General features: G+C 38.8%; 6 protein-coding genes and 2 long non-coding RNA genes across 23 annotated transcripts; 2 read left to right on the top strand and 6 right to left on the bottom strand.

Annotated features, from left to right (window-relative positions):
- Positions 1-37,540: 37,540 nt before the first annotated feature.
- SGK1 (serum/glucocorticoid regulated kinase 1) lies at positions 37,541-44,401 on the bottom strand. 2 transcript variants are annotated; one of them, XM_082634256.1, is made up of 12 exons: positions 44,236-44,401; positions 43,098-43,173; positions 42,299-42,374; positions 41,779-41,883; positions 41,593-41,676; positions 41,361-41,492; positions 40,978-41,090; positions 40,499-40,622; positions 39,964-40,059; positions 39,331-39,486; positions 39,137-39,226; positions 37,541-38,751 (listed from the first exon to the last, which is right to left on the bottom strand). In XM_082634256.1, the coding sequence occupies exons 1-12, from the start codon at positions 44,351-44,353 to the stop codon at positions 38,584-38,586; spliced, it is 1,338 nt and encodes a 445-aa protein (XP_082490382.1). In that variant the 5' UTR covers positions 44,354-44,401; the 3' UTR covers positions 37,541-38,583. The 2 variants fall into 2 exon arrangements, with proteins under 2 accessions (XP_082490382.1, XP_082490383.1); XM_082634257.1 differs by lacking the exon at positions 44,236-44,401 and adding an exon at positions 43,303-43,434.
- Positions 44,402-194,020: 149,619 nt separating this feature from the next.
- On the bottom strand, positions 194,021-653,235 carry ALDH8A1 (aldehyde dehydrogenase 8 family member A1). Of its 9 annotated transcripts, none has more exons than XR_014295175.1 (9): positions 652,405-653,235; positions 649,101-649,248; positions 646,740-646,895; positions 644,715-644,864; positions 640,031-640,287; positions 638,021-638,182; positions 619,857-632,189; positions 619,722-619,757; positions 614,172-614,924 (listed from the first exon to the last, which is right to left on the bottom strand). XR_014295175.1 is itself a non-coding variant. In XM_082634221.1 (7 exons), the coding sequence occupies exons 1-7, from the start codon at positions 652,552-652,554 to the stop codon at positions 631,737-631,739; spliced, it is 1,476 nt and encodes a 491-aa protein (XP_082490347.1). In that variant the 5' UTR covers positions 652,555-653,235; the 3' UTR covers positions 614,172-631,736. The 9 variants fall into 9 exon arrangements, 1 of the variants encoding a protein (XP_082490347.1); XR_014295179.1 differs by having other exon boundaries at positions 614,172-619,757; positions 621,927-621,992; positions 622,711-632,189; XR_014295173.1 differs by lacking the exons at positions 614,172-614,924; positions 619,722-619,757 and adding an exon at positions 194,021-194,030 and having other exon boundaries at positions 625,346-632,189.
- On the bottom strand, positions 296,674-327,777 carry LOC309811323. The gene is made up of 3 exons (XR_014295132.1): positions 327,397-327,777; positions 305,104-305,144; positions 296,674-296,825 (listed from the first exon to the last, which is right to left on the bottom strand). It is a non-coding gene; the product is annotated as an uncharacterized lncRNA (long non-coding RNA).
- On the bottom strand, positions 517,791-542,760 carry LOC309811235. The gene is made up of 4 exons (XR_014295121.1): positions 542,618-542,760; positions 539,897-540,037; positions 534,067-534,172; positions 517,791-518,159 (listed from the first exon to the last, which is right to left on the bottom strand). It is a non-coding gene; the product is annotated as an uncharacterized lncRNA (long non-coding RNA).
- On the top strand, positions 593,645-594,559 carry LOC309811275 (spindlin-1-like; the record flags this gene model as incomplete). The annotated part of the gene is made up of 1 exon (XM_082633886.1): positions 593,645-594,559. Exon 1 carries the CDS (start codon positions 593,771-593,773, stop codon positions 594,557-594,559), a length of 789 nt encoding a protein of 262 aa, XP_082490012.1. The 5' UTR covers positions 593,645-593,770.
- A 6,069-nt stretch (positions 653,236-659,304) lies between the features above and the next one.
- Positions 659,305-742,755, bottom strand: HBS1L (HBS1 like translational GTPase). 5 transcript variants are annotated; one of them, XM_082634217.1, is made up of 18 exons: positions 742,564-742,739; positions 739,670-739,735; positions 731,508-731,636; positions 728,187-728,381; positions 691,072-691,168; positions 686,423-686,685; positions 685,789-685,954; positions 682,969-683,086; positions 678,801-678,947; positions 677,027-677,101; positions 676,181-676,298; positions 675,707-675,775; positions 672,857-672,961; positions 669,685-669,775; positions 669,151-669,259; positions 664,764-664,864; positions 661,810-661,954; positions 659,305-659,832 (listed from the first exon to the last, which is right to left on the bottom strand). In XM_082634217.1, exons 1-18 carry the CDS (start codon positions 742,604-742,606, stop codon positions 659,821-659,823), a joined length of 2,049 nt encoding a protein of 682 aa, XP_082490343.1. In that variant the 5' UTR covers positions 742,607-742,739; the 3' UTR covers positions 659,305-659,820. The 5 variants fall into 5 exon arrangements, with proteins under 5 accessions (XP_082490343.1, XP_082490342.1, XP_082490346.1 ...); XM_082634216.1 differs by having other exon boundaries at positions 691,072-691,180; positions 742,564-742,738; XM_082634220.1 differs by lacking the exons at positions 728,187-728,381; positions 731,508-731,636; positions 739,670-739,735; positions 742,564-742,739 and adding an exon at positions 726,982-727,005 and having other exon boundaries at positions 691,072-691,180.
- Positions 742,756-851,693: 108,938 nt separating this feature from the next.
- MYB (MYB proto-oncogene, transcription factor) lies at positions 851,694-886,043 on the top strand. Of its 3 annotated transcripts, XM_082634084.1 has the most exons (15): positions 851,694-851,849; positions 856,287-856,404; positions 858,216-858,287; positions 859,801-859,893; positions 860,140-860,360; positions 862,069-862,303; positions 863,646-863,726; positions 864,167-864,271; positions 865,563-865,817; positions 868,593-868,735; positions 869,720-869,834; positions 869,927-870,052; positions 871,163-871,273; positions 873,694-873,801; positions 884,810-886,043. In XM_082634084.1, the coding sequence occupies exons 1-15, from the start codon at positions 851,827-851,829 to the stop codon at positions 884,924-884,926; spliced, it is 1,923 nt and encodes a 640-aa protein (XP_082490210.1). In that variant the 5' UTR covers positions 851,694-851,826; the 3' UTR covers positions 884,927-886,043. The 3 variants fall into 3 exon arrangements, with proteins under 3 accessions (XP_082490210.1, XP_082490209.1, XP_082490211.1); XM_082634083.1 differs by lacking the exon at positions 884,810-886,043 and having other exon boundaries at positions 873,694-873,954; XM_082634085.1 differs by lacking the exons at positions 851,694-851,849; positions 884,810-886,043 and adding an exon at positions 852,730-852,985 and having other exon boundaries at positions 873,694-873,954.
- A 64,504-nt stretch (positions 886,044-950,547) lies between these two features.
- Positions 950,548-1,153,233, bottom strand: AHI1 (Abelson helper integration site 1). Its single transcript, XM_082634082.1, has 28 exons — positions 1,153,077-1,153,233; positions 1,152,634-1,152,696; positions 1,147,900-1,147,971; positions 1,146,134-1,146,258; positions 1,133,686-1,134,257; positions 1,130,698-1,130,879; positions 1,123,392-1,123,605; positions 1,122,002-1,122,194; positions 1,118,625-1,118,720; positions 1,114,300-1,114,485; positions 1,112,980-1,113,132; positions 1,109,321-1,109,453; positions 1,106,211-1,106,334; positions 1,102,026-1,102,255; positions 1,100,328-1,100,434; positions 1,097,657-1,097,775; positions 1,095,173-1,095,303; positions 1,093,276-1,093,416; positions 1,081,663-1,081,859; positions 1,077,667-1,077,693; positions 1,063,424-1,063,541; positions 1,050,145-1,050,201; positions 1,038,507-1,038,562; positions 1,005,892-1,006,054; positions 1,002,405-1,002,505; positions 975,003-975,052; positions 966,162-966,263; positions 950,548-951,923 (listed from the first exon to the last, which is right to left on the bottom strand). The coding sequence occupies exons 3-27, from the start codon at positions 1,147,907-1,147,909 to the stop codon at positions 966,164-966,166; spliced, it is 3,585 nt and encodes a 1,194-aa protein (XP_082490208.1). The 5' UTR covers positions 1,147,910-1,147,971; positions 1,152,634-1,152,696; positions 1,153,077-1,153,233; the 3' UTR covers positions 950,548-951,923; positions 966,162-966,163.
- Positions 1,153,234-1,153,433: the final 200 nt, after the last annotated feature.

Genomic DNA, 1,153,433 nt, shown 5'->3' with positions numbered 1-1,153,433 from the left:
ATTTTTTTTTTGCTTTGTTGCAAGACTTAAAATAGATTTTAGGGAAAAAAGTATACATGGCTGCCCATCAATAGCACCTTCCTTGGTATGATCAGTATTCCATTTAAACTGGAAGTCTTTACATAGATAGAGTAGTACTGCAAATTACTTTGGTCATTGGACATCAATAAACTCATGACATTCTTTTGATTCAGTGACCATTTCTTTGAAAAATAGTGCTGTTATATTCAATATAGGAAAAGAATTGATTTTGAAATTTAGTTTTGGCTCATAGATGGGATGGACCTTGTGAGTTACAGTTGACATAAATCTTAGTATTTCTATTGTTTTCTATGTGAAGTTGGCATTAATATCAACGCACTATGTCATTTATTTAGTATCATTCATTTTTCATAAACACAATTTATTTATTTTTCTTCAAAGACTTTCTTAGTGCCTTTGATGATTTCAAAGTCTTTATTACACTGAACTTTCTTTCCTGCCTTCTTTTACTTGTAACACGAATTTCACTTAAAACATCATGTAAAATTAAAACAGATAAAATAAATTCAATAACATTTTTTCAAATGTTATTCTTGCTTGCATTCTAGAATCTATTAATGCATCAGTAATTTCTAAAAGATCATTGCATAGTGCCACTATTTGAGTTTTGGTGTTGATTTTCCAATTGTGTTTTACATAAAGTTTTCAAATGTATGTCTGTTAAGTGTTTTTACATACAGGCCATCATTTCATTTTAGCCTAAAATTAATAATTTTAAAGAGATCTTATACTGAAATTTGTTTGTTTTTCAAATTTACCCTTCCAGCCATATATATATATATATATATATATATATATATATCTACATATGAGAAACAAGTTAACACAGATCTGGTTGCTTACTCTTTGCGTGCCTCCAAGGGAACCTGGAACCATGATTGACCCTTGGCCAACCCCTTGGAATGCGGCCCTCGGGATGTGGGATGTTCTTTATGTTAGTGATTGATGCTTTTGTTGTTTTCATCTGGAGTAATGGATCATCCTGTACCAGCTTGCCAGGTTGCCTTGAACAAACATCAAGGTTGATAAGGTGTGCCTGTTTTCACTGTTGGGGTCCTGAGTTTCAGTTTCCATGGCTGGTTGAGTAGCAGGATGTGCCTATGTGATCAGCACCCCATGAAAGCCTCAGACCCTGAGACTTGAGCAGTCTTTCCTGGGCATAGACTCTGCACTGGTGTCACTACAGTTCTCTGCCAGAGAGAAAGCACACCCTGTGTGGTCTTAGATGAGGAAAGACTCAGAAGTCCCTCCTTGCTTAATTGTGTTCCACCAATGCAGCATTTTTTTTTTTCCTGCCGTTTTGGCTCTGTATTCATTGCTGTAATAAACCTTATCCATGAGTATGACCTGCTGTTGAGTCTGACAAGTCTTTCTAGTGCATCACTGAACTTGAAGCAATAAAGGGAATACCAAAACATCATATTATTAATTCTATTATCTACTGGACAAAATTCTCCAAATGTTCAAATATATAAATTTTTACACTTTGGTAATTCACAAATCCAAACATACTCATCTGGATTATAAGACTTCCTTACCTCAGGAATTGTTTATCTAAAACAATTAAACAATATTTAGCATGTACATATTACCGTATTCAAAGTATTTTTACATCAATCTACTATAACTTTAATCATCTGTTTTTGTATTTCAACCCCTAAGTGATATATACTAATACGTGGTATTAATGTTTCTTTTCTATGTAAATGTTCTGTTGTAATGTTAGTGCATTTTGGTTTGGTTTCTGCCAAAGGAGTAAAATTCACAATATCACGCTCAAAAAGGTTCTTGGATGATCATCTTGTGCCAAACATTGTTTTGCCAAAATCTGAGCTATATGTACATACATTCATCAACAGCCAATATTGTTCTTCACAGTCTGTACAGTATTCATATTTTTTTCAAGTCAGATTTCAATTCAAACACATACCACTATGATTGAGGTCTTATGAGTAGGCTTGCTAGATTATTACAGTTCTCTTGGTCCATCATCTATATGCAGTTGGAGGAACCCAGGTAACTTACCACCTAGCTTACAGCTTACTGGGAAATAGGGTTCCATCTCTTAAGCACCACTGGAGCAGGAACCTCATAGATCTTGTTCAATACTGTATTCTCAGGACCTAGAACAGTGTTTGCTTCATATTAGATCTTCAAAAATTATTTGATGAATAAGGAAACGAATTTTTCCAGTTAGTAATATAATCCTATATTATAACCTTTCCTCTTAATTAATCATAAAAGAAGCCACCCATTTTTCAAACACCAAATGGAGATGATCAACCCAGAGTTACCATAGATTTTCTTACTGTCTCATGGTGTACCTCTTAAGCACCAATCCTGCATAGATCCCAGGACCTTTATTCCCTGATGCAGTGGTACACACTGATTCTAGATCTGTCTCTCACAGATCACAGAGGTGCCCCAACTTTGGCTTCTGTATTAGTTTCTTGGGGCTGCCATAAAACTGGGTGGCTTAGAAGTACATTTGCTTCAGAGTTATGAAGGTCAGAAGTCTGGAAACAAGGGGTTGGCAGAGCCGTGCTCCCTCTGAAGGCTCTAAGGAGAAGTCAATTCCAGGCCTGGTAGTTCTCTGGTTTGTGACTGCATAACTCCAGTCTTCACATGTATAAAGTCTCTCTATGTGTGTATCCATTTCTAAATTTCTTCTTTTTATAAGGACGCCACTCATATTGAATTAGGGGCTACCCTACTCTAGTATGACCTCATCTTAACAGAAATGACCTTATTGTCTAATAAGGTCACATTCTGAAGTACTGGGTATTAGAACTTTACAGAATTTGATGGAAGACACAATGCAATCCACTGCAGGTTCTAAGGTACAGCTATTAGTTCATACCCACTGGCTCAGCCATTGTCTCCAAATCATCCTGAAGTTCAGAGGACCTTCTAAAGCTTAGCCACCAACTTCCACGTCCTACTGTTGAGTCCAGGTCAACCTTTCCTCCCAAGATTTTTTCCCTGCTGGGTTCCATGGTGACTTTTCTATAGAAAAGCCATGTGCTTGCCCTGAGAGATAACCTTCAAAGGGATTTTCAGTTAAGTTTATCTCTCAGGGTGACCTCATGGCCTTTGTATATTTTGCATATTGCTCCCCTGTTAAATATAATGCAAACCAAGAAGAGAGGCAAAGAGAAGTGCCAGCTTAAGCCCATCAAAATATACCAACCCTCTGGCTGCATCAATTTGCTCATTGATACACAAGTGATACAGACCAGTCAGAACCAGACTTTTGTTTGCATTTGGGGCGAGAAAAGTTCTCTCCTTTCTCCGAACCTGGAGCTCAGAGCATTTAACCCTGAACCTCCAACACACACGGAGATGCTTTGCTTAGAATAAATCCGCCACAGCCAGAAGCGGTGCCCAGAGTTAGACAGATTGGGTCTTAAGACATTCTTTAAGCTTCTGGTTCAAGCCCTATCTGATGACCTTTTTTTTTTTTTAGTTACATGAAATTCTCTTTTTTGTTCTTTTTTTTCCCCTAATGAAGCCTGTTTGAGTTAGGTTTCTAAAGATGTTTAAAAGAATAATAACCAGTGAATACCTGTCAGGTGGGGAGCCTACTTCTCACCTTAAACCTTCCCCATCTCCTACCTTAGCATCTCCTAAAGGGATGATAAAATGTAGTGTTAGGATGATCTTTCTGTGGTAAAACTAGCCTCCTCTTATTACTTCTCAACTAGGCCTGGTAACATTGCAATCACAAGCAAAACGACCAAGACTGGAAAAATATCCAGAAGTTACAAAGGTTCTTGCAGATACTAAGAGCAGTGAGTTTAGAGCTGGAGGTGGTTGTGTACATGCCACCAGCAGGATTCAAACAGAACTTTTCCTGGAAGCATTCCCTCAGTTGTCCTATTGGGTTAAAAGGAAGTAAGTTAAAGATTGAGGTAGAGGAGGAGATAAAATAGATAATGAATATTTTTGCACTAAAACTTAACTTGAGAAATAAGAGTGAAACACCAAGAACATATATATTAACTATTATTCAACTGAGTCAAGATCTCAGGAACTTTTTCTATATAATTATAGCACTGCAGATATTCTGATACAATAATACAATAAAAATCTCAGAAGAAATTAGAGAAAAAGGAAAGATAAATAAAAGAGGTTAGACATAAATCACAGCAATATCTTTTTCTATCCATCTCTCAGAGTACTGGAAATAAAAACAAACATAAACAAATGGGACCTAATAAAACTCAAAAACTTTTGCACAGCAAAGGAAACCACAAACAAAATGAAAAGACAACCCACAGAATGGGAGAAAATATTCGCAAATGATGGGACCGACAGGGGCTTAGTCTCCAAAATTTACAAACAGCTTTTGCAGCTCAATATCCAAAAAACAAACAAGCTGATCAAAAAATGGGCAGAAGACCTAAATAGACATTTCTGCAAAGAAGACATACAGATGGCCAAGAGGCACATGAAAAGATGCTCAACATCACTAATTATTAAAGAAATGCAAATCAGAACTACGATGAGGGCTTCCCTGGTGGCGCAGTGGTTGAGAGTCTGCCTGCCATTGCAGGGGACACGGGTTCATGCCCCGGTCCGGGAGGATCTCGCATGCCACGGAGCGTCTGGGCCCGTGAGCCATGGCTGCTGGGCCTGTGCGTCCAGAGCCTGTGCTCCGCAACGGGAGAGGCCACAACAGTGAGAGGCCCGCGTACTGCAAACAAAAACAAAAACAAAAACAAAAACAAACAAACAAAAAAACCTACAATGAGATATCTTCTTACACCATTTAGAATGGTCATCATCAAAAAATCTACAAACAGTAAATGCTGGAGAGGGTGTGGAGAGAAGGGAACCCTTCTACACTGTTGGTGGGAATGTAAAATGGTACAACCACTATGGAGAACAGTATGGAGGTTCCTTAAAAAACTAAAAATAGAGCTACCATATGATCCAACAATCCCACTCCTGGACATATATCTGGAGAAAAGCATTGTTTGAAAGGATACGTGCAACCCAATGTTCATTACAGCACTATTTACAATAGCCAAGATATGGAAACCACCTAAATGTCCATTGACAGATGAATGGATAAAGAATATGTGGTACATACACACAGTAGAATATTACCCATTAAAAAGAATGAAATAATGCCATTTGCAGAGAAACATGGATGAACCTGGAGATTATCATACGAAGTGAAGTAAGTCAGACAGAGAAAGACAAGTATCATAGGATATCACTTATATTCAGAATCTAAAAAAATAGATACAAATGAAATTATTTACAAAACAGAAACAGACTCACAGACTTAGAGAATGAATTTATGGTTACCAGCGGACAAAGCTTGGGGGGAGGGATAGACTGGGAGTTTGGGACTGACATGTACACACTGCTATATTTAAAATAGATAACCAACAAGGACGTACTACAAAAAATACAAAATAATGTAAAAAGAAGAGGCTGGAATAAGAAACTTGAAAGTCATCATGAGTAAAGAAGAAATTGCATGAGCTTTGGAATCAGAGCTGAGTTGAAATCTTAGTTCTATGACTGTAAACAAGTTATTTAATCTCTTTAAGACTTTCTTCATCTGCACAATGAGGTTAATCATACCTACCTTGTATTGAGGCTGTGACAATTAAATGAGAGCAAAATGTATGTAAAATGTGTGCTAGAGGAGGAGCTCAATTGTAATTATCATTGTTCTGTTTTATAAAAAAGAGTGTTCATATTCAGAGATGATACATTTGACCATTTTAGGTGTTATGAGTTCTGTGGCAAGTATGAAATTGTTAAGACCTAAATCCATGAAAGCCTTACATGTGTAGAATAAATGAGATAAAGCAATTTAACTAGAGTCTTAAAGGAAAAAAGAATTAATGCAACATGAAACGTTTTTAGTTCCACCAAACAGGACCACCCTAGGGCAAAGAGCTGAAGATTTTTTAACACACCAATTATTGGCTTTGTAGGATCCCTACACTAGGAATCAGTACCTGGCATGAAGCAGCTATCTATTATCTAGCCCATCATCTCTAAAAAGGTTGACACCAGAGCTCTGCCCAGGCAGGATGATTCTACAATAGATGGTGACAGCCTCAGCCAATCAGAGCCCATCCTTTAAGGTGCCTGAATGGGAGACATTCAGAAACAGATACAGTAAGTGACACAGAAGAGAGGCACACAAAGAATAGCTGTTAAGCAGAAGCCAAGAGGGGTAGAAATCACAAATAAACAGGCATCAGTCATTAACCGTAGGAGCAGGAGAAGTGCCCAGAGGCGGAACTGCTGAAGCAAAATGCTGGGGCAGGAAGCAACTGGCACCTGCTTCTGAAGGGACATGGCTGGGAGTTGCCCTGGGCTCCAGGGAGTCAGGCAGAGCCCAGGACCTCTGTCGTGGGCTTGGCGAGGGGGTCCTTCCCGAGGAGACCTGGCTGTGCTGCTGCTCTCAGGGCTTCCTGTCCCTTTCACTTCTCAACGCATCCTCACAACAAGCCGCCTGAGAACTGAGATACCCCAAATGTGCCTCTGTCTCTCGGGAACTGAGGAGTATAATTGACACCCTCTCCTAATTGCATCACCAGGAACTTTGGCTTGAGTGATGCTGGGAAGCTCTCCTGTCACCTGAGAGACTGGTGAACCTGCCTCACCTGAACAGCAGATCAGGAAAACAATGCCTGCTCCGACGGAGTCCTGTTTTCTCGATTTTCCCTTAGCAATGGCTCTATCTGTGTAACACTGTATAGTTTCCACACATTATCACACCTGTTGTCGTGTTTGATTCTCATATTTTTTTTTGAGGCAACAGAGCAATGAATGGGCTGCCCTTCTACTGATGAGGTAGATTTGGAGACGTGCATAAGGTCAATGGCTAGTTCGAGATTTCCCAAGACCAGGAAGCTGTTTATTACAGCAAACGTTGGATGACAGTGGAAAGCAGTAAGAACATTGGGCCAAACTGAATCGAAGGAGATACAAACCAAGGCAGGGTGGGATGCATATACGGCACTTGAGGGTGGATGTAATCAGAGGTGCCCCAGGCCAATTCCACTCACTACCATGACCAGCGTACATCCCAATTATCCACAGGTCTGAGGACTCCCGCAGTCCAACCTGTCTAGCATTTGTCCCATCTCCTCTTGCTCTCAAAATTATCCCAATTTGAATGGTAAATTATATAGTCCACTCATTATGAACCTGAAGTATTGTGAGTTTATAAATAGAGGAATATAAAAATGTACTGTTTCTAAATAAGTAGGATAGAAAAGCATATTTAGAAAAAATATATATTTTGGAAAATTGTCGATGTAAGTTTCAAAATCAAAGGATTTGGGGTTTTCTAGTGAACTTATTTATTTTATTTATTTTTATTTTTGGCTGCATTATGTCTTTGTTGCTGTGCACTAGCTTTCTCTAGTTGTGGCGAGCGGGGGCTACTCTTGGGTGCGGTGCGTGGGCTTCTCATTGCAGTGGCTTCTCTTACTGCAGAACACAGGCTCTAGGTGCGCAGGCTTCAGTAGTTGTGGCACGCGGGCTCAGTAGTTGTAGCTCGCGGGCTCTAGAGCGCAGGCTCAGTAGTTGTGGCACACGGGCTTAGTTGCTCTGTGTCATGTGGGATCTTCCCAGACCAGGGCTTGAACCCGTGTCCCCTGCATTGGCAGGCAGATTCTTAACCACTGCGCCACCAAGGAAGCCCAAGATATAGCTCTTTTTTAAGTAGACTAGTGAATCAGTCAGAGCAACGACTTGAATATTTCAGTTCATGTTTCTGCAGACTGTGTCCACTGCATTTGTGGGATGGGGGTCAAAATTCTGGTCTGATTGGTCATCGTATGAGATCGGAACTATACACATCTGCTTCTTGTTATTTGTAAAATATTTAATTGCAATGTCTCGAACTCATTCTATATTCAGAGGGACAATTTTTCGGTAGGTTGAGATAAAAGTACTTAAAAGTATGATTTCATAACAGCTTGAGTTATACTTAAAGGAGTGACTAAGATTGCCTGATTGTAGGAGCAGATGTCGGTTATGGGCACCCATATTCACTTGTCCATTTTTACGGAAATACATATTTTCTTCGTGTGTATGTCTCAGAATCTAAGTCTGAGATAATCAATCACTTTGCCAAGGTGACTTGATTCTCCTACTTTGCAATCAAGTCAGTCCACATTTTTATCATCCTCCCTGTTAATATTTACAGCATCCCAATCATTCTTTCTGCTTCAATACAACCCTGAAGCCAATCCATTTTATACAACGCCGGAAGGTTAATTTTCCTAGAATACTAGTTTTATTATCACTTCTCTGCTCAAAAATATTCAGAGCTCCCCCGCCCTCTGTCATTAAAAGAAATTCCAGACTCACCCCTTTGAATGACTTTCTAAGTGTTCCATTAGTAGATCTCATCCTCTCTCTCCCAACACTCCTGCGGCTCTACTATTGAGAGTTTTTGGTTTTGAATTTGATCATACACCAGCCTTATATTACCATTCAATTTTTTTTTTTTTTTTTTTTTGGTGCTAGATCTCATTTTCTGAACAGAATTGAGAGGTCTGTGGTGACAACATCCTGGTTTTTTTCCTTCTCAGGCACAGGCAGTTTACAACTGATCTGCTAGACTCTTAAGCTTCTTGAGCACGGGAATTAATCACCTTGTCCACAGAATCTAGCGAAACATTTGAGGCCAATTTATGTTCAGTAAATTACTGAATTGAACGCGTTGGGGTAGGTACTTAGTACACAAACTGAACAATTCACCTTTTGGCCAGCAGATGCCGCTACACTTAAGGTGTTTAAGCCTTAGTTTAGCTATTAAACAGCTTAAACTATTTTCACACAGTAAAGGCCTACCTTATATTATTATAAATTTCTAGAATTTCTTTTTCATTGCTTTTAGACGTAGTTCTTTGACCAGTCCCAAATTGTGCATTTCCTTCTGATCTTTTTCCATGCATAGTTTTTTTTTGCTGGGCTCACAGACCATGATAATGGTCGTAATGTAACAATGCCTGAAATTTATAGAGTGCTTACTATGTGTCAGGTGCAGGACTGAGCACTTCACATGTATTACCTCACTAAAGACTCATGACATGTCTATGAAGTAGGAACTCTTATTACTCTCATTTTACTAAAGAGGAAACTGCAGGAGATTAAGCAATTTAGTAAAAAGTCTCATAGCTGCAAATTGACAGAACCAGAATTCAAACCCAGGCATTTAGACAATTTAAGCTTTTGTTCTGTCATTGTATAGTTTTTGTAAACATAATTTTACTAACTTTTTAACCTGAGTGCCTATATGTTTGTTTACCACAAATAATATATTTTAAAGCAGGGCGGGCTCATGCCCTTCAAGATTCTGATAAGCATCTCTTATGCTTATTAGATTGCTACATTTTTTAAATAATATGTATAATTCCTGTGTACAAGGGAGATATCCAGGAAAACTGACTAACTCTGCTACATTTTTTAACTAGAAAAAAAGGATGATTTCACTTTAAGGCTTTAAAACCCAAGCTTCTCTCTCAGCTCCAAACTGTACTAGAAGTCTCTGGTGATAAACACCATTATAATTAGCTTTGGTGAATTGAATGGGAGGAGCTCAGGGAGGCTTCAGGGGCACTGAAAACTTTGTATATCTTGCTCTTGGTTATGGTTTTGTGTGTGTGTGTGTGTGCATTCACTAATCTGTACACCTATGAATTGTGCAATTCACTACATGTAAGGACTATGGGAAATTCCCAACTAACATCTGGCCTTAAGGGGTCTGGCCTTAAAGAGTAAATTGTGATGGTCTATTTCCCAAATAGGTGGCAAAGGAAACTGAATCACAGACACACATAACACCCCGGGACCTTTCAAACTATTTGGAGAGGTAAACCCTAAGAAAAAGATAGTTTTCTAACTAATTAAGCAGATGAGGGCTTAGAGTATCAAGATTTGCTCTAAATGTTAATGTAAAGTGATCTCATTTGTAACAACTGGCTAAACAGAATCTCTCTGAGTCAGCTAAAATTAGAACCCAATTTGACCATAACTAGCTCAGCTATAAATCTAGCTCAGCACATTTCTGATTTTTAAAAAAGCATTTCTAAAATGATTCATCAGCCAAATGCTTTCACAAGAATGAACAACCGATTAAGAGAAATAGCTTGGTTGGTTTGTGTTTCTTCAATTGACAGGTTTCTAAAAATTGCCCTTTCTGTCAAATACCTCATTTCTCTCCTTGACTTTTCTCTTTCATAGGTACTTCATGTTACTGTGTGTCTGACAGTTTATTAAAGATCAAATTTAAAGCCAAGGAGCCAGTCAATAAGATACTACAAAGGCCTAGATGGCTAATCTCTGATATAAGGCTTCTGCATCTTCCAATAACTTACATTTGTGTTTAGAGCTGCCAGGGATTTTTTTTTTTTTTTTTTAATGTGTAGAGAGACAGAGCAACTGGTCGACCCCAAGTCCCTCAGTGTAGCCATCCAAATAGTAATAATGATGATAATAATAGTAACAGCAGCAGAAGCAGCAGCGTTAGCAGCAAATTCTGTAATAGTGACCATTTGAGGGGGAAAGAGTTGCTTTGGCATACAGTTGCCCCTCTGTATCAGTGGGTTCTGCATCTGTGCATCTGAAGTATTTTTTTAAAATCCCAGAAAGTTCCCAAAAGCAAAATTTGAGTTTGCCACATGCTGGCAACTATTGACATAGCATTTGTATTGTATTAGGTATCTATAAGTAATCTGGAGATGATTTAAAGTATATGGTAGGATGCACATAGGTTATATGCAAATACTATGTCATTTTATAAAAGGGACTTGAGCATCCATGGATTTTAGTATTCGGATGTCGGGGGTGATCCTGGAACCAATCCCTCACAGCTACTAAGGGGTGATGGTACCTTGTTTCTGTTTGGGAGGACAATTTCTCAACCTAAATATTTCTGAGCTCCCATCGTGGATCAGCTATGCACTTATTAGTTATATGCCCTTGGGCAAGTTATTTAATTTCCCTGACCCTAAATTCTTTTTTTCATCTAAAACATGGAGAAAACAATGTCTGTCAAAGTTTTTGTGAATTGGAAATGTCTTACCACTGTAGGTGTGTCTAATATGTAGAAGGCAACACACAGCTATGTTTTCTTTCCCTTGTTCCAGGGGAGGACGGTCCTGACACCTCTTTCTATAAAGGCAACATTCTACTCTGCCCAGCCTTCACATGGTGGTGCTGCTTGCAGACCCCTGTACACTCAGCTGAGAAACAAACAGGTTTAACTCTGCATGAGGTCCCTGACTGCAAGCCAGTAGGTCAGTTTGGTCTCCTTGTAACATGTATGTGCAGCAGGGTGGATACATTTCTAAAATATTTTATTGTGCCAGACCTTATTATTTTACAAATTAATTGGAAAGTGAAAATATGAAAGTTGAGAGATCCTTTTATAAACAAAGAAGGGTAGGTCGTATAAACAATATATTTGGAACAAAGATATAAATCCTTAGTCATGCCAAAAGCTGTGCATCTCTAATTTTGATGAGATATTCATTGACCTATTGTAATTCATTTATAAATGAAAAGCAAATTAAACGACATTTATGTGCTGAAGCTGCATCATTGTGTCTAAAGGCAAGGTATGAGTAAGATTTCTGTAAACTGTTTAGGTTTTGGGGGAACAGCCTTGTATGAAATTAAAAGACTGGTTATAATGATTTCACTCACCATATATTTAATTACGGAGTCAAGGGTTCTTCAATTTCACCTTAGGTCCATTTTAAAGATAGAATCCCTCAATAAATAAATTAAAAACCTCTACTGAGAATTAAATATGTATAAAGTACCCAGCAATATTTCACAAAAGGAGGCCAACACCATTTTAGGAGCCATCTTGGTAGCAGAATATTCAACTTCGGTCTCTTTTTTTTTTTGCGGTACGTGGGCCTCTCACTGTTGCGTCCTCTCCTGTTGCGGAGCACAGGCTCCGGACGCGCAGGCTCAGTGGCCACGGCTCACGGGCCCAGCCGCTCCACGGCATGTGGGATCTTCCTGGACCGGGGCACGAACCTGTCTTCTCTGCATTGGCAGGCGGACTCTCAACCACTGCGCCACCAGGGAAGCCCTGGACCAACTTCGGTCTCTTGTTGCTCCTCTCCTGCAGACAGAGGCTGTATCCTTTCCTGGCTGGTAGAACAGCAGTAATGTCCTAAAAGGGAAACCTAAGACGATTTACACGAATTATGTGGACTCCTCAAAATACAAGCAGCTAAAGCCCCTTAACACAGTTAACACGTCATGGGAAATTTGCTTCCTACTTTGTTACTGTAGTAACACCGAAAACTTGTCCAAAGAAAACGAAGAAAAGCTCTCAGAAGCAGCAAGTAGAGGGAGGATGGTGCAAACCCCACTGGTCTGTTATAGAAGGCAGCTCTGGAAATGTTAAATTGTCTCTTGAGGAGTCCCATAAGGAACAGGTACTCAGGAAGCACTGGAAGAATTGAATTTAATTGCACTCCCTCTGAGGTGAAGAGGCCAATTTAAATTAAGAGTAGTGGGATGTCCCTGGTGGTGCAGTGGTTAAGAATCTGCCTGCCAATGCAGGGGTCACAGGTTCGATTCCTGGTCCGGGAAGATCCCACATGCCGTGGAGCAACTAAGCCCGTGCGCCACAACTACTGAAGCCTGCAAACCTAGATCCTGTGCTCAGCAACAAGAGAAGCCACTGCAATGACAGGCGTTTCCACTGCAACGAAGAGTAGCCCCTGCTCTCTGCAACTAGAGAAAGCCTGTGTGCAGCAACGAAGACCCAATGAGGCCAATAACTAAATAAATAAAATAAAGTAAGAGTGGTAATTTTAGCTCAAAGTCCTTGCAACTGTTCTCACATGGTGGCACAATATTACCTTCAGCACCCCCTGAGAGCCAGGCATATTTCCCACCCCATGGAGCCATTTCCTTTATCCTGCCTTGGCCCCATTAGATCTTTCTTCTCTCCATTCTTCCTTCTTTCCTGCTCTAAACACAGAAATAGAGACCCTTTCCATTCCCTCACAGAAAAAGTGGCTTCTGATCAAAATAAATGTTTCCAAGGTATCTTCTATGAAAGGTCTTCTCCCCCAAAGTGCTGTTCATTTTTCCCAAATGACCCAGCACTCCCAGTTACCCTCCTCAGACGTATATCCTTGCCTCCTGGAGCAAATTTATGAAAGAACCGCACACCTTCACCACATTCAGATCCAATAAGTTCACAGCCTTTGCATGTTCCAGTTATTTTCATTCAAATCCTTCTCCCTCCAAGCATTTAAAAAAACATATCAGCAAGTTGTTTAAAAATATTTGTGATTCTGTCCCATTTAGAGTTCCCCTGAAAAGAAAAGGATCTCCATTATGGAAGAGAAAAACATTCATTCTACTTTTGCATCAGAAACCGGCCAGCAGAGTTATCAACCCAAAAGCTAACAATTGATCATTGGCAAAACTCAAATTCATGCCAAATCCTTCCAAATGGAACATTCAGTTACTGGAGACTGGTGGTGAAGTTTCCATTCTAATTTCTTTTCATACTTATGGCATAGACTCAAATCATTTCATATTCTTGATTGGATTTTTTTTTTTTTTTTTTTTTTTTTTTTGCCATTGAAGACTATGAGGACATTATGTTGGGGGTGGAGAGCTGCCAGGCCACAGCTGTCCTCTGAGATGCATGCACCACACCGGAGAAGCCAGATGTCCTAGCACCAGGGGAGCTTGAGCATATCCCGGTTGGCCATAAAATGGCCTCTCTGAGGAAAAGGGCAACCAAAATGTAACAAGCTGTCTGTCTCTCTTATAAGCAGTGAGTTACTGACCTTCTCCAGTGAATCAGGGAAACAATGTCTTACATTTCTCAGACACTCCATAAACCATCGCCACTGTGCTTTCTGTAATAGGTGGCTCCACAAGAACATTTTTGTAGTGGGACACAAAAGCCGAATTCTGGAAAACAGGCTAGGGATGGTACTTAGAAATGCTTGGACAGGAATGGAGCTTGAGAAATGCTGGGAACAGAGCAGAGTGGAAGGAGATAAAGTTACCTCCATGGGAAAACAAAAATATTTATGATAAAGACATCAGGAAGCAAATTCTGAAAAACCCACAGACATACAAATAGAATGAACTCTGGATTGCCTGGACCACCTGGGGATATTCTTATTGCTATTTTAGAAGTTCCATGTGTCCAAAAAAGTGCAAGAATTAATTAATATAATTAAGGTAATTCAAAATGCCAGAGATCATTTGGAGCTGTAATTAAACTTAAATGCAGCTTTTCTCACACAACCAAAAATGAATATGTACATACATAAATAAGTAAACCAAAATTAAAATAGGCAAACCCACAATGGCACACAACTCTTATTCTTCCTTTTCTCTATTTGAGCAATTTGGTCCAAATCCATCAGATGAGGTTGAGCAAGGCAAGTGTCCACACAGGTTAGGATGACCATGTGTGAAGCGTGTCCACGTGAAGAAGTAGCATCTCAGTGCAAGTGCTGGAGCCAGTGTAGAGCCAGTTGGAACCAGGGTAGACAGGTGTCACTGTAGGAGGGTAGCCCAGCTCAGGGTGTCAGAGCTTGAGAAAGGTGAGTAGGGCATCCATGCAGGGGAGGGGGCAGCAGGAGCAGCAGGACGTAGGTTACATACAGGGGAATTGATCACATGAATAAGTACTTTAAGGATTAAAGAGAGCAGGTTTCTCATTATTAGAGCAAGGAGTTATAATCATGATAGGGAGAAAACCAGAATGAATTGAATTGGAATTAGAAATATTGATGTAAATGTATTCTTTAATCTAGACAGATAAGAGAGATACAGAGCTAGAGACAGAGACAAAGAGGGAGACAGGGAGAGAGACAAGCAGAGAGTAGGGGCAAAGAGAGAGAGAGAGAGAGAGAGAGAGAGAGAGGGCATCTGGCTCTGTCCACTGAGAGGTCCTGGGAGCAGTGATACCCCAGGACCAAGCAAAACAATGAGCACATTTAGCACCCAAGATTGGTCTCTAAATACCATTTTCCACTAAAAGGAGCCAGAGCTTTTTTGGATAAATGGCTGATTTCAGGGCTAGATTCACATCCCTTTTGCCAAAAAGTAAAGAAATGTTCAAATAATATGGGGACATGACTAAAGTACCTTGAAACCAAGTCAGAGAGGACCCCACATACCAAATTTGGGACAATTTGAGCACCAGAATAAATAATAATAACCTTAGAACCTATTAAATAAAATAAGAAATGAATGTATACTGAACTAAATGAAGGAATGAATCAATTGAAAGTATGATGAAGAATGGTTTATTTATACTGTCTCAACTCCCTCCTGCCATACGCAGACACTCATACCAAATACTTATCAAGTATAGGGAATAAAGAGTAATTTTATAGTGGAGAAGTCTATCACACCCATCTTAGCAAGTAGTCAAAGTAATATTATGAGGACTAGTACAATTTGAAATTGTGTGTCATCTAATAGAATGCAATGAGAGCCCATCATTTTTGTGATATTCCTGCCAGAGATACGTAGTTTGAATGAGATCATTAGGAAACATCAACAAACTGACATTGAGGGTCATTCTACTAAACAACTGGGCTGAAATCTAACATGTCAAGGTCATGAAAATCGAGGAAAAGATGAGGAACTGCTCCAGATTGAAGGATACTAAAGACATGTGACAACTAAATGCAAGACATGATTCTGAACCGGATTCTTTTGCTAGAAAGGACACCGGGCAAATGGCAAAACTTAACTGATGTCCAAGGATACATTAGATGACAGTAATGTATCAATATTAACTTCCTGATTTTGATGGTTGATTGTGATTATGTAAGAGAATAGCTTTGTTTGTAGGAAACAGATACTAAAATATTTGGGGATTATGGGGCAACAATTAGTTACTTACTCTGAAGTAATTCAGGAAAAAAAAATTTGTATTGAAATTTCTCTAAATTTGAGATTCTTTCAAAAATGTTAAGTAAAATAATGTAGAATGATGCACACAAAAGCAAATACAAAGGGCATTCTCCCATCTTATAGTTTTTTAAGGACTGCCCAGAGGATAAGCAGGAAAGCTTGGTTGAAATGGATTTGAGCAGATCTCACAGATCATCTACCTGGTTTTAAAGACTGGGGGTCAGGCTCTCCAGTGAAGACTGATTTGCTCATGATCTTACTTGCCTTGGGTTCCCTTCTCTGCAAAGTTTAGAACCTGACATATTTTCACCTCCTTACTTCATTCTATATCTCACAGGTGACAATGGAACAGTTTCTCTTTCTTAGATTTTGCCAAGTTATGAGACCTGCTTTGCCAAGGCTAGACTGTGATCAACCATTACTGTGGAGATAACTTTCCAATCTGAAAAAAGTCTCCACACACATTTTAAGATCCGTTATCCCCCAAGTAAGTAGATTTCCACCTTTAAATAGCAAATGGAAACGAGTTAGAAAAGAATAAAAATCAGGCTGTAATTAATAGAGTGTCTTGGATAAGAAAGAGTCCAGAGTGTAGAGGAAGACCCCTAGAGACCAAATCCTAGCTCTGTCACTCCCTAGTTATGTGACCTGGGGCCACTTACTCATTCTTGCCATTTCTTAGTACTCTCATCTGCAAAAAGGTTTAAGATGAATACTCTCCTAGTAAATTTATAAAGGTAAAGCACTTTAAAAAGTAACTGGTAGATAGTAATTCCTCAATAAGTATTAACTTTTATTAGTATTATCTATTAAAATTTAAAATATTTATGCCTTATCATTTGGCACAATGGCACAATATTTGTGCCATTTCTCTTCAGAGAAATAAAGCAATACCCCTACACAAGGATGTCCACTACAGCAATGTTTGTGACAGAGAAAATGAAACTGCTTAAATATCCATAAATCAAAGGTTAGCTAAAACTTCATGACATATTCTACCATAATTTTTTTTTTTTTTTTTTTTTTTTTTTTTTTGCGGTACGCGGGCCTCTCACTGTTGTGGCCTCTCCCGTTGTGGAGCACAGCCTCCGGATGCGTAGGCTCAGCGGCCATGGCTCATGGGCCCAGCCGCTCCGCGGCATGCGGGATCCTCCTGGACCAGGGCACGAACCTGTGTCCCCTGCATCGGCAGGCGGACTCTCAACCACTGCGCCACCAGGGAAGCCCCTACCATAATTTTTTATACTAGAATTTTAAAGAGTAATGTCTTCATGTCATATTGTGGAGTGAAAAACCAAGTTGGTAACACAATATGATATTTAGGTGGAATATACACTAAATAATGCTATATATTTTTGTGGGTCTATATAAATATATATAAAGCTTAAAAAAATTATGTGGATGCACAAGAAATTGTTAACCATTTGTTACCTTTAGAGGAAAGGAGCTAGATTAAAACTATGATCAAAGACAATTTAGCTTTACCTGTAGTCTTAATTTTCTACAAGGAGAATACGTTTGTACATTATCTACATAATTAAAGGTTGGTAGTAAAAATCATGTTACAGTATTTTTGTGTTATAGACCTAAGTCTTTTAAGCACATGATCAGTTTTTGATTAGTGTCATAAAAGGAAGGGAACAAAATACTTGGATCTAAAATACAGAGTTGGAGAGGAAATTCAACATGTTTTCCTCTGGGAAGGTGATGCATGTTATTTGTTTGTTGGCTTTGTCTGTGGTCAATTTCCAGCTCTGTGTTTTAGAGACTAAGAAGAAAAGTTGTCTTCACTTCCTAGATCTCTAGTCTGGCTGGGAAGGGACACTAGTCCCGGGGTAGGGGTGGGTCAGTGGGGAGGTGGGTTGGGCGTGTAAAATGTGCTGTGGAACCCCTGTAGGCTTTAGCTGAAAGGTGACAATTTCTTTCTTTGCTCTTTTTGGTTGTTGCTTCTGTTACAACCTGGAGAGCTGGACTAGTTAAGGTTTTATTCCCCCCGGGGGTGGCTTTGTTGAATGACCTTTGGAAGTGACCAGGTTTGGATTTCTCAGAGAGACTTTTCCACCTCTGTTCACTTTGTCTCTGTGAGTACTACCTATTTTAGGATGGGGCGCAAACGTGTGGCAGTGAAGGATTAAAGCTCAGATCTAGTCATGTTTATAAGGAGCTCCCACCAGTTGCCCTTCTGCGGGCTCTGTACCAGCAACAGAAGTTCATTTGTAGCAAGGAAGAGGGGGTAACCTTGCCGGTAAAATGGAGATGGGGAGTCAGCAGCAATGGCCTCAGATCCGGGCTGGAGAGCTTCTTTGTGCTTTAGCTGTAGAATATTTAACCTCTCACCTTTCCCACTTGTAAAATATGAATGATAATAGCACCAACGCATGTAACCCAATGCCTGGTTTACGAAGCACTTCTAACTTTTGGATAAAAAAAAAAAAAAAAACACTTAGAAAATGCCTCTGCATTACTCACTGGGATAATGGACCAGGAATATGCTTCCTTTGAAAAGTTAAACTAATTAACATTTTTACTGGTTATTTGATCTCAATATTTGTGCCAAATGCAATGGATGTAATACAATCTCTTACGTTGCTTACGTTTTTTTTTTTACTGAGCCACGGGAAGTTCAAAATCAAACCACTGCTATTTTTGGAGATGGAGAAAAGAACATAAAGCAAATGATCCTATATCCATGATAAAACTAAAAGCTTTGACTTCAAAGAAAATACAATGCTTATATCCATTTAGTCAAATGCCTTAACATAAGATTGATTTAAAGAGCATGAAAAATAAAAATAAAAACAAAAAAACAGGGCTTCTCTGGTGGTGCAGTGGTTGAGAGTCCGCCTGCCGATGCAGGGGACACGGGTTCGTGCCCCGGTCCGGGAAGATTCCACATGCCACGGAGCGGCTGGGCCCGTGAGCCATGGCCGCTGAGCCTGCGTGTCCGGAGCCTGTGCTCCGCAATGGGAGAGGCCACAGCAGTGAGAGGCCCACGTACCGCAAGAAAATGAATAAATAAATAAAATAAAATAAAAATAAAGGGCATGAAGTTCAGGAGTTGGCAAAAATTGGAGACAACAAGGATGCCAGATTTTTCTAATGGGCTTCAAGGAGAAACTGGGATGGAAGAAGCCAAAAGCCAAAGGCTTCCGTGTGAAACAGACATAATCCATCCACAGTAGGGCTCAGAAAAGCCGAGCTTGAGGGACAATAGCCAGCCTCTTCAGTGGGTCTGCTAGCTCTGCCCCTCCCTGACCCTAAGGAATGATGCTAAATTCCTGGGAGTTTCTTCCTGGAAAATTAGCTCCAGGTTTGGATCTGGAAGTTGGTTCTCATCAGCTGAGGGTTATTCACAATTCATTTTAATTTTTCTATCTAGAATTTGGATGCAATTCAATGAAATTGGTCTGTAATTTTAGGCAAGCACAAGGGCTGGCATGAACCACCTCCAGAAAGAATGTTAGGAAGTCGCCACGTACTCACATGCTGGTAAAGGGGGTGGACTTGATCTCCATCTGAGTCTAGTAACTGCGCTGCATCCGCATCAGCACAGATTTGCATCTGGAATGACTTATTTTCTCCTAACTGGGTGATCCTTGGCTTGGGTAACTTTCACCCTAGCAACCCTGGTGTAGGTGCTAGTAGTAGGTGGGTTCTGGGGTATCTGGATGGCACAGAAGTGATTTTACCCTCAATGGCTGCTTTAAATTTCCCGTGACAAGTGAGGATCTAATTTATTTATTGAATATTTTAACTATGACTTCTAAGGAAGGATCTTGTGTTCAGCCGTCCCCCACACTAACCCACAACCCACACTGCTGGGGAGATCTGTGTGATGAGACACGTGCCCTCTCGTGTGAGTTTGGGTGGGGTGGGGAAAGGAGTGAGGAAGGCTGGGGGAATGTCTATTTCCAGGCTGTGTCCCAGGCTGATCTGGCAGTTGCTGTGATACTGGTTTAAAATAAATGTTATGAGGCTTTTCCCAGAGAATTCCTGAACTCTAATTTCCCTGAGGATTCTTTTGTGAAACATCAGTGGCTGAAATGAACATAACTCTTGTCAAGCCTCTAAGAGAATGGGATTTGGTCTCCTTGTTCTGGCAGGAAGTAGCCTCTCTAAGCAAGTAAACTATAGACGTGGCATCTCTAGATCACTATTACTTAAAATAGTCAACTGAATGGCTTTTTCATTTTCTTGTTATAATCTGATTCTAGGACTCTTTCTTAGTTATTTCAAAGAACTGCAAGAAAACTTGTGTTTAAGTAATAAAGTTTAGGCAGAGATTTTTAATGGAAGATAAAATAATAGGTTATGTCTGTGGAGCACTCTGATACACTTCCAAATGGTTTTATTTTACTCTCAACATTCCTGAGAGGCTCTCTGAAGTGTGAAGTATTTAGAAATAGAAGGAAATGTGGGAGTTACCTGTCCAAGTCTCCACCTAATGAAAGAATTTCCAGTACAGCTTGCCCACTGCCCCCTCCCCCAAATAGTTACAGCATTTGATGGTTAATTTCATGTGTCAGCTTGTCTGGATTCAAGGATGCCCAGATAGCTGGCAAAACATGATTTCTGAAGGTGTTTTTGGAAGAGATCAGCATTTGAATTGGTAGACTGGATAAAGAAGATTGTCTTCACCATTGTGAGTGGGCATCATCCAATCTGTTGAGGGCCTGAAGAGAACAAAAAGAAGGAGGAAGAGTGAATGTGCTCTATTTGCTTAAGCTGGGACATCCATCTTCTGCCTTCTGACTTTGGTGCTCCTGGACTTTGGACTCGGACTGAATTATGTCAACTGTTTTCCTGGTTGTCCAGATTGCAAATGGCAGGCGGTGGGACGTCTCAGCCTCCATAATCACGTGAACCAATTCCCACAATAAATCTACTCTTATGTATGTGTGTGTGTGTGTGTATATATACATCAATAAGATATATATCTATATATATACCTATTGATTCTGTTTCTCTGGGGAACCCTAATACATGGAGCCATTCCATAGTCAGCATCAGAATCTCACTGCCTCCTCAGATTGTGTCAAAGTCAGCCTCCCTTTGATTTCCACCCAGTTCTAGTTCTGTACTGCCACACAGCACAGCAAGATAAGGCTAATTCCCCCTCTGCACAAAATATTTGTGGATAGCTATCATGCTGGACATCTGCATACCTCTTCACTCCTCTCTCAAGGCAAATACTGCCCCAAACCCCTCCTTTCCCAGCTAGACAGTCGTTGTATTTGCTTCTGGAATCTGGTTTCGGTACTTCTTCCACCGTGATCATTTCCATCTGAATGGTTTTTTTTGAAATATCTTGCCACAAAACAAAACTTTCTCCTCCTGGTATTGTTTTATTTGTAAAAACAAATGAACTGTTTTTCTTTTGGATACAATATTTCTGTTAATCAGCGTAAGAGCACATTTGATTTTTGGAAGCTTCATTTGCAAGTAACATATCGAGAATGCAGTCAATTAAATAGTCAAATACTCACATGTACTGTTAAGTCCAACTTTTTGACTTTATAGCTGTGAAGTTGATTCTTTGGACTTTTATCTGAGACTTTATATGTATTTTTTATCATCTTTCATCTTGTGTGATTCTTTTTTTTTTTTTTTAAGAAGATGTTGGGGGTAGGAGTTTATTTATTTATTTATTTATTTATTTTTGCTGTGTTGGGTCTTTGTTTCTGTGCGAGGGCTTTCTCCAGTTGCGGCAAGCGGGGGCCACTCTTCATCTCAGTACGCGGACCTTTCACTGCTGTGGCCTCTCCCGTCGCGGGGCACAGGCTCCGGACGCACAGGCTCAGCGGCCATGGCTCACAGGCCCAGCCGCTCTGCGGCATGTGGGATCTTCCCGGACCGGGGCACGAACCCGTGTCCCCTGCATCGGCAGGCGGACCCCCAACCACTGCGCCACCAGGGAAGCCCCTTGTGTGATTCTTTCAATAATCTTTTTGAATTCTAACTCTGTCATGTATAATGTTATAACTCCTTTTTCTAGTCTCAAGTTTGAATTTCAGGGTAGTGACCTTTTTTGTTCATTCGTTTGTTTTTTTATTTGTTTGTTTTGACAAATTGACCAGTTGGCATTGATTCAAGTATTATCATCCTTGCTTTTCTAACACAGAGATGTTTTTTAAATGTCTGGAAAGTATTACACAAGTGAATGACTCATTCACTCATTCAACAAACATTTACTGAGCACTTACTATGTGCCAGGCATGATGTTAGGGATTTAATAGAGATCCGATGGATAAAGTCTCTGCCCTCGGGAGCTTGCATTCTACAAAGAGACATAAATACATAATTGCATAGCATGGTATGATTTGCACACCTTGGGTTTTTTTTTTTTGGCCACACTGTGCGGCATGTGAGATCTCAGTTCCCTGACCAGGGATCAAACCCACGCCCCCAAAATTGGAAGACAGAATCTTAACCACTGGACTGTCGCGGTAGTCCCAGAGTGTGATATGATAAAGGAAGTAAACTTGATAGGGAGACAGGATAATTTCTAGGCAAGCTGCTTTATACAGAATAGAGGGAACGCATCTTCACTGAAACGTAGAGCAGGTGAGGCAGCCTTTCAGGAAAAGGGAAGCGCAAGTGGAAAGTCCTGAGACAGGTAAAACCCTGACCAGTATGTCCAGGGGTGAGATGCATGATCTGTTTTGTCTCCGTCTATCTGGTTCTGACTCTGACCTTCATCCCCAGCACAGGACTTGGTGGGTTTTCTCGTGGCTTTACATATCAGAGCACAGGGAGAAGTTGTTTCCCTAGAGCACAGCACTGAGTGGAGAACCCCAGCTGCTCAGAAACCCTCACCTGGAAAATGTGGGATGCCTCTCTAATGGACCATTTCACAGGACATTTTCATTTGAAAGAGCACATGGAATCTGAAGTCACAGGCTGAGCAGGCACAGAAACAATGCAAAGGTGTCCCTTTTGGAAAGTCTCAGGGGCTGTTGGAGCTCAGTGTGCATGTGACTGTCAGTGCCAACGCTTGTGCACTGCTCCGACTGTACGGGATGCGTGGGACCTAGCAGGCATAGCCCTTCCACTAAACTTCTTACCTGCTTTCAATCTTCTAATGTCACAGAGTTAAGCCAACTCAGCTGCAAAGTCATCTGGAAAATTAATATCACGGTCTCGTGACACCAGGCTCTTGCCCAGATTAGCTTTGGCCTCCAATTTTCCTTCTTCCCGTATCATATTCAATGATGAGAACATCAGCCAAGGAAGAACCACCCTGTGGGCCCTTCTCAAAAGTCCATGATGCAGAGGAAAAAATTGCAAAAATGTGGTCAGAGCTTCAGAAAAAAGAAATATTAATAAAAGCTCAGTAAACATGGGTTTTTTCCAAGCAGACAGTAGAAAGTAATATGCACTTATTTTAACGGCACTATTTTGATTCTACTAATGTTCTGAGAAGGATCTTAACCTCCCTAACCTCCCTTAACCATTTTCCTCTGTAAAAATGAAGAGACTGACATGAGCAGCTTTCAATTTCCAGATGCCACATAAAGGTCCATGATGGCTGGTTGACTGGAGAAAATATATTGAGGTCAGAGTGAAGCACGTTCTGTTTCCATCGGTCACTCTTCTGACTGGGGAGCGACGGAAATATCAGACCCTCTGGGGTCAGCAAGACCTGACTTGAATCCTGTCTTTGCTGTTCTCTAGCTCTATGGAAACATTATTTGTCCTTGCTAGCCCTAGGTCCCTTCCATAACTCAGGGATAAGTGCTTACCTGATGAAATAAGATAATGTATCTACAGTGCTTAATATATAGGTAGGTTTCAACAGATGCTTAATCTTTCCCTCCCTTCAGAGGTACTTTGAGTTGTGTCCAGGAATGTGCACGCACTCAATAGGACAGAAAACTCTCTTCTAACTGGAACAACATTTGATACATTTCCTCTGCTCAATTGTAAGACAGGCGAAGGACCTGAAAACCTGTCTGCAAGGCAAGGCTTCCAACAATGGTGAGAAGACTTTTCTGTTCATATTGTTTAGATATCCAGAAGTCCTTTTTTTTTTATGGTGTGTAAAGAGACACAACCCAGAGAATTAAGAGTCATGGGTTCTAGTTCCATTTCTCCTTTTAACTAGTTATGAGACCTAAGCTAACCAATTAAGTTTTGCTTCCTCCTTCATTTGACCAACTGAATTTGAACATCTGTCTTAGCCCAACTCTTCGGGCTATTAAATAAGAATTTTGAGATAGTCACTAGATGTCTTTGAATTGTGAGTAGCTTGTATCTTCATTCAAAGATAACAATGTTATATACTGTGTTCTTTAAACTACTAATTTCTGCCTGTTTTTGAGCCACATTTACTCTTTTTCTTATTGTTTTAAACTTTATGTACTGGTTTTGGGGCCAGTGAAATATGAGTGATGCATTAAAAATGTGTGGCCTTTAATTACATGGTACTTTAGGCAAAGTATTAATCACCTATTATGTACCATGTACTGTAGTAGTCATGGTTTTCCCCTGTCAAGGTAGGTATTATTACTATTTTTATTTTACAGAAAAGAAAAAGGGAATAATCATTTGCTGAAGGTCAAAAGAATAGTAAGAGACCCCAAGACTTATTTGGTGTTTCTGACACCAAATTTCACTGTTTCACATTATAATCCTATAACACAGAGGACACACTTCATCCTGCTGATTGTCAGGGTTAATTTAAACAAAAGAGCTTCAAGGTCTTCCACTATAAACCCAACACCCCCCAAACACCCAGATATACATGAGGACAAGTTAGATTCTTGATGTTTAATAAAAAAAATTAAAAACCACAATGAAATGAATATTCTCATTCCCTGAGCTAAGTAAGGCAATAACATTTGTATTGTGAATGGAAAATGTTGCCTTCCATATCAGTAAACAAAGGATGTTGCAGTCATTAAGCCACTACAGCCGTCCCTCCACCCCTGTCTTCATCCCCCCTTCTGCGGTGAGCCCTGGGGGAACTCAGGATGGAGACAAACTGGAAACAAATGGGCTGCCCACTGCCAAGCTCTCAGCCACTGCAGTCACCCCCAAAGGTGCACCCTCAGGGGACTCAGAATGGGAAAGAATAGGATACTGGCCCTAGGTAGCTAAGGTTCGTATCAGAGGAGTAATTTAAATGAGCCTGGACACTTGCATTTTCCCAAACATAGAAACGTGCTAAATTCATTAACTTGAGGTATTTGGTTTTCTTTAATTAACAGTAATCATTGGAAGTTCTGACTACCTGGTCTTTGTTGTAAAAACTCCTATATATCCTGGCTTCTCCCTGACCTCTTCGGAGCAGTTCCTCAGAGCTATCTGAGAGGCTGCGTACCGGGCTTAAGTCCTCAGTTTTGTCCACCAAAGAAAACATAATTTTCAACTTTTAGGTTGTGGGTTTTTTTTCAGTTGATAGTGTGGGTACTTAATTATTGTTTAGCTCTCTGACTAGACTGCAAACTCCCCGAAGGCAGGGACTGCATTCCTTTTTGTTTGTCATTGTATCCATAGCACTAAGCACAGTGCCTAACATTGAAAAGAACTCAAGAGATTATTTTTTTATTAAAGCAATGCTATGTGTATAAATGAGCAAACTACTGACAAGAAAAGTTTCAGGTGTGAACTCAGCAATCTTAAGTACAACTTATGTGCAAATCAAGCAGGGAACAGATGGCTCCAATACCCCCAACTTGTCCTCCTGTGTTAAAACCCAGACTGTTGGGCTTCCCTGGTGGTGCAGTGGTTGAGAGTCCGCCTGCCGATGCAGGGGACACGGGTTCGTGCCCCGGTCCGGGAAGATCCCACATGCCGCGGAGCGGCTGGGCCCGTGAGCCATGGCCACTGAGCCTGCGCGTCTGGAGCGTGTGCTCCGCAACGGGAGAGGCCACAACAGTGAGAGGCCCGCGTACCGCAAACAAACAAACAAACAAAAAACAGACTGTTTATCAGACAAACACTTGGGCTGCAATTCTGGGGAGGACAGCTATACAGGGCAAAGCATTCTGAGTAAAATGAGTTTATGACCTGAAATTTGGCTTTTTAAAAATATTGAGTTATCAAAATAAAATTCACTGGCAAAATATCATGTAAACAATTTTTATAAATAAAAAATCTGAGAGGAACATACTGTGAGCAAAATGCCTCAGTAATAGACATGTAATAAAGGTAATATTTACCCCCTTAAACAGGGAAGACACGTGAAAATATCAAGCAAAGCATTACTGTGTCCACTGGGTGGCGATGCAGACCGGTGTTGATGTTATTTCACACATTGTTAAAGGGTGTCAGGAAACTTTTTTAAAAGTTGGGACAGTAATTCCTCATATGTAAAAGCTCCTTCTTTCTTTTGATTCTCACAGCAGCTCTATGAGGAATGTAGCATATGTATTACTATCCCTTAAACACAGACTTTAGACATAATTCAACATAAGAAACCGCCTTTCAGGAGATTTGTAGCACATTTTAATGGAGATTTTCCCTTTAAAATGGCCCATTCACCTTTGAGCTGCATATTCCAAAGTTATTTATTGGTGACCTTTGGTTCCTTTCTCCAGTTTCAAGTGTTCATCTCATAAAAAGACAGTCTCTACAGAAGGAAGACTGAAATAGCTGGGCTATACATTCCTGGGGGTGAGAGTTCGGCTCACCGCTCAGTAGAGATACCAGGATGCTCACAATACACCCTGAAGTCTCTTGTGTCAGAGCCGTGGGTGCCTATTCATTTAAACTTTTCAGAGTCTCAACTTTAACATTTGTAAGAAGAGAATAGAAATATTTTACCATTTACCTTATTAGTGTAATAAGGTAAATGAGTTAATACATGATAGTGGGAAGAGTTCTGTAAATGTAAGTTACCATTACTTTCTCTGGAAGCTTACTCCACATTCACTAAACTTCTTCCCATCCTTTAATCCTGCTCAAACCATGATTCTCATACAGAAGGCTCTCTTAGCCTCTTGAACCAGAAGATGACAATTTGATGTGCCTGATCATTAATTAGCTCATCAATGACTTGCTATATTTTTTTATATTTTCTTCTATTACTTTTACAGTTTTATCTTTCATATTTAGGTCTTTTTCAATCCATTTGATGTTTATTTTTAAATGTCATGTGAAGTAGAGATCCAACTTATTTTTCTTCAAATAATGAGCTAAATTTCCTAACATCATTTGGTAAATATTCTGGTTTCTCCATTGATTTGTGGTGTCACTAATCTCATATTCTATATACCATTTCTCTGTCCCATTTGTCCTTTTGTCTGTCCATATGCCAATAGCATGTTGTTTTAATACTGTTTCAGGTCTTTGTAAAATGTTTTAAGATCTGGTAGATCTGGTTTTCCATCTCTGCTCACCATTTGCTATTATAGTGGATCAAATATTTCGTGTAAATTTTATATGAAATATTAGTGAATTATACTCTTTCATATACATTTCACAATTAATTTTTCAATTCAGCCCAAAAAATCCTTTTAGATTTGCATTGGAAATTTACTGAAACCTATAGATAAATTTTGGGAGAATCAATATCTTTGCAAAATTATGACATCCAGTCCACTAACATAGCACACCTTAATTGAGCTAATTTTTTTCTCTACAAAATCTTGTGCATTCTGTGTTAGGTTCATTAATTCCTAGGTACTTTATAAATTTTGCTGTATCTGTAAACAAAATCTTTTTTTTTTTTTTTCTGTTCTGTTGTCTAACTTTTTTTGCTGGGTAGTAGATACTGGATGAGGCCATCTTGATGAACTCCCAATTAGGTTTTATAGTTTATTTATCTCTTTGGTATTTCTGTGTATATAATTATAGCATCTGCATCAATGACAATTTTGTCTTTTCATTTTTGATACTTACATTTCTTATTTCTTTTTCTATTTTTGTTTTTGTTTGTTTGTTTGTTTTGCATGGCTGGGACCACTAAAGCTATGTGGAATATGTTGAATAGTGACAAGGACTCATGTTATCAGAATCTCTCTTTCCCTCTCTCACCTCTTTCCTTCTCCCTCTATTTCTCTATCATCTCTATCTCTATCTCTAACTCTATCTCTATCTCTATCTTTCTATCTCTCTCTCCATTGTGTGATTTTCATTTAAACAAAGCTTAAAGAATACTGAAGTAAAGATTTGCATATATTTTATTTAGTAATATCTTTTATACCTTATACTTTAGATTGCTTGTTCACGTATATGATGTCATCATGTTAAGGATTAGCAAGATGGAGAACAATTCTTACTCTCTGCATTTGGGGATTTAATTCCTGCAAAAAGCTTCCTGCTTTTAAATGGGAAGAATTTTCAAAGGCAATGAAATAAACATGTGCATTGCCATGTGTTAAAAAACTGACTTCTACTAGGTAGCAGTATTCTCAGTAGGATAATCTGTTAGAAAAATCTTGACAGACTCCTAGAGGCCTCAGGTCTTAACATTAACGACTGTGTAAATTGGTATAGTTCAAAGCATCATGTTTTCTAAGAAGCATCAGACACTAGTTTATCATTTCCTGGTCAGCAAAGCCTATTCTTCTACATTGTCTCTCTTGTTGGAACTTTGCATTGGTCTGTGAGGAAAGCAGAACAGTTACCAGTATCCCTGTTTTATGGAAAAGGAGACTTACCAACATGGCAGAGGTTGAGTCTGAACCCAAATCTTCTGGTTTATATCCAGATACACTCCCAACAACCCTAGGTATCTTCCATGGATTTGACTGTACTGTTATTAGCAATGATGAAAAAATAAAGAACAAAACTTTTGTGTCACTCACCCTTTCTCTCTTTAAAGAAAAGGTTGACATGGGGTGATGTCAGGCTATTGCAGCCCTGGTGGCTATTGCCACTCTGGTTTCATTAGTGAGTAATGTAGTATAATTCTCCCTTATTTTATGGTGCATGTGTATTAAAGAAGCCTAAAAAATTTTAATTTGAAGAGTTTAATAATCCTTTGGGATAATTAGAAACACCTTAAACTCCATGAAACCAGAATGTGGGAACATTTATTCAGCCTACTCTTCACAATTTGCCTGCCGCTGGAAGGGTGGGTGTACCTGCGAATCTGAGGGCACGTAACTATTCTCCACGCTTCCAAAGATGCACAGCAGGAGGAACCGATGGGAAGCTATGTTTTAAGTTTTGAAGCTTATGGACAGAAGGTCTGCATGGTCCTAGCTCCCCAGGCAAATACCAACAGCACCATTATTTACTGTCTTGTTAAATTAAAATACATTTTTGCTTCATCCTGACACATTACCTCAGATCTTCTACAGTACAAAAGAGTGCTTTTAGTCCCAATTTGGGAAAAAAAAAGAAACCAAGGCTCAGAAAGACCGGGTTTCAAGAATCAGAGGTTTTTGGGACTTCCCTGGTGGCACAGTGGTTAAGAATCTGCCTGCCAATGCAGGGACACAGGTTCGAGCCCTGGTCCGGGAAGATCCCACATGCCACAGAGCAACTAAGCCCGTGCGCCACAACTACTGAGCCTGTACTCTAGACCCCGCGAGCCACAACTGCTGAGCCCGCGTGCCTACAGCCCATGCTCCACAACAAGAGAAACCACCACAATGAGAAGCCTGCGCACTGCGACAAAGGGTAACCCCCACTTGCCGCAACTAGAGAAAGCCCACTCACAGCAACAAAGACCCGATGAAGCCAAAAATAAATTTAAAAAAAAATGACACATACACACACAAAAAATGACACACACACACAAAAGAATCAGAGGTTTTCCTAATTTATTAGGCTGCCTTCCTTAACATATCTTTTTTTGGCTGCATGTTCTTTGGAACTCTGGACGGCTTGGCCAAGCTTTTTCCTTGTTCTTTTATGGAAGACAGAAAATTCTTCAGATTATTATAAACAATGCGTGAGCAAATGAGAGGTCTGCTCCATTGTTCCTGGATGATACACCAGGGAGTCTGCCCACTTCCTTTCCAAAACTGGTGATGGATTTCTGATGGACATTGGGGCCACCAGGTGTGTGCATATGATTAGAAGCTGGAAACAGTCTCTGATGGATTTTGTGTCATTTAATGCCAAACCAGTGTCCCTGTAAGCCCATTCCTTCCTCACTGTTGTAGAGTTGGGAGAAGCAGAGCTTTCAATCCCCAGTGTCTGGCATTTTGTTTTTTGTTGTGTTGCACCTAGATAATGAATGGACAAGAATGCAAAAGAGAGGGCAAACCATTGAATTTTACATAATTGCATATGAGATTAGACTACAACACTTGAAGATGTTTCTGACCATAGACTCATTTCACTTGGCCAACACAGTGGTTTCTGATTTTTATTTTAATTTCAATGCTTTTAAGAGAAAACGCATGGTCCATGCCTCCTATTGTCTTCATCTAATATGATTTACAGCCTTGGCTCCCAAAGGCACTGAGTTTATGACCCCTGGAGCTAGTAGTGATTCCTCCCGCCCCTGACATTTTTACAATTTTACGATACTGGAAAGGACAGGATAGTTGATAGGCAGAATGACTTAAAGGAACATAGGGATGGTTGGAAGGGATAGTATTATCCCCTAATCAGGTCACTTTTGTGAGAATATTCAGGTATGCCCTGGGCATGAAACAGCTGTTTAGTGACTGGAAAATCAAGGTGGTTCCTAGCTGTGTTAGAAAGAGTGCAGCCAGAATGAAGTTGCTGAGCTGTTAGGTTCTAAAGCCTGTGGACAAGGCAAAAATCATACATAGTTGCAAAGGGCAACCTTGAAAGTCAAGTCTCCTGTCTCTGTGAGCCTACAGCTTTGTTTGTTCTGCAACATGAAACCAGATTAGTTTGTCTTCATTTCCCAGATGAAAAAGTTGGCATGCAGTATAAGGGTTGTGTTACACCAAAAATTTTTAAGCACTAGACTCACACAAATGAGATTTTGAACATTTAAAAAATATAAACAATTAAGACAACTTAAAAAAAATCAACCAGCGATCAAGACACCTCCTCCGCTCCCTCCTTTAAAATTCTAATTCTGTGTTATTAGAAACCTTTATGCTTGTATGTGCCTATCAAATTTCTAAAAGGATACACCGAAAAAGCTTATTATTGGTTACCTCCTGCAAGGGAAAATTGGGATGGGAATAACTGAGCAGCGAGACAATCGTGAAATTATTACTCATTTTGACCCACCATGTTTTTATTTATTTATTTAACCAAGAGCGTGTAATCCATTTATAAATAAAAGAAAAATCTAAGGAAGCACACACATTCTTTCCTCCTCCCTGATTATTTATTCTTTTATTTGCTATAATTTTAAGAGTTGTCACATATGTTTGAAAAATTATATGTTCTCTAAACTTATCTCAAATTGTCCATTATTATTAGGTAGCATATAATTTAATTCAAGCATCAGATCATTCTGTATGTCTCTTTTTCATGATCTTTCAGAGGAAAATATAATCATTGTTTGCAATTCGGACCCCAAATTGTTTCCAGCTTAACCCTAAATAATCTAATTAAATGAACTTTAATTAATTATTGCCAAAACAAATAGGTCTGTGCTGACCTTTGCTAGCAACACTGCAACACACTTGGAATCAAATGGTTTAGGTCTGGCTAGGGAAGGTGATGACTTTGGCCTCTGGAATACTAGGTCTGGAGTCTATGACTAAGCCAAAGAGGCAGTAAAATAAGGTTGAGCAGAACTGTGTTAAAATCATCCAGATGTCATGAACAAGTCGGCAGCCACTCATCTGTTTTCTATATGTGTCTGTAAAGTGACACTATGTCTTTATGCTTATGATGCTTGTTCTGCTGTTGACCAGAGTGATTATGCGTATATATTTTCTTTTGAACAGTCTGTACCTTCTATACTGTTGTTACAGCATCGTCATCATGCCTGCTGTGGTACAGTAAGTGGAGAACAGAACAGACCACACAGAAAAGAGGAAACTAAGAACCCTGCCAATCAGAGTCCATGGTTTCCAAGCTATCCAAATACATAAACATATCTGTCTGAACATAATGTTATAGGTAAACACTAAATAAACCTCCAGGATTGCTCTGAATCTTGCTGCTAAAGTCCTTCATAGAAGAGGTGTGGAAAGCAGAGAAAACATATATATATATTAAACACGTTCTTATAGAGCAAGTATGCAGTGGCCAAAGCAGACTAGGAAAGACCACACTAAGCCACAAGTGAAGTCTAAGCAATAATAATTTGTTAGTTTTTGTGACTGGCTAACAATTTTCATGCAATGTGAAAAAGCATTTAACCAATTTCTCAAACTGAGCTTAATCAATTTGGATGAGTGTGTTTTTCTTAATAGACATGTTGTTATGATTCACAACAGGTTAAGTTTAACATCATTTATGTTCCTAATACAAGGCTTGAGGCATATGGAGTAGGATTTGGGGAGCATTTTGATGGATGAGGTGAGAAATGTCTTAACAGGATGCGGTAGAGATTACGTACAATGTGTAACATCTCGCCTTGCCAAGTACACTGGTTACCTATCAACGGATTCGTTGTTATGCCTTGGGGGATATTGAAGAAACTGGTGGGTGGTTTTTGTCCTAAATGCTATTGTTGCAGCTGTGACAAGCACTTCAGTGGGCGGAGTCAACTACATTAAAGAAATAAACTACACTGATTCATCCTTCTTCTTTCTCCATTCCCAGCAACTCATGAAGCTCCACTGATTCACGAAGCTCCATCTCTCTCTATCCTTTTATCGCCACCACCAATGGGATGATTGTCAGACGTCACCTAAGTGGCTTCCTTATTACTGTTATTTTTTTAATTCCAAAGCTCTTCCCACACTCATAACTCTTGCTAAGAGTCACCAGAACATGCCTTTTTTTTTTTTTTTTTTTTTTTGGCGGTATGCGGGCCTCTCACTGTTGTGGCCTCTCCCGCTGCGGAACACAGGCTCTGGACGTGCAGGCTCAGCGGCCATGGCTCACGGGCCCAGCCGCTCCGTGGCATGTGGGATCCTCCCGGACCGGGGCACGAACGTGTGTCCCCTGCATCAGCAGGCGGACTCTCAACCACTGCGCCACCAGGGAAGCCCGAACATGCCTTTTGATTACGCTTTTTCCTCATGGAAAACCTCCAGATGCTTCATTTTACTACCTAATGAAATCTAAACATCTCCACGAAACTTCCAAGAACAGCAATCACAAGGTCCATCTCCTTATTCAAAATTTCTCACTGCTCTTTTTTTTTTTTTAGATATTTATTTATTTTTGGCTGCATCGGGTATTAATTGTGGCATGTGAGGTCTTTCGTTGTGACACGCAGGTTTCTCTCTAGTTGTGGCACACGGGCTCCAGAGCGCATGGGCTCTGTTGAGGCGAGCGGGCTTAGTTGCTCCGCGGCACATGGGATCTTAGTTCCCTGACCAGGGACTGAACCCGCTTCCCCTGCATTGGAGGGTGGATTCCTAACCACTGGACCACCAGGGAAGTCCCTCACTGCTCTTTGATATCTTTTTTTCCCCCTATAATCTGCTAAAGAGAAGGGGAAATGAGAAAGGTAAGAAAGGTAATGAGTGGGGAAAGAAGAAATTAATTAGCATTTTTAAATTCCAGTTCCTTCTGACCTTGTCTCACATATAACTGAGAAAAAGTAGGCAGTGGATGCATTTCCCCCCTTAAAGAAACTGAAGGAGAGGTTTGCCCAAGTTACTGCTTGCCCAATGCTAGAAAGCAGATGGGTGGAGCTGGGATTCTGACCTAGGTCTGCCTGAGACCCTCCCTTTTCCCAATACCCCATTCATCGTGCTTAGGCAGGCTGCCCCCTCTCTCCCCAGCTCAACCAGCCAGACCTGGAAGGCCCTACTTTCTGCCTCACTTTCATGATCCAGTTCCCAAGACAATCTACCTGAGCCCTTCAGACCTCCCTAAGCCTCTCTGTCCTAAACTCCCCGAAAACTTAGCCCCTTTCCCTGACCCCCAAGTTGGATAAGAAGTCTCTCCTCTGTGTTCCCATAACGTCCTGTTTCTGTCATGCCATGTATTTTTAAGTAAACGTTTTTATTGATACATAACAAACATATAGAAAATTCACGTATCATAAGTATTTAGCTTGATGAAATATCAAAAAGCAAAATCACGCCTGAAACCACCAAGATCAAGAAATTACCAGCACCCAGAAGACCACCCCCCTCACTTGCCCTCTTGATCATTATCTCCATCCTCCCCTCCCCAAAGACAATCAGATCCTGACTTTTAAATGGCTTTGTTTTGTTGGCCTGCTTTCAAATTTTATATAAATCAAATCATACAGTGTGGTTTCTATGTTTGTGAGATTTATTCCCTGTTGTTGTATATAGTATATAGCATTTTCATTATAGTATGATATTCCATTATATTTACTCATTTATTAATTATATTTATGCATTTTGCTGTTGGTGGACATTTTGAATTGTTCCCATTTGGGGCTAATATAAATAGTCCTACTGTGAATATTACTGCAAAATTTTTATTGAATATATTTGCACTCTTTGGGGTGCATATACCATCGAGTGAAACTACTGGGTCATAAGTTAGAAATATGTCCATCTTTATTTAGTAGAAAATGCCAAACAGTTTTTCAAAATGGTTGTACTGATTTACACTCCCACTGCAATGTGCATTTCCAGCTGCATCTCATCTTCAACAACTGACAATGTCTACATTATAGTTGCAAATTCTTTCTCCCTCCCCACCCCCCTTTCTCTTTCTCTCTCTTTGCCAAGCACAACACCTAGAAGGTATCTTCGTAAAGGTCTGGAGAAATAATAAGTGAATGACTAACAAGCACACAATTGTTTGCTTCTATATTCTTGTTGTCACCTTTTAGGTGACAACATTTTGCAGAGTATGTATTGGTTACAAACATAGGCTTTGTGGCCAGACTGTCACGATTTGACTTCTAACCTAACCATGTCCCAGTAAATTACCTTTTTGTGCTAGTTTCTTCATTTTTGACATCACAGGGTTATTCTGAAGATTAAATAAATTTTGTATAAAGTACTTAGAAGAACGTCTGGCATACAGTTCGAGCTCTATAGTATAAACTATTATTACTGTTATCTAATCCTGAGGGCCTGCATCCCATTAGACTCCCTAGAAATGAATTGGTTGGTGAGAATCTTTGTCATCCCCTCTGTGAAGCCTGCTCTAGGTAGCCAACCCCACAGAGAGCTTCTGGACTTCTGAGGTTCCCTTTACCCTTCATTCATCAACTGCCTTATACCATGGGTAGGTACCATGTCTCCCCAAGTATATGGCAAATTCCCTAAGCATGGTACTTGACTTATATTCATGGTAGCAGTGGCTTCAAAGTCCCATTTTAATTTGTGGGAGTCTTAGCCGAACGTTCCCCCAAACCCATATTTGACCAGCTCCACCACTGAAAAACTATGAAGAAGTGAATTGTCCCTTTTACCAACCATAGTGCTCAAATGTAGTATCAAATGCTGACAGGGATGTGTCCCACAGCCCTAGATAAAAGATACCTCTGCACATATGCTATTTGACATCATAGTGTTTAGTAAATATTTGCCTTTTTTTTTTTAGTTGATCCATTTTTCTTTCTGGACTTCCCTGTTCTTGCCCTGTTCCCTTCCCACCCACTTGTGTTTGATTTAATCTCCTCCTGTTTATGTGACACTTGGGACTTCTCTGGCTCTTATCAACTCTCCAGCAATGCAAATCAGATCTTACATAGTGACTGACTGAAGCCATAAACCAAATTTCTACCCTCAAAAAATTAAAAAGCTTTGTAATCCATGATTAACCCCTCTGAGTTATCTATAATTAGATGGGAGAGTCGCGGCTGCAAGACTTATGTTCAGATAAAAAAAGTGATTTAAGTACTTATTGTTCAAAGAGGAACTCTTAACTCTTATTGATCATGAGAATGAGGGGGAGAGATGCAGAAAGCCTTTTCGTCAGGGCTAGCATCAGTCATTACTAGGACTTTAGATTTTCTTTGTCACCATTGTCGATTTTGGCACTTGGGTTTGGTAAGAGGTTTAATATGCAGCTAATGTCTGTAGGGCAGAGCCATAACTCAAATGCAGAGCTTGATCTGCGGTTCCCCTTCAGCAAGAAGTCATTGACTCAAGAGAGACAGTAGGGCTTCCCTGGTGGCGCAGTGGTTGAGAATCTGCCTGTCAATGCGGGGGACACGGGTTCGAGCCCTGGTCTGGGAAGATCCCACATGCCACGGAGCAACTAGCCCCGTGAGCCACAATTACCGAGCCTGCGCGTCCGGAGCCCGCAACAAGAGAGGCTGCGATAGTGAGAGGCCCGCGCACCATGATGAGGAGTGGCCCCCACTTGCTGCAACTAGAGAAGGCCCTCGCACAGAAACAAAGAGCCAACACAGCCATAAATTAAAAAAAAAAAAAAAAAAAAAGGCAAAATTCCTTTAAAAAAAAAAGAGAGAGAGACAGACTAAGTGATCTCCAACACCTGTTCAACCCTTCTGGGAGAGGTGAGACATAAGAGCCATGATGAAAGGGATCACTACTTTCCCTGGGGAAATCCCTGTGCAAACTAAGAGGTCGAGGTAGAGGGTGTGCAGTAGGCTTAGAGCAGCAGCAAGGCCAACTATTGGAGAATCCCGTGTATGCTAGGAAATTTGTGGAAGACCTAGAAAAGTGAAAAAGTCCAAACAACTTGGACGCAAGATGATTATATCTCCTAATATCAAGCCCCTTTCCTTTCTCCCACAGGAAATATTCCAATGGGATGAGCTCTAGGAAAGGCCTCTGAACATCAGTCCGGTGGGCCCATGCAGTGCTGGGTGCACACCAGCTTCAGTGGCTTCTGGTCCAAACCAGGGATGTGCCCCTGCAGGGTCCTTCCCTGAGCTGACACTGGACTCGTTTTGGCTCTGGTTACTCTCACGAACCAGGAGTCCTGCCGGCTCAGCATTTTGGAAACATAGTCATTTATGACAAACATCCTCACCCTCTTTAGTGGCATTCTCATATACTTACAGACTGTTATCTCAATTTCCATTTCGACAAACTGCTTTATTGAAAGTCTGTCTTTCCCACCAGGATGTGTAAGGGCAGAGATTTGTCAGCTTTGCTCATTGCTTTATCCTCAGCACTCAGAATAGAGCCTGACACAGGGAAGGCACCAAGTATTTGTCGAAAGAATTACCTGTTACTTCAGACAAGCCAAATGTCAGACAAACAGCCAACTTCAGAGGGCAGGCAATAAATATAGGGAACATTACTTCATGGCTGTCCTTGAGAGAGTTAAATTGACAAGGATTTGTTTGGATGGATTTATGGATAATGACTGACATCATAAAATGCTGCTGAGAAGCCCAAAAATAGAAATTGGCTTTAGAGAATCCCCTGGCAGTCCAGTGGTTAGGACTCTGTGTGCTTCCACTGCAGGGGACATGGGTTCTCCCTGGTCTGGGAACTAAGATCCTGCAAGTCATGCAATGCAGCCTCCCACCAAGGAAAAAAAAAATAATTGGCTTTAAGACCACCCTATTCTCTCCTAGAGTCAGAAGCTGATGCTGTTGGAGGAATCAAGCCACTGAGCTGTGAATTACAGCAGCATTTCCCTGGTTTTACATTTTCAACAGATCTACTATCGCCCCCTTAACTGAAATTTACAAAATAACACACGTGGACACAACTTCTGCAAATATTTTTCAAGGTTTTATTGCAAACCAAAGTTGGTTTATCACACACAAAAAAAGGTGTGCGGTAGGGAGGGGGGAAAGAATTGTACATTATTATAACCATGTTAATTACAGTACATTAAAATGGTGGTTTACATTACAAATAAGCCTGTAAGTTTAAATACACTAGTGTTATAACCCAATGTACAGACTTTCTTTATACAATACACATAATTATCAGGAATGCCAAAAAGAAACAAAAAAACCCCAAAACATAAATAATGCCCATTTTACAGGTGATATTTTAAACAATGAAAACACCAGGCTCTGACTGACAACCGGGGCATTGGTCCATAAAAACCTTTTCTAAAAATAGAAATATCTGTAGCAGCAATGCTTCTTTAAGCATCTGGATACAAGTCATTGCAAGACCATTTTCGATAAATTTTAGTTATTAACTATATCTTACACACAAGAAAACAGCCTACACATAAATTTATCTTCCAAATATGGAAGAGACAAACAATGTCCCACGTTGTAGTGTCCTGCAAGTGTCACATTGATGCTTATAACTGAGTCCTTCTGTGAGCAAGCATACCACACTCATATGGCTGATCACACAGGAAGTCCACAAGGAAAAACAGAACGGAAACACTGGGCGACAGCAAGAACTTTGGAGCTAACACGATCTCATCAGAAAAGGCACGTTTCATAAGATTCGTTTATCACGGCCCGGACAGACCTTCAGAAAGCTCCTTCTCAGGACAGCGTCCTCCTTCGAATGAGACCGCTGCACCTGCCTGGGGCGGCCCTCTACTGCTCATTTCAGAGATAGCACCACATTGGAAGGAAGAATAAGGAAAAACCTCACGAGCTCACTGAGGAGGATGTGCTCTTCGAAAAGCTTCCAGCAAACAGTGTGCAATAAGATTGCCAAGATGTGCAAGCTTCCAGGGATGTGCAAATTCTCTTTTAAGATGTCCTGTCAGCTGGCAGCTCTGCCAAAAGGCTAACTAAAACATTTCAAAAACGCCCGTAAAATCCTTCACAACCAACCCTAAGACCGTTCAGAGGAAAGAGTCCATGGGAGGTGCGTAGGAAAAGCCCAGGAAGGCCTCGGCCGCTTCCTTGACGCTGGCCGTGAGGAGGATACTCTCGGGAGACCGACCGATGGAGTTGGGGACTGGCTCTTCGGTAAACTCGGGATCAAAGTGCCGCAGGTCACTGGGTCCACTCTGATGCAGGAAGGGAAGAAAACGTACTCCATGTCAAGAATTCACAATGGAGACAAGAAAGGGAAATTCTCACGCAGGCACCATATGGTGACTTCCACCATCAGCAACCATTTCAAGCACAAAACCCAAAGGCCACACAAAGTTTAAACTATGAGGACCATGTTGTTTACTTTCTGTCTTTTGCTACTGTAATTTATAAAAGGTGTGGAGAAATAATGTGAGCTTTGTTGGGACAAAAGTTCTACTTTTTTCTGTGGGTAAAATAATGGCTTTCGAATGCCAGTGTATTCCTTGAGGGCCCTTCCCCTTCCACCACTACCAACAGCAACTCTGACTTAAAGAAATGCCCTTTGGGCCTGTGCACACTCACGAGAGAGATACTCACCACATTTGGGTTAAAAGGGGGAGTAATCTTCTTATTAATGAGATCATCCCAGTTAATTAGGGAGAAGAAGACGTGATTCTTAATCTCCATCTGTTGAGAAAGAAGCACAAATTTAGAAGAGTGAAACTCAAGAAGGGCGGTGAGGTCTAATGCTCTACCCATACAGCCCAGGAGGAGAGGAAAAAATGACTCACAAAGTCATCCTTGGCACCAAGCCTCTTTGTCCTGTCCTTTTGCAGGAGGCCCTCCAGGACATGTCTTGCAGAATTTGTAATATTTGGCTTCAACTGGAGGGGTTTGTTCAGAATGTTGTCGTACATCTCAGCTGTGTTTCGGCTATAAAATGGAGGCTGAAAGAAGCAGGAAGATTACTTACTACTTAATTGGAAGCTTTGGAGAGCATCCATTACCAGGGAAGACTTAAACATAATATATGAAGCTGGTTTTGACAAAGTCTATCACTTGATAGGTTTTCTTTACCCTGGATTTTTAAGTGTCTATATTTTGCCACCCTTATCAGGGGGTAGATGTTAATAAGCCATGTTTCTCACTCTCACATAGGTTTTAGTGAGGTCACACCTAGTAAAATGTGAACTTACAAAAGAAAAAAATCCACTAGGTAACGGTTTACCCTAAAATACCTATCGCTTAACCAATATGCCTCTCTCATCAGCATTTGATAAGCTTACTGATACAGGGCAAGACGTGATGATCAGGTCTGCAATGGGGCTTGTGTGCCCAGATAAGTCTGGATTTTTAAGACTACATTCTAGGGAGAAATGTATCAACCCAGGGCAATATTCCACGATTTTCAATGGGCTACTCACCAGGCCATACAGCATCTCATATAAGACGGCCCCCAGACACCACCAGTCCACGGTCCTATCATAAGGCTGCTTATGAAGCACTTCAGGTGCAAGATACTGAAAGACAGACCAGAAAAAGAGAGTTTAGAGCCCCTGAAACTAGGCACTCCCAAGACCAGGCATGCACTTTGAAAGGGCTGAGAGACCCAGGGTCCACTTGGAGGATATATTTCTTTAAACTACTTCCTGATAAAACTGCTGGCTTTGAGGCTGACTGACCACTTACATGTCCTGATATTTTGAAAGCTATTGGGCCCTCCTCAGATATCTTATTTAGGGGTTTAGAAACCTTTTATAGTGTGGAGCTTACAAACAGCCCACTTTAATTAAAGCAACATGAGGCCTTGGAATTTCTCATGCCTCCAACAGCCAGTGTATTTTACTTGCACTGAACTGGACTAAAACATCTCCGAAAACAGCTTACTCTTCCAGTAGTTCCAAGTGTCACTGCAGTGATCCCTTCCTGGAGGAAGGGGTGGACCAGGAGTTCGCCTACCTCGGGCGTGCCGCAGAAGGTGGACGTCGTGCCATTGTGTTCAATGTTCTCCTTGCAGAGTCCAAAGTCAGTAAGGACAATGTGTCCCTGTGAATCCAGCAAAATATTCTCTGGCTTTAAGTCTCTGTAAAAAAAAAAAAAGAAAATGAATAGGAAAGTAGTTGTAGAAGTTAATTTCACCGCATTAGTAATCCTCCGTAAAGATCGCCACTAGAGCTACTGGAAGCACTTTACATTCACTGTAGTTGTGTTAGTGAATCTAAAAGGGAGTCCTTGTTCTGTTCATCTATTCTGGATGAGGCACAATCCTCATTGGCTAGTTCCCTCGTGGCAGGGAGTCAAAAGATGGGTCACATGCTGGGGACCTGGTTTTAGGTGACCAAGTTGTGCCTAAACACAGATTATTTTAAGGCCCTGTCAAAGGCCGGGCTATGTCTCCTTTACACAAGGAAGGGAGCCTTCAGAGCTCTTCAGCTCACCTATAAACGATGTTCAGAGAGTGCAGGTAACCCAAGGCACTGGCTATTTCAGCAGCATAGAATCGAGCCCGCGGTTCCAGGAAGCATCGCTCCCTCTGGAGATGGTAGAACAACTGTAGGAGATAGAACAGAGTTAGCCTGGGTTGCCAGAAACCCCGGACAATGCATTGGACCTGTCTTGACATATATAGCTAAAGAGGACAATTGCAGGAAGTGGCCCTAAATAGTTTATAAACCATCTGAAAGCTGGCAGGTTAAAGGAAATACTAAATCTGGTAACTCTTCCCCCCACTAATTATCTTTTAAAAACTTTCCTCTCAAATTAAAACAAAGCAGGCTATGCACGGGACAGCCAGGGGTCGGCTCCCATCCTCTCTGCTCACCTCTCCACCATTGATGTAGTCTAGGACAAAGTACAGTTTGTCAGCCGTCTGGAAAGAGAAGTGAAGGCCCACCAGGAAAGGGTGTTTCACGTTCTTCAGGAGAACATTCCGCTCGGACATAATATGCTTTTCCTAGAGAAAGGACAATGAAGATTTAGTGGCAAATTTCAACGTGGCGCCAAGATGGCAAGGTAATGTCTACGGAATGTCTATCTCCGAGCCCATCTCATACCTCCTTCTTTTTCAGGATCGCCTTCTTTTGCAGAACTTTGACTGCATAGAATGCTTCTTCGGCTTTGTGTCTTGCCAGGAGAACCTGAAATTGAAATTAAAAGTCATTTTCCTGTTCACATCCAGGGAGATGTAAAATGAGCATGTGAAAGACTATAAATAATGAGAGCTTCAGAGGTGCAATTACCTTTCCAAAACTGCCCTTCCCGATCACCTTCAAGAAGTGAAAGTCAGATGGTTTAGCATGAGGGTTGGAGGATGGGCCCAGGTTAATTTGCTGAGAAGGACTTGGCTGGAAAATAAAAGGTTTTCTTCTAATATCCTTGCTTCAGAGGAAGATAGTGATTAATAAAGTATAGGCAATGCAAAAGGTGGTACATCTGCAAATGACAGGGGCAGGTCCCCAGACATCTAGAAACACATTCCAAACTCCTTTTCATCCATACATGCGAATATTTCAAATGAGAGTATGGAAACTGTATATAATCGTGTTGTTCTTAAGCAGACAACTTTTATGAAATATGTCTTTTAAAATACTCCACTGACTCATACTTAAGTGCTTACGTCACTTGTTTGCCATGAACCAATGAGGCATTCCCGCCTTGATACTAATCAAAATGCTATTTTATAATTCATCAACACAGGCAAACTAACTGACTCATTTATAAGATTCCTCCACTGATGCATCACGAATAGAGAACACTTACTGGAGGAGAAGGGTTGGCATTCATGAGCTCAGGCTCCTGAGGTTGGGAGATTTTCAAAATGGACTGGACTTCAGGGCTGCAGAGAAGAAAGGAGCAACGTTGAACATCCTAACTCGCCACGTGAGGGCAGACCAACACCAATAGTGAATTTCTGGCTCAACCTTTCCGGGGGATTCAGTGTTTAAAAACACCCAAATCAATTACTCCGTGAGAGAAAATAACAGCCAAAATGATAAACCCAGTTAAACACAGAGGGTTGTTCTTCAAGAAGAGAGGGGGTGAATTAGGCAAACATGAAAATTTTATCGGGACTTCCCTGGTGGCGCGGTGGTTAAGAATCTCTCTGCTAACTTAGGGGACACGGGTTCGAGCCCTGGTCCGGAAAGATCCCACATACCGCGAAGCCCATGCGCCACAACTACTGAAGCCAGCGCGCCTAGAGCCTGTGCTCCGCAACAAGAGAAGCCGCCGCAATGAGAAGCCCACGCACCGCAACAAAGAGTAGCCCCCGCGCACCACAACTAGGCTGGCCACAGCAACGAAGAGCCAACGCAGCCAAAAATAAATAAATTTATGAAAAAGAAAATTTTACCTTGCATTTCCAGAACAAGCCAAATCAGCAAATTAATTTTAATGCTTTAAATGTTTGAAATAATTAGAACTTAAAGAGAAAAGGGATCCCCACCCTCGGTAAGTCGTCGGCTTCCTGATCAATATATTGATGAGGGTGTCTTTACCGCTGGTAAATGGAAACTTCCCTACTTAATTTTATTTCCCCACGTCGCCCCACCAAACTTACTGTTTGCATGCATAGGAGTTATTGGCAATCTTCTGAATAAAGTCGTTCAGGCCCATCCTTCTCTGTTTCATGAAAGCTGCGAATTAGAGGAGAAACGTTTAGACGTCTTTGTAACATCCGACGCCACACACACCAGTCTGATCCGCGACCTTCAAAACTTTCCATTTGGCGTAACCTGGAAGTCCAGTCGTATTCCTACACTCACCGATGAGAATTGCTACCATGCCCCTCATCCTGGAGTAAGTGAGGGTGTCCCTAGCAGCCTCGGTTTTCACCGTCATCACCACAGAGAGAGAGCACACGAGGAGTCGTCAGATCCGGGAGACCGGCTCAGCCAACACTGCGCTCCGGCTGCGCCGCCGGCTTTATATGCCTTGTGCAGCCGCGAGGGCGGGACCCACAAGACACGGAGGAGGCGGCGCTGCCCGGCCCCGTCGCGACCCCGCCCCCGGCTGCCGCGCGACTTGCCCAGCGGCAAAGCGGCCGGCGGCGGGCGGTTCCGCCCCCGGCGAGAGGGGCCAGCCCGGAGCGGGGGCGGGGGGCGCGGGGACCGCCCCGGCAGGGCCCGGCGCAGGCCAGTTGTCGGCCTCGCTCGGCTCCCGGGCCGGAGAGGGGGAAACCGCCGGAGGAGGGGGTGGGGAGGGAGGGAGCGGCCGGGGTAATTTTCCACCTTTCTCATTTATTCCGCCCTGCGAGGAAATCAGAGTCGCGGCACATCAGGAAATCAGAGCGCTTTCTGCCCGGTGCGAGGCGATCGGGGTGGCTCTGTGCCCGGTCTGGCTTCTCAGACTCTCCGCTCGCATTCACTGCCGGCCCCGGCGCCGACCCTGACCCTCTCCCCTCATCCGCAAGGCAGCCTCCGCAGCCCTCGCCGGCCGGCCGCGCACCGCCAGCTGAGGTTATCTGTCGGGTGCAGGGCGGCAGCGCCGGGGGAGGGCGGCCCCGCACGCCCTTATCTCCGGCCGCAGCGTGGGGCCAGAGCGCCTGGCGCGTCCCCGGGTTCCCGCCGCCCTCCTCCCCCTTCCCCATCTCTCCATCCTTGGTACTACCCCAAATACCCAGCCCCTCTCGCCCAATCCGAGCAACTAGTGGAGGAGTTGGTGAGACAAGCCCCCCGCGTGCCGGCAGCGGCGCTTACCCAGTCCGGTCAGCAAGAAGGACTCGCTCCGTTTCTGCGCCTCGGCCCTCTTTTTGTGCCGGGGCCGGAGCAGGGACTCGAGCCGGGCCCTGGCCAGCGCACCCTGCATCTCCCCCATGGGCAGCGGCGGCCGGGCGCGCAGCGGGCGAGGGCGACCAGAGAACACTGACGTTTCCTTGAAGGAGCCGCCGTGACTCAGGCCGGGCAAGATTTCCTGCCCCGAGTCCCAAAACAAACAAATGGCCCTTGTGCACGGCCGAGCCGCTTCCGAAAACGCCTTTTTTGTGCTTTTGGCCCAAGCCAGGCAAGGCTGAAAAATCCCAGAACTTGGAAGAGGAAGAAGGAAGGAAAGAAAGAGGGAAGGGGGAGGGAGAGAGGTCAGGAATGTGGAGGGGAGGGGGCGGAAATAAAATTCGTCTCTGCACTAAAGAAAAAAAAAAGTGCATTTCACTTTTTTTTTTTTCCTTAAACTAATCTTTGGGAACATTCTGTCCTTTCCGCATGTAAATTTTCCCTTTGCCTTTTGAATCTCCGCCATGCCAAAAACACGTGAGGAGGTGGCAAGTTAGGGGACAGACCTGGCGTGACCCTGGCGCGGTGCGGAGTCGGCATCCCAGGCATCGTCGACTCCCGAGGTTCCCTCTCCCGCTCCCCGACCTGAACACTCTGCAAGGTCGCATCCCATTGTCTTCAAATCTCTTAGTTTGTGCTCGTCTTCCCTACCCCTCCTCCGGTTTAATTCAGGACTGACCCCGCAGTCTTCGTACAGGTTTACCACCTCGCGCATTCCCTCAAGTCCCAGATAACTTGTGACTCGTTAACTCCTGAAAGATTAGCCGGGAGCCTCCTCCGCTCCAGAAAGTAAGGGAGGGAGGGAGGCAAGCTCTGCAGAGCAGCGGTGCGGTGCCTTCCAGTAACCCCGCCGCTGGGAGATGCCTGGGAGCTGCAGTCTGACCACCGGTGGGAGGACTCGCGCCAGCGCCGGCGGGGAAGCCACGAGCACAACGACTGGGCCAGGAGCGGGGAGAGGGCTGCAAGTTACTAAGTTTGCAGGTCCGGGTACCTGGCGCTTGTCAGGGATGTCTGCGGTGCCTGCCCTGCCATGACCCCTTGCTGCCAACGGCCCTGCCACTTAAGGTTGCCTACTGGATCTGACACACTCCGAACTACTAACTGTCAAACCAAGAATACATGTGAAGCGGTTTTTCTTTGGTGCTGGGCAGGAATTTGTTTTGCAAACCAACCACCTTGTTTGTCTTAACGTGATCTGTGGCCTCAACTGCTTTACAGCAGCCTCAAACTGGCAGAGGAGAACACACATCCTCTCTGCTGGAGATTGGCTGGGAAATTTTGCTCAGCACCCACTCTTTAAAAAAGCACTTACTATTCCCTGAAACTGACACTCCAACCCAAAGCAAGGTTTAGGAAACTCCAAATCACAGTAACTGGCCCATTTCTGCTTCCTCTTTCATGGATTCTTCATATAACATGACTCTGTTATTGCAAGTACCCCCATATCCCACGCTCCACTTCAACTAGCCTAGGCCAGCCCTGCTCCCACCCGGTTCCTTCCCCTTCTGAGAAAGCAAAATTTTTGAAGAATGACCAGAAACACCAAACTGCACCAAGATTTCTGCCTGTTTGTTTTTTAAACATTAGCTTAAGAAACCTCCAGCGACTCGCCTCCTGTGCCCTCCCCATGCCAAGTAACTGCAAATCCTCTGAAGCATCTTTGTTTTACCCATTTCATCCAAATTATCTTAATAAAAGCAGACAAACCTTTCAAAGGGGATTTTATAGCCTCCTCTTTCATTCTTCAGGTTGCCTAGGATATGCAGGTTGGGGATTCCTTTCTGGAGGCTGGAGGTAGAGCTTAGTTATGGCTGGAGTAGCCTCCCTGCTATGTGCCTGATAAGACTGGAAGCTGAGATGACAAGGGAGCACGAGTCAGAGGCGGCTGTCCCAGCTCTGTTATGAACCCCACTTTATATAAAGGCAATTTACATACAGGAAGGGAGCAAGTTGCAAAGTTCAACACTGGGCCATTTATTCCCTTCGTTGCAACATCATCCAGAAAATTACAGTCATCAGTGCCCTGGGTTTATTACACCCCCAGCAAGACACACAAGAAATGTAACTTGACTGATTATCATCACAAATCAGTCCAGAAAAAATTCAAAACACATGCACAGAGTTCATTTTCTCAAAGAGGCTCTGCTTGCGTTCCAGGAGGAACGTGGAATTTAAGTTAGAGGGCTCTAAGTGGAACAGAGAAGAGGCACAACCATATGATTTGTGGTTGGAACAGAAAAGTATCATCTGCTATGCTCCCTCCTCCCCCTACACTAATGTGCAGCCGTTGGAGACGGATGGTCTGCTAAACTTATCATTTAACGGAGAGAATCAAGTTGTTGAGACTGGCTTTTCTTCCAACCGGATACCTGATGGGTGGAGCAGGGGCCCCCTGTTCTGTCCCAGCAACCTACTAAGACTTCCGAACAGGAAGGTGACACACGGCGGCGGGTGTATCGGGTTGGGGGAGGTACGCGGGGGAACTGTGTGTGACGCGCGCCTAACTCTTCACAGGCTTTAGGTTGTCCTGTGGCTGCTATTCAAACGCTTGATCTGTTCTTCCTTCCTGTCGCCAGCCTCTTTCTTTGGTTCAGAGAGTGCTCCTACCGGGAGAAATCCGGCCCCTTCCCTCCTACACCCTGGTGGCGAAGTGGCCCGAGTTACGTCACCAGTATCTGCTTGTAAATACGAGCTAGAGGGCGCTCGCGTTCTCCGGGAGAACTACTCCCGAATGTATGATTTTCCCCATTTCTCTCCTGGGGTTTAATCAGTTCCAGATAATGCCTCTACAGTACCTTGTGCGGTCAAAGAAAATAGATAGACGGCTTGATATGAGATACGCTAATTAGTTCCCCACTCCCCCAAGCCAGTCGTCTCATTTCTTCCTCATCCTGGGAAAACGCAATCAAACTCTCAAATGGGAATTATTCACCAAGATGTAATGCTGCACTGAAACAAAACAGTTTCCAATGTGTGTGTATTTTAATACGAAAATTATTTTAGCTTTTCTACTTAGTGATGAAGTAAAATTTTTCCTTAATGATGAACTACAAATACTACAACCTGAAAGCTTTACTAAGGTATGATTCTTTCCGTTTAATTTAAAGGCGCAGAAAAAAATTCCTGGTACTTCTCAACATATTAGAGGAAATATTTTGAAAAATACAAGGACTTAACTTTTTTTTTACTGTTAAAATGTTTTCATGTCAATATAAAATGAGATCAGGGTTTAACAAGCAAGTTTCAGAATATGAACATCGATTTCTAAAATGATTTATCTTTTCAGAAGCCTAAATATGAACACATATAAATCTTAGGGATTTAAAAAATATATCATGGTATTTTTTCCCCATTTTAATACATCTGCAATTGACAAACATGCAAAATAATTAAGTTCCCCTCTTGGGCTACGTCTATAATGTGTCAGCTGTGTTAGTCTTCATTCCTTAGATAAAATGTCTTCCACTGATAACAGGGCAATACGATTATTCTGTATTGCTCAAACTGTCATAAATTCTATAACAATCCTGTGCTGCACCATTTAGGTTGCCATACTTATTGTTTTATTGGTTAATGCATAGGAAATCTTTTCCCTGGAGCATCTCCAAAGAAAGTACATAGAAATGCCAGAAAACATAATTATTACTCCAGAGAGCAACAAAATGGATCAGTTTTTGTTGAAGGTTGTCACCAAGTGCATGTTTTTTTTTTTTACAGTATTCATCAAATAGAAAATGATGATGATGTGAGCTAATTCAGGATAACTGTTATAGATCAGTAACTAGCAATGGTGGTTAAATGTCTATTTATAGAACACAGGTTCTGTAGTGACTATTACCTTCCCTACTCATAATTGTCAAAATTGACATGCATAAAGGAGTTAGGAATGTGATACAGCAGATTCTAAGAGAACACATTATCTAGAATAATAGTGTTGAGTTATTAAAACCCACAAAACTACATGCTTTATTTACACAGGGCTTATTTTTTTCCCAAGGCAGTGATGTTGAATAAGCAAGACTATACACTATAAGAATCTTGGAATAGTGTTTTGTTAAATAATCTACATGTAGCTGTCTACTCGGCAGACTTTAAGTTGTTTTCTCTAACAGCATTTTTTCATTATTAAGGATTAAGCAATTATTGTTCTTTTTGTTCTGAGTTGGACAGATGATAAGCAAAATTGTGAGGTAACCAAACTTACTTTTAGGACCGGATTTATCTCCTTCAAGTAACATTTCTTTGTCACTGAAGTTGACTCCTATGCCTCTCCCACTTCCCACCCAAGGCAGTGGCATACTCTCTGGTCCCCCAAACTCTGAAGTATTGCCTCCCATCCTCCTTCCCACTAACGCTAACTGCCTCAAAGCCCTGCTGTCCGCTAATCATCACAGGAGATGTTGAACGGATACATCCTTCATCCTTCCCTCCTTCCCTCCTGCCCCACTCCCTCCCTTCCATTTATTCATTCGTGCAAGTATTTAACAAGCAGTTATCAAGTAAGTACAAATATTAAGATCAAAGGACACAACTATGAGTAATCTGGTTATCCGACTTCACAGAAGCACTCATTCTAAGTAGGGACACACACACATAAATTATGATACAACATGATGAGTATTAAAGGTCTGAGCAATCTGTCATAGAACAACAGAGAGGGGAACTTTTTACTGGGGAGAGGCAGCAGACTTGGAATTTTTTTTTTAAATATTTATTTTTTATTTGGTTGCCCTGGGTCTTAGTTGCGACCAGCGGGCTCCTTAGCTGTGGCATGCATGTGGGATCTGGTTCCATGACCAGGGATCGAACCTGAGCCCCCTGCATTGGGAGCATGGAGTCTTATCCACTGCGCCACCAGGGAAGTCCCCAGACTTGGAATCATTGGGGAAAGTCTCCACAAACAAAAGATATTTGGCCTGATCCTGGAAAGGCCAGCTAGGTACAAAAGAGGGAAAGTCATTCTAGGCAGAGGGAATAGTATGAGCACCAAATTTTTAGGTGCTATGTAGTATCTCTGGAATAATTTGGAAATATGGTCCTTACTCAGACCTTACACACAAGCAAATGTACATGGCTCTCTTGCTGCTACTGCTGAAGTGGATAACAGCACTTTCAAATGAAATAAAAAAGATCTTAGGGACGTCCCTGGTGGTCTAGTGGCTAAGACTCTGTGCTCCCAATGCAGGGGGCCTGGGTTTGATCCCTGGTCAGGGAACTAGATCCCACATGCCTCAACTAAGAAGTTAGCATGCTGCAACTAAAGATCCCTCATGCCACAACTAAGACCCGACACAGACACATAAATAAATAAATAAATGTTAAAAAAAAAATCTTAGCTGACACAGATCTGCCTCTCCTCTCTTCCTCTCACTGCCCCCCCAATAAATATGGAATTAATAATGTCTTAGAAAACATACCCGTTTGAAGGACTGCTGATTATTAGCCTGCATAGGCACCTCTGTGTCTGATACAGCTCTAGACATGGTGGAACTCATTCATTCATTCATCCACAGATTCTTCTAGAACTATGCATCAGACATTGTGCTACATGCAGGAGATACCGTGGTAAACATGATCTCATGGTGAGAGGCAGGTGGGAAATTACCTACAAAGATAGACTGAGCCCTATTGTGAAGAGATCTAAAAACCACCAAGGAAAATCCCTTTTAAGAAGGAAAACATTCCAATGTGTTTTGAAAAGTTAATTCAAACCAAATGTGATTGATCACTCAGCTATCATTCCTTCAAAGGATATTTGCATTTTTTTTACACTACCTCTACCTCATTGAAAATGAACAAATTTACACACACAAACACATAAGGAAATGTTGGAAGTTGGAATGGGGAAATTTATGTAGTTAGAAGATGGATAAAAGTTTAGACAAGCATAGTTATAATCCAGCATAGGGATTAGCAATCTGTCAGAGGTGATAACACCATGTTCTATGCCCATCCCTTCTGGAAAGTCAGGCCACAGGGAAGTTGGTGGTAGGATGTGGACATGGTTTTGTAGTAAATGTTTAATTTTAATCAGGGAATAAATTAAAGAAGGGAGGCCAGTGGCAGCTCTTGACGTGGGAGGAATAGGAATCTAGAACAGACCAACAGGTCTATGTTGGGTTGAAAACTCACCTTATCCCCATCTTTATAACACTGTCAATGTCTGATGTAGCATAATCCAATGAACAAGAAATAAAAATAAAAAATGACTGTCAATTAGAATACAGTATGAAGGGTAAGGAATAGCACATATTTGACAGCTTTATATCTGGCTCTCAGGATTGACCTGGAAAATCACATCCAAGGTATTTTCTGTATGATTATGAAAAATAATTCAGGAATAAATTGGACAATTTTTGAAATCAAAATTCAGTATTATCTGTGACTTTCTAAGTTCAAGAGGACTATGGCTTTACTGAAAGCTTTATATTTTATTATTATTATTACTTTGGATTTTTTTTTTTTTGAGCAGAGAAAGGTTTATTGCAAGGTCATGCAAGGAGACGAGGTGGTTCATGCCCTGAAAAGCCTCGAACTCCTCGAAGGGTTTCAGCAAAGCATTTTTAAAAGCCAAGTCGGGGGCGTGTGTCGTAGGGGTTAACTTTATCAGTCCTTACTGAAAGCCTTATATATTACTGACATAGCTTTGTTATTGGGCATTTATTGCTAGGCATTTGCACTTTAAAAGGCCTTGGTTGATTAAAAAAATGAATTTGTAATGATAAAATGTCAGGTGTTGTCGCAAGGATCAGGTCAGAGGGCTTTGGGCTTTACTCCCTTTTCTCTGCCCAGGATGAACCCTAATACACACCTACTTTCCCTATGTGCCTCGCAGCCCAGCTCAGAGTTCAGGCAGCACAGGGCTTGGAATTTCTTTGCAGGCCGAGTTCTTCTTGGGACACACATATTAAAGTTGTAACAGACATGAAAACAATATAAAGGTCTCTCTTTCACCCCAACTTTATTTACAAAGTGCCGGTAGTAAATAAGGAGCCTGGATTTCCAGCGGACATCTTTTGCCAAACTAAAGTGAAACCCGAAAGCTTTCATTTACTCAGGGTAAATAAATCTCTCTCCAGTCGACTCCATTTCTAACCCTATAATTAATTTAGCAAGAAGCAACAGAAGCTCAGGCCACCCTTATGGACTGTTTCCTGTAAAGTCTGCCTACAAATTGCAGCAACGAAATAAGATAAATGTCGTAGTAACTAGTAGTGGGAAAACCAGGAGGGACGGGTGGCTGGCAAAAGGTTGAATGGCATCATTTTTATGTAAAGCAACTTTTTAAAAAAATTTTATGTCACCTCCCACAGCAAGCTCAGCAGTGACAGTAATGTGCTGAGGATAGAGATCTTTGCAGTACACTTAAGTCAGCTACAACTGAGGCTCATTACCTGTGAGAACTTAGACAATGTATTCTCTAAATCTTTATCTCTTAATCCGTATAATGGGGATACTAATACTTAATGTAAATTGCGAAAAGTAATTGAAATTAAGAATTTAAAGTGCCGACTCAAGTTGGAATCTCACATAGAAAATATGACATATCTTTAAAAAAAAAAAGAAAAAGAAAGAAAATATAATGTGTCTATGTTCCTTACCCCACTCCACACATATCACAGCCATAAACAGAACACCTCATGTAATGCAAAGGGCTCCAACAAATCAAAATAATAACGGTTATGTGCTGTGTTTAAAGAGCAGAAACAGTGTGGGCCACTTAATCTGCTGGGTCAAGGTCAGACTAGTTGGATGGGAATTCCTTTAAAGGCCTGAAAAGGTGATCCTCTTCCTTTTTCAAACTCCCCCCTCCTCTCTTGGTCCCCACACAGACAATGTTCCAGAACAGGCAGTGAAGAACTAAATGCCATGATAACAGAATAAGTGCTTGTTAACCAAGTGTTTGAAGTAAAAGTTAAATTTAAGGTGAAAAAGCAGAAAATAAGCCAAAAGCTAAACCAGAGGAGTTTTTAATTGCTCAAGGTGATGGGAAATAATAGAATGTAAATATGGGCCGGTTGAGAGGGTATAATCATTGAAAGCAGGTCAGAGAAAGCCAGCAGCACAGAAGATGCTTGTTCTAGGTCGTTTAGCTTATCCTTCAGTTACAGAAACAGGTACAAGCACCAACTGATGGTGGCCTATTATTTTTAATCCTTCAGGCCTCCACAGAGCACCTTTTTTGTGCCAGACACCGTGCTAAGTCCTGGGTCTAACAAGGATGCCCAAGATGGACAGCGTTGCTAAACTCAGGGCGGGCAAAGTCTGAATTTATTTTGTTAAATTGAACAGCGCTTTCCCAAAAGCAAAGGGAAGCTTACAGATATTTCTACTTTTCCTAAGGCACTGCTATGCCTTAATGCCATTAAAATACAGACTTGGGCATGTTGAACCCTTTAGATTATTCATTTCTCAAGTGACTGTACTGGAAGTTCTCTTGCAGCTCTAATATTGATTGTACAGTTCTGTGATATCTGGGAAAAGATAAATCTAAAAAGGAACTTCTGAAGGCCCAGAAGCCCCTCATGTCACTTCTTATAATAATACTCCAGGGCTTCCCTGGTGGCGCAGTGGTTGAGAGTCCGCCTGCCAATGCAGGGGACACGGGTTCGTGCCCTGGTCCGGGAGGATCCCACATGCCGCGGAGCGGCTGGGCCCATGAGCCATGGCCACTGGGCCTGCGTGTCCGGAGCCTGTGCTCCACAACGGGAGAGGCCACAGCAGTGAGAGGCCCGTGTACCGAAAAAAAATAAAAAATAAAAAAAAAAGAAAATAATTCTCCACATTCAGCTAATCCTTTGCATGCCTCACCCCTCCCTCCATTGTCAGGGATTTTGTGCTACTATTTTAAATCTCAGGTGACTCCCTGGACCTTGAGTTCCCTGAAGACCAGATAACACAAACAATTCAGGTTTCTCTCCTGCTTAACAGTCTCCAATCAAACATCACTTACACAGTGTCACTTATTCTGTTTCCGTTATTTGCATATTAGTTTTATTAGCTGACTTTTTTTTTTTTTTTTTTTTTTTTTGGTACGCGGGCCTCTCACTGCCGTGGCCTCTCCCATTGCGGAGCACAGGCTCCAGACGCGCAGGCTCAGCGGCCATGGCTCACGGGCCCAGCCGCTCTGCAGCATGTAGGATCCTCCCGGACTGGGGCACGAACCCGTGTCCCCTGCATCGGCAGGCGGACTCTCAACCACTGTGCCACCGGGAAGCCCTTAGCTGACTTTTTGAGTGCTTGTTCTTTGTCTCCCCCAACTAATAAGTAGTCTCTGTGAGCCAGGGATAGTACCTATCTTATTCTCCAGAGTGTCCCTGGTGCCCCAAAGAGTACCTGATCCATAGAAAATGCTTAATAAATGAAATGGTTTAATAATATGCCCCTTATATATTGTTGGGCATAAGATTTGTTCTCAATCAAATTTAGTTTTTTTTCCCTTTACCAAATAATCAAGTGTATATATTTCCCTAGCAGTCACTTGACACCTCACTGTAAAATGCAAGACAAAATCAAACCAAACAACCCCCCACTCAGGCTGAACTATTATATTACATATTATATTATGCTACTCAGTTGCTTCAGAAAATTGAGGGACTAGATTTTATACATGAGGTACACGAAGATTTTGAAATCAAGGCTTTGGGTCCAATGGGATCATTAAACAAGCATATCGAATAACCATTTTTCAAGAGAACTCAAGTAGATGCCCTTTTCTACAGACAACATTCAATGGATAGTTTGTCAGTCCAGAGAATCAAACCATCTGGAGGGTAGCCATCTAGGTTTTCATCTGCCCAGGCTGGGAAAATGTCAATTTAGCCTCTTGTTCCAAGGACCACAGATGAATCTTCCGACGAGTCAGAAAAATGTATCCTCCTTTTACTTTCCTTATATTGCCCCTCAAATTCTCCTGTGCCCCAAAATTCTTTGCTGTCTAAAAGATAGAATTTACAAATGAGAGTCCCATTAGGTTTCATGATACTTTACTTCTGTTTTCATCTAAAAGCCTTCTGATCTGTTCCTGTTATGAACCTCCCCAGTATTTTTAGGGGCTGTATTGATCATATTCATGAGCCTTGGCAGCTGACTAAGAACTGTTCTTTAAAGAAAGAGATAACAAGCATAGGCCAGTCAGAGAGGCAGCCTGGTGCTCTCAGGGTCTCTTCCTGGCCTTCTATGATTGCCCTGAATAATCTCTAAAAGTAGAGGTACAGGGGCTTCCCTGGTGGTGCAGTGGTTGAGAGTCCGCCTGCCGATGCAGGGGACGCAGGTTCGTGCCCTGGTCCGGGAAGATCCCACATGCCGTGGAGCAGCTGGGCCCGTGAGCCATGGCCGCTGGGCCTGAGCGTCCGGAGCCTGTGCTCCGCAACGGGAGAGGCCACAACAGTGGGAGGCCCACGTACCACAAAAATAAATAAAATAAATAAAAAGGAAAAAAATAAAAGTAGAGGTACCCTTGGTAGATGATGATAGCAAAATGTCACACTGTCTCTGCAGATATGTAGGAATAAAGGGAGGGAAAACCCTCTTCATTAATGATACCGCATGAATTTGGTGTATAGAAAAGAACGCCGTCATAACCTGTTTGACTTTTGTCATTCAATCAACTTTCTCCAACAGATCCAGAACCTCACTTCCAGCCTGAGATCATGGAGGATAACATGGCCACCTCACAGAATCCTTTCTTTCTATCTTGTAATCATATATATAAAGTTTTTCCATAACTTTCATATTGCCAGAAAACCTGAATGAACGTTTAGTCCAAAACCCTTCTACACTATATCTTTTCAAAATATCCTTCTCTACACAATGATAAGGTCTTGATAAAAGGGCCCCTAGTGTGCAGTGCCACCCTGGACAAAGGAGTTTTAAAGCCATAGCAGAATGGCCACTAGGTTGTCAGAAGTGTCAAGAGCCGGGCTTCCCTGGTGGCGCAGTGGTTGAGAGTCCGCCTGCTGATGCAGGGGACATGGGTTCGTGCCCTGGTCTGGGAAGATCCCACATGCCGCGGAGCGGCTGGACCCGTGAGCCATGGCTACTGAGCCTGCGCGTCCGGAGCCTGTGCTCCGCAACGGGAGAGGCCACAACAGTAAGAGGACTGCATACCGCAAAAAAAAAAAAAAAAAAAAAAAAGAAGTGTCAAGAGCCATTTGCCACGCGCAGTGGTGCAAATGCTTAGCACCAAGTCGGTGGGTAAATTGCATTGTCATACCACTGTGATTATATGCAAGTACACATGTATTAGTTCTCCAGAGAAAGAGAACCAATAGTATATGGGCAGAGAGAGAGAGAGAGAGAGGGAGAGAGAGAGACTGATTTTCAGTAATTGGCTCACAAATTATGGAGGCTGTCAAATGCAAAATCTGCAGATCTGCAGGGTGGGTCAGCAGGCTGAAGACTCAGGGAATAACAGTTGCTGTAGTTCAAGCCCGAAGGATCTCTGCTGGCTGCAGAATTCCTTCTTGCTCGGGGTGGTGGTGGGGGTCAGTTTTTATTTTATTAAGGCTTTCAGCTGATTGGATGAGACCCACCAGCATTCTGGATGATAATCTGATTTACTCAAAGCCCGCTGACTTAAATGTTAATCTCACACAAGAAATACTCTCACAGAAACATCTAGAATTATTTGACCACATATCTGGAAACTATGGCCCAGTCAAATTGATACATAAAATTAACTATCACAAGACCAGCCCATGCCAATTTGGACCCATATGCATCTCCTTAAATCTCACTTAATCTCCATAAAAGGACAACGACAAGGTCATACGTCCACCTAAAGTGATACAACTATCCTGCTTACAACGAAAAACCTACTAATCCTTTCCCTAGAAGAGGGTGCAAAGTCCTTGCAGGATGCCTACTGTTCTTCTTGCCCATGAATTATTATTATATATATTTATTTTATTTTATTTTATATATTATTATATAAATAAATTATAAATAAATAATAAATATTATTTTAATTATATATATTAATTTTTATTATTGTATATATTATATATATTATTATTATTATTATAATCTCATGCCTCCTTCCAAGCAAAATGAGCAACCTGGTGCACTGCTTTTAAGTTCGGCACACAGAGAGGATTTTCCTTCACTACTGGCCTCCAGCTATGTCCCAGAAAGGGGGTATCATATTGCAGCTGTCCACTTCTGTGATCATATCAGAGAACTCAGTGATTATATCAGTAACTCTGTGGTGTCATCCATCACATGAGAGTATGACACACAGCTTCATCTCACACAGAGATATGAAAATGCAAGAACCCACAGACTTGATACTAAGCACTTGCATTTTTATTTCCTGAGGATTCTACATCTTCATTTGCTTTTTTCTTAGTGCTTGGTAGATTTGGGTATGTTTCATTATTTTTAGGACATTCCTGGCTGGCTTTAATATTTGGGTTCTGTCATTTTCTAGTCCTCCCACTCTCTTTTTAGCTAATAATTTATAACCTATTCTTAGTAACCCAATGAAAGTTAGGCACTGCCATCAGTTTACCAAGCAAAACTTCAAAGAAAGATTACTGTGAAGCGCTAACTACACTATCTGATATCCACTTAATATATTTGAAAATATTGTGTAAAAGTACGGAAGGCATTGTCTTGACACTAGACAATTTTTGTGTGAAATTCAGAGGGTCACCTAAAGCACATTTCATATTTCACACAGTGGCACCACAACTTGGCAACAATAGGAAGTAGCCAAATACCCCAGATATCAGGATATGACACCTTAGGAATTCTGATGCCTAAAAAAGCCCTGACTTCTTAATATGCTACTTTGGGAGGTGTCCATTATGCCTCTGTAATTGGCTATTCTTAGAATTGCAGGAGCTATGGCAGCAATCCCATTTCCCCACAGCTTTTCTTGAAGTTTTAAAGCTCATTCCCAACAGTGAAGACCACCAATACCTCACTGGTCTCGTCACCTCTAGCAGCAACACCTTCAGCTGAGCAGGGATTTTAGGAATCTATGCACATGTTTATGTTTTTCTAGTAACTTGAGACATTGAAGAGCAGGATTATTTTGTGCAATTGTCTTTCCTCACTTCCTAACATATGCCTTGCTCTAATCGATGTTCCATAAATACTGGGTGTATTCGATGAATAAATCTCTTTGCTGGGCCCACTGTAATTTCTCCTACTTTTTTGTTTGTTTGTTTGTTTTTTGCGGTATGCGGGCCTCTCACTGTTGTGGCCTCTCCCGTTGCGGAGCACAGGATCCGGACACGCAGGCTCAGCGGCCATGGCTTACGGGTCCAGCCGCTCCGCAGCATGTGGGATCTTCCCGGACCGGGGTACGAACCCGTGTCCCCTGCATCAGCAGGCGGACTCTCAACCACTGCGCCACCAGGGAAGCCCTCTCCCACATATTTTTATTTCTCAGCTTAAAACCCTAAGATGAACATTAAAAGCTTTGATCTTTTGCTCAGATGACACATTTCAGTGGGAGATGTTTATTCTAGACTAGTTAATAGGAGTAAATTTATTTTTGTTTTTATTATTATTTCCTTGATCAGAACTTCTATGATTAGTCATTAGAGACTAATTTTCTAAAAGCATATAGTCATCCCATCAGTCATTTTTGATAGTACTATTTGTTTCTGAGTTGGGATTATAGAATCCTTTTAACGAGATTAGTTGTCACACACACACACACAAAAACTGATGGTTTGGTCAGAAGTTTCAGATATATTAACTACTTCTGTTATTTATTTTTTTATTTTGTTTCATAATCACCATTTCACAAAAAATATAAATGACAGCTAAAAGAATAAAAATAAGCTTTTTTTAAGACCACAAGAAAATTACAGAGAAGAAATTAAACAGATGTGAGCAAAAGATAGGAATCATGAATAATACCTCCCTTTCTACACTAAATAAATATGGTCACTTAGAGAAGTTACTATAATGTTATTTGTTTATAAAACTCTATGTTTAAAATTGCCTTGTATCCTATCCTCATTTAGAGCAAATCAATATTCCAAAGAAATAAGACTATTACTATTGTTAGTATCTACAATGATTCTATTTCACAATTCATAAACTATTGCTTAAAAATCTAAAGCCTTAGAATACAAACATAGATCATCATGAGAGACCTATCTGAAATTCATTCTTCAAATCATGTTGTTTATACATCTTTTAATGTACCAACATAAATCCAGTTTGGCAAGTTCTATTTAACAAGTCTTGAGTTTACCTTTTAAAAGCAAAAGCATTTTCTTTTTTCTCTTTACCACCTTGTAAATACTGTACTTTTACATCTACAACCTGCTTTCGTAAGCATCACTGATAGCCCATTGTCTTCTGACTTTTCCTTTTATAATAGGAACAAATAACCAAAAAGCAGAAAGGAGCCCAATGTACATAGTTTCTGTCTAAGCCCCACTTGCCACTCTTCTCTGCATCCTTCTTTCTGTCTCTTTCCACTTTGCATATTCTTTTCTTAGATTGTCATTATTTAAGATCATCAGTTTCTATAAGGTTGACAGGGACTTTGTAAGATTCCCCCAAGACAAGACTGCTATTCCTTTTCCATCTCTTTTCTTAAAACAGTATAGAGGGTTAGACGTAATATTACACACATTGTGTATATATATACATTATGTATAATACACAGTATATACCACATTAATATTATTAAAATATTAAAATTTAATATTTGAAAAATACTAGAAAGTACATTTACATAAAGATGTCAGAGAGGAACAAATACACCAGCCATAGCTAAAGTACTTCCAGGAATAATAGTAAAAATTTCTAACACAAGTAGTCTTGTCAGAACATGGTGCTGCTGGATCTAACATTGTCTTTCCTATAAGAGCCAATTATTTTTCCTCACAGAGCAATTCTTTCTGATTTTCACAGCCTGCTTTCTGATCATTTATCTCACAACCAGACTGGGTGAGGGCATGTGTTTGGACCATTGTAGACCCATTGCCATTTCCAAAAATAATCCAACCACTACTCACTTTAGTTCTACTGTATTTTTGTGTCATGTGTGTGAAGGACAGGAGAGTTCACAGCCAGCACACTAAAAGCTCCTTTTCTCTTTGTTTTAAAGTTTGAAACTATTGTATATATATGAAAGTTGGAGTTTTTATTTGAACAGCACTGACAGCCTCATTTCATGCTGTTCATATTATTGTGAACAGATTCTATTGATGTTCAAAGGATCTTAGGGACTGTGAACATCCCTACAGTATTCCTGATAAACATTTATTGAGCTTTCACTTTAATTGTTCACTGGACTCACCTCTACTTCCAGGACTATCTCTACCATTGTCAACCAGCATCAATCAGTAAAGTTCTTTCTTAGACTGTGTTCAAATATCCTCATGAACGTTTTATAAGGAATGGCTCTCCTGCATGTTCTAAAGCCAGGCACTTCAGTGATGCTGAGGACATACTGATAAGCAGAAAGGAACATGCTCCTTTTTGTAACTTCCACAGTTTAGGGCATCTATTATAATAGCCAACACTGAATGATTATACTAAGTGGCAGACACTATGTTTTAGTGCTTTTTATGCAATTTCTCAATTAATCCTCATAATGACTATGAAAAACTGTTACAATACCCTTATACATTCTTAAGATCTGAGGCTTAAAGAGATAAACATTGGTTGTGTGATGCCACATAGCTAGTAATGCCAAAAACAGAATGCACAAGGACCTACTGTATAGCAGAAGGAAATATACTCAAAATTATGTAATAATCTATAAGGGAAAAGAATCTGAAAAAGAATGTATATATATAAAACTGAATTGCTATGCTATATACCTGAAACTTACATATTGTAAGTTACATATTATAAATCAACTATACTTCAATAAAAAAAAAATTTAAAACCCAACAGAATGCAAGTGTAGGTTTTTCTGATACCAAAAGCTTTGCTTTTAACCATTAAAATAATCTGCCTCTCTATTTGTTTTTTTTTTTAATTAATTAATTTATTTATTTATTTTTGGCTGGGTTGGGTCTTCCCCTCCATGTGAGGGCTTTCTCTAGTTGTGGCAAGCAGGGGCCACTCTTCATCGTGGTGTGCGGGCCTCTCACCATCGCGGCCTCTCCCATTGAGGAGCACAGGCTCCAGACACGCAGGCTCGGTAGTTGTGGCTCATGGGCTTAATTGCTCCGCGGCATATGGGATCTTCCCAGACCAGGGCTCAAACCCGTGTCCCCTTTATTAGCAGGCAGATTCTCAACCACTGAGCCACCAGGGAAGCCCTCTCTGTCTGTTTTAAAAACCAATCCTTCACATATCTGCAGGCAGAGATCATGATTTTAACTTGTATTTACACTACTTTATTCAAAGTTCACTTGTGTCTGTCCAGTTTGTCTACCTAAGCTTTCCAGGGAGAAAACTGTTGCTTCCTTGTCCATAGAACCTAGCAGAGTGCAGGGCAGAGAGAGATACACTGTATCTAATTTCTGTAAAACAAACCTTGTATCTACCTTAATTTCCTCCTCTTCCCAACTGCCTCACCCAGTGGCAAGATCACAAGTCAGCTGGAATCTCCTCCTTCACTTACTGCTATTTCCCCAAACACTTGTGTCCACATTCAAGCTATTTTCATTACAAAGCTCCCCTCTCACCTTTTTGAAGCTGTATTAAGAGAACCAGAAGAGTTTCCAGGAGATTTGACTTTTCAGCTCTGTGTTTTAGAATTTATGACTAAATATTTAGCTCTGGGCAAAGCACTTAACTTCCTTTAAGTGTCCTCAGGGTTAACACCCATTTAGTTAATCCCTCAGGGCTTGATTGGAAAGATCAGATGGGATTAGGTATGGGTGAACAATTTGAAAACTCAAGTGTGTTATGTAATTTAATACCTATAAGAACAGTGCAGCTGAACTATTAATGTAAAATTTTCCTCTAAGTGCCAAAATTTTAACCAGTGGAAAGAGCTGATTGCCACGTGCTTCTGAGGAAAAAAGGTCAGAGTTCTCCGAGATACACTGTTCATTGAAGTCTATTCCAAAGGCCCCAGCCCACCCTAAACCACTTTTTTTTCTAAATCCTTTTGTGTTTTCTCTTTGTTATCAATTTACACCTTCATAGAATAAAGGAGTTTCAGAGTAAGAAAGAATCTTAGAATCAATTGACTTCAATCAACTCTCACTTTACCAATGAGTTTGCTTGGGGCTCCCTGCCCTAAATTTTTTTTTTTTTTTAATCTTAAAAAGTATTTATTGAGATCTCTCTGTAAGTGAATCAAGTGGGTGTAAAGTGGCATAAACACAGCATTGAAAATCAGCTAAACCCCATTATAAAAATAAATTACAAAAAAACAAGGACAGTGAAAGAGAGAGAAATTCTAACAAAATTCGTTCAGGGGCTGTGATGCAACCTGGATTGACCACATCTAAACCCACAGCTGGATGAGACATAAGGCTGGACACTCTTGGGACTGAGAGGATTGGTGAGGTTGGGTGAGGAAATGCAGACTTTAAAGTAATACTGCGTGGTAGCCATTCCATGGGTCCCAAATCTCCAAGTTCAGGGGAATCTTCCTAGAGCTAAAACATGCATGGGAAACCCAGAGGATGGTACACCGTGTGATTGGGAAAGGTTTCTAAAACGCACCTCATCTATTCATCTCCTGGTGATTCACTGCTGCCTAAATTTTAATTCTATTCTCTATTCTGGGCATCCTGGATTCACACAAACCTCCCTCTCACTAGGCTCCAACTCATCCGTCCCACCCCTCCCTTCCTAATCCGTCAGTCTCTATCCTGCACCCACCCCTCTCTGTGGGCCATTTCATCCCAGGGAAAGCCTGTTTTCATGTCATTGGCCCATTCTCCTTATTACATACAATTTTAAAGTTGTAAATAATTTTTCTTCAAATTTTGTAAACTACGTTTATATTTGACCAGATAAAATATTTCTGATATTAAGGCAACGATCTAAAATCCTTTTTTCAAATGATACAGATGAGCTTCTAGAAATAGACCCACAGACATAAAAAACAAACTTATGGGGCTTCCCTGGTGGTGCAGTGGTTAAGAATTCGCCTGCCAATGCAGGGGACACGGGTTCGAGCCCTGGTCAGGGAAATAAGATCCCGAATGCCAATCAGCGAGGCCAAAAAAAAAAAAAAAAAAAAAAGAATGCTGGGGAATCAGAAAAATAAAATTGTGAAAAAACTGCTAGTTTAGCTTTGAGTCAAACAGCACAAATAACGAGTAATTTTGGTCATAATCAAGAGGAAGAGAAAGTTGTGAGTTTAACAAAGGGAGAAACAGACTGCTCCAACTGTAAAACTTAACTGACACAATGCGAGGGAGAGGGAGGGGGCTTCTCTGTGCTGAGCTGGATGAGTCTCTAGTCACACGTTTACACATTCACACACTAGGCAGCAGGACCATCATGAGGATCGGATTTGATGTTTTGCTATCAAACTTAAATGCTAGATGCGCGTGACTCTAAGTAACTTTAAACAGAAAAGTTTTGAGATGACATTTCGCTACTCGCTGGAATAAACAACCTGTCCTTGACCTCGGAACCCTCTAAACCATTGTCAATGGTTAAAGTCATGCAAAACTAAGTGCATTTCTGCTTTATGGACCATTGCTTAAGAATGCAATATTTTATCTAAATGAATAGGCGATGTCTAAGGTTCTTTCCAGTTTGAGGGTTTTATGGTCTGGCATATGTTTATTTTCAGGAAGCTTATCAGTGCTGTGTATGGGGACCCAGATAACAGAAGACAGTGAATGATGAGCTTCTTGGTTCAGAGAGAAGAAAAAAACAAAACGAAGCAAAAAAACAAGTTATGGGTTCAGAAAAGTATGAAATAGTAAGAGTAATGACAAAATAAAATGTATTCTTCTTTCAACCTATAGATTGTAGACCTTATATATGGCAGGGGGATGAGTGTTCAGGTTTGTATAAATGACATAATTCTTTCTCCAAGTAAAAAAATGAGCTGTCATAAATTGACCACTAACTATATGCTAGACAGACTTCTAAGTACCTTTACCTGAATTATCTCCTTTAGCCCTCACAAAACTATGATCTATTATAATATTCCATTTTTGCACATGAAAGAAATGGAAGCACAGAAAGGTGAAATCATTCCTGCAAAGTCACACAGGTAATAAGCACTGAACTTGGTGGCAAACTCAGGCAGCCTTACTCAAGAGCTCACAGCACTAGTCACAGCAGAAAGTAAAGTGTTGAGCAGTTTCCTGCTGCTCCATGCGTGGCTCACTGGGAAGCATGGCCAGATGGTCTGCTGGTCAGCACTGATGTGAGTCCAGTTGGCTGAAAGAGATGCGGTTCAGAAAACTGACAATGATTTTGGCTTCCTGATCTAAGATGGAGGGAAGAAATACCAAGTTTGATTCTGAAAGCTTTGAGCGGCAGAAGTAGGGGAAGTCAGAAGCAGCCAGAAGCGTGTCCCTGTTCTTTCCAAAGCCTACCTCCATCTCTGCTCCCATGGGTGGCATTATGTGATATTTGGAATTTCTCACTGTGGGTAAGGTGGCTTTCATTACTGAGATAGCTACCTTTTTTAGTTAAGACCTGAGTAATGAGGTCAGTCTATTTAAGAGAGCTTCTTGTATCCACAGATTTTTACCAAATGGTTTATCTCTAATAGCAAGAGGCAAAGTCTACACTGGCCAACAAGTATCAGATGGAAAGTTTCTGTGTAAGCAGATTGTGTTGAACTTTTCTCACATTTTTTTTTTTTTTTTGGCAGGGTGAGGGGGTTAGATAATTCCATATCTTGAGGAATGAAGCAACAGTTTTCTGGATATTAAATATGAGAGTTTTGCTTTTTAAGAAAAAAAATCTAGAAGTTATATTTTCTCCACTTTGAAAGATCTATGGAATGAAGTCCTCCCTCTCCTTATATTAACGCAATGATCTAACTTTATGTATTCTCTGAAACACTGAAATATTTCTGTAGTCCCTATGTTTTCAAACTATGTATCTTTTCATTTCTACATTTGGTACAAAAATTACTGCTCCCATATAAATATGAATATACCTCTTGATATTGATTTCTACATCCCCAGAAATTTGGGCTGAATTTTAAAATGTGATGAATCATTTAAAAAATATAAAGAAATAATGATAATCCTGAAAATATAAGGGAAAATTTAGTTTTCCTTCTGGAAAAAATTTGCACAATAATGAATCTTCCTCTTTAATTTTTGCTTGAAAGAAATCTAGACATTTTGAACATCCCAAGGGTAGGATTGCATTTTGTTAAAAGGTGACTTCAAGTAAGAGCCCAGGGAGAACATCAGGGAGCTACATTTTCCTACCTGGCAAAACAGGTGCCCAGTTAAAATCATGGCCCTTGCAAAACAAACCTTATTGCTTAACTGCTTCATTATCTGACTTCCTCTAAGTAAAGCCCATTATCTGTGTTGCCAATAATAGTACCTAGAAAAACACACATTCTGAAAGTGTGAGGAAACTCATCCTACCTTGAAATTCTCATTTAAGAGGATGTTACAGGCTGCTGAAGGACCAGCAATTGAAAAACAAAGGTGTGCCAAAACAAAAAAATCAGGTTTGAAGGCCTAAAAACAAAGATAATAGGAAAGAGCCTAAACTTGTGCAGCCTGTTTGCTTTTGTCAGAACAAATGCTGGGAATGCACAAGAGAGTCAAGTCCAATGAAAAAAAGTGTGGGTGGGAGGATTATGGGTGGTTAATTTTCCATTTCTTTCCTATGATGAACATATGCTACTTTCATATTATGCTTTTTAAAAAAGCTTTTAAAAAATTACTTTTGTTTCTCCAACTACCATATCTGCATATGGCAACTGAGCACGCCAGCCCCATCCTCTGGTAGTCACGCAAAAAGATAATGGGTATGAAAATCTAGGCAATCTCACCAGATTTCAGGGTGAGCTAACCCTCAGTAATTCCCTACTTCAAAACAAAAGATTTTTTAATTTAACTTCTATTTCTATCAAGCAATCTTGACTAGTTACCTCCAATATTGAACTCTACTTAAACTGCGTATTGAGACTATACATTAGATTAAATAAGTAAAATACTCTCGGATGATGGCTGGCTTTGAATGGAAATAATCCATTCACTGAAATATATTTGCTGGAGGAAATGATGGAACCATTTTATCACAATTATTTCAGGAACTTGGAAAAGTTACCCTAATAAAATTCATACTATGACTAGAATATTGTCTTCGTAAACAATCCATTTGCAGGCTTATAAATTTGCATGTTGCAGAAGGCTGTGGAGTGGCTTTAGCTTGTGTTTACACCTAACAGAATTGAAGGCATCTAGGAGAAGTTTTAGTTGGGGTGCTGATGTCCTGATGAAGAAAGGGCATGCTGCAGTGTAGAAACTACAGCAGAAACAATTGCATCACTCAGATTCAAATTCTAAGAAAACTACTAATAGACTAGAAGAGTGTTTAACTTCAGAGTTCTACATCTTAAAGAACATTGATTCTATTCTAGACACATCATAGTCAAACTGATAAAAACCAAAGATTAAAAAAAAATTAAAGCAGCCAATGAAAGACAACATATTACATTCAGGGTAACAATAATTTAAATCATCACTGACTTCTCATCAGAAACTATAGAGAGAAGAAGACCATGGACCAGCATCTTTAAAGCGATAAAAGAAAAAAAAAGTCATCAACTTAGAATTTTATATCTAGAAAAAAAATCCTTCAAGAATTAAACAAAAATATTTTCATGTATAAAGCCATATCATAAAGATAAAAGAAAACTGAGAGATGTCATTGCCAGAGAATCACTGCATTATAAGAAACACTAAAAGAAGTTTTTCCAGGCTAAAAGGAAGTGATTTCTGAGGAAAATTGGATCTTCAAGAAGAAATGAAGAGCATCAGAAATAGTAAACCTCTCAGAAAATAAAAAGGATGGTTTTCCTTTAAATACATTATACCATTGGTTTAATTTCATATGTAGAAGTGATATATATTACAATCATAATGTAAAGCATGGGAAGAGTAGTGGGATAAATAGACCTATGCTGTTTGAAGTTTTCTATAATGGTCTGTGAAAACTTAGTTATTAATTGTAATCCTTAGAGCCACCACTAAGCCAATAGATAAATTAATATTGAATTCTAAAACATACTCACATAATTCTAGAGAAGTCATAAAAGGAAGAACAGCAAACGAAGAGAAGGGTCATGAGGAAAACAAATACCAAGATGGTATAGTTATATCTAACAATTACATTAAGTGTAATTTGTCTAGACATTCCAAGCAAAAGCAGAGATTGTCAGATAGTCTTTAAAAGGAAAACCTAACTATATGAGGTCTATATGACAAGCACTTTAACTATAAGACACAGTAGGTTGAAAGTAAATGGATAGAAAAAATATATCACATGAAGAGTAGGTGTCAGAAGGCTGGCTAGGTTATATAAATATCAGAAAAAAAAAAAGACTTCAAATGAAGACTTTTACCAGAGATAAAGAGGAACACAATTCATCAAGAACTTACAACAATTATAAGAGTGTATGTACTTAACATCAGAGCTTCAAAATATATAAAGTAAAAATTGATTGAATTTTAGAAAGCAAAAGATAATTCTACCACCATAGGTGGAGATTTTAATACCCATGTCTCAGTCATTGACTGAACAACTACCTCTCCCCACCAAAGCACTAAACATAGACCTTAGTCTAAGAATTAATTATTGGAGAGGATCTTTATTAAGGGAGCTGCTACTACAGAAGTGATACTATCTTTGTAACCCCATTGAAGATACAATAAAAATTGTTTTAAAGTTTTTAAGATGAGTAGATCCAGAGCATTCCTATTACTATTTCTGTACACATTCTGCAGTAGTTTTTCTTGTAACATAATTTCTCCAGCTCCAAAAAGTATCTAAGCAGAATTTTCTGGATCTGACCTGTACAGATTCCCTTCTAATTCCATTCTCTTTGCATAACTTTAAGAATCATTTATTTATTTTTAAACATCTTTATTGGAGTATAATTGCTTTACAATGGTGTGTTAGTTTCTGCTGTATAACAAAGTGAATTAGCTATACATATACATATATCCCCATATCTCCTCCCTCTTGCGTCTCCCTAGAAATACAAATCAAAGCTACATTGAGATATCACCTCACATCAGTCAGAATGGCCATCAACAAAAAATTTACAAGCAATAAATGCTGGAGAAGATATGGAGAAAAGGGAACTCTCTTGCACTGTTGGTGGGAATGTAAATTGATACAGCCACTATGGAGAACAGTATGGAAGTTCCTTAAAAAACTAAAAAAAAAAATCATTTTTTAATTGTTATGTTTTGTTCTACATGGCTCCTTCACAGCATATGTGCTGTAGATCTTAATAGTAGTATTAGCCGGTGGACAGCTTGTTTATTTTGTGGCTGTACTACTAATGGACCACAATGATGGCATAAATAGGCCAGTTCACTTTCATGTTTCTTCATCTTTCTTCAAAGGACATAAAACAAGACAGGACAATTTTTTTGACAGATGAAATTGATAATAAGTTTACTGTAAGCCTGGTCTTTGAAAAAAAGACAGCAGAGTGTTTTTCCCTCTCCAACCCCTCCTGCTTCTGCTAATAGGCAGAGTCTCTGACTCTCTTTTATAAAGAAAAGATTAAAGCACCAATTTAGCTCATGCTGCTTCTCAGAGGAGAGCTGCTTCTTCCTAGGAAGAGTGATACAGAACTGAGCACGCAGGTTCTCCACCCCCCTCCCAGTCCTGATGTTCTCTGCTCATGAGCTTTGGATGTCAGCTACCCTCTTTCAGCATCTGATCTCATCTCTCACGTGTGCCCCTCTATTTCATAGGGTTGGCCCAAACACTAAATTAGGTTTTTGTGAACACACTGAGATCTATACAAATATACAAACTGTGAGACCTAATACAAATATTAGGTATCACCACAATTCTCCACTTAATTAGACCCTATTTAATTAGAGAAGGTGAAAGCTCTAGAATCACCCTCTTAATTATTTTGTTTCTTTTACTGAACCTTCTCTTCTCGGTTCTAGTGTCTTTACTTGGTGTCATTAGGCCTCATGGTTCAATGTGTTTGTGGAAAAGGATGAAAAGATGTTATGTCTTCAGTTTCCTATAAAAACATACCTACCCTTGGTCCGAGTGTAATTTTTTTTTTTAATTTTTTTTTTAATTTTTTTTTTTTAAACCCACATTTGTTTATTTATTTATTTTTGGCTATGTTGGTTCTTCACTTCTGTGTGAGGGCTTTCTCTAGTTGTGGCAAGCGGGGGGTCACTCTTCATCGCGGTGCGCGGGCCTCTCACTATCGAGGCCTCTTTTGTTGCTGGAGCACAGGCTCCAGACGCGCAGGCTCAGTAGCTGTGGCTCACGGGTCCAGCTGTTCCGCGGCATGTGGGATCTTCCCAGACCAGGGCTCGAACCCGTGTCCCCTGCATTAGCAGGCAGACTCTCAACCACTGCGCCACCAGGGAAGCCCCCGAGTGTAATTTTTAATTACACACCTGAAGCATATTCTCCGATCTCAGAAAGTAGCATTCCTCTGATTCTGATTAGATTTATACTTCGGGATTGATAGTGCAAGTCATACCTGCCCTCCACTGAGTATTTGGAATATGAATCACCTTAGGGTTTTTAATCCCTTCCTTCCCTTGGAAGAGACTCTTGGATCAGTATATTTGCCCATCTTGTCTTATTTCTCTGTCCTCCACTCCAGGAAATAGACTCATAGGTTTGTTCCCCCAACACTTGAATGTATTTCACAATTCATCAAGCTGTACTTAATGGTATACATGCTTTAGAAATTGAAAAAGAAGATAAAATAAAGGGACTTATAAAAAAGTAGTTGTGAAGTACATTCAAGTGTTGGACTATGTATAAAGAAACAAACATGCAGAACCAAAAATGTCCCCTAAACCTTGCCTTTGTGTGGGGCTTTACCGCCACATGCTTTCTATATATCACAAGACCAAAATGTATTTTTCCAATAATACCTGAGTCATCATTAGTCCACAAGGTTCTTGGGTCAGTCTTGGACAGGATGTTGGCATGATTACATGGCTCTTTCACCTTGGAAACAAAAGGAGAAAAGAAATGATGTGAAAAAATGTCTTCATTGTTTCAGTTGTTTCAGGCCTACAGTTCTACAGAAAAGATTCCAAGGCTGAAACTAGAACATAAAGTGCATCTGTGACCTGATTAGGGTGATCAACCATGCCTGCTTTGTCCAGGACCATGCTGGTTGTGTAACTGAAAGCCCCATATCCTGGGAAACCCTTCAGTCCTGGGCAAACTGGGATGGATGGTGACCCTACGCCTGATATGGTTTCACTGCCAGGGCTCATGGGGACTGGAGTTCAGCCTCCTACTTTGCTCCCTCGTTCTGTGCATTTTACATAACACAAACTGCACAGCTGGATGCAGAGGCCCTGCATGATTAGCAAGCATTTTCATGTAAGAATATCCATCACATAAAAAGCATTTTGGGGAACTCCCTGGTGGTTCAGTGGTTAGGAATCCACACTTCCACTGCAGGGGGCACGGGTTCCATCTCTGGTCAGGGAACTAAGTCAGGGAACTAAGATCCCACATGCTGTGTGGCGTGGGCAAAAAAATAAAAATAATAAAATAAAAAGCACTTTGGACTTCTACGTAGCCGAGATGGTACTTTTAGTATATATGCTTGGGAAAGCACATAATAAGAAAGAGCTACTTTTAATTCAGTTGCACTTTAAGATGAATTCTTCTTTTATAATTATAACAGAATCTTTCTTTTTAAATAGTAGCACATGCATATATGCAATATGTATTACTTAGTCAACCTAAAGACTCTGCCTGGTGCACATCACATCCAACTAATAGAATCCTTCAATAAATACCAGGGAATGGTAATGATCCTTTTTTTGTTGTTGTTGCAATTTTCTATAATTGTGATGTGTGACTTTCAAACATATATTCAATTGGGGAAATATAAATCTTAGTGTTCAAATGGATGTTCCATTTATATATATTTTGTAGTGTGATAATTTGATTACTGTGAAAATTCTCTAGTATTTTACTATTTAATGGGTAAATTCCTTCCATTGCAGCCATAGTCAAAGTACTCAAAATACTCAAAGAATTCCTTCCATTGCAGCAAGAATGTCACTAAGTACATTGTTTAGTTCTGTTGACATTTTCTTTCCATAGCAAATCTCTACTGAGGAAGGAAGCAGTGTGTCCACTTACAATCTGGCACAAGCTCTTTCTCTTGTCCTGAACTAATACCAAGGAACGTGTAGAAATCAAGATCTCAAAGGGTTCTTTGCACCCCTATGTTCATTGCAGTATGATTCACAATAGCCAAGAGGTAGAAACAACCTAAATGCTTATGGACAGATGAATGGATAAAGAAAATGTAGTATACACATACAATGAAATATTATTCTGACTTAGAAGGAAATCCTGTCATATGCAACCACATGAATGAAGCTTGAAGACATTATGCTAAGTAAAATAAGCCAGACACAGAAGAACAAATACTGCATGATACTACTTATAAGAGGCATCTAAATTAGTGAAACATGTAAAAGCAGAAAGTAGAGTGTTGGTTGGCAGGAGCTGGGGGAAGGGGAAATGGGGAGTTGCCATACATTGAGTATAAAGTTGCAGTTATGTAAGAAGATTAAGTTCCAGAGATCTGCCTAGCAACATGTGCCTATAGTTAACATTACTGTATTGCACACAAACATTTGTTAAGAGGGTAGATTTCATATTGTGTTCTTACCTCCCCTCCCCCAACAAGAACATCTAGGAATAGATCATCATCCTATGTTTGTTAGTACATCAGATACACACATAAAATATTTCATACATAAATATGTAAGTGGTCTACATTTTATTAATGGATTTCCTGGTAATGTAGTTTGTTTTAATTGATAGGACCCATCATTTTAGGAGTCAAATTGTGATTAAAAAATCATTAAAATATAAATCTCCAGGAGAAAAAAAAAAAAAAAGGTGTAGACCAGCCCCATTCTGTGGATACCATTTTTTTTTTTTACATCTTTATTGGAGTATAATTGCTTTACAATAGTGTGTTAGTTTCTGCTTTATAACAAAGTGAATCAGTTATACATATACATATGTTCCCGTATCTCTTCCCTCTTGGGTCTCCCTCCCTCCCACCCTCCCTATCCCTCTAGGTGGTCACAGACCACCTAGGTGATCCCCCTGTGCTATGTGGCTACTTCCCACTAGCTATCTATTTTACGTTTCGTAGTGTATATTTGTCCATGCCACTCTCTCACTTTGTCACAGCTTACACTTCTCCCTCCCCATATCCTCAAGTCCATGCTCTAGTAGGTCTGCGTGTTTATTCCCATCTTACCTGTGGATACCATTTTGAGTGGCAAAGCAAAAACATCCCTCAAATTTCACTAAGCAGTGCCAGTCTAAATTCCTTCAAAGCAATTACCTCTTCCACCAAGTATTACTCCCTTTGTTAGAAAATTCTTTGCAAATTGAACAGAAGTTTGGATCCTTGAAACTTTCCTCACTGGTTCTAGCTCACTCCTGAGTTACATAGAAGAGATCTACTTTCTCTTTGATAAAATAATACCTAGAATATTAGAAAGTAGCTGTTATGTCTCACCTCAGTCTTCCATTCCCAGGTTAGCTGGCCCTCTTTCCTTCCACTGTTCCTCATGAAATGGTTTTAAGTCTCTTTATTGAGATCACTGTACCCCAGAAGACATCCTCTCTGGCCTGTGAGCTAATCACCTAGGAGCTTCCAGGTCAGGGCCAGATAATAGCCCCTGAAATAAGGAATCGGTTTTGAGGAACAACTCGGGAAGGACTACAAACATTATTTCCAGATGTGAGTAATTGAAATGTTTCTAAGAACCTATAAATCTAACAGAGTGAAAGTAAAAAAATTCATTGCTATTTATCCACACTTTTTTATTTGGAAAGTCCTAGTTGATTTTATAACTATGGACTCATTTGGGAAATTTGCCATGTATGAGCATCCTTCCTGCATTCAGCTCTAATAATCTTGTGTTTCTGTGATGTTTGTGTCAAATAAACATCATTCCTCCAAATCTCATTTACTTATGAATAATTCTTTTTCACTATTTGTTGGAAAAATCTTCTACATTGTTGAAGTTGTTCCTGTTAAATCAGAGTCATCAAGAATGACTTCTTGGGGTTTCCCTGGTGGCGCAGTGGTTGAGAGTCTGCCTGACGATGTAGGGGACACAGGTTCGTGCCCTGGTCCGGGAGGATCCCACATGCCATAGAGCAGCTGGGCCCGTGAGCCATGGCCGCTGGCCCTGCGCATCCGGAGCCTGTGCTCCGCAACGGGAGAGGCCACAACAGTGAGAGGCCCATGTACCGCAAAAAAAAAAAAAAAAAAAAAGACTTCTTGCTTATTGTGTTATTATCATGGAAGTATTATTATCATGCTGTTTTTTTCATGATTCCCAAGCACCAAAATACCCACGGCAAGTTATCTATAGAGCTCATGGCGTATATTTTTAGCACAAGTTTATGCAAATTCATTCATAATTATATATATTGCAACTGTTTGTAAGCAATGCGCTAAAACTCAATCCCATAGTTTTAGGTACTTCACGGAAGTAAGAAAAGTCTATATCAGGTGTCAGTCCTGCGGAATCATCACAAGACCCTTCACAAGTGGCTTCACAAGACCCTTCACGAAAGCCACAGTGGGATCTTTGGTTTTTTCCTTCTTTCCCATCTCAGGTTCCATGATGTTCAGAAGTAAGCAAGAACACTCTAGAGAAATGAAATTTTGCTTCTCAAATTGCTCTAGTAAGACTTTAGAAATGTCCTTTGGACACTATCACAGGATGTAAAGCCGTCCTGCAAACATTAATTTTGAATTCAGTTCTGTGTATCTGGGAGGAAGAAAAGCCTTCCTTGATTTTTTCTCTTGGATGGGTTTATTACATCCAAAATGTATTTATTAAGCATTTGTTTAAGATGCTACCCTGGTTTTTATAAGGACACAAAGGAAACTTGATCACTTGGACTTTATATTCTTATTTGGGAACAGCACATAGACATCCACAAAGCCATAATGCAGCCTGATACGAAATACCTCCCAGGACTTCCCTGGTGGCGCAGTGGTTAAGAGTCCACCTGCCAATGCAGGGGACATAGGTTCGAGCCCTGGTCTGGGAAGATCCCACGTGCTGTGGAGCAACTAAGCCCGTGTGCCACAACTATTGAGCCTGTGTGCCACAATTACTGAAGCCTGCATGCCTAGAGCCCATGCTCCACAATAAGAGAAGCCACTGCAATGAGAAGTGCACCACAAAAAAGAGTAACCCCTGCTCGCTGCAACTAGAGAAAGCCCGCACACAGCAACAAAGACCCAAAGAATAAATAAATTAATTAATTAAAATAAATTAAAAAAAAAAGTACCTCCAAACCCAATACGAAAAAAGTGGTATGGTTATTAATTTTGGTCAGGGTTTAAAGGAAGAAGCAATAGTGTAGGTAAAGCTGTTAAGCAAGACTTCACGGAAGAGGGAGGATTTGACAGGTTTTCAAAATACTGGCAGGACTTCCCTGGTGGTCCAGTAGTTAAGACTCTGTGCTTCCACTGCAACGGGCATGATTTCCATCCCTGGTCAGGGAACTAAGGTCCCTTATGCTGCGTGGTGCACGGCTAAAGAAAAAAAATACTGGCAACAGTTGGATTGGTGAGCAGCCAGTAGAAAAGTATCCAAAGTGGGCACAACAATACAAATAAAGGTGTGGGAGCAAAACCTAACAAGGTGTATTTAAGCAACTGTTGGTTGAACAATTTCGTGGGAGTAGAAGGCTCCTGGGAGAAATGATTGGAAGCTAGGTGGAAGCCAGATAGTAGATGGCTTTGAAAGCCAATGAGTGCTTCACTCTGAGGAAATTCAAGAGCCCTGGCAGTTTGTGTGAGAGGCCAGAGTCAGAAAAGACCCAAAGTGAGGAGGTTAGGAGGCTGCTGTACCATCAGAAGGTAGTGGATGAGAGCAGGATGAGCATGGGGACTGTGAATATGGGCAGGAAGGGATGGAAGTGAGGGCAGCTGGAATGATTTGGGAAGACTTGGTAAATGGCTGAACATGAGGGAAGATGGAGGAGTCCAACATATTTCAGAACTTTGGAACTTGGTGTGTGGTCCCAGCAATCCACAGTCGCTGACAGCTAAAGGGACGATTCTGTATTGTGTTTAAGCTAGCATGGCGGGCTTTCCAAGCACATGTGGTCCCCTGTTCATGTGCTAGGTCTTCAGTCCTCCTAGGAGCACTTGCTCATCTCTAACCTGCTCAGACCAGATCCCCTTTGGGTGCCTAGTGGTGAGGTTTCACTTATATAGGCATGTGCAGGTAGGTTTCTCTGGCCTCCACCTTCGGGCTATAATCTTCCACCGCACACAGGGCAGGATGAGAATCCACCCACACTATTTCACTAGAGCAAACATCCCACAGTCTGCGGATCTAGTATCACTAACCTCCACCCTCATGAAGATGACAGTTTGGACAAGGACAGCAGAAGTCTGATCAACAGCTTAGTCGAGGAATCCCATCAGAGATCACAAGTCTTATCATGCAGGTCTCCACAAGCTAGTGACTCATCCTCATTCAGTTGCTTAAGGATAATGACATCCATATAACATGGAGCATAGGGGCTATTCTTTGCCCCTGAAGATACTGTGATGCTAAGCGACTAGATAACTGTTCTTCCTTTTGTGGCTTTAATTCACTTGTGTCCTTACTGGGATTTTATATTTTTCAGTTTAGCCCTTGTGACTGTGAATTGCTAAAGGCAATTTACCACCCCACCCATTTTGCTTATTTATGTCTCCTGCCTGGCCCAGCAAGTGTTTCAGTTTCATAAAGTCAAGATATCCAGGTTAAACCTCTGTTAAATTAGATGTTTTCTATATTCTACACCAGTGGTAAAGTTCAGAGGATCAGCGATGTGGGGGCTGGAAGACACTGTTTCTCTCCTTGCTGCTTACTTTATGGACAAGGAAACTGAGGACTAGAGAGTAATGTAGCTTAAGTTAGTGATTATAGAGTCCAAGTCTCCACTGTTACATTTCAGGATGTCAGTTGAGAGCTGATATTGGTTTCTTAAAACTTGGGGGGCTTCCCTGGTGGCGCAGTGGTTGAGAATCCACCTGCCGATGCAGGGGACACGGGTTCGTGCCCCGGTCCGGGAAGATCCCACATGCCACGGAGCGGCTAGGCCCGTGAGCCATGGCCGCTGAGCCTGTGCGTCCGGAGCCTGTGCTCTGTAATGGGAGAGGCCACAACAGTGAGAGGCCCACGTACCGCAAAAAATAAAAAATAAAAAAAATAAAAATGGGGTTTATCCTCAATTTTGAAAGTAATTTAATTATACATTTCATTTAGTAAATATTAGTGGATAACCTATGGTATAGTAGGTACAGTACTAGGAGCCACATGCTTAGATGGGAAGCAGATGGATGTGTCCCTGACCTCATGGATCTTATTTTCTAACGCTGGTGATTGAGATGAGCATGATGGAGGCAACAAATAGGGTGACATGAGTAGGGAGTGGGGCAGTATATGGTCCTTTTAGATGCTTTAAAGTAGTCCACCTTCTTACAGATTTTAATAATATTGCCAAAATCAACAATACACATCTGCATTTGTAAGTTAAAACACAAAGCAAAGCAAGCACATGGAGCTGGTTTGACTGGAATCCAGGTCAAACCTTTATAAATTCTATACCAAAGCATATAATTAAATTCTTAAGTAAAAATTATTTGGGGTCATGGAGTTTGTAGATTGTGCCTGGCTCAGAAAAGGCAATCAATGCATGTTTACTGACTATGTCATTGATTTGGTAGGACTCAAAATATGTTAAAGTGACCAAAGTGAATATATCATAGAATCATAGTATTTTGTGGCTAGAACAGATTTAAAAAATGACTTAGTTCAGCTCCTTATTTAATGGATGGGAAAATGGATTCTGAAGGAGGAGGTAAAGTGACCTACAGAAGGAGATACAAAAGTTATTTATATTGTTTATAATACATCCACCATGGTTAAGAGAAACTTCCTTGCATTTTTTGTTTATTTTAGATAAAAGTTGATAGAAATAATAAGATATAGGTGTTTAGAGCATGGGCTTTGGAGTCAGACAGACCTGGAATAAAATATGGCAGCCCCACACTTGACTTGCATGTGACCCTGGGCAAGTTACATAATCTCTCTTAGGCTCAGTTTCCTTACTGGAAAAATTGGCAAACTTACAGTTAGATTTAAGGTTAGATTGAGCTTCTTCTAGGGTTCAGTCATTGGTAGGAGTTATTATTATCCATGATTATATAGTCAAACATGTTAACAGGAGTATCATGACTTAGAATGGAGGCTGGAAGAGAGAATCTTTTAGTAGGAAAAGTTTACTGTGTTAACTGAATTATCTATGTGCAAACAATATCGGCAAAAGTAAAAAGACTTCTTCCTAGGCATTGTGCTTGCTGAGCACTCAGACTGGAACTTTCTTTGCTTGGACATCTGCATAACTTTCATCTCCTTCAGATATCTATCTGCTCACACGTCAGCTCCTCAGGGAAGCCTTTCCCAACACCCTGTTTAAAATGGAAACTTCTTTCCCCTTCCTGCTTTATATTTCTCTACGGCACTTAACACCATCTCGTATATAATTTTGTTCTTCATTTTTTTAATGGTCTCTTGTAAATTTCATGAGTCCTAAAGGGGTGCTTGGCACATAGTAGGCATTCAACAAACACTTGCTGGATGATTGAATTATTAATCTCTAAAAAATTAAAAATGAAGACTATAAATCCCACTCAACTTAAGCTATTTGAGTGAAAAGGATAGTCATTATGGCAAAATGCAGTGGCTTAAAACATGTGTCTTTATTTCCTCTAGTGTTTTAACCCTTCTAAGTTCCTGGTGTTGGGGGCCTGAAGTGATTTAGAGTGGGGTCAGCTCAGAGTAGCTGATGCTCCTGTAAATAATTTGGAGTGAAAGAAACTTCTCCCCAGCCCAGCAGTAAGGCTGGGACCTGACCTGATATTTAGCTCCTGACATTATCATTCAAACCATTTTTTTTCTTTGCATAAAGATGTAGAAAATTGTTTCAGCTATACTCTGCTACTAAGTATATTTATTGGAAAAATTATTAATGATTGGCTTTTCATTTATCAGGTTATTTTCTGACTAACACACCATGTAGCTGGGAAAAGATAATCTTCAAAACTCTTTGCATAGATTCAGACTTCATTCAATAAATCATTTGGATTTGTCCATGACTGATCCATGTCTAGTCCATGATTAGATTTTTCTTTCCTCCATCTAAGACACATTGCTTTCCAGTGGTTTTCAATCATGACTACACACTACAATGAGGAACTTAAAAAATACATACCAGTGTCAGGGCCCAACGTAAGAAGAGAAGAGACTAGGGAGTCAGTATATTTTTAAGCTCCCCAGGAATCTCTAACATACTTAAACCAACTTCTGCCACACAGAAGTAACAGGGATTAAGTGGTATTTATTTACCACGTACAGGGAAGAGACTAAACATGGCTATTTCAGGGTCACTGTACCATCTAAAGGTAATATAAAGAATGATTCCCAGGCCTGAGTTAAATGATGAACAAACATCCACTCCTAGGCTTTCTGGGCAAAAGAGAAATGTTTTGAATCTCTCATTGCAAATGACAGTATATTTCTTAGTATTTTTCTGCCTGAGCTTACCTCCAAAAAGGTATTTGACAGGAGGAGAAAAAAAAGTAGAAATCTGGATCTAGATTTTGTGTGAGGTTCTAGGAGAAATATTTCCACTGCTTACCTATACAGAAGCTATGTCAGATTCAAGGCCAATACGATTATAATTTGCTCTGTGCTATAATTCTTAATGCTTAATTTTATTTTAATAAAAAAGGCTGATATTCAATTTTCCAGTAACACTTTAACCATAGAGTCTAAATTGTCCAATGCCATTGCCAACAAATGCATGGTTTATTTTTCCCTTTGTGAATGGAACTAGACATCTCCATTTAAGTACCTACTGTTTTTCTCATGCAGTAAGCTAACTGTACAGTATTTAATGGTCTACAGGTCTAAAAATATTTCTTATATGCCTTGGCTTGCACAGAGTGCTTCTGCAAAAACAGTTAATAATCTGCCCATCCCAAGAGTCCAGAATGTTGAGTTAATTTTTTACAGAGGTTCCCAGATGTGCTGGAAGACTCACTCATAGCAAATCCGGCCAACAGTTTTTTAGCTCTCATTTGACCTTTCTTGTATCTGATATGAAACATATGTTAAAAACAATACATGACAATTATGAAATGCATTTTTTACAAAACCACCATGCATACATCTTTTGTAAAGTTTTGAATGGCAGAGATTAAGGTTTTCATTGCGAAACTGTTTTAGCATTTAGCCAAGTTAATCATACATCTTGACAGTGATTCTTTATCCAACATCTTTTTGGTATTCAGTGGGTAGGTCATTAGGCCCATGGAGAAATAAGTGGGAGAATGTCCAGGGAATGAAAAACATCTATATAACTTGTGGAGAAGTGGATAGTTTTACTAAGTACTAAATTTCAACTGTAAGGGGTGCAGGTTCTGATCACAGCCAGATCACTTGAGCTCTTAACTTCTGGGAAGTAAGCAGAATAACAGTGTGAGTCTGTGCGTGTTCCAAGAAGATCCTGCATGAGCTGTTTCCCTTTGCAGGTATTTTCCATATGCAGCTTTACTTTAGCCTTTTCTTTCTTTTTATTTTATTTTTTGGCCGCGCCGTATGGCACGTGGGATCTTAATTCCCTGACCGGGGATCAAACCCGCACCCCCCCTGCTTTGGAAGCGTGGAGTCTTAACCACTGGACCACCAGGGAAGCCCCTTGACTTTTCTTTCTGTATATATTTTCTTTCCTATTTATTTTTCAGTGAGTTCTAGGAAATCCTTACATGAATTTTGTATTTTATCATTGCTTATAGAGATCCTGTAATATATATGAAATACAATTGTGGATCCAGAGTTTGGCCAAGGATCAAATAGACATCCCAGATAGTTAAAGGCAAGAGACTACTATTGAGGAAGAAATGGTGCTACCCTTAGCTGTCTTAAAAAGCAAGTAAAGGTCACTGCAATCTGGTATTGAAGTTTTCCTAGACTTAGAATATCATGCATTTCAAGTCACACTATATTTTAGCATAATAATTACTAAAAATTTTTAATGGATGTTACAATGGTCCAGGCACATTAATTATCTCATTACTCAGTTTATCCTCAGAATAGCCTCTGGGTTGTCTCCTTTTGGGGGAAAAAGGAAGTATGGACAAGTTAACCTTTAAAATCTTATCCAGGGAGGTGACATCAGCCAAATGACAGAGTATGCCCCTCCAAGCTCCTGTAACCTGACAGAAACATCAAAAAGCAAGGAAAAATTGTCAACTAAATTTGTTAAAACTCTGGAAAACAGTCAAAGGTTTACAGTAACCAAGTGAAGGCAGAATAAAAGAGGGGAAGGGGAAATCTAAAAATTGTAGGAAAGCTTTGCAAAGTTCTTAGTTATCTGTACCCCACTCCCTCCCCCCTCCCCAGCTTAGTGACAATCTTGAAGAGCCAGCCCTCTGCCCATCCCCCCAACCTGCATTCTTAGTTCCTGGTCCCAGAGGGTGTGTCCCTGAGTGTATGTCCCTTTGAGCCTATCTGTGAGCTACCTAAGGACTGAAGCAAGGAGATCATCTCTCACCCAGGCCAGAAAAGCAGCGGGCACTGCTGGAAAACCTTGTAAGGAGATAACCTGCAGCCTTCTAGGACAAAAGACTACAATTAAACCCAAAGAGGAAACACATTATGTTCTATGTGCTTCACATTAACTAACTCACTTTATGCTCATAGAGTCCCTATGAGAAAGGTACTATGATCATTATCCCCATTTTACAGATGAGGAAACTGAGGTACCTTGGCAAAAGTAAATGCAGATAGCAAGCCCAGGCTTTTTTTTTTTTTTTTTTTTTTTTTTTTTGCGGTACACAGGCTTCTTACTGCTGTGGCCTCTCCCGTTGTGGAGCACAGGCTCCGGATGCGCAGGCTCAGTGGCCATGGCTCACGGGCCCAGCCGCTCCACGGCATGTGGGATCTTCCCGGACCGGGGCATGAACCCGTGTGCCCTGCATCGGCAGGCGGACTCTCAACCACTGCGCCACCAGGGAAGCCCCAAACCCAGACTTTTAATCTCTATACCATACTGCCTCCAAATACATACATACTTGAAGTCAAATGACTTAGATTATAACTATTGTACATGAGTATATTAATAAAATCTTATTTGAAAAATTTATTTGAAATTTATTCTTTTGAATGTTAGGGCATATATCTGCCTTTTAAACCTGTTTGAAAGAGAAGAATAAATGGAATTTATTCTCAGTAACATCAGTGTTCACTTTCTTCAAAGATGGTGTAAAATATATTACTATTTAAACTATTAGTTTGTTGTGGGGAAATAAAAATGATTAAATAGGATACCTTTTCACAAAGTAATGCCAAAAAATTAATTAAGGACAATTCTCCATTTCCAGGAAATAGAAGTTCAAAAAAGGAAAAGAGAGGAAGCAAAATAAAATAAAATAAAATAAAGGCACAAAAAGTATACTTCCTGAATAAAACAAAGTTTTTCTACTGCTTATAACTTATAATTTAGATCTTCCTAGACTAGAAACTCTGTAGAAAAAGGACTCTGTTCTGAATTATTCACCAGTCAATTTCCAGTGCCTTAGCATAGTAGCATACTAGCTAGCATCAACCTCAGTAATCAATCAATAGATACTTGGTATATAAATGAAAGGTAAACCATAGTTTTACTTTTATACATATCTTACTACTCAATTCTGCTCAAAACAGAAGTGTGTTCTAGGCAAACAGATATAGATGATTGCTTTTGTTACTTTGTTTTCTATGTATCCCAAGGTCTCCCATGGGGAGTTCCAAATACTCTTTACAAAGAGAATGAAAATTCAGGTCCTGTACTTGCTGTGGTTGGTTGCTACAAATCACTGGGGTCACACAAGAGAGATACTGGGGGGTAGATTTATGGCAAGGCTTTGTCTCACGTATACTGTGCTTGTTAGTTACTTCAACTTGGTCCCCAAACCTCCCTTACTCTTTCCATTGAGTATTTTAACCCAAGAAGAGTAAACCTGTAGCATTCAAGCGCATAAAGGAAAATGAATCTGAACAGTCTATTACATCAGCATCTGCTAACGTCACTCTATCCTGTTACATTTGCTCTATAACCACAAAAATACCAATTCCATTTATACTGGTCAAATATGCTTAGTTTTTTAAAGGAGATAGAAGAATATCTTTTCTGAGCATTCATGGAAGTAACCCATTTCTTCACTAAATTTATTATTAAGTGGAAAGGTTATTCCTGATTATCTGTCCCCAATAGCACACCCCAGTAATCACCACCAATAGTTTCTCATGGGTCTTCCAGAAAAGGCCCATGCACATAGACACATATATATATATGCAGTGATTTCCTCTGTGTGTGTGTGTGCATGTGTGTGTGTACGTGCATGCTTACACACATACATCTTGAACTTTGCTCTCTGTAGAGAAGAGAAAGAATGGGCCTTAGGGTCAGAAATGGGTAAATCAGGTAAAAAGAAAAGGAAAAGTCTTGATTAGAGTCTTTGTAATTTATTTCCTGAACTCAACACTTCTTTTACCAATACCTTGTTCCCCAATTTAAGCCACTAAAACGTCTGTATGCAAAAAGGTATTTAGTTCAGGGCATAAGAGTTTGATGTGATAATTAGCAGGATCTGAGCTGCTGCATAAGGCTGGAGGAAAGCAGTTCAGAACACAACAGTTTATGTAACTCTCCTCGAGATGGGTTATACTTTAGCCTTCGATGTTATGGAGAATCTGCCTCAAGGATTTTACTTAGGTAGGTTATAACTGAAGACCATGCATTGGTTTACACTCCTCAAATAATTCAAGCTACTCATTGGAAACCTTAGTGGAAAATGCCTGCTTATACATTTTCAATAATATGTATTTGACTGTTCCCCATATAAAAAGACAAGGTTAGCAATGATGGTATTTGGTTAGAATATTCATGTTTGAAAAGAAAATTATATTCATAATAATATACAGAACTAATTTATTTGGTAATATTCAATGCTGACAAGGGTTTAGGAAACCTGGTATTCTCATAGGTTGTTCATTGTATTTTAATTTTCAAAATATTTCTGAAAGCTACTGTAATGTATTTTAAGACCTTAAAGATTCTCAATACTTTTAGGGCTTGCCTGGTGGTGCAGTGGTTAAGAATACGCCTGCCAGTGTGGGGGACACGGTTTCCAGCCCTAGTCCGGGAAGATCCCACAGGCTGCAGGACAACTAACCCCATGCACCACAACTACTGAAGCCCTCGCACCTAGAGCCCGCGTTCCGCAACAAGAGAAGCCACCGCAGTGAGAAGCTCGCACACTGCAACGAAGACCCAACACAGCCAAAAATAACACTGGAAGCAACCTAACATTTAATGGGGAAATGATTGAGTAAAGAAAGATAGCCACTGTTCACATGGTGCCTCTGAAATGTTTTTGTTGGTATAGAGAAATGTTACCCATATTATGTTAAATAAAAGAAATCACAACATAAAATTGTATTTCAATTGTGTACAGAAGGACAAACAAGTCAATGCATGAAACAATGTTTGTTATTTTACTGTAGTGGGATTATGGATGCTTTTTTTTTGTTTCTTATTTATTTGCTTTTTAGTAATATTTTATATTATCTTCATAATTTAAAAATTATGTAACATCTCTGTCTATAATTCTATTTATCTATCTATCTGTCTATCTATCATCTGTCTATCTATCTTAATGCAAACAGAACTGCTTTGTCCATGTCTAGGAAATGGAGTATAGGAATGAATGTCCTAATGATTGGAGAAAGCCCTGATATAAAGTGTTACTATAAAAACAACAAACGAAATTATATTCATTTTGAGCTATAATCTCATGCTTCCTTCAGCACAGAATTATTGATGAACGTGAATGCATTTGTACCCTACCTCCAATCTTCTCTTATAGTTTGGTGTTCTCGAGTTTCTTCTGGACTTATGCAAAGATAAGGCCCTCTAGCACCAATCCATGACAGGTTCATTTTGTGTCATCGGGAAAAGGAAGACGGAGTATCAAAGTTCCCCTGTGAAGATTTTCCTTTAAGTTCTAGGGCCTCAATCATTATTTCCAATGCCTACTTTCCCCATGGACCTGGTTCTCACCCAAGGTGAATGAAAATCCACATGCCAGGTCAGCACTTTATTGAACTTCCCAAAGAACCATACTGAATATGCCAGTGCCAGTCAAGGTTACCATTTCTGAAGGTCTGAAACTTCAGAGGGATTAATGAAATTAATGAACTACAATCTGCACACTTGCATCTACTGTAATCATTTTCAGCTTGATTTCCAAAAAAGGAAAACAATAAACCTGATATTTAAATAAAATTCATGCAGAAATAGCTCAAAACATTCTTAAAGGCTCTAAATTTGTTCATAATCACACTGACGCCAAACTAAATTGGCCTAGTACTAGTATTATGCAGCTAGTTTCTGATTTTTTGGGGGGGAGGCAGAAACTTGCTGGAAAAACATAGAACTGGAAAATTCATCCAAGATAAAATAGAGGAAAAAATATTAGAAATAAAAATTAAATAGAGAAACTGTAAAGCTATTTTAACTGTAGTTATAATTTCTATGGATGCTTCTTGGAGAAACTTTATGTATGTTATCAGTGTTGCATTGAAACACCTACTCTATATAGACACACTTATTTAAACCAATCAGTTGCATTAAAAAAAATCTAAATCTAGATTCAAAAAAATTGTTTTTATAATAAAACATTTTAAAAGACCAATATAAAAATAAATATATGTAGAATGAGAGTATGATGTGAAAGAGGTGTTAGATGATCTCAACTTATTATTGCTCTGAAAGGTGAATTCCTGGAATCCATATATGGAGTCTTGATTGGAGAATTTGGAAATTGTTTAAAAAATAACCAGGAAAATGACAAAATGATTCAAGTGTTGGAAAATAAGACCAGGAAGAAGAGTAAACAGGACAGTTGTTCATTTTCTTGAAAAGAAGTCCAGATGACAATTGAATACATTCTTTGAGTGTATGAAGAGCATTTTATAAAGAGGTGGTGGGCTATCTGCATTATGTATAAAACAAAAGAAAACAGGCTGGGGTTGAAGTATAAAAGCTTTGTTTAAGCAGAATAAGAGTATTTCTATGTCAAAATGAGATGCAGGTTGAGGTTGTGCAATCTTCTCTAGAGCCATAAAAAATAATTATTGTATGGTATCTTCTTTGGGTGGCTCTTCCTGAAGGGGAAGGATGTGCTCATGTCCCTTCTAGGCCTAAGATTCAGTTCACTGAAGAGAATCTTCTTAAAGCCAGGGAGTTAATATATACGCTGAAAACAAATTAGCTGAACATGGTAAACAAAAGGGGAGAAAGCAACTAAGATGAAGATGAAAATGTAGCTTTCTTTTAGAAAAAAGAAAAGGGATTACTTAAAAATAATGAAATTTATTATTAAAAGTTTCAGAGAGGTTTTGACAGGATGGAAGTAGGAAAAAATAACTATTTTAAATAAGAACAAGATCAAGTGTTTCACCTAAATTATAAACTTAGTATTTCTAATCAACTCATTTTTCCGAACACAGCATCAGGAAACATAACTTCAAAACACTGAGAGTTTAGGTCAGCCTTGACTTGGAGGCCAGTGCTGAGTGTTAACATAGGGCTACAGGTATGAAAGGCTCTTTAGTCAGTCTTATTTGATCGTTCCATTAGTCTCTGACTTTTCTGTATGGATTGTAATATGCACTGAAAGGGTTGTAGTACTGACAGGTTTGTCCCAAAATAGATTGTGAGTCAGTTATGAAGGAGGGATTCCAGGAACTAGAATTTAAGAATGAAGAAGTTAAAAAAGAAAATTTACCTATGACTCAGTTCCAACATATTTTACATACTATTGGGTACTTTCTCCTCCTATATTAACTTCTATGCTTCATCCCCAGAGTTTGTTGTTTCTATCAATAGCCCTAGATAAGTGATTTTTTAAAAATCATTAAGAAATGACTATTTTGGGGTAGCTTGCCAGCAACTCAAATATCTGAAATAGCCATTTTCTAAGTATTAAATGTTGAAGTTTTTTTTTTTTCTTCACGGGCTCTAGGCACACGGGCCTCAGTAGTTGTGGCACACAGGCTCAGTAGTTGTGGTGCACGGGCTTAGTTGCTCCGCGGCATGTGGGATCTTCCCGGACCAGGGCTTGAACCTGTGTCCCCTGCATTGGCAGGCGATTCCTAACCACTGTGCCACCAGGGAAGTCCCACGAATATTAAAGTTTTTTGAGATAATTATAATAATTGCAGAATGGAATGGTTTGCTACCTTTTGAGTTCCAATTCACTCCTCAAAAATCAGGATATTAACTCCCAAATGCTAATGGGATTCAGGTAGATGCCATTACTGCTATTTTGTTTCCCTAACCCTCCCACAGCATTAGTGTTGGACAGAAAAGCACCCACAGCAAGCATCTCCAATGCTGCTGTATTATTTATAAATAAAATCATTGTTGAGTGAATGCATTCCACTTGTGGGATTCACTTTCACTGACCTTATTTTTTGTAAAATAAACTCAATTCCAGTTATATATACAATTACTTTTTAGGAAGGTTCTTTTTTTTTTTATATCCGATTGCATGGTCTAAATCTACAGAAATTGTTTGCCCCCAAAATATTCTCTTTTCTCAAGCAAAGGTATACTGAAAGAGTAAATAAGTTACATGTTTGCAATACCAGAGCATCTAAAATAGAATAAACTTGCCATTGAGAGTAGTATACTGTAGATAATTCACACAACTCACAAAATTTTGTACCTGTAAATGTGTGAATAGAAATCTTACTCCCCAATATAAAGGTTCCCTCACTTTATGTGACTTAATAATTATTTAGAGTATAATTGTTCTGGAATCTAAAAATATTTTAAAGGGATTATATGTATCTCTGGGAAAGGATTGCCTTCCAGCTGGACAGATAATCTTTCTTCCATTCTCCCAACTTTTGCATAGAAAAGTAAATAACCGACCTCCTGCCTAAGCACACCTGGATTATTTCTCATGAGAGGAACAAACGGGTTGATTTAAGAATTAGGAAAACGACCCTAAGGTCTAAGAGAATCATTGACTTTAAATGTAAGAAGGATCTTGGGAATCTGGTTTAAATGCTTCATAAATGATAAGAATTAGGCATGAAAACTGCTTTGGAGAAGACTATTAGCTTCAAGAGTGAGGTAAGTTCCCTTTCAGCATTAATGACACTAGCTGCTATATAAAGGAAGAGGATTCTGGCAACTACTTCCCACATGGCAGAAATCCAGAATAGACCTGAAACCAAAGAAGTAAGAATGAAAGTCAAATGTACTGACGTAAAAACATTTTTTTTAATTGGGACTAAAGTATATCAATTCTCTCATATGATTCCGAAAATCAGTCAGTATTTTTTTTATTAATTCCCTCAAAAGTTTCATGCATCAAAAGATGGTCCTGAGATACTAACATGGAAATAATTAGTACTTTTAATTAGTACTACTGGGAAATAAGGCAGACCAGCCTTAATAAAGGTCTTCAATCTGGAGCACGCTAAAATAAAAACTTTTTCTAATATCAGAGTACATCCTACTGATGAACATACAAAATGAGTTATTTTTCAAATTGGAAAGAGCATAATTGAATTCAGAACATCAATGTATTAAGAACGGAGACAACTTGGAACTCTGGGACCTGGGAATTAGATTGTCTCAGATGTTCACTAATACATTTCTAGAACACACGATTCATACAGCAGGGTTTTTTTTAACTGCTTAAACTCTAAGTATCTTTAAACAGTGAATAATGCCTATTTTGAGGATCAAAATGGAAAATGAAAATTATCACATAGATTAGGAGCATGCCAAACAACTTATCTGAATACAGTCTAACAGCTGAATACATACTTGGCAAGAAGAGAGCTGGGGTCACATTACCGCAGATCAACGGTAACAAGCACATCTGGAATCCTAATGATCCCAGGAGCTCTGGGGCCTTTGGGGGACAGCCATCTGGTGCAGAGGAAATCTGGACCAAGTGTCCCACCCAACAGAAAGAGCCTCATTGTGCTGCTGTGAAAAGCAGTGGGTCCTCCTTCCCTCTGATAACACACGAGCTTCTCAACCAGCGAGTGAGTAAGAGAAATATTTATGAACAGGGGGTTCACTAAGAGGCTTAGATCTAAAACTATGACAGCATGGAAGATAAGAGGTAGTCAGGGATATATTGGTGAAATAAATCTCTTTTTGAAAGGACATCAGCAGATTCTGTTACCTTTATCTAATCTTTCAGCCATTTCTTTTGATAATGTCTGTTTATGGGCTTCTTCAGGCCTCCGTTCTTTATCTGTAAAATGAAGGTGTTGCGCTATATGAACTTTATGGCCCCTGCTAATCTCAACATCCCATCAGTTTGTGATTTCACAGAATATACTCCGGGCACAGAGAGAAAGGACTATGGAGGAATAAGGAATGACTGCAAACATGTGAAGGTCGCTCTGGGAGACCATAGCTCCTGATCGCACCAGATCATTGGGGAAGAAGGCGATACTCATAGATGATCTCCCAAATGATGATAGATGTGTTTGGTTTTTGTTTTTTAACTTTTTAAAAAATAAATTTATTTATTTTATTTATTTATTTTTTGGCTGCGTTGGGTCTTCATTACTGCATGCAGGATTTCTCTAGTTGCGGTGACCGGGGGTGACTCTTTGTTGCGGTGAGCGGTCTTCTCATTGTGGCGGCTTCTCTTGTTGTGGAGCATGGGCTCTAGGTGCGTGGGCTTCAGTAGTTGTGGCACACAGGCTCAGTAGTTACAGCTCACGGGCTCTAGAGCACAGGCTCCATAGATGTGGCGCACGGGCTTAGTTGCTCTGTGGCATGTGGAATCTTCCCGGACCAAGGCTTGAACCTGTGTCCCCTGCATTGGCAGGCGGATTCTTAACCACTGTGCCACCAGGGAAGTCCCAATAGATGTGTTTTATAATCCTGTCAGTGTCGTCTCTTTGCTCTAAACCGCTTACAAACTATGCCCAGCTTGTTGGGTTGTCCCCACATTTAACACACTGTAGGAATCTCTGGTAGACGGAGAGAGGACTTGCCACTTCAGCAGATAAAGATGAGGTCTCCGTGATGAAGAGCAGGGGTACAAGGGAAATGAATGGAGGGCATGGAGGAGAAGGGCAAGCAGTGAAAGTGAGGGAGGAGATGGGGGGCAGAAAGCCTTAGTCAAGAGGGAACCGCAGAGTATAAAAACTTGGAGAAGGAACAGCTTAGGGTAATCATAAGATCCAACAAATGTCCATGCCTGTAGGATGACGTGGAATGGGGGTACAGAGGTCTGAGGAAAGAGTTTGAATAGCTATAAAGCGGGAAACTAGACTGACAACAGTCCCATATGGTAGATCAGCTAAATATGGCTCTGAATCCTGGTTCTGACACTTAATGTTCTGTGTAAACTTGGACTTGTTAAATAATGTCATGGGGGCTTCCCTGGTGGCTCAGTGGTTGAGAGTCCACCTGCCGATGCAGGGGACGCAGGTTCGTGCCTCAGTCCGGGAAGATCCCACATGCCATGGAGTGGCTGGGCCCGTGAGCCATGGCCGCTGGGCCTGCGCGTCCAGAGCCTATGCTCCACAACGGGAGAGGCCACAACAGTGAGAGGCCCGCGTACTGCAAAAAAAAAAAAAAAAAAAAGTCATGATCCTCATCAGTGAATTGAAAGTAATGATATCTCTTACTTATAGTGCTTGTGGACATTAAATGAGATAATACATGTCAAGTGTTAAAGATACCTATTGGCGCAGAGTAGACATTCAAAAATAATCTATTACTTGTCATTATTACTAATACTCTTGTTATTATTAGCTGAATCGTGAGTGTGAATATTGGATTTGCCCAGAATGACTGCTTGTGAAAGAGTAGAGAAAATTATGACATCAACCACTAAAGTGATTAAAGAATAGGAAGAAGTGTCTTGGAGGTTAGTAGAAGATGCCAGTAAAGACTGTGGTTGAGCAAAGGTAGTGAAATTCTCAGAGGCTATGTTAGAGCCAAGCTCTTAACCTCCAGGTAAAGGAGGCTGGAAAAGAGGCCGTTTCTACTCGAGGGTGCAGGAGAAGCAGTCATCTTCCATAGAATGTCAAGTCTCAACTAAGGCAGTGGTCTCCTAAAGATGTTTCTTTATAGGAAATTTTTGGGTCCAATGCATCTGGGTAATGCTCAGGCTCTTCCCTCTTAGAGATTCACAGGGCACATTACTCTAACGGAGGCACTAAGACATCTAACCTGGCTTTTTCAAAACAAACCCTGTTTTGTTGACAGGGTTGGTGACAAATCCTGTTTAATGTATGGCCCATATTGCCATCTTGCATAACAAGGTGAGAGGGCAGAGGGAGGGTTTTGAGGAAAAGTTGAATGATTTAATGGCGTTTACTGACAACAGTCCCAGAGGATGCTGTAGAAAGGGAAAGTGAGGGGGTTAATGGTGTTGTTGAGTAAGAAAAACAGCAGACCAGAGATGAGTGGGATGAAAACTGTGATGGGGATTGAATGTGCTATGGTGCTTGCTGTGATTCTGGGACTCAGGCATCACTGAGTTGAAGGAGGAGAGCAGTTAGAGGACAGTGGTCGCAGGAGGATGGATTGCTGATCCAGATGTCTCTCCGACTCAGTGTTGAAATGGAACTTTGAAATAAGGGATAAGGGTGAAGGAGATAGGTGGTCTGGGCCAGTGGTGGAGCTATTTTGAACATGTGAAATCTACCCAGTGTTGCTTTATAATCCTTCCAACCTTTAGAATGTTTTTTCTCTTCGAAACAGTAATCTGTCCTTGAGTATGAACTAGATTATACAGTGACAGGCTGAATAGGTATTTCAACTAGTGATAAAAAATCCTTAAAAAGATTCTCAAATCTTCCAAATAAAAAAATACTTAAAAGCATTGTTATCAATATATTTCCCTACTTAGCTTTTGCCTTCTGTTATAGGAAATGTAGACTCAATAAGAATGGATGAATATGATAATAATAAAGAATATATGCCATCTTTAATATACTAATGATTAAATTTTAGTTCTAAATTGCCTGAATGGAGGCAAATTAAAAGTAAATTACAAAAGTATAATTGGGGCAATTCATTATATACCAAGTTATAGCCTTGTTATTTTCATTCTAATTTATAATTTTAAAGTGCCATCAATGATGGAACTAAATTGCTAGTAGTTTTCTAATCTGTATTATTCATTAACCTTGCACAAAGGAATTCTGCTGTCTGGCTTGTTCTCAGAAAGCTTAAGATGCTGCTCATTAATTTATAGATAATTATTATTTATGTTTTAAAAATTTGATTGCATTTTTTCCTTTATAGGTGAAGAAAAATTGTCTTGATGAGATTAAAATTGAGAAAACTCTAAACAACAATAAAAAAAACTCTAGGAGTTCTGGTTTTATTTATGTTTTAGGCCGTAATAGTTTAATCTTCCAGGCAGCAATTATTTCCTAGAATTAAAGGTAAAGACACACCTGCTTGGGATGATCTTGAGATTATATAGAGAATCTGACTTTCCAGAAGGAGCTGCAGTTCAATGGGAAAAAAATGTCCGTGGAATGATTTTTCTGTGAGAATATTTCAGGTCTCAGTGTGGGTTGAGCAAACAATCTGTGTGGTTTTGTCCATAATAGGTATTCAGGGGAGAGCTACCCTTCAGAACTGGGGGTAGGAATACTAAACATTTTGCCCTAGAGAAAAGCAAACTCGAATATTTTTCCTCCAGTTTTCCCACTAGTTTCATTCAAGAGATTTGGAAATGAGACTAGAAATAAGTTGACAGAATACCTTGACTGGTCAAAAGCTCACTTGTTTTAAAAAAGCGACACTGACACAAGCTTGTTTAATAATGTACTTGTTTTGCAACTTTCACTTCCTATTTTAATTCCCTTTTTGCTGAACGAAAAGACATGGGACACAAGCTTGTGATTAAGAAGTGTAGTATCCTATGGACACAAATGACAAAGTAAATAGAAGTAGTACATTGGGCTCGTGACACATAGTTCAGAATCACCATATGACTCTCACTGTTAGATCTGTTTGACTTCTTTTAGGCTTGGAGAGCTAGGAAGAGGTTTGAGGGAAGATGGAAGCAGAGAGAAATGTAGTCAATGTCTGTACATTTTCTCGTTGAAACCGTACGGCAACCCTGTTTAGTTTGTATTATTATCCATTTTGTAGGTGGGGAAATTCAAGGATACAGCTGGTAAAGTGTCAGTTCTGGGCTTTGAATTGAAATCTGACACCAAAACCACGCTTGATAAATACATGGGTCCGAGATAATTATTATTATTTTTTTTATTATTGGTCACTATCAGTAGCATGCCCATAGACGTGGTGGGCTGACCAGAGTGCTCAGGGCGTCTTGTTCTTACTGCCTCTTCTACACCCTGGCCCTCGAATACCCACCCCTCATTCCCTACCCCTACCCCCTTACAGTCCCCCCTGTACAGTCATTCATGACAGGGAAAATCATTAACTGTTTTGAGAGTATTTTTGTACTGTAGAACTGAAGAAGGGGAAGGAAGTAACGTGTTCCAGAGCAGAGGGGAAAATCCCTCTTTCGATGAGACATCCTGTGTGACAACTGCAAAGCTTGGATTTCCCCAAAGTGAGGTTAGGGTGGCATGCTGCTGCTTGTCACATGGCCTCAGCTCAAAGTAACATCTGCTGTGGCCTTTTGTAAAATTTACCTATATATGGCCCATACAAAGCCACAAACATGAAACCCAAAATGGCATTCACCCCTGAGAAGCTCCACAGAAAGAAATAGCAGGTTTTTTATGAATTAAGTGTATGGTGTATGCCACCAGGAGGAAGTGAACCCTCTGAGCTTAAACTTGCACTTCCTCTCAACACTGAAATGTTAATTTTCGTGGCTGAGGTTAATAAGACTACGGTTACTTGTGTTTGGATATGAATGTAACTTGACTGATTGGGAAAGCAGGTGCTGGGTTGATGCACCATCCCCGAGACCCATGAGTCATGTCACTGATTTACAAGCTGTCCTTACCATGAAAATGAAAGCCAGAGCCAACTTTATGTCATACAATTTATGACAGTCACTGAAATTATAGATAATTTCAACCTATGCATTTGTGAAACAGTCTATGCTTTAAACATCTTTTGTACTTCGTATTTCTGACTTGTCAAAATAAATATTATCATCCATAATAACCATTACCAATCCATTATGAGACTTCATGAAAGTACATACAGCTTTTAGACTTAATCCATGAAATAAAGCCTCATGACTCCTCCTTGTATCTTTGATAAACAGCCGAGTGCTCACAGCTGTTATGATTTCAGTTATGAAGAAAATTGGAACTTTCGCATTCTTCAGTGGCTAAAATTCACTAAAAACCTCCCCACTTCTTCAAATGCTGTTATTTTCTTCTCCTTGTGTGTATTGCAAACCATGGATCTGATTAGAGTAGCTGATTAGAGCATTGTGCTAGAAGACCAAGGCCCCTTGTTTAAGCCCAGGGAAGGTCAGTCAGATTAACCCTCCAAGTCTACTGAAAATTTGTTCTATTAGTCTTCTGGGAGATTAGGCAAGAGAGTATGAGCAGATCAGTACAAATCCAGTTTTTAATGCTAGGAACCACACTCAACGTTGATACAAGGTCAGTGGTATCATCTTTCCATACAAAGACAGATGACACTGGTGCAGACGCATTTTACAAACATCCACTCTCCTTGGACTTTTACAGCTTTTTGCTTACTCATGTACAATCAGCCCCAACAGAGAGAACTCCTTGACTCTGATCTGCGTAGGCTCTGCCTCTGCAAGACACAGTTGGATTCCTCAAGTCAAACCCAAAATGGCGTAGAGCACGTGATCACACGTATCCTCTCTTTCTGTCTCCTTCTCCCTCTAACTACAATCCTCTTTGAAACTTTTCATTTCTCCCACATCTTAATTTTACCTTTTTTTTTCAGTCACTAAATAACAACAAAGTCGGCAAATGACAAAGTTTGTTCATGGTTTCAGACTCTCATCCTCCCTCCCAACCCCCCATTTTAATAATGAGGGACTTTTTGGTAATTTGGTTAATGTTACCCTTTTCCAAATCTGGAATCTTTGTTTTTCTTTGCGAAACGAGAGTCAAGCTTATTGTATTAAATCTCAAGCATATTTATCCTCAGCAGGGTCAGAGCCATAAACCTTAATCCAAAGCCATAAATCTCCAGTGGAAGAATTTCTGGAATTTGACTCTCTCCTATCCATTCTTTATGCCTAATGATAACACTGTTGTGATGGAAACATTTCAATGGATCTTTGTTTCCTGAGGATAGTTATAAATTATTTAAAATGCCTTGTGAAAAGCCTTAATGATCTAACCTCTTTGTGTCCCAGTTCAGCTTCATTTCCCTTGCTCCAAATTTACTCTCTAATTTGAGTTCTCCAGGCTTTTGGTTATTTGTCCCATCTGCCTGGGTTTCTCCTTCCTCACCTTTCCTTACCTCACTAATTTATGCATCCTTCACTTTTTTTTTTAATTGAAGTGTAGATGATTTACAATGTTGTGTTAGTTTCAGGTGTACTGCAAAGTGATTCAGTTATATATATATATATATATACACAACACACATATATATACACATATGTTTGTATGTATGTATGTATATATATATATATACATTCTTTTTCAGATTCTTTTCTATTATAGATTATTACAAGATATTGAATATAGTTCCCTGTGCTATATAGTAGGTCTTTTTAAATCTCTTTTATATATAGTAGTGTGGTATCTGTTAATCCCAAATTCCTAATTTGTTCTCCTCCACCTTTCCCCTTTGATAACCGTAAGTTTGTTTTCTATGTCTGTGAGTCTATTTCTGTTTTGTAAATAAGTTTATGTGCATTATTTTTTTAGATTCCACATATAAGTGATATCATATGATATTTGTCTTTCTCTGTCTGACTTACTTCACTTAGTATGATAATCTCTGGGTCCATCCATGTTGCTGCAGATGGCACTATTTCATTCTTTTTTATGGCTGAGTAATATATATGACTGGTATATATGTGTGTGTGTGTGTGTGTGTGTGTATGATGTGTGTGTGTGTTTGTATATATGTGTATATATATGTGTGTGTGTGTGATGTGTGTGTGCGTATATATGTGTGTGTGTGTGTGTGTGTATATATATATATATATATATATATATATATATATATACAGGTATACCACATCTTTATCCATTCCTCTGTCAATGGACGTTTAGGTTACTTCCATGTGTTGGCTATTGTAAATAATGCTGCTATGAACACTGGGGTACATCATCCTTCACTATTTAGTTTAGATTTCTATTCTGCTGAAGCCTTCATCGACCCTCAGTAGTGGGCTATGGGACTCTCTTAAGTACTTTCCCTTTTGGTAGCCTGTATCACTGTATTATAACTGCCTGGCTAATTATCAGTATTTTCTCTTCTCCTGGAAGCACTGCATGAGATACTTCTTAATGCTTGGCCTGTAATAGAAATTCTCAATAAATACTAGTTGAGAGAACAAACCGATAGTGGCTTGGAGGGCATTCCACATTCTGATGTCCCTCTTAGCATTTTGCATATGTGGTCACTACAGGAAAGGTCTGCCTTCATGCTAATATCAGATTACTTGTTTTAAAAATAAGCCAGTGCTGCTGATTCTGCAATGCTAAGCCAAGAAGAGAATTGTAATGGTCATTTCTAAACGCTAAATGCATTTAGCATTTTCTAATCTACAAAGATCTATAACCCCTGCTCCCTGTGTTACTTAACTAGGGAGCCACCTGTCTGCTACTTATCTAACCCAGCCAGAGGTGCTGAATTCTCGAATTTTTCCCTCAAGTAGAAATCTAGATGAATCTCTTGAAAGCCCATTTTAAAATCAACTCAAAAGGAAAACCACCTATCAGCACAAGAGAGAAAAGCGAATTGAGGATAGAATTGTGTATTTATAGTTATCAAGGCTGATTGACATTGGAAAAGTACACTAAAATTATAGACAGCAAGCTGTAAAGTTTGGCTTGATTTCAAAGGGATTTTTAATATGTGCTTATGCCAATGTCTGCTATTCAAGGTCGATAAGAAAAGTTTAATCTTCTTATGGAACACAGCTGAGTCACATAATATCAGTGTACTTCTACTGGTTGTGATGATTCTCTAAAGAGAAGATGTCACCAAATTGAGCTTTGCTAGAATCTTGCCTAGAAATAGATTGATTTATTTATGGGCTCACAAAGACAAGTGAAAATAGAATGGCTTATTTACCATGAACACCACGGACAAATGTGTGTCTTGGCACATTTAGGTGTTTATCCAAGTCTCTCTGTGTAAGCAGAATGAACCAGAAGCAATTTACTTTGTGTGAATAGGAAATATCAAGGTGATATTAATCATTTTTATTTCCTTTGTCTTTAGAATGTTTATAAGAAGAGTCTTTTCAAGTCCCCAAAAGTTAAGTTTAGAGTTAAGTTATACCGTTTTAAGAAATTATCATTGTCTTTCTCAAAATTCTTCACATTTTTGTTTAACGTGTTCTTTATAATTTACACTATAGGGATGCTTCTTGATAGATTAAATTCTATTATTTCAAAAAACAATCCAAGAAAAAATATAATTGTAAACTTTGAGGAAAAAAAAGAGAAATAATGACCAAAAATTTCAAATGGCATACAACTAAACTTGCTTTATCACTTAAATTCAGTTCTTGCTTGTAGATTTTTAGTAGTTTGTAAAAAGCCTTCTTATAAAATTTTTAAAGTCTCAAAACTACTAAGAAGGGGTATTATTATAGTGGAAAATAGTCATATGGTTTCTGGGAAGGACTATGCTAAAAGGAATAAGTTTAATTAGAAGCAGGATAGATTTGGTTACACACAACAAGAGCCAACGAAATATGCTCCAACCCAAGGGTAAGTGTAACCACTAGCTAGAGATTTCTAGAGAGGACTGGGAGTAACTTTCCTGGAATATTTTATGTCCTAAATAGCCTGGATGGATTCCCTTATCCCTTTCCAGACTTATCTCCTGGGAAGGAGGCATACTGGTGGGATGGACCTCATAGGAGAGCTTAGGTAATCCAAATGAAGTGAGCTCTGGATGCAAGCAGAAACTTGTTTTATTCCAAAGCCTGACTCTCACATGTAAGTCCTGTGACTTAAATCATGTCTTTAAATACAGGAGAAGTGTGTGCCAGGCTGTGGAGCAAGCAAGCCTTTGGTCAGCGCCTGGTGGTGAGGGGCTGAGCGGGACACTGTGCTACCTCCTCCTGTGCCCTGACCCTGGCAGAATGCCCCTCCAGATTCCTGGCCCTCATCTCTGGAAGAGAAGGGCGGCACCAAGTGGATGGAGATGGCTTCCTGGCTCTAAGAGCCCTGGAAACATGGACTGGAAACGCAGATGTACTCCTGGAAGAGGAGGAACCGACGTCCTGGGTATCAAGCTGTCTGGCCAGACACAAAATGTGCATGTGGCACAGACAGAAAGCCATAATCACCCAGGACCTAGCATTCTTTCACGTGCAACCTTTCTGTTGACACCAGGGCTTTGCTCTGTACCTTTTTGGATGGAGGAGTGTGTGCTTATTTAGCTTTAAATGTAGATATCCTCTCTCTAGTAGTACAGAAAGCAGACCTGCTTCATTTCTGTGGCTATAATAACCAAGACTAGAGTGGGAAAAAAATCTGCCACAGACAGACTTGAAAGAAGTTGAAGGAGAATGTCAACTACATAGAAATAATTCATTTAAATTGACAAAAATAAATGCAAAATTCTGACAAATAAAGAGGCAAGGATAGAACAAAACAATTCTCATGAAGACTTACAAGTAATGACTTAGAAAATAGAGAAATTTCTTAAATTTTCTGGTAATCAAAGAAATGCATATCACATCACTGAAGTGTCATTTCATTAAATGAACAAAAATTAAAACATACTACTACCTTCAAGGGATAAAGGGCTAGTGGAGTAGGTTTATTCACATAGTGCTGGTACCATTTTTATTTATTTGATTCTTTCTAAATTGGTCTAGAAAGTATTTTGACAAGAACCATAATTATTTTTAAACTCTACTCCATTACTGGGGGTTCATACTAAGGTTCAATTTATTCTAAGGTTATTCAAATTGAGAGGGAAAAAATCATTTGCAGCCTTATGAAAAAGAGAAAAAAATTAAGAAAATGAAAGGGCTAACGGTAGGTCTATGGTTACATTAAACGACATCAATTTGATGCAATGTTAACTATAATAAATATGAAACTTATGTTACAACATATGAATGTTTCCAATAAATGTTAAGTGGAAAAAAGGCAGCTTCACTATCATATATACACTATGAAAACAATCATGGACAAACTAGGTACACAGGGGGAAACTGAGAGAGAACACAAAAAAATAAAAACAGTTGGCATATAAAGAAAATAGAATTATTTTTAAACATCTCAATAATGCTGTTATGATAATTCTTACATAATTTTTGAAAATCATGAGGAAAAGTCAGAAAGGAAATAGATTTATAGTAAAAGACATATGAAATCTAAAAATGGAAATTTCAGCTAACTGGTAGCTCTTAGCAAGAGCTACAGGATAACAAGGTAATCTTTCCTCTGGTTCTTAGCCAAAGAGAAATGCTTGAGTTGTAAGTCACTTAGGACACTTCAAATTATTGTAGAACAAAGGAAAAAACATTGAAAACCTCCAAGAGGAACCAATAGAGTTTCTTCTATTTTCTTACCCCTGCCTTTTTTTTTTTTTTTTTTTTTTTTTTATGCTGCCTTTCTAGGAAAAAATATTCCAAGTTTTTTGGGGAAAGAAACTATTTTTTTTTTCCAATTCTGCCTCAGTCTTAGAATAATAATATTCAGATAAATATTGGCAATAGTGAGTATCGGCGTTTTCATTCTCCTAAGAGGGCAACTAACTCATTTTTTAAAATTTTATTTATTTTTGGCTGCGTTTTGGGTCCTTCTTGCTGTGTGCGGGCTTTCTCTAGTTGTGGCGAGGCGGGGCTACTCTTCCTTTTGGTGTACGGGCTTCTCACTGCAGTGGCTTCTCTTGATGCAGAGCACGGGCTCTAGGCACGTGGGCTTCAGTAGTTGTGGTGCACGGGCTTAGTTGCTCTGAGGCATGTGGGATCTTCCCGGGAACCCGTGTCCCCTGCATTGGCAGGCGGATTCTTACCCACTGCACCACCAGGGAAGTCCCCAACTAAGTCGTTTTTAATGTTTCCCAAGACATATTACTTTCCAGGTAGTATTCTTTATTGTTGCTGTTATTATTAGGAAAGTTTGGAAATGTGATGAATGTTTTGCTTAAGACTGATTTACTTGCTTTAAAGTCTTTTCAGCTTTTATTACCCTTACGTGTATTTGCCAACTAATAATATTTCAAGTGCTGTTTATGGGTTTTTTTCTTTAGGAGTTTCCACACGTGCTCTGTCATTCGATCCCCATTGTCTCATCAGCTGCGTACGGTAGGTAGCACTGTTTTATTCTTCATGGTTTGTAGATCAGCCTCTGGAGATCACGTAGCATGTGGATGTTCACATGACCCACCAGTGGTAGAGCTGGACTTCGAACCCAGGTTTTCTGGTTCTGGGCAGAATTTCATCCACTCTGTCACATCCGAAGTATAGGGTATTTTCTTCTCCCTGCCTTAGTGGTCTAATTTTTAGTTTCATGTGATAAATGCCTTCTCAAAGATGAAATAGCTTAAAATTTGGTGCAGAACAAGGACTATTGTGGATGATAAGCTTAGAAATCACCCGACATCCCCCAGAGACCATGATACGTCATACTAAGAGCAGAAAACTGGGGAAGAAGGCAATTGGAAAGACTATTATTTTATTCCCTATAAGCCTTCATAAAAATCCATTTTTACTATGTAAATTGAAAGAAACCAGAAGTCTATAAAGCCATCTGGTTGATTTAAGTCTTTTATAGCCTTTTCTTAAGAAAGATCAGAAAAACTCAAGATGATATGAAGGTAAATCAGGATGGAAACTGTCCCTCAGCTCACCATTTTACTACCAAGCTTCCTGGGCTTCAAAGGAACAGCGCAACAGATTTGAGAAGAAATATAAAGGTAACGGTGCACCTCCTTGAGCCATGATAGCCTAACAGATAGAGGGACGGCATCCCAGACACTGAACAAGCCACATGGGGCAGATGTTCTCCCAGAACTGTGTCAAGTAAGCTTAATTAAAAGTGCCTTCTATTATTGTCTGTGGTGATTTGCTGAGGAAGAAGAAGAGGCAGTGACCTTATATTTAATCATGTCAAAGGCTCAACAGTAATTCTTGGGTTAGTAATGTGGTTAATAATTTCTTCAAGCTGGCAGCTCTTTCCAGGGGACTGACTTCACCAGGCCTTAAAATCCACGTGCAGTGCCCTGGCTTCATTTGTTGGCCGCTGACTACGCACCTTTTGAGCTGTCTTCAATTGAAACACAGACAGAGGAGTCTGAGGAAATCCTCACTCAGCCAAATCTAACCCGTATGAGAGGGCAAAGTTAATGAGAATCAGTCATGAGCCTTCGGCACGCAGTGCCTCTGAAATGTGATTTATAACCAGCATGGGCTGCAGAGTTTTCTTAGTCTCTCCTTTTCATGTTAAAAAAAAAAAATTGCATCAACAAAATTTCCATTTCTGCTAATAAAGGCAAGGAGAAAAGCAAAGAGCACATTAATTTTTAACATGTAGGCAAGGCCCAGGGAGGATATAGGAAAATGAACATGTTAGATTTAAAAACTGGGGGGAACTGAGAGAATGAATGGATATGCATACCAACAAACACCACACAGGGCAGGGTAAAATGATTGACAGACAGAAGGATTATTAGCAAGGCACTTTGGGAGCACAAACATTGTGCGTTTTCATTTTCCTCCAGGTGCCTTTCTTTGTAGTGTAGTGATGGGATAGTCTCATGGTGTGAAACCATCTTTGTGATGGTGCCTGACTTTTAACCAATGAGATTGAGTTATAACTTCCTTTCTACAAGTGAGTTTCCTGGTGGGCATAATATTTTCCCCAAACTCACGGGTAATATATTAATATGGTCTTGAGAGGTTCAACCAATATAGACAAAGCTAAAGTCCTTCTTGATTACTCTCCCACATCTCATCATCTCTCCATTTGAATCACACGAAAGTTGTAATCACTATTTCAGTTTGATGTATGTACTTCCAGATCTTTTTGTTTGCATTTACACAGACACACACATATACTCATAGATACAGACACACATACACATACACAGACATGAAAAGAGAAATACCGAATTTAAAAAAAAGTAAATGTGATGATGCTATATATATACTCATCTTCGATTGGCTTTTCTAACTGAATATCACTGTACCTGTCCCCATTGTCAGCATAAGCAAGTACATATCTAAAGTAGAGGTAGAGACATAGATTTGCTAAGTTAAAGGGCATGAGTTTTAAAAATTTTTAATAAAGGAACATTGCCCAAAAAATCTTTCCAGTAGTGTTTTGGCCTATACTTTTACCATGACATTATCAATCTTTTCAACCATTGACAATCTGATGGATTAAAAACAAATGGATTTCATTGTTTCAGTTTGCATTTCCCTGGTGGGGCAGTAGACACTTAAAATAGTATTTATTTTTCTTTTTTTATTTCCTCTGTAAGCTCAGACTTATAGGAAGAATGTATGTGAATTCCAGGTGGATGGATTGGCTGAGGAGGGCAGTTGGGTCTCATATTGTTTTCAGTTTCTAATTTTATCAAATTGTAATTAGCTAGTATGGCCTGTGTGATTCGTGTTTTTTGGAATTTGATGAGATATGCTTCATGATCTAATTCTTGGTCAGTTTTTGTAACTGTTCCATGTGTGCTTAAAATAAAGTATATTCTTTATTATATATAAATCTCAGCATAAATCAGATTTGGTTAATTGTTTTATTAAAATCCTCTAATGGGACTGCCCTGGTGGTGCAGTGGTTTAAGAATCTGCCTGCCAATGCAAGGGACACAGGTTTGAGCCCTGGTCCGGGAAGATCCCACATAACAAGGAGCAACTAAGCCCGTGTAGTACAACTACTGAGCCTGAGCTCTAGAGCCCACAAGCCACAACTACTGAGCCCATGCGCCACAACTACTGAAGCCTGTACACCTAGAGCCTGTGCTCCACCACAAGAGAAGCCATGACAATGAGAGGCCTGTGCACCACAACGAAGAGTAGAGCCCACTCACCACAACTAGAGAAAGCCAGCACACAGCAACAAAGAACAAACACAGCCAAAAATAAATTAATTAATAAATAAATTGATTGATTGATTAATTTTTTTTTTTTTTTTTTTTTTTTTGCTGTACGCGGGCCTCTCACTGCTGTGGCCTCTCCCGTTGCGGAGCACAGGCTCCGGACACACAGGCTCCGCGGCCATGGCTCGCGGGCCCAGCCGCTCCGCGGCATGTGGGATCTTCCGGGATCGGGGCACGAACCCGTGTCCCCTGCATCGGCAGGCGGACTCTCAACCACTGCGCCACCAGGGAAGCCCTGATTGATTAATTTTTTAAAAAAATAAAATAAAATCCTCTATCCTCACACATTGTCAGTCTTCTTGAGCTGGCAATTCCTGGGAGAAGTATGACAAAAATGTTCTGTGACATGAATTTTCAATTTTTCTTTGTATTTCTATTATTTGTTGCTTTAACTATTTCCATGTTATGTTGCTAAGCTCATAAAGGTTGGTGAGTGTTTTATCTTCTTAGCAGCTATCTTTCATCAATGTGAAATATTCCTCTCTGTTCCTTTCAAATTTTTTGTCTTACATTGTATTTTTCCTGACATTTATATTCTTAACACTGCTTTCCTTTTATTAAGCCTTGCCTGGAACATCTTTATTTTCCAAATTACTGGATTCTTTTGAATAGATAAGCTTGCAGTGTCCCCATCTGTTAGATATGTCTTTGATGTGGTCATTTTGGACTGTAGTTTTCTCACCAACTTCATAATCCTACCTGCCTTCTGTTTTTCAGAGAGTCTTAATTATTCCTTATCCATACAATGACATACCTTGTTTTCTAGCACTACTATAAATTTAAATGTGTGTGTGTTTTCTATTATTTAAGGCAAGAAGAAGAGATGATGTTAAATGTTCAGGCTGCCATCTTGATCCGATCCTATGCTTTCCCTCACACCAGATTTCCTTCCCCACTGCCACTCCAAAACATTCCTTTCCTGTCCTTCCAGCTAGGTCTATCTGGATATTGGAGGTGCTATGAGAGATATGCTGCAGAACAGAGTTTGAATATGTTTAATCAACATGCACCCATCGAAAAACTAATACGGTTTTCCATCTCTTTAGGAACTAAAAGTTGACTTCAACTTGAGTTCCACTGGCATGCATTATTCAGTAACAGCTTACACAGCTCTATGTTATCCTCTTCCCATCTCATTCCCAGAAAGTTCTGTTTAATAAACAGTCCATTTTTATTTTTATTTTATTATTATTATTATTTTTTTGTGGTATGTGGGTCTCTCACTGTTGTGGCCTCTCCCGTTGTGGAGCACAGGCTCCGGACACGCAGGCTCAACAGCCATGGCTCACGGGCCCAGCCGATCCGCAGCATGTGGGATCTTCCTGGACCGGGGCACGAACCCGTGTACCCTGCATTGGCAAGTGGACTCGCAACAACTGTGCCACCAGGGAAGCCCTAAGCAGTCCATTTTTAGACAGTACTACTAATAACATCACAATATTGCTATTCTTCTAGATGATTTATTAGCAATACGTATATCCCAGTTTCTTCCATAGGAGAAACATGTTTAAAAGCTACTAACTAGACAATTGGCAAGGCATGGCACAAACTAACTGCACTATAACTCTTAGCAAATTTTTGGCCATTAAGAGAAGCATTTAGGGCTTCCCTGGTGGCACAACAGTTGAGAGTCCGCCTGCTGATGCAGGGGACGTGGGTTCGTGCCCCGATCCAGGAGGATCCCACATGCCGCGGAGCGGCTGGGCCTGTGAGCTGTGACCACTGAGCCTGCGCATCTGGAGCCTGTGCTCCTTAATGGGAGAGGCCACAGCAGTGAGAGGTCCACGTACCACAAAAAAAAAAAAAAAAAAAAAAAAGTAGCATTTAGACTGTACTATTTTTAAAGTCAGGAAAAAAAACCTCACAATTATTCATAAAGGACTTGTGCTTTTTTGCTTTCTTATTTTATTTGAAACATTCTCACCTCATTTTCTATGCTTTATCTTTATACATCAAATAGAGAGTTTTTTCTCATTTATAGGTCATCAAATTCCAACCACAGGATTTCAGACTAAAAAGGGCTTTAGAGTTAATTAGGTTAGGCCCATCACATGATGTTGAAGAGCTTTTGTGACATGCTCAAGTTCATATATTGACCTTGGGACAGAGCTGGCACCAGAATGTAGGTTGCCTAACTCCAGAACACTACACATAAATTTACATTTACAAAAGATTTTTTAAATCCCATCTCATCTGCAAAGTACCAAAAAACTCCTAGGAAGAAATTCGATGGCATGAATAATCTCAGTTTTCATAGGCGGGAACACTGAGCAGGAAGGATGAATTAATGACTTGCTTAAAATAATCCACATCAGGAGTTGTCAGGGGGACAATTTAAGGTCTTCGCCACGAGGCCTGGTCTGCATCTAACAGCCTCTCCATCTACTTAGCACACAACTCCACTTCCTAAAAGGACAGAGGTGTCATCTCAAGGGACTATTTCATGGTTTAATCCCTAAAGGATACAAAGTATAAATTCATTTTTTATTTTTCATTTTATATTTTGCCACCCAGCATGCGGGATCTTACTTCCCCAACCAGGGATTGAAGCCGTGCTCCCTGCAGTGGAAGCGTGGAGTCTTAACTACTAGACCACCAGGGAAGTTTCTAGATTCATTTTTAAATTGTTAAAATATAAGTGTCTTTTTCCTTTGTGGTGACCTTAAAAAAACCCAGCTAAATCAGAACCAGGTAATCCATTGTAAATTGGAGACTGATTCACCTATAATCCTGGAAAAAGTAAAAGGATGAATCACAATGTTGCTTTAAATTCCTTCCAGCTCTTTGTTTATTGTTTCCTCTTGAGTGGAATTCCATTTATTCATTAATCTAGCTCTGTTCCCAACAGCTTGGCATATAGTAGGCCCTCCAGTAAATATTTAGGACTAGGCATTTGTGCTCTGTATAGGATTTGCAAAGCCCTCCCTCTGCTTCTGAGTCTTGAATAGTTCTTTAGACTCTAAGGAGTTGGCAAATTCTTTTAGACTCTTAAGAGTCCAAGAGTCTGCAAACTATGGCTGGTGGACCAGCCACGTGTTTTTATAAATATAAGTTTTATTCAAACACAGTCAGGCCCATTCATTTGTATGTTATCTGTGGCTGCTTTCCCTACAAGGGCAGAGCTAAATCGAAGTGACAGAGACTGTATGGCCTGCAAAGCCTAAAATATTTGCTATTTGGCCTTTTACAGAAAAAGTTTTCCAATCCTTGCAGTTAAAATCTATTTATTACCTTTTATGACTAACGTGGGGTTGAGCCAGTGTCTAGCTAAACAATAAATGCCCTATGACAAATGTTCATAGATCAGCAAACTGCTAACCTAGTCATGGAAGTCTAGTTCAGTTACAGGCTTAGCTAATAAGTACATCAGCAAACATAAGTAATGATGATTTATATTTGCATGGCACTTTATAGATTATGAAATATTTCATGTATATCTCACTTGATATTTCCAATAACTCTAGAAAGTAGGCAGCAGGTATTACTTTTTCATGAGGTAACAGTTTCTGAGACATTGCATATATCAGGGTTAAAAGGAATTCAGATTCAAGTGTTTTTATCTTTTAACAGTTAAAATGATTCCTTTATCTCTGGAAAATGCTGACTTAAAAAAAAAGGAGAAGTTATTAGCATTTATCATCTTATGATGCACTGATTTGAAATAATATATTGGAAGACCACTTGCAATTAATTGTACTTTGTAATAACATGTCCTGTCTTCTTACTGTTGCATTTTTATGTCAATAAATTGGTAATAAAAATAATATAAACATGTCATCTGATGGTTTAAAAAGTCAAACTAAATAAGCCTAATTGAGTTATAAGTTAAAAATACAACCTTAAATTTTTGAAATGTTAGAACCTACAAGGTAAGTCAGTTATCTAGCTTTCTTGAATTAGCAAAATTAAAAAACACAAATCCCCAAAGCTCTTGGAGTAACAGAGAAAAATGTCAGGAAAAATATAAGTATATATGAAAAATATGAGTATATATGGGAAAATAGTGAAAGATTGACATAGTTCTCTGTTATGGGTCAAATCAAGCTGAGATAAATATTTCAGTGGTGTTTACAAACTTTAGATAACTGTTATGATATCTTTCTTACATCATACAAGAATTGATTTCTGTGTGATCAAACAACTTAGGAGAAATTTCTAGTTGACCAAAACATTGCTGTCTTGGAACAGCATAAAAAATTAGAACAATAGAGTGTATGATTCTAACTGCATGGCATCTGGAAAAGGCAAAACTATGGAGACAGTAAAATATCTGTGGTTGCCAGGGGTTAGGGGAAGAGAGGGATGAATAGGTGAAACACCGAGGGTTTTTAGGAGAGTGAAACTATTCTGTATGATATTATAAAGATGGATACATGTCATCATAAATTTGTGCAAACCCATAGAATATACAACACCAAGAGGGAACCCTTATGTAAACTATGAACTTTGGGTGCTGATGTGTCAATGTAGGTTCATCAATTGTAAGGAATGTTCCACTCTGGTGGGGACGTTGATAGTGGGAGAGACTATGCATATCTAGGGGTAGGGAATGTATAGGAATTTCTATATTTCCTTCTCAATTTTGCTGTGATCTGAAAATTACTCTGAAAAGTAAAGTCTATTTTAAAAATAATGAGTACAATGGACTAACAAAGGCCACAATTCTGTCCTCCTCAGAAGCTTTATAAATGTGCATTAAAAAATAAATTTTGGGGGTGTACCATGACATGGATACAAGAAAAACAAAGGCCTAGAATCCTTTCAGAAGAATGGATCCAGAGCAAATTTACCTCGCACCCGGATTGAGTTTCCCATGAGCTTGACTCCTTCTCCTGAGGGAGAACCCCTCTTTGGAAAGCTTGGTCTCCCAGGCACGTCTGACACAACGAAGCCTCGAAGTCTGGCTCCCCTGGTGGCATGTACACCACTGAGGGGCCCGTGTACTTCAGGCTGGGACTCTGATGCTTATCCACACTGACCACTGGACTCTTGATCCATCTTCGTACCTACAGTGTGCAAAAGAAAAGAAAAAATGTGTTTTACCTCCTTTGATGTCTAATGAGGCCTTGATGGGAAAGTTGGTGGGATGGACACTCATGAAAGGAGTCACACAACTTCTCTACCTATCAAATCTTAACATAACCTGATTTGGTCAGTGCTGGCCACTCATTTTCCAGCAGCTTGTGTTTTTTGGTTGGTCATTTCATTTCGCTGAGTCTGTCTCCCCATCTGTAAGACTGGGGTAGTAATATTTCTGCCCAGGTTGTTATGCAGATTTTAAAGTATTTTAAAAAGTCCAAGTGTTTTGCCTGGCACATAATATTGAGTAGATGGTGCTTATTCTACTTCTCTCTTATCTTTGTTGCTGCATGCAAGCTTTCTCTAGTTGCGGCGAGTGGTGGCTACTCTTCCTTGCGGTGTGAGGGCTTCTCGCTGCAGTGGCTTCTCTTGTTGTGGAGCACGGGCTCTAGGCGTGCGGGCTTCAGTAGTTGTGGCGCATGGGCTTAGTTGCTCCGCGACATGTGGGATCTTCCCGGACCAGGGCTCGAACCTGTGTCCCCTGCATCGGCAGGTGGATTCTTACCCACTGCGCCGCCAGGGAAGCCCTCATTTATAGACCCTAACACACTTGGCTGTCATCCTCTATCAGATAATAAATATGTTCTGCATAACGATTTCTTTCACATAGCAATAGCTCCTCAGAGCAGACACCCTGAGAAGACAGAGTGGCTTTTGGAATTCCCCATCCTTTCATGCCACTGAGTGGTGCTTATTTTACTTTACTCTTACTATTATGATTATGCTGACAGAAAGATAGTTCACAAATGTCTAAGGTGAATTGTAACCGATTCACCTTAGAAAAAGAAGTAAAAGAAGCTGTTCCTGGCTAAGAAATTATCTCACTTTGTTTTGTTTCTTTTCCTTAAAGTTTTAAAACTCACCACTTGTCTTGCTTGCATGTAGAATTCTTGTAAGGTAGAGAAAAAATGTAAAGGTATTCTAACATTAAAAGGATAACATTTATATAGCACTTTCAATATGAAAGGCACTGTTCTAAGTGTTTAACATGCAACGTTTTTTTTTTTGTTTAATTCTCGGAACAGTCTTACATGATAGGCACTATTATTAATCCCACTTTGCAGATGAGAAGACTGAGGCACAGAGAAATGAAGCAAATTTCCCCAAGGCACAGTACTGGTGTCAAGCAAAGGCAGGATGCAGGCACTCTGAATCCACTGTCTACTCCTATACAAGCATGCAGTTTTAGCAAGTGTTGGAGTGATTTATGACTTGTCATCAAATGCTTGAAATTCATCCTGATTTAATATGTCTTTTCCATGCTCTTTGAAACTCCTGAGGATTCTTTTTATAGTTAACCAATTGGTGAAATTAGTGTATATTGAAAGGATGAAAAAATAAAATCACAGTACTGAATTTTAGTTAGTAATGCTGACAATTAGATTTTTAAAAAATATACTGAGAATAAACTAAAATTGCAATAGCATAAGAATGTTTAAGCAATTTGATGGAATATTATGCCATCACTAAAAATAAATATTGTGAAGACTCTGTGGCAACATGGAGAATGTTTAGAATGTAATTATACGAAAAAAAGCCAAATACAGAATTGCTCAATCACTATAATTGCAAATGTAAAAATATATGTACTATCTATAGACAAAGCAAGAAAGTAACAGGCAAAATAGAAACTTGCATTTCTTGTTAGGATCATGGATGTCTTAGTTCTCCCTCTTTTTACAGTGTCCTGTGCTTTAATTTTTTTAAAGAATAATTTCTTTTAAAGTTTATAAGAATCTTAAGCAATTAAAATCATCATATTTCTTTCTTTGGTTACATACGTGTCTTTTACTTGCTTTGTGTATAGGTACTCTTTTCAATGTCATTTAAAATAATCTTTCTACGTTTACTATTCTAATGTTAACATTTGGGAGGGTTCCATCAGTATTTCTTGTATGCTGGGGCCCCATAAGCATGTTAGTAGCTGCATTCAAAGTGTTTGGAGCTTCCCTGGTGGCGCAGTGGTTGAGAATCCGCCTGCCAATGCAGGGGACACGGGTTCGAGCCATGGTCCGGGAGGATCCCTCATCCCACATGCCGCGGAGCAACTAAGCCCGTGCGCCACAACTACTGAGCCTGTGTCCTAGAGCCCGCCAGTCACAACTGCTGAGCCTGCGCGCCACGACTACTGAAGCCCATGTGCCTGGAGCCGGCAGCAAGAGAAGCCCGCAGCAAGAGAAGCCCACGCACAGCAATGAAGAGAAGCACTTGCTCCACTCCCCACAGCTAGAGAAAGCCCACACACAGCAACAAAGACCCAACTGAACCAAAAATAAATAAATTTAAAAAAAGAATCACATAAGGAATTGTCATTTTATCTGATATCAGCTAAGAATTCCCAAAATAGTTCAGATGACTTTGACCATAGGCTGTCAAACAATGCATAGATGCTTTTACAGAACTTGAGAGTTGAAAGAGACCCAGAGATGTTAGTAACTTGCCCAAAGTCACAATGTAAATTATTATGTGGGAAAAACTACACCTCTTAGTTTAAGCAAATCAGTCAACTAGTTTCTACTAGGGTATAAGCTGGCAAACTCAGTGTCTTCAGAGGCTGGCAAGAACAGGAAATGTGTAAAGCCCTATGACCAGGGTATAAAAATAGGGAGTGGTAGAGATTGTGGCAAACTAGGAGTGCATGCTTGCCAAGAGTTTTTAAATTTAAATGAAAAAATGAACAAACAAACACATAAAACCCCCAAGCAAACAATGCTGGCCAAATAAAACCCTAATCAAACATACCCTACACCTTCAAGAGTCACTGCTTGATCCTTGAAGTTATTCTAGCGAGTAGAATAAGTATGAAGTAGAATTCTATGAAGTAGCAATAAAATGATTTGCTATCTTCTAACTTAAAAAAATCCAATGCTTTCAACATCTTAACTTTCATTCATGCATTCATCACTTATTATCGAAGACAAGCTACATGCCAGGCATAATCTAGGCACTGAGAATTCAGTTTACAAGTCAGGTCCCCCAAAACCTGCCCTCGTGGAGCTTGACTTATGACTAAGGGAATAAATTATTTATTTATTTAAATAAATAATAAAGGGGGAAATAAAGCAGAGATGAGTGATCAGTCTCAGTGGAGGGTTCAATTTTAATTTTATGAGATTTCGGGAGAAAGATTCAAGCTGCAAATATGAGTTGAAGACTTGAAACAAATAGCCATGTTCTACTGAAGTCTTCCAGGGAAAAAAATCCAGTGACTTGCCAAGATCTACTTGTGAAGTATGTGTCATATTTCTGGGGATTTGGTTATTAGAATCTATTATGCTTCACCTAAACTTACTGAATACCATGACTTACTCAAGTCTTCTAAGAGTGAGTGTTTTGTGTTTTGTGCCTTCACACCTCCCACTGGGGGCAGGGAGTGGGTGGCGTGACATTTCATTAGAAAGATCCCTGATTCCAAATAACCTTCAACGAATTAACCCATCCTGATCCTTACAGACATGGGACTAGGACCCCCCCTCTCTTTCCACAGAAAAAGTCGTGAGGGAAATTTAGAAATATTCCATTTCTCCAGAAGCATCAGGGAGAAAGGTGTTATAAAAATAGATATAGTGGGCTTCCCTGGTGGCGCAGTGGTTGAGAGTCCTCCTGCTGATGCAGGGGACACGGGTTCGTGCCCCGGTCTGGGAAGATCCCACATGCCACAGAGCGGCTGGGCCCGTGAGCCATGGCCGCTGAGCCTGCGCGTCCGGAGCCTGTGCTCCGCAACTATGGGAGAGGCCACAACAGTGAGAGGCCCGCGTACCGCAAAAATAGATAAATAAATAAATAAAATAAGTATAGTAATACATTTTGTGAAAGGACTGTGGCTGGTATTCATCGCCTGCTTTGTCTTGAACTGCTGTAGCTCCTCTGGCTAAGTCCTCTTACTGGCTCCAGTCTGTCCCTTACCCCCTACTGCTTTGCACATTTCACAGCTTTGGAGCCTTCCAAGTGGTTTTTATTGGCCTGATTCATGACAGGGTTGACGACGTGTACTTGATCTTGAGAGAATGGCTGGACAGGGAGTGAGTACAAGGGCTCTCTCCCTCTGGCCTTGGACTCCGGCAAGGTGCCCTCCAAAACTGCTGAGCGCAGGACCACTCCCTTGGCCCTGAGGGAATTCAAGCTACAACCGGCCTATTGTGGGAGTTGCTGACAGCGAGTGGCTTTGGGAGCCCCTCAGAGACCCGTCACAATGGCTCTCGGAAAACCGTAGCAGCTGCATGTGTGAGAAAAATGAATGCCCGGATACAGGCTGCTACCCTGGCTCCTGGGCCACCTGGGCCTGGTTTTATTCAGAGCCACACACCCCTTTGTGGAGAGCATTGTAAACAAACACGGACTGCGGTGAGACATCCTCCTCACCCCGAATAAATCAAAAACTCCCTCACTTGGGCTTTCTAGAAGCCTGTTCTCCAAACTGCACCAGACTTTTACAGAAGGAATTCCCTCTCCAGCCACAGGTCAAAGAGTAAAGCCTTTCTTTGAACCTCACAGCTACTGTTACTGAACAGTGTGTATGCAAAATATTAAGCTAATCTCTTTGCTAAATCAGTCTGCCCTGGTTTTATTAATTTCTCTGTTTGAATAGATTTGAAAAAAATCTCCAAATGCAATAATCCCGCAGACTAGAAAATCACCAGATGTGATTAAAAAGATTGGCCAGCTTCGAGGGATTTTCCACTAGTGGTTTTCTTTTCCTATATATATTACTCCTAATTTAATATGTTTAAGCTGATAATGATGTCCACTGATACAGAAAAATTATAGAGGGTTCAGGTACTTGTCTGTGAATTCACAAGGCAGCACCTGCTGGTCTCATCACTCCTTTTGTTTTCTGGGAATGAAGAGCTGTCTTTTCCTTAAAATCCAAGCGAACTTGATGTTGGACACACTTTGGCAATTTCCAGAGAGGCGTTTTTTATTATACAAAACTGACTTTGTTTATATGATGTCACCATAACTTTCAATTCAGATATAGTCAAGCAAGTTTTCTAGTAAAATGATCTGAATAATTCAATTGATCATAAAGAGAGACCTCCACACCTATTCCTTTTTCCAGAGGGGTGCCTGCCAGCAGGCTGGTTATGACATTAACGTAATTCAGGAGAAGGCTCCTGGAAGCAAGTTCCTCTTAACTTGGTGCCCGGGGCTGCTTCATAGCACAGTTCCAAAAATATAACAGTGCTATGATACAAGGTCAGTGATATTAATCTGATTTCTTCACTTTAGCTATTCGTGGTCATCATCTAACTTTCTTTTCTCTGAACATCTGCAGTGTGTATTGCTTATATAAAACCGTGGGACTTTGATGCTCACTGGCTGTTATGCTATGTCATCTCTCTAACTGGAACATAAGGGTGAGGACAGCATCTTAGGCTTTTTAAAAAAATTCTCCAGAGGCTAGCATTAGGCCTTACAAATAGTAGGCAATAAAAATAGGAATTGCTTGATTATTTTTGACAATAACTATATTTATTCATTTATAGACCCTTTTTTTTTTTGGCTGTGTTGGGTCTTTGTTGCTGCATGCAAGCTTTGTCTAGTTGCGGCGAGCGGGGGTTACTCTTCCTTGCGGTGTGAGGGTTTCTCACTGCAGTGGCTTCTCTTGTTGTGGAGCACGGGCTCTAGGCGTGCGGGCTTCAGTATTTGTGGCACACCGGCTCAGAAGTTGTGGTGCACGGGCTTAGTTGCTCCTCGGCATGTGGGATCTTCCCGGACCAGGGCTCTAACCCGTGTCCCCTGCATTGGCAGGCGGATTCTTACCCACTGCGCCACCAGGGAAGCCCTCATTTATAGATCTTAACACACTTGGCTGTCGTCCTCTATCAGGGTAATAAATATGTTCTGCATAACGATTTCTTTCACATAGCAATAGCTCCTCAGAGCAGACACCCTGAGAAGACAGAATGGCTTTTGGAATTCCCCATGCTTTCATGCCACTGCCCTTGGGATTTCCCAGTCCTTTCTTCTCAGCATTGGCCAAGGTGATTGCATCCTGTTCGAGATTCTCAGGGTCTAACCCTGTGTTTCCCCAGGCCTCGTCTGGGGGGTGGGGTGGTGAGGAGGGCTGGGGGAAGGGGCAGGAATGAGAGGGTCCACGTCTCTTCATCCTTTTCCACGCTGCTACCTGCACCCTCAGCTGCAGCCCCTGTTACAGCTGCCAGCCTTCCCTGTTCTACCAGCATGAGGCGGTGAGGATTCAACACCAGACCCGGCTCTTGTACTTCAGTCCTGTAAATCCCCTTCTTCTTCCTCCTCGTTTAGGTGCTCACGTCATCCCATCTCCCCCCACAAAGCTTTAAACAGAAAAAGCTCAGAAGTCACTGACGTAAGTCTTTCTTTGGAAATGGAAGTAGAGTTTTTCTCAGTCCTTTAAGTTCTGGGACTGAGGCTTTTAGCTTGAATGTATCTTTCCTGGAACTAGAAAACTAAAAAAAAAAAAAAGAAAAAAGAAAAAGAAAAAGAGGAACAGCCCTTGGCAGGATGGGAACGGTGAGGACAACAGAAAAAGTTATGCTTAAAACCAAACATGTTCGATTTAATGGATTGTCTGGCATGCTGGAATCATGTACCTTTGGCTTTTTTAGTGTTTAAATGGCCCTTTAAAAAAAAATGAAAGGCTTCTTTTGTGCTGGGCACAAAGTAGGTATCAGTAAATATTTGTTGAGTGAATGGATGAATAAAATAATGGTGGCAGTAAAAAAAAAAAAAAAGGAAAAAAGAGGAAGTAAGAGAGAATTCTTTCAGGTAATATCTCTTAGGGGGCAGTATGTACTATTTGCTTTTGGAATTGAAAAATAAGGCTCAGGGAAAATGGCAAGGCTGGGCTGATCCTCGGGAAAGAGCCTGGCTGGCCCGTCCACAGCTAATCCACCCACACACGCTTTGGAAGCTTCCTCTTCTGGCTCCTCCAATAATCCCCTGTTCCAGGAGCTTTAACTTCTTCTCTCTTGGCTACTGTCCCCTGGCATATTCAACACATTGAAATATTTGAAATACCTCTAAAAAGCCAGCAAACTAACTGAACACATAACACCCCCTTTTCACCCACAAATTTCCTGGTTCCAGAAACCTTCTTTCACCACCACCCCAGTCCTTTTCCTTCTTAGCTAAGCTTCATGAAAACATGATCTCCATTTCTTCACCTCACATTTACTCCTCAGCCCATTGCAATTATCCATTAAACAAATATGGATCACCTAATATTTTCTAGGACTAACAGGAAGAACACGACAAAAAGAGTCTCACTCCATTGAAACAAGTTTTTACTGAGATGTCAATAAACCTCATTTCCAAATCCAATGGACCCTTCTCAGTACTTAACCTGGCTTGCATACTCTGCAGCATTTAAAGGTTTCAACAAAAGTTCAAAAAGCCTCTGCCTGGCATTATGCTGGGTGGTGAAGACACAAATAAATAAAATTGCTTGAGTGACCTTTGACTGAGGTTGCTTGCATTTCAGAGGAGACTGCCCCAGGAGCCTGTGGGTTATCACATCACAGTAAGTGTTAATGTAGCAAATAGCTAAAAGCATAAGCTCTAGAACCACACTGCTTGGCTGCAAAACCTAGCATCACTGCTTAAGCAACTGACTGAGCCTTCCCAAATCTCAGTTTCTACACTTGTAAAATAGAGATAATGATAATACCAACCTCATCAGGGTTTTATGAGGCCTAAATGAGACAATGCAAGTAAACTCAGCACTTGGCACTGGGTGAACACTTGGTTAATATTTGCTATTATAGATATGGTTCCAAGCATGAGAGAGTTTTATACAAAGTGCCATGGCAGAAAAAGTGGGAGGTATTTGGCCCCATAGGGAGAAATCAGGGAAGGCTTCCTGGAGGAAGTGATGGTTAAACTGAGGCTTAAAGGTTGAGTTAAAGGAAGCCAGGTAACTTGAAATGGGAAAGACACTTCCAGCAGAGAGGATGACAGGAACCAAATTACAGAGGCAAAAATCTGCATGTGATGTATAGAAAATAAGCCCATAGAGGAGAGACAAGAACTGAAGCTGGATAGAAAAGTTGGGTTGTAGGGTGATGAATGGTCACTGAAGTGTTTAAAGCAGGAGAGTGGGATGGTCAGATGTGTCTTTCAATGCAGTATGATGGATGGATTTAAGCTGATCAAGAACACAAGTAGCGGGCTTCCCTGGTGGCGCAGTGGTTGAGAGTCTGCCTGCTGATGCAGGAGACACGGGTTCGTGCCCCCGTCCGGGAAGAGCACACATGCCGCGGAGCGGCTGGGCCCGTAAGCCATGGCCGCCGAGCCTGCGCGTCCGGAGCCTGGCCACAACAGAGAGGCCCGCGTATCGCAAAAAAAAAAAACAAAAAACAGAACACAAGTAGCTAGATGAGTCAGGAGTCTTTGATTATAAAAGAAATGATAAGGGCCAAAAAAGAATAGCAGCAGTGGAGGTGGAAAGGAGGGATGAATCAGCAAATCTATCTATCCTGCAGCTCTCAAGTCTATATTCATTCGAGAATCACTGTTTTATTGTCTTTTACCTGGATTCTTAAAGCCAAGCCCTAAATGGCCTTGACCCGTTAATCCATTCTCACTGAAACCACAGCATCTTTCCAAATGGAAAAGCTGATCTTGTCCCAGCTTTAAACTCTTCAGTGGTTTCCCATCAATGGCAGCAGTGTCTTTCAAATCTGTTTGGTAAGGATGGATGTGCTGTAAGAAAGTCCCGTGCAGGGAGTTCCCTGGTGGCCTAGTGGTTAGGATTCCAGTGGTCAGGGTTCATGGCCATGGTCAGGGTTCAATCCCTGGCTGGGGAACTGAGGTCCTGCAAGCCACACGGTGTGGCCAGGAAAAAAAAATGTCCTGCACGTATACACATTTATGCACATTTGTAATAATACAGAGAGAGATAACAGGAAAAATTGTCTACCTCCAACTTTATTCTTTTTTCATGAAATGCACTGATGTTTTCTATTCTAATCTATTCCTTTAAAATGCTTATTACAACCCACTAATTTGATTTCATGACCCACTAATAGCTGACACACAAATTGAAGGACACTCATCTAAATGGTAAAGTCTAGGGGAATTCCCTGGAGGTCCAGTGGTTAGGACTCTGTGCTTTCACTTCATGGGGCCTGGGTTTGATCCCTGGTCAGGGAACTAAGATCCCGCATGCTCCGTGGCATGACCAAAAAAAAACAAAAAACAAAAAAAAGGTAAAATGGTAAAGTCTAAACTCCTTGGTCTGGGATACCAATTCCCCCAGGATCTGCATTCTCCTTTCCCATTGTGTCCCCAGTGCATCCAGAGCCTCCACCATATCATTCAATTTTCAGTTGTCTTAAAGACTGGTCTCCTAAGTCTTTGATTGTATACAAACTCTTCCCTCTGACCCACCTGTCCATCTGGGAACTCTTGCTAAGTGTCACACACTAGGGACAGTCTACTGTTGTCTGCTCACTACTCCTTGACCCATTAAGGTATTTATTTGTTCAAATGGGAACTCACATTCACTCTGATTTCCTTGTCTATTTTCCCTATGAGAATTTGAGTTTCACAAGGAGGCAGACATTATTTTCTCTCATTTATTCCTTAAAGGGACATTTACAAAGTTTCTTTTGTGTGTTCCCTCTTCCTAGCCCATCCTCTCCCCATTTCCTGTCTGCCCTGACTTTGAGCTGAAGCTCCCAAGGAAAGAGCCTCACTCTTATACCTCCTGAGCGCAGCTCCCAGCATATAGTAAGCGATAAAGAAATATTTGTTGGGCTTGCCTGGTGGCGCAGTGGTTGAGAGACCGCCTGCTGATGCAGGGGACACGGGTTCTTGCCCCGGTCCGGGAGGATCCCACATGCCGCAGAGCGGCTGGGCCCGTGAGCCATGGCCGCTGGGCCTGCGCGTCCGGAGCCTGTGCTCTGCAATGGGAGAAGCCACAAAAGTGAGAGGCCTGCATACGGCAAAAAAAAAAAAAAAAAAGAAAAGAAATATTTGTTGATTGGCTTAAAGCCAGATACTATTCAAGGCACAGGGAATAAAAAATAAGAGGCAACTGTCCTTAAGAATCAACAAGGAAATCAACAGTTGTAAAACAGTGTTAAAGCTAGTTTGAGTTCATCTTTGGGAACAACTAGGACAGGGCCGTGATGGGGGTGGGTTTTGGATAGAGAGGATGGGCTTGGCTGGAGCTGCCCTTGGGGGTGAGCATGTATAGGGCAAGACAGAAAGCCAAAGAGGAAAGGGTGTCAGCTATCAAAGGGACTTGACGGCCTGAATGGTGGAATGTTATCCTTCACTCCTGGGGAGGGAAGGCTTAAGGGTTTTAAACTTTCCAGTGATTAGACTTGTACTCTGGATGAATTAGAACACGTCCAGGGGAAAGGCAGCCTAGACTAGAGAAACAAGCAATGGGTAGAGAGGGGGGTCTCAAGAAAGCACTTTTTTTTTTAAATTTACTTATTTTTGGCTGCATTGGGTCTTTCTTGCTGCACAAGGGCTTTCTCTAGCTGCCGTGAGCGGGGCTTACTCTTCGCTGCTTCTCATTGCGGTGGCTTCTCTTGTTGTGGAGCACCGGCTCTAGGTGCGCAGGCTCAGTAGTTGTGGCTCACGGGCTTAGTTGCTCCGTGGCATGTGGGATCTTCCCAGACCAGGGCTCGAACCCATGTCCGCTGCGTTGGCAGGAGGATTCTCTACCACTGCACCACCAGGGAAACCCAAGAAAGCGCATCTCCTACATGCGTTTCTAAACCTTGGGGAGCTTTTTAAAAAATGAGGGTAAACGAGATTCTTTAAAAATTTTTTAAATTTTCCTTTCAAGCTCCGTGTGACTGGATGAAGGTCAGGGAAGACTGAATGAAGCATGAAAAGAGTGGGGCCTTGGAGGTTAGGAGGTCAGGTAGGATGGGCAGACCCAGGAGCGGGCACTGGGCGGGGTCACCCCTGAGTATAATGCAAGTGGAAGCCTAAGCGCCATTCTGCAGCCCCTGGTGGAGTGCTGCCTTATCATCCTTCGAAGACCATCTCCTTCCCTTCTCCCTCCCCCCCCCCACCCCGCACCGAATCTAATATAGTGTCAGAGGTCTATTATTTCATACAACTGCTAAATTCCTTAATAATCAAGGTATATTATAAATTTGATAGATTCTTATGGTTAAGGGTAGGGTCAGGTGTGACACATGAAAAGTTACTAAACAGCAAGTATAATATTGCTTTTATGTTATTCTGGGGTGAAACAGTCAGTTTACAAGTGATTTGGGTTTTCTCACAATTTAAAAAACATGTAAAATGTAAAAATGATTTTCTACAGAAATGAATGAACTGGCTTATGAGAACTGGATTCTTGTTCCAGCTGTGCAACCGCCTTGAGCAAGTCACTTAACCTGTTTGAACTTCACTGCCCTTTTCTGTGGGATGAAGGGCTCGGTGCTGGTAAACCCCACAGTCCCCTGCAGCCACGCCACAGATTCAAGGCTATTTCTTCACTGGGTTCTACTAAGATAATTTGGAACCCCTCCTTCTACGGTGTGCTGTGCTCAGTACAGTTCTGCTGAATGAACAAATGATCAAATAACATTTGCTTTACCCACTACATTTTCTCCTTGCTTGCCAAGCCAGTTACATTCTTCCATAACTATGTATTACCTCCATTAGATAAACGGAAAAAAACCCACAAGACTGTTAAAATAATCTTATGGTATTAAGGGCAGTTGTTAGAAAATCCATTTAAATTGCAATGATGCAGACTGATGAAAGTCTCATTATTTGAACAGTGTACATTCCTTAATTAAATTGCAAGTGCTAAATGAAAGGGAAGTTGATTTACATCCAAACTGGGGGCTTATTACTACTCCCTGATGTTTTTGGTTTTGTTTTTGTTTTTGTTTTTCGGTATGCGGGCCTCTCACTGTGTGGCCTCTCCTGTTGCGGAGCACAGGCTCTGGATGCGCAGGCTCAGCGGCCATGGCTCACGAGCCCAGCTGCTCTGCGGCGTGTGGGATCTTCCTGGACTGGGGCACGAACCCGTGTCCCCTGCATCGGCAGGCGGACTTTCAACCACTGCGCCACCAGGGAAGCCCCTCCCTGATGTTTTTGCTCTTTCCTCGAGTCTTCTTATAACAGAAGCTGCACAGCACAGTCAGTTTCAATTTTATGCAAAAACAGTTTTCCTCCAGATGATGCTTGTGCTGTATTGGTAATGGTTTCTATTTCAGTATTCTATTCTTTTTCCCCTCACTTCATGTTTTATAAAGAAAATGGTAAGATTTTATTGTTCCCTGAAAACAAGAAGGAAGTCAAAGCTAATAAATAGATATTTATTAAGTCTCTACTATGTCCAAGAATTTTGAGGTACTAAAAATGTGGGAGATGGCAGAAGGAATTCAGAATGAATTGCAGATGTTTGAAAATCCTATGGAAACTGCTGAAATTGGAAAACTCACTGTGACCTCAGAACAATTGAGCCAGAGGAAAATTACCATTACTATGAATCTGTGTAAGTGGAGAAGGAGAAAAAGATATTTTTCAGGACAGATGCACTTTGGGGATGTGAAAAAAAAACCTAATAATAATATTAAAACTAAAGAATTAGAATCAGAGAAAGAGCTTAGCAAGCAACATTGTCCCTGGTGATCTTACACCCTCCGGAAATCGTGCAATCTGCCAATGGATAGCAACACTGAGCAGCATGAGCTGACTCATTAAAGGAAAAATGAGTAAATGAAAATGGAGTATATAATCCAGAAATACATATTTAATGCAATACATTAATATGGTCCTCATTAAACCCCCAAAGGAAATAGCAAACCTTTCAGCTTTATGGGGAGGGTCTCATACATAACATTCAGGCTAAGGCAATTGTAAGACCTTATGTCTCTGGCCATGGTGATCGGTCCAAGAGTTGGCCTGCGACCCAAATCAGAACTAATCAGAATCCTTCTCTGTAATCTTTTCATACTGAAGCTGGGAGGTAGAGTTTTCTTCTTTCTGGATTGCAGACTCTAGGGATGTGTCCTGAGGAAATACCAGCAGCCTCTCTCTTGTCATGTGGAAAAGGCTGAGATAATAATCTACCTAGTGAGAGGCAGAACTGAAAAGCAGAGGCACATCATACCCAGATTCCAGAAAAAGTAAGCATTTTTTTTTTTTTTTTTTTTTTTGTGGTACGTGGTCCTCTCAATGTTGTGACCTCTCCCGCTGTGGAGCATAGGCTCCGGACGCGCAGGCTTAGCAGTCATGGCTCACGGGCCCAGCTGCTCCGTGGCTTGTGGGATCTTCCCGGACCGGGGCACGAACCCGTGTCCCCTGCATCGGCAGGTGGACTCTCAACCACTGTGCCACCAGGGAAGCCCGGTAAGCATTTTTTTGATGTGGACCATATTGGTGTAATTAGATGCAAGGAATACAATTCTCCAGGAAAAGAAAGTTGCTTTTAGGTAGACATAATTCAAAATATTTCACCCGTTGAACAGCAGGGGCACAGAGCACAGATATTGCCTGTAAGACCCAGGCAGGATCACTTAGGGTTCCTACTCTCCCAATTTCATGCCTCTGTTTATTAGATTGTGGAGAGTTTTTGAAGAATCTTTTGGGACAGGCAGGAACAGCTAGGTTGGTTGGAGGAAGGGGACACTCAGACAGTTCTGCACAGTGGCTATTTACTAACCCTTATAGAAATATTTCAACATTTCAAAATCAGTATGGCTTACCATGCATGTCAACTGAACATCAACCCTTGTTTGGGAAAAGAGGAAATGGAATTGTGGTTATTCTCTGTGGAAATGACAGAGTAGACTGTGTGATGAAGGTTGTACGTAGCATAAAAACTGTCCAATTGCTTGAACTCAAATTGTTCTTATAGTTTGGGTTTTATGGTCTTCTTTTATATCCTCAGTTGATAATGACCAAAATTTCATTTCTTTCCACAATTCAGCTGTCCCTGAGCCCTCCACCAAGTGCCAGAAGATAATAAAAAGCATTAAAAATGTCTTTTGTCCATGTCCAAGGTTAAATAAGATGAGCACTTACATTTCATAAAGAAATATAGGGCAAATATTCTGAGCATAAGGGAAACTAATCCTAACTAATCAAAAAAATAGGAAAGAATTTCCCCAAAACATGAAATAAAATGTAAAAAAATGGATTCTGGTGGGTACTTTGGCTAATAAATCAAACAAAACAAAAATTTAGAGTATATGAAAACAGGGCATTTGAATTCCAGGCCTGTCTCTAGTGAACTGAGTATTAAGGAAACACTATTGATTGCAATAAGAATTGTGGTCAGCAGACAAGGAACTCAACAGTACCTTTTCTTTCCTCAGTCCCATAGAGAATGTTCTTTAGGAACCTAAGAGTCACAGGTTAAGTGATTAAACACCATCACAGCAGCCTACTCATTTCCCTTTCTCCTTTGCTCCCTTCCAATCCACCCTGCACTTCCCTACTAGAACCATCTTCCCAAAACATAGTTTTGATTATATTATTTCCTTGCTTAGTACCTTCAATGACTTTTTATTTTCTGCTGAACAAGGGCCAAGCCACTTTGTTTAGCATTTACCTGGAATCTCTCCATGCTCTGGCCCTGACACTATTTACCATCCAATTCCCCATGATTCACCTGCTTTTGTGCCATACATCAGCCAAAACAGATTATTTGTTCTTTTCCTAACAAATCCTTCATTTTTTGATCATTGAGTTTCTGGATTCTTATGTGTTCTTGTCAATAGGAGTGACTTTTATTCTTCATCTCATCTCAGTTTTGCTGGGTCAAATCTTAGCCAAACTTGAAAACCTGGCTCTAAAAGCATCTTCATGAAGGCTTATTACAACTTCATGAAGTATCTTCCTCCTTGAACCCCCCATTTTTACTTCAAACTTCTCATGTGAATCCATCATATTGTATAGCACCGTGATTCATGCACTCTTTAAAGATTCCAGCTAGTATTTATTTTCATGGATAATTACCGTGAAGTATATTCCCCTCCTGGGATTACGAGAAATATAGAAGATTTTTTTTTGCCATAATGTCATGCTAGAAGGGTTAGGAGAAAATAACTCATCATGTGTATATGAAATTGGAGGACTTCATTTATACTCTGAGAGTTCCCCTGAGGGTTCAGTCTGTAATACTAATTTCTTTGCCAATACTGTTGCTATTCCTTTTCCTAAGGGGCTGTATGAGACCTTGAGGGCTGCTATAAAATTTCTAACATGTCCTTAGACCAATGATTTCCACTGATTTTGACATTTATTTGACTTGGATAGTGGTCAATGATTTACTTAAAATTTCATCACCAAGTGCTTTTCACCTTTCTATGCATGGGTATTAATTTTGCTTCTCTGCTTCTATCAAGCTTTATATTTTTACTTATCACTTTCTTGAAAAATCACTGGTCTCATTATAGCCATTCTCCACCTAGTCATTTTCCCTTGGAAACAAACAAGGGACAACATATGAAGGTTTGGGGTAGGAGTGCTTGACTCATTTTACAAGGAATCCTCAACTTTGTTCTTCATCATTTTCCTCTCCTGGATGAAGAATTTCTCCCAGTCTCATTTGATCTTCCAGTGGCCTTTCTCTGTAGAAGGGTACCTCTACCCTGTAGAGGATACTTCTTCTTATTATTATTATTATTATTTTTTTTTTGCGGTACACGGGCCTCTCACTGTTGTGGCCTCTCCCGTTGCGGAGAACAGGCCCTGGACGCGCAGGCTCAGCGGCCATGGCTCACGGGCCCAGCCGCTCCGCGGCATGTGGGATCTTCCCGGACCGGGGCATGAACCCGTGTCCCCTGCATCGGCAGGCGGACTCTCAACCACTGCGCCACCAGGGAAGCCCCCTATTATCATTTTATTACTTATATCTTGTTCATGACTGTCTTGAGGGCACACAGAAATTTCTAAGTATTTGTAGATGAACAGATGGGTAAAGGAATAAATAGATGCCTTATAGTGGCAATTTAACTTCTTAATTTGTGTCCTTACTAAAGAAAACTTTAAGGATAAAGTTTTCACCTTAGACATCTTTGTGTCACTTGTCACCCCAGGCAGTGTCTTGCATGGATCAAGTTCAGCAAATATTTGCTTTATTAGTTGCTAAGTAACTACCTGTCACCCCATGGGGTCTGAATAGAGTAGCAGACCCAATCTTTGGAAATTTCACGGTCTTATTCTCTGTTCCAGTTTCCTTGAATCTAGACCATAACCATAATTTTAAGGTCCTGATCCAACTTTTTCATCCACCTACCCATTCATAGTTTTAGCTTTTGTCTGTTTTGATGTTTATCTCACTATCTTAGCATTGTTAGAAGGTCTGATATCAAGTGCTGTTTCTTGAACTTATTAGAGGTGTGATTTTGAGCAACTAAAACCCTGAGTATTTTCTCATCCATTAAGAGGTAATGATTATACATATCTAAAAAGTGGTGTGAATTAGAAGACAAGCAGATGGTAGTAGCAGGAAGGCATCTGAGCCCTCTGTGAGTATGTTAAATGAATATACATGTATAAGGATAATTAATTTTGTAATTATTCACAGTTAGCTTTCCAAAGATGAAACTAGCTCTCAGAAAAGACAGGAAGTCACTAGATTTACTTCAGAGAAAGTTGCAGGCACTTGGCAAGTAGGGGCAAAGGGAAGTCAAAATTTAACTATGTACTTGAGCTTTCTTACACTTGAGCTATGACAGGTAAATTCACTATTTTCCTTCTAATTGTGGAATCAGAGAGACTGGCTTAAAAGCAGTTCAAGTAGAAAAAGTCCTAGGGATTTTAGTTCACACTAAACCTTATAAGAATCACCAAATCCATCTTCTGGACTATTGGAATGAAGCTATATCAGTAGAAACATTGAGATTAGAACAAGGGAGGTGATACACTGACCTCTATCCTTCTAAGTCAAATCAGGAGTACTGGTTCTCGACTTGGTTTTCTGATTTTAATAGGGGTATTGACAAACTAGGGAACACCCAAATAAGAACAGGTAAAATGGGGAAGGAGATTGTGATGGTTAGTTATATGTATCAACCTGGCTAGGCTATACTACCTGGTTATTAAATTAAACACTAATCTATGGTTTGCTGTAAAGGGATTTTGTGGATGTTATCAATATGTACAATCAATTGACTTTAACTAAAAGAGTTTATGTTTGATAATCTGGGTGGGCCTCATCCAATGAGCTGAAAGGCCTTAAGAGCAAAACAGATTTCCCTCAGAAAGAAGAAATTCTGCCTCAAGATTGCATCAACCTTCCAGCCTGCACTATGCATTTCAAATATGCTATTTCCACAGTCGCATGAACCAATTCATTGAAATAACTTTCTTCATCTATATCTCCTAATGGTCTGTTTCACTGGAGAGCCCTGATTCAGAGACCAAATAAGAAAGATGGAGATGAAAAACTTAGGAAGGCCATGACTACAGTTTCCCAGTATTTGAATAGCTATTGTGTGAAAGATGAACCAGTGGATGGAGGTAACAGCAAGGCATATGTGGGCTTTCCATATAACAGAAGTTAAATGGGGCTTTCTCTTAAAGAAGGCAGCTGCCCGTCAGAGGGCACATTGAAGAAGAAATCTGACCAATCTTTTATTCTGTGAAATGAAGTGCCCAAATAATGCTTTTTTTTTGGTTCTAAGCATTAAATGAGTCCCTTTCTTACAGCTCTTTTATTACTCTTTGAAATTTTATTTGCTCTTATAACTATTCTTCCTGGACAGACTTTTCTGTGGTTCATTAAACAACATTTCTAATTTGTGGACCATTGTATTAAGCTCAAAGCTCCTAGCTGCATATTCATCCACTAAGGAACGCTTCTCACATGGTTCTAATTTTGCAGAATATAAAACTGATGCTTTTCTAAAGTTGTCCAACCATTCTATAACAGATCAGGACTTGGAGAAGTTTAGCAAGCTTATAAAATTAACAGCAGGGTTTTTCTTACCAAACTAGGTGGCATCTCTCAGCCAAATGGCTTTAGCAATGTACAATTTCCACAAATTTTTCTGTGAGACTGTAGCCAGCAAAACAAATTCTATGCGAGATAAGAATAGAATCAAGAACTGAATTTTTTATAAAGGCTATTTTTGAGATGCACAAATGACATTATAATGCTCTAACGCTTAGAACAAGGTCAAAGCTAGGAGATGACTTAGAAATCGGCCAACACTGCCTGCAAAATACATATTTAAAGTGTGCCCTGTGCACCCAGCCCTGCTGCCGTCATGCAAGCCATGCTCATGGAGGACTTTTCCCTTGAGCTTTACATTCCCTGAGGTACACTTCATAGAACTGCTTGCTGTAATTATTTTTTCTACTTTTCAGCAACTTTAGCTGAAATATGGAGCCAATATAAAATATAATTGCAATATAATAATCATCCCTTACCACTGGAGATGAATACAATGGATTTCCTCATTTAAAATGAGACACCTTTTAACTCTAATCATTAGTTCTTGGACGGAAATTATGCCTGTTTTAAGTCTCTGTGTCCAGTTATCTTGAAGGATATTGTATGTGTTCTGGTAGTGGTTAGCATAATCTTGTTTCTGTTCTCTTTTATTTCATTAAATTATATACAATTATATTAATTCAATAGAATGTAGACTTGGAAATATTTTTAAAATGAATTTCTAAAAAGGGAAAGGTGTTATTTTATATTGATCTGAAGAGAAATAATAAATCTTAGAATTGAATATATTTTTCACTACTATTTTTCAGTTCCTAAAATCTCCATGGTGCTCTTAATTATTTGCTCTCTCTCATTTTCCTGGAAATGAAGACATTTTTAACAGACATATTTAAAATTTTCCAGATCTGACAGATGATGAAAAAAATATTTTTATATTTTGACTTTATATTTGACCTTGACTAGAAGAAAAGTTCATTCATTTGGAGTTTGAAGTTATTCTAAAATTCATGTTCAATTGATATTAATTTTCTAGTTAACCTAGGTGTTCAGACCTTATTTCAGAATTCTACATATAGTAGTAGCCTGGTAAAGAAAGCATCATCTCAGAATAGTGATTAAATGACTAAATTAGGTTACCGCATATAAATAAGCAAGCAGAAAAATAATAACTGTTCCTTTCTTCTTCCCTCCCTCCCTCCCTTCCTCTCTCTCTCTCTCTCTCTCTCTTTCTTTCTTTCCCTCCCTCTCTCTCTCTCTTTCTTTCTTTCTTTTGGTTAAGTCACGTGGCTTGCGGGATCTTAGTTCCCCGACCAGGGATGGAACCTGTGCCCCCTGCAATGGAAGCACGGTGCCCTAACCACTGGACTGCCAGGGGAAAAAGTTGGACTGCCAGCTTTTTTCTAAAGTACATCAGAGTTAATTTTTAGAGTTTCTTGTTTTCCTCTTAGAGACTAGATTTCTGAGAGAAAAAGAATTGTTGGTCTTATTTCTTCTCCTCAGGTCAGTAGTTTGAACTGGGGTCACTTAGGTCGCCCCTAGATAAAACGGTGAACAGGTGACTGTTCTAGGCACTCAGGTAGATGTTGATGACAGGGCCTTGGACTGCCCGAGGCTCCAGCCAAGCCATCTGACTCCACCCCACTGCCCGGAGCTCAAGCTTCACCCCCAACCCTGCCCCCCTTCCCCTATACAGCGCATGCATGTGGTGCCCCTTAGGAGAGCGGGTACTGAAAGAGGGCTTGTGGCCTTTTGTAAAGGAAGCCCCAGGTGGGTTCTGGGAAGTGGCCTAGAGGGGTGTGGCTTACCTGGGGCAGTGCTCTGGGGGTGTGGGACTGGACTCCATACACTTTGTTGGGGGGTGGGAGGAAGGGCAATGACACAAGGCCAGTGGCAGAGGCATTAGGTAAATGGGACCCACCTAGGGGCAGGGCAGATGCCAGGGCTTCCTCTCACCTCATAGGCTACGCCCCAGTTTTCTCAACTTCCACAAGGCCAGAGGTTCTCAAATTTAAGCCTGCATCAGAATCACATGGAGGGCTAATTAAAACACAGTTCTCTGGACCCCATCTCCAGAGTTTCTGATTCAGTAGATTGAGGATGAGGACCAGGATTTGCATTTCTGTCAAGTTTCCAGGAGAAGCTGATGCTACTGTTCCGGGGACCCCACTTTGAAAACCACAGCTCCAGGATTTCCAAGGTCCCTGTTTTTGCCCTCCTCCTTCAAATCAAGAAGGAGTTTTTGCAGCCCAGGTATCCTTTCTTTCCTCACCATGAAAATACATCTTATCACTTTGCCACAAGGCCAAGTTGTCAGTATTTTCTAAATGTTTACTAATCTGATTAGCTCATTTGAATGTGTCCTAGCCCTCAGGAGCCTTTAGGTGCAAATGAGGTCAGTTTAAAGGTAATGGCCAAATTACGTGTCTTAGTCTCCCCTCAGAGTGTCCTCAGAAGTAAATCCAGGTGTGTGTGTGGTTTTTTATTTATTTATTTATTATTTTTTTTGTGGTACGCGGGCCTCTCACTGTTGTGGCCTCTCCTGCTGCGGAGCACAGGCTCTGGACGCGCAGGCTCAGCGGCCATGGCTCACGGGCCCAGCCGCTCCACGGCATGTGGGATTTTCCCAGACCGGGGCACAAACCCGTGTCCCCTGCATCGGCAGGCGGACTCTCAACCACTGCGCCACCAGAGAAACCCTGGAAGTCCTACTATTTTTCTTATACCAGAAGTACTTGGTATCTTAATATTTTGTCTTTCTGTTATGTTTTCTATGCTCTTAATAATTTTCCTTGGTCTATTTCTCATCATTAAAGAAGACCAAGTCAACCTTAGAAAATCATAGGCAGGAAACCACATTTTATTCCATCACTCCTAAACCATCATTCACAACACTCAGTGTCAGTATAGCTATAGCAACAGATGTTAAAATACGCATAGTAACTACAAAGTCTCTTTTAATGTCAGTTTAATTTAAAACTTAACCGCAGGTTTTTTCCACAGATACAGTGAGAAACCACAAGGATCCTCTTGTCTTAATGCTCCTTCCACACACTGCAATAAAATTTCTTGTTTTGGAAACAGAGAAACCTTCTGAATCAGCTGTCATGGCCCACTGTGTTTGCCATGGTCACACCACATGTGTTCTGTACATTAATCTTCTCAGGGCCGAGGGGCAAACCTGTCCCCTTCCCCACCCATTATTCTCACTGTGGAGTTGTGGCTACACATCTCAAATGGAAAGTAGGTAGTGTACTAAAATTGCAAAGTACTTTTAAAAAATACCTTAGAGAATGGCAATGAATTTAAAACAATATTTACTATGGACAAGCTAGTGTGTTGCTTAGTTAGGGAGATAAACAGATGCATAATTGAATAAACACTCACGATTCAGGAAATCTATAGTCCGAAAGAGTGTTGCTCACTAGAAATATAATGTAAACCACAAAAGTAATTTAAAATGTTCCAGGGACTTCCCTGGTGGCGCAGTGGTTAAGAATCCGCCTGCCAATGCAGTGGACATGGGTTCGATCCCTGGTCCAGCAAGATCGCACATGCCGCAGAGCAACTAAGCCCGTATGCCACAACTACTGAGTCCGCACGCCGCAACTACTGAAGCCCGCGCGCCTAGAGCCCGTGCTCTGCAACAAGAGAAGCCACCACAATGAGAAGCCCGTGCACCACAACAGAGTAGCTCTCGCTCACTGCAACTAGAGAAAGCCTGCGCGCAGCAATGAAGACCCAAGGCAGCCAAAAAAACAAACAAACAAACATACAAACAAACATGTTCCGGGACTTCCCTGGTGGTCCAGTGGTTGAGAATCCTTCTTCTAATGCAGGGGACACAGGTTCGATCCGTGGTCAGGGAACTAAGATCCCACATGCTACAGGGCAACTAAGCCCGCATGCTGTAGCTACTGAGCCCACATGCCACAACTAGAGGCCCCTTGTGCTGCAACTACTGAGCCCATGTGCTCTGGAGCCTGCATGCCACAACTAGAGAGAAGCCCGTGTGCCGCAAGAAAAGATCCCGTGTGCCACAATTAAGACCAGATGCAGCCAAATAAATTAATTAATTAAAAAAATAAAAATTAAAAATTAAAATGTTCCTCTAACTACATTAAATAAAGCAAAAAGAAAGAGGAAATTCATTTTAATCATATAATTATTTAGCCCAATATATCCAAATATTATCATTTCAAAATGTAGTCAACATGAAACTATCAATGAGTTTATATAGTTATAAACTATCAATGTATATATATATATATATATATATATTTTTTTTTTTTTTTTTTTTTTTCTTAAAAGCCTTTAACCTCTGGTACGTAGGTTAACTTACAACACAGCTCAATTCAGACTAGGCACATTTCAGGTGTTCGATAACCGCATGAAGCTGGCAGCTACCATATCAGACCTTATAGGTCTAGTACTTGGGAGAGATAAGGACATAAATGACTACAATACAAGCTCGTTTGTTTTAGGGAGAGGAGGACCTTTTCCATGGAGGAGACGGCTTTTGAAATTGGTGTTCTAGATAATGCTTGTGAGTTGGAGAGATGAAGAGTGTAGTTCACACTTTAGAAATTGTAGAAGCACCCACTTGGGGGAGGAAAATTGCAGGGAATTACAGCTCAGTTCAATCAATGGAGTTTCTCCTTGTGCTCAGAATAATGACACAACTCCTTACGGAGGTCTATGAGGTTCTACTGAGTTTTTTTACTTTACACTCCGAACGTATCCCCTACTTTCAGGCTCTCTGCTCCAGCTGCACAGGCTATATGCCTCTTCTCATAAATTCCCGACTTCTTCCCACCTAGGTCTTTACATAAGCAGTGCCCTGCCTGGAACTTATCTGGCTCATCATTGCTTCTAGCACCTAGCAGAGTGCTCAGATGGTCAGTCCTCAGTAAAGACATTTAAATGAACAAATGAACAAATGAACAATTGCAGGGAACATGAAGGAGGAGAAGAAGAGGAAGAAGAAGAAGAAGGGGAAGAAAAGGGGAGGGGGAGGAGGAAGAGAAAGAGGCAGCGGAAGAAGGAGAAGAAAAAGAAGAAGGGGGAGGAGGGAAAGAGGGAAAGGGGGGAGAGGCAGGAGGGGGAGGGGAGGAGGATGAGAAGAAGGGAAAGTGGGAAAGGTCTGATGGTGACATGTTGCCGGGACCTTGAGCTTAAGGGTTTGTAATGAATTCTAGAGAAGCCAGGTCCACACCTGTCCCTTGCATGTTAAATATTTATCTGCAGCTTAGCCAGGTACGGGACAGTTTGGGATGAGGAGAGCTAGGCAATGGAGAGCCCTGTTAGGAGCCTTTGGAAGGAGTCCAGATGAGAATTCATCGGGTCCTATGCTGTAGGAGAGCGGTGTGTGTGTGTATTAGTTACAAATTACACCAAGAGAGCAAATCATTTCTCACAAATCGTATTTTTAGAGGTGAAAAGAGCTTCTGCCATTTTACAGATGAGGAAAGCAAGACTCAGATAAGTTAAGTTACTTTCCTTTAATGAAATCTTGGAGTTCATTACTCTGCACGAATGAATTTCATTCTGAAGATAAAGTCCAGGAATAGATTACCTGTTATAGGAGAAGGGATCATTTTACAAATATTAAATTAAACAGATTATAGATAGAGGAGAAAAGCGTGAAAAGGATTCAAAATGCATCTGAATTATGAAAGAAATTATTTTTTAAAGTTTTGAAAAGAAAAAAGTTTTGAACACCAGGGACTTCCCTGGTGGCACAGTGGTTAAGAATCCGCCTGCCAACGCAGAGGACACGGGTTGGAGCCCTAGTCTGGGAAGATCCCACATGCCACAGAGCAACTGAGCCCATGTGCCATGACTACTGGGTCTGCGCTCTAGAGCCTGTGAGCCACAACTACTGAGCCCACATGCCACAACTATCGAAGGCTGCGCACCTAGAGCCCGTGCTCTGCAACAACAGAAGCCACCACAATAAGGAGTCTGTGCAGCACAACGAAGAGTAGCCCCCGCTCGCTGCAGCTAGAGAGAGCTCGCACGCAGCAACAAAAACCCAATGCAGCCAAAAATAAATAAATACATAAATAAATTTATTTTTTAAAAGTACTAAAAAAAAAACGTTTGGACACTAGAGATTACTGACCTTAAAACCCTCAAGCTGATAACATATTCAGTCAAGGGCTCTGATTTAGCAATTACTTAAATATTTCCATTTTCTAAGGATGTTAGAAGTGCTACTAATACATCTTCATAATGATCAAAATGTCAAAGGGTTTCCATTTGAAAGAATTAAAAAAGACCTAAAGAGGGAAATTAATGGCAGCACCATGGTCATGGAAGCTTGTTCTCTAAGTCACATGTCATCTCATAATTAGATAACTTGCTTGTTTCTAGGCCGTGTTCTCAGCTAAACTCCATGTTTTTTTTGTCTGAGTGTCTCAGAAGACAGTGAAAAGAGGGAAAGGGTACTTTTAATATTTAACGAAATAAGCTTTGACAATCTATACTTTAGGATCTAGACAATATAAGATGACTCAAAATTTGCTGGTTTCCAATAAGCTGTAAAGTCTCACTATTTCATTGAGAAAGATTCATAAATTTAAAAAATCTTAAACAGTTACAACTAACTAAGAAAATATTACAAAGGAGTAATAGTCTGAATATTTCATAAGGCTTTGCTGGTCGAGGTGTCCCTAAATGGCAGAACCTTTAGGTTAAAGGCAAGCAAGAGTATTAGAAGGGGCTTCCCTGGTGGTGCAGTGGTTGAGAGTCCACCTGCCGATGCAGGGGACATGGGTTCGGGTCCGGGAAGATCCCACATGCCGCGGAGCAGCTGGGCCCGTGAGCCATGGCCACTGAGCCTGCGCGTCTGGAGCCTGTGCTCCACAACAGGAGAGACCACAACAGTGAGGGGCCCACGTACAGAAAAAAAAAAAAAAAAGAGTATTAGAAGGTCTGTGTTTATTTATTTGTCAAACTACCTTAAAAAAAAAAATCAGCTAGGCTGTATGATTGATATTGCAAAGCCCAAAGAGTCTTGATTAGATAGAAGTTTCACTTTATAACTAGTTGTTTTGATATCTTGTAAATCAGACTTTAATATCAAACCTTTAAACCTCAAAGTTTGATAGTATTTACTTAAATAAAAGCCTGTATTTTAGTAAAAAAAGAACAGAAGTCAGACCACGTACAGAAAGATTACAATTAGACTTGGACTCCCCATTGATTATCTTTGTGAGTAAGAAAAGTAAATAATATAAAACCAAACTCACAGAAACATGGATATTAAGGTGATTTATGAGGACATGAGAGACGTAAATCAGATATAATATCTGCTTTTCAAAAACGAATCATATTCACCTCCTCAAATGGTCTCATAGTTTTTTGATGACGCACAGCAGAGAAGTGCTTATGTCAAACTGAAAAGTGGAGGGGGAAAGATAAATGGTAGGTCCAAATAACAATTTGAGATGCCAATATTCTTCCTGAAGATTTCACTCACTGACTGTGTGCTTTTCCCAGAAGGTGCTAGGGGAATGAAAGGCATCCAGTTCTTGGGAATTAAGCAACACATATTACAAAAGCTCTGCTTTTATACCCACTGTTGATCATATGGAAGATTTAGGTCTTTCTGAATCTTCTTCCAAACAGGTGGTTTTTGTGCCTGTAACTCAGGTCTTGAGCAAAACAAGCAAGAAATCCTGTGGCCATGAGGCCTATCCCAGCTTCTTACCTCTCAGCCCTTCCTATTCCCCTCTTCCCATCTTTACTTTTCTCCAGCACATTTCCCATCTAGTATAGTGTTTTACTTTTGAAAAATTGTGATGAAATATACATAACATAAAATTTACCATTTTAACCATTTCTAAGTGTGCAGCTCAGTTCATTCACATTGTTGTGGTATCAGCACCATCCATCTCCAGACCAGTCTTCCTAAACTGAAATGCTGTACCTGTTAAGTAGTAACTCTTCATCCCCCTCTGCCCCTGGCAACCACCATTCTACTCTCTGTCTCTATGAATTTGACTACTCTAGGTACCTTACACCAGAGGAATCACACAGTATTGTTCTTTTGTGACTGGAGTGTTTTACTTCCTAAATTTTGCTTATTGACTAGCTCACTTCATGAGCATGCAAGCATCTAGTTCAGGAATTTCTTTCTGTATTATTCTCTGCTTCATTTCCAGTGCCTAGAAAGTCCCTGGGACCTAGGAGATTCAGAATAAATGTTTGTATGGATGAATGGCTCAGGATGGCATGCCGCTAAAATGGGGCAAGAATCAGTTGAACAGAGGACCACTGAGCACTTCTACGTTTTGGGCATGGTGGATATAACAGGGATAAAGCCACTGGTCTGGCCTCAAAGAGTTCGCGTGTGTGTTAGAGTCAATTGGTTGAAAGATAATCGTACCATAGTGAAATCAGCCCATAACTGAGCAAAGTTCACTGCTAACGAAGCAGACAGGAAGTTCTCCCAATCTTGGAGCATCAGGGAAAGGACTTTCAAGGGCTACCTTTAAATCCCGCCCTCAGGAAAGAGTGAGTGTTGGCCAGGTCAAGAGTGTGGAGTTCAAGGTCAAAAGAACATTCTAAGGAAGGGGAATGATGACAACAGGGGATCTTGCCTTTTTTGAGGCTGTCACCCTTCTGACAGTCTGGTGAGACCTAGAGGTCCCTTCCTAGGATAAGTTTGTTTGTTTGTTTTATAAATTTACTTATTATATTTATTTATTTTTGGCTGTGTTGGGTCTTCGTTGCTGTGCGGGCTTTATTTAGTTGCCGTGAGAGGGGGCCACTCTTCGTTGCAGTGTGCGGGCTTCTTACTGCAGTGGCTTCTCTTGTTGCAGAGCATGGGCTCTAGGCACATGGGCTTCAGTAGTTGCAGCATGCGGGCTCAGTAGTTGTGGCGCACAGGCTTAGTTGCTCTGCGGCATGTGGGATCTTCCCAGACCAGGGCTCGAACCCTTGTCCCCTGCATTGGCAGGCGGATTCTTAACCCTGCGCCACCAGGGAAGACCCTAGAATAAGGTTTTAATGAATAAAATAAAATACATAGGATTACAAAGGCAATCAATTGTATGAAACTATAGTTAGCAAAATTTTAATAAATATTTCAGTACTATATACTCAGTGCTATATGTGATTCTTGATGTATTAAGTAACAAGGTTTAGATGAGAACTGATAACTACTGTAAACTTCTCAGTAATGATAATCATACATGATATATTTAGTATCTTCAAAAATTGTCATGTGATATGAAAATATCTGTGATTTCTACTAGTGATAAAATTACAGATCCTGGTAATAATACTGTCATTTGTTGGTTTCATTCATAACTGGAGGAAATACTAAAGTTCAGTTAGAATTTGGTGAAAATAAACTTGTAAGTCTTTCCATCCAAGTTTCTGGACTCCATCCATAGACATCTCTCTCCCTGCAAGGGGTCTGTAAACCCCAGCTGACGAGCCCCGGGATTGATGGCAGGATGGTGTAGATGGAAAAAATTAAGTTACTCAACTTGCTTGGAGACCGGAATTCAGTGGATAAAGAAGGGGAAGGAGAAAGGGAAAGACATTAGAGGTGAGAGAATTAAGCAAGGGACCCATTTAGTAGGTTTTATATGCAACAAAAAGGATTTAGGAATTTATTTTGAGAGCTATGATGAACCATTGAAATGTTTTAAGCACAGGTATATCAAGCTCTAACTTGTGTTCTAGAAAATTCTTCTAGACTGAAGTTTGGAGGGTTCCGTGGGGCAAGACTGACAGCAGGAGGCCACTTTGGCAGTGGTGGCAGTTCTCCAGGGAAGGGTGGAGGTGGCCTGAGCTAGGGAAACGGCAGTGCAGACTCTCAGTAAGTAAGGGAAATGGGAGCAGAAAGCTATTTAAAAGATAGTATTGACAAAAGTGGATTCCCTCCTACTCCTAGACCAAAGAATCTCACAATGCTAGCATGAAAATAAAGAACTCTATTTCCATTTTCTGAAGTTCCTGCAGTAATATATGATGGGTTTAAGAGGCCCAGTGAAATACCACAACAGTTGCTAGAGAAGTGATGTGATGTAATGGAAAGAGACTCAAATGTCACCAACTGATGTGGGCCTTCTTATCTGTGTGACCATGGGGAAGTTACATAACCTCTCTGATGCCCAGTATCCTCGCTCATAAAAAAAGGCTAAGGACTCCTGCATTCCTGAGTTGTGAGACACAGGGAGAAAGAAATCATTGAACATCTTCTAAATTAAGTGCTATGAAAATGCTACTTGTGTTCGTATATTATAATCAATCAGAAAAGGGTAAGTATTATAAGTCAGTGTTTACTAAGAGATGAAGAGGCATTTGAAGAAAGCAACCCATACAATTCCTAGCAGCTGGTTAAGTGTCATGGATCAAATGGAACTACAGCTGTCTCTGGAAAACATGTGAAGAATTTAGCAAAGAGTAGGATAAGGGTGAGGGGAGGGCAAAAGAAGGACTTTTCAGGTGGAAGAAGGGTAAGAATGACAAGATGGAGGCCCAGTTCCTGAGATAATAAAGGTGAAGAGTTATGCCAGGGAGTGTAGAGTATAAGGTAAAAAGGATGCTGAATGTGTCCAGAATGTGGAGGACTTTGAAAACTATCCAAAGCGGTCAGTTGACACTACAGTAAAACTCATAAAAAATATGGTCCCTAACATTATTTTACGCTTCTGTTTCATAAACCACTTAACAAAGATTTCCAATATGGAAAAAAGATTTCCAATTTGGAAATACTCAGTGTTTGGATACGTCTGTTTATTCTAGTTTCAGAGGAAGATTCAGGCCAGTTCCTTCCGACAGGGTTTTGGAGCCTCTGGTAGCTTTTCTAATCCCTATGACTTTCTTTTGCCCTGAGGTAGGTGGGGATGAATAACGTAATTTAAGCTAAAGCAGATCAGCATCCGTTATTCTCAAGAGGGTCCAAATACCTCAGTTCTTCACAAAATAAAATGCTTCTTTAATTCAAAAAACTAAAGTAAATCAAGAAAAGGAGAAAACTAAACCACAACAGGAGATATCTGAGAGGGTAAAAGAGTTTATTGTCACAAAGGAACCCAGCTTTTAATGTCAAGTTTGCTTCTTCTCTGTAAGACTCTGGGGAAGTTCTGTTCTCTTTCACTGCCTTTTTTCCTCAAGAAAACCTCACTACTATAATCTGACTAAAGTGCTCTAATGAATTAGTCGGTGGCAATTTCAGTTCCTGAGCTGGGGAAAATTGGGGAAGGAGTAAAATTAGATAGGAAGGAAAATCAAGAGTTTAATTTTTCGACATGATTAATTCATGGTGTCTGTGAGACATTTGAATGGGAATATTATTAATTCATGGTGTCTGTGAGGCATTTGAATGGGAATATTAAGTAGGCAAGTGGGAATAGGAATCGGACATTTAGAGAACTGATAATATTTTTTTAAATTAATTAATTTATTTTTGGCTGTATTGGGTCTTCGTTGCTGCATGTGAGCTTTCTCTAGTTGTGGCGAGCGGGGGCTACTCTTTTGTGGTGCATGGGCTTCTCATTGCGGTGGCTTCTCTTGTTGCAGAGCACGGGCTCTAGGCACGCGGGCTTCAGTAGTTGTGGCGTACAGGCTTAGTTGCTCCACGGCATGTGGGACCTTCACGGACCAGGGCTTGAACCCATGTCCCCTGCATTGGCAGGCTGATTTCTTAACCACTGTGCCACCAGGGAAGTCCCGAGAACTGATAAATTTAAGAAAGACATATGGATTGTATTTAAAGCACAGGAATGAATACATTTGTGTGCTTCAAGAGGAGGAAGGGGAGAGGAGGGAGGGTGCATGGGAAAGTGAGAAAGATAGAGAACCAGAGGGAGAGAGAAAAGAGAAAGAGACAGTGAGACAGGGAGACAGGCGAGTTAGCCAACCACTCAGTCTGAGCCTCTCTCATACACCCCTAGGATGGTGAGGAGGAGCCTGAAAGGAGACTAAGAAATAGCCCAGAGGTAGGAGAAGAGCCTGGCCAGTGCTGTGCCACAGGGCTTTTCATGGGAGAGTGGTCCACCTGGAGGCATGCCAAGAAAGGGAAAGTTGAGATGATGCATAAGTGTCCACACGACAAGAGAAATACCAAAAAGCTTGATCTTAGAGTTCAAACAGAGGGATGAAAATCCATTGCAATATAAGCTTTTGAGCCTTTAACAAGAAATATCTTCATGAAAGGGGGCCCAAAAAGAATTTTAAAGTCATCTGAGTGTTCATGAGTTACAAGGCGTTCTGATTTAGAATTTCAAGCTCATATCAAGTCTTGGTTGGCAATGCAAGACAGATTAGAAAGGAAAACCTGACATTAAATTCAGATCGAATGTCATTAATAACTGATTGCACATTGGACCTACGGGTTTGGGTATCTGTTCTTTCCTCAGTGCTTTGTGCACATATAGCTAAGGAAGCAGAGTAATTTGGTGTCATTTGATTTAATGAGATCTTGGGTATATGAAACATCATTTTGGTAATGAAGCTGGACCTCTGCAGTTGCTCTAGGGAGAAGTATCTATAGAAGATAAATTAATTATGTTCACTAATTCCTAAGCCTCTGGAAGCATCTAAATAACTCAATAAAAGTGTGAGTTTACTGACCATGCAGATGTCTTTTGAGAAATGACCTTTAAGCAATAAAATCCAAAAGCAAAGAGGTTTGAGAGCAGCATGTCTACAAGTAGACCCATGAGTAAAATCACAACTTACACCATAACAAAAAATGTAGAAAAGTTGGGGCTTCCCTGGTGGTGCAGTGGTTGAGAGTCCGCCTGCCGATGCAGGGGACACAGGTTCGTGACCCGGTCCGGGAAGATCCCACATGCCGCGGAGCGGCTGGGCCCGTGAGCCATGGCTGCTGAGCCTGCGCATCCGGAGCCTGTGCTCCGCAACGGGAGAGGCCACAACAGTAAGAGGCCCGTGTACCGCAAAAAAAAAAAAAAAAAAAAATGTAGAAAAGTAGGATAGAAATGTGGGTCATAATTTTAAGGTCTGTCTTGAGAATATCTAACATGCTTTGAGCTCTAAGTATGTACTAGCTACTGGGGCTAAATGCTTTACACACGTTATGTCTTTTAATCCTCCCAACAGTTCTAAGAGCTAAGTGTTGTCATTAAACCCATTTTACGGATAAGTCAGTAGGCTTAGAAATTTCCATAGCTTGTCCAATGTTACAAAGCTAGTAAGAATGCAGGTAAGAATCCTACTGGCTTTGTCTGATCCTTATTAGGAGTCCTTAATAGCTTTCTCCTATAAGGGTTTGGGTGTTTCTTCTACTTTTCAGTGTAACTGAAAATGTTCTGATTTTAAAAGTTTAGAGATAAAATCAGTAAAATTGGACACAATTTGGAAAATTATGCCATGTCACAGTGGCACAAATAGGAACATTCAGAGGTTAGTAAAAGTAAGTTGTCACTCTTCCCATTGAGAGGTGGAGTTTGTCTCTACCTCTCCAATCTGAGCTGGCCCAGTGACTTTTTTAATGAATCAAATGCAGTGGAAATGACATTGTAGGACTTCCAAGGCTGAGCCTTACGAGACTTGGCAGATTCCACTTCTCTCCTGGAGCCCATCCTCTTAGAAACCAGCGGACCTCTAAGAAGTCTGACTGTCTTAAGCCCCTGATGCTGTGAGGAAGGCTAAGTTACGTGGAGAGAGAAAGAGGCCAACAGAGGAACAATGAGGCACTAGACACAAGAGCGAAGCTTTCTTGGGCTTTCCGGCCCAACCTAGCCACCAGCTGAACGCAGCCAAGGAATGACCCAGACAGCATCGTGGAGCAGAGCCATCCTTAATAAGTCAACGTGAATTCCTAATCATAGAATCATAAGCAAAAAAAAAAAAAAAGGAGGGGGTTGTTTTGATCACTAATTTTGGGGTACAATTTTGGGGGTATTTTGTTACGCAACAATAAACAACATAAATTTAGTACGGTTTGATATGATTTGGAAAAATATACTCTATTTTGGTGGGACAGAGAGTAAACATTCCTATAGTTTTACTTTGAGTCCCAGTGGCTTACATAGGATAGCCGAGCTAATAAACCTACAGTTTAAATGTTAGCTCTGCTGTCCAGTGGTTAATTTCAGTAGGTCTGAGGCAAGCAGCATTTTCAAGAAGAAAAGCTAGCAGAGAAGTACTTCATAGTTTAGAAATACATTTCTTCTGTACGTGCTGTGTATCACCATAGTGATGCATTTGTGTAATCTTTAGCCACTTTTAATATTTGGAACTTGTCCCTGATAAGTCCTTTCTGCTTTTTTATTTATGTTATATATCATCTATCTTACTTTTAAGACCATCTGAGGCAGATTACAATGAGATACATATAACAAGAGAGTTAAAATACAAACACAAACTCAAAACCAAATTCAGCAACTGAGAAGTCATTTCTAAAGATTTGTCTAATTTGTTCAACTGAAATTTACCTTTAAATTTAGCTTTGAGTTTCCTGGCAACTGAGGCAAACCTGTGGGATTATATCATGTTAAGTGTGATTTCTTTCAGAGAAGAAAAATCTTTAGCCTACTGCTAAATTATAAGGACAATTTATTATGTGGATCTCTTCACGGGGAACAGTAAATGATAGAAAAGAAAACAGCTTCCAAAGAGATGTCATTTAGAATACAAATGTGTCTCAGGCATGGAGTCTTCACATATGCCTCCATTTAATACAAAGCAGAATAAAATGTAAGGGACTTTTCATTTCAATGTGGGTTTTAAGATTAACTCCTCTCTCCTCTCCCCCATAGTCAGAATTTCATAATATCCTATCTTTTTATTTGTTTCAATAGGATGTATTGATAACCCTCCAGGTGCCAAGCCATGAGGGTATAACTGGAAGTAAAAGAGAGAGAAGGTCCCTGCCCTCATAGAGGTCATAGTCCAGGAGGATATTAATTAATGTAAAGGACATTAATTTAATAGCTACACCAATATGTGATTACAGATTTACAGGTGTCATGAAAAACAGTACAAGGTGCTATAATGAGTATATATATAACAGGGAGATGTGATCCAAGTTCTTGGGGATGGGGTAAGTAAGATGGGGAGACTAAAGGAAAATATAATTTCTTTTTTCTTTTTTTTTAATTGAAGTATAGTTGGTTTACAATGTTGTGTTAGCTTTAGATGTACAGCAAAGTGATTTAGTTTATATATATATATATATATATATATATATATATATATACACACACACACACATTATTTTTCAGATTCTTTTTCCTTATAGATTATTATAAGATATTGAGTATTGTTCCCTGTGCTATATAGTAGGTCCTTGTTAAAGGAAAATATAATTTCTTATATCTGCATTCCTACCATAATGCCTAACAGATATAGGTGCTCAATTCATGTTGGCTGTTGATGATACTATAAAAAAAAAAAAAAGGAGGCTTTTCAACACATTCTGAACCTATTGTTTGAAAGATAATGACTTTAGGAAGAAAGGCATTGTTAGAAATTTTCTGATTTTTGGAAAAGAATAAAATACATAATACAAGAGATAACTGTCAAGATACAAGATAAAAAAATTCCATCTAACTGAGATTAGGTCTGAAGGGTTACTCTCAAATGCCTGATTTAATGTGTTCATTTTGGCCTGGAAGACTAATTATTAGCAATGGCCTCACCCTCTTATTAGGCAAGGTGAGAAGGTGTGGGACCTTTTACGTAGAAGCTGACTAATAGACAAATAAATTAGATATGACTGCTTTGCCAAAGCTGATAAGCAAGGCCCTGTATACAGTAAGTGCCAGGTTCGGGTTCTTACTATGTAACATTTAATCTTTGAGGTTAAGTGGTTGGAAGAGAAAGCAATTATGTTGATGTTCTTTGGAGAAATTCATTTACAGAGCTTTTGTTTTTTTAGTTGTAAGCTTTTTTTTTTTTTTGCCTTTTAAATTTTTTAATGAATTTCATTTTTTAGAATAGTTTTAGATTTACAGAAAAACGGAGGCGATGTTATGGAGAGTTCCCATATACCTATAACCAATTTCCCCTATTATTAACATCTTACATTAGTATAGTACATTCGTTACAATTAATGAACCGGTATTGATACATCATCAGTTGTAAGTTGTTTTTTTTTTTGTTTTTTTTGTTTTTTTTGTTTTTTTTTTGCGGTACGCGGGCCTCTCACTGTTGTGGCCTCTCCCTCTGCGGAGAACAGGCTCCGGACACACAGGCCCAGCGGCCATGGCTCACGGACCCAGCCGCTCCACGGCATGTGGTATCCTCCCAGACCGGGGCACAAACCCGTATCCCCTGCATCGGCAGGCAGACTCTCAACCACTGCGCCACCAGGGAAGCCCACTTGTAAGTTTTTGATGTTGTATTAGACATCTTATCAGCCATATAGCTCCTCAAGCTTTATTAACATTTAGCAGCACTTTTTTCCCAGTTGCTATTCCCACTTCTAACACATCACCACCGTTTTTTTTTTTTTTGGTTGCATTGGGTCTTTGCGGTGTGCAGGCTTCTCATTGCAGTGGCTTCTCTTGCTGCAGAGCACAGGCTCTAGGTGCACGGGCTTCAGTAGTTGCAGCACGTGGGCTCAGTAGTTGTGGCACATAGGCTTAGTTGCTCCGTGACATGTGGGATCTTCTTGGACCAGGGATCGAACCCATGTCCCCTGCATTGGCAAGCGGATTCTTAACCACTGCACCACCAGGGAAGTCCTCACCATCTTTTTAAAAACATATTCTTGTGTGCCAAACCTCTCTGTCTCACCTGATACTCTCCAGTGTTATAGATTTTCTGCAATATTTTGCTTCCTAGAATTTACAAATAATTTTAACAAAGTAAAAAGTTATACCTTAGAGCCCGTCCTATTGGGATGTTCCTCCATTTCAGATATAGCTGAAGTTTCAATGATAAGGAAAAACTTCTGTTATGGGTTGAACTGTGTCCCCCCAAAATTATTATATTGAAGTCCTAACCATAGAGCCTCAGAATGTGAACTTATTTGGAGATAAAGTCTTAACAGAAGTAACCAAGTTAAAATAAGGTGGTCCCTAGTTCAACTTACTAGTGTCCTTATAAGAAAGGAAAATTTGGACAGATACATGTAGAGGGAAGACATATAGAGAAGATGGCCATCCACAAGCCCAGAAGAGAGGCCTGGATCAGAGCCCTCAGGGGGAACCAACTCTGCTGACCCCTTCTTCTGAAGCTTCAAGCTTCCAGAACTGTGAGGCAATACATTTCTACTGTTTAAGCTACTCAGTACATGGAACTTTGTTACGGCCGCCTTAAGAAACTAATGCAAACTCTATTTCTCCATGAAAATCAAAGATAGTTTCTGGAAGCTTTTTTTACTTCTCACCAAGAGATGAATTAGAAATTTTATAATCTACCTCCATGAATTAAGTGCCGTAGATGTCTTTGATATCTCTTAACTCCTTAAGCTTTATAATCCCATTAAACATATTCTTCAGTAAGCTACTAATATATTCATTCAGCTTTTCTGGTTAATCACAGTAAAATTGATGTACAAGATATGGGTATTCATATATCAAGCCCTCCAACTTGTTACAAGGATATTAAAAAAATTATTTACATCTAGCATCATAAAAATGCCAAACTAGTCATCAAAATAGAACACAGTTTAGAGTTCAGTGCTCAAATCTAGTTTCTACCAAGCCTGACCAAACAAAAACAGCATTTCACCACCTGCGTTAAAGTATTTTAATTCATTAAGGCCTTGGGTTCTATTTCTTCACTTTTATGTGTTGCTATGCCATACGGCACTATTGAAAGCAGTGGAAAACACACCAAGATTTTCTTAAATTCTTAATCTCTCTTTATCAATACCCTCTCTGTTTAACTGAGTTTTGTTATTACAATTACACCTTCTCCCCAGCCCTTTTAATTGTTTTTATTGATCCATTAAACATATATTATTGATATATGTTATATATACATAACATATATTGTTGATATATGTTATATATATAACTTTTTTATTGTTATATATATTTTATTGTTATATATTGTTCATTTTTAATATCTTTACTTTTACGCTACCTCTCCACTGTTTTGCTGCTTAGCTTCCCTTGAATCTTTTTAACTATGCTAGAAGCTATATACTCACAGTTTTCTTTCTTACACTTTTTTTTCTACAATATAACCCAAATTATCACAGATCTAGAAAGATTCAGGGTTCAAAGGAAATTCAGTCAATTTTCAGAAAGAGCATTCTATAGAAAAGATGATGTTTGTGACTAAAAACATTGAAAATATGTATTTTTTTTTTTTTTTTTTTCCTTTTTGCGGTATGCGGGCCTCTCACTGCTGTGGCCTCTCCCGCTGCGGAGCACAGGCTCCGGACGCGCAGGCCCAGTGGCCATGGCTCACGGGCCCAGCCGCTCCGCGGCATATGGGATCCCCCCAGACCGGGGCACGAACCCGTATCCCCTGCATCGGCAGGCGGACTCTCAACCACTGCGCCACCAGGGAGGCCCGAAAATATGTATTTTTACTTATCAATTAACTTTGATTTTTTTTTCCTTCTTGGTATATTTTAATGTTGATCCTACAAAGATTTGAGTCTTAAAGTGTTTTAACTATCTTGGGGCCCTTTTCACCTTGCTATTTTTAGAAACAAAAATCTTGGAGCTGTCAGGATATTCCATACTGGCCAATTTCACTCTAACAGTCTCAGAGATGACAAGATATTCCTGAAGGCATTGGGTTAGAAGAACACGGGTTCTCTGTTCTCCGTGGAAGATGAATCTAGGGGCATTTCATGTCAGGTTTTTCTCTCTTTGGCCTTGATGTGCGCTTATCCTCCAGAGACAGGAGAGAAAGAGAGGGAGAGGGGTGGAGGGAGAAAAAAAAGAGAAAAGAAGAAGAAAAAGAAAAAGAGGAAGAAGAGGAAGAGAGAAGAGTAAAAGAAAAGAAACTTAGGACCAATCATTCCCCAAACAAATGGCATTTTGGGTGAATGCCCTGACCTAGGAGGAAAAAAGAGACCAAGGTGACCCCAATGCTATAAAAATAGCTCAGCGGACTCTTCCTAGAAAAATGTCACAGCAGGCTCTGGAAGGCAATTAGAGTAATATTTTGGCATCTTGAACCACCAAGGGGAAGAGTCTCCTACCGTCCTAGTTACAGCCCTGATTTTCATTTCCCTTTGTTGTAAATACTTATGAAATCATTTTAGAATGCTGCGAAGAAATAGGTGTGAGAGAAAACAAACTCTAATAGTAATCCTTTCTGCAAACGCCAGAGCCGCTGCAGAAGGAAGCTGAGGCAGCACCCAGCTCACTTGGCTGTCTGCTCTCCCCACTGTCCTCCTCCTGCCTCCTTCTCCTCTTCCTCCCACACAGAAGCTTTTAAAATTTGCCAGCTCATTGTGCAGGCTGCCAGAGGAACCTGGCCAGTTGCTGGGTCTGCCTGCCCTCAGACCAAGGACCTGGGGGGGTGGTTGCAACTGCCTTTCTTTCTTTTCTATAAAAAATAATTAATTTATTTACTTATTTATTTTATTTTTAGTTGCATTGGGTCTTCATTGCTGCATGCAGGCTTTCTCTAGTTGCGGTGAGCGGGGTCTAGTTTTCGTTGTGATGTGCAAGCTTCAGTAGTTGTGGCTCGCGGGCTCAGTAGTTGTGGCTCACGGGCTCAGTAGTTGTGGCTCATGGGCTTAGTTGCTCCGCAGCAAGTGGGACCTTCCCAGACCAGGGCTTGAACCTGTGTCCCCTGCATTGGCAGGCGGGTTCTTAACCACTGCGCCACCAGGGAAGTCCTTCATGGGCTTTCTTGAGAGCTGCTGGGGTGACAAATACCTGATACTCCTTACTTGTGTCCTATGGTACTGAAGAGTAATCCGCCAGCACAGCCTAAACCTAGCCAGTCCCTGCTCCAGTCCAAACCCTCTAAGACTCACTGGTCAAAGCAGAAAAGCCCTCTTGAGTTCAAACTTTTCTTCACACTCAGTAACTCCTAAGATCACATTGAAAAATGAGGAAAAACAATAACTGGGAAAATATTTTAAGGATTCTAGGTGGGAGAATACATAATGCATAATGTATAGTGTTGAAGTCAGTGATTTATATTAATATAAAATCAAAAGAGATTAGTGGATCATGACTACATCTGTCTTGTTTGTCCTGACAGGAAAAGCATTACAGAAAAGAAGTTATGGTGTGGTCATTGTTCATTAAATTATCTGGGTTCAAGTTTCCCTGCCAGTTGCTAAGGGTAGTGACAACATGTCTTTGAATCAGATTTAAGTTATTTTTCAAAGTCTTCATTTATATATAATTCATATTCAAACATAGAGAGAACTAAAATACATCAGATCCCTAAGCCGCTCGACTATCTCAAGACAGAAGAAAGTGGAGGAGGACAAGGCAACGAATTAGGGACCAGTTAATATAAGGATTCATTTATTCATTTTATTCATACATTCATTTAACAAATATGGTTTGACTGGTAGGGGATATAGTGAACAAAGTAATGGGTTCTCTGTCCTTAAGGACCTTTCTGCCCTGTGGGAGATCCAGGTGGGACCTAAGATTACAGTGCACTGTGACTGGGGCTGTGTGTTGTGCTGTCGAGTGCACACAGGAGGGACTGAAGTCTCAGATTTTAGCTACTTCTGAAGACAGCACAGTAGAAGCCATTGGAATCTCCACCATGGTTCCAGGAAGTATGATCAAATATATCTTGGAGAAATCTGACGCAGACTTCTGATTCCTACGGCCCTGAGGAGCCGTGTGGGAAATGTAATTCTCCACAGCTATGACCACCGCCCCCCCACCCCCCCGCAAAGTAATCCTCTCTGGATCATCTTCACAGACATCCAGTAGGAAGAGCTAACCCTGAAGCCGTGTTAGCCTCATAGCCATTCACTCCAGTGGGGCAAATGGAAATACTGGTGGTGCTAAAGCTGACTGCCTGAGTTTGGATTCTGGCTACACCTTTTCCTAGCACCATGACCTTGGACCAGTTACTTAACTTCTCTGACTCAGTTTCCTTGGCTGTGAAATGGACATAATGGAGTGACTGTGCCGATTACATGAGTAAAGTGCTGCACTAGTAAGGTCTGACCCTTAGTAAACACTCAGTAAACTCTAGCCTCCTGAGAAGACGTAAAGGGCTTCACATAAGAAAAGCGTCTTTGTTATCATTCCAATTCAGTTGCTTTAAGCAGACATAATAAAACAGTAAAGGGAAATAAGATGTAAAGGGATGCAGTGTATGGAACAGTGGTGGAGAATAACCACTTCAGGGATGTTAATTTCATCTCTCAGCTCTGCTAGAGGAAACATCATAACCAGGCTGAAATCCTTTGCTTTGTTCCCCATCATTTTTAGAGAAAGGAGGAAGCTAGGGCCATCAGACGTCTTTGTGTCTCTTCTGACCACGCTGGGTTGTTTGACGTCACAGACAGGATGTACAGCAGTGAAGAATACAGACTCTGCAGCCAGATGCTTTGACCCAAACACTAACTCTGCCATGAACTACCTGTATGATGTAAGACTACTTCCTCCTCCTCGGCCCACCTCACCTTCTTCATCTGTGATATTGGGATAACAATAATATCTCCCTTAGACTGTTCCTGTTTGAGAAATTAAATATGTAGTATACGAAAGCCTCTTAGAACAGCGGTCAGTGATATTAGTGCTGTATAAGTGATAGTTATTATAAAATGTGTCATTAGTAAAGAACAATGCAACGGATTGCTCAAAAGCATAAAAGTATCACTTACTGAGTCAAGACAAGTTTGACAAGAATTGTGTCCTGTCAAAGTTGGTGGTCATGAGGCAGTTAGCTCTAGGAAGACAAGACAATAGCAAATACTCTATTTGCTAAAAAAAAAAAAAAATATGAATGAGTAAGGCATAAAGCACTGAACTACCTTGAGCGCATAATAAAGAGGAAAGCACACTTGATTTGGAAGTGAAAAAACTACCTGTGAGGGGTGGTTAGCCTCATTTTAATTTGAGTAAGTGATTCACCTGCCAAGCACTCAGTTTCTACATCTTTAAAATAGGGAGGTCAGTGAAAGAATTTCTAAGGTGCATTCCAAATCCAAAATTCCATCCGGGTTAGTTATCCTTTGAAATGTTACAAAAGATGTATAGAAGTCTTTTTACATACCTAGCATATTTCCAAAATGGATTATCAAGTTGAAGATAACGTCATTTGTTGGTGTTTTCTGAGTCACAGTGCAAGAATCTGAACCATGAACAAATCTTTAAATCCATGAAAATGGATTATCTTTAGCATACATGTTAACTTTTAAAGCTCTTGGATTATAACAATAAAGCTGATAAGGACATTTTTGCATTCATCTTAAACAAATTTTTCAGAGATTCTAAGAATAAAACATAATCCATTGGCATCTAATGTTAACTTATCATGAACACGTGGAGAATGAAAGCAGAACTCTTACTGAGGTTAGCTTAGCAATTCTCAACTAAAACTGATTTAGTTGAGCTTTTAGGACATGAGCGTGGAAAGCATCAATCCAAAGGATTCGGGGAAACTAGCACCGGGAATGTCTTTCTTCAGATTGTGTTCCTTGAAGCTGGGTTCCCCAGAGCTGCCTCAGTCATGACTGAGGGTTGGAAAGGAGCTTCGAGAGACATCAACTGAGGATTGGCTGCCTTCATAGGTTTTATAAATTGGGTAATGGCATAAAGACTTCATTTGGGGAAAGAAAAGATTCTGTTATGAAAAAAAAAGAGGTGGGAGCATAATTTTGTTTGTTTGTTTTTAAATATTTATTTATTTATTTTGGCTGTGCCATGTCTTATTTGTGGCATGAGGGATCTTCATTGCCACCTGCGAGATCTTTGTTGAGGCATGTGGGATCTTTTTTTTTTTTTTTTAGTTGCAGCATGTGGGATCTAGTTCCCTGACCAGGGATTGAACTCAGGGGGCCGCCTACAATGGGAGGGCAGAGTCTTAACCACTGGACCACCAGGGAGGGAAGTCCCTAAGAGCATGATTTGAATTAGAAAGTCTGGATTAAGAATATGGGCTTTGGGTCAAAGAAAGTTTGAATTTTGGCTCTGCTACTTTTTAGTGAAGTGATCTTGGGCTGGTTGTTTAATCTCTTTTAAGCCATCCTTTGCACATTTAATAAGCTTTCTTACTTCATAGGGTGGCTATGAGGATTTAAAGAGCTAACACATATAAAGCACTTGACCCATAACTTCGAGAACACAGTAAGCACTCAATAAATGGTGCTACACTTACTATCCTAAATGAATGATAGGGTGGATCATTCTGCCTTTCCTTTTTGCGACCTCCTTACGCTCCTTTTGAAATGTCTCAGAGGCATAGAAAACACTATTTAAGCTTTCTGCCATCAAAATTTGGGTCCGAACCTCCATGTTTTTAGTAAGCCCTAAAAAATCTATGGCTTTTTTTCCAAGATCTATTTATGGTTTAACGTGGGCACAAAGGTTCACTTTGTAAGACTGTCTAAGTAGGGTAAAAATAAAATGTGCAGAAATGTGTGGAACTTCAACAATAAAATGTAAGAAAAATGGATTGTTCTTAGCTGAGAACAAAGGCATGCTAGTCTATAAATGTATATGCAGATGCATAGAAAAGATCTGGAAAGGATAGACACCAACACAGTAACAACAGTTACCTCTGGAGAAGGGGGGAGGAAGGATTTACCTGGATATGATCTTAGTGTTTTACACATTTATTTTACATATTAGCTGTGTAAATAAAGATCCCAAACAAACAAACAAACAAATGAAAAGCAAAACCTAAAGCAAAGTCATGGTACAAACTGAAAAGAACTTTCAGAAAAGAGAACGTATGGACAAGAATCAAGGACTTTATTCTTAGGGCCATCCATGACTTGACACAAAGTCATAATCTGCTTAGTTCCATCCTTGAAGAGTACGGACAGCAGGAGGGGCAGTTTCTGATCCTATCTCCAGCAAGTGATAGACCCAGGTTCAAAGGCAGATGAAGCTGCCAGCGGGATATCTTGGTGTAAAGTTCTTTCTCTCTGCAAGTACTCAGATTAGACATCAGTACCCTGGTTAGTTCTTTGTCAAATCCAAGGTCGACAGAGGCACCAACCGAAGGCTATTGTTAAATCATGCTCTTAAGCAAAAAAGAAACTCGACAGTAAATTAATATTGTTATTCCTACATTTCGATAGCAAAGAAAATAAGAGAAAACCTAAAAAAATCAACTTGAGTCTCCTCTAGTGGGAGACCTTGCCTGCTGCTGGGGCTCCAAGAGCAGCGGCCAGGGCAGCGTGGGTTTTGCTTTGGTTTTAATGCATATGTTTTGGTCCGTGGACTTTAGGGAAGATTTTGCTTTACTGATGAGAATTCAGTCACAGGCGTGTGGGAACCTGCGTTAGCCCTCTGGCCTGGCCTGACACGCTGTTCCCAGCCCTGCCTTCCCAGCTTGCCCACTTGGTGTAGGAGGTAGTCCAGCCCAGTGTATAATTCACTGTGTGCTGCTGCTGGTTTAAGTGAAGGGCTAATGTTTCAGGAGCAGCACAGAAAAGACCTGAATGAAGGAACAGAAGAATGAATGAAGAGAGCCATTTTGATGGAATTGCCCCAGGGTATTAAATAAGCTGGGCAGCTGGGGACTGGAGGAAGCTTCTGTTGCTAAAGAAACTCTCCATAAGCGTGTTGGTCATCAGTTGTTAACAATCATTCATTTCTTACCTCCCACTTGTGTATAAATTTGCAGATTTACGCAGACCACCAGTGGGACCATTACAATGAACTGAGTTTATTGTGAAACACACAAAAAAGAACCTCCCCCCCTTTATTTGATTTATTTTTTGCTCATTTACAAGCAATGTAATGTTAACTCTCTGAAAAGAACAAGGAATTCAAGAAATAAAAGTATACAGCAGCATAACCCCATATTATCACTTGAATTCAGACTGCCCACAAAAAAGAAAGGCAGTTGTACCAAGTAAAATTGAGGCATCCTTGAAATAGAGGATTTAAAATGCTGGATTCCATCATTTCTGTAAAAGGTCATTCTAGTCCTTTGCTATTTTTACCATAGATAGAGACTCAGCAAGTTATTGGCTGGACGGATTTGGAAAGCTAGAAGCTGCTGCTTCTGAGGCAGGAAGATGATAATGCAGCACTTGACACTGAGTGAATGAAAGGTGTGGGAAAAGTTGAAGCCCTCAAAGATACCAGAGAGCAAGAGTGAGCTACTGAATTAGTCCCTGACTAAATTGCTAGCCATAACTCTACCCAGGACAATTCTCTTTGAAACTGCTTGTAATCTTGTAGCTTTGATTGAGAAATTCCCATTCCCAGCTCTAAACCTTCCTTAAGACATTTCAGCCTAACCCCCTCCTCCCAAAGCAACTCTTCCGGGCCCCCACCCACAAATTTGTATCAAGGCAGGTATATTTCCTAGCTGGACCACTGCTATCAGACACGCGGCTTCCATTCAGGGCTCTGCAACTGAACCTTAGGCTTACCTCAGGCAAGCAATCAAAGGCATTTCAGACAAGAGTAGAAAACAAAAGAAACAGACAAAACCTGTCCTTACCCGCTTCTTAAAAAATTGGAAGGCTGAGCATTTCTTGACTGGGAATCCATTCATGTCTTTGTTTACCATTTTCCACAGCGGGGAGTTCAGAGTTATAGATCCAGGGTGGCACCTGCCTGGTCAATGCATCTGGTTCGCGGTGTGCCTCCTGGAGATAGTTAACGAAGACCGAGCGTGATGGAGAATCTAGCAGGGCTCAGGTTTTCACTCAAACATTCTGCAGCACTGGCTACTGCAGCAACCTCTCCCCACTCTCAGTTGTCACCGGCAGTGGCTCTTCTCTTTCCATCATTGCTCCGAAACGCAGGCATCACCGCTACAGGACCCCGGGATGCAGCGGATCCCGGGGAGAGGCTCCTGCTGCCGCGGAGCCGGAGAAGGGCACCCGCTGCGCGGCCCCAGCTACCTGGCCGCTCCGCGGCGGGTGCACTGGGCGAGTCGCTCTGCTCCAGGTGATGCGCTTCTGGGAGGCTGCTGGAGAGGGGAGCTGTTTTTGATTGTGCAAGTTCCAGTGGGAGCTGTAGTTAAGCAGCTGAGAGAAGGAGTAAGAAAGACCAGAAGCCAGAGGGAGGGAGGGAGAGCCGCGCCACAAAAGCAGAGGGAGAGAGAAAGCAGTGCTGGAAGGCGCAGCAATTCACGAATATCTGAGCAGCGGATGGAGAGAAGGCACCAGCGCAGGAAGCACTGAAAAGCAGTTGACTCCCCTTGGGAGGGTTACTTTAACAGCTTTTTTTCTTTTCTTTTTGTTGTTAGGACCATTTAAATCAAACTTTCATATAAAATGCAGAACGTTTTTATTTTATGATCATTGAAATTCTGTTGATATGTACTCCTGGGAAAAAAAGAAGACTCTCAATGGAAACGTAATCAAATTTATTCCTGATCTGTCCAAATGTGGAGAAAAATGAAATAAAGTGCAAATGTACATATAACAATGGATGATCTCTCATTATGTAGGACCTTTCTAGTGTCCTCTTCCTACTTGTCATAATGCAGTGGGCAACCGTGAACGTAATTGTGTATGTGTATGTTTTCCACTAAAGGAGTCTGCTTAAAAAGAACACAGTGGGCATATATCCAAAGTGTTTTATGCAAAAAATACAAAGAGCATTACCCAAAAGTATTACTGAATCCATTGGACGGAGAGGAAGGACTCACAGTGAATAACCTATACCCCATCAAGTGAAAAACTATCCCCCCCACTATACTTTTTACTCATGTTATTCTTTGCCCATTACATTCATTTAAAAAAGCCATGTAATTTGTGTGTGGCTTATTTTTCCATTTTTACTTTTTCATGTTGATATTTTATGAGGATTTGAAACAGTTGATAGCTAAATAGAGCAAAGAAAATAATCTTGGCATCTGTCGACTGGGCACTGCTACGACATCAGTGTGTGGCTTTCTGCCCGTCACCTGACCTCACACGCCCCTCAGACCGTGTCTCATCCATGAAATGGAGGCAATCACTCATTCGTTCACTCACTCCTTCACTTATTTAGTCACTCACTGGTTTGCCGTGTCATTCTACGTATCCATTAAATCAGATCCCAAAGCAGCAAGTGTCCCCAGGAGGTAGGGCCTTTTCAATGTCACCACAAAGGAATATAATTAATAAATAAAGGAAAGGCACAAAGTCTACTTGATAAAACAAATGGCCAGATCATTAAAAACAATATACCTAACACTGTTAACATATTTATATGACAGTCTATGGCAAGAGGAGAAACATACAGGTTAACTGGGGAAGAGATGCACTGATTTCATTGAATTGGAATATAAACCTTTATAGCTGGATCAGGTTTTTTTGGGAATAACTATAAAATCTTGTTAGCTAAATGCTTTGAGATTTCCAAAAGAAAATGTAACACAACCAAATGACGGCATGATGACTGAGGAAAAATAAACTATTCATTTTAGAGAGATACGTTAAGTTGTCCGAGATGCCAGGGGTTATATTATTTAATCTCCAACATCGATAGTTTTTTGTGGTTCTTCTGAAGAGTTCATTAAAATTCTAGTAGTTCGAAGATAATTTCTTTTCTTTTCTTTTTTTTATTTGTCTGTGCCAGGCAGCTTGCAGGATCTCAGTTCCCTGACCAGGGGTTGAACCAGGGCCAGGCAGTGAAAGTCCAGAATCTTAACCACTAGGCCACCAGGGAACGCCCCAAACAGAAATTTTTTTAAAAATATAATTGAATTTTCTTTTCAAAATTTTATTTATTTATTTATTTATTTATTTTTGGCTGCATTGGGTCTTGGCTGCACTGGGTCTCTGCTGCTGTGCGCAGGCTTTCTCTAGTTGTGGTGAGCAGGGGCTACTCTTCGTTGTGTTGCACGGGCTTCTCATTGCAGTGGCCTCTTGTTGTGGAGCATGGGCTCTAGATGCACGGGTTTCAGTAGTTGTGGCACGCGACCTCAGTAGCTGTGGTGCATGGGCTTAGTTGCTCCGGGGCATGTGGGATCTTCCCAGATCAGGGCTCAAACACGTGTCCCCTGCATTGGCAGGTGGATTCTTAACCATTGCCCCACCAGGGAAGTCCCCAACACAGCTTTTTTATTAAAAAAAAACCTCTCATGTTAAAAAGAATCCTTTGATCCTCTATTTGCGTTTTTGTAGTATATTTACTTTTCCTCCCAAGAAAAATGTTTAAACTCTAAGGCAAATAATAAAATAAGGTAAATAGGTAGGACCGACTACCAATATATAAATGACATGGAAAGAGGTTATGCCGATTTGGAAGATCTGGTTACTAACCTCCCTTCTCTAACTGTGTGACCTTGAACAAGTCCCTTCAACTCACTGAGCCTCAGTTTCCTCATCTGTAAAATAATAATAACAAAATGCATCCCATCTACCTCATAATTGTCAGTATATATTTTTTTAATTTTATTGACATATAGTTGATTTACAATGTTGTGTTAGTTTCAGGTTACAACAAAGTGATTTAGCTACACATACATATATATACATATTCTTTTTCAGATTCATTTCCATTATAGGTTATTACAAGATACTGAGTATAGTTCCCTGTGCTATACAGTAGGTCCTTGTTAGTTATCCATTTTATATATAGTAGTGTGTATATGTTAATCCCAAACTCCCAATTTATCCCTTCCCCCTTTCTCCTTTGGTAACCATAAGTTCATTTTCTATGTCTGTGAGTCTGTTTCTGTTTTGTAAATAAATACATTTGTAACAATTTTCTTTAGATTTCACATATAAGAGATATCATATGATATTTGTCTGTTTCCTTCTTACTTATTTCACTTAGTATGATAATCTCTAGGTCCATCCATATTGCTGCAAAAGGATCAAATTATATATAAAAAGGCCTTGTAAAAGAATATATAACTCTACAGTTTTGGTCTTACTAAAGCAAGAGACATACACTGCTGTAATACTTTTTAGAAAGTTTATCTTTCCATAGGTTAAAGTGTTTTTGTGTCATACACTTAGTTGTTAAATGGAACACAGATTCTTTTTTTTTTTCTTTAACAACCTGGAAAACTAAAAGATTATAAACAACAGAAGATCTATCTATGACAAATGTCCCTAAGGAGAAAAGGATACAAGTAGATCACATGATGAAAAATGTTTTACATTCCTCTTTGGCCCAGGTGACTTGATTGTTTGCTTAAAACTCCAGCCACAATGGTAGTGATGTATGTATGAAATTAGGAATTAGGGGAGCCCACTGGGAATTATGGGGTTTTTTTTGTACAGATGAAAGAACTTTTCTTTTAATTAGAATTCTTTGGTTTCACCAAATTAGATTTCTCTTTATTTAATTCGTGCATATATCAAAGGAAAAATTACAAAAGAAGAGACAAACCTTGCATATCAGTTCATGATATTTTTCTTTGAGAGAAAGGATTATGTACACACAAAGAATCACTACAAGAATGGATTCATGGAATTTTGCAGAAAAGATGCCGGTAACTATGGATTGCTATCCCTTTTGTAGATAAGAGACTAAGTAAGGAGAAAGTGCTGCATCCTTACAGTTGGTTTCCATTCTCACTACATCCAAAAAACAGTCATGAAATTTATAGATATACAGCTCCCTTATAGAGACAGTATTTATCAACTATGTTCTTCTAATGGGCAAAAAAAGTCAAAAAATATTTTCAGTGTTAATTGATTTGGCACTACTTATTGAATGTCAAGTCATTATACTTATGAGAAAAAGAACAAACCAATAAAAAGAAGAACTGTATTTGTCTTGGCAAATCTTATCTAATGATAATATTTAATTCACATTTAAGGCATTTGACGTTTTTCCAGGGATATGGTTTTAGCCAGATCACCAAATAAACTGGACTTTTATTTATCTCTATTACCTGAAACATTTTTAGATAGAATTACAAAATTTAGTTCCTTAGTTCAAGAGAAGCGGTAGCAGCTGATTAAAAATTCAAGCCACCTCCCTATATTTCTCTGTTACTCGTTTTTACCTGGGCCTGCTCACCCACGCAGGCACACACACACATAGACCTCTCTTTCTTTGTGTATTCTCTCATTATTTCGATATAATAAAATGGTAGCAAACATATTTGTGACAGCCTTTTCTGACACGAAGGCATAAAGAAATCGGCTCTTTCTTGAGACAATGTGACAACATGTAGCCCAAGGGGACAAGTCAACTTGTTAGTAATTGCTCATTTGAATATTAGTGATAATTCATTCAACATAAACAGTGAATTTTACAGCTCTGCCAGATTTCATGTTTATTTCTTTTCCCTCGTTTAAATCATACAAAAGATTTAGGACCCGCAAAGATTGTTTGTTTTAAAGAAAATATATTCCTTTGAACTCCCTTTAGACTTGACCATCTTTTTTACAGTGATCTCTTTTCTCCTGAGTCAGGATAGTTTCAACATGTAGCAAGCAAGACTTTGTGTAAATCTCATTGATGGAGACCTGGAAAACACGCAAATACACACTCCCACTTGCACACACATGTGCATACTCAGTGGCAACGAATAGAGCAGGTCAGCAGAGCATCCTGCAAAGGTCATTATCATCTATGAATTAGATTGCCTTCTGAATGACTTTGAGAAATGAAGTAGAAACTCTAGATGGTAATGGATTTTATAGCCTTTTTATAAGATGTAATTTTGGGCATGGGGGCTATTTTTAGCGACTTCTTTGTTTTTCTTTCAACATTCAACCTTTGAAATCAGGTTCAATAAAATTCCTAAAAATGAGATCAGAAGTCATATTATTGATTTGATTTGTCGAAAAGATGTTCATTAGCTACTTCTCTATGTGGAACACAAATGAACCATGGCGTGGAGGGTTACTCCTGCAAGCCAACTCATCATTCTCTGTACGTGATGCAGTAGGCTATTGGGATTGGTATTGATTGAGAAGACTCTAGAGGGAAATTAGTAGCCTGTACCAGAGTCCTGTTTCCTCTATTTTATAGGCAGGATCCTTGGCTTTATCTCTACAAGCTCCATGAAATGAAAAGCTGAGTCAATTTCTCAGATAATTCAAATCAGAAGGGAGAGTGAGCTGGATGGATATAGGTCCAGCAGCAGGAGCGGCCCCAGAAGAGACAGAGAACCATAAACCTCATACCCTAGCATTCTAGAAATTCCTGTGCCTTAGGGTGAATTGATCCCTGAATGTGATTGGCTTCAATTTGAAACTCTCTCAGAGTTTACCTGGGGTTTATTTGTTTTGTAAATTATGCTTATTTAAATTGAACACAATTTCATCTCATCTGGCTTATTTGGTTTTCAAGGGAAATCAGCTACCATGAATAGAGTGTCAACTCAAAATTATTGAAGTGGCAATAATAAGCATTGAAACGAATGGGGTCTCCTCTCCAGTTAATATGGTTTAGTAGAATTAACATGCCCTTGTGTAGATGGATTGGAATTCTCCCTCTGAAACTTACTAGTTATGTGCAAGCTAAAAATAGAATACTACCTATCCAAGTGATTGATTATGAAAATTAAAGGAGATTTAATATACACACATGTACATATATATATATATACATATATATATATATATATATATACATATATATATATATATGTATATATATATATGACATTTTTAAACATGGTTTGCTAATTCTTCAGTTCTGCTGTCTCATTGACAAGTGAGGGGTTGGTGACCCCTTACTTTGAATCTGGGTGGGCTTGTGTCTGCTTCAACCAATATAATACAGTGGAAATCCTGTTCTGTGACTTCTGAGGTTAGGTCATAAAAGGCCAAGTTGCTTTACTTTGTTCACTGTAACTGCCTCACTAGGAGCCCTGAGCCACCATGTGAGAAGTTTGTGGCCCAAAGACCATAGTGGTGTGAAGAAGCCCATACTGCATGAATAAGACAGCAGTAGTCTCTCTGGTTGAAGGTCTCAACTGAGCCCAGCCTTCAAGTCATCCCAGCCCAGGAACCAGACATGTGAGTGGAAATTCTTCAGATAATTCCAGCCCTGAAATATTTGAGTCATCTCAGCTGTTTGCGATTTTTCAGCTGAGGTCCCAGGCTTTGTGGAGCAGAGGTAGAATTTGTGAGCATACCAAAATGGTATTCATCCCTGACTATATACATCATAGATTTTAGGTGCGATGCTGGGTGCTAGGGTATTTACATAGAATAGTATTTGATCACAGCCAGTACCTAGAATTGTAGAATGTAACAGAGAGCTGCAAAGGACCCTAGAGATCTTTCAGTCAAACCTTTCATTCTATAGATGATGATATTGAGGCCCAGAGAGCGACTGACTTGCCTAAAGTTACATCCTAGTTAATGACATTCCATTTTGAATCTAGCTAATCACAAGAATATATGAAACTTACACAAAAGAGAATAGAAAATATAGTAAAATGTATCCATCAAGCAATAGGACAGCAAGTATTTGTTGACAATTCACTCATTCCTTAAGCACAGGGTTCAGGACTAAGTATCACTCACATTTCTTTAGGCTCTGACTCATTTTTTTCTAGAACCAGCCTTTGGCTACCAATGCTTATTTTTATAAAGGCCTCTTTAATAAAATTTGTGTGAGGAGTTGTAGCTCCTCCTTTTAGTGACTTTGCTTTTTCTTTCTTTCTTTCTTTTTCTTTACTGATTACAAACTCAGTCAAACAAACTCTCCCTATAAGTAACCTTCTTAATCAAAAGAGATAAACTCAGATAAACAGGATTCTGGTAAATGATTGAGAATTTAATTGAATTTGCATCATTACATTTTCATGAAACTTTCCCCAAGTTCCTAAAGTCAAGAGATCTATAAGAAGTTGAATAAGAGGTTTAGACTTCTTCAGATGGGATGGGAAAAATAATGTTTAGTTCAAAATATAATAACACATTCTGAAGAGAAACTGGCTATTTTGGGAAGTGATGTGCAATCAAAAATCACTTGGACTGTGAAAGGTCATCTCTTGTAAATGGGTAAACACATTTTAGCGACTGTGTTTCTCATTTGATTTGGCCTTTCCTTCTACACTATCTTGTCACTGAAGTACAGACTTGACATTTGGACAGAAGCTGTTGAATGAAGTGGGGAAAGACCAATATGTTCTTCTAAAATTCTCACGTTTATTTATTTATATTTTAAAAATATTTATTCCTTATATAGCCTATTGTTTTATATTTCTATTTTTAGTTTTTAATATAGGGTTTTATTAGAGAGTTCTGCCTTGATTCCCTTGTCAGCTTTGGCTGAACAAAATACCAATATTTAACTTTTCTGGAAGGGCTGAAAGTGTACTTTCAGTGGAATACTCTTATTTTTACCCAGTGTGTGCTTCTTTTATAATAAAATAGACCATTGAAAAGCTTTAAAAATGTAATATAAATTTATGGTTTATTGCCAGGCCTTCTAGATAGTGCACAAACATGAAATCTTAAGGAAAATAAGACCTCTCTATTTTTAAGGGTCTATATGTTAAGCTGTATTTATTTAGTCTACTAGATACATATCACCACTGTTTGGGTGAGGAAGGAGATACAGTCTAAATAAAGGACAATGAGTTTCACCTCTTTATCTCAAGGATTCAATATGCATATTTAAATTAACAACAGAGGAATAATGAAACAATGGGTTATTGTACTAGAGGCCGTGGGGTCTAATGGCTAAGAGTAAGAATGCCTGGGTTTGAATGTATGTCTTCATCATTTCCCTGTTGTGTGATTTGAGACACATAGTTTAAGCCTTCCAAGCTTGTTTCTGATCTTTAAAGATGAGATAATAGTTGTACCTATCTCTCTGAGTTCCTAGAATACTTGAAAGATATATGTGAGTTGTTTAACAGGGTACTTGGTGTACTGTAGGAGATCAGTAAGGGTTGGTTATTGTTGCTATTGCTACCCGAAAACATTCATAGAGGCAGATCGCATTGAAACCAGCGGCTACAAAAGAGCATTCAGATCACAGAAGGCAGGAAGTGTTCTGAGTGTTCTTTTGGGTGCTGGACAATACTTTCATAGGACAGTGGACCTACTTATTAGAGGGAGTCTGAGGATATTAACCCAAAGCAATCACCTGCAAGCAAAGATTTTCTTTAAGTCTTATGTTTCAGCTTTTGAAAAATTCACACCAATTTTGTATTATAATTCCATAATATATGCTGCTAAGTGTTAATATAAGAATAACATGCCTCCTTCGCCTTGCACTGCAAGTCCTCAAGTACAATTTCTGTTCCTGGGGGCTGAGACCTACATTTTCTGTGGCTTCTGGCACTCTGTCCTTTATGCCAGATGGAGAAGCACAAGGGGAAGAGTAGAAAGAAGTCACATGCAGGTTGGAGGCAGGAGTTTAAGTTGGACCAGGTTATCCACTTTACAAAAAGGGTGTTAAGTGAAATATTCCAGTAGTATTTACAATGGCAGGTACTAGATTGTGAGTGTTTTTTTTTAATTTATTTATTTTAGTTATTTATTATTTTTGGCTGCATTGGGTCTTCATTGCTGTGCACGGGCTTTCTCTAGTTGCAGTGTTGCGGAGCACAGGCTCTAGGCGTGCGGGCTTCAGTAGTTGCAGCATGTGAGCTTCAGTAGTTGTGTCTCATGGGCTCTAGAGTGCAGGCTCAGTAGTTGTGGCACACAGGCTTAGTTGCTCCACGGCATGTGAGATCTTCCCAGACCAGGACTCCAACCCGTGTCCCCTGAATTGGCAGGTGGCTTCTTAACCACTGCTCCACCAGGGAAGTCCCAAGAATAGAATTTTTAACTGAGTGGATGCAGGGCATGGAAGCATATTATGGTGGCTAAAAACAAAGACTCTGACATCACACTACTTGGGTATAGTTCTTCACTCTGCACTGTGTTCTAGCAATGTGACCTTGAAAAAGTTACTTAACTTCTGTCCCTTAGTTTCCTCAGCTAAAAATAGAGGTAAAAATACATGTATTTCATAGAGTTTTTATGAAGATTGAAATGAGTTAATATATGAATTTTGAAATATTTCCTGACCCACGAACAGCTCTGTGCAATTATTTGTTTGTTGTTATGGGAAGTTCCTCATAACTACAGAGAAGTTATGAGTGTAAACACAGAAGGAGCCGTTGCTACAGTCATGTTGGTCAATGAATTGATATTTCTGAGGTTTCTCCCACTGTTATAGACTAGGGGGCAGGTGGGCTAAGGAAATGAGGCTGTAATTTCAACCAACATTCATTCTACAACTATTTCTTGAGCATCAACTACACACTACCCTAGTTACAGTCTTCTGTCTGGTTCTCCTTGTGAAAAGCAGTGCGACTATGTTGGGGTTCAGTGTGGGGCAGTGAAGGCAAAGGGGCTCATATGAATTTGGGGGCAGGAAACTTTGATCTCGTGCGTCCAGGGCTTTATCAAACGACCCAATCAGCAAAACCTCATTCGGAAAACTAAACAGTAAAACTGACCGTCATTTTATTACTATAGTTCAAGTAGAAAATAAAATGCACCACCATGAGGTTATCATACTTCCCCTGTGTTTAAAAAGAAATCAGCCACCAAACCAGGTTGAGAATTTAATACTACTTCCTTCAGCTTTAAAAAAAAAATTATTGAAATACAGCTGATTTACAATGTTGTGTTAGTTCCAGGGGTACAGCAAACTGATTCATATATATATATATATATATATATATATATATATATATATATATATATAATACATATATAATATATACATATATGTATCTATATATTCTTTTTTAGATATTTTTCCATTATAGGTTATTACAAGACATTGAGTATACCTCCCTGTGCTACACGCTAGGTCCTTGTTGTTTATCTATTTTAAATATAGCAGTATGTGTATGTTAATCCCAAACTCCTAATTTATCCCTCCCCCTTTGGTAACCATAGGTTTGTATTCTATGTCTGTGAGTCTATTTCTGTTTTGTAAATAAATTCATTTGTATCATTTTTGTAGATTCCACATATAAGCGATATTTGTCTTTCTCTCTTATTTTACTTCCTTCAGCTTTTTCATATTCCATGGAGTCCTATAACTCCATAAATTCAAATGTCCAGAAAAATCAGACTAAATAACATTTAATAATTGATAAAGTTGACCACAGTTTTCCTATCCCAATTTAAATCTTTAATATGTTTTTTGAGGTTATTTTACTCTTTCCTCCCATAGCAAATTCAGGGGCTGTCTCTCCTCTGGTTTCTTCTAGCTCAGGAATTTAATTTACTTTCTAAATAAACACAGTGCTGACAGTAGACGGTGTGAGACTCAAGGCCAGAAACCCTTTAAACTCAGCTAGCTACATCCAATTTGAAGATGTATGATTCACTTCTACTGGAAATGAATGGTACCATTCAAGGCATACACACACAGGAACAAAGGAAGAGAGCTAAATACCCGACTGCTCACAACGGACACGACTACAGAGCGAACATACATCCTAGTACAGCCCGTCTTGTCTTCAATAAGTTTTTCCCTGCACATAATCTCTTCAAGTCTTTTACATCTTGGAACTCAACCTTCATAATCCTCTGTTTTGTAATCTAATTGAGTGGAAATCCTTCTCCTTGGTAATGGAGAGCTTCAGAGCACAACAAAAAAAATGAAAGCGTCTTTAAAATTATGCAATATGATGTTTCCCTGGGGTGAGTATTAAGACTTTTAATGGGAAAATGACACTGACTCAGAAGCTTAATCTTTTTCCATTTCTATTTTGCTCTTTCATATTGAGCCCATTCTCTTATGTCATACACAAATGTTTTCTGCATGAATGTAGATCACGTAGACTATTTTTTGTAAGGATTAAATTAGTTCATACATGTAAAGGACCTAGAACAGCATCTGGAATGTAGTTAAAAGTTAAATCTTTATCATCACATCATCATCATCAATATAAACTTCTCTCCAGAGTTTTGTCACTTTACTTTTTTAGGCTGTGTGATTCCTACATTGCATTTTTTTGTTTGGCTGCATCACGTGGCATGTGGGATCTTAGTTCACTGACCAGGGATCAAACCTGAGTCCCCTGCATTTGAAAGCGTGGAGTCTTAACAACTGGACTGCCAGGGAAGTCCCCCTACCTTGCATCTTATGTCAAGACCTCTAGTGATACAGGATAAGAGTGTTTATGACAAAGATTCGGAATACAACTTCATGCCCACTGGCTTCCCTCCTCTCTTAGGCATGTGTTCCTCACAGTTGCTTCCAGACTGGGGCTCCTTCAATACATCAGCAGATAAGGCACAGTAGTTTGTAAAACATCAATATCTTTAGAAATTTTCCTTGCTCTGAAGGAGCTAAATACACAGAAAGACAAACAAAAACTGAATTTAAGATATATTAAGAAACAAAAAAACATAAACTATAGTAAAGCCAAGTGTGATAAAGAGAAACAAGAGAGTAGTGTAGACGGGGTGATTCTGTGGAGGGAATAACCTGTACCTATTCGAGTAGTGAGCAGGTCTCAAGAAGAAGAGGGTCTCAGAGTAGAGGATGTGGAGGATTTCATTCAGCATGCGGAAGGGTTATATCTTGAAATATTAATTTGTGCATTTTCTAGGTGTGTTCTTCCCTCTGGTCGTTTCTCCCTCCTCCAGCCACAGTGAAGGCCAAAAGAGGCTCACAGAAAACTCTATCCTAAGTGGGAGATTTTTAGGGTGCAGGGAGCAGCGTTTACTCACTCTTGAAACAAAACTGGATCTGGAGAAGGGAGAGGAGAGGACTAATGGACCATGGAAACTGTAAGGGAAGAGAAGGACCTTCCACCTTTCAGACCAGGGAACTGAGCAGAAGCAGATTTGGCCGATAATTGTCTAATGAGGATCCTGCATAGCCTTTGAACAATGGCCTACTCCTTCCCCTCCTGCTTCTTGCCTGTGAATTACCCACCATCTTTAGGTGCTAAACTCCTGTAAGTCCATTTTCTACCTCACCTCCAATAGAGGTGAGGGGGGCAAGGACATCAAATGAAGAGGACGGGAGTCATGCAGGATCCTCAGATCAAAGTAGAACCCAACAGATCGGGAATTCCCCTTTCAGTGAGAACATTGGTGGTCACAAGATCCCTAATATATAGAGGAAAAAAACAGGTATAGGAACTAGCATCTAATGCATTTAGAATAGGTCAATTTGAATAGTTATTAAGTGCATAAAAGGTGGCACTGACAGTTGGACTTATTAACTTATATACAGAATCTGGCCCATGAGGTAGATACTAAGTCCCATGAGGACTTGAGACCCTTTCATAGACACATCTTCAGTAACCACTTTAATCCCTTCTTTAAACCAAATCATAAAATACTGTTCTTTTAGGATTGCCTCAAATGATTATTTCCACATGGCTCTCCTGTGTAAGTGAAGAAATTACCATGTAGTGATATGATCAACAGAGGGTTTCAGGATTGAAAGGGTAGAGTTGGCTTGTACGATAGATAGTTTAACAACTGCCAACAAGCAGAAAGAGAAGAGCTGAGAAATCAGCTTGTCCTTTAGTTACTTATGGACCTCTATTCTCTGTGTTGGATACCAGCCAACTGAAAGGATTCATGGGTCCAATGATCATCCATCCATCCACCCAACCTATTCATTCATTCCATGCATCCATCCATCCACCCACCCATCCATCTGTCCAACTGAATGACTACTATGTACTAGAAATTGATATAAGAGAAGGGATTTTAGCAGTGGGGAAAAAAGAAAAGTCCCTGGTGCTTATATTTTAGTGGGGGCAGATAGTCAAGAAACAAAATAAATAAGTATAAAATAAAGAAGATCATGGAGAAAAAGAAAATGGGATAGGGCCATAGGAAGTGCCAGGGTTGGTGGAGGGAAGGCTTAAATTTAAAAAGAATAGCAGGGAAGTCCTCTTTGGGAAGGAGATTTCGAGTGAAGGCCTAAAGGAGCCCATGGAGTGAGCCCTGTGGTCAACAAAGGGAAGTGTGGCAGCAGGAGAACCAGCAAGGGCAAGGCCCTGAGCAAGTTTATGGTACAGGAAGGCTACTGTGGGGCAGCAAACTGAAGCTCCCAGAATTCCAATGACTCAAAATTTCAATAGATTTATAACAGCAGTCTGTTATAAGCCTTTGGTCAAGGTAAAGTTCCATCTACCCTATGTTTAAAATTATCTACTACCAGAGATACTTAAGCTAAATATTGACCTAATTTTTAAATACAGTATGTTCTTTGGAAATAGAATATTAAGTCATTCCAGCAAGATTGGCAGTTTCTCTAATACTGGTAACTAGGAAGTGGTGGTGATGGCAGTCAGTGACTACAATTCGTGATTGCCTACTGACAAAACAAAAATGGTCATGACTTGACCTCATTCTAATATAAATCCTTAACTACCAAAGTAACGAGGTAACTATTTTCAGTGTCACACCCCCTTCCCTGATGTCCCTTTTTAGATTTCCATAGTTTTGCAACCTTTCATGGAGGTCAGCACTCAGCATTCTTTGGCTTGGCATTATTAATCAATGTGATGTTAATCCAGGAAGAATAACTATTACACTGGGGCAAGTGGTAGGAACCAACACTGTTGTTTCATGGATAAAGGTGATACTTTCGATTGCAAGGTTTATTCGTCCCTTAATGCACTCCTCCCCACCTCCCACAGCTCTCATGAGACCAATAGCTCATTTTTACAGGGGCTACCTTTAAACTGTATTCTCATCCATAATCCTGCTACTACAGTGCAATAATAAGCCTTCAGACTAAGTGGACATTTGCAATCTTCAGATATCTAGAGGCTACATATAGTAGGTACTTCACAGAAAGAGACAATAAGTCTTCATCTGAAGTTGAATTCCTAGTGCTAGAAGGGAATTCAGTTTGAAGGCTTTTATTGGTGGAGTTAAATTGCAAACACATTTGTCTTTTCATAATTTTAATCTCTACTTTTGAGCAAAGTAGGCTAGAAACCAGGGCAAAACTCAGTCATCCTTACTGTGAGTCAATTTTGGACTCTATCAGAACTTCTAGCTTGTATTATACTTAAATTATCCATGAGTGATCTTTTAATTTATTTCTCATTGTGCCTGGAATGTTTACGAAGAAACTGTGTTATGTAAATTACACATCAGGCTCCTCCAGTTCTTTTCCTACCTGTCTCCTTTTTCCCAGAAATGAAGCCTTTCTCTCTCTGTGTGTGTGTGTGTACATGTGCATGTGTGTTAGCAGGTGGGTAGAGCTCTGAATCGGAAGACAGGAAGTTGTCTTCTTCTCTACCCCACTGCATGGTTACCAGTGCATTTCTCCATCCTTTGCCTAATCTCTGTCTCAATTTCCTCATCAGTAAGATGAGGGTACCTTTTGCTTAAAAGGACTTTTGTGGGGATAAAATGAGCTGATACATGTGAAAACGTAGAAGCTGTAAGTGTTATCACAGTTTTAATACATCGGTTACCCCTCCCCCTCTCCGTCCCAGGCGTTAGGCCAACACTGCTACTCATCCAGCTTCGGGAAAGTTATTTCAAAAATTATTTCAGGGCTTCCCTGGTGGCGCAGTGGTTGAGAGTCCTCCTGCCGATGCAGGGGACACGGGTTCGTGCCCCGGTCTGGGAGGATCCCACATGCCGCAGAGCGGCTGGGCCCGTGAGCCATGGCCGCTGAGCCTGCGCGTCCGGAGCCTGTTCTCCGCAACGGGAGAGGCCACAACAGTGAGAGGCCCGTGTACCGCAAAAAAAAAAAAAAAAAAAAAAAATTATTTCAGTTATTCCCCCTGAGAGGAAGGTAGGGCTTATGCAAATATGCAGCATGTTATCTGACAGCAGCTCAATAAAAAGCAGTATTGTGGTTTGCAGGGGACGTGGGGAGCGTGTCAAAGGTCTCAACAAGCCCGAACCCTACAAACCCAACCTCGCGAGACCTCAGGCTGTGCTAAAAGCCTGGGCCAGGGCAGTGAGGTGGCGGTCTCCCATCCCCGGGGCCTGTGCATCCGTGCAGGCGGCCCTGCCCTTTCCTGGCCCGGGCGTGGACAGCTGCCTGGTGCTTAGGGCAGGCGCCGGGGAGGTGCTGGATGGAGTAAAGGCTTCTAGGATAACCCCTCCCTCGGAAATGAATTCCAAAGCCTCACTGCAGATTTAATTCATCTTAACAAAGGACTATTTCTGTTCAGCTTGATTAAAAGAGAAAACAGACGTCTTAGGAATTATCAGCAGAGAGTCACATTTCCCACACATTCGCACGTGCTAGAAACCTGAGGAACAACGGGTGATTCTTTGCAGTTCAGTGTCCAGAACGCTGTCCCTTCCCCCAAGTGTTTCACACCAGGGCTGTTGTCTGCCATCAACGCACTCAGCATGAGAGACCTGTAGACGTCATAGGAACTTGCTTTTTTTGGGAGGTTTGGTTTGGTTTGAAGCCAAGATGTTTACTTTTGCCAATCTATGCAAATTATTGAATAGTACTTAAACTGCACATGGCAAAAACTTTTTTATTAAACTTTGGAAGTGAGTCAGTTATCTTCAGTTTATTTAAAGTGTGCCTACTGTTGATCAGACAAGGGCTAAATTACACACACACAACATCCCACTGTTTAGTGCATTTGAGCAAACTTTTATTGAATGCCTGCTCAGCCACAGGCGCCGTGACTCTGAGGACACAAAGTTGAATATGACGTTGATCCTGTCCTCAAAAAGCTTATGAAGTGGTTGGGGGTGGAGCTGGTCAGTCACAGCAAACCAATATGCAAACGTGCTGGAAGAAAACTCCGGGGACAGGGGAAGCCAGAGAGTGGAGCTTCCAATCTGGAAGCCCTGGGGCTTGCGTGGCATCTCAGAGGATGAATAGGAGAGGCAAGTAGGCAGGAGGAGAGGGAGGAGTCTGCAGTGGAACCTAGACTCTAGTGGAACTGTTAGCAGGGCCAACAGTACAGACATGTGAAACAACATTGTGCCCGGAAATAAACGCACAAGGCAAGTGTGAGGCAGGATGCAGAGGAAGACGAGCCAGGAGAGGAGGGAGGGAAAGTTGGGTCCCAGGAGGCCTCTAGACATGCTAGGAATTTGGGCTCTACTCAGGACACACGTCGGTTGGAAAAGGTTGGGAGTGGTTCTTTGTACTCGGTCCCATCCCTGGAGGATCTAGGTATTTTTGAGATAACACGCATCAGGCCACCAAGCATCAAGGAACGTCAGAAAGACCCAAACCTAGGAAGGCTGCATTGACCTCAACAGCTGATGAATGTAGTGTCTTCTGCTTCCAGACATGGCTCAAGTACAATGCTTGCTACTAAACTTTCCATTTTTTTTTAATACATCAGGTTCTTATTAGTCATCCATTTAATACACATCAGTGTATACATGTCAATCCCAATCTCCCAATTCATCACACCTTCACCCCCACCCCCTAATGCTTTCCCCACTTGGTGTCCATACGTTTGTTCTCTACATCTGTGTCTCTATTTCTGCCCTGCAAACTGGTTCATCTGTACCATTTTTCTAGGTTCCACATATATGCTTTAATATACGATATTTGTTTTTCTCTTTCTGACTTACTTCACTCTGTATGACAGTCTCTAGGTTTATCCGCCTCTCTACAAATGACCTAATTCCGTTCCTTTTTATGGCTGAGGAATAGTCCATTGTATATATGTACCACATCTTCTTTATCTATTCGTCTGTCGATGGGCATTTAGGTTGCTTCCATGACCTGGCTATTGTAAATATGGCTGCAGTGAACATTGGGGTGCACGTGTCTTTTTGAATTATGTTTTTCTCAGGGTGTATGCCCAGTAGTGGGATTGCTGGGTCATATGGTAATTATATTTTTAGTTTTTTAAAGAACCTCCATACTGTTCTCCATAGTGGCTGTATCAATTTACATTCCCACCAGCAGTGCAAGAGGACTCCCTTTTCTCCACACCCTCTACAGCATTTGTTGTTTGTAGATTTTCTGATGATGCCCATTCTAACTGGTGTGAGGTGATACCTCATTGTAGTTTTGATTTGCATTTCTCTAATAATTAGTGATGTTGAGCAGCTTTTCATGTGCTTCTTGGCCGTCTGTATGTCTTCTTTGGAGAAATGTCTATTTAGGTCTTCTGCCCATTTTTTAAATTAAAAAAAATTATTTTATGTTGGACTATAGTTGATTTATAATGTTGTGTTAGTTTCAGATGTAGAGCAAAGTGATTTAGTTTTACATATTCATATATCTACCTTTCTCAGATTCTTTTCCCATATAGGTTATTACAGAGTATTGAGTATAGTTTCCTGTGCTATACAGTAGGTCCTTGTTGATTATCTATTTTTTATGCAGTAGTGTGTATATGTTAATCTCAACCTTCTAATTTATCCCTCCCCTCCACTACTAAATTTTCTTTTCCAAATTTCAACTCCACTTTTTTTATAAGTACTGGGCTGGATTATTTTAACACAGTGCTTTCCAGCTTCTAAAATTTTCATGTTAAAAATGATGACAGCCTTCACCAGGATAAAAAGATAAAGCTGCTCTCATCTGAGTATAGGAAACTCCACCCCATACACCCCCTTCTTCCAAGTACAATACAAGGGCTGAGGGAAAATTCGTATCTTGGGTGCAAACCATTCGAGGGAGCACCATGACTCTGGTTGGGAAACTTTGCTTTGACTTCTATTCCCAAATCCTCTTATTCATCAACTCTAATGTTTCGTAAACAAGGGTGCATTTTATCCAACTATTATTTATCAAGTACCTACTATGTGCAGTTATTGGACTGGGTATCAGGGATGCCGTGGGGAGCCAGATAAATTGGGTTTCTGACTGAAAGGAGTTTAAAGGCCAGTAATGACGGTGGTTGGAGGTGGACTTGGAGAAGAAAATAGGAATTACTGTAAAGCATACCAGACGTGACGACGGGAACACTATATCTGGTAGCATGTAAGAGCCCAATCCTAGACAGGGCGTCAGAAAAGGCTTCCCTGCAGGAAGTGACATTTCAGCTGAGAACTGTGTATGAGTGAGCCAAACAAACAGAAGGAAGAAGAGTGTTCCAGGCAGAGGGACAGCATGAGTAAGAGTCCCAAAGGCAAGTGGGAAATGTGTCACTTGCAAGAATTCAAAGAAATCCTCTGCGCTGGAGAGGAGCATGGGGGAGGGGTACACATAGAGGTGAGGGGAGGGGAGCAGGAAGGAGACTAGGGCTGGTCTGGGAGGGCTTTGGCAGCCAAATGAAGCAGCCCTTTGCTTGCTGCTGTGACCAAGTAGGACTTCAAATTCCTTTCCTTGTTTTACTTTTGAGGCTGGGGACTCTCAGAGAGTTTAAATGGCTTTCCTAAAATCAAATGACTATGTATTGACAAGGCCACTGTATCTTCTTTGGGTTCCCCCAGAATCAGACCTTGACACAGGATTTCATTATTTGGAGGATAAGTGCAGGAAGCACCAGCAAGGAACTGGGAAAGGGACCAAGAAGAGAAGGCTGCTGATAAAAGGTACGTTAGCACGCCAGGTACCAACTGGGCAACTGGGCCTTAAAACCTGGGGGAAACTCAACACAGGCCTTGGAATTCCTGCACCTGAGGGGAATGGCAGCAGGACACCCCAATTCAGTCAGTGTGGGGTCAAAAGCCATAGTCGGGGTGGGAGGAGATGTTCATTCTCTGGCACTTCCAGTCTATTGTATGCGTGGGCAAAGTGGGCTTCGGGGTTCAAAGAACACTCTCAGGCAAAGGAACACAATGGGGAGATGCAGGCATTTGGAAACTGGTCAGCACGTGTCAATGTTTCAAGGGCAAGGACGTGGGCCCAGCACTATAATATCCGATTCATAGTTCCAGGGCCCCTGGCATCTGTGCCTCAATTCTGAGCCCTCACACCATGCCACAGAAGCTGGATTTTACTCTAATTGCACTTGACTGGCAGGTGAAAGATGCGTAGCTGGCAGCCGATAACACCAGTAAAGCCATAGAACACTCTGGCAGTCTGTGCTGAGGCCTCAGCAACTCTCAGACCCTAAGCCTACATCTCCTTAATCACAGCACAGATGTCCCATAATTCTCTTCACTCTGCAGTATTGATACTGAAGGAAAACATGCCATTTTGAGTGGTCTATTAACGGAAAGTGTCCCTGGTGGCACAGTGGTTGAGAGTCTGCCTGCCGATGCAAGGGACACGGGTTCGTGCCCCAGCCCAGGAAGATCCCACATGCCGCGGAGCGGCTGGGCCCGTGAGCCATGGTTGCTGAGCCTGCACGTCCGGAGCCTGTGCTCCGCAATGGGAGAGGCCACAACAGTGAGAGGCCCACATACCGCAAAAAAAAAAAAAAAAAAAAAAAAAAAACTAGGGAAATAAATGAGACTCCACAAAATGAGAATTTAGTGAGGCACGGGTTATTGAACAAGGTCAAGCATTTCACTTTAAACAGTTGGATTTGCTAAAGCAAGATCTGGCTTGGGATTTTAGGGACAATCTGACTCAGAGAATTTTTCCCAAGACGAATGGGTCCTAAGATTGGGGAAACTGATATTTAATGACTTTGGTTGTGGGCTAAAAATTCATAGTAGTCTATCTTAATAACAATTTTTGTTAGTGAGAGGCTATGAGACAAAAGGCAGGACAGGTTTTGTCCTTCTTTTCCTTCCTGGCTCTGCCCTCAGCCAGCATTTAGAGTGGGGCACTGTGGATTGAAATGTCAACAGTGTGGTTCAAGTATTGAAGGATTTCATAGTCTAGAAGGAGGCAGACACACAGATGAGGGCACGTTCACCAATAAGCTATGGATGTGGGACAGCCCATCAGCCTTTCTGAATCTCAGTTTCATCTGGAAGGACCTTGATGGATGGTATCAATGGTTCTCAACATTGGCTCTCCTTCAGAAACACTTTGGGGAGCTTTGAAAGGAAATCCATGCCCTGGCTGGCCCCAGTCCCAGAGATTCTACTTAACTGACTCTGGGGAGGGCCCCAGCAATGGTATTTTTATAAAAGCTCTCAAGGTGATTCTAGTGTATAGCCAAGGTTGGGAACCACCAGATGATAACTTTTAAGTTTTGGATAAATGTAGAACTCCTGCTTCTTCTGAAGAGAGTTTGCTCTCTGTGTAATTCAGCAGAAACCAGTAAGTATAGCTGGAAATCACATTCCCTGGTAAAAACGTAACATAGAGGGAAGTAGCGCTCTGTGTTAGGTGACCACATGTTGGCCAGTACTTGGCCCCTGAGTGGCTAGCTTACCTCAATAGGGTACATAAAACACTCATTCCAGAAAAAACAGGTGCCTACATTTTTTTTCCTCAGAAGAAACATTCATAATGCCAACAACTAACTATCATACCAAGAAAACAAAAACTGTGCGGAAGCACAGAGGCAGGCTGGCAGCATCTGAGTTGTACAAACCGCGACTCACTCTTGTTCAATGTTGAAGCATCTTTGTAGCATCTCTCCGAGAAGGACTTGGTCATTGCTTTGCAAAGGAGAGAAGGCTGTGGTCCTGAAAGGAAAGGGAGTTCTCCAATCTCCTGCATCCTCTGGTTGGCTTCAGACCACATGTCCAGTGAACTTTCCACAATGGGAATAGAGAACCCTTAGCTTCCACATCCTTGTTCTGGCTTGTTCACTACACTAACAATCTCTTCTATTACCGTATAAGGCAATTAAAGGATGAGCTTAGAAGCTGGCATCTTTCCTTTAAAGTAAAAGCCAGAAGCTTACTCTTTTGCTAGTGACAGTTTCCTGTAAAAACACATTTCTTATTAGTGATGATGTAAGAGACTCTGGAACAATCTCAGCTCACGGTTAGCTTGGAGCCTTCCCCATGCTCTTCTGAAAGCTTGTCTGTGATATATGGCTGACAAAACCTCTCCCCTAAGAGCGCCAACCAACATAATGACCCCACCTTGATGAGTCTGTAATTCTCTGAAGGGACTGATTCTTCCAGAGCATGTTGAGGGGATGAGTTGGCAGCAAGTATAAGTTACTTGTACTTTTTCTTACTGGCAGTGAAGCCAGCATTGCTTCATCTAATGCAATGTCTACAAAAAGCCACAGGAACTCCATTCATTCATTCATGCATTCATTCATTTGTCAGGTACATTTACTATTTCATCTTCTACAGCAGGTCTTAGTTAAGAGAACTTTGAAATGTGTACTGATGACTGGGATCATGGGGTTGAATTAGTCAATTGATTGCAAAGGAACCCTCAACTGAAAAGACAGAGATTCATATCAGCCCAGTGAAGATTTGAGTGGGTTAAAACTTGGAGTGACATAACCCCCCAAAACTAACTTCGTAATGTACGGTGTGGGCAGGTAACAAAGACATTAAAAAATGGAATTCGAGTTTTTCCAGTTAGGTACACTTTTCTGTTTAAATTGTATTATTGTTTTATTTGAAAAGCAATGTATGCTCTTAAGGAAAATATAAAAAAATGCAGAAATAAGGTTTTAGAAGTCACTATATTCTTACTCCAAATAATGAGCATTATAGCTTAATATATTTTCTTCTGGTCTTTTTTTTTTTCTTCATGTATCAATAGCTTTTTGGTAACATGCATATGTGTACATATATATATATATACATATGGTAACATATATATGTGTGAATATATAATATTTAGTGGGCAAGTAAACATTTATGGGACTTCAGTTTTTTATCTTTACATTGGTGATAATAATAATATCTATCTCATAGTGGTAAATATTAAACAAGTTAATACAGAAGAGCAGCTAGAATATGCCTTTTGCATACTTAGCATTTTATAAAGACTAGCTATTATTATTGTACTACTATTATGTAATTGTGCATCCTGCTTTTTTTACTCAGGCTATTATGTGTATTTTCCCATGTTAGGATATACTTATCACAAAATGCCTTTTGTAATGAATGTATAATATTCTGTTAAGTCAAATTATTCTTTATTTTGCAAAGTGACATGTATCCATATTTCATTCCATAAAACTGGGTGGAAGATTTTTTTTTTCAGGCTAAATGTACTAACCAAAATATCATGAAATATAACTCAAGTCTTTTTGAATAGGTTTCAGAATCCCTAGTTAAATTTGAATTTTGGATAAATAACAAGACATTTTTTTTAGTGTAAGTATGTCCCAAACATTGCATGGAATGTATTTACACTGAAATATTATTTGTGTTTATCTGAAATTCAAATTTAACTGGTCCATTTGCATTTCTATTTGTTAAATCTGGCAACCCTATGAGTGAGAAGAGAAAAAGGGAGAGGATCTGTCCACCCTGCCTAATTGACACTAATTTTTTTCAAAAAAGAAAGTAGTTTTAATTTCTTACGAACAATCTATTACTTGGTAACAGCTAAGCAGAAAATAGAAGTGATAAAGAAATAATAAAGAGAGAAGAAAAGATAAGAAAAATGGGCACATGATAGTCTCAAAAAGGTAATCATATTGAAGTAATCATATTGCACCTAAGCAAGGTTATTTCAAATGTATAAAACAAAGGAAGGTATTTATGAGTAGCTATTAGTTTGGTGTTTTGAAAGCACTGCAGGAAATTCATTCTGGTTTTGTAAATGATCATCAATACTGTGTGTTTTACATGTCTGTTCTAGGCTTTCAGCTTTTCAGATAGAATATGATTATGTGGCAGCTCAGACCTGAAAAGACTCTTGGGAAATTCTGCTAAGGATTTAACCAATGGCAAAACCATATGCCGACAGTTTCAGGAGCAATGGTACTCATGGTTAAGGAACGGAGACTCTCTCCCTAGGCTCCAGCTGCAGAAGCCTCTCCTAACCATTTGTAGGTGAGTGGGGTTCTGAGAGCAGTTTCCCATAGGTCTTTATACAAGAAGGCATTATGAGATCTCTAAGGTCTGGAAGAACCAAAGGATCATTTGTGAGTTATCTGCTGATATTCAGTGGCTGTTCCAGAATTTGTATATGGGGGCTTCTTAGAGCTGCAGATAGTTAGAAAGCGGGGCTCAGAGCTTTGTCTTGAAGCTGCCCTTTCAGAGCAAGCCCAGCATCTTTACTTAGATGGCATGTTTAATTGGGGTCACTGAAGGAGCAGGTGACAAAGGGATGGTGATCGCAGTCTAAATCCTCCCCACCCTCACACACACTCCTTGTCATTGGTACTGATGTCATTAGCAATTGGCACGGGGTTTGAAGGATTAGAAGAAAAGGAAGGCTAGTGCTCTTTATTCTTTAGAAGCATAACACTGGGGAGAAACATTTCTAACCAGACTGTATAAATGACATGCTGTTGCCATAGTTTCTCTCATTTTGTTTTCACCCAGAAACATCCATCCAAATGCAAGTCTGACCATGTCTCTTCTGAAGACCTCTTCCTGGTAGCTCACTGGCTGTTAGTTCAAGGCTGGGCATGAGAGTGGGTGTGACACAGGTGGCTCTGGCCTGCTGATGACCTCCAGCAGGATCTGCTCCCATCATGCTTGCCTCCTATGACCTCGCCCATCTAACTCACCAATAACCCTTCTTTGAGTTTTATAGGAAGAGATACTACTTCATGCTTTCATCTGCACCTGTTGTTTTCTTTGCTTCCAAGAAAGCCCTGCCCCGCTTCTTCCTCCACTTTCTCTTCTCCTACAGATTGCCTGGTCACCTCTATTTCTCCTTCAGAACAAGCTCAAATGTCAGTTTCTGCAGGGCCCTCTCCTTAAGACTCCTTGCACCTCCAAGATTAAAAGCTCTCTCCTTTTTCTATTTCTGCATCCTTCTCACACTTTATACTGTATCAGATTGTTTGTTCAATTTGTTTATATGTCCTCTTTCATTCATAAGCTTGATGAGAACAGGGTCCAGCTTTTTATTGGTCTCTCTTAGTCTCAGCAGCTAGACAGAGTCTGGTACATCATAAACAATCATTATTTGTTGTATGAATGAATCCTAGATTTTAGGTTTAGCAATTATTCAATATTCAGTAAATGTCAATTTATTCAATTAGAATAAATTATTCAATAATTTTTTTTTTTTTTTTTTTTTTTTTTTTTGTGGTATGTGGGCCTCTCACTGTCGTGGCATCTCCCGTTGCGGAGCACAGGCTCCGGACGTGCAGGCCCAGTGGCCACGGCTCACGGGCCCAGCCGCTCCGCGGCACGCGGGATCCTCCCAGACCGGGGCACGAACCCGTGTCCCCTGCATCGGCAGACGGGCTCTCAACCACTGCGCCACCAGGGAAGCCCTCAATAAATTTTTAAAAACCTGAACTCCTCAGCTGCACTGTAGGATAAACTTTGTAAATAATGGTGCTCTTTCTCGGTCCATAGCTTTGAGATCCAAAACAGGACCGTGGACAATCATTTTAGCTCCTGGCTGAGTCTTCAATCCTATAATTATTTATGATTCTGTCTTTCAAATTTCCATGATATTCCTATTGTAAACTTCTCAGAAATCTCAATCAGGCAAAGGAAGCAAACGCATTGAAGTCTGATTTAAACTTTTTTGGTACCTTGGGGCTTCTGGTCAGATTAAGAAAGAAGTTACAGGACACGCAGATTTAGTAGAGTAAAAGTTTTCTACAGACAGTGGTTAAGACAACACAGTCAGAGATAAAACAGAAACAAGAAAATCCTAGGTCAGAGAACGCTGTAGAGAGTGGCTGCCATCACACTCTCCATCAACGTAAGTCCTGCTAATTCTCTGATTCATGTCTCCATATGATGTGAAGTGTCACAGTCATCTTCTCTCCTTCTTGATCTCATGCATAAATAAATCTTTCCTTGGAAACAGAGAAATAGATTTCTTTTCAGTAACCCCTCAGAGACTTCACTGAACTGGGAGTGATTCATTCCATGTGGCATCAAGCCTCTTTGTTTGATTAATGTCTCATTGAAGTTGTACAAGTGACTAACAGATGAGAAAGTTTTCTGGAGAAAGTAAAGTTCCCATTCCCCATAAAGTTTAGCTACATATTCTATTTCTGCTCATTCCATAGTGTGTTCATTCATTTATTTAATTATCTACTGACAGACACAGACATGAGCTCTTATTCTGCATGAAGGACTTTGCAGGAGATGTACAGTAGCTGGGTCTCTTCTAGTCATCAAGCATCCTTCTGCCTAGTCCCACTGTCTCTGTTTTGTGACCATCCTCGATAGTCATAAAATATTTGGGAGCCAAGCAGTTAAAAGTCATTGAATTATGCTCAGAACCAACGATTCAAAGAAAAAGTAAAACCTCAGGTTTTCTGCAAAGGGAGTTTTTTTTTTTTTTTTTTTTCAATTTTTAATTGAGACGTAGGGAGTTGTTTTGAAAATCTCATTTCATACCCTCTCCTACCATTCAGACTTTAGGGAGAGGGCGAGCTACCTTCAGGCCTTGCCTTAGTGCTCTTACCCGAAGCAGTTCAAACAGCCCTGCCCAGACATGTATTTGAATCAGTGTAAACAGGGTTCTCCAATTATTGGGGAAAAACAGCCTTGCGACAGTGCTGGCAAACCATGGGGTGGTAGACCAAGGGTGATTCATCAGGCAGGTCACAACAAGGTAACACAAATTCTGAAATGTTTGTTTCTTTTGAATGCTATTCCCAGCATAGGAAACAGGACTGCAAAACAATGACTGCAAACAGTAACAATTTCAAAAGTGCCCAAGGTGGAAATAAGAGAGAGATCATCATGAACACCCAAGTTTAGGGATTTAATGTACACCTGAAGAGGAGGATTCAGTATCAAACTTTATAACCCAGATATTGGTAACATCAGTTTGTTAGTATCATGTTTCACTGCAAGAAAGATGCACATGTCGACTGAAAAAAATTTTACAGCATGAGAATTGTGAGTTAAGTTTTATTTGAGGCAAAATGAGGACTATAGCCTGGGAGATAGCATTTCAGATAGTTCTGAGAAATTGCTCCAAAGAGGTAGAGGGGAATGTCAGTATATATGTGATTTTGGTCAAGGAGAGTACATGCAATCAAGCACATATTTTTTGAAGAAAGTTAGTGCTAATCATGAGAAGCAGACGTCACCATGAAGGATTTTAGTGCTTTTCTAGATATGAGGAGATGCAAGAATTGGGCTCATAAAATCTTCTCCTGAAAATATCAATCTGAAGACCTGTTCTGCCAGGTTTTCCCAGAGCAGAGGGCCTCAGGGGGTGGTGAAGATCAGCAGCTGCAGCTGCTTATAATTTAATCTTTGTAGAGGTAGATGGCAAGTGCCAATGGCAAGTGCCAATTTGTAGGTGACATATAATATCATCGGATGTTGTATGTGCTTTACGTGTTTTATAAATTGGCTTATGGTCTTTGTGTGAGGATCAGGCAGTCTGCCTGTGTAAGCTCTCTCTCTTACTCTCTCTCTCTCCTTTTCTTTATTTCTTCCTTATAATACACCAGGGAAAGGAACTCCATTTTGTTTTACCTTGGGGTCTGCTTGAAGTGAACATATATAATTGTGCAAGGACTGAACAGTGAATTGAATAATCCTTTCTTCTCAAGGAATAAGACCTCATCTTCTGTGGTTTTGTTGGCAATCTTATTTTTTTCTATCTGTTTGACAGTTAGTATTTGGAACAATATTCCCAACAGAAAAGTTATTTGTTGTTCCTCAGGGGCTTGCATTTAAAAAAAATGTTATTACAGTCTCTTATTTCAGCATTTCATTGTGGGGGAGCCCTACCTACCCGGTGGCCTCCAAGGATTAGAAGGAAAGGTGTTTCCAGTTGTCCAGACCTTATCTAAGTATCATCTGAATTATGCAAGGACCTCACATTACGCATTCAGGTTGGCTCTTCATTGAGGAATAGCTCACATAAGGTTATTGGTATTTCCTGCCCCTGTTAGGCCAAAACGATCGTAATAACAGCTTTTCTGTCTGGATTCAGGTACCTTTGCTTCAAGCCCAGACCAGAATCAGGAAATGAAGAGGCATGTGTGAAAAGGAAAACTACTGGAGTGGAGGTTTGGGGGTGGGGAAAGGGGAATTTCTCAATGTTTTCATGGCATCAAAATGTTCAACATGGATAAGTCATTAGGAAAAAAAAAAACAAAAGACCTACTCTTAGTGGAAATTACCACTGGTCAGATTCTCCACTGTAACTTCTGATTCTGACACTGTATATGTAGGCCGGGTAGATATGAGAGGCTGCAAGGTTAGTCTGACTTGTTAAAGTATTTAGTTTCTTTGCAAGTATTTTGAGGGCTTATACAGCTTGGCAAAAGATCTTTAAGAAAAAGAATACAGATTAGAAATAAAAAATTAGGTACAAAAGTGAATATGTATAACAAGAAAAGAAATACTAAGGATTACAAATTTTAAAAAAACTGGCAAATGCCATATATATTACAAAAATCTATAAAAACAACACAATATTTTTATTAGCCTGACACAGTTCTATAATATTCCTTTTTTCACATTTCTTGGCTGCATGATCTTCAATTGCTTCTTCAGAAGATAACAATTTTGTACTATTTTCTATAAAGAATGAAGTAATCCACTCTTTATATATGAAAATTTGTTTCATACTCATACCCACATATTTCCAGTGCTATACACTCTTTCTGTATAGGTTGCACTCTTTTTATAGAAGCTGGAGGATTTGGCACGCGGGGTGTATGTGTGTTTGTGTGTGTGTGTGTATAGGTGGTTGGAGAGGACATGCCTCAAAACCAGTCCTACGTCAGAGGGGCTTGCACTCATGTTACTATACACATGAGTGACTTTGGACCACATAAATGGATCCTATAAAACTTACACTATATATATATATATATATATATATATATATATATATATATATATCTCCTAACTCCATTTTCCTTAGCTGGATTCTAAAGTGCTCAAAGCCATCCAACATGAAGAGAAATCTGGTGGAGGGGAAAGAAACAGTGATTTTTATAATTGTGATTTAATCACCAAGTATAACTAATATGTCTCATTCTTACAGATTTTATAGAAACTTATGACAGTGTAAGCACATTGGCAGGCCTTTTTCCCTTTCAGAATCTTCGAAGGAGACCATGAAAGAGGAGGGCTCTGATGTTTAACCTTCATTAACTTTACGGTGAATCACCTATGATGGATGTGAATATGAGCAAGTGACTTAACTCTCTGACCTCAGTTTCTATATCTGTCTATTTCACTGGATTCTTGTGAGGACCAAATAAGATAACGGCATATGATAGCCTGAAATGGACGGACTCATTTAGGTTTTTTTTTTTTTTTGCGGTACATGGGCCTCTCACTGCTGTGGCCTTTCCCGTTGCGGAGCACAGGCTCCGGACGCGCAGGCTCAGCAGCCATGGCTCACGGGCCCAGCCGCTCGGCGGCATGTGGGATCTTCCCGGACCAGGGCACGAACCCATGTCCCCTGCATCGGCAGGCGGACTCTCAACCACTGCACCACCAGGGAAGCCCTCTGAGTATTCTTTGAATAGTCCTTTTTTATAATAGCCTGATCTCATTTCATTGTAAAATTTTTTTCTCTAGTATATGACTTAAGACGTATATATTTGTTATTCTGTTTGTTCATTTAACACTTGTGCCAGTTTTTAAGTTACTGTTTCTCAGGTTATAACCTACTTGCAGAATTCTTGCTTCCTGTCCCTGCACTTCTGAGATCTGCTGGTTTGGAGGTCTTACTTCCCAAGGGAGGAATGCTCCACTGGGAATACAACAATACTTCTGCTGAGTTGGAAGATGAGACGGCCACCTGGCCAATTTGGAATCCCCATGCCACTGAACCAAGAGAAAAAGAAGTGGATTAGGCTACTGGCTAGGATGATTCACCCTAATTACCAAGAGGAAATTGAGCTGATGCCAAACAATTGGAGGCCTATATGTGGAAGCCAGGGGATTCTCTGGCTGCCTTTTAGTACTTTCACGTCCAAAAGTAAAGTTGATGGAAAATTACAGCATCCAAACCAGTCAGGATCACAGAGGGTTCAGAAGCTTCAGGAATGAAATTTGGATCATTCCACTGGGCAAAGAAACCTGGATGAGGTTCTGGATGGGGACAAAAAACAAAAACAAAAACAAAACAACAACAACAACAACAAAACACTCATGAAGTGGACAGTGGAAAAAGGAAGTCAGAAATATTATTCTTGTTCACGTATGTTTTATCCATTATACTTTTTAGTTGGTTATGGTTGGAATATTGATAAGCTCTTTTAGAGGAATATGTAATATTTTTTTAATGTATTTATTATTTATTTATTTATGCTGTGCCAGATCTTAGTTGCGGCATGTGGACTTCTTAGTTGTGGCATGCATGCAGAATCTAGTTCCCCAACCAGAGACTGAACCTGGGCCCCTGCATTGGGAGCATTGAGTCTTACCCACTGGATCACCAGGGAGACCCAAGGAATATGTAATCTTTAAAACAATCACTTTATTAAATTCTTTTTATTAATTATAACAGTTTTCAATCAATCCTTTGGGTTTTTCTAGTTAAAATAATCTACAAAGAAAAATAAATGTATCCTTTCTTTCCAATAATTAATTTTTAACTTCATTATGTTTTTGGTGAGTGATTGTGGGTTTTCTAAGTTTATAAGAATAATACTTGTTCATAGTAAAAGTTTATATGTAGGAACAAATAGAAGTTGTAGTTTTCTCCTAGGCTTACTACAATTCCACTACCCAAATGTAAACATAATTGATAGTTTAGTATGTGTTCTTTCAAGTTTATCTCTACACATGAACTTCTGTGTTTGCATGTATATTTATTTATTAACAAAAATAGAGCTATATTATATATGCTTTTCTGCAATTTGTTTATTTACTTTAACATATTTTAATATCAATAAATATAGTTCTACCTTATTTTAAATAGTTACATATTATACCATGTATAAAAGTTCTCTAATGTATATATTTAATACTCTGTTGTTGAGTTTCCCCCCCACTTTTTTTTTTACAGCATATATCCTTGAACATACATTTTCATATAGTTATATGACTTTTTTCTCCTGGACAGATTCCTAAAAGTGGAACTGTTGGGAAAACATTTTGCTTTTTTTTATGATAGTACCACTCTTGTGACTAAGGACGCACTGCATCAAGTAAATTAATTTTTTAAAGATGCTTTCCTGTGAATTGACTTTTTTTTCTTACCTTGACTTAAGTAACATATCATGTTTAAAGAATTTAAAAAAAATTTTTTTTTAATTCTAGAGAATTTACAGCAGCAAAACTACTGGCTTAAGAAACAAGCACCTTATTTCTTTTTTTTTTTTTTTTTTTTAGTATTTTTTTTTTTTTAACATCTTTATTGGAGTATAATTGCTTTACAATGGTGTGTTAGTTTCTTTTTTTTTCTTTTTTTTTTTAATTTTTTGCCTTATAACAAATTTAATCAGTTATACATATACGTATGTTTCCATATCCCCTCCCTTTTGCGTCTCCCTCCCACCCTCCCTATCCCACCCCTCCAGGCGGTCACAAGGCACCAAGCTGATCTCCCTGTGCTATGCGGCTGCTTCCCACTAGCTATCTACCTTACGTTTGGTAGTGTATATATGTCCATGCCGCTCTTTCACTTTGTCACAGCTTACCCTTCCCCCTCCCCATATCCTCAAGTCCATTCTCTAGTAGGTCTGTGTCTTTATTCCTGTCTTACCCCTATGTTCTTCATGACATTTTTTTTTCTTAAATTCCATATATATGTGTTAGCATACAGTATTTGTGTTTCTCTTTCTGACTTACTTCACTCTGTATGACAGACTCTAGGTCCATCCACCTCATTACAAATAGCTCAATTTCATTTCTTTTTATGGCTGAGTAATATTCCATTGTATATATGTGCCACATCTTCTTTATCCATTCATCCGATGATGGACACTTAGGTTGTTTCCATCTCCGGGCTATTGTAAATAGGGCTGCTATGAACATTTTGGTACATGTCTCTTTTTGAATTATGGTTTTCTCAGGGTATATGCCCAGTAGTGGGATTGCTGGGTCATATGGTAGTTCTATTTGTAGTTTTTTAAGGAACCTCCATACCGTTCTCCATAGTGGCTGTACCAATTCACATTCCCACCAGCAGTGCAAGAGTGTTCCCTTTTTTCCACACCCTCTCCAGCATTTATTGTAAGAAACAAGCACCTTATTTCTTGAAAATTACTTTCAGTTGCTAATTCACTGTAGAAGAAAATCTGACAATATATACTTTTTAGATTATAATTGTATAAACACACCAATATTAAAAGATTTCTCTGGAATTTATGGACCATTGGAATACATCCATGTAAATTCACAAGGAAGAAGAGAACTATTTTCCTAACTACTTTGCATTTACTCAGGATTTTAGTCTATTCTGCAGAGCTCTATTTTTGTATTCTCTTCCTACAGCTGGAGGAAAAATAGACTGAGCCTTACATCTCTAAACCTTCATGACTTGGCCACACAGAGTTTTGAGGACACCATGACTAGGACTGGATGATATGCTTAGTCAAAACCCCTCTGGGATAGGGAGGGTGGGAGGGAGATGCAAGAGGGAGGAGATATGAGGAAACATGTATATGTGTAGCTGATTCACTTTGTTATAAAGCAGAAACTAACACACCATTGTAAAGCAATTATACTCCAATTAAAGTGTTAAAAAAAAAAAAGCCCTCTTCCTCCTTGGTGTCTGTCTAAAGTGGGATTGGTGAAAGAAATTGTGGGACAGTGTATTGTCTCAAACCAAAGAGACTCAAAGAATATCAAAATGGCCACTATCTTTTGTAGTACAAAGGGGTAGCTTGTAAAGTAGGTGGCAAAGAATAATAAGGATTTAGTCCCTGGGAGATTTCTTCAAGGTCTCCTTTGTTCCTCAGGACTTCTCTTCATTATTTATTGAGGATTTACTATGTTTCTAGCATTATGCTTAGGATTAGGAATAAAGCACTAAGCAAGATAAGTCTGTTTAGAACAGCAGTCTTTACATTTTTTTCTAGTATACTCCCTGAAGTAATTTTGAAAAACTACATGGCCCCTTGTACTGTTTTAGGTTGATATATTGTTTTATTTGTGGGAGGAGCTCCATGTCCTTCTATTTTCAATCTTGATCCAGGCTCCCTCAAAAAAGTTAGTTGATATATTATTTTAAAATTAAACTGAAAAAGGATGTAATTTCTGCCATTTGTGACTAAGCAACAAATCTATCACTCTGATGTTAAAATGGAACTTGTGATGTTTCTTCAAAATATAGAACTTTTTCCACTAACAACTCCATTATATTAACATTTATTAATATTCTGAATTCTTACCAAGTTTTGATTGAAGAAAAAAATGAGACTTTTATCTAATAAAATGAAACTAAAAAAGGGCTACTGAAGTCTTATCATTCACCGTCCTAACTGCATAAAAGCTGCTGAGTCATTTAAAGGATCTACTTTTCTATTTCAATGTTTGAGTTCAGACTTTTATAATTTTAGAAAGAATGCTTAGGGAATATATGGTCCAATCTTCTATTCTCCAGGGGAGACAACTGAGACCCAGAGAGGCAAAGTGATTTGCCAGAGTCTTGCAGCTGGTTGGTGAACTTGGGATCCTTAGTTATCACTTGGTGACTTTTTCATTATCGTGTGATCAGAAATGCTACAACCTCTTTAGTAGGTGTAAGTAAAAATTAATGAGAGCAGAAAGATCCCACATGCCACAGACCAAGTAAGCCCATGCGCCACAATTACTGAGCCTGCGCTCTAGAGCCCCTGAGCCACAACTACTGAAGCCCACATGCCTAGAGCCCATGATCTGCAACAAGAGAAGCCACTGTAATGAAAAGACTGAACATCACAATGAAAAGTAGCCCTCACTCGCCACAACTAAAGAGAGCCCGTGCACAGCAAAGAAGATCTAATGCAGCCAAAAAATAAGTAAATAAGTGAATTTTAAAAACCCAATAATAATACTGTATTTTGTACCAGTGAGACAAAGTCCTAGATATAATCACTTCTTTTCACTTTCATTTGTATTTTTACCATTTTATTTCTTCCATTCTATCTATGAAACATTTTATTTAAAGTTTTGAATTAGTTTTACATTTCTATTTGGGACAAATTTACCATCTCTTTCTGTTTTTTGCACATCTTATTTCAATTTCACTGAGAAAAATGGAAATAAATTCAATTTCATTTTACAAAAGTAAAACCTAGAAGGATTGATTTTCATCATTTAGTGTCATAGATAACAGAATTTGACAAATAATGCAATCTTTGAAGATAATTTTAGAATGCACCTTTGAGCTAATCAATACCAGTCCCATCAAATGGTTTGAAGAAAATTTTAAGACCTGTTATGCTAGTGAAATAGTTTAATTCTGTCTAGTTCAATTGCTACCAATAATATAACAGATTTCTGGTATTGTCAAAACTCAGTTTGGTAACTAAATAAAGTTCATAAACAACTATGATGAAACTATAGGAATACTTTATTGAGTTACTATTCAAATTAATAGAAAAGGGCCTCCCTGGTGGCGCAGTGGTTGAGAGTCCGCCTGCCAATGCAGGAGACGCGGGTTCGTGCCCCGGTCCGGGAGGATCCCACATGCCGCGGAGCAGCTGGGCCCGTGAGCCATGGCCGCTGAGCCTGCACGTCCAGAGCCTGTGCTCCGCAAAGGGAGAGGCCACAACAGCGAGAGGCCCGCGTATTGAGGGAAAAAATAATAATAATAATTAATAGAAAAAACTTCAAACATGTTTAATAACTTCCTATTTGTGATGCAATTTTCTAATATAAAAATGAGACGGACTTCCTTGGTGGCACAGTAGATAAGACTCCATGCTCCCAACGCAGGGGAGGTTCAATCCCTGTTCAGGGAACTAGATCCCATGTGCATACCGCAACTAAGAGCTCGCATGCCACAACAAAGGAACCCATGTGCTGCAACTAAGGAGCCCGCCTGCTGCAACTCAGACCTGGTGCAACCAAATAAATAAATAAATAAATAAATAAATAAATAAATAAATAAGAAATGAGAAAATTAAGAAAAGGAACTAGATTACAGAAATGGTATTGATATCTAAATTTTCTATTTTTCTTGCAGATTTCTTTGTCAAGTACAGGCTCTGATATAAAATACAAACTACTGTTTTTAATGCTACATTTCGTATATATTTTTATGTTCTCCCAGGATAACTGAAGTCAACATAGAGGGCAAACGTTGACTGAGAGTTAAACTAGATACATAAATTTATAATATGAAACACAATGTGTACTGGGAATTCCTCACTCGAAGAAAACCTAATATAAAACTTAGTCTAATATATATATGGTGATAATTCACAATGCAAGTTTCTACCATGAAATAGAAATGTCCTAAATGTCAAAAAGAGAAAATCCTTTGAGTGAAATGTTTTGTGAGGGACACCTGCTCTATTTATTTTATTTTATTCTCTATCTTATTTTATATTTTATTATTTTAAAAAATTAGGTAAATTGTTGTTTTGGCCTTCTCAGTACCCAGTTCTCTAGAGCTCATCTTAATCGTGTTTTCTCCTTATCTGCAGGCCTGCACACTCCTAATCCCATTACTTTATTTGTGAATTGGTGCAGATTTTTCACCTTTACCCCAAACAAAATTCCAGGCTTATCTCTGTATTACCCATATCTGATCAAAGTGCTCAAACACAAGGACAAAAGGACCTCCTACTCTAGTTCTCCATTCTTCAGCCCACAGAAAAGTGGCAGAAGCTTTGAAGTTAGAGCTTTTTCATTAAAATCACCCAATTCTAAAGCGGGCTGGCTACCACACAAATCCCTAAAAGTGGAAAGGAAGGTCTAAAAATGTATTTTTCCTTGCTACAGAGATTTTTGCAGTAGTGGGAGTTAAGCGGTGGCATGGGGGTTGGGAGAGTTCAATTCCACTGAAATTTACTTCAACTGAAAGTGAATGAAGCCATGTTTATAAGTTGTTTTAAAATCACAGTAATATTATGAGTAATAAAGATACACTTTAAAATTTGGGCTTCCCTGGTGGCGCAGTGGTTGAGAGTCCGCCTGCCAATGCAGGGGACACGGGTTCGTGTCCTGGTCCGGCAAGATCCCACATGCCGCAGAGTGGCTGGGCCCGTGAGCCATGGCTGCTGAGCCTGCGCGTCCAGAGCCAGTGCTCCGCGACGGGAGAGGCCACAACAGTGAGAGGCCCACGTACCGCAAAAAAAAACAAAAACAAAAACAAAACAAAAACAAACAAACAAAAAATAAATAAAACACTCCTCATTTAAACAAACAAACAAACAAATAAATAAATAAAATTTGTACCATTGTTGCATTTTCAAAATCTAACTCTCTTATGTAGAACTATTATACTTAAATATAAAATCAGAGGTGTGCTAGCACTGACTTGCAAAAGCCAATGGTTAAATTTTTAGGAATTTTTGGGCTTCCCTGGTGGCGCAGTGGTTGAGAGTCCGCCTGCCGATGCAGGGGACACGGGTTCGTGCCCTGGTCCAGGAGGATCCCACATGCTGCGGGGCGGCTGGGCCCGTGAGCCATGGCCGCTGAGCCTGCGCGTCCGGAGCCTGTGGTCCGCAATGGGAGAGGCCACTGCGGTGAGAGGCCTGCGTACCGCAAAAAAAAAAAAAAAAAAAAAAAAAAAATTTTAGGAATTTTTGAGCCAGTTGTCAAACAAAGTCATTATTAAAAGTCAAATTATATAAACTTAAAATTTAAATTATTTTCACAAGAAAGGTAATAAATACTCAAAATGAATTATATTTTACTATTACTTATGCCCTTGAGATTATGTCTATGGTATCTATATTAGGATTGCCAGATAAAATCCAGGAAGCCCAGTTAAATCTGAGTTTTAGATAAATGATGAATACCCTCTTAGTATAAGTATGTCCCAAATATCACATGGAAATACTTATATTAAAAGAATTATGGAGACTTCCTTGGTGGTCCAGTGGTTAAGACTTCTTCCAATGCAGGGGGTGCGGGTTTGATCCCTGGTCGGGAAGCGAAGTTCCCACATGCCTCACTGCCAAAAAACCAAAAACATAAAACAGAAACAATATTGTAACAAATTCAATAAAGACTTTAAAAATGGTCCACGTCAAAAAAAAAAAAAATCTAAAAAAAAAAAAAGAATTATGTGTTGTTTACCTGAAATTCAGATTTAACTGAACATTCTGGCTTTTTATTTGCTAAATCTGGCAGATCCTGTATGGAGAAAATACCATATAATGATGCATCACAATACATTTCTTCCTTACTCCCTGTTCACTGAGTTTACATTGAAAGCTTGACATCAGTCATGGTGGGTATATTTACCCCATATATACCAACACACTCTACAAATCAGGACTCTCACCACCTAACCATTTGTTAACTATTGACCAGTACACTACCGAGTATCATATTAAAAATACTATATGATATTGTCCGGGTGTTTAGAATGAATTGATCCTTTGATTATTTGGTCATTACAATGAGAATAAATTAACTTGTGCATATGCTTTTATTATTTTCTCTGTGCTTATCATTCCATGAAGAAGGCAATACAATTTTCACAAAACTTGTAATAGACAACTTTTGCCCTGAAGTTTTGAGGGAAACTGTGTCTTACTCAACATTAGGGTTCTCCATTGATCACTATAAAAATAAATACATTAAAAAAATTTCTTACATATTTATTTCCTTTACAGAAATCCAATTAGATCTCCATATCTGCCAGTGTATTCTTTCAATTCATATACATATGAATTTAAGGTTAGAATAGTCTGGAGAATTGTAGAGAGAGGACTAAACCTGGGATAACAAGTTAATTAATGTGACAAAGATATGTAATAAAAGGTACTGTTTCTTTGTTCACTCTTATCTCTGTTGGAGCATGTACTGATGCTTCTAATTACCATTAATACATTTTTAGAGGATGCAGCAAGCTAAATACAATTGCTTACAGGTCAATTTATTGAAAATATTTTCACTTTTTTTCTCCTTCAAATTAAATGAATGAAATAAGAAAATGGATCAATTAATCATTTTAGTAGCTAGGCTGTGGGGAATTGAGGTCAGTGACCTTGGTGGGCTGATAAATGAATTTGATACCAAGGAGGACCGGCAAGCTCAGATTTCTGGTTGCCTTGTTTTAAGCATTTATGTGTTCCATATACAGGGCTAACAGCTCCAAACTCAAGTTCATCAATGTTGCACAACAGACACAGGTGTTCCCAGGACAGCTAAGTCAGGATAGCACTGACCACCAGAAAATGTGAAAATCAAGGTAATTGTCTTCTAAATGTGCAACAGGCACAGAAGTGCATATTAGGATTACTGTAGATGAAGTTTTCACTTGACTCTCATTTGCACCTTTTCATACTTTGCAACAGGAGCCTCCTTCTTCTTCTTCTCCACCTCCTCCTCCTTCTCCTCCTCCTTCTCCTCCTCTTCCTCTTCCTCCTTCTCCTCCTCCTCCACCTCCTCCACCTCCTCCTCCTTCTTCTCTTTCCCCTCCTGTTTTCTTTCTTTTTTTTTTTTTTTGTATTTCAAGAATCATAAGACCAATAATTTAAAAGCATGGGTAGTCATTTTCTTCATGCAGATTTAAGCTAAATTTCTATGCTTCTTTACACACTCTTGTTTACTATGTATTGATTAAACTAGTCTGGATTTGAGGAATGTTAGTATTTTAATTGTGCTCATTTTCTTCCACCAAATGAGATTAGGTTTTATCTCCACATACAAACTATTGTATCAACAGAAACTGAATGAATTTTCAGCATGGAATTCTCCTTAGTCACTGAAATTTTGGAGTTTTGTGGTGGTTTGCCTACCCCCAGAAAAACATTGGTCTCTTTCAAGAGTCTCTTAAGTGTTGTATTTGCCTCCACTTTGCCTTCCTTCAGTCCATTTGTCATAGTGTGGCTTCAATGGTCTTCCAATATGAACTAATCTTGTCAACTCTGTCATCCTCTTCCTGTCCCCCTCATGCCTAAGATATTCCAATGGCTTCAGATTGCTTCCAGGAAAAAGCCCAAACTGTTTAATGTGACCCTCGAGACTCTATTGAGTAGATTTGGGCTCGCCTACCTCTCTAGCTTCATCTCTCACCATATGCTTACCACCTCTTACCTTACTCTCCCCACTTTGATCTCAAAAGCCTTCTCTCAGTTTTTCCTACTCATCCTCTCTCTGGCCACAGGGCTTTTGAATATCTTATTCCTTCTGCCTAGAATATAGGTCAATAAAACATTTTCTGTGAAGGTCCATGATAATCAAAATTTTAGACTTTGCAAATCATATGATTTCTCTCCCAACCACTTGAATCTGCCATCTTAGCTCTAAAGCAGCCATGGACACTATATAAATGAGTGGGTGTGTCTGTCATTCAATCAAATTTATATTTATAAAAATATGTGATGAGCTGGCTGGGGTCCAGGAAATTATAATTTGATGACCCTTGGCCCAGAATATTCCTTCTGCCCTTCTTCCCTAATGAACAGCCTTATATATCCTTTATCTCTTCCCCAAGGAAGACTTCACTGATATCCCTGACTAGATCAAATCCTCCTATGTTCTCATAATACCACTGTTAATAGCTTTATGATAATCATTACACTGGAACTATTACAGTGCCCATTAGTGATCAGAAGGAGCTTCTAAGCCTCTTGTTTATTCATTGTTATTCATTCACTGCTATTCATTCATTGTTATGTGCAATAAGTGGGCACCTGTGATTTGTTGCCTTGTATGTGACAGAGTAAAAGAGGTCATTGTTCTAGCCTCTGTGATTTAAGATAATGTATTCACTCATCTATTCAACTGACAAATTGCAAGGAGAATTCCAAGGTGTGTAATACATGAAGTCATTATTTCAGATATCGAGGTGAATGTTTTCCCACCTGAAAAATAAAGATAAAAATGGGGAAAAAACACAAAAATGAAAGCAATAAAAATAGTGCTTTGGGCACCAAGAGTATATAATCTTATAGGTGTAGTCATTTGATTTGCAGATACTGTTGCTTAAAGATGATATAGAATGTACTGCTGACACATCCACTTATTTTCTTCTTCCCATGTGCTGGTCAGCTTGGGCAAGTTTCGTAGCTTTCTTTTCGGCTTTCTAAGCCTAAATATCTAGAGACTTTTACATCACCTGCCAAACTTGAGAAGCTGCTGCACCATCAGAATCAGAAGAGATGCCACACTGCTCACACAGACTTTGGTCAGAACCAGATGTGCTCACTCAGCCCTCTTGATTCCTTATGTTACATGGCAGCTATTTTCTGAAAAGAAGGCCAGGAAAAACAATACTGAATCAGTGGATGCAGACATAGGAACCAGACTTTTCAGATGATTCTGGTTGTTTTTGACCATGCACATAAGTTTATGGATAGAGGCTAAGACTATCTTGAACAAGACTCGACATTATTGCTCATATTTCAGTTTAAAAGGGAAGCCGATGCCAAGCACAGACTATGTCAGGCACTGCTAAGCTTTACACTCAACTCTGATTGATTTCAACGAGCTAGAAGTGAAATTTTATTTTCAAGGCAGAGTCACTTTAAATCAAATGCAAAAAAAATCACGCATTCTTCCCTGTCTCCTCTCAACCAGCTGCATCTGGTCCATAGATTTGTTTGGTTTGGCTTTCACAGTGTTTAAACAACAACACAAAATTGGATTTGTTGATATGGGAGATTTCATATAAAAATCTAGATTTCTGGCATCTGGGAAATCTGGCAGCCCTGGGTGACATTCCCATGTGGGAGGGTGGCTGGATGCCATTCTGCTCAGATGAGTCATGGATTCACCAGGACTCTGTCCCTAACTGACCACCTTCATTCACTTATGCCAGGAAGTTTGAGTTTGCCCTTGCCAGATAGCAAAGAGGCTCAGTGGCACAGAAATATATATATATGTGTGTGTATATATATATATATATATATATATATATATATATATATATATATATTGGCGGTATGCGGGCCTCTAACTGTTGTGGCCTCTCCCGTTGTGGAGCACAGGCTCCAGACGCGCAGGCTCAGCAGCCATGGCTCATGGGCCCAGCCGCACCGCGGCATGTGGGATCTTCCTGGACCGGGGCACGAACCCGTGTCCCCTGCATCGGCAGGTGGGCTCTCAACCACTGGGCCACCAGGGAAGCCCCAGAAATATTCTTATGTTTTAAAGAAGACAGCTTTTATTAATCCTACTGTATTTTTACAAGTATCTTCCCCTCAAAGAACTCAAAAGACTATGTAAAAGTTGAAGGGAAGCACCCACTGGCCCCTCTTGGCCAAGTGGACTAGATGTCCTGAAAAATTGCTGAGTTTAGGAAAATGCCTGATTGGAAGGAATGCACCTAAAAGGGCACCCTGCCCATCCCAAGGGTCTCTCTGTGTCCTTTTGATGGACTCTGAGAAGGTGATTCAAATGAGGATGGACAGAGGAGCCAATAGGAGCAAAAATGTCCCCTTCAGCCTATCGGGACTCGTTAGGGAGCCGGCTACCACCATACACTGGGCAGGTCTTGTCCCAACAGACGTAGCTTTGGACATGAACCTTAAAGTATAAGTCACAACTTACCAAATGGATGAGGATTTTAGAAGTAAGCGAGTCAGCAGGAACAAAGTGAACAGAGGCTTAGAAACGTTAAAAACAGTATTGGGTGGAGGAGACTAAAATCATGAGAAATTTCCATTTTCCTCAGTTTATGTCCCCTGTAATATAGGAGCATTTAGTCCAGATACACTGTTGACTAGAGCCCTTAGAGTCTGCTACTCAAAGAGTGGTCCATGGACCAGTAACATCGGCATCACCCAGGAGCTTGTTAGCAACAGTATCACAGAAACTATTCCAGACCCACTGAGTCAGATTCATATATACACTAAAATTTGAGAACCACAGCTTTTGCAAGTAATGAGGACTGGGACCAGGTAATGATAGAGTGATTTTTCTTTCTCTTTTTTCTCCCCCATTTATTTAGACCTCATTTGACCATGAGGCTCAATACATGTGAAACCTCAAAACAATGGAAATAATGCCTAATATGTCAAGGTGGGTGGCATGGAGGCCTGGAGTAAGTAATATAATTACTATTATTTCATTAAAAAAAAAAGAAATCTTTTTTTTTTCCAAATAAATTGAAACTTGGTTTGCTCATCATTTTTTAAAATCATGTAGATAGAAGTTACAACCAAGATCAGGTGGAAATAAATAATTTCTTTAAAACAATGGAGCCCAGTCTTGCTCTTTGGACTCAAACACTAATAAAAGGAATACATATAGATTATTGAGTTATTTATTACAGTCATGAGCTTACTTAAATTCCAGTTTATGGCAGGAAGCTATATAAAAAATATTCTTTTTTATTTTCATTTAATGAGTAATGAAGATGATAAATTGACCTATTTGTGAGATAAAGATATCATTATTGAATGAATGCACACTGTTTCCCTAACTCTTTATATAATTCATCAAGTCTCCACAACAGGTATCAACCAGCCTTAATTTATAAATGGGAAACTGAACATCATAGACATTAAGTTACTTACATAAGGTAACAGGATTATTGTTTTGCAGTTAAGATTTAAACACACACTTGAATCTGAATCCCACATTATTTTCCTTTCCCTCCAGGTACCCTGGACTGAACTGAAGATTTTTAACTCCTCTGTGACCTGGCCAGTTTTCTTTTGATCTTGACTGTCAGAATGGAAAGGCTCTTTTCTACTTGATTTCATCTTTCCTACTTAAAACCATTAAAAAAAAATACTGGTTGTATTTCTAGTGATTTTCTTTTCCTGATTATAAAATCAATCAGGTTCATTTGGTAAAATTTGGAAACTATAGAAAAACACAGTGAAATAGTGAATATCACATAATTCTATCACTCAGAGATAACCACTATTCACATTATATCATATGCTTCCATTGTCAATGAACATATGTATACATACATATAGCTTATAAAAAATAGACTCATGCTGTGTATACTATTTTATAACAAACGTTTCCCCATGTCAATGGATATTATTTCTACAACATACTTTTCATGGTTCCCTAATATCCTAAACATAGATATAATAATATAAAGTGCAGGCACCATTCTAAGTACCTTGGAAGTATTGTTTAACACACACACAAAATATAGTAGGTGGTTTTATTATCTCCACTTTACGTACGAGAAACTGGAACCCACAGAAATAGTGTGGTAGTATTTGATTTGGATACATAAGCTATTCAATGGCAGAGTTGGGACTGGACCTCTCTGAGTCTAGATGTAGAGCGACATCCTTAGCCCCCTGCTCCATAAGTCTCACTGAACCTTCAGGAGTCCTTTTAAAAATAGCAAATAGGACCTCTCTGGTGGCACAATGGTTAAGAATCCGCCTGCCAGTGCAGGGGACACAGGTTCGAGTCCTGGTCCGAGAAGATTCCACATGCTGCAGAGCAACTAAGCCTGTGTGCCACAACTACCAAGCCTGCGTGCCACAACTACTGAAGCCCGCATGCCTAGAGCCAGTGCTCCACAACAAGAGAAGCCACTGCAATGAGAAGCCCGCGCACCGCAACAAAGAGTAGCCCCTGCTCGCCACAACTAGAGAAAGCCTGCACTCAGCAAGGAAGACCCAACAAGCCAAAATAAATAAATAAATAAATAACTTTAATAAATAAAAATAGCAAATAGATTTCTATTAAATTCTTCAATTTAGCACAGCCATTTTGTTGGGCCAATGTCATGGTTCCTTGTTTCACTTTATCCTTTCATTTCCTTCACAAACTGATATTTATTTTTAGTAGTAATTGTCTTTGCCATCAATTGAGATTGTGTGTGTAGATATGTACCCTACCCCATGTCCTGACAGGTTCAATAAATGGTAGTGAAAAATAATTCTTATTTTATTTTTTTTTCTTTTCTTTCCTCTTTTCTTCTTTTCTCTTTCCTCCTTCCCCCCTCCCTTTCTTCCTTCCTTCCTTCCTTCCATTCTTTCATTCTTCCTTTATTTCTTGCTAGATTTTAGTTATTTGGTTTTACTCACTAGGACCAAGCTACACTAAAATACATACAATATTTTATGAGAAAAAAGAAGCCTGGTTTCATAATTGCAAATGAAGCCTTCAGGCATTTCACAATAATACATGTTACAGCTTTAAAGAATAAAAATATTGAATGATGAGAACTTTAAAATATCAAAGGGACTTTCAGATGGCTACTTTACAATCTGACACCTACCTTTAACTTAAAAAGCAAAATTTTATAACCTGAGTTTTCTCTTTACACATTAATGAAAACCATGGAAATTCTGTGGAAAAATAAATCTTTACATAAAAAAGGAACTTGGAAATTTTAAAATATGAGTTGATATTTTGTTTCCCAGAGCTGATACTGGAACAGTAAACCACAAATGAAACTGCTAGATGACACTAAGAGTAGTAATAATGTTATTTTTCTGATGTCAGATGGATGGAAAAAGGAAGTACACACTTTTGCAATTGAACTGAACTAAGACTACTCAGTGATCCCAGATTTGGTTGATTAGATGAGTCTGGCTGCTAACAGAGCTTCCCAACAATCAGGTCATGGCACAAAGGAGATAAACAGACAAGATGCCAAAATCATCAGCAAGGCCTGCCATTGGATTCCCTTGAGACTTTTCTGTGAGTGCTGGTGCTAATCATTGAATATGTATACAGCAATGCCATGACCTATGCAATAATTATCATATATTTATCTCACTTTGCTCCACTGGAATTATTTTACTAATGAGTGATTGAAAAAAAAAAGGGAAAATGGTTAAGAGCAAAAGATTTGGCGTGGTTTGAGGTTTGAATCCCAGCTCTGCAATGTACTGTCATGGACAACTTGTGTTTTTGCCAACCCAGGGTCCCCTCCTTCATCTTCTGGAAGCAGCACCTTCTTTTTCCCTTAGGGGACTCCTCTTTCCCTATTTATGCCAATAATAAAGATCCTTACCCTCCTCTTGAAAAATAGTTAGGCATGTGACCCAAGCTTGTCCAATCAGATTTAACCTCCCAGAAGTTAGAATTGTGAGCCATGTCCAAAGGAAGTAAGCATAATGGATCGTCTCTATGGTGTTTTCCTGAAGGAGCTGGTCCATTAGTTCCTGCTACCTAGATGTTGGAAATGTTTGTGTTTCTTATTCTTCCAATGATCCAGTTATTTATTCCTCTTTGATTCTGTGAGCTACTCCATGTTCTCCCAATATGTTTCAGCTTTACTTCAGTTAACCAGAATCTGTTTCTCTTGTTTGTAAACAAAGAACTTGAATATCTAACAAATTAAGTAAATCATAACTCTAAATTCCATGGACTTCAGCAAACATAAAATATCCAGTTCAAGCTATAACTAAACCTATTACAATAGATTTATAATAATAACCTCAACATGCTTGACAATACAAAATCTATTATTTTGGTAACTGTAGAATGTTTACATCATCTTCCTAAGAAGTTATCACATATGTAAAATTTTGAAAATAATGCCTTCATCCCAGACTTGTGAGGATTAAATGAGAATGTGTCTGGAAAATGTCTAGCACAGTCCCCCTAGCGTAAGAGATCTATATCTATTGGCGGTTATCACTATACAAAGTCTGTAAGCATGAACGTCTCAGTCCAAGGCAAGTTCAAACATTAAATGGGTGATGCTAATAGTTTGGCATATAGTGCTTCTCTGAGTTTTTGACAGTGCAGGAATGACTGCTATTCAGACTAGAAACCTAGCTGATAATTTGAACATTTTAGTGGAATACTGATCTGGTATTCAGTTTTAATAAATAGATTTGATCTGGAAAAAAAAAGAGCCAGTTTCTATAAGAGCATCTAATCAAGATTTTCACTATGCAAGTGAGCAGTTTTAATTTTCCCCAGGAATTTATGGTATTTTGCTCTAAATAATGAAGTGATCTAGTGGGGAGGTATTTTCAGATTTATGTCAACCACAGGAATAACTAATTTAGTCTTTGCTGTATATGTATGTTAACATGGATGTATACTTAGCACATAATAGAATGAATTGGAATTGTTCTTAAGATTTTGAGGAATACAGATGTGCAGAGAATTAAAACCAAATCTGAGATATCCTCGGCTATTCATTCTAATTGACTCATGTACCTAAATGTTTAGATTTGTACAACATTAGTCTCATTCTAGAAGGCACTTGGCATAGAAAATTTTTAGTTAAAGCTTCTTCTGCAGAAGCTGAGGTTTAAGAGTGTCAGGTCATTTGTTTCTGTTTCCACAGTTTTCAAAAATTTACCCAGTATGGAGAAAACACACCAATGACCTCTGTTTCCAAGAGGCTTTCCAATGAGCTTACATTACAAAAGTCATTTAACCTGTCCCAATGAGGCAGTCCAATTTTTCTAGCAGAATGAGAGGAGGAAGGTGTTGTCAAAGGCTCTTATCCAACTACCATTTTCTCTTGGCAAGCCAACAGAATTCTGATTTCATTCAGATTCCTAAATCTCAAGGCAGGTTGTGATCTACAGGGAATGAATCTCATGGGTCTTAGCCAGTCATGGTAATCTGGTTCCTGTGTGCCAGTAGTTGGTCTAGTGTTTTGCATATGACCAACTTCTGGCTGAAAAGATGTAAGGGAATCTGCTGGGAGAAGGAGCTTCTAGAAAAGAGTATTTTCCTGGTTAAAAATACAGAGAATTTTGAAAAGCCCTTTGACCTCTAAGCCTCTCTTCTTGTATTGAAATTAGCTAAGTGAGGATAACTTGCTTGTAGCTACATCTGTCTTCCTGTAACCATGAAGTGATGAGATGACTGGATAAAGAGCCACTGTACTAAAAATGGCAGAGTGGAAATATAAAAAGAGCCTGAATACTTGATGTCATTTTTAGCTACTGCTCCCAAAATGGAACAAAAAACTGCCTACCTCTGGACAACTTGTTAGCTGAGATCATTGAAAGTCTTTCTTACTTATCTTTTACTTGAAGGTGAAAGCATTCGTAAGGGCAGTAACATTTTAAGCCCCTTAGTTTTAAATGCTTTATATTACCAGACAAAAGGATCGTCTGACAGTAAAGTGAAGAGACACTGGAAATTCCTGCATTTTAATCTTTCAAAAATGAACTCGAAATTCTGTTCAGTGTTTTACTAGCAGATATCAGGGGGCCCTTTATATTTGCTAGAACTTTCAGAATAAGTACCTACTAGTATAGCAAGCTTGGTTGGCAGGACACATCTTACAATAAGGAATTGTGAACGGGCCCTGTAAGGAAAACTAGCAGTTGTCCTGTCTTGGAGAGAATTTTAGAATCAGGATAAAAGAAATCGATTACTGATAATTTGGAACTCAAACCATTCTTCAGTATCTGCAGAGATTAGGAGTGGGGCATTTGTTTGCATAGAAAGTGACAAAACTTTGAAAACACATTGGATATTAAAAAATAAAAATAAGTGAGAAATATTTTATTACTATAGAGAGCACTGTAGCTTCTGGAACCCTGTAGCCTATTTTTCACAGATAGAGAATTCTAGATGCTGTAATCACAAAGACTGCTGTGCTCTTAAAGATGCCCTGCAGGCTTCTGATGCTGAGGTGATTTCCTGAATGCACAATATGCCTGAGAAGAAACTTCTGAGGGAAAAACTTGTTTTGTCCGTTAGCAGAGTGACTTTCAAACTTTTTTTTAAACCCTGACTCATAGTAAGAAATACATTTTACATGTCTAGTATAAGTATGCGTGTGCATGTGTACATACACATGACTGAAATAAGTTTCATGAAAAGATCCTTATTCTTTTATTGTGTGATGCACTCTCAGATATTCTATTTTAGTCTTTCTGTTTTCTTTTCCCTTCCATTTTTTAAAATTAATTATTTATTTTTGGCTGTGTTGGGTCATCTGTGCTGTGTACAGGCTTTCTCTAGTTGCGGCAAGCGGGGGTTACTCTTTGTTGAGGTGCGCAGGCTCCTCATTGCAGTGGCTTCTCTTGTTGCGGAGCACGGGCTCTAGAGCACAGGCTCAGTTGTTGTGGCACACGGGCTTAGTTGCTCCGCGGCATGTGGGACCTTCCCGGACCAGGTCTCGCTCGAACCGTGTCCCCTGCATTGGCAGGCGGATTCTTAACCACTGCACCACCAGGGAAGCCCCCCTTCCATTTTGAAAAAGGGCTGGTTTTAGCCTACTAAACTGATTTCACCACCTGCTAACGGGTTACCACTTGCAGTTTGAAAAAGCACTGAGTCAGGATAGTTTCTGCAGCAGGTTACAGCTCCTATGAGTTCAACAGGCTTGAACAATATGGAAACTTGTCTTAGAGAGCAGAGAGTCCAGAGACAGGGCAGATTTTAGGGCTGCTTATTAGTCACCCAGGTGCTTTGTCTCTGCTCTGACTTCTACAGCGCCGTCTTCAATCTTCGGCTGCCTTCCTTGCAGGCTTAATAAAGCAGTGTGTTGGACTTTTTCAGTTATTCCTTCAGACCCACCCTCTGCCCTTCTCTGTCCGCTCTGTGCCCTGTGAGGCCCACCTGTATGGATTACACGAGTGGGCTTCCTCATCTGCTGGCTTCTTCCTGGATTCGGCCAATAGGAAGACCCCAAAGGAAACTGAGCAGAAAGAAGAGAATGAAGCTGGGATATTTTTCATCCGGCTTCCTCCTTGTGAGGTCAAGGTGTGCTGACCACATTCCTTAATCCAAGTCACAGTTCTTCTCAAGGTGACCCTCTCTCCCACTCTCTCCTGGGTTCTGTAACCCCTGCCCCTTGTGCCTTTTGGGAACAAGTGTGATGAGAGCTCTCCTGCCTCTTGCCCTAAGGTGCTGCTTTATTCCTTGCGCTCTCATTTCACCCCGCCCCTGCCTTTGTAATTCCCTTTTATTAAATCATTTAAATTAATTAATTAGGTTGTGTCAGGTCTTAGTTGTGGCAGGCGGACTCTTTAGTTGTGGCATGCAAACTCTTAGTTGTGGCATGCATGTGGGATCTAGTTCCTGGACCAGGGATCAAACCCGGACCTCCGCATTGGGAGCACGGAGTCTAAACCACTGTGCCACCAGGGAAGCCCCATAAATCATTATTGCATGATGTTAATTTGAGTGTGGCAACCGTACCTCAGTAAGGCTAATATCAGCTGCCAAAATCAACCGTGCTCACCATCATTGGGGAGGGATAGATTGGCTACTTTTCCTAGAAGCCCTGAGACTGGCTCTCTTCATTCCCTTTCAGCTCAAATGGACGATCCCTATCTGCTTCTGAGAACTCAGTGGAGGGGGAAAGGAATTGCCATGATCAGCTTAAACTAGGTGTCTGAGCTGGAATGGATGTTAACCAATCACACTATGACATTGAACCCTGAAGGGCCAAATAGAAAAGCAAATCTCTTTTGTAATTAGAGGACTACAATGATGCAATATGAGATTTAGCCCAGCATCATGGCAACAAGTAAATAAAGGTAGTTATTTTAGTGGCAAATCAAATTACTTAATTATATCTTCACTAGCACTTTGGGATGACTGATCCAAACACCAAAATGATGTTTTTGTTTTGAAATGAATCTTTCTTTCACAAAATAATATATTTTCTTTTGCCAGATGGAGTTGGGATAAAATGGCAAGGTTATGTAAGACTTCACATGCACCATATCAAACAAAGAGAAGTTTAATAGGTACTTCCTGTACTCATTGGTAGAAATTTATCTGTAAGTCAAATTACATATGATCACACAACATATTATTGGTTCCAGAAGCTGACCCAAAATTGGGAGAAAATGGGTTTAGTGGAAGTTTCCTGTCTTTCTCTGTATATTACCCCAGAAATGTTCTAGTGATCGGGGCAGGACCATGCCAGAGCTGGGGAAGTCCATGTCCCCATTGTGGTCTCTTCTCCTTCTTTTCTTCTCCAGAAGACAAGATATAGATGTTAAAGTAGAAGAATTGTACTGACACTGAATAGGTTTATTTAAAAAATTAAAATTAGGACAGAATTTTCTCTCCAGTGCTAGCAATAAGGGCGCTCCAGAAAGTTGCAGCAGCATCTTCATCCTGAGGCTGGTGTCAATCAGAGCCGTAGGAGGTTGATATGTTGAATGTTTTCCAATTTTTTTTCCCTCCATACCCTCTCTCCCACCTTCTCCACCCTGCTCTGTTCTCTGCTCAGACAAATAGCAGGTCAAGGTCACCTTCCTCCTTCTTCCTACTTCCCACCTCTCCTTACACAGTAGGATCAGACTTATAGATAGACCTAATCGCCTTTCCTGATTTTTTTCTTTGGTCACTGTCTAATTGGAATGCCCTAAGTAGACGAGAGAGCAGAAAGAACAATGAATTCTAGGGCCACACAGTGGGTGCTTTAGGAAATTAAAATATCCTGGATCGGGGCTTCCCTGGTGGTGCAGTGGTTGAGAGTCCGCCTGCCGATGCAGGGGACACGGGTTCGTGCCCCGGTCCGGGAAGATCCCACATGCCGTAGAGCGGCTAGGACCGTGAGCCGTGGCTGTTGGGCCTGCATGTCCAGAGCCTGTGCTCCGTAACGGGAGAGGCCACAACAGTGAGAGGCCCACATACCGCCAAAAAAAAAAAAAAAAATCCTGGATCAAAGAGCACTGAGGCAGATTGCTCCTTACTGCCTCCTGCCTCAGCCTCTGGAAATTCTCTGGACAATGGTATGGGTTGAGCTACTGCTTCTGGGGCTCCACATTAAGTCCAGATGGAATTCCCTGAGGCCCTGCCCTCGGAGGTTAGGCTGAGAGTGGCTGCTAGCCCTGGTTTTTCACCAGCGTCTCCCCTGGGCTTCTCCAAACTTGGCCATGGCTGTTCTGACTGTGCTCACCATCCTCGCCCTTCTCTGCCACTCTCACTCCCCTTTGCTTTCCACTTCTCCCCACCCATCCTCTCACATGAACCTTTTCTCCTTTCTCTTTCTAAAGCTTTTACTTGTGTCAGTTGAGTGATAGTAACTTCTGGAACTGTAACTCAGTCCTGCAGGCTTTTTGTCATTTAATGAAGCGGGCAAAGGTTTAGAGTAGATGTTTGTGTTCCCAGAGCATCTAAGTGCATTTCTCTAACTCCCAAAGTCAGCTAATACAGGGAGTAGTGTTTGCGGCACATGGTACAATCAGAAGATCTATCAGAAGACCTAGGGAATTCAGATGTCTATATTTGGGGAAAATATTGAATACCATATAAGACAAAGATATTTAACACCTGCCCAAGTTCTCTCTCATTCCCTTTCTTTCTTTCTTCTCTCTTTCTCCCTTTCTTCCTCCCTCCCTTCCTTCCTCCCTCCCTTTCTTTCCTTCCTTCCCTTCCTTTCTTTCTTGTTCTTTCTTTCTTTCTTTCTTTCTTTTTTCTTTCTTTCTTTCTTTATTGTTCTCTCTTTCTTTCTTTCTTTCTTTTTTCTTTCTTTCTTTTTCTTTCTTGTTCTTTCTTTCTTTCTCTTTCTTTCTTTCTTTCCTTCTTTCTTTCTTTCCTTCTTCCTTTCTTTCATCTAGCCCTCCACCTATTCATCCAACCACCCATCCATCCCCTTACCTACCTACTTACCTATCACTAAATAATAGCTGCTGGTCAACTGGGCTCTTTGTTTTCATGTAGAGAGCATATTTCAAGGAAGTAGATTTGTTTCTTTTAAAAAAAAACAGTCGTAAAGTTACCTTCCGGTTTGCTTAGTTTAGGTGGAGTAAAGAAAATGACATCACCTGTGGAACACTGGATCCTCAGGGCAAGCACCTGTCCTGGATACGGGTGATACCACCTCCTCCTAGTGTCCCTGAGGCCTCTGCCTGGGTCTGGTTCACTGGTAGGTCATGGGTGGTGAATTCTCTGGAAGGGTATTTCATAACATGTTTGCACATTGTTTTGGAGTGAAGATTGCCAGAGTTTAAGATATTGGATTCCATTTTACTTCCCGTCTAGGAGACATTGTAGTAAAGATATTTTTCTAAAGAAATTCTTCACATTGGGGATGGATCCAGGTTTGGTGGATCTTAAGGTTATACAATTTTGTAGATCATCTTTAAGGAAAAGTATATAAAAGTGGTTATGAAATTAAATATTTAATTAAAATTAGGAAAAAATCTCTACAAATTATACTTTAAAAATACAGAATAGGGCTTCCCTGGTGGTGCACTGGTTAAGAGTCCGCCTGCCGATGCAGGGGACATGGGTTCGTGCCCTGGTCTGGGAAGATCCCACATGCCTCAGAGCAGCTGGGCCCTTGAGCCATGGCCACTGAGCCTGCGTGTCCGGAGCCTGTGCTCTGCAACGGTAGAGGCCACAACAGTGAGAGGCCCGTGTATCACAAAAAAATAATAATAATAAATACAGAATATATCATAAACATCACAAAATCTAGAAAAACAATATAATATTTATTATTAATTAACTGCTTGGCACACCTTTCTTATATTTTGGCTGTGTACTCCTAAGTTTCCTCTTCATATGATAATGGCTTTTAAAAATAATTTTTCATGAAGAAAGTAATTTGATCTGCTAGTATGTTTGATTGAAATTTATTTCTTATTATTGATAATTGAGATGTATCAAACATTCAACTTCTCACAGAAATTCTGTTAACAATATTGCTAAGCATGTTTTACAAAAGAAGGAAATCTAATAAATTCTATTTTACATAATAGCTATTCAAAAAGAAAGATAAAGAAATATGTTTCATTTATTATTGCATATTTGCTATTATCAAGCATGTTCTTAACAGGAGTGAATTTCCAATTTGACTAGATGTCATGAGAAGTAAATCTTCCACTTAAGATTTAAACATCTGATGATTGGAAGAATTTTCCACAGACTAGTTTCTGGTTCCACATGTTTCAAACATCTTTTCTCCTCTGTTGCTGGTAGACTGCGATGCCAAGTGCCATAGAGAACACTCATAGACTGATACAGCCTCTGGGCCCCATCTGTTTTTTTCAAATTGAAGTATAGTTGATTTACAATGTTTCAGGTGTAGAGAAAAGTAATTAGGTTATACACACACATATATGTATATATGTGTATATATATATATATATATATATATATATATATATATATATATTCTTTTTCAGATTCTTTTCCATTATAGGTTATTACAATATATTGGATATATTTCCCTGTGCTATAAAGCAGGTCCTTGTTGTTTATTTTATATATAGTAGTGTGTAACTGTTCATCAAAAACTCTTAATTTATTCCTTCCACCGTTTCCCCTTTGGTAATCCTAAATTTGTTTTCTATGTCTGTGAGTATATTTCTGTTTTGTAAATAAGTTCATTTGTATCTTTTTTAAAAATCCCACATATAAATGATATTATATGATATTTGTCTTTCTCTGTCTGACTTATTTCATTTAGTATGATCATCTCTATGTCCATCCATGTTGCTGCAAATGGAATTATTTCATTCTTTTTATGGCTGCGTAATACTCCATTATACACACACATATATATATATATATATATATATATATATATAAACATATACATCACACTTTCTTTATCCGTTTATCTGTCGATGGATGCTTGGGTTGTTTCCATGTCCTGGCTATTGTAAATAGTGCTGCTATGAACATTGGAATGCATGTATCTTTTTGAATTAAAGTTTTCATCTTTTCCAGATATATAGCTCCCATACTTTTATGTCATGATGTTGGCTGGGTTTGCTCAGTAGACAGTAGGTTACTCTTAGAAGACATTACTATTCCAGGACAACTTGTACTAACAACATGGAAGTGACTGGAAACCACATAAATATACATCAGTAAAATCAAACAAATGTATTCCCAACTAAACTTCTCTTTAGTTGGATCTTCAGAATCCATATAGCCATTCTAACTCCACCAGACAGCAGAGGAAGTCTGATGGAAGAAATGTTGTAGTGGATAAATACAGTGTTCTTAACAAATGACAGTAAATGTACAGTTGATCCTCATTATTTGTGGATTCTGTATTTATGAATTTGCTGACTCACTAAAATTTATGTGTAACCCAAAAGCAATATTTGAAGCACTTTTTTGGTGGTGGTTCATAGATAGGTACAGAGAAATGAAAAACTTGAGTTGCCCAATGTGCAAGTTCCCAGCTGAGGTTGAACAGGGTGATGCCCTGCCTTCTTGTCTCAGTTCTCATGCTGTAAACAAGTGTCCTTTCTGAAGGCAATTCAGTACCACATTTTCTGCATTTTTGTGCTTTTTGTTGATTTTGCTAGTTCAGTGACCCTGAAGTGTAGTGCTAAAGTGCTGTCTAGTGTTCCTAAGTAGAAGAAGGTTGTGAGGTGCCTTGTGGAGAAAATACATTTTGAATAAGCTTCATTCAGGCAAGAATTATTATAGTCTGTCAGTGGTGAACTCAATGTCAATGAATCAACAGTATATATTATATAAGTCTTTAAACAGGACCACATATAAAATAAAGTTATTGATATGTATTGATCAGTTGACAAAAATGTTGTGACCAGGGGCTCACAGGAACCTAAACTTGTATTTCTGCTAGGAGCAACGATTCAATATTCACTAATTCAGCTCTCATGGTGGCTTTATAAAATTGTATAATTACTACAAATAACAAGAGTCAGCTGTCTACTACCTCAGCAAATTTTACAAAAGCATATGATCATGTGAACACATCATTAGGGTTTCTCACAAGGCCTTGGAAGATACCTATGCAAGTCACGAACCTGGAAAGTTAATCTCTGTTTTTTATGACTCTGGGCTGCAGGAACCCAGAAATCATTTAAGCACTTTCCCCAGAGGAATAAGATATACTTTCTTTGCTTTTAGAAAATGGGAAACTGAGCTAAAATGCCACTGGTCCACTTGGTGGTCACCACTTTGTGGTGGTTATCTAATTCTGATCTGCCTCCAATTATTGCTATTTACTCCAGGATGATTAACTAGGAAAGCAACAGCCTGATAATTCTCATGAAAATTAGTGATTGTTTGTTTTTCCTTCTCTTAATAGTTGACTTTAATAAGAATTTTTCTTATGTTTCCTTCTGAAAAACATTAAAAAAATGAGAATAATCACCACATAATAAAGGTTTATTGTGTGAGACAGATTTTATATACTATGGCATTCAGCCTCAACTATTATTGAGGCAGGTGGTATCATAACTTTCTTACCAAACTCAGCAACAACTGGCTGAGAGGTTGAACTACTTGCCCAGGATCACAAACTTGTAAATGAGAAAACTGGTCTTGGAACCTGGTCCATTTATCTCCAACAGTCATGTTCTTTCCACTCAACTGTCTTGCCCTTCAGAGACAGATCAGCAGAGTATACACAGATATTTAACGGGATATAGTTTTCTATTCTTCTCTAAGGAACTGGAGAAGGCTCATAATCGGGGAGCTTGAACCAGTAGTTCTGACTCTGTGTGACTCTCTTTTTTTCATCCCACATCATTCCTGGCCCTTGAAGTCTGGTCTGGGATGGGATGTTGGTCTTTGCTTATCAACCCATAAGGTGGAGGTTCTCTGCCTTTCTTACTGAGATGCTAGGCCTGTTTTTACTTCTGTGACCTTTGTCTGTATTCAGTATCAGCATCATTTTTCCCATGATGATGGGGGTGGGGAGCAGGAGGGCACAGTGGTGTGAGTGCTAAACATGAAACAGAATTGTTATCTCCCGGTCCCGTGGTTCCAAACTGTACACCACAGCTCCCTGGGACAACCCAACAAATTCACAGGAATGCCAAAGAATGATTCAAATTTCTGAGGAAACCACAGCGATATTCAACATCTGCTGAATAGCACATGAACCAATAGCTCAAGGGAATTCACTGTTTCAAAATGAGATCACTTTACATTTCTCTTGATGAAATACCTTTTGTTTTTTAATTGGGGTATAGTTGTTTTACAATGTTGGGTTAGTTTCTACTGTACAGAGAAGTGGAGTTCCCTGTGCTATACAACAGGCTCTCATTACTTATCTATTTTATACATATTAGTGTTTATATGTCAATCCCAACCCCCATGTCATCCCACCCTTGATGAAATATGTCTGCAAAGTTGTTTTTTTTTTAGAGATTGCTGTGATAAATAGGAATTTTACCTGATTCTAAGATTTCAGAAGCTGTGTGGGGCTCAACAGACACACACATCCTATTGGTAAGTAATTGTGACTATTAAGAATGAAATGGCTATTATTTCTTCTTTCGAATTATGCTCCCCCCCTCCCAAACAGCTAGTAAATTGTTAGGACAAAAGTACTTTCTCTGTTATTTGGACCTAACGACTTAATAAATAGAATTGTCAGGTATCTCTCTGGGCCTACAGCATCAGGAAGAAATTACTGAGACACTAAGGGCACCATGAACTGGGAAGCTTGGGAAGCTCTGAGCTCCATCCTGGGCAACAAGCTACAGTACTTTAAGTGTTTCCTTTTTTAATTTTTTATCAAACCAAATATCAGTTTTATTACTGATAAATTTAGAAAATATGGTTTTACATCAGTAGCCCACTGGATTTGCTAATTCATCAGACCTGAGTTAAACAGATTTATCCATGTGATCACAGGATGCAGGTAGGCTAAACCCAGTACACCCCAGGGGCAGACCCCTTGCCATGAGACACAGAGCAAATGAGGACATATGTATTTTGCAGATTGGTTGGTTCACAAAAACAGGCAAGAGAAAAAGAGTCTGAGGGTGGGAAAATTCAGTTTCATCAGATAAGTCACTCATTCCCCCTGCTTAGGGAGAAGAGGGAGGGGGAAGGAAGAAAGATCAAGAATATTCCTGGTGGCAGTGTCTCCACACGGAAACCTGAATCAAGGGAAATGGAAATTCCTCCCATATACAAAATGAGTGGTAGAGGCTGGACATAGAAAAACAATACACTGTGTTTTAGCAAATATGTTTTCATTTCCTTGCTAGTGAGTCTGAAGCATTTTTCACATTATCAAGTTGTCTTAGCTCTTACGTGAATTGTCTTTTCATGACAAGTACATTTTTTAAAGGCCATTAAAAATTTACCCTGTCAGAAAGGAATATTTGTGATAAGGCTGGACAGGGAACGGAGTAGAGAAAGAGCCCTAGCTGAGGATGGGGAAAATACTTAATCGGTTCCTAGCATTTTCACCCACGATGAAAATCGTTTCTCTATTAAGTTCTCTGTATTCTTGAGAGAGTCTGAATTTCTTTCCTTGCAAATGCCTTATTGCCCTCACGCTTCTTTCTTCCAGGCAAGCCTGAACCACAGATAAACTTCCACACTTGCTTTGCCTTGACTACACCGGGGAGATGGGCCTGCCGAGAAAACGCCACAACCAGCAGAACTGGAATCACTGCACATTTGTAATTACCACACTCAGCACAGCCCTGCAAACTCACTCAGCTTCTCTAGAAAGCTTGCTCTCATTCTTTGAAACTTCAAGCCTTTTTCCTTCTCTAAGGAGGAGACGCACACTCCCACACAACCACCACCCACTCTCAGCAATGAATCATGTATTAGGCTGCGGAGAGAAAGCTGAAGATATCAGTCAGGAAGCACCTTATGCCCCCACCACCAAATCCATACGCTGCCTGCGTTTACACCAGTCTGTCTTCTCCTTTCTTCTCCCTAATGAAAATGAGCAACAGCTCACCTTCTGTCAAAATCTGATCACAGGTACACTGAATGCCATACCTACTTCCTTACCTGCCTCCTTCCTCCCCCCCCCTCCTTAATCCCCTTCTCCCTCCTTCCTACCTTCCTTCCTTCTCAGTAGGACACTCCAGTAGAAGCTTCCTCACTGTACCCTTCTCTACTTGGGCATACAGTCGACCTTGGGTATCAGTGAATATGGAGAGCTGAGTGTACTACTTCATTTTATATAAGGGACTTAAGCATCCATGGATGGTATCTGTGGGAGTCCAGGAACCAATCCCCCTCTAATACTGAGGAACAGCTGTATAGACATCTACATTATTCTCCAAACCCTCCTCTGACATGGCCTCCTCCCCTCTGCATCTTGCTTTGCCCTTTCCATCAGAAGACACTTCTCAAAGGGATGTCTCTTCACACGTCCATCACCCTGTTAGACTGAAGGTATTTATTAGGGGTAGAGAAAGCTCCCTGGTGGATTGAGAGGTCTGGAGAAATGGCTTCTAAGCTGATATTTCAGGACAGATTGTGTTGGAATCTTTGGGCAGAGGCCCAGGAATCTCCATATTTAATGAGTGCTCCAGGTCACACCGGCCTTGGTAAAGACAAAAATTCCCTCCTCTAATTGGTTGTAGGCAGCTTTAAAGCAATCAAGCCTTGATGGTAACCAGGGGCTGGGGATGGGGTGGGGTGGTGGCAGGGGGAGGTGGGGATTGGGTATAACTGCTTACTGTGTATGGGGGGTTTTCTTTTGGGATGATATGAACGTTTTGGAACCAGATAGAGGTGGTAATTGCATAACATTGTGAGCGCAGTAAATACCATTGAATTGTATGCTTTACAACGCTAACTTTATATTATGTAAATTTTACCTCCAATTACAACACCTACTGAGAAAAATAAATAAACCTTATTTAGTCCTCTCAAGCAGAAAATACTTAAAAATATTTTTGATGGGTTGCTCATCAGAGAATAAAATTATAATAATTAATTACAGGGAGAGGTAGGTTTTTATATAGACGAATAGTCTAGAAGTTTTCTTGATCAACAAAATGTTGGATCATGAGGATTCAATAGTATAAACTTTATTTGCATTTAATTTGGCCTGGTGTCTATTCTTTATCTGCACTGGGACCCTCAGGAGGAAGATAAAATAACATTTTGAGATATTATGAAAAAGTATTTTATTATACCCTATTAACCAATGTGGAAACTGTTGTTTGCACAAGACACTAAATATTAAAAATGCTATACAAGAATATTATATAAAACACTGGGAAAACCGGCTGTGATTACTCAGTAATTTCCAGAATATTTCAGCTTCAGCTTTATGCAGCCTCATTTTAAGATGGAGGAGAGCTGTTCACTGGGGACTAATTTGCATTGATAACATGCTGTGCCTTTAATGGACCCTCAGCAAAAGCCAAGACTATGAGTGGGATCAATAGTGCACATTCTTTACTAAAGCTTTTTAATACATTTAACTGCATTTGGGTATTAGTCTTAATAAGCTTTCTGAGCTTTGACTATTATTGCTCCTTAGAGTATTACTAAGAAATACAGAATTGCATGTGGTATTCCCATTAAATAAGCAAATTCGTATTAGAAGTCATTATGAAAACTAATTATTTAGGAAAAGGCAGGCCATGTTACTGGTTGGGAAATCCTGACATTATGTTTTGGAATATGAAAATACCCTTCATTCCTGGAGCATCTTCCCCAGAGCAACATCTAAGTGTATTTCCCTAATCCATATCATCTCTTCTGCTTCTCTGCATGAGGATGAGAAGAAGCCCCTGCCTGCATAGACTTGATCTTCCTAGGTTGGTAGGGCTCCCCAGGGATGGGACGGAGACCTGCAGGGCTGGCCAGTGGGTTGGTAAAGTGTTGGACTTGTTGGCTGGGTGCTCAAGGTTGCAGCTACCATGGGTTGTCCCCTGTGCACTGGGCATTTTTCATTTGCTACTTTGTTCATGCCTCACAAATAGCAGTCCTCACTTCACAAACAAGAAAACAATCCACACATCTAGAAAGTGGGACTTGCATTTCAAACCTGGGTGGGCCAAACTATTAAATCCTTTCTCCTCTCTGAGGCACCACCCCTCTCTGCTGGGAACTAACAAAGGGAAAAATCCCTTTCTTGTTTCAGACAGACGGGAATGAAGAGTCTCACGGAAGCAAAGGAAACTCTTCCTTTCTGAAGGGTTGGGTGGGTCTGTGCTCAATTACCATAGAGGACCTGGGAGGTGGAGGAATTTCCTTAGAAGAGCGCATTATTGAACTTGAAAAGTGGATTAGAGCCATTAAATTAGCTCTTTGACACCTTCTGGGAAAAGGTAAATATCATTACAGTTTTTCCATTTAGAGAAACACCAGTACAGAAATATTGAAGAAGTGTCTCCCATTGTCAGAGAGGTGGGAGAGAGGGGTGGATTTAAACTGACTTCTCAGATTTCTTACTCTAATTGCTACACCATATTTTCAAACATTAAAATGTCTCAAGCTTTTGGCAAGAAATTTTAAAACATCAAAATTCAATTCTCTGCCAATTACCAGCCATTTAATTTAGGAGTACCTAATTGAGTTTTCTGGTTTTAAGGTGCTTACAGACTAGAAACTCATGCTGTATTTGAGCCCAAAGCTAAATTTTTATGGGCAAGTTATAACCTTTCTAATAGACTTTGAACTGTAGTGACTGATCCTTGCAGGTATAACTGTAATGAGCTTTCATCTCTTGTTTAGTGCATTCTCCACCTGAAATTGAATCTATAATAAATTATGTGCTGGAGTCCAAGCTGCCATCTCAGGAGGACAGCTGGGCGAAAAGGTCAGGGAAAATGGGTCTTTGTTTAAAGTGGTCCCAGCAAAAATATCTCATCTAAAATCTGTGGGAAGTTGACACTTTCATTTTTTTCTTTATCTCACTGCCTGCACTCTGATGAGCAGAGCAGGAGAGAAGCAAAATTTTGTTCATATAATGGGCATCAGGATCTAAGAAACCTCAGAAAGCAAAGAGACAATCTATTACATTTAAAATATTAGATTTTATGTCAGATACCGGGCATGTTTGTGAACTAGTGTGACTTTATATGTAGCCTAGGGACACTTACATATCAATTTGGATGGTGATGAGTCACATCCAAGTTGAACATATATGTATATCTATAATTAAGCTTTGTCCAAATGTTTCTACAAGAAAGGAGCTGCTTTCTTTTATTATATCTTGGTACAAAGATGTAACCACCCAAAATATTTATTGCAGAACAACCTGTTTCAACCTTCCTAATTTTACTGTGTTGATTGGAGAGAGAAAACTACTACATTTAAATGGAGCTCCATGTCTTACATGTAGTCAAGGTTATGTAAATGTTTGTTGAATGAATGCATGAGCATATAAATGGATAATAAAGTGTGACAGAATTGACCAAGTTCCTTCTGTGTCACATTGGCTTTTAAAAGGGATTTTTTCTTCTTTTTAAAAATTGAAGTATAGTTGATTTACAATGTTTCAGGTGTACAGCAAAGTGATTCAGTTTATATATATATATATGTATATATATTTATATATATACATATATATATATGTATATATATATACTCATTTTCAGATTTTTTTTTTTTTTTTTTGGCCACGCTGCGTGGCTTGTGCGATCTTAGTTCCCCGACCAGGAATCGAACGAACCCCAGCCCACAACAGTAGAAGCGTGGAATCCTAACCATTGGACCACCATGTAATTCCCCTGATTCTTTTCCATTGTAAGTTATTACAAGATATTGAATATAGTTTCCTGTGCTATACAGGTCCTTGTTGTTTATCTATTTTATATATAGTAGTGTGTATCTGTTAATTCCAAGTTCCCAGGTTATCCCTTCCCACTTTCCCCTTTGGTAACAATACGTTTATTTTCTATGTCTGTGTAAAATGGATTTTTAAGTTGAGTCCGAAAAGCACTCTCAGGGTGAATATGACTGTATTACAGAAACAATCCTTGGGCAAAATAAGTTTCCTTGGAAAAAATTCCTGCATAGAGGATTAGTGTTGGTGTCCTCAGAATTTGGTTGACAGAACCACTAAAGAATCCTGAGAATAAAGACAACCTGCCTCTTAGCCTACAGTAGATCATGTGTGGGTGGGTCTCGCCACTTCCATGTATGACTCTATGAGTGGAAAGAAGCCCCCTACATGAAGGAGTATTTTTATCCACAGATGCAGACAAATGCCAGGAATCCTTTTAAAAGGATTTCCTATGGATGGAAGAAGGTGTCTTAACAGCTCTCCGTTTCCTATGTGATTGAGCCGCTGTGAGGAGATTCACAGCTGACTGAAAAGGCACTGAATCCTTGAAACCAAACATTTAAGGTATAATAGAAGCCACATCGTGGGCTTTGAAATCAGAGTTTTGGGGTGTGAATAAAAACACAATTACTAGCTATGACTTTTATTTGACCTCTTTGAGACTCAATTTCTTTTTTTCTTTTGTTTTTAGTGGTTTAAAAGAAACAAAAATTTATTATCTGACAGTTCTGAAGGACAGAAGTCTGGCACAGGTCTCAATGGGCTAAAATCAAGGTGTTGGTAGGGATGAATTGTTTTCTGGAGCTCTTGGGGAGAATCTGTTTCCTTTCCTTTTCCAGTTTCTAGAGGCTGCCTACACTCCTTGGCTTGTGGCTCCCTTTCTCTGTCTTCAAAGCCAGCAATGGTGCGTCTCTGACCATTCTTCCACAGTCACATCTTGAGACTCAATTTCTTTATGTGTAAAGTGAAGGTATTATTCTAGAAGTATTATTCTAGAAGTATTCTAAAGTAGAAGGTATTATCTACTCTATAGAAGGGTGAAATAATATACATAAAATGATTAGCACAATACCATTCTCTTAGCGGTTGCTTGATAAACGGTAACTATCAATATTATTGAACAGACACACATCCTACCTTGAAATGTTCATTACCTGCCTCTACCTCTTTAGACAGTCACACAATATTTATTGTGCAGCTACTATAAGCCAGAAGGATGCTAGGTATCACACACACAGTGTTGACCAAACACATATAACCCCCTGTTCTCATGGAGTTTACAGTCTAGGAGGGAAGATGGACATTAAACCAGTAATCTTGGGACTTCCTTGGAGGTCCAGTGGTTAAGACTCCTGTGATACCAATGCAGGGGGCACTGGTTCTACCCCTGGTCAGGGAACTAAGATCCCGCGTGCCACATGGCGTGGCCAAAAATAAATAAGTAAATAAACCAGTAATCTTTAGGCAGAAAAATCAGAAAACGTGACATGACCATGGGTGATCCAACAATCCAAGGTTTATTATTTTGAACAATTTTTAATCCTTTCCTTCCCTTGCCCTTTTTGTCTCTTCCCATGGGCTATAGGGAAGTTCAGAAGAAATGTATTATTATCCGCTTCTCTAGTCTTAATAATTTTTTAAACCACAGGCTTTAAGGTAGTTTAAAATGGATTATTCAATGTATTAATCAGTATTTTTGTTGCAGAAAATAGAATCTTCTCCGGCTAGCCATGCAGAATGGTATTTACTACGGAGTGTTGATACTAATTCCCAAACCGGTGGAAGATGCGAAGAAACAAATCTAGGCTGAGTTACCAGGAATGAGCCCCAAGCCACACTGTAGAACCAGGCCATTAAGGGTGGCTGTCCCTCTACACTGATCAGGAAGCTATTAAATCAAGAAGTTGCCACCTCAGCTGCCAGGCCCAGATCCACACCTCCCTGTACGCACAAAATGAGTGCCTTGTACCCTGCCTTTCCCCCCACATGACTCAGTTCTGAATCAGAGTCTTATGTGAGTGCATCTAATTGGAGACACCCACATCACATACAGAACGGCACTATAAACCACACCTGGAAAACGTGCTTTTAGTTGTTTAGTCTAAGGACCCTTAAAAGGGCCTGGAGTGGGTATAGAGCAAGGTAATCCACAGTATCCCTTACAAAAGTGTTTGGTAGAGGCATAACCATCAACTGAACAAGGGCATCTTTTCATAAGAAGAAGAGCATTTCTCTTGCATTTCCAACAATTTCATTGGCTGCATGGCAGTGGAGCCACCCTTTTTAACTGTTTAGTACACTAATTCATCTCAACCTATAATTAGAATAGATGTTAAGTTTCTGTAATTTTTTTTTTTTAATGCCTTACCTGGGATCGGTTATTTATTAGGAGAATACTACAAGTGTCTGCTGTCAGTTTCTTGATGTGCCATAGTTTCCCTCTTGGTTTTGCCAGTTGTTAGTCAATGTGACTTGCATGTGTAATTGATGAAATGGATTGAGAAATGTCAAGTGACATGTGTGACCAAACCAAATCTTTCAACATCCTGGTCTGTTTATCAGAAATCAAAGCTGCTAAGAAGAGTGAAAAAAACAAAACAAAACAAAACAAAAAAACCCCCAAAGCCAATCATTCATCATAAGTTTAAAAACAAATAACCTCTGTGTGTGTGTGTGTGTGTGTGTGTGTGTGTGTGTGTGTGTGTGTGTAGATCAAATTTAAAAACAAATTAGAAGCAGGGAGTAAGGGAATAAGGTGGGTGGGTGACAATAATGCTTTTTATGGACACTGACATTTTAATTTCATATAATGTCAATGTTCAGAAAATATTTTTCTTTTGATTTTTTTCCCCAACAATTAAAAAAATAAAAACCATTCTTAGCTCATCGACCGAACAAACACAGGTGGTGGTCCAGATTTGATCCTCTGGATCTAGTTTGCCAACCCCTGCTACAGATCATTAGTGTTTCCACCCATTTAGGCTGAAGGTTCATGGATCCTTACGAGCTGGAGAAGTAATCTATGGGGTTACAATGTGTTATTCTGATCTCTTCTATGCAAACAAATATTATTACCAAAAGATGATTCAACCACAGAGCCGGATGGTGACTGCATTTACATTATAGACCAAGTGGCCTTGATGGAAATGAGGTGTGGATTCACATCTGGTAAGCAAGGTGGCATGTCCACAACTCACTCACCCAGGTACTATCCCATTTAATAGTTACATAATAGTTACAGTTTCTAGGGTAGTAGCATTATTCATTAGGATGTTATGTCATTGACTGATGGTTTGTATGAACTGTGAAACTGATGGATCTACTTTAATTTTCACCTGTTATAATATTTTTTTATAATCAAGGGTGGAGAGAGATCTTATGGGCTCTGGGAGTGACAGAAGAAATTTTCTCAGCTTTGCTCTTGGGACATGAGTTGCTGAGCCTTAAAGATGCAAAGAACTAGGATTACTTATTTTTAGGAAGATAGTGTCTATTATGCTTCTTTGTAAGAAAAAGACCCTCCTGTAGGTATGAGCAGAACGCTGCAGATTTTGCTTTACCTTTGCCAATGTTTCTGAGTGGAGTCCTTAATCAGAAACATCTGTTATAGTGTGCACTCCTGAGCCCCTCCCCAGAGCTTCTCCTGAGTCAGAAGGTCTGGGGTGGGTCCCAGGATTCCAACTTTCAACAGGTGATTATTATGCCTGTGAGAAACTTATGGTTTACTTGAGGCTTCTATTGTCCCAGAATAAAATGTCCAGGGCTTTGTTTCTTTGCCATATTTTAGGACACGAGACTTTCTCCAGAGGCTGAGAACCCCAAGGCCTGAAGGTATAGTGATCACTGAGTGGACCTCAGGCTTTCCCCTTGGGGTCCCGCCTCCTGAACGGCACTAGCAGCGGGAGCACTGCTGAAGGTCCCCCGACTCTGCCGCCTTCTCCCCCTCCCTTCTTGTGGCCTACGAAGCTCCTGCCCACTGTCCACCGCCCCTGCTTCTCATCTCCTCCGCCCTCTCTCCCTGCCCTTCAATAAACTTCAGCTTCCCCAGATGTTAGAGATGCTCTCTTCTGCTTCCAGCCTTACAAAAGCCACCAAGGCAAGAACATATAGATAGCTAGTGGGAACCTGCTGTATAGCACAGGGAGCTCAGCTCGGTGCTCTGTGATGACCTAGATGGGTGGGATGCAGGGTGCGGGGGGAGGGAGGTCCAAGAGGGAGGGGATATATGTATACATATACCTGGTTCACTTCATTGTACAGCAGAAACTAACACAACATTGCAAAGCAACTATACTCCAATTAAAAAAAAAAAAAAAGAACATACCAGGAGACTAGCTAACTTCTAGGAACGAGGCAAGGAGAAAACACAGAGAACAAAACACAGGGTAGTAGTATCTCAATAAATTATCCAGCCACCCACTGAAGCCTGAAAACCAGAGGTCTGCATATATAAATTAGTCTGAAAAATGATAAGCTTAATCAGGAAGCCAGCCAGCCAGTGAGTGGCTGGTGTGGAGGGAGGTGGTCAGGCCCCACCTGAAGATCGGGTCACTGTACTCACCCTCTCCCCATAGCCAAGCTTTCAGTTGTAACCAGAAGAAACAGTTACCTTGGCTCTTAGGGCCGGTCCTATTTAGGACATGAGGGAATTAGAAAGCCCTGCTCAGATACTCACGTCCCACACATTGAGTCACTCAACATGCTTCTCTGGTCTTGATCTTGAGTTCCAGTTCTGGTAACTGGGCTTCTGGCTATTTCAAACACCAGGCTGCTGAGGTCTCCAATTCTCATAAGGATCCTGCATTTCTTATTTCTGGTGCCCAGTGCATCCTAATTCACATAGCTCTCAGCCCCTGTGATATTGGGGTGCTACCTCAATCGTACGTCGATTCTTCTCAGAGACTGGAGTCTTGTTCTGAACTGATTCCCACTGTCTAAGACAGAGTTCCCCAAAACAAAGCTCTTTTCTTCTGAATTCACCTGCTCCTGAAGTCTCTCCTGCTAAGCGAGCCATTTGCCTACCTGGAGTCCTGAACACTGGCTTTTGTTTAATTCTAGCAACTACTCAGGTCCAGTGTTTCTTTTTTTTTTTTTTTTTTTTTGCGGTATGCGGGCCTCTCACTGCTTTTCCACCAGGAAAGCCCAGGTCCAGTGTTTCTGAAACTTCTGTGTGCATCAGAATCCCTGGAGGGCCTGGTAAAAAAACTGATTGCTGGGCTCCAACTCTGATTTTCTGGTTCTGCAGGATTAGAGTGGGACCAGGGGATTGAATTTCTAACTTGTTCCCAGGTGATGCTGGGACCTGCACTTTGAGAACCACCACAAGCCTGCTGTTAGAATAAATTCTCCTCCAGAAGTTTCGCTGTCCCCATCCTCCGGGAAGCAAGAAGGATTTGTGATCCCAGGGCCTCTGACTTTTCCAGATTCTGTTTCAGTTTATAAGGTCATATCTAGCCTGATGAAAGCCATTTGTGTATCGTGGGTATTTAACTGAATTCACTCATGCGTTTCACTTCCAAACCATTCTGTAGTCACAGATGCAGAATCACACTGTCACAGGATATTTTCTTATTGCAGAGTTGGTGAACATCATCCCACTACGGAGCCTCTAGTCTGCAGCCAGGCACTCACACGCATATCACTCCAAGTCCTGGTAGGAAAGACACCCCACAGTCCCATGGGGAATTTGAGGAGAGTTCAACAAAGGAACTAATTCCGAAGTGTGGGCAGAGTTTCAGGAAACCACAAAGGATGCTGTGGTCCCCTGGGGCTAGGAAGAGTGGGATCCCAGTCCTGGAATCCACGGAGTGTAGCTGTTTGGAGAAGGCTGCCTCATGGAAACTGTGGCTTCTGTGGGGCAAGAGGCTGATGGGCAACGACCCAGCAGGAAGGGAGCTGGGGTAGTCAATGCCTGGCTTTCTCTCTCCTCCCGCCTCTGGTCCTGCACTAGTCCTCCACAGGCACAACCCCCAGGAAGTCAGGTGGCAACAGAGCCTGTTGGTATGGTGCCTGTGGACCAAGCTCCTGAGGGCACAGCTCCGGTAGAAAAGGGCAACGCATGAACCGGGAAGGGCCTGTGTAGGTTGTCAAGGGCCACACAGACCCTTCTAAGCAGCCCTCTCAGGAAATGATAATTTCCTCACCTTACAGGCTCCGAGGGGCTAGGTACCCTCCACAGCATTAACATTGTTAATAGACTTCAGAGCTGAGGCTCAAAATCATGGTGGGTTTGCCTCCACTAGATGAAAGGGGATGACAGAAGAGAAGAGTACCTCCCTGGAGACCTGGGAAGTCTCCCATATTTCGTGTGTCTGCTCATCCTGGGAGACTTCAGCTGCTGGGAGGAGAGCTTCACATCGTGTGCTTCTGAGATGCTGGGGCAGGAAATGGTGTTTGTTGTGGGAGGTGCAGACGGGTTCGGAGAAAATCCGCTTTCATTACACACCATGTGCTCTAACTCACCAGGACAGACCCGAAGGAAGGACATATATATTCTTTGGGGTCTATAAGAAACAGCAAACAGAACAGGCATGGATTAAAACATGCTGGTTTTTTTTTTTTTTTTTTTTTTTTGCGGTACGCGGGCCTCTCACTGCTGTGGCCTCTCCTGTTGCGGAGCACAGGCTCCAGACACGCAGGCTCAGTGGCCATGGCTCACGGGCCCAGCCGCTCCACGGCATGTGGGATCTTCCCGGACCGGGACACGAACCCGTGTCCCTTGCATTGGCAGGTGGACTCTCAACCACTGCACCACCAGGGAAGCCCTGCTGACTTCTTTTGGTGGGTGTCACTCCCACCTTTGCCGGTCAATCATTGTATAACTTTGTCTCAGCATCATCATCGGTCCATCGTTGTTTACCAAACACTCTCATGTGCATGGCTCATAGGCAGGCCTCACAGTTTTCTGTCTAAATAATAATACTTGTGAAACTTATGATATCAATACATCAATAACTTAATTGATGCTTGCTAATTATTTTGACACTCTTAGGTAGAAGGTGCTAAATAACTCTTATTTTCCTCTTCTGAGACGGGCACAGAAACGAAGAGATGTGGCGTTGAAGGAGAACGATCTTGCAATATGACTTTTCCTTTGCAACATTGAACATTTTACTGCTAAACACAATGTGAGCGTCTTTTTAAAAAGCCAACATAATTGTTGTAGAACTTCAAAAACATGCTATTCAGCAATGTGCCTTCTGTCTGCCTGGGACCTTTGTGTCACGGCTGTAGGTCAGCAAGGAGGGAAGCGTTCAGAAAAATTATCCAAGCTTTCATTCTGGGAGGAAGAGGAAAGATTTAAAACACATTTAAATATCTTCAGAGGCAGGGCAGGAAAGAGGGACGGGGTGGGTAGAAAGAAGACTTAGGACCACAGGGGTGCAGGAACCCCGGGGTATCGGAAAAGCACCCGCCTATCTGTAGAGGCGGCTGCCCTTGACTGCAGTTGATTCTTTGCTGTTTAGGGGTGTGGGCCTCGATCTTTCTAGTTTCTCTTAAAAAGCCAGGATCTGAAATTTAACTTTTCATTGTTGAGCATTAAAAAATAATGAACTAAATAAAACCCATTTGAAATAAAAAGAACATAAAATGGAAAACACTTAAAACAACACTAAGTAAAATAAACATAATATCATGTGTCTCTGTGAGTCTAGGTCAGGGGATCTAAGAAAAGAAACCCATTATTCTAAAAATAAAGAGATCCATTGAATGAACTATTTCTAGTCTTAAAATGTAAAATTTATCTTCCAGAATTGAAGTCAATTGGGGCTAAAGGTTACAGGGGATATAGGTTATAGGATATATATTAAGAAGATCACTATTTTAAGCTTACTTTACTCAGAGGTATTTGCTCAGATCCAACCTTTCTTCTTTCCCCCCTTTAATTTATGAAGAGCACAGATACCACATGCAATTCGCTTTTAATGTATTTTTAAAGTTCAGACTGAAAAGTAAAAGCCTCTTATCTCCCATTTGCTTAAGTTGGTTAAGCAAAAATAGGTCTCTTTTTCTTCACAACTTGCACAAATCATTTTATTAATAATTTATCACAATGTTCCATAGCAGAGATAAAGCAGACGCCTACATGATCATTATGTGCTCAGGGGCTCTGCAGTGCCTTTAATTCCCTTGCACCTGTTCTCGGCTATCTATCTAAGGTTTGTATTTTCTATGATGCCGGCTATATAACCTTTAGCATCACGTTGCAGGCTGCCTGGCTAGGTTGCTGCTGCATAGGGAAAGCAGATGGATACAGCTTGCTGTGACCCCATTTTCAACCCTGCTTCTCAGGGCCGTGCACCACGATGAATCAGGAACCTCCCTGCTGATCTTGGCTCAGCCATGAACTGGGCTAGAGAATCAGGCAATCTGGGGCGGAGTCTCTTTATTTATTCAATGTGGGCATCTGACCCTATTTAGGTTGCCCTTTCCAGCTCAGAGGGAAAAGCAGATTCCTCACCAGGTGAATGCTTACCTGTGATGTCCTTAAAGCCTGTCATTCTCTACTCAATGACCAGACACCATTGGACACAGACCATGGCAAGCGCAGGACTTACTGTCAGCAGAACTCTCTCCCCTTTCCATGATGTCTGGCTGGGAATGCTGTCTTCTCTTGTCCTCTGCGGAGAGGATCCATCCTCAGCTTCTTGCTTAACCTCTTTGAGCAAAGCCTCTCCTTTGAGCAAGTGTTCGGTCCTTTCGAGGCATTGGCATTTCTAGAAATATCATGAATTAAGCACTCGCATGTATTATCTCACTGAAGGCAACTTGATGAACTAGGAATTGTTTTTGTTTTGAAAACGTGGACACACAGGCTGAGATAAATTAAGCACACAGAGTTGGTAAGGGATGGAGCTGAGATCTGAACCCTTCTAAGACTATTATCTGCCACTAGAATGTAACAGAAAAGGGATTTTATTTTTATTTATTTATTTTTTTGTGGTACGCAGACCTCTCACTGTTGTGGCCTTTCCCGTTGCGGAACACAGGCTCCGGACGTGCAGGCCCAGCGGCCATGGCCCACGGGCCCAGCCGCTCCGCGGCATGTGGGATCTTCCCAGCCCGGGGCACGAACCCACGTCCCCTGCATCGGCAGGTGGACTCTCAACCACTGCACCACCAGGGAAGCCCGGTTGTTTCTTTTTGCCTTTTACAGGCTGTTTGTTGTGATAGAGCAGAAGCACCTCAAGATAGAACTCTCCAGTGCCTGAGGCCCTCATGTAGGCTAGCTAGAAGGGCTGCCTTGGGCCTGCATCTCAGAAGAGGGACTTAGGCATGTACCCAGTACTTAGTCCATCTCCCTCATTCATTCATTACCTCTGCAAGCTCCCTACTTGCCTGAGTGTCTCCACTGTGTGGTCCTGAGTTGGATGGGATAGAATTCCTCAGCTGGGCTTAATTGGATATGGGGTGTTGTTCTGACCTAGACAACACATTGTTCATGATTCTGATATGTGTTACCAAAGGACTCCCAGAAAGAGACTGTGAGTCAGTTACTACAAAGCTGAGGGCTCATAAATACGATAATTTATGTGTTTATGATTCGGTGGTAAAAGGAGGGAGGAGGAATTGAGTCCATTAGCCAAGCAAACACCTTGAGGTCTCCATGTTCCGGCTGCAACTGCAGGTGGGAGATTTCTTCCTGGGCTTTCACGAGTCCATTAAACTTTGTTGATTTTGCTGAGACACCTCCCACCTCTGCTACATCCTACAACTTGACATTTATTCTCTTTCTAGCTCAGTTGACCAATTCATGATGGATGGATGTTAATGTTTACTTCCTGCTGAGTGGTACTGTGAGATTTTGAACATGTAAAATGATACACTTGAGAAGAATGCAGAGAATATTGTTATGTTTGAGTACTTCAACAGGATTCTAGTGGAAGGGGTGGGAACAGTTTGGACAAATAACACAGATTAAATGCACCTGCTACCTGAGCCAGTTGTTGTATTAAAAGGGACTTGTTTTTAAAGGCTGGAGACCAAATAAATATATTTTAAGGGTGGATTGATCCACAGAGGCATACAGGGAAGTGGCTGAATGCCCTGGCTTTGGGCTCACCTCTGGTTCTGCCTACTTGCTAACTGTGTTCCCTGGTAAAATCAGCTAACCCTCTGAGCTTTAATTTCCTCCTCTGAAAAGGGAGATGGTAATACCTACTTTAAGAGGGTTGTAAAGACTAAATTCGATAACATGCATTAAGAATTTAGCATAGTGCTTGGCACACATAGGCTTCATCTATACATGTTGGCTGAACAGCTCTCAGAATCAGTGATGGTACCATGCTAATTTCATCATTTGAGGATGACAGATGGAAATAAATCTAAATAACACATACTTTAGGGCAAGGTTTCTGATTGATCTTTTGATCTCTTCAGAAATAAGACAACGTTGCATTGTTTGTTCTTCTCAGTACTTCAGAGATTATGTTGTTGTTGCTTTTTCCCCCCAGAGCTTTATGACCCCATAGGCTACTGAAGAACCTCATACCTCATTTTATGAACAAGTTGTTTTCCAAAAGTTTACTTGCCTGTCGGCTGTTTGAAATTTTGAGAATATTTTTCAATAGAAACAATGCTGTAAATGGTGAAGACATCCCCAGGCCAGGCCAGGACATAACAGCTCATTTAAGACAATGTCATTAAATTAAGGTAGAGCTAATGAGTTGTTCCTCTCCACGCATCCTTTAGATACCAGTCTCCAAGCTCAAAAGTTTACTCTAATTTTACCTGCTCAGAGATGTATGGCTCTCCTCGACTTTTGGGATGACCCAGACTCTGCTGGGCATAAGAATCTGGTTTCCACCTTACCTCCCATCACTCTTCCCAACAAGACGACCACGCTTCCTTCCTTCATCCATCCCCAGGCCTGGCTTTTTCATCCTTAGCAGGAAAAACTTGTAGAAGTGTTAAGACAGAAGGATTCAATCCTCAAGAAGAGAAAACTGCATTTTTTTTTCTTCTTCTTGGATCAGGGTCTGCTCTTGGCTGAGATAGTTGCACAGATATTACAGTGATATCTTAGTTGATCTTTCCTGGAGTCAGTAAGTAAATGTACCTGAGAATGAGATAGGAGAGTCAGCCTTCACGTCACCTATGTCAGCTCTCACTAAAGAGAGGATGTGTCATAGAGATGAAGAGCACCCTCTCTTTCATCTACAGTTAATTTTTCATGTCCTTTTCTGCCTCTGACACTAAATTGTAGTCTCAAAAGACAGGATCTTTCTATCTTCCAGTGTACCTAGTATGGCCCTTGGCCAATGGCGTGGGGAAGGTGTTCAATAAGTATATATTTTTTATGATGGTGCTTCAAATTCTTGTATGTACTTCAAGTTATCTTGTCCTAAGTAAATAAAAGGGTCTGGGAAAGAAGGAAAATAATAGTATGATGCAGACATAAATATTTTTTTTCTATCTAATAACAATCTAAAAGACATCCAAGTACTCAACCTAGAGAAAATCAGAGCAGGTGATTTATTAAACTAGTGTGATAATGTGGTTTTGCTCGTCATTAAAAAAAAAAAGGAATGTTTACAATAGTGTTTGTCCAATATCATAGTGATTAAAAAAAATCTAAGGCTACTTTTAACATAACAGATTTGTCCTGAAACTTTAATGGAATCAGAGCTACTTTGCACCAGGGAAAATATATTTCCTCTCTCTTTCCACCTCAATCTCTCACCTCCTCATCCCACTGCATTACTGGTCAAAATTACCTGAGATTTTAAGCTCATTTATCAATTATGATTAAAATTCAATACAGATAAACCTTGGAGAAATACAGTCTCCATGTGTTGTCAAAACAAAACAGAAGCACAAACAGCTATTACTAAACACTTCTTAATCATGACCTGAATTTCTTACCAGATGGAAAATCCCTCATTTGCAGTGGCAAAAGTTCTCAGCAACTGGGGTCTCACATTCCATTGCAAAATGAAAGAGATGGAGTGTTTGTTTTTGTGGAAAAAAATAAATATCACCAATAGCAACAACCCATATTAGTCACCTCTCTGGCTCTCTGACCAGATGTACAGAATGTTCCATGATCTATAAATTAGATTATGATGATGATCATGAGTCAGTGAGTGACCTGTGATATGAGTCAACTGGCAAAGTGGTTGTCTAGTTAGTCTGCACCAACCCCTCAGATGGAATTGGGGTTCATATTTTTCTGGTAGAGCTGCCACCTTTAATATTGGGAGGATCCAGGAAAAGGGAACTGAGAAAAAGTGGTTAGACAAGTTTTCGGTCATATCTGGGGAAGAGAAGATAGGGGTAATTCTGGTGAGTGTGGGTGGGGAAGAGATGTGCTGGGTTACATCCTCTTGTTCTTGCATTTAAACTCTCATTCTCTTCTGACTATAAAATACAGGTGAAAGTGTAGACAAAGTATGTGAACAAAAGCTGTGAAGAATGAATATTTGAGGTTTAATATCCCCAAAGGGAAAGAGAGATGACATGGAAGACAACTTTGGCAGCAAAACATGACTGTTTTTATTAAACTGCAAAGCAGAATTAAGAAAAAGAATTTGACAATTGTTATAGGTACCAGTTGTTTATGTGTTTGAAGAATCTGCCAAATGAAAACTTGAGAACTTTTTCTACTATAGTTAGTATATTAATAATATTTCCCAATATAGTTTCATTCAAGAAGGAATTCCTAAGAGGCAACAGTTTTAGATACTGATAGGTTTGAAGAAAGTTGCTCTGTGCTGAAGATATTGTTTACTAAATATGAGTACAGATTTAGTACAGATGAGTTCAGTTCCCAGCTCACCAAGTGGTGGTGCTCTAAAAAGCTCTTTTTAAACAGACTGTTTAGAACTTGCTATCTATTTATTAATTTACTTACATTCATTCTTTCATTCGAAAAGATTAGTTAAGTCCTGATATGTGTAAGACACAATTCTGAGCTTTTCAGACTCTAAGATGAATCAAATCCAGGGCAAGACATGAGTTATTTCAAAGTCTAGGAAGGAAGAAAAGATATGTTTAAAAATAATTCTAATATTTGATAAAAATCACATAGCATCAAAAAAAAATAAAGATACACAAAGAGACAAAAAAACTGAAGAAATTCAGAGAGTTATTGCTCACAGGTACAGAATTAACATTACCCAAAGTGGTGAGCCCTGGCATCTGAGCATGGACTTGGGAGACAGTCCAACAGAATTTGAGTCTGAGATCCACATCTTACTAATCATGTAACCACTCTGGGCATCAGTTTCCTCATCTATGAAATGGAAGTCATAGAAATGCTGGCACTTTAAGAGTTATTATAAAAATTAGACAAGATATAGGTGAAACTCTTAGCTCAGGTCATGGAATATAGAAGATACTCAATGATGTTAGGTATTGCTAGTCCCAAAGTACTTTCGCTAGATCACACTAAATAGATGAAGAATTTAAATAATGGTACAATGAAACCTACTACTTTTTAAGGTGAAAATTGCAGTTTTGGGTATTAGAACGTCTACCAAGCTGGACATGTAAAAGGAAAATTGGGTGTTCCCTCACACCTCAATCCCTCCTTCTCCTGCCTATGGCAGCAGAGCCATTTTCAGCTCAAACTCATCACACTTGGTGGCTTTCCTGTCCTGGACAGGGACTCAGAATCTGGGCTTTGGGAGAAAGAGGGTAATCTGGTGGGAAATAGGGATCTGGGGCCTCCTAGTAATGACCCTAGAGGGTGAGTTATTGGCGACATTACTTTCCAAGAATCCATCTGCTACCCTTACCACTGCTATCAGCTGTTTCTTCTAACTAGACAGTCATTCCTACTCTGGTCCTCTGGCGAACAGAGGAAAATTCCCCTTTACCTGTGTTTGAATCCAGGCCTTGTGAAGCTCTTAGAGCTATTAGAACTCTTACCAGCAGAGGGAAACAATTAGGATAGGAAGATCCTAGATCCCTTTTCTGGTCACCATTGTATCTCTATGCTGCCCCCTCATTTTCCCACTTTAAGCCTGAGAAAGATAGAGGAAGCTGGAGTGGATCTTTTAGTACTTGGAATCCTGAGGTGTAAGGTGTATCTGGATTTCAGAGATTCAATTTAAGCCATGATATTCCTGGGCATTTGATCATATAAACTGGCAGGGAATCTGAATGTAGAGCAGTATCAGGCCTGGGAGAGGGAGAGACTGTATGAGAGGAGGGGCCCCGGCTAAGGATGCAGCAAATAAAAATAGTGAAGAGGGAGGAGAGATGGGAAGATCAGGCTAGGTGGCAACCCAGACCACCAGGCCCTACTACTGCTCTATTGTATGTAAAGTGTTTAGCCTAAGGGTGGATGCATTCATAGTGCCTGGTGTATAAGGCCCTGAATAAATGTTTAGTTGATGAATGAATGAATGATTCAAGAATGAAGCAGATATGACTCCTGTCCTAATGGAGTGCCATCTAGAAGAAGAGGCAGATAGATGAATAGATAGTTCAAATTCCTTGATTTAAATTGTGCTGAAAATGATACTGAGAATTATAGGGAAACTCTGAGCATAGAACTTGGCCAGGGCCAGCTTTGTGGGTGCACAACCCGGGCTTGTGCACAAGGCCTTGCACTTAGAAGGGCCCAGTGCTTTGTTTAATGCTCTTCAGTCACTGTCTTAAAGCTCCTAATCATTTTTGGGCAAGAAGTCACACATTCTCATTTTGCTCTGGGCCCTGCAGTTGCGTAGCTGGTCCTGCATCTAACCCATGCGGGGCTAGGATTGGGGGGAAGGTGAGACGAGAAGGTTTAAAAGGACATCATCACTAGAGTCAGCTAAATGAAATGGGGTTGGGGAAGGGGACTGGTGTAACCCATCAAAACAGAGGGAGCTGCATGAATGAAGGCTCAGAAGTAAGTATAAAAGCACAGCCAGCAGTTCATCCCAGCTGCAGCACAATGTATAGGAAGAAGCAGCAATGGAAATAATGTCATGCTACACAGTGGATTTCACACTGAAGACCAAGAAAAGGCTTTGTATAGTTTTAGGCCAAAGAGTAACAACATGGTTAGGTTTCCATCTTAATTTTTTTTTTTTTTTTTTTTTTTTTTTTTTGCGGTACGCAGGCCTCTCACTGTTGTGGCCTCTTCCATTGCAGAGCACAGGCTCCGGACTCACAGGCTTAGCGGCCATGGCTCACGGGCCCAGCAGCTCCGCGGCATGTGGGATCTTCCCGGACCGAGGCACGAACCTGCGTCCCCTGCATCGGCAGGCGGAGTCTCAGTCACTGCGCAAACAGGGAAGCCCAGGTTTCCATCTTAGAAAACTCATTCTTGAGTCACTGTTAGAATGTTTTCCCCCTTTTGGTGTGGGCAAGAGGAAGGAGGTATGGAGACAAAAGAATGGAAGAAGGGATATCAGGGAAGAAGATTTTTTGTAGCCCAGATGTGATGCCGCTGCCAGTGTGAGCTAAGAATAGGCTATGGGAATAGAAAGTGACCTTAAGGAGGCAGCATTGATGGGATTTGGTAATCCATAGGATGTGAGAGGTAAGAGAAGTCAAGGATGACTTCCTGATGCCAGTGAATCAAGATTATTTTTTCTGTGTGTGGATTTGTTCTTCATTTACTTTCTTGCCAATGGAACAAGAATAGACTTCACATATCTAAATGACTACTTTTTATTCCTGAGTTTTTGCTTCATCCAAACATGATCTTTGTGTTGTCTCTAGAACTTGAATGTTTATATTAATGGGAATTTTGCCTTGGTCTGTTAGAGAACAGGGTGGGTCTTGCGTTTTTGGCAGAGTTATTGGCTGTCTGATGGAAAGTCAATACTCAGAAGGGTGCCCTCCACTTTGCTGGATGATCCATGTGTTACTTCTCAGTTAACACCTCACAGCAGCATCATTTTTCCCATATTTGAAGAAAAGAAAACCATGACTTGGGTTAAGTAAGAGCCAATAAGTAGGAATAGGTTCAAAGCCAAATTTTCTGACTTCATGTTCTTTTCTCTTTCCATCAAATGACACTTGCCTCAAGGGATTAAACCAAGAAAAACTGAACAAACAGATTAGTTTCACTGAAATATTTCTGAGCTTTCTTCCTGAAAGAAAGAAAGAAATATTTCTGAGCCCATCATTTATGTGGTCTTAGAGGTGGCCGAAAAATAATAGAAACAGTAAATAATGTGAGTAAGAGACACGAGAACAGCAAGAGTAGAAGAGTTATAATATTCATTAAGTGACTCCCGAGCCAGCAAAAGCTTGGGCAGGATGAGATTAATGTGGTCATGATACAGTCAAGGTGAATTGTGGCCACACAACACTCAAGGTGGGTGCATCTTCCTAACCCTCTTGTCAGATCACCTTTCCCTATTCTCATTTTCTCACAGCATTTATGTCTTTTCAGAGCATCATTTGAGATTTTTTTTTTTAATGTTGAGCCTTCTTTTTTAATTTATTTATTTTTATTTTTGGCTGTGTTGGGTCTTTGTTTCTGTGCAAGGGCTTTCTCTAGTTGTGGCAAGTGGGGGCCACTCTTCATCGCTGTGAGCAGGCCTCTCACTATCGCGGCCTCTCGTTGTGGAGCACAAGCTCTAGACGCGCAGGCTCAGTAGTTGGGGCTCATGGGCCTAGTTGCTCTGCGGCATGTGGGATCTTCCCAGACCAGGGCTCGAACCCATGTCCCCTGCATTAGCAGGCAGATTCTCAACCACTTCGCCACCAGGGATGCCCCATCTGAGATTTTTATGTACTAATTATTTACTGTTTCCTACATGAGATTATCAACTCCTTTGGGCCAGGGACTATTGTGTCTCGTACACTGCTGTGCCCTCAGAGCCTAGAAAAACACTAGCATGTAGGAATCACTCAATAAATATTTGTTGAATGAATGAATTTTCTCAAAAAGCCAGGCATTCAGGATAAAATAACTTTTAAACAATATAGTATAAATAAAACAACTAGCTGAATTTAATTATCAGTGTTGGTTATGGAAGCCCACGTTCAGCTAATACTTTAGAGGATAATCTTGCCATTTCTTTTTCTACTACTGATGCTAGGAATTTTAAAAGATAAATGATGTGGAAGTAATCTTAGGGAGAAGAACATTACAAAGATTAGTGCATTATAAACACTAAGAAGGAAACTTATAATGCCACATTATATTTTATCACCAGGACAATGTTGAATGAATCATTAAGAGAATTCTTAATATGTGTGAAAACTCTCATTTTATGGAAGGAAATCCTAACCATTAAAGCTATAGGCTTTGACACAGAATTCAGGAGCCAGGGAGTCAAACTGGAAACAAGACTGTCTTTGTTTATAGACAGTAGAAAACCTTAGTTATTTGATAAAAACAAAAATTAACTTCAAATACCAGTACTGTTTTTTCCTATGTAAAAGAATATCATGTTCATTTTATACTGGGGAAGGGGAGACATCTGTATTATTATGCAGAGATTGAGGCTTAAAATTAATAATTTGGTAGAGGTGATAACATATAACTTGTAACTTGCAGTGGGGAAAACAATGGTGAATACTAAGCAGTATTTAAATTTTTGTGTATGCATGTTGACTGGTTTTAATTAATTAAATGTAAAAAATAAAAAGAACAGAAAATAACACCTTTTAATTTATTATAATAAACTATATTCATTCTCCCAAAGAACTGAAAATTTTACTTTTAACTAGTTGTTTAATAGAGACATCAGAAAAAAATATAGATGATATTTTTCATCTCATAGTGACTTGATATCCAATAGTAGGTGGGTATGTTTATCTGGGAAAAAAACAAATCAGTTGCTATGTAGCCTGTGCAACAGTACAGTTTGTCTACCCATAAAACTGACCCCAGTTAAGTTCTCTGCTCAGAGTTTCCCTATAATTCTCAGTATCATTTATAACACAATTTAAAGCAACACATTTGAACTATCTATTCACCTATCTGCTTCATCTTCTAGATTGCACTCCACTAGGGGAGGAACAATATCTGCTTCATTCTTCAGTCATTCATTCATTCTTCCATTGGGATAGGAGCTAGGAATATGAAATATAAAGGGAATTCCCTGGTGGTCCAGAGGTTAGGACTACACACTTCCACTGCAGGGGACACGGGTTTGATCCCTGGTCAGGGAACTAAGATCCCGCATGCTGCGCTGTGCAGCCAAAAAAAGTAAGACGTGTCTCTGCTCTCAAGATGCTTAAAGAAGAAGAGTGAGATACATAAGCAGATGCTTATACAGACATGTAGTTAGTACAGGTTAAAGGTTTAGAAGGAAATTACGGGTGCTTGGAGGAAGGTCACCTAACCAGGCTAAGGGATAGGTATGTCTGGATTTCAGCATAAGCTTCCTGTATGAGTGACTGATGCTTGATACCTAAAGGCTTAACAAGAATTAGCCTGATGTAGTTCCAGGAGTTGAACAAATAGAAGAGTTACGACATTTGATACTGCTGATGGTCATGGTTGGTAGGGATAGGGAGGGATTTCTTTAAACAGTGTGTAGCAATTAGATCTCAAAGGGAGATAGTATTGAAAGAAAGTTCCGGAGAGATTAGTAGATGCCAGATCCTGAGTGGTCTTATGTATCATGTTGTCCTGTAGATGATTGCTGTCCAATAGAAATAAAATGCAAACCACGGGTGGAATTTTAAACTTTCTAGTAACTGCATTAAAAAAAAGAACCAGGTACAATTAATTTTAGCAATCTATTAGTCTATATATATATATTGAATTTTTTTAAAAAATTGAGATATAATTGGCATATTAATTTCAAGTGTACAACATAATGATTCAATAGTTGTATATATTGCAAAGTGATCACCATAGTAAGTCAAGTTAACCATCCTTACCAGAGAGTTACAATTTTTTTCTTGCAATGAAAACTTTTAAGATCTACTCTCTAAGCAACTTTCAAATATACAATAGAATATTGTTAATTACAGTCACAATGGTATATGCTACATTCCCATGACTGACTTATTTTATAACTGGAAGTTTGTACTTTTTGACCACCTTTACCCATTTTGTACCCACCTCAACTCCCACCTCTGGCAACCGCCAATCTGTTCTCTGTATCTTTGAGGTTTTTTTTGTTGTTGTTGTTGTTGAGTGATATATATTATTAATGCAATATATCAGAAAATATTATCATTTCAACATGTATTCAATATAAAAATTATTACTGAGGTAATTTCCATTCTTTTTTGTACTAAGTCTTTGAAATACAGTGTGTTTTATTCTTAGAACTTGTATTAATCCAGACTAGCCACATTTCAAGTGCTTGATAGCCATCCATGGCTAGTGGCTACCACATCGGGGAATGCTCTAGACCAACCTTCCTAAGAACACCAGTCCTACAAACTTTTCAGTGAAAACACTTGGGAGATCTGCCTGATATAGATCCCTCCTGGAGAGTTAAACAAGGGATTAATATATTCAAGTCCTTGAGAAGTCCTCCAGAAGTAAAGTGGTTGTACTACATACAGTTTCTCCAACTTGTGTAACCACAGAACCCTTCACTGGCTCCAGCGTCATCAACAACACGTAGGACTTGCCCTCGGGCAGTTGTGCTCCACGTGGTGGCAGGTTGATTTCAATGGACGGGCTCAGGTAGCCCACTCTAACAGCAGCACATAGGACAGAGTGGGGACAGAGGTCTGTGAGGAGGCTATCTTTGGGAATGATGCAAGGCACTAGGACAAATGTCAAGGAGGACCTCAGAAGTTTTCATTGTTTCAGTCAGTAATTAACTCTACTTAGTAAAGAATGTGAATTTGCAGAGATTTCATTGGACCTCTTCCCAAGTTGTAGATTCTATTAGAATACTTTTCTTGTTCATTTTCATTGTTTTGGTCAATAATTAAATCCTCATTAAACAAAAAATTTGTGATGTGTTATTCAAAATTTTTATGTGGGACACACTCAGTAAAAACCTGCTCACTTTTATTGTGTCCAGTTTTTAAAAATTTAAGCAGATTGGGCTTCCCTGGTGGCGCAGTGGTTGAGAGTCCGCCTGCCGATGCAGGGGACACGGGTTCATGCCCCGGTCCGGGAAGATCCCACATGCTGCGGAGCAGCTGGGCCCGTGAGCCATGGCCGCTGAGCCTGCGCTTCCGGAGCCTGTGCTCCGCAACGGGAGAGGCCACAACAGTGAGAGGCCCGCATAGCGCAAAAAAAAAAAAAAAAAAAAAAAAAAAATTTAAGCAGCTTGCCTTTTAGAAGCTTTTCTATTTCTTGTTTCTTTTTATATCTTATCTGCATTCCACTGTAGCATTTTCTATTTCTATCATAAATCACATTTTTTGCTTATTCTAAAGAAATAAAAAAGAAAATGTAAAAACGTAATTATAATCAAAATGTATGAAATTTTTAGAAAGTGTACAAATTTTTAATGTATTGTCAAAAATTATAAATCATAATAATGTAAAAAAAGTTCCCTATAGTTTAAAATGTATTTTTATTTTGAAATATTTAATATAATTAATTAAAATTTAAAACAAAATACCAATGATAAAGCACAGTAAGAATTAAAATAATTTAAACAGGACAAAATTTTTGTTGAATTTTTAAAAAACAATGAGATCATATCAAATGTTTATAAGAACATGAGTATTTGCAATTTTAATTTTAATATCCACCTCATTGCTAATGTTAAATTTAATATCATGTGTCACACATTCTCTGTCTAGACCAATATGCTTATATACAAATTTAAGAGTAATATTAATTATTTAATACTGCAATTTTTTCCCCAGGCTCTATGTGCAACAGTGGCAGATATTGCTCTAATTTGTGCATCCCTCCAGAACCACCAAGCCTAATCCTAATATTCGTGGGGTCTGAAGCAATATATGAAGACTCATGTGTCATACGTCTACATATATAAAGGTTATAAATCATATTAACAAATCATAAAATAAAATATGTGCTATTCCCCAATTTTTGATGAATATACCTTCTTAAGGACCTGAAAGTTCAGATTCAAATTAAGAGCTACTGAGCTTCTCAGAGAACCACGTCAGAAGGTCACAGCACAAGCAAAGCTAGCCTGAAGCTTCAGCTCCACACTTCATCCCCTTCTCCTGCCACTTAAATGTGGACGTTCCAGTCTACGTGTCCACACTCCAACTGTATCACCCACAAACAGGTGCTCTGGGTGTCTCTCAGGTTTAGGTATATACACAGCAGTGGTTCATCCATCTTCCTGGGGAAGGATTTGAGAAAGGCTGGCACAGTCCCTGGTGATGGGTTCAGGGCTACTGGGACAGGGATTTCTGGAATGGGAGGAGATGAGGCTTCATAGGCACTTCTTGGCCCTCTGTACTCCTAGGCCTGTGAGGAAAGGTATAGTCAAAGGAGTTCTTTAAGGTAGAGACACAGGGCTAAACTCTGAAGGTGCTACTCAGAACCATAAATTGGAACACAAAGAGAAGCAAAAAAAAAAAAAAAAAAAAAAAAAAAGGCATACTGGGAACAAATATGCAGTTATGCCATCTGAGAGGAAATACTTTGGCAAGCGTATTAGCTTGCTAGAGCTACCATAACAAAGTACCACAGACTGGGTGGCTTAGACAACAGAAATTTATTTCCTTAGTTCTGGGTCCTAGAAGTCCAAGATCAAAGGGTCAGCAAGGTTGGTTCCTTCTGAGGCCTCTCTCCTTGGCTTATAGAGGACTGTCTCCTCCCTGTGTCCTCACACGGTCTTCCCTCTGTGTGTGTCTATGTCCAAATTTCCTCTTCTTATAAGGACACCAGTTGTATTGGATTAGGGCCCACCCTAATGGCCTCATTTTGACTTAATTACTTCTTTAAAGACTTTATCTCCAAATACAGTCGTATTCTGAGGTAGTGGGGTTAGGAATTCAACATATGAATTTTGGGAGGACACAATTCATTTCAGCACATCAAGCTTATTAATTTGTCTTTCTTTTCACCTAAGCATCTGCTTACTTAAATTCCTCAGCAACATGAAGGGAGAAGCCTTTTTTCACTTATCTAGGTAATGACACAACTGTCACCTTTAATAACATTCACATGGTTGGTTGCATTTTGTTTCAGGAACTTAAGGGAAGAGATGTGGAGAAGAGATTGGAGGAAGGTTTCCTTGGGGCTTGAACAGTGTTAGTCTCAAAAGTGGATGTTTGGGGTTATGGGTTGACTATTTCAGTGCTGAGTGACAGCCACTGCATGTTCATCAACAACTTTTTGTCTTTGTGATATGCTGCTCTCTCTATAGCACAACGTCTGGGGAAGGGCCCTCTTGTCTATGTCTCCAAGAAGATTTGCAAGGAGTGTTGAGGGCTTCCATTATAGCTGTGCAAGTGGAAATAGAGGAATAGAGAGCAGTGGACAATTTGATAAATATTTACACATGGCGAAATCTGTAGGCTTTACATTAGGGAGTGAGAAAGAGGAGGGTGTCAAGAGTAATTCCCTGGGGTCTTTCTTGGGTGATGAGGTGAATAGTAATATTGCTAACTACGGGACAAAATCTAGAAAATCTACTTTAAGGGAAACGAGGAGTTGCATTTGGGGTGTGCAAATTCCACAGGTAAGTTCTAGCAATCGCAACCCCTCGAGTTTATGTTCCTGTCATCCATACAACTTGGTTAATTATGCCAGGCGGCAGAACTTGATTTAAAGGCTATGGTGGTAGTTGGTATGCTAATTAATAATCAACATACATCAACTGAAATGTGAATTACTCAAGTTTATTGACGATAATATAGTCGTGACGAAAGGGAGAAAGAAAAGGGAATGAGGCAAGAACATAACATTTAAAAGAGTTGTTCAAAAACAAAACCAAACATAGAAGAACAGACAACAGAAGCAAGTCTTTCTGGAAGAATGTGACCTGTTCCCCTGTAACTTTGGCCTGGGGCCTCTAGAGCCACCTCTGAAAGTGCAAGTGACACAACATACATTGACTCATTTCTAGCGTATTTACTTCTTTGGCATCAAATGAAAGGCATTGATGGTAACTACAATTAAGCCAAGTTTTGCATTCCAGGAAGGTTCAACAAATTATTTTTTTTTAAAGACTTACACTTACAAAGCCTATTGTGTAGAATAGCCAAAAGATAACAATACCACTAATATCCATCAACAGATGAATGGATAAACAAAATGTGGTATGTACCTACTATGAATATTGTTCAACCATAAAAAGGAATGAAGATCTGACATGTTACAATGTGGACAAACCTTGAAAACGTTGTGCAAAGTGAAATAAGCTAGACACAAATGGACAGATATTGTATGGTTTCACTTATACTAAGTGTCTAGGATAGGCAAATTTATAGGGGCAGAAAGTAGATTAGAGGTTACCAGGGCTGACAGGAGGAGGAATAGGAAGTGATTGTTTAATGTTTACAGAGTTACTGTTGTGATGAAAAAAATTTGGAAATAGATAGTGGTGGTTGTTGTATAACATTGTGAATGTAATTAATGTCACTGAATTGTGCACTTAAAAGCAGTTAAAATGGAAAATTTTATGTTATACATATTTTACTACAATAAAGGAAAAAAAACCCTATATAGGTTTTGAGCACATAATAGGGTTGAATAATCCACAGTTTTCACTCTCAAAAAATAGTCCAAGTGTTCCAGAGTAATAATACCAAAGAAAAATAGACATGAACTTACACTCTAATTACCAATTACAGGACCTAGATTGTATTCCAGAATATAAAAATTTTCTGTTTAATATATGCTGACTAACGTTTGAAATAAGGTTTTTGGGTCATCAGTTCATTCTCAAGGTAAGAAATCCAATCTAAATGCATTTTCAGAGATGAGTTCCTTTGGGTCATTCTTACTGACTAGATTCATTGGCAGTGCCCTACTTTTATATGTTAAAAAAAAAAAAAAGTCAAACACCCTACAAGATTTCTTAGTAGGAAAAATATATTTTATAAGTTAAATGAAGCAACATTGCCCCAACAGTCTCTTTTTCTCAAATTTACAAGTCCTTGTTTTCTTAAGGCATCAGATCTAATTTTTTCCTGCTTTATTTTCTGTTTCTTAAAATAAACCTTTAATTTTTGAATATTTTTAGATTTGTAGAAAAGTTAAGAAGATTGGTTCCATACACCTTTTACCCATTTCCCCCATTATAAACATTATTATGGTATATTTGTCACCATTAGTGAGCCAATATTAATATATTATTATTAACTAAAGTCTATACTGTATTCAGATACCCGTAGTTTTATCTGATGTCCTATTTCTATTCCAGGATCCTACACAGGATACCATGTTGCATTTCGTTACCTTGTCTCCTTAAGCTAATCAAGACTGGGACGGTTTCTCAGACTTTCCTTGTTCTACATGACTTTGACAGTTTCAAGGACAATTTGGTCAGGTATTTTGTAGCCTGTCCCTCATCTGGGGTTCCTTGGATATTTTTCTCAGGATTGGACTGAGTTTATGGGCTTTGGGGAGGAAGATCACAGAGGTAATTGCCATTCCCATCACATCATCATATGGAGGGTACTTGCTATCAATATGACTTAAGACTGGTGATGTTAACATTAACCACTTGGCTGAGTTAGCATTTGTCAGGTTCTCCACTGTGGAGTTATTCTCCTCCCCACCCCTTCCATGCTGCACCCTTTAGAAGGATGTCACTGCGTACAGCTCATACTTAATGGGGTGGGAGTTACGTCAGCTCCTTGAGTGGAGAGTAGAACTTACCAGCACAAAAAGTGATCCTTAATATGTGCAAAATCTTTTTGGAGGGTAAAAGGGCAGCTTTATTGAGAATACATAGATCAACATCCATTTATGATAAAAACTCTCCAGAAAGTGGGCATAGAGGGAACCTACCTCAACATAATGAAGTCCATATGTGACAAACACACAGCTAACATCATACTCAATGGTAAAAATTTGAAAGCATTTCCTCTAAGATCAGGAACAAGACAAGGATGCTCATTCTCACCACTTTTATTCAACAGTTTTGGAAGTATTACCCACAGCAATCAGAGAAGTAAAAGAAAAAAAAAAAAGGAATACAAATTGGAAAGGAAGAAGTAAAACTGTCACTGTTTTCAGTAAAACTGACACTATATATAGAAAAGCCTAAAAATGCTACCAGAAAACTATTAAAGCTCATCAACGAATTCAGTAAAGTTTCAGAATACAAAATTAATATACAGAGAATACTTAGATCAAAGAGACAACTTTCAAAAATTTCTATGCTAGTAAATGGGTTTATTTCTTTTAAGCCCTATATAGAGAAGGTCAGAATAATCACAATTTTTTCTTCACTTGGTAATCAGAAAGTAAGAGAACTTAGCATGTATTAGCAATTACTTGGTAAGTATTTAATCTAAGCATTATTTTAAGGGAACAAATGAGGCTCACAGTTAGTCAACCTGGTGTTAAGTAGTTTTATTATGAGATAAAATAAAAGATGAGGAAAAATAAATGTGGTGAAGGAAGGAATGGACTGGGGACCAGGAGCAAAACCCAGGCAGGTATCTAAAGAAACCTAGAGAAGGGAAATCAATTCCAGGCCCATGACAGGAATGTCAACTTTACCATCACATATTTTTTATAAAGTGTTTTTTTTTTTTTTAATTGCAGTACACGGGCCTCTCACTGTTGTGGCCTCTCCCATTGCGGAGCACAGGCTCCGGACACGCAGGCTCAGTGGCCATGTGTCATGGGTCCAGCCACTCCGTGGCATGTGGGATCTTCCCAGACCGGGACACGAACCCGTGTCCCCTGCATCGGCAGGCGGACTCTCAACCACTGCGCCACCAGGGAAGCCCAGATCTAATTTTTATACGTATAACTCTCACTTCAACATCCTATAAAACTGCATGAGTTATTAAAAACATTATATTTGAAGAGGAAAGACCAAGGGCTGATAAGGCCATGGGACATCTTTTAACTGAAATGAGCAAACTAAAGGCGGTACAAAGCCACAAATGGACAGTTTTTTCATCTACTTCACACTTCCTTGGTAATGAACCTTATCTGGCAATTACTACTTATTCCCACTTAGATCTTAAGAGGACACCCCTCTTGAATGCCCCATATCTATTTGAATTACCAGGTGTATGTGTCCTTATATAAGAGTACATTTACATCCCCATATACACACAAGAAATGTAAAAATTTTGTTTTCATTTGTAGCTAAAACAAAATGTTAATGTTTACTAGCCTCTAAAAACCACAGCAATGATGGGATGTTGTCATCTTCCCGGTCATTCATTACTGAGAGCTCCCAGAGTGTAAGGACTGCAGTGACTCAGTAGCAAACATTGCAGCCTCACCCCTTGTCCTGCTGAAATGCACATTCAAAGGAAGGGTGAGCTGAGTGACAAAGCCTGTGGTCATTTACTGTAAGTTACGTGGCACTCAGAAATAAGCACCAACAATGGCTAGTGTAAAAAAGCAAAACAAGCACCAGCACAACTGCTGAAAAAATATGTTTATTCTTTACGAAAGTGTTGACTGTCGGAGATACTTGAAATGGTGGCAATGCATTGTTCAGCCCTAGTGATTCTTTCCTATGTGATCTTTGTCACAGTGTATGTGTCTTGCTCCAGTGTGTCCAGGTAGCTGTGAATGACAGCCCTCCCCAGAGAACCTTTTGAAAATGGGAGGGCATCTCACACCACTCTCATATCTTCAAAGAAATGGCAAGCCACAGGGAGTATTCATATATTCTCAAGTAACAATCTTGTCTTTAAAATCCTTGCTCCTTCTATTACAGATGTAATAGCTGTTAGGGTAGATATGAGCCTGAAGGAAAGGCAATTCTTAAAGAGATACTCTTAAAAAACCCAAATTAGGCTTAAATTATAAATAAGAGATGTGCTTCTAGAAACAACTTATCCCATCCTATAAACCAGATAGAGCAGAAATCAGTTGTCACGTAAGAACTACAAAATTTCGGTACCTATAAGAAGGTCACAGCTGGATTGAAAGGCCCCTTTTTCATATGTTAGTCTCTCTTGGAAGTCAACTCCAAACATACATACAATGATGATATGCCTGAAAAAGCACTAATGACATGAAGATTTTCAATGGATTTAACTAAATGAAAGATCCAAAACGTTCACATTTAAGATTTGTTAATCCCTGTCCCTGGCCAACATTTTATGCTGACTTGAAATTGTTTAACTATTACAAAAATGATGCAATATTGTAATTACTCTATGGGGTTTGGGTACATTTTTTTGTAATTTCCTTTATGTAATGGAATGATTTTCCCTTCCAGGAGTATATAAATACCCAAAGAAAGGACAAGGTCAGGTTGACAGACTGTGGGATTTAGATTGGTACCTAAGCTATTTAAGGTCGACACTCACTGTAATCTTGAATGTTTGTGTTACCGACCAGGGTTCTTGGACTCTTTAATCAATAGAAATTGATAAGAGGCAAGATGAGGAATCCAGGCAAGGCTTTTCTGGGACTCAGGCTGCAGCAGGAGGGAGTGAAAACAAGTAACAGGTGCCCTTGCTCACTCTCCAAGGTGGAGGTGAGCCATTAAAGGGGTGAAGGTAGGGGCAGGTCAATGGGCGGGGCTGGAGGCGTGGCTTAGGTGCTCTGCCCGCCCCCTTGGTGGTGCTGTGTGCAGGGATCCTGCACATTATGTTGCTACTTTTGTTCCCAGCACCTCAGAAATGGCAGTTGGGTTTTGGTCTTTTTGTATCTTCTTGTTCATAATTTGCCCCAACTGCACATGCATGCAGTTATTTTTTTTTTTAACATCTTTATTGGAGTATAATTGCTTTACAATGGTGTGTTAGTTTCTGCTTTACAACATAGTGAATCAGCTATACATATACATGTATCCTCATATCTCCTCCCTCTTGTGTGTCTTCCTCCCACCCTCCCTGTCCCACCCCTCTAGGTGGTCACAAAGCACCGAGCTGATCTCCCTGTGCTATGTGGCTGCTTCCCACTAGCCATCTATTTTATGTTTGGTAGTGTATATGTGTCCATGCCACTCTCTTACTTCATCCCAGCTTATCCTTCCCCCTCCCCGTGTCCTCAAGTCCATTCTCTAGTAGGTCTGTGTCTTTATTCCCGTCTCATGCAGTTATTTTTAGTCCCTTATAGTTTCTTTGTATGCTGTTACTGGTCCAGGTGCAAGCACTGCAATAAAAGGTCCCAGGTTCCACGTCCCAGCCTGTCTCACTTGTAACTGCTGTGGAGTAAGTCGATGTCCTTGGGCACCTTACAAAGCTCAGCTTGTGCACAAATTGGGAAGAAGAAGGAGGCCGGGAGGATTATTCCCTTACCACCCCACTCAGTCCCTTCTCTATCTCCCCAAAGATCCACCCATGCCATTCTATTTACATCAATAGCAAAGACACAAGAGTCATCTTCCACTCTTTCACTGCGAATGAAGAAGTGATCTCTGACACCCAGAAGTGTGACTGGCACTTAAATACTGATATATTATACAATATACCAGGCTCTCAAAGTCTAGTCCACATTCCAAATTACTGTTGATGGTTTGAATTGGGGTGGGGGGTGTCCTCCCCTGCTGGACTTTCTTAGATGCTGTTCTTTGGCTTGAGTGTTCCCCCTTTTGAAATACATGCAGTGGTTGACACCTCTATTAAGATTTCTGCCATTGTTGCAAATTCTGGAAAGTGGCAAAGCATCAAAAATAAACCTTCATTAAAATTATTCCCTTCTTATATTAGATAGCTTATAATTAGACTAACCAGATTTCCAAAACAGGGATGGAGAGGAAGAGAGGGCCAGAAGGAGGAGGGAGAGAGGGTGTTAGAAGGAAAGGATATGGGTAAAAAACAAGACAAACAAGGACTACGCTTCCCTCCCCCAAAGGAGCTTTCTTGTCATCTTGGAAAGATTATATAAAACCTATAAGTTATAATCAAAATAAATAAATAATTTAGTTGACACGAACACGTGCATCCTTCATGTGATTACTGAGTGTAATCGCCAGTCACTGCAGTAGGAACTGGAGATACAGAGAGAGAACTGATCTTTAGTTGTAGGCTCACAGAGCAAAATGAAAGTACCCACCGTTTCTGCCCATGTTTGCACAAAGGGGACCAGTTATGGTCCCCAAAGAAACTGAAACAATATAGATTTTTTTTTTTAATGAGAATGATATAACTAGCTGGTCATCTTACTGGTTATTTCACTTAAACATATCTACCTCTTAAGGTTACAATTCTAAACTCAAAATCAGGAGGCCTGCCTACTGCTGCCAACCTTGCCATTGATCTTGTAAGATCTTGACATTTCTGTCCTTCGTATTTTTGCTTTCTTATCAGGCCAAAAATCTGTATCTACTTTCTAATCTGTAATATGAAACTTAGAAATCTCTTTCAATCTTTCTGGAGGAAGTCTGTGCTGAATCATAAAATGCTCTTTTATTTTAGAATGGATTTTGTATGTGCCAATGGAGAATTAATAAAGGGTAGTGATTAATGCTCCCAAAATATTCAGGGAGTTGGTCTTGTCTAGTTATTTCACCATGCCTGAGCAGAATCATGATTAAGAGCTGGCCAAGAGAAGAAAAAATAGAGAAGGAGGTTGGGTAGATGGGATATAGAATCAAGTTAGCAGGGTCACAGAGGACACTGACACTTCCAAAGGCTGAAAGGCTCTGAAATTTCATGAAGGATTATCTCAGGTTTGACAGATATGAAATTGTTAAATATTGTCAGAGGTAAATGTGGAAAGGTAGACTAAGGCCTATCCAAATTACTCTGGACTTAACATGGCTCAAGATGTTTTGAAAATCACATTAAATCTATCAGTTTAAACCTATTTCATGTAATGCTAGATACTAAACTAAGTACATGAAATTATGGGCATTCAGAAGATTTTTAAAGAATTTACTGGTTTTATTCTGGAACAGTAGTGATTCAGTGAGGCATTGTAGGACAAAGATTGGAAGAGGAAAGAAGCTAGAGAATGTAGCCTGGTATTTGGGGGCCACTTTGCTCCTTGAAATGATTGCCAATTTCAATAACAGATAAGCCCTCATAGAGACTGAACCTCATCTTTGAATCATCCTAATCCATACTGGATTTATATTATTTTCAGTTAGCAAATACCTCAAGCCTAACTACTTGCTAGATGCAAGAGTAAATGATCCTTAGAGAAAGATAATATCATTAAGAGTTCAAAATTACTTCTAAATTTCTTCATATATAATGTCCAGCACCCATTCAAAAATAACCAAGCCTAAAAGGAGACCATAGGACCCAAAACCAAAATAAACAACAGTTCATAGAAATAGACCTAGATGGATCTGGATGATGAACCTATCAGACATTTTTAAATGCTATACTTCATATGTTTAAGGAATTAAAAGGCAGGACTAAAAATTTTGGCAAAGGACTGTAGAAGAGAACCAAAAGGAAATTTTAGAACTGAAAACCGCAATATCTGAAATTAAAACCAATAGATACATACAAAAGACCTTTCCAGGTTTGACTGGGGAAAAATTTACAGACTGGTCCCAACATTTCAACATAATTATTGCTCCAATTGTGTTGAAAGCAATTCAGGAAAAATGTACATAGAGATATATTTGGCTTTGGTTTTTCTATAGCTGAGTGAATAAATGATACACGCATTTAACTATATAATTCAACCAAAAAATTTAGGTATTTCAAGGTAGATACAGAAGTCACCTATTGTGACATGTATCTCTCACTAATGCATCATTCCAAGTCAATGAATAATTCACATTATTTTTATCCTACTTAACTCTGGTTTAATATAACTTTCCTTTCCCTGAGCCCAAAGCTTTGGAATCCTCAAAACTTGGATTTATTTCTTTCCTATTGGGCCAAATGCACCAAAGAAAATACTTGATTAGGATTTAGAAACCTGGGCTTTATGCTTATTTTTGCCACTATCTCTGACTGACATTTCCTTTTTCAGCTCTCATCTCTTCCTTTGTAACGTGAAAGATGGCACAGTCTCTTTCAGCTATAGAAGTCAAGATGATGATGGTAATAATAATAATACTAAAGGAATGGAAGGTGTATGTTTTCAAAAGAAAAAAAAGAAAGAAAGGGAGAGGAAGAAGGAAAGAAAAGCAAAGGGATTTCAGGAATAAAGGGTAAAATATAACCTTACCATGGAAGGAAGTTACAGTTCACTCAGATTAACTGTGGGGAAATACAAAGCCAGATACTGACCAATTTTTAATGTTTTCTAGAAGGAGAGAATACCATATTTTTGCACTATGAGCTTCTTAAAAGTTGACCCTGGAAATTTCTGTGTGTAAAGACCTATACATAGTAATAATTGCTTCACTTTACATCTGTGTGGTGCTTTGAGCTCACAAATTCTCGGTACACTTCATCCTTTTTGATCTTCATAACAAACCTATTAAGTACAAATTGAACCCTACAAATGTATGAGGCTGATAAAAACCTTCTGTCCTTTTGTTCAGGACCTCAAGATTGTGTTTCACTTTGAGGATGGATGTCTGATGAAGTTATACTCTCTCACTTATCTCTCTAGTGATCAAAATATTTAAGAATTTGTTATTGTTGGGAATGCATAATGGGGACAATATTTACCTTATTAGAGCCAACTGGATTACATTATAAACCAGCTGGATTATTCCATCTTGGATTAAATATTAGATCATAGTTCAAAATATTTCTTAGCATAGTGCTGATGTTCAAAGAAGTAGAAGGTTATTTTATATTCCTTGTTAATACTTGTTGTTGTATCTGCAATGTCTTGCTCAGGACCTTGCATATAGTAGGTGCTCAATAAATATTTATTGAAATAGACTCTTTTTAAACTTATATTTTTATTTTTATTTTTTGGCTGCGTGGCATTCGGGATCTTAGTTCCCTGACCAGGGATGGAACCCACACCCCCTGCAGTGGCAGCATGGAGTCTTAACCACTGGACAACCAGGGAAGTACCAAAATAGACTCTTGAATTAAACTGGCATGCTGTGGACATTAAAACAAACCTCTTACTAGGTAAGTTGAAGACAAACCTTCAAAGAATCTGTAATTTAACCTCTAGATAACCCTAAATAAAGAAATTTGGACTCATTCATATTAGGTTTTGCTTAAATGTTTTTGTATAGATAAGGTCACTTCATAATGGTCCTCTGCTTCTAAACCTATTCGCTTGGTTTTGCTAAATGTAGTTTAAGCAGAATTTCTCTGAATTTTCTTTGGCTTTTGGTTTGTTGCAGTGAACTACAGGGATTGATAACAGAAGAAAAGCAATCGAACTTACAGCAGGTGTTTCTGATTCTATGCAGCACTTATCAAATACATGTAATGGGAAAGAATTCCATTTCATTTTTTTCCCCCTGAGAATGATAGCATTTAGGAGGAAGATGGGGAGAATGCTTTTTTTTTTTTTTACAAATTTATTTATTTATCTATTTATGGCTGCGTTGGGTCTTCGTTGTTGCGCACGGGCTTTCTCTAGTTGTGGCGAGCGGGGGCTACTCTTCATTGCGGTGCACGGGCTTCTCATTGCAGTGGCTTCTCTTGTTGCGGAGCATGGGCTCTAGGCACATGGGCTTCAGTAGTTGTGGCACGTGGGCTCAGTAGTTGTGGTGCACGGGCGGCATGTGGGATCTTCCTGGATCAGGGCTCAAACCCCTTTCCCCTGCATTGGCAGGCAGATTCTTAACCACTGCACCACCAGGGAAGTCCGGAGAATTTTTTTTTTTTTAATTGGTAAAAGGAATTTCTATTTGGGAGAGAGAATAGGTGAGAATGGAAATGTAAGAGAAAAAAAAAAAACCAAGGCTATTTTTGATAGAAATATTTATGATATCTGAGCTTCATGGTGAAAGTCCATATTTGTTATTCTTTTTCTTGCATTTATTTTCATTGTTCATTAATTACATGGGAAAATAATACTTCTATGAAACTTGTATTTTTAATGAATAAGAATAATAATATCATATCTACACTATTTTGTATGTCTTAGGTCTAAACAATGTAAACTTTTTGTTATATGGACCCTTATTGGTCAGTCCAATTCCAATGGTACCTGCTCTGCATAACTGTGTGTAGTCTCTGACTGTATAAACTGCTTAATATAATAAATCTCTTTTAATAGAGAGCCTTCATTTAAAAAATAACATAAATTACCTGGTGGCCAGGGGCCAATGAGGTGCAGTCACCCCTGCACTGGTCCAGGGAACTGTCTTGCCTTCTCTAGTGAGACTCCTAGCAGAAGTGGTTTATATTAGGAAAAAGAAAAAAAACATTACAATCAGATCACATGAAAATAAAACCTATGCTACAAGAACCCAGCTGAATGTCTTGAACACAGGAGGCACCCAGTCAATACTGAAGCCTTGAATTAAAAATTCAAGTTTTGGGCTTCCCTGGTGGTGCAGTGGTTGAGAGTCCCCCTGCCGATGCAGGGGACACGGGTTTGTGCCCCGGTCCGGGAAGATCCCACATGCCGTGGAGTGGCTGGGCCCGTGAGCCGTGGCCGCTGAGCCTGCGTGTCCGGAGCCTGTGCTCCGCAATGGGAGAGGCCACAACAGTGAGAGACCCGCGTACCATAAAAAACAAAAAACAAAAAAAAATCAAGTTTTGCCATTTGCAGTAACATGGATGGACCTAGAGATTATCATACTAAATGAAGTAAGTCAGAAAGAGAAAGATAAATACCATATGATATCACTTATATGTAGAATCTAAAATATGACACAAATGAAATTACCTACAAAACAGAAGCAGACATAGAGAACAGACTTGTAGCTGCCAAGAGGGAGGAGAGTGGAGGACGGATGGATTGGGACTTTGGGATTAGCTGATGCAAACTATTATATATAGAATGGATAAAAAACAAGGTCCTACTGTATAGCACAGGGAGCTATATTCAATATCCTGTGATAAACCATAATGGAAAAGAATACAAAAAGGAAAGTATATGTATGTATAACTGAATCAATTTGCTGTACAGCAGAAATTAACATAACGTTATAAATCAACTATACTTCAAAAAATAAATTTAAAAAATTAATCCAGTTTTTGGTTCTATTTTGACTAAATGAAAGCATCCATCTATATACTTGTCCACTTTTGGGTTAATCAGTTCATTTTTGTTTGCTTGTTTGTTTTCAATCTCTAAATGCTTTAGCTCTTTTATAAGCTGATACTTTCCCCATGATCTTCTGCTTTTCTTGGAATTAGCTTTCCTAAGGCATTTTCATTGTTAACACGTAATCAATACATTTTACCAGTTACATCGGAGGCTGACTTGCCTAAAAAACAATAGAGTTATTTTGGGAGTTCCCTGGTGGCCTAGTGGTTAGGATTCTGGGATTTCACTGCCATGGCCAGGGTTCAATCCCTGAATACCTGGGTGCAGAACTGAGATCCCACAAGCTGTGTGGCATGGCCAAAACAAAACAGAATTTAAAAACCAATAGTGTTATTTCTTCTCCTGCCCTTAGCCAGGTACCAGCTCCTGGCAGCCTGGCAGGAACCACAGCTGCTGTCCTGGCCTCTGGCCTCATCTCCTCTGGGTCAGAGAAGAGCTGGAGGAGGGAAAGGTTGGAGCTGGCTCCCGCTAGTTCATGAGAGCTGGCTGTGTGCATCTTTATCCAGCTCCATGTTCAGTAACGTCAGGTGGGCATTGTCAGTGAAAATAATCAATAAACAATCAATAATAAGAATAGAAAAGAGTTTTATCTGAGCCAAACTGAGGACTAGCCCAGAAGCCAGATTACTCTGAGAAACTGCTCCAGAGAAACAGGGTTTTCAGCACAGTTTTATAACTTGTCAGAACAAAGAACATTAAACAAGTCAGGGACACATTTCTTCAAGGTAAAGCACACACACACACACACAGATCAGCTTGTACACAGCAAGTCAGCATGGCCTTGGCACCTGGGAAGGGAGTCTTATCATCAAAGGAGTACCAGCATTGGCATCCCAGGAAGAGAGGCATTTAATCTTTATTTTTAACATGGACATTCTTTACGTCTGGTCAATGTGCCCTTTTTTCTGATAATTAAAGCAGATGTACAATGTATGTTTGATAGGCCACAAAACATGTCATTTTAGTTAGCATAAAATTCAAGTTAACTCAGGTATAAACCAGAATGACTCCCCTACATCTCAATATGTGAAAATTTTGCTCATCAGTATCTTCCAAGTGGTCATGCTAGGATTCCATGCCATGGAAATTAGTTAATGTTGCACATCAGGGCTTCCCTCTCTCCTCTCTCTATCCAGAGAGCCAGTAGTTAAACATTTACCAGCATGCCACTGGCCAGATATGAGGTGGAAATAGAAGTTGAAGAGAGGTGAAGAATGGGATCACAAACTACTTAAAGCTTCCATAACAAGAGAGTGAACAAAGTGTCTTCATGTTCTCCAGCCCTCACCATCACCAGCGGATCTCAAGGAGGGATTGCTCTCTTCTGGAATCAGTGGAATAGTGGAGAGGAGTGCTGGCCTGGGGATTAAAGGAGCTGGGTTCTGGTCGTCGTGCTGCCACTCCATGCCTGAGTGACCGGGACAACTCATTTCACCTCTCTCGGTCTGGGCTGTCACACCTAGGATACAAAAGATGGGCTGTGGCTTGCATCCTCCCCACTCAGTGTGGTTCTCGGACCATCAGCACGGGCATCACCTGGGAGCTTGTTAGAGAAGCAGAATCTCAGGCTACCTGGAGATCTACTGAAACAGAAAGTGTATTTTAACCCAATCCCTAGCTGTGTGGTGTGCACATTTGGAGAAGCACTCAACTAGATTAGTGCTTCCCAAGTCTGGCTGGGTATTTGGAGACTTGTTTTTTTGTTTTTTTTTTTTTAAGATATTTCTGGCCTTCATTCCTGATCCATTGGATCAGGATTTCTGGGGATGAATCTCAGAAATTTTATTTTTAAAAAGATGATTTTGAAGATCAACCAGTGATGGGATCCATGAGTCCTTATGGTCCCTTCCAGTTTTTATAGTCCGTGGAAAGTTGATGCTTTCAAGATAACGCTATCCTTTATCCCTGCCCGATCACTGCTGACAGTTACTAAAATTGGTGAAAAAGTAACTCTTGAAGGGTTTAGAGACTATACATTCTTTTTTAAAATTTTTTTTTAGAAGATGTTGGGGGTAGGAGTTTTTATTAATTAATTAATTTATTTTTTGCTGTGTTGGGTCTTCGTTTCTGTGCGAGGGCTTTCTCTAGTTGTGGCAAGCGGGAGCCACTCTTCATCGCAGTGCGTGGGTCTCTCACTATCGCAGCCTCTCTTGTTGCGGAGCACAGGCTCCAGACGCGCAGGCTCAGCAGTTGTGGCTCACAGGCCTAGTTGCTCTGCAGCATGTGGGATCTTCCCAGACCAGGGCTCGAAATTGTGTCCCCTGCATTGGCAGGCAGATTCTCAACCACTGCGCCACCAGGGAAGCCCGAGACTATGCATTCTTAAGCCACTTTTATTTCATGAAATATGAGAAGGCCCTGTAAAAAGATTAGATTTTGGAGTGGATACAACAATCTTCTAAATATGAAAAAAAAAATGCCAGCATACACATTACTTTGTGGACTTGGAAGAGAAACTAAAGGAAAATAAATGACACTGTAAAAGGATCTGTCCCTTGAAATCCCAGCTGACATTAAATTCATGGCCACACAGAGGGGTTTAGATGTGCTCATCTGAGTTAGTGAGGCTTAATGGATTAAATGTGGCTAAAAGCTCAGGAAATCTGCTTTTAGCTATAATTATGAAATGGTTATATATAGAGAGAATTATTTAAGTGTTATTCTTCAAGTGAATAAACTTGCAAGCTCTAAAACCATCACCCTCTCATGAAATAAACCTATGATCATGTGCATTTTTATTTTAAAATTAGTTTTACCCAATACAACTAAAATCTGGGTAATGTCTTCCTGACCAAAACACCACCTAAGAATATCTATTAGGAATATGCTAGGCTACAAATAATAGAAAATGTGACTTATATTCAAGAGGGGTTATTTTTTCCATGGTATAGAGTAGCCAGAGGTGTGGAGTCCAGCCTCTCGTGATTCTTTGGCCTTTCCTTCACGTGTTGTATCTTTCCAGGCAGGAACAAGAGGGAAGAAGGCTGGAGCTGGCTGTGTCTGCCTCTTTGCATCGAGATAAGCAAGTGCTTCTCACTCAGGCACCTAGCAGATTTCGGTTAACTTTCTGGCCAGAACTAGGTCACGTGCCCACCTTTAACTAGAAGGGACTTGTAGAATAGATGAGGTTTAAATTTCAAGCTACACTGCTAGGACTTCTGGCTTTCTATTCTTTTACAGTCACTCTTCCTCCACAGCTCAGAAGGCGTTCTCTCTCTATTGTGCCAAACTCAAAATCTTATCATTCTTACAATGGTCGGCTGAATAATTAACTCTGTAATGAAGTCTGCTCAGATTATTTCCACCGAATGAATTCCTTGTTTTCTAAGCATTTGTAGACACATTTTATACCACCACAGCACATACTTGTGATTCTATTGTTCTATCACAGGCTTATTTTTTTTCTTAGTTGCTTTCCTGTGCTTTCCGAGAACGAGCGATTCTTGCAAGCCTCTCTGTGCCTAGGATGGGGCTGTACCTAGTAATGCTTTCTAAGCTGAACTGGGGGAAATACAGGCTGTGCAACTATTTTTCTACACTACACAGGGTAATACGTGCAGTGCTCTTCAGGCAGCAAAAATCCTCAATGTTTTTGGTGCTTTGTGTATGCAGTGAACTCTTTCTGACACTCTGGAAGCTTACTGTTAATACCAATCACAAGGACCACAAATACAAATGGTAATGGTAGACCTGTAAATTTCAGTTATCCCTAGTGAAAGATTAGATTTGAGTGGTTTGTACAGCATCCAAGAGATTTTCCCAAGGAACCTTATGATTAGAATGAGGCTACAACATTCCATCTCTTAGAAGAGTTGCCAGGAAAGGAACAGGCTGGATGCACGAATTACCACTGACAAGTATGAACCCGAGAGTCAGTGGCCTGGAACTTCACTGGTGGATGCTAAAAATGCAGGCACTAGACAAACCCATAGCAGGCAGTGACATGTGGGTTAGTTTATGAGGGGAAAAAAATCAACAAACTACTTATTATGTACATTTCCTCTCCTTCCCACTCCTCAGCCTTCTGCTTCAAGTTATTTTTGTACTCATCTCACACTTTCTGTATTTTTTCAGACATGCATTAACAAATTAGAGAGACAATTTTTACTGGCACTTGCAATTTTCTCCTGATGGATATATCCCTGGAATGTATGAGTGAAACACATTAGTTTGAAAACAATTGCAAGTGGCAGAATGGTGATTCAGGAATTATGGGGTCAGAAATGAAGAAAACAAGAAAGGAACAGGGAGAGAGCATTGAAAAACCTATAGGGAAAAAGCCATGATGACACACATGGAAAGTAAGAAATGCAAATTGTAACTGTCTACTTGAAAAGTCAAAAATATAGCCTGCCTCTTTTTTCATGGCATAATTCATCAGTGTAGCACATTTCTGAGCACACATTCTGTTCTTCAAATTGTGGCTATGTCTACAAACAAAATAAATTTGAGGGGCGAAAAATACCAAAAATAACACTGGGTTATCATTTTTAAATGACCTGATGTTAAATAGCCCACGTAACTAAATTTTTCATTTTCAGCTAGTTGGGGTATAGTCAAGTCAGCTGTCTACAAGGATAAAAAAATATGATGTATATCTTATTAACCAATATTATGGTTTGTATATTTCCCCATTCTTGATCCTTATTCAGAAGGAGTGAAGGATCCTTTTGGGAAAAAATCATTCACCCACACTTGCTACCTTGCTATGCTCATCTTCCAAGATTTTGGTCTTCATGGCCCTATGATTCTAAGAGGAGAGTCATAAAGAGACAAAGCAGAGCACATTACCATGTTTCTGTTTTGAATCTTTTAGATGTTACTAGGTTTTGGTACATTTTAGAAGGAAGGATTCTTAAGTACACATTTTGTTTTAGAGAAGTCCTTTATAGTGAGCAAGCTGGGAGAAGCACCACAGTTAATTTGATCTGCTGGTTATATGACTTTGTGCGTGTACTAAAAACTACTGAATTTTACACTTTAAAATGGTGAATTTTATAGCATGTGAATTATATCTCCATAAAGAATAATCAAAGATATACTTTGGGGATCAAATGTCTTTTAACCTGCAAGTCACATTACCACATAGGTGACTTTGAGATGTATCTCCCAAATACTGCACAAGAAGAATAGGCCCATGCAAGTTCTAGAAGCAGGCTGGGACATTTAGAAAGAAAGTTTCGGGTTCAAGGTATCCAAAGCATGGACTAGAAAAAAGTATATTGGCTCCAGGTGGGCATGTCCCCCTGGCTTCATGGCCTGCTTTCCTCTTAAACGAAAGCATGGGCCTCACGCTTGGGCCTTGTCTGCCGGGGTCTAAGGGTGGAAGTGCTTGGAGATCCCATCCGTCCCCATCTTGTGGACTTACCCAGCCACATAGATACATGCATCTTACCTCTGTTAGGAAGCTGAGTTTAGTCGTCAACCACTTCTTACCTACGCCCTTTTCTCCATAACACAGGACACACAAGCAAGCAAATAAGTAAGAAGATCCTGGCTCATTCTTTTGTTAGAGTAAGTGAAGAAGTCCATGTGACTTGAAGTAAACTAGGCCAAGGTCTAGATCTTAAAAAGACCTCCTTAAACAAGCACACTCCTTCTTCTCTTTCATCGGGACACTCAACAGGACTTAGGAGTTTAATGGAGTTCTCTCACTTTATTGAGCAACTAAAGTGGTTTTGAACTCTATGGGGTAACTTAGAAATGATTTTTATAAATATGCACATATTTTGCACTAATAAGCATTTGCATTGCAATTTTTTTGTGCAGGTGTGACCTTGACTTTCCAGAATGCTAACAAACAAACTGTGATCACATGCTTTCAAAAAGCACAATTTTTACTTTTTAAAAATGAACTTCTGGGGCTTCCCTGGTGGCGCAGTGGTTGAGAGTCCGCCTGCCAATGCAGGGTACACGGGTTCGTGCCCTGGTCCGGGAAGATCCCACATGCCGCGGAGCGGCTAGGCCTGTGAGTCACGGCTGCTGGGCCTGCACGTCCGGAGTCTGTGCTCCGCAGTGGGAGAGGCCACAACAGTGAGAGGCCTGTGTACGGCAAAAAAAAAAAAAAAAAAAAAAATGAACTTCTGAAAAGGAGGACAATAGAAGGTTGCTGGAAAGATCATTTCTAGGAAGAAAGGTGAACTCAATTCATTTTTATGATTGTGTTTTTTCCCTCCCGACATTGTTTAGCAAAAGCCTAAGAACTTGTCTGTTAGACTCCCAATACTTTCTCTAATTAGTCCTGCATATATGTTTTTAGAGAGAGAGAGACAGGTTGAGAGAGAGAAAGAGTATTTAGAATGATTGTTTGTACGGCATGTCATTAAGGAAGGCTGATTCTAGTCTATAATCACTAGAGACTCCCTTCAGAGAAAATACTCTTCTTATTTAACCGTGATTTGCTCTACAGTGTGATGCTTACAAGGGAAACACCCTTCCTGGATAGATTAGCTTTCTCAGACAGACGAGAAATACTCATCAAGGGAGGATCCTCTTCCAGTGAGTCCTCCCCTTTTATTTATTAGTATGTGTCCCTTCGTTCCTCCCACCCCTGTAAATTCTCATCAGGACCAACTCCCTAATTTCCAAGGTCCAGGACAAAAACCCCACAGCGTTTCTTGTTCAAAAAGCCTGAAAAAGAGCTTTCCTTCCTTTTCCTGTCTCTTTCTTGACCTGTCATGGTGTTTTCTGTTTGCTGTGTAACACTGTGACCCCTGGAGCATGGGGATACTTACAAGGTGAGTGCAGACCCTCCCAGGTGTCCTGAGCCCTGCCCTGCAACATGGTGCATGGGGCATGCACAGCTGACTTCGGACCTCCCTGCACCTTCATCCAGGCACCTGTCTGCCTCATTGGCTGTGGTCCCTGGTTGGGGTTGGAGGAGGAGGAGGCCAATAACCTGTGAGGGTGAGAAGGCAAGAGGGGGTGATGAACAAGTTCGTCCCCACCCCCTATGCTCCATTGTCCCTTTGGACTTCACTTTGGAAAACATTCATTCAAAGATCAAATTTTTTAAGAATTTCAAGAGGTGACCACGGAGCATTCAGTTCCAAGTGTGTGGCCCCTTCTGAGCCTGGGGCTGCACTGGTAGTCCTCACTCTTTACCTCCTTAATATTTTCTGTGGGGCCCAGCTTGGTGGTGGGCCTGGGATAGACAGTTAATACACACTTGCTGAAAGCAGTTCTTTAAGTGCCAGTTGCTCTGATCAGTTGGGGGTAGAGGAGAATTTTCCATGAGACTGTCTTCTGCAGGCTCTCCTATCACTTATCTGCCAGTGCCCACCACAGGGGACATCAGGGTTCTGGAAAAGACATTCAGCTGTAATGTATGCCATTGCTCTGACTTCAGAAAGTATCACATCTACATCACCCCTGAAAGATGGGCTACCCTCCTATTATAAAAAAAAATTCCATGAAGGCTCTGCAACTTCTGTGCCAGGTTAGCATCCTTTGGTTTCCTTTCTTTCTGTCCTTAGTCATCATCAAGGCCACACAGAGTCAGCAGTATGCCCAGCCACCTGCATTGCCTAGAGGATGGCAGACTGCAGCTTACCCTCTGGGCATGGCCGGGGGATGGGAGAAGAGCAGGAGATGGTTTCCAATCTAATTCTGAATTTATCTTGGCTCCCATTCCTCAATCAGACTTAAATGCCTTCCCTTTTGAGACACAAATATATTTGCTTTGTTCCTCCGTGTCTTGATTTTATTACTTTTTTCTCTATTTCTTGTTCATATGTATCTACATCAGAGTTTTCGATCCTCAGGTATAAATACGAAGTCCTCACTACATATATCAATCACACACACTAATATGTGGTTTTTGAAATAACATCCCTTTTCTCATTGAAATTACACACATTACCGAAAATGTAGAAAATTTAGAAGAAGAAAATAACCAGCACCAGAATTGCCATCTTACCATCCAGAGATAATGCCTTAGCATTTTAGCACTTGTATTTTTGGTCATCTTTATACATACATGGTGCTTATGTTATTGAGTTACTGTAAATATTTGCTTCGTAATATGTTTTTATCCACATAATAATATACTATGAATACTTGCCATGTTATTAATTATTAATCTGAAACACGATGTTCAAATTTCTGTGTGCGTAAGAACCACCTGGGAGCACGTGGAAAGGAAAGATTCTAAGGTCCCTCGCTCACAGATTCTAACTCATAAATCTGAGATAAAGACTAGAGATCTGCATTTTGAAAAGCCTCCCAGGTGATTCTGGTGTAGATGATTCTCAACGCTTGCTCTGACAAATACAATATATGACATGATTTTTAATTGCTACACTGTGTTCCATCGCATAGATGTGCCATAATTTATTAAACCCATATCATATTGTTTATTTAAGTCTAGTTTCAAAATTTTTACTTACATGATAAGTTCCTCAATGAATAACCTATTACATAAAATCTTTTTGAACATCTCTGATTATTTCCTGAGGAAATTCTGCAAAGTGGAATTATTGGGTCAAAAGAAATGCAAACCTGAGCAAAGTAGATGGTATTTCGGGCAGAAAAGCAACTCTGTAAGCTGTAAAGTACTTGACTAATATGAAGTATATAACAGTTGCCATTTTTGGAGAGACTTTCATATGCCAGGATAATGGTACTCAAAATTTATTATGCTAATCAGAATTACCTGGAGGACTTGTTAAAAACCTGTTGCTGCTCTCTCCTTTCTGTTTCTTTCTGATTCATTAGGTCTAGGATGGGGCTTGGAATCTGCATTTCTAACAAGTTCCCAGGTGATACTGATGCTGGTCTGGGGACCACACTTTGAGAACCACTGCACCAAACACAATCCTGAGTGTTTTACATAAGTCATATAAATTTCACAGCATTTCTTTACAGTTGAAGACTGAGACTCAGAGAGAATCTGAGGTCATGAGGCTAATGATGGCAGAATTGGAGTTTGATTTCAAGTTTGATTATTCAAAGGCTGATGCTTTTCCCACAGGCAGCCTGTTTTCTCACTTCATTTAATTTCTCACAAATAAAATATTTAGAATGTCTACATAACAAACCTCAAATTCTCCAGGTAAACTACTCCCCTTCCAGTCTATTAGGGGTACCCTAAGGAAGAGAGAGGTTAGGAAGTGTTTGGCTGAGAATTTTTTCAGGGGAAACTAGTTCAATGAGTTATGTTTCACCATTCACGTTAATCTGCAGGGTTGCTTCCCCACCCTCCAGTGGCTTCACTGACGTGGACATCAAGAGAATCATTTCTCATCAGTTACTATAACTGTGGAATAGTCCTTCCTTGGAAGAGAGCTCTATCCTCTCAAAACCCACTTTCAGGCTTCTCCATTACAATAGCCTAAATTACAACCCATTTGTTCAGGCAACTCAGTAAATAAATCGTATCAGTGCAAAAAACAAAGAACTCTTGTCAAACTGGTTGGCTAATGATACCCAGTAGAGCAAACACCCAGTAGACTGGCAAAACATGAAGTCAGGTTGGCTTCTACCAGATAGTTTAAGAGAGGTGAACATTTCCTAACCCACACCCAGAATCACGAGGTGAGTCATCCATATTTCACAACTAAAGACATTCTTAAGACCTAATTATGCAATTTTTTACCTGTTTGTTATCTTGGGCTCTTGTTACCCTGCTGCCTTTTAGTGTGTTCATGATTGTGTGTGTAGCTTATTATTTTTGTTTGTTGTTCCATCATCATTTATTCATCCTGTGAGCTGAGGACTTTGCTAGACAGTCTGCAAGGAGAAATGGAATATTGTCTGTTTAAAACACACTTTGTGTGGCTTCTAGCATAGCTTCATTGAATGTCAATACCTGAGAACAATTAGATATAAATACCTGTACTCTTCAAATACATAATGCAAATGAATTACTTCCATCCATGTTAAAAATAAATTCAGTCTAGGATGCTTTATCATGAAAGACAAGTCTATACATTCCAATAAACATTTTGTCCACAGGTTATAAGGAGCCTGTACAGACTCTGGCTTTATCATTTTCAATAAATCCCTAACTGGATAAGGAAAGGTCTTGGGCAAAGAACACTTGGGAAGTCTGTTTGTGGAAGAGTATGTTCATAATCTGAGTTTCTCTAGGTGTCAGAACTAGTATCGATAGTTGACTGTTTCGGTGGCAGCAGGATTATAGCAATTAGAATTGTCTGACAAAGGAAGGACTGTCCAATGATGCAGAGGCCCCAATAACTAAAAGAATTAACATTCAGACTGGATTGTAGTCTGTCAGGAATGCTGCTGAAGGCATGTCTATGCTAGGTTAGAAATGTGATTAGCTGACTCAAAGATCTTGTGACACACACACACACACACACACACACACACTCTGGTGACTGTACTTAAAGAAAAAATGTAAGGGGGTGCATGAGGGGCAAGAGAGGCCAGAATCACACCTGTCTGTCTTTTCCAAAGGAGTATGTGGGTGAGAGATGAGATTAGGGTGTGACAGGAATGTGTATTTGGTAAAAGCACAGCGTCCTCTTTTTTTTTTTTTAAACAAACAATACATTCAGTATTTGTCCTGTATTTAGTGTCTTTCACTGTAGAGCATTCTCCAAATCCAGTAATTCAAGAATTATGTGTTTGTGGAACTATCTGAAACATTAGTGTGTAGCCAAACCTTATTAAGTGAAATCCACTTAGCCAGAATCACTTTGAAAATTCTATTTTTAGAAAACATGAGGAAATGACCTAAAACAAACCCCTATTGATGATTCAGGATGGAGCACAGTTTCAACATAAATTCAGCTGAACATATTTTTAGACAATGATCACTGATATGTGTAATAACTGCACAAGAAATTCTTCCATCAAAAGAAGATTCCATTATGAGTCTACTAAGAAGAGAAGGTATACTAACATATTTCAGAAATATTTTCAGTAATAAAGATGAAAACAAAAGACATTTTCTGTTCATCACTGATGTAGCCAGAAAGTTAAACTAGCCAGTGTATTCCAGTTATTGTATATAGAAAACATCACCTATAAATTAGTAACTAGGCCATGAATACCAAGTACTGATGTCAAAATTCATTTTATATAAATCAGAAAATATAGCCCTAAAATTTCCAGATACTAGTGTTAAATAATTTTTTTTTTTAATGTTTTTAAGCTTCACATTGCACTATATATGTACAAGAAGTGAGTCACATTTCTTTGGGAATGTCACAGTTATCTTTCCAAGAGTCAAACTCATTTGAATTACGGAGGCTGTGAAGAGTAATGTATCAACACAGGGCTTCCTGTGTCTGGAATTAGAATTTCTGGGCTCCCTCTACATTCATCGCTTGCCAGCTGCAGGCCCTGGGGCAAATCATTTCGTTCAGTGTTCTCTGTAAAATGGGCCAGAAAAACGCAAGGTTGTAGAAGTCTGAAGATGCAGGGAGATAAACGTGCAGCGCGCTTTTCACAGAGCCTGGCACCGGGCAGGCACCAAAGAAATGTTAGCTAAGATGATTACATTTCCATTCAATACTTGATATTATGAAGCTCTGGTGTTTTTTTAACTTGTGGTGAAATATATGTAACATAAAATTTACCATTTTAACCATCTCTAGGTGTTCAATTCTGCGTTCTTTTTATTTAGAGGGAAACTATGATCATTTATAGCAAATGTCTGCATATTAACACTGTGCAATTTGCTTTAGCCATAAATATTGAAAAAAGAATCAAGACAAATAAAAGCATTTGGTATGAAGAGCAAAACAATACAAAGTTCTCTACAGCTTTATAATTTTAAAATGAAGTGTAGGAAGACATAAAATAGCTTCTTCAAAAGGCTCAACAATATTTCAAACACAGAATTTATTGAAGACGCTCACTTTCAGTAACTGTAAAAGTAGAAAATTGAAACGATAAACATATAGAATGAATGGTAAAAGTCTCCCTCGCCCTTTACAGATTCCTTTCCCCTCCTCCCAGGTTTGGACATACTCCTAGAAGTGTTTTATGTATTTACAAGTATATAAATCTGTGTATATATTTTTTTCAAATAGAATCATACTATAGCCACTATTTTCCATCTAGATATTTTAAACTTTAAAGTGTATCTTAAAGATCTTTTAAGTAATTTACTTATGAATTCTATTATGTAGATATGATGAAACTTATTGATAAGGTTTCTAACTGACAACTTTAGATTTCTAGTTTTTTTTTTCCCTCTTATGGAAAAAAAAACTGGAATAAGTGCCTTTGCACATAGATACATATTTTTGTAAACAAAGAAGGCTAAATTCCTAGCAATGAAGAACTAGCAGATCATTTTAAAGATACTTGAAAAACAAAGTTAAGATAAACATTGAATGAGATTATTTGGGGCAGATTGTTATACTGTGGATCTCCAGGGTCCTTACTTGACATCTTGTCTTCTTAGAGATTAAATGGCAGCATACGGTTTCATAGCAATGAGTTTAAGGCATTGGAATTCCATCACTTACCAGTTAGACGAGGTACTTAAGTTCTCTGCCCCTAGTCTTGCTTAAATGGGGCTATTATGAAAGTCAAATGAGATGTTGAAAGTAAGCATTTTGCACAGTAGTATTTAACATTAGTAACCTCTCAATAAATAAAATGAATAGTTAATAATTATCTGATAATAATGACTACTCTTAGGGAGCACCAGACCAGGGTTTCCCAAATTTCCAATTTTTAAGCATCGATGTAAGCAATTTTAATTATCCATTTATCATTTACATGGTGTATATTCCCTCTTATGCCTGAAGACTATTATTAATTCTTCTCTGGAAATGTTTTATTCCCAAGTTTCAAACACCTTTTTTTTTTTTTTTTTTTTTTTCTCACGGAACTATTTCTCAAACAGTGATGTAGTTTTCACCACCCTGCTTCAGGCCTTTATCCGGTCTGGGACAAGGCTGGCTGCACATTCCACAAGAAACTTGGTCTGGAACTGGAAGTCGAGAAAAAAAAATATCATGTCCCTTTTAAGAATATGTTCACGGAGCATTTAGTAATGAGCAAAGAAATGACTGCAAGAATATCTTGGGGGGCTTCCCTGGTGGAGCAGTGGTTGAGAGTCCGCTTGCCGATGCAGGGGACACGGGTTCGTGCCCTGGTCCGGGAAGATCCTACATGCCGCGGAGCGGCTGGGCCCGTGAGCCATGGCCACTGAGCCTGCGCGTCCGGAGCCTGTGCTCCGCAACGGGAGAGGCCACAGCAGTGAGAGGCCCGCGTACCGCAAAAAAAAAAAAAAAAAAAAAAGAATATCTTGGGGTTTGCTGGTGGTCAAGCCCTGGTGACTCGCTTTTCAGGGGCGGGGGTACAGTTGGTGCCCTCAGATTCTCCAGCTAGAACCGGCGCCTGCAGCCAGGCTCCTCGGCGGTCTGGGACCCGGCTCTGCCCATCAGGTGGTCCTTATCTGAAGAGGGAAGTGAGAAGCAGAAGCATATGGAATAGCGTATTTATTGATATTTTTTTCTGGTGAGTGACAGCTGGGGCTTCTGGTGGCAGAGGCGGAGCTTCCGGTACCCGGTGTCAACGTGGACTTGGGTCTTCTGGGCCATGGAACTTGTCTGGAGCAGCGTGTGGGACAGCCAGGCCTGGCACTCGGGCTCTCCTTCAGCCACTCTGAATGCTGCTCAATCCCTTTGCTGCTTAAACAGGCCGCATGAGTTTTGCTGTTTATAACTGGATGCCTAAAATCCCCCGTCCCCAAGCCCCAAAGCCCTCGCATTTCCTCACCTCACTGTGTGGCAACTCTGTCTTGCCAGCCACTCAGGCCCCAACTCTTGACATCCACCTTGACTTCGCTCTTTCTCTTGGTTTCTCTCAGCAGCCATATAATTGGTCTTTCTACATATGCTCTGTGTCCCTGTGGCTTACTGGTAACACAGCTACTAGAAAGATCTTTCAAAAAGTAAGTCACATTATGCCACTCTCCTTAGAATCTGCTCACGGGCCTCACTTCAGTGAGCAGAGTCAATTCTGTGGTGGCCTAGGAGGGATGGCCCACTCCCTTGGTATCCTTCCGACCTTATCAAGTAGACCTTCCATTCTTCACTCCCTGCTCTCCGCACACACTGACCCCAGGACTACACTGTCCCAAATGACCCAACGCCTGCTAAGCGGATGCCACCACACTGCCCCCTTGCTGGTCTCAGAACACACCTGCACAGGTCTAACTCAGGGCTTTCTCATTGGTTCTTCTTCAGCCTGGAGCCTCTCCTCCTGCCAAGATACAACCCTGAAACTACCCTCCCCTCCCCATTTCCACATTGCATAACCTCTTGTTTCTTCAGATTCTCTTCTCTTCTTCCCTAATCTCCCTTGGTGTAACTGTCCCCTCCATCCATTTTTACTCAGCTCCTGATCTCTCTTACTCTCTATTTTTTTTCTACAGCATTTCTTACCCTCCCAAATATACTTGCTGATTTCTCTATCACCCATCTCTCTTCCCATTAGAAAATAAACTCCATGAAGGCAGGGACTTTGGCTCCTGCTATATCCTCAGGGATATTGCTTTGCTCATAGTAAGTACTCCAAAAAATATTTGTTGCATAATTGAATGAATGAATGAATCAGTGAATGTGGATGTGTTTGGCATTCTCTACTCTGAGAGTTTATAAGGTTATTACCAGTCACTTAAGGAACTATTGTAAGGGCAGCAACCTTAATGGGAATCAGTCAGAAGCCTTGAAAGAAATGACTGATTTTATCTACATGTTTCATTGTAATGAGAGTGAAAAGTGTCCTATAAGATGTACTAAGTTCTCTCTGAAGGCTTTTGTAAGCTTAGTCAGAGACACCTATGGTATGATTTAAGGGACATATCATGGGATCACCCACCCAAATCAATTATTTTCTCTTGTCTACCAGAGTGCCTCAAATTCTCAATATTTCATTATTTTATTTATTCTGTAAATATGGCAGAAGTTAGGATATAGCAGTCCACAAGTCAAAGTCCCACACTTGCGGAGTTCACAGTTTATTTGGGGACAGACTATAAAGACAGAAATACAGACATGGCCAGTGTCAGGTGCTAAGTGCCAAGAGGAAAATTAGAACAGGTGAGGGAGAGAGAGTGGGGTGAAGGAGTGTATGGGACTTTTTAGATAAGGTCGTTGGGGAAGTCAGTGTTAGGAGGGAACACTTAAGTAGAGGCCAGAATGAGGTATGGGAGGAAGCGTGCAGTGTGCAAATCCCTCTTAGAGACACCTCAGTGAGAGGAGAGTGACAGTGACTCCTGGCTGTCTGGGAGAGGTAGCCTAGGCATCTGCCATAGTCTTGTGTTTTAGCCTAAATTCCATGCACAATGTTTTATTCTACAGCACAATGTATGTACTTTATTTTTTAAAATAATTTGTCATAGCCTTGAATAAGTGGTGCTAGCCTGAAGTTCTTTCTACACGTATCTCAACATTGCAAGGATGCATCCTTTGGTGCTAGTCATTAGTCAACATGGCGGTCGTCTATGGGAAGAAGCAGGAGCTTGTACCAGAGTCAATAATTAGAGGCTCCATATATTTAAAATTGTCATTGTTAGACAGAAAATGAAAATGAAATGTGGAAGTGAGGGAGTATGTAGCTAGAATTTTTATTTCTGCTTGTCTCCCAATTTTGCAAGTACTAGATTATTGGTTATAGCATTCTAGTTTGATGGAAAGAACCCTGGTTTTAGTTATGTTTCCTCAAAGTTACATTTGAGTCATTCTTCAGGATGTTTGGATTGTTCTCCTGCCAACATTTGGCTGATTGGATGAATTTTATACTTTCTCTCCAGCATCTTTGTGCAAAAAATTGTGTAGAAGGTGCAACTATCAAATACCTTGTTGGGATTTTTTAATCCATTAACCATGTGACTTTTAACAAGCCCTGTAGTCACTCTGTATTTCACATATGCCACCTGGAAATAAGGATAATATCTGATGTGTACCTTCTCCTAGAAATAATCTGAAAGCATCGTTTATGCTCTCAGAGGGAAAATGACTCATTTCATCTAAAACCTTATGAATAAATCCTGTCATCTGAACATAATTTGTACATCTCTATATGATTTAGTGGATAACCTAAGATTATGGGGAAATGGGGAATGTGTTCAACTTCTGGGAAAGAATTCTCGTGAGAGGAAGTGCACCCTTCATTTGGTCTTCTTCTTATCTGCTGACTGTAGTCAGTGTGGGTGGGGCCATATGGTACCATGGGGTGATGTACTAAAGAAGAGATCAGCATGACTGAAGGACCCTGGGTGCCAGATGCTGGGCATCTTGCCATGCCTTTCCCGGACCGCCTCCCTCAGGTCATCTTTCACATAAGAGAGAAATTGATTGTCTTCTCATGTAAGCCACAACTGGGATTTCCCTGTCGGTCCAGTGGTTAAGACCCCACGCTCCCAATGAAGGGAGCATGGGTTCAATTCCTGGTCGGGGAACTAAGATCCCGCATGCCATACAGCTCAGCCTAAAAAGCCACGAGGACTTTTCTGCTGTATAGTCAGACCTAACCCTGAGAGTGCACACCTGTGATTTGAAGACTTTTTTAGTGCTTACAAAAATACTGTATATGTGTAATTTCATTTCACTTCAACCATCCTATGAAGTACAAGGAACAAGAATTGTCATTTCCGTTTTGTCAGAAACCTACCTTTTTGGAAGTTAAGTGACCTGCACAGAGTCATATGACTAGTAAACAGAGAATCTGGATAAAGGAAGCTCGATATCTCTGTACAGCAAATCACATACGTGCAGATGTGCAGACAGAAATAGAGCACGAAGTCTTGCAGGAAGACAGAACTGGCTTCAGATTTTCTGTCTATCTCTTATCACCTTAGGCCAAGTATCTACATTTTTCTGACCCTCTTTTCGTTACCTGCAAGGTGTGCAAACAATACCTCCAGGGACTGAAAATTCCAAATGCAATGAGGTTTGTGAAGCTCCTGGTCCAGGGTGTGATATACAGTAGATGCTTAGTAAATAGAGCTCTTATTATAGGCAGATGCTTATCAGCCTGAAGATATTCAGATATGGGAACAAAGGAATGGAGTGGAGAGGCCAGAGAGTCTGCTTCATCTTGAAATCCCAGGATTCTGTAAAGAATTTGAAATATTTTGATTTCTTTCTGGTTCAAAAGACCAGATTAGTTGGTGGGGCTGGGGATGACCGCATTCTTGTGTCCTCTGAATATCTTAAAGGTGTTTCCCCATCTCTCTATTTGGAGGGAAATGTCACAGGAAAAGTGTCTTTTGCTTTCAAGCTCCTTACAAGACTCAAGAAGAGGAAAAATACCCATTATCAGCAATTAAAAAATTTCCCTTAAAGAAGTAGGCGTGAGAATTCCTAGAGTAGCATGTTGAATTTTGTTTCTCAAATACTATTTGAATGCACCCTTTAAGTATTTGGTGTTGGGTGGGTGTTGTGTTGTGTAATGGGATTCAAAGGAGATTTATGAGCTTCTAGAGGGGGCTAAGGCTTATGAATTTCTTAAGTGAGCATTTTATTTTATTTATTTTTATTTTTTATTTATTTATTTATTTTGCGGTACGCGGGCCTCTCACTGTTGTGGCCTCTCCCATTGCGGGGCACAGGCTCCGGATGCGCAGGCTCAGTGGCCATGGCTCACGGGCCCAGCCACTCTGCGGCATGTGGGATCTTCCCGGACCGGGGCACGAACCCATGTCCCCTGCATTGGCAGGCGGACTCTCAACCACTGCGCCACCAGGGAAGCCCCTTAAGTGAGCATTTTAGTCGGGATTGATGAAGCATTGGCAGCTGATGCCCCAGTAAGTTAAGTGAGCATGCCAGGTGTTATCTGATCCAGATTCTGGTTTAAGTTAGGTCCAATCCAGACTACAATCAGTGGTACATCAGCGTAATAATGTGAATCAGAATTTGTTGTGAGATGCATGACATTTGTGAATCTGTCAGCTATGATAAGCTTTCTTTTGTTTTCTCTTTTTCAGACTCAACTAGATGAGAAAAATCTTTCAAGCCCCTCAGACCTTTATGCAGTTATCCTGATGTACACAGAGACAGGTACTTGTAGTACGTTGATGTTTACTCCATTCCTATTCTGAACAGTTGGCTCAAGTCATCACGCCAGTTATTTACGCCAGACTTAGGCAGTGTTTGTCTAATGGAAAGGATTCTGGTAATTCAACTTCACGTCTAAGCGCTCCCCACACTATGACACAGCAAAAGAGCCCATGGCAGCAGCTTTTGGAACAACTGCTCTCTTTCCTCCCAAGTCTGACATTTCCAAGGTAGGATTTGATTACAACTGGCAATACAGAATTATGGGCAAAGAAATGAGGTGCAGAGACTAGAAAATATTAAGAGTGAAAATAACAAGGCAGTGAGGCAGTCTGTGTTCCATTTCCTTATCAGGCTGTGAGAAGTAGGCAAAGCATCCTGCTGAGAAACACCTCCTTGCTTCCAGGATAGAAAAGACTCTCTCAGACCCGGTCCAGTCAGGATACCTCGCAGCACAGGTGCCAACCTGTGTGGTTCCTCTGAAGCGGCCAACATCTCGGGCAGATTCGAATTCAGCTACGAGAAGTTTTCTGAGAAAATAAAGGAGAAATTCTAAGCTTATGTATACTTATTTACTTATGTACCATCTGGGGACGTTTTGGAGAGAAGTCATATATCTCCTCCCACAATTCAATTTCAGTTACATCTGAGCACTTCCTCAAAGTTCAGCATACTCCAATTTGTTTCTTACTCTAAAAAAGTATTATTTCTTTTTGCATGTATTCCTTCCTCCAATTTTTTCCTTTTATGATTTATCACCAAATTTGCTGTTGGTGGCTCTTTTTTCCTTAGATACACTGAGTAAGCTTCAAGAGTTTCCCTCTTGAAGGCTTAAAGCCTAGGAAAAGACAAGCAATAGTAGTAGTATTAATAATAATACTAGGGCTTCCCTAGTGATGCAGTGGTTTGGAGTCCGCCTGCCGATGCAGGGGACACGGGTTCGTGCCCCGGTCCGGGAAGATCCCACATGCCGCGGAGCGGCTGGGCCCGTAAGCCATGGCCGCTGAGCCTGCGTGTCCGGAGCCTGTGCTCCGCAACGGGAGAGGCCACAACAGTGAGAGGCCTGCGTACCGCAAAAAAAAAAAAAAAAAGAAAAAAGAAAATAATACTAGTAATAATAATACATGCATATATGCATATAGTCATATATGCATATAATAATATATGCATGGATATGTATACTATTGCATAACTTACAAAAAGCACTTTTCACACATGTTATCTCATTTAATCTTAAGTACAACAATAACATCCAACTCTCCTCTTCCTCCTGGTTACCATGAGCTGGGCAATGTGCTAAGAACTCTCCATGCAACATCTCTAGAGAAAGAAGAGTCAGGGAAGAAAAGCAATGAGAAAGTATATTTTGATATATGTAAGGGACCATGAAGAGTAATTAAACACTAAACTAGGCACGAGCGGTCCCAAGAGGGTTGGCTTCTCCGTTGCTAATTCTACTTAGCACTGGGCAAGTGAGAACCTCCTTGGTCCTGGGTTTGCTCATATGCAAAATTAGATTAACACATACCTGCCCTGATTCCCTCACAGAGTTACTCTGAGAATCAAATTAGGTAATATGGGAGAAAATATTTTGTGATTTGCCAAATGAAGATGGAATATTTCTATTGATTTTTTTTTTCCTGCACTTGACCTCTGCCAACATTTGTAGCATCAACCTAAACAAATCCTCAGTCTATTGAAGAATAGAAACGATAAACATTTTTGAACTGGATAAGATGTTCTAATAGGCTCTCAGCCATTTTACTTTTCTTATAATCAAAATTTATAGGTATTTGTCTGGCAGCCAAATGCCTAAATTACAATCTAATGAGAGTTGAGCTGAAAGGGAACCAAGATTTTATAGGATCTTCTACCAATCAGGGCATTTTCTGTTTTTTATTTTTCTCAAAGTAATGTCTGCAGACAACTTTCAACTTTCATATAAATCACCTGGTGTGATTATAAACATTTCTGATTTCTGTACCCTACTTTTACCTACTGAATCAGAAGTTTCAGGATGGAGCCTAGAAATCTGCCTATTTTAGAAAGCACACCAGTTGAGACAGGCCCATTGGTCCAAGAACATATTGGCTAAAGTTTGCAAGTTGTAAGAGGACATTTGTTCCTCATTTCTTTCCAGAAGTAACAAGATTTCTCTCAACATTTTATTAAAAACAGATACGTGTGCTTATGTGAAATAAAAGCAGCACTGCATCGGTGTGCAAAGTTTGACATCACGTTCTTGAAAACACTTTGAAGTAATGTTTTCTCAGCTTTCTTTAGTTGGATGGTACATTCATGAGAGAACTTTGGGAAGAGTTTTCTCTTCCAGTGTTATTTCTGGCCTCCACTCCAGAAATAAACAATCTCATAAGTAGTTAAATTGATAACCAATCAGTAACTCTCCACGTGAGGAGGAGGCCTCAACTCATTTGAAGCAAGAATATTAAAAGTCTCAAGATGTTAGCAGTTTGTTCTGTATGTTGAAATAAAAAAGTGGGGCTTTGCCTTTGGTGTTCCGTGAGTATGAAATAATGTAATGTTATTTCAGAAGCTATAGGCATATCATCAGTCAGCTTCATGGAACATAAAGTTGATAGAGATTAATCAGTATTTGGTCCACATACATTTCTTGAGCAAGAACTATGTGCCTGGCGCTAGTGCAGATCTAAGGCTAGAGGAATAAACAAAGCGATCAGGTTCCTTAGCATTTACCTTCTAGCAGGGGAGGCAGAAAAATAAAGAAAAAGCTAATATTTAACCGTTCTAACATCACAAGGCACATTTGAAGATGATAAGAGCAGTGGGAAATGGTTTATTCTGAGTCTACTACGATGAATTTTAAAATTCTGAAAACGAGAAAACTAGAAAATGATCCACTTCATCACACACACTGATGGTCCCTTTACAGTACAGTCAATACCTATAGTTCTGAGGCATAACCTGTCTCCTTGTCATTCCTGACCTTCTTTCACAACTGTGCCCTGTGTAAGGATGCTCAGAAAAGCAGCCAGTAAGGAGATTTGTTTTCTGTTCCCTTTTAGTACTTCTAACTCAGGCAACCAAACCAGTCTGAACCAGTTAGAGCATCAGAGCCATTCCCTGGACTCAACCCAGAGTCTATGGATATTCAGTTAGCTTCAAGACTGCAAACTAATACCCACATGTACCAGCCAAAACATCCTTTTTTTTCTCTTTGCTGTGTTATCCATACTTAATGTTGTAATATGACCACATTTGAAAACCTTCTTGCAGAAATTTCTTGGAAAAGAACATGCCGTTGATCTGTGTCTATGAAGTCTCTGTTATTTTAGGGGAGAAAACCCCACCAAACCAAAAAACCCACGAACGGCTCCTTTTCTTTTCTTTTTTTTTGTACAACCTGACATTTCAGACCAAAGTGGGGAGCCACGTTTTTCAGAGATACGTGAGCACAGAGAGGATGTTGCTATTCTGATCAGAAGAGTTTGATAGGTGTGTTTTGGTTTGATTTAATTTTTCATTTTTGTCTTTCTGCTTATAGAAAAATGTTCTCTGGGGAAAATACATATTAAGGTTAAATCTCACATGGATTAATTAATTACCTACAAATTACAGCCTTCAGCAATTTTTAATAAAAGAATACCATCTGCCTCATGCTAAACTGTAAAAACGGATTCCATTTTCATAATATTACTGTTATTCTATGGAACAGTGCTGTTAGAAGAAATCCCAGAAGCAAACACAGTACAAACCACAGAGCAGCTATGTAGAGGTGGCTTCTAATCATAACTGAACATAAACAAGAACAAATAAATCAAGGAAGAAACTCCTTCACTTCTGCTGACCTAGAGATGTCAATTTTAAAGCCAATAAATATGAAGCGACCTGCAAGAGAAGTTACACAGCAGCCAAGAGAGTGACAGTCAAGCCCATCGTGGCTGGGGACACTCGGATGTAGCAGAAACACAGGAACTTGATTTTGAAATCAGATTACATATTTGAAACTGCTGGTGTTCCTGACTTTTAAACTCCTTGATGGAGATGCTAGCTTAGTGTGCACATCGTCTAGACTGACGGTGGCAAATTGCCTCTGTGCAAGCAACTCACCTCCCAGCTGCAGGCACAGAGCTGTGCTGAGGGCATATCACAGGGACGGAGCCAGGGCAGGCAGGCATGACTCTGGGAGAGAGAAAGCGCTGGAGTTTTGGAGGTTTGTCATCTCATGTGTGTTTTTAAATATAAAAGTGAATTTTGGAAAGCTGATGGGAGTTGGATTTTCAGCTGAGACCTTATTACAAGGAAATGCCGTGCTGGCAATAAATGTCATCCTTAGCTAGTGACCCTCAAAATGCTGAACTGGGGTCAAAATCATAATTTGGCAAAGGTCACGTGTGCTGCTCTTCTCTTGTGCCCATCCTTTGTCTGAGGCTCTTTTGCCAAACATTTCACCTTCCAGCACTGCTTTTAGGGAGAAAAGGGCCTTCACCTTGAAGAGGGAATAGCTAGCTGATGCAAAGGGCCAGCTCAGAAGGCAGCTGGGGTCCTTCAAGCTGCTCTGGACCTGTGCCCAGGGCCTAAATGTGCCCCCCCACACACACCGCATCATTTAGGTGTAGAGAAGAGGAGACAGCTTCAAACATAAACACTGTTTTCTTGTCGCAACATTACCCGAGTCCCCAAAATTTACCTCTTTCATCAGCACTGAGTTCCAAGGAGTCACTTGAGTGATAAGACAGTGCCCCTGTGGCAATTTCAAGTACGTGATTTGGTTTAACTCACACGCAGAAGGCCCAAGAATTGCGGGATCAGGACAGTTGGCCTGCTTCTCCACAATATATCTTCCGGACTTGAGTATACTAGTCTTAAACAAGGAGTCTTACCCCATCTGAAATGTTAAGCATGTGTCACCCTGACACATGCTGTCATATTTTCCTGAGTCTAATTTCCAAGAAAATGTCTTCCATTGTTTTAAGAGAGAAACTAGGAAGTAGAAAATTATTTCTCACATGGCTTTTCTTTTTCAAACGTACCTTTGCATCTCAGTTTGGGGAAGGATGCAAGTGTCTTTGCTTCACTGCTCATCGCCCTGGGCTTGTGCCTTAGATGTTTTTATCCCATCATCCAGATAGTTCAAATCAGGATTGAGGTGCATTCGAGCTGGGCTTCTACTCTGAAAAGAAGATAATCCCTTAATGACTGGTCAGCATTCTCATCCCAGCGAGTGTGGCCTTTTAGAAGCAGAGGTTGCTCTGAATTTGCACAAAATAACTTTGGGGACAAATAGAAGCCGAGTTTGGGGTGTCCTCATGGAACCCCCTCCTTGCCTGCTGTTCCTAGCTTTTGTTTCCTCATATGGACATTGCAAAACAGTGACTCTTCAAGGAGGTATTTCGTTCCGGAAACATTTGGAGTTAGGGCAAAATTTGCATAATTTTATTAAAAGGCTTATATCTCAGCTTTGAAAATATTTGAGAAAATGTGATTTGGGGGAGAGAAAGTCTTATCTTTTGGCCCAGAAGGTGCTTCGTGGAACTAAGCTCATTAATGTTAGGAGTGCATGTTAAACACCAAAAACTAAAAAATAGAGAGCCTGGAAGGGTTTCTTTGGTCCCTCTTCAAGTCCCCAGGGGTCTGAAGCTTAAGAGAGAGATGGATTTTCTGTTTCTTTCATAGAATTGTGAACTTAGAAGCCCGAGTCATATTACAGTGATGGGGAACACAGGTGTGTTTCTATAGATTTTAAAGTAAAATTTTTTGGTTCCTTTCAACTGAGGACAATTCATTTTGGTGTCATTACAGACTTGAGAAGATCTTCCATAGATCAAATTCATCATCATGCCTGTTTTGATCATATGATGCTTCCCATCCTTCACAGGTTGACAGCCAGTTGGCAGACAGTTTTCATATTCAGCTTCTAAGAAAGGAACCAAACACCTTCAACAGTGTAAATATTACAACAGCAATTGCAATTAGAATCCTTCCTAATGTAGCATACATCTCCATTAAACCAGCTGCTGCTCCAGGAGCTGTAGGCTGCATGTCCGGATGGTGGCATGCTCTTGGGAAAGGTGCCTGAAGACTAAAGCTGAGAGTGCACACACACTTAGAAGCCACCATTCTAGAACTTTCTAGAGCCTTACGCCTACCCTCTCCTGTCAGGACTCATGTCTCATGCAGAATATACTAAAGTCAGGGGACCTGCCCTGATATATGTCTTCATTTTTTTTTCCATATTCACCTGAATTGTTGCCAGAACCAGAATAAGACTTTTAGACCTCCTAAGCTATTAAGCACATAAACAAAAATGCAATTTTATTGTTTGAAATAACATAAAATGTATAAGTCTAGCAGAACAACTTGTCTTTTCTAGGTGATTTCTTGATTATAAAATTCTCAGTGTATTTATTAAAGTGGAAAATTTCTGATGTTTGTTTACTTATGACCATAGGGTCATCCAGCAGTGACTGTTGGGATAGAATGTACTTGTTGGCCATGGTCCCCCATGATCTTTTCTGCCCATCAGCATAGCACACTGACTCATACTTGCTTTTCGGTATTGAAGATTTTGCTGGGTCCTAGTTATATTTCATATCTAACGTAAAGCCTTTTCCAGATGGTTTTGTGATTCTCCTTCTCTAACCGACCCTAGGTTTCACTCCCCTTTCCTGACAAATGACCTCCCTTACCATGTTTTCCACCCATCTTGCTATCTGACTCTAAATTACATTAGATCAATGTTTAATTTCTTGAGATAAAAAACATTTAGGAATGTTTTAAAATAATTTTTAAAAAGCAACTTATATGTAACTGGTAATGGCTCTGGGAAGTTATACACATTTGGCTATCCATACATAAACGCATGTGTAGTGCTTTGTTACATATGTAACAAAATTCACATGTTGAAGACTGTTTGGACAGAAGTGGAACTCTGTTAACTAGAGTTGCGTTTTTAGGATTGAGGCCTGAGAATTGTGTTCTTATTATGTAATCCACAGGCAAAGTTATGTTTCTGTACCTGACATGCGGCAAAAATTTGCAATGTTCAGCCAAAATTGCCACCTGAGGACACATAGAACAAAGAAACAAAAAGCCCTAATCAGATTAGAGTTTAATGAACCAGTCTCAGGCCGGTTGTGAACTCACAATTGCCAAGCCATTCCACTGAATAAACACTGGAACAAAACTTGGAGAACAAAAATTCTTCTCAATTATTTGCATTCTTTTGGTAGCTGTAATTATAATTACAGGCAATTTTTCATTGCCTGCTACAACTTGTGCCCATGATGGTATATTTTTAAGTTGTTGTTGCAAGATAGTTACGATAATCATTAAGATGGGCGTAATTTCTTTCTGAAATATGTAAAGGATAATAGAGATGTACGTTTCAACTTAACTAGAATTTGTAAATGAATGGCAGTTTCCAGGTTAGTTTTTATATAACTTAGTAAACTATCGTTAGACTTATAATGCACCACACATACTATATTGTATTATAAAGTACATAGAATTAAAATACTAGAAATTCTCAAAGCTAATATACTTATACATTTACCCTTTATCCCTAAAAATGGATTTTTTTTTTTTTTTTTTTTTTGCAGTACGCAGGCCCCTCACTGTTGTGGCCTCTCCCGTTGCGGAGCACAGGCTCCGGACGCGCAGGCTCAGAGGCCATGACTCACGGGCCTAGCCGCTCCGCAGCATGTTGGATCCTCCCAGACCGGGGCACGAACCCGCGTCCGCTGCATCGGCAGGCGGACTCTCAACCACTGCGCCACCAGGGAAGCCCCTAAATATGGATTTTTAAGATAACATTTTCTTCCTGATGATTAAAATGTTTATTTTAGAAAAGACGGAAAATACACAAAAATAAAAGGAAGTCAGTAAGAATTACCCATAATCCTACAACCCAGAGATATCCATTCTGTTGGGTTGGAGTGAATATTAACTCTGCTAACTAGGTACAGGTACCCTTTAGTCTTTTTTTTCTACACATTTTATTCCACAAAATTGGTATCCTACTATAACTGTTTTGTAGTTTTATTTTTTTTATTGAAGTATAGTTGATGTATAATATTATATAAGTTATGGGTGTACAGTATAGTGATTCACAATTTTTAAATGTTATGCTCCATTTATAGTTACTATAAAATATTGGCTACATTCCCCTTGTTGTACAATATATCCTCGTAGCTTATTTTCTACCTAGATTTTGTAACTCTTAATCCCCTACCCCTATATTGTCCCTCTTCTCCTCCCTTTCCCCACTGGTAACCACTAGTTTGTTCTCTACATCTGTGAGTCTGCTTCTTCTTTGTTATATTCATTAGTTTGTTATATTTTTAAGATTCCACATACAAGTGATATCATACAGTATCTGTCTTTCTCTGTCTAACTTATTTCACTTAGCATAATGCCCTCCAGGTCCATCCATGTTGCTGCAAATGGCAAAATTTTATTATTTTTAAATTTTAAATATATATATGTATATACATATATATTATTTTTTCTGCCAGCTACTGTTCTTTCACATTACATTTTTAATAGCTGCATAGTATTTTTTCATATGTATAGTAAAATTTCAAAAATGACTCTTAGACTTGACAAGAGTTACAAGGGGGAATTTAGAGCTTCAGGCCATAGCTACCATGGCAGGTTGATGATTGGGTTGCAGCCTCTTATTTAAGTTGGGGCTATTATTTTCTTTGATTTCCTTTGAATATCTTTATTATTTTTAAAACATTTTTATTGGGATAAAATTGATTTACAATGTTATGTTAGTTTCAGGTGTACAGCAAAAGTTATACGAATACATATATTCACTCTTTTTTAGATTCTTTTCCCATATAGGCCATTACAGAGTACCTTAGAATACCTTGAGGTGGTCAAGCCTTCTTCTGTTTGTTCTGTTCCAAGCGCAAGACCCTACCATTGCTCATTATTTTATATCTGCCTACTGCATGCATTTTAGTTTCCCACCTGAGTTTGCCACCTTTGATATAGAATGTACAAGAGTTAAGGGAAACATTAAAGGAATTAAAAATAATTGAAAATGACTTTTCTGAAATGTCAATCCCAGTTTAAGTTGTAGTTTTATTTTTTTATTGAAGTATAGTTGATGTATAATATTATATAAGTTATAGGTGTACAATATTGTGATTCACTTTTTTCACTGTTAGGCACAGCTGTTCCATCCCATGTAACTAGCATGACTTGTCCTCTGTGGTTTCCAGTGAGTGCTTCCAATGTGGTATTAGGAAGGGAAAGAGGACAAGAAATTAAGAAGATGGGTTGTGATGGCTTGGGCTTAGTTCTCTTGGGAGCACCTTATCCAGAAGTCGTTGTTTCTGTTTAGTCCTGGACAGGGTCAACTATGCTGTGGTAACAAATTAACCCTGAAATCTCTGTGGCTCAGCAAAAAAAAAAAAAGTTTATTTACTGCTCCCATAGAGACTGATGGAGACTGGCAGGGAATCCCCTTCATCCATGACTCAGCCATGCAGGAGGTCTCCATCTTGTGAGGATGCCATCTCAGTATGTGACTTTCAAGATTGCTGCTATGGAGGAGGAGAAGGATATAAACTCACACCAGCCTTTAATGGCCTCATCCCAGAAATTATATGTGTCTCTACTGCTCCCAATCCCTTGGAGAGAACTAGTAACATGATGGGGGGCAGGGAGTGGGGAGCTGGGAAATGTCTGGGGTGCATGGATATTTGATGAGTGTAGTCTGTGCCAGCTTATCCTGTATCAAGCCACAGAAACTAAATTAAGATCTTCTCAGTGAATGAGAACAGGAAATCAAAAGGGTTATTGGGATCAGAGAATCTGGAGTAACCAGTAAGACCATTAAGACCTGAGAATCAGAACCTGAGAATGAAGAACTGTTCAGAGTGGGAACAAACTGGCCAATACAGCTACTGGATGTTGGTAACCAGACACAGTGAGACCAGAGAGAAGATACAGCCCACGAAGCCATGACCTTACTGCCTCTGACTTGGATTCTTTGGAAGTGTGGTTTCCAAACCTGGTCACTCAGGTTTAGAAAGCTTTAGAAGGGACTTTAGAAAATGTGGAATTGTGGATCCACCTGAGTCTACCGAAAGAGAACCTCCTAAAGAATACCTTACATATGTTATATTTTTAAAGTTCTTTCTGATTATTCTGATGTGGCCAAGCTTTGAAAAATCATTGCTTGGAAAAGAAGGAGGTAGAAGACGTCCTTAGGAGGAGATTCCCAATGAGCGAGTGAGCCTTAGAAAGGCAGTGGCAAGTGCCACACCAGAAGGAAACCCAGCTTATGGTCCTGTAGTTGGGTGATGGTTAGCATCACAAAGGGAAGTAAATTCAGCTCTGAGTCATGATACCTTGAGTAGAACCCCCTCAACCAACTACCTGCTCAGATACTTAGTACCTAGATGGAGATCACACTTCACAGACCCACCAGGCTGGAATGGTCTGACTTGGCTAGCCACTGCTTCTTGGTCAAGAAATTACTGGGTAGCACAGCACTGTCCTAGATATGCAGAGGTGTCTGAAAAATCCAACGCAGATAAATCTCCAATTCTACACAGAGCACAAGAAGAAAATCTGACTTTCGCCTAATGGCTGGAGTTTTAACATATAGTGCCTGGTTTTACATATGGTTTTCTCTAGATATATCAGGATACAGCGAGACCAAAACCTGAGGTAAGTATCAAAGAAGTAGTAGGTAAATATTGTTTCCAAAATGAAACGTGGAAGGCAGAGATTGGGTTGATGTCAAAGTCAGTTAATGGATATACTAATATAAGATCACACAGCTGAGTAACAAATGCACTAAATCAGAGTTATGAAATGGAAATCAAAACCAGGACTAGGCAGAGACATATGAATTAGCCAGTGTCATGAACTCAAGGAAGAAATGTGAACAGTCCATCTTAATTTCAGTTGAAGTCCAGCTGGTTTGTAGTTGTTTTTATATCACCAGAACATGCCTTCTCACTCCATATTTTTAAAGCTACTGGAAGCACAACTGACTTTAGACTCTGCCCTCTTAGCCTTATGGTTATTACTAAAAGATTATTTCCATGCTTTATACAACTGCTCTGTTAGTTACAGCCACTGTCACGATCCATTAAGACCACGGCAGTGGATTTTGAAAGTGATTCCTCTGTTTTCCTTTTACTTCATCTCACTCTGTATTTGCTTAGAAGTCCTGAAGGTGGCTGGCTGGTCAAGCTGGGAGGGTAGGATCTGGGTGATGTCTGCTTCTTAGTCACGTTCTAGGACATGTGGGTATTTTGAGGCTAAAGGAGAAAAATCCAATAGACATTCAGAGAGCCTTCCTCATCTACCTGAAGGAACAGACTTGCTCTATGTTGTTTTAAAAAGGCCAGTATTTTGAAATTCCAAAGAGACAGTTTCAAAATGAAACATCTTAAACATTTAAGCCATCCATCAATGATATCAGCTTCCTGAGGTATTCCTGAGCTCCTTGTCCTCCACCAAATTCTAAATGTTGGAGCTCCTCAGATTCCAGTTTGGGGCTCTGTTTTCCTTCTACACAACTTTATTTATTTATTTTTTTTTTTCTGGTACACGGGCCTCTCAATGTTGTGGCCTCTCCCATTGCGGAGCACAGGCTCCGGACGCGCAGGCTCAGCGGCCATGGCTCACGGGCCTAGCCGCTCTGTGGCATGTGGGATCTTCCCAGACTGGGGCACAAACCCGTGTCCCCTGCATCGGCAGGCGGACTCTCAACCACTGCGCCACCAGGAAAGCCCCTCTACACAACTTTTTAAAGCACCTCATCCAGTTCCATTGTATTGAATGCCATATATGTGTGATAATGAACCCATGATTTTCTACAGCCAAATATCATCTCCAGCCTCATATATTCAACCACCTCTATGACCTTTCACTTGAATGTTTCATGTGCATCTCAAACTTAATATGTGAAAAGTAGAATTCTTAACTCCTCCTCCTCATCACCTTATCCCAAAGTCTTATTGTCCTCGGTCTCCCCTAGCTCAATCTATGGCACCATCATCTACCTGTTATTTAGCCCCAAATTCCTGACCTCTCTCTGCCTGTCACACTCAAAGCACTTCAAACCAATTGCCTGCACACTTGGACAGGAAACACAAGTGTATTATTCATTGGGTTTCCTTAAACCACTGGCACACAATAATAATATTTGATGAATAAATAAAAGATGTAGAATATTCATCTGGAAGAAATACGAATAACCCCTGTAATTTATGGAGCATCTACTATGTGCTAGGTGCTTTGAATATTATAAATCTATTCCTAATAACAACTCTTCAAAGAAGGTAGACAAGAAAAAAACTCACAGAACTATAAGTTTTGAATGGTTTTGCTTTTATGAAATTTCACTGGACACTTATGACAAAATGCTTTATATGGCATCATGGCACACATAAGCATAGTTCTGAGTGTTTTCTATGTATATATTATCTCATTTAAATCTTACTAATAACTCTAGGGTAGGTTTTTTTTTTTTTAAAGGTAGAGTTTATCAATTAATTTATTTATTTTTGCTGTGTTGCGTCTTCGTTTCTGTGCAAGGGCTTCCTCTAGCTGTGGCAGGCGGGGGTCACTCTTCATCGCGGTGCACGGGCCTCTCACTACCACGGCCTCTCTTGTTGTGGAGCACAGGCTCCAGACGCGCAGTCTCAGTAGTTGTGACTCATGGGCCTAGTTGCTCCGCAGCATGTGGAATCCTCCCAGACCAGGGCTTGAACCCATGTCCCCTGCATTAGCAGGCAGATTCGCAGCCACTCTGCCACCAGGGAAGCCCACTAGGGTAGGCTTTATGTACCACTTTGTAGATGAGGAGACTGAGGCTAACATAAATTAATCAACTTGACCTAGGTCAAATATTAGCTGGGAAATGATATGACTGGTACTTAAGCCCCAGTTCATTTGGCTCCTGAGACTACATATTTCTCTGCTTTATCATAGAATAATCTCCATCAAAGGTACCATTGAAGCAATGCCAACATTTTACGAAATGTTGCAGTAGATGATCTTTTGAGTTTCTTCTAATTAGAATTTTCATAATTATATTGTGTAAAAAATCCTTTTATTTCTTTAAATAGCACATCATTACCACTTAAAAATAAAAACAACTTTGTAAATTTCATAGAAAATCTAGAAATGTTCTAAACCCACACAAAAATTCCATCTGGTATGATGGTAAAGATCTCCCTCTTTTTTTGTAAGTCTTGGCATATTTCAAAATAGGATTCCCATCTTGTTAATATCTGGACCAAATTAACCAGCCTGGCAATGATTCCTAGAGCCACGCTAGCAGATACACAGTACAGGAGGCCACCCCAGGGCTGACTCACCGCACAGAACATCTAGTCACTCAAGGAGTATTGTTCTAAATTAGCCAAGTTTACTGAGAGCTATTCTGAATACCCTGGACAAAAAAGACCTTATTACAATTAGCGTATTGTTAAAAAGAGACATGCCAATGCTAAAATTCTCTATCTATCTGTATTTAGCTCCTTTGAGTACTTAATTCTATTCGTTATAGTTATACAGTTACATGGAAATCATTCTATGCCAGCTCCTCCATTCCACCATCATGTTCAAGAAGGAAATTAACAGCGATGCCCCACGTGACAAATATTTGCAATAAGAAAGAATATTATCAGAGTCAAGTGAAATAACAGGGAAACTTGAAACACTGGGAAAGCGGTGTCGATTTTCTGAGCGACTCAAGGTGCTCAGATGCAATAAGCTTATGTGTGAAGTCAGGAGACTGAGGCTGAGGAAGAAGCACCAAGAAATCTTGACTTCTTTTCTTGCCCAGCACAAAAGACCTTAGAGCTCTTCAGCATAGATGTTGCTTTTCCTTCCTGTAAATCTGTATCAGGCTCTAAGCTAATCAGACAAATTGCTCTTTACTTTCACAGGGCCACAGCATTCTGAATAATTTTAGAAATTATTTGCCGCCACGTAATGATAGCATGTACTTATCCAATGCTTACCAGTTGCTGTTCTAACTAGAGTCGGGGTTGGAATGCAGGGAGTCTAGCTCCACGCTGTGCTCTTATTCATCACACTGACCTGCCTCTTCTGTGACAGACTATCTCAGTAAGTCCCCTAGTTAGAGGACCCATCTGTTTGCAGCTCACTCTGGTGTGGAAATGGAGCCACATATCGGATCAGGACGTTTCATCACCACCGACAAAGGGTCCTTGAGTCACCCACATCACTCACAGGTCAGCTGAAATCCACAACTTTAGAAAGAATGTCACAGACCTGGCTCCTTGCAAGGGTGTAGGGAGGATGGTGTGAGGCATAAGTGAGGGGAACCCCCCACTGCGATGTCCCGGGAGGTGGATGGAATTATAGAGGAAGGGTCTTGAGAGGGGTGTGGTTCAAGAAGGTGAGAGTTTGAACTTTTCCTCTCCTAGTTTAGGAATGCTTCTAAAACTGTCCTCGATTTTTAAAATGAAGATGTTTGCTTTATTTAAACATCTGGTGTTTCTGCTTTGGGCCAAGTGAGTGGACGGGATGGCAACGGAAGGGAGGTATATCACATCCCATCACTTCAGTGGGTCCCATGGAAGAACATGCATCTGTTGGGTTCATTCAGACTCCAAGCCTGGGAGATGTCTGAAGTACAGGAGAAGAGTGGTTAAAAGGGAGAGCTCAGGTGAGAGGGAGATACCATTCTAATTACGTCTGCTGGTTAGAGGAGCACTTTTTTTTTTTTTTTTCGGTACACGGGCCTCTCACTGTTGTGGCCTCTCCCGTTGCAGAGCACAGGCTCCGGATGCGCAGGCTCAGCCACCATGGTTCATGGGCCCAGCCGCTCTGTGGCATGTGGGATCTTCCCGGACCGGGGCACGAACCCGTGTCCCCTGCATCGACAAGCGGACTCTCAACCACTGCGCCACCAGGGAAGCCCAGAGGAGCACTTTTGAAGGTTTAATGTGCATTTGAATCACCTGGAGATCTTGTTAAAAATGCAAATTCCCATTCAGCGGATCTGCAGTATGGCCCGAGACTCTGCATTTCTAACAAGCTCCTTAGTGATGCTGATGCTTCTAGTCTATAAACCACATGTTCAGTAGCAAGGAGCTAGAGGATGTGTTAACCGTGTGGCAGAGGGACCTTATATGCCTGAGTTACACATATATTTTTCATTGCCTTTCCCTCTTTATTCTCTTGGTCTCATATCCAGTTGCTTAGAGAAGAGCTTCCATTCCTCTCATCATATGTCCTGAGGGAACATCCATAAAAATAATACCCCTGGCTTCTCTGTTGGTCACGCTCAAATCACCTAAACCAATTACCTTCAGATTTGCACAGGGAACATAAGCATATTATTCATGGTTCCCCTCAAATCCGTGGCACATAGAGAGAAGGGGATCGGGGATGGTTGTCCTTTCTCTCTCTGCTGTACAGTATAAGACCAGGTAGATGGCACTTTTATCTGGCCCTAGGTGCATCTGCTTCCTTATCCTGGGACAGCTGTACATTCTGTCAACTCCAATGATGTCCTCCCCTGCTGTGAATAATAGAAGATATGGTCTATTAAAAGGCGATGCTGGGGCCACAGCTGAAGGAAGACTCCAGAAGTAGTGATTGTTTAGTCCAAATGCCCAGAAACATTAGTCTGCTTGAGCAAGCAGCATGGGCAATCCTCTGCTCTGCGTCTCTGAGTTTACCAAGGGAAAAGCTTGAGAGCATCCAACTTAAGCCCTGGTTAGAGGAATCATTTAAGAATCTTTTCCTCCTTGAAACATCAGCAAAGAGGATGATTATGTGCATTGTCCAAACTATTTTCATAAGATATGTAATGGAATTAGGAAACCCAAATTTAGATTAGGTGCAATGAAACTGTCTTCCTGAGAGAGAAAAGGTAATTATAGAAAGGCCTTTCAAAGAAAAGTGATGGAAACACTTGGTAATGTTTCCCCGAGACCTTCATAGAGCCGGGTGACAGGGAGAGGAAGCTGGTCTGGATAACCTATTACTTCTTTCCCCAGGGCAGTTTCATGACCGGAGTTACCAGTGTAGAGAGCCAAGACAATGAGTGGAATCAAGCCATGCGTGGGACCAAAATAAACTGGGCTAATGCTCTGACTGTAAGGAATGGCTTGGTGCCCAGACGCCACCTGTGAACACTGAGCCCCCTAGACCCTGCCCCTCCTTCCCGGAAGGCAAGATTCCCTCACATGCTACCACCCCACCAAACCACATCTAGTAGGACAGAAGCCCGAGTATGTTATTACAACATTCTTATACTATTTCCCTGGATCTCCTTGAGTTTCTTTTCTCTTAAAAAAAATTTCGTTTTGAACATGGCTCAAAAATTAAAACTATACAAGAATGTACACTGAGAAGTGTCACTCTCCTCTGTCCCCACCCACCACCTTCTCCTCATGCCCACTCTAAGTTATTACCGAATTCTGTTTAGCTTTATATTATTGTTTATGCATATCCAAGTAAATATTCTTATACCTCTGTTTCTTGTACAAAAGATTGAGTTCAGGGCTTCCCTGGTGGCGCAGTGGTTGAGAGTCTGCCTGCCGATGCAGGGGACACGGGTTCGTGCCCTGGTCCGGGAAGATCCCATATGCCGCAGAGTGGCTGGGCCCGTGAGCCATGGCCACTGAGCCTGTACGTCCAGAGCCTGTGCTCCACGACGGGAGAGGCCACAACAGTGAGAGGCCCACGTACCGCCAAAAAAAAAAAAAAAAAAAAAAAAAAGATTGAGTTCACTCTTCTACGTTTTGCTTTTTTTTCATTTAAAAATATAGAGATTTCCCCATAGCAGTATGTAGAAATCCTCCTCTTTCTTTTTGACAGTCGCATAGTATTCCAATATATAAATGTTTTAGTTTTCATTCAACCAGTCTCCTAGTTGCTGTACTCTTGCATAGTTTCCGGTCTCTTTATTACAAACAATGCTGCAAGACACAAACTTTTGCATATGCTATTTTGTTTGGGTACAGATGTAACTAAAAGCTAGATTCTGGGATCCAGTTTCCCCAACTTAAAGGGTAAATGCATTTGTAATGTTGATATTTCCAGCCTCCCTTCCTTAAGAATTGTAATTTTCTTTTCTCCCTCCAAATGTGTGAGAATGCCTGTTTCTCTACATCCTTACCAAGAGAATGTGTGTCAAACTTCTGGATTTGGCTAATCCAATAGAGGACAAATGTTGCCTTAGAGTAGTTTTAACATTTGATCTCTTATCATGAGTGTGACAACATATTGTCATAACTTTCAGAGACATTTTAATTTATTTTTCTGTGAACTTTTTGTTCATGTCCTTTGCCCATTTCTATTTTTGGTGGGTGGTTTTTTAATCTTGATTTCTAGGAGCTATTATATATTAAGGAGATTAGCCTTTATTTATGGAGAACAAATTTGGAGGACTTACATTACCCAATTTCATAATTTATTATAAAGCTACAGTGTTCAAGACAGTATGGCAATGGTATAAAGATAGACAATTAGATCAATGGAATAGAATCCAGAAATAGAACCACACTTACATGATCAATAGATTTTCAACAAATGTGCCAAGGTAATTTAACAGGGGAAGTACAGTCTTTTAAACAAATGTGCTGAAATAATTGTATATCTCTATGAATTAAAAAATTAACCTTGCCCCTTATGACATTTTATAAGCAAAAATGAACTAAAATGGACCATAGACCCCAATACAAGAGCAATAAAACTCATAGATAAATGCATAGGAGAAAATCCTTGTGATATTGAGTTAATCAAAGATTTATTAAACAGGGGACAGAAAACACTGATTATAAAAGACAACCTTGCTAAAATGGACATTAGCAAAATTAAAAACTTATGCTCTAGAAAGACACACTGACTGAAGGAAATAAAAGGCAAGCTGTAGATTGAGAGTAAATACTTGCAAAGCATATGTCTGTCAAAGGGCTTGTTCCAGAATCTATAAAGAATTCTTACAATCCCATAGTAAGCAGACAAACACAATGAAAAATTTGGCAAAAGATTTGAACAAATTCTTCACAAAGGGAGATATACAGATGGCAAATAAGCATATGAAAGTATACTCAACATCTCTAGTCATCAGGGGAATGCAAATTAAAACCACAATGAGATCCCACTACATGCTCACTAAAATGGCTAAAATTAAAAAGACTGGCAATACCAAGTGCCAGTGAGAAATGTGGAGCAACTCTAACTCCCACACAGTGGACATGCAAAATGTTACAGTAATTTTGGAGAACAGTATGGCAGTGTCAAGTTTTTGTAAACATGCATTTATCATCCAACTCAGCAATCCCACTCCTATGGTTTTTTTTTGTTTTTTGTTTTTTGTTTTTGCGGTATGCGGGCCTCTCACTGTTGTGGCCTCTCCCGTCACAGAGCACAGGCTCTGGATTCACAGGCTCAGCGGCCATGGCTCATGGGCCCAGCCGCTCTATGGCCTGTGGGATCCTCCTGGACCGGGGCACGAACCCGCATCCCCTGCATCGGCAGGCGGACTCTCAACCACTGTGCCGCCAGGGATGCCCCCACTCCTATGTATTGAAGTAAGAAATTAAATATATGTTCACCTAGAGACTTTTATATGAATGTTATAGCAACATTATTCATAAATGATAAAAGTAGAAACAACTGAATGTCCATCAATTGATGAATTCATACTGTGAAATACTACTAGAACTATCATGGAACACAATGTTAATATATTGATGCATAACATAAATGAACCTAAAAACATTATTCTCAATGAAATAAGTCAAATCAAAAGACTATTATAAACTGATTCACTTTGTTATAAAGCAGAAACTAACACACCATTGTAAAGCAATTATACTCCAATAAAGATGTTAAAAAAAAGACTATTATAGTATTTCTCTTCTTATGTTAAATTCTAAAAATGGCAAAACCCTAGTGTCAGGAAGAACAGTGATTTCTAGGATCAGAGGAAATATTTACATTAAGGAAACATTAAAGAAACATTAACATTAAGGAAATATTAAGGATGTAAAGAAACAAGCATTAACATTTCTAGGATCAGAAGAAAACATTAACTACAAAGAGGCATGAGGGATTTTGCAGGGAGGTAATGGAAATAATATATATTTTGATTCTGATGGTGATTATGTGATTATATGGAATTGCCAAAACTGATCAAACTGTACAATTAAAATGAGTGAATTTTATTTTATGTAAATTGTATCTCAATAAAGCTGATCATATAGTTCAAGTGGAATGATAATAAAAATATAACCTATCAAAATTTGTTGATTGAAATTAAAGGAGTACTTTGAGAAGAATTTAAAGCTTTGAAGGCTGATAATAAAAAAAGGAATCTTTTAAATCAATAATCCAAATTTTTGTTTTAAAGTACTAGAAAAAGAGAAAATAATACCTAAAGTAAGTAGAAGAAAGGAAATATTAAAGAAAAGAGAATAAATAAATAAAGAAGAAAACAATACAGAACATTTTAAAAGTCAAAAATTGGTTTTTGAAAAGATATTTAAAAATTTATAATGCCCTAGAAATCTGATAAAGATAAATACAACTAACCAACACTGTGAATGAAAAAGGGAAATCCAATAGTTTTTAAAATTATCATAAGAGAATATTGTAAAAAACTTTATGTCAATATATTTAACATCTTAGGTAAAATGGATGAATTTCTTGAAAACTATTTTTACCAAAACTGACCCAAGAAGAAATAGAAAACCTGAAATGTCCAAAATTGGTTTGAAAATTAAATTTATAGTAGAAACCTGAACAGAAAGAAAATGCCAGACTAGATGACTGCACTGGTTTAGAGAACATTTTTTAGAAAACAGAAAATAAAGGAATAGTTTTCAACTTATTTTATGATGGTAACATAATCTTGATACCAAAATCTTTCAAGGACATTACAAGAAAAGAAAATAATAGACCAGTATTCCTCATGACCATAAGTGCAAAAATTTTTACTAAAATATTACCAAATCGAATTCAACAATATGTAAAAAGGATAATACTTTATGACCAAGTAGTTTTTATCTCAGGAATGAAGGGTTACTTCAATATTCAAAAGTCTAATATAATTTATCACACTAAGAGAATAATTCTCTCAGTTAATACAGAAAAAGTTTGAAAAAATACAAACCCTTTCATGGTAAAATTTCACAGCAAATTAGAAAGAAAAATCTCCTTGGTCTAATAATGGGGTCAATGAGAAACTTATGGTTAACAATACACTCACTGGTAAAATAATCCTTTTCATATAGAAATTGAATTCATAATTTTAAAATTCCTCATGATGACATCCCTAGACTCAAATGACTTTCGTAGTAACTCAATTAAACATTTGAGGAAGAAATTACAGTAATTCCATTTATAATAATATTAAAGAACATAAAATACTAAGAACTGAATTTTCCAAAGTAAAGTACAAGACCTTTGTACTAAAAGTTATGAAACATTACTGAGAGAAATAAAAGCAAACTGAAATGAATAGAGAGATGGAAAGACACACCATATTTATAAGCTGGAATAATGGATTTCATTAAGATTTCAGTTCTCCTCAAATTGATCTAGAGAATCAATATAATGCCAGTCAAAGTCCCAGCAGGGTTTTCTCCCTCCAGAAATTGGCAAACTGATTCCAACATTTATATGCAAATGCAAAGTACCTAGAATAGCCAAAACAAATTTGAAAAGAAGAAGCAAAGTTGGTGGATATACATCATATTTCATGCCTTGCTATAAAACTATAGAAATCAGAACTGTGAGGTACTTGTAAGACTAGACAAGTAGAATAGTCGATAATAATTCCACACATAATGTAAGGTTAATGGATTTTCAACAAAAATACCAATGTAATTCATGGAGATGAATCCTCCTTTTAACAAATGATGCTGGATCAACTGGATAAAAATACAGGAAAAAGAAATGAACCTCAACCTTTATCTCACACCATTACATAAAACTAAGATTTATCATAGATCTTACTGTCAAGACTAAAACTATAAAATCTCTAGTACAATTCATAGGAGACTACCTTTGTAACCTTGAGGAAGGCAAAGTTTATCAAAATTTAAAGATTTTGCTCATCAAAAAATCCTAAAAAATATGGAAAGACATGTCACTAACTCTACTTAATATATATGTCAAAGGACTTGTATCCATGGTATATAAACATCTCCTACAAGAAGCTTTTTTTTTTTTCTTTTCCTTTTTTAAAAGGAGCGGGTGACAATAGCTTTGAACACTTTACAAAAGAAAATATACAAATGTTTAATGAGAACATGAAAATTTGCTCAACATCCTTAGTCAACAAGAAATACAAACTAAAACCATACTGTGATATCACTTCACTCCTACAAGAAGAACAAAAATTTAAAAGTTGACATACACAAATATTCGTGAGGATTTATGGGCAACTGCATTTGTCATCATTGCTGATGGGAGTATGTAATGATACAACAACTTTGGAAAACTGTTTTTTGTTTTCTTATCAGATTAAACATGCAGCTACACCATGACCTAGTAATCCTACTTCCATATATTTAAGAGAAATAAACATATATGTATACAAAAAGATTGATCGGAGAGTATTTATAGCACCTGTATTTGTAATAACCCCAAAATGAAAAAAAAATTCAAATGTCCAGCAACAGGAGAAGGGATTAACAAATTGTGACATATTCATATAAATTGAAGAACCGTTCATATATACAGTAATATGAATGAACCTCACAGACTAATACTATGTGAAGAGGAAATGTTATTTCATTATATAAAGTTCAACAGCAGATAGAATTAATTTATATATGTTTTCTCTGGAGGTATTGTGTGGAAGAGAGGACAAGAAAAATGTTGAAGCTTTTGAAATATTCTCTGTCATGATTGTGCTGTTGGTTATATAAGCATATAAATTTGTCAAAATTAATCAAATTGTACATATAAGATTTGTATGTAAACTTTATCTCTATAAAATGTAATAAACCAAGGTATTGCAAGAAGAAAAGGAGAGGGAAGATTTAAAGAATAGAGGAAACTAATGTGAATTAGATATTTCCCTTCATTTTTGAACTTAATCCTTCAGCAATTTCCTTCTTTCTTGCACCTCTCCTGTACAAGTTTTTTTTTTCCTTTTTTTTTTTAATACAGCAGGTTCTTATTAGTCATCGATTTTATACACATCAGTGTATACATGTCAATCCCAATCTCCCAATTCATCACAACAACAACACCCGCCTTGTCCCTTTCCCCCCTTGGTGTTCATACGTTTGTTCTCTACATCTGTGTCTCAATTTCTTCCCTGCAAACTGGTTCATCTGTACCATTTTTCTAGGTTCCACATATATGCATTAATATACAATATTTGTTTTTCTCTTTCTGACTTACTTCACTCCCTACGACAGTCTCTAGATCCATCCACGTCTCAACTAATGACCCAATTTCGTTTCTTTTTATGGCTGAGGAATATTCCATTGTATATAAGTACCACATCTTCTTTATCCATTTATCTGTCGATGGGCATTTAGGTTGCTTCCATGACGTGACTATTGTAAATAGTGCTGCAGTGAACATTGGGGTGCATATGTCTTTTTGAATTACGGTTTTCTCTGGGTATATGCCCAGTAGTGGGGTTGCAGGATCATATGGTAATTCTATTTTTAGTTTTTTAAGGAACCTCCATACAGTTCCCCATAGTGGCTGTATCAATTTTTATTCCCACCAACAGTGCAAGAGGGTTCCCTTTTCTCCACACTCTCTCCAACATTTGTTGTTTGTAGATTTTCTGATGATGCCCATTCTAACTGGTGTGAGGTGATACCTCATTGTAGTTTTGATTTGCACTTCTCTAATAATTAGTGATGTTGAGCAGCTTTTCATGTACTTCTTGGCCATCTATATGTGTTCTTTGCAAAAATGTCTATTTAGGTCTTCTGCCTTTTGGATTGGGTTGTTTGATTTTTTAATATTGAGCTGCATGAGCTGTTTATATATTTTGGAGATTAATCCTTTGTCTGTTGGTTCGTTTGCAAATATTTTCTCCCATTCTGAAGGTTGTCTTTTCATCTTGTTTATGGTTTCCTTTGCTGTGCAAAAGATTTTAAGTTGCATTAGGTCCCATTTGTTTATTTTTGTTTTCATTTCCATTACTCTAGGAGGTGGATCAAAAAAGATCTTGCTGTGATTTATGTCAAAGAGTGTTCTTCCTATGTTTTCCTTTAAGAGTTTTATAATGTCCAGTCTTACATTTAGGTCTCTAATCCATTTTGAGTTTATTTTTCTGTATGGTGTTAGGGAGTGTTTTAATTTCATTCTTTTACATGTAGCTGTCCAGTTTTCCCAGCACCACATATTGAAGAGACTGTCTTTTCTCCATTGTATATCCTTGCACCCTTTGTCATAGATTAGTTGACCATATGTGCGTGGGTTTATATCTGGGTTTCTATCTTGTTTCCTTCATCTGTTTCTGTTTTTGTGCCAGTACCATATTGTCTTGATTACTGTAGCTTTGTAGTATAGTCTGAATTCAGGGAGTCTGATTCCTTCAGCTCCGTTTTTTTCCCTCAAGACCACTTTGGCTATTTGGGGTCTTTTGCATCTCCATACAAATTTTAAGATTTTTTGTTCTAGTTCTGTAAAAAATGTCATTGGTAATTTGATAGGGATTGCATTGAATCTGTACATTGCTTTGAGCAGTATACTCATTTTCATAATATTGATTCTTCCAATCCAAGAACATGGTATATCTCTCCATCTGTTCGTATCATCTTTAATTTCTTTCATCAGTGTCTTATAGTTTTCTGCATACAGGTCTTTTTTCTCCCTAGGTAGGTTTATTCCTAGGTATTTTATTCTTTTTGTTGCATTGGTAAATGAGAGTGTTTCCTTAATTTCACTTTCAGATTTTTCATAGTTAGTGTAAAGGTATGCAAGAGATTTCTGTGCATTAATTTTGTATCCTGCAACTTTACCAAATTCATTGATTAGCTCTAGTAGTTTTCTGGTGGCATCTTTAGGATTCTCTATGTATAGTATCATGTCATCTGCAAACAGTGACAGTTTTACTTCTTCTTTTCCAATTTGTATTCCTTTTATTTTTTTTTCTTCTCTGATTGCGTGTCTAGGACTTCCAAAACTGTGTTGAATAATAGTGTTGAGAGTGGACATCCTTTTCTTGTTCCTGATCTTAGAGGAAATGCTTTCAGTTTTTCACCATTCAGAATAATGTTTGCTGTGGGTTTGTTATATATGGCCTTTATTATGTTGAGGTAGGTTCCCTATATGCCCACTTTCTGGAGAGTTTTTATGAGAAACAGGTGTTGAATATTGTCAAAAACTTTTCCTGCATCTATTGAGATGACCATATGGTTTTTATTCTTCAATTTGTTAATATGGTGTATCACATTGATTGATTTGCATATATTGAAGAATCCTTGTATCCCTGGGATAAATCCCACTTGATCATGGTGTATGATCCTTTTAATGTGTTGTTGGATTCTGTTTGCTAGTATTTTGTTGAAGATTTTTGCATCTACAGTCCTCAGTGATATTGGTCTGTAATTTTCTTTATTTGTAGTATCTTTGTCGGGTTTTGGTAGCAGGGTGATGGTGGCCTCACAGAATGAGTTTGGGAGTGTTCCTTCCTCTGCAATTTTTTGGAAGAGTTTGCGAAGGATGGGTGTTAGCTCTTCTCTAAATGTTTGATAGAATTCACCTGTGAAGCCATCTGGTCCTGGACTTTTGTTTGTTGGAAGATTTTTAATCATAGTTTCAATTTCATTACTTGTGATTGGTCTGTTTATATTTTCTATTTCTTCCTGGTTCAGTCTTGGAAGGTTATACCTTTCTAAGAATTCATCAATTTCTTCCAGGTTGTCCATTTTATTGGCATAGAGTTGTTTGTAGGAGTCTCTTAGGATGCTTTGTATTTCTTCAGTGTCTGTTGTAACTTGTCCTTTTTCATTTCTAATTTTATTGATTTGAGTCCTCTCCCTCTTTTTCTTGATGAGTCTGGCTAATGGTTTATCAATTTTGTTTGTCTTCTGAAAGAACCAGCTTTTAGTTTTATTGATCTTTGCTAATGTTTTCTTTGTTTCCATTTCATTTATTTCTGATCTGATCTTTATGGTTTCTTTCCTTCTGCTAACTTTGGGTTTTGTTTGTTCTTCTTTCTCTAGTTCCTTTAGGTATAAGGTTAGATGGTTTATTTGAGATTTTTCTTGTTTCTTGAGGTAAGATTTTATTACTATAAACTTTCCTCTTAAAACTGCTTCTGCTGCATCCCATGGGTTTTGGATCATTGTGTCTTCATTGTCATTTGTCTCTAGGTATTTTTTGATTTCCTCTTTGATTTCTTCAGTGACCTCTTGGTTATTTAGTAACGTTTTTTTAATGTCCATGTGTTTGTTGTTTTTTACGTTTTTTTCCCTGTAATTCATTTTTAATCTCACAGCATTGTGGTCAGAAAAGATGCTTGATATGATTTCAATTTTCTTAAATTTACTGATGCTCGATTTGTGACCCAAGATGTGATCTATCCTGGAGAATGTTCCATGCGCACTTGAGAAGAAAGTGTAATCTGCTGGTTTTGGATGGAATGTCCTATAAATATCAATTAAATCTATCTGGTCTATTGTGTCATTTAAAGCTTCTGTTTCCTTATTTATTTTCATTTTGGATGATCTGTCCATTGGTGTAAGTGAGGTGTTAAAATCCCCCACTATTATTGTGTTACTGTTGATTTCCTCTTTTTTTTAATCAATAGTTTCTTTTTTTTTAATTTTTTTCTATTGAAGTATAGTTGATGTACAGTATTATATAAGTTACAAGTGTACGGTATTGTGATTCACAGTTTTTAAAGGTTATACTCTATTTATAGTTACTATAAAACCTTGGCTATATTCCCCATGTTGTATAATATATCCTTGTAGCTTATTTTATACATAGTAGTTTGTACCTCTTAATCCCCTACCCCGATTTCTTCTTTTATAGCTGTTACCAGTTGCCTTATATATTGAGGTGCTTCTATGTCAGATGTGTATATACTTATAATTGTTATATCTTCTTCTTGAATTGATCCCTTGATCATTATGTAGTGCCCTTCCTTGTCTCTTGAAGAATTCTTTATTTTAAAGTCTATTTTATCTGATATGAGTATTGCTTCTCCAACTTTCTTTTTATTTCCATTTGCATGGAATATCTTTTTCCATCCCTTCACTTTCAGTCTGTATGTGTCCCTAGGTCTGAAGTGGGTCTCTTGTAGACAGCATATATATGGGTCTTGTTTTTGTATCCATTCAGCAAGCCTGTGTGTTTTGGTTGGAACATTTAATCCATTCCCGTTTAAGGTAATTATGGATATGTATGTTCCTATTACCATTTTCTTAATTGTTTTAGGTTTGTTTTTGTAGGTCCTTTTCTTCTCTTGTGTTTCCCACTTAGAGAAGTTCCTTTAGCATTTGTTGTAGAGCTGGTTTGGTGGTGTTGAATTCTCTTAGCTTTTGCTTGTCTATAAGCTTTTGATTTCTCCATCGAACCTGAATGAGATCCTTGCCGTGTAATCTTGGTTGTAGTTTCTTCCCTTTCATTACCTTAAATATATTGTGTCACACCCTTCTGGTTTGTAGAGTTTCTGCTGAGAAATCAGCAGTTAACCGTATGGGAGTTCCCTCGTATGTTATTTGTCATTTTTCCCTTGCTGCTTTCAATAATTTTCCTTTGTCTTTAATTTTTGCCAATTTGATTACTATGTATCTCAGCGTGTTTCTCCTTGGGTTTATCCTGCCGGGGAATCACTGCACTTCCTGGACTTGGGTGGCTATATCCTTTCCCATGTTAGGGAAGTTTTCGACTATAATCTCTTCAAATATTTTCTCGGGTCCTTTCTCTCTCTCTTCTCCTTCTGGGACCCCTATAATGCGAATGTTGTTGTGTTTAATATTGTCCCAGAAGTCTCTTAGGCTGTCTTCATTTCTTTTCATTCTTTTTTCTTTATTCTGTTCCGAAACAGTGAATTCCACCATTTTGTCTTCCAGGTCACTTATCCGTTCTTCTGACTCAGTTATTCTGCTATTGATTCCTTCTAGTGTAGTTTTCATTTCAGTTGTATTGTTTACCTCTGTTTTTCTGTTCTTTAATTCTCGGTTTTTCTTAAACATTTCTTGCATCTTTTCGATCTTTGCCTCCATTCTTTTTCCGAGGTTCTGATCATCTTCATTATCATTATTCTGAATTCTTTTTCTGGAAGGTTGCCTATCTCCACTTCATTTAGTTGTTTTTCTGGGGGTTTATCTTGTTCCTTCATCTGGTACATAGCCTTCTGCCTTTTTATTTTGTCTACCTTTCTGTGAATGTGTTTTTTGCTCCACAGTCTGCAGGATTGTAATTCTTCTTGCTTCTGCTATCTGCCCTCTCCTGTACAAGAAGTTTTTGTTTGCTTAATTGATAATTCGCTATCGTAAATTGCTAGTCTAAAGCTCTTTCGTTGCTGATTTGAATGGGTTGACTTCAGTAGGATCAGAGAAAGAACTTCAAGGGGCTGTAGTTATTATTTATTAGATTCTCAATTATTAGATTTTTAATTATTAGATTGTTAGTATGTTCTAGCAAATGTTATAAACATGCTATTGTGATATTTTATTTATCCTCACACACACATACCAAAAAACATATGAGGTTCATATTATACATAGAAAAGTTAGCTGAGGTTTAGAGACCTGCCCGAAGGTGCACTGTTAGGGTCAAAGTTAGACTAGAACCCAGTCCAGTTCTGGACTCTTGCCATTTTATCCAGTTTAGGTAACACTGCAGAGAAACAACTTTACCACCACTACCGCCCATCCCAAATTTCATATCCTTGTCTCCTCTTCATTTCTTTTGGTTACCATGTGGTTTGTTAGTTCATTAATTCTTTAAGTCATTAAACAAGGATTTACTGAAATGAGCATGTATCTGTGCAGGAATGTGTTAGGTGCCTGCTAGGAAGGAGTTAAAATCTAGTGTGGACACAGAAAAGGGAACAAATTCTGATAGCTGCCATGATAAGGGAAAGTAGATCATGAGATGGGAGTGAGCCTCTGGAGGGATACCTAAAACAGATTCTGACACCAGGAGGCAGGCTGGGGCAGGGAGACTTGTCGAAAGAGATGAGGTCAACAAGCCAGCCAGGTGAAATAGCAGGGAAGAGGACCCTTCCAAAGGAGCAGCTAGTGCACAGACAGGCCATCATGACACAGTGTGTCCTTTTCTGGAACCACATGGAAGTTTGTTCAATGGGCAGTTTGAGGGACGAAAGAACGTGAAGTAGAGACTTGACAATTAAGTAAGGGTTGGCTCATAAAAGGCCCTGCATTCTTGGTGAAGGCCTTTGAATTTTATCCTGAGGCAGGGTAGAGCATTCAAGGATTTTAAGTTCTTTTAGCGAAAGGATTTTATTTGTGCTTTGGAAAGAGCATGGTAGCTGGATTAGGGAGAAAGGAAGAGTCAAGCTACTGTTGGAATTATACTGGCACAACAAAATGGGTGCTTAAAGTAAGACAGCTGCAGCGAAGAAAGATGAGAGAGATGAAGAGGACTGGTTAGCATACCCACCCACCTTCCAATTAGTCAGGAGATTTCTTTCTCTTAGATCCCTTTCCTGGTGTTTTTCTTTTGAGAAGAAAGTATGAAACATTGATGGGTCCCAGGCTTGGACCAAAGTAGCTGGTGGTGATGCTTACTGAGATGAGAATGCCATGGCCATGGCAGGGCCATGTAATATTCCTTCCTTACCTCAGGTGGAAACCTCAGGCAATAGCTCCTAACAACTACATGGTACTGGACCATTATCCAAATTGTTCTTTCATATGTGATTCTGTTGTTCTTCAACAGGAATATGTATATACCCTTGTCTAGTTCTTTGGTCATAGCATTGTTTACCCATTAATAACCTCTGATAGGAATTTGCCAATTAAGGCCACTGGCCAGATGAAATTTATTGTTCTCTAACCAAAACCATCTTCACTGGCCAAATGAATCAAATTAGCTAAGCCATTATTATATTTTTGAGTAGGAAAACATGCATGCACAAAAAGCCCTGCTCCCCCTTTTTTTCTTTTCTTTTTCTTTCCTTTTTTTCTTCATCTTTTTTTCTTTTTTGCTTCTCTTTCCTTTCTCCATTCCTCTGTTTTTTCTCTCTCCCTCCATTTCTCTCTCTCTTGTTCTCACTCTCTCTCTGTCTTTCTTTGTTAATCTGGTAGAAATATTTCTCCGAACTTGAAATGATTCCACTGATTGGTTCTAGCACAAACATTATGCACTCTGAAATCTGGAGTCAGATAGAAATGTGACATGGAGTTTGACATTTCTATGGAGAGTTTCATAAAATATCCCCTTCTTACCACCTCCTGCTCTTCACATAACCCATGGTTTAACTTCTGCAAGATGGATTACATTGTCTCCCCCCAGCTGGTATGCAGATACCACCTCATGGAAAGAAGTTTAAAAATAATTGTAAGCTCATTAGATGTGGCAGCATCCGGGTGAGAGGGAGGATACTGGATGAGGGGAGAGCGGACACAGGAGATGAGGGAGGGCATATGTTTCCACTTATAAGTGAGAGCTTTAAAACTGTGCCAAGCAAAGCGCTGGTGGACCAGTGCAGAGTAAGCACAAGAGTACGAATCACCATGTTTGACTGTGACAAAATACTTTGGCTGAAACAATAAAACAATTTTAAGGTAACCTTTATGGGGACTTTCAATCATTGCTCCATTGCAATCAACACATGATATACAAGGCTGATGAAAAGAAAAATGTACTGGGAAGCCAGCCATGAACTCAAAATATGGGTTTTCCATTGACTTGTTATAGGAATTAAAAAGATTTTTAATTCATTTGGATTTCAATATCCTGACCCATCAAAAAATAAAACAGTAATTGCTACCTCGCAAGACTTTATGAGAATATACTGAGACAAATTTTGTGGAAAATCTTCCAATAGACATTTATTTTATTATTACCAATTATTATGGAGAAACAATTTTCAGTCAGAAGGTATTTAGTTTAAAAACAGAAAGGCACAAGAAAAATTAATTTGTGGCCAAAACTGTTTGTGTATAAAATACTGATCTCTCTCCAAAACTATAGGTAAAATAGTGAACATTTTAATCCTTAGTGGAGACAATTACTACAATAACAACAATGTCTTCTGCACAGATCATTTTTGCTTTGGCTCTTGTGGAATAAGCATCACATGGAATATCAGTTAATGGAATAAAAGCTGGAACTATGAAAATAGATTTTAGTTTCTTAAAAATATCACAAAAAATCATTTTTGCAGTAAAATGATCTTCATGGCAGTTATAATGGTATTGGACATTTGCACTGATGAAATTATAACAACCATTTAAATTAATTTTTGCTTTTTTTGGAATTTGATTTTATTTTTATAGCATGTATTCAACTGTTGAAAGCAATATTACCTAAGTTCTCCATTTCAGCTTCTGTAACTCATAAGCAAAGATCATGATGTGTATGCAAATTTAAGTAAATAGAGACACAGAGGTCATTGGGAATCAAGACCTTTTTATACTTTCATTACCAAATTGGAGCTCTAGCTACATTTTGGTAGTGAATTTGGACAACTTTCAAGTTTCAGGTTTTGCTAACAAGGGCTATTAAAATAAACAAACCAAAAACCTCTGAATAAATGGAGTACATCCTAGAACATTGCCTCCAGCTAGACAAATCTGGTTCATTGGGGGTAATGACTTGATCAGTGACAAGTGAACCATTACACACAATCCATATAACTAGAGTATGAATGTAGCTGTATTCAAATATTAATGGAGTAAATATTAAAACATTCCTTTCCAGCAATGATGACTTGATCTCAAAAGCATATTAGTAATAAATAGCAAGGGTTTAATTTCTTTAAAATCCATAAGAAGAGATGTAGATTTTTTTTTCCATGAGAATAACAACCTACTTAATGTTCAACTCACTAGAGAGATTAGTGTCTAACTTGGCAATTAAGACACAGACACACAAGGACACACACAAAGCAAGTACTGCAGCTGTTGTCCTTTATCATTTAGTCAGCTAGTTGGAGCAGAAGACAGTTAACTACAGACCACTTTGCTGGATTTAATCAGGCTTTCTGTAAGAGATTCCACACAGTATGATCTTTACTCTGAAGAGCTCAGAGTCAGGAAAACCAATTTTCCATCTACTTCATATTGCCATCTACCAACCAGCCATTCTTATTTAATAAAGGCAGGATAATTACTATGTTAGCGACAAAGATAGTCAATTTTATTACATTTCTTTTTATGGGTAATCAGTTTCACCATCTTAAAAAGAGACACAACAGTATATGAACAAAGCCTGGAAAAAAGGACTTGGGAAAAGGAGAAACAGCTGGATTGGAGTAATGGGACTGGGAGTGAATTTCATTTTCCTATCTTTTATTGTTGTTTTTAATGTTATTTGTGTCTTTAAACTCCTGATAGAGTAGCAAATGTTTATTAACCTAGAATACACTCATGGAGAATTTTTAGTTATGTGAGCATAAACTAGTCTTGTTTCATTTCGTGCCAGCTGTGAAATAGATGTTCACACAAATTCAAGATAAAAAGTTTTGTTTGGGGAGTAGGTGGTTTGCTTAATCTGAGAACAAATTATTTTTGAGCAATACCTTCATCCATTTCTATAAAATCTTCATGATAAGAACACACAATCTAAATTCTTGGCTTCAGCAGATTTGTCAGGACCGAAGGTGGCAGTTCTGTTTTCATCATGAGATGACATTACTCTAAGTACTTGAAAATGATATAATGGACTTTCTTTAAGAATTTTCTATAGTTGAAGGCTATTTTAATGACCCAGTAACTTGTCTTAACAGCTCTGGGTTCTCACTCTCTTCCTCTACTCCCACTGCCTCCCAGTCTAGCTTTATTGGGCCAGTCTTCCTAACACTTTGCTTTGCACATGACTGCTCTCCTGCTAAACACCTCAGTGGCTCCTCGGTGCCTACTGAACACTTTTTTTTTTTTTTTTTTTTTTTTGCGGTATGCAGGCCTCTCACTGCTGTGGCCTCTCCCGTTGCGGAGCACAGGCTCCAGATGCGCAGGGTCAGCGGCCATGGCTGACGGGCCCAGCCGCTCTGCGGAGTGTGGGATCTTCCCGGACCAGGGCACGAACCCGTGTCCCCTGCAACGGCAGGCGGACTCTCAACCACTGCGCCACCAGGGAAGCCCCTGAACACTTGTGATGGGTTTTTCCCAAGGTTTTCTATAATCTGTTCCCACACAAATAATACAACCTTTTCTTCTAAATCCCAACAAAAACTTCAGTTTCTCCTACTTAAAAATCCTTCTCATTCCTTTCAAAGGATCTAAATCTTACTTTTTGTCTCCCAGTTTAATTTCTGTACCATCCAACATGTCTTCCTTGAGAATCATAGCCCAATTTGATGGTTCTTCTTTCTGAATTCCCATGAAAACTTCTATTTATTTATTACGTATACTTCTCTTACCACACAAGCATAAATAACCTTGGATTACTTTTAAATCCTTAATATATATTTACTTTTTTTTTTTTTACCAGATCAATGCCCCTTAAAATGGCTCTTTTTGTTATATTTATTTTGAATCTTTCTAACACCTATTATATACCCAAGAATTGGTAAATTGTAATAACATGGCCTTGAGTAGATACTCAATGGATGCTTGTTGAAAGAACGAAGGTGCAGAATACCATACCCAACCAAGAAGCAAGACTCTTGTTCCAACTTTGCTCTATTTTAATTAGAGTGATATTGGTCAAGTCCATTTATATTTTTGGTCCTCCATTTTCTTATCTATGGAAGGAGCCAAGTAAAAGAGATGAACTTTCGATTCAGGATTGTTCTACTTCCAGTGAATATCTATCTCATTCTATCACCCAAGCCTCACCTTCCCTTAAGAATACTTGTCAATGGTGATGTAAGAACTGCCTTTCAGTAATTCCTCATCCAGCATTCACAGTGGAAATTTACCGGGACAATGTGCTCCCTATTAACTCTCTTTCCCTTACTTTCCACTTTTGTCCTATATTTGGAGATCCCTTGGAATCTGGAAGCACAGAAATAGCTACAGCAAACCTGGGGAATAAGCATGAAGAGACCTTAGGGACTCTGCCAGCCTGGCTCTGTGGCTCAGGTAACAGGCCAGCCAAGGCAGAGCTAGAGCTCAGAGCTGGAGGGTAAGTTCATAAAACAAGCATAGGAGCATTAAGCCTGAGGAGGAGACAAGGTTGAATTATAGGGTGCAGGCCAAAGCTCAGACTTCAAGCTGGCAGGTTGCTCTGAGAGCGCCAGAGGTCAAGATCCAGCAGGGGCAAAGGTGGAGGTGTGGTCAGGTGGTAGGGGTAGGAGTGGTGCAGGAGGAGGTGCTTTAAGATCCAGAGATCTCAGCTGCCCTGACTCATGCATACTTGGAGGGATAAAGTCTGAGAACGTGAACATGTCAGGACTTGGGTCCAAGCTGGCCTGAGGGGTCAGGGAAAGAATGGAACTTCAAGTGGAAGTCCAGGAGCAGCAGTGAGGCACCCAGGAGAGCAGCTGCAGCAGACTGTAGTCCCGACTCTGGGAAGGCTGCTGCCCACAGCCACGGGGGTCTGAGCACCACGCTTTGAGTCTGCAGATAAGGACTGTAGGGTGTAGGGCAGGATTCTCCTGGTGCTGGGAAAGCAGTGCCCTCTGTGTCCTCAGAAACTTTTACCAGCTTTTCCAGAGACCTGGAGGGCACGATCTCCTCCGAAGTCCTTACAGAGCTGTTTGCTGGCAACAGTTAATGTCCAAAGAGGTGTGTGCGTGATGTGCCAGGGGCGTGCTGGTTGCAACCCTAATGACCCCAAGGCTTCTTGAGTTAAGTTCTGGATCAGCATTTCTTAACAGGCGAGATGTCTCCGGTTATGGTGGGCTCACCATCTAGACCCACGGGCAGCACACAGATTAATGTAGATCAAGTCCTTAGACAACCAAGGGGCTCCACAGCCTCTCTCTTCTGGTGCTTCTTTCTTGCTTCCTGTGGATAACTCTGGAATGAAGGAAACCAAGACTGAGGGGCTGGAGAACGCTGCAGGGATCCTAACTTTCTTGCTTAAGGAAGCTCTTAGCAAGTACCCATCTATCTGCCTTCAGGGAAGAAAACATTATTCTCTTTAGTCTTTCAAGTTCAGAATTGAGGACCAAATGCTCTCATCAGCAGTCTGTGTCCCAGTGCATATTCTTGTGGACTTAGTTTCAAAATGTTCTTTCCTAAATAATCCATTGAAGATGACATAGAACCCAGACACTTACCCACCACATTTTATTTCCTTAGTGAGTAATTATGACATTTGTTCAGCTATTTAAATGTGTTCTCTGAGACAGGTAAAGTAGAACATACTAGTTAATCAAACAACTAATTCTTGGCTACTTAAACATATTCTAAGCACTTAATCATACTTAAAATAGATTATTAATGAAGCTTATAAACCTTTTTGAAGCTCTGAAAGTGAATTTCTCTGCAGGCTTAGAGAGTATTAATCCATTTAGATTTTTACTAAACAAATATTATTCATGCTTTAATTCCTGGGAAAAGAGCTTTAGAAAGCGAAGTTCATGTTCTGTGGTCCTTCACCGGGACTAGTAATTACTTACTCTGTGTGGGAAGCACTGAGCTCGGGTTAAACATTTTTCAAGTTACTCCCAAACTTAGGGAACGTCAGTGACCTACTTTTATATTACTAAAAAAAAAGAATGAGAGGACAAATTGAAGACTATAAGGAATAGTTTTGCTTTAATACTTACTGCATTTAAGGTAAATAGGTCACATTTTCTTTTTCTCAAGATTACTGTCCCACAGGAAAAAAAAATTTTTAAGCAGACTATTTCATTTTAGTGTTTTTTTTAAAGAGGAGGATTAATATAAATTGCCTTCTCACCTGTTTTTAAAATAAAGGACTGAATGATAGTATTTATTTAACAAATATATATAGCAATATATTAAAAGCCTTTAATTTGACAACAGGAGAGGCAAAGGTAAAGGATGAAAGAGGCTCAAGAAGAAAGAGGACAGGGCCTCCCTGGTGGCGCAGTGGTTGAGAGTCCGCCCGCCGATGCAGGGAACACGGGTTCGTGCCCCGGTCCGCGAAGATCCCACATGCCGCGGAGCGGCTGGGCCCGTGAGCCATGGCCACTGAGCCTGCGCGTCTGGAGCCTGTGCTCTGCAACTTGAAAGGCCACAACAGTGAGAGGCCCGTGTACCGCAGAAAAAAAAAAAAAAAGAAGAAAGAGGACAGAATATGAATACTATCAACCCCTTCCCCAAGACAAGACTGATATTACTTTCAAAAAAATAGGCAGTTCTTTAGAGTAGGGGTTTACAGAAAACTTTTTCTGTAAAGGGTCATAGAGTAACTCTTTTGTATTTTGCAGACCACATACCTTCTCTGTTTATTATTTTGGCTTTTTTTTTCCTTTTTATTTTACTTTTTTTAAGACAACACTCTTAAAACGTTTAAAACATTCTTAGCTCACACTTGTACAGACAGTGAGCTTAATTATACTCGCAATTGGTACAGTTTGCTGACTTCTGCTTTAGATTTTAGAATGGGGCAAATGTTGCCAAAATATGCTCACTAGTAATTTTATATAAAATTTTCAAGTAAAAGGGTTCTTGACATGGAAACTTCCTATTTTTAATGGTAAGTGGAAATCAATGTGGAAATTTTAGCTTTCCCAAGAAAAAGAAAGGCCCTTCTCTTGAGGAGTAGCTTCTCTACCTTGTGGCCCTTCAATTAGGATAGCTCTGAAAGCTTTGACACGCTTGTATATTTCCAATTTCAGGAATAAAATCATCCCTGACTATCTCCTCTGCAGGCAGGCTATTTCCTGCAGCTCTAGCCAAGGCTTTCTACTCTGAAGCATGGTTTCTTCAACTGGACTCTGAGGTCACACAGTTGAGGTCACTCAAGTTCTCTACAGAATTTTTAAGGTTTGCATTTTCATTTCTAAAGGTAATAAAATAATTGTTGTGATCAAATGTGGGATCATCTGGGTGATCACTGTCAAAATTGGTACCATTAGGGGAATTCAGTGCCCAATGAATTCAAGAGCTCTGGCTAATAGGAATACGAGTGAAGAACAATGATATCATAGCATCCTGTACCTAGGAAGGTTTTGCTGCAGTTTGGTTAAAACAAAGAGCTGTGAGTGAATACAGCCATCTTATCATTTAATAACACTGTAGTATCTTCATGTCAAACCAAAATAATTCTGCTAGAGTAGTGCCAGGGGCTTGCTGCCAGCAGTGGTTTAACTTCTGGAAAGCCACATCATTGATTCAACTATCATAGTTAACTTAGATTTTATTGAATTTGGTTAGTGTAGCTACATTGTAAATTTTTTTCAGTTTTTCACTTGTATAAGAAGTAAAACTACAATAATAAAAACAGCAAGACAGCACCTCATGTCTGTATCTGTATTCTTTAAAATACACCTATTTCTTACTTAGTGAAAAACATTAATCAATATTGCACCAAAACTCAAAAAAGCTACAGATCAGATATTTATTATAATGAGTATGTATACAAATATCTTAATAACGAAGGTATTTTAAGTCAGAGGTAATAACCTATTTAAGCTAATATTTGACAAAACACATTCTGGAAGCTCAACAATTGAGACTGTCATTGTTGAAATTTATTGTAATTGACAGAATTTGACTGAAACTTAAACTACCACCGTCACCAAGATATAATCTTTCTTGTACTATCAAAGCCTCTGAAGAAATGGTGAGCAGTTGCTTGTGCATGACTTTAAAAGTTTTAGCTTTGTTTTTGTTATCTGAATATTGTATATGAATAAGGCAATGCAAATAAGATCTTTGTTTAATATCCAGTTTTTAATGACTAAATCTGGTGGCATTAAAGAATACATATATTTTCAAAATATGAAAGTCTCTCACTTGATTCAAAATAGATGACTTTTTTTGCACTGTCAATGATTAAACCTGTTTGTGCAATTATTGTCTTAGTTTAAATGTAACCTAGTAGCTGACTTTGCGTTCATATGATATGCTGGATTCCTAGCTAACGAGCTATCAGTATGCCAAGAAAGTATTTTGGTTGTGTGGGTCTTTGTCTATTTTACTTTTCATATATTTAACTTGGGACTTTGGTCTCAAAAACAGAAATTCCCTTTGGACATTTCTGAATTTTTTGTATCTGATTTTTTTTCTTTTGCAATGAAACCATAAATGCAGTTCCTCTTTAGAGTTACCTACCTTTTACAAGAAGGAATGGGAATAAAAGCAGTAGCTTCTACTTTTTGGTCTTAAGCTTCCTTCTAAAAATTGGTGAGGAACCCAAAGAGGTTTTGTTTATGTGGATTATATCAATCGTTATTTACCATATCAGAAATTAAAATTGAGAAGTTTGAAAAATATTTTTAATGCATTTAAAATAATAATAATCAACTCATTACCTGTTAACATAAATAACATTTACTGAAAAATAACTGTATATTCAGAAATGGAAATAATTAAGGAGAAGCATACATTTATTGTACAGTTTTGTAGATCTCTTTAGCGTCTGGCTTAAAAGAAAATTCTGGATTTTCATATCTGCTTCTGCATTCAATATGTTGCATTATGTTGTTTTAGTTAAAGTATGTGAAGAAAATCTGGCCTCACACAGATGTGTATTTGGAAAAAGGGGGAGTATTTTAATAGCCTTTCCAGATGATTATGGATATTCTTCTTTGATAGAATACCAAAACTTGGCAAGTGGTGCTTTCTTAAAGATTAGTTGCAACATGAAGTTTGAAGTCATATCAATGAAATTTGCTTATTTGGTTACATTAAAATTCACTATCCTAAAAAAAAAAATCATGTATCTACCTTGAACTTTAAATGAATATTTCACTCGTGGCTTTTGTAACATTAAGTATTGGTCATCTGGAAATTTTAGTTCAATGAGATATGCAGATCTTGCAAATGTTGACACATCATTACAAAGTATCCAAGAAATCACATTTGTTAATATCACCTATCTCATCAGCATTTTAAAAAAGTGTTTAAGTTTTGGAAAGCTGTCAAGTTCAAGATGGCAGCTACATATTTCCCAAAACTCTATTTTTCACTTCAAATTTTAAATTTTATCATTCACAGCACATACTGCCAGGTCATTTTTTGAAATGACAGACACACTTTGTTCATTTTCAAGAAAATGTCTGCCAAATACCGAAGTCTGAAGAACCACAGTTGGTCTGTCAATTGCTCTTTTAAGTAAAAATAAGTAGGTTGTGCAAGCAGTCACCATTATTCATAGAGCAGACCACCTTGGAGGCTGTTGGTCTGACTAGATTACTGCCTTTGGGTTAGGCATGCACGCTGCTCCAACTGTCTGTGGGAAGCAGGCTGATGTGGAGAAAATGCGGACACTTATGCCTGAGGAACTTCCTAGAGTAACTTCCTCAGCAGGTGCTGTGGCTACGGCAGTTTCCCTCTGAGGAGGACTGTAGGAATGGCAGCCGTGCTAAGGTCTGTTGTGTCCTATAGATTGATCATTTTAACAAACATAGACTTCAGGGAACCTTAGGCAAAAGGATGAGGAAGTCTTCTACCTCCTCTTCGGGGGAATTATTTTTCTTTTAATGCTTTCTTTCTTATCATTCTTTATCCATTCCACCCCATCCTACTCTTAGTGTTCAGTGCCCTCAACAGAGTTCCAGATGCCAGTCATCTTATTCTCACCACCCTAACTTCACATACCTGTCTTGTACACTGCTGCTTTGTCTGATTTATTTGCCCAGAATCCTGCTTTCTGTGATGGTAACTAATGTATGACTAACCTATCTGTGAAAATGTTACCAACAAGAGCTAGTGAGAACATGAAGTTCCCTTCCCCTCTACATAGTGGATATTTCTAAAAATGGTGGCAGACCATTGCAGGAGCCGAGGACAAGGAAATCTTGAATGAAAACGTGGTACTAGTCGGTGAGAAGAGGAGCTTTAAATAATACCACACAAACATCCCCTTTGTCCACCTAGATGTAGAGTAGGCCCAGGTTGGGCCTAGTGGAACAAAAGAAAAAGTTAGCAAAAAACGATACAATTATTTGTGCTATTATATCTGAAGCAACTAGAAAACTAGCAACTTTTCATGGTCCATTATAGCTCTTAGATCAATTATTTATTTTTTCTCATATATTACTACATAGGCAAAACAACCCAGTCAGCATCTCACTTTGAGATCCATTATTTTCTCCTCTCACCTCTTGTAAATTATCTACAAATAAGGTAAGATTTGCTTCATTGATCTAGCATGGAATAGAAACTTTCAGTGAAATGTTAAAACTCTAATGGAAAGAAGGCCAACTCTTTTAAAACAGACGATTATTTTTCAGATGCATATATCATACTGGTGCCATAGATAACCCAATTGGTCTTTTAAAAATGAGTATGATGGTTATTGTGAATATAGATATCTAATCTACACACTTGTCTTCAAGGTTTGAAGTTACTGTAAGCAGAATAAGAGTTCATCCCACGGGTCATTTGCAGAATTTGAGAGTGATAGAGAGGGAATAATTATGTATGTGACAAAGGGGGCTGTCATATCACACAGCATTTAGCAAGTTTTCTTCTGATTCCCATTGCCTCTGCAGTATTCAGAGAAACTCAGAAAGAACACATTTCAGAGTATCAATGGAGCCCTCAGCACTACCTGGTGCTTTTTGTAAGGAGATTATAAATTCACCCAGTAAGAACTGTAAACCTCCATGCATTTTTTAATTTAAAAAAAAGGTAGGTAAGAGTACGGGGATATCTTAACTGTATTATACAAATTTGGGTTTGAATTCCACATTTACCAGCCATGGAGTGGTTATTACAAGCTCTTTGGCCTCCGTTTCTTTCTGTGTCAGACTGGATTAACACTTGTCTTGTATGGTTGTTAGGGGATTAGAGATAATAGTGTTAAGTCAAGTGCCTCGCACATGGCAAGCACCCCTGGTATTGTTATTTGGAGAGGTGCTATGGGTAAACTGTTTACATTTAAAAGACATTCACATTCTCTGAGTTTGATGTTGCTTGAAAGCCTTCTTTCCTGTCTGGTGGCTGACTTTCCCTTTTCTTATTGTTCTAAGAATACTTTTCCATTTCGCCCATTGTAAATAGTAACAATTGTTCCGTTGTTCCATCAGAAGAGAGAAGCCTTCCTGGTGCCTGGCTGACAGAGCTCCCTGTCTGAACTGTCTAACAGCTTTGGAGCTGGAGACAAAGCACTGGGCTGTCACTTCCTCCTCTGGGAAGAGAATAGGGTCCCCAACCAAAATAGATCCTCATCGTCTCACAAACACCACCCAAAATAAATACTACGGAAATGAGGGCAAAAATCCACTGTGGTGGATATTCAGACAGAATTCTTCTCAAAATAAAAAATGTTTTCAAAGTTCGTAGGAAGCAGTAATAGATATTACATACGGCACGTGAATCATTGTTGTGCCAGTCTCAGTTATAAATTAGTAATATACAACATACAGGGCAGTTCTATTTGGATTACTTGAACATAGATAGATCTAGAGAAATATGCCTATGGAGCTACATTTATAAACAGGAATAGCCTAGGCAAAAGTCACAAGAACCAACACACCCATGGACTTTGATGGAAAATTAGTTAAGACCTTGGCATTAAAAAAACCCATAAACTTTAGCTCTCTCACATCCATAATGAAGCTTGGAATAAAAAGCTTTTAAAATTAAAGCTGGGTGCAAATTAGTGATAAAGATTGGGGACAGGGGAAGGGACACCAAAAATAAACATTGAATTACAAGAGTAATAAGTATTTAACTTTTCAGTTAAATTATTGCTAAATTCAATTGTTTCTATTCAAACAAAATAATGATTTTTATCAGTCATAAATTTGCTAGCTTTTTCCCCTTATTGGCTTATTTCTCTATTGTCTGAACTTTAGATGACATCTAAAGCTGAGAGAAAATGCCAATTCTAATCCAAATTCAAGGTCAATCCATTGATAATATTATATAGCAGAATTTGAAAAATGTCAGATTGTGTAACTTTTCAGACATAAGGAGCTTTATTTGCCTAAAAAAGTTGCATTTCTTCATTCATGAGAAAACCAGTTTATAAGAAGGTAGCATCCTGGTCTACTGAGATATTATTAAATATCTGGAGAAGAAAAGTATCTAATGAACTTTATAGTTCTGTCTCAGAAATGGGAGAGAGTTCTTCATTTAACAGCTATCTAACTTTACTTTAAAGTTATTGGAATCAAAGTGGAATGATACTGATATTAAGAAAGATAAGTCAATAGAAAAGAATAGGGTCCAGAAGTAGATCCAAGTGTATCTGGGAGTGAAAGTCATTAGGGGAGGAAGTATAATATTCATTATACATACAATTCAAAGTACATATGATAAACAAAACTGGGATAATTGGCTATCTATTAGCAAGAAAATAACATCAACTCCTATCATATAATATTCAAAAGTAAATTCCAGCTATATTAAGGAACCAAATATAAAACACGAAAAACTATAAAGATATTAGAAGAAAAATCAGGAAAACATTTGTATAGGTATGGAATGAGAAAAGCTTTCTTTAGCAAGATAGGAAACAGGGTAAATCATATTATATTTTTTAAAAACTATTCATACTATAGATTACTATGTAACTCATTTATGAAGGAAAAATGAAAAGAGTCAATTAAATTAACATGTATAACTACTGTGTGTTATAAAGAAGAAAACAAATGATCTTGTAAGAGAAAATATTTACAGTACATATAAGACAGTGGCTTAATACCCCTAATACAAAAAGAGCTCTTGCAAATTAATTAGAAAATGACAGATGTGAACAGGCAATTTGCAGCAGAGGAAATACGAAGGACCAATAAACCTAAGAAAAGATGTTTGACACCCACGTTAATAATCATGGAAGTGAAAACTGAAACACCTGATCATCACTTGGGATGGAGGGAGAGTGTTCCTACCAGCATGAAGTAACTTCAGACAAGGCCTGACACCCACTGTTGGTAAGTCTTGGGGGTAATCCTTACTCTTGAACACTTGGAATGGTTCTGTAAATTGCTTCAGTCCAAAGGTAATCTGCCAGCATTTGTCAAAATATAAAAATGCAGAGAGACTTTACCTGCAATCTCAGTTCTGTGTAGTTATATGGCAGAAATAAAAATAAACTATATAAACCTGTATACAGGTGTGCTTATTGAAGGAAAAACGCAGAACCGTGTGATGGTTAAAAGCACAGCCACCAGAGTTAGACTCAGTGAAATTCAAATCCATAACTTACCTTGTAAGTTATTCAATCCTTATGTGCTTCAATTTTCTTATCTGCAAAAAAAGAAGGCAAAATAATATTTATCTCATGAAATTTTTTTAAAGATTAAACGATAGAATGCATGTTAAGTGCTTAAAACATTGTCTACTATATTTTAATACCAAATAAATATTGGTTAATACTATCATTATTTGTAATAACAAGAACAACCTGGATATCCATCAGCAAGGAGAATAATTGAACAAACTGTACTATGAAGCCATTAAAAATAATGAGTCATATCTGTATGCATGTATTTGTCCAAGATACATTCAGTGAAAAAGTACAAGCTACAGCTTGATATACTGTATAATGCCAATTTTAGAATAAAAGCAAAACTAAATAATTATTTCACAGATGTGCCTACTTTTGTAGAAGGATAAGATTGTGATATTAACCATGTTTGTTTTTTTTTCTTCCAGTAGTTCACATTTTACCCCCTTCTACCATTACCCCCATTCAGGCCCAGGTATGTTGTTCCCAATGAGGTATGAACAGACAAAAGAATCGTCCTAGCAACCAGTTTCCAAAAAGTCAACCTTGCAAATATTTGAGGGTTGGAGAAGAGAGGGGTCTCCCCACTGCCTGACTGGAAAAAGGTATCTGACAGACATGAAAATACAAAATATGTGTACAAGCATGCATATTAAAGGTTGGAGAGGAGATGCTCCCAGCTTGGGGAGAGATGAGAGTGTATTGGGAGGAAAACAGTGAGTGTGGAGGTGAGCCTGGAAGAAAGGGTCCCAATGCCAAAAGCCTCAGATGGAGCCTGTGTAACTGGAAAACTACAGCTAGGATGGTGGGATCTAAGACCAGAGGAAACTGCACTCGATTTCCAGGTGGAGGCCAGGGAGGCTGGTAAGAGCCTGCAGAGGAAATGGCTGTAGGGAGCCAGGCAGGTAAGGCGTCACGCAGCCTGGCACAGAGTGCTGTGGCTCAGACATGGCACAGAAACCACCATACCTGACAGGGTCTGACAACAGGGGCCAATGCATTTGTGGGAACCAGTGACCAAGGCCCAGATGAAGGAAGTATCAATATCACTATGATTACCAAGAATCAGATGCTGTTCATGCTCTCCCTCCCACTCAATTTCTTGGTACTACATAACCTCCTCCCTGAAATGCAGACCCAGTTATAGGAAAAAAGGAGGTTATTCCAAATTAACTGAGACTCAGTGGCCACCTAACTGATGGGATGGAACCTCAAGCCAGAAATTAATTTGAGTTAAAGAAAAATTAAGTTATATGTCTTCCTCATCAAAGTTGTGGACTCATACCAGTTACAGGCATTTTAATATATTTATATGTAGATGATGAAAATACAAATTGTTAAAATGGATCACCTAGAAGCAGGGGAGAGGTCATAGAGCTGGAAGGGGAAGGAGAAATTATGAGTTTTAATTTAGATATTTCTGTAAATTTAAATAGTTGAAGCAAATAGGCATTCCTTGTGTCAGTTAATTGACTGGAATAGTATTAAATGTAAAGACAAGTGCAGATGCAACAGCAAGTTAAAAATCATTTTGTAGTACATGATAAAAGTCATGATTCAAATGCCTATTTTGGGCGAATTATTAATATTTTTATGCCTCAGTTTATTTATTTATAAGATGAAGGGGTTGGATTAAGTGATTTATATAATCCATTCCTGTTCTTTAAAAGGTACAACCCCATATGATAGAAAAGAGTCGTATTTGTGAAGGACCTTGGATAAGTAAAGACCCTTCTAAGTTAATGTTCTAAAGATAGCAGCTATAGGAACTACAGTGGAAAAACAGCACTGTTCCATGAAACAGGGGTTTGGTTGCCAGTCTCAGCTCTGCCAGTTATTGTCTGTGTAACCTTGGGCACGACAGTTTAAACACTTTGGGTTTCAACTCTCTAAACATCTCTGAAGTAGAAGTGCCCAAACCTGTCTGTACACTAGAATCAATCAGAGGTTTCAAAAAATACACATGCCATACATCCAATAGGAATATGTACACATGCTACCAAAAACATGTACAAGAATGTTCACAGCAGCACTATTTGTATTTACTCAAAACTAGAAACAATCCAAATGCCCATCAAAAGTAAAGTGGATAAAGAAAGGTTGGTATACTCGTGATTGGATACTATAGAGCAGGGGTCAGCAAACTTTTTTCTGTCAAGTGCCAGATAGTAAATATTTTCAGCTTTGGCAGCCAAACAGTCTCTGTGGCAACTAAATTCTGGCACTGTTGTGTGAAAGCAGCTGTAGACAATACAGAAACAAATTAGCCTGAAGGCTTCATGATCCATGCAGGAGGCAGACAGGAGACCTGCCCTGGGTGCTGCCAGCCCTCTCACTATAGCTCACTTCTAATCTTGGCCTAGCCACACTGGCCTTCTTTATTTCCCTCAAAAGCACCAAATTCATTCCTGCCTTAAGATTTCTGCACTTATTATTCCCAATGCTTCTGCGGTCTGCCCCAAACTCTTCGCCCATCTGGTCCCTTTTTATCATTCCTAACTCTCAGGTACCTCCGCAGTAATGCCTTCATTGGCCAGCCAATCTATTTGCATCCCCATCACTCTATCCCATCATCTTTATCACATCACCTTATTTTCATCATAGCACTCCCTTATCTATTATCCATTTTTAATTATTGCCTGGTTTCCCTGTGCAGAACATAACCTTCATAAGAGAAAAGTTGTGTGCTTCTCTCTGTTGGAAACAATTATCCAAGACTCAGAAACAAGCAAAAGAAATTACTGTGTGCACACTTAGTTTTAGTACTGGGCACTGTCTAGAGCTGTAAAGGACCTGTCCTGTAAAGGACCATGCAGTAGATATTTAGGCTTTGTGGGCCAGAAAAATCAAAATGGAGGCTATTATGTAGGATGCAGGTACTTATATCACAACAGAGAAACAGTTTTCACAATTTTAAAATTGATACCATTCAAAACAAAATAATAATTGAATACAGTTTCTGATAATATAGGTCTATAAATATGAAGAGTGAAATTCTTTTGGGGAGTATACATTTTGCTTCATTGAAGTTCAAAGTATGATCGAAATCAATAGCAAATGTTCATCTAATGCTGATCTGTACTGAGATTTTATATATCTCATCTTCACACAGATAGGTAGTGCCAAACCCTGATAGAATGTGATTCAATTGAGAATATTCATTTATAAAATTCTATTACAGTCTCCTCTTGACATTTGCTCAAAAAATCATAATAAAACTTTACCACTGCTAAGCCATCAGAAGAAGAAGAAGAAGGAGAAGGAGGGGGAGGGGGAGGGAAAACAAATAATTAGCCTGGCAGTGCTTCAACAAAACTTTATTCACAAAACAGGAGGCTGACCCCCTGCTATATAGCAATGAGAACAAACAAACTGTAACTACATGCAATAACATGGATGAATTTCACAAACATTCTGTTGAGTAAGGGAAGCCAGATACAAAGGAACATACACTGTGTGGCTCCATTTATATAAATATCAAAAATAGGCAAAAGTGAGGCTTCCCTGGTGGTGCAGTGGTTGAGAGTCCACCTGCCGATGCAGGGGACACGGGTTCGTGCCCCAGTCCGGGAAGATCCCACATGCTGTGGAGCGGCTGGGCCCGTGAGCCATGGCCGCTGAGCCTGCGCGTCCGGAGCCTGTGCTCCACAACGGGAGAGGCCACAACAGTGAGAGGCCCGCGTACCGCAAAAAAAAAAAAAAAAAAAAAAAAAGGCAAAAGTAAGCTATGATGTTAGAAGTAAGAATATATAGTGGTTATCTTGGGAGAGAGTGACTAATAGGGGGCCTAGAGGGGTGTCTTCTGGTCTGGATTGATCTATTACTTGATTTGAGACTGTATTCACTTTGTGAAAATTAGTGGAACTGTACACTTTGTACTTTTTTTTTTCTGATGTAAGCTTGACTTCAGTGAAAAGTTTACATAAAAATTAGATATTTCAGGATCTCATTCTGTAAGAATCTGCATTAGTTGGTTGGAGGTGTGGCCTTAGCGTTTGTCCTAAACCAGGCTTGAAGACTTAAATGACCTCCCCAAGGTCACAGTATTGGCAGAGCTGACACAGAGCAATTTCTTACAGAGCAAAGTCTTACAGAGCAAGTTCTTAGAGTTCTGGGCGTGGAGTAAGTCAGCTGTGCAGAAAGAGAGCACACACAGTACTTGCCCTTGAGAATGGACTGGTAATTAGCTAAAGGAAGCCAACTTTACATTCCAGACTTTAACCTAGAGTGATATTTGCACTGTCACCTGAATATTCTCATTGGCTTCTGCCACTTGGGCAGCACCCAGTTCAGAGCTTTGTAGATTTCTAGAGTTACCGGGAAGCTGCCAGGAGGCTTTCAGAGCTCAGCATGAGCACAGTAGCCGGCCCTCCAAGCAGATGATCCCAGCATTCTTTCTAGTTCCCTGAGCCTCTTAACCTTTCTATAAGGCATTGTGGTATAGCAGACACAACCTGAAGTTTGGGTTGAAACAGATAAAACTTCACATTCTGGTTTTGCAATTTGTTGGCAAATTACTGAGTTTTACCCAACTCTAATTTTTCTCATTTGTGAAAATAGGCATAAAATCTCCTCCCACTTACTTCATCCCCCACACCCCATGACATGCCAAGTTTCTTTTCCTCTTTTTGTATTCAATATTCATTGAGCCAACATTTATGTGTCAAACACTATGAAGGCTTAAGGATTATCTCACTTAATCCTTGTCAGTAAGCAAGGTTCATTCATGAACCACATTTTATACATGAAGAAACTAGGAATCAGAGAACTTAAGTGACCTGTCTAAGGTCACAAAGGTAGTAAGAGATAGAACCAATTTCCTGCTGAAGAAATCTAACTGGGAGCCTAGCCCTTAACCTCTGCTTGGGAAGAAGACAGTACCTGGCAGCTGTCACTGTGTGCGGCACATGGATGATATTCAATAGATGTTAATTCTGCATTTCCTTTTTCCTCAGAGAGCTATGAATCAGAGCTGAGGCTTAACAGTCAGAAAATCTAGCTTCTAGTGGCTTGGTAAGTCATTTTTATTTCCTTACCAGTATAATAACGACACTGGATTGGATAAACATGAAATGCTTCTCCTTAAGCTAAATGAATCTGTACTCTCTATGAATGCTTGCTCCAAACAGAAAGTAGGACAGAACATTTTTGTCCTAAAATTTTATGAAAATTTTGCATTTGCCTCCATAATCTGAGTTTCTTTTAAAAATAGATATTAAATTGTGTACTAGCCAAACCTCTACCACACACATACTGACCCACGCGCACCTCAACCCATCCTGAAGCTCCTGTTTGACCCTTTACTCCAGGGACACCTCACTCATGGTTGCACATTCCCAAGGGCGTCTTAAAATCAACTCTCAACTTGGTTTGAAAAGCAGAGTTTTTTGTTGATTTCTTCAAGCCTCTGTACCTGTACCATCCTACTAATTTGTGCGACGTGAAAGCATATGACACAGAAGCTCTCCCACACCTGACATGAGTCCCTAAAATTCATCTACAATGGAAGAAATTATTCTCATTAAAACAATCTATGCACTTTTGACATCTTGCCAACTTGGCAGATAATGCTGAATTTTCTGCAAATTGAAAAGTGGTGATGGTGATGTAGTTGGTCATGATGGTACTGATAAAATATAACCCTGTTTCCATATGGGATGGTTTCTTTTATAAGAAAAAGATAAAATATGGACCAGATTTGGAAACCATTAGACCAGCAAGAACATGTAGAGGGGAAGAATGGCAAATTCACAGGCGAAACTAAGGACTATTTTCCTCTTACTCACTTTCTGGTCATTTGCCTACATCTAAAACCCAATTAATATTTAAGGGAGAATGAGTTTTGTTCAAGCCATTTGCAGAAGTAAAAACAAAAGTTGATTTGAGTACTAAACCAATATTTTGCAGAATTTTAGAGTAATATTTAAAATAAGTTGTTATAATTTATGGGATATACATAGAAGCATAACATTTTAAAAAACAAACCATTAAAAACCACTGTTAATTTTGGATGGCACAACAGCCAGTAGGGTTGAAAGATTTAGCATTCCAGTAATAAGAGTTTGGAATTCCAAAACAGAAAAATTGTCATTTTTATTGTTTTGCTTAGTTTGGTTTTATTCCAGGAAATTAGGAGACAGTGGGCTAGACAGTATAGATGACAAGTCATGATGTGAATGCTTCCTATGAGACAGGAAATGCTTTCAGACCCTGCACATGACCCCCGACAAAGTCTGATCTTTGTTTTCAGTACATCCCTTTGCTTCTTTTTACTTAATCTATGTACTGTGTCCAGATGAGACAGAGAGAAAACTGCAATTATAGGATAATATGCCTGCTAAAGAAATTGCTCTTATGGCACCGAGGAATAAGTGAACACACTTCCCACTGATTTATGAAGATATACTTGATATAAATGGAGTGACTGGCTATAGTAGCCTTTCTAAGGATTTCATCATAAACTTTTTCAGTTCCCAAATGCTAGTGGTTTCAAACACACACACACACACACGTGTGTGTGTGTATATATACACACACACATATATGATTGGTTTTCAAGTGATTTCAGATTTTTAAAAAAGGAATCACTAAACATCAGTTTTAACAATGAGTACATGTTGAATTTGTGTTTCTGAGCTATTACTATTTTGGTCATGCAGACTTTGGGAATTAATAACCCAGAATATTTCCTTTATCATTTTGACACTGATTCATGCTGTCTTTGAATCTGCCCACCTGGAAGTGTCATGAAAATTTTTCCTTAAAAAACTGGAGTTGGCTTCAGTTCAACTCTGATTCCATCCATTGTCCGAAAGGCATGCTCTTATTGTTGCAAAAAAGAAAAAATATATATATAATGCATTTTAAAATTATTAAATAATGCTAACTGAAACGTAAATTTACAGTAACATTAGTACAAAGTTATGGTAAAAATCTTTCCTCCTGTAAGTACTTCTGATGAAATTATAGCAATATTATTTCAAGCTGAACCAGAAAACTGCAATAGAATATGTTTCAGCCCATTTGCTATACAACAAGTCTTTATTGCTAAAATCCCATTTTTCTTTAGTATCATTTTTAAGGCATGTATCTGGCCATCGTGTGAGGGGGTGGAATGAGAGCCGTCAGCATTTGAAAAGGGAATTGAGGTGTTGGAAGGGCCATGCTCTTTCCGAAGGCTTTAAAGAAGGACCTTTCCTCGCCTCTTCCAGCTTTTAGTAGCCCCACGTGTCCCTTGGCTTGTAGCAGCGTAACTCCAATCTCTGCCTCTGTCTTTACATCACCATCTTCTCCATGTTTCTGTGTCTTCACGTAGTGTTCTCTGTCTGTATGTCTTTCCCTTTTCTTAGAAAAGAGTCTTTTTGGACTCAGTGCCCACCCTACTTCACATGACCTCATCTTAACTAATTACATCTGCAGCAATTGTATTCCAGATAAGGTCATTCTGAGGTGTTGGGGGTTAGGATGTCAACACGTATTTTGGGGGGCCTGGGGGTACAGTTCAACCCATAACACCTGCCTTAGCAGGTGTTCTAGATGCCAGGATTACAACATGAATATCACAAAGTTCATGCTCTCCAAGTGCAAGGAAACTGACATTAAACAAAACCCAAGAATATCAGTTAGTTATAAGGGCTACATGGACAATTATATAATAGGGCACCTACTTAGACTGGATGATCAGAAAGATCGTTGTAGGGTGACCTTTAAGCTGAGATCCCAAGGCAAGACAGAGGTAGCCAGGCAAAGATAGAGAAAGAGGATTCCAGGCAAAGAAACCAAGGGTTCCAGGGGAGAAGAGCAGTGCTTCTCGCACTGCTCACAGCAAAGTTTGTCAGCAGAAAGGATTTCCTTTCTTTCCATGAATTTATGTATGACTTCACAAATTATTTACTTGAGTTTGAGCTTCTAGTAGGTAATTTTCTGTGAAGTTATGGACAGGTGGAATAGCAACCTAAGAAACGGAACTTTTTGTCTTCTAAAATACAGTATTCATCTTTAGTCTGAAGATGGCATATTGTTTTATGGACTAGGAGGTTATTCTTATTGTTTGACAGCTACATCCCAGATATAACTGAAATATCATTGCAAAACCTGATAAGTCCTACTCATATCTCCTTACAAGATATCAAATCTGATTTGCACTGATGCATTCATAAAAGATATTAGTATCACTTATAAGAGAAGCATCCTCAAATTTATCTTTCCGTTAGTTTGAAAAAATGTAGAAATAGTCATTTTGGTGTAATACAGCTATTTTTCATAGAAGCCACATTTTTCTAAGAACCTTTTTAAATTCTGTAGTATAGGATAGAGTGGCCTAAAGCTGGGCTCTAAATTGTTTCACCTCAAGGAAAATTGAAAACATTGTATGATTAGGAAAACCTGCAGAGAAGATTTAAAGGCTAAAGTCTTTTGCACGTTTTCTATGTCAGATTTGGGTTTGCATTTTTAATACCGTTAGGAAGATTCACATAAAAATGGGGCACATTGTTTCATCTCTGTTGTTTGCAGACATAACCATATTTTACTCACTGAATTATTAACTTTTCCAAAAACCTGTCAGTTTTTAGAAAAAGACCAAGAACTTGTAAAATAACACGTCAGAAACTGTGATTTGGAGAGAGAACAAATGTATCCAACTCCCAGAATAACCTCAGAATTGACCCAACTGAGTCTTAAATAGAAGCTTTCTAAGAATATGGTTGCTTCACATTAACTTTCTATGAATTTTCTCAAACAAATTTTCACTAGGGCCAATGTTGCTCTTAAGATACTCAAAATTTAAAACTGCTCATCTTTTCATCCATTTTGGGGGGGGAAAATATCTAACAAATCCTTAAAAATTAATCAAATTTGCAACACCCTTCCTATGAATAAACATTTCAAGAAATTTATAGGAGAGCTGCTCTTTTCTATTGAGTTATGTATTTTAAATAATTGCATTAGAAGAAAGACATTAGGAGATTCAACACAAGGTTAATTCTGCTCTATCCCTTTGGGTTCTTCTAGATTAGTCTAAACAAAGTAGACCAGCATTCATTCATTGATGGGATGCAAAAGTCAGTCATCTCTCTCCCCATCCTGCCCCACCTCCATCTATGGTTCCTAGATGCATTAGACTTAGTCATGGGGCATCTGGTGTCCTGGTCCAGGGGACAGGCACCATGAAGACTGCAGCTACTAAGCGTGATCTACCAGGGCAGCCAGAAAGGAGGTCAGTTCTTATTCAGTTGGGTTTTCTGTTGCTTCTTAAAGCACATAATGATGATTTTCAGAGGTCTGAGTGAAATGCTGGTTCCCTGGAAGAGTTAACAAATGAGCTATGAATATTTTATTAATACTAGCTCATCAAATAATGAACAGAGGCCGGTAGATTCAAAACTCACATATAAATAACTGTTCAGAGTCCATTGTTTGTAGTTGCTGAGAATTAAGATCTACTCTATAGTCTCTATAAATATAATTTCAGAGATAGGAAGGTGGGAATCCAGAATATAGAGAAGGCTTTGAACTTCCTTTGACTAAGCCAGATGTAGGAAGCTATCACTTGTCTACTTTTCACATCACAATCAAAAAGAGACCATCTTCCTTTGGTAATGGAAGTGCATTACAAGAACATGTACCAGAGTCTGTTGGCTTTTTGCTTGGTATTCCTGTTCCTTTTGTACTTCTCAAGTTTTGCACATCAGTAAGTAAGTGAAGACAGTACGTGTAGAAAGAAAAACTTGTCCTTGAGGTAGTTTGCAGCTTCAAGGAACAGAACAAGTGTCAGCCTATGAAAGAAAAGAGCAACTCACTCAGTGTCAAAACAAATGAAATCTGCTGTCTTAGGGGGAACAACTTTCTGGTACAGGTGAAGGAGCACTTTCTCTGCATGAGAACCGCATCATCTTGGCAAGCTGTTTGAGTGAACCAGACTGCGGTGGGGAGTTTTTCCCCAAACCTTTCATTACGCCACCCTGACTTGCTACCAAAAGTTGCCTGGGCTTGTCGATACTAGTGAGTTCTGTGCATCAGTAGGGACTGAGAAATATAAAAAAAGAAGAAACTTTTCATTACGCCACCTTTCATTACGCTACCCTGACTTGCTACCAAAAGTTGCCTGGGCTTGTCGATACTAGTGAGTTCTGTGCATCAGTAGGGACTGAGAAATATAAAAAAAGAAGAAACTTCACAGATGTGGGTTATTTCAGAAAAGTGGAGAAGAGAAGGAAGGAGACTGCAAATCTTAGGGAAAATATTAATATTATGATTCAGATACACCTGAGGTTTCCATATGCTTTGCAGATTCAATTTATGTGGTGAAGCACACATCTTCTTTCTTTGTTTACTCTTCCAGATTCTCCTCTTGATCCTCCTCCAACTTGGGAATTTCTTCTGCTGGATTTTAAAGCTGTGATTTTAAAGCAGTCTGCTCTGGCCTAGGCAGATTTGTTTGATCATGATGATTCCCTAGGCAAGGACTAGACAAAGCAGCATAGCAAACAAGATGCTTCTAGAATAAGCAACTCCCCAAAATTTGTTTGTTCAAGTTCCCCGAATAGTTATCTTTTTATTGCATTTGAGATAGAAATTCTCATAGCTATAGTTCAGAGAAAGCGAAACACAGTAAAAGTTATCATTCCCATCATAATCGAAGTGAGTCAGTTGCAGACACAAGAGGCGGGGGAGTAGGGGGGAGAGGGCTGTGCTTTACATAGGCATTCTGAAATCTAAGACCTTTTCATCGGTGAAGGGGCTGACAAACTACAGCCCCCAAGTCAAACCCAGCCCAATTCTAGAAGCTAAGAAGAGCTTTTACATTTTTAAAGTGTTGTAGAAGCAGTAGCAGCAGCAACAGAAACCTTATATATCCTCAAAGCCCTAAAATATTTATTATCTGACCCTTTACAGAAAAATTTGCTGACCCCTCATGTGAGCCTACAATTCCCTAGAGCTTTAAGTGTTTCTTCGGGTTCCTGTAAGTAACCACTGATGAGAAGAAAGAGGGTGTGGAGGATTTTGTGGGAGGTGTTAGAAAAGGGCCTGGAGAAGAACTATGCACCCGGTATCTGCATTCCTTTGGGCAGAACTCAATCACGTGCCTACAGCTACCTGCAAAGGAGGACAGGAAATACAGTCCAGCTCCTTGCCAAGGAGGAAAATAAATCTGGTTGGTGAAAATGCCAGTGTTACAAGGCACACAAGATTAACTGCTCAAAAAATTAAATAGGCAGTTGTTGAAAAGTTCAGGAAAAGGCTAGAGCACTTCAGACTGAGGTTATGAGGTTATCATGGTGGTTTCCCAGAAGAGGTCAAACTGTGATGGCCAATCATCAAGAGAGTGGGAAGTGTAGGTAACTGGAATGAGATCATCAAAGCACAAGGGTGGAAAATGTAAGGCTTGCATAGGGAATCATATTTCACAAGGAAAGAAGCTTCACAGGGAAGTTCTAGGAAATACTCTTTAGAAAGACTGGGTTCCACTGGTAAAAGGCCTTGAGTGTCAGGCCATGGCAGGCAGTATATATGGAGGCTGACTTTTAAAAATCATCCAACCAGTGATTTTTTTTTCCTAATTTTTAATGTATTTGTTTATTTTTGCTCTATGGCTGCATTGTCTATGAGTCTGGAAACCTGCATCTTGAGTTTCTTCACAGATTTCTCTAGGTGAAGACTACCTTCAGAAGATAGGAGTGTTAGGATTTCAAGAAGCAAAATGAAATGATAAAAATTGATCCATCTCTTTTTTAAAAAGTCAAATTTGTAAATTATACATTTATAAGAGAATATGATAACATTTATGGTCAGTTTAAAGAAGAATAATAAAATGAACACTCAGGCATGCACCATCAACATAAGTAGAACAGAATATTGTCCATATTTGGGACACCCCCCTTACACCCCCACCCATGCCTCCTTGATCACATCTCCCTCTCTCTATTGCCCCCTTCCAAGAAACAATAATTCTGCATTTTATATAGTTACATTATATAATTGCATTTATAATTATAACAATAATTCTGCATTATATAGTTGCATTTTATATAGTCTGCATTATATATAGTTGTTCCTTGCTATTTATAGTTTTACCACTTACATATGGATCTCTATAAATACATTATTTAATTTTACCTAATTTTGACCTTTGTACAGATGGAATCATATTAAACATATTCTTCTGTGACTTGTTTTTCTTAATATTACACTTCTAAGATTCATGCAAGATTCTACTGTATGTTATCCATTCTACTCTAGATGGTCATTCCTGTTTCTTTTTAAATTGGAGAAAAATCTACCTCTTCCAAAGAAGACATTAAAATGAATACTAACAAAACAGAACAAAATAAAACAAAAACCAGGAAATAAGATGCTAGTGAAGGATGCATTGCTCTTTGTTTGTAGAATATTTGAAAAGTCCAGTGTACCTCTCCTTGGGACTCCTTATTCTTACAGGAGTATAAAGTTTGGCTTACCATGTTTTAACTTGATTTGCCGTGACATTTATCTGTACTCTTTTTGGTGGTTTGTTTTTTCGAAGCACCAGTTCCTGAATGTGATCGAAGGGCTGTGGCTACTTTAGAGACTGCCCCTGTCCCTTGGTCTTCACCCTGCCAGTTAAGAACATTCAAGGCACTTTTGTGCTACCAGGTCTCAGATTCTACTTCAGGACATTTTTTGCATGGGTCTTTTTGAGAGAATTTCCTTGCAAACCTCAGGCCCTTGACAACACGTGACTTGGCTTTTATAATCCAGTTCTTCCAGATATAATGTAAGTCTGACAGTGATAATTTCATGTTAGTCATCTTCATTGTTAGACTTTTGTGCTTGAGTATATGAATGATTCAATTTCATACATGAAATAAACCCTGTCTCCTTCACATCTTGAGGCTCGCTCAGAGAACGCTTCTCAGCTCCAGATGATACATCTATTTACCCATCCACCCCGGAAAGCTTGGAAATCCTGAATCGGAACCCAGGGAATGTCTACGTACTGTCCCATAAGAGAATCTCAGCTGCTCAGTTCTCACTATCTAATGGAGTTTTCAAGAATATAAACAACGACCTAATCTCTTCCCATAGAAAGAGACAAGAAACTCTTTCTGAGTGGTGGGACATTTTACTTCTCAAACGTTTCTTTAAGTTTCTTTTCCTTTTGGTTTTATATTTCACATTCAGGTCTCAATTCTGAATAATTAGCATATGTTTGCCTCATGAGAACAACCTGAGTTGCAAAAACTCATTTTTAAGCTTCTCTGCTTAAAGCAATCAGGTCCATAAATTATACATCTGTTACCTGATATGCATTTTCTAATAGACGGTCTAAAACCATCCCACGTGAATATTCATTTTCACATTAAAGGTAGAAAAAGCCTGGAAGCCTAATTTTCTGTTTTGTTTTGTTTTGTTTTCCTTTCCTTTTGCCAAGAGGCAGATACTCTTCTTTTGAAAATCCTATTTATTCCTGATGGGAAGTTTTATTTCTATCTTCAGATACATTATTTTAGATGTGTATAATCAGTTCAGCAAACTGCTTCTTAAAGTAATAAATAAATATCAAATTAAACTTGCAGTTAGAGTTTACTAAAAATATAGGTTGTTATAATTTTGTTGGTAGAAGTACAGAAGTAGAAATGATTAATGATGATTACTAATTACACAGCTGCATTCAGAGAACACAAGTCTATAGAACCATGGATTTAAAATTGAATAAGGGCTTCATCCTAGGAAAACCCATTGTAGACAGTGTCTAAATGTAGCTCATTTCTAGTCTGTACTTTATCAACCCCATCACCTGCCATCACTTCGCTTAACAAAGAAAACCAGAAAAATAAAGCACTAGAATGACCATCTCATTCTTCTTTCCTTGTTGTTTTGTTGACTGTTAATTTGTGTTTAAAAAACACCATCAATGTGAGAAATTACCAGGTATTAATAATAATGAAGAGGCAATTCTGACTTCTTTCTTTCCTAAATTTTGGATAATCTGTCCTGGCATTTCATATTAAAAATGGCTGGGACTTCCCTGGTAGCACAGTGGTTAAGAATCTGTCTGCCAATGCAGGGGGCACGGGTTCGATCCCTAGCCTGGGATCGATCCCTGCCCTCTCCTGAGTGACGCAGAGCCAACTGCAGAGCTGGAGAGAAATGAGCCTGACAGATCCTCCTGTGACCCCCCAGCCTGGTGCCTCCTGTCAGAGAGAGCCAGCCAGGGGCAGAGATGGATGCAGTGAGCATCAGGGCGAATGCAGGATCAGAGCTGCTGACACACTGGCCTCTCGCCTTTGACAGCCCCTCAAACTGCTGGGGCTCCATAAAGGAAATAGACATGTGGAAACAGAGATGACAAAAGGCTTTTCCCTCCAACTGCTCAGCTTGTGGTACTGGATTTTGGAGGATTAAAAAACAAACAAACAAACAAACAAAAATATTGCTTATTCTCTCTGGGCTTATCAAGTGTTTTGTCTCATTTTTATAAAATATAGCCTTAGCCTAAGAGCCTTGTTTGCATGAGGGTGTGTCCTGTACATAGGTGGAAATTTTCCATAATTCTTTCGATTCTGTTTTATGTCCCTCCCTCCTTTGTTCAGTGGTTCAGAGTCTCTCTTGTGATCCTAATATGCTCTAATCCTAGGGATTAACTTTGAGATTTTAAAGCTTCAAGGACCAAAATGGTGGGGAAAAAAGAAATCAGAGCTCTTTGGGGAATAGGGTCAAACATTTGCCAGATGTCTGTATGAAGAGCAGATATGACTCTTTTCTTACTTTTCTTACTTCAACCATCCAATTATATTTTTAAATGGTTATTTAGCCAATACTATGTCAAAGGCACCATATGCCCATTTCTTTTAATCCTTCAATTCAGCAAATTAACTGAGGTGACCAATTTCATCACTAAAATGGTCACATTGGTTGTGCACTTATGTCTCTTTTCCACTTGTGGTTTTTCCCAATTCCTGTGTCTGAGGCAGGTGTTGACAATTGTTACTGTGTGATGGGAATATTTAGAAACACCAGCACAGTTGGGTGGACAAATGTCTTCATCAGGAAGTCATGAATTGGCTTGTGATAAGGAAAGGTCGATTTGAAAACCATCTTCCCCTTGGTCTCATTTGGACTTTCTCTTTCTTTTGTTGCTCTCTGTTGAGAATTCTGCCCTTTAAGTCTCTGCAAAGCCTGTCTTGCTGGCACTCTCCTACATACACATGCCTTCCTTGTAATCATCTTACCACTTTCTAAGAGAAAGTTGTAGATTCATATAGTAAGAAACAACAGTTGGTGTCAGCTCTCTCTTAAACAATAGACTTCAGAAACAAAAGAAAAAGATTCTACATGCCAAGATGCACAAGCAAGTAGTTCTGAAATCACACTGGTCTTTCACCAGCACCAGGATGAGCTGCATCCCAGGCAGCCTGGTGAGCAAATTCTGAAGCTTTCTTTTCATTACAAGGCAAAAGTCCATCGCACTGCCATTGGCCTGCAGCACACTTTTTAACTTAAAAGCAAATTCTTATTCTTTGAAGACTAAACATTAAAAAAACCCAAACCACCCTTAAACCTCAACAAATTTCAGTCTCTCTGGAAAAGCAGTTGATAAATACACTCAAACTGTGAATATATTTTCACACGGTTAAGCATTTACTTATTAAAAAATAATATATGTTTCTGGACAGAGCTCTCTTTTGAAAATCTCCCCAGGGTCAGATCATGTACATATAGTCTGTGGAATCAAGGTCTTGTAGGTAAGAGAAATTATTTTTGTTGTATGAATTCCTCAGGAAAGAAGATCATGCCAGGATAGCCATCTACTTTTTTTTTAAATTTAGATTCTCCACCCTATAATAATCTACTATAAATTGTATTTCTGGTAGCTTGGTAATGTGTCAACTTGGTGAGGATGAACTACATTTCCCAAATTTCTGTTCCTGTATGTTTCAAGTGCAGGTGGGCTATAAGAAAGCTGCTGTGGGAGATGCAGAGGGAAGAAGGGAAACAGCAGCCCTATTCTCGCTCATCCGCACTGTTGCTTACCTGCTGGCTGTGGCCAGACTTACAACTGTCTCATCATCCTTGGATCCTCCTTCAGCTTCTCTGATTCCTGCACCAGGTGAGCAGAAAGGAGCACCTGCTCTCCACACAGTGGTAAGACATTTGTTTGCCAGAAGGTAGGGAATAAATCCCATTAAAAATCAGGGACCTGCAACCCCAGTGAAATGTCTAGGTGTCCAGTCTGTGGCATGTTAAGGTATCTTTTCTGACCCCTTTACTGAGTGACCTCATAACCTACGGGTGTGAGCAGAGGCCCAGAACAAGAGCAAGATCTATAAGAAGCCCAGACCACCACTGGTTGTTACCAAACGCAAATTCATGTGCCCAAGGCACAGTGAGGCCAAATAAACGTGGGAGTTTGGAGCAAAGAAAGGTTTATTGCAGGGCCATGCAAAGAGGTGCGGTGGTTCATGCCTCCCAAGACCCTGAACTCCCCGAAGGGTTTCAGCAAAACATTTTTAAAGGCCAGGTGAGGGCGGGGGGTGGTCGCAACATATATGATCAGTTTGTGCACAATTCTCTGATTGGTTGATGTTGAGTAACAGGGCAGTGTCACAGGGGTTCACATTATCAATCCTTAGGCCCCAGGAGGTCTAGGGGTTTATGGTCATCAAGTAGTTAATTTCTTCCATTTGGTGGTGGTTTTAGCATCTGTGAAACAACTCAGGAAGTGTGCATCACATACTATTATCTAGATACTTCAGAGAGAAGCTACAGCAGAGGACGGGTCTGTCCCAGGAAGGCCCCATAGCGTCCTGATCAGTTACACTCGGAGTATCTAATCCAGAAGATCCAATGGTGCTTGAAATGTCACTGTCAGATAGGGATGCTATTTAGAGCCTCTTTCAGATTCCAATAGGTGGCTCACAGTGCAAATCCTTAGGATTTTAGAATAAAGTCCTCCTCTGTGGATAACTATTCTTCTTTTAAGAAATAGCTTACATTTTGCTACTGGGTCTTAGTAGAAATTGAATGCTTGGCCATGGGTCACTAAGGTACTGTGCGACCTGAGCTGTCTAATGGTAGGGACAATGGTCCCTGAAGGATTTCCCACTGAAGGACAGTGGTAAAGGGAAATCCTCCCAGTGCCAGAATTTTGAGCACTGCCCCTGGTTGTCCATTTTGCTTGGAAGGAGAGATGTCCAGAAGTACAAGTCTACACTGATTTATGGGCCATGGCTAATACTTGGCTGGAAGGTCAAAAGAATTGGAAGAAATGTGATTGAAAAATTGGCGTCAGAGAGATCTGGAGGCAAAGTAGCTTGACAGATCTCTCCAAACAGACATGGTATGTGAAGATATTTGTGTTCTATGTGAATGCTCAGCAAAGGGTGAACTCAACAGAGAAATATTTTAAAAACCAGATGGAGAAGATGAGCCGTTCTGTGGACATCAGTCAGCCTCTTTCTCCAGCAACTGTTGTCATTGCCCAAATGGCTCATGAGTAAAGTGACCATGGTGGCAGAGAAGAAAGTTATGCGAGGGCACAGCAGCATAGATGTCTACTTACCAGGGACCACCTGACTATGACTGCTGCAGAGAGTCCAATCTGCTAATAGCAGAGGTCAACAGTTAGCCCCTCTCATGGCACCATTCCCAGCTACTAACTAGCCAACCTGTTGGCAGGTTGATTACATTAGATCAGATCTTCCCTCATAGAAGGGGTGGTGCTTTGTTCTTACTGGAATAGGCACTGACGCTAGATACAGATTTGTCCTCCCTGCTCACAATGCTTCTGCCCAAACCACCACCAAAACCATATACAGAATGATTTATTCACTACCATGGTATTTCACAAAGTATCACTTCTGACCAAGAAACTTATTTCACAGCAAATGAGGTACAGCAATTGCCTCATGCAGCTCACTGGTCTTATCATGTTCCCCATCATCCTGAAGCAGCTGGCTTGATAGAATGATGGAATGGCCCTTTGAAGACTCAGTTATGGTCAGCTGTCCAGGATGCAAATATGTTCTAAATCATCATCCAATATTTGTTTTTGTTTCTCCCACAGCCAGTATTCATGGTCCTGGGAACAAGGGGTGATGATGAGAAAGGCTCCTTCCACTATTGTCCCTGGTGATCCACTAAACTGTTGCTTCCAGTCCCTATGATGTTAGGATATGCTTGTCTAGAGTTCCAAAGGGAGGAGTGCTTCTACCAGGGCACACAATGATGACTCTGTTGAACTGGAGTGCCCCTTGACTCATGCCATTGAATCAAGAGGCACAGAAGGGAGTGATTGAACCTGCGCTGCGTCTACACAAAGAGGTAAAGGGGAGTGTCTCCAATGTTAAAGATCCTCTAGGTTGCCTCTCAGTATTCCCATACTCTGTGATTAAGCTACATCAACTCAATGAACAGGACTCTTAATGACCCAGACCCTTCAGGACTGAAGACTTGGTTCACCCCACCAGGCAAAGATCCACAACTAGCTGAAGTGTTTGCTGAAGATGAAGGGAATATGGAATAGGTAGTGGAAGGAAGTAGTTATAAATACCAGCTATGACCACACAACCAGTTGCAGATATAAGTACTGGAATAGTTATGAGTATTTCTTCCTTACTATGATACGACCATGTATATGTATGAATAATTATATACAGTTTATATACATATATGCATATAAATATATTTATATATATATATATATTTACCCAAATATTTTTGTATTTGTCCTCTTTCTCATGCCCTTATCTAATGTAAGATGTGTTAATAGTAGTAGACTAAATATCTCAGTATATAAATTATAGGATAGCAGAGAGGAAATGTGAATTAGCAAGGAGCACACTAAAATCAAACATCACCCAAAGTCCAAAAAAATTTTTTGGATCCTCTTCTGGGGAAAGGTTAATGTGTTTGAGTTGTACTTGGGATAGATGCATCATGTTAGGTAGAGACATGGCTGTGTTATTATCTTTATTTGGAGAGTAAGTATGATGTAAAGAAATGTGTTCAAGTGCAAGTTGTCAAGAACTAACTTTGTAATGAGTGAACTTGAGGAGGCTGAACTATATTTCCCAGAATCTCTCTCTTGTATATTTCTGGTTAGAATGGGCAGAGGGACATTCTTGTGAAAAATTTGGAGGGTGTGTGAGGCTGCAGCCATTTCATACCTCGTACAGTTGCCTTTTCTCTGCTGTCTCACCTCCTACCAGAGACAGTAGTTGGGCCTGTCACTGCTCTGCCTTCCCTGGATCCTCCTCCAGCTCCTCCAATTCCTGGGCCAGGTGTGTGTGTTTAACTCTGTGATGAAGGGCCCTGCTTCTGCAGGACATCCATGCAATCAAGGTCAGAGGCATTAAGAACTGATACAAGTTTCAATCTCTCCCTTTGAGCTATAGCTTGTGCCTCTGGATTCCAACTTGTTCTAAAATAGGCTCTTCCCCATGTTACATGCACCTTCTTTTCCTGACAGCGTTTCCTTGGACTTCAAGCTCCAACATCAGATGTGAAGACAACAACCTTACAGACATGAATTAACCACACACAACAATTACATCGGGTCAAATCCCTGTAACTATATTATATAAGTATCCCCTAATGTTTCTGCTTCTGTAATTGAACCCTGACTAACACAGTATTTTGGCTGAATTTTAAAAGGTTACATTCTTTAAAAAAAAAAAACTCAATTTTTAAGGGATAATTGACATACAATAAAATGCACATATTTAAATTGTACAATTTGATAAGTTTTGACACTTGCATACACCCATGAAACCATCATTATAATCAAGAGAGTGAAAATACTCATCAGCCTCAAAAATCTATTTCATCCTCTTTCTAACCTCCCCCCACACCTCACTGCTTCTCCCTCCCCACCTCTCCAGACAACCGCTGATGTGCTTTCTCCTATTCTAGATTAGTTTGCATTTCCTAGAGTTTTATTTTATTTTTTAGTTCGTTTTTTGTTTTTTGTGTTTGGCCATACTGCACGGCTTTTGGGATCTTAGTTCCCCAACCAGGTTTTGAACCCAGGCCCTGGCAGTGAAAGTGCCAAGTCCTAACCACTGGACTGCCAAGGAATTCCCTCTAGAGTTTTATATACATGGAATCATACAGTAATGTTCTTTTTTGTCTCTCTTATTTCACTCAACATAATTATGTTGAGATTCATCTCTGTTGTTATGTGTTCATTCTAAAATAGTTGAATCTAAAAGGTTAAGTTCTCTTTTTTTTAAATCTAAGTATAATTGGCTTATAACGTTGTGTTAATTTCAAGTGTACAGCAACGTATTTCAGTTAGACATCTATCTATCTATCTATCTATCTATCTTTCTATCTGTCTATCTATCTATTCTTTTTCAGATTCTTTTCCCTTATAGGTTATTACAAAATAAAAGGTTAAATTCTTAATGAACAACATTTTGTTTAAATATAGGTCAAACACAAGCATTTAGATGCAGCATGACTGGGCATAATTCAGAGAAACAGGAGGCCAGGCAATCAGAGGTGATACATTGGGAGCACTTCCTGATGGCAGGAAGACCTAGAGATGGGAGGAGCGTGAGCTTCTTTGGAAAGAGCTTTGAAAGGCTGGACTCCATGTAAAACAGAAATCTTGACCAGTGGAATAGGGCTGGACTGCGCCATCTCCAAAGTTTATCTAGGAGACTAGGGAGGGACCAGACACCAACCACTGAATTTTGAATGTGGCACCTTCAGAGAAAAACATGGAATGATATCAGCCTGAATACAGATGAGTCACTCTTGTTCTTACCTTGCTTCAGCACCATCAACATATGAATTCAGCAACCACAAAGGGTTCCTTAAAGCCTCCAAATATGAGTCATAGAAAGCAACATAATGTAGTGGACATTTGACTGAAAAGCAGGAGAACTGGATTTTAACCCAGATCTGGCACCTGTTAGCTGTGGGACTATGAATAAATCAGATTCTGTTTCTGAGTCTCATTTTCTCAACTGTAAACTGAAGGAGCTGGATTATGTGATCTTGAAAATCTCTTCAGTCTATGCATCTAAGAGTGGGATAATAAAGGCCTAGAGAAGGAACAGGTGTTGTCATGCCAAGAACCACGTAGACAACCGGAGTCAAATCCCCATGTGTAACTGTAGGCACTACAGCAGAGCCAGCCATCCACCCATCCATTCACCCATCCATCCACTCATCCATCCATCCATCCCTCCATCCATCCATCCATCCATCTATTCATTCATTCAGTAAATATTTAGTCAATACCAATATGTACAAGACATTGTGCTCAACAGTGGAGACAAGAAGATGAATGTGACCCAACGCCTTTCTTCAAGAGGCTCACAGTTCACTAAGAGAAAACAAATTACAACATTTGATAATTTTAATAAATGCATTAAGAACAAAGATGGTGTTTTGGTAATATTTTGATTTTCAGAACCTTATAGAGAGTAAGAGGAAGATAATTTTTGTTATTGAAATAACTGAATATGAGTACATTTAGGGCAAAGAGCACTTCAGAAAGTACTACATGGAGATACAGGAGGGAGAGATTAAAAATGTTACTCTCAAGCATTGTCCCTTTAGGAAACTCATGGTCACCCTTTTTCCTTGGCATATCATACCATATCATATCATATCTAGTTATATATTTCTTATATGTACTAATTATTCAGCAAGCCTTTAGAAAGGAAGAGAAAAGAGAAAAAAATTCTAATCCTACTCTCCATATAGCTAAACAAGTAGCCATTAATTTTCGCTATTAGAAGAGGCCGAAACTGGGAAGCCACAAACTTTCTAAGCAAAGGATACATCATCTAGAATTGGCCAAATTTAATTAATCCAATATTATTAACTTACACTTTTAAATATAAAGGCAATAATTTTAAACCTGAGGTTCATCCTCATAAAAAAATGTTTTTGAGGTTTATGTGATAAACGCTAATGTATTTACTTATTAGCATCTAAATTTTCCAGAGATGACTTTAAATCAATATATTTCTGTTTTCAAAAAAAATCTCCTTTATTCTTTTCAATTTTATCAGAATGAGACAGCTTTAGGTGAGTTGATTAAAAGAGAAGAAACAGCTTATACCAACAGAGAAACTCTGACCATCATTTTTATTTTTTGTTCTTAACATATACAGTTGAAGATAGTAGTAAACACAAAGCATAAGCCTATTTTAATAGTTTAACCTTAAATGCTTAGCTATTCAACAGACCTGGGTGAAGTCTGTTCCTCTCTCTGACTTCCCCAAAGCCAGCAAGCTGGGTCATGTGGCTGGCTGATCTCCCAACACCACCTACCTCCATTCCATGAGATGCCGTCAGATCCCACCCAAAGGAGCCAGTCGTCCCCATGAAACAATGAGCAATTCTTACAAGACACAAGTGGAGCTCTGTTACTGTGGCACAGGAAGGCTTGATAAGATCTCCCAACCACAGCATTCTTTTGTGTCAGCAGACGCAAGTGGGATGTTCCTTCTGCAGCTCATACGGCGCAAGAGGAAGCAGGCTTTGAAACACAATGTTCATTGAAATCGGCTTTCATCTAAGGAATCCCGTGGTGGCTCCTGCTTCACGATGTGCATTCTGTCTGCAGCTGAGCTCTCCTGATGCATTTCCGCTGTTTGTTCTGCAGGGGAAGGCAGCACCTTTATGAGACTCACTCTTACTAGGTAAAGGGCATCACATTGTGCTAGGCAAAGCATACTGTGTCAGGATGTCTCCAGTGAGTCTGGAGCCTAGAAGGAACATTAAAAATAAAATTTAGAAAAACAGTCAAAGCCTCCGCCATCCTGGCTCACTGGTCAAGCACTAGCTCTGTCAGGGGAGGAACATAAAGCTGCCCGGATGACTCTTGGGCAGCACATGTATGCTTGGTGACTTTTGGAGCAGGAAGTATTTGCTGCTTTAGTTATTGCAGTGAGCACAATGCCACAGGCCACAAATAATGGTACTTAACTATGGTCTGAGTGCTGTGGACACTCAGAGAACCTGCCCAGTAGCATGTTGTTCTCCATTATTCATTGTGGGGTGATTCTGGCTCTCAAAAGACAAAAACGGGGAGGAAGAAGTAATCCATAGTGTCAAATCATAAGTAAGAAGTTTCGCCATCTTATTGTCCTAAGTTATTAACAATTCATCTTCTTTTCAGAGAAAAACATTCTGGATTAATAAAGAGTCTCTCCGATTAAGAAGAGGTCTAGGGGCTTCCCTGGTGTCACAGTGGTTGAGAATCTGCCTGCTAATGCAGGGGACACGGGTTCGAGCCCTGGTCTGGGAGGATCCCACATGCCACGGAGTGGCTGGGCCCGTGAGCCACGACTACTGAGCCTTCACGTCTGGAGCCTGTGCTCCACAACAAGAGAGGCCGCCATAGTGAGAGGCCCGTGCACCGCGATGAAGAGTGGCCCCTGCTTGCCACAACTAGAGAAAGCCCTCACACAGAAACGAAGACACAACACAGCAAAAATAAAAACAAATTAATTAATAAACTCCTACCCCCAACATCTTAAAAAAAAATTTAAAAAAAAAAAAGAAGAAGAGGTCTAAATCAATACATGGAGAAATAAGCCAATATTGTTTAGTCCATTCTTCCTTCTTTCTAGACACCTCCTCCCATATATCACTGACCTTCCTTCTCTGCTCCACTCCACCTAGACTAACCAACTTATAATGCAAAGTAAGCTAAACAATTAACTCTCAATATGGATAGAAGAGTGGACATGATACTTTTCCACTTCCATGGCACTTAACTCTGCATATATATTTTTTTTTCCATCAACTCTCAAAATAAGCTGGAGAAGTTAGGCAGGCATTGCCTATTTCAGCGATAGTGGGAATCGGCAGAGAGACAGAAAAGGGTCAGAGACCCTTAAATCTCATAAAGAACTGGCAAGCAGTACATGAAGGAAAACTCATGTGTGGGATTCCTGGCCCAGGCCCTGTTCATCAGATTGGGTCCCCTAGACATGTGGACAGGTGATCAGTCTTCAATCTGACCCTCAAGCCTGGCTTTCATCACCACCAGAGGGCTAAAGTCCTACATATGTCTCTGTGTTTATGTGAAGGTAGATGTGACAGATATACAAGGAGATACTGATACTGGAAAACTTGAAAAACCTGTAGGTTATTTCTTGGAATCCAGTGTACTTATTCTAGTCTAAAAAGAACAGACGTCAATTTTGTAAGTGGTGCAGGACACAAGAAAATGACAACCCATGCAGTTAACTTTCCCAGGAAGGAAAGAATTGAAAGAGTCCCAAGAAATCAAAATTCTAGCTAAACCCCATGAGAAGGACCCAAAACTGCCCTCTAAATGGCTAATCTTTAGCTGAGCTAACAACAGAACTCAGTTTTTTGCATAAATTTATTTATTTCTCTCTTTTTGGCTGTGCTTGGTCTTCGTTGCTGCGTGAGGGTTTTCTCTAGTTGCGGCGAACAGGGCTACTCTTCGTTGTGGCGTGCGGGCTTCTCATTGTGGTGGCTTCTGTTGCTGTGGAGCATGGGCTCTAGGCGCACGAGCTTCAGTAGTTGTAGCACGCAGGCTCAGTAGATGTGGTGCATGGGCTTAGTTGCTCCATGGCATGTGGGATCTTCCCGGACTAGGGGTCAAACCCACGTCCCTTGCATTGGCAGGTGGATTCTTAACCACTGCACCACCAGAGAAGTCCCCAGAACTCTTGAATACCTGAAAATTTTGTGGAGTATTCTCTGGGATATTCTTGGGAAAGGATTTGCCTGAATCTAGGTATAGTAAAAGTTTCTGGTGACCTTTCCCCTACATCTGACTTGAAGAGCCCATTCCTGATTGCAGTAGTCTTCTGGAAAAGAAAATTTATACTAACGGTTGTCTTTGGGTAGAAAGCACACATGAAACTATCACTTCCTCAATCATCCTTTTCCCTCAACCCTGGTTAAAAGAATAAAATAAAATGAAATGACAAAATAAAATGGATAACTACACTGATGTGTATAAAATTGATGACTAATAAGGACCTGCTGTATAAAAAAATAAATAAAATTAAATTTAAAAAAATGGATAACTAGTGATCAAAACTTTGTAAAAGGGATTCCTGCATTGAGTAGGATATTCTGGGGTTCTTCCTAATTTTAAGATTTCATAGCTTCAAAAATCCTAGGAGAATAATGCTGGTGCATATAATTCCTATACGTTTATCAGTGTTCTTTGGGTTAGGACCACATAAATAATATCCAGAAGATATATAACATGGTAGATTAGAGCACATGTAATTCAGTTTATTTTATTTATTTATTTCTTCAAGGTTTTTTTTTGTTTTGTTTTTTGTTTTTTTCGGTATGTGGGCCTCTCACTGTTGTGGCCTCTCCCGTTGCGGAGCACAGGCTCCGGATGTGCAGGCTCAGCAGCCATGGCTCACGGGCCCAGCCGCTCCACGGCATGTGGGATCCTCCTGGACCGGGGCACGAACCCATGTTTCCTGCATCGGCAGACGGACTCTCAACTACTGCGCCACCAGGGAAGCCCTTCTTCAAGTTTTTTGAAATATAATTGACATACAGCACTATATAAGTTAAGGTGTACAGCATAATAATTTGGCCTACATACATCATGAAATGATAACCATAATAAGTTTAGTGAACATCCGTCATCTCATATAGACACAGAATTAAAGAAATGGAAAAATATATTTTTCCTTGTAATGAGAACTGGTAGGATTTACTCTCTCAACAACTTTCATATAGAACATACAGCAGTGTTCATTATATTTATCATGCTGTACATTATATTCCTAGTACTTATTTATCTTATAACTGGAAGTTTTTAACTTTTGACTACCTTCATCCAATTCCTCCTGCCCCTATCCCCTGCCTCTGGTTACCACAAATCTGATATTTTTTTAAAATGAGTTTGTCTGTTTGTTTTTGAAATATAATTGATCTTCAACACTATGTTAGTTCCTGGTACACAACATAGTGATTCATCAGTTCATTTTAATTCAGGCAAAAAATATGTGCTAAATACCTGCTGTGTGCCCAGGACTCTAAAACTTTTAGAAAATAAAAACATAAATCTCTGCTCTCAAGGACTTCACAGTGGGGTCCAAAGGCAATCATATAAACAGATGATTTTGGTATAATATAGCATGTGCTGAGTGGAGTGATACCCAGGTTAGCATGGGCCTTAACTGGGGCCCTAACTCACCTTACTAAGGAATAGGAAATTCTTCTAAAGGAGGTAATGCCTGAGATGACACTCAAGGCTTGAAAAGTAATTATCTAGGTGAAGAAGATAGGGAAGGAAATTCTAAATAGAAGGACTAATATGAGAAAAGTAAGGGGACCTGATACACTAGGCACATTTGAAAAACTATCATAACTTGGTATTTCTGGATTGTCGACAATAAGGCAGAAATGAGGCAGGGTACATCTGTAGGGGCCAGGTATGAAGACTGTTCTGAGATTTTAAAGTTTCTGTTAGGATATGGATAAGAGAAATCAGAAGACGATTTAGTTCTTAGCACTTTCTGATACTAAGACTCCAGGAATTAGACAGTGTGAGGTTTGGGATCAAAGCAACTGAAAAGGCAAGACTAGAGCCTATGCTAAGATCAAAAAATTTACTTTAAGGTTATGAAAGGCAACTAGAATTGAAGGCAGGGTTAAAACATTACTGACATCTTAGTCAGTTGGTTATGATCTCTTAGGAGAACTTTAAAGAGCATCAGCAACGTGACTCATTTTTTTTCTTCCTTAGAAACCAACAAGGCATCTACAAAGGCCTAGGTCCTGACTGCAGTTCTTTGCACCTAAGAATAAATGAGAAAGAAATTGGAACACAAACAAAAAGGAGAAAGGAGAGGATCAAACTCTGCAGGATACATACAACATATTTTTAGTGACCTCAAATTATGAGATTAAAAATGGAATGAAAAGGAAATGGTTTTGAAGGTAGATGATTGAATACAGCCTCTTGAACTTGCCCTATGGGAAGCAATGAAAGCAAAGGTGACTTAAGTTTGTGTGTGTTTAGAAAGTCAGAAACGAGGAATATTGAGAACAGTCTTTGGTTGGGAAACTGATAGAAACTACTACTATTAAAATAATTTCAGAATAAGGCAAGAAAGACCTTCATTAAAACAATAAAGTCCACAGGGCCTCAGGAGAGAAGAGGTTTGAGGGATTCCTCAGTGCCTCACCTCCCCTTCCATTCCTCCCAAACCCCATCTCTTAATGACTTAGCAAAATCAAGAAGAGGCAGCTCTGGAGCAACCAGGGCCAGCTATATAATTTGCAGGCCCAGAATGAAATGAAAATGCAGAACCCCTTATTCAAAAAGCAGAAAACAATGTACTATCAGAAATATTAGATATAAAGCTTTTTCCTTTCTTCCACAGTCTTTCTCTTGATTTATGGTGTTTTATTAATTTTTAATTTAATGTCATTATAGAGAAAAGATAAAATTTTAAATTCTTATCATGAATTTTACCATTCATCTTTATGTTGTGCATGCCAGTCTTAAAAACAAATATAAAAGCACTTAACTCATCAAAATCATCAAAATTACATAATATGTATTTTGTAGCTCATACATGAATATATATTTTGTGGAAAAGTAGAAATGCTACAGTATACAAACTCAACTATTTTTATTTCACTTCTCAATATTCATTATATTCTACTAACACTCTCTACTTCAACTTACAGGTGGGTAAGGAAGGACTAGAAGGAAAGGTAATAATGGATCACTATCTTTCTCTTTCCTTTATGTCATGATTTCTAACACATGCGATCGGCTAAAACAGGGAAGTAAACATGAATAAGAAAGGATATGATAGAGTTCCTTAGTTGTTCAATTTTCTTAGAACTCCATTGTTTTCTATCTACGTTTGAAGCAAGTTCTCATTCGAAAGGAAAACATGGCCTCTCATAGTTGCCAGACTGCCCGCCCCCCCCCTTACTTAGTCATAGACCTAACTCGCTTGCTTGTACTTGCTTCAAGTCTCAATGAATTCCTATGCTGTGAATTCTTTTGCTGTGCTCAGGGGTTATCATGAACACTCGATGAGAATGGAGCAAAAGGAATCATAGCAATCATGCATAGCATATGTATCTTCTCTGCTCATGCATGTGTTCCATTATTCTGTTGGTTTCACTTAAACACAAGTTCAAGAATAAAGTTAAGAATCTTAAATTGGCAATAGCAGAGCATTAAACCAAGCCCAAGGCTCTCCTGAGCACTTTGCATGCCCATGAAGCCAGCTCTGGGGGCAATTGACAAATACTCCTAAAGCTTTTTAAACTATTGTCTAGAGAAACTGCTTCTTCCCAATAATTATTTCTTATTTTGACCACAGAGCTATTTCAGAAAATCTTTTGGGATCAGCAAAGTCTCCTCCAGTTTACAACCCTTCTCCACAGAGACAAGGCAGCAAGATTAACAGCAGTGCAATCTATAACTCAACCTCATAGAAACTAGGCAGTAAGACAAACCAATTGCAGGGAAACACACGTGGAGAAATACTTTACTTACCTGAGTCAAAGACTTTTTATTAAATTAGAGATGAAGATTGAAATGATTTGCTCTAATATCTTAATGACTATTACCAATTTTAACCTCACTCACTCAAGACCCTGCAACAATGACCCTTGTAGCTAGACCATTGTCTGTTTTTCATCTTGGGCAGAGGAAGTCCGAGCCCATAGGGCTCCCTTGTCAACCAGGAAGCAAGAGGAAATAGGCTAAGTGTTACCTTAGGATTCCTCAATATGGGGTATAAGACACCAGGACACTGCAGGGCTTTTCCTAGGAGATCATAAAGGTAAGTAAAGATTGCTTCTTTTGCCTCCTTTGAGTTGCAGTGGTATCATTTTGAGGAACACTGCCTTAGAATGTGGCTCACTTTAAAGAAATTTCTTGGTGATAATGTCAATATCTTACATGGCTTTTTTGTATATGTCAGCTAGCATCTATGACTTTGTGTATATTAAACTAGAATGTCCTGAGGAAAAAGAGCTAATATTGAAGTACCCAGCATAAGGCATGCTGGACACATTTCCTTACCAGAAAAAAAAATGGGAAGGCACTCATCCAGGAACTCATAAAAGACACTGCAGAGAATGTTGATTGGCTGTTTTAGCCTCTGCATCTGGAGAGGTATTTATAGCCAAATCTTGATTATCAGTGGTAAAAGAGAAAAAGGAAAGAATAGATTATTGGAAACCATGCATCATTCACAAACTTTATTTTAAACAGTTGTTTTTGACTGTCACTTTTCTATCAAAATTTCCACCAGACTTACTAACAAAGAGTCAATTGACAACTCAGTGTTTAATTTCTTTTTATGTCATCTGCTGACCTGCAGGAATAAATGTCAAAGACTGGATCAGAGCATTGTTGGGTAGCCATAAACAAACAAAGGATAACAAGCAAATGACTATTGCACATTGCTATGAAAAAAATGACTAATTTACTTGGACTCTACATGACTATATCATACAACTATAGGAGCTCACAGAGAACAAAACTGGAGCACTGAGCCTATTGTTTGGAGGAACACTTATATCACTTAGCACATAGCTTTTAAATTCCAAGTCATACATTATTATAGAAATGTGAATTCAGTCAAAATTAGCAAGAAGTAATTGGCTAGGAAATAATCGGAGATTCTTTTTTTTTAATTTTTATTGGGGTATAGTTGTTTTACAATGCTGTGTTAGTTTCTACTGTACAGCAAAGTGAGTCAGCCATATGTATACATATATCCCCTCTTTTTTGGATTTCTTTCCCATTTAGATCACCACAGATCACTAAGTAGAGTTCCCTGTGCTATAGAGCAAGTTCTCATTAGTTATCTGTTTTATACATATTAGTGTATATATGTCAATCCCAATCTCCCAATTCATCCCACTCCCCCTTTCCCCCCTTGGTGTCCATACATTTGTTCTCTACGTCTGTGTCCCTATCATGTATCATGTCTGTGTCTGAATCATGATGTGTAACTAAAAGGCCAAGTCTCAATGATTCTAGAAGGGAAGCTTCTTAAAGGTCTACACTGTATTTTAAGTCATCCTGTAAGGAACAGCTTCTTAAAATGGACTGTCTATTTTTGGACCTTGTTTGATAAAAGCCTTTGGACCTTACTTGAGTGGCAGGAACTCTCCCTGTGATGCAATTTTGCTTTAATATCTAAATGAATTAGGAATGACTAATGTTAAGAATACCACAGATTTGACGCCTTAGGCGTAATGGATTACGTTTAGGCTCTGTCGCCTATCAGAATCAGTTGGCTACTGTTCTATGCCCTCTAAGCTGTGTCATGAATCCAGAAAGCTGCACACTCAGCACATGATTCTAAGATGCATATCCATCAACCTTAAACTCCTCACCACATTTCCAAGGAATTGCTTTAAACAAGGTATGGATACTGTATTCAATTTCTTTCCAGTTAGAGTAGATTTATGTCATTTGCTGAAACTTTTTTGTATGGTAACATTTACTGAGTGTCTATTATATCCCATGCTCTAAGCTAAGTGATATTCAGTGAGGAGCTCATTTAATATTGACTCAAAACCCACAAAACAAGTTTTTATTTTCACACTCACTTGCCAATGAGAAAACAAGGACTCAGTGAATAAATGTACTTTGCTAAGAACACTCATCTATAAAGTGATGGAAATGGGACGCAGCCCCACACTTTCTCACATTGGGGCTTGAGCTCTTACTCATTATTCTACATTGACTCCTACTTCATTGCACCAGAAGATGCTGTATTTGGTAGCATCACACAAGCTAGGAATAATACATTTTCAACAAAAAGATTACTGAACTGTATAGACTTTTTTAGGTCCAAATTGTTTCAGGATGCTGCTATCAGAGCTCAAAAAGGCAAAACCAGTAAAAAGAGGGCAAAAAACCCCAAACCATTGGTTGTGAACAACAACACATTTTTGGAGAAGGTGAAACGTAGTTAGATGGATGGAGAAAAAGAGAGGAGGTAATGGGTCTCCAAAAAGAGTTGGTAGCTTACTACACATGTGCTTGACATGGCACTAGCATGGCTTTTACTGGCACATGGGTTGGTTGTTACTGCAAGCACATTCTCACTCTTGCATCTGAGAGTAGATCACCTATATGAAATGCCCGATTTTCCAACAGTAAAAAGTCAACTGTATTTCCCACTTCTCTCTCTCCATTCTCTCTCATTTCCTACCATTGTTCCTAGCCTTCTCAGAATAAAATGGATCTCTGATCTAACCCACAGATAAAGAGTTGACATTCCACTTATTGAAAGTAGCTAGTCTCCACTCTATAAGTTCATAAACTAAATTTTAACCCCCAAACCATCATGAAATGGATTAGTCTCATCTGCAAGACTCTTGTCAGAAGCTTAGGGTTAGTGTTTATTTGACAGGGCTACACATCTAAATGGCACCATCATTCCTGTTATTGTTTCTCTCATGATAAAAAAATTTTTAGGATTGAGCACTTTCTCTGGAATGATATTTTCTATCCAAACCAAGAAAAAGAAAAGACACATAAATTATAGGTGCCACAATTTTGATGACATAAACAAACATTGAAGCATAATTTAGTAGCATGAGAATCTTTTGAGAAACTTTTTTTTTGACTTGAGGAAAAATAATAGAGCAAGGGAAATTCTTGATGCCTGAATGTAGAAGATATTCTAACTATTGTTGCCTATCTGTACATGGATAAAATTCCTCTAATTCTAGGCTGCTGGTTTAGAAAGTGAGCTGTAAAGTGGGCGATTTCGGTACATTCTCCTACTCAGAAACTCTGTTAAAACAGAAGCAGAGGGATTTGGGAGTGAAAAGCCTTATGTTCAGATAGTAAGCTTTCATTTTGGTAATTTCACTTTTACTGGCAGCATGATCTCTTTTAAAAAGCATAATTCATATTTACCTCAAATCTTTAGGTTCTAAAATTGGTTTTAGTAAAAGATGGTGAATGTCTAAAAGAATTGGATAGGTATCCAGATGGGTGATGGATTAAACTACAAAATAGATATACTTGCATGGTTAGAGGGTTTTGACCTGAATTATTTTTTAAAAACTTGAATATTGGACAGTTTTCAACACTGTTTATAGTAGCATTACCATATAAATGTGGAAACTTCTTCAGTTTGTCCCATCTCAGCATCTAGTGTGACTTGTTTTATTTTTTCATTTTTTAAGACATTAAATGATAACATTTTGTAAAGTCACATTTCACTGTGGCTCAATTTCTTATGAGTATAGAGCTTAACAAAACAAAGCTGCAGTAAAAACTTTAGCTTTACTTCATATTCATTTCCTTTCCATAACTTATTATTTACAAGGATGGAGAGCCTTTTGACATTCCTTGGAATATAGAATTAATTTATTATTTGTAGACATTTATACTATAGTGAGTGAACAAATGACACTGTGATTCTTAACAATAATTACGTAGCCCTTATATTGTCTTCACTTCTTTCACTTTTGGAGTAAATTAAGCTTGAGTTAAGATGGCTTGGTTATTCAAATCTATTTGACTCAATTCTTTTTGATTTTGACTCTGTAATATATATTACAACTTTCTTTCATCCATTTTTCCTTACAGCAAAGAATACCTATTTTCAGGATAAAATACTCAGTGAGGTGAAATCATTGTTGAAAGGTTGTGTTCAACAGAAAAAAACATCATTGGCTTGCTAGAATTTTGCCATTTGCTGACTGAAAAAGCATTTACTGGATTTTGAAGTGTATTTTCCACTTACAGAAAAAATATTTATGGAAAAATAACATTCATGTGGGAAAAGAGAAAAATCTACTCATTGCTGCTTCATCATCTCTGCACAGAAAGATAGATAGGGAAAAAGCACTCATTATTTTCCTGGCAAATAATCAAGGAAACAGAAATTCTAGTGAAGGATATTTCTGTTTTAAAAGAGAAAGAAGAAATAGGGTTTGAAACTGTTGAGGATTAATTCCTGTGTAAAAGTCAGCTGCATACACACAATAGCTGAGCTATGCTCTCTCCTGAAGCCAGACCAAAGTCAGAAATTTCAGTTTTGATTCCTAACTTATGGAAAATTGTGACACATTCTGTATGTGGAAGTCCAGATACATGTAAACCTATCAATTTGATAGCAAAATCAATGTTTTTGCCTATTACTTGCCTATTACCTATTAAGAAGGAGCATAACTGGAGGAATTCTTAACTTATAATACATTTGAATACAACCCACCTCACCCTACTTTATCTTTCTTTAAGTCAAACTAATGAGTCCCTTTGGAAATCAAAATAGACAACAACCACCATTGTAATAAAATTTAATAGGATATGTGAATGCATAACAAAAATACATTTACATTTTGATGTAAGTTATTTTTAAGACTTTCTCCAATATCTACTCTCTAGGGTTTGTCTCACAGTCTCAAGGTCAAATACAAGGAAGTGTGGATGTCAAGCTATTTAAAAATAAGCTTAAGTTACGTTGATGAAAATGTAAATTGGTAAAATTTTTTTGGAAAGCAACTTGCCAATATCTATCCAACTATCTCCTGTGCTAGGAGATTTCCAGTTTCAGCTCTGATGTGTAAAGACCTTGAAAGTGGTCACTCCCCTTCTTACAACAAGATAAAGCTGAACAAACTGAAAATCAATGACTTTTCTTAGATTCATTGGAGAGCTGAGGTCACAGAACAAATTGGCACCCCAAAATCTAGAATCCAGAGAGTCACATCTGCTTATCAGAAGCAGGTGCCACTCTGGTAGGAACACTTACAGGGCAATTTTGACACATTGCTGGAGTCTGAATGTGGTCTAGCCTGAAATAGAGAAAGGGCTGGGAGTTGCAGAGTTAGAGCTGAAATCTGCAAACTCTGAGTGGGGAGCATTTACAGGGAGCCATCACTCAAGAGGGAAGTCAGAAACAAGAAAAACAGAGAAATTCAAAGTCACTGGCACCGATTGCTACTTCAGACATTAAACACAGCCCTACTCCTAGCAAATTAACATAAAAGCCCACACTAGAGGCCAATATACCCCAGTTCCTATTTATTACCCAATATAACATGTCTGGTTTTCAACAAAAAATTATAAGGCAGGCCAAATGCAGGAAAAACACACTCTGGAAAGATAAAGCAAACATCAGAAGCAGATTCAGATATGACACAGATGTTGAAAGGAACTGTCATGCAAGGAGAGATGGGTAATGTAAGTGGAGAGTGTAAACTCTCTAAGAAAGGCTAAAAATGAAATGCTGAAAACAAAAACCACTGTGATAGAAAATAAAGAATGACTTTGAGAGGCTTATTAGTAGACTGGACATGGCTGAGAAAAGAATCGATTAGCTTAATGTTAGATCAATAGAAACTTCCCCCCCCCTCAAAAAAAACAGCAGAGCATAACATCTAAGAACTGTAATATAATTTTAAAAAAGTATAACATACATGTAATTAAAATATCAGAAGGTGAAGAAAAAGAGGATGGATCAGAAGAAACATTTGAAATAATAATGGCGAAGGATTTTCGAAAATTAATGACCAACACCAAACCTCAGATCCAGGAAACTGATAAAACCAAAAAAAAAAAAAAAATGCAGGATAAATACCAAAAAACAAACATCTTGGAATAGAAGAAGGACATTAGTTAAAAACTAAGGAAATCTGAATAAAGTTTGCACTTTAGTTAATTATAATTTATCAATATTGGTGCATTAATGTAAAATGGGCCACACTAAAATGGGAAACTCAATGTGCAGTATATGAGAACTTTCTGTACTACCTTCACATTTTTTCTTAATAAAAGAAACTAGTCCCAAATAAAACGTTTATTTTTAAAAAATGCAAAACATAAAACAAAACTCTTTTTCAAATAATCTATTAAAAATGTACTGCTAGCAGTTTATACTAAATATATACAAGCAAAAATATGCCATGAGAGATTTGCCACTAAGGCTTTTTATTTTAAAAAAATCTGACACCAAACTGAATGTTCATTAGTATAAGCTTGGTTAAATAAATTGCATTATATCAATAAAACAGATGATTATGCAGCTATTAAGAAAAAGAGAAAGAAGTAGATCTATATGTACCGCTTTAGGAAGAACACCAAGTCATAGTTAAGTGAAAAGGCAAGGTGAACAACAAACTGCATTGTTAAGATCCCATTTGAGTACATTTAAATTCTTTAATTTTAAATTTAAATATTGGACAAGGCTTATTGCAAACAATAACAGTTCCATGTTATCACTTACTCTGTCCCTGAGATACAACAATTTCCAACTTTTTTATAGCTTTTTTTTTTTTGCTATTTCCCCTCTATTAAAAAAATAACACGTTTATGCTTCTCTTTCTTGATTTTTCAGTTTTAGGTATTTTCATTAATTTCATACTATGGATGATGAGAATTTAACTTTCTTACACCCTTATCCCACTCTTCATGCATAACTTCATTTTCTTCGTTTTCTCAATGAATTGAGGGAATGTGACAATTGTTCATAAAATTAACATTCAATGGTTATATAATATTATGAACACTTAGTTGTTCTTAAACAGATTTTAATCAGTCTCTCTGGCTTTAGCTTGATATGCTCCTGTTTTCGGATGACCTTAGCCTTTCTGGGGTTCTATATATGCTTCTATGCTTCACTGCCATCTTAGGTTTTAGCTTAAGTTTTTGGACCCCTTACTGTTTGCTTGGGCACCTTCTGGTTTGCTAAGTTAGCAACCACTCATCCTCCTGCATTCCAATTTCCAAATTTTATTCCTGATTCTGTTCTCTTGTCTGAGGACAGATCTAAGTTAAATGAGGACTAAAGTTTATGCAGTTTTGAGTTCTCTCTTTAAGAAAATGAGGACAAAATTGTGAATACAAAATTTGATGCAGAAACAAATACTTATTTGGAATAAGAAAATAAGTCATAAAATAACAACCAAAAAAGGTTTACAAATACCACAAAATTTTTAAAAACCTAATATTTTTATTGATTAATAGCCCAACATGACTCTATAATAGTTTTCCCCATAATTTTTTCTGGCTACATATACTTTGATTACCTCCATATAAGAACAATTTTTTTTTTTTTTTTTTTTTTTTTTTGCGGTACGCGGGCCTCTCACTGTTGTGGCCTCCCCCATTGCAGAGCACAGGCCCCAGTCGCGCAGGCTCAGTGGCCATGTCTCACAGGCCTAGCCGCTCCGCGGCATGTGGGATCTTCCCAGACCGGGGCACGAACCCGTGTCCCCTGCACCTGCAGGAGGACCCTCAACCACTGTGCCACCAGGGAAGCCCAAGAACAATTTTTTAACATCTCTTTCTTTGGAGAAAGTGGGAAAGTATGTCAATCTTTTCTCTAGCATGGCTAAGTTGTTTTTTCCCCCCCAAGAGTTGGGGTGTGACTTAACACATAGATATAGTTGACATTTTATACTATAGGCATGAAAATATTGGGCTGTGTTCTACAAACACAGAAATCTTATAAATCCTAGTTGGTAAAATTCTCATCAGAAAGGAAAAAATATATGGTTTGTGACACCAGATTATTTACTTATTATTTACCTGGTATTTAGAACAATTTTCAGACATCAGTTTCTGGCTTTGCATATTTTAACTCTTACTTCTCCTGCTCTACTTGGATACACTGATGCCTGGTGTCACAGGAAACAATCATACCACAAAACATCTCTGACCCTGAGTATTTGCATTGTGATGTCTACTGTGTAGATAAACTGGGTAGCAGAAGTATTTCTGGAACCAGACCCACAATAAGATGACTTGCAATAACATATCTGTACACAGAAGTGATTGCACGCAGCATAAATATATCTTTCTAAACCAAAATTCAATGTATAACCAAATAAACTTCCTTGGCCAGATCTTAAAAATGACCATAGTCACCATCTAATGCAAGGCACACTCTGGTGAAGGAGAAGTCAGAGTAGAAATACACAGCAATTTTAACTAATTAAACAAAAGCAAAAGGCTTACCTTTGCAAATCTTACAAAAATATATGAAAATGTGAACACATTGCCAGAGTACCTCCCAGAGCCTGGGAAGGCACCCATGCAAGCAGAGAGAAGCCCTGAAGCTTATGCTTCATTAGTTTCACAGTAAATCCACCAGTGCTTTTTGTCTTTTGGGTTTATGCCCTTTAAAAATCCCTTTATTTTTGGCTATTATAAATAAAGCTGCCATAAACAGTCATGTACTGGATTTTGTGTGAACTTAAGTTTTTATTTCTCTGGGATAAATGCCCAAGGGTACAATTGCTACATCATATGGCAAGCACATGTTTAGTTTTGGAAGTAACAGCCATATCTTTTCCAGAGTAACTATACCATTTTGCATTCCCATCAGTGATGATTGGGTGGTCCAGTTTCTCCACATCCTCACCAGAATTTGCTATTATTACCGTTTTTTAATTTTAGCTCTTCTGTAAGATATGTAGTATCTCATTAAGGTTTTAATTTGCATTTCCCTAATGACTAATGATGTTGAACATCTTTTTATATATTCATTTGCTATCTGTATATCTTCTTCAGTGAAATGTTTGTTCATGTCTTTTGCCCATATTTTAATTGTATTTTTTGCTTTTTACTGTTGAGTTTTGAGAGTTCTTCATATGTTTTAGATACAAGTCTTCTGTTGGTTATGTGGTTTGCAAATATTTTCTATAGGTCTGTAGTTTGTCTCTTTATTCTTTTCATAGAGTCTTTAGCAGAGAAAATTTTTTGTTGTTGCTTTTGTTCTTCTGGAAATAACCCAAATATTTTCCATTGGAAGAATAGTTAAACCAACTGTGGTACATATATGCCATGAATTCCACTCAGCATTAAAAAAAATGAACTGTTGATACACGTAAAGACTGGAACAGGTCGCAAGAGAATTATGGTGAGTGAAAAAGCCAATCTAAAAAAGTTAAAGACTATAATTTTCATTTATAATGACATTCTTGAAATGACAAAATTGTAGAGATGGAGAATAGATCAATGGTTGTCAGAGATTGGGGGTCAGCAGGTAGCGGTGACTAAAGGAGGATAACACGGGGAAACCTTGTAATGAAAATTTTCTGATCTTCACTGTGGTGGTAGCCACACAACTCTTCACAGGAGACAAAATTGCATCGAGCTAAATACACACACACAAATGAGTGTATCTGAAACTGCTGAACATGGAAAAGGTCAGTGCATTACATCAATGTCAATTCCAGTTGTGTAAGATGTTATCATAGGGAGAAACTGGGTGAGATTTCTGCATTATGTCTTACAAATAGATGTGAATCTAGAATTATTTCAAAATAAAAAGTTTTTAAAAAACTTTTTTGTGTCACATCCAAAGGATTTCAGCAGAGAATAGAGAGAAATCATTACTATGCTTAACTGAAAGTCTGTACAAAAAAAGGTTTTAAAAGAATACATTTACATTCTGCAATATTCAGAAGGCCAGACAAAGCTTCCGAGGACCTTTTAATAGTAGTTACTTTGGATGTAAAAAATTCATTTGAGAAAATACTTGTGAAAAATAAAAAGGTTTGATAAGAAACAAAACAAAGAACAAGATGGTATATTTAAATTCAGTCATATCAGTAATAACATTTAATATAAATAGAGCAAACCAATTAAAAGTCAGAGTGTCATACTGGGTAAAAACCGAGACCCAGGGTGCTCAAAAAAAAAAAATCTACTTTAAGTATAAAGAAATAAATAGGTTTAAAGTAAAAAGATAAAAAAAGATATGCCCTGCTAAAATTGTCCAAAGAAAGCTGGAGCTGATATTAATATCAGAAAAAGTAAGTTTGAGAGCAAATAATGTTACCAGAAATAATGGAGGTCATTTTATTATGATAAAGGCATCAATTAATCAGGGGAACATGTCAATTGTAAATACTTATGCACCCAATAACAGAGCTTCAAAATACATGAAGCAAACTGCTAGATCTGTAAAGAGAAATAGACAAATCCATGATATAGTAAGAGATGTCAACACCAACCTCTCGAAAATTGATAGAACAAGTAGACAGAAAGTCAGGAAGAATAAAGAAGTTTAGGTTATTGAATAACATATCTAAAATTGCATATTTTTAAGATGATGTTCTTATTAAATATACATGTGTTAACTGTGTCCATGAAGAAGTCGGCAAAATAGAGATGTGTTCAAACCATTTATACTATTTGTTGCTGCACATCTTTTTTAAATTAGCATGCATTTTTGTGACAATATAGATGATTAGAAATCCAAAACTTATTGAACCTACAGTGACCTCGCAATAGGCTATTTTATAACTTTATGGCCATCTCTTTGCCTATAGTGTTTGCAAGATCAGAATCTGAGCCAATATAACTCAAGTATACTTCAATTAAAAAAAAAATCTGAGTTAAGTGATCCTGGACATTAGCAACTGTTTTCCCCAGCCATGGTAATCTATTGCCTTTAGAGTCTGGGACTGAGGGAAATATTCAGGTTCTGTGGGTCATAGTTTATGAACACAAGCCAGATCCAGAAAAGAGCCTAGAGCATCTGGGTAAAATATTAATTAAGATAAATTAAAATGAAAGATAAAGGGTTGGTAGAGTTGTGACACAATTAGAAGGATCCAAAATATGAAATAAGAAACAGAGGATAAGGTGCAACACAATTTAGAAGCAAGGAGAAGGGATTTTTTTTTTTTTTTTTGCGGTACGTGGGCCTCTCACTGTTGTGGCCTCTCCCGTTGCGGAGCACAGGCTCCGGACAGCCATGGCTCACGGGCCCAGCCGCTCCGCAGCATGTGGGACCTTCCCGGACCGGGGCATGAACCCATGTCACTTGCATCGGCAGACGGATTCTCAACCACTGCGCCACCAGGGAAGCCCAAGAGAAGGGAATTTGATGGATTCTGATAACCACATGATAGTCTCTTTTTAAGTCTGAAAATCTCATTTAAGAAACCCTAAACGGGAAATTTAGATTATTTTAGGGACTGAGGTCAGGGACCAACTTATTGGTGATCTGTTTTAAGTGTTCATCACTGTGAAGTTTCTATTAAAGTGCACTTGATAGAATTCAGATGACAAGGCTTAAAACTAGGTGAGTGTCTGAGCTTTTTGCAAGTCCCCACTCACTATGTCACCTTGACAAGTCACTTAACCTTTTTGAATCACGTTTTTTGCTTATAAAATATGAATACTGATACCAACCTACTGATAAGATTGCTCAATGTAAATGTAATACATTAGAAATAGTAATGTATGCTATAGAGCAGCACTGTCCAATAGAACTTTTTCAATGATAGAAATGTTTTATAGTTTTGCTATTCAACATGATGGCCACTACCACGTGGGGCTATCAAGCATTTGAAATATGGTTAGCACAGCTGAGGAACAGAATTTTTAATTTTATAGATTTTAAAATAATTTAAATTTAAATAGCCACATGTGGCTAGTGGCTACCACATCAGACAGCACAGGTATAGAACTAAAGAAAATATTTCCAATTCATTTTTGGGGGGCCTGTGTCACATACAACAAGGAATGTCAGAAAATCTATCAACCATAGCTTTTATTATCTTTTATTTACATGAAGAAAACAAAAATATCTGACTTTTAACATGCTGATTTAATGTTCTAGAATGCGATATTAAGGATTCCCTCTAGAAAGATCTCACATTTTCCCAGTGTTTGTACTGTAGCTGAGATTTTGTATCCAGAAAGCAGACAGAGAAGTACATTCTCACTTGGCACAGATGAGGGTCTTCAGGTATTTTTCTCATCGCTCTAAGGTCACAATCAATACTTTGGACACAATAACCCTCACCGTGGTTCTCAGCATAAAGAAGTTTCAAAGGCTATCACTAATAGGCCACTATGTAGAATGTGAAGTAATTTTGGAGCAGGTCCCTAAGAAAGGTGCTGAGTTTCCTTTCTTTGGCAATGCTAAATTTACCCCTCTAGAAGGAGTTAGGAATGGTTCCTACACAAGACAAATAAATATAATTATTGTCTTCCAAATCAATTAAGAAGCCTCCATGTTTCCAGAAAGGTTGGTTTGACTTTTGGTCATGTTAACCTTTGCCCTTGATTTTATTGGAATGTTCTTTTCCCAAATATATTTTTCGGCTGAGCCTGTAGGTTTTAGCCATTTATGTGGGAGTGTTCTTATTTCAGATCACCTTAGTGGAAAAATTTCCATATGATTTAAAAATTCTTGGCTGAATGAAAAGAAGGGTGATATCTAGCAAGGATAACATTAGTAATCTGTCCATATTCCTGGTTTCCTTTTTTCTTCTACTTGAAAAGTAGAAAGTAGAAACTTCTTTTTATATTTCGTTATCTAGAAATAAGAAAACCTGAATATACACGGTAGCAGGTGAAGGAGCCTTGGAATCACCTTTCCGGTGGGTCCCTGACTGAATTTTAGTTCTTGTCTGTGCACCCAGCCCTAGATATTTGGTGTCAAGTAGCTAAATCATTTCAAATAACCAACTCAATTTTCAACCTTTCATCCAGATAATATGGAAAGAATGTCTCTGGATTTGAGAGAAACTTGAATTTCAATGCTTTGTATTGTTGGTAAACTATTCCATTTGCTTTGATTCTTTCATACTGGGAAAGAACATGCAAAGTGCCTATCTTGACCTCCCCACATATTGTTACTCATTATTGGTATTTACTCCTTCCCTTTCCAACAGTATTCTGTGTTGCAATGAAATAAATTTCAAAATCTTTCAAATAGATTTTTATTTACTAAAGATTTTTGATAATTGCTTTGTATATTATTTTATGCTTTTACCTCATTAAATAATTACACTGCTTTATTGTTTATTATATTCCTATACCAGAAAAAATGTTTTGGGGGCTAGGGAGGCAGTGATTAGAACAGACATTTTATAACTAATTTAGGTAATATATTGTTGAATTTTCTTTGCAGTATTTTCATTGACATTTCTTGTTAGAATACCTTTCTTCTTGGGACAATTCAACTGAAACACAGTCACTCTTTGTCCCTTTTATGAAAATGTCAGTAGAACAGCTCTAATATTTCCTTGAAGATTCATCAACATTATAGCATTTTGTTTATATCCCCTTTTGTGAGATAAGAACTGTTCCAGAATTACTGCTCTGAATAAGACTTTTCACAATCTGGGCAGCAAAGGATACACTGGAAGGTAATGTGATTGATTGATAGACATAATGATGGTCACTCTTATTGCCATGTAAGTGGTCCATAGCAAATGCATTGTCTTAAAGACAGAAACTCTTGAACCAAGGGCTAATTAAAGCAAAGATCAGAATATTTCTTAGATGGTTTTCTTATGTACTTAAAGTGTGAATTGACTTTACTAGGGAACACTCTCTTCCTCCCACTCCTCCACCTCCCACCCACCTCTACCTTCATGTATATATAACCTTTCCATAATCTCTTCTCTGGTATTTTAATTTAACCAAAGGTATAGCCCTATGTCTTGCATATGGAGACAACTAGTGTCTATGTAACACCGTGGTCATGATACAGATGAGGACTGAAGTCGGACAAGCTATGGGTCATAAACAGGCCAATAAGAACATTGTTTGTACAACCTCTCCAGAGTTTGGCAAGATTCAATACTGTGAAACTAACATATTGCAACACTTCACTTTTAAGTAATGTAATAATCTCCAGAATGCTTATTTAGAAGGGAACAGCTTTATGTAATTAATCCTCATTCTTAAACTAAAGCCCATCATCAGACCAAAACTCATACTCTTCTACAAACACATAAACCCATTAGGCCTTTTGGGCATAACTGGGCAGGAAATGACATGCTACTGGCAGAATCCTATTTCTTGCCTTCCTAGACCATACACAGAAAATAATTATAACTGACTGAACCCTCTGTGTCACGTTTGCTTTACTGGATTAATTTTGTTCAGAGTAGTATTTGGTAATAAACTATCAGAATTATCTAAAGTATTGTGTGTTCTTTTTTTCAAATCTCTGCACTTTTTGTAATTATAATCAGGCCTTTGGTCTTAACTGGGATGCATTACTAATAACTTGCCATAGTACTTATTGTGTTCCAAGCATAAACAATCATTTCTGGCCCAGAGTAGGACTCCTTCTTTTCCATCAAGTGTACCAATTGTCCTGGGATCTCTTTGTTCCTGCCCTTTACCATTGACTCTTAAATTATTCTAGCCTGAGAACAATTTAAACGTGGAAAAGTTTTAAGTAACTGTGTGAAGCCATCCTTGGGGAAGTAAGCTACTATTGAGAGAAGAAAGAACCATGGGTATGGAGGTTCCTTAAAAAACTAAATATAGAGTTACTATATAATCCAGCAATCCCACTCCTGGGCATATATCTGGAAAAGACTAAGATACTAATTCAAAAAGATACATGTACCCCAACGTTTACTTCAGCACTATTTAAATACAATAGCCAAGACATGGAAGCAACCTAAATGTCCATCGACAGATGAATGGATAAAGAAGATGTGGTATATATTCACAGTGGAATATTACTCAGCCATAAAAAGAATGAAATAATGCCATTTTCAGCAACACAGATGGACCTAGACATTGGCATACTAAGTGAAGTAAGACAGACAAAGACAAATATCATATCACTTATATGTGGAATCTAAAAAAATGATACAAATGAACTTGTTTACAAAACAAACAGATTCATAGACATAGAAAACAAACTTATGACTATCAAAGAAAGGTAGGGAAAGGGATAAATAATGAGTTTGGGATTAACAGATACACACAATTATATATAAAATAGATAAACAACAAGGACCTACTGTATAGCCCAGGGAACCATATTCAATATCTTGCAATAACCTATAATGGAAAAGAATCTGAAAAAGAATATATATATATATATATAACTGAATATATATGTATATATAACTGAATCACTTTGCTGTACACCTGAAACATTGTAAATCAACTATACTTCAATTAAAAAAAAAAAGAACCATGATTTGTTCAAGTCAATTGATGCTATGGAAAAGAGATGGAAAAGAGAATATAAGTCCTTACATTTTGAAGGGGCGGTTCACACTAAGCATAGAAGTGGGTAACAGTGGTGGGGAGTGAAGTGAAACTTTAAGACACTCTTGAGGCAAAAATTATATTCTCCAAAGTATTTTGGTAACAGGCACATTTTGTATTTTCCTGTGCAAGTGGGCTTTTGCAAATCAAAACTAAACCCAGAGACCTGAGATCATGGGAACAAACCTAGTTTGTTTTATGTGGTTTGCATAAATCTTATAGGATGACATACATGTTACTGTGGGAGGTAAGAGCAGTTCATGGCTTTAATCTATCAGCATCACTGCCTGGTAGATCTAGAAGGCTTTATAGGATATCTTAGGGCTCTCAGACAAGACGAAGCCACTTTTCTTCCTTTATATGACAGACAAACAGGCATTCCTTGGATTGTGTAAATTTTAAGGATTACAGTCTACTTTAAAGGACAGTGGCTAGAAATTTTGTACCAAATAATGATATTGGATTTGCAGCTAAAAGGGTTTGGGTCTAGTTGGAAGCTGGCTGGGCAATGAACTGAGTGCATTTGTGCTTTACAGATTACTTCTCTACAAAAATATCTGGCAGCAAAGAGGTGTGGTCTTGCCTGAGTTCAGCCTCACATCAGTGAAAGTGTCTAGCAAAAACAGGGAAGGAGAGGAGCTAGTGAAAACAAGATATGTGCTCTTGGGGGGTATCACAGCATGTTTACTTGAGCTCTTTCTTTAATCCAATAAAAGTGTTGGCAAAGTGTTTGGTATTTGAGGCATAGAGGTGGGAGTTCTGTCACGATGTAACTAAAGATGGTGGGAAAACCAGTTTGAATAAAATGAGTTCCAACTTGAACCTTTGCCTGTGCCTGGAAGTAAAACCAAGTCAACCCACTGGTAAGTGTCAAAAACGTTGAGTCATTAGCTTCCTTTTTGCTTCATCTGTTTCGGAATATCTGTATGTGTCTACTTTTTTTATACTCTTAAAAAAATAGACTGGCTTGTGGCATTCAGAATGCAATTCTTAGCTTACTACATCTCCCTGAACTTTAAAGGGATAAATATTTTTTAAAATTCTTATCAAAATATATTGATGAATTTAGATGTTTTTATTTGATTCCCAATATTCTTCTTAGAACCCTTCTTTGGTTGTTCATATAGATTCTGGAAAGAGTTAACTGCTATGAAACCTGCTTTGGTAGGTTTCATTTTAGAGAACATTGGGAAATAGAGGGGTGAAACATATTTAGTACTAGTTCCAAAGCCACTGAGTAACCACGAATTTTTCAGCACCACAAAGTGAAGTTTTTCAGTTCATCTCATTTTGTCTCCCTCTTCACTTTTTCACATGAGAACATTGCTTTTTGAATTTTTTGCGCTCCATTTAGACCACTTTGGAGAGACAAGCTACCTCAGAGAAAATCTGTCCCAATCTCAGATAATTACCACTATAAAAACCCTTATCAGGGGCTTCCCTGGTAGCGCAGTGGTTGAGAATCTGCCTGCCAATGCAGGGGACATGGGTTCGAGCCCTGGTCTGGGAAGATCCCACATGCCGCGGAGCAACTGGGCCTGTGAGCCACAACTACTGAGCCTGCGTGTCTGGAGCCTGTGCTCCGCAACGAGAGGCCGCGACAGTGAGAGGCCCGCACACCGCGATGAAGAGTGGCCCCCGCTTGCCACAACTAGAGAAAGCCCTCACACAGAAAAGAAGACCCAAAACAGCCAAAACTAAATAAATTTATAAAAAAAAAAACCTTTATCAGAATTAGTAGAGAGAACTGAACTGTGTGAGAGAGAACCTCAAGGGAAAAAATGATTCATTCGTGTCAAAAACAGGACTAAAGTTATTGAAATAGATCTCTGGATATGTTAAGTAGCCTTCCATTAATCAACTTGATGAATCCCTTGTAAGAATATACTGTGCATTAAGAGAATGACTACACCTGAATAGAGAAGGTATAACGGATTTAGGGAGTCAGAGGTGCTTATTGCATTGTATAGAAATAGGATCATTTATGGCCAATTTTACTCTAACAAATTAAGATGCACTGAAGCTTCACGTCCCTCTCCACCACACGCTTGCACATGCACACACACCTCTCCACACACCCATACACACACATCGCATTTTTTCAATCTTCCTTGGTGAAAAGAGCTGAGATCACTGTTTGTGAAACCTTGCCTCACTGCCACAGTCAGACTTTGTAATTCCCTCCGCTGTGCTTTCTTAGTTCTTCAGACATACCTCTAAAATGGAACTTACATTTTTAAATTATAATTATCAATTTATATTTCTGTCCACCTTCACTTCCAACTAGACTATGAAACTAAAGATCATATCTTATTGAAACTTGTCCTCAATGCTGAGCACAATGCTTGGTACATAGTAAGTGCTCAGTAAAAACTTACTGGATGTACAGGTGAATGAATGAATTAGTAGAATTCCTGTGAGTCTGCATAGTCATACACAGGTTCTTGTGAAAATCTTTCAACTGCCTAGCCTGACCTCTGCACAGAGGATACTGCTCTGTACCTCTAGTATGTGTCATTAAACACAACCCCATTTGATATTACCTGGGTTTAAAGAGACTTCATGTAGAGCAGGGGTGAATGGATTGGTTTTCCCTGGCTACCTCAAAGACTCAATAGCTTCCAGATGACATATATAACAATAAATCTTTACATTTCACTCATTGCAGGAGAATTCTTTACCTTCAAAAATGAGACCTAAGTATTATTAATTGTTTTTATTACCTGAGAAAATTAAGACTCAGAGAAGTGAAATATTTTACAAATAATACAGTTAGTAAGGATAAAGATGTTATTAGAACTCAGACCTCTGGCTCCAAATCTCATCATCTTTCTTCTAGAATGCCCTATCTGATCTCAGAGTTTTGTGAGTAAACAAGAAAGCCACAGATGTATTTCAAACTTCTAAGTTAAGATTGTGACAAACATTATCCAAGTAGTTCTCCGAACAGGTAGACTCAGTTATATGCAGGAAAGTATTTTAGAAATAACACAAACTGTGTGTGTATACAGCCGTATATCCTTCTGGAAACAACAACAACAAAAATGATCTATCCATTCTGGCTTCATTAGGAAGGATACTAAAAAGTCTACTTGTTATAAAATTATATTGCATCCATACCTAGAATTTTGCTGTGTGGAATTCTCTTCCCTATACTTCCAGAAAAATAGAACTTTAAAAGATCCAAATCACAAAAGTGGGCAAGAGGATGATTAGTTTCTACAGATATAACTAGGGGCTTATTTCCTTAATTCCTTCATATTAGAGGTAATTCTTGAAGCTGATTAGAATTGAAATAAGATTCTACTTTACATAATAATAAGAATTTGGAATATATTAGCTTAGAATAATAGGTAAATAAGACATATAAAAGATATATACAGAATATTCTATCCAAAAGCTGAAGAATATACATTCTTTTTAAGCACATATGGAACATTCTCCAGAATACATCACAAGTTAGGCCACAAAACTAGTCTCAAAAGAGCAAGACAAAAGAGCAAGAATACACAGTGGGGAAAAGACAGCCTCTTCAGTAAACGGTGTTGGAAAAACTGCACAGCTGCATGCCAAAGAATGAAACTAGACCACTTTCTTACACCATATACAAAAGCAAACCCAAAATAAATTAAAGGTTTTAATGTAAGACATGAAACCATAAAACTTCTAGAGGAAAATATAGACAGTAAACTCTTTGATGTTGGTCTTAACAATAATTGTTTGGATTGGATCTGTCTACTCAGGCAAGGAAAACAGAAGCAAAAATAAACAAATGGTATTACACTAAACTAGAAATCTTTTGCACAGCAAAGGAAACCATCAACAAAATAAAAAGGCAACCTACTGAATTGGAGAAGATATTTGCAAATGATATGTTCGATAAGGGATTAATTTCCAAAATACAGAAATAACTCATACAACTCAATATCAAAAAAGCAAAAAATCCTATTAAAAATGGGCAGAGGACATAGACATTTTTCCAAAGAAGACATACAAATGGCCAACAGACACATGAAAAGATGCTCAACATCACTAATCATCAGGAAATGCAAATCAAAACCACAATGAGATATCACATCACACCTGTCAGAATGGCTATCATCAAAAAGACAACAAATAACAGGTATTGGTGAGAATGTGGAGAAAAGGGAACTCTCGTGCACTGTTGGTGGGAATGTAAGTTTGTGCAGCCACTATGGAAGCCATATGGAGATTTCTCAAAAGATTAAAAATAGAACTACCATACAATCCAGTAAATCCACATGCGAATATTTAAGAAAACAAAAACACTAGATGCATACACATTAATATTCATTTCAGTATTATTTACAAAAGCTAAGAATGTAAAAGCAATCTAAGTGTCCATCAATAGATGAATGGATAAAGAATATATGGTATATGTGTGTGTGTGTGTGTGTGTATATATATATACACACACACACACACACAAAGGAATATCACTCAACAGTAAAAAAGAATTAAATCTTGCCATTTGCAACAACGTGGTTGGACCTAGAGGGTATTATGATAAGTGAAATAAGTCAGACAGAGAAAGACAAATACCATATGATTTCAATTACATGTGGAATCTAAATAAATAAATAAACATAAAACAGAAATAGAGTCATAGATACAGAGAACAAACTAGTTGCCAAGGTGGGGGGTAGGGAAGAGTGAAATAGATGAAGGGGATTAAGAGGTACAAACTTCCAGACATTAGATTAACTTATGGATAAATAAAGTTATCTCTGCACAATTGACTTTGAGGACTTATAACCCATTATACACCATAAAAAACATTTCAAAGAATTGGGTCTTCCTCAGTTGTACTAGTTTAATCAAAAGTGGGAGAGAGGGGCTTCCCTGGTGGTGCAGTGGTTGAGAGTCCGCCTGCCGATGCAGGGGACACGGGTTCGTGCCCCGGTCCGGGAAGATCCCACATGCCGCAGAGCGGCTGGGCCCGTGAGCCATGGCCGCTGAGCCTGCGCGTCCGGAGCCTGTGCTCCACAACGGGAGAGGCCACAGCAGTGAGAGGCCCGCGTACCGCAAAAAAAAAAAAAAAAAAAAAAAGAAAGTGGGAGAGACAAGTCAGCAGCTCACAAACCTCTAGATATTACTCAGAGTCTAAATCTCTCTTACATTTACCCAGTTCAGCACTCTAATTTGGAAAACTTTTAAATGTTTAAATGAATAGTAGCAGCTTTGTACTTTCTAAAATATCTGCAATGACATCTCATGTTTTATTTTATTTACTTTGTTCATCTTCTAAAATGAGCACTGCATACATACATATATTTGATTACAAATCATCCTATTATCCCAGAAATCTGGAATAAGAATTATGCATATTATAGGCTTATTGTCTTGTGGCTATAGAGATTTTACTCTGTACATGGGGAACAGATTTGGCTTCCAATAAACCAAATCTGTGATAGCGAACACTTTCTAACACAGTTCCATTGTATTCAGAAATCAAGATTACTAATAAAGACACCAATAGAAACTATTCAACCTCCCATTCAAATATTTTCTAAATTATTGGTCTCTCTGTGAGAACATTTTTCTCTGGCATAAACAGTGGCCATGAATAGAATGAGTGTTTGAACAGTACAAAAGTACCAGGTTTCTTCCTGTTACCCAAGCAGCAATAAACACCAATGGTACAGCATCCAGCACAGAAGCCTTGGTCACACAATGGGGCTTACACACGAGGGACCAGTTCTCTGATAACATGAATGTCCCAGCTGGGGAGACACCAACAGCCAAAGTTAACAGTTGCAAAAGAGCCATTGAAAAAAAATGGAAGTGTTCCCTTTCCCTCCAAAGTCTTTGCAGAAAGCAACAGAGCTACATCTGGGTGTCTGGGAATGAATCATGTTATTGTATTAAATTGCTGGGTACATGCTCTCTTACCCTTTTCCGCCCCTATAACCTGTTCCAAGGGATGTTGCCCTATTGATTTATCTTACCAGAGCCACCTGTATCTGTACATGTCAGTGTCAATGATGGAAGAAAACAAGGAATGAGGTTAAAAAAAAAAAAAAAACACACAAGAACCTCTGATTTTCTTTGAAGTAATTTCGAAGAAGTTAAGGGCAGAAATGATAACTTAATCTTTAAAAAGCATTAAGCATTTAGATATATCTTTTTAAAATGTAATGTATGTATAAGAAACCCCAGAGGTAGCTGTCATGATTTTCTCCACTTTTCAAATGGGGAACTGACTCATAAAGAGGTTAAATGAAAGTTTTGTGACTGAGATCAGATGTGTGTGGCTCCTGATTTTCTTCTGGGAATTAGGAAGATGATACCTAGAACACTGACTTTCACACTTTTTTGGACTGCAATTCACAAGAAACTGTAATGATGTACTAAGTTGGTTTCATTTTATAACTCTCAAATTGGTCTTGAATCACATTTGAAAAACACTTAACTACAACGTCTCCACCAAATGTCCTTGCTTGAATGCCCATATTATAGGAATCTAAATTCTTCTGTAAGTGTCTATTTTATTTCTGAATATTTCTGTGTGTGGAAGTAGGTCTGTGTTTCTGCTATTTCTATGACAGCCTTCTAGATCCTGGGAATGATGATCAAATCTCTCATGAGTCATCTCTTCTCTAAATTGGATATTCCCACATTCTTTATTCTTTGTATGACATAGTTTCTATTCTGTCCACTCATCTTAGAATACACACTGTTTTAAGATATCCCAGCTGTGTGATTGGGATTCCAATCCTTACTCTTAAATATCAAACCTCGATTTTGCTGTCCAGAGCTATATTTCTATTTACAGTTTAAAATCATGTTAGCCTTTTTGGTGGCTACATTCACTCTGTGGTATTTAATGAACTTATCAGGTACAACCAGAAAGTTCATTTGTTTATAACAATGAAACTTGCTGTAGCCTAATGCCAACCTGATATAGTTATTTTCAATCGTAAGTTAAATATTGACAGATTCTGAATATAGAATCTGTGCTACATATAATTCACAATATGCAAAGGAAAATCACACCATTCACTTTAGTTGTTGCCTTATTTTTGAGGTTAAATAATGCATATTACCTTGAAATCATAAGTCAAAATGTTGCCTGCTGTTTACACTATTTTGTAGGTCAGCAATGTATTACTTCTTTTTTTTATAAATATGCCTTCATTATGCTTTTGTGACTTGAATTTGTTTGCTTTTCCCCCTTTAATCAAGAAGATTTTATTACTAAAACAATTTCATTAGTCAGCTGTTTTCATTTTGACATTGAAACATTAATTAGATACTTCATTTTAGGGATTGTGCTTTTGTTTATATATACACATGGTTAATTTATATTGACATTGAAACATTGATTAGATACTTCATCTTAGGGATTGTGCTTTTGTTTATATATACACATGGTTAATTTACATGTTTTTTATTTCCCAAATCTTGTTGAGATTGCTTCCTGGCAGACCTTCCCTTTTCTAAAAATAGTATTCTTTTTTCTGTTTTCTGTATGATGCTGTTGGCAGTAAGGAAGGAAGCATAGATATATTCTAAAGATATAAGTTAGGAGTTTTGTGAAATCCTTTGATTTAAATCACAAAACTTCAAGATAAAATTTCTTAACATGGTACCAAAGGGTGCTGATGTGTGGACATTCCAGAAAGACCAAACTTGGTGGTACAAAAAAAGGAAGAACTGACCAAAGATATTGCAGAATGTGCTGCTTCAGAGAGTGAGCATTTTTTCCCCCTTGCAGGTGAGCAGCTATGTAACATGAATCTGAAAGAAGAGGATAAGGAATTGGTACCTGGACCAGACTGGCATTTTTCAAACTCTGCTCTCTGAGCAGAGAATGCATGCTGGTGAGGGAGAGAAACAGTCTAGCAGAACTCCAGAGTCTCAGCTCCCATGCCCAACAAACATCCTCTTTCTTCACCCAAAACGGCTTGCTTGTGTCTTTTTTTAAATATATTGTACCTCTGTATAAACTGTGTTTGTCTACGGCTAACAAAAGTTTCCAAATCAGTGGACAGGATGGTCTTTAACTGCATTTCCGTTCTGATATTTACGCACCAGAATCGAAACAGTTTCTGTTTGGACACCATATTGTAATGGAGATATTAACCTATAAGGGCAGAAGGAAAGAGTCTGCAGAGATGACTGGTACCTTTACTTACCAATCTCCAAAGGATTCTGGAAGAACAGCAAAACAGTGAGTTTAGGAAAACTAACTCCACAAGAAATGAAGGAGGCTGAGTTTAGTCAGCTTAGTTACGGGAAAATAATTCAGCAAACGGATGTACGTCAGAATATACGCACATCAGCTACCAGCTGACACTTCTGCTTCACTCCTTTGCTTCTCTGCCTCTTCAGTCTCCCAGGAGAATCTTCAATTCCACCTATACTCCTAGGTCTTACTCGTAAATGACTCCTTTAGACCTTGGAGGTGAATTTCAGCTCTTATTTGCAGTCTCAGCTCCCCTATCTGCCAGGCTGACCTTGACCCGGGACACTGCTGACCGCTGGGCTCCTTCACAGCAGATCTCCCATCCTATAGGCACCTTTATATGGCTGGGTCCATTTGGAGTTACTCTCTCAAATTCCTGACAAGCCCTCCTTCTTCCTGAGACCTGGCTCTGTCTTTGTGACTGGGCTCCCGGAGGTCCATGACACCTGCTCCCTCACCCGGGAATGTCTGGCCTGGCTGTGTCCCAGCGATTATGCCCAAGTGGTTCCTGCTTACCTGGCTGCCCCCTTCCCTTGGGTGCAGGTAATGGCTCTCCTTCTGCCTGTTGTCTGATTCACTGAGGAATTCTGAAAAAGGCAGATAGAAGAAGAGTTTACTTGTTGTTTTGGCTTTTTAGTCTGTTTTGTTTTATCTATCAGGAATGGTCAAAAGAATGTCTCTGATTTGGGTTCTGTTGCAGACCAACTTTCTCTTTTTTTCAGCTAGTTCTCTCTGTGTTCAGTTTTACTGTTTCTTCATCCCATGTCCTGATACAGATATACCAGATGAAAATAAAGTCTATCACATGTCACCCTTCCCATGCCAATCAGAGCCCACATCAGGCAGAGTCCCAGCAATTTACATATCAGCTCTTTTTTTTTTTAATAGTATTTTTCTTTAAATTTATTTATTTATTTTTGGCTGCGTTGAGTCTTCGTTGATGCACGCGGGCTTTTCTCTAGTTGCGGCGAGCGGGTGCTACTCTTTGTTGCAGTGCGCAGGCTTCTCATTGCGGTGGCTTCTCTTGTTACAGCACGGGCTCTAGGCATGCAGGCTTCAGTAGTTGTGACACATGGGCTCAGTAGTTGTGGCTTGCGGGCTCTAGAGCACAAGCTCAGTAGTTGTGGCACATGGGCTTAGTTTCTCTGCAGCATGTGGGATCTTCCCAGACCAGCGCTCGAACCTGTGTCCCCTGCATTGGCAGGGGGATTCTTAACCACTGCGCCACCAGGGAAGTCCTATATCAGCTCTTTTATATGCCACCACAGACTTGCGGAGGGGGCATCTTTAGCCCTTTATTTTATTTTAATTAATTTATTTATTTATTTATTGGCTGCATTGGGTCTTCGTTGCTGCGTGCAGGCTTTCTCTAGTTGTGGTGAGCGGGAGCTACTCTTCGTTGCAGTGCACGGGCTTCTCATTTCAGTGGCTTCTCTCGTTGCAGAGCACGGGCTCTAGATGCATGGGCTTTAGTAGTTGTGGCTCGCGGGCACTAGAGCACAGGCTCGGTAGTTGTGGCACATGAGATTAGTTGCTCTGCAGCATGTGAGATCTTCCTGGACCAGGGCTCGAACCTGTGTCCCCTGCATTGGCTGGTGGATTCTCAACCACTGTGCCACCAGGGAAGCCCTAGCCCTTTATTTTGTGGAAAGACTAAATTCCAGAAAGCTGAAGTTATTTTTTCAAGGAAACACCACTTATGTGTTAGAGTTCGGACTGGAATCGACATCTGAAACTTCAACGTCCATGACATTTCACTATTTATATCTCCAATTAAGAGCAATTCATCTCTCTTTAATTGGGAGATTGGGATTGACATGTATACACTGGTGTGTATAAAATGGATGACTAATAAGAACCTGCTATATAAAAGAATAAAATTAAAATAAAAAGAGCAATTCATCTCTCTATAAACTGTTTTTTAAAATATTTTATTGAAGTATAGTTGATTTACAATGTTGTGTTAATTTCTGCTATACTGCAAAGTGATTCAGTTATACATATATATATTCCTTTTTGTATTCTTTTCTGTTACAGTTTATCACAGGAACTGAATATAGTTTCCTGTGCTATTCAGTAGGACCTTGTTGTTTATCCATCCTATACATACTAGTTTGCATCTGCTATCTTTAAAGTGTTTAAAACTTGAAGCCATCAGTATTTTTAAGTGCTTTTATATTTTAGGGGGTCTAGTTCATGTGAAAACTAAAATTTTGGATAAGCCCCCCACCAAAATAAAATTGTGGGAAAGTAAAAGTACAATTTATAACCTTTACAAGTGAAATCTCTCCTGAGTAGTTATGAAAAGGCTGCATGGGCTGAGCAGCACCCCAGTAGCCCTCCACCCTCACACCACTGCTTCCTCTCCTACCATAAAACAACTCAGGTTATGAGTGGGAGTGATATCATGAGAGTGACAACTCTAAATCTGTGTTCATTTGTTTATTAAAACAGAGAATTCCCAAATTTTCTTGGCACCCAGGTTACAGTTGATGGTAGCATGGGAGTTTGTCATGACATTGTGTTTGGCAGATTGGGAAATGCTGAGTCAGACAATTATTCAAGGTTCCATTTTGAGCCTCACTTGTGTACCTGGCATTACTCTGTGTTCAGCTTTTAGACTCAGGATTGGTCCTGCCTTTAGATCCAGATAGCCAGGGTCCTTCCCCTTAGAGACACCCTCCTCCCACCTCGTCCCTCCCCATGAGATAAAGAGAACATGTCTGCCCTGGTTCCACCTCCAAACCAGACGATGCTCCAATTACTTGGGACCCGGAATTACCTGCCCTAATGACCTGACTCCCCTCCCAGAGATGCTGCAGCCTCTCCCAGGTCTGTCTTCCATAGAATGGAAGCCACTCTGGAAATGCTGGCTCTTAGGTCCAAAGGACAGCCAAGGAGGACTGCAGAGTGAGAGGGAGGAGGAGGAATTTTGCACAGAGTTTGGATGTGCTCTCATAAAGAATGAGGGAAGGCTTCCCTGGTGGCACAGTGGTTGGGAGTCCGCCTGCCGATGCAGGGGAGGCAGGTTCGTGCCCCGGTCTGGGAGGATCCCACATGCCGCGGAGTGGCTGGGCCTGTGAGCCATGACCGCTGAGCCTGCACGTCCGGAGCCTGTGCTCCGCAACGGGAGAGGCCACAACAGTGAGAGGCCCACATACCGCAAAAAAAAAAAGAATGATGGAACTGGGGGTAAGAAGAGAAGGGGAGAGGGTCAGGGTGGGACCATGCCTCTATTCCTATGGTTGCCTTAACCCTGGGCTGCCAAGAATTCAAGGATGATAAAGATTTTTGCTCTCAAGGAGTTTTCAGTCTGGTCAGAAAGGTGGATACATAAATCAATAATGTTAGTCCGACATGGTGAACATAATATTTAGAATTCTTTGAGATACCAGAGGAGGGTCACTTAGGCCAGCCTGGCATGAAGATGTAGGGATTAACTGGGAAGGATGAATCTTGAAGGATGAAAAAGGTAAACTAGAAAAGAGGGAATGAGGGTGAGGGGGACAGGGGTATTGCAGAGGTTTCAAGAAAGAACACTACTAGGAAAGGTACTGAGACGTGAAACAGGAAACTTTCTTACCCTGCAAGGCTGGGCTAAAGGCCCTCCATCTCTGCTGTCATATATCGAAAAAAGTTCTGCACACACAACTGGGAAAGAGTAGCAGCTGAATACAAGTGTGTTTAATTGACACAGTTGTGGTGTAGGAGAGGGACCTTCAAATTTCTTAGTGTTCTTGGAGCAAAGGTCCTAGATGAAAAGAGTAACATGAAGAGGGGTAGAGATGTCAGCACATCTTGGTAAAGGTGGTTTCCAGCACCATGGAGATTAACCTTATTTTAGAAGTGAGAGCTTTAAACACGAGACTGACATAGTTAGACTTCCTTTTAGTTAGCAGTGTGAAGCACTGCTAACTAAAATGAAGTGCTTATTCGAAAAACACTCGAGATTAAAGACACAGAAAACCAGTCAGTGGGCAGTTATTATAGTCCAGGATAGAGATGGTAAGGGCCTGAGCTACACTAAATTGAAATCTCAGCATATACATGTCTGTATCCCTTGCTTGCCACACAGTAGGTGTTCAATAAAATAGATAGGTAGTGGGAAGCAGCCGCATAGCACAGGGAGATCAGCTCGGTGCTTTGTGACCACCTAGAGGGGTGGGATAGGGAGGGTGGGAGGGAGGGAGATGCAAGAGGGAAGAGATATGGGGACATATGTATATGCATAACTGATTCACTTTGTTATAAAGCAGAAACTAACACACCATTTTAAAGCAATTATACTCAAATAAAGATGTTAAAAAAAAAGAAAAAACAAAACAATAATTAATTTTTGAATGAATGAATAAAGTCAGTAACAATAGGAATGGAGAGAGGGAGGATATATTTAGAAAACATGGAAATTGTAGGGATCAAATGGGCACTGACAGGGTCAGAGGTCAAGGATACCTCCAGGATGTCATGTTGAGTGTTGGGCAGGTGATGCCAATGACTACGAAGGGATGTCTTCTGAGGGTGAGATGATGAAGCCAGTTTGGGACAAGTTCAGCTCTAGGTGATTGAGGGTCAGCCCAGTAGAGATAAATCAGATACAATAAATATAAACCTAAAAAAGTGATTACAAATGATATTTTGTATCAAAATGTCTGGACATTTGTTAAAATACAGATTCCTGAGTCTCATCCCCAGATATTCTAATTGATGAAATACGGGATGAGGGCTGAGAATCTGCATTTTGAATATGCATCCCAGGTGATACTAGCGCAGGCTATTAAGACTTTCTTTTTTTAGGGAATTTGTTTAGATCTAGAGTTTTGGTTACTGGTGAGATAGAGATTTGGGAATCAATGACAAAGATAATAACAACCAACACCGACTATTTGCAATGTGACAAACTGTTCTAAGCACTTGATAATATTAACACATACAAACTTCACACCTCTATCAAGTAGGTATTGTTATTCCCTGCATTTTGCAGATTGAAAAACTGAGACTCAGATACGTTTGTGAGTGTGAGAGATGAGATTTGAATTTAGGCAGCCTAAGTTCATGGCCAGAGTATGTGTTCTTAACCATTATGCTATTCTAGCTCTCAGATTACTATAATACTTGTTGAGACTAATTAGTAGTGACAAGGGGAGTGAGATTGCTTAAGAAGGTGTCACATATATGGGCCAAATAGTAAATCCTGGAGAATCCTAAATATGAGTGACAGATTAAGGTAACGGATTAGAAGAGGTTGAAAAATATTTGAACCCATACTGGGTTCTTTAAGGAGTACTAGATTTCCTAACATAGAGAATAGAAGTGCAGAGAAGCTCTTAATAAATATTTTTGGTAATAATATTGAGGATGAAAACTTGTGTCCTCAGGTATCCTGATGGATTTCTTCACTAAGTCATCATTTAATGTCATACTGTGATGTTTCTTCGTAATATTTTCAACTACACTGGATTTTTTACATTGCTGAAAGTGGGAGAAATAATCTAGAGACAAGATAATCTACATTATTGTTTTAATAAACATATTTTACAAGTAAATGTTAAGAAACAGATACTAACATGAAGAACTGATTTTATTGCTATTGAGCCATCTATTTCTAATGAAAATAAGCATCAGAATGGAAATTTAAATTCTGGTCTTTTCTGCACAACTCATCCTCAATGTTCAAACTGACCTTAAATTTGAAAATGAAAATGGTTTTCTTAATATTTTCAAATGTTTGGAACTTACTAATTCTTGGTGTCCATAATCCTTGTATAATCATAAGGGCACATTTTTAACCCCTTGAATTTCCTTTCATTTGCCAGTGAGCAGAGTCTAGCAGTGCTGGTAGAATTTTGTAGATTTATATGTTAGGAGATATAAAATAAAGGACTTCAATTTAGCCTATAGAACAATTTTCTGGCAATAACTTAGTCAATTATTGAAATAAATTTTGAAGACTGTGAAATCATTTGCTCCAATTGCATATTTCTTGGCTTTCTAAACTGTTTGCTCTTGTTTGAAAAAATGTTCTTTCGCCTTCTGGGTTCATGAATCCTTAGGTGTGCTAAAAGTTTGAGGAACCAATCAGCTTCTTCTTCATTATCCTGTCTCTTCTCAGTCACAGGATGGCCTTGACCAATTTGTTTAGTGTAAAAAGAATCTCTTTTCCTTAGAAGGAGGTCCACCCCAAAAGGATATCCCTTATCATAACTTTGCTGGACACTTTTAATCAAAGAAACAAGAAAATACTTAGAGTAAGCATCTGTATCAGAACTTCGACATAGCAAACACAACATCTGTATAAAAGCCTGTTCTAGTGTCTGCTTTTGTCTATCATGACTTATCTCCACCTGCTTCTGCTAGAGGACAGACAAGTGATGAATAGATGTTTTGACACAGCACATGTATGGAAAGATAGGTGAATGCTTCTAAAAAAGATTTTGAACATGACCTGTCACTAAATCAGAAGATTTGGGGTAGGAGAAAAAAGAATGTAGAAATGATATTAATACAGTGAGGAGCAAGACCCTCATTTCATCATGAAGATGAATATAGATCTGCAGCAATTTGCAAATAACACATAATTAGGGATAGTTTTGTAATGCAAAAATAAACCCTCTAATTATACATAAAACTTTTGCAGATAATGATAGCGATCTACTAGGAATATATTAAGGGATTGAGATCATTTTTTCCCTCTCATTCAAGCACTGAGGTTTTCTGCATTGACCTATAGAAACGGCATTAATGGGAGACACTGGAGAGAGACTGTCTGGATTGTTGCAGGGGTTTGATTTACACATTCACCAGAAGCTTCCTTATCAGGAACCTTTTAGAATATGACCATTCTCAAACCCTCAGCACACCCACTATCTAATCAAAAAAGGAGAGAAATGAAAAGCTCACTCATTTGGATCTGTTTTGTAAGACCCGGTCAAAGGTTTTAGAACTTTGGACATTTATCAGAAAACTTTTCTCACTCTCATTTCCATCACTTCTCTTCTCCTACCTCTCTTCTCTCTTCTTTTTTTCCTTCTTACTAGTTTATTCCTTGAACTTCCACAAACTCCATCAGCTTTTTCCCCCTACATAAGTCATGAAAGGGAGAAATATCTGGTAAGTACTCCAAGTTCTTTGGAAAACAAATTTATCTTGGGAACTCAAAATATTCCTTTTTTTCATTAACTATCATAATATTACTCCTTGACATAGCAAATTATTCCTGTATTCAAAATGAAAAAGCAAATTTATGTAATGGCTTTGGGCAAGGATATATTTTAGTTGTAGGCTTGAGCTTTGAGGAATTCTGGCATTTGATGTCTGTGTAGAGAAAGATCAGCCTGAAAAAGGAAAATAGAGAAGTGATCAAATATGTAAGAAAAAACCCAAGTACTTGTGCTGTAGTGAAGATTAAGGGCATAGGGTATTTCAAAAGGAATGGGTATCCAAAAGTGAATGCTACAGAAAAGACAAGGAAGACTAGAACTGAAAAATGACCGCAGGATTTCTTGATGATGAGATCTTAATAATTTTGATGAGTGGAATTTGGTGGAAGGAAGAGGGTAAAAGTCAGCTTGGAGTGGATAATGAATGAAAAAATTAAGACATGGAGATAAGTAAAGATAATTTTTTTTTGAGAAGTTTGAAAGGAAAGCAGGATGATGAGGGTAAGTAGAACTGAGAGGTTTTATTCATCCATCCACTCATTCATTCATTCATTTATTGATTAGATACAGTTATAGGAGGGTGGTTGTCTTTTCTGTTTCCTTTTTTTAGGGGAAAAATCCTTTTTGTTGAAGGAAAGAGAGGTTGAAAATCAACGCATGGGCAGAGAAATTGGTCTTTCATAGAAAGGGTTGTGTCTTTTCTCAACAGGAAAAACAGAGGTGATGCATACAGATGTAATTGGATTGGTAGGGAGACACTCAGGGAATTCCTATCTGATGTTCTGTTTTTCTTGAATGTCTTACTTTGATAATTCCAACTTCAGAAAATAACAAGATTGTAAGAATCGTCTTTGATAGCCACAGATAAAGAAATATTTTCTGTACCCAAAAGAGAGCAAATGGGCTTCCCTTGTGGCACAGTGGTTGAGAGTCCGCCTGCCGATGCAGGGGACACGGGTTCGTGCCCCGGTCCGGGAAGATCCCACATGCCGCGGAGCGGCTGGACCCGTGAGCCATGGCCTATGAGCCTGTGTGTCCGGAGCCTGTGCTCCGCAACGGGAGAGGCCACAACATTGAGAGGCCTGCGTACTGCAAAAAAAAAAAAAAAAAAAAGAGAGAGAGCAAAATTTTGCAAAAAGGCAGGGGGCTTTGTTCAATCCTTTATATGAAAATTCTTACAATAGTATTAAAATGAAGGCATGCTGGGTTTTACAGTTAATAACACTTAACTAATTTTCTTAATTAAAAAGAAGAAAGTTACCTAAAATTAGAACTAATTGTCTTAATTGAAAAGAAGAAAGTTACCTAAAATTAGAACTGTTCTGGAAAATCAGAATGTGTGCAGACTCTTCTTTGAAAGTGACACAAAATCCAGCTAAAATGGCTTAGGAGAAAAGATACTGTTATTATTACTGTGATTTTCAGGATTAGAGGATGGCTTCAGCATGTCTGCATTCCGGCCCAAAACGATACCATAGAATCCTCAGCTCTGCCTTCAGCTGTATTACTGTAGTCTCAGCTAAATTACAAAATAGCAGCAGTGGAATCATTTGCTTTATCCTCTTACATCCATTCAGTGAAAGAGGTCTAGGATACCTTTCCCAGAAGACCTAGAAAAATCTCATTGTCTCTAACTGGGTTATGTGCCAATCCCTGAAATAAAAACTGAGTTCAGGGAGGTTGAGATGCATGGATTGGTTTAGGCTTGTCGTCACTAAGGGGAGTGTGGAGTCACATGGCCTACAGTGGGAATAGGTAGGACCCCAAATGGTCAAGGAAGTTCAAATTCTGATTATTCAAAATACAATCAAACTGGGGCTTCCCTGGTGGCGCAGTGGTTGAGAGTCCACCTGACGATGCAGGGGACACGGGTTCGTGTCCGGGAAGATCCCACATGCCGCAGAGCAACTAAGCCCATGAGCCATGGCCGCTGAGCCTGCACGTCCGGAGCTTGTGCTCCACAACAGGAGAGGCCACACAGTGAGAGGCCCGCTTACTGCCAAAAATATATATATATATACAATCAAACTAATTAACAATTTCATTTTTCTATCCTGTATATAACCTTTCAGGATAACAGAACATTAACATGACAAATCACTGATTTGAGTTTTTCTTCTGCTTCCTTTTATTATAAACTTGTGCTAAAGGTGCTGGAACCCAACAAAATAACCAAAAGGAAGATGGTAGCTGGATGAGTTCTGAATCATGGTGAATGGGTTGTGTTAGTAGCTAACAAGTTAGGAAAGAAAAGAATTTTCAGGGGGAAAAAGATTGAAAGTGTCTCTTTTTATTTAATCTCGAACATGTAGACTTCATTATAATTAAAAATGTGAAAAGATGCAATTTCAATGTTATTAAATATAACTCTATTAGCATATATTTATCTGGGTATTATCCTGATATGGTACCTTCCTAAAATTAGTTTTTATCAACCACACTCATTAAGCATATTTTGGTATATGACATGATTTTGTGTACACTTGGAAATATAAAAAGCAAGCCCTTTATCCACTAAAGCTTAGGCCTAGCTCAGTGTAACAATATGAAGACTTTAGCAGTATCAGCTCTAGTACATTATGAGTTCCTCAAGAGCCCCAATTAAGCATTATTCATTTCTGTGTTTCTTAGCCTAGCTCTAGGCTTAGGCTGTAGCAGGCGTCAATAAAGGTATGTTGGTTTGATATTTTAGCAGGCTTTCCCTGAAGGATTCACAAGCATTATCACTCCACTAGGTTAGGCTTTTAAAACAACATTTTGGTTGAAATCTTGGAGATGGGGTACAACGGCCTTCCCTGTCTTTCTCCCTACTGTTACTTGTGTACATGTATCTCCTTCTCCTGAATTGTATGCTTCTTTCAGAGCAGAAACCATGTCTTAAATTATAAATTCATTGGCTCATTTACTAATCCATAAATATTCATAAATATCCACTACATGTTAGGATCTTTAAGTTTGACAATAAGTCAGATACAACCTCATGAGAGCACAGGCTAATAAGTTTTAACTTTGCTTGTTGTTGCTTCTTCCTTTCTCTGCTGTAATACCCACAAAGGATATGGCACATAGTAGAAGTTTTAGAAATGCTTTCTTAACTGATTGATTCAGGAAAGTTGTACCAAATGTAACCTATAACTATAGCTACTAAATCAAATCATAAAGTATATTATTCTTACATCCTCTTCAATTAACAGTTACATAATAACCATCATTTATTCAAAATCTATCATGCAAGAACCTTGCATACATTATTTTTTAAAACATTACAACAACGGTCTAAAGTTTTTCATTTTATGCAGAAGAACATCAAGACTGGAAGAAGCTAGAAAAATCTTACACATTAAGTAGCAGAGCTAGGATTTGAACCCTGGCCTGTCTGGAAATGAAGCCCATAGTTGTACTCATTGCCACATACTGGTTTTAACACTCTTGAAATATCTGCCTCCTCAGTCCCTACGTTCCAATATGTAGATTTCAGCAGCTCCTTTCCCTCTCATTGCCCCCAATGTACTTTAACTTTTGATAATAGAGACCTAACACTTCAAGGAGCTCAATATAAATTTGTGTTTGATAATGTTAATAACCATTGATCCTTTACTGTAAAGACTGCACATTCATCTCTCTTTTTAACAGATGGGTCATTCAGCCACCATTTTATAAATTCTCTGTTACACCTCTACCTGTCTGAGCTCAAAGGGAAAAGAACAAGTGCTTTAAGTACTCTAAGAGAAGACCTCTCTAGGCTTACAGTTTCCAGACCTTGGACAGGTAATCAGCCAGTGGACAGAAACAGTCACATGGTGACCTCCTGCTCAGATGGGAATCCCATTCTTGTGCCAAATAGGCTCTTTGAACTCTGAAAGTTCCTGATTCTTCTCACTATTTAGAGGTTCAATGTGTGTAAACATCATCAAGAGAGCTTCGTACTCATTGTTCTTTTACATACACAATACCTATATTTTGTTCTTGTTTATGAAACCTATTTCTGTTGCATGTGCTTACAACCACAATGAGGCCCTTTTCATTCTGAAGTATTATCTCAGTGCCATAGTGGGAGTAGATTCAACTGAAAACTGGGTTTATTATAAACAATATAAACATGGGTTCCCAAAGTCTGGTTGCTAAGCTAACTGGCTTTATTGTAAACAATATAAACATGGATTCCCAAAGTCTGGTTGCTAAGCTATCAGCACAAAGAAAAATATCCACATCGGGTTTATCACCAAAAGATAATAAGGGACCAAGGTGATGGAAAAAAAATTAATTGCCAGTGGTTCCATTAAGAGGTGGTCTCTGAGGTCAATGTCAATAAGCATCTTCATCATTGTCTTTAATAAAGGTTAAAGTTTGCCAGTCCAGATGTGGGAACAAACAAAAGAATGTATACCCTGGAACAATACTCTGCAGAGACAAGACAGCGCCAGAAAGACAAAGCCTGTTCAGCTGTTTCCTGACAGCCCTGCCCAGCACACTTCCACCTCAGGCCAACAACCGAGTTTCTAAAGAATAATTATATCAAGTGATGTCATGATGGATGGCCTCTTTCCAATGACTTCATGGCTTATCTTTTGGGACAGAGAGTTAGGGGAGATAGCAGGCTGTGAATTGCTGTCACAGTTAGATGGGGATGGGGGTGGCAGAAGACAGGTCAATGTTTGCTGTTCTAACTCACATAGGAGTGCAGGGCCTGAGTTCCGCCCTCTAAAATTAACCCTGCATTGATGCCGCTCCTTTAATAAAATAAATCTCAATATATGATCAACTTTATTTATGTATATAAATTTTATCCAATTGTTTTGTAACACCAGTTGACGTTCACAGCGCTTTACATATATTTACTAATTTAATTATTCTTGCAACTTGACATTGTAAGTAGTAATGTTTCCATTTTATAGGTGAGGAAACTGAGCACAGGAGGTGAAGTGACATGCACAGGTCACATGGTAGGCGAGTAAAGCCAGGACTCAAACCTAACCCCAGAGACTGCCCTTTACTACTCACAGTACTGCCTTTATGATGATTTAAAAATTATTATTATTTCTGGTTTGGGTCCTGGAAAAGGGAGGCTTGGACCATGGTTCCGCAGAGAACAAATCGGGTTTGCATTCTTATAAAGTGAAGAGACCATCTTTCCAAAGATGGATTCCTTGATTCCAGAAAAAGCAAAGAACCCTGAGTGGCCAACTAGAGAAATTTGCAGTTAATGGATACATTTACTACTTCCAGCTTGCTTAGCAAAGTTCACCAGGCAGCCTTTGAAAGATACACAAAATACTGCTGGATCTTGCCAGAGGTGACTTTATCAGACAGCCAGTTGAGGCCTATAAAATGTTGTTAACCATTTCTTTCCTGTCAAGGAGGAAAATCAAGACATCTACTTAAAAAAACCCTTATTATTATTATTTCTAATAAATTTTTAGGCAAAGCTTACAAAAACAAATCATCACATATTTCTTAATGAATATTCAGTCATAATCTTTCATTATAGGATGCCATAAACTGGATAATTCTGTTTGTATATTTATGTCACATGTAATTAAGGCTTTAAATCATAAATGAGGTAGCTTATTCTTTAAATCATAGCAAAAGAATTCATCTTCTATTCTTAGTGCATACTTAAACTTGAGTGTACACACCAATGTGAATGTGTAGCCAACTCACAGGAAGTACACGATATATCTCTCGGGATTATCTACTTTTATATACAGATTTGGAGGACATTATTGATATAGTAACTCAAATGTGAACATCTATTATAAGGCAAAAAGGAAAATGAATAAGAAAAAATAGGAGACATCCAAGAAATGTTTATAGGAACTTGCTTCAAGTTCTAGCTGAAGACTGGGGATTTCTGGGTTTGTGTTCATGACCTTCTGCCATTGGGAGCTACTTTGGTGGAAAATTCTACGAAGCAACAGAGAAGAAAACACAAGTGCCGGGCTTCCCTGGTGGCGCAGTGGTTGAGAGTCCGCCTGCCGATGCTGGGGACACAGGTTTGTGCCCCGGTCCGGGAAGATCCCACATGCCGAGGAGCGGCTGGGCCCATGAGCCATGGCCACTGAGCCTGCGCATCCAGAGCCTGTGCTCTGCAACGGGAGAGGCCACAGCAGTGAGAGGCCCGCATACCGCAAAAAAAAAAAAAAAAAAAAAAGTTAATTGAAGACATCACAATTATACTTTTAAATGTTGCTTTTTAAAAAATGGTTCCTAAATTAAAAAGTTGAACTCCAAGAAAGTATCAATAAATGTACTTTAAAGGGAACAAATAAATCACTATGGAAAAGAAGCAGAGGCTACATTCAAGGGAAGCATAATTATTCAAATATTTTTATTTAAAGATTTTGTTGGTCTAAATAACAATCATCTTTTAACTAATGTTTCATAAATCTGTTGCTGTATGTAATACTCGTGGCATGTTTTAATACACTCTTCGGTCATGTTATAAAATAACAAATGCACTGTTATTATTACTCAACAAGTTCATAACATAACCAAGCTCATAAAAACATCATCAGCAATGGGAAAGATACATGCCTTTACTATGACTAAAGGTAGCAGCCCAGTAACTTCACGGAGCAAGCAGATTTTTGCATCACCCAGGTGTATTTGCAAGTTGGACTTCAAAGCTTTGCAATGGGCTCCATCCAGAAGGAGGTGGAAGAATGTGGGTATGACCTGGGAAAAGAGCTCTAAGTTAGCTTTGGGAAAGGCGGGGTGTGGCCATTGCTTTCCATCTTCTTCCTCTTTCCTGAACTATGTCTAAATAAACCTTTTAGGAAACAGTAAACTTGGAATTTTGACTGTAAGATACACAGTTATAAGACATTAAAAATGGGGGGGGGGCTTGGCAAGGAAAATTGTACAAATTTGAAAATTCTCCTAATAGATTGTTACTGGACCAGGAGCCTACAGAATCGTACTGTTTTCATCAATGCTCGTTGAACCCTAAGGAACAGAGATTCACTTGACTTTAGGGAAGAGACATAGGTATTATTTGAAGTTTTCACACAAATTAGAATGGATCGCAGCCACGAGGCCCTGGATGTTACCTGGTTTTAAGCACTGATCTTTTTCCCTTGGTCCCATTCATGTCCCCTTTCCTGGCCTCTCTCTGACTCAGATTCTCTCAAGGTCATCCTTTCCTGACCAGCTTACTCTCTCTTCTTCAGGCCACTTCATAATTTCATCTTGCACATGGCTTTGGCTTTCTCAAGCCTGTGGCAATTTGACAACTCCAGGAAAATCTCTTGCTGGCAATTCATTCCTTTTTTTCTTATTCCAAATTTCCAAGGGAAAGACTCTTGGGTCAGGCTTGTCCAATCTGTGTGTGTGTGCTGGAGTGGAGGTGTGGGTGCAGTTGACAGAATGAGCAAAGACTTCATGGAGCAAAGGCCACGGATGGAATCCATTCCTTAGAAAGGGCTGCAGTCGTGCTGCCAGTGACCCATGTCTCTAGGACGCTTCACTTTTTATATCCTCTCAGCTCTTTATTCAAATATTCAGTTATTCATTCACCATCTTCATTAAGTAACTTCAATGAGTCAGCTATAGGGGAAAATGACAATGTGAGGTGGAAAGTGAGGCTACTTAAAAGCCCTTGCTCCCCAGTAGCTCCCTTCACTGCAAATCTTACCCCTACTCCCCTTGCCTGCCCTGGATCTACAGAGGTTCAGGCGGTTGGCCCTCAACACAGTAGCACATTTTCGATTTGACAACTCTATGAAATGTAGTCATTTTGTCAGCATGAAAGAAAGATGTCTTTATGTGTACAATCTCCCCCTTTACATAAAAGTAGGCTCATGTCTTCATGGCACAAAACTGTACATGAGAGCCTTCTGTAGGGTCTGTGGTATTTTAATCTCTGAAATGATATAAATATGAATATCTCACTAAGATATAAATAAAATCACATATAGGTGCCAAGGCAGGGAGGGCTGGAGCAGATGGGGAAGAGAAGACAGGCTCATGTGAAGAGTGATGTTTTCTTAATAAATCCTGGTAGTCAACAAGGCCTTGTCATGTTTGTTTGTTTGTTGTTTATGGTTTTGTTCTGGGGTTTTTTTGCCATGTTTACTTTAACTCTTCTCCTTGGCAGATACTCAAGTTGGTAAATGCTTTAAAAACATCTTTCACTTTCTCAGCCAGGTGGTCAAGGTCAACATCAACATCAACAGAATAAGTCATGTTAATAGTCTGTACCCTTGATATGATGATATGGTGAAAATGACACTTTATCTTTGTGGTCTTTCCCCAAAACTCATAACCCTAGACTAATGACAAGAGAGACAACAGACAATTCATCACCATGGAGGAACATTCTAGGAAATACCTAACCAATATTCCTCAAAACAGCCAAGGTCATCAAAAACAAGGGAAGCCTGAGAAACTGTCACAGCCATGAAAGGCTAAGGAGACTTGATAACTAAATGTAATGTGGGGTCCTGGATGGAATCCTGGAACAGAAAAAGGACAACAGATAAAAACTAAGGAAATACGAATAAAGTATGGACTTTTGTTAATAATAATAATCTATCAATATCGGTTCAATAATTCAAATATGCCATATATCATGCTAATGTAAGATGTTAGTAACAGGGAAAACTGGTTACAGAGTATATTAGAACTCTATATCCTAGTTTTCCAATTTTTCTATAAATCTGATGCTGTTCTAAACAAATAAAATTTATATAAAAAGTCAACACTAGGGCTTCCCTGGTGGTGCAGTGGTTGAGGGTCCACCTGCTGATGCAGGGGACACGGGTTTGTGCCCCTGTCCGGGAGGATCCCACATGCCGTGGAGCGGCTGGGCCCGTGGGCCGTGGCCACTGAGCCTGTGCATCTGGAGCCTGTGCTCCGCAACGGGAGAGGCCACAACAGTAAGAGGCCCGCGTACCACAAAAAAAAAAAAAAAAAAAAAAAAGTCAACACTACTTAAAAGAACACAAAAAAGTTCTTTTTGTTTACTTTTACAAGAAATTTTAATATGATGGTTCTGATCTGCTATGCTTGAACTTCAAAGATTCTCTTGTAAATTCTCTGGAGTTGTGATACTTCATTAATTCATCTTGCTTAAAGGTTCTGGAGATTAAAAAGAAGAGAGAGAAACAGGGAGTGGAAAGGGGTTACTTCACTCAGGGATCTTATCAATCCAATACACAGCATTTTTGGAAAAAAGTATTTAATGATATAATCATTAAAGACTAGGCTCAAAATCATTCATGACTAGGTTCCATTTTTAAAAACAATGCAATCATATTATAATAAAAATTGCAAATATATTAAAAGAAACAAATCCCCAGTTCCACCCATATAACAAATTGCCCATTAAAAAAAATGTCTTTTCCATATTCCTTCCTACTTGCTGCAATCACAGTGTTGATGAAATTGGGCATTCTGATTTTTATACTAACATTTTATCATAAACATTTCCCAGGTGACTTCATAGTCTTAAAATTTTCATTTTCAAAGCCTGCATAGTAGTCCATCAGGTGGATATACCAATATTTAGTCGATCAATTCCCCACTGCTGACATTTCAAAGAACCATTTCTACCATGGAAAGATCAACTCCCCTATCCTTCAGCTGAAAGTTGAGATGATGACTGTGGTGTATTTAGTCCTTGGGAAAAACATGCAGTGTCTGAACCCTTGACCTGTGCCTCCTGCTGGGGCCCAGGGAGGAGGTGTACAGAGCCCTGGTCAGTGGTCTTCAGGGTGCAAAGAAGAAGCCCTGCAGCTCCTGGCACTCTGCTAGGCCTCCTCTTTTCCTTTCTAGTTATCACTATGTCTCCCTCTAAAATCAAAGGTATCTGGCCTTGGGCATTTAAGTACCACCAAACCTGCTCATAAAAGAGAAAATGAGAGTTGCTGCTCTTAATTTTATGCATCACATATCCTAACAATGATATCTCTTCATGGACAGGACTCAAAAGAGGGATTGGAACAGGTGAGAAAGGCAAGGCTAGATAATAAATCACAAAGCTGCAGGGTATCCGGAAGGTGGAGGTAATGTGTTATTTGTGAGATGTCCTCAGACTGAGAGCATTACTGAAACCTGTCAACTCCAGAGAGAGAAATGCTAGACACACCTGGCTTCTGCATGTGTGTGTGTGTATATATGTGTGTGTGTATTTAGATCAAACGCAATTAAATGAGACCTGTTATTCTTCCGAATTTTACTTCGAAAGTACTAGCTCAAGTTTCGTCTTGCTACAGGTAAAGAAAGGAGGCGCAGCAGATACATCATTAATTTAAAGACTGTTCTGTGGCAACAGGCACAGGAGACTATGGGGCTGGTGCCAAAATGCGTAGGAGTGCTCCGCGCCAACTCATACACATGATCACTAAATTGGCAGAATTTACGACAGGAAGATGAAACACGATGAGTGATGTTCTGGTCAAAAAAGGACATTCTGGGGGGGGGGTGGCAGTGGTGGTAGGATGAATTGGGAGATTGGGCTTGACATATATACACTAATATGTATAAAATGGATAACTAATAAGAATCTGCTGTATAAAAAAATAAAATTAAATTTTAAAAAAAAAGGACATTCTGGACGGTTCCATACAAACAAGCAGTAGGAGGAGGCTGGAGGACTGCTGACCTCCTGAGTAAACTCATGAGTAAACACCTGTGAGGTCAGGCCCAGCATGTAGACACAGGAGGTTCCTTTCTTTGCAAACTGAAATCAACACATAGAGCGCATTGCTCATCCCAAGAGAGACTGTAAGAGCCCTAAAATCTGAGATGAAGCAGATAACGTCACATCAGTCAGCTCTGATCCAGCTCGGTGACTGTGAGCCAAGGTGCACACAGCAGGGATACGTGTGATGTGGAAGACCACTTGGCATTGCCTGTGGTCTGAAACAGAAAACATTTCAGGGTGAGGGGTCCTATAATATACTGGGACTTTTATAGTTAAACATCATACTTATCTTTTTTGTTTTTGTTGTTAAGCTGTTAATCCTACTTTACTAGGTAGGATTCATTTGTATGTCAATAGACCTTTATCACAGGAGAATAGAAGTCCTGAAAATCCCACGCATCCCTTTTCCCCTTTTGATTTTTTGTCCTTTGCATATTTTCCGGTTTCCAGGTTATTCCACCGTGTCAAAATTCTGGTAACATTTTGCTATGTTTAGATGAATAAAAATCAGACAACTTAAAATTTATTTTGTGTAGTTCAGTTGGCCTTGTAGTGCCAAGATTTCTCTTTCTTCATAGAAAATCAATTTGGGTGTTCAAGAACCTGCTTGATTCATAGTTGACCTCAAACTCTAGTCCATTTGAATAAATCAGCTTCCAAAGCAGGTTTAGTGATGTGGAAAAAGATGCATTTTTATTTAACTTTTCAGAAATATCAGTTGGTGAGTTCCTAGGGCACTGCATCTACTTTCTCCATCTTTGTGTTACTCATAGGGCCTCACTGAGATCTTTGTCTGTAACATGAGTTCAGTAGTGTTGAATAAAGTAGAAAAATATAGTGTTGAATAAGTTAGAAAAAGAAAAGGAGAAAAAGTTGGAATGTGAATATAGGCTAAAAGTAGAAATCCAACACAATTTTCTTGAAGGGGGGTTCTCATGTCACCCTCTCTCCTGTGCTGTTGAGGGGCTGGCTGTGGTTATGGGGGAGAGTGGTACTCCTACCACAGACCTGACTCCCCGTCTCTGGCTGTCTGGGTCAGGAGTGGGGGCCGGTGAGGAGGGCAGGGCTTGACAGGCCAGGCAAAGCAGAGGTAAAGGTGTTACCTGAATACATGAAGAACCCCATGACCATGAAGCCTTTGGAAGGTGACAATGTCGCCAGGTGGAAGCAATCTTGGCTGGGAACTCTGGGGCTGGGTTTTAGCCCTGTGTGTCCTTTCTGTAGGGCCTCTTTACACAGTGTTCAACAACACAATCGTATGTGAGAGACCTGCCAGGTCTCGTGGTAGAGCGTGTGAGAAGTAGGGTAACATTGCTCCAGGCAGTGAAGCACTAGAAGATCAGTCAGGTGGAAGGTCAAGCAGTGATGACAGACTAGGGACCCTGCTCAGCTTACCCAGGTGTTTTGAGTGTCACTTAATAAATGAGTCCACCCAACAGGAGCTACCACAGAGGGATGCTCCTGAGCCTGCTGGACCAGCACTCTGTCTTTCTAGATGACCAAGTGGTCCCAAGAGCAGCACTGAAGGCAAGTACAGGAGACCCTTAGTTCTACTGGGACACAGAGACCTCACCCCATGTGGGCCAGGAAAGAGAGATGTCAGCGCGTGCCTTATCAGGCATGGGTCTTCCCTCTTTTACTGCTGGGTGGTTTTCTGGCAGCCCTTCTTCAGGCTGGGAAACTACTTGCTCTCCCAAGGACAAGCATCTTATGTGGGCTCATTCTATAACATTAAGTAGAAAGAGTGGGGTTGATGACATTGCATGGGCAGCTTGTGAATTTGACTCTAAAGAGCAGGGTATCCTGGTAGTGAAACCTCCTGCTCAGTTTCTGATCCATGCCTTCAGCCTTATGCACAGGTCAGTTTGTTTGGGAAGCCAGAGGGCTTCTGATGGTGATTCATCTTGTAGCACCCCTGGGGACTCCTCTGACTGTGACTGTACTGCTGAGCAAGAGAGAACTCCAAGACTGAGTGACGTACTGCCTGCCCAGTGCCGACCAGCCTAACACAGGGCTCTGCGTTTAGAGCCTGTTCTAAGCCCTTGACTATTTTTGAGTTGTTTGGCATGGGGGGTTGACAGACACTTCCATTAGCTGTTTACAGTGAAAACACATTGATTCACCACTGGTCACTTGACAGAGGAGAAAAAAAATATATGGGGTTATCATGTGATATTTGTCTTTTTCTGTCTGGCTTACTTCACTTAGTATGTGACTTGTATGTGGAAACTAAAGAAAAAGATACAAATGAACTTAATTACAAAGCAGAGGTAGAAAACAAATTTATGGTTACCAAAGGGAAAGGGGAGGGGAGGGATAATTTAGGAGTTTGGGATTAACATATACACACTAGTGTATATAAAAAAGATAACCAGGGCTTCCCTGGTGGCGCAGTGGTTGAGAGTCCGCCTGCTGATGTAGGGGACGCAGGTTCGTGCCCCGGTCCGGGAAGATCCCACATGCCGCGGAGCGGCTGGGCCTGTGAGCCATGGCCGCTGAGCCTGCGCATCCGGAGCCTGTGCTCCACAACGGGAGAGGCCACAACAGTGAGAGGCCCGCGTACCGCAAAAAAAATAAAATTAAATTAAATTAAAAAAAAGATAACCAACAAGGACCTACTGTATAACGCAGGGAATTATACTCCATATTTTTTAGACTCTTTCCCCATATATAAAACTGAATCACTTTGCTGTACACCTGAAAGTAACACAACATTATAAATCAACCATATCTCAATTAAAAAGAATATTATGTAAATACACACATGCACAAAAAAATATGGCCTGCAGAAGTGTAAATACTCTCAGATTAAAGTCAAGTCTACAGAGTTTACTGAGCAAGTGCCACTGATTTGGGAATTTGCCGAAGTCCTGGGTTTTTGAAGGAGAGAAGTCAGCATTCCCTCATTCTCCCACTTTGCCTGTCATACCTTTTTTTTTTTTTTTTTTGATGTTGGGGGTAGGAGTTTATTAATTAATTTATTTATTTTGGCTGTGCTGGGTCTTCGTTTCTGTGTGAGGGCTTTCTCTAGTTGTGGCAAGCGGGGGCCACTCTTCATCGCGGTGCACAGGCCTCTCACTATCGCGGCCTCTCATTGCAGAGCACAGGCTCCAGATGTGCAGGCTCAGTAGTTGTGGCTCACAGGCCCAGCCGCTCTGCGGCATGTGGGATCCTCCCAGACCAGGGCTCGAACCTGTGTCCCCTGCATTGGCAGGCAGATTCTCAACCACTGCGCCACCAGGGAAGCCCCTGTCATACCTTTTATTTGTAGATACTTGATGGGTTCCCTTTTGCCAGTGTAGTGACGCCTATCCACATCAACTGTATTTGGGACTTTCCAAATAATTGTGCCGAAGGAAGCTTCACTTTATTAATGGTGGATGCACCATATTTCTTTGAACATAGAGCTGTGAGCTATTAATCCTAAAGTCAAGGTTTGAAGAACTAAAGCTATGATTAAGACAACACTTTATTCTGGAGTCAAGGTCTTTGGAGCAGACCACTGTGTGTTTCTATTAGGTTGTCATTTCTTTAGCTTCTCTGTCATGAAAGCACAGTGATGGCACATAGTAGGTGCTTGGTTGAATCTGGATTCCCTTGAAAGCAGAGCCTAAGACAAAGCTTTGCAGGCAGGCAGTTTATTTGGATGTGAACCTCTACTGCGCACTTACTGTATCCTGGGTGCTTTTGCTTATTATGTGTCATTTAATCTTCACAATGATTCTGAAAGGAAATAACAATAACAGGCAAACTTTAAATGGCATTATTCTAAGCCGTTCATATATATTCACTGAGTAGTAACCAACAACAATATTTTTAGTACCCTGTTTTATAAATGAGGAAGCCGAAGTAGCGAGAAGTTAGGAAAGTGCCCAATGTTTTGCATCCAGTAAACTGCACAGTCAAGGCCAAATCCAAATAATCTGGTACAAGAGACTTTGCTCTTATCCATGAAGCTCTACTGCCTCTTGAATAGTGGAATTATATATAGTTTTCTGATCTGCTAGGGTTACTTTTCAAGTAGAATTTTTTTTGTTTTTTTTGAGTAGTTTTAGGTTCATAGCAAAATTTAGTGGAAGGTACATAAATTTCCCATATATCCCCTGCCCCACACACGCATAGCCTCCCACATTATCAACATCCCCACCAGAATGGTACTTTCGTTACAACTGATGAACCTACATTGACACACCATTATTGCCTCAAGGCCATAGTTTACCTTAAGGTTCACTCTTGGTGTTGTATATTCTGAGGGTTTGTACAAATGTATAATGATATGTATCCACTATTACAGTATCATAAAGAATACGTTTACTGCCCTAAAAATCCTCTGTGCTCTGCCTAATCATCCTTCTCTCCTCCCTAACCCCTGGAAACCACTGATCTTTTTACTGTTGCCTTAGCTTTGCCTTTTCCAGAATGTCATATAGTTGGACTCATACAGTATGTAGCCTTTTCAGAATGGCTTCTTTTATTCAGTAATATGTATTTAAGTTTCCTCTATGTCTATTCATGGCTTGATAGCCCATTTCTTTTTTAGCACAGAATAATATTCCATGGTCTGGAGGTAGCAGAGTTTATTTATCCTTTCACCTACTGAAGGACATCTTGGTTGCTTCCAAGTTTTGACAATTATGAATAAAGCTGCAATAAATATCCATGTGCAGGATTTTGGGTGTACATAAGTTTTCAGTCCCTTTTAGTAAATATCAAGGAGTGTTATTGCTGGATCATATGGTAAGATTATGCTCAGTTTTGTAAGACACTAGCAAACTGTCTTTCAAAGTGGATATACGATTTTGCATTCCCGCCAGTAACAAATGAGAGTTCCTGTTGCTCCACATCCCACCAGCATTTGGTATTGCCAGTGTTCTGGATTTTAGCCATTCTAATAGACATGGAGTGGCATCTCATTGTTTTAATTTGCATTTCTCCCTGATGACATATGACGTGGAGAATTTTTTCATATGCTAATTTTTCATCTGTCTATATCTTCTTTGGTGAGGTATCTGTTAAGGTCTTTAGTCTAATTCTCAATCAGATTGGTTGTTTTCTTACTGTTGAATTTTAAGAATTCTTTGTATATTTTGGATAACAGCCCACTATCAAATATGTCTTTTGCAAATATGTTCTCCTAGTCTGTGAACTGTCTGCTCTGGGTTTCTGCTCAGATAAGTTGTGGTTCTCTGTATCTACCTGTCTGTACCTCCAGTGTGGCGGGCAGAAGTTTGCCCTGTGACCTCATTTCTGTTACGGATCTAAGAAGAGTTGCAGACTTTTCATTTTGTTCAGCTTTTTACTTGGAGCAGCAACTTCCAAGCTCCTCCTATGACACAATAGAAACCAGAAGTCAGTATGTTGATTTTACAGATGAGGAAACTGAGGCTCAAAGTGCCAGACATATTGCATTAACTGTGTGGCCACAGACCCTTCTATCAACCAGTCCTAGGGCTGTTGCAGGCTGTGGGGCCGTATTTTGTGTCACATGATCTTGCTTCCCCCTGACCCTCTTTGTCTGGACATGGATGATTAGACCAAGGATGGATAAAGGGAAAGAGTAGCCACAGGCTGGCCAACAACCCCTGGCTTATGGACTGCTATGAAACACAAAATGACCTGGGCCAACCTGATCATTCCTTTTAGAAAAACTGGAAGGGAATGGGGATAATCTTAATCAATGAGAAGTCAGGGAGGTATTGTACTTAGAGCAGACTTGGGGAATGGACCAGAGTCACATTAATTATAAGATGGCAGGTCCACAAGCCACAGGGGTCTCTTGAGCTACACCAATCCAACACAGTTTCGGGTTCAACACGACCCAGCACCATGTGGTTTATGCCCCTGGTTTTCCCTGAGATTCACTTCGATACGAATCTACTATAGATGCTCTTGACTTGAGCTAGCCTGGGTGGATCTCTGCTCCATATTACCAAGCTCCAGCTCAAAATTACAGTGCAGTTAGTAGTGGAGCTATACTTTAAACCCACATTTATCTGACTCAAGAGTCCATGACTCTCACAGCCTTCCGTTTGGACCAAGGAGTAGTACGTCTAGACGTACTGCTCCTGATATGTTGTGATTATATCCCCAGATGAATGTAAAAGCTCACAGGGGCCAAATAGGTGAGATATGCTGCCTAATTTAACAAATGTTAAGTGGACACAGCGTATTATCTGCAACACAAATATCTTAAAATGAGAGAAATACTAAAGGTGAACAGAATCTTCTGGGAGAGCTCAGGGGTCTCTCCTTTGCCCTGAGCTCAGTCTGGAGGAGCCCTGCCTAAGTAGTGTGTGTAGGGAACCCCAAGCCACGGAGAAGGTAAGTATGGCAAAATGCCAAAATAATACAAGTGTGGTAAACTTTCAGCTTGGTCTGCTTCCTTATTACCATAAAAATAAAATCTGGCTTTATTCCTTAACCTCCTAGAGTCCCTAAAAATAACTTATCAAGTTTCCTATTTAGAACAATAATGTGTGTTCATTGCACTCTTGAATTATTGTTTATTTTCCTTCTAGTTTATTTTTTCTAGTTTTCTATCACTTTATATTTTTATTTCCTCTTTCTCATTTTACCCTAGTGTTTGATTTTTCATTATCATCTTTCTTTTAGTTTTCTTTGGATTTTCATTGCTTTATACATCACTTCTAATTTATTATTTTTCAAAATTTATTCAAGAACAGGAAAGAAATAACTTTGAAAAGAGAACAACCATAAACATAGACCTGTAGCATCTCGTGTAAAGAGACCGGTCCTGCAGGAATGCCACTCTTTCCTCCTGTCCTGTGCCAGCCAACACCCTCTTGAGCAGTTACGTAATATAAATTTATTCACTGGACAGATTATTCGGTGGACTGCCTTTTTTTTTTTTTTTTTTTTTTGGCGGTACGCGAGCCTCTCACTGTTGTGGCCTCTCTTGCTGCGGAACACAGGCTCTGGACACGCAGGCTCAGCGGCCATGGCTCACGGGCCCAGCCGCTCTGCGGCATGTGGGATCTTCCTGGACTGTGGCACGACCCCGTGTCCCCTGCATCTGCAGGCAGACTCTCAACCACTGCGCCACCAGGGAAGCCCTGGACTGCCTTTTTAACAACTGTAGACAGTGGTAGTAATAAATGACCCATCATCCCATCACCTTCATCCTGCTTTTGTTGAGGTCTGGGGACACAGCAGTCAGTAAGACACAGTCTCTGCCTTCAAGAAGCTCATCTTAAGTCTTGAGGGTGCTTTTTTTTCTGTTGAAGAAACCTAATTTCATCCAGAGTTATGGTTCACCCTGCATACATGGTGGGAGTGGTGGTGGGGAGTTGAACTTCAGCTCTGTGCCAGGCATTTGAAAACGTTTAGTCACCCTGTAAGGTCAATTTTATTGTCTCCCTTTTATCTTAAAACAAACAAACAAATAAAAAAAACCCAAACCCAAAACAGAGGTAAAGCCTGCCTGTGGTCTCACAGCTCCTAAGTTGCAGGCAGCGCTAGAACTGGGTACTGTGTGTTCCAAGCCTGTGCTCCCTCTCACACCAAATTCTAGATAATGGTACACATATTGCTTTGGGTTCTGCTGTTTTTCACTTAACATGTCAAAAGCATTTTCCCGTGTTTGTATAGTATTCATGCTAATCTTTTAAACTGACTACACGATTTTTCTCCCCATGCTGATGTACTCTAATGTAAACCAGTCCGTAGAATATTAAATGATTATTTCTAAAAAGAAAACAGCCCCGGGGGGCTGGGGGTCAATAGAGATGCATCATTTAGGAAAATTCATCAATATATTTTTCAATTTCATCTACAAAGCACCCACAGGGATTGATTCTTTTATTATTACTCCTTTGAAGAAGGCACAATATAATAAGATATAAGATTTATATCCAGGTTTCTGGAGTTCAGCATTTAATCTATCTGCCTCCAACTTGTCAATTACTGGTCTGATTAGCTCCTTCCAAAACGGTTATAGGAGAATGACCTGAACCACTACAGTGGTCATAAGTGCAGGATTTCTTATAAAATAAAACATACATTTACCATTTGAGCCAGCAATCTACTCTTAAGCCTAACCTAGAAAAACAAAAACTATGTTCACACAAAAACCTAAATGTGAGTGTTTTTAGCAGCTTTGTTTATAAGTGCTAAAATATAGAAATAACCCGAATGCCCTTTAACTAGTGAATGGACACACAAACTCTAATACACCTATACAATGGGTACTATTCAGCAATAGAAGGAACTATGACACATGAGACAACATGGATGAAGTTCACAGATGCATTATAGTAAGTAAAGGAGGCCAGGTTTCAGAAGGTAAATACTCTATGATTCCATTTATATGACATTCGGGAAAAGGCAAAATTATAGAGGCAAGATCAGTGGTTGCCAGAGGCTAGGTGTGTGAGGAGGGGTTGACTACAAAGGGGCATTAGAGAACTTTCTGGAGTGAGGGAAATATTCTACATTTTGATTGTGGTGGTAGTTATCCTACTGTATGTATTAGTCCAAATTCACAGAACTTGGCACTAAAAGTGATGAATTATTCTGTATGTAAATTACTCTTTAATAGAAAAAGAATTTTTTTTTCCAGTCCAGGCTTTGGAATCAGACTGCACCTAAACTTAGCTCCTCAACATTTCAGCCATGTGACCAGAGTCTGCATAACCTTTCTGTGTCTAATTTTCTTACCCTGTAAACCAGAGCTAATAACTGGAGAGGGTTGTTGGGAAAATTAAATAAAATGATGTATGTAATTTTTTATCACAATGCCAGACCACACAAGCACTCAATAAATGGTAGCTATTATTTTATCCCCCCCAGTAAAGAGCTAAGATGTTTCTAGATAGAGTTGTGTGGCTTTCTCTTTTAAGTAGGAAATCAAAGTTTTATTAGAGGGACTTCCCTCATGGTGCAGTGGTTAAGTATCTGCCTGACAATGCAGGGGACATGGGTTCGAGCCCTGGTCTGGGAAGATCCCACATGCCACGGAGCCACTAAGCCCGTGCGCCAAAACTACTGAGCCTCTGCTCCAGAGCCCGTGAGCCACAACTACTGAGCCCACGTGCCACAACTACTGAAGCCCACGTGCCTAGAGCCCATGCTCCACAGCAAGAGAAGCCACTGCAATGAGAAGCTCGTGTGCTGCAAAGAAGAGTAGCCCCCACTCACTGCAACTAGAGAAAGACTGTGTGCAGCAACGAAGACCCAATGCAGCCATAAATTTAAAAATACATAATTTTTTTAAAAAAAGTTTTATTAGACAGCTTTTTAGGAACACTAGAGCCCCATTAAAAATAGGGCATCTCTTTTACTTCCTAAGCAAACTCTTATTCCCCCACAAAAATTATTTTCTATTCTTTCTCTAAAACATTGAGGATGGTCTCCAAAAGTCATTTATTCATCTTTCTTGAGAGAATAATGGTCATATTGGGTAAGTTTGAGTTCCTGAAAAATAAACTGAGGAATAAATAGCTAAATAACACTTTAGAACCTATCCACGGTATTAGTCCCTGAGATATCATTCATTCATTCATTCATTCAACCAAAGAGAACCTATATGCACCAAATATTGACTGTCCTAAATGCTGAAGATTCAGCAGTCACCCAAGCAGGCAAAAAGTTGCTGTCCACAAGGAGCTTTGGTTCTACATTTAAGGAGCTTCGCAGAGTAAGCTCTCTATGCATTACATCCACAGAGATCTGAAGGTCAGCCCTCAAGGCTCCAGTCACTTGAAAACAGTCATGGACCATCTCCCTGAACCACACATACCCTCCCATTCTGTCTCACAATGTGCATTACTCTTCATTTCCTCCCTCTTAGGACTTAGATCCCCTCAGATTATGCCTTATATCCTTCCTTTTTGTTTAATTTTTATTTTGAAATCACTATCAACTCACAGAAAATTACAAAAATAATACTGTGAGTCCGGTGTCCCCTTCACTCAGCTTCCTTCAATGGTAAAATCTTATGTAATATAGAACAATATCAAAGCCAGAAAGTTAAAATTGTACAATATCATTAACTAGACTACAGACCAGATTCAAATTTAAACCCACATTTAAAAAGTTCAAAAAATAATTTTTAAGTATAGTTGATTTACAATATTGTGCTAGTTTCAGGTCTACAGCAAAGTGATTTGATTATACATATACCTATATATGTAGATATCTATATATTTTGTTCTATTCTTTTCCATTATACTTTATTATAAGATATTGAAGGGACTTCCCTGGCAGTCCAGTGGTTAAGACTTTGCCTTCCAGTGCAGGGTGTGCAGGTTCAATCCCTGGTCAGGGAGCTAAGATCCCACATGCATCAGGGCCAAAAAACCAAGACATAAAGCAGAAGCAATATTGTAACAAATTCAATAAAGACTTTAAAAATGGTCTACAGCAAAAAAAAAAGATATTGAATATAGTTCCCTGTGCTATACAGTAAATCCTTGTTGTTTATCTATTTCATATGTAAACCCACACTTTTTGCCCATTGATTGAAATTGTCCTTAGCTCCCTAAACTTCCAGGCCCTTTCTAGGTAGAAAAGAGTTTTCCTTCTTTGGAAACATAAAGCTAAAGCCCCTGAGACTCACCTGGAACATATCAGAGACCCCTGATTAAGGAGATTCTACTCAAATGTTGCTGTCACAAACTCACCGTCTCAAAGCGAGTTCTGCTGGGTCTCTGCCAAAACTTCCTGCCAGATTTCACTTGAAACCACAAGGACAGTTATTTCCACCTTGCCTCAAATCCTATCCCCACATGTTACCGTCTGAAACACACAATTTTTCTCATCTGTTTTTCCATACTCTCATCCTCAGATACCTCTGTGTTGTGTCATTTTCACCTGCCCACCTTTCCACTCCTTCCTTTCTCTAAATTTTTCAAGTATACTCTCTGAAATTCCTGTTTCATGGTAATTAAAATCCCTTACATGCACACACACACATCCTAAACATGCCTTCACAGAATGATAACTTTATCTTCTTATCTTAAATAAGAGTAGACTTCTTGGGACTTCCCTGGTGGTCCAGTGGTAAAGAATCCGCCTTCCAATGCAGGGGACTTGGTTTTGATCCCTGGTCAGAGAACTAAGATCCCACATGCTGTGGGGCAATTAATCCCAAGTGCCACAACTACTGAGCCCGAGGGCCTCAACTAGAGAGGCTGTGTGCCACAAACTACAGAGCACACATGTTCTGGAGGCTGCATGCCACAACTACAGCAGAGAAAAACCCGCATGTCACAACTAGAGAGAAGCCGGTGCGCCACAAATAGAGAGAAGCCGGCGCATCACAACATAGAGCCTGTGTGCCACAACGAAAGATCCCACATGCTCAATGAAGATCCCATGCACCACAACTAAGACCCAACACAGCCATAAAAATTAATTAAGTAAATAAAATAAATAAATATTAAAAAAAGATGACTTCTTTACAAAGTCACCATCTCCCTAGGAAACCTTTAGTGGAAGATGTTAATTCTTCCCTGTTGCCCATCAGCAGAATCCAGCCAAATAACAGTACCATCCACCAAGTGTGAGGCCACAAGGCAGTATCAGTATTCTCACAGCTCCTCAATGCCTCTTCCAAACCCTTGTTCCTTCATCTTTGCATAAAGACCCCCATGGAATCTGGCTATTCTGCCTTCTACCCTCCAGATTGCTGTCCCCTACCAGCCACTTGACATTTATCCTAGACCTTGGTACCTCACTCATAGCTCACTTTTCTATCCCACGTCCTTCTATTGTGTTGAATAACACTGACACCTTTCAACGTCCAAGTGGATGACTTTTCCAAAACTCTAGCTTTCCAGTTTCTTGAACTTCTGAACTCCAGCTTCCTACACCCATGGCCACATCACAGACATGTTACAAGCCAGAATACTCCCTCCTGTGATGCCCTGAACTCCAATACTCACTCTGATTTTTCTCCTGTATTTTGAAGTTTTTCACATCCACCGATGCCTTTAAATCTATCCGTACTGTTCTATGTCTCTTTCACGTCCCCCATTACTCCATTTTCTCCTGATAACCCCATTTTCTCTCAACTTATCAGCTTCTTCCTAAACCCATTTACTTTCCGACTCAATCTGGGTGTCGTGGTTAATGACTAGAATTCTTCACCGGCAACACAATGCCCAGGCTCTCCCTTTCTTGCACTCCATGTTCCTGTTAAAATCCCAACACTGCATCACAACCAAAATCTCTGCTCTATTTTTCTATGGCTAGAATACTTAGCACTGCAAAAAAAATGTTCTGAACAGCCAGGTTGGTGCCACTACAGATTCATGATCTTCAGCCAAACTCTTAATGCCATTCAACACATCTCTTTTCTTGTCCACTGTAATCTACTGCTTCCTCTCCCATTCTCTGCAACTGGGCCAAACCTTTATCATTCTGTGCAGTCTCCCTACCCACACTGTACATTCACCACTTGCACTTCAAATTGGTATGTAGAAGTTTAAAAGAGTACTCTGATAGCAGTGAAGAGAATGTCTAGGTAGCCAGCCTCCGAGATGATCTGGGTGATCCTGGCCTTCCATTATAACTTTGTTAAATTAACATCTGTTAAGTGGAGCACAGAATGCTGGGTGGTAAGCTTAAGTTCAACCACAGATGACAGAAGAAATTGAAATAGAAAGGTTTATTACTCACAGGTCCTAGAAGAAGTACAGGGCACACCTCAAGGGATCACATGGGAAGGTCAAGGCAGAGTTCAGACAGAAAGAGAGGGGCAGGACCTGCAGCACAGGTAAGCCCCACGGGAGTCTTATTAAGGGGTGCATAAAGTATACAGGTGCTGGAAGGCAAGGGAGACTTTGATCATGAGGGCTGTTAGGCAAGTCATGTCGGGAACTTATGTTTGCTTGTGACTCTGCAGGCTGCTATCTGGGGTATGAGTTTGCATGAGTGGGCTAGTGTCAGTTTAAGGTCCCTGTAGGCCACTTGGCTAAACAAAATGGATGCTAAGGCAGCAACACCATGGAGTAGCTTGGCTCAACTCTTGACACCTTCTGCTATTCATGCACTTATGTGGTCTCCTTTCTCCAACAGACTTTGCATGATCAACACGGTATGGTGCAGATGAGTCCTGAGGCTAAGTCATAAAAGGAATTGCAGCCTCTGTCTTGGCATCTTGGATCATTTGCTGTGGTGGGAGCTAGGTTACCAGGCCATGAGGTGATTCAAGCCACTCTGTGAGGAGGACTACCAAACAGGACCCCCAAGGAGGAACTGAGGCCTTCCACCAACAACTACAGCAATTTACAAACCATGCATGGGAGCCATCTTGGAAGTGGATCCTCCAGCCCTGGTCAAGGGTTCAGTCAACTGCAGCTCCAGCCAACATCTTGACGACAACTTCATGACAGAACCACACAGCTGAGCTTTCCCTGAATTCCTGGCCCACAGGAACAGTGAGAGATAATATGTTTTTATTGTTGTTTTAAGTTACAAGTATAAGATAATTTGTTATGCAGACATAGATAACTAGTACAGATTTACAGGAACAGACCAGAGGCAAGGAGACTGGTCAGGAGGTCATAAAGCACTCAAGGAAAATGCTAACAAGGGCCCAAATTACAGCTGTGGGGTACAGATGGATAGGAGAGGAGGATCTGAGATATATTCCAGAATAGAAATCTGCATGAAATTGAGTGGATGTGGGTGTTCTAGGAGCATATAATTATTCTCAGCTTTCTAGCTTTGGTGGCTAGATGCCAAAAATTAAAATAGAAAATGCAGGAGGAAGAGTGTGATTGGAGAGAAGGATGATGAACTCGGAATTGTGACTTTGAATTTGAGGTGCATTGGGGTTCTATGTGGATATGCCACTAACATCTCCACAGTGCCCACTTCCGTGGTCTCTTTTCAGTCTGTTACTGGAGGGCTTTGTTGCACTTGACACGGTTAACTACTTAGCTCCTCAAATTTTCTACTTTCTTGGCTTAAGGCTCTTCTGGTTCTTCTCAAGCACTTACATTTTCTCCTCAGTCTCTCTCATCACCTTCTTTGCTCATCCAAACATCAGTGTTCCACAGGATTCCGCCTCCACCTACTACTCAACTTCTTCCAAATGCTCTGCTTTGGGTCCCCTGGAATCTAAGACTTATCTCCACAAATTCAGCAGAATGAAGCTTTAAAAACAATTAACCTGATTTATGGCTCTTTTTATGGCTACATATTCAAATTTCTAATTGACATAGTTGTATTCTGTATGTCAGTTCTAACTTTCTGTTACTGCTTGTGATGTTATGATTTATGATAAGAAATATATATTTGGTTTTTATCTGTGTTCCTGGCTCAGAGCTCCCAAAACCCTTGTGATTTCCTAAGTAATTAGAGCAACAGGGGCACCTTTTCTTATAATATTTGGTTTTGTCCTCAATTTCTGAAATAGCTCCAGAGTGATAAAGGTGAAAGGTGGGTTTTTTTGTTGTTGTTGTTGTTATTCATAAGAAGTCCTTTTCAATCACATCTGAGTTTATGTTAATGAGGGGACTTTTGAAAAGCCCCTAAGGATGGGGGCTGGTTGCCAGGGGAACACCAACCAACCATCTGATTAGAGGGTTGGAACTGTCAGCCCCACCTCCCGACCTCCAGGGAAAAGAAAGGGGTTAGAGTTTGAATCAGTCACCAGTGGCCAATGATTCAATCAATTATGCTTACATAATGAATCCTCCATAAAAATCCCTGAACTGCAGGTTCAAAGAACTTCCAGGTTGGTGAATATGTGGAGATGCTGGAACAGTAGTGTGCCCAGAGAGGGCATGGAAGCTCTGCACTCCATCCTACATACCTTGTCCTATGTATTTTTTCCATCTGGCCGTTCCTGAGTATTATCCTTTTATAATAAATAAGTAATCTAGTGAGTAAAGTGTTTTCCTGAGTTCTGTGAGCCTCTCTAGCAAATTAATCAAACCCCAGGAGAGGGTCATGGGAACCTCCAATTGAGAGCTGATTGTTCAGAAACACAGGTAACAACCTGGACTTGCAATTGGTCAGAAACACAGGTAACAACCTGGACTTGCAATTGGCAGGAGTGGAGGGGGGGCTTCCAGTCTTATGGGACTGAGCCTTTAACCTGTAGGATCTGTGAGATCTGACACTATCTCCAGGTATATAGCGTCAGAATTGAGTTAAATTATAGAATACTCAGCTGGTGTCTGTAAAACCTGAGAATTGCTTGGTGTGGGGAACACTCCCACACATTTGCAGTACAGAGTAGTGCTGTGAGCATAATGAAGGAAAACAGGAGAGTTTTTCTTAAACACTGTTGTAATTCTATATATGAACTTTTGCAAATATATGTCATGCCCTTCTGGACACATTGTAGAATTGAACTTCCATGTCTCTTTATCCTTTAAACTAAAGTATGGTCATTTTTCTACCTTTGGTCAATGAAATGTGCAGAGAAGTGACATGTGTAGCTTCTTCAAGAAAGAGCAATTTATTTATTCTGGCTGATATTTAGAGAATGGAATAGGAATGAACGGAAGCAGAGTTGGTCCGAGATAGTTGGGGTGATGAAAACAATTAAATTCTAACTACATCGCAAACGTAGAACTGACAGGGTTGTTGACAGACCAAATATGCAAAAGAGGCAAGGATGATGCCAAGGGTTTAGGCTGAGCAATGGAAGGATGGAGTTGTTATTAATGAGGAGAGGGAAGGGCACTGGAGAAGCAGGTTGAGTGGGGACATCAGGAGCTCAGTTTTGGATGGTTAAGTTGGGAATGACTATAAAACATCCACGAAGGAAAGCTGCTAGTGGTTGGATGAATGAGTTTATATTTCACTGGAGATTCTTGGCTAGAAATATAAATTTGGTAGTCGGCTCAGCAAATAGGTAGCCTTAAAGCCTGGAATTAGATAGGATCACTTATGGTGATCATAAATATTAATGTGCAAATGGATTACTAGGGATTTTGCTAACATACAGATTCTGATTCAGCAAGTCTGGGGCTGTGGGTTTGGGGCATTTCTAACACTCTACCAAGTCAAGTTGCTGGTTCCCAACACTGAGTAGGAAGGACATATGGGGTGAAGAAAAGAGATACGTGCTCTGAATCCTGGGTCTCTCCAATATTTAGAGGTTAGGGCAAAGGAGACTGAGGAGAAACAGCCAGAAGGTAAGTTAAAAACTAGGTATGAAAAAAAATAAAAATTAAACATATTTAAAAATAAAGAAAAAATAAAGAAAATTAATACAAACTAGGTATTTGTGTGGTCTTGGAAGAAAGAGGAAGTGTTCAACTCCTCCAATGCTTCTGACAGGTCACATAAGACGAGGACTGAGAGCTGACCATTGGAATTAGCAGTGCCTAAGTCACTGGTGACTTGGCAAGAGCAGCTGCAGTGGAGTGGCAGGGGCCACACTTGATTAGAATGGACTCAAGGGAGAACGGGAGAAGACATATTGGAGATGGATGATATGATGGTCAACTCTTTCAAAGAACTTAATGCTAAAGGGAAGGAGAGAAATGGGGGTGTCCCTGAAGGAGAAAAAAAGTCAAAATCAGATTTTTAAAGGTGGGAGAGAACATTCAATGTTTACATGCTAACGGAGATGATCAGTAGAAAAAGAAAAATCAAGGATGCCGAGAGGGGAGAATACTACAGCAATGACCTTGAGTGGGCAAGAGGGGATGGATTGTAGTGCTTGGGAGGAGGACGTGGTTTAGCCAAGGGCACAGCAGTCCACCCGTGGTTACAGGAAGAATATAGAATGTTACACAGACTTCTAGACTGGGTGGTGAGGAGATGTGGAGGTGATGGGAGCTATCTCCTCCGATTGCATATTTTCCCTTTTGTCATTGAAATAGAAGCATGATCGTTAGCTAAGAGTAAGAATGGGAGGTTTGAGACTGAAGAGAGTATGAGCTCCTCACCTTAGAGAGTGAAAAGATGATTAGATCAGAGAAATACTGTGTGATTACTGGGCAGCGTTAAGTGCCCACTTGAGATCAACAGTCAGGAATTTAACGTGAAGCCAGTCAACGCTGTTGCCGTTCCTCTCCAACCACATCCAGCCCTGTAGGTCAAAGCCCAAAGCTAGATGAGCAGGACTATGGTTTAGCTACAATAAATCAATTTTTTAAAACTCTTCTAGTCTCATGTGAGTGAGTGCTGGAAGTGGCATCACAATAGTAACAACAACAATAATAATAACAATTATAGAACTCTTAATATGTGTCAAGCACTGGGTTAAGGTCTCTGCTCTCATTTAATCCTCACCAGAAAAAACAAACAAACAAAAAAGACGACAGACTATCAATACTATTATTACCACCATTTCAGAGATGAAACAGAGGCTAAGGTGGGTAAATAATGTCCAAGCTCAGACATCGAGTAATAGAAATAACTAAGAGTTGAACACAGGTTCTTGATCAGCTCAGAGTCTAGCAGGGAAACACATTAGAAACAGGGTGAGAGTCCTGGGTGAGTCATGCTACTTCGAGGGCATGCTCAGGTAGCCCAGGGAACACAGATGTGAGTTGCTTTTATTTTATTTTATTAATTAATTTATTGAAGTATAGTTAATTTACAATACATATATTCTTTTTTAGATTATTTTCTACTATAGGTTATTATAAGATATTGAGTATAGTACCCTGTGCTATAGAGTAGGTCCTTGTTGTTTACCTATTTTATATATAGTAGTGGGTATACATTAATCCCAAACTCCTAATTTATCTCACCTCCCCCCACCATACACACTATCCCCTTTGGTAACCATAAGTGTGTTTTCTATGTCTGTGAGTCTATTTCTGTTTTGCATCTGGTTCATATGTATGAGAGCTGCTTTTATTAAAAAAAATATATATTTTTAAACAAAAATAGGTGGGCCCAAGCATTTTATAATAATAGAAGTACACATTTCCATCTGTGTGAATATATTAATCATTTGTGCCCTAGTTAAATGGCTGCTACCCAAAATATGACAGGAGTGATGCTTCCCCCTAATTTGAGCATGGCCCAGAATGACAATGATTCTCGTTCAGTGACATCATGAGTCCGTGACCATGGCCATCCATGCAGGCTTCCCACAATTTCCCTCCTCAAAGACGTTTTAGGGGAGCAACAAATTCCAGGACTTTGAGTGTGTGTCTTTATCCTGATATAGCCCCCAAAGCTTTGGATATTAGAGCCCATAATGGGCAAAGTAAGTGACAAGAGGTTTTAGTATGCTGGCTTTTTTTAAGTATCCTTAATGTAAAGGGTTGGAAGGCTTTTTCTTGACTCTCTCTTATTCTTTTATGGTTTGAAGTGGCTCTTATGGGAAAGCAATCCACACTCTGATTCTGTGATGCCTCTTTTGGAAGAATGGCTAAGAACTGCTAACACAGAAGCCTGGACAGGAATCCGTATGCTCTATGTAGGCCTCCTATGTGCCAAACTGGGCTGGCCAGTGTACAGATGTGTCTCATTTAGTCTGCACCCAATCCTGTGAAGAAGCTTTTTGAACCTGAGTAAATTACCCAAGGTCTCTCAGCTAGAAAGAGATGGAGTTAGGATTCTAACCCACCTCTCAAGGAATAAATCCTTTAGCTAGTTTACAAAAAGAACTCTGCTTCTTTTAGCTTCTTTTCTTTTATTTTATTTTATTCTATTTTATTTTTTGGTCTAACAGAATCTCTTTTCAAAGGTTTAGAAATGACTTTGTCAGCACAATTCAAAAATGTGCTTCAAAGCTTCTTGATTCGTTTTGTTTTCCTAAATCAGAAAATGAAACTTTATTAACAGGTGAGTTGTCTCCTAGGTACTTTGTGGATTAAAAATGAAGCCAAGAATAATAATAATGGATTCTTCCTGTACTTGGTAGAATACCTCTACAAAGAGGTAATGGCAAATCCCCAGGTTTTCCAGGCAATGTGGAGTTGCCAGATGAGGCCCACCACTCTTTAAAGATACAGATGACCAAACCAGACAGCAGGAAAATTAATAAATGCCTTTTGGGATAACTGGGGGCTGCTCCATCCACATGATTGAGGGGTGATCTAAATCTAGTTCTCCAGCCCTCTCCCATAATGCACTGCTGAGACTAGGCGTTCCCTAAGTGTTTTACGAAGCAAGTTCCTGTTACAGCGCAAGCTTCTTCAGACAGACAGGAATGTAATGATGCTTCAGCTAGGATGCCACATGCAGGGCACCACACAAATGTAAAAGTGCACGCTTCCCTTGGGAAAGGAAAAGAGGCCACAATGCCATAAAGAATGTGAAGTATGTTCTGAGGACCAAAGGATTCCAAGTCCTTTCCTTTCATCCAAGGCTGCTTTCCTGGAACAAGTCTTTCACGATCTACTAGTGTGCACACTCCTGTGAGTCTAGGACCACTCACCAGTCAGGGTGCACCTGCAGCCTCTGCTGTCAACAACTGAGTCCTCAACAAGTTCTTGTTCACCTCTGAGTCAAGCCTTGGGCGCTGTCCAGGTGCCGAGAGCATCAGGTCTCCACAGCGGGGAAATCATCCCCATTAGGATAACAAGATTAACTAGGAAGACAGGTGAGGTTGCCTGTGACTTTGTGCCAACCTGGCAACCCAGGCTGGTGCTTGTGAGATTAAAATGCCCTACCTAACAACAGCTCTGATGTTGTATCAAACTGGCTGGAGCTGCTTGCTTAACTATTTTTCAGCCTCAAACAGGAAGTCCTCAGTGGCTCAGTTCAGAAAAAACACTAAGGTAAGATTAGAGAGAAATGTCATCAGTTCCAGAGCTTCTCTTCAGGGGGTCAAAGAGCTGAAGTCACACAGTATTAAGAAAACCCTTTGGGAAGTCACAGGAGAGCAGAATAAACAAACAGGTGAGCCAGAGGAGATCTTTCCCTTGCTGGTGTGTTTCAGTGTAATTGAAAAAAATGGAGCCATCTCTCCAGATGCTGAAAACTAAAGACTGGTCCCCATGAGTCCACAGCTCTGAAATTTGCACAGTGGTCAGTTTGTCCTTTAGATTGAGCATCCTCTCTTCCTGGGAGTTTCTGTGTCTGCCCTGCTGACCCCCATCAGAGCCTTTTGAGAGAAAAGCTCTCCTAGCACACCTGCTCCTGAGCTCCTAGACGATCCCTCAGTCTGATCCTCTCTGGCAAACCCAAGGGACTGAGGGAGCTTGTCAGCTCATTTTGTCTCCACAATAGGACAGCTTCCTCATGAAAATATACTGAGGACACCAGCCCGTTGTTTAGGATGCCAACTCGGTATTCTTCAGGATTGTGGGCATCCTTATAAATGGTGCCTTTCATCAGAGTAGGGTGACGAGTGGGGTGAGGAACCAAGGGGTGGGTAAAACCTTTAAAAAATGGACAAGTAATTCCATTAAAGAAATCAGAGCAAAGGTCCTAAAACAGAACACCTTCCACCAAGCACAGCAAGGTCATGTGCAGACTGGAGCTGGGACCACAGAAGCCCTCAGGAATGGGGCCGCTGCTCTGCCCTTTCCCCCTGCACATCCCTTCCATTTTCCTCACTACAGCTGCCTCCTGGGCTTCCTAAGAGGCAGACCAACGCTTACAGAGATTGTGTAAACTCGCTTAAGTGTGGCCTTGCCTGGGTTGCCTCCTAGCTCTGCCTCTTGCCAGCTGTGTGACCTTAGGAAAGTCATCACATCCAAATCTTGGTTCCCTCATTTTATCATCAAGATGGTGATGTTGCCCACCTGATAGGATTCTCTCGTGGTGCTTGACACACGGAAGCATTTCATAAGTGTTAGCTACTGTTCTTGTTGTAATTGTTGTTACTACTTGCAGTTACTGCTTCCCTCGCACGCTAGCTTGCCTGTGGCTTTGGCTTCCCATGCACAACTGCAACCCACTTCCTCAGTGACTTTTCATTCTGGTTTCCCCAGAGAACCATCTTGGTCTTGCTCTACGCAGTATCCCCAATCGCGCTGCCATTGGTGCCCGCTACTGTTCCATCAGCTATAGCCAGAGATTGTGGCTACACTGTAGATGTGTAGTCACCTAATCCTCCAGCTTCAGAAGGGTTTTTGGGAGGGACGATCCTGAGGAAGTGTACTTTGAAAGAGACACACCCCATAACCTACCTACTACATTCTTTCAAGAACTTGAAACAAAGCTATTTTCAACATTCCATTTTCCTATTAGGAGCCCAGTGTATTGTTAATGCTATCAGTAAACACATTTAATTTTGAGGGTCTCATGTATCTTTTTTAGTGTTATGGTGAAATACTCTCAGAGGTTGATGCTGGGCCCAAAATATCTGTCAGACCTGAGGATGCATTCTCTTCCTTCTTAAAATCCACATGGTCCAAATCAACGAGCCTGTTTCTGCTGGACACTTACATGCTATCATCATGTGACTTGTGTCAGACTCATCTCAAAGCACTGTTTCTTTCCTTTGTAATGCTAGGGGGAAAATAATAGTTTTTAGTAATATACAGTTCTAAGTTCAACATCCTCCATCTTCACACTGGTTTCTAATATCAGTCAGTACCGGGCTGCTCCCACCTTTTTGGCTCATTGATCATGAAGGTTGCTCTAACTGAGTATTAGACTCAAGAGCTTAGCCACACATTTTTCCTCCATTCCCCATGTGATTTAAATGGTCTGTCCGGATATGCTGAGACTGTAGTCACCATGCTGTTCTTTGCCACCTATGCTACTCTTGACTTCATGGCCACGGCTGACCAACACCTGAACCTGGGATCATGAAAACTTAGAATGTTTTAGTTGATTCCCATCAGATTCACAAGTACAGAGATGGTTAAAAGAATAGATACCCTTCAGTAGATAGTTGGTTTGGAATGGGACCCAGGCATTTATTTTTCAATATATCAATATTCGGGAGATTAAAAAAATATTTTTAAATTTTAAAATTAAGATAATTTGCATACAGTGAAATTCATCCTTTTTACTGTACAATTCTCAGATTTTGACAAATGTATTCAGGCATACAACTACCATTATAATCAAGATATAGAAAACTTCTATCACCCCCAAAAGTCCCCACATGCTTTATAGCAGTCATCTCATTCTAAAACACTCTTTAGGTGACTGTGATGGACAGTCATGCTTGAGAATCACTGATATGACCCAAAACCTTTTACAACCTTTTTTTTGTGTGTGGTGCACGGGCCTCTCACTATTGTGGCCTCTCCCGTTGCGGAGCACAGGCTCCAGACGCACAGGCTCAGCGGCCATGGCTCATGGGCCCAGCCGCTCCGCAGCATTTGGGATCTTCCCGGACCGGGGCACGAACCCGTGTCCCCTGTATTGTCAGGCGGACTCTCAACCACTGCGCCACCAGGGAAGCCCCCAACCCAAAACATTTTACAAATGGAAAAGTTATATGGCTCATCCAGAATCATGCTGCTTGACAGCCAGGACTCGGATTTAGGTTACCTTTTCTCTTTTTATCTTATCCCAACACACAACACTTATTCTAAAGTTTTTTCTTTGTCCAAGGTGGCTCCTCTAAGTAAAAACAAGCCTATGAAATAATCAATAAAATAACCATAAACTAAAACAAATAAACCTCAAATTAAAACAGAATAAAATTTTTATAAAACTGCAATACATAATCCAGAGAATCCTTAAATTAGTCTGAATATACTCAGAAGAAACAACAAGGTAGGAAGGATTAATTGCACCTGATTCCCATCACAAAATGCTACTCTGTTCTTTTTTCTTTTCTCTTTTTTCTTTTTGCAAACACTCTATGTGTCTAACCCAGGGCTAAAATACACCCTTGGTGAATCACCTCTAAGCAATACCCCGTAACTTAACCTCCTTCCTCTCTTACTTTCCCTCTGATCTGGACAATGGAAAGAGACAGACTTGGAGAAAGCACATGCCATAAATATCTCAGGGTGACTGGCAGATAGATCCAATCCAATTATGGCCTTATGATTAGCCTATAAATAAAGTAGCTTTGCCTTTAGATGCACCTCCCAAAGATAGAAGCCATTTTGCTTTGAGAAGCAAACAGCCCCACCCAGGGGACGGGCCAAGAAAGGCAAAGGAATTGTGAAGTCCTACATGTTTTTAAAAGAAAAAGCTCTGGAGCTCCACGTGGATGTGCCCACAGGGGCAGCACAGTGTGTGAGATAGATCCATGCTGGGGGTAATGAGCATTTGCTGCTTTGCTCTGCATATGCCAGGAGCTGAAGTCAAGAATCATTTCAAACCCTAGGCATGTGCTCCAGACCAAGCAATGAGCACCAGTCATCCCTTAGGACAGGATGACCCTTTCATGATATCTAAATAAACTTTCCACCCAGAGATGTGTTTTTCATCTTCTTCCTTGGCTCTGTGCCAGAAATGATGCCCTCTGAGGGGCACTCAATGACTAATGACTAACTCAAAGACTAAGGTCTTTAGGAGTTCACAGATCACCAGGCTTGAATCCTAAGCAGTTTCCTTCCTTTTCTTTCTTTGGTTTATTATCCAAGTATTGCTCAAGGTGATCTGATAAAGCTTTGGTTAGAGCCCTTTCTCCAACCTTGAATGAACACAGAGCAGTAATCATTGAAAGATTAACTTCCCAACGACTAGCCTGGCTCTCTCTGGGTTGTAGAGCCTGGAGATGAAGTACCCGGATGCTGGCACAAAACCACCTGGGTTTGAATCCTAACTCTACTATTTGTCTATCACGTTAGTGAGCAAGTTAGTTAATATCCTTTGGGTCTCAGTTTCCTCATCTGAAAACTTGGCGCAATAATGTTACCTACCTCAAGAGGGTGAAAATAGAAGTACTTAGCCCTGTGCTATCATCTTAGGGAAACTTGGAATAGCCTAGCCCATCCTGACTTCTTCAGGCAATACTGTATCTAAAATAGCTCTTGCTGGGGACAGGCAACTGAGAACCAGCAGTTACCAAAAAATTATGACTGATATTAAATATGTAACTTAAAAATTGTCTTTGCAGTGCTTCACCAAACTATTTTAAAATGTATAGAAATGAGCAATTCCCCTGGAATGTTAAAGAAAGTCAGTGGCTAAAAAAAATGTTCTTCTGAAGGCCCATATGTTTTTGCCATTATTCAACCTACGAGGCCACGTCACATTCCCAACATTCTGAAGAAACCACAGGTAAATTTTAGTGTCTGAATTTTTTTAAAGACCATTCTTATTTATTGTCCCTACTCCCATTAACTGTGCCACACAAGACAAATGTGTTTTCCATGTGTGCTTGTGAGGTGTGCACGTGTGAGAATTAGTGTTTGTGCTATTTTTAATTTCCCTGTAATTTCTCAGTTTTCTATATCTCAGGAATGCTGACAAAAAGGTACCTGTGTGGAATAAAAAACAAAATTTCCCTACGTTCAGGCTCTTCTCCTTCTTCAATGTTGGTTTGAGAAAGGGAGGATCAGTTATGCTATCAGAGGCTGACATTTCTTGGCAAGTGTGTGTTTCCAGAAGCATGGCGTGAGGTGGCTGCTACATGAACCCCAAATTCCCTTCCTCCCCTGAGATTTCTTCTGCTGTGTCTCACATGCCAGTAGCACACACAGATGCATGAAAATGTTCAGAAGTGTCTGACAATGGAAAAGACACAGCTCCGGAGTAAAAAGGAGCTGAGTTTGAACATCCCAACTGCCACCTACTAGTTGTAGGACCCTGACTAAGAGACTTAGGAACTTTAAGCCTGTTTTACCATCTGTCAAATAGTTTGCAGGACTGTCATAAGAATTATATAGCAAATGTAAAGTATTAGCTCATAATAAGTGCTTGAAAAATGGAAGTGTTTATAGTTATGAAACTCCAACTCAATCTGCTAGCATCAATCATCACTGAATAGGTATCAAGGCTTTTAACTGAGTGAAAAAACAAGCTCTGTTTAATTAGGTTTTGCTCTCACACAATGGCATGGCTAGAAGCAAATAACTCCCAAGTCAGACCCTCCGTAAAGAGCTTAAGGAAGGTGTTGTCTGAGGCCGAGATTGCAACATATGAACAGACAGTAGCAAAACACAGCATATTAAAAGTTAATATTCAAATGTATATTTATAATTCTACTGTAAAATAAGATTCCTTTCAGGGAGAGAGGTAACAATTTATTAACTAGACTGAGATGACTTTTTGAAAAATCATCATTGCCTCTTAAAGGATTAGTTGCTTGGCTTTTTCCATTTTCACCTGACTTGTTCTCTGTATGTGATCAGATGACAAGCTAGTCGGAGCTAGTTTTCTAAGAGCTAGTAGAACTCCACACAGAAACGTGGAAAAGTTAATGAATCATAATAGTTGTTCAGGACATTGTGTATACACCAAATGAAAGGACTTATTTTCTTAGTCCAATGCCAAGACCTATGTGTTTATAGATAACTTGGTGGCTGGCACACTTGTATATTTCCAATACAAATACTCTCTGAACTCCTTTAACTTGCCCAAGAAATACAGAAATTCCAAGACAAAAAAATGCACTAGTATTGTACTTAAATGCACAGCTATCCCAGCTGATAAATGGATATAAGACCAATATATTTTCAGGTGAAAAAACAAGTTTAAAACTATTACTAATGAATCTTGAACACATATCCAAAATTATACTTCCATATGTTTTTTTAATCAATTTTATCTGAAGAAAAGTACATTTATGTTATAGAAGAATGAGAAATTTCCTTGGAAGAGAAATTTTATCTATGATCAACCACAGAATCTTTCTGGCACATTACTGAGCTTTGCAAAGAGCTATAAATAACTAATTTGACACATGTGGGATTGTCTAACATTTTTTAAATTGAGCTATAGTTGATTTAAAATATTGTGTTAGCTTCAGGTGTACAGCAAAATGATTCAATTATACACACACATATATATCTATTTTTTTCAGATTCTTTTTCTTATGGATTATTACAAAATATTGAGTATAGTTTGCTATACGGTAGGTTCTTGTTGGTTACCTGTTTTATATATAGTAGTGTGTATATGTTACTCCCAAACTCCTAATTTAACCCTCCTCCTCTCCACCTTTCCCCTTTGGTAACCATAAGTTTGTTTTCTATGTCTGTGGGTCTATTTCTGTTTTCTATATAAGTTCATTTGTATCAATTTTTTTTTTTTAGATTCCACATATAAACGATATCATATGATGTTTGTCTTTCTCTATCTGGCTTACTTCACTTAGTATGATAATCTCTAGGTCCATCCATGTTGCTTCAAATGGCATTATTTCATTCTTTTTATGGCTGAGTGATTTTCCATTGTATATATGTACCACAACTTCTTTATCCATTCATCTGTCGATAGACATTAGGTTGCTTCCATATCTTGGCTATTGTAAATAGTGCTGCAATGAACATTGGGGTGTTGTATCTTTTCAAATTATGGTTTTCTCTGGATTTATGACCAGGAGTGGAATAAAAACTTAAAAAACTAAAAATAGAACTATCATATATGATCCTGTAATCCCACTCTGGAGCATATATCCAGAGAAAACTATAATTCAAAAAGGGATTGTCTAACTTTTGACACAGATATTTTGTATGTCAAATGAAAGACACACAGTCATTTTACGACTCCACAAATGCTTATTTTAAGGAACTTACAAAAGTAGGTATTCAGCAGAGTAAGCAAAGTGGGGAAAATGAACACAACATGCTACCAGCTTCTAAAGGAACCCAAATCATGTGCTGAGATTTAAGGTCAGCACAGAAATGATGAAGCAAGGGAGAAAGAGAGGAAGTAAAACTGGTGGAGAATATAAAAACTGGCATCATCACACTTTTTCAGAATGGGTTTGTACCTTTACTCAGTAATTCCACATTCATAGAAATTTACAATAAGATATGGGCTATGTTCAAAAATCCACACACAAAAATCTTTTTTAAACATTTTTCATAGCAAAGACAAATTGGAAACAAACAAAAAAATTAATGACAGGGGATTAGTTGAATAAATTATGTCACATACTGAAAAGGAATAGAACACATCCTAGAAAAATTATGCTTCAGGAAAATATTTATTGACTTGGGGAAAATAGTTATGTAATACATTTAAGAGAATAATGTGAGATATAGAATGGTACAGTGAATAATGTAAATTTTGTAACATCCATATATAAACATGGATATGATAGAGAAAATATGATTACGTCCTACATACCTCTGAAGGATGGGCCCTGAAGTAGACAGTTTGTTTGGCTAAACTGGACAAATGTGGTGACGATAATGAACCATTAGAGGCATCCCATTTCCATTTTCTGACTCTGTGAGCCCTGAAAACCAGGAACATAAGTATCAGAAAGGCTATATACTTTTTACAGATATCAAAATATATCAGTAAGTGTCACCTTCTTAACTCCCAGAGTAAATAGGTGAATCAAAGTTCACTTTTATGAACTTTACAAAAGGGAGTCAATAAAAGAAGAGCTCGATGTCCTCCTGATATCATCACCTCATCAAGATTAATTCTGTACCATAGGAACAATATTAACTATTGTGAAGTTTAACTGAAAAATAAACAATTTATTTAAATCCAGGACATCTGTTAGGAACACAAATAAAAAGGCAACCAGGTAAAAGGAAATGCTGAGAGTGTGCCCAGCTCTTGTCAGAGAGATCTTTCACCTCTGTGAAAGATCTCAAGTTCCTGTTGATCTTTGGTGCAATAAAAAATGTACTGGACAGCTTGAGACGAATCACCATAAACATCGTGGACTGTCATCTCGTGGAAGCGTGGAAGACCACCTGTTCCTTGTGCAAAGGACACAGACACAGGCTGGGACCTGAAACTGAGAAGAGGAAGGGAACTAAATAAGAATGCTGCCCCAGACAAAGGTTGAGTCAACCAGTGTGGTTTCTACACCACGGTTCTTTTCTTGTTCAAGCTCCGGGGGTCACTTGCTCAAAATTAGACACCACAGTCAAATAGGAGGAGGCTGGGGAAGACATCACAGGTTAAATGACTACTACTTTTGGCCCTCCAAGTCATCAGTAATCTTCTGTTAGGGAGCAGTAATATTTCCACACTATTGACAGTGGTGCAAACTCTATTTCTATTGAAAACTCTAAGCCTGTCAGACAGAAAGACTTGAGTTCCAGGCTGGCTCAATCATTTATTAGTTGCTTGCATTTGTGAAAGTCTCTTATTCTCTCTGAATATGTTTCCTGTCGCATAAAATAGTGTTAATGATATCTACTTGGCAAGGGCTTTTTGAGGATTAAAAGAAATATTATATGTAAAATGCCTAAAGTAATGCCTGGCACACAATAGATGTTTAATAATAGGTTCTTTCTACTTGCCCTCTTTTACCACCTTCTCTAGGTATAAGTTTTATTTAGTAGTTGCTTAAAAATAGTGAGAAAGCAGAGGAGGAGGAGAATAAAGAAAATTATTTTAGTAAGTTCAGACATAATTTAAAAATCCCCAAAGACATGACAGGTTATTACAGACTCTAGAGTTTTGCTATTTATGCTCAGATGCTGTTTGTGTGTGTGTGTGTGTGTGTGTGTGTGTGTATGTGTACCTTTTTACAAGAATTATGCTCTTAAGCTGTTTAACTGCAAAAGATTGTGTGCATGTGTGTTGTGTATTCATTTTTATTTTGCTACTAGAATTAAGGAAATAATATCAGGAGACTAAATTCTTAAGCATTTTTCTAGAGATCAACAGAAACTTGAGACTTATCTTTGGCAGAACTATACAGAAACTACCTGGAAAAATGGCTTAATTTTAGTTAATTTACATGAAGCAAATGGGCTAGGGGAGATTGAAAGTGTGAGTTTTCAGTGTGGTCCTCTGTCTGGACATCTATACAACAAATTCACTTATTTAACAAGTAGTTACTGGGAACTTTATTGTGCTGGGATTGTGCTATGTCCAGCTGCCAATTCTGTGCCAGGGACGTGGATTTTTCTCAAGTTACTAATTGCACGTGGTCTCCTAAGCGAGAGCTGCAAAAGCCCAGTCATTTTCTAGCTACTCTCCTATTTCCAATTAAATGTCACCATTTGGGGCAAATCTGACCCTTTACACCAAACCAGAAGTTCCAGACTATAATCCTTCATAATTTATAATGATCAGGAGCCAGAAGTAACAACTAAAAGCTTAGTTACTTTTACAAAACAGTAAGAATGGCAGATCATGAAGCACTTCAGCAAACTGTATTTTGCTGCTCCTAGGAAAGCCACTTAAAGTACGTGTGACCAGCTTAAGATATGTGTGATTTCAGTGCTGCAAAATTCGTTCCCATGTTGCTTGTCCCTGATCTAATTGCTCATGCAATATGCAGCTACTCCTCTATACCAGCCGGAGATTTCTAAGCAAAGTAAAATATTTCTACACAAAACTGGTCAGTTTTGTAAAGGAAACTACAATTGTCAAAAATTCTTATAATTAAACCTATTTCTCTGCAACTAGAGCTTGTCAGCATAATAGTCAGGTAGATCACAGTTTTCAACACTTTCACAGAGAGAAAAATCTACCTGGTTTATTTTTCCAGGCCCTTTGGTAATGAGAGTGTTGTTTGCTGGTTCTCTGGCTTTGGGAACATAGATTACCCCTTCCCTCTTTTTTTTAAAGCATTGTGTTGTAGAAAAAGTTTTAGTTAAAGGAAAACAACTGCTTTGATTTGATAAGATGGCAAATAAGAGTTACGTAATATTCACAGAAACAATTCTTCCAATTCTTGTTTATCTTAAATATTTTTTGACAGAAAAATAAGCAAAGAGAAGAAAATTTTTAAAAATGTATTCATAATCACTTCACCTAGAGATACTGCTAGCACTTTAGTATATATCCTCTGGTTCTGTACATGTACAAATAGACATCTATATATTTTCTCTCTTTTTTTTTAACATCTTTATTGGAGTATAATTGCTTTACAATGGTATGTTAGTTTTTGCTTCATAACAAAGTGGATCAGCTACATGTATACATATATCTCCATATCCCCTCTCTCTTGTGTCTCCCTCCCACCCTCCCTACTCCAGCCCTGTAGGTAGACACAAAGCTCCGAGCTGAGCTCCCTGTGCTATGCTGCTGCTTCCCACTAGCTATCTATTTTACATTTGGTAGTATATATATGTCCACGCCACTCTCTCACTTCATCCCAGCTTACACTTCCTCCTCCCCATGTCCTCAAGACCATTCTCTACGTCTGTGTCTTTATTCCTGTCCTGCCACTAGGTTCTTCAGAACCAATTTTTTTTTAAATTCCATATATATGTGTTAGCTTAAGGAATTTGTTTTTCTCTTTCTGACTTACTTCACTCTGTATGACAGACTCTAGGTCCATCCACCTCACTACATATAACTCAATTTTGTTTCTTTTTATGGCTGAGTAATATTCCATTGTATATATGTGCCACATCTTCTTTACCCATTAATCTCCCGATGGACACTTAGGTTGCTTCCATGTCATGCCTATTGCAAATAGAGCTGCAATGAACATTGTGGTACATGACTCTTTTTGAATTATGGTTTTCTTAGGGTATATGCCCAGTAGTGGGATTACTGGGTTGTATGGTAGTTCTATTTTTAGTTTTTTAAGGAATCTCCATACTGTTCTCCATGCTGGCCATAACAATTTACATTCCCACCAACAGTGCAAGAGAGTTCCCTTTCCTCCACACCCTCTCCAGCATTTATTGTTTGTAGATTTTTTGATGATGGCCATTCTGACCAGTGTGAGGTGATACCTCATGGTACTTTTGATTTGCATTTCTCTAATCATTAGTGATGTGCAGCATCCTTTCATGTGTTTGTTGGCAATCTGTATATCTTCTTTGGAGAAATGTCTACTTAGATCTTCTGCCCATTGTTGGATTGGGTTGTTTGTTTTTTTAATATTCAGCTGCTGGTAAATTTTGGAGATTAATCCTTTGTCAGTTGCTTCATTTGCAAATATTTTCTCCCATTCTGAGGGTTGTCTTTTTTATGGATTCCTTTGCTGTGCAAAAGCTTTTAAGTTTCATTAGGTCCCATTTGTTTGTTTATTTATTTATTTATTTATTTATTGCAGTACACGGGCCTCTCATTGTTGTGGCCTCTCCTGTTGCGGAGCACAGGCTCCGGACGTGCAGGCTCAGTGGCCATGGCTCTCCGCAGCATATGGGATCTTCCCAGACCGGCGCACGAACCTGTGTCCCCTGCATCGGCAGGCAGACTCTCAACCACTGTGCCACCAGGGAAACCCTATTTTTGTTTTTATTTGCATTTCTCTGGGAGGTGGGTCAAAAAGGATTTTGCTGTGATTTATGTCATAGAATGTTCTGCCTATGTTTTCCTCTAAGAGTTTTATACTGGCTGGCGTTACATTTAGGTCTTCAATCCATTTTGAGTTTATTTTTGTGTATGGTGTTAGGGAGTGTTCTAATTTCATTCTTTTACATATACCTGTCCTGTTTTCCCAGCACCACTTATTGAAGAGGCTGTCTTTTCTCCATTGTATATTCTTGCCTCCTTTATCAAAAAGAAGGTGACCATATGTGCATGAGTTTATCTCTGGGCTTTCTATCCTGTTCCATTGATCTATATTTCTGTATTTATGCAGTACCATACTGTCTTGATTACCATAGCTTTGTAGTATAGTCTGAAGTCTGGAAGCCTGATTCCTCCAGCTCCGTTTTTCTTTCTCAAGATTGCTTTAGCTATTCAGGGTCTTTTGTGTTTCCATACAATTTGTGCAATTTTTTGTTCTAGTCCTGTGAAAAATGCCATTGGTAGTTTGATAAGGATTGCATTGAATCTGTAAATTGCTTTGGGTAGTAGAGTCATTTTCACAATGTGGATTCTTCCAATCCAAGAACATGATATATCTCTCCATCTGTTCGTATCATCTTTAATTTCTTTCATCAGTGTCTTATAGTTTTCTGCATACAGGTCTTTTTTCTCCTTAGGTAGGTTTATACATAGGTATTTTATTCCTTTCATTGCAATGGTAAACAGGAGTGTTTCCTTAATTTCTCTTTCAGATTTTTCATCATTAGTGTAAAGCAATACAAGAGATTTCTGTGCATTAATTTTTTGTCCTGCTACTTTACCAAATTCATTGATTAGCTCTAGTAGTTTTCTGGTAGCATCTTTAGGATTCTCTATGTATAGTATCATGTCATCTGCAAACAGTGAAAGCTTTACTTCTTCTTTTCCGATTTGGATTCCTTTTATTTCTTTCTCTTCTCTGATTGCTGTGGCTAAAACCTCCAAAACTATGTTGAATAATAGTAGTGAGAGTGGGCAACCTCGTCTTCTTCCTGATCTTAGAGGAAATGGTTTCAGTTTTTCACCGTTGAGAACAGTGTTGGCTGTAGATATGTCATATATGGCCTTTATTATGTTGAGGTAAGTTCCCTCTATGCCTACTTTCTGGAGGGTGTTTATCATAAATGGGTATTGAATTTTGTCCAATTTCTTCTGCATCTAGGATGAAGAGATGATCATATGTTTTTTCTCTTTCAATTTGTTAATATGTCTTATCACACTGATTGATCTGCATATATTGAAGAATCCTTGCATTCCTGGGATAAACCCCAGTTGATCATGGTGTATGATCCTTTTAATGTGCTGTTGGATTCTGTTTACTAGTATTTTATTGAGGATTTTTGCATCTATGTTTATCAGTGATATTGGCCTGTGATTTTCTTTCTTTGTGACATCTTTGTCTGGTTTTGGTATCAGGGTGATGGTGGCCTCATAGAATGAGTTTGGGAGTGTTCTTCCCTCTGCTATATTTTGGAAGAGTTTGAGAAGGATAGGTGTTAGCTCTTCTCTAAATGTTTGATAGAATTTGCCTGTGAAGCCATCTGGTCCTGGGCTTTTGTTTGTTGGAAGATTTTTAATCACAGTTTCAATTTCAGTGCTTGTGATTGGTCTGTTTATATTTTCTATTTCTTGCTGGTTCAGTCTTGGAAGGTTGTGCTTTTCTAAGTATTTGTCCATTTCTACCAGGTTGTCCATTTTATTGGCATAGAGTTGCTTGTAGTAATTTCTCATGATCCTTTGTATTTCTGCAGTGTCAGTTGTCACTTCTCCTTTTTCATTTCTAATTCTATTGATTTGAGTCTTCTCCCTTATTTTCTTGATGAGTCTGGATAATGGTTTATCAATTTTGTTTGTCTTCTCAAAGAATTGGCTTTTAGTTTTATTGATCTTTGGTATTGTTTCCTTCATTTCTTTTTCCTTTACTTCTGATCTGATCTGTATGATTTCTTTCCTTCTGCTAACTTTGGGGTTTTTTTGTTCTTCTTTCTCGAATTGCTTTAGGTGTAAGTTTAGGTTGTTTATTTGAGATGTTTCTTGCTTCTTGAGGCAGGATTGTATTGCTATAAACTTCCCTCTTAGAACTGCTTTTACTGCATCCCATAGGTTTTGGGTCATTGTGTTTTCATTGTCATTTGTTTCTAGGTATCTTTCGATTTCCTCTTTGATTTCTTCAGTCATCTCTTGGTTATTTAGTAGTTTATTGTTTAGCCTCCATGTGTTTATATTTTTTACAGATATTTTCATGTAATTGATCTCTAGTCTCATAGAATTGTGTTTAGAAAAGATACTTGATATGATTTCAATTTTCTGAAATTTACCAAGGCTTGATTTGTGACCCAAGATATAATCTATCCTGGAGAATGTTCCATGAGCACTTGAGAAGAAAGTGTATTCTGTTGTTTTTGGATGGAATGTCCTATAACTATCAATTAAGTCCATCTTGTTTAATGTATCATTTAATGCTTGTGTTTCCTTATTTATTTTCATTTTGGATGATCCGTCCATTGTTGAAATTGGGGTGTTAAAATCCCCTATTTTGACTGTGTTACTGTCGATTTCCCCTTTTATGGCTGTTAGCATTTGCCTTATGTATTGAGGTACTCCTATGTTGGGTGCCTAAATATTTACAATTGTTATATCTTCTTCTTGGATTGATCCCTTGATCATTATGTAGTGTTCTCCTTTGTCTCTTGTAATAGCCTTTATTTTAAAGTCTATTTTGTCTGATATGAGAATTGCTACTCCAGCTTTCTTTTGATTTCCATTTGCATGGAATATCTTTTTCCATCCCCTCACTTTCAGTCTGTATATGTCCCTAGGTCTGAAGTGGGTCTCTTGTAGACAGCATATATATGGGTCTTGTTTTTGTATCCATTCAGCCAGTCTATGTCTTTTGGTTGGAGCATTTAATCCATTTACATTTAAGGTAGTTATTGATATGTATGTTCCTATTACCATTTTCTTAATTGATTTGGGTTTGTTATTGTAGGTCTTTTCCTTTTCTTGTGTTTCCTGCCTAGAGAAGTTCCTTTAGCATTTGTTGTAAAGCTGGTTTGGTGGTGCTGAATTCTCTTAGCTTTAGCTTGTCTGTAAAGGTTTTAATTTCTCCATCAAATCTGAATGAGATCCTTGCTGGCTAGATTAACCTTGGTTATAGGATTTTCCCTTTCATCACTTTAAATATGTCCTGCCAATCCCTTCTGGCTTGCAGAGTTTCTGCTGAAAGATCAGCTGTTAACCTCATGGGGATTCCCTTGTATATTATTTGCTGTTTTTCCCTCGTTGCTTTTAATATTTTTTCTTTGTATTTAATTTTTGATAGTTTGATTAATACGTGTCTTGGCGTGTTTCTCCTTGGATTTATCCTGTATGGGACTCTCTGTGCTTCCTGTACTTGATTGACTATTTCCTTTCCCATATTAGGGAAGTTTTCAACTGTAATCTCTTCAAATATTTTCTCAGTCCCCTTGTTTTTCTCTTCTTCTTCTGGGACCCCTATAGTTTGAATGTTGGTGTGTTTAATGCTGCCCCAGACATCTCTGAGACTGTCCTCAATTCTTCTCATTCTTTTTTCTTTATTCTTCTCTGTGGTAGTTATTTCCACTATTTTATCTTCCAGGTCATTTATCTGTTCTTCTTTCTCAGTTATTCTGCTATTGATTCCTTCTAGAGAATAATTTCATTTATTGTGTTGTTCATCACTGTTTGCTCTTTATTTCTTCTAGGTCCTTGTTAAACATTTCTTGTATTTTCTCCATTCTATTTCTAAGATTTTGGATCATCTTTACTATCATTACTCTGAATTCTTTTTTCAGATAGATTGCCTATTTCTTCTTCATTTGTTTAGTCTGGTGGGTTTTTACCTTGCTCCTTTATCTTCTGTGTGTTTTTCCATCTTCTCACTTTGCTTAACTTACTGTTTTGGGGGTCTCCTTTCTCAGGCTGCAGGTTCATAGTTCCTTTTCGTTTTGGTGTCCGCCCCTAGTGGCTAAGGTTGTTTTATTGGGTTGTGTAGGCTTCCTGGTGGAGGGGATTGGTGCCTGTGTTCTGGTGGATGAGGCTGGATCTTGTCTTTCCGGTGGGCAGGACCGTATCCAGTGGCGTGTTCTGGGGTGTCTGTGACCTTATTATGATTTTAGGCAGCCTCTCTGCTAATGGGTGGGGTTGTGTTCCTGTCTTGTTAGCTGTTTGGCATAGGGTGTTCAGCACTGTAGCTTGCTGGTCGTTGAGTGGAGTTGGGTCTTAGTGTTGAGATGGAGATCTCTGGGAGAGCTTTTGCTGTATGATATTACATGGAGCTGGGAGGTCTCTGGTGGACCAGTGCCCTGAACTTGGCTATCCCACCTCAGAGGCACAGGCCTGACACTGGCCAGAGCACAAAAACCCTGTCAGCCACATGGCTCAGAAGAAAAAGGAGGAAAAAAAGAAGAAAGAAAAAATAATAAAGTTTTTAAAGTAAAAAATATATATTATTAAAAATAAAAATATTTAAAAGTCATAAAAAAAGAAAGAAGAGAGCAACCAAACCAATAAACAAATCCACCAGTGATAACAAGTGCTAAAAACTATACTAAAAACAAACAAACAAACAAAAAGAACAGACACACAGAACCTTAGGACAAATGGTTAAAACAAAGCTATACAGACAAAATCACACAAAGAAGCATACACACACACTCACAAAAAGTGAAGAAGGAAAAGTCTATATGTATCTGAGACAGTCAAAGCTGTTTTTAGGATTTGAGACAGAGATTCAGGGAAGAATGCAAAGGTGGTGTGCTCCATCCAAGATGATCTCCCTTCCTCCTGAAACCATCTGTAGAGAATTACTACACCCTGGTAACTGATAGCCCTCTGGTGGTCACCTTGGCATCGGTGCGGTCACTCTTCCTCTTCTTGGTGCTGGTGTTTGTTGCAGTGTGGCTGTGTAGGCCTCAGTGTTCTTTATACCACGCCCAAAAGATGCAGTTAGGGACACTCTAGCAGGATGTCAGCTATCAGAAATGGTCTCTCAGGGTGGCTGTATGCTTTCTGGCTATATTTTCTTTAGCTAAAATGGGATCATACTCTCTTTGATGTTATATATCCCATTTCCCCATGGCATTCAGTGTTCTCCTACATCGTTATTTCTAATGACAGCACGGTACTCCCCTGTATTATGATTTATTTAACCAATAAAGGCATATATGGATGGATATACAGGATAAATAATGCCTTTAGAGCTTGAGCTTCTAAACCACCTTTCCCCTTCTAAGTTGTCTTGGAAACTGTATTCTCAGCTGGTGTCTGAATGTGTGCTTCTCTCCCCAGCCAACTCACAGTCTCCAGGAGTCAACTTCTGGTAGTTAATTGAGTCAGAAACTAATTGAGCTCAGGGAACTAAGTACCCTGTAGTCCTTTGGAAAAGGAAAACTAAAGCATGAGTTAGAACATGACTTTTTTTTTCTGACCAAACAGAGTGTGATTCAGAGTGCGTGAAATTTAAAACAGATTTTCATTCATTCAACTAATGCAGAAACAGTCCCTGCTTTGTGCATCAGGCATCACACTACACACTGTGGATACATTGGACTCTACGTTTTGTTTAGTTTCTTTCTTGTGGAGCTTACATTTCAATGGACTAACAATTTTTAAAAGTCAAGAAAACAGCCTCAAAGCCTTTTTGTTGTTGTTATCACAACTAAATTGGAGTAGAAATTTTATGCTACAAACACCTGTATATTTGAAGCTATCACAAAAGATGTAAGATTCTTTTGTAAACTCAAAATATTCCATTTTCTAATGGGAATCATATATTCTGTATATACATTACCTAAATAATAGTGTACGGAAAAGGCATACTCTCCCCTCGATTATGGAACAGAGGGGATACCTTAATATGGTTATTTTAATTCATAGGAAACAAACTCTCTAGAGCTTTGGAGGCATTTGCCCAAGGAGTAAATGACGTAGTTTTAGACATGAATTGACCTCAGCTATAAAATCAGGAGTGTGTGCGTGAGACGCCGCACAGCACAGTGGTCAGATTGGAAGCTATTTAGGAGACAGTGGGAACTTGATTAACTATGAACGTGGGAATGGTTGAGTAAATTATGATCCACTCATTAGAGGGACTATTATGCAGCTATTAGAATGAATGAGTAAGCTTTATGTTTACTGATTTGGGAAGATATTTGTGATATACACTTAATTGAAAAAACAAGGCTGCAGAGTAATATGTAGGATAACAATGCTATTTTGCTTTAAAAATAAGGAAGAGGAAAATGGTGTGTCTCTCCATATATTTACATGTGTTTATATGTGCGTGGAAATAGATGGGAAAGGCTACCTACCTAACAATATTGATTATTTCAGATAAATGGAATGGAGTTGAGATGGGGAAGTGATTATTTTATATACCGTATCTTTTTACCATGAGCAGGTATTGCCTTAGTCATTTTTTAAAGTAGAAAAAATAAAGAAAAAAGTTACAAGGTGGCCAGGGCTGAAAACATATCTTTGAAACCACTTTACTGTTAATATTAATCAGCAATTATTCCTGGAGTATTTATTGTTTGCAAGAATGAGAACAAAATATTAGACTTACTACCTACTAGGAGGACCAATAATCTAACTGGGGACATAAGATCTAATTACATGAAAAGATTAGTGTTTTCATGCTGGGAACAGAGTTGGCTAATTGATATTTATTTTTTGAAAGGAGTGGAATGAAAGTGGTATAGTGAGTAGAGCTTGGATGTGGCAATAATCTCCCGCTCTGCTACTCACTTGTTATGTGAACTTAGACAAGTCCTTAACATCTGTAACACGGTCGCTCAGACTCTTCACCTCTGGCGTTGAGAACGAAAACATCTGGATGCAAAACAGTGAATTAACATTGCATCGAAGATTGGTGTGATGGGCATTTCCCCCTCTCCCACAGCAGAACTTGGGAATTGGGGGGCACTTTTCCAGGACTTAGTCTTTGAAGTTGAGTCCATAGCTCCACAGTTATTAGGAGACTTCTGAGAACCAAACCAGCCCCAACGGCCAGCTCAGAATTCTTGGCTCAACCCAGGTCCTGATATTCAGTGGCCAAAATGCAAAACCAGGCAACTTTTGCTTGCAGTGCTAAGTTGCAAACCATCTGTCTCTAGTCTCTAGTGAGTGCTCTTGGGCAGCACAGAACAAAAGCCATCATCCCCAAGTTCCAGTTCTAAGGTTCTCTTGGTCTGGGCATAAAGCCAGAGGCAATTCTACATAAGTGGTGAGCCAGTGCCATCTGATTGTCATTATCTCCTATGTGATGGTTGAGAAAAGTAAGGAAGGAAGAGCCAGAATAGCCAAAGACTATCTTAATTCCAAAATGGGCAGGGAAGAAAGGGCAGAAGAACACAAGGACAGGCACTCACAAGGATCAGTTTTACCGACAGCATCAGCAAAACTAACCAGCTGGCTCTCATCCAGGGAGTTCCCCATCCAGCTGCTCTGTGTGCGTGTCCCAGGTCTAAAGAGCACACACAGCCTGTACCTGGCCAGTCCAAGTCCTCATCCATCCTGCAGTGGGTTACGGACTGCATTTCATGGGCCTCCCACTTTGGAAAAAAATGGTAGGGAAAAAGAAAATAACAGGTAGTCCTTCCATGTTACCTGACATATTTAATGGTAGTCACATTTTCAAAAGTGAAGACTGAATTTTGATGCTTAGGCTGTTGTATGGGCCTGTGTCCTGCTGCTTTCCCTTCATCCTCAGCTTCTGATTGTCACAATGTTTAGATGTTGTACAAGGAAGAGAACAAAGACACAGACCTTTTGGAATTGACAAAACTATCTCAATGGGAGCAAGCAATGAAAAATAAGAGATATTGAACACAAGAGCTGAGCGACTGTATTTTAGGGCTGGAGGTGGGAGCCCCATATACTGTGTGGGAAGACTGGAGCAAGCTGCCAATTGAAATCTCCTTCAGATGATTCAGCAGGGGGAGGGAGAGGAGAGGGGGCGACCCCTTAGCGTGCTGAGCACTAGGGGAATATCTTGCAATTTTAGAGAATGTTGAGAGGTGGAAGTGTGAGTGGGCAGCCTGCATTTCTTCTGCACCTACCACCACACTATCTCCTTGCTTGCAAAAAGTCCATTATTTCACCGTGAAGCATTCATGCTCCGAATTAGGCTAGCAAAAATGCATCTGGTTCCATCTAGCTAGGATCTGTTCTGTAGGCAAATGCCCTGGCATGGAAAAGGTTTTTAAAGAATGGAAACTTGACTATCTAATCAGGCTTTTGATATTCTCTTAAGCTAGTTTGTACTTTACCTTTAAATAGTACCCAGGGGAGGAAATAGCTCATCGTGGAAAGAACACTCCCCTGGGCATCTAGAGACCAGCTCCCTAGTTTCCAGTTTGCGGCACAGAAACTCTTGGACTGAGGGCAGTTCTCTGAACTTATTTAGCCCTCAGATTCCCCACTGAGATAAAATAAATTAGACTAAGTCACTTCTAAATTCCCTTTCCACTCCAGGATTCTGTGTTTTGCCAAAAATCACTGGATGAGGACTAATGTTTTAACAGCCTGGCTCCACTGACTCAGCACAGATTCCTCAAACTATCTGCTATTAAGTCCTACTGGTTTAAGAGAATCCAGGTGGTTGGTGAAAGTGCTTTGCATTCTTGGAAACACACAATGCACTGGGAGAATTGTACTCATTTTATAAACGTGGTAACTCTGCTTTTCCTTAAGCTATACACCATGAAGCCTCCCAGGGGGTTAGGTCAGGGCAGTGATGGCTTTAGAATGACAAAGCCCTCTTCTCTGTGAACTGTGGCAGGCACTTAATTTCTCTTAGTCTCAGTTTCCTCCTCTGTGACTTGGTGACAATGAAAGCCCCCTTGAAGGGTTTGAGGGAGGAGGAGGAACCTGGGCTCTCCACTGAGCAGTGGAGAAGTCTCTCCTAGCAGGAAGATGTGAAGCTTTGGCCTCAGGCAGACCAAGTTCAAGGGCTGGTTTCGTAGTTTCTTACATATGTTGCCGTTTGAACTTCATTTCTCTACACCTTGGCTTCTTCATGTGTGAAATGGCAATGATAACCTTTACCACACACAATTACTCTTTGTAAAGAGTTGAGCGGAGTTCACGGCACTTGGTAAGGATCCAGTTAATAATAATTACTGTGCATTACCCACAAATTCAAAATCCGCCTGATCTGGGCACATCAGCTGGAGTTTACTTTTATATGACAAAGGGAAGTGGTCTTGCTAGAAAAGAGTTCAAATGGCAATGCAAGAATATAATTCTAGGGGCTTCCCTGGTGGCTCAGTGGTTAAGAATCCACCTGCCAATGCAGGGGATATGGGTTCGAGCCCTAGTCCGGTAAGATCCCACATACCACGGAGCAACTAAGCCTGTGTGCCACAACTACTGAGCCTGCGCTCTAGAGCCTGTGAGCCACAACTACTGAGCCCACGAGCCACAACTACTTAAGTCTGCGTGCCTAGAGCTCGTGCTCCACATCAAGAGAAGCCACCACAATGAGAAACTTGAGCACTGCAACGAAGAGTAGACCCCGCTCGCTGCAACTAGAGAAAGCCTGCACGCAGCAACGAGACCTAATGCAGTCAAAAATAAATAAATAAAATAAATAAATTTGAAAAAAAAGAATGTAATTCTAATCTACCTAGAAGATGAGCTGTGTTTACATAGAGATAACGAATTCCGTATGTTGAATTTATGTATAAATACCAATTGAAATAAAAATAAAAGTCAACATTGTTTTGATTTGCATATTATTCTATTTATGATAAGAACTTCTACCTAATCTTTTATTTGTGAAGTTATTACAGTATTTGAAATAAAGATAAAATTGTATTTTCTTGACAGAGTTGGGGGTTGGAGGAATTACAAGTGCACTTTCCTTGAGGCATTAGTTAGGTTCTTTGGTTACAGGCAACAAATGCTAACTCTGGTTCAATTTATTAGAAGGATACTGGTGAGCACAATGCACCAAGTTGACGGAAGTCTGAAGAATCAGGTTTAGAGATGGGACAGAAATCAGGAGGGCCTCCTGGCATGGGCAGTTTCTTCCCTCTTTTCATCAGAATCGAAGAGAGAGGACTTCCCTGATGGTCCAGTGCTTAAGACTTTGTGTTTCCACTGCAGGGGACATGGGTTCAATCCCTGGTCAGGGAAGTTCTGCATGCCGCAAAGTGAGGCTAACAGAAAAATCAAAGAGAGGAAGTCCAGCTGACCAGGCTTAGGTCTTAGAAGGCCTTCCCTTCAAATCCTTCCCAGAGGAAGAATGTGGCCAAATGATACTTCTGGAACCTCCATTAAAGAAGAGCTTATCTGAATTTTCTGACCTGCCAAGATGACCCACTATGGATGGGAAGTAAATCCCCCAAAGGAAACAGAGATGCTGATAGGAAGAGGGGATTGATGCTGGCTAATCTATCAACAAAGGTCCACCACAGAGTCGACAGAGCTGTTTCCACACCTGACCCTGTTCCTTGTGAAGAGAACTACTTCCCTCCCCCAAATCTCTTATAAGAATGGAGATAATAGTAAACCCAACACAACAGGGTTAGTTTGAAGTATACATATTGTAATGCTTAACAGGTGCCCAGGACAATATCTGTCTCATACTAAGCATGTCTATTAACTTTCCCTAAATCATACTATTCTTTCTAATTTCGATTGTGCCAGTGTTAGGCTTTTCCATATTAGTTGCATGTATAAACATACTTGTGGTATGTTTCTTAGATCCATGCATATTATTATTCTATTATCAAAGTGTGTTCTTCCAGAGAAAAGAGATCATGCCTCACTTTCAACAGTGCCATTTGCTTTTGAATAACTGGCAATGATAATAATAACAGGGAGGAATTGCCCTAGTGATTAGTTTTAAATATTGTTTTGAGGGTTTTTTTTTTTTACTATCTACATAATATGTTATTTATAACACAGTTGGCGTTTATAGTTATGCTTGAGCTATAGGCTTCCATTTTCTTTTCCATGGTCATGCTGAAGAATCTTGATTATACAGAGACTTTTGTCTCTGTATACAAGACTTCTGATGATGGAATGGTTGATGTGGGCTTCCCTCCCTAAATATTTTGCTGATTTACTTGTTCCATTTTTAAACACCACGAGATTACCATTGGTGACATCTGCTAATTATTTGGTTTGACGCATGGCTGTCATGAGACTTCCATCTGCAGCAATCAGGAAGACGTGATCAGTGTGAGGCTAATGCTACCCAGTCCATGACCTATTTGTAGTAATGAGTACCCTTATCTATTTTTCTTTTTTCCCCATAGGTATCATGTGTTGGAAACATAGCTGCCAGAAGTTTAGCATAAACCTAGTGAGACTGAATATAACTTCCATCCAGTGGAAGGTGCATTGTCTTCCTATTAACAGCATAACAACTCTCGAATTGCATTGGCCCAACCAATTGCACATTTAAAACCTTCTACAACTCTCTTAAGGTCTCCTCCTAACCCTAATTCCAATGTAGAAGCAGTCTTGAAAGAGAGCTGAAAACTGACCTTTTTTGCTTCCTGGTACCAGGTTTTGAGAAGTCCCCTCAAATGGCCCTTGATTGTTTTTTCACCATCATCATGTGACTGCCACAGCTTCATTAAGACATGTTAGTTAAGCTTCCTGGCTTAATGCTGAGCAAATTAAATCATACTCAGTAAACTCACTAATAATTTTGCTTGTTTGTTTTTGTGATGCTCAGCCAAGATTAGAGAGGCAGTGAGCTCAGAACCTGGTAGTAGCCATACTTGCTAATTCTTCATTCAACACTTTAGATCAAATTAGTGCACATTTTCATCATGTTGTGTTCTACCAAAGCAAACAGAGGAGAAGGCTTTCTGTCCCCTGGTGCTTCTCGTCTGCTACCGCAGCAGATGACTCAGCACAGGAATCCTCCAGACAAGAGTATAGAGGGATTTGTACATCTGCTCATGGAGCATGGGAAAGCCACCTTTGAGGGCTTAACATAAGAAGTAGGTGTTAGGGCTTCCCTGGTGGCGCAGTGGTTGAGAGTCCACCTGCCGATGCAGGGGACACAGGTTCATGCCCTGGTCCGGGAAGATCCCACATGCCGCAGAGTGGCTGGGCCCGTGAGCCATGGCCGCTGAGCCTGCGCGTCCAGAGCCTGTGCTCTGCAACGGGAGAGGCCACAACAGTGAGAGGCCCGTGTACCGGGAAAAAAAAAATAGTAGGTGCTAAAAAGCTAAGTATCAGGTCAATGAATAGAGAGGATCACTCAATCGGTTATAGTTGGCCCTGCTGGGGAAAACAGAAGAGACTCTGGGCTCTGGGCCTTGTTGCTCTCTTAGCCCCTTGTTCCTCTCCTAGCTCCCTCCCATTGGGGAGCCCTTTGGGGGAGCATTGCTTATTTATAAGCTGGCCATTGCTTATTCTGGTGCCTCTGCCAGGTTCCTCCTACCTCAGTACATTGACATCTGCTGCTCCCTCCTCCTGAAAATCTCCCTAACCCCCTTCGCCCACTAAACACTCCCCTCAGGATTTATCTGACCAGACACTTTAGGGGGAAGACTAAATCAGGACTCCATTAAATCTTCTCACACCACCTTCAAGGTACTCATTATGATTGTAATTGAATAACTAATCACAGAAATTGCTGTTTAATGAATGTATTATCTGCTAAAATGGAAGCCCCCTGAGGGTCTTATTTATGTTTGCATTTCAACTTTTTTAATACATAGTAGGTGCACAGTATACATTTTTTTAAATGAATGAGTGAATTCTGAATTGAGAACTCAACATTCTTAAATGTGACAACCCTTATTTAGGTTTTGTGAATAAACCATAGCCAAGTTTATTCTGGAGCACAATTTCAATAACCCAGGGGAGGGAGAGAGAAAAAGGTATGTAGAGGATGGGCTGAATTGGGTCAACTTTCTCTTCATTATGTTTCACCCAGGCGTAGTTGTACGCCAAGATAATTAAATGCCAAAACAAGCTTGCAGAAACTTTTCTCTTTCCACAAACTTCTCTAACTGTAGAAAGGGTAAGAATTCTTTTTAAACCCCACTTCCAGTTTACCATTTACCTCACATACTGACCCAGTCTCTAAGACTCTAACAATTTTTATTGTGATACCTGCATTTAGAACAGAATCCTAGGTACCAGGTCAGTGCCCATTTTTTTGTATGAACAGCAACAATGCTTTTCATTACTGGACATAATATACTTTCTGGTTATTTTCTCTATAGCCTTTTTAAAAAAAATTTTTTTAAATTGATTTTTCTCTATAGTCTTATACTGGAAATAAGCAATGATTGTGACTTTCCTTTGAAAGATGGAGGAAATGAGCACAGGCAAATCTGGAGCCCTTGACCACTGTCACACAGGCAAGACTGGGTCACATCTAGAGGAGCAGTGGAAGGAAACCTCCAGAACTCTGGGCCTCAGGGCAGTTTCCACAAGGCCTACAGCTAATCACAGATCCAAGGTTTCCTCCCATTGACTAAAAGTATAATAAATACAAGTTACAGCCTGACTACCTTCTGAGAAAATCTTGTAATGGTTAGTAGGGGAAAGAAGAGAAAGTCCAGATGTTTGCTTTTTTTTTTTCTCCTGCTTAGTATGAGTTGAATGCTAACTTGAGAGCAGCTTTAACGGTGGACTGGAAAGTGCTTTCTCTTAAGGAAACAGTCACGTACCAGAAAATTGGTAGGATACAGACCACACAGGATAGTTACAGGAGGACATGGATGGGGAAGGGGAAAAGGGACAGCAAGGTGTGGTCATTATTTATTCCACTGACCTGAAACCTAGCACCAGGAAGGGAAGACTCAAAAAGCAAAAGCCACACTGACTCATTGTTTTAACAGCACATCAGTTTCTTATTCATCAAACTTCCAACAAATATTTACTGAAAACTGGCAATATACTAAGCTCTGTGTATACAGCAAAGAATAAAAAGAAGCCCCTGCTCCTTTAGACTTTTCATTTCAGGGCAGGGGGTTCATAAGGGATGGAGAGAGAGATAATATACAAGTAAATAAACAAATAGGATGATTTCAAACACAAATAAATCTTCCAATAATGATAAATCAGAATAATGTGGTAGAGAGTGGCTGGACATGGGGTGTTGTTTTAAGTCTGTGTGGTCCAATACAGTAGCCACCAGTCGCAATGTAGCTGGTCCAAATTGAGAAATCCTGAAGAAACATGCCAGATTTCAAAGACCTAGTATGAGAAAAATAATATAAAATATCTCATTAATTTTTTTTCTTTTTTTTTTTTTTTTGCGGTACGTGGGCCTCTCACTGTTGTGGCCTCTCCCATTGCAGAGCACAGGCTCCGGACACACAGGCTCAGCAGCCATGGCTCACGGGCCCAGCCGCTCAGCGGCATGTGGGATCTTCCCGGACCGGGGCACGAACCCGCGTTCCCTGCATCGGCAGGCAGACTCTCAACCACTGTGCCACCAGGGAAGCCCCTATCTCATTAATTTTTTATACAAATTGTATGTTGAAATGATGATATGTTAGAGATACTGGATTAAATAAAAACATTATTAAAATTAATTTTACCTCTTTTTAATTTATTTAATGTAGCTACTAGGAATTGTACAATTACATGTCTGACTCCCACTTATCTCACTTGATGTGTCTACTGGGCAGCCCCGTGTCAACAGCTTGGGCAGGGAAGGCTGTCTGAGGAGGTGATAATACACGTAGCGGTTGACAGGCCATGTGAAGGTCTGGTGGGGCAAAGGGAATGCAGAGAACTTGAGGTGGAAACCAGTTTGGTGAGTTAGAAAAGAAAGGCAGAAAGCCAGTGTGCCTAGAGAGAAGAGTGAGTGGGAGACGCTAGGCCTGCTCATACAGGACCTTGTAGACTAGAGGAAGAAGTTAGGATTTTATAGAAATACAAATTTTCTATAAAATATGGGAGCAGATTTGCTTCTGTGCAGTTTTCCAGGCACTGCTCCAAAATATCAACATTCATTATGAAACCCTGGCTTAAAAAAATGCAAAGAATCCCACTCAGCTCAGAATATCTCTATGCTAATGGGATATGCATTTATTAAACTTGTTTACTTTCATATAGTAGCTGCGGTGTTTATATATAGGTTTTTTATGAGAAGGAGGAACATAGGTGGACAGAGAATGAACTCATATAAATTAGATGAATATCTCAGTTTCACCTTCTACTTTACTCAAGTTAGAACTCCGATTGAATGTGTAATAGGGAAGGCAGGCAAACTCAAGTTCACCTAGAAAGTATAAAGTGCAGGTTGGGAGATAAACACTGAAGTTTTTTTTTCCTTCATTATACATGAGTGTGTCCACTACATATATTTTTTCGCTGGGCTACTCCCAGAAAGAGGAAAATAAACTATGTTCTCCCCTCCCCCAGTCCTGCTCCTGGGGGAGTGGTTATTAAAAAAAAAGTAGTGAATCATTTAATGACCAAATATTTCTGATGGATTTTGGAGTTTATATAATGAATGTATTGCCATAAAAGCAAACATTTGAGTTTCACAAGTGAAGTGGAAACATTTTTGTTCCCAATTATCAAAGGGAAACTGACATCCATAATTATCAGGTAACTCTCACACACACAATAAAAGCTAAAGAAGAACATGTCCTAACTAGGGCTAAGTGGTCACTAAATTAAAAAGGAATGAACCCAAGTGTTTAGATTATCCAGGGACACTGTCAAGTTTGGTGCTTAGTCAAAACGCATTAAACCCTGCCAGTGGCTGATGACAATAAAAATATCTAAATCATGGGTTGGCCTGATCCACTCTTACTGTGGTTCCCGAGAGAGCTATGCGTACAAGGCACAAAGACAAGTGAACGATAAAAATACATATTTAATATTAGTCGCAAGAGATCCTCATATCCCACTAATGGCCTCTCTGTCCGGCTGAACTGGAGCCCATGTTGTAGGCTCAAGCCCTCCATGAGCCCAGCTCCACTTCTAATTCCCAGTCTTTCCACAGGCTGACTGCGGAGTGCAAGGAGATGCGTTTTCCTGAGTGCTGAAAGTTCATGCTACAATAAGAGAGGAAGCAAAATGACTGGGCCTACACTTCTGACGCAGTGATCCTGCCAGGCAATTGGCATGGCTGCCTCCGTGTCCTTGAGTTCCACAAACAGATATGTAACTCCTCCTTCCTGGGACCTGAGGGTTCTTGAGCTAGCAGTGACGTTGATAGGGGGAAAACTCAAATGGAAATCAAGAATAGGTGATCATAATCTATAAATGACAGTTTTAAGAACTTTAAGAACAAAGGGAAATGCGATTTTAAAAAGAATGTATCTATATGTATAACTGAATCACTTTGCTGTATAGCAGAATTTAATACAACATTCTAAAACAACTGTACTTCAATTTTTAAAAATGCACTTTTGAAAATGTGGGTGCATACTGTATCACCATTACTAAGCACAAACCCTGCAAAGTAAGTTTTATGAAATAGATTTAAAATGAAATCAAATTGAGGTTTACGGTAATTAAACCATTTGGTCAGGACCAAATGGTAACCTAGTGGAGGGGCAGCTATTTGAGCCCAGATATATGTTCCTTCCTTTCTGCCACACTGCACACGTACATATTCCTGTGAACTGAAGTAATAGCAGAAGCCTTTCACCAACATTAGTGTTGTGAAAGCACTAATGGAATTTCCCAAATAGGAAATTGTTCAATACATTGTGTGTTATCCATTATTGCTATAAATTGCATTAATTATACTTATGAAGACAGAAATAATTAATAGTAGACAGTGTAGCAAGGAGTAAGTATTTATAATTCTTCCAGGCCTATGGCAAGGGAAAGAACTGTATTTGGCTTTTGGTTTCATTCCCCAACATGTCAACCCTGAACTTTCTCTGTAGACCTCTTCACCTCACGCTCAGTAAGAATGTATAAAATCTAGCTCATTAGCTTTTTTCTTAAACCAGCTCATCTTTTAAGATGTCTGAAGGGAAGGCAGTTCCAAGTTTGTTTAAATCAGTGGCTCTTAACATCATCAAGGAATCAGGTTCCTTGAATATTTGCTCTGTCCATGGACTAGTTCCTCTTATCCCAGCAAAATGGTGGCCTGGCAGTTCCAAGTGCCATATGGAGACAACTTTCAGCAAAAGAGACTGTCTCTTCCTGTATTTCCCTTTTTCGAAAAAAGAAGACATTTCCTAGGGGCCCCTAGAGGATTTTCTTCACATGTCATTGGTTAGAAATGGACTCCATAGTCTTATCCTAGAACAGATTCATCCTCTGGGCAAGGAATAGGGCCTCATCTTCTGAAGACCATGGCTAAGAAGAGGAGAGAAGATAATGGAACAAAACCAGGACTCAGTTAGGGAGGAAGAAGCAGGGACAGAACAGGTGGATCAGCAACGAGTGGTATGTGCCACATCTTATGCCCGAGCTGGGCCCTCAAGTCTCTCCATGGTAATAGGTTCCATAGACACTTTCCAGATCAGTCTTCATAAAGTACAGCATTGGCGGTTTTCTGTTGTTACAGAACTCAATGCCAACACCTCAATATGACCTCCAAGGCACTCTACAATTCACTCCAAACTCCCTTACTCTTAGGCCATATTCCCATGCAAGACTCTGTCTGTTCAGGGCAACTCCTCTTACCTCCCCTGCACCACTTCTCCTGTATCACCTCTATCCTGTCCCCAAAATGATACTTCTAAAAACAGAGATCTGAACTACACTGTCTTACTTACAACAATGTCTTAATGACATTTAAATTCCATTGCATGGCATACATAACCTTTCACAAATTAGATTCTACATGTCTTTCCAGGCACTTTCTCTATTAATCACTATGTCCATCCTCACCTCCTCCCCTGACACTCTAAGCACATAGAAGGTTCTCACCCTTCCCAAACACATTATGTTCTTTTATGCCTCCATGGTTTATCATATGTTGTGCTCATTGTCTGGAATATATTTCTCATCTTTTTCCATCTGGTAAAGCTCCACTCATCATTCAAAGTCCAGATCAAAGTTCATTTCCTTAATAAATGCTTTCTCAATTCCCCAGGTAGAAATAATTTCTTCCTCCCTGGTTGCTTCTAAAGAGTTCTATTACATTAGTTAATACATTGTGTGGTAAAAATTTGCACCCATGTCTTCCACTAAGGTGTTTTTCTATAACAGATTTATTATTATCATCATCACCATCAATATCATTATTATATTATTCTTTGTGCCCTCAGCCCCTAGTACAGAGAATATTCTCAATAAAAGTTGGAGGGTGATCTATCTAGAATACCCACTCTGTCTGAATTCTGCTCACTCTTCAGGGCCCATCTCTTCTAGGGTTTTGTTGTTATTCCCTACTGATGAGAAGTTTCCTGCATTCAAATCCCCATAATTTTGATTTGTGCAATTAAGTCATTCATATCCTGTCTTGTCTTATGGTTGCCCTCCCCACCCCTCTCTGCCCAACTAGCCTGTGGGCTCCTTTGGTAAAGCCTGTGTTTCACTATTCTGTGGCTCTGTTCCAATTCACAGTGTGGCACCAACTCCCAGTGTGATTTGCTAGTACGTATATATGTAATCAGTTGTTTCTCTTTCATTTCAGCTTTAGGGTCATATTATTTGTGGATTCTTAGCTTTAGAGATTAGGAAGTTAGAAAAAAAATAGTTAAACAAATGTGGTTGAGAAGCCAAATATTTCTCAAATATCCTAGGTGAAGGGGGATCTTGTACATATTCTGTGGTTAGCTCTAGAAGTTCTATAAGAATTTTTGAAAATATTTTTTAGATAATACTTTTTGAAAATATACAAACATCCTTGGTGTTTATGATTTTTTTTTTTTACCAAGTCTTACCACAAGATTCCTTTCTCTCAATGGCACTGTGTTTGTGATCTTGTTGAGGTCAACAGATCTATTCCAATTTTCAGAGACTTCTCTCAAGTTAAAGGTAGACGGGGCTACCAACGGATGTTTATTTCAGAGGGTGTTAAAAGAATTGATCTCCTTTAAAAACTACCATTAGATCTAAACACAGTTGTATTTTATTAATATGTGGCAAGTTTGTAGTCACCAGTGATTATGTCTGTCTTACATCAAACAACCAACTGACTTGGTTGATTCAGTGAAAAAAAATCAACCAACTAATCAAGCTTGAGAAACACTCAAACTTCCCAGAAACCAATGTTTCCTAAGAGTCTATTGTTCACATACCAACTGCCCATGTACCTTATCTGCATACTGCCTACATTGTAGTAAAATTAATAATTCTTGGAATAAAGCAATCATAAATTTAATACCAACATCATTTGTCATAAACAAGAGGTAATTATTCTTAAAAAGCAATAAGACATAACAATGTGATTGTAACTCTACCTGGAATGTAGGAAAGCCTCAGCGCCCGAGGCCGGCTTTTTTTTTTAAAGATGGGCAATTAACAAAAGTAAAGAATTGAAAAAACTGCCAGACTAAGGAGAAGGACCGAAAAGAATTTTAAGAACATGTAGCCTTCCCTCTACGTAGTTCATTTAATACTATTCCTTGTTATTATGCCCCTCTGAAAATCACCTCCATACCATGAGTGACACCAGCTTGCATTTGGGAAATAAAACCATAACTAAAACAATTAACTGGTGGATTAAAATTAAAGTTTTTAAAGCAGTGTTCTGGTTTATGATCATGTGTTTTGCATGATTACAACATATTTTGCTAAAGACAATATTTTACCATTTTTGAAGGATTTATAATATTTGACTAAGTGGGTAATATTCAGGAGCTAAAATCTGAAACTCAATTTTATGAGAAAGCAAGTTACACTTAAATAAGACTTTGGAAGAAAGCACAATGAAAAAATGTAAGTGAATTTAGAAGATTTCCCTATTTCAATTTACACCTTAAGAACATTTCTCTTACTGGGTATTTAATGGCTCATCAGATAGAAGGCTTACTTCTGAAAGAAGTATAAAAAATTAAGTGTTTTTTATCTCCTTTATTTCCTCCAGAACCTAAAAAAGAATTAAAGACTTTTACTTGAAGATATCTCTTGGGAGTGTATTTTCATGCATCAGCCTTCATTTTAATCATTCTGAGATTTTTCAAGTTCAAAAATTCATCTCCAAAAAACTTTCTTTGTTTAGAGGATATTCAGAGCTGCAGCAATTCAACTATGGAATTCTGGAACTTTTACTCGGCACCCAGGTGGACTGGAAGAAGGCAGCACAAGGTAAAGTCCATGTGGCCAGGGCTTTACAGCTGTGGAAGCTGGGATGGCAGAGCACAATTTACTTGGTAGAGGCAGATAGTAATGGCAGGTCTCTACCACTGCTAATCTATGTCACAGAGTGACACAAGCAATCAGGATTTTAGCTCCCAGTAAAGGAATTAAGAATAAAAGAGGTTTTCTCTTCTTTCAACCAAAGTGCAGTGTCCTTTTCATGGGCAACTTTGGACCAACTTACTCCCTGGGCTAGGGTGCAGTAGATGACTCTTAAGTGCCGAATCTATTTCGGTACTTAGTTAAGGGTTCACTAGGAGGGCTCAGCCTTAGAGGGACCAGGAATTGAAAAGAACACATATCCATCTAAGTGGGTTAGGTTGTTAGGGAGCAGATGCAGCTGTAGGCAATGAGAGAAGACCAGTTTGTCCTACAGGTTAGAGATTGGAAAGAGGGGAAAGCATAGGCAACCAGTAGACATCAGCAGGGCAAGAGAAGTTCAAGTATTACAACAGGTGGGCAGAGCAAGACAATGGGAAGTCTAAACTCTCACAAGCAGGTAAGCAGATGGGCAGGTCAGAAATGACTGGTGGGCTGGGAACAAGACTAAACCTACAAGCGCTGATTTGAGTACACTGGTGAGAAGTGACCTTTGAGTGGCTAGGAATAAGAACAGGGAAGACCATAAAGTTGAGCAGGAATAAGTACTGGGTGGGGTATCAAGGCTGTCTCGGGCATAGGAACAAGGCAGGGACCCCCAGAAGAGGTAACAGAGGAGAGCTTGGCCATAAAAAAAAAAAAAGAGGCAAAGATCCATTTATTAGAACTGGGGCAGGGATAGTAGTCAGAGGAATTCAGTAAATGAAAGGAAGTGGAAAAATTAAGCCATACCCTAAATGATCTGAATATCTGAGTTTCTTCTTTTCTGTTAGTATATTTGATCTCTCCTTTGTGTTGGAGGCTTTCCTAGAACATCTGATGATCCTTGGCCACCAATGAACATTTAAGAACAAGGCACTGAAAGCTCTGCGTGCAGGCACAGAGGCTATCAACTGATGAGACTCATTGTGAAATAATCAGGATGGAAGTCAAATACTTTGGGTGAGACTCTCAAACATCGGGATATGGAAATCTCTTCTCAGGTGACATTCATTTCTTCAAAGAAGAGTCTTCTGCCTGAGAAGTAAATATCTGGAAGATAAACACAGAGCAGAAAAGGGACAGGGGTCCTACTATTCAAATGCAGACTCTTTCAATCCCTCTATGATCAGCCCATGTCTCATACATCTTCTTCATGCCTCCATGCCTGAAGTTTCCCCATTCAATGTTGCTTGAGACTAAATCTCAAATCTCCTGCCCCTGGCAAGAGTGTAGGTTAACCATGGGCTATCTTTGGTGCAGAAAGAGATCTAAGAGCCCAGTCGCTCTAGTTCTAGTCTCTTAGGGATTCTGTGATGGTAATAAGCTCACTTTTCACTCGTTCTTTACTTTGGAGGTCCTGTAAGTTATAGCTTCCTCCTCTCTTTTGAGCCACTTACCACTTCTTCATCTTCTTTGTGTCTCATAAAAAGGTTCAGATCTTTCATCTCCTTATTTTCTTCTGTTTTCTTTGCCTTTGAGGCTTTGTAGTCTTCTCTTTACTAGCATATTATTATGCAGTTGAGAATAATTTAAGTAGTCATCTTTAATAAAAACTCCTTTCAGGTAACTATTGACAGTATGAAAAGTGAAGACTTTGTACTTAGAAGGGTAGCCTTTACATTTACTGTAAAACTAAATGAGTAGACATGTAGATAAAGTTATTGTAACAGGTCTTGATGTAAAAGAATGACTCATAGTCACCCTGATAGCTCTTGGAGAACAGGAAAGAGTATTCTAGAGCCTAGTTAGTGGTCTTCATTTAACTCTCCATTGGGTATGAATGGGATTGGACTAACTAGGCAGAGCAGACCCAGATTTTCTTCAGAAGATTAGCTTTATCTGAATTAACAGCCCATCTCACCTCCAGTTGATACCTTCTATTACTTGCTTTTGGGTACCTTCCATTACTCTTATCTCCCCTCAAAAAAAGTTTGCCCATTCTCTGGTAATTACCCATACTCATGGTGACCATACCTCAGAGATACACAATAAGATGCACTTTATCCGACTGAGTTATTGATGAATGATTCCTAAATGCTACTGGTGCCAGGTGCCTAGCTGGCTATATGTGAATAACTTTGGCAGTCTGTTAAAAATAATAAAATTGAAGATCCCACCCCCAAGCCTAGAAGAAGCAACTCAATAGGTAGAGTACATAGGATTTCAGGAAGGTAATTCTGAGGTACTATTATAGAACAGTCCTTTCATTGATTTATTCATACTTATCTATATTGTTCATTTGCAGATAACTAGTGCACTAGGCATATAAGTATGAATAGACAGTCTTTGCCTTTGAAGAATTATTACTTAGTAGATGATATAGACTTAACAGAAAGAATTTTAATTAAAGTCAATGTGCAATTATGAGGGCAATATGAATCACCTGAAGTATTGTAGACATTTGAAAGAGTCACAAATGACTTAGAGGGGACCAGGGAAGGTCTTGTAAGGAGGTGGTCACTCAGTTGGGCTTTGAAGAATAGGTGAGATTTCCATGGGCAGGAGTGAAGAGCATTTGAGTAGGTTTTTCAGGCATTTTCCCAAAAGAAAGTGCTCAAAATAAAAATTATGTCATACTAGATTTATTTTCATTTTTATATATTCTGTGTTGATGAGCGTAAATAAATATTCCAAGTCAAATATTTAGGTTTTTGGATATTGTCAACAGCTTTAATTCATATTAGTCATCATTATCACATATTTACTAAGTACCCATTGTCTGTTGAAATCTATGAACTGATATAGGACAAATTACAACAGTAGCATAAAACTTGTCTACCTTGGGGAAGCTAGGAAGTAAGACATAGAAACATTAACTTAAAAATACTCAATATTTATTAGTAACTATATTGATGATCTTCCACCTTCTTTCAACTTGGTGCACTTCTCTGCTAATTAACATGTAGACTGACTCTTCTTGTAGATCACTTTTTGGATAAAGATGAACATTTTTTAAGCTTTTATTTTAGTATCATCAATCAGCAATGCTTCCTCTTGTAATAACAGGGAAACATTTTATACTCTCCTTTCCTTATCCCATTTATGGTTAAAAATCATTTTTAAACTTTCCCTTTCCTCTCAAAGGTCCCATTTCATCTCTTGCATTGCTTTTCCAATTTGATTGCAATATGTCTTTGCTATTTCTTGATAATCTTCACTTTCTTTATTAGTTTCAAAAACAATATGCCCTTTATATTAGCCTCCAGCTCTTCTTTCAGTTAAAGTACAAAATTAGTTTGGAATTTTTCCAGAACTTTTTCAAAGAAAAATGCTATGATAGCATTAGTGTGATGCACTCTGTATATCATCATTAAAATGATTAAAACTCTTATAAAGCACATTTTCATGCTCAGTGGTGTACAAAGAAATGGAAATTATTGCTATTCTCTAGAGAATCTAATACTGAGGAGGATGAATCAGTAAAGGATATAATTTGTGAGCAAAAAATACATAAACAAAATAATACAGTTGTTATGGAAGATAAAGTCTAGGCATTAATGAAGAGAAAGTGTTGCAGGATACACTTGGTTTCAGAGACCATATACACAGAAGGGTGGCTTTATTATGGGATACACATGATGATTTTCTCTTTTCCTTTTGACTCCAACTATAGCTTCTCTTTCTCTACATACCTCCTTCTCTTTTCTTCTCTTTCCTTGCACATTTCTCTTTTCCTCCCCCCAATCTCTTCTCCACTCAACGAAAGAACAATTCCCCAGCCTTTTTTTGGTCCTAAAAAGAACATTTACTCTTTTCTCAAATTGGTCCTTGCCCAGGATGAAGAGGCTTCTCCACTCCTAAATGGATACTCTGGGTACTCCTGTTCAGTCCCAGTCTCAGCTGGCTGGGGTCTCTGCCTTCCAAAAGCACCACCAATTCCTCACTGAGAGCATGAAAGACTGACATCATGGTGCAGTAGAAAGAACTGGGAGTCAGGCACCATGAGTTATAAGCCCAGCTCTGTCAACAGCTACTTGTATGGTCTTATACCAAGCTGGGTCTGAACATACTTATCTATAAAATGTGGAGGTTTGTGGCAGGCTAAATAATGCCCCCTCCCCCCTGCAAATATGTCTACATCTTAGTCCCTGAAACCTATGAGTGTTACCTTATATGGCAAAAGGGACTTTGCAGCTGTGATGGTTAAAGAACTTGAGATGGGGAGATTATCTCGCATTATACAGGTGGACCTGACATAATCACAACTGTCCTTATCAAAGGGACCCAGAAGGAGTCAGTCAGAGGAGAAGCCAAGGTGATGATGGAAACATGGATTGGAGTGATGCGATTTGAAGATGAAGGAACTGGTCACAAGCCAATGAATACAGGTGTCCAATAGAAGCTGGGAAAGAAGAGGAAACGACATCTCCCCGCATGTTCTCCAGAGTGAACCGACTCTACAGCCACCTAGACTTTAGCCTAGTGAAACTGATTTTGGACTTCTGGCCTACAGAACTGTAAGAGAGTAAACTTGTGTTGTTTGAAGCCACTGAGTTTGTGGTAATTTGTTATAGCAGCCATAAGAAACTAATACAAGGCTGCACTAGGTGAATTCTATGGCTGCTTCTAACTTTAATTGCTACTTCGTAGCTATGACCCATTGCTAAGTGACCCAGACTTTGCAATACTTGCATGCCTTAACAGATCTTGTTTTCTGTCTGTGTTTGTTTTTTTTTTAATAAAAACATTGCTTGATGAGACAGTTTACAGGTATTGCTTGTTCAAAACAGCAAGTGCATTTGAAGAAAGGCAATTGAAGAAGAGTCTCTGCAGTTTCATGTGAGATTTTGTTCCAAAAAGAATTGGTAGTCAGAGAAGAGTATTCATCTTCCCCCAGAGCCTGACCCCAAACTACCATTCCAAATTCTTCTCCCACTACATCCTACTCTCCTGCCCCATCAGTCTTCTGATCACTTCCCAAACAGGCTCTTCTGTGTCCCCATTTCTTTGTTGGTACTCAGTTGGTACTTTGTTGGTACAGCATGAAATGCTGTCTCCCCAAATCTGCCCAAAACTCCAACCAAATGCAAAGTCGTCTCGAAATCTGACCTGACCACCCAGGTCACATTTAATCTTTTCTTCCCCTATTTGCTCCATGTATATCATTTGTCCTACTTCTGTTCAGACTCTTGAATCCATCTTCTACTTAGTGCTTACACCTCAGTCTCCTCCATTAGACAGAAGGAACATTGAAGGCAATGTCTATGGCTTATTCATTTCTGTGTTTCCTGAGTGTCTACACGGTGTTTTCAGTGTCTACACAAAGTAGATGGTCCATGTTTCTTGTATTAAAGTTACAGAGGATTAGAGCTGAAGAACCAATTATTGTTGCTTTTCATAAATATACATCTTAGTGCAAAATTCTTCCATAGGAAACGTTGTGAAGGAACATTTGTTTATAAGTGCTCCCTATCTTTTCCCCTTATTTTCCACAGTGTTTTACTTTAGTGTAAACTTCCTAGGATTACCCCTCCTCTGACATACCATGAACAAGTAGGAAAAAATTAAACAAATCTTACTTGCATTTTTTTTTCCAATAAAAAGATTAAAAGTTAACTCAGGAGCCAGGGAAAGAGTAAAGAGTTTTGTTAAAGCACAATACATTGCAATTACAAGAAGAACATAATCCCTTCTGATTTACCCATACCCCATCATTCCTTCTCTTCCTTGAAATTCAGGATTAGGTGCATTTTAAGAACTAAAAAACTATGTTAAAGTGTCAGGAGTAATCACTGACAATACCTCTTTACCCCCTTGTTCCAAACTAAATCCTAATTAAGTAAAGCTTGTCAGTAGAGCCTGAACAGTAAAAACAAGTTATTCCACCTGCTTTATATTAAACCATATTCCAGTATGGATTTGATCATGGAGAACCAAGAGGTAAGATTAGTTCACTCCAGAAATACTTTCTGGTGGTAGAATGCTTGTCACTTCACTCATTTCCTTAATCATAGTTGGTGATGATGCCAAACCCTTCATTTGGATAACTAAGGGAGCTTAACTATTAAATCCTCAGTACACCAAAAAAGGAGACAAGTAGGTAGTACCAAAGTGCCTATTATTGTTATTTTTCAGACAGGTAAATAGATCCAAAGGTCAAATTCTCACAGTATGTGTGTGAACAAAACCACAAAGAGGATGAGGCTAATGGATGCCCAGTCTTGTTTTATTACCACTTGCCTGATCAACATAGTCAACTAAAAACCCCTGACTTGTTTGAACAAAGGTATATGAATTTGCACGTGTTGGATTTAAGTGGCAGTGATACTGGAGGAGATCCTACGTAGCAGCTGTTTAGATTTAGCAGCATCAGAAATCATTTTATCTTTATAAACAGTGAATGGCTACTGGTTCTTTACAGAAAAAAAATCTGCTAATTCCTCTGATGGTAAAAGAACATCTATGGAATGCTACTATCTACAAGTAAACAAACAAACCTCTCAGACTAAACCCAGGTCACCCACACATACTAACATCTTCTTTCATTATTGGCCTTCAGGGACACGATGTATGTTTTAAGTGTTTTCCAGCCCATTCTCCTCTTCAGGACACAGGTCAGGACAGTACAGCCTCAAGACTAAGCTTTGGGATGAATGTTTATACTGCTGCTCCCATTTCCCATTAAAAGAATTACAATGATATTGCAATCTGAATACTTCTGGAAAAGGCCTAAGGGGAGAGGCCTTTATACAAAAAAGAGCTAGTGGCTAAGGCAGGACAGAATAAAGAGTGCCTAGTTCAGAAAATCTGGCCAAGTCAGTGCATTCCATGTAAAATAAATTACATCTGTTGACTGGCAAGAAAATAAAGAAATGTAGGAACTAGTTGTATATGTAAATTTTCAATAAAGTTATATAGATTCTGATTTAGTTAATTATTCTATTGCTCTTTAGTACCTTAAAAGTAAATTTAAAGCAAGTGTTTGATCTGTATATTTTGAGGACGGAAAGGCCCAGATCTAGGATAGGAAACTGCCAGGCTAGAAATGGTTCTTGGCAGAATTCCATCTGGCCATTGACTGATTTTCTAAATTTAAGTGTTCCTTGCTTCTATCCCTAATTATTTGGATGAATCAAATTTGAGAGAAAATAAGCATGTCATCTCAGACTTCATAATACTGGGTGTAGTCAGACATGTAATTTACAACAGGAAGTACATCTCTGAAACTTGCATAAAAAGCACAAACAAAGTCAGGCCAATGTAAGTTCAAATTTTGATTATGTCATTTGGCCTATGTGCCCCAGGGCAAGGAACTTAAACTCTCTGAGAGTCTCAGTCTCCTCATCCATTAAATGGGAATAATAGTGCTTCTTTGCAGTGCTAAATAAGACAAAATATGTCATCAAGTCCACACACAACCTGTAGATACTCCAGAAGTGGTAGCTATTATCAGGAGTCCTGGGGGAAAGCAGCATTATTTATATAATGGATACATAAAATATCCTTTAGAATATTTTAAACTCCTTGAGCTTGAGTTCTAATATACTGCCTTGTGTAAACTGTCAGACCTCATATCTAGCAGGCACTAAATAAATACTTGTTAATTTGTTTAATTATATATTTTCTTCAAAACAAAGAAGTTATGCCAGCTTTTCCCCAGAGCTTCCATTTCCCGTGCTTTATTTATTAATTTCATTGACATCTTTGGAAGCAGTTTGCCACTAAATGGCAAAGAGCAAAACAGCAAGAAAAACCATTCTGACCATAGAACAACAAATGAGCCTCAGCAGAAAATAAAAGAAGAATCTAAAGCAGGCAAGGCTGTCTTGGGAAGGTTGGTCTTGACTGTCTGTGTTGAGAAAGAAGGTAAGGTAACGGAAGAGGGCACAGTGAATGCAAAGGGAAGTGGGGGACAAGGCAGGGTAATTTCAAGTTCAGCTCTAAGGAAATCATAACTATTTAGCAACAGAGCCAGGACTAGAACCAGATTTGGACAGCAACATCTGAGATCATGAGTCACCATCCACAGTTTGCTAAACTCTCTACCATGCTACCTCCAGCTGGCAGCTTTGGCGAATTCCATTGCCCCTCCTGATCTGTTTCTTTATATGTTCATTGAGAGGGTTGGACTAGATGAACTCCCAGGTCCTTTCCAGTATTAATAGTCTATGTACATATGTTTCTATATAATACAACTTGGTTCCCTAGATTATAAGACCTTACATTTTTGATAGTGCTTTAGAATTTACCCAAAGCTTTTGAAGTTACCATTCTACTTGACCTTCACAACTACTTTGTAAGTCATATATTTTCATCCTGCAGTTTTACAGATGAAGGAACTAAATCTCTGAGAGATCAAGCGAGTCAGTCACAAGATTTGCTAAGAGTGGAATTTTGCGCACACTCAAGCCTCACAATAAGCTGAGGGGTTTAGTATTAAAAGTACAGGTATGTAATATACAAGAAAAAAGTGCAAGTAAGTCAAATAGAAAGGGTTGGTGTGTGGAAGGGAGGTTGGAGAGGAGAAAATACAGCACAGGTTGAAATAAAAGGCTAAATGGCCAGAAGCACTTGCACAAATTGCCAAGGGCAAGTAAAGACTTTTTTAAAAACAAAGAAGAGGTGGACCCACTGCTTGACAGATGGCATAAAATTAACAGACAAGAAAGGATGAACGAATTCTCTCCTATTTTCTTTCTGCCTTAGAAAGAGAGTATCTTTCAACTGGAAAGTATAGAACATAGTAAGGCTTTGAGATCAAAATAGTGGAGGAAATAATAAATGCATTTAAAACTCTGCCCTATTTATCCATGGTCAGTTCCCAGGCTCAGATGAACTACCTCAAGTTTCTGAAAGGATCCATATTGTGATCAAATGGCCTATTTCTATAATTTCAACATTTATAGAAACTAAAGAAATGCTGGAAACCTAGAGATAGACAAATGTCCCAACTTTTTTAAAAGGCAGTTTCCAAAAATTACTGACGAATGTTTGACATCAATCTTTAACAAAGTTCTACAAAGGTTAGGTTGGTTAAACAGATGTTACGTAGAACTTACCAAAGGAAGTGCCAACCAAAGAGAGCTCCCACTGGTTGACCAAGAATAAGTCAAGGTCAACTAGCTTCATGATGAACTTATTATAAGTTTAGAAATGCTATAAATGTGGTATATATTCATTTCTAAAGGTACTTGGCAACTTTTTCTTTAATATCCTCATAGAACCAGCTACATGATAGTGCAGTTAGTGAATTCATAATAAATTGAATAATTCACAGAGAATTGATAAATATTGATTAATCATATTTGCACATGAGACAAAGAAGAATAAACAATATGTCAAAAGACAGATCAAGATTTAAAAAGATCTTGAAATGTTGAAATTATAGGTTTAAATGTTAATAGGGATCAGTGAAAAGGTACACTTAGGTTCTAGGAAATAACCTAGACCTCGTGGCTTTGAGAAATTTGAACATTTCTTCGGTGGTAAGGACCTCATGACCTTCAGTCCTAAATTCTTTGATTATATGAAGCATAACTGCATGCATCTGCATAGAAGTGCAGTAGTGCTGAGAGCTATAGGTCCCACTTTCTACGAGGGACTGCCGGATCAGATACTGCACTCCCAAAACAAAGGATCAAGGAGAGAGCCAGCAGTAAATTCTCACTGTGTGGTTCTGACAGTGAGATGGAAGGAGAACTACTGTGATAGTAGTGGGTCTTTGTCACATGATGAATGTTTTATAATGGCCTGTGGCCTTTGTTAGAAAATATGTCACATTCTTAGCAGAGAAAAAGGAAGGTGTTCTGAATAAACGAAAAAACAAATGGCTGAAGACAGAGTACAGGTTTCTGACGTTTTCCCCTTCCCCAAAATGTGTTAGTAACAGTCAGAGCTCATAAAAGAATACCCACAGGGGGCTTCCCTGGTGGCTCAGTGGTTGAGAGTCCGCCTGCTGATGCAGGGGACACGGGTTCGTGCCCCGGTCCGGGAAGATCCCACATGCCGCGGAGCGGCTGGGCCCGTGAGCCATGGCAGCTGAGCCTGCGCATCCGGAGCCTGTGCTCCACAACAGGAGAGGCCACAACAGTGAGAGGCCTGCATACCGCAAAAAAAAAAAAAAAAAAAAAGAATACCCACAATCTTCCAGAAACCTAGATTTTATTCAGAAGGCTGGTCCCCTCATTTCTGAACTCCCTTAATGTTGCCCTTTGGCACTCTGGCCCTCAGGACCTTGACCAAATAGTCTTTGTTTTTATTTCTACTGGTTTTGTTTTTGAAAAATTCAAGGCAAGTAAGAATTCTTAAATATAGTACTCAGTGTCCTCCTAAAAATCTGCTGCTGGTACTTATTCTCTGTTGACACGCTTGGGAGGAAAGGGCAGCCAGTGAAGCACTGATGCTGAGCGTGGGAGCCCAGGAAAGCTGGGTGGAAACAAGGCTCTGTCCCGTGTCACAGTTTTGTCACTCAAACAGCAGAAGAGAAGCATGAGTGAGCCTGTAGGTTCCCAAGAGGAAAAGAGGTGTATGAGGGGAGGACTCATGACCTTCCACTTACAAAGAGCTAATCATATACTTTACAGTATAGCATAACAAAGGTTTTGGGGTTTTTTTTCTCCTATAGAGAAATTTGACCAAAAGATACCCAGGGAAAATATACAGTCAGGGAAACCCATATTTATGTAGATGAGGCTTCATCTTCATGTAGGGTGAGCACTGAAAAGTTTAAATTCTTTTATACAGTTTGTTTACAGGACTCTCTTCTGCATGGCTGTTTCAGAGGCCATTGGCCTGCAGACTCAGACCCTGAGGACTAAGGGACAGCAAACTTTCTCCCAATTCTGGGTAAATACCCACGGAAATACCCACACATATTCATACATACCATACCATACACATTCTGCTTCTAACTATCTGCAGATTTGACTTACTTTTAAGTATCTTGTAAAAGATACTGATCATCTGGTTTCATGATCCCAAATATTCAAATTTCAGAATATAATTGACAAAGCTGCTCAATACACATAGCCATAATAAATAAATGTGTAGCTAAAAAAAGAAAAAAAAAGGAGTTATAGGAAAAGCTGGAATAATGTTTGTTTTGGAGAAAAGACCAGTTTTTCCCAATTCCACAAAGATTCTTCCAGCGCCTGTGTTCCAGGTGCTTCCAGCCTCTGCAAAGTATCCACAGAAAAGGACAGAGTTGGGGCCTTAGAGGAGAGGCAAACGTGCTGCCGCTGCAGGTTAGGCCAGGCTCTCCACCGCTACCCCTCACAGGCGCAGCGGGGAGGGCTCCCAGCAGGGCATTCTCTCTAACTCTCACAGCAGTTCTGCAAAACAGCTACTCTTAGCCTCATTTTAAAGACGAGGAGACTGGGACTCGGCGAGGGAGGCAACATATCTGAGCCACACAGCCCAGGAGACATAAACACAGTCGAGCTTCCATCTGCCCACCTCCAGAGTCTGTGCTTTCCCTTTTATACCACGTGTGCCCCCAGTAAGTACAATACAGACTAAAATATCAGAGTGTGATAACAGCAAAACAAAGATCTGAAAAGGGTGGGAAAAGAAAGCAATCCTGGCTGGTTACCTGGGACCAGGAAAGCCTTTGTGAAGACTGAGGCATTTGAAACAGGCTGAAAAATGTAGAAAGTCAACAAGTGGAGATGGGGCGAGTATGATAAAAACCTCTAAACTATGGCCTGAAATGCATGTTGGACTGCAAATTCCATTCTTTCTTCTAACTTTAGGTAGATAAAAATTATTATCATTCTTCAAGCTTATGATTTATTATCTTATGAGAGTATAAAGGCTTTTCATCTTTATGGATACCATATAAAGAAAATGAACTAGAATTACAAGGAAGGTTTTAAGTTCATATCACATGCCTTATAATTTAAGAATGGTGGTCTGAACACTGACACCAGTAAGAAAAGAAAAGAAAAGAAAAGAAAAAAAGAAGAGGGGCTTCCCTGGTGGCACAGTGGTTGAGAGTCCGCCTGCCGATGCAGGGGACATGGGTTCGTGCCCCGGTCCGGGAGGATCCCACATGCCGTGGAGCAGCTGGGCCCATGAGCCATGGCCGCTGAGCCTGCGCGTCCGGAGCCTGTGCTCTGCAACGGGAGGGACCACAACCGTGAGAGGCCCGCGTACTGCAAAAAAAAAAAAAAAAAAAAAAAAAAAAATATATATATATATATATATATAATGTAGCTCATGGAAAAGTTCAAGAAGATTACAAAATCAAAAGAACAAGTTTGTTGCTTCTACTATAGCTATTAATAACAATCATTAGGAGAGCAGCGACTTGAAAAATGGGTTGGACACAGCCAGATCCTTTTTAGGAAGAATAACTCTGACAATACCGTGAAAGAAGGAATGGAAAAGAATATAGTGGTGGAAATACTAGGTTACTGCAGAAATCCATCTGGAGGTGGTGAGGGACTTAATTCAGAGAGTGGCCACAAGAATGAAGTGGGACGATCAAATTTGAAATTCATTTTAGGGCAAAATTTCTAGGATTTGGCAATGAAAACATTGGGTTAGGATGTGAGAGAAAGGGAAGCATGAAGATGTCCCTAAGATTTCTAACTGAGCAGAACAGGTGGGTAGACATTATTAACCAGCCCAGCATAAGTCAAAGTTTTCCTTTGCTCCTTGTTCTTTCCTTTGTACTTATATACCACATGCCCCCTAGGCTCTGACAGGTTTCAAAGATATTGGGCCTAAAGATAATCCTGCTGGTCAGAAGAAAATAAATCACTTGCCTTTTTAAATACTTACAATTTCCAGTCCAAGAATAAATAACTTGTAGTAGTTGAAAAAGAGATTTAATAAATCGTGTCCTGGGACTGAAAGTAGTGATTCACTACTAATGAATGATGCTATTGTTTAGCTCCATTACTCATTACCTCATTAGTCTACACAGTGTCTCTTACAGGTCTCCACTTCCCTAAGTGGAAGGTAATGCAGATCGGCTCATCCAACTCTACGGTAGCCCATCCATCTCCATTTCACCCCACTTAGCATCCCAGAGGCTGAAGAGCTACAGACCTTTGCCAGATTCCCTTAACAGCTCTAGTTCCTTCCAAAGTCAAACTTCCACCAAACAAACCTAAGCACCCAGGATTTGGAAGGCAGAGGCCATTCTGCCACCCTGGCTATTTCTAGTAGCATCATTGCAGTGGTGGTGTTTGGTTTTCTTGTCTTTTCTGCAACAGTATTTGCAGAGGTCTTGTTATAGGTTGAATTGTGTTCCTGAAAAATGTTGAAATCCTAACCGCCAGTACCTGCGAGTGTGACCTTTATATGGAAATAGGGTTTTTGCAGATAATCAATTAAGATGAGGTCATTAGGGTGCGTCCAATCCAATATGATTAATGCTCTTATAAAAGGGGGAAATTGGGCACAGAGACAGACACATGTGAACATGAAAGTAAAGATCAGACTGATGTATCTACAAGCCAAGGAATGTCAAAAGTTGCTGGCAAACCACCAAAAATTAGGAGAGAGACATGGCACAGATTCTCTCTCACAGCTCTCAGGAGGAGCCAGCACTGCTGACAACTTGCTCTTGGACTCCTAGCTGTCAAAACTGTGACAAAATACCTTTCTGTTGCTCAAGCCAAACAGTTTATGGCACTTTGTTATAGCAGCTGTTGAAAAATAGTACAGGTCCCAGGTCTGGTCCCTAGTTTTGTGGGTGTTGAGCGTCAGGGAATGGGGAGAGGGGTGCATCCATATTGATGATGCACATTACAGCATAGTGGACTATTCCCAGAGCTAGCAGTTACAACTTCAGGTTTTTAAAATTTCCTTCCTTCTTCTTTTAAAGGCAGCAGCTACTCAGGTAGGCCAATTCAGTGGTGGTTCCTGAAAGTTCAGTCTAGAACCTGCTTCTGACTTCCCATTCCTTGAATTAAGTCCCTTTTTCTTAAACTAGTTCCAGTGGATTCTGTTAACTATCCTGTCTATAGGAAACCATTACACCCCAAAGTGATTCTAGCCCACAGAAAAGAAACCAAAATTCTATGTTCTCTTGGGCAATACAGTACGTGGATCTATAACAAGTATGAATAAACCAAAGCAGAGTGAAATTAAGTAGTAGGTCTAATTGAAATTAGATCACAAACTAAAAAAAAAACAAAAACAAAAAACAAGTTTATTCCTTCTAGAGATTTCCGTATTTGTAGGAAGAACACTGAACTTATTGCAGTAGTAAGCTAGCTGGTTTTCCTTAACTAGGTAAAATGAGGGAAAACAGACACAGAGAGGGGTGGGGTGGATAAGGATGGAATTTATAAATATCGGCATAAACATTGTAAATTTTGTTGGTCAAATAAAATTTTTGGCAGTCTTATGGTCTTGGAAAGCTCCTTTGGAGATTCTATAATATAAAACTTCAGAGAGAAATCAATCACTAAAAAACTCAGGCCCAGGGCTTACAAGATTTGTAGTCAACTCTTCGTAAACCATGTGAATGAGGTACAAGGCTAAAACTCACAACAATATTGTTAATAATCATAATATTTAGAGTTAGTTATTTTTAAAAGCCATTGTGCTTCCTGAGTCTAGACCTTTACTACTCCAAATGGATAACTGAGTCCCAGAGAGGTGAGATGTCTAACTCAAAGTCAAGCAAATAGTGGTTTGATTATTTGAAGGACAAATAACTAACTCTCATGTAAGAAAAAATTTGCTTTCTCAGTGCCCTCAGAAAGCATGTTTTAAGAGCCAGGTGTATATTACATGCTAATAGATATGCACAGAGAGATTTGGGCAAAGTTCTGCTTATGTAATGCTGAGAGCACTGACTCAGATGGACAGGTAAATAAAGAACATCAGATAGAGAATTCAGCTGAGCCTTCAAGGTCTAGATCAAATGCAGTCTCTGTCCTTAACTTTCTTAGTCTCCCAGCACATGTCTGCCTCTGAATCCCAGGGCACTTCAGTCATTTCTCTGTTACTGTATTTGTCACTTAGTTTTTTGTAGCACTTACCCAGTGCCAACACTGTTCCAGTGCTTTCCTCAAAACAAGCCCGTGTGATATGTCCTAGTATTATCTTCACTTTATAGATGGGGATATAAGGGACAGAGATAGGAAGTCACTCTGCCAAGGTGGAACAGGATTCAAATCAAGGTGATCTGGGACCACAGTCCATGTTCTAACCCCTCCCCTACAACCCTTCTACCATGTTAAGGCTGGAGGCTTCCACGCCCAACATTTTCCTCTACCCACAAGCTTACTGAGAGCAGATTTCACTCTGAGTCATGCATATATTCCAGAGAACATTTAAAATAGTGCCTGGGGCAGACTTAAGAAATCAAATCATGAACTAAATAAATGAATAACAGATAGGTGAAGAAGGCATGAGGGCGTCTAGGCTGAGACAGCAAAAATGCATCTGTGATACACACATTGGTGGTGATAGGGCTGGAGAAACACCGTCCTTTCTCTTTGGTCATTTCATTCCCATGTACTCCCCATGTACTACTTTCCTTAGGCTGCTGTGCTAAAATTTGTTAAAATGTATGAATTTTAGGAGAAATAACCAATTGCAGGATAAGAGCTAGCTCTTGATGAAACTCTGAAGAAGAAACGTGACTTTGCCGCTCTCTTTTTTTCCCCTTCTGTTTTCTTTTTGCCCAATATGGGTGGTCCCCATGTGAGGTGTCCTGGGCTTCACTTGATGGGTTTGGAGAGGTCACCGCTAGGTCTCCAGGAAGAGAATAGTCTGACCACAGCAGTGGGACAGTCACCTTAAGGATGTACAGGCGTGTGCTATAAAATATATATCCACTCAGACATATGATTCAGCCCCACTCAGATGTTCCCAGTAGTTTAGATTTGAACATTTGATTTACCCTTCTCTCATAAACTGCCATAAAATCACTTTAGTGCATGACTCACTTTCTTTCATTTACTCACATTTCAGTGAAGATAATTAACCTTGGCTAATAGTTCTCTTCACTAGACTGACTCAGGTGTTGTTAAAAGCAACAGGCTTACATAATAGACAGTGGAAGATGGAGACACGAAATGCAATTTGGCTCATATGTTCCAGCACTGAGATCTAACACATTCTTATTAATTCAATCTCTTAGCTGGGAGGTCTCTCGGTCAAAAGCAGGGGCTCTGGAACCCAAGTCCTTGATTTTGGTCAGTCTCATGGTAGCAGTAGTTTAAGAACCAGCAGCTGGGATAGAAAAGCAAAAGGAATGGAAGAGTTTTCTTTCTATTATTATATTTTATAATAAATAGTCTGTTTGATTACATATTTGGCTTTAAATTGCATGATTGGTTCCTCAAAAAGTTAAACATAGAATTACCATATGACCCAGCAATTTCACTCTTAGGTATGTACCTAAAGAACTGAAAACAGGTATTGAAATCAATACATGCACTTGCATTTTCATAGCAGCACTATTCCCAGTAACTAAAACATGGAAAAAGCCCAATGTCCAACAACAGATAAATGGATAAGCAAACCACGGCATATATGCAGAGTCGAATGTTATTCAGTCATAAAAAGAAGTGAGTACTGATACACACTACAATACAGTGAACCTTGAAAACACACGCTAAGTGAAAGAAACCAGACATAAAAGACCACATATTGTGTGGCTCCATTTATACAAAACATCCAGAATAGGTAAATCCATAGAAACAGAAAACATATTAATGGTAGCCAGGGGCTAAGGGAAAGGAGAAATGGGGGAGTGACTGCTAATGAGTACCAGGTTTCCTTTTAAGGTGATGAAAATGCTTGGGAACTAGATGGCGATTATATGAGATTATAAATGCACTAACTGCCACTGAGTTGTTCACTTTAAAATAGTTAACTTTATGTTATGTGAATTTGACCTCAATTTTCAAAAATTGCATGTCTTCCCATTGAGATATTATTAATACACTAAATAAAATTATAAACTTACCATTCTTTTGCAAATCAGTATGGCACACATCCTAACATACAAGGATGATGTTCAAAATATTTAATAAACAGCAAGGAACACATGCCCCCAATCAGAAATGACACCTCCTATGGGGCTTCCCTGGTGGCGCAGTGGTTGAGAGTCCGCCTGCCGATGCAGGGGACACGGGTTTGTGCCCCGGTCCGGGAAGATCTCACATGCCGCGGAGCCGCTGGGCCCGTGAGCCATGGCCGCTGAGCCTGCGTGTCCGGAGCCTGTGCTCCGCAACGGGAGAGGCCACAACAGTGAGAGGCCTGCAGACTGCAAAAAAAAAAAAAAAGAAATGACACCTCCCATTAACAATTAGTGCAAGCCAGCTGACTGTCAGTCCTTCTTGGCCTTCAAGCAGAAAACCACTGAAGGATCATTTTCCATGAGCCACGCATTGCAGGTCAGCAAGCATGATCTCACTGACTCCTTACCAACAATTTGGACGCATTTGTAAAGGGAAATTTCTTCCATTTTGCAGAAGAAACTAAAGTTCAGTGAGACTAGGCAGTTTACTCAGGATCACATAAACATTAAAGGGCAGGAGCAGGACTCACAGTCAGGAATTCTCGTTGCAAACCAAGATCTCTTTACGGCACAAAAGTCGTTTTCCTCAAGACAACTTACATCTAAACAACTCAACTGCTACAGATTTTTGGAAAAGATACTGGCCCTCTAAGCATTCTCTCAGATATTTAAATTATTGAAAGAAAAGGGTAGAAAATATCAAATGAAGAAACAGACCAGATTTCTTGGAATAAGCTCAATGGTACAGTTACATTAATAAAAACTAGTCATTGACAATTGAGTATTTTGCAAACATATGTACCCTGGATATAAATGTAGCAAACAATTACCCCCTCCCCTCCCCTTCACCACCAAATCTGATGATAGCAAAGTGTCCAGGACAACCCTTCACTAGCAGGCAACCTGTTCAGTCACACAGGGCCCTGTGCTCAGAAGTTTCATGGTTTAAAGCTCTGCTGTTGCCGCCTTGAAATTCTTAATCATTTTTGAACAGGAGGTCCTGCTTTTTTATTTTGCACAGGGCACTGCAAATTATGTAGCTGGACTTGCCAGCATCCAACTAATTTTAATCCTTATCTGACCTACTTAGAAAAGCTCTTATGAACATTGAATGGAAGTAATGTTATAAAATTCTTTGCAGTTTATAAAGTATTTTCACATAAAAATTATTCTTCTTCAGTTAACAGATTTGTGTTTATTTAGATTCACTGCCAGGCAGCTCCTTGAGGAATACATTGCCCACCTAGACTCAGGTCTCCTGATGCTCAGGGAGGGATTCTTCTTGAAGCTTCTACTGCTGCCTTTGCAGCCTTCAGCAATACGTCCCAGTGATGCCTCCCCAGCAGGGCCTCCTTTGCACCCTAAACCGTGTGAAGAACCCCTCACCCATTCTCACTGCCACTTACTCTCTGTCATGTCACTCTGTTCATGCTCCTCATAGCACTGTCACCTCTGTCTGTAATTATTTCTGTCTTGTCTGTTCGTTATCTGTCACCTTCACCGGAATGTAAACTCTACAAGGGCAAGAGCTTCTCCGTTTTCATCAGTGTGTATTTCCAGCACATGGAAGGCACTCAATAAGTCATTTCTTGAATGAATGAATGAATGAAGAAATGAATGAATATGCTTTTCCAGTAGACCTGAGAAGGTTGCTTTCTGCACTGACTCTAAAGCACTGTGATGTCCTTTGGTCCCATGGTCAACGGGTAGATTCTGTTGGAATGTATTGCTTTACAAATGTTTAACTATCAGCTTATTTATCTACCTACTCTGAAAATGAGATTCTAAACGATAATAAAAAATGGTTTCGGAATGTGCCCTAAGCCTACAGTGCACATGGTACAGAATGTTCTCAGAAGCAACAGGACTCATGAATAATGAGGCAGCCACTTCCCTGACTTTATGGCCTTGCCTGACTGCTGTTCTCACCCACAAACCTTTGCCTATATCCTAAATCTCGGCTGCCACATGTGCTCCACAGTTTCTACCCAGCTCCATGCTTAGAGCCCTGCTATTTTATGGAAAGAATGTAATTAACACCACCTACCGCAAACTTTGCTCCCGGCAGAGCCTCTGACCAAAGCAGCATTATTCCATTCAGACTGTGAATGCTAGACTGCTCCAGACGGCAAAGCTGAATCAACAGACCCTGGCAGGAAGGCTGGGTTTATTTCACAGCAGGTAGGAATGTGCAGTTGCAGCACAAACAGAAAATTTCTTTGACCTTCCCTGAATTATGTGAGCATTTGCCATGCTTAATAAAATCAGGATCTATTAGCTTATTTGCTCCACACACAAAATTTTTTGACTGGCAAATTTACACGTAGCTTTACCCATGTGAATCAGTGTCATTTATACACACACACACATCCTCTTAATACATACTCATTATAAAAAGTTCAAATAATGTAAAAGTGTATAGAATAATATATAGGGTCCTTTATCCCATCCCCCTCCCCTCCCCCAGAGGTATATTTTGAACATTTTAAAGTATAATATTTCTCCATTAACATTTTCGAACATATTGTTCTGACACTCTTTCTGCCTTTAAAAACATTTATTTTAAAACAATTCTAAAAAGCACTTATAAAAACCTTAATTGACTTTAAAATGTGTATGTGCCCACATATTAACATTTCTGAAATTGAGCTGGCTTACATTTGATAGCTTCGTAGATTCAATGAAACACACAGTTTTTCAGTTTTCAATTAAATGGTTCATGTTCGATGTATCGTTTTGAAACTTGTTTTTCAAGAGAACCTAAATAATTTCTTGACACAATATTTACCACTCTTACTGCATTTATATCCATATTACTGTTCGCTATTTTTAAGCTGTAAAAAATATGGTTATAGCTCTCATGTCTTCAAATTCCTTCTAAATTTACTCCTGACCCCTCACACAGTGCTGTAAGCATAAGGGTCCAAGTCCTTTATAAAATTTGTTTGGGGATGAGATAAAGAATTTGGATCATACTCTTGGGAGCACCCTTGTAACCTGTAGCTAACATGCATACAAAAATCTTTCCTCATGCTGAGGGCAATCTGTGTGTCATTTGACTTACACACTGGTTTATTTATATTTTCTTTAAGCTGTGTATTTGGGAATGTTCCACCATGTCACACGTACATAACCCATCTGAGAATTGTGGGTTTTGCAACATCTCACCATTTTCTCATGATAGGAAATGGGGAAGTAAGGCATTTGCTAACCCCATTTCTGCTTTTGCCCACAATGGCTAGCAAGTAACACTTTCCTTCCCATCCCATCCTCCAATACGTGAGCAGACTTAGACTCTCTGGAGCCGGCCCAGGGGCTGAGCAGGGCTGGGGTGAACTCACAGAGACCACAGTCACATTGAGTAAGAGTATAGAGAATGGGAGGACGCTGTCCTGCACTTGGACTGGCTCCAGCTCAGAATCAGCCTCCGAGAAGCAGGTTAGCTCTGGTCCTCTCAAGAGGTAGGTCCCAAAGGTTCAGACGAGGTTGGAACTCCTCGGTGCAGCATGGAACTAGATGCCTGGGGCCTGCCCTACATCTTGGTACTCTTAGGATTGAAGCCTAGACTTATTCCACCTCTGACGTAGGAGAGGATAATTGAGTGAGCTCCAAATGTTGCCCAGAATATGGAGTTCTGCAGCTGAAAACTGATCCCTCAGCAAAAATAGCATCTCACCCTTTTGACACAGTAAGGCATTTATAATAGCCACAGTGTAACTATTCTAATGGTCCAAAAGGACAAATGGCAACTTGGATTTTGAACCTGTGAGACCAGTCAGCATTCTCTCCACTTACTTTCATGGGAAGGAGGCCCTGCAGTGGCTTTTGACCCAATGGCCTGATCTCCAGCTGTCATATAGCCAATCAGAACCATGAATCTGCCACAAATAGCCTAGTTGCCGTCTACCTCCAAAGAGACCCCAACTTGATTCACCTCTCGCCATCCCTCTGCTACCCCCCAAATCCAAGCTGTCATCATCTCTCACCTAGGTTATTGCAGTAGTCTCCCGAAAGCTTCCTTGCTTCTGCTATTATTTCCCACCCATCTATCTCCATATATAAACCAGTGTAATCTTTGAAAACATCGATTTCCTACGTCACCTCCACCATACTCCATTGAAGAACCTGTGCTCTTCTACTGCACTTAGAATAAAACCTAAAGTCCTTGGCCTGAACAAGTCTCCATGCACTGACCTCCCCAGCATCTCCTCTTACACATGATATTCCAGACACCAAACTAGAACATGCAGAGTTCTTTCTTGTTTCAGTAGCTGTTGCCTCTGCCTAGAAAAAATCCACTGCTCTTCTGAGCATAACCTGCTCCCTCTCATCTCAAACTCTCCACTATAACATCACCTGATCGGCACAGCCGTCCCTGGGCACCTGCCTCAAACTCCCTCTCCCATCACTCTGCCATATCACCCCATTTATTTTCTCCTTTAAGACCTCTTATTATGCTCTGTAATTATCCTATACATTTACTTCTGTCTTCCTATATGAAAATTTAAACTTCTGAGAATGAGGAATGTTGTTAGTTTCTCCTTCACATCCCCTTTTTCTAATCGAGAATATTTCCTGAACAATTCTGAAAATTAATTAAAAGTCATTGGGAAGTGCTGCATACCATTCAAACCCACCAGCCCAGGGTTGCCTGCGTCAGGATGTGGAGAAAGGTTGAGTGAAAACAGGATAAAGCAGCTGATCACAACCCAGGTGCCCATCAGCGTCATAAATCTGCAAGTACCTTCTGACCTGCCAAATCACAGCCTTCAGGGGCAGAGTGTGAACATCCTTGATTAGGAAGTCTCATGGGTGATTCTGCCGCATCTTTGTCTCAGCAGGATCAGAAACAGCCTTTCATTTTCCTCTGGAGTCACCAGGGCTCACAGTGGACTGTCACGGGGTTGATAACACGTGGTCAGAGCAATGCTTCAACCATCCTGCCTTAGGAGAAACAGTGAACATAAAGGTGCCCTGACGAGTGAGGGCAGAGCTCTCAGAAGTGATGTTTAGCCACAACTCAACCTTCCAGGGAAGCGTATGAGGCAACTCAGATCAAAGGGCTTTTGCAGGGGGTGTATGTGAGCAGTATAGGTGTGTGTGTCTGTGTGTGTGTTTAAAGTAGCTCTTTTTACAAAAGTAAAATATTGTAGAAAATTTGGAAAATACAGAAAAAATATAAAGGAAACATTTTAGTACCAAAAAAGAAAATCACCATAGCCACTAATACTTATACGGAGTGCTTACAATCTGTCAGGCATTTTCCTATATGCTTCACATGTATTTATTTATTTAATTCTCACAACAAACCAATGAGGTGTTTCCTCACCCATTTTACAGATGAGAAAACTGAGGCACAGGGAGGTTAGAAAATTGGCCCCAAAACATACAATCCTAGGATTTTAACTTAGCAATTTTCCTCCAGAACTCACCTTCTTAAGTACTATGCAATAAATCTCTGTGTGGTTGTGCATATTTATATGTGTACAAGCATACACACACGTTTATATACGTAATGGGGCAAAAAAAATGGTTTAAATATTAACAGCCTTTCCTCGTCTTTCTATAGAGGGAGAAAGCTCATTATTAGTTACCTTCCAGATCTCTGAAAAATAAATACAATTTTTTAGATTCACTTCTTCCAGTTAAGGTAGTGATGATCTTCCTATTGCCAGAAGCTGCATTTGCTTACTTGTTAAATCATGATTAGGTGTGTAATTTTATCAAATGTTTGTTCTACGACTATAAAAGTAACCATATTCCTCTCTCCCCTCACACACCCCCTTAAGCTGCTAACTAAGTTGGCCCTAGATTTGTTAGCTTGGCTGTGATTCTTTTCTAATTGATGGCTAAATTTTGGTTGCTGGTATTTTGTTTCAGAATATTGCCTCTATGTTTAATAATTTCTTTTAATAAGTTTCTTTTCTCATACCATTCTTGTCTGGTTTGGGTATCAAGGTCGTAATGGACTTAAAAAATGAGTTGAGGAGTGCTTCATCTTTTTCTCTTCTCTGAAAGAGTTTAAGTTTGGAATTACTAACACCTTGAACTCATCAATGAAAATACTCTGGGCCTAGGATTTTGCTCACAGCAAGATTTTAAATTTTTATTCAGTTCCTTTCATGGTGATAGCACATGTCAGGTTTTATTTTATTTGAGTCAGTTCTGATCATTTTTATTTTCCTAGGAACACATCTATTTCTTATAAGTTTTTAAATTGGGGGGCATAAACTTGTCTCCTCTCACTTATCTAATTGTGTAATGTTATGTGTATAGTAACATTCTTTTCTCTCTCTTTTTTTTCCTTGACAAAGCCTGACAGTAGTTGCCATTTTTATTACTCTTTTAAAAGCAGACTTTTCTGATATTCTCATTTGTATCTTTGATTTCTGTTTCATTTATTTCTGTCTCTTCAACTTTCTTTGGGTTATTAAGTGAGTTTGTTCTTCCCTCTGATTTCTTAAACTGGATGCTTAGCTCAATTTTTTTTTTTTTGCATTTCTTCTTTGTTAAAATAAGCATTTAAGGCTACAAATTTATCTTTCAGCACAATCTTACTACATCCCACAGGTTTTGACATATAGTATTTTATTTATTATTCATTTCTAAGAATTGCCTAATTTCTATTAATTAATTCTTCCTTGACTGGTTTAGAAGTGTGTTTTAAACTTTCTGAGTGTATAGAACATTTTCAGTGATCTTTTTATTGCATTATAGTAAGAAAATGTGATAGGTATACTACTAATCTTTCAAAAAAAATTGAGACCTTTAAGGCCAAATGTATCCAGTTGACTCCCAAAAATGTCCCATGTGTGTTTAAAAACTGTAAGTTTCATGCCAATAACCCCACAAAAGTCAGCTTCTATACCCCTGTAGATGTTTTACTGGCCTTCAAGGAATTCCCATATTTTCTTACCAGTAAAAATTGCATTAAAGTAACATTTTAAAAAATATACTTTATCCAAAAATTTAACATATGCTGAACTAGGAAGGAATCTTGTTTTTGAAAATGGAAAATTTTTATAAATTTAAGATGAATTATTTTCTCTCTCCATCCCTCAATTTGACCTTGATTGTAGCACAGATTATGTTGTGTTATGATAAGATATTCAGAAGTCTGTCTCCCTCTTTTGATGTTAACAGCTTGGGGAAAATGCCTATGTCATACTCACTTTGTAAGCCCTCCCTTGCCTGAAGCATAGTGTTTTATTAATAGATTTCTCTTAAATTGATGAAATGTATTAATAGTAACCTTCCCTGCCAAATGGGTACATACTACTGTTCTCTTTATTACAGAGATGAGTTAGTTCCCCTGAAACTGACTTCTCTTTCAGCCTCACTAAACCTGGTGTAACTGAGTGCACACTCCATAGAACCGAAATCCAAAAACCCTGAATACTTGTCCCCATTAATTCAATATGTAATGAACTCTCAATCTATGTGTAGTGCTGTGTTCTCAGTCAGCCACTGATATGCTGTTTTCCATTTTATCTTCTTGTTGGAGTTTTCATTACTCTTGTTTCACCAATAATACAGGAATGTTGAAGGGCGAGAGTGGTCTAAATAGAGCTAAAGATCCATAACCCAAGAGCCAGGAGAAATATGGGGTATTTTTTTTACAGCAAACTGTGTTACACTTTAAAATTTTATTAAACAATTATAAGAGCCTATGAACCTAGTAATGAAAGCCATGAAATAGAACATTCATGTCTATTGTAAGAGAGGATTCAGTGAATGAATGAAATACTAGTGTTTAATAACTTGCCTTGCACTCTCCAGTATAGATGAACTAGAATTATATAGGGAGAGAGATTAGATTGGTAGGTATTTTTAAAGTGCCAGCTTTTCACTTGGTTTCAGACTAGGATTTAAAAATTAGTGTTTGAGAAGATTAAAAAGTTCTTATTTAGGGTAACTGAGATGAAGTGATTTATACCAAGGAAGAGAGAGAGAAAGAGCAAGAGAAACAGAGAGGGAGAGATGGAGACAGAGAGAGAACCATAAGCCTGCATCTCATCAGAAAGCTACATTAATCTCATGTTCATAAAACTATGTAAAATGAACATCCCCAAAAGTAACCTCAAAAGTTGGGGGAGGGAGAACCAATGTATTTAATTTATGTTGGATGAATGAATTTGGATTCTTTTTTCTGTAGATATTCACAGAAGTATTATTGTATTAATTTTCCAGCAATTTTTATTCCATTTTACAACAGAGACACTGCTTTCTGCCCATGATTTTTATGTCAAGACAGCTGAAAAGGACTTTGGATTGTACCTTTTTATATTAGTCTTGATTTTTCTTTAAATTCTATTTTCAGGCTGACTTCACATGATGAGAATAGCATGAAATATATGGGTTTAGTTTACATATCTTATAGGAAATTGTAGTCGGGCAATTCTGGAGGGAGGGGGAATTCACCTTCCTTGAATTCCAAAAAACTTTACCACGGTAGTAAAGCCATTTGACGGTTTTTCTTCTAACCACAAGTGCACATTAAACTAGATTTCCAAATATACCCATTAAAAGGAAACAAATTCTACCTCCCACAAAGAGTTTGCCTCGTCCTCTGGCTCGGGCTGATGGCAGGCGTTCTTCCTTCTTTCTAAATTAGCCAGTGCTCACATCTCCTCCATCTGCGTGGGTGGTGGCGGACTCAGTGCTTGTCATCACTGCCTCTGATCATTGGATGGACAAACCTGAGTTTGTGTTTTCCTGACACTGTCCTTACTTCTTCCTGCCCATTAATCACGCAGGCTCAACAAAGCCCAGGGAATGATCACCCCAGGCCGTAAGAGGGCTGCACCCTTGGGAAGCAGAGGTTTTGATCAGAGTGCCTCTCCATGATCTTCTGAACTCATCTGGGGAGATTTCTTTCTTTTTTTTTTTTTTCATGAGGTTTTTATTATTTTTTTTATTATTTTTTACATCTTAATGGAGTATAATTGCTTTACAATGTTGTGTTAGTTTCTGCTATATAACAAAGTGAATCAGTTATACATATACATATGTTCCCATATCTCTTCCCTCTTTCTCACTTTACTCCAAAAGAAGGTTTCTTTTTTTCTTCTTCTTTTTTAAAAAAATTTTTTAGCCATGCAGCACAGTATGCATGATCTTAGTTCCCTGACCAGGGGTCATCAGGGATGGAACCCATGCCCCCTGCAGTGGAAGAACAGAGTCTTAACCACTGGACCACCAGGGAAGTCCCCAAAAGAAGGTTTTCATTGTCATAGGTTATCCATAGCAACTAATTACACCACGAAAGCTGCTATTATTATTATTTTACATTTAGAAAAGTCAAAACACACACGATAAATTAAAGATGCATCCTCGAACTTGATTCCCTTTCCACTGCACCTGCTATTCTTTGTTATGCAAAATGTTATTAGTGCACATAGGAAATCATCAAAATATTTACACAGGGCAATGAAAACATGCTTAGAATGTAATAGTCTGCAAAATCCTGATTGCCTGATAACAGTTATTCCGGACTGCTACAATACATTACTTCAATCTCTAGACCACCCAGATAGAATGCTGAGGTATATTCCTTTAAATGATTAAAAATAACTGGAGTTACAAGCACAAAGATCTTAAAAACAGCAAGTCATCATTGCCAGGCTCTCTGACCTGACTCAGAAACACGTTATGTTTTCATAGTGGCCTTAAATAAAATGTCTTAACTTGATGGTGGCTTTAAAATATAACACATTAATTTGATGAAACCCATCTATTGGGTTGGTAGTGTTTTCATTAGATGTTTATTGTTTAATATATGTATGTATATATTTCTTCAGTGATATAAGAAGGAAAAGAAAACATGTCATGGGCTGTATTATACAGCATAAGGAATATCATCAATAATACTGTAATAATTTTGATGGGGACAGATGGTTATTAGCCATTGTAGAGATCATTTTTTTGTGTATGTAACGTCAAATCACTTGTGGTACACGTGTAACTAACATAATATTTTATGTTAACTATAATATAGTTCAATAAAAAATAAAATTGTGTAAAAAATTTTTAAAGTTAATAAAGAAAAACATGCAATGCCTGTCTTCCCACGTTCCACTTCCACAGTTACTCATCCTTACACACATGCACATACCACAATGCCACACCTTGTAGACATATATATGTCTGTGTACGTATACTAACATAGAGTATATACGTAGATCGAGTTATTTGTTTTTACCAAGGTAAAATTATGATTTGCATATCATTCTGTAGTTATTTCCACTCCCTACAACATGGACATTTTTCTAAGCCAATACCTCAAAATTCCTCAGTTTTTAAATACTGAATAACATTAGATTGAATGAATACACCATTGTTTAACTATTTAAAATATTTTGTTTCCAATTTTTCTTATTGCAAACAACACTGCAATGAGCCAACTCATTTTTTACAATGAATGTACTTAGCTTAGGGGTACCCATATTCTTCGACTATTCCTGTCTTAGATGGCAAATGTGAGTTTTTCAAGATCCCAGAGTTACTGTATTGATGCAAAGTGCTGGAAACCACTCTTTGAACTGCCACTGAGGCAGTCAGATCACAAATCAAACCAGGTTATCATTAGAAATCATACCTTCAGCTACTTCTATCTCCCCTGCATGAACACAGGAAGTCTATATTCTGTGTGTTAAGCTTGTCCCTCTCAAAATTGTTATCACTTGTTTCCACTGTATGATAAAATATTTTCTCTTGCAAGGGAAACCAAAACAAAAGCTTTAAATCAAATAAAAGAATTGCTACATTCATTCCCTCATTAGATCTGTATTCAGGGTGTGGTGTAAGATCAGGAAATTAAGAACCCACCCAGCTAAGGTTACTGAATGATGGACTGGTTGGAAATTTCCAACAATGTAATGAATTTAGTCTAACAGTTTGAATGGTCCGTTTAGAGACTGTAGTCAGGAAACATATATACAATGTAAACTGCCCAGCTCCTTAGAGAGAAATTAACATTGTTGGTAAAGACAAGTACTATTAAAATCACAGCACTTCTTCATTCCACCATTTCTGGTTTTCAGAGGGAACAGTAGATCCCTAAAAGTTAAGGGGTTGGGAGAAACTTGATTAAAATGTTTTTCATTTCTAATTCTATAGTCCATAAGTTTATTCCTAAGCAAGTGCCACATAACTTTTACAAGCAGAGAAACCGAGATTGTGGTCTAATGGAATGAATCATTTGTCCAGTAAGAGTCGCCCATCTCAGGTTCCCAGGTCTGTGCTCAATACCCAGTCATTGCCACTTCTCCTGCCATGAACAACATCACCAGGATACCGCATCCTTTCACAGCCATCGCCCAAATCCAGTGCTGTCCCTTGCAGTCCTCAGAATGTGTTATTTTCCATTTAGCAGGCTGGCTTTTATCTTGCTAAGTGAGAGGTAGCCTATATACCTTCTAGCATTTTTTTTTCTACATCTTTTCTCCTGCGAAATTGAAAGATTTTCCTGAAATGATATCCTGCTGATACAACCTTGACTGCTCCTTCCCCTGGAGAGGAAACAACAACTCAGAGAATCAAGCCATAGTTTTCTTTATACCTGACAATGTTTCAGATCCCAAGGATGTTCTTAAAGGGTGGTTACGGTTACACTGTGCCTAGACCTGGCATGGGGAGGGGAGCATTGGGGTCCTGGAAAGGAGCTGAGGTTTTGCTAATAACCAGGCCATGGCAGCTGGAGCCTGGACAGCTCACGCTGTGGGCGCTGCCCTCTGGGTAGTGGTAGATGCCTCTGCAGGGAGCCTGCCCTCTGTGAGCCAGCACACAGACCTGCTGGGACTGAGATGAGGAAGCCCAGGAACCAGAGCACCTGGAGGGACCCAGAGAGTGAAGACAACTAAGAGTGGGTATCTGGCAAAGTCCTTATCTTCCACCTGCCCCCAAGCCCCGCCATCTAGTCCCCTCCTTCTCACCCTCCCCCACTGCTTCCCCACTCCATATACTTAGTGGGTAGAGCAGTGAAATTAATCCAGCACTCTATATATCCTGTGTGGATTTTTGCAGGAAATAGCTAATCCTAACTGACCCCATATTGTATCTGACCCAATCAATGCTTGTTTTTCAGAGAGAGGGGATAGCATTCTTTTGTCTGGGTGACTGGGTATTTAGGGGTGTGGCCTATGATAATATCCTGGGATATAACTGGTAGAGGGTAGGGATTGTGCTCTATGTACATTTTTAGTGATTAACTCAGGAACGTTAAGACCATTAAACAAGGAGGAAGAACATTTCGCCGTTCCTTGCTTATTGGGTTAAGTGTACTTACAGGCACCTTGGCCATCAGGACAATGTGAGGCATTGATGAGCCACTTAGGAAAGGGAAGGGCTCGGTATCTTCTCTCTGACCATCTCCCTCCTCTGTGACCTTCAGTTCCTGCTTTTATTCAGACACTAGCTTTCTCTCATTCGGACAACGGCAGCTGCTCCCCGACTTCCCATCACGGTCCCCCCAGTGTCATCTGGCTGCCAGAATGATCTACCAGAATGATTTCTCCAGAAGGAAACCCTGACCACGTGACTCCCTCGCTGAATTCCTTCTCTGTGGCCCCTCTGCACACTGGGAAAGCTGGTGCTCCTTAAGGGGACACTCAGGCCCTTTCTCACCTGGCCCTGACACCCCTCCAGCCGCATTAAGCTAAGTGCTTGCAGTTCAGTCGACACACCAAGCTGTTCTTCCTGCCTCCAGGCCAACCCCCCAGGCCACCACCATCATCACCTTGGCACACCCTACACCCGATCGCCCCAGCCACCTGATGGACTCGAGGATAATGCTTCGCCTTCCTGTCACACAGCTCCCACCCCAGGTAGAATGAGACTCCCAACTTTGCGTCCCCTGGGTACTCCGTCATGCACCTGTAACGTCCGTCCGTCCTGCTCAAAGGCACAGACTGAGTCTTGTTCACTCCGTGCGCACAGCCCCCAGACCTGTGCCAGGAGCGTGGCGTGCACTGCTGGCATGATTCCATGCTTCAGTGCCTGGCGGAGCTAAGACATGAGCGCGGTCTCTTCCTTTTCTGGCATTCTCCCAGCCCAGCGTGGCTCCTCTGTTTTTGCCTCTGCTGCTGTTGGGGTGACTGTGGTGGCGCTACAGATGCCCCAGCACTGCTGTCTGCACTGCCCCACTCGGCTGTGCCGACGCACTGGAGCTTGTGCTCTTCTTCTTAATCCTCTGACATAGAGCTTCTCAACCTTGGACCCCTTGGCTCTGTTAGAATTACCTGCATTGCTTTTACAAACTACAGATGTCCAGGCCCCACCCCAGACCAGTTCATAAGAACTCTTGGGGGTAGAACTCACGCATCAGAGTGCAGGCTTTTAAGCTCCGCGCGGGATGCTAGCGCAGCCTGGATTGACTGCACTGTGGACTTTACCTGCTTTGCTTAATGGCTCCAGGGAGCTCTCATTTGGGGGGAGGGGGCGAAGAATCAGGATGACCCGTAGCACTACCCATGTGAGGAAGTGAAACCCCAAAGCACTCCACAGGGAGTTCTGAGCAGACTCCAGAGAAAGTTTGGCTCAGAAGCTTTCCCGCCTCTGGGCTCCACTCAAAAGGGATGACCAATACGATCTCCAGATGGGGTTTGCTTTTGTCACAGCTTATAGCACAGACTCTTGATGCCTGGCTACGGTGTGCAGATTTGAAAATATCCCCACACTTCAAATCACTGTTGACCCTCTTCTAAAGAGAGTAGTTGAATTCCCCAGACATTACTTCTTAAAGACTCTTCAGCATATGAGATGTGTTTGTTTACCATATAGCATTGCATCCAGCCATTTCACAAACTAGAACTTATGGAACAATTCCCAGCAGCCCCACTCGACACGCCAATGAAAGAGTTAGTATTAGGAACACTAACACCTTGGCTGCCCTCCTCCTTAACTGTTTCTACCTCTCCACTCCCACCTCCACCTCCATCCACAGCCTCGGCCTGTGCAATCCATTCTGGGGCCGTGGCCATTGCAGGGTCCACCTGCTGACGGCGGCATCTGGTGTGCCTGTGAGATGAGCGTCACCATGGGTTTAGAAGAGAAATCAAATGCCTCTCTGATGTGTCCTCAGAGAGTGAAAGGACCGCTGCAACAATGTTGTTTCAGTTACATTGTGAACACAAAAATGTCTCAAAACACACAGTTTCCCACTGTGGCTCTGATCTCAGTCTCCTGAGTGCAGCCCTTCATAGAGAAACAAAATGAAATGGTCTTACCGAGCAGCTGGGTTTCTCCATGTGTACACGGTTAGTAGCCCACAGGTGCAGAGGGGGAAACACGAAATCTGGTCCCTACTTCCCAAGGAATCACTGTTCAGTGAGCTGGAAAGAAAGACACACACACAACATTATTTCAAATCCAACTAAGAGAGTAAGGATAACAGAGGTTTAACAAAGTACGATAAACAACAGGGAAGAAGGATTCATTTTGACTGGAAGAAAAATAGATTGATGTATTACTTCTATTTATATCCAAATATAGTTTCAGAACAAATAAAGATCTTTTAAGATAAGCTGTTTCTCTTGTCTTTATATATTCCTTTCCTTTCCTAACACGCTCACAAATACACACAGCATCACAATCATGGATTTCTTGTGAAACAGCACCATTAAGAACTTGCCATATATGGGGAGGATGGGAGGTTGGGGATTTGAAGCAGTTTAAAAATAATTACAAAAGGAGCTTCAGCCTTGGGCATCTACAGATACCAGCACAGCAATCTGTTCTGAGAGGGAACATTTACCGGTATTTTCTGCTGCCCCTGAAACATGTCTTCCTAAAGTACAAATCAGGATGTGTCCTATCCTGCATGTGAAATAAAATCAAAATAAAGCTCGCTGAGAAATCACTTCTTGCAAGGTCAGCTATCTACACATATATTGTTTATAAAGCATTGGAAGTTGAAGATATTGTTCAGTTTTGTACAACGAGACCACATCCTAAAATGTCCACGTGTAACCAACTCTCTTTTAGACAATACTTTGGAGTAGAAGAAATGATTGTCACAGAGATGGATGCCAAGAGGGAACCTCCTACTGTCTTGCATATTCAAATGACCAGCATAGCACAGCATTAAAGTACAGAGGGCACAGGGTCCACTGACATATTTGTCTCAATTTGTTGAAACCTTTAAAAATATTGAGTTATTTAATAACCAAGGAAACATAAGGATCAGTTCTTCTATAACACGACAAGGATGCAAACAAAGAATGCAAGCCAGAGATAAGATATGCTGCCTGGGACGTGGACAGTGTGGGTAACCAAAGTGCTGAATGCTGTTCATCATAATATCTTTTTTTTTATTTTAATAAATTTATTTATTTATTCATTTATTTAATTTTTGGCTGCATTGGGTCTTCACTGCTGCACGCGGGCTTTCTCTAGTTGCAGTGAGCAGGGGCTACTCTTTGTTGCGGGGCGCAGGCTTCTCATTGTGGTGGCTTCTCTTGTTGCAGAGCACAGGCTCTAGGTACGTGGGCTTCAGTAGTTGTGGCACATGGGCTTCAGTAGTTGTGGCTTGTGGGCTCTAAAGCGCAGGCTCAGTAGTTGTGGCACACAGGCTTAGTTGCTCCACAACATGTGGCATCTTCCCGGACCAGGGCTCGAACCCGTGTCCCCTGCATTGGCAGGCGGATTCTTAACCACTGCGCCACCGGGGAAGCCCCCATCATAATATCTTAATCAGAAAAGCTGAGTAAGCCGGGTGGCTCTTTTGCTCTAGCTAGACTGTATTTTGGAAAAGCCACTTTGCATCCATGCTAACCCTGCAAAGAATATGAGCCTATATATATGACTATATATATATGGTCAAGGATTTAACAAAAAAACACTCTTGCCGAATGGAAATGAGTGCTAGGGCTCACTGCTCAGTTTGTAGAGAATCCACTAGTGACCCTTCTTCCTCTGTCTTCCCCCTATGGTTATCATTCTTTTGTATTTCTCTGCTTATTAGTATTTATATTGTCAAGTTTACATCATTGTCTAAAAAGAAATTGAAAGATAGCTATTGATTTTTCCCATGGACAGAGATAATTAAAAGTTGCTTTGTTATTTTGCAACCTCAATAAAATTATAAATGGCTCTTAAGGCTTTGGAAGACAATTAATTTTGTTAATCATTATATGTTTTGTGTATTTGACATATTTCATTTTAAAAGACTAAATCATCAAGGCCTAATGGGCAGAAATTGCATCTCTTAGAAAACACTCCTGCTCCTTATAACAAAATCACACCCTAAATACAGGTTAATACATCAGGATTTCTGAAATCTTGTCCTTATAAAGTGTATTTTCCCGGGCTTCCCTGGTGGCGCAGTGGTTGAGAGTCCACCTGCCGATGCAGGGGATATGGGTTCGTGCCCCGGTCCAGGAAGATCTCACGTGCCATGGAGCGGCTGGGCCCGTGAGCCATGGCCACTGAGCCTGTGCATCCGGAGCCTGTGCTCCGCAATGGGAGAGGCCACAACAGTGAGAGGACCGTGTACCGCAAAAAAAAAAACAAAAAACTGTATTTTCCCATTGAATCTTCCAAGGACTAGATGACCAGAACAGGCATCCAGCTCTAGCTCCAACTCAGCTATAGGGATGACAAGATGGCAACAAGAAAAAGAAGTATTATGCCTTTAGAGGCAGGATCTGTTTCTCAGCTGTTCTTTTGACTTTGCTCAAAATAGAACTACATTTGAAATTTCAGCATTTTTATTCACTCATTCATTGATTCACCCTGAGAAGGGGACTAAAGGCTATTTGAAAAGTCCAGTTTTAAGGTCAGGGGAATGCTTTTGGATGTTTTTGATGACCAGAGTGAACATGGATGGAGGGGAAGAAGATATTAATTCACAGGCCTCTGAAAAAATTTGAAAATGTATTTGGAACAACCAAGTCTTTAAAGAGAAAAAAAATTGTGAATTTAATAATTAACCTGCCTTGTTAGAGCCAGCACATTTGCTTTACACTGATTTATGGTGAAGTAAAACCATACCCGTGGTGTGTCTCATGTTCTCTCTCCAGCAGATCAGAGCCTTTTGTACCATCAGAATGAATGGTTTACTAGCTAACACTTAATAGAGCCTCCAAAGTCATTTCAATATTTTAAGTGATTATAGAAGTTTAAAACTCTTACATTTTCAGTTTTAGTAAAGCCTAGTAGAAATAGGCATAATTTGATTACAAAGTTTTTTAAAGAAAAGTAATCTCTGATTATAATAGGTTCCCAGTGGCAAAAATGGCCGACTCTATGACATGGGATCCAGAAATGCCTTGTTATTAGAATTGGAGCCCTTTTCTAATACACTTAGAAAATTCAGGGGTTTTGTCAACGTATGTGAGTAATGACTGCAGACTCTCTATGCACATTGATCAATGAGTCTCATCTTGGTCCATTTCTTAGTGGTGGCCACTACTTATCACTTTGGCTTGCCAATCATTAAAAAGGAGTGCCTTGTATCACTCTGTACTATTTCATTTAAAACACACCCACAGCAATTTATTTATTGTTTTTCTATGTTTCACATGGAGATTTGAGAGTTATATGTTGAGTTATATACTAATAGGTGAGTCTTTAGACCGAGGCACCCTATCTTTGCTTTGGTCCACACTCAAGTATTCGGTCATCTGACCACGTCCTGGATGTGACTGGTAATAGTGAAGGAATTCATAGTAATCACGATGCCCAATATGGAGGAGACAGAGTGAAAACTGTCCCCTCTTCACCTTATCCAATCTCCCTCATCCCTTCGTTTACCCTTCACTCTGCTCGGAGAGTATCCCTCCCTCTGCCTAGGAGAGAGCTAAACTGTGAGGCTGTGACTTTGTCTGAAATGTGGAACAGGATCACTCCCGTTGTTCTCTCCCACTCCAAGTTTCATAGAAAGAGGATTTGGAGTTTCTCCTTTCCCTTCCTCAACCTCAGGGCCTTCTCAACCAAGAATGAATACAAAATGGGATCATTTAAAGCCTACCACAGTTTATTATGTTTATATACCAAGAAAGACTGAATAAAAGTTGGGGCTGGAAGTTAATGCATTACAGTGTATTTTCTACTATCTCAAACATTTCTTCCCAATACATACCCTTTCCCCCAAACCACCTACCGTAGCTCTAGTATTTGTGGTTTCAATGTATATATCTATCCTTATCTCTTGCAGGCATTTTTGGTCAGGAATTTAAACCTCAAGTAAAGTTTTCTATCTTTGGAGGAGCAACTTGTCACATAATAAAGGGTCTCTCCAAGTTTTCAACCTATAATCCTGGAAGGAATTTCAGTAAACATTTATGTAACTAGAGAAATATACCAAATATGAGGTATATCTTCTTAAGTGGAAGAAATCTGACTTGCCTTTCAGAGCCTTGGGATAAGCACAGTTTACTTAAGTGGAAAGAATTTGTATGTTTGGCCCAATTGATAAACAAACCCTGGAATGTTCCTAAATCTCTAAGTGACTTGTCTCCATTGAGTTGTCTGATTGGATCTATTCAGTCTATAAACTGAGAACTACCTGGTGCTGATTCTTACTCTACTTTCTTTTGTTGTTGCCATTGCTTGTTCTCTCTCTCTCTCTCTCTCTCTCTCTCTCTCTCTCTCTCTCTCCTCTCTGTCTCAGATGCTTCCTCAAGTTTTCTTTTTTACTTTTTTCTCACAGTTCTAGAGGCTGGAAGTCCAAGATCAAGATGCCAGCAGATTAGGTGTCTGGTGAGAGACAGCCTGCTTCCTGGTTCATAGATGGCTGTCTTTTTGCAGTTTCCTCAATGATGGAAAGGACAAGGGAAATTGCTGGGGTCTCTTTTATAAGGACACTAATCCCATTCATGAGGACTCCACCCTCATGACCTAATCACCTCCCAAAGGCCCCCATCCCCATCTCCAAACACTGTCACATTGGGGGTTAGGTTTCAACATAAAAATTTAGCAGAGATATAAACTTTCAGTTTTATTTTTCCTAAAAATTCAATCAGTGCTGGAACCCAGAGTTTAAGACATGTAATATAGCACCTTTGCTATACAGAGCTCTATGTAACGTCCAAGTTGAGGAGGTAACCATGGTGATGTCTTGGATTAACAAAACAATCACACACAAAGAGGTTCAAACAGCAAAGTTATATAACCGTGCGTCTAGAGGCAGACTTCTATTACTGAAGCTCTACTTAGATCAAGGGATGAGGTTCAAGGTTCCCGTTACTTAACTATATGTCCCTTAGGTACAAAATACTAGTAACTCACTTCACTTCCACGGTGATATCATATATGCTTGGCAGAAACTGGCATAGAACATGGCTAATTCTAAGAGTGTAACCAATCAACAGTGGAGAATGCTGTGCCTAAAAAACACCACCACCTTCTCCTGCTTCTCTGATATACAATACATCCTGACTTTGGAGAAATATATCGTCTCAAAGTGCCCCCAACTTTGACTTTGCTCCACTGATGGCAGCAAGTGCCAAGGACCTGTTTATCCCAGGTCAACCCTGCTGGGAAGGTCTGGTCTCCCTGATCTTTAGCCAACAGCAAGGAGTTCAGCCTGTTTGTTGAGAATGATCATAACTATGTAAAATCAGAACAGTATTCCTCGATGCAAACCCACCATTGCCCTGCCTCCACGTGTTAAGAAGGCCACTTCTTAACATGTAGAGAAATGAAATGTAAATGATCAAAAATAAGTCTACCTGAAAGCCCCTTTCTTCATCTGTGTGCATCTTCAGACTGCCCTCTGTGATTTTTTTCTTCTCCTTCAAGGCTGCTTTTGCTGTATATATCGTCCCATTTCACTAGGATATGGGTGTTCCACATAAGTTTGCCTCAAAGCCCTTCCCCACACATCCCCAGCATAAGCCCACAATAAGACTAAGAGTCAAGTAGCTAATAGAGGGAGGAGTATATTTGGGGTATGGTTAACTCTGGGTGTCTTTTTTCTGGTTTTTATTCGTATAAATTTATTTATTTTACTTATTTATTTTCGGCTGTGTTGGGTCTTCATTGCTGTGCGTGGGCTTTCTCTAGTTGCAGGGAGCGGGAGCTACTCTTTGTTGAGGTGTGCAGGCTTCTCATTGCAGTGGCTTCTCTTGTTACGGAGCTCAGGCTCTAGGCACGCAGGCTTCAGTAGTTGTGGCGCATGGGCTTAGTTGCTCTGCGGCATGTGGGATCTTCCCAGACCAGGGCTCGAACCCATGTTCCCTGCGTTGGCAGGTGGATTCTTAACCACTGCGCCATTAGGGAAGCCCTGCCTGTTTTGGTTTTTTTTAATTTTTTAATTGCTATCTCATCAGCTATACTCTAGTCTCCCTGAGAATAAATAAAATAAGGACATAACCAAGGAACATAAAATTCTTCTCTAGTAGACAATTCATTACATGTGGATAATTTTGTGCGAGTATATATGTATCTACTTCCTCTTTCAGGAAGGGTAAATCGTCATCCTTTAGCTTAATACAGTATATAAACATATATAGGGTCAGGAAATGTGTATTTGATATTTTTGCAAAATAAGCCCAAGCGCCAATCAAAGGGGTAGTAAAGGGTAGTCACCTCTGAATGATAGACTTATTGTGACAGAGGATAAACACAAGATGTTGCAGCCACTCGACATACATATATAGACACATATATTTTCCTGCTTCTCTAGCATGAAAGTAAATATTAACTTATCTACCTATCCTCTGTTGCCCACTTGCTACTCTGAGCATACTTGGCAAAGACGGTTGCAGTTTTCAGTAAAGTTTAGAGACATAAATTTGCTGTAAGGTGATTTGCTTGCTTTGAAATCAAACCTTTAAAAGCTAACTAGCCCTCACCAAGGTCAAACCCAAGACCTTACAGTATAATGTCCCAAATCTCAACGGTTTAACACTCCAGGCCTAAAAAGAGGATTCATGAAGTGACCCTAGTAAATTACTCAAAAGAGAGAAAGAAAAATTGAGCACGCCCCAGATTCTTACATTAGTCTTACACTTCTCTCTTCAGTTCTGGAGTTCTCTGTGAAGGAACAGACAATCATACTGGTGATCTCCATTTTCCTCTTTCTTAAGAGAAAGTGCTTTTTCCCAGAATCCTAGAATCTCAGCATGAGAAGAGACCTCAAATGTCATCTAGCCCCACACTTTATCCAATGCACAAATTGCCTCATCATCACACCCAGGAAGCAAGCGGTGCCTGCTCTCAGCCTTAACCCCCCTAGAAGCAGACAGCACTGTCTGTTCCATTTTTGGACATGTCAACTTGATGGAAAGTTCTAGATCTTTTATGACCTTGGTTAAGACTTTAGAAATGCTAAGCATTAAAAAGATTATGGTGTTCCCTGCCTTTCAAGCAATATGTAATTGAAAATTTTAAAATACTGAATTATAAAGTAAGGGAATAAATTTTTTTCTAAATGTCCTCATAATGAAAACTTTGATTGTTGTTTTATTTTTTAAAAATATTTCATCGAGGGCTTCCCTGGTGGCGCAGTGGTTGAGAGTCCGCCTGCCGATGCAGGGGACACGGGTTCGTGCCCCGATCCCGGAAGGTCCCACATGCCGCGGAGCGGCTGGGCCCGCGAGCCATGGCCGCGGAGCCTGTGTGTCCGGAGCCTGTGCTCCGCAACGGGAGAGGCCACAGCAGTGAGAGGCCCGCGTACAGCAAAAAAAAAAAAAAAAAAAAAATATTTCATCGAAGTATAGTTGATTTACAATGTTGTGTTAATTTCTGTAGAGCAATGCAATTCAGTTATACATTTATATATTCTTTTTCATATTCTTTTTCATTATGGTTTATCACAGGAAATTGAATATAATTCCCTGTGCTATACAATAGGACCTTGATGTTTATTCATCCTATATACACTAGTTTGCATCTACTAATCCCAAATTCCCAATCCTTCCCTCCCCCACCCTCCTGATGTGTTGTTTTAAATCTCAAATGTAAAATTCATTTCAAAAAAATTTTTAATATCATTTCAGGATTTGATCCCCTGCTTTGTGGTATCCTATGCTCATGTGTAATTTGCTCGGAATCTCTCATGGCCCTTCTAAATCTTCCCTTCTTCAGACTAAACATTCTCCTTTTCACTATTGCTCAGAAATCACAGTTTCCAGAGTTTTCGCCTTTCTCTTTAGTTGTGCTCCAATTCACCACTGTCCTTCTTTCCACTATCAATATATCCAACTCAGCTTGGACACTGACCACCCTTGTTCTGGACATGGCATGTCAAGGAATAACCTCCCCAATTCATGGTGATCACACTATAGTAGTAATTGGCTGAGTCCATAGTTCATCAAAACCCCTAACTTGTATTCTTCCAAGCATTCATCCTTCTACTTTACGGTGCCTTTTTGCAAATAAGGAAGAGGTGCTCTGTCTGGATGGACACGGTCCCTACTCACACACAATCCTCAGCCAGGCACCTGTGTGCAGGATACAATCTGCTTAAACCTTGGACTTGGCCTTGCAATCTGCCCACTCCTCCTGTTTTGTGTTGCTAATTTTCTGAAACTAAGGGCAGCCTTTATATCTCTCCCTTTTACTTCATATCTTGTTAAATTTGGCCCATTGTTCCATCCTGTCAAGCTATTTTGGGTTCCAACATGCTTGCCCTCCCACCCAGCTACAGAGTCACCAAGAGACCCTGAGTTGCTTACTCTGACAGCTCCATGGCCCAACCAAACAGAAGTGAGGTCTCTAAGAGGAGTCCTTATTCATCTCACTCTGACTTAAATGAGTACCTCTCCCCTTTCTAGGAGCTCATAATGACAATCCATTCCAAAGTTTTTTCAGTATCAATATCAAATGTTCCATTTTGTGGTCTGAAGAGTCTAAACTTCTTCCCCTTTCAGAAAACTGGGACATCTTCCCTTTCCCATCCAGCCTCAGGGCACATTTTTTGTGCTCCACAATTCTTCAACCAGTACTGACAGTGATTTTCAATTGAAATTGCAGAGAGCCAAGGGCAGAGGTCATCTGAAATTTCTTTTGAAGTAGCTTAACTGGATTTTTACAAATAAATGGAAAATTGCTATGATACAGGGCTTATTTTTTTTACTACAGTTTATAAGTTCCTTTATTCACATTTTTCAGGAAGGGCAAACTGTTACCCTTTAGCTTAATGCACAATTTTTTGTGTGTGCAACAAAAAATTTCCAGTAACTACAAAAACAGTGATTTTATATATATATATATATATACACAAAATTTTTATTCCTTTTCAAATTTGTCACATGGGTTTTTTTCCTCATTTGGGAATCTCAAAGTATTACAAAGGGTAATTAGTATCCCATTTTGTACACGAGTTAGAATTCAGTACAGAAGTCTTATTTATAATTTTATATAATCATATTGCTATAATTATATAACTCATTAGTGAATTGTTTTTTAATCTATATTTTAACTATTATCAGAAAAAACAGAATATACTGAGCCCTTTAGATCAAAGCTATATCACTAGAGGAAAAATCAAGTCTCTACTTAGCATTGCTTCTGATTGGCATAGAGAAAATATGATAGATATATTTTTTTCCATATATGAGCCATCTCAAAAATTTTTAAAGTATACCTACAGAAAAGAATCATTTCAGCCAGCAAACTTTTATTTTCCACACTTACATTGCCAAAACCATATTATCCTTCACATCTTCTCATTTCTCTGATTGCCCAAGTTGCCTAAATAAGAAATTGCGGGCATCTGCCAGCACCTTATGTAGTCAAAGACTTCTCAGCTAATTCCATTCGTATGTAGCTGATTGAATGGTAGCAAGAAGCCAAAGGAAGAAATCTGCCGTTCAAATAGGGAAGAATCTTTCTTCTCCAAAGTTGATATGGGGTGAGCCCTCAAGCCTAACCTAGGATTGAAAAATGAAAATAGGGTACAGTGATTAAAATAGCTGGGAAAGACATGCATTAGAACAGAACTAAATAAAGAGGAAGTTGTATTTTTAGCCTAATCAGTCCAAGTAATATGAAACTACTGTAACTAGTATTAATAATATTATCAGCCAATCATTTTTTAAATTTATTTATTTATTTATTTTTGGCTGTGTTATCTTTGTTGCTGCATGCGGGCTCTCTCTAGTTGTGGAGAGTGGGGAACTACTCTTCATTGCAGAGCACAGCCTTCTCATTGCAGTGGCTTTTCTTATTGCGGAGCACGGGCTCTAGGCACGTGGGCTTCAGTAGTTGTGGTACACGGGCTCAGTAGTTCTGGCTCGCGGGTTCTACAGCACAGGCTCAGTGGTTGTGGTGCATAGGCTTAGTTGCTCCGTGGCATGTGGGATCTTCCAGGACCAGGGATCGAACCCGTGTCCCCTGCATTAGCAGGCGGATTCTTAACCACTGTGCCACCAGGGAAGTCCCCAGCCAATCATTTTTGAATACTTAACTGGTCTCAGCCACTAAGCTAAATTCATTACATTTTACAAGTGTGATCCTAATATTTTCATTCATTATGACACTATCAGGAAAGCACAAATATAATCCCCATTTTACAGATGAAAAACTTGAAACATGAAGAGGTTAGGTAACTTGCTCAAGATCGTACAGCTAGTAAAGGACAGTGTCTGAATTCAAACATGTCATGACCCTGTGCTTTCTATCCTTTACAAAATTCTTTACAAAATTCTTGTATAGTTTACTACAGAAGTAAAAAGGTTTTCATTTTGGACAACAGACCTCAGGTGGACAGAAAGGAATCAACCACAATCACACTTATTAGTAATAATGCATAGCCTGCTTTTATTATTTTTTCAGTTAGTTATTTCTAATAAATGCAATAAATATCCACAAATGTATTTCCCAAAACAAAAAGCCAGAACCTTGACTCCAATCTCCAGCTAACTCGGGTCTTCAGCATCCCAATACCCAAACTCAACGGATCTGAGGTGAATCTTATCCTAAATCCTATTATCATAAACCCCTCAATTTCTTTTAAAGCAGTATTCGTGCATCTACATGCATTCCTTACAAAGTATGTAGTTTTCCTTTGGTTGTTTTTAACTTTGATTCATCTATGTTACTTCACACCTCTGTAGTTCACTATCTTTAATTGATGTACCACATCCATGATGGGAATACTCATTATTCCACAATCCTGGCGATGGGCATTTGGGCTCTGTCCTGTTTTTTGTTTTGTTTTTGGCTTTTCTTTTTCAGTATGATGAACAATGCAGTTATACATTTTTAACTGTCTCCTGTTATTGGTATCAAGTTTCTCTTGGGTATATATCCAGGAGCAGAACTGCTGGGGTAAAGGATACATGATGTTCAACTCTAGGAGGTAATGTCAAACTACTTTCCAGAGAGATTGCACCAGGGTACACTCCCACCAACAACACTGAGATCCTGGTGATCTTCACCATTTCCAATACCTGATGATATCAGACTTTAAATTTTTCCCCAATCAACTAAGTGTAAAACTGTACTTGTTGTGGTGTGGACTTGCTTCTCCCTGGCCACTATCAATGTTGAACATCTCTTCATTTGTGTACTGGCTGAATATTTTCTTCTTCTGTGAAATACCTGACTCATGGGCCAAATCTTTGCTGGAGAAATTGCCTTCATTTTAGCCTTAGTTTTGGTAACTTTAGAGTTAATTCTAGATCTAATAGAAATAGGATAGTAACTCCATTTGATCACAGCACCTAATAACTGCTTAGGGATTGACTTAACTGCCTTGAAGTTTTTTCTGCTGTCTTTTTGCTAAAAATCGTTTGATTATATTTTATAACCACATTCAGAGGATCTTTTTACATAGTTAGATGATATGCAAAGAATCCATAGTTTTTAGGACCGAATTTCTCCAAAGCACATGAATTTCTAGTGGCCAGAAACAATGACTGCTAAATATTTCACAGATCAAAGGCATGGTGCCTGATTCAAAGGTCCGCTTGCAAAGGCTGACAAGTGGGGAAAGACATTTGCCTTTATAAGGATGTCATAAGCAGCCTTTCATTTGACAGGAAATTATCAGTGCATACAAATGCTGGCTTAAAGCCTGGGGATATTTAATTGTACCCTACTCATTATTCTTTATAATTCCAGGTGCTAGTGTCCACAGCTATTGTCCAAAGTGTTACAGAAACAAATCCAGTAGCAGGAAGCTCAGACACCTGTTACAACTTGAACCACAAGCAGTACTTGTAAGACAATGCATATGGATGCCAACAAGAGAGCAGCAAGTGTAGCCACTGGCCATGCCTCACTAACACAGAAGGGAATTGCAACTTCATGGGAAGAGTAGACACGGTGGAGCTGGAATGAAAGACCTATCTGATTAATAATTAACACACACTCAGGACACTAGCCAAGCTCGCTGTGCCAGGCAGCAATTCCTGTTGGATGAGCTCTCCATCAGGAGATTTCTGTCCTTAACTATCATGGAAATGGACCCACCTGTCTACAGGCTCAGAAGGTGTGAAAGCCAGAGTACACCTCGCTCACCTCATGACCCTGCTGTGAAGGGCACTGGAGCCAGACAGAGTAACAGAGGATCAGGTCTACAAAACAAAAGACCCATAGACCCATCGTGGACGAGTCATTCTATGTCACCGACCATGTTTCATTTTTCATGTAGTTCATTTTTAACCAAACCTTTTATTTACCTTATAAACTGCCAAGTGAAATGTATTGTTTAGTAGAGTCACTTGAACAGAAAGAGCCCCACCAACTTTACAGTCACTCTCCTGGTGTCCTGACTGGGCAGAAGAGATAAGCCCTGTTCAGCATAGGATAGCAATACACTGCTCTGGGGAAGCTTATCACCCACAGCACCCAAAAATGTGTTTCCATGTGCTCTTAACAAAAACAAACCAAAAAAAATGTAGTATTTGTTGTAAGATTCTTTTCCACCTATAAAAATAACAGTTGAAAATATTCAGAAAAGTATAAAGTTAAAATATTAAAAATATCTATTGTCCCCCAACATAGAAAAAAAGAAAAAAAATACAGATAACTGCTGATTTCTTTCCCTCCTGTTGTTATTTCTGTTTTCCATAATTTATATACAGACACTTTCTTTTTCTTGTTTTCCTGCCTCCTTCACCTCCCCCAATATTCAGATCACATGGTTTTGCATTCTGATTTTTCTTTAAGAATATATTATTAGGGCTTCCCTGGTGGCGCAGTGGTTGAGAGTCTGCCTGCCAGTGCAGGGGACACAGGTTCGAGCCCTGGTCTGGGAGGATCCCACATGCCGCTGAGCAACTGGGACCATGAGCCACAACTACTGAGCCTGCACATCTGGAGCTTGTGCTCTGCAACAAGAGAGGCTCTGCGACAGTGAGAAACCCGCACACCGTGATGAAGAGTGGCCCCCGCTTGCCACAACTAGAGAAAGCCCTCGCACAGAAACGAAGACCCAACACAGGCAAAAATAAATAAATAAATAAATAAAAATTTAAAAACTATATATATATATTATTAGCGTTTCATTTTGTCATTCTTAGAAACACAACTTCTAAAGATTGCGTCATAGGCCATGATATGGATCTCTCAAATTTTATTTAATTATGTCCCTGTTGTTGAACATTTGTTGTTTTACCAATATTGTATCATAAGATACGATGCCACATGAACATACTTGCACAAAAGTCGCTGTGTACATCTTATTCCCTTCGGGAAAATTCTTAAAAGTAGAATTTTGTATCAAGGGGCAAATTTTTAAGGCTTTTAAAATATATATTCCAAATTGTCCTCCAGAAAGTTGCATCTATTTATATCTCTATCAGCAGTGAATAGAGTGCCTCTCAACACAGAACATTATGATTTTTAAATTTCAGATAATTTGATGGGAGAAAAATAATATCACATCGACTTTATTTGCATTTCTTTGATAATTAGAGACTAAACTCGTGATATTTATTAGCTATTTGCACATTTTCATTTGTTAATTAACTTCGATATCTTTATTCAATACTTTGGCATCTTCCTTTTTTTTTTTTTTTTTTTTTTTTTTTTTTGCGGTACGCGGGCCTCTCACTGTTGTGGCCTCTCCCGTTGTGGAGCACAGGCTCCGGATGCGCAGGCTCAGCGGCCATGGCTCACGGGCCCAGCCGCTCCTTGGCATGTGGGATCTTCCCAGACCGGGGCACGAACCCGCGTCCGCTGCATCGGCAGGCGGACTCTCAACCACTGCACCACCAGTGAAGCCCTGGCATCTTCCTATTTTTGTTGTTGATTTATAAGAGCCTTTTATATAATGATGGTAATAGTCTGTTGTATATGCTGCAATATTATTCAATAACGTTTTGCTACTAAGAATAAATTTAAATTCTTTATAGACATACAACATTTCTAAAGGTTCTTTATGTTGTCAGATATAACAATCTTCCTTTTAAGTTTTCTTTGTTTTTTTGCCTTAGAAAGTTTATTTCCATAATAAGATTTTTTAAAAACCTATATTTTCTTTCAGTTGCTTAATGGCTTCATTTCAGTGTATAACTATTTTATCCACTTTGATCTATTTTGGTGTGTGGTACTAAATGAGAAACTAGTAAGATGTTTTATTCATATAATTAAGCAATTGTCCTGACATCCGTTATTGAATGTTCTCTCTTCAAACTAATTTGTGATATTATTGTTATATATACTAGGTGATCTTTTATGACTTATTTCTAGACTACCTTGATTCACTGGGCAGTCTCTACCTCTATCAGCACCACATGGTTTTAAATATTATAGCTCTAGAATACAATTCAATATGTAGAAAGTCCCCCTTCAGCTCTTACAACTATTTTCTTTTTTTCAAAGGGTTTTATTCCATTTTTTTCCCATTTATTCTTCTAGATGATATCTGTTCTCTACTTTAAATTGGTCCTCTGGTGGATAGGAGATGCAAATAAGAGACTCAAAAAGCATATTAAGACAGGATAAGTTTATATTCACGCCATATTTACAAGCTGAGCTAATAATTTTTAGGCTTTATTATCCTTTATTGGGATATACACTAAATTAACTATTAATTATGGATATATACTAGAATTAGTCATTTATTACCCACAATAATACAGTTGAATAGTATGCCTTAATAAAAATATTACCAAATTTTCATTTTAGTTAATATCTTTGACTTCTTTCCACTTAAACTCTCTACCAGTGCTGTTAGAAAAAAGCCAAAGGGAAAGCTTCAGATTTTCTCTTTTGTTTCATTTTTGTTGTTGTTTTTTGACCTTCTTTGGCAGATGTGACAACAAATCCCAAAACTGGCTGATGATACATCCAGAGACCCCTCAGGCCTGCATAATCCTCCTATTGGAAAGCAATGCCCGAGAAATCAAGGGCAGAAATTTTAAAGCCATCTGTCAAGTATTTATTTTACATTCTTTTCTTTAGGATTAAAGAAATACGAAACATGAGAATAAGCTATAGAGCTTCGATTGCAAAATCACTGCTATAATAAAATAAGAAATTATAAAATGAATAGAATCAGCTACTAGAGTCAACTAATCACCCCCTCCACTAGGGAAGGAATCGCTCTATAACACCCCGTGGCCAATGGATGATTTTGTTTTGCACGAACTTACTCTCAGTGACAGCTCTCTGACCAACCCCAGGACGTTGAAATAAGAACCTAAAAATAGAAATTAGAAACTACTCAAAGAAATAAATCCAAATTTGTTTAAAGGCAATTAACTTGGGATGCTCTGTGATCCCAAATAACAACTCTCAAAATAATTGCTAACATGTTTAGTGTTGCAATATTTGTTGCTCCACAGTAGAAGCTTGTGGATGAGAAGAAACTCAGCCATCACCATCAATACTAGCAAACAGATGGCAAGTAAGGCTCTGAACAATTGTCGGAATTCAAAGCCCAAGACAGAAGCCTTCCCTTGAGAAGCTAACAATCTAATTGAGTGGTCAGGGCACACACAAGCCTCACACAGCAACACGAGGTCGCATGGAATCAACACCAAACAAGTATTAGAAGAAATAAATCTTTCACTCTCTATGTTTTGTGAACAAATTCATTTGTGGTTCCAATTTACTTCCTACCCTTAATTCCCTTTTGCCTGAATGTTCTGACCTTTGTGTTTATTTAGCTTTGCTGAATTATATGCCTCTGATTCAGCCACTTTACTTCTTTTAGGGCAAGGTAAAGACACTGCTGAAGGAATCGATTGTAACGACGGAAGAACAGTTACAAACTGGGATACAAATAGCTCATCCACCGGGTTCCTATAAAATCCCCACACTGGCTCAGGGTCAAATCTTAAAGTCCAGCCTACTGCTAGGCTATCTTCCCAAAGTCATCCCTCACCAACATCAGACTCCTTAGCAGCATCATATTCGCTTGGCAAATATTAATCCCAACGCTCAAAATTCAGCTTCAAAAAGCTGAATTAAGACTGAAGCAGAGTTCTTTACACAAAAAATAAAACAGGCATCTCAAAACATTTAAAATCAAACAGATGAAAATGTTGCAATATGATTTTTTTGGACCTCTACTGCGTCTAATTTGCTTTGGATTCACGATTTTTATGTTTTCTAAAGGATTTATATTTCTATGATGTATATGATATCCACACTGTTCCCAAATCAATATCAAAGGAAAGGCCTCCCTTGCTACCTCGTCCCCAGCCTACCAAAATAGTGCTGTCTAATCAGGCAGCTCTCTGCAGGAAACAGGCCTTCCTACGCAGGAAGCACAGGAAAGGGGACTGGAGACAGCCATCCCAGTGGCTTTTTTGCCAGAAAGGACAAAATGGCTCTCCTGGCAATTCCTGACTCAGGAAATCGCTGAATTAAGTAGTCAATCCGCAAAGTAATTTAGCATGTCATCTGCTTCCTGGCAACAGATATTTGGAAGCATTTGTATTTTAATTCAACTCTGTCATCATCGGGGCTAGAACGCCTTCTCTCCGAGGACCTCAAGGTCAGAGATTTTCCTGCAGTTTCTACAGAGAAACTTCTTTTAGTTTCCTCCTCCTTTTTTCCAGGCCCTGGCAGTCTGGCCTCCCCTTTGATTTCTGTTGAGGTCAAGCGAACCCTTGTCTTCAGAGCTAAATATAAGTTGTGTGGGAGTGGGTGGAGACCCCCGCAGCTGTGGTGTGGAAAATACACTTATGAGGGTGCAAAAGAGGGAAGGTGTGAGGGCATGCTCAGGAGTCGAAGGAGCGTTGTTCCCTCTGGGGGACAGGGAATTGGACAAGAGGTCGGTAACATCCGTTCCGCTTGGTCATGGACTCTCTGTGAAATGCTGTGCACGTAATTTTTCTCTCTGCTCCTCCACTTCTCCGTTTTGGCAGTGAACTTAACCAAGTGCCAGTCATCTTCTTCCTTTGCAGCTGTTAGAGACAAGTAATGTCATAAAGCCATGGATACCCTGCATGTCACAAACCGATAGCCAAAACATGTGCATATAGGGGACCTCAGGAGACATATGTTGTGGGTGATAAGAATCCTGCACGTGGATAGAGCAGTTTCTTACAGCTGGTGAACATGTGTACCCACAAAGTAGCTAAAAGTGAAGCATAGAAAATATAAGCAGCAGGACCGTGTAATTCTTACTGTACACACATCTGTAGCTCTTTACCGCTTGGGGAGAATGACAGCTAAATCCAGATGTGGATAACAAGGCGTCAGGAAGGTGATGATTTTTATCTGGGGCAGAGGTCGCTTTGCTCCTCTCTCATCAGGGGCTCCCTTGGCTTCAGCAACCGGGCCCAGGAAAGTGTGTCCCAATGTCATAAATGGCAGAAAAGAGATCTCAACCAAATACCCAAGAAGCACTGGGTTTGGAGTCTCCTAGAGTTATGACCCATATCTTCCAGAAAAAGCTAAGCTGAGACAAGTGAGACCTTCCACATACCTTATTGCCTTTGGCTCTCACAGCAGTTTATTGAGGTCAGTAGAATTATCCCATTTTACAGATGATGAAAATAAGACTTAAAGAGCCTAAACAGTATATTCATAGTTCATCAATGCACTAAGGGGTGAAGGTGGGATTCTGAATCTGTCTGATCCCAAAGTCTGTTCTCTTTCCACTGTTTCATGCTGTCTTCCATACACTATTTCTATTATTCTCTATATACTTAAGCTCTTGAATTTGTAAAATGGGGATAATAGTATCTAACTTTGTGAAACTGCTACAAAGATCAAAAGAAATTACATATGTGAGAGCATTACACAGAAATGTAGAGCATTATTCCAATAGCAATTCTATGCAACAATGTTTATATCTCTTCTATACCTCTAGCATTGTTATTACAAACACATGGGAAAAGTCTATACTGGGCCAGGAATATGGATCTTATTTGGCACATAACTGAACTATCGTTTTGCATTTCATTGACTTTAATGAATTTACATAGTTTAACCCAGTTCAGCTAGATTTTGAAGTGTTGTATCTCAGAAGTTCTAACAGATATCCAATTCTACGTGAATAATTCATTTACTTTTAGTTTATTGCTTCAAAGGTCTCACTTAAAAATCCACCTGTACTTAAACACTGTCACATTCTTTAAGGACAAACTTGCATAGAAATCATATTATGGCTAATTAAGTATGACTGCAAATTCACGGGCAACTATCAAAAACAGGAGCCTAATGAAATAGAGGGATTTCTCCTTGCCCTGATTTTCTTTCAATTTGCTGCAGTCATCACCTCCCTGTTAGGAAAGGAGCAGAAATACATATCACCAGACTTGCACCAACCTTCAGGAAACAGGAATAAAACATAAATTAAGATGACTTATATATTATTATAAACAATTTGTTATTCAAATTCACAAAAGGGGATATTCATCAGGCAAACTATCCTAAAAAGCTTCCTATTAAGAAAAAAACTCCAAAAAAAAGAAACAAATTCCAAAGTTTAACATTTGAAAACTACATAATTTGAATACATTTTTGAACCATCTCATGGAATATCAGATTGACTCCACATGTGCAGAGCTTGTAAATAGCTCAGTAATTCCTCCACTGTTTCCAGACACAAACTAATGGCCTCCTTTTCTTTCCCTGATAGAAAATTAGGCTTTTTTTTTTTTCAGGGTCAGGAGGAGATTGTGGGGAAGCAAGGACTATAATGGAAAAATGTAATTCACTCAGGACTTCAGGGCAGTATTAGAGATTATGTAAATCTTTTCTTCACAGAGTATGTTCCTGTGATGAGAAAAGCCCCCCACAATTTCAGGGATCAGCACACAGCCATGTAACAAGCTAAATTTTTGTCTTGTTTTTTAAAATCTTTGAATTATATTGTGTGCATTTATAACTGATAGAAAAAAGTTGTTTCAGTGAAGGGCACTAAATAAATAGAAGAACAGGATTAGCCTTACATAAAAGTACTTCCATATTCAGCAGTCATTCATTTCTCTCATTTTGAAACTCTTTAGTTGGAGAAATGCCAGATCATGAGACACGGGGGTCAGAACACCTGGATTTTTTTTAAAATAAATTTATTTTATTTATTTATTTTTGGCTGCGTTGGGTCTTCATTGCTACATGCGGGCTTTCTCTAGTTGTGGCGAGTGGGGGCTACTCTTCGCTGCGGTGCACGGGCTTCTCATTGCAGTGGCTTCTCCTTGTGTGCAGAGCATGGGCTCTAGGCACGTGGCCTTCAGTAGTTGTGGCTCACGGACTCTAGAGCACAGGCTCAGTAGTTGTGGTGCACGGGCTTAGTTGCTCTGCAGCATGTGGGATCTTCCTGGAATAGGGCTCAAACCTGTGTTCCCTGCATTGGCAGGTGGATTCTTAACCACTGGGATCAAATCCAAGAACACCTGGATTTGATCCAGCTTTTGTGATCTCGAAGTCATCTTATGCCTTGGAGTCAATCCCAGCATCACTTGCTCTGCCACGTGATTTCTAATGTACAATATCCTCCCATCCACACTCTGGGACCCCGAGATGATAGTGATTTTTACAGGATTGTTGTGAAGATTAAACAAGTAATGCCTAATATATTCTGCATAGAACCATGCCAAGATGTGATACATGCACAGGAAATGCTCATTTTTGTTCTTGCTGTCATTGTTATTTAGATAATGGTTGCTAAACAATGGGACCTTCAGTTTCAATGCCAGTGCCATGTTACTTAAAAGTTTCATCAAAATAAAGCTAATTCTCCTGCCTGCTCAAAAAAGAACACACAAATATCTTTTAAATCTTTTCCATTTACTCTCTAGCATCTGAGCTCCTGTGTTATCGTAAATCAGCTTAATTTTTTTATTAAGAAATGACAGGGATTGCCCTGGCGGTCCAGTGGTTAAGACTCCCTGATTCCACTGCAGGGGACGTAAGTTCAATCCCTGGTGAGGGAAATAAGATGCAGCATGCCACAGGACATGGCAAAAAAAAAAAAAGAAAGAAAGAAAGAAAGAAACAACAGAACACCTCCCTAGTGTGGAAACTCCCCACAGTTTTCCGGGGCCTATGGATGGTGTCTTGGTACTGATTTCCTGTTCCATTTAAGAGGGAGCTTAGTAACTGCGAACCAGAGAGTATTCGGCCAGGCAGCAGGCATTCACAGCGGCCCTGAAGAGTTCCTAGTAGGGCCTGCTTTCCAGAGAGATCTGTGAGGGAGCCTTGCCTCAGCACTTTGTGTAGAAAGTTTAAGAAGTCAACCCTATAAAGCCCCTGAAGATGAAAGGAAGTGTTGACAAAGGACTACAGACATCCTCTCTGTCTTTCAGTGTCCTCTGGGCTTATGAAAGCATTTTCTACGACAGATACTTAAATATTATTCACACTATAAACAAAAATCTTTTGAAATTATTTTAATTAGATTTGGTGTTTTTTTTTTTTTTTTTTTCCATCTTGGGATGGAAACAGAGATTTCTGTTCAAAGAAATTATTGTTCCCCTTCAGAAGTCATAGGAAGTACAAGGTAACCTGACAGTCCTAGTCCCAGGAGTTTCCTAAGCTGCATTCCTTAGACCAGGTGCTTAGCATTAAGTTTTTCTGACACTGAACCAGGTGTTATTTCAGAAAAATAATTTTCAATAGACAGAGACTGTTTCAGCAAGTTTCCTTGCTCAATCAAAATCCATTTCACACTACTCAACTCTCTGAGAGACCAAAAATCTAAGCACCTGGTATTTATAATAAAGATCTTACTCTGTGCCAAGCACTGTTCCAGGTGTTTTATTACATTAAATAATTTAATTCTCTGGGATCAGTCCTATGAGTGTTATTGTTGTCCCATTTTACAGATGAGGATGAAGTTCAGAGACATTAAATAACTTGCCCAAGATCACACATAGTACATAATGGAGCAAGTATTTAAACCCAAGAAGTCTGGCCCCAGAGTCCTCCATCTTAAGCACTCAATTATATTACCTTTTATTTTTCCCAAAATAAAAGCTAATGTCTTTAAAATTTAGGATATCACATAGCATACTTCCACTATAATAAAATTCTCAGTACCTCACTTTAGAATATAATTAAAGGTAATAATGTATCCCAGGAAGTCAACTTACAAATTTAATGAGCTGTGGTTCCAATATATTTCTGTGTATACATCACTTCAGTCAATCCACAAGTGTTTATTTTCAGCAAATATGTCATCTATACCTATATAGAGATATACATACATATACAGCCTATATGACAGAGGACATTGCTCAGTCTATGCTTTTCTTCGTAATAAATACTTTTCTCTAGAGTAATCACAAGCATCAGTTACACAGAAGCATGTTCACGACCCTTCCTGCTGGCTTTCACAGAGGATACAAAGTTATATGAGTTGAAATTTATACCTCAACCACCTTCGCCTTTAGAGTTTTCAGTGCTGTAAGCCAGTTTGAAACACAGTGCTGCCTATATACCAGGAAGTTATGTGGCTTAATCTATAATGATTTTGCAGAAACCCAAAGTACCACAGACATCTGAATGAGTGTTGAACCAATGATTAATTTCCAACACATATTGGAAGATATTTATTGATGAATAGTTATAATCAAATGTTGGAAATAACCTGACTAGCTATTTATAGGCACCAAAGTCCCTCAGTCACTTCCGAGGTTAGGGCTTCCCTTTCAGTTGCTATAAACACAACTTCCTCCCAAGACTCTGTTTATACGTCTGCTTGTCAACCCAGCGCCAGTCACTGGCGCTCCCGTTTTTATTGCCACTGCTCCCTCATCCTGTTTATAGAGCAGCGAGGGTGACCACGGATGCAGAATTATTTTAACTCATCAAAACCCTGGAGAAACTAGCCAGTTTTGTTTTGTTTTAAGACGATTCATTTGTCATTTGGGGCTTTAGCTTAATATTGCTTTTCCAAGAGTCAGTCACATAAAGTTCATTGGCCTGAGCAAACAAAGGCAAATAATTTAAGGCAAATTATATCAAAACTAAATACCTATAGTCGCAATCTTCCTTGACTTTCTCAAAGGATAATTTACACTATCAACTCAGGGCAAAGGATCCCTTTATTTTTAAGAATGAGTCTTGTTAGAATTGCCTTGGGAATTTTTAAAAAATAGGTAGATAGATAGATAGATAGATAGATAAATAGATAAGTAGTTAGATAGATATAGATAGATAAATAAGTAGTTAGAGAGATATAGGTAGATAGATGGATAGATAGATAACTAGTTAGATACATATAGGTAGATAGATAGAGATAGATAAGTAGATAGATAGATAGTTAGATAAGTAGTTAGACAGATATAGGTAGGTAGATAGATAAACAGATAAGTAGTTAGATAGGTATAGGTAGATAGATAGATAGAAAAGTAGATAGATAGATAAGTAGTTAGATATAGGTAGGTAGATAGATAGATAGATAAGTAGTTAGCTATAGATAGATAGATAGATAGATAGACAGATAAGTAGTTAGATAGATATAGGTAGGTAGATAGATAGATAGACAAGTAGATAGATAAGTAGTTAGATAGATATAGGTAGGTAGATAGATAGATAAGTAGTTAGATAGATACAGGTAGATAGATAGATAGAGATAGATAATTAGATAGATAGATATTTGAGCCCCATACCAATCAATTAAATTAGTTTCTTTTTTTTAAAGCTCCCCTTTGATTTTGTTGTGCAGCCAAAATTATGACAACTGCTCAAAATTCAGTATCCATGACAAATGACCAAAGAAATGTTTTACATAGGATTGGATCAAATAGATTCCTGCTAATTTTCACCCAAACCTTCCAAACAGATTGGCATGAAATGGCCGTACTTGTTGGGTACAGAAAGCAGTCCTCAGGCACAGAAGACCACATTGTGTCCTCGGATTCATTGTCCTCCTTTGGCAGAGCCTCACTGTAACCTGGTCTCTTTAAGAATGGGACAAGCACATGAAGTGTTAGCCTCCAGAACCTTGTGAGCATAAAGAAGAAATTAGGTTTCGATCCTTACTGTGAGGTTCCAGTGAAAGGAGAGAACTGGGAGATTCCCTTGAAGTTCAGTGCAACTTCCTCCATAGATCAAAAGACAGCCTTGAAAAGAAGTTATATAATACCTTCAGTGTAAGAAAGAAAGGGGAGATCAGAGATTAAAGCTCAGAGGTCCTATCTCTTGGGATGCCTTCACCCACCCAGGGATCTTTGATAAAGATGTGATGCTGCTGAAAATCAATTCAATTTCACGTTGAGAAAGAGCAGAGCAGTCCCCGACATCAGGAGCTGGCCTGGTGCTGACAGATAGGCTCTGGTGTTCCCCTATTGGATGGAAAGGATTTCAAAGAACACTTGCACGGGCTTCCCTGGTGGCACAGTGGTTGAGAGTCCACCTGCCGATGCGGGAGACGCGGGTTCATGCCCCGGTCCGGGAAGATCCCACATGCCACGGAGCGGCTGGGCCCGTGAGCCATGGCCACTGAGCCTGTGCGTCTGGAGCCTGTGTTCCGCAATGGGAGAGGCCACAGCAGTGAGAGGCCCGCATACCGCAAAAAACAAAAACAAAACACCTACACTAGGCAAGGCCACTCTGTAGCCATGATGGATGAGGACAGACACGAGACCACGATGTTTCAACACAACACCTTGAACATTGTCCAAACAACAAAAATGAACCAAATCCACCTGTCCTGACTAATATGAGTTCCAGCTGTGGATTTACTGATTACAGCTATAGGCTCAGTCTAGTCTCCCTTCCTTCTAGATTAGATCTATGATGATACCAATCACAGAATTACCTCCACTTCCTGACAGTGTCCAATTCAGAGCAAAGCCCCACTTCCTCAAACCTTCACCCAAATCACCTAACACAAGCCCCAAATTCTATCATTACTCATTTCTGCCACCTTCCACAGTTCCCCATTAGGTGTGTTCTCTTTCACGACAATGAGCCATAAACAGATCTTGTTTACCTACAGGTGGATTCTTAGTGGTCTCTGCCAGGAAAGCATTGGCAATGTTTTCTTTAAGCATGTAGTACATGCCACTTGAAGAATAAAAGAAATGTAAGATAGGTCTTAGTATTCAAAGTGTTCAAATGAGATAGGAAGACCTCTAGGGAATGGAACAGAATCACATGATCAAGGCTATGTGTGCACACCGGCAGAGAGGTGCCAGACCACTCTTGAAAATTGTCAAGAAGGTAAGAAACAAGCTTTACTTTGAGAGAACAGAATTAGAAGATGTGGAAGTCAGGCACACGGGCAATGGGATAACATTCCATACTGCTTCATGACTTAGGGACCCAAAAGTTTCATTCTTCTCTTTGTTCAACAGTTTCATCTGTTAGCATTTTACCCCATACTTTCTTGAAGGTAAATAATTTGGAAGAAGAAAGGCACCTAATACATTTTAACTTTTCACATGCTCCTTCTGTGTTTTTTTGTTTTGCTTTGTTTTTTGGGTTTTTTTGTGTGTGTGTGTGGTACGTGGGCCTCTCACTGTTGTGGCCTCTCCCGTCATGGAACACAGGTTCCGGATGCACAGGCTCAGTGGCCATGGTTCATGGGCCCAGCCGCTCCACGGCATGTGGGATCCTCCTGGACCAGGGCACGAACCCGTGTCCCCTGCATCAGCAGGTGGGCTCCCAACCACTGCACCACCAGGGAAGCCCTCCTTCTGTGTTTTGAAGAAAGAAACGATGTCCAGTCCCTTGTTAAGCCAAGTCCTGGAAACACACTACAGGAGTAAAATAAAGCCTGTGTTCTAAGATTGTACTAAATTCATGACACATAGAATTAAAAAAAACAACAACAACATGAAAAGCTCTCTGTTGACATCAGCTGGGGAGATGCATACAGTGTGTTTGAAGATTATTCAGTTGAATAGGAGAGTCTTTCAGTGAATCAGGCCAATAAAATAACCTCACAACTAACTGCAGTTGTATGACAGTTTTGTTCCTTTTTCTCCCTCTGTGTTCCATTTCAGAGATTAATTGGTTTAGACGACCAGTCAAACAATACACCCCTGTGCTTCTCAAACAAATCACATCTGCATAGGATTTTATATATTCAGTCACCTCTTTATCCTTTCTGTAGTTCAGTGAGGTTTTTAAAAAAATTTTAATCTCTTTTTCTTTCAAATGAAACTTCATGCGAGCTGTGATGTGAAAGAGAATAAAGAAAGAGTGCTATCATTGAAGTGGGGTGGACCTGGGGAGACCCATAGTCACACTTCCCACCCCATCTCTGTGTCCTTGAAGATCTCTGAGAAATTTCTAGAACTTCAAAGAACATGATTCTAAACAGCTGCTCTGCTAAATCACCTCCACAGCTCTTGGCTACTGCCTGTCAGTGATTGAAACTTGTGAACTGGCAGAAATTGAGACAGGAGAGAGGTGAACTTAGATCCTTGGCATGTGAAGAGAACATACATGGCAGAGGCTCATTACCGGCTAGTGCTCAGCTCATCTGCCTTCAAAAATTCCTCCCACAGTGGAGCCACTAGAAAAAACAGTATGGAGGCTCCTTAAAAAAATAAAATAGAGCTACCATATGACCCAGCAATCCCACTCCTGGGTATACATCCGGAGAAAACTCTAATTCAAAAAGATACCTGCACCTCAACATTCACAGCAGCACTATTTACAAGATATAGAAGCAATGCAAAAGCCCATCAACAAATGAATGGATAAAGAAGATGTGGTATATTTATACAATGGAATATTACTCAGCCACAAAAAATAATAAAATAATGTCATTTGCAGCAACATGGATGGATCTAGATTATCATATTAAGTGAAGTAAGTCAGACAGAGAAAGACAAATATCATATGATATCACTTTTATGTGGAAGCTGAAAAAATGATACAAATGAACTTATTTACAAAACAGAAACAGACTCACAGACATAGAAACAAAAAGTTATGCTTACCAAGGGTTCTGGCAAGATGGCGGAGTAGAAGAACATGCGCTCACTCCTTGCAAGAGCACTGGAATCACAACTAACAGCTGAACGATCACCAACAGGAAGACACTGGAACTGACAAGAAAAGATATCCCACATCCAAAGATAAAAGAGAAGCCGCAGTGAGATGGTAGGAGGGGTGCAATCACAATAAAATCAAATCTCATAACCACTGAGTGGGTGACTAACAAACTGAGAACAATTATACCACAGAAGTCCACCCTCTGGAGTGAAGGTTCTGAACCTCACATCAGGCTTTCCAACCTGGGGGCCCAGCAACAGGAGGAGGAATTCCCAGAGAATCAGACTTTGAAGCCTAGAGGGATTTGACTGCAGGACTTTGATAAGACTGGGGGAAACAGAGACTCCACTCTTGGAGGGCACACACAAAGTAGTGTGCACAACAGGACCAAGGGGGAATTATCAGTGACCCCATACAAGAATGAACCAGACCTACCTGCTAGTGTTGGAGGGTCTCCTGCAGAAGTAGGGGGAGGCTGTGGCTCACCACATGGACAAGGACACTGGCAGCAGAAGTTCTGGGAAGTATTCCTTGGCATGAACCCTCTTGGAGTATGCCATTAGCCCCACCAAAGGGCCTGTAGCCTCCAGTGCTGGCTTGCCTCAGGCCAAACAACCAACAGGGAGGGAACTCAGCCACACCAATCAACAGACAAGTGGATTAAACTTTTTCTGAGCTCTGCCCACCAGAGCACCACTCAGCTCTAACCACCACCAGTCCCTCCCATCAGGAAGCTTGCACAAACCTCTTAGATAGCCTCATTCACCAGAGGGCAGACAGCAGAAGGAAGAAGAACTACAGTCCTACAGGCTGTGGAATGAAAACCACATTCACAGAAAGGTAGACAAAATGAAAAGATAGAGGACTATGTACCCGATGAAGGAACAAGATAAACCCCAGAAAAACAATTAAATGAAGTGGAGATAGGCAAGCTTCTGGAAAAAGAATTCAGAATAATGATAGTGAAGATGATCTAGGGCCTCGGAAAAAGAATGGAGGCAAAGACCAAGAAGAAGTAAGAAATGTTTAAAAAAGACCTAGAAGAATTGAAGAACAAACACCTAGAAGAATTAAATAACAAAAACAGAGAGGAACAATACAATAACTGAAATGAAAAATGTACTAGAAGGAATCAATAGAATATCTGAGGCAGAAGAATGGATAAGTGACCTGGAAGACAGAATGGTGGAATTCACTGCCATGGAACAGAATAAAGAGAAAAGAATGAAAAGAAATGAAGACGGCCTAAGAGACATCTGGGACAACATTAAACGCACAAACATTCGCATTATAGGGGTCCTAGAAGGAGAAGAGAGAGAAAGGACCTGAGAAAATATTTGTAGAGATTATAGTCAAAAACTCCCCTAACATGGGAAAGGAAATAACCACCCAAGTCCAGGAAATGCAGAGAGTTCCAGGCAGGATGAACCCAAGGAGAAACAAGCCGAGACACATAGTAATCAAATTGACAAAAATTAAAGACAAAGAAAAATTATTAAAAGCAGCAAGGGAAAAATGACAAATAACATACAAGGGAACTCCCATAAAGTTAACAGCTGATTTCTCAGCAGAAACTCTGCAAGCCAGAAGTGAATGGCAGGACATATTTAAAGTGATGAATGGGAAGAAGCTACAACAAAGATTACTCTACCTGGCAAGGATCTCATTCAGATTCAATGGAGAAATCAAAAGCTTTAGAGACAAGCAAAAGCTAAAAGAATTTAGCACCACCAAACCAGCTCTACAACAAATGCTAAAGGATCTTCTCTAAGTGGGAAACACAAGAGAAAAAAAGGACCTCCAAAAACAATCCCAAAACAATTAAGAAAATGGTAACAGGAACATACATATCAATAATTACCTTAAATGTGAATGGATTAAATGCTCCAACCAAAAGACACAGGCTTGCTAAATGGATACAAAAACAAGACCCATATATATGCTGTCTACAAGAGACCCACTTCAGACCTAGGGACACATACAGACTGAAAGTGAGGGGATGGAAAAAGATATTCCATGCAAATGGAAATCAAAAGAAAGTTGGAGTAGCAATACTCATATCAGATAAAAGAGACTTTAAAATAAAGAATGTTACAAGAGATAATGAAGGACACTACATAAAGATCAAGAGATCAATCCAAGAAGCAGATATAACAATTTTAAATATATATGCACCCAACATAGGAGCACCTCAATACATAAGGCAAATGCCAACAGCTGTAAAAGAGGAAACTGACAATAACACAATAATAGTGGGGGATTTTAACACCTCACTTACACCAATGGACAAATCAACTAGACAGAAAATTAATAAGGAAACACAAGCTTTAAATGACACAATAGAGCACATAGATTTAATTGATATTTATAGGACATTCCATCTGAAAACAGCACATTACACTTTCTTCTCAATTGCACACAGAACATTCTCCAAAATACATCACACCTTGGGTCAAAAATCAAGCCTCAGTAAATTTAAGAAAATTGAAATCACATCAAGCATCTTTTCCAACCACAATGCTATGCGATTAGAAATCAATTACAGGGAAAAAAACGTAAAAAACACAAACACATGGAGGCTAAACAACATGTTACTAAATAACTAAGATCGCTGAAGAAATCAAAGACGAAATCAAAAAATACCTAGAGACAAATGACAACAAAAATACAACGATCCAAAATCTATAGGATGCAGCAAAAGCAGTTCTAAGAGGGAAGTTTATAGCAATACAATCCTACCTCAAGAAACAAGAAAAATCCCAAATAAACAATCTAACCTTACACCTAAAGGGACTAGAGAAAGAAGTACAAATAAAACCCAAAGTTAGTAGAAGGAAAGAAATCATAAAGATCAGAGCAGAAATAAATGAAATAGAAACAAAGAAAACAATAGCAAAGATGAATAAAACTAAAAGCTGGTTCTTTGTGAAGATAAACAAAATTGAGAAACCTTTACCCAGACTCATCAAGAAAAAGAGGGAGAGGACTCAAATCAATAAAATTAGAAATGAAAAAGGAGAAGTTACAACAGATACCGCAGAAATACAAAGCATCATAAGAGACTATTACAAGCAACTCTATGCCAATAAAATGGACAACCTGGAAGAAATGGACAAATTCTTAGAAAGGTATAACCTTCCAAGACTGAACCAGGAAAAAATAGAAAATATGAACAACTAATGAAATTGAAACTGTGATTAAAAATCTTCGAACAAACAAATGTCCAGGACCAGATAGCTTCACAGGTGAATTCTATCAAACACCAGGAGAAGAGATAACATCCACCCTTCTTAAACTCTTCCCAAAAATTGCAGAGGAAGGAACACTCCCAAACTCATTCTACGAGGCCACCATCACCCTGATTCCAAAACCAGATAAACATACTACAAAAAAAGAAAATTATAGACCAATATCACTGAGGACTATAGATGCAAAAATCCTCAACAAAACACAAGCAAACAGAATTCAACAACACATTAAAAGGATCAAACAACATGATCAAGTGGGATTTATCCCAGGGATGCAAGGATTCTTCAGTATATGCAAATCAATCAATGTGATAAACCATATTAACAAACTGAAGAATAAAAACCATATGATCATCTCAATAGATGCAGAAAAAGCTTTTGACAAAATTCAACAACAAATTATGATACAAACTCTCCAGAAAGTGGGCAGAGAGGGAACCTACCGCAACATAATAAAGGCCATATACAACAAACCCACAGCAAACATCATTCTCAATGGTGAAAAACTGAAAGCATTTCCTCTAAGATCAGGAACAAGACAAGGATCTCCACTCTCACCACTATTATTCAATATAGTTTTGGAAGTCCTAGACATGGCAATCAGAGAAGAAAAAGAAGTAAAAGGAATACAAATTGGAAAAGAAGTAAAACTGTCACCGTTTGCAGATGACATGATACTATACATAGAGAGACCTAAAGATGCCACCAGAAAATTACCAGAAATTTACTAGAGCTAATCAATGAATTTGGTAAAGTTGCAGGATACAAAATTAATGCACAGAAATCTCTTGCATTCCTATACACTAACAACAAAAGATCAGAAAGAGAAATTAAGGAAACAATCCCATTCACCACTGCAACAAAAAGAATAAAATACCTAGGAATAAACCTACCTAAGGAGGTAAAAGACTTGTGCTCAGAAAACTATAAGACACTGATGAAAGAAATCAAAGATGACACAAACAGATGGAGAAATATATCATGTTCTTGGATTGGAAGAATCAATATTGTGGAAATGACTATACTACCTAAAGCAATCTACAGATTCAATGCAATCCCTATCAAATTACCAATGGCATTTTTTACAAAACTAGAACAAAAAAATCTTAAAATTTGTATGGAGAAAAAAAAAGACCCCAAACAGCTACAGCAATCTTGAGGGAAAAAAACGGAGCTGGAGAAATCAGACTCCCTAACCTCACACTATACTACAAAACTACAGTAATCAAGACAATATGGTACTATCACAAAAACAGAAATATAGATCAATGGAACAGGATAGAAAGCCCAGAGATAAACCCACGCACATATGGTCAACTAATCTATGACAAAGGAGGCAAGGATATACAATGAAGAAAAGACAAGTCTCTTTAATAAGTGGTGCTGGGAAAACTGGACAGCTACATGTAAAAGAATGAAGTTAGAACACTCCTTAACACCATACACAAAAATAAACTCAAAATGGATTAAAGACCTAAATGTAAAACTGGACACTTAGAGGAAAACATAGGGAGAACATTCTTTGACATAAATCACAGCAAGATCCTTTTTGACCCACCTCCTAAAGTAATGGAAACAAAAATTTAAAAATTCTGTAATAAACCATAATGGAATAATACATGATAAAGAATATATATATAACGGAATCACTTTGCTGTATACCAGAAACTAACACAACATTTTAAATCAACTATACTTCAATAAAAAATAAAATATGAAGAAAAACTTCCTCTGCGTCCCCCACTGCCTCCTCTAAGGTATTGCTACACTTCCTCAGGTGCTTCCTAAGTGCCCTTTTCGGCTAGCTCTCAAAAGTCATCAGCCATTATCTCTTCTCCTGGCCCCTCCCATTACTTAAATCTCTATCCACTCAACCCTCCTTTCACTTCTGCAGCCTCAGCTGGGCACTGCTTTCCCCTCTGGTGGACACCACCCCAGTGGAATCATCCTTGCAGCCCAGCTCTGCAAACATATCAGCTAGGTATCACCTGTACATCCTTTCTTATGTTACTCCTGTTAGGATGGAACCAAGTCATACTGCCTCTGACTGCCATGTCTTATGGAACCTTGAGTGAAACAAGTCTTGAAGAGCTCACTTCAAGTTAGAGTACCTTATAATCTCTCTGGATGCAACTTCTAAAAGGAGTCTACTTTGGTTTAGGAAAGCCACCTATGTAGCAGATGTCATGTCATAGAACCTCCCTTTTCTCCTACCTCTCCTCTATTTGGCTCTGCTTGTTTCTTAGGTGACCATACATAGCCTCATGGTTCTAGACACCATGCATGTCCTAAAGAGTCCTAAATGTATACCCCTAGCCTCAACCATATCCCTAAATCTAGATTCACACATCCAACTGACAATATGATATCCACCCTTGGATGTCAAATTTGTGCCTCAAACTTACATGTTTACAGATAAATATATGTCTATATTCTGCTCTCCTCCCCAACCTCAGTGTTCCTCATTTCAATAAACGACACCACCTTAGCACCTTAATGGAACTTAGAGCCTGTGACGTGACCCTGACTTAGAGAAAACTTGGACGACCACAGGTCAAGATGATTTGTAATGGCAATGTATCAAGCCAACTTTCATCTCAAGTTTTCTGGTAAAACCTAAGGTGAAGGAGTGGCCTACAGTGAAGCAGTGCTACATGAAATTGCCTCCTAAAATAGTGTTGAGAGATTCTGCTACAATTATCCTCCTTTTTTTTTTTTTTTAGGGTAGGAGAATCTGAAAGGTGTTATGAAGAGAATAGCATATTTTAAAAAACAAAGTGTCTCTTTCTTCTCTAAAAATGATTTTTCTGCCAGGTCTGAAAAGCAAACGTGGAATTTACTTCAAATTGGTTGGTCCACCAACACCAAAAAAGTAAATAAATAAATAAAAATCACAATCATGTTCTAAAACACATGTATCTTCATCAGCACAATTTCAAGCCTAGGAGGATTATTTTGGCCCCAACAACAAGAGCCGCAAATATCATTAACAGAGAAAGAAACCGAGGCCTAAACAAGTTCAATGTGCTCTCCAAACCTGAACAACCAGTAAGTGCCAGAGACCGCCTTTGCACTCAGGCCTGGTGGCCCCAGTGACATGGCTTCGGGCCACTCCACAGCTCTATCACCTACTCAAGTCACATTTTCTTTGGTTCCCCTTTTGGTTTGAGCCACTTTGACTTGCACTTATTTAATCAGCTTTTACTTCTCAATCCCTTTGGGGAAACTATAGAAAATTGCTATTTCTCCTGTACTGTTTTTATTATATTTCTAATCCCCTTACAAGGATTTGGCTGGTTACAAGAAATTGGCAAGTTACAAATAAATAAACTCCAGATGGGGTCCATGTAAGATGTATACTTCAAGTTATTTGTTCTACTACTACTAATAAAGGTCTAACACTATACACTGGTTTAAAGGATTTAATGTTATGCCAAACTGAGACATTGTCTCTGCCAGTCTTATGGAAATTTCTATTTGAAAATAGGAGGAGCGTGGAGCTGATATCTCCTTACTCACGGTGCAGGGGCATTTCTGGGGATGCATTTGTGACTTAGTGGCAGCCTGATTAATATTTCCATCTGAGGACATCTTGGAGCATTAGATAAAAGACAGCACAAACTACTTTGGTTTCAGCCAAATGGATGGGTGAGGAAATAGTTGAATTACATCAAATTGCTAGCTGGCTGGGGTTTTTTTGTTGTTTTTTTTCATTGAATTCAACCATCTATGGGTTTTGCTTCTCTAAATCTGTTCCTATGCATAGTCACAGCCTTATTTAGGAATTAAATCCATTTTTCATTTTGAGGCTCTTGATTCCTGATTCATCTCAGTCCACATACCCTGGCAGGCATCCACATACACACACAGGCCATGCTGCAAATGTTGCTTAGTAAATTAGATGTTTGGAGCGCCAAACACATTTTCCCCATACAAATCGTGTTACAGATGGTGGTTAGTTATCCAGTCCAGATAGCAAATGCTTGCGTATACACCGTACAGGTGAATGACAATACTGAAGAGCCTTAGAGATGCTAAGCCTGCTGAGAGATGCTAAGGGTGTACTGTTCCAGGAAACTGGTATAGAGGCTCAGCTCACTCCCTGGGCCAGTGCTCTGGGGCCCCAGGGAGAGCTTGGAAGATGGAGTCAGCCTTCTCCTCTGGGGATTCTGAACTAGGTGATGAGAAGTCACAGCTTGTCCAGAGGGTAGCAGCTCCCATAGCAGTGATGCTCACTCCAGAGCGTGGCAGGAAGAGGGTGGTGGAGGCAGAGATGCTTCTGCGTGTGGCTGTTCATCAGGCAGGCTGCTTGCTCATCACGCTAATGACTGCAGGGTAGAGTCTACCTCAAATCAAGTCAGGAGTCTGTCAATGAGGAGGAGGGGATGACGGTTATTTGTAGGCAACCATCAGTCTCTGGCCCCTCACATGTCATTTCAACTAATTACAAACAGACTAACTCAACTCTAGATGTTATTCAAAGGGCAACTAAAATCCTGAATAAGAATAGTTAACATAAACTTTCCCTCCTGGAAGCACAGAGCTTTAAGAATAAAGAAACATCAACATCTGGTGAATTTCCAAAGCATTATAGATGTTTCCTTTTAATAGCAGTCCGAAGGCAAACCAGGATGTATATATTTTCACCATCTCTTGCATTAGGAAAGGACCTCCACTTCCACTCTTAACAGACTTGTTTAGGATTCAATTTTCCCTCTACTCTGATTTCAAACTATTAAAAACAAATGAAAAGAGCCAGGCTAAGCCAAACTTGCAAGGTTTTCCAATGGAAAACACTTCATGCTCTTTCAGGAAGCCACAAGCAAACCAGGTCTGACAGCTGACCTTGATAGAATTTTTTTCCCCTCTTTTTAGGTGAGAGGGAGGGGGAGAATTGACTTATAGAATAGAAGCATTTAATTTAAAATTTTCCCAGGGTATTCTCTATAGCGGATGCTTCTCCATCAGTCTATTCAACCGCTGCTGGGAGAAGGAAGAATCAAGAATAATGGGTTTCTGGCTTGGGTGCTTGGGCAGAGAGAGGAGTATATGAAAATGAGTTCAATATGAGACATATTTAGTTCATTGTGCCTATGGGATATGCACATAGTTAAGCAAATTGAAATGAATGCCTGGCACTCCAAAGATACATCTAGCTGGAGTCACTTTGAAAGTCATAAGGATATAAAAGTTAAAGTCTGGCACTGATGTGGTTATCCAGGAAAAGAGAAAAAAGAACACAGGACAGACCTTAGGGAACACCATTGTTTAGAGCAGGGCTTCTCAGACTTGAAGTTCCAGCAGAGGGCCTTGTCAGAATGCAGATTCTGACTCAGTAGGTCTGGGGTGAGGCCTGATTTCTGCATTTCTAATCAGAGCCCAGAAGTTGTTGATGCTGCTTGATTTGGACCACACTTAGAGTTGTGAGGATCTGTGGACAGCAAATACAAAAAATGGACCTGAAGGAGAATTAGAGGAGTAGAACGGGAAGAAAAAATAAACCAGAGACTCGGTCTGTGGAACCTGAAGAAGGAGAGGGTTTCAATAAGTATGTGATCATGTGCTGCAAATGGGTCAAGATTAAAGAGACTGGGGTATTTGGCAATGGAGAGGCCATGTGATGATCTTTGTAAAGCAAAAGCCCAAAGACAGACTTGAGTGGGCTGAAGAATTAAGGAAGTGAAGACAGTGACTATAATCTTTACATGCCTTGGAGAAGCAAAAATATCAGCAGTGGTCTGAGTGCCCCCTTGGAGTTTCCCGAAAGAGAAGTGACTGTCCTCCTGTTGGCAAGGTGCCATGTGGTGCTTTGCAGTTGTCACTATTAAGGGCCTTTGTACTTTGACCAAGCAGATTTAAAAGTAGCAAGCCATTTGTCCGTCATGATTCCTCCCCAGGTTTCTGGGCAGAGGCTTAAACCAAAAGAATTACAATAAATCTATGCGGGTGGAACCTGTGGATCGTGCTCATAAAATTCTAACTAACCCATGTGCACACATGTGGAAGATGGAGGAAACACGTGAAAATGACAATAGTTGCATTACTATTGTGGGACTGCAAGTAACTTTCAAATTTTTCTTAGTTAAAAGAAAGAACTAATTTATCATGTACGCCATTTTTTAAATAGTTCACAAATATTTTGGATATATAATAAAAATCTCAGAAAGAACCTAAGATGCTTACTTGCTTCTCAGCTGCTTGACACAACACACCAGACAATTTTTCCTTTCCTTTCTTGAATTAACATGGGAACAATATGATACTAAGCATATTCTGTGATGATATATATGAGCTCATTTATTTCAGATAGTATTATTTCCTTCCTATGTCTAGTCATTGCCAAGAAAATAAAGTTAAAGGTTCTATTTGTAAAAGAATGAATGTTCTTACTTGATAAATTTAGAGAACTCACATTACAATTTATTCTTGGAGTCCTTCCCTTCCTCATCCATCCATTAATACATAATGCATTTCTGATTTTTTTTTCTCACTCAAAAGCTGTATTTGGAAATCAGTTAATGAACTAAACAAATCTGCAAAATTGTTTTTAAAGGCATAAGAGAAACCCTTTGATACCATTATATTAACACCAGAACTTTTTCTATTCCAACACAATGGCACATGTTTTTCTCTGTATTATATCTGAAGGTAAATTGTTTAAGCAATTTTCTTAGTAATTGGCAAATGGTACTTGTGAATTCATTTATTTAATCACGGACAACTTAATGTAGGCCACTGCATATCTCTGTCTATTCTGTTAAAGCCAAAAACTTAAAGAGAAATGTGTTCCTGGGAGTCTAAATGTCTTCAAGAAATTGAGTCTAGCAGGCTTACAGTGCCTTCTACAGAGAAGTGGGAGAAGCACACACCAGGGCCGTCCATGGCCTGAGAAAAGCAGTTAATGTCTCCCAGCCACAGATGTGTCATCATTCATAAAGCACTACAAAATATGTGAAAAGGTCAAAACAAAAGTCTCTGCTTTTGTACAATTCTGACCTAAATGTATGACTGGAAAACCATATAGAGGATATTGTACTTCTCATTCTCTATGCTGTATAGAAAATCATTATCAGTGAAAATTGAAAGAAAAAAAAAAGGATTTCAAAGCAAAGCAATAAATTAGCTGTGAAAGAGAGAATTTATCTTACCATACCCTTTCCCAAACTGAGTATTGTTACTTCTGGAATCCTTGTCAATTGGTGAGTGGAAAATGGTGTATCATCAATGCTTTTGTAAGCGCAAGGCCCAGGAATTGTTAACTTCAATGCATCCTCGCTCCCATTCCCTTCCTTTCACTTTGCTTTGACTGGTTCCTCTCAAACACTCCCTCTCTCCCATTCAGATGGCCCTACGGTAATGTTTTAAGATTAGTATTGCAATAATCTCCTGATCTTTCACAAAACAATATTGCAAAACCTTTCTTTCTCTGCCACGTGCTTTACCACACTTTACAGTTCCCAGCATCTTTTTTATTTCCTTGTTTATCCTTGTATAGGAAGGGGGCTTCAAACTGCATGTGAGTTGTATGCACCAGTGAGTTTCAGACATATGGTTGCATGTCTGTGAACTGGTGAGAAGGTCTGCCTGACATCTATGTGCATGAGGATCCAAGAAGACTTCCATTCTAAGAGAAGAGTGAGGTATGACAATGATTTAGTTGTCAGAGGGAAGAGACAGTTTGACTCTAACATGGTGGTTACTCCCAGCCTAACTCCCTCTAGACTTGTCTTAAGTCTTAAGGTGAATGGTAACACTCAAGATGAGAAACTAAAAATCTGTTTTCCCAAGAGTTCTGTTGGGGCAAAGACAGCAATGATTTTCTGCCTATTCAACAGAGAGTAACAGCAAAAGGGAAGAAAAGTACTCCTGACACGTCACATCACAACAGAATACCAACCCCTGCAGGACTTATGCTCTCCAGTAGTCCTGCAATATCCTGCTTAGTGGCCTTTGGTGGATATAGAGATACACAGGAAGAAGATGTTGGAATGGAAAGAGAGGATAAAAATCAAAGAAGCCTCATGGAAACTGAATACGACATATCCAATTCTTCTTGGGGACTCCTAGAAATAGTTGGAAAGACAGAGTCAACTTCACAGAGGTCTAAAGTCAAGGGAAGAAAAGCCAGTAAAAAAATGTGTTTCAGTTCTCATAGGATTGATTTTCATCCTGTGCAATTAATATATTTTGGAACCAAAATTCTCTTGGTTCCTGAAAAGGTATATAGAGTAAATTTCATTATACTTATATTTTAAGTAAGGCAGATTTGCAATTCTGGGAAGATTTTTGTGGGCTGGTTTCTATACACAGCAAACTAAAGGGGGTGGGGCAAAAGTATCAGAAGAGAATATTATTTCAAGAGATAAGTAAAGATCAAATGTTTCTTAAAAATGGATGTTTGTTTCACTTTAGGTAAGTACTCTCAGATTTACATTTGTGGCTCAATAGTTATAAATCTGTATGTTATTTATCTTATCAATATCTATTGGATCCCTCTTTCTGACTTAAATTCTCATCAGCCCCCAAAATTCCATAATGTTTTTAACATGGAACTTTCCATTAAGATTTAGAGCCATTTGCCTTTGAGTATTCATGGTCTCAGTCCCATCAGAAATGAGAAAGTATGGCAACATAAATATTATATACACAATTCCAATCTCTGAGGAAACGGTGATCTGTTTTATTTTGTCTTGAAAATATTAATACTTTACTAAAATATGCCAATTTATTTGTCAGAAGAAAAATATAGATTCATCACTGAGAAAAGAAATCTGAAAAATCTGTTACACTATTTAGCACAGAGTTACGTGGTTATGCTGAAGAACAAAGGTAACAGAAATCTTAAAGACCATTTTCATTGGACCTCCTTTAGTCTCACAAACAAGAAACGGGCTTATGGTTACCCAGTGATACAGTACTAGAATGTTAGATCTAGTACTAGATCCAGTACTAGATCCAATGTTAGCTTCCCAACCATCAGCCCAGCGCTTTTCCCATGCTGCTAGAAAACTGAGTCCTTGGGTTTCTCCAACATCAGTTTCTAGAATGATGCCTTAAATGTTTCTCCCTGGGCTCACAGAAGAAACCAGGTTCCTATCTCTGTTTCACTATCCTGCCCAATCTTAAACTTTGCCTTAAGGCATATTCTCTTCTTAGCTATGGAGTTGATAATAGGGACAATTCTCTTCAAAAATGCAGGAAAGGGCTTCCCTGGTGGCGCAGTGGTTGAGAGTCTGCCTGCCGATGCAGGGGATACGGGTTCGTGCCCCGGTCCGGGAGGATCCCACATGCCGCGGAGCGGCTGGGTCCGTGAGCCATGGCCACTGAGCCTGTGCGTCCGGAGCCTGTGCTCCGCAACGGGAGAGGCCACAACAGTGAGAGGCCCTCGTACCGCAAAAAAAAAAAAAAAAAAAAAAAAAAAAAATGCAGGAAAGTGAAGCAAGTACTACAACCCATGGTGAGAATCGGGTGCTCACTCATTCCCATCGTTCCTGTCCACGTTTGAGATTGTATTGCAAATACTTCTTAAGAAGAAGTATACTCATGCAACCTGGAGGATTTCTTAACAGCATTTGGACTTTGTGACCTCCTGCCATACTCCATTCTCTTCATAGGAATTGAGTAAAGCCGACAACATGTCATTGACTAAAGAATTTTCTCTAGGCTTCAGACCTTCCACTTCCTCCACTCAGATAAGTGGACCTATTTCATCTGCATTCTAACATACTATTGCATGGGTCAGCAAATGTCCAGAAAGCCCTAAAGATGTGTGTTAAGTAGGAAAGGGTTTCAATACCATAACATCGAAGAGTGAAGAGTCATCATTGTACTCACTGCCAAATTTCTAGGAAATTGACCAAGTACCTGATTTCATGACCATTAGCTATGAAGAAGGAAACTGGAGCAGCAAAACATAAAGCAGCTAATAACCTGATAGCACTGAAAGAAGAGCCAAAGAGAAGACTAGGGATGAATTACAGCAAGGCTGTCTCACGGTATCTGGTTGAGTAAGTGCTAGAATGGGAAATCCCAGATCAAGTTCCATGTTCCATTGGGTTGTGTTACATAGAGTGCCAGGAATGCTTGCGGACTTAAGAAAGCTTCTTTCCATTGGCTTTCTTTTCATTTCACAACAGAGGGGAAAGAAGATACTGTCAGGAAGTGCCTGGGCATCTCTGAATTTGTATAAGGATAAAAGAGGGTCATCAGGCTTTTTATTACTGTGGTTGAACTTCCCACCAAGACCAGTTTTGCAGGTGGTATTTCTAAAACAGCAAGCACTGAGGCTGGCTGACATTCCAAGCTCAATTTCAAGTAGATACTACAACCTTCAGCACTGTCTACAGACCACAGCTAAATTTTGTAATACCCAGAGATTACCAAATTATTTGCACAATTTCTAATTTTTGACATTTTCCACTTTCCTCCTAAATTTTAAATATGTCAATGCTATTTTTATTCCTCCTCTAGTTTATTTGGTTCTTAAAACTGATGCTTAAAATAATTTTCTTACTATGGGAGAAAAAATTAAAAAAGAAGACACTCTCAGATGAATACTTCCTAGCTAGGTTCCATCCAAGGGAGTTATGAGAGGTCCGTGATACAGGACACCTTTAAGTATCACTTGAAGGATACATAGACTCATGATTTATAAGGTCTGTGATCTGTGGATCATAGCTATGTGCTGGCAGAGACATCAAGATGACACTTATAGTGGGGTGTTCCAGGAAAGCACTGGACAGCAGGAGAGGGGGTATCTGTCCGAAGTTTACTCCTGACAGAATGATGGAAAGGACTTTCAGAGGTCAGACAAGGGAGGCAACCAGGGAAACTCAGTGGATTACACAGGTCCTCACTGTTAGAGCCTCCCTGTCCAACACCCCTTTATCCTTGGTTTCTGGCCACTTCCCTAACACAGCCTGGCCTGTGAACAGCTAGCTGAGGCCACTCAGGGATACACAGAAACAGTGATGCGTGGAAGTCGTGGCGGCAGCAAGATCAGGTTAGGTTTCAGTGAAGCCATTTAAGTCTCAATGGAGAGGTTTTTTTTTTTTTTTTTCTGCTCAATAACACATTCATACCAACTGAACAGGAAGCAGACAAGTTCAGTACAAGTTCAACTTCTACCCCACCTCTTCCCTGTGCCATGGTTTAAGACAGGCTGCAAGACCTAAACTTAGTTTCACATTACACCCACACATACTTTGGTTCCATTGTAAAGCGAGGTCAGCAGACAGCATATAAAACATGAAATACAAATCAGAGTTGTTGTGGATGTATTGCCAAGAGATCTAATCACTGGCAAATTCTACCTCTCGGGATTGTAATCTTTGGCTCACCTCCGCTGCCTACCCCAGATTGCCCATAGGTAGACAGTGCAGGATCAGGCCCTTCTATATCCCAGGCATCATGCTCATCACATTCTTAGTGACAAACAGTCTGAGGTGACAGTGTGACAGCAAAAGCAGATGGGAGCCATAGTTTTAGTCATATCCCATATTTCTCCATTTTTTTTACAAGCCAAGAAGACTACTGATGATATTTGAAATGAGATGTCAATGACCAGCAGGGATGTCATTCTAGCAGTAGTGATGGAGTGGGGGTGAGAGAGGCCAGCTGGACATGACAAATGTCAGATTAGATCAATAGTCAAGTCATACACATGATAAATAGAAATGGCAGTGAAGTGTAAGGAAGGCTGTAGATATGTGTATTTAATGAGACCACACCAGCATTTCAAAGGTTCCTGACACAGAAAAGTTGAGAAAAACTGGGTTAAACAAAGACTGATTTCTTTGTGCAGGATTTTTCAGAGCCTTTAGTGTGCTATTGTGTTACAGATCTCCAAGAAGCAATTTCACCCTCAAACTCTTTTATTATGGACATTATTAATATCTCATGGGACATGTCTCCATTTGATAAATGCTAGACTAGACAGTTACCAAATTGCATGATTTCTATTCAATGTGAGGCTTTAAGAAAATAATTATTGACATTTCTTTCCATCCCATTATTTTAGGTTCTACCATTTATTTGGGTAACGATAGCACTAAAGGATCAAACAGACAATGTTAGCAAAACTGATCTAAACAAATGGGAAATGATATAAAGCAACTAAACTTTGATCTAATAATTGACCAATAAACCATCATCCCTATAAAGTCAATGCTTCCAAAAACAGAAAGTAATTTCTGGAAAATACTGAACATGATTCAGTAAACATTTGCAATGTAAAAGAACATGGGAGAAAACTGCCAAGGAGATTAACTTATATGTAGCTTCAGAAAAATTATGTAGTTGATAAAAGGTTATAAATGGGAATGCGATCATTATACTATCCCCAATAATAGCTACTTCTTCATTAGCTCTTGTATCAAGATTCTCACTTCCTTTAAATAGTCACTGATGTCTCGAATATCAGTCTTTTGGGCTTATTTTTTTTAATATAACAATATGGGGAAAAGGCTATCCCTGAGATTAAAAAAACAAGAGGCCCATGAACATGCTATGTAATGTACTTTTGAAAACTTGAAAATCTACAAAAGGAAATATGAATAAAAAAACAAACTTTAAATGATAATAAATTATTCTCTTGCAAAGAAATGGAAAATGTTTCAATCCTCTTAACAAAGAAATATTTTCAGAAATGCAGACCTGAATATTTTTCAGAACTTTTCTGTTATTTAATATATTTTGCAAACTGAGATAGATAAGCCCTTATGTAAGCATTATTACCTTAAATAGGTATGTATTGTTAAATTTTAATTAGGGAAATTTGCTTCATCTATGAAATATAAATATGCTTATATATTTAGTTACCACAACAATAGTGTGAGATTGGAGTGTGGACACTGAAAAAGAATGCCTGGCTGTGAATTTTTGCTGTTGTTATCAAAAGCAAATTCCTAGGAATTTCTAAACTTGCTCCATGGTATCTTAGAACATGAGAGTCTGACTGACTAGTTCTCTTAAACACACACACACAGACATATGTGTGTGTTTATTTATATGTATGTGTGTGTTTATTTATATGTATGTGTGCATATACATGTATATATCAATACATATGTGTATATGTGCTCCTTGGTTTTTTCAGTTAAACTTTATTGGAGGTCAAGCTGTATCAATGCATATAAAGCTGCTTCATAATTTTTTTAGATTGCTGCTTAATAGTCCATTCTACGGCTATTTCATAGTTTACTTAACTGATTGCTTTTGAAAATTTAGATTTTATTGGCTTTTATTTTTGCTTTTGCTGTCACAGAAATGGTAAAAAATATGTCTGTACATACTTGAATGTTTCTGAGTATGTCTGTATGATTAATTGCTAAAAATAGAACTGCAAAAGCAGAGTCTGTGCATTTTTAAGTTAGCTAGATATTGTTAAAAAATGCCCTTCAAACAGGTTTTTACACCAGGACCAACTACCCTTAAGAGGGCCTGATTCCCCTTTTCTGTATCTGGCTCTACTTCTGGAATTTAGCCTATTCCATTGGCAAGTACCACACTATTAAATTACTATAACGTTATGGTTAGCTTTATATTCTCTAGGGCAAGTTTTCTTTCCTTATTCCTTTTCATTCTGAATTGTCCTGGCAATACTTGCATGTTTATTAACTCATATGAAATTTAGAATCAGCTTGAATAGATCTAAAAACTTAACAAGAATTAATAGCTTTATGATATGGAATTTTCTATTCAAGAGTAAGCTATGCCTTTCTACTTATTCATTTGTTTTATGTTTTCAGTAGAATTTTAAAATTTTATTTTTGTAGACTTTGCATGTAGCAGGTTTTATGTAGCAGGTTTACCTAAATTGTTACCCAAAACAGTTTTGTTAGATTAAATTTAAACTTCATGTTTCTACAGAGAAAGTACAAATCTTAAAGTTCCAGGAAGTTAGAGAAAACCTCTGGTCCTTTTGAAGTATTCCATGGGATTTTAATGAATCTCCTTTGTTTTTCAATTGCTTGGATGTGTGGAATGCTGAAACAGAGAGATGCTAGTGTAGCAAGATAATCAAATGAGAATTTATTTTCTGTTGTATTTTCAGAGAAAAGTATTTTTTTCCCATCCCCATCTTAATAGCCAAGCTTGAGATCCAAGTCTGGTACTCCCTAACACAGAAAGTAATTTGTGACTTTGGTGTGAAACGGAAGATGTGAAGCCACCTGAAGGCAATTCTTCATCCAGGTTTTGTTTGGAAATATGAACTCACTAGGAAAGGCTGATGTTGAAGTTTGAATAGAAGAAAGGACCTGCCATGGAGAGGATGAGTATCCTAAGACTGGGAAGAGATCAACATGGGAGGCGCATTCCCTCCTACAGCAAAGATTCACACTCCACTTCCATGCAGCACATGATGGGGAATGGCTGTGGGATGTCTTAGCCAAGTTTTCTATAAGGAAAAGCCCAGGGCAAAGATCAAGATCATAAAATTTTACTTAGGAGATGCAAGCCCAGGGCAGTGAGGGTAAGGAAAACAGGGAGAGGAGGCATGGAAAAATGAGAAGCAATGTGATGCAATGAATTATGAACTGGATACCACTTCAGAAAGCATGAAGACATTGCAGGCTGCTCAGAAGTCATGCTCACTTGGCATGAAGGTCTCCTCCAGGTGAGTGTGCAAGGAGGAACTGCACCTTATAACAGTCCACAAGGACCAAAAAAAGACGGGTTCCTCCCATCTCCCATTTCTCAATGGTCAAGATTCACCTCCTAGGGAGGAAACTCCCTGAACTTCTGAGTTTCTCCTCCACCAGTCCCTTGGTGGCACTCGGGAAATCATATCCCACATCCTGCCAGAAGGGATATCAACCAAGCCTGAGATAGAGGGGCAACAAGGTTCAGGTGGAGTACCAGCCAAGCAAGGTGAAGGAGGAGGTGATTGGGAGAACTGGAAAAGTCATAGAGGGTTGTGTTCCCACGGAGTGGAGTCCTGAGCCTGAAAACAGTGATGGTAAAGACAACTACAACTGTGCTTTCATCTCATGGTTCATACACATCTTTAAATGATCCTAGGGATCCAAACCCTGGCACCTTAGAGACTAGAGGCTCAGAGTCAGATTTAATTTTATATTTTTGAAGTAGAGCAATGTGACATCTCTAACCATTGAAAGTTGAGAAGAAAATTCATTATCAGCTAGACCAGAAAAAATATAGCATAATCATATTACGTACAGCAACAGCTCATTTTACTAATTCAAAATTCTTTCAAATTCCCATTAACCTTCCTAAAATTGTCTAAGGACAGTTATAAAGAATTTTGTTGACATTTCTCACTTTGAATTTGGAAGAAAGGAGCAAAAATATCATGAAAAGTACTTACCTGTCTGTGTCTGTCATCCTCACCTTCATTTAACTTTGAGATGTGACCTCCACTTTCTAAAGAGCAGTGTCTTTGCTCAGATTCCAGCAAGAGTTTAATATGTGCTAGACAGTGTGTTAGACATTTTCACTTATTTTATTTGATCCTCATAACAACCCCTGTGGTTATATTACTTGTATACATTTCATAGAGTCTAAGTGTAGAAACTGAGATCTTAGATTAAGTTGCTCAAAGTCACATTGCTGATAAATAGCACAGACAGATCTTAGAGGAGATGATGAAAAGTACCCAAAATAATTAATCATTAATGTTTGTGAAAATATCAAAGTGAAGAAAGCACTAAGAATTATATAGACTATTTTCACTTACCTGTTATGAACCTTAAGAAAAATTTAATAACTTTGTACCCAGTATGGAGTTAATCATACGAGACTCCTTTTTCCTCTCAGTGAGACACAAACACTATTTTTTTAAACAGAATTAGCACCAAGTCATGGACCTTTTAATACTCTAATTAATAAATCCATCATCTGGAGAGGTCAAGCACACATCACAAACAGACTCAGGAATTGTAGTTTTAGAATCTGATCAAGTTATATTTTCTCTATTTGCTGCAGATTAAAAAATGGCATTAACAAGTGAAACAGTCACATCTTTTCAGCATGCTTCCTTATTTTTCAGTATTTATTGTACAAGTACCTTGTGTCATATTATGGACTTTATTGCAGACATTCATCATCACTGGATATGATGCTGAAAATGGGGCTGTGTTTTCTTCCATATCGGCTCAGAAAGGGCAGTCACAGACGTGAATGCATCTGAGCACAATAATGAATCATGGAACAAACGACTATCATTAATAATTAGCACAGCTGGAGTAGGTTTCATCTGCATAATTACCTACCATCATTTTTTGTCTCACAACTTTGACATGACACAGAGCAGTCACTGGAATGTTTTTGTTATTTTAGAAAAATATCTTCAACTGTGGTAAGGATGCCTTGGAATGTGGCTTAAAGAGATGCCTTTCAGGATAAAGCACTTGACCTTTTAGAAAGAGCAAGAAAAGTTTTTCATTTTTTAATGTATGTCTGAAAAAAGAGAGTGCATTATTTGTCAACACCAACTCTATTGGACTTCTCATCCAGCCATAGAAGGTTTTGAACAAACACAGGCAAATGTACATGAATGCATTAAACTCAATATTGTTCTGTCTCAAATCCATAATAAGAGTAGTTCATATTCACCTGAAACAACTTGTACCAAATTGTCCAAACATACACGAAAACCCAATTCCTACCTGATCTCAGCATCCTGATGTATTTGTAATAAAGCAAGGAATCTGTTTTTTCCTTTTCTCTTTTTCTGGTGAGTATTTATCATGCATGGTATGAAAACAAAGAATGTGAGAAACATGATAGCTAGTGGGAAAGCAGCCACATAGCACAGGGAGATCAGCTTGGTGCTTTGTGACCACCTAGAGGGGTGGGATAAGGAGGGTAGGAGGGAGATGCAAAGGGAGGGGATATGGGGATATATCCGAATCACTTTTTTATAAAGCAGAAACGAACACACCATTGTAAAGCACTTATACTCCAATAAAGATGTTAAAAAAAAGAATGTGAAAAACAAAGAAGTAAAGTCTTTTAAAGACAGAATAAAAACCTCATTTTGATATTGCCCCTATCGAAGAGCCAGGTTGATTTTTCTATAGTATAAATCTGATCATATCACTCTCCAAGGGAAGCCATTTGATGACTTCTCACTTCTCTTATCTACCAAACTCCCAGCATACTTATGGATATATGACCCCTTGAGTTAATAGTCCAGTCATACTGCCCACCTGACATCCCACAGTACATCGTGCTCTTTCTTACTTTCTGTCCTCAGCGTATGATATTGTCCATGCCTGTGATGCCTCCTCATCCTGTCACTGGTTGAATACCTCCCTCTCCTGCCTGCATAGAGCATACAGCACTTACTTGTCTTTTTACATCTCAGTCTCCCCCATAGGCTGTTAAGTCTCTTGAGGGCAAGAACTGGAACTTGTACCATATTATATCCCCAAGGTCTGGCTTGAAGCCTGAAATATCATAACCTCCCATTTATTGAGTGAATGAATGGAAATCTTATTATCCTCAAACTACTTATAAGTGATTACTGTGTGACAGGGCAATTTTTAAGGTTTTTATTAATCTGTGACAGACTAATCATATAGTATTTTCAATCTCCACTCTGGCAGATGTTGTAGGTTGATTTGCTTGACATGTTATGGTGAGGATGAGCAGCTCTGGGTTCCATTTCCCAGACTCTCCTGGAGTAAAACATGACTAGGTATATGACATTGAGAAGTTATTTCTCCTTTCCATGCCAGAGTTTCCTCATCTGTAAAATGAAGATGCTTATAAACCTTTCCTTGTGGTGTTGTTGGGAGGATGAAATATCGATAAAGCATGAAGGTTGCTTGGCACTGGGCGGGGCATATAGTAAAAACACCATAAGTGTTTGCCATTGTAGTTAGTGCTTGTCACACACAAATGACTGCCAATAAGCCTTGTTTCATTTGGAGTTTTCACCTGGGCAATTATCTTACTCTTTTTTCTCCACATTTCCTTTTCATTCGAATAATAGAATTGAAATAGATCATCTCTAAGGTCCTTTTGGCTCTAAAATAGATTGTAAAATGTGTCCAGAGAACTATGCATTTGTAATAACCCAGAATGAAAGGCAGCAGGGTGGGAGAGGGTGTCAAGGATGGCAATGATGGATATAAAGAACAGGGAAGGAGTACATTCCAAAACAGTTTCCAAAATAGCAATTAAGGGGGATTGAGGGCAGGAAAGATGATCAAACAAAAAGCATTTCATTTTCATTTCTTCCTGTCAACTGTTTCAGCTATCAGAGAGGAGATACCCCTCTTGATAACTTTAGCCTTTGTGTATTGGTAATGCCAATTCTATGCACAGATAAAGGCAGACAATAGAACAGTTGGCCTCTAGTCTCCCCATGGAAGTAGCAGAAAGGATCCTATTGCAGAACTTACAAAAACACTGTCAAATTAAGCTGAGTCATTTAGGATTGCATTTGGCTGCATGAAAGAGAAACCAACCAGAGCTTAAACAAACAGAAGGCTATAGATCTCATTTTACAAGGACACTAAAGATGGACAGTCCAGGACTAAGAAATTGTTCAGGGAAACAAGCTCCTCCTATACCATACTTTGTCACCCTTAGCATGTGACCTTTGTCTTTATGATCACAGAATGGCTACTGCACCTTCAGGTATAAAGTTCTCATTCCAGGCAGGAGGAAGGGGAAAGGGCAAAGGACAATAGACACATCTCCCCTTTTATTAGAAAAAGTACGGTTTTATTTCCTGGAAGCTCCACTAGTAGACTTCTCTAACATTCCATTGGCCAAAAGTGGGTCATATGACCACCACTAGTTGCAAGGAATTCTGGGCACATTGCCATTCCAAGCAAAAGCATGGAATTCTTTTACTGCAGAAGATAGATAAAATAGACTTGGTGTAGGGGACCAGCATGTTTACCACTTGCCTCCTAGTCAATAAAGTAAATTAGGCTTGACTAACACACAATGAAACATATAATATATATGTTGTTTGGTGACAGCTGAAATTAGATTAAGAGAAACAGGCTGACAACAAGACAACAATCTTTATATTGCTTAGAAATTAATCAGGTCTAACCTTCCTTCCCCTTGCACTCACTGGCCTCCCTTCCATCTCCTGTCCTCTGCCTAAAAAGAAAATTGTGTTTAGCACACCAAAAATCTATTACCACTGAGGCAAAAACTTTCCAAATAGATTCGTATGCCTTGTTATTTAACATATTTCAAGTTAACAACTCTCAATTTTTTCTACTCATTTTTATCAGATCTTCATAACACATTTCTATGTTAAATTTGTCACATTGTTTCTCAGTTTCTGTTCTTTCTACCATCACTATTCTGAGGGTGAGAGAAGTAAATGTTCCCAATTGTTAGGTCCCTGGAGATTCCAGATTGTAGGATCCACAATTATTCCTTTGTCTTTTCAATAGCTTGTGATACATAGTCTAAAATACAGGAAAGCTCAGTACAGAGAATACACAGACTATATTAAGGAAATCTCTAGAAGTAGATACTGTGCTGACTTTAAAAAAAAAGTGAGGAAATGTGAAAGTCAGCAAGTTTCTTACATGTAGACGTGCATCTAACTCAAAATACTTGTACAAAGTCATCTAGGAGATATTCAAAATAAAACCCAAAGAGATAGCACTAAATATCCAAGGCTCTAAATTTTCTAAAACAAGAAAATAGCCAGGAAATTTAAAGCCAGAATTCTTATATCAAAAATTGCCCTTGGACTTGGAATGCCAAAATAATATCATGAAAATGAGAGAAATCTTGATGCCATCTGCTGAGAGGTAAGAAGAGAATCTGGCAGTTTACCCTTATATTTTGGGCCATTGATTATTTCCAGATAACTTATGGAAAGTTTCCTGTGTGAATCAGATTCTCTAGATCTTAGGGATTATCCAACAGGCTCCAAATGCTTCTTTACACAATCTCTGAGACTATACATATGGTGAAAGGGTGATAATCACATAAGGTTTTGATCAGAATTTTAGCCTAGGATGAGGAAATATATTTAATCACTGTTGCAAATCAGCTCCATTAATACATAAAAATGTTTTCTGGTTGATAAAAAGACAAAGCAACCTATAAAACCATAGTTCAAGACTTGGACAGATACAAGTTACAAAACCACTCAAACAATTCTCTGAAATCTATACCAAGAAAAACAGACAGTTGAGCACCAGGAAAGGTGTGCTCTGATCTCATGCCTTCAAGGACAAAGAATTGTTTGCTCTTGTTGCTGTTCTTGCTGTCATTTTTTGTTTATTAACTTTTGAATGTTCTCTTGAATTGCTGAGTAAAACGTTTTCAGTTTCTCATTCCATATTCTGGAGGTAAAAATACATCTACTATAAAAATATAATTAGCCAAGTTCCAGGATCAGTTAAAGAAAATTAATGACACATTTGTCCAGACCACATGCCAGTATGGCTGGTTGAAACCAGGGTCAAGGAAATCAAAGCACTTACTCTGTTAATAAAAGTAGAGGAAAAACAGGAAAAACAATGGAAGCTGATAATAAACCACTAGCCCATTGGAAGGGATGCATTTAAACAGGACCAAAAGAAATGCCAATCTGTTGAGAATAAAAATCTTGGAATCATTTTTCAGTTGGCTGAAAAAATAGAATATACCAGTATATGCAAATGACAGACTCTCTCCTTGCCCACTATCAGATTCCCCCTCTAAAATGTAACAATTTATATTTTAAACTACAGAGCAACATCAAATCTGCACTGCTAAGCTATTGATACCATGGAAGAGACAGTATTCATTACTTTTCCCAGCCACCTTTGCAGTGAGGAGAAAATGATATGGCTGAGTCCCCACCAATGGGGGTATGAGTTGAAGGGGTAGGTCCCTGCTGGTCCAAGGCAATTAAAGTGTTTGTGAGATGTCCACACTCCTCTCTGCTCCCCATGTGGCTAGAAGTAAAGCCCTCAAAAATGACAGTTTCAAAGTGAAAGCTGCCTAGATCCCTGAATCACTGTTGGAGCAGAGGCTATGAGCTGACTTTCTTGACTTATCCTATTCCAAGAGCAAGACAGAGTTGAGTTGCAATTAGGTTTGAACTTATTTGAGTGTGTTCTCATATTTCTCTTCATTTAAAGGAATGAATGGTCACACTGGTGAAAATGGAAATTTCCTCTTTTCTTTTTGCTTTTTAAGAAAAAGGTAAGAAAAAAAAAAGCCATCAATTTGGCAAGTGAAGAAACAGTAAATGCTCTTTGTCCTAAGATGATTAATCAATAATAATTTCTTCCTTTGATGACTTAATAGCATGACTGGTCACATATAAAAAAAATTGGTACATGAGTTCATTCAGCAAATATCTATTAAACCCTGCTAATTGTCAGGTACTGTTCTAGGCATTTGGTATATATAGAGAACAAAACAAATAAAGAGTCCTGCCTTGAAGGAATATACATTTCTGTCAATTGCCAAATTATCTTAAATCAATTCCTCTTTTTAAAAAATCATTTTCTTGGGACTTTCCGAGTGGTCCAGCAGTTAAGACGTTGCACTCCCAATGCAGGGGGCCCAGGTTTGATCCCTGGTCAGGGAACTAGATCCCACATGCTGTAACTAAAAGCTCCCGAGTACCACACCTAAGACCTGGCACAGCCAAATGAATAAATAAAATAAATAAACATTGAAAAAATCATTTTCTTGATCAAATAATTTTTAAAAAAGGATTTCTTCAACAGTTCAAATTTTTATAGTCAGTATGATCTTTATCAAATGGCATCACCCTCACCATCCCCATCTCCAAAAAGAAAACTTGCTAAATATATGTACCTCTTGATTTTCTATGAAATCAGAGCTTTGGCTCTGCGTGGTTATAATGATTTATATTTGCTGACCAGAAGGTCTTTAAAAGTGAGTGCTATCATTGGTTCCCATGGGTGTTCTTTTCCATGAAGATGGGACAGCAGCAAAATGTTGTCAAAGAACTTTAAACAAGTAAGGAGTTTGAGAAACTGGTTATGTGCCTTCCTTATGGGCATTTAAAGAAGGAAAAGGAGGATGTTTCTCACTGTAACACACTACTTTGCATATTACTATGAAACCTGTCAGGTCACATTTTAATGTTCTTAATAACTTCCTCATGTTTTCACTCATAAGAGGTAGCATGCTGTTTCCAAGCTTGAGTATCTGCTATCTCTTAGTATGGAAGAATTTAAATAATCTGGTAGGTGAATTCCCTTATCTGTCATTTTTATTTTTATTTTTTTGGCCATGCTCTGCGGCACGTGGGATCTTAGCTCCCACACCAGGGATCGAACCCTTGCCCCCTGCAGTGGAAGCATGGAGTCTTAACCACTGGACCGCCAGGGAAGTTCCTCAGAGAATTCCTCTTAACCTCAAATGTTAAGTCTTCAGAGACACCTTGCCATATATTTACTCTACTTAAAATATCAAGAAAATGAAACAGATCAGTAGAACCATTAACATAACAGATAATCCTAAATTGTGTACATAGGCGAGCAAAACTTGCCACGCCAAAATATCTCTTTGGCATGCAGACTATTTTGAGCTGAAAAAAATTAAGGCCCAGGGCTTCCCTGGTGGCGCAGTGGTTGAGTCCACCTGCCGATTCAGGGGACACGGGTTCGTGCCCCAGTCTGAGAAGATCCCACATGCCGCAGAGCGGCTGGGCCCGTGAGCCATGGCCGCTGAGCCTGCGCGTCTGGAGCCTGTGCTCTGCAACGGGAGAGGCCACAACTGTGAGAGGCCCGTGTACCGAAAAAAAAAAAAAAAAATTAAGGCCCAAAGGACTCAAGAAGAAAATTTGACATTCTCCCTACCTGCCTAAAAAAAATTTAGAAAGAGAGCCTGTTCCAGAATAGAGCCATCACCAGAGATGTCTGCAAAGAATATGGGCCGGGTGTGGTGGGGAAACTCGGCAGGGCCCAGAGATCAGAGAGTCCACTCTGTGTCCCATTGTCTCTGTGTGGTGAAGCAAACATTTGTTTCCCAAACATTTCCTTTTCTATCTTCATGTGAATAGCCTTCCTCCCCCTTAAAGTCTCAAACCACTACCCCCAACATCCTCTTTTGTCCTTAGCTGAAGACAAAAGGTGAGGATTTCAGCCATTTTGGCAAATTACTCAGTTTTCCTGGGTCTCTCCCATGTATACATGTTATTAAATTTTTGTTTGATGTTCTCCTGTTAATCTGTCTCATGCCAATTTAAGTCTTACCCCAGACAAAAGACTCTAGAAGAGTAGAGGAAAATTTCTTCCTCCCTGACATGTACGTATTATTTTGAGGCACATTACTACTTGACTTTATTTTTTATAGGTTGATGTTAAGAATAGTAAGCAATTGGGGTTTCCCTGCTGGTGCAGTGGTTGAGAGTCCGCCTGCCGATGCAGGGGATACGGGTTCGTGCCCCGGTCCAGGAGGATCCCACATGCCGTGGAGCAGCTGGGCCCGTGAGCCATGGCCGCTGAGCCTGCGCGTCCGGAGCCTGTGCTCCGCAACGGGAGAGGCCACAACAGTGAGAGGCCTGCATACAGCAAAAAAAATAATAATAAAAGAATAAAAAATAAAAAAATAGTAAGCAATTGAATTCAGGCAATGCATGTGTGTATACATGTTTTCCCATGGATTATGGCAGGAAGTGGATGTTGGACGTCAAGCTCTCCCAGAGCTTGGAGAACAGCACAAGGCAAGGTTGAGTAAAAATGTTACAATATTAATAGTAGTAGCCACCATTTATTGGGTGTCTACTCTAGGCCAGATACTTTATTATGCTATCCCATTTAACTGTAAATATTTTTTCTCACTTCTTAGATGAATAAATTAGAGCTCAGAGAGGTTAAACAAGCCCTAGACTCTAAAGCATCCAGCTAATAATAGACAGGGATGATATTTGAATCTTGGGTCTGTCACTGTAGCCATCGTACTTTCAAATATGCCACAAATCCAGTTCCCATAAAAGAGAACACAGAACTGGATGATTTTTCAGTGGTAGCCTGAGGGTCTAGACTTCATGTCAGACAAGGGTTAAAGGCAATGTCACCATGTGAGGCTGAGTGACAGGCAAATTTTCAAGCTGGTGGAGGAGTAATTGGGTACTACAAGGTGTCCAAATGGGAGACTCAGTGGAATAGAATTAAACAAAACTTGAGCCATTGTTGTTACAGTTTAGCTCTTGGAGTCTCTAACCTCCTTAAAATGGCATCCTGTTCTCTTAGGAAGAAGCCTGACACCTGTGCTGCTCTGAGCACTAGGGCTTTCCCAGGGAGTCCATAGGTAAAACAGGCTTCTCCTTTCATCTGAATTCCAGCATTCTAAGGGGACCTAAACCTGCTCAACAGGTTCTGAATATGTAAGAAGCCCAGCAACAGCAGGACAGGTGACCTCATTTTTAAAACCTTATTCAAAACAACTCTCATCCTTGTCTTCTCCTTGACATTTAGGGGAAAAGAAGCTGAAGATCCCATGCAAAAGATAACTACCCTCTGATATCCTAGAAGCCATGATGAGCTCCTGTATCAGGAGGCCAGGGTTTCTATAGCATTTGCTAGAATTTAAAGGACCAATTAATTACCCTCCCTTCCCTACTAGGTTTAGAACAAACTGAGAAACATACAGAGGATTCAAATGAAAGATCAGAATGTCAATTTTATTGCTGATGGAGCTGGATTTAGAATAATATTTGGACCAATGTCAAAGGGACTTCCTAAAATGCAGCCTTACCAGGCCCCCTGACTTTCCAGAACCATCTACAACAGGTCCAGGTGTTCATTTCCGGCCCCCCACAGGCAGGAACTGCCCAGGAGCTTTGCCAAATGGAGAAGAAAACTTCCATTCTTTGGCAGGGCAGTTGCAAAGGAAGGAGACAAAAGAGGCTGCCATATGCAGCAAGGGGCCTCTGCCCCTTTATGGGAGGATCACTGGTGAGTAGATGGCAGATTCCTGCTATCTCACCAGTTAGATAAATCAGGCTTCCTCCCATGGGTGGAGTAAGTGGTGTAGAAAAGGCCAAAGTTTAGTGCCTTTCTACTCAAAGTCTATCCTTGGGCCAACATGGTCCTCTGGAAGCTTCTTGGAAATGTAAAAGCTCAGGCCCCATCCTTACTTATCTTATTTACTTGCAATCTATGTTTTAACAAAGTCCTCAGATGATTTGTATGCACATGAAAGTCTGAGAAGCATTGCTAAACAGAAGTGCTGACACAGAAATTTCAAGACAGAGCAAAGGAATTTCCCCAACAGAACCTTAAGTGAGGTGACCAGAGGGGCCAAAGGCCATCTTCAGTATTTCATAGTGAAGCTTCACTTGACGTAGGTACCATAGGATTTTAACAAATATTTGGGACTTTAAACTAAAGCTATAATTTCAATTGTCTCAAATTAAATGAATTAGCTAAATTCCTGGACTACTTTTAGTGAGCCCTTGCCAAGATAAAGACTGAGCAAAGACAAGGAAGAAAGTAACAGAATATGATTGCATTTCTTCACTTAGGAGTCCTTGGGGTCAAGAATCACCATCAAATGGAATCTAAATGACAAATCCTGTGCAGGGTCTATCACATGGAGAGTTCTTTGGCCTACTTCTGGCTTCATTGAATCTATACTATGTCATCTTTATTTTATAGGCAGTTTAGAGTCGGAAATACAGGCTGAGAACTCGCTTGATGGCAAGTTTAGTGCTTGTTGACAGATTTTGCCACATACAAGTGAGTCCCAGTTATTTATTCAATTCTTTGGTAACCTAAATGTTATATTTAATTTTCTCTCCCACAGAGTGGTCAGAGGTTCAATCAGTTCTATGGCTTTCACATTTGTATAATCATAACCAAAGAGTATTTTTTAAAATTTTTATTGGAGTACAGTTGATTCATAATGCTGTGCTAGTTTCAGGTGCACAGCAAAGTGAATCAGCCATACACACATACATATCCATGTTTTTTTGTCTATTTTGTCTAACCACGTTTATTTGTATCTCCCTCAAATGCCAACGGTAAGTTATTACCGGCAAAAGGCTGTTACCTCATGGCCACAATCTGCCCTGAGTTTGAAAATTTCAACCTCAGGTTGCCAGGGTTGTTTTCATAACTCCTCTTAGGGCTCAGTGAAAGAATCCCTGCTTTGCCAACAGCACGGCTCTACTGTCTTTCTTGAAGTCTGTACTACTTGTGAGCTGTTAGCTGATCTTTCTTCATGACCACTGATGGCACAAGGTGATGGATGGATGAAGTCTTCACACCTAGTGCTGCCTATTAAAGAGAGAGAGATTGGAAAGAGTGCTTAGTTGATAAGAAGGAAAATAACTCACTCTTGTTCCAGAACTGAACTGGTATAAACTGGCACATTCCAAATGAGCCATTCCTTTTACTTAACATTCCACTTGGTTCCCTGTTAAGTGTTCAGAACATTCTGATATTGCTTATGGCTCTTTCCTACAGAGTCCAATGGAACCTATTCAATGGCAGTGTGCCCAATAGCATATGATGCATAGCTTTTTTTGCTAATGATATATATTTACACAGAACATATCAGCCTATTACCTAAAGACACTTTGGCAGTAAACTGTTTTAGAGGCACACAAGGGAGAGAGATGATGAATATGTAATTTTGATTTACTAAATGGTTTTTCTTTGTAAAATGAAAATGTCAAAGGCCCAGATTATGTGGGGAAAAAATCATTTTCCTTATGTGCTGTTCCTTCTGTGTGAATCTTTCTTTGTTCTGAAACTAATTTCACCTGAGAAGCCATATCAGCATAGCACAAAGAAAATTAGATATTTACTTATGAATTATCTGATTTACTGGATAATCCAAGGCCCTGAGGAGCCTTTCGAATGGTGATTTGAGTCAGTTACTCAGGAAATTAAAGAGATGTCATAAGCTTCAATAGGTGGAGTATGGTGCTAACTTATTTGTATTAGTTGTTTGGATTTTTCTGGGGAATTTATTCTCTTTCATTTCATCTTAGGTTGTATCAAACAAAGTAAACTACACCAAGTTGCTCTAAAGTTTGAAAATGATTGCTTATAATACTGAGATAATTTTATTTACAGAAAAAAACTATTTTTAGCAATAATAACCAAGCAGCTAATGGTCCATCTTCTAATATTTTGCCATAATGCATTCCACTTCCATTTGAATAACTACTTCTCTAAAGCTAAGATGTTATTTATTTTAGTGCCATTTCTTGCTGGCCTTGCATGCAAACATAGATATAATAGTTTCATTTAACTGTACATTTGGAAAACATACTCCCAAAATGAAAAGCCATTCTTATTATAGTCAAGTCCATTTATATTATAGCAAACTATTATTAGTAATGTCAGAGGAATAATGTAGAATGCTGTGTTTGAGCAGAATTTTATTAGCACTTACTAAGTGGTCTACAACCATTTTCTCATTTGCTTTCCACAATAATTCTGTGAGATAAGGAAGTCAAGTAGCACTATTCCTATTGTTTTATTGTTTGGGAAACAAGCTCAGAGAGGTGATAGGACCTGCCAAAGTCATACAGTTAATGATGGATTTGGTCACAGACCCAGGCCCTCTGGTTCCTTGTCCAGTTCTATTGGGTTGTGAAAAGGGCCCAGGAAGACATTTCTCACACGATGATTGTAAAACCCGAGAGAAATAAAAATATTCTCATTCTACGTTGAAAATTTTCTAACCAGATAACCAAGGAATCTTCTTTAAGGTAAAATAGATGTGTCAAAAAGAGGAAATTTAGGGGCTTCCCTGGTGGCGCAGTGGTTGAGAGTCCGCCTGCCAATGGAGGGGACGTGGGTTCATGCCCCGGTCCGGGAGGATCCCACATACCACGGAGCGGCTGGGCCCGTGAGCCATGGCCGCTGAGCCTGCGCGTCCAGAGCCTGTGTTCTGCAACGGGAGAGGCCACGACAGTGAGAGGCCCGTGTACCGCAAAAAAATAAAAAAGAGGAAATTTAGGATGTTTTTAATTTAGTAAAAAATTCTTATGTAGCCTTTTAAGACTCAGTATAACTTGGAAAAATAATACCTTATACTTACACAACTTTTTACATTTCACAAGGCAACTGTATATAGGCTATCTCATTTAATGTTCCTAATAGTCCTATGGCTGGTAGAACAGGTGGAGAAACTGAGTCTCAGAGTGTCCAAGGGACTTACAAAGATTTCCAGGTGGCAGAGGTAGGGTCAGAGCCCTGATCTTCTTCAAGGATGGTGTTCTTTCCACTACTCCATAGCTCATTATCACATATCGTATATAAGATGAGGCTTAACACAATTAATTGGGCTTCTTGTCACCACTACTCACATTTTTCCTGTGCCACTGGGAGACAATCAACAAACACTGTGTAGCAAATCTGATGATATGAAAAAGTTCAGCAGAGGAAGTTAAGCTGTAGGTACTTCTCCCAAGAGTATGGACTACCAGCCATACCTTTAGTCCTATGCTCTGAGAGGGAATAGTCACAGCTTTCTACTCAACTCTTCATTGAAGCGTACCATCATAGACATTTTGGCTGTCCTGTTCTTGGAGACGGCCCAAATCTGATACCCACTGGATAGGGGGGATTTGGAAATATAGAAATGTCTTAGGAATTAATTTTCACTGACAAACCCATTAAAAATGCCTGACTTGAAAGAATGATACTTGTGAAAGATTATCTACATCCTACATTTGTTTCATTTCTTCATTCTTTTTTCTTTTGTCCCAAAATGTGATCTGCAACGATTTAGAGCTAATAGTTTACAGCTGAAGAAGATAAACTTATTCAAAATAAGTTATACAGTACTCCAAAATGATACTGACTAAGCCCGTGAGGAGAAAATGCTTGCATCTCAAGATATAGAAGGGGAAGTTACCAGACATTTCTTATCCACATATAAGGATTTGAGACAAACACGATTTAATCAAGGAATGTGAACGAGAACATATTTTGAATGTCCTTTCCATCTTATTTTCCAGTAACCTCAGCGTTCAACAAGAACATCTACTATACAGACGATAAACTTGTTAATCAGTTTTCTGCAATAAAGCTTATCTCTGTGAGTACATTACTCATTCAAGAAGTTCTAATGTAATAACCCTACATGCGACTTTTATTCTCCCAGTAATCTTAATTATCCATTTTACTGCTATGTGCTCAACTGTCAGGATACAATTGGCCAAGAAAAGCTTTTTTGAAAATTATAAACATCTTGAGTTTCGAGTCAATAAAGTTGATGGTAATCTTGAATTTTATTATTAAATTTCCTCAAAGCTTTCTACCCCCTCCCTTCTTAATGGTACCCATTGGCTTACAGCACTGTTGGTATTTGGTCTTATAGTGTTTACCACCCACTTCAGACCACTTTCAGAAGCAAGTTGGTTACAAGACGTCCCAGTCCTGGCATGCAGTGGGCTGCTACCAACCTTACCTAAGCCAACCATAGACCAATTACCTATTGAGGGAAACAGAAAACAGAAAGCATGCTGTTTTTTATTCATTTCAAGAACAAGGTATTTTCGGGACTTCCCTGGCAGTCCAGTGGTTAAGACTCCGAGCTTCCAGTGCAGGGTGTGCGGGTTCCATCCCTGGTCTGGGAATTAAGATCCCATGTGCCACGCAGCACAGCCAAAACAAAAAACAAAAAACAAAGGTATTTTCAAGTCACTCAAAATATCTCTCATTCAATCATCTATTCAATTATTTATTCAAACATTCATTGAGTACCCACTACGTACCAAACCAGACTCAGCCCAGGCAACACAATACTGAATTAACTACAATTTTGCCACCCAGGCCCTCCACCCCATCCCACACCGATGCACCATTCTGCAAAGAATTTGCAATCCAGTAGAAGAGAAAACAGTTAATTATGATGCTATTAAGTAAGCACTAATGGATATATGAGCAGCAGTATGACTAGAACAAAATTCAGTTGAACTTGCAATACAATCTTAGTGTGTGTGTGTATACATATACATATATATATATATATATATATATATATATATATATATATATATATATATCACTCCCACTCCATCCTCACCCAGAAGGATTCCCAAATGAAAGCTATAGGTTTGTTCTATACTCTCTCTGATCCTCAATTTCTCTACCCACCTCCATGAAGGTAGTACCGTCATCTGAGGATGTCTCAGAAAAAGCTACTACCAGAAATTATCTCGAGTGATATACATGGCTAAATATTTTTGTAATCTTAAGCAAAAATATTTATTGATTTTATTTTTTGATGTAGAAAATAGTCAAAAGTCAAGATCGTCTGCTAATTTTGTCACACATGTTTTCCTATTCTTTTCGAATGTTTGAAATTTCCTACATATGGCAAACTCTCTCTCCTTAAAAAAATATAGATAAAAGAAATCTAATTTAAAATTAAAATTGTTTCATCCAAATGTGTTGTATCATAATTCAGTTTTGTTTGAAGACTGCCATTCTTTGTTTTTATGAATTTTAATATGAGATTAGAAATGACAGCAAGTGTGTTTGTGTGTGTGCGTGTGAGAGAGAGAGAGAAATCTTACAAAAACAGGAAGGTGCATTGTAATGCCTGGTCAAATTCAGTACCATGAAGAAAATATTTAATCTGGGTAGTGAGCTGGGTTCATCCAAAGTTTAGGTAAAAGCCACCATTAGCCAATGCTTGGTTCTTTGAATCATCTTCCTCGTCTTTAACCTCCTCCTCCTCCTCCTCTCCCTCACCACCACCACCACCACCATCATCATCATCATCATCATCATCATCATCATCATCATCATCACTACCATTTATCAAAACTTTGCTAACTCCAGGCATAATGCTGGATACTTTATGCATCATCCTCATGACAACTCTTCTAGGAAACTGAGACTCAGATTAAGTAAACTGTGTATGCAGCTAGCTAGAGAGACAGAGCTAAAATTAGAATAAAGTACATCTAAGCGTTAGGCCATTCCCAGTAGTTTCTTAGCTAAGGCAGAGCCGCCCTTCATCGCAGCCCAGTTGCAGGACAGCCCACGTGTAGGGCTTCAGTGCGGCTTCCATAGGAGCACTGAGCCAGCAGCCCTACATCTCAGCACTCACATGACCTCAGTCTTGTGACTTGCTTCTGCATCAGCTGGGGTAGTGTGAGAGAAGTCGAGGAGAAGAGGAGCGTGTCCTCAAAGAAGGTCATCTTTAATCCTTCTACGGCTTCTCTGTGTCGCTCCGATTCTAAGGCTGATTTCACATGAGCCCTCGTTTTCCCTCTAAGTGGTTTCTTCTTCCTCTCACTCACTTAAAAAAACAAACAAACAAAAAAAAAAAAAACAATTTTGTAGGTCAGATGCTGTAATTTAATAGGAATCTAAGAGTAACTGCAGAGGGTCCTAAGGTGCCAGGGGTGGTTTCTACTGGCTCCTTTCCTTCCAATCCTGTAACAAAGGTTGCCACCTGTTATCAGGGAGCAGCTCAATAACAAATTCCAAGATTGGAATTAAATTGCTTGGACGTCACTACAATTACTTCTTTTGTTGGGCAAAGTGTATTCAAATTATGCAGTTTATTGGATTTTTACCAATCTCTTCAACCCTTAGGTACTTTGTAGAATGTGTGCTAGAATGAGGTAGGAATTAGAGAGAAAACGTGCTGGTTTTTTTTCAATCCAGACTTTAACACTGAAATTATTAGCAATTTTTCTGTATGAAAAAAAGTCTGTAAAATCTCATTAAGTATCATCGAGAAAGAAGAAAAACAAAACTTTGTAAGCTTCTTGTTCAATCACATATCCATTTTCAGATTTTATTTTTTTAATTAAAGTACAATTTATTTGCAATATTATATTGGTTTCTCGTGTACAGCATAGTTATCCAGTATTTTTTACAGGTTATACTTGATTAAAAGTTATTACAAGCTAATGGCTGTAAGTCCCTATCCTATACAATATATCTTTGTTGCTTATATATTTTTTACATACTAGTTTGTACCTCTTAATCCTATACCCTTAATTTGCCCCTCCCCCTTACATCTCCCCACTGGTGACCACTAGTTTGTTTATATACCTGTGAGTCTATTTCTGTTTTGCATATCCATTCATTTATATTATTTTTAGATTCCACATATAAATGATATCACACAGTATTTGTCTTTCTCTGACTTACTTCGTTATGCATAATACCCTCTAGGTCCATCCATGTTGCTTCAAATAGCAGAATTTCATTCTTTTTAAGTCTGTGTAATATTCCACTGTACATATGTAACATATCTTCTTTATCCATTTGTCTGTTTAGGGGTATTTACATTGCTTTCATATATTGGCCATTGTCAACAGTGCTGCTATGAGCATTGGGTTTTATGTGTCTTTTTGAATTAGTGTTTTCATTTTTTTTTTCTGGTTATGTACCCAGGAGAGTGATTGATAGATCATATGGTAGTTCTATTTTTAGCTTTTTGAGGAACCTCCATATTGTTTTCCATAATGGCTGCAATAAATTACAATCCTATCAACAGTGTAAAGGGCACTTTTCTCCACATCATCTCCAAAATTTGTTATTTGTAGACATTTTGATGATAGCTATTTTGACAGGTGTGAGGTTGATACCTCATTACTGTTTTGAATTGAACTTCTTTAATAATTAGAGATGCTGAGCATCTTTTCATATGCCTATTAGCCATCTATATCTCTTCTTTGGAAAGATTTCTATTCACAACTACTACCCACTACCAACTGCATTTTTTTGTTTGTTTTTTTTATACTGAGTTGTATGAACCGTTTATATATTTTGGATATTAAGCCTTTGTCAGTCATAATATTTGTAAATATTTTCTCCCATTTTGCAGTTTGACTTCTTTTTTATTGGAGTATAGTTGTTTTACAATGTTATGTTAGTTTCTACTGTACAGTGAAATGAAGTAGATTTCCCTGTGCTATATAGCAGGTTCTCATTAGTTATCTATTTTATACATATTGGTGTATATATGTCATTTTCAGATATATTGACTAACTTTAGAAATCATATTTTAAATATTTACCATGGGCAAAATGATCCTGTATTAACAAATATTCCTATAGCCCCAGAAGATACTGACTAGATTCAACTGCTATGGAAAGCCACTTCTACAATTAGCATCCTGGCCCTTCTTCCAAAAGGAAAGTATTTAAACTCTATAAATGAGTGGAATACCTACTTCAACTCCTGCTTCTTTCCATTTTGTCTTCTCTCATTGATACAGTATAGCTGTACATAGACTACTACTATACTTCTAAAAAAGCTAGTTCTCAGGGAGGTGATGGGGGTATTCAGTCTGATAGCTCTCAGACATTTTCATCAGAGTGTTTTTGCAATACCATTCTATGAAAATTTGAGGACAATGAATGGTGAACTTCAATGCCCTTGATGATATGAGCCAAAATGGCACATCAGTGATTTCCAATATTTACATATGATTTCATCAGTATGTAGCATCACTGGGTCATCCATATTTCAAAGTATTCTGGCAATAAATTTCATCAGTTTAATCTCTAAACTGAAGAAAAATTATTTTTTTTGAATTTTATTTATTTTTTTATACAGCAGGTTCTTATTAGTCATCAATTTTCTACACATCAGTGTATACATGTCAATCCCAATCGCCCAATTCATCACACCACCATCCCCACCCCACCGCCGCTTTCCCCCCTTGGTGTCCATACGTTTGTTCTCTACATCTGTGTCTCAATTTCTGCCCTGCAAACTGGTTCAACTGTACCATTTTTCTAGGTTCCACATATATGCGTTAATATACGATATTCGTTTTTCTCTTTCTGACTTACTTCACTCTGTATGACAGTCTCTAGATCCATTCACGTCTCAACAAATGACCCAGTTTCGTTCCTTTTTATGGCTGAGTAACATTCCATTGTATATATGTACCACATCTTCTTTATCCATTCATCTGTCGATGGGCATTTAGGTTGCTTCCATGACCTGGCTATTGTAAATAGTGCTGCAATGAACATGGGGTGCATATGTCTTTTTGAATTATGGTGTTCTCTGGGTATATGCCCAGTAGTGGGATTGCTGGGTCATATGGTAATTCTATTTTTAGTTTTTTAAGGAACCTCCATACTGTTCTCCATAGTGGCTGTATCAGTTTACATTCCCACCAATGGTGCAAGAGGGTTCCCTTTTCTCCACACCCTCTCCAGCATTTGTTGTTTGTAGATTTTCTGATAATGCCCATTCTAACTGGTGTGAGGTGATATCTCATCGTAGTTTTTATTTGCATTTCTCTAATAATTAGTGATGTTGAGCAGCTTTTCATGTGCTTCTTGGCCATCCATATGTCTTCTTTGGAGAAATGTCTATTTAGGTCTTCTGCCCATTTTTTGATTGGGCTGTTTGTTTTTTTGACACTGAACTGCATGAGTTGTTTATATATTTTGTAGATTAATCCTTTGTCTGTTGATTCATTTGCAAATATTTCTCTGAGGGTTGTCTTTTCATCTTGTTTATGTTTCCTTGGCTGTACAAAAGCTTTGAAGTTTCATTAGGTCCCATTTGTTTATTTTTGTTTTTATTTCCTTTACTCTAGGAGGTGGATCAAAAAAGACCTTGCTGCGATTTATGTCAAAGTGTGTTCTTCCTATGTTTTTTCTCTAGGAGTTTTATAGTGTCCGGTCTTACATTTAGGTCTTTAATCCATTTTTTGTTAGACTTACCAGGCAGATCAAAAAGGTAAAGTACTGGGCTTCCCTGGTGGCGCAGTGGTTGGGAGTCCGCCTGCCGATGCAGGGGACACGGGTTCATGCCCCGGTCCGGGAGGATCCCACATGCCGCGGAGCGGCTGGGCCCGTGGGCCGTGGCCACTGGGCCTGCGCATCCGGAGCCTGTGCTCCACAATGGGAGAGGCCGCAGCAGTGAGAGGCCCACGTACCGCAAAAAAAAAAAAAAAAAAAAGGTAAAGTACTAGGAAATCTAACAAATAAAAAGTATTAGTTGTAGAAACAAGCAAAGAGTGATAATAAACATGATAATACCGCTAATAAATATACAAAATTTAAATAAAATGGTCAATGTTTCCTATTACTAGAAATTTCTTCAAAGAATGCAACAGACCAGGTCTTTTAATTGATAATTACCATATTGTCTTTCTCCTGAAATCGATTCATACAAACATTTGTCAAGTACTTACAATGTATCAGATTAGGAGCTGGGAATAAGTAGGAAGGAAACACAGCACATATGTCAGTAATATTCTACAATTATTTTGGTTGTACCATGCTGTCAATTTGAGGGGAGGAGGTGATAAATATTTTTTAAAAGCAGGACAAGCAAAAATATTCTTAACATGTAACATCTATGCGATAATCTTAATGAGCTTTCAAGTAGGTTTCTAGGTTACTTCCATTGTTCCACATTCTTGAAAATATCTAAAATATGGGGCAGCCCGATGCAAATGAATTCTAGCCACCATCTCATCTTTGCCACAATCACTCAGGATTCCATGCCTAGATGTGAGCTTCTGATTGGTTGAGCCAGGTTATAGTCTTGCACACCAGCCTTCATGAGACAGGTGCCCCAGCCTCCTTAATAAGAAGCAGGTCACTGCTCTCACCAAAATTAATCCAGTGTAAAACCTCTCCGAAATGGAGAGGGTACTCCATGGCTAGGCAACCAAAAACACAAGAAATGATCACATCACTCTCTCACCTTTGGCTCCCCAACATCTTTATACGCTTTCATTCCTAAACCATTCCTTCAAAAATAATAAGTAAATAATAAATGTTTCACTTAATATATCCACTGTTCTGCATCAGTAAAGTGGCAGGATACAAAATTAATACAAAAGTCAGTTGCATTTCTATACACTAACAATGAAGTATCTGAAAAGGAAAAAAGAAAGCAGTGCCATTCATAATAGCATCATAAATAATAAAATACTTAGGAATAAATTTAACCAAGGAAGTGAAAGATCTGAACACCAAAAACTATAAGACATTGATGAAAGAAATGGAAAAAGACATAAATAAATGGAAATATATCCCATGATCTTGGATTGGAAGAATTAGTATTGTCAATATGTCCCTACTATCCAAAGCTATCTATAGATTCAATGCAATCTCTACCAAAATTCCAATGACATTTTTTACAGAAAAAGAAAAAAAATTCTAAAATTCATATGGAAGCACAGAAGATCCCAAATAACCAAAGCAATCTTGAGAAAGAAGACAACAAGCTGGGATCATCACACTTCCTGATTTCAAACTATAATACAAAGCTATAATAATCAAGACAGTATGGTACTAGCATAAAAATAGACACATAGACCAATGGAAGAGGATCAAGAGCCCAGAAATAAACCCATGCATATATGGTCAACTAATATTTGAAAAGGGAGCCAAGAATACTCAATGGCAGAAAAGATGGTCTTTTAAGTAAATGGTGTTGGGAAAAATGGATATCCACATGCAAAAGAATGAAACTGGACCCTTTTATCTTACCTTATGTGAGAAAAAGTTAACTTGAAATGGATTAAAGACTAAAATATTTTCAGACCTGAATCCATAAAACTCCTAGAAGTAACCAGGAAAAGTGCTCCTCAACATTGGTCTTAGCAAGCACTTTTTGGATATGACAACAAAAGCACAAGCAACAAAAGCAAAAATAAATAAGTAAGACTGCATCAAACTAAGAAGCTTCTACACAGCAAGAAAACAATCAACAAAATGAAAAGGCAACCTACAAATGGGAAAAAATATTTACAAATCATATATCTGATAAGGGATTTATACCCAAAATATATAAGAAACTCATATAACTCAATAGCAAATAATAATAATAATAATAATAATCTGATTTAAAAATAAGCAAAAGACATGAATAGATATTTTTCCAAAAATATGCAAATGGCCAACAGGTACATGCAAAAATAATCAGCATCACTAATCATCAGGAAAATGCAAATCAAAACCACAGTGAGACATCACTTCACACCTATTAGAATGCTATTATCAAAAAGACAAGAGATAACAAGTGCTGATGAGGATGTCGAGAAAAAGGAACCCTTTGGTTCTTTTGGTCCCTGTTGGTGGAAATGTAAATTGGTACAACCACTATGGAAAACAGTATGGAGTATTTAATTCAAAAAATTAAAAATAGAGCTATCATATTATCTAGCAATCCCAATTCTGGATATAAATCTGAAGGAAAAAATTGACTATTTTGAAAAGATATCTGCACCCCATGTTTACTGCAACATTATTTACAATAGTCAAAACACAGAAACTACACAAGTCTCCATCAACAAACAAATGGGTAAAGAAAATGTGGCATATACATACAATGGAACATTATTAGGCCATAAAAAAGAAGGAAATCCTGCCATTTGGAGAACATGGATGAACTCTGAGGGCATTATGCTAAGTGAAATCAGTCAGACAAAGAAAGAAAAATACTGTATGATCTCACTTATATGTGAACTATTTAAAAAAAAACTGAACTCATAGAAACAGAGTGTAGACTGGTGGCTGCCAGGGATGAGGTTGTGAGGGAAATAAGTAAAGGTGATCAGAGAGTAACAACTTTCAGATGTAAGATGAGTAAGTTCCAGGGATCTAATGTACAGCATGGTGACTAGGGTTGACAATACTGTATTGTATACTTGAAAGTGGCTAAAAAAGTAAATTTTAAAAGTTCTCACCACATAAAAACTAAACAAATAAAATAACAATGGTAGCTATGTGAGGTGATGACTGTTAACCTTATTGTGGTATGCATTTTGTAATATATATGTATATCAAATCATCACAATGTACAGCTTCAACTTACACAATGTTATATGTCAATTTTCTCTCAATAAAATGGGGAAACAAATTTTTTAAAGAGCCTAGATAGGCAGGTGAGAAGCTCAGCTTTCATTTCAGTGGACACATATCTCCCTTGGAATATGATATCTCTAAATCAGCTGAGACCAGAGTTGCAGAGATTAGATGAAAGACTTTTGTAAATGGTGTATCATTAAGAGTTTCATGTAAAGAACCACTTCAATTTACATCCCTTATACACACACCCATGTCTTCTGGTTCTAGAATAGCACCATGTACCACTGGCTGATTCTTAGTATATGTTGCATCAGGCAGGACAAACACTGATTTGGCAAGATAGTATCTTCCAGCTGGTGTTTACAAAGTTTTCAGTAGGCTTTTCCATTGTTCTCTAAGGCCATGTACTTCTTTTTTAAAAAAATATTTATTTAGTTATTTATTTGGCCACATCACGTCTTAGTTGTGGCATGCGGGCTTCTCTTTAGTTGTGGTGTGTGGGTTTTTCTCTCTTTAGTTGTGGTGCACAGGCTCCAGGGCATGTTAGCTCTGTAGTTTGTGGCATGCATGCTCTCTCGTTGAAGCACACAAGCTTAGTTGCCCCGCACCATGTGGGATCCCTGACCAGGGATCAAACCCACGTCCCCTGCTTTAGAAGGCGATTCTTTACCACTGGACCATGAGCGAAGTCCCTAAGGCCAGGTACTTCTGAGAGATGGGTACATAAAACCTATGAACCTTAAGGATCAACCTTGTATCTTTTTCTATAAAGTGAGTTCCTAGATCAAAAGCAATGTTGTACAGGACACTAAGAATATGTAGAAGTCATTTCATAAATCTATAGCAGAAACCTAAAAGGTCATAAAGGCAAACTAAATCCCAAATAATTATTTACTGTAGTGAGGATAAATCGAAGGAGTTCTCAACAAGGCTGATTAAGAAATGGGAAGAAAATTAGAACCTGGCGGGTCTAGAGTTAAAGGGCAAACTAAGCTGCCAGGCTGACCCCACTGCAAGAAAATAAGCCTACCATCCACAGCAGTGTCCAAGGAAGTTCGGCAACCCATGCAGGAAATGCCAGCACCACTGCCCAAGGGACCCTAGGCCAGGCAGATGGGCTACAGGAAGAGTACCTTTTGGCAGACGCATGTTCACAAACTGAGCAGGAGAAAACATGGGAGCCCCAGGGGGCTTTCTCATTTGTTACACAGCCCAGACAGTAGCTGAGTATTTGGGGAGCATGGTCATGTCCTCAGAGAAGAGGCTGTACCATAACAAGGGCTCAGGAGTTCAGAGTGGAGCTCAGATCCAGGATTAACTATATGGTCTGAAGAGACTGACCTCAACTTACTCAGTACATGATTTCAGGTGACAAGACTTTTCCAGATCATACATGTTGGTGAGACCAGGACTACCAAGGCCACATAGAGCTGGGAAAGCAAGGATTACACCATTGCTTTATTTATAACTCACCTATGCTTATTAAATTCTCCCTTACTCGTGTCTTATTCTTCCATTTCCTCTCACTTGACCCACATTATTTTCCATGAGAGAACTCTACTCCCCTGTGCTCTGGAATAGATAAGGCCCTAAGTATTAGTTTTTTAGCCTTGGTCATCTTTGTATTATCCTCAGAAGAGTCTAACACTGTAGCTTGTCCATAAAGTTACTCAACTATGTACTGAACTGCATTGGTTTTTTTTACCATATTAAGAACAAGTTACAAGGACTTACTTTCTAGAGCCATGTATAATCACTCTGATATAAAGTACCACTGTAAAGGTTGCCCATTTTGACATCAATATAACAGCTTGGACTCACTTGAAGAGCATTTTATACGCGGAGTGGTGTTGCAATTGCTAAGGCAGCTGCATTCTTCCTAGAGAATAGCAAAGATTCTTTGAAGCAATCAAAAACATATAGTCATTGTGTATGTTAGCGCTGCCCTTGAAATAACAAAAGGCATTTTGATAAGAGTTCTAAGCTACAAGTGTTTCCATGGGTGCTTGAGGATAATGGGCACAGATTCACACTCCTGCATTTACGGTTGACTCATCTCTTTTGTGACTCTTCCCAGTGAACAAAGAAGAATGAAATAGACATGAAGTGAACATATACTGAGTCGTGGTGTGGGGGACTTTTTTGCCTAGTTTTCAAAGAAATGGTTTAGTGCACTGAGTTCAAGTACAGGGAATTGTGGGAGTTAAATGAGTTCAGAAAGTACCCATGGGTATTATTCAGCCCAAATCTGAATCAAAGAATCCAATAAAACTCGTATTATAAACGTGTCAAAGAGAATCAAATTAGAGCTTTGTGAATTTCTGAGGGGCTTTTCAAGTTATGTACTGAAATCACATATTTTTTAAAAGTTGAATAAATGCCAAAGTAAAGTCTTTTCTTAACAAACACATTTCAACAGCAGGCAAACAAAGCAACGATTTCTAAGTCTCTGCTGATCCCTTGATAATCCAAACCCCTTACCACGGCCTTCAAAACTGTAGGATCTGGGTTTTGATCCACATGCCAGCTTCACCTCAGTCCATTTCCTTCTGCCACACATTTCACCTTGCAGCTAAATTTTTTTATACTATGGGCTTTTGCACATTATGTTCCCTTTGCCCTAGAAAATTCTGCCCCCCTCCACACCCACCTTATGTAACTGGCTCCTTCTAATCCTTTATGGCTCAGCCTAAATGTGACTTTCTAAGAGAGATCTTCCTAAAATTCTGATTCAAAGCAATCCCAACACTAGCAGTCTTGTCATGGAAATTGACAAGCTGATTGTAAAATGTACATGGGGATGCAAAGGGCCAAGAATACCCAAGAGAATCTTGAAGAAGATGTAAAAAGCACTAAGGGTAAAAGTAAAGAGTGATAGACTGAAATACAATAAAATAAGAATTCTTCATCTAATGATACAGTTAAGACTGAAAAACCAAGCCATAAATGTGTGTGTGTGTGTGTGTGTGTGTGAGGGGAGAGGGGGTTGTGTAGTTTTGTGTCCAGAATATGTAAAGAATTCTTCTAAATCCATAAGACAAAGAAAGACAACCCAGTAGAAAAATGGGCGAAAGACTGGTACAAGCACTCCACAGAATAAAATAAACAAATGACCTGTTAACACATGAAAAAATACTCAAACACATTAGTCATGGGGAAATGCAAATTAAAACCACAATAAGAAAACATATGCACATCCTCTAACATAGCTAAAATTTAAAACTCTGACAATATCAACTGTTAGTAAGGATGTGAAAACAACTAGAATTCACATTAATTGTTGGTAAGACTATAAACTGGTACAACCACTTCAAAAAATAAAATTGGCACATCTACTAAACACATATGTATTTATATTTATACATCTACATCTACATATATATTTATTCTTTTTCAAATTCTTTTCCCATTTAGGTTGTTACATAATACTGAGCAGAGTTCCTCGTGCTATACAGTAGGTCCTTGGTGGTTATCCATTAAATATATGTACATGTCAATCCCATATACTTTAAGTCACCTATAGATTATTCATAATACCTAATACAATGTAAACACTACGTAAATAGTTACTGGCATATGTCAAATCCATGTTTTTCTTTTTTGGAACTTTCTAGAACTTTCTTCCCCAAATAATTTTGGTCTGCAGTTGATTGACTCTGCCCACGTGGAGGGGCAACTGTACTATGATACAGTGATTTCTCTCCTAAGTATATAAACAAGAAAAATGTATACATATGCTTCTCAAACAACATAGTACATAACTAAAAATGTACATAACAACACTTCATAGTAGCTTGAAATTGGAAACAATGCAAATATCTACCAACCACAGAATGGAAATGGTTAAGTAAAATGTGGCATATTCATACAATGGAATACCAAAGAGTAATAAAAGGACAAACATTTAACAACATAGAGGAATTTCACAAATATAACATTGAGTGAAGTAAGCTAGACACAAAAGCGTATACACTATATGATTTCATTTACATATGCCGAGAAAATAGGCAGACCAATCTATGGTGCTCTTGCAGTAGTGGAGAAAAACAGTTTGCCCACATTTAAATTTTTTTAAGTAGTATTGTAGAACTAATGAAGAATTTATTTCTCCTTTCCACACTATATTTCCACATCTGTCTTCTCCATGTGGTTATTAACCAGATAATTTCTAGGTCAGAACTTCCAAAGCAATGCTGAGGACAAACTCCGGGGACATGATGAGTTCAGGACATGGGTGAATATATTTTCCCAGTAAAAACTGAATGTTCTTTAAAAAATATAACCATATATTTGAAGCAAAACAAAAATGTGTGCACACATACACACTCATACTCTCGAAAACCTATGTAGAAATCACTAGACAAGACAAATTTGCCACTAAATTTATAGCTTATAAAAACCAAAACACCAATGAAAGAGTCAAATAGTAGCCGTCTGTTGTATTTTGTCCATCCAGTCCCCCTTTCTCTTTTCTTTTGGTAACAGTACATATCTTTCCTTTAAAAAAAAAAATACAGTTTATGTAGTGTTAGTGAGGCTGACTCTATCCATTCCCAGTCTCCTATGGGAAAGGCAGGAGTAAGCCTTCCCCTGGCCATTATGACTTGTTCAGGAATGGACCTACGACCCAACCAGGATCAGCCTGTGTCTTTGCTGAGATTTCATATGTAGAAGTAATACAAGCAAGTGTTTCCCCCTCTCTAGAGTGGCAAGTTGAAAGAAAAATGAAATCTGGGGTTGCCTACAGTCATTTTTCCTAACCATGAACAATAAGCCATCTTTTTTAGATAATAGATAAGAATGAGGACAATATGGAAGTGCAGTCAAGAGAAGCAGGATGGAGAGAGGCAGAGCTCTGAAAACAAACTTGGGCCCCTTGATTCATAACATTTCTGTTTCTGCTTTAAAGAGTTTGTATTGTGTTTCTGTTATTTGGAGCTAAAAGTCTCTGTGTACTCCAGACCAGAAGACAAATATACCAAAAAAATATTAGGGGAAAATTAAAGATATCTGCCTGTGTTCATACCTATATAGGTCTTCATCAGACAGATTTTAAAGATTTTCCAGATTGTTTTAGCAAACTTCCTGTATTTACTAATTATTTACATTGAGTTGGTTTAATGATGTCTGCCAAGTCTTTCACAGTCAATACTTTCAGATAAACTCTAAATTATTCATTTAAAAAAAATTCATAGTCTCTCTGCACACCTACTAGAGTCATTTTAAACATTTTACTGATCATAGCCTCTTCATCAACAGAAGTTTGGGGAAGGAAAAGGGGATAAAATTCAAATCAACCATTTCCACAGTTTTTATTAACTTTGTGAAACAGTGTGTCAAGAGAAAATATTATGAGTTAAAATGAGTTTTCTGTATTATTTAGAGACATTATTTACTCATTATATCAGAGATGGCAAAATTGTAAACTTCATCTAGGGTGCTTATTTCAGTATCCCAAATCAATGTAGCTTCCTTCGCATTACTAGTATTTGGAAAGGTCAGGTATTTTAAAACATCTTTTATGTCATGGGTTGTCCCAAGAAAAGAATACTTATTTCTGGTCATTTTAAGAGATGTTGTTAAAATTATCAGCATATGACTCTGGAGGCTTTGATTTAAAAGATTGATTTCTGCCATGCAATAACCTACCATTTGGTTTCTGAAGAGATACCTTCTCCATGAGTTATGAATAATCATCAAGGTAAAAGACAGTAACTCTTCCAAAGAGCAAAGCCATGGGCAGACCCACATCTGCAACAAGTGTCTCACCTCTTCTAGAAAGAATGGAAGGCAATGGAGTAGTGTGATATTAAATCTAGAACCCAGAAAACATGAAATTGATTTGTATATATCTAAGAAAGAAAAGGAAATAGAAAACATGTCCTTAGGTACTGAGAATTGGTATAACCCCTGTAATCTAAGCCAAAACACAAGAAATAAACCTAAGGAATTTGAACTAAACAATGCTTACATTCGTAATGGTCACGATCACTTCGTGAATCTTTACCACTGGTTACTGGGACCAAAATAGCAGAGACAAATAAACTATCATATGAACTCATCCAAACTATCGAGAAGCAACTCAGAATACATATCGTGGGGATGGTTGTTCATGCACATCAATCATACTGTCAAGAAACAAAATATATTTATTATTGATCTGGTCAAACAAATAACCGACTTTACCTTACAGTCATAACCTAAGAAGTAGTCTCTCTCCCTGATAAAGTCTTAGTGTATATATACATGTGTATCTATAGTAATATTTATGTGTTAACTATGCGTATTTTCTTTTTATTTTTTATACACTGCAAACAATGGTTTTCAAAAATTAAGAAGAAAACACAACATCTCCAGGGGTCATAGCAAGCCGTCTTCAAACAATATAAATCCAACAACACATGAGTCATACACCAAGTGAATCAATCAAATCAGAGGCTATGCTAAACCGGTGATTCATCATTAAACTGAACCACATTTTTTCCTGTCGCTTGAAGGCAAACACAAGAGATTAAATTATTTTTAAAATGCATCTTCTTGACAAACACAGCAGAATTGCAAGTGAAGCTGGTAACTTCGTTTGATGCCAAACTTCTCTGAAGTAAATCAAATCTCTCTGCACAGCCCAGACTGAGCCCTCTGTATCAAAAGCCACTGAGAGGTGCCAACACACAGGGCAACACAGGAGAACCTGAAATGCCAGGTCTCGACCTTCTAGCACATCAGAGGCTTATAAAGGATGTTCAAAGTAAGGAAGAGTGGGCACTGAGTTCCCATTATCTTCCTGTGCAGTGTGGGCAGATCACTGTATTTCCCTGAATCCCAGCTCATCGCTGATGAAATTTAAATGATGCCAATTAGCCTACGTGTCACATCAGGTTAGGGTGGAGATTAAACGTGTGGTTTGCTCTCTATACCCCCAAAGGAAAATGAATAAAGGAAAGCATCTCTACTCTGGCCCTGGGCCAGCAATACCTGTAATTCCCACTTACTACTGCTTTTGAATTAAGGCATTCATTCTCAACCCTGCTGCGTGATAGGGTCACCTGGAGAGCTTTTTAAAATATCATTGTGCAAGCCCAATCCCAAACCAACTAAATTACCATCTCTGGAGGTGGGGTTTAGGCACTCACTGGTAATTTTTTTGTTACCCCAGCGATTCTGATGTGTAGCCAATATTGAAAGCCGTGAGAACAGTCCCACACTTTTTGCATCATCTGGGAACTAACTTGTTAGAAATGAAATTCCTGGGACCCACCTCAGATGGACTGAGTCACACGCTTTGGGGACAAGATCCAGCAATACGATTCGCATTTTAACAAGCCCTCCAGGTGATACTGATGTAAGCTAAACTTATAGAATATTACAGTGGAATAAGGTATTAAAGATCCCAGTTAGGGCTTCCCTGGTGGCGCAGTGGTTGAGAGTCCGCCTGCCGATGCAGGGGACACAGGTTCGTGCCTTGGTCCGGGAAGATCCCACATGCCACGGAGCGGCTGGGCCCGTGAGCCATGGCTGCTGAGCCTGCGCGTCCGGAGCCTGTGCTCCGCAACGGGAGAGGCCACAACAGTGAGAGGACCGTGTACGGCAAAAAAAAAAAAAAAAGATCCCAGTTAAAATTCAGTGTTATCTGGAAATAGTAACATGTTAAATCATTACACTGACTCGAGTACTTTTAGTTAACCTTTTCCTGAAAAAATAGGACAGAGAATAAGAAAGCTTAGATGGAAAAAGAAGTAGAATTGGAGCTGTAACCAGTGCTGTCCAATAAAAATATAATGTGAGGCACAAATATGAGCCACAAATTCGAGCCTCTTTGTAATGTCACATTTTCTAGCTTTTATTTTTTATTATTAAAAAAATAAAAAGAAACAAAATTACATTGAATAATATTTATTTAACCTAATATATCTAAGATGTCATCACTTCAACATTAATCAATAAAGAAATTATTGATGAAATATTTTACATTGTTTTCATACTAAGTCTTCAAAATCTGGTGTGTTTTTTATACTTATAGCACATCTCAATTTGGACCAGCTACATTTCAAGCTCTCAATAGCCACATGCAGCCAGTGGCTACCATATTGGATAGAACACATCTAGATGACTGCTTCTCAAAGCTCGACATGTAGTTGAATTACCTAGAAATCTTAGAAATGCACATTCTGATTTAGTAGATCTGGGATGGGGCTGGAGAACCTGTTTTCTTATAAGCTCCCCAGCCTGGCCAGCAGTTTAATTTGGTGAGGACGAATGCAAGATGAAAATGCAGGGTCTCTTGTTTAAAAAGCAGAAAAAAAGTACCTTCAAGGGTTTTAAAATATAAAACTTCTTCCCTTTTTCTGTGGTCTCTCTTCAACCTGTCATAGTGTTTTGTCTTTGCTGTTTAATGTTACACTCCCTGCTCACGGGATGGGGAGAGGAGGTGGGGAGTGTGGAACGATATTCAGGGTTGAGCGCAGACCTTCACAGGCAAGGGTAGAGGGGCTACCCTGGAGTTCTACACGTGTGAATGCACCACTTCATCCAGTGTACTTTTGTGTGTGTGTGAGAGAGATCTTAGTTCCCTGACCAGTGACTGAACCCGTGCCTTTGGCAGTGAGAGCATGGAGTCCTAACCACTGGACCACCAGGGAATTATTCCCTGTTATTGTTCTTGATGTTGCAAAACCTGGAATTCTACATACAGAAGAACTCTACATACACAGTAGTTCTAAAATTTCCAAGATTTTATACCACAAAAGTGGGTCTTTTTGCTTCCCTATGAGGAGAAATTGCCTCTTTCAAACCTGAATCCCTTTACCTCCGAGAGAAGGAGGCTTCACTCTGAGAATCCCTGGCAGCTTGGCTCAAATGAGACAAATAAGCTGGCCTTTTAAACAGTGAGAGGTATCAAAAAAAAAAAAGCCAGCGTCAAGGAAACCTGACCTTTCCCTCCCAGGCTCCTCCTCCTGACAGGCTGATCCAAAACCACACAGAGCCTGACCATTGTCAGAGATGGTGTAGGAAAACTGGGTGTATGAGAATCATTGGAAACTCCTATCCTAGCTTTTTTTATTAATTGATTGATAATCTTCCTTAAATCACAAAGGTTCTGAGGTGACTTAAAAGGAATATATGCCATGTAAGAGCACAATGAAAATAAACACCAAGAAAGATATAAATCAGCTTACACTGTTAGAATTAGAGGAAAAAGTAGGACCCACTTTATGGGCCAAAAGGTCCAACAAAGTAACAATGGTTGGTTTGCAAATCACTTCTGAGTTTCTTGCCACCCAAATTAAAAATGGGAACACTGTCAGTTTCATTGTTTTCACACATCCTTCATTAGGAGAAAACACCAGTTTCCCAGAGACAGCAAAACATTTTCAGTACTTAAAACCAAAAGAAATTACTCACCTGGATGCTGAAAATTATGATGGACAATGTCCTTGGTAATATTAGCAGGGGAGCAGTGGGGAGGTTGTCATAACAGTCTTCTTTGGCTAATTTTTACGGTTCCTTTCTGCAAAAGGCAAAAGCACACTTGAAAATATGAAATAGAACTAATATGTCTGTATTCCCTGTCATTTCATTCCTCTGATTCAATTCCATATTGGATTACTATATGTACATGTGTTCTCACAGCTGGGCTTGCTAATTGGTAGGGGTAGAGTGCAGGCGGACACATAGGACTTGCTAACAAGCATCATACAAGCTCTTTGAGGAAACAATGTCTCCTGTTGATTGGTTATCTGGCACTGTGTCAAGCTGCAACAAAGAAAGAATTCATAGGCATGGTTGCATGGTCTCTGATGAAAGGAACAGGCTCCCATATGAAGACCAAGTTCTTATAGCCTGTTACTACTGTTATGGCTAGAAACCACTTTCATCTTCCCCGTCTCTTAGAAAGCAAGTCATGCCTTTCTTTATACCCAGAGTGGAAGTTGGATGATGCAAAAGATTGCAGGCATTTGCTGAACTTACACTAGTGACTACAGTGACTGGTGGCCTCCTGAGAATGTCCAGACCTTCTGGATTAATGTAAATGATTCAGCTCTAAATAAAATGTCAGCCTAGCCAGTGTCAAGCTACTAACGCTAAAGAAGTTATTAAAACAGAACCAGGAGACATGACCAAATGAGCTCACTGTAACATGTGAAGCTATGGCTCAAGCCCTAGTTGAGCACTAAACAAATGTCCCTTACAGAGGCAGTATCATGGAGAGCAAGAGGGAACTATCAATAAAGGGTCTATCACTAAAATAAATTACAAATCCTTTTATTGCAGTAATAGTTTGAAGACCTTTGAAATCAAATTATATAGATTAGTGTGTGAAGTAACCAAGGGACAGGAAAGGAGTAAAGAGACAGTGGGCATGGGGGTCTGATATCAGGAGAAAGAGAAATCAAAATTTTTACAGGGTGAAGAAATGGGAAAACAATTACTTATAAATGTAAACTCTATGCACTTCAAGTTCTAAAATTCTATGAGAATATGATCATGAAGGAGGTAAGAGATTTCAGTGTTCAAATCAACTTTCTCATATCTGTTTTAGGTATGAAAAATTCTCTATGGCCACTTCAATTTATAGTAAAGTTAATGTATAAACTTCAGAATTTAAACAAAACATCGTCACTTATATGTATTAAGAATTTATCATTTTGCCATAAAATTGGAACTCTAATTTCCTAAGAATTTATTGGACATTTTTAAAGTCCCACAAAGGGTTAAAATATGTGTTTATAGTCACTTTTATTTTAGTTTTTTTTTTAATTTTAGCCGTTATGTGTTACTACTTTAATTAAATTTTTTGCTACTAGTGCTCATTTTAATGTATTAAATGTCATTCCTAATGGAAGAAAAGCAGTTTAACATCATCTGAAATTTGGTGGAGCCTTTGTAAAGCTAATTTTTCTCCAAAGATGGATCTTAAAAATGCCTCGACTTCATAGATTTGGACCCAAAGTCATGTCAGTTTAACTTGAACGCTCAGTGACCCAAGAAATGGATTACTAGAAGCTTATTAGGCAAAGGAATATCGTCCTGAGTCCTGAGTCTAATAAAATTCTCACTGTCCAATCAAGTCTTCAGCAATTGAGTTCATCCTCATTCTCTTCTTTTCAACTTCACAGAAGAAAGAATAACCTTGAGATGTAGGTCTCCATGGTGCCCAGCCTCTTCAATCCAGGGCCCGACATTGCTATGAACTCAGCACCAGGTTTCCATCCTCTGCAGGGGAATCTGGAGTGGACAGTACTCCCACTCCATTGCACAGATCACAGTTTGTAATCACAGGCTGGTGTGATTATTTAATTCATGTCCATTCTTCCAACAGAACATAGGTGCCCAAAGGGTGGGCAGAGTGCTTACTTTGCACCACTTTGTACCCTGTCCTGTGCCAGGCCCTTCCCCAACACCCAATGATTGTTGACTGAATAAGTGAAAATGGAAGCTGGGAAGAGACTAACAAGTTTCATTATGTCTGCCTCACCCTTAATCCAAACAGTAGAGAGAAAAAGAGATTTGGTTCTGATTCTCATTTATACTTTAAACTTTTCTAGTTATATTTTATATAATATTTTAGTTAGACTATTTTAGTTTGAAAAGTATGTTTCAATTGATAGGCATTTAGTGTGTTTACCTTTATTTGGTAAACAACATATATGAACAAGTCATTGCATAATACTCAGGAGTGCACAACATGGCACAGAGCTAATGAACAGTGACAAGGAAGTTGTATAGGACACAAGGACTGAGAGGAGCTGAGGGCCTTTATGAGACCATAGGCCTCACAACCAAATTACATCCACTCCTGGGAGAATCGCCGTTCACTCTGAGACTTTGCCCAGCCTGGAGGATGCCATACACGTCGACATAGAATCTCCGATCTTTTTCTCTCATCTCCTAATTCTTCTCTCTAGCACCTCCTACACCCAAAGCTGGGGAGGGCTCAGGGATATGCATTAGAATGAAAAGATTGTATTTAATCTGTTTCCTACCTTAATCGCTTGACAGGGAACCTTGACATTTTTCTCCTTTAGATTGTTTTTTTCCAGGATAGATTAAATTAGAATCCCCCCAATCTTCAATCTTTTAAGTAATACATATAGATAGATAGATAGATAGATAGATAGATAGATAGATAGATATGATTAGGTTGTCAAAGGCATTAGAACATTTTTTTTCACTCTAGGGGAACAAACAATCCAGCAAGGTAGTCAAACAAGCACTGCTCATTCAACCACCCCTAATCTAAAGGAGAAGGGTAGCCCTCGGGGCGAATTGTGAGAGTCAGGGTCATTCCTTTCTGGTTGGCCCAGAAAGGGTTTCCCCTCTCAGTGCTCTTTGGTCAAGCTCCAGGGTGCATCTGGCACCCAGTTCTTATGATGATAACAGCACCTTCTGCCTACTTTGCCCTGCACTTTCATGTGAAGAATCCCAGATTCCCAAATTACCTTCCCTGTCCCATTCACCCCCATCCAGTCTCTCTGCACCCAGATCTGGGATAGCCAGCCAGCATATTTACAGTGGTGATAAACTGATAAAAATTAAAGGAGTTGGTCCCTGGAAGTATTTGTATTAGAGAAGCAAAGGAGCACAGGGCAGGAAGGTGCACTGAGTCGGTGAAGGTGGAAGAATATTAAAGGCTAACAATGGTGCCAATTGGGTTGGGGACCTGCAGTTCTCAGAATACACAAATACGTATAAGAAGGTCAGTTTACTTGGTAGTACATATAAAACTGGTGAGACCAAAAATAAAAAATAAAAAAATTAGAAACAAGCATTTGGAAAACATGACAGAAGCAAGCAAAGGAGAGCTGTTTTGGTTGGTGGCATTCCCTACACTTTCGGTCAGAGAGTCACTGGATGAATACACGTTGTTCACACTCTATCACTTGACCCTTCAACCACTGCTCCCTTAAACCACTGCTCCCTTTTAGGTCACTAAAACCTTAAATTCCTCTCCATGTATGCCTTTTCTGAAAACCTGGATCTTAATGTAGATGGTCTGAACTATGTTTATTAACCTAAGCTACAGAGAAACTACTTAGTGTTCCATCCTCTGAGGGCATGTAGACTTATCTTCCTTTTCCCCTTTACCTTTCCTCAGTGAAGTTTCCCAGTAATCCACAAAAAGAAGTAGGAGTTACTTTAAATAGCCCGAGAATTACTTCAGCTTTCATCTCTCAGTGACCTTTAGCCATGAAGTTAATCGTTACTATTAAAGAAGCTCACTATCACTTAGAATTGACAATAGAACTGAACTTTTTCTCAAAAGCATCTTAACACTTCAAACCCAGCCAAGTTTTACAGCAATCAGAAAAAGCTTTCCGTTGGGCAGCAGGTGACAGGAAATGGGCAGACCCAGGTGAGGCCACAAGGAGCTAATGATGGGCCAAGCAATGTGGGAAAAATCAGCACCACCATTACTCCAAAAGGGGTCCCACTGGGTCTCAAGGCCAAATGCTAGTACGGCAGCAGCTCTTATTTCCTCTTTGCTACCATTCCTCTATCTTACCTGTTCCTCTTCCTCACCCTTTTTTTTTTTTCAGAAGAAAACATCAGTGATGAACCGTTACACATCACCTTACCTTCAGTATTTTAGTTTGCTAACTATGTAGGCTGTGTGCCGGGTCAGCATCCCTTGTGTCAAATCTCTTCCCCTCTTCCTAGTTGGTCTTCCCCCCACCCCAAATCTAATCCAGCTTCTCTCGCTCCCAAACTCCTCGTCTTCTCTTCTCCCCACCACTGAGACGTGTTTATCCAGGGTCTAATCACCTAACTGCCAGAATCTCCTTGATTCCTCAGAGGATGAGTCTCACAGGGCTACATCCAATAGTTTTTAATAGTTTCAGGAAATCTCCAAAACAAGGCTGTTTGATGCAAACCGGGAGCAATTTTATGCAGAAATGTGCTTACGGAGACAGAGAAATCAAGAAGTTCTAGCTTTAGGCATCAATTTGGGTAGAAGAGAAATCCAACAGTGAGAGTAAATGGCTATTAGATTATTAATAGTCCACCTACAGTTGTAAGATATTCAAGAAAGAGCAAGGACAGAAAAGGAGCCACCATCATAGGCAACACATTCACTAGGTATTTTAAATGCATTAATTTGATTCCATTCCACAAATATCAAGAGCTGACAATGGGCCAGGTGCTATGGTACATGCCAGATAAACAAAACATATCTGTTTCCTGTCCTCACAGAACTTGCAGTTTAATGGGCAAGAGACATGTGATATGGTATGAAAAGAGCTATGATATGAGAAAAGGGTGAAGTTGGGGCCCATAGGAGGACTGCTATCCAGACAAGGTCAGGGAACACTTCTTGAAGACTTAACATCTCAGCTGGGAACTGAAGTCTGGGCAGGAATTATCCAAGCAAAACTGAGGATCAGGAGGGTAGGGGAGAGTTTAGTTTTGGCCATAATCCTGTGAAGTATGTGTGACTGGCTCTACTTTCCCAGGAAGATAACCAAGCCTCACAGGGATTAAAGCAGTTACTCAAGCTCCCAAATCCAGTCAGTGGTGGATGTGGGCTGGGTCCTCAGAACACTCAAAGCCTGAGGCTGGGCTGGTTCCTTGTGCCACACCAGGCCTCTGGCTGTACCTCACCTCTTTACCTGTTCTAGCCCCATCAGGATGGAAATGTCTGGCCAGAAAGGAAGGGATGACAGCGCTGGCCCGTGGGGATTTTATCTCTAAGCAACAAGACTCCCCAAAGGAGCATCCTTCCAATAACCTGAGAGCTCCTGAATATTTTCTCTCTCTCCTCAGGACAAGTTCTAGCATTCAAGTAAACTTGTTCCTGGAAAAGGGCATACAACTGGTTTCCAAAAGCAAAAGAGAAGCTTTATTTGGAGCAGAACTGTCATGAGTACCTTTAAAGCAAAATCTTTTGTAAATATTGTAACATCTTTCTCTTAAAATGAGGCGTACCTGGCTTACTGGGAGCTGGCTTTTCAAATCATAGCAAATCTCAGGAGATCAGGGAGTATCAGAGATAGAGAAAAAAGACCTTCATAAAATAGTCAACTTTCATTCTGGCCTCCTTCAGAGGCTTGAAATCCTCTGAGAAGAACATAAAGTGACCGAAGTAAATGTCCACCACTAAATATATTTATTTAAAACCTGAATGGCAAAGGGCAAAAACCTTGTAGATATTAATGAAGAAATAAAACAAATATTTGACTTTTTGTTGTTGCTGTTACTCAATGATATTAAGCTTGTTTGGAAGCCTGCTTACCAGATTGGAGGCCAACATCTTGCAGGTCAAATGAAAGCCTTTGCAAGTGAAGAAAATTTCCTTTTGACATGAGTGAAAGTGAGAAGCAGGTGTGCAGGACACACAGATGTAGACAAGTCCTTGCCACTGGAAGTCTGTTTGCTGTGCAGGTAACAAAAAGAAACACATTGAACGCTTTACTTTGCACTCAGAGACCAGGATGGAAATGAACATTCCTGCAGCCAGGCAAGGCAAGGAAGCCTTCTGAGGGTACCAGCTGTGCTTTCAAGAGGATTCATGTAAGGTGGGGTGCGCACAAGGCTCACATATCCGCTGACTGGCCTGGATATTTCTGGAAGACACTTGAAAGCCTCATTTTGGCGAGGTGCTTTTCTCTCTCAGCTCTCTTCCCTTCTTCACATAGCAAAATTCAAAAAGCCTTCTATTGGGAGAAGCCTTTCTAGCTACAGCCCTTTTGGCCGTTAGCAGGTTGCTGCTGCAAGCCTGGCTCCAGGCAAATGTCAATCGCCCAGTCTCTCTCCTTTCCAACACCAAAGACATTCACCCTGACCTAGGGCTCCTCTCACACATTTCTATTCCTGAGGAAATGAGGATTATCTCAAGTCGCACCAATGATTAGTTCCAACTTCCTTCAATCTAAAAAAAAGATGTTCTTTAGTTCTGCCATTCCACCTAGATTCCCCACATCTCTATTCCTGAATGTATCCGATCTGAATTCATCCTGGTATCTGATACCAGTTATCAAGTCTCCCTCTCTCTCTCTCTTTCTCTCGTTGCATCCCTCACCACCGCCACCACTACCACCACCTGGGTGAACTTTGAAGTAAGTCAGGGATAAGTCATTGAGCTAGGAACCAGGTCTGTTATTTACTAAGTTGAGAGGGCCCACATTTCTATTATCATAATCTGGGGCTGCCATTGGCTTAAATAGCTTCCTGTTTTCTGCCTCTACTCTCTCCCCCGCCTTCAGCCCCCAACACACTTGCACACTAGAGCCCTTGACCAAAGAGTAATAAGAATGCTGTGTGTCATTTCAGTTCTTACATTTTAGCTGTAACTTGCTTCTCATTTACACCAAGGCTGAGATAGTGACTGGAAATAAATCAAGACCTGAGATGTGGAAGGCAACTGGCACATAACCACCCACTTTGGCCTTGTTGCTTCTCCTAACCTAGGGTAGTGGTCAAGAAGACCAATTCTGGAGCCACGTTGTCCAAGTTCATACCCCAAAATTGCACTTTCTAGCATTGAGACCTTGGTCACTACCTGGCATCCACACTTCTAGGTTCTCATCTGTAAAACAGGGAAAGAAACAGTGTCAATCTCTCACGGTTGTTACCAGGATTAAATGATTTAATATGTGTGAAGCACTTAACACCTTCGTAAGCCACAGTAAACACTGGCTGTTGTGACACCAGGCAAGACAAGCTCTGATCTCAGCTAGTAAAGTTTGCTGCTTTCCAAAAAAAAAGGAGAATTTAAACAATTTTTTTGTTTTTCCTTGACACTGCTTTCAAGTTTTTAGTTTAATGTTACATGGGAGGCATGGGAGGTATTTTGAGGTTTATGCTCTAGAAAAGCTATGCATGATTGAGAGACTTTTACAAAGTAAATATGAAGTTTGATGGCTCCTCCTTCTGTGGATGTGGAGAAACTCGAATTGAGACAGATTCTTCTGAAATTTCTTTGTGAAGAGATGAATTGTCCAGCTGGATCATGAGATCTGGTAAACTATAAATAAATCTCTTTCTTCAAATCACGTTGTTGGAAGACAGCTTTTTATGTCATGGCTTTTCATAGAAATAACTGATGTTATTATGTTTCTAAAGTCCTTCATCCTAAGAAGAAAAGACTTCCTACAACTTCCCGCCATATATACATTCTGTCCTTGTCTAGATGGTATTAAATGTGTAGTCACAGGGAAACAATCAGTGCAAATGCAATCTGCAAGTACATGAAGGCACCATGCCTGCTGGACACTGAGTGCCCAGATTAAATGTTGAATGAATGAATGAATGAAACAGTTCAATAGTGAAGCATTGAGCTGCTGTAGCAGAAAACCTATTTCTCCTGAGAATGATAAAAAATTATTTTTCAGACGATGCTTAATCTGAGTTATCATTTCCACCCATAAAGCTTGGAAGTTATGGAAAACTTCTCCCCGCCACAGCCATAGTACAGTTGTGCAGACATTCACAGGCATTTTAGCAGACATCTGAGCAAAAGTCTCCCATGACACCAATTTGCATTGCAAAGAGTTGCCTTTGCAGCATTTCCAGTGTTTGCTCATTTCAAGTGGTAGGACAACCATGGTCTTGTTTAATCAGTAATTCTGTTTTTCTGAAATCAAGAAAACTAGGCCCTGACTTTTCTAAGCTAGTGAGTATCTAAAAGCAAAACTCTAGGACCTGTTCTTAGGTGTAATTTCCTTTCATCTCCGAGCCATGCTGTCAACTTTTGGGATGTGGATAAGTTGCAAGGGTCCCAGCTTCCCCATTTTTGTGTGTCTCAGTCTGACCCTGAGAAGTTCTCTGCTTCTGATATTCTGGCTACTGGCCAGGTCTATGGTTCAGCTCAGCATATATTTATTTTATATTACCCTATGATGGGCTCAGGCTCCCTCAGGCGTTCTCTTTTGTACCCTCTCTGAGAAACAATGCCTTTGGTCCCTTTCCACCTAAAAACAAACATCAGGCCATCTGGTCAACCAAAGGGCCCTACCTTGGACTCCATAGGGTCAAAGTCTTCAGTGATCAACCTTCTGTTTCCTGTTGGTGACTCCCCAGATATTCTGGCTGAAATACATAGATACCATACATTGATCCATTTCATTCCAGGACTTGTCTCACATTGTTACCTTCTTCTGGTCTGACAATTCTGATGTTCAGCCTTGTCAGTACCTGGGTCTGATACCTGTTTGACTCTTTTCAGCATTTCTAAAGGTGCTACTTATCTAGTCCCGATGGATTTAGAGAGGGAAAAAATTGCTTCAGTTCAAGAGTCTTCTTACAAAGATTATCTGCTCCTTTCTGTGTGGGTTTTTTCCCCCCATTTCTTTTTTACAAAACTTCTCCCTTTGCTCTTATTTGTCAGTGGAAATGAAAGGCCATCACAGTCTGTCTCTAGCTGAAGAAAACCTGATGACACTTTTGATATCCATCAACATAGTGCTGCCACATCCATTATTATGGATCACACATAAGAAGATGGAGCAGCTTCTGAAACACATGTTTAGAACCAACCAATAAAAATGGAAGTGTCTACAGTATTTGACGTTTTCCAGCCAAATTATAATTAATCACAATCAATAATGAAATAGTTTGCTAGTTCATGTTCTGGATAAGTTTTCATCTTATTTTGTGTGGTTTTATGCAAGAGTGTAGAAGACCTCAAGAGGCAGAGAAATCTTCTAAAAACAGATGTTAACATCTGCCATTAATGTGCTTAGAAGGAAACTGAAATCAAATAGATTTTTCTTAGAATTTCAGATTGGGTACCTCAAAGTGTGCCTGAACTAATTTGGAAAAAGACTAGATTTAGCAATTAAAAGGCTGATGCTCTGTCTCTAAGACCCAGCCAATTGCAAATAAATGTTGCACTTCCCTCTTGTTTTCTACTATTTTCTTTCCAACTTTGAGAACTCTTAAGACACCAGTGGCATTATTGGAAGACCAACACCATGAAGAGTCTAAGGAGGAAATATAGCCCATTCATTAATAACAGTGACTCTTTAAAAGCCAGATGCTTACTTAAAACATTCCACAGGAATGCAATGGAGATCTCTTCTACATGCTACTAGAAGCTTAATACTTAACCATATTATGGTCCAGTGCCTTCAGCTCTGTCCTGCCCTGCAGCATGTACCCAAGCTTCACAAGTTAATGGGTCATTCATCACACTGGATTTTTCTTAGCTCACCCATTTGCTTAGAATTCAGGATTTACTGCCAACATTCTCACTCTTCCACAAAATTAATATAGCACTATTAGGACCTGGTGTACCCTGAAAACATCCAACAATCTTAATTCCACATTCAAACCTTTGAATCCAAGAAATATTAATCAAAAAGATAAAAGTCAGAGCAAAGGGAAACATTGTGTATAGTTCTAGTTAATCAATTTTAACTGTTTCCCATTTACAAAAATTTAACGATAGTGACTCAAAATAAATTAAAGTATTAGAAGACTAAGAAAGAAATGACCTTTTAATGAAGACTTGTCAAATTCCAGCAGCTTTTCATAAGTTATCCAATTTAATTCTCCCAACAACCCTGCAAGGAAGGCATTATTATCCTCTTTTTACAGATAATGAAATTGAAGCTCAGAAAGGTTACTTGCCCCAATTTACATCTACTAAATAGATATATAAGCATTAAAGGTTGTATATAGAATCAGAATTCGAATCCAGGAACACCCACTAAACACACACTGCCTTCCTAAAATCAATAGATGGTGCCATTATTGGAACCATCAATTAATATTTTCCCTTTCATGTGAATAATAAAGTTAAATATACATTATTGACAGGGGTCACTCTTAAAAGAGAAATTTTTCAAGACCAGTAGTTCCAAATCTGGCTAATCACCTGGAGAACATTAAAAAAAATATTTCCTAGGCCCTACTGCAGAGTCAGTAGTCTCCATAAATACCAAGGTATCAAGGCAATTTTTATAATCAGCCAATTAGGGAACTATTGACTCTTATGATAGTAGTGACAAAAAAGAAAAGAAAAAACACTACCACTTGGAGACACAATGCATCAGTTTTTTCAAAGTATAGCAACAGCCTTTGTTTCATCTCATCCCCATGTACACTTGCTGGGCAGGATGTGGGGTATATATATTTTACCCTTTTTAGATGCAAGCAGAAACCAAGTTCGATGAGGGAGGAAAATTTGAAGGAGCTTCTTCCACCTTCTTAGGTAAAAAATGGACCACCTAGGAAAACAAAACTGGGTATGGATATACAGCATTAAGAATATAAATTCCACTTACTAGATGTCCCTCCCTTCTCCCCTTTCTCCAGGATCACTGTTTGGAGAGTGTTAGGCGATGGATTGTCTCCTCACAAAACTCATACGCTGATGTCCTAACCCCAGCACCTCAGAATGTGACCTTAGTTGGAAATAGGCTGTTGCAGATGTCATTAGTTAAGATGAAGTCACACTGGAGTAGGGTGGACCCCTAATCGAATATGACTAGTGTTCTTACAAGAAGGAGAAATTTGGACACACATGCATGTACAGAAAATACCATATGAGGATGAAGGCAGAGATTGGGGTGATCCCAAAAACCAAGGAAATGCCAAAGATTGCCAGCAAATCACCAGAAACAAGGAGAGTGGCATGGAACAAAGTCTCCCTCACTGCTTTCAGAAGGAACCGACTCCGCCGACACCTTGATCTCAGACTTCTGACCTCCAGAACTAGGAGACAATAAATTTCTGTTGTTTAAACACCGGCCAGTTTGTGGTACTTTGTTATGGCCGCCCTAGCAAACTAAGAAATAGGAAACACCTCCCACCTGATGATCAGATTACACGTTAGTGTTTCCATTAGAGAGAAAAAAAATCAATTTGTTATCAATTGGTTTCTGAAAGGCAGTTGTGATAGTGATAGCTCTTAGGAGGTACAAGTATCTCTGTAACAAATTAACTCAGAGAAGTAGCTTACTTAGTCTATATGTTGTATTGTTGTTGTTTTGTTTTTTTGGTTTTTGAAGAAGAAAAATACAATAAAATAGCAATAAAAATAATAAAATGGATAAAAAACATCCTCACACATCTTACCCTTAGGCTTTTTCTCCCTTCTGTTTAGTGGAAAAACACTAATTTGTATGTCTCTAATTGTGATCAAGGCAGTTGTATAACATAGATAATCATGAACCAAAGCTTCATTCCACTTACCCACAAATGTTATGTCCTCACACTCCCAGGATTCTGGGATAAGGGGCTTCACATTGCTTCCATCCCCTCCTCTGGAGTGTAGAAGTAGTTACTCTTCAATTATGTGGTAAACATCATATGAGGTCCCAAAGTCCACACAGATGTTTCAGAAAAAATTTTGCCCCAAGATGCAAATTATTTAATGAAATAAATTGAACCTAACCTGTCTTGGTCTTTCAAACAAAAATACTCCAGAGTAAGAGCTAGAAGGCTTTGTCAGGTATTTGCCAAGTTCTCTCTATCTCAGATAGCTCTGTATGGCATCCTTGCAACCACACATCCATTGTTTTGGTTAAGTCCTTTGGACTGATTCTTCTGCAAATAATAAGCACACTTTCCAGTTTTGAATAAAAGCTTTGTAAAACCAGTAGTGTATACATATTTTGATCATTCATATTGCATAACCTGTTTTAAAGGGCACACCTCATGGGTGACTTTTATGATGTAAAGATAAGGTATGTGGCCAGTTAAAAATATCTACAAGAGTACAAAGATTATGTCAGCATAACTAGTGTTCAGCCAATTATGTAATATTTTCAAGTATCTGAATATCTGGTCACATGTTGACCAAATGCCTGTGTATCTTCTCTTAGTTTGACATATCATGGTCATGCTATATAATTCAAAAGAACCCAACATGAGTTACTAAATCAAAAACACAGTCCATGCAATTCAGCATTTGGTCTGAAATGGTGACCCCGGGAGAGGCTACGGTAGAAGCCTGAGAGCTTGGTTTAAAATCTGAAGTCACCCCGCACTAAAGTCCCTTAACCCAAAGTGCATTGATGGTATTTCATGCTCTACACTTACCTGTGTAATAACAGATCGAGCCTAAATTAGCAGAACATGTAGAGGAAAAAACCAAAGAAATAATCTGGAATTATGCCACACATCTAACATGAAGTCCACTGGACGAAATAAAACTTTCCCATGGAGGAGCATAGGCCATGTGTATACAACTGCAGTTAAATCAAACAGAATCGCATTTTGGGGTTTTGGCTGATTCACGGCTGCTTATCTACAAAGCCACAGGATGGCAATAGAGAAATTCCTGTTGTGCAACTATTGTCCAGATGGTTTCATGGAAAAAAAAAAATGTGGCCAAATGCTTTGGTTCTAGTCCAATTTGCCTGAGATCTGGGCAAATTGGTGCTTTAGGGAAGCCCATGCTCATTCTGGCTACAAGTATACACAGCCATGGTCTTTCATGATCTGACTCTATCTTTTCAGCCCACACTCCCACACTGACAATAACCCCTTCCCTCCTCCAATCTATGATCTTCCAAAAATAAAGAAAAACACTCATTGGACATCTACCAGGAGCCAAAAGCTGTTCTTGGTCCTGGAATTACAAGAGGGATAGAAACAGAAAAAAATCACTTTTCTACGGAGTTTACATTCTGACAAAGGAACACTGACACTAGACAAATAAATGTATAGTATGTGTGGCAGAGATGGCCTTCTGTCCAGCAACATTTCCAGAGTTGAGTTGTCACTGGCAGTGAGCCAGACAGTGACTACATTTCCTGGCCTCCCTTTCACCCAGCCGTATCCATGTGACTAACTCTTGCCAACGTCATGTGAGCAGAACTGATGTCTGTCACTCCCAGGACAGGATTTTTAAGAACCTGGTGTGCCTTCTCCATTTCTTCTTCTTCTGGTTCCTGCTGGATGCAGAAGACTCTGAAGCTCTGAAGGCAGAGCCTCAGGACAGAATGATCCAGGTACCTGACTCCCAGGTGAAGGTCACTCCTCATACAGCTTCCCCAGATCCTCCAAGTCAAGATTAATTGCTTTATCTACTGTGTTCCCGAAATGTGTTTTACTCACCTTTCACGTGAAGCTCATCACATTGTATCATTATCTGTTTACAAGTCTGACTCCCCATAGCATGTGATCTTGAAGAGACAGGATAATATTCTACTCACCTCCATGTTCCCAATTTACAACTGAGAGGCTGGATCCTAAGAGTCTAATCACTGCCTATCCAGGGGCAACAGACACTCTTACCCAACCTAATCCATTTACCAGACTCCAGTCAAAGTGATTCTCTTAAAAGCATAAATCAAATCATATTATCCCTCACTTAAAACCTTTAATAGACTTTCCAACTGCTCTTAAGATAAAGACCAAATTCTTTCCATGGCGTCCACGGCCCTGCAGGACTCAGCTTGGACTTAACCTGTCTACCTTCATTGCTCAGCAGTCTCCCTTTACCCCTCACACTTCAACTGCCATGGCCTCCCAGTACTTCCAGAGTGCCATGTTTCTCCCTGAAATCAGTCTCTTCTCTTTCCCTCCATCTGGTACTCTTCCTACCCTTCAGATATGAGTTCTTATATCATCTCCTCTGGATGCCTTCCCTGACCTAAGCTACGTAGGGATGACTTACTACATACTCTCAAAGTACCCAATCTTTTTCTCATAGCACTTACAGCGTCTGTAATTACGTAGTCACATGCCTGGTCATTTAGATTAATGTTTCCTCCCATTTAAGTCTGAAAGGCCCATGAAGACAGAGATCACCACACGGCTTTGCTCTTTATTGTATTCACGGCACCAACCACAGCACCTGACTCATAAAAGTACTCCATAAATATTTCTTCATTGAAAGAACTTCTTAAATTAGTAAACTGATGGTTCTAAAGTTTTATTTAATATTCTGTAAAATATAACCAACTTGGTTCCCCCCAAATACTTATATTTCCTGCACCAAAAGAGAACACTAACAAATACACACAGAAACACACACACACACAAAACCAGACTTAATGAGTTTTCACAGAGCTTTAAAATATATAACTAGACACATCAGGTTGTGGTTTGTAACTTCAAGCTATACCCAATTATGAAAATGAAGATGATGTGTATGTGGCTAGACTAAGGGCTATTCCCTCTCGAACATGAGTTATCGGGAAATCTTCCTGCACTGAACATTTCAGAGTGCACCGCGGGGCTAGATTCAATGCTCACTGGAGTTTTCCTGCATAAAAGATCGCCGAGATAATGAAAGGCAAGTGTGTGTACTTTTGTGTGTGCGGATTCAATTAAGAGTCATTTCCTAAGCCTATCCCATGAAGTGGAAAGTGGACTCTAGTTGTCTACTTGCCATATCGTAATGGAATTTTTCAGACTATAAGCATTAGTGTGGTAAGAAAAAATATATAGTCTCTTTAGGGAAAACACCCGCTCGTTCACTTTTCCTCTCTTATGCGCTAGAGAAAAACATATACAAATCTGCAAAGTAGGCAAATATTAGGCCTATATAACTAAATATGTATATTTCTCCTTTTAAAGTTGGTTTTGGGGAATTCCCTGGTGGTCCAGTGGTTAGGGCTCCACGCTCTCACTGCCGAGGGCCTGGGTTCCATCCCTGGTCGGGGAACTAAAATCCCACAAGTTGCAGGGTGTGGCCAGAAAAACAATAATAATAATAATAAATAAAATAAAGTTGATTTTCAATTAAGAAAACCAATAAGAATACAAGAATCCCTTACATTTCTTTCTTTTTATTAAAAAAAATATTTCTTAGGAACTACTTTGGAGAAGTATTTTATAATAGACAATTTTAAACAAAAGTAAAGATAGTGTAATGAACCCCCGGTATCTACCATCAAGCTTCAATAATTGTGAATATTCTGATGTTATTCTTTCCCCTGAAGAAATTGGAGGCGGGCGTAATAGAGGTCAAATTCAAGTTGTTCAGCAGAGTTGCCCCAGTCTCCTCACCATCCTTCCTCCTCTCCACCCCAGCACTTCTCTGACCCAACCAGAGATTACCTGCTTTTTGTGAAGCAGGATGAACTGTACTGCCATCATCATGGCAAATAGCAGAGGATTTTTCAGTGACCCACTCAAGAGGACTCCCTAGTTAGAACATCTCCAAAATAATCCCACTCTTTTTAGTACGAGGCTTATATCAGAAGCATCTTAAGATGACTCTGACATGAACATATTCAAGATCAATTTTAGAAATTGATGTGCTACTCAGAATCTGATACAGACATGCTCATGACTCGATCTCTTTTTTGTACAGGCTGCTTTACAAATCCATGCAAAATGTAGTTCAGTTGCAACTATTAAAATTTATAATTATACTTCTTTTTTATGCTGCTGGGTTTGAACTTACACTGGTACTTGTTTTTATGTTCAAGGAGCAATCTAATAATTTTTAGACTTTGCCTTGTACTTTAGAATTACTCTGAACCTGGCTACCATCCTGGTTTTTCAATAGCTTTTGGCCAAGCACATGAAAAATTTGGCTTGACTAAAGGAAGACAGAAATGAATATTTGAGTCATCCAGCATTAAAGTAACCCAGGGAGTAAATAAGCTTTCTGCATTGTTCCAAGAGAGAAGAGAGGTCTTTTGGCCTTATCTTGAACTTGGTCTGGTAACCTTGATAAAATTCGTTCTGCTCTGACCTTGGAGTGCACAGCCACCAGCGGCTTTGCACCCTGCACTCAGTCTCCTAATGGGTGATCTTGCTGGCAGAAACAGTTTCAGCTTGCTGCTGCAAGACTGGGGGTTGTATCTCAAATCCTACACTCTCCCAGCCTCTGTGCCTCCTTTAGATTAACTACATCTGCAGAGATGACCTGTACTGATTCCCCCTTAGACATACCTTGATTTGGGACTGTTATATCTGCTTTGCTCAAGGTACATGTGTCTTTACCTATTAGAAAGTACGGATCTGGTATCCACTCTCTTGAATTGCTGTCCAAATTTTCTTCTTGTTTAAATCCGTACCACACACAGCTGAGCCTTTATCACCACTTGAAGTCTCCCTGGACTTTGCAGATATGGCCGATTCCACCAACACCCTAATCTTGGATAACAGGAAGCTCAGAAAGTACTAGGTCCTCGTAAGGGCCCTTCTAATCTCTGCTCATTTATTCATTCAATCAATGGTAATATGTTCAAGGCACTAGATGTGAGCTGTTCTCCACCTGACTTTCCATCAGCCAAGGCCTCTTTCCCGTGGACCTTTCCTCTTGCAGCCTTCTGAGTGAGGCCTGGGCAGTGCCACTTTGTCTAGAAGGTGACCTTTCAAATAGTTGGCTGTTCTTGTTTCGGATATTTCTAACTCATCAAGTATAAGCTCAAGAAATGACACCTGAAGTGGCAGGTGTCCCGTCCAAGCATCCCCCAGGAATGTCATAAACACCCACCCTTCCCTGAAATCTCTCCTCTCAAAGGTTCAAATGCTTAATCCTAGTGAACTCAGGCATGTTCTTCATTTCCCTGAACCTCAGGAAGCAGACACACATTTTCCAATACCCATGAAATGAACAGGGTGTGGAGAGTGCCCCCTGCATTTCAGAGATGTGGTGAGGCTGCCTTCTGGACAATGACCACAATCCTAGTGGGTCTGGAGCACCAACAAAAAACCAAGGGCAGATTCTGAGGTGCACCATGCTTTATCTTCTCAGGATTGTGAGGGACGCACTAACCACACTAAACTCTGCATCCAGGATGTAAGCGTAAGACCAGCCACTAAATCCTCTCCCCTTCTGGGCTCGGACTCTCCCCCAGCCATAGCAGCAACTGTCCCCAAAACTCCCTGTGGTCCCTGTTGAGGCAGGGAACCGGGAAACAAGGCAGGTGGCTGGTTTTCCAGAGCTGCTGAGCGCTGGCTGAAGCAATCTCTGTCACCTTAAGAGCCCTCTCTAGTTCACACACTTAGAAAAACATTGCCAAGTGCATACAGATTTCTTGGATCATTTTCAATTACTAAGGGAAGGTACACAATTGTTAAAGAAAACTAAAAAATACCCACAATGACTGGGAAATCTTTTCACTCCCCACTCTTTAGGCAATTTGTTCTGATTGCAACTATTTCAAAAGACAAGATTACACACCAGGGAAGCAAAAAGATAAAAAAGAGAAATCTGTTTGCTGCTGGGGCCCTATCAGAGCTCAACCCGAGTTCGGAAGCAAAGGCAAATTTTTTTTCTGCCCTAATGAAACCTTGTTAACTATGAACACGGGGCCTGAACTGATCTAGTGAGAGGACTTGCTGGGTCACTGGGATGTCAGGGGTCATTGCCATTCGCATTTTTTTCCTTAAATATTTACTAAAAATGTCTTCATTAAGATATATAAAGAAAATGAAGCATAAATTTGAAGTCCAGCATCTTTTTCAGGTAGAAATATGTATCACCGGCATTTATAAGATATAGACTAAAACATCTGAGTTTTCAAACCTTGTTTCTTTTTGCCCTATTTTGTCAGTTCTCTTTCACAGTTAGCAACTCTCTTGTCCTACTGGGATAATGTTTTAACTGTGGTATGTAGGTTAAGGGTATGCTATTTTGTTTACAAGGGATAAATTGTTGTTATAATTGCTGTAGGAAACAGCAGACCAATGACCCTGAGGACTCGCCAGGAAAAGTAGTGAGCCCTTCTGTGCGTTAAAATGATCTGGGCTCCACTTATGGTAAACACAAGGCAGAGCCATGGAGCTGGGTACTTCCTCTGGGTTGGGGGAAGGGATGGACACAGTTACAGCATTTGATCCACCACCATCTTCTTGCCTTGAAGTTTAACTCCCACCTAACGGAACACCTCCGAAGCAAACACAGAGCAAAGCACTGCTTTATAGAACCCTGTTCCAAGAGTAGGCAAGAAAAGTAGCTTGAACACAATAGCTAGGTGTTCTATGTCATTCATTTTATTCAGTGATCCAGTAAGTTTTAACAGCGTTTCAAAACCCATGTGTGATCAAATTGCCTGCATAAGAGAATGCAATACAGGGCCAATCTGGAGCACAAGTACATAGTTCCAGAGCTACAGTCCCTAAAAAGGAGTGATAATGGGAAAGATTATGATTCCACCCCCCCTCTCCCCCTGGGAAGCTTATGCTTAGGTATTAGACATGAAAAGTAAAGGATAGAAAGGTACACCCTCTAAGATTCTTTCTAGCTCCACAATTCTTTGAGTACAGACATAAGATTGATTTAACATGAGAAATGTTGTGTAGACCCAGGAAGGATACCAATCTACACAGGTGTGCCATTGTTTATTGGATTCCTGCCCCATATCTTTTACAGTTTATTTAGTTAAATAAAAACTGATACGTTTGTACAAAGAGTATGTTTACATAAAAGGCATCACTGAGGTTTGAGTTTTAAAAATAAAAACTTTAAAAAGTAGTTGGAGAGACTTCAGAAATCAGCCAGTCCAGGATTTTTTTGTTTTACAAATGAGACATCCTGGCCAGATTCAGAGAGGTCTGTTCCTTCCAGGCCTCCTTCTCCTGGGAGGCAGAGGTGGAAGCAGATCCCAGGCTCTGAGGCCAGCACTCTTACCTCTGTGATGTGGGGACCACCCGCGTGACAAGTCCCATTTGCCTAATGAGGAAACAGCATCATCTAGTGGATATTTATCAAAGTTTTCTAGGTGAGCCGTGCTTCAGCTCATATACAAGGGGATGAAAAAATCTCCCTCTCTCATCTCTGCTGTCCCTGATTGCCCAAGACAATATTTCTGGATCGTTTTCCCTTCTCTAAGTTTTCCGAAGCCCAAGCATTTCCCAGTGGGACACTCTCCCATAACCCCTTTGCCCACTGGCATTTTTCAGTCTCTTCTCGAGCCAAACTCTCAACATAGCCATCAGGAATCATCCACCTCAAGGACCACAGCCATCATGGCTGTTGTCCTTTGAGTGTTTCTTGATTTGAGTTTTCAGCAAAATAATGCTCTTAACCATGATTTCAGGGCTTCTGCCAACTGATGTGTTTAATCAAAGAAATGTTGTCTTTTCTTATAAAGATCCAGATTATGCTTTTCATTCAGCCATGCTAATATAACACTTGCATTTCCCCTCCTCCCAACAAATCAGGACACTTCTGTTGCCTTTGAATTAATTCTAGGTGTTGCCCAGGACAATTCTGTGAACAAGCGTGTGGGCTAATTTCAGACGAGCACATCTATTCATTCATCTTTAATGTTCTCAAATATTTACCAATCTCTTACTATGTTCCCGTGCCCTCAGGACCCTAATTTTGGAGTTAGAAAACAAAATACATCAACAAATACTTTTCTTATATGATGAATGCTCTATTACAAGTAAGCTCAAAGGGAAGGGGAAAAAGTCATTCTGCTGAGGTTAGAAAAAGCTGCACAGGGACGTGGATGGACCTGGAGACTGTCATACAGAGTGAAGTAAGTCAGAAAGAGAAAAACAAATATCGTCTAATATCCCTTGTATGTGGAATCTAGAAAAATGGTAGAGATGAACCTATTTGCAAAGCAGAAATAGAGTCACAGATGTAGAGAACAAACTTGTGGTTACCAAGGGGGGAAGGAGGGGGTGGGATGAATTGGGAGATTGGGACAGACATATATACACTACTATGTATAAAATAGATAACTAATGAGAACCTACTGTATAGCACAGGGAACTCTACTCAGTGCTCAAGGATGACCTAAATGGGAAGGAAATCTGAAAAAGAGGGGATATATGCATATGTATGACTGATTCACTTTGCTGTACAGCAAGAAACTAACACAACATTGTAAAGCAACCATACTCCAATAAAAATTAATTTTTAAAAAGCTGCACAAAAGAGAAAACATTGGACCTGAGTTTTGAAGGTAGGTAGGCCTTTGGTTTGTGAAGAAAGAGAGGTGGCAATGGCATGCTAGGCAGGGGGGACAGAAAGAACAAGGGCCCAGAATGAAGACAGTACATGGGATGATAAAGGATCAGCAAAAATCTACTGTATTCACCAAACAAACAGGGTCCAAGAAGACCAATTGGAAGTGATGCAGAAAGGTAGTTTAGGATTAGAATATGAAGATGCTTAGATGCCATCCTGAAGAACTTGAATTTTATATGCAATAAGATACCATCAGAGTACCCACTATGGTAAAAGACTGTTTGGAGGTCTCTAGGAAATAAAGTACTTTATTCATTCCAAGCATTTTGAAGCCATTTCCTTCATAAAAAATAAAAAGCACCCTCATTGAACAGCTGGTGGAACGGAGGCCGTGTACATGAATCATTTGCCAGTGTTGGGGCAAGAACTCAGACCTGTTGGCTCCCAATCCATTTCTTTGTAATAAAGACAGCTAAGATCATGAAATATTTATCAGAGGATAAAATAGTGTTAAATTAGAAACTTTCTGGGTTTTCTTCTAATTTTGTTCCTGTATACATTTTCTGAAAGTACATTTAAATATTCACAATCATACTTTTTAATCATCTCATTCGCATTCAACATGGGCCTGCTTTATAAATGGGAAAATAACTTGATAGGCATTCTATTTAAAAGACTAATAGAAGAAATAGGCAGAAGTTTTTCAGACTAAAAGATGTGATAAAAGAGAATAAGGCACATGTAAACCACTATGGGCTGAAGAGTAAAGGAGCAAGAAGGGTCACCTGAAGCACTGGAAAAGCACAGTTGTGTAAAGATTTCTAGAAAAGTCAGTTGGCTTTATGAAGACATCATTCCCATTGGTGTTAAAGATAATATACTAGCAGGTGTCATTAAAAGACAATCTTGGCAACCAATTCTAACTTGGTAAGCTAGAAGCCAATGTTTCTTTTCAAGAATTTTCTGTTTCTGAACTTGGGCCAGTGTTTTCTATTTCTGCTTTGCTGATACAAGTAGAGAATCTACCTACCAAAATCTTGCTTCCAAAGACAACCCTGCCATTCCTGCTATTATTTCTGTTTTTAACTACGTTCGTTCAAGGATCAGGTCTTACAAAGCTCCACTCCTTTACCTATGTCTTTGCCATAGATAATACAAGATAAGTATCTGAGCTGGTATGTCTCTCCAAATGAATGCCAGACATTTCACATAGAGCCAAAAGCCAAAATCATATGATACAGTGCTTTGGCCAATGCTGTTACCATAGTATTTTATGTCACGGCTGACATTCCATTCACCACGTGAACAACCAATGGGATGGAGAACAAAATGGACAGCCATGCTTCTGAAGGTGCCAGACCACAAAGAGTAACTGGACTTATGCAGCTTCTCCTTGGCCCAGCTCCACAGTCAGCTCGTGGATCCAGGTGTGTCATTTCTAAATTCCCCTCTCAGCGGTAGCAGGCAGACCACAGCGTGTGGGAACAACCGAGGGCCGGGCTGCCCCTCGGCTTCCCACTCTCATACAGCCAGCTCCCTTGGCACTCTGCTCTGCTAGGAGCTGCCTCCGAGGCCTGGGGCTTTCCGAAGCCAGATTATGGAGCTGTCAGCCTGCAGCCCTGCTAGCTCACCTCTGTTAGTTGCAAACAGAGCCATACGACCACCGATGCCTCAGCTGGAGAATTTCTTCTCCATACCTAGCCTTCCGAAAGAGGATGTCTGCTTTGTGGTTATCACTGCCTAACAAGTAAGAAATGAAAACTCTAAGCATTCCAAAAAGAGGGCAGGACTGAGGAGATTGAGAGTCTGTGTCTGGAGAGCCCCAGTCCCAGGCGCCAGCACACTACAAGGCAGAGCCTCCAGACCTCAAGGGGGGCTATGACAAGGTGGGTGCCATTTCTGAGGAGAAGGGTTCACATTCAGTGGGACCACCTTTTGTGAGAAGCATGTGTAGGGAATGAGTTCAACTGAACAGCTGTAAAAAAAAAAATCGAAACATAAACAGCCACCGACCATGAACCCAGCACTGGGCTATGGAATGATCTTCGTCCCCTCTCTTCTGGAACTTACAGGTGACACAGAGCAAAGAGGGCTGGTCTGCTCTTCGATCCGAATCAGTAGGGGCCTCCAAGAAGAACTGACGTTTAATCAGAGAATAAGAGAAAGGGGTAGAGGAAACCAGGGTCCTTAAGGCATAGAAACAAAGGGATAAATTTCAGAAATTATTGGATGTCTTTGATTGACCGAGGCAGGACTGCCCTTCTAGAACAGCTGACATTTTATCTTTCTGCTATTATATGGCCTGCTTAACTTTACAAATACAGCCCCAAGACTCTACTCAAGTCTGACTAGCACATTTCTCAGGGGCAGCCTAGAAGGGGTATTGTAATGTCTCTGGTATCTGTAAACTCTGGCTTACCACCTGAGTTTGTAAATAAGTTTTATGGGAGCACAGCCACGCCCACCCATTTACATACTCTCAATGGCTGCTTTTGCTCTCCAGCAACAGAGCAGAATAGTTGCAAGAAAGTATGGGCTTCCCTGGTGGCGCAGTGGTTAAGAATCTGCCTGCCAATGCAAGGGACACGGGTTCGAGCCCTGGCCTGGGAAGATCCCACATGCCACGGAGCAACTAAGCCCGTGCGCCACCACTACTGAGCCTGAGCTCTAGAGCCCGCAAGCCACAACTACTGAGCCCTCAAGCCACAACTACTGAGCCCGCGTGCCACAGCTACTGAAGACTGCATGCCGAGAGCCCATGCTCCACAACAAGAGAAGCCACGACAGTGAGAAGCCTGCACACTGCGACAAAGAGTAGCCCCCGCATGCAGCAACGAAGACCCAACACAGCCAAAAATAAATAAATTAATTAATTTTAAAAAAATGAAAGTATGGCCCATAAAGCCCAAAATATTCACTATCTCCCATAAATCCCAAAATATTCACTATCTGGCTTTTTACAGAAAAAGTTTGGCAATGCCTGCAATGGCTGATTGACACTTTGTGAACCAAATTTGTGAAATAGTAGTCAGGGATCTCCAAGTAGACCATTGCCCTTCAGACTGGGAGCTCACACGCCAAACGCAAAGCTTAAGACAGCCAAGGACAAGCCAGCTCATAGAGTCACAGGTTGGCTCTAAGAGATGGAGAGCCTGATGAACCCCCTTCCATGTGCTGGCACCCACATATTTGTGGAGGTCATCAATATCAGACTCAGAAGAGTATATTCCACTTAGCAGAAATACAGCCCATAGCACCAATGTGATTTCACAACAGCACTCTGGACAATGGATCAATTTCTCTTCCTCTACAACGGGAAATGATTTCCTATGAGGGACACGCTTAACTGGAATCTCTGGCATGATGGCTTCAGAAAGGATGGTAGCAGCCTGGATACAGAGGCACCATTGATTACAGAAGGTGAGGGTATGATAATATAGCTGGGTCATCAGAGGGATCAGAGAGAAGCATGGGCAGCTTCATGACAGAACCCTGTGAAATAGTCTTCCCACAGACCACTGGTTTCCTCAAGGAGGAGGGAATGGGGTCCATGCCGACCAAGAGGTAGAAAGCAGTCTGATTGACCAGGCCTTGGTTAATGACACCGCCCAAGTCTCACACTTCAGTGCAATGGGACACACTGCTTTCTGAGGCTAAGAACTAGGGTATGATCAGGGCAGGAGGCAATGGGGTGGGTTCCAGGGCTAAGCAATGAAAAAAGGACTCCTTACTGGGCCAAGGCTGGCCACCCATCATGGTGACAGGTCCCTACTCTGGGTGTTAGAAAGCTGCGGACACTTAGAGCCAGCAAGAAAATCCCCCTGTAAGAGGAGAAAGAGCAGGGAATCGCCATGTCTGTAGAGGATGGATAAAGGGGATCAAGTAGGACTTCTATTCACAAAATGTGAGCTTTGGAAAGGCTGAGAAGTTCACGGTGCTTGACCACACTTTCCAAATTTTCAGGAGGTCTTCCCAGGGCTTTCCCTGTCATCCCAGCTTGTCTTCTATTCTTACTTCAGTGCTTGATGCCATGGTGGTGCATCCATGCAGACCCTGATGGAGCCTGTGGATGATATTATTGGCCTTCTCTTGCTGGGTTGAGCCACGGCATTTTGTGGCCCTAGGGAGGAGTTGGCTGTCCTGTAACTGAAGGCACTAGTAAGCCCCTGACAGCATGAGTTCCACCCTCATTTCCTGCTGGCACTGGCTGCTGTGAGAACAGGACAGTGGGAATCATGCCCCTTGTTTTCCCTCGAGCTTAGAGTACTCAGCCATGTGAGGAATCAACCAAGGTTGAACGTGGACCCCAGGCAAGGAAAGCCATAGTAGCCCAGGGACAACATGCCAGCCACAGCCAAAACACAGGCAGTAAGTTATGATAAATTCACACAACTGGCAATTCAGGGATTGAAGGTCTTCCAAGACAAATGAGGATCTGGGTTACCAGACACAGGCCAGGTAGGGCTAGCAGTGATTTGGTGCTGGCCCACAAATTGGGGAGCTGAGGATACCAGGGCCAAAAGGAACACGAAGCAGACGGTCCATGTGAAATGGCAGCTGAAATAGACAAGAAGGAAATGTGACCCTTAAATATCCAAGGCTAGAGGTTAGAAAGCAGAGGGGATAGAAGGGTGCTAGAGGGCAGAGCTGGGAGAGAGCCCTGGGGCTGCAGTTAACACCCGTGGCCTTCTCTGTAGGTGAGCGGGCAGGCTGTAGGAGCAGAGCAAGCCAGATCCTGGGCGAGTCATGATCTGCTAACCCTACCTGACATTCCGGGTGTCAGTGAGTAGGAAAACCATTGTTTCCAGGTGAGTATGTTACGTAACGTTGGATAGAGATCTGGACTGTGTACTGGGCTGCCTGAGACCCTTCTCTGCTTACCAGGGACTGTGCGTGTCTCACTGAACAATTTCTGAATCCAGTCTTCATGGGCTCTGACCTAGAGATTCAGCCTCGTGCAGAAACTTCAGAGAGGATGCAGCCAAGAATATCTGAAGGTCACTTGTGGTGAGCTGCTTGGAGAAATGTTTTCCATTATTGACCTGTCAGATTTTCACATCTGTATCCAAGCATGATTCTGTTCAGATTCTGTTGATGAAAGATTCCACATATGTTTCGTATAAAAGGCTTTGCCAAAGGAGTCAGAACACCTGACTCTGGCTGTGCCACTGATGAGGTCCTCCAACTTGCAATCTGTGGTTACTTCCAAAACGATACCTTACGATTATTCATAAATCAAACAGTATATTGTGATAAAGCATGCTGGCAAAAGACAGGCCCATATGGACTTGTACAACCCCCATAAAATCAATTATTAATGAAGTCCTTGGCTTGTAGATGCTGTATACAAGGATTGGTCTGGTACTCACAATGTAATCATCTGTTCCCATGTACAAATCAAAGCTATCATGATCAATAAAGACTTGTTAAACATTACTGAAGGAGTGGACAAATGGCACAGAGTTAATAACCTATTACCCATGCTATTGTTTTCCCCTTGATCCAAAATGTCCCTTTTTCCCTATGCTATTTCATGCTTGCAGTACACACTTGCACTAAACATACTCTAATTCATTTAGCTCTAAAATCAGGCACTATTTGTTTATGTTAAAATTCACAGAGTCATTTCACATTGACTTCCTGAACTGGCCCCAGTTCTGTAACTAGAATAAGAGTGAGAGTTTAGCCAGCATGAGTAAACTGGAAAACTCGACATTTTAGTTGAGACCTAGAAATGTTAACTAAACTGTCTATGAGCTCATGTGAAAGCAATTATTTGAGTAAAAGCATCATGCCTTTTTGTATTTGTTTAGTCAGAAAAATCAGCATCAACTAATGGTCCAAAATATTCTCTAGTTAGTTGTTCTGTATTCAGTCACAAACAGCTAGGGATTAACTTGGACCAGCCTTCCCAGTAGACTCTGATTCATCAGGACTCCACAGTATGAATATATGGTTAATTGAATTCAGTTAAGATGCTGTTAACTTAGCACCGTTGGCCCTCTGTATCTGAGGATGTGGAACGCGTGGACACGAAACACGGGCTGTACTGCACCATTTTATACAAAGGACATGAGCATCTGTGGATATTGGTATCCATGCAGTGTCCTGGAACCAATCCTGTGCAGATACCAAGGGATGACTGTACAACCAGGTGAGGATAATAACAGCTAACCAACCTAGAGGGCTTACTTCTGTCAGGCCTTGGTCCAATGTCTGTACATATATTACCTTGTTTAATCCTTACACCAACCCTACGAGATGCATTCTACTACACTCTACACATATGAAAATTGAGAAGTATATTGTCTCATAAATAGGAAACCCAGCCAGCCTACTTCCAGAACCCCAGAATTATTCCAAGTGCCTCCCTCACGTTCATCTCCACTTTGTTTTTGTAGAGAGCCCATTATAAGTGAATCTTGGCATAATTAGGGGTATAGAGAATTGTTTCGTGTTTACTACGAGAATCAGAGGATCTTGATGTTGAAAGACTCCACAGAGACGGTCCAGTCCAATCCCTACCGCATCTCCCCAGCGGGAGCAGCCACCCTTCTCTCTGCTCACCCCCAGTGGCAGGGACTCACCAAACCCTGTAGCCCTCCCCTCCCACTTCAGAGAGCCTGGACCATTGGAAGGCTTCCTTTCCTTCAAGTGAAATATACTTTTCTATAATTCCACCCGCTGACCAGAACTCTGCTATCTGAAGCCATGGGAGACGTGTATCCCCTTCTTCTCCTGGTAGCCTGCAAACATCTGGAAGAGTCATTATGCACCATCCCAAACTGCATCCTCCCCACCTCCTTGCTCAGCCCTCAAGTGTCACTATTTCAAGATCCAATCATCCCGCTCATTCTTCACTGGGCTTTCTAAGTTTGGGGTAAATCCCATTTGAAATGTGGGACTGGAAACAAAGACAGTTGTAAGAAAGTCTGAAGATGCCACAACGATTGCCCCCATGACCTTAGGACACTTTCCTAGGTGCACCTCGAGACCACCTCTGCAGGTCGATAGCGCCCCCGACAGCTCACTCACATGTGACCTGTAACCCACCACGAGCCCAGAAGGACCTTTTTTCCCTATTAAACGCATCAAATCAAACCTGCCCCATTGTATATTTTTTAAGTTACTCTTTTAAACACAAGCTTAGAATTTGTCCACGGAAAGGCAAAGACAGAGAAACAGAGACAGAGATTACTCTGCATTCATTCCACCCCACAAATCTTTTCTATGGACAGTGAGGAAATTCAAAAGACCTGTTAGCTCACTAGACATAATGAGTTATTTTAGAAGGAAAAAGCAAAAAAAAAAAGGTGGTATTAGCACAGAGCTGAGCTGGACTCTAAAATATAAAAAAAGCCAAAACAAAGAGAAAGGGTCAACAGCTTTCAGGGGCTACTCTCCTATACTGCTTCTCTTGTTGGAAAAGTTATCAATCAGATGCTATAATTTCAAACATTTATTGAAACAAGAGTCAGGCCAAACGTCATAGAGGCTGTATGTGGCATATGGGTCACTGTTTTGTCACACATGACACTGTTTCCATGAACAATAGGTTGAACCTGGGGAAACTCACTAACTGACTCTGTCAAGCTCAGCCAAAATTCTAACCAAAAAGCAAGGCAGGAAGCTAGGCTTAAAGAGAGTAAACAATTCCTTCAAGATATCTACGGCACCACTGAATTCACAGCACCAAAGGAAGAAAACGATTATTCATATTTTTAGACAATTGTTCTTTATGTTACATAAACTTTGGTTAAATAATTCATAACTACAGAATCAAGATCCCACACACAAACTGCAATAGATTTTATCTGTGCATACCAAAGGGGTTTAAAATATTTGAAGTAGTGTATTCAGAGATGGTTTTCTTTTTCCTTCCAAATCTTTTCATATTCTTTATCACAAAACAGATTTCAAGTTTAAAAATCAACAAAGAAAAACTGGAACATAGAGTTTAACTAATAAGAAATAAACTAACATTGAGAACACCTCCTCCCTCCCTTTTTTTTTTTTTTTTTTACTGCAGGATGGAACTGGCTTGTTGAAAGCTAGAGAGCTAATAATTAAATCATGGTGTTAGTGGGTTTTATTCCATGTTTTGAAATTCAGTGAGACAATATGAAATGCGAAAGGGACATTATAGAAAATATCTTACTATTGTGTTGACTGAGGCATCAAAGACACCTTAGATGTCCATAACACCTACTCTCCCCAAGCAAAAGGGAAACTGAGACAACACAGTAACATTTTCCAATGACATTTAAAAGGTTTGTGGAAGAACTATAATGAGAATCTATTATTTTCTGACCCCTCACTGTCTTTCTTCAAGGGCATTTTGAATAAGGAGTTAAGAAAGCTTAACATTTCCTTGCTATAATAATAAAAGGAACGCGATCACAACCACTGGTGAGCTGGTAATTAGGAAGGAGTTGTGGGACAGGAGAGAGAGGCAGCTTTTCCCATGTGTCCCACAGCGATATTGACCAAGACATCAATCTCCTTGGCAAAGATGGACAACCTCTGCTTCCTGTTTCCCCAGGGCACAAAGGCATCCGTATCTATGCCATTACACTGGTCACAGGAATAAAAGAAAGGAAAATGAGTACTAACACACATGATTTATTGTAATCAACTTTAATCCAGTACCCATAAATGTAGGGAGGAAGAAGGAAAACTGTCTTGCTATTATCTAGAGAATTTAATGATCATTACGTGGGGGAAAAGGCATACTGAAAATACACGGTATTCAACAAAATGGATATAAGCAGAAGACTTTTTTTTTCATGAATAGTCTGTCCATGGACAATAAATATAGCAGTCAGAAAAACAGCAATGTGTATATGTGTGTACCGTCTATTTGCCCAACTTTCTGTCTTGTTCTATCCATCCTTTCCTCAACCTCTATACCTACTAATTCCACAGGACTGTGATTTTCATTTTAGATATATTTTGAGTATCTGAATACTATTCTAAAGATGCAAATCAGAACTAGGCTACAAGTTCAGTTAGCAATGTCTTGTTTTTTTTAGATGAATTTGTGATCCCAGAATTGGTAAAAATATGTATTCTATTCATCTCCTTGTATTTAACAAACATATCTCCTTGAGATTAATGACCTATGAGAAGTTTTGTTTGCTGTCCACATGTTAGGAACCCAGGAAGGAATGTCAATGGGGGAGGTTTTGGCAGGGATTTTTGAGTACAAAACACAAAAACACACAATGGGAGTTGGAAAATATTTGGAAAACTCAAAAACAACAGCTTGTGTTAATTCTCAGCTGATTTGTGGCTAGCGTTCACTTTTCACCTCATTGAGACTGATGGCAAAAGAGCAACCCGGGCCCCGTGCAGCTCTGGCTGCAGATGTTTTATTCTAATTCCATTATTAAGAGAAACATGGACCATTGTGGGCGCCATGTATGTTTATTGCAAAACAGAAATATGTGGCAATTAAAACAATCCTATCTGCAATTAAAAACAATCAGGCACAATATACTAGATTTATGAATATGGGTCCCCTGACATGATCTCCATTTTCCAAGATAGAAACAAACAATAAACAAGAACAAAACAGACCAAAGAAACACCTTATAACACAGAACTGCAGCCAAGCACTTACGTTTAAGAAAACACAATTGCATGAGTTACTGATATTTAGACTAGCGATTTCAGAGATAGTAAAGCTCCAGAGCTCCTTCCCCAGTGGAAGCCCAGTGTTAGAACAAATAAGGTTGCTGCTGCAGTGGGTGCAGCAGAGAGGTGGCTGCAGCTCCACCAGCTCAGCCCTTTCTTGTTCCCAGGGGAAGCCTCGGGCCATAAGATTCTGAAGAACCTGGGTCAAAGAGAGAGAAGCTTGGCAAGATTGACTCCATCAAAAGGATTACTGAAACATATCTCTGATACCAAAGTGTTTAAATATTTAAAAGGCAACATATGCAAAAAAATTAAAATGAAGTTGTTTAAGGGAATGACTTTATTCAATTCAATGAGTACTTCAAAAGAAAATTCCTTTAGCCTACTATTGTATCTGGATCATTATTTCTCCAAAAGAAGTAGAACTATATACTCCAAGCTCAGTCAATGACACCAACCTTCACTTCTCTTCTTCCACATCTCTGTTCAGTGCTTGCCCTGCATTTATTCAATTGTCAAGTTCTGTTTGTTCTATCCTTGAGCATCTATCAGATCCATCCCGTCTTCTCCATTCACCTAGCAGCTGTCTTAACTCAGACCCTTATCAACTCTCTGCCTGGATCCTAAAGTGATTGTGCTAAAAGCCAACAATATTGATGACTTCACTCACCTGCTCAAATCCTCTACTGGCCCAGTGTTTATGGAGTCAAATCCACACTTCTTTTTGGAGTACCCCAAATCTGTCTGGACCTGGACAGGCTGCCTCGCCAGTTCTCCCCTAAGGGGAACCCTTCCCAGCACTCCATGTACCCTTATGCCTCTGTGCTTTTTCATTTATGTGCTTGCTGCTTCAAATGCCCTTCATTCTAAACAGTTCTACAACCCTGAAGTCATTCCCCATCCTACCTTTTCTGCTTGGCTTCTACTCTTCCTTTAAGACTCAGACCCTATGTCCTCTTGTAAATCCTCCCTGGTATCCTTAAATGGCTTAGAAACTCCTTTCTCTATGCTGCCTTACTCTATTACATAAAACCCTTTGATAGAATATATCTCATTGTATTATAATCGTCTACTGACAAGTACTTGTTATTCTCCTATATTGTGAATTCTTCAAGGATAAGAATTACTTTTATTCACCTTTGCATCTGCAGAATTTAGCTGGGACTTAGTAGCCGTCAAGGCATGGTTAAAGGATGAATGAATGAGGGAATGAATGAATACATATGCTGGGAAATCCGAGGAAGAAGTTTACGAGATAAAAGGTAAAGACTTATATCAACTCAATTTCGTGAAGCTGATGGGTCAGTTCAGCCCTGACTCTGTTCCCACACTTAATTTGTTCACTGGTGTATTCATTCATTGATTTAACAAACATTGGTTGAATGCCTGCCATGGTTCAGGTACTGGACAAGGCACTGTAGGTCACAAATAATAAAATATACTCCCTGCTCTCAAAAAATGTATAGCCCAGAGGGGGCATCAGATGTGTAAAACGTAAGTGCCAACAAGAGCCGTAGGAGCCACAATAGAAAAGTGGGGCAGGGTGGAAGTTGAAGAAGCTCCTGGTGTGTCTGACTGGGGCAGCCCTCCTCGTGGAAGTGCTTCCTGGGAAGTGTCCTGAGAGGCGAGCCTGAGGGCAAGGCAGAGGAAGGCATAGGCAAACAAGGAAGAGAGTTGGTGCAGATGCCAGGGAGGTGAAAGAGTATGTTGTAATTAAGTGAAATGGACAGACTCTAAGGCAAACCCAGGCTCTAGAAGGCAGCCCTGTATGGAAATTTCAACTTGCCACCTGTGTGGACTTGGGAACACTCCACCTGCTGTCAGGTGAAGTAGTAATAGTACCTACTTGGTAGGAGAGCTGTGAACATTAAGTCAAATCAAGCAAAAAGTAGGTGAAATAGCTGGCACAGTATGTGGAGCTTGATGACAATGATGATGATTTTTGGCGCTACAACACGGTGCAAGATGAGTCTGAACAGCTAGGCAGGGCCCAACTGGAGGAGGGTCATCTACAACATGCCATGGAGTTTGGACTTTAATCTGTAGTAGCTGACAGAAAACCATGGAAGAATATTAAGTAATAAAGTGCTTCATTAACAGATTTGCACTTTAAGATCTCTTAGGCAGCTGTATGAAGGATGAAATGAAAAGTAGCACAAGATGATCCATGAGGGCTGGACGGAGACAACAGTTTGGGGGGATGGTGAGGAGAGGACAGACCATGGAGATGTTAAAGTAGAGCCAGACCTGGTCACAGACAGTTGATGGGGGAAAAAAGAAGGATGTAGGGTTGAAAATGACCCTTAGAAATACTGTGAGATTAAAAAAAAAAGAAAAGAAAAGAAAATGACCCTTAGATTTCTGGCTGAAATGAATGAAGTGGGAGAGCCATTAGCCAAGAAAGGAAACACAGGAATCAGAACCAATTCGAGGGGAAATAGGAGTTTCATTTTAGATGTCAAGTCTGCCAGGATACAGAAGATCCAAGCAGAGCTGCACGATAGGCTATTGCTAGATGAATCTGGTTCTGGCTGGACTTACGGATGTGAGAAGCAATAGCATATTATTTATTGTTACTTGGAGCTACAGAAATAGACTTATCCATCTGAAAAAACAAGTAAAAAGCCTGAAGAGAGGAGAATGTTGGTTTCCCAGTGTTTATAAAAGTTAAGTTTACACTATACTGCAGTTAGTCTACTAAGTGTGCAATAGCATTATGTCTAAAACAACAATGCACAGACCTTAATTAAAAAATACTTTATTGCCGGGCTTCCCTGGTGGCACAGTGGTTGAGAGTCCGCCTGCCGATGCAGGGGACACGGGTTCGTGCCCCGGTCTGGGAAGATCCCACATGCTGCGGAGCAGCTGGGCCAGAGAGCCATGGCCACTGAGCCTACGTGTCCGGAGCCTGTGCTCCACAACGGGAGAGGCCACAGAGTGAGAGGCCCGCGTGCCACAAAAAAAAAAAAAAAAAAAAAACTTTATTGCCAAAATATGCTCATCACCATCAGACCCTTCAGCAAATTGTAGCAGTAACATCAGAGACCACTGATTACAAATCACCATGCCAAATATAGTAATAATGAAAACATTTGAAATACTGCAAGAGTTACCAAAATCTGACACAGAGGCATGAAGTGAGCAAATGCTGTTGGGAAAATGGTGCCGATAGATTTGCTGGACACAGGGTTGCCACAAACTTTCAATTTATTTAAAAAAAATGCAATATCTGCGAAGCACAATAAAGCAAAGTACAATAACACGAGGTATACCTGTACTTCTATTGCCTTTTATACCTCTTAACTATTTTTTTCCATTCACCACAAGATACAGATTTCTAAAATTTCAGAGACAGGATGAGGCCCCCATGAGATCCAGTGCAACACAGTAAAGCCATCAGTTCTGCTTTTACTTTAGTCATGGAAGGTCTTGTTTCATTGAAACATTTTTTTCAGTAAGGCCTAATCAAAGAAGACTCAAGGAACAATCAATATATTAGTGGGTATTGGACCTTGCTTGTTTCTTCTCAAGTGAGGGTTGTGTCTGCACAGTAATTACCTGACATGTCCGTTCTTAACCAGATCTTTCATGTCCTAGAGGTGCAAACTCCTTCAGAAAAAAATAAACCTAAGTTCTGAGATAATGTCATACAGGCACCATATGGTAAACAGCTCTCAAGTGTCACAACACACTTATGAGGTAGGTTCTTTAGGTTCTTGTTTTTTTTGTTTGTTTGTTTTTTTTTTTTTTTTTTGCTGTACATGGGCCTCTCACTGCTGTGGCCTCTCCCGTTGCGGAGCACAGGCTCCGGATGCGCAGGCTCAGCGGCCATGGCTCACGGGCCCAGCCGCTCCGCGGCATGTGGGATCCTCCCGGACCGGGGCACGAACCCGTATCCCCTGCATCGGCAGGCGGACTCTCAACCACTGCGCCACCAGGGAGGCCCAGGTTCTTGTTTTTAATCCTTCACTTTACAGATGAGGAAACTGAGGCTCAGAGAAGTTAAATAACTTGCCCAAGGTCACACAGCTAGTAAATGGCAAGGGCAGGATCTGAACCCAACAGTCTGATGACATCAGACTTGCAAATCTTAACCATTACACTTAATACTATGTGTAGCATCATTAATGCTAGTTGGTTAGCAGTCATTTTGCCTTGTGCTCATAATTCCTTTTATATCTCTTATTCCTAACTGGCCCTGTGTGGATTTTATTTATTAGTGGGAATACTAGGATGATGGAAGGGAGAAGACAGCATACGAAGTAATTACATAAATTTCCCAGCCTCCAGTCCTGGATTTCCAATAAGAACTTGAACAATCCTGTATGCTTCAAAATGCAGAGGGTTTTATCTCCTGAGTTGCTGGTTCTTCACATTAGTAATGAACCTATTTTTTACATGTGTTTGTTTTCAAGTGGCCACTAAAGATTAAATCTCCTGAATGATCCAAGATAAAACTCAGAGTCACTCAGCTCTACAGAGACAGAAGGTAGCTGCATCCAGGAACAGGTTCAGGGTAAAGTGGTCAGATGAATTCACATACTTGGAACAGAAAACACATTTGAGTGGTGAGAGAGGAGACAGTCAGCTTGTTTCCCGGGAGAGACCTTGAACGACATTCTAGCCTCTGCCTGAACCTGCTGGCTGAAACTAAGATGTATCTGGGACCAAACGAATGTAAGTGTCACAAACTGCTGGGACTGTTGACAATGACGCATGCAGTCAGCCAGGCAGCCCCTCAAAGCATCTTTCCAGGTCCCCTTCTATGCACTCAGCACTATGCTCAGAGTTGGGAATTCCATGGTGAACAAAAACAGACAAGAACGTTCCCTTCTGGCATCACCGTTTTATGTTGGAGTCAGAAACTGAATTAAATGATCTCACACATGAATGACAAATCCGAATAAGTGCTATGAGGCAAAGAGGCAGGGCTTTGGAGAAAATGGAACAAAGGTCCCATAGAAGAATTGACACCTTAATAGAAACATGAACAGATATCAATCAGTCAAAGGGCAATGGACTTCTAGGCAGAAGGAACAGCATGTGCCAAAGCCTCACGACAGCAAGGCCTCCACTGGCCGAGAAGCATCTTTGTGCAAATTAGAAAAAAGGCGCCACTTCCTCAAGACCCTTTGCTTCTGGAAACTTGTTATAATTCACTGATTTTGTTAGAACAAGACTTTTTATTGGTCAACCTCCAAAAAACTTGTTTATACAATTCTACGTTATCTGGAATGTCAATGGCACAACCCCCAATATTATAGTAACTAGTCACATTTGGCTACTGAGCACTTAAAGTGTGACTAGTCTATGTCAAGATGTACTCTAGGGCTTCCCTGGTGGCGCAGTGGTTGAGAGTCCGCCTGCCGATGCAGGGGACGCGGGTTCGTGCCCCGGTCTGGGAAGATCCCACATGCCGCGGAGCGGCTGGGCCCGTGAGCCATGGTGGCTGAGCCTCCGCGTCCGGAGCCTGTGCTCCGCAATGGGAGAGGCCACAACAGTGAAAGGCCTGCGTACCGAAAAAAAAAAAAAATGTACTCTAAATATAAAACACACTGGGTTTTCAAGTCAGTGTGAAAATATTTATAGAGAGTACCTCAATTGTTTTTTATTGATTACATGTTGAAATGGCACTATTTAGACCTATTGTGTTGAATAAAATATCATATTAATTTCGCTTGCTTATCTTTATTTTTATTTTTAAGGTAGCTACAAGAAAATGTAAAATTCCACTTGTGACTCAGGTCTCTGGCTTGTGTGACATTCTTACTGGAAGCATTGGCACAGCCTTTGGTGGACTGGCCTTGTGTACTGCAAACCATACCATGTGTCCTAAGTGGCAGGAATGGACCTGATGAGCACGGGAAATGAAAGGACAGCAGGGTCATTGTCATCCAGAGGCCAAAGAGGAGTGCAATGCAAGATTAGACAGGGGGCCAGGTCATGCCAAACCCTGCCTTCTAAGTCTGGAAATCTTAATAAGGTTCATCCTTTGCTTCATGTTCATGGATACCTCCCTTGCTTTGAAGTTTGTCTCAGCGGTGATTTATTTTAAAAGCATTTACTGAGCACCTACTGTGTGCTGAGCACTGTGCTAGGAGTTACAGATGCAAAAGTGAACAAGAAAATCTCTACTGACACAGGGCCTACAGTTTGTGGGAAACATAGTCAAGCAAGAGGACCATTCAAGAGTGTGAAAGTCCTGCTGACCATGCTGAGTCCTGAATGCTAAATAATTGTGTACTGCTGCTGATACAGCAGCTGGGCAAGTGAATGTGGAAAATTCAGCAAAGTTTGAACCATCCCTCCTGAGAAGAGCATATGCCTTACACTCTCCCCATTCAGAGCACAGCTCACTGAAGGGTGTGGCAAAGAGAAACAGAACCTACCCTGCCCCGGTTCCTGGAGGCCTCTCAGTGTCCACGTGGGGATGCTTCTTTTCAACAGGAGGCCTATACAACTCTTTTTAGCATTCTGGATGAGTATAATCTGGGTTTGCCCAATCTGCTAGTAGATGGCAGAAAAGATGCAGCAAAAGACCTGAATAAGGCAGAGAGAGGGCTTCGCTGTAATTCTGGAGAGGAGGGCTATTTGTGCACTGGCTACATGTATATGAACCTCCAGCTTTTTTTTTTTTTTTTTTTTTTGCAGTACGCGGACCTCTCACTGTTGTGGCCTCTCCCGCTGCGGAGCACAGGCTCTGGACGCTCAGGCTCAGCGGCCATGGCTCATGGGCCCAGTTGCTCCGCAGCATGTGGGATCTTCCCAGACCAGGGCACGAACCCGTGTCCCCTGCATCGGCAGGCGGACCCTCAACCACTGTGCCACCAGGGAAGCCCGAACCTCCAGCTTTATAAAGCATCGCAGGCGGGCCCCCGGCTTCCCACCGACCCTCCACCTGGAGAGGCCCTTCCAGTGGGGCACTTAAGGAGCAGGGAGAGGAATAGGTATTGCCTGGTTCTGATAAAGTCCCGGGAGCACTCAAAGTTAAGTCTTTAGCCATGAAGCAGAATGTGTTTAAATAGAAAGGTGACCAGACTTGGAACTGGACCAATATATTGGATTCTTAGGTTTCAGATTCACTTCTTCAGCGGAATTAATAAAAGTCATACCAGCTCTTTGGAAATGTTTCCTAATCCGTAACACGAAAGGTTAATGCTGATGAACCTTAATATCCCCATTACCACGAACAATGTATAAACCGTGAACAAACGCAACAGAACAGGGGCTGGAAGCTGTGGAACTAACTAGAAGCTGGGTTCTGGTCTCAGCTTCTTTCCCTTAAATAATGCGCCTTTATTATTTGATCTTTAAATATTTTTGAATCTTTAAACACATCTTCATTTTTGAAAATGTCTCACTAAAAAAGCAATGATAGGGCTTCCCTGGTGGCGCAGTGGTTGAGAGTCCGCCTGCCGATGCAGGGGACACGGGTTCGTGCCCCGATCCCGGAAGATCCCACATGCCGCGGAGCGGCTGGGCCCGCGAGCCATGGCCGCGGAGCCTGTGTGTCCGGAGCCTGTGCTCCGCAACGGGAGAGGCCACAGCAGTGAGAGGCCCGCGTACAGCAAAAAAAAAAAAAAAAAAAAAAAAGCAATGATATGTAGAGAGATGATTTTCAAAAACAAATAAAACTGGTTTAAGAATAAGGAAAATTGAGTTCTGGACCCAGTTAAGACATTAATTCCTTGTGGGATCATGAACAGACAGTTTGCATTTCCCTATGTATCAAACGGGGACCGTATTAGAATCTAATGAGACAGTGAAGGAAGCAGGCTCTGAAACCTGAGAGGATTGGTACAAATATATGACTTCCTGTTGCCATCTTAATTATTAATGTGTCAGATTGAAGTAGCCAGATTTAATATAAATAGCAGGCATAGCACTTGCCTTGCGTTACCTCCTCTCTCAGCACTTTGCACTGGTTAGGTCATTGGAAACTCACACCACCATTATGGAGTAGGTGTTATGATTATCCCATTTTACACTCAGGAAACAGAAGTACAGAGATGCTAAATATACCTGGGCACATGGCTACTACATGGCCAGGCAAGGCTTCAACCCAGACACGGGTTCTTACCCAAGTCCACGTGGCTTAGAGCTCCAGGTGCCAAATGTCTACCTATGTTTCACTTATTAGGAAAAAAAAAAAAAAAAAGACTACTTCTAAAGATAAATTAGAACAATAAACTTATAATTTTAAGTATTCAACAAAATGGAAAGTAACCAGATCCTTATTTCTAATATATTATTAACTTAAAATGAGGGTCATTTTAAGGTATCCAAAGTGACTCATTTTTTTTTTCATTCTAGTATGACTGATTTTAAAAGCATGAAACAGTAGGGACTTCCCTGGCAGTCCATTGGTTAAGACTCTGAGCTTCCACTGAAGGGGGCACAGGTTTGTCCCTGGTTAGGGAACTAAGATCCTGCATGACGCACAGTGCAGCCAAAAAAAAGAAAGAAAGAAAAAAGCATAAAACAGTATGCAGAATTGCTTTCAAGGTTATTTCTTACCAAAGACCTGAAGTGAATGGTACTGTGTGCACACATTAACCCTCAAGGTCACATGCATTGAGACGGCTGCCAGTATTGCATGAGAAGTGAGCGCCAAGCTTCCTCCATCCCGCCCGTTGGGAGGTATCTGGGAGAGGATGAGGTGTGTCTGCACAGACCAATCTACAGCAAGTGACGCCTGTGTCCTTTAGGGGCCAGAGTGGGCTGACGTCAGTCACAGGGTTGGCATGACAGCCAGGTGGACTAATCTGTTTGTGCAAATAACCTTTGCTGGAGGCCCATCTTGTGCCAACATTCACACTGGGCCACCCAGAGCTCCTGCACATACATGGCCTCTCCAATTGTTTGTTTTTCAGTACCCTGCAGTGACCTCGCTAGAATGCAAGCAGGAACACAGCACTAGGATCCAGACTCTGGATAGGGAGCCTGGTAGGGAGCCTGGCTCTGTCATGTCTCAGCTGTGTGACCTTGAGTAAGTCACCTGTCCTCCCTGGGCCTCAATTCCCCCTTCAGTTAAGTGTGGGTATTGATAGCACCATCTCAGGGGGCTTTTGTGAGGGTTATAGGATGAGCATGTGTCGAGGCGTTAGAACAGTGGATAGTACACAATGAGCATGAGACGCTGTTGTCACTCAGAGCATAGCAGGACCTCCCACCCCCAATGTCACCTTCTACCAGTCCTCATCTTAAGATGACACACTATATATTTTTTAATTGAGATATAATTCACATAACATAAAATTCACTCTTTCAAAGTATACAATTCAGCATCTGTAGTATTATTTGCTGTGTTGTGCCATCATCACCACTATCTAATCCAGGATGTTTCTTATCTCCCCAAAAAGAAACCCTACCCAAGAGCAGTTCCTCCTTAAGCCCCTTTCCCCATCCCCACACACCCACAAATCCACCTTCTGTCTCTGTGGATTTGCCTTTTCAGGCTATTTCCTATAAATGGAATCTTAAAATACATGGCCTTTCGTGAAGATGATACACTATAAAAGAAGCCTTTACACTTCAGAAGCAAAATAACAGGATCCCACCATCCTCCCCCCGCAAACTAATAAAGTGTCAGCGCACTTGCTTCCCATAACAGCCTCTCAGTGGGCTGCCAGGAGGAGGCTCAGCTGGATTTGGGCTTCTGAAATGGTTTAAGCTCTGATGTTTGCTCTCTATCCCACATCACACAACACAGAAGCAGTGAAGCGGGCCTTTCGTTCCATCCTCCTTCTTCCCTGGTTTGTCTACAAAGATCAGCAGAGCCCCGCCCCCCACCATGACTAAGTCTCATTACCCACCAGTTATCTCCCCTGGCAGGAGATGCACCCCTCCAGACTCGACCTTTAGGAGGAGACAGATGACAAAGTTTCATAAGATGCAAACTCTTCCTTAAGCTCACAGAAGCCCCAGGCTAAGAAACTGCCTGGGGTTAAATCACACTGGCAATGGCTCCTGCTTTAAAATATACTGAGGTCATCCTTTGACCTGAGAAAACCCCGACACTGCTCTGGAGAGACACAAATAACGCAGAATAGAGGATGCCTTCCCAGTCTGAGAAGAAAACAAAGGTGCATTTTATTCATTCACAGTGTCATATGTCAAATATATCTCAATACAGCTGGAGGATAAAAGGTTTTTAAAAAACGGAAGCATTGTTTGGAGAAGGGACAAAAAGGCTTTATTGAGGTGTAATTGGTGTGCAAAATTTGCACGCATTCAATGTACACATCTTGATGAGTTTGTACATATACATACACCCCTGATAACTTTCAAGGTTCTAATTGTCTCCATCACCTCCAAAAATGTCCTTGTGTCCTTCTGTGTGTGGTTTTGTTTGGGTTGGGTTTTTTGTGTGGTAAGAACACTTAATATAAGATCTATCCTCTTAACATATTTTAAACTGCAAATCTTGACTCCTTCATTCAATACCCTCGTGACCTTAGACAACCAACTACTCCTGTTTCTTTGTCCTGGACTCCTTCAAATGTAAAGCAGGGATGACCCCAAGACCCCTCCAGCTCTACTGCCAAAGTTTCCCTCACTAATCCATTAATGTGAGAATGAAGCACGGACACCACCAGCATGGCTCTCAGGACTAAGTGCTTTCGCATAGTCAGACCGAGTTCAAGGAGGGAAATGTAAGTGGTCACTTTTGGCCCACTGAGCTCCTTTCTGCTCATAAGTAGGGGTTTGAGAACTGAATAAAAATTCTAGAACACCACTGGTCTTCAGTCAAGCGAAGATATGATTAAAGAGGAAAGTATTTTTTAAATGTCACCATGGGAATGAAGAACACAGGTGTACTTATCACTCTTACTTTTTAATTGTGGTTTGTTAAAATGTTCTAACATCTCTTTAGAAAAACCAACATCCTTCTGAAGGGCTTAAGCTCCAAGCTGGCTAACAGTCAAGCAGCAGGAAAGAGCACAGAGCATTGGCTGGGGAATTAGCCCCTGAATAACAGAGAGCTAATTATATAATGAACCCAATGTTGGGCCCCATCGTTACGGGTCACTCACTGCCCTTCCCTATTGGATGACCTGGGAAAGGCTGCTTTGTCACCCGAGTGGACTTGCCTTCTGTGCCAGCGGCTAAGAGTGCCAGTGCCCATGTGGTTTCTCTAATTACGTGATTCCTTAGGCTGGCTGGGATTTCTTTCGTCTAGATCAGTCCTTTTTATCAAAGGACCCAGTGATGATCTCTGGACATTCATTCCTTTAAGGTACCAAAGCTATCAATGCAGTGAGATCACATTACACTCTGGCCAGTCTGAACAGAGGTAAGAGGTCTACTGTACATACTGTACCTACTTCTGTGGCTGGGAGTTGCCCTGTTTTATAACTTCTCTAGAACTGAGACTCAGGAACACTCTAAAAATTCAGGAACAGATTTGCAAATCACACACATGCTAAAACCACCTTCTGGAATTAAGGCAGCTTGCATTTCCAGTTTGACCTTTATCAACAGAACTCACGAATTAAAAGCAAATCCTAAGCCATTTGGACCTCTTTCCTAGCCCCAAGATTTTCACATGGTTTTGTTTCCCAATCCATTTGAGCCAAACGGGATAGATCAGCTTTCATTGTAGTCAAAACATTTTGCAGGAGCTGACAAAAAATTCTCATCATGAGGCAGATAAGCGGGTCCTCGTGATGTGGAAACAAGGTCAAGCAAACTTCCAAGTTAAACACATATTTCTCCTGTTTTGAACATCCCTTCTGGCTAAGTTTAAGAAACACGGTTTTTAATTTTCTAAGTATCCTCTCCCTGCCAATGCTCAAAACTGAATGTTTCAGTTTCTTTGCTTATGTTTGTAAGCTTCTCACTATTGGAGCAGCCCAGGTGGACTGGGAGAAAACAGTAATCACAGAGTAAGAAATTAGAGAGTCAGGGAAAAAAAGTCACCCCAGGCCTGAAGGCAGTCCCTCAACAATATTTATAGATCACCCACTACATGACACCCTATTTGCCATTTGCAGGGAGGTTGCTGCCGCCACTGCTGGAAAAACACAGCACAAAGGTTCTCCTTGAACCCCCAAAGGATTTGGCTTGTGGGGGGGTGTTATTGTTTGCACTGGAGCAGGTGGTGGAATTTTACGTAAACTGGTCTCTGCTTTTCAAAGAATCAGGGTGATTTTTTTTTTTTTTTTTGGATGTGGACCATTTTTAAAGTCTTTATTGAATTTGTTACAGTATTGCTTCTGTTTTTTTATGTTTCTGGTTGTTTTGGCCACGAGGCATGAGGGATCTTAGCTCCGCCACCAGGGATGGAACCTGCACCCCCTGCACTGGAAGGTGAAGTTTTTACCACTGGACCCCCAGGGAAGTCCCCCATTTTTCACTGTGCATCAGATGATAACTGTCAACAGTCCCACAGTGAAGGTCAATAGAGGAAAAGTGTGAAGCCCCCAAACTGCCTTTCATTGTGGTGTTATGACTCTGCCATTCTCACTGCTTAGAAATTCCTTAATCAGTATTTTACCCTCTTGGGAAATGTTACTTGCAAGTACTGGAGTACTTTCGAGAGGGGTAGCATTTATCATTCGAAACAAAGCTAAACACTTGCGTGCATGTTTCTCTGCTGAGGTCAGGGTGCTGCCTTTCGTTTTTTAAAGCAAAGAATGCATTGAAAGATGGACAGCCCAACAGATGTCGAATACAAAATGAGACGGGATAGATCTATTTAGAGCAGGGTTTCTCAACCTCAGAACTGTTGTCATTTCGGGTCAGACAATTCTTTGTTGAAAGGAGCTCCATGTGCATTGTAGTCTATTTAGCAGCATTGCTTTCTCTCCCCTAGATGCCAGGAGCACTCCCCCAACTGTAACAAACAGAAATGTCTCCTGACCATTGCCAAATAACCCCTGGGGGGACAAACACCCCTGGTTGACCACAACTGACTGATTTAGATGAAAAAAATTGGGAGTTTCCTTTGTTGGTTTTTTTGGGTGTGGGAGGGGGGATGGTATGGTGATTAAGTCTGATAAAGGATCTGAAGTGGATTTCTAGCAATCAAAGTAACATTCTAAAGTATACAAACAAAAGGATAATGGGGTTTGTATAGAAAGCTAGGCGTTTTCTCTAGCCTCTGTTAACACATCACAGTCTTGTTTGGCAAGCTCCTGAAGAAGCAATCGACTTACCTGAAAGAGTGAAATAAATTATACTTACTCTTTAGAAGATACAGTGTTTTCTAGACTAAATGATCAACTAAATAATAATAAAAACTAAATTCTAGACTAAATAGTCAAGCTGGTCCAATTTTTGCTTTTGATGTCTTAGAATATACTACTGATAGAAATGAGAAAAATTAAAACATTAATTTCTTAGGTTTCTGCTAAGCCCACAAAGTTGATGGCTAGTTTGTGACTTTCTGAGTATCTATACTACGTATACAACTGTGTTTCGTTTTGTGTATTATAAATACAATAGATAACATTCTGTAAGCAAATATTTCAGCAAATCTCTCTCCTTCCCTCTCCCCCCACCCTCAAAACACATGCACACACATATTCTGAGCTTTATTAATCTAGTTACGATTTTCTCTGTAACTATTAATTTTAACCTATAGCCGTAATTTTCTTTATTAAAAAACAACCAGCTTTCTTCCAACAATTTTTAGACAGAAACTGAACTTGCGAAACAAGACACCTCCCTTCCTCTCCCTCTGGAGCTATTCTTGAAGTAGAGTTTAAACCACTGACCTAGCGAAGAAAATTAAATTGTAAATTCTTAGTTATTATAGACAATGTGAGGCATAATGATATAGGTAAGGTTCATACGCATTGTAAGGTTATGAACTACCTTTACATGTGGCAAATTCTCAATTAGCCTCAGGAAAAAATTAGTAGTTTCCAAAGACAGACATAGGTTAACATTATAAAGGAAGAACAATTCTCTTAAGGTCTTAAACAAGCAAACAACACTGCAGTGAAAATTCTGTTTATTGTACAAAGCTCTTAGTCCACGTATTTAATTAGAAGCCCTCATTAAATATCAGTTCTCTGCTGTGAGAAGCCGTCCCTCAATTCAAAACCTCACAAGAACTACGCTGAATTCCTATCCTGCCAATCCGCAACCCACCAACCTGTTATTTGGTAGCTTCTCTGGCCTCAACACAGCCCCACGTCTTCAAACAATCAGGCCACCACACTGCTTTGGATGTTCCTGTTTAACAGGAAGTCCCACCTCCTGGTCTCCATCAAGTTAACTGCTTTGTTGTTTTGTTTTTTAATTTAGCTTCAAAATTTACCTGAAGTCTTTCCTAAGGATTTCTTTCTGGAAAGACCTCTGCCTACCTTTAAGACTCCTTGGAATCTCTGCGTTGAGCTCAATCATTGCCTGGCCTTTGAATTCTCCTGGAGTTGTTTCAATGAGTAGGTTAATCACAGGGTTACACCTAAATGACAAATTCTTCAAAGACAAGTCCTTATTTTTCTCCTTCCCTCTATTCCCTACCTTTTGTCCATAGGGCGTACAATAGCTTTCCAATAACATGTGCTAAAATGGAATTGCATATATAGTTTAAAAGAAAATGAACTATTAAGAACCCAGGTATAAACAGTCCAGTCATGGAAGTAACAGCTCAGTCAGCTGACAGAATTTGGTTAATTTCATGTGTCAACTTGACTAAGCCACAGGGTGCCCAGATATTTGGCCAAACATTATGCTGGGGATTTCTGGGAGGATGTTTTGTGATGAGATTAACATTTAAATCATTGTACTGAGTAAAGCTGATTGCCCTCCAGAGTGTGGTGGGCCTCATCCAATCAGGTGAAGGCCTGAATGGAACAAAAGTCATACCATTCTCCAAGTAAGAGAGAATTATCCTGTCTGACGGCTTTTAAACAGGGTCATCAGCTCTGCAGATTTTGGACTTGCTAGCCTCCATAATGATGTAAGCCAATTCTTTCTAATCAATCAATCAATTTCCTATTGGTCTATTTTTCTGAAGAACACTGAGTGATATACAGAGGAAACTAAAGAACTGTTAATAACTATTACAGGGCTCTATCTGATCATGAAAGGTCTAACCCAGCTCCTGAGAAAGGAGCAACCTAACCCAGCTCCTGAGAAAGCAGCAACAGAAACAGAATGCGTGACTGGCCTCAGCTTCCTAGGTCAGGAGAGGCTGCCAGCATTACAGGAGGAAAATGACACACAGGTCTAGGGTCACCCATTTAGCCACAGAGACAGAGACTCGAGTTTTGTGGTACTTGAAATTTAGACCATTGTGCATGTTGGGGAGGAGGGAGGGAAGGATGCTTTTTAAGAAAAAGAACATGAAATTAGAAATTTTTCAGAAATATATAAATTCAGGTGAACATGTGAACATCTAATGGCCTTGGGAAGAATCCATCTAAGTGATGGACCCTCAAGTGTACGCTTCATTCACTTCACAGTAAACCCACATCTGCACTGGAAAATTTAGCAGAATGATTCAGAATCATCCTCCATCTGAAGATTCTGGTTCAGGGCTTACCCAGCTTCAAAAGTGTTGAGGAAGAAAGAAAAACAGAAGGGAGAAAGAGGGCTGCTGTCAAATTTGACAACTAACTTTTGAAATTATTTCCAGATAAATAAAGTAGCAGGTGCCCTTCTAAAATAAAAACAAGTCACAAGTAAAAACGATACACGTATTTTTACAAAGAAAAAAAATTCCCTCAGTAAATAAAATATGGTCAGGAGATACAAATGAAATGTCAGCTGCTTACAATCCTGGCACTGGGTCAATGTGCAGTCAAATGAATACTGAGGGTACTGAGGGTACACGGAGTGAGAGCATCTCAAATCTGAGACAAGGGCACTAAAATTGGCTCACTTCAGAGTTGCTCAAAGCAAGCAGAGCCATTCATGCTCACTGCCTGTTGATAAATGCAAGCTACGGGGAAGTGGGGGTAAAGAGTGCTAGTTTTTTTGTTTGTTTTTAATTCTTGCAATGAAGAGAATGAGTTGGCTTTCTAGAAAGTCTTCAGGGCTAATAAATTTCATGTTTATACAAATGAAAGACAGTTTTACACTGGGAGTTAATTTTGGTGAAAACTGACCATACCTCTTCAAGAAGCCCCAAGCTTCCACCCAAATTTTTTTCTAACTTAACACAGGTTACTTAATGGCGTGATGGGGAAATAGCTGTTTTGTTCTCTGCTACAGTCAGATACATTATGTGATTATAGACTCCATTTCTTCATTTCAATCCTCAGAATCTTAATGTATGAATGAAAGATTCACAACTGCCAAAGCCAGTCATGGCTCTTGGCTTTATTCCTTTCAAAGATGCGGTCCTCTGGGACAGATAGAAATGACAGCCTGGCTTATTCCGAGGTATCTGGTTTCCTGTCCTGGCTGCTGAGCCAGCATAGAACTGAAGACTACCGGGTCCTCGGCTCACCTGCTCTCAACCAGTACAACCACAACTACCGAAGGAAGAGCAGGCAAGTCCTACCTTCTCCCCAGGGAAGGTAAAAATGGCGGCGCTCTGTTGGGAAAGTCAATACCATAGAGGAGTGATGTGTTTAGCTTTGTTATAAATCTCACTGGGATCAACCTAAACTATGGAAGGCTGGCCATGCTTCTGTATTTAGTAAGCATTACCAGGAGTACTTTCAACTCGTTCACTATCAGAGAGCCTAAGGAAAAGAACTAGTGTGCAGAACTAGAGTCCCAGGAACAGGAAGGAAAGAGGGAAGATAGAAATGAAATTTATAGCAGTGATCACAAGGCCAGTAGAAAAGGGTGCCGTATCTTCCATTAGGATCTCCCCTCACATCAGTGTCATTACAAATCACCTACTAAAATCAGTCTTTCCCCTGCCTCAGAATCATGTGCATGGTGGACTTGTAAAGTGATGAACTTGCTCCGTGCAGCCCCCAGATTTTGTATACGCACACACACAGATTTTATACACACACACATACGTATATATATACACACATATATGCAAGAGTATGCCATCGATTCTCATTACTCACGGTAGTTAGATTCTATGAAGTCATCACGAGCACTGAATTAGCGAATACCGAAGCATTGCTCCTAAAGAGAAATACAGAGTATACAGGGTTGGGTTCCTACAAGCCTCAAGTCACATTTTCATTAACCAATCAATATATAATTGTTTTATGTGTGCATCTATTTAAAGATGCCTTTAAACGGGCATCTTTATGTTGACTCATTAACACTGAACTCACAGCCAACAGCACTGTAACTTACAACTGCACAAAGTTTATCTGATGCATGTATTTTCTCTGTGAGGCACATCAGCCTTCTTGCACTTTAAAACACTGAGGACTAAACACTTCAGCACTAAGCTTGGGGGCTGTTTTAAACAGTGAAATCACCAACAAAAAGCACAAAACGTGAAAAACACAGCACTAAATACACCAAGCAAAAGACCCTTGTATGTAGCCTGAGAGCTGAAACTAGAAGGCAGGTTTAGGCTTGTTCACTCCCAATGTGCACGATGGGCAACTCAAATTCGTCACCATTCTATCCATGTCCATAAATGACAGTGAAAGCACTGGGAGTGTGGGTTTGGGGGCTACAAATAAACTTTAGCGAGTGGGTGAGTTTGTAAATACAGACTCTGTAAATAACGAGGATTAAGTATATGTGTGTGTGTATTTATAAAATCGGTGTCATTACTTTATAGTTAGATTAGGATTCAAACAATATTTATCAATGCCTACTATTGGCTACACATACACATATGCACACTTAAAGAGTGCAAAAAATATAATTCACAATAGCTTCCCTCAAGGAATGCATAGATTGTTGGGAAGTCAGAGCATTTGTATATAAAATGATAACCAATAAAGCCAGGAGAAAGCCAGTGTTTACTAGTGATGGAGACAGTACATGTTATATAAAAGTTATGCAGGGCTTCCCTGGTGGCGCAGTGGTTGAGAGTCCGCCTGCCGATGCAGGGGACACGGGTTCGTGCCCGGGTCCGGGAAGATCCCACATGCCGTGGAGCGGCTGGGCCCGTGAGCCATGGCCACTGAGCCTGCACGTCTGGAGCCTGTGCTCCACAACGGGAGAGGCCACAACAGTGAGAGGTCCTCATACTGCAAAAAAAAAAAAAAAAAAAAAAAATGCAGATTTTATTCCTGTTACAGATATTTCATGAATTATTTTCTACATAGACTTTGGAGGAAAAATAAAGAGTTTAGACCTGCACTGTCCAACTGTGGTAGACGCTAGCCACATGTGGCTATTTAAATTAAAATTTAATTAAATTAAAAATTCAGTCTAACTAGACACATTTCAAGTGCTTAATAGTGACATGTGGCTAGTAGTTACTAAACTGGACAGTGTAGCTATAGAACACTTCCATCAATGCAGAAAGCTCCATTGGACAGTGCTGATTTAGATCGTTATATGTGTGGAAAACAATGAGGAAAAATCACAAAAGGGAAAAAACTTCCCATCTGGAATTATTAAAGCTATAGGGCTTCCCTGGTGGTGCAGCAGTTGAGAGTCTGCCTGCCAATGCAGGGGACACGGGTTCGAGCCCTGGTCTGGGAGGATCCCACATGCCGCGGAGCGACTAGGCCCATGAGCCACAACTACTGAGCCTGCGCGTCTGGAGCCCGTGGTCCGCAACAGGAGAGGCCGCGGCAGTGAAAGGCCCGCGCACTGCGATGAAGAGTGGCCCCCGCTCACCGCAACTAGAGAAAGCCCTCGCACAGAAACGAAGACCCAATACACCCCCCCCCAAAAAAAGCTATAAATTACATAGAATATTTTAGGTTTTACTCTTATACAACTTGAAAAGGAGAGTTTTAAACTTGTCATTTTTTACACATTGGCAATATGGTATGGTAACAGCCCCAAAACACTATGAACTTTCCACAAGGTCTTCAGGTAACAATGACATATCTATGATAAATAGATAGCAATCTCCTGACACTGTGTGCTCAATGAGTCAAAAATAAACATATTCTATTTTTCTATTTTCTATTTCTCCATCATTTGTGCTGGTAAATTCTCTCAGAGAGGCACTAAAAGTTCACATGTACTGATAAGCCCTGGAGAATGAAACAGAAGACAGAAGTTTGATCACAGTTCTATCACTTATTATGTCAACTTTAAAAGACAAGGATCAAGAACTTGGGTTGGAACTGTGCTTTCGTTCACGTCTATGGAGCTACCCAGAAACTTCCAAATGTCTTCCCACCCACTCTGGGTCTCCAGGAAACCTGGTAGCTTCTCCAGCTTAGAATCCCCCTGCCACCAGCTCTATGGATGGCAGCCGCTTTGTGAGGGCAGGGGGGGAGTCCCCCAGAAGGTCTGCAGTGCCCAGGATTTAACCAGAACAGATCTGCTCGATTTTCAGAACCCCAATAGAAAAGAGTATTCCATAGTATGCCAATTCCCACCCCACCTTTTCAATTCCAAACTCTCTTCTCACTCCCACCCCAGCTTAGGACGCATTTCTACTGTCTGAGTAGACAGGGGAAAAGAAACAACTCTGGAAAGTCAACACAACAGTCTACTTCAGATATCTTTCTATATCTTGCACTTGGACCTGTAGCATTTAAGTTTAGAAGATTAAGAACTTGCTGTCTTTGTTCTCAAGTACAGTCCTGACAAATTCCCCAAGTCTCCCAGCCCAGCTGGGGTATGGTCGAAAGAAGAAGCAAAGAATATCCAGGTTGATTTTCAAGTTTATTATCCCACCACAGGCACCAACCTATTCAAAACAGTCAGATCAGTGATCAGTCTTACTTGAACCAGTATATCAGGTCGTTCCAATACCTGAGCAATTTCCTACCCCATTATCATCAGTAGCTATAAAAGACATAAAGGAACTAACTTGGAACCAGGAGTGCATATTTGATCAGATCAACATGACAAACGTACTTGTGACCAAGTGTTTTGACGTTGGATACTTCTTTTTATACTATACTTTTTAAAAAATTACTTAGCTTAGTCCTGAACTTCCAAGTTTACATTCAGAGATTGCTTAAGAAAGAAACTAGGGAAACGGAGATTGTATTCCCTGAAACTTATGAGAAATGCTCCTGTCTCCCACCCCCTGCTTTAAAAAATAATCTTACACACCAAGGGGTTCATTTTTTTCATAAGCTCCATGATGCAAGAGATGTTGCCAACCTCTGACAGGTTTAATTTTTACGAAGAAATAGCATAGATTACATGTGTGATTAAATTAAGCATGTTAAGTTAGGGACTCAGGAGAACCTGCCTCAACTAGCATCAGGAATTCAAAATACTGTCCTAGAAACAAAGGTCCTTCAAAAGAAAGGACAAATTAAAAAATTTAGGGAATTCCCTGGCGGTCCAATGGTTAGGACTAGGCTATCTCACAGCTGGGGCTCCGGATTCCATCCCTGGTTGGGGAACTAAAGTCCCATAAACTGCGGTGCAGCCAAAAAAAAATTTTTTTTAAACAAAAGTCTTGATCATAAACTTCTCTGAATATGCAATTTTTTGTTATGAAAGATGCTTTTTAGCACAACTAGCAATTTTCCAGTAACTGAACACAGTTGCACAGCTGCCTGCCCTCACCTAGAACATGAAAGGTGATTTTCATTAAAAAATATAAGATAGCAGATTGAGTAGGCACATTTAAAATGTGATAGTGCAATGGTTTTATTGGTTTCTGGTAAGAAATTCCGAGGATGAATTCCATCTCCAGGTATGATATTTTGCAGGAAACAAGGGATTTCAGTTTAATCAGCAGTTCTGGTGATGAGACATTTTGATTCCTGATATCACTCATTTGTGAATTACAGATGGACTGAGGTCACATTGGATGACAGTACTGTCAAAGGAGGAAAAGATGCTGTCTTACCAAAGTATGATTGTGTGTGTGCATGTGTGTATGCATGTGTACACTCACGCACACAGCAGCTGGCCTACAAAGACGTTTTCATCTGCTTCTTTTTTCTCTTAGCCTCTGACTACACAGCATTGGGTTTACAATTTTCCAGGGACATTCAGCCTCTGAGTCTGCGGTGACCACCGTGTGAGGGAGCAACGCGCTTGGGGCTCCTCTTTCACAGACTCCTGGGAACAGATATCGTCTCTATGCCTGTGTCACTGGAATCTATTATACTTGGCTTCCTTCAGAATAGGATCTTATTGTTTACTATGGATGATTTCCTTTAAAAGAATGTGTAAGGGCTTCCCTGGTGGCGCAGTGGTTGAGAGTCCGCCTGCCGATGCAGGTGACACGGGTTCGAGCCCCGGTCCGGGAAGATCCCACATGCCGCGGAGCGGCTGGGCCCGTGACCCATGGCTGCTGAGCCTGCGCGTCTGGAGCCTGTGCTCCACAACAAGAGAGGCCGCGATAGTGAGAGGCCCGCACACCGCGATGAAGAGTGGCCCCCGCTTGCCGCAACTAGAGAAAGCCCTTGCACAGAAACGAAGACCCAACACAGCCAAAATAAATTAATTAATTAATAAACTCCTACCGCCAACATCTTAAAAAAAAAAAAGAATGTGTAAAACATTACAGTAACAAGGCAGGCATCATAGAGGACAATTATATCACTTATACAAGTCTCATATTTACCTAGCGTACATACCTAGTGTATTTAACACATGGAACATAGCATTTTTCACTCTCCTCCTTTCTGGAGATGAAACTACCTTTAGTACAAATATGAAATGAAATAAATAATAATAATAGAAGGTAAATGCAGACAGTTAACATATTCTCTTATTGAATTTTATATATCATGCCAATAAAATTAATAAGCGATTTTAATAAAGCTGAAACATCCACAAAAGTTAAAATGTAGTTGACTTCTAAATCATATCATTAATGTAATGCTTTCTTTCCTTCATTTTCTTTTTTTAGTTTTAAAATAATTAACAATTTTTTAAAAGAATAAAATTCAATTTTAAAGATATTAGGCAAATTCAGAAAACTCTATCCTGCAGGAATTAAATTTGTACTAATCAAACAAAAATATTACACCCTGTAGCTGGTGTTGCTTCACTGTTTCTATTTTAAACACAAATGAAAACAAAATGAGAAAGAGGAATTGAAATAACTCATTCTGTTCTTTCCTCTTTATAATCTCTATACTATCATTGTTTGTATCAAATCTACTGCTTAAATGCAGGAGTATGTAGTGTGCTAGGAACTGGGGGCTTGAACTTTGTCAGAAGCCAGCTAAAACAACTCCAAACTGTTATGAACTTACCCTAGAAACAAGCATTTGTAGCTAAATTCACATGTGTTAGAGCCAACAAGATAGCTGGGAATTCTCCACACTGACTTCTTTGTAGAATACAATGTCTATTAAAGGACAAGTGACAATACATGCAAATTTGGAGCTAATATGTATATATTATTAAAACTTAGTAGTAACTACAAAAATTGGAACTTAAACCAAAAACGGATTTTTTTGAGATTCATCACTGACATCGTTTAGAATTACTAGCACATGGTGGTGATAAAAAGCAGACTAACCTTAGTCACTTCTCTATACACAATGCACTTCCGTACTGCTACACAGAGGGCTGGCTATTCCTAGCGTCCCACCCCCCAGGACATGCTATTTTAGATCCTTTATTAAGGATCTAAAATAGCATGCAGTTACATGCTATTTTAGATCCTTAATAAAGGATTGAAAATAGCATGTAACTGCAGAAACTCAATTTGCATACACACATCAGAATAAATTCCCAATGTTCGATCCAGACCTTCACTGTATTTTTGATAGTTTCACTTAATGTTATAACATATAGGGGATCATGGCTGGCACTTATTTCACTTCAAGAGGTTTGGTCTTAACTTGAAATGTAATTAGTTTTCTATAATAACTTTTGGTACTCCTTTCATTCCAGAATTTTTCTGAATGCTTTTGGAACCTATTTATATTTTCATCATGGCCCATGTTAGGGGCTTATAAGCACTGTCACTTTAATACCTGCTATTTTCTACTTCTATCTATTGCTCTCTTTAAAGCTGTTCTTTTAAGCTTTAAGGGCCGTCTCCTGGGCTCTGGATTCCAAGATTTGGTTATATAACGTTGGTTACATTTCCAGTATATATTCAGAGAACATCAAATGAAACCATGTTGGTTGTTCTATCATCTTCAGATATTTTTTCACCCTCCCGCCTCATGTTGCTAATTAAACATAAAACTGATTTGAGAAAGGAGAAAAGTAAACCCTCCAGCTATAACTGAAGCTTGATTTGCAATAATAAGCCAGCACATTCAATAGTTTAGAGACCGTGACAATGTACCAGGATCCTAGAATCAAGAGGCTGCCTTCGATTTATATTTGAAACCTGGAACGCTTGAATGGCATTTGTACCCTCCACTGAAAACACAAACACACTTGTGCTTCCAACTTCTGTTCACCTGCTAACTAATAAACACCCCCATTTTGACTCACAATGACTTTCCCAACAAACTACTTTAATGTAATGTTTTAACCTATTAAATTCCGGCTGTAATATAAATGTGTTCATCCCAATCTGCCTATAGCTGGATATAAACAGTGAAGTGCTGGAGCTGGCTTCCACCAGCTTGCAAGAGCTGAAAGTTAGGTGGCATCTCCTCCCAATTTATGTTCAACGACGTCACACTGGTGGTTTGAAATTGGCCCTGGAGGAAACATTTACACAGAAAATGGCAAATGCCACAAATCCAGGCATCAGGGTCCCCCCCACCAATAGAGCTGGGTTTTAAGTGTTTACCAGCACACTACTAGGTATATATACATCTGTTATTTCTTAACACAGGGAACTTCATCCCCATTGCTTCCTAGTCTGGCCTGGTGAAAACCACAAGAATGCACATACATGAATGACTAAAAAGGAACAAGAGTTCACTTCAAGGGGGACCTATTCCCCCTCAATAAAGTGTGCAGAAGAAAAAAGGATACCAAAGTTTGCCAGCATAAACGATACTGCTTTAAATATCTAATATAAGAAAGCAAATGTCCTCTGATCCATGAGTCTGTATCAGTCAGGGTCTTAGCACTGGCATACTTAAAGGCTTAACTGAGAACAATGTAATGAAACAACCATTTGCAGAGGGGTGGGCAGAGTTGAAGAAAGTAACAAGGAATGGTGAAGCACCCAGGGACTAGCAACCGAAGAGATGGGAGCCGTTACTACTCCTAGGTCTGAAGGGAAAATGGGAGGAAATGCTCTTCCTGGAGCCAATCAACAGGAGCTCTAGCTACAGGCAGAGAAACTTCCAGAACTATAACAAGGCATGCAGAGGCAGGGTGGATAAATACTCAGACCTCTCTCTCTGCTTCCCTCCCTCCCTGCTAGTGCCTCCCATTGGCCAGACCAACCAGAAAGCAGAGGGCAAGAGCTTAGGGGATATAGTTCATTGAGGTCAGCTCCCAGGGAACAATGTAGGGCAGAGGACGGAGCTGGGGAACAGAGGCATAGGTGAATAACCCACCCAGGCTTCTCGGCTCTCCTTTCCCTCGTTCTGCATTCCTTCTGCTACCTCCACGCAGCCCCAAGAACAAGTAGGGAACTGAATCACTTAGCTCTGCAGTCACATGCTTTGAAAAAAATGAAAAGATTGGTTTTTAATCCTATGAAAAGAGGGGCTTTGAGAGAGAAAGAAGGGATTTGGAGGAGGTTAGCCTGCTGCAGCTATAATTTCCAACAGAATTCAAATTGTAAAGCATTTTTCATATTTTACTTAGAAGAGCCTTAAAAGTGCAGAATAAAAGGATTGTGTAAATGTACTCTGGCATCAACTTTAATGGTGAAATGAAGCTAAGACATACCCTGCTTTTGACACAGAACAGCAGTGTCACTCCAGCAATTCTGCAGAGCCTGACAAATGGACAATTAAGCCAGACGATTGAATCGCTCAGCGTGAACGAGTTCAGGATAGTTTCTTGAGTTCAGCATTCCACAGCACTTATTGAACAGACACTCCCCCTTTCACCTTCTCCCTACAGGCCTGGGGATAAAGAAAACGCACTTTAAAGTCAGAAAAGTTCTTACAATGTCCTAGCCCTAATAACACTCAGTAAAATGATAGCAACAACCGATGGCGGCCCAAAAAATCTCTACATAGGAAGCAACGCTTCCACTCGTGCCTTTGGTCAGGGTATTTGTTTGTTAGGACCAATGCAACAAAATACTACACACTGTATGAGTTTAATAGGAATTTTTTTTCCTGACAGTTCTGAAGGCTAGAAGTCTAAAATTAAGGTGTTGGCAGAGTTGGTCTCTTCTGAGGCCTCTTTCCATGGCTTGTAAAAGGCTCTTCTCCCTGTGTCTTCATGTGGTCTTCCCTTTGTACCTGTCTGCGTCCTAATCCCCCTCTTACAAACACACCAGTCATACTGGATTAGGGCCCACCCTAATGAACGAATTTTAACTTAACTACCTCTTTAAAGACCCTATCTCCAATACAGTCGCATTCTGAGAGGGTTAGGACTTCAACATATGAATTTGGGAGGGGCAGGGACATAATTCAGCTCATAACAGTGAATATATATTTATTTTCCCCGGTATCACCCACGCCATAGTTTCCTCAAGGAAGGACATTTTGCTCTAGTCTTCCCTTACTCAGAATGCACTCAAAATGCATCATTCCTCAGTTCCTTTCTTTCAGTCCATACTTTGTACTTTCAAGTGGCCCTTCACAGAAGTCGTTTGCCACCCCCTGCCTTAGAGAATCTAGGTCATCTTGCACCTTCTACTTTCCATCCTTATCTCAGATGCTCTCCCAACACTGACTACGCTTTTGGCCACAGAAACTGTTCTTCACACAAGCTGGGCACAATTTGCAACCCTAGGGCCTTTGAACTTGCTGTTTCCTCTGCTTGGAATGCTCTGGCTCAGCTCTTCATTGACTGGCTTCTTTTTCTTTAGGACTCAGCAAAAATGTCATTTCTTCCAAGAGGCTTTCCCTGAAGATGCTATAAAGTAACTGCCCAGACCACCTTCCATGTTCTATTTGAAATTAAATAATTTACCTCCATTTATACCAAGGCATTAAAGAAAGTTTTAACTTTTAAGTTGTTGAAAAAGAATATATTGTCTCTTGGGACTTCCCTGGTGGTACAGTGGTTAAGAATCCACCCGCCAATGCAGGGAACACGGGTTTGATCCCTGATCTGGGAAGATTCCACATGCCGCGGAGCAACTAAGCCCGTGCGCCACAACTACTGAGCCTGCGCTCTAGAGCCTGTGAGCCACAACTACTGAGCCCATGTGCCTAGAGCCCGTGCTCCGCAACAAGAGAAGCCACTGCAATGAGAAGCCCACGTGCTGCAATGAAGAGTAGCCCCCGCTCACCACAACTAGAGAAAGACTGCGCACAGCAATGAAGACCCAGTACAGCCAAAATAAATAAATTAATTTAAAAAAAGATGCAATGGAAAACTACCAAAGAATCAGCCAATAAAAATTTTTTAAAGAATATATTGCCTCTAATTTTGAAGCAAAAAACTTAAGCAAAATTAGAGTCACTACATTTTAATAGTTTATTTTCCAAAAGTGATATGTGTCTATTGAGGTGATTTTGGAAACTATAGAAGAGTATAAAGAAGTAAATAAAAAGCACTCCAGAACACTATCACCTTCAGCTTATTACTTTTAATATTTGATATATATATCCTTCTTAGACTTTTCTATATAGCTTTGTTATTTAACTGAAGCAACACAACTAGTCCAAGATTAGATTGGCCTAACTCTAAAATATGCATGTTTGTTTGGTGCTATAATACATATTAGAGAATATCAATTTATTACTTCATGAATTAAGATACAATTTGTATTGTAAGTAAGGGATCATGGCTGCATACATATGTAGTACCTAATCTTAATTCTGTATTATGAAATGTAAATGTTAATGCTTCTACTACATGCTTGGGGAAGTAAAAGAAAAACAATGGTGGAAGGGAGGGAAAAAAGAATAAAGAGAGAAGAGGGAGGGAGGAGTTATTTTTCCTGAGTTTAATTATATCTTTACAGAAAATTGCACACCCATCTCATTTTCTGTGTATTCTCTTTAAAGTTTCATAGAAATTAGCCTTTGAGCAAACACTTTGGAAACAGTCGCACACAAATTGCAAAGTGTCCTTGACCTGGCCTTTTCATAGACCTTCAGTTTTGTTTCTCACCAGCAGCAGCTCTGTCACCATTCCCTTCTGCTTGGTGTGGCAAGTGTCAAACACACCTGAAAATTCTTTCACAGTCCTTCCCTTGGGAGGTGTGGTCCACAGCTTGTGACTGTTTCAACCAACAGAGTATGACAGAAGTGGTGGTATACGATTTCTGAGGCAAGGCCAGAATAGGTCATGAAGCTCCTAGCTGACAACCAGCCTCAACAGCCAGCCATGTAAGTGAGACATCTTAGACATTCACACACACACACCCCGCAACTAGCTATTATGGGTTGAACTGTGTCCCCCAAAAAGGAATGTCAAGTCCTAACCTTTAGAACTTGTGAATGTGACCTTCTTTGGAAAGATGGTCTTTGCAGACATAGCCAAGTTCAAACGAAGGGACTAGAGTGGTCCCTAACCTGATGACTGGTGTCTTTACTAGAAGAGGTAAATATGGACACAGTGACACACACAAGGGGAAGATGATCCTGCGAAGAGACAGGGAGAAGGCCATGTGACAATGATGGCAGAGACTGAGCGGATCTATCTATAAGGCAAAGATTGCTGGCAACCACCAGAAACTAGGAAGAAGCAAGGAATGATCCACCCCTAGAGTCTTCAGAAAGAGCATGGCCCTGCTGATACCTTGATTTTGGACCTCTAGCCTCCACATCTGTGAGAAATACATCTCTGTTGTTTTAAAGCACCCAGTTTGTGATACTTTGTTACAGCAGCCCTAGAAAACTAATGCACTAGCCCTCAGATGACTGCAGCCCAGTCGTCATCTGGCTGTTAACACATGTGAGACTCCAAGTGAGAAATGCCCAACCATGACTCTCCCTATTTCCTGACCCTCCCAGTGGTGAGCAAAATGAAATGGTTGTTTTAAGACTTTAAGTTTGGAGGTAATTTGTTACATAGCAATGATAACTGGAACACTTGGATCACTCCCATTCACCCTTCAAGTTTCAATTCAGCCATCATATCTAGGAAGCCTTCTCTGACCTCCTCATACCTGCTTTGCACACCCTCCTCCGAAATCCCACAGCACCTCGATTTACCCCACTTTTCACTCTGCATTGTCCATGAAACCCATATGTCAGCTGTCCCCCAAAGCCAGTCTTTCTTTTTGCCATACCCCCAGCAACTCTTCACATTCACCCAAAACATGAACTCACCCTCTTCACCTCAAAGTTTTACTAAACGTTTTGTAGAGGAGATAGAGAGAAAGATTATAAAGTGCACACACATGGCAGATAACTGAAATACTCACCATTAGACATTTTTTTGTTTGTTTAGCCTTAAGTCTTCCAGGAGTTCTTTACTGCAGAAGTTCTCAGAACCCTGCAGATGTCAATGATGCTCCATAAGGAAAAGAAAGTATTGAGGGTTGGTTTCCCAAACTTATGAAGTCACTGAGCTCTTTTCGTGGAGTAGCTTGAAAGGCATGGCATGTTCCTAAACGTGATTCAACTATAAACACTCATGGTTATTATAAGTTCCTTCCAAGAAATATGTTATTCTTTCTTCAAAGTTATGGACTCTGAAAATGGAGCAGGACCCTGGGCATCTTACTGTGGCTTCTCTATCATCATTAAGAAGTCTCAGAACGAGTTTCTGGAAAGACCCTTGAAGATTCTTATCACTCTGACTCATGTTTAACGTGCTTCATATCATGAGTATTACAGAACAGCTAAAAAACTCCCACTTCTCCGGCGCCCAAAGCCAAAGAGACAGTCATTTGGGGCACAGCAAGTACTCAACTTTCCTGCTTTTTTTTTTTTTTTTTTTTTTTTGAGGCATAATACTAGTAGACTATCAAGAAGTTTATGGCTTCTACATACAGGGCACGGAGAAGGTCGAATCGAGCCAGAAGGAAGTGTTGACGGTACTGCATGCAAACATCTTCAAGTACAGTTTTCTGACCTCCCAAAGGACCTTAAGTGTCTGCTAAAAAGTTTTGTTTGCAAATGTCTGTCGAGGACAAAGCAAGTGACATCATTTTGATCCCGGGACCAGTGGCGGCTGTGTCGAGGGCAGAGGAAAGCTCCCCCATCGACCTCTCCTGTTTCCTGTTACTCAGTGTTTGGGCTCCGCGTGTGCTCATGTGTTTCATGATCCTCATCTGTACAGTTTTCCTTCATCGTAAGGGCTTGCAATGCAAGAACTGTGCATATTTGACCTCTTATAGGGTGAAGAGAAAACCAAGCATGCCCCTTTAATAAATGAAATTTTGCGACAACGATAAAGATTTCGGCGTCCAGTCAGCAGAGGCCAGCGTAATCAAGGGACGCAGCGCGCGTCCGCCGTGGAGCCGGGGGCGGGGCGGCCGCCGAGGAGCCCAGAGTGGGCGGGGCCCAGAGTGGGCGGGTAGCCCGGGCGGGAGCGCGCCGCTGGACGTTGGCCTCCGCGGCCCCACAGACGTTGGCCTTCGTGGCCTTGCCGCAAAGTCCTTATGATTTCAAATGTTTGCTGAACTTGTAAAAGAGGCACTTGGATGATGGATTAATAAGAACATTGAAATTCCGTGAAAAGTTTCAAATTGGAGAATCCTGAACGTTCATCCCGTTCCAGCAGCTCTGCTGGTCACGTAAATACAGATGAATGAACACTCCATTCGGGAAGACAGCTGTCCAGGGGTCCAGAGCTGATGCAGGCCATGCTGGTGTATCTGCAAGCAAGAGGAAGAAAAGGACGTCCCACAAAAAACATCAGAGCAGTGTAGGGCCCAGTACACCTGTTTCCCAGCCCCCGCGGAGCATCATAGGCTGCAGGATTCGGCATGGGTGGAAAGAGGGGAACAGCCCTATCACCCAGTGGGAAGGAACCGTTCTGGACCAGGTGCCTGTAAATCCTTCTTTGTATCTTATAAAATACGATGGATTTGACTGTGTTTATGGACTAGAACTTAATAAAGATGAAAGAATTTGTGCACTTGAAATCCTCCCTGAAAGAGTTGCAACATCTCAAATCAGTGATGCACACCTAGCCGACACAATGATTGGCAAAGCAGTGGACCACATGTTTGAGATGGAGGATGGCTCTAAAAAGGCGTGGAGGGGAATGGTCCTAGCACGTGTCCCCATCATGAACACATGGTTTTACATCACCTATGTGAAAGATCCTGTCTTGTACATGTACCAGCTCTTAGATGATTATAAAGAAGGTGACCTTCACATTATTCCTGATTCAATTGATTCATCTCCAGCAGAAAGGCAACCAGGAGAAGTCCTGGACAGCCTGGTAGGCAAACAAATGGAACATACCAAAGAAGATGGCTCTAAAAGGACTGGCATAGTCATCTATCAAGTAGAGACCAAACCGTCTGTCTGTTTCATCAAATTTGATGGTGATTTCCATATTTACGTCTATGATTTGGCGAAAGCATTCTAGATGTCATCACGAACTTTGCCAAATTTATGGAAATATATTAAATGTGCAGTTTGTAGACTTAAAGATTTGATTGCTTTCCATTTTAATGAGAGCTTAAATGTCGCTGCGAACCCACAGTTTGCCAGCAGAACCAGTTTTGTTCTGAAGAGTAGAGGTATATGTGAACACAAAACATTTTGTGTAAGGAAATCCTCCCTCTTAAAAGGAGTCTGTTTGGAGGGGAGTTACAGGCAAGTTTGGCAAAAAAAAAGTTAAGCTAGTATCAGAGTCATTTAAAACTGTAATAGATTTTATCAATTTTCCCCTTCACTCTTAACATTCTCTTATTCTGCTGCCACAGTGCAAGCCTAGTTTGATATTTTTGTTTCTGCCTTTTTGGAGATATATATATATATATATATATATATATATATATATATAAACACACATACATCTATCTATATCTGTGTGTATACATGTATTATATATATGCACACACAGATCTATATACACACACACACACACACACACACACACACACACTTCATTGGCAGTCCTTTCTTTGTGGATTGGGACGGGGGTTAAATAATTTTCTCCAGTTCAGCAGGAGTGCTGACCCAAGTCAATCATATTTGGAATATTACTGCTGTTTGTCGAAAATTAAATTTGGGCACAGAAAGCACATCGGGACATTCAGCTTGTTTTGAAAGTCAGAAGTGCAAAGCACCTTTTCAGTCGGAAAGTCCAAACAAGAGTCACTCATGAACCGTTAATGACCCATGTTAGAATTTTACCAAACAGTTAGAAATCTGGGCAAAATGTTGACTTTGATTCTAAGCTTTGTAAAATTTTTGTTTGCAATTTTTATCATAAGTACTTTTTTTTTTGGTCAAAGCCCAGGTACTTGGTCCACATAGTGTAAGGCAGGTGTGTTTTGGGCAGTACTTTTGGTCCATTATTTGTACACACCAGTAATTTGGATTTTAGTACACGATTTAAAAGGCAACAGTATATCAGTGGTTTGTGTGTATGTAGTAAGTTCCTGGGAGAACATAAATATTAGAAATGTAGGGCTTCCCTGGTGGCGCAGTGGTTGAGAGTCCGCCTGCCGATGCAGGGGACACGGGTTCGTGCCCCGGTCTGGGAAGATCCCACATGCCGCGGAGAGGCTGGGCCCGTGAGCCATGGCCGCTGAGACTGCGCATCCGGAGCCTGTGCTCCGCAACGGGAGAGGCCACAGCAGTGAGAGGCCCGCATACGGAAAAAAAAAAAAAAAAAAATTAGAAATGTAAGTTTAAGAATGGCTTTGTTGCTTTCTAACAAGTCCTCTGGGACACTTTTATTTTTATTCCGATTTTACTGATAGTATGATTATGGTCAGAAGGCTTTTTCTCCCTGGCTTTTCCCCACAAATAATGTCCGGACAAACAACAGCTGAAATCCCCTGACACCTTTTGTGGTGCTGCATCTTCTTGCGGCCAGCGTGCTGTTGACGTGGATTCGTTCCACTGAGTGGACCCTGCCACGTCAGGGTCAGTCACCTGCGTTGGCTTGTGAATGTGATTGATAGCAGCCCCCAGCCACAGACTCCTTTTGTGGTTTATCCCTGCAAGGTTGTTTTAACCAAAATAGAACTGCAAAAGTGGTTGGTGTAGCAGTGAAATGGCCATCTATCACTTTGTTTTGGATGAGCCCCTGCGTTTTGAAAGCTAGGAGAAAGGCGGTATGTGGAACCAGTCTCTTATGGAGACTGGAAATCTGACCTGAAATTTGGGTGGAAGGTTAAATGCCTACGCTGTCAATCAAACACCAGAGGTCCCCGCAACCTCCATCGTGCCTGTACTTAACGTTAGAGATTCTGTAGTTACAAGGCCTGGCTGTGAGTGGTTTGTGTGATGCCCATTTCCACCTTCAGGAAGGCTGTGCCTTGAGCTGTTGGCTGGTAACCCCTCACACCCCATAAATACAGCCCTCCGTTTTCTGCAGTGTGCCCAGAGCCTCCGGAGGTTCCGCCAGGGCTGAGCTTCTCCAGGAAGTGAGTACCCAGGTCTGAGACGCTCCTCCCCGGCTTGAACAAGGTCATGCTGCACATCTGTCACCTGTTTTCCTGGTTGCTCTTGTAAGAGTCCCTGTATGTGAATCTCAAGGCTGAGCCTGGCTCCCCAAGCCCAAGCAGACATGTGTGTGTTCTGCGTGCACTAGGAAAACACCATACAGTGACTTCGGGATGAAAAATAAAGTTCTCTGGAAGTATCCAGAAGGTTGGGTCAGTTGGAACATTTCTAGCATCACTTAATGACTTGCACTGTGGTTTTTCTGCAAGTACCTTTAGCAACTTTAATACCACATGACCTGCCAATCTCTAGACAAATGTGGCATGTGCTCATTATCATCATTATTTTAATCTTTGTTCCATGTATTGCCTTTAGGGTAAAGGAAGGGGAAGGGGGGTCGTTGTTTTTCCGTTTTATCCCATCCTTTATTCTTTCAGTGGATTAATCCACACTTCCTGACACAGTGACTAACTCTGCTCCCCATCTGAGTATTTGAGGCTTCGTTTACGCTCGTGTTTCAGCTCTCTGTGCATGGCTTGCCTTTTCCTGGTATCTGAATGTTGGTTCCTTGTTCTAGGAATCCAACGTGAATTTCCAACGTTATCACCGTGGGACTTAACATGACATGAATCTCTGTATAAAATGTATCGGCCTTTCTCATTGACCTGCTATAGTATTATTGTGTCGTGTGTATGCGTGCCTGTGTGTGATATCTGGTGCCCAAAAATCTTCAAAGGAAAACCTTAAAAGCAGACCATCCTTTTTTGCATATTATTCTAGAATGTTCAATGTAACTAACTAAAGTTGCATGTTAAAGATACTTAGGTGTTTTTTGTGTTTTTGTTTTTCTTTGTTTTCAGTTTTCTGTATATTTGCCTACTGTGCTGTTTTAGTGGTTGTAGGATAAAAATGCACTGGTGAAGCAAGTACAGTGCCAACAGAAGGTGGTTTCCCAGTTGTATATGTCATGCAATATTTGAAGGGACTGCAAATTCTGAAAATAATCACAGTTGCTTCTAAACCAGATTTCATTTCTATTACTATTTTACATGCCAAACCCCAAAGAGCCTTGAGCTTGAATCTCTGAATGCTGTGGACCCATTAGAAGACTGTTTTGATTGTCACAAATTGTAGCACCTGAAAACATTCTTAAGCTACTTGTCTTTTAAAAAAAAATGAAAGTTCTCCAAAGACAGGAACAATTATTATAACAGAAAATTATTATGGCCAATATGCCTGTGGCTTTTTGGAAATACTGCACTTTTTGTGTTTTCCATCATGAGTGCAGTTTGAAAGAATGTGTATGGTTCAAGAGGTCTTTGTGTTTGCATTTTAAAATTAGGCAAATAACCTCACCTTTCCAGCTTGAATTTGTTTTTTTTGTTTGTTTTTTTTCTTTAACATCTTTATTGGAGTATAATTGCTTTACAGTGGTGTGTTAGTTTCTGCTTTATAACAAAGTGAATCAGTTATACATATACATATGTCCCCATATCTCTTCACTCTTGTGTCTCCCTCCCTAGCACCCTCCCTGTCACTCCCCTCTAGGTGGTCACAAAGCACCATGTTATGCGGCTGCTTCCCACTAGCTATCTGTTTTACATTTGGTAGTGTATATATATGCCCATGCCATTCTCTCACTTTGTCCCAGCTTACCCTTCCCCCTCCCCGTGTCCTCAAGTCCATTCTCTAGTAGGTCTGTGTCTTTATTCCCGTCTTGCCCCTAGGTTCTTCATGACCATTTTTTTTCTTTCTTTTTTTTTTTTTTGATTCCATATATATGTGTTAGCATATGGTATTTGTTTTTCTCTTTCTGGCTTACTTCACTCTGTATGACAGATTCTAGGTCCATCCACCTCACTACAAATAACTCAATGTCGTTTCTTTTTATGGCTGAGTAATATTCCATTGTATATATGTGCCACATCTTCTTTATCCATTCATCTGTTGATGGACACTTAGGTTGCTTCCATATCCTGGCTATTGTAAATAGAGCTGCAATGACCATTTTGGTACATGACTCTTTTTGAATTATAGTTTTCTCAGGGAATACGCCCAGTAGTGGGATTGCTGGGTCACATGGTAGTTCTATTTTTAGTTTTTTAAGGAACCTCCCTACTATTCTCCATAGTGGCTGTATCAATTTACATTCCCACCAACAGTGCAAGAGAGTTCACTTTTCTCCACACCCTCTCCATCATTTATTGTTTGTAGATTTTTTGATGATGGCCATTCTGACCGGTGTGAGATGATATCTCACTGTAGTTTTGATTTGCATTTCTCTAATGATTAGTGATGTTGAGCATTCTTTCATGTGTTTGTTGGCAATCTGTATATCTTCTTTGGAGAAATGTCTGTTTAGGTCTTCTGCCCATTTTTTGATTGGGTTGTTTGTGTTTTTGATATTGAGCTGCATGAGCTGCTTGTAAATTTTGGAGATTACTCCTTTGTCAGTTGCTTCATTTGCAAATATTTTCTCCCATTCTGAGGGTTGTCTTTTCATCTTCTTTATGGTTTCCTTTGCTGTGCAAAAGCTTTTAAGTTTCATTAGGTCCCATTTGGGGTTTTTTGTTGTTGTTTTCTTTTTGCGGTACGCGGGCCTCTCACTGTTGTGGCCTCTCCCGTTGCGGAGCACAGGCTCTGGATGTGCAGGCTCAGCGGCCATGGCGCACGGGCCCAGCCGCTCCATGGCATGTGGGATCTTCCCGGACCGGGGCACGAACCCGTGTCCCCTGCATCAGCCGGCGGACTCTCAACCACTGCGCCACCAGGGAAGCCCCCCATTTGTTTATTTACAATTATTTGTAAATAAACCAAAAAATATTTTATTTCCATTTCTCTAGGAGGTGGGTCAAAAAAGATCTTGCTGTGATTTATGTCACAGAGTGTTCTGCCTATGTTTTCCTCTAAGAGTTTGATAGTGTCTGGCCTTACATTTAGGTCTTTAATCCATTTTGAGTTTATTTTTGTGTATGGTGTTAGGGAGTGTTCTACTTTCAATTTTTTACATGTAGCCGTCCAGTTTTCCCAGCACCACTTATTGAAGAGGCTGTCTTTTCTCCACTATATATTCTTGCCTCCTTTATCAAAGATAAGGTGACCATATGTGCATGGGTTTATCTCTGGGCTTTCTGTCCTGTTCCATTGATCTATATTTCTGTTTTTGTGCCAGTACCATACTGTCTTGATTACTGTAGCTTTGTAGTATAGTCTGAAGTCAGGGGGCCTGATTCTTCCAGCTCCGTTTTTCTTTCTCAAGATTGCTTTGGCTATTTGGGGTCTTCTGTGTTTCTATACAAATTGTGAATTTTTTTGGTTCTGATTCTATGAAAAATGGCAGTGGTAATTTGATAGGGATTGCACTGAATCTGTAGATTGCTTTGGGTAGTATAGTCATTTTCACAATGTTGATTCTTCCAATCCAAGAACATGGTATACCTCTCCATCTATTTGTATCATCTTTAATTTCTTTCATCAGTGTCTTATAATTTTCTGCATACAGGTCTTTTGTCTCCTTAGGTAGGTTTATTCCTAGGTATTTTATTCTTTTTGTTACAATGGTAAATTGGAGTGTTTTCTTAATTTCACTTTCAGGTTTTTCATCATTAGTGTATAGGAATGCCAGAGGTTTCTGTGCATTAATTTTGTGTTCTGCTACTTTACCAATTCATTGATTAGCTCTAGTAGTTTTCTGGTAGCATCTTTAGGATTCTCTATGTATAGTATCATGTCATCTGCAAACAGTGACAGCTTTATTTCGTCTTTTCCAATTTGGATTCCTTTTATTTCTTTTTCTTCTCTGATGGCTGTGGCTAAAACTTCCAAAACTATGTTGAATAATAGTGGTGAGAGTGGGGAGCCTTATCTTGTTCCTGATCTTAGTGGAAATGGTTTCAGTTTTTCACCATTGAGGATGATGTTGGTTATGGGTTTGTCATATATGGCCTTTATTATGTTGAGGAAAGTTCCCTCTATGCCTACTTTCTGGAGGGTTTTTATCATAAGTGGGTGTTGAATTTTGTCGAAAGCTTTCTCTGCATCTATTGAGATGATCATATGGTTTTTCTCCTTCAATTTATTAATATGGTGTATCACATTGATTGCTTTGCCTATATTGAAGAATCCTTGCATTCCTGAGATAAACCCCACTTGATCATGGTGTATGATCCTTTTAATGTGCTGTTGGATTCTGTTTGCTAGTATTTTGTTGAGGATTTTTGCACCTATGTTCATCAGTGATATTGGCCTGTAGTTTTCTTTCTTTGTGACATCTTTGTCTGGTTTTGGTATCAGGGTGATGTTGCCCTCGTAGAATGAGTTTGGGAGTGTTCCTCCCTCTGCTATATTTTGGAAGAGTTTGAGAAGAATAGGTGTTTGCTCTTCTCTAAATGTTGGATAGAATTCTTCTGTGAAGCCATCTGGTCCTGGGCTTTTGTTTGTTGGAAGATTTTTAACCACAGTTTCAATTTCAGTGCTTGTGATTGGTCTGTTCATATTTTCTCTTTCTTCCTGGTTCAGTCTCGGAAGGTTGTGCTTTTCTAAGAATTTTTCCATTTCTTCCAGGTTGTCCATTTTATTGGCATATAGTTGCTTGTAGTAATCTCTCATGATCCTTTGTATTTCTGCAGTGTCAGTTGTTACTTCTCCTTTTTCATTTCTAATTCTATTGATTTGAGTCTTCTCCCTTTTTTTCTTGATGAGTCTGGCCAATGGTTTATCAGTTTTGTTTATCTTCTCAAAGAACCAGCTTTTATTTTTAGTTTTATTGATCTTTGCTATTGTTTCCTTCATTTCTTTTTAATTTATTTCTGATCTGATCTTTATGATTTCTTTCCTTCTGCTAATTTTGGGGGTTTTTTTGTTCTTCTTTCTCTAACTGCTTTAGGTGTAAGGTTAGGTTGTTTATTTGAGATGTTTTTTGTTTCTTTTTTTTTTTTTTCTTTTTTTGCGGTACATGGGCCTCTTACTGTTGTGGCCTCTCCCGTTGTGGAGCACAGGCTCCGGACGTGCAGGCTCAGCAGCCATGGCTCACGGGCCCAGCCACTCCGCTGCATGTGGGATCCTCCCGGACTGGGGCACGAACCCGTGTCCCCTACATTGGCAGGCAGACTCTCAACCACTGTGCCACCAGGGAAGCCCTGTTTCTTGTTTCTTAAGGTAGGATTGTATTGCTATACTCTTCCCTCTTAGAACTGCTTTTGCTGCATCCCGTAGGTTTTGGGTTGTCGTGTTTTCATTGTCATTTGTTTCTAGGTATTTTTTGATTTCCTTTTTGATTTCTTCAGTGATCTCTTGGTTACTAAGTTGAATTCGTTTTTAATTTTAGACAATGTGTGTATGGTTCCCTGTTCTCTGCATTTAGAAGTATAAACAATATATGTCTGTTAATTCTGTAAGTAATTTTTATATTTATGTTGTAATGCTATCCTTAAGACATTTAAAATAAACCCTACATGTGCCAAAAAAAAACTTGTAACATGTTCTGTATTCCTTGGTAACAGTGAGGTCACCTGAGGCTTGACTGTCTTTAGGCTCAAAGTCCTTCATCCCCTAAACTGAAAATATACCATCCTCATCCCTCAACACACTCAGTTTTCTCATACATACACACTTTTGTGTAACTGTGGTTCCTCCTATGACTCCACACCCTAGTACACTTCATTCTACCTACTGGGTTTCTAAGATAAAACTAGACGTCACTCTTGATACTTTCCTCGCTCTGTCCATCAGCCTTGGGCAGCTACCACCTGCTGCAGTCTATCTTTCTACCAACACTGAACACCATCCCCTCCCCTGCCACCTACTGCAGCTCTCTTCCCACACTCAGCCCTCTGCATGTCATCATCAGACCCCTTGCCCCTCTCTTCTCTAAAGGCACAGACACACCTTCCCATGGTCTTTGTGCCTCAGTCCCTGACAACATAGCGCCTGGCAAATCATGTTTGCCAAATGAATGATTTCTTTTATACAACCTCTTCATGCATTCAAGAACATATGGCTGCCCAGGTGGTATGACTGGCAGGCATCCAAATGGAATACAGGAGTGATTCAAACCCACCTCCCTCATGACATAATATAATGCCAGAAATCTCCACTGGCAGAATAGATTTAACTCCTGAGATAAGCATTTTGGTTCCAGGAGGCCTGTATTAAAAATCAAATATGGGACTTCCCTGGTGGCACAGTGGTTAAGAACCCTCCTGCCAATGTAGGGGACATGGATTTGAGCCCTGGTCCAAGAAGATCCCACATGCCGCAGAGCAACTAAGCCTGTGAGCCACAACTACTGAAGCCTGTGCACCTAGAGCCCACACTCCACAACATGAGAAGCCACTGCAATGAGAAGCTTACGCAGCACAATGAAGAGTAGCCCCCACTCGCTGCAACTAGAGAAAAGCCCGTGCGCAGCAACGAAGACCTAATGCAGCCAAAAATGAATGAATAAATAAATAAATGTATTTTTTTTTAAATCAAATATGTCCCGCAAATCAAAACTACAATGAGCTATCACCTCACACCGGTCAGAATGGCCATCATCAAAAAGTCTACAAACAGTAAAAGCTGGAGAGGGTGTGGAGAAAAGGGAATCCTCTTGCACTGTTGGTGGGAATGTAAATGGGTGCAGCCACTATGCAGAACAGTATGCAGTTTCCTTAAAAACCTAAAAATAGGGACTTCCCTGGTGGTCCAGTGGTTAAGACTCTGCATTTCCATTCCAGAGGGCACGGGTTGGATCCCTGGTCGGGGAACTAAGATCCCTGCATGCCATATAGTGGGGAATCCAGCAATCCCACTCCTGGGCATATATCTGGAGAAAACTATAATTTGAAAAGATACATGCACCCCAGTGTTCATAGCAGCACTATTTACAATAACCAAGACATGGAAGCAACCTAAATGTCCATCAACAGATGAATGGATAAAGAAGATGTGGTATATATACACAATGGAATATTAGTCATAAAAAAGAATGAAATAATGCCATTTGCAGCAACATGAATGGACCTAGAGATCATCATATTAAGTAAAGTAAGTCAGACAGAGAAAGACAAATATCATATGATATCGCTTTTATGTGGAATCTTAAAAAATGATACAAATGAACTTATTTATAAAACAGAAATAGACTCAAAGAAATAGAAAACAAACTTATAGTTACCATAGGAGAAACAAGGAGGAGGGATAAATTAGGAGTTTGATATTAAAATATCCACACTACTATATACGGAGTAGACAACCAACAAGGACCTACTATAAAGCACAGGAAGCTATATTCAATTCTCTTGTAATAACCTATAATGGAAAAGAATCTTAAAAAGTATATATAACTGAATCACTTTGCTGTACACATGAAACTAACACAACATTGTAAATCACCTGTATTTCAATAAAAATTTTTTAAAAATCACATGTGTCCTCTAAGATAAGAATTATCACTTCAGATTAATTTATTTAGTCAACTATCAGGGTTAAGAATGGGACGTAGGATAGATGACTTTTGATGGCTGACTAGGTCAAGTGAGAACCATGGCATAACACATAAAATCCCTATGGAGGGGACTGGGTCTAAAGGAAAATCACAGAAATAAAACTCGGCATTTAGGCTTTGCCTCTAGAGTGAGATAAATCACAAGAAAGAAAAACCAGTACTTTGAGTCAGAAATAGGAGAGGCCTTACTTCCTGTCTTGGGCCACAGCTTCTATGCTCTGCTTCCACTTAGAGCGATAATTCTCATTCTAGACATGTATCTGATAAAACCATGTGTTTGGATTTCCTGAAATTTCTCTGACTCTGAATATGGACTTGTTCCCAAAAACTTCCACGCCCCATCTGCCCTCATGAATGGGCAGTTCCCATGAGGCTGGCAGAGGGGACATGGGGAGCGCCTGATGCCTGCTCACAGCTGCCAGATGTGACTCAAGTGGCAGGTGGAGATTTATCCTCACAGAGATGTACACACCGCTGAATTCACCTTTTAATTTATTGCCTGTGGCAAAATAGAATGAAATAAGAACTAATAAAATAACCCAGTTGGCCAGAAATTGTTCTCCATCTTATTTCTTCCAAGTGCTCTAAACCAAGGTGAATCATCTCAGCATCTACCAGATGTCGGAGGTGGTTAGCTATGCTGTAAGCCTCTGGGCTCCCTCCCTCCCGCCCTCTCCTCCTCCCTTTCTGTTTTCTTTCCCTTCCTTCTTTCCCTTCTCTTCTTCCTTTCCTCCCATCCTTCCCTCTCCTCCTGCTTTCCTTCCTTTCTTTCATTTCCTACCATCCTTAATTCATTAAAAAATACTTGCTGAGGGCTTATCCCGGGTCAAATGCTGCAAAGAAGAATGAGACAGATCATTGTACAGAACCCCTTTTCTTCACACACATACACACACACACACACACACACACACACACACCTATTTGGGGATGAACCCGGCAGCTCCTCAGAATGAGATGGAGGTTGGCTTTTGTCACATTGCACTTAGTGGTGAGGCATACCTGGTGCATGCTAATGGCCGAGACAGGATGGGACAGCAAAGGCGACTGATAGAAGATCTGTGTTTGACTCCGGGCTCTGCCTTTGACTCTGAATGACCTTGCCCAGGGATCTGGGCTGTAAGATTCTAGATGCCTTCTCAAGTTCTCTCAGTGTCCTCAACTGATTATAAGATCTGAAGTGTTCAGGGATAATAATGAGGAACCTGGTCTTTCAAGGTCAGAAATGTTAAAATGAAAGCAATTTTTAAAAATCTGACTTTTTGAAACCCTTGTTTATCAGGGAATATATAATAAATGTAAGCAATTCTTATTTCCACTAATGTAAAATATTCAAATTGTTTTTCGGCGTCAGGCCTTTGCAGCAGCAATGCGAATGAGAGGGGGGCTGTTGAGCGGATCACAAAAAATTTCTGCAGAGAAGCAGCGCCACCTGCTGGCATTCTATGATGCTGCATGTGGTAAGTATAAACCACGAGGAATCGTCAGTCTGGGGTTTCACTGAACACAGAATCAGGAGCATTAGTCTTAATCAGAAGATGAAACTTTAAACTTTGACAAGACCATCAGACTGTGGAAAGATTTCTCTACAGGTTAATTTTAGCCATGTCTTAGATTTACTTTTGTATCAAACTGTTCATCCATGCTATACATCTTTCTTTATAAATCAGCCTCAATAATACGTACTAATAAAAGCCACTTAGTCAAAATCAGTTATTTTGAGTATATAGCTAGGTTGAAAGGTCTAAAGTGTTCTTTAGTTCAGAGTCCAGTAATCTATCAACCAACTCGTCAGCTCTCCAAATCTCCCTCCAGCTCTAGAATTCAGCCACATGGAGAGTTCTATTACACACAGGGCACTTTCTATATTGAGGGAAATATACAGTGTACGATGCATTCCTGGTCTCTCATTGTGGAGAATTAGCATGAAAATATACAAACATAAGTAGCAACTATGAAAAGTAAATAATCAGGCTAATCAACAAATAAAGTGTGTCCCAGAGTGGAATGGCCCTCACTGCTTTGAGAACCAGGGCTTCAGGCAGTGGGCCAGAAAGGGTTTTATGGAGAAAGGGTTTCTTGAGTTGCATCTGGAAAAATTACTAGGATTCGGATAACAGTCAGGGATGTTGGAAAAAATAGAGCAACACAAAAAATGGAGGCAGAAAACATGTTAAAAGTTTTTTATTAAAAAAAAAATGAAACGCAAGGCATTTGATAAACACCAGGAAGATCAACTTAACCTGAGTAAGACTTTTTAGGAGAATAGTGTGAGATAAGGCAGGAAAGGGAAGTTGAGACATGATTAGATGATTTCATAAATGCAAGAATAAGGAGTTTGAGCTTGTTCCTGTAAGCCACTGGAAAGCACTGAAGATTTCTGGGAAAGAACATGATCAGAACTGGGTTTTAAGATGATTTACCTGACAACGAGATAGATACAGGATGAAATGACTCTAAGATGTGAAAAAATGCCCTGAATGTGTAAAAGACACAGAAGTGAAAAAGAAGGGTTTTTTAAGATCACAAAAGTGTACACAAAAGCAGAAGAGGAATCTGACTCTGCAATGCTTTTCTGAATCAATGAATATATAATAAAATAATTCTGAATATTAAACCAAGGGGAGGCCCACTATACAGGAAGAAAAAAAAAAAAAGTACCCCCTCCACCACTGCCAAAAAGAAGCTGCTGTAGAGGGAAGAAAGTGATCCTGACCCAAAGCCTCAGGGAGGCAATAAGAGTGTTAAGACCCCAGAGACTTCTAGATTAATAAGAACTAAGAACAGAATTCTTTAGACATTGCCTCCACATTCTAGACCATACATAAATAATGAAAGAGCTGATTGGTTAATTGTTTAATATGCTTTTATTATAGAGGCTTGGGCAGGAAGGAAACAGACATCACCTCCCTCACAATGCATTTGAGCCACATCCGTATAATTAGCTTTCCAATATCAGTGTCGTGTCCAATGACATGAGCTCTGCTGTGCCAGGTGGATCATCTGGAGGTCTGTGCCCACCCAGAGGCAAGCATTGGATCTCAGTCTCATACCTCCCAACACCCATTCTTTTCCCTAAGGCTGGATCAGCACAATCATTCCGGATTGTCTATTTTGTCAATGTCCTGAAAACGAGGGACCAGCACTGTAAGCACATTGCTCTAGAAGGGCCCTACCAATCAGAGCAGTGAATGGGAGATAGTGTCTTCCTGCTTCAGTTCGTAGAACAGAGTCTGTGGTTGTATTCAGCTTGGGTCTGGGCCGGACTCGTGGCCGAGACTCTTCATTAGATACTCAAGTGAGCAAGGTCACTTCCATCCTGTCTGTGCACTTGGCTGTGCTGGACCTCAGTATGGCATATTTTTTACATTACTCCCTAGAGACTTTTACCTTTTTAATAGCATTTCAGCCCCCCACCTAGCACTGGACCTAGTACCTGGTAAATATTTCATAAATATTTAGTGGATGAATAGGTAAGTGAATAAACTTTTAAAATTTAAATTCTGTCAGCAAATATATTTACCCTTCATCTCAATTTCCAAACATCTAAGAATCTGACAAGCTTACTCTACCAGCTAGGAATGCTTTTGGCAGCAAGCAACAGAAAAATTCATGCACAGAAAAATGTAAACAAATAAGTTTATTTTCTTTTTTTTTTTTTCTTGTGTAATGAGAAATCTGGAAGTGGGCAGTCTGGACTCATGCTGCTGTTCAGTGGCATTATCGGGGACCATGTTTCCTTCCATCTTTCCAGACCTATCTTCCTCAGCTTATTTGTTTTCCTCCTCATGTTGTTTGTCTCTTGCTCTCCAATGCCTTTTGCACCTACAGACATCACATCCACGTTCTAGGCAAGAACAAGGGAAAGCAAAAGTTTCCCAGAAGCGTCACCTTGCAGACTTCCCTTTGCATCTTATTGGCCAAAACTGGATCACACAGTCATCCCTGGACCAAGAGGAATAATTGGTTTAGAATAATCACAGTTCATTCCAAGGGATTAAGAGTAGGCCCTATCTTTTCTGAAATCAAAGGACTTCTACTACTACCCAAACAAATTTGGGTTTTGTTAATAGAGAAGAAGGGGTATGGATACTGGGTCAACAAAGAGAAGTGTCTGTCACTCACGCCTCCCACCATGTATATTCAGATGAGCAAGTGTTTGTACGACTTTTTCCAAGGTCATCAAAGTCATGAAAGTCATGCTATTAGTCTAGAATTTAATTGTAGACCCTGAAAATGACTTGTTTTTATGCCCAATGGGGTCATTTATTTTCTATCATGAATCTGGAACAGGAATTTAAAGGAACCTTAAAATGTATAAGTGTTCCAATTTAGGATTTTAAGTCTGTCTACTTTGACATCCCACCAACACCCAAGCGTTTTCATTGCTTCCTTTTATGTTCTAGATCTGACTCCCCATAAAAATACAAGTTAGTGTAGGGCAGTGATCATGTCTTATCCATGCCCGGTTCACCAAAACCTAGCACAGCAGTTGGCATGAGCTCAATGAATATTTATTTTAAAAATGAAAGTGTAGGTTGGTGATGGATTAGACAGAGTATTATAAAATGAACGTTCTATTTCCATTAGAAAATTTATCTTGGAAATACATTTTTGGTGCAACTAAAATTTCAGCAGGTTGATTTTCTTCTTGTGTATATCCTTTATTGAAACAATACTTGTAGTGAGTACTTAAGAGTCAATTTACCTGTATATCCATACAATCGAATAGGATTTAGCAGTTTAAAAAAAAGAACGAACTACAGAAATATACTGTGGCATGGATGAATGGCAAAATCATTATGCTCAATTTAAAAAGCCAGGAACAAGAGACCACACGTTATGTGATTCTATTTGTATGAAATATCTAGAAAAGGCAAAGATATAAAGACGAAAAGTAGATTCCTGGTTGCTGGGGGGAAAAGGGGGAATGGAGATGAGCAGTAAATGTGTATGTTAGAAAAATGATGAAAATGTTCTAAAAGCAGATTTTTGCTGATGGTTGCACAACTTGGTAAATTTACTTTAAAAAAATCACCTGAAAGGGGTAAACTATATGCTGTGCAAAATAAGCCCTGATCATGTATTTTAAGTCAATTTAGGTCTCTGGAAGTTTTTCAGCCTTAACAAGGAGGAGCACCTTTCTGCATGAAGTTCAAGTAAACATGAACTTCTGCCATTGGCAGGGCAGGTTTTAAATGCAGAGAGCATAGCTGCATTTGAGAAGCACATTACCCCACAGATAAATCTTCAAATGGACCCTCCACCATACCTAGATTGAAATTTCCAGCGCCAGCATTAGCAAAACTATACAGACATTGTCTCCACTAGACCCACATAAAATGCTCTCTGGGTCTCTGTGCCCTCTCTGACCACAGACCTTCCCATGAACACACCAACTGGATTCTGTGGTAGATTTGCTAGTTAATGCTGTGGGTCCCAAGAGAATGAGAGACACACAGTTCTAACTAATATTGACTCAAGGTGTCCCCCCAAAAACCACAAAAAAGCAAAAAGAAATAACAAAATAAAAGACAGTAAAAACAAATCTTTTACTCTGTCCACTGTGATTACTTCTTAGCATAACTCTTGCTATTTGTTAGTGTGCTTGAAAGTCTCTCTCTCTCTCTCTCTCTTTCCTCTCTTTTCCCACTTTGAGTTCTGTTATAAGGACTCCATTCCGTTATGCTTTGTATGTGCCCTGCCTCTCTTGGGAGACAGAAAAGCTTCAGGAAGGGAAAACTGGGGAGGAAAACCCCAAACCATCAGGCCACCAAAAATGTAGACATAGTGTGTTAAAAACACTTTGCTTTTCAACAAAAGATGCTTGAAAAGCATAGGATGCTTTTCAAACATATTTCCTTTGTAGGACATATAGTTTATGTGCAGGTTTTCACCCTTTTAAATAAGGCTGGAGGAAGCAGCATGTAGCTAAATCACTGTGCATATTTAAGATATTTTCTGAAATAAACTCCTAAAAGTGTTAATGCTGATTGAAATTTGTGCACATATGTATACAGATTGAAAAATTACACTCTAAAAATTTTGTTCCAATTAACCCTTAGCAGTATATGAGAGTGCTTGATTCCTTAGTCATTGGCTATTGTCCTTTTTTAAAATCTCCATTAGTCTGATAGGTAGCAAATTGTATTCCTTGTTTAAATTTGCATATCTATAAATATTCATGCAGTTGGATGATTTTTCTATCTTTATTAGCCATGGTGTTCTGCTCTCATTAGCTCTTGGTGTTTAAATTCACAGTTCAGTTAAACTCTTTGAGAAGAAAGCTTTAGCTCATCTTCAGCTTTCCCGGTGGTTAAGGCTCAAAGCAAGCTATGAACCCAAGTACCAGCCGGCAAAACCGACTCCAGCGTTGGATTTCAGGCCAGGAGCCTGCAGTTCTGGATCGCTCTCCATCACTTTCAAGCACTTGACCAACTCTTGAAGCATAATAGATTTCTTGGTTATTGCCCTTGGACACATAATTTAATCAAAAAACTTCGAGGAGTTCTCTGTGCTACCTCTGAGGAGACAGATAAGCTCAGAGGTCTTGGAGGATGTAATCAGATCAGTACAGCCCTATTGAACTAAGAATCAGGCTTGCAATAGAATCTTTGCAAGATAAATTTAAAGAACAATAAACTCTTTAGTGTAAAGTTAAAGAGAATGAGAGCCCAGCTCACCTCTGCACAGTCCTCAGGGTCCCATTGTCATTGATTAGTAATTCCTTTCCTTCCTTCCTGCCTGCCTTTATCTCCTCCTATTTGGAAATACCTGTACAAGGTCTTTGGAATTTCAGAACAAAGAAAGTAAGTAATAGACTGGGTTCCAAAGGTATGCATAGGACACACATTCAGAAAATAATTTTCAAATTAGGGGGTTTTTTGGTTTTTTTTTTTTTGTTTTTTTTGAAAGGAAATATCTTTCACTGTTTTGACACCTTTGCTTACTACAGCCTAGTAAAAGGAAGATTCCCAAAGGTGAGCTATTCATGTTTAAACTTTTGTATAGATGAAAGTAGCAAATGTTATTTTTAAAAGTTAAGCAAGGGGCTTCCCTGGTGGCGCAGTGGTTGAGAGTCTGCCTGCCAATGCAGGGGACACGGGTTCGAGCCCTGGTCTGGGAAGATCCCACATGCCGCGGAGCGACTAGGCCCGTGAGCCACAATTACTGAGCCTGCGCGTCTGGAGCCTGTGCTCTGCAACGGGAGAGGCCGTGATAGTGAGAGGCCCCGCGCACTGCAATGAAGAGTGGCCCCCACTTGCCACAACTAGAGAAAGCCCTCGCACAGACACGAAGACCCAACACAGCCATAAATAAATAAATAAATAAATAAATAAATAAAAGTTAAGCAATATAAAATTGTGTAAAGCAAATAGTAAAAGTGGCCCCGTGCACGCATAATACCACCGAAAAGAAGCCACAGATGTTTCACTCCCCAGAATAACAGTGTGAATGTGCCCTTGTGGACATTTTCCCATGTCCATGCACATTTGTAATATATAAGTAGCAAAATGCTGCATGAGTCGTCTCCCTTAGTCTTGAAATTTTGGCTAACGTTGCAAAGCTGAGGCCGGTAGTCTCAACATAGCTTCATGTTGTAAACACAGTGCCAAGAAGCTGTCCCAACTCCCTTCAGCCTTATAAAGTTTGGCCAAAGTGATCCCTGACTCTCACCCCACTGCCCCATCCATCCTCCAGAAGCAGAAGGTCAGTCTCATGGAAAGAGAAAAGGTGTCATCCAGGTAGTTGATAAGGTTATACCCAATTAGGGTGGGTCCTTAATCCAGTATGACTGGTGTTCTTATGAGGAGAAAAGACACAGAAATGCAGGGGAGTGATGGGGTTCAGGGCAGGTCACCCCAAGAGGTGTGACTCTGGCATGTGCATTTCAAGCTGAAAACAATAGAGACACAAAAGACTCAGGAAGAACCTTTGAACTTCCCTCTAACTGCCTACAAGAATGTAAGACAGGAGGCCTGTCCCAGGAAGGAGCTATCACCTTGCATAACTACAGTAAAGATTAGGTGTGGTGAACAGGGAGGAACCTAGCAGAGCCCATTTGATCCAAGTCCTCTCTGTGTCCCATTGTCTTTGGATGGCCCAGCAAACATTTGTTTTGTTTCCTGTGAATTTGAGGTTCTTGATGTCTCATCACAGAAAAAATTCAGTGAGAGACAAAGCTATATGTAAGAAGTGGATTTATTTAGAGAGAAACACGCTACAGACAACCTCAGAAGGTGAGAAAGCCTCAAAATATGGCGTGGTTAGTTTCTATGGGCTGGGTAATTTCATAGGCTAATAGTGGGAGGATTGTTCCAATTATTTCAGGGGAAGGGCAGGGAATTGGGCCACTGCCCACTTTTTGACCTTTTATGGTTGGCTTCAGAACTGTCATGGTGCTGGTGAGTGTGTCATTTAGCATGTTAGTGTATTATAATGAGCACATAAGGAGGCTCAGGGTCTACTGGAAGTTGAATTTTCCACCATCTTGGACCCAGTTGGTTCTAACCAGTCTTTGCCATGTCCTGTGGCTCCATCATTCTTTTAAAGGCTATGCCCTGCCCCCTTCCTTCCTGTTTCAGTTTACCAAACATTAACTCTGCTTATCTTCCTGTGAATGACCTTACTTCCTCTTAAAGCCTCAGACCTCCGCCTCCTTCTCCTTCGTTCAGAATATGTACTTCACCTTACCTTGCTGTCTTTGGAATTCTTCCTATGTATGTGAATTCCTCGTGCACACATAATCAATTCAATTCTTTCCTAGTAATCTGCCTTATGTCATTTTAATTGCCAGGAAAGAACAAAGATGGGAAAGAGGAGGTTACCTCTCCCCCCATAGGAGAATGCCACATGGTAACAGAGGCAGAGATTGGAGTGATACATCTGCAAGCCAAAGAATGTCAAGATGACCAGAAACTAAGAGAAAGGCATGGAATAGATTCTTCCCTAGAGCCTTCACAGAGAGCATTCCCTGCTGACACCTTGATTTTGGACTTCTAGCCTCCAGAACTATGAGAGAATAAATCTCTGTTGTTTTAAGCCACCTCATTTGTGATGCTTTGTTAGGGCAGGCTTGGAAAACTAATACTGAGGCCAATTGATGTGTGGTCAAGAAGAGGGAGGAATCAAAGATGACCTAGATATGCCTGGCATGGGCCACTGGGTAGATGCTAATGCTATAAGCAGATGGGTAGGGGATCCCCTGAGAGAGAAAACCAGGCATGGCTTTCTTGACATAAGAGAAGCCATTTTTGACCTAAGCCATTTTGTGATCTAAGCCTGGCCAAAATGCGTGTCCTTGAACAGGTCTCAGTAATTAATGATCTTAAGAGAACAAAAGAATGCAGGAACAAATGACTGTTCTCAGGCAAGAGAAGTAACAAGAGCAAAGATAATATATCATCCTAAAGACTCCCAGGTCCATTTCAACGGTAAAGATTAGCCTGAAGCGCTCAACCACCAGGTCAACTGGAACCTAAGGGATGATGATGTTGACCTTTTCTGACCCTCAGTGACATCAATCAACTAAAGCGTGGACTCTGTCGACCTTTGCTCCAATTCTATGTTGAATTCTCCTCTGCTCAAACCCCATCATGAATATGCATATACCACCCAAGCCCCTTCATGAATAAACATGTACCCTTAGCTTAAAACTTCCCCAAGTTTGCTGTTTGGGGAAACACAGCTTTGGGAAAGATCCCAGTGTTCTTACTTGTTGCAAGTAATAAATCCTTCCTTCTCCCGATCTTTGGTTTGGCTGTGTCTTTTGGCTCGAAACCCACCAAAAGGTGAACCCAGTTTTCCAGTCACAGTGCCATGAACTGTAATAATGGATATAGAAGATACACAAGGAGGGGCAGTTGAGTTGGGGCAGGGCACGAGTAATGAGTTCGGTGCCTGACACCTATTTGGATATGTCCAGTCAGTGTTTAGAAGGCGAAGCTAAGCAGATCAAAAAGTACCTGGAGGTACAGGTGATGCCTTGGGAGATGTCAACTTCGTTTGAAAAGTTCCATATTCAAACTGGAAAGCCTTCATTCTCTCAAATTGACAGACTCTGCTCTGTGATAGAAACATTAGTTTCTTGGCAGATTTATACCCAGAACTAATCTGGTGAGGTCTGAGAACTAGATTTATTTCCCACCCACCAAGGATCCCCATCTTGAGCTGATAACTCTAGAGCTGACATGGGTCTGCTCTGGCTCCCTCCGCCCCAGCCCCCACCCCTTGTGTGATGCAGGCATATGTGAAACTCACTGCGGGAAGGGCAGGAGGTGGGGAGTGGCGTGGCCTGTCCCTGACTAGAGGGCAGCCCTGGCCGGGATGCTTAACTCTCAGAACCCCATTCACAGTGAGAAACCACAGTGGGACGATACATAAAGGAGAGTGAGAACGGAAGTAACCTCACAGTCAGTAAAAGCAGTTTATTTTACAGAGGAGGAAAATCAGACCCAGAAAAGTTCAGTGGTTTACTCAAGGTCACAAACAATTGGGGTTCAGGGCTGAAACTGGAAAGTGCTCTTTTCATTATAGCATTTCTAAGGTCTCTTTCAGCCTTTAAACCCTATGCTTTATAAAAACAGTTTATAAATAGAATGGGGGTGCTAGAAGTTTCTAAATAGCACCATACACCAAACACTGCTATTTATAAGAGAGAACTCATTGGAATTCATCAATCTCACAATTCAGTCTCACATTAATTTTGTGCATTGGAGTGAAACTTGTATGGCAGATCATTTGAATGTAGGTCGGTCAATCAGATTGAGTCTTCAGATCTTCAAGAACGTTCAAGAGGTCTGTCAAAAGCCTTTCATGCATGTGGGATTTTCACTGATGTTCCCTGCGACCCAGCAATTGGGTTGATTAAAAATTTTCCCCAACACGTCCCACTCCAGCTCAAAAAGCAAAACAAAAGTGGTGACAGCAGCCTTGCCCTAATCTCAGTATTTGGAAATTGTGAAAAGCAGCAACTGATGGCTCTCCTGGGTGAGGTATGCTCTGAAAAAGGGCTTCCCTCAGGCCAAACCAAGGCAGGCTCTTGGTTTGGGGCTGAGCTGAACTTGGAGTGTGTCTGACAAATGAAGGGTGGGCTCTACAGAGGAGCAGGCTGTGGGTGCATTCACCTGCCAGCTTCCACCTCCAGAGGGAATCACAGACCAAGACTCAGCTGTTGCTGGAAGCTGTCAGCTATAGAGCAGACAGTGAATCTTCCAGAGAGCAAGAGAGAGGAAGGCAGAGAGGATGGCCCTCTCCCTGACCCCATCTCTTTTTCTCTCTTACTCTTTTCTCTGTCTTGGGCCGTCCAATTTCCCCTCCTTCCCTTTTCTTTGTCTTCATTCTCATTCTTCCTTCTCTGTTCCTCTTTCTCCTTCTTTTTACATTTTCCCCCTTTACCACGTCTCTTCCCCCAAGTCCTCTACTCCAACCCTGATCTATTACTGGATACATAGAAATGAAGTCACTTTCAAGCAATATAAGTCAATAATTTCAGTGCCTTAAAAAGGAGAGTTTTATGGTAATAAGTGGGGTCTGTTTTTTGCTCCAAAAAGGCTGCAGTGAGTACAAATGGTCATGGACTGGCCACCATGGAATCAGGGATCACCAGCCCAAAGAGAACACACCAAGTGCCAGAAAGGCAACACCATCTTGGTTCCCCGATTTCCTGGATGGCCAAGCATCAAAATCTTCAAAAGTTAATAATATGGACTCCTTGCTCCATTTCTTAACTGAGATGGTAAACTGGACATACATAGGAACTACCCCTTCTACTCCCACCATATAGAACAGGTAGAAATACTGGATAAGACATATGTATCCATATATACATACATATACATATATATATATATACAGATATAATTTGCTATATAACATACCTATATGCTGTATAATACAGCCAGATTCAAAAGAAAGAAATAAAATCTTGAGGATAAGACATCTAAGGACAAAGCTGTGAGAAGGTGTTTGAGCCCGGTAGCCCTCATGTGTTTTGGAAGGAGCTATGTGTCTCAGAACTGTTGCTCTAGAGTTTTAACCTCAAGCCCCTATTCAGCAGGTGGTTGGAACTGCGTAAAGCCAAGAGCGAAAAAGCCAAGTGCCATCCCTGAATGAGTGACCAGAAAATTCTACCCCAAAGTTATAAAGCTGGTAGCATTCCAATCACCTTTGAGGCTGATCAAACCATAACTCTAATAATGGGCCCTCCCTGAAAGTTTTAACCTATGCAAATGACAGAACCAGAAGAATCTTGCAGTGAAACCTACTTTAATTCTGTATTTTGCATCTCGTGTCAGAAAATAAGCAGTTATCACAGAAATAGGCCATTGATATCTAAAGCCAAATCTTTGGAATGCCTGGAATCAATCATTCTTTTATTTGCCCAGATCCTGTACCAGACATAAGTCAGTTGTATCCAACAGGCACCCGTTACTGGGTTTTATGGATGTTAATTAACAGCTTCATTGTTGGCAAGCCATTTAGAGACACTCAGCTGGAAAGACAGGCTGCTCCACTGAAGCTGTGGATGTATCTGGCCTCCCATGGAGGCTGTAAGTCTTAATGGAGTAGCAGCATGGTAGGGTGATTCAGGCCCATGTCGATTTGGCAGCATGCCTATGAACAGCTGTCTCCTGTCCTGCTCTTATTTTGATTCTAACCCTTTCCATCCACCTGGGAGGGTCACCTTCCAAATACTTACCTAAGGAAGTGGCGGTCACCACTTACCATCCAGGTCACTGAAATATGAATTTACACCAGGCTTTTCCATGCCCTCGGGTAGTAATGCCTACATGTGTGTAGAATTTTATAAGTTTACAAAATACTTTCACAGGATAACCCAGTTCCTCTGAGATAGAACATGGGGTCCTGGGTTCTAACCACAAATGAGAAAAAGAGGTCAAGGAGGTTTGGTGACTTGCTCACTGATGAGCTGGGCTTGGGTCCAGGTTTCTGGTTCACCACACCAGTGCCCAGGTGGCTTTTCCTTCCAATGACCATGACCTTCTATTATCCCTCTCTTGACACATTGACTTTAGCTATCCCATACTTTTTTTTCTTATTGTGGTAAAATATACATGACATAAAATTTACCATTTTATCCATTTTTAAGTGTACAGTGTAGTGATATTAAGTACATTTGCCTTTTTGCTCAAACATCAGTACCATCTACCTCCAGAACTTTTTTCATCCCAAACGGAAACTCCATACCCATTAAACAATACCTCCCCAATTCCTGGTAACCACTGTTCTACTTTCTGTCTTTTTCTGTTTGGCCTCGCCATGCGGCATGTGGGATCTTAGTTCCCCGACCAGGGATCAAACCCGTGCCGCCTGCAACGGAAGCGTGGAGTCTTAACCGCTGGACCACCAGGGCAGTCCCACTACTGTTCTACTTTCTGTCTCTATGAATTTGATTACTCTAGGTACCTCATATAAGTGAAAGCCTACACTATGTGCCCTTTTGCATTGGCTTATTTCAATTTGCATCATGTTTTCAAGGTTCATCCATACAGTAGCAACGATCAGAATTTCATCATTTTTAACGCTCAATAATATTGCATTGTATGTATACACCACATTTTGTTTATTTATTTGTCTGTTGAAGGTGCCCTGAACTCTCATCTCCTTCTTTGGGAAAGAACACTTCCATTATTTTTTAAGAAATTAGCTCTGCCCATTGGATAACATCTGGTGGAAGTATTGATTACGATGTTCTGGGCTGAAAGCAACCCAAGAAGCTGCTCTCTCCTAGAATTTGAAACCCAAGCAACATGATAAAAAGAATAAAAATGGAATAGGCCTAAAAACAGCCATAACCAGGTAAGACTGAGTAGTAGTTTTGGCTACATAGAGATGTGACAGTTTTTATTAATTCCCAAGCCTGGTCTTCTAGCCTTCCCTTCGATTATGTGAATTACACCACAGCCAATAGTAGATTCTGTTGCTGGAAACCAAAGAACTCTAACATTCATCAAAACCGAATGAGGGGTACCTCACTTCCACAGCCTCCATTCTATTTATGGGCATGACCTATGGTCATCTTAAAGAATGTATTCAATGTTTATTTTTATATTATTTATCTATATACATATGGGTGGACAGGATACAGGGTGCAGGGGGTAGGGAGAAGGAAAAATAAAAGTTTGTTGGCATCTATTTGCCCTATAAGTGAACTTGAATTTCCTTAAAGAAACTACTTATCTTCACTTTTGCTTATTTTTAGGTCAAACCTGGGCCTAATATATAAGGACTTACTTAATTGTCAGTACTCAGAGTCTTTATAACTTCCTCCAATCTGGGCTCCCCAAATTCATTGCGAGTCTTTGAAATGTGTTTACAGAATAACCTACTTTCATAAGCTGTCTACAGTACCGGATACCAACAGTCATGCTCCTGTTTTCACCTACAAAAATAAGTCCCATTTCTCTCAAAATACTCATGCATTCAACAAATACTTAGTAAACACCTGAAATATACCAGGAACGAGTCTAGGTTCTAGGGACCCATTAGCCAACAGGACGGACATGCTCTCTGTCCTCATGAAGTTGTTTTCTAGTGGGAGAGACCCAAGGTAATTAAATAATCAGGCAAACTATGTAAAATTCTAACTCAACTTGGAAGGAAGATGTTGCCCAGCCAGGGATGCAGAAAAGGCTTCCCTGAGAAACGGTAATTGAAATGAGTTTTAAAAGCTAAGTAGAATAGGTAGGAGTGACTGAAGTGGATGGTAGGAGCCTGAGGGGGGAAGGGTTTGACAGAACAGACAGCACAGGCAACTGTTCTATGGTTGAAGATGGCCTGGCACCTCTGTCTCATGAAATTTCAATCCTTCCATTCTTATTTCACCTAATCGTTTTCAAGTGGATTTTCTTTTGTAAGTGCTATAATATACTGTATCTAATGTTGAGCTCACAATAGCTCTGTTAGACCGAGAAGGATCCGGTTTGGGCTCGGTCGCAGGTTCTGCAGCTGTTTCTCACTCCACCTCCTCCCATCTTCCACACACACCATCCACTTGAACTTCATACACAGACTCATCAGCCCTGCCAGACTGAGCATCCCCTGGGCTGGGAAACAAGGGATCAAAGGAGCTCCAGGCTCAAGTCAATATGAAGTCTTGTCTAACCCTGACCTTGCACCTTAGTTCTCATAACCAAGTCCCTAAGATGAGAAAATTTTACCTGTAAGATTAGTGACAGCTCCCCCCTGGGTAACTGTCCTGTTGCTGGCGTTACTGTCTAGCACTGGAGTTCTGTCTTGCTTTTTCCTCCCTCCCTTCTGGGAATCAGAACCCCACCCCTGAATTCCAGCAGAGCCTTCTGTCTACAACCACATCTCCTGAGACCAGCCCTGCTTGCCAGAGTTTGGGAACCTCTGCTGCTCTTCCTTTCTATTGTAATGTCTGTTCTTCTGCTTCCAGCTGTTTTCAGTGACTGCTCCCTGGTGGTCATTGCCTCAATGGTACTCTCGCTTCCTGCCCCAGCTCTGCTGGGCAGGCCCTCCAGCACCTGTCCCCCACTTCATTGGGGACATCCAGTGCAGGGTCCTAGCTCTTTCTAGACTTCTACAACTAACCAGGCCGTGCCCCAGCTATACCAGACCCTGCGCTGAACAATACAGCAAAACCACTTGTTCTTACCTTACTAGTCCAAGCTCTTCTCACTCTGTTCAAGTCCTGTAACCAGTAAATAAAACTATGTTAACTGGGATTTGTGAACTCCAATTCAGATGTAAAAAATAATTCATGATCAGAGAGGCATTTTCTTTTCATTACCTGAGGAGCACCGTTGTCCTCGGCATGTACTTCCTCGGCTGGTCAAGAAACATTCATAATGAAGCCATTTTCAGCTCAATGAAACTCACACTGTCTACAGATTGACAGAGACCATGAGCCATAAGCCAAGTGGCCAGGATCCATGATGTTTAGATCAGGGTATACAAATAGATCTGACGAAATCTCACTCACTTCCCCTCCCAGAGGTCCTCCAGAGTTCTTGTGGGGAAAGGCTACACGTGGCTGCAGGGGTCACCTAGCTCTCCCACACCAGGGCTCTCCCACCCCAGGGCCCTCAAGACAGCAGAGAAATGAAAAGCATCAACTCTTCCCAATACAGAGCAGCTCTGTGCAGGGAAACAGCCAGCCCCAAAGGAGCCCATATTTTCCCCAGCCACCTTCCATCCCTGTACCAGGAGGGTACTTCAGTGCACATCAGCTCATGTGCCAGGTCAGTGCCAAGGACGACTAGCCAGGCTGGACTTTTTTTCTGTTCCTGCTCTTTGGCACAATTTGAAGCTAAGACGAGTGTCTCCTCATCTGTCCTCATTCCCTGCCACGGACCAAAACAAAACCACTCAGCCATTTCCTTAAAAACTGCACAGGTTGCAGAGAGGCTACTCTCAAAAACTGCACCAGGGAACATTAGTTGTCATGCAACCTCACATGCTGTCTCAAGAATCTGTAACCTAATACAAATCCCCATAATCTCAATGCTTCATCTTACTTAGCAATACTCAGTGACAGAAATGCGTGTACAGGTTGCAGGGGAGCCCGTGATACAAGCTCTGAGCACAGGCTGTTCTGACCGTATCTGAGAAATACCTAAGGGTGGAGAATGTTTGATGAGGCAGATATTTTAAAAAAAAATTGCAGAGACCAGCACACAAATAAAATTACTCTATGAAACATACCAAAAATAAAAAATGAAAAGAATGAGGTGTTCCACATCCCCACTCCCAGGTGAGGTGCCCACACAGGCATCACACACACCGAGGCAGTTGCTACTGCAGGCCCTCTGTCTGGTTCTACAGAGAAGGTTTAATAACGTTTGTAAAAGGAGTCATCCCAACCTCCTCAGCTTTGGTGAGCTTATGTCACCAGGATGGGAAAACAAACAATTATTATTCTGTTGTTTTTGTTGGCTGCCCGGCTTGCAGGATCTCAGTTCCTCAACCAAGGATTGAACCCAGGCCACGGCAGTGAAAGGCGGGAATCCTAACCTCTAGGCCACCAGGGAACTCCCAAATAAATTATGTTCCAACACAGTGAAGCTCTGAAAGCAAATGAAGCTGAGTGCTGTGGTCCCAGGTCTCCCACCACAGTTATGAAATGCAATTCATTAATGTCATTCCCACTGAGGAGGATTTGAGGTTGGGGATAACTAGTTCAACTCCAGATTCTATTTTTCCCATTGCCTTGAAGTCATTTGCCAGTCACTTCAGCACTGCCCAGACCTTGGTAAATGAACCCCCTCTGAGCCCGCCATGGGTCAGGCAGCCTCTCAGTATTTTCCATCCATCGTAAGGCACAGCAAGCCAAGTGGGACTCAATGACTGAATAAGGTCAAATAGGATTGAGGCACGGTGTGCCCTTAAATCTGGCCAGGTCCAATATGTACATCATTCCACAGCTTCAACAGAGGGAGGTGGGTATAGAAATATTTGCATTTTAAAATCCCGTGCTAACATCTTTAAGGTAAACCCTGCTAGAGAAATGTAACAGTTTGCAAACTTAGGCTTCAAAGGATTTGAGAAGTTGTTAAAAGAAAGAAAGTTTTTCTTACAAAACATGCGTTTTTAGGGATGTGATTATTTAATTCAGGAAATCTCCATTCAGTTAAAAAAGAATCAGGTCAAGAATAAATATCCAAATGGGGGAAATTCCACACCATAAAATAAACATCAAACAGGCCAAGCAAAGTTTAACGGGAGATCAGAAATTCCTGGAGGAAAGCAAATGAGGATGTGAAAAATCATTGTGAACCAAATAGCTCCCCAGAAGACAGTGAGTGTCCCCAAATTAAACAGAGACTCCCAGGACCAGAATGCATTGCTTCAGTTAACCTACCTCAGAGGACCTGGCTTCTTTTAAGGAAACTCACACTGAACACAATTCACGCACAGTTACCTCAGCCTGGGCAAAGGGATAAAAGAGACGTCTGTTTAGAAACACTCCTCTTTTGCAAGAGCCACTAAATTCACCAATTCCTGAAGAATGGAATCATCCTCTAGAAAAGAGTAACATGATCACAATAATGTTTTACTAAAACTGTCTCCATGTTCATAAATGCATTTCCTTTTCTAGCATTTCAGTATCCCACCCATTAACTAAACCCTGTGCTTTTCCAGACTTTCCTGACCATTTCCTATGAGGAAAATACCACCTTGTGATAATTTCCACCTTGCTTTGTATTTTATTTACTTATATGAGTTTGCGTTATTTAATTTTGTTTTTATTCTTTAGTCATCTTTTTTCATTCTCCCTCACTTAAAAGCTCTGTGAAGCAAAAGACTCAGAATCTGGTCTTCTTTTTTGTGTTTCATTGTATGACCCTACAAATACAAAGGGCATTCAAAATATTCTCATTGAATATTGAAAATATAACATACTAAAAATCAAACCCTTGATGAAATCTCTGTTCTATGTTATTACTGAAAAGATTCGTTTCAGATACAAAATCTTGAGAAAACTATGAAAAATGTCCACTTCCATTTCACACTCATGACGTGGACTTCCTGTCCACTTTACCACAACAGAATAGTAGTTAGGCTTGGTAAAGTCCTTGTGGATTAGCTCAACTCCTTTTTTCATAGAGCTTCTTAAAATGACGATTCTACCCACCGGAACTCACCTTTTTCATTTCTGACATCGAATAAGCCTGGAACCCAGAAATACAGAATCCGTACTAGCCTTTGCATTTTCTCCTTGTTCATATGAAGCTCTCTGAGTACACAGGGCCTTGAAAACCCTATGTTTAAAAATCCCAATTACTCACAGCATCCACATCACTTGCCCCCCAACTGGGCATGTTTTTCTCCCAGAATATTCTCATCCAAGTGTAACATCTAAATATTGTTTCACTTAGACTGTAATGGGCATTGTTTTCTTTAAGAGATGGGAAATATATAAAACAAAGGGGATCAGTATATGCCACCCCAAAGTATACCATTATGGTATAAGGATTATTTTGAACTGAAAGCAAAATATCTACCCAAAAAACGGCATAAATTCCCCTTGTGCAGGTGTCCCCCACCCTCTCCCACACCAGAAAGAGAACATTTATCACCAGAGATGGAGGCATCACCTAGGTGAGTCTGCATAAACAAATCTTACTAAATAACCCTTATCTAGCATTAGTTTCCCCCATATACTTACCTTCCCACAATTTACCATCCCTAGAAGCCCTAACCCTCTTTCCTTCACTTAGTCCCTTCTCCACAATTTATTGCCCTTTGTTAAAATGGTATATAAGCCCTTCCCCCCAGGTATAACTGCTTTTGGGGTGGGGCTTTATTTCTTTTCTCTGGAGCCCCCATACACATAAAATTAAAAGTAAACTTGTTACCTTTTTTCTTGTTAATCTGTCTTTTGTTAGTTTAATTTACAGGCCCCAGGGACAAACCTAAGAAGATAAAGGAAAAGTTTTTTCTATACTACAGCAATAAGATGAATATTTTTGTTTCTCGGGCATGGATGTCATTCAGAACTTTACATATTCCATGATAAGAGAACTATCACAGGAATAAAGAAGGGAAAAAGGAAGAAAATGTTTTCAGGGTTTTAGACACTGAAAGTAGAAGTTGTGAATGACACGTCCAAGCTCTGGCCCCTGGGACTTTTCTGGCCCATGATGTCACCTCCTCATTAAATGGCCAGATCATCCCACTAGAAGGCTTCATTTTATAAGGAATGAATTCATTGCTTTAGTGAGTTTAATCTGAAACACTTAAGTCAATACATATCTGATTTTAAATTCCCACAAAAATGTTAGTTCATGCTGTCAATTTGACATTTTGTTATTAGATTGATTTGTTAGTACCTACTCTCTCCCTTAAGTTTTCGAGTACAAGATGTTTCTTCCTCCTTCAGATCCCAGACATACACTTTTGAGAGCATTACAGAAATTCTCTGAGTCATTCTGGGAGACCTAAGGCACTGGTGACACAACCACTGCCTTTCAGCTACACAGTGGAACCAAGGCCCTTGAAGAGTGGTGGTCAAGGGGTCACTTTTAATGAACTCTCTGAATACAATGCACTTGAACAAGGCCTGGGCCAGGCCACACCTCCTGAGTGGTCTGAGGGCTCTGGCTCCACTCCCCACCACTTGGGCCACCAACCTTTTGCCAAGAACAAGCACCTGGCATCAGACTGTCTGATGGGCCAGGACGCCTGGCTTCTGTATTCTTGTTTGTGGGATGAATGCACCTACCCAAAAATAAGTAAAGACTAGCCTAATTATTACGACTTGGTTTCAGTCTCATCGTAAATAGTATGTTATTTCTCTAGAACACAAGACAGTTCATACAGTCATATAGTGATTTTTATTTTTATTAAATTTAGTACAGGAAACTTGTATTCAGTCTCCACTCTGTTAAAGGCACCAGGGACTTCCCTGGCAGTCCAGTGGTTAAGACTCCGTGCTTCCACTGCAGGGGTCTGGGAACTAAGATCCCGCATGCCCCGTGCCACAGCAAAAAAAAAAAAAAAAAAAAAATCCTGGCATGCATCTAATATAAAAAATAATCCCTGCCTTCTGGGAGTTTGCAGTCTGTGGAGATTAGAAGAGTGTTGAAATTCATCTTCAGAGCACTGCGTGGGAAGCATAGAGATGACACTTTTGTATGTTTCATAATATACAAATGATGACAAAAGGGAAAACAGGACTGGGCCACCTTCAGATCCTTCAGAGCTTGAAAATTAAATGTCGCTTTCTGTATGGTTGACCTCCAAAGCAATCAAAATAGGATATACAAATCTATCTATTGATGCCATGGTTTAAATCTTTTTTCCAAAAGGGGTTGGTGAAGACAGAAGGTGATTTCTTCTATGATGAAGGAGAGGTGAATGACAGGGAGAGTGTGTTGAACAGTCTGAAGTAATTACAGCATTTATTTAGGTTTCTGGAGCTATCTGGGTTCTTGTGATAGATAGCAAAGCAAAATGAACAGTCAAAAGGCAGAAATAGCAAAGCTCATGTTATCATGCCACAGGATGTCATATTCTTTCTATAAACAATATAGTGCAAAGGTTCATGGAGAGTGAGGAGTCTGGCCTGGAGCAATGTTTTCAGTACTCATCATTTTTGACAGTTACAAGAAATCAAGGGAAGGGATTTTCTTGTCTAATTATTTCTAACCTTAAAGTTCAGGGAGTTAGTCTTTCTCAAGATTAGGATGCACTAAGAACATCCTGAGGAAAGGGTGCAGTACATTCCTTGTGACCACTGTCCAGGAGCTGTGAACTCTCTCCCTTATTTAGGCTAACAGAGGAAGGGCAGGAGAGGAGAGGAGAGGGTGGTCACAGCTCAGAGCAAGTGCTTCATAAGCGCTTTATGTCACTGCCACAGGGAACAGGGCAATATGCATCCTGATGATGGAACACAGTCTGACCACAGACCACTAACTCAGCCCAAGTCCCAGCCAGGGGCCATGGAATCCCAGGGAGTTATAAATAACCCCTTGGAACTGCTTTCTGGTGATTTATTACTACTTAGTAGGAGAGCACATTTCACCCAAGATACCTGAACTGAATACAAAAAGGACTCCAGAAGCAGGTATTCTGCTCAACTTTAAATGTCAGAGAAATAGTTCAAAAATCCCCCTGAAGAGAGAAATATGCTGATCTTCAAGCTTTTACCCATCTTGATGATTCTTACACGCTCTGATTTCTCAAGGATGTTGCATGAAAATCAGTTTTCTCCTATTTAGAAATTTGTGCGCCCCTGCTGCTTATTTCCCAGAGGGAGACCTTGTGATCTGATATGTGGACCCCTTGATGAGATGCTGCATGCTACGGAGAGAGCGTTTGATGGCTGTGCAGGAATCCGCTTCCACACTGGCAACCAGCACCGGGTGAGCTCATGCTGTCACAGAAGTTACTCCCCACCCTCACCCCTGCAGCTGATCTGCCCCTGACAGGGGCACCAGCCGTGCTTAGAGCCCAGAAAGGGGCTCCCACCCTCCTTCACCATTCATTATTTCTGAGATTGAAACATTCCAATGAAGTACTTCTTTTACATAAAAACTCAAACTGTAATTATGAACCTTCCCCCCAGCCCCCATATCTTATCCTCAGTGGAGATAGAGGCCAGCTGCCTACTATCTGTGGGAGGAATACCAAAATATTTACCAGAATTTGCAATTATTTCCATTGTCCTCAGAATACCTCTACCTCTTTGATACTTGTGTATTTCTGTACATCCAGTTCCAATGAGAGGCTCTATTTGCTGTAAGATCTTTGGCAAGTGAGTTAATCCCTTTGTGCCTCAGCTGTCCATCTGGGAGTGGGAGAGAGCTGTACAGGGTGATCTCAAGATCCCTGGAGACTCTACCTGGTTATGATTCAGTGACTCCACCAGTCCTTACTATTCCAAGGAGTATTTTTCAAAGTTTTGTTAGAAACTGTTGAGTCACACTGGAATGGCAATTATCTGAGATTGGAGTATAATGATATCTCCTGAAATAAAGACTGGACTAAGGAATGTGGATGAGAAATGCAATGAGGTGTGGGATGCAAAAGCTTAATCAGAGCATGAAGAGGGCATATCCTGGGCCAACAGACAAGATTAGGCAAATTCCAGACGCTTGATGAATGGCCGGCTGCAATCAGAAATATGACTCTTCCCAGAAGAGCTACCTAGCATTTGTTTGGCAGAAGCCTCAGAGTAGTGAGGCCAATGGTTTGCCCAGGCCCTGGGTGAGTCAGTACTGACTGCAGCGCTGACAAGTGTGGCAACAGAGACTGACAACGTGAACGCTTGGGACCGTTAGACTAATGAACACCGGGACATATTCCAGAAGGCTTGCTTTAGATACGCATGAGCAAAATGTCTTCCTAAAAGTACACCTGGAAACGCTCATCTGCAAAGCCTGAAGTGAGGGGCTCATGGCTGGGACAGCTTGGGGTGGTTCTATCCACTGTTAATGGCGGTGACAGGAAGCTGCAAGCAGCTCCAAGAAAAGGACACCAGAAATTGCCAGGAGCTAAGCAAATCCAAAGCAAAGAAGGACCACAGGTTTTGAAGATTTCTTTTGAAAGTCTGGGCTCAGGCTTAGGGGAATATCCATTACAGATGGCCAGAAGGGCCTCTCATCCTCCCTGCGTGGGCAGGAGGGAAAGAACAGGTGAGGTGGGAGGAGGGGTCTCCTGGGTCTGCCTCTCTAGAACCTCCTGCTGGGCAGACCTGCAGCACTCAGGGCGCTGGAGGACATCTTCCAAGGTTAATTTAGGTAAGTTTCCAAAATAGTTTGACTTTAAAAACTGAAAACCAGTAACAGGTATTCAGATATTCAAAATATATAAATATTAACTGCAGCATCAAGTAGTATGTAAGGCCCATAAAGATGGGAATGTGATTTTATGCTATCAAAAATATCCACCCGCCAAAAAAATGATGGAAAAATGGATTCTTTTTACATACACCCCTTCTATTTTTCCAAGGCTTGTCACATTTCAGTTTGCTTTGTCTTATCATGATATCTGAATAGTTTTTATTTCCTTTATTCTAATGGATAGAAAAGCCATACATGTACCTTCTTACATATCTAAGATCTTCCAGATTATTAAACATGTTCTTCAATCACTACCTCCTGTCTTCCTTGTTCTAATTTGGGCCAATTGCCTTCTAGGCCTGATTAACAGCTGGTAACTGGAAACATCTTTTCATTTTATTCCTCAGACAGTTCTGTTAGTTGGATTCAGTTTTCCTTTTCCTGCACTACATCCCCAAGTCATTCCAGGAAGAGTACATAGGACAAACTTTCTGAGTCATTGGATATCTTATTTTGTCTTAATTCTTGAGTAACAGTTTGCTGGCTATAATTGCCGGCAGAAGTTCAAAATAATTCTCCCTGAGAATTCTGAAGTCTTGCTCCACTGTCTTCTAGCATCAATATTATTAATCTTCTGGGGTTTTTTGTTTTTTGGTTTTTTTGTAGGTATCCTGGTAATTCTCTCTGAAAGCTTTATACTAGGAATTTCAAAATTTCAACAGAATTGTTCCTTGCACATGGTGGATATTTTCCATCTGAAAGTCTTTTTTTAGGTCAAGAAAGTTATCTTTTCTAATTTATTTGATTATTCATTTTTGTTCTCTGATCTTAGATTAGTTTCATATGAATAGACTTCTAGATCTATCCTCCATCCCAACTTTTGGATACTTTCCTTTTCTGTCATTCTCTACATTCTGAGCTATTTTCTCAACTTTATCTTCCAGATTACTGATTTAGTTTTCAGCCATACCAATGGTTCAATTCTCCTGATTTTTAAAATTTGGGAATTTTTAATTTGTCATGGCTTCTTTCATGTTCCCTGCCTGCTCCTTTTTCATAGTAGCCTCTTCTTTTGTGGGAACCCACTATTGCCTCCAACCTCTCTGAAGATGCTAGTTCACTTTTTCTTGTCTTCTTTCTTTTATCTGTTTCTCCTGTGGTCAGTCGCTCTTTCACACATCTTGACATTTCTCTTTTACCAAATATTTGATGATCCTTGATTGGTCAGTAATATTTTTTTAATAAGAAAGCATGCTGGTTGGTTATTATAGGTAGTTGCCAAAGTTATTCTTTGCAGTTTGGAAAAGCAGTTTACCCATAAGACCCATCACTGAGTGGGGGACTAACTGTACAGTTCCATGTGTGAGAGGGTCAGAGACAGGCTTCTTCTTAGGCTATTCAGACGGTTGAGCTTGTATCCTCATAACTTTCGAAGTGAGGCAGACTTTATCACAGATGGTGACACTCTTCGGTGGATCTCACCCTTAGGTGGAGTTACCTTTCCTTCTGCCTCCTCCGAGTTGCATGCGAAGGGCCCGAGTTATCTCCCGCTTTGTGCCAACAGCCATACAGGAGGCCTTCCCCAGGAAGCTCTTCTACTCTGGTTTTTGAGCACTTCCTTTGTGTCTAGGAGGGGCAGATGCTGCAGCCAGCTGCTCCAGGGACCTGGGGAGTGGGGAGACACCTGCACCCATGTTTCACAAAGTGTCTTCTAAGTCCATCCATGCTGAAAGTGTAATCAGGTCCCACTGCAGACCAACTGAATCTGAGTCTTCATTTTAACAAGAGTCCTCGGTGAATCAGAAGCGCATCAAAATCTGAGAAGTGCTGCTCCGCAAGGTCCTTGTTGCTGCCCCTTCAGCTCCTGCTCTCCATCCCTGCTGCCTGAGCCCAGGCCCTCGGAGGCTGGCGTGGCTCTGCCTCTGCTCAGCACTCTCCTGGGCATGCTCCAGGTTGTCTTTCACATCAGCCACTCTCCCTTTGGTATATAAGTATTTCCTACTTAGGAAATAGTATAGTAAATGCCCAAGTGCCCATCATCCAGCTTAGAAATAAAATGTTAAAAATATAGTTCAAACCCTTGTGACCATCTCTCCTGATTCTCTTTACCTCAGTTCTGAGCACAGCCCCATGGCCACAGAGGTACCACTCTGGTGGGACTCTGTAGTGGGGTAGGCACAGACCCAAATGGCACCCTTAGCTGATGTGGGGCCTGAGACAGTATGAGATGGCCAGGGACGAGTAAGGTTTTAGGACTAAACTCACCCACTTGATTGGGATAGAACAGATGAGGAAAAATCTAACTGGGGCACTGAGATACTGTAGCCAATGGTTTGAACTGAGAACTAAGGCAGTGGTGAGTTGAGGGAGAATAGCATTTGGTCAAATCTGCATCCATGAGACTGACACGTGAGCCCAGAGGAGCTTCTAGAGACCCAAAGAGACACAGATACAGGGAAATGGCATCCAGAATGTGTCAGTAGGAAGCAGGCCCCTCCACAAGGCGGGATCCAGAGCCCAGGCAAGAAGTGACAAGAGCAGGGCTGACTCCAAATCCTAGAGAGAATACTCTGCTGGACAGAAAACCAGTGTGGTGTGAGATGGGTATTCAGGCACTGGGAGCTAAGAGGTTCAGTTGCCAGAATTTGGAATCAAAATAGGGCTTAGGTCTTAGAAATAAGGATGAGCTTGGATCAGACCAACTACAAGAGTGAAGATGCAAATTCTTAGACACTGGAGCTACTGAATTTCTTCCTGCTGACACTCAGAACTGGTCCTAGACTTATCTGATCAAGGTCAAGGAACCTCAGCTGGGGAAGAGGGAAAGCAAGGAAAGGAGAGGAGAGAGGAGGCAGAAGCTAAGAACCAGGTATGATCCGACACCACCACTTGACCTCAAAGGGACTTATATTTTTCAGCATTTGTAAACAAGCCAACATATGCCAAGTTCTACACAGAAGTATAAAGATTATTCTGCACCCCCTGACCCAAACCCCCAATCGCCACACAAAAAATACCCCAGTGCCCCAGGAAGACCTCGTTCCATCCCATAACTCACTCTGAGCACCTTCTATGTGCCAGGCACTGGGCTGTGAACCGAAACTTCAAAGGGGAATAACATCTGCCTTGACCTTCAGCAACTCCTGTCCCATCAGGAAATGAGACATGCAAACAGATCGTTTCAGTCAGCATGGAAAGGGCTGTACTGGAGAAATTCCTGGCTTCATGGATTGGGTTGCATGACTGAGTGGAGTGAGGTAGGAGAAAAGGGGTGGGGGGGGAGGAGAGGCAAAGCAGGAGGGAGACACAGAGGGGACACCCAACACGATGTGTTCCATGAACCATAAGGACTTCGCTGCTTCTGAAGCACAACCCAAGGTAAGCGCGTAATGGCCAGAGATCATAGGGTATGGAATCTGAGAGCCCCAGGTTCAAATCCTTCCTCTTCCCCACACCATTTGTGTGACCTTGAACATGCTACTTAATCTCTGTAAACCTCAGATTTCTCCTCTGATTATTGGGGGATTCAGGAAACAAGTGCTAGATATACCACTATTACTTAGTAAAAAGTCCATGCTTCTAAGAGGATGAGGCTAAGGATGAATAAAAGACAATTCATAAACAAGGTGTATGCCATACTGCTTACTAAAATTGATTAACATTTATTGCTTCCTTTAGGATTAGTAAATTTTAAGTCTCCTGAGATACATACGCTAAGAATTAGAATTGATTAGACTCCATAGTAGGAATGGATCAAACTCTCCTTGTTCTAAGTTTCCTCCAAAAGTAGTAGTTATTTTATTCTTCTTTGTCCTTATACAGATATATTTAGTGAGACCTACCATATATGCCTGCTCTGACAAACCCCATGTAAAGTACATCATCAACATTCACGGCCCCTTTGCATAATGAGGTACAGTCAATTACCAGTGAGCCATGCCCATGTCTGATGGATGGGGAGACAATCTCTACAATCTCTCCAAAGGTAGAAATTATGGTGATTTGTTTCTCTTGGCTTTGTAGATTTTTTTTTTTTTTTTTACTGTATACTTGCAAATGAAAAAAATAAATCTGGTTATCTCTGAATTTCCAAGAATTTTATCAAAATGATGAAAAAATACTATGAATACACAAGTTAAGAGGAGCCTGATCATTGTCTGGCTTCCATTTTGTGCCTTCCTATTCTTCAACTCTTCGTTGAAAAGAGAGAGCATCTCTTCACCAGAGGGTAAAAATACTAAGTACAGAGGATAAGCTATAGAGATAACCTTCTGCTGAGTCAAGACATGGCTGAAATTTATGCCAGGAATTCTGTTCACCACACTGGATGACTGATTCTCTCTGCAGCCAGGCATCAACTGTAACAGCTTCTCCAATGGCCAAGGTCAGTGTTTAATGGTGATGGTTTTGATTTCAGTGAAGAATTCATAAGAGTCCTTGGCTCCTTCTCTACCCACACCAGAACTCTTCATCCCCCCAAAAGGCAGGTTCAGCTCTCTGATGAGCCAGCAGTTGGTCCAGACCAAGCCTGACTGTAACTTCTTGGCCACCCGGTGGACACGCCCCACGTTGCCTGACCACACCGTGGCGGCCAGTCCATATTTAACGCTGTTGGCTCTTTGAATCACTTCCTCTTCACTATCAAAGGGGACAACACACGTCACTGGACCAAATATCTCTTCCTTCATGCAGCAGGACTCGTCCTTAATGTCTGTTATCACCGTGGGAAGCATGAAGTACCCTGCTTGATTCCTGGGGGGAAGGTTTAACTTATCCACTCCCTCACCACACAGAATTTGGGCCCCTTCCATGCGAGCTTTCTTGATGTAACTTCTGACCTGGAGAGGTAAAAAACATACTAACAACTTATCATTTGTCTTCACACAAAGCAGAGAAAATTCAATATTTTTGAAGCATCAAGATGTATAAGGTCATTCCCCCCAAAATCTAAGGTTGATTATATTTTCACTCAGCTGCTAAATAAGCCTGAGTGCAGAAGTGCTCTAACTATTATCTGGGCATTCAGCCCTCATAGGTAAGAGGAGGAGAGTTTTTTATTTAATGTCTAAGTGCTAGGCATGCAGATAAATGCTTTTCTCACATTCTCAGGTAATTCTCTCAAAACTATTAACTACATATTATTATCTCCTATTTGCTGATTATATAATTGAGCCTCAGAATTGAGCCTCAGAAAGGGTAGAGGGTTCAAACGGATAATAGACAGTAAAGCTAGAACTCACACTCAGGTATATTCAGCAGTTAAATACACAGACTAATATTTTCTCACTTTTGGGGAGACTATGTCCATTGCAGAAAATGGGAAGTTGAATGGTGTATAAGACTTAATTAAAAGCCAGGGTGCCCTTCAATAGCTGAGCTTCCAGAACAAATAATTGCTAATGTCTCATCTCAGTACTGATTATATTGTGAAAATATATCTAGGTAATAGAGTAAAGCTCACAATAATGGGAAATAAATTATGTAATAAGTTGACCCAGTGACTTGGAGATAATGACAGATGTTTTTTAATATTGGTTATAGAAATGACTCATTATAATAATGGTATATCTATTTATATTTGAAAATGTTGTTGAAGTCACAATGATACACTCTCCTACCCTTGAGGGGAGTTATAAGCATAGAAGAAGTAGAAAATTAATCCCCCAAAGTAAAAGTCTAAAACAACAGTCAAATAGTACATCAAAGGCCGGGTAAAGTTTGGAATGATATTTTGGAATCCTACGGATTATCATTTATCTATCTGAGCATTCTGCCCCAATATTAGATTAGTACTCCATTGTAGAACTATATTCATTGTAGAGCTATATGTTTGCCATGTAAAAATAAAAAGATAATGTTGTCTCATTATTAATTTTGCTTCAGTTTATAGAACACTTAATAAGCCATGAAGTCAAAGACATTTGAAAAATAGAGCATTTGGTAGAGCTTTATATTCCCCGCTATTCTTCCTCCCCAACATGAACAATGATCTCAAAGCTTTCCCAGAAAAGGTCTCGTTGAGTTCGTGGGTAGAATCCACAATAGATCTGGACTTTTCCTTCCCTGACTCTCTTGCTCTTTTGAAGCAACCCAGTCACATTAATTAAAAGATGCCAGAGGCAGCGTCCTCTGTGAACAAGGCGAGTGCAGGTGAGTCTCCAGGGGCCCCTGCTGGATGCAGAGCCAAAACCTTTATCAGTGATTCAAACAGTTCAAGGAGCGTTCTGGTTTGAGATGATTATGTCTAAACAAAATTACATGATTCTCTCTTTGACGCTCTTGGGATAATAAAATACCAAGAGAAGTGTCAGTCTTCAAGTTGTGAACTTATCAAATTATTTAACGTGTAAGTTACACACTAAACTGAATTTCTTTTCTAGAGAAAGTATCACTGGATGACACAATGATATCTACATTTGCAGCTCAGGAAAACAACTTTGTAACTGTTAATGTGCTATAAAATGCAATGAAATATTCTTATAAAACCTTTTCTTGAGAGGAGAGAGCAGAGAGTAGTTAGCACTTAATATTGAATAGTTTTGGCCATAAAATCAAAGCATAGAAGTTAGAAGAGTGGTCTTGGGAGCACAGCGGTGCTCAAATCCCAGTTCCTCCACTTATCAGCTGAGGGATTTTAAATGCTCTAAGCCTGGACTTCCCTGGTGGCGCAGTGGTTAAGAATCCGTCTGCCAGCGTAGGGGACACGGCTTCGAGTCCTGGTCTGGGAAGATCCCACATGCCGCAGAGCAACTAAGCCCACATGCCACAACTACTGAGTCTGCGCTCTAGAGCCCACGAGCCACAACTACTGAGCCCGCGAGCCACAACTACTGAAGCCCGCACGCCTAGAGCCCACGCTCCGCAACAAAGAGAAGCCACCTCAATGAGAAGCCCGCGCACCGCAACGAAGAGTAGCTCCCACTCGCCACAACTAGAGAAAAGCCCGCACGCAGCAATGAAGACCCAATGCAGCCAAAAATAAATTAAAAAAAAATAAAAGCTCTATGCCTCAGTTTCCTCACTGGAAAACTGGGATTGACTGTGCCACTTATTCATAGGGTTCCTGAGAGGACTAAATAAAATAATACACGTAAAATACTTAGTGTGATACCTGACACACAGTAAGTCTTTTGAAAGTCAGCTGCTGTTGTTTGTGTTGATGTTGCTGGTGATGGTGATGGTGATGATGATATAATGCATGGTCTGACACTCACGAGCTAAGAGACTTCAGGGATGCTCCCCACTGTGTACGTCGGGGTGCGGGGTTAACTGACAGAGGAGGACAGGAAACCGCAAGAGTGGACCTTAGTTAGACCTGAAGCCTGGCCTTATTGGGGGATATACCCATGAACTTCCTCTGTGCTTCCCCCCGCCTCACTGTGAACACTCAAGGGTTCTCTCTCTCTGGTTATTTGCATCTTTGGAAGGCTGGCCTAGAGCCAGATTCTCCAGACAGTCAAGCAGGGAAGGATTCTGGAGAGTCAAAAGAAAAACAAAAATGAAAACAAAAAGCAACCCTGTGAAATAGGCAAGGGAGATTTTTCTGCATTCCCTGAGGATAGAATCACCTGCCATTTCCTGTGGGTCTGCGCTGCCATCCTGGGAACCTACAAAGTCACACTTGCACTTAGGAGCCCTTGGCCATCACAAAACAACTGTCACAGCCTCTAGCTGGATTCTTCTGTCACTGCTTCACCAACTGTTGTGACAATCCCACAGGATGGAAACAAAGATCCCGTGGCTGATTTTATTTATTTATTTATTCATTCATGCATTTATTTTTGGCCGTGCACGGCATGCAGGATCTTAGTTCCCGACCAGGCGACCAGGGATCAAACCTGCGCCCGCCTGCGGTGGAAGCACGGAGTCTTAACCACTGGACTGCCAGGGAAGTCCCTTAATTTGATTTGGAGAAGACAGAGACCTACTGCAGAAGAGGAGGGATGGAATGCAAAGATGGCAGCCAGCCCTTCCTTGGCTTGCAGACCCCAAAGCTTCCTGGCGAAAGGCGAGGAAAGACAACTGCCAGTGGAGTGTGCCTGCCGCCTCCTTGATCCCAGATCAAGGTTCGGCACACTGAACTGAAAAGAGTCACAGCCTGAAAAAGACACACATACACTTCCCAAGCTGCTTCCATTGGCTCCCTCTCAAAGGGCAGAGACACCTAGGGCTTCCTCACAAGACCTAAGCTGAAAGTCCCCCATCAGGGGCCCACTTGGTGAGAGACCCAGAGGGTAAAGCTGTGACTTCTTGCATCCAGGCGCACATATTCTGGGCGGAGTAGTAGGGATGAAAGGTGTCCAGGGACCCTCTGAGCCACAGCAGGATGGTTCTGAGACTTTATACTGGGGAGGGGTGGGGACTCTGAGCACAGCTGAGAGGAGGGGTCCATCTACAGGACCACAAAACAAGGGGAACCCAGAGCTACCCGAAGTTTTATGTGTGGTGGGATAATGGAAATACCATCTTTATTGTTCTTCCTTAAAAAATAAAAATAAATGGCTTACGATAAACACTATTTTTAAGTTTTTAACTATGAAAAACTATTTTTAACACTGTGCAAAATCTTCCCCCTTAGAAGCAATAGAACCGTGGAGCTTTCTGAGATGAGCTACCATCTTTACGAGCTGGACTTCTTAAAAGGGCAGCGTATGAGCTCAGCACAACCAGGTTTTAAGTCACATCCTCTTGGCTGTCTTGTTATCATGGGGCATCATCTAAGGGGCACCCATAGGACCTTGATTACCATTCTCCACTGAAAGGAACCAGGACTCAGTAGACAGAGGTCCTGTTGGCCGTGTGGGGCAGAACAACTCACATGACCTGAGGCTGCTTTGCTGTCAGAGAGCAGAAATGCTTCGGGGAGGGCCTGTGGTGGAGCTCAGGAGGGCATTGGGGGGGCAGGCTAAAGCGAGGGCCCCTTTGGGCCAGCAGAGATACACTGAGCATCACAAATATTGTATTAAAGCCCACAGGCATTACAATACATTGAAACCTGGTAAGCCTGTATTTGACCCAAGTTCACTAGGTGGGGAAAAAGGGACAAATACTCAGAGTACAACAGAGAAAAGCCCTAACTACCAATAGGAGTCAATGAATGGCATCAGTTTCTCTCACATACAAAAGACAGGGGTCTACAAATCTTTCAACTGCTACAGGAAAGTCAAATACTTTGATTTGTTTCACTGATACACCTCCCCTCATTGGGGAACTTAAATAGTTATTATAACAGTGCCTACGATGGAAGAACAGTTTCTCTGCTGAGTTGATAAAGAGAACTTGGAGTCTCAGGTGAATGGTGAATTGCAAAGGGGACCTTAGATGACACCATGGCCTGAGTCTACTGGAAGATGCTTCTGGGAAGTTAATTCTGTGCCACAGAAAGCATTCGGGAACATGCAGGAGGTTATTTTTCACCACTTATTTGCATGTGTGGGCAGGTAGCATGGATCCCTGTGTCTAGAACAGCCAGATAAGGGAGGACAAGGGAGCCTCTTGCACGTGGTGATGCCTCACTCCACGAGGGTGGGAACATCCACAACTGTGGGTCCACCACAGGCACTCTGGGGACAGCTGCCCATGTGCCTGCAATCTTGTAGGTGAATTTGACTGGAGGAAAACACAGTCATGCTGGCCGGTCTCACTTTAAATAAATGACCACATATTTATTTAATGTGATCATAAATGATCACAGCTCCAGGTGAGCCCTTGGAGCTGCCCCGGCAACAACACAGTCACTTCGAAGCCCATTCTCTCTCCTGATCTCCTGCAAGACTATCTCACACTTTTTCCTCCTTCTTGAAACCTTCAACACCATCTCCCCGTCTCACCCTGCTTCCCATTTTACTGAGAAAACAAATAAGAAGAGACCAACAAGACTGAGACTACACCTTCCCACCTATGGGCATCTGTGCTCCACACTAAAGTGAAGGTAAAAGTTAAAATGTAGTAAGTCTACCAGATCTGTGCAGTGTCAGAGAGTTCTTCAAACTTAAGTAAAGGCTCTGTCCCTCACTGGTTAACTGATAGGGGTGTATTACCATTACCTTTGGTTGGCCTGAGTTACTACAGCTGAAAATGAGGTCTTTTTAGCTCTGAAATTCTACGACTTATTTTGGGATTCCCATCAGGTAATGAATTAAAATGACCTTGAAGACCCAAATTCCATAAGCCACCCAGAGAACATCAATGGCTTCTCCCATGGAGGCTCCCACAAGTCACCCCACCAACTAAGCACAGCATCATTTGGATTGGATTCACACTTCTGGACTCCCGTTTGCTGTAAGCCAGAGGCAGAACCTTACTGCCTGGGGACTGACTGGGAACATTTACCAGTGGAATTCCCTGCCACTCTTAGCCCACATCATTCTCATCACCTGACTTTTATGCTCTGCAATTTGCCTTCCTCACTCTACTGGTGGCATCTCTTTACTGACTTCTCAAGTTCATTTATTTCATGTAGATGCTGCTTTAACCTGGACTACATTTGTGTATTCATCTCTAACATTTTCAGACTCTGTATCCAGAGACAATTTCCCACACATCATAATTATTAAAAAATAGGGTAGTAATTAACAGTATTTCAAAGCACAGATGGTATTACATCTCGCACTGAGCTCCTCTCAAAATAAGAAATCTTTCTGTGACTTACACACAGGGATTTACTTACTTTCTCCAAATGAGCTTTACTGATCAGAGCTCCCATGTCGGCTGATGGGTCAGAGGGAATGCCAACTTTCCACATTCTGGTAGCTTTTACAAACCTCTTTAAAAATTCACTATAGATGCTCTTCTGGACAAAGATCCTGCTGGTGCAGAGGCAAATTTCACCCTGCCAAGAATGACACATGAGGACAGTGACAAAACAGGAGGGCCCACTCCTTCATGGATAGATCACCCTGCACTTCTGAGTGCCTGTCACATATCAGGCACTGGTCTGGACAATGGGAGACAGTGGTAAACAAGATGAAGTTTCGCCATGTGGAATGCATTGTCTTCTAGGGAAGACAGACAACAGCACAAGTAAAGCTCAATGAAAAATATAACTTCAGGTTGTGACCAAAACAATACAAGAAAACTAAGCAGAGAATGAGAATAGAAAATAATGGGGGGGCAGCTTTTACTCCCTTTTATTAAAGGGAGTCCTAGAAGGCACTGGTGAACAGGGGATATTTGAACTGACCCTTGATTGACGTGAAGGAGCTGGATGGATGAAGATCTGAAGGAAGAGAATTCTCAGCAGTAAATGCAAAGGACCTGCCACAGGAATGAGCTTGGAGTGTGTGAGGAAAGGGAGGAAGGTGAGTGGGGCTGAGGGTGGGGATGGAGGCAGGGACAGGGGTCAGAGGGATGTAGAAGACAAAGGCAGGAGGTGAGGAGCGAGGCAACATCACACAGGGTCTTAAAGGCTCATAGACTCACACAGAGCTTGCGTTTTATCCACAGTATCATGAAGGGACCATGGAAGGCTTTAAGCAGCAAGATGATGGGATCGGATTTACATTTTAAAATGATCATTCTGGCAGCTGTGTGGAGAATAGAATTGGAGAGAAGGAGAGTGGAAACAGGGGAGTGTTAAGAGAGCCTTTCAGACATTCAGATAAGTGGAGGTAGCTTGGATCAGGCAGGATCAATGGAGATGAGAAAAGTGATAGGAGTCCACTGAGGTTAACAAATTCTTAAAGGGGCATGGGACCCCAGAAGTGTAAGGAAACTGGCATAGATGTTCTGGAGAAGTGAAAGGATTCAGGATAGATTTTAAAGATAGAACTAACAGGACCTGTTGGTGGATTAGTGAGGTATAAGGAAAAGAAAAAGTAAGAACAAGGATGAGTGCCAGATTTGGGGCCTGAGACTCAGAGTGGCTGGTAGTCTCTTCCCTGGAGAGTCAAACACAAGGCGGAGAGAGCAGAGGTACCGCAGGGAAAGGAGAGGGAGGGGAATCAAGAGTTCTTCTCTGCACAGGTTAAGTTTCAGATGCTACTGGACATCCAAATAGAGGTACTGAGTGTCCCAGGGAGAGGCGCTAACAGATTTCTGAGTGAAAAATCATCCTTATTGTCATTTGAACATAACATGTAATAGTTTACAAACCACATTCTGGACTTGTCAGTATTGTGTATGTATGATTGTACATATATGCATAAATAAATATTTTCATCACACTGATATTTCATCTTCACAACAACCCATCTAACAATCAGGAGAAACAAAGTTGCCCAAGGCTCCTCCATGACGTTAAGTTAAGAAACTTGCTTGAGACTTGTTCAGGTACTTATTTCTAAGTGTGTGAATGCATTTGGGATGCTCTGGGGAGGGATAATAAGGTTTCCAGGAGCTAGGACACCTGGACAGCAAGAAAAGACTGGGAAAACTATAAATAAAGGAATGGGGAAGCTTGGAGAAGCAAAAAAAGAAGTCATCACCCGATAAAAGCCGTGTAACTCAAGAAGAGGAGTTTGCTGCACAGGAGACGCCACAAGGCTTCTGAGTGACATTATGATTGAACAGATAGTCAATGGAGTAACACAATGTAACCATTCTCCTTTCACTGAAATAGTCCTAGATTGACTTACTCACCCCAGTTTTGCACTGTGATGCAACAGATCCAGCTTGACAGGGCTACTGAGTTAAAAACAAGCAAATAAACAAAGGGGAAGAAAAAACCCAGAGGACATACCTGGTTGGCAAAGCTGGACCTGACTGTGGTCGGAACACACTCCTCCAGGTTGGCATCTTCAAAGATGATGGCAGGATTCTTGCCCCCCAGCTCCAGCGAGAGCTTCTTGCAGTGGGGAGCACTCAGCTGTGTGATCCGCTCGGCTGTGGGCTGGCTCCCAGTGAAGGAGATGAGGGGCACCGCTGGGTGGGACACCAGCGCCTCGCCTACCCTGGGTCCCATTCCAAACACAATATTTACCACACCTGGTGGAACACCTGGATGGGAAGCAGTATCGGTTTCAGTGATTCTTCTCAGTATGTCGAGGACTTCAGGTTACATGGAGATTCTCCTTCAAAGTTTAACGGCGTGAATGGGGTTGGGTGGGAATGTTAATGGCTGTCTCTGGTTCAATAGCAAAACAAAGACTACAGCATCACCTCTGCCTACGCTATACCCCAGGTGGGATTTCTCAGGGGGCTTTGTCCTAGAAAAATGCAGGGTTGAACATTCTATATAATTCATTCCATAGTATTGACTGGGCCTCAGGGGCTGAAGATACAAATTCATCCTCAGGCAGGTCGGGCCCCAGGAGGGAGGAGAGCCCTGCTCCAAGCTGGCATCCACGACTCACAGTTCAGTGGGCAAATGTGAAGTAGAGGGAGCATTCATGCACTAAAGAAGCCAGAGAAGAGACTGACTACCTCGGCCCAGGGGAGTGAGGGAGGGCTCCCCCAGGAAGGTGAGTCTTGAGTTGAAGGTCCGGTTCTCCATGATATGGATGCACCATCATCCTCTAAGACTGACTGACCAAGAACACCCCCAAGTAGGTGCCCCAATCTTTTCTATCACGAAACTCTACTGCTCTATATCTGCATGTATTCATTTATGTGTTTTATGGATTTTCCTGTTCATTACATATCGACCACTAGAAGGTACTCCAGCCAAGGGCAGACATGGGGTCTGTGTTTTGCCTTTCATTGTATCCACTGTGCCATGCCCTACTTTGCCATATAGAATGAATACCCATTAACAAAATTTTTTTAACACATCACATTTAAAATAAATTAATGATAGCCATTATCAAAAAATCTGGAAACAATAAATGCTAGAAAGGGTGTGGTGAAAAGGGAGCCCTCCTGCACTGTTGGTGGGAATGTAAATTGATACAGCCACTATGGAGAACAGTATGGACGTTCCTTAAAAACTAAAAACAGAATTACCATATGACCCAGCAATCCCACTACTGGGTATATACCCTGAGAAAACCATAATTCAAAAAGAGTCATGTATCACAATGCTCATTGCAGCACTATTTACAATAGCCAGGACATGGAAGCAACCTAAGTGTCCATCAACAGATGAATGGATAAAGAAGATGTGGCACATATATACAATGGAATATTACTCAGCCATAAAAGGAAACGAAATTGAGTTATTTGTAGTGAGGTGGATGGACCTAGAGTCTGTCATACTGAAGTAAGTCAGAAAGAGAAAAATAAATACTGTATGCTAACGCATATATATGGAATCTAAAAAAAAAAAACAAAAAAGGTACTGATGAACCTAGTTGCAGGGCAGGAATAAAGATGTAAACATAGAGAATGGACTTGAGGACACAGGGTGGGAGGGGAAAGCTGGGGCGAAGTGAGAGTAGCATCGACATACATACACTACCAAACGTAAAATAGCTAGCTAGTGGGAAGCAGCAGCATAGCACAGAGAGATCAGCTCAGTGCTTTGCGATGACCTAGAGGGGTGGGATAGGGAGGGTGGGAGGGAGGCTCAAGAGGGAGGGTATATGGGGACATACGTATGCATATGGCTGATTCACTTTGGTGTACAACAGAAGCTAATGCAGTATTGTGAAGCAATTATACTCCAATAAAGATCTATTAATAAGTAAATAAATTAAATAAATTAATGAAAAAGAAGATATAATGCTACATATGTATGCTATTAAAATAATTTTAATGAGAATAAAATATAAAAATAAAAAATTTAAAGAGTACCAGTAAACGCTCACATTTATTGGGTACATCCTGTGGGTTGGTCATTGTTGTAAGTGGACTACACCCTATAGATCTCCCAACAGCTCTGTGAGGTTCGTCGTATTAATACATTGCTTGATTACGTTTCTTTGAGCTCCGATGTTAATAAGTTAAGAGCTATCTACTGGCCAGTACTTCTCAGAACCACCTTGCCATCTGATCCAGACACTAATGAAATTTTTGTAGATAAATCTGCCTTCTACCCTTGAAAGATTCTGGTTATAAGAGAAAGAAGGCAGTTTAATTGGCAAATAACAATTCAGTAAAACTCAGAGTAGGCGGCTAAGAGACAGCAAAGGGAAGGAAGTCCCTCCAGTGCCAGGATGTGCCTGGGTCACGACAAGGAAAATTTTAAGCTTAAACAGAGCAGAACCAAAATTAATAGGAAGGGCCAGAAATCTGCCATCAGTGGACACTTCAGGAATGAGAGCAAACGTTTGGTGCCCCCCAAAAAAACCAAATATTCTAGGGCTCCCAAAGAGGTATTCATGGTGTATCTATATAAATATTCGATGATTTTATTTCAAAGAAAGTTCATTTACCAAGTCTGTTTGAATGCCCCGGACTAGAGGAGCTAGCTGTTGAAATATCCAGAATGCCTTAGCAGGTTGTTTTAGCTTTCTTTTCTTTAAAATTTATTTATTTATTTATTTTTGGCTGTGTTGGGTCCTGGTTTCTGCGCGAGGGCTTTCTCCAGTTGCAGCGAGTGGGGGCCACTCCTCATCGCGGTGCGCGGGCCTCTTACTGCCGTGGCTTCTCTCGTTGTGGAGCACAGGCTCCAGACGCACAGGCTCAGTAGTTGTGGCTCACGGGCCCAGCCACTCCGCGGCATATGGGATCTTCCCAGACTGGGGCACGAACCCGTGTCCCCTGCATTGGCAGGTGGACTCCCAACCACTGCGCCACCAGGGAAGCCCTAGCTTTCTTTTCTTACACTATTGCAAGTTTCTCTTAGAGTGCTCTAAAGCAGAATTAAGTGATGTAATTCACACCCCTTCCCAATCCCAGTGGAGAAACTGAGGGCTCATGTCAGGTGCAATTGGACCATCATACTCTCAGTGTTTGTTGGAGGAGGAAAGTTTGGCAAAGCCAGCCCAGGGAGGGAGGGAGGATGGGAGGGAGGGAAGGACTGTCTCGGTACAATAGGTTTATTCATTCACAAGAATAAGAGCAATGCTGGGTAAATAAATGGAAACATAAAACTTTCATTCAGACCAGGTTCTGGGTTATATGAAAGAGGAGGGTGATTAGAAAAGAGAAATCATCATAGATCAAGATGTAGCTGATTTTAGGAGTGAGTGGTCTCTGGAACACGGCTCTGTGGCACCCTCCCCAGCTCCCTGTGTATCCAACACAGGATCAAAGCAGAGTGGAGGCCCCACTTCTATCTCACACCAGGGAACCGGCAGTCAAGAGGCAGGGAAGAAACACCTTGGACCTTTGCAGATACTAGAGTTTCAATTTTGCAAGGAAAGGGGTAGAATGCAGTCTCTTTTTTAAGGGAGGGATGGCACGTTCTGGGACAGGAGGGAGGTAGGGATGTTCATATCATGCACCTTCCAGAGGCCTAGGGCAGCCATCGACATCATCCCAAAGACCTAGGCTGGGTGGCCTCATTCCTCGGGAAATGAGCAGCTAAACTAGGGTCCTGAGGCCCAGTGCTCTTCCCTCAACGGGCACAATTTAACCTGTCATCTAAACCCTGGAGTAGGAACTGGCTCAACTTGCCTGGAAGCCAGTGTGTATGTTTTTGCTTTGAGAGAAAAGGCATCCAGGAGAGAGATGGGCTCTTACCAACCACCCCTTCTATGCATCTAAGTGAGCCCAGCAACACCTTCTCTGTGGGCTTGAAGGAAACGAGCACAGCAGAGACTGACAGAGCCTGTTCCCCGCCACCTGCGCATCATTCCCATCCAGGCTGGGCAGAGACATGAGCTGAGGGCCTCACAGTGAGGGGCTTCCTGTGGGTTACAAGCTAGAGCCTCCTGCCTGTGACCTTCCAATCCCGGTGCAGTGTCGGCTGAACACTCCAGGCGAAACCAGGAACACACCCTCCACATTTTAAACCATCGGCAAAAGGGGGACAAGGAGCCGTAGTATAGCAGCATCTCAGCAGTGGTTCCAAATGCAGGGAAAACTGAGGGGTGTGTATTCAATTCTCTTGAAAATGGGCTGTTTCTCTTAGGCATTCTATAGCTGTGCAAACCAGAGAGGTACCTAGCAATATTCTTTTTTGCATCAAAATCCACTTGTGTTTCAAACGTAGTATTTAAACTGACTATTGGAGACACGGTCTGGGGCAGGCTGGTGTCTGAGTTCATCAAGCTCTTTAAGCCGTTTGCTGTACTGCTATCCTGTGCTCAGGGGACTCTGCCCGTGGAGCCCGTGCAAGGAGGAGCTGTCCTGCAGTAGCACATTCTGGGGATGAAGAAAGGAAGCAGTGGGCATGAACCCCGTGGATGAAGGGGATTTCTCAGAAGAGGATCAGGGAAATGAAAAATCAGAGATGTCCCTGGGATCTGTTTCGGTGCTAAGCAGATTTCTATCCATAAGAACTTTTCAAATGTCAGTGACCCTAGGGTGGCCGAAGCCTACAAAACGTACATCTCCAAAGCCAACCGCGTGCCCCCCCTTAAACCCCATCTCCCAATTACCTGCTTTCTCCAGGAGTTTGCACATCATCCACGCGGTCACAGAAGTCAGCTCACTGGGCTTGGCTATCACAGTGTTGCCAGCAGCGATCGCTGGAGCCAGCTTCCAGGTCAGCAAGTAGAGGGGCAGATTCCAGGGACTGATCAGACCAGCTAAAAGAGGATAACAGAAGCATTGTCAGCAATGACATGCCCCTCAAAGCAGATGGGCCAGACAGGCTTTATGAATGAAAACTCCTTCATGCTACACCAAACTTCAGCTTACTCTTCCAAAATCCCAAACTTTTGTAGCCAACTTCAGGGACCTAATTCTAAACTGTATTACAAGCAGCTGTACCTTTAAAAACTATAATCAGTACAGTTTACTCTTTTCTTGATGACTTACAATTATATTTACGAACAACAGCAATATAAGTTCTGGGGCTAAAAGACTGTCACCTGTCCCTAAACATTCTCAGAATGTGACCAGTTTTGAGATTTGTAGACTGATCTCTGCACTGTTTAAACTCTCCCTCCTCATTATCAAACAGGCCAGTTACTATTTCTTCTAAATTCCTCCATCTCTGTTTCTAATCTCTTGTGGATTGAGACATAAAATCTCAAGCTGTTCAGAATTATTTGTAAAATAAGAGCAATAGGTTCTGAGACTGTGAAATCCATTTTAGCTAACCCAGAGTATTTTTTAATTTTAAAAAAAATCTTTCTAGGTTCTCACCTGTATCCTGACTAGATAGGTTTGCTGGGTAAGTAACAGAACCAACATCTACAGTGGGTCTCCATGTAACACTCTGAAACCACCTAGGCTTCTGACCATAAAACGTGAAAAATAAAACCTACATTATGAATAAGTAAATGGATTCACCTTATTTTATACACTGCCCTCAAGCCTGTTTACATTATTATTAGTTTACATTATTAAATTTCCCACTGAAAAATCTGCTTTTTAGGGGATAACAATATTTTTGCAGCATAATGTACTAGCATACTTCTTAGGAGGAGGTTTGAGCTTTTATAATGCCTTGAAAATACCGTTTCCGAAGGGCTCAGGTAAAATGTTCCATTTTCTTCCCCTTTAAAATATCTTCTTTTATTCTATCATAATATATAACTAGTAGGGCTTCCCTGGTGGCACAGTGGTTGAGAATCTGCCTGCTAATGTAGGGGACACGGGTTCGAGCCCTGGTCTGGGAGGATCCCACATGCCGCGGAGCAACTAGGCCCGTGAGCCACAACTACTGAGACTGCGCGTCTGGAGCCTGTGCTCCGCAACAAGAGAGGCCGCGATAGTGAGAGGCCCTCACACCGCAATGAAGAGTGGCCCCCGCTTGCCACAACTAGAGAAAGCCCTCTCACAGAAACGAAGACCCAACACAGCAAAATAAATAAATTAATTAATAAAATATAACTAGTAAAATATGGACAGTGGTTGGTTTTTTCCGAGGAAATAGTGACATCTAGTGGAAATTTTTAGTTATTGCAGATATTTATATGTCCTCTAAAGGGCAAGCAGCAGGAAATGAAAGAGGGAAGTAGATAATCCAGTCAAGGCTTATTTACCATGTACCTGGCACTGTTCTAAGTGTTCTACACTTACTAATTTACATAATTCACACAAAGATATATAAAGATAAAATTAAACCATCCTCCCAGTTTCCAGATCAGGATACTGAAGCACACAAAAGTTAAATCACTTACCCCACACATAACCTAAAATCTATGATCTTAATCACAACGCTCTCTGGAAATAAATTGTTTTTTTAAATTACAAGGGACAAAAAGTCCTGAATTGTGAATTTACAATCAGTATCATTCTTTTTTTCTGTGATTCCTCCGTTGTTCCAGGAATAACTAGGGAATTTGACACAAAGAAAATAAACTAGAATTGGATTGTTAAGGCCAATTAAATTTCAGATAAAGTAGAAGAAATTTCTACTTTCCTTTTTTTAAAGTCTGTTCCTTTAGATCAATTCTACAGGGCTGAGCATCTCTACATGCAGCTGTGGTCCAGGCTTTCACTGCAGCACCTACCGATGCCCACGGGGGTCCGCACCGTGTAGTGGAGACAGCCCAGGTGGTCCATCTGTGTGCACTCGGATGTGTGGTGCAGGATGGAGGAAGCGAAGAACCGGAAGTTCTGTACAGACCGGGGAATGTCCATGGTTCTCGCCAGGGTTAGGGTTTTCCCTGTAAGAAGTCAACAACAGAAGGCACTGTCAGTGTTCTTCACCTCGGACTGGGAGGAAGCAATACCACACACGTATCCTAGTTCACACTGAAGTAGCCTCTGTTTCTTCTAGCCTGGGATGGGCATTCCTTGGTTACAGAGAGCGTTGATCATAGTTTGATAAAACTATGAAACAATTAGACGTGAGGTTATAAGATGAAGTAGAGGGGGTTAGAGTTGAGTCAAATAATCTTTGTTTTGTGGACTGAACAATTCATAGCTGTCATCAGGAATTCGCCAGATGCTATCACTTCACCCACACCAGCTCTTTCAATTCAAAATCACCAAGCTTTGGACATGCTACAGAGGGGTTGGAATAATGGGTGTTAAGACAGCTGTATTTGCACATCATCAAAAAAGCATGTAATGATATTAACTGTCCCCTCAACACACAGTGGAGTCACTAAGATGGACACATGGCAGAACCACTGATGGGAACCTGGCACAGGATGCTGTGTGGCCCTTGCCCACCCATCATGTGCCCCATGCACATCCTAGATATATGCTTACCTGGATTGTTCCTTAGTTATCTTTAGTGATACAGGGAGACTCTGCAGTGTCAGGAAGCATTTTCTTCTTAAGGTTTGGAGTCAGGCTGCTTCTTAACTTTAGGTTGCTTTACAGCACGCATATAAATTAAAAAGATCTTGGCAGGGCTTCCCTGGTGGTGCAGTGGTTGAGAGTCCGCCTGCCAATGCAGGGGACACGGGTTCGTGCCCTGGTCCGGGAAGATCCCACATGCCGCGGAGCGGCTAGGCCTGTAAGCCATGGCTGCTGAGCCTGCGCGTCCGGAGCCTGTGCTCCGCAACAGGAGAGGCCACAACAGTGAGAGGCCCGCGTACCACAAAAAAAAACAAAAAACAAACAAACAAAAAAAAAAGATCTTGGCCTTTCCTAATAGATATCATTACAAAGATTTACAGACATTTACTCCATTACCCTGACTTCTGGGAAGCAGTTAAAAAAATTGGGAAATTGTGTTGGGAGTGGAACAGTGACCAACATATCGGAAATCTTTCTAAAAAACCATGTGACTGTTCTTCAAGTTATCTTTGCTTTTAGCAAACAAACTTATGTTTACCAAAGGGGAAAGGAGGGGGAGGGATAAATTAGGAGGTTGGGATTAACATATACACACTACTATATATAAAATAGATAACCAACAAGGACTTACTGTAGAGCACAGGAACTATATTCAATATCTTGTAATAACCTATAAGGAATAAGAATCTGAAAAAGAACATATATATGATATATACATACATATATACATATATAAGACAATTTGAAGAGCTGTCACATGTATATGTATATGTGTATATATATATATATATATATCTTTCTGAATCACTGTGCTGTACACCTGAAACTAACACGTTGTAAATCAACTATACTTCAATTAAAAAATAAATATCATGCCACAACTACTGAAGCCCGTGCACCTAGAGCCTGTGCTCTGCAACAAGAGAAGCCACCGCAATGAGAAGCTCGCGCGCCGCAACGAAGAGTAGCCCCCGCTCACCGCAACTAGAGAAAGCCCGCACGCAGCAAGGAAGACTCAATGCAGCCAAAAATAATTAATTAATTAATTAATTAATTAATTAATTAAAATTTAAAAATAATAAATGAATCACGTAGTGAAAAGAAACAAACTTGCTTTGAAACTCTCTACTTAGAACTAGTGGAGGGTTGCACCCTCAGCCCTCCTTCTTCCTCTCTCCCCATATCCATGCCCTTTGCCATACATCTTTGCAGTTCCTTCCACCAAACATACAGTGTATTTATTTCCGTGCCTCTTGAACTTGCGCTGGGCCTTGACTTGCTTTGGCCATCAGAATGAAGCAGAAGTGGGCCAGTTGCAAGCCTCGGCCTTCAGAGGCCTTGGCTGGTTTGGCTTTCCATCCTCTACCACTGCCGTGAGAAGCACGTGGGTGGGCTAGCTGATGGGTCCAAGGGGGTGGGGGTAACATGAAGAAAGTGTCCTGAGTTCCATCCACACGGTTAAGAGGCAAGAGACCAACTGACAACCTGGAAGGAGCGTGAGAACCGCCAGGAAGATAGTGTGTGCACTTCCCATGAAGAAGGGACAGTGGCGCTAAATCCCAGCTCCGCTAGAGAGAGCGAGCGTGGGAAAGAGGGAAGAGGCCGGCACAGATGCCTCTCACCTTGGTCCCTGGATTCAGCCTGGGCCAGCTCCTCCAGGGACTGTTCCAGCAAATCCGCCAGCCGCTGCAGCACCTGCGAGCGCTCCTGGGGGCTCCGGGAGGACCAGCCCGGAAATGCTTCTCTGGCGGCCTCCACCGCGGCTTCGACCTCGGAGGAGCAAACGGAAGAGGGTCGCCTTAGACTGTTGCTCCCAAGGGTTGGATGAATCCAGAATCCACAGGTCCGTACACGGCTAACGTTTTTTTCTGCCTAATTGCAAGTATTCGACACTCTCAGTACTGAGTCGCCCACAAAGTGGTGTTTACATGGCCAGCAAAGTCGGGGCACCACAAAAAAAGAAAAATGCTCCATTTTGACCAAGGTATCCAGAATGTGGCGATAATAGAATCTATTTGAGTAGCAGGTATACGTTTTCAATAATTTCAAAATACAGAAAATTTCTGAATATCATATGAGAGAGGAAACTTAATTAAGATGTATGGAATCTCTAAACTCTTAATGCAGTTTTGACACACTTGATAAGGTCTAAAAGTTTCTTTGAAATCACATCCCAGACTGTCATTTTCACTTGGAATGACTAATCATATTAGTTATTTATTGACTAATTTTTATATATAACGGAATGTGCTAAATGCTTTACACAAATTATTTCATTAAATCCCTTTTAAAATTCTGTAACATGAGTATTGCTAAGCCCGTTTTACAGATAAGGAAACTGAAACACAGAGAGCTCAAGTAATTTGCCAGAGGTCACACAGCTAATAAGTGGCAGAATCAGGATGCAAACCCAGATCTCTGTGGCTCCCAAGACCACAGCTGGCCTGCTATGGCATAACCACAGTCCCAGTCCCCTGCCTGGCTCCGCCCAATGGAAAGGTCCTCTGTTGGAGAAGAGGGCATCTGTGGTTGAACAGATAGCTTGGGGACCTGGTTTTAGAGCTAAATCCAAAAGGAAACAATGTATAGGAAGGTATCAGCAAAGCCAGTTCATGGAGGCAGAATGAATTATCAGGGCTTCTGCTGTCTTTCTCCTCTCTTAGGCAAACGTCTAAGCAATGCCTTTTCCAGAGATGGCAAATCCAGAGCCTGTGTCTCTCCCTTCTCCTCTCTCACAGGCATGACATTTATAATCACTCACAGCTTTCTTCCACCACTGGACCCAGGCTGGCTCAGAATCTTTTTCCACAAGCTTCCGGCATCTTTCTTGTATTACATGATCTGACAATTCAGCTGCCCTATCACCCCAAATCGGATCTACATGCCTTCTCGTTTTCTTTATGTAAACAAAGTCGCCTTCGGCTGAGCTAAAATAGGTATAAAAGGATTCTTGTCTTAATTACAAATGTTTGGAAAGTTGGTGGTTGATGCCCTGCTGCCAGCCAACAAGAGGAGGGTTCCTACCTACAGCAGTCAACGTAAAATCGAATCTTCCTACAGTTGTCGATGCAAAACTCTGATCTTTTAGAAAAGCAGAAAACTCAAGTCCAGTCATATTTTCTAAGTTGTCCTATGTCACATGTCCTACATCCATTTAATGTAGAACACATATAATGTACTACATACAATAATATTAGCAAAAGATAATACTTATAAAGCATTTACTATATGCCAGATGCAAAGGGCTCTACATATGTCAGTCAGTCTGTTTAATCTCCAGAACAACACTCTGAAGTAGGTATTATTATTATCCCCATTTTATAGATGAAGAGACTGAGGCGCAGGGAGGTTCAGCTGTAGGTCAAGAACATAGGTATTAAGCAGTGCAGCTGATCTCTGAAGCCAGGCAGTCGGACCCCAATGCTACGGTGCAAATGTTACTGCGTGTGTGTGACCACTAATCTAAGCATGCTGTGACCTGTAAAATAAGGATGATGATAGAGTCTTATTTGTAGGTTATGACTCAGATTTGGGACAATTTGTGTTCAATGGCTTAGTGAATGCACAGCACAAAGCAAACGCTGAATGAATGGGAGTCCTGTTGACAGACTGGCAGCACTGTGAGTGACTTTTGGGGAAATTGGGCATGTGGCTTGCATGGTAACCATATTTTTCAAGCCAGAAAAACCTTTTATGGTATCAGATGGAATGTTTGCAAGCTGGATTGCTGGGAAATCCAAAGTATCTATTCCTCTGCGAGCAGGTGTATCCATCCCTCATTCTCTCTTCTGCAAGGGCTGAGCCATTAGCTGCAGAAAATATTTCACCTGAATTTGGCATACTTGTCAATTTTAACTTTACTTTGGAAAGGACTCTGAGACAATGAGGGCTGGAAAAGCTGGATTTCTCATGTCTATCCCAGGTCATTTGAAGCAAACAAAATTTCAGGTTACAGATTAACCAACAAATTAGCCAATATTTGCAAACTTTAATCCAAAAGTCTAAAAGTTTTTTTTTAATGCAAGACAGATTTAGAATATTATTAACAGTAGAGAAAGAATAGCTTAGTTCTTTTTTTTAAAAAAAACCTTGCATATAATACTCATTTACATATGAAGGCTACAATTATCTTTTAAATAATCTAGTTCTTTGTGCCTTAAAAAAATAAATTAAAATCCATTTAATTTGAGCATAAATCCATTTAGATGAGTATACATTTATCAGCCACATTTATCACCCCAAATATATTTATCCTCTCAGTGCAATAACTAATCAAATATATCGCAAATATTTTACAAAACTCTTCAATAATATTAGTTCTACATCACTGAAAAAAACGTTTTAATGTGTGCACCATTAAGTACTTTGAGTAAGAAAAAGTAGTGTTAAATTTAACTTCAAAAATATGCAGGAATTTGATTCTGCATTTCATCATTCAAATGATTGGTTTTACTTTACTAGATATTTTGAAGACATGAAGAATTATTACAGGATAATATAAAATAAATCCCTGCGTTTTAAGATTTTGTTAATTTTTGTGAAGTAATGCATTTTTTGGGAATCCATGAATATAATGGCAAATTTAGGCAACACTTGGTTGAGAAAAAGGATCACTTAGTAATACTGATCATTCTTACAAATAATGCTTTTTACTAGGCACCCGTCAAGGAATGTCTGTGAGTTGTGGCTTTGTGTTAGGCTCCCTGGATTATTATTTGTTTCTGCATATGGTAACCTGAGATTGGTGCCGTGTATCATATATACCCAATTATAAAATAAACCTTCCTAGAACTAAAAACCTTCCTTCTGCTAATGTTTAACAATCCTACACCTTTTCTCAACCCCCTTTGCTCCTAGAAAATTAAGTTACCATAAATCACCAACAGGCAAAGTCGATTTCAGTCTTCTCTGAGTGAATATACTCACCTCTTCTTTTCCACTGTCTGGCACTCGGCAGTACACTTCCCCCGTAGAGGGATCGTAGGAATCTAGGTATGAGCTACAAGGTAAAAATTTCCCATCTATGAAATTTTCCAGCGTCAAAAGGGCCCTTGTTCCAGCCATAGCCAAGGACATGCCTGCCCTTCCCCTTGGCGTTCCTCAGAGAGGTTATCCCCCCACTCTCCCGACTCCTGACTTAGTCTCCTCCTCACTTCCAGCCCCAGTGACCCCATCTGCCAATCAGTGAAAGTGGGAGGTGACCTGACATTCTCCGAGAGTATTTCAGTTTCTAAACGCCGAATGAAGAGAGTTCCCAAATATTTCACAGCCGTCCAGTACGTTGTGAGAAATGGATAATAATATGTTAAAGTAACATCAGCTTATGTGTTCATGGCCCTTTAAAATGGTCAAAAGGAATCTGTGTGTATCATTTTATGAGATTCACACTATATTCACTGCTCGAACATTGATTAAGTGCCAGGCCCTGAGGCAGGTCTTTACATGAATTTACTCATTTATTCCACACAACAATCCTATAGAAAGTAAAGGTCATTACTTCCCCTCTTTTGTCCTCAGAGAGGTGAATTTGTCCAAAATTGCATAGTTGGTAAGGGTCCTTTTGTCTCCAAATCATGTGCTTTTTCCTCAGTGCATCACTGCCCTCACCCTCAGAGGTGGCTGAAGGCAGACTTTCTCTTTCCACCACCCACCAGTTTCTCTCTGCCTTGTCGCTGAACTGTCCATCCTAAAACCAGGGCTGCCACCGCAGCCCACATCTTCCCAGATGTGCCATGAAGGTGACGGTATCAGCCCAAACTATATACAATGTATGTAACACACCCAGGACTCATGTCCATGATGTATATAAGAAGTTAAACAAATTGGTAGGAGAAATGAACAACCTCACAGAAAGGTAAGCAAAGGATATGGAAAAGCAACTCATAGCAAAGGGAACACAGTGGGCTAATGAGTGCGTGAAAGGATGCTCTGCGTCACAGTTAATCAGGGAATGTCAGAGACAAAGAAGACTGGAAAAGGTTTTTTTTTTTTTAATTGAGGTAAGTTGATTTACAATGTTGTGTTAGTTTCAGGTGTACAGCAAAATTATATGTATGTATATATACATATATATATATATACATATACACACACACACACACACACACAACTTTTTCAGATTCTCTTCCCTTATAGGTTATTACAAGATATTGAGTTAGAGTTCCCTGTGCTATACAGTAGGACCTTGTTGCTTATCTATTTTATATATAGTAGTGTGTATCTGTTAATCCAAATTCCCAATTTATCCCTCTCCCCTTCCCCTTTGGTTACCATAAGTTTCTTTGTGAGTCTGTTTCTGTTTTGTAAATAAGTTCACTTATATCATTTTTTTTAGATTCCACATATAAGCGATATCATATGATACTTGTCTTTGTCTTACTTCACTCAGTATGATAATCTGTAGGTCCATCCCTGTTACTGCAAATGGCATTATTTCATTCTTTTTGTGGCTAAGTAATATTCCATTGTGTATACGTACCACATCTTCTTTATCCATTCATCTATCAATGGACATTTAGGTTGTTTCCATGTCTTGGCTATTGTAAATAGTGCTGCCACATTTATTTCATCATTAATTTACTAATACATATTTAAGTGGTTTCAACGTGAGAGAGAAAAGGGATCTTCTAAAAGCTAAAAGCTGGCCTGGCACTCACAGCTGGGCCATGGTGTTCTCCTACTGAACACTGACAATTCCTAAATCTGACATCAGACAAGGTTATTCTGTGCTCCTGATGCAGTGAGATACTGTCGTCACACCTGAGCACAGACCAAAAGGCACCGTGCAAACCATGAAAATGACTTAACATCGCCCTCTTGTGGTCAATATGCATGACTGCTGCTGCTCTACTGCGTTCCATTTCTCCTACCTCCTATATGAAAATTGATACCCAACTGCAGAATTACTCCCACTTTCTGACAGTGCCCAGTCCAGAAGAAACCCCTGCTCACCTGAGCCCTCCCTCCTCATTACCTACATGTGCTCAATTCCTCACACCTTCTTATGAGAAGCACCTAGACTCCATGGCGGTCTGCCTGCAAAAAGCATCAAAAAAAATAATTTTGACTACGGTTGTGTCCTGGTGGTCTTTGACTGATGACATCAACAAACGATGGGCATCAACATATGCTTGCTAAAGAATTTTCTACCATGATGTCCCCAATCTTAAAGTGTTCAACCACCTCTTCATGATCTGGACATTTTAAATCCTGCCTCCCCAATCCCTTCACCCTCTCCCAGAAGGACATCTTTTGAGACTCTTACCCTGCCTATAAATGATGTCATATGAGTGATGAATTTGTGAGTTACAGTCCCTCTAACTTTGAGTTTTATATATTTAGTTCCTGTGTCCCTTTGTCTTTTGGAATTTAGTGCTGCAGAAAAGACTAAAGATAATTTTTTGTTTCTTTGAAGATGATTTTTGGGGGTTTTGTTTTGTTTCCAAGATTGGCTTAATCTCGTTGAAATTCCCTTGTGATGTTTTACATAAAATATGGTGCAATCTTGGGGTCTTCCTGTTCATCATTTTCACCTATCTGCATTCTAGGAGTGGTTTCCAAGGACAACCTCTATATCATCAACTCTTCTGCAATTGTTATCTATTTTACAGGCTTCACTGAATGTTTAAATTTTGCTATTATGATTTAGGCTTCCATGTAGTCTCTTCTAATCTGTTCTGATTCTTTTCTCAGCTCAGCAATATCCCCCTTACATCTCACAGACACCATGCAGCAGTTATTGAAAGAAAACTTTTGTTTCCTGCAATACACCTGAAAGAAAGTTTTTGCCTGCATGTGCTCAGGTACTACCGATTTTGCCACAAGCCTCTTATTTCTTAACCATCTTTAAATAAAAAGAAATATACCCAAGCCCAGTATTGGAAAGTACTAATGTGTCAATTACTCCCACCATCTCATAGTCCACCTGAGAGCTAGGAGAATCCCTAGCAGCCAGTTGATTGCTGGTTCCCTTTCTGAAATGCAGGCACATTTGAATCTTCCAGGATCAAGAGGGTCACCCCAGCTCAAGAAAGACTCCAAATTAGAGCTGAGGTTCACCAGACAAGAGGACAGACAGAAGCAGTTTTAAAGTTTGCTTCTAACAAGTTTTCCCTTTCCTTCACTTTAAAAAACAGCCCCCCCCCAAAAAAAACAGCCCCTTCACACACAGCATTATAATTTTTTATAGAAAAGCTTATAATTTTCTGACAATACAGATGTAAAGAAATGAAAATCCTCCATAATGCCACCACCAGTGTTAATTCTTTCACTAACAATTGCATGTGTGAAGGACTACACCAACTGCTGAAAAAGAATCAGAAGCAAAACAGAAGAGGTCTCTTCCCTCTTGGGACTTACATTTCAGCAGAAGGAGAACATAAATTAATCATACAAGTCAATATAAAATTGCACCCACGAAAATATTCCAAGGAGAGAGACAAGGTCCCACTGAAGCACATAGTAACCCATTTTCTTTACACTAGTCAGAGGCCGGGGGTTCCCTGAGAAAACAGCAATGAGCTGGTACACAGGAGCAGAACCCAGTGTTCCACAGTGTTCTAATGAATCATTATCACATAGTTACATGGCTCATCTCACCCCTAGTGTGTTCATATATTTTTTTCCTTTTAAAAATCTTGAATATCTTTGGCATTTTCAAAGAACCAGGTTGTAAATCACTTGATCCGTTCTACTTTTGCTCTGCTGGCAAGATTCTAAAGCTAAGAAGGACTTTAGGTGTCTTCAACTAGGGTTATTGCTGGGCTCTCCTCATCTTGGCACTTGTACCCATACCTCACGTCAATGTGGGGTTCTGCTGGCTTGTGCCCCACTGTTAAGATTCTCACTGACGTGCTTCTTCTTACTGGAGGTGGGTAGGTTCTAAAGAATGGTTTTTACTGTTGGTGGGATCTTGATGCTGCTACTTTGAAGGCTAAAAGCTGCCCTGTTGGATGATTTTGCCAAGGCAAAACCTGCACCCCCTGCCTCCACTAATTCTGAATTGGTAGGAGATTGTGGCTTACGGGTTGAATTAGTTTAACTCAAGAGACTCTTTTATAGAAGTATTACAATCTTACTTCAGTATTAATGGTCCCCCCTCCTCACCTAGCCCCCTTCTAATGTTGTCTTTAGGGTGCATTCCTCCTGAATGCTTTCACACTGTTAATTCTCATTTGTAGTTTGTAGTGCTGAGAACGGTGCCTGGCTGAACTGTCAGCCCCATGATGACGGGCGCTCCAGAGCTCCCTCTGTGCATGGATATGGCAGACTCGCATTAGGGATGAAGGAAGGAATGTTTTCCTATTTACATATTTCTGTGACTATTTTAGAGGGAAGTTGGAAAATAATGACCCAGGAGTTTTTATTGAGCCTTCTTATCTAGAAGCGTTTTTAAAAATTAGCTGTATAATCCTAATTCCAATATATCTAGGTTTCTAATTTTATATTTTTACATCATTTTTAAAAAGCTACTAATATTTCTATCAAAAAATCTTGATTACATTATAAAATGAAAAGAGCTTGACTAATGATCACAATTCCAAGAAAAAATATGCCCTAGAGACAGAAAAGAAATACACCAATATGTTAGCAGCAGTAATATTGATATTTAGGCAATATTACTATGGGTGAGTTTTATTCTTTACTTTTCTGTATTTTCCAGATTTTCTAGAGGGAATGATTACATTTTAACAATAGTTAAAATTATTACTGATCTGCATATTTATGGGAGAAAAAAAAACTATGTCCAGAAATTGTTTTCTAAACCAATATTTGAGTTTCTAAAATTCAAATATTGTCATAAATAACGAACGTGTGGAAAAACATTAACAAGTCCAAACATGGACCTGAAATTTTTTTAAGGCATGTTACCATAGAGGCAATTGATCCAGTGGAGACCCATGAAGAGTCACCGTAAGAGGACAAAGCCACTTGTGTAAAGAAACAGCGTGACCATAAATAGGAAGAAGCAGAGACAAGAAGTACCTGAAGCACAGTGACCCAAAATGGATGTACTATTTAGTATGGTAAGTGTCAGGGGGAGGATTTCAGACCAAACCCAAGCTTGGGCGTGCTCGCCGGACACCTTGTCACTTAACCCCAACCTCCCACAGTGGGTTCTCTTAATGTTACCACCCCTCAACAACAATCAATTGTAAACATAATGTAAATAAAAAGATCACTCTATCACAATTCAGGAAGGAAGAAATAAACTCATTTTTACTACTGCTGCTATTTGTTTTACGCTAAATTTGTATTTAAAATTCTTAATGCTATCATGACCTTGTATGCTATACAGAGTGGATGTTTCTTGTTTTTGCATCCCACCCCCCTCCCCCCACCCCTAATCCATTTCCCCTTCTTCATAGCATCCTGAATTTCCTTCCAACCCTTCCATAATTCTCAGCTATGCACTTTGGGTGATATTCACATCACAACTAAAGGATGCCCCAAGGAAAGAAATTAAACTCAGTTATAGTCCATGGTGAGATGTTTCTAGGACTTCTGGAAAAGACATGTTCTTTTAGCCTGTCCTTGCCCTTGATGGAGGGTCTGAGGATCTATGTGTGGAATCGCAAGGGGTTCCGTATGGAGTCTGAGGGCAAAACCAACACTGGAGAAGGCAGAGTACAGATTAGTCCTTGCCTGACAGTGTGACTCGAGCAAGACCAGCTGAAAGTCAGGGCTACTGCAGGTCTTTCTTTTTTGCTTAAGTCACTTTAAATTAGGTTTCTGTCAGTTGTATCTGTTAAATTTCTGACTAATATAAATAAAACACTTTTTTGCCTTAGCAAGTTTACTCTCAAATAACAGCTACACATATACTTTTTAGTAAAGAAATGTGTTCACCTTGTGATCGTCCACCAAGCAGCACATTCATGTTCTGTACACTTTACCATATGGATGTTATTCTTCAATTAAGAAGAAATGCGGTTGAATATGGTAAGCCATCAATATATAAATCACACCATTTCCCAATATAAAAAAATTGTATCAGGGCTTCCCTGGTGGCGCAGTGGTTGAGAATCTGCCTGCCATTGCAGGGGACACAGGTTTGAGCCCTGGTCTGGGAAGATACCACATGCCGCGGAGCAACTGGGCCCGTGAGCCACAACTACAGAGCCTGCGCATCTGGAGCCCCTGCTCCGCAACAAGAGAGGCCGCAATAGTGAGAGGCCCGCGCACCGTGATGAAGAGTGGCCCCCACTTACCGCAACTAGAGAAAGCCCTCGCACAGAAACGAAGACCCAACACAGCCAAAAATAAATAAATTAATTAATTAATTAAAAAAAAATTGTATCATATCGTCCATGAGAACACAGTCCCAGCCTCAGCTGAGGACAAAATCCACTCGAAAGCAATGGTACCCAGGAGGGAGCTCAACACATACCTGTTAACTAAATATACCTTGGAGTTCCTTGAAACTTTAAAGAAAAACATGACTCTTACTCATAGGGGACTTACAGTCTACAAGGAATATGAGATAAAGTCATCATACATGTAATTATAAAAGTGAGAATGGGAAAAATGAAATTAAGTTATGGTTAGAAATGGATGAGATTAAATTTGATCTGCTATTAGGATAAAAAGCAAGAACTCACGTGAAAGAGTGGGGAAACCCTCAGGTGAAAAAGATCCCATAAAACCCAGGTCCTACTTAGAATCTCATAAACATCGAAGAAACACAACACATTTTGTTGTTATGCTCACACTAAGGCATTTTATTAGCTGGCTTTACACCTTAAATAATAATATTGGAACAATTTCCAATAACTGCAAACTAAGCAGTTCCAAATGGTTGTTTGTTGAAGGAAGAACACTCACTGCTCAACACAAAATACCTTTATTAACCTTCAACAAATCTTTTCCTACAGTTAACTAAAAAACTGCTCAGGTCAAATATTAACTACCTCAATAACCCATTTTAGTTATTCTTCCTTAAAAATGTGTGTGGTAAGTTGAAATGAAAAGAGAAAACTGTAAAGGTTTTGTGATTTGGCTGGAAGTAGAGTTCACGTCATGATGATTCAATGTCTTCTAACACATATTTCTGATAACTTCCGTAAGTCTAAGCAAGGTAAGTCCATTAGTAACATTTCAAAGGAAAAGCTATTTTTTTAAATGAAAGTGCAATATTTGCCTTTCTTTGCCAGTTGGCAACTTAAAATTTTTGTAGGAGTGGTGAATGATACTTCTTTGCAGCTGATTATAGCTTGAATTTTCTCTCTCATTTAAAAAAATATCAATTGCACATTGTTGCTTTAACTGAATAACTGGATTCTTTCAAAACACGGAGGTTAACTATCTCATTGTGTTTAGAAACATAGTAGAAATTCTGACCCATCAGCCTTTTATCTGTAAAAGAAAAAAAAAAGCATTTGCTATAATTTAACCAATCACATTATATGAACAACCAACAACAAAAGGAAAAAATGGCAGTGGAGTAATCATTACATCAGGTGAAACTTTTTTGTTTTTCCTGCAACTTTTTTCCTTCCCTAGTCTTGTTATTTGAGATTTTCTATAATCTCTCCATTATTTTCCACAAGAGACTGCATCTTATTTTTAGAATGCTCTTTTATAAAGAATGTTTTGATAGTTAAATGTGATGCTGCTGCTGCTGATATTAGGTAACATTTACTGAATGCTTTCTAAATGCAATCACTGTGCCAAGTGCTTTATGCAGACCATTTCATTTCACAACTCCAGAAGGTAGATTCTATTACTCCATTTTCATAGATGGATAAATTACAGGACAAATGTTGTTCTTCTGCAGCTAGGAATTAGTGGAGCAGTAACTCAGACTTAGACTTAAGTTTAACTCCAGAGCCTTTTACATGGTACACGTATAACTGAATTTTGATGCAACCTAAAGCCCTATGTCCAAAGTATCCATCCAGTTAAATGAACTGAGTAATTTTTATGCAGAAAACAAGCATATGAAGTAGTGAAGCCCCTTTTAAAAATACATGCATACCTTGGAGATATTGTGGGTTCCGTTCCAGGCCACCTCGATAAAGTGAGAATCGCAATAAAGCAAGTCATAGGAATTTTTTGGTTTTCCAGTGGATAGAAAAGTTATGTTTACACTATACTATAGCCTATTAAGAGTGCAATAGCATTATGTCTAAGAAAACAGTGTACATACCTTAACTTAAAAATACTTTATTGCTAAAAAAGGCTAACCATCATCTGAGCCTTCAGTGAGTCATAACCTTTTTGTAGGAGTAACATCAAAGATTACTGATCACAGATCGCCATAACAGATATAATAATAATGTAAAAGTCTGAAATACTGCAAGAATTACCAAAGTGTGAAACAGAGACATGAAGTGAGCAAATGCTGTTGGGAAAATGGTGCCTAGAGACTTGCTCAATGCAAGGTTGCCACAAACCTTCATTTTGTAGAACGCAGTATCTGTGAAGTGCAATCAAATAAGGCATGCATGTATTCATAAGATCTATATTAATCATGATAGTGTGGAAGAAAATTTAAATCACTGAGATTCTGGTTCATTTCTGGCTATTTTCTCCAAAACTCAACTGTACCTTACATTACATATTAATGTTTCAGAAACATTACTGATATATTAACTGAACTTTCTGAAGGAATGAACTGAGAACCAGTTATTAAAAAAAGAAAATGTAATGAGGGCACTTTGTTAAACAAAACCACTACCCCCAATTCATTTGACTCTTATTAAAGTCTATTCTCATGATTTGGACTGCATACAGATGTATTTTTCAATGGATTTCCTTTAATTTTGAGCAATATTACTGGTGGAGAAGACAGTTTGGAAGTCTCGTTATGAGAAGATCTAAGATGAAACATTTTCTTCCCAACATTCTTTTAATCTTTAATAAAATTTTAAAATGTTGTTCTAATATAACTGCACTCCCGTTAAGCCATAAAATCTCAGTAATCATTCTTAAAAAGTAGAAAAAGAGGGCTTCCCTGGTGGCACAGTGGTTAAGAATCCGCCTACCAATGCAGGGGACACGGGTTCGATCCCTGGTCCAGGAAGATCGCACATGCCGCGGAGCAACTAAGCCCGTGTGCCACAACTACTGAGCCTGCACTCGAGTCCGCGAGCCACAACTACTGAAGCCCATGCACATACAGCCTGTGCTCCGCAACAAGAGAAGCCACTGCGATGAGAAGCCCGCGCACCGCAACGAAGAGTAGCCCCTGCTCGCCACAACTAGAGAAAGCCCGTGCGCAGCAACAAAGACCCAACGCAGCCAAAAAATAAAATAAATAAGTAAAATTTTAACAAGAAAGTAGAAAAAGACATAATAACCACGGACACATAATCAGTCACTTTAAAATACCTCGGTGACTACACCAGCAGCTATGGTAGAACCACTGTAGCGCAGCATGAATCTCCCCAGCTCTTTAAAGTCTTTGTACAGCTCAAGAGCCACTGGTCTTTGTGTCTGTAGCTCCACCAATGCATTCTGGCCTTTGGTCAACAATCTATCACGAAAAATAAAATGGAAATCTAATAAAGGTAAAGAAATGTAATTAAAACCTGAAAAATATTTCACATTCCAACTACACATCAACTTAGTTTTTTAAAAACTTAAAAAGTAAAAAGGGATTTTCTTAAAATGAAAATATATGCCTTTGAATTTGGGGGGGTTAGTTGAAAGAAATGAGAGGAGTAATTCTAGATTTAAGAAATATTAGCTAGTTCGTGTGTGTATGAGTGTGTGTGTGTGTGTGTGTGTGTGTGTGTGTATTTTTTAAACAATCCTCCAAATTGAACTCTATCCTTTGAAGGACACTATAATCTAAAATACTCAAGACCCCTCCACCAAAGTCTTCCCTTTCATTCCCTCATGAAATGAAAGAAAGTGATGCGGTTGCATTTTAAGAAAGGAATGCAATGTCCTATGTCTTCCATAGTAAAATCCTAATTGGTAGACTATGTGTTAAAAAGTTATCTTTAAAGAGGATAATCTCCTAGTGCCAACACACTACCCTAGATCTCTCTCTCCCTTCCTCCTCTCTCTTTTCTCACATAGGAAGAGTGGTCCTTTAACAGACGTTCAGGATAAAATCATGTAAGATTTTTCCACAGTATGATGTTTATAGGAAATGAAGGGAGATGAGGCACAGGCCTGATTGCAAACAGCTTCACACAAATAAGCAAAACAACCAAGAATCCTTGTGCACGGGCCCCACCAGACTTACTGAAAGAGGGAGAACCCAAAGGGGACATTCTGAAATGTTCTCTAATTCAATTTTGATGTGTTCTAGAAGGATAGAGAACAGCATTCATAAACTCCCCTTCTGAAAGATTAATTCAGGGACAGACAGATAGAATAAGCCAAGGGTTCTAAAAAAAAGTATTCCCAAAATTCTAAATATTGGTTTTGGGCAATTTCAGCTTAAGGTCCCATTCCTTAGGAAGGAGAACATCTAATATACTCATAATTTGCATTAAGTTTGGTTCTAGAAAGTTTGATTCCATCCCATAAAAAGCAATCGAGTCTACAATGTGCCAGGAATGGAAACAAAGGGGAAAGGCCAAATGGTGTTGGTGCAAAATAAAAGGACAAAGCTACAAATACGGTGACAGGAAAAACTAGCATGAGAATATATTAAAACCTAGAATTAGCATCATTGAGCTAGAATCTGCAGCAGGAGCAGGGAGGGTAAAATTCAGGACTACATCTGATGAGCCAATGTCAGATTAAGAATTTTCCAAGTCAAAGAGCCTGGCTCCTGCCAAAAGAATTTTTTTTTTTTAAGGAAAACATTTTTTTTCATCTGAAAATACTGCAATATGTATCTCTAAAGGACAAGGAATCTTTCTATAAACATAACCACAAACCTATTTTTTTTATATTAGTCTCTGTTTTACAACAAAGTGAATCAGTCATACATATACATCTGTTCCCACATCCCCTCCCTCCTGCGTCTCCCTCCCTCCCACCCTCCCCATCCCACCCCTCCAGGCGGCCACAAAGCACCGAGCCGATCCCCCCGCGCCACGCGGCCACCCCCCACCATCCATCCACCCCACGCCCGGCAGTGCATCTGCCAAAAGAATTTATGTGACCCAGCTAACTAGATTAGAATCCTGGGCCTGCCACTTGCTAGCTTTGTGATCTCAAACATGTTATACAATCTCTCTAAGCCTCAGCTTCCTCATTTGAAACATGGGAAACATAATAGTACCTGCTTCATATGGTTGCTGAGAATGGAAACCATGTGAAAGCACTTATGACAGAGCCTAGAAAATAGTGGTCCTCAAGAAACATCAGCCATTAGTTCTATCACACTTCTCAGTACATTATGGCAGACACTCATGCTAGAAGCTGAAGACTCAAGTTAAAAATAAAGAACTATCTTTAAAAGAGAGGTGAAGTAGCCTCTTTTGTCTAACTAATGGAGAAACAGGCATGAGTTTAGAACAGTGTGAAGATTCTTTCTTCTACGTGCAGCCAATCCTAAATTAACCCTCTAACCACCTTGGCCTCTTACACAGGTGCAAATGAGGAGGAACACCCCAGGACTGAAAAAAAAGGGGATTTTGGGTGGGATTCCCCATAGGGCTGAAGTGAGGAAAACCCCAAAGCTGAAGCAGCCAAACCAAACTGTGGTCAACCTTTAGTTGAATTAGAGTAAGAAACTCAAGATTCTCAGGAAGCACCTCCTCTGAAAAATCCCGTGCCTATCCCAGCCAAGGGGGAAGTGTCCACACCTAGACCTAGATGTTAATGGTAAGCAGAGGGGACCAACATGTGGTGACCACCTCAGCCTAGGCACCAGGTGGACTTCAAGCAGAAAACAAAAGTACTTTCCAGGTGGGAAAAAAGTGTTTAGTTCACTCTCTTCCTGAGGTATTCTTAGCATAGGGCATGATTCCCATGAGGGGGTGACAAGAAAGTTAAGATGCACAATCAACTGGAATTTGGGACAAGTGGCTAGGCATAAATCAAATTCATCTTCAGAAATGCAGGACTGATTTTTTTAAATGCCTTCATTTTTACATCATCAGTATCTAGGGCTTGATACTTACATATAAACTTATATTTACATTTCTATTTACAATTCACACCCATCACCATCATATATAACTGAAATTATATCTAGCATTCCTACCTAAACAGGAGCTTAAATATTTTTGTGTTTTCATCTAGTCCTTTAAAACAATGATTTCTGGAACAAGTAAAAACAGACTTCACTTGTCACAAAGAGAAATATTATACAAATGAATTAATCTGTAAGGAATGTGCTTAAATTGTGTTTATTATTTATGCATTAAAACACTTACTTAGGCTTTTTCTTTGTGACTTCACCAGTGCTTTTGTTCAAGACGCTAATCAGTCGTTTAACAACAGCAGGTTCACTGACGGTTTGGTAGTGTAACAGCACCTAAAACAAAAAATTGTAACACTACAAAGCCGTTCGCTGCAGCATCTCTGGCACTCACACTGAATCACGTTAGCCTCAGCACTACTGCCTGGAGTTGCAGGATCTCCAGCTGCTTCCCCTAAGTCCCACCACTCCAAGCAGGTTGTCCCTTAACTCACTAGGGGAAAAGGTCATGGGAAGCAGTTCCAATTTCTCCTCCACCACCTGTGTAAACTTGAGTAAATTACATAACCTTCCTTACAGGATTATGATGAGAACTAAACAGCAGAGACAGTGTCTGGTACCGCAGATGTTCAACAAATGTTAATTGTTTCACCATAAAATTGAGGGAAGGGGAATCGCATGATATTCAGCAGTAATGAACTGTATTCATTGCTGGATAATGAGAGTAAAATATTATATGGGAGTTTAGACAGGCTTTGAAGACAGGCAGACCTGAGTTCAAATCCTAACTTTACACATTCTAGTTGTGTGATCTGGGGCAAATCCTGTAATTACCGTTTTCCCCCCAATATCCCCAGCATCAGGTCTCTCGTCACTAAATGAGGAAAACCAGATAATGTTATTTTAAAGTGGTGCCTAACACATGGTAAACCTGAATGAAGTTAACTGATGGCCTTATATATTAACTATTACTGTTCACATTTTATATGTAAGGAAATGAACATCAAATAGGTTAAGCAGCAATAAGGGTGCCAAGACCACTCAATAGGGAGAGAACAGTCTTTTCAACAAACGGTGCTGGGAAAATTAGATATCTACATGCAAAAGAATCTTACACCATATACAAAAATTAACTCAAAATGGATCAAAGACCTAAACAAAAGGACTAAAACTATGAAACTCTTAGAAGAAAACAGAGTGGGAAATCTTCTTAATGTTGAATCTGGCAATGACTTCTTGGATATGACACCGAAAGTAAAGGCAACAAAAGAAAATGTAGATAAACTGGACTTCATCAAAATGTAAATCTTCTGTACATCAAAGGACACTTAAGAGTAAAAAGACAACCCACAGCATGGAAGAAGATATTTGCAAATCATACACTGATAAGGAATTAAAACCCAAAATACATAAAGAAATGAAAAGATGCTCAACATCACTAGTCCTTAGGGAAATGCAAATCAAAACCACAATGATGGGGCTTCCCTGGTGGCGCAGTGGTTGAGAGTCCGCCTGCCGATGCAGGGGACACGGGTTTGTGCCCCGGTCCGGGAAGATCCCACATGCCGCAGAGCGGCTGGGCCCGTGAGCCATGGCCGCTGAGCCTGCGCGTCCGGAGCCTGTGCTCCGCAACGGGAGAGGCCACAACAGTGAGAGGCCCGCGTACCGCAAAAAAAAAAAAAAAAAAAAAAACCCACAATGATACACCCCTTCGCACTCATCAGTATGCCTATTATAAACAAACAAACAAACAAAAATCACCCCCCCAACACCCACACACACAAGAAAGGAAAATAACAAGGAAGAGGAGAAATTCGAACCCTTGTGTACTGCTGGTGGGAATGTAAAAATGGTGCAGCTGCTGTGGAAAACAGTTTAGTGGTTCCTCAAAAGTTAAACACAGAATTTCCATACAATCAAGCAATTCTACTCTGAGATATATACCCGGAAGAATTGAAAGCAGGGGTTCAAACAGATACTTGTATGCCAGTGTTCACAGAAGCATCATTTACATCTGCCGAAAGACAGAAACAACCCAAACATCCATCAACGGATGAATGGATAAATAAAATGTGGTAAATACTTACAATGGAATATTATTCAGTTTTAAAAAGAAATGAAATGCTGATACATGTTATAACATGGATGAACCTCAAAAACATTATGTTAAGTGAAATAAGTCAGACACAAAAGGACAAATATTGCATGATTCACTTATATGAGGGACGCAGAATAGGCAAATTCATAGAGAAACAAAGTAGAACTGTGGTTACCAGAGGATAGGGGGAAAGCGTGATAGGGGGAGTTATTGTTTAATGGGTACAGAGTTTGGGATAAGGAAAAAGTTCTGGAGGTGGGAGGTGGTGATGGTTGCACAAGGTGAATGTACTTAAGGCCACTGAACTGTACACTTAAAAATGGGTAAAATGGTAAATTTTCTGTTACAAATAGTTTATCACAATAAATTAAAATCAAAACATGAATTTAGTTAAAGTCTAACCCATTCTTCTTTTTTTTTCTTCTTAAATATATAGACAGTTTACCATATAAACTAAGGGAAACAAAAATATTTATGTATTAAGGAACTAGTCCCTAAATAGTGAAATTTAATTGCTTAGGAAGCCTCTCCTTGGTTAAATTTTTTAAAATTGTGAAAGTTTCTTCCCACAGAGAGTGGACTAAATGACAAAACGTGATCGTTTTTTTCTGAAACAAATTTCATCCTGGTATTCGTGAATCAACATAAGCAAGTAGAATCTCATAAAGCAGCACTGAAAAACTTTTAATTCATAAAAGAAACTACAGTACACAGGAAGACGGCATTACTATTCAAAATAACTACCAACCTCCTGACCTCTCCACCTCTCCATTGGCAAAAATTATTGCCGCATGAGTAAAAACACAGTAACCAACCTCTTCAGTTTCTCTCCATTGGACATACTGCTTTCTAAGAATGAGTGCCATTCGTTCATAGCAATTTCTTGCTTACCAACACATGAATTTTAAAACTTAAAAGAAGTATTTGCAACAATAACTGTTTCTTTGGACAGAAGCTTTTGCCCCTCCCCTTTTTTAGCATATGGGAGAAATGGAATATAATTATAAAACTAAAATACTTAAACACTATTTTATAAATACAATTTTATAGGATCAAGTTTACATAGAAATAATTATAAAGAATTATAAGCAAAGCACATGATTATCTCAAATAAAGGTGCAGAGGTATAAAATAAATTTAAATGAGCTAAATAAATTTATTCCCAATCTTTAAAATACTATCACTAATTTAAATAAAGTTTAAAGGTCTATTACTATTACTGCCTTACTTTTATTTCAAAGATGCATCAAATGGAGAAAATGATCTGTTTATATTTTTAAAGGCAAGCCATTTAATTCCACCGAGAAACATTTTTGATTCTCATGCAGAACCTGTACTATATAATAAGCTGATCAAGAAAAGAAAAATAAGTCTAATGGGGGAAATGTCCATTAGTTAAATGGCAAAAGCAAGGTTCCAAACTATAAACAGAGTATGGCCCCAAATAGCTGAAAAAAAATTTACACATAAAACAAAGAATTCGTGCTATTCACAGTAGTATCTTTTCTGGATAAGTAACAGTATAGTATAAAATCCCCCTCTTCCCATAAATGTGTATGTTCAAATGGTGCTAGTCAATGATAACCTGCAAACCAACCTCATAGCTTCAGCGTAATTAAAGTTTACCTAGGTCAAGCATCCCCAAAATATACCCATAGATACCAATGTACACAAAAAAATACTCTGAAATGTAAAGAATAGATAATTATAGGTTACACAATTATAGAAGATTTTTTTAATAAGATGTTAAATATGATTTTTTTAATTTATTTATTTATTTTTGGCTGTGTTGGGTCTTTTGGTGTGCGTGTGCTTTCTCTACTCGTGGAGAATGGGGGCTACTCTTCGTTGCAGTGCACAGGCTTCTCATTGTGGTGGCCTCTCTTGTTGCGGAGCACGGTCTCTTGGGTGCACGGGCTTCAGCAGTTGTGGCTCGAGGGCTCTAGAGCGCAGGCTCAGTAGTTGTGGCGCACAGACTTAGTTGCTCTGTGGCATGTGGGATCTTCCCGGACCAGGGCTCGAACCCGTGTCCCCTGCATTGGCAGGCGGATTCTTAACTGCTGCGTCCCAGGGAAGTCACAGAATTTTCTTATCATTTTTATTTTTTGTGTGTTTTCCAAAATTTTCCATAACAATGTATTACTTTTATAATCAGAAAAACTACAAATAAGCTTATTATTAAAAAAAAAAAAAAAAACAGAAAGACCCAATCTAAGAAGTAACATTTGGAACTCAGCAAAAAAGTATCTACCATTTTCCCTAAACGATTTTTTTATTATCATCAGTTTGTATCCTATTGATTATGAAATTTCTTCTCAATGCCTTTTTGAAAAAAACATCCCCAGACTTAAGGATCAAAATAAAGATGATTTTCAAATTCCAATTTCATGTTTTTCTGAATGAGAGTAATACAAATGTTAGTTGAAAATAACAATAGCATCATCACTTATAAAGAGAGTTACTACTTTTTAGGATAAAGTTATATTGAATTTATAAAAACAGTAACAAACATTTTGAAACTTACAGGAAATCCTTTAGTGATAGGAATTTCAATATTAAAGATGAGGATTCGGGCTCTGAAACGAGTGCAAACCTTAATGGGTTCTTTGGGGCCACAAAATATGCAGCCAACACTGTAACAACAACAAAACAAAAACAAAAAAGGAGAGCAGGTAGTTGGGGGGATAATTAAATACACATCCAATAGGAAACCTTTAAAACCATTAACAAGGTAAAACAATCCAGTAAATTAGGGACTTTTTCTAAATAGTCCCTTTTGGGTTAAAGCATGGCTTTACACCATTATTAACCTTATGTCATTTTCATACATTACAGTTTTCCCTCAAAGAACATGTCAGGTACACACGTTGACGCATATTAATTTAAATTTTAGTAGGTTCTGCTTATCATTCTTACACTTCCACAAGTGCCTATTTTTGGCCAAATGAGATTCAGAATTAACACTCATTCTATCATTTGAGCTGGTGAATTGCAAATTTACGCGTTTTGAGGTCCTACATCCAAAACAATGGTCGCTTAAACTCATTTTCTCACTCACTTGATTTTGATGACATCCATCCCAACCAACGTAAGACTAACATGATCGCCTGCTGCCGCCCAGTCGACAGGTTCATCGTGCAGAGTGATTCCTGGAAATGAGTAAGAACCAAAGCATACAGTGAAACACCTCAATATCAAACCATAACAACCAAGGGAGTTTGGCTGATTTGTGCCTCATCAGTCACTACTCATCATTTTCAATATGAATGGATTGAGATTGAGAAGTGTTAACTGTAAGCATTGAGGAAAACACACTTCGTCTAGACTTGACTCTTCTGGACCACCACCCTAAACATAAAGTGACTTGTATTTGTCCATAAAAGGCTGATTTCTACTTATTTAATCAAGATTTTTTAAACTCATGTACACGACTCGTATATTCATTAAATAGGCCCCATTCTAATATTTCTCTTATATTAATGGATATAGGCATAATAGTACAGTCCCAGTTATTTTCAAGACATAATAGATGAGACTGGGGAAGATGTCTAGTAGTATTTAAGCTTCGCTCTAATTAGACAACCACGTAAACAATCTCTGAGTAACCCACAGGGCATCGGTACTCAGTCAGATGGTACCCTCGGCAAGCCCCTTCATTATTCCTGACTCAAAAGAACTGCTCCCGGGGCTTCCCTGGTGGCGCAGTGGTTGAGAGTCCGCCTGCTGATGCAGGGGACACGGGTTCATGCCCCGGTCTGGGAGGATCCCACATGCCACGGAGCGGCTGGGACCGTGAGCCATGGCCGCTGAGCGGGCACGTCCGGAGCCTGTGCTCCGCAGTGGGAGAGGCCACAACAGTGAGAGGCCCGCATACCACAAAAAAAAAAAAAAAAAAAAAAAAAAAGAACTGCTTCCCAGAGAGACAGAGGCACAATGCTAAATAGTTTTATGAAAAGGAGGAGATTAATAGTGTAAGAAAATTTAATTTAAAAATGATCCCAGCTATTGCTACCTTTATTACCTAGGGAAAATCCTAGAGTATAATTGCAAAGGGCAATAAAACTCAGGTATTTGAATAAAGGCTTTTAAAAGGTTTCTCATATTTTCTGATTCTGTGGGGCAAGTTCCTTTCTATAGGAACTTGAGTCTTATGATGAAGACAGTATGTAGACCAACAACTGGGGAACAGTTCTTGATTGACATGTTTTTAGTAAATTACAATTCACCCATCTCTTCCTGAAAATACTTATTTTTTCCATGTAGCATACTCTTAAGTGAGTTTCTCTGAGACTCTTTGGGAGTTCAAGGAGAACTTTAAGGGCTCTGAGACAACCTAAAGTTTTATTCAAAGTTTCATGTAGGTGTACATCTGAGTTAATCTGAGAAGAGGGGCCATACTTTCATGAAGGTATCAAAGAGGTTCCTGACTCTAAAAACGTTAACAATTATGATATTTAAAAATGTTTGTCAAATTTCCAACTAATTAAATTTAGTTTTTACATGTAAATTTAAAATGACCATATCTGAGTTTTGGTATGAAATGCGGAATTGAAGTCAGGAGCTAGCTACTTACATAGACTAGAGATTGCCTTTAGCTTAGGATTTAAGAGCTTTCATACTAGAAGTTTAATTAACAATATAAAATTTTCTGAAGATAATATATAATCTGACTTCCTTCCCCCAAACATGTTACACTGTCCTACATGTGATATTTATCTTCTTAAGCACTTTCTTCATTGGATAAAGAAGTTCTTTTTTAACATCCTATGAACTTATATGTTAATCAAGTGAAAATGTAATTTAGAATTTCCACTTGTTGGTAGCAGATTTAGTCAGTTCTCTTTTTTAGGACACTACTGGTTAGTGAGCCACAGAAGCACCTAAAGTGTTCAGATGGAAGCATGCATTAAACCATCAAGTAAATCAATCAAAAGCATTAGGGTTAGAAATTGAGGACTGAGAATCTCCAAGTTGGGTTAGAAGGGTGGCTCTCAAGGAGTGAAGCAGTGCTTCTCATATGGCTTCCCTTTAAGAACCACTGGGTTAAAGGTAAGTGGCTGGAGTTTTTCTGGTAGGGTAGGGACAGGAAAGAAAGAGGGAAAGAACACAGAACTTTCAGAGGTGACCAAATTATGATTTTGGAGCTCACAAAGGAGCCAATCTGTAAGGTCTATGACCATGGTTTAGGATCATGGTTTTAATTCATGTCTGATTATATTAAAAAAAATTTCTTATTCTCAAAAAGGTCTTTAACATATAAAGAAATTCGTATTTCAATAGTATTGCAGCTCTTGATCACTTTAAGAAACAACAGCAGAGATAATTTAACCTAAATTTAAAGATGAAGAAGGGAATGAAAGCCAAAGTTATTTCCATTTAACCTTTTTCTTTCTACTTGCTTAGAGATCAAGAAAATTTTGTTTGATAAAAATAATATACACTTTTTTAAAAAGAATCATTTTCCACAGACCTTTTGTTTGCAAGTTTACTTTATAGTATAAAACAGATCTTCAGTTTTATGTTGAAGTCAGAAGTTTAGTTGGAAGCTAGAATAAGGTAAGTGCAGAATTATAAACTTTTAAGCAGAATTCAAAAAAGAAGAACATGTATACATGTAAGGTCAAATGATCAGAAGATAGAAACAATTATAAGCTATTATGAAAGGTCATATACATGCAAAAGCAATAATTGCGGCACTTAAAACTAGCTCAATTTCTCTTTTCAACATTAGGATTCTCTCCATTTGCATCTTATTTTCTTAAGTCTTCTGTAAAAAATTTCTTTTGGTATAAACATGATCTAGGTTGTTAACTTATAGTAATTCTGAAATACACATTTCAAAACAACAGACTATAGCACTCTGCTTTGCCATTGACTATTTAGTGCCAGGATGCCAGACTTAATTTCTGCTACTGAATACTATTTTAAATGTATCTGACAGGTGTCTATACATCTGGTTCAATCCTAGCCAGGCTTCTAGAATCAATGTCAAAAAAAAAAATGTTACCACAGTTAGAATGTTATATGTACATTTATACACACACAGTCACAACAGAAAAAAATCGTTTAATGTTTTCACATTTTTAACTTCAACAGTTAGTATCATTTTGACAGTCAGTTACAATTTCAGTAAGAGGTTAGTTACTCTGGAGTTAATAACTAAACTACTTTTAAAAATCTGCTGTCTCAACTTAAGGGTTATTTAACAAAAGAATCTTGCAGAGGAATACCTTTTGCAGTACAAGTTTCATTAGGAGGCATCGCTAGTAGTCGGTCACCAGTTTGGATATAACCAGCTTCAATTTTACCAGTTACACAAAATCCAGATCCTTGATCTGCAGAACATGCCAAAATTTTATAATGGTTCACATAACAATATCATCTATGTTTAATACTGCTAGCTATACTAAGTTCCCTAGTAGTTATATAAAACTAGTTCAATGAACATTAAGCAATGATCATTTCAGAATTTTTAATATATCTACTAAATATGACACACCACATTCTACTCTTGATTTTCTTATAAATAAAAATATTTATGTTAGAAAAAGTGGGAATTCATTCCTTTTTCAATTTTATTGAAATGAAATTTATTGAATACTTTCTAAGTACCAGGCACAGTGCTAAACTCTGGGAATAAAAGATGAAAATATAAGCCCCTACCTACAAGGAGTTTACACTAGTGAAGAGAAAAGCAAAAACAATTACATTGTCCTGAGACAAATGTTATTTATAATGTGCAATGAAAAAAAACAAGGTTCATCAAAGAATCCATGATGATGGGGAACGACTACACTTTAGCGAGGCACTTAGAAGAAGGAACAGGAGTTTACCAGATAGTTTGTGTGCATGTGCAAAGGCACGGTCATAACCAAATGTGGGACGTGCTAAGGCCCATGCGTCATTTATATGGAACTTATATGGGGACCATTTGGAATAATGAGGGAAAGGGCAAGACAGGAGGCAAAAGAGATAGACATGGGACAAATAATAACGGGGCCTCATAAATCACACTTAGGGCTTGAATTTCATCCTCAGTTAAGTAATGGGAAACCAGAAAAGAATTGTGAATGGAAAAGTGACATGATGGTGTTTCTGTGTCAGAAAGATGGGGAGGTTGACTGAAATGCATACATGGACTACAGAAAGGGAAGAAACTCAAGAATTTGAGAATAAGGTATGACAGATTTAGGGTGATAAGGTAAATGGGGGATAATGGCAAAAACAGAAAAATCTGAGATGTGCATTAACTGTGAGATAGGAAATTAAAGAACAAGATCCATTTTAGCCTTGGTGAATTTGAAGTATCTGCAAGACATACAGATGGAGAAGAGGCATTCAAGGGGGCACCAATCACACCAAACCCATGAGATTGGTACCCTGGGAGCACACTCCCTGTGGAGATGCCCAGCAGCAGTTAGCAGATGTATCTGCAGAGTGAGAACAGGTCTGGGTTGGAGATTTGTGAGGCATCAAGACGCAGGAGATAGATGAAATCATGGATGTCAGTTCAAAGGGAGCATGTAGAATAAGAAGAGGACTGAAGTGACAGAACACGAGTCAAGGGACAGAGAAAGAGGAGCCCACAGAGAAGATACAGAGAGGTGAAAGGAACAGAAGAGCAGGAGAAAGTCGGTCACAGAAACCAAGGGGGAAAAGTTTCAAGGTGGATGTGGCTACGAGCCTCAGAAGTAATGCCAAATTCAAGTAAGATGGAAGTAAGATAGAACTGAAAAATGTGTACTGACGTTGGCAACCAAGAGGTCATTTGATAATCTCAGTGGGAACTGAGATTGAGGCAAGCAATGCAGGCAGAAGCCAGGAAGCTGCCTGAAGAGAGAAGAGGTAAACAAGTAGAGTCAGCAAATCCTATTAATCAAAAAGAAAATGAAGCACCTCTTATATTTTAAATAGATAATAGGCATTTTGAAAAGAATTACCGTACCTCCTCTTCTACTAGAATGCTGGAAAATGATAATAATAAATTTCAATTTCATTGAATGATTTTCGCGAAGCACCTTCATTTATTCATTTATTAAACAACATTTATTAAGTGTGTGTTATGTGCCAGGCACTGAGCTAGGTCTTGCAAATATGGATATAGAAGTGATAGTACTTGCCCTCAAGGAGTTCACAATCTAAGTGAAATAAACAGCACAGCAACAATTATAAAACTGCATGAAAAATGCAGTGACAGAGGATACAGAGAACAGAGCGACACCTTAGGGTATGTGTGTGGGTGACCTCAATTATCACCCCAGAATTATCACTTTATTGCTGCTCAGTTCCAGATCTACTCTCTACTTCCTGCTCTGTGATAATGGAGATCTGGGGAGCAGCTGACATCTTTACCATACTGATTATTCCAATATATAAGTTATATATTGGAATAATAAATTACATCCTTTTATTTATTAAGACCTTTTATTCCATTTCCATTTTATATTTTTCTGTGTAGGGCCTTGTACACCTTAAACTGGATGTATTCTTAGGTATTTAATACAACACCTCCTCCAACACCTCTTCTGAGTTTGTCCTTCCTTGGGTTCTCTTCCTCAGCCCTAGGGTACCATATAGTGCCCTTGTATCTTACAGTCATTCTTTTTAATATATTAATAATCCTTTATATTAAACTTCCCATTTTACATATGTGTGGTATCTACTTCCTGACCCAGACTGCTATATATGGGTAGGAAATGGACAAGTAAAGAGAGAGAAGAGCACAACATGGGTAGACATAGTAGCAATAAAAACCCTATGTGATTAGGAAATACTGAATGATACAGCTCAGCTGAAGGATTCAGAAACTAAAGGAATCTAATGGGAGAAAAAAACTATGAGGCTAGACAGATAAAGGATCAGGGTTTTTTTATACTTGGAAGGTGAGTATGAGATGGGGAAATGGTAAGTAAACTGAAGATTCTTCTGGGCAGGGGTGTTAAGTAACTAGAATTGTATACCACTGGCATAAAGAAGGAAGAATCTGAAGACAACATAATAATTTTGTCCAACAAAAGAGGTCAGGAGAGAATGGAAAGGCAGGGACCATACTGAAGAAGGCCAATAGAGGTAGCACTTACCTTTGAAAACATCAGATACACATAATCTAAAAGGCTTGTCAACGGATCTTCGAGGAGGCTTGAAGGAATCTGGAAAAAAATGGAAAAATGGCAAGGTTTAATTTTCAAGTAATTTTTGACTCATGTCCAATGAGTCCACTATACTCCCATGTCTCTCAGAAAATAATTTTTTAATAAATACTAACAGCAAATTGACTGTGATTCATATAATACTCTAGTTTATAAAATGTTTTCACATGTGTTTTCTCATTAATGTCACAACAGTCTGTGAGGTAGATAGAGCAGGCATTAATTAAACAAGAAAAATTTAGCATCAGTTTAAATATTGCATATAATTTCAAAATTGGTGACCTAGCTCCTCTGACTACAAATCCTATGCTTTTTCACACATATCACGGTCCCCCATAAAGAACTCTAAATAATAATTAATATCAAGTTCATAATGCATTAAAATTAATATGGCAGTATCCTTACCAATTTGTTCTAATAAACATAGTCCTTTGTACCATTTTGTAAGTTCACTTGACTGAGATCTTGTGATTAGATTATCACCACTGAGACCACTTGTAGGGATAAAAGCTACATCACTTTCCTATAAAAAAGATTGAACATATGAAACTCAATACAACATTGTTTTTAAAAAGTTAAAAGGTTCACTATTAGCATAACTGTACCAAGTTTGCAAAAGCAATACTGTACTTTTTAAAAAGTAATAGAAATCAGAGAACTACTGCCCTGAAGTTATCTGATACAACAGTTTTCAACTTTCTTGATTTTGTGGGAGGGAAACTTACAAGCATTAAGCATTGAGTGTTTCCAAAACACTCAAGCATTTTTACCTAGTAACATAGGCGTATTTCACATTTTTGCTGGAGACATTTCTCTCTACTAGTTTCCACATTCCTCTGTGACCTCACTAAACCTATACATCTAATTTAATAGGTGGAGAAAAAGTCTTCTACTTATACTAGATCCAAGCCAATTTATAAATTGTATGCAATTTTCTAAAATGAAGTAATCCAGGGAATTCCCAGGAGTCCAGCGATTAGGGCTCTGCACTCCCACTGCAGGGATCCCTCCCTGGTTGGAGAACTAAGATCCTGCATGCCACGCGTGGCATGGCAATAAACGGTCAGTCAAACAAACAAACAAACAAATAAAATGAAGTAATCCAAACAATGTAAGATATACATAATACCAGGGAGAAATAAAAACAAAAAGAATTAAAATACTGAACAAGAATAGCAAAGTAGTTTTTTCTCTCACATCAGTAAGATGAGACTTAAGGAAAGTACCCAAATAAATTTAAAATTATCTTACCTTAAAACCTGCTTGCTTAAGAAAGTGCCCAAGTTTTCCAGTAATCTCTTGAAACCTTTCTTGTTGCCAATTAACCTGATAAAGATCCAATTTATTTTTAACACTATGCTTCAGACCATGCTATATATAAAAATTTAAATTTTTGCAATAAAATATAAAGTCAAGACTATAAAATATAATTATAAAATCTATTAAATATGAAATCTATTAAAATTAAAGCTCACAATGTCAGATCTTACTATTAATATGATCTAAAAGTAAATTTTCTTACGACAGAAAGGCTGGAAACAAACTCCAATGTTTATAGAATTTTTTGGATATGCTAAAAGTGACTTCAAATGTGGGGAGAAAAAGCGAATAACTTATTAAATTGTGCCTGGACCAACTGCTGAAATAAAATAAAATTACTGACACCCCCCCCCAAGTCAAACAGACATCTTAGTATATGTATATGTAATATAACTCTAGATAACCATTCCCATGCTATAGTATTTAGGAGTAAATGTAACAATGTCTGTAACTTGTAACTTACATGGAAATTCATGTCAAAATAAGATAGATTAATGGATGGATACAGGGGTAGATAGACAAAACTGAGATAAAGCAAGTGGTAGAATATTATGTAGCAGTTATAATACGGGTGTTACTGTAAAATCCTTTCAACTTTTCTTTATGTCTGAAAATTTACATACTAAAATACTGGGAAAAAATAAAAGGTATATGTAATAATGATACTATAAAAGAGCTATGTAGAAAAACTTAGGTGAATATGAATTTGATCTCAGGGTAAGAAAATACCTAAGCATAATGAAAGAAATCAAAAGGAAACAGTAATATCTTTAAATTAAGCTTACAAATTGATTTTTTTTAAGTTTCAAAAATGAGCAAACTATATAAATTCCAAAAGAAAAAATACAAATGATAATATACAAAGTATATTTAAATATTATGACCATTCATAGAAGAGTAAGTTTAAAGAAGAAAAATCATGTTTTATATATCAAATTGGAATACAATCTTTTAATAACAGCAGTGTTGATAAGAATTTGGGGAAGTGAACACACCATACAGAAGTAAATAACTAGAACTTTTCTCAAAGGTATTTTCATCATGTACAGCAAGTCTTTAAAAAAAAAAATATATATATATATATATCCTTAGGCCCAGAATTTCCATAGAATAGACTATTTCTAAACACACACACACACACACACACAAAACTGGAAATATTCAAAAGTAGGGGATTGTCTGAATAAATGTTAGTGTATCTTTAAAATACACTAGAATAAAGCTATAAAACCTGCCTCTTTGCCTCTTTGCATAAAAATTATTAATTACTTGGAAACATGAACAAGAATATTGTCAATTTTTTTAAAAAGTAGATAATGAAACAGACTAGAACCCAATATTATTAAAAAAAGATTTTTACGTGTAAAACTAAAATGGATGGAAGTACAAAATGAAAAGTTAAAAATTGGGCGGGGGAGTTAGAAATATAGGTTATTTCAGGTTTTCTTTATACTAAAATAAATATGCATTTTTATAACTTAAAATGACTTTAAGATTTATAAATTAATTCTGAAAGTGAGAATTTATCTTCTTGCTTAAAAATTCCTAATACCTCATTTATTTAATATTAGCATCATGAATTTATTTTTTTAAATATGACAACTGGACTAAGAAAATGTATACTAGTCACACCTGAGGTCATCAATATGGCAGAACATCATCTTAACTACCATCGAAAACGAATTCTCAAGAAGCCTTTACATACCTGATCCATTTTATTGACTGCAACTGCGAGCTGGGTCACTCCCAGAGAACGAACCAAGAGGCCATGTTCTCGTGTTTGTCCCCCAGTCTCAAATCCAGCTTCAAACTCTCCCCTGCTGGCATCTACAACTAAAACTGCTACATCTGCCTAAAAAAGAAAAAAAAACAATCAAAACTAGAAATAATGTCACAGCCATTTTAATTCAAAGGACAGATTATTAAATTAATTGTGTTGGTGAGATTTTAAAGGCAGACTCTAACCTGACACCAAATACAAAGCAAATCAAAGGAATTACACAGATGGATTAAAATTTTAAATAGAAGAAAGTACTAGCATGTGACAAAAAAATAATGACATGAATAAAAAATTCCCATATTTGATTACATAATAATTATGATAACCAGGCAAAGGAGGAAAAACATAAAATTAAAACATACTTAAACAGGGACAAATATTTATAACATTTAAGGTAAAAGTTATAATCTTAATATCAAGTCTTTATCAAAGAAGAAAAAAAAGTACAGCTCCATATAAAACTAGTTAAAGGATACAAGCAACTTGCTAAAGAAGAAAAATAAATGGTCAATAAACATTAAGAAAATTCAAATTTATTAGAAACCAAAAAAAAAGGACATTAAAAACACATCAACAGGACTTCCTTGGTGGCGCAGTGATTGAGAGTCCGTCTGCCGATGCAGGGGACACGGGTTTGTGCCCTGGTCCAGGAGGATCCCACATGCCGCGGAGCGGCTGGGCCCATGAGCCATGGCCGCTGAGCCTGCGCGTCCGGAGCCTGTGCTCCACAACGGGAGAGGCCACAACAGTGAGAGGCCCACGTACCGCAAAAAACCAAAAAAAACCCACATCAACATATTCCTCTCTTCTCCAATTTTACAAATCGCAATGTCAAAGATTTAAAAGACAAAATTATTACACAGGCAAGGGTGCAGGGAGACGGGCATTCATATACATTGCCTGGGGGACAGTAAGTCCACCACCTTCCTGGAGGGTTTTTTTTTTTTTTTTTTTTTTGCGGTATGCGGGCCTCTCACTGTTGTGGCCTCTCTCGTTGCGGAGCACAGGCTCCGGATGCACAGGCTCAGCGGCCATGGCTCACGGGCCCAGCCGCTCCGTGGCATGTGGGATCTTCCCGGACCAGGGCAGGAACCTGTGTCCCCTGCATCAGCAGGTGGACTCTCAACTACTGCGCCACCAGGGAAGCCCCCTGGAGGGCATTTTCACAGTAAGTATCAGTAGCCTTAAAATTATGTTTATTTTGTTTCCCATCAACTCTGTATCTAGGAATTTATCCTAGAGAAGTAATTATGGATCTACAAAGAAATTTGTCAGAGTACTGTTTATAATGATAAAAAGTTGTCAATAAATGAATTTTCAAAAAATAGCATAGGTTCCCACTATTCCTTTGTGTTGTTGATGCTTCTTTATGTGACTCCACTTGCACCATATGAATGCAGTGTTTGAAAATTTGCAGAAAACAGTTTGTGCAACCATAGGTGTTCCTCCATTTTCATTCTCATCAATGATTTCTGTCAGTGCATCATCAGGACATTTCTTAGATGAACACTCCATCTTTCATTTACCCCTTTCACAGTTTTTGCCTTGTATGCATACCTGTTCTTATAGAAATCTGCTTTTCTGTAATTCAGGATATAATGGCTAAATCTGGCACTCCCCTCTTCAGCTATCTCAGACTGTTACAAGACAATCACTTTTTCTCAAGGGTCCTCTTATATTCGATTCACATCAAGTGCTCTGGCCTTTTGATCAGAACAGAGTCCAGAACAGCTTTTCTCTTTGTTGTTTCCTCAGTGACACTTCATGTTTCTGCTATCAGTTTTTAAAGATTTTCACATGTCATCATATAATCCACACCATAATGGGAAATGAAATGGTCATAAAGTAAGTAAAGAATTTATCAGATACTTTGTTCGGAATACAACAGAACTTTATAATTTAAATCATAAGTATCATGTACATACTTCGGTGGGGGCAATTTACACTCTTATTTCTATTCTTTTTCTTTTAATTCTTACCCAAATATCCCTTCTGCTTTATATCTACTCTTAAGTACATCATTCATACCCAATCCTTCATGACTTTTAATGTTAAACTCCTAATTTCTTCAATGAGATCCAGTTCTTTTGATCAAGGATTCTTAGTTAAGAGCACAAACTAAAGCAATCAATTTGAAAACTGGCTCTTTCACTCATGTGTAGTCACTAGCAGGTCTCACACCTCAGGCAAATAGACAGCTATCGCACCTCACAGAAACACTGGGGGATAAATGTAGTTTACTTAAAGCCCTGACCTTCCAAATCCTAGGCTCAATGACTGTAAATCTCCTTCTCATCAGGTTTTGCTAATAACTGTCAAATTATATTTACTTTTTTAGATTAAAAATTGAAAGCCATTGAACTGGTATTAAGATACCTAAGTCAGTAAGTATTCTTCCTGATCCTCTTTCCTATTAACATCTCAAAAAAAATTACTGGGCAATTTCTCTATTCTTTCTAAGCAACAGCTTGTCTTTGGGAGCTCAAATGCCTATACATTTTCAAGGAAGCCTTTTAAGTGGTAAAAAGCGATCTCTCCTCATCCATCATGTATACTGTGTATATTCTTCTTGTAGTACATCTGTGTTAGCCTTTCATTGTTACATGTCTTACCTTTCTACACTGTGATTTCCTTGAGGAGAGGCTACATGTACTATATGCATCTCTGTATCCAGAAAAGCCTACCACAGTACCTCATACACTGGGTACGTTACTTATTATCTTTGAGCCTATTTCTTCATTTGTCTTATAATGGAATTCAATTAAATAATCTCTAAAATCCTTTCCTACCCTAACTCCATCAGGAGTTTGGAATAAATGTTCTTTACGATTACTCTGGACTCTAAGATTCTAGGATTAAAAAACATTTCAGTGTCATTGTGTGTTCTGGTGTTTGCCTCTCCCATTAAACTATCAAAATGTGCTTTATAGTCCATCATATCTCCACAGTGCCTACCATTGTGCTTGGCACATAGCAGGCATTCAGTAAGTTTTCACTGAATGAAAACATACATACATACACACACATACACACACATACATACACACATACACATACATACACATACACACACATACACATAAGGAAACAAAGAGAAAAATATCTCCTTTGGTAAATGCAGTGAGAAGTGTATCAATTTAAAATGGGGCTAATATGTATTTCACAGAATTGTTACAAGGATTAGATTAAACTAAATGCATGCAAAATACCTAGTAGAGTCTGGCCTGTATTCAGTACTCAATCAATGTGATAATTATTACTTTTCAATCTTCCTTATCTCATTCAGTCCATGGACTGTAAATTAATATTCTGAAACTATATGTCAACTTCCTTAAATAGAATCAAATACTTCCTTATTTATCTTCAAATATATTCTAATTTATTCATATAACATCCTTTTTAGGTTGACATGCTCATAACACTTGTTGATAAACATTCCCTTTAAATAGGTGGAAGAACTCAGGAAATGGTCAATCACTGAACACTTTTGCCAAGTGACACAAACTTTTGAACTCTCCATATTTTCCAATAGTCATCTATTATAGAAGAAATCAATGTCCTATATGTGTAGTGCTATTTGCATTGTTTTAATTATTTAAAGTTATTATCTTTGGCTTTTTCAGTATCCTCATTAAGAATCATGTAAGCTTACAAATTGCAATGGCTTTTTAATCTTAAGAAAGCAAATAAACCACAGGGGGAAGACTCCCAAGCTTCACTATTTCTGCATAAATTAACTCTTTAAAAAGATATACGACTTGAATATAAATATAGTAAAAAGGCAGATGTTGAAATATTCACTCCAACTTAGTAATAAATGAATTATAAAGCTATGCCTCATTGAGCCCTTACCATTATTTTTACTACAAAGAAATTCGTAGCTTTTATACATTTGCTTCTTTGTAATAAATTAGAAAAGGTTTTATAAAGTACCAATAGAGATCATGAAAAATACATTTCTCTATTTTTTTTTCAAATTTTTAAAAAAGTTAAAATTTTAATATTTTAAAAGTTATAATCCTAGCATTATAACCTCAGCATCGGGAAATTTTATGTACAATCAGTGTACTTTGGTTAAGAAAATATCTGGTACCTGGGCTGCTCCTGTAATCATATTTGGAATGAAATCCTTATGGCCTGGAGCATCCATTAATATAATAACTTTGGTTTTGGTCTCAAACTTTGTCATACCAACATCCATTGTTACTCCCCTTAAAGAAAACATAAAATGGTTAGAATGCACTATAGAAATAATCAGTGTTATGGATTAAATTATTTAATAATATAGGTGAAATGACAGTCTAGAAAGTAATAATGGGAATTCTATTATATAGTCTATTATTTTGAATAAGTAGGCTATCTGGAAATTCTGCTGTAACAGAATTACACTGATATGGCTTTAAAACAAGGTTTGGATATAACAAGAGCTTAATCAAAATGATTGATGCTTGCCATTTCCTTTTTTTTTTTTTCAGTAAGAAGCCATACAGATTGTGAACAAAAAAAGATATATAGGGACATATCTGGAGTGGGAAACAATAAATATTGCACATAAGAAAAGATAAAAATGAAGAATGACCACTATCAGAATGTACCTTTCCTCATTTTCTTACCTTTATGCTTCACTAATTATAGAAATAAACTTATAAAACTTTCATTTGTAAGGTTGGTCAGTATGTTACACATTTAGCAAACAGGAAATATCAAAGGAGATGCACAATTTTTTAACAATGGAGAGACAGGGACAGTAGTGGTTTTGCATCCCATGTCATCCTCTTGGAGTCCAACACAGTGCCTCTTCTTAGCCACAAAAACATAGATTCAGATATAAGAAAGCCCAGGAGGGTCTACAAAAGTAGCAAGTCTTTCTAGACTTTAGGAATTTAAAAAGGGAAATCACATGGGCAATAAACTAGGTAATTATTCATCCTGGTTTGCCCAGGATAGTCCATAGTAAGGAATGAGCACTCCCTTCTACTGCCAAAGTGTCCCAACAATTATAATGGTAAATTATGTGTCCACCCTAGCAGTCAGGTAACTGTGGGTCTCCTTAGTCAAGTTATTCTAGTTTAATCCGAAACCATGGGCCATTTGAGTTTGCAAAAATGATACTTAATTCTCCTTAATAATCCCCAAATAACTGCCTGAGAATAGTGATGAACCAAGACTAAGTCTGAGCTCCTCCCTGGACTGCTTTAACCATACTCTTTTGACCCAGCTCTGCTCTGCATTTGTAACTGAGAGGATATGAAAATGTCACTTAGGCTACTAATTTCTGTCCAACACCTGAGCAGAACAGAGGATTTATAAATACTTAACATGGTGGGATAAGCAATTCACTGTATTTTTGAAATGCTACTAAGGAATATATAGTGGTGAATTAAAACTCCCATTATGTATATGGAAGCTTCTGCTACCCACAGAATAAAGGAATATTCTAAAAATTGTAGAATGCTGAGCAATAGAAAACTACCAGCAGCAAAAATATGACAGCCAACTATTATTAAAAAAACACTAAAATTATTAATTATTCTAGGAAAGAGATAGATTATTAGCTTACTTGCCTGCTCAACTCACACATGAAGTAAATTCAAACAAAGCCATTCTAACTTAATTATACTGTCCTCAATCTCTTTACCTACTTAATAGATGGTACAAAGAAAACTAAAAAGCCATATATCAATAATCTGCTTAATAAGCTGATAGGTGGAAATTTAGTCTTCTAATACTGACATCATACAAAATTCTGTTTTCCAATATTTGTTTTCCAAAAACGTGTAACTGTCCAACTATTTTTTCTTACTAGGTTGTAAAACAAACTTGTGATACTATGAAGAATAAGAAAGACACCTACAAGAAAAAAACAAAACAAAACTCAAACCACTATGATATAAAATTCTATTTACCAGAAGAGCTAAGGAATATTGTGACCTGCTTTATTGAGAATTATCTTATATCAATACTCCAAGAAAATAAACATACATACTTTTAAAAAGTATGAAAATCCAAATATGTTCTCTAATCATATTCAGAATGAAGACATCAGAGAACAGAGTAACTTCTTTGTTGATTCAGGACTTTCACAGGGCTTCAGTCTATTATTTTGAGACAGTAGGTATATTTGCCATTTCACTTAATTATAAGTGTCCTCTTTCTTTCCTGACAAAGGTGCCATTGGCTTCCCCATCCCTACCAGTTCTAACATGAAATATCCAAAAAACTTCAAGAGAAATACTTTGGCCAGAAGTATATGAATATCTACATTCTCCTAAAATCTCACCAAAGTTAGCATTGAACACAGTAACACATACAGGAGTAATCGAATGGATTAGATCTACCTGGTAGGAGACAGGTTTAATTACTTGTTTGTTGACTCTGTCTCATAAAAGCATAGTACAGAAAGTATAAAGATGAATTAAGCCTGGTAATTTGAATTTACTGGTCATTTTGATTCTAGATAGAAGACAGTTTACTACAAAAAGTTACCTTTCCTTTATAACCTGATATAATAATCTTATGTATATTAACATTATATAAATTTTAAATTAAGAGTCTTACTCATAATACTCATAATTCAAAATCAAGACAATTTGACATACACTCAGGGAAGTGACAACCGAAACTTCTCCCACAGAATTAGCTAAGGGTTTCTACTGCCTTTTTCTCTCTTTTTTTTTAACTTTTAATAAACATTTTTTAAACTATTTTCATAGAATTTGGAAGAGTAAAAAATGTATGTAGACTACAATGAAAACTACAATAAAAACATTTCCCTGATAATTGAAAACTTTTTTCTAAAAATGGTCTCTAAAATATTCCATGCTTTGTTTCATGCATATTCAACACATATTACATACTTATTTAAAAGACTATATACCATTTCAGAATGAAAATTTTGAAATATAGTGACTACCTTTCCCTTTCTTCGCCAGTCTCATCCAAGACCCATGCATATGCAAACGAAGCTTTGCCAGCCTTTTTAGACTCTTGTTCATACTTATGCATAGTTCTTTTGTTTACATTACCCAGAAGATAAAGCAAATGGCCCATCAGAGTACTTTTCCCAGCATCAACATGACCTAAGGAAAATTGATTGAGGATTAATATTAGGTACATTTTCTAAATGTTGTTCACATTGAGGCGTTGTGTGAATATGTAATTCAATAGTTCATGTCAGTGTTTAGAGTAATAAATACCAATTTTTATCAAATAAGAGTTAAGACGTCTAAATAGAGGGGAAAAATCATGTCTCTTTAAAGGGGGGAAAATTTCCTTGATTTCTGGAAATTAAGATTGTCAACAAGACAGGCAATTTTCAAATGTTCACAAAATGAAAATGCCACAACCAAGTCTAATGACCTCTTTAGTGACTTGGCATTATTTCACCCAGAGTGACCTTGGAAACTTGACATTATGATGCAATGCCTCCTTGCTTCATGTCTATTTACACCCACACAGAAATGCAGAGGGGAACGAGCTTCCATGCTGCCACTAGCAAGTTGGGCTTGAGCAGTTGACTGACAATCTGGAGGAACAAAGGGCATTACCAATGACCACTAGGTTGAGGAGTTGCTTCCCTCCTTGCCGCTTTTCCAGCTCCGCTTTGATATCTATTTGTTGCCTCAGCTTGCTAGACTTTTTCACCGGTGTTGGTGTTGAACTCTGCTCTTCTGATGCTTGAATGGTGTGGGATGGAAGAGCTGATTTAGAAGCGGTCTCAAGTACATCAGAAGAAACAAGGCTGGTATCTTCACTAGAATGTCCTTTTTGAGGTGTGTGGAAAATATGACCATTTTCTTCAGCAGTTACTCTACAGAAAGCACAGATAGGAATAAAGTGCTTAAAACAATTCGACTGACATCCTATAATGCCAGAAAGGCAGAGAAGTTGTCTCTTCATATTCCTTACACTTGCAGACCAAAAAATGATCTTCACTAAGTGGCTAGAGTCTGTTAAGGTGGAAATGATAAGTAGCTAGACCCAAACCACACAAATACATACATGGAAGATCCCAGGAGAAAAACAGACGACCAAAAACTAAGATAAGAAGAAAATATCCCATAGAATAACTGAAATTCAATGTGTTAGCCCATAGCTTAGCCATACAATCCTATCAAAACAGATGGCATAAAGGAGATATTTTGTAAAAATTGGCACTGTGCTCCTGGAGATAAATCAGTACTAAAAAAACAGCTTTATCAGTTTTATCCCTAACTCATTTCTCCAACCGGACAGAGACTTACAATTTTTTTTTGCTCAAACACTATCCTTAAGGGATATATCGCTAAATGTGTACATTTTCTCATTACTTTTGGCAAAAGAGTTTTAATTCATTAATTCAACAAACACTTGATTCACTAAAAACTATATTAACACATACTAGCACTGATGTTGAGAAGAAAAGATAAAGAAATGAAAAAGTTATCAACTGATCCCAAAAGCTTACAATCTATTGAGGAGCTCAGATATGTAAAGTAGAAGCAATACCATCTAGTTTAACTTATTTCCTCCTTGACAATGACAATGCCTCCAAAAGTAAACACTGATCTTAGTTCTTCAATAGTTCTTGGACTATCCTCCATAGAAACTATACCAGTGCTATGCCATGGATAGCTATAAAGGATGTAATCTAATCAACAAGACTATGATGTGTCTTACCTTTCCTTCAATGACACAGAGTTAGGACAAAGAACAGGTTAAATTGCAAGTTATTAAGAATGAAACCAATTATATGTGACAATGTGGATCTGGCAGAGAAGAATTACATACAGAAAGCAGTTTACAAAAATAACTTAAGGATTGCAGCGTAATGGAAATGTGTACGAACAGTAAATCTGTCAATATTTTCTTCTTGCCCACAATAACAAAAACAGATTCATTGTTCCCCTTTAGGGTGTTTTTACATGCTCAACACTGACCCTTCCTCCTATGCCTCAGGAAAGAATCACATTCGTTATATTTGCAACTTCATTAAAAGCCTCATATTCATTCCCATTTTATTTTGGTTTTGCAAATCTCCACTAACCAACTTTGGTGTTCACTTTTTAACACTGCTTAAACAGATTAGCTTCATCTCAAACTACAGGGAAAAAATATAAGTATGTGGAAAATGTTCCCATTCTTTTTTTTAAAAGAGTCCAACCGACTAAGTTAAGTAAATCAAATTTAAACTATAATTTGCAAACATTTATTTGAATGACCACAGCTAGTTCTCTAAAACAAAAACATGACAACTCTGCATTTAGGGGAGTAAAAAAAAAACCCTACAAATTACAATAAAAGTATTCAACCAGAATGACTAGTCACGTCACAGAATCTGGTTCTGATCAGACCTGAGAGAAATCACAATCTCTGGCTGCAAATCTTTCTGTTTTCAGTGACAGAGGCTTTTCTTCAAAGGAAAGCTCACGCTAACTCCAACATGGAAAACAGATAAAGTAGAACAGCTATGGCTGACACCGTGGGTTGAGGCCTGAAACTCAGCTCACCCACCAATCCAGGCAGCCCTGCTCAGGATAGGAAGAGCATCACAAAACATGGCCTGACTCGATTATTTCATTTACAATTCAGTAACATGAAAGGTTTGCTTTTCTTTCACTTTCATAATAACATTCCCTTCAAGTAAATTTTAGGCAAACTGCAAATTAGTTCACTAAACTGTACAATGTTAGAGAAAAGGGTCAAAGTAATTAGAAAAGCATCGACGAAAGTCTGTACTTAGTAGAAACTTCTGCATAATATGTAGTAAAAGTTAATGTTTTAAGATTTTGAAAAATCTCAAAGATGAGGTCTAAAAATGACCATTCTGGGTTCAGGATTATAATTACTGACTGGTACAAAAGAAAGTATAGGTTGGTTGAATATTTTTTCAGGTGCTTTCTGATATAATTTTGTAACCTTATCTACTATTTTAAAGTGACCGGTCTGTTTTTTTTTTTAAACCATCTTTCCAAGAGTGGGAATATTTCTACATGAATCTAGAGGCTTAATCTTTCTTTGTGAGTTATTTAAATGATACTGGAAAGCTAATAATTTAGATTGAAGAGGTTAAGCACAGAGTTATTTGTTCTCTATGCAAGGTTCTAACGATTTTTACTTACTGCACTTTCTAGAGAGATATTTACTACCTTTACTATTAGTGAAGAAAAAGTTTGCTGTTTCAGTTTCTTCTAAGAAATGCATTATCCTTTTTTTATAAGCTGCCACTGGGAATCACACTATGTAGAAATCTATGATGCTGAAATCTTGACTCAAAAGTGTTTAATTATGTTTCTCTGTGCTTTCTTGAGACCAAATCAAAACAGCCTAAGTATTATCCCTATTATAAATATCTCCCCAAAATCCTATAAAAGTATTTGAAGTAAATATAGCTTGGTCCTTGAGCAACAATATGCATTCTGAGTATCTCCATTTGTACTTGCAGACCTTTCACATTCTGATGACTTCTCCCACAGGGCCACATCAAAATATTGGCTCACAGGCTGCTTTTTACCTTTATACTATTTCCAGGTTTATTTTTAAAATAAAATGTATTTCTCCAAGGAATCTGATCAATAAATATTTAAATAACTGTTCTATGAAAGGAATATGATGATGAACATTAATGGTCCCTGTCCTCATGAAGCATATAGTCTTGTAAGACTCTGAAAGGCTTGCATTATACTTGTAAAGCATAGAGGTGGGTTTCTAAGAATTATTTACTTATATTTACTATTTATTTTTTTCTTGATCATTTATTACCCATTATTTTTATAAATATTCACGTAGATAACTATGCATTTACTTCTAATATACAGATAGATTAATATACATAGACAAGTCTAGAATCAAGCCTATTTTCTCATTCCCTTTTCTTTGTACTATGCTCATCTGCATGTTGCTTTCTAAGCCTCTGAAACCTTCTGCATAAGATTATAAAATCCTTAGAACAAGGAATTGTGTATTCTATTTACTTTTTCTCTCTCAATGAAAATAATTCCATAATAGGATTAAATGGCACTCAAGACATGAGAATAAAAAAGGTACTTATGATTCTTACAAACCAACCTTCATTCAGAGAGAAAAGACATACATTGAGCTTTTTGTTACTGAATCAGGATTCAGAATTATTTTAACGGGCTAAAGTTACTCACATTAAAAATTAACTTTTTCATTCATCCATTTAACTAACATATACTGAATGCCTACTATGTCCTAGATATGGACTTCTTTCCCTCACTAAATTTGAAATCTAATGAATAAAGTCTTGCTTCTATAAAATAAAATAATGAACTAGGTAATCATTAACATTCTTCCCAACCAAGACTTATGGATACTTCTATTAATTTACATAAAAGAATGTTGTAAGGGAGAAAAAAATGGCTGCTGAGTTTGTATTTCCTGAAATTGGGGGGGGGGAATCCTCTATTGTTTATATTTGATAATAGTGTTTCGTGTCTGATAGACAAAATATATATAATTTATAAATAATAGATTTAGGAAATGATTGAAAAACCTGAAAACTTTTAAATAAGTTTAAAGTTAATGTCTTTAGGGGAACTAAGATCCCACATGCTGCACGGTGCGGCCAAAAAAAAAAAAAAAAAAGTAAAGTTAATGTCTTTAAACTGTGCTGTTATGTCTCAAGCAACCCACTTCCCTTGTCTATAAAAACTCCTGAGAGAATCCTAAAGACTGTGAAAAGAAAGAATAAATGAGTACTACTAAAGTATGACTTATTATCATTTCTCACTAGATATCTGCAATTTTAGATAAGTTTTATTTTATATTTTGTCTTTGTTATACTGATCCATTTTATTCAGTATGAAAATCTAAGAGTTTAAATAGTAAAAAAAATTTAATTAATGATTCCTTGATTCACCAACTACATTTAATTCCCAAACACTGCTTACTTATGCCATCTAGTGGCAAAGGATTCCCTACCTCACAATGCTAGATTTCACAAAATCATAGGTTTTTAACGTTAAAGTAGCTATATTTAATCTGTATAAGGAAACTGACAGTGAGGTAGGTTAATATACATAGGTAAGTCTAGAATCAAGCTTAATTTCTCATCCTCTTTTCTTTGTACTATGCCATACTGACCCATTATACTTCAATGATTATATTATGCAAAATTGAAATAGATTCTTTCTTACAGTCTAACAAGGAGACAATACTAATTTCAAAAAAGGGGGGAGGGGTTAAAAAACCTTACCCAGGCACTTCAAATCCCATAGTTTGCTTCTTTCCAGATACAGTCATTTTAGTAACTTTTGGCACAATTTCAGATTCACTTCGAGATGACTGGGAATCTACTGATTTTCCTAATGAAAGAGTAAAATATAAAAGGCTAGTTAATTCAAATTGATTCCTAGAAACATTTATTACATATTAAATACATATTATGGTAATTTTCACAGAATCACATCTTTATATGTATTTTTTCTCTAAAAAATATTCAGCGAAATTTTTAAATGCTGAAAGAAATTCTTCTGTCACCCTATTCTGGGAAATCCCCCATTGTCAGGACTCTGCTGTGCTTAACCTCCACCAAATCTCTTCCTAATTCTGAACTGACTCTTAAGTTTCAGTATTAAGAGGTCACAAGGTGGTTTCTGCATTGAGCCTCATTCTGACATTATACCTAGACCCTGTATCTCCCTCTCCTACCACACCCTTTCACAATACTAAAATTGTCCGGTCAGTTAGCAGATGGCTAAACTATTTTTAATCGTGATACCTATAAACTGATGAGCAAGTTGAGAGTCTGCTGAATTGTGCTAGATACTGCATATATTTTACTTGCTCACAATACTAGACTTAGTAAGATATTTGATATCTCCATAGAATAAGGGGGAAGAAGTCAATATAGAAAAAGTAAATTAAGAACATGAAGGAGGATAAATTACGAGCTAGATCAAAGTAAGGCTTTTATGCATTTGATCCTTTAAAAAATATATATATGTAATTCATGAAATTCTTCAGAATGTATCTTTATTATTTTCAGTAAGAGTACCATCAGGATTGGGTCCACATAAAACTATGGAAACTGCATTGCTACATTGGTAAATATATACACAGAAATTACTTTTAAAAATTAGAAAAGATAAATTAATGTACATAATTCATTCAAAATGTTTGCTATTTGCTTACTATATGCCAAGCACTACACTGGAAATACAGTGGTGAACAAAAGCAGACACAATCCTTATACTGAGAGAGCTTACAGTCTAGTGGAGAAAACTGATCACAAAAAATAAAAGTAAAATTACAACTGTTATAAGTGTTATAATCTGTATATGGTACTATCAGATTTGGTGACAGGGCACATGAATTAGAGTGCTTCCATAGGAAAATGAGAGTTAGGTGAAGACACAAAAAATAAGTAGGAATAAACTACCCAGAAAGGAAGAGCATTCCAAACAGAGAGTAGCTGTATGAGGGCCCTGCTGTAGGAGGCAGCATGGCCTTCAGAGGGAGTAAAAGCAGAGGGGAGAGGGAACATAGTTAAATGCAGCTGAAGAGGGTGGCAATGGCCAGGCAATGCAGGATCTTTAGGCCACAGCAAAGATCCTAATGTTCTTTCTAACACAATTGGAAGCCAACAAAATGATGTAAGAAAGTGGGGGGAAGGGAAAGAGAGGAGAAGATAAAACAAAGGGTCAAACTCAAAGGAGAAGTCTGGGCTGGAGCATATATTTATGATTCATCAGCACACAATTAGTTGTTGAAGGCACTGACATAAGTGAGATCACCAAGGGAGAGAATACTGAGTAAGAAAAGGAGTGGTCTCAGGACAAAGCCTTGGAAGAAATTCAACCTTTAATCACAAGATAGAGGACAGCAAGAAAGAGGACAATGAGCCTGCAAAAAGGTGACAGAGGAGGGCCGGGGAGGATGGTGCCCAGGAAGCTAAGGGAAGTGGCATCACCAGAGTCTGAAGTTGCTGTTCAGTCAAGTGAGACGACTGAAAACATTCACTAGTGACATGATTCCTTTAGATAAAGGTCATTGGTAGAGTTAGCAAGAACCATCTGAGAGAAGTGGGGGAAGGAAAAGCCAGAATGGGTTAAAAAAATGAAGGTGAGAAAACAGGCAGCAAGTACACGTCCACTATCTCTTATGCGTAATTTCAAAATCCAAAAGCTCTGAAAAATTAAGGTTTTTTTGTTTTAACTCATTCGGAAGCAAAACCTGACCTGGACTAAAGTGAAGCTTTTCGTAGCCCTTATTTATCCCACTTCAAGTGGAAAGCCATACATTTCAGTGCAGAAATAACAATGTGATGATTAAAGGGTGCTGCCCCAAAGTCCACTGGGGTTATCATACCAGAGATGTTAATGCTTTTCTCAATCCAAAAAATCTGATTTCTGAGTCAAATCTGGTCCCAAGGGCTTTAGATAAGCAATTGTAGATATGGACTAATGACTCTCTCAATAAAATCTGGTTGGAAAGGGAGGAATGTGGTAGAATGGTAGCAAGAGGGAAACATGGCATCATCTGATGGAGGACATAAAACTGAAAGGGCTGGCTGAAAATATCAGGAAGAGAAAAGATCACGTCAGATATTTTAGAATTTCTGAGAATGTAGAGAGGGATGGGACATAAAGCACAGGTAGAAATTGAACTAAAATAGGAGAAAGGCACTTTTACTGTAACAGAAGCCAGATCTCAACATTCTCATACAATGTTGAGAAGCTAGAAGATGAAAACCCCTGACAGTTAGCTTCTATTCTCTCCATAACATAGCAACAAGTTACCTGGTGAGACTGAGGGTGAATAAGAAAAGTAAAAAGACTGGTGAAGCAAATAAAGTTTTCAATAATCTTTGCACAAAGAATGAGTTGAATACACACAAAAATAGGGGAATCGTTGGATAGTATTGAGGGCCTATTTAAGATCTACGATAACGAATCTGCAGTGGAATCCATCTGCCTATCCATGCGGCTTTTTCCAGCAAGGTTCAGCCATTCAGGAACAGGCACAGAAAAGACACTGGCTGCTTCATTCAGAGTGAAGTTTCTACCCAACAGGTACAAAAAAAAAGGGCAGAGTAACAAGGTGGTTGAAGGTACTGGCCACAAAAGGGGGGAAAGTTATTGAAATGATAAATAATGAGCTCTAAGCTGAATTAAACAAATAAAATGACAAAGGAAGAGTACTGATGTACCGAAAGAAAGTTGAGGGGTCCAAAGGTCAAGAAAAGGTAACAATGTAAGAAGTACAACTAGGTGGCTGTTGTCAGAAGGGGACAAGTGGTTTCATGATTTTGGAAGAGGGAGTTACAGTGAATTGCTGACGAGAGGGGAAGGTCACTGGAAATTAGGTGGTCAAGGAACTGCAAGTCCAGGCTGCTGGACTTGTTTCTCCACATTGATGCGCAAGCTATGATCACGAAGAGCTTAGGGTGTAGAAGAACACTGTCAGCCAGCTGCCAAAGTCTTAATGAATAAGGAAAAGTAACCATGAGATTGTTCAGGAGATGAGAGCAGTGAAGAGTAATAAAAGGCTGGTTCGGGCAAAAGACAGAAACTTCAAAGGAGCAGAGATTGAAGGGGAAAAAAGGAAGGAGTGGGGGTGAAGGAATAATTGTTGGAAAAGGCAGAAAAGAAAATAAAGTTGACATTCCAGACCCTGGGGTTTGAGAGGATATACATGAAGTAAGGCAAGGAAGTAGAAAAAAACACTAGGAAAACAGATTGAGAATTGTGGAGGGGTTTGATTTCCATGATAAAAGCAGTTCCAAAGTTCTAGCAAAGGTAAAAAAGAGTGAGAGGTGAGTGATAAGGAAGGAGGAAACTGAGAGCGTGATGGTGATGGTGATGGTGATGGTGATGGGGAGGAGGGGGCGGGGCAGTGTTGTGTGTAGGTGGGGAGAACACCCTGACTGATAGAGGCATGGCAGACTTTGGCCTCTGTCAATACAGGGAAAAAAACCCATAAAGCATAAAAACGTCTCAGTCCAGGCTATACAGGGCTAATCCCCACTTCCTATTAAGATTAATTTTAATACCTTCTGTTTTGTGTATAAAAAATCCCTTGACTCACTTATACATTTAGTACATTGAAATACTGTTAATGTTGACTTTTTTAAAAAAGTAGGTGGGTCTTTAAGCAGAGAAAAGTCACAATATGAACCTGTAATATTTCTGGGGATGCAGTAAATATATTATTTTTCATTTCTGGCGATCCTATCTAGAGGATATCAAACCTCAAACCTAAGATGTAGTACTTCAAGAATTTGGTTATGTAAAGGAAAGTGTTTTTTAGAGGAAAAAGTACTACAGATCTGAATATCACCCATTAAAGCAATGGTTCATAAACCTTTTTATTTAGGTCAGATACCCCTTTGAAATAGCTAATGAAAACAATGGGACACTCTTGGCAGAAAAATACACCACACACAAAATTTTGCATACTATTTCAAGGGGTTCAATAATTCCAATCCTAGAAGCCTCCACTTGAGAGATAACCTTGATTCAGGCTATTTTGGAAATATGTTAATTCAATTTGACATTCTCCATAGTCAATGAAAACATACATTTAGTAAATTTTCCATTAAGCTGTTATTAACAGCAATGTGACATACTTTGACTTATCCAACCGCATTACACAGTCCCCCTCATAACTAACATCATGCTGATGACAGGCAAAATCTACTGACAGGTCAGAAATGAACTAATAACTAAAATTATCAGTCATGGATCAGTAAGAGGTACATATATCCATCACATAAAAGTGTAAAATGTTTACTGTATTCCCTCATCTTCCCCAACCAAATAACAAATTCATTTTCTGTATAACAACCTCAAGAAATTGAGCACTGAAAGTCCCAAAACAATGGCAGCATGGAATGAGTACTGGATGGAAATAAGGAGCTTGGATTCTGATTCCTGCTCTGCTACTAATTAACTGTTACCTACCTTACAGCTTAAACAGTTCATTTAATTTCACTAGCTTCAGTTTTCTCATCTACATAATGAAGTAAATCAAATGGTTTCTAGTTCTGTGGATGTATGTGTCTGTGACTCCCAAACCATTAAGATGTCCTTTACATCAAATAGCCTACTAGGAGGTTAAAATGTGCCATTCCAAAGAAAAGTACCAATGTCCTCCCCCAAGTCATGTAAAACCCACCCACCAAATCATGGTCACCAGAAAGAAACATGTTCTGAAGATTCATATATTAGTGATTAATATATTAGTGATTAGGGTTCAGTCTCTAGTAGGATGAAGAATTGATCATCTTGAGTGAAGTAAGTCAGAAAGAGAAAGACAAATACCGTATGCTAACACACATATACGGAATTTAAAAAAAAAAAAATGGCATGAAGAACCTAGGGGTAAAACGGGAATAAAGACACAGACCTACTTGAGAATGGACTTGAGGATATGGGGAGGGGGAAGGGTAAGCTGTGACAAAGCGAAAGAGAGGCATGGACATATATACACTACCAAACGTGGGGTAGATAGATGGTGGGAAGCGGCCGCATGGCACAGGGAGATCAGCTCGGTGCTTTGTGACCGCCTGGAGGGGTGGGATGGGGAGGGTGGGAGGGAGGGAGATGCATGAGGGAAGGGATGTGGGAACAGATGTATGTGTATGACTGATTCACTTTGTTATAAAGCAGAAACTAATAAAAAAAAATTAAAAAAAAAAGAATTGATCATCTTTTAGATTTTTCATTTGGATGAAAATAACAGTTACCCAGTTAATCAAGTCCAATCTGCCTGTTTTGTAGACAAAAAACAACAACAACAACAAAACCAAGGAACAAAGAAGTGACTTCACCTTAGCAGCAGGGCATGTACTTAATTAATCAGCTCACCTACCTGTCCACTTCTCCTTTCTCATACTCCAGTTGTCTCTAAAGCAATGCTTCTTCTGTCCCTAGTGGTTACCCGTTGCTGGGCTACTTCCTCCAGAATTCTACTGTTTCCTTCCTGGGGCTAAGATCTAAGCAGCAAAATCTACTTGGCTCTGTCTCTTGAACATGAAATTATCTAGGTCCCTTTCCTGAGGACATTTTTCAATGTATATTCCTTTGTAAAGGATTCAAAGCCAAATTTCCCTAGCACCACACGATTGTCATAGACTTGCTGAATTTAATGAAACTTCCTGCTTACATATCCACAAGATTTACCCTCTTCTGACTACTTCCTTTGGTCTTTACAACACAATCAATATTAGACTACCAGCTCTTTGAGGGTAAGAAGTGCCTCATACACCTGTCCACATAGTACAAAGCATACAGCACAGTGCTCTGCTCACAACAAGCATTCAAGAAACAGAGTTTAATGAGCAACCCCTAAGGGTTTAAGTTTTGAAACCATGAGTTGATCTCTATTGTTTTTGCAAGGTATCTTAGTTCTCTTCTTAAGGCAATAACCTCAGTTTACTCTCTACCTACTTCCTGCACTTATTATCAGCCACCTTGGACTTCCCTGGTGGTGCAGGGGTTAAGAATCTGCCTGTCAATGCAGGGGACACGGGTTCTATCTCTGGTCCAGGAAGATCCCACATGCCACGGAGCAACTAAGCCTGTGCACCACAACTACTGAGCCTGCGCTCTAGAGCCCGCGAGCCACAACTACTGAGCCTGGGTGCCACAGCTACTGAAGCCTGCGCCCTTAGAGCCCATGCTCCACAAGAGAAGCCACTGCAATAAGAAGCCCGCGCACCGCAACGAAGAGCAGCCCCCGCTCGCGGCAACTAGGGAAAGCCCGCGTGCAGCAACGAAGACCCAACGCAGCCATAAATAAATAAATAAGTGAATGAATGAACAAATAAATAAATAAATAAAATACCAGCCACCTCCTAGTGTTTAGAGCGCTGGGTTCTAGAAAGCCCACCTGGCACTTCCTATGGGCACTCTTGTACGCTTTCCTGCCAGGAGGTTCTTATATGCTCTTTTTTTACCTTCACAGCAACCACGCAGAACGGGTATAACTATTCCTACTTTACTTTAGAGAAACTAAAGTTCAAAACAGTTGATTTGCCAAAGATTATGCAGCCTTGGGCAGTGACAGAGCTAGATTAAAAAAAAAGATATGAATCACATTTTTTTTCTTTGATGTGGACCATTTTTTCTTTAAGTCTTTATTGAATTTGTTACAATATTGCTTCTGTTTTATGTTTTGTTTTTTTGGCCCCGAGTCATGTGGGATCTTAGCTCCCTGACCAAGGATCAAACTCGCACCCCCAGCATTGGAAGGTAAAGTCTTAACCACTGGACCACCAGGGAAGTCCCTCAAAGAGTTTACACACTATTCTGAGACAATTATAAACACTGTGGAGATTAAGTTGTAGACAGAATAAGCAACAGTATTCTAAGTATGCACCTGAGTAATTAGGAACAACTTAACAAATGAAATAAGATTTGATCTGACCCTGAAAAATAAACAAAAAGGCGGAGAAAATAACATGGAAAAGTCATTTGTAAGGGTTAATGGGGCAAATATTCTGAAAAAGACTGGGCAGTGATCAATAAATTTTTAAAGACTATATAACTGAAGCTTTGAAGGAAAGAACTCTTTAAAACAAAAAAGATCTTTTATAGATTTATTTTCAAGGACTATTTTCTCATTCAATAAGTAGAAAGTAAAATAATATTAAATATTCTAAATTAGGGAAGATAATAACTGAGACTATTTAGAAATGGGAAAGGCTAAATTAAGAAGAGGTAAGAGAAAAACCATAGAAACTTATATGTAATGATTTCTCCATAAAATATGCTGCCATGTCTCATCAGTCTATAATTCCCTAACTTCTCCCTAGCCATTAATGAGGCATCCCCCACTCTTCAGTCCTAGGGTGCTTTAAACTCTACGGATATCTTCCACCCTACAGTAATCAGTTCTAATCAGCATGGCTAGAAATCTAAGGCTCTGCCACTAAAACATTCATGAACTTGAGCCTTGACCTAGTCATCAAATACTCCAGAGACCGAGTTTATCCCATGTGCAAAATAAGGATATCACCACCAATACCATCTACCTGACAAAGATTTTGTAATAAATATTATACTTGTAAAAGCACACCAACTATTTTAAAATATTCTCAACAACAACAAAAGAGACTTTATTCTATGGAATTATCTCATCATTGTTCATAGAATATCCTTGCCAGAAAACTCATAAATCAAAAATAATTACTGAAGTTTGTGGTCAATACATATTTACTGTAAGTATCTTTAGTTTGACTGGATGTTGTTGCACCCGTTAACCGCCTTTATTTTTTAAATGATTTTAGGCATTTATAGGATCAAAAAGTGCTAGAATAAACATGCACCTAGTCACAGATAAACAGTAACACAAAAAGTATACCTCACCTTGGCTTGAACCCAGTGGTTTTTTTAATTCACTTAAGTGTCATACAAGTTAAGTTTCAAGTGTACATACAAAAAAAGAGGAGAACATGCTAAGCTGATGTTCATCTGGAAAAGTAAATGTGAGAGAATGACCAATAAAATTTTTAAGTTAAGGATAATGACAGGGGACTAGAACTACCAAGATATCAAATATCATAAAGCTGAAGTAAGTTAAAATGTGGTAATGGCACAAAAATAGCTTGATGAATTAGAATAGAGCACCTGTAAATGAACCAATTAATAGTAATATATTTATGTTTGCTATACATAAAAATAAGAACTGAATGTTCTTATAGGAATATATAGGTTACACAGTTTTAAGTAGGAATTCAACATATGCAAAGAGATGTTTCAAATCAGTGGGAAGAGAATGGGTTATATTCAATATTGCATTGGGAATACTGGCTATCCATTTGAGAAAAAGACTCTATCATACGTTTATGGTGTTTCATATATAAATTCCTTGTTGATTAAAGACATGAAGAATAATATAAAATATATTTAATTTTCAGGTAAGGAAGACTGACAAATTTTACATAAAATTTAAAAAAATTTTCCCTGATTAAAGATACCACAAGCAAACATAAAAGTATGTGAGGAAATACATACAAGGGGTTAATGTGTGTGTGTGTGTGTGTGTGTGTGTGTGTGTGTGTGTATATAAAAAGAGCTCCTACAAACCAATAAATAGACCAGTTCAAAATACACAAGTCAAAGAAAGGTGTGGCAGAGGAAACGGGGGTGGGGGGGGTGGGGAGGGATAAGCAGGAGGAGCGAGGGGAGGACTGAAAAGAGCAGATGGTGGAAGAGGGGGGACAAATGGATAAACGGCGCAGAGGAATAAGTAGAAGGATGTCTACTTTTTTTTATTAGCATCCAGCATTGCAAAGAGAAGTGGGGAAAAGCGCACTATCTGACACCGTTGGCAAGAGTACAGCCTGGTACAACCTTTGTCAGGGAGAAATTTGATAAAATAAAAAACTTTACTATATACACTATATTTCTGGGAATGCATTCTACAGAAATACTAATGCTACTGTGCAACAATATATGAACAACATTGTTTACCGTGATGCTGTCTGTAATGGTGAAAAAACTGTAGATGTACCTCAATAAGGGAATGGTTAAACAAATTATGATGTATCCAAACAATGAAATAATTTGCTTCAGATAAAATAGTAAACCTACATGCATGGAAAGAAAATAACACATTAAATGGGAAAAGCAATTGCAATATTATACAGCAAAGATGCTATATTATTATGTTATTGGCATTAAAAAGTCTACAAGAATGTAAGTGAACTTTTAAAAGAGATTACTTCTACAGAGAAAGAGAAATATCGTATGACATCCCTTATATGCGGAATCTAAAAAGAAATGATACAAATGAACTTACTTACAAAACAGAAACAGAGACTCACAGACTTAGAGAACAAACTTATGCTTACCAGCGGGGAAGGGTGGGGAGAAGGGATAGTTAGGGAGTTTGGGACTGACATGTACACACTGCTATATTTAAAATGGATAACCAACAAGGACCTACTGTACAGCACAGGGAACTCTGCTGAATGTTATGTGGCAGCCTGGATGGGAGGAGAGTTTGAGGGAGAATGGATACATGTATATGTATCGCTGAGTCTCTTTGCTGTGCACCTGAAACTATCACAACATTGTTAATCAGCTTTACTCCAAAATAAAATAAAAAGTTAAAAAAAAAAGTTATTACTTCTAGAGAGTGATATTAGGAAAGAGAGGAAGTGACTTTTCATATCAAAATTTACATACTTCTATGTTACAATGACTATGTATAATTTTTATAATTAAAAACCTTTAAGTGAGAAGCATATATATTAAAACATTTCAAAACATTAAAAACTTATTTCTATACTATTCTTCAGAGATGCTCTTGATTTTTTCTTATTTCATGTTTTGAAACAAAGGTACAAATTTCATCCAATCAATCATTCAATGACAACTTTATATTCAGAATGCTCTAGTAAGGCTGAAAGTAATGCTCTAAACAGTTTTGTCTTTTAAGTAACCCCTTGTTAGGTTCTGAGGCTTCTTGACAGCAAGGACTGAATCTTCTGGATTTTTCTATTTCCGCAACCAAAGTACGTGATACATGGCACATCATTTATACATGTTTGCTGAATGCTGAATTGAATAAACAAAATCATTTCCTAATAGCTCTTTCAATGCTCTAATAAATTCCTAAAGGAATGAAGGTGAAAACTAAAGGGAATTATAAATGTGATGTCTGAACATGTCATCTCTTACGGGGAAAAAAAAAAACATGGTAAAATCTATCCTGCACTTCTCAGATTTTCTAAAGCAGGATTTCTCAACCTCAGGACTACTGACATTTTGGGCAGGATATTTCTCTGATGGAGGCAAAGGGGTGTCCCAGGTATTGCAGGATGCTTAACAGCATCCCCAAAATGTCTACAGACAGAGCCAAATGTCCTTTGTGGGGCAAAATCACCTCCAGATGAATACTGCTCTAAATAGTTATTAACAAAAGAATTAAATACATATTATACACCCAATAACCACTCCATGTCAAAATCCTCCAATTCAACTCTCACTTGAGAGTCTGGTAAAGTAGGTAAGACATAGACTCTGCTGCCAGATAGCCTGGGTTGAATACAGGCCCTGCCACTTTAGTTATGTGACTTCAAGTAAGTCACTTCACTTCCCTCAGTGCCTAGTTTCCTCATCTGTAAAATGATAACAATATTAGAACCTACCTAATAGGCATGTTAAGTGAAGTTAATGAGTTAACACATGTAAAGTGTTTAGAGTAATGCCTGGCATATATTAAGTACTGAATGATTCACACCACATTGAATCTATAGACACAAATTACTCTCTGACAATCACATATTAATTCATGATGGGGAGGAGGGAAATGCCAGCTGTATGACACTGTGCTAGGTATTGGAATAGACAGATCAAAGAATAAGACATGATTCCTATCCTCAAGAAACCTTAAGTCTAATAGAGATACCACACAAACATTATTACAGTGTGAACTGCTATAATGTAGGTACAGTGACAGTGCATAGGAAAGGTATTAACCCACCATACTGGAAGAATTAGGCAAGGTTTCCTTCAAAAGATTCCTAATGAATCTTGGAGGGAAAAATAAGGAAAGGGGGCTCAGGGAACGTGACACAATGCATACAACTGACAGCAGATCGGCATGGCTGGGATATAGGGAAAGATTAATTGTGTGAGACTTAAGGACAGAAAAACTGGCAACTCATTTAGGGCCACATATAACATTTAGGTACTTAACTTGATTTTGAAACATAAGAGCCACTAAAAGAATTTAAGCATTGGTATGACATACCATATTGTGCTTTAAAATGAATTGTGGAGACAAGACTGAGAGAAAGCACATAGAAGATTGTTGTACTGATATGCGTTAAGAAACTCTATGAACTGACCTAAGATAAGAACGATGGAGATGGAGAAAGGGTTATTTAAAAGATACTACAAGGTAAAATTAGGAACGTTTGCTGCCTGAATGTATGTAGGAAAGTGAGAGAAAGAACAGTTCCCAAATTTTCTAGCAAGGAAAAATGGATGCCTATGTCATTACCCAATAGAGAATACATTCCAGAGAACTAAGAGAAGTCTGCTGGTCAGGATATTGCTTCTCTTGGATAGTCTTTTATTCAAGTGCAAAATTAGAGCAGTCCATAGAGGAACTGCTTCCTCCTAAATAGATGGAGATTGCCACCAAATATTTTGTGTTTTTTTAAACACTGCTTAGACACTATCTTGGGTCTTTATAGAGTTTTTCAAGTTAAATTATAACATTTACTTGGCACAGGGGACACAAGATGACTAATACTCTCTGTTATCAGGTAGCTTTCATTCTAGATGTGATGGACATGTAGAATGACAAGACTGAAAGAAAATATAAACAAAGAAATTAAGAGAATTTTGCATGAGACCACAAGTGCTATGACTACAGCTGAGCAAGTACCAGAGCATAGGAAATAAATAAGAGGGGACAAGCATGAGAGACAATATAGCAACAGAATATGGTGATGAATTAAATGTTAGGGAGGCAAAAAAATAGAGATCTAAATCCCTAGGACTCTAAATTAGATATGAATACACAACACATTGGATCTGAGATTCTTTCAAGACAAATAGAAATTGGATAGAAACCTGGATAATTGAGTCTGCAGAACAGAAGAAATGAGGGCACCATTAAAACACAAGAAGTAACCTGAGACCTGGAAATGGATGAAATAACTTAACAGAAAATGAAAGGTGAGAAGGTAGCAAATGTCCAATGAAGGAATGCTCACTAACAGAGGCAGGCAGAAAATAAGCATTCACATTCCTTGTACAGTCCTTACATGGAATTGAGGTTCATGCAATCATGCAAATTTGCAGGTTGTATTATTAAAGGTCATTTGGTGCAGTCCACCATTTTACAGAAGAAAATTTAAGTAGATTTCTAAAGATCACGTGCGTGATAAATGGAGTCTTTTTCTCCAGACTGTTTCCAAGGCACCCTCTCCTTTCTACCGTGTTTCTGGTTGCACTTCCTCAGGACCTCACGGAAGTGGATTTCCCAAGATAACCAAACCAGGTTTATTTTGAAGTTAAAAGTATACGAAACTTGCTCAGTCAAGTACCTCTATAAAATGTTAATGCTTTGTCCAAATCATGATTTTCTGATTTTTAGTATCTACTCAGATACTTCTGATAATAATGTTAAAATCAGTAATGCTGACTTCATTTAACGTTTGCATTTCAAAATCTCCTAAGAATATAGTTAGAGCCTAGCAGTTAAATCACTCTCAGCTTAACAAAGAAGTTTCTATTTAGTACAATTTTAATTTCCAGTGGGAAATTACAAGGGTAGGCTAGTCTTCCTTTAATAACAAACATCTAGATACTATCTTCTTAACCTTTTGCTTATGCTCATTTTAGGTGGGGAATGTGACATTTAGGGTCTAAAGCATACATTATAGCATAATACTATCAATTTTAGGTCACACGTGATAATCCCAAATTCTTGAAAATGATAAGTCCAGACCAAAATGATGTGACTTGAAATAAAAAACCTTTATTGTATATTTTCATGGAGCATATACTGTTTTCATCTGTATTATAAAATATCAATATAAGTATGTGCCTTACCTTTCCAACTAACCTCTGAGCTCCAAGTGTATTTTTAAATTTTTTTCCACAAGATCCAGTCCAGTGGCCTAGTACATACTAGACACTCAAACATTTACTAAGATTACATAATCTTATATATGGAAAAAAGTAATATATTCTCTGAGCCAGGGATTCTCAGCTTGGGAGGAGAAGGTAGATCAAGAAAACAAGCACAGCCTTGCCCCCGCCCCCTCTGAAAATCATTGTCACTGACAGATCTGATGCTGACAGGAAAGTGGTATATCTCAGGTGTCCTGGGACAGAAAAAAATATTGAGAATGACTTATCTGGCATAAAACTAATTTTATAGATGAAGAAGTGAGGTTCATGTAAGTTAAACAATTTGTCCAGTTTAACATTCTTTGCAAATTATATCTTGTTGCCTGGTTTGAGGTTCATAACTAAAAAGATGTTTGAAGGTCTGTCTCAAGTCAGGAAATTAGTTCAGATGACCTTTTGAGGTTCCTGCCCTCATACTCCTATTTTTAAAAAATAACTACTTAGCCTATTCAGTGAGAAACTCTCCCCCACATATATATCATTAAATCTCTAAATGACATCAACTGTAAAATGTTTGAACATTTTAATACTATTAGCCACATCAAATAGGGTATTAGTTAATGAAAACTGTTCTCTAGGAAATAACATTCTTAAATCCAATTAAAAACAACCAAGGTTTGTTTCATATAAAATCCATAACTAAACATGAGAGGATTACAAGGGACATTTAAAAAAATAAGCTTGTTTACCTGATGGCATTAAGTAATTTCAAATTTGAATAGGACCTATAAAGATGTGAAAACACTAGTTCAGAACAGTAGTTTTTGTTTTAAATTTAAAATGCCTTTTATAATTTTTTAATCAATATTTTTAAAGTAGTCTGTGGATCAAACTGGGATGTAAAAATTGACTCCACGTTTAAAAATGTGTGCTGCAGTTAGAAAATGAAAAAAGGGAAAACACAGGATACAAAATTGTATGTATAACTGTATGTACAAACCTTAATAACATAAAGAATAAAAATGCATAGGAAAAAAACTGAAAGGAAATGTGGCAAAACACAAGATTTTTGGGTAAGAAAATCATGAGTGGGACTTCCCTGGTGGTGCAGTGGTTAAGAATCCACCTGCCAATGCAGGGACATGGGTTTAAGCCCTCGTCTGGGAAGATCTCACATGCCGCGAAGCAACTAAGCCCGTGCGCCACAACTACTAAGCCTGCGCTCTAGAGCCTGCAAGCCACAACTACTGAGCCCGTGTGCCACAACTACTGAAGCCCGTGCGCCTAGAGCCTGTGCTCTACAACAAGAGAAGCCACCGCAGTGAGAAGCCCGTGCACCACAATGAAGAGTAGCCCCTGCTCACCACAACTAGAGAAAGCCCGCACGCAGCACTGAAGACCCAACGCAGCAAATAAATTAATAAATAAATAAATGACAAAAAAAGAAAAAAAGAAAGAAAATCATGAGTGTTTTTTCCCCTTTTTCTTTTTTTTTTTTTTTTGCAGTACGCGGGCCTCTAACTGTTGTGGCTTCTCCCGTTGCGGAGCACAGGCTCTGGACGCACAGGCTCAGCAACCATGGCTCACGGGCCCAGCCGCTCTGCGGCATGTGGGATCTTCCCGGACCGGGGCACAAACCCGTGTCCCCTGCATCGGCAGGCGGACTCTCAACCACTGCGCCACCAGGGAAGCCCTCCCCTTTTTCTACATTAAAAATATATTACTTTGATGTTTAGGAAAACAGTAAGTTAATAGGTGATTTGAAAGACTTCAAAAGGAAGAAATTCTTTTTGTATTTATATGGTTAAGATAGAAGACAAGTTTACAACTTAAAATCATTCAAATCAAAACACCTTGAGTTTAAAAAACATTTAAGGTTCTTTTTTTTTTAAACTGAGGTTTTCCAGGTAAATATACTTTTTGCCATCAGTCATTATAGTTCCTATAAATGTTTCAATATGGGGATACACACCAAAAAAAGATTTTCAAAATTTCAAAGAAATGAGTGTTAAATTTTCAATGAAAAACTATTTCAAATAGAAAATCATTTCACTGAATCTGACTACATGTTTAAATTCTAGTTACCAGATGTACATTCAGAAAGCACACCAACTAGGCTACAGAGAATAAACCACTTCCTTCAATATTACAACCACACTGTGATTTCTTTAGTATGAATTATGTTTTCATTTTAAAACATCCTTCATATAGCATAAACTGCCTCATCAAATCCATTATGCAGTATCCATCTCCTATGACACAGAAGACAAAAATGTTGTATCCTAAAAAAATATTCACTGGGATCAGATTTCAATTTTCTATAAATATCATTGAGCCGGCAATCTTAAAAATTAAAAAACTTTTGATGAATAGAGTTCAACCTTATATTGGGCTGGATTATATGCCTTGAAGTAGTATCCACAAAATTTTATAATCCATGTAATTAATTTAAATTATATTAGGACCAATAAGAGTTCTTGCTACTTCAAGAGTTAAGAAATAAAGGCAATACTATGTTACTAATAACTTTCCTTTAAAAAAGCCATCTATATTTCATTTTTAAATATTGCTGTAATAAAAATTTTCTTAGACCAGAAATAGGACAGCCTATAAAACAAAGCCTTTTTATTTTACAGAATGAAACTGTATATACCAAAACCATTTTTTAAAAAACTAGTCAAATGTAGCAGTGTTCCTCACCATTCTTCCCTAGGCCTTCTGTTTTAACTTATTCTAAACTCTCCCTGAGAGATCTCATCTATATCACCATCGCTGGAATTATCTATCCTTAAGCATCTCCCTAACAAGTCCTGTTAATCCTTCATGTCTTAAGCTTCAGCATGATGTTATTACGGGCAAAGCTAAGAATGTATATTTGAGAAATGCCTCCTCAACAACACAGAATAATCTAAATATAATGAGCTCCTACTGTCTGCCAAGAAATGCTATAATGGCTTCATTTAAGACTTTATTTACATCAAAACTACCCTAAAAAATAAGAATTATTTTTATCCTAATTTTGCAAATGAGAAAACTGTGACACAGGGTGTTAAGTAATTTGCTAAGGGCACACAGCTAACAGATAGGTGGTTCCACTAGAATGTAAATCCAAACAGTCTACACAAGCAGCTGTGCTCTTCCAAATTACTGTGGAAACTAGCAGTGAGAATCGACGACTTCTAGTCATAAAATCAGAAAAACACTAAACATTTAGGTAGAGGAAAAGGCACAGTAGAAATAAAAGGCTCATAGTATGCATATGAGCTGAAATAAGGAAAAGAGTTAATAAGAACCTTGCTGAAAATTTCAAGAAAGGAGTCCAACTAGCAAGAGATGATAAATGATAATTAAACTGGCATTAATAATCAAATTAAAGACATGAATTTTCATTAATATTCTCATTATTTAGGTGTCATTTACACCATTTTATTTTAGTGACTGTAAAATACACGCATGTGCACACATACATGGGCCTATACAGATTCAACTTAATCCTTATTTCAACTTTGTCTTCAATTTCTTTCCTAAATTCTATCTTTGAGATTTTCAAGAACATGATTGTAAAAAGGGAGAGGCTGCTGTATTTGAATAATCCTAAACAAATTTAAGTTTTAAAAAGATCTACACAAAGGGGGAAGGGGGAGGGATAAATTAGGAGTCTGGGATTAACATATACACACTACTATATATAAAATAGATACTACTATATATAAAATAGATAACCAACAAGGACCTACTGTATAGCACAGGGAACTATACTCAAAATCTTATAATAACCTATAAGAGAAAAGAATCTGAAAAGGAATAGATACATATAACTGAATCTCTTTGCCATACACCTGAAACCAACACATTATAAATCAACTATACTTCAATTAAAAAAAAAAATAATTTAAAAAAAAAGATATACAGTAGGTCACAGCCATCTCCACACTTCATCTTGAATTCATAACTGGGGCAAAGAGTCATTCCTAAATAACTTAAGAAAACTTGGTAATATCCAATATTATCCAATATCCAGAAATAACTCCATAATAACAAATGCAATGAACTTTAAAGCAATTAGTAAAGGGAAGGAAAGGGAAACTAATATTGTTTTAATATATGGTACAAGCTGGGTTAAGGATAAATCATAATACTTTGAGATAGATAATATTTTTGCCATTTTAAAGAAAAAAAACAAGTCTCAGAGAAATCCAGTACGTTTACAGATAGCAAATGAAAGAGCTAGATTACAAAACAATCATCTGAGAGCTATCATCCTTTTCTACTATACCACATGCCACTGGTCAGAGCATAAAGTTGATGCATCTTTTAAATTCTAATGAAACTCTGAAAGAAAATAAAGTTCGACCACTTTTTACACTTTACACAGAAATAAATTTTAGAGGAATTAAATGTCTTAAATGTAAAAAACTCACATAATAGTTCTCTCAGAAGAAAACTGAGAATATTTATAACCTAGAGGTTAAGGTTCTTTTGTTTTTTTTTTAATCCAAGACTGCAACCTGGTAAGTTAAAAAAGACAGATATAATGGCATTCAAATTTTAAATTTTTCTGGAAAGATACCATAAATAAAGAAAATGAAAAGATTGGGAAAATTATTTACAATTCATATACTAATGAAAGATTAATATCTATAATACCAAGACTTCAATTAATAAGAAAAAGACAACCCAATTAAAAAATGGGCAAAGGATATAATTAGCAATTCACAAAACAAATTCAAATGGCAAGTGAATATATGAAAACATACTCAACTTTGTTAATGGTCATGGAAATGAAAATTAAAGCAGCAATGAGACATTAATTTCTTACCTGTCAGATTGTCCAAAATGAAACATAACACCTCTCATAAAGCAAAGGCCATATCTATTTAAAGCAAACAGTATACCTTTAAAATAGCAATCCCACCACAGGGGATCTATCTGGTAGAATCTAAAGCCCTAGTTTTTAAGGATATGTACACAGATGTTCTATAAACAGAATAGTTCATAGAAGCAAAAATTGGAAATAAAATTAATATCCTTCAATATGGGAAATCTTGAATAAATTGCAGCACAGCCATACCACGGAATATTATGTAATTACCAAAAAGAATACATTGGAAAATACTCCAGTTGACACTGTATTATAAGGAAAATGAAAATTATAGTACATCCTTTTTTTTAACAATAGTAATGAAAAATCCCTCTGTGTATATGTGTCTATTTTTATATATTATGTGAAAATAAAGAAATACATGGAAGAGTCTATATCAGGCTGTTAAAAATGGCTGAGAAGATAGGTAATCCCCTCAAAAGGGCTTACATAAAAACATCATGAATGACTTAAAAAAAAAAGTGAGTGGAAGTAATATAAGCCCCTCAATGCATTACTTTAATATAATCACTTTTTATGTCACTTGTTCCTTAGATGGTAGTAAAAGAACACTTTATTTCTTTGAACTAAGTTCAGCTATCACTTGTTGAGCATTCTCTATGTGCCAGACACTGTGCCAATGGCATTACATGGGTTATTTTACTTACAGAGACTTATAAGTTAGGTACTGCTTTCTCATGAATAAATGGTATTTTAACACTGCCAACCTGTAACAGCATGCACAATGCACCATGGATACAATTTTCAGGGACACAAAGGTGACTGTCATCACAACAAGCTCCCCCACCCAAAAGGCATACTCGATCTCTGACTCTTAGCTACTCTGTTAATGAATGAAAACATCAATATGAATATAAAATCCTTTCATAGACTATAATTATCCTTTATAAACTAATGCTATCAATGCTATTATGATTCACAGTTAAATACAAGAAGTAAATTAGTACAGTCTTCCCAAAGGTAACTTCACAATGTGTACTAAAAGCATTAAAAATGCCTGTACCTTTTTATCCAGCAATACTACTCTAGAAAAATCTTTTATAAAATAATTGAAAAAAAATGCACAAAAAGTACAAAAATGTTTACTGAAGCATTTTTGGTAAAAATACACTTAAAAACTTAAGTTCCTATAATAGGTATTTGGTTAGATAAAATAACAATACTATGAAGCCTAAATTATTGGCATACCAAAAAGTCTGTGAGTGGTCGCTAGGGACTAAGAAAGGGGAAAATGGATAGCTGTTGAATGAGTATTGAGTTTCAGTTTTACAGGATGAAAAAGTTCTGGAGATTGGTTGCATAACAATGTGAATATACTTAACACTACTGAACTATATGCTTAAAAATGGTTAACCCAGTAAATTTTATGCTATCTGTATTTTACCACAATTAAAAATAAAATTTAACAAAGTTAAAAAAAGCTTCTAAGTCTGCAGCATATGATTAAGTTAAATGGGTTAAAAAGTGGAGTGGCTCCATTAAAAAAAAAAACTAATATTCTCTATATGTAGAAACACATACACAAATTATAAAAGATAGAACTTCAGAAGCATCTTATTCTGAATGTTGGCTCCACCATTTACTAGTTTTGTGGCCTTGGGCAAGGTGTTTAGCCATTTTTCAGCCTCAGAGCCTCCTGGTGACATTAGAATAAAAAATAAAAATCCCTCTGTGATTATTGTTAACATTAAATAAAATAGCAGATATAAAGAGTTTAGTACAATATTTGGTGTATAGTAAGTGTTCATTAATATTGCCTACTATTATTGCTTAAATGCATCAAAATGCTAACAGTTCTGAATTCTGAATAATGGGATTAGGTATCCATTGGCTCATTTGGACTTTCTAGCTTTACTCAATAAAAACTGTTATTTATTATTTAAGCATGTGCTTAAAGATGGCACCAAGCTAGCAACTATTAAAAAATTAAATTCTTCAGAATTTTAAATCAAACAGAATTGTTTGCTTAAGTAAGGAATAGAAGACAACATAGTGATTTAAGATTAAATGAACTAGAAAAGGACTTCATTTCTTAGGACCACTAATTTGCAAGGATTTAGAAAGTGACATCAATTCTCTATATAGGAATGCCAAAGTCTGTAAGTAATACCAGCAGAAAAAATAGTTGAAAGCAATTTTTAAGTACCTAACTAATGATAAAGCTGGTTTTCCTAACAAGGGATTTAATTTTATCCGTAAGATACTTACCGACAAATACAAAATAAGATTGAGTTATTATAGTATAAAAACTTGTTGCAAGTAATATGTAACAATGAAAAGGGTGATAAACTAACACAATATTGTAAATCAACTATACTTCAGTTAAAAAAATTAAATTTAAAAAAATTTTTAAAAGGGGTGTTCAAGTTCAAAAGAACTCAGTTTGAGCTACAATGTGCCTCTAATAGCTGTGCGAAATAACAAATTATTTATTTCATATGAGCCTCAGTTTCTTCCACCTACCTCACAAATTCTCATAATAATCAAATAAAATATACACAAAGCCTGACACAAAGTTTACATTCAATGTATTAATTCACTTCCCTATCTTCCCTTGAGAAGTAGCAGCTCCCAGAACAGAATACTTTTACACACAGCCAATAAAAAGAAACAGGCAACTTGTTCAGAGGGAAAACATCCTGGCTATATTTGGTGCTTCTATTAAACCAGACTTAGCCCCTGAGGGGCTACTATAAAGTTCTAAGAAAGAGTCTGGGGCTTAAATCTATGTCCTCAATGGCTACCACATTTTTCTGATAAAAAGCGAACATGCAGTAAATGTTGGCTAAACTGAATTGTATTTATCGGCTCCCATTCTAATCCTAACCCCTTGCTGAATACTTAGCAATTCTTTAGCACATGCCAAGCACTCAAAAAAATATTAAGAAGTATACATAATTGCCTGGGAATGAAACAAGAAAGTATATACAAACAAATATATGTAATCTGATTATAATTTCTATGGTTTAAAAAAAAGCAAGGTAATTAGGATTAAAAGAAAACTGCATTTAACATTCATGCAATTCTTATATGGTACTAGCTATTCGAAGAAGATAAGCTGTTTTGAGAGTCTAAAGCAAATTATTTTTAAATTAAGCAATTAATGCTTCAGTTTTTCCAGTGTAGGTGTATACACAAAGAGAATCTTAAGACATATCTGAGAACATTCTGAACTACTTTTTTTTCACTGAAATAAACCACTTCCTTTCAAAAGCCCACAGAATTTTAAAGCAGAAAGCCAACTCTAAAGTTTTCTGTACAAGTATAAAATTCTTCTAACTGCTTTAATAAAATTACTCAGTGACAGAAAAATTAATGAAAATATTTTTCAAGGAAAAATATATTTAAAAGGGGACATCGGAAAAACTGAAGTTAAATATAGCTATTTTAAACTCTATATTAAAAAGTATTAAAGCAAAATAATATATTTTAAGTACATTACTGAAAAGTTCATACATAATAGATTCAGAAGTGTTCATAACATCCTATAGTAATCATTTTTCTTTGTAACGCAGACTTTTCAAATTAATCATAGTCTTTATTTCCAGGATAAGGATAAAAATCTCATAATATATTTGACCGGAGAAGGGAGAAAAAAGAGGTTACATCTCTTCTTAAAGATCTAACATCACTATCACTCCTATTTAGTTACTCAGGTAATGTTGAAGAGACAAATACAGCACAATAATCAAGCTAAAAAAAAAATGACCTTGTTCCAAGTGTTTACAACTCTGCTTTATCTTTAATTTCTTGTACCTTCTCTAGGGAACAATCTGCCATTGAGATGCAAGAATATGATAATCATCAGCTGAGTATAGTTACAAATAATACTTTACAGATATTCAAATAGTACTATGCAGATAAACTGTATGACGTTTGTTTAATAGACCATTAATACTACAAAACTAGCAAAACAATGCTAGCAAATAACTATATCCTCATTATGTAAAATTAGGCTTTATTTTTTGTAAATGAAAAAACTTCGTTTGAAGGAAAAATGATGAAATTCAAAGGGAAAGGAAAATGATGCATAATAGGTTTCTAAACAGTATGAGTAAACCAATACTACTCAAGACAAATCTTAGCAAAAATAGTACCTGAGGACTTCCCTGGTGGCACAGTGGTTAAGAATCTGCCTGCCAATGCAAGGGACACGGGTTCAAGCCCTGGTCCGGGAAGGTCCCCCACACCGCGGAGCAACTAAGCCCTTTCTCCACAACAAGAGAAGCCACCACAATGAGAAGCCCGCGCACCACAGGATTTTCAACTATTCCTTTTCTACTGAGCCTGTGCTCTGGAGCCCCTGCACCACAACTACTGAGCCCGCATGTCACAACTACTGAAGCCCGCACGCCCAGAGCCTGTGCTCCACAACAAGAGAAGCCACCACAATGAGAAGCCCGCGCAGCGCAACTAACAGTAGTCCCCACTCGCCACAACTAGAGAAAGCTAGTGCGCAGCAATGAAGACTCAATGCAGCCAAAAATAAATTAATTAATTTTAAAAAATAGTATGTGAATTGTCCAGTATTAAAGTATATTTCTCCAGAGCCTCCAACGCTTTTAAACAATGAATTTTCTTAATGATATGATTAATATAAACATTTACTGGCTACTTTATTTGTGAGGGAAATGGAAATATCAACTTTAAGAACCATATAAAACGTTATTATTATTATTTTTTTTTGGTCACACCGAGCAGCATGTGAGATCTTAGTTCCGTGACCAGGGATCGAACCCCCAGGAATCAAACCCATGCCCCCTGCAGTGGAAGCGCAGTCTTAACCACTGGACAACCACAGAAGTCCCCAAAATGTTAAATTACGCATGATTCCTTTTCCATATTTGTGAACCAACTATTTTTTCTTTAATGTTTACTTTTATTTAGATCAACTATTTTTCTAAAAGAATCAAAATAAACCCAACATTAGAAAAAGACTCAACAGCAATCAAAAGAGTTAAACCTCATTTCACACAGTAATATCCATTTTGTCGAAAACTATTTCTCTTCTAAGTTTCTCTTCTAATCATAAAATTTTAAACCATAAATAGTAAGATTTTTCTGCCCAGAATTTTCCTTTCAAACAATACTACTATGTGTATCTCAACTGCTGGATTTTTTGTGGAAAAAAACCCAAGAGTCTATGTTACTTAGTTTTACAGTTTTGGCAATGAATCCCCCTGCCCTTGGTAGGTTTAAGGTGGCAAGGAAACTACCAACAGAAAACAGACTGTCCCATGATTTTACCCCCTAAATATACACTCTTTTAGCAGTTCACCCATATGAATGTATAACAAAGTTATATGATAACCCATTCTAAGGTTATTTGTATTTGCTATAATGGTTACTTTCAATATTATATATGTTAATAAAATGAACTAAAACATTATCCAAGGAGACACATAAACATTTAATACATCATTTTAGAAATTAAAGAGTTCCAACTTATTATAAGATAAAAGGTTAATTTTCGTACAGATACTAAGTTCTCAATCAAAATTCTAAAAATATTGAAAATTTTTCCAAGTAAGTATAGTAAAAGAAACTTTCTCCTAGACTGTTCAGTGGTATGTCATTTTAAAGTCATGTTGATATGGACAGTAGAATTATTATACCTAAGCATCTAAACCTTTGGAACAAGGTCTGTCATATCACACACCCAGAAAGAAATTATTCACAAGCCTCTCAAATTAATCTAGTTTCACAGTTGATAGGGGCATTTAATCTAATCAAGTGCTGCTGGAAAGATATATCCAGTTAAAGAGACAAAGTGAAGATGTTTCTATCCCACTTTTCCCAAAAAGCATACCACACACACATGATAAAAGAAAAGATGATAAAAACAACAGAAGAAAAAGTTGAAAAGTAAGCCAGCAGAGCTCACAAGAAATACAGATTAAAAAAAAAAAACTACTTAGGGAAATAAAAAAAGCCACACTAGAAGCAGTGGAATGGGCTAGCTAGCAACATATAATAATAGAAAATGATACAGCAATGTCTGCAAAGCCTTCCAGGAAAGAAAGAGGAACCAAGAACTATTATTTATAATGCAGATACAGGTCACAGAATCATTTTCACACACTCAATGATTTGGGAAATATTTCAAATGTGTATATTTTGGGGGTAGGGGAAGGTGAGAGGTGGAAAAGATGTCAAAGTCGAACAAGAGATAAACAGAGGCCTAATTATAAGAAACCAATCAATTTTAAGATAACTATGGTTGGTTTAAAACTAAGGAAATTTTGAGTACAGAATCTAAGAAAATGCTATAAATCTTGGCACTACGTATATAATGACTAAAACTATTAGGAGATAAAGGGAGAGAAAAGGTCAAGTATGAAAAAGTATAACTGATGAGCTCAACTTTTAAAGCCAGGATTCATTAAAAAACTGTTTAAAGTTAATTCAGTTAATAAGAGTTTAAATATATTATAAAAGGTGTAAAGGTATATACTTTCCCTAAGAACTTAAAATATCAACAAAAATTATGAGAAATAAAGAGGAGGTGAAGTATAAGTGTGTTAATTTCTTCATCTTTCATGAGAGATCAACACATACATACTGTTTAAAGTTGGGAAAATTTTTAAATGGTAACATGTTATTATATTATAAAGATAGGGACTTCCCTGGTAGCACAGTGGTTAAGAATCTGCCTGCCAATGCAGGGGACACTGGTTCAAGTCCTGGTCCAGGAAGATCCCACAGGCCGTGGAGCAACTAAGCCCGCACACCGCAATGAAGAGTAGCCCCCACTCGCCACAACTAGAGAAATACTAGAGAAATCCTGCATGCAGCAATGAAGACCCAACGCAGCCAAAAAAAAAAAAAGAAATTAAAAAACAAACAAACAAAAGGATAAACTACAATATTTCCAGGTTATCAAAGGGTATATACAAAGTCAAAACAAACACAGACCATATATTAAAATACATAAATATAAAAGACAACAACATTTTTTTTTTTTTTTTTTTTTTTGCGGTACGTGGACCTCTCGCTGTTGTGGCCTCTCCCATTGCGGAGCACAGGCTCTGGACGCGCAGGCTCAGCGGCCATGGCTCACGGGCCCAGCCGCTCCATGGCATGTGGGATCTTCCCGGACCGGGGCACAAACCCGTGTCCTCTGCATCGGCAGGCAGACTCTCAACCACTGTGCCACCAGGGAAGCCCAACAACATACTTTTTAAGTGACAGAAGGTATTACATCTATCCTATCAATGCCATAAATGGGAAAAAACTATCTGTCTCTGACAAACCAAATTACACACAAATACAGAAAACGCAACTAAACCAAAGTGACTCAAAACACTGAAAGCAGAAGAATGGACAAATAAAACTTAGAGAAAACAGCAAACATGATATTAATGTTAAACAAGCTGAATTTAAGGCAAAAGGCATAAAACAAACAAACCAGGACCTTTATATTAATGAAAATTTCATAATCCACGGAAAGATCAGGTATCTTATATCAAAATGTACAGGGTGAAATGTTTATGCAATAAGATATATTTTAACTTACCTCTCTGCCTATAGCCAATCAAGGAAACAGAATTTAAGTAAGAATACTGAACTCTACAAAAATTTGAAAAGTAACAGAAATATATCATATCTTGGTTTCTTAAGACAGAATTCGTATACTTGACAGAGGCCTATGAAATCATTATAAAACTACATTGGACCACAAAGAAAAACTCAATAAACTTCAAAGAGTAAAAGGTACAGACCACATTCTCTGATAACAGCACAATGAAACCAGTAATCATGACAAAAATAGCAAACAAAAATCCCACCACAACCAGGGATTTAAAAAAAAAAAAAAGATTCTTGGCTTAAAAAGAAAATCAAAATTAAATTGTGGATTATCCAGAAAATAACAGTTAACTCTAAAAGAACCCATATGCTACAGCAAATACAGTAAGCAACCTAAATGTCCATCAACAGACAAATGGATAAAGAAGATATGGTACATATATACAATGGAATATTACTCAGCCATAAAAGGGAACGAAATTGGATCATTTGTAGAGATGTGGATGGACCTAGAGACTATCATACAGAGTGAAGTAAGTCAGAAAGAGAAAAACAAATGTCGTATATTAACGCATATATGCGGAATCTAGAAAAATGGTACAGATGAACCAGTTTGCAAGGCAGAAATAGAGACACAGATGTAGAGAACAAACGTATGGATACCAGGGGGGAAAGCGGGGGCGGGGGAGGGGGTGGTGGGATGAATTGGGAGATTGGGATTGATATATATACACTAATATGTATAAAATAGATAACTAATGAGAACCTGCTGTATAGCACAGGGAACTCTGCTTCGCTGTACAGTAGAAACACAACATTCCAAAACAATGATACCCCAATAAAAATTAAAAAAAATAAAAGAATAATTAGGTTCTTGGCTTAAAAAGGAAATCAAAATTAAATTGTGGATTATCCAGAAAATAACAGTAACTCTAAAAGAACCCATATGCCACAGCAAACACAGTACTCAGAAGAAAAACAATAACTACAGAGACAAAAGTTAAGCAAGAGAAAATAGGAACAACGCATATCAACTTCAAGGGAGTGGGGAGGAACAAGGAGAGGGTAGAACTTGGATTCTAACAATTTATTTCTTAGAACAGAGAGAGAGAGAGAGAGAGAGATCAGAAGTATGTGCAGCAAATGTTACCTTCTGTTGAAACTAAATGGTGGGTTCATGAGTGTTTGTTATATTATCATCTGTGTTTGAAATTTCAAAAATTAATATTAATTTTAAGGTAAAAAATTTTAATGTATTTACATTAAATGTTCTACTCAGAAAGGTAGAAAATAAAAAATAGAAGAGATTAGGTCATAAACTCACAAACTAATGTATTAAAACCAGTAGAACTAATTACCAATTTAGGAGCCCATCTTTCAGGAAGAAAATTAAATTACAAGGTAAAACTCAAGAGGAAAAAAAGCGGGCAGAGGGGGAAAGTAGAGGAAAGAAAACAATATTTAAAATAAAAATGGAGATTTAACCATAGTATAGAAGAATCTAAAATAATAGTAAGACAATGTTTGTTATAATGCTAAACAAATACATTTGTCAACCTGGATGAAATGGATAGTTTTCTCAGAAAATTTTTCAGAAAAGTTTTCTCAGAAAAGCTTCCAAAACTGACCTTAGAATACTGAGAAAGATAATTCCTATCATAAAACAAATAATTTCAATGCTCTTCACATTATTTAAGGATACAGGAAAACTTTCTAAGCTCTCTATAAAACCACGAGAAACCAAAACCTGACCCCCCCCCCACACACAACTGTAAATTAATTTTATGGATAGAACAATTTTAAATAAAATATTTTCAAATAAAATCCATCCCATTAAAAGAATAATCCACCATGACCAATTAGGAATGTTCCAGTGTAGACCAATACTAGAAAACCTATGTAAATAATGTAGTTTACTGTCTAATAGTGTAATGCTAAAGCCTTTTACATCTATGAAAATGGTTTATATTTTTCTCCAAAAATCTTTTGATAACATTAAACAGCCCAATAAAAATTAGAACTAGATTTTTTTCAGTAATTTGATAAGTTGTTTCTAAAGCTCATGTGGGAAAAACAGCCACGTGAGGTAATTCAGGAAAACAATGAAAAAGGAGAAAAAAAATAAGACAGCCTATAAAATATTTAAAAACTAATAGTAATAAGAAGCTACAGTAATTAAAAATTTGATACTGGCATAGAACAAGACAAAGAAATGGAATAGTACAGAGTCCCAAAACAGACAAGACAGATGGAGAGAGAAGAATTTAGCATATGTCAAAGATGGCATTTCTAAGCAGGTTAAAAAAGAAAAAGGATGTGTAATACAACAAAAGGTAACTATGACAAATCCAGCCATCAAAAAAGAAAAGGCTTTGGCAGGAAAACTCTATTTCTACCATATCCCCTAATAGCAGCTAGACTAAACACGCAAATGTTTAAAAAAATAAATTAAAAAAGAGAGAGAAACTGTCAAACATATAAGAAACAAATAATTTTTTAAAATTATCTTGTAGTAAAGTAGAACTTTCAAACAAAGGCCCATAAAAGATTAGTAAGTTTGAATATAATAAAATCAACAATTTGTCTTATAATGATCTAAAAGATGACAAACTGAAAGTAAGAAAAAGTATATGCCATGCATATAACAGAAGAATTTTCTTATAATTTAAATATAAAAATTGAATATATTAAATACACACATACACATATATATTCTTATAAGTCATTATGAAAGATAGCTAGCAGAAAAATGGGTGAGGATTAGGAATAGGTAGTTCTAAGGAGGAGAAATACAAATAGATTTAAATATGTGAGAAAGCAGCCAGCCTCACTCATTAAAGACATATAAATAAATGAAAAAAATATTTTCCAATTATCAGGAAAATAACACCAAAAAGAGTAATAATCCTATCTGTGAGCATCTGAACAAAAATACTCGTAAACCTGTGGGAAGGAAATTAGCACAGCTGCTATTAAGGACGATTAGGCAGTATTTATCAAAAATTTTAAAGTATATACTTATTGGCATAGAAACTCAATTTCTAGAAACATAGGATGTTCATTTTGGGATCATTTAGTGATAGCAAGTTAAAATGTTTATCAACAGGGGCTGTTTAATGTACAAACATATTATGGAATTCTACACAGCTTTTAAAAAGAGTGAGATTGATCTCTATACACTGGTAAGGAAAGATCTGCAGTATACTTTGCTAAGTGATATAGACACTGAAGTGTTTAGTATCTTCCCATTTATGTAATGATATATATACATTTGATATGTGTAACATGCAAATAGTTTCTAGAAGAATATAAAAGAGGCTTTTTTTCAGATTTGTTTTACAGCTTCCTCTAGGGAACAAGATGTGGGACACTATTTAAGAGTGGGACTTACTTTTTACTTTAAATCCTTTCCTACATTTATGTGCCAGGCGTATTCTAAGCTGGGAATATAGCAATAAACACATAAAAACTCTACATTCGTAGAAATTGCGTGGGAGGGTGGGAGGAGACTGGGGAGCAGTAGGGAGACAGATAAAAACTGTGTACACACACACAATGTCAGATGATGTAAGGGTTGTGAGGAACAATAAAGCAGGGTTACAAAGGAAAGGAACTATATGTGTGTGTGGGGGTTATGATTTTATATGGGTGGTAATAAAAAGGAATACAGTGAATTATGGGTACATATGAAGGTTCCCCTATCTCAGGATTAGGAGTAAAGTGAATATAAACTACAACCTCAAGAGCTAATTGCCAGGAGGAGAAATGGAGGGGGAAGGGCAAAGTACTGTAGAAGCAAAGGAAACTCAGGTAGGTGTTCTTGGGTGGATTTGGGTAGTGGGTTACACAAAGCGAAACCAGTTGATAAAAGGTTTTATAAAATAAAGGGTTTATATAGGGGAACAGAAAATTAGAGCTACATTTTAGAAAAGTTACTCTGGCTGTATTGCAGAAATTGTTTTGGAGCAAATTAACTGAGAAGTAAAGAAGCCAGTTAAATATTTTAGTAATTCTGCCCAAAGGTAATAGCCTTTAAGAGAAAAAGTAGCAATAAGACCAGAGTAGTGGGTCAAAAAATGTACAGTCAATCCTCATTTTAGGATTCCATATTCATGAATTCAACTGCTCACTAAAAATAATTACTTTCGACAATTTTGCAGTCTCTTGTGGACAAGTGCAGAGCAGGACAAAATTTGAGTAGCCCAGCAGGCACGTTCCCAGCTGAGGTCAAACAAGGTGACATTCTGCCTTCTTGTTTCAGCTCTCATACTATAAGCAAGTGCCCTTTTCATGACCTCTTTATTGCCATGTTTTTCACATTGAGCTGTTAGTTGGTGATTTTGCTGTTTAAAATGGTCCCCAAGAGTAGTCTGAAGCACTGTTTAGTGTTCCTAAGCACAAGGCAGCTGCAATATGCCTTACAAATAAAAGATTCATGTTAGATAACACTTTGTTTAGGCATTAAGTTATAGTGCTACTGGCTGTGAGTTCAATGTCAATTAATCACTAATATATAAATAATATATATTAAATAAAGTGTCTTTAAACATACATAAAATAAGGTTATGTATTGATTGGCTGACAAAAATGTTGTGACCAGAGGATCACAGGAACCTAACCCTGTGTTTCTTGTAGGAGCAATGGTTCAGTATTCACCAAGTCAATGTTCCCATATTTTGTTCACTAATTTATGACTTTATAAAACATAACTACCACAAATAACAACAATCAACTATATATCTACTCACATATATTTACTTACTCGTAAAGCAGAAATAATAGGACTGGTAATCAGCTATAAGAAGTAAATGAGGGAGAGAAATCAAGGATGATGCTAACTTTAGGTTTCTGGCTTAAGCAACTGGAAGATGGTGATATTGCTTATAAAGACAGGAAGCAGAGGAGGAGGTGGCAGCTTGGATCAGGAAGACAAAGATGTCAGCTTTGGAGAGTATAATGTCATGCATGCTACACATACTGTAACAAATATAATTATGTGTTTAAGTACCTATTTTCCCCTCCCATTTGAGAATCAGATCTTTGTTCATCTCAGGACATGTCCTATAACTAAAATGACACTTTCCTTTAAGTCATATAAACCAGGCATGTCAACATCAGAAATGTGTAGTTTTATCGATTCTTTTACTTTCCACTGCCACCTTTGCAATATTACCCATGTCACCAATATTCTATACTTTAATAATGTTTCTATGTGAGTCCTAAAAAGTAAAAACATAAAATTCTACCTTTTGGAAAACAAGAATTCTAAATGACAAATATCTTCAAAGAAAGTCTTCACAACCATGTAGCTTGTTTTTCAATTTGTTTACAGAAACCTTCATCATAAATTATTAAAATTCTACTCTGAAATATCAAGCCTATATAAAAAATCCTAATGGATAAATTGTGATGTTTTCACATCTGATTTTAGAAAACCTCTGAATTATAATTTATTTCAATGTAGCTTTTACAAAAATGTATATATACTCTCAAAATGTAACAAGTATTTTATACCCTAGAAATTAAAATTACAATATACAACTGCATACACTGAGCCTTATATAATTATAAAAGAACACTACTAAAGAAATTCATATGAATCCCCTCGTCTAGTCAGCATTACCTTTGTTTATAAAAGTAATAGAAAACAATTTCTAGGTTACTACAAAACTGATTTTACAAGTAAATATACACTTGTGTGAACACAAAACAGAAACTTGATACATAGTTCTTCCTCAATATATAAACTGTGTACTTGTTTATTTGCAATGGTCCACATATAGAAAAGCACTGGACTAGTTTTATCCTTGGTAGGACAATTAGTTCTATGACCTCCCACTGACTACTAAAAATTAAATATAACACACTGGAAATGGTTATTACTATTTACATGAGAAAAAAAAGGTGAAAGAAAAGTTTAAGAAAGAAAGATTCAAAGCTAAAGGGAGGAAAAGAGGCTAGAATACCAGTTCAGTAACTAGGAAATAGGAAAAAGATATAACAATTAAGAAAGAAAAGTTAAGCAAAATATTCTGTACAGAAGTGAAACCCTGGTTCTTGGCAATTAATGGTAAGAAGAACCATAACCAAAAAAGTCAACTAAAGACTTTAGAATGCAAGAGGGAAAAACATCTATGAACACACCAGCTCTTTTAAAAACCAAAAAAAGTGAAAAGGAAAAATGGTCATTTTAAATGTCTTTTGTATTTTATATCATTTAGAAGATAATTACATTATTTCTATTCCTAAACTATCAATGCTCTTAATCATAATGCAAGTAAAAATGGCTTTGCACTTCAAAACCGGTATTTGAACCGGAAAATAAACCAAAAAAACTTAGCATACCTGAGCTACCAAGACAGCAGTCAGTCAATAAACAGCAGCTGGTGCAGAATATGCACTTAGTGCAAACAATTGCTGTCACTAGGAATGTATCCGTGAACAAGCAGGCACTTGTCTACCAAGGGCCAATGGCCAAGGGTAGAAGGGACAGTGGGTCTTCTTGGTTCCAGTCTCTGAATCTCAGAGATCTCAGTCAACAGGACAAGAGCATGTCAGATACATGCCTGACAGACCAGTAGCCGTGAAAATGGAAATAGGGAGACATTTAAAAATTGTTACCTTCCCTATCATCCTGTAATACAGAAACTTTTTCCCCTAAAAAAAAAAATCTCATAAATAGTAGTTACAATCCTGATCAGCCAACAAAGGGAGATCTAGTTCACTCTACAAGATCTGCTATATGGCTTAAAAAGTATATTTCCACTTGAAAATTAGTTTGTTATAAAAGAAGGTAATATAACAGTAACACTGTTCAACTTCAATATGGATTAAACAAGTATTTGTGGATTCATGAGCAAAGGGACCACTTGTGTAGCATTTAATCTATCAGGAATTATTGTCAGTTCCAAACAAACACTTAGAATACAATTCACTTCTAAACTGGAGACTGCCTACACTATATAAACCTAGTTGATGAGTCATAGACTAATAGTTCAAAATTACTAAAATGTTTGATTAAGGTTCAAGACTAGAAAAACAAAATCAGCAGTTGGAGTAATTCAAACTTTAAAATCAAGCATAAAATATAACTTGTGATTTATATTATCTAAGCATCAGTATGATATGCACTGAAATCTGCAATTAAAAACAAAAACTGAAGACATCACAAGAAAGTGTTTGGTCAAGAACAATGAAGACACAGGCTGGCTTAAGTTTTCCCACCAAAACACTGGATATAAAAACATCATACACAACTAAAAAGATTGGAATGTCATTCTGAAAATAAACAAGAAACAAAAAAAAATTATCAAATGCACAGTAAAGTAGCTGTGAGAGAAAAATATTTCTTTACTGGGAAAATACAGCTATTTTATTCTCATTAAGAAATAACATTTTATATATTTTTTCCTGCAAGAAATAACTAATAATATAAAAACAGCATCTTCTTAGGCAAAAGACCCTAAATTCCTAATTAGCAATATTCCTCGGTATTCCTAATTACTGGAAAATACAAATTAAAAATTCAAGTTGGCCAGCGTTATCCTTAGCATTAGTAATTTCTTTCATTCTACTGATTTCTTTAAGGCAGCGGTTCTCAAGTAGAAGTAACCCATCATAATCAACTGGGGACCATTTTGAAAATACACCTTCCCAAGTGTCATCACTCAGAGACTGATTTCACCATATCTGGAGTGAAACCACAGTACCTGTGTTTTGAAAAACACTCCCCCAGTGATTCTGACTGCTAGTTGAGGATGACTGCTTTAAGGGATGAATTACGTACTTGTTCTACTGACTAGAAGAGCTCTTATGTGGCCTGCCATTGCTGAAATTTTGTCATTATAGCACATAAAGCTGTCAGTAGCAAAGAGGAAAACTCCACATTTCATTACTTATAGTAAAAAAAAAAAAGTGAAAGAAATCTGATAAGATTATCTATTCAAAGAACATGCAACCATACTTGAAAAGACTTTATATATATTTATTTTAAAGTGTTCATTTAGCACAAATGGTTTTGAAAATGTATAAAAATAATTTATGTATTAATCCATCTTTAATATGTACATGGTCCCTTAAAAGGATTTTCATTTCATTATCATGAAAAATGTATTTCAACAACCCCCACAGTATTATTAAAAGTCAGAAATTTTAAGATTTTCTAATAGAAAAGTTCTAGTACTCACCTGCAGAAAAATAATGAAACTGGGAATGATTTCACTAATATTTTAAAATATAATACGGTCTCAGCTATGCTATGCCACAAATAAGAAAAATCTTCATCACTAAGCCTAATAATCCCAAGTGGTGGCATTTTCATTTAAGAACAAAGCACAAAATTATTTTATAAAAGAAAATGTCTCATTGTAAAAACTTATAAAGCTGAATGCTTTAAACAAAAATAGCTGCGGTTTGATTTCACAATATCAAGTTTCCATAAGCACTTTGTAAACATACACCCATTGTAGGCTATCAACTTAAAGCCAATTATCACTAAAAGAAGACAGAGTATAAAAAAAAAATTTCAGTGCAAAAGTACATATCAACTGACGTTATCAACTGACTTAAGACAATTTTAATACAAAAATCACAACTTAAATCCCATAATATAAAGTAATCCTATAAAGACTAATTTAAAAGAAAAAGCTCTACAACAGTTATTAAGTTTTCCTTTTGTTACTATTCTCTAGTAAAAGCTTTCTTTTGATTAGCTTTCACAGTGTCATCAGGAGATGCTGATTTGAAGTCAAATGGTGTTATTGTTAGAAGAGGACTTATTTCTTTGTCCTTTACGTCTCGAACTTGTCTACTATAAAGAAAAGTCTTATAGAGGTTAAGGGTGCGTCGCTTGCAGCTTTTCAATGGGTAACGAAGACACAGTGTTGCAGCAAAAGCTGAAGGTCTGGCAGCAAGGGCCTTGGTCCAAGAGACAGAAAAACGTGGTTTCCTAGTCAGAGAGCCTTTACTGTTTTTCTTATTATCCTCAGAAGAATTGGAACTTTTCCCTAATTTTGAACTTAGAACTTTAGTTCCTGGTATTGGAGCAACAGATTGGTCTACTACAGGTTTTGGAACAAAATCTGGGGCTTTTATGAGGACACTAAGATCGATATTAGAATCTATTCCAGGTGACCTCATTTCACATAAACTGAGCATACAGGAATCTTTCTTAATCTGAGAGTTGTCTATATCAATTGTTTCTGCAATCAAATCAGAAAGTGACAAATTCTCAAGGTCTCTTGTTGGAGAAGCTTTACAAAGTGCCAAAGATGACAGAGATCCTGTTAATTCTGATATTCCAGTCGAAGACTGATACCGATTTGCTAGTTGTGACAAGGGAAAGGATCCCAAACTTAGATCTGTGAAACTGGCAGATGGTTGGTTACAAAGATCAGATAAAGTAAAGCATTGGCTTGGATTGTTCTCTTTGTGCTCCTGAAACAGTTCAGCTAAGGATGGACTTTCACATTGGGAAAACTGCAAGTTGTCATTTTTTAATATGCAATTCTTGGTGCTTTGTTCAACTGAAGAAACACTTCCAACTTCAGTCATTTTACTAGCATTTAAATTACCAACAGACATATTTTCCAATGAGCTAGTTAAGAGCAAAGGATTATTTAAACTTCCTAAACTGTTTTGTACTGGAATGTTTTGCAAATCAGGTACTGAATTATTTTGAATAAATAAAGCGTTATTAGGTGTTGTGCTCTTTATCATCAAGGATTTTAAATCTGGTATTCCTTTGAACGCAGAATCATCTTTGGAAATACATTCAGATGCATGAGGTCTTAACAAATCAGCATCTAGACTCTTTGAAAGTAGACTCTCCAGACTATCTGTGGATGATAATCTGACTGATGGCTGACTTTTACAAGAATCTCTTGGCATATCATCAATTAGGTCAGCTAGCGACAGCTCTTTTGTTAACTTACATGATTCTAGTTTCTTTTCACTTTTAGGTCTGTCAAGTTTCTTTTTTTTATGGAGTAAATAGTGACTTGGTACAACCGAAGAATTATGATATAATCCATACTTTGCTACTGGGCCAGAAAAATCAAAGGGTTTGCTACTGCAATCCAAATGGTTTGCAGATTGAAGACAAGAGCTTTGAACATTATCAGCTGAAACTTCAGAGGAAGATAATAAGACTCCTTACCTTACAAGAGCCATTAATTTTCAGATGAATAGGTTCACATATGCAGAAGACAGTCACAGCAACCAAAAGGAAACATGAAATGAGGCATTTAATTACTAAATGTTTCTTTTGATTATGGCATGAATAAAGTGACACCTGATCATTATTTAATAAAAAGCGAACATTCTAAAAAAAAAAAAAAGGATTTTACCTTCCTTTAACCATCTTAAGTGACCTTCATACTTTGTTCACTGATATATACAAAGGTAATTACCAAGTTAGTCAATGTTCTAATTTTCACAAATTTTATAAATGTGAGGTTTTAAGATACTTAAATTTTAGTCAGGATTGTCTCAAATTCAAAACATTTAAAAAACCAATGGAAAGAACTAGGTTCATCTTCTGTATTTTTAATGTATTAAAAACATGCAAACAAATAATACCCTATAATTTCTACTGTGATCTGGGATAAACTATTAATATAGATGACACATTACAGACTCATTCTCATATTACTGGACAGTTAGAAGTGCATCCCACCCCCCACCAAAATAAAAAAACTTTTAATTTACATAAAAATGACCCGTATTTCATAGTAACAGACTGTATACAATTTCGCTATGGCAAAAGTCTAGTCTTTAGGTTATGAGAAATATCAACCCAGTTAACAAATCACCATGCTCCTACTGACAGGCATCATACCAATTAATATAATTGGTTCCCTTCTCTTGTGGACTAAGTTCTAAATTTAACCCCAAATACTAAAATTTAAAATTAAAGATCTGGCTATGAAATGAAAGAGTGGTAGAATTATAATACTTAGGATATTTATATAAAAGTAAATTATATTCATAAAATGTTATAACCATAAAGGGATTTTTTGACATTGTCTGGCTATTAATTTCTATCTCCTGACCCATTAAAGTTAAAAAAAAAACCAATAATAAAAAGCAAAAAGTGTTCTGTCTTGCTGTTATCTAATTTTATTCCCCTTATATTCTGTTAGGTACAAGAACAAGCAGGGAAATAAAAAAAAACAGGCTTTAACAGAGTGAAGGGAAAGCAGTCATTGAGCTTAAAAATTCACAAACTGGAAAATCAATTAATAATTAAGAATTATTGTAACATGCAAAATTTTCTGCCCATTTCTCTTAACAGCTCAATCAAATCAAAGCCTCTTTCAAAGCATTAACTGTAAAACTAAAAGAGAACAAGTAAAAGCATACCTTTTGCTATCTTTCCTGTAGATATTGCTCCCTCACTCTTGACCTTCAAATTCTGCATTTTATCTTGCTCCAGAACCACTGACAAAGCCTTTTGCACATCAAACTTGTTCTTCAGAACTGCTTCAATCAATATGTCATCTGGCACAGCATCTCCAAGTACCTCCCTCATGTGATCAAGGCATGAAAAAAGACGAGCTAGAACAGACAACAATAATTAAAAGCTATACTAAGTGGTGTCATGAAAGAACCCTCAATCTTCAAAACTGAAAAAAGGATTTGAAACTATAGTAGGATGTTCAACTCATTTTTCCTTGGCAAAAATTACAGTGATTATATTTTTATCCACAATATACCTAGCTTCCCTTACCAGAGGAACAATTTCAATAATTAAGAAATCACTACAATAAATGTCTCCAAAGTAATATTGACTAATCCTTGAAAAAAGCGTAAATTGTATACACTAAAATCTATTTCAGTCAATGAGGATGATGAGGTCTATACTGATGATTTTTTACGTGTGTAGAAAGGGAGGGTTAATTATGAAAATATTTCTAACTAGTTAGTGAACCCAGTTAATCACTAAGTATATTTCTTAAATTTCTTGCATTACTACCTTAATTATTAAGTACTTTCTATTTCAGACTAACTTCAGTTCTACTCAGCCAACTAAAATCATCCTTAACAATGCTTTAAAAATGGGCAAGATAATTTGGCATAAAAATGCCACAAATATTAGGAAATCCAATAGATTAAGGAAAGAATGGACATTTCTTTTTTTTTTTTTTTTTTTTTGCCACACCACACAGCATGTGGGATCTTAGTTCCCCAACCAGGGATCAAACCTGCGCCCCCTACCATGGAAGCATAGATTTCCAGCCACTGGACTGCCAGGGAAGTCCCTGGACATTCATTTTAAACACAAAAATTTGAATCTGGATGTCTAAAATCTTTAAGGATTTTTATTTTCTGATGACTATGTTATTATAAAAAGTAATTACTAATAACATTCAATAATGATGTAAATTCCATGAGAGCAAAGGCTTTATATCCCTAGATCCTAAAATAGTACCTGGTACCTAAGGGCCACGAAATAAAAATACATGAATATATTAATTTATATTTGTATAGAAGTTGACAATTTTCAAAATATTAATACATATATATGCATTATACATATACACATATGTATATATATCCTTTGTAATCCTCACAGTAACTCTATGACTTAGATATATCAAATTCTAAGTCATAAAGAGAAGAGGACTGAAAATCATGGCACTACTAAGTTTAGCAGTAATCAAAACATAACTCAAGTTTTCAGACTCCTTAATCCAGGGAAACCAGTTCACAGAATGCACTGTACATTACATTTTTACATGCTTACATACTGAACAAGGAATCTACTAGCAATATCCTTTATTTATTTTTATTTATTATTATTATTTTTTTTGCAGTACGCGGGCCTCTCACTGTTGTGGTCTCTCCCATTGCAGAGCACAGACTCCGGACGCGCAGGCTCAGCGGCCATGGCTCACGGGCCCAGCCGCTCCACGGCATGTGGGATCTTCCCAGACCGGGGCACAAACCCATGTCCCCTGCATAGGCAGGCGGACTCTCAACAACTGCGCCACCAGGGAAGCCCCAATATCCTTTCTTTTAAAAAACAGAAGTGTTTAATACTTTTCCATTGCTCCCTTTTTTAATTATTAAAAATAAATTCTCAAATATTTGGGTAATTCTGCTTTGCTTGAGACCAAAATTAAGTATAGGCTAATAAGCTAAACTTGAAAAATTATACCTATTTCATAAATACATGAATTACTAAAACTGGAACAGAATACTTAGTATATAGCTAGCATCAGGGCCTCTTCTAATTAATTATAGCAACTGTTGTCTATACATACACAAAGAGTAGACATAAAGAGCAGGCTGTCTTGGTTCATATCCTAATGCTACTTACTAGCTGGTGCAACTTCAGCCAAGTAACTTTGTGTCTCATTTTCTTCCCCTGTAAAATGAAGACAATACCTGGCCTACCTCATAAGGTTGTTAATGAAGACTAAATAGGCAATTACCTGAACAGCACTTAGAACAATACCCGGAAAGCAGTTAGTAGAGGTTAGCTACAATCATTATTATTGTTATCATGCAATTACTCACATATGTCAGGTGGGAATGATTAACTTTCATTCTCAAACATAACTCTGAATTTCATACCTCCTTAATCATTCTGAGGCACAGCAGAGAAAGTATAAGACTTCAACTTTATTCCTACCCTCTCCCCCCACAATGACAACTATAACACATTCTTTAAAAATATAATCGAAACTATCAAGGAATTTATACAGCAGCTCCTCTACAAACTTTTATCCAGATTGACAAATGTATTTGCCGAGTTGATGAATTTTTTTATTCTCCGTTGTTTCCCTTTCCACTTTCTAATTTTGTATATTTGTGCTTTCTCCATTTTTCTTGATTTGGGTAGCAGCTGACATATATTTTACCAATTTATTCAAAGATCAGCTCTCAGATTCATATACTCCCCCTTTCCTGTTTTTAAATTGTTATAAATTTTCAAGTTAAAAACATTTCTAGAACAAAGCCACACTCCACAGAAAGAGCAAATCAGCTCAGCCCTGCTCACTACCAACGGATGGCATTACTGTTATACCTGGTGATTTTAGGTCTACTACATTGTTCATCAATCTATAGCTTGAGTAGTATGTTTGAAACAATGTCATATTTGAAATTTATTTATAAAAGGCAAAAACCAAAATATAAAATATCTTTGTTAAAATGTTTAAGAGAACTAAAAAGAAGCAAACTCAGAACCAATGCCATTACCATTTACGAGTTCTACCTTGAAACTTAATTTACATGACTGTGACCAATCAGGACACTGTATAGTATTACTTCAGACTTAAATTTTTTTTTTTTAATAAAAACCAGACTTTTGGAACCTAACATTTTGCAAGGAAATGAGCTTCTGTAATCTAACCATAAGCTCTACATAGAGCTTATGAAACAATAAATATTGCTAAAAGAAAACAAATCATTGAAGTTTCTGTCCTAAGGAGATTTCAATCAAAAATTCCAGTTATTACATAACAGCCACACAATTTTTCAACCATACAGTTAACCATCTAGTCCTCACAAAATATAATAAAATGTAAATGTTCCTTGAAGATATAAGATATAATGGTAGTTCATACCATTACTACCCATGATCATTATTATGAACAATAAAATTGATAATTTCCAGTAAACTGATTATTAATCATTTTCAGATAAGAAACATAGATAGACTACTTTTTACTATACCTTGATCAATTCCACTTAGCTGATGGTTCAAAAGAGAACTGGAGGGTTCTTTCAAATCTTCATAATCATATTCTTCTACAGGTTCAACAACTGAAGGTTTGTCACGTCGTGAGTAAATAAACTGAGCAGCTAGAATATACAATGATTAAAGAATGCTGTACTATAGCCATTTCCCATTAACTTTTTTCTTTAACAACAGTTAAAATAAAAATCAAAGATTCTGACCTACCACCTACAGTCATTTGCCCACATTTATAATAATGGATGAAAACAAAAAAAAGACAAAACATATCACACCCAAATTCTGCTCAAATGTCCTTACTAACCATTCACTAGCCTCTTATAATTGTCTCCCTTCTTTCCTTCTATCTCATAAACACTGAGCTTACTTTCTCCACAGTTTTCAAAAATTATCTTTCCTAATATCTCATCCTTGCCTACTACTCCATCTTCCCTGAAATTGTTTCTTTGATACAAATACTTTAAACCTCATATCAAATTTGTTCATTTGCATAATTAAGAAAATACCAAAAACAGACTAGATTTTCACTTTCCAAGAACTACTAATTTTGCCTGAACCCAAGAGTTGACCAAAATCATAGGCCTTAACTTTTTTTTTCTTTAAAGATTTTTTTTTTTGATGTGGACCATTTTTAAAGTCTTTAGTGAATCTGTTACAACATTGCTTCTGTTTTATGTTTTGGTTTTTTGGCCACAGCGCATGTGGGGATCTTAGCTCCCCAACCAGGAATCGAACCTACATCCCCCTGCATTGGAAGGCGAAGTCTTAACCACTGGACCGCCCAGGAAGCCCCCAAAGGCCTTAACTTTCAAACAGTTTATACTTCAATCATACACTGAGACTGTATATTAGTGTCATATACCTAACTCTGACTTTCAGACAGAAGTCTGTGCTACTCTGCAGTATTGGCAGTGTCATTACTCAATATATAACTGGGCATTATATTTTTCATTAATAGGTAGAAAGACAAAATATCTAAGTGCCAACAGATGCTTGAGTATCATACATGAAATACGTGTGAGCAAAGGAGAGAATATTCATGAATGCCCTAAGTGTTCACTCTTACACGTCAACTGGATGCCCACTGAACTCAAGTCCTGGAGAATGTGTTCAATTGCCAAGGAATAAAATTAAAGAATAAGTTTAAGAAGGATAAAAACATCAATACAGTATTCTAAAGGCAAGGTGTTATCAAGGATTTTATATTATTTAGCTTTCTGGAAGTGCACATAACATGTATGTCTATTGCTCACAGTTCCCACATTTGACTTTTGTGCATGCTTTCAGGAAGGCACTATCCATGAAAGGGAATCTCTAACTGCATTCAAAATGTATAGATAACACATATATAGACAATAGAAAATACTATGACTTAAGGGTAACACCTATACTCAGAAGGTCATGGCGTAAGTGCTATTTATTTATAGTATAAATCAATGATGGCCTTACAGATTAGCAGGAAAGGCAAAAAAAGAAAAGGTAATGACATATTTTAAAAGCCAAATGAGTAGTACAGATGACAAGTGCTACAGAAGCACAGAAGATTAAGTAATCACTGAAGACTAGAGCAGTTACAATAAAGAAGGCAAGAACGTCAGAAAAACTGAAGAAGAGGTGGAAGACAACCTGAACAAGGAGAACAGAATAAGAGAAATAAAGAGCAGTTGAGAGAATTCAATCTATTCTGCTATAACGCATGTTTCCTAAACACAAACTAGTTTATACCAAATGGTCAACAGGGGAATGATGACGGTAACGTTCAAGTTGCTTTGGTTTATGAGATTTTCCCCCCAACACTTTCCAATGCAAATACAAAGTTCAGTAACACCAACCATAGAACATTATACTGTAATTGGAATTGTACTTTAATGCCAGATAGCCCCACATTCTTCCTCTTGGCTCCATTTGGCCATGTGTCCTGTTTTGTGCATGCTTACCGCTTGGCTCTCTAAGACCTGTGAGTATTTTGCCTTTGCAACATTAGTCATTAGTTTCAACTCTTCCTTACACCTCTATCAAGCTTTCACCTTTTTGTTAAATGTAAAGTCCCATATATATTGGAATATATCTTTATTAGGAAGTTAATGTCACTTTCCAAATGTGCAAGCATTTTTATTAGATGATTATTGGTTTTATTAGTATTGATACTTTACGGGCTGAGTGGTCTGTCATGATCCTATTTTTTCCAAGAGGTTTTGCTATTTTTTAGTATACAATTTTAAAGACCACAAGGTTTTTCAAAAATGTACATACTATGCTATATATATATATCACTATTTTCCCTCCCTCTTGTGCAAGTAAAATACAATACTGCCATTTATAAAGGAAACATGGTTAAACAGCAGGAAAAATATCCTGTTCCACAGATTTTCTAAGACGACCATTTTTTTCATATGTTAAAAATCTCAGAATGAGGGATGTCTTACAATCAAATGGCATCTTAGTATTATGTAATACTTAGACTGACAGCTGATTTTTTTTAAGTGGTACGTAAAATAACAATATGTCTTACAATCCATGGCATTTTAGATACAATAAAATGTGGTAGCGTTAAAAATGTAAACCAGGTCATTTTGTGCCTGATGATTTTCAAACTACTTTCGTGGCTGTAATTAACTATTCAGTTTAGCCTAAAAGTAACAAATATACTTTCCCCAACTTTCTCTCATAGCTCTGAACTGTGAGGAAAAACCTAAGACAAATCAAAAATTAAGTGAGAGAAGAAATCAGATACGTCCGTGAACAATTTTCACTTAGGAAATATTGACAGGGAAAAAGGAAGTTATCAAAATCCAGGCTTCTACTCTACCCCCAAGGAGGTATTCTTCTTCCTGGGGGCTTTTCCTACCCCCTCCCACACACAAATCCAACTCAGAAACTGTGGCCATTGTTTTAGAAGTAAATGATGGTTGGATTTGCCCAGGAGTGCAGAGGGATGGTGGGTAGGAAAATTCCCCAGGGAAAGTAGCTGCTGGGGAAAAAAGAAGCATCCAGATCTCGGAAGTTGAAATGAGAGCCAAAAGGCAACAAATATGATTAAAAAAAAGAGTGAGAGAAAAGCAATGGAGAGAAAAGGATAAATATAAAATGCTCTTCTTTTCTAAAAATTTAATCACAAACTTTGACAGAAATGCTTTCTGAAAAATTGGACACCCATAGTGACTTTTACAATTTAAAGCATTTTGATAAACATAAAAATTCAGAGAATTCAAAACCTAACTCCTGCAATTGCCTAATATTGCTTCCTAAACATCTTAAAATAAAAATCATGTGAGGCACTCATTAAAGATACAGCTTTCTAGGCTTCTTCCCCTGGAGATTCTGGTTAAGTGGTGTTGGAATGGGGCAGGGAATCTCTATTTTTACAATTACTCCCAGCTGATTGGTATTCATCAGGGAAGGTAGGAAAGAGCCTACAAGTCTCCCCTTTCATCTGTCCCAGATGTAGTCCACTTTGTATACTGTCATCAGTTACTTTCCTAAACATGACCCCCTTAACTCAAAAACCTTCAATAAGCTAAAACTACACACCTAAAATTAAAAACCGTCTTCCACAATTTGGCTATTTCCTTTCTGAGCCCTCTTTGTGCTGCAACTGCACTAATCATGTGAGTCTTCCCAAACACGCCTCACTTAGAGGCCACTGCTCAAGCACTGTTGTTTCCTCTCTAGGATGCCATTCTTACTCCCAAATTTACCAGTCCCAATCCCACCTCCTTCCAGAAGCCTTTCCAGACTCCTTCAGGCAGGACTACTTCTTTACCCACCACACTGTCATTTGAAGGGAACTTTTAAACAAGCTTCCTTACATGTTAATTGATGCTCAATAAATTAACATGGAATGGACTGAATACGGTTAACTACTGTTAAATTAATCATACAAGGAGGCCATGAGACTGAAGTGGCTCTAATGCCTTGGTTGCAAAGGGAAAACCAATCCAGAGTCAATTCCTGCAAAGGCCTCAGGATTAAGAACAACCAATCACAGAAAACCAACTACTCTCCCCCAAATAATGTAATGCGTTAAGCTGTAGCCAACCAAATAATTCCCTTGCTTTGCTTCATGTATTCTCTATAAAAACCTTGCCCCAGCTCCTGCTGGTGGAGTGCTCCTAACCACTTCCAGTTTGGAGCTACCTGATTCAAACTGATATCTGCTCAAATAAACTCTTAAAAATGTTAATATGCTTCGGTTTATCTTTTACCACTTCTAATTATATTACTTGAAACAAGATTTATAACTGTTCAAAGTTTTATTTATAGGCTCCAGCTCCCTAATGTATGTTCAATATTCAGCAACAAAGTCAATCTTTCTAAAGAAAAAAAAAAGCTATAACATTTAGAAATCACCTTTCCATCGAGAAAACTGTGTTTAGTAGAGTTTAAAAAATACATAATAAAATTTAGAGAAACTCCTATTAATTGATAGTCATTCAATTACCAGAATTCATTAGACCATGAATTCAATCATCTCTTCAATGACATTAGCTGCTTCTTTAAGAACAGAAAGTATCCTTCTAAAACTATTCATTTTTTAATTTAAAATTGCTTGGAAAAATATACCACTAAAGAGGAAAAGTGTCTGATCTGATATTACTACTACTTTATAGATGTTCTGAAAAATTTAAAAATCCAAAACTACATGGTTTTGTTAAAAATACCAGTTTGTCACAGAAGAAAGTCAGAACCATTTAACTATCTCCTGCTTTGATGAAGTCGGTTGACTTCCTGGAGTATACAAAGGTAACTCTCAAAGAGTCAGGCTGTCCTGAATATGAACCACAGACAAGACACATATCAAGGGCTGTGAGAGACAAGGGATCAACTATGACCTCAAGAAAGGTAGGCCATAAAAGCAAATCTCAGAAAAACACCTTCAGAATGCCTGACCCTGTGTAGTGTTAGCTCATTACTCAAGGTTAAGCATGATTTATTTAGACAAGCCTAGATAAATGAATGCATTAATCTGCAATATTAAGATATCTTTCAGTAGTCCCTCTCCCTAAGAAGGTTTCCTTGTGCAAGCCATAGTCAACCAACTTCCAAGTAGACCTTAGCTCCTGCAATTATCTCTTGAATCTATCTGCAAATCCCCTGCTGTCACCCCTGTCCTAAACAAATGGTTCTCAAAGCAGTAGCTGTGTCCCACCCTCAGAGTTTCTGACTATGGGGTGGGGCCCAGAATTACTTTTCGAACAAATCCTCAAGTAATGCAAATGATACATGGACCACATTTTGAGAACACAGTCCTGAAATATCCTCATCTCCTCTAGATTAGTATAATAGTCTCCTAACTACTCTATCTACAACCACTTATGTACCACCTTCAATCCAGTCTCTATTATATGAGATTTTTTTAAAAAACTCAAATCTAATTATCACACCCACATCACCTTCTCAGTTTCATGAACATGCCATGATCCTTACTTCACTTGTAATACTAGTTAGTGCTACCAGACATTACTTTGTCACATAGTCAACTGATGATAATGAACTGCAGGCACCCCAAAAGGTTAACCCATAGAGTTTTATTTAACACTGCAAATGACAAGTGCCTGGGAGGTTCCTTGGAAAAACTGAAATTTCTTTTATCCCTAATCCCTACAAAATATGGTCTTTTTGAATCACTGAATAAGAAGCTTTAAAGGAATGCTGATTAAGCCGCCTCTCAGCTTCTAACCCAGTCTCTTTACTCTGCTCTGTGACGCTGGGGTTGAAGTCTGCAAAGCACATTTCTTCTATGACAGCTGGCTCCCTTTTAGGATGAGCCAACAGGGAGATGCTAAAGGGACACTGGAAGGCTGGAAGAGGAACACACATGCTCCTTTCCTTTTTGTTTCTTATCTGGTCACCATCACCCCAGCAACACTTCATCTTGCAGAAATCATTTGTTCCAGTAACTGCAATTTGTATCAGTTTGCAGTTTTTCCCAAACTCCCAGAACCAGCTTCAACCATGACCAGACAGCCCGCTAGAATTCCCTCTTCAAAAGGCTGAAGCCCAGCTTCACAGTGTCCCTTCAGAGACACCAGCCACAGAGCAGCCCCTCCTCAGGTCTCAGTCCCAGCTCTACAGTCCCTCCTCTGAACTTCAATGGCAAAGCAACAAAGCAGAACCCTCTTGCTACACATCTAGGTCCCAGCTCAAAGGAGCCCCCCACCAGGCTCTAAAGGTTGGCTTCAACCTTGTCCATTGGTTCCCCTAGGAAATAGAGATGATAAATGCTTCCTAAAGTTACTACCTCCTTGATATTTTGGTTTGCATTTTTTGTCTCTAATACCTAGTTAACAACTTTTTACATTAGAATCTCTCTGGCAAAACAACTGGTGCAATTTCTATCTTCTAATAAAATCGTGACTGATAACAGTGTAACATTAAAGAAGAGAAGAAAGGCTCTGATTAGTTAGGCTAAATGATTAAAGTACACATAAAGAGCTAGATGCATTACAGAGTAATAAGTAACAGGAAAAAAGATGACAGGAAGAGTAGAGGTGCTATGACAACTTCTAGAGCACCTATGCCTTTATAAAGAAAAAGAAATTCTAAAAAGTCAGAAGGGACATACTTGGTCTTCAGAGACTAAGAGGAGGCATAAAGCAGGTTCACAAAACAGCTCAGGAGACGGTAAGTTATTAAAGACAAGGCACACTGATAGAAATTTTAATTACTATATTAAAGCTTTCAACTTGTGGAAAATGAGTTTTATGAATTATATTTATGCTGTACATAACTATATGTAATTGTACCCGCTTTTATGGCATAGTAAAATTTATCAAGGCATTTTAACCAACTGTTTATAGAGTAGGCTAAAATTTGAAAACAAACGCATTGTTAGGGAAATTAGTGAGAAAAAGGTCTGGATCAAAGACACTGTCTCTCATGTACCACAACGTTCATTGCAGCACTATTTACAATCCCCAGGACATGGAAGCAACCTAACTGTCCATCAACAGATGAATGGATAAAGAAGATGTGGCACATATATACAATGGAATACTACTCAGCCATAAAAAGAAATGAAACTGAGTTATTTGTAGTGAGGTGGATGGACCCAGAGTCTGTCATACAGAGTGAAGTAAGTCAGAAAGAGAAAAACAAATACCGTATGCTAACACATATATATGGCATCTAAAAAAAAAAATGGTTCTGAAGAACCTAGGGGCAGGACAGGAATAAAGATGCAGACATAGAGAATGGACTTGAGGACACGGTGAGGGAGAAGGGTAAGCTGGGGCAAAGTCAGAGAGTGGCATGGACATATATACACTACCAAATGTAAAACAGATAGCTAGTGGGAAGCAGCCGCATAACACAGGGAGATGAACTCGGTGCTTTGCGTCCAACTAGAGGGGTGGGATAGGGAGAGTGGGAGGGAGACACACAAGAGGGAGGAAATATGGGGATATATGTATATGTCTAGCTGATTCACTATGTTGTAAAGCAGAAACTAACACACCACTGTAAAGCAATTATACTCCAATAAAGACATTAAAATATACATATATATATATACATATATATATATATATAAAGACACTGCCTCTGCTGTAAAGAACATAGGAAATGTTTTTGTTATATGGTCACAAAGAAGAAAATTTTCAGCAAATGAGAGAGAAGATGCAGCTCTTACGTGGAATCCTACAGGAATTTGAACTCTAAATCACTTTGCAGTTCCATCAGAAGTATGAATTACATGTATTTGGTTTATTTACAGTAGATAAAGTACTCTATGAAGGGAAGTCTATGCATAACACTTCAGTGCTTCTAATATTCAAGATTTTCCTGGGAATATAAAATTAATTGCTGTCTGCCTTCAGAAGTTTTAGATTTTCATTATTGACTAAATTACCATTTTAGTCAATTCAGATTAATTGCATGCTGCAAAGAATATTGGAAATCCATAGTTTTCAGAGTTTTCTTCAAATTGTTTAAAGTCAAATGATGGAATCAAAATTTTAAATTCCATTTGTAAGTAAAGAAATTATTTTATATACCTTTAAAGTTCACATACAATTATCTTTCTAAATGGTACATAATATTACAGTCTCCTGGAACATGCTTGTCCTAGAATGACAATAACATTTACTTAACATTTTTAAATACCCAAATAATGAAAATCAAATTATTTTTAAAAATTCACCTGTTGATGGTGAAATACAATAATCATCCTCTACAGACTGGCCATAGAGATCATCATCTTCAAAATCTAAAATAAAAATACAAGAGATAAATTCACTTACAAGTTCTTTTTATATTCTTAGTTACTAATGAGGAAACATCTGAATTCTCTCCAAAATAAATTAAATTAAATTAATTGTTCATCTAAATTACAGGAACTTAGAATGTCCACTTTTCAAAAAAATTCTAAAAATTCCACCCAAAGTAGGTATTTACCGACTTTCTATATTTATAAAGACATACATGTTTTTAGATTTTTAAGCTAATTGAGTTTTAAGAAGTTTTTCCAAGTTTTCACTTCGTGTGATCAAAGAATAATCCCATACACCATGTACTTGAATTGTCCTTCCAGTATTAACAAAAATCTGAAATAAGCCTTCCATCCATTTTTTCACCAGATGCCTGCTCTAACCAAAACATTTATTTTCCATACAACTGACTAGCGCAGGGTATACAATCAGACCATGAAGGCAGTTTTTCTTCATGTAAAGCTAGGTAATGCACAAAACCCAGCTTATCCTAAACTCCCCTCTGCTCTAGCTAATTGGCCTTTTTTCAAACTGACTACAATATGCTCTTTGCCCAGATTTTCCTATGGCTGTTTCCTTCTCCTAGTTAAGGTTCCAGCTCAAATGTCATCTATTTCAGAAGTGTTCCCTGACCACTCCGGATAAAGCAGCAAGCCCTGCCTGCCACTTTTATTCTCTAGCACACTCCTCTAACTGAATGTCTTCAAAGCACCATACCTGGTTCACTCCATGGACTATAAGCTCCTTCAGGGCAAGACTGTCTAGACAACTACTTGACACATGCTTGGCATAAATTAATACTTGTTTTATTATAAATTAATGAATCAATCTATAAAAACCCACAAAGCACATAAACATGTTTACATAAGTGTATTTATTCATTCAACAAATACTAACACTATGCCAGGGGCGATCAGAGACATTTGGGGTACAAGACTGAGTGGCAGGCACATTCCCAGATCTCTACAAACCTAAAATCTAACAAGGGAAGACACAGGAGAAAACGAGCAATTACAAAACGATATTACGAGTGTTTGAGACATAAGAATACAGAATGATCTAGGAACACACATAGGAACAACAAAAACAGAATTGGGAGTGGGGTGGCTAGAGAAAGATCCCCAGGAATGTCATATTTTAAACCAATTCCAAAGGATAGTTAGCTAATTTCTGAGGGTATTCATGTAGCAGCAGCAGGAACAGCATGTTCAAAGGCTGAGACCAAATATTTATGGCAAAGAAAAATTACATAAATGCTACTATTGGATGAAAATGTGTAAATTTTTACACATTCAATAAATTATTAGATCACAATCCCGACTTAATAAAAAATTATTAGCAAATAAATGAGAAGCCATTCACAAAAAAATACATTTGGATATTAAAGACAACAAGAATCTTTTTACACTGGGTCAGTTTTTCAGTACTGAAATGAACCCTAAAAGTGTTACAGTATCAGAAGATAAAGAGAATTCTTTCCTGGGATTTTTGTAAAGTGGTTCTTTTCCTCAACAATATTTTGGAGTATTTACTGCACATAAAGCATTGTACTGGCTAATGGAGTAAATATAAAAATAAAGTATGGGCTTTGCCTTCCTGGGACTTTTATTAATTAGTAGGTGAGGCAGTCTTGTAAAGTACTACCCATATTACAGAGAAGAACACAATGAGAGTTAAGGAGAGGAACCAATAGATTTTGGAGCACAAAAATCTCTGTAATGAAAAAAAATTCCCTGTAATGAAGTTATATTACTTTTGAGAATTTTTAAATTATTATCTGAGAGAAGGGAAAGCTTAACTGAGAAGAGAGAAAAACTGGACACTTAAAATAAGTAGAACTTTCACAAGCAAGAAAAGGGGATGGACCTCCGATGCTATAGGAACAGCTTGGTTATGATGTCATCAACTGTTCCAAAGAAATCTGAAAACCTGATGTGGGGTGGCTAAGGTGAGAAGATACTTAGCACTCACTCCCTCAAGCCAAGCACCCCTCCTTCAGGATGCCTTCCTTCACATACGAGTTCTACTTAAAGCCCTCCGACTCATTCTGAACAGCTGTTCTCACTTAAGTAGCTCCCACAGCACTTCACAATCATCTGTTACTTGTGTATCTCCCTCTTTAAACTCCCTCAAACATCTTGCTGTTGGTCCCCAAAGCTCAAACAGTACTCCAAGCACTCAATGTTGACTGAGGACATGATAAATATCTATTAAAGAAATGCATAAGTAGTAATTAGACCTATTCGTGTCTTTTACAGCATATTTGCAAAAATATCTCCCAGGCTAAAGTCATTTCTCAGGTAACAGTGGTCCACAGGCAATACTTAACATCAGTGTGTAGGAACAAACACACAAGATTTACCCTGTAAATCTAACAGTTACAGCAGAACAGCTGAATGTAAGCATTAAGTCAATCCTTGTTTTACAAATAAGAAAGTTTCATGGGCCTGTTTGAAAGGAGGGTCGGGGAGAGAAGCTCGAAGTAGGAAAGTGTGTAGCCGACCTGGGGGGAAACAATGGGAGAGGTAATAATGCTTACGTGGGTAACTATCACCGGATCCCAACCTTTTCAAAAGTCCTTCCCATATGAGGCCCTGCAGCATCTCCCCTACCCTAAATAAAACCAATCCCAGAACGAAAAAATCACTACTTAAAACAACGCCATTCGGTGGAGCTCAGGCGTCCTGTAATTTTCTCCAAATGAGCCTCCTCTGAACGCCAGCCTGGCACCACTGACGAGAAACTAACATATGGAAGTGAGTGCCAACCGGCTGCGATCCCGGCTGGAACTATGAAAATGACGTCCCGGCATAACCCTGCCACCTACCTTCATCGTAGTTATAGCCTCGGACATTCCGATGCCTGGCCATGACGGAGGAGAGGGCGTTCGCCACAGCCGCTTACAAACTACCAGCTCAGATACTGACAAGACGCCAGCTGCGGCCTGGCGAACACCTATACGCCATCTTGGCTTCCGGCAGGCCTCAGCGCTGAGCGCCTGCGCACGCACAACGTCTTATCTGAGTACGGCAACCTCTCAGGGTCATTCGCCTCTCTGAGGACGCATGCGCACTCATGCTCACGGGAGGGGCGCGTTTCGGCAAGGCCGCGCCTACAGATAAATTGACTGACGGGGCTTTCGAGGGAGACGAATTACACCGCTTATAATTTGTTAATTGGGACTTAATATTTCGAGTCGGTATCCTTGACCTACGCCGGCGTTCAAGATTATTTTCCAAATTTGGTTTCTGATAATCTAGTGAAAAAGCTGACTGTGTGCTCAATAAGAGCACGAACCTTGTTTTATCCAGCTTTCATCTTTGCGGCCTACTTACGCGCCAATAGGCATTAACAAACTTGTATACGTTTGGTATAAGAATTAGTCCAAGTTTTAAGGCGAAAAAAAGACTCTTCATAAACGGGTATATTTTCATTGAGAACCTGGCTACAATAGGTCACCATGCATTTGTGTATGCAATTCGTGGTTTCATGTATGTGCTCCATCCTGCATTAATACCTCTAGTAAACACCTGTCTGCCCTTAGCCATGTAATGATTATCATCAGATCATAGAGGATTCAGTGAACATTCATTCAACACAGTAACATGCTAAGATTACTAAATATAGCTTCTTAGATACTGGCCTTAAATGGTGATGAATGTTGTTAATGAATAAATCTATAACCTATTATTAAGCGTCATTTCTTAGGTCACAAAGTGAATGATGCTATGTAAAAAATCAACCTCCTTATTTTACTGAAGAAACTACACTTTAGTTTTAGTTTTATATTTTTGAAGCGGTGATACATGAAATTCTAGAAATAAAAGCTTACTTAGCTTTTTATTATCCATAATGGAAAAAAATAATGATACAAATTCAACTCATATTTGTAAGTGGCTTGAATGGTAACTTACACATGTGTTTGAATGTGTCTAACCACCAAATGTTTGTTTTTAACTATCATTGCTGTTCAATGTAACTCCAAGACAAAATTTTACAGAAAAATAGTTGCTAATTTTATATGGCTTAAGTGCTTACTTTACACTTTTAGGTAATGTTTATGTTGTAGCCTGTTTCTTCGTCCGTAAAATGGAGATAGTAATAGTATGTAACGTACAGAGTTGTGAATAATTATCCTTGTAGAAGGATTTCACACAGACAAGACAAAGGTTTGGGCTATGGGTTGTAAATTGTGACTAGGAAAAGTATTCTGGGGGCAAGGGAGGGGCAGCAAAACTAGTGGAAGATAAGGGATGTTTCAGTAAGTTTGTACAAACCCATTTCAGCGTCAATTCCTAGTTTCTGTTGATAAGGATGGTATCTTATCTGTCTTCTGGTATAGGAAGGACAGTTTTCTCATAGGAAATTTTATGACCTGCTTTTAGGTGGAAAGGTAAAGGCCTGAGAGCCCTTCTTGATGTTTCTCAAGTTACTTCAATTCAAAATAATCAATATACCAAAGCATATTTTAGGGTGACATGCTCTGAACTCCTTAAGTACTCAGTAAATTCTAGTTCTCTACCCCACTAATTGGAAAGCTTTATGTTTATTTCTCTAGCACCCTAATGTCTGGCACTTTGAATGTTTGCTAAATAAATTAATGAATTTGAAAAGATAGATAAAATATATAATAGATATATCTTGCTATGAGATATTTAACAAATACCACAAACAACTATACAACTAATTCGTTTTCATATCAATTTTTAAAAAAAATTATAAGTGAAAGTAGCATAACTACCTTATAAAGTTTTTAACACCTTTATTGAAGAATCATTGACAAGGAATAAACTGCACATATTTAAAGTATACAATTTGATGAGCTTTGACATATATATTCACCAGCAAAACCATCAACCCAACCGAGATAATGAACTTATCCAGATTTGCAAAATTCCCTCAAGTATCTTTATTATCTCTCCCTCCTGCACCTTGCTGCCTCCTCACCTTGGCCTTAGGCAAAAAACTGATCACCTTTCTGTCACTATAGATATAGATTGTATTTTATAAAATTTTATATAGAGGAAGTCATATAATATGTATTTTTTCTTCTCTGGCTTCATTCACTCAGCATAGTAATTTTGAGATTCATCCATGTAGGTGCTTGAATCATGTACAGCTCTTTGTATGGACATAAACTTATTTATCCTGGGTCAATACCTAGGAGCAGAATGGTTGGATTATCAATATGATTTTATCTTTAGTTTTTTTTTTTTTTTTTTTTTTTTTTTTTTTTTTTTCTTTTTGTGGTATGCGGGCCTCCCACTGTTGTGGCCCCTCCCGTTGCGGAGCACAGGCTCCGGATGCGCAGGCCCAGCGGCCATGGCTCACGGGCCCAGCCACTCCGCGGCATATGGGATCCTCCCAGACCGGGGCACGAACCCGTATCCCCTGCATCGGCAGGCGGACTCTCAACCACCGCGCCACCAGGGAGGCCCAATCTTTAGTTTTTTGAGAAACTGCCAAACTGTTTTCCGAAGTGGTTGCAATATTTTACATTCCTACCGGCAACATAGTTCCATTTTCTTCACAACCTTGCCAGCAATTGGTATGGTCTAAAGATGTTATGTGTGTTTGACATTTCTGTATCCTCTTTGATAAAGTGTCTGTTTGAATCTTTTTTCAATTTTTAATGTCAATTTTAATTTTACTTTGCAGAGTTCTTTTTATATTCTGGATGCAATTTCTTTGATATATAATTTGGACATACCTCGTTCAATTTGTAACTGGCCTTTTCATTCTCTTAATAGTGTCTTTCAAATAGGAGAAGTTAGTTTTGATGAAGTTCAATTTATCAATTTTTTTAATAATGGATTGTGCTATTGATTTCATACATAAGAAACCTTTGCTTAACCCAAGGTTACAAAAATTTTCTTCTATTTTTAAATAAGTGTTATAGTGTTAGGTTCTACATTTAGATTTATGATCTGTTTTCAGTTGATTTTTGTATATAATGTAAGATTTGGATCAAAGATTTTTTTTATATCTATTTTCAATCGTTGCAGCACCATTGTTGAAAAGAAGGTCCTTTCTCCACTGCATTACATCTGCATATTTATCAAAAATCCATTGTTCATATATGTGTGGTCTATTTCTGGACTCTCCATTATGTTCCACTGACCTACTGATCTTTTGATCTAGCTTGACACCAATACCATGCTGTCATGATTATTGTAGCTTCAAAAATGTTAAAATCAGGTATTGTTAATCCTCCAAATTTCATCTTCTTTTTCAAAATTCTCTTAGCTATTTTAGGTCCCTGGCATTTCCATATGAATTTTAAAATGAGGTTATCAATTACTACAAATATTCTGGCTGGGACTCTAATATTTTGTTGAATCTATAGATCAATTTGGGAAAAATTGACATTTTAAACATGCAGTCTTTCAACACATGCACATCATATGTCTAATTTCTTTCAATAACGCTTTCTAGTTTTCAGTGACCTGTTTGCACAACTTTTGAAGGTTTAAGTCTAATTGTTCCATAATATTTTTATTCTATTGTGAATATTTTTTAATATCAAGGTAAATATATATAATTAAACTATTAAAATTAATAAGTTGTTTAGTACCATCGATACCCACAAAACTGCACTTATATATAATAAGAACAAACAGTAGGGAAATAAAAATTAAAAATAAATTAGCTATATTAGCATAAAAAATATCAAATACCTAGGATGAATATAGGAAAAATGGGTAAGCCCTATACTGAAACTAGAAAACATTGCTGAGAAAAATAAAGAAAATAACATTAAATGGAGAAATATACAATGTCCATGGATTGGAAGAGTCACTATTATTATGTTAAATGGAAGACATGTCAATTCCTCCCAAGTTAATCTATATTTGATATTATCCTAGTCAAATCCTACAAGTTTCTTGATGGAAATTGACAGATTCTGTAATAAAAATGGAGCTGCAAAGATCCTAGAATAGCCAAGACAATCTCAGAAAAGAATCAAGTTGGAGGACTTACACTATCACTAAGACTTGCTTTAATGCTATAGTAAGTACAACAGTGTGATACTGACAAAAGGATAGACAAATATACTATTGAAACACTGTGAAGAAAGAAATCACATGTGTGATCATCCAATTTACAACTGAGATACCACTGCAGTTTAGAAAGGAAGAGGATAGTCTTGTCAATAAGTTGTTTCACCACAACTGTAGAAAAAAAAACCAAACATAAGAGAATATCTTTAGAGCATGAAGGGGGGCAAAGATTTTTAATCAGGGCATAGAAAGCACTAACCATAAAAGAAAAGATTCATAAAGTGAACTTTATTAAAAGTAAGAACTTCTGTTCATCAAAAGACAACAAAGGCAAGTTGCAGCCTAGGAGAAAATACTTGCAGCAAATATATCTCACAAAGAACTCATATCTATAATATACAAAGAAACCTATGCACCCCCCCAAAACCCCAACAATTTAAAAATGAGTAGAAGTCCCAAAGAGGCACTTCACAAAAAAATAATATCTGTAATGGGCATTGAGCATCCTCAACGTCATCCATCATCAAAAAATGTAAATAAAATCATAATGGGTGTACCCCTACCAGAATGACTAAAATTAAAAGCACTGACAATTGTAAGGGTTGGTGAGGATGTGGAGCAGTTGGAAGTCTTATAGCTAGTGCATGTGCAAATTGGTATAACCACTTTGAAAACTTTCGTCAGCATTGCCAAATACTAAACATTTGTATGCCTTGTGACCCAGAAATGCCACATCTAAGTACAGACACCACAAAAATCAGTGCTTGTTTACAAGACTGTTTATATCAATTTTATTCATAATAGCCCCAAAATGTAAACAAACCAAATGTTTTTCAACAGTAGACTAGATTAATGAAATGTGGCATATCCATTTAGTAGGAAAATACACAGCACTGAAAAACAGCAAGGGAGGTTTTATACATATGTAAAATTTTATTGTGCTGTATATTTAAGATATCTGCACCTTTCAGTACATAAGTTATACCTCTATTAAAAACTAAATAAAAAGAAAAATAGGGGGAAAATCCTTGGTATATTCAAGCCTATCTTTGACATAAAATAAGAGACTATATATACCATACAGTTTTCAAATGTTTCCTTTATACCCTCTAAGTGTCCAATTTTAAACATATATATAAAAACTAAGAACTTTGATATATCTGGGTTAGAATTCATTTGGTAATATATCAATATTTCCCGGAGTGCAGTTTGTTTTCTGTTTTCTATTCTAAACCAATCAATTTAGACTGAAATTTAGAATTTTCTATTGTTGCTGAAACAACACTACTTTGGCAGCTACTTAAATACTCATAGGAATTTTGGAAAATACATTATGGTGACTTCTGTACTCCATACTTCTTAAAAAGAAATAAAGGAATTGCTCTTACTCATTAAGAAAGGAAGAGTTGGAAGAGAGGGAGAATCATTTTAATTGTGACAGTAGACACAGCATGTGAGAAAAGTCTAGAGTTTTCTAATTAAATGCCTAGGAAAGTATGGCCTATAGTCCAAAATGTAAAATGACATATGTAAGTAAAGGATCCTTTTGGGGTCCTTTGCAGTTCTGTGATTATGATTATACATTAATAATGTACATCTATTCATCTTTATTATTACCAAGTATCTGTAAAACTATAAACAGGTGACTTAATTTTCCTACTGACCTTCTAAATTAGTTACGTAACCCTCTGTCTCACCTAATGATATTCTTACCCTCCTCTGTGGAACTTCCTCTATCTTCGTGTATTATTCATTTTTTTCTTTTCTTTCCTTTTTTCTTTCATTTTTTTTTCTTTCTTTCTTTCTTCCTCTCTCTCTCGTTTTTTTAAACATGCACATAGATGAGTGAAAACTGGCAAGATCCAGTGAATAGGTGCTACATCAAGATAAAGCTTTGCCCCCAAAGGGCTTGAGGCCATCCAGGGATTCCTTGTTTGATAGAAGCATTGACAGCATAACTAAACAAACAAGAAGGTGTTCAGGGAAGCTGAAACAGATCTTCAAAGAAATTCAGTGGGTGATTTAAAAATTTCTGTGTGGTATTATAGAGCTTAATGCAGAACATATCAAAACTTCGAAAAGGCAATGGTGGGGTTCTGAACTTCATAAGGCAGAATGATTCCCTACAAGAACAAAATAGAAGTCAAAGTGTTCTACATTTAGATGTGAACTACACTCATTGGGGAATACCAGCAAAACAATAATGCCTGGGCAAAACCTTCCTACACAGATAAGTTCTTTCAATCACCAATCCTGGGCTGTCTAACTGTCAAGCACTCTGTCATAAAATATGATAGTAAATATGGTTCAGGAATTCTTTATAAGATTCACTTTTTCAAGTCCATGTTTTTCTAAGTGTTCTAAAAATAACTAATCCTCCAGTTTAAAATCTTTCAATGGAGCCACATTACTTACAAAATAAGTTTAAATCCTTAGAAAGGCATTGGCATCCTTTGTAATTTCACTGCTGCCTGGTTTCACACATCATCTGCCATCACTCCTCCACCCTACCTGAGTCAATCTACACCATAGTTCTTGCTTTTAGTGTTTCATGCTCTTCCTGCCCCAGGACATTTGCAGATGCTACCCTTTCTGCCTAGAATGCCCTTCAATCTCTGTGCCTTCTTATATTACTCAGGAGAACCCCAGTAGCATCACACATTCTGTGATGGCTTCCTTGACTCTCACATAATAAGCACCCCTACTCTGGACACTCAAAGTACCCACTGGTTGTCTCTGTTATAACACATATTAATAATATTCTAATTGTCTATGTTTGTATCTATTCATCTCCCCAGCTAGATATAAATTCCTTAAAAGCAGGACATCCTTTAGCTTATTTTGTATCTCCGGCATTCAATATAGTGACTAGTACAAAACCGGAATAAATAAAATACATTTTGTTGAATGATTGTTGAGTAAATTTATAACATAAAATAAATGTTTGTAAGGTAGTAGAATTTCATAACTTTGGAGACATCAATATCAATAGGATTCTGGAAAAAGAAACTTTTTGCAAGGAATGAGAAAGAGAGAGTGGACAATACGGAAATATAGGCTGTGAGTAGAAATTTCTAGATTACAAGTCTCGTTTATATATACCCAAAAGAAACAAAACACATGTTCACACAAAATGTTGCAGACAAATGTTCACTGCAACATTATCCTTGATAGTCAAAAGGCAGGATCAAATGAAATATCCATTAACTGATGAATGGATTATTTTTTAAAGTGGTAATTCCACACAGTAGAATATTATCTGACAATAAAAAGGAATGAAATACTGATAATATGCTACAACATGGACGAATCTTGAAAACATTACATTAAGTGAAAGAAGTTAGTAAGAAAACATATATTGCATGATTGCATTTACAAGAAATGTCCAGCAAAGGCAAATTTGTAAAGAAAGAAAATAGGTTAATGACTACATAGGGCTAGGGAAGTTAGGGGCAAATGGGGAGTGACTGCTAATGGGCAGAGTGTTTCTTTTGGGAGTAATGGACTTGTTCTAAAATTGACTGTGGTGATGGCTACACATCTCTGAAAATATACATAAAAAACACTTTAAAAATTGTACACTTTAAATGGGTGAAATGTATGATATGTTAATTGTATATCAATAAAGCTGGGTTTTTTTGAAGAGTCTCAGTGAAATTCAATCTCTTTCAGATAAATATTTAGTCAATTTGAAGATCAAAATTTCATCCTTGAAATTGAGAAACATGGGTGCAGTGAGAAGCTTCTGCAAATTCTCAGAAGAGAAGGAGAAATATCTAGCACAGTGGCAACTTACTACAGTGGTTAAGAGCTACCTGAGTGAAAAGCCTTGTTCTTCCATTTACCAACTATGCAATCTTGGGTCAATTGCTTGTCCTCTGATGCCTTATTTACCATGCTGTAAGACGGTGGATAAAAACTGAACAGCCTTAAAGGACAGTGAGGATTTAAATGTCCTAATTCAAGAAACTACCTGAAACATCTCCTGTTATATAGAAAGCATTCCAACAATTCTCCTTAGGCCCCATTAACTTCCATTGCAGTGGACGAAGCCCATCTTGTCTTTGAATGTTATGTCAGTCCCCACTGAGATGGGATTGGTCTGGTTTCGTGCCTTGGTGCTGACATCCATCACACTGACACCCTTGAACTTTACCACTACCTCCAGTGGTAATGCCCCCATGAGGCCTTCACAACTTTACTTCAAGCTTCTTGGTCCATCAGAATGTTTAGTACTTTCTTGCCCCTTGGCAGGGCTGATCATTCTCAAATGTTTTCTCAGCTCTGTGCTGTAGCAAGACAACTTCAAAACATTTTTTAATATAAGTTTATTCCACAGTGATCATTCTCTTAGTACTAAAACATATTTTATATGAAATTATTTTGTACTTATATTTGATGGTTAATATGTGTACTTTGTTGCTTTATGACAGAATGATGCTTTGAATTATACCTGTAGAATTCTACCATGAAACATAAATGCATTTGAAAGATGCGTGTTGAAAGAATGTTGAAAATGCCAACAAATCATAATTTAAAGTAAGTCATCAAGAAATCTGAACTCACCAAACTATAAACTCATACTTGTATTTCATGATGCCAAGCACATAATAGATTTTTTAAAATATTTGTTGAAAATTTTATACAAATAGAAAGATTGAATTATCTTTCTATTCTCTCTACTGAAAATATTACAAAATTATTGTCATGGGAAGAGGTAATCAAATTATATGCAAATAGAGATATAGGAAAAAGTATTATAGAAGTGTGATAGGCAATTCATAGATGTATTGTTGTTTTTAAGGATTTTATGATATTGGTGGTATTTGTCAGCTTTTAAAATAAATTTATAACCTTTTGAGATTCTTTTTTTCTATCTAAATACATACCTACTTTTCAAAATAATTTTATAATTATTTCACGTTTCTCTTCCTAAAGAAGAACTCCAAAACTGAATAAGCTACAAACCCCACGAAACCTGAATCTACTTTGATAAGCAAAGTCAAGGATAAATAAGCTGAATTAACAGGCTAACTTCCTCCATTTTACTCCTCTCCTTCAAGCATCGATCAGCAGTTGCACCTTAAAAGTCTACAGTTTCTTAGACAAGGAATAATGTAGAGCAGTGGGGAAGACACCAAATAAGAAAAGAAGGATCATGTGGTCTGATTGTCTGAAAAAGCATGAGCAAGGGAAATGTATTAGTTCTGACTGGAAATTTGAAGAACGTTGGATAAGAAAGATATTTGGGTGGAAATACTTCAGTGAGAAGATGAAATACTTATTTGTCCATTCTGGTCTCAATTCAGGCTTGCTGGAAATACCTTGTTAGTGCACACATAACTTCTTCTTGGATCTACAGCCTGTCCATTTCTTTGTGTCCTCTTTTTTTTTTTACATCTTTATTGGAGTATAATTGCTTTACAATGATGTGTTAGTTTCTGCTTTATAACAAAGTGAATCAGTTATACATATACATATGTTCCCATATCTCTTCCCGCTTGCATCTCCCTCCCTCCCACCCTCCCTATCCCACCCCTCTACATGGTCACAAAGCACCGAGCTGATCTCCCTGTGCTATGCGGCTGCTTCCCACTAGATATCTATTTTACGTTTGGTAGTGTGTATATGTCCATGCCACTCTCTTGCTTTTTCAATGCTGCCTGTGTTATGTTTAGTTTAGGGACGTATAAGGCACCTTAGCCATGAGAAAGAGGTGTTTCCATGGTACAAAATGCTGCAAGGCACCAACAGAATATTAAAAACAAATCAAAGGGCAAAGCACTTTTAAGTTCCAAGGGAAAATTCAAAGCAAAGAAAATTTGCAAATTAAACTTAAAGGAGAAAAAAAGCATAAACATAAAATGTAGGGTTTGAAAAGGTAAAATAGAGTCTCATTAGAAGTCATTTAGAACAGTGAACTGTTTGAGGAATTTCCCTTCCTTGCCTTGTCATACTCTGTTTTCTTTGAAAAGGCAGAAGATGAGGTATGGTGTCAATGGGTTGTCTAAGAACCTAAATCTGGAAAAGCTCTGAGAAGACAAGAGTAAAATAATTTAAATCAAACCCATTTAAGCCACTTGGGATAGTTCTTAGAATTTCTTAAGAGGGGCAAGTTGGAAAATGGGAAAAGCAGAAGGGAAGCATTTTTTTCTTTCTCATCTCAATATGTGTGTAAGTCTGAAGGTGTTGGTCATCTTGGCAAATTGGGGTATGCGACAGTCACACAACAATGTTGCATATATATTAGACAACTGATTTTGCACACTATCCCATAAAATCTGTTAGCAGTTTTGAAAAAAATCACACCGAGAAGAGGCCACTTGATACTGATTAACTTTTTATGTAATTTGACCAAAGGTAATTTAGGAGCTTTGCTCCTAATTTTTACTTGAACCAGGAAAATTTTCAATATGATTAGTCATTTTCTCCTTAGTTTTCTTATACTGATTTGTGATTCTAGGGATATGATTTACATAAGCAAGAGTTTCTTTGACTATGGTTGAAATGTACATAATCACATTGATATGACTAGAAGGTTTATAGTCATGTTTGCATTTAGATAAATAATTGAATAGACATTAATCCTTTTCAAGTAGAACATTGAGCAATTACTCCTAATGGTTTCCCATCACAATTGTGGTAGATTATACTTTCCTAAAATGTTTGCACCAGTATATTCCGTCCAACATATTTTCCTTACCATGTAATGCTGTCACTCTTCCATTGAGAGATAGGGGGCTATATATCCCCACTTAAAACTGGGTAGACCAGTGCCTACAGTGGAAGCAATGTTATGCGTCTTCTACGCTGCCATAAGAGATGATGCAGCTTCCACCTAATCCTCTTGGGATGCTCATTCTTGGAACTTAGCCACTTAGTATTGTAAAGACACCAAATAGCCACATGGGAAGACCATGTGTCAGTGTTTCAGCATCAGCCTTAGCTGAGGTCCCAGATGACAGCCAGCATCCACAACCATGAGGCTTCAGATGATCCCAGTCTCCAGCCTTCTAGATGCCTCAGCTGATGCTGAGTGGAATAGAGAAAACCTGTCCTCACCAATCCTACTCATATTGCAGATTTATGAGCAAAAATAAATGTTGTCTTTGTTGTTTTAAACCAATAAGTTTTGGGGTGATTTGATATGTAGCAACAGATAACCAGAATAATTGTCAACCCAAAAATATTTCAAGGGGAGATAGCAATAAATACTGCCATGTTTTAATAAAGACTTCACATACCTACAGACTGATAATTCATAAAAATATTAACGATAGTTAAAGTTAATGTTCAACACTATTGATTATGATCATTTGTATGACAAAGAATAAAAGTTTAAACAGTCTGTTTTAAGTGAGGTTTTGGTATTGTGGTGGGTTTTTTTTTTTTTTTTTTTTTTTTTTTTTTGGTTACTAGCCACAATTCTGAAAACTTCCTCCTAGGTATTCCATGAATAATCACAAAAGATCTTTTTATTCTATTCCATTGATATTTTATACTAAGATAACTCAGGAAGGCTAGTGTAACAAGGACTTGATTTTCTAATTTAAAAATTTATGTTATGAAATTCTGTAGTCTCTACTCTTTAACATGTTACCCAACACATTCATTTCCTGAAAAGTATTAAGGAACAAATATTTTATTCAAAGGTTTATACTTTTTTTAAAAACCACAACTAAACAAAGAAACGTTTGATAAAATGCCCCCTTCCCAAGTAATTAATATGGGTCATTTATGATTTTTTAAAAAATATTATTACAATGTTATTACATTTTAATTATGCTGATAATTGATTCAAACTTATCTCAAAGACTTTTTATTCCTTAAGTCATTTTTTGAGTAGTGAAAGAGAAAGAGAGCAAGAAATTAAGCAAGTTACCGCTACCCATGTCACTAAAATAGTCTTAATCAATTTCAATAAATACACAACATTCTCTATAAGAATGTTTTTAAAACTTTAGTAAAATGCTTAAGAATTAATTGTTCCCTAGCAGGCATTTTATTTTGTTTAATTTTTAATTTTATTTATTTATTTTTGGCTGCATTGGGTCTTCGTTGCTGTTTGGGCTTTCTCTAGTTGCGGCGAGTGGAGGCTACTCTTTGTTGCGGTGCACAGGCTTCTCATTGCGGTGGCTTCTCTTGTTGCGGAGCATGGGCTCTAGGTGCGTTGGCTTCAGTGGTTGTAGCACATGGGCTCAGTAGTTGTGGCTCGTGGGCTCTAGAGCTCAGGCTCAGTAGTTGTGGCACACGGGCTTAGTTGCTCCATGGCATGTGGGATCCTCCTGGGCCAGGGCTTGAACCCATGTCCCCTGCATTGGCAGGTGGATTCCCAGCCACTGCATCACCAGGGAAGTCCAGTCAGGTGTTTTAGACCTGGCAAAAAGTGAGACAATGCTTTTCCCACACTCAGAGCATATTAATGTACATACATTTGTTTTAATGTGCTGGTAAGTATAGGTAAGTCATAACCACTGACAGTCAATGAGAAAAAAAAGAGAAAACAATAAAAAGTTTAAGAGGAAAATGATATTGGAAATTAGGATTTTTTTTTTTAAATCACAATTTGGCCAATAAGTCCAACAGGAAGAGCCAAACTGACTGGCCTTTATATTGGCCCCTCTTTCTTCTTCTCAGCCCTGGACCCAGGGCTGATGTAAGAAAATGAATACCACACTCTAGAAAAAAATGATTGAATAGCTTGGAACTAATTAGTCTAGAGAAGAGAAGACCAAAGGAAGCTACAACTGCTATTATGAAATATATTAAGAACTTCCCTATGGGTAATGGAATCAATTGATTTTGTGTTGCCCTAGAAGGGTGGGCTTTACAAGGACAAAATTTCAGTTGACTATGAGGACAATTTAAACAAAGTTTTTCAGCAATGGAATGGAATGTCTTAAGAGATAGTTAATTTCCCATTATGGAGAACATCCTACTGAGAAAATTCTAGGATTATTTCTTCATTTGGCTAGAGATTGCACTAGTTGTCCTTTCAAAAGCTCATGCATCTATGGTCTATGATTCAATTTTTAATCAAATAGTAAGCTAAGGCAAGAAATTATTTTAAGCAAATAATAGACTGAAAGAAAAGCATTGGGGAAGTAACAGAGGTATAAACGGGGAATTAGCAGAAAAAAAAGAGAATGGAATGGGAAAAGACAAGATCAGTAAAGAAATTTAGACAGACATAATAAAGCATTCTAACTTCAGAATGATGGTTGGGACCTTGAACCAAAAATGCAACCATAAGTTGACAGATTAACCAGAATAGAACGGGAATGAATCGGAAAGTCAATGTGATGCTTTAGAGGAGTTGATGACTGTTAAGACCCAGTGCCAAAGATAGGTCAGGCACTCAGTGACTTTGAAAATATAGCAGTTTAGGTGGGAAAAGCCCAGGACGTGAGCTAAACCCTTGACCATATATTTTTGCATAATACATACCAAAGAGTTACATGAGGGGAAGGAGGGAGGAAGGTGAGAAGTTGGGAGAAATGGATGGAAAAGGAGATGAGAGAAATTTGTGTGAAGGTGAGGGAGAGAACTTTCCAAAAGGCCTGCATAACTTACACATAATGGTTTTATTTATCCGTAAAGCAAAGAGAATTATTTTCTGGAAAATAAGTAAAATCTAAGCCATTTACACACTTGTATTTGTTAAAGATTACACACTACTTCAAGAGGAAGGTGTGTTAATATCTCCACATCCTGGTCAAATTCCAAGTCAAATAATTTCATTTTCTCTACCTAAACCCTCTGCTGCTTATTTGAGGGAAGTCATGCTTCACTTCCTTAAAAGCTAATAAAACATGTCTGGAGTTGTTCACACCATTATACTACGTGGTAGAATGTGATTCGCAGATTTCTAAAAATCCACAGATTCTTTATATCCCTCAAAAAAGATGCTTTAAATTTAGGTTGTTAATATTTTTCCCAACAATAACATTTTGGATCTTTATTTAGTAATATATGTCTTTATTATGTTAGCAATATATGTTTACAGAACATCATGGTTAGGAATATAATTTAATATGATTATTTTTATATAGCAAGGTGGCATCTTTCCTAAAATTACATGATAGGAAGCAACTTCCAACTTTTCTTATATTTTGCATGGTTCTCCATAGAAATCCAAGAAAATATCAACTTCTGCTTGCTTCTTCACTCCACCTCTCAGTTGTCAGCCTTTCTGAGTTCTCTTTTACATTAAGGCAAGACCTAACTTGGAAAATCCTAGCATCATAGGAGGGTGGAAACTTGGCCCTAATCCAATAAACTTTCATAACACTCTTTCAGCTTCATTTTGGTTAATGAAAGATTAATCTGATAACCAGAAATAAAGGAACTACTTAACAATATGTCAGCTTACTATCTAGTTTGCTTTACATGTCTAAAGTGTAAAATTCTATCACCCATTGCTAGGATAAATGTCATATCTTGCAAAGACTAATCTTGTTCAACGGATGCACTTTTAAAATGTATAAATTTACTTGAAAACCAATCTGATAACAAAAACATGCCTGCAGAAGGATGATTCAGTTGTATCCATGTACTTGTCACTCAGAACTCGCCCCCCCCAAAAAATTTTTTGATGGGGCTGGGTGGGTGTTAGAAGCATGCAAAGTCTTGATAATAGGAAAACATTAGCCACAAGATGAAAAGAAGAAACATTTATTTAAGTTCCAGGCAAAAAATTGTCTCATAAGTTTTTTCAGACTTTATTACATGAGTACAAAGAGACAAACTGTCATTTTGCCTGAGAAATTAGTAAATCTTTAGAAAGGTTTTATTTACTTTGGCTATTATCTTTATTTTAAAATTGAGATTAAACATATTGCCCTGACTCATTCTCAAATGTTATGCTTGAAATTGGGACTATAATTCTTCTTTGCTTCAAACATTGTAGTCCATTTTGCATACTAGTAAGGAGGAAGAGCTCTCTTTTTTTTAAATTAATTAATTAATTTGGCTGCGTTGGGTCTTCATTGCTGTGCGCAGGCTTTCTCTAATTGTGGCGAGCGGGGGCTGCTCTTCGTTGCAGTACACGGGCTTCTTATTGCGGTGGCTTCTCTTGTTGCAGAGCATGGGCTCTAGGCACGCACACAGGCTCACTAGTTGTGGCTCACAGGCTTTAGAGTGCAAGCTCAGTAGTTGTGGTGCAAGGCTTAGCTGCTCCGCAGCATGTGAGATCTTCCCGGACCAGGGCTCGAACGCGTGTCCCCTGCATTGGCAGGCGGATTCTTAACCACGGCACCACCAGCGAAGTCCGGGAGAGCTCTCTTGTAGAAAATGTGCTCTATCTCCCCTCTATTTCCCAGTTTCCCCTATTTTCTTGCCCCAGAGTCTTTATTTAGTTAGCTGTAAATATACTATAGTTAATTTTATTTGTAGCAACCGTTGGCCAAGTCCAATAGCCAATAACTGAAAATGAGGGTGGTTTTCTATATATTCATTAATACTTTAATAGGGCACTTTACCTATGTCAAATTTCAAATGAGAAACTGATAGGGATAGAATAGGATAGTTATGCAGGTAGTTGTAGAAATCCCAGTAGGTGATTATAGATAGGGAAACCCAGGAAACTTTGGGAGACCACTGTAAGATGATGATCACTCAAGAAAGCTATCGGAACATTGTGGAACGAAGCAGGCTTGCTTAACTATGAAGACATAAATAAAAGCATGAGGTATGCTCCAGGTCATTAGGTGAAAGAAAAATGTTACCACTCTTCTACTGATTTGAATAAGCGCTATGACAGTCTGACGTCATAGGGTCAGACACTCTCCTGCCCAATACGAAGGAGGAGCTAGTGATGTAAGTCTGACGTCTACTCAGAGAAGGCGGTCTTTTCCTGTCCCCCACTTTCCTTTGATTATAAAATTTTAGCCCACTTCATCCTCGGGGCAGAGCCTCCTCGCCTGCCCGCTTGCATCTCTCACAAGCATCCTGTATTAATAAATCTACTTGCTTATCACTTTGCCTCTCGATGAATTCCTTCTGTGCTGAGACACAAAGAACCTGAGCCTCAGTAAGTCTAGTCACCAGGTGAGTGATTCTAATTAAAAGACCGCGGGTTCAAGTCCCAATCTGTGGTACATGGTCTCAAAGCTGTTCCTCTAAAATCTAATTAAACAAATCCAAGATAGGAACATTTTTAAAAGTTCACAAAATCCAGCCCTAAAAAGCCACATTTTCCTAATTATTTCAGCCAGCCCCTCCCTACCTCAGAAACAAGAGCTATGCATACATAGTCAAACAAGAGTATTATTATTGGACGTATTGGTCAGGTTTCTGTACTATTCTCAGGGATTTTAAAAAAACTTTTTTTTTTTGGCTGCACCACAGGGCATGTGGAATCTTAGTTCCCCTACCAGGGATCGAACCTATGCCCACTGCTTTGGAAGCACGGAATCTTAACCACTGGACAGCTAGGGAAGTCCCTAAAATTTTTTTTTAATTATAATAAATTAGGATCTCTATCCTTACTTCGTGAATGGATAATTAATTGCTCTTCACCTGACTTTTTCACATCTATTTGACTTCATTTTACCATTTTACTATGATATAAGGTAGCAGGAATAAAAATTATCCTTCCTTCCTTGCCCCTCTTCCTCACCTCCTCCCTCCCTCCCTTCCTTCTCTCTTTCCTTCCTTCATTTCTTCCTTCCTCTAGTTAAGAACTTAGGGATTTAACTAAAGCACTTGTTTTTTGTCACTTTTTAATATTTTTTGTTTGGTTGGTTATTGTGTGTTTGTGCTTATTTCTTTTATCTTTTTATTTTCTTTTTTGACTGAGTCTTTTTTTTTTTTTTTTTTTTTTTTTGCCTGTGTCGGGTCTTAGTTGCAGCACACGGGATCTTCATTACAGCATGTGGAATCTTTTGTTGCAGCGTACAGGCTTCTCTCTAGTTGTGGTATGCGGGTTTTCCTCTTCTCTAGTTGTGACACACAGGCTCCAGAGCACATGGGCTCTGTAGTTTGTGACACACAGTCTCTCTAGTTGAAGCACGCAAGCTCAGTAATTGTGGCACATGGGCTCAGTTGCGGCATGTGGGATCTTAGTTCTCCGACCAGGAATCAAACCCACATCCCCTGCATTGGAAGGTGGATTCTTTACCACTGGACCACCAGGGAAGTCCCTATTTCTTTTGTCTAATTAGAAATTTGATTATATAGACCTGTGGAAAAACTCATGTTATTTTTATTTTTATCTTTATAGAATAGCATCTTTAAGAATTTTATTAGAAAAATTCACATACAAATAAATAGCTTTCTATTCCTATGTCCATTTAAAGTGCAAACATAAAAATTATTAAGTGAATTAGATGCAAGGATTTTTAAATTCCATTTTAGAGAACTGAGCAAATAATGATGATATTTTACATTTGAGTGTTTTAGGTAAAGCCAAAGCATGACAACATCTGATTTCCTCTTTGAGGTCCTGAACCTCTAGTGCTTTTGTGAACCCTCAAATGCTAGTATTGTCTCAAATTTTTCTACTATTGACTGAATATGCGTCAATGTATTATTTCTTTTTAGGGGTTGAGAACTTTGTACTTTAAACTGGGCTTCGTAAAACCAGCATGCCTAAACCTGAAACTGTAAGTGCCTAGTCGTTGGAATCTTGGTCACCAGAAAAATCAGTGAGGTTCAATATTGGGAAAAGGGAAAACACATTCACTCAGACATTTTTCATTCATTTATTGAACATCTACTATATGATAAGCCTTTCATTAGAAACCAGAGATACAAACTGAAAAAGAAAATATAAAACTGTAGGAGACTCCAATCTAGAGAAAGTAATATTGTCATTGAATATGAACTTTTCTCGACCTGGAATCCTCTTTCTCCATTCCCCTTTCTCTTGACTCCTCACTTGCTCCACATTCCTCCTTCATTCCATCCCACTTTACATCCCTTGTTCAATTCCTATTCCTCTTTAAAGGTTTCAACTTAAACCTTGCTCCTTGGACACAAGGAAGACCTTCTCCAACTCCATAGACATAGGTACATGGGCTATAAACTAACAATTTTTCCTTATAGTAAAACCCAACAATTTTATTATACCACTTGCTTAATGTCTATCCTTGGACATTTAAAGCAGGAAATATCCTGATTTTTTTGTTTTTGCTACTATATCCTTAATACCCTGCACATTTCCAAGCTCATGGTAAGTGCTCAATAAATACTTTTAAATGAACAAATGAATGAAAAGATGCAGTTCAACATTTATAAAGAAAAAAAGTATTAATTTAACAAATAAGTTGAGTAAAACAAAAAAATATTCTTTAAAGCAAAGATTAGAACATGATAGGGGCTTCTGTTGTGGCTCAGTGTTTAAGAATCTGGCTGCCAATGCAGGGTACACGGGTTCAAGCCCTGGTCCACGAAGATCCCATGTGCCGTGGAGCAACTAAGCCCATGCACCACAACTACTGAGCCCGAGTGCCACAACTACTGAAGCCCGCATGCCTAGAGTCCATGCTCCTCAGCAAAAGAAGCCACCACAATATGAAGCCTGTGCACCAAAACGAAGAGTAGCCCCCGCTCGCTGCAACTAGAGAAAGCCTGCACGCAGCAACGAAGACCCAAAACAGCCAAAAATAAAAAAGAAATAAAAATCCTCCTATTAAAAAAAAAAGATTAAAGCATGATAGTACTGTGACTTCAGCACTATAACTTTCTGCTGTTCAGAGTACATATGCACTTTCAAGTCTTTCAACAGAACGTTACACTAAGCTCTACAACTCCATCTTTATTACCTTCTGATTTCTAGTTCTAGATTATAGAACCATCAAATTATCTTGGAAAGTATGCGCACATATTCACTTTTTTTTTGCTAAATGAAAATTCTTAGTAATGAAATAAAAATGTACATCTCTGTATACGTATTGAAGACCAAAAAAAAAATTAGTGTCTTTTTAATGCTGTGGAATGCCCCTTTTCCTGGTGCCTAACATAATACATTGACTTCTAACGCCGTCAGAAGTCCAGCTGAGGTCACTAATATTCAAGAGCAATGATCTAAACTGTGTGAGCCGATTATAAAGGGTTTCAGTCCCAAACCCACCCTTTATACTTGGGTTTGTGTTACTGGGGCTGAGACTCTGCAAAGTACATTCCTCCTTTGCCATCTGGCTCCCTGCTGGGCTCAACTAACAGAAGATGTTAGAGGAAGGCAGAAAGGCTGGGGCTGAAGAAAGGACTTGCCCCTTCCTGTCGGCTTCCTGTTTCATTGGTGTTGTCTCAGCAAAGGTCTCTCATCCTGGCAGAGGCAATGATTCATCTCCTGTCAGCCTCGTGGTGTCCCACACTGGTAAAACCAGGGCCCAGTCAGGAAAACAAAAACAACACCAAGTTAATGAAATGAAAGATCAAATACGTATTAGAAAACTGAAAAAGCGAAAGGGGGACACTGAGGTAAAACAGATAAGCAGTCCCAGGGAGCAGCTGCCACCCAAAGGCTAAAAGAAAAAAGGAGGAGTTATCAGAATCTGGAAGCCTCGGACATCCCTGGTGGTCCAGTGGTTAAGACTCCGTGCTTCCAATGCAGGGGGCACAGGTTCAATCCCTGCTCCGGCAACTAAGATCCCACATGTCTTGTGGCGCTGCCAAAAGATTTAAAAGAATATAAGGAACCTGGAAGCCTAGAGGAAGGACCCAGCAGAGCCTCTGAGGAGGAGCCATGGCTTGTTGGTATTGAAACCCCAGGAACTCAGAGGAAGAGGTTAATGGAACTGGGACTTAGCCCTGAAGTTGGAGGTGCTGCCTGGCTGGTACAACATGTAGAAGAAAAAAACGCAGTTTGAGCCTAGACTATGTCCACTATTGTGATTCAGGGATATCTAAGTATCTTTACTGAGCTTTTGAGATTTGCCTGAGAGAAGTTAAGTTATATCAGTTGATATATTTGTTAGTTTGCTTCTTTGTCTATTTCTTTGTTTTGGCTCAAGGAGGTGGAAATAGATTTTAATGATCAAGTGCCTATGGAGAGAGATTGGAGAATAAAGAGTATGCATGGCATTCAAGTCCCAGCTGGGTCTCTTTGACAAATTTGGAATCCTATAAGGAGAGAGAGAGAAAATGTAAACAGGCTTAAGAGATCATATCCATGAAGTCTTCATAAAACACAAGGCACTAGGGATACCTCTTAGACTTCCACATGACAAAGTGTATCACAAACTGCAGGGAATGAGTGACCTGCACCCCAGTTTCTGGCAAAAACACAGGGCCACACTGGCGTGATAAGAGCTAAATTACATATGGTGGTGTTCAGCACACAGTGGTACCACTGCAATACCGAAAATCAGAAAATGCCTGTATCTAATAGGGAACAGAGTTAAAGATGTAACTCAGAAGAGAAGTTCTTCCACAAATCTTAGATTCTTCCCTCATTATTCTCTACTGTACAAACAACTTTTGAAGTAACGTTTTGATATCTCAGCGAGGCATTCATTAAATAGCTATTGATATTTTCAGTTTAAAGCACAAACTCTTGTATGAGATTCAGAAACCTTTGTAGGTTCCCATTGATAATACATATCCCTGCTGTGAAATTTTGATGCAGTTAAAATGTGCCAATTAAATTAGACATTACTAATTATGTGAAACATGGGAAACACAAATCACAAATATTTAGGCTAATTTAATATCTTGCTTGTATTTATGATATGCTTTACTTTGGGGGGCCTTTCTCTCACTTAGTCTCTCATATAAAGAACCCCAAAAGTCAGCAGCTTCTGTGCATTAAGCATATGTTTTACTATGAAAAGTAGTGTGCTAAGATGTTTGAAAAGGAACATGGAAGCTGTGTCACCAAATTCTAACCATGAATTTCCTTTAGAAGCCTTTAATCTTAAATTAGATGAAGCAAGCCTTTACAGATGCTTTTCATAGTGTCTTCTTCAGATTTTTTATTAATTTAAAGAACATTAAATGTCTAATCATGATTTAGGGTATACACAAAAAGATATCAAATGCAACAGAACATTTTAAAACATTCTGAAACATCACCATTCCATATGCTGGAGGGCATATTGCAGAATTACAGTGAATTTTTGGGATCGTGGTAACACTTTTTATACTAACAATGGTATTTAAGCAGACAATCTGTTCAAGACTCCTGCTTGCCCAATTATTTACACTCTAAGTCTATTGTAAGCCTGACACATTTATTTCTGTGAACAGCAAGTATTTTGCTATAGAAAAAAGGTGTTTGTAAGCATTGCCACATGGTTCTAGGGATGTCTGAGTACAGTAAGAAAGTCATTTTTTTAAATTAGAAAACAAAGGCAATGTATAGACTAGAAAGAAGCAGTGCTGATTTTTGCTGTTTAAAAATGTTTTAGGAATTTTTACATTGCTTTTAACTTAAGACACAGAAGATGTATAGTATAAAAAGTAATTCATTTTTTACATAATAAAAACTTTCTGCCTGAGGTTGAAAGTATACCTCAACCCATAGGCATACACACATGCACACGCACACACACACACACACACACACACAGCCCCTCAGCAAAGGTCAAAAGATTTACTAGTTAAAGGCATTTAAGGAAATCTCTGACTAATTCCTAACTGATCACTAAGCTACCTGAGCAGAGACTTTAGTGGCCACACCCAACAAAACATATAGACCTTATAGAATTAGTTTGGAAAGTCACTAAATAAACAGACAGCAATAGCAAAAACAACAAATCCTTGGATTTCTAGATTTCCAGAGTGGCCTTGTTATATTATTTTAAATGTCCAACTTTCAACATAAAAATTACAATACACACAAAGAAACAGGAAAGTATGGGTATTACAGGAAAAAGGTAGTAAATAAAAACTGTCCTGAAGAAACACAGATTTCGGATTGCCTAGACAAAGACTTAGATCTGCTATTACATATATGTTTAAAGAACTAAAGGGACCCATACTAAAGAATTACAGAAAAGTATGAGAATGATGTTTCATCAAATAAAGAATATCAACAAAGAAGTAGAAATTATAATATATAAACCAAATAAAAGTTCTGGAGTTGATAATTACAATAACTGAAATAAAAATTTCACAAGAAGGGCTCAATATCAAATTAGAACTGACAGAAGAAAGAATCAATGAACTTGAAGATAAACAGATTGAGATTATCCAGCCTAAAGAGCAGAGAAGTTGAGAGAATGAAAAAAAATAAACAGAAACTTAGAGACCTGTGTGACAACGTCAATTGTACCAAGATAAATATAGTGGAAGCCCCAGAAGGAAAGGAGACAGAGAAAGAAGGAGGAATATTTGAACAAATAATTGTTGAAAACTTTCCAAATTTGATGAAAAACATTAATCTGCACATTCAAAAAACTCAGTAGATCCCAAATGTGATAAACTCAAAGAGATTAAGACCTAGACAAATCATTGTCAAACTGTAGAAAAGCAAAGATAAAGAATCTTGGAAAACCAAGAGAAATGTGACTCAACATGTACAAAGGATCCTCAGTAACTATAAGATTCTGACCTCTAATCAGAATCTAATAAGGTCAGAAGGCAGTGTGATAACATATTCAAACACTGAAAGAAAAAGATAGTCAACCAAGAATTTTATGCCCAGCCAGAAATGAAGAGGGGGAACTTCCCTGGTGGTCCAGTGGGTGTGACTCCATGGTCCCAATACAGGGGGCCTGGTTCAATCCCTGGTCAGGAAACTAGATCCTGCATGCATGCGGCAACTAAGAGTTCACATGCCACAAATAAGAGCCTGCGTGCCACTACTAAAAGATCCTGCATGCCACAACTAAAAGATCCTGCATGCCTCAACAAAGATCCCATGTGCTGCAACTAAGACCCAGCGCAGCCAAAATAAGTAAATAAATAAACAAAAATTTTTTAAATGAAGAGGAAATTAAGACATTAAAAAATAAACAAAATACAAAAAATATTAAACGTAGGCCTTCAAGCTGAAATGAAAGAACTCTAGATAATAATTTGAATCCACATGAAGCAGTAAAAACACCAGTAATGAAAAATATACAGGTCAATATAAAAGACTACATACATGCATTTTTTTGGTAATTCTTTTCTTCTCCTATTTGATTTAAAAGACAACTGTATAAACAACAATCATATGACTGTATTGATGGGCTTATAATCTATAAAGATGTAATTAGTATGACAACACTAACACAATGGAGAGGGAGGAAGCAGAGCAATACTGGAGCAAAATGTTTGCATACTATTGAAATTGTCACTCAATACAAATAGATGGTCTTAAAACTTACATGTTAACAATAATGCCAAGGAAACCACTAAAGAAATAACAAATATTTATTTATATGTATGTATATATACACAACAAGGGAATTAAAATCTTAACACAAGACTATACCAATTTAACATAAAGGCAGGTGATTATTATCAAATTTCATTCAACTCTTTGGCTTAATGTGGTAAAATTAAACCACTGAGTTCTTATTTGTCAAGATGACCATAAAATTTATCATGGAAATCAAAGCAATTTTGAGAGTAACACAGGACATTATTAATAATTATGTCAGGACAAAAGGCATAAATAGGAAATGTCTCTGGTTAACCAGTATGTAAGATCACCCTACTTCCCTACCTTTAAGAGAAATGTTTAGGTATTTTGAACAATCAGTTTAATTATACTGTATCAAAAATTGTTTTGGCTACTAACTCCTAGGGCAAATTGGGCATTATGTTTTAACATTCTGGTAATCTGGTTATGAAAAATTACTTTTAATGATTTAAATATGGCCGCTACCACCAAGTAAATATTTTGCTTGGGATTGTGTTGGTTCTATAGATCAATCTGAGGAAAGTTGTTTTGTAAGTTTTCATTGTACAGGCCTTGCAATATATATTGTTAAACTTACCCCTAAGTATTTCGTGCTTTTTATGCTATTGTAATCTGTATGTTTTCAACTTGTTTACTGCTATTGTAGAATTGATTTTTGTATATTGACCTTGTATTCTGCAACCTTGATAAACTCACTTATTAGCTCTAGTAATTTTTTATAGATTCATTTTACCCTGTTATAAGGCTAAAATTTTAAATTATTGATATTAATGCTTGCTACTGGTAGGGATACCGGAAACTGGTATTTGAAAAAGCAAATATTAACAGCTTTTTGGAAAGCATTTTGATAGCATCTATTAAAATTTAAATTAAAATATACATATATTTTTAGCTCAGCAATCTTACTGCCAGGAATCTATTTCATAACCTGTATAAGGATATATATACAAAGATGTTGATTGCAGCTCTCATTTGTAATGACAGGAAATTAAGTGGATATAACCAATAGGTGAGTGGTTATGTAGTGGTATATCCACCCTTTTTTTTTAAGCTAGCTTAAATGGGTTTCTCAGACTAATGGGAAAAACCTGTTTCAGCAAAGGAATGTATAGTACACCAATAATATTTCATTTCTACATCCCATTATGTATTTGCTGAAAACTATTTTAAAGATCTAATACTATTCAGTGAAATCTTTTTTATTCTTTATGAAGCATTGTCTTGCTGTGAGAAGAGGTATCCACAAGTGTTTATTCCTTTTCAATTTGCATACTGAACTTGCAATTTTTTATTCAATTGACAGTGGATATTCATAACTTATTCAATAGAAGTTACTCAAATACAGAAATATGTTTATTTACCCTATGACTAACTTTTTTTTAAACTCTGGTATTTATCACTCCTCCATCATTAATTACTTAAAAAGAAAAACAAACAAACCAAGGAAAACTTTATTCTGACAAATGATGAGATGACTATGATTTCCACATACCTCCTTCATGCACACTTTTAGTGTTCATATGCAATCTGAAATCATTCATTATATCACTATGTATCATATTAAGTGCTGATTTTTATTGCTCTATAGATTTTATTGCTCTTTGAAGAAAAACACAAATACTTTTCTAATAAAAGTAAAAGTAAAGAAGTAAAGAGGTGTTATGGTCAGATCTTATGCAAGAGCATCAACAGCAGACCATGGTTATCTTCCCAAGGCTTGACATACGAGAGGACTGATTTATAGCAGATTCTTGGAACAACTACTATCTGGACGACTTAGCAGAGAAAGTGAAATACAAAGACATAAATAAACTCAAAAATAAGCCTCTTTTGCATAGTCATTAACTGCAGAGAATACGCTTTGTGCTCTTATGAAGAAATTATTTGAAACATCTGATGAAGAGAGGAAGCCAGAAGCAGTGACAAATGTTTCAAAAGGAGCTTACAGAGGGTCACACAGAACGGACTGGGGAAAACAGGCTGATTATTTATTTCTTTTTCTGTGTCTTAAAGAACGATAATTACAACAAAATCTCTTTTTACTTTTTTCTTTACCTAACATCCCCTTGCCTAAAATGTCCTTATTCTGCTGTAGTGCCCTGAATTTCTACAGTTAAACTCAGTTCTCAGAAATATTGTATTTCCTCATCTTTTGCCATGAACCAAAGAGTTCACATAAGAATAAACTGAAAAATAATGCTAAGTACATTCTTTTGAGATAAATAACCTCATCAGCAATCCCAGACTACAGCATAGTCTTATAAGAGCTCAAAATTCTTGGAACTAACTATTGGTTTAATAGTTAAGGAAACCCTCCAGTCTAATCAACAAAAATATTAGCTTGGTTCCTGCTCTGAAGGAAATATACAGTAATTTTTTTTTTTTTTTTTTTTTTTTTTGCCGTACACAGGCCTCTCACTGTTGTGGCCTCTCACATTGCGGAGCACAGGCTCCGGATGCGCAGGCTCAGTGGCCATGGCTCATGGGCCCAGCCGCTCCGCGGCATATGGGATTTTCCCAGACCGGGGCACGAACCCGTGTCCCCTGCATCGGCAGGTGGACTCTCAACCACTGCGCCGCCAGGGAAGCCGTACAGTAATAACTTTATTGAGTATTTTCATTCATTTGATTAGCATAGCCAGCTAATTTCAATAAGTATAATGGCTTAGAATGAATATTTCCTTCAATCTTTTGCAGGTTTTATTTACAGTTGCTCAACCCTTCATCTATTCAGAGGGAAGATGCCAAATAAATATTTACTGAAAATCAATACATTTTAACTGTGATGTAATAGCCATGAAAACGTCCTAATTAGAAGTAGTGTTTATAGTATTAGTCAAATATAGGAAACCATAATTTTATGAAGAGTGACAAAAATAAATGAATGAATAAATAACTGGATGGATAGATAGACACACAGAGAGATAGTAGTTTCTGAAATTCAATCTTCACTCTAACCAACCTGCTGAGAATTGAATTCATGCTGCAAATTTAAAGCATGGACCAAAAAAAAAAAATATCAAAATTAATGAAAAATCTTGTAAACTTGGTGGAGATGCTGCAATCATCAAAATAAGTAGCAGTAAAATCACCGTAACTTAGAGCTGCCGTTTACTAAAAATTATATGTAGGAAATATTTCATCAAGAAAATCCTAAGAAAGAAGAAGAATCTATGTGATAGACTTTGGGTTGTCAAAGCAAAAATTATCCATGATAAATAGGAGGTGGAGGATGATGATTACAATCCATTTTTTAAAATAAATTTATTTATTTTACTAAATTTAGTTTTGGCTGTGTTGGGTCTTTGTTGCTGCGCAGCCTTTCTCTAGTTGTGGTGAGCAGGGACTACTCTTCGTTGTGGTGCACAGGCTTCTCATTGCGGTGGCTTCTCTTGTTGGGGAGCACGGGCTCTAGGCGCGCAGTCTTCAGTAGTTGTGGCACACAGGCTTAGTTGCTCCGTGGCATGTGGGATGTACCTGGACCAGGGCTCGAACCCGGGTCCCCTGCATTGGCAGGTGGATTCTTAACCACTGCACCACCAGGGAAGCCCACAACCCATTTTTTTAAAACAGTGACGTTGGTATACATCTTTGAGTCAAACCTGGGACTCCTCTTCCCCTACAAATAGATAAGGTAGGCTATAAAATTACCTCCAGTTAAGCTGTCAGCTTAGGGCTGGGGCTTAATTTCAGAAGATTTGCTTTACACCACCTTGGGGCCTGTAGGGGAGCCCCTCAGCAGAGAGGTGTCTGGAGTGGAGCATGCTGATTTGACATCCCTGGCACATCCACGTCTACAGGCAGACAAAAATGCTGCTGCGGATTGACTCTAAGATGGCCTGATAAAGATCACCTAATTCAGGCTGATGTTTTAATGCGTTTTGCATATGCAATTATACAGTAGAGAGACAAATTCACCTGCTTTCACTTTGTTTTCACAGAGGTAGTTCTCTTAATGCATTTTCTCTTTTTGTTTATGTAATAATTTACTCTGGGTTGGCTGGGTTCTAAATTTATTATGATTTTGGCAAAGTTTCTGAACTTTGTGTTTCTATATTACACACCTTGTGTCTGTTACTACTGTTGTGGTTCTACACTCTGGACTTTAAAGTCTCAAAGATAATCACGGTAAGTCAACATCAGTGGCTCTGTTTAAAATATTCCATCAGCAGGAACTCAGCACAGACAACCTTCCCTTGAACACCCCAGGCTCTCAGAAACCCTTAAAGATCTTTATATTTAAAAGATGTGTTTAAAAAAAAAACAACACCTATTTTTACTTAACTTCAGCAGCATTTGAAAGAAGATAAGGAAATTTACGCTGGACCCCATCACTTGAATAGTATGGTTACTTCATTGTTAAAACTAGGAAAAATTAGTCTGAGATTTAGAAAGAGCAACTAAATAATTTATTCCAAATTCTTACCCATAATGACTAGAGTATGGGAAACAAAAAGAGAGAAACAAAAATACTGTTTTAACATAGTAGAAAGAGTGTAGGCTTTAGAGCCACACATAGACACAAATCCCTGCGTAAGTGCATTTTGTGATGCTATTTAATATCATTACGCTTCAGTTTCCTTATCTATGGAATGGAGATGATACTTCCTCCATGGCATTGCTGTGAGGATGACAGCATGATAGGTGAACTCTAATAATTGGCACTCAGTATACACTCAATATATGGATGCTGTTAGTAGTAGGAGGGGCTCTTTCTGCTCATGGTATAGACAGTGGTTAAGAGCTGGATCAGGGTATTTATAATGATCATGTGGAAAGACTGTGTTCCGTGGTGATGTCATGGATATAGGAATTAAGACAGAACTTTCTAAACCTTTTATGAGACTCAATGAGAAAGAAAGAGCTGGGAGTGTTGAGGGCTAAGTGTCAGGACAGCGATGGTTAAGTTAATGCAGTGCCTGATGGTTGAGCACACCTATCTTCTTCCCCTTCCCAGCCCACAAATCTTAGACTACTGTGTGAGCTTTGTACCTTCCTGCATGAGGCAACTAAGATCTCCCCCCAAAGGTCCCAGTTGGCATATCTACCAATGACTCTCGCCAAATAATACTTGTGTCCTGCCTACCTTCCACACCTCCTAGCCCTTCCACCACCAAAAAATATATATTATGATTATGTTTTCTTTCTTTCAGCAAAATATTCTGACATTCCACATACAATTGCATTCCAAACCTAAGTTCCGCTACTTTAATAATGATAGTGTGTGTGTGTGTGTGTATGTGTGTGTGTGTGTTTCCTTGAGGGAATCTTACCCTATAAACCATACGGCAAAGGGACAAGACAGAACATGAGTCACAGTGCACATGGGAACAAACAGCCAGACAGGAAGACAGGCGGCGTCACAACAACTCAAGAAGCTGGCAGTTTCTGGGCTTCTAAAGTAGAATAAATTTTTTGTAACTAGGCAAACCACAGCTACCTGTGTGGTTGGTGTGTACCTAAAGGCCATGGCTTTCCTATCATCTGATCTCACACAGAGCTGGAGTGCATCCAGTGAGCAGGTGTCAACGGTCCCTGAAAGCCAGTTTTTAAGAGACCAAAGAGGGGTCAGAAAGACACCTCCTGCTGTTGTCTCAGAGTGATACGCTTTTGAAATCGAAAGAAACCCAGGTTTCCTGAGAAATTGCTATCAAGGTTGAACAGAGATTCCAGTACACAAGCAGGCAATTTACCTACCATTTATCTTTATTGAGCACCTGCTTTGTACTGCACCTCCCCATCTTTGTCTGTTTAAATCCGGCTGTTTCTTTAAATCTCAAGGAATCATCATTTAGTACGGACTTTCCTTCCTTCCCTGAAGAGTTCAAATCCTCCTTTTATACACGCTGGAAATATTACTTATCTCTCCTTCACAGCTCTTACTACAGCTGAGTTTTACACTTATATTCTTCTTGGATTAACATCAGTCTCCTCCACCAGTTGTAAGTACCTTGGGAGCAAGGGACCGTCCCTGACTTTGGTCACCTCCATGTATATCCACAGTGTGTAACAGGCACTCAATATAAATTTGTTAACAATTGCGGATCTTTTTGTTCCCTGCAGTCTTGCATACTCTTAAGGTAATAGCTCAGCTGACCTGGCGTGGGGTCAGCTGGGATAAAGTGAGTAAAGATTGAGACAGTGTGTATTTCTTTCTCTGGGAGACAGAAATCACCCACACCAGAGGTGAGCTGGTAGGCCAGTTCCCAATAAATAAACAAATATATAAACACACAAACAAATGAACCTGATTTGCGTTGTTTGCCATTTTCCATGGTAGAAAGACTCCTACCGTATCCAATTTCAGGTGACCATCAGGAAGTCATTGAAGCTAAGTTGGGAAGAAATGTACAGTTCTCAGGAGCCAGTCTGAACCAGCACTAGCCTCCTGCTGCCTCACACCCAGGGATACTCTTTTTTTGTTTGTTTGTTTGTTTGTTTTTTGGGTTTTTTTGCAGTATGTCTGCCTCTCACTGTTGTGGCCTCTCCCATTATGGAGCACAGGCTCCGGACACGCAGGCTCAGCGGCCATGGCTCACGGGCCCAGCCGCTCCGCGGCACGTGGGATCTTCCCGGACCGGGGCATGAACCCGTGTCCCCTGCATCGGCAGGCGGACCCTCAACCACTGCGCCACCAGGGAAGCCCCAGGGATACTCTTGATATTCTTAAATATTGCATTGTTGCTATGGTTTATCATATCTATAGACAAAAGAGCAACCTACAATAACTTTTGTCCTCTGGTAGCATGTAATTAGAGAGCTCATGAAATACAGTCACATGCAAATGATTCACCAGGAAAAGCCAACGCCATTAGGAATGGCATGTTAATTTTTTAATCTGCGTAGGATTGAAAATATAGTTAGGATGCTGTGGGATGGGACATAGATTCACATTTGCACTCTGGGGAAATAGTGACTTGGGAACACGGATTCTCATTTTAGAATGTTGCTAATTTGATACTAGGAAAATAATGTTTACTCTATAAACAGGTTCTATGGGCCTCAATAGATGGGAGCAATCGATGGAAGTATTGAAAGGGGAATTGAAAATTTACATAAACAGGTTGTCTGTTTCACATTTCTTATTTATTTATGTGCTATCTAGCCAGCTACTTCTCTTTAGGTTTTGGTAGTGCTTAATATTTTACTTTTAAGTCACGTATTTAAGCTAACATTTACTGAGCGATCATGTGTGTTGAGAAAATCTATAGGAGCTAGGGCTTTAGATCCAAAAGGTTGTTAGTTTTAACCACCTGCAACCCTCACACGTATATGACTGAAAATTAACACTGATTTTTGCTAAATAAAAGTAGTAGAAACCAATTATCTAAAGAACTATTATTTTCTTAAAAGCAGCTGTCTTGCCTATGTATTGTAATATTTCTAAAATCTACCAGAGCCTCTGGAGCTTTCAATAGCCTCCACCTTCGCAAATCTTTGATACTGGAGGAGGAATGATTACTGTTGACAATAACATATGGAGCCAAGTCCAGGCTATATGTTGGTGAGTGGTAACATGGGGAGCACTGTTGGAAACAAACAAGGCCCAGCTCCCAGTAATGGGCTATATGCCTCCTGGACACACTCTGAGGATTAAATGTGATATGCTGACACATGTTGAAGCCTCTAGCACAGTTTTGGCCCAGGTAGGTACTCAGAAAGCCTCCATTTAATTAACTATAAACAAATATGTGAAACAAGACCTCTGTAAAAGATCTTAAGGTTGAGAAGATATTTTATAAGAAGCACAAGATTGAGGCCATAAATGGGGGCAGATATGACAATAGAGTCTTTGATGTTGATAGAAAGTCAAACTGGAAAATATTCATCTTTCAGAAGCTCAAATCCACCCACACTGGAAATTGTCACTAACGTACTCTTGCCCAGGAATAACATGTACTCCAACTTATAAAGCTAGTCTTGTTCTTTCACTCTTATATAGAAATAGGTCAAGAAGCAAAGAGAGGACAATTTATAGTTCTAACAAAGCCAGTTTTATATACATTTGGAACTTAACTGGGCAAAAAATGCTGAGCTAAGTTAGACACTAAAAAAGTGGGAAGTTATGTGGCTCAGATGTTTTTTCTTAATGCTGAATTTTTTAAAAAGATTATTTATTTATTTATTTATTTATTTTTGGCTGCATCAGGCCTTAGTGTGGCACCCCGGATCTTCACTGAGGCATGCAAGATCTTTCGTTGTGTCACACGGGCTCTCCGTTGCAGTATGTGGGCTTCTCTCTTATTGTGGCGTGCGGAGTTTTCTCTCTCTAGTTGTGCAGCGCAGGCTCCAGGGCGCGCGGGCTCTGTAGTTTGTGGCACTCAAGCTCTCTAGTTGAGGCACACAAGTTCACTAGTGTGGTGCTTGGGCTTAATTGCCCCACGGCATGTGGAATCTTAGTTTCCTGACCAGGGATTGAACCCAAGTCCCCTGCATTGTAAGGTGAATTCTTTTACCACTGGACCACCAGGGAAGTCCCACGTGGCTCAGGTTTTACACAGTCTAGAAAATCATTATCCTTCTGATATTCTAAATATCATTCCTTTTTTTAAAAAATTTATTTATTTATTTATTTTTGCTGCGTTGGGTCTTCGTTTCTGTGCGAGGGCTTTCTCTAGTTGTGGCAAGCAGGGGCCACTCTTCATCGCGGTGCGTGGGCCTCTCACTATCGCGGCCTCTCTTGTTGCGGAGCACAGGCTCCAGATGGGCAGGCTCAGTAATTGTGGCTCAGGAGCCTAGTCGCTCCGCGGCATGCGGGATCCTCCCAGACCAGGGCTCGAACCCATGTCCCCTGCATTAGCAAGCAGACTCTCAACCCCTGCGCCACCAGGGAAGCCCCTATCCTTCTGATATTGTAAATCTCTATCAGGAAATGCTCTCGGCATTGAAATATCTTATATCCATTCTGGCAGACTGGACAATTTCCCCTTCACCTAGTTGCATTGCTTGGCTCATGATAAAATCTCCTGCATACATCCCAATAATAAAACATAATATAGTTGCACCTGCTTTGTGATAACTTCCTTTTGGGGGTGTTATAAATTATTTGTTGTTGCTTTGCAAGAAATATGGAGCTGTGGTCATTTCTCAAAAGACAAATTTTTGCTTTCCCCAGTGTGGTAAGCAGAATAATAACTTTCATGGACATCCAAGTCTTAATTCCTGGAAGCTACGACTATGTTAGATTACATGGAAACAAAGGGAACTTTATAGAGGTAAAGATTAAGAAGTAAAAGTGAAAAGATTAAGGTTAAGAATCTTGAGAGGAGGAGATTATCCCAGCCTATGTAGGTAGACCCAACCTACTCACATGAGTCTTTAAAAGCAGAGAACATTTCCCAGCCAAGGTCAGGCTCAGAGGGAGATGTGAATAGAGAAGGTTAGAGAGATGTTATTTGGGGAATCAACCCGCTGCGGCTGGCATTGAAGATGGAGGAAGAGGCCCAGGAGCCAAGGAATGGGAGCGGCCCCAGGAAGCTGGAAACAGTTTCTCCCCTAGAGTCTCCAGAAATTAATGCAGCACAACCAACATCTTAATTTCAGCCTGGTGAAACCTGTGTCAGACTTATGATCTATAGAACCATAAGATAATAAACATTTGTTGTTTTAGGCCACTAAATTTGTGTAAACTTGTTACGGAAGTAGTAGAAAACTAATACAGCAAATATCAAAGGTAGGCCCCACTGCCTTGTTTAAATGCCTTTTTTTTGTAAACAGTCACTTTTAATTTCAATGCCAAATAATAGTATACTCTTTTAAAAGACATCTTATATGACAATTAAACTCAATACATGTAGGATCAACATGCATGTAATTAAATTGAATCAACCAGACCATAAACAGCTATGACAAGTTCATGCATGCTCAGGCAAGGACAACTACATTACAACTGCCACCCCATTGACAAAGACTATATCATTGTAAGATGCATCCCAATTTCAAAAATGTTGAAATGTAAACAAATAGAATCTCTACAATATGGAAGATAGGGATCATGCTTTCAACCGCCAACTCCCTGTGCTCAGAGGCATTACTTGCCTGGGGCCTAGGGACCCTGGTTTAACCTCTCAGTTTCCTCTTTTGTAGACAGGAAAAATGATATCCACTCCATAGGTTCATCATAAGGGTGAAGGGTGAAATAACATCATAAATGTGAAGAACAGTGGATATTACCGAATAGCATGCAGATGACCAAGATGCTCTCAGTCTTCTTGTCACCAGACCAGACTCCTTCATTTTCCTCTTTGCCTTCTCCTCAATTCATGTCCAATAGGTCCTGAGGTCTTTCCATCTATTTTTTCCTTTTCCACTGCCCATTCCACATGTGAATGCTTAATCATTTTAATGTCCTCCTAATAGTTCTAACTCGAGCTGCTGTTTCTTTTTTCCTTTAGTTGGCTTTACAAAAACAAAGTCTTATCTCTGTCTGTCTTTCTTGACAGGCAATTGTAAACTTTCAGTGGTTTGAAATTTTGACTGAAAAAGCACAAACCCTTTAGCATGGACTCCAAGGCCCATAGCAATGTTGCTCTCCACCAAAACATACCATAAACCCAGCATGTCTTTACTGAGAGCATTCTCCTGGTCTCCCTTTCCTCCTCTATGCATATCTAAATTCTAAGATTTTACGAGAATTGAGCTGAAGATCCAGCTCTGCCATGAAGCCTCTCTCAACTAACCCAGGCCTTGACTGCCCTCTCTGATCTCTCATATCACATGTCAGATGCCTCTGAATTTTCTGACATATCCAGCATCATGCCCTAAATCATGTAAGATGATAGCTGTTAATGGTCATGAAACTCCTCCCAGGTTTTTTATTGTCCCTTGACTCTGTTATGTTCATCCCTGTATTGACAATTTACTGATGCATTTCACTTTGTCTGAAACACCTTTCCCTTACAGGTAACTAAATCCTGCCCACCTATCAAGGGTCAACTCAAGTTTTCCACCTCTCCTAAGAACTTCATCCTTCTAGCTCATGCCATATGCACTATTTGAACAACTGAGTTTGTTCTGCGCTGTATCTCTACTTATTCAGTTGATGCATGTAACTCATGGTTTTTCCTCCAACCCAATTTCAAGCTCTTTAAGACAGAAACCTTTTTCACTCTTTCTGGATGTTAAAATTCTACCCCTGCCATGTATTTGCCATGTGGCCTCGTGAAAGTCACTCAATCTCTAAAAACCTCAATTTCCTCATTTGTAAAATGGAGAAAATGTATGAGAAGGGACCTATCAAAGTGCCTGGCACATAGTAAACCCTCATTAGATGTTTATTGTCTGCATAATATTAATTTATAAGCTTCTCCATTCCATTCCCTGTCACTCTGTCCACATATACATAAAGCTACTCATTAGACTAATTATTTCATCCCTAAACTGGTGTAACTCTAATCTTTGGGATGGTTTGTTGCTCACCACAATGACCACAACTAATGATATGCTATCCAGAAGATAGACACTCCCGGAGGTCAGTGCTTTGTTAGTGAGATATTGAAGAAAAACACTGTCATCTTTTGATCCTGAACCTTATATTTTCCACCTATAATAACACTTGCCTCCTTTACAAGAGTTTTGTGAGGTTCAAATGAGATAAATTATGTGAAAGTGTTTTACATGTACTATAAAGCACTATTAACATACATTATTATTCCAATGTCCTTATTCACAATTTTGTTTTATCCAAATTGCTTTCCCGAATACAATAAAAGAGGCTACAGAATGCAAACTATTATATATAGGATGAATAAACAGCAAGGTCTTACTGTATAGCACAGGGAACTGTATTCAATATCCTGTGATAAACCATAATGTAAAAGAATATGAAAAAGAATATATATGTATAACTGCGTCACTTTGCTGTACAGCAGAAATTAAACACAACATTGTAAATCAACTATACTTCAATAAAATTTAAAAAATAAAAATAAAAAAAATTTTTAAGAGGCTACAAACAATTCTCAATGATTACTCATTTATCCATTCATTTTCTTTGTCAACAAATATTTACTGATGTCCTATTACAGGCAGAGTAACCGTGCTAGTCACAAGGAGCGAATACAAAGATGTAATATATCTACCCTCAAAAAACTTCACATTATCCTTTTTCTCTTCTCACCTCTCACCTTAAACCATCCTGTTTATCAACTGAACATTTTACTTGTCTGCACATGAGACAGAGTGGGGTGGAGAAAAAACCTGAGCAGGTGACACTGAAGGGGACTCATCTGTATGATCAACTCTGTTGTACCATGTGAACCACAAGCACTGTATTTATAGTGTAGTGAATCTTCTAGAGATGAAAACTCTCAACCCCAGAAAGCAATGTCAAATTATGAAAAATCCGGAGGCAGGAGAAAACCACCAAAGGGTATTCTTTAAAAAAAAAAAAAAAAAGCTCTACCCACTAAAAACTCTGATCACGTATCATTATGACTCATAGTAAAGTGGTCCTTGGTGATTCATTGCTACTTATTCTTTTTTAAGCGTGATAATTATCTTTACTGCTTAAATTAAGCTTTTCTTATTTCCAAAAACAATTTTTTAAACACTTGAGGATTTGTTGGATTTTTATTGCATTGTTTAATGTAAATAAGATTAAATACTCTGAGCCTTTCAAGTCTAACATGAGACTTGGTTATACTTTTGTAATACAGGATGTATTTTGAGCTTCTATTCTAGAGAATTTTTTTGAAAAAATAAAAAGATTTTTCAAATTGCAAGTTAGCTATAAAGTAGAATTTTTAAAGCTATATTATAAGATGTTATTTCAATGTATTTCAAACCGTGAGCATTTCAAGATAGCAAAGGAAGACAGAGAGGTCAGTAGGGAAATGTCTATGAGATATTTCACTGGCTATACTTAAACAAGTGTTAACCTATTTCAAAACCAATATCAGTTTCATAGTAAATGAGTTTTGACATGTGCATGACTATGGTTATATTTTAAGTGAAAATGGCCTGGCCCGAGGCTGAGAATCTTCTGAGATACTAACCACTTCAGATATTCTCACTACTCCATTTGTTCGTTAGTGAGTGAGTTCATCTGATAGGTAGATTGGTCGCAGTTGAACTCTCTATTTAGTAATTGAGTTTTTTTTTCTTAATGCATGATAATTCATGAATAAGGAAATAACCTTAAATACTCTAAAGAATAGCAAAAGCATATTTTCCAAAGACCGGATCATCTCCTGAGTGTGGTCAGTCCTTGTTCTTTCTTATTCTTTGAATTGCAATGAAGTCATAGAAAAATAAACCAGATTAAGAAAGAAAGTGTGCATTTCTGTATATATAGTTTAACAGTCTCATCTGACTTAGTGGACAGAAAACTGTTCCTTGCCAAGCGTTTCATTATTTAGCTAATCAGCACTGCTACTAATTTAAATCATGTGCTTAACCAAGTCACTTACTCCCCTGTTTCTTCATGTTTGTTCAAATAATTCTCTTATTATTTATGAAATAAGACTGTCTTTTCTGACTTTATCAATGTATGAATATTATATTCTTGGTACTTGCCAACCTTGGCGAGGATGCATACTCAGAACTTTGTATGATATCATAAACTCATTAAAAGACTAGTGTTCAAGCCTATTAAGTATTAAAACAAGACTTACACCTGATACCTACTCACAGAATCCTGTGAAATTTTAGAAAAATGTCTATTCACAATGTCTGGCATGTCTGGAACAAATTTAAAAGAAGCAATACCTCAAACACTTAGGAACTACCTTGTTGTGAGAGTTCATTCTAGATTTGACCCTAATTATGATTTTTAGTGAAATTTTATCTTCTCTTAAACCTCTGTATTTAAAAAAAGCTGCTGAGAAGACAACTGACTGATACATACCAATAATAAATACACATTTTGAATATAATTTTTTTCAAATATCTTGTATTATTTAACCTAGCCAATGGACTGGTGAATTTAGTAATATTACTGATTCTATTTTTCAGATACTATAGTCAAGCAGAGGACCACGTAGTAAAAAGGCATAAATTAGTTCAATGCGTAGATATATACACACACACAGGGCCATTGCTCAAGAGAACTGTGGATGTGGCTTGAAGGAATTACAAATTCAAAGAAGTAGACCAGTAGTTCTATCAATGAACACTATCAATATTATAAAATTCACCACAATAAATACACATTAGCACCTTAATAAGTACCAAACACTATTCTAAACACATTATATATAACTCTTTTAATCCTCCTAAATAGGTTTCAGGTAGATATTATTATTATTCTCACTTTATGGATAAAGAACTGGGACTCAGAGAAGTCAGAGGACCACATAGCTAGTAAGTGAAGGATCTGGGATCCAAACCCAGCACTCTGCATTTTAAACTTCTACAGAGCAAGGATCATTTTCAACAATCATGTGCTCCTGCCATAATGAATGCAGTACATTGTATTTAGAAGCATTTATTAAGTATTTGTTGAATAGAATTATGACAGTAGTGAAAGTTTTTCGGTCAGGATAATTTACTGAGCCTTTCTTTGTAAGCCACTGCATCTAAAGTAAACTAAAGCTACTGCCTTTAATAGGTGTTTATTGGGGCAATCAGGGCTTTAGTGAATGAAACAAACTGGAAATATTGTCACACCTTTTTCTGAAGTTAGGAAGGTAGCTAACAGTCAGCAAGCTTTCTAAACCTCAGTTTCTTCAGCAGTAAAATTGGGATACTTAATATCCTGAGAAAGAGTTTGTGAGAATTAGTGATAATATAATAAAGTGCTGTAGAAAGTAATATATAGTAATCAAGAGGTTAATAATAATAATGCCTGTAATTATTATTCTTTTTCTCATTAGCTGCAAAGCACTCTTTTAGCTGATGGACCAAATGGAACTAGAAGCTGGGTCTTCAGATTTCTAATCCAGCCTGCCCAGACATTTTTGTTATTCTTCTCCTCTATCGTTATTAGGGTCAAATTAAATAACTTTTACATTCACCTAACACCACCACCATGGTTTCAGTGCACACCATTTTTAAGTTCTGTTTTAAGGCTGATTGTGAAAATAATTTTGTGACATTGCAGGAGAACAAAGCAATTTGGTCTTTCTGATTAAGGAGTTCTACTGACACTACATCAGGATTAAATTCACTCTAGAAAGCAGATGTTACAATATCAAAACCACAAAATGTTATCAGGGCGGTTCCCTCGGAAGACACTTACTGGCAAAAACTTCTGACACTTACTATCAAAAAATTTAACATTTTTCTCTTTATAAGAGTTTATGGTAGAAAATTTAGAAAGTACAAAGGAAAAAAGAAGAGTAAAATAAAAATGTCCAGAAATGCCATCTCTGAGAAAAGCACAGGCCTGTGTGTGTGTGTGTGTGTGTGTGTGTGTGTGGTATGGTGGGGTGGGGAACTGTTCTGAAGTGTATGCAATGTTTATAATTTGCATTTTACTTCTACAGTAGATATTTTTTCATGTCATTAAATATTCCTGTACAGCATCACCTTAAAAGGCTATGTGGGATTCTATTGCATGGATACACAATAATTTAGTTAACTGAACATACAGTTGTTTACAATTTTTTCACTACTATAAGCACTATTACTATGAAGATTCCTATGCACAGATATAGTTCAATTATTAGGATAAAATCCTGGAAGTGGAATCACCTGGTCAAAATTTTAAATATTTTGAATTCTCACCAAAGTACTTCCAGAAGTGAATAAAACTTGCCAACAACAAATATTATCACTAAAAACAATCTTTGTCTATCTGTTGTTATTTTTCTTTAAATGATAACTTGCTAGGTTTTTAAACCCCTGTATTTCTTTGGTTACTAATAATACCCAACTTAAAAAATATATTTATCTCTCCTTTATATTCTTCTTTTGTGAAATGCTTATTCATGTTCTTTGTCATTTTCATATTGGGTATTTTTATTATTTATTTCTGTGAACTCTTTATGCAGTAATCCTTTATTATATATGTAGCAATACTTTCATCAGTCTCTTTCCTTTTGATTTTTAATCTTTGATGTTGTTATCAAAAAAACTCAAGGTTTTCACTTTTATGTAATTTAATCTGTTACCTTTGGCATCAAACTCGGAAATTTTCACTCTACCCAGAGATTGTAAAAATATCAACAGTTATTCTCTGGAAGTTAAAGATTTGGGTTTTAACTTTTTTTTTTTTTTTTTTGGTTTTAACATTTAAGAACACAGTATCTCTGGCATCTTTTTTTGGACATTACTTGAGGTAGGAATACACATATACATTAGAGACTCCTGCATAAAAATATATGTATACTATATATTTATATTTTTCCCTCAAATGATTAGCCATTTTTTATAATATCATTTATTGAATAACTTTGTTTTTCCCCATTGATTTGAAATGCCGCTTTGTTCACGTTACACTCTTGTTTCCGTATGTGTGTCTGTGTTATATGTATCCAGTCTCTCTACAGCAGATTGCTCTACACGCCATTAGCCCCATGCTCCAGAGAGAGTACACAGTCAAAATGTGTTCTTCATGGGTCATTTCCAATCCTGTGATCCATGCTTTTTTTTTTAATTTCCCCAAGATTATGCTACCTATTCAATCATAATCATAACTTTATTATAGTTTCACACCAGTATTTAAGTATTATAACACTTATTTGATTTAAAATATCATAGCTTTCAAAATTAATAACACTGATTGGCATTATGTTGGTGTAGATCATATAAGAATCTTTATTTTGGAGATATATTTTTCCTAAAGATTTCTGGGGAAAAATTGTAGAATAAAGCAGGATCACAGAATCTCCCTTCCAAGCATACCAGGAAAAGTAAATAAACTTGGACTATAAAATTAGAAAAGGGGTGAATAGGAGGGAAAAATTTTTGATGGGGCACAATTTGACACTGTATAGTTTCCAATTCTTTCCCCAGACATAATCAGTAAGGAGTAAAAAAGATGAGCTAAACATTTTGTAGAGTAGGCTCAAGGAGCCTATTGTTAGTGGTGGGAAAAGTCAAGAGAAATTCTTCAAGAATAGAATCACCTAAAATTAACTTAGAAGCTTGTCTGAAGCAGAAGGCTAGCAGTACTTACCATCTTATAGGTGCAGAGGTATCTTGGGGTAAGCCAAAGCCCATAGATGAGATATACCTCTGGCTAACTGGAGTGGGCCATGGGACAGGACATGTAACACCCCAGGAAGACTCTGCAAAATAAGATTTCCCAGCATGGACTGTACCAGCCCAAGTTAAGCTCACTCTCTTTCTCTTCCTTCCTTTCTGTTGTTAGGTTACAGAAAAAGCAAATTGAAAGAATAAAACTACCCTCAAACATTAGCCCAGAAGGCAAAGAACAAATAGGTCTGAGAGATAAGTGGGAAGAGAATTAGGGAGAACACACCCACACTTTATTATAGAAGACAGAGTGTTTGAACTAAGCTATCTAAGTAAACCTGGATAAGAGGAAAAGAAACATCACAGCAACTAGACAAACACACTAGAGAAGAAAGAAAGAAAGAAAGAAAGAAAGAAAGAAAGAAAGATAGATAGATAGATAAAGAAAGAAAGAGGAAAGGAAGAAGAGAGAGGGAGGGAGAGAGGGAGGGAGAGAGCGAGGGAGAGGAAGGAAGGAAGGAAGGAAGGAAAGAAGGAAGAGAGGGAGGAAAAAAGAAAAGAAAAGAAAGAGGGGGAAGAAGAGAGGGAGGAAGAGAGAAAAAGGGTAAAAGGAGAGAAAGGAGAAAGAGGTGGGGAGAGTGGGAGGGAGGAAAATATTTTAGCAGCAAAATTAGGTGAAGACCCTTGTTCGAAAGAAAAAAATGAAGAAACAGAAGCAGATTTCTCCATAGTATTTTCTATATAAAATAATCTAATATGTGTATAGATTTAATAAAAAGTACAGAAAGTCAAGCTGATAAACAACAGAATGAGATGATAAAGTGATTCTAAAGGAGGCGTACACACACTACAGCTTTTTTTTGTACGATCTGTGACTGCAACTAAATATTGGCTTTTACATTTTTAAACGATTGTAGAACACAAAAACAAAAGACAAATATATGACAGAGACCATAATATGGCTGGCAAAGCCTAAAATATTTACTCTCTGACCCTTTACAAAAAAAAGCATGCTGACTCCTGTTCAGCATGCTGAGCAATGAAAAAAATTGAGACACAAAATTATACTATTATAGATTTTAATATCTATAGGTCACAAGGATCTGAATGTATATATGCATATATGTATGCACATATGAACACTGAACTGTCTGATATTCAATGAAAAAAAGCTTGAAATATCCATTGTGAATCCAAAGATAAAGATATTTTTAAAACTATGGAAATAGAGGACAAAGATAATTAGGTAATTAGAAGATAGAGATAATTTATCCAACATATTGAAAATTTGGTCCTTGAAATAGCATCTCAACAAACTTAGTGAAAAAGTTAAAGAGTAATAGAAAGAAAGAAAGAAAAAGAAAGAAAGGTATAATTCAACAAATTTTTTCTGAAATGAAGGGAAAACTGATTCAACAGGTCAAATGGACACACTGTCTACTAGGAAAGATTGATGTTGATTGCCAACATTGGGCATATACTGGTCAAGTTATTGAGCTTCACGGTCAAAGAAGGAATTCTTCTGAAATCCAGGCAGACAGAAAAGTGAAGTTATCTACAGGTGAGGGGGTAGGGGTGTATCAGTGAGGCCTCACATATCTTCATAGCAATGTTCAATACCATAAGACAGTAGAGCAGTGTTTACAATGCTTTGAAGGAGAGAAAATATGACTCAAGAATATTGTTCCCTGGGCTTCCCTGGTGGCGCAGTGGTTGAGAGTCCGCCTGCCGATGCAGGGGACACGGGTTCGTGCCCCGGTCTGGGAAGATCCCACATGCCGCGGAGCGGCTGGGCCCGTGAGCCATGGCCGCTGAGCCTGCGCGTCCGGAGCCTGTGCTCCGCAACGGGAGAGACCACAGCAGTGAGGCCCATGTACCGCAAAAAAAAAAAAAAAAAAAAAAAAAAAGAATATTGTTCCCTGCCAATTTTACGTTCAAATATACAGGTACAGGCATTCTTCAATGTGAAAGCATTCAGGGAATAAAGCTCTTCTTGAAAAAACTTATGTTTAACAATGAAAGCTAACCAACTTAGAGGTGAATCAAAACTAAAGACTCAATAAAAGAGACTGTAGGAGAAAAGACCGATGATCATTAAATCCAATTAAACAAAATTAAGACTAAAAAATTTGGGAAACTGTCTTTTTGGAATAGTATATAAATACTATACATTCTAACAAAGTGAAAATATTATAAGCAACAAAAAATTGTGAGACTGGAACAGAGACGAAAGTGTAAGAGTACTGATCACGTTTCTTTCATTGCGTGAAGTCAATCTATACATTATCCAAAATTGAAACATGTAGCTTTAAAAAAAAATTCCAACCTCTTTTCTTAACCAGTGTGTCTTATTGTGGTAAAGAGAAATATTTCTCTGAATTTCAATAATTCCTTCAGTTTCATTTTCATTTTTTTCTTGTGTTATATTTAGGTCAAATTAAATATAACATTTCTATTTTAAAAGTAGTATGCAGGGCCTCCCTGGTGGCGCAGTGGTTGAGAGTCTGCCTGCCGATGCAGGGGACACGGGTTCGTGCCCCGGTCCGGGAAGATCCCACATGCCGCGGAGTGGCTAGGCCCGTGAGCCATGGCTGCTGAGCCTGCGCATCTGGAGCCTGTGCTCCACAACGGGAGAGGCCACAACAGTGAGAGGCCCGTGTACCGCAAAAAAAAAAAAAAAAAAAAAAACAAGTAGTGTGTATAGTATGATATCATTCTTATTAAATTATTTATTTATGTTCTACATTTTAATCCAAACAACTGCCAATCCATTTATCCATTCATTCAAACATCTTAAATAAATGCAGAGACATGTCTAAAATGATGTTCACCATGATGTGAAGCAATTATGAGACTCGTTGCTTTACACTTGGTATTTTTCTCTTTTGCCTAAAATTCGTATGCCTATCTTATCATTTTTTAAAAGCCTAATAAAGTCATTACCTTTTTCTGCTTAAATGGTTTCTTTTCTTTTTTTTTTAAGTGTGGTAAAATATACATAACACAAAATTCACCATTTTAACCATGCTTAAGTGTACAGCTTTGTGGCATTAAGTATATTCACAATGTTGTGCAACCATCAATATTATCCATCCCCAGAATTTTTTCATCATTCCAAATGGAAACTTTGTGCCCGTTAAACAATAACTCCCCATTCCCCACTCCTCCAGCCCATAGTAACCACTGTTTTCCTTTCTGTCTCTATGAATTTGCCCATTCTAGGTCCTTTCTTTAAGGGGAATCATACAGTATTTGTCCTTTTATATCTGGCTTATTTCGATTAGCATAATATTTTTAAAGTTCATCCATGTGGGGACTTCCCTGGTAGCGCAGTGGTTAAGAATCTGCCTGCCAGTGCAGGGGACACAGATTCAAGCCCTGGTCCGGGAAGATCCCACATGCCACAGAGAAGCATGCGCCACAACTACTGAGCCTGAGCTCTAGAGCCTGCGAGCCACAACTACTGAGCCCGTGTGCCACAACTACTGAAGCCTGTGTACCTAGAGCCCATACTCCCCAACAAGAGAAGCCACCGTAATGAGAAGCCCACACACCGCAATGAAGAGGAGCCACCCTCGCCGCAACTAGAGAAAGCCTATGTGGAGCAACGAAGACCCAAGGCAGCCTAAAACAAATAAATAAAAAATAAACAAAATTTTTTTAAAAGTTCATCCATGTGTAGCATATGTCAGCTTCATTCCTTTTTAAGGCTGAATATAATACTCCACTGTACATATGTATATATATATATGAACATTGGTGTACAAATATCTGTTAGAGTCCCTGTTTTCAATTCTTCTGAGCATATCCTCAGCAGTAGAATTGCTGGATTACATGATAATTTTTTGAGGAACCGCCATAATGTTTTCCACAGTTGGCTACACCATGTTACATTGCCACCAAGAATACACAACCATTCCAATTTGTCCCGTCCCTTGCCAACACATGTTATTTTTTGGCTTTTTGATAACAGCTATCCCAGTGGGTATGAAGGGAGATCTCCTTGTGGTTTTGACTTGCATTTCCCTAATGATCATTATTTTGACTACCTTTCCATGTGTTTATTGGCCATTTATACATCTTCTTTGGAGAAATATCTGTTCAAGTCCTTTGCCCATTTTTTTTGAGTTTTTGTTGTTGTTGTTGCTGTTGAGTTGGAGGAGTTCTTTATATATTTTGGTTATTAATCCCTTATCAGATATGTAGTTTGCAAATGCTTTCTCTAATTGGTGGGTTGCCTTTTCACTCTGTTGTGTCCTTTGATGGATAAAACTTTTCAATTTTGATGAAGTCCAATTTATTTATTTTTTCCTTTGTAGCCTATGTTTTTGGTGTCTTATCTAAGAATCATTGCCAAGGCTGATGTCATGAAGTTTTTCCTCATTCTCTTCTAAGAGTTTTATAGTTTTATCTCTTACGTTTAGGTCTTTCATCTATTTTGAGCTAGTTTTTGTGTACAATGTAAGGTAAGAGTTCAACTTCATTATTTTGCACTTTTAAAAAAGTGCAAAGGTCATTACTTTTTAATAAATGTTATCATCCAGCAATTTAGCTTCTGACTTTGAAAGCTCACTCAGGAGAAAGTACAATGAGAACCCAAGTGCCCTGATGTACCTTCCTGACATAGTGACCCAGAGCTGCCGCTGAGCTAGTCTTCCCATTGCTCCCACTCATCACTTCCTGAAGGCTGCTATAGACTGGTACAAGAGCTGCTTTTTCTTTTTGAAACATCTAGAGGCACCTGTTCTTTGAAGTGGGTGTCAGCTGCAAATGTAACACCCATCATCACATGACATCTGTTTTTAGTTAGTGGAAAATGCTGCAATATATTACTTCTTGCCACCCTGCTTGAAAATCCACAAACCAAAATTTCCTATAAAGGATAATTGTTTTTTTCTCAATTTTTTTTCTTTTTCATATCAAAAGACATTTTTAGTATTTAAATGTACCATTTAAAATCTCCACTATTTTAAATGGAAATAAACAAAATGGTATATATTTTAAATTTTTATTTAATTTTATTTATTTATTTTTTATACAGGAGGTTCTTATTAGTTATCTATTTTATACATATTAGTGTATATATGTCAATCCCAATCTCCCAATTCATCCCACCACCACTGTTCCCCCACCCACTTTCCCCCCTTGGTGCCCATATGTTTGTTCTCTACATCTGTGTCTCTATTCTGCCTTGCAAACAAAATGGTATATTTTTAAAACTAGCATCTTACATGCCAGTTGTCAGACTGGAAATATAAAAAATTCTGGCAGAACTGGAAAGTTAAAGGAATGATTAATTAAAAAGGCACCAGCAGCAAATAGGGCACATGCCGCAAGAACAGACTATTACAGGTTAATGAAGATGACAAGTGTGCCTTTTTTGTAAGTATTCCATCATAGTTTTTCTAGTTAGTATCAAATGTATTATTTTCTCTGAACAAATCAAACTATAAACTAAGAATACATATCACATCTGTCCGAAAGTGTCTTAATGACTTATACCAAGTAATTAATGTCATGAAATATTGCTAGATCACTTATTTCTGCTTCTAAAACAAGTATAACTATCTGAAATAAGAAACAAGCACTCTGAAGTAAGGCAGAAAGAGAAAAAATACCGTACTGTAACGCATATATATGGAGTCTAGAAAAATGGTACAGATGAACCTAGTGGCAGGGCAGGAATAAAGACGCAGATGTAGAGAACGGACTTGAGGACACGGTGGGGGAAGGGCAAGCTGGGACGAAGTAAGAGAGTAGCATTGACATATATACATTACCAAATGTAAAATAGATAGCTAGTGGGAAGCAGCCACATAGCACAGGGAGATCAGCTCGGTGCTTTGTGTCCACCTAGAGGGATGGGATAGGGAGGGTGGGACCGAGGCTCAAGAGGGAGGGGATATGGGGGTACATGTATACATATAAGTGATTCACTTTGTTGTACAGCAGAAACTAACACAACACTGTAAAGCAGTTATACTCTAATAGAGATGTATAAAATAAAAATAAAAATAAAAAAGAAACAAGCACTCTTCATTGAAGTAGACTATAGGAAGAACACAAGGATTTTTTAGTGACCTACCATCTAGCTCTATATAATCTATTTCTTTTGTTCCAAATCCTTGATATTCTATTCATTTTCCTCAACTGTAATGAGAAATGATGACGTGTCTTGGGTTGGCTACATTATTTGTGGGACCCAGTACAAAATGAAAATGCAAGACTCCTTGATAAAAAAAGATACGTTAAGAATTTCAGGACGGCAACAGCAGAGCATTAAGCCAAGTCCAGGGTCATTCTGAGCATGGGGTTCTGTGCAACTGCCCAGGTTTCACATGAGAAGTCAGTGTTATGTGTCCCTGTTTCTGTGTTCAGCCTTATAGATTTCTGAGGACTCAATTCCAGATACTGATTCTCAGTTGCTGCCAAGAGTTCATATTCATTTTTTTCATATTGTAACCATCTTGTCTCCTCCCTCGGATGTGGAAGCCCCTTCTCTTTGTTGCTGAACTAACTTTCCACCTTCCATGAAACTACGCTGCCTTGTCTCCTCTTCAGCCTTTTTTCTAAACATGTATCCAGAATCCACTGAACTGAGTAGTTCCTTCAACGAAAGCAAGTATTTATTATCTTGGTTTGGGTTGCCCCAAACAGATGCTGAGATGAGAATTTGAGGCAAAATCTTTACTTGAGAGGTGCAACTTGGTAGGGGACCAGAGAATTGATACTGGGAAGGGAAGGGATGGTAGCTGAACAGGGTATTGTTAAGACAGTGACCTCAGTCTCAGAAGTACTTCCCCCATCTCCTTACTCCCACCCCCTCCACTCAAGGACAAGAGAGCTGTAGTATTTATGCAGCAAATGTTGAAAATCATAAATTGAAGGTGGCTCTTTGGCAGTGGAGGGGAGGGAGTTATAAATCCTCAAGTCACATGCATAGGTGGACGAAATGGCCTAGTTTCTGGAAAGCATCCTCAAGTTTGGAGATGCAGATATTGGCAGCTGGAATTTGGCCAGAGCACACTCAAATGGTACAATCCAAAGAAGGAGCAGTGATGGTGGTGTCTCTTTGGTTTGAATGCCTACTTTGTCCCAGGTACCATTCTAAGTGCTAAGAATATGGGCCATAAACAAACTCCAAGCTCATGAAGTTTGTACTTGAACTGGGGACACAGACCCATAAACAACCATATAACAAAAGATGGTAAGTGCTATAAAAAAATAAATAAAACTGGTTATGGGAGTAGGAAAGGGGAACTAGTTTAGAAGGGATGGTTGGGGAAAGTCTCTCTGTAAAGTGATGTCTGAGCAGCGATCTTAGTAAGTGAAGGAGAAAGCCTAGTGGGTATCTAGGAGAAGGGAGATCCAGGCAGCAGGAAGCATAAGTAGAAAGACTCTGAGATAAGCATATAACAGCATGTCCAGGAAAGAGCAAGGAGACCAATGTTGCTGGCTAGATTCTTGGGAGAATATAACATACATAACAAATAGATGGTAGCTAAAAACCCAAATATACAAATAATTATGTTAAATGTAAGTGGACTAAATATACCAATTAATGATCAAGTTAATAGGTATAGAAATACACACATATGTATATGTGTACACACACACACAAGACATACCTTAAAGAGCACAGGAAGGCTGAACATAAAGCATAAAACACTCTTTAGAATGAATCGTCCCTGGAGAATAGACACAGCCAAGGAGGGAATAAAACAGACTATATCACTGTACTGGAGGTAGAGAGAACACACCATGGAAAGAACTGTCCTGAGCCTGAGAAGAAAAGCAAATTTTAGGGAAAGGAATAGGACTGAGGGTGGTAACGGCGGTGCGGAGAGGGCGGGAAAAAAAAGCTAGGTTCTTGGCTACCTATAATCTAACTTCAGAAACACAACGCTAAAAATAGTAAAGTAAGCACATGGTCACCCATCCATTCATCCATACATTGAGGAAGCATTTCAGACTTGAGTAGCTCTTACTCCCCGGCCCCCCTGCCATCTGGGACAAGCTGCTGCCGAGGCGTGGCAACCGGGAGAGAGCACGTATGAAGGAACATAAGGCAAAATGAGAAAGACAAAGATGTTTTCCAACCTCATCACTGCTGCTTTCCATTTTTCTTTTCCTTTTTTCCCCTTTTTCTTTTCTTTCCTTTCCCTTTCCTTATCTTTTCTTTGAATATCTACCATAAAGCGCGCCAATATAACACACCACAGTTCCTGACACATAGAAATATTCAACAAACACTGATGGATTACAAAAATCGACGTTAATATGGGGGAGGGGGGTGGAAGCAGTAATTACATTAAACGCACATTAGCATAAGTACAAGTTGGCCCAAAAATCACACAAGGGATTTGCTTGCACCCTGGGAGGCTGAGACCAGAGGCCCGGGTCACCACAGTGAGTAAGTTGATTTATCCTTTAGTCTTCTGTGATTGTTGAAAATGATGGTGGGGAATCAGGAGAGAGAATGGAGGCTCCTCCTGTTGTTCCTTCCAACTGAACAAGCAGTAGATCAGAAAGAACAAGAAGCACCTGGGCCAGAAGATCCACATCCTGGCAAGCTAAATATCCACATCCTGGCAAGTTCGGATTTCCATGGGACAGAATGGGAGAGATGGAAAAACTGACTCCAGTCCTCTGTTCTATCTGTGAGAAGACAGCAGATAAGTTTAAAGTGTGTGCCCTTGAGACAGATTTTTTTCCTTTTCTTTATCATTCTAGTAAAGGCAGAAAAGCAGAAGAGTCCTCTCTACGTCACCGAAGGAAATCATCCATTGTGGCAGTAACAAAGGGCAGTTTTGTCCATAGTAAAGATGGGCATTGAGGGCTGCACTTTTGGCAAAGGAGAAAGGAGATGCTCCAGAGAGCTTCGTGGCAGCACCGTGTCTACGATGCTGGGCAGCTGCCATGGCTGGGGTCTGGAAACAGGCCTGGAGGACCTCAGGTTCCCTGTCAAAACTTAAGTTGAAGGGAGCAACGTGGGCACTTGAACAGCCAGGACAACAGCAGTGAGAGAGAAGGAGACCTTGGCTGTTGATTGTTTAGGATTCACAGAGGGAGCTATTTGGGGGATAGCACTCTCCCCAAGTAGCCTGCAAAATGTGGGCTTTAGAGAAGATTGACCTCTGCCCAGAATAACTAAGGAGTCACAATTGAAGTGAATATCAAGCCTCAAAAGCCAGGAAAGAGAACAATTCTTTTGAATTTAGGACCCAACTTGTCACCAAATTAACAGAAGGAGCAGTGAAGCTCCCTTTGAACCTCCCTAGAATCTTCTTTCACCACTAAAAGGTGCAAAGACACAGCCTTGTCATGAAACAATATTTAATCAATAGAAGCTTCTCTTATTTAATTTATTAGTTATTTTTTTAATTTATTTTATTTTTTTTTTTGCGGTACGCAGGCCTCTCACTGTTGTGGCCTCTCCCGTTGCGGAGCACAAGCTCCGGACGCGCAGGCTCAGCAGCCATGGCTCACAGGCCCAGCCGCTCCGCGGCATGTGGGATCTTCCCAGACCGGGGCACGAACCCGTGTCCCCTGCATCGGCAGGCGGACTCTCAACCACTGCGCCACCAGGGAAGCCCGTCTTCTCTTTTTTTTTAAATTTATTTTTCTTAGTCTCATTCAGAAACTGCACACTTGGTGCATTTTTCCTGGGTTGTAATCTATCTGGTTTCACTGACTTTAGCAAACTTTGCTCTACAGAAAGCAGTCCTGCATATCTAGTCCTCAGATTGAGATCCTAATTGAAGATCAAGATCATTCTTTGAGCAAGACTGCAAGCATAATTTCTTATTTAGAAATTGCAGTTATAGCACACAGAGATTATGAATATTCTTTACCTACACAACTATCTACCTCTATTTTCTTAGATATTAAGGTGGAGGTAGAAGTAGAGAGAGAAATAAAATAAATATTGCTTTGACAACCTTTGTAGAGAGTAGAATTTCTACTAGTATCAATAAAATCCTGGTTAGCAATACATTTTAAAAAGGTACTGATCATCATTTAATATAGGAAGATCATTTCTGAAACTGCCCTGGCTAAGCTGTGTGTATAAATAACAACTCATTTATATCATAGACATTTAGAATTTTCCCTTTTATTTTCATTGTTATGGATGAAAAGCTAAATTATTTTAATGCTTTAATAAAGTCCTCTGTTTCTTTCTCCCATCAAGTTCTAAAGTAAAAACAGGAACTCAACAAAGAAACATAGAGGGGAAAATCTTCAAATGCACTCTTCATATTCAAACATAATAAAACTTCCTCATGAAAGCCAACTTCCCTCTGAGTTTATATCATTATTTGTAAAGGATCTCAGATAGCTATAAAATATTTTCCTTCCATCAAATAGCAGGAACAATAAATAAGATCTTTATACAAATGCAAACAAGAAAACCTAAGCAGCATTTGTTTAATAAAGGGCTGAACATTCACCTTGAATTTGTAGTCATTTTGATCATTGTCTTCACCATCTTGGAACTACTAGTTTTACTGGGAATAAGGAAAAGGGATTAGGGGGAAAAAATCACTGATTCCCCCCTCAAAATAGTGTGCATGGGGACTTCCCTGGTGGCGCAGTGGTTGGGAATCCGCCTGCCAATGCAGGGGACACAGGTTCGCGCCCTGGTCCGGGAGGATCCCACATGTCGCGGAGCAACTAAGCCCGTGCACCACAACTACTGAACCTGCGCTCTGGATCCCACGAGCCACACTACTGAGCCCGGGTGCCACAACTACTGAAGCCTGCGCCCTTAGAGCCCATGCTCCACAACAAGAGAAGCCACTGCAATAAGAAGCCCACGCACCGCAACGAAGAGTAGCCCCCGCTCCTCGCAACTAGAGAAAGTCCGCGTGCAGCAACAAAGACCCAACGCAGCCAAAAATAAATAAATTTTTTTAAAAAGGATTCTTTAAAAAAAAATAGTGTGCATGACCTGAAAGAATAAGAAAACTAGGAAATGTTATATATATTGACTCAATTGTATGCATCTTTAGCATAGTGATCCTGTCCTATTCAATTTGTTCCTTATAGTTTCTTCCAGGGTAGAGTTAATGGTTTACCAGATAGCAAGTCTTCATTATCACGGGATAATTTGTCCTGGAAAAAGCTCATTTAAAGTGAATCTACATAAAATAGGAAATAAAATGTCATTTTGTCTAGAGTAAATGAAAGATTTAGTTATCCTATTTTGAAAAATAAAACCCAAATAAAACCCAAACTTATAAAACTATTTCATCTCTATTTAGCAGTATACATGTTAAAATTGTAGCTGTGCAGCAATTATTAGAACAAAGAATGAATTGAGTTGATTCTTTTTAAGGTAATTTTTCTGACAAAGATGCAGGCTAACAAGGTGTACAATCTGGCATATTTGCAAAAAGATCATAGTAAGAGTCATTGAAAATTATTCGAGAGTTTTAATTTCCCAAAATGCTCTCTTAGTACATTGATATGCAAATAAGTTTCTTTGAAATGCCTATTATGTTATCATTCTTGTCAATTATTTCTTCTTTGGTTATTAATTGATCCAATTCTACCAGGTCCTCATTTGTCAATAGCTTTGTCTATAAATCAAAAGTTTTCCATCATTTCACTGATTTTATTTACTTTATTGTATGATTTCCAATTTCACTTCATAATCAACATGCATTGTATTTGATTTATCCTATTAGATATTTACAACATCCACATAGTGATTAAGAAACGTACCACCAAAAATGTTGATGTGATGTAGCTTTATGCTGATTTAAGGGGAGCAGGTGTCCATAGAGAATATACTAGGTTTTGACAACTTCAGCATCCTTAGGCAACACTCCTTGCTTTGGAGGGTCAGATACCAAAAATATGAAAAGAAAACCCCTTTTATGTTCTCAATAAATGTTTATTAGATTTACAAACAACAATAAGCAAATATGGAGTAAATAAGCACACATTGATACAGAACGTGTACTAGTTTATGGGAGTTGGTGCATACGGACTGAATTGTGAAAAATTTCAAGACTTAGCCATTGAAAGCTCTTTGCATTGAAACTTTATCATCAAAAAAATATACTTAAAATACGACACAAAACTGCTAAAATTATGTGGGCTATGGGAAGAGCCTGTAGCATTTAGTCAAATGAATGCTTTATTTTTATTATGCCTATCTTCTCCCAATGGTTAGTCCATTTTATCTTTACTCTGAATAAGACAGACAATCATTCTGAATATTTTAATTTCCCAGTAGGAGAGCAGTCTGGGACTGACTATTGGTTTAACTACAACAAACATTTACTCATCTCTGTTTCTCAGAAAACACTCAAGCTGTTTGGAAATGGAGCAGACCATTTGTGTGCTAGCCATGGGCACTCTAGCTATACGAGAATGCACAAAAAATCAAAGTATATCCGAGGAATTAGATCCTAAAGGAGCATTCTTGATCCATGATGTGCTGTGACTCTAAGCGATAGCTATATTTTACAAGGCAACCAATGTATTAGAGAACCTACCATAAGGAGATGCTCCTGCTTAGACCGAAGGCTAGAGACAGTAAAAGATGACTTAAGTGATGAGCAAAGGGTATCATCTTTTCTGAACATATTTATATAGACAATATTACCACGTGCTGGGCATTACAAGAAGAAGAAGGTAAAGAGTCTCTATTTATTGAGGGCCTATTATGTGCCCAGTTCTTAATATATCCCATTTTAATTTATTAAGTAGGCAAGGTGGAAATCATCTAAATTCTACTTCCTAGTTTTTGTTTATGTATAGCTCCTCTTCCATCTGAAATTTGAATATGTTTTTGAATATGAAATGAGGTAGGGTGTCTAGCCTTAGTTTTTCCGAATCATTTGCTAAATTTTCCAATAATGTTTATTAACCTTCCCCTTTAGATTCAAATTACCACATAATATCTATATACAAATAGAGTTGACTTCTGGGCTATTTATTCTGTTCTATTGATCTTTATGTCCACTTTAACACTAATATCATACTATTTTCATTAGTAAAGCTTTAGGTTTTCATATACAGTAATAGAAGTTCCAGTGACTGTGATTTTCCCCTAATCTTTTATTAAACATTTTTGCATATTTTTCTCTTTGAATTTTAGAATTATCTTCCAGAGAAATTTAAAAATTAAACTTCATCTAAAATTCTGGTAATATTGTATTTGGGATTGCATTAAACTTACAAATTAATTGGTTTAGAATTAAAGGGATTTTTTTTTTATAATATTGTTTTCCCATTGAAGAACAAGGCTTATCTCTCCATTTTTTTCAAGTCTTCTTTGACAACCTTAAGAAAAGTTTGATTGCATTCTTCATATGGATCTCACTCATCTATTATTATTATTGTTATTATTATTGTTATTATTATTATTATCTTAACAATTTTTTATTATTGTTGATATTGTAAGACTTTTTTCCCTTTTACATTATTTTATCAGTTATTGTTATTATATAGAATACTATTTTTGTATCTTAATTTTGTATCTGGACACCTTAATGGACTCATATTAGATATTACAGTTTATCTATTGCTTCTTTTTTAATTTCCTGTATAGGTATCATATTTCCCATAAATGGCAATTTTACCTTTTCCCTTTTTATATTTATATATTCAATTTCTTTTTCTTGGTGTATTTTTAAGGGCCTTCAATACATACTAAATGGTAGTAGTTTAGCAGAAATTCTTGTCTTTGTAAGAATTCTCGGGCTTCCCTGGTGGCGCAGTGGTTGAGAGTCCTCCTGCCGATGCAGAGGACACGGGTTCGTGCCCCGTCCGGGAAGATCCCACATGCTGCGGAGGGCTGGGCCCGTGAGCCATGGCCGCTGAGCCTGCGCGTCCAGAGCCTGTGCGCCGCAACGGGAGAGGCCACAACAGTGAGAGGCCTGCGTACCGCAAAAAAAAAAAAAAAAAAAAAAAGAATTCTCCTAATATTTCACCATAAGAATGTTGGCTATAAGTTCTTGGTAAAGTCCTAGTTTATTAAGATTTCTATTCTTGTGAGTTTTTCTTTACCAGCAAATTGTTTTTTACATCTGTTGAGATAATTATATGTGCTTTCTCTTTATAGGTTAGGTCTTACAGCTAAGAGGCTGTTAACATTACTACCAAAGAAATTTATAACTGATGCTTTTTCTTTTCCGCAGCTCTAAGTTTAGAAAAATAATTGGAATAGGATGTGTATCTTGAAGAGGCCGAGGTGGATAAATATACTGAATAAAGCACACTGTCTTATACTGTGCCAGGTAGTCTAGTATGTATTAGGTTCCACCAAGACTGATGATATACCTGATGCTGATGACACGGTTCCTCACAAATATCCACTCTGGTCTGCAGGAAAATTGTTGTAGCCACAGGAATATGAGGCTGGACATGGAGGGTGTCAGTTGAACTTCTAGGAGTTCTCATGGGGCTCTAACTCTTTTGGACTTACTATCTGCAATTGTACATCTGCCAGTGTCCTCTGTCTGTTATTGGAGAATGCTGCTGGCCTCTTTGCTGTGTATACTGATTGCAATGACTTCCTTCTGTAGCTTCCAGATAACTAAATTTTCTTGATTTATCAGGAGGTGTCTCTGTCTGGTTCCTCAGTCAATTTGATCTTACTATTGACATTTATCACCATGGTGGGTGGAACATCTCCTAATCTAATAAGTTACATAAATACATTGTCTAATATTAAGTGATTCCTGCATTGCTGGAACACATCCTACTGGTTTATGAGATTTTAATTTTTTTTCATATACTACTGGAACCAAATATATTCAAGAATTTATTACATGATAAAGGTTACTTCTCAATTCAGTGTGGAAAAGATGGGCTTTTCCAATATATGGTGTTGTGAAAAGTGGGTAGGATATAGAAAAATATTAAATTGGATTAATCTTTTACACTGTACACAAAGGTTCTCTACAAACGTGTCAATGATTAAATGTAAACCATGGTATAAGAAGGTAATAGTACAAGAAGAAAATTTCAGTGCATTCCTTTACAACTATGGGATAGAAAAAGCCTTTCTAAACCAATTCTCAAAATGCAAAAACCAGGATAAGAAAAAGGTTGATAAAGCAGACTACATAAAAGTGAAAAAGTTCTACATGGCAAAAGACACCAGGAGCACATCTAAAATCAAAGGGCAAATTGAGATAAAGCATTTGAAATTCACAGCAGGAACAATACTTTAAAGGCCCCAATGTACTTTCTCTAATCCTCTAAAAACCCCCAGAAATTGAGAAGAAAAAGATCAACAATCTAAAAGAAAAACTACAGTTCACAGAAAAGGAAATACAAAGGGTCCTCACATATGAAGAGATGTTCAACCTTACTCATAACAAGAGAAATGCACATTTAAACTACTCTACGATAATACTGCTCACCTACCAGATTAGCAAAGCTCCCAGCAATACTTTTGGGAAGAAAGTCTGTTCATGTACCTTGGGCAGGCATGCAAAGCAGAGCAAACTCCATGAAGGGCAGTGTGGCCAGACTTGACAAACTGCAATTTGCATTCCACTTCTACAATTTTCCCCTACAATTATACCTGCTTCTACATAAAATGCTGTTATTTATGAGGTAATTCATTGTTATTGCTTATTATAGGAAAAATTTTAAATGGGGCAAAGGGAACCCAAGTGTCTATCAAAGGAGAACTACTAAAATAAATTATGGTAAATCCAGACAATGGAATAGTAGGCTATTACAAAAGCAAGTTAAGAAGCTTTCCTTGCATTGATGTGGATAGATCTTTGGTGATAGATCTTTAGAACACATTGTTAAGTGAAAAACAAGCAAGGTAAAGATGAAGTGCATAGTATGCTACCCATAATGCTATTAATCAACTAAGGAGATAATCACTGTCAAAGAAATGATTCTCAAAGTATTATCTGGGGACCACAAGATCCTTTTGAGGGTCCACAAGATCAAACTATTTTCATAATAATACTAAGCATTTATTTGCTCAATTTTTGCTACTTTCTAAAATTTATAAAAACACATTAGTGAAAACTCCAGGAATAAAAGCAGGCTTGGACTTACTGATTCAGATTAATCTGATTGACATTTTTCTTGCTCTGTCACATATGCCTGTGCCATTATCAATGGCATTTAGGTCTGGCTATAAAGAAATGAACAGACACTGCCTGGCAAGACTACAGAAACAGACCACTAAAGCAGACCACTTGCTTCTTAAGGCCATCCTTTCCACAAAGAAACTTATACACATGCAAAAAAGAGGATCACAAAATAAATATTCCCAGAAGTCAAGTCCAAAAATATCTGTCAATGTTACACTCTTCTTTCCTCATCAGACTTGTAAGGTCAAAACGTAAGGCAGATAATTGAGGTAAGTTCTAGGTCATAATAAATAAAAATTTAAATGAACAATTTATTTCTGTTTAACAAGTAAGTATAGACCTACTAAATACAGGGTTTGTGGTCATTGCTGTATGTAGCTGGGGACCAGATGCTTGGTCACAAGGGAAACTGAATGAGAGTGGAAAGCTATCTACTCTATTAAAATAATTCAAAAACATATGGCATTTGCTGTTTACGTTTCTCCCTTGTGTAAAATGTTTCTGAACCATGGCCTCCAGAGAACACACTTTGGGCTGCTTCTTCCTGGAGTAGTGTTTCATCTGTACAAACTAACCCACATTTTCTTCTGTGATTCCCCATATGACTAATGAAGCATAGCTCTGAGGTTATGATTTAGGGGAATATATGTGGCCATGGAGTGCACAGTGGTGACTGGACCTATGCCCTCATTATAAACATGCTCTCACATAACTGGCTGTCCAGTCTCCATTTTCCTCTTTTCTTTTTCATTTTGATTTTTAAAGATGATCTATTCAACTCTAATGGTGTGGTTAAGCAAAACTGTGATTTCTACTCTAGCTCTTGGACTTACACCTTCAATAAAAATGTATAGGCCATAAGTTCTTCAGATTCTGTGCAGACTTTTTCCCCAAGGGTTAGCTCCAAGCTTCATCACTTCATGTTGGGCCAATTTATCAGCTACCTGCATGGCCCAGATATCTGAGGCTTCAAAATTAAAGAGATACTGCTGTATGTGCCCTGAGAATGTTTTCCCCTTCCTTTTCACATTCATCTAACCTATCCATCCTTGTATAATAGTTCCTTAAGTAGATATATCTATTTACTTGCATATACCAGTAAGATGAGTGCATGTGTGTGTAAGTAATTTAGGTTCTGAGTATGTTTATCTGCAATATAGTGAAACAACTTGAAGAGTAAATGTATTTCAAACTCAGAAATTCATATATAACACTTTTTAAGGGAATATTAAAATCTTATTTGGGACTTCCCTGGTGGTGCAGTGGTTAAGAATCCGCCTGCCAATGCAGGGGACATGGGTTCAAGCTCTGGTCCAGGAAGACCCCACATGATGTGAAGAAACTAAGCCCGTGCACCACAACTACTAAGCCTGCGCTCTAGAGCCCGCAAGCCACAACTACTGAGCCTGCATGCCACAACTGCTGAAGCCCGCACGCCTAGAGCCTGTGCTCCACCACAAGAGAAGCTACCGCAATGAGAAGCCCGCACACCACAGCGAAGAGTAGCTCCCACTCGCCACAGCTAGAGAAAAAGCCCACGTGCAGCAACGAAGACCCAATGCAGCCTAAATAAATAAATAAATAAATAAAATTTAATAGGTTATTGTATGAAAAAAATAAAATCTTATTTGTATTTCTTCATCTAAAAAATTAATAAGTGCAATAAACACCAAAGCTAATGGTTTCCTAAAATGGTAGCCTCAATTAGTTTCTTACACACGTAGAATGATTATATTATTGCAAAGACCTAAGAATTGATTTCACCGAAGGTCACTTATCAGATTGAAATAATGTTTCAATTTCCAGAATCCTTCTATTTTTTAGCTCCTTTGTGGAGTCTAGGATTTAGTGTTCTTTGTAGAATTTCTTTTTAGGTATGGTTCTAGAAAAAGTATTCAAACTGCCAACACATCTTGAATGTTTGTCTGAATAGTTTAGTCAAGATTCAGTTTATAATCTGTGACCAAACGATGGAAGTTTCTGAATGACTCTGAAGTTTGCTGAGGGTGATCGAATTTCCAGGATGAATATGAACACCTCATTTACAAAATGTGTCATTTGATTACGGAGAATCCAAAAGACTCAAGAACAAGAAAATATAAGACAAAAATAAAATCATCAAATGTGCTAAAGCTTATTTAATCTCATACAGTAATCTTGCCTCTTTAACCAGAATGATATTATCCTGAAACTCTCGCATCTATAGTTTACTCCTACTATCTTTGGACGTCACCTTCTCCAGTAAGCCATCTGTAAATCCTCTAGGTTTTTTTTAAGCCCTTCCTTACTCATCAGTAAACTGAAGGTAGAGAGTGCTGGTAGAATGTGTGCATATCAAGATGTGAAATAAAAACAGTTGAGTTAATTCTGTGAAACATTTCCACTGTTCTGGTAAGAATGAAAAGCGTACAGATGAGCTACAAAATACGAGGTATGCAATTTCAGTAGTTATGCATACACAGTCAACGCTCTTAAATTTGCATTTAAGATTGGCCATGAACAAAATGAAGATGAGCAGTAAGATTCATGCTAATAGGACTTCTCCGGTGGCCCAGTGATTAAGGATCCGCCTGCCGGGCTTCCCTGGTGGCGCAGTGGTTGAGAGTCCGCCTGCCAATGCAGGGGACACGGGTTCGTGCCCCGGTCCGGGAGGATCCCACATGCCGTGGAGTGGCTGGGCCTGTGAGCCATGGCCGCTGGGCCTGCACGTCTGGAGCCTGTGCTCCGTAACGGGAGAAGCCACAACAGTGAGAGGCCCGCGTACCGCAAAAAAAAAAAAAAAAAAAAGAATCCGCCTGCCAATGCAGGGGACACAGGATCGAGCCCTGGCCTGGAAAGATCCCACACACCACGGAGCAACTAAGCCCGTGTGCCACAACTACTGAACCTGCGCTCTAGAGCCCTTGAGCCACAACTACTGAAGCCCATGCACCCTAGAGCCCGTGCTCCGCAACAAGAGAAGTCACCACAATGAGAAGCCCGTGCACCGCAATGAAGAGTTGCGCCTGCTCACCACAACTAGAGAAAGCCTGCGTGCAGCAACAAAGACTCAACGCAGCCAAAAAAAAAGGTTTTTTAATAAAAATAAAAGATTCATGCAAATAATTTCAATTTTTAATTTTTCTTTACTTAAAGTGATATTAAGTAGGAAATTCAAAAACACAGTAAGTGGAGACAGAGACCCCAGAAGAATGAAAGAGCCTAATATATAATACCTTTAACAGCATTTCTTCCTGAATTTTGAACAAGTTTTCTGCATTTTCATTTTGTACTGAGTCCCACAGATTATGTGGTGTTGGTTATAATGACGCATCAAACAGGATCCTTTGAAGCCTGAGAAAGTACACTATCTTCCAGAATGTCTACTTTATAGAAAGATGATAAACAGAGAGAGAGAGACAGACAGACAAACAGATAAGATAGATATTGTTTATTCAATTTGTTAAAGCACCTACTGTGTATTTCTGAAGTATGAATAGCTGGTACATCACTTCTTAGAATCGGCTTACCACCATTCATTGTCTCCATGTTGTTTATAGTTTGATGACTATGAGGTGTGACTTTCAATACACCACCTATGCTAGGCTTTCTCAGGGGCTCGGGAGCATTTCTCCCCTGCATGTGGTATGCTTGATGACCTTTAGGGGAAGATCAGGTGGTTCCTCGGTTCTTCACACTTGGGAAGGAAAGACCTGCTTGTAAAATGCAGCAAATGTTTCCTGGATGGAAGCCAATTTATTTTTGATCTTCATTTGATCTTTATTTTGACTAATCCTTTTCTTTGTGTGATTTCCTTTTGTTGATATGCCAAAATTCTGCCAACTTGTTTCCTTTCTCAAAAAAACCCCCCTCATTTCTGTTAAGTTTAATATTCAGATATATTTGCCAAAACTAAATTAAATCCCCTCTGCTCTAGCACCAACCACTTATCAGATCAGAAGCATATCTTATAAAATGTCTTGGCAACTGGCTCACCTATAGGCTTATTGTGACTTTATATTAAAGAACTGTCACAGATTGCTCTTTGTGGATCTGTTTAATTGGGGTGGGGGGCAGTGAACAGGATTTTCTTTCCGGTTATTCATTCTCATAAGTAAGAGAATATTTTCATGTCACTGTGGTCAAATCTATAGTGTAGCAACTATTTAGGTAATGCTTGTAATACACTCAGATTTTCACTTGAATTGCCCAGATAAATGGAATTGTTCCCAAATGCTTTTAGTCCCAATTCAGGGATGTGATATTAGGACTTGTCTGATCCATTCGACTGTTCTTTTTAATCTAGCATTATGGCAATTTGTGCATTCTCCTGTTGCATATAATCTGTCAGCAAGACCGAAGTCCTCTTGCAAATCTTTACTAAACTCTAGGCCTGCTAAGAGAAATTTTTTTTTCCAGATGAAACTCTATTCAGAGGGTTGGGCAAAGCAAACTAAAGCACCAATTAGCACTGTTAGCTCAGCATTTTCAACGTGCAAGTTTGCTTCCAAAAACCTCCCTTTGAGCCTGAGTTTGCAAGAGGTTCAGATCTCCTGAGTTTCACTTTGAGTGTCAAGTTCAAGCAGAACCCCAAAGAAACTCAAAGCAAAACCCACTTTGGACCCTTTGAGTTTCACCTGGCTTCTACCTGAAAGAACTAAACAGTGTTCCCTTAAAACTTGGCCCAAGTTTGCATGCAATTCAACTGAAAGCCAATTCATCTTTGCTGAAAGATTTGCAAACCTCCGTAAAATGGGCTGTGAACCTAGTATGACCTTTGGATATCTAAGGAAGTTTACCAAAGTTTCCAACAAACTTAAACAGGACTGTTAAAACCTGGTGAAGAATCTACATGTTATATTTTAAGCTATAATTCACCTCTAAGAAATCTATGAATCACATATAATTGGCCCCAAGAGATGAGTTATTTTATGCTTTGCAAAATTATTATTTTTCCTCTCTGCATACTCTTTTAAATAAGAAAGATTCTGGCTAATTGATGAGAAATTAGGTGGCTACCATCACATGCTATTTTCATCTCCTCACTGCATACAGTATATACCACAAGCTTAGGCACGTTATTAAGCATTGGCTATAAAGTGGCCCTGGGAATCTACACTTTTCTAATGGCAAACAGTTGAGATAATTCAATATCTTAGCACAACACAATGGGTTGGAACAACCTGTCACCGAAGACAAATTTCCATTTTTTCTAATGGAGATAAAACTGTGCTTATTCTTTTCTTTGTTCTCTAGGCAAATTTTCTTCCCCCTCTCATCTCTGCCTTGCCCTCCACCCTCTCCTCTCACCACAAAGCCCTACTTGTGTCTTCCTGATAATCTTCATTCATTCTCCCTTCTCTAACCATTTCCTCTCTTCACCTATGAGCCACATTCTCTTTCTTTATTCTACCCGCCCTCCAGCCCCATCAGTTCTTCATCTGCCTCTTTTCTTGACCTTCCTGATGGGACTTTTCTACCAGCTTTCCACTGCACCTGTTTTACAACAGTGTTCTAAATGGGTCTCTGATATCCCCTTCCATCATTCCTGTGCCTGGGGAGGCTTTCTATTCCTAATCCTGCACCTTTTGTTCTTTGGACTACAGTAGGGTTTTAGGAACTCCTCAAGAAGGGAGGTTGTAAGGCTGTCCTCAGGCCCTGCCAGTGAGCAACACTTTGCAGCAAATATGGATGACAGAGTGACTTTATTCCTTCAACTTAAACACAAACAGGAGGAAAAAAAGTAATGTATAGTGGGAAAAAGCATAGATTTGGGAGTCAAACAAAGCTAGGTATGAACAGCATCTCTGCCGTGGTGACCTTGAACAACAAAGCTACCCTTTTGGAGCTCTCACCAGTGCAATGGAAACACTAATATCTACATCAAAATGAAAAAGGAATAGATGAAATAATGCATGTCACAGAGACTCTGTTCATATTAAGTCTTTACCATCAAGAGGTTCATTAAAAGAAGATACTGCATCTTAATCTTAGGCATAAACCAGGATGGTTCAGTGGGAAACTAGAAGACTGCTTATTTTCAGCCTTTTCATATAACTTCCCTGTTTAATGTCCTAAGCAACGTGGTGTTTTTGCATTGAGGTACAAATGACACCAGACTCAAAGAAGTCTACTATTTTTTCACTTGGGTTGCATATTCCAAAATGCTCATTTTACTAGAGCCAGGGTGATTTCTCTTCCATTACTTCAACACACACAGCTTTGGAAAACTTATTTTTCTGCAAATGTGTGCACTTTGAGATAAGGCAGATTCCTTGTGGACTTAATATCTTTCATGTAGTTTTTCCACATTTTGATAAACACACACAACCACCAAATAATAATTGGGGAAAATGTACATATTACTGAATTCTTATTGCACCTATCTAAGGCTTAGGCTCTAAGCAAAACCAAAATGTCTGAACCAAAAATGAAGAACTCTGTCAATCTTTCAGGAATTTTGTTTGTTTCTTTAATTTTATAAGGACATCATATTTAGAGACAATAAACGAGATGAGTTAAGTGTTTGGTGCCACGTGGATTATACTTGAAAATGTCTGTTGGGTTAAATTTTGTGTAGAAATCAATTATTCAGTATTATTTGAAGGAGGCCAGATGAAATGTATAACAATATTTGCTTTCTTAGATCCAATAGAATTTATAGTGGGAAACTAAAAAACAAAAACAAAAAAAACCACTCAGTAGGTAAAAAGAACAAAGACCTGTTGCTCTTTTTAGGCCTGTCGTGTTATTATTATGTATAGCGCTCAGTAAATACTTGTTGAATGAATGAATAAGGCTTCCTTAGCAAAGATCAGGGAAGGAGTGAGCTTGGGAGATGGCTGTGCCCCCCTTGAAGTAGGTTGGGCAGGCCCAGTGAAGGGCTCACAGCTAGGTTGATGCATGACACAGAAGGTGATACAGAGCAGAACTCAGCAGTTTACTAGTAAATAAGAGTGAGATCACATAAAGATGCAGAGTATAAATGGGTAGGGCCAGGAACAGGATTGTAAATGCAAGAGTAAACCAACAGCTAAAAGCTATGCTATAACTGAATCCTTATGGAAATAGGACAAGCAAGAAAGGACAGAAAGATTACCTGAACAAATGTTTTAGCCTTAGTCCCTTAGTCTTTTTTTTTTTTTTTTTTAATATTTATTTATTTATTTCTGGCTGTGTTGGGTCTTCGTTTCTGTGCAAGGGTTTTCTCTAGTTGCAGCAAGCGGGGGCCACTCTTCATCGTGGTGCGTGGGCCTCTCACTATCGCGGCCTCTCTTGTTGCCGGAGCACAGGCTCCAGACGCGCAGGCTCAGTAGTTGTGACTCACGGGCCTAGTTGCTCCACGGCATGTGGGATCTTCCCAGACCAGGGCTTGAACCCATGTCCCCTGCACTGGCAGGCAGATTCTCAACCACTGCACCACCAGGGAAGCCCAGTCCCTTAGTCTTTTAAGTAGCCGTTTGTCTTTTGGATTTACAAACTGCCACAGAATTGCCTACATGGAAATAAATAATGGAGAGAAGAAGACAGGATGGAAGGGTGAAGGGAAAGGAAAAATGGAGAGATGATAGAAGCCAAGAAGAAGAGAGTAGGGCTTCCCTGGTGGTGCAGCGGTTGAGGGTCCGCCTGCCGATGCAGGGGACACGAGTTCGTGCCCCGGTCCAGGAAGATCCCACATGCCGTGGAACGGCTGGGCCCGTAAGCCATGGCCGCTGAGCCTGCACATCCAGAGCCTGTGCTCCACAATGGGAGAGGCCACAACAGTGAGAGCTCCGCATACCGCAAAAAAAAAAAAAAAAAGAAGAAGAAGAGAGTAAAGAAATTGACAATATCAAAGGAAAAGGAAATAGACAAGGGAGGTAAAAATGGAGGAAGGAGACAAGGGCAGGAAGTGAGAAGGAAAGAAATTCCCAAGGATTGGGAGGAATCTTGACTATTGCTCCACTGGTCTTAGAGAACACCACAGTCCATTGGCTCAGTTATTCACACCAACTTCCCAGTGTACACAGCCAGGCATCTTTGAAGTCTGTAGCTTTGGCATAGAAATGGCTCCAGTCGCAGAAGACAGCTCTGAATTAAATATGAGGGATGTTTCATTATAACCACAAATCCATAAGAGTGAAATTCAGAGAAAAAGGAAAATAAAAATATTACACTTTGTTTGAAAAACTTTGTCCTGAGTTCATTACCCAGTAATGATTCATTCTACCCAGCAAGGAAAGTTAGGGGTACCCCTTTCATGAGTCAAAGCCTTTTTCTTATAGACTTCTTTGTTTTGAATATTCTATTTCTTGATTTGTTAAATAATATTAATGTCAAGTAACATAACAAATGGAAAGTAGTTGAAGCTATCACCACAAAATAAGGTTAACACAGAGGCATCAATCCTGTAAGGTACACTTGATAAAGACAACTAAAATTTTTATCTTCTCTAATTAACAAATTGTTAACTGGTAGTCAAGAGCAATAAAATGCTTTTTAAACTACAACTAGATCCTTATTTGCTCTACATTTGAACTTATGGTACTTAGGTTCCAGATGTCACCCAAAACATACACCTGGGGGAAAAATTTCTACGTTTGTATAACAGAGAGTAAAATCAGGGACATTATCAGCTCTAACAGGGGACTGTAATAATATAAATGGGGTCAACAAAGATTTAAGAGAAAATAAGGGATGAAAGATTCCAAATGAGTTCTCAAAGGTAGCTGGCTACATAGATAACCTTTTTCTCCTTGGTGCCAAAATCTAAAATGCAATACTGTCCAGAGAAGACCATTGTTAAGGGCTATTAACATTTATGTTAATAATAACAATGGTAATAGTAATAGTTTACATTTACTGAATATTGCTGTGGACCAGGAGCCATTCTAAGCATTTCACAAATTAATATAGTCAATCCTGAGAACAACGTTAAGTGCTAGATACTTATTATTATTTTCCCTTATTTTGGTGAATTGATGAGCCAAGACTGATTACTGGTGAATTAATTATTTAAATTCAAGTCACCAAATCACAAAAATTGATAGCAATAATAACAGCAATTCAACAAGGTGGTAAAAAGTTATGGTTGGACTTCCCTGGTGGCACAGTGGTTAAGAATCCGCCTCCCAATGCAGGGGACACGGGTTCAAGCCCTGGTCCAGGAAGATCCCACATGCCGCGGAGCAACTAAGCCCGTGCGCCACAACTGTTGAGCCTGCACTTTAGAGCCCGCAAGCCACAACCACTGAGCCCACATGTCTAGAACCCGTGCTCTGCAACAACAGAAGTCCCACAGCAATGAGAAGCCCGTGCACCGCAACAAAGAGTAACCCCTGCTCGCCACAACTAGAGAAAGCCTGCGCACAGCAACGAAGACCCAAGGCAACCAAAAATTAATTAATTAATTTTAAAAATTACAGTTACTAAGTTACAAAACTTTCCTCTAACTGTTAAAGAAAGATCACTCCTGGAGATCAGGACATAAACAGTTAATTGTTTCAGAAATTCAAAACACAGTATAGGATTACTTTGCGACATTTTAGCAAGTATTATTATAGAATTTCAATGGTTTACACTTATACATCTGACCTAGGAAATCTCAACCGGATATTCAATATTTGTTATATGCATGGTAACACTGGATTCTCTAGCTTGTTCCCTAAGATGCATGCTCTTGTTGAAAGACTTTGGGTCAGACACCCAATCACTAGTGCTATGGAAATACTGGACTAGGAACAGGAGCCCTGATCTTCATCTCTACTCTTCCAGCATTGACTGTGTCATCTTCCTCTTCAAAATGGAGGATAGTAATGTTTACAATCCAGTATATGATTTGTTGTAACAATCAAATGAGTTATAGATGCAAAAGTATTACTCAAATCTTTATTACTTTTAACAATGCTAAGCATGAGCATATTAGATGATGGAAGAAATAGAAGGACATATGTTTGCACAAGAGTATTATAGATTTTGATCACCTTTCTTTAACATTTAATCATGTGTTCATCTTTGAAAAATGGGATAACTACTTATAACTATGTTAATCAATGGATCCTGAGTTATCTCTAAGGTGCTGTGTACATGGTAGTTAAGAATACATTTAAGCCAGACTTGCCTGGGTTCTAATCGAAACTCTGCATTTACTAGCTGTGCAACCCTAAACAATATTCTAACCTTCACAGTGTCCTCACCTATAAAATGGGGATAATACTGGTATCTATTTTACAAGGTTGTTATAAGGATTAAATGAGGCAATAGAATGAAAGCACTTAGAATTCATGCCTATCATATAAAATATACTATGTAAGTTTTTGCTGTAATTATGAATTGTAACGTAGACGAGTGACATTATTGTTTTTCTAAATCACCCCATACTTATAATCACGACTTTCAAAGGCATCATTTTTCAAATCCTTTAAGCAAATTAGTATCACACACATACTGCTAGGCACTATGCTAGGAACTGCACTGTAACAGTAACAGCAACAACAACAAAAACTATGTGATATTCTCCAGCCCTTCAGGGGATTATAGTCCAACTGGGATCAGGAAGGAGAAGGTAAAAAACTACTGAATACCAAAACAAATGATTTGGGTACTAAAATAAGAACTCAGTATCTGTTCCAAGGGTGCAGTAGAAGGTCATTATGGATTCTTGATGATGAGAATAACATGATGAGAATGGTGTTTGAAGAATACAATGTTCAAAGACCTGAAGAGTTTTCTCCCATATTCCCAGACTGAGTCAGTGGCAATATCATGTACCTGGGTACCCGGCCAGAATACTGGGAGTCCAGTCAATGTTCAAATCCTGTGAGTGTGAGAGCCTAAAGATCTTTGCAAGGCGCTTTCTACACGGAAGGAAGTGCCCTCTCTTCTGTAAATTAGGAGCATGGCCCCCCATGTCCCCATCACCATGCACCCCATCACCCCACCAAACTATATCATCTCTTATCTGGGCTATATTGCAATTGCTTCCTAGTCTCCCTGCTGCTTTTGAACTCCTCAGATCAAACTAATTGTAAAATGCATATCTGACTATTCACTCACTCATTCTCAAATGTTTATTTCGTGCTTACTCTATACAAACTATTGTTGAGCAAAAAGTAGACAGTCTCCAAACATCATGTAGACATCATAGTGACAGACAATAACCAAACGATCCTCACAAACTAATGTTGAGTTTAAAGTAATGTTGAACATAACTTTCTAAGCCTCAATATCCCTATATTTGAACAGGAGTAACCGAACCTACCTCACAATATTTTTATGAAAATAAAATAACTATTAGGAAAGGACCACAGAGTAGATGCTTGATAAACATTTACTTTGTTTTTGAAATCAAATGGCAGCAATTGGCCCAGAAGATGGAGCTAGAGATAGGGATCAGGAAGTCACTGGCAGAGGATAATCAGAGAAAAAGCCATGAGGGTGAATGAATGCGCCAGAAGAAAGAGAGCTAGTCAGAGAAAGCTTAAGCGCCAGTTCAGAGAGTGGTAGGGGGAAGGGGAACCATGGGAAGGAGACTAAGAATTTGTAAGAGAGGCAGCAGAAAAACCAGGGTCTACTGTCATTAAATATTAAATGACTTTGTAGGAAAGATTTACAAATTGTCCTGCATTTGTTTTATTTTCAGAAGTACCTGCTCTACCAGGTTATTTAGAAATAACTACCAAGTTACAATATGAAGGACAAAGATGTAAACATCTTCAGTTATATCGAGAAAATGATCAACCCTTAGCTGGTCTACCAAGCAGTCAACTTTTATTCAACTCAAACAAGTGGGGGAGGAGACCAGTCTAAACTAGTGAAAACTATGAATTATATTCTTCAAATAAATGCAATTTTGTTCTTTCATATCTATATGATGAGATTCTCTTAGGCCAAAAAGAGCATTGGCAAGTAGATACTTTTACAGTCTTGCTTTCATAAATGAGAAAAATTACTTTAGTAATATATAAAGAATACTTAAATAAATGATATCAGACTACATGCTTGAAAAATGTGTTCTCTCAAGTAGGTTCATTATATGCTTGCAATCTTTTATACTATTTTTTGCTTACTGAATCCACTAAACATAAATAGGTTGAAGACATCTTTATCTTAACCCCGTGTCAACTACCAAAAATTCCAAATTGGCAGTCCAGAGTAATGAGCTTTTACCATACATAGTGCTCAAGCTATCATAAGAATATTCTTCTCTTTGAAAATCCAGCTATATTTAAGCTATTTCTTTCTAGATCAAAATTTCAAAGGCTAACTGATCTTCTTGAACCTAATAAATGTATTTAATTTCATTAATGTTTTCTCTTACAAGAATACAGTTTCTGTGCTAAGGAACTGGTCCCTTTATTCTGCCCTACCTCCCACCACTGCAGGGCACACCTGGAGCATTATATTCAGTTTTGAGCATCACATTTTAGGACAAACTCCATTAAAATGAAGCACACTTCAAAGAGAATGAGACTTGGAACCATTTCATATGAGAGATAATTGAAAAAACTCGGAGGCTTGGTCTGGAGAACAGATGACATGGAGAAACAGAGATAATAATACCTCTTTCCAACTATCTGAAAGGCTAGGTGCATAAAAGACACTGACCTTGCTATTTTCTTCAGCTTCAGAGCACTGATCTTCAAACTTACGTGTGCAGGGGGAGCTTATGAAAGCATATGAAAGCAGGGATCAGAGCTTCATAGCCACCAGCTGCCATTCAAATGGCCCTGGGTGGAGGAGAATCAAGGAACTACATTTCCAGAAGAACCACAGGTGACTCTGATGCAGGTGGTCTACAGAGCATACTTTGTGAAACACTGCTTTGTAGGGTGAACAAGAATCAGTGGGCCAATATCACAAGAAGACAGATTGCAGCTCAATACACAAAAAAGACCTTCCTAAGGATTACAGCTTCTCTGAAATGAAAAGACTTGTCTCATATGGTTGTACATTCCCATCATTGGTGGGTTCCAACCAGATCCTGGGTGACCGCGGTAAAGATGTCACAGAGTGCTTGCTTCGACAGCACATATACAAAAATTGGAACAATACAGAGAAGATTAGCATGGCCCCTACACAAGGATGACACGCAAATTCGTGAAGAGTTCCATATTTTTAATCTGGGACTAGCCTGTTCATACGTGAGGAAGAAGGCCAATGATATTCTAGATTACAACCCTTCCTTTCATTATTAGTAGACAAATTAACTAGTGTTATTTTACAAAAATAAATTTGAAAAGAATATTTTCTTTTCTACTCTGCACCTCTCACATACTCTGTGTCTAACACTTAGCCACAGATGCAGACATTCTGTGAGCTACATTTATACTTCTGTATCAAAATGCTAAGCAAAGCGAGTTATACCAAGCTCTCAGCTCACTGCTTTTAAAGGAAATAATGTTCTCAAGACATAGTCAGATTTACAATTAACATTACAGTTTACTAAGATCCTATAATGCATACCATATTCTAAAATAAAATTTCAAGAAATGTATGGAAAAGTAAAACTACTAATAAATTATTTATGATAAACTAAGACATGAAAAAAATTAGCAATATGAATTCAGTTATCCCAAAAAAAGGCATGTAGAACACTGAATCTAGATATGTTTTTTTAAAGTGGCTCTTGAGCATTTGCCCCATATTTATGCAAACATATAAGCTTTTAAAGTAAATACCAAACATTTCAGTCAGATATTACTTAATGATTTTAACCTTCACTCTATCTAGTTATTTGAAGATATTTCCTAGTGCCTTCTACTACCAAAAAAAAATTGTTAATCTTTTTTTTTTTTTTTTTTACCTAAAAACTCTTGATAAATGCTTTTGGCTCTTAAAGGACAGTTATCATGAAAACATTTCATTTCCTACACTGTATACTGCCATGATGATCTATTCCTGCTTCTGTATTAAAGAGGCTGCTAAACGTTATTGAAAATACAATTTGGGTAAATAATATTGAAATGTTGATGTTCTGCAAACAAAGAATCTCCAACGCTCTGTCACTGTTAATTGCAGCTGATTTTTTTTTTTAACCAGTGGGTTTCCCAGTCCTATCCCAAGTCTGCCAGCAATCAAATCGATTAAAAATCTGACACCACCTGCACCTTTGTCAGCTTACCAACTATTAATAGTCAAGTACCTTTAACTGTAAGCAAATAACATCTATCTCGATACATTGTCTTGTATTATATCTAAATGAAATAAAGAGGGAGGAATAATATCCTAGAGAGTAAACATGGTATTTTGAGGGGAAATAAAGTACTATGTTCTTTAAATTAAAAAAAAAAAAGATGTCACAGAAATGAGCATTCAACAAACAGATGGTTGTCTGCATGGAAGCAGAGAGTTTCAATTGCGGATGAGAATGTTTAATTCTGGATTTGTTAGATAAAGATGCCAGTTTTGACTATTATCTTTTATATAGAAGTTACTTGGCAGCGGGATAAACAAGAAAGCAGAGACTAGAATGACTCCTGTTAATTCTGAAACAGGGACAGTAACTGGTCAATTAACTGTTTTTCCTTGAAGGACCCTAAATTAAACTATAATTAGAGAGGAAATGTTAGAACATTTTATTCTAATTTTTTAATGATGCATTATCTTTGCTACAAGATGAATTCTCAAGACTTGAGAATTTAGCATTGTGTGGACCAAAGATGGTAAGAAACCATGAGTGACACAAGTATCTGGAATAAAGAACTAGGATGTGGTAGCAGGGGGTGTATCAGACACATGTTCCATGGGGAGAGGGAAGCAAAGAGGTGGAAGGGAAGGAAACAAGGTAAAAAAGTATCTTTTATATTTGTGTTTCACTGACTTTTCTTTCCAAATTTCCATTGCCAGTCTTAAATTTACTACAAGCCAAGAGTTCAAAGTCAAAATTAATTGCTCTAAAGAGAATGAAAAAGAAACAGGAAGAGAAATGACATCTTTTCACATCCTGAACAAGCCAATTTTGCTATTGATAGGGAAAGGGGACTGAATCATATTAGGTCAGATGTGATGGGAAGCCAATAATGAGACATTAGTTCCATTTGTGGTTTAGCTGTGTGAACTGCCAAGCTACAGGGTGTGAGAGCAAGCTGAGGGCCCAGATTCACGCCCTTTCCTTTTATGACATAAAATGTCCTTCAGCTGTAGGGCAAAAGTACATCCTGTTTTACAAATAGAAATAAAAGTCTAAAAGAAGAAGGGCATCCATGTATCTCTTCATCTGAGATTGAGGAAAGCTGTGCTGGTCAACTGAAGGCCTTTCTGTGGAGGTAACATTTGAGTTGAACTCTAAATGACCGAAAGAATCCTGATATTTGAAGACCGCAAGAACCACTTATGAGGCACAGGGACCAGTCCATGCAAAAAACAAGGGCTTGCCTCAAACATACAAAAAATTAGTTTGCTGAGGGAGTAGCAGCTAGTTTCCAGGGTTGGGAACATTGGGAAGAATCCAGATTCCAATAATATGGCTCTTATTGTCCCGGTGGCTATAAAGCGATAGCCAGAGTGGCCACTAAAGATGAAAGAGCCACCATGTTAGGTTCTGGGTGACACAGAGAGGCCACTGGACCAGCACACTGACTGGAGGGGACCCATGGAGATTCTTGCCTTCCTAACAGCTGCCTGGAGGGCCAGCTAATATAATTCAGACATGAGGTGGAGTTACAACCCCACTGGTAGACATTGACCAATGAAAGACAGGAGATAGGAAGGGGCCAGCAGATAAATTGCTTGCTCGTCCCTCTCTCTGAGATCCTGTTTCTAGATGCTTTCCTACAGCTCTTGGAGAGGTCCTGTGAGACCATGGTACCTGTAAACTCTGGCCCGCCCACTAGAACACTTGTATTTATCTCCCTATTTTCCTGCCTTTTACTAAATTCCTTTTCCTCTCACCCCTCTTTCCTGGGGTTTCACTTCCTAATAGAGTTAATCCTGAAGCTTTTGCCTCAGGCAGTTTCCTAGAGGATGTAGTCTAAGTTGCATATATTAATTCATTTAATCCTCACAGAAATCTCATGAGTCAGGTACTATTAATATCCCCATGATATAGATTTTAAAAAACTCATTGCAGAAGTTATGTAATTTGCCCAGAGTCATGAAGCTGGTGAGTGGACCAGCTGAGCTGATCTGGCTCTACAACCCCTGTGTTCTACTGTCATGTAGATGCAGGTCACATTCAAGGGACATTCGAGATGGGTCTGCAATGGCTCATGTAGAGAAGGAGGCTGCTACTCTCACAAGTGATGCCTGGGGCCCACATCACTGGATTCGTTGTACTGGAGAAGACGAGGCTTGACCGATTAGCTAGTCTTCATCAACAATATCATTAACCACTTACCAGACATCTATTCTGTGGGAGCACTGTTCCAGGTACTAAGCAACCCACATAATCAGAGATACCTCGATACTCTAGAGACTGGGGAAAACGAAGCCAAAACAGAAAAGCTGGGCACAAACCAGAATAAGGGGCAGTGAGGCATTTGCCTTGTGTGTAAAATTTAAAGAGGCCCCCAAAACTTAGTAATCTAGAGAAATCATGTTTTAATGAAATAATTTTTTAAATTTTAATTCAGGTAAAAACTGTCATGATGAACAAAATATCAAAATTTTAAATGAAAACAAGATCAGTACCAGAGCCCTACCAAGCCATGTTAGAGCCTGAGGCAAAAGACATAATCAGTAATACTGATCCTTTTCCCCAGTCCAGTCCTGTAGAGAAGGATAAATTATTCAAGGTGTATATGTTCATTTCTTTGGCCCTCAGGGCCATACTCAACCCCAGAGTAGAATCAGGACTCTTTTTTTTTTTTTTTTTTCCCGCGGTACGCGGGCCTCTCACTGTTGTAGTCTCTCCCGTTGTGGAGCACAGGCTCCAGACGCGCAGGCTCAGCAGCCATGGCTCACGGGCCCAGCTGCTCCACAGCATGTGGGATCTTCCCGGACCGGGGCACGAACCCGTGTCCCCTGCATCGGCAGGCGGACTCTCAACCACTGCACCACCAGGGAAGCCCCAGGGCTCTTTTTAAATAACTTCAGTGTACAGACCTAACTAATACACACACTTGAATGTTTTATACAAGGACTAAGATGAACAATAACAAATCTTGCCCAGTATTGCACTCTCCTACAGCCAACTTAGGGACCTTAAATAACATTATTTAGAATTAAAATTATTTTTAATTATTCCTATCTTTGAAAATGGGAAAAAAACCCACTGTTTTCTTATTGAACATTTTTTTAAATCTTAGAGTTAAATAAGAAATATGATTGCAGGTGACGGAAAATGCCAATGTTCAATAACTATTCAGTAATGTGCCATAAATGAGGAAATTGAAAATAGATTATAAGCGCTAGTTTATTATCTTTGTATTTTTATTCTATTCTATTATAATGAATGATAATAGTTAATATGCAATCATTTAAACTTTCAAATTACAAAACTAATTTACATTTACAAAACTAGAAACTCCTAACTGAAAATTACAAAATTATATCCCTTTATATGTGCTAACTTTGAGATAATCGGGTGAGAAAATGTTCTTCTGTGCCTATGGTGCCTATGAAGAATTGTCTTCTGGGGTGGGAAAAAAAAGGCTCTTTGAAGGATAAAACTCTACCTGAATTGTTGTACTGTATTCAAATAGATCAAAAACCTTTCTGTTTAGGCCTGGATTCCCTAAAAGGGGGCAGAAAAGGCCTATTTGCAAGCTGCTCCACTGATGAGCTGGGGGTGGGAACACACATGGAGAAAGCGAGGGAAATTCCCAGCTCTGGAGGAGAGCAGAAGGGAATACCCACAAAAATCAGAGATACCTTGGCATGGACTTAACTTCCTCTTCCTAAACTTGCTGAAACACTTCTTCAAATCAAAACAAAATATAACAACAACAAAAAACCCTTCTTCCTTTTACAGCTGAACAACAGTGATAATTGTGAGACTGCTCACCGTACTTTCCCAGCAGGTCAGGCTGTAACTTGATTTAACTGCTTTTGCACTGGAACAAACGAAGAGAAGGCAACTCTCCTTTCCATCCCCAGCCTCAGTCTGGGATTTGCCAATTTTTATAAATATGTCACATTGTTAGTACTTTCTTATTACTCCTGTAGCCTGCAGTCATTCTGAAGTCCTTTGGCTTTTCTTCTTAACCCCTTTATTTATATGCCATGTAACTAATACAAGTCTTGAAATCACCAAAGAGATAAACTCTCCTCTCATAATAAATAATGGTTGGGGGGAAAGTACTTCCTAATGATCATTCAAAATGAGTTAAGCAGTAAAATTTCTATTATGGTTCCTGTGTATACATATTATAAAGGTTTGCTAGTCAAAAACCCATAGCACACACAAAAAAACAATAAAATAAAAGACCTTTGGTCTCTTTAGCTATTATGTCTTCAATTAGGAGTTTAGTCAATGTAATGATTTCCTTAGGTAATCACCAGTATGCGATTTTACACACACACACACACACACACACACACACACATATTTTTCAGGGTTCAAGAAAACCTCCAAATTCAATTCAGTGTAACATTCTAATATTTAGTCTAACATTATTCGTCCAAGGAGAACAAACTGGAAATTTCACAAGCATTGATTTAGTTGTAAACTTTTAGATTTGTTCCCCTGCTCCAGTCATGTAAATATAGTCCTCGAAAAACCCTGGGACACAAAATTTCAATGCTTTTGTTCCAGTACTTTTAGTGTCTTGAAACAGAATGTTACAAAAAAACAACATCATAAATCTTAATACTCTAATGAGGATATGTTTAAAAGCCTAGTCTAGATATAAAGTCTAATTCTTCATACTTCTGATTTGGACACAGAGGAATTTATATTTGAGCCAAGCTTCCACGCAGAGGGCGAGGGCAGGGGTGTGTGTTCCCTCATGTGTTCAAGTGCCATGAAAGTTCTGCTCTGTTCAGTCTCAGATACAATTTAACAAAACCCCCAAAACAATAATACCTGTATAGTAAGTAGGAAATCCTGTAGATATTCCAAACTAAAAAAAAAAAAAAGTGATATCATTTTTCAGGTGTCAAATACCTGGCAGAAATTGACCAGTTCAGTTTTGAATACTGTCATTAGTCATTCCCCCCAGCCAGGGGAAAATTTCTTCATGCTCTAAAAACAAGAACAACAAATTGTCAGTTAATCTCATTTTAGAATCTATAAATTTTATGTCTCCAGATGTGGGATTAGATATAGAACAAACGGAGTGGATGAAGAAGGCAAAGGAACAAAATATTTAGGATAATTTACCCCCTCAGAAAAAGAGGACAGTATAAATCATTGGAAAACAGACTTCTCAGCTATGAATAGGGACATTATTTGGCCTAATAAATGCTATAATCTCTGAAACTTTAAGTATGTGTGGTCAGTGAATATTTCTTTTTTATTTTCATTCTCATTTGTTTGAAGGGTAAGAATTAGCTACTATAAGTTTGAAGACCATTCATATACTAAATAAAGTCAATTAAGCCCAAGGGTTCATAGGATTTATAAAAAATATTGAGTAAACAGCTACCCTTAAAATTATGTTTATATTTATTAACTATAACTTTACATATATATTTACTTCACAGTTATATCTCTGTGGGAAAAAGAGAATGAGGTCTGTGTTCAACCAACTATTTAGACATGTCTATTATTCTAGATTGTTTGCCTGCCACAAATCATTTACATGAAATTGGAGGTCCTCCTAGGAGAAACCCTTCCTTAAAAAAGAGAGACAGACAGACAGAGAGATTCAGACAAGCGTGGTAGTTACGATCCAGTTTGAGAAAATGAAACCTTAGTGGTCAGAGGAAAAGGGATTCTAAGTACAGAACAGTAACTGTCCTTCAATTTTACCCTGATCCAGATTACCCTGATCCAGACCCCAAGTGCTGTATTCTTCTGGAAGCTGTTATTCTAAAAGGACACAGGAGGGAAAGCCATGGGGAAAGGTATAACCCAGCCAAGGTGGACAGAGCCCCCCACTCTTGTGCAGGGCACAGCTTGGCTGTGGCAGTTTGAAAATTCCAGAGGACTCAGTGCCCCTCAGGCTCCATGAGGAACCCAGAGCACCGACTGCAGTGGTGGCCATGCCCAATGCATGTTGCCTGGGCTTTGTGGCAATGACTTCTCGTGGGCACTATCAGGAGGTAGGGGGACACAGAGAGGTGAGGAGAAAAGCTTGGAAAGGAAGAAAAAGACAGTTCCATAGTCACTAGTAGGATTTGCTTTACTGGGAGCACAGTTGAGTCTGTCTGAGGAAGGATCATGAAATAATGGATGGAAGAATCAAAGACACAAATTTACTGCGTTAAAATCATATAAAATCTACTGTAAATATAATGGTGGACTATTTTGATTGCATAATTTGAAATGAATCTAGATAATAAAGTTGATTGATTTATCAACTTTTGCATTTGTATTTATGAATTTCAACCTCATGGTTATAGTCTTTACCTTTAGGATATTAATTTGATTAGACTATTTCATCATATGCCATAACTTGAAAATGCATTATTTCATCTAATCCAGCAGACTTGTGGGGAACACACTTCTAATATAACCCTGTTTTAAAGAAGAAAAACTAATTCCAGAAAGACCAATAACTTGTCCAACATCTCACATTTAGTGTAGAAAGGGGCAGACTAGGGGCCTCTGATTCAGAATCCTTATCCACTGCACTCTTGTCATAGCCCTGCATGACCTGCCAGTTCCCCCAACAGCTACCTGGTGGTCCCAGAGTCAGCAGGTGAAAGCTCTGGGCCGACAATTGGGAAACCCCAAATGGAATCTTCCTGGCTCTTGTTCAACTTCTCTTTGACCTTGGGAAGGTCACTTAACTTTCTGTTTTATTTCTCCATCTGCAGAATGGGTTGGGTAACAATAACACCTGCCCTACCCAAACTTACATGAATGTTACGAGGAAGAATTAGATAAAGTCCTTGTAAAAACTCAAGGCAGAAATTCATTATGGGGGCTGATGAGATCAAAGCCTGTTGCCATGAGCTAGGGAAGCTTTCCCCTGCACAGAGAGCATTTACTGTTCTCCACTCTAATAACATTCCTCCCTTCAGATTCTAAATGATTTGCAGATAGTCATTAAGTAAATCTTGCTGCCCTTAAGCAAGGTGCAATTTGCACTATAAGAGCCTAAAGCTTTATGAAAACAAAATCTTAAGAGGAGCAAAGGCGGTGCTTAAAAATATAATCCAGGAATTACGATCCATATGTCTATTTTCTAATCCCTTACTCTCTCTATCCACAAAATATAATTTTTATTTAACTCTTTAGTTTTCCTTTCATAGCAGCTAGGCAGTGCCGTTACAAGCAGACCTCGTGGTAGGAGACCTTATGCAAAAATAAAGGGAAACAACTATTCCTAAATATTAGTAACTTTAAAAACTTTGGGCAACTCTAAAACTTTATATGAATTCCTGGTTTTCATATTTGCCTGAACCAAAAGTACTGTCTTCTCTCCAGTTCGTTGTGCAGGTCCTTTCCGTCAGAAAGTGGATAAGGCGCTCAAACCACGAAAGAACCCACTGGTCAGCTTTAAGGAATTCATCTTCCCAAAGTGCCAGGATCCATTAACCAAGTCTTGAGATGTTTGCATAATATTTATTGCCTGACCTCGTTTTCTGATGTCTCAACTTGACTGCATTTCATTTTAATTTATTAAACTCTACTGGCAAAGACTCAGAGTAAAATGCTGTGCTATCTTATTTGTGAATCTACATGTTAATATGTCTAATTGTCCTTCATTTCCATCTGCACAGATCTCTAGTCTTCATTTCTGGAATTAGTAGATCAAATTGCCAAATCCAACCCAGTCATGACCCCGTGACGTTCATTTGACTTTGCCTCAATATGCTGTCGAAGCCTTAAAATGTACATTACCAGTGTGAGCAAGGACCTGGCATTGAAAAAGGTTTCAGCTTTTATAATATTTCTTGTTTGATTTAGATCTGCTGAAAGACAAGAGTTAAAAGCACAGAGAAGACCCCTTATTCTCAGAGTAAGGCTGACATAAGCTTTAAATGTTTACTTTCCTTTCTAGACCTATTCTACAGTTTACTGAGATGAGCATTGGGGCCAGTGTTGACGGGCAATATGCACTTATAAGAGATTAAATAGAAGCTACTAACTCCTTTCTCTCAACCTCCCCAAGATTTTTGCCTCAAAAAAAAGAAAAAAAGACCTATTCAATCTAATTCTAAAAAGGGAGGACTAACTTCACATATCAGTGCTGAATTGATTATAACAGGACCTCCCCATCCAAAAAACATAAACGTTCTATTTCTCCTCACGTTGGTCTCAAGGAATAACTCTTAAACTGGAACAAATAATTTTGAAGGTGTCACAAAGGTGCCCTTTCGCAAAATAGTTTTCTCCATCCTGTAAACAGTGTTTTTCCTTTGGCTACACGTTTTTCTCCTGATGAAATGCAAATAACTCTAAAAGCAATAATATATCAAGTCTTATCAGTCATTTATACCTTAGTGTGAAGGAATTGGACGGATTCTATGTGTGTGGGAAAGGCCTGGAAAGGAAAACTTAAAGGAAGTCTGAGGAGAAGGGACAAACCTTTTGTTTTTGTTTTTTAACATCTTTATTGGAGTGTAATTGCTTTACAATGGTGTGTTAGTTTCTGCTTTATAACAAAGTGAATCAGTTATACATATACATATGTTCCCATATCTCTTCCCTCTTGCGTCTCCCTCCCTCCCACCCTCCCTATCCCACCCCTCCAGGTGGTCACAAAGCACCGAGCTGATCTCCCTGTGCTAGGCGGCTGCCTCCCACTAGCCATCTATTTTACGTTTGGTAGTGTATATATGTCCATGCCTCTCTTTTGCTTTGTCCCAGCTTACCCTTCCCCCTCCCCGTGTCCTCAAGTCCGTTCTCTATGTCTGTGTCTTTATTCCTGAGGGACAAAATTTGCTCAATTTTTCCTGGCCAGGTATTTTCTTAATAATAATGCAGGTTCCATTCTATTTTCCTGTGACAGCTTCTTTCTTCTCGGGCTGAAATGGCACATAGAATCTTTTCTTTAAAGTCTACCTAGGAATTCTGTGTTAGGAGAGTAAGAAGGTGAAGAAGCGGAGGAGACAGACCCTGAGGGTCACGCCCCGCTCTGCCCCCAGGAGGGCGGCTGCTGAGAGCAGGCAGGCTGCCTGAGGTGGCCTTGAGGACCTGCAGCAGCAAGCCGGTGTCCAGGGCTCCAGACTGAGGGGAGAGGAGGAGGAGTGCAGACCATTTCATTCTAATCATGCCAGGGTCTGAACTGAAAATCACATCAAACCTCAATAACACGGGAAGATTGTTGTTGTTGTTTTTTGCGGTACGCGGGCCTCTCACTGTTGTGGCCTCTCCCATTGCGGAGCACAGGCTCCGGACGTGCAGGCTCAGCGGCCATGGCTCACAGGCCCAGCCACTCCGCGGCATGTGGGATCTTCCCGGACCGGGACACGAACCCGTGTCCCCTGCATCGGCAGGCGGACTCTCAACCACTGCGGCACCAGGGAAGCCCCGGGAAGATTTTTCATTGCAATCTAAAGTGAACTGGGGCTACTAAGATTCAAAGAGGGCATGGTGTTTCCAGCTCTAACAAATTTTCGAAGGTAAAGGAAAACTAATGTTCCTGTAAAATGAAGAATAAAAACCCAAACCCTTGATTGGTGAAGAAGTGAACTCTGCTTAAAAGGAAAGAAAAAAAATCGTTTCGCACGTATTGTTAGCTCTTTCTTGTACTGAGGGTGAGTCTGGTTGATTGTTCTTTGGTGTAGCAAAGAGTATGATGAGCTTTCTGGATATGTAAAGATATTGAGCCTAGTCTGGGATAGAGATTGCAAATTAAAATTTTCCAAATAATATTACAAGAAGGAGGCGGTGGGAGTGGGGGAGTGAGGAGTGAAGGAGATACAGTAGAGCTTTGGGAGCCCAGGGGGAGGCCACTCAAGGCAGGCACTTTAGGGCAGGAAGATCTAATCCTGAAGTTCAAGGGGATTTCTTGTTTGCATCTTGTGTTGGTGCTACTTTGGGCAATGAAAGCAGATGGGTGATGGCCTTGTGATGAGTGATGACTTTGTGAAAGTAAAGCAGTCCTGAGAGCCCCTAGCAGACAGGGACAGCAGGATGAAGAGAGCACATAGGGAACCCTGCAAGAGGTCAAGGTGAGAGGTGGCTGGAAGGAAGAAGGCACCCAGCCTGGGAATCCTTAAGAATCTCAGGGAGAGTACTAGGCTTTCCTCAGTATTTGGCATGGATGTTTGAGCCATTTTATTTGTACACTCAGAAAGAACAGAACAGAAGAGAAAAAAGAAAAGAAAAGAACAAGGAAAGGAAAAGTTAAAGCCAGAATGCTAGAGGACATTCCTTGTACCAATTAGTCTGCTTTTGCTGCATGAGGCGTGATAATCATTGGAAGTCACAATCTCTTTCTCTTTCCCAAGACATGTCTCTTGGCTGCTTCGGTTCTCAGATTAAGAACCATCTGGAATGGTTGGATTCTGAATCTGGGCATAGCTCCACATGATTCAATCCAGTGGTGTGCTGGTAACCCAGCTCTCTGGGGGCAAAAAAGAGTTGGCAGTTTTTATGTGTAGATACACCCACCATGGCCGATTTCAAGCTACATACTTTACGTCACTGAATGTGAAGTTGGGAAGAGGTGTGTGGAATCAGCTCACATTTGCTGGTGTAAACGAGCTCTAGCACACTGATAGCTCCATCCGTGTGACAGCAATTCATTCCACTCTGTCACAGGACCAGCCACCTGGCCTTCTTTCAATTCCCTTTACTTGCTCTGCTTCCTCCTGCCTCAGGACTTCTGTGCTTTCTGTTCCTCTGCCTAGGATGCACTTTCCTTCCTTTTCACCTAGTCAATGTTTACTCATCCATCTGTTCTCAGCACAACTGTGACTTCTTCAGGCAAACTTTCTCTGACCTCCCTGCCAGCTCAAGTATCTTAAGTTTAGACTCTCATTGTGCCATGCACCTTTCCTGCCTAAAATATATTACAGGTATAATGTTGTGTTTTTTTTGGCTGCACCGCCCAGCATGTGGGATCTTAGTTCCCCGACCAGGGATCGAACCCGCGCCCCCTGCATTGGAAGCGTGGAGTCTTAACCCCTGGACCGCCAGGGAAGTCCCACAGGTATAACTTTATACTTGTTCAATTGATTATTTGATTTATATTTAGCCCCCCTCCTTGATGGTAAACTCCAGGGGTCAGGCCTCATCTGCTTTTGTTCACATTGCATGGCCTAGTGAGTAACAGGTGTGCGATGGCAATTTGTCGAATGACCGAGCATCACACATCATCCCCCAATCTTACTAAGTCAGCAGCTGGTCACTTTTCATTTGAAGGTGGAAAGTGTAGAGCACAAAGAGGTCATCTCTCTTCTTATCAGCACCATACCTGGAGTTGCTTCGGACCAAGAAGACCTCACTAGATCAGACTCACTTGAGCGTGCACCTACACTGACTTCTTCATCTCTGAGGAACCACATGGCAAACCAGCAGAGGTTTAGAAATCATTTTGTGTAACCTGGAGCTACACAACAATGTCTTATGCGGTTGCCTGATAGAACCTTCAACAAATAACCATATTTTTTTGTTCTTTTCTATCTATACATACTTGCTCAATACACTTGGATATATCCAGTTAAAATAAATTTAATGTGGAAAATAGTAAGGAGAAACTGGAATGTTTAAGGGTATATGTAATTTCCACTCCTCAAAATACTAACATTTCATCAGTGAAAAATGACATTGGTATTTAAATAATGGAAATAGTTAGCAAGTTGAAAGGTTTTACAAAAAAAACTATTAAATAACAGTTGAAACGTATGGAGTAGCTGTGTGCTAACTCCTCATAGCAACTCTCTGAGACTCAGAGACCTTCAAGTGCCCAATGTCATACGGCCAGTGGTGGAGACTGGGAAGGTAAGGACGCTGACACTGGAGTCCATACTTCTAATGACTAAGCTCTGTGGCCTGTGGGGAAAAGATCAAGTGCAAAAGTGATAGAGTAACCTTCAGTCAAGGAAGACATGATATAGGTGCAGACATGTAAATAGAATTGGAAGAAGGTAAGACATTTAAACACCCATGCTGGGGTAATAAGGGGATAGGGTAAGAGGTAGACTTTTTTTTACTTTTAAAACTTCATTTAAGATAGTTGTAAAGCATTTTTTTTACAGGCTAAAAACCCTACTTACATCTTTTGACCTATAGAGCATACCCACACACTGTCATTGGCGTCTTGCTAAGGATTCTAAGAGGAAAAGTAGACTTCAGTTTATTCCTCTACAGCCATATGAGCTGTGCCCTTGCCTAGTCATTGTAGTAGGAACATATTTTGGCAGTAAAATCATAGATAAATTTAGTTGAACTGCTTAGCTATGCATCAGAAGTCAAGAGTTGCCTATATGCAGTTTAATATTACTTTCTGTAAAGAATCCATTAGGGTCTAAAGCCAGACTTAAGCAAGAATTTAAAAGACACTTTTAGAGAACAAGATACATCGTTCACTACAAGTTGCTTCTCAGTACAATTCCCTTTACCAATAATTCTAACTTTCACTGAGAAGTTTCTATGTGCCAGGCACTAGACTCAGTGTTAGGGTAGACCATGCATTATTTCATTTAATCTTTACACACCCCTGTGATCTACGTACTATTACTATCCTCATCTTAGAGTTAGAAAAGTGAAGTAATTAGCTCAAGTTGATAAATGCAGTGAAAGACAGAGCAGAATTTTCAACAAAATTCTATCTTATTCACTCTACACATACTGTCAAAAAATACAAAATGTTAAAGAGGGAATTTTCACTTGAAAACTCTGACTGGCAATTCATAGGATTTGATCATTTGGCCATGTCAATGCATGAGCTTCTTTTTGGAAACTTTTCAGAAACATATTCCATGAGGGAGCTTCTGCTTTGTAAGAAGCCTGACGTTTTGTCACACAGTCACTTTGCTCACTGGAAAAAAACCCAGCTCCAAGAAATAAGAAGCAACAAAATCATAGCAGTAGTTTTTAACTCTGACATATTCAAATTATCTGGGAAGTTTTGAAAAAAATACTGATATTTGGGCCTCATCCCAGGCCAATTAAATCAGAATTTCTTAGGGATGGAGCCTGGGCCTTGGTGATTTTTAAATACTTCCTAAGCCCGTCATCTGCCTTCTCTACCCACTCCACCCTGACCATGCAGGTGAAAAAAATGGTTATTGTATAACTAAGGTAACGGCAAAAAATGTCAATGTTTAAAAAATTTTTTGTTAATAGGCCTAATTTGTAAATTTATGTGACTGCTTATAATTGTTGTTTATAAGATTATCTAAGCTCTGCCACTAGAATTTTCTAGTTTCAAAAGTCATACCAAAAGGCAACAGTAGATGGCTCACTTCTCTCAGAAAGATCCAAGAACCAGCACTGGATACTGAATGGAAGAACCAAAACTCTCCTTGTAAATTAGCTTGAGGTAGGGGGTAGGTAAGAATATAAAAAAAGTGTTGGGGAAAATAAGAATTCAGAGTCTTTCCTAGAATAATTGAAGACTAGGTTAAAAGAGTCACACACACAAAAAAAATACTAGGAATGGAAATGAGCAAAAAGTGATTCCAGAGTATATACTGTCTTTGAAACTGATAATGAAAGTAGTGAAAGTTTGAACAAGGAAGTTGACAAACCATAAAAGTGAGTCCCAAAGTTCCCTCTAATCATGGATATCTTTTTTTCCCCTTTTTCAGTGAAAGTGAGAATGGAAGATTTGGGTTTTATATGGACAACATCTGTGAGGAAACTTGGTCTGTCTTTCCCCTGACTGTCAATACATACCATACAGAAGGGCCCAAAAGGCCAGGAATTTTCTCTTGCATCATCTGTTCTTAAAATTGTTTTCATTTTCACTTTTGCCAATTATACTGTACTTCAGAGACACGAAGTAATGATACCACTTGTTAGAAATTAATGAAAGTAAAAGTCTTTCTTTTACTAACCTCTATATGGTAAGACTAACCTCTATATGGTAAGTCTCCTAATATGAAGTATTTGTCACCATTAAGATAGAGTGTAAGGGAATTGTCTTTTCTTTTTTTATACAAGTGTAATTTTTAACTAAAAAAATAATATATTCTTTCAAGAACTTTTGCATATCTCAATACATACTCAAGGGATACTCATTTCCATCAAGTAGGACCAATATTATTTCTATTTTACAACTGGACCAACTGAGAAATGGAGAAAACAATGATTTGACACAGACCTCCAAATGGGACTAATCTCATCACTCCCAGTCCAGAGTTCTACTCTTAAATGACTTTTCTCACTTAATTACCTCTGGGTTGATAGAGGTTTGAGGTTACATTTTCACTGTTAAGGACACTAGTGTCCTAGTTCTAGGGCCTATCATGACTAAGAGCTCAGAGCCCAACTTTAGCCATTAGTTTCCGCTTGTGAGCCCACACTCACTCTGGACCCATGTAAACCCAGAGACCCTACTTAGAGCTGTAGGGGGGCAGCCAAGAGAACACATCTTTCCCACAGTGTTTATAACCCAACCCAGGACTAGATGTCAAGAACACTAACTCACAGTCACAGTCAGATTTCTCCATACATGTGACTACATCATCAGAGACCCGTTTCAGTATGCCTAAAAAAGTACTGAGCTTTAATTTAGACCTACAATCTGGCAGTGTGTTCAGGAATGGCAATGCATTCACCTTGCCCTGAAGCTCTGCTAGAAAACACAGATGTCTTTCCTTCAAGCCCATTCATTAACAGGCCTCAGTGGGCAAAGAGAGGGGAGTCGTGGAGGTGGCCTAGGGTAGACAGCTGTGGCTAAAGCAACGCCAGTAGCCATGGCCATGAGGGCAGGTGAACAGTGGAATACAGCTTAACCACATCCTCTGGCATGAATAACCCAAACCTTGGCCCAGCTCTGCATACAAATAAGTAAATGTCTACCTGTTTATTCTACCTGTGCATGTCAAGTTGTTTTTAGCGAGATGGATTCCTATTTAATGTTCAGAATGGGAGGGTGCTGACAACCCTTTTTAACAGTGCAGAAAGTTCCAGCCAAGCACCCAGTTTCCACAATTGCATCTGCAAACAGAAGTGGTGTTGGTAATAGAGTTGTCCTATGGTTCATTTAATTCCTGAGTACTTGATTAATCCCAGTTGGAACTACATACAAGTACTGGATCTACTACTATGCACACTAACTCTGTGAACAGACCATGTAAACCTACTTTCCAAATTTGTTTAAAAATTTTTTTAATGTAAATTATTGTGAACATTTTCAGGAAGTTACAATAAATCCAATTATCCTGGCATTTTTCTACATAAAATTATTTTATTGTTCTCTATTACCTCTAGAATGAAACCCAAACTGCCAAGATAAGGAATAGAAGTCTTTGAAACACTATCTCCAACCCATCTCTCCATCTTTATCTCTTGCCACTCTTTACCACCTCTCCCATCCCCCAGAGCATATGCCCTGTTTTGACCCAGAACTAACCATTTTTGGAGTGTGTTATTGGCCAAGATTGCCAGCTAGAGGTCTGTGGACCCAATCATCCTACAGACATGCTTTGTTCAGGTCTTACAGTGTTTAAAAAGATTTTTGTTTGAACATTTCACAGGACTTCTATCTTCTTGTGAAAAATAGAAAATTTGTCAACATTGGGCCTACATTCCTATATGGCAACCAGCCAAAGCTAAAAAGTGACTTTCTGCTTTAGATGTGGCCTGCAGTCTCAAATTCTCCACAATCCCCACCCCTTTCCATTGCATCATTCCTAGCCTAGTCATTCATTTTCTTTATCTGCCTGTCCCCTATAGGGCCACACACCTTTCAATTCCATATTATTCCCTCATACTTGCTCCTCTTTGGGAAATGCTTTTCTGAGTTTCTTTCTGGTAGACCTCTACCAGTCCCAATTCAACATCTCCTCCACTGTGAAGTCCTTCATTTGTCTGTTTCATCTGTGATCCCTTACATATATTGTTATCATAATAATATAATATATTAGAGTTCATTATAAGCATTAACCCCCTGACTACCTGTTCCCTCAAATTCAAGAATCTGGATCTATTTACTTCTTCGTTGCCAATATTTAGCACAGGTGCCAGTGAATGGATACGTTTCCAAGAGAGTCATGATATAACATAGAAAAGGGTGAACTAATTCCCACAACACTGAAGGAGGAGTGGGTTTTTTCTGAGACGGGCATTGGATGTGTGAACAGTGGTTGAAAGTGGGGCGAAAAAGTAGGGTAGTAAGAAAGTTAAGAATATAAGCAGAATTTTCACTTAAGAACAAATTCAGAAAATAGGACACATAATTGTACATACCCTGCAGATAGGTAAAAAATAAGTACACATGAGGAAAACTGTGAAGAAAACATATGGATACAAAAGTATTTGTATTAATATTTATAGCTTCCAGCTGAGAACATTTTCAAATGTAAACATATTGCTCTTACAATTAAGGAAGGCCAATTTCTGGAGTTGTTTATAAACCTATTCTTCTACATTATAGAGGTAAGAGGTTCAAACGCCCAAATGTGTGTTGTGGGAGAAAAAACAAAAATAAGAAGAAAGTAACTCTCATTTTTCTGAACCTTTCACTAAAGAAGGAAGGAGAAGGGAAGGAAATTACTGAATTCATTAACATCTTAAGGTTTGACTGGTAGGTAGACCAGAGCTCAGCTGTATATTTCCAAAGCAACATTTACCACTACATGGTCTTTAGATCTTTATGCTTGCATCTTAAATTAAGTCCAGTAAACAATAAAAATATGGGAAAACAGTTGAACAGTTGTTTACTGAATGAGGTATATGAAAAGTAAAAATGATTGCACACATCACCACAACAAAACTAATAGTCTGCGCTAATAAACAACAATAGTCTGGTTTGTGTAATGGATTCTTCTTTATCACTCTAAGGGGTACACACATTCTCTTGTATAATTCTAGATCACTTCCTTTAAAGCTTCTAACTAAAGTACTCTGACAAATGTGTGCTTGCATACATTTAAATTTATCTTTTTTATTACCTACTATTAATTTACTCCTACTTCTTTCCCATTAGCTGCTTTAAAAGAAGGCACATGTAGTAATTGACTTAGAAAGACAAATTGCCAAGTTTTTAAATGAAAGAAAAGAAATGTAGTGTTTGTAAGGTGACAAGTTTATGTGGGAGTGTTATTTTCAATGACTTCAAGGAACCCTTATATTTTTCTTGTATAACGTCAAGTTAATGGTGTGCTCTTATTTTTTTTTAAGTGTTCTCTCTCTTACAAAATCCTGTTGAAGAAATAAAACATACACATCTAAGTATAAGATACTAATTTCGTCAAGTATCTTCTATGAAGTTACAAAACTCATGATGAAATAACAGCCTCTTTAAGCACTGTGTTCAATATCTCTGACTTCAGTTTATGCCGTTAGAAGATCCCTGGCATCAGAACATTCGTTCTCAATCCCGTGCCCCTTAAACTTTTGCTCTATAAACAAATAAGAGGTAGATATGTTAAGAGGAAGAACTGAAATGGCTTATTCTGAGGGGAAGAAAGTATGTCTCCACATTATCATTCTAAAACATCTATTATCATGATCAAATCCTTTCCTGTCACCAGTTTTTAGAATTAAATGTTTTATTTTACTTGAATGAATAGCAAAATGTATAGGCTTCACAGCCTATAAATATATTTTAAAAACTGGTTTCTTGAATCTATTTTCGTGATCCTAGGAAGCTAAATTGCTTCCTTTGGAAAACTGACTAAAATTTCACCAGGATATTTAAGACAAAATGACACTAGTTACAGTCTTATTTTCTTCTGTTTCTGTTCTTTACCATAGGAGAAATTAACCTTTGACTTTTCGGAATACAAAGTTCATTATCTCTTTTTAAATAAATTAGTCAGCATGAGCTCTTGTCTATCATTTTCCACTGAAATAAATGACCTCCCAAATATAGCAGTGCCTACCATAATTCAACTTACTTAACTGAGCATATACTTTTAAAAGAATGCTTTGTTTTGTTGTTGTAGCTTTATTTTGTGTTTGGGCTCAGGACTTTGCCTGTTAACATGCAGTCCAAGCCATTTGCCACAAGCCCTGTTTTTACATGTATATATCAAATATGCAAATATGAATCTAGGGAAATTGGGGTGGGGAGCAGTCTGAGACCTTCTGACTTTGCCACTTACTAGCTGTGTGACCTTGGGAAGATTTAACTCTTAGTCTCTTCATCTCAAAAAGAAGGACAGGGCTTCCCTGGTGGCGCAGTGGTTGAGAGTCTGCCTGCCGATGCAGGGGACACAGGTTCGTGCCCTGGTCCGGGAAGATCCCACATGCCGCGGAGTGGCTGGGCCCGTGAGCCATGGCCGCTGAGCCTGAGCATCCGGAGACTGTGCTCTGCAACGGGAGAGGCCACAACAGTGAGAGGCCCACGTACCACAAAAAAAAAAAAAAAAAAAAAAAAAAAGGAGGACAATACTTAAATTCTAGTGTTGCTGTAAAGATTCAACGGGACAATGTATGTCAAGCTGTTGGTCTAGTCCCTGGAACATGAAAACATGATCAATAAATGATACTGACAGAAAAGATGATATGATGATGAGGATAGGAAAAAGAGAAGAGAATGGTTTTTGGTTATTACCTACCCAGGCCCTTTATCCTAGACAGAATTCAGGAATTCTCCACTCAGTCCAGGAAATGTAGGGAAGAAAGTGGGGTTCATTGACAGGCTGTGTCAAAGTAACGATGTCCTTTTTTTTTTAATTCCCTCATTCATTCATGAAATATTTACTGAGTGCCCAATGTATGCTAGGCACTCTTCTAGGCAAAGAAGATACAGCTGTGAAGAAACAAGGCCTCTTTCCTTCTTGAACTTATATTCTAGTGGAGGAAAAGACAATTACAAGGGTGAGTCCAAATATACTGTACATCAGAAAGTGGTTAAGTGCTAGAGAGAAAAATTCAGCAAGAAAGGGGTATTGGGAATTTGGGGATGGGGAGCAGAAATATTAGATAGAATACATCAGAAGATCTCCCTGAAAAGGGAAATTTGAGTGAAGACCTAAAGCAAGAGAGGAAACAAGTCATGTGGACAGAAGAAGAACATCCAGGCAGAAGAAAAGCAGGCCCTGAAGTAGGAGCACGCCTATCATGTTCCAGGACCAGCTAAGAGGTCACGGTGACTGGAGTGGCCTGAGCAAGAACAGTAGGATGATACAAGGTACAAAGTCAGTGCAGGAGGCAAAGCAGTGGTGAATCACACATATATCATCACTGGGACTTAGTTTTTTACTCTAAATTGGAAAACCATCAGGTTTTGAGCAGAAAAGTGACATGGCCTGATTCATCTTCTGAAAGGGTCTGGCTACTGTGTTGAGAGTAGACTGAAGGCAGTCCATTAGAAAAGCATAATTTGTAGGTGAGAGATGAAGGCAGCTACTCACAGGGTGGTAGCAATGGAGGTGGTGAGATGTGGTCATACTCTGGATATTTTTTAAAGGTAAAGCCAACAAGATTTCTTGATGGATAACCTCCAAGTTTTATAAATGGAAGAATGAAGTTGCCCTTTACTGAGGAAGGAAAGATTTGGAAGGATCCAAAGGTGAGAACCAGGCACTTCACTACACGCATCTGAATATCAAGAGACAGATCCAAACTGGAGATAACATTTCAGAACCAGAGGTATATAGGAGTACATAGAAGGTATTTAAAACCATTTGTAACAAACTCTAAAGCAACAATGGGATAAACACCTAAAACAAACTTGGAACAAGCAGAGTAGAAGATAGCAGAGAAAAAGAACAGGAAATGGAAGGGGATGGGTTACAATAGTTTGCTGCAAGGGGCTTCAAGGTCAAGGGCACCAAGCACAGCTCACTGTAACAGGAAATTGGCCATGGGGGCAGGGCTGTGAACAAAGATGAGCAATTCTGCCTCCTTGCACACCAATGGGCCTTGATGATCTCATCTTACTGTCAGCTCTTACACCTCAACCTACCCTCCATACTCATTTGAGGGACACCTACTTCATTGTTTAATTCTAACTTAATTTTTCTTTTGAACAGATAACAGCTCACTAAAGGACTTACTATACAAATAAATAATGTAAAAAAAAATTTAGAAAGGAAACGTTTATCCATTTGCTTCATGTGCAAAGAAAATATTGACATTTGAATGTGTTTATTAGGAATCATTCCTACAGATTGATTAAAGCAGGATCCTCAGTTATCATAACTTGGCATATGACATCTTGAGCTCCTGGAGCTTTTCTGCCCTGACTCTGCTCTTGGCTAGATTTTCCTCCCCATCAGGAACTCCTGAGAACTCTCTTCTTGGGCCATTCCCTTTCTCATCCTAACTCTCTCTTTGGGAGTTCCAACACCCCACACAACCACCAACCATATATTGATGAAGTTGATGCTCCTCATTTTTCCATTTCTCCGTATTAATCCAACAAAAATAATACTTCACTGGGCATCTTCCATCTCTCATAGGCATCTCAAAGGTCACACATGTCCAAACTATTATTTTCTCTTCAAACCCTCTCCTCCTTACCCAGAATTACATTTCCTACAAGATGCGTCATTATTTATGAAGTCTCTAGAGCCAGAAACCTAGGAGTGACCTAAACTGCTTTATTGACCTCTTTCTCAACTCGACATCAGTTAGTCTTGTTAATTCTACAGTTAAATATGACTTCCTCCCCTATACCACTTCTATAATTCCTGCATACTTTTATCCTTACATATATCAAAAGATTTAGCAATTATGTATTTCTATGTCTGTGTTCCCTGTTAGCCTGTGAATTTCTTAAGGGAGGACACTGGATCTTCTTGTGGAGGTGAAGGGACTGATTCCAGATTTCAACAGAGTGAGACTAACTGGTAAGGGCTTGGAGCTAAAGACAGAGGTGACTGTAGTGAGTGGCACCAAGAAGAAAGGGGCTGACATCTTGTAACAGTAAATAGCATTGCAAAGTTGATCTTGGAAGGCACCCCCTAGAGTTCTGCATACACAGCCTGTACAGCCACCTACAGAAGTCCTGATTAAATACACTTGAATCCATGAGTGAGAATTTGCTGAATGCCTACTGTGAAACCAGCACCATGATAGGCGCTGGTGGGGAATAAAGAAGTATCAGACACAGTCCTTTTTCCACCAAGAGCACAATGCACGACAGTACAGAATTCACTGATTTACTTAATGGAGACTGCGTCTTGGAAGAGGAAAAAAAACATTGTAATGAAAACCTTCGTGCAGGAGATGAACTTGAGAAGGGAGTAAAAATGGGTAAAATCCAGTAGGAAAGGGGACTATGAAAAGGAAATGAACACATAGGTTCTGGAATGTGTTCACAGGACGGTCAAGAGACAAGGCTTCCTGTTGTGGGACAATGGGAAGTAGGGCAGGGCAGCGGAAAGACTGAAAATCTAGGCAGAGGAGGATGGTGCAAAGCCTGCAAAAGTCATTAATTTGAGCAAATTATAATTTAAATTTGACTCTCTACTCTACTTTTTTAAAAATCTATTTATTTTATTTATTTATTTTTGGCTGCGTTGAGCCTTTGTTGCTGCACGCAGGCTTTCTCTAGTTGCGGTGAGCGGGGCCACTCTTCGTTGTGGCGTGCAGGCTTAGTTGCTCCACGGCATGTGGGATCTTCCCAGACCAGGAGTAGAACCCAGGTCCCCTGCATTGGCAGGAGGATCCTTAACCACTGCACCACCAGGGAAGTCCCCTTCTACTCTCCTTAAGGTTGATATTTCTTCGGGCTCTATTGAATTTCCTGAGGTCTTCTTACATAAGAAGCATGATGACATGGATCCAGCCGTCTTCGAAAGTAAAGGAAGAGAGAGGGTGTGCCTGACATCAGTCATCAGAAACACACCAGCTGATTAAGGAGGGACATTATTTCACTTTAAAAGGAGGCTCTTGCTTCCTCCTAGGGACTCTGAGACTGATCACTTCAATAGGAAAGGCAACATCAAAAGGAACTGAGTGATGGGCAAACCAGAGTTAGAACTTCACAGGAGAACTTCAGTTATAGACTCTAGAAATGTGTGTTTAACTACAGAAAGAGGACTTGGAGCCTGATCCAAAGAAACATCTTTGTGCATGTGATGGAAACAGACTACATTAGTTAAAGAAAGGCCAAGAAAGGAAATGACAGAGAGGTGTGAGGTTTGTTTCCCTAATCACCCTCTCCAATTCTCAGTGAGTGCAATAGACTACCCAATATGACAGAAAACTCATCGCGAAACTGGAGCCAGTGGCAAAGCAGAATGAGCAATTTCATAGAACAACAACGGACATGAGGTCTTCAACAGAACTACAAAAGGAAGAAAGTTAACTGTTAAACCTCCAACAGTTATGTTCTGCCTGGTTTAGGAACAACAAAATGTAGAGGTCACAGAGTCTTAACTTTAATCCTCAGATGTAAATGTTTTCCTTTTATAAGCTTGCTTAGAAACTGAACATACTAGACTAGGAGATTTTTTTTTTCTGTAATTTGTTGTGCATTATCAGCTATTTACATAATTACTCTAATTAAACTAGTTACAGCAGTTCCTGTAAATATGCAAGAGATCACTGAAACATGTAATTATGTCCTTATATCATTAATTAAATTATATCAGCTGGGAAAATTACTGTAACTATGTCTGGAGGTGTCATTAGTCTGTGTAATGGAGACACAGAATTTTTTATTGAATTACAATAAAGCGCTGTGCTCTAATAATCCATTTAAAACACCACTTGTGATTTTTAGAGGTCAAGATCCCAGGCATAAAAGAAAATTTTATCTTTCATACCCATAATGGTTTGAAAAACTGATCAGGTTTTAGACTTCCTTTATTACCAACTTGGGTAGAAGGCAAATTGACAAGTGGGCCCAATGACCTAGCGGTCATTCCTGGAATTGCAGAGAAAGTGGGCAGGGCCTAAGCTCTGAGCTCTTCCCCTGGTAAAGACACAGCCAAGGCCCATCCAGGAGGACATGTCTGCCTCCCAGGCTGGACGGGCCCCCACTGTTCACTCCTGTTTTCTCATGTACCTAACCATTAACCTCTTTTCTCAGCGTTTATGTGTAGCTGCCCCAATGGCCCTAGCCAAAATATTGGATTAATAAGTAGGATTCCTAGGAAAGACTGCATTTTAAAGGATACAAACATCAGAAGAGTGAAAATCTCAAAGTACTACATTTCTAAAGATAGAATTTCAGACATTGTAAGCATGATTTGTGAGGCTAAGAATCCAGTCTCTTATCCTTTCAAATCAGACAGCTTCTGTCTTCCCCTGAGGCAGGCCTTACTGCCTGGAGGTACTTCAAGCCTTATTCCAGGAAATAGTATCTTGATTCAGTCAAGAGAAAATGCAGACAGCTCAGCCTGGGGATGGCAAATGATGGCCTCAAAAGCCCTTATTGGTTCCAATGATGCTTGCTATATAGGAAGAGGTAACTAGGACTAAAAAGATGAGGGGATCCCCAGAGCTTCAGAAAGACACACAGGAAACCCCCTCCCTCAGAAAATAACAAACAGAGAAAGCTTTCAGTTCTTCAAGTGCAAAAAATAAGAGCTTATGACTAGAATTCTGATTCTCTTTAGTTTAATGTTTATTTCTGGGGAGAGGAAAAGGTTAACTTTGTTCTTATATCAAAATCTTACAGAAGTTTTCATCTTTTTTGGAAACAAACATCTACATTCTAAAAGTTCTAATTCTTTGAAGTAGAAATGTCTAAGTTTTGGAAGAAAGCACATGATTTTATCTTCAATAATTATAAAATAATACCTCCATTTGTCTCTAATCTTTGTAGGCAGCAGATAACATACTTGACTAAGTTTCCATCAAATTCACATTTATGGACTAACCAGATATTTAAAAACTAGATTTGAATTATTATGATTTCTGCCTTCTTTCAACTTCATTTCCTGAGGCAGAATTAAACTCATGCTACAAAATGACACATAATAACATACCTCACTTTTCGGGTCCACCAATGACTTCATGAATCTAATGATTACTACAAAATTCTCCCCTTTAAAAATGAAATGAATATATTTATTACAATTTACATGCAATTTAAAGTGTCCTCTAAAGTCTACTCACAGACCCAGGTTGAGAACCCACAAAATACACTTTGAATTTTTAGTATTTATCGGATTGTGACTGTTCTCTGTTAGGACCTCTGGACTGAAGTGAAAAATCAACTGAAAGTTTCTTGTTTTTTTTTTTTTTAACCAAAAGTCTTTAATGAGAGAAAATCATGGCTGATAATAATGTGTAATACAGAATACTGGCAATATTTCAGTGCAAACACTGGTCAGGAAATCAGACCAACTTTTAGTACACAAATACTACAAATACTGCTTGTTCCACTCCCCCATCCTTCCTTCTTTCAATGAATTTTCATAAGGCTCAGAAGAGTTTATATATATAAACTATTTTTCAACATACTCCTGAGGTAACATTGTCTCTCTGATCTATCAGTGTTGTCATATCTCCCCCCACTCGCCACCCCACCCCGAGTGAGGCAGCCTCCGGAGATCTCTCCATAGGCTCCAGGTTGTCGGCTTCTGTGTTCACATCAAGATTCACCTACCTTAAGAGCAATCTGGTCTTCTCAAGGCGAAGCGTGTCTCTGAAGACAGGTTCCTTTCCAAATAAACCCAGTAAAGGCTGGAGGGCCTGCCTGTGAGGAGAAAACAAAATGGGAGCGATCTTACTCATTTTCTGTTTTTTTTTTTTTTTTTTTTGCGGTACGCGGGCCTCTCACTGTTGTGGCCTCTCCCGCTGCGGAGCACAGGCTCCGGACACGCAGGCTCAGTGGCCATGGCTCACGGGCCCAGCCGCTCCGCAACATGTCGGATCTTCCTGGACCGGAGCACGAACCCGCGTCCCCTGCATCGGCAGGCGGACCCTCAACCACTGCGCCACCAGGGAAGCCCCTTACTCATTTTCTGAATCCCTAGGGGCGTCATCCCCAAAGTTGTAACTCAATAAACAGAGCATCTGGGTACAAGATATTGCACCAGCCTCAGAGAAGGCATTTGAGTCTCCTGGAAATTACCTGCTGCTTCTCTTCTACTTGGTGACAGCCAAGCCATGATCTCATTTGAAAGCCCTTAGTTAAGCTGTGCAATGCTACCTTCCAAATCAAGGTTCTTTTAGATCTATCGTGAGATGGAAAAGCGATGTGAAAACTGCATTTTTCACACTGACCTGAAGTTTTATGCCTTCTGCCAAGTAATTGCAGGAGCTAATCTCTTGATCAACCACAGTAAATAAGACTTTAGGATCACATGCTTGGCCACAGAGTTTATCCTAGGATATTGGACAACAAATGGAGTCTCTGATACCATCAGTGGATTAACTCACCTCACTTAGGTAGGTAGTTGTTCTCACACAGTAGTTCAAGTGGCCTCAGCATGACCATTTACTTAAGGAAAATAAGAATCTGGGACTTCCCTGGTGGCGCAGTGGTTAAGAATCTACCTGCTAATGCAGGGGACACGGACTCAAGCCCTGGTCCGGGAAGATCCCCCATGCTTTGGAGCAACTAAGCCCATGCGCCACAGCTACTGAGCCTGCGCTGTAGAGCCCACAAGTCACAACTACTGAGCCTGCGCGCCTAGAGCCCATGCTCCGCAAGAAGAGAAGCCACTGCACTGAGAAACACGTGCACCGCAACGAAGAGCAGCCCACGCTCACCGCAGCTAGAGAAAGCCGTCCTGCAGCAATGAAGACCCAATGCAGCCAAAAAGAAATAAATTAATTTTTTAAAAAAGTTTCAGGGCTTCCCTGGTGGTGCAGTGGTTGAGAGTCCGTCTGCCGATTCAGGGGATGCAGGTTCATGCCCCGGTCCGGGAGGGTCCCACATGCCGCGGAGCGGCTAGGCCCGTGAGTCATGGCTGCTGAGCCGGCGCGTCCGGAGCCTGTGCTCCGCAACGGGAGAGGCCACAACAGTGAGGGGCCGGCGTACCGCAAAAAAAAAAAAAAAAAAAAAAAAAAAAGTTTCAAATACAAGTACGAATGGATTTAAATAAGGGTTGTTAAAAAAAAAAAAAGGAAAATAAGAAACTAATATGTAATCTTAAAGACTTCACGTCTTTGAAGAAAATGTTTTTTAAAACGTTGACTAGAATGTGCACATTAGGGGTACTGTATTTATAAGAGGCAGAGGAAGAATTAGACAAAACTAAAAAACCCAGGTTAATTCTAGGCTGCTTCTCAAGTCCACCAAATGGGGTACTCTCACTAGGATTTATCTCCTACTGAATGAGGTTTTTCACTCCAGTATCTAATCTGGGCCTATTCTCGACCAAACCCCCAACTCAAAAATGAATGTACCCTTAGAGGTAATAGTTATAAATGGATCCATATGGTCTTTCAATTCAAAACAATCGTTTGAACAGTAATCCGATCTCACCCTAGGGTGACTAAGTGTCAGGTAGACAGGGAAAGTATCTTTGGACTGGACAGTCTACTGAGAACAAACACATTAGACTAGGTAATACAGGCCAAGTCCTCACCAACATCTACTCTGGTTGGTGGATAATTATGGACAACCTAAGCTCTCTCCCACAGAACTTTATGCACCTTGTACGATAATTACCACATGCTAGTCTCCCTACACTGAGCTCCTTCAAGGTAGGGACTTGCCATGTTCATCTTTGTCCGCAGCGCTGAAGGACTTGCTGGCGGCTGTGCTGGCCTGCAGCTTTGTCACTCTGCTGCTGACCCTGTTCCTGCTGACCCTGAGGAACGTGCTCAAGGCCTTCCATCGGAGCTGCCCTCTGGGCTGCCTGGGGAACACACTGAAGCGGGCCGTGGTCTGCCCAGCACCCAGGAGATGGGGCTAGTGACCACGGCAGCGGAGAGCCTCTCTTCTGAGGGGGAGATGGATGGGGTATACCAGTCTACTGTGGTGATCACAGTGTGAACCCTGATGGAATGTTTGCTGGCCTCCAAAGAAGTGATAAGATGCTCTACTTATGTAAATACGGCCAACATGACACTGCTGTGAATCCTGGAAATTATTTTCTAAATCCCAGAAGCAGAAATAAAAGACAAATACAAATCTTTCTTACTATACCAAAGCAACATAAATTTTGTAAGCCACTTTGCTGGAGCTCTTTTACATCCTTTTTGGTACAAATGGGGGATCAAGAGGATATCTAAATAAGTAAGTATAATTCAAGCCCTGCCTTTTTGACTTTTGGAAGTAGCTGACTTCAGCATTGGTTACTTCTGATGGTTTGAGTATTTGTGGTTGATTCCCTTTCTTCTCTGAACATCAAGTCATATATTCCATAAAAGGAAAGCTCTTAGATGTACATGAAACCTGATCGCAACTCTACTGAAGCCCAGTTGTTTTCTTTAAAGAGGATATGCCTAATCATTGACAACTATTTCCATGGCTCCAGGCATGACTCAAAGCCAGAAATGCAAAACAATTACTGACCTCAGAAGGTGACATACTCCTTTGGGAAATTATGTGGAGTAAATCCTTATTCAAAAATCTCTGTGGAGTTATTCTCCATTCTACTTGCTGCAATGGGTTAACCCTCTTCTAGGCCTAGAATTCCACAATCGCTCTCAAAATGAGTGATATTCTCAGCTCACTCATTATTTCCAAAAATCATAATTAGATTATCTTACTCCAGTAACCAAAAAGAAATTGAGGAATTTTACCGTTTTTTAGGGGGGATAGTTATAAGGTTTCTAGGAAGATAGTTTATTAATAAGTATCTGATCTTGAATAATTCCATGTTTTATAGCTACACTGTCTAATATAGTAGCCACTAGGTACATATGACCATTGATTAGTTGAACTGTGGCTTGCGTGACTCAGGAACTGAATTTTAAATTTTAGTTATTTTTAAATTAATATTATATTTAAAACCTGACACTTGCTTCAGTTACTAGAAAACTTTTACGTATGTTTGAAACACTCTGGTTCTGTAAATTTACTTTTTCAACTGTACATTTTGTGAATTCTCATAACAGATCAAATATTTCTGATAAAAATTTAGCATGTGAGTTGAGATGCGCTGTAAGTACCAAAAAAAGAATGCAGAGTATTTTCTTTTTTTTTTTTTTTTTTTTTCTTTTTTTTGCGGTATGCGGGCCTCTCACTGTTGTGGCCTCTCCCGTTGCGGAGCACAGGCTCCGGATGCGCAGGCCCAGCGGCCATGGCTCACGGGCCCAGCCGCTCCGTGGCACATGGGATCCTCCCAGACCGGGGCACGAACCCGTATCCCCTGCATCGGCAGGCGGACTCCCAACCACTGCGCCACCAGGGAGGCCCCAGAGTATTTTCTTAATAATTTTTAATACTGATGGTGCATTGAAGTGATAATATTTTAGATATGTTAGGTTAAATAAAAATATTGTTACAATTAGGGTTGTCGGTTTCTTTTTACTTTTTTAAAACGCAGTCACAAAAAATTTTTGAGGTAGATATATGTGGCTGGCGTTAAATTTTATTTGTCAGCACTAGTCTACAGAAAACTCAATTATCTATGTATCTGGGGAAAATTACAGATAATACCACTTTTCATTTTATTGATAAATTTTAATTTTTGACCAGACTGAGTCTCAGATTCTTCATTACTAAGATCTTTCAGGGATGCTACTTTCTCTGAGACAGCCAGACAGAAGCCAAGAATGTGGGTTTTTTTGTTTGCTTTTTGTTAGTTTGGTTTTGGGGTTTGTGTGTGTGTGTGTGTGTGTGTGAGAGTGGTAGGAATGGAGAGACAGGCGAAAGACCTAAAAAAATCCTGAAGTGGACATAACTCTTGAATTAAAAGCTATGTTCAGTCTAATTCAGTGCCTCAAATATTTATGAAATATCTACAAAGTGAAAGTGACTTGTTACCTGCAGGTTAATAGAACCCAAAATGCTGGTCTCTGAGGTGCTTATCATAAACCATCAAATCAGCATCACCAAATTCTGCCTACTAAAAACACAGATTCCTCGATTCCAGGGAGGTTTATTGAATTGGAGTCTATTGACTCTATTGAATCTAGGATCTATTGAACAGACATGGTTACTTAGGAATCTTGCATATTGAATGGTAATTCTTATGTCACTAAAAATGAGACCCACTGTTCCAGAGGACCAGACAGAATGAAACAAAGGTTAAACTAAAGTAAGCACTCTGCTAGAGGCATTGATTCACAGTGTGCCCTGTGGTGACATATGAGCAGTGGACTGTTATGAGGGCATAAGAATGATATGAAGCTATTAAGAGTCTTAGATGTAATGCTAAGGATTTTGATCTCTACCCTGTAGGTAGGTTGCTTTTTAGGGTGAAGGGGACATTGGTGGAGGTGGTAGGGGAGGCATGTGTAGTCTGAAAACAGTTTCCAGATGACCCTGATATTCTGGTCCAGAGCCACTGCTATAAGCAGGATTTTAAGCAAATGAAACTAAATGAGATCTAAGCCATCCTTAAATGGCTTTTAAGGATGCTAGCACAGCATCAGGGGGCTGGCAAGTGTCTAAACTGAAGTGGTGGTAGAAGGGATAAAAAGGAGGGAAACAGGATAAATGTTAAAGAAATAAGTTTAGCAGGAATTTGTGCTTGATTGAAGGTTGGGGCAGAGAGAGTCTAGGGTGACTTCCAAGTGCCTGGTTTGACTAACTGAAAGGGAGGTGATGCCTTTCACTGAGAGAGAACACCAACAACTCAGCCTATTCTGATTTCAAAACTTTTGCTTGGCCTGTTCTTTGGAATGAGTCATTCTATGCAAAACCTGTTGACAGTCTTCAAAAGAAACCAATAAATCCATAACGTGGCACAAGATTGTATACCACTACACTGGAAACACATCAGGTTTTGCATTGATAAAATCTGTTCCCACGTTACATTTTCAAAGAAACCTATTTACTGTGAAATGCTTTTAGAATTTGAAACGACATTATCATCATGAAAATTCTGATATTTACATACTGAAAGCTATCTTTAAATACATTGCAGTGAGATTTTTTTTTTTTTTTTTTTTTTTTTTTTGCTGTACCCGGGCCTCTCACTGTTGTGGCCTCTCCCATTGCGGAGCACAGGCTCCAGACGTGCAGGCTCAGCGGCCATGGCTCACGGGCCCAGCCGCTCTGCGGCATGTGGGATCTTCCCGGACCGGGACACGAACCCCTGTCGTCTGCACCGGCAGACGGACTCTCAGCCACTGCGCCACCAGGGAAGCCCTGCAGTGAGATATTTTAAAACTTTTAAACGTTAGTAACACCAACTTCATATATGGATATATAGAAAACTGTGAATTTTAAAAAGTGATAGACTGAAGATAAAAAGTATCTTCTTTCGGGCTTCCCTGGTGGCGCACCACCTGCCAACGCAGGGGATGCGGCGCGGAGCGGCTTGGCCCGTGAGCCATGGCCGCTGAGCCTGCGCGTCCGGAGCCTGTGCTCCACAACGGGAGAGGCCACAACAGTGAGAGGCCCGCGTACACTAAAAAAAAAAAAAAAAAAAGTTGGAGGCTACCATAGAGTAGTGAACTCAGGGTTTGGAATAAAAAACCTGGGTTTAAACAATCTCAGCTCTTCAATTTATTACCTGTGTGACCCTGGGCAAATCACTTCACCTCTCTCAACCTCAGTTACCCCCACCCAAAACTAGGGAAATATATAAGAGGGGAAAAACCATAGGCAGAAAGATAAGAACTGCTACTGGGATTAAAGATAATGTATGACAAAGCCTGTTGTAAACTCTAACACCCAAATACCAGGCATTAAATGTCTTTTTAAAATATTTATTTATTTATTTTTGGCTGTGTAGGGTCTTAGTTGTGGCATGAGGGATATTTTGTTGCAGCAGGCACAAGGGCTTCTCTCTAGTTGTGGCATGTGCTCCAAAGCGCAGGCTCCAAAGTGTGCAGGATCAGTAGTTGCGGTGCACGGCTCTCTAGTTGTGGCACTTGGGCTTAGTTGCCCCGCGGCACATGGGATCTTTGTTCCCCGACCAGAGATCAAACTCACGTCCCCTGCATTGGAAGGTGGATTCTTAACCACTGGACCACCAGGGAAGTCCCCATTTAATGCATTTTTTAAAAAAGCAGCACACACACACGACAGCTCCAGCTAATTCCTCATTAATTGTCAACAGCACCACAAACATTTATGTGCGTACCTGTGCTCAAGATTCTGCTCCAGGAACTGAGTATATAGAAAGTCAGAAGATACACCCCTCTCCTCTAGTTTATAATAAAAACTCAACAAGAGATAAGGCACATTATAAAAAATAAAGACAGAGAAAAGAGATAATTAAGTAAATATCAAAGGAAGGTAATGCAGGCCACATGCTCAATAAAAGGCAGGGGATAGAGGCATGAACACAACTCACCTGATTGTGGATTAGGGAAGTCTAAGAGGATTTCAGAAGAAAGGTTGGGCTTCAGCGGGGCCTGAGGGATGGGGGGGGCACTTATGTAAGCAGAGAGGAGGAAGGAAAGCATTGCAGGCAGGAGGCATGGTGTAAGCAAAGGCCCTGAGATTGCCAATGGTTTTTTGGGGAGGAAGCAGAGTGAACAGAGTGTGGCAGGAGATAAGGTTAGAAGGGAGGTGTGTTGTAAAGCAGAACAAAACTCAGCCAGTGCATCCAACTGGAGCTATACAGGTTGTGCTTAGCCAGGCCTTCTGATTGGTCGGTACAGGAGCCATCCCAGTTATTAAATGCCATAACCCCCCAGGGGTAGGCCGAGTAGGCACAGAGGCCAGAGCAAGCTCAAGACAGGGAATGCCAAGTGGAGGAGTTCAGGTCTTACCTTCTCAACATTAGGGAGTCAGTTATGGGATTTTAACATATGACTGAACTGCCCAAAGTGGTTAGAGTGAGATTGACTCGCTTGCGGTGAGTTGAGAATGGATGGGGGAGAAAGAGATCATAGAGGGGAAATTCGTTGATGGGGGGCTGTTTTGGTAGTTCATGGTGAAGTAATATAATCTAGGAGAAGGTGGTGACAATAGGAGTGGATCAGAGGCCTTGAATGAGCAAGAATCATCTAGCAAAATGCCCCGTTCCTTCTGCAAGCTCGTGCTTCACACAGTGCAATAAAAACAAACTGTGGGGGCTTCCCTGGTGGCACAGTGGTTGAGAGTCCGCCTGCCGGTGCAGGGGACTCAGGTTCGTGCCCTGGTCCAGGAGGATTCCACATGCCGTGGAGCGGCTGGGCCCGTGAGCCATGGCCGCTGGGCCTGCGTGTCCAGAGCCTGTGGTCCGCAACGGGAGAGGCCACAACAGTGAGAGGCCCGCGTATCACAAAAAAAAAAAAAAACAACTATGGAAACATCATCAGGTATATAGAGGTAAAATGGGAGACCTAGGTATTTTGGGGGAAAACAGAATATTAAAGTCTGGAAGCACCTTTCAAGCTCTCTCCTACAATCTCCACATTTTGAAGGTTTGGAATACGAGGCTCAGAGAAATTGCCGTCTGCTGTATGTTTGATGACCTGCCTTGCACACCTTGTCATTTCGTTACTCCGATAAGCCCCTAAGTGTGACTTTTCCTGTTTCTGTTACAATTTCTATTAATAAAAGCTCTTGGGCTTCCCTGGTGCCACAGTGGTTAGGAATTCACCTGTCAATGCAGGGGACACGGGTTCGAGCCCTGGTCCGGGAAGATCCCACATGCCGCCGAGCAACTAAGCCTGTGCGCCACAACTACTGAACCTGAGCTCTGGAGCCCACGAGCCACAACTACTGAAGCCTGTGCGCCTAGAGCCCATGCTCCCAACAAGAGAAACCACTGCAATGAGAAGCCCGCACACCACAACAAAGAGTAGCCCCTGCTTGCCACAACCAGAGAAAAGCCCACTTGCAGCAACGAAGACCCAATGCAGCCAAAAATAAAATAAATAAAACAAAATAAATTAATTTAAAAAAAAAGATTTAAAATGCCAAAAAAAAATTTTTTTAAAAAGCTCGTTAGTTTGTTTACTGACTCTGAAAGCTGCTAGTTTACATTTACTACACATGTGGAGGAAGTATGGAGAGGCAGGAGGAATTGGCCACGAACAGTTGTGAGAAGAGAGGGGAGAAAAATTACTTCTGTAAACTGGTTTTGAGGACTTTCTCCCAAAGCTTTGAAAAGACAGGACTGCCACTTGGGGAAAAGTTAATGTCTAAAGCAAAAAGAAGTGAGGCCTTCATCCTCTCAGAAGCGATTTTCAAACTGTCCTTCACTACCGGTAAGCAGGGTACAAAAACAACATAGGGGTCCTAACCAGGATGTATTAACAATAGAATGGAATGGGTAGGAATGGAATGGAATGGAGTAGAATAATGTGAGTCATGATCCAAAATGTTTGAAAGCCACTGCCCAATAAATACTTTTTTTCAAAGTAAAGGAAAACCGGGACTTCTCTGGTGGTCCAGTGGGTAAGACTCCATGCTCCCAATTCAGGGGACCCAGGTTCGATCCCTGGTTGGGGAACTAGATCCTGCATGCACACCACAACTAAGAAGTCTGCATGATGCAACGAAGATCCCAAGTGCCGTAACTAAGACCTGGCACAGCCAAAATAAATAAATAAATACATACATACATACATACATACAATAAATATTTTTTAAAAAGCATTCTTAAAAAAAAATAAAGGAAAACCCTTCAAAGTCAGTTGATAAAATACAAAATCCTATCAAAAGAAGAAAAGGTAATAACATTTATTTATATATATCTAGAAACTTTCTTTACTTCCCAACAGGTCTCTCCACCTAGCTCATACACTCAGTCTCAACCTCATCTTTCAACCTCTTAAAGATTCTCCAAAGCCTTTCCCTTGGCCATCTCTCTATACAATGCCTATTAGCAAAGCCAGGCTATAGCACAATTACTGCCTTCTTGCAGATAACTCTTAACTATTGTAGCATTTGTCACTTTTTATGGGGCAAATACTCCAACCAGAGCCAATTTCAAGCAACTCACACGACTTCACTGAACACAAAATTGGAAAGAAATGCACATTCGCATACATTACATAGTATTTCCATCACGCAGATGTAATAGAGATAAACTCAAAAGCAGATTTAACAGTGAAATGTAGTAAAATAATTAGGAAATGATGAGTTTTCAATATTTATTACCTTTTAAAATCTAGTTAATTGTAGGTTTATGTAATTTAGCATTTAATAATGTCCATGTCTAAGGACTGGCTCCCAAAGCTTTGCCCCAGGACACCACTGTCCCAGCTTGACCTCTCCCACAGGCTCTGATCCCACACTCTCTACCACCTGCTCAACAGCTCTACCCGGATCTCTTCCAGAAGAAACCACAAAGTTAACATACCGAAATCTAAACTCACTTTCCTCTTTGAATCTCCTTAGCACTCACTTCTCTTCCCCTCTTGACTTCCCTATTTCTATTAATGGTGCTTCCAAATAGCCATTGGTAAAGTCTTGAAGGTTCTGCCTCTGCAGTGTTCTCAGGATCTGCCCCCTCCTTTCCATTCTAAATAGGGTTACTGTCCCAGTCCAGCCCAATTAACTGACGGATCTCTTCTCCTACCCCTTTTTCTCACTCCAATCTATTTGTGATACTGTTAGATTAACCTTCCAAATGCACCGCTCTGATAATGTAGATCTTCCATTCAAAACACATACACTCTGACTTGGCCTTCAAAACTCTGCTTGCTCCAGGAAATGTGGCCACCTCCTTATTCCCTGTGCTTGGAATACACCTTGTGGTTCCTGATCATGTGCTTTTGCTCACACTTTTCCCTTCCTCTGGAATGTCCTTCCCACATCACACACACACACAAAAACCCTCATACCTTTTATTTAAGACAAAGTTCAAATGGCAATGAAAATATTCAGTTTGGTTGTCACAGGAATACATATATAAGTTTATGAAGGTCTGGAGGTTGAAAACAAACAGGAAATGCCAAACCGAGTAATCCTTTAAGGATAAAACTTTTTTGGTTACTGTCCTGTATGGAGGCTCTGTGAAACATACTGCACTAAGCACTTCCCCATTGTTATTACTAAAAGGTTTGCTGTGAGCCAACATGAGGTTTATCTCAAACCTATGGATTTCAATTATACATGCTACAGCTGTCATTCATTAACTGAAATGATCAAGAATTGTCTGTACTTTAACCATTTGGTGTTTACTGTAATTATTTCCCTCTTAATGCTCTGAGCCAAATTGGGTTGAGGGGGTGGGAAAAGGTGGGTGGTTAGAGACATGGGGCCCCTGGGGCCTGGTCTGTCACCACCATTGATAATCCTCATTCATCTTTGGGACACTGCTCACAGGTATTAAAGATCCACCATGTGCCCAGAATTTCTCAGCAGTCAGAAGCAAAAAAGGCTGGAATATACATCTTTCTTCTGTCAGCCCTTCCCCTCAGTGTTTAGAGTAAAATAAAATGCTTTAAGTGCTTACTTTCTGGAGGAGGAGATGATCATAATGACGACCAGCATGTGATTAAGTGATTCCTTTTCTTTCAAGTTTCAAATATGAAGCTGAAGTTTAGTAGTAAAGGAAGAAGAAATAGGATGCCACAGCCCAGCAGCGGCCACTGGCACCAGCTTTCCCACGGACCTAAGTTGTCTTGGGTTTTTGAGAGCCTGATTCCTTAGTCCAGGAGAGGTGAAAGAGAATGAGGTAGGGGAAGGTGGTGAGAGGCAACAGGCAGAGGGAAAAGTGTTTTGAAGCAGCCTGACTTCACTCTAATACCGAGATAGTCAATGACTGATCCAGAGACAGCTTCCATGAAAACTGTTTGGATACTTGTTAAAAATGCAGAGTTTCCTGGGCCCTGCCTCAAACCTACGGAATCATCTAGTCTCTAGGGGGATGGCCTGGGACTGTGCATTTTTCATGGATACACTTAATGATTCTTATTCTAAAGACTGAGGATTGCTGGTTTAATGTTGTCCAACTATGGCCTGCAGGCTGCATATGGCCTTCAAGCTAAAATGGTTTTTACATTTTTAAAGGGTTGTAAAGAAAAGAAAAAGAAAAGTAGAAGAATATGCAACACAGCCCAAAAAGTCTAAAACATTTGTTATCTGGCCCTTTACAGAAAAGTTTGCTGACCCCTATCTAGCACATTGCAAATAAAAGGCTGTATCTGAATTTAGATCTAACCCAGGCCTGCCACACTAAAATAACTGATGCAGCAGATCTTTAAAAAAAAAAAAAAAGATTTTGATACTAATGAAATATATAATGTCATCTAAAAACGCATTTGCAATAATTATAAGTGGAGGAAGGAAATGTATAAATATAGTTACAGTTAATATTCTGCAATGTCTTTGAAAATACATTTTCATCCATACAAGAATTTATAATTCCATTTGATTCTATCCTTCTACGTACTTATCAGGTGGCAATATATCCCAAATTAGCCTAGTAAAATCATTGCATGCATACTCTTTATCAGACTATATTTGTCCCCATCCATATTTTTGTCACACATATGAGGGAAAAAATGTAAACCTAAACTCCAACGTGTCTGGGGAATGACAATATTATAAATTCTCAAAACAACATGTATGAAAATGATGCACTAAGGGAATAAAGGAAATAAAATTGAATTTGGTATTTTCTACTTAAAAGGAGTTTAAGAATCATAGACCACTTCCATCTCCTAAAAATCCTGGGAAAGAGGCGGTGAATTCACTTTGGGAAGGGTTCAAACACTCTTACTGTGCCAAAGAGGCTCAGCATTTGGGAATCATGACAGTTAGATTCATAATAATCCCAAAGACAGATGCAGTTACTTTAAGGGTGGGTTCTAGATGTTTGTTCTAGGTATTTTTTTTAAATTTGTTTATTTTTGGTATGGAGAAAGAAACTTTATTATAGAAACTAGAAATAAACATTGGCTTTTAAAATATATTAACTTGCAAGCGACTTGTCTTTCAAGACTGTGAACTGAATTATTTCACAATAATTTTGTTTCAGTGTTATTTTTTTTTCCTCAGGAAGAAAGGAATATTAAAACCTAACTAGAAACTAACACTTTTTGATAAGGATTTAAACTATACTACAGTGTTAAGAAACAAAGTTTAAAACACCAGATAAAATCTTGAAACCAAGCATGCTTCACCATTTAATAAAATTGTGACTCATTTCAGTAAGAAAATGCTTTTTTAGTAAGAAAAATGCTTTCTGAGCTAAGTTTGAACTGCCGGGGCACATGGGACACTCACAAACCCAGTCAGCAGAAGTCTCAAACTCCTATAAGATTAAAGGAAAAATAAATTAGTGTGTACAGAGAATGAAAAAAAAAAAATCCCCAATGGTACAAGTGTATAAACGGAAGTAAAACTAAAACTCCCCTAAAATCCCCCAATCATCAATCCTTATAAATTCAGCACTTATATTCTCCCTTTACTTCTTCGGGAGGCCCTACTTAGATGAACACGAAGGTCTTCGTGATTTTTATCTCGTAAAACAAAGAGTCGTAAACTATGCTCAACGTGGATACCGACCTCCGTATCACAAACTGTTGAACTTTTAAAACCATGCAAACACACGTGGGGTTTCCTGAGTTCTGCTGGGGGCGGGCTGTTTGGAACCCTGTGGATTTTGCAGGTGTGTAATCCAGGGCGCGCGCTGCATTCTGCATGGGCAGAGGTGTGTGGTGGGCGCCGCCTGGGCCGGGCAGGGTGGGTGGGGCCGGGCGTGTGCCCCGGTGAGAATGAAGGCATGTGACAATGCGAAGGTGGCGTGTTGGCTCCAGGATCTGGGTGGAGAGTGAAAGCTCCGCCGGGGTGCGCCATGTGTGAGCGGCGATAGCTCCAGCCCCACTCGTACTTAGGTGTCTTTGGTCATCAAGTTAAATTAGACATGAGCTTTATTTAAAAAAACAAATACAAAAAACATAGCCAAACATCCTATGCAAACGTATGCTCCCATCCCCTACTACCTATCCCCCAACCCAACATTACCCCATCGCCAGGGAGCTGAGTTTTAAACCCTGCAGAAAATCCAATCTCAAATGCCGGAGTCCCCCCGACATCCCCCCGCCCCCCTTGCCGCCCCTGCGACAGTGAGGCAGAGCCCGGCGAGCTCGGTTCGGGTGCCCAGGAGCAAGCCGAGTGGGGCGACGGCGGTGCGGCCACCGAAAAGGAGGGGAGGAGGCATCGGTGGGACGTGGCGCGGCCCCGCGCGGCCCATGCCGCGGAGCGGGGTTTGCTCAGGAAAGGACGCCGCCGCGGCCCCCGGCCGCCCCTCCCTGGCCCCGGGCTATCCGCCCGCGCGCCGCCTGGGCCTCGCAGCGCGCCAGGAGCAGCGCGGCGGCGCGAGATCCGAAGGGGAGCGGCGGCCCCGCCGGCCGGGCAGCCCGGCGGGCGGCAGACAAGGCTACCGCGGAGGCGGTGGACAGGGCGCGTGCGCACTGCAGGGGCGCCAGATTTGGCGGGAGGGGGAGTGTCCAAAGCTCTTTGTTTGATGGCATCTCTGTTTACAGAGTTTACACTTTAATATCAACCTGTTTCCTCCTCCTCCTTCTCCTCCTCCGCGACCTCCTCCTCCTCCTCCTCCTCTTTCTCCTGAGAAACTTCGCCCCGGCGGTGCGGAGCGCCACTGCGCAGCCGGGGAGGGACGCAGGCAGGCGGCGGGCAGCGGGAGGCGGCAGCCCAGTGCGGTTCCCGCGGCTCCCAGCGGAGCCCCGCGCCCGCCGCGCCATGGCCCGGAGACCCCGGCACAGGTAACGGGGATCCCGGGCGGGCGGCCGCGGGCGGGGGCGCGCTGGGAGCCAGGCGCCGGGAGAGCAGGTGGGAAATTGTTCCCGGATCTTCTGCGGGGCTGTCAGATCCTGCGAGGACCTAGAGCCCCTGCCTTGGCAGCAGAAGCCGCTCGAGGGACCGATGAATGGAAGAGCCGATGCGAGAAATGCATTAGGACGTTGGGAAGCACGCCCTGCGGCTCATTTTGCAAGTTGCACGGGGGTACGTTCTCTCTAGGGGGAAAAAAGCAGCACGTTCCAGCCGGGGGCAGAGCGGTGCCCACCATTCCCGGGGAGCCCACTAGGTCCCTGGCTTGATGCCGCGGGTGTCGGCGAGGGAGTCGCAGCGTAATTGCTGGATGCATTGCGATATGTTTGGACTTGGAAGTGCAGAGCATATGGCAGATATAGGGAAAATGCCGGATTGTGTAGTAGCTGCAGGTAGTTCATGTAAATTTCATTCATTCTTTATGGAGGCGAAGAAGAGTGTCAGCTGACAGGCGGCTGGAAAGAAGATTGTAGGGGAGGAAAGGATCTCTACATTTGCAAATTGTTTTAAGCCCTGGTTTTGAAGGTTCTCATCATTATTCTCTGCGAGGCTTTTAGTTCTGAAGCAAACATTGCACACCCACTCCCACGCACCCGCGACGCACATGTCAACCGCACTTGGGGAGGCTCGCCGGGTATCTTGAATGAAGTGCCCTTACATTTCGGCCGGAAGGAGGGGAATAGGGAGCGGAGGAGGAAAAGACTGGTCCGAACTGTCACTTGCTGAAGCTCCCGCTTCCACCAGTCTCTGGACTTCCCGGACTGGACGCGCCGGAGCTCCCTGCGGGTGGCCGGGTGTAGGGGCTCGCTCGGCGGCCGTCAAGGTTGCCACTCAACGGAAAGGGACTGAGGCGGGCAGCACCCAAGGCCGCTGCCGCGCAACCGGGACGCAATCCCCCGGAGCTCTTCCCCTGTGCAAGAGGTCGCGGCGCGGCGCGCGCACGTGGACCCGGCCGAGGTCGCCGTTCCTACCCGCGCCCAGCTCTGTAGCCTCAGGTCGCCCTGTCGGAGGAGGGGAGACGGGACGGACCCTTGCCAGGAGGTTCTGGGAAAAAGTCCCTGGAGGCAAAGTAAACCCACCCTCTTTTCCTCGGGTTTTTTGATTTTCTTTTACTTATTTGTTTTCGAATCAGCGATTACGGGTCCTCTTGCAGAGCTAGGAAGTTGCAAAGAGCGTGGGTGTGGGCCCCGCTGCAGCACCCTTGGCCGGGCCTGGCCGGGCGGGGAGCGGCGCCAAGGCAAGGCCGGGTGCCGGAGAAAAAGGGAGGCGACTTGGGGGGCCGCTGGCTCCCTAAGCCTCGTCCAGGGCCCGGCCGCGCGGGGCAGGGGTGCTGCCTCTTAAGTGGTTTCACCTTCGCCCTTGGGACTTAACAGTAGAGCAGCGGAGGTCACCTCTTTTTTCGAGAGCGGAAATTAGGAGGAAGAGGAGAAGGAGGGAGCTGGGAAGGGGTGCTGGGAGGAGGCGCGGGGGAGGCTCCGCGCCCCGAGATCTCGACTGTCCCCGCGGGGCGGGGCCGCGCAGGTTCCCTGTGGCTCCCAGGTAGCGGAGAGGGGAGGCGGCCAGGAGGGGCGGGAGCCTTGAACCTGCTTCAGGGGGAAGAGAAACCCGGCTGCGGGCTTGAAGCCGTTTCTTGCAAGGCGAACGTCAACTCGGCAGGGATTATTAACCAGGTCAGCGAAATGAGTCTGAACCCTGTTTCTAGAATCACAGTAGCGGCCACAAGGCACTTCCTCCCGCTCCCCTCCCTTTTCCCAACCCCCAACACTTCTTTTCTTTTTCGTTTCTTTGCACGGTTTGTTTCCTTGACAGAATGTAATATTCATAGTCGTACTCTTGTAACCACACCAGGTCTAGCAGGTGGGGAGTCGGGTGCATCAAGCTTGAAATCAGCCTTTGAGAGTCTTCTGACTGTTGGGTCTGAGATCTTCTCAGAGCAGATAAAGGAAAAGTTATTTCAGGTCCTTAGTAGAAATTAATCATGCTACTTAGACGACCCGGACCATTTAGAACGAGGAAATCTCATGCAAAGCTCAAAGGCGTGCCCCGCGCCTAACCTGCTGATGGACCCAGGAGCTGACAGTGTGAGCAGCCCTGGGCTCGCCCTGCTCCCCTCATGGCCTCTTCAGGACCTGCGGAAGTTACACACCAAGTTTTCCCCAAGACTTTGCTTTTGCACATCTCTGATTTTGCACATTTCTGCTTCATTTTTAAGAGTCATGGAAGATGTGGAATTATCCCTTATTAGCCCTGGAAAATACCTTAGAAGTAAAATTCAAGCCCTCTGTATAGGCGAGGAACTGAGGTCGTGAGAGAGAGGAAGTGATTTGTCCAAGTCACGCAGCTAGGTGGAGGCAGAACTAGCACCTTTGCCTCCAGAACCCTAGTCCTGTTGGATGTCTATTCTCTCTCACCTGGTGTAGGCTGCCCCCTATGGGCGGCTGAATTTGTTGCTTATTCCTGAGTGTTGATCTGTTGCCCAGGCAGTGGTGTCCAATTACTGATTTGGAAAACATAGTCCTCACACCAAGGGGGGGAAAGGGGGAGGTAGTGGCGGGTTGAATTGGGAGATTGAGACTGACATATATACACTAGTATGTATAAAATAGATAACTAATAAAAACCTGAAAAAAAAATATAGTCCTCAGTTCTGAAAACGTGGTCTCCAGATCCACCCAAACCCCCAAAGTTAAATTCAGTTGAATCTATGACTCCACTTTCAGATTACTCTAGTTTTCTTGGTATCCCTGATATTTCACAAGGGTGCCACCTCATTTGGGGGGCTTTCCAAGGAGTTCCCTACGAACCTTTCAAAAGCTCTAGGATTATAACTTTTTTTTTCACCTTATGATGCTTGTGCTTTTTATTAAAGGGAAACTACTGTAATTTTTAATCCGAAGTTGGTTTAGAGCCCCTTGTTGACAATGTGAAACAGGATCAGGCTCTTGTTTAAAAGGATAGACACTAAATGAAAGATGGTTATAGATTATAAACACTGTTTAGTGGTCTTTTATGTGGTAGCATTTTAAGTTTGGATCACATCCTACTTGTCACTATGCATCCTGGACCTTCAGATTGTTTCCCAAAATAATAGTTTTAAATTATAAGAACCTCAAATTCAGGATTTTTAGTAAGTATTTTTGCTTGCTTGTAAGGGATGGGTAATATATACTTGTAAGTTACTTTTGGAAGACAAAACCTGATATGAACATACATTATTCCTTTTAGAATAATGATCTGCATTATGGTATTGCTTTATATCATTATTTTTATTGTTCTTAGTTTGATGGAATTCTCAATATTACAATGATAAATTTTAGTAAATTTTTAAAGATAGTACAATTTTTCCTCATATCTTAAGTTTTGTAAGTAAAATTATAACTAAAAGTAAACTGGCTGTAAGATGACTCTCACCTATCCATTATATGATTAATAAACATTAAGTATAGAGTTACTTCAAAAGTCATCAAAATTTATACTTTTGGTCAAGTAGGTAAAAGAAAAAGCTCTTTTGAAAACAGTAATGGGTTCCTTTTAAACCCACCTGGGGGAATCCCTCAGTTTTGAATTAGGTACATTTTAAGATCTTTCAAATACCATTCAGTCAGAGGTAGAAAAAACATGAGTAAGATTCTGACTATCATGTGGCCTAATTATTCACTTGGTTACTCTGGAAACTGAGGATTGTAAACGTGGCCTCAAGTTGGATCAACCTGGTCTGGAGTTTTGGACTGTTTGGTATTAATGTTATTTACAAAGCCGTTTGATCACTTGATCATTTATCCTTTCTCAGGTTTTTAAATCCTTTCCTTTTAGATTCTCTTAATCTTCTAATCTTTAAGGGATGACTATAATTATATTGTTGGGTGCATTACTTCTTGAATTTTTTTCTCTTAATAAAACACCAGTCCCATTAGGATAACATAATTGAGGTTTTTTTAAATTGTATTTGGGAAATATTACTTAAATGATGGGACTTATACCAAAGGTTTTGCGAGTGTACTTATGTAAAGGACATGGGCTCGCGTTCCTTTTATTGTCCTTAACATTAAGTTTTAAACTTAAACCTTCATTGGTTGGAAGGTTGCCAATTGTGTAACTTGTCACTGGTCTAACATTAACAGCAGGTTTAAACATGCAGAGCAATAGAAAGTGCCAGGTCCTTTGCCGTATCTGTGGATACCAATAACAGCAGAACCAGTTTACAATCCTAGAGCAACAGAGTGCCAAAAACAGTCTCGTTATGCAACTTTTCAAAGTTTTATCTTCATAACCTTTGAAAAGATTGTTGAGGAGTTTTGGTGTAAGTTTTGTAATCCAGTAGTTTGAATACTCTTGTTTCAGTCCACATCTGCCCATTTTTATTTCTGCAGCATCTACAGTAGTGACGAGGATGATGAAGACATTGAGATGTGTGACCATGATTACGATGGGCTGCTTCCCAAGTCTGGAAAGCGTCACTTGGGGAAAACTAGGTGGACCAGGGAAGAGGTAACCAATCACATAATCAAAACATGGGGAAAAACCTAGAGTGCATCCATTTATAAAAAACAAAATTTCAGCTAAACTACAGATGTTCAAACTCATTAGCGGGCTCTTTGACTCTTATCCTAGCCTGCCTCACCACTCCCCCACACGGACACTATACCATCCTTTTCCAAACTTTTTGCAGTTGTTTGAAGGTCCCCTCCTCACTTTGCTTTATCTGTGTTTCCTTCTGCCTATTCTGTTCTTGTCCCTTTGCCCCACAAATTCTTACTACTTCTTCATCACTTGTGAAGACATCACTTCTTCTGTGAAGCCATCCTTGGCTTCCCCAGACAGGTTGGATTCGTCCTCCAACCAATGGATACATGTTCTTATTTATTGTTGCTGTAATGTATATGCCCCCCCAGCTCAGTAGACTGTAAGTCTGCTGAGGGCAGAGCTAAACGTCTATTCATTTTTGTGTTCCCTGAAACCAGAATCGATTGCCACAAAGTGGGATATTAACAGATGTTCCCTGAACAAATGAATGAATTGCTATTTCCAAAAACAAAACAAAAGAATAAAGCAAAACACTCACAGAACTTGTCCTTTTATAATGGGTTCATTTAACATTCTTGGCATATAATATTACACAGAGAAATATATGTGGATGTCTGTTCTGAAAGCATTAAAAAATGGATGGAGATGTGTCTCCTTCTCACCTCTCTTTTTCTGCTAGCTTATCATATCTTGATCTCTATGGGAGTGGAAAAATGCTTAGGAGGCAAAATTATTAATGCAAGAGAAAAGTTGTTTGTTTCTTCAAAGTTCTTTAAAAAAATTTGCTACCAATTGTAGAAGATTTCATGTTAGAATAAATGGTATTGACTCTTCTTCAGTTTCATCCTGCCCTCCTTCACTTAAACCAGAGCTCTCATTGACAGGAAGACGGGATTTCCAGTGAGGTCCATAGGAAATCCATAATTTACCTATGGAAATTGTGCACTTGGGTGATTCTCAGCGATTTAGAAGTTCTGTTTGTAACACTGGTTTCCTAATTCCTGTGACTGTGTCATAGCGGGGACCCACATTGTGTGTGAAAGTTACCTTTGCAGAAACATGAGGATTCTCTTTTGCTTGAACATGTTTAGAAAGACACTTGTGAACTGAAAGATTTCACCCTGACGTTTAGCGTCTTCTGTGTTCTAATAAGTTTGGTCTCATTTAAATTGTCAACACATTGATACAAAAGCTAAATGATTTTCTTACATCATACATGCCTTCGAGTGTAATTAAGAAAAGTGATCTTACATTTTTTTGTATGAAAGAGGTTGAACTTACTAAACGTTACACTAGAGCTTGAACTATTTCTTACTGAGAGTCTATCTATTGCCATAGTTCAATGTCTCTTAAGTCAAACACTGGAGTTCATTACTTTTTTCCCACAAAGTAAAATTTTAAAAGTTACCATATGTTAAACATTCAATGTGCCAGGCATTATGCTAAATGTTTTGCATAATTAACTCATATAATCCCCAAATAACCCTGTTGACATCATCATTTCCATTGTACAGATGACAATACTAATGTCCAGAAAAGCAAAATGATATACCCAAGTTTATACAACTAATCAGTAGCTGAGTTAAGATTCAAACACTGGTCTGTCTGGCTCTAAATAAATCTATGCTGTAAACCAGTATATCACCTTAATATTTGTTGAATTTGGTTATTTTTGAGAGATTTTTTTGGGGGGGGTTGGTTCCCCTTTAACTCTAACTTGAATAGAGTTGTACAGTAAATGACTGATATCCTAGGATTACCTTTAAATGTCTTAGGATGAAAAACTAAAGAAGCTGGTGGAACAGAATGGAACAGATGACTGGAAAGTTATTGCCAATTATCTCCCGGTAAGTTAGTAATTTTTTATTTCTGTAAAAGGAAATCTTCTCCCAAAGATTTAAATAAGATATTGTAGGAGATGATATTAAGACATTACATATTTGCTTGTATATAAGAAGTAAGGGAGAAATGCCTTATCTATAACTTATATTTCTATTGTAATGCATATAATTAAAATTTCTAAATATATTTTTAAAGGATTTTTACAATGTATTTTAAATGTTTGCTTCTTATTTTATCTTTTAATTTTTTAAGATATTATAAATTAGCATTTTGATGATTTGTTGTATGGTAGATGACTAAACTCATGGTATTTTCCCCAAGTCAGCTTCTTTTAAATTTCCTATTTTTTTCAATAGCCATAATTCTGGTACCCTGGTTTAAAAATTTTGGCGTTCTTTTAGACTTATCATACTCCCCCATCCCCTACAACCAAGCAAGGATTAAGGAATCTGGGATTCCTTTGTTTATTCTTCTCACTGTTCCGTTTGTTCGGCCCCTTTCCCTCTTCTCTGGCCGACTGCATTGCCTTCATAACTGGCTTTCCTACTTGTAGCTTTCTACTTTCCCGTACATTCCAGACACCACTGACAGATGGAGCTTCATAAAATGCAGCTGTACTTTACTTTTCAAAACTAGCAACAGTAACTTCGAGTCTCACACATCAGGTAAACTGCCTGGCACATGAGGGCCTTCCCATATGCCTCAACTTACAGCCCCAGTTCTGTTTCCTACTTCCCCTCTGTAAGCAGGTTTGGTTGAATTCATTTCTGCTTTCCCTCCTGAGGGCTTTTGGCCCTGGTGACGCCACCTCCTAAAATGTTCTAGCCATCCTTCAAAGTCCATGCCAAGAGCTTTTCTGTACTCCTTCTAAGGAAACATAATTTTTCCTCCTCAGAAGATGCTCCTTTTTCCACCCCAATATCATTTTACTTTGGTCTCTTCTTGCATATGAATCAAATTCTGCCCTCTATTAGTTAATTTGTTAATTAGTTAATTTGTCTTTTACTTCTTACAAGACTATAAACTCTTATAAAACAAGGCCTATCTTTATTCATCTTTGTTCATTGTGCAATATTAACACTTGTGGTCCTAAATTGAAGCGCATCTCTTAGTTTGAATGGGAATCAAACTTGGGTCATTTAGAGTGGGTTTCCATAAAAGTCCAACATCAATATGGAATCTCTAAGAAGTCCTAATCCATGTGGGTACTTCCAAATAAAATACACTGAGGTTAAGGTTAAGTTAAATTGACAACCAGGTATGCAGTACGATGATCCTTTAGTTCACATGGCAGGACTATTTCCCTCAGGATGCCGAGCTTCTAATTTTAGATGCAACTTTGATATATTCTTTGTATGTTCTTTAGCTGTAAGTAATGGGCTCTCCACATATGCCCTAAAATATGTTCTTGAATGTTTTCACTGCATATTGTCCATGTGTGATTTATATTACAACAGTCTTCATGTGCTTATCACATCGTATCTGTATGACAGTGCATACTTTATCTTATTTGCCTAGAATCGAACAGATGTGCAGTGCCAGCACCGATGGCAGAAAGTACTAAACCCTGAGCTTATCAAGGGTCCTTGGACCAAAGAAGAAGATCAGAGAGTAAGTTCTTTCTCCGTTGGTGTGTGAATCACAATTATGAATATTCCCCAACATTGTTGACTGTTTCCCAACCTGAAGAAACAGGTAAAGTGTGCAAATAGGAAGCAGAGGACTCCATTCCCATATTTCCCATGAATGAAAGAGGATTTTTAGAAATTTTCTAAAGATCTTGTAACATGAAGAATGATTACACTGACTCATTACATAACATTAAAACATAGGTTATTTTTGTGTGTTTATCTGAAGGTGATAGAGCTTGTACAGAAATACGGTCCGAAACGTTGGTCTGTTATTGCCAAGCACTTAAAGGGGAGAATTGGAAAACAATGTAGGGAGAGGTGGCATAACCACTTGAATCCAGAAGTTAAGAAAACCTCCTGGACAGAAGAGGAAGACAGAATTATTTACCAGGCACACAAGAGACTGGGGAACAGATGGGCAGAAATCGCAAAGCTACTGCCTGGACGGTAATAATATGTCAAAAAATATATTGATTGGGAAGAATGAGGGAGTGGGTATTGAACATTCTGCTTTAAAATGTATGGTGAGTGAATTACATTTTATCGATGGTAAATGTTTCACAAGATAAACTAGATCCATAGCTTTTACAACTGGAAGAGATCTTAGAGTTTACCTGGTTGAGGACTTCCAGAATCCACCCAGCAGTGAGCTTGGGCCAACTTTCCTCAGCCTCAGTTGCCCCATTTGCAAAACGGGGTATAACCTACTTCGTAGGGCCAATGCTAGTATCAAGTAAAAGAAATGTCAGAGCACTTTGTAAACTACGAAACTCTAAACACATAGAAGGAAACCAAGGATAGACAGTTTGTCTTTGGTCTGAGTTCACACAGCTGGTTAAGTGACCAGAAGGAATTTGGCTACCATTTTCCTGATACCATGTTCATTTCATTATACACTTGGCTTAATTTTTTTCTTTTGAATAAAGAAAGATTGTATTTCTAGAATTATCATACTGCTTCCAGGTTTTTAAATAATGTCGTTGTTAAGCTTTCTTTTTAATGAACAAAGCACGAAAATGACCTCATTATGAGGGATATCTATGGAAGCTCATTTTTGTCCCACTTTCCCCATTTAAACAGTTTATAATGGATGTCATTTAGTTTGAGAGATACTAATTATAAATCTTACATAAAAATATTGTAAGATAGGAAATATTTTAAATATTTTTATTCTTGACTTCATAACCCCAAAGTGGAGAAAGGGTCATTTCAAAGAAGGCTATGGCTCTCATGGTATATGCAGTGTTCTCTTGTTCTAAAACATTTCCTCCCTCCTGGTTCAGTATAAGCTTAGAGAATTCAAGAGGTTGATAAAAGGAGGCCTTTTCTCCCATATGGTCTGAAAGGATATGCTGTTGATTCTTCCAAAAATTTAAGGGGCAATTGAACTTCCTCTTTCTTTAGCATACATTCCCCCACCCCCATGGAAATAGTAAAAGGGAGGCTTAAAACGGTTTTTTTGAATTGAGAAACTGTTTTCCTGAGAATTGAAAAACTTTAGTAAAAGTGTTTTGCAGTTTGAAAATATATTGGGGAGTTAGCCTCTTTTCCTTCTGGATCCCATTTTGCATTTTCGCCTCTGGTTATGGTTCCATTTGCCTGGTTATGGAACAATTTGAGGTAGTTTTCAAAAGGTGGGAATTTTTTTTACTCAAAATCTCTGGCTAGTGCTCTTCTAGATAAAGAGTAGACGCTGAGACAGCAGCAACATCATTATTGCTCACCAGACTTTACTGAGTGCCTGTTGTGATGTGTAGGCCCTGCTAAGCCACACTCAAAGGAGTAATTTTCTAGAATAGCCAGAACTTTAAGTTGTATTAGAGTCTTGTATCACAATCAGTATAAACATGAAGGGTGTTGTATTGGAAATATTCTTAACAAGGAAACAAAATGGCTAAAAGATTTCAGCATGTATAGAAAACTATGTAAGTTCCCTATTATGTAATTTAGAGAAACCTATCAATTTTTAATTAGGCGATAGTGGAAGCGTGATTTTTAGGAGGCAGAGAAGACAGAAACAATTAAAAGGAAAAAAAAAACACTCGTAGTGGACCAAAAGAAAGGGTCTCTGTTAGAAACAGTTTTCTGTCAATTATCTGTAATCTGAATTGAAATTTTTGTTTGTAAAATGTGTATGTGATATATTTCTGTGCAGAACTGATAATGCTATCAAGAACCACTGGAATTCTACCATGCGTCGCAAGGTCGAGCAGGAAGGTTATCTGCAGGAGTCTTCTAAAGCCAGCCAGCCACCAGTGGCCACAAGTTTTCAGAAGAACAGCCATTTGATGGGTTTTGCCCATGCTCTACCTTCAGCTCAACTGCCTCCAACTGGCCAGCCCTCAGTTAACAATGACTATTCCTATTACCACGTTTCTGAAGCACAAAACGTAAGCCATTCCTCAGAATTTAGTTGAATGAGAGAGATGTTATTTTAGCTCCAGGTAATAATGATACCTTTCAGGTGCATACTTCTCAGCTTTCATGAACATGACCATGATCACGATCAATCGAGAGGGGTAGGTGTTGTTATCCCTGATACGGATCCAGAAATGAGGATGTTAAGTGATTTGTCCAGGGTTACACAGCTCATAGAGATAGTACAGACTAAAATCCGAGTTGTTTGATTCTATCTTGCTGCTTGGAATCTAATTTGGGAAGTTAGTTAGCTTTTGAATGTAAATTTACTTAACAAGGTAGTGCTGAAGAAGAATGGGAGTATGGAGGTGCAGTCGTATCTAATACTTTTCTCTGCCCAAATGAAAAGTGAATGTAATATTACATTTAAAGAGGAAATAGTTTGACGCTGAAATTTAACAGATGATTGTAAGTTCAATTCTGGTAGTGATCTAGCTGAAGTATCTTAATTTATTCATTCAGTAAGTGTTTACCTTCTTACTGTGAATCAGGGGCAGTTTTGTGACTGACATCTGACATCTTTTATCTTCTTTTGAATCGGTGTGATTCTTTCTTCATTTCTTGATATTTATATTTAAGGGAAAAAAATCTTCAAAATGGGGTGGGAAAAGAAGAATAAAGAGAAAAAAATCAAGAAACTTGAATCTTAAAATCAACAATAATAAATGGTGAAACTTATCCAAGAATTCAGAGCTCATAAGCAAGTTCTATGCAAAACATATTAGTAGTTTTTACTCTTCTCTCTCTGTTCCATATATTTGACTACAGACCCTCCTGACTGGTCTCAGATGAATGAACTATCTTAAGAGGTGCTATACTCTTTCCTAAAGCTCATAATAATTCACAGAAAAATCTTTTTATTTATAAATAGCCAGTGCCATCCGTTTTTACCATCAAAACTTCTTTCATACACTCGTGAATGTATTTTAAATTATAGTTTTCTTTCTGTTTTACTCTAAGGAATACTTCCTATCAGGATCGATGAGCACCTTAAATTTCTTTCACTCTGTTGCTTTAGCTCTTTAACCATTATTAAAGGCTTGGCTAAAATTTCAAATTGGAGTTGGGTTTTATTTTGCTTTGTGAATTTTATCAGAAAAGTGTTTGTTTGTTTGTTTGTTTTCCTTAGTCCTAGAGCAAATCTTCAGGAAGCCAACAAGTCCCCTGAAGCACGTGTAACCACGAATGACTCAGCCTTTGTTTGTTTTGCCCTTTTTTAAATTTAATTTTATTTATTTTTTTATACAGCAGGCTCTCATTAGTTATCTATTTTATACATATTAGTGTATATGTGTTTTTGCCTTTTTGACATAGGTCTCCAGTCACGTCCCATATCCTGTAGCGTTACATGTAAATATAGTCAATGTCCCTCAGCCAGCTGCTGCAGCCATTCAGGTAAGCCCATTTGAAGATCATTTCGTGACGAAACTCATTAGCTACTCAAGGCACAGTTCTGTTTCTTTCATCCAAACGCTTATTTGCACCTGATCCACTGAAGTTAAAAGAAAAGGGGGCTGTGGGGAGGTGGGCAGAGTTCTGGCCAGCAAGCTGCACTTCCGGAGTGAATTAGTGCCAGAATTCTCAGGTTCTCTGATGTTAGAAGTTGAAACAATCCCTCCGTCAGCATCTCCTCTAGCCTCAAGTTTCACATCCCTCCCTTATGTCTGGGATAACATTCAGAGATTTCTACAGTGGCCAGATTCCGTTGGCGTTTATTCCACGCCAGGGCTGTTTGGGTTCTGTGTGGTCCCTCGTGAACCTCGGGCCACGATCATTGTATTTACACTTTCCCACCAAATCTTTGTCTTTTCTTCTCCCTTAACTTTTAATTTCAGAGACACTATAACGATGAAGACCCTGAGAAAGAAAAGCGAATAAAGGAGCTAGAGTTGCTTCTAATGTCGACTGAGAATGAACTCAAAGGACAGCAGGCACTCCCAGTAAGATGTCGCCGCCTACTTGATCTGGGCGGGGGATAACGCTTTCCCTTATCTTCTAAATATCACACTAATCAAGACTCCGTATATCCACTAATAATGTTTAAACACTAGGGGTTGCTTGTAATGAAATGCAGTTGGTATCACGATGTGTGTTGACTAAGTTGGAAGTAGTCCTTTTGTGTTGCCATAGAAACTCAATATCCATTTGTGATTCTCATTCTTGATTTTTTTTTCTTCAGAAGGACTGTAATCAATTCAAAGACTAGCAGAGAAAAAATGAAAATTCGCATCTTTTTTTTTTTTTTTACAAATCTGTGTATCTGTCGGGTGCCTATTCAGTCGATTTTTTCTTTTTCTATTATTCTTTTAAGCTAGATTTTCATACTTTATCATTTCAAACATGATTTGATGTATGTCCAGTATATACATGTAAAAAAGATATATATTAAATCTCTCCATAAGCAACATAAATGACCCTCTTTTGTTTGCACGCACAAAAGCTGTGTGGGCCATTACTGAATTCTGACATCTTTTCTAGTGATTGGGCAGCAAACTGGGAAAGCAGCTTGCACTTTGTAACGTATGTAATTAACCAACAAGGAGAATAAAGGATGTGATACCCAGTAGGTATTCTGAGGAGTAGATTTCTTTTTGGTTAAATAATAAAATGATTATGTGCATATGATAGTTCGACCACTTTTTAACTTTAGTTAATGTTTTGCAATTTCTCCTGTTGCGTGGTCATGCTGAAAGGAGACTTCTGTTAATTTGCTCTTCTGCTTTCCTAACCACGTTGATTTGGCAGCCCTTCACTGCATCAGCGCAATCTGTAGCATTAAAAAAGGAGTAGAAGCCACAAGAGTATATGAAAATAAAAGCAACTCTAACTCTTGAATCCTCCAGCCTTTTTGTAGGTTAGAATGAGAATAGCCCACTTCTTAATTTGCAGCAAACATTTATGATCCTATTGGAAATTAGGTTAAAGTCGATTTTTAAGACATTCCATGTGAGAGTTATACTTTGTAACATAATCCCTCTCTATGTAGTTTTAACAAAATGATGACAGTGAAGGTAATCCTATAGACGACAGGCTATACCATTATTAAAAAGCAGGGTCTTGCATTGATAGAAGGAAACATCTTGACAACTGTTTCATAGGCGCAAGTTTTGGATGATGCAACGACTTTTATCTTTCCTCTAACAGCATCTGATACCTTGTGCAACTTCATTGCTAAGTTCCTTCTCCCTTTTTCCTCCCTGCTTTTTCTTTATTCCCCCACCCCCTCCTTAGACACAGAACCACACATGCAGCTACCCTGGGTGGCACAGCACCACCATTGCTGACCACACCAGACCTCATGGAGACAGTGCACCTGTTTCCTGTTTGGAAGACCACCACTCCACTCCATCTCTGCCGGTGGATCCTGGTTCCCTACCTGAAGAAAGCGCCTCTCCAGCCAGGTGCATGATCGTCCACCAAGGCACCATTCTGGACAATGTTAAGAACCTCTTAGAATTTGCAGAAACACTTCAATTTATAGATTCTGTAAGTAGAATTTTTAAGGCAAGTTAATGTTTTTGGAAGGGGAATTAGGAAACGCCTCAAATTGTTGCCATTTTCTATGGCGAATATCATGTTACTAGCAATGTTAATGTAAACGTATGACTTTAGTTTCTGTGTGTATATTTTTTCAATATCTGATTTCTTAGGCTACCCAGATAAAAAGGTAGCTTTTCACATATTTCCTTCCAAATGCATATTTTTTAAAATAGTAAAGTTAATAACCTATAAGTAGAGCTTGGGTAATAGGAATGATATTTGGATTATTTTAAACTTTTTTTTGTACTTTGTTTACTCCTTTGTGTTTCCCTAAAATTGTGCTTTGCTTTTGGATAGCACATTAAGAATTATGTTCACTCGGAGCTTAAAGCCATCTTTCAATATATTTGAAGTCGTAATATGTTCATTTGTTGGCACATGGCTTTCTCCACAAAATGTTGATTACCAGTCCCAACTGGTTCACTGAGACAAACCATCTCTGGTGAAACAAACTTGAATTCAGTATCACAAAAGCAGACACTCAATTCATTTCCTTTGTTTCCCAGTTGGTTAAAAAGCATTTACTGCATCTCCCATCAGACAGAAGATGAACATTGCCAAAATGTGCTATCAAAAAGGTCTTCTTTTTGCTTTGAACTGCATGCAAGTGATAGAGTGCCAGGAGGTCCCTGCAGCACCAGGGTAGGGCCAGCCTTGAGGCAGCATGGGAGACGCACCATGCAGTGTACCAGAACAACTGTTCATCCCGAAGCTATTTCTAAGGAGGTCAAGCAAGCAGGCCAGGTGTTTTCTTTGCATTCAGCATCTCTCTCTCAGTGCTGTGTTTCAGGTGATGGCACACATCATGCACACACTGTCTCAAAGTTCTGTGCCTCCCACATTGTTTCAGGATCCTTCATCGCGGGGTGATCTCAGCAGTTTTGAATTCTTTGAAGAAGCAGCTTTTTCACCTAGCCAACACCACGCAGGCAAAGCCCTCCAGCTTCAGCAAAGAGAGGGCAATGCGAATAGACCTGCAGGAGAGCCTAGCACGAGGGTGAACAAACGCAAGTTGAGTGAGGGTTCACTTGACCTGCCTAAGCCCTTCCCTCCTGCGAGGTCCAGCACAATTCCACGGGTCATCCTTCGAAAAAAGCGGGGCCAGGCCAGCCCCATAGCCACTGGACACTCTAGTTCCTTGATATTTGCTGACGTCAGCAGTTCAACTCCCAAGTGTTCCCTTGTCAAAAGCCTACCTTTCTCCCCCTCGCAGGTAGAGCACAATTTCTGCACAGCTGTTACTAATTTTCAACAGACACCTGAACCTTAATAATCTAGAAACTAATCCTTTGGAACAAATGACTCATTACTGTTGTCTTCACTGATTTCATTCTGTTGTTGCCTCTGGCTGTTGCTAAGTCATACCGCCTCCCAGAGTGTAGGCTGTCTGTAGACTGACTGATGATTTTGTCATAATTCTCTCTCTGACTTTTTGGTGATTCTAAAGAGAGTTAGTTGCCTGGGATGTGCTTTTATTTCCTTCAACACTAGAGTTTAACATTTCTATTTCTTCCTCTTCTCCCATCCCTTTAAAAACTTTAACAGATTTTCTGTCTCTTTGTTCAGTTATTGTTATGTGATTCACTGACCCAGGGGAGGAGGGAACCAAATTATGTTTAGATAACATTTGAGCTGCAACTAGAAAATTGAAAGGTTCCAGTCCATCTTTGAATGAAAAAGTTTTGGGAGAAAATGAGGAACAAATGCTTAAGAAAAATAACGTATGTTTTAATTTCAATTTCTCAACATGGGCTTTTCTGAGTCGTGCCATAATATTTTATTGGCAGTTTTTGCCAATGAATGTTCTTATTTCCTACAGCTTTCTTAAGGCATGGAAATTATAATTTTTATCAAAGACTTGTGTTCCTTAATTATGAAAATAATTGAAGCTAAAGGATAATTTGGCACTTTAAAACATTTTTCCAATTATGCCTGTTGAGTCTGTTTTAAGAACAACTTAGGTATGAGCAAATGATATGCCCACTAAAAAAAGATCTTATTTATTTGCTTTTATTTTCCAAACCCTGTTCTGAAGTATATTAGTTCCACAAGACTTTAATGATGTTCCAGAAAAACATCTAAATATATAGGTATATAAGTTTGGGAAACACTGAATCAAACAAAATTAAAATGGCTTCTTTACTGCAGGACCTCTCAGAGTTTTTAATATACAGATGTGCATTGTGAATTTCCAGGAGGAGATTACAATATGTGTGTTTCCCAAATTTGTTCTACCTTGGAACCATTTGAGGAACACCTATTACTTTCCCAGAACATCAGTGTTCTGAGAGATACAGCTTAAATTATTCAAGAATTTTCCACATAATGTCAACTTTATATAATAATGGTTCATAGATCATTAAAGAGAAAAAACAAAGTATGAAAGAAAAAAATGATTACTTTCCAAAAAAATCACTTTAACACCTTTAATGTTAATAAGAAGCGCATCTCATTCTCTTTAATGACAAGTGTCACTTATTGAGAATGTTTTCTTAGGCTTTTGCAAGTTTTTCAGCATTGACTCTAGATTTTATTTCTTGGGAATCATACTCCAAATCCCGGGTGCTGAATTGAAATAAAACACTATGTTCTTGTTAGCATCACTGTTATCTCATATAGTGGGTCAGTAAAACATACCTACTTGTTAACAACATGTGATTTTTAAATTGGGCTGAGTAAAGAATCACTGTTTAAGTATTTTTTCTTTCTTCCCATATTTAGTTCTTAAACACTTCCAATAACCATGAAAACTTAGACTTGGAAATGCCTTCTTTAACTTCCACCCCTCTCAATGGTCACAAATTGACTGTTACAACACCATTTCATAGAGACCAGACTGTGAAAACCCAAAAGGAAAATACTATGTAAGTCTTTGTTTCAAGAAAAAAATTATTTATTTTATTTACCTATATTTAATTAATAGAATATAGTGCCCGAATGTCTGATCTATTTATATGTATGTAATTTTACTGATCCACTTGTATATACATAGTCATGTGTATTTCCACGTTGAATATGTCTGTCCTGGGCATGTTAGAACTGCCTAGAGGTAGAAGGTGGGAGAATAAACTAAATTACCTTTTGTAGTTCATTTCAAATTTTCCTATATATGCAAAGGTAATTTTAAAATAACTTTTCCATTCAGTTTTTCTGTTTGTTCAATAAGTCCTTTTCTTCTTCACCAAAAACAAGCTTTTTCAGCCTCCTTTCCTCTTTGATTATAAACTTCAGAATAAGAATGAGTATGGTTCTTTACTTAGTTCATACTTTTTTAATCTTATTTTTTTCTTTCTGAAATTTATCTATAGATAAATTTGCCATCCCCGGGAAAATTATATGATTAGAAGCCAAGGAGTGATTAAGTAGTCATTTATAGTCAATAAAGCCTTAACCAATTCAAAGAAATGGGAGAGAACATCAATAAGAATTATAAGAAACCTTTTACAAAAGCAATCTTATTGTTTCCAATATAAAACACACTTTAAAAGGTTAACATATGTTTTCTGTTGTGGGTAGATAAGAGATAATGAATAGATAAAATTGATTTTTAAATGACATCAGATCTTGACAATACTTATGGTCATTATAAAGGCTTAGGGGTACTACATGTGTTTTCAGAATGATTGAAGAAAGATGAGAAATATTTTAATGCTCTTAGTTTTGGGGTATGGTATTTTGAAATATGTAATGTACATATTATCTTTTCCCTAACAATACTCATCAGCATACCCTATTCCATATCAATGAGTTTATTGTATTCAGTAGAAAAATATTGAATTTAATAGGTAGAGAAATGTAAGGGACATATGTTCTTTTATATTTAACCAAAACTTGTTTTCCTTTTAAAGTTTCAGAACTCCAGCTATTAAAAGGTCAATCCTAGAAAGCTCTCCAAGAACTCCTACACCATTCAAACATGCACTGGCAGCTCAAGAAATTAAATATGGTCCCCTGAAGATGCTAGTAAGTTCTCACAAAGTTCTTGGGGTTTAGTTGGTTTATTAGCACAGACAGAAGTTTTCCTCTGATGCAAATGTACCCAATCATCCCTTCAGCCTCAGACACCATCTCATCTAGTAGAAGACCTACAAGATGTGATTAAACAGGAATCTGATGAATCTGGAATTGTTGCTGAGTTTCAAGAAAATGGACCACCTTTACTGAAGAAGATCAAACAAGAGGTAAACATGAGATCCTTTGGAAGGAACAACCTTGCTGTTTTTGGCCCTTATGGGCAGCTTGATGTGTCTGGGGGAGGGGGGGAGGCACTGTGTAACAACACCACTTTTCATAAAAGATTTTCATATAAGATGCAGTTACGAGGTACTGCCAAGCTGTAGGCATGCAACTGCATTTGGGAAGCCGAGCCACTTCTATTTCCTTCCTGTTTGAACAGAAAACATGTGAGAGAGTATAAAGGAAAGAGAAGGAAGCAGTTTTGTATTGTACTTTTTAAAATCACTGATATATAGATGGATGGATGACTGGTTGATACATAGATATTTAATTTTTGGACATCATGGAAAATTGAAACTAATTAAATTAATAGTATCTATTTTTTGGTAAGTCTTTTTGATTTTATTCATTCTAATGAGTGTGACATTGTATCTCATTGTAGTTTTTTTTTTTAATAGATCTTTATCGGAGTGTAATTGCTTCACAATACTGTGTTAGTTTCTGTTGTACAGCAAAGTGAATCAGCCATATGCATATGTATGTCCCCACATCCCCTCCCTCTTGAGCCTCCCTTCCACACTCCCTATCCCACCCCTCTAGGTCATGTCAAAGCACTGAGATAATCTCCCTGTGCTGTGCTGTTTCTTCCCACTAGCTAACTGTTTTACATTGGTGTCAAGAAGCATTTCCAACAGGTTCGATACAGTGCCTCTTGAATTTATTTTCATATAAGGATAAGTGGTTGAGAGATTGGCCATAGATTTACTTTTTCTTCAGCCTTACTGAGATATAATTGACAAATAAAATTATAAAGTTTTTAAAGTGTACAATGTGATGTTTTGATATATGTGTACCTTATGAAAGGATTCTCCCCCATTGAGTTAATTAACACATCCATCTCCTCACATATTTACCTTTTTTTCCAGTGAGAACATTTAAGTTCTACTCTTTGAGCAAATTTCAGTTATACAATACAGTGTTATCAACTATAGTCACCGTATTATACATTAGGTCCCCAGACCTTATTCATCTTACAGAAGTTTACTCTTGAGTTTAACAGTTTCATGGGAAGTTCTAGCTCTAGAAACAACAAAGCACTTCCTGTTTGCTTTTAGGTGGAATCTCCAACTGATAAAGCAGGAAACTTCTTCTGCTCAGACCACTGGGAAGGGGAGAGTCTGAACACTCAGCTGTTCACACAGGCATCGCCTGTGGCAGATGTGCCAGTAAGTACACGCCCATGTTATGAGATGTTGGTGGCTCACAGAATTCTGTGTGTGGCATGTGGGACCACTGTGGTTTTGGCATTTAGTGCATCATCCTTCTAAATATTCTCTCACATGCTTATTTTCTTATGATTATTAATGTTGAATATAAAGTGAGATTTTCTACATGTGTTGGAAATAGACTGTGTTCCATTGCAGACTTGTTTATTTTCTTGTGATCTGAGAGTCCTTGCCACTTAAAAAATCTGCTGCATGTATATACACATTTCCATGAAAACAGAATATTAAGTTTTACATCTTCTTTTAACTTACTTATTTGTCTTCTAAATGTAGTATAGGTTTCCCCTTCTATCTGAAAGTAGAGCATTCCTATGATACCTTTAGTAGGTCAAAATGACATAAAGCAAAGAAGCCGTTTACCTTCGGACATATCTTGCTAACAGGTGCAATAAATAAATAAAATTTAAAAAAAGAAACAAATATAACAAATAGAAGCAGACTCACAGATACAGAGAACAAACTAGTTGCTGCCAGAGGGGAGAGGGGTGGGGAGAGGGACGAAATAGGTGAACCGGATTAAGAGGTACGGACTCCAGTTATAAAGTAAATGTCACAGGGATGTAATGTATAGCACAGATAAGATAGTATTTTTTAATAACTGTGTATGATGTGTAATCTATAAACATATCAACTCACCATGGTGTACACCTGAAACTAATATAATATTTTAAGTCTATACTTCAATAAAAAGTGAATAAAAATAATGAAATTGAGATAAAGCACAGATACTCACACAATTCAAAACTATGGGGCTTGATGCTGAGATGCTGAGTGTAGTGCCTGGGGAAGGAGCTTGGTGGTGCCACTCTGACTGCTCAGGGTGTGTGCTGCCTCTGTAACAGTTGGCTGCAAAAGAAAAGCAAAAATTCTCTTCAGATTTCTTTTGGTTAGCAGTTAGAAAAAATATTAGGTACTAACGTAGGACTTTCGTAAAAGCAAAGTGGTGTGAAGTGAACTGTTGAATAGCAGGGGAAGCCTGTATTTCCTCCTTGCTAAGTTGTCTCCTGTTTGGTTTTATGTAGCATCTAGCATAGTGCGAGTCATAGTGTCTATAGTAAATTCCCTTTATTGTACCCGATATTGCATTGCTTTGGTTACCACCATTTTTTTAATAGACTATTTTTCAGAGCAGTCTTAGGTTAACAGCAAAGTTGAGCAAAAGGTGCAGAGATTTCCCATATATCCCCTGGCCTCACATACGCACAGCCTCCCGATCATCAACATACCCCACCAGAGGGGTATATTTGTTACAACTAGTGAGGCTACATTGATACATCATCACCCTAAGCCCAGAGTTTATGTTAGGGCTCACTCTTGGTGTTATTCCTTCCATGGATTTGGACAAATTTGTACTGACATTTATCCACCATTATAGTATCGTGCAGAGTAGTTTCAGTGCCCTAAAAGTCCTCTGTGTTCTGCTACTATCCATCCCTCCAACTTCTGGCAACCACTGATCTCTTCACTGTCTCTAGTTTTGCCTCTTCCGGAATATTATATAGTTGGAATCATATAGTGTGTAGCTTTTTCCAGCTAGCTTCTTTCACTTAGTAACATGCTCTTAAATTTCTTTTGTGTCTTTTCGTGGCTTGGTAGTTTTGTTTTGTTTTGTTTTGCCCTTGGTTAACCATCGATCTTAAAGTTTGCAACTTGTGAATGATTGCCCTTTCCTCTTTTTTTTTTTTTTATTTAAAGTTTTTGCCCTTTCCTCTTATGAAGAATCAAAGCTAATAGCAATTGCTAATATTTATTCAGTGTGTACTAAGTGGTGAGTAATAGTCTAAGAGCTTTAGATACATTAACTCGCCTAATCCTCACAAGGTTGGCAACATTATCATTTCCATTACACCAGGGGGGAAACTGAGGCACAGGAAGGCTTAGTCACTTACTCAAGATTGTATAGCTTCTAAGTGGCAGTTCTGGGTTAGAACTTTAGTTTAGTTCTAAATTCCATAATTTTCACCATTATACTATACTGCCATTAATCTGTAAGTCAAAAATATTTCTTTACCAATATATGAAATAAACAGTTCTCTCACCAGAGTTTAGTAAATTTTTAAAAGCACAAATTTATTAATCCATTTAACAGATGTATTTTGAGTGCCTGCCTCATGCCTAGAACTGTGTGGGACCCTGAAGCTTTTTGCTTTAGTGATGTTTGCCGCAGTGGGATTAGGGTTAGTACATAGCTGAGTTCTCAGTTTAGCTCATTGGGAAGAGAATTTCTGGCAGATACCTGCATTTTTTTCCTGCCAGTGTGTGTCAACTCATAGCAATCTACTCTCTAAAGTGTTAGAATTGTGTCGGCTCTCCTATTATCCAACCTCATTTAAATTTCAAATTATTCTCTTTCCCTTTAGAATATTCTTACAAGTTCCATTTTAATGACACCAGTATCGGAAGATGAAGACAATGTTCTCAAAGCATTTACAGTACCTAAAAACAGGTCCCTGGCGAGTCCCTTGCAGGTAATTATTATTCCAACATTGGTATCTAAAAAGTCATTCACTAAAAAACTTTTTTTTAAAAAAAAAGAAAAACATTTTAGACATAGAGGAGTGATGCTTTTAAACAACTCCCAATGTCTAAAAAACTCCTAAAATTCCTTGTTGCCGCTCATATGAGACTCACTGGAAATTTTTTATTAGAACAGGCTCCCAAAGCCTGATGAAGTGAAACATTTCTAACTGTGACTGAGACTAAGATTGTTAATTACACATGTGTCAATACCTCCTTCTTCTACTTTTAAAGGTTTTATAAAAAATTGGTATAGTTTAATTTTCGTTTCAAAATTTTTTATGTTTTCTGCTCCCTCACTAAGCCATCAAAACTCAGACCCTGTTTAGATTTTCAATGAAGTTTGAAATTAGATAGCTAGAAAAGAATTACAACATATTTGACTATCAGAATGACAAACTCAACTGTCAGTGTTATGTGGCTAATCTGTAGTTGAACATCTGCTCCCGGGTTTTAATATCAAAAGAAATTTCCCTTTTTTGAAGGAAGTGTATGTTGATGAAATACAACAAATTCCAAATTAATCCCGAGCCAAATGTAAATAAGGATGCAAATTTGTTCCCTTAAATTATTTAAAGCAGTTCCGAACATTCAATAGCCCAATACCCAGCCACCTGCTGAGCCCTCCCCTCCATCCTTCTGTGCTACACCGAGGGAAAAGCCATAGCCCCTGCAGCATGCAGAGAACCTGGATTAGGAAGTGGAAAGTCACAGTTGTCCTGTGAGGGAAAGGCACTGTGATTTGAAAGAGTGTCCTGTTCCCGGAAGGCCTTTCCCGTCACTGCAGTAGGCCTTCTCTCTCCAAATTGTGAGACTCTTAAGACTACCCCCTTTAAAGCATTTGTGATATTTAGCATTATTTTTAAGAAATACAAATACAGCTGGAAGGGCTGTAGGCACACTTTGTGTCTTAATTCCATCAGATTGCTCTCCTTGCGGCTTCTCTCTGATCCAACTGCTTTGATGAAAGGTGACTGTTGACTGGAGTGTGGGCTAGGGAAATTCTGTCCTTGCGGGGAATCTGGAGTCCTTCCTGAGTCAATCAGGCTTGGGTAGCCTTGTGAAGAAGACTCAGAATATGACAAAGAACTGGAAGATGAGGAAAAGAACAGAAGGGGGACATACGGGGGACGAAGAAAGGGGGTTAGAAGGATGTTAGGGCAAAGGTCAGCCACTTCACAATTTTACCTAGAGCTGATCCTAGATCCAGAATGAAAATGTTTTTTTTGGTTTTTCTTTCCTTCTTCCTCCTGGAATCATTTGGCCGTAGGTTTCCAGAGCATAGAATTTGACTAGTGCTATTAGTGCATTAATTAAACTAGGTTGAGTTTTATGTATATTTTGTAACCTAGGCTAGGATCTGACCGATATTTATAATAGTATCAAAAAAGTGCATTCTAAAAGCTGGGCCTCCCTGGTGGCGCAGTGGTTGAGAGTCCGCCTGCCGATGCAGGGGATACGGGTTCGTGCCCCGGTCCGGGAGGATCCCATATGCCGCGGAGCGGCTGGGCCCGTGAGCCATGGCCGCTGAGCCTGCGCGTCCGGAGCCTGTGCTCCGCAACGGGAGAGGCCACAACAGTGAGAGGCCCGCATACCGCAAAAAAAAAAAAAAAAAAAAAAGTGCATTCTAAGTGGCAAAGTGCAACATATATATATATATTTAGGGACAGTTATCATTATGTAGGTTGAAAACCCCTGGTTCTTTCCCTAAAACGAAATCCTAAAGATTTTGGCCAAACCAAATAGTGTTTAGCAAAACCTAAGTCTAAACCTTTATGCAGATATAAATAAAATATATCCAGCTAAACATGGTACAGATATAAAATATATATATTACATAAAATTTGGCAAGAGTGTCAGATTTCTGAAAAATAGGTTGTCTAATTTTTACCTTGAAGATTTTAATACTAATTAAAAAATAATCAGTATGGAACTTTATTATCAGCATGTTTATATTTTATTTGATGGAAATATTACTTATCTTTGAAACTCAGTATTAAGGAGTAGCTCTATTTTTTTTTAATTTATTTATTTTTGGCTGCACTGGGTCTTCGCTGCTGCGCGCAGGCTTTCTCTATTTGCGGTGAACGGGGGCTACTCTTTGTTGCGGTGCGCAGGCTTCTCATTGTGGTGGCTTCTCTTGTTGTGGAGCATGGGCTCTAGGCCCACGGGCTTCAGTAGTTGTGCCATGCGAGCTCACTTGTTGTGGCTCGCGGGCTCTAGAGCATAGGCTCAGTAGTTGTGGCACAAGGGCCTAGTTGCTCCGCAGCATGTGGGATCTTCCCAGACCAGGGCTTGAACCCGTGTCTCCGGCATTGGCAGGCAGATTCTTAACCACTGCACCACCAGGGAAGTCTAGTAGCTCTGTTTTTATTAATCAGTATTTTCTAGTATATCGGTGAGTCGTATGTGGCACTCTACAGATTCTGGTATTGTATATTGAGATTAAGCCACCTACGTACATCACATGGTGAAGGTAACATTTGTCGGCTCCACTAAACTAAATAATTGAGACCTATAAGTTGATTGTGGAGTCAATGCTTCTATCTACATTATATGGTTTTAGTGATTTACACTGCTCAAATATATTTTAATAACCTGCTATAATAGATAACTATTCATTTTAAGAATGAATGAGTGAATGGCATGCACCATGTATCTCCTTCATTTTGTGTCATGGAAACCTAGCTTCTCGTACCATAGAAATATGTGATTTCTAAAATGTTTCAAACTTTTGTGATAAATATCAGAAAATGCATCAGGTGATTCTAAATATTTAAGCATAGGTTGCCTATATTTCATATAACCCTGACTCAACAATAGTTATGTAGGCTTTTAAGCAATTTGGTAATTTTTTATTAAAACCATTATGCTTTATCATATTTCCATTGATAATTCAATTTGACCTAATTAGGCAGATTTCTCATGAACAGTATTGTTGAACATATTGTGCATTTGTTAAATGATCTGGCTATTCAACTTGAGTACTTTATATAACCTAGAAATTTTGTCATTTGTACTTATAATAAATGAAATGTTAAATGGGATTTTAACCAAACAATCTAGACATTTTTGTTAGAGTGCATTTAATTAAAACAACTAAATATGGCTCCTAAAATATTTTAAATTTCCAATACTTCTAAAATGTAAAATGTCATTTGTATAGTGCAGTTGATTGTCTATCCATCTAGTTGACTAAATAAATTTACTTAGGTACAAGAAAAGTTTATTGAAGACTACACTAACTGTGCAATTCTGTGTTCTGTCATTTCAGTGGTAATGATCCTTGGCTTAATTGTAGCTGTAACACTTTAGACAGAATAGTTATTGTTTTGAGGCCCCAAATATTGCAGCTTTATAGTTCAGCTTCTAATGCACATATAAATGCATGTGCTTCTACACGAATACGTGTAATAGTTACATTTCCTTCCTCTCTTCTTGGAACCAGCCATTTCCCTAAGGTGCTGTGATCCTTTTGGTGGGAAATGGTATGTGGAGACCAAACTCAGGGTGCTAAGTATGCCCATTTTTTATGCGGGTTGTCATTGAGAAGCAAAGAATTTTAATAACTCAGAGCTTTCCGTATAACCCCTAGTCCATAAGCTATAATGTTTAGAGGCTATTATAAACCATTATGCACAACGTTATATTTGGTTTTGAAATTATTTATACTTGATCTTTTTTTAAAAGGAATTTGCAGCAACTGCATAATAGTATAATAGTTGGATTTCTTCTTCCTTTTTTTTAGTTGCCTTAACTTTAATTGTAAAAACAAACAGGATCTCTTATAATAAAAATGTTCTGAGACATTTTTGATATTTGTGTCTTTCATATAGCTCAGAATATGTGAGATTTTCGGACCATTGTGCTGTTTTCCTCACGCTGTATGTTAGTAGAGAATGGAGTCTAGAAGCTTATACACAAATGAGGAAATAGACATTCAGCCTACAAAGCTTGCAGTTTGGGGCAGGAAAGGCAGATTCACTGTGGAACACTACTGGATTCTGCTGTTCGAAAGTTACCCTGAAATAGCCCAAGGCAGACACACACACATACACACACACACAGCTCCCTCAGCAAGGAGAAAAGAACTGCCTGTTTTTCTCAATGTGCTTTCAATTTGCTTTACATTTTGAAATAAATACATTATGCCAATAAACATTTCCTAAGGTAGACATTTTCATTGGTGGATCTGAAACTGTACTTAAGTTATAAGCCTCTGAACTTCTGTATTTTTCTCTTAAATTATAATTTCCTTTTATTCTTGTTTAAAACCCAAATGTAAAAGATGTGTTCATATGCTTTTTACTCACTCACTTTCCTCTTTTTTGTAACCACAGAATGACAGCCTTAAATTTTAATTTCCTGACTTGGCTTGTCCTAGCCTTACTTTTTAAAAACAGTGAGTTTAATTTAAGTAAATTTCTCAAGCCATTAATACTTAAACACATTTGCACAGCATCAAAGAATCTCACGATATTATTGCAAAGCAGTTGAAGCTCACTTCTTCAGTTCCATGTGCTTTGGATTGCTTTTTGCATGATCGGCATTGCTAAGGAGTGTAATAAGCTAGCATGCAGGCAACAGGCACCTGGGTTCTAGTGTAGACATCACCAGTTTCTAACTGCATGTTTTTAATTCATTAACTTCTTCAGATGAAAATGCTTTCATTTTTAATTGGGGACTATAGTATTTCCTCCACTTATCATGCAAGGTTTCTATGAAGATCAAATGGATATAATATTCCTTTCAAAATAGCAGCACAGGGCTTCCCTGGTGGCGCAGTGGTTGAGAGTCCGCCTGCCGATGCAGGGCACACGGGTTCGTGCCATGGTCCGGGAAGATCCCACATGCCGCGGAGCGGCTAGGCCCGTGAGCCGTGGCCGCTGAGCCTGCGCGTCCGGAGCCTGTGCTCCGCAACGGGAGAGGCCACAGCAGTGAGAGGCCCGCGTACCGCAAAAAAAAAAAAAAAAAAAAAAATGGCAGCACACTTGCCAATGTACATTGGTGGTACCTATTTTCGGGCAAAGGGTATGCACTGTCCCTGTCCTTAGAAACATAGGCAAGGAGGCCTCACCAACAGGCAGGCCCATTTGCACTCTGGTGTATTATTTCCTCTCACATGTTCTTTCTCATTCCTGTTCCACTCTGGCAGAACTGTGTCAGTGGGTCACCAAAAGAGATTGCTGATTCAACTGATTCCTGAAATAAAGGTAGTCAGATCTCTTTGGTGTTATGGAGATGAAACAACTGATTTACTGGTCTTCTTTATTTTTCTGCTGCTTGTGTTGGCATGTCAGCTGACATAGAAACAGTCCGTCTCCGTGTGACATAGATCTTTCCAGGCATTTCTTAGTGTTAGTGTGCTGTTGTTGACCTACTCCCCTGGATACCTCTGTATCCATTTGGTTCTCCCCTGGGTCACTTTTTTCCACTTGCCCTGGCAAGATTTCACATAGCTGTCAGTAATATTTCAGTGACCTGCTTTCAATATATCTTATATAATAAGCAAGTTTACCATGTACCGTTTTTGGGGTGAACTGAGAAAGGCTAAATGAGTGAGGAAGGCAAGTTGGGCTCAAATTCAGAGTCCTCTACCCCAGAGAGTGCATGACCTGGATTTTTTGTTCGTTTGGTTGGGTTTGGTAAACACTGTGATATTGAATCTTCCCTGGGCCAACAAAGATAGAATTGCTTTAGAGCAATTTGGCACTTATCTTAATATCAGTCGTTGAAAACCAATATGTGACTAAGGAAAGAGCTATTCTTCCAAAAAGTTGTGACATCTGAGGCTATGTGATTACAACTGTTGGGAAGTCTATCCACATGTAAGATGAAAAGAACCCTAGAGACACTGGGGACAAACTCCAGATTTGGGAAAAGTCCATCCCTATTAGCGATTGTTAACTTAGACGTGGGTGGGATGTGGAGGCACTGGTGGATGGCACACCCTCCATCACCATCTGGACCTTTGACTCGCGAACTTTTAGGTCTCTTTTCTATGAAAAGTTAGCAACTCTGAAGTTGGGAGCATTTAATTGTTTTGTGCAGACATAAGGAAGCATTTATGCGTGGGAAAAGTTTGATAACCATTAACCTTACCTTAGCCACACTTCATCTCAGGTTTATTCTTGACTTTCAAGATACAACTAAAGATTTCAACATTATCTCTTAGATAACTAATACATTTTAAAAGATGCCCCACTGGGAAGGAATTCTGACTTTTAGAATTTTAGTCCAGAGTAATTCTTTTCTTCAGATAAGTTAAATGGAATTATCAAATAATTCTTAGGATTTTGGACACCATTTATATCTGCCTATTATTTTTAAAAATGAAACAGAAAAACGTAATACCATCTTATAAGTTGTTTTGGTTTTGCAAAATCATTTTTTCATGACTTAACGCAAGTTTCTTATGAGGTCTGTGAACTGTAAAGCACATACCCTGCCAAGGCTATTGACAGTAGCAGCTACTGTATGAAGCTGCTCTATGAATATAATAACAATGGCAGTTCTTGTTCAGCATGATGAAAAAGCCATTCATATTCTAAGTGAAAATGTGGAGATAATTTAATTCTGACAGAAAACCACCTGCGGACATGGTCGTGTCTCATTTTTTTTCTTCTGTTTTATATAAAGGATCTGAGTATTTATTTAAAGTGTTTCAGCAGGATATCCCAGTTAGACCTCTGACAGTCCGTTTTCAGTTCACTTCTGCCCAGGGGCAATTAAAGGTAAATTATGGGATAAGTAAGATAACTCGCGGGCAAGAGGAGGAGGATGTGCAGTAGGATTATTAATGTTGTAATGAATTAGGGTAGAGTGACATGTCTGCAACAGCACCATGGGTTAGTCAGTTAACAAGAGTTCATGTGCAGAAATCTGTAATTCTTACTAATTCTTTAGTGTAAATGAAACTAACATTTAAGGAGAGGGAATGAGGAGGATGCACAAGGATCTATATGACAGTATTAAAAAACATCCTTCTAGCATGAAGACATTGAGTCCTCCTTTGTCAGAACTATTCCATCAGCTTGAAAAGTTGCCCCAGGGCCCCAGGGCTTCAAGGTAAGGAGGGAGAAAGAAATAGCAGGAGGAGGCGGCTGCCCTTTTGGCTGGTGGACTTCAGCATTTCCTTTCTTACCCGAGTATTCGACCTTCTGCTCTTCCTTTACCTTCACAAAGTAGGTATGTGTCTGCTCTGACCAGTATTTCCATTCATGGTTGTAAGAAGTGCTTGCTTTGTACTCTCACGGTGTGGAAAAGGAGCTGCCCACTCACGTTCGCCTTTTTTTCTGCGCTCAGTGGTTCTTGCACACAGTGGCTACTGTGTCTTGGTGTCTGTCTACACTGGGAGGTTCAGGTGCTCCAAGTCGTCTTGCCCTCCCTCAACTCTGAGCTTCAGGGCTTAGGTGCCCCTGAAATGCTCTGCTTTCTGAAATTCGGATAGTTCAGTCAATTTGATTTCTTTCTTCATAAATTTCATCTTGACTTGGGGGAAGCTGACTGTTTGAAAGGTGTTTTCAAAGTACTAACTAAAAATATATGGTACCTTCTTTATATTGATCTTGTTTTAAATATCTGGTCCTGGAGGAAGAGCCAAACATGAATAAAGTGATGAGCCATCTGGGAGATCCAACAAGAACACAGTCAAAGTCCAAGCTGAAAATATACTAAGCCGATAACTGTGTTAGATTCTCTTGAACAGACACTGGGAATCCTAAATTAAGTACTATGTTGTCAAGGATCAGGACTTGAATTTTACCAAGCGTGAGTGGTGCGTAGTAAGCACTTGTTAAATGTTGTCATTTAATCCACTGTGTCCCTTCCTCTCTTCCTTGCTCCTCACTTTTATCGCCGTTTTCACCTACATTCTCCCTTCCCCTTCATTTGTTTGTATGTATTCTTTCGAAATATGTATTTTTGGGTTTTGTGTGTATCTTTATGTTATTTTTTGCTTACATATAAGATATTAGCATATTAACATTTTTTATTCTGTATCTTCTTTTTTTTTTTTTTTTTTTTTTTGCGGTATGCGGGCCTCTCACTGCTGCGGCCTCTCCCGTTGCGGAGCACAGGCTCCGGACGCGCAGGCTCAGCGGCCATGGCTCACGGACCCAGCCGCTCCGCGGCGTGTGGGATCTTCCCGGACCGGGGCACGAACCCGTGTCCCCTGCATCGGCAGGCGGACCCTCAACCACTGCGCCACCAGGGAAGCCCTCTGCATCTTCTTTAGTCACTTGCTTTTAAGATCCATGTACTTTGTTCTGTGTACATCACTGATTCTAAGCCCTGCATAGTACTCATGATGGACAGCCATCATCTTTAACTTTTCACTCTCAAATGGTAGTTAGTATATGTCATATTGTTATTGTATGTCACATTGTCATATGTTAGGATGTCACAGTGTTATTATATGTCACATTGTCATATACGTTCTATGAGTGTCACTACAAATACAAGCTCAAAATTACAATGATAACATTAAATTTTATTTTGTTAATTGGATTCCTTGTGTCAGTTAGGTGTTTCAGTGCTGCACTGAAAAATGTTAGCAACAACATGTAAGCAGTCAACTAAACTAAAATATGAGATTTGGATGGGCAGATAACACACCAAAGAAATATGTATATGTAATCCACTTCCTTCAAACTAGAGAAACATCATTTATTCAGAACTGTATCAAAGAATGCTTAAACTACTCTGGTGATTTTACTTAGGAAAACATTAAATGTGACTCAATGGCAGAAGTCAGCCCAGAACGCCTTGTCATCTTTGTCCTGTCGCTTTTGTGATTCACAGTTCCGGGAAAATATTATGATAATCAATCTTGCCTATGTAGTATTTCAAGTTATGTATTGAGCCTCTGAGCCTTGAGAGTAAATATGTGTAAACTTGGATGGTGCCTTTACATTGGCAGTGAGATGGCATGACAGATTGGGCAGAAACTGGGTAATCTACTTAGTGTCCTGTGAAAGTTTACAAGTTAGAAACATGGCACTGTAAACCTTATGTCACTGAAAATTTATTCCAGACCCTAGGCAAGGAAGCCCCATCACCATACAAATACCACGTTCATTCAGAATTATCTTACCTATTTGCTAAGTCTGATGACTTTGACACCTCATCTAAGCACTTCTTCCTGCATTCCAAGGCCCTGCTGACCAGACCCTACAATTTCCCACTGATAAGAACTCTAATGGAAGCAGTGAGTTAGAGCCTGGATTCACATTTCTACTTCATCACTTCTTAGCTGGGTGACTTCAAGGATGTTGCCTCAGCTCTCGCTTCCTTTAAAATTGCCTGCTCTGTAAAACAGGTGTAATGAGCCATACTTATGCCACTGGTGTTTTGTGTGAGAATTAAATGAGATGATACATGTAAAATACTTAGAAGCATGAGTGGTGCGTAGTAAGCACTTGTTAAATGTTGTCATTTAATCCACTGTGTCCCTTCCTCTCTGTCTCCCAGTCCCTCCCACAAGCAATGTACAAACTGCAGCTTCCTGACTCTTTCATGTTACTTTCCCACCTGGGTTACCCTCTTTACCACTTGTCTATCTAAACCCTGCCTATTCATGCCCTTTGCCTAGAGCATTGCCCTGGCTGCTCGTTGGTGTTCCGTCTCCTCCTCATCTGGCCGTGGGACCACAAACCTTTCATCTGCCTGCCATCACTCCACCGGTTTCACATGTGTTCATTTTTTCTCTTAAAGGACAGCAGAGGCCTTTTTTTCCTTATTCTTCTTTTGTCCATGAAAAACATCCCTCTTAGATATCAGTACTAGGAATAGTTGTGCTTTTTAAAACCACTGATTTAGTTTTGAGCTTACAGACAGCAAATCTTATATCTGCCTGTGTTTCAGTTTCCTTCTTTGCATTGACTGCTAGAGAGCTCAGAGCCATGTTTGGAGTTTACATCTTGCTGGTACATTATAGTTCATGGCGAGTGTTTTGAATACAAATCTCACCTCATCTGCATATTATTTATTTTTTCCACATTTCTCTGTGACCCTGCCTTGTCCACTTTTTAAACTCTCTTTGCTTATATTTATTTTGTAAGCATCTTAAATCCTTTTGGGAACTAAGTGGGGCCCAAATAGTACATATTTTGGTTTGAAGCAACATGGAGGGAAGGCAGGAGCCAGGGCTCACAGAAGACAGACACAGGTTCAAAACCATTACACTAGTTACCCATAGAGTGGCCTTGGGCAAGTTATCCTTACTTTTTGAGTCTCCATTTCCTGCCCAGTTTAAGAGAGAATGAACCTCCCACTCAGGGTAGTTGTGCTGTGTAAATGAGATCATGTGTGTGAAGGATCCAGATGCTGCCCATGAGATATTAGTTCCATCCTGTATCTTCCAATGTATCTTTAAAAAGTAAGCCATCCAAGTAAACCGATATTTCTTAATTAATTGGTACTTAATTGATAAATATCCATTTTAATTGATAAATTTAAATTTTCATAACTCATCTTAATCAATTTAATTGTTTAAAAAGATATACTATGTTTAGTAGGTGTTGATCCATTCCAGCACCTACAGGAGCTTCTTTGCTGGGTGGATCAAGTACTCACCAGTTTGCTTAACGAGTAAATGCCTACAGCTCACCTTAGGTATCTGTGGGATTAGACTCATTCCTGTCTCCAACTCTGTAAAATCTCCTAATAGACAAAAGGCACTCAAGTGTGAAGAAACAGCTGTATCTTATCATACTGCTTGGAGTGGGTTTTCTCTCCTCGCGATAAACAATTTCTGATAATTAATATCACTTAAGAATGCTGGATTCCTGGTTGTCAGAGGGAAGATTTTATCTGACAAAGGCTCCCTGGTGTCTACTACTTGCTGTCTGGAGGTCAACATTTTTTTCTGCTGGCCCTGCTGGGACTGGGAATCCATTTGTGGGCTAAAGTGTGTGCTTCCCGGTCTGACCTTGCCGTTGCCTTCTCTCTCCCCGTTAGCCTTGTAGCGGTGCCTGGGAAACTGCATCCTGTGGGAAGACAGACGATCAGATGACGGCTTCCGGTCAGGCTCGTAAATACGTGAATGCCTTCTCAACCCGGACTCTGGTCATGTGAGACGTTTGCAGACAAGCATTATGGTTTTCAGAACACTTCAATTTCATTTGGGATATAGCATTCCTCTACATGAAACTTTTCATGAATGGGAGAAGAGCCTATTTTTGTTGTGGTACAACAGTTGAGAGCAGCACCAAGTGCATTTAGGTGGATGAAATCGTATCAGATTTCACCCAACTAAACGAATTTTTTTTAAAAAATTAATAAATAACAGTCTTACCTAAATTATTAGGTCATGAATTGTAGTCAGTTGTTAGTATCTTACTGCAGATATTTTTTTTAAAAAAAACATAAAATGATTTATCTGTATTTTAAGAGGACCAGTATTTTTTCTGTGATGGGGTTTTTGAAATTTTACACAAAAAGGTACTCCAATATTTCACTTTTCTCAATCACTAAACACAATGCATTACTATAAGTGTTGGCTTAACACCATGGAATAAGTAATCAATATTGTAAATGCTCATTTATGGTTAATAACATTGGAGGTACATTTACTGTACTAAACCATTTTATGAGGGTTTTTTGTTAGCTTGCTTTAAAAATTATTACTGTATGAAATAGTTTTATAAAAAATTATATTTTTATTCAGTAATTTAATTTTGTACATGCCAAATGAAAAAAAAATGTGTTTTGCTGCTATGGTCTTAGCCTGTAGACATGCTGCTAGTATCAGAGGGGCAGTAGAGCTTGGGACGGAGAGAAAAGAAACTTGGTGTTAGGTAATTGACTATGCACTAGTATTTCAAACTTTTTTATTTTATATATATATATACTTTTTTTCCTTTTGTAATACATTGGAAAACTTGTTTGGGAGATTTTGCATTTGTGGTTGTTTTTTGTCTTTTGTTATTGTCGGTTTATAAGAGCATGCATTGCACTTCTTTTTTGGGAGATCTGTGTTGTTGATGTCCTATGTTTTGTTTTGAGTCCAGCCTGACTGTTGTTTAATTCAGGGGTTATGTGTTTAATCAGCAGTCCCCATGGTTTCTAAGTGTATAGTCTCAGAACTTCCACACAGAACCTGTGTTTGCAGTTGGGTTCGATAGCCAGTTCCTGCCTTAAGAACATTTATTGCAAGATGGCCAGCACTGAACTTTTGATATGACAGTGTACTTACTGCCTTGTAGTGAAATAAAGCTGTGCCCTTATTTTACTTACTTTTGACTTCTGTCTTACTTTCGACTGTGGACAACAGTTACAATTTTAAGAAAATGGAGTGAAAGCCGAGCACTTTCCTCTGTTCATAATTTGCACACCATCTGAACTTCACTTGAAGAAGCCAAGAATTATAACTTTGGAGAAAGAAGGACAAGCAAACCAAGTTCAATAGTTCACAAAATAATCATGTGCAGAATGACAGCTGGGAAGAATCTTCCAGAATCTATCATTCAGGATTCCAGCAGCATTTGAATTGGGATAATGCAAGGAGAGGTCATTTACAAGGGTACTGATACCACGGATGTGGGCAGGGGGTAGCAGGACCACAAAGGGTAGTGCATGCTCATGGATGCAGGCCTGAAGGACACTGTCACGTGGAAGGGGAGAGTCATGGAAAGCAGGAGCTCTGGAGGGGAGCAGCGACCTTTGGAATTCTCACAGAAAGAGAGCCAAGGGTAATAAATCCCTAACTTTTTATTCCCTGTTCCTCCTATCTCTGCCAAGGGTCCTCATTGGCAGAACCAACCAGAAGCTAGAAGGTACAGGAGTACCTGGATGCAAGGCAGCTGATCAGCCTCCTGGGGTAGAGCCAGAAGACATTTTTCCATTGGGGTAAGGACAGGGCGACCCAGCCGAGGCATCCATTCTGGCCAACTTCCACTGGCTTCCGTCTCTCAGCTCAGTGTTCTCCTCACTATGCTACAATATCCCTTTCACATAGTTTCCTTACAATTTCCCTTAGTCACTCCTTTCCAACTCAGATTTTGAATTCTCATAATGCATGATGCACTTGGTGTTCCTAGAGCCAAGAAGTTGTTGTCCCTAATCATTAGTCTTTAAGACCGCTTAGTATTCTTTGATTGTCTTTCTAATAGATAATAACACATCATCTCAGTGTTAGGAAGCTTATTACATCCATGCACCCGCAGAGTCTTTTCCAGGTGCTAATTCTGCCACTTACTAGGAGCTTGAACTTGAACAAGTCATTAACCTCTCTGAGCCTTTTTTCTCCATCTGTAAAATGAGTTCATTCCTACAATGCACTTTTGTTAAATAATGCACTATACAAATGTTCGTTATTACATAAGCTTTCCATAATTAAGTGATGCATGCTGTGTGGTGTGTCAAATGTTCATCTCATCGATAATGTGCATTGCCAATTGCAGTGTTCAATTTAGGGGTCATTGAATAGCTATTAAAATAAATTAATGGCAAGAGTGAATTCAGCATTATGTAGAACCCAAATATTTACTTTTGCAATAAGCACATAACCTAATAACTAGAGACTAAGCACCTAAACTAATGAAAAGAAGTGTAAATTCAGGTTTTATGTATAAATACATTAATTTAGCACCCATTTCACAAGCGTCTCTAAAACCTTTATCTGTCCTGGACATTTTTTTAATCCTCCTGCTCTCTACCGCAGAGATTCCAGTACTAAAATAAATGGAAACAGCATTACTTACTACCCAAACAATGGTTGTCCTTTTGAGTCACTATGTGTAAAGTTTGAGTCCACATGTGCACATGCGGAGAACAGGAGAGACACAGAGAATATTCTAAACTGTCTCTCAGCCATTAATAGGGCTGATAATCCAAGGTGAATAAAATGTACAAGGAAGAACTTTTTCTCCTTAGAAATTATACAACATTAGAACTGCAAGGGACCTTTAACAACATGAGGGGCTTCCAATAAGAGGTTCTCCACACTGCTTTATTGAAAGAAAATCACTTTTGGAGCCCAAACAGTCTTGTTTTAAATTCAGACTCTGCCCTTTACCAGCTCTGTGACTTGGTAAGAGTTTTACTTAATCTCCCTAAACTTCACTTTACTTATATTGGAGATAAAAATACATCTCCAGGTTGTGGGGTATTGTGAAGATTATATGAAATAGTAAATGCATTCTTGCGTCTTTGTAAAATGTTGTCATGCTTATCGATGACATAAGTCACTATAATGACTATCGTCAAAGAAAAAGCAGGTCTGTAACCTAGCAACGGAGAAGTAAGTACCACAGAGGCCCACATCCTTGATTGTGTGTTAAATCTACTCTTTGTATTAAAATTAACTTTAAATCTAAATTATGTCTTTTCAAAATACTCCTAATCATTCAAAATATTCCTAAACATATTTAACTATATGTTTCTCCTTCTTGTACAACTGTATGTAGGAAATACAGGGTATATTTTCCTTAAACGCATGGGTTTCTAATTCAAAAAAGAAAACTATCTAGTAGATAAAATGTGACGGGCAGATCTGTTACACTGCACTTAAAATACTTACAAATTTCGTGCTTATTTTTCTCCTTTAATCTTGCTATTATAAAATAAGGTCTTCCTTATTCATCATTTTTAGAGGGTAAAGGAAAGAAATCAGCTAAAAGGCAAAACCTCTTTTAAGAAATGAAGTGAAATTGTATACAATTATACGTAGTAACTTTGGGAATTACAGTAAGAGGAAGCTGAACTATAAATCTTAGGGAAATTAGCATTTGGGCAATAAATAGGTTAGAATTCTTTTTAATTAACATTTGACACAAATGTTCTTGATGCTAATGTGGAAACTGGAGAGACTGATATCTGCCTTATGGACCACGTTTCTCTTATTCAAGTAGTATATGTTCAGCACCTACTGTGTGCTAAGTGCTGTGTTTGAAGTTGTGGTTAGAACTCAGAACAACATAGATTTAAAAATCCCAGGACTTTCCTGGTGGTCCAATGGTAAAGAATCTGCCTTACAACGCAGGGGACGTAGGTTCGATCCCTGGTCAGGGAACTAAGATCCCACGTGCCCAGGGCAACTAAGCTCTGGAACCCGTGCACTACAACTAGAGAGAAGACCGTGCGACTCAATGAAGATCCCGCGAGCTGCAACTAAAACATGACCCAGCCAAAAATAAATTTAAAAATAAAATAAATAAAAATAAATAATAAATAAATCTAAAAAAAACCCTCCCTGCCTTTTGTGAGCTTATGTTCTGATGGGAGAGACAGATGCATAAGTGGACAATTATGGTACGTTCGTATAGGGGTAACAGAAACCAATGGAGAGGACCAGATCTAGACTTGGGGGAGCCACACAAGTTTCCATGGAAGAATCTAGCAGGACTGACAGACAAAACCAAGCTAAAGAGTGGGGCAGCAGGGTGAGGGTAGCATCTGAAGTTTACTGGAGAAAAACACCCAAATATAATGACTTGTCTTACTTTAAATTCATGATGACAAATTGAAATGGACACTTAGGCAATGGTACTGCCTGGAGATATTCTCTAGTGTATTTTTCTTCCCTCCCTCTGGGCAACCATTTCACACCACTTTCTCTCAGCCCTCTCCATCCCATCCCCATCCAATTCCCAACTTATAACCTTGACTCGTACACATCCATGACAAATATAAGTATTCACCATCCCACACCAAAGCCACCCACAGACCAGCACATGTACTGACATCCTTGCCTTCCCTCTTGTTAGCATGGACGAACACTCCTGGCTGCAAACATGGGCTGGCCCTTCCATTTGGCCTCTGCAATCCTTATATCCTCCAGGCCTCATCCTGCAGATACTATCTTTCTCCTATATGCTAGTGTCTTCCTCTCTCCCAAGTCATTCTTATCACATTAATATGGTCTACATCTCCCAGCAGTAAAAAGTAACACTCTCTTTATCCCATATCACCATTATAAAGCCCCATTTATCTGCTCCTCTTTTCAGCAAAACTGCTTAAGGGATCTTCTATGGTTTTGGTCACCACTTCCTCTTGTTGCATCCTCCCACAGCCCACGCCACATGAACTTTCATCGCCCCTACTCCATCATGTTCACCCTCGTCATTGTCACCAATGGCCTCCATGTTGCCCAATCCGGTGGTTACTTCTTAAGCCTAATTTACTTCACTCATTGGCAGCCTTCAACAGCCTTCACTCCCACATTTTTTTTTGTTTGTTTTTGTTTTTGTTTTGGTTTTGGTTTTGGTCGAGCGCCACGGCATGTGGGATCTTAGTTCCCCGAGCAGGGATCAAACCTGTGCCCCCTGCATTGGAAGCACGGAGTCTTAAACACTGGACCACCAGGGAAGTCCCACTCCCACTTTCTTGAACTACTTTCCGCTCTTGGCTCCAGGGTACCCTCTTCTGGTCTTTTTCCCTTTCTCACTGGTTTCCTCTGCTTGCTACTCCTTCTCCCTTTGGCCTTGAAGTGGCCCTTTCCACCTTCTCTCTACATCATTCTTTCCAAGGGATTTCAAGACTGCTGTTGCTTTAAGTACCATCTCTATCTTCAGCTGTAACCCTGTTCTGAAAGTCCAGACTCCTGTATCTTATTCCATGTTAACATCTCTCCCTCACCCATAGGTATCTTTTTTTTTTTTTTTTTTTTTTGCGGTACGCGGGCCTCTCACTGTTGTGGCCTCTCCCGCTGCAGAGCACAGGCTCCGGACGCACAGGCTCAGCAGCCATGGCTCACAGGCCCAGCCGCTCCGCGGCATGTGGGGTCTTCCCGGGGCACGAACCCGTGTCCCCTGCATCGGCAGGCGGACTCTCAACCACTGCACCACCAGGGAAGCCAACCCATAGGTATCTTAAACTTAGTATGAACAAAACAAAACTTGCAATCACTAAATGCTTCTTTTATTCTCATTTGCAGTAATTAGGCCTAATTTTTAAATTAATTTCTTCATTTCTCAAGCCAAAAATTTAAGTATCATCCTTGATGTCTCACCCCTCTTACACCCAAGGGCTCAGAAAGACCTGACTACTCTACCTTGAAAATATATCTTAATGTGTCCACTTTTCTCCATTGTCAGTAACGAAATTATTAGCAATAATACAATATGTGTTAAGTGCTGACTACATGCTGGAGAAGAAAGGAGAAAGAAGGAAGGTTCCCAGCAGAGAGAAGAAGACTGGTGAGATCTGAGAGGTCAGAACCAGGAGAAACCAAAAGGGAAACCTGGGGGAAAGACATGAGGCTGGAGAAGGAAGTCGTATAAATATTCTGCAAGCGTTTGAACTTAGTCCTTAGAGATATGGGGGGGGGGTGTCATTGAATGATTTTAGTTCAGGGAAATAAAATGATTAATTTACCCCTGATTTATAGAAATAATTCTGTTCAAATCCCTTTTTTATACATAATATAAACTTAAACCTCATGTTAGCAGGACCAAATGATCGCAGAGTCTGAATTTTATACCCAGTTAATTGGATTTTACACAGTATATTTCCTACTGCTTCTTAGTTTCAAAAGAATATGCTTTAATCCCAGAAAGTCCTATTGAAAACTATCGTTTGATCTGAAGTATATCAAGGCTGTTTTCATATTTTATCTTTTATAAAGTAATTAGTTAAGGAAGAATTGTTTGCATAAAACACTTTTCCCCTTTAAGAGCAGAATATTTTCAACCAATAATTTATCTAAAATCCTCCTTGTTGTTTTCAAACACCAAATCTTCAATTGACTTTTTAAAATATGGCATAGTCATTGATTTGCCTGGTGTTTTGCCCGTTAAGGAATCCTGCCAGTATTGCTCTTGAGGGTATCTTCAGCTTACTTTAACATTTCTTTTATTACACTCCTTAATCTAGAACATATTCTTATATTCCAGTGGTTTTCAGACTTTGGGGGCATCAGAAACACACTGAGAACTTACTTAAAATGAAGATTCTTGACCTCACCCACAGGGATCTGATTCATGAGTCAGGTGTAGACCTAGAAATATTTCAACAAGCTTCCAGGTGATTTTAAGGCAGGTGGTCTTAGGGGATCACACTAAGGCCTTAGGAAAAGCCTTCTAGTCCCCCAACCCTGTGCTTTCATTCTAACCCTCCCCATAGCATTCAATTCCAGTGGAGCCCATAATTCTTCATTAAAATTCCCACTGGTCTATAGAATATTTGAAAAATATTAAGCCCATAACTATAACAAGAATTTCTTAAATCCAGAGAATTACTATGTGACAGATATTGTTAATTAAGGCTAACCTTGGCCTTCAGATCCACCTTTTGTTTGATTTTTACAAGATGTGGGGAAGCATAATTTTATACACCGTATATCTGAATCTCTTTAATAGTATGATTCTATTGCACATGATCTATCAAAAAGGATTTTATAGCTCAAGAAGTTCAGCATATTAACACAACAAAACAACAACACTATTTTAATCCAGAAGCCCCTGGTTCTAAACCAGTCTCTAATCAACTAACTGAAAATCCTTGTTCAAGTCACTTTACACCTCTGTGCTTTGGGATTTCTATTTAAATGGAGGAAGTATTTAATCCTGTATATAGTTACAAAGCACACAGAAGTCCTCAGATCAAAGACAAATGAAATTCAAAGAAAGCTTTAGTAACCCAAAGACACTGGAGTACTTAAGATTGTTAGGTTTTCCTGATGGAAAACATCCTCTGAACTGAATTTGAAAAGTAATAAATCACCCTTAGCCTGTGTTTGGGAGTAGATGTTAAGGACAGAGCTACAATTTTCTTTTATTCACCTAAAGAATGTAAATTCACCCACCTATTTTTTATTGGTCCCAAATACCTAACGATGGGAAGACTCTTTCACCTTCCCTTCCTTGGTCAATTTCCGAGTCAGTGCAAGCAGTGACCAACAACCAGACTGAAGCACACTGGAAAGATGGTTTTGCGTAAGGTCATAGCCACTTGGCTTTGCTCAGATCATCCCAAATCCATTTCACTCCCCTATTTCAAATCTTCCAAAATGAAAAGACATTAGAAACATGTATTCTGGTTGAACATAGTGTATGGAAGACATGAATTAATGACACTCCATCAGGAAACTCCACCAAATGACAATGAGGGGACAAATAAGGGGCATAAATATACAAGTCAAAGAGAATAGAAAACAACAGGTAAGAGATATTTGCCAAGAATCTAAGTCACTTATCCAACAAATGTAATATTTGTTGAATATTTATTGAGCACTTCTTATGCAAGGCAGAGTTCAAAACTATACATAATTTGATATACATAATTTTCAAATAACTGGCCAAGCAATATGGTCTTGGATACCCCCAAAGTACAAAGAAAATGGCCTTTTCACATTTTTCTCTAAATCTTCATAACCATAACCATATTTCTCTAAACCTAAAATGTCCTTTTTCGTGTTTTAACATTTTATATCAGGATATGTCTTTAACATGGTCTGATTTTTTTCTTTCTTTGAAAATTGCTATTAAATCTGTACAGCCATAAAATTGATGATACCATAAAATAAAGGAAGAGCATGGGATTCTTGGAAAGCAAGAATTTCAGAAAGAACTCCTCAGCTTTTTTCCTTTTTTTAAAAAAAATTTATTTTACTTTTTTTTATACAGCAGGTTCTTATTAGTTATCTATTTTATACATATCAGTGTACACATGTCAATCTCAATCTCCCGATTCATCACACCACCACCACCACCACCCAGCTGCTTTTCCCCCTTGGTGTCCATACATTTGTTCTCTACATCTGTGTCTCCATTTCTGTCCTGCAAACCGATTCATCTGTCCGATTTTCCTAGGCTCCACATATACGCGTTAATATATGATATTTGTTTTTCTCTTTCTGACCTACTTCACTCTGTATGACAGTCTCTAGATTAATCCACATCTCTACAAATGAGCCAATTTCATTCCTTTTTATGGCTGAGTAATATTCCATTGCATATATGTACCACATCTTCTTTATCCATTCATCTGTCGATGGGCATTTAGGTTGCTTCCATGACCTGGCTATTGTAAAGAGTGCAGCAATGAACATTGGAGTGCATGTGTCTTTTTGAATTATGGTTTTCTCTGGGTATATGCCCAGTAGTGTGATTGCTGGGTCATATGGTAATTCTATTTTTAGTTTTTTAAGGAACCTCCATACTGTTCTCCATAGTGGCTGTATCCATTTACATTCCCACCAACAGTGCAAGAGGGTTCCCTTTTCTCCACACCCTCTCCAGGATTTGCTGTTTGTAGATTTTCTGATGATGCCCATTCTAACTGGTGTGAGGTGATACCTCACTGTAGTTTTGATTTGCATTTCTCTAATAATTAGTGATGTTGAGCAGCTTTTCATGTGCTTCTTGGCCATCTGTATGTCCCCATTGGAGAAATGTCTATTTAGGTCTTCTGCCCATTTTTGGATTGGGTTGTTTGTTTTTCCAATATTGAGCTGCATGAGCTGTTTATATATTTTGGAGATTAATCCTTTGTCCGTTGATTCATTTGCAAATACTTTCTCCCATTCTAAGGGTTGTCTTTTCGTCTTGTTTGTAGTTTCATTTGCTTTGCAAAAGCTTTTAAGTTTCATTAGGTCCCATTTCTTTATTTTTGTTTTTATTTCCATTACTCTAGGAGGTGGATGAAAAAAGATCTTGCTGTGATTTATGTCAAAGAATGGTCTTCCTATGTTTTCCTCTAAGAGTTTTATAGTGTCTGGTCTTACATTAAGGTCTCTAATCCATTTTGGGTTTATTTTTGTGTATGGTGTTAGGGAGTGTTCTAATTTCATTCTTTTACATGTAGCTGTCCAGTTTTCCCAGCACCACTTATTGAAGAGGCTGTCTTTTCTCCATTGTATATCTTTGTCATAGATAAGGTGACCATATGTGTGTGGGTTTATCTCTGGGCTTTCTACCTTGTTCCATTGATCTATATTTCTCTTTTTGTGCCAGTACCATATTGTCTTGATTACTGTAGCTTTGTAGTATAGAATGAAGTCAGGGAGTCTGATTCCTCCAGCTCCGTTGTTTTCCCTCAAGATGCTTTGGCTATTTGGGGTCTTTTGTGTCTGCATACAAATTTTAAGATTTTTTGTTTTAGTTCTGTAAAAAATGCCATTGGTAATTTGATAGGGATTGCATTGAATCTGTAGATTGCTTTGGGTAGTATAGTCATTTTCACAATATTGATTCTTGCAATCCAAGAACATGGAATATCTCTCCATCTCTTGGTGTCATCTTTAATTTCTTTCAACAGTGTCTTACAGTTGTCTGAATACAGGTCTTTTGTCTCCCTAGGTAGATTTACTCCTAGGTATTTTATTCATTTTGTTGCAATGGTAAATGGGAGTGTTTCCTTAATTTCTCTTTCTGATTTTTCATCATTAATGTATAGGAATGCAAGAGATTTCTGTACATTAATTTTGTATCCTGCAACTTTACCAAATTCATTGATTAGCTCTAGTAGTTTTCTGGTGGCATCTTTAGGATTCTGTACATATAGTATCATGTCATCTGCAAACAATGACAGTTTTACTTCTTCTTTTCCATTTTGTATTCCTTTTTCTTCTCTGATTGCCATGGCTATGACTTCCAAAACTTTGTTGAATAATAGTGGAGAGAGTGGACATCCTTTTTTTGTTCCTGATCTTAGAGGAAATGGTTTCAGTTTTTCACCATTGAGAATGATGTTTGCTGTGGGTTTGTCATATATGGCCTTTATTATGTTGAGGTAGGTTCCCTCTATGCCCACTTTCTGGAGAGTTTTTATGATAAACGGGTGTTGAATTTTGTTAGAAGCTTTTTCTGCATCTATTGAGATGATCATATGGTTTTTATCCTTCAGTTTGTTAATATGGTGTATCACATTGATTGATTTGCGTATATTGAAGAATCCTTGCATTCCTGGAATAAACCCCACTTGATCATGGTGTATGATCCTTTTAATGTGTTGTTGGATCCTGTTTGCTAGTATTTTGTTGAGGATTTTTGCATCTATATTCATCAGTGATATTGGTCTGTAATTATCTTTTTTTGTAGTATCTTTGTCTGGTTTTGGTATCAGGGTGATGGTGGGCTCATAGAATGAGTTTGGGAGTGTTCCCTCCTCTGCAAATCTTTGGAAGAGTTTGAGAAGGATAGGTGTTAGCTCTTCTCTAAATGTTTGATAGAATTCACCTGTGAAGCCATCTCATCCTGGACTTATATTTGTTGAAAGATTTTTAACCATAGTTTCAATTTCATTACATGTGATTTGTCTGTTCATATTTTCTATTTCTTCCTGGTTCAGTCTTGGAAGGTTATACCTTTCTAAGAATCTGTCCATTTCTTCCAGGTTGTCCATTTTATTGGCATAGAGTTGCTTGTAGTAGTCTCTTAGGATGCTTTGTATTTCTGCCGTGTCTGTTGTAAGTTCTCCTTTTTCATTTCTAATTTTATTTTATTTTTTTAAATTAATTTAATTTTATTATTATTATTATTTTTTTTTTTTGGCCGAGTTGGGTCTTCATTGCTGCACGCGGGCTTCCTCTAGTTGTGGCGAGTGGGGGCTACTCTTTGTTGTGGTGCGCAGGCTTCCTATTGCTGTGGCTTCTCTTGTTGCGGAGCACAGGCTCTAGGTGCATGGGCTTCAGTAGTTGTGGCGCGAGGGCCCAGTAGTTGTGGCTCACGGGCTCTAGAGCGCAGGCTCAGTAGTTGTGGCACAAAGGCTTAGTGGCTCTGCGGCATGTGGGATTTTCCCAGAACAGAGCTCGAACCTGTGTCCCCTGCATTGGCAGGCTGATTCTTAACCACTGCGCCACCAGGGAAGTCCATCTAATTTTATTGATTTGAGTCCTCTCCCTCTTTTTCTTGATGAGTCTGGCTAGTGGTTTATCAGTTTTGTTTATCTTCTCAAAGACCCAGCTTTTAGTCTTATTGATCTCTGCTACTGTTTTCTTTGTTTCTATTTATTTCTGCTCTGATCTTTATGATTTCTTTCCTTCTGCTAACCTTGGGTTTTGTTTGTTCTGCTTTCTCTAGTTCCTTTAGGTGTAACGTTAGATTGTTTATTTGACATTTTTCTTGAGGTAGTCTGTATAGCTATAAACTTCCCTCTTAGGACTGCTTTTGCTGCGTGCCATAGGTTTTGGATCATCGTGTTTTCATTGTCATTTGTCTGTAGGTATTTTCTGATTTCCTCTTTGATTTCTTCAGTGATCTCTTGGTTATTTAGTAATGTATTGTTTAGCCTGCATGTATTTGTGCTTTTTACGTTTTTTTCCCCTGTAATTGATTTCTAATCTCATAGTGTTGTAGTCACAAAAGATGCTTGATATGATTTCAGTTTTCTTAAATTTGCTGAGGCTTGATTTGTGACCCAAGATGTCATCTATCCTGGAGAATGCTTCGTGTGCACTTGAGAAGAAAGTGTAATCTGTTGTTTTGGGATGGAATGTCCTATAAATATCAATTAAGTCTATCTGGTCTATTGTGTCATTTAAAGCTTGTGTTTCCTTATTAATTTTCTGTTTGGATGATCTGTCCATTGGTGTAAGTGAGGTGTTAAAGTCCCCCACTATTATTGTGTTACTGTCGATTTCCTCTTTTAGAACTCTTAGCAGTTGCCTTATGTATTGAGGTGCTCCTATGTTGGGTGCATATATATTTATAATTGTTCTATCTTCTTGGATTGATCCCTTGATCATTAGGTAGTGTCCTCCCTTTTCTCTTGTAACATTCTTTATTTTAAAGTCCATTTTACCTGATATGAGTATTGCTACTCCAGCTTTCTTTTGATTTCCATTTGCATGGAATATCTTTTTCCATCCCCTCACTTTCAGTTTGAATGTGTCCCAAGGTCTGAAGTGGGTCTCTTATAGACAGCATACATATGGGTCTTTTTTTGTATCCATTCAGCAAGCCTGCGTCTTTTGGTTGGAGCATTTAATCCATTCACTTTTAAGGTAATTATCATTATGTACATTCCTATTACCATTTTCTTAATTGTTTTCAGGTTGTTTTTGTAGGTCCTTTTCTTCTCTTGTGTTTCCCACTTAGAGAAGTTCCTTTAGCATTTGTTGTAGAGCTGGTTTGATGGTGATGAATTCTCTTAGCTTTTGCTTGTCTGTAAAGCTTTTGATTTCTCCATCGGATCTGAATGAGATCCTTGCCAGGTAGAGTAATCTTGGTTGTAGGTTCTTCCCCTTCATCACTTTAAGTAAATCATGCCACTCCCTTCTGGCTTGTAGAGTTTCTACTGAGAAATCAGCAGTTAACCTTATGGGAATTCCCTTGTATGTTATCTGTCATTTTTCCCTTGCTGCTTTCAATAATTTTTCTTTGTCTTTAATTTTTTGCCAATTTGATTACTATGTGTCTCGGCATGTTTCTCCTTGGGTTTATCCTGTATGGGACTCTCTGCACTTCCTGGACTTGGGTGGCTATTTCCTTTCCCATGTTAGGGAAGTTTTCCACTATAGTGTCTTCAAATATTTTCTTGGGTTCTTTCTCTCTCTCTTCTCCTTCTGGGACCCCTATAATGGGAACGTTGTTGTGTTTAATGTTGTCCCAGATGTCTCTTAGGCTGTCTTCATTTATTTTCATTCTTTTTTCTTTATTCTGTTCTGTGGCAGTGAATTCCACCATTCTGTCTTCCAGGTCACTTATCCATTCTTCTGCCTCAGTTATTCTGCTATTGATTCCTTCTAGTGTAGTTTTCATTTCTGTTATTGTGTTTTTCATCTCTGTTTGTTTGTTTTTTAATTCTTCTAGATCTTTGTTAAACATTTCTTGCATCTTCTCGATCTTTGCCTCCATTCTTTTTCCGAGGTCCTGGATCATCTTCACTATCATTATTCTGAGTTCTTTTTCTGGAAGGTTGCCTATCTCCACTTCATTTAGTTGTTTTTCTGGGGTTTTATCTTGTTCCTTCATCTGGTACATAGCCCTCTGCCTTTTCATCTTGTCTATCTTTCTGTGAATGTGGTTTTTGTTCCACAGGCTGCAGGATTGTAGCTCTTCTTGCTTCTGCTGTCTGCCTTCTGATAGATGAGGCTATCTAAGAGGCTTGTGCAAGTTTCCTGATGGGAGGGACTGGTGGTGGGTAGAGCTGGCTGTTGCTTTGGTGGACAGAGCTCAGTAAAGCTTTAATCCACTTGTCTGCTGATGGGTGGGGCTGGGTTCCCTCCCTGTTGATTGTTTGTCCTGAGGCGGCCCACCACTGGAGCCTACCCGGGCTCTTTGGTGGGGCTCTTTGGTGGGGCTAGTGGCAGACTCTGGGAGGCTCACGCCAAGGAGTACTTCCCAGAACTTCTGCTGCCAGTGTCCTTGTCTTCACGGTGACACACAGCCACACCCCGCCTCTGCAGGAGACCCTCCAACACTAACAGGTAGGTCTGGTTCAGTCTCCTATGGGGTCACTGCTCCTTTCCCTGGGTCTGGATGAGCACACTACTTTGTGTGTGCCCTCCAAGAGAGGAGTCTCTGTTTCCCCCAGTCCTGTCAAAGTCCTGCAATCAAATCCCACTAGTCTTCAAAGTCTGATTCTCTAGGAATTCCTCCTCCCATTGCCGGACTCCCAGATTGGGAAGTGTGACGTGAGGCTCAGAACCTTCACTCCAGTGGGTGGACTTCTGTGGTATACGTGTTTTCCAGTTTGTGAGTCACCCACCCAGCAGTTATGGAACTTGATTTTATTGTGATTGCGCCCCTTCTGCCATCTCATTGTGGCTTCTCCTTTGTCTTTGGATGTGGGTCATCATTTTTGGTGAGTTCCAGTGTTTTCCTGTCAATGACTGTTCAGCAGTTAGTTGTGATTCTGGTGTTCTTGTAAGAGGGAGTGAGAGCACATCTTTCTACTCCACATCGTGAACCACTCTCCTCCTCAGCCTTTTATTAGTGATGAAACAACAGGTATTCAGCATCCCTACAAACTTTTTCCACTTTTCCCATGCACATCAGCACCACATGCTTAACTATGGCCCATGGGTTGGTACATATCCAAACCATTCCAGAGTAGGAACCCCCTTTTATCTCTAGCATCTAACCCAATTCCCAACATGTGGTAGGTGCTCAATAAATACTTGGAAACTCCATAAAAGAATATGAATATCCCTGTAACATCTTACCCTTGCCCTATCAGTATGACTGTGGTCAACCACTTCATCTCTCTGGGTCTGTTTGCTCAGCTACAAAATGAGCAAAATGAGCTTTGGATGAGCTCAGCTATAGACTCCTTCCAGCTCTAACCATCTCTGAGTAGGAGAGGTCATTCATTAAGATGTTGCAAATGGGAAACTACAGTGATTTTAGAGGACTTATTTGACGTGTGTATTGCTTATGAAGGTAATGCATTTAATAACTGTTATGGGCTGAATTTATGCTCCCACCCCCATGCATGTGTTGAAGTCCTAACTCCTAGTACCTCAGAATGTGTCTGTATTTGGAAATAAGACCTTTAAAGGGGTAATTAATGTTAAGTGAGGTCATAACTGTAGATCCTAGTCCAATATGACAGGTGTCCCTACAAGAAGAAGAGATCAGGACACAGACACACACACAGAAATCATGTGAAGACACAGGCAGAAGATGGCCATCTACAAGTCAAGGTCTGAGAAGGAACCAACCCTGCCAACATCTGGATCTCAGACTTCCAGCCTCCAGAATTGTGAGAAAATAAATTTCTGTTGTTTAATACAATCTGTCTGTGGTACTTCGTTATGGTAGCCCTAGCAGCCTAATATAATAACATTTGCTCAACATTAATTGTGTAAGAAGGGAAAAGGAGTTTCCACACTTTGGGACTCCTCCCATCTCTGTCCCCAAGCCTCACAATTGCTGCTTACATGGAAGTCCTTCTATTCCAACGAACTCAACAATACTACATCATATCACTTGAAAGCTATTTGACATATGGCAGCTCTCTTTGTGTCTTATGGCTGATTTGTATAACTTTACTTAAGTCAACTGGCAGCTGTTTCATCATGCAAAAGTCTTAGACAACTCATATCTAGCACTCTTATGGAAAATTCATAATGTAGAACAGGGGTTGGCAAATTATGGTCCCTGGTCAAATCTGCCTGTTTTAGTAAATACAGTTTTATTGGAATACAGCCATGCCCTTTCATTTGCATATTGTTTCTGGCTGGTTTCCTACTACAATGGCAGAGTTTAGTAGTGGCAAGAGACACCACGTGGCCTGCATATCCTAAAATATTTATTATCAGGCCCTTTGCAGAAAAGTTTGTGACCCCAGCCCTTGAGGAAAAGTAATCAAAAATCACAATAGGGCTTCCCTGGTGGCGCAGTGGTTGAGAGTCCGCCTGCCGATGCAGAGGACACGGGTTTGTGCCCCGGTCTGGGAAGATCCCACATGCCGTGGAGTGGCTGGGCCTGTGAGCCATGGCCACTGGGCCTGCGCATCCGGAGCCTGTGCTCCGCAACGGGAGAGGCCACGGCAGTGAGAGGCCCGCATACCGCAAAAAAAAAAAAAAAAAAAAAAAAATCACAATAGCAGTTCTTATTTTTGGCTGTGCCACACAGCTCATGGAATTTTAGCTCCGTAGACCAGGGATTGAACCAGGACCCTGGCAGTGAAAGCACCCAGTCCTAACCACTGGACCACCAGGGAATTCCCAGCAGTTTCATTGTTAGTGGTGAAGATAATGGATTTTGCTTCAGTTAAACAGATAGAGTTTATTATAATTTCTTCATTTCTGGGCCCTTTTGTTGGCTATATGCCATGACCGTTTTTGTTTGGGAGTTGAGAGCATCTGATATGTTAAACCATATATAATTGCCGACATTCAACAGAGTTTGACCTATAACTATGGTAACTTCATGTGACTCAATCTAATACTTCGGCCTCCTTCAGTGTGATCAGTTTCAATTCCCCTTTCCCTTTGTAGCCTTCCAACTATCTCAGTGGTTCTCAGTCTTGGCTACGTATTAGAATCACCTGGAGAGCATTTAAAACATTAATGCCCAGGCCACAGCCAGAACTGATTGAAGCAGAACTTCCAGGAAAGGAGCCCCACATTTGATATTTTTAGAAAACACCCCAGGTGATTCCAATGTGCAATCAGGCTCGAGCAGTTCTGAGCTGAGCTTTTGGCAACACCCAGGTGATGCGTGTTAAGGACTCCTTCCACTGAGATAGAAGAATGAGGGCAATTGTAATGAATGACTGAGGTCATCACTACTGCAAACCTAAACCTGAGTTAAATCACCTGGAGGGCTTGTGAAAACACAGATGCTGGGCCTTATCCTCAGAGTTCTAGATTCTGTAGGTCTGGGGCCAAGCCCAAGAATTTGTATTTCTAACAAGGTCCCAGGCGATGTTGATGCTTTTGGTTCAGGATCCACACTTTGAGAACCACTATACCATTACTATCTTCCATGGGCACAGTGCCTAGCTCAAAGTAAGTCTTTCGTGAATGCTGTTAAACCAGATAAATGGGAGAATTGTGACAGAAGTTACAGCTGGTGATTTTCTCTGTGCTAGGTGCTGGAGATATAGCAATGAACAAGACAAAAAGCCTCTGTCTGCATGGAGCTTATGCTCTAGGGAAAAATACAAAACTTTAAGGGTGAATATGAATACTACAAAAGGGAAACATGGAATACTATAGCAGCACATAGAAATCCCCTGCCTAATGGTTCCTAGACCTCTGAAAAACCCCTTTTAAATTCCATGTTGCCAAGTTCTGTCATCACTAGGTCAGCTAGAATCCAAGAACACAACACTTACTTGGGAAAATGGATGGAGAGCGTGAGAGAGAAAGTCAGAGAAAGAGAGAAAAGAGAGAACAAGCATGAATGAGAGCTGGTTGATATATTTTAAAAAGAGCAAAAAATGTATTTGACCAGGAGTCAGATCTAGGTTCCTATTTTGGTCTTGTTACCACTGCATTAGTCGGCTCAAGCTGCCATAACAAAATACCACAGACTGTATGGCTTAAAAGAAATGTATTTTGTCACAGTCTGGAGGCTGAAAATCTGAGATCAGGGTGCCAGCATGGTCAGGTTCTCGTGAAGCTTCTCTTCCCAGCTTGTAGATGGCCACCTTCTCACTGGATCCTTCTATGGTCTTTCCTCAGTGTGTACGTGTGGAGAAAGCAAGAGATCTCTCTTTCTCTTCCTCTTCTTAAAAGGCCACCAATCCCATCAGATTAGGACCACACTGTATGACCCCATTTAACCTTAATTACCTCCTAAAAACCCTACCTTCAAATACAGTCACATCGGGACTTAGGGCTTGAACATATGAATTTTATATAAATTTTGAGTGGACACTCAATATTTTGTTAGTCAGTGGTTGAGTCCATAGCAACCACTGACTACAAACATAGGTTTATTTAATCAACTATAAAATTATATTGTTTCTAATATAGCTGAGATCCTAATACTTCCTAGGAGGAAAAACATGGAGGTGTGAGTAAAGATGAGATGGCTCATTTCTCTGCTCCTCTCACACACATAGAGATTCTGGAATGCTGGCACACCTTAGAATGAGAGAAAGTCATCATTTTCAGTTATTTGAGCTGCTTAAGACTATAAAGACCAAAGACAGACTCAGGGATGCAGAGAGCTAGATTGTTGTCTGGGATATCAAGGCAGTTGTGATGGCCCAATTGCCCCAACTAATCTTCCATTCCCATGGGTCAGTTGCTGTTCTCTCCCAGCCACTCTGGTTCTATAGCCCTTCCCACCATGAGTGCTCTCTCCAAGTCCTGGTCCATTTCTCTCAACAGATATAGCCTCATGTTATCTCCATAACCATGAAATGACGTGATTGGTTTTGTCCTGGGCTTAATTTTTAAATTCTTTTTTGCAAACTGTTATCGGAAACCCTCATTTTTCAAGCAAAGTTCCAAGTAATCTTGTGCATAGGGAAATCCATAAGTAATGTACTACATCAATAATAGACTTAGGTCAAGTAGATTTTTTCCTTACCCTTCATACTGCAAGACAGTTGTCTAAGTTCCTCCAGAATTCCCTCTTTCTATTCCTCTAAATGCTCCCCTCTGAGTGCTCTCCTGGTAAGCATGACGTTTTGTTTAACTGTGTATCCCTGAACAGGATGGTTGTGGTTTTAGTAGCGGGAGGACTCAATGGGCTTCACTTACTGGAGAAATTCCCAGCAGCCAGGGCACACAGCCACAGAACTTCCCACATGATTTACAAAAACTCTCGGCATACACTGGAATTTCTGGGGCATACAAAGCCATAAATTTCAAATCCATTTGTAAGACTGGTTCCCTTTGGTTCAATACTTGTGTTTAGTGAATGGAATAAAGCATGAAGTAGCACGTTCCAGGGACAAAAAATCAGTTATCAGGCTATGTGGGCATTATGGTTTTAAAACAGTAGTGGATGGAATATTTCCAGGGCCCTTCCTCCAGACCCCTGGAGGAAGGGGTCTGACCACTTTTGACCACTCTTGACCACTTTTACTTAACATCTAGCTGTGTCACTCTTCTAGATTTGCCTTGCCTCTTCTCTCCATCATCGTACATGTTTTTTAGCTTTTTGTGTTCAGTGAACTTTACCCTTAATCTCAGGCACCTGGCCCCTTTGGCAGAGTCTTAGGGTGTTCTCCTGTCCTTCTATATCCCATGATTGCCTTCCCTGTCTTTTATTTTTGTTTATATCACTATTGAGAAGCAAGTCCCAAGGGTAAGAAGAAAGAAAGACAGAAAAGAAGGACAAAAGGAAACAAAGGAAGAGAAAAGGGCCAACATATGACTCAGAATTAGAGCTGCAGTGAAGGGACATCCTCTAGGCCAGTGGGCAGGAGTTGCATTCTTGCCAACCCTTCCCATTAGCAGGCAGGCAAATGCCTCCATTCAGACCATGTAAGTCATTTTGAAACTGATTGCAGCTGGAGCTTTTATTGGCATCCTTCTTTTGAAGTTGACTTTCAGATCATCAGTGGTTTTGTCTGCAGACCCTGGTGCCAAGGTGAGGTGACAAACCTTTGTTCACAAAGCAATATTCTTAACAGTTTTGTCCTGGGCTATGGAGCTGTCCGATTAAAGGTGAATATAAAAAGATTGGTTGGTGGATGGATAGGAAAGGATAAATGAGTAGGTGATATGATACAGCAAGTATTATAAAATGTTAATTATAGAATCAAGGCAGTGGGTGGATGCGTGATTGCTTTAAAATTGTTTCAACTTTTCTGGATGTTTAAAATATTCACAAATCAAATATTGCCGGGGAGGTGGGGAGATGAGCACAAAGCTAGCAGTGAGGTTAGTAGTAGACAATAAATACTTGAAAGCTGAGCCTGCAAGTAGGACTGTAGAGGTGTTTTTTTTAATTAAACGATATATTGTTATAATTAATCATTTCCCTACTCAGTATTTTCCAAATTAAAGACATGGATGTTATGCAAGAAGGAAAGTTATTACCATTTTAAAGAACTTAAATGAAACATACTATCAAATTTCAAACAACTGATCATTTATTAACACATAGAAAAAGTATGGGTTTTGGTGTCAGCTGGTAATGGGAAAATGCCATGACTCTACCATTAAGTCAAGTGACCATCTCTATGAGCCTTGGTATTCTCGCGTATAAAATGGGCTGGGGGGCTTCCCTGGTGGCGCAGTGGTTGAGAATCCGCCTGCCGATGCAGGGGACATGGGTTCGTGCCCCGGTCTGGGAAGATCCTACATGCCGCGGAGCGGCTAGGCCCGCGAGCCATGGCCGCTGAGCCTGTGCGTCCAGAGCCTGTGCTCCACAACGGGAGAGGCCATAACAGTGAGAGGCCCGCGTACCGCAAAATAAATAAATAAATAAATAAAATAAAATAAAATAAAATAAAATGGGCTGGGAGGGCAGGAGTGAGCGATGATGCCCACGTCTTACAGTTAAAGAGTTATAAATGTCACTTAGAAAAAGAAATCAACTATTAGAATTACAAAGACTAAAAAGACTTTTATGTTATTCAGATGTTTCAGACTGTCCCACCCCATGCCGCACCCACCAATTTGCCCAATGCTATCTAATAGCATTGCTGGAGCACTCTGAAAGCTTAAAAGTTCAGGAGACTCTCAATTAAACTTAACCTTTTTTCTTCTGAAGTACCTGGAACTCATAACACATTTAATGGGTTTTTTTCACTCAGAGAGAAAAAAATAGATGGAAATAAAATATTGTGATTTTTAACTGTAGTTCTTAAGTAATTACACAAAATCTATGTGTACCTATCACAGAAAGAAAATTTGCCCATTATTGAAACAAATGAAATACACTTGCAACGTTCCTGTGAGAAATCTTTGTCCCAGGTCCCTATTTAATGTTGCTACTAAAGAATAGGGTGGGACTTGCCCTTTTAACCTCCCTCAGAAAAGAAATGGAACTATGATAGTATAACAAAGCAACCCCAAACTTAGTGTCTTAAAATAACAGCCATTAGCTTTTTCTTGGGAACCTACACTTCTGCTTATCTCAGCTGTGCTTCCTCAAGTACCTGAAATCCAGCTCTGCTTCTGGATTTGGCTGCATGGGGTGCTGGGCTTGTTTACCTGGTGGCTCCAGAGAGTTCCAAAAGAGCAGGCCGGCAGGCACAGTCTCTGCAGAGCAGGCATGATGTCACCTCTTTTGCATTCTGTTGGTCAAAGCAAGTCACAAGGTCAGTTGAGAGTCAAGGAGAGCAGAAATAGGCTCCCCCCACCTCTTGATGGGAAGAGCTATGAAGTCACATTGCAAAGGGAGCCAAATAATTGTAGCCATGTTTGCAGTCTATCAAAGCAATCACCACATTCATCACTGTTACCCGGAAAGATGCTGCTGAAAGTGTCAGCACATCCTCTTTAAAAGCAATTGTGCAGTCGTGGACCAAATCCTCTGTTTCAGGACTGACCGTCAAAAGGTGAGAGGCCTGAGCTATGAAAAACCAATGTGCTTACACCTGCCAGAATGGCTATTGTCAAAAAGACAAGAAATAACAAGTGTTGGCAAGAATGTGGAGAAAAGAGAACCTTCATGCACTATTAGTGGGAATGTAAATTGGTGAAGTCACTATAAAAAACAGTATGGAAGTTCCTCAAAAAATTAAAAATAGAACCACCATATGATCCAACAATTCTACTCTTGGGTATAAATCCCAAGAAAATGAAAACACTGATTTGAAGATACATGAACCCCAATATTCACAACAACATTACTTGCAACAGCGAAGATATGGAAGCAACCAAACTGTCCATGAACAGATGAATGGATAGAGAAGATGTGGTGTACATATACAATGGCATTTTACTCAGCCATAAGAAAGAATGAAATTTTGCCATTTGCGACAACGTGGATGGACCTGGAGAGTATTACGTTTAGTAAAATAAGTCAGACAGAGAGAGACAAATACTGAATCTTTCTCACTTCTATGCAGAATCCAAAAAAATAAAACAAATGAACAAATATAACAAAACAGAAACAGACACACAAATACAGAGAATAAACTAGCAGACTTCCGGGGAAGATGGCGGAAGAGTAAGACACGGAGATCACCTTCCTCCCCACAGATACACCAGAAATACAGCTACACGTGGAACAACTCCTACAGAACACCTACTGAATGCTGGCAGAAGACCTCAGACCTCCCAAAAGGCAAGAAACTCCCCACGTACCTGGGTAGGGCAAAGCGGAGAGATTCCCGCACAGAGGATCGGTGCCGACTGGCACTCACCAGCCGGAGAGGCTTGTCTGCTCGCCTGCTGGGGCGGGCGGTGCTGGAAGCTGAGGCTCGGGCTTCGGTCAGAGCGCAGGGAGGGGACTGGGGCTGGCGGCGAGAACTCAGCCTGAAGGGGGCTAATGCGCCACAGCTAGCCGGGAGGGAGTCCGGGAAAACTCTGGAGCAGCCGAAGAGGCAAGAGACTTTTTCTTCCCTCTTGGTTTCCTGGTGCGCGAGGAGAGGGGATTAAGAGAGCTGCTTAAAGGAGCTCCAGAGCCGGGCGCGAGCCGGGCTAAAAGCGCGGACCCCAGAGACGGGCATGGGACGATGGGGCTGCTGCCGCCGCCAAGAGGCCTGTGTGCGACCGCAGGTCACTGTCCATGCCGCCCTTCCGGGAGCCTGTGCAGCCCGTCATTGCCGGGGTCCCGGGATCCAGGGGCGGCTTCCCTGGGAGAGCACACGGCGCGCCTCAGGCTGGTGCAACATCACGCTGGCCTCTGCTGCTGCAGGCTCGCCCCGCACCCCGTGCCCCTCCCTCCCCCCTGGCCTGAGTGAGCCAGAATCCCCGAAGCGGCTGCTCCTTTAACCCTGTCCTGTCTGAGCGAAGAACAGACGCCCTCCGGCGACCTACACGCAGAGGCGGGGCCAAATCCAAAGCTGAGACCCGGGAGCTGTGAGAACAAAGAAGAGAAAGGGAAATCTCTCCCAGCAGCCTCAGAAGCAGCGGATTAAAGCTCCACAATCAACTTGATGTACCCTGCAGAATACATGAATAGACAACAAATCATCCCGAATTGAGGAGCCAGGAGTCAGTGCTGTGCCTCTGAGGTGGGAGAGCCAACTTCAGGACACTGGTCCACAAGAGACCTCCCAGCTCCACATAATATCAAACGGCGAAAATCTTCCAGAGATCTCCATCTCAACACCAACACCCAGCTTCACTCAACGACCAGCAAGCTACAGTGCTGGACACCCTATGCCAAACAACTAGCAAGACAGGAACACAACCACACCCATTAGCAGAGAGGCTGCCTAAAATCATAAAAAGTCCGCAGACACCCCAAAACACACCACCAGGCGTGGACCTGCCCACCAGAAAGACAAGATCCAGCCTCATCCACCAGAACACAGGCACTAGTCCCCTCCACCAGGAAGCCTACACAACCCACTAAACCAACCTTAGCCACTGGGGACAGACACCAAAAACAACGGGAACTACGAACCTGCAGCCTGCAAAAAGGAGACCCCAAACACAGTAACATAAGCAAAATGAGAAGACAGAAAAACACACAGCAGGAGAAGGAGCAAGATAAAAACCCACCAGACCTAACAAATGAAGAGGTACTAGGCAGTCTATCTGAAAAAGAATTCAGAATAATGATAGTAAAGGTGATCCAAGATTCTATTTCCAAGATCCAAAATCTTGGAAATAGAATAGACAAAATGCAAGAAACAGTTAACAAGGACCTAGAAGAACTAAAGATGAATCAAGCATCGATTAAAAACACAATAAATGAAATGAAAAATACTCTAGATGGGATCAATAGCAGAATAACTGAGGCAGAAGAACGGATAAGTGAGGTGGAAGATAAAATAGTGGAAATAACTGCTGCAGAGCAAAATAAAGAAAAAAGAATGAAAAGAACAGAGGACAGCCTCAGAGACCTCTGGGACAACATTAAACACACCAACATTCGAATTATAGGGGTTCCAGAAGAAGAAGAGAAAAAGAAAGGGACTGAGAAAATATTTGAAGAGATTATAGTTGAAAACTTCCCTAATATGGGAAAGGAAATAGTTAATCAAGTCCAGGAGACACAGAGAGTCCCATACAGAATAAATCCAAGGAGAAATACGCCAAGACACATATTAACCAAACTGTCAAAAATTAAACACAAAGAAATCATATTAAAAGCAGCAAGACAAAAACAACAAATAACACACAAGGGAATCCCCATCAGGATAACAGCTGATCTCTCAGCAGAAACTCTACAAGCCAGAAGGGAGTGGCAGGACATAATTAAAGTGATGAAGGAGAAAAACCTGCAACCAAGATTACTCTACCCAGCAAGGATCTCATTCAGATTTGATGGAGAAATTAAAACGTTTACAGACAAGCAAAAGCTGAGAGAGTTCAGCACCACCAAACCAGCTTTACAACAAATGCTAAAGGAACTTCTCTAGGCAAGAAACACAGCAGAAGGAAAAGACCTACAATAACGAACCCAAAACAATTAAGAAAATGGGAATAGGAACATACATATCAATAATTACCTTAAGTGTAAATGGATTAAATGCTCCCACCAAAAGACACAGATTGGCTGAATGGATACAAAAACAAGACCCATATATATGCTGTCTACAAGACACCCACTTCAGACCTAGAGACACATACAGACTGAAAGTAAGGGGATGGAAAAAGATATTCCATGCAAATGGAAACTGAAAGAAAGCTGGAGTAGCAATTCTCATATCAGACAAAATAGACTTTAAAATAAAGACTACTAGAAGAGACAAAGAAGGACACTACATAATGATCAAGGGATCGATCCAAAGGGAAGATATAACAATTGTAAATATTTATGCACCCAACATAGGAGCACCTCAACACATAAGGCAAATACTAACAGCCATAAAAGGAGAAATCGACAGTAACACAATCATAGTAGGGGACTTTAACACCCCATTTTCACCAATGGACAGATCATCCAAAATGAAAATAAATAAGGAAACACAAGCTTTAAATGATACATTAAACAAGATGGACTTAATTGATATTTATAGGACATTCCATCCAAAAACAACAGAATACACATTTTTCTCAAGTGCTCATGGAACATTCTCCAGGATAGATCATATCTTGGGTCACAAATCAAGCCTTGGTAAATTTAAGAAAATTGAAATTGTATCAAGTATCTTTTCCAACCACAATGCTATGAGACTAGATATCAATTACAGGAAAATATCTATAAAAAATACAAACACATGGAGGCTAAACAATACACTACTTAATAACGAAGTGATCACTGAAGAAATCAAAGAGGAAATTAAAAAATACCTAGAAACAAATGACAATGGAGACACGACGGCCCAAAACCTATGAGATGCAGCAAAAGCAGTTTTAAGAGGGAAGTTTATAGCAATACAATCCTACCTTAAGAAACAGGAAACATCTCGAATAAACAACCTAACCTTGCACCTAAAGCAATTAGAGAAAGAAGAACAAAAACATCCCAAAGTTAGCAGAAGGAAAGAAATCATAAAAATCAGATCAGAAATAAATGAAAAAGAAATGAAGGAAATGATAGCAAAGATCAATAAAACTAAAAGCTGGTTCCTTGGGAAGATAAACAAAATTGATAAACCATTAGCCAGACTCATCAAGAAAAAAAGGGAGAAGACTCAAATCAATAGAATTAGAAGTGAAAAAGGAGAAGTAACAACTGACACTGCAGAAATACAAAAGATCATGAGAGATTACTACAAGCAACTCTATGCCAATAAAATGGACAACCTGGAAGAAATGGACAAATTCTTAGAAATGCACAACCTGCCAAGACTGAATCAGGAAGAAATAGAAAATATGAACAGACCAATCACAAGCACTGAAATTGAAACTATGATAAAAAATCTTCCAACAAACAAAAGCCCAGGACCAGATGGCTTCACAGGCGAATTCTATCGAGCATTTAGAGAAGAGCTAACACCTATCCTTCTCAAACGCTTCCAAAATATAGCAGAGGGAGGAACACTTCCAAACTCATTCTACGAGGTCACCATCACCTTGATACCAAAACCAGGCAAGGATGTGACAAAGAAAGAAAACTACAGGCCAATATCACTGATGAACATAGATGCAAAAATCCTCAACAAAATACTAGCAAACAGAATCCAACAGCACTTTAAAAGGATCATACACCATGATCAAGTGGGGTTTATTCCAGGAATGCAAGGATTCTTCAATATACGCAAATCAATCAACGTGATACACCATATTAACAAATTGAAGGAGAAAAACCATATGATCATCTCAATAGATGCAGAGAAAGCTTTCAACAAAATTCAACACCCATTTATGATAAAAACCCTGCAGAAAGTAGGCATAGAGGGAACTTTCCTCAACATAATAAAGGCCATATATGACAAACCCACAGCCAGCATCGTCCTCAATGGTGAAAAACTGAAACCATTTCCACTAAGATCAGGAACAAGACAAGGCTGCCCACTCTCACCACTCTTATTCAACCTAGTTTTGGAAGTTTTAGCCACAGCAATCAGAGAAGAAAAGGAAATAAAAGGAATCCAAATCGGAAAAGAAGAAGTAAAGCTGTCACTGTTTGCAGATGACATGATACTATACATAGAGAATCCTAAAGATGCTACCAGAAAACTACTAGAGCTAATCAATGAATTTGGTAAAGTAGCAGGATACAAAATTAATGCACAGAAATCTCTGGTATTCCTGTATACTAATGATGGAAAATCTGAAAGTGAAATCAAGGAGACACTCCCATTTGCCATTGCAACAAAAAGAATAAAATATCTAGGAATAAACCTACCTAAGGAGACAAAAGACCTGTATGCAGAAAATTATAAGACACTGATGAAAGAAATTAAAGATGATACAGATAGGTGGAGAGATGTACCATGTTCTTGGATTGGAAGAATCAACATTGTGAAAATGACTCTACTACCCAAAGCAATCTACAGATTCAATGCAATCCCTATCAAACTACCACTGGCATTTTTCACAGAACTAGAACAAAAAATTTCACAATTTGTATGGAAACACAAAAGACCCCGAATAGCCAAAGCAATCTTGAGAACGAAAAATGGAGCTGGAGGAATCAGGCTCCCTGACTTCAGACTATACTACAAAGCTACAGTAATCAAGACAGTGTGTTACTGGCACAAAAACAGAAAGATAGATCAATGGAACAGGATAGAAAGCTCAGAGATAAACCCACGCACGTATGGTCACCTTATCTTTGATAAAGGAGGCAGGAATGTACAGTGGAGAAAGGACAGTCGCTTCAATAATTGGTGCTGGGAAAACCGGACAGGGACATGTAAGAGTATGAGATTAGATCACTCCCTAACACCATACACAAAAATAAACTCAAAATGGATCAAAGACCTAAATGTAAGGCCAGACACTATCAAACTCTTAGAGGAAAACATAGGCAGAACACTCTATGACATAAATTACAGTAAGATCCTTTTTGACCCACCTCCTAGAGAAATGGAAATAAAAGCAAAAATAAACACATGGGACCTAATGAAACTTAAAAGCTTTTGCACAGCAAAGGAAACCATGAACAAGACCAAAAGACAACCCTCAGAATGGGAGAAAATATTTGCAAATGAAGTAACTGACAAAGGATTAATCTCCAAAATTTATAAGCAGCTCATGCAGCTCAATAACAAAAAAACAAACAACCCAATCTAAAAATGGGCAGAAGACCTAAATAGACATTTCTCCACAGAAGATATACAGACTGCCAACAAACACATGAAAGGATGCTCAACATCTTTACTCATTAGAGAAATGCAAATCAAAACTACAATGAGATGTCATCTCACACCAGTCAGAATGGCCATCATCAAAAAATCTAGAAACAATAAATGCTGGAGAGGGTGTGGAAAAAAGGGAACACTCTTACACTGCTGGTGGGAATGTGAATTGGTACAGCCACTATGGAGAACGGTATGGAGGTTCCTTAAAAAACTACAAATAGAACTACCATATGACCCAGCAATCCCACTACTGGGCATATACCCTGAGAAAACCATAATTCAAAAAGAGTCATGTACCAAAATGTTCATTGCAGCCCTATTTACAATATCCCAGAGATGGAAACAACCTAAGTGTCCATCATCAGATGAATGGATAAAGAAGATGTGGCACATATATACAATGGAATATTAGTCAGCCATAAAAAGAAACAAAATTGAGCTATTTGTAATGAGGTGGATGGACCTAGAGTCTGTCATACAGAGTGAAGTAAGTCAGAAAGAGAAAGACAAATACTGTATGCTGACACATATATATGGAATTTAAGAAAAAAAAATGTCATGAAGAACATAGGGGTAAGACAGGAATAAAGACACAGACCTACTAGAGAATGGACTTGAGGATATGGGGAGGGGGAAGGGTAAGCTGTGACAAAGTGAGAGAGAGGCATGGACATATATACACTACCAAACGTAAGGTAGATAGCTAGTGGGAAGCAGCCGCATAGCACAGGGAGATCAGCTCGGTGCTTTGTGACCGCCTGGAGGGGTGGGATAGGGAGGGTGGGAGGGAGACGCAAAAGGGAGGGGATATGGGAACATATGTATATGTATAACTGATTAAATTTGTTATAAAGCAGAGAAAAATAAAATTAAAAAAATGTCTGTAAAAAAAAAAAAACTAGCAGTTACCAGGGGGAAGAGGACTAGGGGGAGGGGTAGGATAGGTGAAGGGGATTAAGAGATACAAGCTACTATGTATAAAATAAATAAGGTACAAGGATGTAATGTATACCACAGAGAATATAGCCACTATTTTATCATAACATTATATGGAGTATAATCTATAAAAATATCAAATTACTATGTTGTACACCTAAAACTAAGATAATATTGTAAGTCAACTATACTTCAATTTAAAAAACCAAGGCGATAATATCTGAATATTTTATAATATTACTTTGGACAGAGAATAAAAAGCAATTGATAACCTGATGGCTAGTCTCTGAGTCTCTTGATGTCAAGAAATTGATGTCTTGATGTCATGGTTTATCTTTAAATAATCAAAATTAGACCTAGCGCAGAAAACACAGTTATACCTGCATTAGACACAAAAGTATCTTTAGTAGTTTACTACCACATTAACATGCATGGTACAGAGGGCACTCCAGCAGGATCTTGAAAAATGGTTTTTCTCTAGGTGAGATTGTGAAAGGCCTGGGATGCCTGTTTTCCACAGGCCTCACCTCAGGGGCTGTATTCCATAGAATATTCTGGATTCCTTAGCTGGAAGTAATCTTTCTCCCCTCTTACACAAAGCGTTTTATTTTTATCTCTCTTTCAACACTTAAACTTTCTCCATTATCTTTTATACACATAATTCTTCTTCCTCCCAAGATTTGTTTGTCATGTCTTCTTTTTTGTGTTCATCTTTGTGTCTCTCGTAGCACTTTATAAAGTGCCTCTTTGATATTGGAGCTAGCAGGGCTGCTCTTTAGTTGTACTGGGCATTCATGGCTGGTGTCCATTCTGATTGCTCAGTAGCCATGCTGTATCATTCATAAGGACACACACACACACACACACTCATTTAATTAAAGAATCTGTGGGCATTGAATGCATCATTATAGGGGATTATATACTCCAAAATGCCTTCCTATTACAACATAACGAGATCCTATACAAATTTCCACAAACATACTTTCTAAAGAATTTTTTTTAGCCTCACAAGAAAGTAAAAGGAATATCTAAACCCTCCACCCAATTCAACGAAGACAAAAATAAGATGATGAAGAAGTAGCAGACAAAATCCAAACAGTGAGCAGCAAATAATTCCAAAAGCTGAAGTCACCCTAGGAGAAAATACTCACCCCAGCTATGGAATGGGGAGGCTTCCACATTAATCCAAGACCCTCAAGGGGTACTAAAATGCTTCTAAGTTGGTAGCCATGGTAGACAAAATTCTAAACAAGACCCCTCCCCCAAGATTCCTGTGCCCTAGTTATTCAATCAAACGCTCATCTAGGTGCTGCTCTGAAAGAATTTTGCAGATGTTATTATAGCCCCAAGTCAGAGACTCCATTGGTGGGCTTGACCCAGACAGGTAAGCCCTTTAAAAGCAGATAATTTTCTCCAGAAAGTAGCAAAAGAGGAAGTCAGAAAGCCTCATGGGGATTCATACCCATTGTTGGCTTTGAAGATAGAGGGGGGCCTTGGGCCAGGACCAGAGAGAAGTCTCTAGAAGCTGAGAGTTGCCTCCACCTGACAGCCAACAAGGAAATGAGGACCACAGGGAAGATAATTCTGCCAACAGCCTGGACGTGCTTGGAAGCAGGCTCTTCCCCAGAACCTCCAGATAAGAGCTGAGTTCGGCCAGCACCTTGACTTCAGCCTGTGAGGCCCTAAGCAGAGAACCCAGCCAGACCTTCCGAAATTGCTCACCACATAACTGTGAGCTAATAATTAGGGGTTGCTTGAAGTTGCTAAGCCTGTGGTAATTTGTTATGCGGCAACATATGACTCTGCAGTTTAAAGGTGTGAAGTTTAAAGAGGAGAGGGAATATGAGTAGTCTATTCTTGAGAAGTGGTCATAAGGAAAACTGTCATTAGGCAAAACCAAGTTTCAGTTAAGGCACAGAAGTGAGGGCAGCGTTAACGTTTGCCATGCGCTTGTCAAAATGAGAAGATGATGAGTTCAACAGAAAGACGCTGACAGATACCATTATCAAGTGTAGGGTCTGGCTTACTTTCTTTTTTTTTTCTCTTTCTTTTTTTTTCCCTTTTGTCTTTCTTTCTTTTGTAAAATCAAGGGATAGCTAAATATAAAGTTACATTTTATAAAGATAGCTTTTCTTTTGTATCCTTTCAGTTTTATTGAGATATAATTGAAATACAGCACTAAGATTAAGGTGTACAGTATAGTGATTTGAATTCCATACATCATGAAATGGTTACCACAATAAGTTTAGTGAACATCCATTGTCTCATATAGATACAAAAGAAAAGAAGAAGAAAAAAATATTTTTTCCTTATGATAAGAACTCTTAGGATTTACTCTCTTAATAATTTTCAACTATAACATATGGCATGTTATATTTAGCATGCTGTATATTACATCCCTAGTACTTATTTATCTTATAACTGGAAGTTTGTACCTTTTGGCTGCCTTCATCCCATTCACCCTCCCCCCACTCCCAAGATGGCTTTTCATAAAGCAGAAGATAACACAGTCAGAGGGAAATAAAGTTTCCCAGGTCTCAAAAAGTTCCCCAACGTCTGTTGACAGGGATGGAATTAACTACCTGAACCACAGCTTCTATCTCAGCCACACCTTGGGGGTGTCCTGAGATGCCTCAAGGACAGCTGGAGGTGGGGACTGTAGCATTTCAGGGTTGTCTCCCCAGTTTTCTGTGGGTCAGCTTCAGACTCATCCTGACAAGCTTTCTACCTCCCAACTCCAGGTGTGAAAATCTCAGGGAGAGAAACTCATGGACCGTGCAGGAGTCAATGCTGGCTTGGGTCAGGTTTGCTAGGAGAAGAGCCTGTGAAGGGGCTATGTGTTCAAGTCATTTACAGTGAAAGTGCTCTCAGGAGAAAAGGAACGAGGGAGCAGGGACAGGCAAGGGGAAAGAAACCAAACAAGTGTGCGATTTCAAGCAAAATTCCAGCTTCAGCCTGATCCTGCGGGAAGCTCTGGAATGCAAACGGCGCTCAAAGTTTGTCCAGATACAGGGCAAGTTTGTGGCACTTTTAAACTGACCAGCTGGTCATTGGCTAAAGGTCACCCCATTCCAGATGCTTCTCTCTGCACTTGCTTGCAAATGTGTGAAAGCAAAGCATCTCCAGTAGCCCAAGACAGGCCTCAGAAGAGAGTCACAGATGCAAACCTTTAGATACAAAGTACATCAAAGCCAGGACACAGGTACATAAAAATAGGTACCAGAGGGGATCGGTGCAAAACACCAAGAGTGTTACATGCGGTTTTCTCAGGATCAAGTGCTACGGTCAGTGCCTTGGGATTTGATGTATCTTCATTTGATTCAGGGACTTCCCTCTTGCACAGTCACGGTGGCCAAGTATATGAAGTTACATAAATGATGGCTGCTGCTATATAGATCTCATGATTAGAGATGGGGAAAGGAGAAGTTCCCCCAAAAGGAATATGATAGATAAAATGTAATCTTTTGCCATAGTTACTCCCCAAAGATTACGAAGAGTGAACCACTTTCCACCAGAATTCTGCAGATAACTTTGAAGCTTCGAAGAATTTTGGTATTGAGGTCTAACACAAGGATACAGAATTATAAAGGATGCAACATTCTGTTCTTTATAATACTTGTTCCTTCAAGTAATATTTACTTATGGAGATGTCATTTAAAATGAAGAGTTTCTAATGGAAAGAAAAAGCCCTGGAAAAGGTCAAAAAGCTTTCATAAGTAAAATGTATTTGATCTCATAACAATGTTTGAGTAAAGATAGATTTCTGGAGAACTGATCTGGCATATTATTTTCGTTATCTTGATCTACATTTCAGGAAATAGAACATGCGTGAAGTTTGTTGCTGAAAGTATTTTATTTCCTAGAAAACAATGTTTATAGCTAAGAGGGTATCACATGTCTTTCTGATTTTAAAAAAGGCAATTTTGAAGTTGGAAAATAAAGACAAATATTATGACTTACAGTTGATTTCAAAAGAGTACACATTTCAAAACAAAATATTGCAGAATATCACAAAGTAAATGTTCCCTCGGCTTACTCAAAAATCTGTACTAAGGCAACTGCAATGAAAGATTCATTGAGAGTTTGTGTAAGATTCCTGCAGAACACATCAAACAGTATGGAAATCTGACAGATGCTTGGATTTTATTGAGACAGTTTTCACAAGATTATAAGAGCTTCTTTCTAGTTTATAAAATGCATGGCCAGGCTCAGGATGACACTGCTAACACAAAGGGAAATTCAATGGAATTATAGAAAAGTACCAAGAAAAAACCAAGAGTTTGGTTAGGTTCCCATGGTTATGTTAAGTCTGTTTTCTGATATATTCTTGCTCTCCTGGGTTCTAGATATCCTAGTGCCCTTTCTACTTTTCAAGGCTAACTCACTCCCTGTGGCCCTGATTCTTTACATTTCCCTCAAATATGGATCTAGAATCCTCTCCTTAGGTATACTTTATATTAGCCTCTTAGTTCATGTCTTCTTCAGGTTGTTCTGAGTAAAAATTCACCTAACCCAGTTTGGTTCAGGTCATCTGTTGCTAAAATACCCCAGTCATGACATGCCGCCTTATCTCAAGAATTACAAGAAAGAATTTCTCAGGTGTAAAGAAATCCCAACATGATGTTTTTACATTTGATAATATGATTTTAAATTTTCTTTCAAAGAAGGAATAGGTAAAAATATTAAAGAATATTCTACAAAAGAAAAAGACAAAGAAGGGGAGCCAGTACTGCCTTATATTAACCACAATAAATACATGTGTAGAGCTGGGCTGCGATAACCTCACAGTGATACGAATTTAATATATCATAAGGCAAGCCTCATAAAATGACCAGGAAGGAAAGGGATAGTGGTTAGTGATTAGTGACTGGAGCAGAAAATCCATGTATATCTGAATCGTACACTGTGTAACACAGTAAAAACCTAAATATTTTAATTTATAGAAAAAGAGTTTAATATTTATCAAATATCTAAATGCTGGATTGCTTTTGATTACCTTAGAAGTAAAAGACAGAATCTAAAAGCTAGAAGTCTATAGATTTAGCTAAAGAGACCTTGCAAATCTTTACATCTCCATAAAAACAGCTTCCTCAACCAGAGTAGACAGACATACAAAAGGCTGTGAAAAGGTGGATAGAGCACGTATGATAAATACAGCACATTCTTTACGACTGAAAGACTTTATACAAATCGGTAAGAAAAAAAAATCCCAGTAGATAAATGAATGACTTGAACAAGAGGAAGCATAATTAGCAAACAAAAAGACTTAAAATTATGAACCTTGTTAAAAACGTAAAATATACACAAAAATAACAATTAGGATTTTTGAACAATTTAAACATACTGTCAGAGGAGGCTTATGGAATTTGGAACACTCACCTACCACTGCTGGCAGTGGGAATTGCTACAAATATTTTGGAAACAAGTTAGCACCATATATAAAGAACCATAAAAATCATAATTTGCCTTGACACAGTAATCGTACTTCCAGAAACTTGGTATAAAAAAGACAAAATAAATAAGAAACAGTGGGACTTGTGAGAGGAAGAAAGGAAAGAAGAAAAGAGGGTAGGAAGTTAAGAAGTTAGAAGGAAGAAAAGAAGGAAGAAATAAAGGAAGAAAACACTAGGGCATTAATTAAATCGTGGAACAATTCAGTTTATGACGTACTATGTAACCTACAAAAAGCAAGTAAAATGCTTACTATGCAATGTTCAGTAAAAGAAAGCAGGGTATATTCTTTGGCAGATATTATTTTTATAAATAATAGTTTATTTAAAAATAGTTTATTTGTTGTAATAGTTTATTTTTATAAATAATAGTTTATAATAAATAATTTATTAGTCATTCCATTGTACATGCTGCTTCAGTGGCCTTTATCTGATAACTGTGCACTTTACCCTAGTTGCAAAGATACTTTTTCTAAGAATATGTGAAAATCTGGCCTTTTGGATAGGCTTTGTCCCACCTCTCATCCATTTTACACTTGTCTGATTGCTTTAGTTCCCCACTTTGGTCAGAGGGGAGGGAGCAAAGGAATTGACTGCCCTGCTGTAGGTTTTTCCAACTGGTATCAGGGAACAGGCTTTCCTTTTTAAAGATTAATAATAACATGGTGGAATTTTTCTTGTTTGGTTGACATTTCTACACTTTCCATTGTTGTCAACCTGACAGCCCCAAAAAACCCCTCAAACAACCCCGAAACCACTGCTCTGGCTTGGGATCAATAGGCAGCAGTGTTTCCAAGCTGACAACTTTAGGTGGAAGAGATGTCAGAGTCACAACCCACCTGCTTTTGCCTTCTCCACTGTGAAAACTACAAGTGCCCATCTCCGTTTAATACCAAAGTCCAAAACTACAACACAAGAAAGAGGTTTCTAGTTCCTGCCTCCTCCTCCTGTAGTGGCAAAACTGTCTTTCTGACGGGTTATTAAAATCTCTGAAGTTGAGATGTGGGTTTTTTTTTTTTTTTGAAGTGCTCACATTCTTGGTTTTCGAATATCTTGAAAGACCAGGTACAACTGAGCTTCCTGATGACAACATAGCTCCAGCTCTGGTCTCTCAGAATGCCACTGAGCCCTGAGGTGGCAATTCTAAAAAGGAGCACTGGAGAAAGCGGTGGTTGTTAGCTAGCAAGGTGTTACTGAAGTAAGAATTTCATAAAAATAACTACCTATGGCCTCAAATATACTTTCAGTGCAGTTCTTACCCAAGACTGACAGATCATTTGCTCTTCTATATTACAGAGCTGATATGATTTGGTTCTTGGTTATTCACTCCCTTAATGAAACTGATATGGATAATAAACTTAGGGCAAGAATATCAGCTGTTAATACAGTGCTGTGGCCAGGATCAATTAAAATCCATGTACACAACCAGTCAAAAAGATGCAAAATTGTGTTTCATATATGGAATATTGGATGCAATTCCTTACCTGCCTAACCAAGGCCATTTTTTTACACAAGTGCTTTTTTCCCATTATTTTAGTTTTTTTTCCTTATCCCATTTGTAAACATATCACAACATACCAGGTACATCTAGGAAACAAGAAAAATTTCCAAATGGAATCATGACACTAAAGAGAATTAAAAGCAGTTTTAAGAAATCTTAATAAATATCATTGCAATTTTAGAAAAAAGTTCAGTTCCCTAGGACTGACCGCAGGATGTCCCTGTGACATCTTGGCAGGTTTTACTGGTGGCCTCTTCAGCAAGGGCTGGCCCGTCTCATCTTCATTCGGGACCCTGACAGTTGACACGTGGGCTTTCCTGGCTCCAAACTCCTGTGCCCGGAGTCACTTCCACCAAGCTCTCCCTGAGGGAACAGCAGAGAAGAGGCCACAAAAGGCAGGAATCCCCTGGATCTTGAAACGTTAGGGCCTGTTTCATGATGGATTTATTTCCTTTCTTGTTTATGTGTTTTCCTTGATGTAGCTGGGCCTCAGTTTCCTCTTCTGTAAAATGGAGATAATAACTCTTCATGTGATGGCTTTGAGGAATGAAGAGGTTCCGATGAATAAAGTACCTGGCACAGTTTATGGCCAATGCAAAGGACTAAACAAATGACAGATAAAAATAATGAAAAATTTAAAATATGATAAGCTGGTTGTGATTAAACCAGTTCAGTGAGAAAATCTGTTTATTTCCTACATGTGATAGATACCATTATAGAAATCTTGACTCTTTTGCAGTAGGTTCCAGTACATGAATTTATTTTTATTTCATCTACCTAAACCTAAGAGCCCTTGAATTAATACAAAGACGATGCAAAAATATATTTTATTACCAGAGCCCAGATCTCTTTTTCTTTTTTAAAACTAGAACTGCAGGATCCAGGGAAAGCTTAAAAAAAGACACAGAAACCTATTCATTGACTCCCACATATATTCTATTTCTTCCAATTCCATCCCACAATAGTCATACAGCTTTCGTGTGAACAAAGGAATAAGGGAGCATCCTCCTTGATAATCTCCCTCATGTCTGGTCTTGGCTCTGAATTATGAGAGTTCTTTGCCTGTAAGTCTGACCTCTTTCCTCCCCTCTCATTTTGCTAACCAAAGCTTAGTCTCATATCCTCACTGATGATTTACAAATTTTACAGAGCCTCTGGCATTTAGAATATCTCATTCTTTGATGATCATCTTGATATCAAAGCTAAGTTAGATTTAACATAATTAAATTTTGTAATTAGCAGTTCTGTGTTTTTAAACTCCTTTGGATATTTTATTTTCTCCAGAAAAGCATTCTTTGGTTCACTGTCATTACATCTGACTTTACATTCAAATTCTCTCAATAGTTAAAACTTAGCAGAGAGTAGGGCGAGGACTTACAGAATGTTGAGAAGTAAATTATTAAACGAATATTCTTATTTCATTGAGCTAGTTCTAGAAAGTAAAAAGGGGTTAATTTGTGTTCCCTCACATTTATGCAGGACCCACTGTAGGCAGAGTTCTATTTTGGTGACTGTGGGAAATCACCAAAAATGTGGAAAAAATGAGCCCTGCGACTCATGTAAATTTTAAAAGGTGGGGATTTTCAAGAGATCTATTTGTCCAGGTTCCCTATTTCTAGGTATGTTTATGGTTGTGTCAATAAATAAGCAAATGTAGCTTAGTTTTCTCCTGTCTGTGGATTGGGGGATGCTAATATTCAATCACCACAGAGGGTTGTTCTGGAGTGAATTAAGAAGAGTAGCCTGTGTGTGTGTGTGTGTGTGTGTGTGTGTGTGTGTGAGTGACACTTAACCACGGGGCTACATAACTTCCAGCATCTTTCTCAAAGGAGCCTCATTCCACCTCTCTGGCCTCTGACCTTAGAATTATCTGTGTACAGGACTGCCTTGAATCAGGAGGTAGACACGTTAGGGAATTAAAGGATATGTTTGCCAATGTCTGACACACTGTGAAGAAATTTCTCGGCTGGTGAAAAGGATTTGGTCTTCTAGGAGTTCCTTAGTGGGCCCAGCAGGCCTATGGGGGCAGAGCCTGCATAGCCAGTTCTGGCCATCAGGCCTGAGAACGAGGAGAGGGACACTCCCAGCAAATAAGCGAAGCCTCCCCTAATGAAATGTGACAGTGTTCCCACTGGTGGGAGGCGGCGGGGGAGAGGGCCAAGGGAGTGCTGGTAGTTAGGGAGGGATTTGCATAATTACATTCACCTGAGGGACTCCATTTACCCAACAATGGGTCTCATTGTGGTAAAGCCAGCAGCTGGCCACACTGTTAGAACAATGTGAGCTGTGGCCTTGTTCTTGCAAAACAAATGCTTGGATTCTGAAAAATGACAATTAGCATTTGGAATGATATACAGTTATTAATAGTACGGATCTTAGCATGATGTGTAACACACTCCATATTATGAGGCATGTATTTATATGCGATGCATATATTACTCCATCCTCTAGCAGAAGGATTACATAGCATTAATAATATCACATTTATGACTATACTGTCTACAGCTTCCATATATATATATATATAACCATATATATTTATGTATATGTATATGTTTGAGACCTATGTGTTAAAGTACCCATGAACAGAGTGAGATGACTCTTCTAGTAGAAGTTTTCTCCTGATGTTTGGAAAAGAACCAAGTATTGAAGGCTTTTCCTGTGTAAGGCAGGTACTGTTGTAAGTTCCGGTACAGTCTCTTTTGTTCTTTGACTCCGAAAGATTGCCATGGATTTGAGAGATGTTAATCAGCATTTACAGGGGAGGTGGCTGACGGTGGAAGGCTGCGGGGCTCACACACGGCTGAGCTCCGTGGCTGGGGGCATGTTTACCCAAGACTCCAAATAGACGAGTGGAGATATGAAGACAGCAAATACTGTGCCCGGCTTGTTTCCTGGTATTGCTCACATTTACATTAAAGAGGGAGGTGCAGGGGGTGGAGGCTGGGTACGTTTAGACGTAATTCCTTTTATTATGCCCAGTAATTGTTCAGTCCCTCACATTTAGAGCACAGGATGCACTTCTGAGGGGAAAAGGAACCCCACAAGGGTTTGCCTTAAGACTCGGCTCTAATTAAGGACACATTTAAAATATCATTATGTAAGAACAGCAGCATCCGCATTTCTTTTCAGCATTTTACTAAAAAGTAGGGAAATACAGAAACCCTTTAATTAAGGAAGGAGCCAGGTTCCTCTTTTGAAACTCAAGCTGTGCCCAGCCTAATGCAAAAAGCAGGTATTTGCTTTAGCAATTTCCTGAATTTCTGATAAGATACAGAAGCTAGCAGGATCCCGAAGCCAGGAGTAGGTCTGTGTGGCCTTGACTCTGTCCCCGTCTTTCAGAGATGGCGTCCTGATGAAAGACAAACACGCTGCTCTTTATCTTCCTTCGACAACAGACAGTGGGAATTCAAGTGAGGACACCTTGCTGCCAGGGAGAACGCTCACTCCCAGGGAGACGATGAGAATGCAAACCGGCAGGACGGATGGCGGAGCGCATACAGGGAGCCTCAGGAGGGCCATCACCAGGTCTCATGACCCGGCCTTCCACCCGGTCTCTGCCCCATCACTCCACCGCCACCGCGCCACCAGACTGAGCTTTCTACAAAAAAAAAAAAAAACGCACTTCCTTGAAACGTTCCTGGTCCCCATAGTCTATGGCAGTGGTCCCCAAACCTGGTGCTCCGTCAGAGCCACCTGTGCACGACCCCACCCCAAACCTTCAGAAAGAATTCTCGGGGACAGACAGACACAGAAAGGAAATCTGTATTTATATTTTACTTTTCCTTCAGCCTTTCGGAATCAAAGAAATAATTACAACCACCAGAAAGAACTCAATCTTCCATGATATATATTTCCATGGGAATTTCATTTTCCTTCTAAATGTCTCTGAGGATTCCTGGGTTAAAGGGAAAGAGATTCTGAGATTTTCCTTGTGTTTTCTTTTTCCTACTACCCCAGCTCCTGCCCTTTACTTTCTCCTTGATCAGTTTGGTGGTCTTGTAACAGGGAAGAGCCAAATCTGACTACATGTTGGATCTGTTTCTTTTACTTTAACCTTTGCTTTCTGCTGCTCATGTTCACTAAAAGGATACTGTCTATACTAATGGCCTGCCTTGGGGAACCCTGCCCCTCTGCCTGAATGTTAAACCAAAGTGCCTTTGTTCAAGGAAGCGTCCTGACCCTGTCCACCTGTGGATGACTGCAAGAAAGAAGAAATTAATACATCCCCTCCCCAAGGCTGGCCATTCCAGGGGATATTTGCAAAATGTACGGCCTTTTTACTTTACTTCCTCATGTCCTGCCCCTCTCTGTTCTATAAAAGAAACTGGCATCCAAACCCCCATAAGATGGGTTTTTTTTGGAGACATTAGTCTGCCATCTTCTCAGTCTGCTGGCTTTCTGAATAAAGTTGTATTCCTTGCCTCAACATCTTGTTTCCCGAAGTATTGACCTGTCATGCGGGAGCAGAGTGAGCTTGGACTCAGTAACAGTCTCCCTGTCCTGTCTTTGTTTCAAATGATCCCCACCTCCCTACTTTCCCCAGGGTATCACCACCACCAGGCTGACACTAATTAGTGGATAATAAAGCTTACCTAATGACACAGGAAACACTAAAGGCAGAATAGGAAACAAGGTAATATTCAATATCAGACACCACTTCTCCTAGAAGGACTTGACCCTTCCCACCATTAGAGGAGTAACAGGATGGTTATCGCTGTCTTTATGCCCTGACCTTATCTGCTCCCTGCCCCAGAGTGCCCTCTTCCCATCTTCTCTCTCCTCCCCTCCCCCAGTATCAGGTTCCTACCTGTTGTCAAATGAATGCTTGTATTCCCCCCAAATTCACATGTTGAAGCCCTAACCTCCAAATGTGATGCATATCTATTTGGAGGTGGGACCCTTCGGAGGTGCTTAGGTTTAGATGAGGTCATGAGGATGGAGCCCCACGATGGGGTTAGTGCCCTTATAAAAAGAGGAGAGACCAGAGTTTCTCTCTATCTCTCTCATGTGAGAACATAGCAAGGAGGTGGCTGTCTACAAACCAGGAAGAGGGCCCTCACCAGGAACTGAATCCACTGGCACCTTCATTTTAGACTTCTCAGATTCCAGAGCTGTGAGAAATAAATGTTTGTTGTTTAAGCCACCCAGTCTACAATACTCTTTAACAGCAGCCCAAGCTAATAAGTCACTGCCTCTCCTCTTCAACTCTCCAAAATCATCTCCTATCCTGGTTCTTCCTCTGGGAACAATGCAGAAGATGTCTGAATTGGAGGCATCTTGCTCAGCCTCTGAGAGGCCCACCTTTGGTTCACAGAGGAGGTTAGTCCTTTTTGCATCAGTCTCCCCCTCCAGCCAAGTTCCTGGGCCTTGTGTTTAAAAAACAATATTAATGTGTGTCCACCCAAAAAAGAAAGAGCAGTGTTCTCCACAGATAAATTCTGTAATATTCCATACACTGTCAGATTTTTTTCATTGCAAATATCTCCTTTGCTGATACCTTAAAACTCTCTCCAGATGATTCTCCTGACCGTGTCTGGGAACTACGGCCTTCCCTTCTGTGGAAGATCCTTCTGGGAACCCTGTCCATCCTGGGGATTCCTGCTAACCCCAGAAGACTCTCTCTGCCTTTTGCTCCCTGAAGCTTTCTGTAAGTCTGCCCAATGTAGCTTTTTTTTTTTTTTTCTCACACTGCTATACTTTGCACCTATCAGTTTGAAATCATTCATCATGTGATAGTGGGGTTTGGGGGTTGTCACTTCAGACTTGCCTACTGATCTGAGAGCAACTTGAGGGCAAGTCTTGCTCATTATGGTGTTCTCGGTGTCACAGAGTGGAGTATTGTGTGTTTACTGAATAAAGGAAGAGGTAAATTGATAAGTATCAGTTGGATTAGGCAATTAAGAGGTCACTGATGACTGTGGGCTTCTGCCTATGGTTGTGCAGACTGGGACCTGCACACAAGTGCTTGACTGGTGGGGGTGGCTCGATGGAATCTTACCCACAGTCCACTCTCCTAGCAACACCCTCTGCCATGTGTGTTTCTGCCCAGTGGAAGGATGTCATTTACTTATTAATCTACACAGAGATCATGTTTTTGCAGGTTGTCAGCTAGAAGATGCACTTTGTGAATTTACTCAGGGCACTGAGCATGCAGTAGAGTCCCTGGGGCTGTGTGGCTCCCACCTCCTGAGATTGGAGTCCATGGTTGCAACCCCATTGAGTCATTTCATTCCTTTTTCTCTGTGAAGGGGGAAAACCTATCACAAAGTTAAATGAATACTTTACAATGGCCATCTTTGCCACATATTTGGAAAATGTTCAAAGAGCCCAAGATGTTTCCACAGGCACCTCAAACTCAACATGTACAAAACAGAAGTTATCACCTCTCCTGTGTTTCCTTCAATGGGTACATCTGATTGCCCAAGCTAAAAGCTCTCCTGCACCACCACTCTCCAGTCTACCCACAAGTCCTACTGGGTCAAACTCAAAAAGTGAATCTGATTCTCTACCCTCCCTTCTTTGGCCACTGCCCTGCCTCGGTCCCTCATCCTCTCTTGACTAGATTATGTCAGTGGCTTCTTCCCATCTCCTGTTATATCTGGTCTTTCCTCCCAAGTTCATCTGCCAGATATCTTTTTAAAACCAGGACCTTGTTCTCTTGCTAAAATCCTTGTAATGTCCTTCTTTTACTCTCAGCCCACTGGATGTGTTCAGATTCTTTAGCTTGGTATACAAGTCCATTCACTTCTGTGCCAACCTACAATTCTGCCCTTTTCCAGCTGCTCTACGCTGTGCATTAGCCAGTTTCCTGAGGGCGCCATGTTCTATCAGACTTCCTTGGCTTTGCACATGCTGTTCTCTAAGCCTGTGCCTTCCCACCTTGTCTGTCAAGTTTCATCCTTAGATGAATCTAAATTTCCCTCTAGTTCTCTGTCTCTTCTCAGTATAACTGTACACCCCTCATTGTAGAACTTTGTGTTCACATGAAATCATTTGTTTAATCTCTTCCACAGGACCTTGACTTCATCAAAGGTGATACATTATTAATTTTTCTCTCCCCAGCATTTATCAAAGTGTCTAGCATTTATTTTGTGCAAAGTAGATCTTTGTTGAATTGACTGTCTATCAACAGAGACATCAAGAGCTCTACCACTAAATAATATACAACTACTAAGAAGAATGAGTTATATTTATGCATACTGATTATAATTTCAGAGTGATATGTATGGAACACCCCTATTATTTGTAAAAGGTAGAAAACAAATAACTCTTTGCATTTGTTTTTGTCTATCTGAATGTAGTGAAGTGGATGAAAGAAATCCTAGGTGCAATCCTTGGTTAACCCAGCAAGAGAGGTTGGAGAAAGGAGGGGAAGGGTGATTTTCTTAATAACTCCATTGTTTGACTTGTCACAAAGAGCAGATGTTGCTTTTGTAAAAATCAATTAAGAAAAATAAATGGTTGATAAGTGAGTAAATAGGCTTCAGGAAATATGTTTTCAGAAAAGAAGGGATAAGAAATTCTGAAGAAGAAATCAAAATCCCCAGAACCTACAATTAGGGTATTATTATTCACTCCCTGAAGGATTTTTCTCTCCTCTGAAAGAATCTCCACAGCCTTCTTTTTTAAATGGCAACTCCATTAAAGCTCTTACGCATTTGTTAATAGATCATTAACTGCAGTGGGGGACACAGGGGTGGAGCCTAGAAGGAGAAAGTTTTAGGAGCTGGTGCCAACTGAAGATCAATCAGAAATAAAGATAAGCTCCAGCGATATTATAATGTAATTATCAGGAAAATTATTACTTTGAAAAAATTCAAAGGTCACACAGTTTTTCTAGAGAAAGGGCAACAGGTAGCTCAGGTGGAAGAGGAAGGTGCCTGGCTTCTGGGAATGGGGAATGTGCAAGGTCAAGGCTGTAGTGAAAGCACTGTACCCATCCAGCAGGTACTGTATCCAAGTTCTACTTCTCACTAAGAAAGAAAATACTTTTCAGGTGTCTGCAATTTGTCAGAGAGGAGTAGGTGGTGGTGTGCAGAGTCTAAGAAAGCTTTTTTTTTTAAATAAAAGCATAAAAATTAGATAAAGTAGACCCATCAGTCACCATGAAAGTAGAAGAAACACCAAGAATGTTTCATAATGAAAATGGTGTGGCCCTGTAACGCAGAGGATGATGAGAGCTACCGACTCATTTTTAGTATTTGATTTTAAAAAAGTCAATCAGCATGCATTATTGACTTATCCCAAACTTGTCATTAAGGAATAATTTTAAAAAGAAATTTTCTACCAAAAGAAAGAAAATTCACAGGTCTCTTGGGCTCCCACCCACAATATTTATATGATAAAATCAAGTTAAAAATAATAAGCACATACAAATGAATCTATATACAAAACAGAAACAGTCTTACAGACATAGAAAACAAACTTATAGTTACCAAAGGGGAGAGGGGGGAGAGGGAGGAGGAGAAGGATAAATTAGGAGTATGGGACTAACAGATACAAATTACTATACATAAAATAGATAAGCAACAGGATTTACTGTGTAGCACAGAGAACTATATTCAATATCTTATAATAACCTACAATAGAAAATAATCTGAAAAGAATACATACATACATATATATATATATATATATATATATATATATATATATATATATATAACTGAATCACTTTGCTGTACACCTGTAACTAACATAATATTGTAAATCAACTATACTCCAATAAAAAAAAATAAGCACAGCCTTGAGGGTGAGAGGAAGAGAAGACACTTTGTGGCAATACATTGACTCCTCTGGATCAGGTAAAATAGGGGTGGCAGTCTTTTTCTATAAAGGGCCAGATAGTAAATATTTTAGACTTTCTGGGCCAAAAGATAAAAACCAGAATTTTTATGAAAAGAGTGAAAAATAATGTTCTACAACTTCTTTAGTTGACCAAATTCAAACTATTTATGGACAGTGAAATTTGAATTTCATATCATTTTCATGCTCTATAAAATAGTATTGTCTTTAAACATTTTTTCAACCATTCCAAAATGTAAAAAGCGTTCTTAGCTCATGGGTTATAAAACAACTGGTGGTAGGCTGAATTTGGCCTCGGGCTATAGTTTGATGACCCCAGACATAGAATATTTCTGGGTCATGACAGGGGTCCTTAATCGGTCAAGGCCCTGCCGGCTCAACTTGAGCTTGGGCATGACTTCAGAATCCTTCTCAACACAGCAGTGCTGCCAGTGGCAACAAGAGAAGTGGGGAAGGGCAGCCTGCCTGCCATGCAATGGCCATCTCCATAGTGAATGCTTGAAGAATAGTTATTCAAATATCAGCTGGGTTCTTCCTGCCCTTTCAAGATGTGGGTACAATTGACTCAGTCCTCTATCCCCAATGTCAAGAAAGTCAAACTCCAAGATTCTGGTTATTCCCCAAGGAGCTTGCATGCTTGTGTTCAAGAGCAATTGCTTCTGCTACATTAGGTCAGTTTATGGATTTTCTTGCCCTTGTTTTCATTATTACTTCAACCAGAATGGGAAATTCAGTTATTAATATTTTAAATATTTTAATATCAAATTCATAGACTTTTAGTTGAAGATTTGGGGATGCAATGATGATTTACATGGCAGCAGTAACAGCATCTGTTCAGCATTGTTGTTAACATCATCATCATAGCAACATTTCCAGACAGCTGGCTTGTTTTGTCAGACACTTTTCATATATTATCTTATTTAATCCTTCAGTAGTCATTGGATATAGGCTTTAAAAAAACAATTATTATCCTATTTTACTCAAAAAATTGAAGATAAAAGAGGTTAAGGACCTTGCCAGTTGCAGAGCTAGTTAGTGGTAGAGCTGAATTATGAACACAGTCAGCAACCCGCAGCCAGAGTTCCTGAACACTATGCGTTCTGTCTACAGCGCTTTAACAGCATACATTTCTGTTCTTGAATGTCCTTCCCCTACCTCCTTAGGAGTTCTCATTGGCCAGATGACCTCATGGAGTATCCAGGCTTCCAGTCATTTTCCTGGTTCTTCTCCTCACTGGTGCCTTTCTCACCTCTTCTCCCAGATTGCTCCTGTGAACTCCCACAATCTTGATACAATTATTTAGAGTAACTTAGTTTTGCCTGCTCATCTACCCAAACTGAGCTGTAGAAGAAGTCCTCTTTGGGAAGTAATGCCATTTCATAGGAAGAAAACCATGATTGGTCAACTGGATGTGGAAACATAAGACAAGGTCTATAACGAGAGGGTGGAAGAAATGAAGTACATTAGAAAATGGAAGAATTTTATTTCTGAGAGAGAGCAGGGCAGTGAATGGACAAGAAAGGATGAAATCAGGGAGACCTGAGCAGAATGGCAGAGAAGATACAGTAATTTTTTTTAAAGAAGTTGCTTACACTCAACTGTTCAGTAAGTTCTTCTATGCATTAAAAGGCCTGTGAGAATATGCAGAATGTGTGAAATCAAGAAGTGAGGAAATCAGCAGAGATGGAAGGTAGAAAGTAAATGTAAGCTCCTTGAGAATTTAAAGAAATTTTATTGATTTTCAATATTGGATTTTTAACCTCACACTTCCCAGATGATGTGCTAATGTTACCTAAATCTTTGGGAACAGGGTCAATCTATACAGTAAAGTGTGAGCTCACAGGGAAGAGGATAATTCTAACTGGGTGAAGAATAAAGAATGTAGAAAAATAAGTGCACAAGGAGGGTGAGTTGACAGTGATCTGAAAGTCATACTAGAGAAGGCAGAGGAGAGATTAAAAAGGGGGCCTGAATTAAGAACAGGATGGTAGCGCTGGAAGGGATAGGATGAATATGTGAAGGATGATGGCACTGGTCGGGGTTCAGGTGCAAGAAGCAGTGACCTCTCTAGGTATTTCAACTGGAAAGGAACATAATATAGGGAATTTAGTTCTTTCCAAACTTTTTGGAAGGACAAGAGAAGCAGACTCTAGGTCAATCTCTAGGAATGAAGAGAATTGCAGAATGACCCATTTGGGAATTGTACACCTGCCTCAATAAGAGAAGTGGGGAATCAAGAGGACGCCTTCAGATTTCAGGAAGAGTTTCCCCTACCTGTGGCAGGAGCTGCTGTCACTGCAAGTAGTGGCTCTAGAGCTTTGCTGTGCTCGTTCCATCTGCAACAGCAAAATGTACATGCCCCAGCCCATACTTTGTAACCCTCATTACAGCAAGAGATGGCATGCTGGAGCACAATTAGACTTGCCAGCAGAGACTAGCATAGAAAGATAACTTCCACCTCATTTCTGCCTTCCAGGTATCACATGAGTGCATCTCACTGATGAAACCTAATTACATTAAGAACCAAGTACCATGCCAAGCCACAATGGGGACAAAGGCAAAAGAAAACAGAAATATTGCATTATATTTTAATTTAAAAAAAATACTTCATTAAGATTATTTATCTTGATTACTAAGTTTTTCAATACCCTCTTAAATATTGTGCCTGAGCTGCCTTACCTAGCTGCAAGGGAGTCTTAGAAATATAATTTTTAGCTTTCCATCCTCTGCTGTCCTGAAAGCACCCCGGAGTAGGTTGGGATGGAGGCAGAGAGTCATCTGTGACCATTCATTTTATGTGTCAACTTGACTAGGCTATGGTGCCCATTTTTTGGTCAAAAACCAGTCTTGATGTTGCTGTGGAGATATTTTTTAGATGTGACTAACATTTAAATCTTTGACTAAAGCAGATGACCATCCATAATGTAGGTAGCCTCATCCAATCAGTTGAAGGCTTTAAGAGAAAAGACTGGGATCACCAGAAGAGGAAGGAATTCTGCCTCTACAATTTTGTGAGCCAATTCCTTAAAATAAATATCTCTCATATATTTATAACATAATATAAAAATATATTTATATACATACACACACACACAACAGCAATCTCTCTAGGTATTTCAGCCAGAAAGGGACATAGTGTAGGGAGGTGGGTTCTTTCAAATGTTTCTAGAATGGCAAGAGAAGCAGACTCTTACACATATGTACAACACATCCTGTTGATCCTATTAGATCTGTTTCTCTGAGAACCTTGACTAATATACTTGGAGGAGGTGGGGATGGAGGCAGAGAGCAGGTTCACTAGCTCTACCACTATTGAAGTAGAAGAAATAATACTCAGTTGTAGTTTCACTGTAGAGGGAGGGAAAGAGAGAAGGGGGAGACTATGTTGATTCCAGGTTCCCAGTGTGGGTGACCAGCTGGTGGCCCTGACCACGATAAGGAAGATAGATACAGCACCAGATAACCCCATGAGAAAACAGAGCACATGCTCATCATCCTTAGAAGACACAGTTTAACATCTTCCAAATGTAGCCATGTTCCAGTGCATGAGATCCACCCCATGCATGTCACAGGTGGCCTGGAACAGGTAATTTGGTTATTTGATCACTTATTCATTGTTTCTTATTCCTTCAATAAATATTTAAGTGTCCACTAGTGTCAGGTACTATTCTAAGCTTTGGAGGTACAATGGTGAATGAGAGATGAGTTTACTTCTTTCATGATGTATTCATTCTAATTTAGGAAGAGGTGATAAACAAATACACAAATGAACAAAGGAAACAATTCCAGATAGTGATATATGCAGTGAGGACCATGGAACAGGGCAATGTGCTGGAGAGTGACAGGAAGCGGGGGTTACCCCGGACGTGGTTATTTAACTTGAATACACCTGGAACCCTTTGAACGTAGGGGCCAGACAGCCTTAGGGTGAGGGAAGAGCTGAGCTGCTGTGTTCGTCTCCAAGCCAGAATGAAAGAAAAGAGCTCCAGGCCCATGTGATGAGTTATTACAGGGACCACAACCACAATAAAAGTGTCTGTGATGCACTCTTTGGTTCCCCAATGCTGAAGAGGAGTAGATCATAACCGAATGAGCCTGTGTAATGGAGATGCCAGCTGGATGGCAAGGCCTGGGCCCAGGGCTGAGTCTAAGAAGAGCAGCACGAGGATCCCCCTTGAGACCAGAGGCTCCCTAGGGTGAGGGTGATGCCTGGGGGTAGTTGTATTCCCAGACCTAGCACAGTGCTTGGCACATGGTAGGTGCTCTATAAATATTGGTTGATGAATCAAGGAATCCCTTGGCTGAAGATGGAGGGAGTGACTACAGCAGAACCAGGGAGCCTTAGCATTCTGCCAGATTTCTTCCTTTTTATTTTTTCTAATATTTATTTATTTATTTGGCGGCGTTGGGTCTTAGTTGTGGCACGCAAGATCGTTGCGGCACGCGGGCTTCTCTCTAATTATGGTGCGTGGGCTCTAGATCTCATGGGCTTAGTTGCCCAGTGGCATGTGGGATCTTTGTTCCCTGACCAGGGATGGAACCTGCGACCTGTGTCCCCTGCATTGGAAAGCAGATTCTTAACCACTGGACCACCAGGGAAGTTCCTCTTCCAGAGTTCTTCACACTTGGGAGCAGTATTTGCCTCTCTCCATAAAACAAGTCCCAGAGTCTCCCAGGTGGGAAGTTAACTGGCCGGTTGACTGCAATTTTGTCCCCTTGATTTCAGCCCTTGCTGTCCCCTGGGGGACTTGTTTTTAATGCTCCTGCCAAAGTATGGTCCCAAATCCTTTCCTTAGGTTTGTCACCTTGGCATAGCTGAGAATTCACAGCCTGGGAATTCTTGAAGATTCATTAACTGCTCTGGGAGTAATATCATGCATAGTTTTCTCATCTTTCTAGACCCGCTGACTCTGGTGCCACATACTATGAAGAAAGGCTACTCAGTTCCAGTCCCGAAAGATGGGCACAGTTTCACAGACAACATAACCCAGCTCTAGGCCCAGCTTCCCAAACAGAGATGACTGAATCTTACTTTCCTTCCACACTGAAGCTAGTATTTGCCATTAAGATAGCATTGCCAGATCTAGCAAGTAAAATACGCCCAGTTAAATCTGAATTTCAGAGAAATAATGTTTTTTTAGTATGTTTCAAATATTGCATGAAACATACTTACAATTAAAATGATTTTTGTTGTTCATGTGAAATTCAGATTTGACTGGAGGGTCTTATTTTATCTGCGAAAATAAGACCTACTTAAGACTGAGAAAGAGATTTTAAACTCTGTCACTTGCATAAGTTTTTTCCATTAGATCCTTACTCTGGGTTCCAGCCCGAGGTCTCCACACCACCCTCAGGGGTGTGGTGGTGTTTTTACAACTGTAAGTGAGTTCTCCCTTTATCTGAGACCCTACCTACTTCCAATTCTACACACACAGGGGTCTTTGCCTGTCTGGACAGAATCACAATATCTGAACATACAATGAGTATATCAGCCACACAACAGAAAGTATACGTTCTGGCACAGTTTTGTCTAGTCAGCATAGGAGAACTTTGTACTTTTCATTGGGTTAGTAAACTCAGTCTCCCAATGACCATGTCCCCCAAAATCCCAAGGAGAGTAAAGCTTCATGGACAGTTGGCAGATATGCAGACGAGAACGCTTCCATTTCTCGTACACATCAGAGGATTAAATAGTCAGCCAACCATATGACATGCCTAGGAGCTATTTTTAGCTCTGTTTTAACCTGTTGAACTCTGGATAGCAGCTTCTGTATTTTTATCTAATGTTATGCTTCCTTTGAGGCAACAAGTATAGGGCAGTGAGGTTAAAAAAAAACAACAAACTAACAACGTTCAAGAAAACAATCTAAAATAAGCACCTGTGTAGTGATTATAAAAATATACAGATTTCCTTTCCTTCTACTGGTAATGTTGAAGCCCACACATCTGTGATGTGTCTGCATGTGATGCTCATCTAGGCACATGCTTCTTTTCCATTTAACCTTTTAGGTCATATCTGTTAGATTTCTCCCCTTCCCCTGTCACGTGATCAGTGCAGGATTTGTTGCTTTCTCATGTTGAAGCACAGTGATAATTCTGTTTAACCCTTAATTCAAATATAAAGGGTAATGACCATAGGTGTCATAATGAAGTATGTCCAAAGCTTAGCTGGAATTCCTGGTCCTGGTTCTCTTACTAAGTCAGGTTCGCTAGGCAATGTCTAAAAGTGTCCCTAGTCACTTTCTCCTCTGCTTAATGGGCATGACATTGTCGGTTCTTCAGCTGATTGTAAGTTCAGTGAGGACTTGGACCTGGCTTTATTCACTGCTGTAATCATCTGCTCGGCTGCCATAACGAAACACCACAGAGTGGGTGGCTCAAGCAACAGAAATTTGTTTTCCCAGAGTCCTGGGAGGCTGGAAGTCCAAGATCAAGGTGTCGGCAGATTGGGTTTCTTCTGAGGTCTCCCTGCTTTGCAAGCAGATGGCCATCCGCCTTCCCTCTGTCTCCTCACCTGGTCTTTCCTCGGTGTTTCCTTGTGGGTCCAAATTTCTTCTTCTTATGAAGATACCAGTCAGATTGTATTAACGCCCACCCTAATGGCCTCATTTTAATCTAATTACCTCTTTAAAGGCTCTACCTCCAAATACAGTGCTGGGGGGTTAGGACTTCAACATATGAATTTTGGGGAGACACAATTCAGCTCATAACAACCACTGTATGTCCAATAACTAATTTAGAACCTGGCACATAGTAGCAACAGGTGTTTGTTGAATTAATACAAGAACCTTGAGAATGTCTTTGGTGAGGCACGTCACTTAAGTTTCTTGTATGGGTTAGTCCAGAGCATTCGATTTTTAAGCTTTTTTTCTACCTACACATTTTGCTTCTCATTGATTGTGCAATGGAAAGTAATCCAACCCATATAAGATTTGTGACATCCTGCTTCCATAGAGATGAGGCTGCACGGAAGCACATCTCTCCCACTGGCAGGCGCAGAGACTGTCACTTCCATGTCGCATTTGCCTGCTCCCGGTCAGGCTCACGATGGTGGCCGACTGTAAACGTAGTGGCAGTAACGAGGCTTCCCCAGCTGTCATTCCCCAGCCCTCCTCCCAGCAGATGCTTAACCTCACCCTGTGGAGGCATGCATCTCTCTGCTTCTATTAGTTTCTTCAAATTGGGAAGAAAAAAACTATAACCCACCAAAGATCTCCTGCTACTTCTCTGGGGAGAATGGGCTTCTCAACAACATGTCCATTGTCTGATCTGAGCTTTGCTCTACTAGTCTTTCAGGGAAACAAACAAAAAAAGAGCCCCAAAACTTTGATCCCTGGGGAGGTGAAGCGGAAGTTGATCTTCACCATTAAATTTTTTTATAGATAGCAAAGTCCATGCTTCCACCTGCATCCAAAGCAGAGGCAGCTGGCAGAACAAAGCACCAGAGAAAAATAGCTGACCAGAATCTCTTAAATTGCCCATGTACAGGTGCAGCTTGTTTTTCATCTTGGTGGCAGTCACTAGTGATTGACAATGTTTTACCCAGAGGACTTAACCCCTTTTTCTCCTGAATGAACCAGAGTCAAGCCTTATGGTTTAGAAAACAATTCCCGCCCCTACCCCTCTCTCTGTTCTAAAGAAGTTCAACGCAAATGAATGGCAATAGTGCTTCGAACTAATGTTAACCTCAGTGAAAGAATGAAACAGTTTCAGACAAAAGTTTTGAAAAATTATCCCTAAGCCTTTCCAGCTTTGATGCCAAGGCTGAGACACTCTTTTTGTATCAATAGATCCTCAGAGACGGCGCTCCATGGACGCTCCTCTAGAATGCGGATAATACCGTGTGTTGGATTTTCTAGGTGTTCAGTAAGTCTTAAAGTACCTGACCTAGGAAACCAATTCCTGTTTGCCCTCAGCTTTTTTCCATCACCATCAAACAAGTTATTTTAGAGACTGTGTAGCAGAGAGAAGAGATACAGAGACTCAGCCCAATTTTAAAATTTCCAAAGATGGTGAACGGGGCAGCCTCGCCTCACCAGTTCTGTGCTGTTGTGTCTGTTTCCCCCAGAATAACTCGCACTGTACCTCACATGGAGTTACTTTTCATTCTTGTGCACAAGGACATTAGCCATCTGGGGAGTCCCCCAGAAGGGTTGAATTTGTGTAGAGTCCAGACAGCCATCTGCATGGTGCTCTCTCTGGCAGTCTTTGGAACTTGCATGGTGGATGGATTGAGGGGTCACATGGGGACAAGGGAGTCTTTAACAAACAAATGAGCAAACATCAGGAGGGCTGCAAGAATAGCTCTCAGAACCTCCACAAGAAGTTCTGAACATTTGGAATGAGGCCAAGTGCAAAAGAGAAATTACCTCCTAAACATTGAGCCCTCCTAGTGAGAAGTTTATTACTGCTGATTATAAGTTAGCACTTCAGGGGAAGGCTCCAGAGCCCAGGGGTGGACCCCTCTTGATCCTCAGCAGGGTCCTGAGTCAAGGGAAAGCGATTCATGTTCTGGTAGCTGCATTATGAATCACCTCCTCTTAGCACAAGAAACCTCACAGATGAATATTCTTGATCATTTAAATGCCTGGAACACATGATAACATGAACACAGAGCATGTCCTCAATAACTCTCACAGCCATGGAGCAATAATTTGACTTCTGAATGGAAAAAATGACATGCAGACAAGTCTGACACTTCCTTTGAGGGTCTTGGTAAATTTCCAGTTATCACACATGCCCAAGAGGCTTCCCACTCTGTGTCGTTCACCTTTGAAATGAGTGAATGTTAGGTTAAGGGCATCTGTCCAGATGTTCAGGTCTCCATACTCAAACCAGTTAATCTGGAAGTAAAATAATCAAAGGAACTCTGGGGCCTGGGAAACCAATCTATCTCATTCATAAATCAAAACTTTTGTGAGTCTTGATATATCGATGTGGCCAAAAGCTATTGAGTTTAAATTTTTTGAATTTTCATTAATTGTTTTGATCTTAGACACGGATAACAGCTGCTAGCGATTGTGCATGAAATAAAACACCAAGATTATGCAGAAATTATAGCCTCAGCACCATGGAGATAATCTAATGAGGCAAAAGCTTGGATGCATGTCAACTTAATCGGAACAATAGGTGCTGTCAAGCAGACAGAGATACTGTAGGAAGTAATGCCTTGGAAATGGCCCAGTCTAGAATCAGGCGGCCTAACTCCTCTCCTTGTGAGTTGATAGCGGGCACATGGAACATGCTTCTGTTTCAATCTAATTCACAGAAACTTCTGCATCAGCGGTGAGAATAAACGCTAAATTCTACTTCATAATTTACTCCTTTCTTTTGGACTTACGTCACCACTATAATCTGGAAGCAGAGACCACACAGGCCCAGAGCGATCCACGGGGCAGCTGAGCGCTGGTGATCGTCTTCTCACTTTGGACATTCATTCCATGAGGGAGAAACTCTTTCTCATTGTCATACAGATTCTAACAGATTTACGCACAAGGGGTTATATAGAATGCTCTAGACTTTGGATATTCTTGGCCTTGGGAAAGAAAAATTTTTTTTTAAGTTTGTAAAGGTAATTACCATTATTTACAGTACTGAGGGCAAAGCCCCACCCTGGGCTTGAGGCCAAGGGATCTCAGACTAGAGTGTATTGAGGTGAGCCAACTCCAAGACAAAAGCACAATTATGCTCACATAAAAACCAACACTGGTGGTAGTGGGGTGAAGGAAACACCCACGCAAGGGGGAGGTGTGTGTAGGGAGGGGCTTGTTTTGAAGTTTTGCATAAATCTTATAAATTTTTTCCTCCATAGTCCTGGGAATGAAGATTCTGCAGAGGTTTTCATCCTGGGTCTCTTGTTAAGCTGTGCCCCAAGGAAATGGACTTCCTTCTTACTTGATTTACCAATTTATAAAACTGAACTCTAAATAAAAGCATTTTGGTAGAATTAAGAAAACGGGAAATGTTATGTAAGGTGTTCTGAAGCTTTCTTCATTTCTTGGCAGAAAGGAACTCAAGCAAAAATCAAAAGAAGATATCTTTAGTTTTTAAGCCCACCTCACTTTACCCTCCTTTCTGATTCACATCCATTTGTCCACTTAGGAAAGTGTTAAAGCAGTGGGGTTAGAAACAGCGTTGCCACAGTCTATCTGGTTCTCCAGTAAGAAAATAATTAGCTACTACCTAAATACTCACACACATTACCTTCTTGTTAACCATGCCGTGTATCTTTTTCTTCTTGCCAGGATGAAGGCCAGATGATTATTTGGACTGATGCTATCAATCAGTGACAAAGAAAGCTCGTGATGGCAGTTTAGACATGCCTCGAGGTCCACTGGCACTGCAAGGAAATGGGAAGCAGTGACAGGGAGAACTGAGACCCACCAGGCACCCACACTTAGCCTGGAATGGCTGAGCACACTGGTCACCAGAAGGCAGGCTCCCTAGCTCGCCTGCTGCATGCTAGTTCAGGAGAAAAAACATAGCAAGTTGGATTTTCCCCTTCAGTCCGGAGGAAAATGCTCTTTGGGAAATGGATGGGGACACGTGAGGTCCTCGGGCTGTGACCTCAGTGAAGCACAGGCTGAAGACGTTTTGGAGGATCAGCCTGCCTCTTGCCACTGCACATGCCAGAGGCTGACACCTGATAGAACTCGAGCCACCAGCTCTGCACACACAGCTCTCACCTGCCTGGAAGCCTTGAGGAAAGGGGAATTACAGGTGGGCTGGTCTTGAAACACTGCTATGGTCCCACCTGAGTTTCAGGTGCCCCAGGGAGTCCTTTCAACCACCTGGAATTGAGGCTGTTTCAAGGTACAGATGCAGTGTGTGTTTGTCTTGCTTTTGTTTGTGCCTGAATACAAGTACCAGCTGGAAGTCAGGTGTGGGGCACTGCAAACAATTTTGGCTGTAAATAGAGAGAAAGTAAGAGTTTAAAAGCCAGGATGGGTGTGGAGGGGAGGGAGTGAGAGGGGTAAGGAAATAGCTTTACTAGAGGAAATAGAAAAATACACAGAAATTTGGATTGGTGTGATACCGCTGCATAATTTCCATGATCTGTTAATAACCCTACCTACATTTCACGCCCAACTTATCGATATAGAGAAAAGCCTTTGGACCTGTGATCTGCCTTGTTGAGTACTGAATGTGCCTATTATGCACCAGGCACTAAAGGTAACATTGGGAATAAATGATGAAAAGATATTGTCTCTCTGCAAACGGCAAGTTAACACTTATGAGATGGTTGCCATGATGATGTACACGGGCTATGATGACATAAAGGCCAGCTATGTCTCCTGAGGGTGGTGAACGGAGACTAAAGAGGAAACACAAGAAGGAAGACCTTACACAACCCTCTTCTTCACCCCAAACGCAACCCTAATAGACACAATTCTTACAGGGATGTGAAATGCATTGGTGAAGGTATTTTATTATTCATTTCTTTTAGACTAGGGTAACGTCTCTGTAGCACATAAAAATTGGAAAGAAAACATTTTTCTTAAATGCTAAAGGTTGGTGTGACTATTTCAATATGAACCTTTGAGATTCATTTCCTTTTTTAATTTTATTTAAAAAAATTTTAGGGCTTCCCTGGTGGCGCAGTGGTTGAGAGTCCGCCTGCCGATGCAGGGGACATGGGTTCGTGCCCCGGTTCGGGAAGATCCCACATGCCATGGGGCGGCTAGGCCCGTGAGCCATGGCCGCTGAGCCTGTGCGTCTGAAGCCTGTGCTCCGCAGCAGGAGAGGCCACAACAGTGAGAGGCCCGCGTACCGCCCCCCCCCCCAAAAAAAATTTAGTTTTATATTGGAGTACAGTTGATTTACAATGTTGTTAGTTTCCGGTGGACAGCAAAGTGAGTCAGTTATACATACACATATATCCATTCTTTTTTAGATTCTTTTCCCATATAGGTTATTACAGAATATTGAGTAGAGTTCTGTGTGCTATACAGTAGGTCCTTGTTGATTATCTATTTTATATATAGTAGTCTGTGTATGTTAATCCCAAACTCCTTATTCCTCCTCCCACCTTTCCCGTTTGGTAACCATAAGTTTGTTTTCTATGTCTGTGAGTCTGTTTCTGTTTTGTAAATTCATTCGTATCATTTTTTAAGATTCTACAAATAAGTTATATCATATGATATTTGTCTTTGTCTGACTTACTTCACTTAGTATGATAATCTCTAGGTCCATTCATGTTGTTGCAAATGGCATTATTTCATTCTTTATTACGGCTGACTAATATTCCATTGTGTATATATACCACATCTTCTTTATCCATTCATCTGTCGATGGACATTTAGGTTGCTCCATGTCTTGGATATTGTAAATAGTGCTGCAATAAATATTGGGGTGCATGAGATTAATTTTCGATCAAACTATTTTGTTGAAGACTGTTCTGCAAAACACATTAGAAATTTGGAAAATATTAAATGTTTAACTTTCTTATGCATTTCTAAAATAACAGAAAGTCACTTTTTGTCAACTGTGAGGGGAAGAAGCATTTTAAAAAGAAGCCATTTTATTTTAAAAGAACATACAGTCTGTAGCTTGGCAAACTCAAGGGCAGTAATTTAGTAATTAAGAGGGGAATTTTGGAGTCAGACAAACCAGAGATATAAATCCTGACATCCCGACTTACAAGCTGTGTGATCTCCGACACACAGCGTTACCTTTCTGAACTTCAGAGTTTTTGCTTTGTTTTTAAATGGGAGTAATGATAATGGTATCTACCTTGTAAGCTTATTTTGAAAATTTAATGAGATAATTATGCATATAAAGCCCCTGACAAGGAGCCTAGTACCTACCCTGTGCTCAGCAAATGGTAGCTATTATTAAAATTAGTCTATAGTCATGAATAATTATAATAATAAATACTTTCCCTTTCCCTGCTAAATTATGACTATGCATAGGACAAAATGAATTGGAATAATGATCATTTTTTGTGAGTGAATTTAATGGCTACAGACCACTAAAAAGGTTACATAAGTTTTTGAGGGAATGATCTGAGAGTGCTAAAGGATGATTTATTTAAGAGGATAAATGTCAAAATCACATTTCCCTGGCTGTGTAGATAGCATGAGTGTCACAGCAGGGTTACCCACAATGGCCTGCATTTCTCAAGAAGCTGACCAGACTAACGTTTATATTCAGGAGTAGTTGCACTAATCCTAAGGAGAAATAGAAGATCCAAAGTTGAAAGCACATGAGCAAAAGTTAAGGGTGTTCAATAACATCAGTCCCATAGAAATCTGAGTTCAAAGTGTCATGACTCTCAGCAGAACCCAAGCCGAGAACTGTCGAGCCTCATCCCTCTACACCAGGCAGCCAGGTCTATGTGTGATTTGTACACCTCTGCCTCGGGGGCTCTGGGGGGCTCCTGAAACTTTCTATGTAAACACTGCTGGGCTGGATATTGGTCTTGCTTAAGACCAAATAAGGTCAAAGAATTGTTGGAAGCTTTTAGATATTCTTTAGGTGATAAAAATATAGGGGATGGGGGCTTCCCTGGTGGCGCAGTGGTTGGGAGGCTGCCTGCCGATGAAGGGGACGCGGGTTCGTGCCCCGGTCCTGGAGGATCCCACATACCGCGGAGCGGCTGGGCCCGTGAGCCATGGCTGCTGAGCCTGCGCGTCCGGAGCCTGTGCTCCGCAATGGGACAGGCCACGGCAGTGAGAGGCCCCACGTACCGCAAAAAAAAAAAAAGAAAAAAAAAAATATATATGGGATGAAAATGACTAGATTCGTTTACTGGCATAAACATATATAGCATGAGGTGGTGAATTCTTAAAATGAGATGCTTACACTCAGGCACTGTGATAGCGTGGAATTTGTTTATGAATCTAGGAATCTTTTCTCCAGAAAATTATTGAAATTTTAAGAAAAAAGTGGTAAAGGTATCAGATTCACAGTCAATGGGGTTAGATATACAAATTTTAGAAGGCTTTTGGAGGATTTTTACCCTCAGGTGAATGGGAATGCAAAATATTACGCAAATCAGACTTACTCTTCCGGATAGTTTGCCTCAATAAAAACAGTTAAAGACATGAAAGGAAGACTACATCCACATTTAAAGATTGTGCTTTTATGTAAATAAAGTGTTGCTCAGAGTGCACTGGGGGCTTGGATAGAGGTAGTCAAAGTCACTCTCAGGATGGATCCTCCATCTTGGATTCCCAGTTTCAGGAGCAGACTGAGATGTGTCAGTGATGGTTTAATGTTGAATTCAGTGAATGCCACTGCTGATGTCAAGCAGGAAAGAAGGAAAAAGGGAGCCAGAAAAGAAGAAGAAAAGGGTAGCATGTGAGAAAGAGAAGAGAGAATGAAAAAAGACAAAAGACAGTTGTGAAGGTGTGGTAGAATGACTAATGACATTTTCTTAGATTCCTTCCTAAATTCCCTAGTCTTACTGGGCATTTAAGATTTTTAAAAAGATTAAATTCCATTTGAGAACTTCCTTTGATACTGAGCACAAGCACAGATTTATAAGAATATATATAAAACAGCTATATATATATATATATATATATATATATATATATATATATAACAACTATACTTCAATTTAAAAAAGCGTTATCTCAGGCACACAAGAAATGTTAAATAATACATTGATCAATGGACTGTCAGTTTCAACGTCATGTGCTAAGTAAGTGTCTTTATAGACATTAGGTATAGGACACTGTGAGAGTACAATTACCCACCGTTAGTAATTAGGAAAGGAATCTTAGTGCATGTGTTATTTGAGATGAAACTTGAATGGAAATGTATTTGGCAGAGGCTTTGGGAAAAGGGTGTCTTCAAGTCAAGAGAACAAGCCAAGGGCTTGAAGCAGCAATGGTCCCTGGAGGGCAGTAGTATGGTCTCGCTGCAGTGTGAACAGAGGACCTCCACACGCAGTCATGACACGGATGAACAGAGGGGACGGATCAGGGAGGTCTTTGCTGTGCTCAGTGGTTTGCACTTTCAGATATCAACCAAGTTTCTTACTTTTGCTGTCACTTCCAAGGTGACTGAATTTCATTTGAGTTTCCTGTGATATCAGAGAGCACAGGACTGAATTTATAGGAATAATTGTTAAGCAAATAGGAAAAACTCACTGGATTTCATAAGAGTGGATGGGAGCACCAGTGAAGAGTTTTAAACGGGGTGTGACGTGGTCAGGTTTGCATTTAATGAAAGGTTCTGTGGTACCTCCAAGTTAGTTGATATAATGAAGTTTTACGTCAAATGGGAATTTATTGCCCTTTAATAGAAAATGTAATTTATTTGGTAACTTGAATAAAAACTATTTGGCTTCAATATACAATGCATGATATGATTTTGTTTTACTTGATTTGTGAAAAGGTTTTGAAAGGGACTCTGGCATTTTCTGCACATCTCCTTCTTCCTCTGTCTAAAAAATACAATAAAAAAATTTTTTTACATGTTTTTATTTGGCCTCTGTTACAACTTTACATTTTAAGTTCTTGTATTTAAAAATATATTTAAATATAGGATGGCAGCAAAAACAAACACTTTATAGCTGACTACAGGAAGAGATCATAAATTGATCCAAAAAGACCCACATCCAAATTAGTGTTATTACATAATGTTGCCTCTTGTACAGGGAACGTATATTGGCTTTCCATATAACTTATTTCCACAGTTTTCAGATGTCAGTGATGAGTTTTCCTGGTTGGAAAGAACACAGCACTGGGAGGAGGACAGTTGGATGCTGATCAACAGTTACTGGGCAAGTCACTCAACCTCTTTGCGATTGGTTTGAAAAATGGGGGACTTCTCTGTTTAACAAAGATTGTCATGAGGCTCAAGTTTAGTAATGTGTGTGGAAGTCCTCTGAAAACCACTGTGGGGTGATGGTGGCAGTAAACATGTGACAATTTCAAGGTGAAACACAGAGTAGAAGAGTTGAGGCTCCTGGTTCAACTGTCCACCCAGCTCCTGCCCACTGCTTGACAAACAGGCTTTCAATAATCAGCTGTTGGATAAATTGAAAGCGATCGCACACGCTTTGAAGAAACATGAAAAGTGTTAAAGCTATTGATGATCTTTAACTATAAGGATATATTTAGGCAAGCTGTCAGTAACTCCAGCTATTGATACGTAAATAGAATCAGTCCTTATCTGTATCCAATTGTCCACATAGTAAAAAACCAAAAATCAAAGAAAACGACCTCTTGTGCATGCACTGAAATGCCTCTCTCTGGACTCTCTGCTATCACCTTATACTTTTCCTACTTTCAACTCTCACTCATTCAAACTCACCACTTATAACAACCTAGTGTTAAAGGGGAATTTACCTGAATGTAGACTACGCTCTATACGGGATGTTATTCTTAGTTGTGTAGGAGGTTGAAAAAGTTCAGGATTTTTCAAGGATTAGGATTTAATAATTCAGCTTTAAGGTAACTGAGAATGTTACCTAGTAAACAGCAGTAGGAATAGGAGGTGGGGTCCTGGCCCTGGATTCTGTGACCCTGGACAAGTATGTAAAAGAAGGGTCTTCCTTTTTATGTTTTGATCTCTCTCTTCCATTCCCAGAGTTTTACATAGATGAGCTCTGAAGGGAGCTTTTCCAGTGGAGAGGAGTGGAAGGATACAAAAGCATTCCTACATGGTCTCTTGCTCACTTTTCCCTTTGGGTTATTCAGTTTGGGGTTCTGTGGCTGCTTTTCTCTAAAACTTAAGCCCAGGCAAAAACGTTCTCTGGTCCTCTGAACAGAATACACTTTCAATAGCAAGGATAAAGGGAAAGACAATCACTGGAGAAAATACAAAGAACATCAGGTGTTTACAGTTAGCCTTTGGCAACTGGGCTGAAACCACTGCCCCTTGCCTGCCTGGCTTCTCACCTCTGTTTCTGCTGAGCAAGACCCGTCCTATTCTTTACCACCTGGAACCTTCCCCTTCTCATGAAAACTTCCAGATCCAAGGTTCCCACTCTCCCTTGTGTCCTCTTGTTTGTAGTCCGAGGAACTCCGACCTTCCAAAGGAAATGCACGAGGCTGTGGACATTGATATGCTGATTTTATTTTTAGGGGCAGAATCTCCACTCCCCCAGCAAGAAGGAGGCTTGCTTACTAAGGTCCATCCTTAACACCAACCACTTAACACCTGTATCAAATTACACACATCAGGTAAAGAGAGGATCATTCTTTCACATCGATATGAACTGACAACTCACTGTTATACAGGAAAATCTATTTTGGCAAAAAAAAAAAATTACATTTCTTTTCTTTCTCTGTGTTGCAGCAGGGATCATTTCTGTATTTATCTGTGCTCTAAGTTTGCAAGATGGCAGGATTATGGGTTCCAGAAGAGAATGACACACAGATGGAGAAGGTGGTCTTGTGAGTCTTGCTTACAGGGAGAGGATGTGTTCGAGAGAGAACTGACCTCAAATCTCCCAGGAGAGAATCCCATCATAGCTACAACAGGCAAGCATGCCAACCTAACGATATCATCCCCTACCCAGGGCGGTCCCTCTTCAGGGAAAGACTGGGCAACACAGAGAATAGATTAAACACTCAGCTCAGGATCTTTTCTATATTCTAGACCTTCTTTATTTTGGAATTAAAAAGTGACAAGTTTGTCCTTGGCTACAGGACACTCTAAACAGAGCTATATTCATTCATGTTTGAAAGAAAAAAACTACCTTCACTTCATGGGACTGTAGGATTTGCAGCAACTCTAGTTTGTCTGTCGCAAGTGTATTGGATGTTTCAGTTTGCCAGACCTGTCATGAGAAATTAATTACAGGATGTTGCAGAAATGGCAAAGCTCCAGCAGCATCTTGCATAGTTTAATATAGCCCCGTTTCCCCATTTCAATGTATTTGTGGTTAGATAAATCCTCAGAAATTTACAGCTGCTATAGACTAGCTTATTATGTACTCTGCCTGCACACATGATAAGTATAAGAATTTGATGTTCTTAAAGTGCATAGATTTCACTGACATTCCTTTACCACGATGGAAATATTTTGTTGCTAAAAGTAGCATGTGCAGATACTTCTGAACATTAACTTCTTCTGTATAACAGGCAGGGATGTTAAAAACATCACCGCGCTTAGCCATCTTCCACTTACTTTAAATCGAAGAACTGCAGCTCTGGAAAAAGTTGTGTGGAGTGTTTATATAAAATGGTCCCATGAACAAATTAAACAGAAAAAAAATTAACTACTGATCCTCAGTTGAAGTCACTGAAAAACTGAACCGTAGCGACCACGTTTTTCTCCAGGGAACCTTCTTCCTTTGGTCTAGCGACTGCTTTTTCACAAGCTTCAGTTGTTCATTTTTGCTCTAGCAACAAGCTAGTTTCCTCGCCTTCCTGCTTTCTCCTCCTTTTGTACTTTTTTCTTCTTAACTATAATTGTTCCCTCTCAACAGTAAATCAGCTCATTCCAAGCAACTTTAAGGATTGGCAATATATGTTTACTTATATAATTGTTGTATAAAAAAAAAATCCTACATTTTCCTCTACCAAATTCTTTCACAATTCTTCACAAGGATCCAAGTGATGAGTTAAGAAAAAGTGAACTAGAATGAGTAAAAATCAGATTGTTTAGTACTTTTAGAGATGAATGACATTGAAGTATATGTAGTTGGACCATTCTGACACAAGTAATAGAACGTGTGTTATGCATGGTTATATATGTACTTACTTATGACAGCCTCCCGCTCTTTAGATTGTGAGTAGATAGTAAAATTGTAGATTCTTAGCAGCTTTATCCTCCCTAACTTTCTGAGACAATCAAAATAACCCATCCATAATCAGAATGAATTTGAGGTGTTAGAACAGCAACTTTTGAAAACGGGGCTCACAACATATGCTTGATGTAGATGTGAAGAGATCATTAGAAAAAAAGCATTCTTTGTGTTTACAAAACAGATGTTTTTATGTTATCCCGTTCCCGCCTTAAGTTAAAGTATTCCCTATTCACTTTAATAATTAGAGCAGAAAGATATGATGAATGAAGTACCTCATTACCAAGTTTGCTTTCCGGGTCTCTGCAGAGAGTAGCTGTCTGCTTTTGCCTAGCTGGTCCATTGTTAACCCTAACTGATGCTGACATTCAATTCGCCTGCAGATAATTGGGTCCATCCACAGACTGAGTTTGCCACTCAACAGAGCCTTTTGATTGACGTGACTCTTGATGTTTTTATTTTCTCTTATGTGACTGGGATACTGTTTCTTGAATAAAATGTTACTGTCCATGTATTAGTTTGAGTCCACAGAATCGATTCCTTAAAAAAATGTAAGAATTAGAGTATGGAGTAAAGATTTTGCAAAACAAATATGGGGTAAAGACATTATCAGTTTTTTAAAAAAAAAAAATTCACTCAGATATGTTATTTCATTTTATGTAGGTCACGGCTGCATGGAAGACATATGAGATGTTTCTAGTCTCTGAGTGTGGCTGTACATTCATCAGGTTGCTTCCTTACTCCTGTGTGGGCTGGAGGCCAACCCTAGGTGCTACTGGCTCACTCCACCCAGCACCTGAGGCGGGTGGGGACCTTTGAGATGTCCCAGTGGAGTCTGACAAACCTCCATGGACAGCAAGCAACACACTGAGTGAGCATGTGCACTTGGACAAGTTCTTTAACTTTCAAAGCCCCAGTTTCCTTATTTGCGGGGCAGGGAAGATTTTATCTTCCTCCTGGGTCTGAAGTGAGGACTAAATGAGGTCATGTACATAAGGTGAAGATTTGGGGAATCTCTTCTGTAGTCAAGTCCAATGAGGTAGAAATCAACAAATATAGAGCTTCAAAAGTTGGACTAGTGAAAAATGTTCCCATAATCCACTTAACAGATATGGACCTCAGATGGAAATCACTGAAATATGTATAAAAGTATAAGGTCATGCGTTTTTGATATAGTTTCTAGAACTTTCTAACCCTCTGAAAAATAGTTGTGAGTTAAATATATGACTAAAATAACATGACATATAAAGTTATAAAATGGTAAGTTATTTCCCAGATGGTCCTGCTGAACTTCCTAAAGAGAAAATATCTTTCTTTAATAAAACTTTTCTGTAACTGAAAAATAAAATTAATGTCAAGTATCCACTTTTTTTGGAAAGAAACCTTACGAAAGGTTTCAAAAGTATCAAGTGTTAACCATTTAAAACACTGATTTCATATTTAAAAGGTGCATTTTAAACATGAATTTGCATTCATGGTGTAAAATATTTCAAGTTTTAAATCTTTTTAAAACTTGCTTTTTATTCTAGCTTTGCAAATTCTATTCATTGTATAGTTTTGATACTGAAGAAACTCAAACCTTCAAGACAGAGTAGAATCAATAATTGGAAATTAATTTGTAAGAATGACATTATCTATTATCTAGAAAAGATAGTGTCAAATTGATACTTGTTTGGAGAAAAGAGACTATAAAATGGGATAGAATTCAATAATTTTAGAATAAAAATAAAACAAAGTTAATTTATTACTAAGTAAATAGTCTGATTTCTCTGCTTGATTATAATTTGGACTTATTACTTGGAGGGCACTCTTATGATCTCCCCCACGCGATCTCATCTTAGAAGGTGGTGAAGATTATTAATTAATAATAATTAATCTATTCACGAACATAACCCAAGTCTTGCTTTGTCAACAGGACAAAAAAGAAAAGAAATGGGCTTTGCGTAGAAACAACTTTTCCTGGTGTTTGCCTCAATTGTTATTTTTGCCTTCAGTAGTTGCAATATAAAAATAACCCTTTACTTTATTTTTCATATGAACATTGGGATTTCAGCAAATGTTTAGCTCCTCTGACATTATTTTATTATCGTCTTGATTTAAAATCATGTTGCAACTTGTTGAAATTCTTTGTAATTAAAAGCAAAATCAGAGAATCTACACATATCTCAAAACTATGAGCTGAAACTGCAGAGAGCCACATATTTTTATTTTTTTAATTATCAAGTGCATTCACAAGACAGAAAAAACAAGCTTGTACAAGGGTGACTCAAGCTGGCTGGGTCCAGCTGTACCTGAAGCACAGACGTGTGCATCCAGAACAGGGGAGCTTGGTACTATCAGAACACATTTCTGTGCTAATGGCTGAGGGCTTCAGCAGTCATCAATGCCACTCACCACTTTCAAAAATGCCCCCCTCCCCCCAAGTTCTACACAGCAGGGGCAAGTTTACCAATTTTCATGCCTCTACAACATGTGCAGGGGTAAGAGTAAAATATATTTCTACTAGAAGATTTTTCACATCGGGTATACATCTGGGCAAAATTTACACCTCAATGCCCAACACTGTTTTTCTTACTTCTTACTTTAATGGAATCAATTGTCTAATTTGGTAAATAAGTTTTCTAATTTTATATTAGTTTTGACCTTCTTGAAGTTAAATATTTTATTGACAGACTTAAAATCACAGAGTTTTAAGAAGAGTCAAGTGAAAAACAAAGAGATGAACTTTCCCATTTTATAACATCTCACTTCAAAATATATAGTCACATAGTAATGACACTGTTACTCTGGAACTAAAGAAATAAATAATTCAATGTAAAAATTTAAAAACAAGTATTAAGACTGAAATAAATATTAAACAATGTTAAGCCTACAAATCACTTATATGCTTCAACATGAAATGCTTTTTTTTAAAAGTAAAAAAATTTGGAACACTGTTGCCAGTCTAGCCAAAAACCACTTTTAGTTTATGTGTATCAATTTACACATATGATTCATTCAAAACAAACACATTTATTACCTTTTAATGCCTTTCTTACTTGGACCATTTTGAATACACAAAATCCTGAAGCTGCTTATCTTTATTTTAAATAAAGTTAAATTTAAATAGCAGATATTTCATATTCTGAGTATATCATCACACATATAACCACATTACAGATATAATATTAAGTGATTACTTTACGGACATCCTAACAACGCAAACACTTTTTCCTCATATTTGCTGCATGGCAATTATGGTTTTTCTTTATTGATTTTTCCAAGAATGGTAATGTAATTTTGATGCAGTTACTAATAAATACAAGTACCAATACTTTGATCAACAGCAAACACAATGGTTTATAACAATTAAGCTCAAAAGGCCACATTTATTTTTCCACCCATACCTTGCTTCTGATTTTTCTAGATTCTTTCATAAGGATAAGAAATAGTAGAGCCTTCCTTTCTTCCTGGCCATCTGAAATTTCTGAACTCTGAAGAGAAATTCCATTTGGTTTAATTTGTCATTTCATTTCTGTATATTTGGTTCCTTGCCTCTTCATTCTTCTTCAGCTCTTTTTACTAGGAGAAAATGACACAAAATGTACTAAAATGAACTTAAACAATGTCTTCTAGTTACAACAAATCTTGGCATGCCCAGGCAACAGCACAAGTAATAAAGCACACTATGCGGGCTTCCCTGGTGGTGCAGTGGTTGAGAGTCCGCCTGCCGATGCAGGGCACACGGGTTCGTGTCCCGGTCCGGGAAGATCCCACATGCTGCGGAGCGGCTGGGCCCGTGAGCCATGGCCGCTGAGCCTGCGCATTCGGAGCCTGTGCTCCGCAATGCGAGAGGCCACAACAGTGAGAGGCCCGCGTACCACAAAAAAAAGAAACAAAACCCCCCCCAAAAAACACACTATGCAACACACACACACACACATACACACGACCAAAATACTAATTTGTCTTCTTGAACATACATCTAGTTTAACTTCTAGAATTAAGTTCTAGCTTGCCTCTTGAACATACAGTTAAATTAACATCTTTTAGCGTCATCAGCAGTTGCTAAAGGCCTGATCCAGCACTGACTAGTTAATTTAAGCAAAAAAGAAATACATTTCTCAAATACAGACAATAAGCACTGCAAACCCTCAGTAACTTCCAGAAATTAAGTGCAGGCAATCGGAGTTTATAACATTCTTCATTCACTGGAAAAAAAATTGTCATGGAAGATGTTTCTGGGTTAGTGACTGGAAAGCCTATAGGCCGTTTTATTAAACAGCACTCTTTCATTTAGTCTAGGGTTGTGTCTTCTTTTAGAAGTGAGTAAACTATTATAGCTTTTCAAATAAATCCAAAAAATGGTACGTGGCATTTTTGATTGACAAAGATAGTGATGGTTAACTATGTATCTAGATGCAGCTTTGAAATAAAACAAATTATACCATCAATAAAAATCAAGAACCAATAGGCAGATGGAGCAAGATGTTGCTTCTTTAGAGACTATGCAGTTAGTACACCAAAACTAGAGGGTGATAAACTAGGGGTTGAGCCTGAAATTTTCTGATGCAATTATTTACATATCAGTGATGAGTATCTGGACTTACACAAAACTGTTGTTGTCTTCCTTCTGAACAGAAAGGGTTTAACATTTGGTTGCTCTTAGAAAACAAATTTCAACCTAAGGATAATGGCAATCTGATTAGGTGGTGGTCAATTCCATTGATCACTCCTGAGAAAAGTAGAGGCTAGAGCATCATGGCAAAAAAGGATGTGCTAATAACCATTCCCTAACCCTAAACCGGAAGGTTAGGGAACATCTGTGCCTTTAGGGACAGGCCCAATCTTTTACTTTTTAAATTTATTTTACTGAAGTATATTTGATTTACAGTGTTGTGTTAATTTCTGCTGTACAGCGAAGTGATTCAGTTATACATATATTGTGTATGGATATATATATATACACGCACACATTCTGTTTCATATTCTTTTCTGCTATGGTTTATGGCCCAATCTTAAATAAATGGTTGTACTACCTTTCCATACGAGGGAAAAAAAATCCTTTGTCAGTCCTTTTTTTCTGATTTTAAATTTGTTAAACCAGTATTATATAATATATAGAAGCCCCGAAATGTTTCAAGTGAACACGCTCACAAACGCAACTGAGGTAGACTATAAAATGGTACAGCTATGGTGAGGCAAGGTACAATCTCACCAGGGGCAAAAATGGGCATCATACTGTCCTGGTGTGTATACAGGTACAGCATATAAAACTTGCCTCAAATTAGGGTCTGATAAAAGTGGGGAAGAAAAGGCTCAAATGGATGCTGAGCACAAGTCACCCAGAGACCCTATAAACGTCTGCAAGGAACAGTGAGGAAGGTAAAGGACCTCAGAGGAGTAACGAGACAAACAGGGTGAGAGGAGGAGTTTATGAGAGTGGTAGGACAAAACCGAGGAAGAAAAACAGAAAAGGGAGGGGGAGGAGGAGAAGAACAGCTGGAAATGAGTGAGATGGATCCTGCACAAGACCGTAGGACAAGTTAAATCAATCAGACTGAGGCTGCATTGTGAGAAGTAAACACAGGAGCCAGGAGGACCCTCAAGAGAGGGAACCTGAAGAGAAACTTAACTGGAAAAAGCTAAAGTAGGCAGTAAAGATAACATATTTAAGGGAAATGACTCAGACTAAGAAGAGGAAGGAACACTGAGTACAGAATGACAAAGACTATCTATGAAAGGGAGAAAGGGGACACAATAAAAGGAAAAGGAGAAGAGACTGCCACGTGCGCACCTTGGACAAGGAACAGCCCCCTTCTGACATCAGGGAACAAGCAAGAGGGACACAGCAGCACGATGATGGCTGCTGACAGCACAGAGACCGAACACCTAAGAGGCAGCAGAGACTTGCTGAAAAGGGAAGAGGTGTCATCTAACCAAGACACCAGTATGAAAACAAATCCAGGCTTTCTCTGTGGTATCTCCTCATAAAGTATCCCCGTAACATAACAGAGGGAGAGAGTAACAGAGTGAGGGCCAATAAAGGCAAATCATATGAAAAGAGAAAGGAAAATCTCATTGCAGGATTTTGAAAATGAGTATGAAACCAGGTTAGTGTTTGTGTGTATGGTATGTGTGAAAAATAAGATTCCTAAAAATATTGGGTCCTACACCACAAGAAATTCAATCCAATGAGTATTCCCTGAAGTTTTACTACGTGGCCAGACACCAGGCTAAGTACTGGGGAGAGAAAATGTGAGCATGCTATAGCCCCCGCCTGGCAAGTACTTACCATTTAATCAGAGTTAAAAGGCAAAGCATGAGGGACCTTCAAGATGGTGGAAGAGTAAGACGCGGAGATCACCTTCCTCCCCACAGATACATCAGAAATACATCTACACATGGAACAACTCCTACAGAACACCTACTGAACGCTGACAGAAGACCTCAGACCTCCCAAAAGGCAAGAAACTCCCCCACGTACCTGGGTAGGGCAAAAGAAAAAAGAATAAACAGAGACAAAAGGATAGGGACGGGACCTGCACCAGTGGGAGGGAGCCGTGAAGGAGGAAAGGTTTCCACACACTAGAAGCCCCTTCGCGGGCGGAGACTACAGGTGGCGGAGGGGGAAGCTTCGGAGCCGCGGAGGAGAGCGCAGCAACATGGGTGCGGAGGGCAAAGCAGAGAGGTTCCCGCACGGAGGATCGGTGCCGATGAGCACTCACCAGCCCGAGAGGCTTGTCTCCTCGGCTGCCGGGGCGGGCGGGGCTGGGAGCTGAGGCTCGGGCTTTGGTCGGATCCCAGGGAGAGGACTGGGGTTGGCGGCGTGAACACAGCCTGAAGGGGTTAGTGCTCCATGGCTAGCCAGGAGGGAGTCCGGGAAAAGGTCTGGACCTGCTTAAGGGGCAAGAGACCATTGTTTCCTGGTGTGCGAGGAGAGGGGATTCAGAGAACCACCTAAATGAGCTCCAGAGACGGGCACAAGCTGTGGCTATCAGCACAGACACCAGAAACCGGCATGAGATGCTAAGGCTGCTGCTGCCACCGCCAAGAAGCCTGTGTGCGAGCGCAGGTCACTATCCACATCTCCCCTCCTGGGAGCCTGTGCAGCCCGCCACTGCCAGGGTCCCATGATCCAGGGACAACTTTCCCAGGAGAACGCACGGTGTGCCTCAGGCTGGTGCAATGTCACGCTGGCCTCTGCCACCGCAGGCTCGCCCCACATCCGTACCCCTCCCTCCGCGTGGCCTGAGTGAGTCAGAGCCCCTGAATCAGCTGCTCCTTTAACCCCGTCCTGTCTGAGCGAAGAACAGACGCCCTCAGGCGACCTACACGCAGAAGCGGAGCCAAACCCAAGGCTGAACCCCGGGAGCTGTGCGAACAAAGACGAGAAAGGGAAATCTCTCCCAGCAGCCTCAGGAGCAGCAGATTAGATCTCCACAATCAACTTGATGTACCCTGCATCTCTGGAATACCTGAATAGACAATGAATCATCCCAAAATTGAGGCAGTGGACCTTGGGAGCAACTGTAGACTTGTGGTTTGCTTTCTGCATCTAACTTGTTTCTGGTTTTATGTTTATATTAGTTTAGTTTTTAGAGCTTATTATCATTGGTAGATATGTTTATTGATTTGGTTGCTCTCTTCCTTTTTTTTTTACATATATAGACATACATATTTTTTTCTTTTTCTCTTCTTGTGAGTGTGTATATGTATGCCTCTTTGTGTGATTTTGTCTGTACAGCTTTGCTTTTACCATTTGTCCTATGGTTCTGTCTGTCCGTTTTTTTTTTTCTTTTTTTTTTCTATAGTTTTTGGTGCTTGTTATCATTGCTGGATTTGTATTTAGGTTTGGTGGCTCTCTTCTTTCTTTCTTTTTTTTTTTTTTTGTGGTACGCGGGCCTCTCACTGTTGTGGCCTCTCCTGTTGCGGAGCACAGGCTCTGGACGTGCAGGCTCACCAGCCATAACTCACGGGCCCAGGACCAGGGCACGAACCCGTGTCCCCTGCATTGGCAGGTGGACTCTCAACCACTGCGCCACCAGGGAAGTCCCTCTTTCTTTCATTTTTTTAAATTACATTTTTATTTTTTTATTTTTTATTTTAGTAAATTTATTTTATTTTATTTTATTTTCTTCTTTCTTTCTTCCTTTCTTTCCCTTCCTTCCTTCCTTCCTCCCTTCCTCCCTCCCTTCCTTCCTTTCATTTTTGGGCTCCCTTTTCTTCTGAGCCGTGTGGCTGACCGAGTCTTGGTACTCTGGCTGGGAGTCAGGCCTGAGGCTCTGAGGTGGCAGAGCCGAGTTCAGGACACTGGTCCACAACAGACTTCCCAGCTCCACGTAATATCAAATGGCGAAAGCTCTCCCAGAGATCTCCATCTCAATGCTAAGACCCAGCCCTGTTCAATGACCAGCAAGCTACAGTGCTGAACACCCTACGCCAAACAACTAGCAAGACAGGAACACAACCCCACCCATTAACAGAGAGGCTGCCTAAAATCATAATAAGGCAAAAGACAACCCAAAACACACCACCAGACGTGGACCTGCCCACCAGAAGCACAAGATCCAGCCTCATTCACCAGAACACAGGTATTAGTCCCCTCCACCAGGAATTCTACACAACCCACTGAACCAACCTTAGCCACTGGAGCAGACACCAGAAACAATGGGAATTATGAACCTGCAGCCTGCAGAAAGGAGACCCCAAACACAGTAAGTTAAGAAAAATGAGAAGACAGAGAAATACATAGCAGATGAAGGAGCAAGGTAAAAACCCACCAAACCACAAAAATGAAGAGGAAATAGACAGTCTACCTGAAAAAGAATTCAGAGTAATGATAGTAAAGATGATCTAAAATCTTGAAAATAGAATGGAGAAAATACAAGAAACGTTTAACAAGGACCTAGAAGAACTAAAGAGCGAACAAACAATGATGAACAACATAATAAATGAAATTAAAAATTCTCTAGAAGGAATCAATAGCAGAAGAACTGAGGCAGAAGAACGGATAAGTGACCTGGAAGATAAAATAGTGGAAATAACTACTGCAGAGCAGAATAAAGAAAAAAGAATGGAAAGAATTGAGGACAGTCTCAGAGACCTCTGGGACATTAAACGCACCAACACTGAAATTATAGGTGTCCCAGAAGAAGAAGAGAAAAAGAAAGGGACTGAGAAAATATTTGAAGAGATTATAGTTGTAAACTTCCCTAATATGGGAAAGGAAATAGTCAATCAAGTCCAGGAAGTGCGGAGAGTCTCAAAAGGATAAATCCAAGGAGAAACATGCCAAGACACATATTAATCAAACTATGAAAAATTAAATACAAAGAACAACTACTAAAAGCAGCAAGGGAAAAGCAACAAATAACATAGAAGGAAACTCCCATAAGATTAACAGCTGATCTTTGACCAGAAACTCTGCAAGCCAGAAGGGAGTGGCAGGACATATTTAAAGTGATGAAAGGCAAAAACTTATAACCAAGATTACTCTCCCCCGCAAGGATCTCATTCAGACTTGACGGAGAAATTAAAACCTTTACAGACAAGCAAAAGCTAAGAGAATTCAGCACCACCAAACCAGCTTTACAACAAATGCTAAAGGAACTTCTCTAGGCAGGAAACATAAGAGAAGGAAAAGATCTACAATAACAAAGCCAAAACAATTAAGAAAATGGTAATAGGAACATACATATCGATAATTACCTTAAATGTAAATGGTTTAAATGCTCCAACCAAAAGACACAGATTGGCTGACTGGATACAAAAACAAGACCCATATATATGTTGTCTACAAGGGACCCACTTAAGACCTAGGGACAAATACAGACTGAAAGTGCGGGCATGGACAAAGATATTCCTTGCAAATGGAAATCAAAAGAAAGGTGGAGTAGCAATTCTCATATCAGACAAAATAGACTTTAAAATAAAGACTATTAGAAGAGACAAAGAAGGACACTACATAATGATCAAGGGATTGATCCAAGAAGAAGATATAACCATTGTAAATATTTATGCACCCAACATAGGAGCACCTCAATACATAAGGCAAATAATAACAGCCATAAAAGGGGAAATCAACAGTAACACATTCATAGTAGGGGACTTTAACACCCCACTTTCACCAATGGACAGATCATCCCAAATGAAAATAAATAAGGAAACACAAGCTTTAAATGATACATTAAACAAGGTGGACTTAACTGACATTTATAGGACATTCCATGCAAAAACAACAGAATATACTTTCTTCTCAAGTGCTCATGGAACATTTTCCAAGATAGATCATATCTTGGGTCACAAATCAAAGCTTGGTAAACTTAAGAAAACTGAAATCGTACCAAGTATCTTTTCTGACCACAACACTGTGAGACTGGATATCAATTACAGGAAAAAATCTGTAAAAAATACAAACACATGGAGGCTAAACAATACCCTACTGAATAACCCAGAATCACTGAAGAAATCAAAGAGGAAATCAAAAAATACCTAGAAACAAATGACAATGAAAACATGACAACCCAAAACGCATGGGATGCAGCAAAAGCAGTTCTAAGAGGGACGTTAATAGCAATACAATCCTACCTCAAGAAACAAGAAACATCTCAAATAAACAACATAACCTTACACCTAAAGCAATTAGAGAAAGAAGAAGAAAAAAACCCCAAAGTTAGCAGAAGGAAAGAAATGATAAAAATCAGATCAGAAATAAATGAAAAACAAATGAAGGAAACGATAGCAAAGATCAATAAAACTAAAAGCTGGTTCTTTGAGAAGATAAACAAAATTGATAAACCATTAGCCAGACTCATCAAGAAAAAAAGGGAGAAGATTCAAATCAACAGACTTAGAAATGAAAACAGGAGAAGTAACAACTGACACTGCAGAAATACAAAGGATCATGAAAGATTACAACAAGCAACTATATGCCAACAAAATGGACAACCTGGAAGAAATGCAGAAATTCTTAGAAAAGCACAACCTCCCCAGACTGCACCAGGAAATATAGAAAATATAAACAGACCAATCACAAGCACTGAAATTGAGACTGTGATTTAAAAACTTCTAACAAACAAAAGCCCAGGACCAGATGGCTTCACAGGCGAATTCTATCAAACATTTAGAGAAGACCTAACACCTATCCTTTTCAAACTCATCCAAAATATAGCAGGGGAGGAACACTCCCAAACTCCTTCTATGAAGCCACCATCACCCTGATACAAAAACAGACAAAGATGTCACAAAAAATGAAAACTACAGGCCAATATCACTGATGAACATAGACGCAAAAATCCTCCACAAAGTACTAGCAAACAGAATCCAACAGCACATTAAAAGGATCATACACCATGATCAAGTGGGGTTTATCCCAGGAATGCAAGAATTCTTCAATATATGGAAATCAATCAATATGATGCACCATATTAAAATATTGAAGGAGAAAAACTATATGATCATCTCAATAGATGAAGAAAAAGCTTTGGACAAAATTCAACACCCACTTATGAGAAAAACCTTCCAGAAAGTAGGCACAGAGGGAACTTACCTCAACATAATAAAGGCCATATAAGACAAATCCACAGCCAACATTGTTCTCAATGGTGAAAAACTGAAACCATTTCCACTAAGATCAGGAAAAAGACAAGGTTGCCCACTCCCACCACTATTATTCAACATAGTTTTGGAAGTTTTAGCCACAGCAATCAGAGAAGAAAAAGAAATAACAGGAGTCCAAGTCAGAAAAAGATGAAGTAAAACTGTCACTGTTTGCAGATGACATGGTAGTATACATAGAGAATCCTAAAGATGCTACCAGAAAACTACTAGAGCTAATCAATGAATTTGGTAAAGTAACAGGATAAAACATTAAGGCACAGAAATCTGTTGCATTCCTATACACTAATAATGAAAAACCTGAAAGAGAAAATAAGGAAACAGTCCCATTTACCACTGCAGCAAAAAGAATAAAATAACTAGTAATAAACCTACCTAAGGAGACAAAACACCTGTATGCAGAAAACTATAAGACAATGATGAAATAAATTAAAGATGATACAAACAGATAGATATACCATGTTCTTGGATTGGAAGAATCAATGCTGTGAAAATGAGTTTACTACCCAAAGCAATCTACATATTCATGCAATCTCTATCAAACGGCCAATGGCATTTTTCACAGAACTAGTACAAAAAATTTCACAATTTGTATGGAAACACAAAACACCCTGAATAGCAAAAGCCATCTTGAGAAAGAAAAATGGAGCTGGAGGAATCAGGCTCCTGGACTTCAGACTATACTGCAAAGTTACAGTAATCCAGACAGTATGGTACTGGCACGAAAACAGCAATATAGATCAGTGGAACAGAATAGAAAGCCCAGAGATAGTGCCACACACATATGGTCACCTTATCTTTGATAAAGGAGGCAAGAATATACAGTGGAGAAAAGATAGCCTCTTCAATAAGTGGTGCTGGGAAAACTGGACAGCTACATGTAGAGGAATGAAATTAGAACACTTCCTAACACCATACACAAAAGTAAACTCAAAATGGATTAAAGACCTAAATGTAAGGCCAGACACTATAAAACTCTTAGAGGAAAACATAGGCAGAACACTCTATGACATAAATCACAGCAAGATCCTTTTTCACCCACCTCCTAGCGAAATGGAAATAAAAACAAAAATACACAAATGGGAATTAATAAAACATAAAAGCTTTTGCACAGCAATGGAAAGTATAAAAAAGACGAAAGGACACCCCTCAGAATAGTTGCAAATGAAGAAACTGACAAAGGATTAATCTCCAAAATATACAAGCATCTCACACAGCTCAATATCAAAAAAACAAACAACCCAATCCAAAAATGGGCAGAAGACCTAAACAGACATTTCTCCAAAGAAGATATACAGATCGCCAACAAACACATGAAAGGATGCTCAGTATCACTAATCATTAGAGAAATGCAAATCAAAACTACAGTGAGGTATCAGTTTACACCAGTCAGAATGGCCATCGTCAAAAAATCTACAAACAATAAATGCTGGAGAGGGTGTGGAGAAAAGGGAAGCTTCTTGCACTGTTGATGGGAATGTAAATTGATACAGCCACTATGGAGAACAGTATGGAGGTTCCTTACAAAACTCAAAATAGAACTACCATATGACCCAGCAATCCCACTAGTGGGCATGTATCCTGAGAAGATCATAGTTCAAATAATACCAAAATGTTCATTGCAGCTCTATTTACAATAGCCAGGACATGGTAGCAACCTAAGTGTCCATTGACAGATGAATGGATAAAGATAATGTGGCACATATATACAGCGGAATATTACTCAGCCATAAAAAGAAATGAAATTGAGTTATTTATAGTGAGGTGGGTGGACCTAGAGTTTGTCATACAGAGTGAAGTAAGTCAGAAAGAGAAAAACAAATACTGTGTGCTAACACATATATATGGAATCTAAAAAAGAAAAAGAGCTTTGAAAAACCTAGGGGCAGGACAGGATAAAGACGCAGATGTAGTGAATGGACTTGAGGAGATGGGGAGGGGGAAGGGTAAGCTGGGATGAAGTGAGAGAGAGTGGCATGGACAAATATACACTACCAAATGTAAAACAGACAGCTGGTGGGAAGCAGCCACATAGCACAGGGAGATTAGCTTGGTGCTGTGTGACCACCTAGAGGGGTGGGATAGGGAGGCTGGGAGGGAGAAGCAAGAGGGAGGAGATATGGGGATATATGTGCATGTATAGCTGGTTCACTTTGTTATAAAGCAGAGACTAACACACCATGGTAAAGCAATCATACTGCAATAAAGATGTTAAAAAAAAAAAAAAGGAAAAAGGCAAAGCATTTGTAACAGAAATAACTCTGAACTTGGAGCCAGAAGATCAAGTCCTAGTTCAGGCATTTTTTACTCTGACTCTCAGACCTTGATTTCTTTAAATGTATAAAGAATGGGCTGTATTAAAAAATTTCTGAAATTACTTTTGTTTTAAAAGAAATGATCAAGTGTAAACAGAGAGATATACCATGTTCTTGGATTGGGAGAATCAATATTGTGAAAATGACTATACTACCCAAAGCAATCTACAGATTCAATGCAATCCGTATCAAATTACCAATAGCATTTTTTACAGAACTAGAACAAAAAATCTTAAAATTTGTAGGGAGACAAAAAAGACCCCTAATTGTCAAAGCAATCTTGAGGGAAAAAAACGGAGCTGGAGAAATCAGACTCCCTGACTTCAGATTATACTACAAAGCTACAGTAATCAAGATAGTATGGTACTGGCAAAAAAGTAGAAATATACATCAATGGAACAGGATAGAAAACCCAGACATAAACCCACACACCTATGGTCAACTAATCTATGACAAAGGAGCCAAGGATATACAATGGAGAAAAGACAGTCTCTTCAATAAGTGGTGCTGGGAAAACTGGACAGCTACATGTAAAAGAATGAAGTTAGAACAATCCTTAACAGTATATACAAAAATAATCTGAAAATGGATTAAGGACCTAAATGTAAGACCAGACACTATAAAACTTTTAGAGGAAAATACAGGAACAACACTCTTTGACATAAGTCACAGCAAGATCTTTTTTGACCCACCTCCTAGAGTAATGGAAATAAAAACAAAAAGAAACAAATGGGGCCTAATGAAACTTAAAAGCTTTTACACAGCAAAGGAAAGTATAAATAAGACGAAAAGACAACCCTCAGAATAGGAGAAAATATTTGCAAACGAATCAACAAACGATTAATCTCCAAAATATATAAACAGCTCATGCAGCTCAATATTAAAAAAACAAACAACTCAATCAAAAAACACAGAGAAGACCTAAATAGACATTTCTCCAAAGAAGACACACAGATGGCCAAGAGGCAAATGAAAAGCTGCTGAACATCACTTATTATTAGAGAAATGCAAATCAAAACTACAATGAAGTATCACCTCACACCGGTTAGCATGGGCATCATCAGAAAATTTAAACAACAAATGTTGGAGAGGGTGTGGAGAAAAGGGAAGCTTCTTGCACTGTTGATGGGAATGTAAATTGATACAGCCACTATGGAGAACAGTATGCAGGTTCCTTGAAAAACTAAAAATAGAATTACCATAGGACCCAGCAATCCCACTACTGGGCATATACCCAGAGAAAACCATAATTCAAAAAGACACACACACCCCAATGTTCATTGCAGCACTATCTACGATAGCCAGGTCATGAAAGCAACCTAAATGCCCATCGACAGACGAACAGATAGAGAAGATGTGGTACATATATACAAAGGAATATTACTCAGCCATAAAAAGAAACGAAATTGGGTCATTTGTAGAGACGTGGATGGACCTAGAGACTGTCATACAGAGTGAAGTTAGAAAGAGAAAAACAAATACCGTATATTAACACATATATGTGAAATCTAGAAAAATGGTACAATGAACTGGTTTGCAAGGCAGAAATAGAGACACATATGTAGAGAACAAACGTGTGGACACAAAGCGGGGAACGCAGGGGGCAGTGGTGGGATGAATTGGGAGATTGGGATTGCCATATATACACTAATATGTATAAAATAGATAAGTAATAAGAATGCTGTATTAAAAATAAATAAAATTCAAAAAAACAAAAAGCAAAGAAAAAAAAGAAATGATCAAGTGTGTATATATATCAATATATGCTGAGTAGAAAAATTAGAAAATACACACAGTAAAATGAAGGAAAAAAAATCACTACAATTCCACCACTTAGCGATAACTACTGACATTTATTGATGTATATTGTTCCATATTTTATGCATATGTTATATAAAAACTATTTTATAATCATCCTTTTAACTTAAAAATTTTTCATCATTCCTTCCACATCTACGAACATACTCCTATAATATTTTCACTATTTGAAATAGTCACATGGTGTTCTATTACATAAATGTTTCATAATTTAATCAATACTGAGCTTCCCTCGTGACACAGTGGTTAAGAATCCGCCTGCCAATGCCTGGGACATGGGTTCGAGCCCTGGCTCAGGAAGATCCCACATGCCGCGGAGCAACTAAGCTCGTGCGCCACAACTACTGAGCCTGTGCTCTAGAGCCCGTGAGCCACAACTACTGAGTCCTTGTGCCACAACTAACGAAGCCCAGACGCCTAGAGCCCATGCTCCGCAACAAGAGAAGCCACCGCAATGAGAAGCCCACGCACCACAATGGACAGTAGCCCCCGCTCGCCACAACTAGAGAAAGTCTGCACGCAGCAACGAAGACCTAACGCAGCCAAAAAAAAAATGATAATAAATAAATTTAAAAAAATAATAAGTTAATCAATCCTTTATTCATAGAAATTGAATTTTTTTCCTTCTATTTTTAAAACACTGCTTGAAGGAGTAGGCTTTTAACTGAATCTCTGCATGTATACTTAAACATTTTCCTACAGTAAATTCCTGGAAGTAGAATATTCAGGTCAAAAGACATCAACAATTTGAAAACTTAAAATAAACAAGTATTACCAAGCTATACTCCACAAAGGATTGTTTTAATATATACTATTACTGGCAGCATATGAGGAAACCCACTTCCCCACACTCTCATCAACACAAGGTTGTATCAGTTTGAAGCTTGCTGCTATTTTCTGAGGGAAAAATACCATCTCATTTATTGTTTTAATTTCTATTAATTTGATCACTGTAATTGGACATTTTTCATATGTTCACTGTTTTATATATATATATATATATATATATATATATATCCCTTTAAGAATATCCTATGCACCCCGTTTGCCAGTTCTCCTACTGATATACTTCTTTTCCCTTTTAACTTTTTAGAGCTTTTTATAAGTTAAGGGTATTAACGCTTCGTCTGTCACATATTTTGTGAAATTCTTCCTGATCCCAGCTTATTGGTTGTTTTTAGATTCTGCTTATGGCATTTTTTTCTCTCTGACATAAATGATTTTAAAGTTTCTATTATTTAGAGCTAAAAACCTGTTTCAAAATATGTTTTCTGATTCTGGTATCAATGATAAAAAGTCATTCCTTAACACCCATGATTATAGAACTATTGATTTATAAACTTTCTGTATAATGAGATTTTATTTTTTGCCATCAAAATCTAAAAATACTTATGGAAAATTTGAATCTAATTCTCATTAAGTATCAATTTCATAAAAGTGTACGTGGTAGAGCTTAACATTTTCACTTTCATCAGACAAACTTCACTTCTAGTAATAGAGAAAACAGAGGCCACCTTCTTTAAGAAGTCCTTTCCTGTCCTTCTTATACTTTATCTCTCACCAGAAAACATCATCATTCAAACTCATTTTGTCTCACTTGCCTGTCTCAGTGGAAAAAGTAGCCCCACCTTCTTGTTTCAAATACTACTCTTTTAATTATTCTCCTTATCCTATACCTTGACTGGCTCTTCTCAAGGGGCTCTTTGCTCTGGGGTTATAAATATTCTTGTCATTCCCTCCTGTATAAAGATCTTCCTTACATCCTGTGTTTTCCACTAGTTTCTGCAGAACTTTTTCTTTCCTTTGAAGTCCAACTTCTGGGAGAAGCAGCCTCTCCTGACGGGCCTTCTCCCTGTGGGCTGGAGACAATCTGACTCATGCTTCCAGGACCCTCCATTCAAAACCATCTTCTCCCAGGTCACAAACAGCCTCTTGGTTGCAAATCCCCAAGGCATTTTTCAGCCCTTATTTGACTTCTGCTGTCTTTGATATTTGTCCTTGTTGACCATGCCTTTCCTAAACCTTCCTGTTGACTCCGTGACATGACGGTCTCCTGGTTTCCTCTTACCTCTATGAGGGTGACTTTCCGGCCATTTGCTCGTTCTTCTTGCCCTGCATATCCATGATGTGTCTGCGGTCCTCAAGGCTCTGTTCTCTGCCCACCTCAGAACTGCAGGAGGGGAAGATTGGAGACAAGGAGCCAGTGAGAAAGCTGCTGCAACAGCTCAGATGGGGCTCGGATTTAGGGAAGTGGCAGTGGGAATAAAAAGGGGAGATAAATGGGAGGATCTGAGAGAAAAATATTCGACAGATGATATGAGCGATTATATATGTGGGTGGGCAGCGGGGAGTCAGAGGTATTTCTCTGACGTAGAGACAATAAACCTTAGCTGGTTTGGCTCCTTTTTACTGTATGAAGGGACAAGAATAAAATAAATTTTACTTCTTTCAGAAAAATATTAGCTGCCTAGGAAAAACCAGGAAGTTTTTATCAAATTAAATAGAAGTGTGTGTGTGTGTGTGTGTGTGTGTGTGTAAAAGAGCAGGAGATTCCTTACTGACAAAGAAGGGGTGAAGGGGTGAAAGAAGGGGTGAAGTTTATGCATAAGAAAACAGTGATATCCTGACCTGTGGGATGGGGAATGCAGCTTTTCAAATGGTTCAACAGGAACAGTAACATAGAAAACAAATATTTTGTGGATGAATGTTTAGTAATTCAAGTTATGTTAGAAAAAAGAAAATACAAAAACAATGAAAAAAGGGAAATTCAAAGAATGGAAGGCAGTGTCCCCTTTCTAGGATGTCTAGGAATGATGGGAGACATCACAACAGAGCTTGAAAAAGGTACAAGAATTTCAAGATCAGGCAGTAAGGAGGACTGAACAGTGACTGCTGTGGACTGAACTGTGTTCTTTCACAGGTTGAAGCCCTAACCCCCAAAGTGAATATATCTGGGGATCGGGCCTTTAAGGAGGTAATTAAAGTTAAAGGAGGTCATAAGGGTGAGACCCTAAGCCACAGGACTGGTGTCCTTATAAGAAGAGGAAGAGACACCAGAGAGCTCTTTCTCTCCACACATGCATAGAGGAAAGGCCATGTGAGGACACAGCAAGAAGCTGGCCACCTGCAAGGCAGGAAGAGAGGCCTCACCAGAAACCAGCCCTGTTGGAACCTTGATCTTGAATTTCCAGGCTCCAGAACTATGAAAATAATACATTTACATTATTAAAGCCACCCAGTCGGTGTTACTGTTACAGCAGGCCGAGAAGACTAATATGGAGATGTCTAAGTAAGTAAAATGAAGTCAGATGACTGAGAAGGAAAAGGGTCAGAAGCCACAAAGATGAAAGAACAAATAAAGTACGTCTAGAAAGGAGGAAAATGATGAGAGAGAAAAGAAAAGTTGAGTTCTGAAGCAAAAAGCATCGATAACTTACTGCCTATCTCCAGGGAACCTACACCTTAGCATTAAAGTAAAAATTCAAATGTCTGTGGATGCCAGGGTGACAAGGAGAGCGAGGAAAGCAAGCCAGGAATAATACGGCAGGGACCCTGGTAAACTGGAGAGTGGATGACTCATCTTAGGGAGGCGACCACTAACTCAGCTCCAGTGGATGGAAGCCAGCAAAGAATGTGGAACTGTGGTCCAGAACTTCAAAAGAAATAAGAAATCTACATTTATGTGAAATCTTTGTATTTGGGCAACTGGTAAGATTACAGACACAGTGGACCTGGACTGTATCTTGCTGAGAGGCCCAATTTAAAAATATATATATATATATATATATTTGGTCTGTGCATTCCCCCACCCTGTAGAGTACCCTGCTAGTCTCAGGGTATTCCAGGCACTTTCATGCAATTGTGCCTTAGCTCCTGCCATCCTTCTGACTTCTAGGTCCTTTTCTTTTTGTTCACCCTGTCTCTACATGGTTTTTAAGAATTAAATGCTATCTTACATCTTTGGCTTTCCTTGATCACTGTGGGAAAATCAGACCGTGTGACCCTCTCCACCTTTTCTTTCTCATAATGTACATATGATCCAACAGAAAGCTACCCTGAAAAATACAACATCTGGACTTTTGCTTGCATCCAAGATGAAGTAACAGGGACCAGATTTACTGCTCACCTAAAACAACCAAAAAAATTGGGCAAAACATATGAAATAATTTTCAAGACACTGAATCCTAAGCAACAAAGGAAAGTGATACCGAAGAAATGGAAAATAAATGAGATGAGCCCTATGACTCCCCAGCTTACTGCCTTGAGAGCTTCCAGGCCACAGCACAGGGGGATGGAGACTGTGTGGAGCCTGGTGGGCTCCCTGAGTGAGTGCTAGGAGTCTGAGGAGACCAGGTAGGCTATAGTTCACAGACTACCAGAGAGGAGACAGCTTCATAGTGAGAGAACTTGGAGACTTGCAAAGGTTCTCTTCAAGTATTCAGCAGAGTACAGGTGACAATATACAGCGGAGGAAATCTCCCGAGGCCAGGGACAGTACCTATTCCCATCAGCCAGGATGGAAAACCGCACAACTCAGAACGCATTGGGTAGAATACCCAAAAGGGATTTGTGTCAGTAGTGAGGAATAATTAGCCCTAGACTAAACACAGTTCCAGTCCCACCTAACAAATCTAGAAAAAGAAGCACAAATTAAACCCCAAAGAAGCAGAAATAAAGATCAGAGTGGAAATCAATGAAACAAAATAAATAAACAATAAAGAGAAATCAATGAAACAAAGCTGTTCTTTTCAATAAAATTGATAAACCATTTGCCAGGCTGACTGAGGAAAACAGAGTAAAGAAATAAATTATCAATAATAGGAATTAAAGAGGCAACATTATTACAGATTCTTTCAATATTAAAAAGATAATGAGGGAATATTATGAACAACCTTATGTCAATGAATTCAACCACTTGGATGAAATGGACAAGTTCCTTGAAAGATACAAATTATCAATGCCTATATAAGAAGAAATAGATAAACTTAATAGCTCTACTTCTATTAAACAAATTGAACTTGTAGTTAAAAATCTTCCATAAAAGAATACTTCAGGCCCAGAGAGCTTTACTGGTGAGTCTACACAACATCTGAAGAAGAAATAGAGTGACATCAGTAAAAACGGTGGTGTAAGGACTTCTGAAAATTTTCTCCTCCAAATAAGCTATGAGAAAACTGGCAAGCAGGGTTAGAATCAACTTTTTTAGATTCTGGAAATTAGCCAATAGCTTGTAGTAACCCGGAGAATGTTTATTCAAGAAGAATGGTTGACACTTGGTAAGAACAGTGAGCTTTGTGGCATTTTAACTTACCTTATCCCATCCCCACTGTCTGGCTCTGTGGGTACCTTGAAAAAGAAGAGCCTGCGTTTATGGTGAAAGCCAGCAACCTGGCAGCCACTGGAAGGAGCAGAACAGGGCTGGAGCTCTTTCAAGGCCTCATTCCCAAGGAATTATCATTATCTGACCTGTTTGGTGGTTTCCTGGAAGACACCACTTGTAAGGCTGTCTGCATTTGACTTATCTTAGAGCTTGCCTTTTCCCTGGGAGGCAATTACAATTAACTTCAGGGCTGCCTGAGTGGTGGATAACAGTAGGCAAACAACAGACTAACTAAAAGCTTTAAAGGAAAAGCTGGGGGAATAAGCTGTCCATGAGGGTTTTGAAAAGCTCAGACTTAGTCCTGGGAGTCTAGAAGGTCTTACACATGTGTAGGGCTGTGTGCATGCACAGGAAAGACCTGAGAAGGCCTTAAGCCCTCACCACTGGCTGACCTTAAGACTCTATGCCAACAGGAAGTGAAGGTTAAGACAGAGGTGTCAACTGCCTGGCTGGGTGTTGAAGGTGTGCACAGCACACACAGAGCCCCTACCTGGCAAGACTGGGGGACCTACTGGTTCCAGGTGTTTAAGGAAATCGGTGTCCAATTATTAGCTGATCACTAATCTAACTGAGCAAAGACTCCTGTGGACAAACACATTACAGTGAAAGAATTAAAGAATTTGTTCAGAGAAGTTAACAAACAACAAACAACTAGAATAAGTAGCAACAATAACAAACCCTGGGGAGGGGGAAGAATCTAATTTCCAGAGTTGTCACATTATATCATTCAAAATATCTAGTTTTCAATAAAAGGTTACAAGACATGCAAAGAAACAAGAAAGTATGCACCACACAAGGGAAAAAGCAATCAACTGAAATGGTCCCTTAGGAAGCCCAGACATCGGACTTTCTAGACAACGACTTGAAATCCACTATTATAAATACATTCAGAGAACGCAAGAAAACCATACTTAAAGAACTAACGGAAAGTATGGGAACAACATCTCATCAAATAGAGAATATCAATCAATAAATAGAAATTACAAAAGGAAAAAGTAATATCATATCCTCACAGACTCTTCCAGAAAACTGAAGAGGAGGGAATTCTTCTTAACGCATTCCATGAAGCCAGCTTACTCTGATAGCAAAACCAGACTAAGACAGTACACGAAAATAAAACTATAGACCCATATTTCTCTTGAACAAAATACAAACAACTCTAAATAAAATTTTAGCAAATCAAGTCCACCAATTTATAAAAAGGATAACACACCGTGACTAAGTGGGGTTTATTCAAAGAATGAAAAGTTGGTTTAACATTTGAAAACCAATGTAATTTACCATATTAGCACATTTAAGAAGAAAAATCATATGATTATCTTAGTAGGTGCAGAAAAAGCATTTGACAAAAATCCAACATCCATTCCTGATACAAACTCTCAGCAAACTAGGAAATGAAGGAATAAAGGGCATTTATTTAAAAACCTATGATGATGTACTTAGCGGTGAAAGACTGAATGCTTTCTCACTCACTTCCCTTCAGGACAAAAGAAGATAAGAATATATACTCTCATCATTTCTATTCAACATTGTACTGGAGGTTCTAGCCAGTGCAATAAGGAGGGAGGGAGGAAAGGCATCCAGATTGGGAAAGAAGAAGCTAAACTGGCTTTTATATGTATGACTGTCTATATAGAAAACCTGGTGAAGTCTACCAAAAAGTTATTAAAACTAACAAGATAGTTTAGTAAGGTAGCACGATACAAGATCAACATACAACAATTAGTAGTATTCCCATAAATTAGCAACAAACAATTGCAAATTGAAATTGAAAAATAATACCATTTACCAATGAGATATGCAGGAATAAATGAGCCAAATATGTGCAGGACTTATACGCTGAAAACTAACAATCAGTGTTGAGAGAAATTAAAGAAGGCCTAAATAAATGGAGAAACATTTCATGTTAATGAGTCAGATGACTGAATACTGTCGACATGTCAGTTCTCCCCAAACTTACCTTTGGATTCAAGGTAATACAAGTTGGGATTCCAGAAGCCTATGTTGTAGAAACTGAAAAACTTATTCTAAATTGATGAGGACATACAAAGGACCCTGAATAGTTAAACCGACTTTAAAAAAGGACAAGACTGGAGGACCAATAATACCTGATTCCAAGACATATTATAAAACTACAGTAATCAAGACCGTGTGTTACTGGTGTAAAGACAGAAGTAGATCAATGGATTAGAATACGTCCAGAAACAGACCTACCCTTATAATGACAATTGATTTTCAATGAAGGTGTAAAGACCATTCAGTTGAGGCATGGCTGTTTTTTTCAAGAAACGATGCTAGAACAACTGGATATCCAAATGCCAACAAAACAAAACAGACTCCTCTGATCCAAACCTCACATCATATACAAAACTTAACACAAAACAGATCATAGACTTAAATATGAAACCAATTTGAAGTATAAAACTTTTACAAGAAAACATAGGAGAAAAGCTTTGTAACTTTGGCAAAGGTTTCTTAGATACTATACTAAAGCATGATATATAAAAGAAAAAAATTGACAAATTGGACTTCATCAAAATAAAAAAAAAGTTTGCTTTTCAAAAGCTACTGTTAAAAGAATGAAAAGGCATAACAGAGACCGGGAGAAAATATCCGCATATCATGTGTCTGATAAAGAACATATTTAGAATATATAAGGAACTCTGTGATGTCACACACCTGACAATGGATAATTTTGATTTCAGAAAGGGTGGGGAATGGGAGGAGGAGAAAAAGGCTGAAAAGTGAATAATCAAAAGAAGAAATTTTTAAAAAAAGTTGCAAGTAGTAGGGTATTTTAGGGGAAAAAGGTAAACTAATTTCTTCTCATGAAAAGAAGAAGAAATTGAAGAAGTCTGGAATAGGATTATTATAAAGATGGAAAAATATATAGTGGAGGAGAGATCGGATACTTGGAGTTAACACTTATGGCTGCACTACATTAAGAATAGATTGCATTCATTCATTCATTCAGTTCACATATGAGTGTTCACAAATAAAGGCCTTTAATATTATTGACCATCTGAATTAACTTCTCTCTGACCAAACCTGCTAATGCAATAAAACATTCTAGGTTTAAAAAAAACCCCAACAAACTCTAGATAAAATATATTAGTAACTAGGGAACACTAATACTAATTATGGATTATAACATATTTGTAGAAGCTTCATTACAAACTCTGACTTGGGCAGCAGATCATAACATCATAGGGGCATGAGATATAAAAGGTAAAAGTTTAAGACTTTCAAGAAAATGCCTTTAAATTAACCTATAAAAGTTTCTTCTTGGTATCTTTTTAAGATAAGAGAGTGTAGCTTTATTAAAATGTGTAAAAATTGTTTGCACAGAAGTGATTGACATTTCTGAAAAAAAATTAAAAAGTATAAATGAGACAAGAAATTCAAGTGGAAAGTGGTGAGAGGCAGTCCTATGTGGCTCATTTACAAAGTATGGTCAACCAACTAATGAGCAGATGTTAGTAACTGAATGGCAAGGCTGCAAAGAAACAAAAAAATTAGCCTCTATCCATTTACTTGGGTACAATGGACTCATTTAAGTAAATTAGAGAAATAAAGAAATGACATACTGGGCTATAGTATTTCCACCTTCAACTTGCCTACAGTTCTTAAGTCATGAGAAATGTATCTTAATTCATCCTTACTTCTAAGAAATTATGAGTATAGGGAAAGCCCAAAGGCTTTAGATGAACTTGAGCATTTAGACATATCTGAACTTCTCATGAAAATTTATTTTCAGAAGCTTCTTAAGTGCTCTATGTTCAAAAAGAGAGGCCAAGCTACCCTGACAGCCTTAGAAACAAGCTGGGATGGTTTTTGAGGCTTTTTAAAATTTTAATCTGGAGAGCATTTTGTGGATCTCTCTGTCACCTGAAGATACGTATCCAAAGTAGTCAAAGTGACTATAGAACCTTTCATTCACATATTAGATAAAAGTTCTAAAAAAATTTATAAAAATGTTCAGAGAGAGGACTGTTCCCATAATGTATTAAAATATGGTCATTTTTGATTGTTGAAACAGAGTTTGTCCTCACTGATCCAGCATATTTTTTACGTGGGTGATCCGTCACTGAGTATACTCCTCAGAGCCAGTTATTATGTGATCAACTATTATGTAAAATTTCAATTGTTCAGAGATTGGAACTGAAAACATACCTGGCAGATATAACAAAAACAAAAAACTGAAAGACCTGGGATGTGTATTTGTGTCGTGTGACAGGGAGAGAGAAAGCATGGAAAGAACAGCAGATTGGGAAACACAGGATCTGTGTTCTGGTACTGGGTCTGCCTCTTACTACCTCCCTCAGATCATGTTTCTCCACATGCAAGACAGTGGTCAGAGCAATGGTCTGTAGGGAAATGGGGAGACTCAAATGTGATGAGTGTGCTCTGATGTAATACAGGGCTATATATAATCATATAATCATTAATATAATTTTATCTCTCAAAAAGAAAGATTTTTTAAACTTACAACAAAATGGCATCTTACCAAGGAGCCTAATAACACTGAATATAGTATAAAAAACAAACACACACACACCCCGGTAGTCTGAGAATCAGGAGACTTAGGTCTTGCTTGGTTCAAGCGCTGACATAAATGTGCCTTGTGACATTTGCACAAGGTCTTTCCTCTTAGTTTTCCTGAATATAAAACAGAGGGAATGTAGAATTCTAAGGGATCTTCTAGGTCATGATTCTGTGACTCTTAAATACCATTAAAAAATTCTGTTTGTCTTTCATCTGTAGAATGAAATATTATAAAATAATGCACAGTTTTATCTGATAATTCCTGTAAATTAGAGTGTCATTTAAATCAGAATTTCTGAACTGGAAGAGACATATTCTTCAAAATGTCAAAGTGCATAGCAGGGTTAACGAATAAATATTGGGTTGGCCCAAAAATTCATTCGGGTAAGACGTTATAGAAACCCCCGAACTTTTTGGCCAACCCAATATTTTCCTGAAGGACATTCAGCAGGGCTTCTCTGTATGCACATGTGTGTAGGCATGCACCCAATGTGGGGACAGTGGCGGTGGGATGGGAGGGCACAGCAGACATCTGAGCTGTTCAAGGTCGTTACACTCATGTGATAGTTTGCTAGTGACGTGTGAATATGAAGTCAGGGCTTCAGATTATGTACAAAATCATCTGCAATGATAAAAATTGAGAAGTGCTTTGCAAAGGTTTTCGGTATTTTTTTTTTTGAGGTAAGAGAGATTTTCTATTTATGTTATTAAGTAATATAGCAAGTATCAAAAAAATATAAAAACTTCCTAGAGATCTTTTAAAATAAATACTTGAAAAATTGCTCATCTACCTTAGGCATTTCTAAGACATATACAATGATAATGTTCTGGGTATTAGCTTTTTTTCTTTAATGCCTTGAAATAGGCATTTCATAGTTTTTTTAGTGTGGTATTATGAAGAGGGAAATGGAGAAACTGTCCTTAAAAAAAAGAAAAAAACAACTATTTATCACTGCAAATTATTTAGGAGGAAAAGCTGCTTACTGTGTCATAGACTCTGAGCCCGGTCTGAAATCCTGGGACTTGAATGACTGCTGTGAAAGAAGAACAAAGAGTAAATCACAAATCACAGAAGACAACACAGGCAATATGCACATGCTGAAAACCCACCAACTGGATGAATGAGGAAAGAGCATGCCTGTTCTGAACACAAGTGTCTATCAGCATGTCTATCACAAGTGTGTATTCACTCCCATGGAAAACCAAGGAAACAGCTCTCCAGATTGGTTAAGCGCTCTTCGTAAATAAAGTGAGCTTTCAGGTGTGTGGCAAAAAGAGTCAGTTGTGAGTCAGCCTAAATTATATCAGTAATACTATATTACTTAAGTTCTAAAGTTACCTTTCAACACTGCATCTTTCCTTTGTAATCTTGTCAGTACACTGTATTTTCAGGGTGTTACTCACTGAACTATGTGTAAAATTTTGAATCTGCAAGCTCTTTAAATCTTCTACAAAATTTGCTTAGTATATCTGTTTTATTAATGGCATCTCCATGAGAAAATCAAATAAGCACTTTCAGTGGTGCCAGATTATACTCTGAGTGTTAGACGGTTCCTCTAGAGTTTGAACATTAATCCCAAATGAAAGGATACTGTGGAAAATGGTGGCTGATATGAGACAGTAGTTTAGAAACCAACTTAATCTCGCTATAAGACAGACTTGCAAATTTTTTTTTACAGATAATTACATGTTATGGAAAGGATCTACTTAAAATTCACATAGAAAATATAAATCACTACTATGTTAAAGTTTTGAATTACATCCAAATGAAAGAGATATACCATATCTACCTAATTAAAATTGTAAAACCCCAGAAAACAAAAAGCCAAAATGAAATGAAAGACAAGGAGTACAACTGTCTCTTTCAGTCTTAACTTCTTTGAGTAACTACTGCTTTCCCAGTCTTATCTCTACTGAAACTTGTTTTGCCTTTTTGGATTTCCTCCTTCACAATCGGATTTCAGCAAGATTTGGCACTGAGTCCCTTTAAACAAGTATTACTTTTCTTATCATAAAGATTTCAAGAGGATTTTGTACTTTTCTGGACCATAATTATGTAATATTATTGCTGGCTATATAGCTTTAAATCAAGCATGTAATGAAAACAAGAGTTAAAGGGCAAGGAGACTTAGTGGCAAAACCTGAATGTTGGAGTAAGTGAGCCTATTTCAAAGAACAAAGGAACCAATCTTGGATTTTTCTCAACTATTTGAAGATAATCTGACTCAGTTAAAATGTGTTTGGGGAAAAAAGTAAAAACACATAGAAAATTTAAATTCAAGGACTAATGCAGACTGCAGAATAGTCTACCTGCCCTCAAGCCCATAGAGCAGAAGAAAACCATCAAAACCTCTCAGAAAGCATCAACTGTAACTGAATTTCTTCAGTTTTTTTCCCCAGACTTATGAAATAAATTCCAAACACAGCCATCAGATTAAAGGTCAGACGCTTCTTTTACATGGTCTAAGTATTACTTCTCTCTCTTTGCCCAAGGCAAGAGCAACATCTTACCTTAAATACACGTATATACAGTCGGCCCTCAGTATCCAAGGGGGATTGGTTCCAGGACACTCCCACCTGCACAGATACCCAAATATGCAGATGCTACAGTGCCTCATATAATGGTGTAGTATTTGTATATAACCTAACAACCTCCTGTATACTTTAAATCATCTCTAGATTACGTATAATACCTAATGCGATGTAAATGCTATGCTAATAGTTGTAAATACAATGTAAATGCTATGTAAATAGTTGCCAGCATGGCAAATTCAAGTTTTGCTTTTTGAAACTTTCTGGAATTTTTTTTCCAAATAATTTCGATCCATGTTTGGTTGACTCTTTAGATGTGTAGCCCGTGGATAAGGAAGGCCAACTGTATATGAAATGTTGTAAAACTACTAGATTAAAAAAACCCAACATAATGGCTCTAATCAGAACATAAGTCTACTCCAGAGGTTGAGGGAAGGGAAGTCAGACTGAATTATACATCACTGTTACGTCAGTGTTACTTTCCCTTGCTTGTTGTGACCCTGACAAATGAGTAACAACATATTACTACGTGCAGGTCTTACCAAACCTGCTTCTAATAGTCTTTTCATATGAAATGGGTGCTGTGATGTCCTCAGAAAGTCTGTCTTAAGCAGGTTAAACATGGTTCCTGCCCTGTTTCCTACTGTATTACTGCATTACTGTAGCGGGCATATCCAAGTCCTTTTTCATGATGCAAAGGTTGGCTTAACCTATGTTCAAATGCTATGAATCACAAATTAGTAGGCGATCCACATTACAAAGTCTTGACACTGATTTATAAGAGGACACATTTCTTTAGGACCAATACTTCACTTCTCAACACCTTTACTCACTCATTCCTCGGTCTCAGCAGCAGCGCGCCATATGGGTATGGAGGCAGAAGGAGGGGGAAGAAGGAGGTGTCTCTGTGAGCTGTTTTGTTTCACTTTATCTTTAAACAAAAAGGCCCAAGGCTGTGAGACAATCAGCCCATAAGCACCCTCACCCCCCATCAAGGCCAAGGAGCATGATTGCCCTTCTTTCCCTCTTGTCCACACACACCTCTCAGCTGTTTTGTGACTTCATTTCCTCTTCATGGATACCATTGATTTGGAGAGGAGGGGATGAAGAGAGGAAGATGAGCAAAGCAAAGGAGATGAATGAAAGGATCAGGATCTGGAGACTCTTGCTTCCCAAACCCTCATAACTTCATAGTGATGCTTTTAAGTTTAGATGCAGTGAGACAAACATGAAAGGAATGATTAATGGAATGATTTTCAGTGCCTCCAGTGATTACATGGAGATTTACCAAGAAGAAACAACTCATAAATAACTTTGTGAAAGAGAAATGGGCCATGCAAACCACTCCCTCAAATATTTTTATAAGCTTGAAGAATGAATGTAAAATTAAGTAAATGTTCAATCTATGTTTGTTGCAGTAGCACACCAGCTTTAAATAAGGCAAATTTATGATATAGTAGAGCTCTATTTTTAAAAGCTATTTATATACCTCCTGATATCTACCTTTTCCAAAGAATTAATGGCTGCAATTTTTTTATACCTACTTTGTAGGAATTTTTATTGAAAAGAAAAAAAACCCAACAACGAGGGCTGCTGGTTAAACTCTAATCTTGGTTCTGTCATTAACTCTCTATGTGGCCTCAGTAAGCCACTTAACTTCTCTTGACGTCTGTTTTTCTTATTTGAAAATGTACAGGAGGTGCTCAGAATAAAAGCATGAACTATCATAGCACCATTCTTATATTTTACAGATGAGGAAATGGAGGCCCAGAGTCACCAAGATTACAGAAGTAGTCTGAAGGTTACAATCTTGTTTTTCAAACTGATTTAAAAGCAAAACTCGTTTTCAATACAATTTTGTTTGAAAGCCTCACATACAAACCTGAAAAGTAGAATTTCTCTAGGTGAAGCTAGGTTTGGTGGTCTGGCAAACCTGGCCTCCCCAGACCTACCCCACAGAGCCCTGAGGAACAGGGCTCTACAGAGGAGAGAGTTTACAAACCACTTGACTAGATAAGCTCTTTCAGGTTTTCTCTGTTGCTAAAATTATGTTTCTGGGAGCATAATTTTATGACTTTAAATATTCATAAATGTTTGCTGTTGATTCTTTGATTTTAGAATTTATTGTTGATTATTTGAGTTGTATTTGACACTAAATCCTCCAATTATGCTTTTCCTTAAGGACAAAATATTCCTCTGCATTAAGATGCAGTTTCTATAAGTATATTAAAACAAAAAGTAAAGGCCTTCATCTTGATTCATGATTTGTAGTTTGGGATACTAATTATGCCAATTAAAAATGACAACAACAATAAATACTTATCGGAAAGCCACTCTAGGGGCAAGGCACCGTGCTACATGCCCTGGAGATACAAAGCTAAGTATGCTCCAAGAGCTTATACTCTAACAGGGGAAGGCATGGAGACAACCAACAAGGCAGAGGGAGATCCACATTATGATAAAGGAAAAAAAATGTGCAGATATAAAGGAACAGAAGTCTTGTATTTCAACTGGAGGCTTTTGAGAAGGATTCTCAGAAGAGGGAGCATTTAGTTGTCTCCTAAGGGATAAACTGAATTTCTGATAGTTGGCGTAGCACAAAAATTATACAGCTGGAGAAAACGGGGTAAGCAGAGGTTTGAGGTTTCGCATCTGCAGGGCAGCCTACTTGGGGGGGGGTGATTTGGGAGATGAGAAAAAGTAGGTCAGAACTTCTGTTCAATCTCTGAGGAATGAGAGCTAGATTAAAACCTAAGAGATTTGGACTTCAAAGACAAATACAGCATCAGCTAAGATGTCTGAGCTGGTAAATCACGACTTGATTTCTATTTTAGGAAGGTACCTCTGGTAGGCAGGTAAACGGAGCAGTAAAGCCTGGAGAATGGGAGTGTGGAGACCTCCACAGGTAGGGGCTGGGGGTCTGGTTCCAGCAATCTCCTTCCCAGGCTCCTCCCTCTCAGTGCACTCTTTAAAAAAACTGGCGCTCCTTAATGCCTTCTACCCTTTAGTTCTGTACTCTCCTCTGTTCCCATGGATTCGACAGGTATGTTTATGCTAAAGACTTCCAAATCAATACCCAGAACCTGGATCTCCAGTTTTCTTCAAAATGATTTGGCAATCGTTAGTTTTCAGCAAATCTTGTAAATACGGCAGTTTTTCTGAAAATACACTTGGAACCATCCATCTTCATCAGAACTATCTCGCAAGCCTGAGTTCTCAGCAAATCTCTCCCGAGCCCCCTGGCTGCCGCACAGGCACTACACACAGCGCATCTTACGCTGAAGTGCCCTTCTGCTTTTACACACTGATGGTCACATTAGAGACCTAGGTTGCTCCTTTTCCTTCACATGGATTTCCTCACCAAACCCTACTTTCTCATTATGGCTGGCTCGGATTGCTGCAACCGCCTCTCCTGGTCTTATTTCACTGCTTCCCCCCACCCCCTTCTCAGAGCTTACAGAATGAGCTTTTGAAACAACTGATTTGATCATGCCATCCTCCATGTTTTAAATCCTCCAATGGCTCCTCAGTATCTTCAGGATCAAATCCAGCTCCTTAACATGCCACACAAGGATCTTCTTGATCCCATCTCCTCGTTCAGGTTCAGCTTTCTCTCTTTTTAACTTTGCAGCCCAGGCTCCAGCCATGATGAAATATTTGTGGTGGCCTGTGTGCCATGCCTTCATATTTGTTCAGTCTGCCTGGAATGCTCTTCCTCCCATAAAACTCAATTTAGAAATCAACCCCTCTGGAAAGCCTTTCCTGACCTCATTAAGCTTGGGTCAGGGGCCACTTCTATTTGCCCCCCTGCATTTCATATAGAACTCTACCAAAACAGACTTTTATGCTGTAAAACCCCCGATATTTGACTGTTCTTTCAAGAGAGAACTCCTTAAAGGTGAAAGTAGATGATGATTCCATAACACACTGGAGTAGAGAAAGAAAAAAATCGGGTTTTTAAAAATTGATTTGGTTTTGGGCACACTGGACCAGAGATTCCAGAATGACACCTTCGTGAACGTGGAAATTTCCAGTAGGCGGTTAGAAATACACTTGGGGAATTCAGAACAGGAGCCGAAGTTACGGATGTAGACTTTGATACATCTGAAATATCAAAGTAATATTTGAAATGATAGGGGTAGAGGATAATCCAGAAAAAAAGTGCTAGAGAAAAATAAAAGACATACAGCATGTAGCTTGTAGAAGGCTTGTATTACAGTGGCAGGCAAAGCCAGAGAATGAGAGAGAAACAGGAGAGGTAAGCACGCTGTTACAAACATTAAGGAAACAGAAAAAAGCAGAGGTGTTAATGACCCAGAAAGCTGGCATATGGAGGATTTTTTAACATGGTCTGTAAACTGCTGGAAACAGTCCCTCCCTCCATCGTGTGCTTTATCCCTTATCCCTTCCCCTGTGACCAGCTGGTTTTTCAGTTTCTCTGATGAGCACTTCTAGCTAGTTGAGGACTTCTGCACAAGCTGTTTCTAATGCCTCAAATGTACCCTCCTGCTCCCCCACCCCCTTACAAAATCTAACCCATCCACTTCTCACCACAAGGCCTCACAGCTTCCCTTCCCTGTCCTTTCACTGCTTACGTTTTAGTTTTAGGACCCATTAATTACAGTTACTTTCACTCATTAGGCTGTAAGTTCTGTAAGTAGAGGGACTATTTCTGTTTAATTCACCATTACACCATCCAGACAACATTCGACCACAGTGCCTGGAAAAACAGCAGGCATTCCATATATATGTGTTAAATGAATAAACTATAAAGACACCAAAGGGGTGGAGGAGTGAGGATGCAGATCATTGGTTGAGTGAGGCTAGAAGAATGTGGGAGGGGAAAATGACCAAAAATACAAGTGGGGAGGTCGGCCATAGAAAGGAGGGCACTTCTGTCTATGATCTGAAAGCAGCTGGAGAAGGAAGGGGAAGTAACAGAAATGCAGAGGAAGCAGGGAGACAAAGTCAGCCTGGAGTAAGAGGTTAGGTGGACCTTACTGTGACCAGGCACTGTAAAGAATGGGGTAGGGAGTCAGTCAGGAAGAACAAAAAGATGATCAAGACCACGGGTCTCACTGAGGCTGGGAACCACAAGTATGACACAGAGACAACCACCACAATTCTGTGTTTTTCTTTAGCAATGATGAAATTCCAGAGTAGAAGTGAGAGAAAGGGACAACTGGTTTACCCCCAGGCCTGGGGACTGGTCAGACCTGTATGCCAAGTCACACCAAGTGCCATATGTATATGACAGCAAATTGCTAAATAAGTGCTGCTTCCATGCATTTATTTCCTGGGGATCTAGGTGAGCTGGTTTGGGGAGAGTGAAAACTGATGGCAGATAACCAAGAAGGCAGGAAACGTCAGAAGGCCACCCCTCCCTCTTTCTAAAAAAAATTTCTGCCAACTAAAGAATCATTTGGGTCACCCACTGCCTCTTTGGGGACTGGACTATTCCCAAGTGATGGGTGATAAGGGAAGGAAACTGGAGAGACTGAAGGAGACGTGGCAATGTTACCAAGCCCACTGCAGCCCTCTGCGCACTGCTGACCATCTACCCGTGAGCAAAACCATCACTGCTGACGCTCGACAGGGTCAGGTCTGATCTGGAAGGTTGATACATACCTCAGTACAGCCGCTCCTATTTGTTTGCCTGATCCTTCCTTCATTCAATAAACATTTACTGAATACCTGCTTTATGCCGGATGCTGGGAATTCAATTTTAAATGAGACACAGTCTCTGCCTTAAAGAAGTTATGGCCCTTTTATTCCATCCAAAGACAAAGAAAGGAAATGAAGAAAAAAGTCGTATGCGTGAGCCATGCTAGGAATAGTAGGTTACACTTTTGATCCAATTTCCTATGCCTGACCTTCTCCTTGTTCATCTTTACTATAAAGACTTACAGGTTTTATAAAATGACTGTGTACTTTTAATACAGTTTCAAAATACAGCTAATCCTCATTATTTGTGGATTTCCTATTTGCAAATTTGCCTACTCACTAAAATTTACTTGTAACCCCCAAATCAATGCGTGTGGTGCAGTCACAGTTGAATACGTGCACTGGCGCAGAGTGGTGACACATCTGAGCTGCCCAATGCACACGTTCCCAGCTGAGGGAGGAACGCTAGCACCTCCTGATGCCTTGCAATGTTTCTCATGCTCCGTCTTATTGTCTCAGCTCTCATAGAGTAAACAAGTGTCCTTTTTATGATCTATTTAGTGCCATGTTTTTCACATTTTTGTGCTCTTTGTTGGTGATTTTGCTGTTTAAAATGGTCTCTAAGCAAAGTGTTGCAGTGTTGTCTAGTGTGACTAAGTACAAGAGGGCTGAGGTGCCCCACAGATAAAGTATGTGTACTAGTTAAGCTTTGTTTAGGTGCAAGTGACAGTGCATGAGTTCAATTTTAATGACTCAACTGTATTAAATTAAGTGTCTTTAGACAGACATACACATAAAACAAGGTTACATATTGATTGGTTGATGAAAATCTTGTGACCAGAGGCTCTCAAGAACCTAATCCTGCATTTCCTCTAGGAGCATTGGTTTAGAATTCACTAATTCAGTGTTCATGGTGAATTTATAGAACATAATTACTGTAAATGACTAAGACTGACTGTGTATTTTTAGGCATGGTTTCTGTGCATCCACCAAATTACTATTTTACTGTTCTTACTTGCTACCTTTCCTAATCTTATTCCTTGACAAATCTATGAAGTTTGGGGGAGCTCTGTCTCAATCAAACTGTTATCATTCATAGAGAATATCCTACACGTCCAGTACTAAGGTGGGAACTTTGGGGGGAATATGAATGTTGGAAAGTTGATTCCTGTTGGTTTCACATGGCTGTATGTAATGGCTTATAGACTCATATTTAGACAGGTCAATTGGAAGTTTATAGCCTGAGATCAAAGGGCCTGAAGTAGATACGTTATTCCTTTGATGAGGCTGGAAGAACATTCTCTAGCAAAATTCCATAACTCTGTGTCTACAAAAGAGCTTTCATAAGTATAAAGGAGTATCTCCCAAAGAGTAGCACGTTTAGGGTAGAGTCTGGGCACTGATATTTTCACACAAGTGCCCAAGGTGATTCTAAGGCCTAGCTGTTTGAGAACTCCTACACTGGCATATAACAAACCAATAGGCTGGGGGGGTTGGAGAGCTCAGGACTGATTCCTGATCTGTGTGTGTGAAGTTGACTTCGCTTAGTAGACTAGCTGTTTGAGAACTCCTACTCTGGCATATAACAAACCAATAAGCTGTGGGGGTTGGAGAGCTCAGGACTGATTCCTGATCTGTGTGTGTGAAGCTGACTTCGCTTAGTAGCCGGTAAGCATGGATTAGTGTGATCCCTGTCAACTCCTCCCATTCCTGCCTTCTCCCCTTCTTCTGGTTTGAATCTCAATTCTTACCAGCACTATCCATCAAGGATTTCAAATTCCCTCCCAACAAACAACATCAAACAGACAGAGTAACTCTCAGGCTCATAATTTATTGAGGGCAAATATATGTATAGGAGAGGTTCAAGACGGTGGAGGAGTAAGGCGTGGAGATCACCTTCTTCTCTACAAATACATTAAAAATACATCTACATGTGGAACAGCTCCTACAGAACACCTACTGAACATTGGCAGAAGACCTCAGACTTCCCAAAAGGCAAGAAACTCCCAACGTGCCTGGCCATGTGGCTGACAGAGTCTTGGTGCTCCAGCCAGGTGTCAGGCCTGAACCTCTGAGGTACGAGAGCCGAGCTCGGGACACTGGTCTACCAGAGACCACCCGGCCCCACATAATATCACATGGCAAAAGCTCTCTCAGAGATCTCCACCTCAATGCTAAGACCCAGCTCCACTCAACGACCAGCAAGCTACAGTGCTGGACACATTATGCCAAACAACTAGCAAGACAGGAACACAATGCCATGCATTAGCAGAGAGGCTGCCTAAAATCAAAATAAGGTCACAGCAACCCCCAAACACACCACCGGACACGGTCCTGCCCACCAGAAAGACAAGATCCAGCCTCACCCACCAGAACACAGGCACTAGTCCCCTCTACCAGGTAGCCTACACAACCTGCTGAACCAACCTTAGCCACTGGGAGCAGACACCAAAAACAACGGGAACTACGAACATTCAGCCTGCAGAAAGGAGACCCCAAACACAGTAAGTTAAGCAAAATGAGAAGACAGAGAAATACACAGCAGGTGAAGGAGCAAGGTAAAAACCCATCAAACCAAACAAATGAAGAGGAAATAGGCAGTCCACCGGAAAAAGATTTCAGAGTAATGATAGTAAAGATGATCTAAAATCTTGCAAATAGAATGGAGAAAATACATGAAATGTTTAACAGGGACCTAGAAGAACTGAAGAGCAAATAAACAATGATGAACAACACAAAAAACGAAATTAAAAATTCTCTAGAAGGAATCCATAGCAGAATAACTGAGGCAGAAGAACGGATAAATGGCCAGGTAGATAAAATAGTGGAAATAACTACTGCAGAGCAGAAAAAAGAAAAAAGAATGAAAAGAATTCAGGACAGTCTCAGAGACCTCTGGGACAACATTAAACGTGCCAACATTTGAATTATAGGGGTCCCAGAAGAAGAGAAAAAGAAAGGGACTGAGAAAATATTTGAAGAGACACAATGAAAACACAACAACCCAAAACTTACGGGATGCAGCAAAAGCAGTTCTAAAAAGGAAGTTTATAGTAATACAATCCTACCTTAAGAAACAAGAAAAATCTCAAATAAACAACCTAAACTTACACCTAAAGCAATTAGAGAAAGAAGAACAAAAAACCCACAAAGTTAGCAGAAGGAAAGAAATCATAAAGATCAGATCAGAAATAAATGAAAAGAAATGAAGGAAACGATAGCAAAGATCAATAAAACTAAAAGCTGGTTCTTTGAGAAGATAAACAAAATTGATAAGCCATTAGCCAGACTCATCAAGAAAAAAAGGGAGAAGACTCAAATCAACAGAATTAGAAATGAGAAAGGAGGAGTAACAAGTGACACTGCAGAAATACAAAAGATCATGAGAGATTACTACAAGCAACTATATGCCAATAAAATGGAAAACCTGGAAGAAATGGAAAAACTCTTAGAAATGCACCAAAAAAAAAGCTTCTGAGACTGAACCAGGAAGAAATAGAAAATATGAACAGACAAATCACAAGCACTGAAATTGAAACTGTGATTAAAAATCTTCCAACAAACAAAAGCCCAGGACCAGATAGCTTCACAGGCGAATTCTATCAAACATTTAGAGAAGACCTAACACCTATCCTTTTCAAACTCTTCCAAAATAAAGCAGAGAGAGGAACACTTCCAAACTCATTCTACGAGGCCACCATCACTCTGATACCAAAACCAAAGATGTCACAAAGAAAGAAAACTACAGGCCAATATCACTGATGAACATAGATACAAAAATCCTCAGGAAAATACTAGCAAACAGAATCCAACAGCACATTAAAAGGATCATACATTATGATCAAGTGGGGTTTATCCCAGGAATGCAAGAATTCTTCAATATATGCAAATCAATCAACGTGATACACCATATTAACAAACTGGAGAAAAAACATATGATTATCTCAATAGAGGCAGAGAAAGCTTTTAACAAAATTCAACACCCATTTCTGATAAAAACCCTCCAGAAAGTAGGCATAGAGGGAACTTTCCTCAACATAATAAAGGCCACATATGACAAACCCACAGTCAACATCATTCTCAATGGTGAAAAACTGAAACCATTTCCACTAAGATCAGGAAGAAGACAAGGTTGCCCACTCTCACCACTCTTATTCAACTTAGTTTTGGAAGTTTTAGCCACAGCAATCAGAGAAGAAAAGGAAATAAAAGGAATCCAAATCGGAAAAGAAGAAATAAAGCTGTCACTGTTTACAGATGGCATGATACTATACGTAGAGAATCCTAAAGATGCTACCAGAAAACTACTAGAGCTAATCAATGAATTTGGTAAAGTAGCAAGATACAGAAGTAATGCACAGAAATCTCTTGCATTCCTATACAATAATGATGCAAAATCTGAAAGTGAAATTAAGAAAACACTCCCATTTACCATTGCAACAATAAGAATAAAATATCTAGGAATAAACCTACCTAAGGAGACAAGACCTCTATGCAGAAAATTATAAGACACTGATGAAAGAAATTAAAGATGATATAAATAGATGGAGAGATATACCATGTTCTTGAATTGGAAGAATCAACATTGTGAAAATGACTCTACTACCCAAAGCAATCTACAGATTCAATGCAATCCCTATCAAACTACCACTGGCATTTTTCACAGAAATAGAACAAAAAATTTCACAATTTGTATGGAAACACAAAAGACCCTGAATAGCCAAAGAAATCTTGAGAAAGAAAAACGGAGCTGGAGGAATCAGGCTCCCTGACTTCAGACTATACTACAAAGCTACAGTAATCAAGACAGTATGGTACTGGCACAAAAACAGAAATATAGATCAATGGAACAGGATAGAAAGCACAGAGATAAACCCACGCACATATAGTCACCTTATCATTGATAAAGGAAACAAGAATATATAGTGGAGAAAAAACAGCCTCTTCAATAAGTGGTGCTGGGAAAACTGGACAGCTACATGTCAAAGAATGAAATTAGAACACTCCTTAACACCATACACAAAAATAAACTCGAAACAGAATGTAAGGCCAGACACCATCAAACTCTTAGAGGAAAACATACACAGAACACTCTATGACATAAATCACAGCAATATCCTTTTTGACCCATCTCCTAGAGAAATGAAAATAAAAACAAAAATAAACAATGGGACCTAAGGAAACTTAAAAGCTTTTGCACAGCAAAGGAAACCATAAACAAGACCAAAAGACAACACTCAGAATGGGAGAAAATATTTGTCAATGAAGCAACTGACAAAGGATTACTCTCCAAAATTTACAAGCACCTCAATATCAAAAAACCAAAGAACCCAGTCCAAAAATGGGCAGAAGACCTAAATAGACATTTCTCCAAAGAAGATATACAGATTGCCAGCAAACCCATGAAAGAATGCTCAACAGCATTAATCATTAGAGAAATGCAAATCACAACTACAATGAGGTACCACCTCACACCAGTCAGAATGGCCATCATCAAAAAAATCTACAAACAGGGCTTCCCTGGTGGCGCAGTGGTTGAGAGTCTGCCTGCCGATGCAGGGGACACGGGTTCGTGCCCTGGTCCGGGAAGATCCCACATGCCATGGAGCGGCTGGGCCCGTGAGCCATGGCCACTGAGCCTGTGCATCCGGAGCCTGTGCTCCGCAACAGGAGAGGCCACAGCAGTGAGAGGCCCGCATATGGCAAAAAAAAAAAAAATCTACAAACAATAAATGCTGGAGAGGGTGTGGAGAAAAGGGAACCCTCTTGCACTGTTGGTGGGAATGTAAACTGATACAGCCACTATGGAGAACAGTATGGAGGTTCCTTAAAAAACTCAAAATAGAACTACCATACGACCCAGCAATCCCACTCCTGGGCATATACCCTGAGAAAACCATAATTCAAAAAGAGTCATGTACCAAAATGTTCATTGCAGTTCTATCTACAATAGCTAGGACATGGAAGCAACCTAAGCGTCCATCAACAGATGAATGGATAAAGAAAATGTGGCATACATATACAATGGAATATTACTCAGCCATAAAAAGGAATGAAACTGAGTTATTTGTAGTGAGGTAGATGGACCTAGAGACTGTCATACAGAGTGAAGTAAGTCAGAATGAGAAAAACAAATACTGTATGCTAACACATATATATGGAATCTAAAAGGAAAAAAAAAGGTCATGAAGAACCTAGGGGCAAGATGGGAATAAAGATGCAGACCTACTAGAGAATGGACTTGAGAATATGGGTAGGGGGAAGGGTACGCTGGGACAAAGTGACAGAGTGGCATGGACATATATACACTACCAAACGTAAAATAGCTAGCTAGTGGGAAGCAGCTGCATAGCACCGGGAGATCAGCTCGGTGCTTTGTGACCACCTAGAGGGGTGGGATAGGGAGGGTGGGCAGGAGGGAGATGCAAGAGGGAAGAGATACTGGGACATATGTATATGTATAACTGATTCACTTTGTTATAAAGCAGAAACTAACACACCATTGTAAAGCAATTATACTCCAATAAAGATGTTAAAAAAAAGAAAAGCAAACAAAATACAATAAAACATGAAATTTTATTTCATAACTTAGATATTTGGGCATATAATTACTTTCATGACCAGTTTAAGTCATATAGTCTTCCATGTTTTATGTCTCTACAATAAAAAACCAAATCAAACTAAATCAACCAAAAAAAATGTGACCCATATACTAAGATTGTTCATATGGAAAAATTCAATTCGAAATGTAATTTAGACCTATGCCTGCCAGTGAGTTTAAGGACAGGGCAGTATGCAGCCTTCATGGTCCTGGCCCAGGCATGTTTTCTCCTGTGATCTTGGGAACGATATTGCTTTTCCAGTCAGTGACTCTGCAAGCAGGCAGGCATGGTCAAAACATTGTCTCACAAGGGAGAGGCTAACCTTTGGAGGTTGATCAAACATTCTCTCTCCTTCATGTGAGATACAGCAGTGGGTAAGAGGCTGCTGCTTAAACACACACACAGTAACAGGGAAGCAGAAATAGGGGTAAAAGAAAGAAAAGACTCATCAAGTACAAAAAAGTTTAGTAAAAGAGTGATAAAAACAAACCTGTTCCAGTATGTTCAGAGATCTTGCATTGTGCACATGGTTTATGAGGATAAAAGAGACATTCAAATAAAAAAAGATTCTTCCTTTTTTATGTCAACTGATGGAGAACCATGTTAAAATCAGAGACCATTATGACCACATTATTGGGATTGCTAAGTAATAATAATAATAACGTTAGCATACCGTTAATTTTCCATGGTCTATGTGAAGATTAGCATACAGCTAAGTTTCTTAAGCAAAGGAAATAAATGGTAGTCAGGAGATATCTAAATCTGATTAAGAGACATTTTAATCATATTCATCACACTGAGCCTCACATAGCTGGATACATCTTTATGTGAAGCTGTTGTTTTTAGGTAGGGTAGTCTGTAGCTCCAACATCACTACTTATATATGTGCAAGTAATGGGAAAATGAAAGCAAAGTTTCCTTAACAAGATCTTAAAATAAGAAGAATTGTAATCTAAGGAAAAACATACATATTCATATGGGTATAAAATATTATATATTATATATATTTCTATTAAAATAGAGCAGTAGTTCTCAACTGTGGGGTGTGGGTGGGGTCCTTTTGACCCCCAGGGGAAATTTGGCAATGTCTGGAAGACATTTTTGATTGTCACAACTGGAGAGGGTTAGTGCTTCTGGCATCTAGTGGGTAGAGGCCTGGGAGGCTGCTAAACATCCTACAATACACAACATATTCCCCCTCAACAAAGACTTATCAAGCCCCAAATGCCAATAGTGCCAAGGCTGAGAAACCCTGGAGTGCCTGACAAAACAAGAGGACAGCAGAGTTAGGGTATCAGAGAACTTATGAAAAAAGGTCATGCTGATTGTCAAGTCAGAAGACAGGGGGACTGATAACAATCAATTCTGCCACTATCTAAAGGGCAATTTATGACTAGGAATGACTGGTGGGAAGCTTTCCCAATAACATGTTTCACATTTTAGATTTGTAATAGATTATAAGAGGGATGTTACTGATATTTAGGTTAACTTGCAAATATCATCATGGAGAGCAAACACTGCATTATTCTATCAAACAGCCCTTAAAGTCACTGTTGGAGAGAGTATGGGCCAAGGGGAACATTGGTTTGACCCAGTACAGCATCACTTATTTTATACTTTCACGTATCTCATCGTTCAAAGATTAGAATCCAAACTTGCCTTCTCAGAGTCATGAAGGAGTCCTACAAATACTTATCAATGGTTTATTGAAACAATTCTCAAGTCTCTACTGAGAATTTATATTATTCTCTAAACTGAGTTTTCATGGAAGATTTGTGTAAGAAAATGAGATGTGATGGAGGATGGGCTCAGAGACTCAAACCAGCTGAATAATCAGTGGGTTGCTAAACTGGAAAACAACTTTGCCCTTATGTTATTCTGTACAAATCTTAAGTAATGCGAGTTAGGAAGACATCAAGAAAATGAAACATTCCCCAAACCTAGTTTTGGGGTAGAGACTATGGGGGGATTATCTCACAGTCCCTTTATTTCAGAACCACTGGCAATGATCTAGGTCCTGCTCCCAGGAGAGATAAAGTGAGAAGACAAGCAGTTTGTGGGGTCTCACTCTGTTGAGGGTGAGAGGGTCCTGGAAACATGGAGGGGCATTGCCCAAAGTAGCAAGAAACATAGCTGCGGGGGAAGAGACAAAGCACAGGCTGAGGTACACTTGGCATGGACAATGGCTGAGGCAATGGTGTAAGAGGAGAATGAATAGTAAAACTCGTTACCAGACCTTTGATAGAGTCAAAACCTTATGGGTTCCTTGCGGGGCAGGAGAGATTCTGGAGGCTTTTAGAGTTCCTCTGTGTAGAACGTTTAGGGACTTTATTGTTGGGAGTGGAATCTGTGCATGTGAGGTGACTCACACTGGCTTTGCTGTCGTATCATCGGGGTCCCACTCTCTCTCTAGACTAAAAGATAGTTTTCAAACGTAAATAACGTTTTGTTTTTGAAATTAACATTTTCCCTCAAAATATTTATAAATTACTGAGCCAAATTATGAAGAACAAAGAAATATGTATCAGTGTCATCTGCACTGAAGGACACCAATAAGCACTTTAGCTTTAATTTCCTTGTAAGTTAAAATATTGCCTTAGTTCTCTTCAGAAAAAGAAAGAAAACTTCACATATTCCTGGAATTTTAAAGTGAATCCAAGCATATATTAATTTTTATCTATTTAATATAACAAATTAGAGATTAAATCAACTGTATTTTCTTTGATAAATGAATTACTAAAGTAAAAATATATAAATTGATTTTATTCTTTTATTTATTTATTTATTTATTTATTTATGGCTGTGTTGGCTCTTCGTTTTTGTGCGAGGGCTTTCTCTAGTTGCGGCAAGTGGGGGCCACTCCTCATCGCGGTGCACGGGCCTCTCACTATCGCGGCCTCTCGTTGCAGAGCACAGGCTCCAGACGCACAGGCTCAGTATTTGTGGCTCACGGGGCTAGTTGCTCCGCGGCATGTGGGAATTTCCCAGACCAGGGCTCGAACCCCTGTCCCCTGCATTGCCAGGCAGATTCTCAACCACTGCGCCACCAGGGAAGCCCCGATTTTATTCTTTAGCATTAGGAAGCAGGCAATAATAATTATGATTGTATTCAATGATTTAGTGCACATGAACTTTTAGGTAGTTGGAAAATCTGCTACCACTGTCTATTATAAATTTGCTGTTGGACTTTAACACAGTAATGAAATCATATAATTCCTATGGTTAGGAATACTTCAGATGCACTCCTGGTACATGGAGAAGTAAATGGGAAAAATTTTTTTCTATATGAAGCGATTTTTGAAAATAGTGATATATAGCACAATTAATCCAGGCTTCAATAAAGTGTCTACTTTTGGGATGAAGAGGGTAAATAAAAATTAGATGTTTTTTAGAATAAGGCAGACACATGCACACTGAAGGCAACTTATTCATTGCCTACTGTCTTCCTGATAGGTTGACAGAATTATCAATGTAAAATTTTGTGTGCATGTGTTTGGCTGGAAGAGGAACTACAATGGAGTTATCTGATGCTTTGGGGTTCTCTGTTCTTGTTTTGGACTAGACAAGAAAACAGCTGTTTCTGAATACAACTGGAGTATGCAGTTAGTTAGGAAGCCAGCTCTTTTGAATTAACCCAGCAAAATACTGAAAATAACTAAAACACTTTTCTCAAATGAAGAGATGAGCTATAATGGATATTTTAATAATTATCTTGGAATAGAAAAACTAATCACTATTATTCATTTATTGAGTTTTTAGAGAAAGACAAATAAAACATCACAGTTAATTTCTTCACATTCACAGAAATAATCTAACATTCTTGTGTGTAATTATTACTATACGCCTGGCATTTATACAAAAACATAATTGGTTGTGTTAACACTGAAAATTTTATTGAAGGTAGAAAGTACTCTTCTACCTTGGGTTTCATTTTTTAGAAATTAAAAAAAGAAGAAAACCAAGCATTATCAGAAATTTAAAAAAAACCTGGGCATTTTAGGTATTAAGAAAAAGACAATAGGGCATCTCGGTACCTTGAAACTATGAAAAGAATAGAATTGTCTGTGCTAATAAGAACAGATATCCAACATATACAAAAATAAACTCATAATGAATTAAAGACTTAAAGGTAAGCCCTGAAACCATAAAACGCCTGGAAGAGAACACAGGCAGTAAACACTTTGACATGGGTCTTAGCAATATTTTTTGGATCTGCCTTCTCAGGCAACAAAAACAATAATTAACAAATGGTACTACATCTCACTAAAAAGCTTTTGCACAGTGAAGGAAACCATTAACAAAATGAAAAGGCAACCTACCAAAAGGGAGTAGATAATTTGCAAGTGATATATCTGACAGGGGTTAATATTCAAAATAATGTATGCAACTTAATATCTAACAAACAATCCAACTGAAAAATGGGCAGAGGATCTGAACAGACGTATTTCCAAAGAAAACATACAGATGGCCAACAGGTACATGAAAAGATACTCAACATCAGTAATCATCAGGAAAATGCAAATCAAAATCATAATGAGATATCACCTCACACCTGTCAGAATGGCTATCCTCAAAAAGACCAAAAATAACAAGTGTTGGCAAGGATGTGGAGAAAAGGGAACCTTTATGCACTGTTGGTGGGAATGTAAATTTGTACAGCCACTGTGGAAAACCAGTATGGAGGTTCCTTAAAAAATTAAAAATGGAATCACCATATAATGCAGCAATTCCACTTTTGGGTATTTACCCGAAGAAAACACAAATTCGAAAAGACGTATGCACCCCTATGTTCACTGCAGCATTATTTACAATAGGTAAGATATGAAGCAAGCTAAGTGTCCATTGATAGATGAACGGTTAAAGATGATGTGGTATATATACAATGGACCATTACCCAGCCATAAAAAGAAAATGTTGTCATTTGTGAAAACATGGATGGATCTACAGGGTATTACGCTAAGTGAAATAAGTCAGACAGAGAAAGAGAAATATCCTATGATTTCACTTACATGTGGAATCTAAAAAACAAATGAACAAACAAAACGAACCAAAAACAGACTCATAAATACAGAGAACAAACTGGTGATTGCCAGTGGGGAGGGGAATGAGGCATTGGGCGAAATAGGTGAAGGGGATTAAGAGGTAAACTTCCAGTTATGAAATAAATAAGTTACAGGGATGTAATATACAGCATAAGAAATACAGTCAATAACACTGTAATAATTTTGTATAGTGACAGATGGTTACTAGATTTACTGTGGTGATCATAATGTATTTAAATGCTGAATCACTATGTTGCACACCTGAAACTAATATTGTATGTCAACTATACTTCAAAAGATTAAAAAAAGCTGTCCAAGATATATTGGCGAAATAAAAATATTAAGTATGATCACAGGGCCTCCCTGGTGGCGCAGTGGTTGAGAGTCCGCCTGCCGATGCAGGGGATACGGGTTCGTGCCCCGGTCTGGGAGGATCCCATATGCCGCGGAGTGGCTGGGCCCGTGAGCCATGGCCGCTGGGCCTGCGCATCCGGAGCCTGTGCTCCGCAACGGGGGAGGCCACAACAGTGAGAGGCCCGCATACCGCAAAAAAAAAAAAAAAAAAAAGTATGATCACAGTTTCATCAAAACAAAGAACAGACATGAATAGACATGTATGTATATATATGCAGACAACATTTTTAACAGGATATGCAAGAAACAGAGTAAACATGAATATTAGCAGGACAGAGGAGTTTTATTTTTCATTTACACTATTCTTTATTATTTGGGTTTTTAAAACTATATTACTTTTACCTAGAGAAATGGAAATAAAAACAAAAATAAACAAATGGGACCTAATGAAACTTAAAAGCTTTCGCACAGCAAAGGACACCATAAACAAGATGAAAAGACAACCCTTAGAATGGGAGAAAATACTTGCAAATCAAGCCACTGACAAAGGATTAATCTTCAAAATTTACAAGCAGCTCATGCAGCTCAATATCAAAAAAACAAACAACCCAATCCAAAAATGGGCAGAAGACCTAATAGACATTCCTCCAAAGAAGATATACAGATTGCCAACAAACACATGAAAGAATGCTCAACATCACTAATCATTAGAGAAATGCAAATCAAAACTACAATGAGGTACCACCTCACACCAGTAAGAATGGCCATCATCAAAAAATCTACAAACACTAAATGCTGGAGAGGGTGTGGAGAAAAGGGAACCCTCTTGCACTGTTGGTGGGAATGTAAACTGATAAAGCCACTATGGAGAATAGTATGGAGGTTCCTTAAAAAACTCAAAATAGAACTACCATACGACCCAGCAATCCCACTCCTGGGCATATACCCTGAGAAAACCATAATTCAAAAAGAGTCATGTACCACAACGTTCATTGCAGCTCTATTTACAATAGCCAGGACATGGAAGCAATCTAAGTGTCCATCGACAGATGAATGGATAAAGAAGATGTGGCACATATATACAATGGAATATTACTCAGCCATAAAAAGAAACGAAATTGAGTGATTTGTAGTGAGGTGGATGGACCTAGAGACTGTCATACAGAGTGAAGTAAGTCAGAAAGAGAAAAACAAATACCGTATACTAATGCATATATATGGAATCAAAAAAAAGGTTCTGAAGAACCTAGGGGCAGGACAGGAATAAAGACGCAGATGTAGAGAATGGACTTGAGGACACGGGGAGGGAGAAGGGTAAGTTGGGACGAAGTGAGAGAGTGGCATGGACATATATACACTACCAAATGTAAAACAGATAGCTAGTGGGAAGCAGCCGCATAGCACAGGGAGATCAGCTCGGTGCTTTGTGACCACCTAGAGGGGTGGGATAAGGAGGGTGGGAGGGAAATGCAAGAGGGAGGAGATATGGGGATATGTGTATATGTATAGCTGATTCACTTTGTTACAAAGCAGAAACTAACACACCATTGTAAAGCAATTATACTCCAATGAAGGAAAAAAAAGTATATTACTTTTATAGTATAAATCCTCAAATTAACTAAAATTTTTATACAAGGAACTTTAATGACAAATTTCCTCCCCAAATTAATGAATGCTACAGATTAATGCTTAGGCTATCAAAAATAAAGAGCCTAAAAAAGAAATGGCCCATGATACAAACACAAATAAACTAAGACTGTCAGCACTTCTTTTTTTCCAAACCTTCTGAGTTTCTTTCCTCCCTGATAGCAGCAATATTCTTCCTTTTATGAGATGCAAATTTACAGCACACTGTGATAAAAATGTTCTGGAATGAGCTTGAGGAAAACGTTCTCCTATACCCCTGTGGTACAGGTTAATTTGTCTGGGGATTCTCTAGCCAACTGTGGAGAGTAACGAACAAGGCCCGTCCCCTCGTCTTGCGGTGGAGAAGCCAAATGCTGCCACCACCCACTAACACTTCAGTGACCCAGACGAAATGTTAGAAGGTACCTGGTACATTTAGCGACAGAACAGGTGAGTTCCACTTGGAGGAACTTCGAAGATTCAGCAGCTGCCAAAGGGTATAATTTTACTTCTTATTCTATAGTTTGAATAGAAATAATTTAAAAAAGAAAAAATCAACTACTGAGGAGGTTTCTTTCCTTTTTTTCCTTAAGAAGTATAGACAATACAATTCTAAAGACTTCCACATGAAGAAAGGGTACAATGAAACAAACATAAAACAGGGATGTAAAAAAGCAAAACGTGGCTGGCTGTGCAGGTAACAGCTGTCTACCTGTGTTGCTGACTAGGTGGTAGAGGAAAAAGGGCACCGGCCTGAGAGCATGGAGGCCGAGCTCCAACCAGGAGGGTCATTCTGAACAAACCCCTTATAACCTTCCTGGATCTACCCTGATTTCCTCATCTACAACGTGAAGGAGTTGACTAGAATCACCAGGGTTGATCTCTAAGGTTCCTTCCATGTCATCAATTCTATAATTCTACGAACTTAGGACCCCCCCCCCCCACGCCCCAATTCTAGTCACTTATCACAGATCACTTTTCATGCCCTTCTTTTCTAAAAAAAAAAACTTATATATGAAAATAAAAATAAAACTTGCACATGAAATTAAACATCTGATAGAATTTGTGGTAGGTTTATAAGGCAGGATCTTGATAAAAATCAAACCATAACATATTCTGATAAAGAAACTAAACTGAAGAAATACAACTATGCCAGGTGCTAAGGAAGCCCAGTTACACATTTCTCAAGGGTGGCTGTTTGTGTCATGACTCAGTGTACCCAAGGCATTTTGGTTACCTGGGATGACATTAACGTTTCCCAGGGACTTCTTACGTACGTGTAGGTCATTCTTTACACTTTCTCCCACAGGGAAGTAAAACACTGTCTAACTATACATGTGGTACATTCCACATGTAAAGTTAAATACATATATGTAAGATTCTGTTTTAACACATGGATTCAGATAAAGCAGATCAAATCATGTTCTTCAACAAAAGAAATCCTTGCATCTTAAAACTTAAAGCCTTATTCGAGCTCCATCTTCTCCATGAGAACTTTTCTACTTCCTTCCCTAAATGTATTCTTATCCTCTGCAACTTCCTTGCTTCACCTATTTTATGTTTTTAAATGTTTTACTTGCATATCTACAAGTTCTTTGAGATCTGTTAGAATTAGGGTTTGGGCAGCAGTGGGATAGCCTGAAGCAGACCTCAAGGGTCAAGTTGGATATCTGAAGAATTGTCTGTTGGGATATGAATATAAAGGTCTATTTCAAGCATGGAGATCAGTCTGTGAGAAGAAAAGGTACAGAGAATTAAAAAATCGATTACAGTCTAAACTAAGACTGTGACTCAGTGAGTTCTGCTAAGTAGAGCAGTGGCACAGGCAGTGAGAACTGGGGAGTCTTAGAAGCAGGTAAGAGGTTTCCATCCATAGGAACACAGGCATGTCAGGAAGAAGCAGCCAGAAAGACACTGACAGAGTTCCTTGTATCTCCTCTGGCTGAGGCAGAATGAGCTCAAGGCTGTTGGACAGGAATGTACAAAGGTGGGGGGTAGGTAACCCTAATTTCAAAGGTCAGCATGATGCAGAGTTGGGAATACCAGTAAGCCTCTACAAGTAAAGGTTGTGTCTTTCATAGCATCTCACACAGTTCCTGACATAGACTACAAATCCTGTTAGCTGTCACAATGACTCTATGCCGATGTTATAAATGCTTTCATTGCATTATATGTCTTTAGGTTACATTTATATTAGCATCTTCCTAAATTCTTAAATCTGGTGAATTCCAAACAATGGATACTAATACACATGCGACATTTGCCCACAGCCAAATTTCATGCCAGTTCTTTCAACTGTATCCCTTGTAGTCCCATACTGTTATAGGCAACCATCACCATGAATCCTTGCTGGATTTGAAACTGGAGTTTTACCAAGAATTGTTTTTGTTTCAGTTCTTTGCAGCATAAGCTGTTCATTCACACATAACCCAACCGTGAACCACGGGGGCTGGAATTAATACTGGCCTCCTCTTAGCTCTCTGCTGCTGATTTTAGGCTATTATACTTTAAAAGCGCTCCTCCTTGGCTGCCTTGACATTGGCTATAACACCCTCTATTTATCTTTGCAGCTGTTACCTTTGGACCTTGTGGTCGCGCTAACACAATGGTTCTCAATGCTGGCTGTACATTACAATCACCTGGAAAGCTTCTGCAATCTACCCATGCCAAGGTCCCATGCCAACTCACCTAAATCAATTTGTGGGTGTGGAGACAGGCATTTATTTATTTATTTTTAAAAATTTCTCATGTGACTTCAGTGTGAAGCCAAGGTTGACACATCTGCTCTAATGCAAGAATTAAGAACTTCAGCTCCTGGTTCACCTGTGTCCTCTTCATCCCAACTCTTGCAACCATCCTCGAATTTTAATGTTCAAGAGAACAACCTGCCCGATACTCTGGGTCCTCATTCCTTGACCAGCTCAATTCTAATAACACGTCCTTTGATTTCACTCCAGCTCTTATACACAACTCTGTGGATTGACCATAACTTTGGGTTGCTTGACATCTGATACATAATATTAAATAAGCAAAAGAATTTCTGGCTTTACAGAATTTTTTTTTTTGGAACCAAGCAAATAAACCACTTTATTTTTAGCTAGTGGGAGAAAAACCTGGAATTACAGGCGAGCCCCCATTGCAGCAGTTCACACCATCGTGAAAAGTTGGCTTACAAAGTCCTTTAATGAATTCCTGCCTTCTTGATCTGCACAGTACATCGGTATCTTCTCCATAGATGGGAAGGTAATCATGGCTCCCCTTCTCCAAAAAACTAGGTTTAAGTTAATGGTATGACTTAAGGAGCTCAAGCCCATCGAGCTGTATCTGCCTTTACAGGCCGTAGCTCCAGTTTGTTAACTGCTTTCCTGTTTGACACTTTCCTGCTGCCACTGGGGCGTGGGTGGCTTGCTGCAAGCTTGCAGAGAACCCTGCTCTCTAAGTCTGCCAGTCTTCTCCCAATTGCATGTCCTTTCTGGTCCGGGTGACCCTCCATGGTGTGTCACTCCAGTGACTTGTCTGACCAGTGTTACTGAGCCTCTTATCCTCTTCTTCCCCATCACCCCCCCACAACAGCTCCAGTTATGCATCCGACTAAATCTGCCTTCTCCACTGCTAGGCCCTAGATGCTAAGTGCTACTGAGGAAAAACTCAACTGCACATTCAATCCAGAATGACGTCACCTGGATTTTTATGGCATCCAAATAGCAGCTCCCAGAACGACTAAGGAATCTCCTTATATGTCCCCCATGAGCCCCTGCTCCTGCTGTCCTTACAGGTATTCTAACAGTCACTACTCTTCTTCCTATCTCACTCCTATGACCCTCATATTTGAAGTGGACCTTCCTTTCAGTTTTGGAGAACATGAAGATATCCTCAATTTCGAGACTTCCACGCTATCAACTTAACTGCATCCTCTTCCACATTTACCTGTCTCAGTGTGTGTGTGTGGGTGATGCTCTATGCTCAACACAGCCAGACAATCCAATCCTTCACTGAGGGGGCTGTCCTGGGCATTCTAGGATGTTTAGCAACACCTGTGACCTCTACCCATTAGATGCCAGTAGTACCCCTCTCCTTGCAGATATTTGCAAAAATTTCTCCAGGCATTGTCAAATGTCTCCTGCATGACAAAATCACCCTCAGTGGAGAACCACTGCTCTAAGCCAAGACTAATCTATCAACCTGTCTTCCCAATAAAAACCTCCTGCTTTCTCTAAGATCCATGTGTGCTTTCTTTATCTACCTTCAACCTGAACCTGTCCTACTGGCTTTGACTCCTTAGGGTATCATTTTATGTCATTCCAATATTTAAAAAGTCATTCCTGGAACCAGGTCCCCCTCCAGCCACTGCTTGACTTTTATTTTTTTTCTTCCCTTCAAGTGAAGAGGCTCTGGGAATGACTTCCACGAGTTCACTTGCTGAGGCCCATTCTACTCTTCAATCCTCCTCATACTAGTATGAATCCATGACACTAGCACAAAGGTGTCAGGATCCTCCTGATGTCCACATGACGAGACCCTAACTCACTGCCTGTTCCTGACACTCCTGTCTGTACCCTCCGTGAACCTCTATTTTCCCCTGGCTTCCAGGTCACTTCTTTCCCTCTCCTTTGATTACTCTTTCTTAATCTTCTTCCCTTCACCTGAGTGTCCCTTAGATACTGAATACCAGTAAGTGTTCAACTGGGATTCTGTCCTTGGCCGCCTCCTCTCAGAACTCTTTCTCCTGTGCTATCTCCTTCATTACAAGCTTCAACTTTCCTGATATAATACAATGGATACGTTAACTCCTCCCATTTTATTCTGAAGCCCTATGTTCTCTCAAATTCCAATCCTGAATTTCTGGCCCCCTAGTGAATATTTCTACCTGGGAGCCCTACAGACACCACTAACAAATCAAGATATCTAAAACAACTCATCACATCCTACTCCCACCATTCCCTGTCTCTATCTCCCCAAATCTTCCTTGCTCTTTTATTATTTCTGTGGTACCATATCCATGCAGTTGTATAATAAAGTCAGGGCCCTTAGCACAAGCCTAGATTCCAGCTTCACTAATCGCACCCAATCAATCACAAAATCCTGTCCGTTTTACCTTATGACCCCTATCCTCCATATCTGCACTAGTTCAGGCTTTTGTATTCTATTTCAATGGATTCCTAACCAATTTCCCTGCCTCAGGTCTCAGCTACCTCTAACTCAACCACCGTGCTACCACTAGAATGGTATTTTCATCCTGTAAATCTGTACATGTCACTCCCCGGGTTACCTTCTCCGGGGATCCCCTCTCTCTGAAGGCTACAGTCTAAGCATCTGAGCAGAGCACACTAGGCTTGGCTCCTGTATTTCTCTTATCCTTCTTTCCATCAGACCCCATGGTCCCCAAACACAACCATCCTATACCACACCTTACTCAAGTTATTCCCTTTGCTAGAATGTTTTTTCCTATGATCATCTACCTAACACATACTTTTTCATCCTATAAGCCTCAGCTCAAGTCTGACCTCCTCTGGGAACTCTTCCTGGACTCCCTGGTGAAGATTTAGAGTGTTTCTTCCTGTGTGTGTCCAAAGCATCACGCACAGATCTTCATGACAGTTCCTACCATAGTCTGCTGGAATCACCTGCTTGTAGGAGTCTCACCTACCAGCCTGTAGGCTACTCAAGGGCAGGTGCATTGACTACTCAGTCTTGTTTCGGTGAGGACTAATAGCGTGCTTAGCATGGAAGTAAGCACTCAACAAATATAGAATGAATGGCAGGATGATACATGACAGGTTCAAAAAACTCTATCACGACATGGTATTTGTTAAATATATATCTATATCTATATCTATCTATCTATCTATCTATCTATATATATATATATATATGTATATACCTGCTAGTTCATGGAGTCAAAAAGAACTGAAGTTATTCAGTCTAAGGCAAGAGCTAATGTCACATAATAAAATAAGTTAAATAAGGTAATATATATGGTGGTACAGTGCTTATAAAGTTTTATAAACTTTACTACCAAAGCACTACCAACATCAGAATTCTGCCTGATATCCTTGAGGGAGCTGATGGCACAGGGTGAAAAAACATGACATTTCTCTGGCTAATAATAGATCCGTATTTATTTTAACCTGAAAGCATTTAAAATTCCTAGCAAGAGGAATGGTCTAGGAAGACAGGACATCTTTAGTCTATGAGCCCCAGTCATTGTTAGCATAAATGTGGACCCCTCAGGTGGGGCTGAGGACAGTGTCAGTATCAGAGTTACAGAAACGTGGAGAGTGGAAATAGCGTCACACTTAAAGTCACAAGTTCTACTTCGGGTTCTCGTCCCATCACTTGGGCTGTGACTTGGGGTTTATTTTAATCTCTCTGAGCCTCCTCAGTTTCCTTATCTGGAAAATGGCTATAATAATATTTGCCTTATATATTTCAAAGTGTTGGTGTCAATATTAGAAGAAATAATAATGTAAACAATGAAGGATATAAACATGAAAAGTAAAGTAATATTTCATCCAGAGAGAGTGAAAATCAAAGTACATGGAATACATAGTCTTGCAAACATTTACCTTTTGTGGAGCTGAAAAAGCTTTTTCCATTTTGGCTTTTTCCTTAGGGGTTAAAGGAGGGGATCGCTCCTTTACCTCTGGAGGCTGTTCTCGATAGAGTGCTGGAATTGAACAAAGAATTCATGCAATCAAATCGAGGAGCACCGTTCCACGGGGCAAAACAACAATGGGGGGCAGACAGAAAACTAAACACACTGATATTCACACTTCCTTGGTGTAACAATAAGCTACCCAGAGCTTATTGTTAAGGTGATTTGTAGTCTTACACATTCCTTATCCAAAGAACACAACTTATGATTGGCAAGTTTTGATCAGCAGGATTTCAGAAATGCAGAAAGTGTCATTTTCACTTACTATGTATGTGGTCATGCAGATGCTTATTTTATCTTAATACACATTTACCAAGAACCTGCTATATGCAGGGTCATCAGCTAGGTACCGCTGGAGGAGATTCGAAGATGACCAAAGACAGTCTTTGCTCTCAAGGAGCTTACAATCTGGTCAGAGACAGATATGTTCACAATTAACTGTAATATAAAACAGACTGTGACATTATTCTGAAGAGAGATAATAACAAAGACAAGTTCTGATGTGGGGATAGCAAATGCTTAACGGAAAAAGTGGTAGGTGTGTCAGACTGAAAAACAGGGAGGATTTTGCCAGGCGGAGGGGTGGATAAAGGATAATTTGTGAAGATGGTATGAAACAAGTAAGCACAGGGCTGGGACTATACATGACACAGGATCCACTCAGTGTTGGATCTAAGATTCTTATGAGATTATAATCTGTATAATCTACTTAATCTACACTGGTGTTGAATCTAAAAAGTTATGTGGGAATTTTAAAGGGCTAAAAAGGAAATCTGTTTTGGTTAAATGACTTAGGCAACTCTGAATTAAGAGAAAGTGATAAAATACACCTGATCAAAATTCTAAAATTATGAGCTACATTAATGGGCTTTGTGTGGGGGCAGATTTTATCATTGGGTTTCTTTACCTATTACTGGAAATGTTAGATGTGATTAAGGGAATTGAACAAGTTTTCCTTTCCAGTGGCTTAAGATACAAAGGGAATATCCTTTGTGATAACAGGGTACCAATGTCTTCTATTGTGTCATTCTCTTAAAGGACATGGCTTTCAACTGAACAGTTGATAGAGATTATGTATGTATGTATGTATAGTATGTACACACACACACACACACACACACACACACATATACACACACACAGTCCCTTAGATCATTTGCTTTGCATATCTGGCTTCAGATAAAGATAAAGGACAATTTCTCCTACCATTTTCAGAGTGGAATGTGCTGCTGACAGTCATTTTTTCTCTAATGTTAAAACTGGGAAGGTGAGTTTTTGTTAAATTCAGGTAAAAAGTAGGATAAAAGGAGAGGAAAAGAAACCCTGATGAACTGAGAATTCGACCGTATTCTCAGGTTTTCTGAAAAATTTTTGTTTGTTCTGGCTTTTGCAAAAGCTTTTTCAACAAGCAGTGACTGATGCCAAAAGAAACCATCAATTATTCGGGGGTACAATAAGGAGTTAGGGCAACTGAAGGATGGCCACCGCCTGAGACACGGAACTGATTTCTGTACTCAGCCACCAACGATGGTCACTGCAGTATGCTTCAGAAGTCCCACTTTGGCTCTTATGGAAGAAAACCAAATTTTATGGAATCTTTAATCCCCTGCGGATCAAACATCTACAGCCTCTCAATATTTGCAAGCCTAAGAGGTAATTTCTGCAAACTAACTAGATTCTAAAGTTAGCACATAACACCATGTTGCCTGGAAATACACAATCTTTTTATACTGTCAAGTTTCCACTTGTATCTGAAAGAAACAACAGATTGTAATATCTAGTTAAAATGACAGATAAACTCCAGAGTGACTAAGACTGTGCAGGCAGCTCTTGATTTAAAAACAGAAGCTACCGCTGCAGAACTCCAGCTGCTGGTCCTGAGAGAAGCCGTCACTGGTGGGGGGAGGGAAGCAGCCTGGATATCTGAGGTGACCTGGAAGTGAGAAGTGCTGAGTTTACGGGACATGACTGGGAATTAACCTGTCCCCAAATTTCTTCCTTCCGCACTGCCTTAACGTTTCTCCAGTCTGCACCCTCCTTTAAACATAAAACTATACCTCAGATAGAGTTTAAGAGCTATTAGTCATTTACTGCTCAGAGAATAAAACCATGGCACAGAGGAAATTAAGAATTCTGTTATGAGAGAGAAAGAAGTGGGTAATTTTCGAGACACTTAGGGTTTTGGAGGGGAGGAGTCTGCTGAAAGCGGCAGATACTCTGGGGAAGGAGCTGCAGTGAGATCTAGAGCTCTTGGGGAGGGAGCCCTGGGAAGGGCCGGGTGCAGACCTGGAAGGTGGCCCAAGAGAAATAATTTTATCTGGGCCTGGCCCAGCACCCAGGATTCATGGAAGAAATTCTCTCTCCTTTTCTTCATCTCTTTTCCCTTCAAAGTTCAGAACTTAGGTTAGAAACCAGTCGTATTTTTGTTCAACCATAGTTTGGGTTGAATGGGGTTTCAGAGACTAGCCTGAAAACCAATTACTACTTACAATAATTACTTTGCAGAAACAAAAGACGTAACAATAAACATTCAAAACGTAGTGTGTTCTCAAGGCTGCCTCTACTATATTTTTAAATTGGAACTACACGATTTTAGTGTTTCTGGAAGAAAGCTTAGAGATGATGGAGCTCAGCTCCCTCGTCCCATGGGAGGAAACGGAGGCATATCAGTATTAGTTGTCAAGCTAGGATTGGCAGTCAGTTCTCCTGACGGCTGGGCATCGTGCTTTTCCTACCACACACCAAGTTAACGGCTGATGGGAAGCGTTCTTCTGAAGAACTCCTCCCCTTTCTTCAGTCTTTGAACTCTTTTATTTTCAAACCCTCTGTGTTCGTTCTATTTTCTCCTCTCAAGGCCTGGAAGCAGATCTACAGCTTTCAGAAACTCAGATTTAGAATTTCTTCTCGACCTCCTTTCTTTTTCCTTTCACAAATGAGGGCTTAATTTACTTGAGAATGGAACAATCTATTGCAGTTTTCTTTGAGCAGGTACCAGCTAGGCCTGGGGATACAAGGTAGAAAGAATGGGAGTTGGGAGCTAGAGGTTCTTAGGTGCCTGTCAACTGAGGAGTCTCTGTGGCAAGAGGAGAGGTGACGTCAGTGTGTGAGCATCGGGTGGCGGGGAAAAGGGGCTGAAGAAGGGTGGTAGCTAGATGGGCAGGTCCCCTGGGATGGGAAGTCCATGAAGTAGATATTCCAATCTCAGAATGTAATAGCTCTTGAGTGTACTAGTACCCCCCTCCCCTTTTATTTTTTTGCAACATGAGAATGAAGAGCAATACCCATCGGTAAATGTATGCAAAAGTAACAAGACAGCAAGTTAAAGCGCAGAAGATGATAAAATCTTGGACTATCAGTTATACCATATTAGTAAACCAGGAAGGGAGCATAAAACTTACTTTCACTAGCCACATGATTAGCTGGAAAATAACCTTCCTGTCCCTTTCCTCTGCTGCCATACCACCAGTCTTCATTATCTTTGAAAAACACTCGGATAATGTCTCCGCGATGGATGGTTAGTTCATCTGATCGATTCGCTGTGTAGTCATAAAGGGCCACTACCTAAGAGAGAGATAAGACCACCACAGCTTTATCACAACTGTACCACAGAGAAAACCCCCAACATTCACTTCCTCTTGCAGAAGAGCAGCTGAAACCAAAGCAGTACTTTGGTGAGTCTGAGGCTGTCTCAAGGTTTGCTAATGGGATCAGGGGTGGTGGGAACACAGCAGGAGAAGCAAGATAAAAGACTGTGGGATTGAGAAATGGTTAAGATCATTCAATACACTAAGATTAGCTTCAAAATAGCAGATGTTAAGTTTTTTTAAAGTAAATTACTTGTGAGGCAAATAAAAAAAAAGTTCACACATCATTCACTTTCTTAAAATTGTTTCATTCTACCTTTGGTCCCATGCCCTGTGCGAAGCAGACGCATCTGAAAAAACAAAAAAATTCTCCAGAACGTCGACACTTTTACAAAAAGGAAAAATTCAATGGAACAACCAGTTCACATAATTTCATTGTGATCACTTGGGTTTATTGTTAATGTCTCTTTTTGAGATGTATTTCTATACAAATACCATTTTGGGGGTGTTTTATATGAATAATCTAAATCTTCCCCTACCTTTAAAAATACCTTCATAAGCTTATACAAATTTAAGAGGAAAAACCCTTCTATGAGAATCCTCTTTCTCTGTTTTGTTACAGTAGTCACTACATATTTTTTTTCTTTTGAAAAACCAAATTCAAAATGAATGGCTGCACAGGAATCTACAAATCCCTTACAGCAGTTACAAGAAGGAAGCAGACCTCAACCCATTTTAGACGTGACGCAGTGTATAAAGTAGGACATAATACATACACTAAAGAATAAACTACTTCTACTTTTTTTCCTATGTAAATGGAATTTGAAAATTTACAGGTTATACAACTACATACGTAATGGAAAATTATCATTGCAGACCTCTGCATTTAGGCTGAGTACTGATTTATTCACTTAACAAGTATTTACTGAAATCCTAATGTACCTGGTACTGTGTTAGGGACTGAACATACAGTGATAAACAGGCTAATTTCTAGAAGGGGTACCTTGCTTAGGCTTTGCAGGTGAATGAAGGATAATCAGGAAATAGCCAGCCGAAGAGATGGAAAGTGTGTCTCAGGCAGACTGCACCCCATGTGTGAGAGTCCAGGGAAGAGAAATCCCAAATAGCTCAATATGGTGGGAGCCTGGCATTAGAGGTTAAGAGTCTAGATAGAAGGTGGGAGAGGCTGAGGCTTCAAGAGTCAGTAGGAGCCAGATCACACACGCTGAAAGGTTCAGACTCAGAATATGGGTAACGGGAAGCAAGGAATTCCATAACAGTTCTCAAAACTCTTTGTGGTGCCTTGAAATTAATTTAAAATCTTTATTAACACATTAACCAGAAGACTTTAATGGATAAATATGGAATTAACTGCTGTCACTATACAATGTAAGGGCAGTAATGATAATTTAATTTAAGTGGTAAAAATACAATTCTTACTGCACTGCTTAGCACAGTCCCTAGTTTACAACATGCTATGCAGGACGTTGTTTAAAATTTACAAATCTTTTGTAACTCTCAGTATATTGATGCCAACTCACTTATGTAAAAGTGGAACTTTTAACTTTCCCCCTGCATTCTTCCTTCTCCAAACCTCTTCTCCTGTATTCTCCTGCATGGCACTAACACAGAACAGGAAAGCCAATAAAAATGTTCTGAGTGCCTGCCATGTTCTGGGTCCCTGGCTAGTTGCTTATGTGAGTTATCTTACTCAACCTTTGTGACAATCCTGTGAGGGCAAAAATTCTTATTTCAATTTTACAAATGAGAAACATGATACACAGAGAAATCTAGTAACTTCTCTAAAGTAAACTACTAAGTGGTAGAATCAGGATTGAAACTCGTGTTTTTTTTCTTTCATTTTTTTTTAAATGAAATACATTTATAGGCCATCTTTACCTAGGATCAAACATGGGAAAGAAGCAGCAGAGAGGAAGGGAGGAGGGATAGGAGATCCTAATCACTCATGAAAGATAAGACACATTTTTGGACAGCAGACCTCGGGCAGCTGGCTGTGCTGAGAAGATTAGCTCCCCTGGGTCACCTGCAGGCCCCACTGCGCCCCTTTCCCGACACCTGAAACCCAGTCCGAGAACCTGCGTGGGGATTTGTTCCCACTGTTCTTCATCCTGGTGTCCCTATAAAAAGAGGAAGAGATACCAGGAGCATACGTGCACAGAGAAAAAGGCCGCTTGAGGACACAGTGGGAAGGTGACTGTCTGCATGGCAAGGAGAGAGGCCTCACAAGGAACCAACCTGGCTGGATACTTGATCTTGGACTTCCAGCCTCCAGAACTGTGAGCAAATAAACTTCTGTTTTTAAGTCACCCGGTCTATGGTATTGTGTTACAGCAGACCTGTCAGACCAATACATAATACAGCCTCACAACCTGATGGTGTCAGGTGAATCACGTGTTACCAGCCTCTTATGGTATTGCAAATGGGCAATGCCTCATTTGCATCCATCTTAGGTCCTTCCCGGGTTACAGTACTGTGTTCTACACTCTCCTAATGCTATCTCCTGATGTAGAAATAATGTCCTTGTCACCAAAGTCCACAACTACCATCCTTAGGAGGGAGACTACACCCCCCCAAAGCAGTCTTGCTTTGTCACCATCACACCATTACTGACATTTAGGCACAAAACAGCTTCACAATGAGCAGTCGGCGTGTTTCACGTGCCAACAGCCCACAGGTTGGCGGCAGTGGAGCTGTGACCATTCTCTCATCATACTGAAGGCACATGACAAAATCCACACAGCTCATGAGAATCTGCTGGTATTCCAGTGTGTGTTTTTATCAAAATGTTCTCATCATTTGAAGACCATTACTCTCTTCTGAGCATCACAGTACACACAGTAAACTCTGCTTGTTTTATTTTGGTAGTGGATTTTGCATAAGTCATGTCTTCCCTGTCTCCAATTAGATTTCATTGTCATCCCGCTGTTTCAGGATAAAGTAAAGCTCCATTGGGAGCTTTATTCCCCAAGTGTTGGAAGACACAGTCCCATGCGGAGGTTTGTTTTGAATTAATACCATCTCTATTTTCCCCTTATTTTGGTAGGTGTTGTCACATAAAATCTGTTTTGACCATTCTCTTGAGAAGTATCTTCTACAATGTACCCTTCTGTGCACACGGTGGTCTGGCATGTGGGTATAACATGCTCAGTGCTATGATCCAGATCTTGAGCTGACAGGGCGGTTATGAAATCTTTCAGTAATCTTTCTTTTTAGACGTAAGTTTAAAAATATGTGTTTATGTGCCCATGTGCCCATGTTGGTAATGATAGGTCTGGGAAATAAAATGTTCCACAAAATCCACTTGGTCACATTTGATCACTATTCACATATTTGAAACGGAGTTCCTTCCTTTTGTCAAAGCTTGCCAAGTTGCTTGGGCACAATCGTTCACGGTGGAAGTGCCACTGGCAAGCTTTGTTTTTTTTTTTAACATAGTTTTCGGTCTTCATAGCATTGCTTGCCAGATACTATTTCTTGGTTTAAACAGAGTCTGCCAGGCTGTTATAAGACATTTAGGGGAATTCCTTTTTGCATTATCTTCTGAGAGATTTTTCATTATTACAGTTGTCTCCCTAGAATTCTCAGTGGTTCTTGAAACCATTGTACCGAAGGAACATTAACCACTGTACGGCTCAGCAGCAGATGTTCCTTGAAATGTTATCTGTGATGCAATCCAAAAATCAATATTCATAATGACCCCAAGTCATTCAACAAGCTGTGCTGAATAAGTCATGCACTTGAGCACTTTCTCCTCCAACACGGCTTCTGCTGGCTCCATAATTGTCGGGGAACTTCTTTGCGCCGGCCTACAGCCAATGAAGCATCTGGATCCCACCCCCTTCCCTCTGCTTCCTACTTGCTTAACTTGATTTCAGAATTCTGCCCTCCAGAAAAGTGAAAGAATACATTTCTGTTGTTTTAAGCCACACCATGTTTGTGGTAATTTGATATGACAGCCCCAGAAAACTAATACATATGAAGTTTACTTTCGTGAGTACTAGATTTTTTGTATTCCTTTAAAGAGTACTGGGTGTTTTTCTGCCATGTAGTTACTTGAGATCAGTTTGACCCCTTCCAGGTTTGCTTTTAAGTTGTGTTAGAGCAGATTCAGGAAGACTTTAGGACTCAATAAACTCCACTACTAAGATATGATTCTCCTGATAATTCCCCCTGATGCCCCACATTATTAGGTTTTTCCATTCTAGCTGGCAGGACTGTGAATTATTCCCATTCTGTTGTGTAGGCTACTAATTTCTGATGGTTCTTTCCTTATGGAGTTTAACCCCATGTAGGTGCAGATCAGTACTCAGCCAAAGAGTTATTAAGGGTACTTCTTATGGTTATTGGCAGGATTATTACCAATTAATATAAGGTGAAACAAAAAGAAACGTCTTAGTAATTATTTTATTTTATTTTTTGTGAGAACTCGTTACAGGTATTTAATGCACATTAACTAAAATGTATACATTTTCAGTTTTCATAATAAATGCAATTATGACTTTATTACACTTCTGGTATTCTTAAAGAAAGCACATCAAGCTTTAATATAGAAATATTTTTTAAAATATACATATAGAAATATTTAGGTTACACTTAACTTCTGGCTCAAGTGATAATAAAACTTCTGTTCTTTTTTGATCTTATACATGTTCCCCTCAGGGATGACCCATCTCTTGTAGGCTTGGAGTGACCTTTGGTTACATGGTTGGCCTTGTTGTTTCAACACTCTGGATATATTAAAAGATAAAGCAACTTACATAAAAGAACAATTAATTGGAGCCAAGGGAGAAGATGCTTCTTTGTGCAGATTCCATAAGGACTATGCAGAAGTATGGATGGTCTAAGCCAGGCAGTTATATTTATAGCACTGTTTTTCACATAGTTAACAACATGGTGTGATTGTAGCTTTAAAAATTATGAAACCCGACAGAGATTGTACTTTCTAGTTGAAATAAAGTTATTTAGAATAGATTGTGGCTTCAGATGCATTTGCTGCTTTTTCGACCTTGGGGAACCATCCTTAATGAATTTTATAGAATTGATGGCAGGGTTTTTAAAAAATCTCTTTCAAGTTTTAAACTGCTTCATTATTTATAAGAGGTCTGGGTATAGCTGTAGCATTTCATATGCTTTCTGAGAGAAATGGACTGTTTTCTTGGCCACTGGAGATGTTTCCATGTAATCAAACAACAGTTTATACATCTTGATCCTATTTTTTTTTTAACTGTGTGTTTCTTTGGAGTTAAAATGGCTGTGATAGCCTCACCAAACACTTCAATCCCTGATGGACTAAAGGTGAACATTCCACATAGTAGCATGCTCCCATTTCTTTTTTTTTAAATAAATAAATAAATTTATTTATTTATTTATTTTTGGCTGTATTGGGTCTTCATTGCTGTGTGCAGGTTTTCTCTAGTTGTGGTGAGCGGGGGCTACTCTTCGTTGTGGTGAGCGGGCTTCTCATTGTGGTGGCTTCTCTTGCTGTGGAGCATGGGCTCTAGGTGTGTGGATTTCAGTAGTTGTGGCACGTGGCCTCAGTACCTGTGGCGCACGGGCTGTAGAGCGCAGGCCCAGTAGTTGTGGTGCTTGGGCTTAGTTGCTCTGAGGCATGTGGGGTCTTCCCGGACCAGGGCCTGAACCCGTCTCCTGCATTGGCAGGTGGATTCTTAACCACTGCGCCACCAGGGAAGTCCTTGCTCTCATTTCTTTTGCTAGTTTCCACCCTTGTTCCAGACATAGGTTCTTCTTTCATATCTTTCAGTCTTGCTATAGTTTTGGGGTCACCTCAGAGATCTGAGTTCCTATTAATACAACAGGTATATTTAGTGTGTATTCCTTAAGTTCTGTTACCCACTCCTCTTTCACATTTTGAAACGAGGCTACATTTACCGCAGAGAAGCACACAGGGAGGACATCAGTCATCGGATAAGACAAAAGCTTCAGATAATCACAGTCTTCTTGTCTGCTCTTAGTCTTTCTGTTTGGCCGTGTCATAGAGAACCAGGAGGTACTAGCTGTCCCCTAAGGTGACACTGACTGTGTAGCAGTTGAAGATGGCAGGCATGTAATCCTCCAGGAAGGTGTCGTTGGCATAATTCATGGGCAGGCACATCTTGCCCGCCTCCCAGTTGCAAACCACCATATACCTGAGCATCACTGCACTGGCCCACGAACTATGCTGGGCATGGTCCCCCCACCTCCACCAGTCCCTTCCCTGGCTGTGCCTGCCTGCTGTCTCCCAGTAATATTTAACAAGTGAAATAAAATAAGCTTTAGTAAAATCTAATTTCTCGATTATGTCGCGCAATGTTGGGTCTTTATTACTAAAATAGAAAAAAAACATAAAAAAGGTAGTAGAAAATAAAATTTAACAACAAATCCTGAATTGTACAGAAGTACATTACTAAACATTCAAATGACTCCTTTACTAATGGTGACACTGGGACTATATTTTATTTCATAAGAAGAATGGAAAAACATATAACCCTACTTCTAGCACCATGTGGTAGAAATATATACAGTCTCTTATAATTATTTCCATGAACACTAAGAAAGACAACTCTAAAGATATTCATAAAAAAGAAACTAAGGTCCTGTTATTTTTAACTGATCTTATCTGGATAATAATAGATTAAGAAAACAGAGATAAAGTAAGTAAATAATTGCACAAAGTTTATTGTCTCTGTACCAGACAAACTATCTGTTCTATCCTGCTACATAATGCTAGTATATATGACCTTAAACACTTCATCAAACAAATATTTGAAAATATTTAATTCCAAATACCTTCTGGTAAAGTAACTACTAAGGGTAATGGAAAAAAATATGAAACTAGGAATCAAGACAGTGAGTTTCCAGTTCTGCCTGGGTCTCCAAGGCTAAAACATATCATAAAACACTCAAGCTGGATGTCTGTAAACTAAGGGGTTTGGACCAGATGCTAGGTGGTATCCCTTCCAGCTTAAAAATTCTATCATATCAGATATTCAAATAACTATTCCAAAAGAATGGCATTCACAAATTTTAACATAAATTCAAAATATTAATTTGTTGGATAAGAGTGTGCCTGATTATTTGTGATCATACATGAATTAGAAAAGCTTGTTTGTTTGCTACAGTACTACACAGGAAGAGCCTCTTAGTCATAATTAAAGAAGAATAGTGATAAAGCATTTCTTTGGAATTTACTGGTTGGAAATACTGCTTTCTTCTTTGACGAATAGGAATGATTGAACTTTTGGACTTCACAAATAAAGCTACTCATTTTATATGATGATTGGTATTAATTAAACCTCTTCTTACTGGAAATCACAATTCACATACTTTGTTACAGTGAATCATTAGTGCTTCATTGAAAAAGGCTCTAAAATGTATCTTTGTATTGGTTATTTCCTGAAAAAAAAAAAAAAAACCAAGATAATGATGCAGACCTTTATAGACTGGACTACAGAGTTTTGTTTTGTTTTGTTTTTTTGTTACTGAAGAAAGATGATAGTGTACTTTAATTATTTTTCTTGGGAGGGATAGCAAAAGGAGAATTATGAATCATTGGTTTAGACATGGGTGCTTAAAGTGTGTTCTCTAGATTGGCAGTGGCAACATTACCTGGAAACTGGTTAGAAATGCAAATTCTTGGGTCCCATTCCAGACCAACTGAAATATTCTGGGGATGGACCCAGTAATCTGTTTTAACGAGGCTGCCAGGTGATTCTGATGTACCTTAAGGTTTAATTAACTTTATTTCGATGACCTACTTTATAAAACATGTACATTTATTTTCTGCACATATCAAGTATGTGACTGAATGGTTAAGAAACATAATTTAAAATATAAAACCAAATCTTATAACAAATTGTTAACGGGCAAAACTTAAAAATGTAAACCTGTTCCTCCTTTCCTATTTTACTTATGTTTCTTAGTTTCTCTAGTAGCACTGAAATGCTGACTACGTCCAGATTTGAGTAATATAACATCTACTTCGCCGTTTTTTTTAACAAGCTCATGCTCAAACTGCAACTAGGAGTCATAGTAAACATTTCTTAGGTTCCCCTACCATCTCTTAAGGATTAGCAAAATGTTTAAAGTAGAAAAACAAGCAAAAATTGAAAGATTAAATCTATTTATCTATCAATAATTATTAGATACATATTGTGTCTGAGGTACTCTTATAGGCTGAGGAGACAGAAGTGAACACAGTTCCTGTCCTTGGGATATTCCGTTTCATGTTTCATTGTTTTTGGTACGGTGGCCCTTTTTAAAAACGGGATACCTTTAGTATTTGTACAAGTTACTCTGCTGTTTCTCTACTTTTAAGTTGCCAATAAAGAGTACTAGGGTGCATGCTGATATTGAATTTTAAAATAATAATTTATGAATTACTTCAGAAAAGTATAACAAATTTCTTTAAATTCTCTTAGCAAACCATGAGCTATGAGTAAATGTAAAATCAGTAAAAAAAAAAAAGAATCAGTTGAAGATAATATTTTTAAACAAAAATAAATTCAAGTATTTGCAAACAACGTATTATTCAGTTTATATACAGTTTTAGTAATTATAAATTTTATACTTCACAGTTCAAAGCAGTGGTTTATAGAGATTATATACAGAAATATATCCCTTACGATAAATGGAATATTCTTTTTTTTACCCTGTTGCATTTATAACTTGTTTCTATTTTCCTTAGATGCTACTTCCCTGGCCAGGTCCTTTCTGTTGCCATATTGTTATGAGAGGTAGTACAAATTTTTTAAAAAATACATAAACATACAAATTTATAAATACTAAAATAAAAATTATTGATTCAAGTTTGTTAAGGACATAAACACATGAATATATAAATGATAAAAAACTTAAAAATAAACATATAGGGACTTCCCTGGTGGTGCAGTGGTTAAGAATCCGCCTGCCAGTACAGGGGACACGGGTTTGGTCCCTGGTCAGGGAAGATCCCACAGGCCACGGAGCAACTAAGCCCGTGAGCCACAACTACTGAGCCCGCGTGCCTAGAGCCCATGCTCCTCAACAAAAGAAGCCACTGCAATGAGAAGCCAGCACACTGCAATGAAGAGTAGCCCCTGCTCGCTGCAACTAGAGAAAGCCCATGCGCAGCAACAAAGACCCAATGCAGCCAAAAATAAATAAATAAATATATTTAAAAAAATAAACATATAGATAGATAAGTAAGTTATACAAGGGTCTTCAAATAGACTTGTATTGTTGCAAAACTAGTTTGGAAAAGCCTATTCTAAAACTGAATAGGCACCTACAGGAACTAAAAAATGTTTGTATGAGCTACATTTCCATTTTTCTTTGAGAGTGAGGTATGGGTGCATTTCTCTGTGCTTAAATACACATAATAGAGATAACAGACTTATCACTTAAAAATAACGTAAGGTCTGGGGCTTCCCTGGTGGCGCAGTGGTTGAGAGTCCGCCTGCCGATGCAGGGGACACGGGTACGTGCCCCGGTCTGGGAAGATCCCACATGCTGCGGAGCGGCTGGGCCCGTGAGCCATGGCCGCTGAGCCTATGCATCTGGAGCCTGTGCTCTGCAACGGGAGAGGCCACAACAGTAAGAGGCCTGCGTACCGCAAAAATAACGTAAGGTCTGGGGACAAATCTTTTGAGAATGAAATTAAATCTTTTTAATGCTTAATGGCATCTTCAGGATTTCCTGGGTACCAACTATAAGTGCAAAGAGTTACAGTACTTGATATTTTTGAGAACTACTTAAGAGCACCCCTAAGGACATTTACTAACAGAATTCATTAAATTTATAAATAATTTATTTTCTTTCTTTTTTTTTTCCCTCAATGCGCCATGTAGCTTGTGGGATCTTAGTTCCCTGAACAGGGATTGAACACGCACCCTTGGCAGTGAAACCACAGAGTCCTTACCACTGGACTGCCAGGGAATTCCCATAATTTATAAACAATTTCTGAAAGATGAATTAACTAGTAACTCATTTATATAATAAATGAAGTGTTGCTATATATATAGCACTGTACATAGTATGGGAAATATAAAGAAATGCAGCATAAAGTTCTTGACTTGAAGCTGCTTAAGACAGTTAAGAAAAACATACTATTTCAAATATTATATACTTAAAAATTCTTATCCTGAAAGTTTAATTCACTCATTCTAAAACAAGTATATAAATCTCAGTTTATTTTTTTCTCAGCAACGTATATCTACTGTTATTATTTAATAATCTGCTATGCTATAGATATGTGTTTATCTCTCTAGATGTATCGAGAAATATATGTATCTACCAATTATTTAATGCTTGTTATGTGTCAGGCATGCGCTAAGCATTTTACACTATATACGTATGCATGTGTGTATGTGTACATACACACAAATATACACATATATATATTTGTGTACATACACATGTTCACACATATGTTCATAAACACCCTATTTAGTATTTATCATGCCTTTGTTTCTTTAATTATAAACCAAAAGAATTATTACTTGTCTGAATCACGCAGTTTGGCAGATTCTAGATGTTAGAAGGTTTGCTTTTCTCTTAAATCTATGCTCTTAATCACTAAACCTACACAATTAAATTTGAAGTTAGAGGCCTTCGTGGAACCAATTAAACATCAGTCTGATTGGTTCACTGCTTATAACTTTTGCTAAGATTTATGCTAAAAGAAGGATCTTTAAGACTTGGTATTTCTATTACAGAAGGCACCTGAAGAATATCATCAAAGCACTTTTCTTCGTATTATCTTCTCAGTCACAATTTGTTGAGGCCATCAAACTGGGAAGTTATATGGTAAACTGAAATAAGGCCAAAGTGACGGCAGATGTATGTATACTAACAGGTGTGTCCATCTGATCACTACAGTTTATATTTACACTTATACTGAAATGACTAGGCATTGTTAATTTGGAAAGGCTTTGTGAAGGAATCTTGAGTAATAAATTTAAATGGAAAGAGAAAAGCTTTTTAGGCTGCTGATAGGACATCAATAATTAACTGCTCATCTTATTTAAACACTGAGGCTTGTCTATTTCTAATTCTAATGTCAATCCAAATATTCTGCGAAAAGCTCATGTACACACATGTGAGTATTTGGTTTAGTGAGGAAGAAAACAAGAATATAATAGAAGGATAATGAAGAAGCTTGATGGGAAACGTCTCTATTTTAGCATATAAATATAATTATGACACATACAGAGATGTAGACGGTCAAGTAAGGGGCTCTAAAACCTACCAAACAGTATTTCAAATGGCAAAAGAGAAACCAGCAAATAGAATTTTAAAGAAGCAACTAGAAAACACTGAGCTTAAGAACAAATGAGTAGAGAGGAAGCACTTCTGGAATGGGAGAGTAATGAAAATTGGCTCTTCCATAAAATCAAGAAAACTGGCAAAACTGTCAAAATCAACTTTTAAGAACTTGAAAAATTAGCCAAAGGACTGCAATAATCCAAAGATCATGTATTCAAGAAAAACAGTTGGATCTTGGTAAAAAACATCAAGTTTTATGGAATTTTAACCTGCCCTATTCCCATTACTCTCTTGCCAGCCCCATGGTAGCTTTAAAAACAGACTGACAACCATGGTTAACTGTGAAAACTATCAGGTCAGCAGTCACTGGAGAGGGCAGAACAGTTTCAGAGTGCCTATAAATCCCCATCTCCAGAGAAGTGCCACTATATGACCTAGGTGGCAGGCCCTGAAAAGCTCCATTCTCAGGGCTTGTCTTTATTTGATGTGACTCAGAGTCAGCTGTTGAACAGCGATATCCCTCAAGCATTTGTCAAAAAAATCAGTGGCAACTTAGGTGGTGATACATGTTATGACAAGTAAGGAACTGACCAAAAAATTAAAAGGAAAAACTGGGAAATAACATGTCTATCTATAGGGTTCGCTGAAAAGCATCAACAGATTCCTGGAAATCTAGAAGGCCATGGGTATGTGCAAAACTCTGTGTATGCCCAGGAAAGACCAGAGAAGGCTCAAATCTTTCATCTCTGCTGACCTTAACAGTCAATGCAAGCAGAAAGTGAAGTCTAAGTATGGTAGAGTTATGAACTGCATGTTGAAGCACTAAAAACATGTCTTAACACACACATAGAGCCCTTTGGAAAAGGTCCTCGGCATTTAAGAAAATCTTAATACAATCATTAGCTGACCACTAAGCTAACCAAGCAGACACTTTATTGGTTGCACAACACAAAAAGAACAGTCTTTAAAGAATTACTCCAGGAAAGTCCCTAATTAAACAAATAGTAAAAGTAATAATAACAAAAATGACAAATCATAGGGAAGTGGGGGTAGAAAATCTGATTTTTAAGTTTGCCACATTATATTATCTCAAATGTCCAATTACAAAACATGTAAAGAAAGAGTAAAGTATAACCCTCATAGGAGTCAAAGAAGTCAATAGAAATTGACTGAGAAAGTCCAGATGTTGGAATTACTAGACAAAAACTTTAAATTGGTATATATATGTTCAAAGATCGAAGGGAAGCCATGTCTAAAGAATTAAGAGACTGGATATATGTATATGTATAACTGATTCACTTTGCTGTACAGCAGAAACTAACAAAACATTGTAAATCAACTATAGTCCAACAAAAATTTAAAAAAAGAATTAAGAGAAAATGAGAATGCTATCTCAGCAAATTGAAAACATCAATAAAAAGAAAGAAAAAACAAACAGAAATTCCAGAGTTGAAAAGTACAATATTCACTAGAGGGGCTCAAAAGTAGATTTGAACTGGCAGAGGAAAGAATCAGTGAACTTTTTCACTGATTAGTCTGAGGAACAGAAAGAAACAAGAATGGAGAAAAATGACAGAGCCTCAGACACCTATGGGCTGCCATCAAGTGTACCAAAATATGAATAATAGGAGACCCAAAAAGAGAAAAAACAGAAGAAGAGAAGAAAGAATAGCTGAAGAAATAATGGCCCAAACTTCCCAAATTTGATCAAAAATATTAATCTGCACATCCAAGAGCCTAGACAAACACCAAGTAGGATAAACTCAAAAAGATCCACACCTAGACATATCATAGCCAAACTACTGAAGCCCAAGAATCTTGAAAGCAGCAAGAGAAAAACAACTCATCATAGAAGGATTCTCAATAAGATTAACAATAAATTTCTCATCAGAAACCTTGGAGTTCAGAAGTTAGTAAGATGATGCTTTCAACAATAAGTGTGGAAAGAAGACTCAACCTATGATTCAATATCCAGCAAAACTACCATGTAAAAAAGAAGAAATTAATACATTCCCAGATAAATGATAACAGAGAGTTTGTTGCTAGTAGACCTGCCCTTCAAGAAAAACTAATGGGAGTCCTTCAGGCTGCAACAAAAGGGCACTTAACAGTAACTCAAAGTCACATAAAGAAATAAAGAGCACTGATAAAGGTAATTACATAAGTAAATACAAAGGACAGTATAAATGTACTTTTTGGGAAACTCCTCATGTAAATTAAAAGACAACTTTGTAAAGAATTATAAAAATGTGTTGATGGGCTTACAATGTATAAATAAGAGAGTGTCACGGACTTACGTATACTACCAAATATAAAATAGCTAGCTAGTGGGAAGCAGCTGCATAGCACAGGGAGATCAGCTTGGTGCTTTGTGACCACCTAGAGGGGTGGGATAGGGAGGGTAGGCGGGAGACGCAAGAGGGAGAAGATATGGGGATATATGTATATGTACAGCTGATTCACTTTGTTATAAAGCAGAAACTAACACACCATTGTAAAGCAATTATACTCCAATAAAGATGGTAAAAAAAAAAAAAAAGATGTAATTTGTACAACCACAATAGCACAAAGGAGGCAGAAGGGAAAATAACTGTATTAAAGTTTTTACATACTATTAAAATTAAGTTGGTGTTAATCCAAACTATATTGTTTTAAGTTAAGATGTTAATTGTAATTCTCAGGGTAACTACTAAGAAAACAACTCAAGTAAATGCACAAAAAGAAAAATGGATTTAAATTGGTATATTAAAAATATTACTTTAATCAAAAAAAGTGAGTAATGAAAGAGGAAAGCAGCAAAAAAATACATCAGACATAAAGAAAACAAAACAAAACTGTAGACTTAATTCTATCTTATCAGTAATTAAATTAAATGTAAATGGATTAAGCACTCCAAATGGAAAGCAGAGATTATCAGAATGGAAAAAAGACATGATCAAATCATCTGCTGTCTACAAGAGGAACATTTTAGATTAAAGACACAATAAAGTTGAAAAGGATGAAAAAGATATGCCATATAAACAGAAACCAAAAGAGAGCTGGAGAGGCTATTCTGATACCAGGTAAAATATAATTAAAGACAAAAACTGTCAGTAAAGATAAAGAAGGACATTTTAAACGATAAAAGGGTCAATCAATCAGGAAGCCATAAATAAGTATGAATATATATGCACCTAAAAAGCCTCAAGATACATAAGGCAAAATGGACAGAATTGAAAGATGAAATAGATGATTCAACAATAGTTGTTGAGACTTCAATACTCCATTTTTTATAATGACTAGAACTAGGCAGATCAACATGGAAACAGAAGACTTGATCAACACTAAAAACCAGCTAGATCTAATAGACATCTATAGAACACTCCACCTAATAAAAGCAGAATGCATATTCTTCTTAAGTGCATGTAGAACATTCTCTAGTATAGACAATACGCTAGGCTATAAAGTAAGCCTTTAAAAAAAAAAAACCCTGAATGACAGAAAGTATGTTCTCCAACCACAATGAAATGAAAATAGAAATCAGTAACAGAAAGACAACTGCGAAACTGTGTCGAAATTAAACAACACACTCCTAAATACCAATGGGTCAAAGAAGAGAATACCAGGGAAATTTAAAAAAGATAAATGAAAAGATAAACACAACATACCAAAATGTATGGGAAGCAGCAAAAGCAATGATCTGAGGAAATTTTACAGCTGTAAATGCTTTAACTGAGAAAAATCAGTCAAATCAATAAGCTAACCTTATACTTTAAAACTAGAAAAATAAAACTAAACCCAAAGCAAGTAGAAGGAAGGAAATGATAAATATTAGGATGGGAATAAAAGATAACAAATAGAAGAAGAATAGAGAAAATTAACAAAACCAATAATTGGTTCTTTGAAAGATCAAGAAAATTAACAAAACTTTAGCTAGACTGACCAAGGGTGGTGGAGTGGAAGGTAACACCCAAATTAATAAAATCATGAATGAGAGAGAAGATATCACTATTGGCCTTAGAGAAATATAAAGGATTATAATGGAGTGCTATTATCAACTGTATGTTAACAAATTAAATAGCCCAGATGAAAGGGACAAATTCCTAGAAAGAGACAACTTAAATGTGACTGAAGAAGAAGATGAACATCTGAATAGACCTTAAGAGTAAAGAGACTGAATTAACAATTAAAAAAATTTCCACAAAGAAAAGCCCAGGTACAGAATGCAGCATTGGCAAACTGTACCAAATGTTTAAAGAAGAAATAATGTCAATCTTTTACAAAACTCTTCCAAAAAATAAAAGAGAAATGAACACTTTCCAACTCATTCTATGAAGTCAGTATTATCATGATCCCAAAGCTGGACAAGAAAACTACACACTTCTTATGAATACTGATGTAAAAACATCAACAAAATATTAGTAAACAGAATCTACAACATATAAAAAGGATTATACGCCATGACAAGTGGGATTTATCCCAGAAATGATAGTGTGGTTTAACATATGACAATCAGTCTATTTAATAGACCATATTAATAGCATTAAGGATAAACCCCACATAATCATCTCAATAAATACAGAAAAAGCATTTAACAAAATCCAACATCCTTTCCTGATAAAAACTCTCAACAAAGTAAGAATGTAAGGGAACTGCTTCAACCTGATAAAGGTTATTCACAAAAGCGCACAGCTAACAACATACATAATGGTCAAAGACTGATAGTTTTTCCCCTAAGATTAGGAGCAAGAGAAGACACAGACACTCACCCTTGCTATTTCAACACTGTACTGGAGATTCCAGCCAGTAAATTAGGCAAGAAAAAGAAAGGCATCAAGATGGAAAGAAAGAAGCAGAACTATATTCACAGATGAAATGACCTTGTGTATAGACAATCTGAAGGAATCTACAAAAAATCCTCCAAAACATCTTATAGAAGTAGTAAACAAATTCAGTAAGGTTGCAGAATATAGGTGAATATAAAAAAATCAATTATATTTTTATACCTGAGGAATGAACAATCTGAATATAAAACCAATTCCATTTACAATATCAAAAAGAATAAAATACTTGAAATAAAAGTCTAAGACTTACATACTAAAAACAAAATGTCAATGAAAGAAATTAAAGTAGACCTATATAATTTGAAAGACCCATGTTACTAGATTGGAAGACTTAATATACTGTTAAGATGAAAATCCTCCATTTTGATCTACAGATTCAACATAATCCCTATTAAAAATTTTGCAGAAACTGAGAAGGTGATTTTAAGATTCATATGGAAATGCAAGGTACCTAGAATAGAAAAATAATCTGGAAAGACAATAAAGCTGGAGGACAAGCTCTGCTTTTAAAACTTACTACAAAGCTACAGCAATTAAAAAGTGGATTACTGACATAAAGATAGGCAAATGAATCAACGCAATAGAATTGAGAGTCCAGATATAAGCCCTTACATTCATGGTCAACTGATTTTTGAAAAGGGTGCCAAGACCATTAAATGGGGAAATAATAGTCTTTTCAATAAATGGTGCTGGGAAAACTGGATAGACACATGCAGAAAAAATAAAGTTACATCCCTAACTCACACCATATATAAAAATTAACTCTAAATGGATTATAGACCTAGAGGTAAGAGCTAAATGTATAAAACTCTCTGAGAACACATAGAAGTAAATCTTTGTGACCTTAGATCAGACAATGGTTTCTTAGATATGGTAACAAAAGCACAAGTAACAAAAGAAAAGAGTAGAGAAATTGAACTTCATAAAAATTTAAAAAAAATTTTTGTGCTTCAAAGGCCATGATCAAGAAAGAGAAAAAGACAACCTACAGAACAGGAGAAAAATATCTGCAAATCACGTATCTGATAAGAGACTTGTATCCAGAATATATAAAGAACTCTTACAAGTCAATACTAAGACAAACCCAATTAGATATAAATAATATGAATATATCTATATTATATCTATATTTATGTATGAGTTACCTAATTTATACAGTTGATTTTATATAATATATATTTATATGCTATATTCCTGGCACATGGTAGGTATACAATATGTGTCAGGTATAATTATTATTATTCAACTCCTAGAGTTCTTTGAGTTATCACAGAGGAATGGTGTTTTAAAATAAAAATATTTCTATAGGACACCCGCAACTATAAATGTGATCCTATTTTCCAAATTAAATGTAGATGTGCTAACTTCAACTCCATGTCTAAAAACAAAACTGTATTGCTACCCTTGGTATAATAAGATCTGATTCTCATATATACATACATACATAAATACATAACACAGTCATTAAAATATATCCTATTTATACAATTATATAGTAAAACATAATTTGCCCAACTAGAAAATGGGCAAAGGATTTGAATAAATTATCCAAAGAAGATATACAAATAGCACTGCAAAAGATGTTCACATCATTAGTCATTAAGGAAATGCAAATCAAAATCAGGAGGTATAACTTTTCACTCACTAAATTGGCTATAATAAAAAAGACAGCAACAAGTGTTGGTGAGGATGTGGAGAAATTGAAACTCTCATACTTGGCTGGTGGGATTGTAAAATGGTTCAGGCACTTTAGAGAACGTTTTGGCAGTTCCTCAAAATGTTAAATACAGAGTTACTATGTGACACAGCAATTTCACTACTAAATATACACCCAAGAGAATTGAAAACCTATGTCTACACAAAAACCTGTATGTAAATGTTCACACAGCATTATTCATAATAGCTAAAAATGGAAGCAACTCAAATGCTCATCAATGAATTAAAGGATGAATAAAATGTGGCATATCCATATAATAGACTATTATCCAGCCATAAAGAGGAATGAAATTCTGATGCATGCTATGACATGGATGATCTTTGAAAGCATGCTAAGTGAAAGAAGCGAGATACAAAAGGTCACGTATGATATGACTGCATTTATATAAAATGTCCAGAATAGGCAAATCCACAGAGATAGGAAGTAGATTAGTATTTGCCAGGGGCTAGGGAGAGAAGGCAATGTAGCGGGGTGGGTGGCTACTACTGAGTATGGGATTTCTTTTTGGGGTGAGGAATATGTTTTAAAATTAGACACTGATGATGTGTACAAAACTATGAATATACTAAAACCCAATGAATTGTAGACTTTAAAAGAGTAAACATTTTGCTATGTGAATTATATCCAAATAAAGCTGTTATAAAAAAAGAACATCATAGAAATTATGGTTATGGAAGGTGAAGTTAGTCAGAATAAAGGAACAAATACAAGCAAAAACACAGAGGTGGAGACCATAACGATTCATGTCAGAGAGGGGAGTCTTGATTCTGGCTATAGAAATGGACAAAAGAGGTGAGACTGTGGACATATAACAGAAGAGGAAAGCAATACATGTGGTACATAAGAGAAATAGATAAGCTTAATATATTACCAAGGTTTTGTCAGTAAGAACTAAGCAGTTGGTAGTACCAGTGACAGAAGATTAAAGTGGAAAGGCCCAATGTAAGTCCCAGGAAAGACAGGAATTTTATTGAGCTGTACTCATTTTCAGGTTCTTTAGTTCCCAAGTGGTTAACAGCCTAAGTATTTATTATGAAGATTTTTCTAGTAGAATGGAGAAATAAAAGAATAATTAAGATTAGAAACATCAACTGAGGAGTCATTCATGCTTAGGTACCAGCTGACACTTGGGTGTGTACAATGAGTTTTACAAGTAGGTCTCAAGGAAGAAGGGACAAAGCCCAATCACCTCATTCTTGGGTGATACAATTACCTTTTCATTCCTGTTCTTTTTAGTCCTGTTCTTCAAACAGCTGTCTGTGGCATGTGGGTAGCATAGTTTGAAGTGTAACAGGTGCTTGTAATTTCCTTTCTCAAGGTCACAGGTGACTCTGCCAGTGCACTAGAAAAACCACAGCTTCTGGGCCCCTTTCTTCCCACCAAACCCCAAGATCCCCTTCTCACATCCAGATTACTCTCTGTTACTTACGTGTCTTTAACCCACCCCACAGCTTTGAGAGGTGAAGTGCCACTATTCTGAGGAAATCTAAGACTCTATCCACTAACCCCAAACCATATCTGATTAAAACTCCTTGGTGTGTGGATGGGATGTTTTCCAAGAAAAAAATTCTGCAACTGGCTTTCTTAGATAACACCCATGGTAGATGGTGAAGAGGGAGGAATCTGTATTTGGCTGTCCTGTCCTCAAGGTCTTCATGACCCTTCTTGGCTGTCATTCTGGCCAGCCCTACCAGTATTGCTCAGTTGTCTACTCTCTTCATTACCACCCCTGCCTAATGCCATTACAAGATACAGTGATGATACAAAGATCAGATGAGATAATACGCACTATGAAGGAGGGTTTTTAAAACTAAAAATTGTTTTTGTAAGTGTTAATTGCTGTTAATATTATCTGAACTGCTCCCAGTTTCCACAGAATCTGCCTTGTGCCACTGAGTGACATTTGAGTTTAATGGTTTAATCATGTAAACTTATTCTGCTCTTAAAATTTTTGGCTCATCTACCATAATGCATTAACACATTCAATTTAAATGTTTCTAAAAGACTCTTAAAGACCTTTTATGTTTCAGTTTCCCTACTGGCGAATGATGATGATGATGGTGGTGGTGATGATGATAATGATGATGATACTTTTATCATATAGAATTATGACATTCATGAGATATCCTACATAAAACACTTTGCACAGTGCCTGGTACATAGTGAGTGCCCAATAAATGTTAGAGGTATGATTGTTATTACTCAACTCCTAAAGTTCTTTATCAAAGGGGAATGGCGTTTTGTAGTAAAGTATTTCTGTAGTACTATAAACGTAACCATATTTTCCAAACAAAATATAGATCTCCTAACTCCAACTCCATTCTGAAAAGAAAATTTATTTCTAGGTTTGGCAAGATAAGCTTTGAATCCATAAAGTGCCCTCAGAAAAGTCTGCTCATGTTGCCATATTACCAGGCAGAGATATGGTGACAAGAAAACTTTATGAAGTTTAATTAAAAACACAGGAGCTTCATTCCCCCTAGGGATTTATCTTACTTACTCTTTATGCATTAAACTAATCTGGGACCCAATAGTGTGGTTATACCAAGAGGTGTCTGCATGACTGGCTGCTGCACTACGACCTCTGCTGAAGACTGATCTCTAGGGACGCTGAGAAGATGGCAGGATAAAGGGCATCACAGGAAGAAGAGACCTGGTAAACTCGTGCAGATTTATCAAAGTAAGAAAAGAATCTATGGAACATCTGGAGTGGCAGATAGTAAATGCCCATCCAGGCAGGAAGAACAGAGGACTAGTTTGATAACTTTTGATTAAATTTTCCCAAAATGGAAAATAATATTCCATAAAATGATGAGTCTGAAAAGTTTTTCTAAATAATTGCTTCATTTTATGGCATGATCAACTCAAGTTTTGGTTTCTGCTATGTACTATATTCAGTGCTTCCTTACAGGGATCAAATTTTATATTGATTAAATGGAAAATTTCAAGGAATCACCAAATCTTATTTTAAAAGACAGGTAAGTAAATGCTTTGCTAAAGGACAATGCAATGTAACATTGAAATTGCTTTTAAACATTAACATCCCCCCCCCAAAATGACTTTTATTTATAAGGCATTTTGTTGATAAATAAAAACTTAAATTGACCACATGTAAAGAAATTGTCACCTTTTTGATTTTGTTCATTGTTCACTATTTTCCTCATGTTGTGAATAAAGACAATAAATAAGGGGCATTATAAAATTTGTTCATGTTACAGAGTTCATGAGTGAGTGACCATGGCTGAAAAAAATCAGCATTCAAAAGAAAAATGAGTCAAAAATAAACTGATGAAATTCAACAAGGATAAATGGACCACTGCACTTAGGGTTAAACGGTAATAGTGGAAAGCTGAGAGATTACTGTGTGCTAGACACTGTACTCAGTACTGGAAACAGCACTAATGAGGTGGGTACTATTATTATCTCCATTCTAGAGATGGGGATACTGAGGCACAAGTAGGTAAATAATGGGAAGACAGGTCTTGACAGTAAATCTTTAAAATATCAAGAAGTTATGGTAGGTCATAATTCAATATCAAACACAGTATGCAGATTATAGAAACCAATAATATCACTATTTTTCATATCACAATTAGAATATTAAATCTAGTTCTGGATGTCACCTTTCCAAAGAATATGAACAAACTGGACGGAATCAGTATAGATTAAGTAGAAGAAAATGGATAGAATTAGTCTAAAAAAGAGAATGTCAAGATGAAACAGACACTCTCAAGCATCTCAAGAGCTGTGTTTATAGCAGAGGAATTGATTTGTTCTATAATGATGTAGAAGCAGAGTAAAACCAAGGTACTAATCATTTGTAGGTAAAGCAAAAAACTTGAGTAATTAATGAAAACACAGTGTTTCTAAGGTAGAAGTAGTTTTTTCTTTTCCAGGAAAAGAACGTATCCACAAGCAAGGGGACTTCTTTTTGTAACCAGTGACACATCCTTCTCATATGTTGAAGCTAAATGACTAAAAATGTGTAGAGATTAGAAACGTCTCAATACGCTTATCAAAATATCCCATTATTAGCAGATAATGTAGTCCTTGGCAAATGTCAAGAACTCCAGAGGCTCTTAGGTAACATGTTAATTAAAAAGAAAAGAATTTCCTGGCTTTATATTTACCATCTGTGTGACCCTAGTGAAGACTCTTCACTTTTCAGTGCCTCAGTTTCATAATTTATAAAATGGGGATAATAATACCTATCTAAGATTATACAGATGAAAAGAAAGTAGATATAAAGATACACTGGCAACATGGTAGGTATTCAATACATGTGTATCATTGATGCTCACAACAAAGTTAAATAATAGTTTGATATAATTATGATTAACTTAGAAATTCAGGATCATTATGAATATTAGTAATATAATAGCTAGTAATATTATGTGTAAGGTATTGGACAGTTCTCAGACTGCAGTGCTGAACAAGAACATGGAAAACCCCTCTTTTAGTGGTGTTTACATTTTCCGAGGGGAGACAAAATTCTATATTTTTTTATAGGCCTTTCTGCTATAAAGTCTTGCATTCTGTAGAATGAGGCTTATGAAAAAAAATGCAGTTGTTGCAGACTGCTTAAAATCTATGGAACTTGTAACTAGGGTGCTGAAAGTAACTAACAATCCTAATCAAAGAACTAATGTGGTATTAAATCTTTGCTGGCATCTGTACCCAGCATTATGGTTAAGTCAGGTCCATGAAAGAATTTCCTTTCAATAGAGACCAGTTTATCAAAATTAAAAACCCAATCAGGTTTTAGATTTCATCAAACAAAACAATTCTTCATTTGTATTAGCAGTTCTTGAAGCTACTAAGTTAGACATTAGCAAAAGGCATTTCAGCTTTTTTCTAAAATGACTCAGTCTTTCCATTTGATTATGGGAAAGCCTGCCTCTGATGGGTTTAAACTTGTAACATACATAAATAAACCTTCTGCAATCTTATTGACATCATTCATCTATTTATTAACTGCGCATTGGCTAATTTGCATTACAGAAACACAGACTGTACTTACAATGACAGTAAGTACTACTCCAAAGAAACAGGTTAGGGGGTGAAGTAAATGTTTTGGGCGGGGCATATCACCACCTCCCCTTATGGCATTTACCAGAGCTCCTGCTTTCTGCCTCCTGTCTTCCCAGTTTAAGTTCCTGAGGAAACAGACTCCCTTCCAGCACTTGCTCTTTTTGCTGCTCTCAGGGGAAAAAATGACCAAAATAATTCCTCTGGAGTCAGGTCTCATGGGAACCACATGTTCATACATCTCACTAGAGCTTGACTAAGGAAGTACTTCAGCTAGAGTCTAAAATGGAATGATTTTAATTTCTTTAGTTTTTTAATGCTTTAGATGTACTGCTTTAGAATATTTATGCACTTTTGAATTGTTCTTGATTCATAGTTTTGATTAGCCGATTCCTCAAGTTCCACCAGTTTGTGTAACTGAACATGACTTTATTTGTGTTGGGAAAGATAGTGAAAGAGATTGAAATGGGCAAAAAAGATTACTGGTTGCTCTTTCAATAGAACCTAGGCAGCCAGACCAGTGCCCTTCCTTTTCCCCACTGTACTGCACATGCTCTCTAACCCCTGCTGGCTAAATTACACAGTTATCTGAACATCACAACCTACTGCTTGGCATCATTTCACCAAGCCCTGGGCTTATGAAGGTGGAGAGATTTGGTCTGTAGTGAAAGGACTTAGTTTTTGATCTACTGAAGACAACTAACCCATGTCTACTAATTAAGCAGCATGAAATTTCCAATAGCAATGGTGGTGATGGGCATTTGTTAGTCGACCTGGTGGACACGACTGCCATGTGTATAATATATGGGTGAATTCTAACGGAATCCTGAGAATAGGAAGAATGAGAGAAATGATGAGTGAGCATTCGAGCGATGACCACCAGAAATTTGCTTAGTTTTTCTTCTTTAATATGTTGTCCTGGAACAGTAAGAGCAGATGAAAAAGACCCAAAGTAGACCTAAAAGATCAACTTCTTCAACCTTCCTCATTTTACCAACTAGAAAACTTTTAAATACTTAGTAAGGAATCTTGCTACAACTGCCTTACTCTACTCCTTTGTCTAATGCTAAAACACGGTGTGCAGCCTTCTCCCCATTTATGTTCCTGAATTTTTCCTTCCATCTGAGAAATTGTTTGAAAGTAATAATGTAGCATAAATACTAAAGCTTAATGTTTCACTTTTGAAGAGCACGGAAAAAGAAACATTTACTTCACTTTCTATATAGAGTCCTTTCATGGCAGCCCTTTTGGCCAAACATTACTTTCTTTTGTGAAATGAGTCAGCAATATACACACAAGGCTAAGTTAACTGCTATTCTATTTTCCATCCTCCTCTCATGACAGGTTTCCCGAATTGCTTCCAGTTCATCATGTCTCCTAATGTTACTATCTAGCTTCCTTTCTCCCAAACTTTTCTGACTACCTATGACGGCACAAAACCTCCAGTTAGACTCCCTTGGCTTCCAAGATGCTACACTATTCCTGACTTCCTATGTCTCTCTTTTCTGTCTGTCTTCTGTGAGGGCTCTTTTTCCAACCTTCTGAATATGCACATCCCTGAAGTCCAGTCTAGCTCTTTGTGCTTATTTCTTTCTATAGTTTCAGCCTATATTCACTGATTAATTTAAGCTGTATCTACTGACAGTCTATAAGCAATGGTGACTAAAGCAGACATGGTCCCTACTTTCATGAAACTTACATCCATTCTATCGAGGAAGACAAGAGATAAACATGAAAATAACTGAACAAAAAAAATTACAAATTGGGCTAAGTATTAAGAAGGAAAAAAAAGGTGCAATAAAAAGACTAAGTGGGGGGCTTCCCTGGTGGCGCAGTGGTTGGGAGTCCGCCTGCCGATGCAGGGGACGCGGGTTCGTGCCCCGGTCCGGGAGGATCCTACATGCCGCGGAGCGGCTGGGCCCGTGAGCCATGGATGCTGAGCCTGCGCGTCCGGAGCCTGTGCTCCGCAACGGGAGAGGCCACAACAGTGAGAGGCCCGCGTACCGCAAAAAAAAAAAACAAAAAAAAACCTAAGTGGGGAGTATCTACTTCAGATAGAATGGGGAGTATCTACTTCAGATAGAATGGTGAAGGAATATCATCTGAAAAGCTGACAGTCACTGGGATCTAAAGAAAAAGCCCATTATGCAAAAGGGGGTGTATATTCCTGGCAGAGAGACCAAATGTTCAAAGCTGATAGGTGAGTAGGAGAAAGGCTGGCTGTGTTCCAGAAACTCAGAGCAAAGAGTATCATAAGGTGATGCTGAAGAGGTAGGCAGAGACCAGATCAGGCAAGGCTGGCCTGGTAGGCCCCAGGAAAGGGTTTGGGTTTTATTCTACAAGTAAGGAGAAGTTATTGAAGAGTGTTAATGAGGAGAGGGATAACCCATTCTGACTTATATTTTAAAAAGATCACTCTGGCTGCCATGACTTACAGAATCGATGAATAAAGGGATCACACATTTAGGACTGCCCAAGACAATCCCAGTTTATATGCCTGTTGTCTTGGTGTAACTGGATTTCTGCATCGACAGTAAGAGACAGTCACAATATGCAATAAATAAATACATAAACACACTTTAAAAAATGAAAAGAGAGGGGCTTCCCTGGTGGCGCAGTGGTTGAGAGTCCGCCTGCCGATGCAGGGGACACAGGTTCGTGCCCCGGTCCGGGAAGATCCCACGTGCCGCGGAACAGCTGGGCCCGTGAGCCATGGCCACTGAGCCTGCGTGTCCGGAGCCTGTGCTCCGCAACGGGAGAGGCCACAACAGTGAGAGGCCCGCGTACCGCAAAAAAACAAAAACAAAACAAAAAAACAAAAAACAAAATGAAAAGAGAAAAAGAAAGAAGGTTGGTCAAGAGGCACGCAGGTCATTGCGGCAACCTTCATCAGATTCCCTTGTTCCTGGTGTCCCTGCCCTAGCTGGGACCCTGGGGTCCTCCCTTTGATTCTTGACCTCAGGCTTGGGATATGTTCTTGTCCGTATTATCTGGCCATCTCTTGTGGTGAAATAATATTCAATATCTGGTATACAGAAAAATATTGAGTGGAACGTGTCTCAACTCATTTATCCCTCACAACAATCCTTGAGGTAGGTATTACTCCCACTTGCAGACAAAGAGGTAAAGAATCCTGCCTGAAGTCATATGGAGTAAAAGCGGCCAAAGCAGGACTTGAAGCCAGGATATCTGGTCTGGACTCAGTGTTCTTAAGCCCTCTTCTAAAATTACTCCTCAATGCGAGAGACCTAGACATGTTTAGGGAACTACAAGTAGCTCAGAGTGGCCAGCCTTGAGTATTGGGGAAAAGTTGGAAATAAGTCTACAAAGGTAGCAGAAGGCTTCCGACCACATGCTAAATAGCTTAGCTTTCAACTGGTAGGAGATGGGGTGCACCACAAGATCTTTAACATATGATCATATTTATGCCTTGGATAAATAACTCTGTGGAGAACGAATTTGGGAGGTGAGTTGGAGGAGACTGGCTCCTGACTGAGCTTCTTCTAAAGACTGGATATCTGCCCCCTTCCTGGACGGGGCCTTTGGACACCTGTTGTGAAGAGTCTGCTTGCTTTCCGCTTATAATGATACACAGGACTTCTCACAACCGAGGTCTGAGGCTTCTGACCACTGGATCTCCTTTCAGGACACCAGAGCTGTTCAGTGTGGCTCTATCAAGCACAACAAATTTAGATCTTCAAACTCATCCTCTTTTCTGAGGTTCAAGCCTATATTCTCAGTTCTCTACTGAACATTTCTACTTGTTCATGGCTTCTGGTTATCTGAAATTTAACATGTCTAAAATTGAATCTATTATTCTCTAAAAATCATCCTTCATCCCTATTTTTTAAAAAATCTGTTAACTGAGTCATCATTCTCTCAGTAACCTATGTCTCCAGCCATCATTTACCTCTTTTTCTTTTGAGTTTCTATCATCAGTTCCAATTTCCAAATCTTTCTCATAAGCATACCTCTATTTCCATTCCCATTGCCCCTTCCTTATTCAGACCGTTAGCACCTTGAATGTGGATTATAGTAGCTTCACAGGTCATTTACTTTCTTCTAATCTCCACCTACCTGCAATTCCATGAGCTGCTTTTATTTTAATTTTTTAAAAACATTACCCCTTGATCATCTTATTCTCATGCTCAAATGCCTTACTGTTGCTTATATTGATAAAGTCTTAATTTTTTACCTAACATCCAATGATCTTTATAAATCATGCCCAAATTACCTTTTCTTAATCTATCTCATGTTCTGAAATGCTCTGCTTCAGGCAAACTGTCTCCATCTATAAACTCTGTGTACTTTCCTTCTACGATCTTCGGTCACACTGTTACTCTGGTTTAGAACATCCTATTCCTTTTAAAATCCCATCTGTCCTTTATGATCCAGTTTAGCACCTTCCTACTCTAAACAGCCTTCCCAAATCACTACAGCCCTGGGAATTCCTAAAGCACTCACGGCCCATCCCACATTCCTATACTTGATTACAAGCTGCCTTGTTGACATGACATCTGTACTATATTGCTCTGAACTTTTATCCATTTCATGTATTGAGATTTAACTATTTACAGTTCACTTTTCTAACTAGACCAAGAGCTGCTCAAAGACATAAAGCATGTTTTATACTTTTTTGTATTTCTGCTTTCCCCCATACCACTCCCACACCTACCCAGCACTTGATACTGTACTGTCCTATGGGCACCGTACACCTAATGTTTGCTGATAATTTAGAAAATAAATTCCTATTATGCCACTCTTATGTTATAGTTCTCCAGTAATATGACACTTTCAGAATTTTAAAACTTTCTCAGGTAGAGAAATTTAGCAAAGTCAGAAGAGAACTGGGGGAAAAAAGTCTGAGAAAAACAAATGTCAGCAGAGTATGCTAATGGGAAAAATCAACATAAGCTTCATAATTTACAGTATCTGGAGAAAAATTAATGTGCAAATGCTTAAGAAAATGTTATATTACGGATAACTCACAAGTGGTCTTAAAAAAGAACCAATTTTGCATTTACATTTGAATTTCAATAGAATTGCTCTGAATTGCTATTTATTGATAAGTGAAAACAGATTCTTTTATGACAAGTTATAAAAGCTTATAGTTTATCAGTTCCCTCTCCACCCTGCAATTGCCTTCAGGAAGAGATTGGCCATAGGTTCTATTTTATGAGTTTTATAGGGGCACATTCACCCTAGTTTACATACTATGAATTCCCGGAAAATTCTATAGATTGGCTGTCCCCCAACAGTATGTTAAAATGTGAAAGACATATTTTATGTAAACATATGTATAAATTTATTAAACTAATGTGAAATAATGCAATATGTAGCAATCTTGTGAACCTAGAGTGGGCTAAAGAATGATAATAATCTAACAACAGAAACAACTCAAAATGTTGTAGAACGAATATCATATAATCCATAATCATATAATCCCAAAGAGGCTCAGAATAAAGTTTAATTTGTATGTACATTTATGAATATGTTTACTGTTAAGGGCAAACAATACCCCAAACATCTCAGATATATTTTCATAATAATAAAACACTCTAAAACACAGTAAAGTTTACCACTGATGAAAAATCATGTGACAAAAATTTATCAATCAAGCCCTTAGAAAACCTAGAAGGAGTGTAACCGCAGAATGGATGAACAGCTTGTTAAACTGGTCTTATAACAATGAAGAATAATGAACCAACATTTAAATTTCCAATCAAGCTAGGATATTTTAATTCTTAATAATTTATGCAACACTTTAACAGATGGCAAAAGTGTTCCATAACTGGTATAATTCTGATTAGACAGGCAGGAGTTTGTTTCAGCCTGCTGTGTTAGATGTGTAGACCTCTACGAAAACATAAGCTATAATTTTATAAACTGACAAAAAATCTCTTTGTTAAAAGAAAATTTGTTCTCACTAGTGGGGGTTGTGGGATCACTGAATAAAATAAGAAGAAAGAAATAGTATTAGTTAGGGTTACAGGTTTGGAATGCAGAAGCTTTCCAAAAATGATTGACTACAATAGGCCATGTTGATGTTATTTGAATTTTATCGTACCAGTTTTCACTGGAAGAGATTCAAAAACAGTTCTCCTCAAATCACTAAAAATACTTTATATATTCAACATGGCTTACCATGTTTTAATTCCACCAGAAAATAGGAAAAGCTATGGGGACTGCTGTGCATATGACTGTACATTAAAAGGCAGGTATGTTTTAACTAAGTCCTTCGTGTAATAACCTAAAGTAAGAAAAGACCAGACATGTGGGTGGAAGACTTCCTTATGCTAGCTGCTATTTCTCTTTGGTTTGCAAATAAGTCCTCCATTTAAAGTAACTATGGGACTCAAGCCTATGCTGATTTAACTATTAACTTACTTTTACACCTGCCTTTCAGGGTTCAGACAATGACCTCCGATTAATCTGAGTCTGATATTATCCTTAACTTGCTGGAGGTTATAAGCAGGTGCAGCAACCAGCTCTTAAAGTGGCATGATCTAATTATCTTCATGTAATCTAATATTATGATTGTATAATGTCTTTTTTGCTTTTCCTATAATAGTAACACGACTGAGTGAATACCATTCAGCCCAAAAATCAGTGAAAAGAAAGCCACATATTTATGCATCAAATCTGAGCTAAGACATTAGGTATAAAGAAAATGAAAGAAAATCTGTAATACATGAACAGGCAAAAAATGCTACCTATACAAAGGAATAACTATCAGACTGATTTGAATGTCTCTCCTGAAATACTCAATGACAGAAGGCAAAAAGATGATCAATTTCCACTATGTTTTGAAGGGAAAAGGTTATATTCAAATAATTAAAAGCCCTGGCAAGCTGTTTTATGCAAAGACAAATGAGAGATATTTTAAAATATGCAGATTCAGGTAATATAATTCTCAATTTATACTTCTTGAAAAAATAACTTGAAAATATACTCTTAGATATGAACAAAATTAAGAGCTCTGAATGCAAAAAAAAAGTGATTATAGCCAGTTAAAAGGAAGGTTTGATTCTTTTTGGTGAAGGGGGTCATGCCATGTGGGGATATTCTGTTTTGCTTTCTATTGAAGGAAAATCAAAGATATGGTATTATTTATGTCAAAAAGAAAAAAAATTCCAAACAAAAAATTAAAATTCATGTAATAAATGACAAAAAAGGGAAACAAGTAAATTAAAAAGAGAGTGGGAAAGAACACAGAACCAAGGGACAAAAGGGGTTTTGTTCTCAGGCTAACCTATATTCACTTAAATAACACTACTGCATCCCACTATAATGCTATAGGATCAAACTATCCTCTGTAACCATATATTTACAGAAAAGTTCATTCCAACCTGAAACGTCAAGAAACACATCTTTCCCTGTCATAGAAGCCTAAGAAAGTCTTGCTTCCCTCCCCTGCTGAATAGTCGTAAGTAGCATCTAGCACTCTCCTAGACCCCAGCCATTCATGGTAGCACTTAGAGCCAAAGGAATTGTAGAGAGGTAGGCTGGAAACTGGTGGCTAAGTATGAGGACAAGAGTCATTCAGAGCCTCAGCCATTCTGAAATCCTGGCCCACTCCCCTTCTATTTTTTTTCTCAGGCCCAAAGAGTCTCTCTCCTTTTTAGCCAGTATAGTACAAAGTTTGAACTCACAAATATCCCACTTTGTAAAACTTTTAGACTTTTTCTTATTTCTTTTCTCTCTAAGTATTTTCTTCTCTTAAACCCTTTAGGGAAAATAAGGGCACACTGACACAAAGGATGAAAATTAGGTAAAATTATATTTCTGTGAAAATCAGACTTTATCTGTCCTGGGGCCCAGCAGAGATCGGGTAATGAACAGACTTGTGATTCTATTTAGAGGTTATGGAGAAAGGGCCAAGGTTAACTGTCAGCAAGCTGGGGAACTATGGGGGAGAGGAGAAAGGTTGTTGAATATGCTTAAGTTGTAGTAAAGAGACAGAAGGAGAAGAGCTCAGAAAAAGACATCAGAAAGGAAGACTGGATCAAGTCAAACCTGGGGATCTAATGAGTGTTAGGGCAGTGTCTGTATACACCAAGTATTTTAAAACTTATCAACTATACAGAGTAGAAATGTTATTAATATATTAGGAGCCACCATTTAATAATCCAACTGGGAGAACATAACCAAAAAACAACGATACCTAAACTATTATGCATTAAATTTTGTTCCTAATTCACAGGAGTAATTTCGAGATCAGGGCTCTACTGTAAATTTTGTTCATGCCATTATTTCTCATGATTACATGAATATTTGGTTCTATTATTGTATGATTTAATTCACATGGGAATCTGCCATCAGCCTACAGGGTGAAACAAAAAAACCTGGCAGGTTACATACACTTTTCTGAGTTCCAAAATGTACAAAACACTCAGAATGTAAACAAGGCACTGCAGGAAAGCCTACAGGAATAAAATAAATTTCAAAAGTATATAAAATAGTCAAATGAGTAGATTATTCAAATACCTTTAAATAATTAATTTTCCATAATTGCTAGCCTTCCATTTTAATATTAATGAATAAAATTTACATAATGTTACGGCCATTCTTTTAGCATACTTACTAAAGGATAACTGGAACACACACACTATGTCCATGTACCTTTTTATGACTATGCTAATGATTAATTCCTTAAACACCAGTCATTTCTGAAGCCCCACGTATTAAGTTAAAACATGCTGAATCAATTATATGGATTTATAACAAATAGAAAAAATGGAGTCAATTTGTCAGTGAGGAAAATATTAATTATCAATAAAATTCAAATATAGTTGAATACTTTTTTATTTTCTTAAAAAAGGTATTACTAAATCTTTCTCACAATAGGAAATGCTGAATTGTACAGAGTACTTGAAAGATTTATTATATAGAAAGGATAAGAAACAAGAATATGCTTAGTGAAGAGATATACTCTAGTCTATTTCTTGTGAATCTTTCAAGTGGAAACCAGCAACTGAAGTGTATTTCATACATACAAATACTATATACAGAGATTAAAAGGGAAATTTATTTGTCTTCATTCTATATTATTTTCTATAATTATTTTTAATATAGTAAATAGATACTATAATTATTAAATGCCTTTTGTTGTCTGGTAGTAATAGTAGTGGGGTGAAAGATTAGATTTCACTTTTATAATAATAAGGCATAGTAATCTACAAGAGAAATGAAGCATAATGGCCTACTTTCACTATTACAAAACATTCACTCTAAATAATGATGCTAGTGCAGAAAATAACACTCATTTTTACAAGGGTGTAAATCAATTTGCATAAAGATTTACAGTACTTTATCAAAAGTATAAAGTATTTTAAAATTAAATACCATTCTATTCGTAACATTAATATAAACAAGTACCTGTAAGAATGATACAGCATCTTATTTTCCTATATCTTAGTAAAAATTCATAGGTTATCTTGATTAATTAGAAAACATAAGGTTAATTTTCTTAAAGGGATATAACTCTTGGCAAAAGGTAGGTTACAAGAGTTTTCTACAATGGCATTTTGTGTCACTATAACCAGTCTTATATTGTGCCTTCTTAACAGTTTTAACAATGTAGAAATAGATTGCCTTACCGTTGGTGCTGTATCTACATGGTGGTTACAAGGCTTTCTTTCTATACTGATAATCCCTGTGAAATGAAAAGATTGTGAATATTTGCTTATTATACCTATACATTTTATTTTGAAAACATTTATGTCAGCAAGACATGACTCCTACAGCCTACAAGAGAAAAGCCTCACTTGGATGGCAGAATCCTTTAAAGTGATATCATGAATTCTTTGGTCAGAAACAGTTGGGAGAGTTTGGCTAACTAAGAGACCTGACTCAAGGTGAGCTAAGCCAATTTCCTCATTCAAGTGGCATCCAGCAATAGCAGAAGATGTGCTCTTATTCTGTTCTCAGCTCAAAAATTATACCATTATCTCCCTCTGCTACATTTCTTCAATGAAAGTTTTGCTTCTGTCTTGAGGTCATCAAGTTTTCATAAAGAAATATCACAAAGTCTATGAAAAGAATCGCTTCCTTATTTTCTCAAAAACAAAAAATAAATCTATTTGAATTTCTCTTTGATCATCTGATTTCGTACTATGATACAATCGGCTATCTATTCAATCACCACAGAGTACTGAAGAAAAAAAAGTTCCCTTGATTCTCTGGTTTAAAATGACAATATAGACTGCTAACCTTGAGAAAAATCATTTTATCATGTATAGATTTATCTTTTTGATCCCCATGTCCTCTACTGCATTTCTTTGTAATAAACAGCTTCTGAGGATGTAACACATTGCATCTCATCTGTAAAGATACTGGTTCAAAATCAAGCTCAAGTTTAAAATGAACACAGGTGTGGCTCTCATTTACTTTTCAATCTCTGTCAATCAGCAGACCAACATGTGAATAGTTAACATGTGAGTAGTTTAACAGTTTGTTAAATAACGCTAAAAGCTAACCACACAGGGGTGGTTAGAAGTGAGAATTGCAATGCACTGTTAAGAGCAAACAGTACAATTCCTAGTTGAAACAAAACACTAGTTTCTCTCATTTATAGGCATTTAACTCATTTTTTCTTAAAGTATAATAAATGAGATCAACACAACACAATCACTTTTTATCACTTTTGTAAGAGTATATTCAAAATGAACTAAGTACTGTGAAACAAGATTAAAAAAAATAGTTTTTGTTTCATTTAAAAATATTCTCCATATGTATTGTTAGCCAGTGAAGTGTAAAGCACTATACTACCTGTATTCAATCAGCTAATATTTAGTTGTAAGTGGCTATTTGGCACTCAGTGATAAAAGATAAATTATAAAGGATAAATTATGATTTCTGACCTTAAGATTCTAGTAAAACAGATGTCCTTTTTTGGAGAAATACTATACACCAAATTAACAGTTCTGTCTTAAATGTAATAACAGAGTCTTTAAAGTAATTTTGATGGAAAGACATTTTTATTCTTAGATAACACTGGCCTTGAAAAGTTTTTTTTAAAACCCAAGTAACACATATTTGAAAATATTCAAATAATGCTGATCCTTATTGTAAGACTTTACACTGAAGTATACAGAACTAATGGTGAAATCCTCACCTCCTCAGCCCTCATGCTCTCACAACCCTCTCTAGCTGCAACCGCTAAGAATAGTCTGGCACGACAGACACACTGGCTTTAAAATGAGACTGGTCATACCACGGGGTTCAGGAATTAGCAACAGCTTACATATGTGTTCTCACTACTATAATCTGACTGCCATAAAATAGGCCTAGGCTGACTACTGATTTTAAAATTCTTATCCAATTAGAAAGTAATTTCAAAATGATGAAAATTAAGAAAACTAAAAAACCCCCAAATCTACATTCTTAGCTTATGAAAGTACAAAGAAAAAAATTACATGTTTTACAGTTTCAACTTCAGGATAAGAATGTGGTGAAAACTAGAATTTTAAAATGAATTTTCTAAAGATATTGGGTTGGCCAAAAAAAGTTCGTTTGGGTTTTTCCATAACATCTTATGGAAAAACCTGAACGAACTTTTTTTGGCCAACCCAATATAAGCTTAGTTTTAAATTTAGATTGCCTACTGAAATAATATCATTTAGAAATACAATCATACATGTTTGTTTAAGCTTTCAATAGAGAATATACAGAAAGGAATAAGCTTAAGGAAAAGCATCCCCAAATATTTTGCTATTTTAAGTAAATTTTACCAAAAAAAATCTATATTTTATTTCCCTTGTATCTGATCAAACATTCCAGATGTTTCTGTGAAAAGTTATTTCTTGGATGGGATTGACATTTAAGTTAGCAGACCTTGAGTAAAGTAGATTGCCTTCCATAACGTGGGTGGGCTTCATCCAACCAGATGAAGGCCTGAAAAAAGACTGACCTCCCCTGAAAGAGGGAATTGTGCCAACAGACTGCTTTCACCAGGGTATGTCCAAGTGTGTCTTTGTTATTATTAATCTTTCTTGGGACTTGATAGCCCTTTAATCTGCAGAATCTTATCATTCTTCTGCTCAGGGAAGTTTTATTCTGCTATTTGTTTAATTCTGCAGCCCATTTTATTTTTACCTTTATAATTTTTATCTTTTGATAATGCCACTTAATCTTCTAGGTGAGTATCTTCTTTTTCACTTTGTCTAATGATTTTAAAATCTGAAATCATGTTTATTTCCTTTCCAGAGGCCTACGAAGACTAAGGCAAGAGGGATGGCAAACGCTGGACAGTATCTCAGAAGATGAAGTTTTTTTTTTTCCTGGGATCTCAGAGGCAATGTGTCAGGCAACGCGTGGGAATGGGAGGGCTGTGTCTTCCTTGGTGCTGAGCAAGGAGCTGTGCATGGAAAACAGGCCTCTTCTCAAGGTGTGGGCAGAAAATGGGTTTTCCAGAGTTCACTGAGGGCTCTCAGCCAGCAGAAGCTATAAATCCTCTGGGTAACTGGCTATTATCTGTCAGTTTAATGTTTGTAGTACATCAAGGGCCTGGCAGATCCTATGGACCACAATGGTCCTTAAACAGAGGCCTATACGCCCATCCACCTGGAGGAGTTTGCTTCCAGGACTGGTTACTGGGAGATGGCTGTAAACTGCAACTGATGAGACTTGAGAGGAGAAGCTTAATCCTGTGCCTTAGAACAGGGGTAACAGTTGCACAGGTTTGTTTTCATTTTTTTGCTATAGTTCGGACCTCCAGCAGAATAGTTGGGACCACAACCACGAGCACGCAAAGAAAATAAACTCTGGTAAGGAGTTTCAGTAACTTGAAGATCAGCAAATAACCTTATATGACTGGTAGTGCCACTGATAACAATGGAAAAATTAGAGAATCTCTTAAATTAAAATAAAACAAAACAAACAAAATTTGACAACTATTAAGAATTTTAAGATAGCTAATTAATAAACAACAAAGATAACACCACTTTAAAGGGAGGAAATAGCAGCTTTCAGAAAGTAAGTCAGAAGATGGGTCACACAACCAAGGAGCAGCAGTACCATTACTGAAACCCATGCATCTAAGTCACAAACCTCCAGACCCATTTGTGTGTTTGTCTAGCCCCTGTGGTCAGGATCTGATTTAATTCACTTTTGTATCCATAGTGCCTGGTCCAAATGCTCGAAACACAGAAGGTCCTCAAGAGTTAACTCAAATATTAACTGAATGAATTAATCTACGCCATAACCACCGGGTTCATATTCTACAATGCAGTGTTAACTGTGTGTATTAGTTATCAGAATGTTTGAATTAATGTTCTAGGACTCTTTTTAAAAACATTAATTAACTACTTCCTTTGGTAATGTTTCTAAACCTACTATAAAACTGAAATGTATTATTTTAAAATTTTCCTAATTTTCCAGACATTAATACACTCTGGAGAAGATAATGAAGAAATTTTATGCTTCTTGGGAGATGCTTTGGGTATTTTACTTTGTGGAAAATCAGAACATGACATTATACCCCACTTGTACCTGACTGATTGGAACAGCAGAATTATATATTTTTTAGTTTCCTTAAACTCTACCAACCTTCAAGTCAGGACCATGATCAAAGGAAAGAAAGAAAAAAGATGATCAGATTTATTGCAATAACAAAGCAGGCCAAACAAAGTGCCAAATTCTGAAGCCAGAACATATATCCAGCAATCTTATGTATCATCACCAAATGATTATGGGCAACCCACCAAGCACAAGGCATTGTGCTAAGGACAGGAGAACCTCTCTCCTCCCTTCTATGAAACTTTCTAAAGAGTTATTTGTTTTAGGCAATACTATAACTATGCATCCTAATTGAATTTTGGAAATTGCCATTAATCTCTATATGGGGCACAGGGAGAATTATGCTTTATCTACAGCTAGGACAAATGAAATACAATTTATTATATTCCAGTAAAATACAGAATTTTAGAAGGCAAAGATCTTTCCTTCCAAATTCAATATAAAGATGTCTGTACGAAAACTGCAAGCCCTTCTCAAGAATTGGAAAAGAAGTAAAACTGTTACTCAGATAATATAATTTATACCCAGAAAGTCCAAAAGAATCAATGCTAAAACTAACACAACCAATAAGAGAACTAATAAATCAGAAAGTCAGCATAATATAAAATTTAATATATAAAAATCAATACCCTTTACATATTCAAACAACCAGTTAGAAGATATAATGAAAAAGCATACCTCATTTATAAGATTATCATAAAAGAGAAAATACTTGAATAAATACAAAAAATACATAAAACAGTATGAAGAAAATGTAAAAATATTTCTGAAAGACATAAAAGTAGTCTTGAACAAATGGAAAGACAACCCTTGTTCTAAGACAATGTAACATCACATAAAGGCCAATATTCTCTGAGATAATATATGAATTTAATGTGATTTCAATAAAATAGTTTTTGCCCCAGCACTAGACAAGTTGATTCTAAAATTCATATAGAAGACTATGCAAGAATAGCTAGAAAAATCCTGGGGAAAAAAGAGTGATGACTGAAAATAAATACTAAGTATCAATATATATTGTAAAAAGTCTCTGTAATTAAAACAATGTGGGGATGACACATGAGTAGACATGTAGATCAACAGAATGTATTAAAATGCTCAGAAAAAGATCCAGGACTAAATATAGCAACACCAATAGCGGGGCAACCTGACATTATATACCACCTGATGTGATGCAAAAAAGCACAAATCACTTACTGTATTCTTGCCAAAAAAAGTCTGGCTTGGATCTAATCATGATAAAATAGACAAAATCAAAACAGTGGATATTCTACAGGACAACTGGCTCAGGCAGACTCTTTAAAAAAGTTAATGTCATGAAAAACAAACAAAAAAGATTCTAGATTAACTGAGATTAAATGAAATTAAAATGACATAATGACCAATATAAGTGCTAATCTGGACTGGATGCTGTACAAAATAGGTAAGCAAATAAAAAATTACTTAAGACATCTTAGGCACAATTAGGAAAACATGAATATGAACTGTTTATTAAATGGTATTATAGTATCATTAGTTTTCCTAGATGTGATAATGGAACTATGGTTATTTAAGACAATACCCTTCTTGTTGGCAGATATATGAGTGAAATTTTAAAAGCGAAGAAGCAAATGTTGTGAATTTAGAAGTTTCATTTTACCTCCTTTTTTCAACATTTTTATGGTTTTAAAATATTTCAGAATAAAGTTTGGGAAAGGAGTGTAGGCCCTTAATAGACTTTTAGTGACCATATAGTAGGCAAGCAAATTTTCAGTGGTTTTGAAAATTGAAAAATCTTCCATATAAGCAGAGTAAACAGGTTTAAAATTCTCACTGAAAAAACTTCTCAGCATTATTTAAAACAAAGAGCCAACAGAAAATCAAAACACTCACTCTGGATTGATTAGAACACCTTCCTAAAAATGAGAGAAAACTCCACAATTAATGCATGAATGTATTTATATTTGACATGCTGATAGCACCACTCAATAAATCTACTGTTTATTAAAAATAATAATTTTAATTATAATAATAATTATATTATATATAATATTAATATTATTATATATAATAATAAAATTACCACCCTGTTCAGAGATATGAGTTGTTTATAATCTCTACTATTAGACTTTGTTCCTTTATAATCAGGGAAAAAATACATTCCAAAGAACAATTTATTTGTATAATATATCCTGACTCGAGCTACTCTGTAATGTAGTCAAAGACTGGCTCTGGCAGTTATTAGATATGTGACTTGGGCAAGTTATTTATCCACTCTATGCCTTCATTTCCTTATTCAGTACAGGGGAAGCAATATGTATCTCACTGGCTTGACGGGAGGGTTAAATTAGTTAATTAATATAAAAAATACTTCAAATTATACCTGGCCTACTGAACGCTGAACATAATTGATATATATTCAGAATGTTTATTTTGATTTTAATGTTTAAAATATCTGATCCAGAAGGAGATCAAGATGGCAGAATAGAAGGATGCTGAGCTCACCTCTGCCAATGAACACATAAAAAAAAAAACATCTACACGTGGAGCAATTCTCACTGAAAACAAACGGGAGACTGGCAGAAAGACTCTCCTACAACCAAGCTTGTAAAGAAAGATCAGAGTCGAGTAGGAAGGGAGGAGAAGTGATCAGGTTGGGACCTGTGCTCCAAGGAGGGGACACAGAAGAGGAGGAGGATATCAGGGGCTCAAAGATCCTCCCTGAAGAGTGAGGGGTTTGAACCACATCTTGGGCACCCCAGCCCTAAGGTTCAAAACCAGGAAGATGGGTACCCTTAGTGGGTTTGAAAACCAGTGGGACCTAAAGGAGGACTGTAAGAAATCGAGACTTCACTCATGCAGAGTGTGCACTTGCTTGCTTACTCCCTGAAAAAGGCAGAGGAAGTAGATTAAAACTGCCCGGGGCTATGGCCAGTTTCCCATAACTGGCTCAGTGCATGACCCAGCCTGCACCAGGTGCCTGCTCCAGCCCCTCTTGCTCTGGTGCAGCTCCTTCTAGGGCAGAGGTGCTGATGCTGAGGAGAGTGGGCTCTTGTAGGGGTTGGAGCCGGCTTGGACCTGGCACTGCATGTGAACAGGGTGAGGGCAGCCATGGCTGACACTCATGGAGGCAGCAGATCAGGAGTGGTCTGCAACTCTGACTGGTGTGCCATGACCATCCCAGCATGTGCCCAAGGCTGGGTGTCTGCTCTGGCTCCTCTTGCTCCAGCACTGTTCTCCTCTGGGGAGGAGGTGCCATTGCCAGGAGTGGGGAGAACACATACTTAAAGGGAATGGAATAAGCTCGGATCTGACCCTCAGGGCTTCTGTTCCACCTCCTTGGGACCCACCCCCACCCCGATATGGTGGTGATGCCTAATGAGCACAGGAAAAGTCTGGGCTCACACCTGGCTCTAGCTCTAGCCCCTCCATCTCTAGCCCCTCCATCTCTAGCCCCACCTCCCACCAAGGTGATAGCTGCCAGCACACCCTCGGGGAAGGCATGACCCTTGCTCATTTCAGATCCAGCTCTAACATCAAAGCCACTGGGCACATGCAGACTACATAGGATGCTCCCACACAAGAACACCTCTTCAAGACCACAATAGTTAACTGTTTCACCTAATTTCATAGAGACATAGAAAGTTAAACAAAATAAGAAGACAGAAGTTTTTGTTTCAAATGAAAGAAGAAGAAAAAAAAACCTGAAAGAACAACCAATGAAACAGATAATTTACCAGATAAAGAGTTCAAGGTATTAGTAATAAGAATAGTAACTGAACTTGGGAAAAGAATAGATGAACAGGTGAGAATTTTAGCAAAGGACTAGAAATCATAAAAAGGAACCAGTCAGAGCTAAGGACTACAATAATTGAAATGAAAAACATAGAATTAACAGCAGACTATGTAATACAGAAGAATGCATAAATGATCCAAAAGATAGAACAATGGAAATCATCCAATCAGAACAGCAAAAAGAAAAACAAATTTTAGAAAATGAGGACAGTTAAGGGACCTCCAGGACAATATCAAGCATATTAACCTGCACATGGTAGGGGTCCCAGAAGGAGAAAAGAGAAAGGGGTTAAAAATATATTTGATGAAATTATGGCTGAAAACTTCCCAAAGCTGAAGAAACAGATTTCCAGGTACAGGAAGCACAGAGTCCCAAACAAGATGAACCCAAAGAGGCCAACACCAAGACATATCATAATTAAAATGACAAGAGTTAAAGATAAAGAGAGAATTTTAAAGGCAGCAAGAGAAAAACAGTCATATACAAGGTATCAAGCTTTCAGCTGACTTTTCTGCAGAAACTTTGCAGGCTGGAAGGCAGTGGTATGATATATTTAAAGTGCTGAAAGGGAAAGACCTACAGTCTAGGATACTCTACCCAGTAAGGTTATCACTCAGAATTGAAGGAGAAATAACTTCTCAGACAAGCAAAAACTAAAAGAGTTCATCAATACTAAACTGATCCTACAAAAAGTGTTAAAAGGTCTTCTCTAAGTGGAAAAGAAAAGGCTACAACAAGAAAAGTAGTAAGAATTTATAGGAAAGGAAAAATCCCACTAGTAAAGGCAAATATATAAGAAATGGTATGGATCAACCACTTAAGCTAGTATGAAGATTAAAAGACAAAAATTGTAAAATCAACTATAACTACATTAAACAGTTAAGAGATAGACATGAAAATGTAAAATATGATATCAAAAACACAGAACATGGGGGAGGGGAGTAAAAAAGGAAGATCTTGTAGAACGTGTTAGAACTTTAAAACAAGTAGATATAGTTATAGGTCAACATATATGAACTCCATGGTAACCACAAATCAAAAACCTATAACACATACACAAAAATCAGACAGAAAGGAATGTAAGAATAACACTAAAGAAAACCATCAAACCACAAGAGAAGAAACTAAAAGAAGAAAAGAAGAGAGAACTACAAAAACAACCAGGAAACAACAAAAAGGCAATAAGTACATACTTACCAATAATCACTTTAAATTATCAGTGGACTAAATGCTCCAATCAAAAGACATAGGGTGGCTGACTGGATATAAAAAGGTGTATTTATATGTTGCTTATAAGAGACTCACTTCACAGCTAAAGACACACACAGACTGAAAGTGAGAGGATGGAAAAAAATATATATCACACAAATGAAACAAAAAGAAAGCTGGGGTGGCAATAGTCATATCAGGCAAAATAGACATTAAAACAGTGTCTAAAACAAAGACAAAGAAGGGCATTATATAATGATAAAGGGATCAATACAAGAAGAGAATATAACATTCATTAATATATATGCACCTAATATAGGAGTATCTAAATATATAAAGCAAATACTAACAGACTTAAAGGGAGAAACTGACAATAATACAATAATAGTAGGGGCTTCAACACCCTAATGACATCAATGGACAGGTCATGCACACAGAAAATCAATAAGGGAACAGTGGTCTTAAACTCCACTTAGACCAGTTGGACTTAGTAGATATCTTCAGGGTATTCCACCGAAAAAGATGAATACACATTCTTTTCAGGTGCACATGGAACATTCTCCAGAACAGATCACATGCTAGACCATAAAACAAGTCTCAATAAATTTAAGAGGATAGAAATTATATCAAGTATTTTTTCTGACCACAACGGCATGGAACTAGAAATTAGAAAGAAAAATGGAAAAAACATAAAAACATGGAGACTAAACAACTTATTACTAAAAAACCTATGGGTTAACAAAGCACATGCAGACTACATAGGATGCTCCCACACAAGAACACCTCTTCAAGACCACAATAGTTAACTGTTTCACCTAATTTCATAGAGACATAGAAAGAGACATAGAAAGCAATCAAAGAGGAAATCAGAAAATATTTTGATATAAATGAAAATAAAAACACAACTTTCCAAAATCCATGGGATGCAGCCAAAGCAGGTCTGAGAGAGAAGTTTACCACAATACAGGCCTACCTCAAGAACCAAGAAAAATTTCAAATAAACAACAAAACCTACTATCTAAAGGAATTAGGAAAAGAACAAAAACAAAGTCCAAATTCAGAACAAGGAAGGAAATAATAAAGATTAGAGAGCAAATAAATGAAATAGAGACCAAAAAACAATGGAAAAGATCAGTGAAAACAAAACCTGGCTTTTTGAAAAGATAAAATTGGTAAGCCTTTAGCCAGGTCCATCAAGAATAAAAAGAGAGGACCTAAATAAACAAAATAAGAAATGAAAGAGGAGAAATTATAACCAATATCACGGAGACACAAAAAAATCATAAGAGAATACTACAAACAGTTATATGCCAATAAATTGGACAACCTAGAAGAAATGGATACATTCCTAGAAACATACAATCTTCCAAAACTGAATCAGGGAGAAAGAGATAATCTAACAACTAGTAGTAAAATTGAATCAGTAGTGAATTGAATCAGCAAACAAGTTCAGGACCAGATGACTTCACAGGGGAATTCTACCAAACATACAAAGAATATATGCATTATCTTTCTCAAACTATTTCAAGAAACTGAAGAGAGAGGAACATCCCAAATTAATTCTATAAGGTCATCACTACTCTGATACCAAAATAAGACAAAGATACTAAAAAAGAAAATACAGGCTTAATCTATACTTATGCTCCAAGCCTGTATTTCAAAGTATGTAGTCTACTTCCTAGCACAGGGCTTGACTCATAGTAGGACCTTTAATAAATAAGTTTCAAATAGATGTGCAAGTTATTTGATGTCTTGCTCTAGATGTCTGCCAGGCATCTCAAACTCAATATATCCAAAACACTGTATACAATTCATTATCATTTTCCCAATATTCCTATATTCCCCTATTTTTGTTAATGGATTGCCATCCACTCCTTCACCGAAATTAGAATCCTTAGTTATCCTCAAATTCTACTTCTCTATCTCTTAAACCGTTCACATTCCAAATTTCTAATACCTTAATAACTTAACATCTCTAGTTTCTTACTTCAGTCCTGTTCTCCCACCTCAATTATTAAAATAATATTTTAACTGGCCTTCCTAGCTGGGATGCCTTAATACTTTTTATAATTGACAGTCTTCTCATCTTGCAACAATTACTTTAAATATTGCTTTCTCTACAAGGAATTATTCGTCATTACGTCGTATCTGCTCTCCTGTATACTTTGTTCATATTTTTATTTACAGCAAGTATTAAACTGTACAATCCCATCCACCTCCCCCTTTTAAAAATACATCTGTAGTGAATAATGCCAGTGTTGGGGATAGGGCAGTGCTTTGCACTCATTTATATAAGGTTCTGTATGATCTGGCCTCTCGCTATCCCTCTGACTTCTACTCTCCCCCTCATTCCTCCACACCAGACATATTAGCCTTTTTGCTGTGCAAAATGCACACTAAGCAAATTTCTGACTTGGGATCTTGGTTGGGTTTGCTATTCTTCCTGACAACATGGCTTTCTTTCTTCTTCAAAATTTTGCTCAAGTGTCACCTTCTTTGTGAAGCTTTCCTTTACCACCCATTAAAAACAGCAACCTAACCCCACTCCCCAGTTCACCCTATCCCCTTTCCTTGTTTTGTTATTTATTCTGTATTTATTTGCTTATTGTCTGTCTCTCTCCACTGGAAGTAAGCTTAAACAAGGACATGGATTATTATCTGTTTTGTTCACTGATACATTCACATAACACTTATAACAGTGCCTGGGACAAAGTAAGTACTCACTGGGTACTTACTGAATGTATGAATGAATCTTGCATTCCCAGAATCTGTATATGCAGGAATTAAACATCCTTTAGAATTAAAAACAAAAAAAGAAGAAAGTTAACATGAGAAAGGATTGAATAAGGGAAAACTATTTTCATCTACTACAGTGGTACAGTATTGAGAATATAAGAAAGTGAGAATTCATTTTCCTGGGTCCATCCATAAAAGATCCAATTTAAATTCTAGACAGAGACAATAAATTTAAATTCTGAAAATAAGCATGATAATTTAGAAGACGTTTTCCACAACTCAAAGCAATGAGAAGTCATTTTAAAAATATGATTATGCTATATCAACTTTTTCCCTGTTAAAGTTCACTGAATATTAAGTACATTAATTTGCCTAACTGCTATACTTTGCATTTACACTGCCTTTAACATTAGTTTTTAAAGTGTTTTGCTTTCAACTGTTTATTAAATCTTCGCTTGAAAATATACAGATTGAAAAGACTGAGGAGACATTAAGTATCAAGCCTCATAATATTACTACAAAAATAAAGAAAAAAGAAGAAAGAGAAGAAAATGAGACTATCCTCTCCCCAAAAAACCTCAAACTTTGTTGACTCTGTATTGGCCAAAATAAAAAACCTGCTCACTGCCTACTTTGCTCAGACAAATTTAATAGCTGTGAGATGTGAAAGACTGGATTCCTTTCAAAAGAAGGGCAGGTATACACAACACACAACACACACACACACACAGTGTCACTCACACACATTAATATAAAAGAAACTGGAGTGCTTTTTATGTATTAACTCACTTATTCCCAGAATACCACTGGGAGGCACATTTGAAAGATGTAACATAGTAATTAAGGCTCTCACATGACTTGAGACATATTAGTCTCCTAAAAGGCCAGCAATAAAATCCAGATTCCTCGTTCTAAACTGCCATTTAGAGGAGTCTTAAATGGACAATATTGTTCTATATTGTAAAGACAACACAGAATTAATACATTTAATCGAACAGATTCCTTTCTCTGAGCTCTCTTAGTGTTTTATGCTTATCTCCTGTTGAACTCATCCCCAACATATTATACCTCTTTCTTTGCCTGCTGGATTCCCCAACTAGACTGGGAGGACTTTGAGGGCAGTCTTTCAGCTTCCATTTCCCCAGGGCTTAGCACAGTCCCTAGTGCATAGTAAGCTCGCCATAAACATTGGTTGATAACCTGTATGAATTAATTTTTGATCAAGTATAAAAAGGTTTTTATTTTTTAAACTAACAGTTTTGTAGGGTGCTTCTACTAAAATACAGTATTTCTGGTTTGATAAAAAAGAAAAAGATGGACACTAGTCAAAAATCATTCTCAATTTTACTCCTTATGAAATTATAGTTGAATGTTTTTTCAGAGAAAGTTGAGGAAAAAAGTAAACTGACTGAAATTAGAACATTAAAATAATGTTCTACTTTTTACTTATCAAACATTTATACTGCAAAAACCACTTAAATTATTTTTTTAAAAATGACCAGCCATTCCACTTAGTCATTTCTTAGTTTCCATATTTGTCATCAACTTTGCTCTCAAGACTTGCAGAAAAACACGGAGTTATTCTTTACATTTTCATTCACTTTTCACTAAGGAAAAATTTTCCTGAAAATACATGTTTAAAATTCTGGAAAATACAAATCAGCATTATCTAGACATCTCTATCATTACCAGAAGGTCTGGTTCCTCAACTTAATTTCCACTGTTAGTTGGCATTTCAATAAGTGATGGATATTCATTTCCAGAAAACATTACCAGTAAATTCTATGATATCATAGTCTCTTCACTATCTAGACCAAACTGACTAAACCACAAAATGCAAAAAGTATGCAGTTAGCTACTCTACATGAAACCTTAGGGCTATTCTGAGTACAGTATTAGAAAAGTATAATCTAACTGAGTAAGAGTAAATGAAAACTTAATTTAGATAGCTCTCCTACTCTGAATTTCCAGGGCCTTCAGTAGACACAAACCAAAATGTTTAAAAACTAAAGTATTTCTTATCATAGACTTAATTCACAAAAAAGTTAATTTGGGACACAGAAATTTACAAAGGAAATAAAAATTATTTTTAGGATGTAAATAGGATTTCATTTTTTTCCCCATGACCAGGGGAGGGGAAACATAAGGAGCTGCTTCCTTGGTTCTAAGCAGTGCCTACCCTAAGCAAGATTAGTAAATAAAAAATAATTACCGATTTTTTAAACTCATAACTTTTCAAAGAATAATAGAACATAAAGACTGAAATGGATTGTGATGTGAAATCTGTGAAAATGCTAATGTGTTGGTATATAAAGGGAAGGAATGGGTATATGTGATTAATAATATGGAATAAAATTTATTCTACTTTAAACATGAATTAAACTATTTTTCATTATCATAGATGTGGTCAACATTTTGATATACAATGTGTTCACTATAATACTGGAAAACTAAAAATATTCATAAGCTCTAGCAATTGAAGAAAGGCTTCAAAATTATGGAATACTTTTCTTTAAGACCAGGCATTAAGTTTATTATCAGAAAAAGTTACAGAAAACCATAGAAGTACATATTTGGGAATACATTCCACAACATCTTTTTGTATGCCTAACTGCCTTAAAAATGGAAAAACTGTCATTTCAGTTTGAAATTATAAAATAGTAAAATGTGTCTTATGGTTGATATTAAACAATGTTAAACATAGTCTTTCTCAAACTATAAAAAACAAACAATAAAGTTATGCCTGGTCAGAAATAATTTTGCCATTTTATAACCTGTCCTCTCACCTTGCCTGTTGCAGTCAATATAAAGTTGTTGTAATTCTTCCTCTAATCCTCACTTTGAGTGGATTGGTTACTTTATACTATCAATTTTCCCTGGAGGCACAGCAGTAAATTATAAAACATTCACTATTTTCACCATGATATAAATTATGTTCTGGATAAGGAGGCTGAAACCTTCAAAGTCTCCTACTTCAGGATTATATAATGAAAACTACTTTTGTCTTGGAAGTGTTTTAATCAGTATGCCTAGAAGTTGTATTTTGAAAAAATATGTACTGAAAGAATATGGATTTTAACGTAAGACATACACTAAATTTATTTCTAAGAGCATAGTGATTTCTCTTTCTAAAATTTAGTGGGAAGTTAAGTAAATTTAAAATCAAAAGGTTCAATGATTAAAATAGTTCTGGATATAGTCATAAAGATACTATCTATAATTCTTACTGCATTATAAGTCAAACACAGGTTGGTATTTAAAAACTTTCACTTGCAGTAAACACTTTCCTATCCTCTATTTTCAAATGACAAGTCACTAAGATGAAATCACTTGCTCCAGGTCACAGCATAAGAAACAGAATCTGAATCTAAATTCAGGTGTCTCTGACCTCTTGGCTACGCGCTACCAGAATATGTGGTACTAATTTAAATACGAAAAATAAGAAACTTCTGGAGTCTCTATTAAAGTTAATCAATGCACAATCGTGATGATGAAATATCATGAAATCTTCAGGATAATACTTTCAGGAAAGTTTTAATACTAAAGGCATTATTTGCATTTAATTTAAAAAATGGGTAATCCATTCTTTATATTCTAACACCTGATTTGTCTGGTGTCAGATAATGAAGATTTACATCGAAGTAGATTTTGTAGATCTGTACTGTCCAATATGATAGCTACTGGCCACATGTGGCTATTTAAATTTAAATTAAAATGAAGTAAAATTAAAAATTTAGTTCCTCAGTCACACAAGACACATTTCAAGTATTCAACTGCCACATGAGGCTGAAGGTTCCCATATTGGACTGTGCTGGTCTAGAATTCAGGAAAGAGGTCTGGGCTGAAGATAGACATTTGAGAATCACTGGTGTGTGGGCTTTACTTAAAGTCATGAGTTCATCAAGGAAGTGAAGTATAGGGAATAAAAGAGGATCAGATTGCAGTGGAACAGTCTAAAAAGATATGGAAGAAAAGAGGAAGAATCAGCAGAGGAGAATGAAGAGCAGTAGCTAATGAGATAAGAGAAAAAACCAAGAATGTGGTGGCCCCCCAGACACCAATGTATTAAGAAGCCATCGAATGTGTCAAATGCTGCTGATAGGTCAAGCGAGATAAGGACAAAGAATTGACCACTGGAATCAGCAATGTGTATAGGTCACTGGTGAGCCTGAAAGAACAGATTAGAAATTTCAACAAATTTACAGAAGATGAAAAGTGATTAGAAACATCTGTCTGAAAACATTATGGTGGCCTGCTGTAGATACAAAATCTGACAATGAAACTCAGAGGAGCTGTGAACACAGAATCAGCATATTTGGTGGGGGGCAAAACAAAACATAATCCAGGAGAAATAATGGAAGGTTCATATGTAAAACACTTGGGCCAGATAGGCTGCAGATCCCACATAAAATGGATGCTGCTGAGCATTAACCACAAGCAAAAAAAAAAAAAAAAAAGTCAGTGGCACTGTCTCTAAAAATAATATTGAACAAACCATCTGGACAGAGTGAAGACTTCTAGAGTGGATACTGCTGTCCTGCTTATTCTCTTTCTGGAAATTAGACCGACAGCCTGACAGGTGGACTCATTTATCTTACCTGTTTACTACCCTAAATATAAGCCTGCCAGTTAATATGTTTTAGCCATATATACAAAGTTCTCAATAGACTTTCTGCTCAGGTGACAAAATAGTTAGATTATAGAGTTATTTACACAACAGAAGAGGGAGGGACACCATATTTGTATCCAGTCATTCATTTAAAAAAAAAACAGATACCAAGGATCATCAGATATAAAGGAAAAATCATTGGCATAAAAGAAAAACACAGGATACATTAACAGATGAAAAAACTGAACATAGAGGAAATATCAATTCAGAGAAGAGAACTTAGAGATCTAGGAAGATATAATGGCATCCACAGAACTTTGATACTAGGAAAAAGGAACAAACAGGACAAGAAAGAAACCATAAAGATCAAATGGATGATTGGTGAACTAAGAAAGACTTAGAATAAAGGAATGAGAGGGCTCTGCAACTGACTAGTTAGAAAAAGGAAAGGAGAAGGAGTCCATAGTTTCCACCTGAAAAACAGTAATGCTAACATCAAGAGTAAAATTCAGAAACTCCTTTCAGGAAACTCAACCTCACTCATGGCATGGCAATGATTACATTTCTGTCACATACATGACAAAAAGTGGTTAGCTTATATACCTTGCTACACAAGTTTGAGGCTGAAAATCTTTTCTGAGATTAGATTTCATATTTCAGAGCCACATATACTACAATAGCTCTGTTTAACTTTGCCTAAACTCTCAGAAATTTCATACTTGATCTTTTAAAAAAAGATGCCATATGCAAATAACTTCTATAAATCTTTAAAATATAAAAAGACAAATTAAGAAGTTATTATTACATCAGTTGGAAAGCTTTGGAAAAGGTAAACATCAGAATACCTGTAAAATATAAATTCAGTGATCTGGCATGTACTCTGGCTATGTTAGAATGAAATTATGTATTTTTCATATTCATTAAATCAGTAAGACTCATTTTAATTTCTCATAGTTTATGGTTTTCAGTTGCTTTCTTGTTATTTTTCACTGTTAATTATTTTACTTTAAAAATTAATACACTGGGCAAATGTCACAGTATAATTTGACAACTAAATTTAGTAGGTTCTTAAACAAAACACACACACACACACACACACACAGAAATGTGACTGAAAAAGAAAAACTTAAAGTAAGTTTTTTACTGTTAACAGATAGAGGGAAAAGGTTTAAAATTGTAAGGTTAGAACCATATATACCATATAAATATTCTATAAAATAGCTTCTTACAAAAAAAATGGCTAGGAAATAGTGCACAAATTTAAGTTTATTCAAATCATCAGATTCATATGAGGAGAAATGCTTGCATTTATATTCTCCCCTCAGAGGGTGTTAGGAGAAATTTCCTATCTCAATGGGGACCATGATAAGAAATTTCTTATCTCAATGGGGACCGAGGGCATACCCTTGTGCATGAAGACCATTCATTAAGTATATTAACATTTACTAGACTTAATAAAAATGATGTTTAAATTAGGAAACGATAAATATGTAGAATATACTTTAAGTTATCGACATGGTTAGAAACACTTTACTCATTCAAGTGACATTTATTATTCAGGAAATATAGGCACTTTTATTACAATTAAGGATAAGTTTCAACCGTCAACAAGTAGATTAACTCAGATCACTGGAGAATTACTTAGATATTGGTTACTAAAATAGCTCCTTATATCTTTAATGTACTAATCAAACAACAATTTTAGAGATTGATAACAAAAAATATCTAACAAATAAACTCTCTTCTTTGTGGAAGGGAATATAAAATAGTGATGTGTTAAAGAAAAAAATCCATGTGATTAAGGTCTTTTTCTCAGTGTCCAGAAAAATCCAAATATTAAAACATTCCCACCTCCAGGGGTTTTGTGTTGGCTAGTACTTACGTGGAAAGCCAAAGTTTCAAACGTTAAGTGGGTTCTGGTGGATTATTTATATTTGAGATATTTGTTTGAAAACCTGTCTTCTAACTACTTCATCTTAATGTCTTTTTTGGCATGCTTCTCAAAATTCTCTTTTGAGAATCCATGTTTGCCTCTCTGACATGTTCTTTTTTCTGTCATCATCACTTCACACATTTATTAAATCATGTCTTAAAATAAGATTTCCTCCATTCCTTTGGCCACAGTGCAAACTGCATGATTTCAAACTTGAAAAAAAATAATATAAAAAGAATCTCCAAAAATTTTCATGTTGTTTATTCTCACAGTATTTATGGATTTCAAAGTATCTCATCCTCACAATTCTATGAAGTAGAAAATTCATCTGAAGTAGAAAGTAGAGACACTGTACTGGCAGAGAGAAACTACCCAAGATAACAGCTGGGAAGTGGCAGAATTAGAGCTCAGCCCCAACACTTCTGGCCTTCTGACCCCAGGTTTAGGACTTTTTTCACCAAAACACACAAGTGCTGAATTCAGAAGAGTGGTTGGTTAGCATCATTAAGCTCATTTAAGGACATGTGTCTACAGATAATCAGTTAATTCTGTAGATTATCTTTGGTAGTGAATTAATTCCTTTCATCCCACACCTGAACTGAAGTCTTGTAATTCTGGAGGTTTGAAATCAGAATTCAATGAAACATTCTTTTTCAATTAATAGTTTAAAGTTCATTAAGTAATACTAACAGAAAACTCTGCCAATTCTGATAGTATGAGAAAGTCTTTGAACTCATTTTGCCTTCCTTAAAACGGAAACCCCCTTTTACCATCACCTGTGTTTGAGTTATTCTAACCTAATTTTTGCCTAAATGTTTTCTTTTTCTCCCTTTGAAATATAAGAACCATCATATTTCCAGCTTACATGTAATCTACCTTCTACAATGGGTTTATATAAGGATATCACAGAATCTCTGGTGAAATTATGACACATAAATAATAGATTTCAGTTACATTATTTAAAAAGTTTTGCACTTCTCCATAAAAAGTTGAAACCTTAAGAAATACTGACATTGTAAAAACAATAAAACTAAAATTTGACTGGAAAAATAGCTCCTAATTTTAAGAACTGGTCAAGGGAATAAGTGTATACTTGGCAAAGATATGCAAAAGAAACGGAAAGATACAGTTTTTCAAATATTATCCAACATGTAGAAGCACAAAAATTAACTTGACAGACCTCTCAACCAATACTGAAGTCATCTGAATTATTTTATGATTTTGTTTAAGTCAAATATCTTGACTGTTTAGGATATGGAAAAAACATCAGTATATGTTTACATGATCTAATGGAGAGTGCAAACAAAATATGGAGAAGACGGAAGCTATTGATCACTTTTAAAAACCAAGTCACACTCTGCCACCCCGTCAAACTCCAAGTCTACAATTTAAAAAGAGGATATAGGACTTCCCTGGTGGCGCAGTGGTTAAGAATCCACCTGCCAATGCAGGGGACACGGTTTTGTCCAGGAAGATCCCACATGCCGCGGAGCAACTAAGTCTGTCTGCCACAACTACTGAGCCTGCACTCTAGACCCTGCATGCCACAACTACTGAACCCACGTGCCACAAGTACTGAGCCCACATGCCTAAAGCCCGAGCTCCACCACAACAGAAGCCACCTCAATGAGAAGCCCGCGCATTGCAACGAAGAGTAGCCCTTGCTCGCCATAACTAGAGAAAGCCCATGCACAACAATGAAGACCCAACGCAGACAAAAATAAATAAATAAAAAAATTTAAAAAGAGGATATAAAGATTACATTAATAGTCATATTAATAAAAATGAATCATTTTATTTTGCACGCCTCTACTTACCTATTAATATGAATTAAATTCAGTGCAATGCTGTGAAAAGATATACTAAGTACATAAAAATGAACGATGCTGTCCTTCAAATATAGTCATGCAAAGATGATAAGCACTTCTTCTAACTTCCACCCTCATAACTGTGATTGATTTTATTACTGAATAATCCACATGTTAAAATTTACTACTATTGATATAATAAGGACTCTCAAGATAGTTGAATGGGATCTGGGATTCAGACCAACTATCTCAGAACAAAATTTCTCTGCAGAGAATCTCTTGATTTGACTGGTGACTAAATACCACAATTTCACTGGAACTAGGCTTTAAGAAATCTAATAACTGGTGAACACAGAATTATATTTAAAGGTCAGGTAAAAAGATAACTTCATTAATTCTTAGAAAATACCTTCGTGACACCTCAGTTTTAACAACTACACCTATTCCAAATAGTACTGTCCAGGTTATTACTTTGCAATATATCACACACCTCCAATGCTAGTAAGAAAAGTACACGCCTGTGGCCAGAGGGACCTCTGGGCAGAGTGGGAGGACAACGGGCCAGGAATGAAGGAGTGGCTCTAGGCATAGCCTCACTGAGGGTCCACTTCACTTCTGAACTAGTGCCCCCCTCCAGCCAAAGGCAGAGGCAGCGTGGGATGGTGAGGGTGAGAAGTACTGAGCTAGGAGAGATGAGATCTTGCTCTAGATAAAAATGCCACTAGCTATGTGAACTCTGACACGTCAGCCCTTCTGCTTCTCGGTTTCACGGTAAAGGGATTGACAGTCAAAGATTTAAGGTCCTAGCAGCTCTCAAAAGAGTTTACACTCTACGATTTTAATGTTTACCCTACTCCTCAGAGGGTTTTGTTGAGGATCAAATGAAGATGTATATAAATAAATTTTGATACAAATAGAAGTTACTGTTGTTGTCTTATAGATTTTCTTCATTATACTAAGGAAGTGTGGAAACAGTTTTGAGATGCAGTACAACATGTTCACCATATGGTGAGACATTTATGAACTATAGCCTACAATTTAACCTAAAATGTTAAAATTAAAATGTCCTTTTTCCCCAGCTTTATAAAGGTATAATTGACAAATATAATTTTATAACTTTCTTTCTTATACAAATTACTCAGAAAAGATTTATGGTTTTAATTTTAATAAATTTAGCTGATTTATTATTTTGTTCATTCAGAACCTAGAGCAAAAGCCTAATGAACAGTTCCTAAAATAAGTATCTAATAAAAGTTGTATCCAGCTCTTTCCCTCTCTAACCCATCTCTCACTAAGACACGAGCTGTATTTTTTAGAAACATACCTTATCATTTCTCTTTCATCCTCATACCTTTGGATAGCTCTATTTTATCTAGAGAATAAAATGTGCATTCCTCAGTAGGGCACAGTTTGACCCCAATCTACTTTGCAACTCAGTTCTTCCTAAACACATCCATCTCACCATTTCCTCCAGCTAACCTAAGATTCAAACCACTGCCTAGCCAAGTCAAGCTCGCTTCCAATTGTTTGTTTAATTGCCTCTCTCGGTTCAGCGTGCCCTCCTGCAGCCCCATCTGCTGATGAGGCCGATGACAAAGACAGAGGTGAGACCTCGGAAGGTATTTTAAGGACTCTGGAACTCATTCTGACCACCACAGAAACCCATTTAAGAGTTTTAAGCAGGGAAGTAACAGGATCTAATTTATTTTTCAGAGAATCACATTGTCTGCTGTGGGGAGAATAAGCTAAGGGACAGGAGTAAAAGCAGGGAAGTGGAGGGAGAAGAGGGATCCCGAATGGCTTCTGGTTCAACCTAAATGACTGGGTACATGTGCCGGAGTGCTGGGTGGGAAGACCTGGTGTGGGGCAGGGGAAGTGGAAGTGGAGGAACTGTTTGGGGGCAAGAGTTCTGCGTGGACGTGTAAAGTGTGAGAAATCGCTCAGCTGCTTTATCCTTCTATATTTCAGTGACTCTTGGTTTATACTGTGATTTTAGAATTTATCACACTCTGACATAATTTGTTGCGTGCTCATTTGTCTTCCCAACCAGACAGTAAGTTCCTTGAGGGCAGAGACTGCCATATTTAGTCCATATCCTTAAGAAAGGGACTTAAACAAAGTAGCCACTTAAAATGATTTTAGAATGAATAAAGATAGTATTCTAGAAACTCTGAAGAATACAAACCAAGGAAGAAAGAAAATCTTACTTTTCTAGCAGTCTCCATTACCCAGAACTCACCTTGAATAAGGTCAATAGAAGTCACAGCAGACCGTAAATGCACTTCTGGGTCTTGTCTTCCAGCATATAAACTCACTTATATATAATATATATCAAATCAACCCCTCCTCTTAAGCCTCTTGCATGAAGGCCAGTGGGCCCATATTGACTAGTTCTGTGTAAATGGTCTTTCTTTATACTGTACAAAGCCAAAAGCTGATAGCTTTTCAGTAAGATTTTTATTTTTAAACATCCTACTACATTGTTTTCATAGTCCTTCATTTCAGATTCTAATAGATTAGTTGTACAGTCAAGAACACTTAACTATTTATCCCTTTTTAAAACTGGTTTGAATATTGAATAGACTCACAGAATATTTAAGACAGAACCTCACCAAATCCAGAGCCCTCATTTACCTGCAGGGATGAGAAAACTGAGGCCTGAAGAAATTACTAAAGATTCTATAGTCATTCAGAAGTGAAGTCAGGTGTAGAAACTAGTTCACCTGTTTCCTACTGCAGGATTTTTTTCCACAAAGATTGGCTTCTTAATGAATAAGATGGATTTGGCCATTTTGCAAAGGACTACATAGTCTGCTTTTATAACTTTTCTATACAGCAATATCTCAATAAATTTTATAGGAAGGATATGCCTTAAAATGAGGTCAAGCATTTTAATAACTAAAAATCAAGCAAAGCATTCTTACCATGTATTACATGGCTTAGTGGTAATGTTCCTGGGATAGTGCACACACCAAGGGACATGCATGATTTAAAAGGCCCACTCAAGCCCTATATGGCCATGGAAAGCTGAAGGTAAGTGGAGCCAATCCTACGTATAATTGTGAAGTTTGCAAGACTTGCCTTTATCATATCGGGCTTTCCTTTTATTCTTTATCTTTAGTCTTTATCTGTCACAGTGGTAATCGTGCTTCCATTTCAAAGGCCTTCCTATCTATCCTCTCTGCTCTTTCCGTTTACAGAAAAACAATTTTATATCTATTATCTACACCTTGTTGGTTGATAAACTTAAGACACTACTTGAATGAACTTTAATCAATCTGGTAAATCAATCAGACATTTATGTTCTATCCCCTTAATCCTGAAATGTGGAAGGAAAGATTTGTTCCTGGAAGAATTTTAGACCTCAGCAGAAAGATAGGGATCAAGTGGTGGAGACAGGTTCTCTCCCTCCTAGTCATCGGTCTGAAGGCAAACCAAGTATTGAGTTAGGGTGCAGAGAATGTGTCTACAGGAGCAGCCACGGTGGGCCCCCCACTGTACACAAGAACAAACAAAGCTATTGCTCTAACTTTTAGCGGTATCTGCAACACTAGAAATCTAAAATTTCTAAGGTTTGGGATAATTGTTAATTATTTTAGTGATTTAAAATTAGAACTCAAAGTATTTTCAAAGCTGATGTACACACTCACCCTGTTTACAATATAAGTATGTTACACTCATATAGTATCTTATGCTTATAGAGTGCTTTCATACATGCTTTGTGATTTGAACTTCAACAATATATAATGCAAACATCATTTCTAGTTTAAAAATGAAGATTCTAACATTTGCAGGTAATAAGGATAATAAAAGGCACAGCCAGACTGAACATAAGAGTTCCTGAACCAAGTATTTTCCCACTGTAATACGTAACTCAGTGATATTAGAGTGTAGCAATATTAAAATAACTTGCATATGTAAACTCCAAATACCTTCAAAGTAGAAAAGTAATATTGTTCCTAAATTTCTAAATAAAGTATGTTGATCTTTTCAAGCTCAAGTTTCTTCCTCTTCTTATAACTCTCTGTCAAAGACAACTGTTTTGTTATTCTGAGCTGTCTCATCTTTCTAAAAGACTTCAATAGCAGAAAAAATACCATAAAAACCCTAAAGCTAATGAATAGAAATAGTCATCTTTCAATACCAAAAATACACATTTCTCACCTAGATGCTTTTTCTTCGATATCCTCTGAAAACCTTATTCAAATTAATTTAAAACATTAGCCTAAAAATTTGCAATTGTATAGTTCATTTCAACTCTGTGATTGATATACACTTTAATAACTAGCTTCTTTGCATATTTTCTTAATTTTCTAATTTTGAAGAAACACGATAGTACTGGCAGGATGTATTCTGTTTCTGCCAAAATGCATTTTATCTGGGCTTTCCTTGAAATGAATTACAAAATGTGATTATCCATAAACTATGGTTCCTTTACCCAAGGGAAATTGAATCAGATTTCATATTATACATGTTTAAAACTCACACGTTTTGCTACCTTTAAGTTATCATCTGCTCAATAGAATAGAGGTTGGGAGTGTCTACTATTAAAGTTACCAAATTCTGCTTTGTGACCGCCTGGAGGGGTGGGATAGGGAGGGTGGGAGGGAGGGAGACGCAAGAGGGAAGGGACATGGGAACAGATGTATATGTATAACTGATTCACTTTGTTATAAAGCAGAAACTAACACACCATTGTGAAGCAATTATACTCCAATAAAGTTGTAAAAAAATAATAATAAAGTTACCAAATTCAAATTTGCTTTTGAAATAATTTAGAAAGAAAAAATGCTGGAATATAATTCATCATGTGTGAAAACTGACCATTACAATGCTACGAGATAGATTTCTGAAGTGAAATAAATGATATCCATTAAAAAATAGAATCTGAACATTGAAAGAACAGTTAAAGCAAGAAAGGGGCTCACCAGTTTGAGTGAAACCAAATTGACGCAGAATCTGATGAGCGTCCAGCATGTTTGATTGTTTTGACTTCGACTGTTGTGAGGAGGCTGATACTGAAGTAAATGAGAGATTTTTGTTAACCTGTAATAGGAAAGGCAAATCAGAAACGAAAGCGTAATTTCCTGGGTTACTGATGCAAAAACTGGATGAGAAATAGTTGCTTACAATGCAAACCAGGACACGTGTCGAAAGGAGTGGCAATGATTTATACGCTTAGTTTTTAAGAGTTTACAAAACTTTAAAGTTTTTACAGAATAGTTTTTATCAAAGAAGGAATACAGTGGTAGTGAAAGTGTAACTATATTAAAGTCAATCTGCCTTACTTTGAAAACACATTTGCTTATCATGGAATTGACTTTATTAGTAACTCAGAGTGGTCTTAAAAGTTATGGCAAAAAAAAATGTGAAAAATAAAACTGACTCCTTGACTGCTTTCAATTAAGAAAGGGTTAAAATGTTTCACACCCACATTTCTTTAGCATTTTTGAAATAGCAGGTACTTCCTTTTCAGAGACTGCACAGAAAACACCTGTAATATTCATGTTTATATACATCATGGTGACATAGATAACACAGCTGCAACCTAACTTGCCAAGTGAAATAGTTTCCACTGCATCAAAAAATCTCATTCTTAAGACAATGTCAAAGAACAACTAAAATAATGAACAAGCAAAATTTCTGCAAGTAAACACAATGTTTTACAACACAAAAATCCTACTATAGTTGTCTGAGTACAATGCTTTCACAGAAATGAAATTCATAACAAGTGCAACATTATAACTACAGCTACTGTAGAAAAATACATGTCACAAAAAAGCTTTAAATGTTTAGTAAATTAATAAATTCACTTTGTAACTCAAACAATTTCAGCAGTGATCTAGTCACTCATTATTAATAAACCATTCATTTATCTTATTCTTTTTATCATTTTCAAAAAGCACGATAAAATGTGATCTAATTTTGAAAAAATTTGAAACAGTTTCAAAAGTAATCTGTGAATTAACAAACTGTTAAATGATAGTTTATGGTATGTAAATATTAGTAGATGAAAATAGCTCCTTTCTTTTTTTTTGCAATAATCAAAACTACACAGAGGACTTCTACTGTATTAGTATTTAAAAATTCCCTTTTGGTGTTCTGTATACAATAGTACTGGGTTGTGGTTACATACCCTTTATCTGACTCATTATTTACATAATGTTTGTAAATACTTCCCTTCTTTCAAACAGTGATAGTAAATGGTATATCTTAGATTAAGTTTTTCTCTTGAAGGAAAGATAATTTGGTGAAAAAGTCAATTAAGACCAGATGATAATACAGTTCTAAGGTTCCTAAACTGTTGTGCTATCATCTTATAAAAAAATAAAAATATTTTTCAAAGTAGTTAGATGGGGTCAAATACTACATCAATACTAAGAAAAATTATCCAGCTAGAAAAATTCTGTAAGGAGCCATTATTAAACACTGACCAAAATTAAAGTTGACCATATTGATACAACAGCTAAAGTAACAATGCAATCACCTAACATCATCGAACTTCATTTTCCATCTTTAAATGGAGGTAATAAAAGTAGTATGTATGCTTCAAAGGAAATGTGCCTGAAGAGCAGTAACAATGAACTGGTATTATAAAGTGCTATTCACATAGGCTAACCATAAAGCACTAAATAACATATTAAATATGAACTAGATTAAACAAAGTATGTTGGTAAAGGGAACCTAAAGTGCTATACGAATAAAGTGCTATATAAATATTAGTTATCATTAAAATCACTACAAGTAAGGGTAATTAAAAATATGTAATGCAGTAAGAAGATGCAGTAAATTTTTCAGAATGCTATGCTTTTAAATGGAAGTACTCTATACAAAATGACATATTTATCACTTAACTATTTAATCCACTTCTCTTTTTAGAATCATTTTTCAGTTTTACTTCTGTGTTCTTAAAATTTTTTATCCTATGTGTCAAACAAAGCATTTTGAAATCTGGTGCAAAAGAACAGGTGTATGCTGGATACCACACACACACACACACACACACACACACACACAGACACACACACACACACACACACACACAATCTGCCTTAATTTACTTGTGTTAAAACAAAAATGGATACCAAGAAAGCTAGAAGAGGATACTTAAATGCCTCCACTCAGACAGAAAGACTTGTCACTCTTTTTAAGTAAAATGTTGTTAAAAAAAAACCAACTATAATCTACTATCACATGTTTTTCCTAAGCATTTTTATAATTTGCTCTTTCTGGACACATTTCTTAGAGACTATTTTGAATGTCCATGAAGGGATAAGTGGCAACCTAACAGAGCAGATAAGTCAGTTTCTAAGGCCGGGGTAATTGTTAATTATTATAGTGATTTGAAATTAGAACTCCAAGTATTTTCAAAGCTAGCTTACACATATTCACTACTTCATTTAAAGGAAGAAAAATAATAACAACCATTAAATACAGTGAAGCAATATCTATTTTTGAAATGTATGCTGTGGAAAAGAATTGCTTAATAATTTTACAACAACAGAAAGGTTGGCTAAGATAGTCTACCCTACAACAATCTATCCCCTTTTTACAACACACTTTTCTGCTTGCTTCATGCAAAAACCACAGTCGGCCAAAGTCAGTTTAATACCTCCATACTGTGTAAAAAGAAAAGCATAAAAATTTAATGAAATTCATAATAGAGAAAAAGAAAAAAAAAACCACCTAGAACTGCCAAGTTAATCACAAAACTGTTTTGCCTACTCTTTCTGGGTATAAACAGTTTTGTGTAAAATATGCAAATACTAATTCTCTAGGAGGGGGTTAATTTTCATGTTAAAAAAGTCATTGCTCTAACCTAAAATTGAATGCACAAAACTAAACAGGCCAGCAATAGTTTACCTTTTAGCGACTAAATTGTAAAACCACTGGGAGATATATAACACTGATTTCCATATACACTTACAAGTCTAATCATTTCAGCTGACTTTATATGCTATATTCACCTGAAGAACTGTTTTTAAAGTTTTAACTTGTGAAGACACTCCAAATGGTTTTAAATGGTAACAGAAAAGATATTAATACTGTCTATATGCTTATGTTAACAAATTTGTCCCACGTCCTCCAGACAACTGTCTAGTTTTTGAATTAAATTTGAACAACGCAGATAATACTTTAATTTGAAGACAGTTCAAAAACCTAGGCCGTATGTAGGAAATGTTTTGTTGCAAGTTATATGTGTGTTGTAAAAATTAAAATCCCAATATTACAAAACAAGTTAAACAGAAAACTTGAGCCAAAGTGAGATTCAAGTTATCTGAAGTAGGTCTCTTAATATCTCATAATATAAGTTTTAAAAGCAGCTTACATTTCTGTGATATCTACGTTAGTAAAACCTAAGAAATGAGTTGGCTACAGTGTCATAAAGAGAAATACAACATGATTTCTAGGCCCCAGATATTTTCCTTGCAAATTGGGACAGTGAAGTGAGGGATTAGAAAGAAACACTGTTAATTAAAGAGAAATTTTTACAGTGAGGTAACGTGCTAGAAAATCTCCCCCAAATCAGTTCACCAATGCTGTATTAACTAAACTAGAATTCTAATTGGGACCAGTCATAACAAAGTTTTACTTTGTAATATTTAATCAAGATTTTTTGAGCCCTTGATACATATACCAAGGACTGGTGGTTAAAAGATTACTGATATATTCCTCTGTGAGAAGCTCAAAATTAAGATCTAGTCCTGGTTCAGACCAGTTATCCAGTAGTAATATGCCTTAGAGAAAGCCAATTTACCTCGATGCATCTTGCAGTAACAAACCTTTACCTCCTTTCTCTCTTAGTGTATTTCCTGACTCCAGAGAGAAAATTTGGTGCTGGACCCCCCGAAATCCTCACTTCTAAGAACATACCTCTTGCACCTACCTTTCTGTTTCTCCTAATGTCAGAGAAAGAGGTACCCTTCCATTCAAGATTAATCCCTCCAGCTGTCCCCTTGGGGATATCCTTAAAACTCTTCCAAATTCTACTTCCAAATTCTCTACTGGCTGTTTGTCTAAAGGCTATAAGCATAAATCTTTCTACTTTAGTACAAAAATAGAAAATGTTCATTGCAGCTCTATTTACAATAGCCCGGAGATGGAAACAACCTAAGTGTTCCTCATCGGATGAATGGATAAAGAAGATGTGGCACATATATACAATGGAATATTACTCAGCCATAAAAAGAAATGAAATTGAGCTATTTGTAATGAGGTGGATAGACCTAGAGTCTGTCATACAGAGTGAAGTAAGTCAGAAAGAGAAAGATAAATACCGTATGCTAACACATATATATGGAATTTAAGAAAAAAAAATGTCATGAAGAACCTAGGGGTAAAACAGGAATAAAGACACAGACCTACTAGAGAATGGACTTGAGGATATGGGGAGGGGGAAGGGTAAGCTGTGACAAAGCGAGAGAGTGGCATGGACATATATACACTACCAAATGTAAAACAGATAGCTAGTGGGAAGCAGTCGCATAGCACAGGGAGATCAGATCGGTGCTTTGTGACCACCTGGAGGGGTGGGAGGGAGGGAGACGCAAGAGGGAAGGGATATGGGAACAGATGTATATGTATAACTGATTCACTTTGTTATAAAGCAGAAACTAACACACCATTGTGAAGCAATTATACTCCAATAAAGTTGTAAAAAAATAATAATAAATAAAAAGAAAACAAATTCTCACTGTGATTCCATAATTTCCTTATGCTTCACTGAAAGTTAAATTTCTTGAAAAATAGCACCATATACCATATACCTCAACCATTCACTTTCAAGCAGCTACAACAAAGCTTTTATCCATCAGAACACTAAAACCAAAGTTAAAGTCATCGTGGACTTCAAATGATCAAATTTAGCAGATTCATTTAGGCCTCTGAGATAGCTGACATTGTCAGTAACTCTCCTGTTTCTGGGAAACCATTTTTCTGTTGGTGATCCTGCCACTGCCTATCAGTGTTGTTTGCTAGACCCACTGGGCCCTCTTATTCCCTCACAACACATGGTAATCCCGGGCAGTAATGTTTGTTTTCACTGCTTCATCTACCTTTTATGCTGATGATTCTTCAATATATTGGGTTGGCCAAAAAGTTCGTTCGGGGTTTTCCACAAGATCTTTTGCAAAAACGCGAACTTTTGGCCAACCCAATAAAACTCTTCTGATTGGTAAGTTCAAAACCAAACTAACCTTTCCCCTGCTGTTCACTTCCTCAGGGAAAGATATCACCATCCCCCCAGCTGCCCCAGCCAGACAGATGGGCATCACCTTGGACTGCTTCCTCATGCTTCACACAGAGTCACTCATTAAGTCAATCGGGTGCTCTGGCATCTGACCCCACTCCTCCCCCACAGTTAGTGTTACTGCTGCAATAGTCTCCTGACTTGTTTTTGTATCTCTTGTCTCTTCTCTAATTCTTCTTCTATACTCCTACCAGGATGATTTTTCTAAAATGCTAATTTTATTGAGCAACACTTCTGTTTAAAACCCATCATCAACTGTTCCACTGGATAAAATCCATACTTTTTAGTATGGCATACAAAGTTTTCTATATTATAACAACTACCTAGCTTTCCCACCTTACTGCTCCATCTCCTATGTTCCAGCTACAACAAATTGCATACAGCTTCCCAGACATGCCAGGTTGTTGCATGTCTCTGTGACTTAGTTCATGCTGTTCCTGTTTCCTGGAATGGGCTTCCTTCCTGGCTCCATCTTCCTTGTGGATACCAACTCCTTCTCCAAGCTTTCACTCAAGTATTATATCATGTACGAAAAGCCTTTCAGACTCTCCCAATAGAACTTACCTCCCCCTCCTTTGTCTCTCCACTGTCCCCACATCTTCTAGTACTATGGCACTGGTAACACTTTAGTATGATTACTTATACTGTTAGTTATCATCCATCAGACTGTAATCTTCTTGAGGGTAAAGAACAGGTTTCGTCTACCTTTCTTTAGTAAGTGGCTGGTATAGCACTAATAAGAACTACACAGAAGTCAAATGCATTAATACATATGAAAACAGTGCATGTTTTAAAACCTTACCCAAAATTAAGGTGGTATTTGTATTTAAGACTTCTCAAATATAAGTAACTTTTTTTTTTTTTTTCAGTACGTGGGCCTCTCACTGTTGTGGCCTCTCCCGTTGCGGAGCACAGCTCACGGGCCCAGCCGCTCTGCGGCATGTGGGATCTTCCCGGACCGGGGCACGAACCCGTGTCCCCTGCATCGGCAGGCGGACTCTCAACCACTGCGCCACCAGGGAAGCCCGTAAGTAACTTTTTGATGATAAGAATTACAGAATAATGGGCTTAAAAGTAAGAAACTCATTAATTTACATGGTTTAATACTCTTATTTAACTCTAGAAACAGGAGTGTGAAATAATAGAAAAGTATACATATAGGTCTCTGCCCCTGGTTCCTGGCACAGAGCTCCTGAAACCCTTGTGGTTTTCTAAGTGGTAAGAGCACTGGGAGCATCTCTTGTCCTCGTATTTTATCTTTGACTCTGGTTCCTGAAGCTGAGCTCCAAAATCTCTTGGAATTTCCTAGGTGATAGGAATGTCTTTTGTTCTAGGGAAGGGACTCTTGGTGGGCTTCTAGATTGGAGATGAAGAAATGATGAGAAGCTAAGAATTTTCAGGCCCACTCTCCATTTTGCAGGGAGGAGAGAGGGGCTGGAAATGGAGTTAATAACTGACCATGCCTACCTGAAATCACCATAAAAATCCCGATGATATGGGGTTCGCAGAGCTTCCAGGATGGTGAGCACAGGGACGTGCTGGGAGAATGTCACACCCAGAGGAGGGCAAGGAAGGTCCACGCCCCCTCCCACATGCCTTGCTCTATGCATTTCTTCCACCTGCACGTCCATCCTTTATCATATCATTTTATAACAACCTGATAGGTAACAAGTAAACTGTTTTCTTGAGTCCTGTGAGCTGCTTCAGCAAATCAATCAAACCCAAGGAGGGGGTGGGTGCAATCTCGATGTATAGTTGATTGGTCAGAAGCACAAGTAACCTGGACTCGCAACTGGTGCCTGAAGGGGGGTGAGGGGGGCAGGCTTGTGCGACTGAGCCTTTAATTTGTAGGATTTAATGCTATCTTCAGGTAGACAGTGTCAGAATTAAGTTGCAGTTCACCCAGCTGGTGTCTCAGAACTGCTTGATGAGGGAAACCCCGCCACCTCTGGTGTCAGAAATGTCGGAGTGTGAGAGTGAGGGAGACGGGAGGAAAACTGGGTTTTCCTAAAACAAGGGTTCTTCCTGTTTTCTAAGATATCCAGTAACAAAAGTCCATAATTTCGTTTCGTGGCCTATTGTAGCTTGTACTACTCCTACAGCCAAGCCAGTCTTCCAAATACTGTCAAAATACTGTTTTTTAAAGGAGTTTTAAAAATTTATTTTCATTGGAGTCTCTATTTTTTTAAAACTTTTTATTTTTCAGTGAATAATATGTTCCAAGATAGTTTAAACTATAATACAGATCATTACTTCACCTTTACGGCATTCTTGAATAAACCTTAGCTCGGTTACATTTATATTCATTTAGGGTAGATGATATCAATAATTGAAAAAAAAAAAAAGATAAAGTCCCCTGGCTTCCAGAAGCTTACAGAGACGTGTGGAAATTCAGACGTGTAAAGATTAGAGGTGGAAGCAATACCATGTAAAATTTAAAAAGAAGGAAAGATGGAAGGGAGAGAGGGGAGGAGGGGGAGGGAGAGGGAAGAAAGAAAAGCGTTGTTCCTCCCTGAGGGAATTCATAATTTAATTCTGGAAAAGACAGGCAAAATTTATTACAATTGAAGGCAGAATAAGCCCAATCATATAACATGCCAGGTATGAATAAATATGTCTGAGAACATGAGAAAAACAGACTAATTCCATTTGTGAGGAATCATACAAAGCTTAATGGAAATAGACTCATACCATTTCTGGTATGCTTCAGTCCACTCCTAAACAAAGGAAAGTGCAAGGAAATTTGTAAATTATAAATGTATGTGTAAGTCGTCCAGGGCTACTGCAATTCAGAGCAATGTAACAGACTTCTAATACCAATTACTATCTCAGAAGTAATCAGATGAGAGAACTCTTTTACCTTCCCATCATCAAATCTGTATCTGAGCATCTACCCATACTTTCTACCTATTTGCCTATCAGAAAGGATGAAAACGCCCTTCTCTTAAGGCTAGTTTCTCCACTGGTATTCAGGATTACATCCCCTTTCACATTTTCTAGGACTTGAGTCCAGCAATTACCACCTCCACGGGACATTATCAACTTCTCCATCACCATTGAATTATTCCCATCAACAAATAAATATGCTTTAATATTGTCCATCTAATGTTCCCCTCCAGTTGCTGCTTCTCTGCTCCCCAGTTAAAATGTCTTAAAAGAATGGCCTACACACTCTCTGCTTTATATTCTCCCAATCTGTCTTCAACTCACTTCAATTGTGCTTTTGTCTCAGCCACTTACTGAAACAGCACTCATCTACGTAACCAAAGGACACCACCGTGCCTACTTTCTGTCCTCATTTTACTCTTTCTCTCAGTAGCATGTGACTGTTTCATCACTCCTCTTTCTTAAAATACTTCCTCTGGGATTTTCTGACATACCCTCTCCTGGACCAGGGCCTCAGGTATTTAGCTATAATCTCTCCCCAGGTGATCTTACCATATCTGACAGTTTAGAACAAAAAGGACTTTAGCCCTGACTTCTCCCCTGAGCTTAAGACTCATATATCCAATTGCTTACTTCTCAGCTATAGTCATATTGAAAACTCCACTCCAGTATTCCTCACCTCATTAAAAAGCACTGCTACCATCTACACAGTTGCTGAAAGCAGCAATATAGAAGTTATTTCTAATTTCTTTCTCTTACACCACATCTAATCCATCACCAAGTTTTGTTGAATCTACTTCCGAAATATATCCCAAATCTGTCCACTGCTTGCATTTCCATTATTACCATTGTTAAGCTAATTAATCTAGGGGACCATTAGACTGAGGTGGCACTAATGCCAGGGTAGCCTATGACCACAAAATCTAAGCCTGTAAATACTTCAAGGTTGCAAAATTGAAACCTAAGGACAACTAATCACAACAGCCAACTAGGCTTTAAACTATAGCCTATCAATAATTTCCTTGTTTTGCTTCTTCCTTTTCTCTATAGAAGTCTTTCCCCAGCTCCTGTTGGTGAAATGCTTCTAATGATTTCTGGCTAGGCCCTGCCCAATTTGAATCATTTTTTGCTCCAAAAAAACCTCTTAAAATGTTTAATATGCCTCAGTTTATCTTTTAATACCATCCTAGTCCAGGCCACAATCTCCTCTTTCTTGAACTGAGACCCTTACTCTCCTTTTAAAATCTGTTCTCACATTCTCTCTAGCTTAACATCTTAATCACTTATTTCTCTAATTAAATCAACATCCTAAACTCCTTACAGAAGGACAGCAGAATATGCCACCCCAAAATATGTCTCTTTGGCATAAGGATTACTTTGAGAAACTTCAGACACAGGAGTTCTGAAAACAGAGTGGAAGTTACCCTTTTGTAAGGGAAATATATTGGGTTGGCCAGAAAGTTCGTTCGGGGGACTTCCCTGGTGGCGCAGTGGTTAAGAATCCGTCTGCAATGCAGGGGACACCGGTTCGAGCCCTGGTCTGGGAAGACCCCCACATGCCACGGAGCAACTAAGCCCGTGTGCCACAACTACTGAGGCTGTGCTCTAGAGCCCACGAGCCACAACTACTGAGCCCGAATGCCACAACTACTAAAACCCGCACACCTAGAGCCCGTGCTCCGCAGGAAAAGAAGCCACTACAGAAGTCCACGTACCGCAACAAAGAGTAGCCCCCGCTCGACGCAACTAGAGAAAGCCTGTGCACAGCAACAAAGACCAAACGCAGCCAAAAATACAGTTAGTTGTGCTAAAAAAAAAAAAAAAAAAGGTTCACTGGCCTTTCTCAAAAAAAGAAAAGTCTGTTCGGGTTTTTCCTAAGATGTTATGGAAAAATCTGAACGAACTTTTTGACCAACCCAATACATTAGAAAGGGGATCGACTATACCAGGAAAAGAGCTATCATCAGGGACAACTTTTTCACCTGAGAGACTTATCTGCATGGCAGGGTAACCTTGTCTACTAACCAGTTCCTCCTCTCACCTTCCCTTGAATTGCATTCTGCCTCTGATAGCCCCAGATCTCTCCATCCCTTTTCTAGGCTCAGGATGGTATATAAGCCTCAGTTACCTGGCAGCCTTTGGAATATCTTAACTTTGTGGAGCTCATGTATGTATGTAATTAAAATTGTATCTTTTCTCCTGTTAATCTGTCTATGCCAATTTAATCCTTAGACCAGCCACAGAAACTAGAAGGGTGGAAGGTAAAGTTTTTCCTCCCCTACATTACCATGCTTGCAAGGCCCTTTAAAAGGCATGCCTGATCTCCTGATTTTCTCTCCAACTTGTCAGGAAACACTGTTCTTCCTTGCTCGCTCACTATCCCACTTAAGCTTAGTGGTGTTCTTTCTGCTCCTCCAGCATGCCAGTTTTATTCCTAGATGAGGACTTTTGCAGGACAGGACTAGCTCCTTGTCAAGTATTTCTCTCAGAGATGCCTTCCATGATCATCCTTTAGAGTATAACGTCCCCCACTCATTCTTTGTCCCAAGGGCTTATTTTATTTTCTTCACATCACTTCTTGCTGAAATCATCTTATTTCCTTTTTTGTTATTTGTCTCCCTACAATAGGATATTCTTATTCACTGTTGTATTCTCCATGTAAGCACATGGTCTCTCTCTCTCTCACATACACACGCACACACGCACACACACTTGGTATACATTCAATAAACATTTGTTTAAAGACTGTTAATGGAAAAAAAAGGAATAAATCTTCAACAATATAAAAATCTAGATGGGATTTAGGGAAGAAAAAACTTAGGTACCTGGTAAAAATTTATTATCCTGGATGTAACAGATGGGAAATGACATAAATATATTCTGCTTTTAAGAGTAAAGTCTTTTGACAATGGTAAAGACCATTCAATGGGGAAAGAATACTCTTTTCAATAAATGGTGCTGGGACAACTAGACAGCCATATGCAAATGGAATAAAATTAGACCTCTACATCACATCACATTAAAAAAAATTAACTCAAAATAATCACAGACCTAAATGAGTTAAAAATATAAAGATCCTAGAAAACAGAGAAGTAAATCTCTGGAACATTGGGTTAGGCAATGGTTTCTTATATATGACATCAAAAGCACAAGTGACAAAAGAAAAAAATAGATTAACTTAATTTCATAAAAATTAAAGCCTTTTGTTTTAAAGAATACCATCAAGAAATTAAAAGGACAACCCACAAAATGGGATAAAACATTTGCAGATCATCTATGTGACAAGAGACTTGTATCCAGGATATATAAAGAACTCTTAAAGTGAACAATAAAAATAAATAATTCTTTTTTTAAAGAACAGGTAAAGGAGTTGAATAGACACTTCTCCAAGGAAGATATAAAAACGGCGCAACAAAAATACTCAACACCTTTAGTCATTAAGAAAATGCAAGTCAAAATCACAATGAGATGCCACTTCCCACCCACTAGGATGGCTATAAAAAAAAGACAGAAAATAGCAAGTGTTGACAAGGATGAGGAGGAACTGGAACCATTGCTAGTGGGATTCTAAAATGGTGCAGCCACTTTGGAAAACAGTTTGGTCGTTTCCCAAAATGTTAAACATAGAGTTACCATATGACCCAACAATTCCACTCTTAGATATATACCCCAGAGAAATAAAAACATATGCCCACACAAAAACTTGTACACACATGTTCATAGTAGCATTCTTCTTAATTGCTAAAAGGTATAAACAACACAAATGTCCGTAAACTGATGAATGGATAAACAAAATGCAATATATTTATACAATGGAATCTTATTTGACAATAAAAAGTAGTACTCATACATGCTACAAATGGAGGACCCATGAAAACATTATTCTAATCTACAGAAGCCAGTAACAAATGATCACATATTCTATGATTCCATTTATATAAAATGTCCAGAATAGGCAAATCTATAGAGACAGAGAGTATATTAGTGGTTAGCAGGAGTTTGAGTGTTGTGTGTGTGTGTGTGTGTGTGTGTGTGCATGTCCCTACCCAGAAATGGAGAATGATTGCTAAGAGATACGGGGTTTCTTTTTGGCGGGAATGAAAGAACTCCAGATAGTAGTGATGGTTGCACAACTCTGTGTATATAATAAAACCCAATAAACTGTACACTTTAAAAGGGTGAATCTTATGGTATGTGTATTATATCTCAATAAAACTGTCATAAAAAATAACTAAAGACACTAGTAGGTTAATCTTTCTAGACCTTGATTAATTTCCCAAAATGTCATATTTTCAATGACTAGTCTACTTTTGTTAAGTACTAGGAATACAAAGATGAATGACATGAACCTCCACCCTCGGGAAGTTTCCAGAATAGCAGAGGACGTTCTCCATAAAGTCTTTTGCCAAATATGTGCAGAACACTTTACTCTTTGGACATTCAGACAGCATTACAAAAGATGGGTACGTAATACATGTGTTAAAATAAAGAGAAATAGCTCTGAACTGCTAATCAAGAGGATAAACTACTTTTTTGACTCCAGTTTTATATTCTATACATACTTAAGAAGATTTAGTAATCTTAGAGCTACAATCATTACACCAATCATTGCTATCAGGAACAAGTTTCCTGAACATCTGCAGCCTAAGTCAGAATATAGCTTGTTCTCCTTTTTCCCCATCTTCCTTCCCCTTGTCTATATTCTATTTCCTGTTGACTTGTGATAATTAGGTAAAAAAGTGATGGGTCCTGACTGATACTGGACAGCTCAGTGATGGGATAAGCCCAGTGTTTTCTGACACATTTCCTCCATAAGATGCCCCATGTGGAACAAGACAATAGGCTACTTACTTCTGTATTCCAAGCACCTGCCACATGGTAGGAGGTGTCTACTGAGTAAAAACAGTATTTCCAGTGCACTGACATTACATAAAGCAGTCTTTGAATATACTAATACCACTTTAATTCTTTCCCTTCTGGAGGTCTCTCCTTTCACTTTGTGACATATATAATCATATTTGATAAATATACGGATGTCTAATTATTCAACTGAATTTTGGGAACAGACAGAAGAAAATAAGAGGGAAGGACGAACATGTGGTGTTATTCCAACTCTTTTAAATAAAACTTATTTTCTTGACAACTGAGTTAAAGGTTGTACATAAAATAACCTTGCTTGTAGAAGGAAGAAAGCTGTTGTGTTGATAACATCCCAGATACAATTTAGTTGAAATTGATTAGTAATCAAGGGCCTTTTTGTATACCTCCATTTTTCAGACCATGGGAAAGGAAGTATGAAACACAGTATAAATGATCTAGAGCATTATCAGCACAATATATCATTGCCGTTTATGTGTGGCTTTACATTCATTTCAAGGCTTATACACTTTACTCAGCATTCACCCATTGGAACTGTATTGCTGTCTCTTACCTATAAAGTATCATGTAATATTTCTCTCAGAGAAGGAAATGATCTTGCTGGCCCTTTACTGAAAGTATATGCCAATCACTTAATATTTTTAAATCTTCAAAAATATGAAGCTACTTGCTGAATTCTCAAGTGCCAGTATTACGATTCCTTGATAAATCCGAGCTCAAATGCAGAAGATATGTATCAGATGAACTTTGTAAAAGTTCTATTACAACTATGAATGGTACATTTCAATTCTTTGGTGCATCACAATGAAAACTTAAGTTATCTTCCTGGTAGTAAAAACCACTCACTCTAGAGACTGTCATACCCAGTGAAGTAAGTCAGAAAGAGAAAAACAAGAATCATATATTAACGCATATATGTGGAACCTAGAAAAACGGTACAGATGAACGGGTTTGCAGGACAGAAATAGAGACGCAGATGTAGAGAACAAACGTATGGACACCAAGGGGGAAAGTGGGGGAGGGGTGTGGGATGAATTAGGAGATTGGGATTCACATGTATACACTAATATGAATTAAATGGATGACTAATAAGAACTTGCTGTATAAAAAAAAATAAAATAAAATTCAAAAACAACAACAACAACAAAAACCACTCACCTTTGCAGCACAGGCTCGTATCACCTCCTAAAAGAAATAGGATAAAATAAGTAAAGAAATACTCATAATTTCATTTAATAAAATATCAACTCTTTTTAACACATTCAGATATTAATCTCTTAATAACCAAAATCAACATTTGGGAGAGTGTTTTTTTTTTGTTTTTTTGTTTTTTTGTTTTGCGGTACACAGGCCTCTCACTGCTGTGGCCTCTCCCGTTGCGGAGCACAGGCTCCGGACGCGCAGGCTCAGCGGCCATGGCTCACGGGCCCAGCCGCTCCACGGCATGTGGGATCTTCCCGGACCGGGGCACGAATCCGTGTCCCCTGCATGGGCAGGCGGACTCTCCACCACTGCACCACCAGGGAAGCCCGGGAGAGTGTTTTTTAATCTAACACCTGCAGGTGTCACTCTGCACTGTTCCAATGAGCCGGAAAGAATATAAATTAAAGAGATTCAATGACATGATTTTGGTTTGCCAAAGCAAAATGCACTGACAAACAAGACTCTGGAGGGCCCACATGTAACTGCCTCAAGAAAAATTTGTCTCCTCAGTAACTTAGCATAAACACTAAAATTCTGTACTGGGACACTAACATATCTAAAAGACACACTCTGAACTGCAGTATATAATTATCTCTATAAATAAGAATACCCATACATATAATTCTCAAATTAATAATTTACTTCAGAGGAAATCTAATAGTAAACACTTTTGAGGAGTAAAGGATATGACTGGAGGAGCTACAGAAGGGGACTGCCTACAACTCATGGGAAAAGGCCAAGAAAAAGTCACTTTTGAAAAAGAAATTAGTCAAAGGCAACACAAAACAGATGACTTGTAAATTTGCTGCTAGGGAGACACAAATAATATTCTAGTCCAATTAAGGTTAACCAGCATATATCATCAGCCTAGTACAGCACTAGGAAAAAATGGTAACGATCAATGTGGAGTTTAGAAAAAAAGAACTGAAAAAGAACAGTGTCCTTTTGTTTTTAATCCAGAAATTTCTAAGGGACATAGACTACGTCTAAAGGATATTAGTAATTTCAATCACTAAAAGGAGACAGTAAAACTGACTGTGGGCATGAGATTCTGATTGCCTGCACTGAATCTCAGCTCCAATGTTTCCATCTGTGTGACCTTGGCAATATTGCTTGATCTCTGTAAGCCTCAACCTCATCTTCTGTAAAATGGGGATAATACTAGCATCCACATTATAGGATGGTTTTGAGGATTAAATATAGTGAACACGTAAAACACTTAGCACAGTACCAGGAATTCATTATGTCAGTTTCTACTCATAATTAAACAGATGTTAATAATCACCAATTATTAAATGGTGAAATCTCCTGTGGGGTAGAGAAAATTAATCTTTTTTTTTTCAAAACTGGCATAAAACATTTAAAAACCCATTCAATCCCTGTTCCTATGACTCTGCTTAACAATCAGCTCTGTGATCACTGACCCAGATATCAGGTTAATTTTTAAAAGGGTGAGTGGTCTTGAGTGCTCAAGCAGCTAGAGAGGTATACCTTCCATTATAAGATGTTTAAGTTTATAAATCAACTTTTTGTGGAACTGTTTACTATTACCAGGTACCCCAGATTCTGAGCAGCTCTGGATACACTAATAAGACCAAATTTCTGGGTTTGAAACCTTAGAAAGACATGTGTCACTGCTCTCAAGATACTGTCTACCTGTGAGGTCTTATCTGGATTGCAGAGCCTTTTAGGTATTGCTGCAGCAGCAGCACAAAGTCGGCTCTGTTAAGTATGAAACAGTTAAATGAGTTTTATTATGAGTAAATGACAAAGCTACCAAGAACAGAAAATTATCTATTTTTGGCATCCTTTTCTCGTTCATGAGTAAACACCTATGATAAATACCCGAGGAACTGAATTTATTATGCAATTCGCGCACACACAAATCACACCCTAAACTTGAACTGTATTTTATCAGAAAAACATTCCTTTTGTGGTTACAAAGAAAGGAGTATCTCCAGGGATACAGTCTTCTACAATATAGAAGTAATATAGTCGTCTCTATTAGACTTCTACATAGAAGACCAGTGACAGAGCCTTTTAGACTAAGTAACAAACCTAACTGGAAAAGGAATTTAGGGTCTACCAAAACACAGCTCAGGAAACAAGAGAAAAGGCATTGTGACAAAAGGTGAGAATCCAGTCAACCTAAATGCTTGCAAAACATAAAAAGAATGGAGCTTCCGTGGGAACAAAGATGACATTTTGTTTTGATTCCCATGTATACTACATACATTCTCAGAGAAAATACACCACAGATAGCATTTGAAAAAAAAGTTCAGAGAATTCTCTTAATACAGGAAATATATGGTTTTTCAAAAACCACAGCAAATAGACAAAGCTTTCATTTCCAAAGGCAGCCTCAATCTACCTCAACCCCAAAGCGTAATTTTTAAAAGGAAAAGTTTAGTAAAAGCTAAATAAATCAATGATTCTATGAGAAACAAGTTTTTCTCTTATAATAAATTATCAATTTACTTTCCCCTTGCCTCTATCTTAAAGAATATTTTTCTGATTTTATATTTCTTTTACATCTACTTTCATTTATCTGAGGATGACAGCTATAAAAGATGATGCAGGAGAAAAGCTACAAGCCCAAGGTGATTCCAGGATGTTAAGTTTTACAGTGTAAAGACTGACAGATTGTAGGAAACTGGTTTTTATATATCTATCTGTGAGTCGCTCTTAAGTCTGTAGATGAAATCATTTTGCCATGCAAGATTTTAGACAAGGGCCATTTTTTTTTCCTAGTGAATAAATATTTTTCTCTAATTTTTAGAACTCCATTTATCTATTCATACTTCCTTTTAAAATCTGGAACACATTCACTATTCAATTATTTTAAAATGTTAAAATATAAAGTCTTACAACACTGAAATATTAATTTATAGTAATATTATTCTAAAATTTATACTGATAAATATAAAAAAATTTCCCCCATATTCCAACTAAAGCTGAACCCGTTGTCTGAGTAATCTGCACTCCGGTATACCCCACACTCTCTAACTTTCTAAAGAAAGGAAAGGAGAGAGGAAGAAAGTACAGTCAGAACTAAAAGATGTCTCAATGTAGTTCCTCCCACGTTGGGTTTAAAACTGGTCAATATCCCTATAAAAGGAGGAGGGGAAAGGATGATATTTATTAAGTGCCAGGCACTGTGCCACAAGGGGGAACACAACAAGCCCGCAAAGTCCCTGTCTTCAAGGAGCTCAGGCCAATTCTCACTAAAAGAACTATTAGGGTCAAAGAGCCTAAGTATTTTTAAGGATGTTCAAGCTTCTCAATACATTTTACCACTTATCTTTGAGAAACACTATATAGTAATTTACCACCAACAGAATACCACGTGACTTTTAACCAAGCATCCTCCTCCTGATTTTCATCATCTATTTTCCAGTTTTACAGGCAATATTTGGTTTCTGTGGCACTACTTTTCTCTGAAGTGAGATAGAACTTTAAAATACATTTATGAGACATTTGTACCTACTCTTTTTGAAAGTACATGTTTATTTCATTTATCCATTTCTTTGTTGAAGTCTCACTATTTTCTTTATTATTTTGTTCTTCCATATTAAGAAGGCTGTTCCATTTATATATTTTATGTAGACATCTTCCCAGGTTGGTATTTGCTGTGTGTGCGTGTCTGCATGTTGTATATATGCGTATACACACATATACACACATATATTTTAAAATAGAGAAACAAGTCCGGGCTGATCTTTACAGAGATATCAAGTCAGGAAAGCCTAATAGATTATCGTAAGTTCAGTTTGTTTACTGCAGTTAGTGATTTTAGAACAAGTACCAGAAAGGAGCTATAAAAGTATAAGAAAGCCTAGTTTTAAGTAACTACTTCGTTCAGTGAATATTTATTGGCATGGCAATGTAAAACAGAACTGAAATGGTTTTAAAGTTTCCAACTTCTCAACTGCATAAAATAAGTAAACTTACTGTGACAGAATCAATCCTCTGTTTCACTTGCTGCATCTTCATTGAAGAATTTTCAGTGAGGACATAGTCATCAATCTGAAAAGAGCCCTGATGAGGAAGTCTAGGGCAGGTGCATAAAGCTTCTTGACTTTGGTGTATTCCAGGTAATGGAAATGTTCCATTGTAGCGTTTGAACATTTCAGCCTCCTGCTGGGCAACTGGAAAAATTAGTCCATAATTAGTTCAAATCATCACAGCAAAAGCATAATGAAATAATTAAGCCATGAAACTGTAGCATTAAAGGAATGATCAAAAAGTACATAATACATTTTAAATACTGGGTAATAATAATACAACATGATGAACAAAATGTGAAATTATTAAATACTGTAAACCATAAAGAAGGAAATATAATAATTTCATAGGTAACTTCATGTCAGGTAGTATAATTGAGCCTTGAAGGCCATGCAGTATCTTGGTCTGGTAAACATAACAGATTGGAAGGGGACTCTAACTTTGAAGAGATGCATACAGAAAACACAATATAAAAAATCAAAGGCATAATATAATAGAATTAAAGAAAACACAAAAACAATCAAAATAATTATTCACAAACCCATTTCCTTAAAACAACTGTTTTCATATCTTCATACCTCTATCTTTATTCATATATACATTTTATGTAAAATATCATAGTGTAAACACAATTGAACAGTTTTTCAATTTAAATGTAAGTTTTTGCCTATTTCTACAACTATGTAATTACCATTTATAAATGCTTTACAATGTCTCATCTAAGGAAGCGCCATAGTTTATGTATTCTCCCATTGCTAAATATTTACAATATTTTCTGTTTTCCCTCATTATAGGCTATGCATAGGTACTTTCATAATTTATTTTTTAAAAGAATCCTTTCTTTGGATTTAATACCCCAGAGTGGAACAGATGGCTCAAAGGGTGAATGTTTTTGATGACGATGATGATGATGATGACGATGACGACAAGGGTATTAGCACCTGTATTGTACTTTACGATTTTTAGGATGCTTTCACATACATTATCTCATTTGATCATTTAAATAAATGAATTTGAAAATTTTAAAATGCCTGTAAGTACAAAGGAGAAAAAGTAAAAAGTAGTCATTTAAAATAGTATTTTCTTGATTACACAATTATATAATTTAAAAATCCATAAAAGAAAAAATTGACAATTTTGGACTTCATAAAAATTTCAAACGTCTGTTCTTTCAAACTCTTAAGACAATTAGAAGAAAAGCCAAAGGCTGGGAGAAATATTTGCAGATCATATATCTGATAGAGCATCACGTGTATATAAGAAACCTAACTCTCAAAATTCAATAATCAGAAAGCAAACAAGCCAGTTTTACAAATGGACAAAAGATCTGAACAGATGGTTCAGTGAAGAAGATACATGGATGGTAAATAAGCACATGAAAAGGTGCTTAACATCATTCGTCATTAAGGATAAGCAAATTAAAACCACAATGAAACAGCACAACATACCTATTACAAGGGCTAAAATTTAAAAGATTGGCCATTTCAAATTTAGCAAGGATACGGAGATACTGAAATACAGACTAGTGGTGGGAAGGTTAAGCAGCACAGCCACTTTAGAGAACAGTCTGGAAGCTTCTTAAACATATGTCTGTGCTGGGATCCAGCTCTTCTATTTTTAGGTATTTATTCAAGAGAAATAAAAGCATATGTTTATAGAAACACTTGTAAACGAATATTCACAGCATCTTTATTTGTAATAGCTAAAAACTGGATAAAACCCAAACATCAACAGGTGAATGGAAAAACAAACTGTGATATATCAATACAATAAAATAATACTCAAAAATAAAAAAGAACTATTTATAAACTCAAAAACACAGATTAACTTCAAAGTAATTATGAGTGAAAGAAGACAGATCAAAAAAAGTACGTGGTATATACTGTTGCACTCATATACAATTCTAGAAAATGCAAATTAATTCATAGTGTTTGTTTGGCAGGAGGGGGAGGTAGGGAGAGATGACCAAGGAGCACAAAGTAACTCTGGGGGATGATGGATGTGTTCATTATCTTGACTGAGGTGATAGTCTCACAAGTATATAAATATGTCTTGACTTATCAGGGTGTACATTTAAAATATATGCAGTTTATTATATGTCAATTATACCTCAATAAAACTGCTCACAAAAAAGTGATAGGAGTTAATATTCAAAGAGTCCCCATAAAATCAATTAAAAATGAATAATCCAACAGAAAAATGGGCAAATGACCATTACAGAAAATTCACAAAAAGGAGAACTATATATTCAACTTCACTACTAATTAAGGAAGAAATAAGAGGAAAAAGGCAAATTAGAAAGTGATGTTTCTTTTATTGCTTGTTCAACTATCCCACTGTACCTCAAGATATTTGTTCCCACGGAACAAACTGAGTAAGGGTAGCCAGGTGTGTACTGAAGTGTTCCTTAAAATACTGAAAAACATATAATAGTGGAATTATGCAACAATAGTTGTTTAAATAAATTATGGTGTATTCATTTAAAGAAAGGGAATTCAGCCACTAAAATTATGTACAGATGTATAATTATCATGATAGAAAATTGTTCATAATATATTATTAATTGGAAGAAAAACATTTATAAAGCAATAAAATGAATATACAAAAGGATGAACACTGGTTTTTTTAGTTATCAACCTTGGTTTCACGAAGCATGAATTTGAAATAGCACCTACAAAAAAATTTAGGTCTCTGACCTTTATATTCATGTACTACTTCATTCACGTGTTCTAAGTGAAGAACAGCTCAATGATAACTGGGGCTCTCTACCTGCAGACCTTGATGGTGGTAAGAACCAGGGGACGTAATTGAGGGAGAAGACCTGCTTACAGCCCACCCTTGCAGTGATACACGTTTCTCAGTACCAATGACTGTTTTCAGATGGAAGTGTAGCCGTGTCTACACTTAGATTTTTGTGGGTCTGACTACTATTTTTCAGTATATAGTTTGGACTTCTTTTCATAGCACTCAGAACATTTACTTACCTCAAATAAAAGATTGTTTAAAGAACAAAGAGGAACTTTGAACCTGTAAAAGAAGAGTGCTCAATGGACTGGAGGTTTAACTTTAGTAGATGGGTCAGGGATGAATGAATCAACACGTACAAATCACGTTCCATGATCTTTGCCTGATTTGCTTTTCAAAATTGTCCTCTTAACATTTCATTGGTTTTTGCTACTATGAATGGAAAGTGAAACTGGGTTTAACTATTTAATGGCATTTTCTGACTCCCTATGTTTTTGTACTTGACAGATACACAACTACAATTTCACCTCAAGCCCTAAGTGGGTGAGTACGCGTTAGAAGCACAGAGGCTGATATAAGCAACAGTTACAAGGGACAGTAGGATTTGGGTATTAACCTTACTCTTTTTGCCAAACTGTATTTTCTAAGTATTATGCTATGCTAAACATGTATTATTTTCCTTTTTTAAAAAAGGAATTTATTTAACTAGTAAAAAATAACCAAAGGCAATTGCCTGAATATTTATCTGTTTATTTTTCCAGGCATTAAGGATGCCTTTCAGAAAAGATTAAAATGGCTTAAACGGATGCAGATGACAAAAATAAACCCCAAACAATAATGAATACTTGTTTCTGTTGTCTAAAGGGAATTTTCTATACAAAAGCCATCTGACTGAATTTCAAGGAGGCAAATTAACACCCTACTTTATCTTTAGCACCTCTAGTTCTGTGAAGACAGCCATAAAAAAAAAATCTGCAGAAGTATTCATAAAGACCTAGTTTCTCAGATACTACAAACTACAAACAAGCTGCGATCAGTTCTTGCATTCTTTCCCCTCCCCAGCCCTCCACAAATACCTATTTGTGTAAGACTATACAGATTATTTCCCTGTAAAATAGGTTATAATAGATGATTTCTGAAATTCCTTCAAGCTCTATGCTTCTAACAGTTCAAAGCTTTCTAAATCATTTTCATAGAGGCCATGGTTAGAGAATGATGTTGCAATTAGGTAACTGTATTTCTTCACTTAGTCATTTTCTCTTCCTTGTACTAATTTAACTTTGTATGTTTAAAACTTAGCTCTAACCTAACTAATACGTTTAAAACTCACAATTTTAAGTCTCATCCCTATCCTTTCATGACTCTTAGAGGAGTGCACTAGAGCAGCCTCTGGGAATACAAAAACACTGCCCCGCTCTTGGGGGTCTGAATTTTTGGAGGTCAATAAGAAATTACTGCTATGTGCTAAGTGGTACAGCACAGCAATAGACATGGTGCTGAGAACACAGAGGTGGCAACTACATTTGCTTAAAGGAAATGTAATTTCCTTTCCTTCCTATATCCATCAAAATACTTCTAAATTTACTTACTATCACCTGTAATTTGGGATTCTAGACTTTACACAATTTAAAAAATTCTTTAAATGTTTTCATAACTGACCCTCTTTCTTGATTTATATAGTAAGTTCAGTGCTTCTCTGTATGTTCTGGCCTTAAACAATTATAAAAAAATAATGTGGTTTTCCTCAGGAGATCTTTATCTTTATAGGAGGAAGAATGGAGGAAATAAGATATTTCAATTCTGTGCCCTTTGCATTTGAAAATAATACAAGGTTTGTTATTATTAAAACCTATGTGTACTTATGTTATTGACTTTATAATAAAGTACAACTAAAAAATAGCATGGTCTTTTTCTTACACTATATTAACAGTAATATTTCTTTGTGGTTCAACATTTAATACCTTTGGTCAATCTGCTATTACACATACCCATGTTACTGTGTATAGTCATCTTACTGGATACCTAATTTACTTATCAATATTTCTATTTCTAATGACAATATGATTACTGTAAGCTGGTAGGTCTACTGCTCTAGTTTCCTGGCATTCAGCAGTTATGCAGCATCCTCCTTCTCTTCCTCTCACACTTGCGGTGTGAAGAGAATCTCTGTGGTCTGAATGTTGTGTTCCCCTAAAATTCCTATGTTGGAATCCTAACCCCCAAGGTGATGGTATTAAGAGGTGGGGCCTTTGGGAGATGATTAGGTCATGAGAGCAGAGCCCTCATGAAAGCGATTAGTGCTCTTATAAAAAAGACCCCAATAATGTCTTTAGCTGTACCATGTGAGGGTACAGCTAAAGGTGCTGGTTATGAACCAGAAAGTGAGTTTCCATTGGACAAAGAGTCAGTGCTTTGATTTTGGACTTCCCAGACTTCAAAACTGTGAGAAAGAAATTTCTGTTGTTTATGAGCCATCTAGTCTCTGCTATTCTGTTATAGCAGTCCAAATTGACTAAGACAAGAATGTTCAAGGGCTTATAATTTTTTTATTGTATTTCACTGGGCCTGACTTGTTCCTGCTTCAGCGAATCTTAAGAAACTGCGTCAATGGATCAAAGAAGTTCTACTGAGTAATACTTCAATTCTAGTAGCCTGAGTGTATTTCAGGGCCTGTTCATAATATTATATTTCTTGAAATATTTTATATGTCATGTAGAACTTATAAAGTGTCACTAATAAAACTTCAAAAAGCTATACAAGAAAGTGTAAAAGACTCATGTCTCATAGCCAACCATATGGGAGATGGTCTACCATCATTCAGCAAATCTGTTAGCTGAACATCAAAAATATAATAAACTATCTCCAAATGCCCTGAAGTACATGCATTGTAGTTTTGTTGATTTCCTATTCCATTATCAATCATCACACATCACGCTATTCAACTGAAAGTGTGGGACATGTATACTGCTACAGAAAATAGCTAGGATTTCCCTACTGCAGCCTGCTTCATATATCTATGCTCCACGCCTTGCTTTCTAGTTTCATTTTATCCTTTGATAAAACACTGAGATAAAATAAAACAGGTATTATTTTAATTTTTCAGGTGAAAAAACAGATACAGAAATGATAAATTTTTTGACCAGGGTCAAATAGAAGGTGATGGCATTTTGTCTAGGACCAAAATGCTCTTATTCCTACTTCCGTCTTTCCCTCCACACTGTTGTCTATTTTGAACTGTACCATTTTTTCTTTTGGGGGGCAGTGTATTTATTTTTAATTAATTAATTAATTAATTAATTTTGGGCTGTGTTGGGTCTTTGTTGCTGTGTGCAGGCTTTCCCCAGTTGCAGTGTTGCAGTGCACGGGCTCCAGGTGTGTGGGCTTCAGCAGCTGTGGCACGTAGGCTCAGCAGTTGTGGCTCATGGGCTTCAGAGAGCAGCCTCAGTAGTTGTGGCGCACGGGCTTAGTTGCTCCACTGCATGTGGGATCCTCCCGGACCAGGGCTCGAACCCGTGTCCCCTGCATTGGCAGGCGGATTCCCAACCACTGCGCCACCAGGTAAGTCCCCTGGAGGCACTTTAGAAAGCACCAATGTAAGCATAAGAAAATGCCTGGGTGAGGAATTCAGGGCTCTGGTTTGTGCTCAAAGCCATTAAGTTGACTATGTTTTCCATACGCCCTGAATCCTTGAATGACATAAGCTTTCAATGAGAGTATCCCTCATGTGTGGAATATTAAAACAGTTGCTTCAGGATATAACCAAGAAATAAGTAGCTTCAGTATGTCTTAAAATTTGGCATTTCTATCTCAATTTCTCCTACTAAGCTAATAATAGATATCTAAAACTCTAACCTACAATCAGTTATATATGTTACTGCTTAGTCTTATCCAAGTATGAGGATTACAACATCTGAGTTTGCTTTTGAATCATTCATAATTAGTACTTCAAGAACACCATTAAATTATACATACAACTACAGATGTTAAATTTATTTCCACTAGACATTACCTTATTGCAAAAATAGTGTAAAAGTAGTTACATTAAAATTTGACATTACATAATAAAGAAAAATCATATTTTGGACTATATTGAGAATATAATGGCTTAATGCATTATAATTACCACCAACATTTGTAAAGGAGTGAACAATTAATGATACTAGACAACCAAAGCTCCTTTTACTCTTAAGGGGTCTTCCTAAATATTAAAATTGAAAACAAACACTACATTTCACCACAGGCATATCTGGCTACCTTCTTAAGTTACTTCATGAAATAGGAAATGCAAAGACTAAATAAGTAGCTGTGGCAGACAGCTTAATGTTTTAAGAGCATAGGCTCTGGAGTCAGACAGCCTGGCAAGCATCGTCATTTTACCAATTGTGTGACCTCAGGCAAATTACTTCATGCTCCCTGTGCCTCAGTTTCATCTGCAAAATGGGGATAATAATGGCAACTATCTTGTGGGGATTTGGGAGAACTGTATGAGATAATGCATGTAAAATGCTCATGAGAGTAGGGGATACTTACTAAATAAATAAATAAATGCTTGATAGCATAAATACTTGATAAATATTAGTTACTACTACTACCACTATCATTATTAGCCCCAAATTTACTAACTGATCACGCCTTTCATTCTATATTTTTATAAAATGTAAGGGGAAAATGCTATTCTATGGGATTTTAAATTCTTATTTCACGTATTTATTGCACATCAGTAATATAACAGGTAGGATGTTAGACACAGGGCCTTGTAAACACCATGGGTTTTTTGTTACTGAGCAAGTTGTATAGGAATGTAAAGGTATATATTGCCCTGAATTCTGGTAAAACATGTCACAATGTGAAAAATAAACCTATCAACAATGATGATGCAGGTGATCATTAATAAATATGAGTTCTATAAATAAAATCATGTTTAGTGTCAATGGTAGACTGCTTTTCAGTTTAACTAAAATTCTCCCAGAGGTTTAATTAACTACTTAGGAAGCACAGAAGATTGGAAAAGAGCATGGTTCTGATTCCTGGGTTTCACAGCGCTGTTCAACTTGGCACACAATAAATGCTCAATGAAGATTTGTTTTACCTGAAACACTATGACTGAAAAGCACTCCAGAGTTAATACTGATTCACAGGAGATACTGCCACCTAGTGAAAAATTAGGCTCATTACCTGGGATTACCGTATAATGCTGAGAACTTCCCAAATTAAGACTTGATCCTGCTTAAAATACTACATGTATATTCAATATGTGCCAGTATTCAGACTAGGTACCAGTAATAAAAAGACAGATAAGCCTCCAATTCTGCTTCCCACAAAGTACAGACAATATAAAGAAATCACATACTCCACGGAGAGGCATAGAATAAATGGTTTTGTAGGAAAAAAAAGTTTGCATATTAGACAATCAAAAGCTAATATTTCAGGAAATCTGCTAAAAAGGCAGTTTAGTGTAGCAAATGAGAGCATGGACTCCAAGTCCAGCCTGTATGGATCCAAGTCCTGGCTCCCATAATGGGAATAATTATAATACCTATCTCATAAAATTACTGTGAAAACTTTAAAAAATATGGGTAAAGTGCTTAAAATAGCACCAGGAACATGGAAAATGCTTTGTAAGTATTAGACATAATTATCATTAAATGTAGAACAGGATCCTAGAGATTGAGGTAGACAAGTATTGATTAATAACAGAACATTAATTGCTGAAGTCTAGCTTCATAAATTTAATTCATTAGAAGCCGTTTCTCTGACTAGTACTCTGTTATTATGGGAATCCTAAAAGTACATTATTTGTGGTACACTGTGACTAAATTTTGTATTACTAGATGATTAACCCTTTCAACATCAGGCAAATAAAACTGCCTTCTGAAAGTAAAAATCATATTTCTTACCAAAAAAAGCAAAAAGTCAGTAGAATGAAAGACCCAAAAGACCACAACCTGAACACATGCTTAACAGGGAAAGATGCTTGCTGACTCTTCACAGATTTTGCTAGAACTGAAAGATGGATGATACATTTAGCTACCACTGTGGTCTCATTCACAGCTTATTTAACTGATAAAAAAAAAATGAGCTTACTCCATTTTCCTTAAAAATTGCCTAAATGTATCAGCTGCTCTGATAAATACTATCTAAAAAATCATGTAACTGTCTTGTATCTTTCAAATTTTTTACCATTAAAACATTTATGTAAAACTACTTGTAAACTTTATTTTCAGACAAGAAAGTGTGAGCAAAATAGTCCTGTGTTAAAAGATAAATAAAATATAAGGCAAAGTATAATAGGTCAGTAATAAATGTTATAATTTTCATTGAAAAAATTTTAAGACTTCATGATTCTGGCCTGTATTTAATGAGCAAAATATTTTAGAGTCTGAAACAACTTTCCATTTTTTCATGGTTATATACCATTCACAAGAACTGTGCTAAATCCTGGATTGCTTGAGATCACATTAACTTTTTCCTAAACTGCTTCTTTTTAAAAATAGGCAGCAAAGATTTGGGAAAATGTATTGAAACATTTTGAGTTTTGTTTGTAAAGGTGTGTTAGTATATCAAAAATTGTGTTCTAAATACACTGCACAAAATATTTTTATTTAATATGTGTATTAATTGAACATTTAAATTTCTAAAACACTCATGGAAATCCCTCATTTACATTAAGATACTGTGGACATAATGTTCTTAACTTTATGCATTTATTTTCTAATACAACTGACCTAGAAAGGTACACACTCTAAAAAATAAAAGAAAAAGGCTGACCAACAGAAAGAGTGAAAGAAAGGGAAAAAAACCTTTTTTTCCATTTCATTCCACACAGAGAGGCTTATCAGCATATTAAAATATACGTTCCCATAGAGTTAAGTGTATACAGGTTGGATGAGCACGGTAACAACCCACTTTATCCTTTTTGTTTGTTTTAGTATAGTGCTTATCAACTTACAAAGTACTTTCACAGTCCCTGTCTCATAGCACCCTCGCAAAAAAATCTCTTAGGTAGGACAGATATTAGTAGTTGTAGGACCATTTACTAGATAGGGAAATGGAGCTTCAGGAAGGCAAGAGGCTTGTGCAAGGCCACTAAAAAAACAGAGCTGAGCCTAAAAGTAAATGTTTTTGAACTCCTAAGCACTTGGCTCTTTCTACTTATGCTTCTAGAATGGACTTCTTAGTCTAAATGTCTATTGTCACAAAACCAAATGGACAAACCTAACTGGGCTAAGCTACTGATGAACTTCTATCAAAGACAAAAAAATAAACTAAAGAAAAAAGATGAGACTGGAGCTTTAAATTGCATTTTGTAGTGAAAATTTCAAAAGCCTAAAAAGCAAAATAGAAATTCAATGAAAACTGTGGTGAAACTTCTGAAGAGTTTGAGGAAATTAATTGAGTGCCTATTTCCTATATAACAGTTCCCATTACAAAGTAAATAGGTATGACTCTTCTCCTTTCTGTGAAGATTTAAAACGTATAAAAGAAAGACCTGTTTCAGGACATATGTTTGAACTAGACAACAAACTTGGGCACTGGATGATTTGAGAAATCCACTTGTCTTTTCCCATAGTCAGGCAGTGTTTACTTTTGCTAAATTTGTTTGTAATAGCAAGTGGTATTGTGTTGTTTAACAATTCCACCATCAGTAATACTGTTCTGTAAATCTGAATATGTGTCAGAGAAGTTTATTATTTCTTCTTTGTAAAATTCTTTAAAACAGGATAAATCTCAATTTTACATATTTCCTAATATAATTCACCTGTAAAGGCATAATAAAATCCATACTACGATCCAGAACTTCAGGTTTAGAGCTTAACTCAATTGTCTAACACTTGGCACTTATCACAAACATTAACCAATTCACACTGTATTAATGCAGTAAGCTTAACCACTTGCATTTCATTAACTTAAAACACTCCGTCTAGATAGTGCCACAGCAATGTTACCTGTATACATATTTGCATATTTATGCATTTACGATGTTGTGTGGAAGCCATCTTAGCTTAGCAAACGCAGTGAATGATGTCCTGAACACAGCAAAGAGAGTAATAAGAAGCATTCTGGAACTGCAATTTTGAGAGTGTCAGCACCATCAGTACCATGCAGAACAATGAAATCCTAATGTCAGGACAAAAATTAAAGACATATATGAAAAATAGCATAAATCCAGATAATTCTAATAACGCCATGCTATTTCTGAAAAATGTGTCTGAAGTCTTTATTTCCTTATTATTTTCCAAAATTACAGAATAGTGTAACCTTAGTGTAGAAAAAGACGTTAGATTTCTAATTCCAGATCTCATTTTCATTGACGCTTGATTTTTTTCCCCTTCTTTTTATGTTAAGAAACTCTCAAAATTACAACCTATTTAAACTATGTGCTTTAGTAAAAAAGAAAAACAAAGAATAGGAAATTAACTCAATATTCAAGTAAATACATTACAGATCCATATTTCCTAAATGTTATTTATCTTTTAAATTTAGACATGTTCCCAAATAATTTTTAGGTGAATTTTATTTATTTAAATTGATTTACAAAGGAAGTGATGACTACCTTTCTGTGATTACAACGTAAGAGCACAACCATTATGTGTACTTTTGATGATATTTAAACTCCATAATAATAGTGCTCATGGAAAAATAAAATGTTATAATAATAATATGATCTTTTTAAGTCACTTGGCTTTCATAGTATATTCAAGAGAGCTTTGTTAATACAAAGGATGACAGTTTTCACAGAGCTCATAATTTCCGGTTCAGTCTAAATGTAAAGGTTACTCTAAATATTCTCCTCTTACCAAGTGGTAGACTTACCATGGAAATCATAAATATATAGAAGAATTGGCTCATTCTGCCCAAATGCACAAAATGCCACCATATTTTCAAGTGGATGATAAGCAATATCTCGAATGGGTGACTTGAATGGCAGGTCAGAATACATTGCTACTTGTTCTCCTAAATAAGAAAAGACATTCAATAATTTGTACCATCTCAGATACTTCTCATTAGAAGATTATTCTGTAGCTTATTTTAAAAGATTTATAGTAAGTAATGATAAAGCTCACGTTATTTACATGAACACCTTAAAAACTTATAAATATTTGAGTACCACTATATTAAATAATTATCTTTATTTTTCATTCTGTTGGCCCTCCTTTTTCTACTTCTCAGTCCAACCTCTTCATGGAGGTATTCAAGGCACAAAATAAAGACAAAGAGCTTGGAAGTAGAGAGACCTGACTCTGAGATCTGTCAGAGCTGAGCAAATGCCAACTAACAAAAAACTCCAGGGAGAACTAGGGGAGGAATGTCAGGATTAAAACTAAAGAAACTCTGGTTGGGAGAGGTTTAGTGAGGAATTAATTTTTTCTATTTTTCTTCCAGAGGCTGTTTGACGTACCATCTGCTTTAAAGATGCATATGATTATTAATGACTAAAAGAGGCCCACAGCAGAAGTTTAAGTTTGAAAATCAGAACTCAAAAAGCAAAGAATCCAGTTCCATGGATTAGGGAAAAGAGATTTATGAACACTTATGAACTGATGCTGAAGTATCAAAATACAGTAAGAAAAAAAAAAAAACTATAAGTGAACTGACTAGTCAAAAATGCCTAAAGGGAAAGGTGAAGAAAATAAAAAGCTGAAGTCAAATACTGCTCATTAAAGAAATTTTAAAGTAACTTCTATAAAATTCTTTCTACTGCTAAAAAAAATGTTTATGTAGTTTTGGCTTTTCTTTTAAAAAGGTGAAGCACAAATGAACTGCCCAATATAATAGCTTATGTTATTGAAAAAAACTGAATTATGGGGCTTCCCTGGTGGCGCAGTGGTTGAGAGTCCGCCTGCCCATGCAGGGGATGCGGGTTCGTGCCCCGGTCCAGGAGGATCCCACATGCCATGGAGCGGATGGGCCCGTGAGCCATGGCCGCTAAGCCTGCGTGTCCGGAGCCTGTGCTCCGCAAAGGGAGAGGCCACAACAGTGAGAGGCCCGCGTACAGCAAAAAAAAAAAAAAAAACAACAACAACAACAACAAAAAACTGAATTACAGTAAAATTGCTATTAAGTTTCAGACATCCAAAACTGACAGGAGTATGTTTGTTTCTAATAAAAATGTAGATGGTTAACCATTTGTATACCTAGTTGTACTCTAAATTCAATTTATAATACTGTGTTTTATATTACAGTCCTCATTAAATACTTCTCTAAGTTCAACAATATCTCATTACCAGCAAGGAAAGAATAAACCTTGAATTACAATGTGAAATTCTAAATCCATGAAGATATCAAAACCATAAAGAACAGAATTTAATATAAATTTAGACTGCAGCTGAATTCCATTATCAGCTTTCCAATTTTGAAAAACATAACTGAGAACCTGAAATCAGAATTTCCTTGAAAATTACTCCATAAAATTATAGGGGTTTTTTTTGTTTGTTTTGTTTTTTGCTGTACGCGGGCCTCTCACTCTTGTGGCCTCTCCCGTTGTGGAGCACAGGCTCCGGACGCGTAGGCTCAGCGGCCATGGCTCACGGGCCCATCCGCTCCGTGGCATGTGGGATCCTCCCGGACCGGGGCACGAACCCGCGTCCCCTGCATCGGCAGGCGGACTCTCAACCACTGCGCCACCAGGGAAGCCCCATAAAATTGTAGTTTTTATACTTCATCAAAAACAAAACAAAAAAATTTTTAAGTTCAATGAAATATTATTTACCTGTTTCTGGGTTCCAAACATATACTATACCATCCTCACTTCCAGCAAAGAGAAAAGTCCCACATGGTGTCAAAGTACTGTGAATCTTCTCTCGATAATTTGCTGCACCTACAAATTTCCTTGCTGCTAATCTAGAAACCAAAAAGATTTTACAAATGTAACCTGTCTTACCCATTTAAAAGACTGGTGGTAGGAAAACTTTTAAATACTTCATTTGCATTTAACAAACAACTTGTGAGAATCTGTTATGCAGGATACATTCTATGATGGATGCAGAATAAAGAAGAGATAGTCCCAGAGCTCAGGGAGCTTATAATTTAGCAGGAGAGAGAAGAAATGCATTAAAGTAAAATAGAAAGTGGATGTAGAAAGTGCCACAAAAGAAGAACAGAAAGAGTACTTTTCAGATTTGGATAGGAGAGATGATTTCTAGCTATGGAGCAAAAGACTACTTTGGAAGTAGCATTTGTATTGGTTACTAAGAAATGAACAGAATTTTTATATTCTTATATTTTCTCCATGTGATAAATTTTTAAAATCAAACAATGAATACTTGATCATTGCAGAAGTATCAGACAAAACATTATTGAATCATTTATTAAATATGGTATATAACCTTCCAGGCTTTTTAACTTATGAATAATAACAGCTAACACTGTTTTAGTGCTTATTATGCGCCAGGTAGGTACTATTATCATCCCTGGTTTACAGAGAAGATATTACATATACTGCTCTGTTATCTGCTTTTTTCAGTCAACAATGAGTCATGAATAATGGCCACCAAGTCAGAAAATAAAGATTACGCATTATCATTTTAATAGGCATATATTATATCATTGTCTAAATATATCTTAAGAAATCTTCTATTGTTGGATAACACTTAGGATGTTTCCAGCTTTCCCCTACCATGAGTATGATTTCTGTGAACAGCCTTGTGTATATACATATTTTTTGCACTGCCTCATAATTATTTTCTTAACATAAATAACTAAACCTAAGGTTACTGGGTCAAACACTTCTGCTATGTTTGTTAATGTTTTAAGTACGTTACATGTATAAACTAGCTTATTCCTCACAGAACATTTATGAGGATGGTATATTATTTCTTCCATTTGAGTGATGAGGAAAGAGAGACACAGGGAGATTAATCAGCTAGTAAGGGGTGGAACAGGCAGTATTTTGACTGTAAGCAGTTTTCTTCTAGAGCCCAAGCATGATCATAGGCTGAATACTATACTGCTTAAAAAGAGAACAACCAAACTCTGCAGGCCTGGTCTTCTGAAGTCTGGCTCTAATTTCTATTGGATTCTCTCTCGGCATTCCTTAGCAAGAAACCCATGCTCATACAAACTCACTCTGCCCTGAATACAGCTTCTATTATGCTACCTCCAAACTTTATTCCAGGCTTTTCAGGTTTTCCACCCCAGTGAGGACACTGCCATCTTGTCTAAATTCTACCCGTCCTTCAAGATTGAGCTCAAAGACCAGTCTTGCCACAGAGCCTTTAACAGAAGACTATATTATAGCTATCAGCTTTACCATTGCCATGAAAAATACAATCCTTTTATTATGTATTTATACTCATTAAAAATACTTATTGAGTACTTGCTGTCTGTTAGGTATGATGTGGGTACGATGTATAGAAAAAAAGAATAAGCAGATTCCAGTCCTTGAAGATCTCACAATGTAGCCTAAGTGTTTCGTATGTTATTTTGGAGGTAGTACAACTAGACTATAAATTCCTGATGAACAAATTCTGCTTATCATTCTCCTACAGTACCCATGCCAGTGTCTCAAACAGTTCTACATAAATGCTGAAGGGCTTAATGGTTAGCCCTAAAGTGATGACTGCAGAATAAACGAACCTGGATTACCACATTTGCCTTTCTAAATACAATAATGAAATTTAATAAAATAGCTTTCTCTCATTTGTTTTACAGGAACTTTTGACGTCAAAACCAAAGCACACCAGAAGTCCATGCTGCTTTTCCTAGAACTCCGCTTCTGCCTTTTACATTTTTACATTAAGAATATCTCTTTTCATTTGCCTCTTTTAGAAATAAAACAAAAAGGAAAAACAAGGATGTATGAATCAAAAGCCCTCTCATTCAGGCATGATAGCAGATCATAATACTGTTAAACCAATATCATAGAGATAAAAGATATTTGATGGCAGTAGTTTCTTTTTTTTTATTGTGAAAATAAAAAACAATAGACTACATCTCAGCCTAAGAACTATTCACATTTTGGGTCAGATAATTGTTGCAGAGGCCTGTCTCATGCACTGCAGGATGCTTAGTGATATCTCTGGTCTCTATCCACCAGATACTGGAATAAACATTCAAAAGTGTTTCTAGACACTGCCAGAGGTCCCCTGAGGGACAAAATTCTCTAGCTGAGAACCACAGCTGCACTTTATAAATATGAATTAAATCATTACTTAATCTATGAGCACTTAACCTGCAAATACTGAAATATACTTACATTCGGAGATCCAAAATTCTCAAAGTACTGTCTTTGGTATGAATTAACAAACGTTTTCCATTGGGATGAACCTCCAAGTAACTTATTGGAATCCCCTTAAACTCACTCTCTTTAATTTCCTAAAATGATTTTTAAAAAGATTATAAAATATTACCACTGTAAAGTTTGTCTAAAGTTAAGCCCTTTTAAGTGTACAAATTTAATTTTAAGATGTCATTTTCAGTTGCACAATACAGGATGTTTTAAAACTGTTAGCAAAATTATTCCGAGTAACTTCAGGTTAAGGATGAAAATAAAGCTGCTAAAATCTATTTTTTGGTTGTTATGTAACACCATATTTAATTAGTGTTTTTGTAGTATATTCCCAAACAAGAAGCACTTTCTACCAACATATCTTCTAACACTACACTGTCTATCATCAGGTAAGAAACTTTCCAATTTTTATAAATTCAAAATTAAGTATAGAATTAGCTCTCAAGTTCTATTTCAGTCTCAGATTATTTCTTCATACATCTATTTCCACTTGTCCTGAAAAAGGTAAATTATCAGCATCTTATTCTGAAATAATTTAGTTTAGATTGTAATATTTTTTTTGGATGCTTAAGGCAGCTAAATCTTCTACTTATAGAAGAAGACTATAAGTAGACCTGATTAATGATGTCAAGAAAGACACAAACACTGAAGGAGAATCTGCCTGAACAAGCCGTGTATAAGGACAATTTCCAAAGGTTCTTGTTTCGATTACCAGGAGAAAGAAAAAAACTGCAAATGCAAAACTGCTTAAACTAAAGTCTAAAGAGTCAAGAGAGGGTCTGCTTTAACCTCTGGGCAGAATTCTGAATTAGCCTTCTTCTCCCTCGAGGACCCCTTATTATTCTTGCCCGCTTCTCTTAGAGGGTCTCCTCTTCAGAGGTGGGTTGGCACCAGCTGAGGTGGGGTACAAACTGCTATAATCCTAGTATCAGCAGCTGAGCCCCTCCTACTGCTATTTGGTGCTAAAACCTGCTGTCAGCTTTTTACAAGTTACAGAATGAAGTCAGATACTGATACCACAGATGGGGGATTTTACTGAGCCCAACTACGATTTGGAGGTGGAGATGCACTGCTGAAGGTGTGAGCAATTGGAGCAACACTTACACAGATGCAAATGTGCAAAATCAAAACCAAGGCTGCATAACAAGTTAAGTGTTAGGTACAGGTTTGAGAAAGCTGCTGGTAGATTCAGTGTTTGTAGTATCTGTTAATGAGTTCCTTCATATTTTTATCATATTCATGCTCAAGCCCTAGTTCTAAAGACCACGCCCTATACCAAGGAGTGTGTGCAACAGCACATGGACACCTCATCTTAAGGGACAGATGTGTATAACCCAGCATCCTTCCCCCCACTGCTGGTTGAAGAGAACCAAGTAAGAAATCGCAGTCTCCCATCTGTCCTAGGACATAAGCTACTAAAAAGACATCCCAGCTCATTTCCTAACTTTCTATTTTCGACTGTCTCAAGTAACCACCAGGAGGCAGATTTCCAAGGTATATTTGCCTTTTGGTTACTATATTGAGGTAAAGAAACACATGATTTTTAATACAAATAATACACTCTGCACTGTAGACTCAAATGATTAGAAATGGTGCCTTTGGAGCCTTGCCAATCCTTTAGGTATCAATATGTAAGTAATTAGAAAGTCCTTTGCAAAGTTTGTGAAATTAGGCTACAACATGAATCCCAAGCCATCATTCATTAATCTGACAGACTAGATGAGAATGACTAAAAATAGAATAGACTGGTTTTTAAACAGATCTGACAGACTCAACAGATTTAGCTAAAGTTCCTGGAAATTCTTTTTCATGTAGAATGTCTTTTTTTTAAACAGGGACAATTATAATCTATTATGAAGAACAAAACTGAAGAACACAGGTATAGCATGTAAGACAAAAACTATATCAATACATATAAAAACAACTCAGGTTTAATAATTCATTTTGTATTTTTAACTTAAACATACTAAATATGCACCAACAAAGTTGCTTGGTATACAAGCCATCTTTAAAACACTCTCCTTCAAAAATGAGATCATTCATTTGTTTCTGCCAATTTAGTATATTTCAAATGAAACAATTACTGTGATTAAATGATAGGCCCTCTCATATTTATATAATCTTGATCACATAATTTTGAGGGATAGCACTGTTAACAAAACCTTGAGCACAGTGTTTTTAGTGATGTTATTAGACCAAGAAAAAAAGAATATGAATAGCAGAAAATGTTATTATGTATAGATGGTGATATACATATACCTCATTTTGCATAAATTTCAGTAATGGATCCCTGAATACCATAGGGCAAATTAGGGCTCAAAAAAAAAAAAAAACAAAAGCCTGGCCAAAATGAAGAAAATTTCACTACGTCACTATTATCAATTAGCCATCAGGAAGACATGATAATTGACTTCTCAGGGACTGAGAAAAACTTAATTTCTTTGAAAAGAATGAACGGAATGTCCTGACATCTTTTTTTTTTTTTAACATCTTTATTGGAGTATAATTGCTTTACAATGGCGTGTTAGTTTCTGCTTTATAACAAAGTGAATCTGTCCTGACATCTTAAAGTCATGTGGTTCAATTTCTTTTTCCCCATTTCTTTAATTAAATCCCCAAATATGAAATGGCTCTATACCTTATTTACACTCCAGTGACGCACTGAGTGTTGCACATCATTAACTTTGACATACGTATTCCAAACAACAATCACCCCTGTGCAGTCTCCTGAATACATGTGATGACCTATTTAAAAAAATAAAATTACTTACGTATAAATGTCACACAGGGGTTGAAACAAATATTATGAAATTGGGAAAACACATCCCAATAAAACAAAGAATTGAAGGGCTAGTAAAAGGCATTACAGTTTTTAAAAAGTCCAAAAGGCAAACAATCAGATCCTAACTATCTTTAAATGAATTCTTCACCCTTTTGAATTATTTTTGATGATTTATTTCCCTTTGTCACCTACCTGAATCTGAATACAAAAAGAAATGAGCATCTCAGTTTATGTGTACGTGGCTCGAATTCCAAAGCTAAACAAATTATTTGAAATATCCAATATGATCTGTATTGCTCACCTTTATTAACCTATATAATCTATTTTATATTCCTGGAAAAACATCTATACTCTAATATATACTGTTAGCATAATGCCTGAGACCTGGTAGGAACTCAGTAAATGACCAGGGAATGAATAAAATAATAAATAACAGGTGCTTCAGTTCAGCATCATTTCTTAGAGTCAAACCACCTTAAAGTTGAATGGGACCTCAGAGATCATCAGATTCAACATCATAACCCATCAGGAATATCTTACAAACCATTATGAACAGATGGTTGTTCAGCAACTGTGAATGTAATATTTTACACAAAAGTAGCTTATTCAACTGATGAAATGCTCTATATATTAGAATGTTCTTTCTAATTCTGAGCAAAGAAAATCTGTTTCTTGCAGCTTTGGCCCTACTTCTACCTACAGAGCGACGTAGAAGGACTTCTCTTTTTTCCACATCTTAACCAAATATTTGAAGAAATTCTTCATCTCTCTTTTATAATCTGAGCTACTTCTATTATGAAAGAATTTTCAGATGCCTTTCTATCCTTGGTTGACCTTTCCTGAATGGGTTCCTACTTATAAACATCCTTATGGTTGAACTGAGTACATTAGCAGTACTATCATTTTGATCTGGATCCCATATTAATTTATTAGAGCTATACACACCTATTGTCTGAAATAATAGAAAAGGTGACTATTTAATATTGAATTTCTTTATTCTTCCAGCTGACAAAATAATCTACATTTTATGTCCTTAAAACACTATCCATAATACTCATATTCTAAGATTAAACCTTTAAATTGCAAATCTCCCTTCTATATATTTCTGTACTAAAAAAAAATCCTGTTGCTACATTTAAAATATATATTTTCAATATTCCTCTGGGATTTCCACCCCCATCTTCCTCATTTTTACCCTTTACATAAAACGGCCCTTTAAAAAACCTACTAAGGGAATAATCACCAATCCAATGAAATATATTTTGCAATTTGGAACAGGACTGGTTGTTACAGCAAAGATTAGTTGAATCAAAATGTTTAGAAATTTATTGACTTCAAAATTAACTAACAATTCCCTCAGTGCCAAATTTATGCCAAGGTCTATCATATGATCTGCAAAATATGCATAAATCTAAATATACACAAACATATTTAATTTTATCTGATACATAAAGTCACCCTCAAGCTTAAATAATTATTATCCTAGTGAAACAGAAAATTTTTCAAAATTCTTCATGTAACGAGCCTTCAACTGGCATATATTCTTGGACATACCTTCAATATCAAAACAGAGAGAGTTGATGAAACTCTTGTGAGCGTCAAACTGTCGGATTAATATGGCAGGATCCTCTCTCATATCAACTTTCCATATACGTATCACAGAATCATAGCATCCTGTAACCACCAGCTCTTTTACAGCTGGGTGGAATTTAGCCGTGTAAACAAAAGAAGGATGAGGTAAAACTCTGAAAGTATTTGTATTGTTTATTTCATTTTTCCATATCCTGGAAAAGGATAAAAAAGTTACGTATTGCTTCTGAAAGGCAGACATTTCTCTAAGAACCAATATGGGCAATGGACTCTATAAAAGTAAGCAAGTGACAACAACCAATGGTAAATTTTATAACAATAAAAATAATGTGATGACATTATTTGACAGCCGAGTTCTTTCAGTTTGACAAAGCTATTTCTTATAGCTATTTTCAAGCATAATGTTTTATTCCTCTACTAATTGTAATCTATACTGTAAAATGACAAATGAATTGTAATCTATACTGTGAAATGTACTTGTATATGTCTGTACTTTTTAAACCTACCTATTTTTGGCATTGAGTAAACACAAATGGATAGTTGGTAAACTACTGCATTTAATACAATATAAGTAAAAAACAAAACAGAGGGAGAAATTTCAATGATTTCCCATTTAGGCTGTGTATATTGTTTTTCCAAAGTGCTTACAGTTGAGGGTTTAGAGAATAGGGTACTCTATTAACTTTATATTTGTAACTTCGAAGCATAGATAATGAACATAAAGATCTCAAAGACTTAGAAGGCACATTGAAATTACTATATAAATACTTGAGTAAAATAACATTAAAATAATTACAATATTTTATAGAAAACAGGCTATCTAACATCGAGCACTCACTTTATGTTTAATACTCTTGTTATCTCTTCCTTTATATAATAGGTGATTTAAAAGAAATTAATATTGTTATTGCTACAGTCTTGACAAGAGTAAACTCTAAGAGTTAAACTATCATGTTAGATACTCTGCAAGTCAATATGCAGGCAAAATCTAGGAACAAACAGGTGCTTTGTGAGTGTGAAGCACTTGATTTTTTAAAATTTAAGTTATCAGAATTAGAAGAATTTATTAATTTTTTAATATGGGGATTTATAGTTCATCCTTTTAATTACTAAGAACTGAAGCAAATTAAGTCTTTTTCAAAATTATCTATAAAAAAATAGTTGCTATTCAAGAATAACATTCTATAAGTTTTCTCAGCAGCTGCTTAAAATACAGGATATGATCTTTAATTACTAAGAATCCAAACTCATAAATGAAGGAAGTGAAAGAACATGTTTTCAAGTAAAAGTAAAGCATGTGTATCACTGCATAAACATTTTTACCACAGTAATATTTTCAATGAACATATGTAACATGAAATATAGTACTTATAGAAAGAACAAAATCACTAATTTGGAGGGAATATTAAGGAGAATGCTAAAAGATAAAACTTCAGTGGCCTGCTAATAAATCTTAGCAGCATTATCTGAAATACTATATAACAAGAAGAAATGAAGCAACTGTACCTTAAAAACAGCTCAATATAATTAGGACAGACACAATACCTTAAAATAAAAATGAAGCTTTTTACATAAAAGTGGAATTGGTATCAATGATGGCTTTCATCACCCAAGCAATGGTAAAATCCAAGATCAAAAGAAATGTATTAATGGGTTTGTGAAAAAAAATCAGATTGACCGAAGACAGAGAAGAACAGTGATACACAAATCTGTAAAGACCAGATGAACACACACAAAAATTATCAGAATTAGGAAAGAAAAAAAATATTCCAAAGTTAAAACAGTATGTGTGAAGAGAGGGCAGAGTGGGGCTTTATGGGCCTATTTGGGAGCCATTACACATGGACAAGTCTTTCTGATTATATTAGGAGCTGCTGATCTGTAGTGTCCTCAAATTATACTGAAGATAACTAAAGACGGAGATTTAGGTTAAGCCCATCTGGCAGAGAGCAAACCAGTGGAAAACAGTTACTCAGGAGACATGAACAATAACAGGTGACAGTGACCCCAGGGGATAACAGAAGACCTGGGCAGAAACCCGACCTCCTGCCACTTCTGAGCATTAGCAACTCTCGTTCTCTTCCTTTTGACTTCAGCTCATTCAGTGTAAGTATTCTTCACCTCTTTCAAAAACCCCACTGTCTTTTTCGTTCTAGCCACACTGTTTCTCTCTTCACTCAGTTAATCCTTCCCAACAATATTTTTAGGATGTAAAGAGTCCTAAATTAGTATCAACTTCCAAGCTACATAAAGAAAAAAAATATCCTTTACTACAATATATGCTGTGTGAGGAAACCCAAGTTGACTTCAAGAAATGGTAAAATCTGAGCTGGGTTTTAAATGATGACTATGAGCCCACCCTGGCTTACAAAAGGCATTTAGACGTGTGTTGAGTGGATGAGTTGGGCAGGAAGGGGAGGAGAAGGGCATGTCAGCATAGGAAGAGTCCACAGGTAACATGGAGATGCCAAAGAAGATAAGATGCTAAAGGTATTTCAAAAGATTGTGTGGGTGAGGCAGAGGGTACATGGGAAGTGCACAAGGGATGAGAAGGTCAATAAGGGTCATGCCTGTCATGCCATGCTAAGGAACTGGAACATTTTCCAAAGCGCAAAGATTTTTAAAGTCAAGACATTATGAAAGCTGGTTTTGGAAAGAATTCTAGCAGAGCAGGGATGGAGGAGCTAGAGGGTGAACGCTGGGAAAGCTTAGCAGCAACAGTTTAAGCAAAAGATAACAAGGACTTGAATTAAGGCAACAGCAGTGAGGATAGAAAGAATGTGACAGAATGTGAGACTTTTAGGAGGCAGAATTAATATACTTTAGAACTACCTGTATGTAGGAAAGAAACATGAGTACTACTCTGAGTTCCCAGCTTGGGAGACAGGGTGGATAAGGATGCCATTAAAAACTATATGAGGGCTACAAAAGGAAAACAAAATTTGGTGATTTCCGTTATGGATTTGAGGTGCCATTGGGCAATCCAGACAGAAGTGTGTAATACAAAGTTGAATTTGGAAAAAGAGAAGGAGCTCCAAGTCATTAGCATGTGAGATTCAAGGCCAAGGAGATGAGAGAGACCAGGATAAGCACACCAAACCACAGAAGACATCGAATAAAGGATCTTGGGGATAAGCATTTACAGAGAACAGGCGGAAGAAAAGGAACAAGAGAATGAGAATTGGTCAGAGTGATAAAAAGAAAACAGAAGAGGTTGTCAATGAAAACCATGACTTGAAAATATTTCAAGACTGTATTGTCAATAATGAAGTATTGCAGTGAAGGCAAACAGGGTAATGACTAAAACGAGCCAGTGGATCCGAAAATTAGTAAGAAACTGCAGGTCTCTCAAAGAAAGTTTATATAGCATGGTGGAAGTGAAAGCCAGACTAACTGGGGGAAGGTAAAGACAGTGTGTGTAGAATGCTTCTTGATGGTGTAGAAAGAAAAATAATGTGGTAGCCTGAAAGGCAGGAGGACTTTAGAAAAAGATTTCCTTAAGATAAGAAAATTTGAACATACTTCTGAGAGGAAAAAATCAATAGAGATAGATACTAAAGAGACAATAGAGATAGGAAATAAATGTAACAGATTAAAAAAGTAACTTTTAAAATATTTTATTGTGATACTTATTAAATTGGAAGGGGCTAAATTATTTTCAAACTGACATTTTGAAAAATGCAAATAGTTGACAATCTATTAAGCTCTTAAAACATAAGGTGCATATTCATTTACTGACCCTATACTGTGCATTGAGCAGCACCATGTCCTGGCCTCTGCATCCAGCTAACAGTGGAGACGGAATCCCTGCCACCAAGAGTTTATATTCCAGGAAAAATCTCTGTTGTTTAAGAACTTCATCTCAAAATATTAATTAAAGAGTGTACAAAATGATCATTTAAAGACAGTGAGGACTAGAAACATTATATATTACATAAACGAAATATATTTAACAGAATGTCTTTAGGAAAGACGTTTTCATTACTTCTTATTTAATCAGTGAGTCTGTATGATGCATGTTTATGATGGTTCCTTGATAAGCAAAATATAACTGAAGCATAAGAGTAGTTATATCACTTTATATTCATTCTCTCTGCTTTCTTTGAGGGCAAGCAGCATACACAGCGAGTACTTCTCAAGTATACTAACCTGGCAGTGCCATCAGATGATGCAGTAAGGATACAGCGATCATCTTTTGACCAGCAAAGATCATAAATGATATTGAGGTGGCCACACAATTCTCTCAGGAAACGTCCAGAAGGAATTTCATATACTAATGAAAATATTCAAAAATTAGTCTGTTTCCAGACAGAGGATTCTTAACCGAATAACATAAAAATTCATAATTTATAATAATTTGTATACCAGGTAAGCACTGTCTATAAGAATATTATCACCAAAGACATTTTCAGTATTAAAAAATGTCAAAATCGACTTAAAAGTAAGTTTTCACTTGCTTTAGACACAAGAATTTACATACCTAAAATTTTATAATGGACTACAATTAACAATTATTCTTATCTCTTCAAAGCAATCCTAATAATCTTTGATAATCAATTTATTAATCAAATAACTTTAAAAAATATTTATTTATTTAGGCTGCGCCGGGTCTTAGCTGCGGCATGCTAACTCTTAGCTGTGGCATGCATGCGGGATCTAGCTCCCCGACCGGGATCGAGCCCAGGGCCCCTGCATTCAGAGTGTGGAGTCTTACCCACTGGACCACCAGGGAAGTCCCTCAAATAACTTTTAAATTGCAATTCACTTCAAAGATTCTGTAATTTGGTCTTTCATGAATAAGGTACTGTTTTATCTGAAAATCAATCCAATTCCAACCAAAATTTAACTATTCGAAGCAATGAGAAATTTAAACTGTGCTATGGTGAGAAAAAAATTCTAATACTAAAAATGATAGACACTACTGTGAGAGAATGAACAGAGATTTAATCTAATAAACAAGGCATTGTGGTATGGCTATGTTACGTATACATACAATGAAATCTAAGATGACAACTTAACACAGAAAATACTTTCCAAGTCTCTACTACCACCTAGTGGTGAAACCAACTGCTCTTTAAAATATCAAGCAGTACACAAGAACTTCTGTAATAGCAAAATAAAGACCTCGGAAAATCTGCTTCCCATAAAAGCAACGAGAACACTGGCAAAAACTGTCAAAATTAACTTTTTCAGAACTCTGGAAATGAAAGGCTTGCAAAAATCTGAGGAGCATTTATTAAAGAAAACAGCTGAATCTTGGTAAGAACACTGAGCTCTGTGGTGTTTTAACGTGCCCTCTTCCCATTCCCCTCTCCCAAGCTCCAAAGTAGACTTAAAAACCAACAGCCTTGAAACTACGAAGAAAACCAGCAGCCTAGCAGCTACGGGATGGGGCAGAAGAGGCCTGAAGATCTCCAAAGCCCCACCTCCAAGATTTCTCACTGCTGGACAGCTGGGCAGCTCCCGGAAAGGCTCCATTTTCAGGGCTTGGCTTTATCTGACCTGGCTCTGAGCATGATCTGTGTGAAGAGCCGTAACTCTAGGGTGCATGAAGTAATCAGTGGTGTGGCTATCTGACACAGTGATACCAGGTGGGCCTAAGAAGAGGTTGACCAAAAAATTCAAAAGGAAAAACTGGGAATGAGATGTCCATAGGGGACTTTGTAAAGCTCCAATATATTCTGGGGAATCTAGAAGGACACGTACACATGAAAGGCTGTGTACATACTTGTGCAAGAAAGACCTGAAAGGCCCTACTGTGACTGCCCTGAGGACTGTGCAAGTAAACACTAAGGCAAAGTTGTAAACTCCCTACTTTAGAATTGAAAACATATCCACACACCCACACACACACCCCCACACCCACACCCACACCCCCACCCCCCCACACACACACGGCACTTCGGCATAGGCTGGGAGACCCGTTCCCTCAGGCATTTAAAACTCCCTCTCTAACCACTAGCGGACCACTAAGCTAACCAAGCAATGACTCCAGGGGTAAAACCTGACAAAGGATAAAGACCACAGAATTAGTCCAGGAACATCACTAAACAAACAACAACAACAACAAATCCCAGGTGGACAGATGGAGGGGGGGTAAAGAGAGGAATGTGATTTCCAGAGTTGCTACATTGTAATATTTAAAATTTCCAATTTCCTAGGGAGACACACCCCTAAAAAAAACCCAAAATAGTAAAGTATGGCCACACACAGGAAAAAAAGCAGTCAACAGAAACTGTCTATGACACTGGCTTCCTAGATAAAGACTTTAAATTCACTTGTATAAATATGTTCAAAGATATAAAGAAAACCACATCTAAAGAACGAAGGTGTGAGAATTATTTCTTACCACTTAATAGAGAATATAAAAAAAGACCAAGCAGAAATTCTAGAGTTGAAAAGTACAATAACTGAAATAAACAGTTCACTAGAGGGGCTCAACAGCAGATATGAACTGTCAGAATAATCAGTAAACTTGAAGACAGGTCAATTGAGATTATGCAGTCAGAGGGGCAGAAAGAAAAAAAATGAAGGAAAATGAATAAAGGTGCAGAGACCTGTAGGACGCCATCAAGTGTACCAATATAGAAATGATGGGAGTTCCAGAAGAAGAGAAGAAATAGAAAGGGGTAGAAAGAACATTCTAAGAAATAAAGATGAAAAACTTCCCAAACTTGTGAAAAACATCAATCTGCACATCCTATAAGCTAAATGAATTCCTAGTAGACACACCATAATGAAAAAATGACAAAGATTCTTCTTTTGTTTTTTGAGATTTAAGCAGTAAGTATATTTAAATTCAAGTTTTTCTTTCTTTCTTTTTAAAAAATATTTATTTATTTATTTATTTGGCTGTTCCAGGTCTTAGTTGCACATAACAAATTTGAGGGCTTTCATAATCAAATTATCACTACTATCAACTGACTAAAATTGGATTAAAATTTATCAAGAGATTTATTAATCCTTCATGTTGCAAAATTTCTATATTTAAAGTAGAAAATGCTTAAAAAATACCTTCTGAAAGTTTTAAAAATAAATTTATCTTCCTTCATTTGATCATTTTCATTCTATTTCTGGACCTACATTGTATAGCAAAGTGCAAAATTTTTCTAAAAGAATTGTTACTTTACTTGAGGAAATCTATTTTAATTTAGTAGTACTGGTAGATGACTCAAATTAAGATTTCAATGAATTTTAAGAACCAAGAAATATCCTCTGTATAGACTACAATCAGCTTAAACAGAAGGATTATTACTCACAAATAATTGGATACCCATCCCGGCTGGCACAGGCTGCTGCTAATATTCTTCCATTGTGGGAGAAAGCAAGACAAAAACATCCTCGCTCTCCTGCATTTAGTGAGAAGAGGTGCTTGTTCGGGATACGGCAAGCCTGAAAAACATACATTTTACCAATATAGATGAAGAAACATTAAAATATGAAAGCCAGCTGTTAACTTCAATTATTGTAGCTGTTGCAGTTTCTGGTTTTTTAAAAAGTCCCTTTACTGTGATGCAGAGGAAGAAGAAAGCAAGTAAGCAGAGAGATGGAAAACCATAGTAAATTACTTTCAAAGCAGAGAATCAGTTTCAATTCTCCAGAAAATTAAGTGAATTTATACTCCATGCCTAACTAGCACTATTCACCCAAAATATGAATAGAAAATTTCAATATCTGATACTCTAAAGCTGTCACTACCACATTATTTTTATACAGCCACAAAAATGAATGTATGTCACACCACCCTTATTTCATGACAGCAACTCATAAGTGATTTTTGCTGAATCATAAACTTGTTCTGAGTCTATAAATGCCATATAGGCCTAGCTGAAGTCCATGATGTATGAATATTCATTCTCTTCCTTTTTTTCTCTCTTAAAATAACCATTATTTGTACTGCCTTCCAAAATGTATTTTCAAAGTAAATCAATCACCTCCTATTGATTTCTCATTCACTAATTTTATTAAAATTCCTTCATAATTTTTATGTTTCATTCCTTATTACCGGATGAAACCAAAACTTCCTGTGCATTATTATCTGCTGTAGAAAATACTACTTACTTTTATTTGTCCTAATTCTCTCTTTCAAACTTTTGTGAGCCTTAGTTCCTGTGTTTCTTTCTTATTATTCAAAAAGTTCAACTGAACATATATTGGCCCCTTACTATATGCCAAGAATGTGGTACTTTATTACAAATGTCTTTTTATATATTCATCACAGTAAACCTGTAATTATTATTACTATATATAGCTAATAAGAATTATTCAGAGGGTTAAGCCCAGCTTAACAGGCCTAGTCAAAGATTATTGGTTCAAGGGCCCGCTTTCTAGATTGGTACCAGGTTTTTCACAAGTAGCATCAAGATTTAGCAGCATTATGAAGAGGCAACATTATGAGCAGCTACTAGAAAGGCGAAAAATCCAACAGACATTTATTAGGTGCCAATAATGTACCAGACACCATTTTCCCTCCATTCTCTATTGGGATGATATAGAAAAGGGAAAGGGGGATAAAAAGAGGAAAAAAATTGAAGGAAAAGTTAGGAAGTTTCATAACCACTTGCTGCTGCTCTTAGAGGAGGAGACGTAGTTAAGGACAACTCTGTGCCTCATCACTTAAGCCAAAAACGGCACCATCATTTTCTTTGTATTCCCAGAGTTTGACACTGTACTCAGAAGAGGCACTTGATGAACTCAGAAGAGGCACTTGATGAATAAAGATCCTCAACATTTTCAACTCTTTCCCCTTCTTTACTACCTTGTCAGTCACTAACTCACACTAGGTCTTTTCTTTTGTAGTTACCTCTTACTTCTCACTTTTGCCACCAATACCCCAAGGTTGGACCCTTCTCACCTCACACATCAATGACTGCAACGTCTACCTTTCTCTCATTCTGATGTATCCTACCTCAAGATCTACCTGCCATCGCCAGCGTTAACCTGTCCTAAAATACAATTGTTATCATGCTTCCTCCCTACCTGAAACCTCCCATTATGTCTCAATCCCACACAATCAAATATTAGGCTACCTACCATTTGAGCCGCTCCACAATGCGGGCCTAATCTATCACACCACTTTTACCTCTTATACAAACTTGGGTTTCCAGCCAGCCAAGTTTTGAGTGCCTGAGGAATACAACAGGTGCACTCCCATTTATTTACAACATTGCCACAATATGAAATATTCCTCCCTGTCCTCTTCACCCACTCCTAACTTGGCCATGCTTTAAAGTCTATCTCAAGCTCCACCAACCTGTTGAATGAACCCTTCTTCCACCACTCCAGATCACCTTCTACATAACTGCAATTCTCAAACTGTTTTAGTTTCAGGGTGCTTTACAGTCTTAAAAAATTCTGAGGACTCCAAAAAGCTTTTGTTTATGTGGTTATATAAACAGATATTTATTATATTAGAAATTAAAATTGAGAAATTTAAAAAAATATTTGTTAATCATTTAAAAAACAACAGAGCAAACCCATCAAATGTTAACATAAATAATTTCTTTTTATGAAAAATAACTATATAAAATGGGATTGTTCTGTATTTTTGAAAATCTTTTTAACATCTGGCTTAATAAAAGATAGCTGGAATTTCATAACTGCTTCTGCATTCACCCTCTTGTGATACCATGTATCATTTAGTCTCTGGAAAACTCCAGTGTATACTTGTGAGAGAATGAAAGTCAAAAAGAAAAACTAAATCATTATGGAATCATTAGAATCATTATGATCTTATTATGAAAATAGACCGACTTCAACAGGCCCCTTGAAAGTATCTCAGGACTCCCAGCAGTCCCCAAATTACACTTTGAGAACTGCTGATCTAAACAATTATTTTTATAGTTTTATTTCCTCAAGACTTCTTTGCAGCATACCTGACAGTGAACAACAGTGTAACCGCTTCCCATGTCCCCAACTGACATGAAAGGTCCCCAAGGCCACAGTCTAAGTATTATTCTCTCCATATTATTATGTCTGAAGTATTTAAAATTGATTTTAAGATGTATCTGTAAAATTAGCCTCAAAAAGTCAGATATCATGCAAAACAAAATGTGAAAAGGTCTAGGAAAATAGTCATTCTTTGTATATACTGAGTATATAAAATGAACCACTCTACTCTTTATGGAAACAAGAGATTTGCAAAACTTTATCAGTAATGCTTCTTGCCACTACAAAATATGCTAACCAAGTAAGAGAACTTTAGAAAAAGCTTAAATACAGGTCAACTTGTGGTAAAGGTATATACATATACCTATCTCTATCAAAATGTGACTCAGGAAGAAGCCAGGAGCTGAAAAAAAGTTCACGAATCCATAAATTGTGGATTTACGGGCTGAACTGTGTCCCTCCAAATTCATATGTTGAAACCCTAACCCCAGTACCTCAGAATGTAACAGTATTTGGATATAAGGTCTTTAAAGAGCTGATTAAGTTAAAATGAGGTTGCTAGGGTACAGCCCTAATCTGATAAGAAGAAGAAGAGACACCAGTGATGCACACACACAGAGAAAAGACCATGAAGAAGCAGTAAGATGGCAGCTATCTGCCAGCCAATGAGAAAGGCCTCAGAGTAAATCAACGCTGCCAACACTTAATCTTGGGACTTCCAGCCTCCAGAATTATGAGAAAGAAAATTTCTGTTGTTTAAGAGGCCCAGTCTGTGATATATTTTTATGGCAGCTCTGACAAACTAATAAAACTCCCCAGGTCACTAAAGAACTTAAGATAGTGCCTTTATGCACATGATAGGCACTTTATTACTATTTACCAAATGAATTAATAGAAAGACAAGATCATGGTTAAAAACAAGGATAATCTGAGAGTTTTAAGTAGGAAGCCAGTTACCATAGGAGCTGCTGGCGTTTTTAAGGTAAATGAGTAAATATCTAAATGAATCCAGTGTCAGAGACCACTTCACCTGCCCAGGCAGCCGTGTCCACTTCACCACTTCCTTTGAATCTTCTAATCCAGGTTCTGTGTCTACTGAACGTGCCTCATGGTGTTGTTCACAATACAATGGTTTACCCTTTTCTTCCTGAAGAGCCATCATAGAACGGTAAGATGGCTTTATCTAAATATGTATAGAAAATGAGAAAATGCATACATCACGTTAATCTTTTTCTCTTTTCTAGCATATATGGTTTTGAAAATATTGAAACAAACATTATAATATGAAAATGTTTTCAAAATGTAATCCAGAAAAAAATTCTACTTTTATTTGTACACTATTCTAAATAAAATAAAGCTTGCTTGAAATTACAGTCCTAAACCCCAAAGCCTTAAAAGTGGGAAGGAATAAAACAGAACTCCAATAGTTACATAAAATAGTTTTAGTAACTCTGTCCCTTTGTTTCCGCCTCTTCACCAGTACCTACCAGATGTTATATCATGGCTCTGACATTGTACTATGGTATCTCTGGCTTTAGGATCACGAAACTGATAACATAAAGATCTAAAGTTTTTTTAAATCTTCCATTTCTTAAAATAGTTTTAACTACACTCAAACCAATGAAACCAACCCTATGGTCACATTTTATAAAATCAACTACAGAATGTGCAACTGGCCTGAAATGTCTTATAGCAATGAAACAAAAGCAAAAGTTTCACCTCATTTTAGCACAAATGCTTTGCTAAGATATTCATAATTTTAACCTATATAAAACAGAAGTAGAAATATTACTTATTGATTATTTAAATAATATTGTAAAAAAATGTGCCTGTAATTCATGGGTCTGCAAGCTATGGTCTGGGCCAAATGTAGCCTGATGATGTTTTTGTAAATAAAGTTTTATTTGAACACATCCAAACCCATTTGTTTAGTTATCACCCACATATGTCTATGTAGCTACTTTCACGTTACAAAGGCAAGGTTGAATGGCTGCAACAGAGACTGTATAGCCTGCAAAGCCTAAACTATTTACTGTCTGGTCCTTTATGGAAAATATTTGTCAACTCCCACTTTAAATCATTCTCTTATCTTTAATTTTTAAGGATCAGTATTATTTTAAAAAATATATTTTTTCCTAAAGCTGAAATCTATACTTAGTACTTAAAATTCATTTAAGTATCTTGTAAGTATCAGCTATTACAGGCTTAATATATAATCTCTGAAGGTCCCTTTCTATTTCAGAAGTCTATTAAAATAATTCTAAAGACTTTACTTTTTTAGAAATAGAAACATGTCACCATTTAATCTCAACAATGGAAGATATATTTTTTGCATGTGCTATTAACTTACACTTTCTGGAACTTTTAGTCCTCTTACTGTTACATACAACGTTGATGGATAAGGATTTCTTGGACATTTTAACCACCACTCAAAAACCTCGATGACATTTGATTGGGATCGAGGCTTTGTGGGTGGGTAATACAGCTGCAAGCGAAGTTTTGAATTGATGTTTACATTTCCATTGGCTCCTAGAAGCTAAAAATAAGAATTCAAATAAAATGTTACCTTCATTGAAAATACATCCAATAAAGCAATAGTATATAGTCAAAAACTCATTTTATAAAGATTAACATGGCATGCTGAAATTCTTTAGATTTGTAAAGCAGAGGAAAGAACACTGACACAGTTGGTCAAGCACAGTTCCAGGTCATTTTGACAAGATAGCCCAAATGACTTAAAATATCTTCCCAAAGGCTGTCTTTTCCCCTATACAACTTCAGACTGTTGGTAAAGCATTTACATTACTGTGCTGGGTGCTGCTTTGTTCAAAGGAGGTGATCAATACACATTTGTTTGTAATAATACTGTTTGTAATAAAGATTAAAATGCATATTATTTAAACAAAGAAACAATTTTCCCATTTGTTCAGCATCAGTATTTTTAGTGGTAAAGTTTCATGATGTATAAATTTTTAAAAAGTCAAAATTATTTTTAAAAAGTAATTAAGATACTTAAACTTGTTTGAGCCCCTTATTACATTTTTAAAATATTTTAGTCTACCTTCTTAAAAAGGTCTATTTAATTAAGAAAAACTATTAAACAAGACAACGTATGTTTCAGCTACATACATGGAGATTCTTATGAGAAAAATAATCTCACCACCTCAAAATGGGTCCTCTTTCACTAGACTATGACTCAAGTAGAAAATACCTTTGCTAACTTTTGTGTCCTTTACAAATTAGTAGAGACAGTTGGGAGCTTTTGCAGCAGTTTAGGCAGGTGGAGCTGACAAACTCCAAGAGTAGGAAGGGACCGAGTACAGGGAATATTTAATAACTGTTACTGACTCATGCAACTTGGAAAGTAAAAACGAGAAGAATCAAGAAAGACTCTAAGGTAGTGCTATCCAACAGAACTTTCTGTGGTGATGGGCATGATCTCTATTTGTGCCATGCAAAACAGTATCCATTTAGTCACACATGGCTATCGAGCACTTGAAGTGTGGCTAGTGCAACTGGGGAAATTAATTTTTAATTATATTTAATTTTAGCTAATTAATCTGAATTCAAATGGCCACATATGACCTGTGGCTACCAAAATAGATAGGGCAGCTCTAAGGCTGTAAATCTGGGAGACTGGACAGATGGTGGTGCTACCAACTGAAGCAGCAGATGTGGAAAAGGTAAGAGATCTAGGGAAGATGTTCAGTTTGGGGGAGTCAGGTATCTATGGGTCACCCAAGTTGAAATGTCTGAATTCTGAGGCACACACAAGAAAAGTGGGTCTAAGAAAAGTGGATTAAAGATGGAATCATGAGTAGGATTGATATTAAAGAGATAGGTGGTAGACCAGGAAGGAAACTGAAGGAACTGAAGGAATGGGATAAGGAAAATCAGGAAAGGATGGTGTCAAGAAAACCAAGGTAACAAGAGTTTCAAGAGAGTGATAACATGCACATAGGTGTGATAAAAGAAGAACTAGAAAATGTTCAATAATTTGGTAAATAGAAGTCATAGTGATATGTTTGGAGAAGCTTTAGTAGCTGAGACAAAAGCCAGATTGCAGTGTGTTCAGGAATGAGGCATCAATAAAGAAACAGAGTTGGCAAAAAATATAGCTCATCTTTTCCCTACCCCTCTTAGGGGAAGACGTGAAGTCAGTGGAGGTTGTAAGCTGAGAGGTGATGTTATGATACAGAGGGGTAAAAAAACAAGTTTCAAACTGAGCAATTGAGATGTTCAGTCATTAAATACTAAGCAGTCGAGATTCCCTTCATAAACTGTACTACTATCTGCCTGAAGCTTATCATAAGGGAATAATATCATTTTCAGAAGATATTTATTCCCCAGATTCTAAATCATACTCTCCATATATTGTATTCATATTCACCAGGCAATTTAGTTTGCTGCTTAGTATGAGTAAACCACTAAGATTCAGCCAAGATCCTGCCATTATGATTACAAAACATACAAAGTGGAACTTGAATAAATAAGGCTTTATTATTTTTTAGTTTAAAAGATTAGTCATATATATGTGCTAAAAGAATCAAAAGTGCCTCTACCTGAGAATTAGGATAAAGTCTCATTTAAATCTGGACAAAGGTCCTTTGGGGTTCATTTGGACCACTCTGATAACTTTACAGTTATCTAGGACAGTCCTGGAACCAATGATATAGGTTCTAAAACATTCGCATTTTAATTTGATTCATGCCACTTTCTCGATAGATATTCACGGAGCACCTTCTATGTGCCATTAATATGCGGAGAGTGATGATATTATAAAACAGAGAGTTTGAAGAGTGATATATTAAATGCAAAGAGATCTGGTAAAATAAGGACTAAAATATGTCCAACAAATTGGCCAAAAAGAATCACCAGTGACTTGAAAAGCTTACAGTCTAATGAAAGGGATATGTGTTCTAATAGAGGATACACATAGAATAATGTACACTTTATTCCTGACTGCCATTTATATCAATGGCATAAAGTGGATAAATAAAAATTAATATGACACAAAGGTTAAAATGCTGTGAAATACGTTGTTTCCCAAGTGCAGTTTTCAGTAAATACTGCAGTTATGCACAAACCATAGCATAAAAGGAATGAAAAGTTTCTAATAAGACCACAAGATGGCAATGTTTACTATGTGAAAGTGACCTTTTTTGCGGGTTTTTTTTGTTTGTTTGTTTTTATTTTTGCCTTTTTCTTTTTTATTTAGTATGAGAGGGGGTCTAGAAAAAGATATACCAGGTTATAGAAGGGAGATTTTAGAAGGTACAATGGACTAAGTGATTCTTCAGCCTATCAGACTGCCATTCATCAAGCAGACTGCACCTCTCCTAAAGCCTCTAACCCCCAACGTGGATTAAGTGCCCCATTTGGGTTTTCACAGCATCTACTCCATAGCACATAATCATATAGGTAATACGTTTACACAGAAACTGAACTGGAGGGCAAGAACAATGTCTAATTTATCTATGAATGCCCTATATTTAGCAGAGTGCCTGGCATTTCATAGACTATTTTCAGAGACTATTTACCATTTACATTTCAAATAGTAAATATCTGTTGAATGGATGGATGCACAAATGGAAAAGTTTTATAAGATAATACAAAACAGGTTAATTACTCAAGACATTTTAAAACTCAAATTTAGGTTTAAAGTCAGAAATAAAAGAATTATGTAAGTAAAATGTCCCCCTTTTTAAACATTAATCTATCCACGTCTTTCATCTCTGCTGAAACATCCTAGTCAAGACACCATCATTTTATGCCTAGACTACAGCAAGAATTTTCTACCTTGATTTCCAGTACATACATTTGTACCCTCTCTAATCCGTTCTCCACTCAGCAAAATAAACTTTCTAACAAATAAATCAGATTGTTTCATCCTTTTGTTTAAAATCCTTAAATGGCTTCCCATTACTCTTTAAAGTTTATAATGGTGCCCTGTTGCTATAATGGCTCAAAGACCTTGTATTATCAAGGTCCTGTCTACCTCAGCAAGCTCTTCAGGCACCATTTCCCCTTCAGTCTCTGTCCTCCAATCTTAGTGGCCTTCTTGTGGTTATCTAGGTATTCCTTGCTCCTTCCAACATCAGGGTCTTTGCATAGCCTGTAGCCTCTAACTAGAACTCTCTCTTCCCCACTACTGCCACCCAGCTCATGCTCAGGTTCAATGTCTCTTCTGTAGGAGACCTTTTCCTGACCCCGCAGGATGTTTTCATCATCTACCCCATCCAACTTGAGAGTATTTATAAAAAATGTAATAAATGCTAAGTTGTATAATCAATTGTTTTATGTCTGTTTTTCTTGCTAGAATATGAAGGCCATGAGGTCAAGGAGTTTATCTTCTTTGTTCTCTGACTAGAACAGCGGCTGGCACATAAATAATAAATAATTTGTTGAGTTGAACAAATGAGGTCAGGGCTGTGTGTGTCTTTCTCTGTGCTGGATCCTTAGAGCCAAATAGTGTACCTGGCATACACTAAGCACTCAATAAATATTTAAGAACCTGAATGAGCATCACCTGAGCTTGAATTAATAACTCTTTACCATGACAATCTTACCTCCTTATCATAACTCCTTATATGAAACCAAACTGACTTGGAAAAAAGTAGACCATCAGATGTGAAGATTATTTTAAACATTGTTTAAAATGGATAAAAAACATACCTTGAGAAATGCCCAGGCGATTTTCCGGAAGCCACATTCTTGGTTTCGAATTTCAGAGTTGTTCTTAATTTCTTCCATGCTTAAGAAATCAAGAATCTGTAAATAAGCATAAAAAATTACTTCACAGTATACTAGGCTATCTAAAATTTAATATTTCCTAATAATATATTATTAAAATTTGAAAAATCCTCCCTTAGAGAGAAGAAAAACATTTTTATCTCATCTCACTCACTTTTGAGTTAACTCATCCAGTTAGTAAGGTCTATTTTTTTACCACTTTATCTTTTATCAATAAATCTTTAAGATTTATTTAAAATTCAAGACAAAGCATTAATTACCTCAAATATAGTCCTGGCAAAAATACACCAGGCACAAAATTCTTAAGCTTTGCTCTTTTTTTAATGTATGAGCGCAGACTTCAAAGAATTGTTTGTTTAAAAAACTCATGGCCTTAATCTGTGGGTTTTTCCTTGGATCAGCTTCCTGAAATTGGGTATTTTCTCTTTGGATATATGCTGTCATTAGGCTTCTCAAGAGAACTTCTTTCATATCTCTATCCTGACTGGATATTAAAGCTCATGGATTTGCAACAACCTGCCACAGAGACTACATGTATTCTAGGTACATGTCAGAGACTACCACTTACTGGTGCTTATCAAAAGCTCAGCTGAGATAACAAATCTTTATAGAGGACTGCTTAAAAAATAATATGCACTCTATTTATTCCTCTTCTTTATATACTTAAACTTGTCTTCAATGTAATACATTCTTAGTGAAAAATATGATGACAGTATAAGAAAAATATATAACAAAGTAAAAACTTATAATCCAGACCCATAGCTGATCAACATTAACATCTAGTTTATAGGTATCTAAACCTTTTTGTGTGTTCCAATGCTATTTGCAAACTATTTTCACATAATATGTAGTGGATAGCTTGAGTCAATACATACATATGTAGACCATCATGTTAATGGCTGCCTAGTATTCTTCTGTATTAGAAATATCATAAATTTAATAAAAACCATAATTTATTTAACCAAACCTCTTGCTAACTGAGGAGATCTGTTTCCTTAAAATTTCTGCTATTATAAACAGTGCTTAAATAAATATCCTTACACACACATCTTTGTGCATTTGTCATTTTTCCCTTAGGTGAAATACCTGAAAATGGAATAATAGCTTTAAGAACTTCTGATAGATATTATCGAGTTGTCCTCAATACACCGTTAAAAAGTTGAAATCAAAAATTAGTTTTGTAGACAATAACATTTTATGTCAAACCTTAAGAGTCAACCAAAAGTGTTTATAATCCAACAACCTATCTTTCTTAAATCTCATAATATTATTAAAATGAGTATAAAAGAATATTACGATAACAGAGGACAAATTTCTATGACAAAGAAACAGTACCTTTATATACAAATTACATCATTTTTTTAAAAAGCGTGGCTTTGGGGCCTCCCTGGTGGCGCAGTGGTTGAGAGTCCGCCTGCCGATGCAGGGGATACGGGTTCGTGCCCCGGTCTGGGAGGATCCCACATGCCGCGGAGCGGCTGGGCCCATGAGCCATGGCCGCTGAGCCTGCGCATCCGGAGCCTGTGCTCCGCAACGGGAGAGGCCACAACAGTGAGAGGCCCGCGTACCGCAAAAAAAAAAAAAAAAAAAAAAGCGTGGCTTTGTGCAAATCATACAACGTAATCACAATTGTAAATGGTGGAGTATTCATACCATAAACACACTAGATCATCTGAAAGTTAAGGATCATAAAAACAAGCGACTCTACAAAATAAGTTATTGGCTCTGGTCATGCCTTGCCTTTCCCATGCTAAAATTCCCCATCTTGCTTAAACTGGAGGAGAGGCTTTCTCTCCTTTCCTTTGCTTATGGAGAGATAACATGAAGAAGGGAAAAGAAATGTGGTATTTTAGATTCAAATTATCTTTAAATACTAATTACCTTCACCTAAAACTGGAGTAACTCTGGGATAATCACTTTATACTTCGAGCTTTCATTTCCTTTGCAGTAAAAAATTAGAAATAATAAGTCAGCTAATATCCAAACTATGTAAAAAACTCTTACAACTCAATAGTAAAAAAATAATCGGATTAAAAAGTGGGCTGAAGATAGGAAGAGACTTTTTTCTAAAGAAGACATCTGGCCAACAGGTATGTGAAAAGATGCTCTACATCAAACATCATCAGAAAGATGCAAGTCAAAACCACAATGGGATGTCACCTCACTCCTGTTAGAATGGCTATCATCAAAAAGATTAGAACGAGTGTTGGCAAGGATGTGAAGAAAAGAGAACCCTCATGCACTGCTGGTAGGCATGTAAACTGGTGAGGCCACTGTGGAAAACAATATGGAGGTTCCTCAAAAAATCAAAAATAGAACTACCACATGATCCAGCAATTTCACTTCTAGGCATTTATCCAAAAAACCCACAAAAACCCTAATGCAAAATTGTTCATTGCAGCATTATTTACAATACAGATGTGGAAACAACTTACATGTCCACTGATGAATGAATGCATACAGAAATTGTGGTATACACACACACACACACACACACACACACACACACACACACAAAATGGAATATTATTAAGCCATAAAAAGTAATGATATTTTGCCATTTGTGACAACATGGATGGATCCCAGGGCATTATGCTGAGTAAAATACGTCAGAGAAAGACAAATACTGTATGATCTCTCTAATATGTGGAATCTAAACAAACAAATAAACTAACCAAGATCATAAATACAAGAACAGATTATGGTTGCTGGGGGGGGGGGTTAAGAGAAATACGTGAACTGGTTTTGGGTTTTTTTAGTTTAAATAAATTTAATTCTTTAAAAAAAGTCAGCTCACAGGCGCTGTACTCCATAAAGCTTTCCCTGACTGCTATGACCCTCCACTAACCCTTGACATCTAAGAAGTTCTACTTCATTTTGGTTATATAATACATTGTATTAGTCAAGCAATTTGTGTATTTTCTTCTTTATTTCTCCTAGTAGTATACAAAATCTTAGGAAGTCTGATACAGCTAAATGAGTTTACTCTTTGTGAAAAGGGTTAAAAATGGAAGACCGCTTAGACATAGATTAGATTCATCAATTCAGTGAATAGTCATGGCATTGTTGTAGGATTAAATAATACAGAGTAAATCAAATGGCTAACTACTTGTACTAGTAAAGGCTCAGCAAAGACACGATTACTTGTATCTCCATAGCACATTACAAATACTTTATTCCTAGAGGTCAAATTCTCACACTACTTTGTTGTATTATTGATCTACTAAAATAATAGCTTATATTTGTGCTATTAAAATATTAACTAAAATTTAGTTTAAATTGCTCTATTCAATTCATACCTCAAAGAACAGGATGACTTTAGGACTCTCATCAAAATCTCGAAGCAAATAGGGAAAGTTTTCATTAAATATAATTTGTTCTTCCCACTCTGGAAGTCTTGATTTTAACTGTTTAAAGTCATATGGCTGGGTCATAATAGGAAGAATATAATCCACATTCTCTTTTTCATAGTAAGATGAAACAGGCCGTTCACTGTTCAAAAAAGATACTTCCATTAACACAGTTCTTTATAATTTTAAGGCAAGAAAAAAATAAAAATAGAGTGTTCAAGGTGAGGTGACCAAAAATAATAAATAGCCATGATACATAAGGAAAAAAATTTTATCTATCTAGAAAACTACAAATTTTATGTGACGTAAAAGTAGTAGTATCTTAGTTTCATCTTGTATTTACATACTATCAGTCAGTTTCATAGAATTATTTTATTATTTACACATAAGGTGAGAGGTGTGATTACACCTTTGGCATACAAAGCTGGAATTAAGTAACACCTTCAGAATCTTAAATGAGTTTGTGATAAATTAGTACATTAGATTTAAATAACAAAATGATCACAACAGTATTGTAAGTACTTTGAGGTGTGTCATATTTTCTTTGTATGCTCCAAGACAAATGAATAAGTGAATAACCTTTCTGATAATTTTCAAGTTTCCCAGGCCTGCCATTTTTCCAAACAAATAATTTTCTTTTGAATTCTAGTACTGTCATTTATTTTTTCAATATTATACTTTCTATTTGGGCCTTCAAACACATATTAGCTATAGAATTAATATTAGGAAAAATTAAATTCAAGACATTTGTCTCATCTGAGGCACAGATAACATATTAACTTCAAAAGAAAAAAATGAGGTTAGAGACAATTAAAGCAGTGCCACATAAGATGATTTACAATGCAAGTTAAATGCCATACAATGAAAGTTAAGCTTGGGAGAAACTCTCTCAACTCCCCTTCACTTAAAATGAATTACTGGGGCTTCCCTGGTGGTGCAGTGGTTGAGAGTCCACCTGCCGATGCAGGGGACACGGGTTCGTGCCCCAGTCCAGGAAGATCCCACATCCTGCGGAGCGGCTGGGCCCGTGAGCCATGGCCGCTGAGCCTGCATGTCCGGAGCCTGTGCTCCGCAACAGGAGAGGCCACAACAGTGAGAGGCCCACGTACCGCAAAAAAAAAAAAAAAAAAAAAAAAAGAATTACTGAATTAACACATGTTCTCCATTTCTTCTATAAAACATACTGATCGATATCAATAGTTGATGAACACCTACAATTAGTATACCATTCTCTAATACAAATCTATAGCTCTATTCCCATTGTCTGTCAGTGGCAGAAGAGACTTCTGTGGTAGACAGTTTCAATTTCAAGGGTTGGCTGTGTAATTAAAAAAATTACCTGTCATCTTTCTTGACATATTGACCAGTATTCTCATCAACCACATGAATTTTCACCATCGGGTGAGAAATCATAAAACCTGACTTAAGTCGATCAGTTCGGTGAATGTAAACTCCCAGGACAAGGTCATCATCAAGCAAACATTTGGGATAAACTGGACTATCTCGGCTTGTTATTTCATGAACACCATCACCATCAGTGTCTTCATTATCATCTGAAAATACATGCATGGAAGAAAATCAATGTTATAATTAATTGTTCCCATAACAATATACTCAACCATAAACATTGAATTTACAGATTATCTAATCCTAGTGATCCATGATTATTTGTCTTTGTTAACAAAGGCACTTCAAGGGAAAAGAACGAAAAAGCCAGATAATAGCAGACTACACTCTGAGAGTAAATACTGCATTTACTAATGCACTAAAATAGGGTGAGGTATCTTTTTTTCCCTAACAAGGACTCACAACACAGAAAGAAAAAAATGAGAGCCAAAGACAAAAAAGTAATTTCATTTAGAAATTTTCTAAGTGGAATATGTTATCACTCAAGTTTCTGCTTCTGGGTAGGATGCAGTAGGATGTTGCAGGTCAATGTTTCTGGTAACAACAACTTGAAAAAGCCAAAACAATTTTGAAAACCTTATTTTTAAAGGCATCAGAAAAGTACAGAAACAATGTATAGTAGATCGACTAAAATTCCAGAGAGAGAGAATCAATCAGGGGTAAGCTGATGGACTGGCAACTGTTTCAGTGTCTGGGGACATTTGCTGATTAGCATATGAGCAGAGGACCCAAGAAGAAGGTCACTACTGGGAGAAAGAGTAACCAGCAAAATTTTTAGTGGGTGCATGGGGTTAAGTGATAAATCAGCCTCAAACACAAGGCCAATGTGAGAGGCTAAAGAGGTAGTAAAATCTCCCAGTCTTGTGGTACTAGGAAACAATGACCCACCAGAGGGAGGGGCCTGAAACAAAACAGGCAAGGAGGAAGCCCTGGAGGGCATGGTCATTTTATGCCTACAGCCACTTTTCACCTGGGGTCACTTACCAATTCTGGGCGCATCTAGAGGTTGAGAATCCAGGCATGCCCCCTGGTAGAAGGTCCCTACTGGGGGACAGAGAAACCAGCAGAGATTTTGGCGTTCACGTGGGGCTGGAGTGACAAAATTGGAGACTTGAGGGGCCTCAAATGCACGGCCAGTCTCTCCCTCAAGACATCTGCCAAAACTTGAAGGTGCATGGGGCAGAAGGCTAAAGAACTAAGCTGAAACCTCTGACAGGCAAAACTGAATCTCCCCAAGTCTTTTAGGGTAGACAAGACAAATACCTGCCAGGCTCTCAATTTGAAACACCTGGAAGGGCACATCCTAGGAACAGGGCAAATCAGAGATAGAGTCTTACCAAAACTGCAACCCAGATCTGACTTAGCTCAGATTAGTTGAAATCAGTTGCCCACCCTGTCTTCCTAAAAGTGGAAAGAGGAAACCCTCTCTAGTGGAAGATAAAATCATCTGGAGCCTCTGGGATTCTATACACGATGTCCAGCATATAATAAAAAAGTTACTAGACATAAAAGAGGCAAGACTGTATGACCAATAACCAAGAGAAAACACAGAAAACAGAAGCAGACCCACAGATGATTCAGCCTGGAGTTAGCACAGGAAAGACAGACAAAATTATTTTAAAAAATAGAGACTTTCTACGGAGAATTGAAACTCATAAAAATAACAGGCATTATGGAACTGAAAAATATAATGTCTGAAATTAAGAATTCAATGGATGTGTCTAAAAGCATACTGCCTACAAAGGAAGACATTATTAGTGAACTAGAAGAAAAATCAATATAAATATCCAAACCAAAGCATAATGGGAAAAAAAACAGAAGAATATGGGGGGAAAAAACATAAGAAACATGTGGATAAACTCAAAAGAGTTTGTGAAATTATAATCTAGAAAAACAGGAGAGGATGATGAAGAAGCCATATTTAAAGAAATAATGACTAAGAATTTTCCACAACTGATAAATGATATCAATCAGTAAACTCTAAGCAGGGTGAATTCCATCAAAGCTATATTTAGGCATAGCATGATAAAACACTGAAACCAAAGACAAAAGGAAAATCTAAACAGCAGCCAGAGGGAAAAAAAAGACAACAGTCCCCTCAAAGGGACAGAAATAAGACTGCAGTTGGGAACAAAAATGATGGAAGCCAGAAGACAACTGTATGATTTCCTGTAACCTAAAATTATATATTAGTAAATATGCTTCAAAAATGAAGGTAAAGTAAAGGCACTTTAACACAACAAAATCTGAGTGAATTAGCAGGCCTGCACTAAGAGAGAGAATATACTGAGTTCTTCAAGCAGATGAAAAATGGAAAAATGGAAATAAAGGGAAAAGTAAATTTTGGGGTGAATATAAATTAATATCAACTGTACAAAATGGTAACTGTAACATCTGTGAAGTTTAAAATATATGTAGGCCTAAAATACAGGATAAGAACCTAGAAGGCAGGAAGGGGGATAGATGCAGAGAAAGAAAGCACCTGACAAAATCCAAATGGAGTCAAACTATTCTCATGTTTTAGCAGTGTTGGAGAAGTGTATTTTGTTAGGGAGTTAGTTTGTACTAGACTATAATAAGTCAAGAATAAGCTTAACGTTCTTCAGGATATCAGCTAAAAGACAGTAGAAATATGTGTAATTAATAAGTTAGTAAGTTAATAGAGGGAATAAAATTTTTTCAAAAGAAGGCAAGGAGAAGAACATAAAACACTTAGGTCATATGGAAAAACTAACAGTGAGGTGATAAATCTAAGGACACAGAAAGGCCACAAACAAGAGGATATTGGGGGGAGGCACAAGAGCACTTCGCATTTATTGGGCACCTGTCCTCAAGGAGTTCACAGCCTGGGGGCTGAGACCCCACATGTGCTGGAGTAGGAGAAGAAAACAGGTGAAGGCAAAAAGGAAAGGAATACAGACATACTGTGGCCCAAACAAAGGAGGTACAAAGCAGGCACACACAGGGAGCCTAGGGGCTAGTAGAGGAATGAAGTACTGGCAAGCCCTGCCTAGACCTGGAGACCACGAACCAAGCACAGGTTTGAAGGTTGTCCTTTCTCAACCAGGTTGGTACCACCTAGGGGTACACTGTGGATGATGCTGGAGAAATGAGGAAGGGAAAAAATGTACTATGGAAACTCAAACCGTAGTAGACTTTAAGGGAGAATGGTTACCAGAGATAAAGAAGGACACTGCATAATGATTGCTATAGACTGAATGCCTGTGACTCCCCAAGATTAATATGCTGAAATCCTAACCTTCAATGAAATAGTATTAAGAGGCTGGGCCTTCAGAGGTCATTAGGTCATGAGGGTAGAGCCTTCATGAATGGGATTAGTGCCCTTATAAAAGAAAACCCAGAGAGCTCTCTTGCCCCTTCCACATTGAATCTGCAGGCACCTTGATCTTGGATTTCACAGCCTCCAGAACCATGAATAATAAATGTTTATAGTTTAAGCCATTCAGTCATGGTATTTTGTTATAGCAGCCTGAATGAACTAAGACAATAATAAAAGTGTCAATTTGAGAGGAAGATATAACACTCCTAAGCATGTATATATATTCAATAACATAGCTCCAAAATATATAAAGAAAAAAATGACAGAAATAAAAACAGAAATGCAAAATAATAGTGGGAATTTTAATACTCATCTCAGTAGCTAATACAATAAGCAGACAAAAACAAAAAATCAGTAAGATGAGAACACAATAAACTTGATGTGATATACATAGGACACGATCACACCCAATGACATCAGAATTCATGTTCTTTTCAAGTGCACGTGGCGTATTTACCAAATCGATCATAAGATGGTCATAAAGAAAGCTGTGATAAATTCAAAAGATTGAAATCATTCACAATATGTTCTTTGACAACAATGGAAGATAAAAAACAAACAAACAAAAAAGAAGATAACTAGAAAATCACCTGCTGCCTGAAACTAAACAATATGCTTCTAAATAATGAATGATCAAAGGAGAAATTTAAATGGAAATTAGGAAATATTTGTATGGAATGATAATGAATATAGAACATATCAAAAATTTGTGGGATGCGGATAAAGTAGGGCTTAGATGGTAACTTAATGTGTTAGATGTATATAAAGGAAGACTGAAATCTTAAAAAATCTATCTGTAAAGCTAGAAATCAACAGCAACTCAAACCCAAAGAAAGTAGAAAAAAGGAAATAATATAGATAGAAGAAATCACCAAAATCATACACAAATGTATAACAGATAGAAATAAAAGCTAGAGGTTGGTCCTTTAAAAATATTTATAAATTGAAAATCCTGAGACTAATGAAGAAATAAAGGGAATCTAATTACCAATATCAAGGGGTACCCTTTCAGAAACTATAGACATACACAATTTGAAAATATATATTAAATGGACAAATTCCTCAAAAAATACAGTCTATCAAAGCTGATAGAAGAAACGGAAAATATGAAGTCTGTTATTTATGAAAGAAACTAAATGATTTAAAATTCTTTCCACAAAGAAAACCTTGGCCTAAGAGGCTTTATTAGTAAATTCTTCAAACATTTAAGGAAGATGTAACACCTATTTATACAAATGCTTACAGAGAATTGAAAAGGGAAGTATTTCCCAATTCCTTTTGAGACCAGCAAAACCTTGATATTAAAAACTCTGTGTATTTTAAGAAAGAGTAGTACAAACCAATCTCTCTCATGACTACAGTTACAAAAATCCTTAACAAAGTATCAGCAAATCAAATCCAGTAATAAATTTTAAAAAAGAGAGCTAATACACCACAACAAAGTGGGTGCCCCCCACCTCTGCCAGAAACATAAAGATGGCTTAATAATCAAATAACGATTAACCACATTAATAGAAAAAAGGGTGAAAATTAATATGATTATGTTGATAGATGCAGAAAAAGCACCTGATGAAATTCAGTATCTAGTCATAATAATAATAAAAAAAACTATTAGCCAATTAGGAATAGCCGGTAATTAATCCAATAAGAGGTATTTACAAAAAAACCTATAGCAAACATCACAGTCAGTGGTGAAATAATGGAAGCTTTCCCCAAGGCTGAGAGCTAGAGAAGGATACTTGTTATTGTCACTTCTATTGAACACTGTAATCAAAGTCCTAGCCAGTGTTATCAAGGTAAGAATAAGGAGTAAGACATACGAACTAAAAAAGAAACAATAAAACTATCATTGTTAACAGAAAGACCTATTATAAAGCTATAGAACTAAGACATGGTGGTGGTGTTGGTACAAACCATCTAAGGATAGAGACTAGTGAAACCGACCAACTTACACAGTCGTGTTATGATAAAAGTGACACTGAAATGCAGAGGAAAAGCTCTCTTCAGTAAATGGTACTAGGTCAATTATATATTCATACGAGAAAAAAATGGGTCTGGACCACTACCACTATTAAAAATCAATACCTGATAAACTGGAAATCGAAATGTGAAAAGTGAAACAAAAAAACTTTTAGAAAATAATATACAGAGAAACATCTTCAGGACTTGGGAAAGATCTCTTAAATCACAGAAAGCACTTAACATCGAAGGGAAAAATGGATACATTGGGCTATATAAAATTTTTAAATTCTGTTTTTCAAAAGATACCAGTTGGAGAAAAATTATAAAACCCAGAGTGGGAAGATATTTGCAATATATATATGTATTTATATCTGAGAAAAGACTGCTATCTAGTTATATAAAATATGCTTACAAATTAATTAGAAAAAGGCAGACAATTCCATTTCTTAAAAAAATACACAGAAGATGTGAACAAATTTACAATGAAGGAATCCAAGTAGTCAATTAACATGAATAAGATGCCCAACTTCACTAGTTACCATGGAAATCAAATCAAAGTCAAAAGGGAATAATCACTAAACACTCCTAAGAATCACTAAAATTTTAAAACACTGACAATATAAATATTGGTGAAGATGTAGAGTAATGGAAGCTCTCAAATGCTGCTAGTATCAATTGGTAACCCAAGTTTGGAAAGGGAGAAGTACCTGTTAAAGTGAAAAATATACATACTCTATGGCATAGCAAGAATGCCAAGAATGTGCCCAAGAAAAATGTATACACGTGCTCACCAAAGATGTGACCAGACTGTTCATTATAGCTTTATTTATAATCGCTTAATACTAGAAACACCTCAAATGTCCATCAACAGCATAGGTAATTAACTGTGGTATATTCACACAACGGGTATCTATACAGTACAAAAACAGGACTGATGATGCATAAGCTCAAGTGCATGCAACAACAGTATAAATCTCACAAAAATAATTTTGAGCAAAAAAAGCCAGACACAAAGAGCATAGTATTTATTGTTCTATTTATATTAAAGCAGAAAAACCAAGAAAAATTGCCTATGTGTTAGATGAAAAGGCAGCGTTTACTCCTGTAGGATAATGAACAGGAAGGGAGCTTGTGGGGGCTTCAGGGTGCTAATGATGCTCTGGCTCATAATTTGGATGATGACTTTACAGACACGTTCAGTTTGTGAAAATTCACTAAGTAGTATACTTGTAACATGTACATTTTACTTCTAAACAAATAAATTATGGGACCACAAAACACCATAAATTGCATCATCCAATGAATAAGTACCATAAAGTCTAAAATTGCCTATTTTAGTCCCAATTTTTGGCCAGTTAAATGGGAATTGAAAAGAAAAAAGAAGAAATGTAACAAGCAGAAAAAAGGCAAGAATAAGTAAAGAAAAATAAGAAAAATGAAATGAGTAAAGAGGAAGGTAGAAAGCAAGAGGTAAAATGAAAAGTGGGCAGGAAGGAGAGAAGCTGAATTAGGAGAAATTGTGAAGATACCATGTTTGACAGAGGCATGCAGCTTTAACATCTGAAATGTTTATCGGCTGTTGACAATTTTATAGCTTTCAGTGCTATAAGTCTTAATTATTTAGGGGCAATAACATAAAGAAGAAATCTTCTATGCCACAATAGCAACAACAAAGTCAATGTCATTCTAGAAGTGAATCAAGTCGTTAATTAGAGATGACTCAAGTAAGACTAACTCATCACAGAGGTCCACAGTTATAAATAAATGAATGTTATAATCTGGACGAATCCAAGAATAAGTACCAAATATTCTATATTGGATTTTTTTCAATTATATCCTTTGGAACTAGATTTTCTTTAGTTTTAAGGACTAACAGTTCTAGAATCAAGTTATTCTTACCAAGGCACACATTTTTCATTTAATTTGGATAACAAACCTGCTTTAGCCTTCTTCTTCTTTTTTTTCGGTTTGGATTTTGCGTCATCTTGCACATTGTCTTCTACATTTTGTTCCTTTGAGCTTATTTCATCATCTTGATGAGACTCTGTAGTAACTGCTCCAACTGGAGATTCCTTCTTTTGTTCACCTTCAACTGGGTCATCAGAGATGATCAATGTACTGCAAATATAATCCAAGTTCAAGCCATTGGAAATGTACCATTATTATTATTACTGTGCAGCAAAGTAAACAGTGAATAGAGGCAAAGATAATCCTAAAATCAATATTATTTCCTGCTGGGAGATACATATATTTTCTTACACACTAAAATGGTTGGCTGCTAAACTAGGTATTATGTGTACTCAGTTACGCTTGGTGATACATTATGTACCCCATGAGCCACATTAAACTCATCTCTAAACTCCAGGGAAAAGTGAAATTGTATTTTATGATCGATGGATCTGTTTTTACATAGGATTGTCAAATCACCCTCACTCTACTGCCAAGTAACTAAATAATGAACAAATTTCTAAATTACTTTATTTAAAAGAAAAAAAAGTGTTCTAATTTTGTTTGTTCTGTTTTCAAGAGGCTTCAGATAGTCAACTTTTGATTTCTATGTAAAAATTAATTTCTTGTGTTTTCCAATGTTTGGTGTGTCACTACATTTTCAGAAGGCTATTATTAAAATTAAAATATGCATCACATGAACTACTAAATGGCAAGGGGTGGCAGCCTAGAAGCATACTGGGTTGCAAAGAGAAACCAGCCTATTAAAGTTTGTGATTTATCAAGTAAAAAAGAAATCTGCATTTAATAATCAAAAATTGACTTCCAATATATTTCGTCATATTTCAAAAAAAGAGGTTGAGAAATAAAAAGAGTAAAGTTTCAAACTAGTCATTCCAGAAAGCCATGTTATTTTATCACATCATCAAAAACTATTATTTAAAGAGAACAATTACCCTTTGTATGCTGTTGTCATGTAAAGCATGGTTTTATTTAAAACTCATGAACTGATCTTACTGAGTATGACTTACACTTCATAATAGATATGGTAGTTATGAGAAGAAATAGGATTTATGGTATACTGTAGTAAGCAGCCTTTAAGATGGTCCCCAATGATCCCTGCCTCTTGATATTCATATCTTTGTGTAATCCCCTTCCTTGATTGTGGGCTGGACCTAGAGACTTACTTCTAATAGACAGAATATAGGAAAAGTAATTGGTGCTACTTCTAAGATTAGGTTCCAAAAAGACTGTGACTTTGGTCTTGCCTTTTCCCTCTCAGAGCCCTTGCTTGGGGGAAGCAAGTGGCCCTGTTGCGAGTAGCCCACATGAAAAGGTCCATGTGGCAAGGACCTGATGTCTCTGGTCAAAAGTCAGTCAGGACCTGAGACCTGCTAATGGCCATATGAGTGAGTTTAGCAGTGGATCATCCAAGTCTTCCAATAGCTGCATCATTTGGCAGATCTTCCCCCAGCCAAGCCTTGAGATGACTGCAGCCCCAGCTGACATCCTGACTGTAGCCTGTGAGAGACCCTGAGTCAGAGGCACCCAGCTAAGCCATGCGCAGATTCCTGAGCCACAGAAACTGTGAGACAATATATGTTTGTTGTTTTGAGCTGTTAAATTCTGGGGTAACTTTTTAATGCAGCAACCAATAACTAATTCATATACTAACATGTCCCTGTTAGCAACTCTATTTGCCCTCTCTTTGCTACAACTGGTTGTCTAGCTTTTGATAAGAAGGGAATTATTTTTCAATGAGGACATTAAGGGAAACTGACCCTGAATGCCAGAGAATAGTCAAATACAGACTGTTCCCACCTCAAGTTGTTTATCCAGATGTAGATTATGAAAAACAAATTTAATCACAGTAGTTAAAAGATTTTTTTGTCTTGTTTTCCCCAAGGAGAGACAGATAACTACGAATATACTCACAGATGTTCACATTGTATATGTAAGCATATATGTATAAGCATTGTATATAAAAAAAGACTAAAGGAATACAAAATTGCTAATAGTGATTATCTTTGTATGGTTGGATTACTTTTGTTTTCCTCTCTGTGTCTGTGTGTTCTACAATGAGTAAATGTTATTTGTAAAATAAGGGGAAAATGTTATTTTCATATATCCCAACAGGCATTTGTAGCTCAATAAAGGGGCTACTTAGGTTTCAATTATTTAATAAGCAGATGTGAATAGTTAGGGTAAAGACTCTTAAGGCAAAACTGCCAAGGTTCTGGCTCAGCTTCTTACTGGTTCTGTGACTTAAACCCTTCAGTTTCCTCACCTGCAAAACAGGATGATAATATTACTATTCCTTATAAGGTTGTTATAAGGGAAAAAGCATGTGTTCCTTGTAAAGCATTAAGCACACAGGAAGGGGCTACATAAAGGTTAGCCTTCAGTATTTTACTGGCTGTGTCCAAAAGGAGGACTAAACATTTTCTTTGTGAAAATGTAATAGGGAAGAACCTTTTGTATTCTATTACAAGTTAATCACTAAAGGGATGTTGCCTATAAGCTTAAATTATACACAATGGCCCATCTCTGGGAGCCCTGCTTCCCAGGTAATGAGCATTAAGCTAAAATACCTTTGTTTAGCTCACAGGAAACATCCTGACCAGGCCCACCTGTGAATGACTGCAGGGAGGAAGAAATTAACACATCCCCTCTGGAGGCTGATGGGAACCAGGAAGTGTTTGACTTTACTCCTTCCCCTTCTAGTATGAAAGGAGCCTGAATTCTCACTCAGGCAAGATGGTTCTTTGGGGGCACGATCCCACCATCTTCTCGGTTTGCCAGCTTTCCAAATAAAGCCGTCATTCCTTGCCCCAGCAACTCATCTCTCGATTATTGGCCTGTCATGCGGCGAGCAGTATGATCTTAGACTCAGTAACAAAACTACAGGTATCACTCAAAAGCTGAAAATAATAGTGTTTTTTTAAGAGGACATTTTATATTTATCAATGTAACATACCTTGTTTCAGATTTAGACAGGATTGGAACTTTCTTTTTTTTCTTTTTTCTTTTTTCACCATTCAATTTGTCATCATACAATGAAGTATCTGAAGGAAAGGAAGTCTCTGAGGGAAAGTAAGCCAACTGCTCCTTGAGTTTCTTTTGGATTTTCTTCTTAATCTCCTTTGCCATTTCTTCAGCTACTTGGAGCTGGTATACTTGCATCAGTTCTTCCTCATCTAAACTATTTTCTCCTTCCTTGGCCTTCTCACTTTTCTCACGAGTGACACCTGGCAGTGGCTTGGTCCTTGCTTTCTGGGGTGTTGCATCCGCCTTCTTCTCAGGAGTTTCCGGCTCCACTTCTTGTGTTGTCACCTGGAGTGCTGTTTTTATAACCCTTTTGTTTGCCTTTTCTTGCTTGTCGTCCTCCACATTAACATCATTATCTGGATCTTCAGTTGCTGGCTGCGGACCTCTTGGTTTGTTTTTAGTGACTCGCATGTTCTTCCCTGGGTTCTTAGTGTTAGCAGCACTTATATCATCACTTTTAGTTTCTCTGATTTTCTGAAGATCGCTTCTAACTGCATCAAGCTAGGAGAAGACGATACATTAACAAAGTTTCAGCTAAGCACAGTTTAGTTATGTGAAGATAAAATAATGACAAGTGTTCCACAATGTGTAATACTGGGAGGATTATTTCACTTTTTACTTGAGCACTGTGACACCATTCTACGGCATATGATGAGCGTTTTCCTAGTTATTCTCCCAGCGTTAGATCAGCAATCTTGAGAGTAACTTCAGATCAAATGAATTAACTAGTTAACAAAGGAAAAAGTACTTAATGACTTTTCAGAAGTGAATTAACTGCTCAAATCTCAAATGCTAGTTTCCTCTTTGGCAGAATGATCCATACTCTAATCTAATAGATATTTGTGAAAATGCTAAAAGAGCCATGGTTAAACCATTTCATGTTTCCCAATAGAAAACACACACGGGTCATTTATTTTGCTTCATAATTACATTAAAAAACCAAAGGTTTATAGCTCTAGGATTACTCTGCAATTAGTCCAAATGTATCACTGAAAATGCAGCTAAGTATTAAATATTATCAAGTTAGATCAAATGACAGACTAAGCACACACTTGTACCTCTTTCTCCAAACAAAATTATTTAAAATGAGAGATATTTTTAATAGACAATCAGGCTAGAAATCAAAACCGAATGTTACTAGTAGTGAAATAAACATTTTGAGAATTTTCCCAAGGATAAAAAAAAACAGGCAGGATTAGATCTAGTAAACTACCAGAGAAAACCACAGCACATAGGAAAAGACTTCTCCAGAGAAAAGGTTGGTTCTGGAGAAGCCAAATCAAGTAATTCAAGAAGGAGGGACAAGCCTGAGGATGACCAGTTGAGGAGTTGGGAGGGACAGCTCTGTCTCCCTCCTCCATTCGTGTTACATGGTGACTTTCACCCAGAGACCAAAGCAGCTGAATACAGATATATGGCTTCATGTTTTAGGTAGGTACAACCCTCACCAACAGCAGAAGCAGACTATGTTGAAAACAACCAACAGGCAGGAGAAAAATTCTCAAATACAAAGATGACTAACAACTAAAAACTAACAAACACTGAAGGAAAGCAGCACAATGAAGGAAAAGCCACCAAATCCAATAAAACAGAAAAATTAAGGAAGAAAAATAAATAGCATAAATAAAATAATTTAAAAGAAGTGAACTTAATACAATGAAGAAATTCAAAAGCATGAGATTAAAAAAAACGTAGATGTTAGAATTAAAATTTCGAACGACAGAAATAAAAGCTTAAGAGATGTGTTCAAAAACAGAAAGGGCAAAACCGAAGTGCTATAAGATGGAAGCCAATACCAAAATGAAGAAGTCTTCCAGAAATGGATGAGCTTACCAGTGAAGACTGAAGTTCAATTTTCAAAAATCCTCATGTTTAAAAGTGGTTAGAAAATATGTAATATATGTGAAAAGATGGGAAAATGCTAGAAGAACTAGTAACCCATTATATATCCAATATTTTACCATCTCCAAGACTCTTCTGCTTACCTAAAATATATTTCCAAATCTATCTATTCTTCTAGGATAAATTCTGAATCCATATCCTAAAAAAAATCTTTCCTAATCAAATCTAATAAAAATATTTTCTCTCTTAAAAAAAGTTTATTTTCACATGTTCTGTTTCTAGAAGCAATATATGCTTAACTTAAAACAGTAAGAAAACAAAAAATTAAAAATAGTAAAAAAAATTCAGAAATTACTTAGAAAAAGAAGACCCGAAGTTCAATCCTGGGTTGCCTCACACAAGGAAAGTCATTGCTAATCTCTTCAGAAACTTATTTTTGTTGTTTTTCTATGAACATAGTCATACCTAATAACCTTGAATTTCCATTATGTCAAAATGGGGCAAATGCAAATTTCTGTTTTCTCAGAACCAGAAACGTAGTGGCAATCAATAAAAACTGTGAGGACACTCCAATAACTGGAATAACCAAGAATTAGAAATAGAAAAAAGAATTATGGTCTAGAAGAAAGGATGTTGAAAACAAAACCCTGGGGAAGCTAAATAGATGAGGCTCAGTTTATTTATTTATTTACTCTCTTCCACTGATCTGTCAACCTTTGTACTAATAACGTCATTTTAAATACAATTCCCAGGGCATCTGTGGTAGCATCCCAAAATTCCATTGCACTGAATTGATAGTTTCATTACTTTTTAAATTCCTGTTTTTGTGGTTTGGATTTCCTTTGTCTCGCTAACAACTTCATGAGATAGTGTTTACATTTTCGAGTAGTTTATAAATTTTAAACTTTTGTTACTGATTTCTAGTTTTGTCATACTATAATTTAAAAAGGTCTACTTCATGGTATTTCATAATTCATGGATTATCACTGAATTCTGAAGTGTCCGAAATACGTTTGTTCATGTTCTATTATATCTTTGCCCATCCTTTTATCTTTACCATCCGTGCCTCATTTAGGTTTTTTGCTTTAGTTTGTTTTTTAAATCAGCTTTATTGAGACATAACAATAAATTATGTGAAGTACAGTAATATTCACCAGTTTTACGTGTATACTTAAATGAATTTCGGCAATGTATACAGCTGTGACACCACCACAATCATGATGTTAAACATCCATCACCCCACATGTTCTTTTACAAAGTCAACTCCTACCCATCCATGTCCTGGCCCCACTCAACCATTGATCTGTTTTCTATCACTGTAATTTTGTCTTGCCTGGAATTTCATATAAATGGAATCATATAGTATACAGCTTTTAGTGTCTGGTTTCCTTCACTCAGCCTAAAGCTTTGGGATTTATACATGTTGTTGCGATTATAGTAATTTATTCCCTTTCATTGCTGAGCAGTATTCCATTGTGTGGAGAGATACTACATTTTATTTCTCCATATACCAATTAATGGACATTTGAGTTATTTCCAGTTTTGCATATTATATGTCTTCCTTTCTCTTGAGTGAATACCCACTAGTGGAACTGATATACTATATGGTCAGTACACATTAAGTTCTTAAACAACTACCAAACTGCTTCCTAAAGTGGCTGTACCAGTTCACACTCCCAAATGTATGAGTTCTAGTTACTTAACACCCTTGTCAGCACTCCACATTGTTAATTTTCATCTTTTTGTGTTGTAACAGGTGTATAATGGTATCTCATTTTTTTAAATTGCATTTTCCTAAATACTAATGACACTGAGAATCTTTACATGTGCTTATTTGCTATCTGTATCTCTTCTTTAGTTAAATGTTCAAATCTTTTGCCCATTTTTGTAAGGTTGTTTCACATCACTGAGTTCTGACAGTTCTTAAAATGTCCTAAATACACTTTATCAGACAGTGTGTTGCAAATATTTTCTCTCAATTTATAATTTACTTTTTCATTTTCTTGGCAATGTTTTGAATTTTCACAGAACCCAGTTTATCCCTTTTTTCTTTTATGGTTCATGCTTTTGTATCCTGGGAAACCTATTTATAACTCAAGGTTTCCAAGGTTTTATTCTGTTTCTTCTATAAGTTATATAGTTTTAGCTCTTATGTTTTTTAGGTCGTTGATCCATTTCTATTTAATTTCTGAACATGATATAGTCAGTTTGTAATATTGTATATGTATATCTGATTGACCCAGCACCATTTGTTGAAAAGATTGTCCCTTTCCTTATTTTGAGGTACCTTGGCAATTTTGTCAACAATCGACCATACACATTTGGGTCGATTTCTAGAGTCTCTTCTGATCTATGACTTACATATCCACCTTTATGACAATACCAGGTTGTCTTGGTTACTAAAACTTTACAATGAGTTTTGAATCAGATGACAAAATTCCTTTGACTTTGTTCTTCCTTTGCAAAACTGTTTTGGCTATTCTAGGTCTGTTGTTTAAATTTTCAAATAAATTTTATAATTATATTTTCAATTCTTAAAAGTCTGCTGGCATTTTGAATTGAATCAATAGATCAACTTTCAGAGAATGGATAATAATAATCTGTCAATAATTATTTGACAATAATGATTCTTTCAATCCATGAATATGGATATCTCTTTATTTGGTGTTTACTTTCAGCAGTTTGAGGATCTTCAGTATACAGGTCTCACATATTTTTTGATAAATTCTTCCTTGATTGCTACATATTTTTGTTACTACTATAAATGATATTTTAAATTTTAATTAAGTTAATCATTACTGGTATAGAAATACAATTGGTTTATACTTGGACCTTATATTCTGCTAAACTCATTTAATAGTTCTAACAGCACTTTTTAGAGAGTCTGTCAGCTGCAAATGAGATTCTTTTACTTCTTCACTTATGATCTTTATGCTCTTTTAAAAATATTGCATTATTGCATTAGTCAGGGTCACCTGCACAATTATGAATATGCATGGTGATGTGCTCAAGCTTAGGGCAAAAGCTTTCAGTTTTTTACTTTTAAGTACAATCTTACCTGTAGGTTTTTGTAGATGTCCTTTATCAAGTTGAGGAAGTTTCCTTCTATTCTTTTTGTTTGTTTAAGAGTTATCAGAATGGGTGATGAATTTTGTCATCTTTTTATTGCATTTGTTGAGATGATCATATGGTTTTATTTAATCTTGTGATATGGCAAATTACACTGACTACTTTTTTCAAATGTTGTGATATATTCCTGAGATAAACCCCACTGGTCACGGCGTATTATCCTTTTTATATAATGTAAGACTGATTGCCTAACATTTTGTGGAAGATATTTGCTCTAGATTCAAAAGGGATACTGGTGTCAGTTTCTTGTAATGTCTTCATCTGGTTTTTGTTTTAGGGTACTTAATAATTGCCCCCCAAAAGAGTGGAGAAGTAGTCACTCTTTTTGCATAGTCTGAAATAGTTTATATAGAATTATTATGATTTCTTAAATAATTTGGTAAAATTTATCAGTGAAGCCAGCTGAGAAAACTAGCCACCTGGTTTTCTTTGTGGGCAGGTTTTTAACCACAGACACATTTTTTTAAAAGATATACAATATTCAAGTTATCTGTCTCTTTTTGAGTGAGCTTTGGTAGTCTGTGTCCTTCAAGTAATTTATGCATTTCATCTAAGCTGCTAAATTTATTGAAATGAAGTTATTTCATACTACTCCCTTATTATCTTTTTAAGCTCTTTAACACATCTGCAGTGAACCCCTCTTATATTCCTAATATTGGTAATTTGTGCTCATTTCCTATTTTTTCTAATCAGTCTGGTTAAAGGTTGTGCAGAAAAGGGTTAACTCAGCAGCCCTGGTTGCTCAAATCATTCAGATCCCAAAACAGGCCTGTTTTCAGAACCAGCCCATGGCCGGCTCCTGGGAACTGAGCTCTGAGCCCTTGGAATGTTGTGCTTGATAAAGGTGAATGAATACATAAATCAACTAAAGGATATTATTAACAGCTAGAGAATCTAGAATATTTTCCACCCTTTAAAATTAATTTAACACAAACATTTTCACAAGCTGTCATTTATAAAGAAGTTATCGCCTCTATGAAATACCAGTTATTAGGATAAAATGAGATAGGAGAAAATAAAGGAATGAAATCAAGGTGATATAAAACTGACAATGATAATAAACATGATTTAGATTTCCCCCTTTAAAAGGCAAAAATTCAGATGCATCTTCAAAATTAATAATAGCTACAGTTTGAGTATTTATTCTCTACTTAGCAATTTATATTTATAGTAAGTCCCCTACATAAGAACGAGTTCCATTCTGAGAGCGCGTTCATAAGTCCAATTTGTATGTAAGTCCAACAAAGTTAGCCTAGATACCCAACTAACACAATCGGCTATATACCACTGCTTTTACACTTACTTCTAGACATCCTGGGCTTGAAATAAAGACACTGTACTACTGTACCCTATACAGTACTGTAAAGTACACAAAAGCACAACTATTTGTAGAGGATGTATGACGATGTATGACACGTGACAATGTATGCCAGACACGTGAATTAACTAATGTGACTGGACATGAACGCACATTCGCATCTCTGAAAGTTTGCAACTTGAAGGTTCGTATGTCCGGAACTTACTGTATTTGTTCTACCTATTACTGCTGAGTATCAAACCACTCCGGACTTAGTGGTATAAAATAATAAATCATTCATTATGCTCTGAACCCAATATATTCTCCTTATTCATCATGCCTCTCATCTTTAGTTCCTGATGCTTTGATTCTATAATCCATCACTTCATTCATCACTCACCATTATCATGTACTTTCCATCCATCACACCTGTCTGGAAAAACTCCAGGTACTATTCAAATTAAGTGACTTTCATCTCTATAACTATAACTAGGCTGTTGAATACTGCTGGAAGAGCCACTTCAAAACTTGGCACTATTATAAACATGTAGTCTACAAATTCAACTGAGACCTCAAAGCTATGGACAATTCTTCTATGCTGCATAATCTGTTCATATGCGCTCTTCTGTGGCTATTTCAAACTTTCTTCACTCATCTCTGATGTCCAGTGCTGTCACTTCCTGACTCACTTTCACAGATAAAAGCCATTAAAAGGGAAGCTGCGGGCTTCCCTGGTGGCGCAGTGGTTGAGAATCTGCCTGCTAATGCAGGGGCCACGGTTTCGAGCCCTGGTCTGGGAAGATCCCACGTGCCGCAGAGCAACTGGGCCCGTGAGCCACAACTACTGAGCTTGCGCGTCTGGAGCCTGTGCTCCACAACAAGAGAGGCCACGATAGTGAGAGGCCCGCGCATCGCGATGAAGAGTGGCCCCCGCTTGCCACAACTAGAGAAAGCCCACACACAGAAACGAAGACCCAACACAGCCAAAAATAAAAAAATAAGTAAATAAATAAATAATATTTTTTTTAAAAAAAGGGAAGCTGCTTGGTAGTAACTTTCTGCTACCAAGTCTACAGATCTTCATGCACCCCAAATGACCTTTTTCTTTTCCTTCTCATTATAAAGAGGTGGGTTGAATTATGGTTTTCTCCAGATATATAAACCATAATTTGAAAAGATAAATGCTCTCCAATGTTCATTGCAGCACTATTTACAATAGCCAGGACATGGAAGCAACCTAAATGTCCATCAACAGAGGAATGGATAAAGATGTGATACATATATACAATGGAATATTACTCAGCCATAAAAACGAATGAAATAATGCCATTTGCAGCAACATGGATAGACCTAGAGATCGTCACAGTGAGTGAAGTAAGTCAGACAGAGAAAGACAAATACCATGATATTGCTTATATGTGGAATGTAAAAAAAAGGCTACAAATGAACGTATCTACAAAACAGAAATAGAATTACAGATATAGAAAATAAACTTATGGTTACCAGGGGGTAAGGGGAAGGGGGAAGGATAAATTGGAAGATAGGGACTGACATATACACACGACTATATATAAAATAGATAACTAATAAGGACCAACTGTATAGCACAGGGAACTATAATGGCCTATAGTAATGGCCTATATGGGAAAAGAATCTAAAAACGAGTGGATATATGTATATGTATAACAGATTCACTTTGCTGTACACCTGAAACTAACACAACATTGTAAATCAACTATACCCCAATAAAAATAAAAATAAATAAATAAAGAGGTGGGTCTTCTTGTGTTCTAGAAAACTTTCCTCTCCCATATCATCAATTTCTCCATTATCTTCCAGCTATCAGTGTTTAGATACCTGAATGCAATAAATATCATCTTCACAATATCCCTTTTTACAGCCAAACTTCCTGAAAAGGTTGTCTATATTTGTTGTACTGCTTCACCTTTCTATGAACCTTATATTAAAAAGCTTTGCTCTCTACCCTGCTAATAAACTTTCAAATATTTATTTGGTAAGCAAAAACACCATCTCTGGTTTCCAATCTGAATAGCTTTTAAAGTGTTTCTATATTTTATTAGTCAATGTTATTTTGTCTTGTAATTAGTTTTATTTTTCATGCCTTTTGCTCACTTAGAGATTTAGTATCTTACTATTTATGGCATTTATTTGTGGTATTTCTTTACATGTTAACAATATGGAATGGAACTTACTCATAAGGTTGCTCTGAAGATTGATAGGGTAATAACTATAAAACACTGAAAAGATCCTTCTAATTCCAGAATATAGGTGTTCAATAAATGTTAACAATTATTATATATTATTGGCTATATAAAAGAGTATTAGATCTGTGGCTATTAAAAAAATCACATATTTTCCTCAGTGAATTGGCTTTTAGTTGCATTTGTTTCTGACTCAAAAAAGTATCTTCTACATCAGATTTATTCATTCAACAAATATTTAGTGAGTCTTCTGTGTGCAGACAGAGAATATTCTCGTTACTTGGGATGTCTCTCATTCCTTTTAAGATCAGAGTATCTTTCTACACTGGAAAACTGAACCAGCCCATTTCTATTTTCTTATTTAGGTATTTGTCTACTAATTTAGATTTTTACATTTCCCTTTTTAAGATGTCTGAAGTGTAATTTAATGTGAGATAAAATGAGACTGTAACTGACCTCTTCCCCCAGAAGCTAAAGCAACTCTATCACCACTAGTTCTTGTGTCATAGCTTCTTGAAACACCTGGCATAAGAAACTTCTACTTATTTAAGTGATTTCAAGGCTCAACCAGATATATATATTTCAGATCATAAATTCTCTATTCTTAAATCCTTCATTTTGATTCATGTCTCTGGAAATGGTACTATACATTCAACTAATCCATCTTCAATAGTTTTCCTGTTTTTTTCAGGGAGGGAACACTAGCAGCAATTCTTTGCTAATTCACATGCTCACTGTTGCCCTCACAACTGACTGACAATTTAGGCAAGTAGATTCCTTGGAACACAATTTTCCCCTAAATATTGTAGAGATATTGCTCCATTGTCTTTGGCTTTAGTGTTTTTTGAGAGAAGTCTGAAATGCACTAGATGTTTCTTCTTCTGTTTAGATGTTCGCAAAATTTATCTTTTTCTTTATTACAGTTTTCAGATATAGTTCTCATCTCATAAAATTTATCTGAAATGCAAGATGGATTCATCTCTTCTTAGATGTTTTTTTAACCTCAGAAGGCTTCCTCCTCGTGCTCTTTTTACTGTTTCCGCTCCACTAGTGCTGTCTGGGAATACTTACTTGTAGGTCAAGTATTTCTATATATTTGTTATTTCTTATAGCTTTCATTTTAGCTTCAGCCATTTCTTCTCATGAACAATGCTTCATATTTGTCTGCCACATTACTAATTAAATTTTTCCATGGTATCAATTCTATTACTTAGGCCTGAGATATAGTTTTAAGGGAGCAATGAAGAGAGAATGTGGAGACTGTGGTTTTAAATCCTTATTCTACAATTCTTACACAATATTAAAAAAATATGGCACAAAATTTGTATATGTAGGTTATACCTGAACAGAAGGACTGCAGGTTGTTTTGATTTTACTCCAGTGTAAGAAAGTCTTTGAAATCTAATGGGTGAAAATTAGCTCATCCATTCTGGTTATTTCTGCTTCACTGTCTTTGACTATTTTACAACTCAGTAGAGAAAAAGGGTTAACATGTAGAAAACTGATAATAATACAAATGTTTCCTGTCCATAGCTATGTAAATGATTTCTATTAATACAATGCAACTGAATTTTGTCTGTTAGATAAATCTCTGTAAATTAAATCCATCTGAACTGGTTATAACATCTTACTGGTTCCCTCATTAATTAATGATTTAAATAAAATCTTTGTTATGTGTTAAAAAAACATATATATATATATATATATATAAAATAACTCCTACTTATTCTATTTCTGCCTCTACAGCCCTGGCAAAGATGGTAAGTCGTTTTCTGTTCAGATGTTCATAAAATTTCTCATATGCAAAATAAGAGCTCTAATATCTATTTTCATGATTAACATAAAAATCAGAAATAATATTTGTAAAACTCTTATCAAAGTGCCTGATAGGCAGTTGAAAAACAGTAACATGAATCTGCCATTATTACGAATTTTATTATGTCTTTCTCTTTGCCTAATTTTCTTATTTCAGCCTGCTTCCTTTTCAGTGTCAGCCTGTTCTGCACATGGGAGTCCTTGTTCTTGTACTGAAGAGATACCATCACTTCATGCCTTATTAAAAGGGGTCCTATTGGGTTGTGGTTAAGAGAGTGGATTCTGCAGTCAGACTGTCAGAGTTTGAATCCTGGCTCTACCACTAACTATGCCACTAACTTTGGGTAAGTTATTCAACCTCTCTGTGATCTAGTTTCCCCATCTATAAATGGATATAAGACTTCATAATTTTATTGTTTGTATTGAAAATGAGTGAATATAAATAAAATGTTTAGAAGAGTGCTTGAAAGATAGAGAGCACCATTATCTAGTAAATAAAAGCAGGTATTCCTCCTCTGTTTGCTAAAGTAAATCATTTCAAAAATAGTTTGTTTTCCAAGAATAATCCTCTTCCGTTGAGCTGAAAAATCTCTTCCTAAATATTTTTTTTAAGAATACTTATCTCTGAATTAAGAGAGACCTTGAATGGCCTCGTGTGTGCTAAAAGAGGCTGAGTAGATTACATTTAATCACCTCCCACTTGTGTGTCCGCAACATCTAAACTGGACCTTGGATAAATGAACATATCTTCTGCCTATTTTCTAGTTATCCATTTAATTTAGCATTCTTGGCCTAAACTGCACCTTGTTCATGCACACAAAGCCCAGTTCTGACAGTGAGAGAAAGTATGAGTTTCTACTTTGACTGAGTCCATAAAAATAGTCTGCAGACAGTTGTGTCCAGGGTTCTTTCTGCTTTTGCCAAATGTACACCACCTTACTCAAGGGGAGGGCATATCCCAGTAAGCAATGCTGCACCGTCCGTATGCCACTCTTCCCTACCATGCTGCACACTGGTACACCAGAAGTGGCATATTCTATTTTAGAGCAGCATCCACTATGGGAGACCTAATCTGATCCATTCTGTCAGCAGTTCTTAATTAGTATGCAGTAGTACACTGGTATACTATGAACCCCTCGCATGTATGCAGCTGCATTCTAGCCAATGCTTTAACTTTTTTTTTTTTTTTTTGCCTCACTTGAGAATATAACTATTACACTGATGGCTGCCAGACAGTGTTAAAATGAATAGGTCTCATGACAAAATACAGACTAGGGTAAAATATGCTACAAGTAAAATGTAGGATGCATATAACTCATAAAACTCCTGCCAAAGAAATGTATGTATTCTTTGTATCAATTAACAGGACATGCATGTACCAATTACCAGAACATGCATGAAGTTATTTATTTGTGTGGAGATTATGGTCAAAGAGGTAAAAGGTGCAATGGAAATAGCGAGGTAGGTTTGAAGAGTGAATAGTGCATTAACTGGGATACTATTACAGACTCTATAATATCTTGGGAATCAGGTTGTAGTTGATTGCTGATTTGTTTAGTGTTGCTTTGAGTTCTGTATTTTCAGTCCCTTCAAGGGTGCTACCAAAAATTCTATCATTTGAAAGTATACCTCAAGTACAAAAGGATAATTATTTCTTTAAGGTTCCACTGATTTCTCCTGGCTCTGCTGGGTAGAATCAGATGAAGAAGTCTAAATAAAGATAAGCCATTAAATATCCGAAGTAAGATATTATTTCCTAAGTTCTTCACAATTCTGGGTTAAAAATCTTGGTTTTCTTCAAGAACGTGTAATATGGCTAGTTTTGCGTTTCCCTGTTATCCCTAATCACTTTAACCAGTTGGTCTGTTATTCTTGTAGGACAGCACTCAAGAACTCAATACTCAAAGAGTGAAGAGTGAGGCTAATTCTAATGCAAGCTTTACTTTACCACGTTATTGACCACAACACAGATTTACTGTTTTTAATTTCCAAAGTTCCTTGGAGTTTTCATATGAAAGTCATAATTTTATGCAGATATACAAGTCACCATTACCAAATGATCAGTTACTCACTGAGATTTTTTCTCCAGATTTGCCAATATTTTTCTTCAGTTTTTTTCTTTCATGTATTAGATCATTGTGGGCCTTAAGCAATTCCTCAAAGCGAACTTTGGTCTTCACCTTTGCTTCACTCTCAACTACAAATGATAATGACTCATGTCATTTTCTATGCAACTCTATTATCACACATATTATGTTAAAAAATAAACCCCCCACAGCCTTGTAAATACCTGCATGAGTTAAAAAGGATTAGTCCTTCTTTCTTAAAAACTTTTCTTTTGGCTTTGGTGACACCACACTCACCTATATCCATCTTATCTTTTGGGCTACTTCCTCTAAAAGTTTCCTTTGCTAAGTTAACTCTTTACTTATGATGCACAGTAGCACCTACGACTATTACGTGGCCTTAAAGAAGTCACTTAACATCTCTAAACTTCATTTTCCTTATGTGTAAAATCGGAATAATCCTATGTCAAAGATCATTTTTTCATGAAAAATGACTAGCACTTGCCTGGCCAACAATCAGCCTTCAACAGATATTAAAAGCTGAAAGTTGTTTTCCCCTTTAAAACATAAATCAGATCATGCTAGTACCTTGCTTAAGACCCTGTAAGTTTCCCAGTTCACTTAGGACAAAATAAAGCACGTCCTTCACATGCCCTACATGGTTCTTACTTCCTGGTCTGTCTACCTCTACAGCTTCAATTAAAACAAATACCCCTATAGGGAGGATGGGAGGGAGGCTCAAGAGGGAGGGGATATGGGGACATATGTATGCATATGGCTGATTCGCTTTGGTGTACAACAGAAACTAACACAGTATTATGAAGCAATTATACTCCAATGAAGATCTATTTAAAAAACCCAAAAAAACAGATATCCCCTTAGATCCCTACATTATAGCCAAACATCCTTGTTTTCAGCTCTTCTGCCAGAACAAGCAATCTCCCATGTGAAGCTGCTTCCACCTGGTGCAAACTTCCTCTAACTCCTCACAGCTGGCTGGTGTTAAGATACCTGTTTAAATGTTGCCTCTAAAGCGGAACATTTCCTGACAACCTCATCTAAATTTCTGTTTCTTACAAGACAGACTGTTCTTTTCCTTCACAGCACTTAACCCAGCTTGAATTTGTGTAATTATTTGTATATCTATATACATCAATATACTGTGTCTCTCCCACTATATGAGGTAGTTAATAACTACATCCCTAGCTACTATCATGGGGTCTAGCACAGAGTAAGTACTCAATAAACATGTTTCAAATAAATAAATGCTGAATGAATGAATGCCCAAGAGCAGGTATTGGCAAATACTACCTGCAGGCCAGTCACCTGTTTTAATAAATAAAGTTTTATTGAAACACAGCCATGCCCATTCTGTTAAGAACTGTTATGGCTGCTTTTGCACCTCAATGGAAGAGCTGAGGAGTTGTAGCAGAGACCAAACCTAAAATATTTACTAGCTTGCCTTTTAGGAAAAAGTTTGCCAAAGTCTACTCTAAAGTGAAAAACCCATTTTGACAATAAAAAATAAAAACTAACCATATGTTGTTATTATTTACCTTGCCCAGCTGAGCCCCAAATTGCCAGTCAATGGATACGTTCTAACCTTAATCACCAACATTACATAGAAAGCTAAATATCAAACTATGAAATATCTCTAAATGTAATTTTTGGTTGATGACATCTACTTCATTCCTTAATTGAAGAACCCCTTAAAATAATCCAAACTTTAAAATAAATATGTACTGCATATATAAATTTCATAGAAATCTTACCAGTGGGCATATCTCAGCTTCATGGAGAGCATTGAGTTATAGTGTAAAGCACTGATTCATTCAATCAGGATCCTATTAAAACAAAGAGGATTTATTTGTAATATGGAATTTCCAAATAAAAATTATAAGATACTCTTCATACAAGATTATGTGATTGTCTACTACCTCATCAGGTTTATACCAATAAAACGAAGTTCTCTTATTCCAACCTTATGTAAATGACTTAAATACATCTGAATCAGTTTAGAGTCTTAAAGTAAAGCAAACTGGATCATAATTGAGTAAAATATTTATATATTTGAAACAAAGAATTTAAAAATTTTTTGAAAGGCAATAAACATCTAACTTAGTATATTAATACACCTTTTAAAGTATTTTAAGTAAAAAAAAAATGAACACTTCTATGTACTTTTGAGAAACCAAACTCCATATCAGAACTGACTTTCCCAAGCACATACACTATTACACTAGTAAAGTATGCTTCTGGGTAGCACATTCACAGATAATGAATTTAAATATTTCTGTACCTGCCACTGAAAATGCTGCAAAAGAGAAGGTTAAGCACAAGCATTCATTCCATCTTCTCAAATAAATACCTGGGTGTGTTTCATTGTGTATCAAAACCATGGGTAAACTCAGTATATATATTCTTAAATTTCCAGTTTTTGTAAAAGATGAGGGTGTGTGTCCAAAACAGACATTAATTCTCACATTAGAAAACAATATGCATACATTTTTAAGAATAAAAATGTAGACTGTTAAAAAAATTGATTTGACTCAACAATTATCAGTTAAGGTTGCAGATCCCTGGGGATCCACATTTGTGTTCCTTTAGTATTAGGGGTACTTTGGACAGAAAAGTCTGATAACAAATGCTAAAAAGAAAATAATGATTATACAAATACACTAAGTATGTGAGTTAACTTCTGTAACAACTATCCGGTATACAGACAAAATAGACATCATTAAACACACAGAGTAAAACCTCCTATTCTTTATTGATAGGAAACAGCATTAACTCTTTCTAGAAGATAATAGATCCAATAAGCCTGATCATCTTTCCAATCTACTCCAAATTAGAAAAGAGAGAGGCTGCAAAGCCAACTGCATCAGTAATTGAAACCTGACAGCACATAAATAGAAAAAAAAAAGCAAATAAGGATTTAATATTTATAGTATTCCATGGTGATTCAATATATAGGAAAATAGCTGAACTATATTATGACTGAGTCATCAAGAAAAGGTTTATTTATATTCTTTTGTTTTATCTTGAGCAGAAAATGTATGACATTTTAGACAGATTAAATAAAAACTACTGAAGAGATGGAATAAAGAGTCAAGGATGATTCTCATGTTTTTCAAAAGGAAATAATTAGACCAGTAGTATCATTAATTGGAATATAGTGCAGTACAGCACAAGTGTAGTGAAGTAGTTTAAAACACAAGTCCTGGAATTACTGTAATCTCCCATGGTTACTGGTATGGGCTGGGCAATGTTTCCTCATCTGTAAAATCAGTCTAACAGTGACTATTCAAAGGGCTGTTGTAAGAGTTAAATGATTAAAAGGTTAAAACAGTGCCTTAGAACAAGCATCAATAACATTAGCTACAATTATAACAGATACTTCTTATGGGGACACTCAGTGAGCTTTAGCAGGGCATGTTGAGCTGGATATCTGAGGCGTATTAAGCAGCTATAAGCATTGGCTCTATTGTCAGATTCCTGGATTCAAATCTCAGTTCTACCTGTCAAGAGATTAATCTCAATTTCCTACTCTTTAAAAAGAGAATGATAACAGTATATCACTTACAGGGTTTTTGTAAAGATGAAATAAGAATATGCAGGTAAAACACTAGGCACAATGCCTAGAGCACGGCAAGCTCTTCAAAAATCATAGCTATTATTACTGTATGCACATATAGAGTGTGTGTGTGTGTATGGAGATTCATATAAATATATATATATATATATATATATATATAAAATCAGTTTATGTTTGGTAGGTGATATAGTAATCCAGCAAGGAGATAAGAGTCTGAAGATTTGGGCATCATTTATTTATATTTGTGATGGTTGCAAGAAAAAAAAGGGCCAAACACAGAATTCTGGGAGCCCACAAAATAAACTAAAAAGACATCAGGGAGATAGATGAAAAACTGGGAGAAGTAACCAAAGGAAAAAGAGTTTCAAGAAAGAAGTGGTCTACACTGTGTGGTACCAAGAGTTCTTGCAAGATTTGAAGAGTGTCCACTGGATCTGCAGTCAGGAAGTCACGTGTGCAAAGCTTTTTGTGGAGGGACAGAAACCTGGCAGCCACAGGTGGAGGAATGAATGGAAGGTAAGACCTGTAGAAGAAATGTGTGGATGATTCTTCCTAGACTTCTGCTTCCAACTGTCTCCCTCCACCCTGCACAGGCAGTGGCATGAGGCAGTAGCTTTGAGGCACAGAAAGACTAGGGAAGGATTTTGCTGTTTGTTTTAAGACTGTTTCCATGCCTCCATCACACTACCCTTAAAAAATAAACCAGCGGAGGAATTTCCTAAAATACAAATGTGATGGAATCATTTCTTTGTTTAGAATTCTTCAGTAGCTCCCAATACTGGAAAACATGAGGTCCTTCCCATTGGGGTCCAAAGCTACTAGTGAAATGACCCCTTGCCTTTCTCCACCTCCCCTTCTCTAGGCACACTTCCACACTGTGGGCTCCAGCCCTGTGAAACCACTTGCAGGCCCTCAAATGTGCCAAGCTCTTTCTTGCCTTTGTACCATTATACATACACCCCTCTCTCCTAAAGAATGCCCTTCCTCTCTTGTCTCTCTAACTCCTAACTATCCTTTGACACTAAATGCAAATAGTATTGAGACGGGCTAAGACCTGGGACCTGGGTCCCTTTACTGGAGTGTCTGCACCTGGACAAACATAAACTATAAGGGACTAAAAACAACTGCATGCATGCACAGTTGGGGCAAAATCATCAACAGTAAGATACAAAAGGGCCAAAAGCCAACTTCTGAGGTGCTGGGAACAAAAGCAGCAGCATACTGTGCAGGATCCCTGCCCAAAGCACCACCAAGGGGGCGGGCAGAACACCTAAGCCACGCCTCCAGCCCAGCCCACAAATCTGGCCCCAACCTCTCCCCCTTTAAGGAACGAGCTCTGCCCCACACCCCGACCCACCACCCCGTTTCCCGTTTTCACTCCCTCGTGAAACAACAGAAGTCCCAATAAAGCCTCGCCTAAACTTCTTGTCTGCCCTCGTATCAATTTCTATTGATTAAAGAGTCCAAGGACCCAGGTCAGTATCAGTATCTTCTCTAAGGAGCTCACTAACTTTGAGGGGTTAGAGACAGTCTCCATAAATAAACAAGATTCTGAAGATGGTTTTAAAAACTTTGGGTATTTGAATTTCTTTCAAATGTATATTTTTAAAATTTCCCAGAGTCCTCATAACAAGCGATTTGCTTCCTGAAAGCCCAAGTAGTAACAGCAATCGTTAAATATGTCTCCTCTGTGCTCCGACAGTGCCTTGATCTTCATACCTCCCACCTAGGCCTTGAATTTTCACTCTGGTAAAATCTTCTGTGACCGCCCCCCACCAAACTGCTAGCTTGTGAAGGGCTAGGCCTGTGCTCTCTTCATCTATGTATCCCATTTTAAAAGGGGGGAGGGGGCAGTAATAATGGTTCTAGGGTCAAAATGAGTCAGGCTTAAGCTTTTTTTTTTTTTTTGCCTGGGAAATTAAAATGGCACCTACTTTATTGTAAGGAGAAAAGGAAATACTGAAAAGCAAAGTTATCAGCACAGTGGCTGGCCCATTACTTTACGTCCATTATTATAGTATTAAAAATAAACAATTATGCGATAGACAAAAAATATTAAATAAATTATGTATTTACATTATTTACCACTATTTAGTAGTCTAATGTACAATCCAATTAGTAAACACTAATATTAATTTAATGATAAACATAGCAAATACATTACAGAAATGGTCATCTCTAAATGGTAATGTGTACTATAGCAAATACATTATAGAATGACTAATATTTGATAAGTAAGATCATCAGCAAAAATTAAGGTCAAACTTAAAATGACATCTGTGAATCTCATATATGTCATTATATTTAAAAGCTTCTCCCTCACAAACCCTTTTACAGGACCTGCTAAGAGATACAAAATAGGGAAATTAACTGCATTACATTTCATCTCATTTTATGTTTTCTCTAAACGCCTGATTATCAGCCAATAAATGACTAAAGATCAAGGGAAGAAAAAGCAGAGGCTTGGATGATTCGCTCCTTGACCGAATTTTACAGCACGGGATAAAAGGAAACAAACAAAACCCGTATACATAATTCAATTAATATATCAGAATAGTCTCCATAAATATATAAGGTTCTAAATACGATTAAAAAAACTTTCGGTATTTGAACTTCTTTCAAATGTATATATTTTTAATTTCTCAGAGTGCTCATAATAAGCAATCTTCTTCCGGAACGCCCAAGCAGTAACAGCAATCGTAAACGCAACAGGTGGAAAAACTGTTAGCATCCTTTTCTCAAAAGAAGAAGCCATATGCTCCAGTCAGTAGGTGTTTTCACAGCAATGCGGAAATGTAGCACAGCATTTGGCAGGGATCCCTAACTAGTATACGTTTTCTTCTATTTGTATACATATCGAAACGACCCTGTTAATGTAACTATACTCTTAGAAACGTAACACAACGATCACCTTTTCTCAGATGTAATTAAGAAGGTATTTCACGGGTTCAAGATTCAGCACCAGGTTGACACCCTAAAAGGAAATAAACGTATGTACTTAGTACGCATCTGATTTAAACGCTGTTAAACCAGAACCGGGAATAGGAAAGGCAAAGATTGCATTCACTCTTTCACGACACCACGCTCAGCGTTCCGGAGAAAAGGAGCCCAGGAATGGGAGATGAAAAGTAAGTACGAAGAGGTAACTCTCCGAAACCCCAACCCTCCACTCTGCCGCGCTGGTCGGGTCAAACTGCAGTGGTGCAGGGCAGCCCCCGCCCGGCCTCCCCGGCCCGCCGCCCCCGCGCCTTAGGACTCGAGCAGTCCTCCACACCACTGTCCCAGAAGAGGGCCAGGGCAGGCCGAGCGCCCGAGCCCGGACTCCCGCCACCAGCAGGCCTGCAGGGTACTCACGGAGAAGAGGGCGCAGACCTGCCCACAGAGGGTCCCGCCGGAGCCGACGCCGGGACCGTGAGGGGTGGCCTGAAAGCTACGCGGCCGCACTGCCCCCACAGCGGCCAGCCACCCGGGCTCTGAGCCCCCGCTGGGCGCCGCAGTGCGGGCAGCGCGCCGCCAGCTGACGTCAGCCCCTGCCTACGCCGCCGTTCCCATGACAACCGATGTGGCGCCAACTCACCGCCTGGACCTCTGCCGGGCCTCGGCGCCCCTCCGCGGCCCCGCCCCCTCCCACGGCCCCGCCCCCGCGCCACCTAAGCCTGGGCCTGGAGGCGCTGCAGTGCGGCGTCTGCGGAGCGTAGGCCGCGCGCGCGC

Source organism: Mesoplodon mirus, assembly GCF_964341445.2.
Source record: "Mesoplodon mirus genome assembly, chromosome: 10".
Lineage (NCBI taxonomy): Eukaryota > Metazoa > Chordata > Mammalia > Artiodactyla > Ziphiidae > Mesoplodon > Mesoplodon mirus.
Note: the sequence above shows the minus strand (reverse complement) of the source record. Positions and strands in the feature narration are given on the sequence as shown.

What these genes read in the sequence shown, in the direction of transcription:
- AHI1 (XM_082634082.1), bottom strand. An exon ending in GACTAAAAGTTCCAGAAAGT is followed by an intron (nt 1,113,133 to 1,114,299) that starts GTAAGTTAATAG and finishes ATACATATTTAG; the next exon opens with ATAAAGCCATCTTACCGTTC. An exon ending in GGCTCAGAGTCTATGACACA is followed by an intron (nt 966,264 to 975,002) that starts GTAAGCAGCTTT and finishes CCCCTCCTGCAG; the next exon opens with TTCTGAGGTGGGCAGAGAAC.
- SGK1 (XM_082634256.1), bottom strand. Translation starts at nt 44,353, where the DNA reads ATGGGGGAGATGCAGGGTGCGCTGGCCAGGGCCCGGCTCGAGTCCCTG. An exon ending in AACTCCTATGCATGCAAACA is followed by an intron (nt 42,375 to 43,097) that starts GTAAGTTTGGTG and finishes TCTTCTCTGCAG; the next exon opens with CCCTGAAGTCCAGTCCATTT. An exon ending in GGAAGGGCAGTTTTGGAAAG is followed by an intron (nt 41,677 to 41,778) that starts GTAATTGCACCT and finishes TTTCAATTTCAG; the next exon opens with GTTCTCCTGGCAAGACACAA.
- ALDH8A1 (XM_082634221.1), bottom strand. Translation starts at nt 652,554, where the DNA reads ATGTCCTTGGCTATGGCTGGAACAAGGGCCCTTTTGACGCTGGAAAAT. An exon ending in GGCTGAATCCAGGGACCAAG is followed by an intron (nt 646,896 to 649,100) that starts GTGAGAGGCATC and finishes GACTTCTTACAG; the next exon opens with GGAAAACCCTAACCCTGGCG. An exon ending in GCGGACCCCCGTGGGCATCG is followed by an intron (nt 644,865 to 646,739) that starts GTAGGTGCTGCA and finishes ATCCTCTTTTAG; the next exon opens with CTGGTCTGATCAGTCCCTGG.
- MYB (XM_082634083.1), top strand. Translation starts at nt 851,827, where the DNA reads ATGGCCCGGAGACCCCGGCACAG. An exon ending in CCAAAGAAGAAGATCAGAGA is followed by an intron (nt 859,894 to 860,139) that starts GTAAGTTCTTTC and finishes GTTTATCTGAAG; the next exon opens with GTGATAGAGCTTGTACAGAA. An exon ending in GCAAAGCTACTGCCTGGACG is followed by an intron (nt 860,361 to 862,068) that starts GTAATAATATGT and finishes ATTTCTGTGCAG; the next exon opens with AACTGATAATGCTATCAAGA.
- HBS1L (XM_082634216.1), bottom strand. Translation starts at nt 742,606, where the DNA reads ATGGCCAGGCATCGGAATGTCCGAGGCTATAACTACGATGAAG. An exon ending in AGGCTATAACTACGATGAAG is followed by an intron (nt 739,736 to 742,563) that starts GTAGGTGGCAGG and finishes TTTTTATTTTAG; the next exon opens with ATTTTGAAGATGATGATCTC. An exon ending in GTCACAAAGAAAAAGCCTAA is followed by an intron (nt 661,955 to 664,763) that starts GTAAGTGTTTTA and finishes TTTTCGTGATAG; the next exon opens with ATTGTTGACCAAAGGCCAGA.